The 1,153,433-nt window shown below is 34.3% G+C and overlaps 1 protein-coding gene, 2 non-coding genes and 3 pseudogenes across 12 annotated transcripts; 4 read left to right on the top strand and 2 right to left on the bottom strand.

Moving 5' to 3' along the window:
• Positions 1–223,901: 223,901 nt before the first annotated feature.
• Positions 223,902–224,109, bottom strand: LOC142871989 (small nucleolar RNA U3). Its single transcript, XR_012920243.1, has one exon. It is a non-coding gene; the product is annotated as a small nucleolar RNA U3 (small nucleolar RNA).
• Positions 224,110–432,003: 207,894 nt separating this feature from the next.
• RALYL (RALY RNA binding protein like) lies at positions 432,004–1,090,125 on the top strand. 9 transcript variants are annotated; one of them, XM_020288899.2, is made up of 10 exons: positions 432,004–432,311; positions 433,080–433,173; positions 733,521–733,799; positions 951,489–951,564; positions 977,388–977,420; positions 1,006,525–1,006,572; positions 1,026,239–1,026,399; positions 1,034,974–1,035,087; positions 1,049,515–1,049,687; positions 1,085,325–1,090,113. In XM_020288899.2, the coding sequence occupies exons 3-10, from the start codon at positions 733,544–733,546 to the stop codon at positions 1,085,340–1,085,342; spliced, it is 879 nt and encodes a 292-aa protein (XP_020144488.1). In that variant the 5' UTR covers positions 432,004–432,311; positions 433,080–433,173; positions 733,521–733,543; the 3' UTR covers positions 1,085,343–1,090,113. The 9 variants fall into 9 exon arrangements, with proteins under 9 accessions (XP_020144488.1, XP_020144489.1, XP_075861306.1 ...); XM_076005189.1 differs by having other exon boundaries at positions 432,229–432,311; positions 433,080–433,769; positions 1,085,325–1,090,114; XM_020288900.2 differs by lacking the exon at positions 433,080–433,173 and having other exon boundaries at positions 1,085,325–1,090,114.
• On the top strand, positions 809,295–810,223 carry LOC142871942 (small acidic protein pseudogene; annotated as a pseudogene). Its single transcript, XR_012920194.1, has one exon. The product of XR_012920194.1 is annotated as a small acidic protein pseudogene (transcript).
• On the top strand, positions 856,814–874,017 carry LOC142871884 (26S proteasome regulatory subunit 7 pseudogene; annotated as a pseudogene).
• On the top strand, positions 1,061,170–1,063,842 carry LOC105876564 (mitochondrial transcription rescue factor 1 pseudogene; annotated as a pseudogene).
• On the bottom strand, positions 1,083,141–1,083,244 carry LOC142872244 (small nucleolar RNA U13). Its single transcript, XR_012920458.1, has one exon. It is a non-coding gene; the product is annotated as a small nucleolar RNA U13 (small nucleolar RNA).
• Positions 1,090,126–1,153,433: the final 63,308 nt, after the last annotated feature.

Raw genomic sequence — 1,153,433 nt, 5'->3', positions numbered from 1 at the left:
AGACCCTGTCTCTAACATAAATAGAAAGAAATTAATTGGCCAACTGATATATATAGAAAAAATTAGCCGGGCATGGTGGCGCATGCCTGTAGTCCCAGCTACTTGGGAGGCTGAGGCAGCAGGATCGCTTGAGCCCAGGAGTTTGAGGTTGCTGTGAGCTAGGCTGACACCACGGCACTCACTCTAGCCTGGGCAACAAAGTGAGACTCTGTCTCAAAAAAAAAACAAAAACAAGAAAACAACAACAAAAAAAACAGGGTAGAGATTTTTAAATTATAAACAGCAAAAGAAATATATCTGAATAGATATCACAATAAAGAAAGAACTACCCAAGAATCTCTTTTGTTGTTAACTTAGGAAAACATTCAGTTATTCTTTCACTTGCCAAGAGATTAGGAGACTTCATTAAATACTGGGTTTGAGCTCCAGGAGGTGTCATCAACTCAGCAATATTTTTGCTGAGTCATCCAAATGCACACAGCTAAAAGCATTAATTTCCCCTTAAAAGTATTCTTGAAAGCAGTGCTGTTTCAGAAACAGAAGCAAAGTCAGCTGAAAAAAGTACAGTCAAATTCACCTTTAAGTGGAAGTATATAAAAAAATCAATTTTGAGTAAAGTGTTGTTATTTATTATAGGACAGAATTTAATCCAACTAGGTTTTTGTGGAGGAGATTTAATATATTGCTTGATCCTGTATACCTTTCATATTGAAATGTTAGCCTGATTTTTACTGTTTCAACTGTTGGACCTAATTCTTTGTCTCAGAAGGTTTAACTAATGAATTCCAAAGTCCTGACTTGCAATACATTGTAAGAAATAACTTCAAAAGGACAAGGCAGCCAAACTTGAGAAAGCTGTGTCTTGCTGCAAATTTGAAAGCTTCTATCTTTGCCTGATATACAAGATAATCAAAACCTGGTTTGCACTAGTAAGAATGAGTCCTTTTTGATGAATAAATCACAAGGCAACCCTCTCCATTTCTTGCAAATTCAAATGAGATAAGATAAATAATATTCCTTGTCATTTTTGAGTATTTTATATTTTTTAATTTCAATGTCATTTATAATCTAAACCTAATTTATTTTCATGGCATTTGTCAAAACTGACATGGTAAATTGTATAATGGCAATAAGAGGGGACAAGTTTAAGTAAGTACTTTAGCATCCAGAGGCAACATCAAATGGTTTATGTAGACTGAAAGCACAATCAAAATTATTCCCATAGGCATTAATGCTAAATGTCTTATTAATATTATTTCTGAAATATCAATCTCCACTTTTTACAAATGATACTCTTGCAAGACTGTCAGTGGAGTTGTCCAGACAAGGCTTTAGTCCTCACTTCAAACCTGGAAAATCTATGCACATACAAGCCCATAGATGAAATATTTTATGTAAATCTCTTGATAAATCTCTGGTATGACCATGATTACAAAGGTGATTCTGTGAGTTTTAACACAAACATGTATTACTTAATGCCTAATGGGACATTTTGACTAATAGAAGTTAAAGGATGTATATATTCAATCTGGTAAAACATGTATAATTTAGAGGGTTTTTTCTGCATGCAATCAAACAGTCTTTTCTTTTTTCTTTCTATTTTTCCTTTTTCTTTTTTTTTCAGCAAAGCTAAATATTCCAAGGCTTTCTTCCTTTTTGTTTAAAGAAGTAAAGCTAAGGTGCTAATTAAAATATGAAAGGATTTCTTGAAGATAGTATAAATAGCAAATGAGAGCAGTACATTTTGGCTAATGCATCTACTTGACTTATTTGTCTTTTGTTCCATCCTTTCTTATTTTGAAAAATTCTACATTGTAAATATTCGTTTTAAAATATGTAACTCTCATAAAAATAGATTCTACAATAGAAAACAGAACTTTTGAAATATATCTCACTTCATAATTTAGAAAGATATAGAAAAGAAATTACTTCTTTTATTTCCCCAAAATTCAAAGTTTAGTAGCAATGGGGTCTCAAAAATACATTTTATTTCACAATTCTTTATTGTAGGTAATTTTTTTATTTTAACGTATTATGGGGTACAAATATTATAAATTTGGTTACATGACTCACTTTTATAATGCTTGAAACATGGTTATAGTACTGGTCACCCAGATATTGTTCATTGTACCTATTAGGTAGGTTTTCGACATTTCCCTTCTCCTCCTGCACTCCTCCCACCATTGATATCCATTGCGTTTTACTTCCCTCTATGCACATGTGTGCTCATCGGTTAGTTCCAATTTAGTAATGAGTGCATGTGGTGTTTGTTTTTCCATTCTTTAGTTATTTCACTTAGGAGAATGATCTCCACTTCTATCCAACTTGCTGCAAAAGGCCTGAATTCACACCTTACAAGTCAGAATGGCCTTTATTGAAAAGTCCAAAACAACAGATGTTGCCGTGGATGCAGAGAGAAAGGAATACTTATACACTGTTGATAGGACTGCAAATTAGTGCAGCCTTTATGGAAAATAGTATGGAGATTTCTCAAAGAACTAAAAGTTGACCTACCATTTGATTTGGCAATCCCATTACTGGATCTTTACCCAAAGGAAAAGAAGTTATTTATTATAATTATGTTTATAGTAGTTTTTTAATGTCTTATAAATACTATCAGTTAGAAACCAAATGCCTAAAAATAAAAATATTTGAAATTATTTTTGAGCATATATATGGTGGTTGTTTTCCCATTCTTGAGATACTTCGCTTAGATGATAGTATCCAATTACTTCCAAATTGCTGCAAAAGGCATAAATTTATCCTTTTTATGGCTGAGTAGTATTCTATGGTATACATATATTACTATGTTTATTTAAACTGGACAGTTACATTTGGTTGAGAAAATCTTTAATAACATTCATTGAAACCTTGGAAATTTCCTCATAATGAAAAGTCAGTATTGTGGCTCTAACCAGAATATGTTATCCTATTATTCTTGGCTGTTTTATATACAGCCACTTTGCTTGATTTGTAGTGTAGTTTTAGGTATGCTATTATTTAATTACAATCATGAATAATATTGAATAATAATATATATAGGATATATATGCTTATATATGTTTTAAAATTTAGTTGTGTAAATGAAGGTACAATTATAGTATTACCTTAAAATATAAATATACTGAAATCTATAATTAACAAATCACTTGTACAAGCACAGATATTCCTCAACTTATACAGTGGAACTATGTGCAGATAAGCCCATTGTAAGTTCAAAATATTGTAAGTTCAAAATGCATTTAATACCTTGAAAAATCTACCATAAAGTTGAAAAATTGTAAGTCAAATCATCATAAGTCAGGGACCATCTGTGTTTGTAAAGCACACTATGTGTGCCCAGAACTGTATATTTGCAAGGGCAGATTTCCATGGATCAGAATGTGGCTTTTGGTCTTGGTTGTACGTGTTCTCTGGGTGGTGAAATTGCTATAGTTCCCCGCCAGGCTCCACGTCGGATTTCACTCTCCTGTCCCTTACCTCTAGGGCCTGTGAAGCTCTAAGTGTATCATCCCTACAGAAACACTAGACATGTATTCAGAGTATTTTTATTTCATTATTTTATTACTTCCTTGCAATTATATACCTTCCAAGTTTCACTGGTTTCTGGGAAAAATTGTGCACATTTAGATAGTACACAATTTTACTTAATGTCCTTTAACATTTTATGAACATGTAAACTAAATTAGATCTTAACTTTGTCTTCATTACAATTTTTCTTAACTTGCTTGGCTTGAAATTATTTTCAATCTTAAAATACATGTAATATATAAATTGATATTTATGACCTACTTGTATGCCATACTTTATTAAAAGTAATAATCACCACATAACAGAACAAGGCATTCTCAGGCAAAGGTAAGAATTTGTCCTGATAAATATACAAGACACAGTTGCATTTTAAATTCTTTCCTGTTCTGGTTCAATATTTCATAATGACTCCTGTTATTCTTTTGCTATGTTCCATCAGTGATTTTCTCTTTCACCTTACTTTTGCAATTACAGAATTTATTTCAATGCTGCCTGTGTCTAAGGATATCTGGCTAATGAAGAAACAAAAATGTACTGAAGGCTTAGTGGCCTTTTGACTGCCACAGTATACAATTCAAAAAAAGAAGAGAGATTGAGTTAAATCATAACAATGGGTAGCAATTAGAAACAATTAAAACTATTTATTTTCCAAGCAGTTATTGAACACAAATTATAGGCCCCTACTTTGAGAATGACTTTCCTTAATCCTTCTTTAATAAAATTCTGAGCACCCCCCCAACCAAATATGTTCAGACATACATACAAACCTGATAGACCCAATCTGAAAAAAAAAAAACAGTTTAATTATCTCAAAACCATTTTAAAATATCAGTTACCTTTAGAAACAATAGTAAAAATGCTTAACAGCCAGTATGGCATTGACTCAGGTCAATCAAAACAGAGGCCAGTGGTAACTACTGACACTGCCATACTATGCATGCACCCTGGTCATCTATACAGGGTAACATTTATTGCACCCTTAGACAGTAAAATAAAACAATGATAACTTGCGTCTATACATAAGCATTATATTTTGCTTTTCATAATAAAATTAATAATTTTTTTTTCTGTGATATTTTTCTTAAATCATTGTGTACTCATCTGCCTTTGAAACAAGTGTTTGGCCAGGATTTTCATGATCAAGGCAATGAGGAAAATGCTGATAGGAGCGGAAGGAAATGGTAGAAACAAACATCAGGCTTATAATTAATGATTGTTGATAATACATAGCAGAATGATAATTCTGTGTTACTATTTTCTTTCAATTTCTGATTTAAAAGGAGACATTGGATTTAAGAGACTAAATATGGTTCCTTCATGGGATTCTAGAATTTCTACCTTTATTATTATGCTATAGTATTTTCTAAAGACAAGAAGCATACACATAGATATTTTGCTAAGGCAATTATAATAGAGAGTACATTACAAGTAAGAATTTTATTCTATCTTACTATTGTAAATATTTTGTAAAGAAATTAAGTAGTGCATATTCAACCCACATTTGTAAGTTTTTGTATGTATATGCACAAATATATGTACCATATATATTTTTGAAATGCACACAATTTATTATATCTTTACAATTATATATCAAACTTACAATAAAATAAATTTAATAATTCCTATAAAATTAATAGAAATCCATTTCAAAATAAAATACTTCTAGAATGTTTTATTTTCACTTTGTGCAGAAATATTACACATGAAAAACTATTGCTTTGAATTTCAAGCGTATCTATTACATTTTACTTGAATTTCTTGTATTAAAATTATGTTTTTATGATGATTATGCAAATATACTAATAAAGAACGTATCTATTACATTTTACTTGAATTTCTTGTATTAAAATTATGTTTTTATGATGATTATGCAAATATACTAATAAAGATAATTAATTGTCACAACTGTGTTTTGGATGTTTTATCTCGAGATTGTGTATGATATTTCTTCCATGTATTCACTCCTTGCGCAAACATTTTTGAAAGTCTACCACATAAGAGGCACTATTCTATATACTTGGGACACTTTATTTAGTGAATAAAGAATCCAGTTGGTGTGGACCTTACTAGAAGTGTAAATCAAGAGAGAGGAGCAGAAGCTAAGCATACCTTCTCAGATCATGTGTGGTCAGAGTGCAGTTGGGATTAATGCTGTTCATTCATTTCATTGAAGATAATTCCATCCTCCTCCCTTTTTTCTTTCTCTTTTTTTAAATTATACTTTGTAAATTTTGAGGAAAAAAAAAGTTTTCACTACTCTGTCAGTGACCAAAAATTTATAAATTACTTTTGTTAGCAAAAAGAAAAAAAAAATCCACTTAACTATCAACCAACAGCAGCTTTACATTTCTAATCGCTGACATTCACAAATTGCAAATACTTAGGAAAAGCAAACACATTTTCTGGACTTTAATTTAAAAAAAAAAAAAAAAAAACTTACCTTCAATAGTAAACCAGATGGATTCTTTTGATATTTTATTAACTTTGCCCAATTTTCTGATTTTTACTAGACAACATGTTTTGCAAGCATAATTTTCAAAGCACCATAGTTTATATTCATACATTTATCACAGTTTCCTGAAGTGAAATGATTTATCATATGGTGGATAGGTTTACATTTTTCTCCAAAGCAAACGTTAGTTTCTCATATAGACACTTTACATGCAATTTGCCCCTGTCTGGGAAAATCTTGGGAATCCCTATCTTACCTGCACAAAGGGTGCTATCCAAAACAAATTTTCAATTTCTGTTTTGATTTGCTTACAGAACAAGTATAATAAATAAAGAAAAATAATGTATATTGTACTTGATGACGAAAAGTTGGCTAGGATTTCACATTTCTCTTCATGCTATCAGTGTTCAGAACCCTTGAAATGAGATAGAGAGATCAGAAGAAAGGATCAAAAATAAGAACATATCACTTTTATAATAATGACTTTGTTCAACAACATTTTATGTTTTAATTTCCATCATTATAGTTAAATTAACATTTTTGGCTACAGAAATAAATGCTTATTAAATACAGAAAAGATTAAGGGGCTATTTTTTCCACTTCTGATGTACAATAATTTCTCCAAGGTAAACCCCTAGAAACAGATTGCTAATGCTTTAAGAACATGTTCAAAGATTATTCAGAATTTTAAAACAGTTTTTCGAAATGGTTGTATAAATTTATACCAGAGTGGATATGAATTTTTTATGCCTTACAATTTATCAAAAGTTGGTATTAGCATTATTTATCATGTCAAATGTGACAAGTGAAATGGATGCTCATCTTTTTTTTTTTCAAATTTGCATTTCTAATTACCAAATGTACAGAACACATTTTTATGTTTTTGGGTCATGTGTTAGTCAACTTTTCTGAGATAGGCCTTGATAACAAACCATCCCCAAAACTTCAGTGGCTTACAAGAAGAAAAGATTATTTCTCACTACTGTGAGTTCTTACTTGTCCCTGGCTATGTTCTAGGCTGTATTTCTGCCCCAAGCTATGGCTCTGCTTTGTGCTGTATTCTCCACATATCCTCTTCATTCCAGCAGAAAGCATGAGGGAAAACCTTCTATCTGGAATATGATCTTCTTATGGGAGAAGAAAAATGTAAGAGCCCTGGCATAAACACTCAGTAGCTCTCATACCATCTGCTCATGTGTTCACTCACATATCGTTAGTCAGTGCAAGTTAAATGACCAAACCCCCAAATAGTAGCATGGGAATGTTCACCCCACTCCTCACCTGACAGTTAACAAGCATGAACAATACTAATCCAAGGGAGGAAAATGTACAAATAGTTGAAAACATTGACGCATTTCAATGACAGGCCATGTGTATTTCCTTTTTGGGAAAATGCCTGTTCTTAACTTTTTCTTGCACTTTATTGAACTTTTCTGTTTCTCTAATTTTTGTGTATTTAGACACTAATATTTTATAGTTTTTTCCAATTGAAATGTTTTCTCCTAATTTGCAGATTGTTTTTTTACCTTCTTTGCAATTTATTTTGATGAGCCAAAGTTCTTAATATGATACAATGGTATTTCATAATTATTTTAAAATTTTCATGTCTTGTGTGTTGTTTAATATGCCACTTCCCATCTTTAATTCATAAACATATGTTCATATATAATTTTCAAGAGAGTACAACATTTAATTAAAGTCTTTGTACACTTGGGACTAATTTTCACATGAACACGTAGGGAATATACCTTCTCCAACAAAATAGGCAAAAATGTCTTCAAGATGACATAAAAAATAATAACCATAAAAGAAAAAAAAATGTAATGGTCTTTCTCAAAATTTTTTAAGAATATCTTAAATCTAAAAAAAGCAGTAATGGAATTTTAAAAAGCCAAAACCTTAGAGAAAAATATTCCTAATGCATGTATTTGACAGATGACTTTTATTCAAATTATATAAGAACTCTTACAGCTCACTTTACAATATAAATAACCCAATGGAGGGAAAATTGGCAAATATCTTGACACTGACTTTTCATTCAATATCTGTGCTTTGAATTACCTAAATTTTTGTCTATTAAAAATGACAAGGAACAAAAAGGAGAGAAATCTAAAGCAAAACACTTATTGAATGATTTACTATTTGCCAGGTGTTGTGAATCATATGAAAAGTATCAACATGAGTAGAAATGAAAAATGTCATTTCCATTCATGGAGCTTACAATAAAATAAAAATTTGTTATCTCGTTATATTTATTGAGGAGGAAAGTCTCAGAGCAAATAATAAAAAATGTATAGCTGAAATAAAAATATAATTTTAATTATATTTAAATGGAGAATCTTTAAAGCAAATGTAAGGTCTTGGGTAGAAATATTTTTTTCCTAAAATCAGAATGCATGTATGATATGTGCTTCAAATAAATTTCAATTAATTTATATTAAAATCATGCTTACAAAAGATTATTTCTCCTGTTAGAAAATGAATAGTAACCCTCTATTACTTAGTGCGTTTTCTAAGAATTTCACCCAAAGCTCTTTAAATTCTAATACACAATAATTTTTCTTTAGTTTTTGTGTTAATTAATCTTTAAAACTTATCAAATGTAATGTATAACATACATATCAAGAGAAAATGTTTCTTGAATAGTTTTATTTTTCTACATAGTCAGAATTTGCTAAACAGAATGCTGGCAAACTGGGTTAAAGGGTGAATAAAAGGCAAATGACCTTTGGAAATTAACAATAGAAATCTCTGGAGAGATGTACAGAATATGTCCCCTGGAGCCATTTGCTTACATTCCAAAGGGTAATGGACTTAGAGACATTTCGCTCTTCTACCTAGAGAGGATTTATTTACATTAGGAAAATGAGGCCCCTCTCTCTTTCTTTCCTGTTACTGCTCCTTCTCTCTTTCTTATTAGATTCAGTCACTTTGGTTTACTAGAGTACATTTACTGTGCATCATCTCTATTTTGTGTGTCTCAGCTTAGAAAATTTGAAGTGAAATAAATATTGCCCTCCCTTTATGTCTTAGAAAGGAGGCATTTAGGATTAAATTTGTTGCAAGTGAGATCTCCATTTGGATTTTAAAGTAGAAAAGAGTTTTTTCCTTATTTCATATATCGATGATTATATAGGAAAACATTGGTTGTCATTATATCAAGAGTTCAAACTAAGCCAGAGTTTTGACAGCCTAAGTCACTGGAATTGCAAGAAAATGAAGGCAAAAAACTTAATAAGAGTTTTGAGTGATTGGCTTTTGAAAGTCTTTTTTATATATAAATTATTGACCCCTTGAATAGGCAGACCTTATCAAACAAATCTAAATGTTTGGAATTTTCATTTACATTCCTAATAGTTTATGTTGTGACATGTCGATATTATAAAATTCTAATGGTCCATGTTTGGGGTCAATATTAATTTCCATGTATTTATTCTGTACTCATTCATGTCCTTTACTATTACTTTCAGCAGTGATGATTTTACATTGCAAGTAGAAAATAAACCAATATTCATGTTCAAAAATTATTAATAATGAATTTTTAAAAATTAACTTTTTAAGAAGAAAAAGTCGATGCTTCCAAATTTCAGAACGTAACTTAGGACCCAGTTTGAAAATCCACTTTGAAGGTGAAATTAAAATTACTATTTAAAATTTTTTTAAAAATTTTATTTAGCTTAAGGCTATAGCATATTTTTAAAGCATTTTTATACTTCAGATGGCTTAAGCTATGCTTCACTTTATATTTTATTCATCAAACATTTAAACATATATTTTCTGATTCCTCAAAGGAAACAGGATGTCTGTTACAAATCAGTCAGGAAGACCACTGAAATTAAATAAATGAGGTATGAAGAACTGGTGTGAAGAATCTTGCTAAACAAACAGGTCCCTTGTTTAGAGTTAAGACAAATCTGGATTGAAATCTCAGCTCTTTCATGTGAATACTTGGGGATGTTATTTAACCTAAGCTCTGGGGCACTCATTTCTAAAATGAGGATACAGCATCTTTCCTTAAAATTGTTTTGAAGTCCATTTTGAAGAAAATAGATGTGATGACATGCCTGACACAAGTTCTGACATATAACAGGAGCTGGATAAATAGTAAACATTAGAAGTAGTACAGTTGTAATATTTAAATCATAACATTAACACACTGAATTACTTTGCCTATTTGTAAACATGAAACTACAGAAAGTAAGAGAGATAATCTTTGGCCATACTAGTCTGCTTGCTATTTCCAAAACTTACCTTACAATTTCTTGGTGTTTATATTATTGTTCATGCTTTATTTATTCGTCAGACCTCTTCTCCAATCCTTCCAATATTTCTGCAGGTCATAAATTACAGCTGCTTTTCAGCACAGACTTTAGTTTCACCATAGAACATTTTTCAGTTCACACTAGACATTTCTTTTTGAAATTCCAGGCCATATTGTTAACAGCTATTCGCATACATTCTTGCTTCCCATTTAAAATGATAAACATTCTTGTTGACAGTGAAGAGACTTTGACAATAGAATATGTCAGGGCCATGGATGAAGATGAAGAAACTGTAATAATCCAATGAGTCAGAAATTAGTGGGGTAAAGAAAGAGTTTACTCAATAAATATTTCTGAATAAAAAATAATACCTAACACTTTTTAGCATTTAGTATGTATAAGATACTATTCTAAATATCTGAATGCATTAACTAAGTTAATTTTAACAATAAGTATTTAATAAAACAATAGCTATTTTCCTTGTGAGAGTTTAAGTAAGCTTTACCAAAATTCTTAATGATAAAATTGGTGAAACTATAGATTGACAAACATGGAGTGTGGCTCCACAGCCTCTGATATCACTCATGGTGCTGTGCTCTTCTTCCTTACCTGCCTTACCACTCTTATAAGTGAATGGATACATGGATGGGTGTGTGAATAAATAAATGATCAAATAAACACAGGAATGTAACAGGAAGTTGCTAATGTACTTTCATTTATTATATATCTATCTGATTTCAAGACTTTATGTCTTTGAAAGACTAATGTACCTCTACTATAAGATACGATGTATGTTAACTGTTTTTATTGCTGTGATTGTAGTAGTTAAATGAGCAATGTCCTTGGAATTATAAAAATTTCTACAGGTAATCTTAAGCCTGAATTCAATAACATATTATACTCTGTACAATAGTGAACTCAACAGAGTAGAGCTCAACAGAAAAGTGTAGAAGCCACATTAATATATGGTTCCCAATACATCTCTTGAAAGAAATTAAGCTTGGAGGCAGCAAACTATTGAAACAAAATTCAGAAAGAGAGTCACTCTCTGTTCATGATTATCTTGAGCATTTTGATCAATTTTTAGATCCTCCAAAAGGTAATTATTAATACTATTGAAGAGATTAGTATTAATTGGCAATTTTGTAGGAGTTAATACCACTGACTCTGTGGTCACATTTTCTGATTTTAAGTGCACCTCTGCCACTCTCCAACTATGTTATCTAGAGAATTTTATACCTCTCCATGCTTTTATCTTTTTATTATAAATAAAAGTAAAAAATAATCACTTCTTCATAGCATATTTGTGTGCCTTAAATTATTTAATATATAAAAATCAATGAGAAAACTATCAGTCATATAGTAAGCACCTCATATGTGTTTTATATTAGATTTTGCTATTAACATCAAGACTCAGAAAAGCCACTAAATTCCCTCTGTATGAGAAATCATGTAGCATTTCAAAATTGCAATAATGAATATATCTACTTTAAATATATCTACACATGACTACCTTTCTCTAGACCTCTCTCTAAGCATTGGACTGGGATGATATTTCAACTAAATCTATAACTTAAAAGTCAATAAATTCTAGCCTTCAAAATAACTTCTAGGATGTTTATAGAGTTTTTTTGGTTTTTTTTTTTTCCTGGATAGAGTTTCTCCTCTACTCATTTTTCAGTGCTCACAAGATTTGGTAGTTAGCACAATATTTGATAGCATTGATTGGCTATTTAGCATCTAGTTTCCTATTCTTCTTTCCAGGAGGAACCTAATTTGGTTCAGACATCTGGATCCCCCTTGTAACTCAGAGAAAAGAGATCAGCAATTCCAGAAATAGATGCTGATGAGTTTGAGCCAATTCATGTGTGGCATTCCCAGGTGACTGTTAGTGCTCAAAATGGGAAAACGTGATGTAAATAGGCCCAGATTAAAGGAAAGATTTATATTATAAGTTTGGCCAAAGTGTCCTTCCCTCTTTTTTCCCTGACTCTTCTTGCTTGACAAGAAAGATGAATTCAGCTCCAACTGCCACTGGTAGCCCTGTTACTATTATGAGAACAGAACTAGGAGAGCCACTCACTCTGACTAGTACTGCAGGGCTGACAGGCAGAGTAAATGACTCCTAATTGCATCAATGAGCCATTGATCACACAGTGCCATTATCCCATTTTAATGTTGGACTTTACCTTTGGTAAAATAATACATTTCTTTATTGTATAAGAAAGTCTGAGTCATGATTTTATATTATGGCAGCCCAAAGCATTGTACCACAGACAGGCCATATTAATACTATCATTTGTCATTGACTCCTCATTGTCTTAAATAAAATAGGATTGTAATTTTTTTCCTTGTTACAGAAATCTGTGTTTAGGCAGTTTTGGGACAGCTTTGTGGTATCATTACTGATCTGCTTCTATCTATTGGATGCTTCAATAGTTCATTGTATTATTGTTAAAAAATATATAATGTATTAAATAATGTTGGATTAGCTAATGAATAATGATATAAACAGGGTAAAGAGAAGTACACTTTTTTAAGTGGTAGGAGATTCTTCAAAATAAGACTACATCATAACATAACTTTGTAGAAAGGCAGAAGTTGGTATATATCATGTAGTTCCAATGCTTTAAATTATATTTATTGGAAATAGACTGAAAAAATTAAAAAGCACACTTGTATATGGAAATTTTTTAATATGCCTGAGTTATAATCTTCCTAATTCAAGCTCTAAACATTATCAACATTTTCATGAGGCTTTAGCCCTGCTAATATAACTTTAGTAATAGTTGGCCCCAGGACTGGTATTGAAAATAAATCCTGATTATGTTACAGCTATAACATTTGTTCACATTGCATTTATTTACATATTTAAAGACTGAAAAGTGCTGTACTTCCATGCATTTTTATTGCCATTGGATTTTTAAAGGAAACTTATTTTACACTGCTATAAAATTTCAGTCTGCTATTTCATTAGCCAGAATTCAAATGTTATTACATAACCTGAAAATTCAACAATCATGTAAATATTTTTTTCCTCAAGGAAAGGAAAGCTAGTAGTCCTAATCATTACAATTTTTATCATGTTTAAGAAAAGATTTGTTTATTGACATTTCTCAACTAGTATCTTGTTAATCCTGACCGTATAGCAAAGGTGCCAAAAGTGATCATTGTCTTCTCCATTTTAGAGATGAAGTTTATGAACCCTGGGTGCTGCCCTTAATTGATTCAGCTTATTATTTTCTGCTATAATTTAAATGCCCACATGTGCCTGGAAGCTAATAATCAAGATGCCAAACACAGTACAAATATTTCTCTTAAAACAGTTACAATAATAGAACATTTGGAATTTTCAAGCAGAGGGTATAGTTATATATTTAAAGAAATTAAGGATTTTCCCTAGGCAATAAAATTATTCTAAATTTTCGATTTATTTTCACATAGATCAACAAAAATAAAAACCAAGTTGCATCTTCCAAGTTTCATGAATAGGTCTGATAATTAGAAAAAACCCTTTTAGTGTTTGAAAGGAGAACATGTGTTCTACCAATCACTTCACAATTTAGTAATTGACTATCAAAAGTAAATTAATCTGTCCATGTTAAGGTCTCTCAAACCCAGCTCTTTCTCTCTATCTCTCTGAAAAAAATGCATTAGTTAATGCTGCTGTCAACTTTTGGGAGATTTCTGTAGTAACGTATGAACTTGATTTACCTGTAGTTTGCTTCCTTCTTAAAAATCCATTCTCCTTCTCTATTAGAAATGAGCATTATAAAGCATGAATCTGAATATGCTTTTCTCCTGCATAAAACTTTGATGGTTTATATTCTTCAGAATGAAATCCAAATTCTCTAACATATTACCTGTCTTTACTCCAAAAATACCAACATATTTTTTTTATTCCTGTTCCACATTATACTCTCTCAAAATTCTTGGGCTTTGCTTTTGCCCCTTCCTTTGCCTTGGGTATGTTACAGTGCTTATACCTCAGAAGGAGTGGGCATCATAACACTATGTGATATGTGAATGGAAAAATTACTCCCCTTCCTTATAATTTTGATTTAAAAGGAGGATAATTCTCAAAATTTTCACCCACAGTATATTTGAGAATCTAGACCTTGAGATTTCATTTCTTTTCTTACTGTAAGTTGCAAAATTAAATGCAAAATTGAAACCCTGAAAACAAAAATAAGGATTTAAAATAGTTACTAACTTTTAATCACACAAAGTAGTCTGATAAATTTAGTTCAGGCCTTAAATATTCTGTGCTGTTGGAAAACATCCACTTATACTATTGGTGAGTTATGAAGATCTAAGTGGTTTAATCCTTCTGTCAATAGTATACCAGTTTTTCACGTGTAACTATGAGGTTCTGGTAGCCTAGCGGCAGGGAATCAGCAGGCCAGAGATCCAGGAGACCTAAGACATAGTAGTTTTATTCCCAACTTAAAAGAAATATTGTTCTGTCAGAAGTCATACTGAAGCTTGCAAGCCATCTTAGAATCAATCCCTGTCCTACAGCTTGAGTTCAATGATGACATGTGAAGCTATATAGTTTCTTAGACAGACACCTCAACTCCATGTCGCATACATGCCATAACCTAGCAAAGATAGTTGAGTTCTATAATAAAAGACTGTTTTTGCTAACATTACCAATAATGCAAGACTGTTTTTAGTGTCTACTCTTCCTTATGTTTAGTTATAACCTACATTAAAGGAGACATATGGTAATGGTGTACTTTTTAACAGAATCTCAGTCTCTGTTTTCTATTTACTTACACAACACACACACATACACACACACACACTTCTTTTCTATCTCTTGGATAATTTGAAAAACTTTAATTTCCCCTATCATTTTACTACAGAACAGTGAAGTCTTTCTTAGATACTAGTTTTTAAAAATCACTGCCTAGAATAATTTTGACAACAAAGCAAGAGAAAACAAAATCAAACACAAAAACAAAAATTTAAATAAGCAATTGGTTTTGAGTTGTACTCTTTTTTCTTAAGTAGCATTAAATTTAAACTACACGTTATACCATTATTTAATTTTAATTTGTAGCTAAAATTGTAATTAAGTATACACATATGTATGCACAGGGATATTAACTAAGACATTATAGAGTCAATTAAAAAACTTTAAACAATCTATGTGTTAATCAAGGTACCATTCTACACATATAAATATACAGTATTGTATTAATATTTATATTAAGCATGCATAAGGAAAAATAAGGCAAAGCTTGGAAGATCTTAGAGTTATACCATTAAGAAAAAAACAAGTCATTGACAATATGTATAAAATATTTGTTTATTATAATGAAGATAATAAATATTATGCATATGGACATACATGTGCATTTAAATGTGTATGAAAAAAGAACTAGAGAGAGACCCCACCAGGGAGATAAAAGCAATATTAAAAGGGAGAACAAATGATGTTGTATGTGTTTTATTCTTTATAGTTCTTTATTATTTTAATTTTGACCATGACAATGTCTTTATGGTTTACCTGGACAATTAGAAAAAGTAAATCTGTAAGTATAGATCACCACATATACCATTTCCCAAACTAAAGTTATACATAAAAGCAACTTTCAAGTTATGCTTAATCATGGACTTTGGAAAGTAACATTGTAAGAGTTCTGAGTAAGTTCAACAGCCTGGTTTCTCATTTTCCATTTTTTCTTTAATGGAAGAAATATACAGGTGTAGCCTAGGAATAGTACTACAAAAGAAACCCTGCATTACTAAGTCCTAGGTAACAGTATCAGAAACAATGACTACACACTGGTTTGAGGAGTTTCCTGATATATCCAGTTTATACATGTCATTTCTCATTAAAAGGATACTTTATGGTATTCTTTATATTATAGTAACTGCATTATCATAGATCTTTCCTGCGATAGATAAATTCGGAACAGTATCACTGTGATTTAATGTGAGAAGTGATGCACTCAAAATAATTTTTTATATTTAAGGTAAATCATGAAAAAATACATTTTAAAGAGTACATACCATAGTCCTTTCTGTGAACAGCAACTATAAATCTCATTTTTGGCTAATTTTTCATGTATTTTTGTCTGTTTATAATGTTCAATCAACATTAGAGATCAATGGATATTTGCCAAAGCAGACAAATCCTCCAAAAATTTTTTAACAAAAAGGTGTTCTAGAAGTGAATGTGAAGATGTCAGCAAAGGATGAATTTGAAGCATTTGGCACCTGAAATTAAAGTTAAATAGTTGAATAAAATGTATAGTCAAACACCTTCTCTTTCTAAAAATGATAAAAATTCTAGTGAAAAAAATGCTAATGTATATTCCTTTCTCTTATCCAATGGTAAATGAATATAAGAGAGATATTCCCAGATCTCTCTTTTCTACCATCACATTTTTATACTGAGGGTTGCTCATATGATCATACTAAATTCATCTTCAGAAAACCATCACAAAATGACTCAATACTATGCATACCCTAAAGCTAATGTGATTCATTACACTCATTTAAATCCACCAGAAAATTATGGTTTACAATGCATTTGTGAATTTTTCAGTCATTTCTTTTCTTAAGGAATGGGAAACTGTGGGTAAGAAATCATGGAAAATGTGAATCCTTATGAAGTCAGGCTAATTTTTTTTCCTTTCTTATATCACATATATGTACACAGTGCCTAAAACATATAAGTATTCAACAATCAATTACATTTTAATAAAAGATTACAATTATGAAACCAATTTACCCATCTTTTTCACAAAATAAGTTGGAAAGTAACTTTATTTATTCCAAGGGATAATGGTGATGTAGTGGTGAAAATACCAGGCACAGACATTGAGAGTTTATTCAAAGGTGGTACCAAAGACAGTTAACTACTCAAATATTCTAACACATGAAGACCTTAAAAACACTTTGAGAATGACTCTGAATGGGGTAAGGAATGGAGGAAGAGGCATAATCTAGTTTCTTTCTCTGGTGATCTACCTGTTATTAGTGACACCATCTTACTTCCTTAGTACTAGAATCAGGACACTTTTGGCGTGGTAGCTCATGCCTATAATCCTAGCACTCTGGGAGGCCAAGGTGGGAGGATTGCTTGAGCTCAGGAGTTCAAGACCAACCTGAGCAAGAGTGAGACCCCATCTCTACTAAAAATAGAAAAATAGGCTGGGCATGATGACACATGCCTGCAATCCCAGCTACTCAGAAGGCTAAGACAGGAGGATTGCTTGAGCCCAGGAGTTTTAGGTTTCTCTGAGCTAGGCTGATACCGTGGCACTCTATTCAGGGCAACAGGGTGGACTCTGTCTGTAAAAAAGATATTTATGACATCTGTTAAAGACAGTAAGGCAAAATTTTTCAAGGGGAGGGGCATGGTGATAGGTGTAGGAACCACTGCAATGGGATCTTGCAGTGTACAAGAGGGAATGGGCTTAACTGAACACAGCATGGGCAAGTAGGAATTTATAGCCAAGGGGCACAGTGGGAGGTGAGTGGATAGAAAATTACTAACAAAAAACATCAGTGGTGCTATAGATTGAATGTTTGTGCCCTCTCAAAATTCGTATGTTGAAATCCCAATGTGATGGTCTTAGAAGGTGATGGAGCCTTTGGTAGGTGATCAAGTCATGAGTGTGAAGCTTTCAAAAAATGGGATATTGCTCTTAAAAAAGAAATTCTGGACAGCTCCCTCTCTCTTCCTGCCATGTGAGGACACAGGGAGAAGATGGGCCATCTATGAGTCAACAAGCTGGCCTTCGCCATCCTTTGAATCTTCTAGTGCCTTGATATTTTGTCTTCTCAGTCTCCAGAACTGAGAGTAATAAATGTTGTCTAAGCCACTCAGTTTATGGTATTCTGTTACAGTAGCCTGAATGGATTAAGACAAGGAGCAATGGGGATTTTAGCTAAACTACCTAATAATATTCTTGCTTAATGCAGGTGAGGGTGAATAGACATCACCAATAGAATGGTGGAGGATGAGGAAGGAGCCTGATCAAATATTTAAGGTGGTCAGACATTGAAGGTGAGGAGTTCTTGCTAAATGGCCTAGCAGAGTTCTTTTTAAAACTGGAGTTTACAAGGACATGCAGAGATGGGTCTAGGAAAAAACTGAGGAGTCTAAATTTGGTCAAAATCTGGTCAAGAATCTCTGCCAAAGAAAAGGCACTTCATACATTCTGAATATGGTACCGATAATGCAAACAAAAACATTGAAATGATGAGTGTCTCATAAATTCTAAGGCATTATGCATGCATAACTTTAATCATAGGAAGATTATTGATATTGACTAATGTAAACATTTTAAGCAAATACATGACTAACCTGTATTGAGACGAAGTGGCCCATTTTATTCACAAGAAAGCTAAAATAAAATTATGCTTATGTGGGTGCTTTTTATCTTTTCAAAGTACTATACTCTATCCGAAGACTCAGCCTTGTTGATCCTAAGAATATTCTAGAATGGATATAACTTTGAAATGATAATTAATACATACTTAGAAAAGAGCCTGTCCTATAGTAAATGGCCCATAGAAATTTGTTGAAAGAATGACAGGTGGCAGCAAATCTCAAAAATAACAGATAAATGAAACAAATTCTCAAAATATATATTTAAGATTAAGATCACTTTCTAAGAAATTATTTACTCTTTCTGGGTTTCCAATTTCCTCTCTAGTATCAGAAAGATTTCTGATATTTGTTGAAGCAGAGTGACAATATATAAAAAAATAAATAATCCAAATAATCAATAACATTAAGCTATAATACCTGGCTTTCCATTTCCTGCTCCCCTGCCCTGTGTCCATCTGTCTCACTCTCTAGAGATAGAGAGAAAGAGATTCATTTTCTGTTTATGTACAATATTACAATTGCTATAAGATATATCACTTGATGCTGCCAATTTAAACTTCCAATAGTAGATGCAATCACCTCATGTCTTTATCAAGTTTCTCTTTTCTCAGACATTTGCCTTACATTTCCTACTAGATGAGTTGATATTTCATCTTTTCATAGTATCCTTGATGGACTACAGTTCTTAAATCTAATGTCTAATTTATCATATTTTCCATTTCAACTTTGTACTTTTGGCACCCTTATTAAGCCATCTTTGCTATTTCAAGGTTTGCGATCTATTTTTTAAAGATGACTTATTGCTTCATCTTTCACATTTCAATCTATAATACGTGTAGAATTAATTTTTGTATGAAAAAACATTTTTAAATTGATATAAAATTTATATATAGTGAAATGCATAGTTGAGTGTACAATCAGATGAATTTTAAAAATATTATATAACTAACAAGTACCTTATTGAACTATGGAACATTTCCATCACTCTAGAAATTTCAGATTCTTCCTTACAAACCCTGTTCCCAGAGATAAATATGGTTCTGATTTATAGCAGCATGAACTTCACATAAATGGAATACATATACAATATGTACTCTTCGGTGTGACTTTCCCCATCCAACATTAGGTTTTAAAATCTACTTATGTTATTTGTATCAACAGTTGATTCCTTTTATTGCTGAGTAATATTTTAATATATGGATGTGCCAAAACTTATTTTTTTCATTCTGTTGTTCGTGGAAAATTGCTCTATTTCTAGTATTCACTATTACTAAAGAAAAACTAACATAGCATGCATATCCAAATCTTTTTATGGAAATATATTTCCATTTCACTGGGATCAATACCCAGTTATAGAATTGATAGGCCAGAGAGTAATGTATCATTCACTTTAGCAGAAACTTTCAATTGATCTCCAAAGAGATTGTACAATTTTACACTCTTACCAGCAACATATGAGATTTCCAGTTACCAATATTTGCTCTTGCAACTTATTTAGGTCATTCTAGTGAGTGTAAAATGTATCACACTGTGATGGTGTATTATGCTGATGAGTGTGCATTTTTAGTACCTTCCTATGTGCTTTTTGATAATGTACAAATCTCCTTTTGGAGAGTGTCTTCAAATCTTCTGTATTTTTAATTGGGTAATCATTCTTTTTGTTATTTGTTTGTTAGAGTTCTTCATGATATTAATATTTCATGTATCTATGCATTTCAATTAAATTCTCCCAGTCTGTGGCTGAACTTTTCATTTTCTGTGACAGTGTATTAATATTGTGATAAAGAGACATTTTTAGCTCTGATAAAATAAGATATTTGATTTTTTCTTTTATGTGTAGACTCTAAGAAACCTTTACCTATCAAAGCTATAAAGATATTCATCTGATTTTTTCATAGAAGATGTATATGTTTAATTTTTACTTTTCGAGTTATAATCCAACTGTAATAAATTTTTGTGCATGGCATAAAGTAAGGTTGATCGAAATCAGATTAATTTTGTGTATGGTTTGTTATAGGAATAAAGATTCATTATTTTCCATAGGGATAAACAATTACTTTAGTATTATTTAATGAAAGATTTATTTCTTATTTAATTATCTTGTTCCAATATTTAAATAAATTAACAATATAAGTGTGGTATATTTCCTGACTCTTTTCTGTTCAAATGTTCTGCAAGTCTGTCTTTAGGACACTATGACACTGTCTTTCTTAATGTAGTTTGTTTTTTTGTGTTGAAATTATTTAGTTTAGGTCTTCTGATTTTTTTTTCTCAAGATTTTTTGGTTGCTCCAAATTCATATATATTTTTTTGAAAAGCTTGTTAATTTCTATGAAAAATTAGTTGCAATACTGTTTGGGATGCAGTCAATATGTGGATCAATTTGAAATGAATTGACATACTAATTAATATTGATTCCTCCAATCTGATAAACCTAATGTAGTCCTCCATTTATTGATTTGTTATTTAATGTTTTAATTATGTCAGTAATATTGTACAGTTTTTGAAGTAAAGTTTTTATGTATCTTATCTACATTTATTTATAATTATTTTTGTTTAGTTTCTATTGTAAATGAAATAGCTTATTTTTTTCTGTTTTATTTCAGCATATTATAGGAGTACAGATGTTTAGGTTATGTATATTGCTCTTGCCCCACTCTAATCAGAACTTCAAGCATGTTCATCCCCAGAACAGTGCATACAACTTCCATTAGGTGTGTATATGTCCATCCCCTCCTCCCCCGTCTCATCCTCCCAACACCCGATGGATGCTAATACTATATGTGCACTTAAGTGTTGATCAGTTAATACCAATTTTATGATGAGTACATGTGGTGCTTGTTTTTCCATTCTTGGGATGCTTTACTTAGTAGAATGGGTTCCAGCTCTATCCAGGATAATACAAGAGGTGCTAGATCACCATTTTTTTTATGTGGTTGAATGGAACTCCATGGTATACATATACCACATTTTATTAACCTACTCATGTATTGATGGGCACTTGGGTTGTTTCCACATCGTTGCAATGGTGAATTGTGCTGCTGTAAATGTTCTAGTGCAGATACCTTTTTACAGAATATCTTTTGTTTCTTTGGGTAGATGCCCAGTAATGGGATTGCTGGATCAAAGGTATTTCTAGTTGTATCTCTTTGAGGTATCTCCATATTGCTTTCCACAGAAGTTGCACTAGTTTGCAGTCCCACCAGCAGTGTAGGAGTGTTCCTATCTCTCCATATCCATGCCAATATTTGTTGTTTTGGGACTTTTTGATAAAAGTCATTCTCACTGGATTTAAGTAATATCTCATTGTGGTTTTGATTTACATTCCCCTGATGATTAGAGATGTTGAGTATTTTTTCTTATGTTTCTTGGCCATTAGTTTTATTCTGGATTAATCTCTTTCTTTCTTCAGTCATGTCAATTCTTCCTTTGTAAATATTTGAAGCCTTATCTTCGGTTATATATACATATAGTGCTATATATCCATGGAATATTGATCCTTCTAACATAAAATAGCCCTGTTTGTCTCAAAGATTATTTTTCTCATCAAGTCTACTTAAAAACTACAGTGTTTTCTTTTGTTTAACATTTGTATTTATTAATTTTTACATCATTATGTCATTCTATTTGTTTATGTCTAAGCTATTTTATAAGATTTAATAGAGCTAAAGCTACTATATTATGATATCTCACATATATTAATCATACTATGTGGCTTAGATAACTAAATTTATTGAAAATCAATAAAATGCTCATAGAAAATCATCAAAATTGTAAGCATTTAATTATGACAAAAGCAGTTGTTCTTAGAAGTGGATTTATAGGTAATACTTTTTTCTTTTTACTTTCCTGTACACATGAAATATATCACAATTTAAAATGCTAGTTAAATAGTAGATATATATCCCTAAAAAGCCATTTCTCAACTAAATAGAATGCTAAACACAGGTCTGGTTCTTATAACAGAAAGACAGGAGGTTTCTTATTTCCTAGGTAAAAAGCCCTTGTTGTCTAAACTTCTTGATTTTTTTTTGTTAATGTCTGATTTTGTTCTTTGTCAGTGCTCCATGTTTCACTTCCCTCGTGTTCTTAACACTGTTCGAACATCACCACCTCTTTCCTACATTTTACCTTTACAAATCACCAAAATTCTCCCATTCATCCCACTGCTAGATGTGCAGTACTTTATGGTTCTTTTTCTACCCTTCTTTTGTTTTATCTCTGTTAATTCTGCCAAATGTAATTTCTTTCCTTAGTGCTCCCACTTTCATCCAGCCCTTACACTTTCTCATCCTAATCATTATAGTATCCTTGAGCAATTTCATTCACTTTGGTAAGTTCAGTGACCCTGTGCTCACTAATTATTCCCAAACCTGAGCTTTGTTCTATATATCTACCTGTGATTGCAACAATTGAATTGCTACAAATGCTGTGCATAATGGATGTTCATACTAAGTTTATAATTTCCTCAGTTAACATACTTATTTCCAGTTATCTCTCTCTTGGAAAATTTGATCTTAATAACCTGGGCATATAATGCTATTGAAAAACCATGAATCTTCTTCCATAACTTTCTCTTTGTATAGATCTTTACAGTCTATCACTTTTATTTTTTAACCATTTAATAAGCTTTTATAGTCCTTCACAGTTCTACTAACATTACCTCAGTTCAAGCTCTCATCATACTTTATTTTAAAAAGTAGTTATAGTTTTCTAAATAATCTCTCTTAAACCTGTCTTTTCCAGAACTCATCATCAACATTGTTCAGTCATGCACCCATGGATGATCACTTCATTTATAGTTTGCCCAGAATCTCTTTATATAAATTGATACACCCTCTTCTGTGTCTAATCTCTGCCTTCTCCAAACCTCTATTATAAAATCTACCACATAGTATTTCTAATACTGTGGTCCTTGAGCAACTGTATATTGTACATTTGTCCCTCTAGATTGACCCTTCAAAATTTTGGATGTCAAGTATTTTTCCAAAGGCATGTATCTTACTCTATATTTAATTTGTATTCTTAATGATTATTTGAATCATTAATAACAATAAGAAAATGAAGATAATTTTAAGGGAAAACAATTTTGTAGCAAAACATTTTAAACTCAGAATTTAAGAAAGATGGATTAAGGTTATTCATGCATACAAAGACATCATTGAGTATGCCTACAACTGTAGTTGACTCTGAAATAAGTGAATATAAAAGAAAAATTATGTTACTTAGTTATATTTTTAGGAAAACTCTGAATTCATACTTTTGGCCAAAAGATATTAGAGCTTCACTATACTTCTTTAGAACATAATTTCACTAACTGAAAATTCATTGCCTATATATATGCTTTCCAACCACTACATATGACTTTAACCTCTCCTTTACACAGGTAAAAAAGCAAAGCACAGAAACAATATAATGAAAGAACTTTCAAGAAGCCTAAGTGATAATTTAATCTAACTTAGCTTCAGGTAGGACTTATCTATTCTGTGTTTTCTATTATAGACTTTTATTCTGTTCTTAGAACTAGTCAAAATGTAATTCTGAGAGCTAATAATTATATTGTCCTACAGGTCTACAGGTTCTATTGGAAGCTGATTTTCAATACGGCCTACAAAGAGGCTATGCATATATGTCTTCAATATATTAATAGATTTTCAGGTTACATTTTACAAGCCTCTGTCCCCAGTTAAATTTGAAGCCTGTCCTTTAAAATAAGTTCTATTAAGTTCCACATATTTAGAACTGATAGAACTTATTTTAACTATTGACTAATATGAAAATGAATTATTGATCCTAAAACATAATATATTAAGGCAATCTAGTGTAATTTATTTTTAATAGTCTAGAACTTAATTGTTTCCACTTATTTTTAGTATTATAAACATGATAATTTCTATAAGTAACATGTACCTTCAAACAATTTTTATAACATATTTTCCTTTTCAATATATTCTGGCATCTGTGTTTAACCCCACAAAGTAAATTTAGATGGTTTTAATAACATTTAAAATATTCTATATATATTGAGATTTTTAGCACTCACGTAGCACTCTTACATATATTATTCCAAGTAATGTTCATAACGAGTCTCTGAAGCAGACAGAGCATCTTCTTCTTACAGATTAAAAAACTAAGCCTCAGAGGAGTTATGCAAAGTTCATACCCCCAGGAAGTCAAAGACTTGATAATTAAACTCAAAATTTCAGACACTAAATCTTAGGAGCAAAATATAATTCCCAGCTATCCAAGACTTTCATGTCCTTGCATGATCTTTTGAATCCCAAGCCACATACCCTACGGCTTAATGGAATAAGGCAGAAATACTCTTTTTACAGTAATTTTGCTGCAAAGATGCTGTCAGGTATCTGCACAGAGTGGAAAGATCACAGAATGTTAGCATAGCCATTAATTACAGCCACTGCGCTGAGAAAGAAATAGAGAGAAAGACATTGAGGTGCGGTTGAAGCATGCAAGATTCAGAGCCTGGCAGAGCTGGTTCTGAATCTTGTCAGCACTTCTCACTGGGCATTGATACCTTAGGAAAGTCAATCAATCTGTCTGAGCCTATTTTTGGTTTTATCCAAAACAGGCAGATGATGACATTTACTTGGCAAGATCATTAGAAGGATTCTGTTTAAGAGACAAGCATTCAAAAATCAAATAATGGTAAAAACTTTATTTCCTGTAACTCTTGATTTCATGCTTCCATTTTCACTAAATGCAGAAAAGCCTGCTCTTTTCAATTATATGTATCTGTATTTTAAAACAAAGTCTTCTTTGAGCATTTCCTCTTTGAAAGATGTATGTGCTCCTGCTCTTTCTTTATCTGCAAGGTGAAAATTTTTCATTTCCAAATGAATATTGGCTGAATGATACTAGTTCTCTCTGGTAAAGATGTTTAATTCTACTTGGACCACATCTTTGGTCTTTTTCTAAAATCCCTATTCTGGTAGAACTTAGCCCACTGGGTCACTGGGTGGCCTGTGCTTTATGTGCTATTTTGTGCCAGGCCCCCTCAGGTCATTTGCATGTCAGATCAAACACTGTTGCTAATTATTATGGCTCTACCAATGACTCCAGCTGGGAGATCCCTGTATTCTTCAGCTACCTCCTTCTAAGTCTATGGCCCTTCAGAAACATTGATTCACACTCACATGAGATTCCTGGAGCATATTCTGCTGCTTTCTCTACACTGAGATTATATGACCTAGTAAGATTTTGCCCAGGCCCATCTACCTAGTACTTCCACAACCATTGCCACCCTATCATAAACATGCTATGTTAGATTTAAGACAAAGCCAACCGTGAGAACTTTTATCAAAGCCTTGTAAGCTTTCATGACATTGAAATCCCCTACATAGCCCCACAGATCTGTGTATTTCTACCATCTATTCTTACCTTTGATCTGAGGAGTGACAAAACCCAAGAGTCTAAAGTTTTGTCATTATATATTTTGCTCCCTTAGACCTTTTTTGTGGAACTATTGTGAGGCAGAAATAGCTTTTGTGTCACATTTTTAGCCCTCCTATTTTATGGTGTACATATCGGTCCCTCCTTCATGTGCTACTTCTTGATGTTTGAAATCTGAATTTAAGGAATTCCAAAAATCATCATATTCTCTTTCTCTCTCTCTGTGCAATTTTAATACTATTATTTCACTAAGGTAAAAATAAACATTGTATATGAGAGCCAAAACCAAAGAAATATTTTTTTACTAAATATAATTTTTCTTTTCTTTTGTCCCAATGGGAATAAACGTCAGCCTAATGGCCTTATCTCAACAGCAAATAGTACTGAAATGGAGGGGAAATGTTCCCTGAATGGAATACATTTTAGATGCTATAAAATACTCCCCTGCTATACCTCAAAGCACACGGTGTCTGGCATATTATAGATACCTAATAAGTTAAAATTTAAATTATTGTTAACCACAATTATGAGATATGTATATATTATAATTACTGATGTATATTTGTCATCATATACAATTTTAAAAGGTTCACTGAACTCAGATATAATAGTTTATATTGTACTCACAAAAATAGTCATTTCCATATTTGTTAATGCTATACATGTTATTCTCTTGATAAAGCAGAGTTAATTTTCAAAGTTTCCCTTGACTAAAATTGATGACATATAATCCATGTTGGATTGGCATTTATATGTATGAGACAGAAGAAAAATAATTACCCTTCATTCTGCAATGGGAACAAAGTAGGAGCAATTGCTGATCCTTGGGCTTAACAAGATTTCAGCTTGGGCCTAAGGACAGGCAAATTTAGATACATCAAGCCATTGATTTTGCTGCATAAACAGTTGCTTTTTTAAAGATCATATTATAAACACTTGAATAAAAATCTGTGTCTTGTTGTTATGGAAGTTATAGTATATTTCACAAGGGGTTTAAAGAGATTAATTAGTATATTTTCCATATATATGTACACACACATATATTTATACACATAAATATATAGACATATATATATACACACATATATACACATATATATTTATACACATACATATATACACACACATATATGTATAAAGAAAGACTCACACTTAGAGTATATGTTAGAATTGTATACATGTATCAAATTTTTGGAATAGACTTTTCACAGTTCTTTACTATAGAAACTTGACCACACATCTAACTATGTGACCCATTCTGTAAGTCATGTCTGTATTATGTTTTCTCTAATATTCCTCTGGAATGTCAATCAGGTATTTCCATAGCCATAACATTATAAAGCCATTAGAGACTTTCTTCTCTGAATTCTTTATTATCTGAAATGTTATGTGATTATTTACTGACAGGAAATGACATAGAAATGTAGATAAAATATTTTTCTTTCTCTAAAAGTACAACTTAGTAGAGGTCAATAAACATTAAAAAAGAAACAAAAACAGTAGAGCAAAGGTAAATACTATAACAGAGCCATGTGTGGTCAGCAGGAATGCAGAAAATGGGGAATAAGCTGGAAAGGAAAAATATATAAAAGAGGGGTTTTTTTAAAATAAAAACACCATTATTGAGGTAAATTCACATAAAATTAAATTCTCCAATTTTAAGGATACACGTTTATGGCTTTTGGCAAATACATAGTCATGTGAGTACTACTATAATCATTTTTTGGAATATTTATTACTCCAAAACATATCTCATGGCTCTTTGCTGTCAATCCCTTCTCCCAACTCTGGCAAACACTGACCTGCTCTTTAATCATGATAATTTTACTTTTTATACAATTTCATGTGAATGCAATTATATAGTGTGTTATCTTTTGTAGTTGGCTTCTTTAACTTAGCATAACACTTTTGAAATTTATCTATTACAGCTGTAAGTAGTTCAATTCTTTTGATCCCTGAATAATATTTCATCCTGTAGATATATCATAATATGTTTATCCTTTCAAAAGGTGTTAAACATTTGGGTTATTTCTAATTTGAGCTATGAGTCACTAATATTCCTGTGACTAATATTAATAGTATGATCATTCTACTTTTTCATATTTATCTGACAAATTTTATCTCAATTTTAATATTTATTACTTTTTTGCCCAAAACAAGAAATACTTTCTTGAATAGTTAATCATTGGAAAAACTCTCACAAAAACATGTTAAATTGAGAAGGATGTTAGAAAAGCCCTAAATATTCATATATAGGTATAAAATATTTATAGTTGTAAATGCATAGGTATGAGTTTAAGTGTGTAAAATGATAAAAATAAAAATAAAGTTAACTGGCTTTTTCTCAGTGGTGTGATTTGAAATTATTTTTCCAAATAATACTTTTCAATATTTTTACAATAATATGTGAACTTGGTTCATAAATATATACAATATTAGGGAGTATATAAATTTAGAAAATGTGGTCTCACATTAACTACACTGCAGTCAAAATTCTAGCATTTCTTTAAAATCCATTCACACAACAGAATTTAGTGAAATGTCTTTTACCAAATAAATTTTGTGATACAATGAATGCCTTTTTGAGTTTTTGAGATTCACAATATCAATAAGCAGATTATACATTTTGAGAACTTTTATAAAACTGAAAACCAACATTCTCAAAGCTACTATACAATTAGCCCTCTTCTAATTACATCTAATACACAATTGGCAGACAGTGCTTTGCACTGTGTAATGCTTGCATTGTCCAAGCGCCTAAAGTATTATAATAGAGATGGCTCTCATGCTTTTAACTGGAAAGGGTGAAAACTGTGTGAGCAATCAGCTCAAAAAAGGAATATATTAATATCATTTGCTATCATGATTATAATTTCTCTTGACAATTTAGTATCTGGTTTGTTAAAGTTATTTCTCAACGCTTATTAGAAAGAAAGGGTTTATCTTAATAACATATATTTGGTTTTTGTCTTCCTTTGTGATGTAACATTAAACTCCCTGGGGTTTGAAATATTTTTACCAATATAATGTGATGTATATGTTCCTAAGGTTCAATAAAAAGAAAAATATAAATACATTAATATATCAAATACTAAGTCTGGACTTTGCAGTGTAGATCTGAAAGCCCATTTATCCAAAGCAATAAGAGTGTAGAAATTAAGTTCTTCTAGAGTAGTAAAGAAAATTTAAGATCTAAACTTAAGAAGACAGTGTAACTGTAATATACTGTTTATCTTCTAATCAATTCCAATTTGCCTCAGAATTTATCAGATGGAATTAAACACTTCCCATACTTATTTTGATGCAAACTCCATCAATCTGTTATACAATTCTCTCAGAGAGAGGAGGATTTGCTTTGGTTTATCATGACTCCCAAAATGTTACTTATTGATTTACTTAGTTATTTATGCCTCAATTTTTAAGATAGATTACGCTATAATTTAGGAGTGTTATGTTCACTGAATAAAATGCAAAAGGGCCCTTATTGCACTTTGCGCTTTCATCCAGAGTCATCCATTTAATTATAAGTGTTGTTTCAGCAAGTTACTTTCTAGCTGCTGCTTTTCAAGAGTGAGTGAAAAATTCCAAGTTGTCATTGGTACCATCCATTCCCTTACCAACCACAATATCCCTGACAACGAAAACTCATCTACTGATTTAGAATCTGAGTGGAAACATGAGGAAACAACTATTGCTCCTAGCAAATGAATGTCACTTGGTTCAATGATTAAGAAAACAAAGTTTATTCACAAAGATCGCATAGGTACACATACTTCAATTGTAATCTATTTCCTAATATAGTTCATTACGTTCAAAGCACATGATTTAAATGTATGCATACCTATACATGAAAAAATAAAATGATGTCTTATTACTATATTAGAATTAATAAACATTTGAAAGCTTGCCATGGTGTCATCTTCGGTTGTTTTTTTTTGTTTGTTTGTTTTTGAGACAAGGTCTCGCTCTGTCACCTGGGCTGGAGTGCCATGGCTTCAGCCTAGTTCACAGAAACCTCAGACTCCTGGGCTCAAGGGATTCTCCTGCCTCAGGCTCCTGAGCAACTGGGATTACAGACTGGCACCACCATGCCAGGCTAAATTTTCTATTTATAGTAGAGATGGGATCTCACTCTTGCATAGGCTGGTCTCAAACTCCTGACCTCAAGCTCTGCTCTCACCTAGGCCTCCCAGGGCGCTGGGATTACAGTCATGAGCCACTATGCCCAGACAGTGTCATCTTTTAATAGGTGTGAGGAAGCCTGTGGAGAGAAGTTAAAAGAAAATTACACACACACACACACACACACACACACACACACACACACGCACACACAAAATACCAAAATAAGTTGCTGTTGTCTATTTTAATCTAGTTGCAGAAGCTTGATAATGAAGTGAAGAAAAAAAAAGTCTGCTATGTGTTTGTGTTTAATACTTTTAGATTTAACTACATGAAAAATAATCTTTTTCATGATCTTGAGATTCATGTTCAATGTAAACCCTCTACTTCCTAAATTTCCTCTGTTAGGCTGGATGGAAGTATGAGGGAGAGTGGAGCTAGGGACTGACTTACTGCCACCCATAGCAGGTGCTCTTGTGCTGATACTTATGCCTTTATTACATTGCATTAGTGACTAGGAATATGTATGAGCACTAGGAAAATGTCTCCACTTGTATCCTTTTTTTTTTTTTTTTTTTGAGACAGAGTCTCAATTTGTTGCCCAGGCTAGAGTGAGTGCCATGGCGTCAGCCTAGCTCACAGCAACCTCAAATTCCTGGGCTCAAGCAATCCTCTTGCCTCAGCCTCCCAAGTAGCTGGGACTACAGGCATGTGTCACCATGCCCGGCTAATTATATATATATATATATATATATATATATATATATATATTAGTTGTACAATTAAATTCTTTCTCTTTATAGTAGAGATGGGATCTCACTCTTGCTCAGGCTGGTTTTGAACTCCTGATCTTGAGCAATCCTCCCACCTCGGCCTCCCAAAGTGCTAGGATTACAGGCGTGAGCCACGGCGCCGGGCTGTGCATTTTGCAAATATGTACATTTTTCATTCCTGACCTGTAAAACAGAAACTTGGAAAGGGCTGTCAGTAAAAGTTTTGGTGAGTGATATGATAGATAACTGACATGAATGAAAAATGATTTTATTCCAGAATATTGACAATAATAAATAACTATTCTAAGGCTATGGTTCATTAATTTCTTCTGCTTTACCCCAGGTCTAGCCTAAAGTCTTATTTCACCAAATCTGTTCTCAAAACAGTGTTGCATAAGACTAAGGCTTAAATTGTGTTTCTCTTATAAAAAGCCGATAATATAATGTAGGGAAAGAGGATCGTTCTCAAATTGAGGGAATGTGTACCTCTTGGAGTACATGAATTTTATCTCTATCTGTAACCATTTTACTCAGAATCAGCCATATGGCTAAACTGATTCCCTTTCAGCTCAGTCTACTTCCCTTCTTTCTGCCAACTCAGCCCAAATGAAGAGTTGGAAATCACCACTGCCCTTTTGTAAAAGGATTCTGAAAAACTTGAGTTCTGCATTCATGTGACTCAGCAGCTAATCAAACTTCCCTCTCAAAGCTTGGATTTCTATATCTTCTACACAACCCCTACATTGTAATGTGTGACATATTTGCATCCTTTCCCTGAGGGGTCTTACGCTGTCTTTGCTATCCCTTTTCAAAACTGGAGTTATGTTTCTGAGCTGGAGTTCCACTTTGTTTAAGCTTCCTTGATGCCACTTTTTCTTATGTTAAATGAATATATGCTAAGAATATACTATGTGGCAGATCCTGTGTTAGGTGACAGGAATAACATTGCCCTAATAATCAGCTACAGTGTAGGTGAAATACAGGTGTGTTGACCAATGTTTTGTCTATAACAAAATATACTTAAATTATATTAGTTTGAAGGTAAAAAATAAGGAAATGAAAAAATCAATTTGAAGAAGAATAGGACAATTTCATTTAAGAACAATAAGTTTTAGAATGAATAATATTTCAGGAAAGTGGTGTAGCAGTGTGATCAAGAAGAAAGTTAGGATGCAAGAAGTGTTTTTTATAAACCTCTACCCTTCTTTCTGAAATTCTTCTGCTATTTTATTCATTTGGCCCCATTGTCTTCTGGATGCCCCCTACAATACAGCCCACTCTGAACAAAGCCTATATGTACCTTAAAGTTTGTCTCATCAAATGGCATATCTTTCTGAGTTTCATGTCCTAAAAGCATAGAATATAATCGTGATTTATGAATCCTTGGATTGGCTTAATAAATCCAAGCAGCTGCATGAAAAAAATGGCTTAGCATTTCTCATGAGGTTGCAGTCAAGCTGTCAGCCAGGACTGCTGGTCAACAGAAAGCTTGACTGGGGCTAGAGGATCCACTTCCAAGCTTATTTCCAAGGTTGTTGAGAGGAAGCTTCAGTTTCTCACCACATGGCTCCTCTCTTATGGATCCCTCAAAACATGGCAGTGTTAGTGGAGAAAGAGAGAAAGAAAGGAAAAGAGAGATAGAGTGTGATGAGAGAGGTAGGGGGAAGAGAAGAGAGAGAGGAGAGGAGAGGAGAGGAGAGGAGAGGAGAGGAGAGGAGAGGAGAGGAGAGGAGGGGAGGGGAGGGGAGGGGAGGGGAGGGGAGGGGAGGGGAGGGGAGGGGAGGGGAGAAAAAAGAAGGGAATACTATTTGTCTTATTCAAGCTTTTTGATTCTTTTTGGGTAAATTTGAATATTGTATATTTTGCTGAAAATCATCCATTTCATTCATATTTACAAATTAATTTTTATAAATTTATATAAAGTAATCTGCCTATAATATTGAGTATTTTTATATCTTTGGCTTTGTTTCCATTCATAATCCTAATCTTAAATTTTTGTCTTCATTTTTCATCCTAGATAGGTACTATAAGGCTGCAGTCCCAACCCTCAGGCAGCAGACCTGTGCTCCAGGAATCGAGCAGCACAGCAGGAGTCAAGAGTGGGCCCTACCTGCACTGTAAAAAAGGCTGGGAATAATAATTTTTAAACAGGATACTTTGTTGCTTTAAATTAGATGAAATTTCTATTACTAAGGAGAAAGAAAATACCAACCAGCACCTGCTAAACCTCATTATTGTAAGCATTTCTTTTTTATGCTTTGAAATATAAGTTTCATTGGATATTTCAAGTATTTAAGATCAGGCATTGACAGTGTGACCATCTTCTATAATTAATATTTTGATTTTTTAAAATTGAGTGTATTTAATACTTCAGTCACAGACAATATTTTTGTACTGCTCTTGAACCTCTATAAGCGTTCTAATTACATTTTCTTCTTAACTTGTATATGCTCTGGTCTTGAACAACATATCCCAAGTACTCTACTTAGTTTTTCCTGACCACTTATATGTTATTTTTCTTTGAGGCTTGTGTTGATTTGCTCTGGCACCTAAAGTTGCATAATTTCTACAAATAGTTTGAGCTACAATGATCTCTCCACCAATGGCTTAATCCTTAAAATAATAGTTAACCTTTAATCAATTCTTTAGATAATAAGAGAATGTTTCTCTTCCTTCAGGTTCCGATCCTGAATGCCAGGGGCACCTTAAGGCCATCTATTTTTCACCTTCTTTTGAGGAAAAGAAACTAGACTTAGGAGGGAAAATCTTGCTCTTCTCCAGTGAAGTCCAAGGGCTTCTGAGCCAAGTTCTTCCCAGATGCCCTGCATTCAGATACTTATCAGCAGTGCTCTTAGCCTGGTTCACAGGGTCTTATATAGTCCAGAAACGAGAAGAACCCATAAAAACTCTTATAGTCAGAACTTCTGTAAGCCAATGACCACATATTCACCCTGGAAGTCCCAATTGCCTGAGAGAACTAACAGCTGCCTTGCTCAGGAAAGGAATATAGTTGGAGTTGGGGATAGATTCAAGTTAGGAGATATTCCGATCACCATCTTCCAAGAATTTGGAAGATAATACCAAACTATTTAACTGTTTTCATTAGTAGGTTTATTTCTTCAATTGGATCTTAAATGGAATTTTACATTAAAGCTGACTGCAAAGCCAAACAAGAAACAAAACCTGAAACCCAGTCCACCACTTTGCCCTTCCTATCCACCCCCAATTTCACCTTGTTACCACTCTCTTGAACCTTACCCATGCAGGGAACATAGTTTTAAAAGCAGTGATCTATTGCCAATGACATACATTGAAAAAGATTCAAAACTCTTGTTTAAGCAGGTACTTCTACTTCTCTCTGTGCAGAGATGCAATGTCATCTATCCTGAAATCAATTTTGTTGTATGTGTGTGCATTTTTGAACATCAGGAAGCATAAGTTGATTTTTCTGTGGTAAGGGTCAAAGCAAAAGGGTCTATCTTTGTTGAATGAACAGAAAGTACACATTGACTAGTCCACTTTCTAGTAATGGTGATCAATCTTATGAAGAACAACACTCATACTAAAAATAATTTATAAATTTAGACAAAAATATTTAAACATTCATCAAGCTAAAATCATTAAAGTGCTGACAATATATTAACTAACTGACCAAAATCCAGATTTTGTGATGTGATAGTTACAAATGTTTTTTGTGTCTTCAATATTTCTAAAATTTTAGTAGTGAGAAAAAGTAATTTGTTTTCTAATTATGGTATGGTTTTCCCTTTAGCATTCTTTGGAACAGATGTCTGATTTTATATCCCACCTGACAATGGTCTATCTGGGTGACAACTGGCAAGTGCGTACACTCTCTGGGTCCCAGTTCTAGATTTATAAAGTGTTCACCATGAACACTTACAGATTTTTGTTTTAAGTCAGTGAATTAATTTATATAAAGAACTCAGAATGATGTCTACTATTTGATTACTACTCAATATTTTTTGTTAGTAATCAATTTTGGGATGGCTCACATATTATAGATTTTTAAAAGCTAAATCAAATTACTCTGGAATGGAATAGGGAATAAACACATGTCACTATCCATGCCTACGTGCATACCTAGGTACATGAAATATTTTCTTTGAGAAGCTGCACCATGTCTGAAACTCTTCAGGATCCTGACCCTTTCCTAAGTCCATATTGTCTAAAATTCATTAGACTAAGTCTATTCACCTAGAACTGAGTTTTCCCAAGTCCTAGTCTCACTGTGTATATAACTCTTTCTTGGGCTTTAGGCTCTGCCAGTGGAAATACACACTTCCACTAACCTAAGAAACAGAACTTGTTTATATTCCACTACTGCTAAACACTTTCATAACTCATTAAAATAAATAACTTTTATAACAAAAAGAGTAAATAAATGTTGATATACTTTATCAAATTAGAAATAACGAAAATGAAAAATTGAACTAATCCTAAAAAACTGATTAAATTATTTAAAACACATTTCTAGCCTAGAGAGCCATCTTAATGCTTCTATTGAGCTTTGTTTTCAGTGGACTTCTAAGCTTTAAAGCATGACATTTGGTGTATATGATAAAGTTGAAGAAAAATAGTACAGTAAATTTTTATCTGCTTTTTGATTTGTTACAAGTGTTGTACTGCCATTTGACAACATCTCTGGAATAAGAAACACATGAAAACAAGATAGCTCTGCTTTTAAACTGGTTGGCTTTGATTTAGTGTTATATTACTACCTGTTTTATGAGTTCTATAATATCAGCCTATTTGGTTCATAATGAATAAATGATGAATAATTCATAACATGTAAAAATTAATCAAGGAAGTCTGATTTCAGAGATCTTATTCTGAAAAAGAAAAAGAAAAAGCCTTCATATATATCACAGGGTACATTTTTAAAATAACATATAATTTTTTTGTTAAAATTAGTCTAAAACACAATATACTATAAGTTCAAAAGCAACCTCTTTAAGTAAAAGCATTTATCCAAATGGGCACATTGTAACTATGAGTAGATTTATGCACCCAATTCAGGAGAATCGTGAACAGGCAAAACACTCTCACCCTGCTTCTTTTTCCATCTAATTTTAAATCACACTGAATAATAAATCAGTTGAACTGATGACTTGTGTAAAGTACTGAGTTCATTGAAGAAATAACACTATTTCTTGTAAATTCTATAACTTTGGAAATGTGCAGTTGTGATTTGTAAGGTGGGTTAGTATTTTTGAGTCTACTGTGACAGTATTCTTAATTCTCCCAATCTGAACAATAGAGTAAAACACCCAACTCAAGGCCTATCTAAATAAAATATCCTTAGCAAGTTTTCATTTACACAAGAAGCCTAACAGGACATGTGGAAAACCAGCATTTTTGTTCCTGTCTCCCCTTTGTCTTATACTATTTCATCCTAACATCAGTTGAAAATGGCCTTGAAAGGCACTGGTCCTGAAAATGGGCATGGCAGTTAGCTGACCTGGAGGGAGATAAGAAAACCCAGCAAACTGCCCAGAAAATAATGTGCAAGTTTCATATGGACTGTCTCATGTCTTTTTCTTCACCTAACAGTGCTTTCTCCATTTTCATCCCCTGAGCCTTTGAATCATAATTGTTCCTGTTGTTTTCTAAATAATATTTGAAAAGACTAAATTTTAGCACATTGCAAATAAATGTAGGAGGGATCACTCAGTCCACAGATTCAGTGTATAATATACATTGCATTTCTTAATTTTGTTTAAATAATTGATATCCAACTCAGAGATCTCATTATGCTGGACTGCCAGGAAAATCCAGCTTAGATACTATTAGAGCCTATGTTTGCTCTCTAGGGACCTGTGAAGACCTAGGCTTACACCTCTACTTGGAAAATGGAGGCAGGGTCTCTATAAACTAACCCACACAGTCATTGGGAATCTTCTTGTCTAAGCTCCCCTGGACTCTGAAATTATGGCTGCTATATGCTTCTGCATGCCCAGTAGAAAACAGAAATGACTGCCAAGAATGTAATTCCAGTGCTTGGAGTCTAGCCTCCTTAGGACCTCAGTAAAATATATCCTCTGAGGTCTGCCTCATTCAGCCACTTTCAGGGCACTACACATCAGCACTCAGAAATCTAAGAGATCACAGTCCCATATTCACTTTGCATTTGGGAAGATAAATCTTCTCTTCCAATTTTCCGCCCTTAAGTAGCAAAGCTAGGCATTATCATTATTTAAACAGTCACAAATAATAATAGCCAAGCAATAGATGGTCAGAGATTGAACTGATTGCAACAAGTAGAGGGAGTCATTAGTGATCCAACCTTCTGATCAGCCATCAGACATCCAGGAAAAGGCATATCTATTCATACTAAGTGACACAGGCTCAAACTCAGCACTAATTTTAAGGCTAATCATTGACCCATTACCATACTTTATATCATATAACACACTGTGGTAGTGACAGCTAAACTGTAATAATCTCTTCTCATATCATACTTTCTAGATGTTAAACTACATTTCTTGGTATAACACCACAGAACTAAAGGTTTTATTTTCATATGATTCATCCAGTGAGAAAAAAAGTTTCATAGACTGTAATTCATTAGCCTGAGGCCACACGGAAGGCAGAGTGAAGGATAAAGCTCAGGTCGCTCAACAAAATGTCTCAAGAATTATTGCATAAAGGAGCCTTTTTTGGTTAATTGCTCTGTATCTATCTTAGTTGCTCTTTTTGGAGCATATATTAATTCCTTGTATATTACCAAAAGTCATATATGACATGTAATTAGGGCCATCACTGCAGCATCATTAAGTAATTTCTTTCCCTCATTCTACCCTATGCATTATATTCACCAATCCAAAGATTAACTATGACATGCGTCCTTTATATTAAGCACCTTGGAACCTGCTTTAACTATTTTAGATCACACAAATGTCATTTAGAGGAATAAAATGGTTTCTTGCCCTTCCGTAACTTTTCCCTCTGTACATTAGGACTCAGGTTTAGCATATGAGAACAACATCCAGATTCTGAAAACTTTAAGCAGTCTTATTTAGTGATTTTGCTTTCAGTGAATCATAGGCCACTTACTATTGACATGCACTTTGATTTGTGTGTTTGTTTTAATTATTCATAAGTAGTTAAGAGGCAGCCTGACTTTAAATATCAACAGCTCTTTTAACAACTGACAAAAGGAAGTACCACACTGCGAAAAAAGTACTGAGTCAAAACTGGCTTTCATTATTATTTGAGTTTATTAAATGCCATATGTAAATTGGGAAAGTTGTAATAAAGACTTTAATTTTACTATTTATTTGTAGTGTTAATATAAAATGAAATGGTGACCAGGCTCAAGAATCCCTAGAGTAGACAAAACCAGGGAGGCCATGTAAGAGAAACTTAACTTAGGTTATTTCTTATAAATGCCTCTGATAATCATAAATAAAATTTAAGTTGGTTTCCAAAAATGAAATAAGATGATCACTTTAAACCCATCCTTTGCTGCCTGAAAAGCCCATCTTAATAGCCAATTGTTATAAAAGTTAAATAACTTCTTCATTTTTGCTTTATAAATCGACCTGTTTTTATTCTCAAAAGCTATATGCTCAGAGAATCAAGAATTTTGTCACTATGAGGAAGAACTGATATAGTGGACAACTGACAGTCTTTTAAAATATATTTTACAAAAGTCAATAATTATTTCTGATGAAACCTCTTGGGTGTTGAGAATTGAAGGATCGTTATATAGAATTATATTGAATCCCATGTTTAAAAACTACTATGAATTTTAAGAAATAATAATAATAATAACTATGAACTTATGGAATAAGTTTGACCCCATTAAAAATATTATACATAGATAAGGTATAATTCTGAGAGAAAACAGTGCCCACTGTTTTCACCACTTCTGTTCAACATAGTACTGGAAGTTCTAGCCAGAGCAATCAGGCAAGAGAAAGAAATTGAGAGTATCCAAATTGGAAAAGAGTCAAACTATTGCTTTTTGCTGACAATACATTCTCATATAGAAAACCCCGAAGACTCTACAATGAGACTCCTGGAATTGATAAATAAATTCAGCAAAGTCTCAGGTTACAAAATCAATGTACATAAGTCAGAAGCATTCCTATACACTAATAAAAGTCAAATTGAGAGTCAAATCAAAGACTCAATATCATTCACAATGGCCACAAAGAAAATAAACTACCTAGGAATATACTTAACCAATGAGGTGAAAGATCTCTACAAAGAGAACTACAAAACACAGAGGAAAGAAGTCTCAGATAACACAAATAAATGGAAAAATATATGTTCATGGATAGGTAGAAAAACATTGTTAAAATGCCCATACTATGCAAAGTAACTTACAGGTTCAATTGAATCCCCATCAAAATACCAATATCATATTTCACAGGTCAAGAAAATATAATTCTATGCTATGTTTGGAAACAGAAAAGAGCCCAAATAGCAAAAGCAATTTTAAGCAAAAAGAAGAAATCCGGAGGCATTGTATTACCAGGTATAAATTTGAGAATACCTTTTGACTCAGCTAACACAATACTAGGAATTTAAACTAAGAAGATAAACGTAGATATTGAAAAAGATTAGTGTTCATCAACATTAAAAACATCATAATTAAAAAATAATGGATATTAGAATCACTTGACCAGCAGCAATAAAAAATGTTCCATAAATTAGGACACATTCATATAGTGGTATACTATTGAGTCATTAAAGATCAAGCTACAAATCAAGGACTTGTGTGAACTCTATGTTTGAATTATATATCAAAGAAGTATATAAATATTGTCAAAGTTTTAAGATGAAGTAGTGTATATTAATAGGTAAGCAACTGAAAAGATATTTTAAATTATGATGGCTAATCCCTAGATGTTGAGATTATAAGAAATTTAATTTTGCTCCTTTCATATTATTTAGCATAAAAGGTATTTATTAAGTACAGGATAATTATTTTAAAATAATTTAAATAGTGTTTTAGAAGCTTGCCTAGACGTGTACTATTTGTAAGGGATAAAGAAAAAAAATCACGTGATAAAAATCTTTGCTTTGCAATAAGAGGATTCATTAAACAAGCGTTAATTTTTTGTACCACTAGGTTGAAAAAACAGTATTTGAAATAGTAACGAAACTGAAGGAAATGTAAATCTCAAATTAAAATTTACAAAATACAAATGCAATGGAAGTTTGGAAAGAGATACAATGAATGTAGATTGGACTCTGAATGGAGACTTCCAACAGGAAAATTATAAACAATCCTCTGAGAGAGAACGTGTAAAGAAATACAGAGAGGGATTCCTTCAGTTATCCATTGTAGTGCTTACACCACAAACTTAGGTTAGCATAAAAATCATCCTCTTGTATCTTTAACTCATGTTTTAATTTTAAAAAGATTTGTAATACATACATGTGCAAATATAAAATCTACTGAAATATATAAATGAAGATTTGAGCAATTTAAGACACACACACTGCACCAAGAGATTTATTTGGATAAAGATGTTATTCTTCTCTTAAATAAGATATAGACGTAACACAACCCTGCCCACAATGCCAACAGGATTTAATACAGAGTTGAAAGTTTCTTTTTTCTAAAATTAATAATAAAAAGCAAAGATTCAAGTATATAAAAATCCTTCTGATGGGAGACTTGGCCTATCAAATATTAAGACTTAGCCTGAAACTAAAGTAATTATGACAATGATATCAGCACAGGAATAGACATACATAACAGTAAAACAAAGAAGGGAGAATAAAAGGTTCTGTATATATGGAACTTTAATAATGTGAAAACGTTGGTATGGAAGACTTATGAGGAAAGTAGGAACTAGATAAACAAATAGGAGAACTTATTATCCATAAAGGAATAAAAGCATGCAAATAGATTTTTGCCTCACATTATACATGGAACTCAAACCCAGATCATTTAATTTTCTAATGGAAAGTTTTAAATATTTAGAAGAAAATAAAGGGGAATGTCTTTTAGACCTTCATATAAGATTTCTTACACAAAATGTAAGAAACAGCAGCAGCAGCAACAATGACAAACCATGGGTCTTAATAAAAGATTTCTAAATTTAAATATGTTAAAATTAGAAGCTTGTGGGAAAAATAATAACCTATACTTGAAAGAAAATGCTTTTTATATGCATATCTGATAAAGGATTGATGTATAAAGTTTACAAAATATAAATAAACAATGAAAAAACATACAACCCTGCAGAAAATGGACAAAACATTTGAAAAGCTTAGTTAATATTTAGCATGTACGGAGCAATACAGACTGAATATCATTTACACTTCCCTTCTTTTCTGATTGGCCTGATATCTGTTTACATTGGATGCTGCCCTCCTTCTACTAGTTGCTAAATGTTTAGAATATCACTCCACAAAAAAAAGGCGTGCCACAGAACAGGAGATATGTATGGCCAATAGACATATGAGAAAAAAAAAAATAAGGGAAACACAAATCCTGGTCTTAGTGAGGCCATTCACAACCAATGGATTGAAAACTATGAGTTTGACAATGCCAATGTTAAAGAGAATACAAGTCAATAGGGTCTTTTATAAGCAGCTTATGTGAGTTTACAGTCATAGAACATTTGGAAAACAATTTGAGATTTTCTTTTCAAGTTGAATATTCCCACTATATCCCACAGCTCCACTGTTCCACTCTTAGGAGGAATATATCCAAGAGAAATGCTTGCATGTGTGCAGCAGAAATAGAATCTTCCCTTTCTTTAGTGTTTCCTGACCTCAGGAAGTCTTTGTTTCTATCCTGCCTTTGAAAATGCTTGTCTCTTCAAGTCCACTAATCCCTTCAAGCCCAAGCCAATAAGGCAGATTGTGTAAAAAATAACTCCTGCATTTATACCTGTAACACAAAAGGAATATAAACACTAGGCCATGTAAGTAAACGATAGTAAAAATAAAAAACAGTAAGAAACACAATAAAAATTAATATCTAAATAATTTATCCTGGTCTATAGTGGTAATAATATACCAGCCATCATTTACAGAGTGCTCATTATATGTCAGACATCTTACAAACCACTTGCCATGATTAATTTAGCTATTTTCCACAATATTTCCATAAAGTTTTGGCTATTATTATCTTTTTTATAAATTAGAAAATTAGGACATAGAAAGGTTAAGTGGTCCAAATTCCTAAGGCTTGGAAATAGCAGAGTCAGGATTTTAATATAGGTAATGGCTTTGCAGAAGCCCCAGATATCAACAACTACATTAACCCCCTCTCATGGTCTATTTCCATCTTTTCTTATCCTTTGCCACTGGGAATCATTGTGCAAAACATGAACCAGACCCTGAACATGGTTAATTAGAGCAAAGTTAGGTAGCTTATCGGTATAAGTCAATGACCTTTCCATAGGAATTTGGAATTTGGAATGAGCATTAGAATCTTAAGATGAAAATCTTGGAACAGCACAGGCAGCGAAACAAAGAGTCAGGGGCTTATGACAAGACATGCCAATAAAACCTTCCGCTCATAAATAAATTATAGTTACTAAAAATAGCATTATCTTTTGGTTGAAGCATGTAACATATTAGTTAATAATATGCTAAATTATCAAGATCAATCTAATCTAATATTTCCATGGTGCTCTTCAGCTTTCCAAGTGGTATCACTTCAATTCATTTTAAGCTGATTTTTAAAAAGAAAATAAGTAAAATATTAATAGATGAGGAAATAGAGGGTCAGAGAGTTGAGATAATTATGTAAAATCACTCTAATCATTACTTCTGAGGTCAATTCTAATCCCACATCTTCAAATTGCTATTTTAATAGTAAATATGTTCTTATTCTTGTATTTTCCTAAAGCTATTTTTTTTTTCATGTAAAGATTTATGGTATTTATCCACACTCTCTCCTGCTCCCACCAAAATATCTTTACCCTTGATTTGGTTAGTATAAGTTTTGGGTGATTGCATTTTCTTTCTTCACATTAACTGTAAAATAAATTTGTTTTCATGACATAATTCAGTGTCTTAACAAATTAAAACTACTTAATACAGAATATGACCCCAGGTAGCCTCTTACTGAGATAATGTACAAGATAGGAGATTCAAGCTTGATAGAGTTTATTCAGGAGGACCTCATTCAAGCAGGGCTCAAAGGCACAATTCAGACTTCACAGCATGTTACAAATTCATTGCATCTCCACGGCAAAAGGGGAGGATAAAAAACATTAAGAATTATTTTGTTATTGTTGCTGGAGTTGCATGAAAATGCAGTCAACAGTAAAATGTAAGATGTTAAAAGACACAGAAGATTATATTATAGTGTATATTGGTTTAACTCTGCCGTAGTTTAATTTGGAAAATGTCATATGTTAATATAGCTCTTGAAATTCCACAAAGATTAAAGTAAGAAAAAGAGCTTGTATAAAAAGAAATGGAACTCAAATAAAATAAAGTCAAAATAGGTTAGATATAATTTTGTTCAATGCCTTAATTAATATTAAAAAGAATAGGCACCTAATTGCATTAATTATTTTAGTGCATTGACAAAAAATGTCCAAGGTTTATATTGTTTTTAGGGAATGGGCTTTAATTCAGAGGTTTAAAATATTTTAGAATCAACATAAATGTTTTAAATATTTAATGCAACATTTTATTTGAAATTGAAATTATTCCATAAAAGTTATATGAAGATCTGAAAGCACTATACTAAATTTTCTTTGATTTGTTTTAAGTTTTTGTTTATAAGTCCTCTGATTTCCAGACACTATTACAGAAACACATTAATACTTTGTCTTTATAGCATATTTTTAATACCATCCAGTCCTCTTAATGAGTAATTTACTTTACATTGATGTGTTCTCCTTTTTCTACATATTTGTTATAGACAGAAAGAGAATATGATAAAAATTAATTCAGAGAAAACATTTTACATTTAATCTTCCTGGATGCAGAGAGATAGGAACACTTATATACTGCTGGTGGGACTGCAAACTAGTGCAATCTCTGTGGAAAATAATATGGAAATACCTCAGAAATACAAGTGGAACTACCATTTGATCCAGCAATTCCATTACTGAGCATCTACCCCAAAGGAAAAAAAGACTTTCTATAAAAAACACATCTGCACTCGAATGTTTATAGCAGCACAATTCACCATTGCCAAGATGTGGAAACAACCCAAGTGCCCATCAATACATGAGTGGATTAAGAAAATGTGGTAATATGTATACCAGGGAGTTCTACTCAGCCACAAAAAATGATGGTGATCTAGCACCTCTTGTATTATCCTGGATAGAGCTGAAACCCATTCTACTAAGTGAAGTATCCCAAGAATGGAAAAACAAGCACCATGTGTACTCACCATAAAATTGGTATTAACTGGTCAACACTTAAGTGCACATAGAGTAATAACATTCATTGGGTGTCGGGCAGGTGGGAGGAGGGAGGAGGGGAAGGGTATATTCACACCTAATGGGTGTCGTGCGCACCATCTGGTTAATGGACAGGCTTGAAGCTGTGACAGAGGTGGGGCAAGGGCAATATACTCAATGTAAACATTTGTATCCCAGTAATATGCTGAAATAAAAAAAAAAAAAAAAGAAAGAAAGAAAAGTCATTTGTTGGCAAAATCTGACCTGAACTGACATGAGGCTTGGAGTCTTTTTAAAATCTCACTAGTATAACTATTTCTGTATTCTACTGCAGAAATAGTCATGTATTTGATTACTATGGGAGTGTTAGGAAAAATACAGAATATGTGCTCTATTTTCTCTCTGAATTCTGAAATGCATCTGATTGTAAGGGTTTCATTTAAATAATTTTGACCCCATAAATTAAATACCTATTTTTGAGGGGGGGGAAAGGAACAAAATTACTGATGATTTGGAATATAAAATACTATATTTCTAGTCTTATGTGACAAGAACTCACAGCAACAATGTCATCACCCTTTATGACACTAGTAATAATCAAGTGAATGCATAGTAACCATGTTGGCTGCTAGAGGTTTGTTGAGTCAAATATGATACAGGTAGCACAGAATTTATGAGATATTTTGGAAAGTTAAATGCAGGAGATCAGAGAAGGAGATCTGAAAACAGAAGTAGAGGTCAGAGTAAAGAGACCATGAGCCAAAAAAATGTGGGCAGCTTGAGAAGCTAAAAAAAAAAAAAAAAAAAAAAAAATCGAGAGAACAAATTCTTCCCCTTGATCCTCTGGAAGGAACACAGCCCTGATGACCCATTTTAGACTTTTGAATATCAGATAATAAATTTGTGCTGTTTTAAGATGCTGAGTTTGTGGCAATTTGTTGGCTATGGCAGTAGGATAATAATACATATCAGCAATTCAGGCATAACTTGAAGTCATCATATACTTCCTCATATTTCTCTCTGTACTTAGCACATGGAGATTATGTGCAATAAGTTCTCAAAAACTTTTTCCAAATAGATGGAATTTAAGCCTTTGATGTTTAACTGAAAATTTTAATGTAGATCCAGAAAAGAATTGAATAGAACCTTTATAAAGCTGTTGCTAAAAATAACTGGTCAAACATAATTTTATTATTTCAGAAGAAAGTCTAATAAGAATAATTTACTGATACACCTTTAAAAGTAGAACTCTGATATTATTTCCACTATAAAATTTCATTGATAGAGTTGTATTCAAACACCTCAAATGTCTTCTGAATAGCCTCACTTTAAGAAATGTGTTGAACAGATTTAAATGTAATATAGAATGATTTGTGCAGATATTTGGACAGAAAATAATGAACTTAACCATAAACTTTAGTAATCTGAATTATGTGCCTTATAGGCTCAAAGCAAAGCATATGTGTAAGAGCACTTCCTCCATCTCACTGTGTAAAACTAGTAGATTCTGTATTCAATTTTACTAGATTATAGAGATTGTCTAAATCAGTTTCTTCAGAAAAATATATTTAAAAACTTCTAGGTAATTTCATTATCAAAGTTAAAGATATTATTCTCCTCCAAACTTTTGAACTTAAAATTATCTATCTATTTATGGATTTATTTAACATGAAAAAGTAGGATGAGATAATTGAGCTATTTATGAATGGCAAGCCATGACATGAAATATTTATTATTAGACATAAAATTCAAAACTTCAGAGGATTCTTTTAATTGGTGTGGAAGTAGAAGTTAAAAAGTGGGTGTAGAGACATGAAAATGCACCCATTGTAACTATAATAAAAAGACATATCATAGTCTTTGGTAGCAATATATCACCTTTCAAAATGAGTGTTATGGGTAAAATCATCATAATCTGAATCAATGCACAATTCATAGGCACAAAGAAAAACACAGTATGTCAATTTTTTTTAAAAAAGAAACTGACTGAAAAATATAACCTGATTGGCCATATTCTCAGAAATGTTATGTTGTCAAACTAACTGGTTACATGAGAAATCTTCCTCTTCCTCTTGCTAAAAGTTTCATACTGTCCAATTTTCTCAGCATTGTCCTACTCCTGGCCAAATTGAAGGTAATCATTTTCCCCTCTATATAAAATCTAAATTTGTTTTTGTTGACCTCATTGGTTAACTTAAATTCCTTACTTTCATCAATCTTCTGATTTCTCCTTTTCCTGATTTCCATTGAACACCTTGTCAACCAAGGAAGAAAGATGCTCAATCCTCTATTGTGTAATGTGTAGCATGTATAAATGCACATGAAGCATCAATGGCAATAACATAACCAGGAAATCAATGTACAGTTTTAACCTCTGTTTCCCTCAGTAAAAGGGCCTGCAATGACAATAATGTGACTCAGGAACTAAACTTAGAGAAAAATAACATAGTCTCACTGGAAGATAAAAAACAAAATCAGGTGTGATGGTAAATTTCATATGTTCTTAGCAAGAACATGGTACCCAGATATTTGGTCAAACGCTAGTCTAAATGCTAGTTACTGCAAAGGTATTTTTAGATGAGATTAACATATAAGTCAATACACTTAAAGTAGATTATTATGTGGATAGGCCTTGTCAAATCGGTTGAAGGCCTTAATAGAACAAAAATCTTGACACCCACACTGAGAAAGAGGGAATTTTGTTCTAGATTGCCTTGAGACTCCTGATGGAATATCAGCTAGTTTTCATAACAGCATGAGCCAATTCCTTAAAATAAATCTCTCTCTTATATATAGATGACAGATAATGGAAGAGTAATGGATAAATAAATAGATGGATAAATAATCTGTCCTATATACACACATTTCATTGTATTGGTTCTGTTTCTCTGAATAACTCTAATATACTAGGTATTCATAAAAGCATAAAAAATTAATAAAAATGGATACTGTTCTCCCACTTCTCCTTTTCTACCCCAATTATGAATTTTGAAATTCACAGAATTTCTAGAAATTAGTATTGCATTTACCTGCTGATAATATAATGGCTTATCAGAAACATTCTCTGAAATACAAAATCTACTATTTTCTGTTATTAAAATTGTGAGTTCAAAAACATGTATATAACCTTCACAAGAAGTGGGACTTTATGTGACTTCACATTTGATTTGAGGTGGGCAGAGTTTCCCTTCTAGAGCTATAGCATGTTCTAGCTGTGCTTAGAAAGAAATATGATTGACTTTTTTTTCTGTGCAGCAATAGTTGATATGAAATTTATATATATGCTGCCTCCATTTTATGTGGATTGAATGAGATTTTCAGTGAGATGTTTTACTGTTTTCCTAGAGTCAGTGACTAACATTCACAGCTGAGAAAAAATGACACCTAATACCTCACATTCTAGCTTTGGATAATTCCTAGCTCTTTGTGCTATCAACCTCTTGTGGCACCCCTTGTGCCTTTCTACACCCCTCCCACTATTATGTAAGTAAATGACCAAGAGTGATAATTTCAGGAGAACCTCTTTTGCATATAGCTTTGACACCCACTGAGGTGCTGCCTGGAGGCCCAAAGGGTTCTTGGCTTCCTGCAGCAAAGAATTCAAGCTTGAGACTTAAGCTGGAAAGAAAGCACCATTTATTAAGCAAACTGTAAGCAGGCTACGTAGACAGAGTAGCCCCTGTATATTGCTGGTGAATTCTATTTATGGCTATCTCTTAGTTATATGCTAAATAAAGGGTGGATTATTCATGAGTATTCTGGAAAAAGGGTGGAGATTTCCAGGAATTGGGGGAGTCCTCCCCTTTTTAAATCAATAAGGTAACTTCTGGGTGTTTTTATGGTTATTATAAATTGTCCTCATGCTGGTGGGAGTGTTTTTAGCATGCTAATACCTTATAATTAGCATATAATGAGCTGCAAGGTCTGGCAACAATGGTCTTTTCCTCTTCCATTTAGCTCTCAGTTGTTACCAGCTGCCTCTTCTATATTCTATTGTTTGAAACAGGGGTCCTCAAACTTTTAAAAACGGGAGTCAATTCACTGTCCCTCAGATCGTGGGAGGGCTGGACTACAGTTTAAAAAAAAACTATGAACAAATTCCTATGCACACTGCACATATCTTATTTTGAAGTAAAAAAACAAACGGGTATGGCCCGTGGGCCATAGTTTGAGGATGCTTGGTAGAGAACTACGTAGCTTTTGAACCATGTAACTTTTGTCTTGGGAAACTTAATTCTGCCAAATCCCTATCTCAGCTTTCTTCTAGAGAAATGAGATGGACAGGACAAGTATGCACAGGACAAGTATACCTGAACTTTAAAGGAAATAGTTTATCTGGGAAGACAGGATTTATACACACAAATTACAATATACAGGGGGGACATGAGTAAAAAGTGCAGGAAGTAGTACATAGACAAAAATGCAGACTTCTGAGGCCTTCAAGATACAAGAAAATATTTTTTGGTTGCTAAGTTTATTAAAAATTGTTTTTGATTTTTTTTTATTTTGGCATATTATGGGGGTACAGATTTTAAGGTTTCAAAGTTTATTAAAATTTTAAGAAGAGCAGTTACCATATGTAAAATCATTTAATTCTGTTTAGTTCAAGCAAAGCTACAATGTTTTTGAATGCCATGAAATAATTCCCAAAATTTAAGCAAATTTTATACCCATTGGAATGTCCACATCTCAATTACTCTGTTACAGTATTAGGATATCAGTTCCTCAAAGAATATAACTAGATATTACTGTCTTTCTATCTATAGAACAAAGTACAGGGCTTGGCATTTACTATGTTACAAAGTTATTCCCTTCCTTTACCAAAATTTAAATAAATGACTTCCCAGATAATAACACTTTATTTTTTATTCTTCTATATCAAAAATATTTGTTAAGATGTAAAGAGGATGTGAGTTAGTGTAGTTATCCCACTCTTTCTTGAAACAAAAATTCTGGTAGAGGTTTGTCTTTGCAATTAGACAGGACCAGGTGTCTTTTTCCTTTCAGACTACAAGAAGGTGGGAGAAATTCGAAATGGAACTTAAGATCATGGCACCAAGTATCCTTGACAAATATTCAAAAGAGATTTTTCTCCATGGGAAGTTGATCAGAATGAAGAAAAATCAAGATTTCAAGGAATCTTTATGAATTTAGAAATTATTTATTTTTAATTCTTTGATGATTCATTGTCCATTTCTTTCCTTAATTTTCTTTCTGGCAATTAAGCAGGAGAAATTAACCATTGTAAGAAACAACAACAACAACGTTCTTAGTCTCTTTCTGACTACTATTGAGGATCACTAATATAGAATTCTCCTTTGAAAATATATCCTTACTTTTAGGGTATTTTGCTTTTTATTGTTTAGGTGAAAGTTAGCCATTCACTGTAGTATGACATAAATGCTTAACATCAAGGATTCACCCAACAACAAATACTTTTTGAATACTAATTAAAAAGAAAAGAGAGATTACAGACAAAATAATGAGAAAATATAAACTTTAAAAAGATGTTGGCATTTCATAGCATCCACTGTGTGTGTCCTTATTAAATACAAAGATATGACTGTTGCAATTAGAATTATATATATATATATATTTCTGAAGATATTTCTTAAAATGCTAAGAGCAAGATAGATATTTTTTAAATATTATTTTTTGAACTAATGAAGCTTAGCTATTATACAAATGGATTTTCTGGAAAATTTCCCAGGCCCTATCATTCCATCTCTAAATTAATGTTATTGCTTAGTCAACAAATTCATATATATATGTGTATGTATATATAAGTGTATGCATACATATATATGTATATATAAAGACTGATGCATGAATTGCTAATGGAAAATGAGTTTCTAGCAAGAACTTTATTTGAAGATTTTTCCTGCATATTTATAATCCAACCATAAATTATATATATCTATATATACACATATATTTAACAAAAATGCTTAAGACCTCTTATAACGTTTTTCTATTGAATAATTTGAAAATTAAATATCTCAGCAAAATATCTAGTTCCAGTGACATTGATTTCATGATGAGAATTATGAAAGGCTGATTGGTTGTCTTTATAAATTTTAGACTGATTTAATGCTTTGGACTACAATAGTCATGGAATTCTTTTTAACTTGAGAGTCTTCACTGTTACAATGAAAACATTAAAACATGCTCTCAGTGTAGACATTAATATTGAGAAGTTATACACTATTGAAAGCTGTGTTAATAACTTTAAGATAGCAGGATCAAAACATTGTATGTTAATGCACTATTAAATTGATGACAGACTTAAGGGGAAATGGGCCTTATATCAGGGTAAATCTATCTTAAAAATAATTTATTGTCAGCATATCATTTGTAAATTTACCATATAAATTGATAAAGTCCAAAAGGACTCTAATTTGGTGCTTCATAGATAATTGTCCATTTTTAACTTTGGCAATTATTATTCTAATGTACAGTAGTGAGGTAGACAACAAACAAGAAATTAGAGTAGACAGAGGAAGAAAATATTAAGTGGAGTTAAGGAGAGCAATAAAATTGAAAAAATAAAGAACAACACAAGAAAGAAAAAATAGCTAATAAGCTGTTTTGATATGTTTAATTATACATTTAGATTTGGGACTACTGGAGAACTTTTTTATCTTTGAAGAGGAAAAGGATGAAAGTGTAGGAAAACTTCATGGAAGAAAAGGTACTGTGTTTCCTCTTGGCTAATTTAAACTCAAAATAATGGCAGGATTCAGTGAGAAAACTAACAAGCATATATTTAGATTACTTATCTTATCTTAAACAGTTATATTAGTCTCTTACCATAAAATTAATCCTTTATCAGAAGGATTGAGAACAATAATAAAATCTGGAAGTAAAGCATAGTTATCTCAAACGGCTCAACTTTCTTTCAAAAATCTAATTAGCAGTAACTCATTAGGACTTCTCAAAATAATATATTTAACAAGGAAGAATGATCATCGTGAAGTTGAAATTGCATTTTTCTTTATACTTACATCCTATATTTACTGATAACTTTCAAAACCATGCATTCATTGCTGCTTTCCACAGAGGACTCTGTGTAGCACACACAAAAGTAAAGTAGAAATATCAGTTACCTGCCTTGTGATTTAAGCAAACAACAACTTTTCTAGGAAGGCATGGGCAAGGCAGGACTCATTCCTCTTTCCACTTTCAGTGATATTTGTGCACTGATTCTGTACTTAGGGTACAATCTTCATGTAAGACCAAATAACTGAAGCACTGAAGCAAAGCTACAAGGAAAGTACAGCACAAACAGCTGCCCAAGGATAGATTTGGTAGTCAGGGGACTCTAGCTTGAAGCTGTGAGTAAAAAGGTTTCTGGATTATTTTAATGATCTAACCAACTATTAACTACTAATACCTAAATTCTTAGATTAGATGTTTGCCTTTAGGAGTTCTTGTTACCTCTGGAAACTTTAGCTTACTCTAGTTAAAATAGAACCATCAATATCTGCTTGATTTGACATTCTGGAAGATTAAATAACACGCCACATTTGAAGCAGCTAATATGATGTCTAACAAATATGGACCATGCCATAATAAATTGCCTTTTCCTAACCTTTCTTACACTAGCTGAAGAAGTTCATATTTTCTCTTTTCATTTCTAATCAAATCCCATCCAGAAATAGAGTTACAACTTTGCCCCTCTCCCACCCACCTCACAATACCAGACCTCCCTTTACCACTACCATTAATAATGACAACAAAGTTGTATAGTATCCTTGTGGAGGCAAATTGATCTCCATTACTGATTAACCTTGTGATTCCAAGCCTTGTGGAGGCACACTACTTGCATTTAAACCCTGGTTATAATATATATTTATAATATATATATATATATATATATATATATATACACACACACACAGAGATATACACACATATACATATATTTTGTCTTTGTGGTCTTCTGCAGTATTGTGTTGCTAATATAAAGTATAACAGTTTTACTGAGTTTAGTTCGTTATCTTGAAATGAGCTATGATACTATATATTTTATGGTTTGTTCGGTTTTTCTATAAGATAGAATCAATGAATTAAAGAGAACATGTAGCAGAGTACCTTGCCTAATTTAAATATGGCATAATTCTTTCTATATTTTTATAAATTAAACATGAAAAAATGAAGTCATGAAGCTACATATTACAATTCATAGAGACATGTCGACTTCCTAACTAGGGTGTTCTGAATTTAGGGTGACAGCGATGAAATATTTCAAATAGTATGTTTATATGGCTAGTCATGGATTTGTATAGCTCATGGGAGGGAGTTTCCATCACTTTGTCTCAACTTCTTAGAACTTTTTGTTTCATCATTTTTTGCATATATTTTGATACCAGAAAAGCATTTTGTGAAAATAATTTAAAGAAGTGAGTCTCAAATTCATCATGTCAGATGCTTGCAAACATTTCCTAAGTCCTGTTATGGGATGATGACATTGTCAAAGCTACAATCATAGCAGTAGTTTCTAAAAAAATTCAAGTTGACCACATGAAACCCTGTCAAATATGATTTCTATTACTTGTTACAAAATGTGGTTGTTGTTATTCTATTTGCCATACTTATCTATATCAAGACAGCACAGATTTTAATAAAATTTATTAAATTTAAACTGTATTTTATAAATCATGGAAATCAATATGTATTTGATTTCTTGAAAACATAGCTAACTTCTGTCATGCAGGATGATCAGAAGTTGAGAACAGTCAGATCCAAGAATAACATTTATAAATTAACTAATATTTATAAATATGAAATCATATACCTAATAATACTCAAGATTTTAGCATTATTTCACATGTATTTAGATAAAACTAACATCTTGTTCAAATATTTTTGCTTAGTGCTGAAAACTAAAGTTTTGCTCATATGACTTATGTCACCAAAATCAGCATGTTAGTCTCAGAATAAAATGGGATGTTACTAAATCTATATGTTTGGTTTGGTGGATATAATTTACATTAAGTGAAATGAGATGCTATTAGTAGATAACACAGTATCATTATTTGTCAGAAGGCTAAGTTTCTCTCTCCTGGACAAGGCACAGTCCATTTTTAGAATTTGCTTGAGAACACTTTATGTAATAAATACCTCCTGGCTCCTTGTATTCTAATTATGACCTTGAAATTCTCCTTTACAGATTCCTTTTTGCTAAATATATTGATAATATTTATTATCCATTCAAACGTTCCTGATTTTGAAACTCTCCTTTGCTCTGCCTCACCCTTAAATTGGTAAGCTCCTAGAAGGCAATTCCTTCTGTCCACAGATGGAGGTATTTATATTAAGGAAGCTGATTGGAGATGCCAGATGCCATAAAGGCCAGAGTGAGGATCTGGAGGCTAGAAAACAAGCAGATTGTGGAAAAAGTCTATACAGGGAACAATGTAAACCTTGGAATGTACTAAGGTGGCTCTCTCTCCTCCATCTTCTAGGAGGAGAGAATGCGGCTCGAAGGTAGCAGGCAAGTGGAGTTGGGGTGGAAAGAAGTGAATTCTAAGACAGGAAATCTGAATATTAAGTAAAAGGCTCTTTTCTCAACTGCAAAATTCTAGGTGCTTACTTCCAAAATTCAGAACATCAACATCCAGGCTAACAATCCACAGGCAAGAGATAGCATTATCTTCTATGAAGTAAATGAGCATCCCAGAGATAAATGCTAAACATTTGGATATGCAAGAGTCTCCAGTGAAAAACATGACAGCAACACTTTCATCCTACACTAGCTCACCAGTAGCAAACCCCATTCATGTACAGAGACTTTTCCACTGTAAACAAAGACTTCTGTATTCATAAATTTCCAACATAAGACATGGAAATCAAAATGAACATAAAAATGGGAATGTTGAGGCATAGAGACATAGATATGTAATTTAACAGAGGTTTCAAAAAGAGTGAACAAAAATTTTCGATGGGGAGGATATTACTTTTTAACAATATATTTTTTCTAAAGCAAAATCCATAAGTCTTGGGTAGAGCAAAGTATGGTGATAGTGAACAATTCTCCTTTTGTTAAATTTTAGAACATTGGAGATAAAATACCATTTTTAAATATTCCAAAGTAGAAAAAATGCACAAAAGTTTGATAATTAAAAGGTTGTCTGAGGCCGGGCGCGGTGGCTCACGCCTGTAATCCTAGCTCTCTGGGAGGCCGAGGCAGGCGGATCGCTCGAGGTCGGGAGTTCGAAACCAGCCTGAGCAAGAGCGAGACCCCGTCTCTACTATAAATAGAAAGAAACTAATTGGCCAACTAATATATATAGAAAAAATTAGCCGGGCATGGTGGTGCATGCCTGTAGTCCCAGCTACTTGGGAGGCTGAGACAGAAGGATTGCTTGAGCCCAGGAGTTTGAGGTTGCTGTGAGCTAGGCTGACGCCACGGCACTCACTCTAGCCTGGGCAACAAAGCAAGACTCTGTCTCAAAAAAAAAAAAAAAAAAAAAAAAAAAGGTTGTCTGAGTTCATGATAGCAATGTTAGAAGACAGAAGAAAATGGGAGGAAAATGCCTTCAAATTTGTAAATTAAAATTTCCCAACTAGAATTCTAATCCACTAAACTGGCACTCAAGTATAAGGGTAGAATAGATAAATTTTTGACATATAAAGTTTGAAAACTAAATATAGCTCTCATTACTCCTTTCTCAGGAAGCTCCTTGAGTATGTCTTTCAAAAAATAAGTAAATACATAAAGAAAAAGTTTATCAGTTATCTACAAAAGAAGGTATTCAACACCTGCAAGAGGCAAAAAGAATTCCAAGGATGACAACTGTGCAACGTATCAACAGAACAATCTGAGAGGGCTTTAGAATTCCAGGAAAGCCCAAGGGATGCAAAAGGCAACTAATAGGTTATTTGATCAATATAATCTTATGAAAAATTATATTACTCTGAAATTTTACAGAATTTGTAAATTGTGGGATGGCTATACCAAAGATTCCAAGAAAAGAGCAAGTTACAAAAAAAGGATCTAATTATTACCCCAGGAAAATGCAAAACATACATAAGAAACAAAATGTACCCATGGTATGTCACTTGGAACATAAGTTAGTAATATTTTAAAATCCAGGGAAAAATAGATACACTGAATTCAAATTTGCTATATAGCTATTTTGGGAGGATGGGCCAACTGGTGGTTAAAGAATTCTGAGATAATATCTAAAATGCTGAGTTAAGAGATAGCAAAATATTAATATTAGAAATATGAAAGAAAACACACTGGATATATATAAAAGCCTTTAAAGTAGTTTTCTCTGGACTGACAAGTGGGTAAAACTATGTGGTGGAGTGATGGCCAGGGATTATTTGGTTCATATTTTTATAAGCTTTTAATGCTTATTTTATACTATATGTATATAGTAATTAGGTAAAAACAATATTTTAAATTAATAAGAAAAATATGACTTATTATTAAAATATAATATTTATAAATTTAAGTTAACAATAAATATAGCCTGTAATTACAGTTCATAGAAATTTGTACTCCTCTTTTTTCCTATTAAAATCCAAATGAAATCAGAGAAAAAGAAACAGTATAGTGAAAACAATTTCAAGTGTTTTAGATGAGCAATAATCAAGATATACAAGAGAAGTGTATAGTATGTTAGATGGTGATAAATGCTAAGGAGATTATAGAAAGAGAATAGAATACTATGAAATGTCAGAGCTGGGTAGTTTGGGAATTTTAGGGAAGGTGACCCTAGAAATGAAAGGTCCATGATTCATGAATCTTTGAAATAAATTTCTGCTAATTTAAATATAATGAGAGCCAATTTTTAAAATCTCTATTGGCCCACTCATAGAGACACAGAAGGAAAGGAAATCACTTAACAAGTAGAGACATGTTCAACAATAATCCCAATGTTAGACTCAGTGTCTATGTGTTTGAGCCATGCTTTTCTTTACAGATATCAGTATTCCTCTGCCTGATAAACACCCACCGGATTGTGTATGGAATGTGAAGGGCAGTAGACACAGAAAGAAAATTGGAAAGAACATATACTGTAAGAATTATTGGAGATTATGTTTTTCAATAAATACTTCAGGGCAAAAGGAAAGCTCTGAATATTCCTAAAGTACTCAGAAATAGATTCACCTTCTCATAGACAGAAACATTTGCAGTAAATGTTCTATCTCTATTTATTAGAACCATAAAAGATCCCCTAAAATTTTGACAAACATGTGTGTACATCTTGTACCTTAGTTTAATATCTGAAAGTAAAATGCTGGGAATAGCTTTAGGTGGAGCATGAGTTGTTGGAGGAGGGCATTAAAAGGAAGAGGAGATAAAAATAATAACAACAGCACAAATTCATACTATGTTGGACTCTATTTATTTTAGCTAAGAATACTGATAGGAATCAGCAACAAGCAATGACAAACATATCAGAGCCTGAATATATCAAAGGATTCTGCAATGTCTAAGGATCACTCCTACATGAAATGAATTACATTGAAAAGTATACACTACGGTAGAACTTCACAGTTGATCTGTTTATATTCACATTTAACTATACAACAAATCTTTTGAACACCTGTTATGTTCTAGGCATGATTCCTGGAGACCCAGATATAGGAGTGACCAAAATGGATAAAAATCCATGTCCTCATGGAAAACTCTTTCAAGTGATTTTGATGGTCAATAATCAAGAAATAGGGACTGGAAGAGAAAAATATTCAAAAAGATAATAGATGAGAATTTTCTAGAATGGATGAAAATACAATCTTCAGATTCAGATAGCACAACAAATCTCAAGCATAATATATAAAAAGAAATCTTATTACTAGATATCATAGTCAAATTGCAGAACACCAAAAATAGAGAGGATCTTTAAAAGCATCTAGAAAGAGATACAAATTACCCACAGAATAGGGATGTCAAATTTATAGTAACAACAAACATCAGAAAAGAGATAAATAAGATCTTTAAAAGAGAAGAGAAAATGGTTATCTAATGAAAATTCTACACTAAATGAAAACTATCTTTCAAAAGTGAGTTTAAAGAAAAATATAACTGCACAATGAAGAGAACAGGCTGACAGCATTTTAATTCATAATCGGTCTTAGCACCAGTACTGGTAAAGCTATTAGACATTATATGTCTCCTTTAGTTTCATTCTTCAATGAAACTAAACAATATAACCTATAATGTATTCAGATTAAAATTTACCGAGCCTCTACTATGTGCCAATGTAAAGAATGAGCTAAATAATGCTAAATAATAATAAATAATCAGTAATAAATTGTTCATCCATATAAGGACATTTTAATTTTGTTTCAAACTTATTTTATTTCTGAATTGGAGAAGGGTGGTATTTTTCTTCTCCCGATTCAATCATAAATATTTTATTTAGAAGAAAAACTTGAGAAATAAGTATTAATAAAAAAGTAGAATTTCAAGAAAACAATTTAATTTACAGTGATACTTATAGCCTAATTGAGTTTCTATTTTTATATAGATAAGTTTCCACTTTTAGGGAGCTGGGGTGTCAAGGTTGCACTAAGTAAATGTGTGGTCCTAGGCAAAATTCAGTGCCTACGGTAGGTACAGAATGTCTCATGGTTAGAGACACAGAGACAAGGGCATTTTCTGTGTCCTGAAAGAAAGGCCTAAGAAATGTATGGAATTAGCCTTGTAAGGAAGCACACCCCAAGATAAGAAGTATTAGAGGGGAGTGAGGTAAGACAAAGATAAATTGAATCCAAGTCTGGGTTAGATGAGAGATACCTTCTTGGCATGACTGTCCAATTAAGTAGGTAAAAGTGAGCATCATATGATTGAGCCGTTGATGTTTTTGAAAGACCCAGAACTTCCTAATGCTGTGTCTCAAACTGTAGAAGATTTTTTCCAGACAAAATTTAGATGAGTATGTTAGAAAAACTAATATCTGCTCTAAAACACAAAGGAAAGGTAGAGAAGGCACTTAAATGTATTAGTAGCAAAAAGTACTAGCCTTCATGTGGACAAAAAAGGAGAAGTAACAATTTAAGAACTGTGCCAGTTCTTAGAAATGTAAATGGGCCCTCTTGAAATGATTTTCAGAACAGCAGAGGTAAATAAAATACCACAGTCACCACTCACTTCAGCAGAAAAAGATGCCTAGAGCGCCCTGTGGCTGAAGGCATAGCAAAAAAATGTTGAAAAAGGGATCAATGGTCAACCTTTGGAAGCATCATGGCAGCTTTACACAGTGCGACTACTTGGCTGAAGCAAAACATGAATGAGGGAGAAAACTTCCCCAGGAAAAACAAAGCTTTACAGGTACAGGAAATTCTATACAAAGGCAGTAGAAACAATCTCTGTAATAAGACTAAAAAATGCTTTCTCACCAGAGATAGTGAAAGCTATGTGTCACTAGTCAGCAGCCCCACCTCTACGCTACCAGAGGGTATCAGAAATATGGGACACAAACAAGAAAATGGCAAGAAGGAGGCTTTAAATACGCTAGAGAGAGATAAAGGAAGCCCAGTCTAAGGCCGACATGACTACAAGTTATTAAAGGGACAACAAAACCTCCTTAATATCCACTGCTGTTTTTATTTTTTATTCCAAAATAAGAAAAGGGTACAAATGTTTTTGTTACATGGATACATTGTATAATGCTTAAGTTGGGGCTCTTATTGTGCCCATCACCAGAATAGTGTTGATTGTACCCAACTGATAAGTTTTTACTCCTCATTCACCTTCTGCTCTCCCCTTTCTTGGCTTCCAAGGACCTTTACATTTCTATGTGCCCTTGTATACCCATCGTTTAGCTCCCAATTATTAGTGAGAACATGTGCTGTTTGTTTGGCTATTCGTGAGATACTTCACTTAGGATGATGGTCTCCAGTTCCATCCAAGTCACTGCAAAACACATTATTTCACTCCTTTTTATGACTGAGAAGTACTCCATTGTGTGTGTGTGTGTGTATTAGACTGATTCCACATCTTTGTTATTGTGAATCATGCTGTGATGATCATTAGAACACAGGTGTCCTTTGTGATGAAATGACTTCTTTTCCTTTGGGTAGATATCCAGTAATGGGATTGCTGGATCGAATGGTAAGTCTACATTTATTTCTTTGAGAAATCCCCACACTGTTTTCCATAAAGCTTGTACTAATTTGCAGTCCCACCAACAGTACCTAAACGTTCCTTACTCTCTGCATCCATGCCATCATATGTTGTTTTTGGACTTTTTCATAAAGGCCACTCTGACAGTAATAAGGTGGTTATCTTATTGTGGTTTTAATTTGCATTTCCCTGATAATTGGCGGTATTAAGCATTTTTCGTGTTTGGTGGCCATTTGTCTATATTTTTTTGAAAAACTTCTGTTCATGTCTTTTGCCTGCTTTTTAATGATGGTGTTTGTTTTGTCTTGCCGATTTGTTTGAGTTCTTTGCAGACTCTGGATATTAGCCCTTTGTCAGATGTATTTTTTGTGAATATTTTCTCCCATTCTGTTGTCTATGTATTCTGCTGATTATACCCTTTGATGTTCAGAAGGTTTTTAATGTATGTAAGTCCCATTTATTTATTTTTGGTAGTGTTATATTTCCCTTTAAGGTCTTAGTCATAAATTTTTCCCTGGGCCTATGTCTAGAAGAGTTTTTCCTATGTTTTCTTCTAGAATTTTTATGACTTCATGTCTTGCATGTAAGGTTTTTTATCCATCTTGAATTACGTTGTGTATATGGTGAGAGATATGCATCCTGCTTCATTCTTCTGCATGTGACCATCCAGTGTTCCCAGTTATCATTTCTTGAATAGGGATTCTTTTCCCCAGTGTATGTTGTTGCCTGCTTGGCTGAAGATCAGTTGATCATAGCTATATGGTTTTATTTCTGGGTTCTTTATTCAGTTCTGTTGGTCTATATCTCTACTTTTATTTCAGTACCATGCTGTTTTGGTTACTATAGCCTTGCAGTATAATTTGAAGCCATGTAATATGATGCCTCCAGATTTGTTCTTTTTGCTTAAGATTGCTTTGGCTATTTGGGCTCCTTTTTGGTTCCAAATTAATCTTAGAATTATTTTTTTGAGATCTGTAAAATATGACTTTGGTATTTTAAGGGGGATTGCATTGAATCTGTGAATCACTTTGGTCAGTTTGAACATTTAAAAAATGTTGATTATACTAATCCATGAGCATAGGATGCTTTTCCATTTGTTTGTATCATTTATGATTTCTTTTATCAGTGTTTTGTAGTTCTCCTTGTAGAGATTTTTCACCTTCTTGGTTAAGTATATTCCTAGGTATTTTATTTTCTTTGTAGCTATTGTGTATGCTATTGAGTCTTTGATTTGAATCTCAGCTTGACTGTTTTTAGTATGTAGAAATGCTACTGATTTGTGTACATGGATTTTGTACCCTGAGACTTTGCTGGATTTATTTAACAATTCTAGGAGTCTTTTGGTGGAGTCTTTAGGGTTTTCTAGCTACAAGATCATATCATCAGCAAACAGGGATAGTCTGAGCACCTCTTTTCCAGTTTGGATGCCATTTATTTCTTTCTCTTGCCTGATAGCCCCATTTCTTAAAGGCCATTCTCAGTGAAAGGAGAGAAAGTAAATGTATATCTTTGTTCCCCAAATTGGGTAAATGTATAGGTCAAAAATTATATTTTGCTGAGTGATTTCTCCAAGTTTATTTAGTTTTATAAACTATTGGCTCTATACAACCAAAATTAACTAACTGGCATATTAGCACCTGAGATCTTTCTAAAACCTTAATATCTCCTTAAATTTCTTTTCTCCTGTAATCTTGAACTCCGTTCTATTTTATCCTGTCATTCTCAAAGTCATTGTATGGGCCATGTAATCACTAATAACTTGAACTCTTCTATGTTTCCAATTTTATCAATTCCCTTTTCTTACCACCACTTTCTACATTACCCAGCCTAATTCCAATGTTAGATCTTCATAACTACTCATTGGCCTATGCTCTCAGCTCCCTTACCTTCTTTTACTTAATTATACCTCCTTGATAAAAATCACAAGTATGGGCATTTCTAAATCTTTCCTTAGTTTGCTTCTGCACCCATACAGCTAAACATGACAAAAGAAAACGTACAATCATTCTGACTAACTTCCATTAAAATTTGTAAATTTTGAAATGTAGAGTGGATGGTATTCATAATTATAGTGGAACAATTGATATAAATTAAAGCTGTCCCTGCAAAACTAAGGTATAGTTACTTTAATTATAAATAAACAAAAAATAATAATGCATATATACAATCTAAAATGTCAAGAGCCTTTTGAAGGAACGAAAGTAAACAAGATAAAAATGGATAAATTTAAGATACTTCATCCTCAAAATACACCAATAATTGCACATTGTAGAGTTGCCAATATGTTTGCAAAATTTTGAATGAATAAATATTTTCTTTCAAAAATATATTGGAGCTCCTATAGATTAAGAAGGAAAAGACAGGTTTTCTAATATAAAAATGGACAAGAAACTTGAAGACAATTCACAAAAGAAGAAAAATGCCAATACAAAGTAAACATATATAATATTGTTTCACTTCATTAGAAAAAATAGGGAGATTCTGATTAAACTCACAATGAGATGCCTCCCCCAACTACAAGATAAATTTAAACATTAAAAAATTGACAATATTAGGTCTTGGTGAAGAAGTGGAGCATGATAACTCTCATACATTTGTGGTAGAAGTGTAATTGGAACAACCATTTTAGAAAACAGTTCACCATTACCTTCAATTATGATATCTTCAAGGTAGCAAGTGCTATATATTCTGCATCCAATAATTCTCCTATAAATATATGTTCATCAGAAACATACAGGCACAGACAGACAGATATGTAGACTAAAATGTTAAGAATGCCTCATTTGTAATAACTTGAAACTAGCCTAAATGACCATGAACAGTATAGTGAATAGGTAAATTATATTATATTTTAAAATGCATGCAATATAACTATATGCAATAACATGGATTGATCTCATACACAGAAGAAGCCATAAAGAGAACACGTAGTATGATTCCATTTGGTTAATGGCACAAAAATACCATAACATTATGTAATAAGAGGATAAAGTAAAGTGAGGAGATGATTAGAAAAAAATCTCTGAGTTGTAGGAAGAGAAGAGTTGATTTTAGCAGATTAGGAATGCTGGCTACATTCTATTTCTTGATGTGGGAGGTAGTTATATTAGGATTCTCTTCATAATTTTTAGTGATTCTTAAGTTATACATTTATGGTCTGTGCAGTCTTGTGGACCTATGTTTATGTAAAAATAAAAAATATATATCTTTAACAGTTTGTACTATTTTCAAGATATATGTCTCTAATACTAATTAATGCCCATCATAATATCTAAATGCAATTCTTTAAGAAATTGCTAAGGAAAGTATAGTCATGAGGCTAATTATTTATAATCTAGAAAAAAGAAGGCAGGTTCTCTTAATGTGGACTCAATATCATTTAAGATTCTTTTGTTGGTAATACAATTTCTCTCATATCAAAGAAGCAGGTTTGCATTTTTAGAATTATAGAGAAAAATATGGAGATGGAAGGAATATATCTAGACGTGCTCCAAGATGTTTTATAATTTTTCTCTTTTATTTTCCTAATTCTGTAAATAGTTGGAGGAAAAAAACTAAGATCTTTATAAAAAATCTTTCCAAAATGTCATTGGCATTTATAAAGTAGGCCCTCTCACACAGTTTTTTACAAGCAATGATGGCATCTAATTGGAGATTTTGGGTTGGTGAAAAATATCTACCTGCAAAAAGATTAGAAAAAAATGAGCTCAAATATCCATTCCTAACTCTGTTTAAATGGTAACAGAAGGGATAAGAAAGAGGTAGCTAACACAAGCTATGAGCATTAATAGCTTCTCAAGAATTCTGTTTACTAAGTTGTAACAATCCATAAATAGTAATATAGTTGTTTGTTTAGTTTGCACTGTTAGGAATATTTGCATTTATTTTGGTCATGAATTATGATAATTAAATTCTGAAAATTACTCTGTCATGGCATTTTGGACTGGAATGACCCTTAGAAGAAGTAACAAATGTGACTCTAAATGTATTATCAAGTTTAAAATAAAGCAAAAAACTAGACCTGAGTATTCACATTTATTAAAATGTACTAGGCATAATGAATTAAATATCAATATTCAAGTACTCCCAATGAATATGATAGGTCGTGAACACTTCTGGAAAGTTTTTATTATTTATTATTTATTTACTGTTATTAATTATTTATTAAGAGTTTAAAGTCTCTTTTTAAGTTGGAAAACACTGATATTCAAAATACTGGATTGCATTCAAAGTTTTTTGGCAATTTCGCATGTTGTACATTGTTTGCCCAAATTTGCACGTGGCAAAAATGCACACACAAAGAGTTACAGGTAATAGAAATAAAATCAAAGATAGAAAGAGGAATTATATAATACTTAGCAAAAAGATTTATTAATTGACTTATTGAGTATGGTGGGTTTGTTCCACATGAGTGTTCTTTTAAGCCTACATCTTAAGAGAGAAGGAGTTATATTTCCTACTGTGACTTAGACATGTACCCTGTTTTTCTAGTTATTTGAAAAAAGTATGAAACTAACATTACGGAATAAGAAGTTCTCTCCATATAGAAGAGTCAGTGAACATTTTTCTACTCTGTAACTCCCAAGCATTTGTTATAACCTCTTCTTTCTGGAAAAGCACTCTAATTGGAAAGGGGAATTCTAGATGTCATGTCCACTCACTTCAACTGGACAGACTCCAAAGTCTGCCAATGCCAATGACAGTTAATGCCGGTCTTCACACTAGTCAGAGATGTGGTAAGCTGGTAGGAATCAGATAAGAGTTTCTGCAATATAAAATGCCAGATTCCAGTCCAACATCTTGCTTAATAAATTCCACATAATTCTTATTTACAATTTGATAATGCGTACAGGTTTTATAGCAAAGAAGGAAAATAATAAAAATAAACAATATATAAATCAAAACAGCTGAAGTGTTACCAAAAGTCAAATATAGAGAAACAACAAAGCAATGATTACACCAACACCTTCAGCAAAACCTTACTAATTATTCACCGTAGACACTCATGTTCATGCATGTGTACACAGACACCCATGTTCATGCATATGTACACAAAAAATAGTTTGACAAAAGAACACTTGTATACATGCAATGAGAATTTTACCTCACCTTTTCTGTTTTTCTCCCTTTTCCTACCCTGAATCTATAATACTTATTTTCTAGAATGGAGAGAATTAGACTGCCCCTAAGAATGGAAACAAATGAAGATCCCTTAAGGACCAAATCTGCAAAATCACATAATAAAAGTACAGCTTTTTTCCTTAATGAAAAGATAAATAAATTCAATTACAATTTGGTTGAGTTAAAATGGTTCCACTTCTGAAAGGAATCCCAAGGCTACTTAACTTCACAGCTACATGAAAATTTATAATTGAATATAGTTCAAACTAAAGTCATCAAAAAGATTGTTTCACTGAAGGCTGGTTCTATTGAACTCCTTTTAGAAAATAAAATAAAATTTAAACTGAGATAGTTGAACAAAAGAAATAATTAAGAGAGATGATTTTTGATAAAAGAGAATCCCAGTGTATTTACTACTCTAGCAACTTAGAGCTCTGAGATCCTAGGAAGATATTATTATATTTATCTCTCAGTTAATATTCTAATTTATAGAATGAAGATAATATTAATTCACAATTGCAAAGATGTGGAAACAACCCACGAATCAATCAATACATGAGTAGATTAACAAAATGTGGTATATATATACCATGAAGTACTACTCAGCAATAAAAAATGATGATCTATTACCTGGATGGAACTAGAGACCATTTTTCTAAGTGAAGTATTGCAAGAATGGAAAAACATGTACCCAATACCGAATTGGAACTAATTGATCAACACTTATGTGCACTCAACGGAAATCAAGTTGGTGGTAGGGGGGCGGAAGGGTGGGTAAATTCACACCTAATGGGTACAATGCACACTATCTGGGTGAAAGGCACACTTATAACTTTGACCCAAACTATATAAAAGCAAACTGTTACCAAAATGTGTATACACCTGTAATATTTGGAAATTTAAAAAATAATAATAATAATTATAGTAGAGATTAAGATATTGAATCTAAACCATGTAGTAGAGTGCTTTAACCAATAAAGGCTGGTTTTAACAATAGCACTGTCTTCATCATCATCATCATCATTATCATTGCCTCACTCTTGAATTAAGGCCTATGAATCTGCTGGTTGCCATTTAAAATGGCCAGTTAGAGTTCGAGCGCTCTAATTTGCTTGGTTTGTGAAAATTTAACTTTTGCAGAACTAGGATTGTCTCTTTTTTTGTAAGTGAAACCTCATTTAAATACATCAAATTTTCATTCCTTTTAATGCCATTTAGTACACCAGTTCATTTGGCATATGTTTATTGAGACCAACCAAATGCCAATCTTTGAATAAGGCCTTGGGAATACAAAGATGTCCATGAGATAATTCCTGATCTTGAGGAGTGTGTTGTTCCAGATAAATTTAACTGCAAATAACAAAATACCAACTAAAGGAGGCTTAAATTAAAATACAATTGATTAGCTTACAAAATTGTAATAATCAATCTATTTGCATTTACACCTGCGTGTCCTGCTTTCTTTCCCATTACCATGGATATACTATAATCTTTTATAATGCTTGTGTTTCCATCAAGAACTGGAATATCCTCTGTTGTCTACTCAACAATATTATTCCTTAAGTTGGTTTAACTCTTATATTTTTAATTATTCTTTATCTAATTGATCAACTCTCAGCAGTGCACAAATACACTGTGCCATTTACTGTCTCAAACATACATTTTGATTGTTTCCACACCACCCTCAGACTTTCTCACCCTTCATTATCACACTATTGTAAGAAAAGTCTTTCAGTATGTTATCCATAGTCCCTGTCTAATGTCTCTTTTCTTTGACCATCTGTCAGGACATAGTCCAGTTAGGTATTCTTCTCCACCATGCACATGAATCTCCTTTGGCGACACTTATGAATAACCTCCACATTGATAAAACCAGTAGTCCTCAGTCCTCAATTTGCTCAAAAAACTAGCAGGATTTAAGCCAGCTAATTACTCCTTCATTCTTCAAATATCTTTTTGTCTCAGCATCTGAGTTATCATTCATACTCTTTGATTGCTTTCTGTCTCACCTCCCACTCCTTCTCAGCCTCCTTTGCTGATTCTTCCTCATCTCCCTCTACACTGCAAACAATCATGGCCCCAGGATCAGGCCTCACATGTTCTTTTCCTCTGCCCTTTTGTCTATACTCACTCCTACAGTGATATCACTCAATCACAGAATAATAAATATTTAGACATTAGCTACTCCCAGGTTTATATAACCCACCCTAACATCCTCCCTGTACTTCATACTCAAATATGTAACATCCTACTAGAAATCTCTACTGTGATCTTTATTAAACTTCTTCAAATTTAACACTCCTAAACCATCAAAATTTACACTTCTCACAGTTTTTTCCCCGTCTGCTAACAACATTTCAATCCAGATGCTCAGAACAAAAATCTTTGTTGTCTGAAATCAACATCAGCAAAGCTCACTCACTTCTCAGAAAAATATATTCAGAAATATCATACTTCTTTGTTCTTCCACTGCACCATCAGCTGTCACCTGGACTACTGCAATGGCCTTCCAACTAGTTTCCCTGCTCCTGCACTTGTTCTCTACATTTTTTTCTCCTAAAATGAGTCACAATGATCCCTATAAACCTAAGTTAGTCCACGACACTCCTTTTGCTTGTCATGGATGCAATCATATAGTTTTAATTTTTCCAAGAAGAGCCATCATATTTCTTTGTCCACCTCATTTTTCTCACTGGATATCAGATTTCTTTGATGATATATCAGTCCTATTCCATAATAATTCTGTCATTCATTTTCAGTTATTAAATAGTGTTATTAAAGTCCTTAATACTTAATAACAATAACTTAAAAACCTCATTTCATATTTTATTCTTTTTTCTACTTTTAGTGGAAAATAGGTTTAAGGATGTTGCAACCTATGGCAGGTCCAGCCTGGTAGCTGCCATCCCTCCCTACATTTACAACACTGATTACAGTGGAAAAACAGGGAGGAAAATGTGTTTCTTGGTGAGATACTCCATGGCTAGGTGGCCACCCTTTGCTTGCTTGGCACTCCTTCATTAACTTTCTCATCTAAATGGTCCTACATTAGCAGTGGAGAAAATATCCTGCTCTCTGGGTGATTTTTCAATTTGTTAAATACTGTTTTTTTTTTTTTAATTTGCCTTGTGATAAGTGATACAAATGCTGATTTTGTCAAAGGAGATATTTATTGCTTCTTCATTAGGGCCCCCTGCAACATCCCCAAATAAGATCCTCCTCTTCTTTTCCCCATTCCTCTTCACCATGGATGAAGCCACCAAAAGCTTTGAGCAATGGAATTTCCATATCCAAGATACCTGTTTAAAGTATCTATGTAATGCTTTAAGCCTCTAAAACCTTCCTTTCTGTCATTGCAGTCCATGAGAAACATAGATCTATGCCTTATAAAAAGAATTGTAAGATATTCATGTCATGCACCAAAATCTGGCATTCTCTCTTTTCCTTACCCCTTCTTTATATCTCAACAGCAGCAATCACTCAACTGGCTCAATGGCTCAGTAAATTTTAAGCAATAGATGATCATCCACTCTGACTTTTGTACTGGTAAAAGGGTAAGGCTCAGTTTAACCTAGTGATATAGTAATTCACAAGGTGGGTTTGGGAGAAGACAAGTTGAATAACCTTTCTCCCTGATGAATAGGTTAGAAAAACAACAATCTTCTCCTAGTTCCAGTCCTGCTACATATTAACCTTCACTTTTTTATATATGTCATGATGAAAAAGGCAACAAAAACATTCAGCTGGGTTTTTATTTTTTTCTGTACTGACATACAGAAATTTCAGGTAGTCTAAATTTAAATCTTCTTTGAGTAATTTATTAAATTTCCTTTAAAAAGTTCCTACTTTTACTATAAAATATACACCTTTATAGGAAGAGGTTGTTTAATAGAACTTCACATTATCAATGACTTATAAAAGCAGAAAATAAAATATAAATAAGTACATTTTTTAAGTCTATTTAGATTAATAACTTGGTTAGCTTCCATGGCTAAACTACTTATTCTCTAAAACTGTTATTATAGAAATATCTAGAAGACATTTACCTCTATAACACTGAGTACTAGTGAAATTCTAAAAAATATTTTAGGATTTTACACACTCTGTAATGTGGAGATGAGAATAAGAAATTATATTATAGACTAAATATCTTCCCCATCATTTCTTGTATCTGTATTCTATTGACACAATCAGTATAATTAACAAATCAGACAATTTATGCCATAAGGCACCACCAGCCTTTAGATTTGTTCATGGAAAAGAGAACATATATATCATCATTTATCAGATAAATCTATTCATCAATTAAAATGTAACTTTAAGAAAGAAATATGAGAATTTGAGAAAGAAGCTACAGTGTGCAAAATGCAAGTGACTCAGAAAATTAAGTAGATATTTTCTTATAAAAACTGATATTAATTTCTTGAAAAGCTAAATGTTATATACACATAATTCCTTTTGTATACTGAATTTGCACTCCATTCACCATTTACAGTCTTTTCTCAGCATCATTTTGGTACCATCTTTACACCAAGGCTGATCCTCAGCATTTAGAGTCATATCGCACAATTTAAGTGGAAATAAAAATAGATAAAACATTTAATATTTTATACCTTCAGCTGTAAATACATATTTCATCAAAATGGGTACATTGAGATGTTTTAATTAAGAGCTGCATCAAAGAGGCCACTTCAAATCTATCTGGTTAAGTGTCTATAATTTTCATTAGTTGCAGGTTTGCCCTTGTGCTAGTCTCTACATTTTGCATTTTGACCCACAAGCCAGTTTCTAGCAAAAAGAATGACCAATAAAAGATTAAAATGCAATAAATTTTTAAAAATTAAAATATCCAAATATGTGCTTTTAAACAGGTAGACATTGTTGGATAGAAATACTTATTACTGTTTTGTATGTCCTTTCTTTTTCACATGCTATTACCAATTTACACAAGTAGAAAACAAACAAGAACAAATGCCCTGAACTAAAAATCTATATGGAAAGGTGTTTCCCTTTACAGCTTACAACTCTAGAACAAAACATTAACAAAAACTCTTAATGATGACTTCTAGCTGGATTTGCCCAGAAACAATTTAAATAGCATGTCTTTTTTTTTTTTAATTTCAGGATATTATTGGAGTACAAACACTTTGGTTACATGTTATGACTTGGCCCACCCAAGGCAGGGTTTGTGGTGTGCCCTTTCCCACATACAATGCTCACTGTCTTTTGAGCCAATAGTGTTGTAGTTACATTAAGATACCTTAGATGCCTTTGGAAACCCTATATATGACAATAAAGTGTGGGCTTTTAAAAGAATGTAATTTCAAAGAGCAACAAAAGACTATTGCAAATGCATTTTTTCATTAAAATCTGAAATTTTACTATATGATTTTCCATTATTTTTCTTTGTTATAAACATAGGCATATATACTGATATATGTATATATACACATATATTTGATGTGGTCAGAGGAATGAATAACTCATGACATCATATTATTTTAAATGTAATTTAAATAACTCTGAAGGAGTAAAAAATGTGCCCATATTCTGTACAATAAAGTCAAAGGGAAAAATGAATTTTGACAATATTTTGTTAGTGTTCATACTTTCATACAATAGAACCCACATTTTCAAGTTTAAGCAAAGGGAGGATTTTTAAAACATATGATGCAACTTAAAAATATCCAAGGGAACCAAAGAACTGGGAAATAGTACAAGAAAAACACCCAGCAGTGGAAGGTTAGGTTACTCAAGAAGCTGACGCTAAAGTGGGGAGTGTGTGCAGTAAATTAATTAGGGAGTGCTCTTGAGATTAACATTTACGAGAAGTTAAAGAAACCTGGTTTGAGCAGAAAATTTAGTTGGGTAGTCAGGCATCTCAACAATGCTCTCAGCCAATCCTATCAGGACCTCTGAAGCTGAGAAGGCCATTCAGACTTTTCTGGAGTTAGAGCAAGTAGGATGACACTTTACAAACCTGCATTGATCAGTTATTATATCCATGTTACCCTTGAAAAGGACCATGACCTTGAAGAAGTGGGTCTCTACAGCAGACACATGGCAATTCCTGGAGAGGGCTAGCTGTAGAGATGTCTACTGACAGCACTCTGAACCCCATGGAAGACCTCGATGGGTTTCTAGATGGCACTGCAAAAAGCATGATACACCATCCATGACAAAGTAATGTTCCAGCAAAATATCACTGTTCGTGCTGTCCAAATCTGGCCTAATGGCAGCAAGAGCCAAATGTTAAATTTTACTACTGTTGCCTCAGGAGTTCCTAACATCTCTGCTACAATGTGTACTACTCTTCCTTCACATTTCTCCTCTACCTCCAAGTTTCCCACAGAGAGATGTATCTCAGGAAAATTAACTCTTAAATTGTACTTGCTGGATTTACAGAAAATGGTGGAAAGACGTCAATCTAGACTGCCATTGGAAAAAGTCCAAAATTTGATTAAGTATGTATTTAGCCTTTAGACTATTCAAAGTCCATGTATATCTCCATTTAAATGTCCACACAATGGCTGTAACAAGTTGATCTTGCCTGACTCACTGCTACTATTCCTCATACAAATGAAATTCAATCACATTCAACCCACACCAGAAAAGGTGTTTCAATATTCATTAATTATAATAACTTTTAAGTTTCATTGAGGTATAGTTATACAAAAATGCACGTTTAATGTATACATTTTGATGAGTTTAGACATATGCATATATGTACATATGCATATATATGTACATAAGCATATGTATGCATTCAGTACTTTAGTAAAAGTACTAAACATATCCATTACCTCCCAAAATTTCCATGTGTGTGTGTATGTGTGTATGTGTGTGTATGTGCATGTGTTTTATTTATTTTCTCTGTGTGTGGTACGAACACTTAACATGAGATCAATCTTGTTGGCATATTTTAAAGTGCAAAATACCACATTGTTAATTATTTCTAACATTCATTTCTCTTCTAGTTTAGTCAAAATATCACTTACAGTTTCTAGAAATTTTTGATTAAGGTATAGAGTCCACTCCCATAGTAGAGTATAGTAAAAATGTCCTAGTTCAAATTTTCTAGACAGTACATACATTTATGTGTGTGTGTGTGTGTGTGTGTGTGTCTGTCTGCCTCAGAGGGGCAGCCAGTGGTGGCAATAACCAGGTCAGATTGATGAGTGGCAATCTCTGTTAGGTTTATGCAACTCCTGTTCCTTCTATCATAACCTCTTAGTTTGTAAGGCAAGAGTTTTTTATTTAATTATCATAATGATGCTATGTTCATTACAAAAAATAATCAAGCAAATATATTTTCTATAACAAACATTGTGTGTACGTAGCTTTAAGATTAAGGATACATAGATCTTTAAATAACAATATCTCAAGGGAACATCTTGTAACCAAAATTTGTCCAAACACAGTTCTGTCATAACAAAATACTGCTAAGTATAAATGTTACAAGAAAGGACTTTAACCCTCATTTGCTTAATGTTTACATTCTTTTTGTTGTTGTTGTTGTTGTTACATTTTATATCTTTGCCTCTTCCTAGCAAGGATTAGAGGCATGCCCCTCTACAATGCTCCCCTCTACAATGCTCACTCCGGCCCTCAGTTGTGAGTTTACCCCTCCAACCCCCTAATTCCTGGTGAACACTACCACCATGTGAGCATTACAGCGTTAATGAGTCAGTACCTATTTGATGGTGAGTACATGTGAAGCCCATTCTTCTAATCTTGTGTCACCTCACTTTGGATAATGGGCTCAAGCTCAATCCAGGGAAATATAAGAGTTGTTAGATCACTGTCATTTCTTATAATTGAGCAATATTCCATTGTATACATATACCAAATTTTAATAATCTACTCATGAATTAACGGGCAATTGGGTTGTTTCCACATCAAGGCAAGAGTTGTTTTTTTTTTGATAGCCACAGAGCATATCACCTTATCTACCTGACTTCGAATGCCTTCTTTGCAAAGGTACTTTTTGCTCAGTAAACATTCTCACATTCTGTGTCCATTTTGAGAGGTCCATCCAAGTACTTTTTGTATAAGTCTTCTCATTACCCATCCTCCAAGTTGTTTCTCCCCAAACCCCTGATAATCTGTCAAAGCCATTAGCATCTACACCAAATAAATGTATAGCCTTACCATTGAACACCTATCCTTTCAGTCAAGAAATTTGGCATGCTATTAGATATTTCCCCCACAGGAAAGATTTATTTTCTCCACTATTGTTAAGGACCTTCTCTATGTGTGCTTATGGAACTACAGTGTTTATCCTCCTATTGCTGTTCGCATATCGATTAGAGTTATCAGCCAACCAGGTTCACTTACACATCATTCAGGAGGTCATAAGGACTTTTCTATGAAACTATAAATATGAGTCATGTGAGAGAAGGCAGTGGAGCTGGCATGACAGCATTTAAGACCTCAGGAAGTTTTCAATTACAGTTTAGAAACATAAATCCATGTGATGATGAAGGACTACTTAACACAATTTCACCAGGTTCCTTGGTCCTATGGATGTTAGGTGACCCATGTTGGATTAGGGTTTCTACAGGGGCAAATCAGGAAACCAGGAATTATCTCTAAATAGAAAGATTTTTTGCTTAAGAAGATAAGGCTTTGGTAAAACAAAGGCAAATAATAGCAGCAAGAAAAGCCTACTTCTTCTGTAATTAATCTACCTAAGCTTGCCTCATAATATGTATGTCACAATTTGCATATCCACTAAGTTGTAACATTAGATCCTCAGGATAAAGTCCCATTCATGCTTGTACTTGAGCCTTGATCATCTTGAAATTATTAGAGCTTACAAGCTACAGTTCACATAGGCAATGCAACAGACCCAGTGGTATATGTTGACTTCAAAACTAAAAGAGAATCAGCACGCATTTTGCTTCTTTCACAGTTGAAGAAAATATAAGATGCAGAATCCATCTTTTACTTTGGAGGGACATTCAGAAAGTATTTAAGACAGCGGGAGCCTGGATTTTCATGTGGTTTATCTTCCTCTCTCAGGCACAAAAGTAACTTGCCAAAGAATCTAAAATACTTATGACTTCCTACCCACCTAGATATATCATCTTCAATAATCTATCCAGAGACCTACTGGCCTGTCCTATTGCAGTTTAAGGTGATTAAATGAAAAATTATTATTAACCTAAACAGCTGATATAAACCTCTGTCAATATTATAAAGGTATATTGCTGTCTGCCAATTAAAAAATAAACAAATAAATGCTGCCAGTATTCCTTTATTAAAGAATAGAGGAAAAAAATATTACCAGATAAGTGACTGTATACACAGGCAGAGCTGGGTAGATTCAACCCTATCAAAGAGTGTCTGCATTGCTATGGTCATGGTTGTGCAGATAAGTAGGACCTGGGAGTCCATTGTCCCCACTGAAAACAGGGCTATCATTTAGAAATAGCACCTCATGACAACCAGAGTCAACAGGAAACAGTCACAACACTGAGTTTTCAGTGCCAAGGCTAGTGTTACCCTCTTGCATCTATTATCAATGCCATGATCCAGGAAGTGTTTTCTAGGCCTTCCTGCGTAACATAGCTAGGAGGAGGGCCAACATGTTACGAATGATAAATCCACTATAATATTCCTATGTCCCTAAGACATTGGGTTGTTTTATTCTATAGCATATCAAGAAATATGTGGGTTCTCAATTTCATTTTTGGCGAAGACCACTGATGAGTTCCAGATTCAGTCAAACAGCCAAATAAACATTTGTAATCCCTCCCTAGAATTCCATTAGCAGATCATACTCAAATTCTAGTTATTGACCTGGTTTGTGCACATTCCAATCATTCGAAATTGGAAAGTAAAGGGAAACTATTAAGAAATTATTTAGGAAAAATGAATTACATTGTAAGAGGAAAAAGAGGCACGCGTTTTCCAGGATCCAAGTGAAGGAAAATGTATTTTTGTAGAATAAGGGAATTATTAACTGTGTCAAATGCAATTTATGAACTTTATTGTTTAGTCACAGAGAACTGACCACTGTATTAATAATATGGAGGCCATTGTTATATTTGGGAAGAGTTATATTAGTGGAATTCTGGAGACCAAGCCTGACTAAACTGATTCAGGGGGAAAAGGAAGGGGATAAACTAGAAACCACAAAAATATATAAATTTATAGAGAATTTTTGCCATAAAAAATAACAGTGGTGGGTTCTGGGCTCACTGGAGAGGGACATAGGGTAAACCAGTTTTATTTTTAACATGAGTGACATTATAACTTGTTTGTTCACTGATGGAAATGATCCAGGTGGTAAGGGGAAAGTTGCTCTAGGAAAGAGAGGAGACAATTAGAAAATGATGTTCTTGAGGAAATGAAAGGAGTCAAATCTTATACACAAATGAATGGTTTGGGCTTAGGAGACAAAAACAAGAGGGACCAAAGAGGGACCAAAAGAAAAGCAAGGAATGAGTGCAGTTGCTTGTTTGCATGTTGAGGTGGTAAATATAGTAGTTTGTACGTAGAAAATTTTTTTTCTGATTGGTTCTTTTTTTCTCAGTGGATTAGTAACCAGAAACAACAGCTGAGGATGGAAAGTTTCAGGAGTGGAGAGGGCATGACTTGGACCTCGCAGACTGTGGAGGATGAAAGCATAGCAGAAATATGATAGGAAAGGCATTATTGAGAGTCTAACTGAGGTCAAGATAAATGAATTTAAAGTATAACAGTCAACACGCTTGTTTATTTTTCCTTAGCTTTGTAGAAAAGATGCTTTTTGGGATACTGAGTTCATTTAATTTAGATAGGTAGACATTTTATTGTGTCAGTCTTTCCCATCCATATAGAATGCAAAGTTTATAAAAGCAAAGTCCTCGTTCTCTTGTTTACTGCAGTATCCTCAATATAATTCCTGAATTGTAAAATTGCTCAATAAAGATTTGTTGAATGGATAACAATTAATGAATACACAGGTAAACAAACATATTAATATCTTCTTTTCAGACTAAACTAGTTATTTACCAACAATTGATCCAAAGTGTTTACAACTTTTCCTCCCAAATTTTCTCTTTTCCCTAATCACTGTGTTTCTTCATTCTATCATTTCAAAAGTTATAAGTAAATATTCTCTATCATGGTATTCATTAAATAATTATAAGTAATGGCACAGCCCAAACTGAAACTTCCCCTACAATAAAGCACTTTTACTATGTTGGTGTTTGAAATATTTTTATGAAACTCTTAGAATTTGTCGCTAATATTCTAGAGCCAGACAAAAGGTAAGCTCCTCTGTGCATGTACATAAGAGCATTCTTGGTTTCTGTTGGTCAACATCTGCCTAGGCCAAAGAAACAACAGAATAGGCTTAAACCTGACTTATCAGCAAAGTTTTATTTATATGATTCTTCCCAGACAATGACATATTAGACTATGTGGTTGTAAATATTTGTGTCAAAAAACCTTCTGCAAAGTTAATGATATTTTTCTTCCTGCCCATGGAACATAGAGAATTTATGAATGGAAATTTAGACATGGCATGTAATTTTATTGCCTGATTTCACATCTTGGTCTACCTATCCCAGCTCTGGCCCAGTATAAACAACTTGAAACATAGTAGGGATTCAAAAAACATCTGTCGAAGAAATGAAAATTTTCTTATGATAATAATAATAGTTAACTTTTATAACACTTAATATTGCCAAGACCACCTTTAAGTGTTTTCCATATGTTAATTTCCTTAATCCTCACAAAAACAATGTCAACAATTGATTTCCTGAAAATATACATATTTTCATTCTTTTTTGTTACTCTGCATTTGTGGCCCTATCTTGGTCAGAGACATTTACTACCTTATGAGATTTAGAGGGAAGCAGATCCTACATCCTACTAGAAAGATGAAAATCCCAGGTACTGGGGTTCCCAGCTTCCCCTTGAAGCTAGGATGTGAACAGCTATACTAAGCAGACACACATACCTCAGATATTGAACTGGGAGATAGTGACAAAAAATAATTAGTGCCACAAAAAAAATCAGCCCAGTTGGAGTGGCAGCTGCAATTAGCTTAATTTCCCAAGAGCGCTACTGTCTTGTCAGAACTAACTGCAACGCTTGATCCTCTGCAGTGATGCTATTCCTATCTTAAATAAGAATTGAACAGATTGTTCTTTTGTTTCCCTTTGTTCCAGCCCAGTTGTTTGAACTTGGTTCTCTAGGTTCTTAGTGATTTCTCAGCTACATAATACTATTCAACTAATTATTTTAAAATTAATCAGCCACAATAGATTTCTGTTTCTTGCAACTAATATATTTGATTGATATACTCACATATTACCTTAGATTAGGAGACACATTTAAAATTAATTTCTAATTAATAAAATGTATTAAATAATCTGAAAATATATTGATTGCATATGGTACTGAGCCTTGAGGGAATACAATAATGAATGATAAGTTCTTTGTGACCTTATTGTGCAGTAGATGAGTTAAGCCATGTTAATAATTAATTAAGAAACAATTAATAAGTTATAAAAGACAAATAAAGTATCCAAAAATACACTGCAGCGAGATTATTTTCACCAGGAGTTTTCTGGGAAGATTCACTTGAAATAGGGAACTTTGATCTATGCTTTAAAGTTAGGGAACATGAACTAAGGGAGGGGGTACTATAAACCAAGCCAGAATGGTGAGATGGTGCAAAGCCCATCTTTAGTTTTATAGAAGCACACTGAGGAAGGGCTAGAGAAGGCCAAAAATTTAAGTGATTATTGGGGCCAAGGATACTCTATAAGGGTATAAATAAGCCAGTACATGATAGTCTCAGTAGTACAGTCTGTAGTGATAGTGCCTCAACCCTTTAAGGCATTTGGTTTTGCATTTTTTCAGACAAAGTGCTTATGAAATAAAATATAAAATAAAGCTGCAGCTGCTAGTTTCTGACCTCTGGTATATAGTATCTGATAGTTTTATGTAGTCCAAAGGGTGCTTTGAAATTTTCTAAGTAAAGGAAGAACAGAATAGATAAGTAGTTCAGGAAATTCAATCAAGGTTGGTCTTTAAATACATTTGGGAACAAAACGATTCAAATTCCTCCTTTTGAGCAACATTAAGAATTCCCTGTGGAAGAGGAATCTTTATGAGGTTTAAGCTCTACAGGGAGATCTACCCTTATACTTCTCTAAGCTTGTTTCTTCGGATGAGACATATTGTGGTATTTTTCTTCCTTTTCATTCATGTTTCTAAGTTATGGTTAATTCTGAACCATATAGCAAAAATACCCGAAAATGAATTTGGCTCAAACAGGATAGAAGTTTATTTCTCAGTCATGTAACAGACCCTAGTGGGTAGGTAGTATCTACTCCAGGATTTATTTTAGGAACCTTTACCAACTGGGCACCCTATCATCTAAAACACACTTCCAAGTTCACTCCAGGAAAAAAAAAGGGGGGGGGATATATCCCACACCAAGGGATTTCTGTTTGTTTGTGCATTTATTTTTAAGAAACTATAGTGGAAGTTGCGTATATAATTATGCTCATACTCCATGAGTGAGAACTTAGTCATATGACCACAAGGAATGCTGCATAAAGTAGCCTTCCCAGGAAATCAAGTATCCAGAAAGGAGAAAAAAGACTGAGCAGGTGAGAGGGGAAAACAAAGGTCTTCTTCCTCATCTCCACTTGTCTTCTATACTTCACACAAACAAAAATATTATCTGTTAGAACCTACTTTCCTTCCGTATTCCTCATGAAGACATGGAGTGATAGACATGAGAGGAACTCTAGGAGAATATGGAATGTGTTGGATTTTGTACTGCATTTTCAATTTCATTTTGTACTTTCAGGTAGAAGAACTTAAGCCTAATATTTGACTCAGCTTTTAATTTTGCTGTTATGAATATCAATATTTTCTAGCAACATGCAAATATTTTTGTTGACACCTGAGCATATCCTATTTTATGCTGCAAACTTAACAAAAATTTACAGGTCAAAATGGTTTTATATACTTTTTTATTGACATCTGAAATTTATTTGGAAGTTTTTGATTGGTTGGTTGGTTAAGAAGATAAGGAAAGTCACAATGCATTCTTTTCTTCAAATGGAATAGGGTACTTTAAACTGCGATAACCAGCCTCCAAGAACTCTCAGATGATTCCTGCCCATGGTTCTCACAAATCACTGGAGTCCCTCTCTCAGTGAATAGAACTAATTAGGGTAACATATTGTGGAAATGGTAGAGTGTGATTTTTGAGGCTAGGTCATAGAAGGCACCTGGGTCTTGTCTTTCTGTCTTGATTTACTCTCTCTGAGTGAAGACCAGAACATGTCATGAGATACATAAGTAAGCATAACTAGTGTCACACAAGTGAGCCATTTCGAAGGCAGATTCTCCAAACCAAGCCAACCCTTCAGAAAACTGCAATACTGGATGCATCTTAATCATGCATCCATACCTCAAACCAGAATCATCCAGCTAAGCTGCTCCTGGATTAAATAAGAAATATTTATGTTTTATTTACTCTTTATTTATTTATTTACTATTTATTTACTTTTAATTGCTAAATACTAATCATATATATTTATGGAGTACAATGTAATGTTTTGATATATGCTTACAGTGTGAAATAATTAAATCAGGCTAACTAAAAAATTTATCACCTCACATATTTATCAGTTTTTTGTGATGAAAATGTTTAAAATCTTCTCTGGATGGGGAAGAGGAGGTGTTGATCAAAGGGGACAAAGTTTCAGTTAAACAGGAAAAGTATTTATTATTTTAAGCCACCGACAACTAATACAATTTTCAACATATTAATAGAATACATCTCCATACATCTACATTTTATTCTATATACCTACATTTTATTCTATGTTCAATACAATATAACCTTGAAGTTGTTATAGTTTTCACAATGAACGATGGTACAATTTTTGTCTTCATTCTCCTGTGTAGGAATTATCCAGTGAGTTTTTCCCATGAACAAGATTTGGGCCACATAAGAAAGAAAATTGGCTAGAGTTTATTTTCTAGGAAAGCTTCATAGAAAAGCAAAGTGAATCCCCATATTTACAGAGTCTGAAAAAGAAACTGCAATCAATGAGTTGGAAGAAAGAGCCTCATCTGCAACAAGAGAACAGATGAGATATTGCCCAAAATGTGCATAGAGTATCCAATTACTCTATAAAAACACTTATGAGAGAATTAGTTTAACCACCTTCCCAGCTTTAAGAGTGTGATTCCAGCATATAACATTACCACTCATGATAATTTTTCTGACCATCTTTCCCCCCATCCCTCTACTCCAAGCTTGATAACAGGTGTGGAACAGGAACAAAGCCTAGCAAGGCGGCAGAGTAGAAGCAGCCAAATGTCCCTCTTCCTTCATTACAGACTTTTCCACTGCAATGAATCCAAACCGAGGGGTAGAGGGAAAAGGGGAGCACTTTGACTTTGAATCAAGTTCAAAGTTTGATTTTGACATGACACTGGGGCTTCTCATAACTTAGTAAATACAGTTTGTATTATAGAGGTATGAGAAGTCATAAGAAAAAAAGGTTCTTTATATTTTATCCAGTAGCAGAGGGAAAATTAGCTCCACTGTATCTATGTAAAGGAATAGTGAGAAACCAAAATAACATTGCCTTATTATTAAATCCCCAAAGTCATATATTTCAGTATAATAGTTTGATAGGAAATATGCAGATTTATATAGTCCAAAAACAGACAGTTTGATTGATGCAACTGTTCCTAAAATATACATGCAAAAATAATAATTTTCGCTTTATATGTTAACTAAATGGAGCTAATGTATTTTATAAGAGGAAAAAGCTGCTTCTGTTCTCATTTTATTTTGTGAAGCTATACACAATGTAAAGGACGGGTGTTTTTCCTTCTCTTATGAATGTAATTAGTTGGAGGAGTTTGATAACCAGACATAAAAAGCTCTGTAAAAATTTTCCAGGCACATTGCACTCTGATGTATTTCTTCACAGTTTTCAGTCACATTCTGAGGGGCACAAATAGATGTATTACCTTATTTACATAATGGAACTGTGGAGTCAGCACAGCTATTGCATAGGCCGTCATGTCAGTGAGAGCTTTAGAGTCTCAACTCAGGTTTAAGAAAAGATTCCAATATGCATCTAAATCAGTCATATATATATATGCACACACACATGCATGCACATATATATATTAAATTTCAAACAAAAACCTAGAAATGGTTGAGCCAAATTGATTTCCAGTCCAAGCAAACTTGTTTAAATTGATAGAATAATAAGAAATACATAGAATGCAATACACTTATTTCAATTTTTACCTTAAGAAGACAGTTTGATAGTAATATTTTAATGTTACTCTGACATAATGCAAAATCCTTCAGTAAATAAAAGTTTCTATTTTCAATCTCCCTATTACTAGAAACTGTTAACAATTGCATTACTAATTTAAAAAGGCTTTTATTAGGAAAAAGAATCCATAAAAGATCAGCTTTCTATATATACATTTTAACAACTTTTTCATATAGTGCAACATTAGGAAAAAGAGCATTTTATCTATAGTCTAAGCAGTTTAGTTTTATAGAATCATATTTTAATAATAAAACAGTGAATATGCCTAACTTCCTAAAATTAACACCAAAAATATGGAGACCTAGAATCAGTAAAAAGCTGTGTTTTCATTTTGTATTTAATTATGAGAAAAAAAAGAATAACTTTTAATACTGCAAATGCACTGTGGTTTATGATTATGTATCATTTACCTAAGAGCTGTTCTGTAAAAATGACAAACATAGAAGCATAAAAAGAAAGGGGTAGAAGACTCTTCAAGCCTCATTAAACCCAATCTTCATTTTCAAAGAAGGAAAGTAAGATCCAAAGCACAGACAGGTTCTTTAATGGTGGAAGATAACTGAATGACTGACAGCATTTACTTAACAATGACAAAATTCTCACAGTTGTGAATTTTCAGTCTTTTTCTGCTGATTGTTGCAAAGCCTGTATTCAGCATAACTCATAGGATCTTTGCTTGACTCTCCAGTTGGTGGCTATATTTCATGATCTAGTGAGAGGGAGGCATCATTTTGTGCTTTTCTCTCTTCTTGTTTCTCTCTAAAAGAAAATTAAGAGGAAATAACATGTTATCTACCTAGAATCCCTGTCTTAATAATATATTTACTCAAAAGAGAACAACGTTCATCTCTATCATTACGGTAACTAGCTGTATGGCGCTCTCAGTAAATTCACATTATCCTTTCTTAATACACAACAAACCTATTTAATTTACAATTGATTCTCCACCTCCAGCTTCTGCCAATTTAAGTATAATCCCATCTAAACATGACTGGGTTCTTTAGTTTTAAAGTTAAATTTATTTTAAACACTATAAATCTCTCTTAGAACATAAAATGTAAGCAAGAAAATGCAATAGTAATTTTCTTAATTATCCTCAAATTTAAATATCGCATTTTCAACCCCTACCTTTTTATCTAGTTAGGAAAGCATTGGAAAGTCTTTATATTCTATGCTTTAGTATGAAACATAGTTGAATGAGTCTAGAGTCTAACCATGATTCTGAGGAATAACGAAAGATCTAGAGCAGTGGTCCCCAACATTTTTGGCACCAGGGACCATTTCTATGAAAGAAAATTTTTCCACAGACTGGAGAGGTTGGGGAACAATGGTTTGGGGATGATTCAAGTGCATTACATTTATTGTGCACTTTATTTCTATTAGTATTACATTGTAATATATAATGAAATAATTATACAACTCATCATAGGTTTGGAACCACTGATCTAGAGGTTTGCCTGGACTAGACAGTAAAGCTCTCAGTATCACCCACCTCAGGCAACACAAACTCTTTGTGTCTCAGTTAAAATGCACAACACATAATTCTCACTTCATAAAGTTGTCTGAAGGAATAAGAGAACCTATATGAATATATCTAGCAGAGTTTCTGACAATTTGTGTTCAATCAGTAAGAATTTGTTTCCAACATTTCTTCTTCAGTAAACGTGTTTTTTACCTCTTAGAAGAGAAATTTTTTTCAACTTTCTACCTTGGTTTATATGTGTCTATTTTTATTTTTGAAAATGATTTTTTGAAGAAATCCATTGTCAGTTGTTTTTATAGTCATAATTTTCACTAAACAGAAGTTTTCAAAAGATTTCTCAATGTATTTATTGCCATATATAATGTAATAATTTTTAACAAAGTAAATATTTGCAAATTTTAGAATGCAAGTGTTTACATAATTACTTATATGTTTGACAAACTCCAATCCAGTGTAGTCTTAGCGTTGAAAAATAGAAGTTAAAGGGCCGGGCGCTGTGGCTCACGCCTGTAATCCTAGCTCTTGGGAGGCCGAGGCGGGCGGATTGCTCAAGGTCAGGAGTTCAAAACCAGCCTGAGCAAGAGCGAGACCCCGTCTCTACTATAAATAGAAAGAAATTAATTGGCCAACTGATATATATATAAAAAATTAGCCGGGCATGGTGGCGCATGCCTGTAGTCCCAGCTACTCGGGAGGCTGAGGCAGAAGGATCACTCGAGCCCAGGAGTTTGAGGTTGCTGTGAGCTAGGCTGACGCCACGGCACTCACTCTAGCCTGGGCAACAAAGTGAGACTCTGTCTCAAAAAAAAAAAAAAAAAAAAAATAGAAGTTAAATATATGTATTAACCTAGATATACCAGTATTCCTCAGCACATTTTATGTAAATAGTTTATGTTAATATTAATAACATCACTGAACATAAGAATACAAAAATAAGACTTTACAATTACTTAGTTTGTCTCAGATCCTGTAACTGTCCTTGTCCTACTTGCTTTAAACTATTACATATTTACAAAAGTGTATCCATTACATAACAATGCAATAGGGTTTATATCCTTGAAGACTTTAAAATTCATAGAAACAAAGATTTATGGGTTTTTTTCTTTTTTGATTCCTGGTTCTTTTTCAAAAACAGTAACTCCAAAAACACAGTAATTTTACTTGATAGCCTACAAGCTCTGGGTGAAATTTATTTATCTTCCTGAGCTCAGCATCCCTGTGAGAACCAGGAAGTGTATCCTGGGATAATTCCATCTTAATACATAAGGCTGCTAGTTTAGTTTATCCCACAACTTCTTTATAATCTCATGCCAAAGCATGGCAGAATCTAGAAAGGAAGTGACTGGTTCTTTGATCTAACCAAGGCCCTCTCCATTCCTCTTGCATAAGCCTCAATAACTACTTACTTACAAGATGTAGGAGTATAATTCCTAGCCCACCAGTTTAGTTGGTTTATATCTCTTAATTTCTTCCAAATCTTAATGGTGAAACATATATTCCTGTCCCTGCCATCCTGTCCTATTCATTTATTTTTTCTTTCAAAACCTTCTTCTACTTTTCAACTATTTTACAAACCATTAAACATATAATAATGGATTGATTTAATCAATGATTCATTTTTTTTTAATTTAGTAGTGTATACATATTTATGATATAAAGTCTATTGGCACCAAAATCTAATAGGAAGAGGTGAGAAATGGTGGGGGAGTGGATTTCATTCTGATTGCAAGGTGTTCATGGCACTTAAAAAGTCAGGAACACCAAATATCATGTAAGGAGAGACGAATGTTAAAAACTAAAAAAATCCCTCCACTGTCCCAAATGCCAAATGTTACCTCATTAAGAAATGTTGAATATTAGATCCTTAAGTAAATTTTCATTTGATTTTTTTCTGCTTGAATATTAATGAGATTCATATTTTCCAAAATTAATACTAACTGATAATATTAGTTATGATTTGGGGTATAATAGGGCATTGACTTTTTTTTCAATAATAGTGTTTATAATTAATACAAATAAATAAAATTAGATATACAGTAATACTAAAAATTTAATTAATGTAACTAATTTAAACTAGAATAATCAGGTATGTCATATTTTAAAAGAAAGCATAAAATATTAAATCAATTAAACTCAATGTGGTGTGTAGATATTACAGAAATATACTGAAGGCAGTAAGCAAATGATGGCTGTTTGGGAAACACCAAATTTGGTGTTTGGGTTTGTGTCTGTGCGTGCATGCGTGTGCATGTATGTTTAATAACACAATTTTAATAAATATAATGTTATAAGTATATGTAACAACCCAAATAAAATCTTTGTTTCCCATTTAAATTCATACCTTCTCACACTCATATATTAAGAAGACATGATAGATTTTTAAGGTTGTTAACGTTGTTAATGTAGCAAACATACTTCCCACACTGATAGTTCACAAAACTCATGTATGCAAACATTAATTTTATCAGTATAAACCAAATATAATTTAGTTCTTCATCTATCTATTTATGGTTAAAATTTTAATCTTGCCCATTCTTCTGTCTCTTCTTCTGGACAATATTCGATCAAAATGCAGTGTTCTTTCCTTCACTGCTCACCATTCCTTCTGTTTGGGGATTATCTAAATTGCAAAGGGATTTAGGCATGTCCTCAGCACTGAAGAGCATCTTTACATATACAAGTCTCTTCTGTTCTCTGCTGACATTCTATGGGAAGTAGCTGTCCTCCTTTGGTGATCTTTATAGCGAGTTTCCATGCTCTGCTGATGTGTGTAATTGATATATGCACTTTGGTTGCCAGTTCCAGGCATTCTATTCTTTCTCAGACTGACCACAAGCCTTTCAGATGTTCTAGACTGTCTATTTTCCTTCTGATTCCTCCTTGGGTATAATAACTTTTAGGTTCTTCTCTTACAATTCACTGTAGTACACAAAGTTCTGTAAGGATGCCCTAGGTCCCATTTTCCTGGATACATCACTCAGTCCTTCCCTATTCTTCTGCTTCAGTGTCAGTTGATCATGTTTAAAAGTCCAGGCTTAGAAGTCCTGAAAGCGAGGCATTAATCCACAGATTTCTTACTGTCTCCTAAACCATTCTGGAAATTCTGCTACTAAATCCACCCTACCCACTCTCAGACTTCCTCAGTGAAAGGGAAGTAGGAGGCAGAGTTTCTACAAACTAACAGCTAAATACTCATGCTCCAATCTTCTTCAAAGTTCTTAACCCCTAGTTTGAAAATTTTCCATACCTTTTGTTCTGCATAAAAAGAAACTTTTCCTGTATCATCTTGCATTTTTCTACCCACAGTGCTTTAGGCTACAGAAATTGCTAAACTTTAATTTGGTAGTCAAGGGCAAACTTATCAGAATTAAATGTTTTAAAAATTTTGCAAATGTATGGCTCTGCAATCTAAATCCAAATTGTGTTTCAAGACAGTTTTGGAACTCAAAGCCAGCAATTTTACATAGTTTGGGGTTCTTTTAAAATTCTCTGTTTCCTGGGGCAATAAAGCTTCACTTATGGTCAATTATTAATGGCAGTAGAATTGCATGAAGGAATGTATTTGACAAGAAGGAAAAAATATGTGTGCATTAATTTGAAATATCCCATTGCTAAAATCAAAATCGAACAAACAATAGTGTTAAACAAACAAAAATAGTGTCAAATGTGCCTCTTGTTTTTGAATCACAATGAAGAATTTTTTTCTCTTATCAATAAAATAAAACTGATAAGGGTAAAATGGATGAAAGAAACAACATTCTAAATATCTTTGTTCTCATCTGTAATAGAATGAAAGGTTTGAACACTCCAGGGCCAATGGTATATGTACTTATGGCATGCCCAACTAAGAATTAGTAAATTAAAGAATTTTTCTCTTTTTTCACTGTCCATCAAATGACTGGTTCTGTTATCAGTGGATTGTGAGTGTTGAACTAAAACTCAAAAGTGCTGTTTTAAAGAGCAACATGTTAGTGGGCCTGTAGGTCTAAATATCACTGAAAGGGTTATTTAATCTTTCTCTACTGTGTTCATGTGTTGAGCTCTCAAGGATTTTAAGCTCCATGTCTGCTCAGTATTTATAGTGGGGAATGAGTAAAAGTCAAGAATGTTGCAATCTCTACTTGATGTAGCAGAGATATTTAAATAAATGCATACATTTATACATAGATAGTAATGTACCTAAAGTATGATTCAGTTTTTGACCTTTGCTATGATAGCACAACTCAAAAAACTCTTTCTCTAGGTCCACTTGTCTAAAATTGTCTTGATTTCTGCATAATTCCATGAATGATTCTGTTATAAAGCAATTTCTATTCATGGAAATGTAATTCAAGCAAACAGAATTCCAGTTATGCTTGCTAATAACTACTGAAATCTAAGCCAATGTATTAACCTTTTGATCTTACTTTTCTGCATTGAAAATCTTTTCTACAAATATAATTAGTAAAGTTAATTTCATAATTTCACACTAGTTTCAACCTAATTTGGTCACTATGGATGAGCAAAACCAATTTAAAAACAAATGTTTGTAAATACATCATATTTTGCTCCAATAACCATCATCACTAGGAAGAACAGTTATTTCTGTAGATTGAAACCATTCTACTACTTGTGGGTTATCTGAACTGTAAGCTTCTGCTGACATACTTAAAACTGCTTTTCTGTACTGAATTGTAAATTAATGTTTCAGTCAAGATGATCTGTAGCTTTAAGGTATTCAAAAGAAAATATGGCTTGACCTATTTAAAATCATGAAAAGATACTGTGGAAGATATTTTTAAAATATGATCTCACAGCTATCTTAAAATATAGATTTGTGTCAGGTGAACTGTCTCACCTTAGAAAACTGATAACTTCCTTACAGTGAAATAGCAAAAGTATCTTTTACCTATCTGGCATTAGGAGTTCTATATGGATAAAATAAGATTATACCTATTAAAACACTTTCAAATTAAATATCCTTAAATACCTCTCAGGTATTATTAAATAAAGGAATATTAATATAATCTTCTTATAAAGTAACATAGGTCATGTTATCCTCTGGTCAATGAGCCTTCAGAGGCTCCTGTAACCTCCCATATTCAGTTCAGTTTCTTCTACCTAACAAACTATCCTCCACAATATAGCTATAATCTGTTTTCCAGACTTACATTCTATTACCTATGCAGATGCTGAACTCCATCCATCATCATTTCAACTATTCATCTCATGATTTACCATCTCAGAATCTTTTTTTTTTCATTATTCCTTTGTCTTAGATTGTGTCTTCCATCTCTACCCCAAAGTAGCTACCTTATTCTCATTTCTATCTCCAGGATCTAGTAAAAGAGTAGGAAAACAGTACGATTTCTGCAAATATTAACAGAATCAAACTTATATCACTAACAGTAGTCAGCCTAATATTACATCTACCTTTTGATTTCACTTGGTGTCCAGGTTGCAAAAAGTCAAAAATGTTTCAATCGAAATTATTTATTTTCTTTCTGAAGACAAGTCATATTCCTAAAGTTATAGCAATTATATACCAAAAAAAATCTCAAAGGAATTTTAATCTGGGATTAGATAGTTTTTATGGTGAGTTTAAAGGTAGTGAGATTCTATTATACTTAAGGATTTTACTTAACTATACTACCCACTTAATATACTAGAGGTCCTCATAACGTAATTGTGAAATAGTTACTTACATTATTACCTATAGCTGTCTGGAATGAAATGCCTATTGATAATGATATTTTGGTTAAATAATGGGCCACTGACAAGAGCATTGTAAAGGACATGAACAGCAATAATCGTAGTGGTGTTTTACTGTTTCTGAAAGAACTGGAGAGCTTACATAAATGCTTAAGTTTCGAAGTTTTAAATTCTCAGATGACAGTGTAGTCAAAGAATCGGCAAGTGTTCATGACTGCTTCAAAAAACTCTCTCATCTCTTTCGCTGTAAGGCTGACTCAGCTTTAAGAAAAATGAGTGACCCTGCTGTCATAACTTTGTTTCATAGCCTTATCAAGTCTCTTACAAGAAAGTTAGGGCAATGATTTGGAAAAAGTCATGCCACTAGAATTGAAAACTTAACAATTTGGGGGATTTCAAACCTCAGATCTCACTGAATCTTCCTTACCACTGAGTGATTTTCTTTTTTCAGTATACGCGGATGCGTTTATTCAAGTCAAAATTTATAAGTAGCATTAAGTAGTTTACAAAAATACTTTAAATATGATTTTTCTAAATTTTTTCGAAATAACTTTAGATTCACAAAAAGTTCCTGAGTAGCCTTCATTCAGTTTCTTCAGTATTATACATAACTGTAACAAAGAATCAAACTCAATGAAATAATGTTAGTATAATGTTAATAAAACTACACCCCTTATTTGGACTTCACTAGTTTCTGCATGCATTAATTGGTGTGTTCTGTTTATTTTTGTATAGAGTTCTAAGAAATTTTATAACCAGTTTTAGTGAGGTGGTCCTGACTTATTTGAACACCTTATAAAGAACACATCTGAGGTATTATAGTTATCTTTAAAGTCTTTGCTAATCCTCGTGTTCCATCAGACTTATAACTAAACTCTGAGGTTCAGCATGCAGTAGAGAAAAATAAAATTAAGACAAACCACAAAACACACACACACACACACACAAATAGATAAGAAGAATGCACAGATTTTAAACTAAGAAACTTTTATGTCAAGATCAATTAATATCATTTATATCTTTTCCAGAGAATTTGTATTTAACAACCTCTCAAGCACCTGGAATTGTTTTCTTGGTTGCTTGACTTAAATCTAGATTCAATAGGCACTAATTTTAAATAAAATTGATTCCAGAAGAATCTAATTATAGGAAGGAGGAATGGATTTATCACGCATAACCTACTCATTCAATGCTTGACTCTATCTTCCAACAAACACTAAAGATACTCCCTTTACCACGTGTATAAGTTTTCTAGGGCTGCTATAACAAAGTACTACAACCTGGGTGACTTAAAACAACAGAAATATATTCACTCACAGGCCTTAAGGCTAGAAGTCTGAAATCAAGTTGTTGTCAGGGCCAGGCTTCCTCTGAAGCTTCTAGGAGAAATATCCTTTCTTCCTTCTTCCAGTTTCTGGTGGGCCCAGACTTATTTTACATTGTGGTGGCATTAGTCCAATATCTTCCCCTGTCTTCATATGACTGTCATTCCACCATGTCTTTGTCCAAATATCCCTCTATTTATAAGGACAATACATTGGACTAGGCCCACCCTAATGACCTTATTTCAACTTGACTGCATCTGCAAAGGTATTTCCAAATAACGTTATATGCAGAGCTACTGGAGCTTAAGACTTCAACATATCTTTCGGGGGGAAAAATTCAACACATAATCTGCCCTCCAGTTCCCCAAATTCATATTCTCATGTACAAAATATATTACTCCCATTCCAACATCCCCCCAATTTTTAAACAATTTTAGTATCAATATTAAGTTCAGAATCCCAACTATTTAATACATATAATCAACTCAATAAAACACTTCTAAGTCATCTAAATCTGGTATCAATGAGATGCTGAGTATATTCTACCCAGGGACAAAATGTCTGTCCATGTGTGAACCTGTGAATTCCAAAATACAATGGTGGGACAGACATAAGATAACTATTCTCATTTCAAAAGGGAAAAATTCAACAAGTAAAAGGAATTATGGGCCCCAAGCAAATCTAGAACATAGCAGGCAATAGTCCCATGATCTATCCTCTGAGCTCGCTGGGGTGATGGCCTTACCTTCTCAGCCTGCTGTGGCAGCAACCCCTACATCTCAGCCCAAGGATGTCCTATCAACCCACTTTTCTGCAACCATGTCTCTGCTCTCAAAGTCATTTTTCTTTATTTCATCCTGTCTCTGCCCATTCCACCTTAATCTGACAGTGTTTCTTTTGGTATAAAATTCTAAAACTCTTGTCAGCCTCCTGTGCAATTCACAGGAGCCTAAGCCATCTGACAAGAAGTCTTTCCACAAATCTTTCCTGGTTAACCACATTTCTGTTTCTGGCTTCTACTGATATGGTTGCTTGGACCAAGGGTCACATACCTAATTTCTTTTGCAAATAGTATTTGATCTTTTTCCAGCCATGTATTTGATCTATTTCCAGAGCTCACTATCTACATAGTCTGAGAATTTTCCAAATCTTCAAGTTCTGGTTCCTTTTCACTTAACTGTTCATTCCTCAGTTTATCACTTTTCCTTCTCATTTTACTATAAGCAGAAAGAACACTTCAACACTTTCCTTCAAAATGTCCTCAGCTAAATAATCAAGTCCATTGCTTAACAATTTCTGATTTCCATCCAAAAGAACATAGTTCAGCCAAGTTGTCTGCCACTTTCTAACAATGCTCACTTTTCCTCCAATGTCTTCATTTCCATGTAAGAATTTGACAGAAAAACATTTAATAATCTTGTTTTTAGCAACATTATGATAATCCATGTATTCTCTAGTATGAAGGAAGCTTTCCTACAACTCTCCTCACTTCTTTCTGAATCACCTTTATGTCCACATTTCTACCAACAGTCTCGTCAAGGTAATCTAATCTTTTCCATCAATTCATTTGTAATTATCTTGGAATTTATTCTTTTTCTTCAATTTGTAAATTCATGTTTTTAATTGTCTTGTAATAATTTCATCACTTACTGTTTAATCTAGTTCGGTCTCTTCTTTCCAAACATTCTGATTAAAATTACAGTAAACACTTTCATTCAGTCCTAAAAATCTTCTAATTTTCAAATTATTACTTCATATTTTTCATCTTTTTGTCTCCTTTGTAGGTCCTGGGTGATTTCTTCAGTTTATAATTTCTTTTCCAGTTCACTAATTCACTTTAAGCTGCTTTTATTTTGAGTTTTATCCCATGAATTAAGTTTTAATGATAATTTTTATTGCTAGGAATTTATATATACATATATGTATATATAGTTATACATATACATATATTCATTTATTATCATCTTTTGTAGATTAGTCATATTTGAAACTCAATCTCAAATGATATATATATATATATTCTATATATGGAACTTCCAAGATCTGCACTCCCAGAAGTTCTACATCTATTGTTTGCTTTTCTATTAGATCTTACACATAATCAGTCACTTTGTCACATATTCAAGATCTTTGCTTGCAAGCTCTATGTTTGACCTTAATTAGGGAAATCTAGCAAACTTAAATTGGGGTTTGGATGTGTTTTTCTCCACAGAGGAATATTTTGTTCTAGTAGTAGGTGCCACCAGCCATGGGGCCACTTCAGAACCCTCATGAAAATATGACCTGAACATAAGAGTCCAAGCTGCTTCTCAGCACTCTGAGACTAGCCCAGTGATCTGTTTCATCAGTATTTGGATGCAACTATCAGTATTTGTTTTCAGGAAACACTCCTTAATAATAAAAATCCTCAACAAATTAGATGTAGAAGGAATGTATCTGAAGCAGGATTAGTATTGAAACATTCCATTATAATAAAAATTATCAAGAATCAGATATAGAAGGAATATACCTCAATACAATAAATGTCATATATGATAAGCCAATTGGCAACATCATACTACAAGGGGAAAATTTGAAAGCATTCTATTCATCATACCCTAAATTGACAGTAGAGATATTATTAAAGCTTAATAAAATTCAACAAATTTTCAGCTCTACTTTTTGTTCTTTAAATAAATGAGAAACATTTTAAAAGTTAAGATTGCATTAGAAGGCATTTCCTTGATGTTAATATATGAGGGAATTTAATCATATTATATCAATCATTATATTAATACTACCTATGGTTATACCAACACATTCTATAACATGCTTAATAGATTTTACACTAAAGCTAATTCTGACCCTCTTATCTTTTCTATATGTAGATCTATGAATCAAGAACAAACTATCTTGGAATGAAAAGTCCATATACTTTGAAGGCAGGACTCTAATTTGTTCATTTGGTCTCTTCTACTAGCAGTCTAACTCATTTGCCTGAAAGAAAAAACAGAATTGGCTAAAATCTAAGAACAATAGGCTTAACTTACAATAGAAAAAAACATGACTTAAAAAACTTATCATTCTTGTCCCATTTTTATTGGCTTGTGCAAAAACCCTATCCTGTCAAATACAGCCAATATATTTTGACATGTGACACTCTACCAATTATCATCTGAAAATAACTACTATTAAATAAATACTTCAATTAATGATAAAAATAAAATATTCACATTACATATATGCATTATATTCTTTACAAAAAAATTGTACAATGTTAGTGTTTATTGGAACCAGCAAGAATATACTATCTCTATGGAGATATCAACAAAGGTTTAATATCCAGAATCTGCAAGGAACTCAAACAAGTCAACAAGAAAAAAAGAAATAATCCAATTTAAAAGTGGGCAAACATTTTTCAAAAGAAGGCATAGAAATGGCCAAAAAACACATGAAAAAAAAATGCTCAACATCATTAATCACTAGAGGAAAAACCACAACAAGATACCATTTTACACCAGTCAGAATGGATATTATTAAAAAGTAAAAAAATAATAGATGTTGGCAAGGATGTGGAGAAAAGGAAATGCTTATACATGGTTGGTGGGAATGTAAATTAGTACAATTTCTATGGAAAACAGTGTGATGGTTTTCCCAAGGACTAAAAATGGAACTAGCATTTAATCCAGCAATCTCACTGTTGGGTATCTGTCAAACTAAAAACAAATTGTTATATCAAAAATATAGCTTCACTTGTATTTTATTGCAGTACTATTCACAATAACAAAGATATGGAATGAAGCTGAATGTCCATCAATGAAAGATTGGAAAAAGAAAATGTGATACACACACAGACACACACACAGCATGGAATACTATTCTGCCATAAAAATGAATAAAATCATATCTTTTGTCACAAAATGAATGAAACTGGATAGCATTATCTAAAGTGAAATAGCCAGAAACAGAAAGCCAAATACTGCATGTTCTCACTTATAAATGGGAGCTAAGTAATGTGTATACATGGACATAGAGAGTGGAAAAATAGACACTGGAGATTTGGGAAAGTGGGAGAGAGGGATGGGAATGAAGGATGAAAAATTATTTAATGGGTACAATGTACATTATTCTGGTGATGGTTATATAAAAAACTCCATACTTTTCACCATCATAATGTATATATATATATATATATATATATATATATATATATACATACACACACACACACACACACACACACACACACACATATGTAGAAGAACTGCACTTGTACCCCCTAAATCTATAAAAATAATTTTTAAGAAAGAGTAGTATGCTGTGGCTTTTAGAAAACTTCAGGTGTGGCGCTTAGAAAGGAAGAACTTTCTGCATTTATGGAGCACCTGCTGTGTGCTAAGTTACATCAAAAATATTTTCTTATAAATTCCTCACAAAAAAACTTAGCAATAATTGATATCATTCCATTCTACACATTAGATAAATGAGACACTGTTCAAATATATTTCATAATGTATTTGAGCCCTTAAACTTTCTTCAACACTACATTACTTTTTAATATATTAATTTTCATGTAGTGGTTTTTAAGAAGAATGAAGCTTTAGCGCAGTTGTCAGCAACTTACCATGGTTCCATTGTATTTTCAACAAAAAAAATGGAGGATTACTATGGCTTAATTTGGAATAAACACTATCATTCTGTACTTCATATCCAAGAAGAGCAGAAAATAGATCATTTTGTATGCTGAATAAGTCACTAGTAATTTCTCATTCTACATTGAGATATTTCTACAATTGGATTTTTGTTTTGTTTTAAGATATAAAATTTCCACTGTAGCATACCAAAGACTTTGGAATATATTTCTGTTTGATCTAATTTTTTTTTCATTACGTTTGTTACTATAAACTGAAATCTCACTTTGTGTACTGAGCCAATGAAATAAGAAAAATAAAGTGAAAAATGTATTCTGAATACTAAGTCATTTAATGTTTCATTACAGTTTAGAAACTCTTATTGTTTATTCGGTGGTAATTTGCTTTAAAGCTTATAGAACATTGAACTAGACTAATTCCCTTTGGGATGTTTGTTTTCTACTAATTAAATATTAGTATTTTAGCTGTGGTACAGCTGCATATTAATAATTCACCTTTAAAATGCAAGTACTTCTTATAAATTCTCAAAGAATAAAAACCACCGTATAAGGATTAAAATATTTTATAAAACTTACTGCATAAGGATTAACTACCTTGACATTGAATTCTGTTTTTCCCCAGGAATGCCTACCCTATCGTTTCACTGCCTTAGCTCTCCGTAAAGACTTTTATTTCAGTACTGGTTGCATTACATTAAAGCATCTATTTATATGTATGTATCTGTCTCTTGCTCTAGAAAAATTTTTCATTGAAGTGAAAACTGTCATATATCTTTGTGTCACTAACATTTAGCCAAACATCTTATAGTCACAATGTGGGCACTTGAAAAATATCTGTCACAAGAATAAATGAATAAATAAATAATTTTTAATACTATGAATTAGCATGTTATATCAAAACAATGACTTTTAGTCATTTATACTAAACATAAGGGCACATCAAAACAAAACTATTAAACTAGTGAAACGGATTAACTTTGACTTCAGTTTCACTGTTACTTTCCTTTCACAACCTCATCTTATTATGCCCCCAACCTGCTTTCATTCTACTTGTAAAGTAATAGTAGGCAAGACAACATTCAGTAATTTTTATCATTTATCACTATTTCCTATTAAAACTAATGTTCTGAAATCTACTCCCCGGCTACTTACTGTGAAAGAGAGTCCTTTCCTTTGTGTTCTACCCTAGAATGTACTATTCTCTCCCATACTAATCCTTTATTTAAGATTAGTGAAGAAAATCCTACCCACTCCACTCCTTAGCTACATAGTAGGATTTTAAAGATTTAAAAATATACTGATGTGTTATGATGGAGCTTCTTTACATAGGTGTTAAATATTTGATGTGTTATGACTCAGAATCCAGGCAGGAACGCAATTTGTTCATGCAATTTGTTAAAGGACCATTAGATAAGTTCTTCATACAAAGGTAGATGATGAGATACATTATGTAAATAACATACTAAAATAATGTATTCTTTTTACTCTTGGCCTGTATTAGGTTTTACTGGGCTTGAGTATGTCTTATCTATTTTACTTAGATATTTTTGCTTCATTAGCCAATCTTAAACTGATATTTATTACCTATTCATCTTCTTAAGGGTTTTATTAGTTGATAGTTTACTGTAATTTAAGTAATATTATATTATAAACCATGGAAAACAAATGTCTGCCTTATTTTCCTTTTCTTCTATATACAAAGAAAACAAGGTAGAACATTTGTTAAGAAAGTGGCATCCCAGGGTGAAGATGCAGCTCAAATCAATAAGCTCAGCAATACTTTTATGTCTAGAAATTGAGTTTCCTGTGGAGTAGTTTTCAATCAGTTTTGTGCATTAAAATCAAGTTCTTTTAAAATTTGTGCAGTTTTTTAAACTTTCATAAAATAAGTTTCTTCATTCTAGGAACTCAGTCATGATTGATTATGCTTTGTAAAAGAATCAAGCCGTGAACAGAAGTCCAAGAAATTATCTAATGTGGAGATTTACTGAAGGTTTAAAATGTACTGAAATTGTATGATATAAATTCATGCAATTTGTATTACTCTTAAAATAACACATAATTCAGATATTTTTATATCGTGCATATAATATTCATTTACTACTTTTCAATAAAACAACTTAACTTTTAAGGTTGTAGTATGTGCAAGGCACTGCACAAACCACTTTATATATTTGGCAGAGTGAGTTTTTCATGTATGCATGTATGTGCATGCACATATGTGGATGTTTATCATCAATAGTCCATATTAACATTCTGGTAAAGTACACAGAATATGATTTAGCAATTTATTGCTTAGAGAAATACAGAAATACTTTTAGTGAATAAATTACAGGAGATGTGATGATAAGAGATAACAGTAAAAGAATGTTAAGGGAACTCTTTTCTCCTTACTCAACAGAGCAAGGAAAACATGGACAAGTAGATAGGCGGTAGGAATCAAAAGACAAAGAGAACAAGTACCAAGGATTCAAAGGGAGTTTATAGAAGAAATATAGAATCCAAAGAGCCTTTCATAAAGGATCTATACTCACTGAAAACCCAGAGATGAGAGTGAGAGGTCAAAAGAATAGAGAATATCCTAATATTATTGACTCCACATTGACTCCTTGTACACTCAATAAAATTTGGAAGAAATAATTTATGCCTCATGTAAAGTAAAATTTTACAGATTCTTTATTATTCCTCATGTGTGCTTGATTAGGAAGATCGTTAAGTAAAGGACAATAACACCCCAAACTCCTAAACTAATGAGCATGGGTGTGATGCAAAAATCAACTCATCCCACCAGTCAGGACCACCCTTAGAACTGTGTTTTTCATAATACAGATGAGAAAATTGAAGCACAGGCAGATTTTAGAAGAATAGCAACTTGAACTCACATCCCTCTGGTTCAAAGACAGTCCTTTCAAAATTATATTCAAGTGATCAACGTGATATGTTTAATCATTTGTGTCTCTATCTATCTCTATATAAACTCCTTCACAATACAAAGCTTTATGGGATCAGAAATTATACATATATAGTTGGTAAAAAAAAATAATTTACAAAGTTCCATAAAGCAAAACTTGAATATGTCACACACTAAGTACTATGTTGAATCCACATGAACGAAGTGATGAGTGGGCATTTTATTGGGTATTATAAGTAATCCAGGGGTGATGTAAAGTGTACAGGGAGATGTGTGTAGGTTATATCAAATACTATATCATTTTATATAAGGGACTTAAGCATCTGTGGATGTTAGTATCCAATGGGGCTCCTGGAAGCAACTCCCCACAGATACCAGACAACAACTCTATTAGGTTCCTAGGGCTGCCATAACAAATTAGCACAAACCTGGTGGCTTAAAACAACAGACAATTATTCTCTGACAGTTATGGAGATCAGAGTACAAAATCAAGAAGTCTGAGGGGCCAAATTCTCTCTGAAGTCTCTAGGGAAGATTCCTTTCTTGTATTTTTCACCTTCTGGTGACTTCACATGCTCTTTGGCTTGAGGCTGCATAACTGTGATTTCTGCCTCCTTCTTCAAATTGTCTCCTCCTTTGTGTGCCTGTCATCCCACTTCTCTCTGTATCCAGTCTCCACCCCCCCATACTTTTCGTTGGGTTTAGGACCCACCTGGATAATACAGGATGATCTCATATCTGTAGATCCTTAGTTTATGATGTCTGTGAAGACTCATTTCCAAAATATGGCTACATGCATAGGTTCTGGAAGTTAGAACATTAAAATGCCATTTTGGGATGCCCCCATTCAATGTGCTATTTTTATGGTTAGGCCAGGAATTGTGCGTCACTCACCTTTATATTATGGACACAAATGGAAGGGCCTAGCACATAATAAACTCAATATATTTTTATTGTATTATAACAAAGGACAAATTGCTACTTAATCAAATTGGTATACTGTAATATTTTTGGCCTGGTATAATTGTAATTTCAATGCCACAGGATATTTTTACCCAGTATAAAGCAACCACATTAACCTGACCTATATTTTAACATAGTCGTTATTTCAAAATATATCAAAATAACTACCCCAAGATGAAAGAAAATTGTAGATCAGGATAATTATTTTTCCCTTAAGTGAATAATAAACACTCTGAAGTTGTTTTTATTTGTACAAAGAATGAAAAAAATCTTAAATAATAATAATAATAAAAATGATAATTATCAGTGGCATTATAGTTACCTTTTAATCTTTAGATAGGGAAAAATTTTGCAAGCATAGCACCAAAAATATCACCAGCTGTGGTGGTGACAATGTTTCTTCCACACATATTTCTTCAGCTTCCCTTAAAATTAAGTTGGGAATTTTGTGAGTCATCTGTGGCAAGTGAAATACGAGTTGAAATAATGTAAAATATGGCCACTTCCAATTGTAGCCCTGAAAAGCAGCCTCCCAATACTCCAGCACTCTCTTTCCTTTGCCCAGTATCCTCACAACTGTAAATTCCATTTAGTAACAATACATTAGAGAAGAATATGGAGTTCAGAGTTACCATTTTTAGATTTATAGAAGGGCCAAGAAGCACTGCCTTATGGTCATCCAACTGCGACTTGAATGAGAGACAATTTTTTCTTGTTCTAAGCTAATGAGATATTGGGATTTAATACCACGTATAATCTCACCTCTCTTGATTAAAGGAAATGCTTCAATAAAAAATGCATCAAAGAATATATAGGAAATTTATAATAGAATAACACGTTAAGAATCAAAGTCAATAAACTGATGTGTAACCTCCAATCTCCTTTATAAAAAAGATACAACTTTAAAAAACTATGATTCTCTTGTAATGTTGGCAAAACAAAGTTTTTAATATGGTGATATTCTCTTCTGGTTGAAAAGTAAATGGGAAAACTACATCCACATAGTCTACATTCATTTCTGATTTAATTGACTTTATATCAACATGGAGCTATTAGCACTTTATATAAAATAATTACATGAATCTAGATCTATACAGATGGATTTGTTCTAACTCTTGTTATTGGAATGAAATATACAAAGTAATAAAATAGTCATAGAAAAAAGTGTCTCATTGTACATTATAAAGATTAACACACTTTTAACAATACATTTATTAAAACCACCATATGTCTTCATAGCTTAAGAAAAAGTGATTTGAATACCAGTTTGTAGTGGTAATAAAAAATACCTCAGGGAAGAATTGTAGATTAACAACATTGAATTTTAAAATGAAGATGGGCTGCAAAGTGTTGAATCTTTAATCAAAATATGCTTCTTGCAAATACTAATGGGGAAATAAAATATTACCTCATGCCAGAAAAGTGAATTATTGTGATCACAATTCAAAGGAATGAAAATTGGGCAATACTAGTTGCATGAGCATAGGAAAAATTGCTCAGATGAATTTCAATAGTGCCTGGAAACATACATGCATTTGGGTCCTTAAATATGTAATACAGATATTAAATGTTAGGATCTGGTATGTATTCACTCATCTTTTAAATGAACCAGACCACAGTGGATAGTACTGTCATCTGTTTGTTAGTCCTGTTACATGTGTTTCATATAGATTACTACATAAGATAAAGTCTTCTCCTCTTTTCTCTTTCCCATAAATGAACTAATAAAAGCTGCTCAACAACCTATTTTTAACCCAGCCCTTGAATCAATGCTCATTATTGATTTTTTCAGAGTTTAAGTATTTTTTATCACAAAATATAGCATCACTTGTAAAATTACAAAAATGTTATCAATTATTTAGGTTGATAATTCTTAAATATTTTGCATTTATGAACTCTCAATATAAGGGGTTCTGGTATCCTTTTAAAAAATTATTCAAGACCTAAATTACATATATTTATATATTTAAATATAATATAATATAATATAATATAATATAATATAATATATATGAGCTACAAAAGTTTGGTTTGGGCTGCAATATTGCTATTAAAAAAATAACATGTTGCTTTCCACAGAGGTTGAACTAGTTTTCATGGAGATACCTAAAAGTGATACGAGTAGATCTACCATTTGATCCAGCAATTCCATTACTGGGCATCTACCCAAAAGATCAAAAGTCACTTTATGAAAAAGACACCTGCACTCGAATGTTTATAGCAGCACAATTCACAATTGCAAAGCTGTGGAAACAACCCAAGTGCCCATCAATTCATGAGTGGATTAATAAAATGGGGTTTATGTATACCATGGAATACTACTCAGCTTTAAGAAACAATGGTGATATAGCACCTCTTGTATATTCTTGGATAGCTGGAACCCATTCTACTAAGTGAAGTATCTCAAGAATGGAAAAACCAGCAACACATGTACTCACCAGCAAATTGGTATTAACAGATCAATACCTAAGTGGACATATAGGAATAACATTTATTGGGTGTAGGGAGGGTGGGAGGGGGAGGAGGGGATACAGCCACAACGAGTAAGATGTGCAACGTTTGGGGGATGGACATGCTTGAAGCTCTTATTCAAGAGGGAGGGGGGCATGGGCAATATAAGTAACCTTAACACTTGTACCCCCATAATTCGCTATAATTAAAAAAAATTAACATTAATAGTGTTTACTGAGATTTGCTCCTGGGTACCAAAATAAAAGTTTCAGTAGTTATCAAGATATTAATATTTATAGGAAATGTATAATAGCTATAATAAGGTACACAGCAAATTTATTTTTATTGAATTTAAGCTACATAATTTAAATGTTAGTCTTATTATTCTATAATGGTGTCTCTATACATGCAGTTGCTCAAAATAAAACCTACAGTCATTTGTGATTAGTTTCTTTTCTTCATCCATGCATGCCTTCTACTAATAATTCTGGTTGACATTATCAAAAATATATATCATGAATCTGACTGCTCTTCGCTAGTTACACTTTTTCCCTAGCATTCATGACCAACACTATTTTTCACTGGTACAACAAAAACATACCCAGACTGGTCTCTCCACTTCCATACTTAATCACATTACAATCCATTCTTCAGACAACACAGCATCATGTTAAAAAAAAAAAAAAAGCACAAGATCACTCCTGTCATTAAAACATTTCAGTAACTTGGTTTTGAAATTGTAATAAATTCTAATTTCTTATAATTATTCTACCAGACTCAACATAAGCTGATGACTACTTATCTCTCCAGGAGGCTTATTTTTAGTTTTTCTCCTTTTTAATAATATACTCCAGCCATGTGTATCTTCCTTCTACCTGGAAACCCCGTTGCATTTGTACCTTTTATACCCTTCAGCACAGATGTTGTTCTCTGATGTTTTGCACTGTTCCATTTGGATGATTTATATCTCATCTCAAAGATCACCTTCCTACAAAAGCTTTTCCTGACCACCCTTACTGAAGTGGTTCCAGTGGTACCCACCGTATATGCCCATTTTGCAAAGCCCTTATTGCAGTCTGAAAGGGTGATATTTTTGTTTTCATGCTTACTGTATCTTTCCCCTCACTGGAGGGCAGGAATCTTGCATGGTTTACCACCATGTTTCTTGCTCTTAAAAGAGTTGTGTTCATGGTAAGCATTCAATAGCTGCCTGTTTAATTAACTTGCTAACAGAAGTATCTTACATACTAATGAGAATTTGTCTGTAATTATTAAATGCAATTATTAAATGCACCTTGAAACTATTATTTTTGTGGAAATTTTATTCATAGGAAGAGGCAGTTTGGGGTTCATTTTAAAGATATAGTGTACACAACCACTCTCATTATTTGAGTCAGATTAAATTTATGATAGGTATGTATAAAATCACTCTTAAAATGACTTTAGTCTTAGCATACACACTGCCTTTATTTTATGATTTATTGTGTTTTATTATCTCACTTTATGTCTTCTCCACCAGTCAAAACAATGTCAAGTTTAATGATGGCATGTTACTAATCACCAGAGCCCCTACTGTCATGTGACTTTTTGTTTTAATAAACAGACTCTTTTGTCTTTAATAGCAACCAGGAGGAAAAATAGATCCTATCTTGAAAGCTGAAAGGAAAAGGTATTAATATTTCATTGAGGCACACTCATTTCCTGAATGGAAGATTAAGGGAGCAATAGTTTACAATTTATGCTGATGCACATTTCTGGGCAACAGTAAGGAAAGTTATTAAAGTGAATGCAAAGTGTAGGTTGATCCCCACAATGACTTATCTTCCTAATAACAAAACAATAAAAGCTCCACACTGATACTCTCAGAAAAACTCAATACCATCATTTGCATCTCTAGTGTCTACTCATATGGATGAGCATTAATATTTGACCTTGAGCTACTGAGTTTGCTATTTTAATTTCTTCTTTTGCAAAGTCCACTGATTGTGAGGCATTAGAAATGACAATGAGTTTAATCAACCAGACTCATAGAAGTCTACTATCCACTGCGAAATGGGAGAAAAGAAAAGGGAAGAAGTATAAGGAAAGAAGCCCACCCCCCAAAAAAATAGAGCACAAAAGAAAAGGAAGAAATAGAAATACTAAGGGAAAAGGATGGTAATGATGAATCAGAGATTGCCTTGTGACTAGAAAAATCAGATCATTACATATATAACCACATTCTCCTCTTCAATTTTGAAAGTATTATTTGAAGAAAATTGGATTCCTAAAAGCTTCACAAATACCATTAAATATTATTCATTAAATAAAAATTCACCTCTTATGGTTATTTTTCCAGATGCTAGGGGCACCATGGTAAACAAAGTCCCTGCTCGTGACTTAGAGCATAAACTAGAATTTATGCTCCAGTGAGAGGAGACATAAAAACAAACAAAAATGATACAAAAATAATAATAATTCATGACAATGATAAGTGCTCAAAAATTATATATAAAATAGAATAATGTGATCGAGTGTTAGATGAATAATTATTAAACTAGGCAGTCAGGAAAATGATCTAAGGAGGTAATATTTCAGCAAATACCTGAATTATAAGATATTGTCAGCCAAAAAAAATAATAATCAGAAAAGAATTAAGCAAACAATGATAAACCCTGTAACGTCTTAAAGTATCTGTAGTTGCTTTTAAAACTAATTACATCTGGTATTTCCTATGGCATGAGTGTTCATAATCTAATATGAATATTACTAATGTGACTAAATATAAACAATTTGGAAAGTGAAATAAATCATCACAAGGTGGATCATTCAATGATAACTTAGATGTCTGTATTAGTTTGGTTTAGTATTATTTTTGACAAATAATTTTGACAATTATAATAATTCAAATTATTAGGTACCTTGAATAAGCTATAGCAAAAATATTTTAAGCTTCTAGGCCAAACAGTTTCATATTTCAGCTTTTCAGATTTTTCAGATGTTTGTGACCTTGAACAAATTATGTCACCCTTTTGCACCTCAGTTTCTTTGTTCTCAATATGTGAATAATATAAATATTTCACAAGGTGTTCAGTTTAAATGAGATAATACACACAACATTCCAGTTGATTTTTGAACAACAAAGATTTAAACTGTGCAGGTCCACTTTGACACAAATTTTCATACACCTCTGTCACCCCTGAGACAGCAAGACCAACTCCCATCTCTTCCTCCTCCTCCTCAGCCTACTCAATATGAAGACTATACAGATGAAGACCTTTATGATGATCCACTTCCATTTAATTAATAGTAACTTCTCTTCTTTGTGATTTTCTTTGTTTTTAGATATAAAGTCTTGCTCTGTTGCCCAGGCCAGAGTGCAGTGGCTCCATCATAGCTCACTGGAGCCTCCAACTCCTGGGCTCAAGCAGGACCCCCTCCTCAGCCTCCCAAGTAGCTGAGACTATAAGTGTATTCCACTATGCCCAGTTAATTTTTAAATATTTTTATAGAGACATGGTCTTGCTATGTTTCCCAGATTGATCTTGATCTCCTGGTTTCAAGCGATCCTCTGGCCTCAACTTCCCAAAGTGCTGGGATTACTGGTGTGAGCCACCCTTGCCCATCCATGATATTCTTAATAACATTTTCTTTTCTCTAGATTAGTTTATTGTAAGAATACAGTATATAATACATGTAACATATAAAATATGTGTTAATTGACTGTTTATGTTATTGGTTAGACTTCTAGCTAATAGTAGGCTATTAGTTAAGATTTGGGGGAATCAAAAGTTATACATAAATTTTTGACCGTGTGTGGGGTCAGTGCCCTTAACCCTTTTGTTGGTTAAGGGACAACTGTGGAACACATAATATGTAGTAATCTCTTAATAAATATCAACATTCATGGCTCTCTCCTTATATACTACTCATATAACTAAACATATACATGAGGCTTTTAAGAATGCAATGTAATATATATATAAAGGAAAATTGACTTTAGAATTAGAAATTAATGGGTTTGAATCTAAGGTACCTCTTTAAGTTAATTTGCCATTAGCTGGGCAATCTTGCATAATTTAATTTTCTTTTCTGAAACTCAGTATAGTTATCTCCAGATGAACAACAATGTTTAGCACCTAGGGTTGTTATTAGATAAAATAATTTATTTAGAACACCAAGCAATAATAAATGTTTAAAATCTATATGATAGTTTTATACAATGAAGTTTAGTATAACTATGCTTACACGAGACCTAAAGACTACTTTCACAATTCAGACATCAACTTTATCTCAGAAGTAGATAAAAATCTGTGTTAAATTTTTCATAAAAAAAAATCACCATCTAAAAATAAAGTTCCAAATTTCACTAGATTGGTTGATCTGGCTTAGGCTACCTTTAATTTTTTGGTTAGAGATAATATTTGATTAAAATATGGTAATCTTAAGTTGAAAAATTTATGTCTGTGTAATGTATCACTAAATTGTTCCCTAGTCATTAAGATTCTCAGCTTAAAATAAAGTAAGGTTGGATAAATTGTATATGGGAAATAGAGGTTTGGAAATGTGTACCATGGTTTACATTTTAGCATTATGACTTCCTAGCTGTGTGATCTTGGATAAGCAGCATTACTTCTCTAAGCCTATTTTCTTAAATAGAAAGGAAAAAAAAAAACAGTGCCACTGTATGTGGCAATTGCTCAACCTAAAATATATCACAAATCTGACCACTCTTCACTAGTTACACTTTTAAGCTTATTTTCAGAAGCAAATGAGAGAGTGTTGTGAAACAGTTCAGTGTTTGGGACATTCTAAAAATGTAAGAAATGTTAACCGACTGCATATGTATCTGTATACTAGTAAAGAGGGATGGAGTGTTTCATTGGACATTTACTATGTGCCAGGATTTATGTTAAAGAGGTAGTGCTTCCACTGTGAAGGGCATTAGCAGATGATAAATAAAGCTCTTTAATATGGTGTTGCTCATTTGATTAACAGTTATAGAAGATATTATCAGTAGAAAATTAAAACAGTGTTTTAAGTGTTGGGGTGTATGTTCAGTATTTTCAGTGTTGGGGTGGTTTATATACTCTGATCATGCCGCTGTGAACAACTAAAAACAATAGATAAAACTTAAAGCAATGGGTAAATAGAGAAAAAGAAATGCATTCTTGTGATACTTCACTTTGAAGAATGGGCTCCAGCTCCATCCAGGAAAATATAAGAGGTATTAGTTCACCATTGTTTTTTATGGCTGAGTACTACTCCATGGTATACATATATCACATTTTATTAATCCACTCATGTATGGATGGAAACTAACTGATCAACACTTATGTGCACATAGCAAGTAACATTCATCGGGTGTCCAGCAAGTGGAGGGGGAGGGGTGGGTAAAGTCACATCTAGCCGATGTGGTGAGTGCTGTCTGGGGGATGGGCACACTTGAAGCTCTGACTCAGGCAGTGCAAAGGCAAAATATATAACCAAAGTGTTTGTACACCCATAATATTCTGAAATGAAATTTCAAAAAAGAGAAATGGACACACATATTTACATGTGCAAACAACTCTTGAAACGTTGATAAGTATTGAGGTGGCAAGGAATTAAAATATTCTCAGGAGCCCAAAAGAAGAAAAGTCAGAGAAATATGAGGCACTATAATTGGTATTCACCTGTATTCCATTTGATAAACATCAGCGGCACTGAGCACTATACATATATATATATATATGAAATAAAAAATTATATATTACATATATAAGCTTATATATATAAGCACTATATATATGTGTATATATATGCATATATATATATAATTCTGGTGAAATTTGAGGCAGGAGAAAAAATATATAAAACATAAGAAAACGAGTTGCCATAGTGTCTAAGTTCGCTTTATGCTGTTGTAACAGAATAACATAGACTAGATAATATATAAAGAAAAGAAATTTACTTTTCACAGTTCTGAAGGCTGAGAAGTACAATATCAAGGTGCCAGCATCTGGGAGGGATTTGTTGCTGTGACATCCTATGGCAGCAGGCAGAAGGACAAGAGAGGATAAGTGCAAGAAAGAGGACAGAAAGGACTGAACTCATTTTTTTATCAGGATGATGGCATTAATGCATCATGAGGGCAGAGCCCTAATCACCTTTTAGAAATTTCACTTCTCAACACTGTTGCATTGGGGACTAAGTTTTCAATATATGAATTGGGCCCACAAATGACCTAAGATATTAGAATTAAAAACACAAGCGTTGTATGTATATATGTTAAAAATATGTGTCTATGTATGTGTTTAAAGAAATTATATGAGAAGTCAAAAGACATGAACAGAAACTTTTCAAAAAAAGAAAGAATAATGGCCAAGAAGCATATAAAAAATGCTCAACATCTCTAATTATCAAGGAGATGCAAATCAAAACCACAATGATATATCACTTAACTCCACTGAGAATGGCATTTATCAAAAACTCCCCAAACAATAAATGTCGGCATGGATGTGAAGAGATAGGAACACTCATACACCATTGGTGGAACTGCAAACTAGTGCAACCTCTGTGGAAAGCAATATGGAGATACCTTAAAGAGGTACAAGTAGATCTACCATTTGATCCAGCAATCCCATTACTGGGCATCTACCAAAAAGAACAAATGACATTCTATAAAAAAGACATATGCACTAGAATGTTTTATGCACTAGAAAGCAGCAGAATTCAGAATTGTAAAGATGTAGAAACAACCCAAGTGCCCATCAATGAATGAGCGGATTAATAAATTGTGGTATATGTATACCATAGAGTACTATTCAGCTCTAAGAAACAATGGTGATATAGCACCTCTTGTATTTTCCTGGATAGAGCTGGAACCCATTCTACTATGTGAAGCACCCCAAGAATGGAAAAATAAGCACCATATGTACTCATCAGCAAATTGGTTTCACTGAACAAGACATAAGTGCATATATAGGAATAACATTTATTGGGCATCAGGCAGGTGGGGGGAAAGAGGGGATGGGTATATACATACATAATGAGTGTGATGCGCACCATCTGGGGGATGGACACACGAGCTCTGACTGAGGGCAGGGGAAGCAAGGGCAACGTAACTTAAACATTTGTACTCCCATAATATGCAGAAATAAAAGAAAAAGAATCAAGAGATATAAAATCTTCAGATTTAAAAAAATGAAAATAAAGATGATAGAAATGAAATATATAGTTAAAATTAAATACAATAGATGGGATTGAGAAAATTAACAATAGTTGAAAAAAGTAAATTGGAAAAAGTTTTGGAGATACTATCAATAATTCAGCAAATGTAGAGGCAATGAATAGTGATTAGAATTAATAAAAATAGTATTAAATGGTTCAATATATTTCCATTTGGAAGTCCAAATGAAGAGGAGGCAGTAAAGGAGAGAAAGACAATATTTGAAAAGATGTCAAGGAATTTTCCAAAAGAGTTAAAAGATATTAATTTTCTAATTTATTAAGAGCCCTCCAAATCAAAAATAGGATATATGAGAAGAAATCCACACCAAGGCAAATAACACCATGTCTAGGCAACTTCAGGCTACTACTACCAGGGACAGAAAAGATCCTATAAGGAGTCAGGAAAAAAAAAAAAAAAGGAGATTAAATTTCAAAAAATAGCAGTTACCAAAAGTGCAGCGTTTCAATAGGAGCACTATAAATAAGAAGGCACTGGAATAATATCTTCAAAATAATAAGAGAGTGTAATTGTTGGGTTAAAATTACAAACCTGTTAGAACTACTATTTCTAAAATGGGGGTTATATAAACATTTTTCAGACAAGATGAACAAAACCAGAGAGAAATTACTAACTCAGAACCTTGATAAAGGGCATTCTAAAGGCTAAATTTATTAATAGAAATCAGAAAGTGTTTCAGATGAAACATCCAAGATATAAGAAGGAGTAAAGAAGAAAGGAAGTGTAAAAATGTAGACAAACTTAAGCTAATCTGGGCTTTACAAAACAATAATAGTAGCAATGTGCGGTATTTGAATGAAAACAATACAAGACCAAAATGTTGAACAGCTATAGCATACAACTTAAGATAGACAATCTGACAAAGCATTTTGAAGTTTGTTATTTGTTGTTGGTGGGATGGGGAAGGCAGAGGGCTATTGATTTTCTCCAGTTTATACATGTTATATATATTAGGTAACCATTAAGAATAGAAATGAAGTATATAACTCACACTAGTAGGGGAAAAAATGAATGAGGAAGAAGATTAAAAGTCAATTGTTTTCCAGAATGAAAGAAAAAAGATGAAAGAAAGAAAGAAAGAAAGAAAGAAAGAAAGAAAGAAAGAAAGAAAGAAAGAAAGAAAGAAAGAAAGAAAGAAAGAAAGAATTGATAAAGACAAAAGTTGGTTCTTTGAAGGAGTGACATGTAAGATATTTATGATGAGAGGATGATTCAAGAATAAAAGACAGAAGACAAAATGAGAGTAGAAATTTTTAAAATATGTAAATACAGATATCACAGAGAAAAAGACGACATTACAAATTGAATAGTTTTCTGCCAACACAATTTTGTAAAGTTATAATAGTAGATAAATTACTAGAAATAATGGATTTCAAGCCTTAGAAAAACAGAAATAGAAAACACAATGTTTCCCTATAACAATTATAGAAATACCATCGTTAGTTAGAAATCATCCCACCACCAGGCACAAATTGTTTTAGAGAAAATGTCTATTAAAACCTCAATTTTCTAATTTCAAAAATAGGAAAAAGTTCTCCCTTTTATGATGGCATAATGTGTTACCAAAATCAGACAAGAATATTATAAAAAAGGAAAATGATAAGCTAAATTAGTATAGCAATATATAACAAAACTTTAAAATTGCTTTATTTATAGAAAATCAATTATGTAATTCATGAAATTAATACTATAAAAGGAAAAACTGTGTGATCATTTCAGTAGATAAAGAAACAAATTAGAAAATAGACAATGGGTATGTAACATAAACAAAGCACCTTTGAAGGTTTATAAAAAATTTTTTATTTCAAAATATTAAGGGGGTACAAATGTTTTTATTACCTGGATACCTTTATTAATGCTTAAGTTGAGGCTTTTAGTGGGCCCATCATCTAAATAGCATCCATTGTACCTTATAGGTAGGCTTTTACCCCTCCCCTCCACCCATCCTCCCCACTTTTGGATTTCTAATGACCTTTATGTATCCTTGTGCCTGTGTGTGCTCATTGATTAGCTCCAAATTATTACAGAGTACATGTGGTGTTTATTTTTCCATTACTGAGATTCTTCACTTTGGATAAGGTTCTTCAATTACATCAAAATTTATGTAAAAGAAATTATTTCAATGCTTATTATAGTTCAGTAGTACTCCGTGGTATATATACATACATACCACATTTTCTTAATCCACTCATGGATTAAGAATTGATGGGCACTTAGATGGATTCTACATCTTTGTGATTGTAAATTGTGCTGCAATAAACATTTGAGTGCAGGCATCTTTTTAATAAAATGACTTCTAGTATATAAGAACACCAGTGACTCTACTAAAAGACTCCTAGAATTGATAAATTCAGCCAAGCCTCAGGTTACTAAATCAATGTACACAAATCAGTAGCATTTCTATATACTAATAATAATCAAGCTTATATTCAAATCAAAGACTCATATCCTTCACAATAGCTATAAAGAAACAAAATATTTAGTAGTATTCTTAACCAAGGAGGTGAAAGATCTCTACAAGGAAAACTATGAAATAGTGATGAAAGAAATTAGAGATGATGCAAACAAATGCAAAACATATCATGCTCATGGATCAGTAGAATCAACATTGTTAAAATGTCCATACTGTTCAAAGTAATTTACAGATTTAATGCAATTCCTATCAAAATACAGATGTGATATTTCACAGATCTAGAAAAAAAATTCTACACTTTATTTTGAACCAATAAAGACCCCAAACAGCCAAAGCAATCTTATGCAAAAAGAACAAATCTGGAGGCATCACATTACTTGACTTCAAATTATATTACAAGGACATAGTAACCAAAACAGTATGGCACTGGTATAAAAGTAGATATATAGATCAATGGAACAGAATAGAGCAGCCAGAAATAAAACCATCTATGTGTAATGAACTGATCTTCAGCAAAGCCGACAATAGCATATACTGGAGAAGGGAAGCTCTATTCAATAAAAGGTGCTGGAAAAATTGGATAGCCACTTGCAGAAGAATGAAACAGAACCCTTATCTCTCCCATTTACAAAAACTAACTCAAGATGGATAAAACACTTAAACGTAAGGCCTGAAACCATAACAATTCTAGAAGAAAATATAGGAAAAACTCTTCTAGACATCAGTCTAGGTAAAGAATTTATGATTAAAGCATCAAAGGTAAACATAGCAACAACAAAAATAAATAAATGGGACTTGATTACATTAAAAAGCTTCCACACAGCAAAGGAAATAATCAACAGAGTAAATAGACAACCTACAGAATAGGAGAAAATATTCACAAGCTATACATCCGATAAAGGGCTAATACCCAGAATCTACAAAGAATCCAAGCATTCAGCAAAGAAAAAAAACCTCCATTAAACAGTGGAGAAAAGACATGAACAGAAGTTTTTCAAAAGAAGATGGACAAATTGCCAATAAACATTTAAAGAAATGCTCAACATTTCTAATCACCAGGAAAATGCAAATGAAAACCACAATGAGTTATCACCTGATCCCTGTCATAATTGCCATTATGAAAATGTCCCCCCAAAAATAGATGTTGGATTCATAGAGAATGGAACACTTATACACTGTTGGTAGAACTGCAAATTAGTACAACCTCTATGGAAAACAGTATGGAGATTCCTCTAAGAAATATATGTAGGCTTAACATTCAACCCAGCAACTCCACTACTGGTGTCTACCCAAAGGAAGCTTATAATTTTTGCATGTAAAGAAGCTCTGAGACCAAAAAAAAAAGACTATAATTAGTATGTCCTTATTTTATTAAAATAATTAAAATGAATGAATTGCAGCGACAATTAACACAGACAACTCTTGAATTTATAATAATGCAAAAGAAAGCAAGGTGCAGTATATACATAGATGCTTTGATTTATATGGATAAAATATAAATAGTAAAATATAAAGAAAACAAGGTGAAAAAACATTGAATTGAGAATAATTACTACTTCTTGAGGCAAAAGAAAAAGTGATAGAATTCAAAGGCCATATGGAGGAATTTCAAGATAATATTTATGTTCTCTGTGTTAAACTGAGTCTTAGACAAGTGTGTTTACTATATTATTGTTAATACTTTATGTGCTATATTTATTTATATTTATTTGATATTTAATGAAGTATAAACAAAACAAAAATAAATCATCCTTTTATTATTGTGTAAGTTCTTTTTTAACTAATGATTAATATATCTGAATTTACTTTATATTCATAATACGGATTTCTTTGGTCTACTGGAAAATTATTATAGTTGGGGATTCCTCTGTAATATGACTTCATTTTCCATGGATGCAGTGAAAAGGGAATATTTATACACTATTGGTAGGAATGTAAATTAATACAATATCTATGGAAAACAATGTGGAGATTTCTTGAAGAATGAAAAGTAGGTCTACCATTAGATAAAGCAATCCCACTACTGGAGATCTGCCTGAAGAAAAAGAAGTCATTTTATAAAAAATACACATGTACTTATGTTTATTTCATATTAAAAAAAGATTTTTCATTTCCATGGATGTCATTATTCATGTTTTGTTTTAAAATGCCAATTGATATTAATAGGATAAGAATGTTTTGCCTATATTATAAGTAACTTTTTAATTCTAGTTGTTATTTTTCAGCTGGTTGATAATGAAAAACTAATTTAGGGCCATAATGAGTAAATCTCTATTAAATTACACTTATGTTTATGAAAACTTTCAATTAAATGTATCTCTCTGAAACAAACAAGATTGTTGCTTGCTTAGCTATATTACATTTATCATTGCCATTAGTAGAGATTAACACACCATTCTGTATAGTATGATATCTATACTACAGAAATATTTATCCTTGGAAATTTATATTGCATTTTCCTTTGAAATATATTTAGAATCATTTTCCATTCCATGATGATTTTGTGAAAATTATTCTATTGAAAATTGTTTCATCATTTTTTTTTTTTTTATTATTTTTTTTTAGCAGATGTTTTTTTTTTTTTTTTTGAGACAGAGTCTCACTTTGTTGCCCAGGCTAGAGTGAGTGCCGTGGCGTCAGCCTAGCTCACAGCAACCTCAAACTCCTGGGCTCGAGCGATCCTTCTGCCTCAGCCTCCCGGGTAGCTGGGACTACAGGCATGCGCCACCATGCCCGGCTAATTTTTTATATATATATCAGTTGGCCAATTAATTTCTTTGTATTTATAGTAGAGACGGGGTCTCACTCTTGCTCAGGCTGGTTTTGAACTCCTGACCTTGAGCAATCCGCCCGCCTCGGCCTCCCAAGAGCTAGGATTACAGGCGTGAGCCACAGCGCCCGGCCTGTTTCATCATTTTATCAGTCATTGCAACATAATATTTTATCATTTTAGTACCCCAAGGGAACTCAGATAATTTATCCTAATGTAGAGGGAAAAAAAGAAAAAAATTGAAATTAAGCTTTTCTGGTTAAAATCATGTTGATGACCCCAGACTCCATGAACTAGGATTTGTCACAGCTCTCTCCCTAATCTCCAATGTGCTAAGATCCCAGAACCATATCCAATAACTCCCAAAGTGCAAGGAACACAACTGGAAGACCACATTGAATCATCATCTTGATTTTCAGATAGGCTACTGTGGAACAAAAGTTTAAATGCATTATACAGCTAGATTAATGACAGAGTCAAAATAGAACACAGGTTTCTTTTCCCATGTTTGTTCTTTCCGGCACACCTCCCTATCTCTCCAAGTATTACCATCAAGAGAACCCATATATACTCATCCAACTGTACTTGCCATTATTCTAAACCCTCCACCTCTTTCTATCATTCCTAATGTTTTATTATTAACTTTTATATTCCATTAACTATTCAAATTTTCAAAAGCTAGTATGGGGCTGGGGAATTCTAGACATGATGTGCTGAACACACGAATCTAATTTATCTTTCCCTACTGCTTCTGTGGCATACTATGACCATCATGATGACAAGTTGGAAACCCTTATATCTTGAATGTAGCAGCTGCTCTTTTTCTTAGAAATCTTGGAAGATGTACACAGTATAAATGTATCCCTTTACTCCACCAAGAAAGACATAGAGTTAGACAAAAGCAACAATCGCAAGTTTCTCTTTTTTTAGCTTTGCAATATTCCTAGTTCCTCTCTGACTTTTTATGTCCTTATAGTCATAATCTCTGCATTGAAAATCATACCTAGGGAAGAATAGAATTGCTCACACTTTTCAAGCTACACAGAAATTATACACTATGTGAGCTAAATCCATGGTGTTATATTGTTTAATAATACTGTTTATTTCAAGTCATTTATTTGAAAACCTCCTAGGAATTTCTTGGCAGCCTTTGATTATAATATTGTCTATTTACAAATATAATCAAATTTCCTAGAGAATTTTCTCTAGAGAATATGCATGTAGGTAATATTGAGTAAGGAAAAACTCATGGATGTCTCCAGACAGCCAAGCTAGTTTCCCTTGCCAGTTGTAAAGAGATACTGTCTTGTGGTAGGGAGATCAGTAAGAGCCATTAAGGCTAACAACTTTATTCACAGTTTGGAAAAAAATCCTTGCAGTGAAAATGCTTTCAAATTTTAAAAAATCTCCACTCACTGTAAATACATTAACAGCACATGTTGAAAACTACAAAGAAGTATCCAAAATATTTAGAAGTTAAAGATTCATCCAACTTGGAAAAATATGTTCTTAAAACTACCAGACTTAAAACTGTAGAAGATGGCACTTATTCTTACCAAATCTGTAAGCTAGCAACAGAGATCATTTATAGGAAAAGATGGAATATTAGTTAAAGGAAATACTAGACATATAAAAGGAAAAGGAAAATGTCTAAAGTCTTTTAAATTCAATATTTCATCATACATTAGACATTTTTAATGAATTATGTATCAACTTGAAAAAACTGAATTCCAATATCTGAAATGATTCCACTGAAAAAAAATCAAGAAAACCAATATATATTCCAGTTGGTGGCAAGGTAAAGGGATAGTAAAAATGTTCAAATCTGTCTCTCAACCACTTACATATGCCATTCAGTAGATATCAAAAGTATAAATCTTGAGACAAGAGAATAATTAAAAAGTCATTTACATAGAACTAAAGCTATATTTGTTTCTATAAAAGGATGTAATAAATTTAATAGTGTATTTGTTATTCACAGCATGATCACTGGAATGTGAAAGATTTTATAAATAATAGTTGATATTTATTACTTATATGTGCTTTATCTCATTTTGGCCTTAAGGGTATGAAGTAGAAATAACTAGCACGTATACCAAAAAATGTTCAACAATCACTAATCATCGGGGAAATGCAAATCAAAACCACAATGAAATGCCATCTCATTCCAGTTAGAATAGCTGTCATCAGAAAGATAAAAGAATAAAAGTGTTGGCAAGGATGTGAAAAATAGGAACACTTACACATTATTGGTGGGACTGTAAATTAGTACAATCATTATGGAAAATGGTATGGAGGTCCCTCAAAAAATTAAAAATAGAGCTACCATATAATCCAGTAATCCCACTAATAGGTATATATATCCAAAGGAAAAGAAATCAGTATATCGAAATACATGAACTCCCATGTTTATTGTCACAGTATTCACAATAGCCAAGATATGAATCAACCTAAGTGTACAATAATAGATGAATGGATTTAAAAAATGTGGTATATATATGACATGCAATACTATCAGTCATAAAAAAGAATGAAATTCTGTCATTTCCAACAACATGGATGAACCTGGGGGACATTATATTAAGTGAAAGAAGCCAGACACAGGAAGACAAATAATCAGTAACCTCACTCATGTCAAAAAAACCGATCTCATAGAAGTAAGTAGTAGAACAGTTCTTACCAGGGACTGGAGATGGATATAGAATGGGAGGATAGGGAGAGGTTGGTCAACAGGTACAAAGTTACAATTAAATAGGAGGAATAGATTCTGGTGTTCCATTGCACGGTTAGGTAACTATGGTTAACAGTGAGGTATTGTACATTGCAAAATAATTAGAAGAGAGGTTTTGAATGTTTTCACCACAAATAAATAATAAATGCGGCAGTGATAGATACACTAATTACCCTGATTTGAGTCATTATATAACATATACATGCATCAAAACATCAAATTGTACTGTATAAATATGTATAATTATGTGTCAAAAAAAGGAGTATGGAGTAAGTATTATTACCAACTACATTTTAGACAGGAGAAAAATGAAAAATTAAAATGTCTAGCCTAAGTGCCATAAATACTCTGAATGTTTTCTTCAAATGTTAATTAATATAAAAATTCAAAGGAAGAAGGTATAATAATTTTTTCCATTTGTGGATGAGAAAACTGATATTTAGAAACTTTAAATAATTTTTTCACCATTGCACAGTGGCAAATCCAAATTTATATCCCTAAAATTTAAAACGCACTGCCTCTCATAGCTTATTAAAGATTTTTAGGGAAATAAGTAACTTTTCCAAGATTATGCTTGGTTACAAAATAGATCCAGAATTCAAAAGCAACTTTGTGAAACCAGAGCAACATTGCCTCTGGATGTAATCTCTTCTTCATTTTCTATCAATAGTAATTCATAAGTAATCTGATCCTATTTTATGAAAGGCTCCTATGTTTACATTTGTAGCTCACACATTTTCCTTGAAATTGAGATACACATATTCATCTATCTACTGTGTGCCAGTACTTGGATGTATATGGTATCCAATAACTCATTTAATGTTTCTAAAGGGTACATTTGGAAATAACTTGTTGAAATACTAAAGCTTCACTTCTTGATAGCTTTAGAATTATATTATACAAGGTATCTAAGCTTGCTAATCATCAGTTTTTTTCATCTATAAAATGGGACTAAAATAGCATCCATCCCATAATACTATGTGGCTTAAATAGATTCATATATAAGAAAACTATAAGAATATATTTAAAGCCTGGAAGGCAGAAGAGCAAAAACCAAAGAGAGAGAAAGCCAAAAATAAGAGAACAAGAGAATAAACATAAAAGGAAACAGCAAGGAAATAAGTAACAGGTGTGTTGATGTGGATAAGAGTTGTTCTTGGTATCAAACCGAAGAGTTCAGGTGGTTTGGTAGACAATACAAAATTTTTGAACATGTATGTACCATAAAATGAGTGTTACGACCAGACATGTGTTTTGGGAACCTTAATGTGGATGCCATGTGGAAGCTATGTAAAGATGGACCAGAATGGGAATGACCTAAAGTTACTGAGCAGATGCTTAGCTCTACAGTAGGTATATAATGGAAATAAAGAAAGAGAAAATGATGGATTTTCGTGATGTGTACGAGCGGGTGGTCAGTGTTCTGGTGCAGGATTTATGTCACAGTGGCTGCCGTTTTGTGTCACCACAGGCTCCCTCCAATACTACATGTGTTCACTCTGACCTAAGTTCACCTGGCATCTCTTACTGCACTTCCCCCCTCCCTCAATAGCAAGCTTACTCATCTTTTCTCTCCCCTGCCAGAAATAAAATGGGGACAGTGAAGGAATTTTCCATTTTCCTAAAAGTATTTTTTTTTCCTCTTCCTAAATGACAACCTTGGATCTGATCTAAGAAAAAAGAAATCTTTGAAGTGAAAGGAAATTGCACAACAGGAGGCTGTCAACAAACATATTATAGAAAGCCTCTGAAGAAAACACTATCTCTAACATCAAGACTCTCAGTTATCTTGTCCCTCTACGTATGATAGATGCAGAGAGAGACTAACCAGATACAATAAATTTGGAAAGACAGGAATTTCTAAATATGCTGCTGAGGTGAGGTAAATACAGTCAGTAATTCATCGATTCTCTCCTGTGTTCTCTTGATACCCAGTTCAGTTTCCCTCTGAGCAACCTTAATCTTAGATCTTTTTAAGAGCTGCCTCATCCAAGCACAAATAATCAGAAGAGCAGCAGGTAAAAAGTCCATCCCGCAGGCGGTCACAGTTCTCTCTCCTGTCCCTCCAAACACGTACCTCGTCCACCACACAGCAGCCTGGTCACAAATGGGGCATTGGGACAAGGAAAAGAAAATTAAAAAAAAAAAAAGTGTGTAAAAGGAATAATGCCAAAGACTGCATGGAGTCTCTGTAAGAAGTACGATGTGTTTCAATGTGAGTGTGTTTAAAATGGCTTGAAGTGAGAAGTGAGGGAAAGGGAAGGTTTAAATGCCAAAAGTCCTAATGCCAAGTTTCCTAAAAACATATCCACAAGTGCACTGAAAATTAGTAGCTAAACATTTCTAATTGCTTCAGTGGCTACTAAATGTCAAATAGGTCCTAACGCTCTGGGCATTCTAGATGCAGAGTTTAAGGCATCTGGCACTCTGCTCATCCTGAGGAGGTGGAAACTGCAGTGGAGGGAAATAACAAAATGTCTTCAGATTTACTAAACCCACAGAAAAACAAAACCCAGAAAACTGAGTCTCATATAAAAACTACACTTACTCTTCACCAGAACAAAGCATTCCAGCATTTTATGATATGTCCTGCCTTCAACGCTATTCTTGATACTATATTATGTTAGTTAGAGATGCACAGAGTATGGTTTGTCCTAATTTTCATCTACCCTGAGTCTGAATATCCCGAAGGAGACTAGGATCTATAGTATTCACACCCTAGGGATGGAAACAGGCAGAAGATAGAGACATGAGATGAGTCGTAGGATCCCAGGCTATGTGGGGGAAAATGGTGCCTAAGGCAGGTAAGTGGAGAGACTCCAAACAGAGTGAGCATCTGTAATCATTCCATCCAAGTTCTTCTGTCATCTCTTCTCCCTTTCTTGCATATATTCCACATATTCCTTCTTATAATAGTCATTTTTTATTTTTTAAAAAAATGCACTTTATTTTTAGAGCAATTTAAATTCACAGCAAAATTAAGCAGAAGGTACAGAGATTTCCCATATACCTCCTGCTCCCACAAATGCATAGCTTCCCTGTTATCAACATAACCCACCAGAGAGGTGCATTTGCTACAAGTGATGAACCTACATTGACACAATTATCATCCAAAGTCCATAGTTTACATTAAGGTTCATCTGTGATGTTGTACATTCTAGGGGTTTGGACAAATGTATATAATGACATGTATCTACCATCACTATGTCACATAGAGTAGTTTCACTGCCCTAAAGATTTTCTGTGTTATAAACCATGATTTTAAAAGACATATAGGTATGTAACTGAGTTTTAGAAAACTCGTTGAGGTTTTGGCTGATGTATATATTGCATGATATTTTTTCCTACATGGTAGACTTCCTATTTAATAGAAGAGGTTCCCTATTGGCATTTTCACCAAGAACATTTTTTTTAGAGATGGGGCCTTGCTGTGTTTCCCAGGCTGCAGTGCAGTGGCTATTTACAGGTATGAATCCACTACTGATTATCACAGAACTTTTGACTTACTCCATTTCTTTTTTTTCTTAATTTCAAAATATTAATTCAGAGGGTACAACTGTTTTGTTACATGGATATGATACGTTGTATAATGCTTAAGTCAGGGCTTTGTGTGTGCCTATCACAAGAATAGTGTTCATTGTACCTAACAGGTAAGTTTTTATCCCACACGGCCCTCCTTTCTTGGTTTCTCATGCAGGCTGCTTCTACTCCATCATCTTGGCGGGAAAACCAATCCCCTTTTTAATTTCCATTTTTGCTTTTCTTTCTGATTTTTTTTAATCAAAATAAAATCCCATACTACCTTGTACTTTTTATTGTATTATGCCAAGATTAGAAGATATAGATATGGAAAATATTTAAACTATGGTCCTAGATTCTTGGAAATTATAATATCATTAATGATGATAAAGATAGGAATTAATATCTACTGAGAACTAACAATGCACCAGATACTAGTGTCAATCACGCCACATGCATTATAGTACTTAATGTTAAAAACATATATATCAAGTCAGAATTGATTATTATCTCCTTTATATAAACATGCTTTTAGATAGAGTCCTATGGGATAAATAAGTGGTGAAACCAACCTGAGCAGTTGTACTTTCCTGCTCTCAACTACTTTGCAATTCTGCTCAAGTGAATATAATCCCTTTACTTTTCTTAATAGTAGACCACCACAGGTTTTTAAAAGCTTGTGGATAATAAGAATAGATAACTTGAAAATTAATTTCAACTTTTTAAAATTAGTTTACCTATGTTTATCCCCACACCAGCTCCCTATCCTTATCTTAATAACACTGTCTCACCAAAAAGTGGTTGCTGATGGTGGTAAAATTAGTATATTCACTTAGTATTTTATATTGCTTCACTCTCTCTTTACAACAACCCTGTGAATTAGGCAATATTATCAAAATTATATTGGCAAAGTAACTAAGTGCTCAGTACCGGATATTATAGATATTTAGGAAAATATGTCATTACTTTGACATAAGAAAACTGTAAACCTGAAGCTACTCTCTTGCATTATTTTCTAATCATGATTTGATTTTCAGATCATGATAATTTTTATCAAGGTAATTCAATGGATTATAATTGATTTGCTGTTCCATCAATCCCAGAAATAAATGTCAGCCCTTTTTATCAGAGAAGTTCACTAACTTCACTGATTACAATTTGAAAAATATTGGATTGCAATCTCCCAATTACTCTACTGTAAAGAAGTTTGTCTGACAAATAATATTTTAACCATTTATATTCTAAAGTTTACCTTTTACCTGCACTGAAATTCGATGAATATGACAAGGAAGTAAAATATAATGTGTTGGGAACTAAAACAAATCATCTAATGCCATACACCTACCATTGGTCTATAGCAGCCAGTCTATTAGATTGCTCTCAGATGGCCCTGCCCCATAGTGTTCATGTCCTGCTTAATCTTCTAGCACTCCTAGGCAACGAAGTGATGAATTGCCACTTCTGTGATTGGGTTATATAATATAATGACTTCCATCTTGCTAGCAAACTCTCTTACTTACTATCATTGATGAATTAAATCTCCATATGGGTGAGGCTTACATGGCAAGGATCTGAGGATAGCATCCAGCCAAGAGCCCACTGAAACTGAGGCCCTCATTCCAAGAAAAATGAGGAACTTCCCTTGAATGGCACTTGAGCAACTTCAATTCTGTCAACAACCACTTGAGCTTGTCAGCGATTCTTCCTCCCTCTAGCTTTGGGAGAAGTCTCCAGCCTTACTCAACCTTTGATTTTACCATCTGGGAGAAACCATGTATGCAGGCCCACCTAAAACTATTAGTTTCTATAGTAATTATAGAAACTATTAGATAAATATAGGTTATTTTAATCAACTAAGTTTGTAGAAATGTGTTAGTCAAAACTAGACAATGAATACAGGGTCTACTCCAGGAAAAGCCCCATCTTGATTTTGCTATCTTCATTATGCCGTTGGATTGTTGTAAGGAATTGAGTTCCACAGGCCTGAGTTAACAAGCATTAGCCACTGCACAAGAACATTGCTGTAATAGAGAGACAAACCAGTAATTAAGATAGCTCATGATGTAACAGAAAGATCAAGCTATCCATGCAAAAAAGCACCTAGGATCCTAGGATACAATTGTAGGAAAACATTATTGTTTTTGTCAAGATACATCATTTATTTTCTATCTTGTGCTTGCTACTGAACAGTCCCAACTCTTTGAAGGATACTGACCACAAAATTATCTGAGGAATTTGGATACCCGCTGCCAAGATCTGTTTCAGTGAGGCCATTCATGTTTTCCTTCATAAAATGGTATTTTAGTAGCCGTGATTTCTGTCACCAGTAATCCCCTCTAACAACATCATGCATGAAGATATACAGGTCTGAAGTTCACTTAAACAAATTTGTAGAAACACAAGGCAATCTCTCAATGATCCTTCTCCCATGGAAGAGCCTCTACAATGGGCATGTCAAAGTAAAAACTGCACTGGACAAAGTTAAACAGGCAAAGACTTTATCTATTGCAATGGGGCAGAGAGGCCAGGAGTAAAATCTGAACTCAATTCTGCTGACACAACGAGTGAGAGAATTTTTAAAGGCTAACGTGAGAGGTCAATCATGGGACATGTGTGTTTGCTAGTTGCTCTTACCCAAAAGAAAAGTAAATGTTCTCCTCCTGTCTTTATAATAGGAAGTGATTTTACAACTCAAAGCAGAGGACCACCAAAATTAAGCTCCTACTCTCCCACAGAGACTGGGAGAGATGGGTGATAGCTACCCAGATGATTGCATTTCAAAAAGATGGCTTTCAGATCCTTGCAAAAGACCTTCCTGGATTATAAAACTAGCAAGAGGCTTTTAAATATATTTACATTTCAAAGATACAGGGAAAGAAATTACAATTACATACTCTTCTCAAGTAAATACTCCCAAGAGAGGTGGTCAGCCTCAGGAGTGAGGTCAATTAAAGTTGTAGAGAACAGTTTTTCCCACTCCTTACTATGCTATATGCACTGGGCATTATAAATGCCTGATTCTCAACACTAAGCAATTGGAAAAGGAAGAGCCTTGCTTCTTAGATACAGTGAATTAAGAATGTAGGAATTATATCCCCTGTTTACCTCCTTAGTCATTTTTCCAACTTTGGTTCCTGATTAAGACACACCAATAATGTTGGCATTCTTGTGCAGAAAGCATATGTTTGTAATACAAGCTAAATGATCACTTTTGAACTATTAACTTGACTGCATTGGATCGTAGATAGTAAGATGGTGCTTTATTGCGCAAACACAAAGGAATCAAAAAAGTTTTAGTTTATCGAAACAGAGAGAATGCATATTGAGAGCATCCCCTGTGAATGTGGAGTCAACTCTCTTCAGTGAGCCTTTCTGTCCTTTCTCATGTCATCTGACAAAGTCTTCCTCTTCAGTGGCTCATATACCCTAAAGTTGATATTCAAGAAGGGCTGAAGGGATTTAATGCCTTTCTACTAACTTATAACACTCGTTTGTAGTGGAAACATGATACAAATTGGCATAAACATTTTATCCTACCTAGGGAGACACAGTTTTCTAACTTAGAACAAAAAAAACTCCCAGTGATAAGGTCTTGTGGCACTGTAAAAGAACTTTCTTTTCCATTATTCCACTTTGGTTTTAGTTTTTGAACATCTTTTCCTCTCTGTGACTCTCAAAGGCGAAAATCACAAAGACTTCTCCACACAATATCACCTGAGGCTGTTTCTTATCTCTGAAAAATCATTCAGTTGTCATTTTAGATTCAATTTTCACTGATGTGAATGTTCCATTCTACAGTACCTTATTTCAATTAGTCTTTCTAAAACAAGACCAATTAAGACACAAACTACAACACCCTCATTTTTGTGGACAAAAGCCGAAGACCTTTTTATTTATCATATGATACTTTTATTGGTTGAATGTGATGTTTACCTAAATTCTCTGAAAATAGCATACCTCTATTATAGATAAGTGAACAATTAAAAATATACAGTGCTTTCACTGAAATCTACTTAGTTTTTTTTATAGACTACCTGTGTTACAGAGAAACAAATAGGTAGTTTGCAGAAATTTTGGATAGTATATTTGAGATGGTTTGATTTTTAAAAAGTAAGCATTTAAAATTAACTGTACAGTATAGCTATGAATAGCAGGCAATCATTCTGAACAGTAGCTGAAACTGAGGACAGATTTTTAACAAATTTGGACAAAGTGGTTGGAGAAAATATAAATAATGATGCATTTATAAAATTTACTTAAGAGGGCTCTGAGCAGTGTGTATTTAGAGGGAGTGGCATACAGAGATGAACATACATATGTATAATCACATTTCCATATTTTGAAAATGTAAATATAAACTAAATATTTAATTTAAATTTTATTTTTAAAAAGGGCCAAAACTTGTCTTCTTACAACCTTGATTATTTCCCATAATCCACTGGCTAGAATTTAGGCGCAATAACCCATCTATCAGGAAAGATCATCTAGCAAGAAGAAAAAAGAGATGTGGTTAAAAAAAAAAAAAATAGACAGTTTCTGCCATATCCAAAGGATTTGTTCCAGGAAACCTAGCCAAATATTCCTGACTCCTATTTAACATCAACCAGTCCACTACTTTCCACTCTTGAGAAACAAATGACAATAACAAATTGCTGATTATTTTCTATTGTCTTTAAGCATCAGTGAGATATACACCTACTTTTTTAAAAGAAATAATTTGCACAAAGGCTACAAGTTGTATAAAAAATTTTACCAAGTTTCTGTTTAAAGTCTCAGACCACAAAAATATGCCAAGGCCAATAAACCCCTTTAAAAAAATAAGGGATTGTGATTGGACCTCACCATTGGTAATCATTTCTGTTCAAAGAGGCTTTATAGAATGTTTACCTTTTTTAACAGTCACCATGTTGGAAACAAAACTCTTTAAGCAAACAAAAGGTAGGGAATTTAAAGGTTCACTTGAATTTTCCCCTCAAGGAAGAATCTTATGACAATGTCTACATATCATGGGCTGAACTTATGGCAATGTCTACGTACTGTATAATATTGCTTTGGATAAAAAAAGATTAAACTAACACTTTGACATATTTCTAGACCCATTGTTGTTCTGAAACTGCTGTCTTGTGTGTACTGAAAAAAATTGATATCAGTTCTCCTTCAGAAAAGGGAGACATTACATATTTTGAAAATTACTTAGAAGTGTAACACAGCCACATTAGTGATTTAGCTGTTGTTCTTACCATCACAGCCAGCTGGGCAGGAAATTCTATAGACAGGAGGATTTCTGTTCTTCTAAATGTCAAACACAGCACTGTTAATGAAGCCAAAATCCCAGTGATCTTATTAACTGAAACTCCTGGATTTAACCAAAAAGTGGCATCAAACTCACTATTACAGCTGACCTTGATCTTCCTCTTTTGGCTGCAGCCTTAATGGAAGACATAGTATTGGTGCTTTCATTTTGTGTAACTGGAGTGCACAGATTTAGCCATCCAATGATGGTCCAATGACCACTTGCTCTGATTGTCTCACTATATGCCCTCTGCTTATGGCCCTTGACACTCATGCAATCTTTTGCCATTTTGATGGGGCTATAGTGGATACTTGAGATGCAAAAGGAAATTTTCCTTCCCACAATGTTATTTTTAATGAAGGATGCCTTATATTGATACTAGCTAGGGCTCCAAAGGTTAAATTTTTTAGAAACTTTTATTTCACTATTGTGTAGTTGGGAAATCTGAATAAGGACCAAAATTATCCATTTATTTGATCATCTACCATCACACTCCCTCTGATACTCACCCTTGGGATGAGACCAGTCAACTGGTGCTGTTGGCTACCACCCTCAGGATAAACCTCTCAGATCTTAGTGTATGATTTCAGAAAAGGGCATTGGTGAGTGTCATTCTATTCTCTGTAATAGATTCTAATAATTTTGAACTTCAAAGAGAAGGAGTTAGGATCGTCTGCCATTTGTTTACAGAAGCTACTTCTTCTATATAAATGTGTTCTGTGAAAAGTTTCCTGGTACCCAGCTCATATAGCAATGCTTATATTGTTAAGAAGTATGACAGGACTCCAAATGCACAAAAAGTCTAAATCTAGAACAAGTTTAATAATAATAAAATAGCAAATATTTATGAAGTGTTTACTGTGTACCAGGTAATGTCTAAGAACTGTTAAATTTGTTTAGTCTAAATATCCTCCCAAATTTTTATTTTCACACAAAAATAATAACCCCAGAAAACTAAATATACCAAAATGTCTATCTCATTTTTTTATAATATTTTATACATGGAGCTTGGAGCTCTTGATTTATAATTCATTTTGTTGTTCAAGTCCTGATTGGAGCTAAAAGTATAAAATGAGCAGGAAAAATGTCAGCTTTATAAACTTATACAATAGCACAAAGTTAACATGGGCCAAGGCAAAATAAAAGCTACCACACACTTTACTTTTATTATTTTTTGGTGAAATATACATTTGTTTACAAGTTTGAACCAAAATATTTTCATTTGGGCTATAAAATGAAATCCAGCAAACAAAATCATACATTTCTTAATATTTGGCAGAATAAACAAATTTTTTTTATTAAATATTATACCTCAAATATAAAAAGTTATTATTCATAGAAGTATTATATTGAGATATCTATATAGAAGGTATACATCTTACTCTGAAAATGTTAATAAAGAGCACAAGTAATTTTAAAAATTACTATGCATAAATATTTCATACTTAGTTGAAACTGCTGGATAGTTTCAAGTTGAAGAAAAGTCTTACCATAGCAGGCCTAAGTTTTGAAATTACTGGAGAAGTATCTAAAACCAACTTTGTTTTATTTCTGGCCATTAGTAATCATCTGTATCACACAATAAACTGTGACCAATTTAAGGTATGTTTGCCAGCGTAAGCACTTATTGCTGCAGTTATGAGAATTCCTCTCAACACTGTAATGTGTTCTTATTTTTCAGTGTATAAGGCATTTTGTATATCTTCAGTAACATTTCAAAAGATATTTGAAGGAAAGAATACCAAAAACTTCTTCACATTATTGAGAAAATTACACACGGAGACATTTAAAATCAATTATCACTCTTTGACCATTACTTTCCATACTTTCAGTTTTCTCACTTTCTCACTCTTACAAGAATACCATTTTTTTTTTATTTTTCCATCACATTCTCCAAACACCTGAGCCCCTCAAGTGCTTCACTCCCTTCACTATTAGAGCTGGATCATGAAGCAGCAATTCTAACACACTCTTGTTAATTAATATCACAAGGCATTTACTTCTTTATATTTTTAATACTATCCCTGTAAAAACAACTAGTCCTGAGCCAACCTCCAACCTATCCAACCTTATTACATAGATTTATGCCACTAAAAATTTATGGTCTCTAATTTCAGCAGATGCCTAATAGTTCTGGAACCTTATTCTGCATATCCTGGTTCAGCTTCCTTTCTCATTTCTCTTTCCAAAAGCAGCTAGTTCCATAGGTATTATAAATACACACAATTTTTATTTCTCGATTTAAAATAAATAAATTTGGAGAAAAATAAGGTAATAACTCTCAGGCTCATGTCAAGAACATATATAATAAAATTAGAATACAGAGAACATTAACATGCCCCACATGCAAAGTCATTATGTAATTTTTATATATTTCAAATTAAGAACTATTTCATTGATCCCCTCAATACTATATCCTCTTTTGTACCTGCTTTTACTTGCAAAATACATTAACACATGGCTTAGTTTTCTTTTGCCGCTATAACAAATTATCACAACCGTAGTGGCTTCAAATGACACAAATTTATCGTGTCACATTTTTGTAAGTCAGAATACTGCTACCACACTGTACACAATTTGCATGTCCGGGGAGAAATGGTGACTTTTGACCTATCATAGGCTATTTTGGCTTATGATTATCTATTGTTAAAAGTTTTAGTATCTTGTCTGAAAATGGTTTGATATTATTATAGAAAACTTTTAGGAAAAAGCAAATGATAATACTCAGTCATGAAAAATAATGCTTTTGAGGAATATTTGGCAAAGGAAAGTAATATTAATAATGAAGTTATTAATATATGTGTGTACACATGGTGTGTGACCAAATTTTAAAAGTCAGTGCATACAAAAATAACTACTTGTTCAATAAATGGATGAATAATTAAATAATATCATGACCATGGGCAATGAATTATTAATAATACAATAATGAAATTGTATTGTACACTTAAATTTAGAAAGTTAATTAAAACAGCTTTAAATATTTTAAATTTTGTTTTGACCCTGAGAATATGCAAAACTCAAATATGGAAATGCAAGCACAAAGACTGTATCACGTATTGAAGGCTTACTGTGCACCAAGTACTAAGCCACCTGCTCAGACTTTAGGCCAGTCAGACCCGGGTTTAGATTCTGACTTTTACATTTTCTAGAAGTATGAATGAAACCATTTTGTTTTTTACTTAAATTCATAGATTTTTTTCAGGAATTGCATGCTATTGGAGTTAAGAAATGACTGTATTATGATAATTTAAAGGAAATAACTAGTGTCTTTAACACCCTATTTTCTACTAGGAGATTTATAAAAACTTATGAATTTATTTTTCAAAAAAGTCTAAAATTTCAAAATATTTGTTACTTTAAAAATGACATAAGTTGGCCGGGCGCTGTGGCTCACGCCTGTAATCCTAGCTCTTGGGAGGCCGAGGCGGGCGGATTGCTCAAGGTCAGGAGTTCAAAACCAGCCTGAGCAAGAGCTAGACCCCGTCTCTACTATAAATAGAAAGAAATCAATTGGCCAACTGATTTATATATATAAAAAATTAGCCGGGCATGGTGGCACATGCCTGTAGTCCCAGCTACTCGGGAGGCTGAGGCAGAAGGATCACTGGAGCCCAGGAGTTTGAGGTTGCTGTGAGCTAGGCTGACGCCACGGCACTCACTCTAGCCTGGGCAACAAAGCGAGACTCTGTCTCAAAAAAAAAAAAAAAAAAAAAAAATGACATAAGTTTTCATAACAGTTTTATAAAAATGCAAGGATAATCATTTAATTTTAAAGATGTTGAAAAGCAAAGAGATATCATACTTTTAATAAAAGTAAAAACTTAAAAAATTATTATATATCCGCCACCTAATTGTTTAAATCATTGGCTCACTTCTTTCTCTGCAAATCTTTTATAGAACAAGTAAATGAGGCCATCTAACCATTATTATAATCCATTGTGAATCACTACTCATGTAGACTTAGAACGTAACAACTTAATTCTCCAATCTAGTTAAACATGCTTGTCTACTGCAAATCTACATTTGGAAATGCTCTTTCATATATGTTGAAAAAGTTAATTTTTCCACAGCAGGAATGGATGGTTTTCTCTAAAGTGTAGATAGTCATGTGCTACTTCCTAGTCACATAAGGAGAGATGATACAAATTTAGTGACTTCTGTTATCCCAAGTAGATCATTGCACAATAAAATATCTAAACATTCTCTTCCTCATATTGAAAGGATTTACATAGAAAACTGTGACAAGTATACTAGTGTTCAGCTTTTAGTCTTTATGTTATTCTAATAATGTTAAAGGGATCAAAAATGACACTGTACCTTTCCACTATCATCATGAATAATAGTGTAATACAACTCTTATCCATTACTTTGTCACTATAACTAATGGGGTCATCCCAATATCAATGCATGTAGTCCAATAGCACAAGATGGAGGATTAGAATATTGTAATGAATTCTAGCAGAATCGTATTTTAAAGTTTAATTGTTTCAGCTGTATTTCTGAGTTCATGTGGATCTTTATCTAAATGATGGACAACAAGATGTCTGCTTACACTAAAATGCTTTGTAAGTTGAGTATTGAATAATTTCCACAAGCTTATTACTCAAAGCTGGAACATCTTAAAGCCTAAAGGTCTTATGCAATTATTTAGGGGCACACAAAAGGTACCGACTGATGAAGGATTAGTCATGGAAAATGCCCACATCCTAAGAAATGATAATCATTCACTTTAATGAAATAGCATGTTTTATTAAAGTCCAACATTCTTTTGTTTTTCCTTTTATTTTATCATATTATGGGGGTACAAATGTTGTTAGGGTTACATATATTGCCCTTGCCACCCATCCCCCCACGTGCCAGAGCTTCAAGCGTGTCCAACCCCTAGCACAATATTGCATGGTCATGGAAACAACCCAAGTGCCTGTCAATTCATGAGTGGATAATTAAAATTTGGTATATGCTCACAATGGAATATTACTCAATTCTAAGAAACGACAGTTATATCAATGGAATCCAACTTTAAAATAAAGGCTCCTAGTTATAACATAATTATTAATAATTTTTTAAAATAATTTTTTATAATTAACTTGATTGATATTTTCCCCTATAAGACTTGGACACATGATATGTGAGAGAGAGAAAAAAGCATGAAATCAACAATTTAATGTTTACTAATTCATACCATAGTATCCATTTCACTCTTAATTGAATTGAAAAACTTTTTTTCCTTTCACATTTGATCAATATATTTTCTTACTTGCTGTGTCAATGTGAGACCCTCCCATCCTAGATTTCCAACACGCCTTTCCAAACACATATTTGTCCCTAAAAGAACTCATTTCTCTTTTGTTGATTTAGATCATTGACTATTTAGAAAATGAAATAATTTCTTTCTAGCACCGTTTATGCTATCCTAGATTAAGCTTAAGCACGTTATCCAAAGTGAGGCGACACAAGATATGCAAAATGGGCTCCACATCTACTGGCCATCAAATTGGCACTGACTGATTAAAGTCCGACATTCTTTAAGAGTAAATGTGGAATTTTCTGATCTTTCATGACAAAGGAGAAAGTACTGTTTAATATAAAAATAATAATAAAATACCATTCTACCCTCAAATAAAAGAAGTCTTCAAGTTACTTATTATTTGATCATCTTGTAATAAAGAAAACAGTTTGTCTCTGTTTCTAGCTTTCCCTTTTGCCTCTCATTAAAAGTCAGAATTCTTTCCATAAAAGATAGCTTCATAAGTTTGGATAAAAGAAATGTCCTTTTCAGAAATGAAGTTTGAAAGAGCCCCAAAATGAATTAGAACTTATTCAAAACTCTTTTGATTAAAAACTGCTATGAAAAATTCAGCCTTTTAAGTTATATATTTAAATTTCAAGTTTCTCCTGTTTAATCTCAGTCAAAAAATGTTATAACAGAACCTATTGTAAGTTTTCTGTACTTCAACTTCTGATTTAGCATAGACCTAGACAGATAATAGAGGACAAAATATTCAATTAAATTTTTAGGATCCCAAATGCGAGCTAAATTTGGAAAGCCGGGTTTGAATTAAATATTAGAAGCAGTTTGAATTTTTCCCTAAAAAACTTTCAACATCAAGATCGTTATTCACATTATGCTCTCTTAAAAAAAATCTATGTTGCATTGTAACAGAGCAATAAAAGTAATAGGTAAAGTTCTTTTGATTTCTGTCACCATCAAAAAAATCTATAGTGTTATGCAAATAACATAAATAATATCAAATAAAGAGTCTTTATGTTGGAAGTTATTATATATTAGTTTTTACAAGAATATTTAAAATCTTTGAAATATCATTTAATCAACAAACAGTAATTGAACATAATTTTAGCTAAGAAAATGAAGGAAAATATAACTGAACTTTTGTTAAGCATGGGAGACAGTTATATCAATGGAATTCAACTTTAAAATAAAGGCTCCTAGTTATAACATAATTATTAATAATTTTTTTAAATAATTTTTTATAATTAACTTGATTGATATTTTCCCCTATAAGACTTGGACACATGATATGTGAGAGAGAGAAAAAAGCATGAAATCAACAATTTAATGTTTACTAATTCATACCATAGTATCCATTTCACTCTTAATTGAATTGAAAAACTTTTTTTCCTTTCACATTTGATCAATATATTTTCTTACTTGCTGTGTCAATGTGAGACCCTCCCATCCTAGATTTCCAACATGCCTTTCCAAACACATATTTGTCCCTAAAAGAACTCATTTCTCTTTTGTTGATTTAGATCATTGACAATTTAGAAAATGAAATAATTTCTTTCTTCCAGGTTTATTGAGGTATAATTGACAAATAAATGTGTATATATTTGAAGTATACAGCATGATGATTTGATGTACCTATACATTGTGAAATGAATACCACAATCAACCTAGTTAACACGTCCATCACCTCAAAAAGTTATCATTTGTGTGTGTGTGTGTGCGTGTATGGGTGGGTAGTGATAACACTTAAGAAATACTATCTTAATACATTTCAGGTATACAATACACTATTATTAACTAAGATTCCTATACTGTGCATTAGATCTCCAGAACTTGTTCACCTTAAAACTGAAACTTAGTACACTGTGATGATCATCTCCCCATTTCCCCCACCCTACAGCCAGTCCCTGGCAGCCACCATTATACACTCTCTATAAGTTTGGTATTTTTAGATTCCACATATAAGAGAAACCATGTAGCATTTTTTTCTGTTTAACTTATTTCACTTAACATAATTTCATGCTGCAAATGGCAGGATTTCCTTTCTTTTTAAAGGCTAAATGATATATATGCCACATCTTTTTCCATTCATCCCTTGAGGAGCACTTTGTTTTCATGTCTTGGCTTTGTGAGTAATGCTGCAGTGAACATGGGAGTGAAGATCTTTCTATAAGGTAATGATTTCATTTTTTTCAGCTATATAATCAGAAATGGTATCGCTGAATCATACGGTAGTTCTATTTTTAAATTTTTGAGGAACCTGCATACTGCTTTCCATAGTGGTTGTTCTAATTTACATCACCAATAGTATACAAGAGTTTCCTTTCCTCCACATCCTCACTAACACTTATTGTTAGTCTTTTTGATAATAGCATTCACAAGTGAAAGCTGATATCTTATTGTGATTTCGATTTACATTTCTCTGGTGATTAGTGATGTTGAGCATTTTTCTTTTTACATAGATACTGACCATTTGAATGTCTTCTTTGGAAAAATAGGTATTCAAGACTTTTGAATGGACATTTTTATATTGGATTATTGTTGTTATGTTTGCTATTAACTCAACTGAGTTCCTTATAGATTTTGGATATTAACCATGAGATATATGGTTTTCAAATATTTTCTTATTCCATAGGTTGTCTAATCGAGAGGTTGATTGTTGATTGTTTCCTTTACTATGCAGAAGATTTTTAATTTGATGGACTCAGCTTATTTATTTTTGTTGTTGTCCACTGTGCTTTTGCTGTCATATTCAAAAAATCATTGCCAAGACAAATGTCAAGTTTTTCCACCATTTTCTTTTAGGGATTTTTTACAATTTCACATCTTACATTTAAGTCCTTAATCCATTTTGATTTAATTTTTGTGAATGTTGAATGAGCATCAGTTTCATTTTTTTGCATGAAGAAATCCATTTTTCCCTGTACCATTTATTGAAGAAACTATTCTTTCCCCTTATCCTTGCCGTATCATTAAATGTTACTTAACTACATATACATGTGTTTATTTCTGTGTTGTCATTCTGCCCCATTGTGCTATGCATCTGTTTTTGCTACCAGCTTTGTTCTTTCTCAAGATTGCTTTAGCCATTCAATGTCTTTTTCGATTCCATATAAATTTTAGGATTTTTTTTATTTCTATGAAAAATACCATTGTATTTTGATAGGGATTGCATTGAGTCTTTAGATTAGTTTGGGTAGTGTGGACACTTTAACAATATTAATTTTCCAATCCAGGAACACATCATATTTGTGTTTTCTTCAATTTCTTTTATCAGTGTTTTATACTATAGTATTCCATGTACACATGTATAGATCTTTCACCTCTTTGGTTAAATTTATTCCTAAGTATCTTGTTTTTCATTCTATTTTAAATAGGATTTTTTTCTCTTTTTTTTCCAGATAGCTCATTGCTAGTATACAAAAACACAAATAATTTTTGTATCCTGCAAATCTACTGAATTTGTTTATTAGTTCCAGTAGTTTCTGATGGAGTCTTTAAGGTTTTCTCTATATAAGGTCATGTCATCTACAAATCGAGGCAATTTAACTTCTTCCTGTCTGATTTGTTATTTCTTTTTCATGCTTAATTGCTCTGGTCAGAACTTCCAGCACTATCTTTAATAGGAGTGGTGAGAAGGGTAACCTTTCTCTGGTTTCTGCTCTTAGAGAAAAAACTTTCAGCTTTTCACTAATGAGTATGATGTTAACTATTGGTTTGTCGCTTATGGTCTTTATTATGTTTAGATATATTCCTTCTATACACAATAGCTTCTTGCCAGAAAAAAACACATATATACCATATATGTGTTGTATCATGGAGTTTATAAATTTATAAATTTAATAACATATGTCCCAGAAAAATGATAAGAACTGTCATTGGTTGTGATTTGAATTTTTCTGACTACTTGAAAGCTACCAAAATAAAGTACTCAAAATCTAAGAGAGTAAAACTTCTGGAATCAATGTATAGATGTCAGGCACAAAATTTTTATTTGGTCCTGAAAATGTTCTAAATTCTCCTACCTTGTATTTTTAGACGGAATCAATAAAATCTTTGGCCAACAAATTAATCCTTTGATTCTACATGCGCAGTCATTCCACACTTCTAGTCAATTAGCTGACAAACTATTTATTTAAAAGATAAAAAATATGCATTTTATAAATATTCTTGGTTGATTTCAAATTGCATTTTTTACACATCAATTAAATATATCTCCACAAACAGGCTAGCAAACACAAGTATACACAATATATAAAAGATACCACAGATTCTGTTTTAATAATTCATTAAAACTATTCTTTCATTGTATTAAAATTTCTTTCTTTGTTCACCAAAACTTTTGACTTACTGTTTTATCTAAAGGTTTACAGCTACTGATGAAGCCCAGTGCATTTTTTTTGACATCAACAATTTATCTTTAAAGTAGATTTCTGCCATTTCAGAAGTCAGATTCTTAAGTATCAAAAATTTTCACCATGATAATCTTAAAAATATGTATGATCTTCCAACATGTCATTAGTGTCTGGAAGGCTACTTAATAGTTACAGGATAAAATAGAGGTTTTTTGTTGTTTTTTTTTAAGTTTGTAATTGAGTATTATGGAATGCTTTATGTTATGTTATAAGCTAAGGGCATTTGTTTTTTCAGCTGCTTATTAGGTATTTATAATGTGTGCAGGTAGTCATTTTTTTTTTTTTTTTTGAGATGGAGTGTCGCTCTGTTGCCATGGGTAGAGTGCAGTGGCATCATCATAGCTCACTGCAACCTCACACTCATGGGCTTAAGTGATCCTCCTGCCTCTGCCTCCCAAGAAGCTGGGACTACAGGCACGTGCCGTGCCATGATGCCCAGGTTATTTTTCTATTTTTAGTAGAGACGAGGGTCTCTTGCTCAGGCTGGTCTTGAACTCCTCAGTCCCACCCTTGCTCATGCTGGTCTCAAACTCCGGAGCAAAGCGATACTGCTGCGTTGGCCTCCCAGAGTGCTAGGGTTAGCTTCTTGCCAGAAAAAAAAATGCAAATACACGTATATGCGTTTATATATGTTGTAGCAGGATCTTAACCACCGTGTCCAGCCAAAATTTTTAACTCTTAAGAAATATTTCTCCTTTTTACACATGAAAGTGTATCATGTCTATGGTTCCAACAAATTATTCACAATAATTGCTTGTGTAATTAAATTTACTTTAGATTTAGAATTTTGATTCACCTCTTAGCATTCTGCTTTACCAATTCCTTAAAAAATAAAGAAATTATGTTTGCCAAAAACTTAATCCCCACTGTTAACATTAAGTAATAACTTAGTCAAATGTAAGCCAAAATAAGACAAATTGTGTTGGGGTATTCATTGTCTTAAATTAATAAATGCCATAGGTTAGAGGTCATTTAATTTCTTTATCTGTAAACTATATCCAACAGAGGTTTGTGGAATAATTATTATAAAACAAATAAAGGGGCACTTTACAATTTATATTTATGTTTAATTATCTGTAACAATCAAAAACCAGTTTTTCAGAACTTCTTTATTTAGGAAGAAAAAGTATAGGAAAATAATTCTTGTTTTCAATAAACTTTAGTTGAAACCCATACAACTAAATATCTCTAAGCAGTTGCTATTTCTTTTTCATATTATGATAAACAAAGCTTAATTCAGTCTCTAAAATGTTTTTTTCAAGTAATTTTACATTTAATCTAAGGTCACGGATTTGGTGAACTTTCTGAATACCTGTTTTGTGTATTTACCTTTTTTTTTTTTAGCTGTATGGAAGATCTTTATATAAAGACATTTATTCATATGGTTCTTTATCCATTTTCTGGTTAAAAGTAAATTCTTGTATTTCCCAGCTCCTGCTATCATAGTTATAAGGGCCAATGTTTTACAAGCCAGTGTCAAGAGAACCACTTCTCTTCCTAATGACAATGAACCACTAACATGTTTTTATTTTAGTATAAGTGTGGATGTACACCAACACCTGTTTCTTCAATATTTCATGTTTTAAGAATAAATTAGATAATATGCATCATCAAATACAAACATCCTACATGTCACTGAAGCTCAAGTAATATTGCATTTTTACAGCCTCAATTGACATTTCATATATGCAGCACAAATTAATTGCAAATCTCTGATGATATTAGGAAGACCTAAATCATTTGATTATGAGGAATATTTTTAATAAATATATATATTTCCCTAAGCACAGCATATATGATGATAAACCTGAGCCTATGATTATATTTATTATTTAAAAAGAAAAGATGCAATATAACTTGCTGATATTGAAAATAGATTCAACAAAATTCAGGATATAATTGAAACATTTAAATATTTAAAGCCCTTGAACTCACATCTGGCCACCACTTTACTATTAAACAATAATCAATAGAGTAACATTTTCTAGTGTCCTAAATGCTTTTAATCATGAACTGAATGTGTAAAATATTCTTAATGTATATGACTGCTCTAATCTTCCACTGTTTCTCTCATTTTCCTAACTATCCCAAGCTCTCTGAATGTACTATTTTTATAAGCTAAAAATTGATTTACACATACACACAAAAACACAGAAGAAGGTGAGAATAAAGAAAATCCTACCTTTTAATTAAAATCTCCTTTTCTCTTTCCTGAGCTGTAACTTCCAACCCTTTATTTTACCAAAGGATCACTGGATCAGCCAATAAAGGCAGCCTTGATTAGTGTGAAACATTGCACAGCCACTGAAAAGTGCTGAGTAAAAAATATTAATAAATCAAGAGGAAATGAAGTGGCTCTGACCACACTGAGAATAGGAGTCAATCAATAGTGAAAACAATTCAATGAGGTAAAAGCAAAATCCTGGGGGAAAAAAAGAGCGTTTAGCTGCTATGGTCTCTTTTTCTGTTTTATTCTACAGTGAAGTGAACCACAAAGTGTCTTCAGATCCTTAAACCAGATCATTCTCTTTTTTTTACATTGATAAACTTATGAAAGTTCACTCTAAACAACAGCAGAATAAACTTACCTAACAGGTACAATGAACCCTATTAGGGTGATGGGCACACTTATAGCCCTGACTAAAGCATTTTAAAAGCTATCCTTGCAACAAAAACATTTGCACCCTCTTAATATTTTCCAATAAAAATAGGGTCTGCCATCACCGCCCCGGCAATGTCGCTGTTTGCATTGAGCACACTGACCATGGAATCTGACAAGTTCATACGTGTCCGAGAGAAAGCTGGTGAGCAGGCGCAGGTAGTGATTATTGACATGAGCCACCCAATGGCACCATCTCTGCAGAGGGTGCCATCATGAATCCAGCCTCTAAGGTGATAGCTCTGAAAGCTGGGAAGACACTTCTGATCTTTAATATTGAGATGAAGAGTAAAATGAAAAAGGCTCACACTATCGCAGAAGAGGTGATTTTTCTGGAAATGGGTTTTTGTGAACACTGTTGCCTTGGTAACTGAGACCACCGTCTACCACTGGAACATGGAGGGTGACTCCCAGCCGGGGAAGATGTTTGACAGACACGCTAGCCTGACAGGGTACCAGATAATTCACTATCAGACTGAGGAGAACCAAAAGTGGCTGCTGCTCAGTGGCATCTCGGCTCAGGTAACAGAACAGAGACAAGACAGAATCAGACATCCTTCCACCTACCCAGGGACATCTACATAATTGATCCTTACTTCACTCCCTTTATGTCTTATAATATTCGCCCTAGCTTATGTAAAGTGTAGATTTTCCTGAGTCTCACAGGAATGGAACCACTGTCTCACTACCACTGCTCTTTCTGTATGCTTTTAAATGCTGAAAACTTCCAGATTCCCCTTCAGAGAAAATAAAAACAACCTCATCTCTGTCTGTGGTTCAGTTCATGTTTTTTCCTGGGTGTGTCCTTAACACTGGCTCAATAAACCTCCATTGATTGAAAATAAATAAATAAATAAAAAGATAAAAGATTGGGTGAAAGGAGGCCCCAAATTGTTTTATTGAGAATAAATAAGCAAAAATAAATAATATTCTATTGTCAAATACCATTAATAGGAATTACAGATACCATTATAATAAAGGTAGTGTAATAAAATTGAATATATAAACCATGTCAGGAAAAGTTCAGACTGATTATCGATAAAACAAGATGCTATCAATATAAACATGTAAACAATAATAATAAAACAGTATATATTTATATTTTATGTGCTAATATTTCAATTTGTTCAGAAAATTTCAATGGAGAAAATACATATGAAATACATATTAAAACAAAAATTATACAAAGATAATACCCATTAAAACAAAACATTTTAAAAAGAAAGATCCAGGGATAAACAAAATAAAGGGAGAAAGTAAATGTTAAAGGTAAAACCAAAAAAAAAAAGAAAACGACATTCATTTTAAGCTCATATGTACTTGTTTAAAGAGACGTAATAATTTATTCTAAAGTTCTGTGGCTAAAGAAACAATAAAAACATGAGCATTTCAAAAATCACTGTGTTTAAAAGACTAAAAGCATTTGATTCATGAGAAGGATGGCTTTTACTGTCAATAAAGCCTGAGAATAATCTCCCATCCCCATCTTTATAGTTTTTATAAAAGAAGATCCTATATGGTGTGAAAACTAGTATCCTTCAAAATGCCTTTATAATAAATTAAATCATAAATTCAAAGTTTCGTATGATTTCTGATGTATACATACCTCAAAGCAATCTCAGGATAAAATGACAAAATTTCAATTCAGTACAGGCAAATCTATGAAGGTCAAAAGCAGTATAATCTAAAGTTGGAAATATCATATGATCTGGCTTGATCCAGGCTAAAATATCTATAGATATAGAAATAGATATACACACACAAATACATACATGCATACATAGAGACAGACACATAGATGCATACATACAGAGATATAAAATTATGGTTTTGGATGACTTTGATCATTTTGACACTGAAGCAGAAGATAAACACTTTATCCAGGGACTCTTTGCAAGTGACTGATTAATCTTTGGATAAACAAGACTGAGTATGGCTTGATGCTTAAAATATGGTGGTGTGAAGGAAAGGGATGTATAGAATGGATTAAGTACCTCTTCTATGTGCTCTGACTGCTTTCTGTACTTTCTTCAATATATTGTGCCTTTATTGCCTATTTTACTTTCCTCATCTAATGATATCAAGAACCTTGTGAACTTTAATTTGAAGCCTGAAAATCAGAATGTTGGCTAACTCAAGGTAGATGCTCATAAACTATTTGTGAATCAATTAATCAATTAGTATTCCATGAGGGAAACACCAGGTAATACCTGTTGAAAAATGTAAAAATTGATGGACCAAAAGAAAATTAGAAAGAAAATAGACAAAACTCTTTGTATTGTCGTTTCCAAATTAATTATATGATGAGTTCATCAAAATATTTTAAAATATTTATAAAGTATGAGGAAATAGCATCTTTCCTAGAAATTTTTAAATAACAAAACCTTGTTTGCAATTATAAGAAGTTTTAAAATAATTGAAAATATTTGAAAAGATATAGATGCTGTGAATGAAGGGACATTGGACTGCGTTCAAGAACAACAGTAAAAACTGAATTTGGTAAATATAATTCTAAAATTGGTCAAAACTGGGTCTGTGTACAGTTGTCAAATAATGAAATTGAGAACTGAACTTCAACAACTTCTTCACTTGGGACTTGTTTTATAATATATCTTAACATTATTGTAAGACTGTATTACCTTAATGGCTTAATTGTGAATACCACCATTTATCATTTACAGTTTCCTGAGTTGCAACATAAGAGAAGTCAATGTGCATAAAGAAGAGATCATAAAAAATGCAGTGGTCACAGGCAATAAAAAATAAGGAGATAGATTACCTTGCCCCCGCCTAGGCTTATCCTAGAAATATAATAAGCATGTAGTGAGCAGTCTTTTCTTCTGCCTTTTATGCAACTAAAATGAAGTGAGAAGGTGACACCATATTTCAGATAGATTCAGGTTTAACTTGGGAGGCTTGAATGAACTGGATTATCTTTCGCATCATTGCACATTTCTCCTGTTTACCTTTCTTACTTTGAACTTGTTAGTTCATTGGCAATATCTGTCAATATGATTATATAGAGGCTTAGGACCTGGAAATAAAGAATAGGACATTTGAGAGCTTTAACTAAGCAGGGAGTATGTAAAAATTTTATGTGAATAGAAAAATTTTACTTTGGATTTTCCCTGACAAGGACCCACCCTGAGAACATAAATGGGAATCAGTTTTACTCACCACTATATTTCTAGTGTCAACCATTTAATGTGTCACTTACAAGAACTCAATAGATATGTATTGACTTGGTTTTGAGAATGACCACCGTGGGAGGAAAAGGTGAATCAGTCCCAGGTTACGGAAGCCGTTTGTCAGCTATCTATGGTATGTATCACAATGAATGCATTAGACTCTTTTACAACATATCTGCTTCATGAAAATTTTTGGAATGTGGAGAATAAATACTTTCTTTGTGCTACAGGGAAAGGATCAGCTTATTTTTAAGTCAAAAGAAAATCAAAAGAATAATTTGATGCATTTCCTCTTAGAAAGCAGCTGGTGGCTATCTTCAGGTTGCAACAAACCAAGTTACTGTACAGTTGGATGCGAAATAGCCTACCAATCTACCCTGGCTTGCCTGATGTGTAGCACGTCCTCGTAGAATGCTTAAGGACGGGTTCGTGATAATGTGGACGATAAGGCATTTTATTAACGTCAACTGATTCTTGCACCTAAAAGTGATTTATCTTCAGCCCTCCTTACAGCACATTTTCTGCCTATAGGCTAAAATGTTAACAGATTTTCTAACTTTGCTCAAATTATATGTGATATGATAGCAATCATTACTAAGGCACTGAACTATGTATTTTCCATCTCATAATACAATTAATAACACAGTTTTATATTATTCAGCTATGAAATTTTATTTTTTTGAGAATTATATATTAGATTTAATTTTTTATAAAGATACCAAAACATAAAATATCTATAACAGAGAAAACAAAGTATGATTTGAACTATGTCCATTTTCTCCTATTTTTATAGCCAAGTAGATTGCTTTAGGATTGTCCATTGTTACTGCATGTCACAAGAGCTGGACTAGACACAGCACCCAAACCACCACTCAGTTTGTAGGTTGCACCTAGGCATCATCTAACTAAATAATCATTTAAAATGTCATGCTAAGTATTGAGCAAGATGCCATTTGAAAGCAAAGGAGGGTGTTTTTTGTTATTCGATCTGTGCTATAAAAACTAATTTATAGTGCATCTTCATATTTCATATTTCATACCAGTTTCACATTTAACAGTTCTGTAACTTATTTTTTTGATAACTGATACATTAAAGTGTTCAAGAAATATTGTTGAATTTTTCTTCTCCTCATAGCACAGCCCTGGGGACTATCTTAGGTAAGCATTCACCCACTAGCTGCCAAGAGCCTGGGATACAACAATCTGGCCTTTTCCCATATCTTTCCGTTAAGACTCACACCGAGGAGGTATTTCCAAACTAAAGGTAATAAAAAGGTTCACTGCAAATGAGTGTCAGTGGGAAATTCCTGTCTTTGGGCTGCTAGAGGCACCAATTCAAATACCAACATTTATACAGTCCTAATGAAAAACTGGGCAATTTATTTTATTGTTAAACCTCACATTCAAAATACTTAAGAGTGATAATATTTATCTTGTGAATATCAAAATACTATAAAAATAATATGGTACAATGCGTGATATGCCATCAATAAATATCAACTATTACTCATTTTATTTAACTATTTGAGTGCCGAATATATGCTGGACACAGTTATGGCCACGGGTAATGCAACAGTGAAAATGAAAGACAAAGTTTCTACTCTACCATCATAGAACTGAGTTCAAATCCTAGTATACTTTAATTAACTGTATGATTTTGGATAAGTTACTCCCCTTACCATTAGTCTAAAATATTTATCCTTTTTTCTGGTATATCATTTTTTTAAATTTTTTGCACCACTTGGTATTATTGATATTGTTGTATAAAATTATTCAAGACTAGGATGGCTGACAGTTTTATTTATTACTGTAAACTAGCATTTAGAAGAGTATGATTGGTAATCACTCAATAAATAGTCCTCAAGTAATCAATAAACTTAATTAGCTTACCTATGATTAAGTCAATCTTTAAAATGGGAATCAAAATAGTTCATACCTTATAAGGTTGTTGAGAATATTAAAAATGATAACAGACTTATAGTGGGATTGTAGTGTATTTACTTTATTAAATAATGGTACTCTTTTTAACATATAACTATTTTTTTACTTTGAATGCTCAGTCATTGGTTTCAGTCAAGTATTGCTTCTGAGAGGAAAGAAACTGTCAACTCTTTAGTGGAGAAACATGAAATCCGCAAATAAAATAAGTCAATAACAGTACTAAGAGCTAGGATGACATATATTATATCAGTATCATTAAATATTAGCGATTGCACTGATTGCATCATCTTCCAGATCCCACATGCCAACTTGTCTCCTGCACTCTGGCCCTGCATCTACGTGTTGTTACCCACTGGATATCTCCATTCCTCTGCCATCACTCAATATGAGCTCGTTTGAAACAAGGCTAATGATTTCAGCCCACACCTATTTCAAATTATTCGCCCAGTCAAGTGTATTTGAAATCCCTGGGTCACTTTTACTCCTTTCCCTCCTTCGTGCCTTTTTCTAGCCATTCACGAGCCTTGTCCAATTTTACACCTTGAAAATTTCTTCCTTTCTATTTCTATCAGGAACCAGACTCCTAGTTGTACATTTCTAGAATATGACATTTATTTCTCAACTATCTCAAGCTTCTCTTGACCTTTATTTCTAATTCAGCCAGCAAGTCATTCCCAGGTTATTTTCATATATCATCATGTTTTCTCCCTAATGAAATCCCTTTTTAGCACCTCCCCATTGAAGATTAACCTGCCTTCATGGGCATGTGAACTCCGATCACAGGGCTTCCTGCTTAGCAGGGCTCCATGTTTGGTTTATTGATCTATTGTCACCATCTTGAAATTCTTTTTATTTTTAAATGAAGAACCTCATATTTTCACTCTTCCCTGGGCCCTGTGTATCATGTGCCAGAACTGAATGCTTAGCCTGGCATTCATTCATTTTGCCAGTCCTTTCCAATCTCATTATCAACTAATCAGATCCTTAAATTCCTAAATTAATTAAGGTTGCTGTACCTACTACTCCTTACACATTACTGTGATGGTTAATTTTATATGTCAAATTGGGTTCAGGGATGCAAAAGTTCCAGGTAAGACATTATCTCTGGGTGTGACTTTGAGGGTGTTGTAAAAGAGATTAGCAGTGGCATCAGTAGAAATAAGTAAAGATCCAATGTGGGGTGGGTATCATTCAAACACTTGAGGACCCAAATGGGACTAAAAGGCAGAGGAAGGGTGAATTCTCTCTGTTTCTTCTTGAGGAAGGCTGGCATCCATCTTATTCTGCCCTTAGACATCAAAGCTCATGGCACTCAAGCCTTCAGCCTCCATGATTTATATCAGTGCCCTCCCCTATCGTACAACCTCCCTGATTGTCAGGCCCTGGTCCCAAGGCCTGATAATCTAGAAGTTCTGGCCCTTCATCCAGAAGTTCTGCCATTGGTTCCCTTGGTTCCCAGACCTTTGAACCTGGACTGAATTATACCACGGACTTTCGTGGTTCTCCAGCTTGTAGACAGCATATTGTGAGGTTTCTCAGTTTCCAAAATCATGTGAGTCAATTCTTATAATAAATCTCTTCTAATATGTATCTACCTCTCTATCTATCTTTATCCTATTGGTTCTGTTTCTCTGAAGAACCCTGACTAATAAAATTACTGACCACTTATCTTTTACTATTTAATACATATTTTTTTCTATTTGGGTAAAATATTTATACCACTCTTCAGTGCCTATCTAAATCTAGAACAGCTCAAAACTGAACTTTTCCTCAAGATGATCTGCATTGAGACCCAGTAATTTGCTCTCTCTGAATATGTACAGCATTTTTCATTTGCAGTACCCATTAGATAGTTGTCTAATTTTGGTATTTCAATTTTCCATAGATGGTTGTTACTCTATCTAATTTAGTAATTCCTTAAAAACAAGAACCGCTATTTGTTAGATGTTTTATAGGCCCACTGTACTTATTAAAGTGCTTATCACAGAATTGCAATTCAATGATTATTTTGCCAAAAAAAGTAAAATGGTTAAATTATCCTAATAGATTTGTTATAACATTAAAAGATAAGCTCTATGGAAATTGCCTAAGATAGTCTACATTAAACTTTTATTTCTCGGAGTGAAGGAATAGAGAAACATTTCTCTGGGTCATAACAATTTGAGGAAAAATTATATATATTTTTTATATATATAGTTAAAAATTTTAGTTTAAAATTATTTGACTATAGTCCCTCCAGCATAATTTGTAGAATGTTATCTTTTCTGCCATTGAATGCCTAAATTATTTAATTTATACTCACAGTAAACCATGATAAGTCATTTCTTTCTCCTTCTGACCTCCAACGTAGGTTCCACAGTTGCTCTTAATGACCACATGTGTCCAACATCCCAGAGTTGAGATCATTTGTTTCAATCATGGATACGTCTCTGAAGCTGTACAGAGATCAATCCTCCTGGCTAATATTGTTGGCCTTTTTGTTGCATTATGATTTCACAGTGATATGGTGATATGACGTCCTGGGCTCTATATGGAGCCATGCTAAAGGAAATTTCATTTTCTCACCTGCTTTTCTCACCTTTCTCAAATGCCCTCTATTTTTAGCTTATATGTAAACATCTATGGCTTCTACTCTCTAGTCTTCAAAGAGCTGCCAGGTAGTTTTTCCAAATCTTTAATGAATCCCTCAAGGAAATTGTCAAAAATGCAATGTCCTAGATTCTACCAAGGTGATTTCTGTATGGGTACTTCATAGTCTCTGCAAAACAAATCTAAAGAATAAAAAGCAACAACAACTTCACATTACTGGTCTGGTTACTTGAACTTTATAAGACATCAGCAGTATCAAATATATTTTATTCTAGCCTAGCAGATTCCCTTTAGATTATGTTATAGTCTTTACCTCACTTTCTGTTAAGGAAAGTATATGGGATTTATTTAGATTTTAAGAAAGTGTAACAGTTTGAAGTAAATAACTTAAGAATAAATACAAAAAAACTATAATTTTTAAATATTAGTAACATTGAGATTAAAACTTTTAAAGCTATATTTTTATGAGTTGGATTGCTTTAGTATAAACTAAAATATAAAACTTTTTTGTTTTGTATTCATCATGTTTTCTTAAAAATTCCAAAATAAATATACAAATAAAAACTTTGAAGAATTCTTATGGCATATTATGAGGAAGGAAATATCTTCCTCCTAACATCACTTTATAGCATTACCCAATGACAATAAGTATATATGAAAATCATTTATATTGTGGTAGTATTTAAGCTATAGAGGTAAAGCATATAACATGTTATTTAATGTTGATACAATTATTAACCAAGGATCAATTTTTTGGGAAAAATAATGCACTGATTACTTTAACATCAAAGAACATGCACCTTCAATAAATATAATTAAAAATTGATAGTTATTGATAGCAGCTAAAATTGTTCTATTTATGAATGAGTCTTATATCTTATATTTCTCATATCACAATTTCAGTAGTTACATTTTGAGAAAAGCAAATATTTAATTTTTGATGCTTAAGTCATTGAATAACCAAAACCTAGTTTGTGTTAATTAATAACTATTTAAGCAACACTGTTCAAATATATGATAAGCACTCTTACTTTTAAACATTTTTTAAATATTGACTGAGTCTTATACACATATCAAAAAGCAAATATTCCCCCAAATAATATGCACTTTAGAATAACAATATTTCTTTAAATTTAGCTTGCTTCAGAATACTGTCCAACTTCAGGGATTTGTTTCTATTGACTACTTATTTTTCTGTTTATGTGTCATATAATGACATTTATGTTCATTTCTGTGTCAAAGGTTTTCGTTGAAAACTGGACATATTAAATAACATAATGTGGAGACTCTGGAAATAAATTTACTCCTTCCCAGAATTTGTTATTGTTGCTGTTTTTGTTGGTTTAGTAACTTTGTTGAATTAATTCTGTAAAGTATATGTTCTTTATGGTGTATGGCCACTGAAGGCTCTACTCAGCTTCCTGGTCGCCTGGTAATTATTAGTAGATAGAGATCCTTAAATGCCTTGAAACAATAAGTCAGTCTTCCCACCTCTTGCCAAGAGGTGTTGTGTGAGTGTGAGGCATGTGTTCATCACTCCAGCAGCTTACAATTGTGTGGCTTGTCTTCACTTTTTGTTTGCACAGAGCCTCAATGTTAGCCAGAGGTGAGATTCATGGGTCTTCTAAAATCTTTCTTGGCCATGCAGAAGCTCTGCTCATATGCCTAGCCTTCTAAATTCCTAGGAACATGCTGCAGTTTTTTCAAGCTTCTTAAGGACATTGCACTCTACAGATTTTCCTTTTTACTTTTTTGACAATCCTCTTGTTTGCTCCAACTGTTATCATTGCCATAGGCAGCCAATGTTAAATTAAATGCCTTGGGAGAAGTCTTTCCTCACTGAGCAAGATTTCAGTCAAGTAAAATAAAGACAACTTCTGTGAATGGAGTTTTTTCATGTAAGTTTCCCGACAGGTCAAATTGTGACAATTCTCTAGGAGAGGGACATTTTGGGTTGTTTCAAAGCCATTCAGTGCCTTCCAGTGGCTGCGTAGCTGCTGATTTTCAAGGTAACCACAGAGCTTTGGCAAACTAAATATTACAATGTTCTTTTTTTCTTACTGGGATGTAAGAAAGTTTACTTGAATAAACTCTGCTCAAATAGTTGCAAGTTACTGGTTAATTTCCAGAGTTCTGAAAAAGTTGATGTTTATAAACTTTCTAATGTTCTTTTTCTTTGTATAGAAGAGAGTATTTTAAGAGGTCATTACTGTTGCATTTGGAAATGTTTCTCCTTCTATTACTTTTTTGGTCTTAAGAGTTTTCTTTTTACTTAAGAGTAACTGTGGTAGATTTTAAAACTGACATTAAGAAACTCTGGATATGATAGAAGTTCATATGTTGAACATATTGTTCTTCCAACCCCCATCATTGTCTCTACAATTTTAATTCATGAGCAAAAAGTTTAAAATTTGGACACTAGGCATTTAACAGCAAGATGAAAAGCCTGAGATATTGAAGAAAAATAGAACTACATGAAACTACAGGGAACATCTCAACAAAAGACATATTTTTGCAGCCAGAAGTGATTAATTGATGGCAGTTCAAAGACACAAAAAATACTCTGAACATTTCCTCTAATCTAATTTTCTTTTTACAATCTGTTCCTTGGCCAAAATCTATAATCATCAGCTTCAACATTTTTGAGAAACCTAAATATCCAGTACTCTGGTTCTTTTTCTGTTTACTGACTTTCCTTCTTCCTCAGTTCTCCAGGAAGGGAAAGGAAACCTGCACCATCTACTTAACAAACTAACAGAATAACACAATCATTCTCTCTTTCCCTCTCCATTTTGTTGATAACTTCTTTCAAATACTCTCTGTCCTCTTAATGAAGGAGAAAATGAACCAGACCCATATGATCACACTGCAACTTTGACAGTTAAAGCCCCAAAGGACTACCTTAACACAATACACAACACTGGGGAAGAGCTAAAAATAATAATGAAAGCTGATTTCTCTACACTTGCATAACAGGTATCATAATAGAACTTTACAATCATCATCTTATTAACTATCATAATTGCTATATGCTTTGCCCTAGGTTTCTCCCATATTCAAAATGAGGCACTGAAATTCAAAATTGTCTAGCTAGTGAGTGATAGATGGGGGGAATAAAAACCAAACTTATTTTGCATAAATCTAATCTATGCTCTTCCCATGAGTTTCCCTTTTCCCTTTCATCTTAGCCCTTGTGCACCTTCCCCCCAGCCTATATATAGCTATATTAACCCACTGGGCTGAAAAAATTGAATAGCTTATTTTTAAGCAACTGATTTATTAAATAAGGTAACACAAGTACCAGAAAATTGTAGAACCTTCCACAATCATGGTTTTCTTTAACATCAAAATATAATACCTTGAGTTCCCAGTCTGGAAAACTGAGGAAAATCTCGTTTCTGGAAAAGACTTTATATTTTCTGGTTGTTTCTATATACCTTTGGTTCTGAAATTATCCTCTGGTTAGCACTGATACTCTTTCTTCTGTCATCTCAAATCATTTTAGGAAGTGAGTATTTCCTATTCACACAGCTTCAGTGTGTCTAAGCTCAACACAGGTACATGTTCCTTTAAGAAGACATCCTAACAAAAGGAAAGAGGAAAGTGCACAAAATGGACAAAATGTAAGCCCTTCATGAGTGATGTCTGCCATAGCCCATATGGAATATATTTCACCAAAATGGAATATATATATTTTGTATAAATATACTTTGTATATATTCTAATTTTAAAGATTAACTTGATTCTACTTAAATTTATCAGAAAATAAAATATACTAAGAATGACTTGCTACATTTGACTTTAAAGTTACCTTGTTCTGTAGGGATAAACTAAAAAGAGGGCATTGTAAGACCTTAATGGATGCTTCACCAAAGAAGATAAACAGATGGCAAATAAGTATGTGAAAAGTTGCTCCACATCATATGTCATCAGGGAATGCAAATTAAAACAAGAGTGAGGTACCACTGCACACTTACTCGAATGGCCAAAATCCAGGAACCACTGGATTACAACACCAAATGCTGGAGAACATGTGGAGCAGCAGGAATTCTCATTCATTGCTGATAGAAATACAAAATGGTACCAACACTTTGTAAAACAATGGTGGTTTCTTACAAAACTAAACATATTCTTACTATATGATCCAACAATTGCACTCCTTGACATCTATCCAAAGGAGTTGAAAATTCAGTTTTACACACTCACAAAAAGTGTCCATAAATATTTATAGCAGGTTTCTTCATAACTTAGAAGCAAACAAGATGTCCTTCAGTAGGTGAGACAATGGAATATTATCCACTACTTTTTTAAAAGCACTGTTAAGCCATAAAAAGACATGGAGGAACCTTCAATGCATATTTACTAAGTGATAGAAGCCAATCCAAAAAGGCTATATATTGTATGGTTCCAACTATATGGCATTTTGAAAAAGGCAAACCTGTGGAGATAGTCAAAACATCAGTGGTAATTAGGAGTTGAAGAGAGGGGTAGATGAATGAGAAGAGCACATTGGATTTTTAGGGTAGTGAAAATGCTCTGTACTGAACTATAATGGTGAGAAAATCTTCATATCTTTACATAAATTTTAGAATCACTTCATAAATTATTTTTAAAAATCATAGTTTGTGATTAAAATGGGGTTGGTGTGGATCTAGAAATATTTTTTTTATTTCATTATATTATGGGAGTACAAATATTATTAAGGTTACATATATTGCCCTTGCCACCACCAACCCCCCGCCGAGTCAGCGCTTCAAGCGTGTCCATCCTCCAGGCGGTGCGCATCACGCTCATTATGCAAGTATACACCCATCCCCTCCTCCCCCTCCCACCTGCTTGACAATCTAGAAATAATTTGAAAATTGACATCAAAATTGAGTATTCTCATCTATTAACATAGTATATCTGTCTATTTATTTGGGTCTTTAATATCTCTCAGCCATATTTTACAGTTTTCTGTGTAGAGATTGTACACATAGGTCATTAAATTACTCCTCAGTATGTTATAACTTTGATGCCATTTTTAAAGTATTACATTTCAATTCCAATATGACATGGAAGATAGCATCTTGTCTCCACAACCAGCTAGAGAATGATTTCAAACCCTAGTTCTTCTACTTACTAGTTTTATAACCATAAATGAGCCTTTTAATTAATCTATTTCCTTACCCATAAAATAATTAAAAAATACATAATTGTAATAATAATTTTTAATTTTGTTTATTACTTATGATTAACTCCCTTCTCTTTTGATTTGGATAACTCACCTTGTGAGTAATGCCAGGAAGCAGCATCCAAAAGACCAAATATTCCTTTTCCCTTCTTCCTTGATTATTAGGACATGGACATATGATCAATGGTAAGACAGGTGCTTCCAACCAACTAGGATTTTAATCTGAAACTATTTCCCAAGAAGTACAGCAGGGAAGGAAGGATAGAGAATTAATTTTGGCCACAGAGACACTGGCAAACAAATGAAGTTTGCAGATGCAAAATGGCAACAAAGCTAGCAATCAACCCAGCACCTTCTGCTGGCAATACAGTGGCTGGAGCTGTGGATCTCAGTGCTATCTCCAGACACGCTTTGTGTCGGAAATGTGGCCATGATCTGGCTGCCATCATTTGTTCAGGCTGTTTTGTGAGCCTTGTTCTTCAAATTTCCCACGAACTCTATAAGATATCTTAAATCCTTGCAATAAGTTCTTTTTCTGTTTAAATAACCTTAGTCAACTTATGTTGCTTTCTACTAAGAACCTTAACTAGTATTCTGCTTCACAGCATTCGTGTAAGAACTAAATGAGGTAAGAACTTGGAACAATGCCTATTGCCGAATATACAACAGAAGGTTATAATATCATTACTATGTTTTAATATTATATAATTCATTCTGAATTTTCCTTTTAACTCCTCCTTTTAATCAATGTCTAATTTAGATCATGGGTAACATGCAGCTTCAAGATAATTTATATCCTTAATGAATAATCAAATCTCTCCCAGTTCAGAATAATATTCTCTATAATCACCCATGGATAAATAGGGTTTCTAAACTTATTAAATTGTCTGGACTTTTATGAAATCAAAATATCGTAAACTCCAGAAAGCTATAAATACACATTAATATCTGACAAAAGAGGGATACTTAATTCCTAAATTTGAGTCCCTTTCTCCAAAGATATTTTAGCCTGAAAGTTATCAGGGAGGAAATGGAAGAGTTATACAAGCAATATGGTATTGAGATACTTTCTGTGCAGTATTTATAAGAATTCTAACCACTGAAATAATAGTTTCTTTCTAGCTTTGTGTCCTATTTTCTATCAATAAAATTTATCATCCCTTTTGCTTTTACTTCAGCAGGAGATTTGTTTGAAATCTTTATGGATTTTTCTATAATAGAACCCTAATTCTTATTCAGTGGCATTCTATTTTTCTACAAAGAGAGACTTTGTTCAATTAATTTTGGCTCTAAGACTTATTTTTGAATTCTTGTTTTATATGAACTAAATTTACTATTTCTCCACTCTGTTTTCTATATGCTTTAAAACCTTCTAAAACACACAGTTATATCTTACATACTTCATTTGATAAAGGTATTGAACTAAGATCTTTGTGTTATTAACTAGACCTCAGGAGAATATTCTTTATCCATTCTTTTTTATCCATTACTCCATGATTGGTTTTATTACACACTCTTTCTTTCCTTAAGATTACCTTTTTCTACCTAGATTTTATTCTTCCCAGCACAAAATACAATTTGCTTCCAGAGTTCTGAGTCATTTGTATAGAAATGTGAGGCCCTAGATTATTAAGAAGTATTAACAAATACAGACATATTCACTGGTTTGACCACAGGAATAACAGTCAGAAGACCGGGTTTAAATCCCAAATGCAAAAATTTTTTTGTTATGTGGTTCCAGGGAAATGAATTTAAACTCCAATCTCAGCTTCTTTCAGCTGTAAAATGGGGATACTATGTGTAATATATATATATGTACCCTACCTACTTCCAAGTAATACCTTGAGCATCAGATGGTCTTGTATGTGTAAGAGCAATTTGCTAAACTAAATAGCACTTCAAATTGCTTCTCTCTAAGAAAGCACTCATCACAATGTCTGGTAATTATCTGTTAACTTGTCTGTCACCCCCTTCTAAATGGCTTCCTCCTTGAAGGAAGATGAATGAATGAAAATGTAAATTACAAGTTACAGAGCCAATAAGAATGTCATAGCACTTGAAATCTAAAAGATTTTTACCACTTGCTGTGCTTTCACAATCGTGTTGCCTCTTGCTTAAATTTAGAAACAATTTATATAAATTCTGCTCCCACTGTCCTTTGCTTTTTTCCCCTTGTTGTTTTCTTAAATATAAAATGAGAAAGAGTTGAATGAGAGAGTATAGGATTATAAAAACTTTGCTGTCATAGACAAGAGAACAAATGTAAGTAATTAATAACTGAAAGAGAAAGCAAAGATTTAAACTTTCCTTATTTAATTAAAGCTGTGATTTTTTACAATAAACAGCTTTTATAAATATTAACTAATTTGCCTTTGTAGAGTTTTATAGGACATATATATCAATACGATATTCTTCAATATTAAAATTAAAGACATTTGGGCATAAAAGGGAATTAATTTATAATGTCAGAGGGGGAGTCATTTCTGTATTTGTGGTTTTAAATCTGATATCTGCTTTCATGCTTTGAAAGTGTGCTTAAATCACTATCCCTTAGCAAGTAAAGAACACATTGTTTGTTTGTTTGTTTTGAGGGATGTCAATGGACAAGTCATTGTCTAATTTATTTTCAGGTTAAATGGTGTTTTATTATAAGATCTGGTAGAAAAACTCTCATTATAATGAATAAAGCTGGTAAATGTATAATTATCCTAATTTTTCCATTTTTGCTTTGGGGGGAAAATGTCCTGGAAAGAGTTTCTGCCAAAGAAAATACCTGTGTTTTTGAATTGCATAAAGTAAGTTTCAAGTTTCATTGTAAAATTATAACTTAGGCAAAAGGGTAACTGGTATATGTCCACAGAGACCTTAAGCTCAGAAGCAGCGGGTGTGAGAAAACAAAGAAATATTGGTAATTATATGAAGATATAGCAAGCACATCATTTTTCTGACTTTTCATTTATCAAATAGTAATTGAATATATTTTGTACCAAGAATTGTGCTAGACAGTGTGGTTCAAAGATGAGTTTAGCTGTTCTGAGAGCTCCTGGCCTTTACAGATGAAAAATCTAATAAAGTTGAGAGTTAGGGTGGGACAGAGCCAAAATTGTGGATTGAAAGTTTTGATTTTGAATGTCAGATGCCTTGTATATAAGCACCAAATCTTTCACTGGCTAAGCTTTTGATAATGGTCAAGATAATTATTACAATAGAAAAGGAATTTGGCATAAAGTATATATAACAGAATTAGAGTCATCAATATATTTGAAATCTAGCCCCACAATGATACATTTTTTATTTATATTAAGTATATTTTAAAGTAGAGCCCTTCAATCTTCCTATATATTGAATTCTGCTTCTTTTTTTATAGATAGTAGAATGGTAATCCAATATATCAGTCTATGTAAAATTGTCTTCAACTTCGTATGCAAATTAGTCAGAATAGAGTCATAGTGAGTATAACATTCTTTTAAATAAATTTATTTATTTATTTATTTATTTATTTATTTATTTATTTTTTGAGACAGAATCTCACTCTGTTGCCCCAGCTAGAGTGCTGTGGCATCAGCCTAGCTCACAATAACCTCAAACTCCTGGGCTCAGCCTTCTGCCTCAGCCTTCTGAGTAGCTGGGACTACAGGCATGTGCCACCATGCCCGGCTAATTTTTTCTATATATTTTTGGTCGGCTAATTAATTTCTTTCTATTTTTAGTAGAGACGGGGTCTCGCTCTTGCTCAGGCTGGTTTCAAACTCCTGACCTTGAACTATCTGCCCACCTCGGCCTCCCAGAGTGCTAGCCTTACAGGCATGAGCCACAGAGCCTGGCCGAGTATAATATTCTTGAAGACTGAATAGCAGGGTCAAATGGAGTCAGTTCTAGCTCCACCACTATACATGTGTCTTTAGAAAAAGTAAATAACCTCTGGTCTCCATTTTCTTATCTATAAGTTTAACAGTGCTATGTAACACATGGGATGGTTTGTTTTTATTTTTTGTTTCTTTAAAATTGTTGCTGCAAGTAAATCTTCCTAGGAGAGTGTCTGGCCCAGAGTGGATATTCAAGGAATATGCACTGCAATCAAATTACTACTGCTCATTTTAATATTATTCTTCAATACATACAAGTGGACTGACAGACCCATCATCCAGCCTTGATCTTTTTCTCCTGCCACCTGACTGCAGGCATGTAAGTGAGGAGAGAAGTCAAAAGGTAACCCACAAAATACAGAATCCATGCACAGAAAATTGAGATGACTGCATCAGGAAATGCTACCCTCACGTATGTCATTTATTAGAAATATCAACCAGTGTCTTACAAAAGAGCAAGAATCATATTTGTGAAATGCATTTATATTCTCCTAAACACTGGCAGCTTTTATAATTTGACAATAATAATAATCAATATTTACACCATGTTACATGCCTGAGGCCATTAAAGAGTTCAAGAGCAAAACCTCAGGTTGCTTCAGCTGAGAACAGAATGTGGTGGAATGGCTCAGCAAGTAATATAATTTCATGTTCTTGTACACTGACGGGGAGTTAGTAGTTAGAATTCATCCTGTAACTTTTTTCTAACCTTAGACAGTCAATATATTTATGCAACTGCTCTTACTTTGACAACTCAAAGCAGAGATGGATATAACTTGCAAATCAAAAGTGAACCAGAAGTAGGTTCAATGGCCCCTTTCATTGGAGCATAATTGACTCCCTCAAGCAGCACCAAAGTCCCTTTATGTGTAGTAGCCATGGAGAAAGAGTAGTACCTACATAGAAATGAGCATGATGAAGGCTCTGTACTAAGAATCTGGCCAGTCAAAAAAGTCATTATTTTTTCCAAAGAAGCACTCAGCTCTCTACATGGTACTTGGGTGGGACATAGCCAAGATCTCCAAGGGAAAAGAATGTGTTGTCAAGAAGTAGGTGCCAACAATGGAATCAGGACAAAGATGTTATTGAGATATAATCTGCATATAGTGAATTCCACTATCTTAAAGGAATTATTCAATGAATATTTATATTTGTATATGCCAATTAGACCACCACTCAGTTCAAGATATAAAGTATTTCTTTCATCCCAGAAGCTTTATTGCTCCCTTTTTAAAAAGTAGCTATCATTCTCATTTTTTTCATCAGAGGCTAATTTTGCTGTCATTGAACTGCATAAAATAAGATATAAATATCTTATTAAGTAGGAATTTTAATTGATTATACATTTTCACATTAGATTTATTGTTTACTTTTTTCCATGTATTTGCTTATATTATTGGTATAAACTTAGTTATTTTCCATTAACCAAATCTTTCTACTGGAATTTTAAATAATATGAACTATATTTATTATTAAGCGATTGTGATCCAGGTGACAGCTGCAGACAAGAATGTGCCATGTTCTTGTAGGTGGACTAGGCAAGCAGTGGCCGTTAGATAATAATGACTTGTTCTTGAATAAAGTCTATGTGTGTCTCATGCTACTTTTCAGTTCCCAGAGTCCTTTTATATGATTGTTTCATTTGGCACTTAATATAACCCTGTAAAGTAAGAAGGCATGAGTCATTTTCTGCATTTTCAGGGGACTATAAGTGGTAGGTTTCAGAGAAGTGAAGTGAGAGATCTAGCACTCAAAAGATATCTTATCTCCCTCTGCTATACTACATGGCTTCTTCTTAGTTGTAATGATTATGATAATGCTATCTAAAGGTGGTATATCATAAGCATTGCACACAAAATGCCTGTGATTTAGCTATAGATTGCACCTGGGCATATTTATTGTTTTTCTCTCTCTCCCCCTAGCCCTGCCCTTAAAGCCATTTTATGAATGAGTAGAGCAAAGGAATAAGTTGTTTTTTCTAGAAGAAAATGAAATAATATTGTATTAAAAAGGGGGTAGGGAGGTAATAAGGAAGGAAAATGAGACACAAAATTTGAGCATCTGATCTCACTTAACAACTACAGAGTGTGTTAAGTCCATTATCCAAGAGTCACGCTGATTCCTGATGATTGCCTCAGGCTGAGGGATCAGGGTACCAAGTCACTGAGTCCTTTACCACTCTTGCAGGATTCTCTCACAGTGCTGAGACTTAGGTTTAAAACATGTGGCTTGCACCCATCTCCTAGAGGTGGTTTATGTTCAGTCAATCTTAGTACAAGTGGGGAATAGACTATATTACATTTTAACATTTCTTCTAGCTCAGAGTTTTATGATTCTTTGGAGATTCATAATTTTCAGTGTCCATGACATTCCTTGGTATTAAGCTGGGTTTTTCTAATTTACTGCACCACTCTAAATGGTGCCCTAGTGGTCTGAAAAATGAATATGTGCACCCAACCCTAAACACTGTATTTAGTACACTTGCCACTATCCCTCTCTTCTTTGCATAATTCCATCCAGAATTATCTCTTGTGAGCAGGGGAAAAAAATCCCTGTCACAAAGCAGTATCAACTGAATCCTGTGTTCACCATATATTGGCCGTAGAAGGCCAGTTTCTTCACTTAAAAAGAAAGAAGGGAAAATTATATATACTTCCCAAGGAGCTAAATGAATTCATGTTGTAAATAAAACTTCTAACAAAATATCTGGAATATATAATAAGAATTTTCAAATACTAATATTTTATGACTATATATCTAATATGTATTGTGTATTAAATAAATATACACTGTAATAGGTATTATTTACGTATTATCTCTAAGTCTGCTGAAGTTCAATTCTGAATTAACTTCCAAATTGGTATCCCTGTTCTCTATCTTGTTCTCATTTTTCCTTACCTGGGGTAATATAATAGCCTCCTAATTGGTTTTCTGCTTCAATTTATGATCCACACTGCCAATGCAGTGTAAAAGTGCAATTACCTTATTTCAGTATCTTTGATCTCCACCCAGAAAGCCTACAATGTTAAATCAAAATTGCTTAGTATGACCAAAAATGTTACCACAATATTTCCCAACTGAAATTTTAAACTCAATATCTTGTAGCATCATTTGTCATTGCTCACTTATGCCATCCCCTGCAATCATCTTTGACCATGTTGACTATTAGACACTTTTTTAATAGCTGTTTATTGTGCCTCTGGTACCATTATTTCCTGTCTATGAGATGTTTCATCTACTTTTCTACATCATAAACTCTAAGTCATTCTTCAAGTCTAGATAAAATATTATCTTCCTAAAACTCTTAGGCAGACATTTTCCTCCAGGTTTTCATGGAGTGCTATCAATTCTGCTGGTGTAATGTCTATCTAATTGTGTAACAATTAGTTGTTTATTGTTAACAACAGCTCTTGACAGTTGTGAGAACAGATGGCATCTCTGTCAAAAAATTGCATCAGGATCTACCCTATGTCAAAGATGTCAGTCCCTCCTCTGTGCATGCATAGCACTTTATAACATTTAACAGACTTCATTCTTGGTTTACTTTTCTGTCTCTTATTCCTCCTCCTATTTCCAGTCTGTGAACTCTAAGATACTGCATGTATTTATTTATTTATTCATCAATGAGCCCAGGGCTTGACATAGAGAAATTGCACCATTAATGTTTAATATTTTTAACTTTTATCTACAGGAAAACTAATATTTAGCACATCCTTCCTATCAACAAAGTGAGCTAGTGGGAACATCTTCTTCAGTTGGTTTCATGTAAAAAAGAGAAGGAGAAAATAAATTCTTCTAAACTCCACACTATAGGGAGCCAAACAAGCTACCCAGAAATTTTTAATTTACTTATTTATCACTCACTGTCTTATATTTTTAACACGTGGTTGTCGATCATGCATGTACATTTATCTATATATTTGCAAATATTGTCCTTACTATTTGAAATTTGATAAGACATATTCAGCTGGACTGACATGGTTACCATTTTGTACTCTTGTCATTCTAGGCTGACTGGCATCTCTGGCAGGCATTTTGAGTGGCATAGAAGATGAAGTCGTGCCTGCCTTATTATCTGTGTCATTCCATACATTACACATGTTCCAAGCATTTACTGCATTTTTTTCTATTGCTGTCTCAGACACTTGTTAATATTGCCACTTAAAGACAGTGAGCTGTCATACTAAAACACTCATTGTATTATTTCAATTTGTACCATGTATAGAACTGAAAATCTAATAGATTATCTATACTAGCCACTCTCCACTAGCTAATAGAGATCCAGAGTGTGGCCTATAAAATATAAATAGTGACACTAGAAAACTAGTCTGGAATTCATGCATCTCTTTATCATTCTCACTCGCTAGATACATCATGAGGGCAGCTCAAAATAGCACACATTTCATATCCAGCACAGTGAGGAAACAGTGATTGTTACTCAGAAATACTATACACCTTTTTTCCTTCTTTTCTTCCTCCATTCTTTATTTCCTCCTTCCTTCCATTCTTTTGTCTATTTTATTTCATTCTATTTTATTTTTGTCTTTTATATTTTTGTTGTATTATTTTATTTATATATCATAGTTGCACATATTTTGGGGTAAATTTATCTTTTCTTTGTGTTAGGACCATTACAATTCTTCTTTTCTAGCTATTTTGAAATAGGCCATGAATAATCATTATAATTTTCCTCTTACACTATCGAATACTAGAACTTATTCCCTCTGTTTCACTGTATTATTTTATTTTTGTACCCTTTAGCCAACTTTATTATCCTGCTTCTTTCATTTCTGTATCAAGCATTGAACAACTTATTTGTGAAAAATATTATACTATGACATGTAGGAAGTACTGATTTAGATAAGGTTAACCGACCAGATTAACAGACAAAAAAAGCTTCATTCTTTAAAAATATCTATCTACTAGACAGGCATATGAAGATATATGGGTAGTGGGTTGTATCCTTGGGAGGATGAGGAAGGCAGAACACAAAAATATATCTATGGTAATAATCATAAGTAATGGTTAGCATTCAGTAATGGTTAATTCAGTAATGGTTAATATTCAGCAAGAAATGTTCTAAACACTGTACATGTATTATAAATTTAATACTCACAGTGGAAATATTTTATTAGAACCGTAAAAGGAGAGACAAACTGAGGCTGGTAAGGTCTTAAAGGAAAATTATATTTATTTAAGGATAATATGAAAGATTTCGATAAAGATATAACATTTGAATCTGGTATTAATGGGTGGATAATTTTGCCCTAGTAGAGAAGGTGTAGGTAAGGAACTGGTTCCCAAACAAGGGGTTACATGCTTACTACTTGGAAACTCTTTTTATATAAATTCATAGACTTCTGAATCAGAATTGTAGGGTGATTCATTATGAAGAGCTTGGAGGGAAGCCAAGGAATTTTCATTTTGACAAATGACCTTAATAAAGTGGATCATCTACAAGGCAGTGATGCTTGCCATCCCCTGGATTATGACATAACCTGAGAAAAGGCTCAATGTAGCCTGGCATCCTACGTGGTGGAACTGAAGGCACATAGGTACATAGAAAGAAAAAATGGTTGATAAATCTTGAAAGGTAAGTCGTTGCCAGGGAATGAGGCTCTTTAACATAAGGCTAACACTTCTAGTATTTAACCCATTTTTTGAGAACCAAATTGCTATACTGGGCTTGAAGGATCCAGCAACAATCAAGGTACTGTTCTTTTGGAGCTTACATGCCAGTGAAGACAGACAGACAACGAGCAAATACAAAAATAAGCAAGATTACCTCAGTCATCATGTGCTACGAAGAAAGATTGAGTCAGGGAGGGGATAACAGGACAGTAAGTATTTAGAGAAAACTTAACAACAAACAAGAAAGAGCCACCCATAAGAAGTTGGAGAAAAGAGAATTCCAGGGAGAGGAACAGCAAATGCAAAGTTCTGAAACACAAACCTACTGGACATGTTTGCAGAACAGAAGGTATCAAATCAGTTGGTAATGGGCCACTATGAACTGCTTTCATGGGGAAGGGGTGCCAATATTACTATTATCTAGCAATATTACTTTCTGGGCAATATAAAAATTGTAGAGTGTAGACAGGACACTGAAAAAGCCCAGCTACATTTACTAGTAGTAGCCAAGATAAGAGCTAATAAAATCCTTCCCCAAGCAAATGATCCTCAGAATGACCAAAAGATGGACAAGCATTTTGAGAGATAGTTTGGAGATGAAACTAACAGATTTGGCAGCTGCTTAAATGTGAGCTACCAAGGTCAAGAGAAAGGTCAAAACTGAATTTAAACATTTAAGATTGTGTGATGTTACTTGACGGTATTGTTGTGTGCAAAAATAAGGATGTTTGAAACAGAAGTTCTTGCAAATTTTCTTCTGCTTACACTACCTTCAATCATCCGAGAGAGGCAAAAGGATGTCTTCTATGGTTTATATAGGATATTTAAAACTGGCTTTAGTTCAGAGAAGGTGTTTGATATATATATATATGCATAACCAGAAAAAGCATCATTCAATTTGTATCTGGATCTCAACAAACATTAGGCTTTAATTTTTTATTTGACTTGAATAGAGTACTGAATTGGAAGGATTAAAGCCCTATGTTCTTAATGTGGTTCAAGCCCTAATTGTGCAATCTTGAGGGAGTCATGTTTCAGATATTCAATTTTCTCATTTAAAAGGAGAGCATGAACAAGAAATTTTGTTTCATTTCAGCTCCAAACATTTATGATTTTATCATTGTTTTGCTAATTTAGTTAACCTATGGGAAAAAAATTTTGCACACACTCTTCATTTAAGTATAAATGCATTAATAATTGCATTTTGTAAAACATGTATTTATTCTCCATCCTTAGTGATTAAATACTCTCAGCAGTGTCCAAAGATGCAGCAGTAAAAATTATAATTAATGACCTGAAAAGATACTTTCATGTGGTTATTCATAGTCATTTTGTATATTTTTAAAATATTTTGATTAGCATATAATAAACTTTCATCATCGGCAATCAGTAGTAAAGTTAAGATGTATAATCAGGATCGTGTTTTAATGAAATGCTTCACACAGTCTGCTCACATCATTCTTCATATATTTAAGCCAATATAGTTTCTTGTGGCTATAGTGTTTTTGCAGGTATCATTATTGGGAGGTGGCACTATTTTAAATATTGTTACATTCTTATGAATTTTTTTGGAAGAAACTGTTATATAATGGTTAAATCAAGACAGGATATCAAAAATAATTTTATTTGCTTCTAAATTATAAGACTTCAGTTAAGAAAAAGTGGATTTTGCTGACACAAGCAAAGAACAACTTTTGTAAATTAAAGCTGAGGCTAATTCTAAACTCCCCCAAGCACCTTGGGCAAACCATTTATGGTAGAGCAGTTCATTCTCCTTAAAGGTAAAATAAGGATAATTGTACCTGTGCCCTACCAACTGCTCAGTAAAATTAAGAGGATTAGTGATTCAGTCTAGTGCTTTGAGGTCTTCAGAGAATGGCACTAGTAAACAAAAAGTGCCATCATTTAATTGGGGCCTGTGGCATATATCCTAACCTCTCTTACCTTTGCTTCCTCATCTGTAAAATGGGGAGACTAATAACCCCCTGCCTTACCTAATTAATCTCCATGTGGATTAATTAGCAAATGATGACTTTATACGGCCTGATGTGGAGAAAACCACATTTCTTACTGATTCATAATAGATTAGTTTCCCGCATAAATGCTCGGTCTCATGTTGTAAAGTAGATATACATTGACAGTTTATAACTATGTTACTTAGAATTCAGCAATCGAATCTATGTATTGCACAAAATTCTTGAAAACATGTCTCTTACTTTATTCTATGGGAAAGAAACATTCTTTCATTATCTTCAATCTATCTTCCAACAACCAAACTACAAATTAAACACTATTTCTCTGCACTTTATGTTGTTAGAACTATTTAAATTTGTTTTTGCTATTTCTCCAATTCAGAAAGTGCTTGACTATATTTTCTGAGATATACATTCATGTTTATAGTTATGAATGCAAACTAGAGTAATAATAATAATAATAATGATAAATGTGTGAAAGTTGTATGTATGTATCACAAATTATTATTACATAAACACTATGCTTTAATGTCAATTATGAAACTTACTTAACAAACAAGAGTACATAACAGGCCAAGCACAGTGGCTCATGCCTGTAATCCTAGCACTCTGGGAGGCCAAGGCTGGAGGATCGCTTGAGGTCAGGAGTTCAAGACCAGGCTGAGCAAGAGTGAGACCCCATCTCTATTAAAATACTAAAAATTAGCCGGGTGTGGTGGTGCACACCGTAGTCCCAGCTACTTGGGAGGCTGTGGCAGGGGAATCAATTGAGCCCAGAAGTTTGAGGTTGCTCTGAGCTAAGCTGACACCATGGAACTGTAGCCTGGGCAACAAAGGGAGACTCTGTCTCAAAAAATATAATAAAGTAAAAAAAATAAACAAATCTATTTTTTAAAGTATATAACAAAAAGTCACTCATGTATTAACTACCCAGATGTAGTAGATGTTTACATTTTGCTATGGTAATAGAATATTCTTTTCTGTTTCTGCTCTCAAATGTATTACTTTTAAATGAAAACTTCATTCACACATTAAAATGACAAAAGTAATATTTTCCTCATTTTTTTCCAAACTTTATTTAACTAGATGTATACATCTTTGAAAAGGTAATTTCTAAGTAATACTATTATTTAATATTTAAGATTATCTGTTTCTTTGTTTTCTTAAGACTATAAACCTACAGGAATGTGAATTTATATTAAAATTACTAGCACAATCTCCAGGGAAAGAAAGTTTTATAATTAATCTTACCACTTACATAATTTTTTTGGCTATCAATAAAACAGTCCATATTTATTTTCTTTCAAAACAGTATTGAATGTATACAAATTAGTTAAGTTTCAAGAGTGATAAGATGTGATGAAACTTGTTTTGATCTAAGCATGAAACTGCTGTTTTGTTTTGTTGTGTTAAACTTATAGGGATAGATTTACCTCAGATGAAATTTGGTTCTGCAGGTGTCCTGTTGTGTTTCTACAGTCACAATTAAACAATTCCACATCAGCCTAATTACATTACATTGGCTACACAGATAGAGCTTTTTTTTATTTTCCATTTTTTCAGACTCAAACTGGCTTGGTAATGAGACAAACTCACTAGGCAGGGAGGTCTTAATGCTGAATGTGTTCTTCAGCTACTCTTAAGATGGTTTTCAGCTGATGCTAAACAAATGTTTACCTAGAATAAAGAAAAATAGCTCCAGTTTTCTATTTGCTGTACATCCCACGGTGCTCATCAAGAGAACTTTTCTTGAATTCAGTATTAAACAGATTCAGAACCAGGTAAGGTTCCGAATAAGGTAAGGAATGATCAATCCTAAGATATCAAAAAGTACACAAGTACATATTCTTTTCAATTTTATATTTGTCAAATGAGTAACTTGAATAAGCTTATATCAAATAACAAAATAAGAAGAAATCTATTTGTTGCCTATGTCTACTTAATATTCAGCAGATAATTGTTAAATCAAATATTTTATTCAATTTTAAGGTTGTTTTTTGGTTCTAAGAATGAACCAATCTATTATTAAGTCATGGATACTTTCAGGTAGGTTAAGAATTTCTTATAATGTCAGAATTTCTTATAATGCCTTATAATGTTTACTCAATCTATTTGGATACAAGAAGCAGAACACAGTTTCAGTTAACTTAGTCAAGGTGTGTGTGTGTGTGCGCGCGCATGCCTGTGTTAGGCAGGGACCAAATCTGCAGGTGGCAGATACAGGCCAGGAGGGCAGTTCTTAGGGGGTGAGAAACCAGGGAAGGGACTACAGGAAAATCTGGCTAACAACTGCCAAGAGGTTTTGAGGCATACACGCCTGTGGAGCTGCAACTTTATTATAAGAAAACCTGGCAATCATGTACATCAATCACCAAAAACATCCCACAACTCCTGTAAACCCTCTCCAGACCAAGCCAATAAAAGAAAACCACCTGGAAGCCCTCAACATCTTTCTCCACTCTTGGAGACTAACCCATTCCTCTCTGGAACGTATTATTACTTTGTATAGCTCCCTTCTTTTTTTGCAATAAAATCTGTTTGTGTGCAATTGCTCCCTGTCTGTGGTCACTCCATTGCATATGCTCTGCTTGTGAATTTTCCAAGCAAAGAACCAGGACAACAACAGTCTGCCAAGAGGCCGGGTCTGACACCTGCGCATGCGCGTGGGGGTGGGGGATAATAATATCTAAGGAACTTTTGGACAATGAGGACTCACAAAGAAAGAAATAAGAATTGTCCAAGAAGCTTCCTCTCCAAAGTATTTTAATAACATGACTTATCTCCCAGTTTACCCATTCTCTGGGATTCTCAAGTCGAAATTTCAAATGTCTACTAAGCAATCTGATTACATTATTTTGGGGCAGCTAACCAGCCCTGATTTAATCAGATCTGGATGGAATACTGGAAAAAGCTTTGCAGACACCTAAAAAAAGTATTTCATATGTTACAGAACAAAAACATTTAAATTTGGGATGGGAGGGAGGCTATTACCAATGTGTAAAAAAAAAGATTTCAAATGTTTACTCAGTACATCCTTGCCCATATGAGGGGATTTATTTTTTGTTGTTGTTTCCTAAACAAGAGGTTAGCTTTGTGCCAGAGTCTGTTTGAAATGTTCAGTTAAGATCTGCAGAGATCCAGCTCACTGTTAAACAGCCAAAGTGAATTGGTCCTCAGAATATCAGATCCAGTTATTTTGATTTTGTCAATCAACTACAAAATTAGATCAACTGTGCACAACTGTATCAAAAGCTCAACTGAAAATAAACTACACTTACTTGGTTTATATTAGTATGAGGCTATATTTATAGATAGCAGCAGTGTTCTGTTTTCTTACTAAATGGAGCCATTAATACTATATTTTTTAATGATAAGTGCAGATCTTGTTTTCCAAAATAGCATTTATCTCCATTATTTCCAAAAGCATCTTTTCATTAAAAGTGTATACATCAGAATCAGAGTGACCCTCCTTCTGGTAACCCAATGTTCCAATTAATCCCTCTTCTGTTTGCATCTGGATTCCTGTTGTACCTAATGTTTATTACATCTGAAATAGGACTTGTCCTGTAATGATCTTTAAAACCTTGCAGCATTTCTCCTGAAGGTATGAAACTGTGGTTTCTGCTGGAATTTTTATTCTATGTCTCTAATGCCACCTTCCATCCAACTTCCAGAAGTCCTCATAATTTCTTATAGTGCACTTTTTGGTTTTCTAGTGTTATTAATCTGTCTCTCCCTCCATCTTTCTCTCTCTCTCTTTCTGAATTTTACTCATACACACACATACTTCACACTTAAGTATTTCTTCCTTGGACTTGGAATGGTTGGAAGCAACAGGGTACATTGGCTTTGCCCATACTTTAGTTTGGCCAGTTTACCAGTTATCTATTACCACAAAAATGTTGCATAACAAACAGCCACACATTTCACTGGCATATGGCAATAGATGTTCCTTTCTGTATATGAGTCTATGAGTTTTCTGGCTTATTTTACTGGTATGAGCCTGGCTTGACTGATCTCAGCTGTGCTTGCTCATGTGTCTTTGGTAATCTAGTGGCTCAGTGGAGTTCTGCCTAGACTGGAATGGCCTTAACTATGTCACTCCACTCTCTTCTATAAATTCATCACATTATTCTAAGAGACTAGCCCAGACATACTCTCACAGAGATCACATAGAGGGAAGAGATATGCAAATGTCCAAGCACTATTTCTTTTTTTCTTTAATTTTTAATTTTTTTATTTCAGCATAATATGGGGGTACAAATGTTTAGGTTACATATATTGCCTTTGCCCCACCTGAGTCAGAGCTTCAAGTGTGTCCATCCCCCGGACGGTGCACACCGCACCCTATTTCAAACCTCTGTTTGAGTCAGGCTTGTGACTTTCACATGGACCTTGCATTTACCAGCAATAACACAGGACGCTATTCAGGGATCTTTGAAAAACAGACATAATCAGATAATCAGTCTAAACAAACATAATAAGCAAGAAAGAAGCTGTTACCATATGTGCAAAAATATATAAACATGGGCACCTAATACATTAAAAAATGTACCTGTTTGATTCAGGTTCCATTCTTATGAGTATACATTTTTATAAATAAAGCCTAAGAAAATATGTGGAGGCTACAAAGAGTTAGAAAAACTCATCTAAACATTGGCTTTTTTCATTAAATGAAGAAAATAATATCTAAACTAGTGGCTTGATTATTTTTTGATTAAATAAATTATGGTATATACATTGTAAAAGACCCTGGAAAATGAAAAATTTTCCAAGGTGACCTTTGCAAGACCTTATTACCCAGCTACTTTTTCTATTCCTCTTAAACCCAAAATGACTAGCCAACAGCTGGTACACTGTGACCACAGTCTTACTGCCCTGACATCCTCTTCCATGATTAATGCAACTTTGCCTGACCTTAGCCGATCTGCCCTATAAAATTTTTAAGCTCCTCACTTCCTCAGAAAAATTGCCTTGCTGCTGTTATCAAATTGACACATTTTAATAAAGGTATAAACCAATGTCCTCAGTTGATTTTTCTCCTTCCAAACCATACAATGGAAGAACATATATTTATTTTAAATGCTATGATAGAAGATAATAGAATCAAGAATGTTTCACAAGACATTTAATGAGACACCATGATTACATATGGACAAAGTATATACAAAATAAAATATAAAAAGTATGATCTCATTTTAAAATTGGTTCAAATGAATGTTTAAATATATAAAAATATGTATTCACACACATACACAAATGTGATAGATTATCTACAAGATCACATATCAAAAAAGTAATAGCGATTATCTTTATTTGATAACAGGTGATTTTTTTTTCATTTTGCATTTGTGGAATTTCTAAGTTCCTCATGAATTTTGGTATGCACATTATGAAAGACCCTAAAGGACTTTTCCAATACTTTTACAATTCATCGCACACACATATGGAGATATATATTCTGAATGCTAAAATATTGGCTTAATTTTAGAAATTTACTTTAGTCTATCAAGTTTTTTGATCATATATTGACATTGATGCTTAAGTAGATATTTAAAACATAATTTTTAAATAAGTAAATGAAAATATTAAAAAATCAAACATGAAAGTAAATATCCTAAAATATTAAAAAGTATTATATCATAACAATTAATTATACAACTTTATGCCTGCAAGCTTAAGAAACAATAATGCCTTTTTTCATAATATGGGTAAGACCCAAATATTTGTTGCATTATATCAATTCACATTTGATATCTAACATATGTTTTATTTTATTTTTAGACTTAAGACAGAATATTAAAACATTTTATTCTCTTATTCAACTAGTGGAAAAATATTGTTTTTGTATCTCTTCAAAAAATCATTCTCAGCATTGTTTATAATTTTAAAAATAAAAAAATAATATTCAAAATTATGAACTAAGTCACATAATGAGGAGTGATATCCCCCAAATTAGTAAGTTTTCATATATAATCTATTATAAACTGATGCATATCTGATCAAATGTAGAATGATGTATTAATATGATTTCTAAAACCAAAAATCAATAATTAGCAATATGATGCAAAGCCACACTTCTTAAAAGCTTCTAGAGCCCAAATGAATATATTCATAAAAGAAAAATCTTTAATTTCACACATAAAAAATATAAGGCACATTGTTAAATTAATAGAATAAAAAATTTAACTGTAAGTAAATTTTGTGCCAAAATTTTGTGCACAAATTTCCTAGTTAGGGAATGGTATAAGAGTGATAATTTGGAATAGATAATAGAAGTCATAAATTTAATTCTGGCACCAGAACATGACTTTGAAATGCTCAGTAGGGCATGAGTGCAGAATGATCCAGTCACCCCGAATCAGTAGAATTTCTAGCAAAGCACAGCATTGCAGTGTACAGGAGGGGGAGCAAAGAACAAATCCCTGGGCAAAGTATACATGATTCTATGAAGCAACACTGTCAAATAGAATTTTCTTAATATATACAGATATTCTATCTCTGCACTGTCCAATACAGTGGACACATGTCATATATGAGTACAGAAATCTTGAATTGTCACTTAGATGACTGAGAAACAGAATTTGTAATTTTTTAAATTAATTTTAAAATTTTAATTGTCATATGTGGTTAGTAATTTTCAGATAAGGCAGCTCCATAATTACCCTTTAATCAATTGTATTAGAATCTACACTTCCAACTCAGTCTATTTTTTTGACTTGAGGGCAAATGTGGTTAACAAGTAAACAAATTAGTCAATGTAATGAGTTTTTGGTGTTGCTCTATTGTTTATTCATGCTATTCCTGTAAGAAAGTATCGGCTACCTTTTTAAAATGCCTCGGAAGTTAAAGTCACTCCAAACGCAGCACAACTGTGGAACTCAAGCAACTGGATAAGTAACTAACCTTGGCTTGGCTGAATCAAAATATCAGAGCCAGAGAATGATGACTTACTACCCAATACTCATGGTCTAGATACACTGTTGATGAAGTCTAAGAATCTTTTAAATATGTTTCTGATAATAATATTTGAATATTATATTTCAAACTGTTCAAGTTTGAATAAATTATGCTAGTCTTGTTCAATGTTAAATTATCATTCAATAGCACTTGGCTTTAGTCTAATTTGGCTTCAGAGCTTTGCCCCAAGTGAGAAATGTTTATTTATTTGATAGCACACAGTGCAGCTCAGGGCGGAAGTGATATGAAGCCAGAAACAAAGTGGACTGACTTGATTGTTGTGTTTGGATGTGCAAATTAAAATGTATTTCAAATATTTTCCAAACAAGCAGTCTCCATATGCTCAATGGCCTTTGCTGCATCTTGCAGGAGCAGATAAAGAGTAGGAAAGTTGAGACATGTCATTCTCACTCACTTAAGTTTGAAATGTCTTGACCCTTAATGGTTGGCCTAAAAGGAAGAAATAATTAAATCATGCTAATTGTTTGGTGGACTCTATTTCCCTCGATATTTAAGTTTCCTCAGCAAGCTATTTCATTCACTATGTGAAGACAATCTCGAATGACAATAAAGTCAAAACTTTTGGTAACATTGCTTAAAAACCTCTTTAGGTTTATTCCATAAAGTACATTGATGGTATTTATGAGTTTCTATTAAACTGTGAAATACTTTGATTGTAACTATACTTTGATAGTTATAATGTGACCCTTCCATATTTATTCTTTAATTGGAAAGTGAAAATAGCACTTCCAAAGAATCATGGCTTAAAGATTAAACAGTATTAGATGATTAATACTTTCCTTTCTAGTACTAATCATCTCCAAACCTCAGAAATGCTGGTCCCTCTCTTTTATTTCCTGTCCTTCTCATTATTTCTTTGATATTTGATTTTATTATTGTGATAGTTGTAGGTGTCAACTTGACTGGATTAAGGAATACCTAGGGAACTGATAAATCATGATTTCTGGCTGTGTTTGTGAGGGTGTTCTAGAGAATATTGGGTATGAGTCCATGGACTAAGTGGGAAGATCAGCACTCAATATTAGTGGGCACCAACCGGTTGGCTGGGGGACCAGATAGAACAAAGAGGTGGAGGAAAGAATTTTTTTTCTTTCTCTCTTGAAGCTGGGGCACTCTTCTCCTCCACTTGAACATCAGAACTTCAGGATCTCCAGCCCCTAGAGTCCAGGACTTACATCAGCAGTCCCCAGGTTCTCAGGCCTTTGGCCTCAAATTGGAAGTTGCACCACTGGATTCCTTGGTCCTGAGGTTTTCAGACTTGGGCTAAACCAAGCTACCGGCATCTCAGGGTCCCCAGCTTGCAGATGGCCTATGGTGGGACTTCTCAGCTTCCCTAATCGTGTGAGCCAATTCCCCTAATAAATCCCCTCTCATATATCTGTGTGTATGTGCATATATGTACATATATACACTCTTATATTTGATAATTATAGATATATTTGATAGCATATACATATAAACACACACAGACATACATACACACACACACACACACAGCCCATTGGTTTGTCTCTCTGGAGAACCCTGACAATACAGCTATTGTTCTAAGTTCATATTTCATTTACTATTGTCACCAAACTATTTTTATATTTACTCTCTAAAGGGCAGCTTTTGGCTAAATCTCATCAGCTCTGACTTGATATCTTTAGTCTTAAAAAAAATTGAAACGAAATTCAAGGCAAATATTACAATTTAAGGATAAAAGAGAATGTAATTTACATACATATGTGATATAACACATCATATGCCAAATGTAGAAATTAAAAAAAACCAACAGCCTAATGAACTTATTGATGCCTTAAGTGAACTTAGTTCATTTTTTAACAGAAATGAAAAATATATTACCCCTTGCTATAATTTGTGCCAGTCTTATAGTTTTTGTGGTATGTTTTTGAGGTTAAGTTTTAAAAATTTGGTTGAAGATGCTGAATTATGTTAGTGTTAGATGAATCAATATTTTTAACACTGTGTTTTACATCATAGGTTATGCATCAATGCAATGAGCCTTAGATGCAAATATGATGTATACCCAAAAAACCCACAAAAATCATGAAAATGCCTATGAGATAAAATAACTGTTTCATTATAATTAATGACAGTCTTTGTAAAACATAACACTTGTAAATAGCCAATGCACTCATTGCAGCCTGGGCGACATAGTGAGACCTCATCTTTTAAAAAAAGAAAAAGCACTGATACTTACAGAACATTGCAGCATTATTTGTAATGGCTAAAATAGTTAAATACGTATGTTATTATATGATCATATTCTGGGTATTAATGTAGTTATTAAAAAAGAATTAGAAATATGTCTTAATTTGGACAGATGACTATCATGCATTTTTAAATAAGAAAACGGAGAGTCCAAATAATCACATTTTTAAGGAAAGCAATAAACCCCCATGTATGTATTTGGATAAGAATCATAAGAGATGCCATTAAGCTATTATCAATAGAGAGGGCTGGGAAGAGATATTTTACTTTTAAAGAAAAAATATTTTCATTGTTTCATGATGTAAAACGAACATGAATTTACTTCTACATTTGGAATTTAAAAATGTAAAAAGTGATGAGTCATGAACATTATTTCCACAGACTACAAGTTTCTTCACTGCGTACGTCAGACAGAGAATATGGAATCTCTGTTACTGAGAGTAGCAGGCTTGAGAACAAAGAAGGGAACTCAGCGTGGACATCTCTAGTTTGTTCACTTCTGCCTTTTCTTATGATTTGACTCATGCTCAATGTAGGCCACTGTGTCTCCTCAAGCTAACATCAGATATTTTTCTTTTGTTTTAGCAAAACTTACACCCATATAATGCATTGTAAGAGCATTTGAGAAATATTTATTTTATTTTTCAATTTATTATAGAAATGCTAATATGTTGTGTAGGGCAATAGAGTCAGAACTTTAACAGAGTCAAATGGATCTCTGCTACTTGGCTCTAAACTGGGGAGGTTTTCTCATTCAAAGAGTGAAGATGATGGTAATTCCTTCACCCAGATGCTATGAGCTAATATCAAAATGCTTCACACGTTAGAAGTGCTCGACCTAATATTAGCTCCATTTCCTCAGCAATCTTTCCAAATCTTACTTCGTATCGAAATTTTTATCTTCATTCTAGGTTTAACCAGCCATAGCTATAATCAACAACCCAAAGAGAAAGTTGGTACTGCGTTTTATAATTAGGATATGTAAGCAAATTCTGCTCATCTTCTGTACCAGAAACCTTGTCAAAGCTATTTTAAAATATTTTTCTATGATACTTCAAGGCTTTGCTTTAGTAATTCAGCCTCTTTGTTCAGGGGCAAGGTCCAGTTATCAGATCATTTAGCATACAAATTAGCTTCTTCCTTTGCATTGGCATTTAGTTTCTTTAACTTTCCTTTCCTGGTATTCAAGATAACACAGTTGTCTATTGCTTTATGTTCCAATAAGGAAAAGGAAGGAAACCTCAGAAACATGCTTATATACAGTACCAAGTATGTTAGAATGTTCTCTGATGCCTGCTTTTGAGAGGACAAAGGGCTGTGAACACCAGGCCGTTTACAGTTCAGAATTTGATTGTTTGCTCAAGCTGGTTTGGTACTTCAGAACTGAAGCTTTCCAAGGATTACCTGAACAGAGAAAAAGAGTTTAAGCTATCTAAACTTACACAAGTTGACTCTGTACAAGAAATTTAATTTGATAATGTAAATGATCAATATAACTACAAAAATCTGAATAGTTTTATTAATGGATCCATCTATTTTTATTTGAATAAGCAAAATTTTAGAAACCTCCTGAGAAATATAAGATCATAATATAATCTATTGGTCTTCTATGATATTTTCGACAATCAAAGGTAGTCTAGGCAGGCATTTTTCCAAAGGGATAGTCACTCTATCAAGTTTAGAAAGACAGTGTGTGGTGTCTTGACCAAAACCCTTTACCTCTTGTTTCTCTGGACTGTACAGGCCACTAAACTTCTATGTATATTTTCAACATCACCTTAGTTATCTTCATTTCTATGACAGCCTGCCCCATTTATAGTGTTTAAAATTCCTTAACTTCCTTTCCTAACCATGACATTTCCTCTCTGTATCATCTTCTAGACCCTAATCTGGGCATCTGTCTCACTTGGTAGATTTACCACTTCACACTGATTTCAAAACAGCATAGGTAGGCATTTGCTATATTGCTGTTGTTTAAAACATCTTTCTTGAAAATAGAAAGTAGAATACAAGCCAGAAACGTAATCTTGATATTAAAGAAGGCAAAGTACAAAATGTTGAAGTAGAAACACATCATAACTTAGATGTTGCTGGGGGTAATATGATGCATTTTATTTGGTTCATGAGTTGTTGTTTTTTGTTGTTGTTAAAGAAAAAAAATGTTCCATTGCATATTGAGATCTACTTAAAATATAGATTTTCAAAGGAGGTTCTATGTGCATGGATCTCTATTAGAACTTTGAAATTACCCCCAGAAATAAGTACACCAGCTAAGCTGCTTCGGATTCATGTTAAGCTCTTCATTTCACATTCTGAAGACATCTAAATAACACATTAAATTGTTGTATATTGTTTAGAGTATGACCTAGATAGTAGATATAGTCTCTACTCAGTTATCTATGAAATTTACACATTAATAATAAACTTTATAGAACATTTTATTAAATACACGAAAACTTGCATTGGCAAATATATTAAGTGTGTTTTTATATCAGATAAAATGCTAAACCCTCAAATACAGTGATATGATAAACACATTATTAATAGGAAATGGAACTGGGTAACCACATAAATTAATCACAGATAGCTTACTTCAGTGGCTGACGTTCATATCTAGACTAATAAGATTTGTTTAAGAATTCCTTTGGCTAGATTGCTAAACAATGATGAAATGGATTTCATGATCTCAACACTGATCTGTGTGCTTTTATTATTCTCACCCCGTGCAATAAATAGCCCCTGCTTGGATGACAAGTTTAGTGAACATAAAAGCCAAAATAATGTATGTGTTCAGAATTTATTTAATACTGTCAAACAGCTTAAAGTAGTTTACTCTGAGAATAACCAACCCCCAAACAAAAGTTCTTAAATATCTACATAAGCTTGACTTCAAATATCTTATTTTTGGAATACTATGAATAAAAAATGTGGATGACCAAATATTTAACATTTAATTTGTACATGGTAATTCAAACTGGATCCCCCAAACCTTTTATAAGTCAGTAAAGATTAAACAAGCAGTTTAAATCAGAACTACTGCTGTGCCATTCTCAAATGCTTATATATGAATATTTCTATTGTAGACATATCTGCCTAGGCCAACAGAAGCTAATACTAGGTAAAGTATTTTCTATTAAGACAATAAAAAATAGAATGACAAATAACCTAAATGGTTCCAGACAAGTACTCTTACTCATAAATTTTACAATATATTTTAATCTGAGAAAAGTACCCTGAAAAGTACTGAATACATAATTTGTTTGTTCATCTATGGTACATAAGCCAGATACAAGTTCCCTTATATTTTGAATAAAATTTGTATTCTATTGCCACAATGAATGTTATTCTAGTAATTATCCAGTCATTGAGTCACTCAGCATTAATCTAATATCCAGTAATCCTGCAACTTTCTAGTCTCACAATCTCCTCCTTATACAAATCTGAGTAATTAATATTAATAACTCTGTCATAACCCTGTTTCTCTACTTATAAACTGGAAATAGCTCAGAAATTTCCCTTTCTCTTCATCAAAAGCACATTTGTGTTATAAGATTTCACAGATTACATAACATTTCACAGATTTCATAAGATTTCAACACTATGTCAAGCATTATTTCATTTGATCCTGCTTTTTAGGTAGGATAAGCATACATCTTAGTTTGCCCAGAACAGATGTGGTTATATCTACTATTCTAGTGTAATTATTAATATTGTCCCACTTGAACTTTAAAAAATATCCTGATTTAGATGAAAATTGAATAGTCACTCTACTGCTGGAATGAAAGCATATCTATGGAATAAAATGGGAGATATTATTCTCCCATTTTACAGTGATGAAATTTAAGACTCAAAGCTATTAAGTTAATTATCTTTAGTAACCCTTGAATCTAGTCAATGCTTTTTCTGCTACAGCTTTCTGCTCATGTTCAATAAACCTTTTATTGGGTTATATTAAGACAAATAACATATTCACTATAGAGTATAAAGAAATAAAAGGTTCTCAATCTTTGTTCCAGATTAGTAATTTGGATATACACTCTAAAGACTGTGACATTTCTGACAGTAGCATAAGCCTAATTAGTATCTGATACTGCAGAGCAAACTTTTGGCAAAGAGAAAGGTTGTGCTTGCCTTTCATGGTAGTCAAAATTTCATTATTTTTACTTGAATTTTAAAAAATTGCAACCTACATGATAGTCCTTTAATGGAATTTACCAGAGAAAAATGAACTACTCATCCTTAACATTGCTGCATGAATTTATCATGATGATGTTTAACATAAAATTATATAATCATAGAACATCTGTGATGCAAGGTAACATAGAAACTTTAGAAATCATCTCTTCAAGTCCCTAATTTTACAAATGGGGAAACTGTGTCAAAAAAGTCACGTATGGGCCAGGTGTGGTAGCTCACGCCTGTAATTCTAGCACTCTGGGAAGCTGAGACGGGAGGATTACTTGAGGTCAGGAGTTTGACACCAGCCTCAGCAAGAACGACACTCCATCTCTACTAAAAATAGAAAGAAATTAGCTGGACAACTTAAAAAATTAGAAAAAAATTAGCTTGGCATGGTGGTGCACGCATGTAGTCCCAGCTACTCAGTACTCAGGAGGCTCAGGCAGGAGGATCACTTGAGCCCAGGAGTTTGAAGTTACTGTGAGCTAGGCCACAGCACTCTATCCCAGGCAACAGAGCAATACTCTGTCTCAAAAAATAAAAAAAAAGAAAGAAAGAAAAGAAAAGAAAATTACATACTACTATCTGAGATCAGAGCAATAGTATGGCACTTACAATATGAGATGGTTAAGAGATGGGTTTCAACATTTGACAACTCCTTTCTTCCAAAACTAGTTCCATAAAAGGCTTTATGTAGAAAGGTCTTTGGGTTAAATAGGTTTATTGAATATTTCATACATAGAACACATAAGTAGACTAAGAACTTGGTAAAGTTCTGCAGTTAAGAATCCTATTTTGTTTCACTTTACTAAGCATATACAAAAGTTATTTGTCTACATATCACTATTTTGTTTATGCATACTTAGTAAGAAAATCTATTAGGAGCACATAATCTATAGAAATAGTTATGAATCTTTCAAATATGAAGACATTTCCTTTATTCAATAATCTCGTAATTTTAGTGTGGGTTGATTAAGAAGTAAATAATGACTAAAACATTATTAACAATTTGGTAATGATGGTATTTTTGTATATATAAAAATAATTACAAGTATTTACATAAGATTCTTTTATTAATTCTGAACATTGCTTGAGATGGTAGCTAGGATATGTAGATACAGATAGATGATAGATAAGGTAGACAGATATTCACATTATCTTAACTGACATGTTGTACAAGGAAATATATAGACAGTAATTTTACTCTGGAAATATATATACCTATTATGTACCCTTAATAATTAAAATTAATAATTAAAATTAATAAATAAAAAAATAAAAGGTGACTAGTACAATTAAATATATTAGGTCTGGCAGAAGATAAAGAGGTGGCAAGGAAATGCCTAAGGACAGAGAGCAGGAACCAAATAGTAGCGAGGAACCAAATTTCGGCTAGGAACTGTTCCCTGGTAGGAACATATAAAGTCAAAAGTTCCTAGTAACCTTTTAACTGACCTAGAGTTCATTACCATCTAATTAGCATAGCATGGGTGGAGCTTTGTGAGGATTCTGGGGAAGATGCATGAGCAGAAAGGGAAACTGTTATATAACCTACCCTTGTCATATAACCTGTTATGTGACATCAACCTGTCAATCACCCCCAAAGGCAGGAAACAGCAACCGATCCTGCCAGGGGAAAGGCGGGACAAATTAGTGGGCTTATTAAAGGCAGCGTGTGCTCAGAACTTTGTCGTCCTCCTCCACTCGCGGAGATTGGCCTGTTCCACTCTGTCTGTAGTATATTTTCCGTTTGTATAGCTACCTTCTTTACTTTCATTGTTTTGTGTGATTAACTGCTTGTAGAAAACTGCTCTGTGTTTGTGATCACTCCGTCATCAGCTGGACTCTTGGCACTTGGAACCGGGGGTCTAGGGTACATCCACACAGACAAACCTAACAAACATGCATACACAGGGCATTAGATGGGATAAAATAAATGATTAGGGAATGGGAAACTTAACTCTAAAGGGAGAAGCACAGGACAGTAAAATATGAACTATGTTTCTTGCTTAATTTAGCCTAGCTCACAATGCTGTTGAAGGAAAAAATCAAAATTAATTATTCTCTATGATTATTTATATTTGTTTAGAAAAATTCCAAGATACTATGTGCCTCACTTGAGTAATTTCATAATGTTCAAGTGCTGAACCTAGAATTACTTCTACACATGTTATCCAGGTGGATTTTTTCAAATATTTCTGTACTTTAAAGGTTTGTGTTTTTCTGCTTTCCCACAGGAAGAAGTGTGTGGTTAATTCTGAGACATTTAATTTTGTGGAAAATCCAAGAAATTGCTTCTTCGAATTTCTAGAAAAATAAAAACACTAGTACTTTGCTTATCAGGAATGTAAATGAGGATAGCATTCATTATCTATTTCTCCAAAGATCAAATATTAATTTTTGACCACATATCACCAGTTTTTTTCAAAATTATTTTCCTTTTACCCAAATGCCATCTCTTTCCCCTACAATTTTTTCTCAGGGACTTCGTATTAATGTAAGTATTGTCTTTTATTACAAATCAACACATACTTGCTAAATGTCACAATGTTTCTGAGCCTTTCATAAATTAATTCAATAACCAAGCATAATCTTTTATTTATTTCTAAATGTTCCCATACATGCTCAATTAATTTTCATTGTATCACAAAGTACTATGTATGCTCAAGTTTTTCACAGTGTAAAGAGGAATAGTATTAAGTTATTAAAATTATTCTAGATATGAATAATAAAATGGATAAGAAATTTAAGAATTAAATTGTCACTTTTTCTTTCTTGTCTTCATTCTTTTTTTTTTCTTTCTATTCATTAATCAGCAAAAGAGGATGTGGTTTTCATTTCACTTTCACTCTCCTTTAAGGTTTTCAAGATATATCTTCTAAATTCTAGGCTCCTTAATCTGGAATAAAAATTTGGACTGGGATATTAAGAGCATGTTGTGATTTTAAATTGAAGCTTTTGCTTTAACAGATTAGTTTCAATGAAAACTTAAGCTGAAATTTTAAAAGGAAAAAGGATAGGAACTAATGCAGGTTAGGCAACAGTAGAGGCTTCAGAATATCAAGAAAGTGGCTAGCTTATATGTAAGGAGTATTTACCATGTGCAGAGACTACTCTAAGGGTTTTAAATATATCATTTAAACATCAAAATAGACCACGTTATTATCTGCATTCTACCAATCAGGAAACAAACACTGATAGTTTAAGACACTTATCCAAGATTGTTAGCAGAGGTTGATGTGAACACCTCAGATCTTGTCTTCCCCAGATAGAAGAATGAAAGCAAGGCACATGGCATTTTGTGTAAGCAAGCAAAGGCTTAATCTGCAAGTGATAGTACACTCCAAAATGGGTAGGATTGGGCACACATCCCAGCGGATAGTGGCACTAGGGTTTCTGTGTCATCCCATTTTCTCCTGTCTGGCCTCTCTTCCTTTGTGAAGTTGTCTCTTCCCCTTTTTTTCTTGACCAATGGGGATGCTGCCTCCTTCCTGCCATTGGGTGGGGGAGTTTTTCACCTTATATAGTTAGGCCCAGATGTGTTGGGGTGCCCAAAGCCCACTGGAGCAGAAGACAAACTATAATGTCAAATAAGGTGCTCTGTGTTGTTTCTGTTATGTTTCTTGTGATACTTGTGGTTACCTTTATTCCATTACTGTTACAGTATGTTCTCTTACCCAGGATCCCATTTGTTTACAGGGACCATTCTACACTTCCTCTGCTCATGTCTTACTTTCCTACAAGGTCACATAGCTAATACATGATGAAACTATCGAATGCAAGCAGTGGGATTCTAAGACCCAGCTAAATCACTATACTCAAGGCAAGAATGCTTGATGTGTAGTGGATTTTATGAGTGTCACAGAATACATGACTGCTTGAGTTCTGAATGTTAAATATGGTGGTCTTGGAGGGCAGAGCAAAGGCCCTGGTGAGTGAGCTTTGATTTGAGACAGTACATGCATTGAGAAACAGGGCTAAATTTATCACTTTCCAATACTTGCTTGGACACACATTATCAGAGACAGAGAGAGATTCATTTAGTTGGCAATATAAAAAGCTCCCTAGGTGCCAATATAAGTACCCAAAATGTTTTTGTCAAAACTAATTCCTCCTTCAGCAAAATGAGGAAGGACTCAGCATCAGTAGAGTTTATGGTTGTCCAGGCAAGACACAAACCAACCACAAACCACAAATAATTTTAAGTTTATTTTTAGAGGAGAAGATTCTCACATTCTTACGTTAACCTTGAAATTTAAATTTTAATCTACCATCAGACTAAATTGAGAAAGGAATTAAGATTAGTTCATTTTAATTGTATGAGTGCATACAATGTGAAAAACACACCAGTAGGTGTTTTGCATTCCATTATGTCATTTACCCTTCAGTTTAAAGCCTTTAAAGTGATGTAATTAACAAAATTTTTTAGGTGACAAGACTGGGCTCAGAGAGATTTGGGTGATTCCCCAGAGGTCATGTAACTAGCTAAACCACAGTGTTGGCATTCAATACAGCTATGTGGATTCAAATGCCCCTGGTCTTTCTACTCAACCAATATGCTTCCATAAATCCAATATCTAAACTCAGGAAAATAAGCAAGGGAAAATAAAAACAAAATTGCTTCTAAAAATAAAATGTTCCCTATGTTTCCCCACTTTCCTTCCTTTTTTAAGGCTAAAGACTTAAAAAACAAGCCCACCATAATTAGAAAAAGTATTCTTTCTCTGATTCTGCCCTCACCTATGTTTTCAATGCCACATCTACAGATTTCTCAGGAACTTTACATTCTTCATTGTTTTCTTTTCTCTTTTGCATGTTTTATCTTTCTTAACTTTGTTTTCTGAATTAAATTTTGAGTGTGTTTAAGTCCCTCACATTAAAACAAAACAAATGAAAATTGTCCCTTCATTCTACATCCTTCATTCTTCTCCAGATATTACGGTTTTTTTGCTGTATCATTGCTTTTTCAAATCCATGCTCTTGTAAATGTTGTCTTTCTTCATTGTTTAATTTCTTCATATTTCATTCACTCTACAATCAACAGTATCATAGAATATTCCCCTGTCATGCCCTAAAAGCAAATCTTTTGCCACCCACTCCCCCACACGCAATCCCACCCCAGTCCTTGGAAAAATTGTTTTCCAAGGGGGGGGGGTGGCTCACAGCAGAAGGTGAGCAGCAAGTGGGTGAGGAAATCTTCATCTGTATTTACAGCAGCCCCCCATTTCCCATCACTGTCTGAGCTCTGCCTACCTTCCCAACCCCTCACCTCCTCCTGGTCCATGGAAAAATTGTCATCCATGAAACCAGTCCCTGGTGCCAAAAAGGTTGGGGACTGCTGCCTTAAAACATTACAAACTGATCTCTGTGTCAAACTGCCTACTGATGCTCTGTTTTTGCTAAATGTCTCTCAGAAATCTTCACATAAAAATAGCTTTAAGTTCTGCCTGCAGGACATACATTACTTCATGGGTAGAGAGAAGTCATTTTGGCCCTTTTGTTATGACAGAGGGGTCTGTCTGTTGTCTGTGGCAAACCTATTTTTGCTCTTGCTCTGTAAACCTATCTTGTCCTTCCTCAATAAACTTCTTTTCACACTTGCCTTGAAAAAAGAAAGGAAGGAAAGGAAGGAAAGGAAGGAAAGGAAGGAAAGGAAGGAAAGGAAGGAAAGGAAGGAAAGGAAGGAAGGAAGGAAGGAAGGAAGGAAGGAAGGAAGGAAGGAAGGAAGGAAGGGCATTTTGTTTTTATGTATCTCTGATTCTTCTTTCCAAGCATCCTTTCTTATATTTCAGGGTTGTAGAGATAATTCCTGGGATATGGGAACATTGTATGATTGACTTACTTTTTGTATGGCTACACTAATATAACATAAAAACCACGCAGGCCTAAACCAAAGTACCCACGCACTCTGCTGCTGAAGTGGATGCAAGTTTGTTCCTATCCAGCTACCTGCTCCCACACCCTGATCATCTTGGGGTCTCGGCAGGTAAGAGCCACAATAATTGACTCTATCAAAGTGCCATAAAGTATCACTGCAGCACTCAAGTCACTGGTCCTTGCATGTCAAGACTAAATATTCTGCAATGCCCAGTCCTGTATTTTTAGAGAAGTCAAACTCCATGCTGGGCGGAAAGGGAAGATGAAGTAGAATAGCTCACAGAAGCTTCTCCAGTCTCATTCCATTTCCCATTTTTCCCTCTCACCAGGCCAGAGAACTCTCTTGGCAAAGTTGAAGCACTTGGCAAGGCAGAGTTTGCCAATGCTTCTCTGCATGCTCTTTTTTATTTTAATAGACTTTATTTTTTAGAGCAGTTTTAAGGTCCATAGAAAAATTGAGTGAAAGTTAGAGAGAAATTTCACATACCCACTGCCCCAACATGGGCTCATCCTCCCCCATTGTCAACATCCCCCACTAGCCTGGTACATTTGCTACAATTCAATGGATGAACCTAGACTGATGGAGCATTATCACCCAAATTCCATGGCTTACATTAGGGTTCACTCTTAATGTTGTATATTCCATGGGTTTTGAAAAAACATATAATGGCATGCATCCACCATTATAGTATCATACACAGTATTTTCACTGCCTTAAAAATCCTCTGCACTCTGTAATTAATTTTTCCCTTCCTCTAATCCCTGGTAACCACTAGTCTTTTTAGTGCCTCCATAGTTTTTCCTTTTCTGGAATGTCTTATGGTTGTAATCATACAGTCTGTCACTTTTTCAAATTAGTTTCTTTCACTTACTAATATGCCTTTCAGGTTCTTCCATGTCTTTTCATGGAATTGATTTTTTTTTTCTCTTTTCCTTCCCTTTAATGTCTTTTGGAGAGCTCCTCAATCATGAACTAAGTGATAGTATGTGTCTTATCTTGTGTCCTTTTTATCTTACATGTGCTGCATCCTCTTTCTACTACTCCCTTTCTCCGTCATCCTTCACAATAGCTGGCTCTTATTGGAGAGTCTCCCTACCTCTGCATAGTACAGCTTTCACACACTTTACCAAGACTCAAGCAGCTAACTTGACAAATACCTGGAATTTTCTGTGCCAGGTTTTGCTATATGAAAAACAGAGATTTTTTAAAAACCAGTGACATAATTAAATCTGAGCATGTCATTTCTCTACTTAACCTTTGGTCAAAAAATGTTTATTGTTCCCTCTCACATAAAAGTAAATTCCAAACTCCTGAGTGTGATAGGTAAAAACATTCTTCGTCTGACCTCAGCTGAGGTGAAAGCCTGAGGTTTTCATGTGTTGGTTGCAGTGAAGGCCACTTCATGATTTAAAGGTGTAGAAGAGGGGGGCAGGAAGGAGAGATTGTCATTGGAAGTATGAACTGAAAGAACAGCGTCCAGGAAAAGCAAGATATGGTGAAGTGATGATTCATGTAAACGAAAAGGAGTAAAGACCTGATCCCAGGGAATTATATACTCTCTCCCTAATGGCATCGCATTCTTTGAGCATACAAATATTGTACATTATCAACAATTTTATCAAGATTTTTAATCAAATCTTTTAATTTTTGAACAGTCCAATATTAATGCTAAGCAAAAGTTGCTCTGTGCCCCAACTGAAACCCACTATAAATGAATTTGGATTTCTTCACAGAATGTCCGGGTATCACTATTCAGCAATACTGCAGTGTTTCTAACTTTTCAGAGAAACTAACCTAATGCCAGAAAAAAGCAAACCTGCATCCCTGAGATGTCTAAGAGATAAAGTCTCAGTAGTATGAAATGTATTTTCTTAGTCTTAAAAAGGAAGGCATTTAACTTAATAATGCACCAATGTAAATGTTTTTAATTCACACCTAATGGGTGCAGCATGCACTGTCTGGGGGACAGGCATGCTTGTGGCTCAGACTTAGGCAGTGCAAAAGCAATTTATGTAACCAAAGCGCTTATCCCCCAGTAAAATTCTGAAATAAAAAATAAATAAGTAAATAAAAAGGTTAAATTCCCCCCCCAAAAAATAAATAAATGAACATTTCTGTAACATTATGGACACACAGGTCATTTTATCCTGTGCTTTCTTTCTCCCCTAGCACAATGTAAAAAGTATTTATAAAAATCTATTTTTTTGTTGTTATTTTTCTCCTTGGTGGAATTTTGCTTGTATCACAGTTTAAGAAATTGAACATGGTACATTTAACATCTAGTCTCAGTTCTCTTTTCTCCTGATGGACAGGTCAATTCAGAGGTTCGTGATTGCCTGGGGCAAATGTACAAGAAATACATACAAATCATTGCATTCTTTTAATTAGAGATATATTTGTGGGACAAAGTACAAGAGAAATAATTCTATGTCTCTGATCTCATTCTCATGCTGAATAATTGGAGGTAATTTTCACTGATATTTGAACATCTATTTATATCTTTACAACTAAATCAAACTCATATCTCGAATCTTTTCTGGGGTTTACAAAATTAAGAGTTTAGCAATCATCCAGGAAAAGAAAATGTAGACAGCTGACCTAGATAATGTGGGTGTTTCTTTACACCGCCAAAATTAACTGAGTTTCACGCTCGGCCTGCAATTCATTTTGACTACATAGGTCAGACTCTTGGCTCCATTACCTGAGCCCAGTGCATAACAGGTACTTTGTTCTGGTTAAATGACTACACGTATAGCAGGTTCCAGTGCAGAGTTCACATTCACCTTCACTAAAGCAAAATATTTCACCATCACTGTTAACAGTGCCATTCAGTATATCTATCAACTACACTCCAATATGTCCTGGCAGCGATTCAGACCATTCGATTTGCAAAGACATGACGGCCCACTTGAGGCCCACCAAATCGCTCTTTCTGTAATAATCACATCTAGCCTTGGCACTCAGTCCCAGATCATTCTCCCCAAATGAACAAATAAAACGATTGGGGGAAAAAATGCTTCTTGGCAACAGACTGAACTTAAATGGTCCCAACAGCTGGTTCAGCAGATGTTCTTCATATGATATAACACCTGCATTCTTGAAGACAGAATTTTTTAGTAAATTCATACTTTTAGATGTCCTAAAAACTATTTTAATAGAATTGCCTGAGTCAGAATAGCAAATATTGTATTAAATCAAGAACATTAATGATATAAAAAGATAATATTCACCCCTACACTTTTAGTAGCCATATATCGCCAAATTTAAACACCTTTCCGTAAACTTACAACGACATCCAGGACAATCGGTTCTAGCCTCCAGTGTTGCTGATGTAGAAATGATTTGAATACAATGAATGCTATGCAACAAAGTGAATGCATAATTTTAAACACTGGTAATTTTCATGTTTGCCTCTGTGTTAAGTAATTTTTTAAAATGTAATACTCTCCTCTTCTAGAAGTAGTTTTCCCCATAGGAAATCAAATTACTAAAAAAGTACCAATTAAGCCTTCGAGTTGCTTATATAAATGTGTAAATACACTGGTAATATGTATGGCAGCCATTGTTTTAATATCTAATCATAGTAAAGATTTGTAAGAAAGTCATGGATATGTTACATGACATTTCCACAATATTGATGAGTCTTTATGTTGGTCTAAAACTGGTAAAGCATCAATATTAATAGCGAGAAGTGTACTTTGTGTGTAAAATCAAAGTATTTGTGAGAATCTTGTTATTTACATTTTTAAATTGTTTTGGTACATCCCAGTCTATTAATATGTTTTTAATATCTTAAGTCTTTCTTAAGACACTATCATTTCTTAATAGCATCAAATCTGAAAGTAACAATGCCTAGATGACTAAATGCCTTTTTTAAAATAAAATTTATGGATAAATAACAAACCTCCATTAATAAATTCTAAACGAAGAGACCTTCAGTGAACCTCAACAAAAAAATAGTTTGAAATGTAACCATGGGAGTGGAGAGGCCTCTATCTCAGTGGTTTAAAGCTACATATTTCACAGTCAATGCACAAAGCAAATTAACTTATAGTGCAAAGAAGAGGAAATGCCTATGGCTAGTAATATATACTGTCTCCAAAACTTGAATTGCCATGCTCTATATGAGATTAATCTTCTTAACTCCAATCTTAACCTCAAAAATCTAAAATAATCAATTCCATTTTCTGAACTCCTTCTATGTGCCTGAAATTGTGCTATGTACTCAATATTTATTATTTCAATTAATTTTCACCATTCTTTAAGTCAGAGTTTGTTATTATTCTCCACATTAGTTAAGACACTGCAAATTATACAAGTCAACTCCCAATGGCTTAACTAGCTTTTTAAAAAAATAGTACATCACATTTGAAAATGTCCGGAAAAAGGAGAGGTTTCAAATCTGTTTGATTCAATATTTCCTTAATGTACTTAATGGTACATGATTTTTCTATTTTTGTTCTTCTTTAAATAGTGTAAGATTCATACTAAGTCTGGTTCCCCTCATGGTTGCACACTGGTTTAAAGAGACAACTGGGTTAATATGTTCCTTGATCACATCCAGCTAGAAAAAGCTTGGCCTTTCATTCCCAGAAGCCCTGTGTATGCCTCTTTTCATGCTTTCTTGGACTAAATTATATTTACAACATCACTAAAGCAAGTGGGATGTAACTATCCTAATTGGTTGAGAATGAATATAAGAGGTGAATAAGATGTTGGGGAATACAAATAATATCATTCCATTTTCCTTTTGGAAATATAAAAATTGAGAATGAGAAGTTGAATAATTTTCCTAAATTTCTGCTAGAACTTAATGATGGCTCTTAAATTGAAGACTACATCTATGCCATAGTACATTCTACTTCATTCTGCATTATTCTTAAGTAGTGGATACAGGTAGATAGAGGTGGGGAGTAATGGGCATAAAAAACTAATAATCTCTTTTATTCCTATATAAATGATTCAGTAGTATTTCACAACTGACTTCTACTGACATGCAATTTTGTAAGATATTAATAGGTATTCTCAATTTTTTTAAAAGTCTATTTTCATGAAAAGTGGTATAAATTTATTTCTCTCTGTTTCTCCTAACTAAGGACATATTAATAATACAACAGATAATAGTAAGAGGATTACAAAAGACGGAATACAAAGTTGGACAGGATGTGGATTTCAGGATTTTAGGAAAAACACTGACGACCCCTCCACCCATCGTGGTATCAATGGGGAGGGCTGGCACGGAGTGACAGCATTTCCCTAAACCCTCTGGTGTGGTGTCAGTGGAGAGCACAGGGACTCTAGACTTCCAATTGCAGCACAGTGATGGAAAGTTACACCCAGTTTCACCCAAGTACGCATTAGAGGTAGGATCTCAGAAAAGGAGGGAACTAGAGAAAATGATTCTTTAAACCTGCCTAGGAAGTCCTGGACAAATCTTATTGCCATGTGTTCTTGACCAGAATCAATGCACACAATGGTTTGAGAACTGCACTACATTATAAAACAACCTCTGCCTTTACTGCATAGACTCCTGTCATCACACAAACAAAGCAGACCAGAATAGCACTGCAATAGCTCTAAAACTGAATTGTCTTTGAAACCACAGTCCTCCAAAGCAGCCAGGACTTATGCATTAAACCTAAACCAGGTGTCTATCTGGTCAAATAGAACAGTTAAGGAAGATGTGGAATCTTGTAATATAATTCCACAAGGAGGATGCGATTGAAATCATTCATCATGCAAAGAACCAGGAAAATTACATCTCGAATAAGGGAAGATAATCAACAGATGTTAACAATGAGATAACTCAGATATTGAAATTTGACAATTTAACATCTGACAAGGATTTTAAAACAACCGTCACAAAAGTGCTTTAATAAAACAAATGTAACATACAGAAATGAAAAATAAAATGGCGAAGTAATTCCTAATATGTAATAATTACATTAAATGAAAATGGTGTAAATATATCCATTTGAAAAACATATTTATATCATCACTCTTCCTGATTTCAATTTATACTATAAAGCTGTAATAATCAAAAAAACATGGCACTGGCATAAAAGCAAAAAATGGATAGAAGTGTAAGGAGAGAAACAGAAATTGATAATTGCAGTTGGTGGCTTGAACAACTCTCTATCCTCAACTGAAGAATTACTTAAAACAAATAAGCAATATAAAAAGGAACTCAACAACACCATCAGCCAACACAATCTAACAGACATTTACACAACACTGCACTCAACAACAGCAGAATGCATATTATTCTCAGGCTCACATGGACACTCACAAAGATTACATTCTGGGCCATAAAACATACCTTAAAATTATAAAAGAATAAAATCTTCCGAACTGTGTTTACAAAAAGTGCAGATAGTCAGATTAAAAAAAAAGCAAACAGTGAGACCTACTGCATGATGTCTCATAAGAATGATGAATCATCAGGCAAACATTAAGCAAGAAGGGAAAAAAAGGTGCTAATTACTAATATAAGAGGTGATATTATATATTCTGCCTATGTTAAAAAGATAATATAATATGTAAATATTATGAACATTTTAGGTCATGGTAAAATGGACATAGCCTTGAAAAAGACAAATTACCAAAATTCACTCAACGACAAAAGGTAAACTTAATAGCTCCTTATCTATGGAATTAATTAAGTTTGTAGTTCAAATTTTTTCCACAAAGAAAATTAAGCCCTAAATATCTTCACTGGGTAATTCTACCAAACATTTTCAGAAAATTGATGAGGATATAATACTACCCAACTCATTCTATGGGATCATCATTATTCTAATACCAAAAACAGGCAGAGACCTTACAAAAAAAGGAAACTACAGACTAATATACTCTCAACATAAATGCAAAAATTTTTAACAAAACTTTACCAATTCAAATGTAACTATGTAAATAAAGGAAAGTACCTCATAACCAAGTAGAGTTTACTTCAGAATTGCATACTTAGCTTAGCATTTAAAAATCAAAAATTAATTTACCACTTTAAGAGATTTTTAAAAATATGCTTCCCTCAATAGACAAAAAAAAACAACCAACGAAATTTCAGCATCCATTTTAAATAAAAAATCTTTGATATACAAGAAAATAAGAGAATATCCTCCACCTAAAAAAGTATATCTGAAAAAGAGCCTACAGTTAATGTCATGCCTAATTGTGAAAGACTGCATGTTCTTCTCCTAACGGAAATATAAATTTTAAGGACATCCATTCCTAGTATTTCTATCAACAGACCATTCTAGGCAACCCAACTGGGCAAGAAAGTGGAAAGGAAGAAATAAACTATTCTTATTTGCAGAACACATAATCATCTATAAAGAATAGTCAACAAAATCTCCCAAAAAGTATCTAGAGCTAATAACTGAATTAGGCAAGACTGAAGGATAGAAAACTTAACATAGACAAATAATTGCACTTTGTATACTAGCATTAGTCATAAAATAGAAGAAACAATACCATGTAAAGGGGCATTAAAAATATGAAATAGTTGGTGATAAAATTGACAAAATTGTGCAACTTGTACTCTTAAACCACGAAACATTGCTGAGAAATTAAAAATTCTAAGTGAATTGACAGACAAAACATCCTCATGGGTCAGAATATTGTTAAAATATTAATTCTTGCTCAAGTTTTCTATAAATCTGGAGATTCAAGGCAATCTCAATCCAACTTCAAACAGACGTTTTGGTGCAAGATGATTCAAAATTGATATGGAAATAAAAAGAACCTAGACTAGCCAAAACAACTTTGAAAAAGGACAACATTGAAAGATATACACTATCTGACCTCAAGATCTATTACAAAACTGCAGTAATCAGGACACTGTGGAATTGGCATAAAGATAAAGAGATCAGTGGAAAAAGATAAAGAGTTCAAAAATAGACCCACACCAACTTGGATAAATAGTTTTTGCAAAGGAACTTCTGAGGATAAATGACTATCTTTTCAACAAATATGCTAGAACAATTACATATCTGTGTGCAAAAAAAAATTGATAAAAATTTCACACTATATGCAAAAATTAACTAATAATTTACCTTAGACCTAAATATATAAACTAAAACTATAAAATTTCTGGAAGAAAATAGATTAAAAATATTTTAAATTAAATATTTCTTAGATATACTAAATGAATACAGTTAAGCAATATACAAATTGTTCCATAAAAAACAAATTGAAAAATTAAACTTTAACAAAAATAAGAATTTCTGATTTTTGAAAATCACTATTAAGTAAAAAAAGGAAATCCACAACTTGAAGAAAGTATTTGTAAATCACAAATCTGATATAGAAGTTGTATCCTGAATATATAAAGAACTCATAGAGTTAAATATTGAGAAAGCAAACAATTCACATGCAAAAATTAACAAAATATTTGAAAAACACTTCATCAGTGCTGATACATGGATGCCAAATGAGTACATGAAAAAGATATTCAATATCATTAGTTATTAGGAAATACAAATTAAAAGCCTAATAAGATAGCATTACACACCTATAGGAATGTCTAAGATGTTAATTAATTGATTTAATCATTCCACATTTTATATATATATCAAAACATCACATTGTATTCCATAAATGTCCATAATTAGGATTAGTTAATAAAATAATATTGATAATACAGTTTTTTTTTTTTTAAAGACTGATCATACCAATTCTTGGGAAAGATACAGAGCAACTAAAACTTTTGCACACTGCCAGTTGAACTGTAAAATTTCTTTCAACCATTTTGAAAGAAATTTCTAGTCTGGTAATGTCTTGAAATGTTAAACATAATCTTACCATGGAATCCAGAGATTCTAGTCCTAGGTAGTTACTCAGTAAAAATGGAAATATATGTCCCCACAAAGACTTAAACATGAATGATCATAGCAGCTTTGTATATAATAAATACCTGGAAGCAGTCCAAATGTGCTTCAACAGGTTAATAGAGAAACAAAATGTGATGAATTCATTTGATGGAAACTATTCAGCAATATAAAGGAATGCAGTATTGATAGACCTGTCAACATAAATTAATATCAAAAGGATACGAGCAAAATAATCTAGCCAAGAAAGAATAAATATCTTATGATCTATTATGTAAAATTTTAGAAAATGCAAACTAATATTAATATATAGCAACAGAAAATAGATTAATGGTTGCTAAGGAATAGAGTGTAATGTGACAGAGAGCAAAAGGAAGGAAGGATACAAAAAGGCATGAAGAATCTTTTGGAACTAATAAATTTCTCCATTATCATGAATGTGGAGTGTATTTCATTGGAGTACATATGGTAAAACATCAAATTTTACTCTTTGAATATATGCTATTTATTTCATGCCAATTATAAACCAAAAACATGTTAAGAAAAATAAGTTGGAGGGTGAAATTTTAAGTTTACATAGATCAAATTAAAGTAGGTCAAATTGATATGTAATAGATGTTGCAAGTCTTTCAATACGTAGCCAAAAGTTGCTGTCATTAGATCAGCATTGCTGTATTAAAATAAAAGTGTCGTGGAATGGCAGTGATATTCAGATATAGCAGATAACTATAGTGTAAGTCTCAGCAAGAACAGCTGAGCCCCTGAGGCTGTTAATGCTACCATGTCAAGCTCCGGTGAAAAGCTTGAGTTAGTTTCACATCCGTACTGTCATTATCCAGCTTGAAAGAGCTCATACTCAATTCCCACCAACCCATTTTTCACTCCTATCCAATTATTAAGCCTCTAGTATGAAAGATTTACTATTTTTTACTTCTGAGCTTAAAGATTTTTTGAAACATATGCTCTTCACTTAATGCACTATTTTTGAAAACTGATATTTTATTTTAATAGGTAACACTTAATTCCAAACCCTACAGAATTTGAATTTTTATATAACAAACTTATTTCAAAGAAAAATTAGGTGTTTGTTTGTTTGGTTTTTAGTCTGTTTGTTTGTAGATTTTACTCTAGGCACTTTTGCAGAGAAAGAACACAAATTAGAAATGACATGAAGGTATTTGTAAAAGTTATAGACTGGCCAAACAGTTTTAAAGTGATAAGGCCTTAACCCCATTAAAAATTGATTCTTTTAAAGACAGCTACTTTGAGAATATATAAGCACCTTTGGATGATAGAACTGCTGTCTTAAACACTTCCCTTCCATCTGTGTATAAAAGAGATGTATTGATTGCTCCTTGCCATCTATATTTCTGATGACCTCTCTGCAACCAACACAATGGCAGAGTGTCACTTTCAACACTATTCATACAAACATCATTAAATCAGCTGGCAAAACAGGAGCATGGCTCCTGGGAGAGGGATAACTTCATTGGAAAAGACAAGGGCAACTCGGAGACATGACTTCAATATGCTGAAATGTCTGTTACAAAGGCAGAACAACAAACATCCTAAAAAAATATACTCTTCTATACCTTCTATAATAACAGCAGTATGCTTGAAAATCATAATTGTATCTTCCCATTTCTCTTTTTCTTCATGGATTCTGAGAAGTTTCTCTTAAAATCCAAATGCAGACTATGTCATCAAGATAGTAGAGGAAAACAAATCTAAGGGAAAATCAAAACAAGAAATGAGGAATGGTAAAATGGCCAACCTAAGTGGGTGATAGCCAAATTAGAGAACAGAACTGACTGTATGAGCGCAATGTGTGAAATGAATAGCACTCTACACTGGGAGTTCTAAAACTCCAAATTTGACCACTATTCTGTCCCTCTAATTTCTCATCTATGAAATGGGAGACATGTGTATATATAGTGCACGCTGCTTTATGCATATCAAAATAAGATGAATATGAAATGTTAAGTACTAGTGAGTTTTATAAATATAAGTTATTGTTGAGTGGCAAACATTTAGAATGTATTTTACATTTTAATCTTGATAAAGTACAATGCAACTCTCTCTATAAATCTATAGTTATTAATAATGGAAAAGTTCAATTATTATCTTTCTATTCAAAGAGATATAATACGACAAACTCACCTTTTCTACCATATTAGAGAGCAATATTGAATTCTACAAAGTCACAAATCATAAAAACTATTTCCCTGATTTAATGATATCATAGCTAGTACAGATAAGAAAGTTGCTCACATTTTATAAGTAGACGTGAGGGCTGGCATCCAGCCATGCAAAATATTGATATTTAATAAATTTCATTGATTCATTACTTTACATAGAGACTAGAGTTTGGAGTGACAGTAAAGATATCACTGCAAAACTGTTCATTTTTCTCCTTTGTCCTCTCCACTGGAGGCTTTTCCTAGAAATATATAAAGAGCAGTGTAAGTTCCAGAATTTTTCTTTCGTTAATAACATGATCACAAGCATTTATTAAGCATTTATAATGACAGGAAGCTATGACTGGGATACCAAGAAATATGAGACATAATTTCTATACACAGAAAGCTCAGGATCATTAACAATAGTAACAATAAAAATGCAAGCAATAGCACAAAACTATATAAAGTCATTCCATACGAAGCATAAACTATTAATATATCATGTATAAACCATACACTTACTTCCTTTCCCCTTAAAATTATTGACGAGAATTAACTGTATTTTGATCAACTAACCTTAATAAATTCTTATGATGATTATTTCTAACTCTGACAGTGAGGAAAGTCTCAACACTTGGATGCTTTGGTATTTAAGGTTTTGCAAGTTTAGCCAATTAGCAGCTACCTACAAGTCTTAATATTCCAGGAAATACCAAGTTTAAATTTTGAATATATAGCACAAAGCCAATAATTTGGTTGGATTCAATTTTACTAAGATGGAGTCCAAGCATTTCCTAAAACTCTATCAGATAAGATGTGTTCTATGAATATTTATATGTATTTATATGTTCGGTGTGCATGTAATGTATGGCATCAAATGGGACAAGCTTATATATGTGTGTGTGTGTGTGTGTGTGTGTGTGTGTGTTCACACACAGAAAAGAGGCCACAATCCAAGCTCTTGCCCATCCACTCAACACAACTCTTCCAAAATGGAGTCATGAGGTTCTGCTTCTTGCTTGCTCCAGTCTAACCCATTGTAGCTGACTGTGTGGTTCACTTCTTTTCTTATCATCTTCTTTTCTTACATTATTGGTATGATGTGGTGTGCACACAAAGAAGACTCTTGGTGAACTGCACCACACAAGACTTAATCAGTAATATACAAGAGCCCACCAGCTGTATAATACAAAACACTCTTCTTCTGCCATTCTTCCCTCCTGCCCACTCACAGATCTGTCAAGCATGGATGCTACAGGAGAACCCTAATCAAGGATTTTTTTTACAGGAGATACACAGTGATGGAATCTGGTGGGAATATGGTTGGAAGTCAGGGCTCAATTATTTCTCTTGATCCTAAATCTGTAAAGCGCCTTCACGAATCTTAATTACAGTGCATGTTTTTGTTTATCTATTTGTTTGTTTTGCAGTAAATATGGATACCTAAAGGTAGCTTTAAGTGGTTGGGGAAGGAGACACTGATGGAGATTGTGATCATATTTCAGCTGCATTCTCAATTCTTCTTTTACCACACCCCCACACACACACCTCCTAAATACTCTTTGGTGAAACCAACTACTGGTCATGAGTCCAGTCCCACTGGATGAGGAAAACCAATACCATGATACCAGGACTTCAGAATATTATTTTTTGGTCTTTAACAGCAGTATACCTTTCAAAAATCCAAGCTTTTACCTCTCTATTCTACGCGCTTCCAACAACATAATTTTATTTTGACTTTAGCGAGGATGAAAAAATCAGATTAATGATAAGCATTGCTTTAGATCCTGCACCAAATCATCGTGAGGCGTTCCTTCTGCCTGTCAAATACAATTAGAATTATTATTCACAGTCAGTTTTTCTAAAGACTTCAATTATTCCATAGATTATCCCCTAAAAAATGCTCATCATTTTACCAGCAGAATTCCTTAAGTGGTTCAATCAATGGAACAAATCATTAGTGGTGATTATGATAACCCACAATTTAAAGCGCCAAGTTGAGGAACAACTTTCTAAAAGTTCTCAGAAAATAAAATGAGATACAATTCAACTGTAAGACATTCAAAGATGTCATTTTATTTGTCAGGTAACTATAAAAATTGGGGAAGAGCATGGTACACACCATTTATGATAACAGTTTAGTTTTGTCTGGTTTTAATTTAAAATAAATTATGTAATTTTTTGATGGCTGCGAGTTAAGTTTAGAATTTGATATGGTATTGGTAAATAGGTTTTCATCCATGAGTTTATGCTACTTAATGTTTGGAAATAATCATGTAAATTTCATTTCTATCAGAGCCAGAATGGCCCTTTTAAGCCTTTGTGCCCATGATGAGGATTTGAACACTGTTTTCTACAAGGCATATAGAGCTGTAGAATAATCCAATCATTAATATTATCTCCCTGTCTGGGCATTAGTCCAGAGAGTAGGTGATCTCTGGGGACTACTGAGGTTTAAAAATGTGTAACATGCCAATTGGTTTGTCAGGGATTCAAACCAGTACATAAAACCAGTATTTTCTTTAGCAAACACTAACACCTGAGGATGGAGAGTTGACCTCCATGAATGTGGGGAGGACATAGCCACTGTCCCTGCCTGGAGCTTACCTGGTGGTGGTCTCCAGGTTACAAGCTGGCATCCACCCACTGCCAGACAACCCACGCCCTAAGAACTTCACTGAGCATCAAGGAATTCCAGGAAAAGCAGACTGCAGACCTCATTGTGCTCCCCATATTTTGCAAGGACCTTCTCAGCTCACACACAACCTCTCCTCAAAGCTTGAAAACTGAAAAGCACAGAGGATTAAGCAGAGATGGAGTTGCTGAAGCAGCAAGTGTCAAGGCATAAGTGAGATCAAAATCCTAGAATGCTCTGAGTCCTTCCCCCAGGGAGAAAATCACCTAAGCAAGGAACTGCGAAGGAAGGCACAGATGCAGCTCAGTGGATAAGGAGTTCTGAAGCTGAAGGAAACTTTCCCAAACTATCGATAGTAACAACTAATGATAATAATTCAATAAATAATGCTGGAGACAAGAACATATTATCTTTATATTCTTTTAATAGCAATATTAGACAGTTGTCATATGACAAGCTGAGTAAAGAATGTGGAGCCAAAACAAATTAAGGATAGTCTTATAGACAAACGCCAGAAAGTTCTATAGTTATTAATCCATGGTAGTATTCTAAATGTCATGCCTGTCAGCTTTTTTAAATTCATAATTCTTTTCTAATGTATTTTCTCATTCTAAATAAATATACATTTGCATGCCTGATTTTATATTCTCATTTTGTTTATTTTTTCTTTGTTACTGAATACATTCCTGACCCACAAACCCTAAGTCAGCCTCAGTGATAGTGTACATTCTCTAGATACGAATGGCTGATGCACTATCTTGGGATTGTATCTTATTATTCTATTATTCTTGTGTCTAACTCACAGGAATTATAGATTTCTTTATGTTTCACAAGTGCCAATTGTTACAATAATGGAGGTTAGCTGCTCCAGTAGTCTCTTTTCTTTCTTAAGCTTCTTTGATTTTACTCTTCCAAAACAACTCACCCGCAGACTTTCCCCTGTCTTGTGTGATTCTCGTGTGGCTTTTACTGCTCTTTTGTGGTTCTGCATCTTTTCTTGCACTCTGTTCTCACTTAGTTCACCTGAAAACTCATACTCCTACTCTTCTCTCCTTCCCTAAGTTCTACTGTGCTTCAGTATTTGTCCCTTCTCCCCAACTGCTTGTAGCCTAAGTTGCTTATTTTTCAGGTTTTTTGGTCCCTACAATGAAAATTGGGATATTCAATTCTCTCAGTCAGTGATGGTCCAAGTGTGGTCCCTGGAGCATTCTTATCAGAATCTCTTGAGCCATCATGAACTGGCATCTCCTAAGGTAGAGCTCAGAATCTGCATTTTAACAAGCCACTCAAGTGAGGCTTATGCACACTTAAGATAGAGACCCATGGTCCTACAGAATTAAACTCTACCTTCTGGTCACCAAGTTCCATTTTTCAGTGGCCACAGGAGAACTGGTAGAGGAGTTTTCTTTTTTCTCTCCTCCTTTACTGAAGGACCTTTCAAGAAAAGAACTCAATTCAGAGGTCTCTTTTCTCTGGCCGGGCGCAGTGGCTCATGCCTGTAATTCTAGCTCTCTGGGAGGCCGAGGTGGGCGGATTGCTCAAGGTCAGGAGTTCGAAACCAGCCTGAGCAAGAGCAAGACCCTGTCTCTACTATAAATAAAAAAAGAAATTAATTGGCCAACTTATATATATAGAAAAAATTAGCCGAGCATGGTGGTGCATGCCTGTAGTCCCAGCTACTCGGGAGGCTGAGACAGCAGGATTGCTTGAGCCCAGGAGTTTGAGGTTGCTGTGAGCTAGGCGGATGCCATGGCACTCACTCTAGCCTGGGCAACAACTTGAGACTCTTGTCTCAAAAAAACAAACAAACAAACAAAAAACAAACAGAGGTCTCTCTTCTCAATATGAGTTATGTCATTCTTCAAATTCTGAAGTTTGGATGCCAGTGAAAATAAAATTAATTTTTGTTTAAAATTGATAAAAATGTTCACCATACCTAAATGTCTAAAATGTGGTCTGAATTACTACCAACAAAGCAAATACGAGTAACTTGAAATAACATGTAACTTTTTTGTTTGTTCAGGCCATACTGCCTATTGAAAAGAGATTGGCTCAATATGTGCCCAAACTACATTTTTAATCTAATCCGCTATATTTAATCTCTCTACCATATACCCAGCAGTATGACTGCAATCTCATCTACATATAGTACTTGCCATTTCCTGACCTTATCCTATACTCACCAGTCTTGCCCAAAGCTGTCTCTCATTTTTCTTTCTTTATACAACTACTGCTGCTGCTGCTGCTGCTAACATCTTACATTTTTATAGCACTTTATATTACTAGTTTACTAAGCTTTTCCAGATCCCGTGCAATCCCTACAACAATTTCATTAAAACAGGAGGCAATTAGGAATCAAGAACATTAAATAAACTGCTCAGAATTCCAGTGTTGGCAAGAAACGGAGTCAGGTTCAAAAACACAAACTTGTTTGTGGTTTTTCTATTCGAACATAATACTCCTATCAGTGAATCAATTTTTCCAAGAAATATCCCCATATAGGTGTCCAGAGAGAATTAATCTCCTGTGACTTCATCAGTACATAAGGGTGTGGGAAGGAAATTGACACTGTTTAAACTTAAGGACTATTGAGGAAGTTAAAATACATAACACAAAAACAGAAGACAAAACTATGATGTTGGAAGTCAAGGTAATAGTTATCCTTGGAGATGAAGGGTCAGTGATAAGGGGACTGGAGGGTGTCACGTAAGATTTTCTGGATCTTCTGGGTCTCTGATTATATTGAGTTTCTTGATCTGGGTGCATATTAAACTGATGTCATCACTTTGTAAACATCCATAGTCACCCAATTAGAATTTGTGCACTTTTTCATATGTATGCTATACTTCATTTTTAAAAAAGACATACTGCGTGAAACATTCTCAACAGAGCCTCACAATAATAAGCACTCTATTAATTTTAGTTGATAATATTATTAATATTGTCATGATTATTTTTAAAATCCTTATATAAAATTCATATTTTTTTCTCACAGATAAGGAAACTGATTGCTTCAAGAAGTTAAGCAAATTTCACCCAGTTAGTGAATAATAAAGCAGAGATTTGATGGGGTAGAATCCTTTGCCATTTCTATTCCACTGTTTAAACAACAACAACAAACCTGTAGCGAAGTGAGTATCGCCCAATCGTCCATGGACCATCTTAGACGAATATCCTCTGGATATATATTTAGCATCTTCACTAACCCTTGAGCACCTGTAGGAGAATATGTTTTTTATTTCCCATGTGAGCTTACCCATTTTGCATATAGCCCTCAGAAAATCACATATGTGCACAGATACACCTAAATACACACTTTTAAACCTGTTCTAAAGTGAAAGAATATAGACATCTTGAACTGGGGGCATACATATTGGCATGTTATCAATGTATTTTTGTATTAGCAAGCAAATAGTTACTGTTATGGTCTGTGTCCTTACAAAATTCCTATGTTGAAACTTAATCTCCAATGTGATAGTATGGAGAGGTGGTACCTTTAGGAGGTGACTAGGTCATGAGACCATTGCCCTCATAAATGGGACTAATTCCCTTGTGAAAGAGACTTCACACACAGCACTCTTCCCTTCTGCCCTTCCTCCTTCTGCCATGTGATCACACAGCAACAAAGCCCTATCTTGGAAGTCGATTGTAGACCTTCACCAGTCACTGAATCTGCTGGTATCTTGATCGTGGATTTCCCAGCCTTCAAAACTGACTGTGAGAAACAAATTTCTGTTGTTTATTAATTTCCCAGTCTAGGGTATTTTGCTATAGACAGACTAAGACAGTTCCTTTTAAAATTAAACTAAATTTTGAAAATAAACTTATCGGTTGACTGAAAATCCCTGCAAAGTATTTAACTCAATCATCCATTTTCCTGAATTCAAATATCTATTCATGTAGTATGTTAATAAAATCCCACTTTTTAATATGCATTATGCCTTGAACTTTTAGCTTTCAAGAGAAAATGAGTCAAAAAAGCATGAATAAGTAAATGTGCTATGCATTAGATTCTTTTAAGTAGCAAAGAAATTTAAGAGCTTGGAAATCTTTGTAAAACCTGTGTTTCTTTTTTTTTTTAATTTACTAAAGATAAATAGGTTAAAATATGTTTCACTGGTCTTGTATAGAATCATAAGGGTTCTTTACTGGTGTTTTCCATGTAGTGGTTTGATTGAGCCTACTTGTTAAGAAATGTTCTGCTTTATAAATTTGAAATATCTTATTCCAAAGGTATGAAAGAATAGGACAATAAGAAGATTTTCCATTCTCACTTATTACTTTGAGCAGAATGAAACCATAATCATTCAGTCTAACCAGAGACACTAAGCTGATTTATAACGAATTTGTTATCAAGTGCTGTGAAGTCTAAATATTATTGTCATAATATCCACAATGCTTAAGACATTCAGAAAAGCCTAGGTGTTACTATGTAGCGAACTGGAAAATTGTATAGCTGTTACAAGAATTACACTACCTGTTCTCCAAATCTTTATCTTTGCAGACATGAGAAGCAAGACTTAAGATGATTACATACACACACGTCCAATGTGCTCTTATATTTAATTCTAATTTCATATAAAATATCTAAAAAAGGTATTGGTTTCTGTAAAAATACTTTTGTATGACTATTAAGAAAAAGTGTGATAGAGTGTGTCATGGAAAGTATAAGAAAGATGGGAGATAGGTTTTAGGGAAAGGACATGAATTTTTAAAACAATAAATCAGGACCCTATAACAATGATTCACTAAAAATTGTCCAAGGAACCTACAGAATAATTATGTCTATTAATGGCTAAGTCATTTCCTATTATTTTCTTGGCCATGTGCATTCCACATAACAAGACCAACCTTTGGTATTTTTATTTTTTCAAAAACTTTAGAAAATTTCCAAAATTAATAAAAAGAAAATAAGTTTTAACAAAAGGGTGACACAGTATCCAATAGATTATGAAATGAGTGCAAATTGAAAATAAAAAAGTAAATAAGTAAATACAAGTAGAATTTGGAGTCAAAGAACACAAGACTCCCTCACTCTTCCCTTGTTACTCTCACACACATTGATAACACATCTGGATTTCTCAAAGATCTGGGATGAACTTCAAATGTTTCCATTTACATAGAAAAAAAGTGGCCCTCATAGGTAGAGAACTGGAGGACACTCAGTGTAACAGGAATGGAGATTAGATTTTCAAAGTCGATGGATCAAAGTTTAATTCCTAGATCTGATAGTTACTTGCTGTGTGATTTCTGGCAAGTCACTTGAACTCTATTACTTAAAATGGTCTCATAGCAGTAATTATTCCATATTTCAGAATTAATGTAAAACTTATACATAATACACTAAGAATAATAATATCTACAATATATTAAATACTCAAAATGTCCCAGTTACTGTTTTAAATATTTGCATGTATTATCTCATTTAATCTTCACAGCAACCTGAAGAGATGGTAGATTTCTTTTCCATTGTATAGATGAGAAAAGTAAAGCAGAGAGAGCTAAGAAACAAGATTACATAACTATTAATAGCAAGGGGAAAGCCTGTATTCAAACTAGTTAGTCTGGTTTATGAATCCACGTGCTTAACTATTTTACTCTATTGCCACTAATGTGTTCATAATGGATGAATAATTTCAAAATAGTAGATGCTAAATAAATCATGGCTAATTTTATTATATACCAATAACTATCTTGTTTTTCATCACTTAGAAAAATGCCTGGCACATAATATGCCCCCTAAATATTTAATGTATAGATAAATAAATGAGTTACAAAATAAAATATTTCAAGAAAACATTGACCCTATTAATATGTTAATTTGTATTTAAGATTTTAATGTTAAGTGTCTTGAAAGAGTTTTGGGTGATTAAATATTGGTGGCTTATAGTTAAATATGAATCATTTTAATGAAACAAACATTTTGCAATATTTTAGATCTTCAGAATATTTTATATGTTAAAGTAAATTTGAAAAATTTTTGCAATATTATTATAAACATTAATGAATGTGGAAAAGACCTATCTTCATACGTTGTGTGAAAGTAAATAACAGCCAATCTGTAAGCAAATGATAAATTAGACCTAGAGGTTCAAAATGAAGAAGTGCTACTTATTTGTACAAGCTATTTTTTATGGTATATATGCACAAAATGTGTGTGTATATATATGCACACATACATATACATATACAAAAATGATCATGTCCTCTGTAGCAAAACATTAGCTGCTAATGTAAATTATACTTCTTTGTCCAACACCCTGAGAGATTGCTTGATTGAAAGTTCAATTATTAATAGTTTGAAGAAAACATTTAGCTTTTTTAAGTTTCTTCTTGCTATTAGAACTACAAATGTTATTCTGGAATTACAGATAAATATTAGCTTTATCATAGCTAGACCATAACAAAAAAAATAAATAAATAAGAAGTTGAGTATCCCATTATCTGAGCTATCACTTGCTCTATGTTAGGCTATTTTAATTAACTAGAAACTGATGGTATTTTAATTAACTAAAGATTAAAACTTCATAATTTCTTTTTAAAATTTTGATGTATGCCAAATTTTACTGAATTGGAGCAAATATTTAAATATTCATATGTGTTTTACTTAAATAATCTCTCATCTTATTTTTATACCAATTGCATGTTTTATTATAAAGTGGCTCCAGCAGTAAAAGGTAATGCACAAATTCATCAATTATGAACTTTTTAGTAAAGATGTAGAAAGCATTTGTTTAATCACTCTTCCTCCTGATTTGAAAAAAAATTGATTAAATAAAAGAAATTCCATAGTGACAGTAAATCAATATATATGACCTATCATAATATTAGACAAATATGTTTGGTAATACTAGATAAATATGTTCTATCATAAGTGAGGGTGATACATCTTTCTGAAACATGCTGCTCTGAGCCACTCCAGTGGACTTCATTGCCCCCAAGGGGGGCCCCAGAGATTCCCTTGCAGACTATTAGCCTTTGCTGACTGATGCATCATAATCAACTGCCCATCTGTAAGATCTGTAAGCACCACCCCAAAAAGCAAAGGTCCATGTCCAAAGATTTAACTTTACCTCGTGAAAATCACTGAGAGTGTTTATGAACAAACCATTCATTACCATCCATGGGGCCCATATAATTAAAATTGTCTGTGTCCCTAATTTGCTGTTGAGTGAGATTTAGAAGAAGAGGGATATTGCTATAAAATGACACAGTCACAGATTTCATTACTGTTCTCACAGGGAACCATTTGTCTTTCTGTAGTACCCTTTTACGGTTTCTCATCTGTAACTGATCTGATGTTCGGTTTCGGAAAGTAGGCTTAATCCCTATAGATCCTAATTATACTAATCATAATTATCACCACTTGTTGCATGCCTTTAATGTGTCCGCCAGTGGTAAAGGGGAATTGTGAAGATTGCTTATAGTGCTTTCTACCAAGCTACGTGTTGGTATGTCGATTTTACAATGCAAGAAACTGAGTTTAAAGACATTAAGTGAATTGCTCAGGGTTAAATAGTAGGAAGTGACTGCAGAGATTTAAACTCAGGACTATCTACAGAACCACAGTCTCATACTTTTTCTTCTGCTCACTATGCCAAGATTAAGGGCTTAGGGTCTTCCCAGAGAGAATTAAGTAAATTGCTACGCTCCGATCTATATATGTAGTGAAATGTGTATTCACATATACTAACAAACAGTATAAAATATCCTCTGTAAGTACCTCTTTAATTCATTGCTCATATCTCTCTGATATCATCAAATAATTTTCTAAGTACCAAAATAAAGGTATTCCAAGCTAAATTACTGGTTTCATTATTCACACAAAAATCAAAATGACTGTCAGTAAAAGTGGCAGGTTATCTATAACTATATAAAAAACTATCATCAATTGAAAACTGTATACTCCTCAAAATATTACATATTTTCTTCATTATCCAATAGATGTTTTGACATTAAGATGAAAACAGTGAATGACAGAATAACAATTCTCAGGATCTCTAATTTGGCAACTAATCATATGAGGTTAGTATGAGAAAAAGATATAGTATATTCCTTTAAGAAGATATCTAGAGATCACTACTCCGTGAATTCACTTTACTCATACTAATATCCTTTTGTAAATACATGACTTAACCTCTGAGTTTCAATTTCATCCTCCATAGAATTTGTATTGATTTACAAATAAACTCATTGCACAGATTCCAAAAGAGGAAAATTATGCTGACCTGTACTATGGTTATGAAGTAAGGCTAATCATTAGGCGAACGTTACCTAGCTAGTACCAGATGCATATCAGTACGTACAGTAAGTATACACTGTAAAGCAAGTCTTCAGTTGTATATCACTATAGATAGGAGCTCTGGAAATGAAGCTGGTTCTTAACAGGGTTTCACTCATCACTGATGTTTGGCAATGTCTCGTTCTTCTGTGCCTCCATTTCTGGTTTATAAAATTAGAGGTGGAAATATGTTATCTACTCCATAAGAGTTTGTGAAGGTTTAAATAAATGTATTCATGTAAAGCTCTTACAAAAACACCTATCTCAATAAATGTTAAATATTAATATTAGAAATAGTTGAACATATCATAAATGTGTTTATTAAGAAAGATTTAAGATAAAAGACTTCCATATATAAGCAACACAAAATGGTTATGGCACTTAGGGGAAGCCCTAGATTAAAGCATAGGGCTAAGTTACTTAATTTCTCTGAACCAATTATACCCCATCTGGGTGATTCACTCACCCATTCATCTGCTTACCGTTTATTTGATAACTATAATGTGTTAGGAAATATAGTGAATAAGCTAGAAAATTAATAGCAAACAGTATATTACTTTGTTTATGCATTGTTTTAGAACTAAGTGGATTAATTTATGAAAAAGTAAATCTAAGAAGTGTCACTTCCTATTTCTTTTTCTCACGTTTTTATTACAGCAGAGCCTCATAGCTTAAGCCTTCTCATATTATTATAAAATCATATCCACACAAAAAATATAAAATAAGTAATCCAGTTCATCTCCCTGATTTTTGAAAAGCTAATAGAAGCAAATGAGAAATAATTTAGGTTATAGGATTTTTAAAAAGCTGCAGCTATACCCTAACACTGACAACAAGAGCAATAAAGGCTCAGCATGTAAGTTACCAAATATTTTTAAAAGCATAACCAGTATCATCATTATTTTAGAGACATGTTTGCAAAAATGGCATATTACCTATCTCTATCTTTATGGGACACATAAAGTCTTAGACATACAGTCTTCTTCTTCTTCTTCTTCTTCTTCTTCTTCTTCTTCTTCTTCTTCTTCTTCTTCTTCTTCTTCTTCTTCTTTTTAACTCTTTAAAAATATAAAAATTAGTCCTAGCTCACAGGCCATACAAAGTTTAGCCATGTGTCAGATTTGGCTTTTAACCACCTATCCCCAGTACCAAAATAATAATAATAATAATAAATCTGAACCCCGTTCAAGTTGCAGTTAAATCTCTTGTAACGAGATCTCCAAGTAGTAGCCAAGCCAATTCCTGTTATACATTCAGCCAATCATCCATTCAATGCATGTATGTTCAGCACCTCCTAAATGCCAGGTATTAAAAAAAACTGGAAATACAAGGCAGTATGTGCAGAAGTTTATAGGGTTTGTTTTTGTTGTCGATATGCTTTAGTGGAGTGTCCAAATATGAATACAAACAAGTTCATTCAGGGCGAAAACGCTAAGATATGAATAAAAGCAAGATATTAACAAGGAACAAGAGAAGAAGCTATTAATTAAGTCTCAGTGTTGCAGGAAATATGAAAGTTTCTGGAGGAAGTGATGTCCAAATGAAGATTAAAGGCTAAGTTAAGGAGTGAAGGGTTCAAGAAGAAAGAAGACAAATGTGGTACAATGTTTGACAGGTGAGAGAGAACTTGGCATGTCTGTGAAAAGGAAAGAAATCCCTTCTGGCTGAAGCACTCATAGTGGAAAAGGGAGGGAGGCATTTTGAGTAATAGATAAGGCCAGAGAGTTAAGCAGGAGACAGATCATGGAGGGTCTCATAAGTCATATTACAGTGGTCACTTTGCCCTGCAGAGAATGAGGGAAACACTGAAGGATGTTAAGCACATGAAAAGTGTGATCACATATACACTTTAGAAAAACACCTCAGAAGAGTATGGAGTTGAGAGCTATTTGGAAGTGGAATTGATAGACCTTTGTGATTATATGAAGGATTTTATGTGGCACCTAAGGGAGAGAAAAGCATCAAGATTGATGTCCAGTTATGTAATGTTTGCTTCACTTATATCAAGTTAATGTCTCAAACACAAACTGTGTTCTTTTCCTTTCGCCACCCAGAATGCCTCAGCCATTTGCACTAATCTCTTGAGATTCTATCTTTTTTTCAACGCCCAGTTCACTCCCTTGCTCTGTTAAGAGGCAACCTTTCTTGTCTACAATGATTATATTTTTGTTTGTTTTTCTCAGCTTTCATATTATAGAAGCAAACAGATATAGTAATGGATTCTGTTTTCTGAATTTTGTTGTTCTCCCATCAGCCAAAAACAGTGCTGGTTGCACAAGTGCCGGGTGTATATTCAATGACTGATGTACAACTCTGAAGAGATCAGTGCACTAGCTTGGCCAGCTGTTACCTACACACTGTGTTTCAGTAGGTGTGTAGTCATCCTGACTTCCTGTCTTTCCCCAGACAGGATTCTCACACATCACTATAGATGAATCTACTGTCTAACAAATCTGACACTCAGAAATGTTTTTCTTAGCCAGTTCACATATTTTAAATACGACTAATTCCCTGTATCCCTACAAAGCAGTTGGCCTGCAATTCCTTCTCTCTGGGAAGAATTTAATGCCACCTTAATTAATATTTCCCCACATAGACTTTTTTTGTCCCAGCCCAATTCATTCTTCACATGATGTAAGAGTATTTTTAATAGATGTTAGATTAAGAAGTCACTCCCCTACTGAAAACTCTTTAGTGTATTTGGTCTGAAATCTGAGTCACGATGTATATAATTCTTTCATACGTTGAATTCTTGGAAGCTTTTCAACCTTACCATGAGTTACTATTGCTGTGCATGGTCAGTGCCAGGGGTTGTCTGTCCTTTTGTGCCTTTTACCTCACAGCTCTTTTTCATCTCAGGAACATTACCTAAGTCGTTCCATCAGCCTGCCACATGTCCTGCTCAATTGCCACCATCCTCCAGCTTTTACTCATCCTTCTAGACTTCAGGTGAATATTAATGCCCATGAAATTCTTCCCTGATGTCCTCAGTCCTGAGACTCATTCAATTGCTTCTGAAATCTACACTCATCTTTCAGTTGATATGCACATTCAGTATAGTATATTTTTTCTATTTTCCAAATTGTTTAAAGTGGGATTAGATGAATGGTACATCTGACAATTTGGGTGCATCTTAAAACTGAAGGAATATGGTGTGCTCCGAGACAACCTTGCTACTGCCCTCCTGCTACAACTGTTGCCATTGTCTTCTATTTCTGCTCACCTGAAAAGCACCCTAAATGCTGCCCCTGTCTCAGGCACTACCTGAGCTCTCAGCACAGTGCTGGAACTTAACAGGTACATAGTCGGTCAGCATTCATTGCTTAAACAATGATCTCATTGCTTTTCTTTCTCTCTAGAAGCAAATATATGGTGTTGAAGGTGATACATACATTGAGGGTTTCTGGAAAGATTTAGGAAATCTTGTCTCAAACCCACAATTTCAACATCTGGGAGATTCTAACACTTTCCAACACGATCTTTCACAATTTCTGCCTCTACATTGGCCCGGGTTTCTTAGGTTATTTTACTCTTGTTAAAAACCGCCCACAACTTTCTACAAAATGTAATCAAACCCTTTTAATAGAAATTAATTCCCACCAAGTATGTCATGAGTTATTTTTTCTCTTTGTTGGATTACAAATTTATGGAGTCATGGTGGAAAGAGGTCACGTTATTCACCACACCAGATTCTGCTGATCATTACTGGGCCACCTGTTGTGCCGTCAACCTTGTCCTCATTAGGAAAACTATGATGGTCGTAGCCATCCCCAGAAACACTGGCCCTGTCTTCACTCTGGGTCTACAGTGAATAAAATTTTCCACGCTCTTTACTTGAATTCCATCCTGGCACCTTGTGTTATTTTAACATCCAAAATAAGTGCTTTTGATAGAACTATCATAAGTTCTAGCAACTTCACTACTGGGTATATATCCAGAAGAAAAAAAAATCAATATACCAAAGAGATATCTTCGCTTCTATGTTTATTGTAGAATTATTCACAATAACCAAAATGTGGAATCACATAAATAGATGAATGTATGAATAAAACTTGATATTTATACACTATATATATAGTATGTATATATATAGTGTATGTATATAGTGTGTATATATATGTATGTATATATGTATGTATATATATAGTGTGTGTATATATATATACACACACACATAATAGAATATTATTGTTATAAAATAGAACTAAATCCTATCATGTGCAGCAACAAAAATGGAACTCAAGGTCATTATGTTAAGTGAAATAAGCCAAGCACAGAATCACAATTACTACATGTTCTCACTTGTATGTAGGAGCTAATAAATGGATCTCATAAAGTAAATAGTAGATTGGTGGTTACCAGAGGTCAGGAAAGGGCAGTAGGGTGGGTTGGGGGGAATTAAACAAACAAACAAAAAAGAAAATACAGAAAAAAAGTGCTTTGAAACTGGTGGACTCTCGTAAGGGAAACTGTAAGTATTGGGCAAAATCAACCTTTACTGGGAGAATTAAAACTCTTGGGAGGATAGAGCAAAGAACATGGGTTTTGCAGTGAAACAGAGCTAAGTTCCACATCTAGATCTGCCCTTGATCACTGTGTAACTTTGTGAAAGTCATCTAATATCTTCAAACATCAGTTTCTTCAAGTCTCAAATAATATGGAAACACTTACTGATTAAGTTTGTTGTAAAGCTATAATGAGCTGACATATAGATTCTGCCAAGTGTGGTAGCAGCTACATGGTAGCCATTTAATATTATAGCTATGAATGTCCATAATGGCAAATGGTACATTGAGCTAACTAAAATGATAAAATAATAATTTTAGAATAATATGTAGGTAAGGAAATTTTTATTCAGTAGAGAAAACTTTCTCCCATACCTATACACAATGCCCACTCTCACCCTCCCCATTTATCTTTGAATAGTTGTGTTTACCTGCAACAATAGTAGACAATTACAGAAAATTTTCATGGTATATAGCTAGGTTTCAAATATAGAAGTTGAAAATTAATGCTGTACGTCATTAGCTATTATTTTTAAATAATAGCAATTGGTATTTGTGTTATGTTTCAATAATAGCATTAGCTATTAATCCTCTTACATTTTAAAGAAATTGTAGGTTTCTTTAACAAATTAGCAAATGCAAGAAAATGAAATCAATCTTACATTATAATTTTATTTCACAGCATGATAGTTATGTTGCAAATACTCTTGTTTCAGCATCCAGCCTCTCGTTTAAGAACTCTGCTAATAAGTTCACTTTGAACAGTCAAGCCTTCAAAGCCTGAAGAATAAGTTTATTCTGATATGGATTAAGATATAATTTTCAAGATGATGGATAATAAAACTTACCTTAATTATAGAGGTTCTGCCTAATCATTTCAAGTGTTCTTAATATTTCACAACTTTATGGAATTTTAAAGAGTGAGGTTTGGTATAGAATTTAAAGTGAATTCCATTAGTGAAACACATTTTAACAGAAATGTAGTCAATCAGTCCAGCAATGTCTCCTGGGTCCTTCTAAGTACCAGCACCAGTGCTAGATAATATAAATCACTATTATTTAAAAAACAGACACTATTCCTATTATTACAGCCCAGCAGGGTAAACTTCTGACAGTCAGAGTCACAGACACAAAAGAAGAAAAAGAAACAGGTACCATAAAGGTAAATATTAACTTAATTTACTATATAACTGTTTTAAATTCCATACTGCAAAAGATGCCATAAAAATGTAAAAGACAGAAATACTTGGAGAAATGGAGAAACATTTTCACTAAATATGAAAAAAGAAATGTCAAAAGTGAGTGCCTAAAGTATTAACCAATAATAATATTTTGTATATACCAGTGCATATAGAAAAAATGTGGAAGATACACAGCAAGCTGTTAATATGATTACCTGTTGGGAACAGAATGTGGTTAATCAGGAAAGAGGAGGTTAGTAACTTTGTCATTTTCATTTTAGTACTTATCAGTGATGTCTAAATAAATTATTCAATCCTCTATTATTTTGTAATTTAACAAGTATGTACCATCTACATTCATAGCAATGCAATATAAACTACTCTAAAGTATAGGCAAAGTCATCTAATTTATGATATATATATTTTTTCAGAGTAAAGCTTGAATATGTGGTTCATGAAGTGATAGAACAAAAGCAAATCTACTACAATTCCTTATAAAAAAGAATATGCCCCAAAATAATCACACGATTATATTAAATCATACTTCATTTAGGGAGAAGATAGATAATTAAATCATGTTCAGAAATGTGTCTTTAAAAAAATCCTGAAGTTACATCTAAAAGCAATTACTGACCACCGAGTAAGTATCAGACTTACTAAGTCCCAGAAAATCAATGACAATACCAAAATCTTCAAGGGAAGAAAAATTTCTTGTGGTAGAAGATGAAAAAGAAAGAACACAATCAAATGCAATCACATGGCTAGAGCTACCCATACTAAGTTTTATGGGAACATAAATAAGAGAACAATCAACTTTGATCCCAGTCTGGAATAGCTTACCAGAGTAGAGAATGGTGAACCCAGGCTTTAGGAGGAAAGTGAAATCCATTAATGAAAGAAGGGGCAAAGTGATAATACAGGCAGGAAGAATGTTGTGAACAATATGCCTAGGAGTGGTATATTAGGGTGAAGAGCTTAATTTAGATGGCATATGATCCCTAATAAAAATTAACATGCATTATCATTTAAAACAAACTATATTGTGTACCACACACATAAATGTGCCTGAAAATCACCTGAGAATATTGTTGAAATTCAGATTCTATTTGGTAGGGTAGTGATTTCTTCCATATCTGCATGCAACCAACCTCCCAAAAAATCTGGGGCTCTCATGGAATGTTCAGCTGTGTTTTCAGAATCTTTTTTAAGATGTGGTCAATTCCCTCCTGCAAATCCACAAATATGGGATTTTTACACAGTGTATGCTGCCTCTCGGCAGCTTCATGCCTCTCAAGCATACTGTCAAGATAGAAACAGGAAGGCCAGAATGGCTTTACCAATCTCTCCACCCAGTTGGCCACAAGGTTTCTGAAAAAGTCTTACTAGACTCGGCCAGTGCTTAGCACTGACTTTGGCACAAATTAAAGGTTCAATAAATACTTGCTGAACAAATGAACGAAAGCCCTGACTACAAACTATATCTGAAAGAAGGATGCACTTAAATGTGGTAGAAAATTCTATAATAATGTATATTCTCCTCATGAAATTAAGATGAAAAGTTTTCAACTCTGGCCTTACTAAAAGTCATCAATTTCTCTTTTTAAGTGAATTTAAATTTGAGACAACAGGGTCGAGTTTTTCAAATTCTTCATTATCCTTAAAACTTTCACATCTATATCTAATCTATAAGAATACAGAGATCCTGAAATTAAATAGTAGTGATCAATGCACAACTTTGTGAGTATACTAAAAACCAATGAATTGTGTACTCTTAAAAGAGTGAAATTTTTATGGTGTGTGAATTATATCTCAATAAAGCTGTTATTTTAAAAATTTCTATTTAGATGGACATGATTGAAGGCCTGACTTGGGCAGGGCAAAGGCAATATATGTCACCTAAACATTTGTACCACCATAATATCCTCAAATTAGAAAAAAATTTAAAATGAAAAAAAAAAAAACCAATAAAATTCCTATTTAATCTAAATTTCTTCTGGCTAATTGGTCAAGTAAGGAAGGATTGCTCCACTCACCCTTTTCAGTTCCCTAATTTCCTGGGGTGGGATAGATGTGTGGGTTATCACATGTTAGACATGTGATTTGCCCTGGCTTTGGTGAGAAATTGTCCTCTTTTAGTCACCATTTAGTTATCGATACCTTCACAATCATTAGAAAGTGGTTTCTGCCCACATCTGCCTATAACCTACCATGGGCTCCAGTCATCAGATCTACAGGGATCACTTTACATGTGTTCTTATGGCCTCAACCTCAGAATCCTGAAAGCCATCTGCCCCACTGCCAGCCACTTTGTTTTCTCTCTCCGAAGCTTGAGAATTTGAGGCATCTCCTCCCATACTCAGCTTAAATTCCAGGAATGATGAGTTCCCTCTCAGGCCTCTCTTTCTCAGCCCTTTCACTACAATTCAAGCTCCATGGTGGACTCAGGGCTTCTTCAAATAGCATGTCATCTTCCTGGACTATTCCCTTGAAGAAAGCACAGCATATCAGAGGTGTTTAATTTCTCACTCTCTACAATGCAATCCTAAACCTCACTTGGACATCTAAGTTCTCTTCTTCTCTATTTCTTTTAAAGTTTCTTCTTGGGGACAGAAAGAGCTTCAAGTTCCTCTTTGTGTAGGAGAAAAAACTACCCTTTGTTTTATTCTTAGTGCTTCCCAACTTTATTCTTTATGGATCAACTTTATACTGAGTTTTTAGGCCCTAAATCTTGTTCTAACTCAAAACTCTCAGCTTTTGTGAATATGCCTGCTTTGTATTGCAAAACTATTGTCTCAGCTATGAGTTTTAAAAATCCAATCAGAAATTCCTCTGGCTTCTTTGTTCTGAGCTATATTCATACTCTGTTTGAAAGAAGGGTGGATGGAAAGCTATTGCAACTGTCACAATCATGAGGGAAAAGTACAGCCTACAATGGCACTCACTAGGAAGGAAATTTCTGTTCATAGTTAAAGATAGAATTGCTATATTTTAAATCATTTAATCTTATGGAAATTTTGCCCTGATATAAGATCAATAGTTTTGGGATGCATAGAAAAATGATAAATACATGCATAGATACATATATACATAGATACATAAATAAATATTTGCTTTTTCTCCATTTCAACAATATATTTCACTTTATTAAGTCTTGAGGACAAAAAGATTGTGCAGAACAGAGTGCCTGTACTTCTTGAGTTTATACTGTCTTTTAGTCTTCACTCAAATAATATATGCGGATACTAGCCTCTTCCCCACTGTTCCCATTGGAAACCTGGTAAGCTCATATTCATTGTGGAATATTCAACTCAAGAAAATCACCTCTTCCACACAGAGCTCCTTCTACCTACCCCATGAACAATCATACTTTCCCTGTCCTCCAATAGTATTCTCTTTATATTTCTACCACCCAGATCTTCACATTGAAATTGAATTACCCTCTACAGAGTTAGATTACCAAGGTCAAAGATGGATGTATCTCTTTAAGTAATAATTTGACGGAATGTTCCCCATATTTACCTTTGCCTAATCAAAGTTGAAAAATAAGGCCAAATTCAGTTTCACAGATTCCTGCTAGTAAAACAGTTGAATTAGCCTGGATCCTACTACATAGTAAACTGGAGTGGTCATGAAGACTGTGGTTTCCACATTTGCCTAAATGATTTTGGCAATGAAACATGTTCACAGTAGTAACAAGAAAATAGACAACGACAAGAACACTTCCGCCTACATGAAAATTCTAAGAAAAACAGGAGGTTTACCATCTTTCAAACAATTCAGAGGTGGTGATAAATACCAAGGAGAGTTCCAAAACCAAAATGATTCTTATAATACTTTGGTGGAGAAATGGATCCCAAAGATTGTAGGAATTTAGAGGTGAGAAAATTGAGTTGCCATAGGAAACATTTCACCTTTGGGGATTTAGGGTGTGATTAACAGAAGTCACTAGGACACTAAAAGGTACTTTGAGATAGATTAGACTATAAATAATGTAGCAACATATCGACTCTATCATATTCAAAACTAAAACTCTTTTCTGAATATCTCCTCTGAACTCACCAATTATGTACCCACTCTATTTTCTAATTATGTATGCATTTATCTGCAACCTCCTCTGAACTGAATTCAAGGACTCTTGGTATTCCTTGATCTAGCACAGTGGGACAGAGTAAGTTCTCAACAAATACTGGTTGAAATTAACAAATAAGCACTTCATTGTTGGCTGATGAAACATTACATCCGTGAGTATGTAGAAGGAGGCACTGGGTATAGTGAAAATCAAAGTGGCACATAGCAAAATGGTCTGAAATCTTACTGCTTCTAAGACAAGCTAATATTTCCTTACAGGATGTGAGTGTCTTTTCATAATTTTCACTCTTTCCAGGATATTGATAACCTGGAAGACATTGCAGATCAAATAACAATCTATTTAAAAATAAATTTTTCTTTTCTCAATTTTCTAAGTGTTTGTAAGAAGAAAGCATTTGACCTTCTAATAAATTGACCCTGATTTCAAGATAAATACTTAATCAAAATAAGACGGAAATCCATTCCAAATCAAAAGCCTTTAGTTTCATAGAAATTTTAACATTATACATAGGTTGCTGCTGCTTTGGTTAATTGGTTGCACTCTTTTTGTTGTAGACTGTCCAAAAAAGCAATTTACACTCTCCCTGCATTTCAGTCATGTCCCTGATGATTTTCGTTTGTTTGTGTCTTATGAAACAAAACAAAGGGGAATTATATAGTACAGAAACAAGTGAAACTTATAGAAACATGGAGAAGGAATGGAAAAGAGAAAGAAAAATAGATGGCTGGAAAGTGGAAAAGTAAAAGACTGAAAGAGAGGAGATGTTATCAAAAACAAGTAAAGAAAATAAAATTTAAAAATTAAGTGGATAAAAGGGCACATTGGAAGCAAAACATGGAAGAAAGTAGAGGAAAGTCCCTCAGAGCTTAGATCAGGGGTCCTCAAACTTTTCAAACAGAGGGCCAGTTCACTGTCCCTCAGATCGTTGGAGGGGTGTTGGAGAGTGCGGGGCACACATTCCACACATGCGCACTGTGTGACTGGGACAAGTCGGCTGCTAAGCAGGACAGGTAGCGCCAGCAAAAACACCTGTTGGTCCGGATAAATGTCCTCAGCGGGCCACGTGTGGCCTGAGGGCTGTAGTTTGAGGACACCTGGCTTAGATCATATATAACGTTGTTATACTTACCCATGACTTGAGTGGACTCCCCTTTTTTATTATTAAAGACTGAGTATTACTAAGGACAATTTTAGTGTTCCTCATAAGCAACATATTTATGCCTGGGAAATCATTAATGTAATCTACAATATAGTAAATGGACATCAATTTACTCATTTAAAAACATAAAACTGTTTAGAAACATGTCAGTAAGTGACCATATTACTGAATAGTTAAGAATATATTCTTGAGGGGAGAAGAAATTAAAATTAAGTTATGCTAACTTACTGCATTAAATAGGGTAAGCTGAACAACTGTAAAAAAAAAAAGAAGACTCTGAAAATAGGAATTTATTCCTTGTTCACTTAACAGTTCAAAACAGGTATTCCAGGCTTGTTTACTCTTTTCTTCCGCATGGTGATTCAGTGACCACCTCCCCAGGTTTCTTCCATCTTGAGGGGTTCACAGTCTCCTAGAAACTTGTCATCTTTTACATCATCTTGAAGAAAAATAATAGTGTGGTTGAAACATTGTCGTTGCCTTAAAAGCCCTGACCTGGAAATAGCTTTCACCATTTTTATTCATGTGCCATTGGCAAGAATATAGCCACATGAACCCACTTAATGGATATGGTCTTCCTAGAATGGTCTTCTATTCTTACACTATTGTCCATCGGCAGTAGCATGTGACATCAATGACACACCCCTTCTACATAACAGACTTCCTTCAGCTGGTTTCTAGGATTCCATACTCTTGAATCTCACTAGCTGTTCTTCCTCAGTCTCCTTCACTGGTTTCTTTTCTTTCTCTTTGACTCCTAATGTTGAAATTCTCCAGGACTCAGCCATGTAATCTACTGTCTTCTCTGTCTGGAATCCTCAGCCAGTCAGTTATCTTTTCCAGTTGGTGACTCTCAGTATGATTTATGTACTGACAACTCCCAAAAGTATTTAACTCAGACTTTTCTCAAGAACTCCAGCCACTTTTTATCCAACGGCACACTCAACCTCTTCACTTAAATGTGTCATGGATATCTCAAACTGAACATGTCCAAATTTTAACTGGTGATTTCCCCTCTTAAACCTGCTCCTTCTAATGCCTTCCCCAATTCAGTTGATAAAAAATTCCATCCTTCTAGTTGCTAAAGTCAAAAAACAATGTCCCTGATTCCTTTCATTTTCACATGCTACATATACCCCAATCCAAAAGCAAATAAACAAAAAAGGACGGGTTAATTCTATCCACAAAATATGCAGAATTCCAGCATTTCTAACTTCTGCTCATACCAACCAGATTTAATCCACCACAATATATCTTCTACATTATTTTTCAATAGCTGTTTAAACTGTCCTGCTGTGTCTACAGTTGACTATTATAGTGTATTCTCAAAGCAGCAACCAAGGTTATCTTTCTTAAAAAGTTAAATTTTAATTAAGATCATGTCACTACTCAGCCCAAATCCTTGAAAAGTCTCCGTTTTTCACTCAGAGTTAAAGCCAAGTTATTTACAGTGGCATGTAAGGCCAAGTAGGACCTGACTCCTATTATCTCTCTGATCTCACGTACTAATCCTCTACTCTGTCTTTGACTTCCAGGTTTGCCCTCTCACAGGTCCTTCTTTGTGCATGATACCCTGTGACCATATCTGAAATGGACATGTGGGAAAATGTCCTCCAAGGGGGCTGTACTGCTTTCAAAATTTTCTTCTGCTGCTGGAAGTTTAATAGCATGAGGATAGATTTAGGGTTTGAACAATCATAGGCTTTTTAGGCAAAGCTCACTATTTCTTTAACAATAAAATCTCCATCAAAACTTAATATTTTTCTCATATGTTTTGTTTCCAGCATCTATTGTTTTAAACATGAATATTTTTTCCCACTATTTTTTGTTTTTGTTGTTTGGTTTTGTATTTGTTTTGAGCTGTGCTTTGTTATTGGTTCTTTCTCTAACTTTAATACATTGATAACCACACTAGAAAAAAATTTTTTTTCCTTGGGGCCAGGGTGTTTTATTATGAAAATAGAAGAAAAACTTTGAAAACAAAATGCTTTTTTTTAATTTAATGAAAAATTTGTTATTTTTTATTGTGCATGAGTTATATGGAATTAAATTGTCAAAATTAATTGTTACAGTAAGAACACCAACAAGTAAGATTTTCATGAACCAACTGCAAGGTTTTGCCCAGGGACCACCCATCACATAACATGTATGTTACAGCATGGCAGCATGAGTTGCCTATGCATAACATGGCTCCCAAGGTAAAGAAACATGTGAGTTACATATGCTTCACCAGGCCTTGGGCTCAAAACTAGCGTTGAGTTAGATACAATTCACATGGCAGTGAATATGTTAATAGTGGCTACACACTAAAGCCATATGAAGTAATGAACTTAGCCTTTCACAACTCTCTGGAGGCCCCATTTTCTGGACTCTTCTTCCTCTCTGTTTGCAAATCTATCAATCCCTATCTAACCTCGTCTCCTGTAATATTTTGTTATGAGCTGCAAGCAGCAGTCAAGACAGTGACTTTCTGTTGTTGTCAAACATTTCCCATAGATCTAAAAGCTTAAAACATGCTCTGCCTTCTAAGTTATCTCATGACAATTTTATCAAAGGCTTACCACAGTTTGACAGGAGTCTCTTCCTTTTAAAACTTCAACCCACACACTGCTTACCAACTAAACTAATGTCACATCTTTTAATTTTGTCATCATAACATTTTTCCCTTCCCATGCAAATATCTGTTTTTCTTAGGATCTACATAAGATATCAAAAACAATACAGGCATACTTCCTGCTCATGTAAATGGCAGGACAAGATTTTAAGCAGCTAATCTCCATATATTGATTAAAGAAACCAGAATATTTTATATTTCTATTCTACTTTCCATTAGGGCCACATTTTTATCTGTATCTAATAGGCAGAAGAAGAAGAAAATATAACAAAGACACACCCTCTCTCTTAAAAGCTCCAACCTAAAAATGATGCACATTAGCTTTTCTTACACTAGACTAGAGAAAACAAAGTCCATAACTACTGCAAGGATGCTGGGAAACATAGTCTATACATGTGCCCACAACTAACCTATTAGAATGGAAGAGGAGGAAGATGAATTTTGGGAGACAGCTAGCCATCACCGCCACCATTACTGATTGTGGCCTTGGTTCTTAGATATTAAGAGGAAATAGAAATCAAATGTCTCATTTTATATACCTATAATAATTGGATTTAAAGTAAGCATAGTACAATATAACATATAATATAAATTATAAATTTATGAGATAATGTACAAATAGCTAAACTACCAATCAATGAGAAATCATAGGAAAACTATATCCCCTGTTTAGACTTTACTGTTAAAGTTTCTAGGATGAAAAGAAGCTAAGGAAAATATTATTAAATTATCTCAAACTATCACCTTAAGAATTAAGGTAATCATTAGGAAACCATAGAATAAATGAGGACTAGGTTCTAATTTTAATAATAAATTGACTTTAAAAAGCAAAATAATTAAAAATATTTTAATATGTGGATTTTCCTTTTTTGGATTATATTAAGGTGTTTCTAATAATTAATAATATTCATAGAAAATTGAATGTTTCATAAAACTCCCATAAATTATTGGTTTTATGTCATCCATTTTCTACATATAAAAATGTAAGATAAATTAAAATAATATCTACTGTTTAAAGGATTTTCCTTAGATACAAAGTGGGTCAATTTGAGACAAAAATAGGATGCAAGATTAGATTATTTTAGCCCTGTGCACGGAGAAATCATTTCTTTAGGTGAAAGTGAAGAACAGATCAATGTGATGCATTTTGTGTCATTGCTAAACTGAGACTTTAGGTAAGATTCTCATCTATAAAGAATCCTTAGTAAAAATGAACATATCTTTGAAAACTGGATCTTCTAACAGAGGAAATGATGAAGCCATAATCACATCAGTGAACTCACTTTGTATTGAAGTTTACAGGTTCATCTAACTTCATTAAATTTTTCCCCTTATTATTGCTGAAACAGAAAGATGGCAGGTGAATGTAGAAATTAATCCATTAGAGTGAACATGTTTCCATTTCAAAGTATGTTAATTTCGTTTCTACTTTGTCAGCTTTAATTTGTCACTGAACCTAAAATGGGATAATTGTGCCAGCATTTAAGTTCTCATACGTAGTCAAGGTTTTTCCTAGTTTTATAAAATTGCATTTAGATTCCGTTGACACAGCTCAATGTATTACAAGGTAACATGTGTTGAGACTTGGCTCCCAACATGTCAAATTAAATCAAAATATAAATTAATTCAATGACAACTCCTTGTTGATATTTGCTCGTTATGCTGTAAATAGATTGTGTGTGGAATCCCTACAATTTCACCTAAAATTATGCAAAGTACTTTTTATTATTTTTTATCACCTTGGATGTTCACCATGCAAAACCACAGGTACAATGATGTTTAATTTGGCAGGGGAGGTAGGGAACAGGTACTTATGCAACAATGGAGAAGTAAAGACACCAGCTAATACCCGGGGCTAACTCCAAGGATTCTATCCTCTCTTAATTCATTTTGAATAGCCAAGACAGAATTGAAATAGCTTTGAATAATTAAGAGCATAGAAATTTTAATACTCAAAGTATCTACTTTTCTTATTTACCCAATGCTATGTTATTTCAAATCATATATCTTTTTATTTGTTGCATCTTAGTGTAAATGAAAATATCTCACAAATAAACTTTTAGTTTAATGATAAGCAGGAAAAGAAAGGATGAAGAAGAGATTCTATATAAATAGATAAATGTCTGTTTTGAGAATAAATGAATGAGTAATGAGTGAAAATAAGGGCAAATAAATTTTAACAGTTCTCAGTTCTATACTCACACCCCTTTCCTCCTATGTTGTCATCTGCCTGTATTAAACCATTCACGTTGGATAATTTAATACTTCCAATTAAAGGATATCTTTGACACCTTCCCCATGCCAATGCACTCCATAAAATTTAGGGAAAAAAATCACCTACTTAGTATGTAACTAATAATAAAAGGATCCTGGAAAATATTTTCAAAATATTTTACAGCATATAAATATTTTAGGGTATTTTGTTAAAATTAGATTTGTAATATATCTTTTTTATATTTATATTCTTGACTACAACTAAATACTATGTATCTATAATGTGTTACAGTGGATTTTGGTTTTCTTTCAAAATAGTGCAAACTAACTAGGTTTCTCTTTCTACAGCTGTTAAAATATATTAGCACATTTGTTCACACTAATGTTACTGTCAAAAAGAAACCAAAAACTATATATAATCTGTGCCCAAAGTCATGTAAAATTGAAAGACCAGAAAAATTTACATGAATAGTTACCTTATAAAAATTACTGGTCACCAGGATGAATTTTCCTAAGCTCATCTGTATAATGAAATACTGCTTAAGGTCCTCCATTTTTACTTGAAGATGTTATGTTTTCTTGCCAAAAGAATTTCGCCTTTATTCTTTGCTACTTATGCAATTTTCTGACTTCAGAGAAAGAATATGGAATTGGATATTGTCTATATTTGTTTCTATTTAGAACCGTAAAGAATCATCCTATTTTTTTTAAATAATGACAATTGGTTTTGCTTTTCATAATTTTCTAGTGGATTTCATACCAAAACTAAGAAAGTTAAAATTCAAATTTAAGAATATTAGTTACCAAAGAGAGATGATGACAAAAAGTCATATTTATATCACATATTTTCTAAAAAGCAGCTATTTTTCTAGTTGTGCCATATGTACAGTTTTTATTATAACAATATGAAATTACGAATCTCCATATGAGCATGGTGGTTCAAACCTTTAATCCCAAACACTGGGATGCTGAGTCAGGAGGATCACTTGAGACCAGAAGTTTGAGACCAGCCTAGCACCAAAGCAAGACCCCTTCCCTAAAAAAAAGGAAAAACAAAATTAGCCCCACATGGTGGTGCACACCTGTCGTTACAGGGACTGGGAGTTTGAGACTACAGTGATATATGATAGTGCCACTGCACTCCAGCCTGAGAGACACAGCAAGATTCTGTCTCAAAAAAATTTATTTTTAAACTCTCACTTACTCATCATCAACATGGAATTTTAACTATAGAATATAAAACATTACGATACATTATGGTGGTAGAAAATTTGAAAACAAAACAAAACAAAAAATAGAAATCAACCTTTTATTGACATATTTCTTTTTAGTCAAACTATAATTTTATACAATTTTAAAAATTGTATGAAAATATTCACTTTTCTTAAAAGGAAGATAATAATAGAAAATACAAAAAGCTCAAACAATGTAACTTGTAAACACTCAGAAGAGTTGTAATTTGACTTTGTTTAGGGTGATAACTGCATGTCTTAGTGATGTCCTATTTGCTATGAATCTTGCAGGTGTTTGATGATCATCTTATACCGCAATGTCTAAACCTCTAGCGGTATCAGGGAAGTTTTCCTCTATTATTCTTTCCAATAGGTTTTCCACACTTATTGTTTTTCTCTTCTTCCTCAGGGATACCTATAATTTTTTTATTTCTTCACATTGCATAATCACATATTTCGCTTTTTCATCCATGTTCTTTTCTCTGCATTTTTTAATGACTATGTGACATCAAGATCCTCGTCTTCAACCTCTGAAATTCATTCTTCTGGTTGGTCTAGTCTGTTGTTAAAGCTTTCTGATGTATTTTGAAATTCCCTAAATGATTCTTTCAGTTCTGTAAGTCCTGTTATCTCTTCTAAGGTCTATCCCTTTAGTGATTTTTTTGTTCATGATCTGAATTTTTTTTCCTTTGGTTTCTTTGAAATGGCTTTCTACCATCTCCTCAACTCTATTCATCTGACTTGCTATCCATAATCTGAATTCCTTATCTGCCATTTCAACAATTTCCTTTTTTTTAGAGTTCATCACTGGACAGGTATTTTGATCTTTTGAGGGTGTCTTTTTGAGGGTGTCAATCCAGCCTATTTTTTCATGTTGCTGGAGAGGTTTTTTGTTTTGTTTTGTTTTGTTTTCTGGTTTATTCTCATCTAGGGCCACTTCTGTCAGTTCAAAACAGACAGCAGATATGTTACACCTGTTCTCTGCTGAGACTTCTGTTGTTCCGTGAAGATAGAGATGGGTACCTTAATGGCATGTTTGAGTCCTATTCCAGAAGCTTGACCAGGCAGAATGCACTGTGAGCCTCCAACACTGCTCCTCTGCCACATCTCCCCTGTTTCCCTGTGATGGTCAGTGGGCCACTGTGGCAGGGCTGGCCCCTGGTGCCACGTGCACACACGGGGTGCAGCTGGCTGGCAGGATGGTGCCTGCATGTGGGATGGAGCAGGTCCATTGGGCTCAGCATGAATACTTGCAGGCTTGGGCAGCTGAGGTGCCAGATGCATGGGCTGTGTGAGGTCCATGCAGGGTGCAGCACGGGACACAGCAGGTGCTCAGGAAGTAGTGGTCCCACGGGCCCATGAAGCATGTGGTGGAGTAACCCCTCATGTGGACTGGGCCATCAGTTCTCATGTGGACTGACTGGGCCATCAGTTCACAGCTCACATGAAGGGTAGAGTGGGAACCCCAGACAGGGCAGATGCACAGGGCCGGGTACCTACTAACAATGGAGCAGGACAATGGAGCATGGTGCTCACGCACATGGGATGGGGAGGTCACGGTGCAGGTCATACAAGTAGGGCAAAGTGCTACATCCATGGCACCTGTACAGAATCGTGCAGGGCCCTGGAATGCAGACCACCCATATCCAAATGCTGTAGCTGTGCTGGCTTTCGTCTTGCTCCAGGCCTTTCAGACAGCAGCAACAATGGTACAACTACCCCAGCAGTGGGCAGTGAGCACCAAAGGCTATGGGCATGTGCTCTTCCTGGGTCCTGGGAAAGTGCAATTGAGCAGGATTGCCCAAGCCACAGCAGCAGGTGCTGGGCTCTTGGTCTCTTGCTCTACCCAGAGCCCCCAGCAGTGGTGGAGGTGGTGGGGGTGCATGTCACTTGCCCATGGGGTGCACACAAGTGCTGGCTTTCCCTGCTCCCTCTCCACCTTCCAGGAGCAAGGGGGAAGCTGCAGTCACAGATCTCATCCCTGGGCAAAAGTAGCCTTCCAGGGTTGGGATGTTACAACCATCTGCATATAGCTGTTAGCTGACAGTTTTGACAGCTAATAGTGATTGTTATTCTGTTAAGGTCATGATGCCATTTTTTCTTTTTAAATGAGGCTTTAGCTTTTATTATTTATCAAGATAAAGAACAGTTACATCACTCCAAAAATTCCCTCTAGTCAATTCCCTCCATACACCCCTGTCCCATGGCAACCTCTGACCTGCTTCCTGCCTTTTTAGTTTTTTCTTTTCTGAAATTTCATGGAAATAGAATCATTACAGGAAAAAAAAAAGTTGAATCAACTTCAAGTACTGGAATAATCATATAAATATTCTAATTTATCATACAAATATATTTTATTATTGATTTTGTAAACTGGATAAACTACCTAGTATAAGATAAAATGCTCATTTTTTTAGACAGAAATGTAGAAATATGTTTACTATAAAACTTTTAGAAACCAGGGTCATTTACTGATAATATGAGTACTTTTATTTTTATTAATATATATTATTTATGGTGTGTTTTTACCTTCATTAATTTTATTCTTACTTTCTTAGGGATTGATATTTATTACTTTTTTCCATTCTGTTGTAACTTATTTAGTTGTAGTATATTATTCTGTTAGGATATTGGTTTTCTTGCTATCTCTAGCAAAGTGAAATGTATTTACAATTGTTTGTTCCAGTGTGAGCAGCATTTACTCCTGGACCAATCAGTTCCAGCCAGGGACTGGGTAAAATATATGAAGCATGTTTATAAAATATAAATCAACTGAGGAAACTCTTCATTTTAAAGATATTATAAATTCTTATCTACAAAAATGATATATGTTCCTTCCCTGGAACTAACCAGTCTTTGATGCTGTGTGACTAAGTAAAGACTATAAATTATATCTGCAGGGGGTGTCACTTAACAGCATTCATTGTGAAGTTTGCCCTCACCCTTGGCCATCCTTTCTCCCCTCCATCCAGTCCCTAGCAACAGGAAAGCTTCCATCTTCTCCTTGGACCTTTTCTCAGACTGGCAAATGATTTTGTTTTTGTTTCGAAATAAAAGATTTAGTTTAAGATTCTAAAAAAAACAAAAACTTATTTAGTTTACTTATTTAGTAAAGATTTATTGCTTTATTTTAATTAAAGGCTCATGTATTTTATTTTCTGTTTATATATTTATTTAAGATATTATAATATATTTTCTAGCTACCTCAGCTGTTGTATAAATGATATTGACCTGTATTATTTTATTTTTTTATTAATTGATTGTATCAAATTATATTCCTAATTATAATAACTTGTATTTATATTTGGATAGGATGGACTTTCTATATCATATGAGTTGCAAATGATGACCATTTGTTTCATCTGTTGTATTTCTTGTAATTATTGTTTCTTGCTATTTGCCTAATTGCAGCAGTTAAAACTTCTGTACAATGTTGAATAATGTGGTATAGGTAGACATGGTATCTTTTTTACAATTTAAAGAAAACACATTCATGTATCATTATATGAAGTCTGACTTTTGTTTATGATGCCTTGACTCGTGCTTGGTAAATGACCTGATCTTTCTAAGTTTCTTTATTATAAATGGATACAATTTTTACTTTTTGTAAATGGATACTATTTACAAAAATGTAAATGTATAAATGGATACCATTTTTAGTTTTTTGTGTATCTATAAAAGCTTACAAAGCTTTTATGGTTTACTCTTTTAATGTGATGTGTTACATTAAAATATTTTCTAATTTTAAACAAGCCATGAATTCCCTGGTTAAGTAAATCTTGGTGATCATATGTTCTGGTTTTGTTTAGTTTCTCTTCTAATAAATTGCTGGACTTCCTTTATCCCCTAATATATCATTCAGGAATTTTGAATCTATTTTTGTCATTGAGATTCATTTATAATTTTGTTTTTTATCCTGATACCTGATTTTATTATGTAGTTAAATTTAGCCTCATAAAAAAACAGTTGCTCCCTATTTTCTATTTCCTGGAAGAGTTTGTAAAAGTAGAAAATACCTGTGATATAAATTCTTAGAATAATTCATCTACAAAACTATGTGGTTTGAGGAACATTTTGAATTCCTAATTTAATTGCTGTATAATTTTCATTATTTCTGTTTCTTCTTGAGATGGCTTTTAAAATTACTTTCCCTAGGAAAGAATCCATTACATCTAAACTTTCAAGTTTATTGGCATAAAATTATTCACACTCTTAGTGTATGTTTAGTTTCTCATATTTTTCCTCTTTTTATTCTTTATATACAGCTGACCTTTGAACAATATGGTGTTAGGGGCATTTACCTTCAATGTAGTAAAATAAATCCACCTATGATTTTTGACTCCCCCAAAACTTAACTATTAATACTAATAGCCTGCAGTTGACTGGAAGTGTTACCCATATCATAAACAGTTGGTTAACAAATATTTTTATGTTACATTTATTATATACTGTGTATATATAGTATATAATACATATAACAATACATCCTACAATAAACTAAGGTAAAGGAAAGAAAATGCTATTAAGAAAATCACAAGGAAGAGAAAATATATTTACTATTTATTAAGTGGAAGTGGATCTTCATAAAGTTCTTCAATCTCATCATCCTCATATCCAGCAAGTAGGCTGAGACGTAGAGAGAGAAGGGGTTGTTCTTGCTGTCCCAGGAGTGGTAACAGTGAAAGTGGTGGAGGTGTCGGAAGGGGAGGTAGGCCATCATGGAACTTTACAGAAATACATCATGATTTCTGTCTGACTTTTCTGCTTGTTCATTTCTCTAAAAGTATTTTTATACAGTACCAATCCTTCTTCCACTATTTGCTTTCTTTTCAGTGCCTGTGTCATAGAAAGGTCCATGTCATAAAAGCAGGCAAAAGCAGTCTTGCATATAACCTCAGAGGAAGAGAACAATCATCAACGGCAAGTGGCAGCTGCAACAAAGAGAAACCAACAGCCAGCTTCAGGATCAAGAGAGAACGTTAAGTCTCCTCCTTGTGGTTTCCAGTGCTCTACACATTCAGAGAAACTTCTCTAGGAATGAACTATAGAAATGGCCTCTGAAAATATAGTCTTGGAGACCTTCTGACAGATAGTGTAATGTCAATTTGTTTTCTGGCACTGCTTCTTCTACATCTTCTTCCATAACTCCTGGCATTGGTTCAGAAACAGTCATCCCCATCAAGTCATCTTCTGTTAATTGCTCTGCTGTGGTGTCAATATGCTCTTGAATTTCTCTAAGATTCATATTTTGAAACTTTTCACCCCCATCTATTTTACCATATTCACAACCTCTTCCAAAGATTTCTTTGATTGGCTCTGCTGTAAATCCTGTGAAGTCATGCACAAAATCGGTGCAAAGTTTTCTCCATCAGGAATTTATTGTTTTGGTTTAATAGCTTTGACAAGTTTTCGATAACAAGGATAACATCTTCAATGGTGTAATCCTTGCAGACTTTTCAAGATATTCTCTCCCTTGGGGTTCTATTCCACAGTGTTGACAATCCTTTCCATAGGGTACCATGTGGAATGAGCCTTAAATATCTTTATAACCCCTTGATCGAAAGGCTGAATTAAAGATATCATATTTGGGAGCAAGTAGACCACTTTGATACCTTCAGCATTGAACTCACAGAGTTCTGAGTGACCAGGAGCATTGTCCTATATAAAAAGAAATTTATCTTTTTTTTTCTTTTTTTCTTTTTTTTTATTTCAGCATATTATGGGTGTACAGATTTTAAGGTTTCAATAATGCCCTTTCCCCCCTCCTCCCACAAGTCTGAGTTTCCAGCATGACCATCCCCCAGATGGTGCACATCTCACTCATTAGGTATGTATATACCCGCCCCTCTCCCCCCTCCCAGCTGCCCAATACCCTATTACTGTAATACCTATGCGTCCACTTAGGTGCTGTTCAGTTAATACCAGTTTGCTGGTGAGTATATGTGGTGCTTGTTTTTCCATTCTTGGGATACTTCACTTAGTAGTATGGGTTCCAGCTCTAACCAGGAAAATATAAGATGTGCTATATCACCGTTGTTTCTTAGGGCTGAATAATAAGAGGTTTCTCTTGTTGGCAAGGTACTTCCTGACTTCAGGGACAATGTATCAGTGGAACCAATCCAGAAAAAAGTGTTTTTGTTGTCCCTGTCTTCTTATACAACTCAAAAACTGGCAGCTGGTGTTTATCTTTCCTTTGAGGCTCAGGGGTTATCAGCTTTATAGATAAGGGCAGTCCAGATCATAAACTTGACTGCATTTGCACAAAACAGAAGAACTAACTTATCCCTTTCTGCTTTAAATTCTGATACTTGCTTCTCTTCCTTACTAATAAATGTTCTTTGTAGCATTTTTTTTTCCAGAATAGAACACTTTCATCTGCATTAAGAACCTGTTTGGGCAGATGTGCTTTTTCTTTAATGATTTAATGGCAGCTAAGAACTTATCTGCTGCCTCTTGGTTAGCAGAAGTTGCTTCTCCTATTATCTTGACATTTTTAAAGCCAAACCTCTTTCTAAAATTATCAAACCATCCCTTGCTGGCGTTAAATTTTCCAGCTTTAGATGTCTCACATTTTTTGTGCTTTAAGCTCTCATATAAAAGATTTCACCTTTTCTCAAATTACAAGAGAGTCCATAGGTATACCTTTCTTATAGCAAGCCTGCACCCACACGAAAGTTGTATTTTCAAAATGAGGCAAAACGTATTTTGCAAAATGTACAAGGTTTTTTTCACCTGCTGGAACAGTTGCAGAGAAGGCTTCACAAATTTCCTTTTATTTTTTTTTACTGTGGTCCTTATTGGATTCATTTCTGTTGAAATGGTGGGCAACCACAGTTGCAGACCTCCATCTAGATATAATTCAATTGTGTTTTTAATGTCATGACTTTTTTCTGCTTCTTAGGAGCACTTTCAGCATCATTAGTGACTTTTATGGGTCCCATGGTGTGATTCAAGGTTTACAGTATTGTACTAAACGTGATGAAAAATACATGAGAACTGCAAGAAATTACTTTTCACTGTAATGTGCAATTTACTGGAGGGGATGAACTGCTCAAGCATTAGCATCACAGAGTGGCAAATACTGGCAACACTTGAGCTCACCACAATAGCAACAGGAGTTGGTTACAAAATTATTATACTAGTATCATATGTACTACAGTTAATTTTATGCAGTTATGACTTAGTACTGTATCTTTACATTTTTTACGTATCTCTCAATTGCAAATGATGCCATGTACAGTCTGTATATATGTGCATAAATTTTCATAAATTTTAATTTTATAATTGATTTGTCTGTATTTTATGGTAGTACATGATAAAAATAGACTAGTATATACATATGTTGTATGCATTCATGGCATATCTTTCTTAATTTTTTGACATTTCTAGGCTATACCATTCATCTAAAAGTTTTGTTCAAATTGTCACATAGCTCCAAAAAAATTTCCAATACATTTATTGAAAAAAATCCAAATATAAATGGATCCACGCAGTTCAAACCCATGCTGTTCAAGGGTCAATTGTAATGTCTTTGTTGCTTTCTTCTCTTGCTTATTATTTTTCTTGATTAATTTGAGTAAATTGTGTATCTTGTATTAGTTGTTTCAAAGAACAAACTTTGGTTTTGTGTATCCATTTTATAATATATATATCTCATTAAGGTGTACTGTTATGTTTATTATTTAATTCATTTCATGCTTTTTCTTTTTTTCCAAAAAAATCTTTTCATCCTCTTTCATCTGTTGTTCTTTTTTCTTCTTAAATTAAATGTTTCACTCTTTTTCAATCTTTCTTCTTTTTTAATGTGAATATTCAAGGTTATATTTTTCTCTCTAAGTCCCATTTGGGTAACATTGCATATATTTAACATGTGGTATTTTAATTATTGTTTACTTTTTAACTTTTCAAAATCTATTATATTTTTGAAACCATAATTTATTTAAAAATTATTCCTTTTTGTTATTTTCAAGCATATAAAGATATTTTGTAGTTCATTTAATGTTGATTTCTAAATAATTGCTTTTTGTTCATAGAGTATGAAATTTGTAAAAGCTAATTTCATTGCTTTGAATGTGTTCAATGTTCATGAAAAGTTCCTTGTGTAATTAAAACAAATGAGAATTCTTCTAATATTGGCTGCAGTGTCCTCTTTGTGACTATTATAAATAGAAAAAGGCTATTTATGAAGAAAGATAAATTAATTTCTTACTTGTTTAATTTATTATTTTGGATGTCTTTGCTAAATTCAGAGAAAAATAATTCTAACAGATAAAATAGAGATAATCATGAAGTGATGATCATGGGGAAAAAACATCTTCTGTGGCACCAAACTTAATGATGCAACAATTTTACACAACACATAACATGAACCTTTTAAGACATGTTCTATTAAAATTTTTCCATTGAGTTTCATTCTCTGAATTTTTAAAAATGTTTTTATGATTCACTTTGGTCCAAAATAGCAACCCTATGTTGATGTTAATGATAGCTGATCTATTCAAGATAAATTAGATGCTTTTTAAAATATTTTAGTATTGCCAAACAAATGTCTTTAGAAAATATTGGTGACTATTATTTTTTTAAATATCACAATATTCTATGTGAAACACAGAAACAGCATCCAAAGCCAAGTCTAGGCCGGGGATAGTGGCTCACGCCTGTAATCCTAGCACTCTGGGAGGCCGAGGCGGGAGGATTGCTCAAGGTTAGGAGTTCGAAACCAGCCTGAGCAAAAGCGAGACCCCATCTCTACTATAAATAGAAAGAAATTAATTGGCCAACTAACATATATAGAAAAAATTAGCCGGGTATGGTGGTACATGCCTGTAGTCCCAGCTACTCGGGAGGCTGAGGCAGCAGGATTGCTTGAGTCCAGGAGTTTGAGATTGCTGTGAGCTAGGCTGATGCCATGGCACTCACTCTAGCCTGGGCAACAAAGCAAGACTCTGTCTCAAAAACAAAACAAAACAAAACAAAAAAACACAACAAATCCAAGGCTAGTATTTTTAAAAATTATATCAAATATTTTTTATAAATCTATTTGCTCTCTAAGCATGTTTTATTACCTAAACTGGTTTATATATCTGAAATGTATTGTATATTAAAAGCAAATTATGTTAGTTTCATTTTAAGCAGACACTATGAAAGATCAAAGGAGAAACTACAAATAAGGTACTAGAACTATTATAAATATAATTCTTGACATTTCAGTTGCTGGTGAGTATAACAGTTCATTATGATATTTGAACTAGTGGATACTCAGTAAATATCAGTTATTCTGACCACACTGCTTTTCAGACAGATTATTGATCGAGTTGGCTTGTCAAAAGAATCCAGATTAATCCTCTATCCCTGCATGTGATTTGTCAAACTTCAAGAAAATTCATTTCAAGCTCCCATTTCTATATGGACTTGTTCTTGATGTTATCACCAAGTTTATAAGTAAAACAGCATAAATAACAATAAGAATACATATTTTGGCAAGGAATATACAATTATTTACATTTTATTATATATGCAAAGCCTCAGCGTGGGAAGGTTGGAAATGAGAGATGAAGTTGGACTTCAATAGGCTGGTTTTGGATTTGATAATATAGAGCAATTATAAATGAAGATTATAAATGAAGATTATAATGAAGGCATGTCATTCAGGACAAAAATATTATTCTTATAATCATAGTATGTACCAAAGAAGCAAAGAAACTTATAAAGAGATACACTAGAGAAGATATGTTATATTTTTAAAGAATTTTGCCCACATATGATGATATAGCACATCTTATATTTTCCTGGTTAGAGCTGGAACCCATACTACTAAGTGAAGTATCCCAAGAATGGAAAAACAAGCACCACATCTACTCACCAACAAATTGGTATTAACTGATCAGCATCTAAGTGGACACATAGGAATTATATTTATCAGGTATTGGGCAGGTGGGAGGGGTGGTGGAGGGGATGGGTATATACATACGTAATGAGTGAAATGTGCACTGTCTGGGGGATGGCCATGCTTGAAGCTCAGACTTGAGGGGGGTGGGGGGGCAAGGGCATTATAAGTAACCTTAAAATTTGTACCCCCATAATATGCTGAAGTAAAAAGAAAGAAAGAAAGCTAGCTTATATCATATACTGTATTGAGAAACTGAGATGGTCTTGTTCTTGACATAGTCTTTGTATTTAACAAAAATGCATATTCACAATTCTCCGTGTGCAGTTGCACTTATATGAGCCTTAATCTAACTTAATGTGGTAGATTATATTATTTTTCAAACTTTATTCCACCTACTACCTACTCCTGAGCTCTAGAAGTCAGTTTTGGCTATGTGACTTTCTTGGGCAATAAAATGTGAGTAGCAGTTATGAGCAGGTTGCCCAGAATAAGCTTTATGAGTCATTGTGTTTCCAACCTGCTGTTTATTCTTTCTTCTTAGAATCCCAGATGGAAAATAATCCATCTGCCTGAGTACGCGTATGAAAACACATGGAGCTGAGCCAGAGCTAAGCTGGACCTCCATGGGTATGTAACGAATCGGTGACTACTGGGCATTGCCCATCCCTCTCTTTTTTAATAGGAATATTTATTGCAGTTATCTTTTCCCTTTTCCAAAGTTGTAAATTACGGAGGAGTTATAACTTGTCTTTGCAGTTCAGAAATCTCTAGATCGAAAGAATCCACATCCTAAACTAACATAGAGCTCATCGTGAGACCTGAACTTTACACCTGGAGCTGTGATGCATGAGATGTTCAAGTTCTCTCTCTCAAGAAAGAGGTGAGAATATTTTGTATGTAAGAAGAAGGTAAGCGAATATATGTGATGGAAGAAATATATTGTAGAAGAATGCTCTATTGTTAAAATTATTTACTGCCCTTTCCTAGTGGAGGATAGATCATGAACTTGCTTTCACCCTTGAAATGCATCCAAGACACACATCATTTCTGAACAGCTTAAAGATCCATCATGGAGTACCATCATGCTTTCTTTGCCTTCTACGCTAATAAAAGCACTGTCCCAGTTAGGGACTGCCCCATCAGTTGAGGACCTAGAATGGAAATATGTGTAGCAACTATAGGTAGTATGTGATCAGTATGTAACATAAGTGAAAAATAATATCTGTTGCTATAGTTGTTAAGATTCTGAGGTCATTTATTAATTGCAGCATATTTTATGCTGAACTGAATTATAAATACAAGAAGTAATAAAAACACCAGTGTTCTGAGAGGAAATAACCCTTTCCGGCTAGAAGTTGGGAATTCAGCCTTAGTAAGAACACAGTTAAGAATATTAAGATGGCTTTTATTACTTCTCTTTCAAATTTACTCTAGTCTTTCCTATTTTTGCTGATCAGCTGATCATGGTTATAGGGACAATTTTGATGAGAAATATTCAGATGAGTGTTATTGTCTATCATCTACCAATCTTTTTAATTATTTTTATTTCATCTTTTTGAATCCCATTTGAACTTTACTCATATGCTCTTCAAGCTAACATTATTGTGACTGAGCAAATTTGGCTAAATAGCTGATTCGTGCATCTCATAAAACAGATAATTAGAAGAATGTTTACAGAAAGCTAAAAATGAATTTCTAGAAAATGCAGCTAGCTTTTTTAGTGGAAACTTAAAAACATATATCCTTGCATAACATGTGTTATATTGATAGTCTAAAAATATAATCTATTGATAAATGTTAAGAAGCACAGTTCTTAGATAGACATTTTTAGGACATCTTCATTAGCTAATGCATATTAAGCTTCTAATGATCAGTAATGTACACATGTTAGCATTATTTTTCCTAGTTTATGATAACATAGTATGTGATAAAATATTTTTTTCATAAAAAGCTAGTGCTTTACTATAGTACACTAAATGTATAGATTATTTCCCAATGAAAGAATTGGGAAAATACATTCTCTAAAGGTTTTTTATTTATCTCATCAAAAAGTATGTCCTGAGAACCTAGCAATGTATAGTACACATTGTTAAATATTGGGAATTTTAAGAGGCATAAGATAGGTTTTGTTCTTAAGTAACCTTTAATATCTAATGAGTAAAACAAATCACATATAGAGCAGATTTAGTGTCAAGTAACTGGTATAGGTAATGAGTTCCAAAGGCTTCAAAAAAGTGAGTGATCTCCAAATATTTGTAGGACAAGAAACGATTTTATGGAGGAGATGAGATCAAGCTTTATTTGAAGGTTGACTAGGATACAGGCAAGTGGAATAAAGGGAGATAACAGTGTTACTGAAAGAAACAAACTTGAAGATAAAATGACCATCAAAGTTTTAGAGAAACTCAAGACTCACTTTAGATGGGACAGATCATTTGTGAAGAGGAATAATGAAAGATACAAGAGCCATTGAAATCTTTGATAAAGGAATCATATCAAAGCAATAGGCAGATTCAACAGACAGGGCAGAGAGCCTTCATTTTGAAGTTATAATATTACAGAGGAAGGGTCAACATGGTTGTTGACTGTACAAATGGTAAGTGATGAAGGTATATTTGGTGATCATTCCAGAATGTGATGTTTTATGAATATTGGTAAAATACATAGATAATAGAACTATTTTAGGAGGAGCAGTTGTTTGCTGAAATAGAACAGGTGGAGAAAAGAATGGTTATGATTTCACAACAGGTTGAGTTTGAGGTGCTAGTGAGTTATTTAAATGGATATCAACAGTATGATTTTATTTGTGAAAGAATAACTTTGGAAAAGAAGTTAGACTTTAAATATAGATTTGGGAGTCATTATGTAAAGCCATGTTTCTAGACACTCGCACCCACAAATTGCATGAAAAGAGAGTCCTGGGTCCTCATACAAAGGCAAAGAAAAGATATCCACAAAGAAGATTGAAAAGAAACTGAAAATGTATAAGAGGAATGAGGATAAAATAGTCACAGAACATAGAAAATACACAATTTCCAAGAGTGAGTCATCAAAAGTGTCAACACATTCTAACATCTTACATAAGGCAGGGGTAAAGACAGAAAAATAAAGACCGTTGAGTTATAACATACTTAGAAAATAAGTAAAAGCTAAAAATATGATGAGAAAGGTGTAGGAGTAGTAGATCAAATGAACTGAGTATGAAGCTCCTTAGATTTTTATGAATTTCAAAATGGTTATTAGACTTACAGTATTCCCTATGGTGGCTGCCATGGGTTACCATCAGAAAATAATTGCTGGAGAGTGGAGCCTGGCTACTTTCATAAATTTTATAACTGCATGGTGCACATCTACATTTATATATTTAAATTTGTTTCTGCTTATTAAAGTAATATATAGATTTGGTTTTATTAAATCAAGTAAGATTGTTAAAAAACCAAACATGACATTATCTTGCCTCAACCCTCTATACATTCTCCTCTTTAACTTTTTCTTCCGGTGATTGCTGTCATATTTCTCATACTTTTAAAACTTTAATGTTGCTATTTCTTCATTTAGAAACTGCATAAATAAAGTTGGCTTTCTTATTAGGATGTATTCAACCAAACTCACTTCATCTTTTGCTCTCAGCATAATTATAATACCAAACTTAGATGCTATATTGCTTAATTTTGTTAAATTTAAATAATAGTTTTTGGGTTTTTCTTATTCTATATCATATATGCAGTATTCTTGACTCTAAACATTATATATGAAGATATGGATATTATTACCCTTCTGATTCCCTTTTCTTGTTTCTCTTTTTACTATTTGACTCTGTCATATATACTTTTACTATTACATTGTCAAGGTTGATTCCATTCAATTAATAAAATTAATTCCTCCAATCTTTGTCTTTAAGTTGATTTTAAAATCTAAAATGAATACATTGGTTATGCTATTGTATTAAAATAATGATAATTATATCATTGTAATTCAGTTATTAGAAAGTTTGTTTTACTTTTAGTTACTAATTACCTTCATGAAGCACTTAATCAATTTGTTTTTTCAGTTTTGAATTTTGTTTATTTCTTAATTTAGCTAAAATACTTCCAAGAGTAACATACTAAGACAAGATTTATGGTAAATAACCATTACAGATGCTTAAATGTCTAAAAAGGTTTTCATTTTTTTTCACATTTTACAATTTTGCTAGGCATAGAATTATAGCACAAGAGTTAAAAACTTTGAAGGCATTGTTATATTGTCCTCTTAAATCCACTGTTGCTGAAATTTTAAAGCCAGTCAGTTATTTTTTCTTGTTTTGCTTTTTCACTCTGGAAACATTAAGATCTTCTGTTTAGCCTTGGGGTTCTCAACTTTCCCCCTATGGTGAATAGGTATTTTAGTCTACCTGGGTCTTTTAATCCAATGTATTGTGTCTTTCAGCTTAGGAAATTTTCTACATTATTACATTTGATAATTTCTCCATGTTTTTTATATTCTCTCTTCCTTAAATTCCAGTCAGTTGGATGTTTGACCTATTGTGTTAGTTGCCTATAATTATGATTTTTAAATAAAATTTTCTGATATTCTTCATTTTATGTATTTATGGAATTTTTTTTCTTGTTTTACAACCATGCCATAGAACTTTTAAGTCCCCACTCACATTAAACATGTAAAATCACTTTCTTGTGTTCCAATCATTTCTTTTTTATATCATCTTATTCTTTGTTTTTTGTGTGTGTGTGTGTTTATAGAGGTACAATATCTTTCTGAAGCTTTCTAATGTTACAAATTTAAATTTTAGACTTTCTTTAATTTTTGTTTTGATCCCTAAATTATCAGTGGTACAACAAAGCCATCTTGCTTGCATGAAAATATTAAGCTCTTTTATACAGAAAAATTTTTGTTAAAAACCTTCAGTCCTAAGAAAGAGACAATAAAGAACTGAATGTAACTTCTAAGTAGTATGCATTTCTTATCAATTATTGCTCCCAAGAGGATGAGGATCTCACACTTTAGGACTTTAAAACCAAGATGCGCTGAATCTTCCATGTCCATATCAATTACCTTAGTTCTCATCAGATAGTGCGTTCTTTAGTAATTAGTGAGTGGTGGTAAATGTCTGGAATGGAGAGAGCTAGGTAGTCAATCATACTACCTACTGATTTGTAATTAATCTCTCTGTTTTAATCTTCATTCTTTAGTTAGCATATCAAATGCCAACCTTTCTGTCTAAAATCCACAATGCTTATCTGCTACCTTCTTGGCTACAGCCACCTACTCACTTATCCTGAGCTGCAGCTCTGACCTCATCAGTAAGCCTTTCTCAATTTTCTTTTCATGTGTCTAAAGAATTTTGATCTTTTTTTCCCTTGATCATCAGCCCATTTTCTTCAGCATTGTGAATGTAAACCTTTCTTAGTCCATTAATGTCATCTCACAGGCATCTCTGGAAGGAAGAAGTTAAAAATATGTGTTCAGTCTCTCACAATGATCCAGAAATGCACATTTTCTATTAATAATTTTTGAAAAGTTAACAATACAACCAATGACGATTTAATTAACCTTATTGGGTAATTAGAAGCAATACATTGGCTAAATTATATGATTCAGCCTTATAGACCAAAGTTGATAGAGAGTACTTGGAACATTAATTGACCTCAATAAATGTGTTTTATTTGCTAGGGGACCAACACTTCTTTTGGCCTTTTTCTGGAATAAGAAGATCAAATTGGCATAGAAGGAGTTTCTTCATGTCTTAGGCATTGTATCTTCTACTGTATACCAAAAGCGATGCTTCCATATGTGACTTTAATCAGCCTATAGCATCTTCCCTTTCCTTGATGACCGCCAACATGACAGCTTAGTATTATATAACGTATTTTTCTATGTGCAACTCTCAAAATTAAGTGCTTGGTCAGAGACTTTCTGTTTTCTTCCTTATACCAAGTTTCTCTCTTGGTCAAATGTGGATTTGAATATGCACATAAAATAGTATAAGGCTTAATGACTCTGCATGGTCTTCTCCACTTCACTTCCATGTCTGTCACCCCCAGACGTACATCTGAGAGTTTGAAAGCACTAAATAGTAAGGAGTTTCTTACACACACTCCCAGGCTGTTATATGACTTGTTTTGTTCATAGTTTCCTCTACCTGAATTTCCTTCCCTCTTTGTTCCACATTCTTACCCACCTTTCTCTCCATTACTTTAAAAATTTGTCTTTCAAAACTAAGCTCAAGAAACATGTCACCATGTACCCTGACCCTATCTGACCAAACAACTCCTGTGGCTTTCACCGACCCCCTCCATCTTTCACACTCCCCTGTGTAACTCTATTCAAGTTTCCTACCACATTATGATGACTATCTGTTCATGTGTAGTTCAGCCTCCACTTTTAGACTATAAGATGGTGGCTCTATTGGTAGATGCAAATTATAATCAGTTGAAGAGCTTTTAAAAAGTAAGCTAATCACCATCTTCTAGGGGGGGCTCATTGCTGTGTCAAAGCTCCCCAGGTGATTCTAATGTGTAGACAAGGTGGAGAACCATTGATACTAGACCCCAAGTGTAGGAACATGCTTTATTTGTCTTTAAAATGTTAGCCTCCGATACAACACCTAACACAGAGAAAGTAAGATGTTAAAACGATACTATATCAGCACATCACATTGTATTAATCAAAATCAAATGATTTAAAGGTATACTTTAAATTTCTAATATTTCAAAACAGTGAAATTTAATCATTATGCTTGATCAAGCAATTCAGTTTTGTGTTTGAAAAATGCTTCTAAAGATTATTAAATAATAATCACAAGTCAATCCATGGACAAAACATTATATAAAAATAAATATACCTACCTTTATATGTGTGTATTGTTCTATGGACAACTAGTTATACATAAAACTAGACACAAAGACATGCTCTGAAAGGACTGGATTGTATATTACATTCTGATGTATTCGATTCTCACTAATCAGGGGGCTAAAATAGTTCTCAGAAATTAAATAAGACTGCTGTGAAACATAATTCAAAAGAGGCTGAAAGAAACTAAGTAGATATTAAAGCATGCTGTCATAACGGGATTAGTTGCATTTTCCCATCACATTGTTAAAATAAAAATAGGAGAGAAGAGAGATGGAAGAAAACAAATACCAAATAAAGTAGATCTCATCCTGAATTTAAAGCTAGAGATTAGCACTACAGGTAGACAAAGGTTTTGCTAAAGAAACCATTAGCAGAAAGCTTTGGATTTCTATTGCCAGATACTGATGCTGAATAGAAAAATACATATGGATAAACTGATGGATTGATAGCTTTATTTCACACAGAAAGCAGGTCTCCAGAAATAGATTCTAATTCAGAAGAATCAGAAAGTATTTTGTTTTGTTTTTGTTGTTGCTGTCAGCAGCCATCTCAAAACTGTCTGGATAATAGAGATTGCTCTAAAATGTTTTAAGTTATAAAGAAAGCATTCAACACCCTTATCTGACAGAATCCAAAGAGTCTGATCATTCAGCACCCTTATCTAAGAAAATCCAAAGTATAGAATACCTTTTAAAAGTTAATTTGTCACAACAAATCAAAGATTTCATTTTGGAAAAAAATCTAAATATTATACTTGGTAAATGCAGCATGAATTACATGAGAACTCAATACAAATAACTGTGAAATAATCTAAGTATCATCATATCATCCATGTGAATCCTCCTTTTAAACAGACAGCAAGGTTTGGCCTCACTTATGGGTCAGGTGCCTACAGTCTTACTAATGACATCTAGTTATATGGTGAAAAGACACATTCTGCCATGAAAAAATGTCTTCACAAGGCAGTCTTTCCACTTTAGGAATGGGAGAGTAGCTTTGACCGGTTAATGAATAGGAGATTTTTACAACTGTAGTACAATTTTCTAGGAAGAAAGCATTTGAAAGTGTAACATCAGATATGCATCTCTTTTCAGTAGTGTGGGGATATTTGGGCAAAGGACATGTCAAAGAAAAAAATGCAACAGACAGTTAAATATGCAAGGAAGACTTAATTCAAGACTGTTGCAGTAGGGGAGGGAGACTGAACTCACTCCACAGAAACAAAGGATGGGATGATTTTTAAGCATTAAAATGAACAAGTGGAAAATTACTAGAGGACTTTCTAGGGGACGTTGATCAATGTGATTGGGCTGTCTTTGTTTACTAATTGTTACTTATCTAAGTTAGATTTCTATGCTCTCACAGAGACTAGGAGATAGGAGCCATTTTCTTTTTTAATGAATACATTTTAAACTAGTGCCTCCAGAATGAAGTTCCTGGGTTATAAAACTGACAAGGGACTGAGAGAAGATTTACATCTCAAAGGGACAGAGCAAAAATATACAATGAAAATTGTAAAATGTAAATATTCAGAGGTCAGGGGTCTATAGTCAGGAAGAAACCTGTCTGAAGTTTCCTCAAGCTGAGGGGCAGTGTTAGGCAGTCTTTGACATAAAACAAAATGATTAGCTCTCAGGGTACCAAATGACCTGTCACTATTACCAAGAATGAGTATTTCCATAGTGTAGCCACTAAGTGTGGGGAACTGCCTGGGTTCGAATCCTGAGTTGGCATTTACTGGCTACAGCAGTGTAATTGTTGTGAAATGGAAACAACAAGGAAATAAATTCAGGCAGATGTAAGCATTTCTTTCCAAGTAAGAAATTTGTTTTATTAAACAAAGAATCCTGATAGGTCATCCAGATTGTGGGTAGATAAACTCCATGCCCTGGAGTGGGCAGATCTTGAAAAAAGTGAAACAAAAGCAAAACTCTTGCATGATAAATTAAGTAGTATTTGATGTATAGTATTCTGCACAAGAAAATGGAAGATAGTCTTGAAAATGAAGAAAAGAAGTAAAATTAGAGGAACATAGCAAGAGGGACCTAATCTCTGATAGGAGCATGGAGCCTAAAGAGAATAGTGGTCAGTGAGATATTGCTGGCATCAGGGAGCACGAGAGGACTTTAAGAACAAGTATGTGCATCAGTCATTTGTAAATTGTTTGCAGTTCTGGGAAGAAGCCTCTCCCCAGCCTCTCCTTGGCATCTTCAGTGGAAACCGGCTACACACAACAGCATTGTAGGGATGGTGCTTTAGGGAACTCAGTGAGGTGGGGGTTAAAAAACAGTCATATTATGTGAGAGAAAATAGAGAAAATTCAGCAGAAACGGGGATTTGGCAGCACAGGTCGCCTCATACCATCAGCATCCCATCCTAACCTCTTTAAAAAAAATAATGAAGGGTAAGAATTATAAAAGGTTCCCAGACAGTAAAACTGAATATTACCCGAAAGACAACACTGAAAAGATACTCAGGCAGTTGACCCTGGATTATATGGAGAAAATAATAGTAATCTACTGGGCAGGATTCATGTGTGGGTTTAGAAGGGACTGGTGTAGGTGCCTGGTGTCCAGTAATGATAACTATTAGTGTTGTCATTAGTTATTTTAAGTGTGTAATTAGGAAAAATAGCAGGAACTATTAATGAGCTAGTTAGTAAAAATTGTGAATGTAAGTCCTTCAAGTAAAATCAGAAGAAGGGTTTTTTGGTATGCTTCTACTAATATTAATATAAATAACTTGACAAGGAGATTTGAATCCCAATAACACACAATTATTAAGTAATACGCTAAAACTTTTGTAGACACAAATGCAGAATGTGATGTCTACCATGGTGAGTATGTACCAAAAGAGGATTCTGTAGTCTGGGTTTTGAGCAGTTATGATATGCATAAATATCTGTTTCAATCAATTTCTAAAATTAGGGAATATATATATATTTAATATATATAAATATACTCTCTTTACATATAACATATAATATATTCTTTTATATATAATACCCATATATGTATTAAAAATATTATAATTCCTATAGATGTATATAAAGCTCAGATTCATATCCTAGTCTTTGCTTTTGAACATTTATGATTATAGATTTGTAGTCATTTTCAGCAGCCTCTATAATAAGTAAGGTATAGAGTTTATTGACTTCTACATAACAGGCATTATGGTTACACACACACACACACACACACACATATATATATACACACATATAAAAATACACGACTTTGCATTCATTCAACAATTATTGAGAATGAGCTATTTTAATGAGCAGATATAATACCACAAATTATTGAGGTACTCTCAATAATTTGCAATCTAGTTGGAAATATTGTCAAACAAATGAGTAAAAATGGCACATGTTGCCTTTTAGGAAACATATATTTGTTTAGCTCCTTCCTTTAGAGGTAATATAAACTACCCCTAGATTTTCTTCTAAGAAAACACAGACTCGTGTATTATTGCTTCTACTAGTCCTGTCTTCTTGAGAAACTCAGTTTGAGACTTCATGGATCTTAAGAAAAATCTCTCATTTAAAGAGAGAGAAGTCTTGTAAAGATTTTGGACACTTTGTGGGCCATACAAATGAGTACCAAAGCCATCGTTTCATCACACAAAGTTTACTGTTCAGATCATTTAAAAGGCAATCATTTCAGAAAAGATGAGGTGACATTTCCACAAATGTTTCTGTCATTCAAGAAATTATTATTCATTTGCTGATTTCATCTGTTCTATAACATCTCAACATATATACCAGTAAGTTCTGTATTGTCTAAATCTAGTAAATCCATTTTAATGATATTAATCTAACAAAGTGAACACAAGAGGTCTCATATTTCAATTAAATGTTCACTGAAGACAAGGCCTATACTTACTATAGCATGCGCTGTATATTTGTACTTATCTCAAGCTTCTGTATATAGAAGCCATAACTATTAATTTCTGTGATTGGAAATACATACAAATGACAAGTTAGAAAGTAAATATCTTGCATATAACAATGATAGGAATATTTTCTCTATCTTGTTATGTATATGTGTGTGTGTATATATATATGTATTTTCCTTGTGATAAATGTCTACATTTGTTAAAGATGTCATTAAATAATTTCCCCCCTTCTTCAAGGCCTCCAGCTATTCATCAGCCTTTGAGGAAAGAGTGCTTTAGGCTTAAGAGCAATAGAGGTAAAAACAGAATATGCTCAAGAAAGTGAGTAGAGGAACACACGAAAGCCAGAAGGTATAGCTCAGATAAAATAACTATCCTTTTCTGAAAGGAAAAAGGGAAAATAATTCAAGAGAAGACAAGTAGTAAGGAGGAATAGCAAGTTTAAGATTAAAAATGAAATGCATCATGCATATAAATGTGTGGATCAGAAAACAGGATGGCAAGACTCCTGAATGTTTAATCTTTAGAAACAGCAAAAAGAAAATTAAAAGTTAAAAGGAAAGAAATAAGACTGTTTGCTTTAGATCATACACATATCTAAATAATTTGCTAGCTCTGTTTTCCAAGTTCAGGTTTTCTGGGGACATAATCTGTTAAAGAGTTTTGTAAGGTCTCACTCTGAGCCCCATCCATGGCTCTGCTGCTACTAGACATGAAACCATGAGTGTGAGTTAGTGTCATTATGGGGCCAGGAATTGGCAAGCCTTGAATTCTTGCCCAGGGGATGCTAAATTGCACTGCTCTTTTGACTTCACCTCCTCTCACATCGTTAGTTGATATTGATCAAGGCCCTAGTCAAAGCTTCAAGGGAAACAGCAGCCAGGATATTCCATTATTTCCAAGTGTTTTTGAATTTTCTCTGTTGGTAGAATAATCATTCTGATTCGATTCTAAAAATAATTATTAAACATCTCCTGTGTGGTAAGTTCTCCCTAGGAAAAGAATACGCAAATGAAAAAAGATATGCACTCTGAATAGATATTGCAGTCATATAGCTTATTATTTTTCCTTCGTTTTTTTCTTTTTGAGTTTCACGTTTCTCCACAATAAGGTGAAACATTTGGGCTGCTTCTATTCATTCAATAAATAATTATTCAGTGTGTTCTGTTTGTCAGGTACTATACTAGAGCCTGGAAATACAATATTAGCTTGATCAATATGAAATTGCTGTATATACCACTTATATACTGTATATATATATGTGTATGTATAACTTATGTATATATATATATATATATATATATATACAATTCGAGGATGGAGCTTTAAGGAGCTAACGATGTAAAGATGCTACAGAGAAGTAAGTTAATGTTTACAAGATTATGGTAAGTGCTATATTTGGGTAAGTACAGAGTACTTTAGGAACATATAAAGGGGAACACATTACTCAGAAAGACTTCCAAAATTAAGTCCAGAAATATAAGTAAGAAAAGTGTCCTTAGCAAAAGGAATAGGAACTGCCAATATCTAGAGCAGGGGTGGGGAACCTGAGGCCTTAAGGCCACATGTGCCTTTTGAAAGAATCCAAATTTTACAGAACAAATCCTTTTGTTTTTATTAATACATTTTGTTCATCTTTTATTTCTTTTTTTAAAAGAACATATTTAAAATACCAAAGAATAAAATAAGTTTCAGTGAAATAATCCTCCCAGATGACCAGCAAATTAGAACATTAGTGAGCCATAAGGGCTAAATTGATGGCTGCCACCCTCGTGATTTAGTTCTAACTTCCCCTGCCTGACTAGCGCCACTACTACACAAGGCTGATTGATAAGAGATTATGGGGGTCAAGTACACCAGTCTGTTATCAGCTTTTGACACAGGTGCACTGTGTTTCTGTTGGAAGTGGAATTTTTGAATAGTTGCACAGCTCAACTATATTTTTTAATTGTGTCTGCTTAACAGTCCATCGTGTCAATGAAGACCAAGAGAACACTGAAGGAAGAAAACAGATTTCGTAATGAGGATTGGGAATTGCAATTTTATCTTGTTTCTGCTAAAGATAAAATGATTTGCTTGCTTTGTGATGCTGCAATATCAACATTAAAGAAATTCACTGCTCCTCAGCATTATAACAGTCATAAGGACCACTAGTATTTTAAATTAGAGAGAGGGGCACCAAAGGTTGTATTACAGAAGTTAAAAGATAGGTGGAAAGCGAAGGCAACTCTTTGCAGCAGCAATAAGACCTGGAAATAATGCCACAGAAGCAACTTATAAAGTAGATGAGACCCCATTCATGTTTCAAAATAACATGAACAACTTCATGCAATATTTCAAAAAGAAATATATATGCATATATATTCACTCACTTTGGCTGAATCAACAAATAGTACTGACTCAGCAAAGGCTTTATACTTAATTTGGGTCATAACAGAAGATTTTCTTTGCTATGAAGAGTTACCCACTTTGGTCACTCTTGTGAACAGAACACAGGTAATAGATATCTTCAACAACTTTCAAGATAAATATCCTGAAGTTGGACTATATTTGGTAAATTCAGTGAGTGTATATACAGACACACGTGTCCCTTCCATGACAGGGAAACATGAAGAGTTTATTGGACAGATTTAGAAAAAGTATTAACAGTTCCAGATGCTCTCATCTCTTTTCATTGTATTTTGTATCAGCAAAATCTCTGTGCTAAAGCTACTATTTTAAGTGACACTTTGCAACAAGTTATTATAAGGTTTTCGGTGATGGTGAAAAGAAAAGACAGAGAAAGAAAGAATGGGGGCCAAACTATGTGGCTTTATTATACACAAGTGAATGAGGTTCTGGGGCCCCAAGAGAGGGGGGGCCCCAGAAGTCGCCGCCATTTGAAGGGGCTGAGGCCTTTTATACCCTTTGGGCAGGGCTAGGGACTTTTGGCAGGAAGAGCCAGGGATTTTACGAGGGGCTGGAGGTATTTATGGAATCCAAGAGCTAAACGTTCTTATCTGGATGGACTTCTGGGTGTGGTTCCTCTCAACAGGGCCTGGCAGTTTTGTCCTTGGTGGGTCTGGTCTCATGAGCCTTTTCTTTTTTGATCTAGGGAAGGGAGGGCGCCTGCCACCAGCCTTATAGTTATAAATACTGTTAACTACATTTGTGCAAATGCAACAGGGCATCATCAGTTTCTGAACAGGCTAAAGTTGAAGGATGAGATATTCAGTGTGGATTTGCTGTATCATTCTAAAGTGCATTGGCTATCACAGGGACAGTTGTTAGCCCAAATTTTATCTCTGCAAGTATAGATAGTTAAATTTTATGAAAAACAGAATCAGCTACATGAGTTATTGAAGGAAGATTTCTATAGGAATGCAACATTTCTGTGCTATATCATGTCAAATCAAAATGACTTGACTATTTCTTTGCAAGTAAAACTAAGTCTATATATAATATGTGGCAAAAAATCCAAGCATTTTGAAAAAAAGCTATCCTTTTTCAAAACACTTTTTCTTCCAAAGGAAATTTCAGATGAACATTTTCTCTAGTTAGCAAACGTCACTGACTAGCAGGATGATATATGCAAATCATTTGAGGAATACACAGCTGTCATAGACTTATTAATTGGAGAATACAATGAAAGTTTCATTGACTTTGAGAATCATGACATCACACTCAAATTAGCATTTCAGCCCCACCTAGTTGATATCACCAAGGCACCTACAGAACTACAGATGAAATTGATTGAACTCTCAATAGATTACATTTTAAAGTTATTTTTTGATGCTAAGAAAGATCCAATTGAAATATGGAAAAATGCGGCAGAATACACACACCCTTAGCAACAAGCCTGAAAAATGCTTTCTTGCATTCAACCACTTATTACTGTGAATCTGTTAGGCAGATAGGATTTCTGGCTCTTCTCAGGAAAAATTCCCTGTTTGGGTGCTTTTTTAGCAATTGCTTCACCTGAGAAGAAGGGTAAGGGCTCCATTTTGGTGCTACCCCACCCTTAATCCTATCCCAAGCGACTGCTACACCTGGGGAAGGAGGGAATGCTGTATCAATCTAGGAATTCCCCAGCCCAGGCATAGTAAGATTTAGAAAGTGACTTAGAGTGTCCTAAGGGTAATTAATATGCCATTAGCTTGGATTTGTGTTGTGGTTCACCCCACAGGTGGGCTTTCTTAGAAATTCTATCTTATATGCAGATGGAATTTTAAGGACAACTGTTGATCATTTGATAACATCCTGCACCTCCCAAGAGCCCTCCTCCAGACTGGGCTAATAAAAGGAAACAATCCAAGAACTAAGAAACTGAGTGGATCAGTGAGTGAGTGAGTTGGTCTGTCTTTCTCCACTTATGGAGACAGACCCATTTTATTCTACAGTAAAGAGCTGCTCTTGTGAAACTGCTCCCTGCCTGAAGTTACTCTGTCATATTGACCTTGCTGGTGATTTTTCCAAGAAAGGAGTCAGAGGACTGGAATGATAGTCTAGATTTGACACTTTGGTGTGTCTGGTCATTCTTCTGCCAAGAGCACACCAGGAACCAATGACAGACTTCCCCCCTGACATCTTTAGTAACAAAACCCAGGATTCTGACAAATCTACATTCTCTACCTAATGCAAATAAAGATGCCCTTAAGGTCACAAATGATTGATACTCATCTAGAGGATCAACTGAAATTGCAGACCTCCATTCTGCAATCAAATATTCAAATGCTTTCCAACAAAAAGAAGACAAAACAAAGTCACTAAAAGGCTAGTTAGCTTTAAAATTAACAAATAGTTTTCATTGTTTGAAATTATTGAGTACATAGATTTCTTACAAAATAATGTACATTTTTACATATATCTAAGTGAATGTTTCTTGAATGCAACCTTATTTGATTATAGCTAAATTAATGTGGCCTTCCAACATGAAAAGTTTCCCCACCCCTGATCTTGAGTCAAATAAGAACATGAACAGTGTGACTCAGAAAGAGAAGTTGGATGTGGTGGGAATTCATACTGAAGAGATAAGCAGGGACTATATCAGGTAGAAAGAACATGGCTGTATCGTTCATGATAAGGCTTGTGAACTTTATGCAAAGAAAAATAGGAAAATATTCCAGGACTTTTAAGTAAAAATGTTATTAAAATTATAATTTAAAAATAAATTTTAAAATGTAATACTGCTAAATGAACTAATTCAACAAAAGTTTATTGAGCACCTACTGTGTGCCAAGCATTGAGATAAGGAAATGAAGAACAGCTCCTCCTATCAAAGAGCTCTTGGTCTAATAAGGAAGCTGGCGAGGGGGGGCAGGGAATTGTTGGTTACAAAAAATTAGGAGACACAGGCTGCTTTAGGAGGTCACTAACCCACTCTGGGATTCAGAGAGGAATTCCTGTAGAACATTGTACATAAACAATGATAAAAGTTAGTCTCAAAAATAGGGATGAGAAGCGTAGGAGTGGAAGTTGCAGACAGAAGATGCATCATTAGCTAGATCCTGAGCTGAGAGGGCAAATGGCTTTGGAATGAGCTTTGGCTGGGAGACTTTCGGGAAATTTTGTAGCAATGTTGGACTTGATAGATTGAGCATTGGGAAAAGTCATTCCAAATGAATGTAAATTCATTAATATGGAATAGACGTATAAAGGACATATTAAGAGAGGAATGAATCTGCTTAGGCTTTGGCTGGACTATGGTATTTATGAGACAGTAAAGAGAGAAATAAAGTTGGACACGTGGGTTGGCCTTAGATCATTTAGGAAATAATACATTGAGAATAATCGCAAATTCTATGCTCAAACTTAAAGGAAAATTGTTAGAGTCTTGTTTTGTAAAGGAGAAATAACCAGATTTTCACCAGTAAGTTGAACGAAAGATTCATTGAAGGCAGAAAGACCTATTAGCAGCTTGTGAAAGGAATATCCCAGTAGTCTAAGAAAATCCTATCTCAAGTGGTGGCAGTTGGGATGAAAGGTAGGTAATGTTTCTTCCCTTCATGTCTTTTCATTCCTTAATACCTCATTTCTTTTTAGCTACTTCATTTCTTTTTAGCACTGAATGATACTCCATTGTCTTGAATTTCCAGTGCTTTCAAGATCTTTTAATTGAGAAGAATTCAGAGATGCAGAGATGATTGGATCATTTTTTAATTATATTTGCATGTGTGGTATATCTATATTAAATTTTAGATTTCCTTAAAGATACTAATTTTAAAGCATTAATATTGCTTAATTCTTAATAGAACTTTTAAGACAGATGCTATTCTTTGTATTTCAAAAATTAAAAGTCTGATTTAAAGTCAGTTTTATCTGATATGAGAATAAGAATGGCTATACCTGCTTTCTTTTGATTTCTATTTCCATAGAATATTTTTTTCCATCTCTTCACCTTGAGTCTATATGTATCCTTGTGGGTTAGATTTATTTCCTGGAGACAGCAAATACTTGCCTTGTATTGTTTTAATCCATTCAGAAAGCCTATATTTTTTGAGTGTGGAATTCAAACCATTCATGTTGATTGATAGAATTGATATGTGGTATGCTATTCTGTTAATCCTATTGGGTAGTGTCATGTTACTTTGTTTTACCTCTTGTACTATTGTTTATATGAGCTCTGAGCTTTAGCTTTTGGTTGATTTTATGCTGATTGGTGGCTCTTGTGTTGATCCATGTATAAAACAGAATTTCTTTCAGAGCAGATCTGATCTTGACAAATTCCTTCAGTGTTTGCTTGTTTGCAAAAGTCTTTATTTCTTCTTCATGTATAAAACTTAGTTTTGCAGGATACAAAAGTATAGGCTGGTAGTTCTTCTGTTCCAGAAGACTGATATGGGGTCCCAATCCCTTCTGGCTTGTAAGGTCTCAGTTGAGAAATCTGCAGTTACCCTGATGGGTTTTCCTTTGTAAGTCACTTGATGTTTTCACCTTACAGCTCACAGGAGTTCCTCCTTTTTGTTGACTTTAGCCACTCTGAATACTATATTCTGGAGATTGCCTCTTTCCAATGAATCTCCCAGGTGTTCGCTGAGCTTCTTGTACCTGAATGTCTAAATCTCTAGCAAGACCAGACGTTTTCCTTGATTATGCCCTTAAAAAGTTTTTCCAGGCCGGGCGCGGTGGCTCACGCCTGTAATCCTAGCTCTCTGGGAGGCCGAGGCGGGCGGATTGCTCAAGGTCAGGAGTTCAAAACCAGCCTGAGCAAGAGCGAGACCCCGTCTCTACTATAAATAGAAAGAAATTAATTGGCCAACTGATATGTATATAAAAAAATTTAGCTGGGCATGGTGGCGCATGCCTGTAGTCCCAGCTACTTGGGAAGCTGAGGCAGAAGGATCGCTTGAGCCCAGGAGTTTGAGGTTGCTGTGAGCGAGGCTGACACCACGGCACTCACTCTAGCCTGGACAACAAAGCGAGACTCTGTCTCAAAAAAAAAAAAAAAAAAAGTTTTTCCAGCCCTTGTGCATTTTATTCTACTCAGACTTGAAGAAGGTTGACTTAATGACTTTTGCAACAATATGGATGAAACTGGAGACTCTTATCCTAAATGAAGTATCTAAAGAATGGAAAAATGAATACCCCATGTACTCATTATTAAATTGGAACTAACTGATGAACACACATGTACATAGACAGAAGTGTAACTCAGTGGAAATCAATTTGGGAGGGGCACAAGGAGGAGGGCAAAAACCTATCTAATGGGTACAGTGAAAACTATCTGGGTGGTGGGCACACTGACTCTGACTCAAGCATTACAAAAGCAATCCATGTTGCCAAAAACATTTGTACTCCCATAATATTTTGAAATAAAAAATAAATAAATAAATAAATAAAGTAAAATTAGTTAATACGTAAAAAGAATGAAAAGTCTGAGGGAGAGAGCCAGCAAGTGAATTGGCCAAAGTTAAACAGCCAATATGTGAGGGGGATATCATGTGAATGTAGATGATTTGATTTCAAAACCCACTCTCTTAGTCTAGACAGACTCAAAACAAACAAGAAAGACAAACAATTGCCTCTGAAATTCATTTTCAATATATGTATGGATTTACGATCATATTGAACATTAAGAAAATAACTTTGTAAGTAAAAATTTTCTCTTATACAAGATTCCTTTTTGTATTCTACTGCTTCACTTTTCCAAACCTAAAAGAGGTATTATCATTTCAATAGCAATTTAAACTATATTAAAATATAATTAATATTGCAAATAATATATTAGTGTCCCATGCATTGCATAAAACCATAGAAAAAGAATAAGAATTTTAAATATGCATGTGTAGAGTCAAAGCCACAGAAAAGTCAAAGTTAGCACCTGAATAAAATTACGATTTCTTAAGCTATAAAATCAAATCATCACATTGTAGACCATGATATGATACAATTTTCTGTGATAGTGAAACAGATACTTATATCTTAATGGAGCCTACCTATAGAGCCAAAATTGGGCATTGATCTCTAATAAGATTGAAATGTTAGGTATAGAAAAATAAATTAGATAGAAAAAATATTGTATATACACAATGTAATTTGATAGAAAGTGCTTATATACTATATAAAGCAAATATTCTCAGAGAGACAAATTTCTATGATATTCATCATTCAGTCAAAATGGTGCCTTTATTTATTCATAATAGATAATTCATAGCTGAAATGGCTTTATTTAGGAAGTGATTTCTTAAGAAAAAGTATCCACATTTTGCAGACTCTTTGAAATTGCAAACTCATGGCTGAAAGCTGAAAATATAAGCTTAAATTTTGGTATGGGAAATAGAGAGTATTCTGGGAAACAGCAAACAAACATGCAATTAGTCAAACATGCTACAGATACTTGATATCAAACACATTTGAAAATATTCTTAATAGAAATTCTTAATTAACTGAACAAGTATCATAAAAAAATGTTGCTATAAATTTTTCTAAAGGCCTTTGGTTTAAATTTGTGGCTTAAGGAAGAGTTTCCAAATATACAATATCTGCAAATCATAGAAACTACTATGGGTGCTGTCATCAATGTACATTGATTCATTTAGCTCACAAAGAAAGCTGGATTACTAATCTATAATCAAAGTTTTAAATTTATTTTTGGCCAAATACTTTTTAATTTTACTTAATTTTAAAATCTAGCCAGATGAGACCAGACAAGGAAGAGGAGACCAGATAAGACCAGAAGAGAAGAGACCGAATAAGGAAGAGGAGACCAGACCGGAAGAAGAGACCAGAAGAAGAACAGAAAAAGAGACTGGACAAGGAAGAGGAGACCATACCAGAAGAGGAGAACAGACTGGATGAGGAAACCAGACTGGAAGAGAAAAGACTAGATGAGGAAGAGGAGATGAGACCAGTTGAGGAAGAGGAGACCAGCCCAGATGATGAATAGGAGAGCCTACTGGAAGAGGAGATGAAACCAGACAAGTAACAGGAGACAAAATCAGATGAGGAAGAGGAGACTATAATGGATGAGGAGAGGAGACAGGTAAGGATGAGCAGACGAGGCCAGACCAGGCCGGACGAGGAAGAGGAAACCAGACTGGATGAGGAAGAGAGTGCTAAGTCCTTAATAGGCAATACCTCGTTCAGACCTCATGAACCATCCTATAAAATAGATATTGTTCTTTACCGTGTTTACAGATAAGGAAACTAAGGCTTAGAGAAGTTATATCTGCCCAACCTTAACTCATGAAACTGAGAATCAAAACCAGGCCTGACTCCAAAGTCTCTGCTCTTAGCCATTATGCAAGTCAGATACCTTCTTTCTGCCTATATGGTTGTTCCCACAGCTTCCTCCAAAGGTGTCCTCAGGCTGGCCCTGGGGTTGAGTCACAGCTGCTGTCTTGGTGATTTCCAAGCCCAGATTTTTTTTTTTTTTTTTGAGACAGAGTCTCGCTTTGTTGCCCAGGCTAGAGTGAGTGCCGTGGCGTCAGCCTAGCTCACAGCAACCTCAAACTCCTGGGCTCAAGCGATCCTTCTGCCTCACCCTCCCGAGTAGCTGGGACTACAGGCATGTGCCACCATGCCCGGCTAATTTTTTGTATATATTTTTAGTTGGCCAATTAATTTCTTTCTATTTATAGTAGAGACGGGGTCTCGCTCTTGCTCGGGCTGGTTTCGAACTCCTGACCTTGAGCAATCCACCCGCCTTGGCCTCCCAGAGAGCTAGGATTACAGGCGTGAGCCACCTCGCCCGGCCTCCAAGCCCAGATTTTATTTTTACTGTGGATGGGGAGGGGCACAGTCCTGGGCTGGAGGGCAGAACTTGGGCTTCTTGCGTTGTTCCGTCTCTGGACACAAGAGGGTGGACTCTCAGCAGGCATCTCTTGCACTAGGCCTCACTTGTCCCATCGGTAACATTGGAAGAATAATCCTACTCCTGGTGCCTGCCCAAATTGCTCTATTTTGAGATCATAGATGGAAGAAATCTGCATAAATAATTAGCACTTATTAGACTATGTATAGATCTAGCCCCCAACCAAAGTTCTAGACTCAATTTCCAAAAGTTCCCAGCAAACTTGGAAAACCTCCAAAGGATCCTTACCTCCTTGCCTTTCTTTGTTCATGCCTTTCCACATATCTGAAAGGCCTCCTCACCTTCATCTACCACATCCTACCTAGCCAAAAGGCCAGATTCATAGGCTTCCTCCTAGGAGTTTGTGGACAGCTGTCCTTGAAGTCGTCCATTTCTCATACCTAATATTTGGCTGTAAGCACTTAAGGCAAGCATTACTCCTAGCCTTACCATCTAATTACTGATGTATGGGACGTCTCCTCTATGGAGCACATGTGTTGGTTTTTGCTTGCCTAATATCTTCTCCCCCTTTTAGTAACAGCAGTTTGATTTTCCTGTGGTGAACAACCTTCCCTCACTTTTAATCCATATGCTTTGGATGGGGTCAACCCCACTTCCAAATCCAGAGGTAGGCATGTGACATAGGCCTATTCAGAGGTTCTACAAAGGGTTCAGCGAAAGGCAGGTGACTCAATTAAAAGTATTGAAAATTACTCCTAGGACTTTGCTAGGACCATTGGCATAAAAAGCTCTATTTTTAATTTTTCTGCAATTGGAAGTAAACATGGAGCTGTGAGGGACTTTCACATTGAAAAAAAATTCCTGAAGATGAAGCTACCCAAGAGCAAGTTATAGAAAGAGATATAATCTGGAGAATAACATTGTTGGTAACTCTTGGATCTTAGATTCACCTATTCCTGTCACTGTTAATAGAGGTAACCTGCTTAGGACAAATTAATTCTGTCCCATGCCCACATTATTATTTATTTTTTTTCCTTTTAAGCTAGTTTGTGTTGAGTTTCTGTAATATAGACTTGAAAGATAGGAACACATCCTCAATTTGTTTATGAACTTTAAGGGGCCAAAGGCCTGATCTTCTTAATTTTATATCTCTTAACATGGTACCTGGTAAGACTGAGGGTACTCAAGATTTGATGATTGATTCTTCAATCTCATTGTCCCTGAGCACCTACAATGAGCTGAGCTGAGCAATGGAACCACAGGAATAATTAGACATAGTCCTTGCCCTTGAGGAATTCTGAATTTAGTACAAGGAAGAGGTATGAAAATGAACACTTTATAACTTGGACTATAATAGAAATCTGAGAAAATTTTTGTGGGATTCTGGAGGGTTGGAGGTTTGGGGAGATGGGATGTGGGAAGGCTCCTCAGAGGAGGTGACATCTGAGTGGACTTCTTAAAGAATAAATAGAAGTTGCTAGGCAGAGAGGTGGCATGGGAAAAAGGTATCCCAGGGATGAGGTATTCCAGGTGGAGAAAACAAGATTATATATTAATAATTATAAAATTAATAATAATATCACCATCTCCTATTCTTCCTGTGGCCTCTTCACAAGCTCCTTCCTCTTTCTTTTCCTCTGCCTCATCTATCAGTGGAACCATCATAGTGGTTAAGAGCATAGGCTCTGAGCTCTGAAAGATTTTGATTCTTCCAGATGGGGGGCCTCATCCTATAATCCCAGTGACTCGAGAGGCTAAGAAGGAAGGATCACTTGAGCCCAGGAGTTTAAGACCAGCCTGAGCAACATGGTGAGACTACTCCATCTCTACAAAAATAGAAAAGTTAGTCAGGCGTGGTGGTGCACACCTGTAGTCCCAGCCACTCGGGAGGCTGAGACAGAAGAATCACTGAAACCTGGGAGTTGGAGGATGCAATTATCTATGATGATGCCACTGCAATCTAGCCTGGGCAACAGAGCAAGACTTTATCTCAAACAAACAAACAAAAAAGATTTGGTTCTGCCACTTACTATACACGTGACCTTGAGCAAAATCACTTATACTTTACAAATAAGGACAATACTGTATTTGCCTTATAAGATTGTCAAGAAATTAAACAAAATTACAAATATAAAGGATGCATCTGGCACAAGGTAATTCTCAAGAAACAAATAAATAAATAAATAAATAATAAATTCTAAAACATGCTTTTTGACTACTACATTTAAAGTGCCTAAGCATGATAAGAGAAGAAAAAGTTAAGCTCCATGGAAAAAATCTAGACAAAATAATTTGTTCCTAAATTACAGAGACTTGATTAACTGTCAATAATTTTTATAAATCCTTACTTTGCGCCTATATACCTGCATGGTTTCAAGAACTTACTACATCACATTTTATATACTTTTATTACATTGCTTTCTGTAAAACAATTTTCAAGGTTATTATTATAACATTATTTTGTAACTGCCCAAATATCCATAATATTTATTAAATTTCATTGGATAAGGAATCACTTGTAGAAGAATGAAAGAAGAATTCAAAGTTACTAGAAAGAAAATTAAAAAGTCATATATATTGTCCTTCTTTCTTATTCAAACGTATCTCCTGAGAACAAGAAACAATGGTTTAGCCCCTGTAAATATAGGTTCCAATCACTGCAGGCTAAAGCCAATTTTGTATTATTATTCTTCAAGGTGAAAATAAGTCATTGTGTAATCTTTATATTAGACGAAGAAGATGAGAAAGAACATAACTAATAGCAGGAGTGAAATAGGTTTTGTGTCAAAGAAAGAACAATGTCTTCTAAACTCATTAAAATAAATAGTTACTCTTTACAACTTAGTTTACGCCTATTATTTTATTTGATTCAGAATTTTAGAAACATATTTTGCTTATACAACCAATGACTATCTCCATAAAGTCAGGGTATAATTATAGTCAGCAGTCATTCATTGTTAAAGTGAATTACCCCAGAACCCACACACTTTAAGAACAGTAAGTCCAGTAGTTCAATCTTGAGGCAATGCGGAGCCAGTCCAAAGAACCAGGAAGGATTGTGCAGTTACCACACTGAAGCGGCAGGGTGCGCTCTCTAATTTGATCAGTTCCACCCCGCTTTTGCTTTCTCTGCCACTTGGTGTCGCTGTGGAGGCTCAGGGTGTGTAGGTAGTGCTCGTATACTGCCTTTCCCACTAAGATCCTTACACAGGCCTGGAAGTTAATTTTTTTTTTTTTTTTTTTTTTTTGGCATATTATGGGGGTACAGATTTTAAGGTTTCAATAAATGCCCTTAAGTTTCTTGTCGGAAAAATGTTCCCTTCTCTGATCACTAAACTTAGTCTAGAATCCCACGGTTGGCTTCCCAAGGTAACATGCTTTTTGTGAAGCACTTTTAGGACCTGAAGTGCAACTATGCATTCAGGCAGCACCATTCTCCTTGCTTCCTTCTTGCAAATCCACCAAATAAAGAACAGGTACCTTTTTCTTTTAAAGACTCAGAACGCAGAGGGACCAAATGTAAATAATTAATTTCAGAAATTGGGCAATTAGGCTTATACCAAGCTTCTAAGTAAACATATCTTCACCAATTTTCCAGGTTTTTCATACCTTCTAAATTTCTACATGGGAGCGTGAGGCAGTTTTAGGGATTCCCAGGTTGTTTATTACTGGAAAGTATAAAAATGAAGCACAAAGAATCTCCTGTGAAGCATCAGGCAATGTTCATATTTTCTGCTATACAATGTACTGTGGTTCCTGCATTTTTCTTGAGGAAAAATGTGACAGTGAAATTAGAATATGATATATTTTTATTATATTCAATGGTTTTATATAGTGAACAAAATTACAATATTTTCTGGAAACCTAACTACTGTATATCTTTTTTTAACAACTTCGTTGAGATATAATTTATGCCATGTTATCCATCTAAAGATTACAATTCAGTGTTTTTTTACATAGTCACAGAATTGTGCCACCATCAATATCTAATATCTAATAATTTAGATATTACACAATATCTAATAATCCTCACAATATCTAATAATTTTAGAAAATTTTCATCTCTTAGGAAAGAAACTCTTTACCTCTTACTAGTCATTCCTTACTCTCCACTCTTCAACGCCAGCCCTTGGCAAATACTAACCTACTTTCTGTCCCTGCAGATTTGCCTATTCTGCACATTTCATATCAGTGGCATTGTACAATATGCGGACATTTGTGATTGGTTTCTTTCAATCAGTATAATTTTTTCAAAATTCATCCATGTTGAAGCATTCATCAGCACTTCATTCATTGTTATTGCTGAATAATATTCCATGTATAGACTCACCACATTTTGTTTGTCAATAGATGAAAAGTTGTGTTGTTTCCACTTTTTCACTATAAAGAATGATGCTCCTTGAAAATCCATGTACGAGTTTTTGCGTAGACATATATTCTCATTTCTTTTGAATTTGCTGGAACTACAGAATCAAATGGTAATTCTATCCTTAACTTTTAAGGAATTGCCAGATAATTCCAAAGCAGATGCACCTATTTATATTCCCTCATGTAATTTATGAAGGTTCTGATTTCTCTACATTCTCACTTACCCTTATTATCTGATTTTTATTATTATAATAGCAGTTACTGATATCTCATGGTTTTTAATTGAAGTCCCAGAAAACTTATGATATTGAGCACTTTTCATATGCTTATTAGCCATTTTTATATTTTTTGTGGAAATGTCTATACAAATTCTATACATATTTATTATGTTATTTGTATTTTATCATCATTAGAGGAGTTCTTAATATATGTCCTTTATAAGACATGAGATTTACAAATATTTTCTTCCAAAATTCTCTAGGTTCTCTTTACTTATTTTTTTTTATGTATCATTTAGAAGCACAACATTTTTAAATTTTGATGAAGACTAATTTTTCTATTTTTTATTTAGTTGTTTGTGCTTCTGGTTCTGTATCTAAGGAATTTTTGTCTGATCCAAAACTATCAAAATTGATTCCTACATTTTCTTCTAAGAGCTTTATTGTTTTAGACTATTATATAAAGGTCATTGATTCATTTTGATACATTTTTGCACTCTGAGGAGACAGTCCAATTCAATTATTTGCATATATGTATTTAGTTGTTTCAGTATCATTTGTTGAATTATTTTCTCATTGAACTATATTGGCACCTCTGTTGAAAATCGATTGAGTATTGCCATCTCAAAAAATGGAGGTGGGGGAGAGAAAATCAATGGAAAATAAACAAAAAGATATATTTCTTAATTACATGTCAGTGGTCTATTATGTCTATTCTTTTTAATTTTAAAATATTTAATTGACAAAGATTATATATATTCAAAGTATAAAATATGATGCTTCGATATATGCACACATTGATTAATGGTTACTACGATCAAATTAATTAACACATTCATTCCCACCCATGCCATACCTTGTTAACATATCCTTTGAACTTGTTCATGTTATAGCTTATATTAGTTTGTACCCTTTGAACAACATCTCCCTATTTCCCTCACCCCATCCACGCCCTGATAACCACCAATCTGTTTTCTATTTTTATGAATTCAACTTTTTTATATTCCACATGTAAGTGAGATCATAGATAGAGTATTTGTCTTTTTCTGTTTGGCTTATTTCACTTAATGTCCTCTGTATTACTCCATGTTGTTGCAAATGGCAGGATTTTCTTCTTTTTATGGCTGAATAATATTCCATTGTATATGGTATACCACATAAAGGTGTCTATAAACACATATATACATGAATATGTAAATATTGACTATACATATACATACATAAATGTATATAACTTTTTGTAAAATCTATTTAGCTTATTCAGCTCAAAATAGAATAGAATATTAGCAAATCTTTTGTGTTTCTAGTATTTTATTTAAGTCTGGTATTGTTTTAAGACATTATTAATGACATACTATGAAAATATCAAGTATAGGCATATTAAACAAATGAAAATAATAGGAACTACAGTGTATATTTTGGACAAATAGAAAATATCACACACTCTGATGGTAATTTGCTATTTTCTCTCCTTATAAAAAAAAGTATCATAAAAAACTGTCTATTTCCAGCTTGGGTCCATATTTTAATTAATAATAAGAATAATTTTGATGGCTTCTATATGCTAGGAACTATGCATTTATTATCATATTCAGCCCTCACAGAAATTCTGTAAAGAATGCTTTCAATATTGCCATTTGATAGAAAACTTGAACTTGTAGAGATATTAGGAAAACAAAATTAAATTACCCAGGGTGGTAAAATGCCAAGCTGTGAGTGCCTGCTTTCTCTAGACGTCTTGTAGAAAAGCTCTCCGACTCAGCCAGAATCTATTGACATTGGAGAGTTAGTGATTTAAGAGATACATATGTGATGTGATCAATGGAAGATTATGCTAAAATTGTTAAGTGGCCAGAAATGTGTTCACATATCCTCTACACTTCTGCTAATTCCCCATTCCTTATGTTACCTTCCTCTCTCAGACAGGATTGTCATCAACTTACAATAGTGGACATTCCAAATAAAATGATTGACTATAATTTTAAATTCTTTAGAGAGAGATTCCTGGTTTTTCTGAAATAACAGCATGAGGAGGAAGGTTTACTCATTAAATTAATCATAAGTATCTTCCCCAGGTGGTGTGGAGATATATATGGTTCTCCTGCCTTTGCCTTCTTTTTTTTTTATTTTTTATTTATTTATTTATTTTTTTTTAGCTAACTACAGTGAAAATGAACTGCCTTTGCCTTCTTTGTGTCGTATTATTGGCTTTCATTTTGTGATGAGTATCAGGATGATGTCCACAGAAGAAAAATGACAAAAGAGCTTTTCTTCCTTTTACTTGTGCTTTTTTTCTTTTTCTTTTGAAATAAGAAAATCATGAGAGGAGCATAGTAAGAAGGTATCTCCATTTCCTATTAAGAATTACATATTGCAATAAACAAAGAACAGTAAAGTAACAAGCTCTGCATTTTTACATTGAAAATCATTTTACTTTTGGCCCATAAATATTTAGTGATTAATGAGGTTAAACGTATTCTAGGATGATTCACTATGTAAATATGTGATTGTAATTTTTCAACTTTGTGAAAAATTTTTTTAATTTACTAATTGTAAATAAATTTATAATTTATTTACTAATTGAATTTATTAATTGTAAAGGATTAGTAAAGGATTTATTTACTAATTGTAAAGGATTGACGTTTCCAAATTTTACAAATTCATTTTTTTGCAACTCAAATAAGCAGCTTCTTCGATAAATCATAAATGACAACAATGTCATGTGGTTAAGAAAATATCAAGAATGAGATAATTATGCATAAATGGTAAGTATAATGGGAATTCTGTTTGAATAAAAACAATATGAATCCTATTACTCATTGCATTTAAAAATATTAAAAGATGCATCATGACAAAAAATATAATTTAATTGTGTAATTAAGTAGCAATGCTTCTTCATAGGTAGTCAAGTAGCCAAATTAAGAGAAAGCTGATTAGATCCTAAAGAATTAAGTAGTAATTTATGAGAATGAGGAAAGAGAATCAGTGCATATTAGCACAACTGAATGATTATGTTACAAGATTCTTTATAACCCAAAGTGTAGCTATTTCCTTAAATAAGATTTACTAAGTGGGAGAGCAGGACAAAGAAGTGTATGAAAACAGGAAATAAATAATCCTCCAAAAAGATTATTAAACATGGATAAATTATGAAGGCAGTAAACATCCATTCAGGCTATGGATTTGCTTTCAGAATTTCATTTACTTAGAATACAGTATTACCAGTCAGTCATTACTGCAAAGACAAATAAGAAAATATCAGACATTAAAATGATTTTCAAAGTCAGTAGTGTCAGCCTGAATGCTAGAGAGGGGACCTATGTTCCAGTGACACAAATAGCATGCAGATCATTCTAGGAAATTTCATCTTAAAAATTAAATTTCTTCCAAAATTGTCAAAGTGCCAGAAAGATTTTATTAAGATTAGATTTTTGAGCAACATAATACAATTGTTGGTAGTATTACAATGCAACTGATTATTTCTTCCGCGCAGGTAGGCATTGATCTTAGAAGTTAAGGCTGACAACAGTGAATGCCTTTGAAAACTTCAGGAGGTTAGCCCTTAGCAAATACCTGTAATTCCCTAGGAGTTTCTCTCTTTCTCTCTCTCTCTCCTTGTTAATTTATATTTTTCACTGAAAATAACTGAAAGATTATTTTAATATTTATCCCAATAGAAAATGAATTCTTGATCATCATATTATTGGTTTCTGACACTACTTAAGGATTTTGGGGGGTTAAAAAAAAGTCTTACTAATGAAGTCATGTTGTGTTAATTTTACTTTTAAGTGGAATTTATTCCCAACCCTTTTTCTTATCTAAAGAAATGAAAGAGGCATTATGTTTTAATTGGAAAAGAAATTTAGCTTATACAGAATTGGCAGATGTACAGTTTTACTGATTATTTTCCCTTTAAGAAAATTGGCTAAATGGTTAAGCTTAAAGGTCAAGGAAGAACGATCATGAGATTGTTGCATAAAGTTATAGTAAAGAGGTCAAGTCAATAGAAAAGTAAGATTACCTCACTCAATAAGTTGAATTTTTTACCTTGGAAATAAACAATAAATATCTTACTCACACTATTAATGATTGTACATACTGTTACAACTAAATTGGCAAGAGCTTAAATATTATAATCAACAAAAGTAAAAAGACAGTTTGACAAATTTAAGCACCTGGGCTGAGGAAAAAAAATCATTTGAGCAAATCTTTTTCACAAAGTGGTTCAATTTTAATGACAGCATGTGAGCTTTGGTTGAATGTTCAGATGCTGTAATTTTTTGTTTTGCTAGTGCCTTGAGTGTTGAAATCCTAAAGTAGGCATAGAAGCAAGTGACGGAACACAAATTAGTCAAGAGTCTGGAATGACTGACTCTTTTTACCTTTTGCTATGTTTCACTTTATAGGTTTTGGATTCAGAATAATATACTTTTATTAAATAGTCTCCTTGTGGAAATGACTAAAAGTCATACTAAAAGTTATACGGAATTAATAAAAGGAAGATATGATTTTTGCCCTCCAAGACCTCTCAGGATACTGGAAACATAGCTATATCTAAATAGTCAAAGTGAAATTGAAAGTTAAAAAAATGTATCTATCTGACTTAAGGAGAAAATTTCTTCTCCTGGTAAAGAAAAATGAAAATGTTTCAAGATGAATGATTCAGGCTAAATGTCTATATTCAGACACCTGCTCTAACTCACCACATGTGTTAAGGACAGTGTTTTACTTTTATTATAATTAACATATATACATATATGTATATATATCATTAAAATTAAAATATCAATAGTGTCCAGTTATTTTAGTCACACTCTTGAAGGAGACTTACCAGTTATTTTTCAGTAGTAGGAAGAAGGTTTTTGGAGGTGCTGTTGAGGATTATTTTGGTGCTGGCTGGCTCTCAAGCCAAGCAGCAGTATGAATAATGGGCTTTAGAAAAGGAAGCTTCTGGTCTTACTTATACATGATGAAAAGATAGTAAGATGGTTTAGTGGAAGATTGTGCTGTAGAATGGAACGCAGCTCTGGTAAAATCACAATAGCTGCTATTTACTGCCATACCGCCATTTACTCAAAGCCAGCTATGAATGCAGGAACTGAGCTATTTTTAAATACTATTAAATGTTAAAACTTTACTTTCCTGCCACAGCTCCCCTGTTAAATTTTAAGTCTGCTATTCATAGCAAAGGCTTCTCTTTAAATATATAACTAGCACATGAATACCCAATATCTTACTTTATCTAGTAAATAGTCACCTGATAAATGGTAGAAATGAATATATTATAATTATTTAGCTCATTTTCTTCCTGATGACACTGTGGACAGGAAGTGCCATATAAGTGTGTTCATTGATGTATCTCTAGTGCCTAGCATTGAACATGGTAAATTCTTAATAAGTATTTTTAGTGAAGAATGGTTCTTTTGTTTTTATTTATATGACAAAGCAAAACAAAGGAAAGGAGAAGGGAGGAATATATGGGAAGGGAAAGAAAGAAAGAGAGATGAAGGAATGTCCACTCCCCAAAATACTAGTGCATATTTTATGCCAGTAAAGCTTACTTGAATGGACAAATTTAATAAGAGAATGGTTTTGATTGTACAGCTAAACCTCTTAGGGGAAAAAGGTAGCTTTTCTTTTACAGTGATGTTAGGAGTTGCATCAGTATGATTAGTAAGCAGTAAATAGAAATACGTACAACAGTTGCTCTAATAGAGTCACTGAAGTCATCAGTTGCTTTAAACCTTCCAAGCAAGAGCCTGGCAAAGATGCAGGTGCTAGCTGCAGGTGCTTTTGATCAGTCAGAGGATGACAGAGGTTCACTACTCAGAGGTTAACTAGGAGTGATTAAAGGGCGCTGCTTATGGAATCTAAAAGAAATGCCTCAAGTGCGCAAAGCCCCTGAGTCATTTCACCAACAAGAACAAACCATTGTATGCCAATCAATGAGAATAATTTTGGCTTTTTCCCTCTGCCATAGTCTCTCTACCAGAATGGAATGATTTGAAATTAATTTTGTAGTTTAAATGTCATTTAGAATGAATTTGTGCATGTTCCCTAAAAGGATTTCAAATAAGAGGCTTGTTTAATAAGTGGAAATAATGAGTAAATAAAACGAATAGTCAAATGTCCACCCTTTAGCTATGAATTTATAGATCTGCTCCTGACCAGACACTAGAAATGAAATTATTAGTTCCTTAATGGAGTACCCTGGTACCATGGATAAATTATAGATTAAGATTAGGTCTAATTTTAACCCTGTAGATGTTCAGCATTTAAAGCAATATGCATTACATTTATTACAAACTCTGTACTAGTCAGAAATTAACCAACATGTCATGAATTATCCAAAGTAGGATCTATATGCCCATGTCCTAAATGCATAGACATTATAACAACATATACTAAAATCTTGGTTAAAATATCTTAGGAAATATTATTAATTTGGGTAATGGTCCAAATTTTCAATGATCAAAGTTATTATAATTACCCTATAACTATTAGGTAAAACTACATCTAACGTATACTTTTTATTTTAGTGTTGTTAAATTAATACTTACGTTTCAACAATGCTCTGAGTGTTTTTGCTTTGAAACACTTCCATTGATAAAAGACTTGAGTTGGCTTGATTTTTATAAGACTTATTAATATACATGCTTTCTTTTTAAATGTAATTATAAATTTTAAAATGTACAGTAATCATAACCAGCCAAAAGCCTATATAGACAAATTTTGTTACTTAAACCTAAAGGGAACTCGACTAGAGTTTACTCTGAGCCAACTTCAATAAAAACAAAGATTAGTGTGATGAGGAGTGGTTCAAATACTCAAAACCATAAGATTGGGTCTACTGCCCGGTGTCTGGCTGCCTCATCCAGAAGGACATGTGCTCAGTAGAAGAGATAGTGCCTGAAGCTTAAAAAAGTTATAAAGTATCAGGTGATCGGGAGCAAGAAAAATACAGGTCTTAAAGAAAAAATGGGCTGGGAGCGGTGGCTCACGCCTGTAATCCTAGCACTCTGGGAAGCCGAGGTGGACGGATTGCTGGAGGTCAGGAGTTTGAAACCAGCCGGAGCAAGAGCAAGACCCCATCTCTTCTATAAATAGAAAGAAATTAATTGATAGGGAAAGAAATTAATTGGCCAAATAATATATACAGAAAAAATTAGCCGGGCATGGTGGCACATGCCTGTAGTCCCAGCTACTCGGGAGGCTGAGGCAGGAGGATTGCTTAAGCCCGGGAGTTTGAGGTTGCTGTGAGCTAGACTGACGCCATGGCACTCACTCTAGCTGGGCAACAAAGCGAGACTCTGTCTCAAAAAAAAAAAAGCTTTTTGTGTTTTTTTTTTCTATTTAAAATGTGGAGTAGTTGGGTTCAATTTTGAGAATTTGCATATCTCTTCTCCAAACATGTATTTTAGATCCTGCAAACACCTACAGTCATCACACCCCCAATATTTCCTCCAGATACAGTTGGTTAAAAACCACAGCCTATTAACAAATAAACAAAATCTGTTCTTACTATTCTCTGAGTGACTCATGTTTGGTGATTTATTTCTTCTCATCTACTACAAACAACAATCAATCAATAAAATTGTCAGAGTAATTCCTGACTCCCATTGCTTAACCCCAGTGAAATATTGTTCCATCTGGCTGGCCATAGGTAGTTCCCATTCCTATAATTTCTTTATTAATAATAAACTTCTTGACATACTGCATTGATTCAAAAATGCATAGATCTTTCTTCAGTGAATAACATGAAAATCCCAGCACAACTCCATTATTCTTAATTTAACTCCTTAATAATAAACATGCCTATTTTATTTTATTTTATTTATACCTATAAACTACATCAAAATTATTTTGAAAACCTTAGGCTAAACAAATTATAACATGCCTTTTCCTACTGCAATAATTTAAGGCTTCCATTTCTTTTGTCATTCCATTTCCTCTTATGACCCATTTAGTTCTAGTTTACACAGAGAGAGAAGTTTGAGACTAATGGTAAATACAGATGAAGGGAGGAGCCCCACCCCCCTCTTTGTGTACATGTTACACACTCAAGTGTAGGCCTAGGGCATTTAACACACCTAATATCACATCCTCCTATAGAGCCCATTGACAGGCTTTTTTTCCCTCTTGGATATTTTTTTAATAGCAGGTCTACCAAAAAAAAACATTTAAGAAAACATTTTTTTTTGTTGAAATGTTATTAAATCTGACTTCCAAATTTTGTGTACTAAGTATTGCTATAATAGCATATATAGATTATCTTTTTTGGAAAGTGTATAATTTGAAAAGAGAAATGAGATGGGAGCAGGTGCGAGTCTTTTATATTAGTCCTCATGGTTGGTTATATTTTGAAACTTCAAAAAGCTGTGAGTTGTCATGGGGAGGAGAGAAGGAGAGAAACTGTGAGACTGCATTGGCAGGTAAAAATCCAGTTGGTTTTAAACCACAGTCTCTAGCAGTCAAATATTCCAGAAGAAAGAGTTGAAGCAGTAAAATGTGACCGAAGAAGAGGCCAGGAAATCAGAATGCTTAACACCTGATCTAGGAGGGCAGTAAGACATTTTGCCAATAAATTAAATGCTAAATAGGAAATAGAAAAGTTATGATAAATACAGATGGAAGAAATAGGATTCAATATTTAAGTATCGTCCAAATGGAGCCTGCAAACTCCTTGTTATGAAGTCAAATAGGCAGCTGCTTCAGCTATGCATGCAAAGGGCTAGGTTTGTCCAGGCTTGGTTAGAAGCAGGCAGAGATAAGAATGGATTTCAGCAGGAGGTGGCGTGTTCAATACAATTTAAAAACAAAATTAGAAATAAGAAGTATACATCTTAACTGTCAAAATGTCTCCAGTTCCATCCCATTCTGTGGGCTGTCTATTAGCTCTATTGATTGTTTCCTTGACTGTGCAGAAGCTGTTTATTTGGGTAATGGGCACACTTATAACTTTGACTCAAACTGTACAAAAGCAATTTATGCAACCAAAATGTTTGTACCTCCATAATACTCTGAAATAAAAGGAATAAAAGCTGTCAAAATGTCCAGCAGCCAAACGACAGAGAAGTCAAACAGAGGCGTGAATAGGCCAGAATCAGAGACCACAATTAAGATAATTTATAATTGTGGTACTGCAAAAATTGTGTTGACCAGCTTCTACTGCCGTGGCAAGTGATGAACTTATGTTTCATTTATTATGATTTTCCTGGTCCTAAATATAACGCTGGGCACTTGGCAAGTGTTCAATACATGCTCCTTAGCCATTTTCGTAATCTGGACTTTGTAAATTAAATACAAATTCCAGATTACGAAAATGGAGTAAAGGCTGATGCAGAAGTGTATAGAGTATATACAAGAGTATATACAAAGACTGGGAATACATGCAATGACAAGATCAGTTTCCCTGAAACTGAGTGGGAGGGCCATGATTTAAACCTCACTGTAAATCCTGATGGGATGTGGCACTTGCCATCAGCTTTTCCCAATAACTGTTTTCTTTCTTCCATAGCATTAATGAGACCGTCCTCATTTTTAGTTGAGCACACAGTTTTCCAAGGACTTCCATGCACATGTTTCTGCACATCTTTGGTTTGAGGGTAGCATTTCCAAGACACTTACATGGCAAATAGCCTTGGATGATAGAGATAGGTTCTCCCTCCAGGTCTAAGGAGGGATATCTTGTTTTTCAACTAGATAATAAAAATAATGACTTTGAGGCAAAATTTGGGCAGGTTTCTTAGCAGTTCCCTTCTAAGGTTGGGAATATTCTATGCTCAGATGTCCTCAACTGTAACACAGACACAATGTATACATGGCATCCAGGTGGACCCACATATATGTATGCCCCAAGGAGCAAAGGAAACTGATACACACATAAGGCTCATGCACCATGCTCTGCTGTGAGTAATAAAGTCCTTTGCCCTTTATCCTAGAGTCTTGTGTTTTTGCAGCATCTATGAAACTATGTCAGACTAAGTGGTTAGCTTGCAAGTAGGGTCAAATCTCAGATATTTTTCCATTTTCGGTGTACACAAGACGATATTTATTAGCCTACTTTCAGTTAGGCAATGGCTTCATGACTAACTTCTGACTAATGGGGTTTTGTGACTCTTATGACCTACCTTTGTAATTAGCGACCATGACCTCCTAATAGTCTTCCTGCAGGATGAAACGTAGATGAAAATGTTGAGGCTTCAGCATCCATCTTGGAACATAATGTGACTTTAGAAATAAAATCCAGGCAGAACTGAGCAATAAGAGAGGATCCATAGTCTTTGAAACTGTATAAGATTTTGTAAGACATATTAACATAATTTTGTTTTTTCATTAAGTACATAACATACCAGTCACTAGCCAAAAACTGCCACTTATTAAATCAGTCAAGCCCCACAAACATTTTATAATGCAATATTCATTTTACAGATGATGTAAATTAATGATTATCAAACTTAAGAAACTTGGTCACCTGGCAAATTACTTAGAACTAGAAAGTGGCATATAACTAGCAGATGGCACTGAATTAGAGAAGAGCAAGGCTAGGGTGTAAACTCAGTCTTGTTGATGCTGCCAAGCACTATATTAACCTTTAAGTACAAGGGCAAGGGCTACACCTGTTCTTTCTACTACCATACACCCAAAATCTTGCACCATGCCTGATGCAAACTAGTTAATCAAAATTTATTGAATGAATTGGGGATCTGAAGTCATTTAATCACTCTGACTCTCAGTGCCCTCATACATAAAACAAGAATAATAGAAATCTTACAAAAGTGTTATTTGGATTAGGCATAATACATGAATAAATGCTGTCATGTATTAGATACACAATTCATTGTTTTTTGTAATTAGTTAACATATGTTAAGAAAAGTGGTCATTGATTTTACTCTGTTCTTCTGATCTTTATTGACACCCTTCCTGGGGTTAATTATGGGAAACATTAAACACAAAGAGACTTTACTTGACATCTAAATCTAAATGAATCTGTTAATGTCATATGTTGCAACATTAAAAAATATTTATAATTTGACACAGGAGTTAAATACAGTATGCACTGGTTTTTATTGTTGTTGTTTTATTTTTCATACTGGCTGAAGACCCTTTAAATACCACTCAGGTCAAAAATTGTCTTCTCTGAACAAAATGCCAAATTAGTTAGCCCTTATACAATGATGAAGCCTAGAGATGAATACATTCCCAAGCAGCTGCATCGCATAATTAAAATGCACATGTTGGTTGACAGCCTGCATCTTCCTAACCTCCAAGCATTTTTCACAAGTCTGTTTTTACAAAGCAAACAGAAAGGATGAGCTATTAATAAAAAAATAAATAAAAATAACTGATAAACGCTCTATACTTAATTTTTTAAAATATTGAGTAATTACAACCTGAGACACTGAGAACTCCATAGCTAATCTATCAAATCTAATATAAAGAAAGGGTCATTTCAAGATGACTAGCGGTCACCATGGTATATAAAAGAGGACAAGGATGAGACAGAACTGGCATGATCAAAGAACAGGATACAAATGGAAGAACAGAGACATCCCCTTAGTCCTTCCTGGATAAAAGCTCAACTAGGTCCTTAATGAAAAGAAATTGAGTTAATACCAAACAAAAATCCTCTAGAAATTATTAATATAGCTAAGATATTATGGCTACTGTAATGTAGCTCATTCAACTATGTAGGTTCATTAATTATCAAAAAAGAAAAATATAATACTTTCATCTTTATAAAAGTTTATGTAAAACTGTGACAATGAGTGCCTGATGCTGATTGGCCAAAATAATAATTGCCATTAAGATTTTACTAAATATATGGGAAAATTAGATTCAAAAAGGGCATGTCTTATAGAAGGCAACTGCATAGGCTCTTCTAAATCGAGGATGTCCTTTCCTGATAAATGTGAAAAACTAACATTTTCAAATAGAAAGAAATAAAAAAAGAGTATATCTAACTCATATATGCAAACAAATATTTAGGTTATTATTTGGTATAGATCATAAGTCTACAGAATAATATATTTCTATAAAATTAATACTTTAGAAATGAGAAAGATTTAGTAGTTCATTAGCAAGACATTGTAGATACAATTCTCTTTCACATAGCTGGTATAAAGTATTATTGCTGCCCCCATTTCTTGCTTCAGATTTTATAACTATTTTGGGATATGGTCCTATTTCAGTCAGATTTAAACTCATTACTACATTCACTTGGTGGAAGAGAAATTATCTGTCATCTTATATTTGACAGGATGTTCTCCTGGGCTGTATATTTTAGGTTCAAATATAGATTCTGCCTCCTTCTGTCATTTTGAGTCTTGTCTAGTTGGAATCGGTAACTAGCTGGAAAATATTGTTTTTATTTAATACTATATCTACAACTATTGGTGATCTAAAATAGTTATTGATGTATTCTTTTACTTCAACATTTTAAATGTTCGATTTTCCATCTATTTATTACAATCTCTTCAGTTGGTACCTAAATCTTGGATGCACACTAATCATTGTTTAGGAAGTAGAATTCACACATTTCATATCACTGTGAGAGCTAGAACAGCTGTGTTTTGGACTACATACTGCCTCTGATATATTTGTAAGATTTACTATTTTTGAATGCATCTTATGAAAGAATGATCATCACATGTCTAAATGATGAAGTCATTTCAAGCTACAAGGTAGGAAAAAAGTAATCTTTCCCCTAAAACCAATCTGCAAGTGTTCAACAGAATAATTGGCTATAACATCTAATATAGTTTCCATTGTTTGCTCTTAGTACTAGTTGTATTTTTTTTTTAATTTCCAGCATTGGTAAGGTCTTATATATCTTCCAGTGGCATTTCTTCCATCTTCTTTTATAACATATTCTCCACAAAAAATTCATCCTAATATGATGAATCTAATTCATCTTAAAATATGATTCAGATCACCATTAGAAAATAATTTTTCTAACATATTACATAGCAAGCAAACTATATTCAGATAGGAAAAAAATCTAATTCTTAAAATGCCTAGATATACATCTATAAATGTCAAAATTGTGAAGTGACAACATCAAATCCATGTCATTAATTTCCAAGAAAAAAAATATTTGCAAGATTATTTCAATAATATTGCAAGAATTGAACAATATTTAAGTCAGGGCCAAATATTGCCAACATTTGTGAATGTATTTAAAAATATGTACATATCTATAAAACTAGATTTGCAATGCCAATGTTGTTTCTTTTTTTTTTTTTTTTTTTTTTTTTTTTGAGACAGAGTCTCACTTTGTTGTCCAGGCTAGAGTGAGTGCCGTGGCGTCAGCCTAGCTCACAGCAACCTCAATCTCCTGGGCTCGAGCAATCCTACTGCCTCAGCCTCCCGAGTAGCTGGGACTACAGGCATGCGCCACCATGCCCGGCTAATTTTTTATATACATATCAGTTGGCCAATTAATTTCTTTCTATTTTATAGTAGAGACGGGGTCTCACTCAGGCTGGTTTTGAACTCCTGACCTTGAGCAATCCGCCCGCCTCGGCCTCCCAGAGAGCTAGGATTACAGGCGTGAGCCACCGCGCCCGGCCCCAATGTTGTTTCTTGATAGATAATAAGGAAGAACTCTCAGCAAAGTAGGCAGGCAGAATTGTGGTGAGATAGGAAAATGACATTGGCTCAAAAGTTCTGGGAGAAAAAAAATGTATATATATATAAAGAAAAATCGACTAGCAAGGAGAAATATAATAAAACCCCATTGCCCCTTCCCAATAGGTTTTGATTGAATTGGAAATTAATGATCTGAAGATTTTCCTTTGACTAGTGTGGGCAAATAAATATTGTCCAAATTCAGACAGTTTTGAAAGTGAAAAGGTCTCTGTTAATCATAGCATGTCAAGTGCAAGCGCAGAGTATCCCAATCAAACCAGGTGTATTGGGAGCAGGCCACCATAAATGAATGAGTTTTGGAAATACTAGTGAACAGGAACTATTAGGAGGGGTTAGACTGTTGCTCTGTGAGGCCAACTCAAATACATGATCAGGTCCTTGGACCCCAATCTGGAAAATATATATATTTCTAAGGAAGGTTTACCCTCATTCCATAGGTTATTTAAAGATTTTCCTTCATTATAACCTAGACTATATCTACTGATTTTAGTTAAATGACAAGTGATTTCTGGATATTTCCTTTCCCCTTCTGTTGAGCCCTTCTTTTTCTCCACAGTAAGTGCCAAATGAGAAGTTGAGGAGGAAAACATGGCTGAGAGTCATAATCATGGCTTTGATCTATTGATGCTGTAATGAGAATAAAAAGAAGCAACAGATTCATTGATGAGACCACAAAGGAGACTGTGGCCCATGGCGAATCCTAAGAGTACTATAGAGTAGTTTGTAAGTCATTTAGGATCAAAGAGTATAGTCTGAAAGACTAATATGTTTCATAATAACAATAACACCTATTAGTAATAGTAGTAATATCTAACACACAAATGGCATTTAGAATGTACCAGACCCTCTTCTAAACACATTACATGCGCCACTTAACAATGGGGATAGATTCCAAGAAATGCATCGTTAGGTGCTTTTGTCTCTGTGGGAACATGGTAAAGCATACCTACACAAACCTGCATGGTGTAGTCTATGACACATAAATGCTATACGGTGTTTTTACGCTGTTAACCTATACAAAATGCTGCTGTACTAAATACTATAGGCAACTGACAGCTATGACATCACTAGGTGATGGGAATTTTTCAGTTACAATTTTATGGGACCATTGTATATGTGCTTAGTTGTTGACAAAAATGTTATTTTACAACACATGACAATATAACTATTATAAACCTCATAACAATTTCATAAGGTAGATATGACTATTAACCCCATTTTACAGATGAAGAAACTGAAGCACGTGGAAGTTGTATAATCTCAATTTCAAACAATGAGGAAGTAGTTTGGGGATTTGAAACAGCGATTTGAATCTAGAAGCCTTGCATTTAAATGCCAAACAACAGAATTATGGTTGTAAAGATAGACTTGTCCAAAGATAGAATAAGTCTCCTCTGGACTAGACAGAGAAATTCCAGTAAATAAAGAAAACCTAGGAAGGATCTTTCAGTTGATGGTTAGATGAGACAACAGTCCTATGAAATCTGTCCATATCTTCCTGGATTTTAGAGTTAGACGAGACATTTCCCACCATTAATGTATGCGTGTATAAAATTTAGCGACAGAGGCAAATGGAGCCTAGAAAATATGAGGCACTCATATACTCACAGTGCAAGTTGGTGATTAGAAGTTAGTTCTGATTATAAGGCTTTTTTCTTTTCAATATAAAAATCATACTGCAACCTTCACTTTTAGATGGTATTGACTTAATTATCGAATATTAACAATTTCATATTGACCATTAAACAAATAACTTAATATTCTTTGGTTCTAATTTCTTCATTTGTAAAATAGGTAAACTATCTCAACCTATCTCATGGCAAAATTTCATATACCAAAATGTTACTTTTTTATACTATTACTTTTTGATTCTGGAGCATAATACATACACGGTAAGAGTATAAAATGTGAACGTGTAACTCAATAAATTATTGTAAAGCAAACATCTAACTACCACCCAGATGGTGCCCCTCCCTAATGATTATCCTCTTACTTCACAGATGGAACCATCACTCAAACTTGTAACAACAGAGTTTAGTAGCCTGCATTTGAGCTCAATAAGAATGGAAACATCTGAGGCCAGGTTGGAAGCTCACACCTGTAATCTCAATACTCTGGGAGGCAGAGGCAGGAGGATTGTTTGGGGCTGGGAGTTCTAAACCAGCACAGGTAACATAAGGAGACCCCCATCTTTATAAAAAACATTTAAAAGTAGCCAGCCCGGCAGTACACACCTGTAGTCCCAGCTACTTGGGAAGCTGAGTCGGGACAATTGCTTAAGCCCAGAAGTTTGAGATTACAGAGAGATCCTGTCTCTAAAGAAAAAAAAAAAAAAGAAGAAGAAGAAGGAAGAAAAAGAAGATTGGGAACATCTGAAATGCATTTCTGGATTGGCTTCCTTTGATTAACATCATTTCCCATTTGTTTCCTTTACTGTGTATTATTCCACTGAATAAATATATCACAATCTATATCTGTTAAAATTTAGTTGATACTACCAAATTCCAGAAAATATTTAAGTTCTTGTGGCCCTAGCAAATTCAGAAACTCTTAATTCAACAAGGATTGAGATAATATAAAGCTCAGTTTTAATTCTGAGAGACAATCAATTTTTGTTTACTTTCACTCTTTATGCTGCCAACAGAAAGTCTTCTTGATTCAGGATTCTTCCTTCTTGGCAACCCTAAATCCAAATTCTTCCCACTCCAGATCCATGGATCAATCAAAACCTCTGCTCAGTTTTTGAGCCTGTCAGACATTTCCTTTGGAATCAGTATGTTACTGGAAGAAAGAAGTTGACCCAGTTTCATCTATGTTATTGCAAATGACAAAAAATATTCTTTTTATGGCTGAATAATATTCCATTCTGTATATATACCACATTTTCTTTATTTATATGTCAAGTGAAATAGGCTAAGCACAGAAAGATAAATATTACATGTTCTCACTCATATGTTGGAGCTAAAAGCTTAAAAAGTGGGTCTCATAAAGATAGAGAGTGGATTGGTTGTTGCCAGAGTCCAGGAAAGGGAGGAGAGAAAGGGGTAGAAGGAAAAGAAAAAATATAAATGTATTTATTATGACTTAACTGTACACTTAAGAATGGTAAAGATGGTAACTTATACATGTGTATTTCATCTCAGTAAAAATAAATAAATAAAACAAGGAAGTTGACACCATTTCTTGGTCTTTTCTCTCTTGCTGATAATCACTCATTTCCCTAGTGACTAGAAAGCTCTTCTTTGTATTTAAGCAGATTTACTTTTTAATATAATATTTTTAGCTATCAGCAGGAGGTTTTGTCTTAACCAATTGGTCTACCACTATGAGAAATAGGATGCTTCAAGAAATCAATATTTAATGGCAGCAGTGAAACAGAATAGCAGAAGTAATATGAGAGGAAAAAACCAAATCATGCAAAAATATGCTTTGTTGCAAAAAGGACAGCTTGAAATTATTCTTTAAGAATTCAGAGGCAAAGTTATAAAAGTACGAAAACATGACTAAAGAAGATGTATTTGAAAGAAGAAAATGGAGAGTCATAGTACAAGTTATGAATATCCCATAGTATTAGGCAATTGTAAAAATAATATGTAGTTAAAATTAAAATAGAAACAAAAGAACTCTGAAAAAGCATTATTTTTATGGGCATATTTTATATAGAAATGGTTCACTTTGAGAGGCTGAGGAATGAGGATCACTTAAGACCAAGAGTTTGAGACCAGCCTGAGCAACAGGCTCTACAAAAAAATAGAAAAATGAGCCAGGTGTGGTTAGATGTGCCTGTAGTCCCAGCTACTTTTGAGGCTGAAGCAGGAAAATCACTGGAGCCCAGGAGTTTAAGGTTGCAGTGAGCTATGATGATGCCACTGCTCTCTAGCCAAGGAGACAGACCAAGATCCTATCTTAAAAAAAAAAAAATGCACATTCACTGAAAAATAATTTATAGTATAATTTATAGTTTTAATATGATCCCAATCAAAACTGCCAAAGATTTATGGGTGCCAAGCAAAATAATTCTCAAAGACATTTGGAAAAATACATATGGAATTATATCTCTTCCCAAAAGTGGTATGTATGAATATCTTTGTTAGTTTTCTATTGCTGCACAAAATTGCTGGAAATTTGGTAGCTTAATATGACACAAATTTATTGTCTCATAACTTCTTTGTTCAGGATTCTGGGCAGACTCTAACTGAATCCTCTTCAGATCCTTGCAGCCCTGTAATCAAAGTGTCAACCAGGCTACACAAGGAAGCTCGAATGGGGAAGAATCTACTTCTGAGCTCATTTAGGTTATTGATATAATTAATTTCTTTTGGATTGTATGATTGAAGTACCCAGCTTGCTATTGACTGTTAGTTAGATGGAGGCCACTTGTAGAAACAACCACAGCTCCCTGACATGTGGCCACTCAATGTTAGCAGGAGAATGTGTCTAACCAGTCTAAGGCTAAGACAAAGTCATATATAATATAATTAAGAAAGTGGCATTTCTTCTCATATATAGTAATGTAAATAGGAAATTGGCATCCCACTGCCTCCGCCATATTCTTATTCTATTGATTAAAATCAAGCCACAAGCTCTACCCACATTCAAGGGGAGGGAATTATACAAGGACATGACTTATTGGCAGTCACCTTAGGTTGTATCTGCCACAATACATACACGAATAGATATTACTAAGTCACAATAGTAAAACAATATGGGGAACAGCATAACAACAGTGAAACAAAATATAAAGTTTAGTAATAGACAGCATGTTTATATGTGTGTAAAACAATTTACTGCATGCTAAAAAGAGCATTTACTATGGATTGCCACTGAAAATATTTACAGTTATATAAATCATGGATCTTTGAGTTACATAACAGATGGTGGGGGAACATGGAATGACTTTTTAATTGTTTCTGTTTTATTATGAACAGTCTAAATATACCTGGGACCTGCCTCCATAAATGGAGAATGTTTTCAGAATTTGGCAATAGATTATCTTCCCATCATAGTTTCCACCATGATACTGGTGAGTGAATCAGTATGCATGTGTGTGAATATGTGTACATAGATATTTTAGTAGAAATTGCTAATGATTGCATTAGTGCACCAAGCCAATACACATTTCTGATTAACAGAATTTCATACTTGATCTCATTACAGTAATGGAATATATATAAATCAAAAGACTGGAAGAGGCAAAATTACTATGGACATTGTCAGTATTGGAATAGTAGTTAATTCACTATCGATTATAGACCTAAACATCTTTTTCTGTGCTTGGTTAAAAAAATACTTCTTCTAATATACGACGTACTTACTACCGAATTAAAATAGAAGAATTAAAGACATAGAAACAATAAACTAATTTTATTTTATGAACCTTTTTTCCTTTCTGCTTTTACCTGGTTAAAAAAAATGACTGAATTATTTTAGTAATCTTATTAAAATTCTAAAATTGACCTTTTCCTTAGCAGTTCATTTGCATAGCTTAGGCATGGATATTTCTTCTATCAATGAGTCATAATTTACTCTGTTATCTCTTGATTTCTCAAAATCAAGATACAATTAGCAAAATTATAAAAAAATAACATTTTTACAACCACTAATAACTCTTTCTAGAAGATCTCATTTCTAAAAACTAGGGACAGAAAGTAACAAAAATATTTTAAGATGATGAAAATGACCTGTCAAAAAGAAATTAATGAACATACGACACTGTAAAAAGTAAACTTTATAACTTAAAAAATATAAAATGAGTAGAGAAAGAAGTTTTAACTATAGCAGGGGGTGGAAAGAGGAAGAAAATGTTGTTTTCTTTTCTGGGTTTGAAAAATTATTTTCACAGTATTTTTATTCAATTATTGCATTTTTATTTAAAAACAATGGAAATTCATCATCTAATTTAAAAAAATACATTTGTGTTGTAGTTCTAGTTTACACCTCCTAAATTCTATAAACTTTCTAAGTTCTGAAAGTCAAAAATAAAAGAATCCTTGTGGATAACTAAAAGTTTCTAATTGTAGAAGTTAATATATTTATTTGGAAGTAATTGTGTTTTAGTTTTACAAAAAACCCAATATGATGCACCTTGTTCACAAAATATAAAATATCACCACCAATCTCAAAAATAAATAAGTAAATAAATAAAAATTATAAATGGTATTTGAAAGGAAATTAGCTTAAAGCATATCTTTCTTGGAAATATCAAATTGCTACTGCAATGGTGACCATAAAAATGTACATCTGGAAGGAAAATGAATCACTAGATATTTTCCCAGCAGCTTCATTTTAGTGATTTTTGTGAAGAGGTGATACAGGTTCTTTTCAGAGTTAATACTTTAAACTTAAAAAATAAAAAGCAAGGTCTCCAAAGCCCAACTTTCTGGTAAGTACAAGTCTTCAGACAGTGAGCTCAAGAGCAGAACAGAATTTCAAAGAGATAAGACTTTTTTTTTCCTTTCATAACTCCAGATTCGATTATAGGCAAGAACATAACAACTTAAAAGTCAATCTTAAAAGACACTTTAAAGAACACCTGGCAGGTGAAATGGAAAGTGCTCAGTTGTACCTAGCCAAAATGAACATCACATACCTATATAAAACATTCATGCATGGGGACACCGCTAGTCCTAATCCATCTGTTGTTGAAAAATATATAAATAAGTAAAAAAAGAGATGAAATAAACAGTCTAAATCTGCCTCTGAAGGAGCTTTTTCTGTTGAACCTTCTGTGCCAGCTGTTCTAAAATGATTCAACTGCTCTCCTTTTCATGTTTCTTATATTCTAATTTTGTTTTACTCTGTCCATTTTTTTCCCCTCTGAAATGTGCTGTATTTTTCTGATACCTTCTTTGTTGTTACAAATAGGATATCAGTGTTATTAAAATGTCAGTAGATTAAAAAGGCAAAGTAAATCATACTTTAGTTTAAAATTAAACTAGTTTTCACAAATATTTCCAAAGAAGAAAGAAAGATTTTGCCACATACATTCTCTCTTTTAATAATGTGTAACCTGCTAGCTAAACATCAAAGAATATAATTTGATAGAGTGATTTATAAACTAGCCAATAAAAATGTACAAGTGATTACAGGAAAATTATTAGGATAACTTACCAAACTTTGAAATTTTAATGAACCCTACATAATTCTTGTGTTACTTATTTATTGTTGAATAATTTATATTCTTGTAATTATTGTTGCCATCATAAAACAAAATAGCAAACAGAGATGATAATTAAATACATAGATCAAGATTCAGAACTGAGCATTCACTTGGGCCATATACTTGAATTTATCACTCACCCATAACAGATAAGCTTTGAGTAAGTAAGCTGGTCACATGTGTAGGAATTTTTACCTCTGAAATAGTGTTACTATTGAAATATGGACAGGTCTCTAATGAATATGCTCATTCATTTAATTAATTCAAAACATATTTATTATTTGAAGACTACATGTATTCTAATACTGGGGAATATTATTAAGAAATGTTCTTACCTCTTGTTGATTTTATAGCTTAATGGGGGGAGGATAAGAAGTAAGAAATTTCAGTTCAATGTTATGGTATACACACAGTTCAAATGACACCTCTTTGTTGTGCATATAAAAGGTAAGGATTTTAGTAATTAGTAAAATCAACGTGAGTAATAAGTATGATGAGCTATTCATTCAGAACTAAAATTCACTGAGGAGTTACTAATAACAGCAGTTTCCATATCAAAAGATAACATGACATTTCCAAAGCATTGATTAGAGCTGTGTTGGTGGTATAGTGGTGAGCTTAGTTGCCTTCCAAAGCATTGATCAGACTGTCCCTTAATTATTATATTCCAATGTATCTAAAACTTTGAAGACTAGTGGTGATAATAAAGGAGCAACATAAGAGGTATATTGTGTGGATGAAATTGTGACTTAGTGAACAAAATCTATTTAACTTTTTCTTTATTTTTAGGCATTTATATGGTCTCAAATTTTTCCAATTCAATAGACATTATTGTATATACATTTTTGTACTTATGCTATTTCTTACAATAAAAGTTAGATGTAGAATTTTTAGGTCAGAAAGAATATATTTGGAACTTTTTGATTTTTCTGCATATGGCCAGATTTCTTAAAGAATGGTATATTTAACTCTTACTGATGTTATGTGGAAAAGACAATATTTTAGTTAAAACTCTGTGACTGCACTGTCAAGTAAGGTAGCAACTAGCCATGGTGGGCTATTCAAATTTTAATTTTAATTTGAAAAAATTAAACAATGTTAAAATTCAGTTAGTTAGTCACATTAGGCACATGGGAAGTACTCAGTAATCACATATGGCTAATGGTTTGCATACAGGATATGAAAGATATGGGAGCATTTCCATCATCATAGAAATTTCTCTTGGACAGCACTGTTCTGTAATAGATTTCTGTCAATATTTTAGCCCTTTTCTATTTAATGTAACAAAGTAATATTTTGCTTTACATTTGAATGAGTTTGAACACATATGTGCATTTTATTTTTATTTTTTACATTTTAAGAAATCTTTACACATCTGAGATAACTTATGTCCGTTAAATGTTAAATCCTTTATTTATTTTCCATAGAGAGATTATTATTGTTGTTGCTTGGTAAAGAAGGTGATTGTAGAGGGAAGTGTTTAAGGATGAAAAGTTAATAAAGGTTTCTATTGTTTGAGTTTTCTTATCTCTCTTATATTACTTATCAAACACTCAAAAAGCAAAATTATAAAAATAATGTATTTATTAAAAATTCATGTCTTTGATAGATCTGGGAATATTTCATGTGACACAGAGGTAGGAATCTAACTTTTTTACTTACGTATGGCAAAAAAACTGTCTATATAATATTTATTGAATTTATTTCTTCTTATCCCACTATTTTGAAAAAACTCCTAATATAACTTCCTAAAATTTCAAATATATCCTGGTCTTTTTCTAGACATGTGAATTTAGTTTCATTGGCAAGTCTACTTTTGTACTTTGTGACTTGTGTTAAATAATATGTTTTAAAATATGCTTCAAAATTTAATGAAACTAGTCTCCCTCTATTATTATTTGTCTTAAATTTCTTAGGTATTTTCACATATTTCTTTTTGTAGATGAGTATAGAATAATTTTAAGTCCAAAAATGAAAGCAATTTGAATTATTTTTAAAATTATACTAATTTTTTAATTTTAATTTAGGAATGTATATCTTTTTAGAATATTACATTTTATCAACCAGTTATATTATGTATCTATATTTATTACCTTCTTCTTCCTCAGTAGAATTGTATATATTTTCTTTTCATGCAAATACTGTACTTTGAAAAAAATATTTCCAGTTATATAATCATCATAGCTGTTTAAAAATGAATATTTCAATCTTATTTTCTAAGCAATTATTGGTGATTTTTTTAAAACAATGTTTATTCATTTTGCAACTGTCCACAATCAAGAACTATGTTAAGGCCGAACACAGTGGCTCATGCTATAATCCCAGCACTTTGGGAGGCCAAGGCAGGAGGACAGTTTGAGGCCAGAAATTCAAGGCCAGCCTGGGCAACATAGTGAGACCCCATCTCTACCAAAAAAATAGAAAAATTAGCCAGGCATAGTGGCCCACACCTGTAGTCCCAGCTACTTGGGAGGCTGAGGCAGGAGGATTGCTTGAGCCCAGGAGTTTGAGGTTGCTGTGAGCTATGATGATGCCAGTGTACTCCAGCCTGGGCAACAGAGCAAGACCCTGTCTGAACAAAACAAACAAACAAACAAACAAACAAAAAGAACTATGTTATTAGTTTCACTAATTTTACATTGATGTTCCTAGATTTGCAATTCACATGGTCATAATATGTGCAAATAATGATACTAGTTAGAGAATTTTAAAAGTCCCATAAACTATAGTCATCTTTGGTGAGGTTGAGAAGGTAGAAGCTTTGCCTCCTTTATTACAGAAATAATTCAAATATACCATCTTCTCAGTGCTGTGCTCTTGTCTTCAGACTTAAACTCCTCTAAATTAGGTAGTATTGTCCCATGTGGGAGTAAACCTTTGTCATTTTTAAGAACCTGACTTAGAGGAAAACAGTAGAAAAAAGCAATCTTACATTTTACATTAGAGCCCCTTTGAACTATTAAATGCTGTTTATCCTTGGTGGGGGAAGGAATATCTCATTTATTTGCAGTCTACCCATGCATCCTTCATTAATCCTCCCAACTTAGGGAGTGTTGATGAAATGTATCTAAAGTCCTTTAATTTTCGTCTTCAAAAACCAAACTACTTTCTCAGGAAGGGAAAGTTTGCATCAGTTCCAAGTGTCTTTATCAAATTACCTAAAGCATTTTGTACCTGGAAATATTTTCTTTTCTTTTCTTTTCTTTTTTTTTTTTTTTTTTTTTTGAGACAGAACCTCACTGTGTTGCCCGGGCTAGAGTGCCCTGGCATCAACCTAGCTCACACCAGCCTCAAACTCCTGGGCTCAAGCAATCCTCCTGCCTCAGCCGCCAGAGTAGCTGGAACTACAGACACCATGTAGTTGTGTCTGTTGTGCCACCATGCCTGGCTAATTTTTTCTTTCTATTTTTTTTAGTTGGCCAATTAATTTCTTTCTGTTTTTAGTAGAGACGGGTCTCACTCTTGCTCAGGCTGGTTTCAAACTCCTGACCTTGAGCGATCTGCCCACCTCAGCCTCCCAGAGTGCTAGGATTACAGGGGTTAGCCACCATGCCTGGTCTGGAAATTTTTTCTGGAGGTTATGATCTGTTACCTTTTCTTTTTGCAGTTTCACCGCTGATTAATTCTTTGGTGTGTATTTTTAATTTGCTATCTGCCCCCTCTTTTCTTTCTAGACTTGTAAATGTTTTTGGTCAGGGAGATGTTAAAAAAAAAAAAACTGTAGACAAATTAAGTTTAACAGAGTTTAACTGAGCAAAGAACAATTCACAAATCAGGCAGTCACTCAAACCAGAGTAAGTTCAGAGAGACCCTGCACTACCGTGTCGTCCAAGAGCATTTATGGACAGAAAAAGGAAAGTGACAGAAAATGGACGAGAGGTACAGAAACAGCTAGATTGGTTGCAGCTCGGCATTTACCTTATTTTAATATGGTTTGAACAGTTGGCCACCTGCGATTGGCCGAAACTCAGTGATGGGTACAAGAGTAGGTTACAGTCTGTTCATCAGTAGGTTACAGTTCACTATATACAGAGAAACCTTTAGCCCAAACTTAAAATATGTAAGAAGGAAGCTTTAGGCTAAAATTAATTTAACAGAGGAAAGATCGTTTTATTATTTTCAGCTTCATCCCCTAAAACTGTAGAGTTTTGGTATTTATCTGTACGTAAAAGCTGCTCTTCTCCTAATTAAGGCTACGAAGTTGTATGTAGTTCCCAGCTAAACCCCAGCACTACTTTAGTGTTTTCAAAGGTTTTTCAGTTAAACACTATTGGGAAACAGAAGAGGGAAGTAAATGTAAATTAATAAATGTGAAGTTACTAAGGTTTTAGATGGTATAAAGATTTTACAGAAATGTTGAATTTTGTACTTCGATAAGATGTTTGTACTTTGTTATAAGATCTTTGTACTTTGATAAGATGGCATCTTGAAACATGGTGTCTTCAGCCTGAGATTCCTCCAGATTTATTGACATTTTTTTTTCTACTTCATCCTTCTGCAGTTAAGCTTGTTACCTTCACCACTTCCTGAAGACTTCTATCCTAGCTGAAAGGCCACCTGGCATAGAGAGGGCAGAAGAAAAATAATCCCCATTTTTAAAAGTCTCAACCCGAAACAAAATTTAACTTTTGGGATCCCCACCACCGTTGCAGAATGCCATATAGAAAAGCTTCACATCTTCCATGTAACTCCTGAAAGAATCACCAGTCCCCACCCATCCACATGCTGAAGAGTACACATATATACCAAGATGATCTTTTTGCATTAACATTTCCGAATAGAGTGTCTGAAATTTCAGCTCATGTTGGCATCTTCATGACAGACTAGACTGATAATTGCAATGACTGTGTGCTAGAAGTTGTGATTTAAAAAAAAAATGATGCACCTAAGTGGACATACAGGAATAACATTTATTGAGTGTCGAGCAGGTGGGAGAGGGAAGGAGGGGATGGGTGTATACATACATAATGAGTGCGATGGGCACCATCTGGGGGATGGACACGCTTGAAGCTCTGACTGGGGGGGGGGGAGAGGTAACCTAAACATTTGTACCCCTGTAATTTGCTGAAATAAAAAAAAATAACAATAAAAATAAAATGATGCAGAATCAGGTGGAAATTGATCACTAAAATGACGCTGGCATAGAATTTTTAAATATTTATTTTTATTCAAAAGTATAATGGTGTGGTTGAATTCCCATTATTTCAAAAACGCTGATGAGCTCATCTTTTTTCTGCCTAGACAGAGGCCAGATCGAACAGATTCGTGACCAGTACAACCGCTTCAGTTATTTTAGTAGTCAGTTCCCATCACTGTATCTAAATTGGTCTTTCCATGATCAATATCAATTGCTAAGCTACGAAGTTTATGTGAATGCTTAGGCTACAGGCAAATGATCATATAAGTTAGATAAATATCAGTAGAGTGATATTATCAATAACAAGCTAATGTTTTTCCATTATCAGTTTCTTTTTATTGAATTAGTAGCTTAACATGTAGCTTGATGCTTTTGAAAATTAGGAAATTTTTTGAATTTTAGCATTATTTAAAATAGTATATTTATAATGATCACTTCCCTTTCTCCCCCTTCCTTCATAAAACACAGAGTGCATTAGTATCATCTCTACCACAATTATAATGCTGCTTATAGCTATGCCTTAGGCTCAGAGGAGAACTTGGGGAAAAGAAAGCAGTTTATTTGTAACTGTAATAGAAGTGTTATGTTGTTCCCTTTATATTCTACATTTCCAGTACTAATGTTGTATTGATATTGCTTGCGATTTCTCCATATTTGAATGCAACCAATATTGTGATTTTCTAAGTAAATCATTATTTTTCCTCATAATTTATAGTATTTTGTGCGATATCAACAATATGCCATGCTGTTAACTGCCATGAGTGTATCTAAACACATTCACTGGTATTTGTTTTTAATTTATAACATTTTATTGAATATAAATAATATTTTTAAAACTTTTTCAAATATCTCCAGAGTTTCAGAAACTATTATTGAAGCATCATTAAGTATCTAGCAAAGCAGTCCATGTTTTTGTGGTCTTTTCTGGATGTTATATTCCTGATCAGCAGTCTCCAAAGTTTCTCTTGGGCATAGAAAACAATGGAGATCTGATAAATGGCAGAATTGAAGGGCAGATTTCAAGCAGGGAAACAGGTTTCTATCAGCATTGACTCTCAGCACAAAACACCATTGTTAGGAAGTCTGCTTATATTTGGGTATTGAAAGTATCTATTCTATAGTGATTTGGGGCCAATTTAAAAAATAACACACACACATGCATGGAACATGCTTATCTTGTACATTATAAACACAGTTTGAAAACAGATTCAGAGTATGTAATGAAAAGAGAATTTTAAATTGTGAAGTTTCAAGAGAGATCATATACTTCCTTTCTGTGTTTTATAAATTCACAAAATTTTATGGATGGGCTAGAATCAGAACTTGGGTCTCGAGACAGATAGATGTCCTGTATAACTCCTCCTGCACTTCACTCCTCAACATGCAGGCAGAACCCATTGGAGAAATGACCTCCCACCAACGAAAACACACTTTCTTCATCTGTACTCTAATTTTCAGAAGTACTAATAGATTGGTTGAAATCTTGGGGACTATGTCATATAAATTTCTGTGTTCATGAAGATATCAAAGTTGTTGATTTGGCTTTCCTTACAAAACTGTAAAAGACTAATAAGGCTACTCTACAAACAATTTGGATATATCTCCCATTAAAGCCTAAAGAATTGTTTGTTGTGTGCCTTACTATACTTTGTTTTAAAAAGTCGGATCTCAGATCCACTAAAATGTCCACATTGAAAACAAAGTGAGGATGAAGAGTAGGAGAAGAAGTATGGGAAAGTAGAGGAGAAGAAAAAGGAAGAGGGAGAGAAATGTTCTTACCAGTGGGATGGAAGAGTCTGTGAACTGAATAATGCCGCGGTATATGCGTGAATCAAAATCTAAGTGATAACAGAAATAGTTATGACTGATGTGTACTCCCCACTCTTAGCATTATAAAAATGTTGCACATTTAATGAAAGTATGAACAATTGAAACAGTGGCATACAGTAGATAATCAATGTATTCTTTTCCAAAGATAACCTTCTTTTTGTGGATCTTAAAATACTACAGTGATTCTTCATCTTGCTATTATGCTAGAGATCCATTAAGAATAAAGACTTTGATAGCAAACAGATGCATCCAAATTCAGTTGTGCTGTTTACTAGTACTCATATGAGTCCTGTAACTCTCACTTTCTCTACTTTATATTGGGAGTAATAATACCTTTGCAAAATGAAGTTAAAGAAAACTATATTTATAAATGACCTGATCTTATATATAAAATAGTTAAAGAACCAATCAAAAAAAATTTAGAACCCATAAACAAAGTCATCAAGAATGCAGGATACAATATCAATACAAAATCAACTGTATTTTTACATACTATCAATGAATAATCAAAAATAAAATCAAGAATCAATTCCATTTACACTGATATAAAAATACTTAGGAATAAATGTAACACAAATGCAAAGCTAATAACATGAAAACTACTATAACATGTTGCTGAAAAACTAAAGAAGACAAATAAATGGAAAAAAAAACTCATGTTCATGGATCAGGAAACCGAATGGTGTTGTTAAGACAGCAATATTCCCCAAATTGATCTATAAACTAAATGTAATCTCCATCAAAATCCCAGCAGGCTTTCTTGCAGAAATTGACAAGTTGATCCTAAAACTTGTATGGAAATGCAAAACAATCTTTAAAAAGCCAAAATAAGACTGAAAAAACAAAGGTGTAGGACTAATACTACTGAACTTGAAAAAAAAGCTACAGTAATCAAGAATGTGTAATACTGGCATATATATATATATATATATATATATATATATATATATATGGAATAGAACCAGGAATTCAGAAATAAACTCTTAGATTAATGGTCAGTTGAATTTTGACAAGAGTGACAAGACAAATCAATCAGAAAGAATAATCTTCAACAGTGTATGACAACTGTATATCTATATGCAAAATAATAAAATTGGACCCCTTCCTCATGCAATACCCAAAACATTAACTCAAAATGAATCATAGACCTAAATGTAAGAGCTAAAACTATAAATGTTTTATAAAAAAACTATAGTAATAAAATTTCTTGTCTTTGGGTAAGGCAAAATCTTCTTAGGAATGGCACCAAAAGCACAAGAAACAAAATTTGAAAAAAGGACAAATTGAAATTCATCAAAATTAAAAACATTTTCCTTCAAGTGATATCATTAAGAAAATAAAAATATAACCTAGCAAATGAAAAAATATATTTGCAAATCTTATCTCCAATAAGAAACTTGTGTCTATAATATAAACAATTCTTACAACTCAATAATAACCCAATAACAAATGGGCAAAGGATCTGAGCAAACATTTATCCAGCGAAGATACACAAATGGCCAATAAGCACATGAAGAAATGTTCAACAACTTTAATCATTAGGTTATTGCAAATGAAAACCACAATGAGATAGCCCATAACACACACCCACTAGGATTGCTATAATCAAACAGATAATAACAAATACTGGAAAGAATATGCAAGAATTAGAAAACTCATACAATTCCCATAGGAATATAAAATGATACCAGTTTAGAAAAATGTGTCTGACAGTTCCTTAAAATGCTAAACTTACAGCTAATATATGAACCAGCATTTAGATTCTTAAGTATACACTCAATTGAAAGAGAAATAAAAATATGTGTACACATCAATGTACATAGAACCATTATTTATAATAGTCAAGAAGTTGAAATAGCCAAATGTCCATCGACTGATGAATGAATTAATAAAATGGGACACACACACATACACACACACGCACAAACATGATGGAGTGTTGACTGTGTTTAGTGGCTGCTTTCAAAGAGTAGAGTGTGCAAAATAAATAAATATACTGTGGAGAAACCTGTTAAGTACTACCTTGGCCAAGTGATCAAAGTTCATATTAATCAACAAGAAACAGATAAGTAGTCCGGTTATGCAAAGCCATAGATGCTTGATTTCTATGATATTCTTCCTAAAAACCTATAACTCTAGCCTAAACATGAGAAAAATATCAAATCCAAATTGAGAGTCATTGTACAAAATGTCTGTCTAATACTCAAAAGTGTCAAGGTGATGAAAACAAGGAAAGTCTGAGAAACTGTCATAGCCAAAAGAAACCTGACTACTAAATGTAATGTGGTACTCTGGATAAAATTCTGAAACAGGAAAAGATGTTAGGTGAAAACTAAGAAAATTTGAATAGAATACAGACTTTTGTAAATAATAATGTATCAATATTAGATTTACTAATATTAACAAGTGGACCATATTAATATAAGATGTTAATAATATAAGAAATTGGAATGCTATACTCAATTGAGTATCTTCCCATTTTTTTCTGCAAATTTACAGAATTCTAAAAATAAAGTCTACTAAAATATCATTTATAACAAAATGTTACCTAATAATAAATCTGGTCAAAAGTAAGCATAAACTCATGGATATAGGTATTTAAATTCACTGGATTAAATAAATGATGAAGTTTCTATAATGATTGAAGAGGAAAATACTTAATATCTTCATTTCTCTCAAAATTATTGTATTAATTCAATGCAATCCAAAAAATTCAGTGTTTTCCACAAAAATTAAAAATATCTACCTAAAATGTATATGAAATGAAACAAATAATAGCCAAGACATTTTTAATAACAAAAATTATCTCTATTACATTTCGAGACAAAAGACAAACTATTTCACACAGTATGAAAAAGATCATTAGACCATTGGGATTGAATAAAGAAAACAGATGCAAACCCAAACTTTAATGCAAACTTGGTGTATATCAGCAGAAGAATAACACAGAAGTAGGAAAAAAGATTATTCAATAAATTGTTCGTGTTTAATTGGAGGTCTATACAGAAGGTGATTAAAATATGCCTTTACCTATACCTTATAAAATATAAACTCCAGATTTAATTTTAAAACCTCAATGATAAAAACAAAACTTTTAGAAGAAATTAAGTTATTATCTTTACGATATAATATTATTAGTGATAAATATAAAGCCTTTTATCTAAAGTGGATTAGCCTTTACCTGACAAATCCTGCCACCATACACAAAGAAAGCCAGAGTTAATTATTATGTAAACTAAAGCCATCAGAAAGCACCGGTTTAGCCAAGTTCAAAACTGTCAAGATCCTGAAGAGAAAGTCCAGATCTTTGAGTCCAGTATTTGGTGCTACCTTTTCTCTACCTTTTTATAGAGGCATTTCCCACTTCAAATGGTAGCACAGACATCCGAGCACCTGAGCAGTGCTTACAGGTAACTCATAGAAGTGGAGAAGCAAAAGTTGAAGTTCAGGACCCATCAAGGTAGAAGTATTCTGGTAATGAACTCTAGATCTAAAAATGGGTCCCCCAAAGGAATAAAAACAAACTGTAAATAAAACATCCCTTGCAGAAAATATTATAAAACTGGTCACTGAATCACCTCAATCCTTGACTTTAGTGTGGATATTTACTTTTGCCTTAACTATAGCTGAAAAGCCGAACAGAGTTGGCAATCCCACACTTCTGTAAGACAAAGAGTGAAGTGCGGGAACTCAAGGAGGAGGGCTCATTAAACACTCTCGTTTTTCAGATAAGTCTTATAAAAGACTCAACAGAGAACTAAGGAAAAAGTGGAAAAAGAGAGAAAACTGATAATATATGTATATAAGTAAGACCACAGGAGATCCAGGTATTAGAACATCAGATAAAATTTTATAACAACAGAAATTACTATTAATACATTGAATAAAATGGAGAAAATATAGAAATTCAGCAAAGAATGGGAATATATAAAAGGAATGCAAATAGAAATTTCAGGTACAACCACATAACAACTAAAGCAAATAACTCAATCAAATGTGTAATGGCAGATTAGACAGAAAGTCTTCCCTCCAAAAATGAAAAAAAAAAAAAAAAAGATAAATGAAGTAGAAGGTAGTTCATTAGATCCAGATTCAAGCATAGAGAGAGAGGCAGGGGAAAAGCTGGAAAATACACTAAGGTGCTTAAGAAACATATAGAATGTGTCAAAAATGCTTAATGTAACCTGTAAATAGAGTCTCAGAAGGAAATGGCATAGGCAATAGTTGAAGAAAAATCACAAACTTTCTAAACTGATTAAGTGCATTAAACACCGATTCAAAATATGTAATGAAGCTCATGCAAAATAGATAGAGAACAACTCCTGGGCCCATCATAGGAAAACCAAAGATAAAAAGAAAATCTTAAAAGCAGGCAGGTGGAAAAACATGTGCCCCCTCACCTACAAGTTATAGTAACAGAATTGACAACTGACTTTTCTACAGAAGTGATGAAAGCAACTAATAAGAAAACTGAATTTTTTAAAACTGAAAAAAAAAAAGGTACTAACAGACTCTTATTCCCAGATGAAATGTGCTTAACAAGTGAAGGTAACATAAAGTCCTTTTCAGATACTTAAAAATGAGGAAAGTTTATCAATAATGGGTACATACTAATAAAAATACTTAAGACAGAGAGAAAATGGTCTCATGTGGAAGCCTGGAAATTCATAAGGAAATAAAAATAAAGAAATATTAAATATGTGGATATATCTAAATGAATATTAGCTGCATTTCACAATAATTTTAATAGCTTGTGTGCATTTTAAAATTGTGAATAATTAAAGTAAATTACAACCATAGCAAAAAAGCAGAAGAAGAAAAATGAAATTAAAGTGCCTTAAAGTCCCTGCATTGTCAAGGTCAGTAATGAAAGCGTTAAGTTAAATTAGACTTTAATAAATGAGTAATATATACAGTAATTTCTCATGTAAACACTCAAACATTATTTTTAAAATGACAGATAAGAGGATGAATATTAATAGTCTTGCTTAATCCAAACTATGCAAAATAGAAGAAAAAGGGAAATACAACACAGGTGCAAAAATACAAAGCAGATAATAAGATGGCTGCTTTAAACACAAATTGATGAGCAATTATAGTAAATGTGCCAAGTAAAAGATAAAGGTAAAAATTGTCAGACTGGATATGTGAAATAAGAACAATTAAAAACTTGATCAACTGAAATGACAGCATAAAAGTATTTCAAGCCAAAAAACAAAGAGTAAAATGGTACATTTAAATAGAAATTTATTAAGAACTATGTTCAGTGTAAACAAAACAACTATCCTAGTTTAAAAATAAACATAAATGATTATGCTTGATTAAAAAAGAGTCAACTATATTAATATTAGATAAAATATACTAATATTTTAAATAATAACAATAATTATTATATATAATTAAATTATTTTTAGTATATTTCAAAACATGAATATACTAAATAACATATTCTTAAAATATAAAAGAAAATAAATAAAACTATGAGAACACTGGTAGAATGCAAGAAGCTTCTGGGTCAAAGACAAAAGGACAGTTCATAACTCACCACAATAGCAATAGACAATAATGTCACGTGTAGCTGTTCCCTGATCCTCAGTTCCTACAGAACAAAATGCCTCATCAGGTGAAGCCTATGCAAGCAGTAGGATGTATGACAGAGTGGAACCCAAGGTAAGGAAATCCTCAATCTTATAAGAAGACTTCCAGCAAATGTGGCCAACCTTTTTCCAAGACATTATATTTATTATTACCTGATCAGAAAACAAATCTTCTCTCTGTCTCAAGGAAGGCACTGTATTTCCCAAGTTGTTTTCTAGACATTCCTGAAAAGCTGATTCCAGACGTGCAGAAGCACCATGGGGGAATTGTCCCCCACACTACATTTACATATATCAAACTGTCACCATAAATGCACCATATATATACATATTTTTTGTTTGTGCATTTAAGAAATCTATTGAGTATTCAGAAAACAAGCAGAAAAAGGAAGGCAGAGCTCAGGCAGTGATATAAGCGATGGGGAGCAGCTGTACTTACAGATGAAGCTTTGCTTGCTCACGTGCAGCTCACCTCCTGCTGTGCATCCTGGTTCCTAATGGTATATAGACAGGTACCAGTTCGCAGCCCAGGGGGTTGGGGACTGCAGCTATAGAGTGATTGAATGAATGAATTGCTGCTACAAACAAGCAGAAAAATCTCGCACACACACAAAAAAAGGATCAGTGGCATAAAAATACTTATTAAATAATTTCCTCTATATAAGGTTCAAAAATAGATAGAATTAATCTATTTAACTAAAAAGAAGAATAGTAGTTAACATTGAAAAAGAATAGTGAGAGGGAAGGGTTCCAATGTAATTTGGGGGTGCTGACAATGTTCTATATCTTGATCTGGATGGTAGTCAAAGAGGTATGTTCGTTTTGTGAAAATCCATCAAACTCCACACTGTTTTAATTATTCTTCAACATAAAAGTCTACTTTGAAACTTAGTAAACATAGTATAATATCATCATGATATTATTTTATGGAGGAATGCCTTAAGCCAGACCAAAAATGTGATATAAAAAACATTAATACATTTTGTTCCATAAGCAAAGACAAAAGGTAACTCTTAGTTTGCAAAAGATAACTATAACACTTATAGATGATAAAGGACTAGCATCAAGATTTTATAAAGTCTAACTCTGACAACCAAGTTAAAAAGAGAAATTATTGAGAGACTTTTTTCTGAATAAAATTTAAAATTATTTATTTATTTACTTACTTATTTTTAATTTTTTTTATTTCAGGTTATTATGGGGGTACAAACATTTTGGGTACAAGTGATGACTTTGTCTCCACCAAGCCAGGGTTGGAGGCATGCCTTTCCCCCATACAAGGCTCACAGCATCCATTAGTTGTGAGTTTACTCCCAACCCCCTAACACCCAGCGAATATTACTACCATGTGAGCACCTTAGTGCTGATCAGTTAGTACCAACTTTATGGAGGTACATATGGTGCTTATTTTTCTATTCTTGTGATACCTCACTTCAGAGGATGGGCTCAAGTTCTATCAGGATAATATGAGAGGCACTAGATCACCACTGCTTTGGAATTGAGTAGTATTCCATAGTATACATATACCATGTTTTATTAATCCACTTATGTATTGATGATCACTTGGTTTGTTTCCACATCCTTGCTATAGTGAATTGTGCTCCCATAAACATTCAAGTGCAAATGTCTTTAGTATAGACTGTCTTTTGTTCCTTTGGGTAGATACCTAATAGTGCAATTGCTGGATCAAAATGGTATTTCTATGTTTAGCTCTTTGAGGTATCTCCAAATTATTTTCCACAGGGGTTGTAATAATTTGCAGTCCCACTAGCAGTGTAAGAGTGTTCTGATCTCTCCATATCCTCACCAGCATTTGTTGTCTTGGGATAAAGACAACAAGAATGGCCTTTTTGATAAAGGCCATTCTCACTGGAGTTAGGTGATATCTCATTGTGGTCAGAGACTTTGAACAAGAAATTCACAGAAGGGACAACCTAAATGGCCAATGAACATATGACAAAATGTTTAATCTCCCTAGAGAACTGGGAGATACAAAACCACAGCCACACTACCAGCACCACCCCAAGATATCATTTCAAATCCAGATTGACAAAATAGAAAATATATTAATATGATAAGATATTAATAAAAGTCATATTAGTTCCAAAGTTGAAATTTATAAATTTGAGGATTCTTATTGTGAAAAAAGAATGTAAGAATATGTTACTTTCAAAAGATTTCACAAAATCCTATAAAGTATGAGAACAGGAGTTTGGGTGGGGGCCATTTCAGGTGAAGATCCCTGTAGAGCTCTTACCTTTCTTGAGCTTCATGGTAAACCTTCATCTGTGCCCAAGCAAGAACGTTGGGAATTCAGCAGTATTATACAGTATGGGTGGGAATATAAATATGTACAACCATATTGGATTTTCAGGAGTAATAGACAATATCCCATTTCCCCATTCAAAGACTGAACTAAATAAGATACATGGAGTTATCAGGCAAAGAAGACCAAAATCACCCCCTTATTATTAATAAAGTCTAGGTTGGAGACCATTGTCCAAATATGTAACACCACTGAGCCACCTAATACTGAATCCCAGGATGAGGCAGACTGGCCAAGTCAGTCATAGATAGTGCAGGCAAACTCAAGCTTTCTCTTCAGTGGCCTTTCCTTAGCCTTCCCACATTGCCACGATCAGTCAGAAGGAAAGAACACATTCAGGGAAAGCCCTAAGACAATCAAAAGAGAAAGGTGGCAAAGCTATGCACACCCAGTCTCTCTTTCCAAAGTCACCAAATAATCCTTTCTATTTCCTCAGAGGAGGAGCAAGAGATAAGGTTGAAAGAAGTCAACTGTTGATAGTTGTCTCCTCACATGGAAGGAAACATCAAGCGTGGTAAGTGATTTCCAGCACTATCAATCTACTTAGAAGAAAATGTGCAATATTTAACAAAATTAAAGACTAAATGCCCCAAACATATCTATTCCATTTTATTATTAAATATTTATATCCTAAAACAGTGGTTCTATACAAGAGACACACTTGGAAAGCTCTGAGAAAAATAAGCATATAAACAAAACAATTAATGCACACTCAAACAATGCAAAAATACACAGCACTTGGAAAGAATGGACTTGATCTACATGCCTGTGTACGTGGATCAACTTTGGAAAATGTTAAGAAAAAAAGCAAAATTTAAAAGTAAACTATTGTGTGAATTTTCAAACAAAATGATGTTTGTTATGGATAGGTACATACATAATAAAGACATTAAAATACATAAACAGAATATATATCTTAGTCAGGATACCTATAAAAGGGAAGAATGGAGAATAGGGCGTGAAATATCTACAACTGTAATGCTTTAGCCTTTAATAACTAACAGAAATACCAAAAACATTATATCAAAATTGTAAACATTTTTTAAATCCAGGTGGTGGGCCCTTGTTTGCTTCAGTGCATTAAAAATATTTCAAGAGTAAATTATTTAAAATATTTATTACAGAAAAAGAAAAGCACCAGGAATACAGACGAAATCCAGGTAGGTCACTACTGTTCACCTTATGTAGGCCTGTGCTAATCGTTTCAGCCTCAGATGCCTCCACTACTCCCATATATTCCAGCCACATTAAAGTACTGGAGTTTCCTGGATTTTGAGGGAGAGGAGCACAGTTTCTGTCTAGAAATGTTCATACACTTATTGGTGGATATTTAGCTCACTTGCAATTTATTGCAATTATAAATGATGTTGTAATAGACATGTCCTATGTGTTTCCTTATGTACTCATTACAGTTTGTCCAGGGTAATGCTCTTCATTCTAACTGTATTATAAGAATCACTTGGGGAGATTTTAAAAATACCATTGTTCAGGCCCCCTGCTCCATACAAAATGATTCTTACTTGATGAATCTGAGTGGTATATTGGGTTTTCAAGTGTTTTCTTATCAGACTGTCTACTCAGTCTATACTTCTCACATATAGAAATACTGCTCTAGTGGAATTATATTGCCTCCTCTATAAAGCTGTTTCATCATTTCTCAGACCTCCTCTGGACTCTCATTGCATCTTATTTAATAATCTACTGTATTATATGTAGCATATTTTATAACAGATAGATGACAGATAGATTTCTTTGTATTTTTAATCTATGTGAAAACAGGGGACTAACAAAAAAAATTGAGCCATGAGTGCTGAGAGAGGGCAATAATGCAATGTTAATGAGATAGTATTCTAAATTATTAAACTTTTGCAGAATTTGCACCTGATTAAATGATATATTTCTAATCACAGGACTAAACCTACCATCTTATACAAAGTTGAAACTAATAAGTATTTGCTAATCAATTAAATATGACCAACATCAATGGATTATTGATTCTAGATTATGAGATTATACTGGATATTAAAAAGTGCAATTGCCTAAATGTTTCCTAATAATAAAACCACCATAAAGATATTTTGACTTGGTAACAGTTAAAACTCGAAAAGTATAATTTCCCAAGAATATAATTATGGTAGAGGTTTTGGTATGTTTTAATATAAAAATACACAAATGATTTTTAAGATTTGATATTTGGGGGGTTTATATAAACCCACAGGCCAGTATTACCTGAACTCTTTTGACCAAAAAATATATGTAAATCTCACTATTATTATAATTGCAAAGATAAGGAAATAAAATCTCAGAAATATATATAATCATCCAAGTTCACTTAGAAAGATCTAGGATGTAAACTCAGCTCCATTTCCTTATAATACCCATATAGTATCCATTAAAAGCTAAAGTTTTTTTTTAATATAACATAAAAATCTAATAAGAGTAGCTGTTGAACATTGATTTGAATAGTTCTTGAATTTTGAATATTAATTAAGAAATTTTTATATTATCTAGTAGCAGTTATAAGCCAAAAGTTATGTAGAATATTTAAATTTGTTTTGTTAATAAATCTGATAATGACACCTCTTTTTTTTTTTTGGCAAGTGACAAAATTTACATTTAATGGAGAGAATGTCTCAATTTGAGTTTCTTCTATTTGTCTTAAGCATTGGCAACTTCTGCCACTTTCCTGGTACAAGTTCTAGCAGATGGCAAAGGGAATGAGTAAGAAGCAAGCAAATATTCAGAGAAAAATTGGAACCATTCACCGTGCTTAAAAGAAAGCTAATTTTTTTTTCTTGAATATATTTTCTTGGTCGTGATTCTATTTGAATAGATTTGATATGGCATATTTTTTATAGTGAAATCATTCCATTTTTACATGCAAGGATAAAATTCATCTATTTTGATGGTAGTCTCCAAGGACTACTAGGACTAACATCCAAACAAATTTGAAATGTCTCCTTTCTGTGGCCCTTTCTGGCTTTGCATCAGAAATGAGAATTAATCTTATTCTGGCAATTTTCAAACTCAGTCATTTACTTTGCTTTGTTTTTAGGGAAATATTACTCTTCTCATTTCCAACCTCCTCCTTTGTCTTTTTGAAATCATTTCATCTTAAATGAAATTGCATTTTATCTTAGCACTCAGTTTAGTGATATTTAGCCATAGTTTAGTTATATTTAATTATATTTTATATTATAGTTACATTTAGCACTCTCATTGAGGTATACTTCACTATTTTTATTTATATTATTATTTGTTTCAAAAACGTCTGATTTTTCTTACCCTACAACATTTTCATTGCTTACTTTCTTTTGAAAGGTTAATGTCTTTCTTCTAAATTCATCTAATTATAATTATCAATAAAATAGCAACATAATTGAGATTTTTCTATTCTAATCTAAATCTTTTCTAGGCACACTTAGTCTATGTAGGAAGATTAAAAATATTTAAAATAAGTATACATATTAGTTAACATTTAAATTATAGAGATTCATTTAGTTTTCACCAAGTCATGTGTTCAGAGTAATATTTTTTTCTAACTAAAAATGGAGAAAACATTTGAAGTACAAGACTAGCAGAAAATTATGTGATGCCTTTACACATTGATTATCAAATACTTAATAAAAGACAAAGTTTAGAAAATGTAACTTCTCCGAGTATTTTTTCCAAACTAACAATCTATTCTCTTTTCACTTCTAAAAAATCTACAGAAATTTTAAACATCTAATATTTTCCTTTTAGTGTCATAATTTGACATATAATTGTTTTAATTGTTATAATTTAGAAGTTTTTAAGATGTTTAATAAAATCATATAAATCTTTAATGGAAATGTAGCAACCCAAATTAGTAATATTTTGACTCATGACATTAAATTGACATTAGTTAAAAGAAAGAGATCTTCTAAAATGAGATTTAATTTAATCTATAAAATTGTCAGTATGTATTCATGTCTCTTTTTGATCATGACCAATAAGTTAATAAGTGATCGAATTTGAAAAGGATATGGAAGTTAATTCTATCTTGGTTAAGTAAACTGATATTACAATGCAAATGAGGTATAGTTATGTTTGATTTCCTGCAATTTGCCTTTTGGACTTCATAGAATTTCTCTATTATCCTGATGTACAAGCTTGATGCACCTCCAACCAAATACCTAGGTTTGATACGGCTAGAAAATGCTACTCCATCTTACTGGGTTCCTGTTTCAATTGTAATCTTGGGATTTTTCAAATATTACTTTAAGAATAGGCAGCTACTGAGAATTTGCAATTTAGGACTATGGTAAGATGCAACATTCATTATTTTAAAACATATTTTCATAGTTGTTTAAAAGATAAAATTAAAAACAGAAAAAAAAATACTAACAATATTTAGGCCTGGCTCTGAAGTTGAATTGCTTAGTGCTTGGACTAGCAGATGGCAAATAAAGATAAAATGAAATAATTAGTTTGGGATCAAAGAACCAAACTAAGTAACATAAATGGGATAATCTTCCAGCACACTAGTTAGGAAAAGGATGTGGATGCTATACCAAGGAAATAACTATAATAATCAGTTTAGTAGTCAAAGTAGTATGATAATTTGTTTCTAAAGAAACAATAGAAAGGAAAATTAGTGATGCTATTGTCTGGGTGTTTTTAGATCCTTCCTATAATAATGCTCATAAAATTTCTGTTGTCATCTGGCATTAAAAATATTTCTATTTGGGAAATATGAGATATAAACAAAAGGAAACAAGTTCTTCCTACCCCCATCATCTATTCACAAGATTAAGACAGATCACTCTTTTTCAGTTATCTCTTGAAACAATATAAGTAAGCCTCTCCAAAACTTGGTTGTATTCAGCCAATTGAGTTCTGATTTCTGCTTCACATAGTGTTATCTGGAGTCACTCATGCTGCTGCATTCAGCTGGGATATTTGAGGTTCTCCTAAACACAATCTCTTTAACCACCTCCCTTCTCCCTGACATCATTAAATAGCTTAAGCGTCTTTATCTGGTAGCTGATTGAAAATGCAAGGGGGAAATGAAAACTGTCTGATTCTCTCTACATTCTATTGGTGTAAACATGCCACAGGACCTGCATACATTCAAGAGGAGGGGAAGTATATCCCACTCATTTACAAGAGATGTAGCAAATTCACATAGCAAGGAGATATACAGGACGTAATGGACCGATGCACAGATCTTTCGAAACAATTTACCATTGTCCACCCCTGGACACAACAAATTGCCTCCCAAATGCAAAATACACCCCACCTTCCCCAAGAAGTCTCATATCTTTAGAGCGTTGTCTCTAAACCCAGAATGTCACTGTCTAAATTATCTCTAAATGTGGATGAAGTTTTCTGAATATAGTTCAGGCTCAGTTGCTCTTGATCCAGGGACAAGAAATGAAAGGCAGATCATCTGCTTTCTAAACACTCAACATACCCTGAGGAAGCACAGATAGAATGATTGCAACAGGCACTTGCATTTAAAAAGGAGAAGAACAGGAACTAGTTATTTGTCACTGGTCTATGGCGATTCTGAGTGCAGCTCAACACATGTGGCCAGGTCCCCCTACTTTAAAAGCAAAAAACATTCCTTGAGTAGGGTAGAGTCCTGGTCACTGAGAGTGAGTTCACAATCCATTATTTTCTGAGAAGATCTTGTTTCACCTCAGAGTCATCTCTTCTATTCTAGAAATAGTTGACATTTGCAGCTGAGTAGCTCTCTCAACAGCTTTCTTCTTTTCTTAGAAGTTGGGAGCCTTTTGGACATTCTTTGTCCCTTTTAGTCTAACAAGATGGTGCTTTTGCTAATACCCAGCTCTTAAAACCTTCAAGATTTTTCTGTAAATCTTATTGGGATTCACTTCATGCTTCCAAAGCAATATCTCTCAATTTTTTTTTTTTTTTTCAAAACAAAGCTATCCCTATCTTGCATGTGTGAGAATACTGTAGGAAAATGCTACTACAATTCTTGGAAGTCCTATGTCTAGTTGCAATAGTCTACCAGGAAGCATCTTTTAATTTTCGTGAGGTCTTAACAAAGGGGCTTATAGCAACGAGATAGATAAAACCTTTACCCTGAGGCCATATTTTACTCAGAGGATCTTTGGTCAGCTGGAGAAAGTGTACTATGCCATAAAGAAGAGATTACCACTTGATGAAAGACCAAAATCATATTTTAAAGGACATGTGAGATGGGAGGTCATGTTGAATCTCTATGTAGAAATCACTGAACACAATTATCACTCTCAATCTGAATTACTTCTAAATCCTGAGCTTGGAGCCATCACTATTCTGTTTTTCTTTTATTGATAAATAGTAACCTAGAGGTGATATAACACACAGAAATATTAGGAATGTCTTCAAATTAGTCCTAAGTATTTTATACTGATTATAGAATTTTATTGCACAGAAACATTTTTTCACCTATTTTGATAGGGAAAAACCCCACCTCGGGGGCCCATGGCTGAACTCACTGCTGATTGGATGCTTTTTGAATCCTACTGCTGATTGGATATGTAAAGCTTGTTGCTGATTGGATATGTAAAGCTTGTTGCTGATTGGATGCTTTTTGAATGCCACTGCTAATTGGATATGTAAAGCTTGTTGCTGATTGGATATGTAAAGCTTGTTGCTGATTGGATGCTTTTTGAATCCCACTGATGATTGGATAAATCCTCATGCTCATAGTTGATTGGTTGTGTGTAACCCTGAGAAGTGCATAAAACTGGAGGAGAACGAGGAAGCGGTGCTCAGAATTTGGTGGCATGCCCCTCTGAGGTGCTCAGAATTTGGTGGCATGCCCCTCTGAGCCCGCCGGCAGAATAAAGGCTGATTCTCTGAACCTCTGTGTGCCGCTTGGTTGTTTCCCCCATCAGTAACTGTTGACACTGGCTGTAACACTTGCTGTACACTTGCTGGAACAATTTAACAGTGGGGCAGGTTAAGCCTTGTTGAGTCAAGATTTTGCTGTTATTTGCCTAAATAAGTATCTGCTTACTTTGAATTGCATATGTCTACTTATTTGAGTTCCATAATTTTGTGTTTGTTCACAATAGAATGAACAAAATCATATTTAAAATCATTCTATATCACTTCAGACCCATTAGGTAGCTATTATTAGAAAAACAGAAAATAGAGTGGAGAAATCGGAACTCTTGTGCAATCCAGTGAAAATGTAAAGTGGTACAGTCCCTGTGGAAAACTCTATAGCAGTCTCTAAAAAAATTACACATAGAACTACCATATGATTCAGGATTTCCACTTCTGATTGTATACCCAAAAGAATTGAAAGAAGGGACTCTAACCCATGCTTGTACACCCATGTTCATAACAGCATTATTCACAACCACCAAAGGTAGAAGCAAGCCAAGAGAACATCAATGGATGAATAAACAAAATACGGTATACACATAAAGTAGAATATTATTTGGCATTACATAAAAGGAAATTTTGAAATATGCTATAACAGGGATGAACCTTGAGGACATTATGCTAAGTGAAATGAGGTAGCCACAAAAGGACAGATATTGTATGATTCTACCTTAAAGGAGGTATTTAGAGTAGTCAAACTCATAGTAATAGAAAATAAAATGTGGTTGCCAGGAGTTAGCAGGAGAAAGGAATAGGGAGTTAGTGTTTAATGGGTACAGAATTTCAGTTTGGGAAAATGAAGGTGTTGCCGATGGATGGTTGATGGTTGTACAATAAAGTGAACATACTTAATGCTGCCGAACCGTACACTTAAAAAGGTTAAAATGGCAAATGTTATATTTTACCAAAAATAAAAAATTCTTCCAATATACCCAGTAATATATTAAAAAGGATGAGATAATGAAGATCAACGAAAACACCTTAATCTTACATTTAGTCAGCTGACACATGTACTCTAATTGCTTCTTTTTAAATAACGAATAAGTATAAGATAACCTCATGAGTCTCAAGTCTGTGAAAATTTAATGGTAGTTAGTCTTCACATTAATGAATATCCAAATACTTGGTGCAAGCAAGTTCACCCTCATGTTTCAAGCTAACATTTTAACCAAACAAAAGATACTTACTACATATTTTAGGGCCTTATCCTGACCTCAGTGGAAGACAGTGAGACCATCTTCCCCAGTACTGAGCACATGTTCCCACTCGGGGTGCATGTCTTCTAACCTAACTAGACATAAAATAGATCCCTGATGCGTGATTACTGTCTGAATGCTCATGTTTCCTTATGAGTCTGGAAGCATTGGAATAGAAATTTATCTTGTTTTCTTTTAGTTACTTCAGTCATATATTCACTGAAAATCATTTTTGAGGTCTTGCATGTGATAGGCATGTTGCTTTTTACTAAGCATCCCAAACCTTCACACCTCCTGGTATTGCTGAGAAGAAGAATAAAAAATAATTAAGTAAAAGACAATTCAGCCCTGAAGTCAAATCCAAAAACCTTCTAAATGCTTTGTGCAGCCATTGTACTCATGATTCTGAGAAGGAGTAAAAGTGATTATAATTCTTTTGGCAGTTCCTGAAATTATTTAGAGCTTAATGTGACATAAAGAATTCAATGCATATTAAGGATATTTTTCTTGCTTCCTTCACTGTGGTCAATCAGAAACTAATTTAGAAGAATAGAGGAATTTTAGGGACTAAAAAAAAATCTTGCTAAAAATGACTTCAAAAAAGTATTCCATTATTTCAGAAAAGTGACAAATATTTTTGACAGTTTAAATGATAGAAAAATTAATTTTAATGAAAAATTATAAAAATATCAAAATTAGTATAATTATAACGAGAAAATATTTTATTTTCTATATAAATTTTAAAATATTATTGTTTGCTGTGCTTCAAAATGTGATGATTGTCCAGTTAAAAATCAAGTGTTTTATAAATGTTCAACTAATGAAGCACTAATTTTGGAAAACACAGGCTAGACCCTCTGATTAGTGATATTAAATGTCATTTCCTGGTAAAACTAAGGAAGGCGTGTAGTCATGTGTCACTTAACTACCAGAATATGTTATGAAAAACATGTCTTTACCTCACTTTGTCCTTGTGCAGACAACGTGGAGTGAGTGTACTTATACAAACCTAGATAGACTCTAGCTTACTGCTCACCTAGGCAATACGGTATAGCGGCTATTGCTCTGAGGCCATAAGCCCGTACAATATGTTACTATTTTGAATACTGTGGGGAATTGGAACACAATGGTAAGTATTTGTGTGTCTAAACATATTTAAACATAGAAAGAGTACAGTAAAAATGCAGTTCAAAAGATAAAAAATGGTACGCTTATATAGGGCACTTATCATGAATGAAGCTTGCAGGACTGGAAGTCATGGGTGAGTCAGAGAGTGAATTGTGAGTGAATGTGAAGGACTAGGACATTTACTACACTAGTGTAAACTTTATAAACACCGTACACTTATTTTGGCTATACTAAATTTATATGAAAATATATTTTTCTTTCTTTAATCACAAATTAACCTGAGCTTACTGTAACATTTTTACTTTATAACTTCATTTTTTTAAATTTTTTCTTGTTTGTACTGATATTTAGATTAAAACACAAATACGTTGTACAGTTACACAAAAATACTTTTATTCTTTATATACTTATTCTACAAGCTTTTTCTATTTTTTAAAAGTTTTATTTTTTTTTTTACCTTTTAAACTTTTTTGTTAAAAACTAAGACACAAACACACACATTATTAGCCTTGGCCGGCATAGGGCCAGAATATCAGTGTCTTCCACTTCCATATCTTGTCTCACTGGAAGGTCTTCAGAGGCAGGAACATGCATGGAGCTGTCATCTCCTAGAACAATGCTTCTTCTGGAATACTTCTTGAAGGTCCTGCCTGAGTCTGTCTTACAGATAACTTTATGTTTACATAAGTAGAAGGAGTACAGTCTAAAATAATGATAAAAAGTACATATGGTAAATACATAAACCAGTAACATAGTCACTTATTATCACTATCAAGTGTAATGTACTATACATAACTATATGTGCTATACGTGTTATGACTGGCAGCAACACAATATCAGCGTCACCACAAATATGTAAGTAATACCTTGTGCTATGCCATTAAGAGAGCTACAAAGTTACTAGGTGGCAGGAATTTTTCAGCTTTGTTATAATCTTATGGGATCACCATAGTATACATAGTCCCTCTATGGCCAAAAGGTCATTATGTAGTGCATGACTGTACATCCCTATGCAATGACACAATGCCATATAATTAACTCTGAGAGTAATGTTCCTAAGCTTTCAAATTTTTGTGATTTCTTTCAAGCATTAAAAGTATTAAAATCTGCCATAATCTTATTTTTGTCTTTTTATTATCCAGTAATGACTACATGAAAAAAGAATTTACTTTTACAGAAAGTATTTGTATTTACAGACAAAAATATTAAGTTCTGTACCTTCCATACCTAAGGTTATTTTATCCTAGACGATACAGGTAATGGACTTCAAATCACGTCATTATATAATTGTTATGATTGGTATCTTGATCTTCTTTAATTTTTAAAAGAATTGCCTGTTTTTACAACCTGTAGCAATGTCATTTTATAATTCAAGCTTTGATAGGTAATTGCATGGATGGCTCAGAAAATTCTTCTGTCTCTTGAGAGCCCACATTAAATTAATTTACAAATTAAAGGGGAGGGAGCAATCAGAGAGCAATCCAGCCAACGTTTATAAATATATTATCTCTTAGGTGTCTTGAGAAAAAAGAAAATTGAGAATGAATTCTGCTTTCCAAGAAGGGGCTGTTCTCCTTTGCCACTTAAAATTCTGTTACTTGTAGCAATTTTGGTGCACTACTCTTGGTTACCCTGACTCCAGATTTAGATGCCTCATTGCAGCATATTTTAGATGTAGCACCCATTTGGCCTTACACTTTGAGACTACAACTTCTTGCTTTATTAGAAAATAATTAAAACATTTGAAATTAGGTTGGAAAGTTGCCAACCTTTCCATAGTTGCTTAAAAGGCAGTGGTTTGGTAACATTTATAACTAGGGAAACATTAAGGAGAAAGATGCACTCAAATTTTCTACAAAAATAAAGTCTAAGTGTAATTACACACAGAATGTTTTTATAACTTAAAAGAGCTACTAAATAAGAAACTAATTACAACACAAACTTAATGCAAGATGACTGGATTTATTTACTTAACACTAATCTTCCTGAACTTCAGATTTTTTGTTGACTTGCCAAAAGTGTCAAATATGATGTTGTGATTTAAGGAAAATTGATAATAACAATTCATTTTTTTGGTCAGAATGATATAAGAATCTAATTTTAAAGTGAAATCAGAATAGGAAATTCTAATATATACCTCATGGAAAAACATATACACAAGTTATTTAAACAATATAAAGTAAAATGTTAATCACATTATGTGTTATTTAATGTTTCACAAACTGCAGTTCTGTTTCCTTCTGTATATTATTTATAAAAGTATGCATGTGTGAATATTATTGTTAAGATTTTTTGTCAGGATCATACATTATGTTTCTTAGTTTCTCTAGTTGCTTTTGTTTATTTCTCAACATCCTATGTCAAATTCAAACCCCTTGATTTTTACCAAGATATTAAAATGTATATAATTATAAAATTTTAAATATAAGAAAATATCAACTATATTCAATGAAATGTTTGTCCTTTTGCCACCTTCAACATAGATGATAGAATATTCTTTAAGATTCTTAAACAATCAATTGTCATTTTAAATAGTTGTTAAAGTGGAAAATGATTATTCAGCACTATCATAACTCACTCCCTATAAACTTTGAGGACGCATGGATAATGAGACATGCTAAAAGATCAGAATTTACCAAGAATTTTCAGGAAAAAAACTATCTTTACCAAAAAATAGGTACAGATATGTTGACTTGATGTGAAAACCTAAATCTATTATACCACACTGCTAATTTCTTTTTGTTATTTTAAAAGTCTATAATCACATGATCATTTCAATTGATGCAGAAAAAGCGTTTGACAAAATTCAACACCCTTTCCTGAATAAAGTACTCAAGAGTCTAGGAATGGAGGGAAACTACTTTGACATAATAAAGGTCATTTATGAAAAGTTGACAGCTAACATATATTTAGTGGTGAAAAACTGTAAGCTTTTCTTCTAAGATCAGTAACAAGATAAGGATTCCTACTCTCATTTCTATTCAACATGGTATCAAAAGTTCTACACAGAGATATCAGGCAAGCGAAAGAAATAAAATTTGTCAAAATTGGAAATGAAGACGTAAAATCGTCTGTGTTCACATGTGACATAATCTTATATATAGAAAACCCTAAAGATTCCACACAAAAATACTACTAGTATAAATGAGTTTAGCAAAGTTGTAGGATACAAAAGAAACAAAAAAGCAGTTGTGTTATAACTGATGTTTGTTAAATATTAGCCCTAACATGTAACTTTTACCAAAAAAAAGAAGAAAAGAAAAGTCTATGATCAAATCTTTACAAGGAAAAGATGACGTTTACTTGTTAATTCTCATTAACCAGCAAGATAGGCCTAAGAGACATTCTGAACTCACCATTACACTTTCCTAACATCAACTCCACGGCTTATTCTTCAGCAATCACTCCTTACATTTGTGTGTGCTTATGTGTTTGTGTGTGTGTGTGTGTGTGTATGCATGCATAGGTGTGCTGTAATAGTATCTGAGCTTAGGTATTATCACTCATATTTTTACATTTCTCTTATTTAACTGAAATAATCTAATTTCCTGATTCTCCTTAATTTGCAATAAGGAAAAATATTTTTAAGGTTAGAATTTTTTTCCCCCTAGAAACAATTGCTCTGTATGTAATTGGGTACTATATAAACTATTTGAGGGCAAGGACCAGATTTTAATATTGTCATTATCTATCACAGTGGAAAACAAAATATCAGATATTCAAGAATGACTTAATGAAGGAAGGAAGGAATGGATTGTTCTGTTATACCAAAGTATTTTTCTTTATTTTTATGGGGATTACTGGATGGATATAAAGAATAAATAGCACTTAATCTATCACTGGAATTTAATATTGCATTTGATATGCTTTCTCATAATATATTTGTAAAAGGATTATATGCTAGATTTATAATGATATTTATGTTGATTAGTAAGTGATTAAGTAATCTAATATCAAAAAATTGATTAACACAATTTTTCAGAGTGAGACAGAGGTCTCTGATTCTGTCCTTGATCCCGTCCTATTCAATATTTTTCGGAAAAAATTAAGAAGGCATATTTGTGAAATTAGGGGATAAAGTGATTGCATTTGTTATTCTACATACTTTTCTTCACACACATTCTAGTTCATCTCTTTAACAGTGTGATTCTCAAATCTGTATGAATTCTCCAGGTGTTGTCCTTTAGTGCTAAGTATGATATATGGTAAAAATAGTGCTTCTAAGCTTGTTTGAAGCAAACTTTCCTTGATAAACCTGAACATCTCACCTATTTTTGAGTGTTTAACATTCAAAATACATGCTCCAAATAACTAAAAATAAATTAATAAAACAATGGCAAAAGCCTACCTTTTATCTCCCCAATATGCCTCCGCCTACATGGGTCATGTTCCTCACCATTTAGGAATCAAGATCAGGTGCATCCATGTTGTCATTAATGACAGAATTTGAACCTGGAGGACATTATGTTAAGTGAAATAAGCTAGGCCCAGAAAGACAAATATGGCATGACCTCAGTTATATGGAATCTGAAAAACAAACTCCTAGAAGTAGAGAGTAGAATGGTGGTTCCCAGAGGCTGGGGTCTGGGGGTGCACAGGGAAAGGGGAAACATTGTTCAAAGGATCCAAAATTTCAGTTCAGCAGGAGAAATAGGTTATGGTGATCTATTGCACAGCATGGTGACTATAGTCAATAATAATATATTGTATATTTCAAGATAGCGAAAAGAGTAGATTTTGAATGTTTTCAGCACAAAGAAATGGTAGCTAGTTGAGGCGAACCATCATAAGTTGGGGGCCATCTATAGTTAGGACATTGGAAGGGACTCTGAGATAATAGAAACTTTTCAAAAGAAGACAGATTAATGGCCAAGAAACATATGAAAAAATGCTCAACATCTCTAATCACCAGGGAAATCTAAATCAAAACCACATTGAGATATCACTTCACTCCAGTGAAAATGGCTTTTATCAAAACCCAAAACAATAAATGTTGGTGTAGATGCAAAGAGATAAGAACACTCATATACCACTAGTGGGACTGCAAACTAGTACTACCTCTATGGAAAATAGTATGGAGATACCTTAAAGAACCAAAAGTAGAACTACCATTTGATCCAGCAATCCCACTACTAGTTATTTGCCCAAAGGAAAAAAAGACATTCTATAAAAAAGACACCTGCACTCAAATGTTTATAGCAGCATAATTCACAATTGCAAAAATGTGGAAACAACTCAAGTTCCCATCAATAAATGAGTGGATTAATAAAATGTGGTATATGTATACTATGGAGTACTACTCGGCTCTTGTATTAACCTGGATGGAGCTGGAGACCCTTTTTCTAGGTGAAGTATCACAAGAATGGAAAAACAAACACCACATGTACTCACCATTAAATTGGAATTAATCAATCAACATCTATGTGCACAGATGACAATAACATTCATCGGGTATCAAGTAGGTGGCAGGGTTTACTAGGGGATGGGTAAAATCACACCTAATGGGTACAATGCACACCATCTGGAGGATGGACAAGATACAAGAGCAATTTATGTAACCAAATTATTTGTACCCCCATAATATTCTGAAACAAATTAAAATAAATACAAAAAATTAAATTAAACAAAAAGTATGTAAATAGAAATTAGCAATAGCAAGAATTCTGGAAAGATCACTTTTTTCTTACTGCTTATAAAATCATACCATAATTTAGCAGATCAAAACAAAAATAAGATACTTCTCAAAAGTATCTGTGGGTTAACTAAATAAGTCTTGTACAAGTTATTCCTGGGCTTAGTCATGTGGCTGCATTTAACTCACAGATCTCCTGGAGGCTGATCTCAGGTGAGCACCTGAGTTGTCTGGGCTTTGTTTCTATGCTGTCTTATATCACAGGCTGCTCCTCAACATAGGAATCTCATGTCAATATTCCAAAGGAATGAAGGCTGATCCTGCATTGCCCCTTGTGGCCTAGGACCCAGATCTCAACAATGTCACTTCTACTACATTCTCTCCATTCAAGCAAAACACAAGACCAGTCCAGATACTAAAGGTGGGGAAATGGACTTCACCTTCTTTGGGAATGAGCTGAAAAATATTGTGGCCATATTGTTGAATCTACCATATCTGGGAAAGACCATTATGTAAAAGCCAAATGTAGAAAGGGCTGAAAAAAATAAGATACAATTATAAGAAATGTAGAAGAATAACAAGCAAGCTATATCATGTAAGCCAAAAGAAGAGATTGGCTAAGAGCTTCAAATTTCCTAGAGAGTGAAAGTGCCATTAGATTTAACAAAAGGGTATGCCTATTAGATTTAGTGATTAAAGATCTTTGGTGATCATAATGAGAACAATTTAGTGGCAGAGTAAGGATAAAATCCAGATTTCTATTGATTGAAAAGTAAATGAAAGTAATGAAAATAATCACGTTAGGTTATTCTTTCTAAAATTTTAGATGATAAGGAAAGAGAATGAGATTTAAAATCATGTAATTTTTTTTAATTTCAAAGTATTACCGGGTACAAATATTTTTGGTTACATGGATTGCTTTTATAATGCTTAGAATCATGCAAATTTTTTTTGACGGGAATGAGTGAGAATATATACATGCTCAGGAAAAGGAGCCGGTAGAAATATAAAGAGTGAAGACAGGCACACATAGACAAGGAGACAGAAACAGAAATAGGGAAAGGGGGTAGGGTTGGAGTGGGAGAAAAAGGGAGAGATGTGAGGACAAGAGGGAGAGTCAGGGAGAGAGACAGAGACAGAGAATGAAAGAAACACAGAGCCAGAGAGGAAGAGACTGAAGGTCAGGCAAATACACACAAAGACAGAGACACAGAGAGAAACAATTCAGAAAGAAAAGAGGTACACACAGAACAACATAAAAAAGATAGAGAGGCACAAAGAAACAGAGGAAAAACAGAGAGAGTGTGTACCACATATACGGGGACAAGCCATAGAGAGAGACACAGGGACACATGGAGATAGAGAAAAGCACACACAGGAACACTCACCTAGAAAGTCAAAGATGGGTAACCAGAGGCAGAAACTGAGACCAAGTTTAAGAATAAACTGTTCAAGAACGAAGTTGGAGGGGCATGGACAGGACCAAGGATCTTATCTCTAAGACTGGAAAGGGATTAGAATGAGTTCTGATAACAGGTAAGTTTATAAAGAGTTCAGAGAAAGAAACAGGAAATTCAATTGTAATAGTCTCAGCACCTTTGAAAAGATTAGACTGAAATCTTTCTGCTGAAAAGGAACATTAGAGGATGCATTAGAGCAGTGATTTTCAACCGTAGCTTCATGTTAGAATCAACTAGGAAGACATTTTAAAAATATCATTGCCTGGCCAAACTTTCAGAGATTTTTGTTTAATAGCTGTAGTGTGATTATCAGAAAATCTCCCTAGGTGACTCAAAACTTCAGGTAGGCTTAACAACCATTAGTTAAGAGGCTTGAAGATAGCAATAAAATTTTGAAATCATTCCTGTGGGTAATACTCCAGGGAGCAGACCATGAAAAGAGGGAGAAATGATGGGTGCACTGACATCCCTGTCTACATTGGGCCCTCCCAATAGATAATGGCACCACATCACCTGGAAGTGTGGGTTTCTGCATTAGTACTCAGCTGCCCAACCAGAGAGGAAAAGAAGATTGTAGGATTTCCAAGAAATGATGTCTCCTGATGGGATAGAACAGAAGACATGGCTACGATATCATGCCAGTGAAAAACAAAGATCCAGGTTTTTCAGGGAAGGAAGCCACATAGACGGGAAGAAAATAAAGGAATTATGAAACCCTAAAATTGAAGGACAGTTATAACAATGGCATATTTAAGATAATTATCCAGAAGCTTAGGGCAAACAATGGATTGTGGTGTTTAGAAATATTGAAAAGGAGAAAGCTCTGGGTCCAGGGTGTGGAACGTGAAATGGTGGCAAGGGTTGACTGGAACGGAGGGGATTAAGAAACCATCTCTACAGCGGTGCAGAGGCCACGGCTTTGACTTGGGTTGTTTTGTGTATAAAATGATTTTTTGTTTGTCATGAAGGAGTTCAAATAATTAGAAATAGTAAAATACAAGAATGTAGATGAATTAAGTTACATGCTTAAGGTCATGCAAATAGATGTACCTAGATCAGACCTGGTTCATAATAAACACTGATTATTATTATTATTATTAAAAAACAGAGCCAACACTAAGTCTCTCCAACTCAAAGTAAGTGTCTTTTTTTCAAATATACCAAGAAGTTTCCTTTCTTACTTTATAACTGTTCCCCCACCCCCAGGATTTCCCTATGAAGAATCAAATTCCACTCTAAACTCAGCAAGTTGACTGGAGTTGCTAACATGAGAAACCCTGTCTGTATCCTTAAAACACTCTTACACACAAACCTCTTATACTAATGGAGGTTGACAAAGGTCCAACTCTCCCCCGGAAGCCCTTTTTGTCGGTCCTTTCATAAATTACCACTGTCATAACCAAAATGACCTCAGGGAGGCACTGCTCTTAGCATTTTCACTTGGGTGAGTGCAGGCTGAGTAGAATATTTAAACATCTTCTTTAAAGGCTGGGGAATATCTGTTAACTCACATCAAAGAGTAGCATGCATAATCAGTGATTCACAAGCGTGGTATGCATCAGGGTCTTGGGGAGATTTGGATTCTAGCTTTAGTGAACACATCTAAGCTTATTTTCAATAAGCTCCTCAGGAGAGCAGATCCTCATGCAGTCAGCTTGGCTGTGGTCTGAAGATCAACTTAGGAAAATGCTGCATTAACTCCATGTTTCGCAAACTTGCTGATCATAGGAACCACCTCAGAGAATTACTAATGATAAAAAAAAATTTTAAATTCTGGGCTTTTTCTCTAAAGAGTATGATTTGCTACATATGAAACTGACACAGGAGACCCGGCATGGTAGCAGCTCACTTCTGTAATCCCAGCACTTTGGGAAGCCGTGGTAGGAGAATTGCTTGAGACCAGGAGTTTGAGACCAGCCTGGGCAACATAGCAAGACCTTGTGTCTGAAAAAAAAAAAAAAATTAAAAATTAAAAAAATAGCCAGGCATAGTGGCGCACACTTATATTCCTAGCTACTCAGGAGGCTGGGGCAAGAGGATCACTGGAGCCCAGGAATTTGAGGTTAAAGTGAGCCACGATCACCACCGAACTTCAGCCTATCCCTGTCTTAAAAGAAAAAAAGAAAATTGTACGTGGGAATCCATATTTGTAATGAAAGCCTCTAGGTGATATTTTTTGATGAAGAAAGTTTGGGAAATTCTACATTAACTAATTCTAAGAAGTGAATATTTATCTTCTCTCTCCCAAATTCATATTGAAATCCTAACTCCAAAGGTGATTGCATTAGGAGGTGGCGCTTTGGGGAGACAATTAGGTCGTGAAGACAGATCCCTTATAAATAGGATTAGTGTCCCTTATTTTAAAAAAGCCCCCAAGAGACCCCTCACATCTACCTTATGGGGACACAGGGGACAAGCACCATCTATGAGTCTGGCGAAAGCAGGCCTTCACCAGACTCCAGATCTGTCAGCACATTGATAATGACTTCCCAGACTTCACAAGTCTGAAAAATAAATTTCTGCCGTTTATAAATTTCTTTTGTTTATGGTATTTGGGTCATAGCAGCCCAAATGGACTAACACAACTAACCTGCATCAATAGATTCTCACTCTCCTTAGCCAGTAAAATTGCAGGTCTCCTAGGGCTTTGCCACTCAGAGTGAGGCATGAAAACACTCTTACACACAAACCTCTTGAAATACTAGAGGTTGGTGAATGTCCAATTGGCACCACTTGGAAGAGTTTTAGAAATTCAGGATCTTGGACCCAAACCCAAACTAGTGAATGAGAAACTTCACTTTATAAAAATCATCAAATGATTAATAAGTAGGTTAAAGTTTGAGACTACAGAGCCTCTGCCTATCTGAAGAAACTCCTCTCTACTCACTCTTAACTAACCTTAATTTGGAAGAGGCCACCTTTCTTCGTTTACTGAAGAACATTCTCTGATTCCTGTTAGCCTCTTTTCTTCAGGGATGGACCAAACAAGCTTCTCATATCATTTACTAGTTGATCTTGGGTAGACCTTTTCCAACCAAATCCACTAATCCACAAAAGCTGAGAATCAAGATTAACCTATTATCTTGGATGATTTCTCTCCTGGATCACTTACTCATCTGAATAGAGAGTAGAATTAGGACAAATGGGAAGTTATGGAAAGATGTATCCCAACTCAATATTAGCAACAACCAAACTAAGAATCAGAGCTTGCCCTGTATGCCAAAAAGCAAATGTGAATGAATAACTGTGAGTTACACTTCACAGGAAACTTCAAAGAATATGCTAAAAGACTATCTGACAGAATGGCAAAAAAAAAAAGAAAAATTTCAGAACCTAATGCAAGATTATAACTTCTTTTAAAACCACTATCAGTCATGATTTTCCATTCTTAAAAATACTAGTATGTAATATTTCTCATATCCTAGAAAACATAATGGGATCATCTTTTATATCAGCATTTCACAGAATATATTCTACATTAATTTTTTTGTAATGTTATGTTTTTAAAGTATGCAAATAATCAAATCTGTTTGAGAATCAGTCAGTGAACTAACAAGTTTTCATTACCGTTGTAGTACTTATATCCCTTAACATATTAATGCTCCTTGTGAACCTCCAGGCTGAGTACAGAGAATGCAGTGTTTTTTAACAATGCTTGACCATGAATTGCTCTTTTTCACAAATGTCTCAAAGCAGTATGCTCTGGGGAACACAATTTGGGAAATGAAAACATATAAATAAGTCCCTGAATGCATCAAGTCCATATAAGAATTGCATTCAGTATTTTCCTACCTAACTTAACATCTATATGCTCTGCCACCTTGCATAGAAAAATGATGCTACGAATAGACATGCCATCACAGCCATGTAGTTTGTGTCATTTTAACTTCCCTGTCTTTCAAAATACAAATCACTCCACCTCTGTTAATAACCTTACTATGTCTTTACCCAAGCTTTGCTGCATTTGACATGCTTAAAATACTGAAAAAAAAATAAAATATTGAAATTCTCTCCCCTTTTATTTAAAAAATGAGACAATAATATATAAACATGTTTTTAGGTGTAGCCATAGAGCTGGATGATATTAAATGTTTTGTTTTAACTTGGTAAGCCTGAGCTTTTAATTAATAGATATTAAAACAATCATCTACACTGTAGATAAATATATTTTAAATTTAGAGTATCTTCCTGAAGATAGATAATTGGACTGATTTCATTAGAAAAATCTGACACTTTCCCAAATTCTGCCATGTGTGTAGTAACATGAGGTTGCTACTTGACAAAAACTCAGATTATCTCACTGACCTCCGTGTTTGATGATGGCAAAGAAGCTATAAAATGTGTGTATACAAACTGGAAAGTACACACAATATACACCCACACACGATAACCTGATATGTTCCTAATCCAATCATGTAGGCTGTTCTAATGATAGATGTTGATGATTGCACAATTGCATCAGCAGCAGCCATTGGAATCAATTATTGAGATGACTAAAATAGCCTTGTTGGCTTTACTGTGTTCTGGTCATTTCATGTTTATAGCTCAGACTTTGCAAAGTCACTTTAAATGGATGTGAAATAGGCGCATTTCTTCAATCAGCCTTCACAACAACGAGTTCCATGCTCCATACTGATGCAATAAAAATACTGTTATTTTTCCCTTTGCAGCTCAAGAATGGAATAACACATGCTACATAAAAATTTTGATATTGCAATGATTTATCATCTGGAAAAAAAATATAGATGCCAATATTACTTTGAAGGAGATGGGGAACTGCCAAGGTAAATAGAGAGAATTCTCATTATGCTGAATCAGTTACATCTGAGCCCTTATGGTGTTTTTCAATCCACATTTTATAATGTAAATATACACTTAAAAATAGTTATAAAACTCAAATGTATAATTTTTGAAAGACCAACACATTACATTTTGCAAACTCAATCTCAAAGTTGAAAAAGGCTACTGGAAAGAAATTTTAGAAATTCCTTTAAAATGAATTAGCTAAAATAATTTCAATAGTAAAATAATTCATATATGTATTTTGAGTACATTAGAATACTTGATAATACTAATGTCCAGTTTCTTGAGAAACAGAATTATAGTTCAAATAACAAAAAATGAATAAAAGTTACATCTGAGAATAAACTCTGTTTTTGAGACCAAGATTTGGCATGTAGTGTCATGGTTTCTGTACATAAATTATGCATATTAAAATAATTATACATTTTATTATTCATATTTGTGATGTAGATCCAATCATTTTAATTAGCCAGAGATAAAATTAAGTCCATATAACATCAGTTACCAGAAAATGTACTTAATTGCCTCCATTCTATATCTTTTTCTCTCTCTTATCTAGTGCCCCAAACTGCACTAATGTCCACATTAAATTAGGATTATTATTCTGAGTTTTTTCATGTTTCTCAGGTCCAATCTTGTGCTTCTAAGAAGAGACAATGTCAAGATAGCACAGTGAGAAGAAGAACGTGGACTTTGAGTTAAATAGGCCCTGGTTTTAATCTTAGCTCTGCCAGCTACTCTTATGCCATTAACAGAGTCCTTTCTTCTGCCAAATGCCAGCTTCTTTATTTGTAAAAAATAGTAATAGTAATAATAACCTAAGTAGCCAGACTGTTGTGAGGATTAAGTCAGCAATGGACATGTACCAGCTTGTACATACAAAGAGCTTAAATGTGGGGCTTTTTGTGCTTAGGGTGATTTTATTCTTTTTTTTCTTTACCAAATAATTTTTCACCTTTAATTTATAATTATATGTGTTTTAATTTTTGAGAAGTCTCTCTAAGCAATTTTAGTTGTATTTTAAAGAAATCAGTATGAATTTATCTGCCTTCTAGGAAGAAATTTGTAATTTAAACTTCCTGACATAATTGATCTAATTGCCCTAACTCCTGCCACTTAGTTTTATTATTTACAGATAATAAATTTTGCTTTTATTACATATGATTTTCAAGATAAACTATGCCTTCTCTTTTGTCCTTTGGATTCTAAAAATACCTTTTATTTTAAATCACTTTTCATTACTGTCAGGTTTTCAAAAATACTCTTTAAGTAATAGATTCATAGTCATAAATGAAAAATATCACCAAATAACTATTTCTATATTCATACTTCTAAATTTGGAAATGTTTTCAAGTTTGTCACTTCAAAGTGATCCCTTTTCTCCAGGATCAGTAATACTCAATAAATTCTCTAATGTTGATTTTTCATTATTCTATTAATTTTGTTGTTCTTTTAAAATCTTTTCTTGTCATCTCTTTCATCTCCCTTTTCATCACAGCCACAGATGAAAATTCATCTTGTTCACTATTCTTAACTTGTACTTTCCATATAGCTTTTGCTTTTGGTTTCTGTTTCACAAATAGTATGTGTGCCATGAAAGTTTTCAGGGTACACTTTTATTTTTTTATTTTATTTTATTTTTTTGAGACAGAGTCTCACTTTGTTGCCCAGGCTAGAGTGAGTGCCATGGCGTCAGCCTAGCTCACAGCAACCTCAATCTCCGGGGCTCATCGATCCTACTGCCTCAGCCTCCCGAGTAGCTGGGACTACAGGCATGCGCCATCATGCCCGGCTAATTTTTTGTATATATATTTTAGTTGGTCAATTAATTTATTTCTATTTTTGGTAGAGACAGGGTCTCGCTCAGGCTGGTTTCGAACTCCTGACCTTGAGCAATCCGCCCGCCTCGGCCTCCCAAAGTGCTAGGATTACAGGCGTGAGCCACCGCGCCCGGCTGGGTACACTTTTATTAATAATTTCATTCAGTATCTTCTGATATAGGCTACATTATTTTGTCTATTTTTCTCAATTTAGAAGAGATTTGTCCAGATAGGGTGTTCACTAATAAACATGAAATGACTTTCCACTTATCCCACTCTAGATCCACTCAGATGTGGATAAAAATATTTCTGTGAGGTATGCACACGGAGTGTAGGTTGTTTAAATGATTGCCAGCCATTTTTGTGGTCCCTGTGGGGGTATCTTTAGTAAAGCTCTGCTTAATTAAAGTAGCATGTCCACGTACTCCAAGGTCAAAGCTCTTTTGCAGTGAATGGACAGACAACACAGTGGACACTGGTATTAATTATGTACCATTACCAGGACTCTTACTTTGCCTTCCATATCCACCTAGGCATCAAAAAACCTCAAATTAGAATTTTACTACTTGAAGTAGTATGCAGTGATTCACTGTCAGTTTCCCCACTCAGGTTCTGTGATTATTCACAAGAACTATAAAATGGGGTGCTGATGGAATTTGGGTCAGAAAGACCATACTTTAGGTTCTTTTTCAAGTAATCTTACACAATCGATATTTGTCTATTTAGACTTGTCTTACTGGAGGAATCTTAAAAACAGAATAGAACAGACTTTACTTAATATTTTCAGGGCATTATATTTATGTTTTGCTTCATTTTAGATGTTAAAACATACATGCATCATCAATTTCAGGCATCTGTTTAGCACCAGAGGTCTTATAGATGGTAGAAAAATCATCTCAAATTTTGGCAACCTGTTGACTCTCAAAAAACGTAGTGGCCAGTACAATTAAAAGTTTCTACCACTATTTTCTCCTCATGGATATGTTGGTTGATAGTTGCTTCAGGCTATGAAATAAACTGCTACGAAGTCTCCCTTGAACAATTTCTAGCACAATAAAAATATATTTACACATAATAAATGAAGTAAATCATAAGTTATTATTTTTATCCTGAAAGGTATAAACATAATTAAGCCTTAAGGTAACAGGAAGAGTCAAGGAAGTCACCATTCCTTTACAGGCTATAATTGAATCAAATAGACTTAATGATAACAAAATTGTAAGGGGTTCTACGTTTGTAACCTCTTACACTCTTGTATTGCCAAAGAACACTCAAAGGAAGAGAAGAGGCAGGAGGAGTTTGAACTAATTAGAGGACATACTAATTACTATGTTGATGCTTCAGCACAACCAGCTCACTAATCAATAACAGAGTCCAAGAGAATGCCTACAGTTTTATGTTGCTTTAAAAATCTCAGTGAATTTTCAAAGACACATTTAGCATCCTTGTAGATTGCCTATGACCTTGTTAATTTGCAGCAAAGCATCTCTAATGCATTTATTTAAAAGTTTGCACCATTAAAAAGTGGCTATATAAAGATCTGGGATTTTGTAAGATACAGGAAGTTTTTATGGGCTGGCCTTGACACGTTAGCTTGTGGCTCCTGGATGACCCTTGGCATTGCCACAGCAGCATTTGGTTTTGTGTTTTTCTCCCCAGGGAAGCATCTGGTGTTGACCTCAATCTCCTGCTTTTAATGACTAATAACTGGTGTATAACCATATTTCTTTTTAGTTAGGCATACACCAATTAACCTCAAGTATTCTAAAGCAAAGCTGATACTTTTTATAAGCTAGGAATTCTGAGTACTTGGATTTGATCTGAGAACGACATTAGAGTTTGTACAGACCAATATATGTCTTCTCTAGTTTTGAGTTGTAACTCAGTGTTCTGGAAGAATTTTGGTAAAATTCCCATGTAGGGGACTAAAAAAGATAAGGTGCTGTGCTCCTCGCCAACAACCCTCACGACACAATTAATTTTCCCTCCATCTTCAGAGAAAAAGTAAAGTAAAATATGAAACTGTATAGTGTAGTGGACCTTGGAATACAAACTCTGAAGCCAAACAACTTCAGTCATAATCCTAGCTGACTTACTTATTATAGAAGTGATACTGTATGAGATATTTAATCTCATTGCAATAATAGAATAAACTTCATAAAATACTTGCACAGATTATGTGACTTTATTAGAAAAAATACACTTGTAAAAATTTAGTAAGAAATTGGTTTTTTTTTAAACTTTGCCTGCTTGATGTTTTCATATAAACAATATGGAATGGAGAGAAATATGTCCACTAGACTGTCTCAAATAAGGTAATTAATATCTTCCTGGATGTTATTTGTGCACATAATTTTTGTAACAGAAGGCCACCAAAACAAGTAAATATTTTTATAACTTTTAAAGCAGTTGTCCAGTGGTACTCATAAACCAATGAGTCTATTTGCCTTCTCTGGTTAAAAAAAAATCTATATATTTGTAGTCTTTTGAAAAAATAATGTTTCAAGCAGAGAGCTTAAATTAGAGTATACAATAATGAGTGGCCATTAACTAAACATTCCTAAGTATGTTACTGAATGTCTACTATGTGCCAAGCATTTTTTCAGGCACTGGGACTACAAGTGCTAAAGAAACAAATAGTTAGCTTTGCCTTATAGAACTTATAGTCTAGTGGCAAGAGACAGACAATATTATAACATTTAAATAATAACATATACATTTATAAGTAAACACATATATACATATGATATATATGGTTATATATGCATATATAGTTAAAAGTTACAAAGTGAAAAATGAAGTTAAAGGAAGGCTGGTAGCAAGGAAGGCTGGTAGTGAGGTTAAAAAAGTCCCAAAACAATAGATGCTGGTGTGGATGCAGAGAGAAAGGAATGCTGACAGGATTGCAAAGTAATACAACCTCTATGGAAAACAGTATGGAGATTCCTCAAGGCAGTAAAAGTAGACCTACCATTTGATCTAGCAATCCATTACTGGGTATTTACCCAAGGAAAATAAGTCATTTTATCAAAAAGACACTAACAGTTGAATGTTTATTACAGCATAATTCACAATTGCAAAGGTGTAGAATCAATCCAAGTGTCCATCAGGTCATAAGTGTATTAACAAAACATGATATATGTATACTATGGAATACTGCTCAGCTACAAAGAAGGATGAATTAAGATCTGTTGCAACTTATAGCCCTGACTCAAGTATAGCAAAAGTGATCCATGTAACCAAAAGCATTTGTACCTCCATAATATTTTGAAAAAATAAAAATAAATAAATAGGATAATCAAGGTAGTCCTCACTGAGAATAAAATTTGAGAAAATATTTGCAATAATATTTTTAATATTATTTTGTATAATGAACAAAGGGAGCAAGTCAGGAGGAGGGGATGAAAACTTTTCATGATATGAAATGTTGCCTAATTACTTGAGTAGGTCAAGCCTAAATAAGTAAATAAACTTTGATTTTGGCAAATACCTAAAATACCCAAATGTTGATAAGAAAGCATGAGGAAGGATTGTAGTGTTACTCATTCTAAGTATCACCTTTGCCAGAAATTGTCATATAGAGTCTTTTCAAGACTGGTTTTGATCATTTTTGTATCCACCATTCTATCTAGAAGGATTATTCGAGACCATATGGAGTTATCAAAAAGTTTAATTGAAATAGGAGCTACATACCTTTTTGCACATATTTATATTTAATCAATAATGCAGGGCCTATAACTGAAGCTAAGACATGAATACTCAATTTGACTAAGAAATAGATGCTCATTATGAGTCTACTCTTCCTGCTGGGGAATGCAAATCAAAACCACAATGAAATATCACTTATCTCCAGTGAGAATGGCCTTTCTTAAAAAGTCCCAAAACAATAAATGTTGACATGGATGCAGAGAGACAGGAGCACTCCTGCACTGCTGGTGGGACTGCAAACTAGTGCAACCTCTGTGGAAAGCAATATGGAGATACCTTAAAGTGATACAAGTAGATCTACCATTTGATCCAGCAATCCCATTACTGGGCATCTATCCAAAAGAACAAAAGACGCTCTATAAAAAAGACACCTGCACTCGAATGTTTATAGCAGCACAATTCACAATTGCAAAGATGTGGAAACAACCGAAGTGTCCATCAATACATGAGTGGATTAATAAAATGTGGTATATGTATACCATGGAGTACTATTCAGCTGTAAGAAACAACAGCGATATAATACTTTTTGTATTTTCCTGGATAGAGCTGGAACCCATTCTACTAAGTGAAGTATCCCAAGAATGGAAAAACAAGCACCATGTGTACTCACCAGCAAATTGGTATTAACTGATCAACCCCTAAGTGGACATACAGGAATAACATTTATTGGGCGTTGGGCAGATGGGAGGGGGAAGGAGGAGATGGGTATACACATACATAATAAGTGCGATGGGCACCATTTTCAATCACAAAAGCACTGAACACCCAGACAGAACCAAACCAAGAAATGTCATTTCAAGCTTGGTAGTGAACTGAAATGAGAGGAATTAGGTATGCCATACCGGAATAAGCTTTCAGTAACTAACATTTTGTGTGCATTTTGAATAGACAAGATGTCTGTACTTCTGAGGTTAAATAAAAGGGGTAAAGACAAAAGACTACATATATGTAAAAAGTTAGGTTTAAACTTTTACAGCATAAAGAAAAGAAGACATTGAGAAATGTCATTTCTAGACTCTGGCTTTGAACATGTGTGTCGACTTCTTAAAAAAATATTCTATGATTTCCTTTCTTAGCCTTGGTCATCCACATCGTGTCATCTTATTTTCACTCACTAATTAATTAACTAATTGATTCAAGAGGCATATTTACCAGCCTATTTGTGTTTAAGGGATATCAGAATGAACAGATGAATAAAAAGTCTCTCTTACCAAGGCACTTAAGATAGTTTGCATCAGAGATTGTTATCCAGAGATGGGTACAGTGGGGGCAGAGGGGTGTTGCTCTGGGAGGTAAGAAATAGGGAAAAAGTGTTGCACCTATGACTGACTTGGCAGACACCAAAGTATTTTAAAGTGAACTAGCTAACTCCAGCCACAATTACTGTGCATTAGCTGTATCTTTAGACATTATCTAAAGCTTTAAAATTTGTTATAGACTTATCTTTTAGGTAGGGTTGAAGAAAAGAAATCATTTTTCATTCTAAGAACAAATTCAATGATTTTAGTAATTTTAGACAAAAGACTTGGAAACATTTCTGAAATCCCAGAGAAGTTTCCTTTCAGGGGTATTTCTAGTAGATCATATCATTCCTCACATTTGCAATCCTTTGTGGGGGGAAACTGAGTTCTCAATGATTGTTATGAAATGAATTGCTTTCGGTTCCCCTCGCTCTTTGTTTTTTCATCTAGGATGAGTTTCTATTGAATTCTTGGTACATTATTATAGCTCCTAATAGGAAATGGTAGGAAGCCACCACTTCGAGAAAAAATTGGAAGGTCACCAAACCTTTTTGCACAGCTCCAGGGAGATAGCTTAAAATATTACACTGACTTCCTAACCCTGAAAGAAAATACAGTAAGAACTAGGACAGAAATAAGAAAAGAGGAGCACATGTGAAGTGGTTAGAGGGACTGATGTAAGAAAAAATGATAAAATAACTGAATATGCATAGTTTGCTGAAATAATAACTCAGAAGGCTATGGAGGTTGACTTCAAATATCTGCATTCTTAGAGGAGATAATCCTTAGTGGTAGTTTATAGTTATTATGAAATGGAGTGGAAGTGGACTTAATAAGAAAGCAAATTTAAACTCAATGTTAGTAAATTTAAAAGTGAAGTATATAAGGGTCAGGAAAAGAAAAATATTCCTTGGGGAAAGTGTTGAGTTATTCCAAAGGAAGCAAAACAGAACATGCTGTTGGCTGTTTTCAATAAAGGCAAAAGATGAGTATCAGCCATGAGAGAATTTATTTCTTTTTGGTTTGATTATTAGTAAATTTAAATAAGAATTATTTGGGGAAACTTTTAAAGGCCTAAAAGAAAAAGGTGATATGCGAATATTTGGGCAGTATCAGAATTTTTAAAAATTCATAATAACAATGATCTGTGATTAGCAAAATCCTCATATAAAGCAAAAACCTAATTATACAGTTCAATATAATCAAATTTTGATCATGTGTTGTAATTCATTTGAATATAGAAAGTGTTATGTCAATCATAGATGATTCTACACCCTAGATTTAAGAACTATATTAAAACTCCATCAAACTGTTCCTATGCTGTTAAAAAGGGGCCAATTAACTGATGGATATTTTATCTCTTTTTTTATTTCTCTCCTCACCCACTTGGGTAGTTTTGGATGAGTAGCAAAATTGTCAAAATGAAAGATATCTCAAGAAATGAGGAGAAACAATGGGTCAAATGCTCCACAATGCAGATAATAATACTTAATAACTTAGAATTGGCTGTGGTTTATTACTACTCACAAGGAATATTTCTAAGATAATAGAGGCTATTGATATTTATAAAATAGAAAAAGTACACTGCTCTTTATAAGAAGTCAAACTATACAATACTACACTGTATTATACTGTCTTGTAGCTGTTATTGTAATATATTAACATCTGAAAAAAATATTTCTTATTCCCAAAGTACAAGTTAGGCTAGCAAATTTACACCTTGGAGAATTTTTATTCACTAGAAACCATTAATGTGAACTTACAATTTTAGAGAGCAAAATGTGAATTGAACATATATTTTTTTCAAAAGTCTTCAGTAACCTCTTAGATATTTTTTTTCCTTGTGTTTGGAGAAAGCAGAAAATAATCTTTTTCCAGGAGAAATTTTAATGTTGCCCCATGTTGCTTTTAAAAGGTGGCTCTAAAAGTGCAATTGTGAAATCACAGGAGCATCAAGTGAGAAGTGGATAAATGGGGCATACAATCTGTTCTTCCATCTGCAACAGGGCTTTGCCTAACCTACCCCAGATAATAAGGCATACAGTGTATTAAGATTTTCAATGTGTGAGATTCCATTCTTTCAACTACCCCTTCTGAGGTTACCAACTAGACCTATTTCCTCTTATTCTGTTTTTTGTTAAAGACAAAAACATCTGCTAACTATTTTCTGAGTAATAATTACTGATACATTAATAGTAAGTGGTATTGCACTACATACCACCTACATGTCATCATATATTGCGAACAGTGTAATAAAACTTATGCATATGGGGAAAACCTGCAAACCCAACGTAGAGTAGAACATACTATCAGTATTTGCAGAAGCTTCAATAGGAAAAAAAATCATTAAATATTTGCTACATAGGAGGTAACTTAATGACTTATCCGATCAGTGATATCTCTAAAACAATATATAATGAATTTTACAGAATAAAATGAATTTCTTTTACCTACCTCTTAGTAGTGCAGAAGTTCAGAAGTTTTTAGTATTTTAATAAAGAAGAGAATTCATTACTTTGAATTCCCTGTGCTTATTCTCATCACAAAACACAAAAAAATGCTAAAATTAACTGCTATCAAAGCTCATGTGACTATGTATCTTGATCTCATTTATTAATATATTATTTTTTTAAATTTTGGACACCTATTTCCAAACTATACCAGATAATGAGTTTCTAATATCATTTTCTAACTATTCTCCATGAATCTTATTTTCTCTTGTAATTAGACAAATAAAGCTCTATTCTTTACCTTTAATGCCTGTTTATGTACACTTGAAGATCCTTCCATCTTTCATCTCCCATATTTACCAGGGATTTGTCCCGATCCTTAAAAGTTTCTTTGCACCTTTGAGTCTTTCCTCTTTTGTTTCAGATATAATTTGCAGCATGCATTTCACACTTACTAGAATTATCTATGTTTAAATATTCTTCCTTAAATTTTTATCCCCAGAAAAGCCCTTCTGCTCATGGCAAAGATCAGTTAATAATTTCCTTTTCAGTTCTAGTAACTTGGTGAATCAAAACCAAAGCAACAACGGAAAACTCTTGGTTTCTATTGCTCTTGATTTCTAAACTAACACATCTGGCCCTAAGCTGAAATGGCTTGATGTGACCACACTGGCCAGAGATGAAAATCTGAGCCTACATCTGCTGGAGAGTCTCTTGATGGCCTGTACAGAAATTTTATTATAGAAAAACTCAGCCTGGTGATGTGGCTTATGCCTATAGTCCCAACACTTTGGGAGGCCGAGGCAGGAGGATCACTTGAGGCCAGGAATTTGAGGCTTCAGTGAGCTATGACAGTGCCACTGCATTCCACCCTGAGCAACAGAGTGAGACCTATCTCTAAAAAAAAAATGAAAATAAAAATAAATTTAAATAAATAAATAACTTTTATTATAAAAAAGAAGAATGTTGGCTAACAAGACTAATGACATGAAACGGAAGGGTGTGGCGGGGAGGTGGAGCTCAGGTGGTGATGCCAGGGATGGGGAGAAATACAGATGAAGCTTCCCTGGCTCACCTCCTGCTGTGCTGTGCACCCCCCATCCCCCAAATCCTCCCCGGTTTCCTAGTTTCATGGAAGACAATTTTTCCATGAATGCCGGTTGGGAGGTCTGGTAGAAGGGATGGAAACGGAGTTCTGCAGCTGGGTCCCTACCGGGCCACAGACCGCACAGGGGTGAGGAGGGCTGGTTGGGGACCACAGGTTTAAACCATATTGCTTCAAGGCCAGAGTTTCACTTTATTCTTACTAGTTCTATTCCATGCATCAAGTTATTTTCTCTTATATCTTTAAAAACCAAAAAATCTAACTGAAACAAAGATTTCCCATAATGATACTGCTTTACTATTTCTTGAGATAGTGATTTTAATATAATCTGAGATATTTATCAAAATTTTATTAATTTGATGCTTCAAATATGTTAGCAGTAAATCATGACATATTTCCAGTATATCTATTTCATACTTTCCATTATTTAAAATGAAAATAAGCTTAAATCATGTATTTACATGTATATGTGTGTGTGTGTTTATAACATGGATATTAAAATATGCACGATAAATCCATTTTGTAAAATATTGCTAAACAAGTTTCATGTTTGTTTTTATATAGGGGTAAAATTTAATATGTATTATGATAAGTAAAATCTGATTCTACTTTTTAGAATAGAACCATTTAATAATTTATAATAAATATGCTAAGTGTGAGGGACGTTAAAAGTGCCTATGCTGACAAGTTGGATATAAAATTGATATCTGAGATTTTAATTATAAAATAATATGTAACAGACCACAGGAAAAATAAGGAAAGTCACCTTAAAATACAGAAAGGGTTTAGGGCCAATGTAAAAAATATTTTTTTCAGAGAGTTGTGCTAGCAGTGGAAGTACACATAAAATAAGGATTGGAGAGGACCATGTTTTGGCAGGGCTCACTGATGCCCTGTCCAAAGGAGATGGCTTCTCTGCCAATGACTCAATCACACCAGGTCCTCTGGCAAATCTAGTCCTCTCATATTCAGATGCCAATAAATATCTGGATCAGAAGACTTTCCAGCCCTGCTTCAGCAAACTTCGACACATAATTTGGCATCCGACGTAGACCTGCTTAAAGGGAAAGATTATGCTCGCCATGCTCCTATAAATATACATGTACACATGATAGCTCTATTTCTTTTTTGGAAATTAGCAAATTGGCATTCTGGTTTTACATTTTTTTTGCCATGTATAACTTGAGTCCATATTCCGATACATGATGAGGGCTAAAAGTCATTCACTGCATAAATAAATGAATAAAGAAGAGGTAGATCTGCATGCATTGTGCTAATAAGATAAATAATCTGAACCTGTCACTGTGGAGGCCTGTCAATGTGGAGGCCAGCCCAAGTGAGTTTTTTAAGGTATGAGATGGCAGGTGAGGCTTCTTGGCAATCTAACCACCCTCCTTCCTGGAGGCACATCTATCTCACCCAGTATTTTTCCCTTAAACTTTAACAGATCATATCATTGTCTCTAGCAGCAACAAGAACATTTTTGTATTTTCCATAAAAAAAAAAAGAGGGAATACCTACTCTAAAAATACTTGAACATGGAGGATCAAAACCACACATTTACATATGTTCTCTTCTAAAAACCAACATTAAAGATATTTTTGATAAACATAAATCTACAAGATCAAATAGTAAAGGAATATAAAATAGGACTGTAAAAGAGACGATAGAACTGTCACGAGTGTTACAGCGGTGGTCTGGAGGACAAACCCAGCACACAAGGAGAGTCAGAGAATCAAAGTTTATTCCCCCCGGCGCGGGCTCAGAGGGGCCTCGCCACCAAATTCTGAGCGCTGTTTACCTGATTTTTCCCACTTTTTTTAAGTTGGGGTGGTCCGAGGGGTGGGGTATCAGGTGTAGGTCAGTTGATGTGTCTGGTAATAGGTTAGTACCATGTTTCCCCCAAAATAAGACAGGATCTTATATTTTTTTCCTCAAGATGACACCCTAGGGCTTATTTTCAGGGAATGTGTTATTTTCCCCTCAAAGCCTCAGCTTGCAGCATGCACAGGATGGCTGGGATGTGACAGGGGGAGCCGACCTTGTTGGTGGGGCTGCCTGCACCTTTTCGGTCACCTCTGGGACAGTAGCTGTCACGATGGGGCAGATGAGAAGGGCTGCTCATCTTCTTTACCGCTCTGCAAGGAAATGCACAGGTTGTGCAGATACGCTGTGTAGCCACGCCCATCACTAGGTCTTATTTTCGGGGTAGGGCTTATATTGGGCAAATGCTTAGAAATCCTGCTAGGGCTTATTTTATGGGTAGGTCTTATTTTCGGGGAAACAGGCTATTATGTTGATGCACCAGGCAATAGACTTAGTGTTATGCTGATGCCAGGCAATAGACTAGTTGATGGGCCAGGTAACAGGTTATATTATGCTGACCTGGGTCTTCAGTGAGTGGTGGGGGTCTCTGGTGCCCGATGCCCCAAGTAATAGATGGGGGTTTCCCTTATCAGAATAACATTGTAGAATCCGAAAGCAAAAGAAAAAGTGGGAACTCATTAAAAAAAAATCCCTATGTCTAAAGCTGGTCATATAGGGAAAATATAAGGAAAGCTGAGGACAAATTTATTCTCAAGATCTCCTAATAAGCCAGGTGGCATCAGGGCTTCTGGAAATAGGAATGAAAACTACAATAAAGGCCAGAGGGCTGGCTAAGAGTCTGAGAGGCAGGTCAGCTACCCTACAGGTCTCCTCCTCCATCCCATACAAATCTCCCATGAACATTTGTGTGTGTCTTAGTGTGTACGTGTATTTCCATTTCTCTTAGGTAAGTACCTAGTTGTAGAATTGCTGTGTGATGTGGTTAAGTGCTTACTTAACTTTAAAGAAACTGCCAAATTATTTCCCAAAGTGGCTATAACATTTTGTAGTCTTACTAAAAATGTATGAGAGTTCCAGATGCTTCACACCCTTGCCAACCCCTGGTATTGACAGTCTTTTAATATTAGTCATTTCACTGACATATAACGTGCCACCTCATTGTGGTTTAAATTGCATTAATTTGATAATTTATGATATTAAGCATATTCTCATGGGATGAATGACTACTGGACTATGTCTTTGGTACTTTTTGGATCCTAAGAAATACTATTTATGCCTAACTCAAAATCCAAAGTTTTGTTTTGTTTTGTTTTAGAAGTTTTAGAATTTTAGCTCTTATCCTAAATCTATGACCTATTTCAAAATAATTTCTGTGATGATGTCAAGGTAATAATTGAGGTTCTTTTTCTAACTTTTTTCCCCACAGCTTTATTAAGATATAATTACCAAATTCTTTGGCTTTATATTCCATTTCGTATGTCAGTTCTTAAGTCAATACCATTCTGTCTTGCTTATTGTAGCTATATAATAAGTCTTTAAATCAAGTAGCATAGTGTGAGTTCTCCAAATTTTTTTCTTATTGTCAAAATTGCTTGGCTTTTCTAGGTCTTTTAAATTTTCATATAATCTTATCATCATCTTGTCAATATTTAGAGAAAAATGCTTGGAATTCAACTGGTATTTCATTGAATTTGTAGATCATCTTGGAGAGAATTGATATCTTAACACTATGCAGTATATCGCGATACATGAACACAGAACAGATTTCTCTTTGCTCATCTTTAGTGTTTCTCAGTAACATAGTGTGATTTGCAGTTTACTTATTTTGCACACATTTGTCAAATTTTCATAACCATTTCATACTTGTATGCTATTCTAAATAATATTGTTTCCATATTTCAAATTTTAGGTACTCCTTGCCACCATATAAAAGCATAATGTCCTGCGAAATTGATAAACTTGCTTATTAGCTCTAATATCTTTTTTGAATACTCCTTAGGATTTTCTGTATAGATGACTATTTCATCTATATAACAAGATAGTTTCAGTTATTTTGTTCTAAATTCATTTCTCATGACACAGTCAAGAAAAATAATGGTTATGTAAATGGTTCTCACCTCAGTGGTAAGGTTGAATAAAAGTGGTAAGTCTAGACAGCTTGTCTTATTCTCATATTCAGTAGTAGTATTCAATGTTTTATTATTAAGTATGATGTTAGCTGCAGGTTTTTCTTAGATGTCCTTTATCAATTTGAAGAAGTGCCAATCTATTATTAGTTGTTTAGCATTCTTAATATAAATTAATGTTAAATTTTATCAAGTTTTTTCTGCATCTATTGATATTATAGAGTATAAGGTTTTTCTGTATACTATTTTGATATAGTAAAGTACATGGAATAACTTTCAAAGTTGAATCAAGTTTGTATTATTGGAATAAATTTTACTTAGTCAAGATGATTTTCTCTTTTTATATGTTGTTAGATGTTAGGTTATTCCATTTAGAATTTTTGTATCAATATTCATGACAGTTTTCTTTTCTTACAAGGTCTATATTTTTGGTACCATGGTATTAACCAACATAATAAAATGATCTAGAAACTTGTCCTTACTCTTCCAGTCCTCAGATGAGTTTGTGTAGATTTGTTATATATATTTTTTTAATATTTGGAAGAATTTCCCAATGAAGCCATTTGGGCCTGCTGTTTTCTTTGTAGAATTTTTTTCTTACTATAAATTCAATTTATTTAATAAATATAGGGCTACTTGGATTACAGTTTCTTAAATAGTCTTTGGTAGTTTGTGTCTTCCAAGAAATCTTATATTACCTAAGTTTTTAATTGATTGACATTAAGTTGTTGATATTTCTCTATTTTTGAGGCTATAGAACCTATAGTAGCATTCCCTAATTTTGGTAACTTGCATATTTTCTTTTTATTTTTTCTTGATCCATCTGTCTATTCTTTCACTATGTAATTCTTTTTTCTTTGATCTATAAATTCTTTAGAAATGTATTGTTCAATTTCTATCATCGCTGATGCTTCCAAGTATTTTCTGTAAATTTGTGTTTGTTTTTTTTTATTTATAGCTTCCTGCCCTTTTCTTCAGAGAACATACTTTGAATGAATTTGACATTTTGAATATATTGAGAGTTATTTGTGGCCCAGAATATGTTCTATTTTGTGAATGTTACAGGTACATTTTAAAATATTTCTTCTTCTCTTTTTGACTTTAGCATTCAAAACATCAGTTAGGAAAACTGACTGTGTTGTTGAATATTCTATAATGTATTAATTGTCCCTCTGCTTATTTATATTGTCCATTGGCTCTTGAATGCTCTATTTTGTTGGCATTTTCTGTTTTATTTTTTTTTCCTCTTTTTGTTTCACTTTGGATAATTTTCACTGACCTTTTTTCTAGTTCATTGATTCTTTCCTCAATTCTGTCAAATGACATTATAATTTCTTCAAAGCGATTTTTGATTTTGTGTTTTTCATTTCTAGCATTTTCTTTGTACTCTTTAATAAATTTTCCACTTCTCTGTTCAAATTTAGTATCTGTCCATGACAGTATGTTACCTGGTAGCTTTTTACCCTATATTCTTTGAAATCTTAATAACAATTGTATTAATGCCCTTATCTAATATTTTCAACATTTTGGTTGTCTCTGAGTCCACTTTTTTTGGTTGTGTGTTGTGTTTTGTTTATTTGTTTTACTGTTTCTGACTCTTAGCAATGAGTTCTACTCCTGTGCTTTGTTTTCTTATGCAGACATTCCTCCACTTACAATGAAACTACTTACAATTTCTTGACTTTATAGTAATGCAAAGTAATATGCATTCAGTAGAAACCACACTTCAAATTTTTAATTTTTATTTAAAATTTTTATAATAACTTTATTACAAAATAGACTTTGTGTTAGATAATTCTGTCCAACTGTAGGCTAATGTAAGTATTCTACATTTTAGTTAGGCTAGGCTAAGCTAAGATGTTCAGTAGGTGAGGTATATTAAGTGCATTTTCTTTTTTCTTTTCTTTTTTTTTTTTTTCATTTCCAGAGATGAAGTCTTGCTTTGCCACTTAGGCTAGAGTATAGTGACATCATCATAGCTCGCTGACTGCAACCTCAAACTCCTGGGCTCAAGCTATCCTCCTGCCTCAACCTCCTGAGTAGCTGGGACTACGGTGCACATCATCATGCCGGGCTAATTTTCCTATTTTTTTGTAGAGACAAGATCTCACTCTTGCTCAGGCTGGTCTCAAATTCCTGGCCTCAAGCCAGCCTCCCACCTCAGCCTCCCAAAGTGATAGGATTACAGGAATGAACCACCTCGCCCAGCTAAATGCATTTTCTACTAATGATATTTTCAACTTACAATGGGTTTATCGGGGTATAACCCCATTGTAAATAAAGGAGCATCTGTATCTCTTATAATTTTTTACTGGAGGCCTGACATTGTGATTTAAAAAATAATAGATGCTGAGATAAATGATGTTTATACTCAGAAATATGCACAACTATTCTGTTTCTTGCTATTAGTAGGAGAGGATCACAGTTGAATCTATCAACAGTCTGAAGCTGAGCAGAGTTTGGGCTTGGTTGTTACTGTAGTCAACTTCAGTGGTTTCAAATTTCTTCAGTTATAGACTGCTATTTCTTTGTGCAGAATGTGAGGCCTGGGATACTGAAAGGTTTTTCTTCTCAGTATTCCTGTTACATTCCCAATAGTCCCTACATACCTCTTCCATGGCAGTACTCTCTCTCTCTCTCTCTCTCTCTCTCTCTCTCTCTCTCTTTCTTTTCTTACCTATTTTCAGACAACAGACTGTTTTTTTCTTCTTACTCATTGCAAGGATGGCAGCACTAAATGGGTTTCTCAGTTCTCTTGCTCTCTCAGGAAGATCCTCTGTGCCTGAGCCTCCAAGGTAGAGTTTTCTCAGCATTCTCACTCTTTTTATAGTGGTAGCCGAATTCTCTTTCCTATCAATGCAGCATCTTGGATCTAAGCAGATTGTCCTCTTACACCCCTCCCCTCTCATGCCGTAGCAGAACTCCTTTGCATATTGTAAACTTAAAATAAAATCATAAGCCCCCACCAACTGAAACCCCTGTAGGCCAAGGGGAGCCCAGAGAAACCTGAAGAACTGAGTTCCCAGACATGATGGAAAGGGAGGTCAGAAGTACCTTATTATACCCCCTTTCTTTTAGGGTTTTAGACACAACAGCTGACCAGCATTAAGGTCAAAATAGAAGTCCTAAGACTGACAGAGTAGACTGTTTATGGCAATAATATACAAAATTATAGACAGGATTTAAGGCCATGACAGACAAGGTTAAGTTACACATCCCTACACTTAATAAACAATATTCTAACTGCCACAAGGTTTTTCATTTTCTCTAGCAGCTTCTCAAGCCCAATGCTGACCCCTACCCCCTGTTCCACAAGCTGTAACTACAGCTTTGACTGGACAAGAAACTGATTTCAGTAACTTTCTTCTGATAAGAAGACCACCAACCATGAACTGGTTCTGGCTGGTTTTATAGATGCTGTGTACTTCAATATCTCTGTGCCCTGAAAAGACCTTTTGAACTATAAGTCCTAATTATAATATATTTAAATGTTAAGTCTCCACTCCAAATTGAGCATGGATGGTATGTTACATGCATGTTTGTTCAATATGCATGCATCAGGACCACCTTCCTGCATATTCATGGTTCTTCTTATAACCAGTTGAATATTTTACCTGGCTAACCTATTTAACATAAATCCCTGCCCCAAGCCCCCTTCCTTCAAAGTGCCTGCTAATGGCTTTGGCCAGAGTCTCTGTTTTCCAGGCTGTTAGAATGGCCATCTTGCAGGCTGTAACCCTTTATTTCTTAAGAAATAATTCTCTCCTTTTCTAACTGTATAGATTTTGCAATTTTTAAGTTAATGATATTGCATATTGATTGGGCTGGGGGTTGTGGTCGGGGGAAAGGATTATGTATAAGTAAGTATCCTGTCCCTCCCCTAGTAGGTCTTTCAAATTGTATTTGTGCATCATAAATTAAACCATAATCTTTCTAATTTTTACTTATAACTAATTTAGTAAAATAACGATGGCTAGATGATATGTTTAAAATAATTTGAGATAAATTCCTAGTGCCTGAGCTCCTACATCATTTAAATTATCCTCAATTTTTAAAATGGTGTGCTCATTAAAGTACTTGTTTCCTCAAAAAGCTTATGGAGTGTAATTTTTATAAACAATTAGTGCAATGAAGAGGAACAAAATCAGCCAACAATGCAATGTTTTCAAACACCAGCTCCAGTGAAAAATCTCAAATAATTTCATTGACAAAATTCTGGAGGTATTAGAGCCTGCCGCATAAACCAAAGTTAATTTTACAGTGCCAATGAATAAATGAAATTCCCAGTTGATAAGCAATTATCATAAGGGGAAAAGCCACTATACTAGGTGCCAGTTGGCAAAGTGGTATGTTAGTTGGCAGTCTCTGTCAACACCACAGACTGAATCAACATCCTCACTGAACTATCATCTCACCCATAGAGGTATTCTGTGTACAACATGGTTGACACATTTTTATAAGAGTACTGGAAAGCTCCTTTGTTATGCCTATTCTGTATCTGTTCTGTAAAAACACAATGACAAGTAAAATGGATTTCATTTCATTAAGATTTATTTTGTGTCTAGAAACACTGGTGTATCTACTTTTCCAAATTTCATTGGCATGTACAATATGTTTTTAAATGTGCGTATGTCACTACAAAAATAGGTTTGAATCGTTTTAGAAAATATACTTTTACTTACTCCGAAATCCTAGGTTAAATTCATGCCAAAATTTCGGGAGCAAATGCTTACTTTATTGAAGTTAAAAAACTGGAGTTACTAAAATACAGAGAGCAGTCTCCATGTAATACAGTAGTAGAAAAGCTTCCAGCGGGAGGAAGAGTTTTAGAAACAACTTGTGTGACCGAAACGGATAGACTCTAACCATAGAACAGCTAAGCCACATCTTTGTAATATTGCTGAGCAGTCTCTAGAAAAATAGGGGATACCCTAAAAGGAAGGGCAGAAGGACTTATCTATCACCTAGTAGGTAAACTGAAACTCAAACTGACATGCTGAGCTTAAAAGAGACACTTCTACTGTGGTGAGTTGGCATGTTTGATATAAAGCCCATAACGGAGGGAGAAACTTCTTACTTTACTAAGCATAAACATGCCATTCACTTATCCTTCCTCTTAAGACACATTTAACACTGTCCAAGCTGCCTCTGAGTCAGAATTTTACCTATGGCCTATCCTGAAATCTACTCTTTATACCTGAAGGTAAATGTAATTAAATAGAAGGAGCTCGGAACTCAGTGTGGTATTTGTGATTATTTTTTGCATCTATGTATCCAAAATAATTTTTAATATCAAATATAGTTTCCAAACATTTATTCTTTAATATCATTTTAACTTTTATATAAATGTATTATAGATAGATAATTCAAATACATATGTACACCAAGAAAATTAGATTGAAATGGCTTAAATGTATATAAAATATAATAATAAAAATGTTGCCTTAAAGTGGTAGTTTGCTTTTCCTAAATTTTTTTCTGCATATGCAATCATCTACGCTATACAATATCTATTCTTTGCAATAAACTATTCTATACAACAAAAAGTGAATAGTTTTGCCATGCTGTTTTATACATTTTTTCACTCAACTATTTATTAAAAACATCTTTCATTAAAATGCCATACTCTCACAAAATCATTTTATTGTTTCCACTAGATTACATTTTATGAGTGTATTATATTTTGCAAAATAAGTCTTCAAATACACACACAAACATATATACAATCATGCTTCATATAACAAATTTTCCATCAGTGACAGACAATATATACTATAATGGTCCCATAAGATTGTGACAGAGCTTAAAAAATTCCTATCACCTAGTGACTTTGTAGCTGTCATAATGTTTTAGCAAACATATTTTCACATGTTTGTAGTGATGCTAGTGTAAACAAACCTACCACACTGTTAGTCATATAAAAGTATAGCACATATAATTATATATAGTAGATAATACTTGTTAATGATAATAAATGGCTGTTACTGGTTTATGCATTTACTATACTATACTTTTTATTATTATTTTAGAGTATACTCATTCTACTTAAAAAGGGTAATTGTAAAACTATCCCAGGCAGATCCTTTAGGGGTTATTTCAGAAGAAGGCACTGTTATCACAGGAGAAGACAGTTCCATATGTATTATTGACCCTGAAGACTTTCCAGTGGGACAAGATGTGGAGGCGGAAGACAGTGATATCGATAATCATGACTCTGTGTAGGTCTAGGCTAATGTGTGTGTTTGTGTCTTAGTTTTTAACCCTTTGCACTCGCTTGCTTTTTCTCGATTCCTTTATTCTACTCAGGATTTAATTTTTTAAATACCCCAGATTTTACAAAGCACAGCAGTAGAATAAAAAACTGGAGTTTCTTTTCATACAAACTTATTTATTTGAATTTTTTATATTTCAAATTATTGATACATTCAAAGAGTAATTTTAATCTCTATAATTTTTGCTAACCATGTCGAGTCACACTCGACATCTGAGTGCAAAAGGTTAACAAAAATTTTTAAATGTAAAAAAAAAAATTTAAAGATAGAAAAAAGTCTTATAGAATAAGGATGTAAAGATTAAAAATATTTTTGTAAAGCTGTACAATGTGTTTGTGTTTTAAGATAAGTGTTATTACTGAAAGAGCCAAAAGAGTCAAAATTAAAAAATTTAAAAATATATAAAGTAAAAAAGTTACAGTAAGCTAAGTTTAATTTCTTATTGAAGAAAGAAAAAATTTTAAATTTAGTGTAGCCTAAGTATACAGTGTTTATAAAGTCTACAGTAGTAGTAGTGTACAGTAATGTCCTAGGCCTTACAGTCACTCCTCACTCACTGACTCACTCAGAGCAACTTCGAGTCCTGCAAGCTCCCTTCATAATATGTGACTTAAGCAAGTGTACCATTTTTCACTTTTTATACCATAATTTTATCGTACCTTTGATATTTAGATATACAAATGCTTTACATTGTGTTGCTGTTGCCAACAGTATTCAATACAGTAACTTGCTGTAGAGATTTTAGCTTAGAAGCAGTAAGTGTAGTAGACTATATCATGTAGGTTTGTGTTTGTGTGAGTACATCGTATGATGTTAGCACAATGACAAAATTGCCTGCTGATGCATTTCTCAGAATGCAGCCCCATTGTTAAGTGATGCTTGACTATGTGTGTGTGTGTGTGTGTGTGTGTGTGTATGAGAACCTGCCTTTAGCTAAATTTTTGCAAATATCATTTTTTCATATCCTTTAGCTAAATTAACAGATTCTAAAATGAGTATAAAATATAACTTGAAACTTTGGGTCTATATTCAAAATTTAAAGGTTACTAAAATGTTTTAAGTTATTCTATTCTACTCATTTATTTTACAGTTTACCATTTTAATTATTTATATCAAAGGAATTCATACATATTATATATATTTTTCCTTCAAATGTGAATGTTTTACAAGTGTGGACCATGTTATTTCTTCATTTATATTTAACTTAGTATGCGCCAGAGAGTCCCTAAATGTTAAATGGTGGCAATTATTCATTTCAGTATTTCAGTATCATTCACAATATCTAGGAAATTACTTTGATCATAAGATAAACATAATCAATTATTGTTAAAAAAAAAAAAAAGAAAGAAAACAGACTTAGCTCTCCCATCTAGATTATAATCAGTTATTTAAAGAATTTGAAAACTGTGCTCATTTTGGCAGCACATATACTAAAATTGGAATGATACAGAGAAGAATTGGAAAATTAAAGAAAAGTTAAGTCATACTCGATATCTAAAAAGCAAGTCAGGGTAAGATACGATCTTAGCTAGTTAGTGGCTGAAAGAATAAGTTGTATTAAACATGCAGATATCCCAAATATAAAACAATCTTTATAATTTGACATTTCAGGCTATTTGTCTTTTAAAAATATTTCACGTCTTTTTTCTTAAGAGCTACATTGTTATTAATATACACACAGGCTAAATTGAAAAGGTACATAAAATTCATCTTAAACAACTCAATTTAGTGAAATGTTTTAAATGTCTATCATATATAGGCTGCTAGGGATTTGCAGACATTATAAGGATGAATATACTCTGTCAAAGTCATTGCAGTCTAGTAGAAAGTTAGGAAAACTCATGAACTTTGATATAACACAGAAATTAATAGAGGTTAAAACAAATATCTTGATGAATCACAAAAAGAATTAATTTATTTTGGAAGATTAGAATAAATTTAAAGGAAGGAGTAAAATTTATGATCACCTTGAAGAATGCATAAGATTCTGAGAACAAGTACCCGTAGACATGATTACCATATAAAATATAGACCTCCCAGTTAAAAGTGCATTTCAAAGAAACAACAAATACTATATTAGCATAAATACACCATATGCAATAAATGGGGCATACATATGTTTTAAGTTGTTTATTTGAAATTCAGTTCAGAAATATATAAAGAAATAATAATATCTTTGTTGTTAAATATACTGGTATATAGGCTATCCTTCCCTTGGTGATAGGCCAACTAAATACATTAATACATCATTTATAGAGGATGACTCAAAGTATCTACAAAAAATTTTAAAGTGTAAATTCAAATGGTTGATAATGCAAGACTCCATTTCACAGGAAAAACATCTTTGTATAAACATAAAGATATTCTCCATGACACTTGTAATTAAGAAAAATTAGATATAGTTTAAATGTCAATAATAGAAAAAATCACAGAATTATTCATGGTACATCCATATAAGATCATGACATAAAGGTAATAAAAACTGATATATATCTACGTAGATATTTAATTTGACAGATAATTATGAGCTTTTTGCATAAAAATGTCTATTGGTACATATGCATCAAGATATATTTAGTTATTATATTATTTTAAATAGCATATTATATAATAAATAATATATCATTATATATTGCACATATATATTTCATTATTATTTAAAAATAAAAAAACACATATGTGTGTTTGTGTGAGATGTGCGTGTTTACATATTTGAAGTAATTGTCTTCTGGGGCTAGAAGATGAAAAACTAAAGCCCTCAATTGTGGTAAAGTCATGAGGATAAAGAGAAAGGAGAAGCTTCTGGAGACAATGAAAAAAGAATCTTAAAAAAAACTTGACATCTTTTTGGATGCATATATGGACAGGGACAGAATGACAAAGAGAATATAATCAAAGAAGACTGAAGTTTCTTGTTCAGATTTTTACAGAAATAAAGATACCTGATTTTGTAAAGAGAAGCTCTGAGTTACTTTTTAAATTTCTAATTGTATTTTTTAAATTGTCAAATACCAATTGTACATATTCTTGAGGTACATAGTGATGTTTTGATACATATAATGTATGGTGTGTTAACAGATTGGGTAATCAGTGTATCAATTATCTCAAACATTAATCATTTCTTCATGTTGGGAACATTTATCATCTCCCTTCCAGCTATTTGAAAGGATATTTGAAAAACCCACAGGTTTATATTAATGTGTGTGTGGCTGGAAAGAAGAGTGGACACCAGAACTTTGGATTGGAGAGCCATCTTCATAGAAATTTCAGGCCTGGGAATTAATAAGTTTGCAATAAAGGGGGGAAAAAAAGCATTGAATACAAAAGACTCATCAATTTATGGGTCATGGACTCAAGACAGTCAAAAATTTGCTAAAAACTAATCTGATTTCCCATCTCATCCTGCTGCTTTCTCCCTGCAGGTAAAATTACAATCTTGCTGATAGTGTTTTCCTCTATTAGAATACATCTCTCTTTGAAGATAAGTAGTCCATGTGATCCACCATGCTGAAGGTTGCCAACCAGCCAAGATGGATAACAAAATTTTGAAAGCACTGGTTTAGACCTGGATTTCTTTGTCCTCTCTATTTTACTTCAATTGGTATATTATCTTATAGTTTTTATATGATAGGCTACTTCATAATAATTATTTCAATAATGAAAATAAAATTCATATATAATGCTTATCTTATGTAGCTTAGTAAAGGTTTAAAATGTCTATAATTAATTAACTAAAGTTAAGAAAACACCATGTTGTGGCAACTTCTTCAGATTACCATTGGACTCTAAAGACATACACTAACCCCAATTCCAGGGCTACAGACCAATAACAGTCTGTGGCCTGTTAGGAACTGGGCCACACAGCAGGAGGTGAGCCGCAGGTGAGCGAGTGAAGTTTTATCCATATTTACAGGTGCTCCCCACCGCTTGCATCACTGCCTGAGCTCCGCCTCCTGTCAGATCAACAGTATCATTCGATTCTCATAGGAGCACGACGAAGCCTACTGTAAACTGTGCATGCAGGGAATCTAGGTTGCAGGCTGCTTATGAGAATCTAATGTCTGATGCTGTGAGACGGAGCTGAGGCGGTGATGCTAGCACTGGGGAGCGGCTGCAAATATAGATTATCATTAGCAGAGAGGTTTGACTGTGCAGAGACCATAATAAATCAATTGCTTGCAGGCTCATATAAAAATCCTATCTGTGAGTGGCGAGTGGCAATTAAGCTGCAACTGGTGTCAGGCTTTATAACAGCAAGTGAGTTGATGTACTTCAAATGTACAGCTGCATCTGGTGGCAGACTTTAAATCAGCATCTGGCATATTTTAGTGCATGCATGGCCCTCCCATTATTTTATTTACCACTTCTATCCGCGCCTCTTTCCTACACTGCGCACTTGTGTCAGTCACAGTCTTGGTAAGCCCGCAGGCTAACCCTAGCAAAAATAAGTAAAAAACAAACATCTCTTGAGAGCTTCTTTGAAAAGGTGGAAAGACCCAATGAGGAGACTGCAGAAGACTGCAAGACTGCCAACAAAATGAACCCTGCATTTGAAAGAAAATACCAAGAGTCTTACTTAAATTACGGGTTCACAGCAACAGGTGATTCACATTCTCCAAGCCTGCTTTGTGTAACATGTGGCGACTGGCTATCCAACGAAGCCATGAAACCTTCAAAACTGCTTCGCCACATAGCAACCAAGCACCCTGCATTAAAAGACAAGCCTTTGGAGTTTTTTCAAAGAAAAAAAACATGACCATAAAGAACAGAAGCAATTATTGAAGGCCACCACGTCATCAAATGTTTCTGCACTGACAGCATCATTCTTAGTGGCTAACTGCATTGCTAAAGCTAAGAAGCCTTTGGTGAAGAGTTGGTCCTACCTGCTGCTAAGGACATTTGCTCTGAACTTTTAGGAGTGATTGCAAGGCAAAAGGTGGTACATGTTCCTCTTTTGGCCAGCACCATAACTAGACAAATTGATGGAATAGCAGAGGCTACTGAAGCACAATTGTTAGAGAGGATTAATGATTCGCCATGGTATACAGTCCAGGTTGAAGAGTCTACTGATGTTGACAAGGCAGCAATGCTTGTTTGTGTGGGATATACTTTTCAGGAGGATATGTTATGTACACTTTTGTTGCCACCCAACATCACAGCTATAGAACTATTCATCACTGAATGATTGCATATCAGGAAAACTGAAAGGATCATTTTGTGCTGGTATATGCATGGGCAGAGAAGCTGCTATGACTGGATGGCTTTCTGGTTTCACTACTCAGGTCAAAAAGTCCCTTCTGAATGTCAGTCTACACACTGTGTCATCCACAGAGAAATGCTGGGTAGCTTAAAAATGTCACCTGAACCAAACAACATTTTTCAGGATGCGATTAAAATTATCAACCACATGAAAGTACATAGCCTTAACTCAAATCTGTTCACACAGCTCTGTGAGGAGATGGTTACAGAGCACACATGTCTTTTCTTAAACACAGAAGAGAAATGGTTTTCTAACAGTAGCCACTGACCAGAGTTTGAGTTACAAGAGCTGCTCCAGAGATTTCTTTTAGAAAAACAGTCACCACTGGCAACACATTTGGGTGACACAGAATGGGTCACAAAATTTGCTTAATTGTGTGACACATTCAACCTGCTCAACAAACTCAATCTGTCACTTCAGGGGAGAATGACAACTGTGTTCAAGTTGGCAAATAAAGTGGCTACATTCAAAGCCAAACTGGAATTATGGGGGCAACGAGTCAACTTTGGGATTTTTTGACGTGCTTCGAACATTAGCAGAGATTTTGAAAGATACTGAGCCAGTGCCTTCTTTCTCCCAGCTGGTGCATGATAATCTATCTCAGCTTTCAGAAGAGTTTGAGCATTACTTCCCAACCACAAAAGCCCCCCAAACTGAGAAGGAATGGATCTGTGGCTCATTTGTGAATACGCCAGTTGAATTGACTTTGTCTGTGCTGGAAGAGGGTCAACTGCTTGAGATTGCAAATGACGGTGGCCTTAAAAGTAGGTTTGAGATGACTTCAAATCTCCATACATTCTGGATTATAGGGCATCTGGAAGTCAGGGCAGAATATCCTGAAATTTCCACAAAAGCACTGAAAAGCCTGTTCCATTTTTAACAGCCTATCTTTGTGAAGCAGAGTTTTCTGCAGTGACAGCAACCAAAATGAGATTACAGAGTAGAATGGACATAAGCAAACACACTTCGGGTGTAACTGTTTCCCATCACCCATTCATGGGACTGTCTAGTTGCAGGAAAACAAGCTCAGGGCTCCCACTGAATCTGCCTTATGGTGAGGTGTATAATTATTTCATTATATATTATAATGTAGTAATAATAGAAATAAAGTGCATAATAAATGTAATGCTTTGAATCATCCCGAAACCAGCCCCCATCCACCTCCCTGGAAAAATTGTGTTCTGTGAAAACAGTCCCTGGTGCCAAAAAGGTTGGGGCCGGGCCCACTGCTCTAACCACTCAAATGGCACAGCTGAGCCATGACATTCCACCATTAATTTCAGTATTATATATTGTGTTAAGCCAAACAAGAATAATGATGATCTGAACTAAGGAACTATTTGACATCATATAGAGAAGAAACTACAGGCATTTAGGTAGTAGTAATTGAGTATATTGAAAGAATTTCAGGTTGAATTCCAAGTCTCCATCTTGGGTGTGTGACAGCGTCACTAATTACAATAGGGAACTTAAATGGGTAAATTTCTGAAACATAGTCAGCTAAAGGTGCTGGCTTAAAAGTCATCTAAAGATGCCTAGTAAACTATTTTTATGCTGAGCATGCAGAGTTGGGTTGGACCTGGGAGTTGGAAATGGAATTCCAGATTTCAGAGCCATCAACTTCAGCCACCAGGAGAGTTAATGGGGTCAGAGTGAGACTATGTAAAATCAAAATAGAATAAAATATAATTTATGAGGTGTTGGCTGTAGAAAAGCCATAACCTAATGATGGAGACTGAGATCAAATATTCAGCTCAAATTACCCATATTATTTGTAATATCTGACATTATTTATTTCATACTTTGCCTCACTTTGTGATTAAAAACCTTTTATCTGTTATTTCACTCTATGGTAGTCAATAGTGTTTAGAATCTAACCCCATTTGTGTCTAAACCTGTTGCTTTATAATTGTCTTTTTATACTTAGTAGCAGTGATTTTTTTAAGGCTTCCAACAGGAACTATAATCTCATGTATATATGTATTATACTTCTTATTTTAAAAGGAAACATTAGCACTAAATTTCTATAACGTCAAGTATTTTTATTGTGTTTACATTAAAAATAAAGAACAAAATTTGCAATCTTATAATTTAACATCAAAGATACCTGCTCACTGCATCTTTTTGTGATAATAACAAATTCACCCAGCAAGCAATCTGCTCCACCATGCTAATTCAAAATATTTTGCCATTCAACAAAGATATTATCTATAGAAACAGATTATTTTGGAAGCAAAAAGAGTAGCTTCACTAGCTCATCAAAGGAGATAATGTATGTAGAAGTGTCTATCATAGACCTCCTGAAAAGAGATTAAATTATATCTATATCTGGCATATTACTGTAATTTCACAAAATTCCAAATTCCATAAGATTTTATAAATACTCCACAGTCCACAGACATGCAAAAAAATTTATTTTTATTAACAGTGCTTCCAGCTCAGTAATGACAACTAGTGCTAGGATTGTTCTGTCATTATTCCATATAATTTAATAGAGTTTTCCTCATGAACAGTAAATTTATGACTAGAGAATATAATTTGTTTTCCATTTTCAACAGGATATGCCTTTTTCAGTCAACTTAATATATCTTGAAACATTATTTTGAAAATAACCAAAATTATCTTAGCCAAAAATCCATGTTCCACAGAATTTTTTAGGGAATTTTAGTTTGAAACACAATTCTTTCCTGTGGGGCAGATCCCAAAGCCATTCTGTACTCATTTTCATCATTTTGATCAAAGCTACCAATATTCAACTAGTATTTAATTAGGACTGGCTGCTTATTTGCCCTAAAATATACAGATTATTAATTCATCAAATGAATCAAAAGTAACCAGCACATTGCACACATACACAAGTAGCCTCTTAGTGACTAGCCATTAAACAGTTTATCTGGGGCTTCATAAACTAGCAAGCTGAATTTGTTTTAGTGTTGTATAGCTATTCCTCACTTCCAAAGAGTCTAATAATAATGATAATCGTGCTAATAATAGACCTGCAACTGAGCTGAGACCCATGTACATTTTGCCTATAATTCTTACAATATCCTAAGAGGTAGATCATGTCATGTTTACATCAAAGATAAAGAACTGAGACTTAGAGATGGTAAGTGACTTAATACCAAATCGTATAATTAGTAAATGATGGGGAACAGACAGGAAACCAGGATTTTGTTTTCTAAAATCCAATTCCAGGGTTAATATAGTACAGAGATGGTGATTTTTATTTTTTTTGCATATGTGCTTCTTAGTAGTTGTGGTTATTGAATCAGTGGTCCAAGAAGCTAATTTATTTAGCCAAAAATTCAAAAATATTTGAAAATTCAGAATAATGATCACATAAACCTACCCTCAATGACATGTAAATTATTGCTTTGCAAGTCCCTTTCTGAGAGACAAAGCAAAATCTGGATTATGGCATATTCTCACTGGTAGAGTCTCTAAACTTTTACCTTTCTAGTCATACATCAGGAGTTTTAGAGAAACTGCTTGTTTTATGCAAGTTTTCCTATTAGCATGACTGCTACAGTGCTTTGAGAAAATTCAAGTAAAAGAGTGGGAGATTAAGACTACATAATAATTTTTTTCCCACCAGCTGCTTGTGGCTGACTAGGAAGATTACAATTAGGCAGCACTACATTATAGATGGCCCTACAAGAATACAAGATGATAAAGAAAATCAAAGACTACAATGAATCAAACATCTGCATAATTTTAGCTACTAGGCCAACAATAGGGCTGCAGTGTTTTTATTTGTGAATACAGAAAAGGCACCGAATCCTGCCTAAAATGAGATGAGATGGTGGATTTATCAAAAGTGGGAGCCCTGCTCCAAGGATTTGTTACATTGTGCTTACTAATATCACTGCAAAAAGTTGAACTTCTATTTCCATGGAGTTTGGCTCCACCTTTTAATAAAACATGAATGCTATGTGCCCTTTTCATTAAATTTTCCAAAAATGTGAGATAATGCAAAAGGATAAAGTGAATGTAAAACTACCCAAAGTTTAATTAAAATGCTTCAAGAGGAGAACTTTATTAATATTTCACATTTCTCTCTAGTAAAGATTCCTAGCACACTGAAAAAAAATTCAACCGAGAATTAACTCATTATTCCAAATGCGTGATTATTATAAATTGTGAAATATAGCATTTTGCCTTATTTAATAGTAGATGATAACTTGGATTATAACATTTAGACTATAATCATATATGTAAATATATTTGCAAGATAATTGGCTAGTTTTCCTCCAAACGTTGGAAATAAGTAGGTCCCTGTAAACTTTCAAAAGAGATAAGCTGGGTGTGATGGCTCATACCTGTAATCCCAGCTACTGGAAAGGCTGAGGCAGGGGAAGGACACTTGAGGCCAGGAGTTCAAGGCTGCAGTCAGTGAGTTATGGTGGCACAACTGTCCTCCAGCCAGGGCGACAGAGTGAGATCTTGTTTCTTAAATTGTTCTTAGAAAAAGATGCAGAAGTAGGCATAACAGAGAGAATGCCTCTACTGTAATATAGTAGTGCCTCCCCTTATCTGAAGTCTTATTTTCTGAGATTTCAGTTACTTGCAGTCAACCATAGTCTGAAAATAGGGTTTGGTACTATCTATGGTTTCAATCCTTCACTGGGGGTCTTAGAATCTATCCCTCCTCAGATAAGGGGGGACTACTGGAGATGGAATATATAAATGGTCCCAGTTCTCTGCCCCTCTCTGTATTCATGCTCTTTCGTAGGTGATTTCCAGTGTGTCTGATACCATTACCACCACCATGATAAATCTGGATTAGACTTGTGACCTGCTTTGCTTAATGGGATGTTATGGATGTGATGCTAGCAGATGTGATGTAAAAAGAAGCTTGGAAATGTGCTTGTGCATTTCCCCTTGCCTTTTGCTACTCTTCCAGAAAAACTTTCTGAGCTAATCTTTAGGAGGATGAAAGACATGTGGAACACAGCCAGCTGAGGACACCCTTTATAGACCCTAGTTCTGTGAATAAGATCAGACAAGGTCGGCAGATCTGCCTAACTGCCGCACTACTGATCATAGAAGCAAGAATGAGAGCACTTAAATCAGTGGAGCCCATCCCAAATCACCTGAATTCTGTAAACTCCTGAGCCAAATAAACGTTTATTGTTTTATGACACTGATGTGTTATGGTTCTCTGTTACAGAACATTATTGTGGCTGTAGATAAATGATACGCCGACCTAATGAATTAAGAAGCAAAATATAACCCACATGCAGGTATTTCCAAATGGAATTGCATTCCATTGTCAGTGAGGAGGAGACAGTACTTGTAGCAAATGACAGTGAGCTGTCTTCTGATTGAATGGGCTGTCCTCTTTGTCTCCTCCTACCAAATTCACTTTGAAATCATGAATGTCCCCCAACTCTGTGGGGAAAAAATAAAGAAACAAGGAAGAGTTTCACCAGCACCTGTGATGGTTAATTTTGGGGTGTCAACTTGATCAAGTTAAGGGATACCCAGATGGCTGGTAAAGCCTTAGTTCTGGGTATGTCTGTGAAGGTGTTTCCAGAAGAGATTGGCATTTGAATTAATAACTAAGTAAAGAAGATCTGCCCTCACCCCATGGGCACCATCCTTTTGGCTGAGACATGGAGAGAACAAAAGAGAAAAGATAAATGTGCTCTCTCTTCTGGAGTTGGCATTCCCATCTTTTGTTGCTCTTGGACGTCAGAACCCCAGGTTCTCTGGCCTTCAGACTTCAGGACTTGCACCAGCGGCCCCCAGGTTCCTAGGCTGAAAATTATTCCATTGGCTCCCCTGGTTCTCAGGTCCTTGGACTCTGACTGAGCAATGCCACAAGATTCTCTGATTCTCCAGCTTACAGATAGCAAATTGTGGAACTTCTCAGTCTCCATAATTATGTGACCCAATTTTCGTAGTAAGTCCCCTCTTGTATATCAGTGTCTATCTATGTATTTATTCATCTAACCTATTGATTCTGTTTCTCTGGAGAACCCTGACTAATGTGGCACCTATATCCCTACCATGAAATGGTTTATTGCTGCCATTATGCCTTACAGTGTGAGTATGTGTGCTCATGTGTATGTGCATGTTTGTAGTCTGCCATCAGAAAACAGTCACACTTACTTCTAGTAAAATGGCTGCAGGGGAATGTCAAAGAAAAATTGCGCCAGGCAAGTTAAACAAGCAAGGAAGACTTTATTCGAGCCTATTGAAACAAGAGAGAGAGTTTAAACTGAAATCTGATGAAACGAAAGGCAGGAGAATTTAAGTAACGGAGTAAGCCGGCAGAAAAGTACTGAAGGCTATTAGTGGGGAGATTGGTCAATGTGATTAGGCATCTGTGTTTGTCAATTGGCATTGATGAAGTTAAGCTCTCACCCTCCCTCAGAGGCTGGGAGATAGGGTGCTATCTTTCTTGATTATTTCCCAGGTCCTTCCAAAAGACATCCCTGAGTTGTAAAACCGGCAAGAGGCTGAGAGGAGGTTCACATCTCACAGGAGCAGAGAAAGAGTATACAGTTGCAAGTTTCTAAAGTAAATTCTTTTTAAAAAACAAGGTGAGGGGCCTATAGTCAGAAAAAGACCTGTTCAAAGTTTAATCAAGCTGAGGGAATTGTTAAGGTCAGCTTGGTCAGAAGTCACATGGAAATGATGTTGGATATATAATTGGACAATTATATCCAGCCACATTCTTCTTTCTCCTTCAATTTGGTGTGTTTCATTTCTTTTGTTCTTTTTTGTCTCTGCTAATTAACTGCATTCTTATTTCCATAGAAAACTTTCTACGGTCATTCAACATTTCTAAAATATACCAGTAAAATCAGCACGTGATTTTCATATATCAAAGCATCAACGTTGGCCCTAAGATCACTGTTAACACGGAATTAGAGTATACAGAAAGAATACTCTGAGAAAGCATACAGGGACAGGTTCCTATGAGCCTCTGATTCAATATTTTTGTCACCCACTCAATACATAACCTTAGTGTATGTGCATTTCTGTTTAAAGATCCTTTTTTAATTTGTATTGTTGATTCAATAACATCTAAGTCACAGCCAACTGTACTGTTTTTGACTATTTTTGTCACAACAAATAATCTCACAAAACCAATTTGATGGTGAGTACATGTGGTGCTTATTTTTCCATTCTTGGGACACTTCACTTAGTAGAACGGGTTTCAGCAAAATAATAATAATAATAATCTCACAAAATATGAAGTATGAAAAGAAAATTCTGATGTAGCTTGAAATAAAACAAGATAATAGTGGAAATACTATTGACCAACCTACAAATTTAGATAAAGACAAGTTTAGTTGGTATTAACTTATATAGTAAAATGAATACTTAATTTTTTCCTATTGTAAATCAGTTATATTCTCTTAAGAATAGAAAGACCATCAGCTACAAGACTCAATTAAAAGTTACTTTACTATACATCTGGCAAGAAATGCCAATATAGCCTATGCCCTAGACTAAATATGTGTTAAGAAAAATTCTGTGTATTTATTGCAAATAGTTCTAAATTGGCTATACTCTGGATTGATATTATGATTAAATTGACCTATAAAAAGAATGGAATTTTTCAAAGTTTGAAAAAGCCCTTATTCCTCATTGTTTGATTATATATAGCTATTATCCTAACTTTGGTCATAGATGGTTACCATTGTCAAAACTATTGCTAATTTAAAAACATATGATAAATCAGGGCATATTTAAAGAAAACACATTTATTCCTATTCTAAAATATAAAGGTTATATCAGATAATGGAAAATGTTTCTGTACCCTAATGATGGATTAACTTGGACAGTATTTTTCAGATATATTGCATATTTGGTCTTGAGGAGGTGACAAATTGCTATAATTCTTATGTAGATTTATCCACCAAATCATATTTCTGATAACAGGGAAGTGAAAAAATTTCTTTAAAACCCTGAAGGTTGCTGCTTTTTTTCAGACCTAATACATGTATTATATTTTAAGTAAGTGAAAAAATTCAAAACCACAAACAATGAGGATTCAAAATGTATAACCTTAAACCCAAGAGATATTCAGTAAGTTAGTTTATTTGCAAGGGTAAAACAAACATTTTTTTAAGGAATATTCCTCTGAGTTATAAGTTTGCTTTTAAAAATATAATTGAGGAAGCATTTTCAACTGGTCAAGTATCTCACCGTGATCTTTCAGTTGGGTCCAAGCAAATAGAATTATAAAATGCTTAGTCTAGTCTTTCTAGGGTCCGTACGTGGAGCAAACAGACTGATTGAACATGTAACAACCCCAGCGTCTCTAAATGTACACACTAAAGGGATTTTGCACATTCAAGTGGAGAAGCCAAAAGCTAGAAATCAGGAAGTTATCAGGAATTGTTTCAACTTTGTCCCAAGAATATTTCCACGTCTTTTACAGAGCATATGAATTGATTATAGATATCTGCTGGGCAGAAGGACACATCCATTATGATGATAGTTTTAAAAAATATTAATATCCATTGTATTTAATTATAACATCTTATTGGAAAAAAATACACACCCACATGTCTTCATATATGTGGGTTTCTTTAAAAACAATATAAAATATGGAAATAAGATTTGACTTTGAAAATATCTATATATTTTATGGATTAATGAACAAAAATGAGATTTGGGCAAAGTTCTTTTTTGTGTGCCCGTTGTTCTTACAAACTTACTTATATTCATGATATAATAAATGCTGTTATATATGTTGTTATATACCAGGGATTATACACCAGCCAAATATAGCCTGACACCTATGACACCTATTACAGCCAGAGACCTAAAAATGTTTTTTTATATTTTTAGATATTTATGAAATTCAAATAATATCTTGATATGTGAAAATTATATAAAATTCAAATATCAATGTCCATAAATCAAGTTTTATTGCAATGCATCCACACTCATTTATTACATATAGTCTAAGAGTGCTTTTGCATTCATTTATTACATATAGTCTAAGAGTGCTTTTGCATTAAAATTAGGGAGAGGGCTTGTAGGCATAAAAATTGTATGGTTCACCAAGCAGAAACTATTTACTAGCTAAACCTTTACAGAAAAAGTTTTCCAAATCTTGTTATACACTATACTATATGCAAATAATATGATAAGCAAAAAAGAAGCCTTTATTTACATCAAGTGATTATAAACATTCATTCACTCCCACCTTGAGCCTTTCAAAATTTGAAAAACTGTCAGGGAAAGGGGAGCAAGCACATGGGAAAAAGTGGGAGAAAGTCAGCTTTGATCGAAATCCCTTTGCCTCTTTCAAAAAGCATGAGTGTTTTCTGGAATAATTTACCTGAAAGAAAGAAAGGGAGAAAAGGGAATGTCACTTGAGAATAATATATTTGACTTTTAATATCTTCAAGCAATACAATTTAAGATTCCTGCGATCATGTCACTTGATAATGGAGCATTTAAAAGAATTAATTCTGAATATAAATATTGCCAGACTCCCAAAAATATGTATTTCACAATATGCATAATGGGTCAGTTAACTCAGTAGGAGATGAAATTTCATAGATGCAGACTTAAAAATTTTATGTGTAGCTATGTAGTTACTTCAAAGATAGTTTTCTCCTTCTGTGAAACTCCTAGTGGCAGTATACCTATTTAGTAAGGACAAGCTACCAGGCCTGGAAAAGGAAAATAATGTGAATAATCAATTTGTCAAGAACATGTAAATAAATAAAAGTGTTATTTTACTTATCTCATAAACCCAGAGCCTATTTATTAATAAATTTTCTGAGCTCAGAAAGAAAAATGTTCAGCTAGAGCTGAACATTTTTCTACCTTCCTATAAAATCTCAACTTTCACAGGTGTTAATGAAAGAGATGTAAGTGTATAGAAAAGAGAATAGGCACTGAATTATTTATAAAGGTGAACATTAAAGAAATATAAAGAAATGGGTGCCTTGGAAGATGGTGGTGAAATATGAATCTTTTTCTTTATGAAATTTGATCAGTGGTTTGATTAATAGGCCTCCGTAATCATCAGATTAAACCAGTTCCCTAACTAGCATGTGTATATAAATTTGTAGTCAGAATGACTAATTTGTTTTACTTTATATGAATAGCTTTTGTTATGTTACGTTCAAAATTTACTTAGGAACAGCTTATATGGCAAATTAAAACAGATATATGGTATATATCATAAGGCAAGAAGAAAAATATGCATTGCTAAAATTGTCAACCTTTATATTATCTACAATCTTATGAATACTTAAACATTCTCAACTCATCCTTATTTAACAAGGTGATGTGACAGGAAAAAAAAAAAAAAACGCCACAGGTTAGGGATCCTCCGGCAACTGTAGATCAGTGCATATGGTACATCATTACCAGGCAGATTTTAATGGAGTTTTAGAGCTTTAAATTTCACATCACAGTTGGTGCTGATATGCATTTTACTGTTATTGCCTTTTCTTTGCCAAATAAAGATAATTGATGATTTTACTGGATTTTGAGATTTCAAAGGAATGTCTATATTTAACTTTGATTTTGAATTTTGTGTTATCTCCAGGTATTCCCAGCTGTTAAGCATTTAAATCGAACACCTAGAGACTCATTCTTAAAATTATTTTAATGTTTAATTCAATTACGATAGGGTCAAACTGTCCATTCAATACCTTTTTATGAAATTAGCATATAATATAGGATTCTTTATTTGTATCATATAACCAAACATATTGTGAAAATTCTTAATTTTTATTATAATTTTATTCCAGATTTTATGATTGTACATGCCAAACAATTAAAAAATAAAAATATTAAAGCTACATTTTGTTGATACCCAAGTCTTCCAATTTATGGAAATCAGAATAACTTCTATATTTTCTGAACTCTTAAGAGGTATACATTTAGTATGATTAAATTTAATACAAAAGTATGTGCTATTATAAATGTTTTCTAAATTATTTATATGCCTATCCATCAAGTTTCTATAGTAATACTGTAATCTACATAAAGACCATGAGTATAAATCCTACCACCTTTATATATTTCACAGCAAATGACACAATACCTGGCATATAAGATTTTCCCAAAGAATTTCTACTAGAAATACTGTAGATGGTAAAGGATCAAAGGAAGACATAAAGCTCCACCCTGACCTTTCCATTTTGAAATAATGAAATCACTGGCATATAAATGGAGCAGACTCTACCTACCCATTGAGTAATTATTTCTCACTAAGAGAAATGAAGGGAGGAGACAGGACTGATCATTGTTTGGGTAAGAATGTAAAAGACAGAAATATTTCTCCCCTTGGACAATTTTCTCTGCTCAACTTTGAAATGGGTGTAAAATCAAGGCAGTCAATTAATGTGTTGTAGTAGGCTGGAGATTGTGTGTTTTGTGTGTTAATGGGGAGGGAAGGGGTGACACAAAGGAACCATAGTGACTTGAGATGAAATGAGGACCACTATTGTAAACCACAAATTTCTGTCTTTATTATTATATATTTCATATGATCTCATTTTAAACAACATATTTAAGACATTAATAGTCAACTTAGAATAAGTAAGCTCTTTAAAGACTTGTGTTTATTAATGGCCAGGCATGGCAGTGGCTCATGCCTATAATCCTAGCACTCTGGGAAGCCAAGACTAGAGGATTGCCTGAGCTCAGGAGTTCATGACCAGCCTGAACAAAAGCAAAATATAATATTAGCTGGGTGTGGTGGTGCATGCCTGGAGTCTCAGCTACTGGAGGCTGAGGCAGGGGGATCACTTGAGTCCAGGAGTTTGAGGTGGCAGTGAATTTTGATGACTCCACTGCACTCTACCCAGAATGACAGAGAGAGACTCTTGTCTCAACAAAGGAAATAAAAAAAAAGAAGATTTGTGCTTATTTGTAAGGAATTTAACACAATTGAGTTATGAAACCTATCTATATTCAGAAGAATATTAAACATTCCAGAAAATGAATAATTCTGGAGCTAATCAAAATTTGTATATTATTTAAAACACTTTAACATTAGTAACACTTTCCTTATGCAGGACTTAATTATAGGCACCATGACTCAAAGTGATACAAAACTGTATTTGCTATAGAAGATAGAATATCGGTTGTCTGCAGTGCAGTCATTTTCCCTTCTTCATTCTTAGTAAAAGCCTATCCTGTAAAGGTATTATTCTCCACTCCTTCTTCCAATCCAACTACTCTTTTCCACCACCAATCCCACTCCGCCTCAGGGAAAGCTAATATCACCTATGAACTCAGGGGTTCAAGAATGGACATGTGAACTAATTCAGGACAATATGATGTGAGAAGTATGTTGTGTGCCTTTGGGAAAAATTTTCTACCTTCTAAGGAGGATAACATAGAAAACAATGGTGTCTCTTCTTCCTTTGCATTTTGCTGAGTTATGATGTGCAAGTGATACCCTTGCAACCACAGCAATCTTCTTACTATAGTTTCACAAATGGAGCCATATGGGAATGACTGGATTCTCATTGAGTCATTGCATCAACCAATTTTTAAACCTCCTTTCATCCACCGTATACACATCTCTGGATTTCCTACTATGTACAGAAATACATTTTCTTATTAATTAAGCCAGTCTGAGTAAGGCTTTTTAGGTATTTCCAGATGAAACACATCCTAACTGATGTTCAGGAACTTTAGTAGCTCTTGAGAATTTATTTAGAAATACACATAAAATAATAATAAAAATTGTCATTGAGGGCTTACCATTTGCCAGGCACAGTTCTAATCACTTTTAAGTGTGTTATCTCAATAATCCACCCACCAACACACAAAAGCTAAGAGATATGTATTACTTTAGCCACATTTTAAAAACAGAGAAACTAACATACTCTTAAGTCACAGAATCAGGATTTGAATTTAGGCAGTTTGACATAAAAGCTTAAATTACGCTGGTCTTCTAGAAGTTTATGTAATCTAATAAGATACTCAAAGGCTTAATAAGTTCTATATATTATTTCAGATACGGAATATGCAAGTCTGGAAACAAGAAAGAATTCATTGAATAGAGAGAATTTGAGTCGGAAGCACAAAGAGGTGTGTTAGTCTATTTGTGCTACTATAACAAAATACTTGATACTGACTGGGTCATTTATAAGCCACAGAAATTTATTTCTTATAGTTAGGAGGCTGTGATGTCCGAGATCAAGGTGCTAGCAGATTTGGTGTCTGGTGAGGACCTAGTCTCTACTTCTAAGAAAGCACCTTGCCCACTACAACTTCACATGGCAGAAAAAAGAAAGAGGGCAAAAAGAGGTCTACCTAGCTCTCTCCAGTCCTTTTATAAGGTACTAACCTCATAAATGTTAAGGGTGGATCCCTCACAGCCTAATTTCCTCCTAAAATCTTACTTCTTAATACTGTTGCACTGGAGATTAAGTTTCAACAAGAAATTTGGAGGAGACACAAACATTCAAATCATAGCAGAAGGGGAGATAAAAACAACCAGGATATAGTGAGAAAAATATTCAAACCAAGAGAAGGGTGTGAACACAAACTCAAAGATACAAAGATAGAAATGAGCTTGTCCTTGGTTTTTGTTTTTGTTTTTGTTTTTCTCTTTTTGAAGAGTGGAAGTGGTATCCAGATCCATAAAGAAGGCTTGGAGGACTGGTAGGTAATATGGTAGAGAAAATAATGCCCCCCCTGAACTCCATAATCCCTGAAATGCGTGAACACGTTATCTTACCTATCAAAAGAGATTGTGCAAATGTGATTGAAGTTGCAGACCCTGAAGTGGTGGAATGATCCTGGATTATCTGGGTGAGACCAATCTAATCACATGAGCCCTTGAAATCAGAGAACTTTCTCCTGCTGCAAGAGAAGGATGAAGCAGGAAAGGTGGTCAGAAATATCGGAAGTGCAAGAAAGTTTCAACACACCATTACTCCCTTTGAGGATGGAAAAAGTGGCCATGAGCCAAGGAACGCAGATGGCTTCAATAAACTAAGAATGATCCACTGGCTGGCAGCCAGCAAGAAAACAGGGACCTGAATCAGAGAACTGAATCTGCCAATGACCTGAATGAGTCTGAAAAGGATTCATCCTCAGAGCCTACAGAAAGGACCTTGGGCCTGCCTATACCTGGAATTTGGCCTCATGTATCCCAGCGTGGCTAAGCAACACTGCGCCAGGACTTCCAACCTACACGACTAGGAGATGGTAAATGAGCACTGTGTTGTTTGCAGCCACTAAATTTGTCTTAGTTTTTTATAGGCAGCAATAGAAAATTATTGGAGGTACCAAATAGGTACAGGCGATTGAAACAAAGCAATTATAACAACAGTATATAAGCTAATCTTTCCCATAAGGTGATCTACAGAAAACTAATTTTTGAAGTAAAACATCAGATTAAACAAAGTTAACAAAGTACTTAATCACTTCTTCTTGCATTTAATTCAACAATAAAATACTAATGTGAACATCTAACAAAAGGAATATATGGTGCTTTTTAAACTTTCCATTTATGTTATCTAGGATTTAATGTAAATGGCAGATCTAAACCATGCCGGTTACATTCAATTAAATATTAATTTTAAAATCATCTGAAACTATATCTCACCTATTAATGCATTTACATGATTTTAACATTTATTTTCCAGATTATTTGATTATTTTCCTAGATCTGAGGTTTTTTTCTCATCTTTCCTTTTCATCTTTTTTTTTTCTTTTATTCATTATTTCATGTACTGCTTTAGCTATTACCATTTTTTTTAAAGAAGGTAAAAAGTTACTTGGAATTTACAAATATGTAAAATGCTACATTTATTATAAGGCAATACTCTGCAATTTTTAGGCAATTATGCATTGAGTATTATAGCTATACAAGATTGTATAGCTAAACCATAGCAATAGAGTGGAAGATTTAATATGATTGCTCAAGTGTTCCTAGTGAAAATAATTAGAGTTGCGGTCAAACTGAAATAAGAGTGTTTCCTTCTGGCTGAAATTTCAGAGCATGTATACCAGAGGAAATTTTAAATGAATTATTGGATGAGACTAAAGAAAATTCTCACCACAGAAGCATCCAAGTAATAAATAAAATGATGTCATGCATGGATGGACATAGGAAGCAATAAAAATTTATTAGGGAAGCATACCAGAAATCAATACCAATATAATTTTTATCTGTCATGTGAGAAATAATATAAAATTTAAAAGACTTACTACTGCCATTTAATATTACCAATTGTATATACATTTTTGTGCATATAAACTGAACAATCCTGAATTAAATATTTTTGAAATGTCTAGTTAAACAACAGGAAGCAACAAGCTTTTTACACAATTCCCATGAAATACATCTGCTAAAACTTCTATTTATTCAAAATCAAGTATTTCTCTTATTTTATGTCCTATTTTTTCACATTGATATCAACAAATTCAAAAGTGAAATAAAGAGCCATGTTTCTTTGTTTCTGTTTTTCTTCTCTTTTTGGTTTCTTGGTTTATTTTTCCATAAGTTCATTCATTTATGCTTGATAAGAAAGTTTTGCCACTGGTACAAGTTAGAAATATTAAGCAAAGAAATAAAGTATCAATGGTAAATAATGTCCAAATCATATAACACATGTAGTGAGTCTTCATTTTGTTCTTATATTTTCAAAATGGTTACCTCTAAGTCTCTAAGTATTATCATCAATATTTCTATAATGTGTGGTCCAATAGATAAAATCTTGATAAATATGACACCTCTTAAACACAAAACACAAGTATAATTGACAAAAATATGTCAATTGTTTTGCTTTGTATTCCAATCTCATTCAAATTGATAATTTTATAATGTTAACTCACATTAAATGTAAATTTTGATATAATTTTTACATGATGTCCTGCTAAAAATAATTTTAAAATGGCAAACTCATTAGTCTACTAAAAATAAGAATTCATAGGTACTGATGTTCCTTGCAGCTATAGAGGGCTTTAAGGTATTAATATTCAGAAGGACTTTTCTCACTAGAGTCTTTATTTAACATTGTTTGATTGTCATAAGTATCAGACGTCATTTGGTAAAATTTAAATAATAGATATTTGCAGATAGACATGATTTTATAATTTTATTTTGTTAGTCCATATCTAAATTTTTCCAGGAAGTAAATGTGATTTGCTTCCTTATACTAGCCCTCATTTTCTTTCTTAATAAAATGTAGTGTCATTTATAATTGTATCTCTTCTCCTGTCTCTTCTCATTTCCTTCCTTTTCACCAACCGGATTCCCCCGTTCACATAGAGCCAGCCCCTCCCCAAAGGAGTGTGAAGATGCCCAAGTCTCAGAGAGGCTACCACATAGGCCAAGGCTGTGCAACTTGCTTGTATACAATCTATTGATATCATGAGATACTTACAATATCTTATAATTTGGTAAAAATAGAGGCTTGGTAAGGAAAGGCTCTTTTAGCCTCGAGTTAAAAGCAAAATAATTTTACTGACTATTTCTCTTCTAGTTATTCTGAGGTATAAAGAAGGAAAAGGTAGAAGTGTTCGTGTGATGAGTGGGACTGAATCACGGAAAATAAACTGTCCCAGAAACAGGTGTCAGCATTCAGAGAAAGTAACTGATTAGACTCCAACAAGGTAGCAACCACTCTAGGACCAAAACCAGCTTTAAAAATGGAAAATGACGCAAAGAGCAAGTGATTGTATTAATGAAAAGGAGAAGAATGAGTAGGAAATTGTCAGTGTTTCAGCTTACATTTCTAATTATTATCATATTTGTTATATCATTTCTATGGATCATATTTTTAATATTCATACATTTAAAAAACAGAGATTTTGGAGTCCAGGACTGCAGGCACAGAAAGACAAATACTGTATGATTCATTTATATGTGGAATTTTCAAAAGTCACACTCATAAAAATAGAGAGTAGATTGGTGGTTGCCAGGGACTTGAGGGGGTGGGAGCAGAACAGGGAGATAGTGTACAAAGAGTAAAAAGTTAGGAAGAATAAATCTGGAAATCTATTGTACAGCATGGTAACTATAATTAATAATAATGTATTGTATACTTAAACATTGCTGAGGGTAGATCTTCAATGTTGTCACCAAAAAAACTATGTGAGGTAGTATGTTAGCTTGATTTAATTATTTCTCTCTTTCTATATATGTATACATGTGTTGTACATATATATATGCGTGCACACACATATACACACATTATGTTGTATAACATAAGTATATGCAATTTTTATGTGTCAATTATACCTTAATAAAGCTGGGAAAAATTACATTAAAAAACAAGAAAGCAAACAACACCAACAAAAATCCCAGAGCTTTTCTATTGTAAATAAGCAAAATGGTCACTATTAAAATGAATGATTGGTTTTTTTCTACTCTCTCAAAAATGAGTACAATTAGAATGTTTTATAGTTTTGAGCTTAAAACTTGTGAACTGTGTAGACACACTGGACCTGCAGTCAGAATCCTGTAGAATGGGCTGCTGGGATGCTTTTCTCCATGAGCTCTGCAGCCCTATTGACTGTCCTTCTCTGCAGCGCCCTGGTTCCCTAGGTGCAAACCTCCTTAGACTACAATAGGTGAATTTCTTTTGCCCACTCTTTCTTGTAAGTTTCAGCCAATAAGAGGCATAGCTGAGATTACAGACCAGGAGAAAGGGGACTAAGTATTTCTTCTCCACTTCCTTCAAATTTCTGACAGTAGCTGAAACCTTCTATGATGAAAGCTGCAGCTGATAAGCCCCTGCTACCTTAATATTCCCTGGGCTCTGATAAACTCTCTTTTCTTTTCTTTTTCTTTCAGGCCAAGGAGTGGTAATGGTTCACCACCCAGTGTATTAGTAGCCTGGAGCCTAAACATTTGTTGTTGCTTCCTCTAACTTTGCCTTCACCTCCCTAATCTCCTTGGAATTCCATCAGAAGTGACCTTTTCTTTCTCTGTGGAACTGTGACTGATACAGAGGAGCACATAGCTGGCTGATAGAAATGTACCGAGTGTCATTTGATCTTTTGGGTAGATGTCCAGTAGTGGAATTGCTGGATCAAATGGTAGATCTACTTGTATCGCTTTAAGGTATCTCCATATTGCTTTCCACAGAGGCTGAACCAGTTCTCCAATGTTTATAGCAGCACAATTCACAATTGCAAAGTTGTGGAAACAACCCAAGTGCCCATCAATACACAAGTGGATTAATAAAATGTGGTATATGTATACCATGGAGTATTCTTCAGTTTTAAGAAACAATGGTGATATAGCGCCTCTTGTATTTTCCTGGGTAGAGCCAGTCTACTAAGTGAAGTATCTCAAGAATGGAAAAACAAGCACCACATGTACTCACCAGCAAATTGGTATTAATGGATCAACACCTAAGTAGACACATAGGAATAACATTTATCGGGTGTCGGACAGGTGGGAGGGGAGAGGAGGGGTTGGATATATACAAACATAATGAGTGCGATGCTCACCATCTGGGAGATGGTCATGCTTGAAGCTCTGATGTGAGAGGAGAGGGGGGTCATAATCTTGAGTTGAGGAAAGATTACTTAAAGACAACATTAAAAGCATAATTTGTAGGGAAAAATGTATAAAGTGGACTTCATAAAAATTAATAACTTTGGCTCTGCAAAAGACATTGTTAAGAAAAAGAAAAAAGCAAATCCTTTACACTGGGAAAATATATTTGTAAGATTAATCTGATAATAAATTTGAATTCAAAATGTATAAAGAATTCTCAAAATTAAACCATAAAAATATTCATAAGTGGGCAAAAGATTTCAACAGACGTCACAGACGAACATATACACATGGCAAGTAAGCAATGAAAATAGGCTCAATCAATATCATCAGTCATTATGGAAATACTACTAAGGTACAATCATATTTTATGCACCCAAGTAGAATGACTAAAATCAATGAAACTGACAAAAGCAATGCTAACAATGATGTGGACCAAATGGAACCTTCATACATTGGTAGCGAGAATCTAAAATGGTACATCAACTGTGCACAAGTTTGCCAATTATTTGTAAAGTTAAATGTGTATTTACCATATGACCTAATAATCCCACTCGTGGGTATTTATCTTAGACAAAATAAAATTTTTGTTTCCACAAAAACCTGTATGTGAATGTTTATTGTGAGTTTATTCATAATAGCCCCAAACTGGAAATCATCCAAGTGGCCTTCAATTTCAAATGATTAAACAAACCAGTACATCCATACAGTGGAATACTGCTTAGTAATGAAAGGAAATTAATACATACAAAAAATAAAAAATTGAGTGACAATTCATTATAATAAGTGAAAGAAGCCATATTCAAAAGGCTACATACTTTATGATCCCATTTATATAGCATTCTTGGAAATACAAACTATAGGGACACAAAACGGATCACTGAATTCCAGAGATTGGAGTTGGAGAAGGGGTATGGCTAAAAGAATTTTGAGGAAAAATTTTTGTACTAATAAAACAGCTCCATGTATTGACTGTTGTGGTGATTACATAATCAGATGCACTTACCAAAATTCATACAACTTTACATACACATAAAGAAAAACAGTTGTAATAAGTTCTACACTAAGAAATCCTACTTTCAAAAAGTGAACAAAAATCTTTTAGCAGATAGTGAGAAAAATCAGCCTGACCAGAGCCAACCATTTTTATTCAGGGATGTATTACTAATATGATCTGACAACAGTATAATGAAACAATATTAAATGTGTCATTTGAAGAAGACACATTTATTAATGGAGGATAATATTGCATTAGCTTTCTGGACAACATACCCAGATATGTCTGCTGATATTGGTCCTTTAACCAACTCCAGCTCAATAACATAACTGGTTTCAAGGTAATGTATTATCCATTCTTTAGAACATTATTGCATACCTTTAAATTTGTTTTCATTGAAATATTTTAAGTTTAAGACTTTTATCTCAACCTATGATAAATACATTTACAATTATAAATCATCTATTGAACATGTTATCTATCTTCTTCCACTCAGTAGTCTTCTGATTAGTCAACAATAGCTTAAGTATCATCATACTAAATTATATTCAAATATTCCCTATTGCCTAAAGATTTATTTTGGAAGTTAGTTTGTTTGAATGAAAACCCAAAGTCCATGCATTTCATTTATTTTTTTATTTATATAACTCTTTTTCATTTAACTTCTTAAATTTTTAGTTCATTCTGTTTTGGGAGAAGCCAGGTTATTTAGGCTATAGGATATTCTACATACTGGTTGATTTGTTGATATTTTACATACATTTGGTTGATTGTTCTTTGTAGTATCATTAACTTGTTGCTCTATCATACCCGGTAGCTCCTATAAACAAAGAATGAGATCCAGAGGATTGATAGATTCAGGTCCACTTTTTTAGACAAAAACACATCAAATATTGCTGTGCATTTCCTATTGCATCATCATGAGCCACTCCTCATTGCCCATTTTTAAGTGATGCTAGGATTGATCTCTAGCAGGTGGTATCAGCTTGATGGGTTCATTATGAAGTTCCTCATCACTCTTCCACCCATTGATTTTGGCTTCAGGTGATGGTCATTGCCAAGCTCCATTCTTTCAATAGGAATTACCAAATTGTGATGCTGTAATTTTATTTTTCTTCTGCATTTATTGTCTGGAATTAGAATTCTTCTATAAAGAAGAACTCTCCTGCATCAACTATTTTTCTACTCTGAAATTCAATTTATATAGGAAAGGCAAGATAAATGCTTGATTCTTTACTTTTACTAGTAGATGTGTTTTAGAATAATGAGTTGGAACCCAATCAATCTCCAATAGTGACTAATGAGCTGTGTATGTGTTCTAAGTATATGAGTTCAAATATCATTAAGAAACCTCATGAAATGTTAAACATGCAATGTGATCCAATCATTTGCAGTTATTTTCTCCTTCAAATCTTTCCATTTATTTCAGTGTGAATTCAAAAAAGATGGCTCCTGTTTCTTTTTATGTGACTCCATTACACCTTGATAGATTCCCTGGTTTGGAGTACAAAGTTATGTCATAATTTTATGTTTTGCATTTCTTGTAATACATGTAGAAGAAGACAAATTTGGAGTACCCCAAGATTATTTTACTGAAAGATGGTTTTATCACCACAGTTTCTGGTACTAGACATGCTCATTGGCTGTCTTTTGTTTTTCAGCATTTTCAATGTCGTATTAAGTAAGTGTATTTATAAAACAAGAGAAAAGCTATGAATTGATCCTGATATTTTCAAATTCAATTAAGGAATACATAAGATATTTTTATTAATAATAACTACTAAGTACAGTTTGAAATTTCTTTGTGGTTTACTTTTTATCCTTGGAATATATCCCACTAGGTATACAAAATCAAATATCATGTTATATTATTATTTTGCTTTACGTGGTGATATCACTAGCTTAATATGTAATAGTATATAGTGTTGGACACGTATGCAAACTTGATACTCTTGATTCTTATTCTGCCTTTAGTTATAAATCCCTTTGTCTTCATGTCTTCAGCCAGTATATATGAAACTGGGGTAGTCTAATGGGTAAAATCTCAGATCCTTCACAGTTCTTCACATTGGTCGGTAAAACATGAAAACAACCTTTTCCAACAAGAAACTCAGTGAAGTTTTTAAGTGCTATGTTAAAAAATATCAGGATTCAACCCTTTAAAGGCAATATAATAAAACTTTTGAACAATATATTATACTACTCAAATAAAACACCAGATAGATAATACACTGAAATGTTAGTAGCGGTTTTCTCATAGTTCCAGGATTTTTTCTTTTTTCATATATATTTTTGCATTTTCACTTTTCCCATAGTAAGAGTGTATTACTCTTATAAGGAGAAAAAAATTAAAATTATGTCCAAAAATTACATTTTTAAAAGAATATAACTAAGTCAATCTGGTTGTTTCTTTTAAATACAATTAAAGTAGTTAAAGAAGTCATTGGCACATCATCTTTAAAATGAAGAAAAAGGATTTTTTCTTTCATTCATTGAAAGGGTAGATTTAGCCACTCAAAACTATCTGAAGAAATATCAAAGAATAGCAAAGTTTTGACATAAAACACATTGAAGTTAAGGAGAACCATAAAAGTTATTTTATAATTAGCAAAATTTTGAAATGAAAAAGGAAAGGTGACTCAATGAAGTGTGCAGGCTGCTCTTCTAAAATAATGGTTTTCAAAATCTATTTAGTCATGGACCTTCAAAGGAATCGTATCTGGAAACCTAAAATATAAAACAGATAAAAGGCAATTTGCCATTATTGAAATAGAGATGGGGCAACCCTTGCTGGCAGCCCCTTCTGTGACACCCCTGGGTCACAGTCTAAAAATCACTTTTCTGAAGTACAGAGAAGAGCAAGAAAATTAGAACTGAGAATATTAACAACAAGCAGGCCCTGGTGTAGACACACATTATTTAATTCCATGGATATTAAAATATCCCAAATCCTTGAGATGAGTCAGTGAACAATGACAAAAAGGAAGGGAAAAAATCAAAAGAAAGTATCTAAAGCCCAGAAGCTTACTCTGGCTAAAGGGTAGAGATTTATGTTGGCAGCATTAATGAAAAGAATAACAAGGCTGTGTTGCAAGAAAGCAAAAGAGAACACATTTTCATAATCACTACCTTACAGTAAAAAATCCTCAGATTTTTGAATACACAATTGTATGATATGACTGTGGTGTGCATAAGGCCCAGGAAGAGCAAAATAAGGATTAAAAATCCTTACATATCAGTTTATTCATAGAAAATGGCATTATGTACATTATATACAATATAACCATATGTGTAGGCAATTGTACCATAGGATCAAAATTAAGCATGACATTTCTATAGAACGCTGGATTGAAGAGAAACAAAATTAAATCCAAATGATAGAAGCCAGATAGAATGTGCTGCACATAGATGTAATTAGTATGTCGAATGTGCAGGACTGGACTTGACTTAAAAAACTTAATTGCTCTCCCTTTGCCCATCTAAACCCATTTTGTGGGCTAGGCTCTTCCCCTTCCCCAAGATGGGATCTAACACAAAGTCAATAGCTTTCCCACTCATTCTCAGATAATAAAAAATGCCTCCAGGTTCAATATGGGTGTACTCAGCGCTGCATAACGAAAATAAACAAACTCCAACTTTCATTTAAAGGTAAATCTCCAGTTTAGGTTCAATATCCTGTATTTCCAGTTCTTTGTTTTAAGAAGCAGGGAAAGGAACCAAAAGCTGAGGAAATGAAAGTTGAAGGAAGGGAAGGCAAAAGAAGGGAAATCCCTAAAGTTTATTTAAAGTTAAAGTTTCCCATCTCCTGGGACCTGTTTACTTTGGTGTGTTTAGGGTGAGATTGCTTGGCTCAACTCTCTTCCCTGGCAGCCAGCTCAGTCAGCAGGCTGCAGAAGAAGAGGGAGAGAGAAGAGTAGAAGTAAGGGAAAGAGAACGTCATACTATACTTTGAAAGTGCGCATCCAATATGACTTCCATTTCCAGTAACCTGAGCAATGTTTAAACCACTTGCCCACGGCCGGCCTCATAGTCCGAACGATAGTGTGTGCTGTGCATTGATCATGAATCCGTTTTGCTCTTGTGTGATGAGGAAAGCTTTAAAGCACTGAAAGCTTGTTTTACTTTACAGGCAGCTTTACTTGTCATGTAAATATCAGAATAGGTAACATATACATATATGTTTTCATTACGTTATTTTTAAATGTTCACAATTTTATTTTGATGAATGAAAAATTGGAAAAGTCACATCATGGCTGTCAGCTAAAGTCGACACTCGGCTGTGCGCCTTCATCTGTCTGTGGCTATCGACTATAGTCCACGCTGGTACCAAAGTGGTTAAAGCAAACCCTTTTATTCTCTTAGGAGCTTTTCTCTCAGGGTTGTACTGATTGCAGCTGTCATAACAAGTGGCAGCCTTGTCTTTGGCTTTCTGCTTAAAAATCTCCCCTCAGGGTCTACAACTGTCACATTGCCTGACCAGGACACCATTCCACTTCTGGTTCCCAGGAATCACACACCTTGACCTACTGTCAGTGTGAGCAAGTTGAAAACCTGTTCTCTGCCGGCTGGACTCCCTCTTGCACTTCCACCTCAAGTTCGGTTCTTCTGTAGGTATACGCCAGGCATTTGTCTATGTGTCTCTCAAACTCCAAGAGACAAGTCAACTCTCACAGTAGTGTTTTCTTTGAGGGTCTGCTCACCAAGGGTTGGGGCGAGTAGTAACAGTAAGCAAACTGTACTGTTCCCCACAGGAGCAGCTGAGGGGTGGATCATGTCGCAACGCTCTAACACCTTATTTAGACAAATCCCCTCCTTAATCCTCAGGCCACTTCAAATTCAACCCTTTACTACCTCAAGTGGGTGAGTGTCTGCAAAATTAGTCTTCATATATCCCCTTTCCAAGTCCCATCCCCGTTTTATTGTAAATTGACAATTTATAACTATATAAATGTATGGGGTACAAAATGATATTCTAATTTATGAGTACAGTGTGGAATAATTAAATTCAAGCTGGTTGATTTGGAATGTGGGAGTTTTATATTTGTCCTTTGGGCTCCAACCAAAACTAAGATAAAAATAGTACCATTTTACTATCTTGTAATATTAATTAATGGAGCAAAGACAAGTTTGTTTTGTACACATGAAATATAACTCTCTCAATGGCGCCAGAAAACTATATCTGAAATGAAAACATGACTATGAGGGCAGAGAAAACTGTAAATTGCATTAGTCTCTTCATAATATTAAAGAATAGCTATATTCATATATATGATCCTAGTAAAATAATAAGCCATCTCTTATTAATACATTTAATTTTATTAAATAAGCGAATGCAATAAAGATTATTTAAAGTAGTCAAAACATTGCCTTCCTGAAGTTGAACTATGATATTCTTCAATATCCCTAACAAATGGCACACACACACACACACACACACACACACACACACACACAACCACTGCACTGTTTCAATTGATGGTTGCTTTTTGTGATTTGGAAATGGATCAGAACATATAAATATTCCAAGTACCTCTAAAGGTTTGCATAATGACTCTGGTACTTAGGATACCACAGTAAAACAAAACCAAACACAATATATGCATAGAAACAAAAAGCAAAGTGGATAATTGAGACAATTATCTTGAGCATTCATGCTTAATTTGCTGAAATAATCCACTAGATATCCAGATAATCACAATTACAGGCTGTGAATACAAAGCGGACTCTACCATTTGACAATGAAGTGTTTTTTGGGGGGAGAAACAAGGTTCTTCTTTAAATATTCTGTTTAACATATGGTTACCAAAGGCAAGCCTCTTTTTGCAGGAAGAAACACTAAGGAGCATATGCTAAAATGCTGGCATATAATGGTAGAATCAGAAGACTCAGGGCATTCTTACTACTGATTTACCACTTGATAATGACAAAAGACATATTTAGAATTTTCTGAAGTTTTCCCTCCAGGAATTAATTTCTCTGTTGTTTATTTATTCACCTCCTTTCTTCTTTCCTTCATGCTTTCCTTACTTCCTTTTTCCTTTCTTTCCTTTCTCTTTTTTTTCCCTTCCTCTTTCTCATCCATCCTTCCTTTCTTCTTTCTTTTGTTGTCTAATGAGTTGTTGTAAGTATACAGGGATGTTAGGGCATATTTTTAAATAACTTTTTAAAATTTAGATTAGTCTTTGATTTTCAGAAAAGTTGGAAAAATAGTTCTCATTGTTTCCCTCACCAAGTTTCCCCTATTGTAACATCTTACATTACCAAGTTACTGTTGGAACAACCAGGAAACTAACATTGACATATTACTATTAACTATCAACTTAGATCTTACTATATTTTCCACTATTTTTTTTTCTGTTTCAGGATTCCATCCAGGATGACACATTATAATTAGTCATTTTGTCCTTTTAATCTCCTCTGGTCTGTGACAGTTTCTCAGATTTCTTTGTTTTTCATAACCTTGACATTTTTTTTGAGTACCCAGTAAGGTATTTCATATAATATCCCTCAATTTGAGTTTGTCTGATGTTTTCTCGTGGGTCAGCCAGGGTGATAGGTTTTCAGGAAGCATATTATAGAAGTGAAGTACTCTTCTCATAGCGTAACAAGAGTACATGTTATCAATTTGACTTATCACTGATAACGTTGACCTTGGTCTCCTTCCTACCCAGCCAAATTGGTGGTTGCCACTTTTCTCCATAGTGAACGTATTTAATTTTTTTTCTGTTCATACTCTAGTCTTTGGAAGCCAGTCACTAACTACAGCCAACACTGAGGGGTAAGGGAAGAGAGCAAAACACTCTAAAGTGCATAATTATCCTTAATAATAACTTTTGGTGTGATTCTTCCACTGGGTAGAAAATGCAAATGTTTGACTGCACTATATTATGAGAAAAAAGCAGAGCAACTCTATGCGGATTTTCATATTGCTCAAATTCAGACATTTTCACCTTCTTGCTGGTTGATGTTGTGTGTATGACACAACATTAAGGTAAATATTTCAATGTAATTTTTAATATTTAAAGGAAACAGTACATTTATAATTGCACTATACCTACTATCTGATAGTAATTTGGCAGTATATCAATGGTCTTAAATGCTGAATATACTTATAAATAATTTACTCCAATATTTAAAGTGAGTCTTTGTTTTTATTGCATTGAATATCATTTGTTAATATCTGTTCTCTGTAGAAAAACAATAGAAAATAAAAGACACTGAAGGAAATTTAAATTGTCTATGATTTAAAGGCATAGAATTATAATTGCCTGGTCATCAGCTAAGTGTATTTATCTTTCTATTCAAAGTGCCTTTCAGAAAGGTTGTTCCAATTTACATTTTCTCCTAACATAATGCAAGTGCCCTTTTCTTTTGTAAAAATCAGTGTATTCTCCAAACCATAGGTCAACTTGTCATAAATAATTGGAAGGATATTCTGAGCCTACACTTGTAGAAACCATGCTGCATGTATTTAGCATAGAATTTTCTCTTGCCAAGATAAGGTTTCCCATTACTGGACTGTGTGATTAGTTGCACATAGAGAACAATAACAATACTGCCCAAAATATGTGGAGGTAACATTTCTTGCTGAAAAATAAACTAAAATGTAACATATTAGAACATCCTAAAGACACAGGTCAACTTTCAGTACAGAATAAGATTTTTCTGCAATTGAAGATAATAACATTCACTTACATAATCAACAAATGTTTATTGATTTATTGAGTACTTACTACATGACAATAATGCTTCTAGGTATTTGAGTTTTAAGAAAAAATACCTGCCTTTTCAAGGTTATGTCAGAGCATTGCTTTTCAGGCACACCCAGGATTATTGAACTATCTAGATGAATGTGCCTTTGTTTGACTTGGTCTTTCCTGTTAACTAGTGCTCACATGCAGTGAAATTAGTTGGTACTTGCAGGGTTTTATTCAGAAGAAATTTAAATTATTTTTTTCTGATCGAAGTTTAGCCCCAAATTTATTATTGTGTTGCCCTGTAGGACATTAGACAGCTTTATACCTAAGCTATCAATATTATTCCTTCTTTAGTGCCTAATATGCTAAGTTTCTCAAATGTGTTTTACTAGTTTTACTATCCTGCTGGTCCTCTCATTAAAAAGTTGAATAAATTTTAACACATTTATCCAATATTATATGGGAGTCATTTTACTTTACCACGGGAATAACTGAGTGAACAAAGCAGTCAAAAAATCTTGCATTCTTGTAAATTATACCATGGTGGTATAGAATCAGTACAAAAATAAATAAGGTATTTATTAATGCTAGAATGGGTAGTTATATCAAGAAAATAAGTAAGAAACTTAGGAAAGGAATGCAGGAGTGGAAATTGTAATTTTAAAGAGGGTAGTAAGACAAAGGCTCACTGTGAAAATAGTATTTGAACAAATATTTGAAGACAGCATAGGAGCAATTCATGGGAATTTCAGGGCAAAAGCATTCCAGGAAGGAAGCAGTATATTCAGAAGTCCTGCAGTGGGAGCATTCCCAGCACTATGAAGACAAGCTAGGAGACCCCAACACATGGGAGTGGAAGAAAAGGGTGGTATAGACTTTGGATTTTACTACAATTGGAGATGAGAACTATTGGAGGTTTCTGAGCATTGGCTGCCATAATCTGATGTCATTTTTAAGAAGATTATTCTGGTTTGCTCTGTTAAGAACAGTTTTGGGAGGAGAGTTAAAAGGCAGAAGGAGACAGACCAGTTTGGAGGCTGTTGCAATAATGTAAGTGAGAGGTGGCAGGAACCTGGACCAGTGTGGTAGTGATAGAGGAGGTGAAAATATTCTTGTCTTGAATATATTTTGTCATACATAAAGAAATAATATGCCATCTGAAAAGGAGGTTCCTCAGTCTGGCCACAGGGGGTAAAACTGGAGCTAGAGTACAAGGAAGTCAGTATTATGTCAATATAGTAGGAAGTAGAAGAAAAACTAAACAACCAAGAAGAGTAAACCTTTGCCAGATTTTCTTCATGTAGACAAATAATTTTATGCTACCTTAATTGAGGAAATTTTTTAAAAATTTTGTCTTGATTACAAATATAATATATGCTTATAATAGAGCAATGGAAAAATACAAAATAGTATATGCACCAAAAAAAATTATTCATCTCTGAAAGCATCCCTAATCCAAGAGTAATTCGTGCAATAAAATCCTCTACCTATTGTGACTGAGGTTATTAGTCCTAACATTAGTGCTGGAATAGTGTACTTGGGGGTTTTGCTTTTGTTTTAAATTTTAAGTCATTTGATCCACTGTGCAAATAATATCTTACTAAGAAGAAAAATTAAAAAAATATTTAAATACAAAACTTCTTTACTTGAAGGTGATATTGGGGAACAGGAACCAGGATTGTTTAGACAGCTTGCCTCTGCATCAATCTTTGATGCATCACCAGGCACATCCAGGGCAGCATGAGAGCTTCTCAAACCTACTATCTCTCCACTACACCCAGATAAACAGATATCATACCTTCATTCAAAAAATATATATGTAGTTATATATTTTTTCACAATAGATCATAGATAAGGAAATAAAGTATTAAGCAAAAATAAAATAAAGTTAGGGACACTCTTGAACTAATTCTTTTTCTACTAATATTTAGCATTTTGAATAAATTAAATTGTTCTGAGAGTTTTAAGAGAAGATCTCCAGGAACAGCAGACCTGGGGCAGGAGTTGCATGAGACTTTGGTCCAGGAAGTCATCCCAAAATGTCCTGCAAATTTAGATCTCTGTGTCTCAATAATCTTGCCTGTCAAATTAAGTGGCAGGATTGGGATAGATTGCTTACAAGATAGATTGCTTACAACTCCTTCTTAAAGAAGGAATTGAAGTTTTGGATCAGATTTGCAAAATAAAAACATCAGAAAGAAAATAAAAAACATGATTTAGTATGTAAATCTTAGGCCTCTATTCTGTTATTTACCACCAAGTGTGAAAGTACTATAAAAACAAAGAGCATATTTAACTCATAAATGGAAAGCTAAGAGAGAGAAGAATTAGATTCTTTAGAATGTCCATTAAGCTTCTAGTATTAATCTTATCACATTGTGATCAATCAACATCATTTTCTAAGTTATATTTTAAAGATAAAATAGTTAAAAGTTTTAAGAAGATCTTAAGTTAAATATTTATTTTAAGAACACAAACCACACAAATACATAATAAAATATCACACAAAAATCGACTGGCACTCACAATATTTGTCTATAGATAGTGGGTTTTTTAAATAAAACTAGGTCACCTCATGATCAAGTTTAGCACTTTGATACCACTACAGAAAAGATTAGTCCAGATCAAATAATCTTGGCAAGGACTATAGACCTTTCCTGCAGGTTTTTTCAGTTACCATTTCTTATCAATAAAGCTTCATTCTGCTTAATTTCCTTCTCCTTTTCTCTGCAAGCCATGAAACTGCCATCAACCCTATTGCTCTCTTCTTATCTTAAAGTATGGGATCCCCCAGCCTCTCCCCAATATACACACATGCACACACGTGCACTTTCTAAAGGAAACTGATCTCCCCATTCCCTTAGCATCTCTCAAGTGCATCCCTGTGCACCATCTGGGAAATGAAAAATATATAATTTTAAAAGGATCCTTCTAAGGACTTATCTTTAATAATAATGGTCTATTAATACTTAAGACAATGTTTTATCCTTCTCACCTAAACTCAACAGAACTAAAATCATGCAGCATATATAATAACATACTTTTATTGCTTCTTAGCCTTTTTAGCTGAGATCAAGTGTATTATAACATACCTTTTCAGTTATAATTAAGTTATTCTCCTCATATTGTTACATATTTTCCAACAGTACCATTTAAATGACTATCATTTGGCACTTAATGTTGTCTCTAATTTTCTTTGATATTTAAAGATCTAAATGGGTTCATCTTTTTAATCAAATACTTGACAATATCCATGATTTCTTAGGAAAAATTATGTGAAAATAAATTCAGGAGCCAAAGTACAGGAATATTTTTAAAGGCTGTTAATATATATTACCAATATTTCCTCTGGAAAGTTTATTGATTTTGATTGTATTGCCTACTAAAATCTTTTCACTTCTTTTACTCCTCAGATTATTTATCCAAATCATTATTTTGATTGTGGACTGACATAGTCCATTTTACAGTTTATAGCAGGCTTTATTTAGTTCTCAACCTAGACTATAGGTAACTATTGCTCACTTTTTATTTTGTTGATTCTTAATATAAAACTGTCTACAACAATTAAATTCAGCTGCTTAAGTAGTTTCAGCAGTGATGGAAAACATCCATACTCTTTAGTATTTCCCACTGCTTTCTTTACATATTTTTCCCTTTTTCCCTGGAATAGCTTTTAACTACTATTTCAGAATGCACAGTAGCCTCTGTGATTCAAAGATTTAGTATTTCTGCTTTCAACAACGGGACAGCAATGATGAAGGTCTAGGTCCTATAATTATGGATAATTTCACCAAAGCAGATATTTAGATAGTAACAATGTGAGTTTGGGCTGGGAGTGAATCATTTAGTTAATGCATCTGTAGCTCTGCACGTTTTATTCACTGGCAGACTCTTCTCTAGTATCTCTAGAAAGGCACTAATTCTTTTTTACTGTGAGAAATAGGGCCTAGAAAAAAACTTCACCTAATAGAGTTGGAGTAGGAACAATCCCCAGGAGAAAACATCACCTTTTGAAACAAAGAAGTTCATTTGTTCAGATGCTGAAAGTCTTTGTTAAATAAAGGGGCAGAAATTCTAAATAATTTGGTTGTGGATTTTTTTTCTTTTTCTATTTTCTTTTTTTTTTTTTTTTTTTTTTTTTTGAGACAGGGTCTTACTCTGTCGCCCAGGCTAGGGTGCTGTGACAATAGCCTAGCTCACAGCAACCTTAAACTCCTGGGCTCAAGCAATTCTCCTGCCTCAGCCTTCTGAGCAGCTGGGACCATAGGCACTCACTCACCACCACTCCCAGCTAATTTTTTCTATTTTTAGTGGAGATGGGAGTCTCACTTCTGTTCAGGCTAGCCTTGAACTCCTGACCTCGAGCAATCCTCCCACCTTGGCCTCCAAGAGTGCTAGGATTCCAGGTGTGAGGCCTGTTTGAAGATCTTATCTAAGGTATTTTTACATTTACTCCATGCTAAAACCAAGGCAATTCTCCCCACTTTTCAGCAAGGGCCTTGATAACACAGTGCATCAAATGAGAGGTAAAACCAGAGAAAGTTTGAAACTTACTAACCTGTTTTTTGAGGATATTAACAACAAACATCTATCTCTTGCAGAAAATAAATAAATCTCTGACTAGCCAGAGAAGATTTCACCAGTTCAGATGAAATCTTAAGAATCTGCATAACAAAGCTTCTGAACAATATATTACTACAAATAAAAGTTGATGTGAGAATTTTAAGAATTTAACGGGAGAGGCAGCTTTAGACAAATATGTGCCTGCCAAGGTTTGACCTCCCAAGCCAAGGAACTTCATAGAAAAGAAGGACCATAGGCCAGGGAAAAAAGTAGTCAGTGAAGACTGACTGTTTGTATTGGAAGAAAGTTCCTTCCTGACCAGGCAAGCATTTAATCCAGGCACTGCTCAGCAGCAATGATCATTCATCACCATTGATTCACTTTGCTGACTCAGAGAAGTTCATAGTTAGGTTACTACAGTAATAATGTAATGTACTTTGGAGTTTATTTTAATGGCAGAATTAATTTTAACAGCTTTATAAATTACTTTAGTTCTGTATTTATAGAACCATTAAGGTTATGAAGGGGTCAGTCATATTTTCAGTTATACTTTACTGCATTTATAAAGCAAATTATATGTTATGTTAGTATGAGTGAATTAACAGATTCCAATAGCTCTAAGGATATAGCACTCAAGAATATACTCTATTCTGAAACATAACTTATGAGTTCTCCCACCCCCAGCTGCAACTATTTTTACGCTCAACTGAGTAGTAATTCTCCCCAGCATCTGCTTTCTCGTGGGAATCAACAAATTCTGAAAAATCTAAACACCTTTAAAAAGTAAAATGCTGATTAACCAAAGGTACACCAGCCTTCTTTGTAAGTGCCTCCGTTATTTTTCTTTTTCATCCATCATGTCCTCTTGCTTTAAGCACAGGCTGTGACTAGCCAGAGAAGATATGAATTACAGAAACGAAGTTAGGGGAAAAAAATCTTAAAATAGATGTTCTCTCCAATGTGTACTTTGGAAGAGTTATACTTAAAAGTGTTCATATAAAACTTCCTAGTCGCCGGGCGCGGTGGCTCACGCCTGTAATCCTAGCTCTCTGGGAGGCCGAGGCGGGCGGATCGCTCGAGGTCGGGAGTTCGAAACCAGCCTGAGCAAGAGCGAGACCCCGTCTCTACTATAAATAGAAAGAAACTAATTGGCCAACTAATATATATAGAAAAAATTAGCCAGGCATGGTGGCTCATGCCTGTAGTCCCAGCTACTTGGGAGGCTGAGGCAGGAGGATTGCTTGAGCCCAGGAGTTTGAGGTTGCTGTGAGCTAGGCTGACGCCACGGCACTCACTCTAGCCTAGGCAACAAAGCAAGACTCTGTCTCAAAAAAAAAAAAAAAAAAAAAACTTCCTAGTCAAAGAGGGCATAGGAAAAGAGGCATCCTATATGATAGCTTAAATATTAAAATACTTGAAATTTTATTAATATATGTTGCCACTTTAAGCTCATGTTTGAAATTAGTTGAGATATTGTCTTATGAATAATTAACTCTATGACTGTGGATTCTAAGAAAAGCACAAAGATGCTGTCAAACATATTTCAGTAAGCAGCAAATGAACCTCACTTGCAACTATAAATCATTAATCTTTAATCACCAGCCAATTTCTCAATAAGCTCATTGGCATGGAAACTCTAAGATGCTCAAAGGATAGTTCTCACTGAACTGGCATGCATGGTTGGCTTGTGTGTTTAATTACTGTTTATGCATCGGCAGAATCCAGGCTTTTGTATGTAATAAATAGAATGCTGTCACAGTGTCCAGATGGCTTTAGATTCAAGGCCCAGGGAGCATGTTTGGAGATTATAGAACTGATTTACTCTCTGTTTGCACCAGTTCAATTGTAAAAATCATGCTCATAGCATGCATATCAAGAATTGCTCTGACTTGTAGAAATAAATGTGCTGCTATATTGGTTATTTTGAAAGACATGTAAATTAAACTGTAAGTAATTTGAAAGAGGTTTTGAAGTTCATGTCTTTCTTTAACATGATGTTCATTTATTTTTGAAGGAAATGGAGAATACCTACCAAACATCCAATCACTGCTTTATACAATTTGGCTTTTAAAACAAATGAATATATAAACACAGTTGTGTTCTAATAACACCTTAAAACAATATTTTCACAGACTAAGAGTTTCTCTTTAATCATAACAGAGTTTGTACTGAAAAGTTTAGGGGTAAAGAAATCATGTCCATTGAATCATATTTTCTCTCACATGATAATTTTTTTGGAGACAGGACTGTGAAATAAAAAGTGAATTAGATAAAACGTTTACTTATTGATAATTATTTTCTTCATATAAATTATTTTTGGTTTTATAAAATTCAGATACAAGTTGTTAAATTCTACTCTTGCTAAAATAGTAGAGATTTTCCAACATATGAATAATGTAAAATCTTTCAATGTCATTCTAATGGGTTTGAATCCTGAGTTTTGCAGCCATTCTTATAAATAGGAAACAAAAATTTTTTAATCATCTTTTATATGACTGGGTTAGGGCTAAAGTTAGAATAAACTGAGTAAAGAGAATGCCCTGTCTTCAACTTCAAGACCTATGAGAACATTTCTATCCAGGGATCTAGACTGACCATTTATAATGTTTGCTAAAAACATCTATAAGAAAGAATATTGTTCGAAAGCTGGCCTTTGACACAATTTTTGAGTTGATATAATGTATTATCTTTTCTGAGAGGTAATTAGCATTTCTTTAAATTGTTTGAGTAATAATCACGCCTCAGATAAACCTCATTGGTTATGATACTGCCACTGCAAAAACTTGTTTGAGTAATTTTATAACAGACCATCAAGGATTTTAGAATTTCTTTAGAAAACCCACACATTTGTACCTTATTCTTGGGAGGAACCTAACCAGTCTCACACAGAGATCATGATCTTTAACCAATGTACCAAAGGAGATAAAAATTTAATAATGATTATCTAGCTACAGGTTCCCCTATAAAATATCTCCTATAAAATGTCTTTACTAAGGGAAAAGTTTATGATTTAGCAAGTTTGAAATACAATTTTAACAAGTGTAACTAACTGTCTGAGAAGTTGCATTAACACCCACCAGTATCTCTAACATGGGGATCAATGAAAACCATGGATCAGCTAACAGAGAAGTAACACATTTGCATAAGAAGTAACAACATCAACAAAAAACAGTGAAACAGACCTGCACACATATGGCCATTTATGACAACGGCAACCCTGAAGTATATTGGATAAAACACGTTCTATTCAATAATAACGGCAAGTCAGTTGCATGCACATATGAAACCAATGAATCTTAGTCCTTGTCCCATAACATACATAAAAAGCAGTTCTCTATGACTGAACAATTCCACTCCTGGACATGTGTTTAATATTAATATATTCATATATTTGCCAGATATATTTTTTAAAAGTTCTTAGAGGCATTCTTTATAATGACCCCAAACTATAAACAACCCAAAGTCCATAAATAGTAAAAAAAAAAAAAAAGACAAATAAATTTACCATATTCATATGATGATTGGGGTACAGCAATGAAAATGAATCAATTGTAAATACAAAGTATGCAAATCAATTTCATAAATATAATCTTAAGCATAACTGTCCATAAAAAGTATATATTGTTGATTCAATTATATAGAGTTTGAAAACAAGCAAAACTAATCTATTGTGCTGTAAACCATGCCGATAATGACTGGAAAGAACACAAGGATGGTATTGTAGGTGTTTATATTGTTTATTGTAGGTGTTTATATTGTTCTCAAAATTGATAAAGATACTGGCTACATTTGTGTTTATTTTGTGGCGTTTCATTGACTTTGTGTGTTGCATGTGTGATACATATACTTACTTCGACAGAAAATTTAGTTTAAAATGAATGCACACACCTTATTTATTTTTTTCTTTTTCTTTTTTATTTCAGCATATTATGGGGGTACAAATGTTTAGGTTACATGTGTTGCCTTTCCCCCCACCCCAGAGTCAGAGTTTCAAGCGTGTCCATCCCCCAGATGGTGTGCATTGAACATACCTTATTTATACATATGTATCAGGATTTTGTGAAGATTAAATTAATCCCTAGCATCCATGCTGTCTGGCTTCTGTAACTTGATTTTGCCCACCTCTTAGACCCCTACTCTGCTTCTTTACTTATTCCCATAGGCTCCATATCCTTTGGCCCCTCTGTTTTGTGCAATTTAAAATTGTCCTGTGCAATTTAAAATTGTAACCTTGCTTTGGTTAAGGGAATTGTCTGCCATTTTATAACATTAAATAACTAAACCTCTTCTCTACTATATCAAATAGAATAGAAAATCTATGCTAAATTTATATCTAATATAAGACTTATTTTTTACTGTCAATGCCCAACCAAAGGAATATCCATCATTTTGTTGACAGCACAACCCTTTTTAAGAGGCGGAGAGAAGCCCTTCTAAACCTAACCACTCAACCACTCAAGGACCTGGAAAGGTGAGACAGAGATGAAGGAAAGTAGAAACAAAGAGACAGCGCCATATCTTTTATTACGGAATGAATTTCAGATTGAGGTAAATAAAGGAAGCTGAAAAGGTGGTTGATTCCTACTCAAACATAAGAATGTGACTTTATTGGCTGGTGTGAGGTGAAATGCCAAAATAGAAGATGTGCTCTTTATTTGCCAATAAAGGAGCAAAAGCTATTTAAACTCAAATATAAATAATTCTGATAAATCTGTTAGCATGTTGTATTATCTATGTTCCATTCTTTTCTGCTTGTATTTTTTTAAATAAAACAGATTGGAACATAACTCTCAGGAAACTTTATTTGAAAGCAAGCATTTCTATTGGCAGAGAATAACAGCTATTTGTTCCTAGAGAAATTTGGATCAGATTTTGTGCATCAATGTAAGTAATTTTCTTTAGTTTTGGCCATATTGCTGTTTTGAATTTTAAAACTTAATACATTATGTCAAACTGGTATGTTCTATGGAGACACACTGAATACTATGCATGGATATTTGCAGAATGAGGCAAGCATAAATACAGGCTGGAAAGATTCCAACATATTAGATATTTCCATCTACAGCTGGGCACTTGGATAGGTAGAACTTTTGTAAATGTTCCAATTAGAAGTTTTCACATGCTTCTTTATGTACTTGGATATATATAAAGTCACCTTTGAGCATACCATCTGTGTACTGTGAAGAATTGTTTGAGGGATCATCTTAGTCATGATAATGCAAGGCAAAGATGTAGCTATTGACCAAAGGAAAAATGTAGCAAGACTGTTTATGTCCCTTAAAGACTCCCTCTCTCAATAATCACTTGCAATGTTATTTTGGATCTTGGAAAAGAAGGAAAAAGTTTGGCATGAGATCCTAGGAGAATATGGATAAGAAACTTACTTTTTCCTTTTAGGTTCAATCATATTGGAATCCCTCTGAAGTGGTTTTAACTCTTCTTAGTCAAGAGGACACAAGGACCCAAAGGAGAACTCCTTATCATGGCATATTCACATTACAAAACATTGTTTAATAGCATCTACTAAGGCTGGATGTGTACTAACATAATTTAGCAATTCCATTCCAAGTTTATATTCTAACAGCTATTAGTTCATATGTTCACCAAAAGATTTATACTAAAACATTCATAGCAACATGATTTATAATATTTCTAAGTGGAAACTACCCAAATGTCTACAGTGTGTTTATAGAAATGAGAATGAAATATTATATGCAAAATATGGTTAAGTCTCACAAAAAATCATAGTATTGGAAGAATGAGGCTAAGCATGAACTAAAACATACTATAGTAAGTCCTTGTATTTAAAGTTCAGGAAGAGTTATAACTAATGCATGTGGTTAGAAATCAGTTTACAGTAACCCTTGATTAGGGTTAATGTCTACAAGGAGACACAATGAGGATTTCTGATGTGCTAGTGATATTCTATTTCTTGGTCTGGGTGCTATAATAGTTATGTAGGAGCATACAGTTTATAAAAATTTCATTAAGTCATAAACTGATATGTGCTTTTCTGTATGTACATTAACTTTAATAAAAAATATAAAAATATACTATGTTGTAAATTCACTTCAAGTTGATAAATGTGTTATGCCAGTTTTGCACATTATATATTTAGGCCTAAAGTTTTGGAAATAATATAATTGTATTATATTTTTAATTATAATAATATATAATTTTATAAATTATCTTAATTTAAAATATGTTTATATATGGTATAGGTGTTCATGTATACTATATATGTTAAATATATTTTTCATAAAATAAAGTCAAAAAATAAACATGTATATTCATTTATAAAATACAGTACTAATTCTTTATGAACACCAATAGAAATAATTTATTTTAAATTAAATTTCTGAGTTGACTATAATACTGAACGTGGTTTGCCTATTTTTTATAAGATTCCAAAGTTACACTAAAAGTTTGAAAGGGATGTTTAATCATAAAAACAGAAGTATGCTTTGATTATAGATTCCCCTTTTCCATCTTGTTTATCTACATTATTCAAAACCAAGTTCATATGATTGTTTAGTTCTGTGGAAAAATGATTCAAGGTGAGACTGATGTTGCCCAGAACTTCTGGAACTAAGTAGCTAGAACAGCATGTGTAAGATGAATAGAGACCCCAAAGAATTTGAGGAGAAAAAAAGCTAAGGCATTATTGCCAGTAGTGAAACTCTGTGGCTTTGATTATATTTGCTATAATTCAGCAAACCCTGAATTTAAAAACCATTTATGAATGAAACATTACACAGTGCCAACAGTAAAATAAGTTTCAGGTAATGGAATTGGGAAAATATATTTTGACCCTGGTATTTAATATTTACATGTAAGTATAATACAAATAATCCTGTGAGGTAGATATTATTATTTCCACTTTATAAATAAGGAAACTAAGACACAGAATGGTTAAGAGCTATGTGTAAGGTGAATAGAATATGGGGGACTCTGAATTCAAAACGAAGAATGTCCAATCTTAGAGCCTATGCTCAGAGTCATCATGCTATACTTCCTGCAATAAAATCAAAACACACCACAGAAAAGGTACATGTGTTATAGACGCTTTGGAGCCTAAAAATATTGTTTCTTATCAGTTCATTAAATGGTTGCCAAAACTCATCACAACAGAAGAAGTTTGTATATCTTAGTATGTGGAGGGGAAAATACACTTTCTTTTAAACGCTCAGAAAAAGAGCTAACGGCAACATCTGGCAACTGGTCTTGAGAGTCCATACTTAAGGAAGTCTGCCTGGAAAAGGGAACCCTGGTGCTAGAGTTGAATAACTTCAAGCCTTAACAAAAATGTCAAACTTAAAAAGAAATATAGCTATCCTGAAAGTTGATAAAATGAAAAACATGCAAAATTACAGTTGAGTATAAGCCTACAAAATAAATAAACTGATTCCCAGACATCATACACATTTTATTAATAATGTATAATAATTTATAATGGCTGGCTGTAATGGCTTTAACTTGTAGTGCCACCAACATCTCCTCTGCTTGCTCATTCGTCAACTGGGATTCATTAAACATTTGCAATGAAGCAAGATCTAAACTCTGAAATGTGGATTTAACAAATGCGTAATATGAATGTTTCCTCTCCTCAAGATACTTTCAATCTATAAAGTCAAATTCACCTGTAATTAATAATTTTAATATAGTATAATTATTTTTATTCTAATATAGCAAAGGAAAGATGACATCCCCCCCTTTCCTTCTCAGAAATCACTTCAAATGATTAGAAGTGCATAAATAAAAAACCCAAATATTATCTTCTCTTAAATTGATAGATATCTATACTCCCGGATCACGGTAGCAATCAAGGTCAAAAGAAGTGTCACAGACATTGGGAGACGACACTCATTGTTGTGCTGCTGACACTGGATAATTCTAGTGGAGAATCCTACTCTGAGGAATGTGACATACACCTAAAGGCAAACAACCTTTTGTTTAGAACAATGAAAATCATTGCAAGTGCTTTCTTTAAGAACATTCCTGAACTGAATAGACAAATCAAATTTTCAGAAAGAGGTTTGTAGGTGAAGCATGAAAAGACCACACTGTGAGCAGACTGACTTCCAACCTCTGTGGCATGAAGAGGAGTGAGGCTTAAAATCTCTCTCTCTCTCTCTCTCTCTCTCTCTCTCTCTCTCTCTCTCTCTCTCTCTCTCTCTCACACACACACACACACATCTGTGTCACAGAGAATTTTTGTAAGCCAGAAACCAGGCTTTATACTTTTCTCAGTATAAACATCTTTGTCCAAGAAGAACATATGTCATAGAAAGGTAAGAAATAATGACAAAGAAACCAAAGGGAGCATAAGACATTCCATGGCAAAAGGAGAAAGAGAACAGGAAAGGCAGGTGGCAGGTAAAAAAAATGTTAGCTAGAAAAATCTATTCACACAGTAAATGCAAATTATGCCTATACATATGGTCACAAATATATAAAATCATACAAATAATTATATTATAAAACAAAGGACTAAAGCTGAGATAAGAATTGAGGTATAATACAGCAAGACAGCAGAAATAAACCACGAACTGGTAGAGCTTGAGAGAAATGGAATAAAAAAATCAAACTAATAGGATATGACAAATATTGTAAATTTTTTTTATTTCATGATATTATGGGGGTACAAATGTTATTAAGGTTACATGTATTGCCCTTGCCTCCCCTCTCCCTTCGAATCAAAGCTTCAAGCGTGTCCATCCCCCAGGTGGTACACATCGCACTCAAAATACTGTAAATTTTTATGACATTGGAGAAAATGTTTCATAGAGACACTGAAAGGTGAATAGATGTGAGGACAATCAGAGGAGACAAAGTTCAGTCAAATGTAATATATACAAAGTCATATGTATATTTTCAGGAAACTAAAAAGACTTACCTATATTTGAAGTTCAGTGTATGAGGGAGAGAGAAATAATGCATGGGACTGAAATTGCAGGTAAGTACTGGGTTTTGGAGGGTGAATTATGCCATGCTAATGAATACAACTTCCCGTTACTAGTGAAGAGGATCCACTGGTGGTTTAAATCAGAGGATGAACATGGTTATTTATATTTTAGAAAGATTATTCTGCCAACAGCAAGGTAGGTAAATAGATGGGGTTGAAAACAGGGGGCAGAGAAAACAGTGAGAATAATAGAAATTTCTCTCAGTAATCCAGATAAAATATGATGTTCATAATTGTAGCCAATGCTGCAGGGATAGAAAAGTATGAGAAAAATTTAAAAATAGTTAATAAGAAAGAGCCATAGAACTTCTTGGTCAATTAAACATAGCATGTTAGGAAAAGAATGACCCAAGAATGACTGACTCTAAGTTTCCAGATTGCTTGACTGATCAGATGACACTGCAATAATCAATATCAAAACACTACTGGAAATACAGGGTTGGTGAAGGGAAGAGGGGGAAGAGATGATAAGTTATCCATAAGTGAGTATGTTATAATAAATCAAAATAATCCAAACATTTATGAACTCTCCCAAAAGCTAAACACCAAAAATATATTTGGCAATTTGGAGTAGTTAAAGCAAGAAAACAATCGATATGTTTTCATATCATATTTCATAAAGAATTCTTACCTAGCATGGTTTTAACTCTTGAAGAATTAAAATTATCAAGAATTCTATCTCTCAGTAGCAATAAGATCTCAGAAGAGATTTTGTGCAGAAATTACATAATTTTGAAAAGTCAATCTTTCGGGAAATCAACTAAAATACTGAATCATGTTATAGACTAGGTTAGAAAACATTAGTACTTTCAAGGAAAACATTACTTTTCTTCTTTTCTTTCTAAAGTAATATGTTCTCTGTTACTTTATAATACCCAAAGTCTCATGGCATAGCAAATGATTCTCTACTTATTTCAATCTTTTTATTTAACTTTTAATTTCACATTGATGAACATGATAGATACTAACAAGATGTTCCGTTGTGCTGTAGAAATTTAAGGGTATTTGAAACACCAGTCAACAAAATGCTCTGAAATGTTAGCACCAAGCAGAGTAGGCAGTGTGAAGGGAAATGGAAAGGAAGTGTCATGAGAAGTTCTGTTCACAAGGTACCATTTGATGCCCTGTATTAAATTGCACCACATTTATTTACTTATCTTTTATGTTTCTTACCACTACATAATGCATGAAGCACTTGGCGTTTGTCTTAGTTTGAGTCTTTCTTTAAATGACTTTTGTGGCTTTGCTTTGATGATTTGCACTTCACATTCATTTTTATTTCTATTTTTAATTGTGATGACATTTCTTTCTATAAAGTTACGAAAGATGTAACTTCTGAACAGATACATATTAATATATTTCTGACATGTACCAATCAAAGCATAAAAACAAAGACTTAGGGAAGAAGGGGCTATGTGATAGCTTTAATATATATAATATAGTTTGGGGTTGAAAATGGTAGGTATCCATATAAAAGCAATGTCCCTCATCATGTAGAGAGCTGTGCTGATGGTTGTGGGATAAATGAAGTTGCATAAGAAATCTCTTCCCTTGCAAGGTTTATGATGCTCTTGCCATGAAAAGTAGTTGCTATGGACTGAATTGTGCCCCCCTCATTCATCTGTTGATGCCCCAAACCTCAACGCAATTTTATGTGGAGATGGGGTTTTTATGGAAGTAATTGAGGTTAAACAAAGTCATGAGGGGTGGAGCCAATAGGATCAATGTTCTTATAAGAAGAGACACCAAAGAACCTGTTCTCTTTCATCTCCATCATGTAAGCACAGCAGTGAGAAGGTGGCCACCTTTCAGCGAGGAATAGAGCCCTCATCACAACCCAGCCATGCTGGCCCCCTGATTTTAGACTTCCAGCCTCCAGAACTGTAAGAAAATAAATTTCTGTTTCTTAAGCCACCCAATAAAGGTACTTTATTATGACATCCCAAGCTAAGACAGCAGCAGGTTTACAACTAACTACTATCCAGGCAGGCTACACTGCATGTTCTAAGGAGAACTGCATGCATGTGGGATATATGAATTCTGACTTGGAGACAGACTCAGGAAGAAAAAGAAGATGCCTTTGCAGTGAGTTTTATAAGGTCAGCCGTTTTTCTATGAGAAGAATGTTCTGATAGGATTAGCTTGAGCAAAAGCACAAAATATGAGGTGTGTATGGAGAATTACAGGTTACTTTTGGTAATTACAGCATAGGGTATGTGTACGTGGGGAACAGAGAGCAGGCACAGAAAGAGTGAAGGAGTGAATAACGTAAGATGAGCTGGAGGAGGAAAGTATTGGGATTTAGAGGGACAAAATACATAAACAGCCCTCTTTTACCTGCCAAATTGGAATCAATTTAGAAGTAAGATACACAGGTGAGGCTGATAAGGAAAAAGTGCATATTTATTACTGGCAAAGTTGATGACAGGTTATGCTACTCATATCTTTAGGTAAGTGAGTTTTCTCATACTGATCCAATGAGTTATAAGCAGCCCTGGATCAGGGAAGGTGTCCTCTTGAAAGAGCCTGTGACTGTTCTGAACATAAAACAAGGAAAAGTAGAACAGTCTGTATACTGTACAGGCAGCCAGCTCACAGAATAGAAGAGAAAAGACCTAAGTAGGCACATTTGGTTTCTAAACAAATATCTTATCTTTGCTAAGAAAGGAGAAAGTGAAGAAGCAAACAGAGGCCAGGATATAGAATACTGGAGCTGCCTTAAACTGAGTCTGGTTCAGAGGCATCTGAAATAGCCCTATCGTGTGGTACTTTTGAAATTTGCCGAAAATGAATCCCAAGAGTCAGGTCTTCTTGGAGGCACCTGTATTGTAATCTTATAATAAAAGCTTATTAATTTGCACTTACCCTTTGAACCTGTGTTCCTGGAATCCCCATACTTCATGAAAGATGGTTATCAGAGAGAGAGAGGATTAACTTTCTTTTTTGAACATTTTTATTCTTATACCACAGTAGTTTAAACAATTTCCTCAGCCAATGGAAATTCTTAGCCCTGTAAAGCCCTAAAGATAATTTCCCTCCTCTGTTCCTGAATCTTTACCCGGGAGAATTATCCTCAGCAAAGTACTGATCTAAAGTTGCCTTGTCACTTCAGAATCCAGTGTACCCAGTATTCTAAGGGATACTTAACCATGTTGCTTCTTAAAACCTCACTTTTCCTCATCTTTGTGCATCCTAGTCCAGGGGTCCTCAAACTTTTTAAATAGGGGGCCAGTTCACTGTCCCTCAGACCGTTGGAGAGTGTGCACGGTGGTTGAGGAAGGAGTCGGATGCTAAGCAGGACAGGCAGCGACGGCAAAAACACCCTGAGGGCCGAACAAATGTTCTGGCAGGCAGCGTGTGGCCCGAGGGCCATAGTTTGAGGACACCTGTCCCAGTCTATCAGTACCCTTTTCCACAATCCCTTTTTCTAAAGTGGTGGGCATGGAGTCATTGTTTTATTTTCTACCTGTTCCTCCACTGTTTTCATGAAGTCCCAGTGTACCACAATTTTGCTGAAGCCTATGTACTCTTATGGTCTATTTAGCTAAGATTGAAACAACCTCTTTCCTGTGGTTAAAGCTACCATAAATTGAAGTGACATATCAAAGTCAAAAATCACATGTGACCAAAGGCTAAAGCGTGTTTGTGCAGGCCATATTGATTATAAGTTAGTTATACTACTATAAAATCCAGCCACAATACACAATATGAACTAATACAAAGTGCTGGAGTCCTAACTCCACATGCCAACCCAACAAAAGGTGGACATTCAACTTTTATTGTGCTTCCCACATTTCGCTGTGGCTTATTCTTTATTCCTCAAGATTTCAGATGAAGCAGAAAATGTTATGGTTTCGAGGGAGTCAATATATAACATTTCTGTTTTCCTCACTTGGATTCTAAACCAGATAAGGAAGACAAGTAAGCTATATTGAGATTATCTCTGGGACTGTAACCTATATGAATGCTAGTGGACTTGCTAATAGTGATGCCCGAAATAAGAAAAATTTACTCACCCAGTTGTTAAGAGCTGGGACAAGCTGGAAGGGACTGGATTGTCAGGCACAACAGTCAATCAAGACAAGAGGCCAAAATGAAATGAACGGTCAAACCTTGATTCATTTACTGAGATACTATAAGCAAGAGGCTCCCACAATATTCCATTCTTCTCCATGGAACAGCATCAGGGAGGGCCCAGGGGATCAGCACAGATGGGGAAACATTTCACTGCTTAGAACGCCTGGGATATTTTATGAACCTAGGGATAAGAGCAGGCTTAAAGGGAAAGGTTAGGAGCAGAAAGGTACTGAAAACTGAGTCACAGCAGAAAACAATGTTTTCAAGGTTCCCAACCCCTCACTAGGTGACCTCAGGAGAGGCACCTGAGAGAGGCCTTAAGCAAAGGGCTCCACTAAAGAAGCCTCCAAATGGAGGTGCCCGGGCTAGAAATGCAGACAAGTCTGAGATCATGGCCAGGGTGGGGAAGAGAAGGAGGCATAGAGGGGACTGCTGGGTCCTTGACTGTTACTCTCTTTAGAAACTGTAATGTACTGATTGTGCACCAGGTCTGATATAGGGAGGGCAGCTTTCCCCCATGAGGTGTGCAGGTAGAGCTTTGCAACTGCCTACGGTGGGGCCTGAAAGATCACACATAGGATTTGGACCAGAAGCCAGACTCCTCACTAACAAAACCTGACCACCAAACAGTACTCCATCCCCTTCATTGAGTGGGCTTATAAAAATCAAAGTGTGAGCTCTGGGCAGAAAGTGTTTCTCATAAGTGGAAGGGAGGGCATAAAAGCACTGCAAGTGTACTTTATTTTTCTCTCAAATTCAGCAGCAAATATGTCACTCCTCTGCCCCAGGGAAGGTAAGAGTAAAGGGGCAGAAAGAGGCAGATAGATAGTTGTAATTAGTGAAGATCCCTAGATTTATTTTTTTTAATTTGTTGGGTTTTTTTTATGCAGGAGGGCAACTTTATTCAACTATTTTGACAAGCAGTGTACCATGATTAAACAATATCAATCAATAAACAAGATACTTATAGATCTCCATAGTTTAACAACTCTCAAACAAAGATTTCTAGATTTTCTTTTTAATCACCTCAGATTTTTGGTATCCTATAAAGTCAAATCGACTTTTAAAGTAAGAGGAGGATTCAGAACAGAGGGCAGACAAAATATACAGAGCAACTATGATAGTAAAACAAAAAGAGATAGACAATATCTACAGGGGGAAAAAAGTTGACAATATCCTCATGATTACTAAAATGCAAGCAGGTGGAAACAGACCTCTGCTTGCATCTTTGCATAGGAATAGAAGGAAGCAATGGGGCATCTGAGATCTCCAAAATAACCACCAGGTATTTACTTGAAAGCTTGGTAAGTCATTTTGAGGATAGCAGCTACAAGTGAGAGGGTGCACACTACAGTAGTGGGGAAGAAAGAGGTCTAGTATGAAGTCCAGAGGTGTGGAGCATTCTGCGTCTTATGAACTCTTGGAACTCGTCCCATGTCTTTTGCATGATAATATCTCATGCTAAGGAGAAATTTCTGTAACTAGAATTCAAATAAATTAGAAACAATATAATCAAAGAAAAAGAAGTTTGGATAAAATTGAGGGGGAGAAGCAACTGGGAGTTCTCAGAAAGCAAGTTGCTATATATTTTAATTCTTCACAAAACAATAGAACAGGCCGGGCGCGGTGGCTCACGCCTGTAATCCTAGCTCTCTGGGAGGCCGAGGCGGGCGGATTGCTCGAGGTCAGGAGTTCGAAACCAGCCTGAGCAAGAGCGAGACCCCGTCTCTACTATAAATAGAAAGAAATTAATTGGCCAACTAATATATATAGAAAAAATTAGCCGGGCATGGTGGCGCATGCCTGTAGTCCCAGCCACTTGGGAGGCTGAGGCAGAAGGATTGCTTGAGCCCAGGAGTTTGAGGTTGCTGTGAGCTAGGCTGATGCCACGGCACTCATTCTAGCCTAGGCAACAAAGCGAGACTCTGTCTCAAAAAAAAAAAAAAAAAAAAAAAAACCAATAGAACAGAGAAACTTACATCCAAGAAGTTAGAAATGCTATCCTTAAGTGTAATAAATTAAGTTCACAAAAATAAAAGCAATAAAATGGCTCCCATACAAAACTATTATGAGAGAGAGAGAATAAGAAACGATGAATGACATCCACATAGGAAATGAAAGTAGGCCAGAGGAAACATCTACAAAACATTAATACATTAAAATAACTTAAAACACAAAGGAAAAGGCATGCAAAATATGAAAGAACAATATAACTCAGAAATGTGGTAGAAGTCAAGAAAGAATTAGAAATTTTAAAATAGCAATTGTTTCTAAAATAAAGACACAAAAAAGGCAAATATGTAGGCAGTGTTTTAAGGGAAATAAAAGATTTAAAAAAGAAAGTTTTAAGGTAAAAAGAAATGTAGAAAGAAATTGATAAGAATTTTATATGTGGTCAAAATTACTTTCAAGCATAAAGTTTGCAGATAATTTGTCATCAGCTTGCAAACTCTCAAGATCTGTTGTTCCAAAGCGCATTTTCCTCAAATCTACTAATGAGCTTTAGACAATCAAAATGACTGGAGAGATTTTGACATAAAGATTTGCGGTGAACATTACAATATAGTTTTTTGTCTATATTAGTAGAATTAATATTGATGGAATATATAAAGAAAAGAGTATAATTTGTATTGGCTATTTGTTCTGACGATGGGTACAGCAGGGGAAAGAATGCATAGACCATTTGCAGGAAAAACTTTTAAAACTAAATTGGTGGTAATGTTAGTATTATTATTATAAAGATGCCTTGTATATAATCTAGTATACAGTATATACAATTCCAATGTTATTATGCCCAGTATCCTTGCAATTCAGGACCTTCATTGTGTGGGGAAAAAAAACATTTAAAAAAAGAGGTTAAATTTTACTGAATATGAATGTGAATGTAAATGTCATGAAATATCAAAGATATTTTATTTTAAAAATATCTACATACATGTTTTTTATTCTACATCCATGTATATATTTATGTCAATAGAGATATGGATAGATAGATACAGATAGATGGTAGATAGTACACACATGCACACACTTATACACGAGTTCTAGCCATGTCCACCATTAGGAATGACACTCCTCTGTTCAAACTGTAATCTCTAAATACCATCTCCCAGGAAAAGGAACCAGGAATACTTGGATAATTGGCTGAGTCCAGGTCTGAAGTATGAAATCTGCAGTATACTATTTTTCTACAAAATTTCCAGAAAAGGTTGTTCTGATAACAAGACATTTGAGCAGAAATATAATTAATAACAGGGAGTTTCTGAGAAAGAGCGTTCTAGACAGAGGGAATAGCAAGTGACAAATCCACTTGGGGAATTGTGTTTGTTGTACTGAGAAAAATTAAGGAGGTTTTTTTTTTTTTGGCTATAGCTCAGTCAGTGAGGTCAAGAGTGGTAGCAATGGGGCAGATGGTTTGGAGGTTCAGCAGATCGTGAAGGACTTTGTAGGTCATTTTAACTACTTTGGTTTTTCTCTGAAATAGTTCACAGAATATTTTGAGCAGATAAGTAACATATCTGACTTTTGTTTATAAAGGATCATTTTAGCTGCTGTGTTGCATTAGATTATTGTGGGAGGAGATCAGTTGAGAGCCTACTGCGGTAATCTAGAAAAGATTTAGTGGAGGCTTAGACTAGCATGAGAGGGTAGTGGTGAGAAGTGGTAGAATTTTTTTTTTTTTTTCTTTTTGAGACAGAGTCTCACTCTGTTGCTCAGGCTAGAGTGCCATGGTGTCAGCCTAGCTCACAGCAACCTCAAACTCCTGGGCTCAATCGATCCTCCTGCCTCAGCCTCCCAAGTAGCTGGTACTACAGGCATGCACCACCATGCTCGGCTAATTTTTATATATATTTTTAGTTGTCCAGCTAATTTCTTTCTATTTCTAGTAAAGATGGGTCTCACTCTTGCTCAGGCTGGTCTCAAACTCCTGAGCTCAAATGATCAGCCCACCTTGGCTTCCCTGAGTGCTAGGATTACAGGCATGAGCCACCATGCCCGGCCAAAAGTGGTAAAATTTTATTATCTCTTGAAAGAATAATTGATGGAGTTTGGTGATGGCTGAACATAAGGTGTGAATCAAAGTGGAAACGAAAGGCAATCCCAAGACTTGACCTGAGAAACTATAAAAGTAGAATTCATAATTCCTAAAATATTAGGACTCTGAGAGGGTCAAATATTGAGGGGAAAAATCAAGTGTTAGATTTTGCACTAGTTATTCCCCACGGTTATTTTATTAAAATTATATGAATTATATTTATTTTTAAATATTACTTTTTTCCACTGCAACATTTGATTACAAATTATAGTCAGTCTTTGCAAATGCATCTTTAATGTTAAAGGCTTTGTCAAAATAAGGACAATTTTTTAAGCCCTCTAACGTGTTTTTAAGAGTGCATCATCCTCACTTCTATCTCAGTTGTGAAAATAGCACCTTTTCAATTTAGGTGTGATATTGTCTCTAAAGATTTCATCCCATATAGAAAATATTAAGGCAATCTTTTGAAAAATTTGTCCTGTAAGTGTGAATATATGATATCAAAATACAAACCACTTATTATATTTTAATAAATTCTAATACAGTTCTATAAAGTGTTCTTTAAAGGACTGAATTAAAACATCATAAACCATTTGCAATGTAGATATTGACACTTAGGAAAAGAAATTCAAACTTGTAAAATCCTTTGACTTTTCTTCTAATTGAAACTGATGATCTCATTCAAAATGAACATTGGTTTTGATCAAGGTTATTTGAGAAGAGTATGTTTTACTCAAACAGTATTCTCTAGTTTAAAATAAGGTAATTGTGAAAGGACATTTCATAATAATATGAGAAGCATTGCAGGGACAAACAAAAGAAGCTACTCTATTGTCACGGTGATAATTTGGAAGGGGAAAGAAAATGAAAATAAACAATTGAAATATACTCAGAAATTAACAGTTATTCCTGATTTAAAAAATTTTTTCTCCATATTGTTTGATCTATGTAAATTCATTACTCCTTTACTGATATATCCATCTAATAGTTAAACGTTTAAACTATGGAATTTTAGGAAAATAACTATGATTACATATATTTTTATAACATGCAAAAGAAGAAACTTAAAATTACCAAACTCATTCTAGTTAACAACATTTTCTTGACAAGATAGCATCATCAAAAAACATTCAATACTATAATATTTAACACAAGTTTAAATATTATTTATATTCAACAAGTTAATAAAGATTAATAGTCTAGTAGCTTTTCATTCCTGCTCACTTTCCTTTTGGAGGAATTGCTTCATAAAATCTGTTCCCAAATTTCACATATTGTCAGTAGACAGAGGATAAAATGAGTGCCATAATTTTAAAAGAAACTAATATCATTGTTGGAGAGTAAAATTTGAGACTAACTCATAATGGCCCTGAGAAAGTTCCCTATGAAACAGTACTCCCAAAGTCAAGACATTCTGTGCCAAAATTGAATGTATTCATATATTTAAAAAAAAGAACATGTCAAACAGAAAGGGATTAAAGAACTAAAAGAGTGGAAGTGGAATGTTCCTAACACAAAGAAGTGATAAATGCTTGAGGTGAAGGACACCCCAATTACCCTGATTTCATTATTATACATTGTGTACCTATATTAAAACACTTCATATGTCCTATACATACATACAACTATTACATAACCACAACAATTAAAAATGAAAAATTAAACTTCCCCTCTCAAAAAAAAGACAGGGGTTGGAAACCTATGAAAAACTAAAGAAAAAATGTAATTAGGAACACTAGCATATTCATCTGTCCAGGAATGAAAGCAAGTAAACTAAGGGGCCCCAGATATGTCCATCCCACTAATAAAGCATTCCTATCATACAATAAATGCAAAGAGCTGTTTTTTTTAATTTAGTTAAACTGATTCATTCTTATTACATGTTTTTTAAGATAATTTTTAATTATCCTTTCTTGTGGGGAAGAAATCAAATGAGCCCATCAAAATGTATTAAAATAATTCAATTCACATATTAAAAAAAATAAAATTAGATCTCACATATCCCTCCGTATCATTCTTCAATTCTTTGCTTCCCTCTACATATTTTTTTTCAAAGACTTGTGTGTCAGGCCGGGCGTGGTGGCTCACGCCTGTAATCCTAGCTCTCTGGGAGGCCGAGGCGGGCGGATTGCTCGAGATCAGGAGTTCGAAACCAGCCTGAGCAAGAGCGAGACCCCGTCTCTACTATAAATAGAAAGAAATTAATTGGCCAACTAATATATATATGTATAAAAAAATTAGCCGCGCATGGTGGCGCATGCCTGTAGTCCCAGCTACTTGGGAGGCTGAGGCAGAAGGATTGCTTGAGCCAGGAGATTGAGGTTGCTGTGAGCTAGGCTGACGCCATGGCACTCACTCTAGCCTAGGCAACAAAGCGAGACTCTGTCTCAAAAAAAAAAAAAAAAGACTTGTGTGTCATCTGTCTTAGCCTAATTTCTTTTGAACATACTCAAGCCAGGATTTTACCCTGGATTGGCCACTCAAACAGCTCTTACTAAGGTGACCAACATAATGTCAATTTGTCCTCTTATTTCTTGATATCAGCAGCTTTTAAAATTATTATTAATTTTTTAAATATATATAATAGTAGAAGGAGTAATACAATGAGACATCACATAGCCCTCATAGATTTTTTATTTTGTATTATTGTGATAAAAACACTTAACATGAGATCTACTCTCTTAAATTTTTAGGTGCACTATACAATATTGTCAACTATAGGCACAACGTTCTATAGCAGATCTCTATAATTTATTCATCTTGTGTAACTGAAACTTTATATCCATTAAAGAAAAACTTCCCATTTCCTTCTTTCTCCAGCCCCTGGAAACCACCATTCTACTCTGTTTCTTTAAGTTCAACTATTTTAGATACCTCATATAAGTGGAATCATGTAGTATTCATCCTTCTGTGATTTGTCCACTGTTGGTGGGAGCGTAAAGTAGTACAACCATTATAGAAAACAGTATGGGGTTCCTCAAAACAGTAAAAATAAAGCTACCATATGATCCAGCAATCCCACTGCTGGTTATATCTTCAAAAGAATTGAAATCAGGATCCTGAAGAGATACCTGCTCTCCCATGTTCATTGCAGGATTGTTCACAATAGCCAAGATACAGAAACAATCTAAACGTTCATCTACAGGTGAATGGATAAAGAAGTTGTGGTATGTGTATATACTATAAATATTATTCATTCTGTAAAGAAAGGAAATCCTACCTTATGCAACACCATGGGTAAACCTAGAGGACATTATGATAAGTCCTTACATATTCAAACCATGCCCCTCACTTATCACTCAGATTCAACCATTATCAAGGTTTTGTCACATTTTCCTTTGGTGAAGTATGTAAAGCTCATGATGCTGAGATATTTTAAAGTAAATTCTTGGTATCATGGCATTTCATCATTATCCACTTCAATATGCATTTCTAAAAAATATAAACATTATCCTGTCATAATCCTCCCCAAAATCATATCTACTAGTATAAGCAGTAATAAAATTAATGATAAAATAAAACAATATCTAGTCAGTAAGCAAAATTTCCCTATTGTCTCAAAAATATGTTTCCTACACACAATATTTGGTTTTCAGATTTTTTTAATGTCTCTTAAATAGAACAGCTCCCTCTGGGTTGATGAAGGTGGGGAGTTGTTTTGCTTCATTTTGCCTTGTTTTGTTGACTATTGTTTTTATCGTATTGAAAATTAGTCAGTTGTCATGAATTTTGTGTATTTTTTCCTGGAATCTTTTTAGAATGGTTCCTAAATGTGACTTGGTCAAAGATAAATGCATATATCATTTTTTAAGTTATTGTTCCATTTCTCTTCGTTTTTTCATTCTTATCAGCAATATGAGTTTTATTTCCCTACAGTTTCCTTATCAGGGAATGCTGTCAAGATTTAGCATGCCTTGCAACTGGATAGGTAATAAAAAATATTTCAATATTGTTCAAATTTTCATTTCTTTTATTAAACACAATTAACTTATTTTCAGATGCCTAAAAGTCCATTTTTATTTCTCCTTCTGTTCACTATCTTTGATGTCAGCAGCTTTTGAAACATTTGATCACCACCTCTTTGATAAAATACTTTCTCTGTTTGACTTCCAAGACACCTTGGTCACCTTGTCTCTCCCCATCTCCACTGTCCTTTCTTCTCTTCTCCCTATGCCAGACGACTCTTCTCTTGTCAACCTCCAAATGTCAGACAGCCCCAGGGCCCCGTCTTCGAACATCCTTTGTCCATCTATACTCACTCACCAGGAAATTTCATACTGTCTTTTAGCTTAAAATATCATCTACCCACTGATAACAATTCCAAAATTTAAATCTTTAGACCCTAACTTTTTCATAAATTACAGAAAAAATATACATAAGTCTGCTTGACATGTCCATTTTAACATCGAATCAAACTCTTGATCACCCTTGTACCCCAAAGTGATTCACATGTTGTATTCCCCTTTCTCCCATCACCTTGACCATAATTGCTCAAGCCGAACCTCTTAAAGGTTACCAGGAACTCTTCTCTTTCTCTCAGACCTCAACTTCTAATCCAGAAACACATTTGGTTAGCTCTACCACAATTTGACCACGTTATTTTTGACCACGTTATTTATTACCCACTATTATGGTCCTACCATCCCTCCCTTGGATTTTTCCAGTAGCGCTGCCACCAGTCTCCCTGTTTTTATTTTCTCTCAGTTTTTACCTTGTCTTCTTGCCCTACAGCAACTAGAATGATCCTATGAAAATATGTCAGATCAGACCCAGCAAATCCACTTCTGGAATAATTGTATTCCAATTCCTTGTACAATTATCAACATATTTTTTGTAAATTAATGCTCTGGCATTATGATTCTGGAGGGCTTATTTGTTTTGTCCACCACAAGGAGACACATCTGCTTCAAGTGCTGATAAACCAAATTTATTTTTCATCAAAATGGAGATGGATTATACATGGTGATAAAAACCATCAAAATAATGAATTCTATCCCTTATTCCTTCAGAGGCCACGTTTAGGCCTCTACTCCATGGGTTGCTTTCTCTTCTGATTATGTCTGAGTATCCAAGTGATATTTTTACTCTTCTTCCCTCTCCAGTTAATTATAAAAATTTTATAAGACTTTTTGAGCCATTGAGTAACTATATCCAATAATGGTGTCAATTTACTAGGGTCCCATTAAAACAGGATCCTCAGATGTGCTAGGAATAAAGGAACATATTTAGTTAAACTTTCCTTGATTTTATACATTGTGCATATAAAGCATTTGTGTAGTTTAAAAAGTGATAATATTCACTCATATTTAAAAACCCAATATGATAAATAGAGCATTACTATACCTTTGAATCCCATATCCCATTCCCCCATCCTGGATAGGTAATCACTATCCTCAAATAAAATTTTATCACATGTGCATAACCTTAAAAACATTATATTTAATTTTAAATGTATAAAATTACTATTCATATTTATATTAATCATACTATATGTATTCTTCTGGATACATCCTTTTTTTTGCCTTAAATTGTGTTTGTTAGAGTTATCTGTATTTTATTTCTACAGTATAGTCATCCAATTATTAATAATGTTTTACTACCATTTATAATCTATTCTCCTATCAAAAAGTATTTGGAGTGCATCCAGGTTTTGCTGTTACAAAATGCACACCATCAAAACTTTTGTACATGTCTACAGCTGTAGATGTGCAAAAATTTCTATAGGGAATATAAAAAGGTCATGGGGTAAGGGACACCTTTAGTTCTTCTAGTTATGCTAAATTCACTTTCAAAGAGACTGCACCATTTTGAACTTGTACTAGACATATGTCTCATAATGGTGTTCCTTTGTAACTTTAGTTTGCATTCTCTTGATTATCAAGAGATGGGGCCATTTATGTTTCCCTGTCTGTGAATTATCTATTCATGTCTTTTGCCAATTGCTCAATTTTTCCTCTTATCAGTTCATTGTAATTGTGTATATATTCTAGAAATGGAATTTGTTGACTATGTCTATGGTAAATGGAATCATTGTTTAAGAAATACTTTCCTCTCTCTTTTGGAGCAGCACAGCTGGGCTTGGCCCTTTGTCTTTCTTTAGAACATCAATGTCTCTGTTCTAAGCTAAGGCTATAGAAGGCATACTAAGTAGCTGAGAGCTTTCTTTGGAATCTTACTTCTGCCATAAGCCTCTGTATGTGCTGGGTAGCTACTTGTCACAGAAAGAAGAGACAGATGGGGCTGACCCAAAGCACTCCTGACCAGGTACTGCCCAACTCAGCCACCCTACATCTCATAGCCAATGCACAGACATATGATTGAGGAATAAATTCTTGTCATTGGAAACTACTGAAATTATTTCAGTAATTCACTACTGGGATTATTTTTGCACCATATAATCACAGGAAATTGCAAGTAATATGCATTTGTTATGAATATTTTTGTTTATCTTGTGGCTTTCTTTTTCTTTTTTAATGGTATCTTCATGAACATAAGTTCATAAATATAATTTATCACATGTCACTTCAATGGTTTGAGACTTTTGTGTCATGAATAAGAAATCCTTCATTACCAAATCAAAAATTTGACTATATTTTTCCTAGAAATTTTAAGTTTCCCTTTCACACTTAAGTACTTAATTTATTTGGGCTTTATTTTCATATACAGCAAAAAGTTAAAAGTTAAATCTTCCTTTTTCATTTGTTTTCTTTCCCTTACTTTTCCCCCCTCTTTCTTTTCCCTTTTTCCCTTTCCTTTTCCTTTGTCTCTGTCTCTCTCATTCTTGCTTTTACTCTTTTATGTTCCTTTTTTTGATTGTTCTTTTGGCTAAGTAGTTTTTCTATCTTTAATTTTTGAAGACTATTTTTTTTCATATCCTATTTCCCTCCTATACTAACTTGTCATATATTTTGGTGGTTTCATCTTTATTATTTTGTTCCCTGAGAAAATATCATACTGCCTTCATTTCTAGACATTTCTAGCAAAACTTGGTATCTGTTAGGTGAACTGTTCACAACCTGCACTTCTGAATTGTCTTGTTTAATATTGCTTTTTTATTTTTTAATTTTATTTTCCTAGTAGTACTATATTTACAGTTATAAGAAATACATTTTCTTTGCTTATAGAACTAGATAGGCCACTAAAAAGAATGAAAGAAACATGTGGGATGTATTTTAAAGAGGTATTTTTCTGGTTTGTCTTCTAAATCTGGGTATGTTCTTTGTTTTCAACCCAACTGATAAAGAAATGATGTAATTCTATTCTCTTACAGAGACAGAAAGGGTATGAAGTTACGTTCTCTGTCACTATTTAATGATCTTAGAAAAAATTTATAAACTAAGCTGCCCTATTTTGTGATTGAAGTGTTGGGAAGTTTGCCAGAATATTGACTTCTTTTCTAAGAAAATATACCAGAGCCATAATATATCTCAGGATTAATCATAAACTAGAGTTTGGGGGATTTTGGCCTTTATTTGGGGCACGAGTTACTGAAATAACTTTTCTAAGATAGTTTCTTCTGTAGGGCAGTTTCACTCTATGGATTTAGAGGATACCCATGTGGTTAGCAGGATTCCAGTTGGCGGTCACAGTTTCTGCTCTTTAATTGTTCATAACTATCAAAGAATCAGCTTGTCAAGCTTCGTAAGAATAATTGAAATTTTAACTGAAATTGAATTGAATTTCTACATCATTTTCTTGGAAAATTTACACCTTTCCATTCCTGGATCTTCCTATATATAGTACAAGTTATTTGGATCTTCAATGTCTTTCAATAAAGGTTATTGTTTTCTGAGAAAAGTCTTTTACATGTCTTATGAAATTTATTTTTACTACCTTAAATTTTTGGTTGATAACATGCATTTTTAAATAAAATTTTCTCTTATTTTCTGATGTGGAGAAATGTTGTATAATTCATCTGATACCTATAGCAACCGTTCTAAACTCTCTTATTAATTCTGTCTTAAGATTCTTTTGGGGCTTCTGCATTGGAAATAACAAATCTGTGTATGCTGACAGCTTTGTTTCCTTTTTAAGACCTTATGTTTTTCTGCTTTCCTCTTGTTCTGGCCAATCCCTTTAGAACAACATTGAATAGGAATCAGAACAGTGGATATCATTGTCTTATTCTTTATTTAAAAGATAAATGATTTTAACATTTTACTATTAAATGGTGTTATTTTTCTCCACATTTCTATCACATTAGAGAAGTTGTCTTTTATTCCTATGTTGCTAAGCATTTTGTGTTTTAATCCACAAATGGCTATTTTGTGTGTCTGTTGGAATAATCACACTTTTATCTTTAATCTTTAAATGCAATAAATTATACTAATATATTTTCTAATGTTGAATTCTTAACTTGGTGGTATTGTTATTTTTTACTTTTTAAAAAGATGTTCCTCTCTTATTTTGTACATAGGGGACATTAACTTATAATGTTTTATTTTCATATAGTTATTTTCTGTTTTTGCCATAAGGGTTAATCTAATTCCATGATAAAAAAGAAGTTGAAGAAAGTTTTGGTCTATTTCTATTCTCTCATAGACATATGCAAGACAATAATTATCTGCTCCTTAAATATATGTTCAAAACTGGTCTTTAAATTGGCCCTAGTGTTTTCTTTGTGAGTAATTTTTAAAATGTTGATTCAACTTTTTTAAAGATTGTGTGATTCAAAGTTCTGTAATTAAAGTCCTGCACTCCACACCATGTGTTTATATGCTAGCAGTCCTAAACAATATAAAATATATGTAATCTGTTATGTTCTAAATCTGAAAAACTCTCTATTCCAAAATGACAAGCTTGTTCCCAAGAGTTTTAGGTAAGAAATTATAAGCTTCTCATGATATCCCTATTCTTTTTGAATCACTATTTTAAGCTATATTTTTTCAAAAATTTATCCACCTTATGTTTTAAAAATTATTTCCATCAAGTTGTTACTACTATTCAATAATAATTGGAAAATTTCTGCTGCATCTATACATCTGGGCTTCATTTCTAATACATTTTTATGTGTACTGTTTAATTTTATCAGTCCTATGAGATATTGTTAACTATACTAATATTTAAAACAAAGTTAGCTTTCTTCATCCTTTCTATTGCATCATAGTTTTTTATTACATTCTGCTCTTTTATTTATTATTCTTTTTATTCATTATACTTCCTTCATGTTTGTTTTAGTGTTCTTTTTATAGCTTCATAAATTAGATGTATAGGCCATAATTTGTTAGACTATCTTCTTTTCTAATGAGAATATTTATATTTTACGTTCACTGCATATGACAAGTTTTCCTATAAATAATTATTATTATCACCAGTACCAAGTATTTTCTAAACTCTAGTACTGACTATTTTCTAAACTCTAGTACTTGACTATTGATTATTATTGACTATTTTTTAGTGTTTTGAAAATATCTAACTTAATTTTATTTGTCAGAAAGTAAGATCTGGATGTTTTCAATTTTTGAAATTTTGTGCACTGAACAATATTACCTCTTGTTCAAAATGCTATTTACTATTATTATTGTATTATTCAATGAGAGAATTAATTTCCTAATACTGAGAGTTAACTTTATATCATCAAAACTCTGAATTTTAGTTTTCTCATATATCAAATAGGGGTAACAATATCTACCTTGATAGATTAGAAGTGACATAAATGAAGCATCTATCATAGTTCCCTGCTAATAGAGGTTGTTCAGAAAACAGCAGCTAAATAAAAGAACTCTTTCTTGTGTGCATATGTGTATGTGTTTTGTGTACTTGATTAGATTAACATTTCTTGAAGAAAGTGATGAATCTGATTCTTTTTTGTATACAAAATAGTTTTTTAATGTAATATATTGTATAAGGTAATACTATTTTTGATTGACTAATTGATAAATTGGGTAATTAATTGTAAGTCAATCTTTTGGAAATTTCTATAATTTTTAATTCAGAGTTCAAAAGTTAATATTAAACAATTAATAAAAGTGGACAATGATGAATAATTCTTTGTCACTAAAATAATTCTGAACTGACTACACACCACTTTGTTTATAAGGATTTCCTGAAGGAGTGGTTCAAGGAATGTTCTCCTGTGGAGAAATGTTAAGGATGAACTTTAATACTAGAGGCTCTGAATAACTGGAGACATACACACACACACACACACACACACACACACACACACACACACACACGTGCGCACACACATGCACACACAAAAGCATGCCTGAATTCTTCAATAAGGTCTATTGGATACATACAACCTTCTAGAATGGTGCTATGAGAACTAAAGGATGTGGACCTAATTTTGTTCTGCAACACAACTTGGAAGGCAGTAACAGAATCATAGCAAATGAACAATGATCCCAAAGTTCCACGTGGGTGATCGGAAATAGAGAAAAGGAAATCTCTGAAGCATTTGTGAGAGATAATGAGAAGCAAGTGATGTGGAGAAGTAAATGGAAACGGAAGACGTGGGACAAATGTGGCTCATCCCCCCTTTCCATTTATACTACAAAGAGTCACTCTTGAAGAAGATGAGACTGATCCTATGTCCTTCAACTGTATGCACTTAGTCTGTTTCCATAGCCAAGCTGATTGTATACCTCATGGGGAAAATTAAGATGTACGTGGACTGTCCCTCACCCATACAAACCAAATTGTGTGCTTCTTCTCAGGCTCATTTGCAAGCTTCTCTATCCATCCATTGCATTTTATTTCTCTCAAAAGCATATTTCTTTTACTTATTGAAAACATCTTATCCAGCTATCAATCTTCATCTCCAATGTCTGGGGTGACTCCAGCATTGTTTTGCAAAACCAATCCAACATTACAACCCGTAGTGTCTTGCCCTGAGTCAATTTCAGTTTTCCTCTCCTCTTCCTTCCCTCCCCACTCTCTCAACTCAATCTTTGCCATCACTACTCCCTGTAAGCCCCGACTTGAGTATTCTTTCTAATCCTAACTTAGTCTCCCTCCATACTACCTATTCAACTATTCTTATTCTTGTTGCTCACTTATATATTTTGAAAAAATGTTTTAAACTGGTCTTACATTTAAAACCCTTATACAAACTAATTAACTTCTTTCATGTTTAATTCTACTTTCTAAGTATGTCTCAAATTTGCCCATAATTCTAGTCCTCCAAACTATATAATCTTTTCCCTGGACTACTGCAATAGCACACGAACAGCCTCTTTGCACTTACTCTGATTCCCTTCTGGTATGCAGACAAGCTGATGTTTTTGTAAAGCTCTATTCACCCCTCTCTTACCACTAACCTCAAGCATAAACAAACAACACTAATTACATCATCTCCTCCCAAGATAAGTTCTTTGAGCTCTTCCTCATCGTAATCTCTGCAGATATTATTACTTATTTTATTTTCACAACTTTCTAACTGACCTCTTGCTTCCTTATTATGCTCCCCAAATTATACTACGTTAGTCTCTCAAATGATCTTTTGAAAATACAAATCAATAATATGATTGCCATTTTTAAAATACAGTCGTGCATTGTTTAACTATTATATGAAGGTACATTCTGAGATATGAGCTGTTAAGCAATTTTGTCACTGGGAGAATATCATAGAGTGTACTTAAACAAACCTAGATGGCATAGCTTATACTACACACCTGGGCTATTTGGTATAGCTTGTGGATCCTAGGCTATAACCTGTACAGCATGTTACTGTACTAAACACTATAGACTATTGTAACACAATGGTATTTGTGTATCTAAACATAGAAAAGGTACAGTAAAATATTATAATCTTATGGATCCACCCTATGTGAAGTCTATCGTTGACTAAAACATAGTTATGTAGCACATGACTGTACTGCAATGGTTCACCAATGCATTTTCAACATAAATCTTATATGTTCTAACAAGACACACAAGAATCTGGCATCTGTCTTTCTCTCCAGTCTCATCTCACCACCCCTGTCACCTGCCCCCCACAACATCCTCTTCAAATATACTGACCTACTTGCAATAACCTAGTTTATTTAATCACCTTTTGCACCCGTAGCTCCCTCTGCTACCTTTCAAACTCATAAACCCCAGTTTTCCAGCCTTGACCAACTCGTATTTATCCTTTAAAACTCCCAATTGACTTTTCCTCTAGAGAGCATTACCTAATCCCATTCTACTCTACCTCTTAAATAGATTAAGTGCTAATTGTGTTAATCAACTTATTCAACATATATATCTAAATATACATATATATATATATCTTCTTATATGCATGTTCTATACACTAGTAATAAAATGGTAAGGAAAGTATTGTGGTCCCTGCTCTTGTGGAGTTTTATAAATCTACTGGAGAATGGCATTAATCAAATGATTAAGAAAATAAATTTAAATGTGTAATTTGTTAAGTATCATTAAGGAAAGTCATATATTCCTATAGCCCTTTACATACCTGGATTATAGCACCTAGCTCCTTCCATTATTATTTGTGTTTTGAATCCCTTTTGAAAAATGACTTAGTTTAATCTCTGCAACCAAGGGTATAGTAAATTAGCTGTCATCATAAGTTTCAATATTTGCTAATTGAATAAATGAGAAGAAGAATGAATTAATATTCATTTTACCTCTTTCCTTCTTATTTCAGTAGAAAGAGCCCTTAATCTTGTGTAATATTTGTCACTTCACCTGTGTTCTAAAGCTTATCCTCTCTTGTCTCTTCTGACATTTCAATTCATAAATATTACCCCATTTCCTTCACTTTCAACCTATGTATCAACTAGTACCATTGTTTTTCAGCATGTGAACATTCTCAAACTGATCTTTCCAATGGAGGGAAGGAAGGAAGGAAGGAAGGAAGGAAGGAAGGAAGGAAGGAAGGAAGGAAGGAAGGAAGGAAGGAAGGAAGGAAAGGAGGGAGGGAGGGAGGGAGGGAGGGAGGGAGGAAGGAAGGAAGGAAGGAAGGAAGGAAGGAAGGAAGGAAGGAAGGAAGGAAGGAAGGAAGGAAGGGAGGGAGGGAGGGAGGAAAGGAGGGAGGGAAGAGAAGGGAAGAAGGAGAAGGAGAAAGAAGAAGAAGCCATCACTTTATTCTACATGGTAATCTAGAATTTCAACTTTTTTCTTCTCTCTAATACCTTGCTCTTTGCAATAAAAATCTGAATTCTTATTTGGGCTTTGTTATATACCATTTTCCCTTAACTCTTAGGAATCTGGTCTCTGAGTCATCCTGCAATACTTCTGATCTCACCAAGATTACTAGTCACTTTCTATTTCCTAAATCCAGAGATATTTGTCAGCCCTTGTCCTGCTTTGCCTCTTTACTTGGCCTCTCCCTGATTTGACTTCTCCTCCATGTCTAATGCTTGACACACTGGAATTAGAAGTAAACCCCAACTTTTCCTTCATTAGTTAAGCCAATCAATATATAGAGAAAACAAATATGAATATGTTTGATTATTGTACTTTCATTGGTTATAATTGCATATTTACTTAAATTAACATTGTCAATTAAACTCTTTGCAACTCAATCAAGGGTTTTTAGATGGTTTTCTATTGATAATGATTATTCAACGTTAATTACCTCCCTTGACAAATACACAAAATTAGCATTTTACACTATTTTCAGAAATATATGCATAAACTATTTGATGCTATCAGAAATTTATAAGCCAGTTTTAATATTATGCATTCTGTAATAATTGCTCTGCTTTCTATGTGATTTTTGTTTATTTAGCCAAATCTGTTTAACAAAAAAATAAGGAATTTCCTTAAATGTATTATCAAAGTGATTTATTAAGCATGTAATGGTCATTATGATAGATCTTTGTTTGAAAAAGGAGGAAACTATAGCAAAGAAAGTCAAAAGATTTTTTTTTTTTTTACCTTGGCTATGCATTAGAAAAAGGTAACATCATCATTAAGGATTAAAAAAAAATTCAGTAGCAGTAGCAAGACTAATTATTCACTGCCCAGGTTCTCTCGTATTCTTCTGACAATCAGATATAAGAGAGGTAATGGAAGGATATCCCTCAGACAAACTTTGGGATAACCTCTGTGTCCAGTTCCCTCTTTCCCACCTAACTTTTCTCCATGCCAGTTGGTTTAGTTTGTTTTAATATTTCCACCAGAATAGTTCTACAGGTAAAAGTGTTACATGGATTGGAATACAGTTTAGCTACATTCAATTAAAAATGAAAAACAAAGCTACATTAAGTTCCTCCAATAATCAAAATTCTCAGACATGGAAAAATTATAATATGAAAATTAAAAAGAGAAATCATGCAATCAGACAAAGCTTGAAAATGTCAGATTTATAATTATATTCTGGAATTTATTAAATGGAGGTAGAATATATTTATTAAGTACAATGTATGTGGCAATTTTTATAGATCAAAATAAAAGAGGAAAAAAGAGATGTGACAAAGACTAATACAGTTCTTTCCTTCAACATATTAGCAATTTTGTTGGGAAAAAAAGGAAAAGGTTAAGCCCTTATTATATGCTGGGTACTGTGCTGAACACATTAAATGCATTGTCTCACGTAATCTTGTAGCCTTCTAAAAGAGAGAATTGTCATTTTCATTTTACAAACAAGAATAATGAAGCTGAAAAGATCAAATAACTTATCCAACTCACAAAACTAGACCAGATCTATATGAATTTAAAGCATATCCTTTATCAATTAAGATCCAGTTTTTAAAAAAATATATCAAATTCTAAATGATCCTTATGTCCTCATGAAAACTGAATCTCTAGGAAATTGAAAACAGACAATCAGATTTCACAGTTTATAGTTTCCTTTCTGCCAAAATGAGATTGGTTAGTTCAACTAATTGCATTTGTTATTCTGATTCCTTGAACAAAATACAGTTTTGGGTATCAAAAGGCTGTAAACAAAGTTATTTATATTATGCATAAATCAAATTTGTAATAGACAAAAAGATAAACTATTTTAAGGATGTGTTTATAACATTTTAAACTTGTACACATGCCCAGATATTTATGTACCGAGAATATTTTACAAGTTATGGAAAAACAGGGTAGGCACAATATCCAGCTTCCACTAAAAGAAGCAGAGTTTTCAATGCCAGTTTAGATGTTTGGCAATTTCTCTAATTTTGTGAGAGAAAAAAATATAAGCCATTCTTTTGATATCTAATGTGTCATCGTGTCCTTCATTATGATGCTAACAGCATTGCTGCTGTTGGTGCTTGACAGGAAGCATCTGGTACATTTGAATTAAGCTTCTGAATTTTCCCTTGTAATATAGGAATTATATTCAGACACTGCTATGTGGGCATACTTACCAAATGAATTAAAGAATGGTTATTTGCATGACTTTTGATTGAATATTAGAATTTCCTGCCCAGGATCATCTTTCTAAATATCCTTATACATTCTTAGGTAGTCATGGGGTAGGAACTTTGAAAATCTAAGTGACAAACCAGTGATTGTGGCAATAGGGCATCACGGGTAGAGTGACTGTACAATTTATTGTCTCAACTGAGGCCCGTTTTTAAGCAAAAATGCTAAAAATCTATTTAGATACCAACACAACAGGTCTAAACTAGGACTTTCCAAGGCACAGCAATGTATAAATCCACACTAGCTCTAAGTCACATGAATCACTAAAAGGACCCATACACCCTGGGTCCAACTTTGTCCTCTCTGCTCCTAATCTACTGACATGTTGATTTGCCTGTGCTGAATTAAACTGATTATCAGAACACATGGAAGTGAAAAGAGAACATTTGAGAATATCTCCAGGAAAATCAAAAGTTAAAAAAATTTGAAACTATTATCAGACTGTAAGTTTCTTCAAGATAAGAATTAATCTGATTTTATGTCTTATAGTTCTATAATTCTTCTCAAAATAGCAAACAATTAGAGAAAATTTTGGTTATGTGATTATTAATTATTTCATTTAAAATATATGCTGAGCACCCACTATGGACTTAGTACTGTCTACTGCTCTATGATAGAAGAATAAATTAGTTATAATTTCTGCGTTCACAGACAAGGGCAGAGGAGTGAGATTAGTTCTATAATAAAAGAAGAATTTAATGCATTTTATATTAAGAATAAGTAATTTTATGGGCACTCTATAAAGCTGATTAATTCACAAAATGAGAAACAAATTTTTCAGGTTGCCTATTAATATGAAACTTTGAAAAGAATTAACATTGAAAATAATTTATTTAACTCCTTCAACTAGTTAATGATATTAAACTCTTCATAAACATTTCTTGGCTTATCACTAATTTATTTAGCTAAAATGTTGAGTTTATAGCAAATAAAAATAAATGCACATATGATTCAGAATGTGGTCTCAGTAATTGAAACAGATGCAATTACTTCTAATTCAATAAGAATATAATATTTAATACATTTTGTCAAATGTAAGGATCATTTGGCAATGCCACAGAAAACATAAGTCACTGGATAATATGCAGAGTGTAGCTAATAGCAATGAAACTGTCTAAGACCAATAACAGTATTTTATTTGATGCATCCAATACCTAACATACAAGCAAGGAAATAAAATTAAGTCGAGTAAAAAGCACAGTGTTATGTGTTTTCCTATCCTACACCTTATATCTGTTTAAGAGAGATCATTTTTATGAGCCATAATTTTCCTTTAGACATAAATACTTCTGAGAGTGAGATGGGGTATGGCACAAATTGGTAATGATATTTCATGCTAGAATATAGCACAGAAACACACTCAAGAAATTTTTATATAAATCGGAGCACCACAAAATAAAGACACCCTCCCCTTACTCAAAATAAACTCATGTTTTATTTTTAAAACGCAAAAATACCCCATTTCCTGTGGTTTTTAAAAAATTTAATGTTAATTTAATTTAATGTTAGTAGACCTGGTAGATAAAATCTGTAGGATTCTTGAGTCATATGACCTCTGCCTAAATTCAAAATTAGAACTCATCTGTTACATATAAATGTATTGGGACTTTCTTGAAGGGTTTCTCCAGCTGAGATATCCCTAGGGCTTTAGGAAATGCTATTAATTTATTCTATTTATATGTCATGAGATATTTCTGGTGGATAAAATATGTGCAGTACTAGATAATAAGTATGCTATAGCAAACTAGCTAGGACCAATGATAGTATCCGGTTTGCTCGTTTAATATCTAGTTATTGGTTACCTAAAATAAGAGGTAAACAACTAAAATTTATCAAGGATGATATGAAATAACTTTATGTTCTTCCCAAGTGGTTTCTCTCCCATTGGTTTGTCTTACACAAATCATCCTAAAGTACAACTCAAGTCTCCCTTATGACATGCCTTCCTACATCTTCTGACTCACCATACTTCTTTTATCCACACTCTAAGAATTTTATTCATGCTTTTTTTTTTTTTTCGCTTGGACCATTTATACTGTCATATGTTCATTGAATGTCTTTTGTGTACTAGACTCTTCTTGGAAGTGGGCTCACAAAATCGATTAAGATTGACACAAATTCCTCCTCTCATAGTGTTTCCATTATAGTAATGGAGGCAAATAATAAATAATATAAATAAGTAAATTATAGTATACATATTAAATGGTGACAAATCTTATGGAGAATAACAAAGCCTAAAAGAAGACTAGGAAGTATGGGGAGGTGAAACATCATCTTTAATAGGATGGTTACAGAAGACATTAGAGAGAAAATGACATATGAGTAAAAACCTCAAGAAAGTAAGGAGCAAACTTTGCAATGGATAGGTCAAAATATGTTCCACTTAGCCAGGTGTGGTGGTGTGGGCCTATAGTACCAGCTACTCAGGAGGCTGAGGCAGGAGGATCACTTGAGCCCAAGAGCTTGAAGTTGCAGTGAGCTATGATGACACCACTGTGCTCTAGCCTAGACAACAGAGGGAGAATCTGTCTCAATAAATAAATAAATAAATAAATAAATATATGTGTTCCAAAAGAGGCAACATCAAGTGCATAGGCTTTGAAACAGGAGTGTGTCTCCCATGCTCCAGGAATAGAAAAAAAGTCCTGAGCTCATGTGACTGTGACCTAACCAAAAAAGTGAAAGATTGGAAAGAAAGGAGGTCAGAAACAAACAAAATGCAGACCAAGTAAGGACTTGCACATCAAGGTCAGGAGGTGTTTGTTTTGACCTGACTTAATTTAAAAGATAATTGTGGTTGCTGTATTGAAATAAATGGAAAAAATAGAAAGATGTAGGCTTATAGAATTTCAGATATATTTTATTGAACTCATTATTTATTGAATACTTATAACTCACTTGAAAATAGTTAGCACTTAATAATTTCTTTATATTCATTACCTTGCTAATACAACTAAATTTTGAAATATATAAAAAGACCAACTAATTTTCCAGATTTTCAAACTAAGATTCAGAGAGGTTGAGTAAACTGTCCAAAATCAGATATTAACTAAGAGGCAGAACTAGAATTTGAGACTCATCTACCCCAATCCTTTTACACTTACTCAGCAGGCCTCCCTACACCTCCACTTACCACTGATAAATGTGGCAAAAATTGATCTTAAGGTTAGCAGCACTATGAGAAACTTTCAAGTATATTACTGCCAGGGTATAATTATCTTTATGATTAATTTTTCAAATTTTTAATATTTTTATCATGTCTGTCTCCTTGATTCCATCATTTATAAGTTCAACACCTTGCTTTTGTAGATTTTGAGTTTCCTAAGGGGAAGCTAAGTTTTTATCAGTCTTTAAATGTTCACTATAAGAAGATTGCAGATGGAGAGGTATTCTAAAGCAATTAGCTGAGACAAAAAAAAAAAAAAAAGGAAACTATTAATGGAAACCTTGGGTCATTCAAGACTATTTTGCCTCAAGAAAATAGTAACAGATTTCTGGATAAATCACTTAGAGAAAGATGACAGGGTCAGATTCAAAAGGTTTTGAGGCTTCTGTGTAGTTCATGCCAATTTTGTTTTCAAATTAAGCTCTAATAATAGGTTTTAGTTTCTGTGGGCCTTGAACCCGTAATACTTATTAATTCTCCTCAAATCTTTAAAGCATGGGCTTTTATGAAAGTACATAGCATAGTGCCTAGTATTTAGGAGGCACTGCTTAGATAGCTGTTGACTGAGGAATTAGTTAAGGACAGAATTCCCTAACTGTAAAATCCCACATTTTTGTATTAATGTTGCCTAAAGAGCAGATTAAATAAAAGCTTTTTTTTTAATTAGTGGAGAAAAGGGTGAAGATTACCCTTAAAGCCAGAAAATGAGAGCTTTAGAATGACACAACAAATCACAAAACAGCAATAGTGGGTAATATTTATTGAGTGTGTACTATATGCTGAACATTGCAGAACATGGAATATCTAATACACTTTATCACATCACCCTAGAAGGTGAACATAGCATAGTAGTTGCTAAAACTTGGAGCTCAAAGCCAAATTTCTAGTGTTGCTGCTAGCTAGCTAAGTGAGCTTGGAAAAATTGCTTAAACTTTCTGTGTCTCTGTTTTCTTTTAGTAAGAAAGAACAATAATAATAGTATCTACCTTGTGCATTAAACGTATTACTAGTTGTAAGTGCTTAAAACAGTGCCTAAGCAATCACTTTATTCATGTTAGCCTTTTCCATTTTCATTTTTAAGATTGATGTTGGTATAGGCAATCATTTTGTTGGATATGACCTCAAAGCACAGGAAACAAAAGCAAAAATAGACAAATGAGAGTACATCAAACTAAAAAGCTTCTGCATGGCAAAGGAAATAACAGAGGGAAGAGACAACCTACAGAATGGAAGAAAATATTTGTAAACTATACATCTGATAAGGGGTAATGTCCAAACAACACAAGGAACTCAAACAACTCAATTATCAAGAAAACAAATAACCCAATTAAAAAATAGGAAAAGGATCTGAATAGATATTTCTCAAAAGAAGACATAAAAATGCCAAACAGGTGTGTGAAAAAATGCTCAACATCACTAATTATCAGGGAAGTGAAAGTTAAAATCACAATAAAATATCACCTCATACTTCTTAGATGGCTATTAAAAAAACAAAAGATAATATGCCTTCAGGAGGATGTGGAGAAAAGGACACCCTTGCTAGTGTTGGTGGGAATGTCTATTAATAGTATAGCCATTATGGAAAATAGTACAAAAAGTTCCTCAAAAAATTAATAGTAGAATTATCATATGATCCAATAATCCTACTATTGGGTATATATCCAAACGATATGAAAATCAGTATGTCAAAGGAATATCTGTACTTCAATATTTATTGCAGCAGTATTCACAATAGCCAGGATATGCAACCAATGTAAGTGTTCATCAATGCATAAATGAATAAAGCAAATGTTGTAGATGTACAAATGGGATCCTATTTGGCCTTGTAAAGGAGGAAATTCTGTACTTCCTAAAGGGGTAGCTATATGAGATATACACAGTGGAATACTATTCAGCCACGGAAAAGAAGGCATTCTTATCATTTGCAACAACATGGATGAATAAAAAGGACATTGTGTTAAGTTAAATAAGCCTGGCACAGAAATACAAATACTGCATGATCTCACCTATATATGGAATCTAAGAAAGTTGATCTCCTAGAAATAGAGAGGAAAAAGGTGTTACCAGGGGCTTTGGCATTTGGGGTTGAAGATTTGAGGAGCTACTGGGAAAAGAATACAAAATTTTAGTTACTTTGGAGGAATCAGTTCGAGATATCTATTATACAACATGGTGACCATAGTTAACAACAATGTATTGAATTCTTGAAAAATGCTAATACAGTGGATGTTAACAGTTCTCACCAAAAAAACAACTATGTGAAATAATGCTAATTAGCTAGAAGTAGTCCATAAAACTGATTATTAAAAAAAAAATAAATAAGCAGCTTCATTTTCCCTTTGAAAATAAGGGAAGAGATTTCCCTGTCCTCCTTTTTCTTAGAGCATTTACTTTAGAAAACTTGTAGTACTTTTTCCTCTCTTTGAAATGTGTATAAATCCTTTTGAAACTAGATAGGCCTTTTGTCAGCTTTATGACCCAGGAAGCTTTCTCAAGGACTTAGGAGCCATCTCTTTGAAATTTATATATCAAGGGAGATAGCATCCTTTTCTGTCCAGTTTCTATGAGTAGGTTGAAGTCTAACTTCTGTGAGTACCTTGCTCCAAGTTGCAAACTACATATATCATAAAGATATGAAAAGTTTGTTTTTCCTCTGGATAAAGCTAATTAGGTAACATAGATTATCACCCAATCATGAGATAAATCACAGATGAACTCTGTGTAATGAAGGGCACTGTCAAGTCCTCTTACTTGAGGTCTTAGCTATATAGAAGAATGAAGTTTCTTTATTTGCAGCCTCTTAGCAGATTACCTCTAATGCACATTACATCTGGTTTAATGCTTATTGAATAATAAAACAGTATTCTTTTTCTACTACTTTTGTAGAGAACTTTTCTGAATTGGGAAAAAATGTTTTTAATTATATTTCCTCAACACCATTTAACTAAGAAAGCACATATCTGTCACCGGAATGGCATTAAATCAAACGATGTAAATAATCCATTCACAAAATATAGTTGGAATAGCAAGAGTACTGTCACTAGTTATTAGCTAGAGATTATTTTTAACTTTTTGATTATATATTTGGCCTTTATAGTACATGAAGAAATGTACAAACACTGGCAGAAAGAGATAGGCAGTATATTAAAATAATTTCAAGTAATTAAAAAGCAAAATGGTAGAATATTTTTATTCTTTTAATTAGGCATCTATCTCAGCATCCTAGATAAATTAATATTCTAAAGTTTGCATAGTAGAAAGAAATCAATAAAGTAACTATTGTGAAGCCAGTTGTAAAATGCTTTATTCATCATTTCATCAATTCACCCATTGAATATTTTTATTTGAATAAATAATGGATGATAATCATAATTCTGTGCCCTGTATAGACTGCATTGTAATAAGATAGAATGTTTCTCAAAGACCTGCGAATATTAACTGTTGAGTGTGGCAAGCTTCCTCTCAATTTTACCAGTGTGGCTAAGCATAATAGCCTTGACTCAAAGAGAACCAGACTGAGGAGAGGATGCGTTTGATTTAACCAACTTCTAAGTATAAACCTCCTGCACACAGTTGATTCATTCTATTCCACTTCCCTCTTCATTCTGGGAGGAATACAAACTTTAATAAGAGTGAAGATACTCTTTTTAAAATTACAAATTAGATCATCCATACTGGTAGAAACAATGTGAAAACTGCTGGAAGCTCATTGTGTTTTCTCATTGATCATCCTATACTCTGGACCAACTAGCGTTTTAGTCTTGCTCACAACCTTACCTGCCATCTTTGAAGAGTAAAATGATTCATTAACATAAGAAAGCCAGATCCCATGACCCCCCAGAAGCTGGTCTCCTGGAATAAATCTAATTCGAAATAATATATATATTCCTTTGTAGCAGAATTCATATTAGATTGCATGAACTTTTAATTTTGCTTTATTTTTATCAATGTTTAAGCATTTATTAAGAATAAAGAAATACTTAATACAAATATTTTTATAAATAAACCATAGAAGAGATCTACATGATTTTCTTGTGTTAGATTTTTATCCTCAGCATAGGTTTTTATTATCCTTGAGCAGTGATCCAGTTGTATCAGAGGATTTTGATTATTTCTGCTTCATAAGATTTTGTTCTATATATCAAAGCTACATATTTTTCTTAAGGATAACATTTTTATAATTGTACATGTCATACTAATATACTTTACTAGTTTATTTCCTACAGAATCTTCACAGCTCTATTGGGATATCAACATTAAAATGTGTATTTAATTTTTTGATATGATAATATCTGGCACATAAGTTTAGGATATGAAAATTACTCAATAAAGTCTCATCTCATCTTCAGTCAGAATATTAATCCAAAATAATTCAGATAGTTATGTAACTTAGCTCAGACATTCGTTAATTCATTCAATATATATTGAATCACATATGAGCAAGAGACTCTGACAGGTTCAGCTTATGTTAAAAATTAAGATGATAAAAAATAATAGATGCCTATATAGTCAGGGTTCCCAGAGGAATCAGAAATCTAACAGAAGAAAAATGTGTCTAGACTCTAGTCCTCAATATTAGCACAGAGAAATCAAGTTATGTCATTGTAAGACAAGGGTCTGACTCTACAGAACATGTGTATGCCATGTTGCAAGCATATGCTTATTGATTTATAAGACAGAATATGGAAAATATAACAACAACAAAAACACTAAAACCAGGGCTGGATATTGAAAAGTTCTGTTCAGGGTTTATAATGTACTTAATCCTTGAAAGCCCCCATACACTGTCCCAAAAAAAAGCATAAGCCACATCCCAGCTAGCTCATCACTTAGATAAGTAGATAAGAACATAGGATAATTATTACAGGACCAAGATGTATACGGTAAACTTCACATGAATGATACGGAAAATGCTATCTGGCCAAATAGATTTTCGAGGAATAAAAAGAGAGAAAACTCTTGACAGTGTGATAGGAAATAACTTTCTGTGGGGAATTTATTTTTAGGATTTGAGCCGGGCCTTGAATATGCCTTGTCTGCTGAATTATATTTAGGACACAATGTTAAAATGTTTAAGTATTGCAGATTCCTGTCCACATAGGTCTAGATTTTGAAAAATCGTTTTCTGATTCCCTAGCATAACCATTTAGCATGCAGGAGGGGAAAATATGCCCAGAAATAAGTGACTAAGATTGATTTAACAAATAATATTCTCAAAGATCAACACAGGTAGGTAAAATCACTGAGATAAAAACACTAGGTACTTTGTATAGATCCTCAATTAAAATTGATGTTTTCCAAAATGCAACATAGTTATTGTCTAAGACATCCATAATAAATCAATCTAACTATTCAACCTGGGTAGAGAAGTCTCTTCCGATGTGTTGTGTGCTTCCTGAATTTTGTGCAAATATTTACTAAGTGTTAGTATCATGCCTTCTAGACCATATCATCTAGCAAAAATCTGTCACTATCTATGATCTTTAAATGTCAAATTCAATTCCTCTTCAATTTAGAGACTAGAACCAGCTCCTGCCCAGGGTAAAATGGCTTTTTAAAACGTATAAACTTACCACACTGCTCAGTGAAACCCTTGCTTATCAGTCCTGACTTACTAATCAGCATTGTTCTATTTGGGCTCAAATAGACTTTGAGTCTTTCAATCTCCAACAGATATCACCAATCATCAATCTGCCAGAAAAATCCTAGATCACTAGGTCTGACTGAATTGCCTACAGAAAGGAAGAAGCCTGATATTTGGTAAACAATCACCACATGCCTTGCATAACGAGTGATGATTTTATGCAGTTTATTTCTCAAAAACTACAATGGGATAGGTACAAAACACTCACTGCATTGAATTCCCTAAGCCAAGGGCTACTAATCATCACTTCATCTTATAATGCAAAATTTGTAAGCTCAGCATTTACACTGTGGCCATGTGATCAGGTTGTCTCCATTGGGAAGTAAGCACAAAGGATGTGAGTGATTTTCACTCACATGCTTAAATGGAAATTACTTGCCCAGGATGTCTTTCTGTCTCTTTTTCTCTTCCTTTGGGATGGAAAACAAAAGTGTCAGGGATCAAGCATAGACCTGGGAGACTAGGACAATGCCTGTGAATGGGCAGGTCAAACAGAGAAAGAGAATCCCGGGCTCACAATGAACTTATGAAGCCAATGTGCCCACCAGCCTAGACGTGTCTGACTCTTACGTGAAAAGAAAGTAAAGTTTCATCTTATTTAAGCCACTGTATTTTTTTCCCATATTTTTGTTACAGTTACTTACCCTTCATCCTTTAATTAATACAAGTGCCTTTCCTCCTGGATGACCTAGTTATCTAGAATTGGCTCTGAACTTGTGGGCTCTAATGGACTATAGCATATACTTTATGTTTAGCACTTATGCTCCATTGACTAAATTATCTACAGTTTCAACATTGTGCCCATAGCAGGGTGCCACATCTATTTTTGTTGATTTATAATTATAATATATGAAATGTAAACAAACCTTGCAAATAGAATTATCAACACAAGTTATTTAAATAATTGTACATTGTTTACACCAAATCATACCAAAAATTTCAATATATGTTAGTGATACTAAAAATGTTAAGGTTCAAATCTCATTGCATTGGTTTTTAACAATTGTCTTAAAATCATTCAATAACCCTACGTAGAGATCAGGAAGTTTTACACATGCACACATACACACACACATATAGACATACATCTGTGAGTATAGTTTTTCATGATGGACATCTCATGTATATGGTCCACATATGAACACCAGTAAACTACCCAGTCATATTTTTGCTCTGACATAGAGTTGAAAAATTTGAACACATACATGAAATTATCACCCTTATGTAATGACTACTAACCTCAAATTCCTACCCTTAGAATTATCTCTTTTAGTTATGATGCTATTTGTAGAATTCTCTTGCTAAATCAAAAGATTTTGACTGGAGAACTAGCAACACAATAGCAAAATTAAAAAACATGAAGGAATGAAAGCAAAAGAAAGATAGTTTTGCTGTTGACAGAGAAAGGTCGTAGAATAAATGAGGCCAAATGAGGAAAAGCAGATCTGAGTGCTAAGATTCAAGGAAAGGCTTTGATTACTTACATGGACAGGCATAAAAAGTAACTGACCTACAACAGAAAGCATTAAGAGGGGAAATAAAGGAGGCAAAGGGATGTTCAAGTCATATTTTGCCTGCTTGTGGGGTTTCCACATCACAAGATACCAAGACTTTTGCTCTAGACAAGTACCTTAACAAGATATATAGTTGACCTCAGCTTCCTGTATTTATTCTCCTGAAATAATCACTTCTTAAAAGTTAAGGGTAATCTTAAGGGAGAAATTATAGGTAAAAAGATTTTGTCTGGGAAATCAGGAAGAATCACTCTAGATAAGTTTCGGAGTTAATCTCTGCTACATACCAAGTCTCATGGGTGGGACCATTCTAAGGCTGTAAGCATCCTCAATCACTTTGATTTATCTCTAGTCCCTTAGAAGTTATAAGAAACAGTTCTATTAGAGACTATCTCATATTTGTTATTAGAGATGAGATCATATTTTCCAGTTGTCCTGAATTATTCTATATTTGAGATAAGAAAAGAATAGATAAGTGTGTGCTGAGAGAAGACTATATAGATACAAAGTTAAGAGAAGTGTTTTGAAAGGGTTCAGACTGTGCACACACTCATTACATATGAGGAGTTTCTATTAGTTAAATTTTCATAAGAGGAAGGAGGAGAATGAGCAGGAGAGAGGAAGAATAGTTCGTATTTATTGATTGCTGTTGTGTCATTATGTACTCTTCTAATTGCATTAAATTGTGTTACCACAGTTAATTTTTTTCCTTCTTACTGACTTGTTTTCGATGACTTTAACAGTTTTGCAAAGTACTGGTCAGATATATACAGAATGTAACTCAATTGTAGTTTTTCTCGTGATTAGATTGTGGTTAAAGGTTTTGGGGAGGAAAACCACTCAGACTGCCATTTTCATCACAAAATAACAAGGATATGTGCTATTAACAAGACCATCACTGTTAATGTTAGCCTGGATCACCTGTCTGAGTTAGTGTTTGTGAGGTTTCTCCCCTGCACAATTACCCTTTCTTACCTTTTCCATAATGTACTCTTTAGAAGGAAGATACTATATGCAGCTGGTGCTTAAGTAATAAGATTTATGCTCCTTCTCCTTAAGGGCAGGATATCTACATAAATCATTTAAATTAATATGTATGGGAGATGTGTTCATTATACTTACTTAATTTATATATTTAATCATTTAGTTATATCAGTATAGACTCACAAATATTTATTTTATACTTTAGGTTATAATTCAACACTATTCTTTTTGCTCAAAATTTTCCACTTTTAGCCACTGGGAACTCTTTCAATTGACCTCTGTATCCCTCTGAGCTGCCCTCATCAATGCTTGTGTGTGTGTGGTGTGTAAGTATGTGCGATTAGGAAGGAAGATGAATTATTTACATCATTCAACTGATCTGCAATTCTTTTAATATAGTTACATAATCATCACTCTTATTAATTATCATTAAGGCATGCCAATGTTAGGTTTATAGCATGTCATCTTTTATAATTCTCACTGTCTTCAAGGCTTCCTAAAGATCCTGAGACATTAATGTGAAGATAGAAACCACTTGGTCTAATTGGGCCAGCAGTGTGGTCTAAATGAAAACCAGGGGAGGGACTCTAATAGCTCTTAAACTCGGCTGCATATGGAAATCTACTGGGGAGCTATAAAAAGTACTGATGCCTGGGTTCCAATCTACAGACTGTATTCAAATTTTAATTGTCCCCAAAATGCCTTTTATAGGTCATTTTTTTCCCAATTCAGTATCTAGTCCAATATCATATATTTCATTTACTAGTCATGGCTGTTTAGTCTCCTTTAAGTGGCTCTGTAGTCTTTGCTTCCAGCATCTTGACCTTTTTGAAGAGAGCAGTCCAGTTATTTTATAGAATGTCTTTTAATTTTGATTTTTTAAGACATTCTCTCATGCTTATTTCTCCTACCTAGCTGTACCTTTCTATCCACTAACTAATCTTAGGTTACCCTCCCAACTCCTCCCTTCCCCATCTCTAGTAACCAGTATTGTACTCTATATTTCTATGAGATCAAATTCTTTAGCTCCCACATATGAATGGCATTTATCTTTGCCTGACTTATTTCATTTAATATAATGTCCTCCAAGCTCATCTATGTTATTGCAAATGACAGAATTTCATTATTTTCTATGGATGAAGGGTATTCCATTGTGTATAGATACCACATTTTCTTTCATTAACTATTCATCTGTTGAGGAACATTTAGATTGACTCTTTATCTTGGCTATTGTATCTCTTGAACATACCTGTTTCCTTTCCTTTGGATATATATCCAGTAGTGAGATTGTTGGATCATATGGTAATTCTATTTTTAGTTTTTTTAAGGAACCTCCATAATGTTTTCCATAATGGCTGTACTAGTTGACATTTCCACCAATAGTATATAAGAGTTCCCCTTTCCTGACATTCTCATCAGCATTTGTTAATTTTTGTCTTTTTTTTTTTTTTTTTTTTTTGAGACAAGGTCTAGTTTTGTTGCTCAGGGCTCAGGGGGTATAGTGTCGTGATCACAGCTCACTGCAGCATCTAACTCCTGTGTTCAAGTGATCCTCCCCCCTCAGCCTCCCTAGTACACCAGGAATACAGGAATGCACTACAACACCTGGCTAATTTTTTTTTTTTTTTTTTGTAGACATGGATCGTGTCATGTTACTCAGGCTCGTCTCGAACTCCTAGACTCAGGCATTTCACCTGCCTTAACCTTCCAAAATTCTAGGATTACAAGTTTGAGCCACTGTGCCTGGCCTAATTTTTATCTTTTTGATAATAGTCATTCTAACAAGGGTTGGGTGATATCGCATTGTGGTTTTGATTTGCATTTCCCTGATGATTAGTGATGTTAAATATTTTTTCTTATACCTGTTGGCCATTTGTATATCTTCTTTTGATAAATGCTTATTCAGCTCATTTATCTATTTTTTATTAGATTATTTATTTATTTATTTTAAGATTAGAGAATAGTGTTTCTAAACACCCAATAGTGTTCAAAGCACCCAAGATCTGGATGTTTTGTGGACTACTTTTTTTTAAGAGACAGGGTTCTTACTATGTTACTTGACTTCCTAAGCTCAAGGGATTCTCTTGCCTCAGCCTTCTGGGTAGCTGAGACTGTGGGTGTGTACCACAATGTCCCGCCTAAATGCTCACTTTTGAAAATCTGGACTCCCTTCATTTCTCAGGCACAGAGAGCTTCTGGTCCTACCTATTGCTTAAGGTTATGTTGTGCCTATAGATCAAATGTTGCTATTTTTACATCCATAATCCCTGTGGTTTTCATTGTACATACTCTTGGATTTCATCATTTTCATGTCTTATGCATTCAGGTAGCAACCAGAATACTGCTGCTCCCAATCTTTACTCCAACCCTGATTCTCTTTGAACTAAAGACTCCAACTTTTTGATGAGCATGAATAATCGAATTCCATAGGTATCTCAACCCAAATATTCTAAAAGCGAATTTACCACCTTTTCCTCATGAAAGCAGCTACTCCTGTTCTAAATCTGCTAACACCACAGTTGTTCACCCAGGCAACTCACCAGTCACCATGGTCATTCTAGTCCCTTCCACATGCCCCTTCTGCCTCCTACTCAAAATCAAGTCCTGCCCATTTCACTGCCTGAGATTATCAGACCAACTCATTCCTTTTTATTCTTACATTTTCTTTGCCTACAGTAGCCCCAGTCTTTACCAACTCTCACTTGAATTATCCAAATTCTCACTGCCTCCAACTTTGCCTCCGCAAAACCATCCTCTAATCTCAGGTCACAAAGATTTGTTATAAATTCTCTTCAGACTCTGTCACTTCTCTACATATATATACTTTCTACTAACAGACAATAAAAATGAAAGTAAAAGAAAAAGAATCTGTGTTTTTTTATTATTATTTTTTTTTGAGCACTTGACTAAAGCCTAACAGAATAAAGTTTATACAAATAAAACATCATGACCTCACTAATATTGTAAATTTTTATTAGTACGGTGGCAGGTGCTGGAGCAACAGAAAGCTTCAGAAGAGGCCTTCCAAGGTCTGCTAAAACTACTGAAAAATAAATTGCAGAAATAATCATTAATGTGGAAAGCATCAGGGTCACCATGACAAAAGAGTGATCATAGAATCAATATAATAACACTTCAAGGAAAATCTAATGACCAAAATGCAATACTGTTTATTTATGCAGTTGTCCTTAATTGCTGCACAGTCAGGCTTTGATGTAATACACTCATTTTTTTGAGGCTACAGACAATTTGCTACTACTAATAAAGAATTGAAATATGTATATGATTTACATGTTTAATAAATTAATTTTTCTAACATGTCCATAAAAGTGTCTGTTTAATGCATTTGCATGGCAATGTGATTTCTTGATAAGAAGAGAAAAATCTGTGCTTACCGCTAACAACTTGGTAACCCTGAGGAGTGCTGCATGGATTTGAACAGCCCTCACCAATAATGGAAAATAAAAATGGCAAGGGCTGATACTTTACGTACCTATGTACCAACAAAACAGAGCTGCTGCTGATTTCTTTATGAATCCAAACTGTTTTTTACCAACATCAGGCCAATTCAACATAATGAATCCCTTACTTCTCTTTCTGAAGTATCATTCACTTATCCAAAATATTTATTCCACAAGCACTTGTTGTTCAATTCTGTGTAAGGCACAAGACTAACAGCATTCCAAAGCTGGTAGCCACCATGTGGTAATCCTGTTTAAAGATGGGCATTCACATGTGTAACTCAAGTGTGCTTTCCATTAGTAGGCATTTAAACACCTTAGCAAGTGTTTAAATAACTAAATTGTCTATGTGTATATATGTGTGTGCCAGAGGTTTAAAGAGTATAGAAATTATAATGCCACAGATTAATTCCAATATCCCATATTCTGTTCCAATTCTATCACTCAGTTTACTGTCAACTAGTATACTATGTTTGTTTAAAATTCTATCCACTGATAATTATTGTGTAGGATGTACTCATCTGCTCTCAATGACTTTAGAATATAGTTAGAAAGATAAATTTCTTTCTCTCTTTTTCTCTCTCTCCCTCTCTCTCTCTCTCACACACACAGACACAGAGACAAACACACAATTGTACACATAGATGCATATTGTTAAATAGGAGACACATTAAGCAAAACAATATAGTAGATATATCAAATGAGTGATACACACATAATAAAAGTTTGTGACTGGCTCTTTATGTATTGTGTGAAAATGCATGAATCAATTTTCGATTTCAAGAGTAAGGTTAGGACTTAAAGTATAAGCCATGTGACATTTGTGGAATTCACTTTAGAGTGCCCAGGTGAAAACTCAAAAGAGTTTCACAGTGATGCCAAGAGTAGATGAAACCTTAGCACAAAAGACCCATGTGCTCACTGCGACACACCTGCCATACTGATTAGACAATTTGACCAGAGATAATACTTTTTTTCAAACATGAGGCCCAAAGAAAATGTCATCAGGACATCAAGCTTCAATTTATAAGTATCGGTTTGCAATTAAGCTGGGACTTACATAGGGAACTCTATGCTACATACTTGAAAGTAAAGAGCAACAGGGATTTATTTATATAATTATTGTTTATAGATTTCTAAAGCAATATTAAGAAAATCAGCTAGATTGTAAGTATGATGGATTCAGTGTAAGAAGAAATGGCTGTTTGCTAATGATCAGAGGAAAGCCTTACAATGTGATTTCAATTGAATTTGGCTCTTTAAAAATATTTTTTAAATATTTTGAGTTAAGAACAATGAGCAAAGCTTCTCAGGACAAGGAAAGAGAAAAAAGCAAACAACCTGTTTTGAATGCAGACTCCCAGGCCAGATCATTCTATTAAGTTACTACACCACCACATTTGTGATGTCTTAGCCCAGACTTCATTCAGTTCATTTCACCTCCCAAATTCCCAAATGTCAATCAACCAGTTCCTTAGAGTTCACTTCTCCAAGAATTCAGCCATGTAAAAAGGGGACACATTCTTTTATAGAATATAAATTCTAAATATAAAATTCACTAAACTTTCCTTCAAAGAGCATATTACCTAATCCTTTTTTCAAAACCAAACTAGATCCATCCCTACAACACTTATTTTTTTTGTAATCACAAAAAGCAAAATAAAAAAAAATATTATGTTATTTCAGTAGCTTTTCTTCCCCTCATGTAGGAATTTTCTTTCTGTATTTTAGACTTTCTGCCAACTCCACAGAAATGAACCTCTCTCTGCTATACTGCCTTTCTGGGAAACTACTAGATCAGTTATAGTTTTCAGTTCATATCAGTTAGAGGGTTCTTCTTTATATATAAGGAGAATAATCTATATTTTTCTGCCCACGTGTTCCTCTTAAGTGTATAGGATTTTGATTTCCTCATCCTATTGTGTGTGTATATATAAAATTTTTTTTGGCTGCAGTTTATTTTAAATATCCAAAAGCCAAAATATAGTTACTGCATTATCATAACTCTAATTTTGGGAACGCAAAAAATGCTTCTTTGTAATTATTGTTTTGTGATGTCCTTATGGGATCAATTTGAGCATAAGATATTTTAAAAATTGTGTCAGTATAATTTATACCCTAGATTTTACCAACATTTCGATATGATGATTTTCAGCATCATAATGCAAACTCTGTAGTAAATATTCTAAATAATAAATATTAGCCTATTAAATATAGACATTTTATTTGCAATCACTACATTGACATTATAATGTGTAACATTTGAGTGACAACACTTGTTATTTTTCTATGATTGGCTTGAAAATTTGATTCAACTGAAAAGAGGGGTTTTTGAAAAGTCAGTATTATTTTTCATAATGTAGGAGAGTTTATAATTATGTTTTTATATCCATATATTTTGCCTTAAATATGTTGACAATTAGTTTCTGTTGACAGGGATGAAAATATTTTCTCTTTTGGTAAATAAGCATCATATTGAAGAAGACCAGATTTACTTGTTTCAAAAAAGTTATGTTAGCAGTTATATTCTAATTATGTTAGTCAGCATCAATAATTTTATGCTCTACTACATCTTCTTAATATGTCAATATTATTACTGTTATCAAATATTCTAAATTCAACGTTGCTATTACATGTGCATTCTTTTTAAAATCTCCATTTAAAGAAGCGATTCATGAAACCTACTGATCTTAACTTGATTTTATAATTGGTTCCTGAAGGTTGAATTTAAACTGAGTATAAACCTAAAGTATATTCTGCCTTTCTGAAGAGACATGGAGATATGCAGTAGAAAAGAAAGGAATATATGAATAGCAATGCAGTTCATCATAACTTACACCCTCCTTTAGAAATTAAATGAGAACAGAGAAATGAGCATTCAAAACGTCAAAAAACAAAACAAAAACCTTATTCATTTCTCATCATTATTTTAAATTTACAGAAAGAAACCACTTAAATTTTCCTAGTAATTAATCATAATAGAAAATTTCTATTATTTTTTATTGTGTAAACAATATAGCTTACCACATTGTCTCATTGATAATGAATTTCTAATTATCTCTTACAATGAGAAATTAACATAAAGCACAGAGAAAATAAATTGATAAAGTTTAAATATCTAAGTTTATTCAATTTTCTTATTTCCTCTTCAACTTTAAAAGCATTTAGCAATTTGGCTGAATGTTCTGTATTTCTCCCCTCAAATTTTCTGCAACATGCAGACTATTTCTTTATTGAATAAGTAAACATTAAGTGCTACTAATGCACTCACTGTGCTATACACCATGGATCTGTTTAAAAATTCTAAAGGACATAGAATCCCTCTTCTCTTATTTCTCTAGTGTCAGATAACTAATTTGTGTACCTGACAAACACTACCAGTGACCCTAATAATACCTATTCTCCCCTTCTTCCTTGCTAACAAAACTATGATTTTCTAAAAGTGCTAGTTAAAAATAGTCACTTTCCTGGCTTCCCTTACCTTTTGACCCTTTCTCCTTCTTCTTGACCAAAAGCACTAATTTTGGTATCAGAATGATGACAGCCACAGTCTAAGCATAAAAGAAAAGACCCATAGAAGAGATTTATGAGGACTTCTTTAGATACCTCCCTGGTCCTGGAAAATCAGGATGTTGGGGCAGGATAGTGTGAGAGAATTGGTAGCAAACAAACTTGTAAACCATTCTTTGTTGTTATTAACTGAATTCAGGAACAAAAATAACTTCCTTTTTGATAGAGACTCTGAAAGTTTGGTTAGAATATTTAAGTTCTGTTAGATAATATCTCTTTTAATTTGAAACATATTTCATTGAGATCCTTAAATCTTAACTTTGATTGCTGAATAGATAAGCAAAGTTACACTAAAAAAAGTCTTTAAAGTTTGTTTCATGTTAAAACTGCAAAATAGAAAGGTTAGACAAATATCAGATGATGCGATCTGAAAAGTTCAGCAAGTTAAGGTATTTCTCCTCATTAGAAAGCCTTAGTTTGGATGCATTTAATAATTCCCTTCTTATTCTAATTGAATAATGTCAATCAGTTGAAATAAAATTTATTTTTTCTAAGATGCAGTTGAGTTATTGTCACTGCCAGCCCCCACTACTTTCCAAGAAAGACAGTACATGCTTTGTTATTCATGCCAGCTTTGGTACTGTTTCAATTATCTCATGGTTCAGGGAGTTGTTGGGTTTTAAATGGATACTCTCGCTATGGGAAATGGCTGCTGTTTTTCACCATATTTTCTCTTATCATCCACAGATAATTAGTTCTGCCTGACAAAGCACATCACAAGGGACAACTCCATAGCTTTCATAAGCATCTCAGCAGTATCTTCCTTATGGCTAATTCTTCCTGAACCTGTTTAAAACTGCTTCATTATAATTATTATTCCTCGTCACTTGTCCACATTATAAATGTAGGCAGTATTAACAGTATATCTAGCAGATATCTGCATGTCATCTTCTTAATGCTCCTAGATATTTGCAAAGCAGGAAATTGGGACATTAAAAAAAATAAGCTTATTCCTCCAACCCTCAGCATCCGCATCACCATTGGAGCCCTGAATAGATTATTAATGAATCTTAAATTCCTAAATATATTACCTCCTCCCACTCTTTACATAAACTGTTTAATCATGAAGGATAACAAATAGCCTCTCTCTTTTACAGTAATAAAATGTGTATAAATCATAAATGAAAGTCTATAAGCACTAAGAAAATATATATTTTTAATTCTAAGGTACTGTCAAAAGAAGCAACATCTATTTAGTAAAAGCTTCTCTAGAATGGAAAAGAAACACTCTATAAGTTAAAAAGTGAAATTTTACTTCTTATAGTCAAAGAAATATACTAACATCCTTATACTGTGTCTGATAATTAATCACATTTTGAAAAAAAAAATAGTGACATATCCCTCCATGCTTTCTACTTAAACTCTCTAACAGCTCTTTTTTACATTTGCTCCCTTCTCTCACTTTTGTCTTTAAATCTATACTTTTGAAACTTTAGCTCTTGTGATCTCTCCAGGTATTTCCTTTGCAGAGCTCATCTATTCGAAGAGCTTCAACTCTCAAAATCTATGCCAATTACTCTCAAGACTCTGAAGAGACAACTGGGAAATTTAAGTTACAAGAAGCATTTTTTCTTATTCCCTACCAGGTAATTCTGTATGTGTATCTTGCTGTCACTTCTAGCACAATATGTCCCCAAACTAACTTAACAATTTTTTCCAGGACAATTCCTAACACCAACTTATCCTTCCCCAACTCCCTAAAAGAAAGAAAAAAAAAAAGATACCTCCATTCACCTAGGAAGTAGATAATATCAAATTATCTCCTCTCTTTTCTTTCAGTCTTCCAAAATCTGTTCCCCAAGTTTTTCAGCTTTCCCCTTAAACCTCTCTAGTGTCATTGTCACAACTCTGGTCAGGTTTTTCCCTTAAGCATAAATAGAGGTAACAAACTCCTCTGAATGTATGGGTGTTCTGGTTACAGAGTTCTCACGCATGAGATATTTTAGACTCTTCCTAATGCTTTTCTTCTGTATTGTTTACTTCAGCACAAAATCACTTCTCTCCCTTGAACTCTCAGCAACATTTGGTTCTCTTGACCACTCCTGCCTTCCCCAAACTCTCCTAGTTTCTATTGCATTCTGACAGCTCCTTTGCAGTCTTCTTAAATGTTGGTGTTTCTTGGGAGCTTGTTAAGATCTTGAAGTCACACTGCAGATGGTGTGTAACTGTGGACAAAATTACATCACCTCTTTGTGCATCACTTCCCTCATCTGTAAAATGAAGATAATAATAGTATCTTTGCCATATGGTTGTTATAACTTTAACCGATTTTGTCCGTATTTAACTGATTTTATCCATATTTATTAGCACTAATCTGGGTCACTCTCTTGAACTCCACATAAGAATTTCCAGTTACGCAATAGAGATTTTCATTTGAATCTTGCACTGACACTTTCTTCCCTTCAGTCTGTATTTCCTCTTCTCATGGCTTTTCTCACGTCCTTTGTCTATACTTCTTCCTCCCTTTGAAAGCTTCAAATTATTCTACAAGTTCTAGTTTGGAAATAGCCATAATGTAGGCAATAAGATCATGTGCTGAGAGAAGACAGAGGGATAGAGGTATAAAGAACTTGAGTTAAGAGAGGGAAGTAGCTTTCTGATGTGGAAAACGGTGGCGGTGCAGGGAAAACAGGCAGGACTTGCAAAAGGCCATGCAGCTGTGATTGGAGATGTGATATCTAGAGCCACGCACGAACTGGGCATAGCAACTTGCTTCCTCGATTTTTGTCTTCCCGGCATTAAGCAGGTAGTATAGGGAGCATTGCATGGATTTGGATACTTCTAAGAATGCTCTTAAACCTGACATCCTGGCAGATCCTTAAACATGCAGTTCTATTCAAACCAAAGCTGCTTTTCCCTGATTTGATCAGTCCACAATGTATACATGTATTGAAACATCACTTTGTATCAATACATATATATGTCAATTAAAAATAAAATAAAACTCTATTAAGCTACTTTTTGTTTGAGTTGCTTATTTAAAGTAATTGCCCTTAAAATTGTTCAGTCCCTGTTGCCCTTTCCTGCTTTTTTCTCTGGGCAGGACTCTGGGTCATAGAACACAGCCAAATTACCCATTGCTTCTCTCAAAGCAAAAAATGTGTACCCACCTACTGATATCAATCCTTTGTTACGCCATTTTGAGGAAGTGGCCTGGCTTTCCACCTGATTTATACATACAAATCAGACCCTGAATTTTCACAAGGAATATCATTTCTACTGCTTGAATGCTTGGTATCTTAAGCATATGAATGTCTATTCAGCAATGCTCTCTATCAGCTCTTCAGGCACTTGTAAAAGAATTCAGCCATGATTTGATGGTGATCCAATACATGGGAAAAGCTTGCTTGAAAATCTGATATTTATAAATGTATTGGGAACACATTCCAGATTCTCAAAAACCAAACCCTAGGTAGAAGACAGATAAAAAACAAAATCCTGCAGAAATGCTTTTACTAAATTGACATTTAATGTTAGCTCTTCAATTTTTGTAGAAAGATGATCTAAAAATATTTCTTTGAAGGTCATTCTTTATCACAAAAGAGTCATTGTAAGGATCTAAGAAATAAATTCCTTTGAGATCTTGGTATTAGAATAATTTTCCTAATGAACTTGTGTATTTCCTTCATTGGTCAATGGAAACAAACATTCAGAGATAAATTCAATATTTTGTTTGGGAGACTAACTCATGCCAGGTCTGGTATCTTGATTTCTCTGTGACCTTTAAAGAAATTTTGTTTTATTAAGAATGAAAAACTTCTTAATAACCTTAACATTTGTATCCCCACAATATGCTGGAAAAAATAAAATAAAATAAATAAAAATAAGAAATAGGAGCAATAAATAATGTTTATATTTTAGTTTGAATTTAAAACATTGAGAATCTTTACAAATGATATGTATTGATTATATTGTAGTTAAATTTGAGACTTAAATAAAAAAGAATCCAAGTCTGAATTTTTGAGAGTCTTTTATGAGCACAGAAGCACAAGGTTCTTTTGAGTACATTTTCAGTCACATTAACAAAGTTTTGACAATGAGATTATTTCATCAGTTTTTACTTTTATACATTCTGCCACCTTGCTTGAGTAAGTTAAAGATTAATTCTATATAATTACTGATAATTTGCAAATATTCAGATATTTTAAGGTACCCAGAATATTATAGTATTTCTCTAACACAGAATAATTTTTCTCAAGATAACAAATGAATGCCTTTATTACTATATAAATAATACATAGCTTATAGGAAATGAATAATAAAGTCATATGTTTTAATAGTCATCTAATAGATGTTTTTTATCTATCCAATCTGATCTATTTATCTACTTGAGTGTTAAACTTGTTAATTCATTATCATTTCCATTGGATTTTGCTGTTGATGAAAACATACACTTAGAGGTAGAGGAGTCTCCTTTTTTCTGTGATTTCACTTTCAGAAGTTTCAGTACCTGTGGTCAACCGTGGTCCAAAAATATTATATGAGAAATTCCAGAAATAAATAATTCATAAGTTTTAAACTGTGCACCATTCTAAGTAGTGTGATCAAATCATGCACCATCTTGCTCATTCCTGCACCGTAGAAGAATTGTTCCTTTGTCCAGTGGATCCATGAAATCTATATTCATGAACATTAGTTACTTTGTAGCCATCTCAGTCATCAGAGCCATTGTTGCAGTATCTCAGTGCTGGTGTTCAAGTAACCTTTATTTGGCTTAATAATGGCCCCAAAGCACAAGAGCAATGATGTCAGCATATTTAATAATTTTTTTATTTTATTATTATTTTTATTAATCTCTTGCTGTGTCTAATTTATAACAAATATTATCATAGGTCTGTATGCATAGAAAAAAACATTGTGTATATAGGAGTCAGTACTATTCATGGTTTCAGGGATCCACTGGGGGTCTTGGAACTTATCACCTGTGGATAAGGGGGGACAACTGTGGCATTTAAATCACCAATAAAAACATGATGTATTATGTTTTAGGATTCTAATAAAGGTCCTTATCCTCAGTAGAAGAAATTCTATTTTCATCAGTAACTATACCCAATTCCAGGAACATTTTAACCAAACAACAGAGCCTCTGTCTATATCAGTATGTTGTGGCAGAAAATCAGTTTTTGACAAAAATTCATCTATAAAATCCCTCCTTCTTAAAAAAAGTAGGATATTCTTGACTTAGACATTTAAATTTTAATTTTATGTTCTTGTTTTCTTTTTGTAAATGCTCACTGAGTGTACTATAATATTTTAATAACAGCTTTTTAAATCAATGTTGTCTGAAATAAGTTTGAAGAATATTTGTTGATTTCTTTCTATAGACCTGAAATATGTTATATCTTCTGTGGTATTACAAATAACAAAAATTACAGATGACATTTATTTGCAAGATAAAACAAGTGTCAAATTCAAAAATTAAATTTTATCTATAATTTACACATTTTTGTTAACTCCTTGGTCTTGAACACAGTTGATTTGGGGACTATTACTTAAATTTTTAAAAAAGCTACCAATTCTTGTTAACAATCCAAAAATAATGCTGTACATCAAGTTTTGAAAAAAATTTTTATAGTTACATGACAACAGAGAAAAGACCTACATTTGATTTTATATAATTTGTAAAGATAAATGCTTCTGAAACTAGCATTCATACAAGGACATGTATGGCTACTTGTAATGAATGGTGTGCTGCTCTTCTGTGATGCGAAACTTAACTGGAATGTTTGTGTATTTATAAGTTTGTAGTTTGAAATATTCATATACTGCCCAGTGGCCTACTAGTAGTTCATTATACTTTTATTTGGAAAACCTGTGTTTGATCTTTGCTCCTGTTTTCTTTGGAGCTTCAAATGAATAAAACAACAAATAATTTACTACCCTGAAGCCAAACAGCCAAGGGCTGTGATCTTTTCAGATCTTAACAAGTTCCAGCCCTCTCTAGACTGAGAAAGGAGACATCCATGGGAAAAGGAAAGGTCCTTATTCTACCTGGAGAATACAGACATATACCTATCACATACATAGTCACTATTTCCTATAATTATCTTTTACCAAATGTCTATTCATACATTTGCAAGTACAAAAGTTTTCTACTATTATATAAATAAAAGAAAAAGTCAAGGAATTAATACATTTATATGTCCTATCTCATCTCACACATATACCCTGAATATGTATAGGATATACAAAGATATAAGAAGCCTGAGTTCTAGGAGAAAGTAAAAAGACAGTGGAGAATATCAGAGGACATAAAGAATATAAAACAAGAGAGTTATATAAAAGCAACCTATGTGTGGTTTCAATCAGACCACAAAAGAACTAGAGAATACAGATCTGTACATACTACAACTTAGACTTAATCAACCGTTTCCTATAATTATTTTTTTTTACCAAATGTCTATTCACACATTTTTTAGTACAAAAGATGTAAATGAGCAAATATTGATTATTTATATGTTCAGATCTATCATAAAAGACTTGCAGAGTATATTGCCACATAATTTGCCATAATAAAATGATTCTACTATATCTGGCCTTTGAAAAACTCAATTTCATTCATAGCAAATTGTGTTTTCAAATTGTAATATTTATATTAATAAAAATAATTTACTAAATTTCATAGAAATGAGAAGTGCCTCATTTAATTTTTGACAGGAGCCCAAGACTTGATAATAACCAACTGATCTCATGTACTCATCTCTTGATCTATAATCTCTTGAGCCATAATCATTAAATAAACAATGAATGAATAACCCTTAACGCAAAAAATATTTCCAGAGTTTAATTGAATTAATATTCATACTTGAAATCTATATCATCTCTAAACACACAGTTTTTAAAATTAAAACAAGTAGACAAACTAAGAAAAAACAAAACAAGAGAGTAACTATCATATACTACATAACAAAAGTTGGCTCTCTGTGTCAGCAGGTTCCAAATCTTAGTGGATTCAACCAACTGCAGGTAAAAAATATTTATAGAAAAAAATAAAAAATAACAATACAACAATAAAAACACACAAAAAATATAGTACAACAACTATTTACACAGCATTTACATTGTCCTCGATATTATAAGTAATCTAGAGATAATTTAAAAGTATGAGGAAGGATGTGAGTAGGTTATATGCAAATATCATGCCATTTGACATAAGAGACTTGAGCCTCCATGGATGTTGATATGGGGGCAGAGGGTCCTGCAGCCAATTCCCCGAAATACCAAGTGATGAATGCATAATATGGTATATAAAGTAGCAGCCTCATACCTCTGAGTTTAAAATCTTGTGGATGCACAGTAAAAGATTAGTTTTCTCTTCTATGTCCTCAAGATTCTTTCTCCTTAAACAAAATTAATTTTACAATGAAATATCTGGTCATTCAGATAAACAAATCTCTTGATTTTTAGACAGAGACAAAGATAGCTATTTGTGGTTTTCCTTTCTCTTTTTAAAAATATTGCTTCCTCTGGTTTAGAATTTTGTTAACCTCAGCAAGATTGTTTTCTGGAGTTTTCAGGCAACATTTAGTCTCACTAAAGAAACACATTGTAAAGTCTGCAATATTTTTTTAATATGCTTTTGTCACATGTCTTTTAGGACTCATCTGTATGACCCAAATCTGTCCGGTGTTTGCACTTGTCATACATTTCTCAAGTATTGTTTTGGAGACTTTCCAGGCCACTCTTGGTCTTATACTTTCACTTTCTCCCTTCTTCTCTCTGTCCTGTCCTTAACTTCCTGTCTTCCTTTCTTCAGTTCATCCCCTCCTCCCTCACCCTCCTCTTCAATGTCCCAGACCCATTTAATAGTCTGATGGCCTTGGGCGGAGTCTTTCAGAAATTCATTTTCTGATTATGAGGATTGTATGACATTATATATGTCAAGCATCAAAACACAATAAATAGTTACTAACTGGTAGATATTTTTTTCCTTTATGGTGTTTCTCAATTGCATTTTGTTTTGTTTCGCCTAAATCTCCTTTCTTTTTGTTCCCTTCAGGCTTCTTATATGCTCATATTTATACATCCTAGAATATTTTTAAATTAGCATTTTTAACCTTTAGAACCTTTTCATATACCTGTTTCTGACTCCAGGATTGCCACATTTTCATTTTTAACTCTAAAACTCTAAAGAAGTATCTTGAATAAATTCAAATCTTGTAAATTTATAAACTGACATATTTTATATTCTCTTTAGAATGGATGATTTTCAGATCAGCAATCAAAGAATAATTCCAAATGGTTCAGAACCCTGAACATGTCATGCTCGTTTTCCTCTCTATGTCTCAAGTACTTTTATCAGGAAACCCATCTGCTCTTTCTTGTGTACACACTCAAGTCGCTTTCACAGGTTACTTTATCGTTGAACTACACTCAATCTAGTTAATTCAAAGTAAACATACTCAAGTAATGATATTAGTAGATGTATTAATTTGTTCTAAATTTACTTTCTTAACAATGGATTCATGTTATTATTATGATATAGAAATAAATATGAGTGTACACAAATCATACTAAATTTTGATATACTACATATTTTGTTCTATGTAACTGAATTTTTTGGATTCCATGAAATATGTTATGTGAAGAGTAAAGTAGGAAATATTAAAAATTAAATTACACAGAATTTTGTTAATGCTTTCTTCTGCCTTCTGTGACTCATGCCATATTTTACTCATAATATTTACTTTCATATTATTTGATCTTTTTTGATAATTTGTAGACATTATTTGATATGTTTTGGTATTTAAATTTTCTCCAAATAAAATTATTGGAAAAAATACAAGAAACCATCAAAATCTGAAAGCAAAGATTAAGAGAATGTATTCATAGGCAGGGATAGGACACATAATTAAGAAAAAAACTTAAATTAATCAAAAATAAAAATTACTAGGTTGCGAAAAAGATTATCAAGCAAAATGAAAGAAAATAATTAAAGGGTACTGGATGTAAAAGTGTGCATTTAAACCATGGAATTACAACACAATTTCTAAGTAGGTATGTATTAATATGTAAAATATGTGTAGTTATAATTCAAATACCTTCAATATTTTCTAAAGAAAAAAATTAAAATTTTGTAGCATGGATTTCAAAATAGACTTTTTTCCTCATTCATTATCATTTATTTGTCTTATCTTAAATTTAGTATACTTTTCAATTATAAATTTTCCATGGCTTACTTCAGAATGGATATAAAAAGAAGCAGTTTAAAATTGAAACTTTGTTTTCAAAAGTTTCTGTAGTTAACTCCAGAGGCTGACATGACCACATTTTTTGTATGAATTTTTTTGCTGAGAAAAACTTAACCCCTTCACCTCTGTATATTCTCCTTTTCATTTTTTTCTTTTCTTTCCTTTTTTTTTCTTTGCAAGAATCAATAGATAAAGCAAGGCACCTCTGCATTTTTAACATTTATTTTCTTCTCCACATGTTTTATGGAATCAAAAAAGTGAAAACAAATATGTGTATTAAATTGTTATTTGTGGTAATAATATAGCTAAATTAATTTCTACAAATTTATTTCAGATCTACTGAATTTGAGAAAAGCATGCCTTTGTTAAGTGGCAACATAATACTTCTATGTACTGTCTCTTCTATGTACTAAAACTAGAATCTTATGCAAATTACTTAAAATTTCTGACTTTATTTTCCTAATCTTTTTTTTTTTTTTTTTTTTTTTTTTGAGACAGAGTCTCGCTTTGTTGCCCAGGCTAGAGTGAGTGCCATGGCGTCAGCCTAGCTCACAGCAACCTCAAACTCCTGGGCTCGAGTGATCCTTCTGCCTCAGCCTCCCGGGTAGCTGGGACTACAGGCATGCGCCACCATGCCCGGCTAATTTTTTTATATATATATCAGTTGGCCAATTAATTTCTTTCTATTTATAGTAGAGACGGGGTCTCGCTCTTGCTCAGGCTGGTTTCGAACTCCTGACCTTGAGCAATCCGCCCGCCTCGGCCTCCCAAGAGCTAGGATTACAGGCGTGATATTTTCCTAATCTTTAAAATGAGTATAATATCAATGTCATAAAGCCGTTACAATAATTAAATGAGTGGCTATGCTTTCTAAGTACCAGTACCCTCAACTTGACTTTGTTTACTGTTGTTTATAATGTGGTGATGCAACCTAAAAAGATGAGAATGGCACACTGGAAATAAATGGTAGCAGAATATTTTGAGTACTGTAATGTAATTATGTAAGTAAATGGGAAAAGTGCAGGGAGGATATTGATGTCTTGCTTTTCTTCAGCAGAATTGCATTTAACATAAAGGGGAGTCATTTTATTGAATAATAAAAGCCTGACAATCACTGTGATTGGCTGACAGCCATTACTGCAGTGTAATTCTAAACAGCTTGTTTTTCAAAGTTCTTCTTGAATAACTCTCTAAAACCCAAACATTGTCCAGCCTGGTTGAGAGGTTCAAAACTCATTTTTAAAGTGAAGATTGTTACATTTGAATCCCACAGTGATATAAGTAATAGAAAAAGATATGCATAAAAATAGCATTTTCTTCCTAAATGTTTAGAATGAAATGTATTTTGACGTGGAAAGGAAAATTGGAGAATTTAGCAAACTTAGGCTTAAGTGCTAGATAAAATTAATTCAGGAGTCATGGAAGAAAAGGACCACTTTTTAAAAGATCTTATTGATGAAAAATGAGGTCCAACGTGTTTTATGATGAAAGCACAGTATTTGATTTGTATTAGTCAGCTTAAAATAAAACCCTGTGATTTCTGAATAGAAGTCAAGTCTTCCAAAATTACCAAATCCACTTTGATGTATTCATCTCTCTCAGTCAGTATCTCTAATCAAGAGTCCTCATTGGAAAGTATGTGTAATAAGTGGTGTACAGTTGGCAACTCACCAAAATAAATATTTAATAATATTTTAATGGCTATTTGAAATCTCTTTATTTATATTGTGGATTAAAACTTTATTTGGCCAATGAATTGTAACCAGAATGTTTGAGAAACATATTTGCTATTGAAGCTCTCTGTAATGGATGTGTACTTAATTTTCAGAAGTGTCCAGGTTAGATCATCTGTGATGGACGCATTTTATCTTAAACGTCAACATCGGAAACATTGAGATAAAGATAAGGGCAGGCATCTGTGAACTGCAGAACTGTGTTAATTGTTCATTCTCAAACAGAGAGATGTCGATTAATTACACACAACCCAGATTCAAGGCAGCACAGGGAAATGGTCCTGATGTGAGTATCGTACAAAAAGGAAGAAAAAATAGATGCGTTCCAGTGCCCAGTAAAGCTGATTCTTCAACAGGCAGCAATAGGAGAATCCCAACGCATCCAGCGATTGGCTGATGGCATCTTTGTTCAGGCGATAGGCATCCTGAAACAGATGCTGGGTGGAGAAATCCCTCTGTCACCCTCACCTTCCTCAGAAGCCACTGCTCAGCCACCTGGGCTCCCACGGGGTGCGCGGCCGCCTCTCTGCTGGCGCACGTCTCCCCCTCTCGACCGCCCAGAGCTCGCGCCCTCCCTCCCGGCGAGCACTCACACAATGGACTCACTTGTTTCCCTTGCGCCTGTCCTCTGACTCCCAGCCTCAGTCAACAACTTGAGCAAGAGTCAGGCAGGAGTCTCTGCCGCGTAGTATGGAGCCTTCCAGACGAGCCTGGAAGCACGCGCGCGCACGCAGACAAAACAAACAATGCCTGCTCCACGAACGAATGCATTAAAGGCACCCACGCCCCCCTCCCGCCGCTCTGCAGCTCGCAGAAAGGAACCCGGGACGGGGCCCCCCAAATAAGAGAGAGTGTTTTGTCTTTCACACTGCAAACCTCCCTTCCTTGGAGACGGCGAGAGAGGCGCTGTGCGTTCAAATGGCAGTAAAGATTGACGGTGGCTTTGCCGGCGACAACGCCCCCAGCATCGCGCCGAGCCAGGTTCCCAGAGAACCGGGAGGGAGAAACGCAGATCCGGGCGGAGGGAACAGTCGGGGCAAAAGCAGCTTATGAGGAATGGGAAGTGGGAGATGGGAGAATTAAAACAAACAAAAAAATGAGTTAAACAGGGCTCGGATAGTGAAACTTCGAGAGAGAGAGAGAGATAGAGACAGAGAGAGGGAGAGAGAGAGAGAGAAAAGAGGACGGGATCCCTCCCCAGGTAACTACCTTGAGGTGGAAAATAGATGCAGACACAAGGAAGTGGGAAGCGACAACTTTGAGGTGAGCAGCAAGTTGTGCACCTCCTGCCGGGCGTCCGGTCGCCACCCCCCGGGCTGCCCCCGAGAACACACGCCCCCAGTCGGAGGCGGCGGCGGCGCGGCTGCAGCAGCGGAGACAGCGGCAGTGAGCGCGGCGGCGGCGGCAGAGGCGGCGGCAGCTGCGCGCCTCGGGCCCAACCCCGCGCGGCTCCCCCTCTCGCCGGCGCCCTGCCTGACTTGCGTGTGCGTGTGCGTGTGCTCAGCCTCAGCGTGAGGGGCACCTGCTCGTCCGGGCTCGCAGCGGAGGCAGCCTCGCGGTGAGCTGCCGCTGCCGCCACTGGTGTCGCCGCTCGCAGGCGCCGGGCTCCCCGTCGCCACCGCCGCCGCCGCCGCCGCCGCCTCGTCAGCCGGAGTTGGGCTCCGCGGGCTTCCCCCCTCGCAGCCGCGGTCCTTCCCCGCCGCCTGCAAGTCAGCCTGGCGCCGAGTCACGTGTCAGTGCCTGAGGCAGAGACTGAGAGAAAAAAACGCGCTTCATTCCTTCTTCCACCGCCATACTGTATTTTATACTAAATCTCATTTTTATTCCAACATTTTACTCCCGCTCGGTGAGTACCTTCTCAGTGGCATTCTTGTCCTATTCTTTTTTTTTTGTCCTTTTTTTTTGTTTTTGTTTTTTTTTCTTCTTCTTCTTCTTTTTTTTCCACTTCTTTGATTATTGTTTATATTTGGGAAAGCTGGAGGAGCATGGTTTTGAGCCTTTTCCTGAATCCAAGTTTTTCTAGCATGCGATCGTTCTGTAGACAAGGCGCTGTGTCTGGGAGTCCGCGGCGACCGTGCCCGCTGGGAGCGTCTCCCAAGTCCAGCAAAATATGCAACTGGTTTTATGGAAAAAGCGATATGAAGTATGGTGCCTATTTTTTCCTTTGTAAAAATGATAAAAAAAAAAGCATGTTTGTAACTCTTTTTTTGCATACTCTTTTTTTTTTTCTGATAACATTTTTGTATAGGTGGGATTTTACGGCAGTGTTTACAAGTTTGTGGTCTTGCAATACTGGTGCAAACCACTGAGCAAAGACATTAATTTTATATTTTTTTGTGCCCTTTTTGGAAGCCGGTGAGAACAAATTCGTTTTTTTCCCTCCTGTTTTTGATGCCTATTGATAACATGAAACTTTTCTTGCAGCTGGTTACTGGGATCATTTTTAAGCAAAATACTTTTTTCCTCCTTTAAATTAACTATGACTTTTGCACATTTGACTTTTTAAAAAAAAAAACCGAGATAATTTTATGATAGATATCCTGATATCTATATCTATATTATCCCTTCTTCCTCTCCCTCCCCTCCCTGTAAATCAATTTTCAAATGATGGCAGTGGAAGGTTTTTCTGGAAAAAAAAAATGAAGTGCGGTTTGGTTTCCTTGTCAACGGAGGATGAAGTGAACAGCTGAGCAGCTCGAAGAGAGCAGGTACTTGGTCCCCTTGGAGGCGTTTCCCGGGTGTGCAATGGCAACACTGGCCCTGGCAAAGAAATGTGTGTGAGTGTGACTGTGTGAGTGTGTGTGTGTGTGTTTGCGCGCGCGCGTCTCTGGGCAGTGTCCGAGCCCGCGGTGGGGAAAGGCGCGCGGGGAGCCAGGGAGGACCAAAGTCCGTCCCCTGCCTTAGGGTCTTTTTTTGGACGTGCGCAAAATACTGTCCCCTCCTCTCCCCTCCCCCCTGGGTCAGCTGCGCCCAGGTCGTCTCGGCGGCGGGCGGCGTCTGCGCCGGGGGCGGCGCCGGCCGGGGACCCGGCTGCCCGCGGGGCCCTGTAAGTTCTCCGAGGGCCACTTGCAAAGCGAGAGAGGCGAGGGCCATGTCTGTGGCGCTGGCCGTCGGGCCGGCTGGGGACGGCCCCTCAGAGCACTGGGGAGATGGGGGGTAGAAGCGGCAGGGACAGCGTCTTCCAGCGGGGTCGGCCCCAGGCCACGCGGGCCAGAGCTGGAGACATTTCCAGAGCCTTGAAGATGGCACCGGCCCCCTCACGCTCAACTCCTGCTCCTCCTCTTCGCGATGAGTAAACAGCGCAGTAGGTCTTTCCCAGCCGGTTTTGCTTTTCCGAAGGGCTCTGCTTTCTTAGTGGTGCTGTCTTAGGATCTTTTCTTCCTCTGTTGTGTTGCCTCGGTTTTAAGTGCTTGTGCTGGTGTCGCCTTCCAGGGGATGGGGAAATAGTTAACTTACGTGATGGTCACTCGGGTTTAACGTTGAGGACGAAGCTGTTAACTTTGCCTTAATGAGACTACACACCGAAGGTTCAAAATAGCCTTTTGCTTAAGTTTTAAAGCGACAGTGTTTTCCCTCTTTTTAACCACCTGATACTGGTTCAAAGGTTTTCCCCTGAGACAGTGGCGATGCTTTCGTGTGTTGGTATCAGTGAGGTACTCAGTGTTGAATGTACTCTATGATATTTTATAATTTTATAATTTTATAAATTTATAAATTTATAATTTTATAATTGTCCTGTTACATGTTTTCAGCATAATGTGCACTACTTTCAGAGATGTACCAGTTGGCAATAAAAAGCCTGTTCTGTGTTTAACACTGGAACAGAATCTACTGGAAAATTTGCTGTCCAAATAAATTTCATAAAGTCATACTTTAAATCATCAGATCTGGAGGGTAACTGTTGTTGAAATTATTTGATTTTGAAGCTTTGATTTTCTTACTGTTTTCCTTGAATAAAAAGTTTAGTCTTAAATTTATCATGCACATATATTTTGAATTCTGTGAAATAAACATAAAGCAAATGAAATAACTTTTAATCTCACAGATTAAGGCTTTTTCTAGGTTACTGCAGCAGTAACCCAATCTCCAACATACATAGGGGCCCATAACGAAGGAATTAGTAATATACGCTGGCTTTTTTTCAAGCAAACATTTCACTGAGTCTGTAACTTCAGTTTGTGGAATGAAAAGTTTTATGCTTTATTTTTTACATTTTTTTAGTGAAACATTAAGGAGTGCAAAGGGCCATTTATTTGTAGAAGAGTAAAATTTATTGGAATATCTAGAAAGCTATCTATATGTTTTATTAACAATGCACACATGTATCTTAGTCTTTGGACATTGCATTGTATGTGAGATATTTTTGTATGCAAGGTAGCTTTTCTCTGTGAATGAAGTTCTGTTACATTTATGTAAGGAAGACAGTTTGTGTCACTATCTGTGGACACCAAACTTGAATATCTTGAAGTGCATAGTTCTAAGATTTGAAGCCAATATTATGTCACTAAGCCTTAAATTCCAATTTTCTTATTTTGTGTATGGAGCTCATTGCTAAAATGTAGTCTTTCATGTAGTTTAAGCAACGAACATAAATCATTTTTTAAAAGTTATTTACAACATTTTGTGATTTTTAAAATGATTTTAATCATAATGTATATAGGTAGAAATGTTTATTTATTTAAAAATACAAGACAATATATGTGTATAATATATTTTTGTAGATTATATGCATTGTAAGTCATTTAGTTCCTTTAAAAGAGAGAGAAAAAACACGGAAGAAATAACTGGAGTGATTAAACCTGAATTTTCATTAAGAGAACCAGTTGCTGTTCTAAGGTCAGGATAGTTTGTGTCTTAAGATGGACAAAGCACTAGCTGTACTAGATTGTACTATTTACAAACTAGACTGAAACTAGAATGGGGCCAAAAAAGATACTCATAAGATTTTACTGTGGAGACAGAGATAGTTGTGCTTTAAAGTCTGTAAATAAAGATTAGGCTAAGAACCTTTAGTCAGCTTATGTTTTCATTTATTTAATATTCATTTTTCATTATATTATATACATATATTCAAAGTTTTCACATTTCCTTGTCCATGAATCATACTGGGAATTCTACAACTCTTTAAACTGGCCACCTGTTCTGTGAGTTTCTTGGTTTCAAATTGTTTAAGATTGTATCTTAGAGTTAGCACCGCCTACTGGTTTCTCATGGAAAAACATACTGTTCTTCATTGACCACGCAACACATTGTGATTTCAATCAACTTCATCCTGAGTATTTTTTCAACTGCTTACTCAATAAGAAAGAGAGAAAGAAATAAGAGAGAGAGAAAATACGTTTCTATTTTGTAGGGAGATAGGGTTTCTGAAGTGAAGGTGAGGGAGTGAGGGAAAGAAAACACATAAATTAAATTGGCTATTGGACCATTAATTGAATTCAAATATTTTACTGTCTAAAAAAGATTATGACAAAGAAATCATCACAAACTTAAATCAACCTGTTACATTTCCTAGAGCTTTTCTAAGGGACGGTAAAATATAGGTATTGTTAAAAATCTTGGATTACTGAATGAATTTTGCAGTTTCTGTCTGAATCTTGATATAAAGAAAGAAAATCCTAGTTGAAATTTTATCTTGAGTTTGTGGTCTGTTTGAAAATATTTAAATGAATAAATGTTCATCATTAAGATAAACACAAGTTTTTAAAAATTTATTCTCTCACGGTCATAAGCAATCAAGTAGCAACCTGATCAAGTAGCCCCACTTTGGTGGTGTCATATAGAAGGGGGAAAAGTTCCAAACATACATTTATAAAAACACTCTTTCATATTCTTAACTATAACAAATATATTACCCTTTAAAAATGATAGCTAGTTTATTTTCTCTTATTCTTATAAAAGGCTAGTGGTCAAAAAAATCTATTATGTTTATACAAACAAATGATAATTTCAGAATATAAAAACAGTGAAATAGAAAAATTATTTTATATCCTGAAAGTTTATTTTCCTAGTTAAACATGTATTAATATTATTTGGATAACTATTTCTTAAGTAAATTTTTTTTAAGAAGCCAGTGATAAGTATATGGAAATGCCAGTAAGAAATATATAACTGTTGTATTTTTGAAAGCTTTCCACCCTAGTAAAAGTGTGGTCAGACTTTGTTTAACTATTTACTGATACTGTCAACAGCAAATTAAGTAGTGCATCAAATCAAATAAAACTTTACATTTCAAGTCCTTGAAAAACCTCTGTTATGGAGGTAGAAGAGAAGTGGATATCTAGAATTGTTTACATAATAAGAAGCAATTTGAGGAAAATATTTTAATTACAATTTATTTTCCTAACTGAAAAGTTATATTTTTAAGTGATGATTATTTGTGACTTTTTAGAAAAATATTTTTTTTACTTCTTTTATCACATTGCCAGTAAGAAAACTCTAAGTTGTGCTTTGAAAAACTGAGATAATGATGAATTTTATTCTCCAATCTGTGTATGGATCTCCAGAAAGTAAATAAAAACTTATTTTTAAAAAATATTCTCACTGATCAGAAGTTATTATTCTTATTCTCTTATTATTATCTGCTACTTCCAATGACTTGCACAGATGCTTTTAAAGATCTCAATTTTTATAACTCAGTATGATTCTTTGATTTATCAAGTTTTTCTTTAATAATTGACTGTGGCAACATAAACGTTCACATTATTGGCAATGAAAACAGTTTCACTACATCATAATTTTGAGAACAATATTACATAAAATTTAAGTAATAGGTGATTTCTGAATGTATCAATAGCTAGTAATACATTTAGCAAGTTTATATAAATATAATTTTGTTATCACCCTTTGTATTATTAAATTGTGATCTACAGAAGGCATACACTTAACACAGCCTCTGCTAACTCTTAGTAGTTTTGCTTGTTCTCACAGATTTTAAATTTTCAAGAACATATTGGAGATTTTTTGGTTGTTCCTTTATTTTGTTAGACTTATGTTAAATATAAGACTTGCATTGTGGAAAAATGACCTTGTGTTTTTCTCATTCTTCCCTACATTTAAAAAGCTTTTTGTTTGTTTTACATTATCCTGCTATCTTTCTGAGACTGAATCCTGGAAAATAAACGTGTTGATTTAGAATGGATGGAAAACATCCATTCCTAATAACAGAGATGGCAGTGGGAGAACTTCAGTTAGTGTTTAGGATAAATGTCTTCTGGACTGTCCTTGGAGATTCCTCAGCTGGGGTCAAAACTTCAAGAGTTATTTCTTTGGCCATCCATAAATTTAAATGGAGAGCAAATTATGGAGTAGAACCTGGGAACCCTGTCTTGATTTTCTGAAAGATGCAATAGAATTCATCAGTAGGTTCCCTCATACTGAAAAAAAAAAGGCTAGAAATTTTTATGTGTATAAATATATTTGGTAAAATTCCATTTAATTTACCCATTAATATTTTTGCTTAGAATAATGTAGCTGAATTTTTTCTAAATTTACAGTGAAAATTAATTGCATTTATATGTAATCCATGTGTTTAGAGAAAATGTTTATACACATTTTGATGGCAATATGCTGAATAATAACAAGAGGAACATATTTCTGATTTGTGTTGGAAATCATTAACAGGTGGAAGTATTTTCTCATTAAGTCAAGATGAGAGAGAAAGAAAACTGCTTACATTTATTTGATGTGACAAACACTTCCATTTGTTCTTTCTGTGAGTAGATAGTATCATCATCATTTTATATGTTGGAGGACACTGAGACTTGGAGAAATTCTTAACTTGCTTAAAGCTCCACAGGTGGTAAAAGGACAGATGACAAACAGAAGTCATGTCTCTTCTTTTGCATAGGGATACTTCATTTGTAGAGAGGAATTTCTTTGTTTTTTTATGTAAAATAATTGCTATATATTTATTCTGATACATTATTTAAAACAACTGTAGGTTGGCAAGTTTTTACTAGTGAGTGCTTGTCACTACCAGTGTTCTGGCCAGGAATAAAAGAAAGTTGTATGTCTTACTCAGAGACTCTTACTGGTTCTGAAATGACCTTTCAGTGACCATATTATCATATATCTCTTCAGGACTAGTGGATTTTCTGAAGAGAGCCCAATGCATGGAAATTTGTGAGTTACCACTGGTGCTCTATGGCTAGGACAAAATAGATAGTTCTGTTTCTACAGTGGTTTTGCAGAGGCCCTAGAAAAAGCATTCAACACTTAACTAAGTATAAAATATAATCAATCTCCACTCTTGAAGCTTTTGCCATGTGATGTGGAAAGTTAGACTTTTGCACAAGGAAAACCAAACAGCTAATTCTTTTGTAACATAGTACGTCTATAAATATAGGTGTTTCTTCTGTCTACCAACATCTCACCAACATCTCCACCTCAAAGTTTTACACATATTTGGATGTGACAATTTTCAAGCTCATATTTCAAGCTCATATTTGGATGTGACAATTTTACCTATTTGTTAATAACATAAAACACCTATAACTAACTGCAGCATGTTATTTTAGGATTCTGTGTTTAATTGCCTCTTCAGATATATGCAGAAAGTCTTCCATTATTAACTAGTTTCTTTGGAACTTGGAAAAGTGAGTATTTTCAATAAAGAATGGGAAGCATAAACCACAGTGGAGACAGTGTGAACAAACATGATGAAATGGATTTTGAAGACATTCGGTGATAAATTTATAAGTCTATAAAATCGGTAGATTTGCAGGCCAAAGTATAGGGAATATTAAAAACTACCTTCAAATTTTGGAATTCGGATATCTTGAGAACCAGCCATATACAACAAAACAAAAAAAGAAAATAATATCTAGAGGAGACTCTGATTTGGTTGGTGGGAGAATAGTTCAGTTTTTAACATAATCACTAATTTGAAGTTCTGACATTTATTTCTGGAAGAAATGACCAAATTACAATTGAAATTCAGATCTAGAGCTGGAAAACACACTTAAGGTTAGGAGGAGAAGCTACAAAATCATCTGTGCTAAAACTCTAGGTGGGAATAAGTCATTCCAGGGTAAAAATTTGGGACACGCCTGTATTTTTCTGAGTGAATGTAAATAGTGCTGGTATAAGGCAGAAAAATAGAGTTAGGACGATAGTCACTGCAGCTCAGAAAAGTGTCTGAGTGTGTGTAAACAATAAAGTGTTATACAGCTAATTCTGCATAGGCTCAAAAAAAGGTGAGGCCTGAGGAAAAGGCCTTTAAATCTGTGATTAAAAATCTGCTAATTTTAAGAAGATACTAAATGAATGAGACAGATTTGAGTAAATGAAAAAGTGATCTATGATTCTGGATATGATGTGGCAGCATTATAAAGAGGTTTGTTGCCCCCAAGATTATATATGTTGTGTGTGTGTGTGTGTGCACATGTAACATGATCTCAATAGGAAGACCAGTAAGAAGTTATTGGAACTAGGTAAGTTGATTTTAAATTACATACAGAAACATAAAAAAAACAAGAGTAGCAAGGAATATTCTGAGAAAGAAAAGCAAAGAGAGAGCTAATCTATTAGTTATTAACATACACTGTAAAGCTTTTAAAAATGAATATGTTCATTATCTCTGTCTACTGAAAAGGCTTCAAAGCAGTGTCTTTCCAGAAGCAATGAGCATACTTAGTACACAAATCCAGGCTTCTAAATATCATCCCTTACTAAAGAGGACCAGAGTTCTAGGCAATTGGTTGATTTTAGATATGGGTAGAAAAAATACGAGATGAGCCTAGGATAACCTCGTTGTGCTAGAAAGTAAAGGAATGCTCAAAGACAAAGTTGTATCAACAGAAGCAGAAAACAGCTTGAAGGGTCTTCCAGTTGCCCAATTAGAAGCAATTTGAACATCAAGAGTGACTGTAACAGATTGTAAAACATTGAATAAAGTAAAATCCATGAGTCCATAGTGATACTATAAATACAATTTTAAAAAAATCTGATGGTAATTAAATTGAAAGAATTAAATGGTTAGCCTGCCTTTGTTAGTTGAAGGATAGCTCTTCACAAAATAATGTGAGTTAAATGGAAGAAATTCTAGAATTAGAAAATTACTGTTTGTAACTCCCAATGAAACATGTGATTCAGGCAAGGATCAGCGATAAAAACCACTAATTAGAAGTATTTTGGAGAATAACATATTCTAATGGCACTCAAATATTACTTCCTCATTGTATGTGGCAGTCATCGTGTTAAGTAACTGAGTGATCAAACCCAGAATCACTTATAGACAACCTGACACCGTGAGCCTTCTGATGTGATGCCATATTAGGGATATACACCATTTGCAAAATACTATTGCTAGAATGTTTAACCTGAATCTACTAATACAACCTGGTTATACTTCCAATTTATTGAAAAATGCAGGGAAAGAACAAGTTATGCTAAACCATAAGAAAATAATCAGGTAAATTCATAAGGTGAGATATTCTGCATTGAAAATATCAGACCTATGGCCTAGTCTCTTCAAAAGTCAGTGCAACTGTGGAGGAAACTTTTATAGAATAAAAGGGACTAAAGACAACCAAATGCAGTGTTTAAATTTTGATTTTATTCTACTATTTACTTTTTATTTATTTTTTTGAGACAGAGTCTCACTCTGTTGCTTAGGCTAGAGTGCAGTGGTGTCATCATAGCTCACTGCAGCCTTAAACTCTGAGCTCAAGAGCCATCCTCCTGTTTTAGCTTCCTGAGTAGCTGGGACTATAGGTTCATGCCACCTTGCCCAGCTATTTTATTTATTTATTTTATTTTTTGTAGAAACAGGGTCTCACTATGTTTCCCAGGTCTTGAACTCTTGGCCTCAAGTAATCCTTCTGCCTCGGCCTCCCAAAATGCTGGGATTACAGATGTGAGCCACCACTCTTGGCCTTATTCTACTTTTTAAAAAAACAGGCTATAAAGATCAAATTTTGGTAGAATTGGGAACATTTGCATACGGGCTAGAAAATAAATGATATCAGGAGATAAATGCTGAATTATTTAGGGATAAATGCTATGCTGTCTGCAACTTAATTTCTTATGAGTCCTTGAGTGTGTGTGTGTGTCTATGTTTGTATGTATAAAGCAGATTTGCCAAAGAATTTTAAATCCAGGGAGTGCGTATGCTGGTTTCATTGTATTATATTCAAATATTCTGTGTATTTGAATTTTTTTAGTAAAGAAAGTTGAAAGTTAGTTGTCATGGAGAAAAAATATGTATATTAGGGTTACATAGAAGTAGAATTCTGATTGCCCATGTTTAACATCATGGAGGGTCTTTATGGAGAAAGGAAGTAAATAAAGTTTAGTGTTAAACTGGGGAAATAGAAGGAAGTAATATTATTAAAGGAAGGATGTATTTTTAAAGCTAGAATAAAGAAAATCTGAATGTGTGTTTTATGTTTTTCAGGATAGAATCCCCTAGCTAGGACAGTTGGAAGTATAATGGGAAGGAAGATAATTTTCAAGAGTAAGTTCCAGAATGTTCTGAGAAAGTTGGGGTGATCAGTGGTAGCATAAGAAGAGGCTGGTCACATCTTAGAAGATGAAGTAAATTGAATCAGTTCATTAGTTAACTATTCACTATTTATTTAACATATTTTTTGAGCATTTTCTCTATCAGTACTGTGCTGGAAGATGAGGAGTCAGTGATAAAACTGATAAAAATCTTTACTACAGAGAGTTTGCCATCTAAGGATGACTTTAGCCTTTACAAATAAGTGTTAGTGAAGTCATAAGTGGAGCTCTACTAGTATGAGGATAGGAGCTTCAGGAATATAACAGGGAATAAACATGAGGTATAATAATAAAAGATCCTAGAGCCATAATGAGGGACTTGGCAAAACTAACATTTGTTGTCACTTTAGTGAACACAATTGCCTCAGTTTCTCTAACAACATTTAGCCTGAAATCTGAATGAGTCAAGGAAAGAACTGAGGTTTACTTGGTTAGGAGATTAACAAGGCACACACGTTGTGGAAAAAAAGAGGTGGGCTTTCTAGAAGTAGTGAATATGTTGAATAAAAAGACATAAAGAAATCTGGGCTGGGATTGGGGACAAGAACAACTCTACAAGATAAATAGAATACGAACTGGTAAGATTTGAGAGCCTGAAGGTCAGGATGAAAACTAAATAGCAGGTTCACAATTTTTAATAGAATTGGAAAGGTGCAGGGATGGATAGTTTTGGTCAGAAAGAATATTGTATTTCCAGACCTTGAAAGTGGAGCATACTCAAATGATGAATCAATTTTAGAGTATGGGAAGGCATGAGGTTAAGTAAGGAAGATGCTGCTGATGTTGAGAAGTTGAAGTATTGTGAAGCGAGTCTCAGTGTTAAAGGTGTAATTTAGGAAAGGAGATTTTTAAAATCTGTACTTGGATGACAGAGGAAAACCTAGAAAGGAAAACAATATACAGTCTAAAAGTGTCAATGACATTTCTGGAGGTTTACATTAACTAATACCGAAAGATTTTTTTTATTTAAATTTGTGACTTTTGAGACTTTAATCTTTTGTTTGGACCATTATGAAATGAGCAATAGGTATATAATATGTGTATTTATCTTTCTTGAATTTGAGGAGAATTTTCAGGTAGTGCAGATATACATTTTGCAATGGATGCAGTAATGCAACCCTTTGTAAGGAATTTACAGATCAGAACCAAGGAGGCCGATACAGGATACTTCAATTAGATGCTTTCCAAATATGACAGTAAATGATTCTGACTAAGAAGGTGGCTATAGAGCAGCAGTCCCCAGCCTTTTTGGCACCAGGAACTGGTTTCATGGAAGACAGTTTTTCCACAGACAGGGGCAGGGGGGATGGTTTAGGGACGATTCGAGTGCATTACATTTATTGTGCAGCCAAATCTCTCTGCTAATGATAGTCAGTATTCACAGCTGCTCCCCAGCACTAGCATCACCCCCTCAGCTCCACCTGAGATCATCAGGAGATAGATTCTCATAAGAAGCATGCAGCCCAGGTCCCATTCATGCCGCAGTTTATGATAGGGTTTGTGCTCCTATGAGAATCTAATGCCATTGCTGATCTGACAGGAGGCCTAACTCAGGCGGTGACGTGAGCAACGGGAAACCACTGTATATACAGATGAAGCTTCACTCGCTAGCCTCCTGCTGTGCGGCCAGGTTTCTGATAGGCCATGTACCACTACCAGTCAGTGACACAGGGGCTGGGGACTACAGCTATAGAGTATTTGTTAATACATTTTGTACTTCAGTTAAAACTTTTTATTTTTTTTTAAATCAGAAGTCCATATAGCAGGCAGATTGACACTAGATCTGGCTGCTGTGAGTTCTATTGCTGCTGCTCCTGTGATCCCATTCCACTTTGGATCAGCCCTTCTGGAACAGGCTGACTGACAAGTGGTTGGTCAGATTGTGCCTCATCTTTATAACATACATTAAGAGTATATTATTTTGCTAGGTTATGATATCTAGGAGAAAAGTAAGGATCAGACAGGTGACTTGTTGAATGTATCATTGCTATTAAATGGCTGAGTAAAGATGTGAACCTAGGACTTTTTTGGCTCCACAACTTGAATGTGGACCATTGTGGCTTGTTTAAAAGATGGAGACGAAGAAATATTTTGAGTTTTCCATCAATAGATGAGTGACACTTGTCCAATATAATAAACACACTTACATAATTAAAGCCCTCACAATAGTTCTTTCTATATAGAAGATTGCTAATTAAGAACTGTGCTGCAATAAGTTCTGATTCTAGTCCCTCTTCTCATAGTCTTCCATAGTTTTTCCTCTTTGGGGATAATGAGTGTGATTTTGGATGCTTGTTAGTTTATTCAGCCAGTATTTGTTGGAAATCTATTATATCGAAGTCAATGTTAGGAGAAGAAAGCAAAAGTTTAAACATAAAATGAAAGACACTGAACCTACCTTCATGAACTGACAAACTACTTGGGGAAGAAAATGGTGCATATGAAAAGTGAAAATGCATAAAGTTATGAGAATTAAGAAAAGTATAGGTGATTATTTATAGTTCTTTACATTATTAAGGCATTTGAACAATTTAAATTAAGTGCCTATCTCTCCTCTTCAGTGACTTGGTAAGTTCTTCGGGTTGGGAAATTTGATAGCACTTTCTTTACATTGTATTCCAAAGTCAAGAATAAATGAGATCAGACAGGAGATGTTTAGAAGGAAAAGTAAAGGAGACCAAGCAAGAGTAATAACAGCAACAAAAAAAATTTAGTGCAAGTAATCTGGAAAGAAAATTAAGAGATGAAAAGAACTTGTAAAATTTTGAGGAAAATAAGAGAATGTCAGAGTAAAAAGATACAATTAGTATGAGTTTTCAGCTTTCTAAATTTAAATGCTTTTATAAATTTAAATGCTTTTATATGCTTTATAAATGCTTTTATAAATTGTCTGGGAAAATTAATTTTGTTCTGGTATACACTGAGATTACTTCAAAATTTCAAATAAATATAATTAGAAACTCTGAAGTGCTATAAAAATATAAAATGAGTTCAGAAATATCTGCATTTAGATTTTTAAATGGCTAACAGTAGAGTTTTATAAGTAATTTAAATTAGATTAGTGAACCAATAGTATAAAATATTTTCTCTTTTATTTCTGAATCCATTCATCAAGTTTGCAATCTTTTTATTTCAGAATTGCTAGATCTTCCCTATTCTAGTCCTCCCCCTTGACATTGGCACTACTCAAGGGGGAAAAAAACAGGGAAAGCTTGGAAGAGGGGAGAGGGAAACAGAGCAATAGAGGGATGGAGGTCAGCAATGGCCATGGCAAAATAGTCTCTAGATCAGCACTGTCAAATAGAAATATTATGTAAGTCATGAAAGTAGGCCACATAGTAATCTTAAATTTTCTGGAAGACACATTAAACAAAGGAAAAAAATGAAATTAATTATCATAATATATTTTATATAACCCAGTATATCAAAAATTATTTCAATATGTAATCAATATAAAATTATTTTTAAAATAATCTATGCTTATTTTGTACTACTTCTTTGAAATCTAGTTATTAATGTATACTTATAGCACAGAACTAACCTGTTTCAAGTGTTCATGTGTTAGTGGTTATCACATAGGACAGTGCAGATCTAGAGGGTTCAGAGAAGCCTCAGGGCTATATCATCTTTCTAAATTCTTTTTGGCATCTTGTTCTTTATCAGAGATTAGCCAAGATAGATTTTTAAAATATTCTTTGATTGTTTCAATTTTAGCTTTCACTTTTTATTAAGAACCTATATTGAAATCCATTGAAGTTCATTTTTTTGTCAAAAAGTGGTTTTAAAATATGGTCAGTTGACTAAGAAATATTAAGCTTATCTTGATACTTATTGTTCTGTAGGAGCAGGATAGCCACTTTTACTGAATTTGCTTTCCCAGTTTACTCATTTGTCATTTGGCCCCATAGATGAAGAAATAATGCAGTGGCCAGAAATGGATAACATTTTCATAGACTAGGCTTTTATATTAGGGATATTTGTCTGGCACCTAATTTTTTTGTGAGAACTATCTGTGGTCTTGCATAGGCAACCACTATTTTAATAACAGAATGATATACTTGATAGGCAAATTTGCTTATAGACTTAGTCTTTGACTACCAACTTAGTTTTAGAAGCTATTTAAAAATTAAATAGTAAAATTTTGTATGTAGTAATTTATTTTCTGCATGTTCAAAGTCCATAAATATAGAAAACAAAGGGCATTGCATAATATGAAACTCCCCAAGCTGCTCAGCCTCAGTTTACTCCCCACAGCCTTCTATTCCAATCAGACTAGTTTCTGAGTCTCTCTCACATACAGTTTCTACAGTGACATTAAAGACACCTTTACCCATTAATAGGTCCTACCTCTTTACACAGAAGTTAGTCCCACAGCACTTTTAACATTGCATTTTTCATATCCTATTACGTTGTAGCTTCATTAAAATAAATTTATTTTCATGATTTCTTCTAGTACCTACACTGTCTGACACAAAGGAAGCACTCAATACATCTTTTTGAATTAATTAATTAGTGAATTAATCCCTCACTGGTGGCTTATTACACTTGGACTTTTCTAGATATTTTCAATATCTCTCTAAACTCTGTTTCATAGCATGAAGGTGGGAACTGAATTCAAAAAGATTTTAAAAGATCTCTCACCACTATTTGTGACAGTTATCTCTAAAGATGTAAAAAGGAAAACATAATTTCTCCAGCAGGAAGGAAGACAGACGTAAGTGCTAAGAGAGTATGTGTACTTTACTTAGGTGATGATTTGTCTTAACAGAGTTACCTTACTTTTGTAGAAGTCTTTATAATTCAAAATGTACATTCACACACTTTTTAATTTTATTCCCAATATTTCGTTTTTGAATGTTGAAATTTAATCTCAGAGGTAAGGTGACTCACTCAGTCTGCTCACCTCGTAAATGTCATAAAAAGAACTCTAATTTCTGCCAATTGCATTGGAAGGTAACAGTCTCTGAGTTCTTTAGATTTTAATTTCAGTCATTTATTTGAATTAGTTTGTAAATCCTAATGTTTATTATAATTTCTGGGTGCTGCTTATATTTATGATAAAAATTTAAGATATTAGATATTTTTAAGATTCAACTTGAAACAAAGGTTTTCTATTTTGACTTACTCAAGCTTCTATAACACTGTTACTGTAAGATATTATGAGATTGTAATGGCTATCATGAACAGTTAAACTGTTACCATTTACAGGTGCTTAATTGTATTCATAAGAATTTTCACAATATAGTACACTAAACAAAATAAATACATTGGATGCTGAGAGTGGTACAGGATAGCAGTTATGACCTCTATAGACTCCAGATTCAAAACTTTGTATAGCACTCATTAAAAAAAACATATTTCAGGCATTAATTGACTTTGTAAGAAAGTTTTACAAGTGCAAATAAAAAAATAATTTTTTGTATAAGTTACTACTTTTATCCGATTTAGGAACTTTTACATAAACCTCCATTAATAGAAAGTGTTCTAAGACTAAATAAGTTTGAAAATCACTTCCTTCATGTGGTTTTAGCTAAGATTTTTAACTATTTGCAAATAAAAGAGTATCTTAAAATACTTTTAATGGTTAAATAAACCACAACCATTTTTACATTTGTCACTTGAAAAATGTAGAATTACTTTTCTATTTAAGTGAATTAAGGGTTGAACAAAATAAAATTAATATTTTATTTAAAAGATGATCTTGGTGATGTATTTTGACAGTTTCTTGGACTATTTTGTGAACAGTTTACATATAAAATTAAAAGGCTTGAAAATTCATTCTTAGTTTTAGTGACGGGAATGTGATAACAATTCAGTTTTTAAGGTTGAACAATTACTGGTTTATGGCATTTCCTCATTTGCCAGTTCCCAAACTGTAAGTATATTGTTCACTTTAATTTATGAAACATATGTCCTCACATTATTTCATAAATCAGTTCAATTATCTAATAAATATTCCCTGAAAACTCACTTTTTCGCCATTCACCATTCACTCACTTTTTCCGTATGTATGAGGCATCATGTAATGTATAAGATGGAGTTTACAGTGCACAAGGGGCTGGTGGTGATAAATTCCATAAGAAGTGAAAATAAAGTTCACATTTAAAATGGTATGTTCTTTTCTATTAAATCAGAGAATTAATTTTCCTGTGTAATTTCAACTGCAAAATGTAACCCATCATGAAATGAATAAAATCAAATCAGCTTCCAAAGACTATGTAGAATAACATTAATGGAAAGAAATGCCTCAAATTTATAAAATATTAAATAGTTTGTGTAGTCTTTGAGGTTAAAGTGATTTAGTGTCTTTGATTAAAATTTGTGAATCACCATTCATTTGATGGGGAAATACAAGCATTGAATTTTGATCTATTATCTATCATTATTTGGTGTTTCAGAGCTAAGTATATGTCAGTATTCTCTGTTCAGATCTTTCAAGGTATGTTTGTGTGTGTGAGGGGAATATGTTCTTGTGAGTGTGAGTGTGAATGTGCATGTTTGGGGAATCACTGGCTTATGAACAGCTTTAGGAAATTGTTTTTAGGTATTTAGTTGCCATATAGCATCAAATTAGAAAAATTCTCATTCTTTTTTGCATATTTACTTGATACTATGTCTCTTTGTCCCTAACAGATGCGTCCCAAATTTACATTTAAGTAAATTTTTTATGAGGTGGATTTTCTGGTTTTGACACACACAGAATGGGTTGGGATTTTAATAATTATTTAGTATTACATTGTAAGTATGTACTTTGCCATGCCCCATTTTGAATATTTTAGTTGGCTCTTTTTTTTCTTTATTCTATTTTAAATAATGTGTATTCTATCACCATCATTTTGCTTATCTTGTTCTGCTATTGTATCGTCATATATGCTTTGAATTTATATGAATTCATACACTTTGGTTATATTTTTTGGTAAAACCATAAGCCTGTTACTTCAACCAAGTTTAACCAAAGAATTTGTCTTCTTATACAACATTGGTAGAAAAACTGGCTGGGTTAGACTTACTGAGAGATGATATAAAACATATAAAATCATGCATAAGTATTGTGTGATCTATTGAAGGTATTTTCATAAGCATTTTTTACATACTTTACATAATGAGTTTAGAGCATAACCGTGAGGAATTATGCTATGCAATTGCATTTTGTAGAATATTTTGTTTGTGCTATAGGTGTGACATTTTGGACATTTAATTTAAAAACTTGCCAAATACATTTTTTATTTAAGTTTAAAATGTTATAATTATTTCTGAATATTTTTACAACATGTATGTGTATTAGCTTTTGAGTGCAAATAATAGCTTTTTTTAAAAAATAATATATCATTCAGAGGTGAAAATTGCTTGAAAAATGTAAAAAAAAAACACAGTATTACATGGGAACATAGAAGAGATATCAGTACCTTGTATAATCATCAATTAATTATTTCCAGCCACACAATGAAAGAATAGTAGTTAATTAGAAAGGAAACAAATGGAAATATGAAGTATACTTAGAATATTTACCATTTTGTCTGCTCAGGTGAGTTGCATTTCTTACCTACCATAAGGAGAGTGCCTGGTGCTATGAAGCTTCTCTATAGAAAAGCAGCTGTATGTGCAGATCCTCCTTTTGAGTCCTGCAGAGTTGCCAGGATGTCTAGAGTTTGCTAAGAAGAATCATTTGGTGTCCTATTTTTTTTGTTTTGTTTTGTTTTGTCTTGTCAGTTGGATGAATAACTACAGAATTCTGAAAAGTACAGGAAGAAAATAGTAAATTTTCCTAGCAGATTATTCTAAACGAATCTTAATGGAATTTTTCAAGTGCTTTTCTTTCAAATGTTAAGTGGAGTTTTCTCCCATCACATTGTTTCTGGTGACAGTAACAAATGGTGCTACTCAAAACATGGTCTGTGGCTTGTGGGTTGCTGTTTTGAAACAAGAAATTGAGACTTGCAGAATTTTACAGAATAATTTTGTATCTCATTGTATGCCTTTGTATTTTCTCCTTCATTTTTCTAGTAATTTATTATTATATCATATAAAATACGGGTTTGTGATTGGTTAGAGATGGAAAAAATGGCCACTTCAACACAGACTGCTTAAGAAGCACAGGTACAAAGCAAGTAAATTGCACTTGCACAGCTTTAGTCTTTTCTAGATTATATGCTTTCTTAAAACTAGGGATTTTGTAATTCAGTCATTTACTGATTCACTTATTCACTCATTCATTCACAAACTTTAGTGATACTTTGTTAGTTGCAGGATGAATAAAACATTGTCCCCTTCTCAGTAGGCTCCAAATCTCTGGGGAAACTCTGTGAAAGTAGTTGCTTTAGTGCTTATAGATTTTTCAATAAACATTCTTAGAATTTAATTGTATTTATTTAGGTAAATATATATGTGTGTATTTATGCATACAGTGTATATATGTGTGCATTTACCTATGTTTTTTTTGTTTTCTATACCTCTGGCATTGCATGTGAATTGCCTAAATTTCAAAAGTAATCGTCACAGACAAATAAGATTGAATTACTCTTATAATTTAATAACCTTGAATAAGAACATAGAAATATCATGTAGAGACTGATATTTTAAGTGGTTTACCCAAAAGATCTGAGCAAATATCAGAATCATCTTTTAACCAGAATCATCTTTTAACCAGCTGAAAGAAAAAATGAGAGGAAGAGCACAAAAAATTATACCTTTTTTCCTATTGGATTAAAATATCTGGAAGATTATTGATAAATTAGAATCTATAAATAATATTCTGTAATTCTCTTAAAATATAAAAATGGAGGAGTAAGATATTTTTTCTTCTTTAGAGAGATTATACATATTTTGACTCAATCTGTTTCATGCTGAATGCATACAAACTTGCATTATAACTGTGCATGTCATTACTGCTTACAGGTTCTGCCAGTATTTTGCATATTCCTGATCAACATCAGTTTTACCTAAATCAAATCACTCTTCTTTTTGTTTGTCTATTTGCTTTGTTTGTTTTTACAAAAATGTTGTCTCACTATAGTATATTCCTCAAAGTACTATTGTAATACTATGCTCCTTTCTAATATTTGTTGAATTCCTAAATGTATCTTTTTTGTGCATGCCATATGTTCAACTGCTGTCTCCAATTTCTTCATAAAGCTTATGTGGATATTTATATAATCATTTCCAAAAGTAATTCACTATGAAGAGACATAATTTCAGTAGGCAAAGAGAGTGTTCAGCATTTCTAAATTAATTAATATATGTTATTTGAATTCTAATAGAGGCTAGACATACAAAGAGTGCTTAAATTTTTTTCTCACAATAGTCCTTGGAGGTTGATTATTTTTATTCCTATTTTATAGATGCTGGGAAGCCCAGAGGCTTTAAGTCCTTGCCCAAAATGATAGGACTAGTAAGTAGCAGAGCTCAAATTTAAGCCCAGGTCAGTCTGATTCTGAAAGCCTGTTAACTCTGACCCACTGGGTTACTCTTATCTCATTTCTTATGCTAGGATAACTAGGATTTGATTATTTACTAACATGACCCTTTGATTTTTATCTGTGTTGTTATTTTTTTCTGCCTAATAAAACACATGTTGATACTTCCAAATGTCTTTAAAGCCATTGGTCACAGGTAATGTTCTCAATTATGCAGTTACTGAATACTTGTGACCTTGGCTCAAGCAAGGTAAGGTGGCAACATAACGATATCTAGGACCCACCCATCTGTTTGTCTTTAGCTTTGCAGGGTAAAAAAAAAATAAATTAGAATGAGGAAGACCATGTAGCTGAAAACTGACTATGTGAAGCCCTTTTCTGTTTAGGAGTTAAACAGTTTAAGTTCAACTTAGAGAGGATTCCAAAAATATTATAACCTGAAAATATTACATAGGCTTCCTCTGACACATACACTAGGTACTAAAAAAGGAAGGCCATTGCTTCTCTTTTACTTGGAAATTTTGTCTTTTCGATATTTTCTTGATTTCCAACTGAAGTATGGTTATCTGAAGAAATCATTACTTGAATAAATCAATTTAATATCACTTTGGGGCTGGATGTTAAAAACAGCAGTGATTTTATAAAGCACTAAGTTAGAAATAAGAAGAAGAAGGGGGGGAATCCATGATGGTGACTAAACAGATTCATCTTTGTGAATCTGTTTTATTATAAAAATCTGGTCTGAGAAGGAGAAAGAAATAGTAAATTGTAAATTCTAACCAATTCAGCAAATAAATGCTGAGTGTTGTGTTAGTTTTCTAAGGCTCCCATAACGAAATGCAACAGATTATGTGGCTTAAACAACAGAAACTTCACTTTCTCACAGTTCTGGAGGTCCAAGGTCAAGGTGTTGGCAGGTTTGGTTCTTCTGAGGCCTGTGTCCTTGGCCTGCAGACAGCCACATTTTTGCTGTGTCCTCACTTTGTCTTTCCTCTGTGTGCATGTATCTCTGGTGTCTCAATCTCTTCTTAACATATAAGGACACCAGTCTTATTGCCTTAGGGCCTACTCATAAGACTTAGTTTTACCTTTATTACCTCTTTTAGGGGCCTGTCTCCAAATACCATCATACTCTGAGGCACTGGGGGTTATGCATTCAACATATGACTTTTGGGGGTGGACACAATTCAGTCCAGAACAAGTATCAACTATTCTAAGCACAGTTGGAAATACTAGAAGAATAAATCACAGATCTAGCTTTCCAGGAGTTTGCAATTCCATATGGGGCTGGATAAAACATCTATGTCATGAGTGGGTGGGTGATTTGGAAGTAACTCCAACCTTGCATGTGGCACCTAAAGCCAGGTGACCTCATTTGAGTAGCTGGGAAAGTGTTCTTTACTCAGTCACTCAAAAGCTACTCATTTTAAGAGGACACTTTTCTTATTAGAAAATGTAATTATTTCATCAAGTCCATATACATGAGACACTGGAAAAATAGGTCAGTAATAGCATATGATTAAGGGCGGAATTAGTGGTAAAAGTAAATTCAATTAGAGGACAATATCAATTCAGTTTTTCAAGTGAGAATTTGAAGTGCTAGTAGCTATAGTAATTGCCATGCACTTTGAAGAAATAGTCAGGAATAAAGAGAAATTTTAGAAGTATCTGAGATGAGGTGATATTTGATAGAATGAAAGTGGATGCATCTGGGAATACGAAATTATAGACAGCAATGTGCTTGTGGCATGGCATTTAATCATGAAGGGTGTTGAATATCAGTGAGGCAAAGGAAGGCAAATTAATGAGGAAATTGGAAGGTTTAGTGGAAGCTAAGGAAAAGATTATCAGGAACAAAAACTTTATCCCTGGATATACATTTCTCAAAAGAAGACATACAAAAGGCCAACATGTATATGAAAAAAATGCTTAACATCACTAATTATCAGGGAAATGCAAATCAAAACCACAATGATATATCACCTCAAATCTCTTGGATGGTTATTAGCAAAACAGTAAAAGAAAGCAAGTGGTGGGGAGGATGTATACACAGTGGGAATATAAATTAGTATAGCCATTATGGAAAGCATTATGGAAGTTCCTCAAAAAATTAATAAAACAGCTTTCATATGATCCCAAAATTTCATTTCTGGGTATATATCCAAAGGGCAGGAAAGCAGTATTTCAAAGAGTAATCCTCATCCCCACATTGATTGCAGCATTATTCACAATATTGCAAATATGAAAATAAACTAAGTGTCCCTCAATGGATAAGTGGATAAAGAAAAGGTGGTATGTCTCAGCAGCACATGGGACATTCTCCAAGATTTATCATATTTTAGGCCACAAAACATGTCTCAACAATTCAAATAAGCTGAAATCATTCTTATATATCTTCTCAGACCACTGTGGAATAAAACTAGAAATAAATCACAAGTGAAACACTCAAACCTACACAAAGCCATGGAACGTAAACAACCTGCTGCTGAATGATTATTGGGTCAAGAATGAAATTAAGATAGAAATAAAAAAAATTCTTTGAACTGAATGACAAAGGGGGACACAATCTATCAAAATTGATGGGACACAGCAAAAGCATTCCTCAGGAAAATTCATAGCATCAACTGCCTGCATCAAAAAGACAGAAAGATCAAAAATTAACAACCTAACTAATGTAACACCTCAAGGAACTAGAAAAGGAAGAACAAACCAAACGCAAAGCCTGCAGAAGAAAAGAAATAATGAAGGTTAGAGCAGAGCTAAATGAATTGGAAAACAAACAAAATACAAATGATTAATAAAACAAAAAGTTAGTTCTTTGAAAAGATAAACAAAATCAACAGAGCTCTTGCTAGATTAACTGAGAATAGAAGAGAAAGGACCCAAATAACCTCAATCAGAAATGTAAAAGGCACTATTACAACTGATAACCACAGAAATACAAAACATCACCCACGAATATTATGTAAATCTCTATGTGCATACATTAGAGAATGTAAAGGAAATGGACAAATTCCTGGAAACTCAACCTCCCAAGACTTGACCAGGAAGAAATAGAACTCCTGAACAGATTAATCGCAAACAGTGAAATCAAAACAGTAATAAAAAAACCCTCCCAACAACAATAACAAAAGCCCTGGACCAGATGGATTCACAGCTGAATTCTATCAGACTGACAAAGACCTAGTACCCATACTACAGAAATTATTCCATAATATTGGGAGGGAGAGAATCTTCCACAACTTACTCTACAAAGCCAGTATCACCATGATAACAAAGCCAGAAGTGACACAACAACAAAAAAAATAGTACAGACTAACGATAGATGCAAAAATTCTCAATAAAATACTAGCAAACCAAATTTAACAGCACATCAAAAAAACGATCTACCAGGACCAAGTGGGTTTCATCCAAGGGATACAAAGATGGTACAACAAACATATCAATAGATGTGATTTGCTGCATAAACAAAAGCAAAAACAAAGGCCATATGATCATCTCAATAGATGCAGAAAAAGCATTTGACAAAATCCAGTACCCCTTCATGATAAAACCTACAAGAAAGTAGGCATAGAAGGAGCATATCTCAGAATTATAAAAGCCATGTAATGACAGACCTACAGCCAGCATCATACTGAATGGGGAAAAGTTGAAAGTATTCCCTCTAAGAAGTGGAACAAGACAAGGATGCCCACTGTCATCTGTTCTATTCAATATAGTGCTGGAATTCCTAGCCAGAGCAGTTAGGCAAGAGTAGAATAAAAAGGATATCCAAATAAAGAAAGAAGAGGTCAAATTGTTGCTCTTCACTGACAAAATGATATTATATCTAGAAAACCTCGAAGATTTCACCAAGAATCCCCTAGAATTGTTCAATAAGTCCAGCAAAGTCTCAGGATACAAAATCAATGTATATACATCAGTAGCATTTGTATATACTGATAACAGTCAAGCCAAAAGTCAAATCAAAGATTCAATACCATTCACAAGAGCTACAAAGAAAATGAAATACCTAGGAATATACTTAACCAAAGAGGTGTAAGATCTCTATAAGGAAAACCTATGAAATTCTGAGGAACACAACCAGAGAGGATACAAACAAATGGAAAATTGTATCATGTTTATGGATAGACAGAATCAGCATTGTTAAAATGTCCATATTATTCAAATGATTTACAAATTCAGTGAAATCCCCATCAAATTACTAAAGTCATACTTCACAGATCTAGAAAAAATAATTTTGTGCTTCGTTTGCAATCAGAAAAGAGGCTGAATGACCAAAGCAATCTTAAACCAAAAGAACAAATCTAGAGCATCACATAACTGGACTTCAAACTATACTACAAGGCTATAGTAACCAAAACAGTGTGGGATTGGTACAAAATTATTGACATATACCAATGGAACACAACAGAGAACTCACATATTTAATAGTCTACTGACAACCAGCTGATCTTTGACAAAGCAGATAGTAACATACACTGGGGAAAAGAAGCCCTATTGTTGGGAAAATTGTATAACCAGATGCAGAAGAATGAAACAGTACTCCTGCCTCTCACCACTCACAAAACTTAATTCAGGATGGATAAAGACTTATCTCTAAGGCCTGAAATCATAAGAATTCTAGATAAAATGTAGGAAAAACTCTTCTAGTTATTGTCCTAGGCAAAGAATTTATGACTAGGACCCTAAGGGCAATCATGGCAACAACAAAAATGAATACATGGGATTTGATTACACTAAAAAGTTTCTGCACAGCTAATGAAGTAATCAACAGAATAAACACACAGTCTATAGGATGGGAGAAAATATTCACAAGCTACACATCTGATAAAAGGCTAATAACCAGAATTTACAAAGAACTCAAGCAAATCAGTAAGAAAAAAGCAACACCATTTAAAAGTGGGCAAATGACATGAACAGAAACTTCTCAAAAGAAGAAATACAAATAGCCAATAAACATGAAAAATGCTCAATGACACTAATCATCAGGAAAATGCAAATTGAAACCACAAGATATTAAAAAGTCCAAAAAACAATATATTCTTTTATTAAATGGCTTTTATTAAAAAGTCCAAGAACAATAGATGCTGGCATGGATGCAGAGAGAAAGATACGCTTATACACTGTTGGTGGGACTGCAAATTAGTACAACCTTTATGGAAAACAGTATAGAGATTCCTCAGATAACTAAAAGTAGACCTGCCATTTGATCCAGCAATCCCACCATTGGGTAGTTACCCAAAGGAAAAGAAGAAAAAAAGAATTTTCATCAAAGACACCGCACTCAATTTTGTTTATTGCAGCACAAGTCACAGTTGCAAAGATGTGGAATCAAACCAAGTGCCCATCAGTTCATGAGTAAGTAGATTAATAAAAGGTGGTATATGTACACCATGGAGTACTACTCAGACATAAAAAAGATGGATGAATAGCTTTTGTAACAATCTGGATGGAACTGGAGTCCATTCTCCTAAGTAAAGAATGGAAAAACAAACACCACTTGTACTCACTATTAAATTGGAACTAACTGATGAGCACACATGGGCACAGAGGGAAGTAAAACTCAGTGGAAGTCAAGCAGGAAGAATGGGGGAGAAGGGGAGGGACAAAAACCTACCTAATGTATACTAGGAGTACTATTTGGGTGATGAGACTCAAGCATTACAAAAGTGATCCATGGAACCTAAAACATTTATGCCTCTTTAATATTTTGAAATTAAAAAAAGAATACGTGGTATGTATATACAATGAAATATTATTCAGCCTTAAAACAGAAGGAAATTTTTTCATTTGAAACAACAGGTGAAACTGGAAGACATTATGCTAAGTGAAATAAATCAGGCACAAAAAGACCAATACTGTGAGATATTATTTATACGTGTAATCTAAAAAAGTTAAACTCAGAAGCAGACAGTAGAATGGTGGTTGCTTGGGACTTGGGGATGGAGGAAATGGGGAGATGTTGGTCAAAGGTTACAAAGTTTCAGTTATGCAGAGTGAATAAGTTCTGGAGATCTAATATGCATCATGGTGACTATAGTCAATAATACAATACTATATTGTATACTTAAAATTTTATAAGTGAGTAGATCTCAGGTATTCTCACTCACCCTCCTAAAAGGAAAGTGTGAGGTGATGGAATGTTAATTAGCTTGATTGTAATAATCAGTTCATAGTGTTAGATATATCAAAATATCGCATTGTCCATCATAAATATATACAATGTTTATGTGTCAGTTATACCTCAGTAAAACTGGGAGAAAAAAAAACAAAAAGTTCATCAAAGTAGAATTTGTAATTTGCTGTTTGAAGAAAAACATTTAATTTGCTAGAGTTTTATTAGGAGGGAAGGATTTTTACCTGCATAATCCTATTAGCAACTGTCAAATACAGATCAAAGCTACTATTTTTGTGGTCAACAATTTGAGTTTTTTAAATGTGTTGTACACATATTCAGTGATACTCTCTAAGGAAAACAAGACTGACTGGCTACATTAAACTCTTTCTGTAGAGTATTAAATTGTGATATCAGTAATAAAAGTTTTATGTTAAAAATCATCATCATAGAAACAAAATCTTTTAGAGTTTGAAGTTATTTTTTATTGTATTAGTATGATATTAGAGGTTTCTTTTAAAATCAGAATTTTCTTTGTATCTTAAGTAAATCAGATGTACTGGCAAATTATAAACGTTATCATGAGTTATCCTTTTCCCCTGAAATCCTAAAATATGATTGGTACATTGCCTTTTTTAGGCTTACTTTCAGCTTAACGTTTTTAGACTCTCTCTTGGCTTAACTATGTCTGGTGAATTTTTTTAACTAATCAGTGAACAGCCCTATTTGAATTGTGACGGTTCTTAATCTCCTCAGGAGGAGCATAAACTTTCTATAAGGAGGGTTTTCAACTTCTTAAGAATAGACAACCTTGGAAAGAGCCTTGGGCTGGCAGGCAGAAGACCTGTCTGAAATTCCTGCCCTGACTTTGAGTTCATATTATACTTTTCCTGCCTGAGCCTCAGTTTCCTCATCTATAGAAATTGTGCTAAATTGATTGACAGAAACACTTTGGATGGTGTTATTCAAATTTCGTATTATTATTATTTCTGATTTAAAAATGTTTAAGCTAAAATTTAAGCAAGTTTTAAATCAAGGATCACAAACAATATTGAAATTGTCTCTTTATGATATGAGAGTTCTCTAAGTTGGCTACCTGAGAGTAGCAGTCATGTCTACCAACCCAGGGTATAATAGATAAATAAGAAACAAGGAGGCCATAGGTAGAAGATTGTATTGGCTGCATGAAACTCTCACCTTTTTTGGTTAGGTGAATGCTGTGCTTTAATTTTGAATTGAAGAGGCTTATGTGTGCACATGCATACACACAAATAATAAAAACACTTAAAAAGATTTAACTAATATATGTTGCAAATATACCCCACTCTCCAATCAAAAAAAAAATATGCATGCAAGATATTACAAGGAGATTGTTTTTTTCAGGAGGTATTGTCTTTCTAATGTTTCCTGACATCCAACAGATGCTTGTGCAGTTTTCAAAACAACAGCACTGCTGGCTAGACAAAATGTAAGTGCTGGTTCATTGTGGCCCCACTTATAAATTCTGTGAAAGCTGTTTGGTTTTAGTGTGGTGTGTTTCTAAAAAGTACACATTTTGAATTAGATCTAGACTCAAATATTAGCTTTGCATTCTAACCTATAAAAGCTTCCTTTTATCATCATATGGAAAATGGGGATGGTAACATTGAACTCTTAATAGTCGTGAGGATTACCTTTAGTAAACTGAAGGACCACCGGATAATGTTTTCAGTAAATAATAGCCTCTTTCTCATAATTTGGTAGTCCTTGCATCAAATCACCTGGGAGTTTAAAAAATTTCAGTGTTCTGATTGCAGCCCCAAGACTCAGAATCACTTGAGCTGAGGATGGAGCTTGGAAAATCGGCATATTAGAAGGTCCTCAGTTTGTTTTAAAGTGCTGTTAGGGTGGGAACCAGTTCTGTGATACCATCAGCCAAATGAAAAACAGGACAAAGTAGATTTGGCATTCTAGTGTAGTATTCCAATCCCTTTCCACCCCCAACTGTGTGTGCATGTTTACACATGTGTGTGTTCCAGTTTAATGACTATTTCTGAATAGGTAGCTATCATTATTTGCACAATATGCTGCTGCTTTGTATTCTGCATTTCATATTTACTCTTCTTTGGCTGACAACTTACGTAGTATGATTGCAAATTAATATAGCTACTTTTCTCATATGGAAACCTCACACAAAGGCAAAGATAGTTATTAAAGAGGACTGATGAAAATGTCATTGGAATAAGTGTACGTATCTGAAGCTGACTATTTTGGATTGATAGTTCACTGTTCAGTGTAGATCTTCTGATATGTTTTTAAAATGAATCATATATTTATATGCTGTCTAGTTTTATAGCTTTAGAACTGTATAAGCTTAATAATTATACATGTATTTGTGTATATATATTTTTTCTTAATTACTTTTCAAATTATTTAAATTACTTTTACTGAGTATATTGATAGCTGATGAATCTTTAAATCCTGCATTTAACATTTTAATAAATAATGTTCAATACACTATTGATTTCTCAAAATGGATCTTTTTTTAAGCAAACTTATATCGTTGTAGGATCCACTAGTGCTAGTACCAGTATAAACTGCTTCTCTTTCTCACTTGGTGGTGCATTCACAAAAACAATATTGCATTGACCTCTCCCCCAAAAAGCTATTGTGATGTAAAAATATATGTGCAAGCACTTATTCAAGAATCAAAATAGAAATAAAACATGGATCAGTTGCTGTTCTGGATCATTCCTTCTGCCAGTGCAGAAAATTGAGGAATGTTCATAATATGCAGTGTTTTGTTTTATTCATTGACAGAAACCGCTTTGTAAAGTGATGAGCTACTGAAAGTTTATTTTATAGTTTGCTGAACATGTTTTATTACATTTTATTTTCACAAACTTAATTTTTTCAACAAGGCTGTATGCCATTCATGCTTGTGTGAGAGGCAGATGTACATGGATTATTCATTTCACTCGGTTTCCATAAATTGCATCATCAGCATCAGCATCGTAGCAACTATTTCTGTGTACCTAACGTGTGCTAGACACTGATTTATGAACAACTAGCTTAATCTTCATGTTGTTTATATAAGTCTAGTGAATGATGATACAGTTTTGTATAATGTTTAAATGTTGGCTTCTTTCTTAATTTTTGAAAAAAACTATTTTATGATTACCAATAAAAACAGCATCAATTCCTGATTATCAATTTTGTGCAGGTGTTATATAGTCATTGTCTCTAGCATTTACACAATCCCTGAAAGATAGATATCTTCTGGTCTCCATTTTACAGATTATGGCTGTGAAAAATTAGATCACTTGCTCATGTCAGTCAGCAAGTGGCAGAGGAGAAATTTGAAAATATATCTTTTTGACGTTGTACGTTGTACCTGAGCTCTTTCTCAGGTGCCATACTACATCATCCTAATCCTCACTGCAGGATTGTTGTTACCTAAAGGAGCCTTTTAGTTAATTTTTTTAACAACTGGTCTTGATTTGAAATGCACAGCTACTAGCTTTCCAGTAACAGCTTGGACTGGGGCCTAGAATGGTCTTTTGAGTGTTTGGTTGTATAAATGACTGCAACAACTTGCCCATCTTCTCCATCAAGCTACTGAATAGTAATGTAATTAGATCCAGCACTTAGATTTTGCTTCCTCCCATGATTTTTTTTTTATCATGTGGTGATTAGATTACAATGTCAATGATTACCATGCATGGTTTCTCCACTCTACGCAATAGGAAACTCTCTGTTCAATGTTTGAAAATGGCTGCTGGGTTAATTCACTAACTGCCTGTACCTTGATCCAAAATTACATACTGATGAATGGTGATGAATTCCATGAAATTCAGGAAACTGCCTTGTTGGCTGACACCAAGATGTGTTATGATTTGATATGGCTGTGTATAAATGTTTTCACTCAATCAGAACCACAGGAAAATATATTTAGAATTATAGAAGAGAAATTGCATGCAGTTGGAAAACAAATCCTAGAGAAAAATCTATGGCGACATATCAAATCAGCTTATATTTTCTAAGAATTATATCATCATAGTGTTTTCTGACATGTAAATGGAAAATATGGTATTTATTTTTTAACAGGAAAAATTATATTCTAGCCTTCTGCCCTACCATAAATTATATTATCATCTTTTATTTCTCTATGTTTTCTATTTTCAAAATCATGTTCGGCAGTTGATGCAATCCTCATAACTCCTTCATGTTTTCTGGAAAGATGTGATTTTCTAAACTTTTAATAAAAAGAAAGAATCATAGTGATATTTAATGAGTAGCACGAAATCACCAGCAAGCGAATCCAGGGCTTAAAATGAGAACACACATTGATTGATCTTTGAAAATTCAAAGGCTATTGCAGGTTCTAAATTTTGATGAAATAGTTTCAGGCTTCAATAAGCAATATAGAGGGGGAATATATTCATAATAAGTGGTAGTTAAATCTGTTTTAATATTTTTATTTATCATAATTTATGTGTATGTGTATGTTTGTGTGTGCACATAAGACTTTAATTCAAATTAAAGCATAGCATTAGCAATATCTGGGGCTGTATATGGAGTACAGGTTACATAAATGAGGTAAAGCTAATGTGAGCACTATACAAAGAGAAATCTTTCCATTGAAAAATAAGACTAATAATTTCAATATTTCACTAAAAATATGTACTGTGAATTTATGGATATATGTTTGAAAAAGATTGATATTCTCTTAAACATGTTTTTCTTCAATTACCTTTGCATATTTTAAAAAAACATTTAATTGACAGTTTTTATCTTTAAGAATTTCATAAGAAGTTTTAGGTACATGACAGAAATGATGTTTCAATGATAAGTAATATGATAACTGTCTTACTGTGTGAAAATAAAAAAAATTTCTGCATATAATAAAAGGTAGTTTTATATTTAAATTAATTATTATTTTGAAAATATGCATCAGATTCTATTTAAAGAATCTTCATTTTAAAAAATGTATTTTATTTGGAATAACTAGATTATCTTTCTTTTCTCAAAAGGAAATTATGTGTGTGCATGTATGTGTCTATTTTTGGTTCAAGGTCAAAGTAATCATTTATAATACTGACACAAAGTACATGTTACAAAATACATGTTACATAAATCCCACATTTGTCATTTTCAAAACAAATCCCTGCAATGAATTTCATATATTTCCCACTAATTGTGTTTTGGGAAGTATCACAATTACATATACATGTTTAAGTTCTATCCTTAGAATATGTACTTGAATGTTCAAAATTGATGTACATACATGTGGGCAGTTATTTATACAATAATTATCAATTTGTGTAATATGAATGCCCTCAATATGTCTTGTTAGTATAAGAATGATTACCTGACATAAGTAGGGATTTTTATTGATATTATTGGAAGATAAATGAAGAAAATATTCAACAGTTTATTTAAACAATTCATTATTATTAAAGTTCCCCTCTTTTTATTTCTAAATTAATATTTGATTTGTTTTGTATTTAGCTAATTTTCTTTGCTGTGGCTGTGATCCATCATTGTTATCAATTTCCATCCTTTAGGTCAGTTATTTACTGAATATGCTAAATTAGGTCATATAACCATAGATTATTAGGTTGTTAAAAAATAAGGCAAGATAATTAGGCAGCATGTTTTAACAAATGAACTTTGAGTAATGAAAACTGATAATTTGAATATAAGGAATTTGTATCATTTCCTATACATAAAATAGGCTGTAGAACTGTGGGTATGTTTTTACGGTCAAACTCCATTTCTGATAACTAGATGGGTTTATATAGGCTGGGATGGAATATGTCTTTGTGCTTTGTCGAATTTATATAAACTTAGAAGAGAAAATACTATATCTGCATGAATATTTATATTTGACATAATAAAACGACATATTTACTAAAAATATCCTATTGACCTAAGTGTTTGTAAAATATACAATAACGATTTGTTTTACTTTTTTAGTTACTTGTTAAATTTTTCAAATATTGTGAGAGATAATTTAATACTATTTATCATAATAGCCATGATAACATTAATATACCTAAATGGCAAGAAGTATTTGACACATTTTTATTGAATTGTATATTAGCCCTTTTCAGAGCTGCTCAAAGTGTAGTCTATCCACTATACCACTATTACTCCACTAGTGTTTATTTCAGATCTGTTGGGAGACAGAAAATGCAAATTAGCATTTAAGAACATTTATAGCAAGTGATAGTAATTTTAACCCATTGACATATAAATATTTTGACTTCTCTTTTTGTGTGTCATATTTTCTTTCATTTTACTAGTAGTTAATTTTTATTTATTCAGTCCATCACAGATTGTTCAATGAAAGGAGAAGCCTGGCCCTTCATTAGAATTTAAAAAGCACTGATTTATCTAATTCATGATTCAGAAAGTTCAATATTATGTTTTCAACTAAAATATGACGTATACATATTTTACAGGAAAAACTAATATTTGAGTAAATGTCATGTCCATAATGATTTTTTGACATATCATATGCAAAAACTATCATTAGCATTTGAATAATAAAATATTTTGTCAAAATGGTCATTAGCACTAAAATGGATCTTTTCTGTTTATAAAGAAAAATTTTTATGCCTTATCATTCATTGATTCTGAATAATGTAAATGATGTTACATTTAAAATGTTATTCATTTAAAGGGGATGCATATATTAAGCATGGGTAAATTGAAATTTTAATTATTTATGGAAAAATATCCTAGGCTATGTTTTTAAATTTATCTCTTTTGCACTTTACATCTTCATTTTTCTATGTGTAGCTCAGTCGTTTTTTCCCGCTGATTTATTTCATTGATACATAAACAGTGGCATGTTAATCTTAAATTCATAATCCAGCCAATACTCTCTAATTCTGAAAATCTTTGGTTGGTTTTTGTGATTTCCAGGTTAGACTACCCATACTAATTTATCTATTCCCAAGGTGCACAAAGAAGAGCAGAGCCAGGATACTTAAAGAACATTTTTTAAAAAAAATTATCCTTTTGAATAAGTAATGCATATATATGCCAAACAAGAAAAGGTGCAAAAAGGCATGAACTAAAATTTAGATCTCCCTTCTCATCACTGTACACATTCCCTAGAAGAAACTGTGACCAGATACTTGTATGAGAAAATATAAATATTCTCTGAATTTATAGTCCTAGATTAACATTTGAAAATAAATGGTACTTCAATAAACAATGTCATGTGTTTGCATTTGCTATCTGTAAGGCACATGACCTCTCCTTCCCCTCACTACCTTATGATCCAGGGTTATGATTATCACTGTTGTACAGATAAGGAAACTGAGTCTTGCATGTTGAGGAGTTTTCAGGGATGCCAGATCCTGAAGTTGAGGCTTGGCTAGTTTGTTCCCCGTGCTTGTACAGAATTTCTGCTATGATTTAATATATGCATTTCTGAAAAATCTAACATTTGTCTAAATCATGCACTAAAACTTGCAAGGCTTATGGGGAAAACAGACATAGGGTTACACTACCATAAGTATGTGTAATCAGATCATGAATAAATATATTATTTTGATAAAACTCTTAGCAGAGTTAGAAAGAAATGTAAAACTGGCTGGGCTCGGTGGCTCACGCCTGTATTCCTAGCACTCTGGGAGGCCTAGGCGGGCAGATTGCTCAAGGTCAGGAGTTCAAAACCAGCCTGAGCAAGAGCGAGACCCTGTCTCTACCATAAATAGAAATAAATTAATTGACCAACTAATATATATAGAAAAAATTAGCTGGGCGTGGTGGCGCATGCCTGTAGTCCCAGCTACTTGGGAGGCTGAAGCAGAAGGATCGCTTGAGCCAGGAAGTTTGAGGTTGCTGTGAGCTAGGCTGACACCATGGCACTCACTGTAGCCTGGGCAACAAAGTGAGACTCTGTCTCAAAAAAAAAAAAAAAAAAAAAAAAGAAATGTAAAACTTTTAATAAAGGAGTAATAGGGCAGATATAAGAGTTAACCTTTAAAAATGGTGAAAGTGACAGATGGAAGGAATGTAAAGAAGGGATAACACTATGAAATTATTGAATGAGCACCATGCATAAGTTCAGGGATAAGTAAGTGTGCAAAAAGTACTTCCAAGACTTAGTAGCTGGCCAAAATGAGCCAGGAGGAAGGATTTACTTTCTTCTGAGGCTTGCTGTTTTCTGCTATACTAATGGACTTTGTGTTCACTTGCTAAGACCTGGGGGGCACAAACTCCTTTTTAAATGTTTTAGAATACATTTTATTGTGTATATGTAAGTTATATGATAAGATATTATGGGATACATATAATAGTACAATAGTTACTATAGTGGAGCAAATTAATATATCCATCTGCTCGCATAGTTTCTTTCTCTCCTTCTCTTTTATTTAGCTGAATTCCCTGATACAGACTTTTCACTTCTTGGGAAATATGAAGTATATACCAGTACTATTCAGTTGTACTTTCTTCAGTGAGGGAAGTGTTCTCTATCTGCTGTTCAGTATGTTAGCCATTTGTGGCTAATGAGCACTTGACATATGACTATTGTGACTGTGAAACTGATTTTTTTAAAATTTTAACTTATTTACATTTAAATAGCTACCAAATTGAACATTGCAGATATAAACCAATTGATTTCTACATTGTCCTAACGTCATTTCTCTATTCACCAATCTGTATGAGATAATTTACATCGCAGGTAGGTGTTGCAGCAGACTAGTCTGGCCTTATAACCAGTATACTCTGTTCCTGTCCTAAGATAAAACTGCAACTGGCTTACATCTATATGCTGCTAGCATATATCAAGTTTTGTAATAATAACACAAAGGGTTATAATGGGTTATAACCCTTTTAAATAGAAGCCTGCTCATCCCTGAACACAGCTTAGCCTCTTGAGCTTGTGCAAACTTTCTGTATCATTAATATGTAAATCTTACCCTCAGTAGGTAAGCTCTTTCAGAATTGTGATCCACTTAGTGTGTCCTTGTTTCCTGGTGAATAATCTTACTGGAGAAGCACATTTTGCATTTTAATTTGCTGTGTGAGTTTAGCTTTTAGAAATTACTAAGTCATTTAATACTTTTTATTAGAGAAAAGAACTATTATGATTTCCAAAACAAAAATTGCCCAGCAAATGCATATTAAAATCAATTTTGTAAGCATATCTTAAATTATTTAAAATACACTAAATATTAAATATATTTGAAATAAGTTATTCTTCAACTTGTGTGTGCACATAGACTATCTTAAATAGTTTACAGAAGAGGATGACAAGTTGTGTAATATTAAAGAACTAGAGTGTCTGTAACACTTCAAGGCTAGACCATATAGTGTTACATTGAAAGGAAAATAATTGTGAATTAAAGTGGAGAACATACGTTTTTTTAAAATCACTTTTATATCTCAAATATATTTTGTCAGGCTTGTGGGACTTGGGTTTCTTTATAGTGGGAATTCTCGAATCCACTTGTAAAGCAGAATGTTTGTTAAAATTTTTATCGTAGATAGTCCTTGGAAATAGATCGTCTCACTACTTGATTTTTTTCATCAAAGTGCCTGACTTTAATATGATCTGTCTAACCAGCATGTAAAATGATTGTTGAGGATAAAACTAGAGGAGCCTAATATAATAGTATGTAAACTAATTCTCATCACTGATCTAATAGTGTAAGCATTGTTTAACATATTTTCTTTATATGTATATATGTGTATACACACACACACACACACACACACACACACACATTGTAGAATGGCTAATCCAGAAAATATATTCTCTACCTTACATACTAAGTTTTTTGTGGTGAGAACACTTAAAATCGTTTTTTCTTAGTAGTTTTCAAGTATACAATGTCTTCTATCATGTTTTCTGAAAAAAGTTAGACTCTTTAAAAAAGAGATTCTAGAACATTTTATTTCACCATTTGTGAAAAGTATGGGTGAGCTGCAGTACGTGTTTCTTGCTGATAGATAGACTAGTCATAGACAATTTATTTAAGCCGCTTTCTAAGTTGATAGCTGAAATTATGATAGGGTTTAAGTCTTTGTGGAGAAAGTAAGTGAGAGATGTAACCCTTTAAAATTGGAGAGAACCTAAGCAGGACCAGTTACACTCTCCCAACAGAAATACTGCCCAAGTGATGTCTTGCAGAAAAATAGCTTCCTGTATGTCATCAAATCTAAGACGCCATTGAATATAAGATGCACCATTATTTTCTTAAAAGGAAAAATGGTGTGAATTCAACTATTACATTCCTTCAGTTGCAAAATATGGCCTGCTCTCAGAGATGTTAAAACGTGAAAAGTATGTCCTTAAAATTTTATGAAATAGGGTATTTTTTTTCACAAAGATTCCTCTGATTCAATAATTTTTTTTATAAATAATGCAGACTGACAACAGGGAAGACCTTCATGCTCTACAAGTTAGAACTCCAGTGACGTTTCACTCTCTCTGGAGAAATGTTTCTAACTCCAAGTCTTATTCAAATGCCCCTCCTCTGATCTCCCACAGGCCATATGCACAGTTCTACTGAAGCTTATCTCAATAGTCACTTTATTGATCTTCTATACCTAACACAGAATTTCCAGAGCCCTAGGGGGCACATGCTACCCTTTTTAAAATTTGTAGCATAGTGTCCAGTGTGTGCTTTGTGTTGAATAAATGTTTCATGAATGAATAAATGGGTGAATAATAAATGAAAGAGGTGCTGATGTATAGCCAGAATACCAAATGAAGTTTTTTCCTCTTAAACTTTTTCAAAGACAGAATGAGTTTCCCACATCTGAATCACATTTCAGAGACATTTTGAAGTTATCCTGAAACCTGGAAAACTCTTGGATAATGTGATGCCAAACTAAAGCCTGGAGTTAGTTTACAGTGAATTTAAATAAAAAGCTATAGGTAAGAAACATTGAGATTGTATACTTGATACATTTTCTGTTTTCTTTGTATGATGATCCACTTGCTAATTTTCACTCACACTTTATATTAAGTGTAACTTAAAAATGAATAAAATACTTTGTGTGAGAGAGAGATAATTTGTGTTTAACAAAGTGAAAAATAATGCATTTTCCTTTTAAAAGAAATGGATGAGAATGCATGGTGCAGCATAGCATGACTGAATAAAACAAAGTAAATGGAAATCCTGATATTGAAAATTATTACGTAATATTAACTGTAACTGGGTCTAATATGGATAGTCAGATATATAGGGGAAAGGAATAAGGATATGAGAAGCAGATTATTGTTTTCTTCTTTCTGAAAAAGTAGTAACAGAAGACAGGTAGATAGGTAGAAATGAATCAATGATAGAAGATTGGTCAAACATTCTTCTAATGCTTTGATGATGTAAAACTAAAGAAAATGGAGTCTTTTATGTTTTGGCTATAACAACGCTAACAGTTTGATTTTTTAGATGCCTTATATTCCTAACCTAATCATCTCAATAAATGTTTTGACTATGGCACTCTAGAAGGTTTGAACACCCTTACTTGCATAATTTGGATGTGGTCAACCAGTGCTTCATAACGAGGTAGCTAATTATTTTTAATAATATATTGATTACTCCTCTCTATGTAATGTTGTATTACTAAGTTATGATATTAATGCTGCTACTGTTATAAACAATTATGAAATCTTAAGTTTTCTAAGACTACAGAAACATGTTTGCACCATATTTATATATTCAATCACTTGTTTTGTCATTTGTGTAAGTATAACATATATTTTTTAATGATTTAGCTTGATTTAACATATATGTTTTTCTGTTAAAGGCTAATATTTAGATACATGGTGAAATATGGTATATTTCTGTCCCTGATGAGCCCACAACTGGAAAGCAGCTAATATTCTTGTTCTATAACACTAACTTTTGGGAAACGTCATTCATCCTGGAAATCATTGAAATAGAGATCGTTGTTTTATAAGACTATCATTGAAGATTATGATAAATGATAATAAAAAGAAGAAAAAACATAACCCATTTCCAAATGTCTTCCTGATTTTTACATCAGATCATAAGTTTTATGCACACATAATAGCCATTTGAAACAACTTCCATATTAGCCAATATTTTATTTCCTTTAGGTGATGAAACTAGCCACTCATTTGAGTTTCTTTTACAGTGACTTTCATGCAGTTAAATCAAACAAGAACAATTTCTGTAAACCACAGTCCAGAAAACTTAAATAGAATTTGTACATAAGTGATTAGGAGTACATTATTAATATAACTAAAATTTTTCATTTCCTTTATTTCATTAAAATTTTTCTTAAATGTACTACTCACTGTATTAATCTAAACTGTACTATCTTAGTAAATTTCACCAAACTATAACTCACTTTTTGAAATTTGACCAATGTATTTATATCATATATTAGAATGTGTCTTGCCAGAACACTTGACAGAAACACTATTTTCAACACTTTCAGGTGAAATAAAATATATTTTATATATATTTTATATATATAAAATATATTTTATAGATATGGTTGACTGTAAGTGAACAATAATCATTCTTTCCTCAAAGTAAATAGGCTTGGAGACTCATTAACCACCTTAGTTTTGCTTTAGCTATTAATCTGATAAGGCATTTATTACTTTGCATATTATAATGTAATGGAGAATATCAGTTAATTAATTCCATTGGGAGATTTTGGTATCATCATAAACAACATTTAAAAAATAAGTTAATTTTATAGAAAAATGGAGGGCAGAATGTATACATAATATGCACAAAGAGAAACAGAACTGCAAGTAATAATGTTTTCACATTCATAGAAGGGGCAGTTGTTATAACTCAGGAATTCTTCCCAGAATTTAAGATGCTATATATAAAATGTTCATATTAATGCTGAATAAATCTTGGATGTTATGATTATATACCAGGAGTCCAAGTGCTATAAATGCCTTTATCCCAATTGTATCATGACACAAAGGGAAATCTAAAATTAAGGTGAGAAGAACATAACACTTCTTATATTTCAGTTTCCATATACGTGGATGTAGGTTCACTGGCGTGCAACTGGAACAGAGATGTCTATAAAGTACTCTTGGGATTCTGATATGGCCCCTCTTCCTAGAGTCTGTTAGTTTTGTTTTTTAACACAAATCAGACAATTGCTATGATTTATACATGACCTTAAGTATTTATTTATACATGACCTTATAAATGATCTTAAGGTCATTTATACATGACCTTAAGTATTTATTTTTTGTATAATTATATTTTTTAAAACATCCATTTTTGTGTTTTAGCTTAGTAGGGCTATTTTAAATATTTTGAGCTAAATGGATAGTATGTGATATGTGAGTTACTGAATCATCTATGTAATGGATACATTAATATCACCCCACCCCATGAGATTTTTGATTTTCCAAAATAATACATTGTGGAATATAAATTGTATGCAGAGGTAAGTTATTGTTATGTTTACAATACTTAAATAAAATAAATTAAAAATTAATTACAAGTATAAGTTGAAATTTATCCATATAAACCAATAAAAATCCCAATTATTTATTGAACACCTGTTATGTTAAATCCTCTATGTTACATCTATGCTATATTTGCACACTAATTAACTTTACTCAGCAACACATATTTAGCAACTCTTTTTTGTTAACTGGAGATACAGACACAAGCCAGATACAGCTTTGACCCTGAATTAAAGTGCAGAATGATGGATACCATAATAAAAGTACAGTGGTGAGTCACAGATGCCTAGAAATGAATCTATTGATCAAAGGGTTCTTTTCCTTGAAACAGTGATGCTTAAATTAGCATGGAGGATATGCAGAAAAATTTACTTTGTCTCACCTTGGGAGGTAAGAAAAAGATAACACGTGACTGCCTATGCCACGGAAATTTATGAATCACATCATTTTATGATGTCAAAAAACATGGCAGAAAAGTTGTATTAAGTCACTTTCACCAGTAGAAATATGGTTCCTGCTGCATTACAGGACCTTAAGAATTCATGTGCCATTGATAACTAATCCCAGGTCCTTATATAACAAGCAAGGGTAAAGGGATGGGTGCAAGAACGCTATAAGACCAAGTCTTTGGTATGAAGTGAAGGTGGTGTGGTTGGCCTTTACACATGCACCCTGTTCAAGTAAATCCTGAAAAGAGAGGCTCATGGGAATCCAAGTGCCAGAGGAACCGTCACTATCCTGCCACTGTCTGCTACATCCACCTTGGAAAATTTCTCCATTAAAAGAATATCGTGTCTTTATACTTTAAGTGGGAATTTCAGGGAGAGGTAGAATGAAAGAGTTTTCTTACCCTCCCTCCATCCATCTCTTCCTCCATCCTCCCTTCCTATCCCTATTTAAATGTCCTGAATTTAAAACTAAATGCTCTTTGGTTAATGGACTATCTTGGTAGGGTTCTGATAGGCTCTTTTCTTTCCAGCTTTTCTGACTAGCTCAGAGTGGTCACCTAGAATTAGATGAAGGTCAGGTTAAAGCACTTGCCTTTCTGGTAACATACTAGGATGAGAGGGAAGGATGGGCAAGGACAATAGTAAAAGTTTGGAATACTCACTTTAAGAAAAGGGAGGTGAAGCTGAGCAATGATAAGCAGAAAGAATGCCAGATAGCAGAGTGTTGCACCATGAACCATGGTTGAACCATGAATTGGTTATTTTCTTAATTTACATAATGCAGCAATTTTCTCTAGTAGTTCTCAGAACTGAGTAGGTATTAGGTTGGAAGGAAGTTTAAGGTTCCCGGTGTAAGTACAGAACCCTATGGTTCTGAATTTGATTTATCTTAAACTGCACAGGGACCGGGAACATCATATCCTGTACTACTTTCTAAGTTTTGCAAGTGGCATATAGTAAGTGATTAATAAATATTTCTGAATGAATAAATGAATTTATAAAGATCATTAAAATCAAGGTGATCAAGAAAATATGAGACCAGGGTGTTATGCATTGAATTCTTCCAGTATGGCCATAGGAGATGAGATGAAGAAGGAATCAGGTATCTAACTTCTTATGTCCAGTAATCTACTGGATATCATCACTTGAGTGTGTCTAGGCATCTTATGTTTACTCTGTCACAGTTAGCACTTCTGATTTTTTATCCTTCCCTAGCCCACCCTTTCTTTAGAACTCCCCATCGAAAAGGTCCCTACCTTTAGCTTTGTGCTTCCTTTGACCTCTTCCAGCTGCAGCTCACTCTGTGGGGTAAAATGTTCATGCTCACTGCAAGGTAGTATTTTCCACCACTTCCATACCAAGCTCCAGGTATTCAATACTCAAGAATTCCTTTCTCAAATGGCCCATCTCCCACTTTCAGTTCTGTAAAGCCCTCTTCCCCAGGTTCATCTTCACAGAGGTGGATGGTGTCACTGATATGCATAACTCAAGGCTCAGCAAGTAGCTTTTTGTAGGAGTGGGTGGCTGGGCAGAATTGTCCAAATGACTGTGAGTGAGCATGCTGACCACGAAGGATACAGCAAGGTATGGAATATAAGGGTGTTAGTCTGAGGCCCAGGGAGCAGCTCTGTCTGGGCTACCACATTGCTACACAAAATTCCAAGGAATTTGAAAATTATATATTCAAGCTAAGCATGATAGTTTATTATGAATGTATATCTGTCAAGGTAGAATGATGTAAAATTATTTAATTGGTTATTAGCTTGGTTAATAATTTGAAAATATTTAAACACATGGTTGTAATTCATTTGGAACCTAGTTTTGGGACCCACAAATATTATGGATATTTATCTTCCTCTAAACCTTCCTGTCTCAGTAAATGATGACATCGCCATCCATCCAGTTGCTCAGGCTAGATAGTAAGAAGTTATCCTTAATTCTTCTCTTTGCCTTGTCCTTATTTTCTGATACTGAAGAAGTCTTAAATGTTCCTTTACAAAAAGTAATTTGAATTTTCCCACTTTTTTTCCCCATTTCCTTTGCCACTGCCCAAGGCCAAGTCATGTCATTTCTAGCCTAGATTTGCTAAAATAGTCTCTTAGCTGGACTTCCACATTGATATTCTCTACATAGCAGTTAGAGGTGATCTTTCCAAATTGCAAATCAGATCATGTCACAAGTGGCTTGGTCCTTCAGCAACTTTTCCCTACCCTAAGAACGGTATCCAAGTTCTTTGCAGTGGCTTACATGGCCCTGCCTAATTTGGTTCCTGCTGGCCTTGTCTTGTTCCCTCCTGCTGATTATATTTCAGCCACAGAGTCCTTCTCAGTTTTTCAAAGCAGCTTTATTTCTGTCCAGAATCTTGGCCGTTTCTCTCTCTGCATGAAAATTCTTCCTTTAGCTCTTTGTGCTCCTGATTTCTTCTCATTTTTGATGTCTCAGATTTTATTTTACCTACCAACTGAAGCCTTCTTTGATCTCAAACTTGTATGACCCCCTCTCCCAGTTTTCTTGCTCACAGTGCCTGTTTATTTCCTTTGTCATACTTGGTGCAATCTAGAATGTGTGTTCTTTTTACTTGACTGCTCTCAGTATGCTTCTCTAGAATTAATACTCCATGAAACCATGTCTGCCTTTTTTTTTTCTGTTGTATTTTTATCACTTAGCCCTGTGCCTGACACGTGCGCAAAGCCAATATGCTTTTGGAGGAATGAATGACTGAAAAGAAATGAGAAATAGGTTTTTTAGTGAGTTTAATAGAAGGAGTAAAGGAGCCAATTACTATGGGTAGCAGTGTACCAAAAATATAATTTTGGTACTAATGTATAATGTAAGCATGACTGCCTATTTATTTACATCAAATAGGTATTGCATTTCTTTCGGTAAGATCTTCATCATTTTGACTTCACAAATTTTATATGTTTATTCAGATTAAAATTTAATCATTTATTTAGATCATTTATTGAGTACTCAGGCTTATTCATTTATACCTTCATCTAATCTTAATTACTTTGATCTATTCTTATTATTCATTAAGAAAGCAACTATTTCCCAATCCATAAGTCAAAATGCAAAAGCTGTAAAAGGAAACATAAAATCACCCAACTTAAATTTTTAAATTTGAGAGAGGTTTTTGTTCAGAAATCTGTTGAGAAAGACTGTTAATTCATACCTGTTCACAGGGATTATTTTAGAAAGAAAATAATGTATGTCTTTGTCTTATAAAAAGCTTAGTTTAGGAAAGGTTATATGTTTAATAAATGGTAGCTAGGAAGGAGAATAGCTTAAGAGGGAGAGAATTTATATTTGTATCTATTACCCTTTTAATTTTATTTAGCTGAAGACTTCTTTAGAAAAGCTCAACATATTTTTGAAAAACAGTAGTTGCGTGTGTTTTGAAAAGTGGAGTTTATCATTAAAATTAAGCTCTAACTTCCGTTTACGTTTTTTAAGAACAATATTCAATTTTAAAAATCCGATAGGGCTGGGTAGGCTGGCTCATGCCTATAATCCTAATGCTTTGAGAAACCGAGGTGGGAGGATAGCTTGATGCCAGGAATTCAAAACTAGCCTGAGCAAGAGCAAGAAAAATAGAAAAATTAGCCAAGCATGGTGGTATGTGCACCTGTAGTCCCAGCTACTTGGGAGGCTGAGGCAGGAGTATCACTCAAACCCAGGACTTTGAGATTGCAGTGAGCTATGGTTATGCCATTGCACTCTAGCCAGGGTAACAGAGCAAGACCCTATCTAAAACAACAACAACAACAAAAACAAATAAAAACAGTTGGATTGTGACCAATATTCAGTGATCTTCTTCCAAGACAAGTTTCTTAGGGTATGGATCACAATGTAATACATTAGTATTGATATCTGTTAGTCGATCTGAGCTTACATGTATATTAGTGAAAGAATGGAATGAAATGGAGTAGAGTAGAATAGAAAAGAAAAGAACATAGAGCACTTTGCATGATAAGTTAGGTATAGTTTAATGAAACTTGGTTCAATTAGATGTTTGTTCATGTTTATATTTTTTTGGCTGTGGTAGGTCTAAAAAATATTTCTTAAAAGAAACATTTGAAAACCATTGTTCTAATGATAATCATTGTAAAATCATTGTGTATAATTCTTGCTAACTCAGTCTTATTAATAGTTTCATTGAGAGGGAATTCAACATACATTTGTTTGTAGATATTACCAAAAAGGTGGTACATTCAGTCAATATTTATCAAACAAAAGTTAAGTGATCTTATTCTTCCACAATGAAATTTTTAATTTTTATTTTTTGGCCTTTCATCTGCAAGCCCTTTTATCTTATTGGAGTCACATTATGTGATGATATTTTCCCCCAGTCAACTATTTCTCCTGGACTTGCCTATTCCTGTTCAGAAATAATGTAAAGTTGATAAGAATTAATTATGATTATAGTAGTTATGGGTTATTAGGTACTATGAATCAAATCTTAGAAATCAGTTTCATTATTCTAATAGTGACTTAAAAAGCAATTTTTCTCTTTGAATTTTAAATTGTTACTGCCATGATATATACCATTTATCAAATATTAATAAATATTTATCAAATATTAATCAATAATTGCTTTATGCCTGCCATAAGCAATTAAAAGACACCCTTCTAGCCCACATGGAACATGCTCTTCAGTGGAGTGTATGGAATGGTAAACAGATAACTACATTATACAGTGGGAAATTGCTTCAGTGGGTACAATATAGAGCTGTATGGGAATGAATTGAAGAGACTACCCTATTCTTGAGTGTTCACTGAAATGTCTTTGTTCCAAAATACCATTTAAACTAAGACACAAATCACTTAGGAAAAAAAAGTGATTGTGATAGTTAATGTTTCAGTCAGAGAAAATAGCATAGTATAGGGAGATGAGAGTGTAGGAAAGCTATGAAATGGATTAGTAGGAGTAAGCCAGGTTAAAGAATTTAAGCTCCATCCTGGTTGTATAGGCGATTTTTAAGTGTATGACAGAGTCAAACAAAATTCCTACCATAAAAGTATTTTGGTAGCATTTCTACTCCATGTACACTTGACTGTATATAGCTGAGGGTAGTACTAGATAGACTCTTGAGAATAAGACTAACCCCAGACACAAAAGGTATCAACTGACAAAATATTGCAACTTTTATGTGCCGTTGGAAATGGTGAGAACATCAGTATTTAAAAGAGAATGTCCCAAACTGCCAAATAGAGGAAAAACACTATATTTATCTCATGATAGTGGTGTAGAGTACATCATTTGCTGTATTAAATGTAAATGACTCATCAAAGCTGCATTTTGTACACACACACAAGATGATAGGAATTTCTACACCATTGCCATACTCAGGCTCCAGCTCTTTCTGTAGTTTCATCTCATCCTATTCATTCATTCGTTCATTCACTCATACATGCATGCATCCACAAATGCATTCAATTAACCATTCAATAAACCATTTTGGGGGAAAAATTTATAAACCAACTAATACTTTCAGTTTCTTTGACAGACACAGTAATCTGAAAACACAGTCTCTGTTCTTGAAGAGAAAATAGAAAGTGTTCTGAGTAATAACAGAAGTACATGTATAAATTGCTCTGGGTCTTCATGAAAAAACGTAAGGAAGTAGTGGAGTTTGAACCAAGTCTCTAGGAATAAGTGAGATTCAAATATGTAGAATGTAAAATAAAGGATGAGCAAGTGCTGAATGCACAGCAATAAATACATGTTAAATCGCAATAGCCAAGTTCTTGTATTTCTTCAACAAGGAGAGAATTTTGAACTATTTATTTCATAATATTAACTTCTTGTTTGGGGTGTTGAGATTCAACCACTCCAAGAACAGTCCCTATTGACTACCAGCTCCTTTTTTCATTCCTGCCTATCATAATTGTATAGCTTCTCATATCTCTCACTAAATGCTAAGATAACCCAGGTTTAAAGTATGAGTAACTAGAGAATAACTAGAGATCTTAGAATCGGGAAATATAATACGTCGTTTAGAAGAAAGAGAAATTATAGTTAGCATGAACCTTGCTGTATTTCTGGCTCAACTTTTTCATTTTGTAGATGAAGATAAAAGTTATGTGACATCCCATGGTTGAGTACTCCTGCAGTGGCAGAGCTGGAACTAGAACTCATAGTTCCTGACTTTTAGTGACTTTCTCTCTAAGATAAGGAAATCATATTATGTCATTAGAGGGTAAGAAGACTGTTTGCAGAATTCAAACCTAAGAATTTGAGTGTGATATAAATGAAATAGAAAATTACTATGATGATATTAACATATAGTTTTATTTGGATAACATCACTAATTAATTTGAAAAGTAGAGAGGACATTAATAATGTCTAAAATGAAATGATTTATACTTAACAGCATTTAACTTAATATAGTCCACATATATAAGATTTATCTTTTAAATTCCAATAGTGCCAACAAACTACATAAAGATATGGAAATAGCTTCAAATTCCTGATTTCTAAAAATAATTTGTAATAATTCACAAAATTTTTCTATGGTAGCTGATTTAATTAAGAAATTTGCATTCTGTTCAAATAAGTTAATTAAATATTTTATGAAATTCATGAGATAATTTATACATGGAGAGTTGTTACCAACCCTGTAACGTTAATACATGTTGCAGAAGAATTTGTAAAGATGATACAATTCCATTCCTTTAATTTGGATGAGGAAAATATCAAAATAACAAGAATAAACAGAATTTCCATTTCTGGAAATTTAATATACTAATTATATATATATATATATATCCTATGAATAATGTGAACAAAAGCAAGTTTTAGTATGTAAACATTTATTTATATTAGTTAAAATATAAATTTGTTGTGTAATAACAGACTCTCTAGTTATTCTCCTTAGATTTCTTACAAATCCTGAAGAAATGGAGCTGTTATTTTTTTCAGCTTTCATACTAGAATAGTTACTATTATGGACACAACTTAATAGTACTTATTACTACTATTAACTACTAATACCTACCTTTGTTGAACACATTTTTTAATGCCAAACACTGTTCAAAACCCTTTACCTATGTTATCTCACTTAATTCTAATAATATTTTTGCAAGTTTGTTATCATTATACACATTTTACAGATGGGGAATAAGAATCTCATCGAGAATAAAGAAATTACTCAGGGTCAAATGACCATGAAATAGCACAGGTGATACTTAAGCCTAACCCTCTCTGATTCCAAAGCCCATATTCTTGATTTCGATGTTACACTGCCTCTATTTAGTTGCCACATATTTACTGAGCCTCTATATAGTAGCATTCTTGCAGGTGTTAGCAATGCCAAGAACAAAAGATTAGCTTTAGCCCTACCGGACCTTCTCCAAAAGAGAGGACATTTAACCAAACACTTGCAATGGAATCTTATGGTTGTTGTGGTAGTAATCCATAAGAACATAGTGAGGATATCAAAGTCATAACCTAAGAACTTCAAAGAAAGGGCTTTATGTAAGAAGTGATGCTTGGTCTGAGATTAAAAAATAAGAAAGTGTTGGATGGATAAGAGAGGGAATGGTTGTCCAGATTTGAGAAAATACTAAGAACTATGACACAGCAGGGGGAAAAATATAGTTTTCTGATTGAAGCAAGAGGTACAGCTAGAGAAAAATACATATATATTATAAACTATCATGAATTTTATTCATATTATTGATGTATTAGAGGTTATAAAATATTTATTTCTTTTTGCATTTTTAATCTTTTTTTATTTGAAAATATTAGGTTGTACAAATATATTTGGTTACATGAATTACTTTTATAATGCTTGAGTCACAGTTATAAGTGTGCCTGTCACCCAGATAGTGCATATATATTTAAATGTCATGTTGTTTGAAGAGGAGACAGTATGTATGTATATGTTGTATGTGTGACAAATACATACAATTTTATGTCAATTAAAAATTCTATATAATATAAATATGTGTTTATATTATATTACTATGCTGTAATGTGATCATATTATATCTGTGTATAATTATAATTGTTTAATATTTTAATAATATGATAAAATAGCCATAAATGATAGAATAATATTTCTGAACATAGGAGAAAGCCTTGATATATCGTAGGCATTTCTCGGTAATTAGGTTTGGGATAATTTTTTTCTTTTCTATATTTGCATTTTATTTATTATACATTTTTATATTCAGAGAAAATAAAAACTTTCATTTTGTAGGAAGAAACCTGGTAGATTTGGTGGAGACAAAACTTTACTATGGCGGATTTGGGCTCTGGGTATACATATAACACTGTATCATAGGGGTATGAGAGCTGGACTAACTCCAAACACAAAGCACCTAACTCATTCTAGCTTTTGTCTGCTTTCGTTTAGACACTGAGTAGAGTTGGAACTAATATTTGCATTTTGAAATTTGAGATGGCAGAAGCAGAGGACCAGTACTGCTTCCTTGCTGTCAATGTGCCACCTCCATTCTTCTAGTCACTCACACTCGACACCCTGGAGTTTTCTGTGAACTTTCCTTGTCTTTGTTTTAGCCACCCTTACTGCCCACAATACCCCACTAATTCTTCCACCCATTCTTTTTTCTCCACTTGGATCAACATCATATTCTGGGGTCTCCCATGTGTTGATGATGGAATAACTTTCCAATTGGTCTTGTTTCTTTCTGTCTCTCTCTCTTTAGTTTATTCTAACACTTCTGCTAAAATGCTTGAAAAATGTCTTGTTTCAACTCAAATTCTGTAAGTCTTTCCTGTTGCCTGTTACACAGTGGTTTCCTTTCTTTGTGTGCTTCAGATGCTGACCATGAACCTTGTAGTTGGGCCAGCCTTTGTTCCACTGATGCAGACTTGGCTTTCCAGTCTCATTTGTCTGCAATTTCCTGATGCATCTTTGATTGCTTTGCCTCTCTTTCTTAGTTTTTGGCAGCACTTTTACCTATTTATCTTTTTGTACCTCTCTGTAGAATGAGTTATAAACATAAATATCATAAAGGAAAGCTTGATAACTCCCTTAATTTTCAGTGCATTAGGGTTTTTTGGAAAAAATCCACAGTTAAATTGCTTATACACTCTCAAGAGTCTAGTCATTGCTAATTACTCCTCTTAGCCCAGCCATTTCTTAGCTTTGTCAGGTTGTCCCATTTTGTCCATTTATCTTTTGCTTCATCTCAAAAAATAGTATCTTTTCTAAAGAGCTCTGTAATGTAGACCTTTTATATATTTTTTCCTATTCTATGTGATAAAATGACATGCTTCTTTCTCCTATCTTGAACAGAAATAACATCATCCAGCCAGTCTTCTTCAATCTGATCCTTAGTCTTGATTGAACATGTGATGACCAGGATACAATGTGATACAAGGATTAAGTACTCTATCTGTAATGATAAGGCAGGGATTTGCTTTAAATATATGTTTCATAACTGATTCAGCTGGGTGTGTGACTTTGGATAAGATATTTAACCTTTTTAAGCTTCAGTTTCCTTATCTGGAAGTGCTACAATTTTTGACAGTTTTTCCTTCATTTAAATGCCCTTTGCTTTCATTCCATCTGTTCACCTTTTTAAAATTTGAATCATCTTAAACTCAAATGTCTTTCTTTTCTTTTCTTTCTTTTTTTGACAGGGTCTCACTCTGTCTCCCAGGCTAGAGTGTAGTGGCATGATGATAGCTCACTGTACCCTCAAACTCCTCAGCTCAAGTAATCCTTTTGCCTCAGCCTCCAAAATAGCTAGGACTATGGTGTGCAGTACCATGCCTGGGTATTTTTGGTTTTTTTTTAAACATAATGTTTTGTAGAGATGACTGTTCTCACTATGTTGCTCAGGCTGGTCTCAAACTCCTGGCCTCAAGCGATCCTCTCTCAGCCTCCCCAAATGCTGGGATTATAGTCTTGAACCACTGTACCACTCAGCCTAAACTCAATTTTCTAAGAGAACATCCAGCATCATTTTGTTAAAGTATTTACTGAATTCCAAGATTTTAGAACTAATGTAGATATTTTGTTTTGTTTTAGGTGACTTTTTTCATTTTGTCTATTTTAAATATTTTACAAAAATTTTAATTCGGTGTTTGCATCCTTCAACGTTTATTTTTATTTAATTATAATGTGAAATTTACTTTTAGATGACTCTGAAGCAATTTCATTTCACTTCAAGAACTTGTAGAAAAATACCACAATATTCAGATGAAGTTGAAATACAGGCTAAAAAGTCAGGTAGGCAAACTAATTTAGGGCAACTGAACTGCTTTAGCCACAAGTGTCTGTTACTAGCCTCCCCTTTCCTATGGTATAAGACTTGAAATCTGCCCTTTTTTTCTTGTATACCTGATATACCTCAGATGACCAGTTATGGCTCCTTGAAAGGTAGTCAGACAGGCAAGTTCAGTTCTTATTTTTAGTCTGTTCTCCTAAGTTTGTATGAAATCAATTTTTGTTGCCATAATTTGACAAAATTTGAAGTTGGAATGGCCAGAAGATAACCTCAGAACATCTTGCAAGATATTGATATAAAAGTTATATAAATCACAGATGGAGAAATCCAGGAATGAAATTTCTAATATTAATAGCTTGCTTATTAATGATGCTGACACCTCAATACAGGATCTGATAGTTAACAGTACTTTTAATAAGTATTATGTTATCATTTCAAATAAGATGAAGCTAGATTGATATGAAATACTCAATATTATCTGATGAATTTCTTAGATATTAACAAAATGATTCCCGTTAATTAAAGCTACTCTTGTGTGTGGTTATGTTTCATTTTTTACTGTGACATTAGGTAGCCTAGTTGTACTACATCCAATATAATTAGCCTGAGTAATACAATTAGCAATGTATATATAATTTTTTTAAAAAAGGACTAAAGGCATAGTTGAAAAAATAAGACCACCAGTGCTTTTTTTATTCATATATTTATGGACAACTTTTTATTCTTGCATCTGTCCAATAATATAAAGTTACTCAAGTTCACAAATAAAAATACAAATGAATCATTTATTACAATCAAAGTTTATGCTAAGCACATGCAGGGAATTGTGTAAAAAAAATTTATTCATCATCTGCACAATTAACAGGAGTTTATACTCACAGCCTTGGCTAAATGACCCTGCCCCTAAGGAGGTTTCTATTGGGTTGGTTTCTTGCCGTTCAGTGGTATTTGTTAGAGTAGACTTTGAACCTGCCTTTAATAGTTACCTTTTTTATTATAGAGTGAGCCTGTCTTAATTCATGTGATTGAGTTGCCACTTTTATCTCTCCAGTAAAGCAAGATGCAAGGGTTTGTGTTGAAGCGAAAAAAGATGTCGGGAGGGCCCACTGCAGAACTTTTCTACAAAAGACTACTCTGTGTATGCCAGACACAGATGTTGCAAGGGCTCTGCCTTCCCATCACTCTATACTTTTGCAATCAATATCTTCATGTGTTAACTACAGTGATAGAATTTCACTGTATCAAAATACTAAGAGAGACATGGTAAAAATGCAAATGAAAAAGCTGGAAACAAAATGGTTTCACACTTCAAACAGATAGAATATAATTAAATGATGGGAAATGTCATGTACTTTAATAAAAACTTATTAAACTAAAAGAAATAATAGGGTGTAGTATAATTTACTTAATTAGTGCCTAGTTAGTTAAGTAAACTTATTTGGTTTTTAGATGGCAAATTGTCTGGGTTCCTGTAGGATAATGATTACTATCTAAATTTGATCTCTCTAATATCCTGTAGAAAAATCAACAAAGAGAGCAAACAAAACTGCTTATAACCAAGCCTACAGACAAACTAGCAGAAAAAGAATAGTACAAACTTTAAGATACATCTAAATAGGATAATAGTTACCAGAAACCTGCAGAGCCAGTTCCAAAGCCCATACTGTCATCAGGTGGGGACAGAGCTCTGAACAGGGGAGTGAGGCAGGATTTTAGTGATGGACAGTCACAGATAAGATCACTCCCAAGAAAGAGGGAGAAGTACTGAGAACTGGTGTAGCCCTGTGAATGAGAGCACTGGCTACTGGAGAATCATAAGGAAGGATCTTAAAGGTATGCAGAAGCAGAGGTGGCAGTCTTGGGAAGGCATTGCCTGGGGCAAGGTTCTCTTAGAGGCTGAGAGGTAAAGGGAAGAAAAGAAGCAGTTGGTAGAAATTTGGAGTGTTAAGGAGAGAGTATCCTGAGATCATACGACATCCCACCCCTTTTCTGTCAATAGTTGATTTTAAAACATATACTTTATTATAACAAATAACAAAGTACTTTTGACAGCAGCAACATCCACAAAATTCAAATCCTTTCCTGGATAGAACCAGTTTTTTGTTGGTACAGAAAATCCCAAGATAATTTAAAATGAAACATTAGGCAGTATCCAAACCACATTACTATAAGAAGAAAACAAAAAGTAAGAATCATTTTTTTATTTGATGATTATGCTTCTCAAATACCACCCACAAAGCAGAAGAAATATTATTAGATGAGTATTTGCATATGTAAGAGGATTTCAAATTGAAAATTCAAAAACTGAGAATATGAATGGTTGAAAAAGTAAACGATGTGAAATGAGTTGATAAAATCAGGGAAGTGAAGAAAAAGAAACATAGTCAACCGAGTCTCAGTAAAAAAAAGACCAAAGTTTCTTCGAAAAATAAAATTAATTGGAAAATAGCTATTGAAATATGAACCTGTAAGATGATATTAATTATAATCATAATGTTATCCTGAAATTGCTTATAAATCATTTATTGAACTTAAAATATTTTGAAGTATGATCCACCCTTTCTCCTTCATAAAACCAGATGATCTGTTGTCAGAGGTAATTTTTTTTCAGACCAGCATTACATTCATTAGTGAATGAAAATTTGGGGAATATTTATAAAATATCTCTGTGATGATGCACAGAGGTTGATCTTATGCATATAATCTGAGAAACTATTTTGTTGCACATATTCCTGTTACATGATATTTATCAATGCATATATATGCATACCTATTATATATAACATATTAAAAATTATATATATATTTTTCTCCAAGGACTAGAATTTTCTTGAGGGCAGACTTTGTCCTTTTATATTTCTATTTCCAGAACTTTTCACTGTATCACATGCATCCTAGTTATACAGTCAGTGTTTGCTCCATGAATTACAGCATGTATCAACCAGCTACTGCTTACCTTATGACAGAGAGACTCACATTTTTCACAGAGAAAAAATTTTCTTTTTATTGTGTTGTGAAATTCATGGTGAACCCAGTGAATAAGAGAGGGGTGTTGACTGGGCTTGGCAGAGAAGCAATGAAGAAGATTGTAAATGGTGAAAAGTCAAGAGCCCTTTGAAGGTTACAGTGTCGGGGTATGAGAGAGGGGAGGAGCATTGAAGAACTTCTTCCATGGGGTTTAGCAAGAGTTAACACATGTAAGGGGCACAGAGTGACAGCAACTGGAAAGCAGAAGGCATTGTGGCAGCTGTTGATTCTTAGTCTGTTAATTCCAGATCTGTAATCAATATAATGAATTGCACATAGTCTAGTTTTATGACAGTCTATAGTGTACATCTTGTTTCCCACTACAAGTTATAGCTGAGAATTAGAGGCTCTGCTGTGAGCCATGGGGCTTCTCCGAGGCTGACAAAGATGTAAAGGCATCTTTTATAATACTATATTGGACACCAGACTGCCCTGTAATGTGCAGCAACTTTCTCTGTCATATGTGCTGATGAACTAAGTATCAAAATAGCATGAGACTACACAACCATGTTGCTGGTTTTCCCCCCTTGATGTATGGTTGGACAATTCTGTTGTTAGTAGGTATATAGAAAATGTCTTTTAAGAAGTTAAGATGTTTTTATAGAGAACAGGAATTCTCACCAATTGAACATTTATATAGTTTATAATTCATTTCTGAACAACTCAAATAAAACATATTCTGATATCTTGATAAATAGAATTGAGCCCCCTCAAGCATTGAATACATTCAGGTCATTTTCTAATTGTGTCAGAACCAATCAATTTAATGTAGTCAAATTATAATATGTTTATCTAGAAACAATATACCTCTGGCAATACATTTAAAATAGCTACATTGTGTTTATAATGTGCCTGGCCTTTACATGTTTCAGCTTGTTAAATCCTCATGGCATTATGGCAGAGTAATTATCATTTCCATTTTACAGATAAGGAAAATGAGGCATGGTAATGTTAGTAACTAACTAAAGGTCTCTCAGGAGCTGCCAGGATTTGCACTGAGGCAGCCTGACTGGTGTATGTACCAAAGTACTGCATCATACTTGGTATTTTCTCTTCAAAATAGATTTATGTTAAAGTGACAAACAATAGAAAGGTAATACTTTATGTCGTTGTTGAAGAATCAGTAGCAGTGATGACTAAGTCTTCTAACATTATTTACTGGTGTTTATCAATATCATTGTAGACATATTAAATTTATATACTAACTAAACCAGAATCGAGACAAATGAACAACAAAAATTTTCCCCTGGCTTGTGAATTTAACTAAATTTGAAAAGTATACATTTAAATAACAATTATATTTTTGATAATTTATCACTATTTAACCATTAATGTGAAATTTAGATTATCCAGAAAATTGTTCTATCTAGAATTCTCTTTAGTTTTGATCCAGTGTCTTAAACTGCCTTACAAAATTCGAATTAGTGTAAATTGAGGTATTGCTTATTTTGCCTTCCTGACATCCTGAGACTAGAATATTGAAAGTGCTGGCCTCTTTCTTACCATCAATTCTAATCAACAGATATTTATTGAGTGTCTACTAAGTGCAACACTGTTACAAAGAAATGAATATTTTCAAAAAACATGCATTGTTGTAGGGACGTTTCATCCCTCAAGATGATAGAAGTAATGTCACAGATGATAATGTGAATTCATTGCCACATGAATAAAACAGACAGCAAATGCTATTGCACTTCTGAGAAAGGAGAGAGCTCTTTATACTTCAACATCCTGGATAAAGATGTTCTCATGGCAAAACTGTCTTGAATTGGGCATTTATAGGAACTTTTCAATTGCTAACTTTAAAACTTTTCAGCTAAGCTACAAACTTTTGATTTTAACAAGGAGCAGTAAAAAGGGTACAATAAAAAAAATCATATTTGAGAATTAGCTATATCCCAGGAATAGCATTGAGTGTTTAAAACAAATACGTGTTTTTTTAAATCAAAGCAATAAATGCACATAGCTTAAAAATAAAATAGTGGTAATACGTTTTTAAAGAAAAGCAGCAGAAACATACCTCATCCCTTACCACCCTGTATTAAAAGAGAAAAATTCTACTAAGTATTTACCTGCATATATTAAAATAATATACACTATCATTTCTGTACATAAATGTATTTATTTTGGACAGGAACTATTGATTTTCTCTTAGAGCAATCAAATACTTTCTTCTCTTAAACAAACATACACATAAATACCTGTATGCATAAGTGCATGTGCAAACACAGAAGTACTTCCCTTTCACACATTGCCACAATACATCCATGCCCCAGTTTATGGTTAGGTGTACTGTAATAATGACTGTTATGATTTCCATGTGATTTGTTTTTGTATTTCTCTTCATGGTCTCTGCTCCTTCTGGTTTGATTATTCTTCCTTTGGTCTCTCTTTTTCATGTTGGAGGTTTTCTGAGATGTCTGATAATCCCTGATTATGTTCACATTTAAGAGTAAGGCAGTACAGAGCTTTGTGAGCTTGGGGTGGGGTTGGAGAATGAAGAGAGAATGCAGTGGGCTTGACAGCTGCTGGATTTCTTAGAGTGTGATCAGTGATTTGGACTGAAGTCTCTGTGGAGGAAGTCTTCCAAATATAAATGTCCACAGCATTTTTCTTTGAGGCATATCAGATTTTCTAGAGTGGAACATTGTGGTTTTCTATCTGGGAGATGTGCTTCTCTTACCCATTTTTTGGAAGCTGGATGGGGAGAAACAGCAGATTAAATACATGGACTTCATTTAATTACTCACCCCGTACACTGTTTCCCCCCATTTCAATTAACAGTTTGTCTTATCTCTCTCCTATGCTGTTCCTAGTTTCTTCCAATCCATGGTCTTTCAGGTTTTATTTTTCAAGGGTTGGGTAGTCACAGCATGGTGGCATGAGAGGTCATACTTGGCTTTACAGGGATGTAATCCTGCATTACTAGTTAGGGGTTCTGGGAGGACATAAACCAGAAGGATGTGCACTTCTGTTTGCTATTTCCCTTTGAAGTCAGACTTTGCTCTGCTAATTCAGTTGCTATTCTTCTAAGAGCTCTCCATCAACTTAAATGGATGTACATCTCTTACTTTTTCTTGTCTTTTTTCTTTTCATTTTGTCTATGTGTTTTGGTAAAATTTTTTTTTCTTTACTACTACTTTAGTGACTTTGTGGGAGGAACATATATGAACATGCATGTTCAATGTGCCATAATGTAATAGAAGCAACTATGTATTTTATGGTCGTTATTTCCTATAAACTCTCCAGTAATTCTATGAAGCTATCCCTTTTGACAGATGATGATACTAAGATTCAACTGAAGTTAAATAAGTTACCAACTGGGTTTGACACAAAAGTTTGTAGTTTTTCCACTGGTTCCCAGGACGTAAAAAGGAACACGAAAACATAGAATTCCTTTATCTACCAAGCAAACTGTACATATGAAGTTAAACACCATTACATTATGTTCCCTTTTTAGGTTTATCCAAATACATTATCAAAGTTTCTGAACAGCATGAGTAGCCAGAGTTGTCCCACAAGACAAGGATCTCTTTTCTTCCAGTTTTCAATATCATTCTTGTCACCTTTCTTAAGCCATTCTGAAGGCCGTCAGGTTTCCCCTGACAATTTTTACAAATCCGTTTTCCCTCTGCCCATCATACTATGTCAAATCTGCTGAATTTTTTGTTTTCTTTTGTTAGAGCAGCGCCTCACTTCCAGATTTTTGTTGTCTTTGTTGTTAACTCGATTACCTCAAAACCTATCTCCTTTAAACAAAAATGGTCATTTATTGTCTTTCACATTTTGTGGTTTACAAATTCAGTCACACAGCAGTAGCTATGCCTTCTCTTTGCATCACAGTATCTTGGGATAAGCCTGGAGATTCAAAGGTCAGGAGCTTCCACCAGAAGTCTCTTTCACTTATATCTGAAGATACTGTTACTTGGGACCCAGGAAGAACTGTGAAGGGTCTGAGATTTTTTCTGATGTGTAAGTTCTTATGGATGCTGCCAGAAGACACAAGATTCCTGAGTCAGTGACAAAAGACTTGATTAATTAAGGCACTGCGGGTAACCTGATTTTCAAGTTCACATTATTATTCTTGTCCTTAAGTCCCATGAGGGGAACATAGAAAGATTCAGGTGGATGCTGCACAGGTAGTGGCTGTGCAAGCGAACCTGCTCAACTTTTGCACGGAAGGGTGATATGATCTTCATTATTATACTGGTCAGCAAACAAATCTACCCTCTCTGCAGAGGAAGATACTGTTTCTGTCTTCCAAGGTTCTTTGCTATACAAACATCCTTGGAAAGATAATCTGGAACAATTTCCTCTGGCAGCAAGATGTGCAGAAACATGAAAGACTCACTGAGAAGTTTCTCCCATGAAAGGAAGAAGAGGACAATGGACCTTTAAAAATAATTAGCAGCTTTTGATGCATTTTCTTTTAGCACAGGTTGATATGAACAAATAATGTTACCAGAGTGTAATATGTATAGAAAAATGTAGACTTCCTATATTGGTGGCCTTAAGGCAAGGCTGACAAATTCTGCTTGGGGGCCTTGATTCTGAGAAGACTTCAAATAGAAAATGCTTGAATGGAACAAATTAAATACTAAGAAAATCGTCACATATTCTACTGTGCTCATTATTATTGTCATTAGCTGTTTGAGCATATGCATATGACTTATGTATATCTAAGATGCTTGAATGGTTTCGGATGGCACATTTTCATAAGAACATTTATTAATCTTAAACTAAATGTTTAGCCTGGAGAAAAGGAGACACAGGTGTATGCATAATACCATATTTAAATAATCTGAAGGAATGCTGTGGGGGCAAGGGGGGTAGGTTTAGACTGATCCAGAATATAGAATCAAGATCAATGTATAAAGGTTATGAGGAGACTGATTTACTTTCACTACAAAGAAGAACTTTTTAATAATTAAAGCACAGCCTAGGAGGAATCTTAATTGACAAAGAGAAAGTACAGCTTTGAAAGCAAATGCAGAGAGCTTCTCAGAAAAGAGAGCATGGAGAAATCAAGCCCTGAATACTGTAATATCATATGTTGGTATTCAGAAGCCAAAGGAAGATAGTAAAATGGTAGAAGTGACAGTAGCCCTGGGAGAGAACTGTGCTTTTATAAGAGTGTCAAGCATTTGTTCAGTTTAAACTTGACAGTGGAAGAATGAAAAAGTCTGAGTGCCCTGAGGTAAACTGGCAAGGTCACTTGTGTGTCCCCAAGAGGTAGATAGCAATGGGGAAGACAGGTGGAGAACACTCAGAAATGAGCTTTATCCCTTTCTTCCTCTCCCCTCCCCTCCCCTCTCCTCCACTCATTCCTTCTTTCCCCTGCACTGTTTTTTACTAACCCCCCCCATTTTTCATCTTATAAACATATACTTTTTGTCAGGCACTATGTGCAGACCTAAGGTTATAACAGTCAACAGAAATTGTGATCTTTACTTTCAAGAAACTTGTAAGTTAGTAAAAGAAATACATATATGATCACAAATCATAAAAATTTGCAAGGGAGAAACTTGCAAGGGACAATTAAATTAGATGGAAAGAATAGAAAAGCTTCTCAGAGGAAGTGATATTTAAGCTGAGATCTAAATCCAAATAAGAGTATTCCCAGGTAAAGGAAGAAGGGACTGCCATGGAAGACAGATGAGGAAAGACCTTCATACAGTCAGAAACTACCAGAAGGCCCATGTGGCTGGAGGAAAGTCTCTTGCAGGTAAGTGATCTGAGATGAGGTTGGAGATGTAAGCAGGATCTGAAAGCTGATCTGGGTTTCTGCTTGCAGACACAACCGGTGGAGAGCAGGTGTATTCAGGGCTGTTGCTACAGTCCAGGTTGGATGTGTAATAAATAACTGAACTTGGAGCGGGAGAGATATGGATGGATGCTTTTCAACACCACTAAGTGGAACAACTGACCACAACTGACTAAGTGGTTATTCAAGCAAAAAGACTGATTATCTATCAGTATTATTTTCTAATTGCCATCAGTTGTCTATGACCCTCAGAAAGCACGGTGATTAACAACACAGACTTTGGAGTGAGACTGGCTGTGTCCAAATCTTAGGTCTTCTACTTACCACCTGCATGAACTTAATCAGTCTGTCCTTCAGATGTCTGTAAAATAAGATGCATAGAAGTACCTGTTTTACAGGGTTTGTGAAATTGTCAAATGGTGATGGTACTTTATGGAAAGACACCTCCAAGCTAAGTATACAGGTTTCTTTAATTTAAGGACGTTTGTATGAATTTAACTGGATTGAAATGTTTATACAAAGCAGGAGGCTTTCCACATTATTCCCATTAGAGGAGCAAGTGTCCCATGCCTTCAGGTACATCCAATGTGCACTAGCATAAAACCTTACCATTAGATTTTTCTTGACATTTCTTTGTCATTCTTCTGTGATGTCTTAAACCCTTTTGGGGTTTGTCTTAAACCCTTTTGTTCCAATATTTGTGTATTGCTTGTGAGGTTTATGTAACTGGTAGTAGCAGTCCCAGCACATTACTGAACTTGTCTCAAGATTAGCATACCAGGTATGGTGTCCTTGGCAGGTCAAAGATTAGGTCTGCTTGAAGTTTATTCCTACAAGTTTGTGCAATGATTTAATGAGATATTTTGGATAAAAAACTGTAAATGCAGTATAGAATGGAGTCTTTAAATACAAGTGAATTGTTAAATAAATCTGTGGTTTAGTTTTGGTTATTCTAAATTCTATTCTAAAAAGGATTTATTTTATTATTTTCCAAGGGTCTTTAATAAAGTACTCCTTCAAGTGTAATAATCCAGACATGCCTAATCGAAATGAACCAGCTCACCATCTGCTCACAGCTCTGCTATTTAGGCAGGGATAACACGAAAAACAGCCTGCCAGAATTTCAGTTATGCAAATAAAATAAACGGTGGGACCCACACTATCTTTGCTTGCATTAATTTGTACCTCTTAAACATGATACCCAAGTAGAGCCAGTTCCTCTGCGTATTATGCCAACTGAATATATTTTATGAAAGCTCTTTGTCAAGTGAAAAAATTTTCAAAATGTAAATGACTGTTTAAGCCTAAGGTTGCTAACCTAATAAATTATAATAATGGTAATAACAACAATAATAATCATAGATAAGGTACATGTAACTTTATTTCTCCTTTAATTTGCTTAGGGGATACCTTTATGTATTTAAGAGGAAAAAATAAGAGGATTACTAATTTGTATGCTAGGTATTAAAATATGTGACTAAGTTTTTGGTTGGTTACAGCAGGCTGTCATGAGACATCTCTTCAGAATGCTCATAAAGAAATTGGCCAGGTCTAGGCTTACAGCTTGAGGAATGTTTCAGGGGACTCATGGGAGTAATTAGAAGTAAAGATTACTCTGTAATGCTCCTACTCAGCAACTATATCAAGCCTGGACCAAATAATCTGCTGATAGATAAACAATGTCATGCCTCTCCAAGGGGATAATACCTGATGTATCCCTCTTAATATACCTAGGAGCTCTTTGTTGTCAGAATTCTTACCTCATTAATGATCTAATATTGTTTCCACAAAATGACAACAGCAGTTATTTGATGCTCTCTTCTCTTGTTGCTAGTAGTCTACTTTTGTATAATCTATAGCCATCTTTTGTTCCCCACCAACACTGTCTTTCCTGGTTTTAGATTTGCATTGTGATGTTGCAGATGGGGAAAGCATTCTTTATTTTATTCCTCTTTCTTGTTATCTATTCTGATGCCATTGAACACTGTGGGCTGAGGATCAATCATCCTGAAATTTGGCTTGAGATCTGTGCATAACTCAAGCTCATATTTATGTACTTCCAAAATGGGAGCATATAAGTAGCAGCAGTTTCATTTTATGGAAAGATTTATACTTTCCTTTTGAATTACAGAATGTAAAGAAGAAATAATCAACAAATTCTGCTTCAGGGACTTGGTCTTTTAGAGTTAGCTTGATATACCTCAAACATAAATTATCCAGCTTGATTGTATCAAGAAAGAAAGAAATATCACTTTGTAGTCATGATTCTCTTTTTATGTATGATATTTGTTTATTTCGTAGTCATGGAGGGACTATTTCTTGAACAAAAGTAGTTACTCATTGTGATAAGAACATTATATATAAAAATAAAAGAACTGTGCAGACAATACTGAAACATCTGAATATAAAAATATAAGAAAGGAGATATTCAAGAAAAAAACTGGTTACTCCAAATTGGTGTAAGGAATTATAAAAAGATTGCCTGGAATTTGACAAATTAAGTTAAAAATTTATTTATGTTCTCCTTTTCCCTACTAGAATTCACCATAGTTAGCCAGGTACAGACATCTGACACTTATTAGGATTTCTTCAAAATTTGCAATTAGACAGAACTTGTACAATAGTTGAGATGAATGTTTGTGCCTAATCTATCTGAGATCCACATCATTGAGAAGAAAACATAGTATAACCCTCATTGAAAATATCCACTTTAAGATCAATAAGCTATTGAATTTATAACTTTATTAAAACATATCTGAGGTGCTAAGTGATACTTTTAACTTCATTCTACTGTTTTTAATGGTGAAAAAACAATGACTTGAGGAAGTGATAAAAGTGAATGTGGAATCTTGTAGCCTTAAAACTGAAAAAGAGTTGAGTATATATTTGCTCTGCATTTTATAGAAAACTAAACCTGGTTAATAGAAAATCAAAGGATGCCACTAGTTTATTTCAAAACCAGGACCAAACAGGTTTCTTGATGTCTTAGAGAGAGTATTCTCTACTACACTACACTACATATTAAAGAAAAGTTTTACGGGGAGAGAAAATATAGAAAATAATAATACCTAGAGATAATTTATTATTATTTTTAAATTCAACTTTTTTTTCTGTATACACATAATAAAGCTATTAAAGTACAATAACAGGAAAATATGGAAAGCTAAACATTTTTGATAAGGATAGTGTTTTGAAAAATATTGCAAAATGTAATGAAAATATTAGTATGGAATTTCTAATTTTATTCTTGCTTTAGATTAGTTTATTACAACACCCTGCTACATTAAACAGCTGAGATAATATAAAAAGAGACCTGGAAATCAATTTATCTTTCTAATTCTTAGTTTTAGGAAAACAGAAGCTTTCTAGCACTCAAATATTTTAATATAAAGACAAATAGTTTACATGATCTTCTTAAAATTTTCAAAAAAGCTATTTTTGAACTCCCAAGTCCTAATAAGCAAAGGAGTAGATGCACAAAGCAACGTCAGGTGTGTCTTGTCTTCACGTTTCATACATATTTTGTTTAATTTATATTCAAATTCAGTCTGGTGCTATTATGTTCAGTTTTAAGTAATTTTTTTCTATTAGCCCAGAGAAATATGGCCATTTTTGATATTATTATGGAAGAAAGCTGTAATTAGCATCTTAATTATAGGAAATTACAAGATAGAAATATAGAAATGTTTGGCTTTTTATTTAGGAAAAAATGGAAACAAATAATACACATGTGATGCTGAATTGCTTTAAAAAGTTACATACAAAATTTAAGGCTGTAGTGGATGCTGGTTTATCCTTAGTGTAAGAAAGTGGTTTTTCTGTCTACCAAGAACCTCCTTAGAGACATTTACTATAGAATTATCAGTAAGTTAAAAGAAAGATAGGGTATAATAAATAGAAAATAGAGTACCAAGGAGCCTAATTTTCACTTCCACAACCTTTGTATACTAGAAAGTATTCTAAAATTTGTACTTTGCAACCATCTCTCCATCAGTTGATCTTTTACTCAGGTTTTAGTATGTCAGTTTATTTTTATTCTTTCTTTGCAAAGCTGTCTGCTCCCAATTCTTCAATATTAAATAGGTTCTTAAAGTTCTAGAAGAAGTAATATTGAGTGTTTTCTGTATATAACGTGGCAGATAAGGGACTCTAGGAAACATTTACAAGTTGTTTTTTTATGGAGGATGTCTTTTTCATTTCACTGTACTCTTATAAAAATGTAGATGGGGAAGTTATTATTATTTCTTTTACAGAATTAAGAAAACTGAAGCGTGTACCATTTAAATGATGGCTTTTGCATCATCAAAGTTGTGGAAGGTAGTCTGCAGGCTAGGACTCAGAAGCCCTGCTGCCCAGATCAAGTTACCCCACTGGTTATGGGAAGATACCGTATCGGGATGCAGAAACAAATTTGAGATGTTCATATATTTATTTTGAATTTTTGGTTGTAATTTACTTCTGTTGTCAAACAGTAAAACTTTCCTTGTTAAAAATATGCTGACTCTTAAAATAGTAAAATTGTCTCCTTGACACCACTTTTTGAATCATTTTGTGACAGTACAGCATGATTATTAAGAGCTTAGACCCTAGAGTAAGACATCTAGGCTCTGCCCCTTATTAATTGTATAAGCGTGGGTGAGTTATTTTACCCCTGTGTCTGAATTGCCTCTTCTGTAAAATGAGAATAATTAATAGTACCTTCAGTCTTGGATCTTGCAACAATCAAATAAGTTAATACAAATGACATACTTAACCCATTCAATCTGGTACATATATATAGGCCAGATATAATGAAGTCCATTCAATAAACATTTCCTGAGTGCCTAAAGTGGTTTCAGGTATTTGGATGAGGGCTGAAAATACTGGTATAAAATACATAGTCATTGCTTTCATGAAATTTAGAGACCAGGTGAAAACTCAAGCTAATAACCGAGTTGGTGAAAGTGTTATGAAAGTGTTGGTGAAAGAGGTATACAAAAGGTCCCATGGAAACACAGTGTGAGAAGTAGAGTAGAGAAGGGAAAGATTACTTAAGGGTAAGACTGGCAGGGAAACCACATAGAGCCTCCAGTGCCATTTTTCATTCATTTGCTCATACAGTCCTTTATTCATCCATTCCTCCATCTGTTCAATATTTAATGAGTTCTCACTGTTTCAGGTCAGGATATAAAGTTGTGATTTTTAAAAGAAAGCAAATTTTCTCTCATTTTGGAGTCTAGAATCTAGTTAGACTGACACTAAACAAATAATGACACCCATTTAAGAAATTCCACTTTGCCTAAAATTAATATATTTGTCTTTGTGTGTATTTAACCTTACCCTTATATGACATTTTCTTTGAAATCATTTTTTAAAAACAGCATATAGTTGATTTATATTCACAATCCGCAAATATTTGTATTTTAATAAGAGCTAATCCATTTTCTTTTGCTATCACAGCTGATAGGCTCATTTTTGCTGTTTTTTCCCCTGCTTTCTGTTTTTGTGCATTTGTTTATGCATTTGTTTTCTTCTTTTGATGTGTAGAATTTATTTTCATTTCTGCTTTCTCTAATGATTTGGAGAAAATATTTAGAGTGATTTCTTTTTCAGATTCTCCTAGTAGTTCCATTTTAGTTGTTTATTTTTTAGTATGTGAAACTATATTTCTCTATTAATGTTAATGAGGAAATTATATCAACTCTCAATGTATGAAAAATGGAGGAATTATGGAGGAAAAATGGAGGAGTGTTCGTTACTCCTCCTAAGCCCTCACTCGTTTCACAGGTTTTGTTGATATATCATTCTCTAAAATGATCTGTCGTATTTTTATCTTTGAGCTACCAATTTTCATAGTTACATTTTGTGGTGTACCATATTTATGACAACATTGAGAGAAACATTCACATTTCACTGTTTTCAAGATACTTTACCAACACTATTAATGAAACTACATTTTCTGTATTATTATTATTTATTTATTTCTAGACAGCCAATGCTCACTTTTGGATTATATTTTTAAGAGTGACTGGTTTGTATTGTAACCGAAAATAAATTCTGTTGCTTCAGACACAAATTAAATATTAGCTAGTCATAAAATTTTCCACAGACTAGAAGTTAAAGAAAACTCACAAATTCAAGCTGGAAATGTAAATGATAAAGTACACCAAATATAAGATAATAGGTAAAGTCTATGGCAAAATGCAGAGGTGCAGACCCATTCTGAAAGCATTCACTCTCAACTATGTAATTTTAATGTGGGAAGGAAAAAAGAAATGACCATAGACCAAATTTGAGTCATGCAAAGCTAGTGTTTCTGGAGACGTTGCTTGAATGATTTTTATAATTTAGTGGTGAAGTGACGTTTGAGGCAAGTATGATTCCTAACACACATATTCTGCCTTTCTCTATATGATTTTTTCTTTATCCTGAAATAACTAGAAACATTTTTTTAGAATATATGTAAGTTTTGATGTCTTTGAATTAAGATGAAGTATAACTGATAATCTCTTTCAATTTTCAAATTTATGTTTCAAACTAAATCATTTTATTTTTGCATGTTATTTCTTTGTGATGTGGTCTTTTTTTTAAGAATAAATATCAATATTTCATTTAATTTTCTGCCACATATCTTTATTTCCCTCCATTGTGGGAGAGTTTTTTCAAGTGTGTCATTTACATTATAGATTTTAGTTTTCCACATAAAGACTCTTGTGTTTTTGCTTCAAATTTTATTTTAATTTCTCTGTTGTACTTACATTGAGTAAAACTTCTTTCCTAATAGCCTGTGGCTTTTCTTTGATATACATTTACTACGCTTCTTAAAAATATGTGTGTGTATTGAGGGCGTAGTCTCATTTTACTTTATTACTGTTGAATGAAAATAAGTCTTTCTATGCATGGCATTTGAAAAGGAATTTATTGGGATAGACAAATTCTAACTGTCCTGTTCTTGACTCTCCTGGGTGCTGGTAGAACTCTAGTCTTGCATCCTAAAATAGAAAAGCAGTTGATGTACAAATATAAACATGCACGCCATCTTTTTTGGACCTTGCCTTTGCATGCATTTATGAGTCTCCTGAATTAGGAACTATCTTACTAGCCCACTGTCTATCTAGGTGGATAAAATAGAATTTACTCTTGGATGACTTAAAGCTTATTTTTTCCTGTGACATCATTGATACTGAAAAGTGCCCTCATGGTTTTTTTCTGGGTCCATTCCTTCCTATGGCCAATTCCTCATTCTAACATACAGCATACCATTTCCTGTCCACTTTGGCCCAATCCATACTGTCTTTCTGGGAATTGGTGCCCCTAAGTGGATGACAATATTGTTTCTCATCCTTTTGTCACTAGTGTGACCAGCTCGTCAGGATTTGCCCAGCATTTTACGGGGGTCAGCACTGGAAATGCCAAGTCCTGGGGACCTCCACAGTTCAGGCAAACAGAATAGTCACTCACATTGTTTGCAACTATAAAATTTAAACTTCGCCAAGATTCTGTTACTTCCCAGCAGACTGTGTTCCTTTTATATTTATTGTATATTATTCATTATTTAGTATCGATATTAGCCAAGTTAATTTATTTTCTGTTGTATATACTTTAAAAGCGGTAAACCTTGCTTAAAAGATACAAGATTAAATTGTAATATTGAATATACTTGTTTAAATTATGGGTACCACTCCAACCCAAGCGACTCTGATACTTGCCTACCTACCCTGCCCTCAACTGATGTAGACAGAGAAGTACAAATGGAAGGAATGTAAAGATGAAATTTGATCTTCTCAGTTAACTGTTCTCTAAAAGTCTGTGAAGTCTGAGGGTCTGTGGGCCTTGTCATTAATGAAACACTGGTGTCTTTGACATTGGGACATGTCATGACAGGAGAAGTGAATACATTCTCTTTTGTCTGTTTCTAGTCTTGAGCATCTTTCCTAGGGGCTCCAACTGCCTTTTGAGTTTTAGCAAATCAGTACTGTGGGAATTCTGAAGTTTGTGTATGTGGAGGGCATGGGGGTGTTAAACAGAATGAAAAAGTGGAGGGTAAGTCAGTTTTGTATCACAAAATGATGCTTGCTTAAACTGAAAATCTTAATTATTTTAAAAACTTGATTCAACAAATATTTGCTGAATATCTTCTATGTGTAAGGTACAGTACCAGAATGTGCAGGACATAAAAATTTAGACATAGACTCTGACTTCACAGAACTTTCTTATAGACCTACATTGTAAAGTCTGGGGTGTCGTGTACAATTGATTTGAAAGAGCTGGTAAAGTAGAGATGGTTTTTGATTGGTGGTGGTCATGGAAGAATTATTTGAGATAATATTAAAAGATGTATTGAATTTTAATTGACAGATTTGGGGGAACCATCTGTAAACCCTTAGAACAAATGTGTAGGGTTGGGCCAATTGGGTGCATTTGAAAATTTGAAAGAAGCTGGGTTTAACTGGTGCTTCAGATCCTTGATGAAGTTTTGTGTAAGCTATTCTGGAAAGTTCTGTCATGACCAGGTGGGTAGAGGGCTTTGAAATCCAGACTTAATAGTCTCACTTTTTAAAAATCACCTGAACATTTTAACAAAGAAACTTTGCCCTATTTATCTTTCTATTTGTAGAACACTGCCTAAGAGTAAACACTCAATAAAATACTATGCAAAAATAAATTAATAATACTGTAATTGTAGCTGCACATCTGAAATGACTATGAATGTGCTTATATGCACTTATGTGGCGTTTCCCTAGAAATTTCATTTAAGTTTTTTAAAACTAATTTTATGGAAGTGGATGAATGAATGAGATATTGCATATAATTTCACTGGAAACTAAATTAGAAGATTTTTTTCCTTTTATAACCAGGAGCATAAATAAGGATACCACTTAGCAAAATTATTATGATTATGAGTAAGGTTTCATTTAAAAAATTTTTGAAAGGCATAGATTGAATATCATGAAATACCCAGGGTTATGATAAAACAAGCAATCTGCTACAAATTACAGGTCCACAAAAGGCCAGAGCTACAAAGGGTATGTCTGATTACTGGTGAAGGGTGTAATTATCTCAGAATTGGGGAAGGGTTACATGTGTTGACTTGTTTGCCAACATCTGTCAGCTGTTTCTGTCTATAATGTTTTCTGTTCTAGTTTTTAGCTTAATACGAAGTCCTGAAATATTCCTGGTAAGAGTTGAGTTATGTGGGAAAATATATTCGGGTTAATCTTAGCATACGTTCTTACACAAAGAATAACATTTTTCCTTTCTGAACAAGATTTTTTATTTTCTAGCAGACACCTATATTTTGCTACCTAACAGTTTTCATTAAGTCAAGGTGTGTTCTCATACCAAACAGCAGGTAAAGGGCTTCCTATGTAATTACTGGGAGTGATTTACATTAAAAGACATTCTCTGATACAAAAGCATTTCTGAAGGTCTTATTTTCTGTCCTGAGGACTTTTAAAGTAATCTTTGCTCTCTACTTGATATCCTCATCTTGTCTACATTTTAAATATAATAGGATCTTCATGCAGCTGTTGTAGAGAAAGTGTACTGGACTTGGGTAACAGAAATTTGCTGAATCAGAGAAATACTATTTATTGACTACAAATTATACAACAAATAACTTAACCTCTTTGTGTCTCTATTCACTTTTCTTATTCTTCAGGCCTTAAATGAATTAACTTATTTACTTTTCAGACAACTCTAGGGAATGGTACCACAATAATCATGATCACTTTCTAAATTAGGAAACTGAAGTACAAAGAGGTTAAGAAATTTATCCAGACAGATAGCATGCAAGCTTAGGAAATGAATCAAGCTTCTGTCCCCTGAGCCAAAGCCTCACCCATGTTCTTCTGTGCCCCACTAATACTACTGACTTTAGCGTATTCTTTCGAGGATTAAATGAAATAATATCTAACCATAGCAGGTATTTATCAAATGGTTTTTGACTCTGAATGTGAATTTTGGAGATTAGAGATTTTTTAAAAACACTTATTTATTTGGCAAAAATTACTCTTGGTTTAAAAAAAAAGAAAACTTTCTGGGAAAGAGATTGTGTGAATACTCTGACCAGTAAAGGTAATTGGAAAATGTTCAGGTAATTGGTAGAGCCCCACTTTCAGCCTGAATTGTTTTATGGAGCATTAGGTCACAGATTATTGAATCTTGGAATTATAGAAAAAAAATTATGCAGGATTTCATTGTTTTTGCCTGCTTAAATTCCAATTACCACAGGCTGTGCCTGGAGTTGAAGGGTCATACTTAGAGCAATGACACTTTGAAGAAAAGAAGACCCACTTAATTATTTAATGGGAGTGCAAAATGCCAAGTACAGCCATAAAATGCTAAAAGTTCATAGCAGGCAAACCTTTTGGTGTTATAAATTTTCATCAACATCATCATGGTGATATTAACATATGCCTTCTAATACCAGGTCAGAAATTACATCATGCTTGGTTTGTGGTCAATTGTTGGCAGGCTAGGAGTAACTCCAGGGCATTAAACAATAGACACTTGGCATACTCAGAGCATCTTTTCTCTGTGTGATTGCATAAGCTATCCTAACTGGATAGGTATACCTCCTGAATTTGCATTGGCTTCATTTTCCCAGCAAAGATTTAAAATAGGCAAGAATGTTTGTTAAGGACATAGGTTTGTGGGTATTTTAAACTTATTTATTATTTGGGGACCAAATTATTTTGTGAAGAAAATGAAATGAATCTTAATTTCTGGATGAGAGCATTAGGATAAAATGGTCTATAAGTGAGTTAGAAAAAGCAGATGTAGAGGATAAATAGAAATAAAAATGAGTTTTGAACATTGAACTTAGAGTCCTTGTTGGGTATTTACTCGAAAATTGTTGAAGATAACTAGACCTACAGAACACACAGTCCTGGAACTTAGATGAGAAATAATCACTGGAGACAATTGTCAGCTCATTTGGTTCCTGAAGTGTGGGAGCTGAGGTAGCCACATTCCTATGGTCTTCCTCCACTATCTAGTTTTTTCATCAGTGATTTAGATGAACACATACAAAGTGGGTGGATTTTTTAAGGAATTCAAATATAAAAATGAGTGGTAATATACTAGATATAGTAATATACTAGATGGCAATATTGGAATTCAGTAAATTTCATTTAACTGGAATCAGTATCTGAAAACAACAAAGTGAAAATTTAAAGGAATAAATATTAAATTCTACATTTAGGTTGAAACATTAAATACAGCCTTACAGAGAGGCTACCAAAGCCATGCTTTAAAGTGCTTAGTTTAAAGATGGACTGAGTATTTTTTTGTTTAATTTATTTTTGCTTGCAAGTTGCTTCCCTAACCCTTCTCCTGCCTCCCCAAATATGTAAGTTGCAGTATTGGATGATATCAACAAAAATCAGCAAAAGACATTGCCTGTATAATTTCTGTCTGAGACTTAGTTTATTGTTTCTACTTCTCCTATTCTTCTTAAGATCTGTAACACATTTAGAGAAATGGTGGTAGTTTGAACACTTGGAGGGTGGATCTGTAAATTATTTACTATAAAGATAATGTAAAGAATGTTTAAGAAATTTTTACGAAGGTGATATTGGATGCATATAAATTAAAAGTTTGTTACTGTTTCCCTTTCCCCACAAATTTCACTCTTTACATTTCTCCACAAACTCATTCCCATAGTTATCTTTCAAAGCTCAATTCTAGAGATACCTCCTCTGTGAAGACTTCCTTGATATTCCCAGAAATGGACCACTCCCTCTTTTGTGTTCTCTTTGTATTTCTGCCCTGTCCATATTGTTTCAGCACTTACTACATTAAAGAGCATTAATTTATTGACATGTGTGCCTGTCTCCTCTACACTGCAAGGGATATGACAACACAGACCTCATCTTACTAATGTGTTATGTCTGTAGCCCAAGTGTATGTTCAATTTTTGACAATATGCTTTTGTACTGAATTGAACTGGGGGTATAATAGAAATGTTCTATCGTGCTCTGGAGGAAAGAAATAGGGCCAGAGGGCAGAAGTGACAAGGACACAGATTATTTAAGCTCATTACTAATAATTAGAGCTGTCTGAAAATGAAATGACCTGCCTTTACAATGTAGGTCAAGCACAAGGTGAATGATAATGTAGATGAAATGTTGCATAGCCTGACCTCTGAATTCTCCTCCAACTTCTGTATTCTATGCCTTACATTTTTCTCTTGTGTCATTAACTACCCTCTCAGGTAGTCTTCAAAAGCACTTTCATATATATTATCTCATTTATTTGAACAAATTTTCTATGATGTATGTAGGTACAGGTATTATCATTCTAATTGTTCAGTAAAATGAGGCATAAAGAAGTTAAGCGACTTGAACAGGGATACTCAGTCAGCATTAAATTTGAGACGAGAATATAATCTTCCTCATGGTACGTTAGTATTTTTTGATAGAATATCTGAAATTATCAGATTTAGGTACTTGGAGGGACATAGTTTTTTAGATATTCATTAAGCAATATGTTTTTGCTGATTATGCTTATATACATGCTTAGTTTTTTTTTTTTTTTTTAATGACCAAAGTTTGTCTTTTTATGCCACCTTTAATTTTCATACTTGGGTTCTGAACAACCAGGAAAATAACAGAAAAGTGTATAATATAAAACTTAATGCCTAAGAGGAAGCAGTGATAAAATGCCATGTGTTTCAACAGTCTGTGTGTGTGTGATGGAAACCCATTTGAGTATGCACACTGCATCACATGTCAGGATCCCTAAGAATGAAGTCCAAGCTGTTACGGGTCAGTCATCAGATTTGGCAGGGCTATATTAATATATCTGGGTTCAGTACATTCTGTTAGAGGTACAGAGGAGTTGTTTAGGATTGCATTAGACACTTATTATGCATTTTTTAAATTATGTTCTATCTGGGTCTGGTCTGGCAGCTACATAAGAAGGATTATGTTTAAAAATTAGATATTTCCTGAAGAAAGGTTAAGTTCACATGAGGAAAGTTAACCATTTCTGATACCTTTTTCTGTAAAACAAACCACCCCAGAACTTAGTGGTTTAACACAATGGCAATTATTTTTTTCTCATGATGCTATGCATTGACTAGTCCTCTACTGGTCTCAGGTGTGATCACTCATGCAGCTACAGTCAGCTGGTGGTTGGGCTGAGGTGTCACCTGGAACTCCTTAGTTCTCCTCTACGTGACCTGCTCAGATGGCTACCTTGGTTATTTCACCATGGTGGCCTGTGAGTTCTGAGAGACAGAAAGTGGAAGTTACCAGTCCCATTAGGCCTAGACTCTGAAGTGTAGGAATGTCACTTCAGCCACATTCTGTTGATCACAGCAAGTAAAATCACAAGCCTAGCTCAGATTAAAGAGGGGGAGAAATTGACAGCTTTTCTTGATGGGGCGAGAAATATACATGAAAGGGATAAAGGGAATCTTTGGTGTCCACTATTGGTGACCATAGTCACATGTCTGTTACAGTGGCCAACCAGGAAGATAGTAACATGCAGAGAGGAAAATGTGAGTTCTGGAATTGCATTGCTGATATTTCAAGATCATGAAAATAATTACCTAAAAATTATATGAATGGTGCTTCTCTATATGTTGATTAAAAGCCCTAACAATCCTCATTTTCCTAGAGTAAACCAATTTGCAAATAATTCTGTTGTCACAATTATGCTTTTACCATCTATGTAGTTAGTTTTGTAATTTTGGGGTGTGATAAACATTTTGTGAAATGTGAAAGATGACAATTTTGGGATCTTGAATTTCTACCATCCATATATTGACTAGGTAACTGTGCTGCCTTAAGATACTTAGTTATGTTTAAATATGATTAGTTCCATTAATTTTTGTGTAACTACAGTAAGTTATTTCCAAAGATTCATTTATTATTATTATTATAATACATGGTTTTTGATTGATCACCAAGTTTTATTCAGATATAATTGGATTAATTTTTAATTAATTTTCTAATAAACATCTGATTTAATTATTTTATCTCAGCAAAATCATGAATCACATTTTCTTTTTTTAACCACTTATTGATCCATACATGATAAAAGTTGTTTTTCTTTCCTATATAATACTATTTTGAAATCTGAATAGAGGCCTGTAAAATATTAGTCCAAAACATCTGGGCTTGTTTTTATTAATTCTACCTGTATTTATTCATTTTCTATTTAATTGATGTTTGCAAATTTCATTTATGGCATCTATTTTATTGCTTTACCTGTGATATGGCATTAAAATAACCATATTGGTGTTTTAAAGATATATATATATTTTTTTTTTTTTGCTGTTTTAAAGTTCCATTGTATCAATCCACGTTTTTGTAATTTTAAAAAATAAAATGCACTATATATTTATAAATCAATTGCCTGGCAATAAAATTCATTTAATAAAGATACTTGACAGAGGAAATTTTGTCTCATCATTTATTAAACTAAAGTTGTATACACACACACACACACACACAAAAGGAATCATCTACTACATTACTACAATACTTAGAATATTTTCATGGCAACAAAGCTGGCTTTTATTCTGTTGAGAGAAATTTACATGACATCAGTGAATGTAGGAGTTACAGTTTCAGAACAGAAGTTTTTGATAATGTTTTCTGTTTGTAGATGTTATTAATTTCAGTGTTTAAAGCCTAGTCCTCTGATTTAACATTTCATTCTGGCAGCTGTGTTCTTTCACTGGTGGAAAAATATGGTGTGCTTTTTTTTTATTGTGGCTTTTATATGCATAAGAATGTTTGTTCTGATTCACACTGGAGACTCAAAATAACATTTCAAATTTAATTATGAGCAAAGACTATTTACAAATCTAAACTGGAAAGAGTCCTTCATTCAATGTGTTTATCAAAATGTTTATAGTTTCTTTTTCTGGAGACATCAAATGTAAATAATTGAATAAAATTCTAATTCATTTCTTGAACATTTCTGTAAATAAAAGTGAATAAAACTATATAATCTATTGTTTTTATAATTATTTTTATAATGAATGATAATACATTTAAGTATAGTTTAATAAATTATCCTATCCTGCTCTGTAAAGTAACCACCATGAGTTATTTTTATAGATTTTTTAAATTTGTAAAGAGAAAGAAAAATGTTTCCAAGTTCTTAGGTGAATTATATAGATTTTTTTGTAATAATATTTGTTCAACCTATTGGTGATGTATTAGTGGGTCATGAAATCAATTTTGTAGGCTAAACATGGAATAGAATTGAGTAAAATAGATTAGAATTGAGAATAATAGAGAGTACGTCGATGTGTAGTAAAGGGTAGATGTTTCATGAAAGTTTTGTTTCAGTTTTATACATTTATGTGTAGTCAGTCACTGTAACATATGCCTCTCTAGCTACATATGCCTCTCTAGGTCATGGTCAAATCTGTTCAAAAGGTAATTGTTGAGAAGCAACTCTAGTTTTGTAATAGCAAGATTAAAACTCATTATTGAACTAAGTCTAGTGCCTCTAACTGTATTTTGATGAACCAAAAGATGAGCGATTAATAATGAGAAAAAGTGTGAAATGTGGGTCATAAAAATGTTAAGTAAATATTTATCTCCTGTATTAAATGCTTGTATTTACTATTAAAATGCCTGGGACTCATCTATTGATTTATCTCTAATTTCCCAGTTTATTATTCATAACCATAGGGCAATTGTCAGTCATACTTGATATATTTTGATGCGAAACTTTCCATTGGTAAGAGTATATGTATTGGTTTACAGGACAGAAAGTGTTGTAATATTAAGAAATAGTAAAGTTCTATTAATTTTATGTTATGACTTGATAAAGTACTTTCAAAATGAGATGAAGTAAAAGAAATCTATGTAGTAAAAAATAACAATTGTTCCATTCCAAATGCAATTTAAATCATTAGTTTCTGCTTAAATATCTGTAGGCGTTAAGAAGAAACTAGGAACTACCAGAGGACAGTTGTCAGGAGGGAGATGAGATTCAAGGCGGTCTGCAGAAAAAAAGCAGAGATTTCATAGCCCCTGACTCATAGATGCATTGCAAGTTCCAGTTGCCACTGTAGCTCATGTGTATTCTTCCAGTGTACCTTTTTTCCTTTAGATGATTGAACAAGTTTTCTTCCCTCAAAACAATAGACCTCACTAAAACGTGAATGTTACCTGTGAGGAGTCTTTAACAAAGCCAGTTTAAATGATTTAATCTAGAAAATTAGGAGAGAGGAAACCAGGCCAGAAGAAGAGAAAAAGAAAGGACAGAAAGATGGAAAAATAACCAACAAACTCAGAACTTCATTCATGAAAGCACATGTAAGAAATTATGTTTAGGACTGAGTAACTTGTCTTAGTTCAGCATTATTTTTTAGGAATAAGAAAAGGGAAAAGGAATGTAGGATGATGAGTAGATCTCTCTTTTTTCTCTTCCAGAGCAGCTTAGGTTCCAGGTCCTCAGTGTCTTTATCTGTCAGTTCATGGTTCAGGCAGCTGATAATACCTCCAATTTCTTTTGATTGGTACCATCCTTTCCCTACTTAGCCAGTTTTGAAATCTATCACTCACAACTTTCTGTACATTAACATATATATGTTTATTTATTTATTTATCAAGGCCAGATCTTCCAATCTTTGAATAGTTCTAGTTCTCATATTCATCCCTTTTTTTCCCTTTCCTGTCCCCCAAATCCCAATCCTGTTCACATCTTGACTTGCCACCTACATGAGCCTCCTTTCTCCCATCTTTTCCATCTAGGCTCACCTAGATGTAGCCCCATATAATTTTTTAAAACTCCTTTTGATCTTGTTGCTTCCTGAATCAAAAATTTAAATGGTTCCTTGACATTAAATAGGTTCCTCTGTAGTATAGCTTTCAAGGTACTCTGCAGCCTAGTTTCAATTTACATTTATTATGCCTCACATCCCATTACATTTCTACAGAAATCATCTTAGCTAGCCAACTTGGCTCATTCAGAATCCCCTAAATATACCTCTTGGTTTTTTGCCAGTGTGATTTTTGCCTGTCTCATTCCTCTCACCTTCAATGTACTTACTCCCTGGCACATGTTGCCTATTCAAACCCTGGTTCTCTTTTGTATAGTGTCTTTCAAATTAGCAAATGCTTTGCCCCTGGCATGGATTGTGCTCCTATTCTTTTAATAACAATGAAAAGGAAACTTCAGAGCTCCAAGAGAATAAGACCAATGGTAGAATTTTCCTTTCTTCCCTATCAAATGCAATGTCATGTAATATTCGGATTTTTCCAATATCGCTTTCTCTTTTTGTCCTTAGGTGGGAATATACAGACTATCCTGGACTTCAGAGCTGGGTCAAAACGGATCAGGCTACCCTATGGCAAGGGGTGTTTTGACCCTTTGTTTTTCATTACTTTCCCTAGACATAGATTGAGAGTTCCTGGCGAAATCAAATTACAACCTCAGTAGGTAAATGCCAATCCCTTAAATTGATGTGGAAAACAAAGGGATACCTATCTTCCTGATCAGTATTCTGGGACATACACTGAGAGAGAGTATAAACATGGGGCCTTAAGCAGCAGATGTGCTCATTATTCACTCTCGGAGCAGATCTGCAGGAATCTTAACAGGAAAGGGCAGAGTGATCTTGCTTGGCAGTCTTGCTAAAGGAAAATGACCACAATCTATTCTTTTAATCTTTCACAGAAGAAACAAAAATTATTTCATAGTGATCTATGAGTTTTAGGATCCATTTGGTTATTTCAGTAACAGTCGGTCTAGGCTACTCCATTGCTGATTTTATTTTACTAAATGTTTGTTGATGTGACCATCAATGTTTACCAGTGTTAAACTTGCTCCATTTTTTTCAGGTCATTAAAAAAATAGATAATAAGCATAACAGTTTCAAGTGAAGAGTAGAGGAAAACTACTATGAGGATCCCTGAGAATAGCTTAAATAATCCGTGGCACCTCTGAACTGTAGAACTAATCCTATAGGACATGAAGCTATCAAAAACAGGTTACATCTTTTTTAGCAAATGCTTCACAAGGTTAGCATTTTAAGAGACAGTCAGACACAGTGAGGGGTTCTTCAAACAGTTGTCATAAACCAATGACAATATTTTATGTATTTATAGGGGAAATTTAGAGGGTCATTAGCTGTCTTCTGCCCTTTTCAGCAGCACCTGCTTGCTTATAAATCATAATCACTTCTATAAGAGACTTCACTCTTAAAAGCAATCTGCAATCCAATGTGTAATGTATAGGTTCTGTATTAGTATTTTCCAGGGAAACTAGGTCTAATGTCAAATCAAATCAAAGCAAAGCAAAGCAAATAATAAATAGTAATATTATAAGAGAAAGTAATAAGATGTGTGTTATTCTGTAGCTTATTATATTACTTTGTGGATTTTTTTCTTTCCATGTTTGTTTCTCTAAAGCACAGGAATACCCCCTTTACGAATTAGTAAGAAAAATTGAACTACATCACAGTAGAGCCACCATTTTCAGTGTTAATTGGAAGTATAAATACGGAACAGAGAGAGGTCTTTTTAGGATTTTTTGTTCCCACTCGGAGTGGTTGTTTTGTTCAGTCCATTGAAGCAATTTCTGTAACAAAATATTGATTGATAGCTGCCATGTGCTGTAAACTTCTCAAGGAAAAGGGAAAATGGATGGGTCTTTGCTGTCTCAGGATGTTCATTCTTTGGCATGTAAGTTTCTCTAAGGGAAGGGAAGCATATTGTTTAACAGGGAGAGAAAAAGAGGGCTTGCATGTTATGCAATGATCTATTAGCATATATAGTCAAATAATTTTAAATTAATATAACTACGATCCCCAACTCCTAGGCTACGGACTCGTACCAGTCTGTGGCCTGTTAGGAACTGGGCCACACAGCAGGAAGTGAGCAGCAGGCAAGCCAGTGAAGCTTCATCTATATTTACAGCCACTCCCCATCGCTCCGCATCAGCCACTCCGCATCACAGCCTGAGCTCCACCTAACCCCCTCCTCCCCAATCCATGGAAAAATTGTCTTTTAGGGAACTGGTTCCTGCTGCCAAAAAAAGGTTGGGGACCACTGCATTATAACATGCCCACCACTAAATATATTATAATAAGTTTAGAAGATGAAAGAGTACTGGGTACTGAGCATAAATGGTGAAATCACATTGCATTTACAGATGTAATAGACTGCTGGTGGTGCTACTTTTCAGGTGATTACTATGAGTTTATAATTCATTCTTTCTCTAAATGTTCTGTTTCAAAAGCAAGATCTCATTTTACACTATAAATATTATATAATTAATATGGGAAAGAATGACAAATGCATAGTGAGACCAGAATTATATTGGTAAATACGGATACATTAAAAACTAATTAATTTGAAATTTATGGACTGGTGGCCACTTAGGCCATGACACATTGAATGCTTTAGGAAGCAATTGCATTATTCAACAGAAGTCTAAGTGGGAGTGATTGACAAATAGAGGGATGCGGGTCTCTTATGAATACAGATGAAGTCAGAGGTAACTATTTTACTTTATTCATCATTAATGATTGTATCTTGTGAAATATATTTTTGTTGTATGATTTAAATGTACGTTTTTTTTTTTTTTGCTTTCTATTTTTTCAGTTTCAATTCTGTTATCTAATTTAAGTTCTTTAGGGATTACAAGCCACATGGTGTCAATGATAGGAAAACACTACCCATTAAATTTAATTAGTAGTTCAGACTGATTAGCAATGGCTGAGTAATATCAAAGTGGCTTCGGTAATGTATGTAATGTGTAGCAATTCTAATTATTATTTTTAAGGAATATCATCAGCTCTGTGATTTAATGCAACATTTGTGGTCGATAATTTTTCTGTCCTTATAAATATTTTCTAGGAGTAATAGGTGTTAATACTCTTTGGATCATAGAAAAAAGATCCAGATATACTATTAAGCAAATTCATCTAAAGGAAATAATAACATAGACATTTAATTGAAGCTCATTGTCTTGATTATTGGTATTTTAAAATTATAGCAGAAATGTTTATCATCTCCAAAATTTTAAGGGTAAATAAGGACAAATAAGCTAGATTTTTGATTGCGCAATTTTACTGTTAGAATGCCTCAATTATAGCAAACACCCCTTCATTATTCATAATCGTACTGTTGTGGACAAAAGACCACAGACGTATAATGTTGGCATTTATATGAGCAGCATTGTGCTCACCAGTGAGGGATTAAATCATGACAGCTCAGTTCTTGACAGTCCAAAGAGCAGATTGTCTTTTACGCCTGCATATACCAAGACCTCCTGTGAGATTTGTGTTGTGATCAACGGCAGGAAAGTAAAAAGCTCCTCACTCTCTGGGAAGGAAGAAGTGGCACAAATAATGGTCAGTGGAGTTGGTAACAGTGGAACTCATCATAAAATAAAACTTCAAGTGTGTTGTTTGAAAGATTTTTGATATTTCATACAAAACAAAGGCAAATATAGATTTGAATAGAGACCAAGATGCACTGGAAAACAAAGGTCTTCAAAGTAACTGCCCAGCGGAGAAAGGGGAGGATACTGAGATGGAGGAGTGGTAAAGAGATTCTAATGTTTGTTCAAAGGAATGCAACATTAGGGACCTTTTGGCTGGAGTTTTCAACTGACTTCTTGACAGGAAGTTCGTGTGGGTGTTTTTGTATGTATAATTTTCACATCTTTCTATGAAATATTATTACATATTATAGTGGCTTTTATATATAATATTGATATAGTATGTTTTATTCCACACTTTTTATTCTTAATTTTTAGTATAGAAGAAATTCCTCTGCATTTCTTAAAATATTGTAGATAGGAAAGTAAACATATTAAAAATTTTAAATAATTTTTTACTGCCTGTGTCTAATGAATTACAGTGAATGAATTACCTTAGAGAGGAATCAAGGGATCTCATGAGGTATGCCAGTATGAGCACAAATCATTCCAATCTTATGGAGCAGCAAAATTCTCAAACTGTGGCATGAATTCACAATATGATTTGGGCTTTTATCTTTTCTTTCTTCATTACAGCTTTCCTTATTCAATATTTAAAAGATACATAGAGTTTTCTTCTTGTAATGTCATAAGAAAACCATTTTGCTGTAGATTTCACTTGATTAAAGTTAAATGCCTTTAATTTTGTCCTTTTGGTATATTTATATCTGTGTTAAAACAGGGTACCTTTCTACTAAAAAAATTATTTTATACAGGATCACAGAATATACACATGTGTGTACATATGTGTATAATCAAGAGATTAAAATTAAAAATTAAAAAGAATCTCATTTGCAGTAGCATCAAAAGGACATGAATGTAAGACCTAAAATGAAAATTTTAAGGAAACATAGGAGAGAATTTTTTAATCTAGGATTTAGACAAAGATCGTTTTAGTGCTAAGAAGTATAAAAAATAAAAAATGGTACATAGAACTTTATCGAGATTAAAAATATTTTTCTTTAAAAGACACCACCAAGAAAATAAAAAGACAACTAAAGAGTAGAAAAGGACATTTTCAAAATAGTATCTGATAAAGGACTTGTATTCCAAAATACATAAAGAGATATTACCACTAAAATATAAAAAGACAACACAGTTAAAAATGGGAAAAATATTTGAATACACCCAACAAAGATTTACAAGTGGCAGATAATAAGCACATAAATGATACTCAGCATCATTAGTCATCAGTAAATATGCAAATTATATCCACAATGAGATACAATGACAAATCCATGAGAATAGCTAAAATCAAATACCAAATATTGGTGATCGTGTGGAGAAACTAGGACTCTCATACAGTGTTGGGGGTAGTGTAAATCTTGTAGCCGCTTTAGAAAATTATTTTGTAGTTTCTTGCCATTTAGCCCAGAAGTTACATTTCTAACCATCTAAGCAAGAGAAATGAAAATATATGTCTACACAAAATCTTGTAAGAGGAATAAACCTAAATAGCCATCACCTTGTGAATGGATAAATAAATGTGGTAAATCTATATGATGAAATACTTTCTAGCAATAAATAGAATGAACTACTGATATATGCATAACATGAATGAATCTTAAAAATATTATGCTAGCCGGGCATGGTGGCTCATACTTATAATCCTAGCACTTTGGAAGGCTGTGGTGGGAGGATTGCTAAAAACCAGGAGTTTGAGACCAGCCTGGGCAACATAGTGAGATCATGTCTCTACAAAAAAATAATTTAAAAAAATTAGCTGGCATGTTGGCATATGCCTGAAGTCCCAGCTATTCAGGAGGCTGAGGAAGGAGGATTACGTGAGCTTAGGAATTTGAGGTTGCAGTGAGCTATGATGACACCACTGCACTCTACTCTGAGCAAGAGAGAGAGAACCTATCTCAAAAAAAAAAACAAACCATATATATATATACATATATATATATACATATATATATACACACACACTAAGTAAAAGATGCTGGACTCAAAGACTACATACTGTGTTATTCCACTTATTTTATTTTTATTTTTTTTCCCTGCAGTGGGGAGTATATTATTTCACTTATATTGGAGTTTTAGAATAGGCAAATCTGTAGAGACAGAAAGCAGATCATGGTTGCCTGGGGGTTTGGGTTTGAGTGGAAAAGACTGTAAATGGCACAAAGCAACTTTGGGGGTTATGAAAGAATTTAAAAATTGTGTTATGGTTTCACAACTGTATAACAGTACTAAAATCAAACTGTGTGCTTAAAATAAGTGAATTTTTTGGTAATAAATTACCTAAGTAGAGCTGTTAAAAATTATTAGGCTACCACAAAGTGAGATTTTAATATTATTTTCTATTTTTGGTGGGAAAGGTGTGTGCATGTTTAATTAAAAGAGAGACATTGAAGACAAAGCATCCATCTGGAGGGATTAGGAGGCTGCTACTACCTGTGAGATTCCAGAAAGTGTCATTCATTAACTTGGCAAATTTACTCTGATGGAGTGTCTGGCTAAAAACTTGATTTTATCAGCAGTATGAGAAATACTGTTGTTACATGGTCTAGGATACAGTTATTTGTACTATTGTACCTGTAACTAGTTTACTTCTGTAAACGAAACTACATAGAAAGTAAAGTGGCAGTTTCATTTATCAATCATAATGAAAATGCATACGCATATTAGATAGCAATTTCAAAGTCAAGAATGTCAGCCTATATGAATGGCTCATAAAATGCATCATAATCAGAAAATTGCTTGATAAGCCAGACTCAAAATTAGTGCAGTTAATTAGATAAAGTTGGTATTTACTGGAATCAAGATACAATAGTTTGATTCCTCTATTCCATAGCAGAGATGGCCTTTTTCCATGGCCAACCATCTTCCTCAGAGAGATGATATAGACATAAATGTAGATACACATGTGGATACATAAAGATAGTTATACACATTTGTTAGATTGATTCCTTTCCTTCTAGCAATTATTCAGCCTACTTAGGTAGATTTGCATTTTTCAGCACTGAAAATTAATATGTTGATCATAATGTTTTATAGGCAGAGGACGAATTTATTGCTTTTTATATTATTAATAGTTATCTATTACTATGTAATCAAAGCTCAGCACCTTAAAACACCAACCATTTATTATCTCACAGTTTCTGTAGATCATGAATCTAGAGTCTGGGTGCCTCTGACTCAGGACATTTTACAAGACTGCAGTTATTAATAAATCATCTCAGGGCTCTACTGGGAGAGCATCAACTTCCAAGCTCACCCATATGTGATGGTTGGCAGGCCTCAGGTCCTCTCTGGCTGTTGGCCAGATACTTGCCATGTGGGCTTCTCCCTGGGGCAGCTTACACCTGGCAGCTGGTTTCCCTCAGACCAAATAAACAAGAGAGTAGGGGAGGGCGCCCAAGTAGAAGCCACAGTCTTTTTGTAACTTAACCTCTGAAGTAAACTCTATCACCTCTGCCATTGTATCAACAGAGAGGAGTCATTGAATCCCTACTCAAGGGGATGGGATTACACAAGGGCCTGAATACTAAGAGTTGGGCACATCATATCATTCTCTTAGAGGATGCCTATCACATTTGTGTTTATGTTTTGGGAGAAGCTTCACTGTAGCTGTCACTATTACTTGACATGTCATCATTGGTGAAAATATATAGCTCCTAAAAAGAAAGTCTGTATTAAATGTACATATAAGACTCCTTTGTTAACAGTTTAAAGGTAAGAGCCTTTTTCAATAAAAATCAGACAATATAATAAAAAGAAAGGAGAGAAGAAATATATTTTGTTTTAGGGGAAGGAATGAGAGGTACAGGGTTACTTGAATAGCATAAGAATCATGCTCCCATGTAAATTATTACTGTTTTTTATTTAGCATTAATCTAGGTGGAGACATAAGAAAACTATGAACTATAGAAGAAATATCTTTGTGTCTCCCTTGTCTATTCCCTCCTTTCTCCTTTCTCGTAAAACTCACATCCACTTTTCAAACTGGCAAAAAACATTTTTTTTTTTTATCAAGCTGTTGTGTAGCCCCCAAACTCCAGGGCTGTGATTATATCCCAAGAATGACATTTTGCTCAAATATGAAAGTGAAATTGAATCATAATACTTAAATTTGATTGTGGTGTTAGTGGTTGTGGTGCATTTGTGCATACCTTAGTTTAGGAAATTATTGATAAATGTTATGAGTCTATTCAAATGCCTTTACTTTTCCCCCTTATTAATATGCTTTTGATGTATTTTGTCTCTTATTATCATTGTTTTGCTTTGCCATTTAATGAGTTTTATTAAATATAATGATCCAGAGGTAAAATACACTAATATTCTCTCTTGGTTAACTTTGGGAAACTTGGTTGTGTATTTTGAGTGTAGAGCACTCTGTATAATGAGTACACAGTGCCCTGAAACTGAGCTGCTCACTCTTAGGTAATATGGCTAAGAAGAAGAAATAGCAATTCCATCCATTATAGTTAGACTTAAAATACAAATTTTTGTATATAAGATTACCTTTTTCAGCAGTCAAGCAAATTAAAAATACTTTTTAAATATCACAGGTGAAATTAATAAGACTATTGCTGAAACCATGAGGGGCTGTTTCTTCAGTGTTGATGTTTTTGTATAATTCAGGAATTTTATGTCTGTAAACCATGGAAATCTAATTTAAATGAGCATAGGCAAAATTGCTGTTTTATTGAAAGACTCCTATATTACTGAAGAGAGGATTACAAACTAAAGCTTCGTAAACATCTAGAACTCTGCCAAGACTTTGTCATCTCTTCTCACTGTAGGTTTTTGCCATATGGCATATGAGAGAGACAGTCTTCAAAGATCCACAATTTATAGCTGTAACATCAGAATGAAAAAATTCCAGAGACATAATCTGATTGCTCAGGTTTGGGTCAGGTGTCTACCCTGGGCTCAATCACAGGTGTGTGGCCAGAGATTCAAGACCCTGTGACTGACTATACTTGGGTCTGTTGTTCCTCTTGTTGCAATCAGCTATAACCCAGCAGATAGTATAATACAAAATCAGTATGAAAGTTATAAATAAGCTTAATTTGGCCTTTAATCTTAATATTTTTGTTTATTTTTAGACTTTTTTTTATGGGGAATTCCATTAAAAGATTAACAGATGCTGTCTTAGTACCTTGTGTTTACACTGGAATACAGGGTAACATAGAAGGAGAAAAAGTTCCCCAAGGATGGGAAGAATGCTAGGAAAATAGAGTAAAAATGACATTGGTATCCTTAAACTTCTCATGTCTTTGAAAACTTAGCTTGACATTTATTATTTTGTGCAAGAATGTTAAATCTAGTCCAACTTGTTACTATATCTCATAATTGCATTGGGAAGTGGGAAATGTATATGAGTTGGATACCAATGTTAAATTTAGAATTCTTATTGCAAGCAACTTACATTTCTCAATTCAGTACTAACTTTTCTTTGTTTCTCATTATTTTATTTTCTTAAGATGACAGATAAAATTATATGTATTTATCATGTCCAGTATGATGTTTTCAAGTATATATGCAATGTGAAATGACTAAGTCTAGCTGATTAATGTATTAATTCACTTAGTTATTTTTGCTGTGAGAACAACATCCACTCTCATCATTTTTCAAGAATACAATATATTGTTATTAACTATCATCACCATATTGTTGAATAGGTTTCTCGAACTGTATTTAATTGAAATTTTATATCCTTTGACCAACATCTCGTCAACCTCTTTACATCCCCAGCTCCTGGCAATCACCATTCTACTCTCTACTTCTATGAGATCAAGTATTTTAGACTAAACTGAGCATTCATTTCGTTCTCAAGGATATCCTTTGGAAAAGTGAAATAGCCCATCTAGTTAGGTTTTCTAATGTCTTACCTAGTTCTTCACAGATGTCATGCTTGAAATGAGTTAACCAGGAGTCATTGGCTTTGGGACAGTCTTTGCAATTTTGGTTCTATAAAGCAAAAATTAGGCTTACTATGGCACACTAACTTTTTGAAAAATAATATCATTCATATCACCATACTAACTTTTAAAAAAATGATATCATTCATCTCACTAGTCTATACTTAATGGGATATAGAAATCATATTACTTTCATCATTATGCTTTTATTCTTAAAACATAACAAGTTAACTGTGCTTGTGCCATCTCTACTTTCTTACATGTATCATAATTTTTGAAGTCAAAAGAGCCCATTGGTAATAAGGTTGGTTCTGTTGTTGTTTATTTTTTAGTAATGTATGATGTTTTGAAAAGAAGTCATGAGCTTTGAAGTTTTTTAAAAGGCATTAGAACTGGGCTTGCCACAGTCACCTGTTGTCTCAGTCCTTGTGTCCTTATAAGCAGACATCAGTAGGATGAAAAGGAATTTAAGAAGAATCACTGTGGACAAGGAGGAAATGAGTGCTAAATGAGGTATGACATTTAAAGTTTAAGTTGGTCTAAATTTTGACTTGCTCTATACATACTTTAACGACAGGACAGAGTAGTATAGTGAATGGAGAATAAAACAAAATTATTTAGTATTTAGACCCTGCTGAAGTTTAGATTTTTTAATAAAGCAATTTTAATCATTGTAAAATTATTAGATTCAAATTTTATGTGAAAACACATGTTCATCATCATCACCATGTCTTCATATTAGGGGAAATAAAATAATAAAGGAGTAATCTTCTCTTTTCCCTAAGAAACAAAGGCAATGCTGGCATAATAATAAAGAAAGCACACGATTGCCAGAAACAAAAGATTTGATGTTCACTTCTGTATCTTTTTATAAGCTCTTTCCTCTCTTCTCACTCCTTCAATATTTATGTAGCACTGTCTTTGCGACATTCTTCAAGGTGCTGTGGCTTCTGCAGCCAACAAGATAATTAAGTTCTATGCCCATGTTAGGGACTTTATGTTCAAAATTGGACTGAAAAATATTTAGAAAATTAAGAAACAAGGTAATTTTAAGTAGAGGTGTAAGTGATACAATGGAAATGAAAATGAAGTGTATTAATATCGTATTGGTATTTGTGGCTTAACATAAAACAAATTGATTCTTTCACATTTCTGGAGATCAGAAGTTTAAAAGCCAGGTGTTGGCAGGGCTGTGTTATTTCTAGAGGCTTCTGGGGAGTTTCTGCTTTCTTCGAGTTCTAGAAGGCCCTTGCCTTCCTTGGCTCATGGCCCCTTCCTTGCATCACTTCAATCTGTTGCTTGTATCATCATATCTTCTACCACTGATGTTGAACCCTTTCCTTGCCCGCAGGCCCTTACAAGGGCCCTGTTATTTGGAGCCCACTCAGATATTCCAGGATAATTTCCCATTAAGAATTAAGGATTAAGAATCCTTAATCACATTTGCAAAGTCTCTTTTGCCATACAAGGTAACATATTCACAGGTTCTTGGCACATTTTGGTTGGGGGACATTTTTCAGCCTGCTGGGTAAAGCTAACTGAGAGAGTAATCTAGAATGGGTGGTGTGCTGTCAAATTGGATGTTCATGTATGGCTTATCTGAAGTGGTAACATTTGAGCTGAAGTACAACTGCTGAATCAACTCATGCTGTAGTGGCTTTCTCTGAAAAGAATTATCAGTATATATGAGATGATAGATTCTACTGATTCCTTGTTACTACAACATCAAAACCATCTGTTGCTTAGAAATATAGAGTATCGCTCTTTCATTTGCCTTTGAAAACTTATGGCAGTGAAATATGTACAATAAATCTCACCAACTGGTGATATCTCAGGTCTCTAAATGAGAACTACTATAGGTCAGAAAATAATATACCAAACTTTCCACATGGAAAAATACTAATTTAGTGATATGTTTTCAAATTGCAGTGATAGGCAAGATACAGTATATTATAGTTATTAATACTTTGCTAAAACACCAAAATGTACACTGCCTTACCAATTTTTATTTTATTCACAAAGTTTACCTTACCAAAAGTAGTTTATATTCCTAATTTAGAGATTTGGAAATTTTCAAACAGAGGTATTGTTAATAACTTTGTAATTTCATTTTATTTCTGGATTTAACATCATAAACATAATAAACACAATCCACATTAAAGGACCACGAAATTTCAAAGAGCCTCACTTCATCTTTGCACCAGTTATTTTGCTTTGAGTACATCATATCTCAGCTTTGAATGCATATGTACCTAGGTGATCCATGCAATTTCTTGGGGAAAATGTAGAGTGAGGTATATGTATGATTTTATATATACATATATATATATATATATTATATGAACAAACTAGATGATGGGTAGAGTCCTCCCTACCATAATTGGTTAGTCTATGTGAAATATATCTTTTGAAAGGAGATAAAGTTTTTGGTGTTACCCTATGAGATAAAAACATGGAGAGTAGTCAAAATGATTCTTTTACTTAGATTTATTTTCTAGCTTTAAAACTCTGTGATACTGTGAGCCTGTGTTTTCACACTTCAGTGTGCATGGGGAGGAAGTACATTATCACTAGAATAAATGTTTGTGTGAGTGAGAAGTCCAAGCTGATAGCTATGCAGCACTTTCATTAGCACTGAAAAAGGGTGTTAACATGCTTACATGGAAATTTTTCCTTGGCCTGAATCCTGGCTTGCTTTCTGCTATTCTGGATTGAAGACTCCAGTTGTGGTGGGAGATCTAAGTGGAGCAATTTCATAAAATTACTTGGGATGCTGGAATATACTAAATATTTCTGGATAACTTTAAATATGTGAACGAGCATAAGGTTATTTTTTCTAATGTTGATTTTATTATGTCAATTTTTCATTCTCTCTTAAGTATCATCTTCTCTTGAAGGGAAAAATGAGATGAGATATTTTATATATCCTCATTTATCAAACATTAAGATGCTTTTTTGTAATTTTTTTTCACAAAAATGTATTAAAATGTAGGATTTTACAACATATGAATGACAGAATTTAACACTGAAAGCTAAATTTGACTCTACCTAGAGTATCCTCTTTGGGCAGACACCATTGTTTAACTTCACTCCACTGACATTTGCTCTACCCTCCTTTCTGAAATTGTCTTCCTCAAACTCTAGAGCATAAATTTTCAAACAGTTTTGGGAAAACTCACCAGAAGCTGGTCTCCCAGAAAGATCCATCTCCAAACTTTCCTCTTTCTTTCTTTAATAGACCCACCTGGAAGTATAATAACAAATCAATTATATATCTATATATACATATATATATATATATATACACATACACATACATACACACATATGATATATATCTATCTCTCTCTCTCTCTCTCTCTCTCTCTCTATATATATATATATATATATATATATATATATATCTTCCCCACCCCATTTGAAACCCTCCAATGACTTCTCATTTCACTTTGAACATATCTCTGATTTCTGCTGTGATCTAGCCCCTGCCTACCTAATGCTGCTCTTCTCTCTGTGCTTTATGCTTCAGCCATAGAGGTAACCTTTTGGTTCTCTGAGCATACCAAGTTTTGTGCTGCCTAATGAATTTTAAACATGATATTTCTTCTCCATGAGAATCTGTTCCCCTTGCTCTGTGTTTGTCTATTTTCTCGTTCTTCAGTCCTTGTCTTAAGAAGTAAGTACATGCTCAGAGAGACTTTCTTCTCTTAGCATTTTATCTAAGTGGCCTTCCTCTGCTATCCTCTATCACTATATGTAATGAAATATGCACACATAGCACTGAAGAAAAGTATAGTTGTGTGTGTTTGTTTAGTTCACTGTGGCCTCTGTTTCTCAATAGATTGTAAGTTCCACAAGGTTGGGGGTCCTGTCAGTTTTATTCTCTAGTATGTATCCGGTGCTTAGTACTATGGCTGGCACATAGTAATTGCTAAAGTGTATTTGGACAAATGAATGAGTAAATGAAACAGTATTATTTTTTTCCTTTTTTCTTGCTCTATGTTGTCATTCATTTCAAACTGTGAACCTCTGATCTACTGGGAATAAAACGGCAGGAGGAGGTAGGACCGGGACATAGATAATTACTTAAGGCCTTTTTTTTTTCAGCTGTATAAAGACCCAACTAGAGTTTTGCAAGTTCCTAGTTATTTGTTTTGCCATTTTTTTAAGTCTTGATACTGATCAAAGGAGAATTCTGTTTGAATGATGAGGAGCATACATCTTAGCAAGAGGTAAAAAAAAATGTATGTGAGGTCACTAAAATCAGGTGAATATGTATAGGTCACTCATTCTCTATGGGCTAGATCAAATGCAAAATGGGAAATTACAAAATATTTATACTATTTTTTAGTTTTCAGAAATGAGGTGAATCAAGAAAACCTTTGGAACTTGACAAAATGGAACATGGCATTCAACTAAATGTGGATTGTATACCTCATTCTTGGTTAGCTATAGAAGCAGGACACTGCTCCTCCTTGTTTTTAATGGCACTATGATAAGATGATCCACATAGAAATGTAGTAAACAGTAATTAGAAGTGTTGATATTATATTCTAACTAGCTGCTTTTTTGGGGAAAATGTTTAGAGAAGGAACTTGGAAAGAATTTGTACCAAAAAAAAAATAACATAATGATGTGTGAAATTTTAACTCTTTCATACATAAGAGTTAAGCTGAGCTTGCTATTGGGTACTCTTCCGGGCTGTTGCTGACCTGCTGCTTTTTCTCTTGACTTTAGTCAAGTCATTGCAGGCAAAAGTCATGTATTTGAACACCCATGTTGTCTTGTTACCATCACTACTAGAGGCACCCTAAAAGGGAAAAGGCAAAAGCTTCTTTTCATATTAAAAGACAGTCTCAGAAGGAGAAAACCTGTTTCCTAAGCTCCCTCTTTGTTCTTGGGAGGCTGGTTTGAGGCTATGATCCTGGAGAGGTTGCATCTGTCTTGTGACCATCATGTAATTAACATGAAGAGGACATTCTAACATGATGCTGCAATTAATTAAAAGAGGCTAGGTTCTTATTTGATCCCTGAATGGACCCTAGAAGTAGGCATCATTTTAGTGACCAGAAATATTCTTATGTTTTAGGCCACAGTTAGTTGAATTTTCTATTGTGTGTAGCCAAAATAATCTTTTACAGATATTTTTTGCCTTTAGTATCACCCAGTAAGCTGGGCTTACCCATGAGAAAGAGGGTGGAGAGGGGAGGTAGCATATCTAAGAGGTTCAGAATTTCATTAGAGATGGAGACATATATATATATATATATATGTAATATCATATAATATATATAATATCACAGAATTCTCATAGTTAGTGAAATAGCTGATATCCAGAAGTGAATATGTATTTTAGTGGAATAATAAAAGGTGTTGGTTATATTTATTAAATGGAGCATTATACTAGACTAGTTAAAAAATTAAAAAGAGATTGTAGTGCAGCAAATTAAAGAAATCAATAAAATAGGATATCCACTCAAATGGCAATTTTGTTGTAAAGGCTAAATAAAAGATAGAACAACAGATCAAATAGGTGGAAATAATTCTCAAATGGCTTTAAAGAATTATTCCTGCATTATAATAAAATGTGGCTAAAGAAAATATTGCAATGAGAAGCAATCTCACTCAATGATAGACATAGAGTCTTTCCTTACCCCAGATTACCAGGTGTGAAAATGTCTTATTTAGTGATACCATTTTCTTTCAATTTTCCATTATGTAAAAGGTTAGTTATTCTCAAAAAGTCAAGCAGTAATGCAGAAAATTGCTCTGTTTGAATGATTGTTTTTTTAGCTTCAGAAGTCGTGTGCAGTTCAGCATTAGAGAAATGTATGTTGTTAGGTTATATAAAATTCATTTTTATTTTCTTATAATAGTGACATTGGTGTTTTGTTAAGCAAACTATAGCATTTCCAACTAAATAATGAAATGCTTAGATTCTGAAATAAGTCACTTAGAAATACGTAAGGACCTTGTATGTAGCTTTGAATTTTTTCTTGTTTACAAATGTTTTTACCGCTCCATAACAGGGTTGTTCAAGGAGAGCTCTGCAGAAATATAGAGCAGTTTTCAGTGCAAAGGATTCATAGACCGTTGGCAGTACTTTAACCTTATCACAGTCAGCCTGGGCATCCCCTAGAGATTTTTGGATTAAAGGAGCCCATGAAGTCATTAGTTGGAAAGAGGCACAGGTTAAAACTCATTTGGCAGACCCTTCGTAAACTCAGTAGTGGCAAAAGATGGTTAGGGCCGTGCTCTTTCTTCCTAACTAGTGTTTTTTCCATTATCTTAAAACATCTACTTTAAATTATATTAATTGCAGTGTGGGATGTAATAATTTGGAAACCTAAAATTAGTGTCATTGCTAATGCTAGTAGCATATTAAACACACAGTCTGCTTGGGTGTCTGTATTTAAGCTATAATATTCAAGTGAATTTCATCTCTCAGTGAATATGAAATACAAAGGAGGGAAGAGTTGAAGAAAGGACCAGAGAAGAGAAATGAGAGGAGAGAAATATGATTATAGATGATGGAAAGCCAAGGCTTAATATGTTTGTTTTTTCCTTTCAAACACATTAATTTAATAAAGATGAGATTCTGGATACTGTGCTAATTTCAAACATGGCTCGATCTTGTCACTCTTACAAGCCAGGAACTCTCACCATACTTGTAAGACCTGTAATAACTGTAGTGATGCATTTCAATGCTACAATCTCAAAATATTCTTACTAGAGTTCAAAGATTTAAAAAGTCATTTCAATATATATTCTAGAGCATAGAATATATGTCTTGTGACTTGGGAGTTATCTTTAAGTAATAATGCATACATGGTTAATTGTTAGATGATAATTGTTACTAAGATATACATGTCTCCTCATTTATTAAGGTACTAAGCCTAAGGACAAGCATATCATATTAGTGGGAGATAATGAAAAATCAAAAATAAATATATATAGTGTTATGGATGGTTATAAATGCTATGGAGTGTATAAATGGTATAAATGCTATGGAGGAGGATCAGGAGTGCAGGGATGGGGTGGATACAATTCTAAAGGACTTCTGATATTCTGATATAAATAAAGAGATTAATCTAGCTCCAGAGGGCAAATAAAGCCCACAGGCTGAGTCTCAGGTTGGAAGACAGGCCAGTTTGCTCAAAGAAATAAAGCTGATTATTGAGGGACATATGCAGAGGACCAAGAGTATTGGTTATAGCCATGATTCTCTAGTTTTTCCACACATTAGAAATATCTAGTTCCTTTAAAAAAATCTTGACACCCAGGCCACATCCCCAGGGATCAATATTTTAAAAAATTCCAGAAGTTGATTCCAATAGGCAGCCAAGTTTGAGGGCCATTGTCTTATAGTATCTCCTAATCCTGTGATAGTCAAATCATTGAAAGCATCTGTCATGTCATTATTGCCGATTTTCTCTTCTTCAGTTGTTATCTGTTCAAACTGTGACAGGATCTCATTTTTCAGGGGCTTATTTGTTATATAAATAGTTGCAGAATGTCACAGTCATCAATTACATGGAATTCTGAGTCTGTGGAAGATTTGAAATGTCATGTTGTGCTCCTTTTTCGCATTTTTAGCTGCATATTATTATTCTATTGCATTTTATTGCCCTATTTGAAATCATAATTAGCTAACAAAGACATTGACCTTAAGAATGGGAGTAGATGCAAGATACGTTTATTTTACAATTTCTTTGCTTCTCTACCTAAAATCCTGTACGTGGAGATTTGTAAAAAGAAGGAAATATTTTTCTCTGTTATATTTTATCTGCTTTATGATATTTGTGATTTAGTTAAGCAATTAATATATTGAATATATAAAATTTTATTTTTTGTTATTATGAATAATGCATTAATAAATACAATAATACATAACTTTTTATGCTGTCAAAGTAGAGATTGGACTGGCCAAAATTTAAAAAGCAAAGGAGACATTATTGACAGCTATCACAATAGGAGAGAGAATTCAGAATGCAGATTGACTTCAACTCTGCTGAAACAAAGATTGAGAGGACTCTTAAGCATTAGAGGGAGACTGTTTGCTAACTGGCTTCACCCAAAGGAAAAATAAACTTTCTCTTATCTTTGTGACAGAGGTACTTTTACAGTTGGAGCAAGGCTCCAGCAGGAGTTAGGCTCCTAGCCTCCCTCAGAACTAGCTAGCAGTTCTCTAAGTTCTGCAGGAAAGAAAGAGATGGCTCCTGGGTCCTTGAGAAAGACAATTCTTGGGTTGTAAAACTGACAAGAGGCTTTTAAGAAGATTTATTTCTCAGAGGGCTGAGAAACAGTTTACTTATTGCAATTTTTCAAAAAAAAAAAAAACAACAAAAGAAACAGATCAGGGCCTATAGTCAAAGAGCACATAGAAGTTTAGTCAGGCTGAGGACATTTTGGCCAATGTGTATTTCTCATTATTTCTTTAAACAGAGTTTTTAAAAAGAGTTGATTCATATTGAAAGACAGCCTTTATAATGCTGTTGTTTTTTTTTTAATTTATACTCTCATTAGTAGGCTATGAGGGCTTCCATTTTCCCATGTATGTGCCAATATAGGATTGTTAAAGAGAATATTTCCAGCTTTTATTTTTATCTGGACCAATTTGTAAGTTTAAAATTTCCATTTTATGACATTTTAAACATTTTTTTATCTTTTATATTATTTTTAAAGAAAACTGTACTGTTATGCTGCTTAATGGTTCAGAAGTGGTAGAAAATACATACAGTGTACAAAGAGCTAATAAAACCTAGCTGTTTCTTTTTCCCCTGAAATTTGTACATGACAGTTTCCACTGAATTTCATAGTTTTGAATAAAAATGATTGAAGTAAGACAGTTGATCTAGTTTGAGGATATTTTCCTCATTTAGGTCCCGGCAAAAGGAATTGGCACATCTTAGCTTTAGCAAAATATTAGTCCCTGATATTTCTGTTGCATAGAGGTAATCACTGCTTATCGGAAGAAGGAAAGGAAAGAATAAACATTTTTCAGGATTCATCAAAGCTATGACAAAGGAAAGATAAACTTTCCCCCATGTGGTGGCTCACCCTTTCTCCCAACCAGGACCACTCACCTACAGCATAGCACACTAAGATATGTATTGTACATATTTTAAGTTATATTAAATATTGTTGGTTGTAACAGTTTCATAGTCACCTCTTGTTTACATGCTTTGACCTTTTTAAGAGTTCCCATCTTTACATGCTCATTAAATTCTGAAAGCTTCCATGTTTCTCAGAAATTGCCATAAATCATTGGAGAAAAATAGTATATTAAAATGAAGTTCTACTTTAGATATTTTCCAGATCTCTTTCTTTTCTATATTTGTTACTTTTATCTTCTGTCACTTTTCAAATAATGGTGAATTGATTGCCGTTTCTGAAATAGACACTATTCTGTATAGGGTTGAAATAAATACCGAAATGAAGCTCTACAAACTAATTATAAAGAAAACAGTCATATAAACATATAATTTCAGTGCAGTGTGTTGAAACATAGGCTTCAACAAAGGTATAAACAGTGTGAGATAAGGGAGGGGAGAGAGGAGCACTAAAGTGTATTGAGTTCTAACTGCCAAGGGCTGAGAAAAGTCCAATCTCATCTAAATAAGGAACACTATTGACTGAAAGACTTGTGAGGAACACTGTTTTATATTCGGTTTTGTCCCCTCACAGTTTACCACAGTATCTGGTCCATAGTAGGCATTAAATAAATATTTGCTGAGTAGAAATATATAAAAGCTGGGGAGGGGCAAGGGACATTTGAGCTGATCTTAAAGGATGTGTGGAATAGATGGGTATTTTTTTAATCTTGAAAATTCCTTGATACAATATATAGATCTTCATAATTTTGCAGATATCAAAAATATCAGTTGGATTATACTTATGTTCTGTAATCAATATTAATTATCAAAACACTGATTTTAAATCATCGCTAAAGGACTAAAGCTGACATATTAATGGCTAGTTAATACCACAACTTTATTGCTGAGTAAGAATATTTAAAACTAGTAAAATATCATGTATATTGATCATGAACATTTGCTTACTGTAGATATAATAGGCATCTAGTTTCAAGAAAGCTTCCGTTTAATGGAGAGGTCTTGCCTTTGTAAAAATGATAATTTTGGTCTTGATTTATCACCAGTGAAATGGCATTATATCCATATAGAGCCTCAGTGGAGCTAATTAAGAATAAATAATGCTTTCTCTGATCATGAGATGTTAATTACAAGAAGATCTCACATTTCACATGGTTCAAATCCAAGAAAGTAAATAACATAAAATTATAAATATATATAAAATCTACATATATAGTGATTATATATTATATAATGCATATATTAGGAATACATATTAGCTATATATGTAGAATGTATATGGAATGTACATATGCATGAAGTGTGTGTGTGTATATATATAGAATGTATATATACACACATACATATTCTTTACAATTTGCAATCTGATTTACCCTCAAACCCTAAATTATAAATAGATGCTATTTTACTGTTCTACTCATATTCCTGCATTGAAATTTGTGTCTCACTGATTTTTTTTACCACCATGGAATTAACAGAGAACACACAGGTAAAACACTTAGTCTCAAACTCCAGAGAAATAACTCCTCATGCATTTCTCCCTTTCCACGTCATGGTTCCATATTTTGAATATCGGTAGTATAAATTAATTCCTTTTTAAAATTACTTCAATATTACGTTTTAACTTAATGTGGTAATTGAAAAAGTGTAAAAGAAGAAATGAAAAAAAACCTGTTTCTAAGTTTCACTTCTTTTAAGTTTAAAATTCAAGACAGAGAATTAACTGTATATGCCAATAAACTGAGTAATAAGGGAAAATTTTAAAAATCGAGAAAGAGAAAGAAGGAAAGAAACAGTGAGAGAGAGGTAGAAAGGAAGAAAAGAATGAAATAATAACCCTGATTGTTAGTCTCAATTAACATTTATATGACTACAATCACAGAATCATGTCACCTAAATGTCATTTTCCTAGGTGTTCCCAGATCCTTTGGTTTTATGACTTTATTTTTCCTTTAATATGTAAGTAAAATTTATGTTAGTTTCCATACCAATTATTATTGAAAAGCCAACATTTCCTTCATACTATCTATAGAAATACTTGGTGTCCGTATTTGTCTGAATCACTTTTTGGCCTAATTTCATATTTCCATTGAATTCTTGGTCTTCAGGTTTGTTTTCTGCATTTTGTGTTGATGTCAATACCTGTATATTTTTCTCTTTGATTCTCTAAATCATCATGATCACAATGATCTTGAATTTTGCACAGTTTTTCTAAATCATTTTGGTTAGCACAGCATAGGAAACAATAGCAAATTAAATGCTAGAATATTATTATTTGATTAGTAGAAGAATGTTATTTTTAACAGTCTTTCAGTCATTACTACTCTTGGAATTCCTCATAGGCTGCTGCTTGTCAGCAGACATCAATGTCCTCATCTTCTCACCTTTCATGATGGGTGCTGAGATTCACGAACCACATTCTCTAAGCATTGGTACCTTTCTCCTTACTTCTTTCTCTTCCTCTTGTTTCTCCATATTTTGTTATATATGAACTTCAATTCTCTATTTTTTTATTGCAGCAAGCCCTGACTTTTTATACCAAAACAACCCGGAATGTTATTTTTCTGAGTAGTCATCCACCCTAGAGAAAAATTATGTACCTCTCTCGGAAGGCACATTGTTTGTTTCCTCTCTGCCCTGCATAAGGAATTGCAGATTTCCCCCCTCTCTAGTCTATATAAGAAAAATGAGAATTTTTGTAGTCCTTTATATTCTACTTTTTAATTTATTTTGGTACCTGATTCAAAAATAGATACTTAGAAAATGTGATAGGCATATTAGAAGGGTTTAAAATATAAGAAAATCAATAATTTAGCATCATTGTAAATGGCACTGAAGTAGAAAAAGTATATTGTGGCTATCTGAATACATGATAACTAGGTATGTAACTAAATGAAAAGTGAGAGATGTAGAAAACAGTTTTGTTTTTTTAAGTGGCAAGATTTGAAGATGACTTTTATATGTGGATTAGATTATGTAGTCCAGGAATGCTTGTCTGTTGGTGTCCTCAGTTTCATTTGAGGATATCAATACTATCCATAACTCAACTGCCATTAAAACTCTTGGCTGGGCAGAGAGTTTACCAATTTATATTAAAAGCTTGACTGGAAAATGAGTATTTCTGAAGAATATTGTTGCTGAAATCACAGGGGATTTCTTCTGAAGAATATTGTTGCTGATATCACAGGGGATTTCGGTCTGGGTCTAGTTCTTTGTTACACAAAGGTCCAATTATTGAAGCAATGAGGATTGTCAAGGAAGACAGGAATTTTTTAATAGGACAGGCATCTTGATGGGAGAACAGGGAGGCTGCCTCAAGTCGCCTCTCACACTAATGGAGATGATAGATTTTTAAAGGGAGGGCCAAGTGCCTTGGGGCACTTTGAAGTGTAACTAACAAGGGGTTACATACATTGTGGGCAGGTTGTCTGGGAAGTTGAATTTTGGCCTCTGGAGGTCTGCCCAGGGACCTTCAGAATCTCAGCCCCTTTGTCCAGCAGAAAATATACCATTTCTGGGAAATAATTCAAAAGGTCAAAGTAGTTAGTTAAGGGAGAGGACTATAAAAAAATATAGGAGTCACTGAAATTTGTTCATAAGGCTTGTTACAATATGCTGCCAATTCAATCTTCTCCTGTATTTTTCAAATTCTGTTGTCAAAAGCTGGCTCCCATAGAAGGCAAGGAAGACCACCAAAATGAGAACACATACAGGCCACTTAATCAGAGCTTATAACAAAGATCATCCACCATCACTTGTGTTTGGCAGAGAATCAGAGGTAGATAGGGGAGTGGGCAAACTTAACAGTAAAAAAAATTCTAGGAAGACTTTGATTTTGCACTGATTGGAATTTGTTGTAAAGGGAACGCTGGAGGTAGGCTACTTAGAATGGGAGGTATCTTTTGTGACTGGTTGGGGAGCATAGTTGACTTTCTCTGTTTGGTCCTGCTTAGAAGCAAGGGCAAAAATCAGGGAAGCTGGTAGTCTTTGACCAAGTCCTGAACGGTCTGAACTGATTCCTGCAGAGGTTATGCATAAGAATTCTATTGTTATATATGGTCTTTGATTGAATTTACCAACGGAGCTGTTGATATGACAAACCTGAATTTATTTCTAATCTGGGCAAGGTAGAATGATGCCTCACAAAGAGTCTTGGGTGGGGAAATTTAAGTCAGACTTTGTTGACAACAGAAAATTTGATTTAAGGCAGGTCTTTCAAAGTGGGAAAGGGCTCCATTAGAATTGGGTGAGGATAAGGATTCAACAGTTCAGGCTTCCTTGAAACAGCAAGGTAAGGATTTTGAGGTGAGTGATTGAATTGCCTGTTCATATTTGCCATTGAGGAGATCTTTGGGGGAAGTTCCTGTAATGGGCAGTCAAACCATTTGCATGGGCAGGGCAGGAGCCTCCTGGAAAAAGAGTCACACCATTGAAGTCAAAAGAAGAGCAAATCCGTGTTAGTAGAGACAGTGAGGTGTGGTTTGGGTTCTCAGAATACAAGGATGAGTGTGGTAGTAGACAGATTTTGCTCTCTGTTTACTTGGACAAAATCCCCTTTCTTCCCCCTGTATGCCATTGTCTGCTATTGAAGTTTGCATAATAAAGTAGCTAGGTTAAATTCATAATCACTTTTACACAAATAGATTTGTTAGAATTGTAAACTAAATTTCATTTCCTAGTAGTATTCTCTGCAAATACTGTCTGTTCTACCTAAATATCTCCTAAATGGGTCTAAGAATCCTTGTTTCATTTCGAATTTTATCTTGTTTGGTCTTGCTGACTGTGGAAGATCACTTTTTTGGGCAAAATCAGTCCATGAAATTTTTGTATGTATTGTGGTAGCATGAACTGTACTTTCTTCTCCAGTTGTTGCTTGGAGACTTTGAGCTGTTGGGGAAAGGCTACTGAATTGGGGAAGCTGTGTTAGCTCTGATAAGTAGTTGCAATTTAAGTACAATGTATGTATTTTCCTCAGGGAGGATAAAGAGTGGATGGCTCTAGAATGTCTATGGAGTAGGAGATTTTTATGAAGTTGTGTATGCATGATATACTCTTTAGGATTGCATGTGTCTTTCAAGTAAGTTCAGGGTGTGTTATCACCAAAGCCATAACTTGGCATCTACTACTGGCTGAATGGAGGTATCCTACAAAGGTAGGAATTATTCAAAGTATGGAAATTTTCCTAATAATAAACTTAGATCAGATAATTCAAAGCTAAAACTTTCCCAAGCAACCAGAAAATTGTCTTCGTGAGCAATGTTTTCAGATCACTCACATATATCCCAGGACATATATCTTTATAGCACATATATCTTTCCTGAGGCTGTGACATTTTATTCTGTTCACCATGTTCATCTTTCCTTTCCCTTGAAAATGCCCCAGGCTCATTATGTTAATTATGCCACCCACTTTTCAGAGCTTTACATACAAAAATGTGGCATGCTGAGTCACAAAAAGGTCTCAGTTCACCTGTTCCCTCTAGCAGGAGACATCTTTCTCTTGCATTTATTCGACTGGCAGGTATACTACTCGGGGAACATGTAGGGAAAATTTTTATCAGCTCCAAGTTTACTCGGTTATGCAGAAATCTAGAATAATGGGTTTCACTTGCTTAGAAAAGATCAGTCAATCCAGTAATGAGGATCTGATAGGGGCATCATAGACTACTGCACAACTAAATGAATATGTAATGTTGATCAGCTGAATATTATACTTTGATTTGTTGCCTAAAGTTCTTAGAAATGTTGACATTTTTTTCTTTTATAGAGTAGATGTACATGTGAGGAAGGACTGAATAAGTATCTTAAATTCTATAGGTGAGAAGTGAGTTGGACATGGAAGAGATTGAGAGACTTTGAAAAATAATTTAAGATTAGAATTAAGAGAGTACAGGTATTTCTTACTTTGTACGATAGTGCAAGACCATAAAAATGACAGCAAGCTGAAACTATGCAAAGAGATCCTAATAATCAATGGGAAAAACTATGTTTGTTATGTGGCCTTTAGATTTTTGTTAAAGTTTAGAATGAACAATATTTGATAGCACAACAAAGTGACTATAATCAACAATAAGTTATGTTATATTTTAAAATAACTGAAAGAGTGGAATTGGAATGTTCCCAATACAAAGAAATAATGCATGCCTGAGGATGATGGATACCCCAATTACACTGGTTTGATTCATACACATTGTAAGCCTGTATAAAAACATCACATTTGTACCATATCAGTATATACAACTGTTATGTACCCATATTAATTAAAAAGTAAAAAGTAAAACTAATATGCATTTAGTACATTGCCATTTAAAACACATTGAGAATGTGTTTTATTTCTTTATAAATAAATTATCAATCATAGTTTAACCATATTTGTCTTCTCCTTGTATAACTTAGTCAGCATCCTTTCTATGCCACTGTGATATGGAATATGTCATATTCCTTTCTAACTCTGGGTCAGGTTCTAACATTTTTATCCATTAAAATTTCAATATCATGAAAGATATCTGAGAGTTTCTATAAGGTAAAGTTCTTTTATTTAGTTTTTTTGCCAGTGTTGCTTGGTCTGGGACATATCTGCCCTTTATTTTTCACACTTTCCTCATTTCTGTCAATGAGTTCATCAGTAAGTTTCTTTGGCTGCATATGTGAATCTCTTGAATGGTGGTAGTGCCAACTATCTCATGTTCCACTGTTTCTTCTATAAATCCACTTACATTACACAGAAATTTCATCTTCAGCACTATCAGTTTTCATTTTTTTGTGGCACTTTCATTGCCATAAACCAATTCCCTCTTTTGATTATCCATTTTTTGTAAGGCGCCATATGGTTTTGCCATTGAGACAAAAAAGCAGTGCAAGTATATGCTTTATTATCTGTATGTGAACTGGACAGTAGGTGCACAGTGACTAGTCACCAACAGACTTTGAAAGAAGTGATATGAGTTGTCACTAATCATGATGCACATCTGTTATTTATGGATCAAAACTAGCAGCAGAATTTGTACTTTATTACTCACAGTTAATATAGTGCGGTAATTGAAATTTAGTGTTGTTGGGGGCTGATATTATTTAAGTAACCATGGTAACTGGAATTTGTGCATCTAAGAACTGTCTATAATCCATATGTTATAAATAGGTTAATGTGTTACTTATATTTTGTGGTATGATCAAAATAAATAAATGCTGTTACCCAGCATCTTGTTCTCATGAAAGAAGCACTAGTGACTAAATGCAGATTTTAGTGTGAATTTGTTTTAGGTTGAAGAAGACTGGAGAACAAAGAGTTGAGAGGGGATGTGAGGGGATTGCTAATTTGGTGGGTTCTAGGAAAATCAAGGAAGCCTGTTATAATAATGAGGGAAAAACCTCCTGGTATATTTCTTCAAGAAAAGTATGTGCATATACCCACAGCAGCTCCTTATCTCTTGCATCACTGCTGAAGCCCCGTCCCCCATCAGTTGCGGCATCAGACCCTCCTAGGAGAGAGAACCCCACTACCAACTGCGCTTGTGACGGATCCAGGTTGCATGCTTTCCGAGAGAATCCAATGTCTGATGATCTGAGGTAGGGCCAAGGTGAAGATGTGTGCACCCCGACCTTGCTCCCGCCCACTTCCATGGAAAAACTGTCTTCCACGAAACCGGTCCCTGGTGCCCTGGTGTCAAAAAGGTTGGGGGCCACTGAAACTGCAAATAAAGTTTAACTACTATGTTATATAGCTTAAATACTAATGCTATGTAAAGTTTATATATATACATATAATGCTATATATATGTGTATATATATATATATAACGTGCTTTTTATATATATATGTTAAAATATATTCAGGAAGAAATACATCAATACTGATAGCCCTTGATAAAAGCTTGTCAGGTGACTTTGAAAAAGCAGTGAATTCATCTGCAGCTAAGGCAATGAAAGTAATGAAGATTTTGAATGCATCACTTAGATGATGAGAACAAAGTAAGGGTTGTGATGTTGTAGAGTTAAGACAGAGTGAAAGAAAAAATTCCTACAATTTATTATGTTGTGATTTTGCATAAAAATTTGTATACTTTGTCTTTTATATCTCGTGATATTTTTAGCAGACATTTTTCATAAACGTAATTATATAATTACTTTGCGAATAAACTACAGCCTCCAAATGAAAGTCTAGTTAAATAATTTGGAAAATATGTCCTTTGGTAATTTTATTCTTTATGAATTTTTTTTTAATTTAAAAATTGAGACTTTGGGTAATGGGAGTTAAATAAAATCTATACCTTAATTATATTCCAAAAACATGCAAGAAAATCCGTGATATTCACGGGGCTTTTCAAAATTATCATTTAGCCTTTTGGGGTGTTGTCTAATCCAATACTTGAAATTTGGAGCTATTGCTGGAGTATATCAAAGGTTACCCCATAACTGAGACACCAAAGGGATGTAGAATCAGTTGCTCTATATTTCCCTCCATGGAGGGATTCTTTTTTTAAGATGCTTGCTATGTGAACATTCTGATACTTCTGAAACATTTTTTCTTTGAGAGAACTTTATATTATATCTTAAGTAGTGATCATTGAAACATTATTTCTCTTTTTGAGCCAAAGGCCTCCTCTCACCTCTCCTTGATCTTTGTTCTTTTCTCAGGAGCATAAGAACTAAGCACACTTGTTGAACAGAACTTCTCGCCAAACATGGAGAGAGCTCCCGGCGCACTGCCCTCTTTTCTCTAGGCTGTAGATCATTTGCCTTCTGATTTCTGAAAACCTCATAGGCTTATTAGCTCCACCCTCTTTACTCTTTTTCTTGTATGTATACCCAAGAGAGTTTATTGATTTGGGCTTTTTATCCTATTCTATCCACAAAAGTAATCCTGATTGCTTTTGTGCCAAAGAATAAGAGGTAAATCTTGGAAGATGGAATCGAGACTTTATTCTCAGGTCAATGAAGAGCTATTTGCAGGTTATATGTAGGCAGAGGAGCATTTTCATGAAGATACTGTGCAGCATTTTAGAAAATGAAATAGTGTTGGAGAGGGACAGTGGGATATTGGAGGTGATTTAATTGAGTGAGGGAGTTCTTCAAGTACCTTTGTGTCGACGAGCATTTATAAGGATGCTGGAGGAAAGTAATATGGCATGTGTAGTCAAGAACTCATATTAGACACCTGAAGGACTCCCAGAAATAATTACAGAGACCTTGAAATGGAGAATCTTAAGTCCTGTAGTTAGTTATGCAGGTAGGCATCTATGAACTAGAGGATTTTAATATTAATGCAAATATAGGTTAATTTCTACCAACATGCTGTTGAGGTTATGGCACATTCATGATACATTATCACCTATCATAATAAATTATTCTCTATATGTGTCTGTTCCTCTAGACTATGGTCTGACTGATAGTTGAGAGACTGACATTAATGCTTATGCTTTTGTAAATAGTACAGCTTCTGGAACATATTAGAAACTATAAATAAATGTTAGCTGAATGAATGAATGAATGAATGAATGATAGACCCAATGTGTAGTTGTTATTGAAATCATATATTTGAGTTTGTTAGGTAAGTTTGTTAGGTAAATTTTATTATTATTATTATTGTTTGTGTTTTTGAGACAGGATCTAAACCTGTTACCTGGGCTAGAGTCCAGTGGCCTCATCATACCTCATTGTAACGTCAAACTCCAGGGCTTGAGTGGTCCTACTGCCTCAGTGTACTGAGTAGCTGGGACTGCAGGGATGGACTGTCATGCCCAGCTAAATTTTTTATTTTTTGTAGAGATGAGGTCTTACTCTTGCTCGGGTTGTCTTGAACTTGTGGCTTCAGCATTCCTCCTGCCTGGGCCTCCCAGATTCCTGGGATTACAGGCCTGAGCCACTGTTCCTGAACTGCTGTTTATTATTTACCTGGCTTAAAAGTAAACTTTTGTGAGTTAAAATTTGGTAACGAAGACCTACATTATCAATAGTACAAAAAACATTTTCAGATAACATTTATAGCTTTACAAGTGTGACTTTAATGAACTTTAAGGTATAGCTTCCCCTGTAATTGCTGACAACTGTGTTGTTGTAGGTTGACGATCAGGCATGCTTATCAGAGGTACTATTGACTTATACTCATTCTGTTTATTGATTACTTAATTAGTTTTCTCAGATAGCTAATCAGAGAGAGATGTAGGTATTTAGGAGTCTTTCATTAAACCATGGAGAGAAATTTAAAACAGAAATGTGTGACCTGAAACTAAAGCTCAGTAAAGGCAGAGCTCTTGAGGACCATGGATATAATATCTTAGTCTATCATGGGTAAAATTGTTACAATTTAATTTCTATTTTCCACTTCAGAATAACAATATTTTCTTTTTGGTTCATTGGTTAGGGAAAGCTATCACATGCACACAGCTATGATTATATGGGCATTTCCATTTCCATCTGAATCATAGATTAGCAGAAAAGTGAATATACCTTTTATGACCTATATATATTAAATACATTTTGGTTTTGATATTTTCTCTTTTAATTAGAAATCTATTGATAAAATATAAAACTTGCCACATTTTTACATATTTTAGTGATATATTTTTAATCAAAATCAATTATTTCTGCTCAAATATTTACTCATGTAAATTATAACATTAGTGAAGTCCGTTATCTAACAATTCTTTAGCTTCAGTTACCTTCTGTAGAAAATGAGTTGCTCTTGCTTTCTTTTAAATGATTTAAAACCACTAGTACTTTTACTTCACATCCTGTGATATTCTATGTAATACAAATTCTAATAAATGTTTCATACTATATTTTTTAAAACAGTAACATCTAATTTTATGTTACCTGTTCAATCACACAAGTTTTTAAAGAAAAGCCATAGGATTATTTTGTTCCTTCTGTATATCTGTGCATTTTATTAGATGGTTTGCTGTCTATTTTTTCTTAGTATTAAAGTGATTAGAATAAATTAGACTAGATAGGACTGTGTAATAATGAACACTGATTGTTAAAGATATGTGAGTAAATTGAAATTTAAGCAATGTACATTAAGATAACACATTTATACTAGAGAATTCTAGATGTTGCACTTGACTTACAGTAAACTCATTAAACAGTTCTGATCTTGGAATTTTTATGTACTAGTGAGGAAGAGTTTTACTGTCAAACCTACATCATCATTTTAATTAAAACTATTTTTTATAGGACTTTTGGGAAACAAAAGTTAAAGAGCTGCTTTGTCCAAAGTCCTTACACTAACAGAGTGAAAAATCAAGATGATAAAACTACAAGACAGCTGTAATTCTTTTGTTTTATTTTAAACCTAAAATCTAGAAGATATATGAACTGTTGTGTAGAAAAGATCTCTACTCATTTATTCATTCTTTCATTCAAGCATATAACCAATATTTATTAAGCATATAATATTTTTTTGTGAAAATTGAATCAGAGAGCTTTTTGTTTCAGGTCAAATAGTTTTCATTTAAACATTCTTAACATGGAGTAATAAAAGATTCATCTATACCTCTAGCACTCACTCATTCATTTGGGTGGAACTGGAAACCATTATCTAAGTGAAGCATCTGAAGAATGGAAAAACAAACACCACATATACTCATTATTAATTTGGAACTAACTGATGAGCACACATGTGCAGAGAGGGAAGTAAACCTCAACAAAATCAAGTGGGGGAAAGGGAGGCGCAGGGGATGGGCAAAAACCTGCCTAACAGGTTAAATGACCACTATCTTGGTGATGGCACAGTTTTAACCCTGATTCGAGCATTACAAAAGCGATCCATGTAATCAAAAACATTTGTACCTCCATAATATTTAGAAATTAAAAAAAGAAAGATTGTTTCCTGTAATCATCTAGTAATTCAGCTGATATTTACTCAACAACAGATGCTCATTTATATAAAATAAGAAACAATATGTTTAGGAATTGGGGGAGATGAACAACAGTTATTTAGAAAATATGAATAAGCTTAAATTTAATGGAAAACAATATATAGAAGAGCACTTAGAAAATATTTGTATAAATTTGGTTGTGTGAAATGCGAGAAAAGGGAACAAAAAATGTAAATGAAGCAAGTAAAATAAAAGTACATGCTTTCAAACTTCCTTGAATTGTATAAGTTTATTTTTTATCTAGATAATTTAGGGGCATAAATTGGATTAACAGATATCATTTGTCACATAGTTTATTTAAAACTTGTATTCCTCATCTGGCCCCATCTTCCATGTTCCCTCACTAATGATAAAGAAACCAAACTGGTAGATAATTGAATATAATAACGATCATTCATTCCAGGAAGTTACATATTCATTCTCCTTTACTGCAGTAGTTCAATATCAGTGGGATGATTTGGATTAGGAAACTGAAGATAAAGTGAAATATTAATGTGAAATGAAGGGAGACACACTACAACCTTTGCGGGAAGAAAACAAGTGTAGGTAGCTCCAGTGCCCTAGGGCAAAGAGATTTTCAGAAACTCATAAACTTTTTCAATGGCAAAAATTATTCTGTTATACCAGTGTTCAAAATAAACCTTAGATACCTATGTCTATGCTCAAATAGGGTTTCTTAAGCAAATATTTTGGCTGCAGTGAGTTTTTGCAGGCACTTTTAAATAAAAAGGAAAACTATCATTTCTGAAGCAATATTTTTTTTTTTTTTTTTTTTTTTTTTTTTGAGACAGAGTCTCGCTTTGTTGTCCAGGCTAGAGTGAGTGCCGTGGCGTCAGCCTAGCTCACAGCAACCTCAATCTCCTGGGCTCGAGTGATCCTTCTGCCTCAGCCTCCCGAGTAGCTGGGACTACAGGCATGCGCCACTATGCCCGGCTAATTTTTTTTTTTATATATATATCAGTTGGCCAATTAATTTGTTTCTATTTATAGTAGAGACGGGGTCTCGCTCTTGCTCAGGCTGGTTTTGAACTCCTGACCTTGAGCAATCCGCCCGCCTCGGCCTCCCAAGAGCTAGGATTACAGGCGTGAGCCACAGCGCCCGGCCAGGAAGCAATATTTTGAGTGGATCTGCTAACTAGATGGATTCTGGAACCATATCTACCTGGCTAATTGTTTTAAAACCATCTTGAAAAAGAATAGATCATGCTTTGGCATTGTAGTATATTCAGTGGTGCTCCTCCTAAACCTTTCTTTAGGGTGAATCCCCCCATATGTAGTTGCCTGGAGTATCAGCTGCACCTCACTTTAACTTCAAGAAACTGCCTGGGCCCAGGCTATATCTCTCAGGAGGCTTCTTATAGCCACTGGCAAGCTGATGCAGGGACAAAAAGTCCAGGGCTTTTTGCCTCAGTTCAGGACAACTCTGAAGGAAGTGCCACTGCTTGACAATGAAGAAGATTTGAGAAGGGGCTGCTCAGCCTATACATGTGAGGATAAAGGGCCTTGGACAAAGTTGAGGACAAAACCTTACCATAACCCTCGGTGACTCAGACTGAGTGATCAAGTTGAATTGCTAGAGTGCTGCATCTTGGTGTTTAGATCAGGATTAAGAAAACTGAGGGCAGACATCCTAAACTACCCCATGGGGACTTCTCTCAGTATGTGCGTCACGGAGCACAGAGGTTACACCATTGAAAAGCCTTCTGGCTCTGTTTCCCTTGAGTGCATGTGGGCCAAGTGACAAGTTCTATTACAGGGAGTAAGTGAGCAAGGCTGGCTTGTATAACTCTTTAGAAGCAGCAACTGAAGCTTGAGGGTGCCAGTGATTGAAGAATTTGCATTGGCAGCTACTGTGATATTTTACATCAAGTACAGAAGGAGGAATAATGATATTTTTATGAGTTAGGGAGAGCATAGGAACCCTATTCATTCCTCTGTGTATTTATATGGAGAGTAAACTTGCCTTCCTTCTTTCTCCTTTTATTCTGCTATTTATGGGTACACTTCACCTCGGTCCATAACATAGTAAACCATTCTCTAAACCCCTTGGCGGGCATATTTGCTTAAACACCTAGGGAAATCCAAACAATGGATCTTTTCCAAATATCATGAATCAAGGCTCAGATTAAGGGTTAACCTAAATGAAACAAAATTAAAGAGTAGTTAAATATTTTGTCTTTACTGCTCTGCTCAATTCTAGTTTATAGATTTTTCACTCTTCATAGCAAATTTTTTTAGAAAAGTGCAACCAAGTATATTTTAAATCAAATTATTTCATTGATTAAAAAAGTATCAATTCAAAATGGCATTCAGAATAAGTATTTCCTCTCTCTCATTCTGAAAATTACTCAAGGCCAGAAGGAGAATAGAAAGTAGACCTTTAATTATATTTTTGGTGACAGTAAGTTAGAAGGGCTTCTATATAAAAGAGTGAGTAGAGGTGAATGAACAGGAAAAGGAGGGAGTAATCCCACAGCTGCACAGCTTAGAAAGCCAATCAAGTTCACGTTTCAAAGAGGCAAGGCACATTCTGAGACATAGGACTACATTTTTTGTTTGCAGAGGTCAGAATGAGGTTACTGGCTTGAGTCAGCAACTTCCCAGACTATAGTTTGTTTCCCATAGAGGGCTCAGGATAAATAAGGAATATTGTATCCAGCCATATTTTCAGGAAAAACCCAGAAGTCTTTGAGTTGTGAAAAAGAAATTAGTTTCCTATCTTCATTAGCTGTTAAGAAATGAGGGATAATTGAGCCTCTATCCCAAACCCCAGGTCAGAAAAAAAATCCCACTTAGACCGTAATTGTGATTTTTCCTAGACACAAATCACATACACATTAATCATCAAGGAAAAACTTAGCAACTTAAGGAAGAATAATCAAAAAGGAACCAGCAAAGTATCTATATAAAGATTATACAAAGGGGAGAAAAGGGGAGAGAAACAGAAAAGACCAAAACAAAAGAAAAATACAAAAATAAAAAAAATGTGGTCACGTAGCTGATAAAAATGGAACATCTTTACAAAAATTTAAAAATACTATGCATCTGTGAAGCAAGTATCAAATAGAAGGAAACAAGAGATCACGTTAGATACAGAAAGATAAGAGGCTTATTATTATTTTAAGTTTTTAAAACATTTAGAACAGTTTCCACTCCCACGTTTTTTGTTTTTCTTTTTTCTTTTTTTTTTCTTTTCTTTTTTTGCCATTGATTTGTTAGATGCTGGCACTTTATAAGACTTTTCCTTAAGTAGTCCATAGAAGGTTTCCGATACTGACCAAATGATCCATAAATGGTTTGTTGACTGCAAATGTGCTATTAAGCCACTCTGCATAACAGAGAGGTCACTTTTTAGGTAGTTTATGCATGCCAGTGAACTGCCCTTAGCCAAAAAACAATTGTAAGAGACTGAAGATCTATTACCTCATAGATTTTAATAATACATCCCAATTTCAGATGTAAAATGTGAAAAAATGTACCTTTTAAAATTGAAAGAATATATTAAAATGTACTGTCATAATTAAAAAAATATATTATTCAAATAAATAGGATGGGCTATAAAATGTTATATTTGATCACATATTGAAGTCCAATTTTGTCATTTCAATAACAGATACTTCTGAAATAAAAGGATTCTTAAAGATTGGTAATACAAGCATTATAATAAAAATATAAGTAAAGACGTAAGTAGAAAATAATAAATATCAAGGTCTGTGATCATTATACAACAAAATGTTGAATTTGAGGCAATAATTGATAATTGACATAAAATTATAATGCTAAAGTATATTCTACACAATGACTGATTAGGAGCTATAATTATTTTGTGTGCAAACAATATAGCATCAATGTTTATAAAAACAAAAACCATAGGAAATAGAATTAAATGCAACAAAACCACATTTATATTATAAGTAGAAAACTTTAATTTGCCTGTCATACTTATAATAAATTGAACAAACAAAAGTAAAAATACTGAAATAATATAATTAATTAGGTGAATTAAATTAATGTTCCATACTACTATAACTTGAAAAAAGCAAATATGCATTCTTTTTAGAATCAAGGAAAAATTCAAAGGAATTGATAAGATCTTTTATTGTATAAACAGTTTCAATCAATTACCAAACTACAAGTAGTTAAAAAACATTCTCTAGTAGTAATGCACTGAAATAATACATAAATAACAAATTTAAAAAGCAAAAGATCCCTACCACTTTGATATTAAAAAAATAAACAAGTCTCTAAAAAAACTCATTAAAAAAGTAATCTGAAATAACGCATTATCGAAATTCCAGAAAAATTAATATAATGGAAATGCTAAATATCAGAAGTACTGAAGGGAGGTAGCAATGTTCAGAGATATGTTCACAGACCTAAACATTTCTATTAACAAAAAAAAAGAAATTAAATGAATTAAACATGCAGTTAAATCAAAAAGTTAAATCAAAACCTTTTTCTATTCATAGCAATGTTTAAACATAAAACGGAGACTCATTTTTGTTCTAGCACCAAAAAACCCTATAAATAAACTTAAAGAAATGTTCAATACATATGACACTTATTATATGTATTTGCAAGACTCAACTTAAAATTTGAGGATTGGTTATCTATAAATTAATCTCTGAAATTAACAGTATCCCAGTAAAATTCCACAGCTATTGTTCTGGTAATTATACCCTTATTTCTAGATAAAAAAGAATAAATAAAGGAAAAAAACTGAAATGAACAGTAATAAGGGGAAACTGGCTATACTATATATTGAAATTTATTATAAACCTTCAATCATTTAAGAAGAGTGGTACTATATATACACTTAGAGAAAGGGATGGAAAAATAATACCCAAACAACAATGACAGAAATATAACAAATACATAAAATAATTTAGTATAAAATAGAAATGATATTAAAATCAGATGGATTATACAGTAAATGGTAGTAGGATAATATTGTGTCTGTAAAGAAAAAATAAATATGAAACCATTTATAATTCCTTAAACCCTCATTCCAAATTGAACAAAAAAAGTAATTAACAGTTAAAATAAGAAAAAGGAAAAATATTAGAAGAAAACTATAGTTATATATATACATATGTACATATGTGTATACATATGCATATAAATGTTTGTATATATGTGTTTATATATCATAGTTGAAAAAGCTGTTTCTATATAAATATATACAAAAAATTTATAAAACCCAAACCTAGTTTTTTTAAAAAAGTAATATGTAAACACATTTAAAAAATATTACACTTGAATCTCTGACTCAAGGGGGGAGAGAGGGCAAGAGCAATATATGTAACCTTAACATTTGTACCCCTATAATATGCTAAAATAAAAAAATAAAAAAAAATATTGCAGACATAATCACCACAAGAAAAATACAACATAATTACAGATTGTGATGTGTATTTTTCTAAAATATATATAAAGAAATTCTTAATATATAAGTTGGTAAGATAAAAGATTTAAAAAAGTAATAGAAAAATAGGCTAAAGATGTGACCCAAACTCTTTACAGAAAGTACATAGTTCTTAAACATACCAAATAGCCTCAGAGTCACTCTATGGTGTGTAGCTTTGGAGAGATAGGTGTTCCTTGCCTAGCTGGAAAGTAGTATACCAACTATTATTGAAATTACCATGCACATCTAAGAATTTTTCTAATAGTACATTCTAATTGGTACAAGAGGTTATAGATAAAATTGGCATAATATATGTGATAACAAATTTTTAGAAATAAATTAAATATCCTTCAATAAACCAGTGGTTAAAGAAGTGACATTCTATCCACACAATCCATCTAAGAATTCTTCTATATGTATATTCCCATATGTATAAAAGAATAGTGGTTCAATAAATAATATTTATCCACACTATAGAATAAAAAACAACTTTAAAAAAGATTATGGAAGGTGCTGGTGGGGGATAATCTCCCAATTATATTAAATGTTACACGAAGAGTATGTTTATTTGAATTTTTAAAATTATTTATATAAAAGGGAGACAAAGAATGTTTATGCATATTTGTTAAATATATAAAAATATATACTAATTACAAGAGACTGATGATACAATTTGCAACCTTTGGGAAGAGGAATTCATGGTCTGGGGGAGAATTGTATGTTCAAACTTTCAATGAATAATTTCTTTTGTACTTCCTGAATTTTGAACCAGGCAAACCTTCTTAATTCCATAGGAATCTATTCATCAGTCAAAATTGGTTGAATAAACTGCCAAATTTCTTATTAATATAAGCCCAGTTATATGTTAATGTACAACAGGGATTTGTAGAGCATTTTATAGGAATGGAACCCAAGAGCAGAAAAAAATCTGTTAGCTGCCTAATTTATAGCCAATTTTAAATATTTAATTTGAGCAAGAAATTGACATTCTATTATCCTACTGCCTGACAAAATTTTTCTGACTCAAGGACAGAAATATTAAAATTGTATTGAACATTTCCTGGAATTTTTAACTTTAATAAAAAGTATAGGTTGTCTTAATAGCAATGGTTAATTAAAAGTTGGAGTAAGATGCAGTTTTCAGCAAAAACTGATACTATTTATATTACTTGACTGAAACAAAGAGTCTAATGCTTTGTAAAATAACTATCTTTACTTCAGGGAATTGTGTCTTCTACTTTTTATTAATTTAAAGTCAGATAATCATACATGTGGAAAGTCCTTAAAGCTGATATTTCTATCAGGATTTTACAAATCCATCTTTACTCTGATTTCCCAGAAATGACAACTATAACTTCTTTGGCTAACCTATTCACTCTTTAGCATCTCTATCCAAAATATGCCTAAATCCCTTCTTTGTAATTTACTTTCATTTCCAGGCATTAAATCTGAGAAAGATATGGAAAAGTATTGATGGTGTTCATTTCTATAACAATTTTTCATGTACTCTGAATCACTTATTAGACTTCTCTCAAACAATATTGGTATGCTTAAAAATGAGAAAGATAAATTATTATATTTCTATAAGCTAAGTCAAGTTATTATTCATACATTAAAATGTTTTATTAGCTGACATAAAAAACTATAGAAAGTTATAAAAAGTGTTTTTTTTTCTTGTTTTGTGTGCATTCTAGTGTAGGTATGATTAAATCTTATTGATTTATTTTGATTTATATCTTTTCTAATGTTTGTCTAAAATTGTTAAAATAATCTGTAGCTGTTTTCCTGATAGATCTATTTTTTAATTTTTTTTCTGCTGTATTTTTTTAATTTCAGCATATTATGGGGGTACAAATGTTAAGGTTACATATATTGCCCATGCCCCCCTATTTTTTTTTAATTTCAGCATATTCAAATGTTTATTCAATCTGTACCCACAAGTTCAATGTTTAAACTCAGCAGTTTTCAAGAATTTGAAATTTAGAAAACTAACTTTTTTTTTACATCTAGAATCTTTATTGGTCTCTATTCTGACCAAGTAAAAAACAGGCACAGATAAAAGTCTCCTATTTTAGTAGAAAAAATAATATACTAAACCTTTTAAAAATAGAACATAATTTGAAGTCACTAGAGAGCTACTGCTGCTTTTTTTTGTGATCATTTGCTAAGCATGCTTTTAGTTATGGATCTGATTAATTTTGAATAGCACACATTAATTAAAATTTAATAACACTTCATTTAATTAGGTTAGGTATTCTCAAAAGCACTCCAAAGATAGATTTCATGATTCATAGAAGCAAAAATATTCACTTCTTACTAAACATAATGATTCCATGTTATGAGGAATAGAGTGAGAACAGCAGGGATGAAGCACATGCAAACCTGTACCAAATACTATTTTGTGATACTTTATTTGCACATAATTCTTAGCTTCAAAATTAACTCATTCTTCATAACATAAGATACTGCTAAGAGGTTGAAAACCTGTGTTAGATGCTGTGGGCAAAACAAAGATGAATAAAAAGCAGCCTCTGACCTCGAGGGTATTAAATCTAATAGGATTAAACAAAAGGAATTTAATGATCACAAAATCAAACTTCCAAGGTAGATGGTTATAGGCCGGATAATTCAGCAACTGAACACAGAGTTTTCCATCTTGCTGGCCTGTTACTGTTATCCTGAGCTTATATATATATACTTTGAAAAAGATTCATCTTTCTTCTTTGTTCATAGGATAAATAGCTTGACTCCATTTATATTAAAAATGGCAGAATTATTGCATTTATTCATAATGCTAAGCCTGTTTTAAGTCAGCTGGGAAACATTTCTTAATATTTTTTGATGGCACTTTGTCTTCATAGTGAATACAGATGGTAGTTTTTCTAACAAATGTTTGATTTTTCTAAAGGGTCAGATTTTTCCTTCGTTTGAAAGTAGTTTCAATACATCTATTAAAAAGAATCTAAATTGCATTTATGTTGTGAATAGCTGACCAATTTCATAGCCTTCTCTATTAAAAAAAAGGAATGGTTGTTCTTTTGTGCCAGCAAGACAGAGGAGGGCTTCCTTAAGTTCTTCGTAAGGCTGTTGCAGATGCCAACTCAAAAGTGCTTTGCTGGTCGTCTTTTCCACTCCTTTAATCATAACTAGAAGATGTGTCGTTTAGGAAGTCTTGATATTTGCCAAATGGAGTTAACGCTTTTATTAACAGTTTTTGAGTCACTGGTGCACAGATGAGACTCAGAAAAGATGAAGTTATTTGAGGTGAAGAAACACATTTTTTTCATCATTTTGTCACTTAAATATATTAGAATATGTTCCTGTTAAACTTTCAAGGAAAATTTATCTTTTGAACTGTTAGTTATAAAAGATTTTTTTCAAAAGATATGAATTTTCTAAGGTAATTTATACAAATGGAATTCAAGTATGTAACTAGTTCCGCTCTTTTTCTTATTTTATAATTTATTTTTACATAAATGTATGTATAAAAATCTTGCATTATACTTAAAATACGTAAGTGATGTCAGTGTACATAACTCCTTAACAAAATATCTTTCATTTTAAAACATAAGCTGAGTAAATTCTTTTTCCAAATTTGAATTCCAGTGCATATAGTTGGAAAACTAAATTTCTGTAGTAGTAGTAATTTTATAGCAAAGCACACACTTCTATCAAAGTCAGAATAGTTGATAATCAGATTCAGATTTACTCTATTTTGCCTAGGTTTTCCATGAAATATATAATACCAACTTTTTTTTCTGTGCTGTCTACTCTATAGTAATATGAAATATAGATAGGGACTTGATGGGGGTTCTAAGCTTGATATTTCCTTTATGTATTCAGATTTCCATTCCCCTCTCTCTTTCTATATGAGTATGTATGTTTATATATGAATATATGTTCAGCTATTATGAATAAGTACAATAATTCTGCCATTTTTAATATAAATGGAGCCAAGCTATTTATCCTATGAACAAAGAGAAAGATGAATCTTTTTCAACGTACATATATGCATATATTTACATATGGTATATATGTGTGCATATATGTGTATGTGTATTTTATACAGACACATATGTAAATGCACACACACAATCTTATGTTCCATTATCAATATTTATTTTGCTATAGTAAAGTAATACTCCATATATAGTTGTAGGTTTACGTAGATATATGTATTATGTATCAGCTACATAACATATTATAAATAGATGCATATACCAAAGACACAGAACTTAGTTAATAGTTGTAGTTGCTTTTAAAATTAGAATGAGGCCGGGTGTGGTGGCTCAAGCCTGTAATCCTAGCACTCTGGGAGGCCAAGGCAGGAGGATTGCTCAAGATCAGGAGTTCAAAACCAGTTTGAGCAAGAGTGAGACCCTGTTTCTACTAAAAATAGAACAAAATTAATTGGCCAACTAAAAATATATAAAAAAAATTTAGCCAGGCATAGTGGCGCATGTCTGTAGTCACAGTTACTCGCGAGGCTGAGGCAGAAGGATCGCCCGAGCCCAGGAGTTTGAGGTTGCTGTTAGCTAGGCTGATGCCACGGCATTCTAGCCCAGGCAACAGAGTGAGACTCTGTCAAAAAAAAAAAAGTAGAATGAAATGGAGTCATTTATTCATTTGTTAAGCATATGGTTACTTAATATCTGCTATGTATCATATAACACAATAACTTTATTCTTATTTGTAGATATAAAGGCTTCTATTCTCTATAGTCTTTCTGTGTACTCCATTCATTTTTCTGGTTGATACAAATAAACTAAAGTTAGAAAACTAAAACATAATTTTAGGTTATTTATGATTCCAGGAAGTTTTTATCTGATTCTGCAATGCCTGTGATTATTGGCTAACTTAGGAACTTCTAGGAGTGAAGGGAAAACTATTGTCCTGTCATGAAAGTAATTCTTCAATCTATTTTTTGATGTCTCAAAATAGCTAAATTTTCTAAGGAAAAATCATTGGTTAGGAAAGACTATCTTTCATATGGTGGTAAAAGCTGTTTCTTAGTATAACGATAGAAAGAAGAAGAGAGGAAGAAAATAGTTGGTAAGAAAAGTGAAGAAGAGGAAAGCAGAAGTTAAAAGGCAGTAATGGGATTTGTAATTTAGCGTCAACATGTAAAGCAGTTGGAAGTCTTAATTCTTGACCTTACTATGAGAAAAATGGAATAAACTGAAAATCAGTGGCTTTTCTTAGACAAGTCAGATGAGTGAGGTCTCAGGGCAAACTGCTGTGTTGAAATACGGAGAGACAAGCTAATCCAGGAAGGCACATGGAAGATCTGCTTACTTGAAGCAGAAGCCACTGGAGCCATAAACTGGCAGAGATACTTCAAAAGTAATTGGCAAATTGCTGGAGCCTGTGAACTAGGGTGAGAGTGAGAAATTCCATGGAGCTATATATGGTCATGGTGGGGACGTCATCATAGTTGTATGAGTTTTACCTCCTAGGGAACTGAAAAAGATGCTATCATGGTTCTGGAAAGGGAGGGGAAGAGTAATTATTGTAAATATGTCCAGAGCATTTTCCATAACAGAGACCCGCTGTCCAAGGGGGAAAAGAATTTACCATAGCATTATCCTAGCTGGGAAGGAGATTTCTTTCACTAAAGCCCCCTCTAGTGTTTTTGTGTCACCTAAGTCGGGGTGTGTGTGTGGGGGGGAGGGAAAAGCTAAGAAACACTTGGGAAGATCACAGCCAGGGACTAAGGGACACTAAAAGACTGAGATGTAATCATAAGATAATATAAGCCTTCCCCTTCTCCACACCTTACCATTACATCAACACAGTTCCAGTATAATAACAGTGAATTATAGCTGAAAGGGCTTCAAAACACAGACTTGAAAGTAAAGGAATGAGGAAAAATATGCCATGCTCAAAAGAAAGCTGAAGTAGCTATTATAATTTCAGACAAAGCAGACATCAGACAAGGAAAATTATCGGAAGTAAAGAGCAGCACTGCTTAAGGATAAAGGGATTAATTTTCCAAGAAGACATCCTAAACATGCATGGACCTAACAACACAGTATCAAAATACCTGACATCAAAAAACTGATAGATCTAGGAGAAATAAACAAGTTCACTTTTATTGTTGGAGTCTTTAACACTTCTCTTTTAGTAACTGATAGATCAAGCAGACAAAATAATCTATAGGGGTGTACTTGACCTGAATAGCAGTATCAATCAACTTCATCTAATTGATTTTTATAGAATACCCTATAAAGGAACAGCAGAGTACACATTCTTCTCAAGCTCACTTGAAACATACACCAAGATAGATCATATTCTGTTCCCATAAAGGGCAGGAGCAAATGTAGAAAGGAGAAAAAAATCATAGAGGAAATTTATCTAGAAATAGTTTAGGCAGGAATAAAAATTATAGGCAAGAAAAGAGAAGAAGAAGGCTAGAAACAGAGAAAACAAATATAGCTGACCTTTATTAAATGTTTACTGTATGTATGTAGATGTTTTCCCAAACTCATTGCATGTATTATCCCACTTATTCCTCACACAGTCTGATCTGGCTTTTGATCATCATTTGCAGATGAGGAAACTGAGACTCAAAGAAATTCAGTAATTCGTAAGTGACAGAGCCAAGATTTAAAGCCAGAGATGTGTCTTTTACTAAGACTTGACTTTGTTGACTGTAAATACGGGGTCAAAGCTACCTTTTTGTGAAGCTGGGTTGGATGGCTTTAATCTAGAATAGATTCATTTATCAGTAAGAGTTTTAGAGGGTGAGCTGTGCCTGAAAGTGTATTTCCATTTTCTCCAGGTCCTTTTTCTCATCAGTCTCCAGCTTCCATCCCTCCAGCCAACCCTCTCATCTTCCTCCCATTCGCTATAAATCTTGTTTTCCTCTGCACAGTAATTTGGTGCTTCCAGGATGCTTCTATCAAGTACCCCACTTCCATTACTTCATACTATTTAAAATACATTAGAAGGCTATTATTGTAAGACTGGTGACTTTGTCTGCAAATATAAGTATGTATTATTCTTGGGTAGTGGGACCAGGATTGGGACAGAAGCAAGATAGAGGAGAAGATTGTTAAAATCAGAAAGCCTGTTCCCTGCTCAGTTGAATTGTAACATACTATTTCTCAAATCAAAGCTATACAGTGGTGCATTGTATGCTTCTTAAGGGCAAGGACTGTAACTTATTCATCTCTGTTTCCTCTAACTTGGGGCTTCATAAATAGAAGTTGTTTTAATAAATGTTAGATGAATTGTGACCCTCAATAATTATTTTAAATAGTAGAACATGCCTCAAGTTTTAGGAAAAGCTCATAAATATATTGCATACAAAATTGAATATATTTTATACAAAGGAATGCAGTATGCTGTTCATACAACACATAAATAATATAACTGCAATGTATCATAAATTTGGTCTAAAGCAGACAAGCTAGCTATAAAAAATATTTTCAATTTCTTATTTCTTTAAATTTAAAAGAGTTTGTTATAAGGATTTAGATGGCCTAAGATATAAAAATAAAAAAACTCGACCTTGCAACTTTGAATAATACTTTCCTTTGATCTCAGTATATATGCCTTAACAAATAAAAAGTCATTTTATTTCTTGACATAGAGCTGAACTCTTAGGGAAAAGAAAGTCTTTTTTCCTCTGTGCAATTTAATGCACAATGTTAAACTGGTAAACCAGCACATTAGTAGGTAAAGAAAGACATTTGAAATGTAGTTCTAAGTGAAATTTCCCAAGAAGCCAAATGTGGAAAATTATGGATTGCCTATATGATCGACATCCCAAATTCCAGGGTCTTACTATGAAAGGAGGTGTCTCTTGGATTCTGATTCCATCATTCATCATCAAGCAAGTGTTTTGTCAGTTAAAATTTTAAGCATGTCATCTTACAACAGATGAGTGCTACAATATGAGTCATTGCAGAAATTATTCTCGTGATCACAGGATTGGAATGCTAGAATGTGTTAAAGTATATTGGAATGTCACTACAGCAGTTATGTAATTATCCTTTTAAATATTTTCTTTTTGAATCTCTTGTGGTATATTGTTGGCTCATGTATTTAATGATATAGTTAATAGCATATGTGAAACAATAAAACTGCTGCAGTGAATTTGGAAATATGCATATGTGTGTTTACAATAGTATGTGGGTTGTTAATAATGATACTTTATCTAATATACAGGTATTTAATGAATTAAAAGGTCTCTTTATTTTCACCCATTGATTTAAGATGAGTAGTTTGATAGTTTGAACTATTCAACTAAGTAAACTGGTTATTTAACTATTTTACTGTTCAATCAACAGAATATTTTAATGCCATATACAGTTAATCTTCCTTCCTTCCTTCCTTCCTTCCTTCCTTCCTTCCTTCCTTCCTTCCTTCCTTCCTTCCTTCCTTCCTTCCTTCCTTCCTTCCTTCCTTCCTTCCTTCCTTCCTTCCTTCCTTCCTTCCTTCCTTCCTTCCTTCCCTCCCTCCCTCCTTTTTATGACTGACAGTTATACTTTAAACAAAATGAAATTTGAGTGATGGTATAGCTTAGAGCCATTTACTAGTGAACTTTCTTAGAACCAACCTCATCAAGTTCTTTTCAAGAATTCCTTAAACATATTAAAATTCTCAATATTTGATAACCAATTCACTGGAGTTTCATTACAAGGATTATATTTCTTTTGAAATCTTTCAAGTCTCTGTTTATATTTTTTCAGTAAGTAGTTGTATTTTTGTAAACATTTTCGGGTTTTATTTTTTTAAAACATTAATTTTTGATTGCTGGTGTGATGCTTTTGCTTTTACATTAATTAATTAAACTAAAATTAATTAATTAAATAATGTATTACTATTATAGAATTATTAATCCTTTCCTGATCTCACAGATCAGTAAAGATAAACTTCTGGATGATTTCTTACTTGGGAATCAGGTTTTCAGCCACAATACCTCTTAGTGAGGTTATAAAGGTGTTAAAGTCGTAAGTCTTTCACTAATGCACCCCTCCTGCATAACCCATAATTAAATGTCCTGAAATGTATCATGCAAAGACTCTCATCACACTTTGCGTCCCACACTGTCACTTCCTGGGGTACTCTTAATTCTGTGAAGCCTGAATCACACTGTGTGTACACACTTCATCCATGTCCAGGCTTTAAGTAATCTTTCTCATTGTGCTATAAGGATTGTTGTACTAGTAGGAAAGGAGTTCCATTTCCCTTAATGATTCCCATGTCAATAATTATGTGGAACTCTTTAGTGCAAGTCATCAAGTCTACTTTTGCAGATTCACTATTATGGGGGGCGAGGGCTCCTCACAACTTGCTCTTAGATACCACATTCAAAATTTCATTATCATCAGGCAATATATCTTCTTTCAGTCATCAAACCATTCTCCTATACTATATTCTTGATGGCCTAGTCCATTTCATTCTCTGAATTTTAGATTTTCTTTTTTCTTGATAAATTCAGTAATTACATTGCTCTCCTGACAGCCTCTGCAGTGAATACAGAGCCACTGCTTATAACTGATGAAGTATCCTAAAGTTCCCTGATATTCTCAACCCTTCTGGCTTTTGACGTTCTTTCATTTCAGCCACCCACTGGCAGTGCACAGTCTTGGAACTCGTCATTACTCAGAAAGTCTCCACTTTCGAGTTGACAGTCTCAAAGATATGCAAGGACCACCTCTGTACTTTCTTGACATCTGACAAACACTGAACTGACCATGGATGTATTTGACCCTGAATTTGACCCCTCTGTATATTCTCTTCATTTATCTACTTCTATTGCTAGGTTAGAGAAGAAGATAATTTATTGATAACTTGGATATAACTTCCTAGTTAGTAACCAAGATGACCTGCCTCTTTGCCTTCAAAAATGCCACTTTTAAAAAACAATTATGTATGAGTAGCAGGTAACTTTTGCTGTGTGTCTCTTTGGAGAAAATCCATGGAGTAAAGAACAAGAGTATTTATTCACAAAATAAGTAGAAGCACTTATTACAAACTACTAGATTTATTCAATATCAATTTAATATACATATATGATTGCATACATTATAGTGCCATGTAGTATATGTATGAATTACAATGCCAGGAATTTAATGAAAATTCTACTTATTTATAACTCTAATCCTCAGTATACTGTTTTAGATAATATGTCTCTTATGGTGCATTTTTAGGTGCATCAGATTCCAGCTTTTCTTGATTGCTTTTCTACTAAAGGCCACTTACTTTCCTAATTGGACTGTTCACTCCTTTTCTAGGAGATAAAATGAGAGTGTTATCTTTGCTCTTAGTTAACAGCTTAACTTTTCTTAACTGAAGTATTCTCTACAATAGGTAGATGGTTGATGCCTCAAATATGTTAGCTATTTTTATTTTAAAATAATATCAGATTGGCAAAAATATTTTATAGAACATTATACCAGCCCAATCAATAAAGATGTTCATATTTTTGGCAACATATTTTAAGATCAAACATTGGCATTGAATATATTACGTACAACTCTATTAGGTTGTATATTTTTACATAATTATGGTAAAAATATAATCATGTGTGACAGGCACCAAAATTAAAGTGGTTTAAAAAGATAATTTTTCCTCATATAAAAATCCATATTCTTTTTTTTTTATTTCAGCATATTATGGGGGTACAGATTTTAAGGTTTCAATAAATGCCCATTTCTCCCCCTCCCCCCGCAAGTCTGAGTCTCCAGCATGACCATCCCCCAGATGGTGCACATCTCACTCATTATATATGTATATACCCGCCCCCCTCCCCCTCCCACCTGCCTAATACCCTATTACTGTAGTACCTATGTGGCCACTTAGGTGCTGTTCAGTTAATACCAATTTGCTGGTGAGTATATGTGGTGCTTGTTTTTCCATTCTTGGGATACTTCACTTAATAGTATGGGTTCCAGCTCTAACCAGGAAAATATAAGAGGTGCTGTATCACCATTGTTTCTTAGAGCTGAATAGTACTCCATAGTATACATATACCACATTTTATTAATCCATTCTTGGATTGATGGGCACTCGGGCTGTTTCCACAGCCTTGCAATTACAAATCGTGGTGCTATAAACATTCGAGTGCAGGTGTCTTTTTCGTAGAGTGTCACTGGATCTTTTGGGTAAATGCCCAGCAATGGATTGCTGGATCAAATGGTAGATTCACTTGTATCGCTTTAAGGTATCTCCATATTGTTTTCCACAGAGGTTGAACTAGTTTGCAGTCCCACCAGCAGTGTAGGAGTGTTCCTCTCTCTCCGCATCCACGCCAGCATTTATTGTTTGGAGACTTTTTGATAAAGGCCATTCTCACTGGAGTTAAGTGATAGCTCATTGTGGTTTTGATTTGCATTTCCCTGATGATTAGAGATGTTGAGCATTTTTTCATATGTTTGTCGGCCATTCTTCTGTCTTCTTTAGAAAAGTTTCTGTTCAAGTCCTTTGCCCACTTTTTAATAGGGTTATTTGATTTTTTCTTCCTGATTTTCGTGAGTTCTAAGTATATTCTAGTTATCAGTCCCTTATCAGATGCATAGGATGCAAAAATCTTCTCCCATTCTGTAGGTTGTCTGTTTACTTTCATGACTATTTCTTTGGCTGTGCAGAAGCTTTGTAGTTTGATCATGTCCCATTTATTTATTTTTGTTGCTGCTGTGATTGCCTTTGGGGACTTCTTCATAAACTCTTTGCCTAGGCCGATGTCTAGGAGAGTGTTTCCAACTTTTTCCTCTAGAATTCTAATAGTTTCATACCTTAGGTTTAAGTCTGTTATCCAGCATTAGTTGATTTTTGTGAGAGGTGAAAGGTGTGGGTCCTGTTTTAGCCTTCTACAGGTGGCTATCCAGTTTTCCCAGCACCATTTATTGAAAAGGGATTCTTTTCCCCAGCGTATGTTTTTGTCTGCTTTGTCAAAGATTAGATGGCTATATGAGGATGGTTTTATATCAGGATTCTCACATCTGTTCCACTGGTCCATATTCCTATTTTTGTGCCAATATCATATTGATTTAATTACTACAACTTTGTAGTATAGTTTGATATCTGGCATATTAATGCCTCCCATTATTTTCATATATTACTTCTATCCTGATCCCTTTGGACTGAATTTATCTGAAAGGTAGGCTTTAAATATAGTCTTTACTCGTGGCATCCATGTGCTTAACTTCAGATGTCTACAGGGTGGAGAAGAGATTGAGGGTGTGGCAGCGTAGATGCCAGGAGAAAGCCATATAGATAGATAAATAGGGATAATCAATATGTAGATCAATAAATAGAGACAAACCAATCAATAGATCGATAATTGATAGTTCAATAGATGGATATAGATAGATCAATAATCGATAGATACATCAGTAGATCTGGATAATAGATGAATGGATAGATAATCAATAGATAGATAGAGACAGTCTTTCTTTTTAAATAAAAATAGGCTTAACGACACCCATTGGTCTGTTCTTGCTCTTTTTCTTTCCAGAGTTTCCAGGTCAGATCATGCAGCTCCTGGTCCAAAGGGGCAGCAGTTCACACTCTGGGTGTGGAGAAAAATCTAACCTGCCATTCTGCTTCTGTAAACTCCGCTCGCTCAACCCTACTCCCTCCCCTCGCTGGCGCCACTCTGTAACTCCCTAGCCGTTAGTCCTTGGAAATTACTGACCAAGATTAGAAGTTCCCGACATTAGCTAATGTGGTACATGTTTGTGCAAGGTCAAAGCCCAGGAAACTTTCCCCCCACCCTGTGACCCCTAGCCACCTGCGTGTGGTTTCTGTCTATAAAAATCCTAAGGAAAAAAGGGCTGGTGCGGCAGCTTCCTTAGCTCGCTTGCCCCTGCGCGCGCTGGTAAATGAATCCACCTCATGCTATTGCATCAAGTCTCTGGACTCTGAGATTTTTTTTGAGCGGTCGTCTCTCCCCCACACGGGCTGTACATTTCTGCGGCCCAACATGGGCAGCCACACAGCTGCCACAGCCCTGATTGCTAATCAATGTTTTCATTTTTCCAATCTTGAATGAGAAAAGATGCAGCACAAAAATTTGAGCAACAAAAATCAAATCGTATTGGATTATAACAAAAAGTATAAAATGAATATTCACGAGTCCACACTAATATGCACAAAGGATTGAATAAACGAATGTTGGAGAAGAGACAAATATCCTATGCAGGATTTCCAAATAAATTATGTAAATACTTCCTCCTGAAAGAGGGAGAATGTAACTCTCAACTCCGTAACTGTGGGCTGCACATGACATCTTTCTAAAGAGTGCTGTATGGAAAGGGACAGTAACTTTGCAGCAGAGACATCTGACAAGCTACTCAGCCAGGTGATCACAGTTAACATCAACAGTCAGTAATCGTGTTGATGGCATAGACCATTGATACGATGTGATGAAAATGGCACTTTACCTCCATGGTCTTCCTTTTAAAAACCCCCAGCCCCAGTCTATGAGAAAAACATCAGACGAATTCCAATAGCCCAGCACCCTGCAATACACCTGACCAGTACTCCTCAAATTGTCAAAGTCATCAAAAATAAGGCATGTCTGAGAAACAGTCACAGCCAAGAAAAGCCTCAGGAGAAACAACAAGTAAACAGAATGAGGCGTCCTAGAATGGATCCTGGGACAGCAAAAGGACACTAAGTAAAAAATGAGAAATTTAAATAAAATACTAATATTGGCTTATTAATTACAACAAATGCATAATATTAAGGTAAGTTGTTAATAATAGGGAAAACTGGTGGAAGGGGGGTGTATAAGGGAAATCTCTGTACTATTTGCTCAATTTTTTTCTTAAGTGTAAAAACCATTCTAAAAAATAAAGTCTGTTCACTTAGGAAAAAGAAAATAGGTTCTATGACTGAGGACCAAGGTGTTAATGGATATTGCAAGCCAACTAGCTGTCTCTGCTTCTTATGTTCATAAGATTTCTGTAGTCATATTTCAAGAAGACTTTGTTGGCATCCCACCACATGCTGGACCCAGAGGATGTAAAATTAAATGGAAAATGGTCTTTACTTGTGTTAGGCTGCAGAAATGTACAGCCCGTGTGGGGGAGAGACGGCCGCTCGAAAAAGACTCAGAGTCCAGAGACTTGATGCAAAAGCATGAGGTTTTATTTTCCAGCGCAGCGCAGGGGCAAACAGCACCACCTAGCTAGTGAAGCTGCTGCGCCGACCTTTTTTTCCCTTAGGACTTTTATAGGCACGCAGGTGGCTAGGGATCACAGGGTGGGGGGAGATTCCATGGGCTTTGACCTTGCACAAACATGTACCAGATGGGCTAATATCGGGAACTTCTAACCTTGGTCAATAAACTCCAAGGACTAATGGCAAGCGGTTTTCGGGGAGTTACAGAATGGCGCCGGCTCCAGCGGGGGAGGGAATAGGGTTGAGCAAGCGGAGTTTACAGAAGCAGAACGGCGGGTTAGATTTTTCTCCACACTTGGAAGACTATAAGCAATTAGTTGTGATAGGGAAGGGTAGAGCATAAGAGTACAATGCAGTGAAAGCTCAGGAATGGGAATGATTCACTTGAGTGGGGGTAGGGAGGGGATTGAGAAACATTTTGGAGAAGATTGGGCATTTGTAAGTGATTTTGAGTTTAATTAGGAATTTTCCAGTTGAAGAATACGGTAAGATATTCTAGGTAGTCAGATATACTATGAGAACAAGCTATTTCATGAAATGGCACAAGCCAGAGAGCAGAACAAGTCCACTGCAGCAGTATGTAGAGTTTGTAGAGGGAATTTAGTAGGAGATGGACCTGCAGAGGTAGCTAGTTGTGGGATATAAAGGGGCATGTATGTGTGAATTTCATCATAGAGACCAGGGGTCTGCAAACTAGAGCCCATGGGCCAAATCCAAACTGCCATGTGTTTAGCTTGTGTATCTATGGCTGCTTTCCTGCTGCAGTGGCAGAGTTGAGTGGTGGTGACAGAGAGCCCAACATATTTTCTCTCTGGCCTTTCATAGAAAAAGATTGTCATGCCCCTTCCACGTCAGTGATTGCTCTTTGGAAGTTTTAAAGCAGTAGTAATTTACTAATGCAAGGTCTTGTAAGGAAGTGTGGAGTAACAATTTATTTATTTTTGAAAATCTTGATAAAATGTTTCTTTTTTTTTGTTTTGCTTTTTTTTTTTTTTTTTAACATAGACCATGCTTAGAGATTAGAATACAAAAGAATCTGAAGTAAGTGCACTATAAATAGTTTGTTTACCACCACTGGAGAAAGCAAATCTAAAAGGATTAGAGAGTGTGCCAAAAAGGTATTAAAGAGCTTGCTTAAGAAGGGAAAAGAGGAATAAACTTTTACATTGAATGCATGGCTAGGCTTTGGTTGCTATTTTAATTAGTTCTTGAGGTTGTCTTTCACTTAGAACTTATCACAGTAACATTAATTATTGGGAATTATCTTGGCTATGTTCATTGTCACACCAACACAATAGGAACTGTTACAGTAAAGCAGTCTGGGTCATGACAACTACTGAACAACTGCAGAGAACATCTGGGTTAGCTCACCCTTTCTAGACCTAGAAATTTGTCAGTTTTCAGAATGACTTCTTTTCAAAACCAATTCACCCCAGGTTTCCTTAAACTTGAAGCTTTTTAAGTGCTCTTCATGAAGTTGTCATACGATATTAATATACAATGAGCATCATCCATTAAGTCTACATTAATCTGACAGACATTATACTTCAAATAATTACTGCCTACTGCATTACCTTTGTCCTTTGTAAGTTTTAATTTCACATGTCAACAGCAATCACTTTGGAGTGTGATATTTGCAGAAACAGAAAAAGTCTTGTCGTGGCAAATATGTACTTGAAAGGTAATGCCTTAAACCAAAAACTCTTACACTGTTTGCTTCACATATTGCCATTACTTATCATAGGGTCTTTTAAACTCAAGTTTCACTTGTATAATTTGTCTGATTCAATTGTTGTAAATGAGATTATTTACTCTTTTATTAATGAAATATAAAGCACTGTGACCTGTTATTAAATAAAAAGATCCTGTAGGAACTCAGATTTTCCCCACTATGATTTAATTCCTCATCAATCCCTTGGGTTTTAAATGACAACCACACTATAGAATTACTTTTCATTTTGCATGTTGAAAATGTAGGCTAATCTGATCCCTTTAGATGGAGGTCTTGAGTCTTTCTTTTTTCAGTGGAACTCTGTTTTATTAAGAAACATACTAACTAAACCCCTGTAAGACTTATTTTAAAAGAATGAATGCATAGTTAAAAGCAAACACAAATTGGTGAACCAGAAAAAGGGATATTATGACTATGTAAAGAACTCATAAAATCATAAATAAAAATATATATCTCATTTAAAATTTTAAAAAATGTGGGCATTCAGTTCACAATGTGGATACAAATAGCTATTAAATATGTGAAGAGATGCATAACCTCTCTGGAATAAAAGAAATGCATATTGAAATCAAAATGACATACTGGTATTTGTACTTATTTGATTGTAAAGGCAAATAATTAGCTCCAGTAGTAGCTAGGGCACATAAAAACATAAGCACTCTACTATTCACAAGAGTACAATTTTTGGTTTTTGTGGAAGAGAGTTGGGCTCTATGTACTATATACATCTTAAGTGTTATACTATTTACATACTTGTTTGGTATTTATGCCAAGGAAACAGTAGAAGAAAGGCATAAAGATGCATGCATAAATTTGTTCATCATCGCATTGTTGATACTGAAAATAAACTAGAAGGAACCAAAGTTATCACCTCCTGGAAGTTTGCAAAATACTATAAGGTAGACTCATAAAATGGATATTATTTAGCTACTGTAAATGATGAGTAAAAGTAAAATGTGGTTTCTTTTTCAAGTACTCTTCCATTTACTTCCTTCAGAGTATACTATGAATTTTCTTCTAATGTCTTTACATTTTGCCTGTCTTTGAAATTTCATTCTTCCCTAACTGGCAGTTAAGTTTTTGATTTCACAAAGTTCTATCCAAGACTCATTTTCTTTCTCATGCTTTCTCCTTCAATCAGACTTTTTCAGACTGTGGATGGTGATCCAGTCACAAGAATGTACAATACATTTAAAACATTTATTGCAAATGAAATAGCATGAACAAGGGTATAGAGATGGTGGTATTTTTGAGGAATTTCATTAAGTTCTAGGAAACAATATTATTATGTTCATTTGGACAATTTCTAGGACTTGATCTCATGAGAAGAATCATGGAGAGCATTGTATACTGTGAAAAATGGGTAGAATTTTGTCTTGAAAATGATGCAGAAACATGATATTTTAAACTGGATTTCATTGAGGAATTGAATGTACTTAATCTCTTTATAAGCATGAAGAACAGTGAATATCTATTTGATTTACTGGAAATGTACATCATGCATTCTAATATATCTTTATCCCTAGAATGATATTCAGGCTCACCAAATATCTCCACAAAGACTGAGTTTATATCAATAGTCCGTTAGGACTTATTTGAAAAACTAGTGACCATAATATTGATTATTGTGCTTTTAGGGTTTCTGCATTTTTGACATCTGTGTCTTTACTCTTAGGGCAATAGCCGAGAGTATGTGTGTCTGAGTCACAGAAAAGTATAATAACCATCTTATTCTGTACAATTGTACTATGTGTAATACTACAGCCACAGCTTCAAATTACCATAATAATCCTCATATCATTTGGATCCAATAAAGCCAGTGTTACCTTTTGAAGTAAGTACTATTTTAGAACAGATATAGACTCTGAATTTGGACTCCACATCTTTTTTGAAACTATCTTCAGAAATCCCATAAAAGTTTGTTCTTCATTATGCATCCAGAAGTTTTGATCAATATTATATGTTTAGCCAGCAGGGATGAAGGAAGGCATTCTGAATAAGAAAACTTTCTCTGAAAAGCCTATATAAATTAACTTTCCTAAGATGTTTTCATAGTAGGAAATTTAGCTATTACTAAGCAGTGCATAAATAATGTTGGTCAGTATATAATTGCCTTATTTTATCATAAAAATATAGTGTTTAAATAAATTCCAGAGTGCATTAAACACATCCTGACTTGTAAGACATAATATTCTGTAATCAAACACATACCTTCCACCTTTTCTTAATGGTTCATAATTAACCTTATAGTTACGCAAATCATAATAATTCCTCATCTATATAATGTATTATAGTAGATAGACATATGTTATATTATTTGTATCTCATGAAATTAATTGCATTGCAGAATGCTTAAAATAATTGAAGCTATTTGGCCCAACCTTTCACAGACCCATCCTGCCAACATTTTGTAGTTCTTGAATTTTTATAGTTTCCTTTAATATCTTATGGAATTTCAGCCTTCTCTTAGTGGTACAGGCAATGTGGCTTTCTCAAATAATGTTTTTTCCTTGTAAGAAAAAAGACCATGACTTTTGTGTCTAACACAGAAAGGCATTTTGCTAAAATGTCAATCTAAAGTGTCATCTGACTCTTCTTTGGTCTGGTTGCCTATCACATACTTTTTTTTTTGTGGTATCTTTAGGGTTTGATTTTCAAGGGGAAAAAGGGAAGGAAAACTACAGCTTTAGATAGGAAAATGAAAGATTTATACACAGTTTGATCCAATTGTTCATGGTTTTATTATGTATACATACACATAAATACATACATATTTATATGTATATACACATATATGTGTGCATATGTACATATACATGTGTATATATAAAAAATACATACATGAGTGCTGTCCGGAAAGTATCCAACCAGAATGTAATTGTTCTCATTATACAAACAATGGCTGGATATTTTCCGGACAACCCTCATATATTTATACATATACAGAATCTGACTAAAAGAAAAGACAGAAGACAAAGGAGAAGGCAAAGCCGGTGGCTTAGGACAGTGGTCTCTAATCCCCCGGGTGGCAGACCGGTACCATCTATGGTCTATTAGGGACCAGCTACAGAGCTCTGCCACCCGCCCTCCCTCTCTAGCACACACAGCAGGAGGTGAGCAGCAGACAGGGGAGGAAAGCTTCATCTGTATTTACAGCCACTCCCCATCACTGGGGATCACAGTCTGAGCTCTGTCCCCCAGCTGTGGAAAAACTGTCTTCCACGAAACCAGTGCCTGGTGCCAGAAAGGTTGGGGACCACTGGCTTAGGAGCAGCAGAAATGGAAATAGAAGAATTATAAGGGTTGGATACTATTATTAATAAAAGTCAATCAAACAGAAAACAAGTAACCAAATAGTCAATGAAGGAACAAGCTAATAAAGAGCAATTTTATCTTCATTTATATTTTTGAAAATTATTAATAACAATATTTTAGGTTTTTAATACTTTCCCCTTTTTAACATCTCCAAGTTTATTATTTTTAAGCTCCTATTTCCCTTTTATAGCTTGCTGCAGGTGTCTTTCTAGTGACTTTTAGAAGAGGATCCATGAGCAAAGACTAATGGACGTCTGCCCAGATAATGGCAGCAAAGATGAGTCCCTGCAGACCACTCTTTGGATTCAGAGAAAAAGAGCTGGAGGAGAGGTGGCCTGGAAACTAAACTAAGATCCAGAAGTGAAACTAGACAATTAAATCTTATAGAGGTCCCTGGGTGATTGCCCTAAAAATATATCAGCAGTCTTATTATTTCAAGCCACTTGAATAGGAAAGCAGACCTTATTCTCATAATGTTCCTAAGCTAAGGAACAGAATTTCCAGAAGCACACAAGAAGGCAGAAATAGTCTTAAATATTTTACTGAAGAGTATCATAGCTACTTTAGATTCCATTTACATTTGATTGATTATGTCCCACTAGTTATTTTGTTTTTGGTTTTTTTTTCTTGCCAGGAGAATGTTCTCAAGCCTACCTTTGAATTAACACCTGCAATAACCAGTGCATGTCCTTGCTTTTCTGTACTAATGCTGGACACCTGTCTACATGGATGTAATTGTTTATTCAATCTTGTCATGAATATCAGTGAACTAATGATGAAAATGCCCTGTAAAAAACCTGAGATGCAGTACATGCCCTTTAATATTACTGGTTGTCTTTTTGGGCACTATGAAAACTATTATGATGAATTAAAAACGAAGTCTATCCTTAAAAGGTTCTCAGTCTATTAGAGAAAGTAATACATATATGTTAATAATAGTTAAAATGAAAAAAAGAATTGGGTGAGACTCAGATATGTCTTTTGACTTTTTTTTTTTTTCGGCATATTATGGGAGTACAAATTTTAAGGTTTCAAAAAATGCCCTTTCTTCCCCTCCCCCTAGTCTTTTGACTTTTGACTTTGACTTTGAAATGACTACTTTTAGTTTACCATATTTAATGTTTTGGATCATTTATATATTTGATCATCGAGAAAAGAATATATTGGCAGGTACAAAGTTGTTACCATAATTTTATAATAAATTAAGAATAAATTACAAACATGTTATTTTACACATAAATGCTTCACTATGCATTTCCTAAGAGTAAGAGCATTCTTTAACATAGTGACTTATAAATATAGTCATATAATTTATATGTAATTAAATAATTACATATTAAGTTAGATTTTTAATTTTTACTTAAATTTTTAATTTAAAATTTAATACTAACTTACTGATAATGAAAACATATAATTATAAAAATCAAGAAGTTTAATCCACAGTCTATGTATAAATTTTATCAGTTTCCCTTCAATGTGCTTTATAGCTTTTTCTTTTTATCCAGATCCAGAACCCAGTCCAGAATCATGCATTGCATTTAGTCATTGTGTTTCTTTATTTTACCTTAATCCGGAACATGTCTCAGCTTTTATTTGTCTTTCTGGACCTTTACATTTTGGGCATTATGAAGAATAAATTCCAAAATAATTGATATTGGTTCCATTAGCACAATCACTTGTCTAGTCCTATCTAAAGTCAAAATTCCAAATCTCTGTTAAGTTCAACCCTGTCCTATTATCCAGCTCAGGCCTCCTTTGGACTGAATGCCTATCCCAGGAAAGGGGGAGGAGGGCAAGGTCAGATTGTGTTCTGCTCTCTCTCTTTCATGGTACTTCTTTTCCCTTCCCCTCACTGCTGCTTCTTTACTAACTCTTGTTCCTGACCTCCTTAGGGATGGCACTTGGAAGAGGGAAGGTCTAGGAGGATGGAAAAGCCACACTTCACTGCTGTTGCAGTGGTTGGCATTGCTCAACTTTGGGCTTTACAAAGCTCAAGGCATACTCCAGTGGAGCATATGCATAGCCTTTGGTTATTCCTCAGTACAGCTTCTGATTGCAGCATTCTCTGTCTTCTTGCTGGCCCCTTAGGACATATCTTCAGCTTCTAAATGTGATTAGGTACATCTCCGTCCTCTCTCTGCTGATGTCTCCTTGCTCCCAGATGAAGCTGTCTCAGTTCATCATCATACTGCATGGCCCACTTTCATTTGGTTCATGGGAAGCAAGCATCTCTGCTCTACTGTCTTTGAAAGCAGAGCTGGTTTCCAATATGGCTGTTTCTTTTTCCTCTACAGCTGAGCAGGCAGTTCCATTAAACTTGTCGTAAAATCTTTTGGAGCCTTGAGTCAGAAACCCATTGTGCAAACTCCAGGGGACACAAATTGAGTTTTCTGAGTTTCTTATTGAATCTTCTCTCTCACCTGACTGGAGCTGCCCTGAAGCAATCTTCTCCCTCTGTACCCTCTGGGGGATTGGAAAAAATACCATGGCATTTTGACTATTTCAAAGAAAAGAATGGTTTAATATTAATAACATCTGTCTTTTCTACCTTTTTTAACCTCTGCCTTCTTACACCCTAGGAGTGTCACAAGATCTGATTTTGCCAAATCCTTTGCTCATGCTACTCTTGGTGGTCAAATATTTCACTTTGGAATGTGGGAGAATATGCTCTGTTGTTTTGGTGTCTGATTTGGGGGCTTCAGTAAAAACTGAGACAGAAAGAGACTCATGTAACACATGTAACAGCCAGGATAGAGCCAGGATAGTGATTAAGTCTTCCATGGGCAATAAGTAAACTTGTGTAGCTCCTGTCCTTCTAGAGAGAAAAACAAAGTTTAATTTCTAGGGGGATATTCTTGTGTACAAGTAAGAGGGCTAAGACTAATAATCCTAATAGGCTGGCATATAACATATGTGGACAGTAAATGAGAATGTGAAAACATTATATTTCTGTATTTATTTTTAGGGATTGTTTGATTATACACTCTACATTACAGAGACTTCTCTATATGGAATACAGAAGAATTTTTCTTTAGTCCACAGTTCTAGGAATAGTGAAACTTGTCTTGAGTAGCTGATGTTTTTTAACCTTATGAACACTGCAATTGATTGTTTTTCACTTGTGATGATTACTAGATCTACTGGAGGTGAGATGGATTTCCACTTCTAGAAAATGTGCAAAACTGCCAAGATATATGTTTTGTTTACAGCTTCAACTCGGTCTTATTTTCCTTCTTTCCTTTTTTTCTTTCTTCTGATTTCCTCATTTTTTCCTTCACATGTAGCCTAGTGTTTTTTTTAAAAAATCTTTTTTATAGAAAAGTAAAGTATGATTTAGTAATTCATTAGAAAGATGGCTATTAACATTTTATGTAAAATCAGAGAAGGCCCTCATGCCTCGTTCCTACTTTCTACATGCTTTAGAGATAGGTTGGAATTTTTTTTTTTTTTTTCAGTGACAGAGTCTCACTGTGTTGCCCAGGCTGGTCTTGAACTCCTGGGCTTAAGTGATTCTCTTGCCTCAGTCTCCCAAAATATTGGGATTACAGGTATAAGCTGCCATGCTTAGTATATTTTTAAAGTATATAAAAGACTAAGTGTTCTTATGTATACCTTTAGAGTGGAGGTATTTAAAAATAATACAAGACAAATCTGTAACTATTAGGGCATTGTTATGTTTTTTTTTTAAATGAAAAGCTCCAAATAAACATGCCTTATTTCTTTTTCATGGTTTTAAACAACTTCTGATAACAGTTTAAATAGAGCCACAACCGTAACTATAGCTAACACTGAAAACAGAAATTGAGGGCCATCCATTAAGAAGTCTGTAACTGAACTGAGCCTATGATGTGCAATGTGGTGGAGCAGAGATGATGCTTGCTGTACACTTTGCTAGGCTAGGAGAGCAGGGCCCTCCACAAACACTAGTGTGAGCATTGTTCAGTTTACAGTGGATTAAACACAGGATTGAAAGTGGCACATTATTGTTTGCTTATTTGTTTTTATTTGGGAATAAGCTGCCTATCTATCTATGTATCTATCCATCTATCTAATTGCTTTAGTCTGCTTAGAGTTTGGGTTGGCCCCGTAGAGCTACTATGTTACAGCAATTGGCTATGTCTGATAATCTTTGAAAAGGGTTAATCCAATTATTACATATTTACTGGAAGCCTACATTACAGAATTACAATGGAAAGCTAGACTATTACTATTTTATTTTTGCAAGTGTTTGGGTACATATTTGATTCATTTCAGTGTTGTTAGAAAATCAAAATGGCATTCTTTTTCTGATGGTGTTTTCTATTGTAGTTACTTTAGAAATGGGGCTAATAATGCCAGCTCATTCGAGGAATACAGCTTCAAAATTTTTTTTTCTTTATATCAAAATGGTAGTTTTTTAAAATAGAGATACTGAATATTGTATTTCAGATATCTTTAAAGGAATACTTAATTCAGAATTCAGTGCAGAGAAGCTACAGAGGATTACCCATCCGTGTAAATACAATTATATTGTGGTAGATAATGGATTTGTGTTATTCTTAATGTCTATACATGGCTACGGCAAGACTGAAGTTGCTTTTATAACTTTTCAGTACATTGAACGTAAGAAAAGTATGACAGCAGAAAGCATCTGATAAATTAAATGTGACATGTTTTTTATCCATATAAAATGGTCTCTGAGCAGCTGGTAATTGTGAATATTTCAACAGTCATTTTTGATGTGGAATACTACTTCTGTGTTCAACACTAATGAGTTGTGAGTTGTACTTCATCAAATTGACAGTTTCCTTACTTTTGTAAATAGGCATTTGATACACCTTGTAAAAGCTAGTAAATGATACTCAACTCACCTTTTAAATGCATGCCATTGTCTCCTTACTCTCTTTCTTTCTATGTTTCAACATCAGCTTTTCCTATGAGGGAAGATAATATAACAAAAGACAAGCATTCACTGGGTGCTTACTAAATTGCCAGTATCGTGCTAGGTACCATAATATTCACTATCCATTGAATAATTATTACAGCTAAAATGAGCCCCAAGGAAAAAGTGGCTATAATAAAATATAAATGAGTGCACAAAGAAATTACCTTTATAGGTTTTGTAAAGTATCTTAATATGAAATAGTTGAATATGCTGTTGTTATTTAAAAATATGAGTTACTTTTAAAGAATAAGAGATACCTAACATTCCTTCGTCTTTTATAAAACTTTAAATTATAACATAAATCTTGCTAATCATAATTCTGTGAAACAGGAAGTTTATGCACTCTTCCCAGTCTATAAGTGAGGCAAGTTACATAGAGATGAATATTAGTCACAAAGTGTGACCATAGTGCACACTCCTGTGCTTTAATATGTGTTATTTCTTTTACTAAGTGATAGAAATAAATTAATGTAATTGTACTGGGGACATGGAAGAACACAGATTATGGATTATCCAAAGAGAGCTAAAGATGTCAAGATAAATTACTCAGGAAGTATATTTTAACAAATCTAAAAGGATGAAATTAGCTGTGGAACTGGAATAAAAAAAATCCTTAAAATTGATTATTGTTAGCAATATTAACCCAACCCATTCTTTGGAGGGAATATTATATATTAAAACAAGCACAATACTATAAATTTTGAGTGGAAATGTAACTTAGTGTTCAGCTCGCACAAGTGAACTAGTACAGTTGATGCCAGCCTTTCAAGTCAAATAGCCCTCTTTGATTTGTTTTATGTTTTGAGATTCTATACAGTATTTCCAAAAATAAAGAGTTCTGATGCTAATATGTTGTCTGACTGCTAGTTATCTATATCTTCATGCAAACTCCAGTGATAATAATTTAGAATCTCACTAATATACATAATAATGGCAGCATCTTATGCTTTTACTGACAACTGATATTTTTCTAAGAAATTTTATTTTGATCGTTCTGGCAGTATGTCAAAATTGGTAACCTGAAATCCCTTCCAAAACAAGTGTGTAGAAATTCTAAAAATATAACAAACTTCTTTTATAAAGGCATAGATAAACTCACAGAAAACAATGAAGGGATAGCCTCAGAAACCAAATACTAACATGGCACCAAAAATCAGGGTTGGTCAGACATGATGGGAAGGGTTGGTCAACTAGAGCTAAGAGGGATTGGGGTCAATCTTTTGAGTCCGGAGGCTTGTGATTTCCCATTTGTTCCTGTTAATAAAATTGTGACTTATTCTACTACAGAAATTGGACCCATAAACAGATTGTAGCCTTGATGGAGTAGAAAACATTTCCTCCATCAGTACAGGGATGTGACAAGGAAACTCACAGTAAGTTGAAATCTACCTTTGGCTCTTCCTGGTTCTGCTTGCTGGAAAACTTAGTGCAAATCTGGTGTTTCCTCCATAAGGAGGAAACTTCCTTCCATAAGATGAAGTCACTTCTTCATTTTATGAGGATGGTTATGTCTCTGCTAGGTCTTACCTTTTCTAGACTAAACTTTTCTTTTAATTGCAGTAAGAACACTTAACATGGGATCTACCCACTTGACAATTTTTAAGTGTAAAATACAGTATTATTAACCGCAGACACAGTGTTGCACAACAGATCTCTAGGACTTGTTTGTCTTGCATGACTGAAACTCTGTACCCGTTGAACTGTGAGTCCCAATTTCTCCTTCCCCTGGCAACAATTATTGTACTCTCTAAGAAATTGACTGTTTAGGTACTTCATAAGTGGAATCATGCAATATGTGTCCTTCTGTGACTGTATTCTTTTACTTACCATAATACCCTTCAGGTTCATCTATGTTATTGCATATGACAAGAAGGATTTCCTTCTTTTTTTCAGGCTGAATAATATTACATCACTATTCAAGAGTAATAAATATCAATTATACGTATATAGTACATTTTCTTCCTTCGTCAATGGGCAGTAAGGTGGTTTCTATATCTTGGCTATTGTGATTATTGCTACAATGAACATTAGAATGCAGATATCTTTTCTAGATCTAGATTTAAGTACTTTCGGATATATTCCCAGAAGTAGGATTGCTGGATCAAATGGTAATTCTATTTAAAAAATTTTTGAGGAATCTCCCTATTGTATTCCATAGAGGCTGCACCATTTTACCTTCTCACCAATAGTGTACAAGGGTTCCAATTTCTCCACATTATTGCCAATGCTTGTTATCTTTTTTTGATAATAGCTACTCCAACAGGTGTGAGGTAATGTCTTATTGTGGTTTTGATTTATGTTTCCCTCATGATTAATAATGTTGAACACTTTTTCATATGCTTATTGGCCATTTGTATATCTTCTTTGGAAAAATGTCTATTCCAGTTCTTTGCCCATTTTTTAACGGGGGTGATTTGTTTTTTTGCTGTTGAGTTATAGGAGTTCATTATATATTTTTGCTATTAATCCCTTATAAGATAAATAATTTGCCATTGATAGACTAAACATTACTATTTTATTCAGATATTCTTATGTACATAGTTCTTATTTTTATTACAGGATATGTTCACTATCCTTTTAATTTAACCTGGTTAAAGCTGCAAGGTAACATGTAAAATACTGTGCTCAAATTCTTGCTCTTTGAGCCTAGTTTCTTTGACTTTAAAAGTGAAACAACTCTTTCTTGAAACTTGTGGTTAGTAGGCATGAAACCCCTTAACACCAGGCACATAGTATAGTGCTTAATAATTTCCATTTTTAATTATTATTTGTCTATAATGTAATATCAATATTGCATTTACATATCTATAATCCTGTTATAACACTCCATTTATATATAGAGCTAATTTAAATTGCCCTCAAGAAGTCATTAACTGTATATGTAAATATATTCAGAATGATGACTGCCTGCTGTCTTCAAAATTAAAAAAAAGTTACCAGTAAGATATACAAATCACTCTTGAAAATATACATATAGAACTCATGGAAGTTTTTTATTTAAGAAATTTGCTAGAAGATATCAATGTGAACCAGCTTTAAAGAAAACCATTGTATAGATACATTTCACTTACGTTGAAGTCACTATTCAAGTCACTATCGAAAAACAATAAATATCCATCATTTGAAAGTTGCTGAAAATAGTCTTGGGAGTCAGACAGCCTTGGGTTATTAACTTCCAGCTCTTAACATTACTTCCATGGGACCCTGGAAAGTTCACTTCACTTACCACCCTTTTCCTCAGTTTTCCCATATGTAGAATATAGTAGACAATTGTAGCTCATACCTCATAGAATTGTGAGGAGGAGGATTTACAAGTAGGCTATACAAGTAAAGTGATTACCCATATTGCCATAGAGGCAATATTATCATTTTCATTGTGATCGTACAGGTAAGAAAAAAATATTGTTAACAGGACTAAACTGACAAGTTGAATCAAATATGAACATGCACACACAGGAGCACACACACCTAAAGTCGATGAACTTTACTTATGGGAGAACTGAACCTTTACTCAGGAACCATAACTGAGAAAATAAAAAAGGCAAAATGAGGAGCATCTATTAAAGTGAAACAAATTCACAGTAGAAAAAATTGTTAAAAATACCTTGTTGGTGAGTGAGGGTATGGAACATCATTAAAAATAAATACATATAACTCAAAAAGCATAGCCTCTCTAAGTCATTTAGTATGACAAGAGCCAGGCCTACACACATTAATCGTCAGTGACGGCATCAGCACATTCCAGCATAGGGCCAAATCGATGTCCATGGTTTTTATTTTCTGAGATAACAGAATAATATTTAATACATTGAACAGAAAATGGAAATTGAACAAACCAAAAGCTTTCGTGTTTAAAGGAGCGAGTTTCTTTTATCTAGAGAAATCACTGAAGTAGGTGTTTATTTCCAAATGATGATGGATAAGCCATGAGTTTCTGTAATTGCTTACTGAATAGATAAATGTTTGACCTAGGCTTCACATGCCAGTTACTTCTAGATGGGGTATGGGGGATCCAGCTAGCCAAGGTGATGCAGATTCATATCATGTCATTTCTGCATGCATGGATAATATTTTGTTTAGTCAGGTTGTGCTTTGCCTTGGCTCCCTTTGGTGTATCAATATTTTATAGCAAAAAGAAATGGTCTGGAGGGAAGAATCTGATGAAGCAGGTGTTTTGATCTATCAGTAACCAGGAAATATAGTGAGTTAGTAGATAAGCATACACCATCTCCCACCCCTTAGGCCTCTAGCTTTTCCAGCTGTTTGGAATTTGAATCAAAAGTCACAATGGAATTATGCAAATCTCTCTTGTTTCAAATGCACAGAAACTCTCAATGTTATATATAATGCTTAGCCATTGATCATTTGGTAGATAGACATCACAGAAGTAAAAAATTAAATCACTCTATATTCAAAGTGGATCACAATATTGACAGTTGTGATTCCTGATATTAAAGAATAATTTGTATCAAAGGAATATATATATTTAAAGATTTAGTTCTATAGGTTGCTTCTTTATGAAAATTCAAAGAAAATCCTCTTGCAGAGAGGTATGGAGGATATTTACTGTCAATAGGTTTATACTATTAATGAGTTATATTCATAGTGGTATGAAATATTAGTTCTGTCAGCTTCTTAAAATTTATGGGACTTTTGCAGACCTTCACGAATGCAGATAAGCATTGCTCTGCTCGCTCGGAATATCGGATACATCCTCCTTGCACTTTGAAAAGCAAATAGAATACATACATTTATCAATTCTGACATTGATACCTTTCTACCTAGCTCAGCAAAGAATCATCCAAATAATAAAAAATTGAAAACTGGAAGGCCAAACAAAATAAACAATCTTACATTTTACAATTGAAATATTTAAAGATATAAGTGAATAAAGTAATTCTACTCCTATTTAAAGGGATATTATTCCTTCTTTAAATTCTCCCTCTCTTGAAGAAGCACTCATAAACAGAAGGTTAACCATAATCTTATATTTTTTAACAATTAAAAACAAAACAGAAATAACTTATATATAAATATAAAGGTCATTTGATTTACTGATTGTGCTTAGAAAAATGCCCAACTTGTCCAATTTCACATAAAAATGGCTAGTACTTCACAAGGTTTACAATTATCATTAACTTGTATAACTGAACTTTCATTTTTATGGAGATGTTTGCCACAGTCGGTGGGGACTTTGAAATGGGATTTGCTTCCTCTTTGGTTTATATTTTACAGCCATTGCAAATAATTATTATAATTGTACAAGATATTTTTTGTTACACAAAAAGTATAAAACTATACTGTTCTTAGAAATATTCGGTTATCATACTTTCAAATTCTATAATTTACTTTTTTTTAAAATATTAATTTATTTAAAATAGGGTAACATATTTAAGCACTTTCAACGGCCAGGTAGTGACATAAGTGAAAGTATAACATGATGACAGTAGCCTGCTTGTAGTTTGACCAGAGTAACACTTTCCTCATTATATTTACTTTCTTTCTTATGAGGGCATTGTTTTCTTTTTTTTAATTTAATTTTATTTTTTGGCTAATTATAATTATATGTAATCATGGGATACACAGTGATGTTATGATTTAGGTATTCATTATGGAATAATTAAATCAAACTTATTAGCATATCCATCACCTTAAATACTCATTGCGAATTCACCTAACTGCAACTTTCCATCCTTTGACCAACATTTCCCCAGCCTCCACCCCCAGCTCCTGGTAGCCACCAACCTACCCTCTTCTTCCATCAGTTCAACTTTTTTAGATTTCATATTTGAGCGAGATAATGTGGTATTTGTCTTTCTGTGCCTGGTTCATTTTAATTAACATAATGTCCTCCAGGTCCATCCATTTTGTCATAAATAATAGGATTTCCTTCTTTTTAAAGGTTGAATAATATCCCATTGTGTATATACCATATTTTCTTTATCCATTCATCCACTGATGAACACTTATGTTGATTCCATATCTTGGCTATTGTGAATAACACTACAGTGAACATGAAACTATAGGTATCTCTTTGACATACTGGTTTTAAGTCCTTAGGATATATACCCCAAAGTGGAATTTCTGGATCATATGATAATTCTCATTTTAGTTTTTTGAGGAACCTTCACACAGTTTTCTGTAATAGCTCTACTCATTTATATTCCCACCAATAGTGTGCAAGGGTTTCTTTTTCTCCATATCCTCAAGTTATTAGAGAGATAAACAGAACATGTTTCTGGGGTATACTGGTCCTTGGAAAGCCACCAAGTAGAGCATCCTATATAACGTTACACAGGAAGATGCTCCTAGAGAGACTGTAGCTCAATGGTATCTGCTTGCTTTTCAGAAAAAATTATCCTCTTTTCACAAAGGAAGTTTAGAAATACTTCATCATGGAAGGGAAATAAAATGCCATCATAATTTCTCTACTGTGAAGTGTCTACCTCAGTCTCTTCCTGTTCAATTCATACACACTTACACTTACCCCACTGTTATTTTTGGACATGTGTCTTTTCGTATCTTCTCTGAGTAGTTACTGAATTTAATTGGTTGAAATGGTATCAGCTTCAAAGTAAAATCTAAGCTCTTACAGAACGTGACTAACCCACCTTTAAAAAAACCCACAAAGATCTTCCTCTCATCTTCACTTCTCTCTACTTGCCCTTCTTCATGTTCTAATATATGGAAGCACATTCATTCATTTATCTGCTAATGTAAACTGAGAACCCAGAAGGAGCCAGGCACTGTGCTAGATTTGGGTGTTAAATATTAGGGAACTAGAAAGACCTTATCTTACTCTTGGGTAGCTTTACAGAGGCTTGTGAAGATGATAGATAGTAACCAAATAATTATAATTATGATGCATGTTATGGAAAAGTTTAGGTACCATGGACTATATAGATGTTTTCCAAGTTGCCTGTTGCCATATTACCTGTGCCTGTTCTTCCTTTGTGAAGGCTTTACTCAATCCTCTGGTTCTCATTAATATGCCTATTTTGGGCTATTATTATAACTTCTGTGCATTTCTGTTATTTCTCCTATCCACAATTACTCTGAATGCAGTGGTTTGCTTGTTTGTGTGTTTCCACACTGGACTGTGAGTTTGTTAAGGGCAGTTGTTTTTATTTTATGTTCCTTTGTAGGCACAACCTTTGGTGAGAGTCCTGGCTACATAGGAAGTGTTCAGTGACTGAGGAATAAAATATTCCATTGCTGAATTTTTAAAAATATTTAAACTAATTAATGATCAACTTATTACCAGATTTGTCACATTCAGATGACTGTGCAGCCTCAGATACTTCTATTAATGGTGTCAGAGATTGGCTGACAGGCTTGCCTTTCTTGAAAGCACAACTTTATTACTATATTGGTTTTCGTGGTATAAATGGTTCCTGTCTTTTATGAGAGTATATTTGTATTTATAGTAAGGATTAAATACATATGTATTGCATGAATGAATGAATGGTTATTCTTGTAGGAGAAATTGATAAATGAAAGTTCCTAATGTTCCTTTTAGGCCTATGAATTTTTTATTCCAAAATATTGATTTTAATGGAGAACTGAAAATTAATACAATCCATAGCTTGAAAGTAAACATGTCAGAATGTATAAAACTTTGCACAAATAGAACTTCTATTAAGTTGACATTTATAAAATATTTGTAAGAAATAAGCACATTTACCACTGTAGTATTTTTAGCCCCCACCCCATCTTGTTATTATTAAGAACTCTAAGCTCTTGACTTTTTTGCTTTGCTGTGCTGTGCTTTCCATTTATTTTACAGTTCTTCATTTTCCTCTTTTATATTCTATGCTCTGCTGTTCCCAACCACTCCATCCATATCAGTTTTATGGTAGCTCAAACTTCAGTTATGTTAGGGTTTCTCCTTCTTTCCCTCACCACTGGTGCCTTCCTTTTCTATGTGTTCCTATTCCCTGTGATTCTGGGCCTCAGAGCATCCTTCCTAATCTATCCTCTCTAAGGTCAATATCCTGTTATTCTCAATTAGTTAGAATATCTTCCTATTTAGTTTTGATCTAATATACCTTATTTTCTTTTCTCCAAAACTAATTTTTGTGTATCAGTTCACCTTGGTTCTAATCTAGGCAAGGACATAGGTCCCTAATGCCTATTTTCTGAACAGACAAAATAAAGTATGCATAAATTGCATCTGAATATTTTAGTCCTCTAATTATTTGAGCAGTTGGGCTGTGACTGGAATTAACAACTATAGCTTCTGTTTCCAGGGGTTTTGTGTCTGCACCTTTGCCTCCTAGGCTTCGTGAAAAGAAAATTTTTAGGCAAATTAAATTTAGCAAAGCTGGCTATTTGAGCAAAAAATGATTCATGAATCAGGTAGCACACTGGACTAGCAGAGGTTGAGAAAGCTCCTCCCAGTAGGCAGTATTTATAGATAGAAAAAGAAAGTGGCATACAGAAACAGCCTGATAAGTGAAAACTGGGAATTTCCCTTTTTTGAATATGGGGAGATAAAGCATTTGTCTTATATGGACATAATCTGATCAGTTGAGAGCCTGTGATTGACCAAAGCTTAGCTGAGGCAACTGGCCAAGACTCAGCTATTTGTTGTAAGGATATACTTTCAAGTTAGATTACGGTTTGTTTACCTCCTAAATAAGGTTGCAGTTGGCTAGGTGTGGAGGCAGCTTGAGGCCAAGTTTAATGAAATTTAACAGATCTGTTGCCAGAATCACTTCTGAGCAAAAAACTTACCATTTGGTATCTTCATGCTATGCTTTACTATCAAAAGGTCTGGTTTTTCCAGAGATAAAGTTTGCTGTTTGAGTGAAGACTGAGCTTGAAGTTGTTTCACATGCATTTTTTCCTATATTCTTTGCTTACTGTTCTTCCATTTTAGTTCACCTTGCAAAGCTTCTTGAATGTCCCACTGACATTCGTTCCTCCTAGGCTATTTTGTAGCTCTATTGTCATAAGCATTGCTCTACAAAGAGGGTTAGTTTACCCAGCCAGTTGGCCATTCATTGTATAGAAGTATCTATGTAGAACTGATCAAATCATTGCACAATGATGAAGCAGTTACACCACCAGGAATTATTACTATTTTATTGACCTTCAACATTTTCTTGGAGTTCAAAATAACAAGATAACCATGTTCTAGCAGACTCTCAAAAGGTATTCAAGGCAAACATTTAATCCAATCCTACAAGTATTTATTTAGAACCAACTTTTTTACAGGTTCCAAGACTATGATAGAAAATTATGAGGGAGTAGGATTGTGCGATACATATGTGTGGTATGTGTGTAAATTAACATAAGATGCATGGAAAGTTTTGATACTTCTTGTCCACTCACCTGTGGATAGAATCGCCCTCACCCGGAGGCTAAGTTCTTCAGGCAGGCATGACGCAGGCTGGATAAGGAAAAGCTGCCTAAGACTACGGGTTTAGGTTTGCTGCCTAAGGCTTACTGTCTATGTGCTTGAGGTTAATTTCTGGGTACTCACAAGTCCAGGGAGCAACCATTCAGAGGCCTTTTTTCTTGGCTTTTTGTGGTTTTGCCTTACCTAAGTTTTATAGCATTTTGAGACTACACCTAGAATTAGAACCAAAATCTAAAACCTGTTTTATTTGACTAGGATTCCAGGTACTCTATTTAGTACTTACCACCTGTTTCTCTCCAGGGCTGGGTCCACAAATAAGATGATTCATCCAGAAGTATGCTGTTGCCCCTTTTTCATCTATACAAAAACCACTTGTAGTGAGAACTTTGTTAAGCACCTTCCATAGATTATATCCAGTTCTCATAATAACATTATGTATTACAGTTGAAGAAATTAAACAAATAGCCTTTATTAACAAGTCCCAAAACAATAAATGTTGGTGTGGATGCGGAGAGATAGGAACACTCCTACACTGCTGGTGGGACTGCAAACTAGTGAAACCTCTGTGGAAAGCAATATGGTGATACCTTAAAGCGATACAAGTGGATCTACCATTTGATCCAGCAACCCATTACTGGGCATATCTACCCAAAAGAACAAAAGACACTCTATTAAAAAGACACCTGTACTCGAATGTTTATAGCAGCACAATTCACAATTGCAAAGCTGTAGAAACAAGCCAAGTGCCCATCAATGCATGAGTGGATTAATAAAATGTGGTATATGTATACCATGGAGTACTATTCAGCTCTAAGAAACAACAGTGATACAGCACCTCTCATATTTTCCTGGCTAGAGCTATAACCCATTCTTCTAAGTGAAGTATCCCAAGAATGGAAAAATAAGTACCATATGTACTCACCAGTAAATTGGTTTCACTCATCAACACCTAAGTGAACATACAGGAATAACATTTATCAAGTATCTGGCAGGTGGGAGGGGGAAGGAGGGGATGTGTGTGTATATATATATATACACACACAATAAGTGCGATGTACACCACCTGGGGGAAGGACACCCTTGAAGCTCTAATCCAAGGGGGGAAGGGGGCAAGGGCAATATACATAACCTTAACATTTGTATCCCTATAATATGCTAAAATAAGAAAAATAAATATAATAAAATGGGGGAAAAAAAACAAGTGCAAAAGCTGAAATCCAAATCCACATCAGTCTTTCATGTAATTTGGGGTACAATAAATCCCCAAAATTGCTGTTGCTGCACCTTCCCCACCACTCTGCACGTCAACCTTGTATAAGTTACCTGAGCTTCAGATTCTGAAATTTGCCTTGATATTTTCTCTGCCCCCCCTACCCTTGTACCCAGTGTCTGTCATTGTTTTCAATTGCAGTCAACAGATGCAGACTCCAAATATCAAAGGTGTTATTACAAGATAGTTGCTAGATAGATAATTGGTGGGAGTTCTGAAAAACCAGGCTTATGGCTAAGTCTTCAGGAGATGTGCTTAGAGGCATGTCACATGGTTGGCCTTAGATGAGCATTAGCCCAGTGGCTACCATGCAATGAGATGCAGGAATCACTGACGATCTCAAGGTGATTAGGTCTGAGCCAAGAACCTTGCATCATTTGGGTCATTATTGTCTCCACTGTTGTCACCAATAATATCCAGACACCACTGTTGAATGCCCACACTGTCAACAGAAGTAGAAACTTCTTGTTTACATTACACTCACTTGAATACAAGTATCTCTTGATTTTTACATTTGATTTCTGGAGCCAGGATCACATGCCAACATCACAACTGCAAAGGAATCTGGTAATTTCAGTTTGGGCTTCTAAATTGGAAAGGTAGAAGTAATATTTTAAAAACTTATTCAAGTACCAAAGGGTAGCCACATGTATGACCTATGTCCACCACAATTGTCTAGCCTTATAATTTCATTCCCCCCATCCTGTCTCTTCCAATATCTTCTCCACTCAACCAATTCACGATGATCTTAAATGCAGATCAGGTTCCAATGTGAAATCTACTAACAATTTGCTATACTGCAAAGCTATGCATAAGTTGCTCTTGAATGCTATTTTTCAATTATTTTTTATAAAATGAAGAAACTGTTTCTTAATATTTGCCTATGAATTCAAGTTTTGCATTTATTTTTCTTGTTTTTTATAATGTTCTTTTGAAATCTATATTGTTCCTGGTTGACCCAGTACTATAGTGGTCTCTTTGTGGTCCCCAGAGATGAAACAAATACGTCATACACAAACAAGCAAGCAAGAAAGTAAATAAGTAAGAAAAACAAGCCATAGATATATTGCTTCAGAACCAGGGTACTGGTAAACTTCACAAAGGCACATTAATCAGAATGCTCTACCATTTACAATGACAAGTGGCCCCTTGTCATTATTATTGGGACAATGCTGTCAAATAAGCAAAACACAAATAAAACTCTCCAGTGGAAAATGGCTAAGAGTAATTAGGAGCAAGTAGCTCTGTGTAGACTAAAATGCTATAATTGAAGGGAAGATTTGCAGTAGTATTGAAGGAGAGAGATCTATATAAGAGTTGTTTTCTATGTTCAGAAGAGCTTTTTTAGCTGTCTTTGTTCAATGATAAAATGGAGTTACTTTAGAGTAGAAAATGAACCTGGGTTCTAAGGACTTCTGTTAGGGACAAATTTAGGACTGCCTTGTATATAAGGATGAAGTGAGGGGAGTTATAGTATGGCAGTGTTTTTTGGAAGCATGTAGTTATTAGCAAAACAAACTCCAAAAAATAATAATAATAAATGATTTCTTTCCTTTTGTTTGATCTATATTACTAGTCCTTTGAACTTTAAATATCACATGTTACATTAAAGTGAAATATTCATGATAAACAACTAAAACTAGTTCAATACTGAATCATACTTTAATGTCACCTTGAATCTGATTAAGTAGGTATCCTGTTAAGAAGTTATAAATTGATCAATGACTAAGAGGAAAATAAAGAATCAGAATTCATTGCCCCATATCCCTTTTCGAAAACTGATCATGATATGGTATACTTATACTCATGGTTTGTTTCCCAGGATATTTCTTAATGTGATTTACGTGTGAATTTTGTATTTGAGTATCCATTTTTAAAGGTGGTCAATTATTTTTTAATTTTAATTAGAATTTACAGAATCTCATGGTACCAAGGGTACCAGCTCTCAGGGGTATATGAATTTCCTTCTACTACATTGCTGGCCAGCTGGTAATTGTCTTGTCTCTATGATATTTCTACAATGTGGCCTACTAGATACTCTTGATTATAGCCCATTTTATCTTTGGGCAATTATCTCTGATAGTCTCCCAAACTGTTAATTTGAAGTTTTTTCTCTTAGCAGCTTCTTTTCATTTGACCTAATTAGTTCCGTTAAGATTAGCCACTTTTGGGGGTGCTATCGGTGGTATAATATGGGTGCTCTGCAACTTTATTAAAGAGAATACAGACTGCAAAGTTTCTAGAAATACACATTGTACTTATACATTTATAATAATAAAAACCTTCTGCATTTTTAATACATTGTTTACACTTGCAATTTATTTAAGAAGAAAAAGGAATTTAAGTTCAGGGAGACTGAATGGGATGGGAGTGAGAGTTTGCAAGGTGACCTGGAGAAGTTAATTTCACAGCATGCAATAATTGTTAATTTTTAGATAGAGATATATATGTATAAGCCTGACTCTTACCCTGCAGTGGAGGGTGAACTGCAGAGAAGGTTGCTCCTTTGACCTTAACGCAAGTTGAATTTGGAGAGTTGCCTAATTAAGAAAGTTTTATACATCAATATCTTTTTAATTTAATTCTTGCTTTTTTAGTAGAGATATTAAAAAAGTTTTTTCCCTTCAATTTCCTATTCTAGCGCTAGTAATATAAATCTAGGGCTGAGTCCAGAGGAGAAAATGCCCCATGTTCTATTACCTGGTTAGTTCTCTGGTTATACTCAGATAATTTAGAAGCTCTCAAAAACTGAGGCCCTTTCAACAAGTCACTTTTTATTTTCTTTTATTCACCTCATTTATATACACTGTACCAGGGTTAATAAGTAATAATAAATTAATAATGAAAACTAATAAATAAACAGCAGATACAGAAATTAACAATACTGAAAGGAAATAATTTTTTAAAAATCCTAATAGACAGGTTTCAAATAAAATTAAGATATTTGAAGGGCCATTTGATATGCTTTGGTAGTTTCCTGTGGGTGGATACCACTTGTATTCCCATTTTACAAATGAAGAAACTGAGGGTCAGACAACTTAAATAATTCCCCTGTAGCCATGAAACTGGCAGGCGATCAAGACTGGGTAATTGTACTAAATCTGGGATTAGGCTGCTTTTAAGAAAGGGCATTTATTGAAACCTTAAAATCTGTACCCCCATAATATGCCAAAATAAAAACAAATAATAATATACAACAATAAAAGTAATACAAAATAACTAAAAAAAAAAAACTGCTAGTGAAATGGAAAGGGAACTTATATCCATCAACAAACTATATAAGTAATTCACTGTCATTCAATGCTTATTTATTTCTCATTACAACCCTATGAGATAGATATTTTCATTTTCATTTTGCAGATAATAAAATGCAGGCTTGGAAAGGTGAAACCATTTCCCCATGTTGGCCACCTGGTAGGTGCAGAGCTAGCACTTGAACATTAGCTCTGACTTTAAAACTTTAAAACCTGTGACTTTTATACTCTACAAAAAAAATTGTAAATTCTTTTTAGCAGGAAAATATTTGAAGAAATTGTTTTATAGAAACCTAAGATAAGTAAGTTACTGGTCATCTAATCCCTCTGTTGGACCATCCCCAGACTTTGTCAGGGCAGCTGGGGGGTTGAAAATGCTCATGCTGCCTGCCATGCTGCTTAAAGTCATTCTAGCCTGTTAGAATACACAGACACAAATAATTTCACAAGAAGACTCATATTAACACATACATGTATAATCCTTATGTAACTGACATTGATTCAACAAATGTATAGTTGAGCACCTGCTATGTGTCAGACTGTCATCTAGGTGCTGGGGAATACAAAGACCAAATTCCAGGCCAAACTCACAGAGCTTCCATTGTTTTCACTGTCATCACTTTGCCTACTCCATTGAGTCATTTACAGTACTGTCTTGATTATATGTGTATGCATTCCATCTCCTACTACCTTTTATGCTCCCATGGGACACAAATTGTGTTTTATTTATTTTTGTGTCTCCCACAGGCCACCTACACAGCAGTATTCCCAAAGCATCTCTTCTTTTACACCTTTTTCCCATCACAGGCGTGTAACATGCAGTTTCATAAAATCCATCCCTTCACTTAAATAGATTCCAGCTGTGACGATGTTTATGATTTCCCAGTAGCTTGAAATTTTCATCAGTTTCTATTTTTAGAAATGCAAATTTGCAATTAATCAATGAGACACGCAGAAAGTATGAATCATTCCTTGGTTGTAGGGCATGCTGAGATGTGTTACAAGGTGTAGGACTGAACATTGATTGCCTTTCTAGCTTATAAAAAACATGTCAACAACCTAAAAAAGGTTGGATTTGTGACCATTTGTTAGAAGACTGAGAGTTGTTCCTCTAAGTGAGGTTAACAGTACTGAGTAATTTTTTTAAATGCAAAGTCCTCTAAAATGAAATACAAAAATTTCATCCACATTTGATAAAGTGCCATAATGACTTTGTTTCTCTTTGAAAGCTATTATATGACAAAATAATTATTTTGAGTAAATTTTGAGATTATTGATTTTAAAACACAGATACACTTGTCATTAAATATCCAAGGATATTTTCTGAAAGTCCAGAGTTATTGTCAATGACTAGCTATGACAAAGTATTTTTGTGTAGGTCTTTATTTGCGTACCTGAAGAAATTGCCATTTTTTAAAACTAAATTTTTCATGTGGTCCTTTAAAAGAGACTTTATTGTAGCTACCTGAAAAAATTCCCATTTACATAATAATAATTTCACCTTTGACTCAACCCAGTGAAAGCAACCCTGATTAAAAACAGCTTGCTAGAAGTTTCCAGTTACTAGAAGGCATTTGAACTACATTTATTCTGAAAATTTGGAACCCAACTCTGGGATGCAACACTTCTTCTAGAAGGCCCATCTCTTAAAATAAAATATAAAACCAACTCTGGACCGGCACGGTGGCTCAGGCCTGTAATCCTAGCACTCTGGGAGGCCGAGGTGGGCGGATTGCTCAAGGTCAGGCATTGGAAACCAGCCTGAGCAAGAGTGAGACCTGTCTCTGCTATAAATAGAAAGAAATTAATTGGCCAACTAATATATATACAAAACATTAGCCGGGCATGGTGGTGAATGCCTGTAGTCCCAGCTACTTGGGAGGCTGAGGCAGGAGGATTGCTTGAGTCCAGGAGATTGAGGTTGCTGTGAGCTAGGCTGATGCCATGGCACTCACTCTAGCCTGGGCAACAAAGTGAGAATCTTTCTCAAAAAGAAAAAACAAAACAAAACAAAACAAAACAAAACAGCTCTGGATAGCACTTACGAGTTTCTGCTGAATGCTTTTGATGAGTGGTGGGTTTGGGATTGTAGATTGCATACCGTACACTGATGCAAACAAGAAATCCTCTTCCAGCTTCTCTTTCTTTCCAGAATCAGTTTAATCAAGACAGCTCTCCACACCCAAGCTTGCCTAATTTCTTCTCAGTCTCTTTTTCGAAATACAAGCTCTGGTTCCAGGACTTTCTCATTCCAGTTTGGCCACTTTTCCCATATTCTGAACTTTTCTTTTTCTGTGGTCTGCTATGATTCATTCTTATGTAAATCAATTTAATCTCTCAAGGATGCTTCTAATTTTTTCCTACTTGAAGTTCCTAAATGAGTACAATAGAGTCCTTGGAGCCAAGCTGAGCAAAGGAAGAGTCTTCTTTAGAAGCTGGGGGAGCCTTAAAGGCTTGTGTCTATTTATACTTTGGCATTTTTGCCTGTATCACACTGACAATTTAAAGTTTCAATTTACTTTTGGTTAATGCTTCTTTTGAAAAGCCATACCAATAGGACCTCACAAGATAGCTTAACTTAAGTAAATTTACCACCTTCCAGGGAAAAGCCCTCAGCTTTTTAATGAATGTTGATTTTTGTTAGCATCTAAGAGTGCTTCCATCTCATGTTCATCACAAATACACTACCAGTGTGTAAAATCGCAGTAGTAATTTACATTGGCAAATACAGCTTTTGAGAGGACAAGCCTGTTTGTCTGATATGCCTAGTTTATCTCCTCTATGAGGAAGACCTATGGAGACAGCCACATTTTATCCTAGGAAAGTTACTTGTTATATCTAGAATCAGAACACAGAGGATTTAAATAATGTTCATTACTTCATTCTTTCTACCAGTACTGAGTAGAGTACTGGTAGAAGGTAGTCTGGTAGTCTGAGACAAGGGCTCTCTGTGCAGGAAACTAGGACTATAATGATAAACATGTATCATCTACTGCCCTCATATTGCTTAGTTTACTGCAGTGCTAACCTAAGAATTTTTTTAAAAAATTAATTTTGAAGAAAAAACAGTATTTAGTGAGAGCAGTTAACTGCTGGGTTAAGAAAGGCTTTTCCAGGGAAGTGAAAGTGAGTTTGTGTGTGGGGTGGTGGGTGGGCTTGACAGTGGGAAGAAACAGAGAAGAGTTTTTCATGAGCCAGAAATAGCATGGCTCATACGGTAGACCAAGGGATTGATGTTATGTATCAGGTTAAAGATTTGGAAATTTGTCTCGGAGCAAAAGGAACTCAATCTTTTCCTGTGACTACCAATATGACCAAATTTGTATTTGAAAATGGTGAGTAATTATGGGTGGAGAATATGGTGTAGAGGGTGAAAGAGATTCAGTGAGGCCAATTAGGAAGCAATAGCAGAAAGTATGATGGTCACTTGGCTTATGATGGTGGAAGTGGAAAAATAAATAATGTAGATGGATTTTCTCATATTTATGAGGTCCAATCAACAGTACATAGAGACTGATTAGAAGTTGGGGGTGGAGGGGTAGTGAGATAGTGACTCTAAAGTTATTGGCATTAATGACTTGGTAGTAAAATGGTAGTATGGAACATAGGATGGTAATCAGGTTTGAAGGTATTGATATTAAATTCAGTTTTCTATCAGTTTGCTGTTGATTTAGGTTGTATCAAATTCAAATAGTAATAGTAGTTTAAAACCATACAAATTCTCCTATGCCCCACATGTCAAGAAGACCAAGAGAGTAGTTTCAAGGTGGTCCAGTGACTCACTGATACTTTGTGCTTTTATTCCATGCTTGTTGCCTAATTGCTACAAAATGATTGTAGCAGAAGTCATGTTCTCATTGAAGGCAGGAGGAAGGAAGGGGAAAGTCTTTACAACCTCTCTTCCTATTCTTTCCCCTTTTATAACAAGCAAATATTTACTCCCAAGACTCCAGAAGACTTCTTTGTATGTCTACCCAGTCATGGCCTCCCCTCACTGCAGAGGATATTGAGCATTTGGAAAAGGAGAAAGGAATCATCCTAGTAGGGTTAAACAGTATTTCTCAACTCTATTAGACACCAACCCTTGTTTAGTAATCTGAAATGAAATTTATAGATGGTATAATTTACCTACACACATAGCCTAACAAGAAAAAAATGATGCTCTATTCGTCATAAAACAAAATAATGTGTAAATATTTGAGTCAGATTCAAATTGATGTAATTAGATGCTTGCAACTATATAAAATAATGGAGCATATAGTGTTTGCAGCAATATATGGAATCACAGCAAACCTAGCATCACTGATGCAAACTGATACCTGTTTGCTGTACTGGTGTCACAAACAGAATGAGTACAGTTGCCATCACCTTCTCTAAATTATTAAACCACTCTTGGTAACATTCTGAATAAAACAAACTATAATACTTCCTGATCAATATTTTAGTTGCAATACTGGTGCACATGGAAAAGTAGTGTGAAATGCAGAACAATTCTTTGATAGTCACTTATTCACTTTTGCTCTTCACATTATAGGAGATACTCTGTGGACCCCAGTGATCTCCCCAATCATTGTGACAAGCACATTTCCAGGAGGAAGAGTATAACTGACACACTATAGATCAGAGTAGAAATATAAGATCAACTAAAGGTGAAGAGAGATTGATTTCCCTGATTTTGAGTGGCATCTCATAGGTTCCACATACTGCCTACAGCGATTGCAGACATTCACTACAAAGTCAAATTAAAGGATACCCTGCGCTAATTTCTCATTATGTGTTAAGCTGTAAAGAGTTTAATGAATTCTATCTAGAATAACACTAATTGTGATGTTAAAGTTTCCTTGGGAAATCTTGCCCAGTACCTAAGGCACTAGGCAAATATAGTGATTTCAAAGTGAATCAAAATCTAGCTTTTTAATCTATCTTTTCAAGACTTTTAATAAAATACATAGTTCATATTTTTGATACTCTAAAAATGCCTAATTGTTTTAGTGTGTTTTCTTTTAAATCGTCGGTTTAGTTTACCATCCAATCTATACTGAAGTAGCCAGACTTTAACTTTTTTCTTAGTATTCTTTCTACTTTAAATTTCCTTTTTTTTTTTGCTGATGGAGATTTGCCCATTAAAATTCAAGTTAAAAGTAATTAATCTTGAAAATAGTTAACTAATTTTTCTGAGGAAAAAAATTTAATTGGTAAACATTGATTTCATTAAAGTTTATATGTTTTACTTTTTTTCTCTGCTACATGAAGGAAATACATATTTTTCTTTATGATTTCCATCTAATGGACTTCCTAATAAGAGAAGGCAAAATTTCCTTGAAGAAAACAGTAGTATTCATAGTAGCCATCCAAATTGCTTTCTACATTTAAGGTAAATTAGAATTATTTTACCAAGTCAAACAATGTCAAGTAGAAAATAGAAATAGTTGTTGATGAATAAATTAAAAATAATAAATTATATTTTACTAATTGTTTTTAATTTTGAATTTTTTAATGAAGATACTGGCATACCAAGTCATTGTCTTAAAATTTTTTAACCCCCATTAACAATTCAGTTCAGGTAAGAAATGGTAATTTTATGAATTTATAAAGCAAAGATGAAACATTTCGGGAACAGGACTTAATAGTGGAATTTGTGGAATTTGGAGAGTTCCCCAGAATCTTAGCTTTTAGGCAGGAAGATAAAATTGTCTGTGTGTGTGTGTGTATGTGTGTGTGTGTGCGCGCACACACACACACACACATGTGCCCTAAAATAATACAAAAGCCTACTATGAATACATGAAACGATGTTGCTTATTGCTGTGAGGTTTCAGATTAGGGAACTATAAGGTAGAATTGATTAGTAAAAGATGAGAAAAGAGATTAGTGAATGATGGATTAGTAAATGCTGAGAATGATTTTGAGCAGACAGAAACTTGAAAAAAATGATGGATATGTGAAGCCTAGAATACTGAGATAATATTGAGGACTGAGAAAAATATGGAAAAAAATAAGGCATTTCTGAAGTGGATATGCAAGAACAATGGGGTGGCTACACTGGTGAAACTGTGTTAATGAGGAATTGAAAATTGCTTAGATAGAAATAAGAGTATTGATTAATGATTTACTTAAGAGGTCTTTGATTTAATGTCCTAGATTTCAATGACACAAATGTAAGAACCTTGTAGAGATTCTTTAGATAAGGGGGTGGTAGAGGATGGTATTATTAATACAAAAGCTATATGTAAAGTAGTTTTATATAGTATTTTGTTGGAGAGGGAACAGTTAGAGGGATCCGGGAGACGTGTGCGCGCGCTGAATTAGTTTAAGCATCAGACAACAAAGTGCTACCATGTTTCCCCAAAAATAAGACAGGATCTTATATTTATTTTTCCTCAAGAAGACACCGTAGGGCTTATTTTCAGGGGATGTGTTATTTTTTTAAAGTATGGTATAACAATCTACAATTATTCAAATGTAGTTAAGTTGTCTTCTTCTGGAACTCTCCAAACCCCGAATTCCATCTTGAATTTCTTGCGACTCTATTTCCTTTAGAACCATTGGCCCCAATCTCTCATGTTGAGCAATAGAGCTGTCATGGGGCATATGAGAAGGGCTGCTCATCTTCTTTACCGCTCTGCAAGGAAATGCATGGGTTGTGCAGATACACTGTGTAGCCACACCCATCACTAGGTCTTATTTTCAGGGTAGGGCTTCTATTGCACAAATGCTTAGAAATCCTGCTAGGGCTTATTTTATGGGTAGGTCTTATTTTCAGGGAAACACAGTAGGTAATTAGATTGCTGGCAAATGTGTATATATCTATATCTATATTCATACCTATCTATCTATCTATCTATATACATGAATGATATAAATAGAACCTGGTAATCAAAAAATGAAAAGGTATATATACTTATATACACATTATTTAACCATATTAATAAATTTTATTGAATTTGAATTAAAGAAAATATTATTTCTTCCCATTATTTTACAGTATATAATTTTATTTCCTTTGGGAAGGGGTGGGAGCAGGGGTTGTAGGGTGCTCTGAACAATATGATACTTAAATTATTTTGAGATATGGTTTTAAAATGGCAAACAAACCCAGACAAAAATTTCCATAATTTAATGCTATTGTCCTGTGGGTTTCTACTGAATCAGCATAAACCACATTTGTTAAATTAACCATATACCCTTGTGAAGTGAATAGAATAAAGGATTAATGATTTACTTGTAGATTTAAATATAAATTCATTATAGGAAAGTAAGGAAACATTTATTCCGTTTATATAATAATATATTTATTTTATATATAGGTTTAATAAAGTTTTAATATCTTTAGCCCCAGGAATGCTTGCTTTTATTTTAGTTTATAATAGAAGCATTTTAGTCATCTAGTAATCATACTTGTATAATACATTTTCATGTTTTGTCTAATCAATTTGACAATATTTATTTCACTAAGAAAAACATACTCTCCTAGTTTTTATATAATAAACTGACACTTTTAGAATCTGAATTAAGTTCTGCAGTAACAAATTATGCTCTAAGAGGAAAATAAATAGTCCTCAATTTTCTAAAATTTAATAATTTCTAAATAACATCTCTACTAAATATTAATGGTTTTAGAGGTATACCTACCACACCTACACTGTGCCATCCTGTAGCCAACAGCCACATGTGACTATTAAGATTTAAATTATTGAAAATTAAGTACATTTAAAAATAGTGTATTCATCTCTTGCTATGGCACACAAGAGTGTTACTTGAATATTGTTTGAACTTTTTAGAGATTACTTGTTGCAGTTAATGCTAGAATTTTCAAACCCCAGACCTTTGTCAGCCATCAAGAAATATTGTCTGAAAACCTCTCAGGCAAGCACTTGTGCTGAGCAATAAATGTGAACATTTTGTATTAACCCCATAAATGTTCTTTTGAATCTTACAAGACATGTATCAACTTAAAAACTTCCTCCCTGTAAAAGACATTGAAATATTCAAGAACTTTCTTTCTAGTGAGAGACACTGAAAAGTTCAAGAAAGTTCTGAGTTATTCATTCCAATGAAAATTGAAGTTTAATAAGTAAGACAGTAGGTAAGCATTCTTTCTTAATCTTGACTACAAGTCGAGAGGACTTGACTACAAAAAAAGAGGAAGCAGAGGGCACAAAGATAAGAAAAGTAAGAAATTTTAGTTGGATAAAAAGAAATGTTTCCTGGTGTGGAAAGTAATTGCACATTGGAAGGATTTATTGAGTAAAGTTGTGGGATTTTTGGAAATTTTTAAAAATAGAATACATTTCAATCTCTCTAGGGAGGTATGTGATATGCCTGCAGGCCTTGAGTGTGGGGATGAATTAGATTCATTGCCATGGTTTTCTCAAACCAACGATTCTATGAATCTGTAGAGGACAATAAAATTGGATAATTCTCACTGTGTTCTTCAGGGAGTCAGGTTCCCAGACTGCTTTTTCTAGCAGTGAATCAGGACTAAAATATTACCGTATATTCGGCAACTTTTCATATACAGAAAATAAAAATAAAACAAAAACCAAAAACTATGAAATGTTAGTACTTTGCTATTTTAAGAATCGGTGTTTCTTGAGACGGATTAGCATTTTCTCTTCTCTAGTAACAATGAGTTGATTTTGGTCCGAATGTAAACACTACTATTAGAAAATCTTGAATTCCTATTATGCCACTGAGTCTGAGGAAAATTGTATTTATCATGGTTTGAAAATACATATGAAATAATGATTTGTGCTTTTAATTTGAGTAAAATTTATTTCACATGTGATAAACTCTGTTTGCCACTTTGTATGAGAATGTGCCATCAGAAATACCCGTTTGGTATTCCAGCCACCTGCAGTTAATTCCAGCACACTAATATACAAGCCTGTGACTGTGCTGGGAATGAGGCAGCGGGCACCTAGGTCAGGGCCACAGACAACCAGGAATTTGGGAAGTGGCCCAAATGCACTCACTAGAAAGGCACTGGAAGAAAATGGGCCGAGAGGAAACTGGGACAACTACGGGGGATGAGGTGGCTGTGTCAGAGTTGCAGAGACTCTAGTCACATGTCATTCACATCAAAGAAGAAATCCAAAGCCATAACTCATCTGCAAAGCCTATGGCAGGATTTTTTTTTTTTTAATTCAGTGATGTAATTCTTTTCCAGGTTTAAAATGGAAAACAGATGCAGGTCAGGCTGAGTCATGCACAAAAGGCAAAATTGGGGAGAAGCAGGAACCAAAAGTTGCAGGCAGAGGGCATTCTAATTCTGCAGAACACTTTGAAAAGAGTCAACCAAATAAACAAAGAAAAATGTGAAGACCTATACTGGGAGGAAAACACTCCAGAGGGGGACTGGTGACTGTGTGAGCATTCGCTAGAGATAATGTCCTTTGAACAGGCAGCCTCATGTAGCGGAACAAGCCCCCGATTGGGGGGGGGGTGACACAAACACAAGTTCATTCTCAAGTTTACTCTCATACACACAGGTTGTGTGACTTTGAGCAAGATGCTGAATCTCTGTTTCCTTATTCCAATAATAATTCTTACTTTCCAGGTTGTTGTTTTTCAAAACTGAACAATCCTTGTGCTTGATAATGCAGTAGAAATGTCAATAAATAGTAGCCAATATTATTATGTTGCCTTTTCAGTAGGCACACTGTGTCCACCTAGCAAAGATGAAAACTAAATTCCCCAGAATTCCCTTCTTTGTGTGATATGGTGTTGGGTTGGTCATAAAGAAATATACAGTTTTTGGAAAGCAGAGACAGAGCATAACTCATCCCCTTCATAGGGTTTGTCCCTGCACTTCACTCACATTGTCTTTGATCTGATGGTTTATTTACCTTACTGGCGTGAGCAAGTAGCCAAACTGGTAGTTCACCCAAACTCACCCTTCCCCCCAATCCCCTTCAGTGTCTGAGTCCTGGGCCAGGTGCCTGTGCAGGTGTCTTCAGCATTTATTCATTCTTCATTCCTTCATTCATTCCATAAACATTTATTAAATATATGCAGAGTGCCAGAGAGTGCTAGACACAGAGGGTACTAACAGGAGTAGCTTGTCAGTTGCCTTACCATGGTTAAATTGTCTTCAGAATATGGATCACTGGCAGCACAGAACCAGCATGATACTACTACCTGTCAAGAGGGAAGCACCAAGGCTGGAGTGCGGTATGAAGAGGAACTGGATCTGAGTTGGGCAGTTGTCCCTATTGGGATCATAATGGTTTCAGATGTCCCAGCGTCTAACATGTCCCTGATTTTTCCCTCTAAAGGGATATCTTTGGGAATCGCACTTTGGCTAGTTTCACAGGATTTTAGGAGATATTGAAAGCTTTCTTGTAAACATGTATATATGTAAATATATATATATATATATATATATATATATATATATATATATCATTATATCAGACTTTGAGTAGAAAAACAGAAGAACCATAATGAGTGATTTAGACTAAGGGATTTATTATTAGGATTAAACTTCATGAAATTGTAGGAAACACTGGGGAAATAAAGGTCTGGTCTTTGCCTGATTGAAGGATCAGGGAAAAATGCTAATTAAAGATCATGAAGGCCGGGTGCGGTGGCTCACGCCTGTAATCCTAGCACTCTGGGAGGCCTAGGTGGGTGGATTGCTCGAGGTCAGGCATTCAAAACCAGCCTGAGCAAGAGTGAGACCCCGTCTCTACTATAAATAGAAAGGAATTAATTGGCCAACTGATACATATAGAAAAAATTAGGCGGTCATGGTTGCACATGCCTGTAGTCCCAGCTACTCGGGAGGCTGAGACAATAGGATTGCTTGAGCCCAGGAGTTTGAGGTTGCTGTGAGCTAGGCTGATGCAGGGCACTCATTCTGCGGAAAGCTGTTACCTCTGCTTCTGGTGGAGGGCATGAAGGCATCGTAGGTGCTCTGGGCAGCTGGGTGGAAAGCAGAGAGAAAGCAAGGACAAGCTTGGACCCATGATGACAAACTGGGACTGATGAGAACAAACAAGAACCTATGAGGACCTACTCAAACCCCCTGCAATGAATAGAAGCCATGTCTGTGTCTTACCTCATCTAACCTCAGTGATATTGGTCATCTGCAGAAAAAGCTGGAACCCTTCACCAGGAATCTGCACAGGCACCTGGCCCAGGAATCCGAGGCTGAAGGGGATGAGGGGAAGGGCGAGTTTGGGTGAACTACCAGTTTGGCTACTTTCTCATGCCAGTAAGATAAACCATCAGATCAAAGACAGTGTGGTCTCTGAGGCCCTGCACAACCCCTGTGAAGGGGAGGGGTTATGTTCTGTCTCTGTTTTCCAAAAACTGTATATATTTCTCTATGACCAGCTCACCACGATATCATCTGTAGAAAGCAATTCTGGGGAATTTTAGTTTTCATCTTCGCTAGGTTGACACAGTGCAAAACCACCCTGAGAAGAGAGAAGAGCTCTGTTATCATTATCCTGTAGGCCGGCTCTGTGCATTGTGATTCCATTGGACTTCTTCTGTATTGGCAATTTTCAGGCAGAGGTATGAGGAGGGTTTGGGAAGGGCAGAAATGGGCAAGTGAAAGAGGCATCCCAGAATTATTTGTGGAGCTTTTTCTAATTGATCACACAGTTCATTTAGAGCAAGGTGAGAAGTCACCTTGCTGCTGCTAAAGAACTGTAGCATAGCAAGTCACCAGTACTGGTACAAATATGTTCCTTCCAAATATGTATCTATATGGAATAAAGCTGAGAACCACTGTTTTTTATACTATGCTAGTTTTTGTATGTTTGTTTTTACTAATGGATTGGTGACTCCTTAAAGACAGAAATAGTCGTATATAACTTTGTTCATCCTCTACATACTCCCCTACTGAAGTTAACTGTAGTCTTCTTATGCAATAACTCTCAGCTCTCAAACTCAGGTGCCCCTAAATGCCAGACATAAAAAACAAATGTCAGACCAAGGAATATGGTGGGGGGCTGAGGGCTATAACCAGAGCATACATTGCCTAACCTAAAGCCATTCAAATAAGAAAAAGAGCAGCGTTGAAGTGGAGGGAGAGGTTGGGGACCTCTATATACCATTGGCCATCACTTCTGATAAAATAATGGAGGTTTCTATTTTCATATATAAAGTTTGCTTTTATTGGTAGTAATGTAAAAGTCATTCATCGTGGAATCAATTACTGTGGATTATGCTATGACCAGCAAATGATGTTCATAAGCAGTGCAGGTATATAACAGCTTTGATAATAACCCTCTGATAGAAAGTAAAATAAAACATTTTAATATTTCAGTGAACTAGCATTTGACCTACTAAAATAGTCCTTCATTGAAATTTATTGACACAAGTTGGAGGAAAAGTTGTGTATTAATACATCTTAACTTATTCTTTCCACTGAAATAATAAAATATAAAAAAGAAGTTTTAAATAACATTAAAAGTGTGACTGATATGATATTGAATAAAAGGTCTACTGATATGATTAAATTAAGTTACTAACAGAGCAGATGATATTGAATTGGTTATTTATATGAATAAAATTATATATACAATGATAAAAACTTATGTTTCATAAATGCTAACTTATGAAATGTCACATTGCATTTTTATAATTTTCAAACAATACTTATTTAGGAAAGCCTATTCTACCCTAGTTCTTTAGTTCAAAATCTTTTCCTAATTGTTCAGATTAAACTTTCCAATGGTTAGTAATGTCTTACATCAGAAAATTAATTGAACATATTTTAAGAGAAAGGAATGTATGATTTAGAAAAGTCTACCTTACATGGGATATAGAAATTCAGAGATAAAATATTACTTTCAGCTTCAAATAAATAGTTTTGAAATATTTTTTTATTTGCTAAAAGTCCCTCCAATGCATTTTCATTGCATAAATCTATGTGAATGATAACTTTTATACGTAACAGAGCAGAAATAACAACCAACAATGGCATGTTGTTGGTCCTTTGGAACTGTTCATTGATGAATAAATAAATGATTATATAAGTAAATAAATGAACAAGTCTTACCCTTTGATTATTTACCTGGTCCTCCTCCATGGTAAATTGCCTACTATTCAGTTATGTAAAATAAATATCTATTTGGGAGTTTTGAGACATACGTGTATGATACATTTTATATTTTACATAAGGTTCCACTAGTCTTTTCTTACATTTTGAAGCCACAAATATTTTACTCATATATTCATCTCATATCTTTCAAATTTCCTTCTAAACACTGTTTTTACTTTTCAAATTGTATTAATAACCTATAACTCAGTCCTCGTCTGTAGGATGAAACAGATTTACAGTGTTTCAAAGCTAATGTTGCCCATAAATGTCCATATATTGCTTATAATCTATAAGCTATTTATAAAAGAAATCGATGTTAGTAATTATAACTGAATTTATATCATAAATAAAAGGATAAAAAACAATTAAAAAGAAATTATGGGCAGCAAACCCTCCCACTGACAGTGTCTAGAGAATTAAAGTAAATATATTTTATCAAATCAGTGGGTTACATATGATGAAGAACAATGAAGCTTTGAGGGTCAGTGAACCTATGTGCTAATTCAGTATTGACTTCATATTAATCAAGATTCTTGGTTGCAAACAAGATAAAGCAATTAGTGGGTCTTAAGCAGAAAAGAAATTTTTGGAAGCAAATGTTGAGCTCACAGAATTTTGAAGGAAAGGCTAGAAAATCGGCAGAAACCACAGATTAAGAAATGCTTAGCAACTTAAGGCTTCTGCTAGGCCAAACCATATTTTTAGAGTAGCAGCTAGGATGCTATGGCTGTTATACTGAACCCCACACTGACCCTACTCTCACTGTTGGCATTGGATGCCGCACGTGGGTACTTCACTGTGGCTGCTGTTGTAATCAGTTCTAAACTGTTCTTAATTTTTTGTATCATTTGCTCTAGATTCATAGTCCCAGAAGATGTCATCCAGTTGTTGAATTGAGGTCACATGTTTATGCTCTGATGTCTGGAGCCAGAGAGAGCAATTAACTGAAAATTTTAGCTTCTGCTGTAGAAGAGAGGGCCCCGCCTCTAACTAAAACTTGTAGGAAGGCAACCTCTCCACATTGGAAGGAGATAGATATATATTACAATGACTAGTGAGCACGAAAGCCATTAAAAAGCTGTGTGAGCTAAGGGGGCAGAAATCATTCAGCGTCTTTAGATATTATTTTTCAAACAAGCAAAATAAAGACTGAGAAATGGCTAATGTCTGGCTAAAATAACAAGTTTTCAGTTCAGTTAGAAAGATAATGCAAACACTGAAACACTGCAAATGATAGCAGCATCTAATGAGGATCTGAAGCAGTGGGGGTGAAAATGATAAAGTGTAAGGGACGTTTTATACTATTTGATAACTAGGGATATCAGAGATGGAAAAGGATGCTTAAAAGGCTGGGGTAACTTGGGGGTTACTAGGTCTGCACCTGTATGCTATGTGCTCACTACATCTATGAACACATAACTGGAGGCTATTATTCTTGTTAAAGCAAATTTTCACAAGAGTGGCAAAGGATGAGAGAATTGGAAAATAGTAGGAAATAGACCCTATACAACATGACATAGGAGTATTTTAGCTTATTTACAGCAGAAGATAGGGGAAGTTATACTGTGGAGTTTTGGGAAAAAACATTCTATAGAAATTTTCTTAAAAACAAAAACCACTCACATGGCAATTTGAGAGAAATGTATCTAATTTTCTTATGATACCATTATATGTTGTTTTATAATTTTTCATACCTTTCTATATGGTTTCTATCTGTCAGAAAAAAATTATCATTTTTCAGATTTCTCATGAAATCCAGTGGTGAGGATAAGCACAGAAGTATTCTGGAATTTTTGAGAATCTTTGATTTTAGCAAATTGTATTACAAGACGTAGCAGGCTCTCTCATACTTTTCTTCTGTTAAGAAACAACACTTTTATAAAATCTTTCATGCCAGACACTTGAATATTATTATAATTTCCCAGTCCTTTTGCTTTATCTCATCATTAAAATCAAGACAGCAAGATATCTAAGCAAGTAAGTAAAATTGAAAGGCCTCAAATCACAGTGGACCGGAATTGCAAAAAGCCATATCCCAATGTTTTAAAGTTTATAAAAATTATTCTAGATCCATGCTGTCACCAAATCTTTGAGCTTAGAACAATCATCTTTTCCTCCTGTTTTCAATTTAATTTTTTCATGTGGTAACGAGGGAGTATCGTGATTTCTAAGATCACTCTCATCTCTACACCTATGTCATTCTGTCATACCACTTTGTATAATACTTCAACAAGTCTCCAACTTGTGTTATAAGTAAAAGTTGCATTGAGTTGACGTTTCTTGATGTTTCACTCTTCTTTTGAGAATTTGTAGCTGAAAAAGGGAAGTAAGTCAAATGTTTAAGAAACATAAATGTCCAGTATGTATTTAGATAAGTGCTTGTTCTCATGCATGAACTCTCTCTCTCTCTTCCCCTTCTTATCTCTCTCTCTCTCTCTCCCTTTCTCTCAAAGAGAGAAATACAGATATAGATAGATGTGTGTATATTACACATGCATTTTTGAGCTCTGGTACATATAATTTATTTTTATGGATACTTACCATTATAGTTACATCATACAATCCTTTGTCTAAAACCTTTAGAGACATATGTTGGAATTTACAATTAGAAAAACAATATAATGCATCTATCATGTTTTATACAACACTCTCAGCAGTGTTTGGGCAACAAGTCCTAATCAAACAAACTTATATTTCTATTTTGAAATGTGGATAGTATTGAAAAAAATAAACAAAATGACACTAGCCTCACATCCAAGTCATGCTAAGTTTGTCTGCCAAATTAGTTCAGATCGGGACAAGTTTTGCTGCCAAGTGAATTAGAAACAAAAATTTTAGTTTTAAGGGCATTTTGGATTTTAGCTGTGTGGATAAGGACTTTTAAACTTGTATATGCATGTTTTGTCTTGGTAGAAACAATTCTTCTTGGCAACGATTTTTGAGCTTGTTTCTGTCCCAACCACGTATTTTTCATTGAAGCTCAGTGGTGTCCACAGGTCACGCCCTCTACTGGACACCGTGGAGAGCTGCACTGATTGTTTAATGAACAGCCTCCACACTGTCCTCTTGGAATTTGGTAAAAATCTTGACGATAAAACTGGCATCAAATTTAAAAATCATGATGGACAAAATTTGTTGTTTTTTTTTTTAAATTAATTTACAAAGGTCAAAAGAAAGAAATTGTCTGAGAGGAGCCTCTGTAGGAGACTATACCAGCTTTCTATCAATAAATACTTCATATTAAAGGTCTGGGTTTCTGCAGATTGTTTCTCCTCTTTGTGAATTCTCCTTTCAGTACAGTTCAGTTGTTTCCTACAGATCTTCTGATCTGGATGGATTTAAAGGTTAGATGAAGGGAATTTGAGGAGGGTGGAGGAGTAGGTTGTGAAGACATTACTATGAGGATTTCTCACCCCTTTAATCATTGCTTTTACTCTTCATTCAAACATATCACTTTAGACTTTTTTTTAAAAAATTAAGAGGATATTTATTTCAGCCTTTTAACATTGCAAATGAATAAGCTGAATTACATATTCCAGAAGAATAAGGAAAACAAATGATACTAGTGAATAGAAAATACCAATCTCTTACATAGTGCTTTAGTTTAAGTAGTTATAGGGATGTGCTCTCTAATTATAGTATATTAGCCTATAGCAAACCATTACAAAATTGTAATGAATCCTTTTCTTCCCAAAGAAAACTATTAAAGCATCCAATCAGTTAGTATAATGGATTAAAATAGAACATCATTTTGGTGGCACAGTTTCAAAACAGAATAGAGACATTCAGATACTGAACATTCAACATAAGCTATGCTTTCAGCAGGGAGTCTTGTTTGGCCTTTCTTCATTTTAATTCCATCAATTTCAAATTTTATGAACCAACAATGGTACACAAAAATTCTGACAGTGATGCTTTATACAACTGTGCAAGTTTTGAATAATTTTAGTCTTTGTACCATTTTGTTTCTAAGACCACGTATATAAATTTTATTTTTTACAGGACTCAATATTTCTTCCAAGTGGACATTGAATAGTTAAGTTGTAAAAGAGAATAAATGTTTAGCTTCACTGTTCATAAGGGAAATAATGCTTTTCTGATTTAACTTCGTTGTGAGTAAAAATGTGGGTATGAAGACTAAAATGAGTTAACTAACCTTCTGAACCCATTGCTAAAGTAACAGGAGTGTCAAGTATAAGCAGTTATTACTTTTACACAAATGAAAGATAGTTTCAGAGTAGTTAGAACTAATATGGGGCATTATACATATTACCACACACACAAATGAACTGTACATACATAAAGTAGTGTTCTGTGTTTGAGTGTAAAGCAATCATGAGTCTTGTAAATGGGGATTCATATGATTTGTTCAGTAAAAATTAGTGTTTTAGAATGGTTAGGGTCAGAAACAGGAAGAAAAGAGACCAAAGAAAGTTCCAGAGCAGCAGAAAATAAGTATGCAGGGAGCAACTATCAGTGTAAAATCTTCAAGATAGCACGGTGGGAGTGCTTTGAACCTGAGTAATTCCATAAACAATAGATGGATAGATGGTCAGGAATATTTTCAAATACTGTAAATGTGTAAGTTTATAAAATCCCGAAAGTAGGATGAAGATATTCCAATTTATTCACTTTGTGGAAAAAGGAATGGAGGGTTATACTGTATGGTCAATAAGTGTAGAAGCCTTGGGTTATCAGAGGTTGCAAAATTGCCTTGCTCCAGAAAAATGAGAATCTCACTAATAAACTTATCATTATCATCCAAGGGTAAAACTCTTTGAAGAGTGGTAGTGCTGAAAAATTAAACAATTAGGCAAACATAGCCTGGTCTATAGTGTTGAGAGCAGGGATTAATTGTGCTACTCCCTTATCCTTATAGCCTCTTCCTGCTGTTCCTTCCAAAAGAAGCTTATTAATAACCCCCTTTAAAATGAATTCTTTCCATCCACAATTATTCTGCGTCTGCTGTCTGTCAAGAGCTAGGTTAAATACATTAATTTATTTATATTATGTGAGGAAACTGATTTGTGATGGCAGGCATTGATATTATTTTATTTTCACCTTGAAAAAACATATATCTCAATATCCTAGGAGGAAGATGTTTAAAGATTTTTAGTGTAAGATATTTAATGATATTTCATGACATTTTGCACCTCTCACTCTTCCCTCCAGCACAATAAAAAAGAACCACAACAAAAATCTACTTGTATCTTATTATTTCATCATTGTGTTTCTGTGCTGAATTCTTTATGATTGTGAGAGCAATAGCATAGATTAAAATAAAGCCATGTAAAACCGATGGAGCTCAAAGTTAGTAAAAATTGGGAACAAATTTGTAATAATCATACATATATATATATATATATATATATATATATAAGAAATCTTGTTACATATTATTTACCTGAACAGACTGAACACAAAAATGCACAGTTCCTGAGGACCTTGTGAAATGCTGTGCTAAGACATACACATCATTAGAGATGAGAAAAACTTTAGATTCATCAGCAATTTGGAGAGCTGTTCCTACAGATAAACCCTTTGAAGATGTCTGCCCTTACAAACAGGTTTCTTAGGAAAAAAAAATAAAGTTGGCAAATGCTAGAGTAGTTTTTATTTTATATATGGGGAGAAACAGCCTTGATGAATTCAGGAAACACACACACAGTCAGTGAGAATTCAGTCTTGTGGAAGATGATAATGACACTGTATGCAGCCAGCTAATAAGACACTTAGCTGTAATTAGCAGTAGAAAAGCCTGACCAGAGTATAAAGTCTTTTACACTAATTAAAAAAAAAAATCTAAAAATAAAAGTTATTTAGAGTGCTTGATAACAACAGAAGTGATTTACATAATACGAAAACCATACTAGGGCTTTCAAAATTTAAAGGAAGTAGACACATGGTATCTCTTGGTTGTTAATGGAAAAAGTCCAGTATTCCTTTGTGGGTCAATAACATCCAATAAAAATTCCTCGGTCCATTTTAGTGACCATCCATGACTGAAACCCACTACTTTGTCAGAAGGAAGGCCAGGTATTTGCCTTCTGAGAACCCTGGCAGGTGAGGGGCATACATTCATCTATACTCAGCCAATCAAAATCATTATCCTGATATCCATTGGATTCCATATCCATTGATTCAGTCTGGATGCATCATGAAGAAACAAGAATAGTTTAAAATTTATTCTGCATGTGGCAGCAGCAGCAGCAGCCTGCATACAGTAGCAAAGGTGGAGCAGTGGAGTCAGTGGCAATTTAAAAACACAATCTGTGGTGTCATCTTGCCTGTAGTTCTAACCACCTAGCTTCCTTTGATTTCTGAACATTTTCAAGCCTGAATCATCTGCATTCCCACTGATTCTATGAACCACACACCACCTATCCTTTCAGGTTATTTTCTGCTCAAAATATCCAGTCATTTTCCATTCTTCACTATCCTGAATTTTGACTGCAACCCACAAACAATACCCAATATACAAATTGTCCTACTTTCCACTGTGAGCCAAGTCCGTATACAATTCTTTATTATTGTGAGCTTCTTAAAGTTTAGAGATATAACTCACCACATTTTGTATGGCTTAGGGTCTGGAAGAAACCACATTATGATGTTTAATAAATGCTTCTTAGTGAAAGAATGAAGTTGGCATTTTATTTATAATGCAATGGAACTTTGATCCTCACAGGGTTGAAGACCATATACTACTTTATAGAACACACTGAAGCACTACCAGGAACCTATGGAAAGAATTATTTGATCACATTTTTTGTGTGTGAAAATTAAGCACACGGATGTTAATGGTGTAACGGTGGTGTGCAAATGTACACCACATGCTTTACTAAGGATTATAGTTTCAAGTGATTTTGCATCATTTTGCTAATAAATATTGTAATAAGCCATAATGAACATTCAACTTAATCTGCCAAAGTAGATTATATATAAAGACTTCATAAAGATAGTGTCATCCAACAAGGATCTTGAAAATATGTAAGAGTAAAATGAGAAGTCCTTGGCTAAAATGTATCCACTATACATTTTAGCTCTCTATTAAATTGTCAATGTATCTGTGCCTTGGCTGAATAAGTAATGTGACTGCCATTGATCAGAGCTCCACAAAAGACCAGTGATTTCCATTTTCTTACCTTGTAAACTTATAGACTAAAACAAGAAGAATAGATTGAGGAAAGTTAACAATTTTAGCAAGGTAGAAGCTTCTAGAGAAATAAGTAAATAATTTCGTTTATATAATATGAAAACCATACTAGGGGCTTCAAAATTTAAAGGAAGTAGAGACATGATACCTCTTGGTTGGTAAGGGAAAAAGTCCAGTATTCCTTTAGGGATCAACAACATTAAATAAAAATTCCTGGGTCCATTTTGGAAGAAATAAGTAAATATGTTTACAAGGAAAATGTACCATCCAGAACGCATTTGCAGCTTTAAGGAGACCTTTATAAAGATGACACACCGAAGATCATTTAAAATTGAAGTCACCATAGGATGGCTTATGTTGTCACGGGTAGAAAATTGACTTATAGGCAAGAAACAAGGGATAAAAAAGGCACTGCTTTGCATGGGACAAGTTGAACTAAGGTTCAGTACTGGGGAAAGTTTTATTTTACATTTTTACGAAAGATCTGATAGTATGTGCCCAGCAAAAATTATAATTTGGCAGATAATACTAAGGATTTCCAGGTATGCCAGAAATTTTTCAAGTGGATCTGAGTGAAAAAAATAAAATTGTGTGGGAGTTTCATTATTAACAGATGTAAAATAATGCTTTGGAAGTAGGTAATATGTGTGAGTCCTGAAAGGTTGTTACCACTTACCTGCCTACATCAGAGGCAATTACTGACACCTAGAGGCACCCCAGTACAAGGAGCAAAAGAAAGATAGAAATCTATATATATCATGAGAGGCTGGAGCAAGTGAGGAATGACATCTCCAATTGAGGAAGTAGGGTACTTGGCAGGTTGTCAAGACTTAACCTCAAATTACTGAAATAAAAGAAATTCAATTACTGGAACTTGGTAATAGCAGAATAGTCAAATTGTAGGAGAAATGGGCCTAAGTTGGAGGAGGCCTTGCTGTAGATTCACTTAATCCTGATGCTCATGAGTTTCTTCATTTCTTCTGCCTTGAGAGAGAGTATCTTCCTGTCTTCCTGATTAAAGTTCATACTAGTTTCTGACCTTGGATTCTGCAATTCAACATCATTGACCTTGGTGAAGAATAGAATTATATAACGTGGGAAAAGCATCCAGTCAAGTAAATTTACCCTCCCTGGAATACTGTATACAACCTTAAGTCTTAGATTTGTTTGAAAAATATAGTGAAGGTGAAAAAGAGCTACTACAATGAAGAGTATTGTTTACAAGTTAGAAAGTTAGAAGTTAGACAAGTTACAAGTTAGAAGTTACAGGTCAGAAAAGGATACAGAATAATCTAAAATATAGGAATAAGAGGCAGATAAAGTTTAATGAAACTGTGGCTAGTACTGACAGACTGAACACAGATATATTTTCCAAATTCTGGAATCATTTATGAAAAAATTATACTTACCTCAGTGGACCCTGGATTACTTAAGTACCATGAATGGTGTGAGTGAAAAATACAGTTTATTAAGGGCCTGGGAGTCTGAATCAAGTGCCCTAAGTGAGTCCCATGAGCAGGCAAGTTTGGGAAACACTGACTTACAAAGCTTATGTTTAATATATGGATTTTGTGACCCTCAAAATGTCATGCAGGCTAAATAATAAATGGAATCTTGAAGAGTTTAAAGTAAATTATTGGATGGTATAGCCATGTCCATAATGAGTTATTAAGGGAAACTGCATATATTCCTTTGACAAAGAGTCTTAACATTTTGAGGTTAATCATTAAGGGTTGAATCATTTGAGGTTGAATCATTAAGGGTTACTGTTCTTCCACAAAACGCTTTTCTTTATAGATAGTACCACCTTTCATTGTCTGAGGCAATGAGAAATGTGTGCCTTTCTGTTCTCAAGTAGGTAGAAAATTATGTCCTTAGAAATAGGTTTTGTTTTAGTTTTCTGGAACATGTGAGACAGTCCTTTTCTATACTAATACTTCTCAAAGAAGTCCCAGTATTTTATCCACCCACACTCCTCAAATACATCCTACTCATCCAAGGAACTAGGGAAATATGATTATTTTCATGTGAGGAGTTGAAAATGCAGACCAAACCCTTCCAAACAAATGTCAAAACACCAGATCCATAAAACCTGTGGTCACTGCCCTTAGGCTTAGCCTAGAGCTCTGCAAAGTTTTCGAGATACAGATAAGTTATAATTACCAATATTACTAGGTGGTGTCAATGTTCACTATCTTGAAGAAGTAAATAATAAGATGCAAAAATTTTCCTGTAATTTATTTAAAGAATTTAAGAAAGCAATATAATTTTTGACTGAATGATCTTGCCGATTTGGTGCTTTTGAAGCAATGTTTAATACAACTGCTTCTTTCTAGAACATGTGATCTTAGGTGGTTGCTTGGATAGGTGAACTGTGTTTTGTTCTTTAATTATCCTTCAATAACTGTCATCAAAAAAGATTTCCATTTAGTAGTTTTACCTCCAAGATAATATCTATGTTTATTTCCCTTTACACTTTCTCAATTCTCTGTCAACTACAATAAATTTTATTATGTTTAAATAAAGTTATCATAGGATCAGTGACTGGGTAGTATCTCTGGTGCTTTAAACTAACAGTATTGACATAACATCAGGCATGGCTTGCTATATTTATTTCACTTTTTCAATATATATATATTTAGTTATTTTGTGAATTAGACAAACTTCTATCATTTCCAAAAATAAATGTTCATCTTATTTAATTTATTTCTTCAGTATTATATGTATTTTTAGATATTTACGAAGAAATAATATATGTACATTTAAAACTCCATTTCATGGACACCAGCATCCTCCTGAAAATTATAGGTGAGTTTGAAAGACTGGAGAATTGGCCTTGGAAAATTCCACTACAGTTGTAGCAAAGTTATTTATTTATAAAATGGTGAAAATACACTACTCATAAACTATAGCTTTTTGTAATATTGAGCAGAGTCTGGAATTATGATAATCATATGGTTGCCACAAGATTTAGCTGATGTGTCTTTTTTGAGATGGTAACTTCTATCCTTAAGACACTTCATTTGTTTTTTTTGTTTTTTTTTTCACTTATCTTCAGAGCTAAATAAAGCCTCTTACCTTGATTTGAGTTAGTTGTCGTATGTGTTGTATGATTACTTTGGCATTATAATTTACTGCTTCATGTGAATTCATACAACATTCCTATTTATTGAATTTTCACCATGTGCCAGACCAGGTGTTCTAGTTCTGTATTTCTATTTTTTTCTCCTTTACATTGAACTACTGTACTTGGCTCTCAAGTTCAATTTTGCTCTTGGAAGCTGCCTGTTCTCCCAATCTCTGCCTTGCTTTTGGTTGCTGCCTGTTTGCTCAGATGCAGCTCCATGCTCCACAGCCTGTGGATATGTCCCAAACCACTTTCTCATTTAGACAAGTTATCAAACAATAAGAAGAACATTTGCATTTGAGGAGAACATTTAAATTTAAAAAAATTCGAATTTTCTTTATGGGTTTTATTTAAAAAATCTTACTGTGCAAGGCATTGGGAAGACACGATTTTAGTAATCTCCCAATGGATTGATTAGTCATAATTTTTTAATTGTAATATTATCAATAATAACAATGTCAAGAGAGGTGATAAAACTAGGACTAAGGTGTTTTTCATAGGTGTAAATGCAGTGGTTTATGTTAACTTGAGTGAATGTGCAACTTTGATATACATACAGTGAGGTCGATAGTTATTAAAACTATGCATACAAGTGCTTGCAAATAAAGTACTACTTTCTACCATTTATACTACTGATAGTATACTTAGAGATATTCCTCCTATTAGCTTTAATAATAAATTTTAGTTGAAATCAATCTAGCAATAATTTTGTTTAAAAAATCCCTACAGATGCTAGCTTATAAAACAAAATGTTTTCATTTCAACTATGCTTTCATTTACCATAATAGGGTGGACTAGGTTTTAAGGCTGCCTCTTCCACTAAAAACAACTAAAAAGTGGAGATAAAATGTAAAAAAGCATCCAAAAGTATAGAAGTACAAACAAGGGAATAATCCTTTAGGCCAGAATATAAATGTGGCAGGAATTCAGAGGAAAAAGTTGCTTTTTATCCTGAGGGCATTTGCCAAATCTGGAAAAAAAAAATCTTAGCTTTGGTTTTTCTCAGGGTTGAAAAAGAAAAAAACAAAAACAAAAACAAAAACCTGTGCTCTCCTTCAAGTTTTGAGAAAATATGCCTTTTATTTGCTTTAATACTGTTAAAGTTAGAAAAGTTATATCAAGAATTTTCATGAAGAACCTGATTTCACAGATGTTTGGCGTATTGTGTTGTATCCTTTAAACAATCAGGTGACAAGAAATTTTAATGGTCACAATCTATATGCTTCTCAAAATATTAGATAATTCCTTGCTCTAGAAATAATTTGAATTTTGGTGTCAGGCCTGTGTTGGAATTCTGACTTTGCTCCATTTGCTGTTGTACAGGTTACTCAATTCCTCTAGAGTTTTGGTTTATTCATCTGCAAAATGGGAAGAATGATGCCTGCCTTGCATACCCCTTACTCCTCACATCTAATTTATTGAGGCCCGCCATTTATTCTTTTAAAATGTATGTCCTGGGCATAATATGTTTATTATGACAATGTGTTTTTCTCCTTGGTAATTTCTAGTTCCTAGTTGCCCCATATGCCTATCTAAAGAGCCATCCCTGATAGACCTACCTTGGAGAGTTACTTTCATATTGTGGAGAGGATACCCTTTCCACCTGAGGTTAACAGGCCATGAGGCTTCCTGCCCAAAAGAATGATGAGCAGAAGACATAAGATAAATTCAGATCAGATTGGAAGAGAAATGGGGACACTTGCTCTTTCTGATCCTTTAGAATATAGAAGAAAAACAGCAAGTAGCTAGCCACATGTCCCTTCCTATTTGAAATTTTGTACGTGGAGGACCAAATAGGAAATGTGTTTGTGTTTCCTGTTTTGGGGAGAAGACTGCAACTGTTTAGGATAGGCCAGCATCAATGGTGGGGGTCGAATAAGGATAGAAAGGTGTTTCGTGAAATGCTTAAGCACAGACAGGGTCTAAATTAGCCCATGTGGAGAAAGGGAACCCTTGTACACTGTTGGTGGGAATGTAAATTAGTGCAGCCACTATGGAGGACACTAGAGAGGTTCCTCAAAAAACTAAAAATATCCTCTGAGTTAGAAAGAAAAAATTAACTAAAAATAGACTACCATGTGACCCAGTAATCCCACTGCTAGGTATATATCCAAAAGAAGGGAATTCAGTATACTCAAAAGATATCTGCACTCCCATGTTTTTATTGCAGCACTATTCACAATAGCCAACCTTGGAATCATTCTAAGTGTCCATCCACAGATGAATGGATAAAGAAATTGTGATACATATATATATAATGGAATACTATATAGCCATAAAAAGAATGGAATCTTGCCGTTTGCAACAATATGGATGGAACAGGAGAACATTATGTTAAGTGAAATAAATCGAACACAGAATCACAAATCTCATGTCACATGTTCTTACTCATATGTAGGAGCTAAATATTAAAAACAATCAATCTCATGGAGACAGAGAGTAGAGTGATGGTTACTAGAGGCTGGGAAGGAGAGCAGGGAGGGAGAGGATAAAATGGGGATGGCTAATGGGTTGAAAAATACAGTTAAATAGAATATATAGAATGAACAATATTTGATAGCACAACAAAGTGACTACAATCAACAATAAATTAAAGTATAATTTAAAATAACTAAGAGTGGAATTGGAATGTTCCTAATGCAAAGAAGTGACAAATGCCTGAAGTGATGGATACCCCAATTACTCTGATTTTTTTAACTCACATTGTATGCCTGTATCAAAATATCACATGTACCCTATAAATACATACAACTATTATGTATCCATAATAATTTAAAAAATTAAAATAATAACAAAGTTAACAATAAAAGTACATAGGAATTAGCTATTCCCGGCTGTCCTTGAGGGGTACAGAAGTTTCTACCTGCCTCGTGGTGGGCGGCATGGTATCTGTATTGAGAAGTGATCTACCTGCATCCAGGCCTAGATGGCTGAGCATGAGGTGTCTCCCCACAGAATCTGAGGGCTAGACACCTTAGGCAGGAGGTGGGTGGAGGGTGTGACTAAGTTCAGGAGATCCGCCAACAGTCAAGATGAGACCAAATCAGCAAAAAGAAGACCCTTTTTCTTAACATTTATACTACAAAAGAACCAGATTTCATCAAGTACAGATCACAGTTAGAGAAGCCAGGAAAACTCCCAGTGACCTGGTAGTAAAAGGAAATTTCCAAAGGAAGGAGGACTCAGAGGATAGCCAAAGGCCTGTATCCAATCTAGATGAGGGCATGCAAGCACCCTTCTTTTCCACAGAAGTCACATGCTTTTAATTATCTTCTATGATTTTGATGTTTTACTATTTACACTTAGGTCTTCAATCTATGAATTGTGCATGTGTGTATATTTGTATGGAATATGATTGAGATCTAATTTTACCATTTTCTATGTGGATAACTTCTTGTTCCAGCATTCCTTCTTATCTTAAAGGAAAAGAAGTCCTTCTTAATACTAATCTTTTCTGGTCTCTCAGTTTCATCATTTTTCCACCTCTTTCAAAATCTCACTCCATTGCATATCTTATGTCATTTTTGATTTTCTTTTACGTTTTTTCTGCTGTTTTCATATTCTTTGATTACAAACATGCCTATGTTCCCTGTATTTCCTTTAACCTGTATTTATACTCAAGCTGGCCCACTATTTTTTTTCTTACTTCTAGCAATTCTATTGAAGCAATAAATAACATTGGTGTACATGTCCTCAACTCTCTACCCATAGTACTCAAACTGAATGAAGTAAGTTTACCAGTGACCTAGTTACTAAGTCAATTGACTTATTTTCATCTCTCATCCAATTTATTCTTGCTACATCTAACATGGCCTGCTGTCTTCTTGATGTAGTTTTCTTTATTAGTTCTGTGGCATTAATTTCCTTTGATTCTCTTTCCATCTACCTGATCACTATTTCTGTGGCTTTTTTCCCTTGCTATTTCTCCCTCTAAACATAATGACTCGTACATAGGGAAAAGCAGAAATCATCTTTGAAAATTGAGGTTGCAGGATTGATGATAATATATTTTTTATTGATGATTAGAAATATAATCTCTGTCTAATGTGGTTATTGAATCCCTTTAATTTATAAATACATTATATAATCAGATTAATATTATCAAAAGTTTATTTTTTACACTGGAGATATTTTCATTCTTTTTTTGTATTTATAATGATTGAGAAAATCATACGTAATAATGTCAAAAGAGGAACACGTCCTGGTTAAAATTCATTTGGGATGGGAATTAAATATATGTCCTTTACAAACATTAACCCAGCACTGTGATAAAAAAAATACTGTAGGGAGTTGGGGTTTTTAAAATTTAAATATGACTGAAATAACTTTTTTGAAATAGTTATCCTTAAGGTTGTCATTGGTAATTTTTTATGGTTTAACACTCCCAAATAAGTGTTCATCTTGCAAAAATCTTTACATAATACATACTGATACATAAAGAAAAGGCATCAACTAAGCAGATTGTTCTATGATGGCTTGGATTATCAAACATTTGCAAGTTAAATTTAATACTACTGTATAAATTTGAAGAATTAACTGAAATTAACATAATTTATTTATTCCTTTAGTGAATAATCAAAATTTTAAAGTTCCTCAAGCTATTTTATATGCTTATTAGAATAATTGTAATTATTCATTTCTACTTAAAAATTAAATGATATTAAGCATACAGTGTTTGATGAATAGAAAAATATATATCACTGAATTACAAATCATCTTGCCTCCAGCTGCCAACTTGAAATGCCAAGCATTTCACTTATCTTCATATTTCATAGAATGTTGAACTATTTATAGTCCCTGTGCTGCCACATATGTAAAACAGCCTTAACCCTTATACTTCATGAAGCAAAAGGGGTTAATTCATTTGTGAGTTTCTTTCTTAATAAAGATGATCATATCTCCTATCTTATTTATCTTTGTGACTTTAAATAATGATAGGCATTCAGAATTCCCCATTGAGGGTATTTATTAGTTTGTTTTCTCTGTAGTAATAGACCATAAGCTCAGTGAGGGTAGGCAGCAGGTTAATCTTTTTGCCATTGTATTCTCAGCATTTAACAGTGCCTGGTTGGCATGAATAAATGCATTCACTTTCAAGCATTTCATTTTCTTTTTGATATAGTTATTAGCTAAAATGTAGGTACTCATATCACTGCTCGATGCCTGAGGGCATGTATCCTATAGAGATATACAATGATTATGTACCCATAATAATTAAAAATAAGTAATAAATAACAAAATAAAATGTATTGCCTCCTGTCAGAGGCTTGTGATATAACTGAAGATACAGATTAATACATATGTATCAGTATCAATATGAGATGTTGTATAATTAATTCTACTTGAATATTACAGAGTATAAATCATATAGGAATTCAGAAAAGAGAGCCATCCATGAAGAATCAAAATCACAGAAGTGGTAATTGAGTAAAGCTTAAAGAAAAATGTATTTGCCAGATATAGGGGAGAAACTTTGCTGTCCACACAAATGGAGCAAGACATTGACAGCTTGAGGTAGTAAAGATCATAAAGTATGGAAGAGGTTAGGAGAGTCCAGGGCTTATTGAAAATGAAAAGAGTGCATTTGGAAATGTTTCGAAATTTGCTGGCATTTCATCTAGTTATAAAGGATCCTGAAAGGCAGTCAAAGTATTTGTACTTTAGGGATTAAACAAAATAGGAATGTAATGAATGGTTATAAAGAAAAGATTCACTGGTGGTGTATTGCAGTACCTAAGGGTGAATTGAAAAGTGGACAAACTGAAGTACAGTGTGGAACTGAGTCAGTGAAGACCTAGGTTAAAGTGGAGACAGCAGGAATGAATGGAAAGAAGACAGGGTGAATAATTTCAGATAGTTAAGTTAAAAAGACATGGCCAAACTGAAACCAAGTTGTCAAACCTGAGTAAGGAAATAAACAGAGGTGCTAATAGATACAGACTGAAAATTGAGATATGAGGGTAAATGTCCCATACATGAAATTCGAGATGATAGCTAGATAGTTATATGGATGTCTCAGAGAATAAGGCAGCTACTTACACTACGTTATGGAAAATAAATTCCCTGTCATATTTACCATATCAAATGTATATATATGTTCACACAATTTTAGTCTCTTTAATTGTGCCTATTTTTCTAGGAAATTTTCATCCTGTAAATTTTATTTAGTCTTCCCTCTCATTTTTATAAAATAATTTATAAATGCCATTTATATCAAGAAGAGCAAGATGTTATATAGTCACTTTAAATATAAAATTACTTATTTGAAAAAGATATAAAGTTTCCTTTCCTTTAAAATGGGAATGATAATTCTTGCCCTACCTAGCTCACAGGGTTGTTGTAAGGATCAGAAGACATGATGGGTATGGAAGCACTTTGAAAACTAAAATACTATACAAATGCAAGCTATCATCATTATGATTATACAGTGCCCTCTATATGAACCTGAAACAATTTTCAATTTCCATTTATCATGTTACTCTTCTAATTCCTGTAGAGCATGTCCCACAAGATTTTTATCATACGACTCCATTTTAATCAACGACAAATGCATTTTCATGAAAGCTTAATATTGTTTCTATTATGGATATTCTTTGAACTCTGGATGAAGACTAATACACATTTCAAGGACCATTATACTTCTGAGGGTTTTTTCTTATATTTTTCATTTCATAGCTGCTTTTCTCCCATATTATGTGGGTGCAATGAAATTATTTCAGTGAGAAAAGTACCATATAAAAACTTAACTGTAAGGCCCATCCTCCTTTCTCCTGACTTTATCTTTTCTCACTCTGTGAGTTCAAATTCTTTGATAAGCACTACCCATGGGCTCTATGCACTAGCATCAGTCTGTCCTATGACTCAAACTAAACATTGAAAGTATCGTTAAGATGATAGCAATATCAGCCTCATTATTTAGCAGAGCTTGAAATTAGGTCCTGGTACCAACCAGACTCAAAAGCTGTTCTGTCAAAGAAAGTTATAATTATTCTTAAGTCTTCCTATACTTATACTCCATCCCTTCACCAAATTAGTACTACCCCAATGCTTGCAAAATTTTTTTGGCCTTTGGAATAATAATGAAAACAAGAGAGACACAATCCCATTGGTAAATATAGATTTTATGATCACCTTCTCCTTCTACCCTGCAACATCCAGGAAAGTAAAGCAAAAAGCAAATAGCTTAATCAACCTCTTTAGTATATATCAGAGCATTTTACAAGTATATGAGTAATCACATGCTCCCCTTAAATATCTTAAAATTACCATTTTTGAAAAAAAAATAGCAAATTTAATTGGTACAACACTAAACTACCTTATTTTCCAGTCATTTTAAAGACTAAAAACATTACTGATTGGAATATTAAATGTACGAAGTTGAATTTAATCAACTTTTAAGAGTTATACAAATGGGTTTTTGGACAACCCTAATTTCTATTATATAGCATTATTTTTTTAAATTAAAAAAACAAGTCCTTAAAAGCCATCTAATCATATGATAGTAAAGATTGGAATAGAAATGAACCTTAAGCATAATAACCTAAATTATTATGCTTAGTTCATCTAATCTATGACGGATAGTTTTAGAACAAAAACAAAAGGCCTCTGATTCCCTCTTCATCCACTCTTAGTGAGTTTTGAAGAGCTCCTAGCTTCCTAAGTCCTATGAGGAACAGGCACGTCATTTTGAACCATCACACAAATTCTGTCTTGGTTCTTTGCTACTCCTTTCCTGGAATCTTCCACATGCCCTCTCCTCAAGATTGACTCTCTTTTTTTCATAACTTGGCTAAACAGTTCTTAAGTGTATGAATCATCTTGACCCCTGCATTGTGGCTTTCCTAGCTGCCCCCAGTAAACTGATCTATGGTTCACCCTGAGTTTCAGCACTCACTTTCCTCATTGTATTGGCTGGTTCCACCATGCTTCATACCTAGGATGATGTGGTGAGAAACTGATTCCAGGACCAAGAAGCCATGCTTGTCTTTCCATATCATTCTGCTGCTGCTTCAGGTGTTTTTTTTCTATTTCAGGATGATAACTCTCTCAGTCTCTCTTTTTCTTGGCATTTATACAAAGAAGTATAAACATCTGCTTAGGAAAGAGGGGCATCTGGTCAAGGCTGGGTCTTTTCTGACACTTGAATTAGGTCACCAGGTCACTGCAGATTTACAGAGAAAAGAGAAAGACTACACTTGAGAATTTGCTATAATTGCCAGAAACTCTAAACCTGTAATTACTATTGCCACTCTGGAACTTCAAGCGAAGCCTCCATACTTAGCCTTTGCCCTTATCCATCCTGACTTTCCTGCCATATTTTTCTACTCTCCCCTTTGTTAGAACTTATACCGGGAATAGAAATTTTAAAATCCAGCTCAAAGATTTTAGACTGGCACAAAGAATATTTTTTCAAAAAAATTATTTGATGTCTAACATATTATACATCAAAGTGCAGAGGGGAAATTTAATAGGTGGTAATAGAATTGTTAATATTAATAAAAATTGGGGAGGTTTGACTTTGACATTTTCAGTTTTTGAGCTCCTAATAGAAGATTTATGTACGACTCTGTGACTTAGCTTTCAATATAGTTCCATGGAGTAGGTATTTTCTTTATTCCATTTTAAGGATAAGGACACTAAAGGGCATTGCTGATGAGAATACTGGAGGTCAGAGAGTTCACAGATTTGCCTGATTCAGCAACTGGGAGCTGTTAGACCTCAATGAACAGTGGGAGAGATAGTGAGCCCCACACCACACTGGCCACCTCCTCACTTAAATTCTTCTCTTAGCCCCACATTGTGTTCAGGGTCCACTAGCAATGAAGGTTACAAGGACTTTCATAATTTCCCTCCATCCCACCTCCTCTCTGTTCTGTTCTTGCTAATTCTCTTCCTATACTCCAGCCATTCCAAAACATTGTCCTCCCTTCCTTCCTGAATAGCTGGCTCCTATTTGTTGGGCCAGATCCTTTGGGAAAAGCTTAGTGTCATCTGAGTTGACTTTAGATGGCATCTTGTATGATCTCTATTTTTTAGCCATTAGTATTGTTAATTTCCTTGTTCTCCTAGATTAAGCTTCTGAGGGTAGAAACTGCCTGTTTCATTTTTGTTTCTTCTTTTTCTTCATTTATAAAATAAATATAATAATAGCTACCTTGTAGATTTATTGGAAGGATTAGAGGTAATGTATGTAAGTAAAGTAACTAACAGTGCCAGAGACATGGTAATAAAACTAACAATAACTCATATTTATTAAAATCATTTTCTGTGTGCCAGGAGCTATGGTAGGCACTTAATGTGTATTATCTGTAATCCTTATGTAATGATTTTATTGAATGGCCTGAACTCAAAGCCAAAAGGCACTTTTACTTTTTTTCTTCCATCAGGTGATCAAATTTTTTGACCCTGTGGTTTGACACATCTTGGGCAGTGCCCATAGTTTTTCTGACCTTCGGTTATAAACACAATTTAATTTCAATAATTAAAACCTATTTTCAGTTCTTAAAATTTCCAGGCTGTACTTAATTCAAATAAAATTTAAAATCACTCCCCTTCCCCCTCAGTTCATGCCTGAGTCCTGTCTCTAGAGGTTCTGCATTGCAGTATAGCTTTTTTATTTGACTGTATTTTCTTATTCTCTCTCAGTAATCAGTGCCTCTATCATGGGCAGGGTTCTGCTTTGTGGGCTGTAGTTGTAAACTGTTCAGAGGACCACCACACCTGTAATCCTAGCATTCTGCGAGGCCAAGGCAGGCGGATCTTTTGAGCTCAGGAGTTTGAGACCAGCCTGAGCAAGAACGAGACCCAGTCTCTACTAAAAATAGAAAGAAATTAGCTGGACAACTAAATATATATATATATATATATATATATATATATATATATATATATATAAAACTACTAAAAAACCCCACCTGAAGCAGCACTACTATTTGGAACCTTATCCTTCTGATAAGGAGCATAGTTTGGCTACCAATCAGCTCCAGCCCTCAGCAGCAACCCCAGAACCTTCTTCTGCTGGAGTTCCCTTACTTTGGGAAGTAGTTCTTTTCAGTGGGATCTCGTAAAGGTAGCAGATTACTTTCCGTGGGATGCGCTGAACCAGTGGAAATGCAGGCAGTCTCCTCATGCCTAGTGACACAGGTCTGCCCAGTCTGCTGCCTTCTCTCCTTGCTCCCTGCTGGTATAGACTGCTCTAGCCTGTAAATGCCTTCCGAATTCTCCAGGAGGGATTGGAGCCATCATCTCAGTGTTCACATGATCCTCCAAACTCTAGGAGCCATGTGTCTGCTTGTTTTGGAATCTTCTCATAACACTGGTTTTGGAGAGATTTCCCTGCACATTTCCGCAGCTCAGCAAGCCTAGGGTCAGAATCGAGCCACTACTGTCTATGCCTTGTGAGTGTCCCACTCACTTAGACACACTGAAGCACTTGTGAAGGGGAGGAGATAAGTCAAAAGCCCTTTCCTTCCCTTGGATAACATCTCATTGCTTTGATGACTCTCTTTCTCTCAAAGTACTCCATAATTGTGCTTTGGAGAGGCCAGAGGTGCTAGGTTGATAGCTGGTTTCGCAGCTCATTAGGAAACCCTAGGAAAGGTGCCTAGCGGCTGCTCTTTGCAATCCTCTCTCTTATTGTTCTCAATCTTAGGGCTGTAGCTGAGATGTTTGAAGCAACAGGAAAAATCCTGCTTCACATCTTGTTACATTTAAAGCACTCGTTTACATCTGAAGAAACTGTTACTCTAGAAGGAGGTTATATTTCCTAAAGCCACGAAACTTACTTAGTGAAAGTCAAAACCTGATTAGCCTCTATGTTAGTCTGATATCAAACTTACTCTTCTGTTCACTGTACTGTTTGCCTCCAATATAATTGTTCAATTGTAAGAGGTCACCACAGGGCATCTACAAGTTAGAATAGAATAGACAGCAATAGAACTCCATGGTTTTTATTTAGATATTTACAACATAGACTGGAGTTTTGATGTCGTAGGTGTATTAAGGCTTATTCAGCTTAATGGACCCCTGCTGGTAACTATTAGTCTTTTTCCCCAGTGAGTGAAGAAAACCCTTGATATAGTTAAGCAGTGCCAAGCCCATTGTGAGAATTTAATAAATATTTGTTAATAAAAGACTACAGGAATTCAAAGTTAGCTGATGCTGCCACTTCTAACCAATAATGACAACTGCGGAGTTTTGTCTGGTACTTTCATTGTGTAGGCCTCACGGTTGTTCATGCATCCATCATCAGTGCTTACATTAAAGGAAATGTCTCTAGCATTTTTATCGGCATTTTCCTTACATGCAAGAAGGAGAAATAACCAGACTTTGAAAGCAGGCTGATTGTGTGAGGGTTGAACATTTAATCAGCAAGAACCAATTTAAAAGTGCCAAGTTGTAGCAAAATCTAGGGAATTCTAACTTTACATATAAAATCCTTTTCTGCTCCACAATAGCCTCAACTTTCTTTCAGTTTTTAAATGTAAAACATTCTGATAAGTGGAACTACAAAATAGTTTAAAATAGTGCAATAATAATTTAATTTATTTTTCTTAATGCTTAGAGAAAAAAAAAATATCTGGATAAATCCCAGGGATCTTTGAGGAATTTTAGAAGCACTCCTCTTTGTTAGGTTAAACCACTAAGGATCAGTTAGTAAAAGTCCCACTGGAAGTATTCAGTTCTTTTCATATAGATAAATTATTGGTACACTGAATCAACTGAAGATATTTCTCTATAAAACTAAGAGAGTAATACAAAAAGGATTATATTCAATTACAGATGCTTTGTGTGGACAGATATCTTTAAACCTTAGTGCATTTGCAGCACAAATCAGACATTTAAAGCATTAAAAAAAATACATCTCTGTATATGGAATTTCAGAAAGTGTAAAGCTATAGTGAGAGAAAGCTGATCAGCCTGAAGGAGTTGGGGAAGGCAAGAGGGTACTTTTTCAGAGATGCAGGTGTTCTATATCTTGACTGTGTTTGTGGATACATGCATATTTCCCAGTTGCTAAAATTTATCAAGTGGTACACTTACACAGTGGATGAATCTTTTGTACGTATATCATATCTCGGTAAAGCTGAGCAGTGAGAGGTGAGGAGAAAAAAGACCTTGTTACTGAATTCAGGCTATTTTCCTTATATTATCTTTTATGCTGGTAAAGTGGATAGGACCATGGTAGACAAACTAATTATGTTCTACATGGAATATATAATAAGATCTCACATTTCCTATGTGAGATTAAACACAAAATATATTTTTAATGGAAAGATAAACATTGTATATTTCTGCTTGTTACAGTATACATGTTAATGGTAAAACACTTAGAAACATCAAAGATATAAAGAAGAAAATAAAAATCAACATAACCCATAGACAATAACATTCCACATTTAAAGTATATTTCTTAGACAATTATCATAGGCAACTTTATTTTTTCTATTGGAATATTAGTAATTGATTTAATGATTTTTTAAAAAGTCCTTTGATGCATATTCACATACATGTACTAAAGATTTAGGCTTTATGTATTCTTTGTTTCTGTCATTGGTATCACTTTTAGGATGCTCTATTTCTACTGTAAGCACATTGTGTTCTCTTGTTACCCATAAAAATATAGGAAAAAATACTAAAAAGTAAAACTTTCTGTGTGTTTTATTAAAGGATTTTGGAGTGGAGTTATTTACAATAACTCAGAATTTTGAGTGAAAATATTTGAGGATTTCTGCAATCAAACATTTGTCTTTTTGTAAAAAGAAATGCCAATTTAATTAGTTCTAAAAATCTTCACTATAATCTGTAAATGACATAATTTGCCATCAGCACTTGTACTTTTCTTCAGGTTATAACGGAAATTCAAATCAATGACATTTTATTGTTTTTTATTAAATAACATTTAGCATATTACATATATTCACAGAGTCACCATTATTCCTTCAAAACAACAAAGTTTAACATGCACATGACATCCTTAGGTAGAATCTAGTAACAGAGAATATTTGTATGAGGATAAATGTTTTATTTAAATACAGTCTCTTTCCTTTTTGGAATAGATTGTGAAATAAAACCCCATCTTTGGTAAAAATTCCTAGAATGAGAAATATTTAAGGGTAAAATACTTAGAGATTAAATATACCTATCAGAAAGCTATTTCATACTTCCTTTCCCAGGAATATAAATTTAAGTATAATAATTTTAATTTGTAACATTATTAAAATGCTTCTTGGATAAGAATGCATTTCTTCATAGGATCATATTTTAATTTGGAGGATTGTTAAACAGTTGTTAAAGTTTTAAATACATTCGTCTTTAGCATATTGCTTTGTCTAATGGATTACTTATCCATTGAAATATTTATCGTGTCCTTTGATAGTCATCTTTGCAAAAATTACATAAACTGTTTGCAAATACAGCAAGTTGTTAGAAACATGTATGAGTTTATCACGTGCATCTAGATTAGGTCCTAGAACAAGGTGCTTTTAAATTGACTTGCGGTAAGAATATCTGTGGTCTATTTTTATTTGAAAATTTTTCCTTCACATGATTAGTTCATTTTATTAATGACTTTAAAAAAAAACTTAGGGGTATATATTTGACATGAAGCTTGCCTAAGAATCACTTATATAGTTCTGAAAAGTTTAGGAATATCAGGTCTGCATTTAATATTTTAACCAGTAATGCTATTGTACTTTAAAGAACCTGTGGAGATAAAAGTAGAGTTTTCTCTTTAAAAGATAACCAGCTGAAATGGTTTCATTCATTCACTCATTTACTCATTCAATAAATTTTAAAAAGCCCTTCTGTTCTAGGCACTGGGTGTACATGCACTAGCAAACCAAAAGGGATAATGAAAGGCACAAAAAAATGCTTTAAAGAAGATAATACATTATTAAGTTTTAACGACAACTAATTAAAGAGAATTAATGAAAATTACTTTGATGTAGATATTTCAGTCTTACCTGTATTTGAAATGTTCAGTTATTTTAATTAATAGATTAGCAATTCAGAAATTTATAAATTATAAAAGCTTATAAGATTTTTTAAAAGTTTTGTGAAATGCAGTTTTAGAAAATATTACTTTGAAAAGGTCACTTTAAATTGTCTTTCATTTTTGTTTTATAATCAAGTCGTATAGGGCCTACTACCTAATGTGTAAATATATTTATGTTAAACAATTAATTTGGTTATTACAACCTTACTATAGATAGGACAATGACCCTCATACTTATCTACTACCTAATCCCCATACTTGTGAACAGATCATTTTACACAGAAATAGGGGCTTTGCTGATGTGGTTAAGTTAAGGTTCTTGAGATGGGAAGACATCTTGGATTTCCCTGTTGGGCCTGGTGTAATCTTAGGGTCCTTATAAGAGGCAAGCAGGAATATCAAAGGCAGAAGAAGCAAATGAACAACAGAAGCAGATGTTGGAGCAGTGTGCTTTGAAAATGGTGGGAGGGCTGCAGCCAAGGACTATAGGCACCCTCTAGAATCTGTAAAATGCAAGGAAATAGAATCTCCTCAGGAGTCTCCAGAAGGAATGCAACACTACCTAAGCCTTCATTTTAGCCCTGTGAAACTCATTTTAGACTGAACCCCAGAACTGTAGAAAATAAAATTTGTGTTGCTTTAAGTCATTTAAGTTTGTCGTCATTAGTTATAGCAGCAATATGAAACTAATACAAACCTATACAGTGATAACACTGTAAAACGACCTCTGTTGTGATCATTTAATACAAATTACAGGTTTATTCTCTAGAAAATCTCTGCAGAGATGATCATCAATTAGAGAATGATGTGAAACCTTTAACGTAGGTATTATAGGCTAGCTGGTAACTAACTGCCCGTTAGCGAACTAAGTGTTCAAGCCATAGGAAAGCAGGTGCTGGTGTAATCTAGGCCGAAGCTTCTACATTTATTGATTGGGATAGTTTCGTTTAAACTAAATCTTCAGATACCACTACGTTTTATGAAACATCTTAAGACATTTGAATGTGAAGAGTTTCAGTGTCTCTTCAAGCTGTCACACTTTCAAAAAAAAGTCTCTCCTGGTAATCTGTGCAATGCTGTTCCTGTGTCAGTTGCAGACAAGCAGAAAGCTGAACCCTGTACTGCTCCTCCTGTTTTCTGGTAGCATTTAATGTTAAGAGAGACCAGCACTTGTTTTTATACAGTGAGGAGGTGGGGGGGGAAGCTGTCATAGCGTCTATGCTATTTAGTTTTGAAACTCTAGAGTTCATTAAAACTCTCTTTGGCTTTCTTCACTGCCATCTTTCTTGCTTCTTATGAATTATTCAAGGCAAATTTCAGTTGAGGTAAATAGTTTGATTTGAAGGTTTTTGTATCTGGATTTAGATGCAACAAGAAGTGTTAAATGCTCAGAATTTTAAGTGTACAGAATGGCACAGCTTCAGCTATTAGGATGGAAGACATTTGCTGTTAACGCTCTGGGGCTGCTGTTGCGACTTCAGCTTGGCACTATTTGTCATTCTGAAGTAGGTAGGCATTATGATGCCTGCAGTATAAATCAGGTTTTACAGAGAGCTTGGTTCACAAGCACTTTGAACATTCTATCCAATTCTCAATTGAACATTTTTTTTTTGTTTTTGTTTTTACAAGGTAAAGTTTCCCTATTTAATTTAACCTCGCCAATGTATTATTAATCTCTGTTATTTTTCAGGTATTATATACCAAACCACAAAACAGTTTTAGTCCATATATGTCTCTTGAATAAAGTGAAATTATAAGTTTTGAGAATTTCTTCTTTCAACAAATAATGTTAAAGTAAGAGGGCCTAGGAAATATTTCATTTTTATAAAAGTCAAGATAAGACCTGTTTCTTTCTCTTTTTTTTGTAATAGTCATCTCTTCCTTAGATTCTGTGTCTTAATTTTAATTTTTTAAATACTCAGCCCATGGAGTCATGCACCTGAAAAGTGATATATAAAACACATGGCTGAAAACGACCTTATTTTGGAGTTAATAGGCAAAATTGGTTCAGTGCAATGTAGCACATTTAAAAACCAATCCAGGGAAATCTTATTATAGCTTTGTCTTCTGCTAAAATTCACTTCCCTAATGTCAGTTTCTGTTAAAACAGTCTACATAAAATCATGTTGATAAAATTATACCCAGGTCATACTGCTTTTAGACAAAGCATTTTATTCACATTCCCTGCTCTAACACACTATCCTTAGGAGCAGGAATTTTATTTACCAAAGAATAAGAACTAACATTTATTAATTACTATATGGTAGAGTGTGGGTGCTAATTGCATGCCTCACCCAAGTTAATGCTCACAACAACTCTATGAAATAGCTTTTGTTAGTACCCTCATTTTATAGCTAGAAAGTTGCTTGGAGAGCACAGTCTTGAAATTAGTCTGTAGGACATCACAATCATGTTCTTAAATATTCTGCCAGGAAGAGCAAACCAGAAACATGTACGGGAACATAGGTTTATGCAGTTACCCAATATAATGCAACATGAAGTGGTGGATACTTCACAATTGCCCACAGTTTAAGTGAATTTACATTTAAACTACACATCCGCCATCCAATTCACATTTGTGGGCTGTATTCAACTTTCAGCCCTCTGGTTTTTAACTCAACACAAAGCTACACTGCTTTCAGAAGTACTCATCTATATGCATAATTATTCCTTTATCCATTTCAAACTTATTCCAGTTTTATCAGAAAATGTAAACATGCAGAGAACAGAACTACACTGTTATTACATTGTAATCACACTATCATGGCAAAGGCTTACCTATTCAGCCAGTAATATGGTTTACCTGTTCCCAGGAAGGAAGGAGGAGCTTCTCTTCTGAGCCTGAAGGAGATACAAGTTCTCCATTCCTTATCCAAAGTTGTTGGAACCCGAAATGTTTCGGATTTCAGATTATTCTCAAATTTTAGAATATTTTCATATGCATAGTGAAATATTTGGGGGGTGGGACCCAACTGTAAACATGACATTCATTTATGTTTCATATACGCCTTATACACCTAGCCTGAAGGTAATTGTATAAAATATTTTAAAGAATTTTGTGCAACCTGTCACATAAGGTTAGGTGTGGAATTGTGCACTTGTGGTATCATGTCTGCACTCAAAAATTTCTGGATTTTGGCATATTTTGGATTTCAGATTTTTGAATTAGGGATGCTCGTCCTGTATTGGAATCAGAAGAATGTTCAGAATCAAAAGCGAAGGGAAAAGTTGAGTTGTGAGGAGGGCACATAAACTGAAAGGGCTGAAAGAATGTATTAAAATCTAGCCTGCAGCACTAGGTATCTTATGATCATGAATATGAGAGTAATAGAGGTTAAGGAAGGAAACTGAAGCTATATTTCTGTATCAGGCCTTATATTTTGTAGATGATTTTGCTAGCCATGTTGTAAGCCAGACATGGGTCATTTTTAAGGGACTTGGGATGAAGTGCATATAAATTTTGCACACAAAAATGTAAAAGTGAAGGAGATGTTTATATCTTCTCAGGAAAGTCATGGAAAAGCTGTGATGGCACCATTAGTTTTTCTCAGGTTACAAAGTCCACATAAGGCATTTTCCTTGTCCAGGTGTCAACTGACAAAGAAAGGTAGAAAAACAGTCTTTATTTGTTTGATCATTATACTTAACCAGAGCATATATATTTTTTATGAATTGTTGATATATTTAAATATCAATAATTCTTTGAAATTTGTATGGCTCCTTATCTTCGTAACGACAGACATCTTTAATTTGTTGTTACTTAAGTTCTCTGATCTTTAGTTTCCATGAAGCTCTTTGTGTGATTTATAAGACTTTCCCCAGTAAATATGATCATAAAATATAAAATTTGAAAATCATAGGGACTGTTCTTGATCCAGTCCTTGTCAGCTCTGAAATTCAGCGGGTCAGCAGTCAGTTATGACAAGGCCTTTCATTATGTGGTAATCCTTTCTACTGTAATGTATTACACATTCTTTTCTTCTTTCTTTTTCCTTATTTCCTTCTATCCTATTACTTTCTATCAAAAAATGAATTTCACTGAATTCTTGACTCAGTGGGTGGGTGTAGGGAAGGCTGACTCACCACTGTGGAACATTTGGAAGGATATGAGGAAATTTTGGATTTTCTCCATAACTAAAGGAATTAAGAGTCTTTGCTATTAGCATTTAGTAGTCAGAGATCAGCGATGTTGTTAAACATTCTGCTGCACATCAAAAAATGCTCTCCTGTAAAAGATCAATAGCGCTATTTTTGAGAAATATTGTAATGGGTCATGACCCTGCAGTCTGAAAAACATTGCAGTAAAGCTAATTCTTTTCCTGATTAGGACTTTCATTTCTTGGTTTGCTCATACTCTCTCTGCCTGGAGCAATTCTCCAGTTACCCTGTCAAAATTCTGTTTGTTCTTTAAGGTTCAGCTCAGATCTCATCTCGTTTATGAAATCACTTATAAACCTCTCACTTTAAGCTCAGAAATCTTTCTACTTTTTAATGGCCCTTATGCAATCTCAGTCTTGAACACAAGCTTGAGTACTCTCCAAGGGCAATGGCAACTTGAGAAAATGTTGCTGGCTTCTCCATTTCTGCTTTCCATATCAGGTTTGTCAAAGGGCTTTATAAATGATCAAGATATTTTGTTTTATTTAAATTAAATTGATGTTTTTACAGAGAAATAGACAATAAATAGTGGAATTATAATGACATCCTCATGTACATGGTACACAAGCTGGCTAAGATGAATGTGCCTTATAACTCAACCCAATTTATTCATGTGTGGTTAATTCACAACAGCAGCTCATTGAAGGTAGGATATAAAACTTGTCCTTTAACATTGTTTCTTCTTGGGTATGTCTTGAATCCATGACTTAAATTTCAATATATAGACTACCTAACGGAATAAATATTTTCTAGAAATAAAGGTAGCTTTCAGAGCTCATCTTTAAAAAAAAGTTCAATACAGTGTATATAACGAACTGCCTACCAGTTGGCTGAAACAAGACTAGGTACCATTGACTCACTGTCTTAGTTCAAACTCAGTGAAGGAATCAACACTATCGGCAGCCTGATGATCTTGGCTTTAAGAACCAGAAAGTCCTTGATTCCTGCCAGATGACAACAGTGAAAATAGCCCCTGCCAACGCCATTGACAAGGCTTACCTCTGGAAACTACATGTTCTTTCAGATTTTCAACTCATCTCAAAAGGAACCATATTTCCCTTGAGTTATAGTTTTTAAGATGACTTTGATTTTAAAGTCTTAACAGAGAACAGAATTGTTTCTTTGAATGCACTAATATCTTTCTGTAGGCTATTATTTAAAACCACAGATAATGATGTTACCATTTAAATAAATCTATTCTAAATTTTAGATCAGTTTAATGATCCACATGTTTTCATTCTTGATGAATACTGGCCATAAGCTAGAAAAACAATGCAAGGGAACTGTAGACTTTTGCTATACATGAAAAAGCAAGGTCATTTCATGCCATTTAGAACCTAAAAAAAAAAAAAAAGAAAAAAGTTAAATTAACTATACCACCTATTTTATTCTGAATTTGGAGACAGTATTTTATTTAAGTCATAAACTATTGGATATAAGCTTGAATTATTAAAGGCATCTTTAAGGCATTATTTTTTCCATTTTCTTAAATAGCTATACAGATAGTGAATATATTCAATAGCTGAATTAACACTTCTGGGATCCTGTATACAGTGTAAGTGTTATGTATGTATGTATATCTAGGTGCTTATTATTTCATTTTCCAGAGAGATTATGAATTTCCAGGATTTAGGAAGTCCAGTTATATTTTCTCGTGTGACCTTGGGTTGTATGCCCACTTTGAAAATTAATTTGGCAATATGAAGCCATGTGGGAGTGGTGATGAAGATGGGAATGGTGATGAAAATAAATGAGGAAAAAATATCCCCAATCTTCTGCTTGGTTTACTATATAACATTTGGGAATATAATATTAGGTAAATATATTCAAATATATTCTGGATCAGAAAGTGCTGGGTAAGTGGAAAATAAGAGGTGGCACTTCTGGGCATTTTCTTTTGATATAATATCACCATTTTGAATAAACCATTTACACAAACATATGCATACAACCTCTTACCCAGGAACATCAAAACTGAATACTTAAATTAAGTTTATGTAATCAGGAAACATTTCAACTACCATGGGCCCTAAGAATCTAAGGCGTGTAGAAATGAATAAAATACCAACACTTTCTAGAAGCACTAAAGAACCTGATGCATTCAGTATTTGCTGGAATTTGTCCTTTTTGGCATTGAAAGGAGATGATGGGTGATTACACTGTCAAAGCTTCTAGTTCTCAAATATAATCTTCAAAAGAGTGGCTGTGCAGACATAGGCAGAATAATTTTAATAGACCTTGAAACATCTGGAAACAGAAAAAAAAAACTTGCATAGTAACATAGGATTTTGCTGGTATTTTTGTTTGCTCGCACTCTCTCTGCATACACACACACACAAACACACACTTTAATTTGTAAATTTATATATTTTTATAGTTAAATAGATTAAATAGAGAATGTCTTCTTATGATATTAAGGTACATTTTGAGTCTTGGAAGCACCCTTCAACACATTTTTCTTTTTTTTTTTTAACAATTTTATTGATTTATAATTCATATATACAATTGGACCCATTTAAATTGTATAATTTAATGTTTTTTAGTATTTCATAGAGTTATATGTTTATCACTGCAGTCAAATTTAAGATGTGTTCATTACACCAAAAAGAAATCCTCTACCTTTAGCCATCATCACCTGATACCACCATCCCTCTCTGTCCTAGGCAACCACTAATTTATCATCTGTCTTCATAGAGTTACCTATTCTGGATATTTCATATAAATGGAATCACAGAACATGGTTATTTTGTGACTGGCTTCTTTCACTTAGCAGAATGTTTTTAAGGTTCATCCTATATTGTCAAAAATATATCAATGTTTCATTTCACTTTATTGCCAAATAATACTTCATTGTATGGATATGCAACATTTTATTTATCTTTGAATCAGTTGATAGCTATTTGGATCCTTGCAACCTTTTGGCTATTATATATAATGCTGCTGTAAACGTCTGCATACAAGTTCTGTGTGAACATAGGTTTTCACTACTCGGGCACATATCTAGCTGTGGAATTGCTGGATCACATGGTACTCCTATGTTCAACTTTTTGAAGAACTGCTGGACTGTTTTTCAAAGTGTCTGTACCATTTTACATTTCCACCAGCAGTGTATGAGGATTACAATTTTTCCATATCTTCAGCAACACTTATTTCTCACTATCTGTCTTTTTGATTATAATCTTAGTGGGTATAGAGTAGTAGCTCATTGTGGCTTTGACTTGCATCTTCCTGTTGGCTAATGATGGTAAGCATCGTTTCATGTGCTTATTGCCCATTCATGTATCTTCTTATGAGAAATGTCTATTTAGATCCTTTGATCATTTTACAAAATCTTTATACAACGGACCATCTTAACCATTTTTAAGTGTATGGTTCAGTAGTGTTAAATATGTTCACATTATTGTGCAACAGCTACCCTGAACTTTTTCATCTCTACAATTAAAACTCTATACTTGTTAGACAACAATTCCCCATTTCTCTTTCTCACCAGTTCTTGGTAACCACCATTCTATTTTCTGTTTCTATAAATATGGCTATGTTCGATGCCTCAGATAAGTTGAATCATACAATGATTGTTTTTGTGAGACTGGCTTATTTCACTTAGCATAGTGTCCTCCAGGTTTGTCCATGTTGTAGCAAGTCACAGGATAGCCTTCCCTTTTAAGACTGAATAATATTCTTTGTATATACAAGCTGCATTTTTATCTGTTCATCCATTGTTGGACAGTGGGATTGCCTCCATTTCTTGGCAACTGTGAAAAATGCCGCTATGAACATAGGTGTGTAAATATCTATTTGAGATCTTGTTTTCACTTCCTTTGGATATATCGTAAGAATTTGGATTGCTGGATCATATGGTAGTTTTATTTTTTAGAAACTTCTTGAGGACTACCATACTGTTTTCCACAGCATTACACCATCTTGCAGTCCCACCAACAAAGTTCAAGGGTTCCCTTTGACCATTTTTTAATTGAGTTATGCTTCTGTTTTTTATTGTTATAATAGTTTTTCAAAATATATTTCTGACACATTCCTAAATGAAACCACTGCAAAGACTAATACATTACTTCACTCTTATACTGGTGAAGAATGTAAGCTCTTGTTCTAGAAAAATGCTGCACAATATTCTGCATATAGTTAACAATAATATACTGTACTCTTAAATGTTGTCAAGGAAAAAGTATAAGCTCTAATTCTAGAATGAGAATACAAACTGTGTGGCCTTGAATGAGCTCTTTAGTGTCTCCAACCTGCCATTTCCTTATTTATGGAATGAGAATGATAGTGATGACACAGCATAAGGTTAGTTTGAGTGTCAAATCAGGAACTGCATGAATGACAGCAAATGAATACCTGGCATATGATAAGTACTCAATACTTGTGGTGGGAAAACCACACTACTACACAGCTTCCTACTTTTTCTCATAGGTAACAGTTCCAAAGTTTCCAAAGAATACAAATGCAGTGAATGGAGTCTTATTAAAACAAACAAACAACAACAAAAAAAAAAACCTTTTTATTTCAAATATGCAAAAGCAGAGATAATGACTAAAAAAAGCCCCCTGTACCTATCAACTTGATTAAATAATTATCAACAATTATCACTATCAACAAAGTGTTAAGATAAATAATTTGCAATGAGAATGAAAATATATTGGCTCAATACTAAGCAGGTTCTGTGTGTATATACTTTTACATTCTCTTGATGTAATAAACTTCCCTATGTCTCGGTAACAAAATGTGTTTACTAATGTTGTTCTATTGTTAGACAGAAGGATTAGGGGAAAACAGATTCTCTTAATGTAGAGTCAACCTTTATTGGAAAATTAAATTACAAATAATAAGATTTTAAAATTGGTTCAGTTTGTAAAACTGGTGCTATTAAGTAAACATGTTGGCACATCTTTCATCAGAATAACAATAATAATATTAGCTATAATTATTGATTGCTTACTATAACCAGGCTCGAAATCATCTCATTGTAATTCTCACAGCAACTCTATTAATTAAGAAGTACCATAATTATCATTATATAGATGAAGAAATTGAGGTTTAGTAATCGTAAATAAATTGTCCAAGCCTAGTAGCAAGACTAGAATATAAATCAGCGCTGTGTTTAGAGGCTATTCCTAACCACTATGACATATCTCAAAGCATTTTCTAGGCATTAGTCTAATACTCCAGGAATATAAGAAAGCTATGAAACTTTACCTTTTTAAAAAGAAAGTTTTTCGTATATTTATCTGTTTAATTATACCTGTAATGATATCATTTTAAGAACTCTATTATTTAGGCTAGGCCAGCTGCTGTACTAATAGACCCCAAATATATATAATGGCACAAAACAATAGAAATTTCTTTCTTTTTCATATAGCAGCACGGAGTAGATGAGCAAGTGTCCATGGCAGTTCTCTTCCATGCGGTCGCTCAGGAATCCAGGTGGCTTGGGACTCTTCCATCTTCAACACCTGGCTTCTTGAAAGGAGAACGTTAGCAGCAGATCTGTAATACATCCTGAACCTTACTTGTGAAAGTCTCAAAAAGAAAGAAATAAGTCAAATCTCCTTGTAAACTGGACAGACCTTTCGGAAAATATGACACTTATAATATTTACCATTAGGAGAGTTTTTTATCTATGAAATGTTCTTGGTTAGACTGCCATATAAATCTATTAATTTATATAGTGTCTCACTGGAAAATATTATATAAACTACATAGTGATTGAAATATAACATGGAGGTGTTTCATGATCAAAAAGCTGTCTTTTGTCTAACTGGTTAATGTACCAGATTCTTAGAAACCTTATATTAAATCTGGACAAGGGTGAGTCATGTTGATATCCTAGACTTCGCCTTGCCTAGCGATTATTGGTATCTGGAAATTATTAGTAGAGCTTGATGTTGGATAAGATCTGTGATTTTTGTGAATTCAATTTGACAGCCGAAGGCTTCCAAAGTTGACTTGGTGGAGGTGAGAGGAATTCTTCATTCCAGCTAGTGTAAAGGATAAAAAGCGTATAGAAGGACTCTTCAAGGAATTTTATGTGACTGGCCTGGAAATGGCGCACAATACTTTCCTTTGGCATTTCATGTCTAGAATTCAGCCATGTTGCCACACCTAATTGCAAGAGAACCTGGGAAAAACATTCCAGTTATGAGCCCATAAAGAAGACAAAGACATGCATTAGTGAGTTGCTATCAGTTTGTCAAAACTCATACTAATAAAACAACTAAAATACTCTGTAGCATCTTTCTTCAGAATAGTCATTTAATTATAACTCAATATTGATCAAATGCTTACTTTGTACAAGGCACTTCATATCATTTAATTCTCCAACAGCTTTGTGAGCTACAGACCAATATCATCACTTTATAAATGTGGATTCTGTGGTTTAGTGAGGTTAAATACATTACCTAAGGGCGCGAAGTGGTATGTGGCAGGACCAAGATAAGGGAACTACTATGGGGCTTTTCAAAGTAGTCATCAGTCAAGAAATAAAGGAGTAAGAATACCATGTAGGGGTGCCAGATAAAATATAAGACATCAGTGCTATATTCAGGACATACTTTAACAAAATCATTATTCCGAATTTACATGAAATTTACATTTAACTCAATTTCCTATATTTTTATTTGCTAAATCTGGCAACCCTATATATAGGATAGGTATATAAGGAAAAAAAGTTATTGGTCATACATTAGCATTTTAAATTAATATTCAGAATACTTTCATCCTAAAATGCTTAGCACATGCTATAATTAGCTGTAGTCATCCTGATATGGAAAAAAATAGCAGTATAATCATCATTTAATTATATGATTGGAAAAACATGTAGGTGTGACTTCCCTGAGGGGTTGACTAGAATTAGAAGCCATGTCCACTCATTGCTAGAGCATATATAATCTTGCAGAAGCTAACATTAATATCAAGCATTTTAACATTTAAAATGATTTTAAATTTTTTATCAGAGCAGATGGTTGTATTTTCATTGAGTTTTCATTTATTCATGTATGGTATACATTATTTTATACATTGTATATTCAAAATTATTTGAATATTGGGTGCTATAGGATAAAAAGTGAAAATTAACTCTAATATATCTCTGATTCTTTACAATGTGCATAATTTATTACCCAAACTGGACACTGTTGAGAGGAAAGTGATGCTCTTAATAATTACTTCAGGAGAACAGGTAAAAAATAAGGCAGCGTTGGGGAAAATGGCACAATAGTTATGCCAGTGAACTTTGGGCTCACAGAATTTTAGAGGAGGAGAACCATTGTAGAACTCATTTAATATGATTGTACTTTATAGACTAACAAGTCTGAGGAACAGTGAAAATAAGTTATATTTTCTGTTTGATTCTCATTCAAGTTGATGATAATTTTAAATGAAGAATGATTGAGATGACACTTTTCCATCATTCACTATCCTTGTATTAGACCTAAAGTTGTTATCTTTTAAAACAATTATGAACTTTGGCTAAGACTCCGAAGGCCAGAATTAAAACTTAACACATTGACAAGCATCTGCATCCATTCTTTCAGAACACAAATTAACTTCTTCTAAACCTGTTAAGAATTAAGTATGTGTTCCATGAAGGATTTTTAAAAAGCATTTCATCTTCTAGTCTAGAATATCACTTTTATATTCCGATGACTCTACGATGTTGTAGAATAAATGGCATGTTATTATTTAGCTGAGAATGGAATTGAACCAAACAATGGCTGAGCCATTAATATAGTCTCTGGTAAATTTAGTGAATAGAAAGACATACTCTTTGGTATTTTTAGAGGTAAACCTTATTTTTGCTTGAAGTTACCATAGTACTTACAAAATAAGTTTTTAATTGTTAAACATAAAAGATACTCTGATAATTTTTCCCAAATATACTTGTATTTAAGCTTTCTTTTTTGTTCACAATAATGTAAATGGATAGGGAATATTAAGTAGTATTACGGATCTCTGCTCTAGAACCAGATTACTTAAGTTCAAATCCTGATGCTAACACTCTATAGCTTGTGAAATAAAGATAACTTTCCTAATCACTCTGTTCTTCAGGATTATTATCTGTAAAATGGGATTTATTATAGTAATGACTGCATAATCTGGCATGAATAAGTAAACGGTATAATATTGATATAAAACACTTAAAATAGTGTTTCTGTCATATGTTCGAGACACAATGAATGTAAGCTCACATCAGTATATTATTTATAATAATATAAATTTTCAAAAGTATAGAATGCTTTTCTCTGCCCTGTCATTTTGGATTTTTTTTCTTTTAAATATAAACTTATAAATAATAAACCAGTTAAAATTACAAGACATTATTTTTCATAATATGTAGTTTTCAAAAATTAATTGAGGTTATATTTCAGAATAGAACAACCCCATTTAACCTACTATAGTGATACTGTGTTATATTTTTTGAGCATTTTTTAGATTAAGTTAAAAAAGTAGACTTAATAAGAGCCATTTTCTATATTTGATAAAAGTATATCTATTTTATTGTTGTTATTTTCCTAACTCTCACAGAAAATATTACCCAAATATTTAGGTGGAATTTTAAAATGTGTAATGTTAAGAATGAAGTAGGAATTTATTTTCTGCTTGAATGCTCAGGTTATGATATACATACAAAATAAGAAAGGAAAGAAGCTCTGGAATGAATCTTGTTTTAGTAAGTTATGACATTTTTATTTAAAGTAGAAAATATTTCTTCTTTGAAAAGCACCCAAGATCAATAAATTATCTTATTCTAGATATAAAAAATAAGACAATGCATTTTTTTCAAAATATGCTTAAATTGAAATTAGTACCATTTGGATGGAAACTTGGCAATAATCAGAACATTTTCCTTCAAAAATATATCATATTTTCAGAATGAGCAAATCAGAGATTTTAGACTTTATTTTTCCCATGATATTATCATTTAGAATACCTACTGTAATGTCTACATTCTCCATTTTAATGCCTGAACTACAGGACATTAATAGAAAAAATAAGTACATCTTTCTGGCAGCATCCGTTATCCATGACACCTCAGATTAGCTGTCAGCCGATGTTTCTCAATTTTTATTTTCTTGTTTTCATTTTTTAGTGACTTCATTTTGTAGTCTTATCAGTGGCTTTTCCAAAATTTTACTGTTCTTAGTTTCAAGATACTGCTTCTATTCTCTCTCCCTCTAGCCAGGTGATCACAAACCCATTAATATGAGGGACATTACATTCTTTTCACTTTTTTTCCTGGTTTGTTCTTTAGAACAAGCAGTTCAGTTCAACATATTTTTTTTTGTTTTTTTTAACCAAGTCTCCAAGTTACTTTGACAAGCATGTCTTCACAATCTCACCATCCTGAAGATTAATTAAGATAATATATGTAAAGCATGTTCAGACACATAATAATAGCTATTATTTCTCTTTTATTCTCATAAATAGGCAACCATGGGTTATTTATTTATTTTTATATTTATTTATTTATTTCCCAAATTCTGTGGGTACAAATATTGTTAGGGTTACATATCTTGCCCCTGCCCCCCTCCACACCCCGTTCTGCCAGAGCTTCAAGCGTGTTCAGTCTTCAAGTGGCGCGCCCTGCACCCACCATGAAAGTGCGTAGCCTTCCCCTTCTCCCCCCTTCCACCTGTTCACCTCCCATTAACAAATTTTTTTTTTTTAGACATTTTGGTTACAGTGTGTTTCTTTAAATGCTTTTCTTTAAACTGCTTCTCAATGGTTGAAAATTGCCATATGTCTTCTAATATCTAAAAAATAACTGAAGAAAATAGTGATTAGAAGAGAAGGGGCAGAAGCCAGACTCCCTAGATGCACTTCCCACCTTTGGCCTTTATAAGCTATATGACAATTGTCCAGACACTTAAACTTGCCTCTGCTTCCTCATTGGTAAGCTATAATAGAATCTATCTCCAGTATGGTAAAGGAAAGAAAGTGTGTTAATGTATGTAAAGTGCTTAGAAGTACCTGGCACATACTAAGCACTAAAAATGTTAGCTATTATAAGTTTGCCAACATTCATTATTTCAGCAAATATTTATTGATAATCATTAAGTGCTAAGTGTTTGGTTTTAAAGTACAATGACAATTAAAATGTATTTCTTAATATTTAGAGAAGAAATAATACTAATTAAATAGCTACAAAGGTACAAATAAAAGTTGAAAGTATAACAAGAACTAGGAAGAAGTACCAAGTGGTCTGAGGGGATCTGATCAAATCCGGAAAATCAGTCAAGTTAGATTCCAAAGATGTACAGATGTTCAATAAGATTTTATTTTATTTTTTTCGGATAATAGTAATAGTTTATTTTCTAAATGTATTAAAAGCCAAAGTGTTATCTATGCTCTTTATCTGAAAGTTCACTTAGATTCTCCTTCTCCCATGGATCCTTCATTGTCCCTTATTAAGGAAAACGGGACATTTTTGGTCTAGGGAGATGTTACTGTGGCTTTCATTTATGTCACAAGTGAATTGTTAATCTCAGAGGTGTTCACATTGTAAAATGATATTAGTAGTTGAGATACTGAGATCCCATTTTTACCCCTTTAATAGCTTCCTAATTATAGATTCCTTTTCCTTTAATTTCAGCCTTTATATTAATGATAAAACTAATCTGCAATCTCTCTCAAATAACTTTTATGCTAAAAGCAATTAGGTAGCTATCTTCTTGGCCCCTTAGAGAGAAAATAGATTTAGATATGCAGGAAATGCTTTGTCATTAAGGGCCCAGGTAACTACAATCCTCTAACAGTGGTAGGAGTTGAGCTCAAGTAATGGCATATAATTTAAAGTAAAAACATTTTGACCTGAAATTCCAAGGAGCACTTCATAATTGGTGAACTTACCAAGTGGTTATGAAAGCAAAGCTCTACAGTTTGTGGAGGATAGAAAGCAAATTCATTCAAATGAAAAGAAGAGGAAGTAAAAAGAAAGAATTAATAAAGGTTTTGCTAAAGAAATGTTTACTATCATTCCTTTCTTACTGCTATTTTATAATACTAATTGTATATTACTAATTATAAAAATATTATATATATATAATTACATATACAATTGAAATGAATTTTTGTGGCTCTTCCAAATGTATGGTCAAAATTATTTAGAGATCTCAAAACTGGTCATTTTAAAAATCACTATGATCAAGTTCTAGAAATTTATCATAAAAATATTTAGGTAATTTTAAAGTTTTAAATTTTTCTTGTACAACATTTTTATAAGTTTTAAAGAAATATAAATGAAGAAGTAGATATTATTATATATATGCTGGACATTATGTATTCACCAATGGAGAAAAAAGAAAAAATTCCTTCATTGTATCAGATACAGCCGTAGTGATCCCCAAATTCCATATATTTAGATATGTTTTTAAATGGGCAGCTTAATTTAGGTGATGTGAACATTCCAATATCTTTCGCTATATGTTTTGTATATGAAAAGAATTATCTCTCTTTTCCTTATTTTTTAAATAATTCTTTAGAATATATTTTTTGTAGAAAACTTTATATTTAAAATTGTCAAAGACAGTTGATCTTCAATTAGAGCATGCATAAAAGTGCAAGTTGTTATAACTTCTACCTTATTCTTCACTCGAAGTGAAGGATAAATGCATAAGTTTTATATGAACTAAATAGATAATCTTCATTTTACAAATGATTTGCATATAGAATGAGTGTTATGGTAGGGAATTCTAAGTGTAATCAAGATCAGTTTCTTGTTTCCTATTTTAAGTCATGAACCAAATTCTTTTCTTCATCATTAAATCAGTAGCATGGATTTTACTGGCTGGCATATTTTATTATTTAGAATCTTATTTTTTCCTGTGTGGTATATGTGACAGAGAGCTTTTCTATTCATTGAAAATCTTCTGACAGCAGGCTAGTTTATCTTTTTTTAAAGTAACTTCAAACCCTTTCTGTTGAAATAGGGGAATGAGAATATAGAATAACAAAAGTGCTTATTTAAGCTAAACTTCTAATGTGCTTTAAAAATAGTCTCAAAATCTTCCCCTTTGGTCTAAAAGGAAGATTTTCTTTTAATCTCATAGTGATAACATTTGAAACATTTGTAAATTTTCTTAAAAACCATTTTTATGTCTGTTAATATAAATCATCATATCAATGGTCATTTTTTGTGGCAAAGAAAAGTTAACATTTTTGATATTTTTATTCACTTCCGCTCTCCTCCTGATGATCATTCTTCTATTTTATACACTTTTCACTAAGGTGAATTTCCCAGGAGAAAGTATGCTAAAAATAGCCTCTTTTACCATATGCCACTGTGACTCAGAAAGTTTACTTGCATCTGTATTTGAAATGACTAAGCATCTTTGGTTTCTGTAATGGCAGGTGAAGGGAATTAAAGAAAAGGTAGACAAAATGTTTTAACTGGTGCATAAGCTGCTTAGACCATCTATTATTCCTATGTTTTTTGCCTTCCACTGTGATTCGATTGCTTTTAAGATAAAGGATTTTGAACACAGTTGATATGCAAATATATTTAAGAGTCAACTATCAGCATTTACTTTATAATTAAAAGTTTAATAATAGTTTACAAAAATGCTAACTGCCATTTTATAGAGCGACAGGTGAAATTTCCTAGTAACTGCAAAGAAACTGTTTTTATTTGTTTGTGTTTTTTCATGGTTTGCTGGTGTCTATGTTTTATTGTCCCTCTAAATCATAAAAGTGTTGTACTGGAAGAGACTATAGGTCAGGACTACGTCCTATGGAACATGAACTAAGAGGGGCGAATGTTCTGCTGCTTCTGTGGTTGTCACCTCTGGATATATGTGGTGGTCATTGGAAGCTCTTGAGATACAAATTCAGACCTCTACCTTTGGCAACACTAAAATCCAGGGTTCAGGGTGGGTCCCGGGCATCTCTAATTTTTAAAGGCAGCTGTAGGTGATTGTGATGGTCTGTCAAGAATGAAAACATCTAATTTACACACTTAGTCTTTCGAAAAGGATGTGAGGATTCATGTGAGTTCTTACTAGCAGAATTGGAATTAGAATTAGGTGGCTTGATAGTCTCTTCCTATAATATACTGTCTCTGCTTTCAAAATAGTGGAAATATTCTATTTGTAGACACATTTTTAGTTAACCTGGAAACCTGGCCACCAGTTTCCTTGCCTGGATCTGCATTTCTGACTGAATTATTAAACTCTTCTGTGCCATAGAGGTGCTATGGCCTTATGTGTATACCGTATCTAGAAATGAGAAACTGTTTTATTTTGCGTAGTTAGCAATACTAAAATACTGAGTTGTCCTGTCAATATTACTTAATTACTTAATATATGTATATAAGGTGTATGTTTGTGTTTATATAATTTTTGTGTGGATATTATTTTTATAGTAAATGCACTGATTCTCTGTTTTATAACACATTTGCTTCTCATTCATTACTTCGAAGGGCAAGTGTTAAACCTCTAACACATCTGTCGATACTCTCAGATACCACCATCATTTGATGGTCAATTCATAAATTCATATCTGCATTTCAAAACTTTTGTAATTCCAGTGCAAGTGAGTGATTAAGTATTGTTTAAAGATGAGTTACAAATAGTTTTTTTAGATATTTTTGCATCATTTAAATTTACTGCTTATTTGGCACTTTGAGATTTCTTACATAATTACCCATAATTTCATTTGGCCATGAAAGAATCTCCTTTATTTATCCACTGGTTATATTTATGAACTAATTCTTTATTCACTCAATATTTATTGAGCATTTATTTTGTACCAAATACAATGCTAGAAGCAGAGAATATTAAGATAAACAAATTCATGCCTTATACTGGCCCTCATTACACCTAAGAGCTACTGGTCAAGACAGACCTTAAATGTTATGCAAATAAATGTAGAATCCAACCTGTGACAAGTGCAATAACCCAGGGAGCTAACTTATTCTGTGGCTGGAGTGGGTGGGGTGGTTAAAGGTCCAGGAGCAAGTAAAGCTTTCCTGAAAAGGTGGCGTTTAGGAGGGATTAAATAAGCAGAGGAAGAATAATGGCTCCCGCATGAAGGAAGAAGAGTAATTACAAAGGTTTGGTGCTTTCGAGGATTTGGAAAAAAAAAAAAGAGAGAGAACGTATAAAGTGAGATTTTTACAAGTAGTTGAAACATTTTTTATGTGTGAATATGGGATTGCTTTTACCTCTGTATAGGTCATATATTGAATTTGTAAGGGTTCAGTTTTGCTGAAGGTCGTCAAAAATTAGGATGACTGTTTTCCTAATTTGCCTTATTGTGGCAGTCCCAGTATTATGACAGTCCCCAGCACTTTTCCAGAATAAATTATTAATGGTGACCTTTTTGCTCTCAAATGTGTTATAGTTTGAGTGATAAATTTATGCTAAGCTTGTCTAGAATGAAAGACTGTATACAGTTTACTCAATACCCAGACCAAGTTACAAAGAACAGAGTTCTGGTGAGTACAGACACTAGGGGTGCAGCTATTTTACTTATTGTTTTGCACACTTTCTTGCTATAGCACAATAATCTACCAAATAACCAACCAAAATTTTGACTTCCTTCCTTCCTTCCTTCCTTCCTTCCTTCCTTCCTTCCTTCCTTCCTTCCTTCCTTCCTTCCTTCCTTCCTTCCTTCCTTCCTTCCTTCCTTCCTTCCTCCCTCTCTCCCTCCCTCCCTCCCTCCCTTCCTTTCTTCCTTGTTACTTTTCAAAATGCAGTCAACCGATATTTATGGAACATGTACATTATGCATTGCCCAGTGCTAGGCAATGGGTATATAATAGTGAAATAGCAGGAACTAGAACAAAAAAGAGAAGACAAGGTGAATTTGAGGGGATGTTTTGAGAAGACTTGAGAGTAGCTGTAAAATGTGCTCTGATTAGGAGAATAAAAAACATATTTTTAGAAGTATTATTAGAGACTAGAGTCTTTTTCTTTTAAAAAAAATCAAGAAAGTCTGTTGTCCCTGATTCTTCATAACTAAGACTTCATAACTAAGAAGAATCTCTTGGGCAAAAAAATCAAGAAAGTCTGTTGTCCCTGATTCTTCATAACTAAGACTGAAGAATCTCTTGGGCAAGGCATGACCCTCCATGGAGGGTAAGAAATTAGGAAGTCCAAATCAGGATCCTCAGTATTTGGTAGATGGAGGGAAAATGCTGGGAAGACCCTCTTGTAGAGTGTGGATTATTTTCTTTTGATGGTGACACTATTTTTCCCTTCGGTTGCAACTACATTTGGGGTTGATGCAGTATCATAAAAGCAAATGGAGATACCTAGTCCTATTGTCTTTTTTCTTTTATGGTGTGCCTTCCCAGGTAAAATGAGTTTGCCATATTCCTTATTGCTGGGACCATGTCATCTTTCTTTTTATTCTCACTATAATGTGAGATTTCTGTCTTCAGATATCAAGGATATGGATTAGTTTTTGGTTACATTTTTTCACTTATTTTTTTTTCAATATATATGTAAGGAATATAAGCGCAGTTTTGTTACATGGGTGTACTGTATAGAAGTGAGGTCTGGCCCTTTTGTGTACCCATCATCCAAATAGCGTATATTATACCCAACAGGTAATTTTTCATCCCTCACCTCTCTCTCAACCTTCTACCTTTGGGATCTTCAATATCTATTATGGATTCTTTTTATACTGGATTCCCCACACTTAAATATCCTAAGGTTATATCAGGGAAGAGGAGACAAGCAAGAGAAAGGATGTATATGTCACAGATACACTTCATATTCATATTTGTATTGTTCCATTGTACAATTCTTTTATTTCTGCCCAATTCCAGAGAACTAGCACTTATCAACTGGGAAAATATTAAGATCCTAGCAAGTATTTCTAAAATTGTATTGATAATCTCTGGACCTCAGCTTTTGGATATCAAAAGAATTTTGCTTTCCTATTCTGATTTTTTTTTTTCCAGTAAAATCACCTCTTGAAGACATAAAGGTCCTCCTTCCCGCTAAGTCACCCAAAAAGGAATGGTAAAATGGGTTATAGGAGATGTGGGGATATAAATTCACTCTGTAATGCATCACCTGGCTCTCCTGACACACAAGTAATTGCTGACCTCTTCGTATTCTGATTAAAATCTCCAAGCATTCATGCCTGGCAAGATCTATAGTGTCTTATATAGGCATAGTTACATAGTACAGTGGTTAAAAATACAGACTCTGGAGTCAAAATGCTTGGATTTGAATTCTAACTTTGACATTTACTGATTACAGGACCTTGGGTACATTATTTAACCTCTCTATATCTGCTTCCCTATCTGTAAAATGAAGGTCATTATCAAGCCTTCCTCAAAGGCCTTTTAAGGAAATAAAATCATATAATCCACATAAAACACATAGCAGAGTGCCTGGCACAGATTAGGTACTCAATAAGTGTTAGCTAGTATTACAAATGTCTAATGACAATTTAATTTGCATAATGTCTGGAACTTCTATTATTTGACTAGAATTAGTTTAGCAGAAGCATGGAAAACCTGAAGAAGGACACTAAATGAATAGGTATGCTTCTTTTTTCTCCTTCTTCCTTCAATTAAAACCTTAGTGATACCCTAAGTACAGAGTTTAATTTTTCTAAATGACTATATTATCTCTTTTTCACCCTTAACTGCAGTCACTCCCCCTTCCAAAAAAAAGGAATGAATCATTCAGTTGATAGAATGCAGTTGAAGTTCTATGAACTTCAAACTCATTTTTTAATTTTATAATTTATGTTCACTGTAATATTACACTTAGTTTTCAAATTTTGAATGTAATGCTGTTAATGTCTTTAAATTCAGTCGATTGTCTTTCTGTCAACCTTCAGGCACTAGCCTCTTCATTGATATGTTCTCCTTACCTTGCTCATTCTGAGTGCTGACTTTTTTCAGTTTTTTCCATTTTATCACCAGAACCTCATTTCAATCCTAAGTAGGCCTCCTTTGCCCTGTCTTAACTAATGTCTTCTTAATGATTTTCAACACTTTCTTTTGCCAAATGCAAACTAGTTCTTTCCTTAATACATGATTTCTTTCACAGTCTTCTCTTGTGACAGTTGTGCTTTCTCTCCAGCTCTATGTGTGGAAACACTGAGGTGCAAAGATACTGTGAACATGGCAGTTGCCTTTGCTGCTTCCCAGTTTGTTAGCCCAGCCCCCCTTCTCTGTGGTTATGCCCTCCAGCCATGCTGTGCTTTCTTGATTCTTATGGCCCTCTTGTATATTCATGGAGGACTTTGCTTTGTTACTCATAGTCTTCCTATTCACCATAATTTCCTGTTCACCACTAGAGCAACTTAAGTTTCATTAATGCTTTTGGTATCAGTGTCAATAGACTTTATTCTGCCTTGGAGAAATCTGTAGATATCTTTTTGATATGCTATTAATAATTGCCTTTCTTTTGGATATAGACCCAGCAATGGGATTGCTGGATCATATAGTAGTTCTATTTTTAGTTTTTTGAGGAACTTCCGTACTGTTCTCCAAGGTGATTGGACTAACGCACATTCCCACCAACACTGTATGACTGTTCCCTTTTCTTTGCACCCTCATCAGCATATGTTATTTTCTGACTTTTTGATAATAACCATTTTAACTGGAGTAAGATGATATCTCATTGTGGGTTTGATTTTTGTTTCCCTGATGATTGGTGACATTATGTTCACTAATAACTAGCTACTCATTAAGATGGCTATTATCCAAAAGTCAAAAGATAAAGGTTAGGAAGTATGTAGAGAAAAGGAAACCCCTGTACACTGTAGGTGGGAATTTAGATTGCTGTGGTTATTATGGAAAACAATATGGTGGTTTCTAAAGAAATTAAAAATAGAACTAAATATGACCCAGCAGTCTTTTTATGGGTATATACACAAAGGAAATGAAATCACCATCTCATAAATATATTCCCATTACATTCATGGTAGCATTAATCACAATAGTCAAGATATGGAAACAACTTAAGTGTCTGTCAACAGACTAATAGATAAAGAAACTATGGCACATATGTAATGATTTTATTAATTTTAAAGGCCCTTTTTCTAAAACGAAAACCAAAGTAACAGTTTCACTCCAGTTATTTGATATGGAAACTAGTGAATGTGTGCATGAGAGATGACCAAATGTTAAACAACACTTTACTGTGATAGTATGAACTGTCGTTTGCCTCAGCTATTGTGTTAGCCTCTCACTAGACTTCAGCTTCTCATCTCAGCCCTTCTAGTCCATTCTCCATACTGTTTCCAGCTCTTTCATTTATAAAGCAAACTGAAAATGGTATGTCTTTCTCATTCCTTATCTTGGAGTGGTTCTCAAATTTAAACTTACATAGAATCATCTAGGGAACTTGGTGAAATGAAGATTTCTAGGCTACATCCTACAATTGTGAACTTGCTCCACTAGTCTGCATTTTAATTAAGTTTTCTATGGTTTTCTATTGCTACCTATTGCCACCATTCCAAATATCATATTTTGAGAAACAAACTCACCTACAGAATGATATCCAAATGTATTTACATATTTTCAAACAAAAGACTTGTCAAGGTGTCAAGGTCCTTCTTCTTTTTTTTAGAAAGGGTCATACTCTGTCACCCAGGTGGAGTGCAGTGACACAATCTTAGCTCACTGTAGTCTCAAACTCCTGAGCTCCAGTTATCTTCCTGCCTCAGCCTCCAGACTAGCTAGGACTGCAGGTTTGCATGACCACACCTGGCTAACTTTTTTAATAAGGTGGATTCTTTAGTATAATTTTTTACTACTAGCTCTTAGGTATCCTGTGCTTCAGCCACGTGTATTACTTATCTTCCCATGTTCTCTCTACTCTTTTCCTTTGAGTACATTGTATTGTTCTTTTTGCTTAGAATATCTCCTGCCCTCCTGTTGTTGTCTGAGAAGCTTTCCCCAAGTCACCTAGCTCTGTTAGGCACTCATCCTCTGCCACACTAACTTCCTCTTCTAATTTTCGTGTTTTCTTGTAATTATCCATCTCTCCTCTCACTCCCCATCACTCCCTCCTTGCTGCTTTGACTGTGGTCTCCTTAAAGTAAGCAAATATGTGTTGGTCCCTGCTTTAATCCCCTGTGCCTGCGACTCTGCCTGGATACAGGCAGCATTAAATCCTGTTGCTAAATCCGTGGATCTATCTTCAGATATGTATGTCTAGGATTTATCATCTCTAAAATAAAGATTTTCAGAGGGATTTTTTTCTCCAAATGAGGTTTTATTGATCTGGATAAAACATACACACACAAGCACATACATACGCAAAGTGGTTCAATATATTTTAAGTTTATATTGAAACTATTTAAAATGAAGAGCTCTGTAGACTATATACACTTTTTATTAATTACAGATTGCTTTTCTTAAACATAGTTTCTTTCCCAAAGCTAATATTAGACTGAAAAGATAGTCAAGGTGGCCAGATGGTCACTGATTGTGAGGGCTTGTAATAAAAATCATAAAATTTCCATCACCTCCAAGGAATTCCATATGTATCTTGTCTTCATCCTAACATAGGCTATGAAAAATTGGTTTTAATTCAGATGTAGGGTTTAGATCATTTACGTTCTTTTGTCTTTTTAGAGTAGGCTGGTTAGAAATGACTTATTCTTAAAGTCTTAAACATAGAGTTCTTGTTGTAAATGGATTTAGTCAGCGTCAATCCAGTTAAAGATTTCTTTCTTTCCAAGACCTTCTATCAATGTCTTTGCCTATTGTTTCCAGAAGTTAAATTAGAAATTTTATTATGATATGTCTATCACTTTCTATCCTTTATTTTTATTTGCTTGCACACACACATGCATCGATGCACACAGATATAGAGACACACACATACAATATATTCCACAGATGAAGGAACTCAAGTAGGAAACATATAAACGGGGAAGTTACATTTTATAATATAATTACCATGGTACTCTTTAAATTTTCTAATTTATCTTACTAACTTGATATGAAATGTGAAATAAATTAAGTCAGTTATGCTGATTCATACATTATGATTTATAATTAATAAACCACCTTTAACACAGGACAAATACCATTTTAAGGGAAAATTGTGTATTGTTCAATTTTTCTTCCTTTGCATATACTGCTGGACTTATTTCACATGAAAGATTTATAGGTTTTCTCCCCATTTGTGTAAAGCTAATTTATGGCCACATTTCTTTATATCCAAAGAAAACCAAGCAAAGGGAAACAAAACCAAAGCTCCTTTTGATAGGGAAATGCATAGTGCCTGAGTGAGAGGTGTGAGGAAGGGGCAAGAAGAAGCATATTCTATGGTTTAATGCTCCAGGCTTACAAAAGCATGGTGTTGGAATGGTAATTGGATTTCAGAGCTTCGCTTTTGAGAATAGACTGCTTAAATCATTGAAAAAGAAATCATTGCAGAAAAGAAGCTGGGAAGAATTGCACAGGCTGTTTGAGTACTTACAAACTAAGAATAACATAGGAACAATGAACAACTGGTTTAGTGCTGTTGAGATTTGACATCTTTAAAAACCTGATATTGTAGCTGCCGTTTTGATCTTTATTCCTTGTTGAAAAAGGCCCCAGTGCATTTTAGACCAATACTTTAAATAAGGGCTGAAATAAATGAGATTTCAAAAATGCTTTTAGAGGAAAAAAATGTTTTTTCACAAAGTCTACATTATACTTTTGTATGAAAAATAGATACAGATATGGACAAGCATACATCTTTATTTGTAGTTTGTCTCACATGTTTACTGCTGAGGCAGTTTACCTGCCATTCTTAAAAAATGTTAAAAAATTCCTATGTCCCCAAATTTTCATGTAAATAGAATGGCTGGCACACTGTAAGCATTCAAAAATTATTTTGATGTGCTAGGGGAGGCTTGGATATAGAGCAGGGCAGAGAGGCATTCTCTGGGTGTTAGCCCCTTAAAATCTGCATCTGAATTTTCCATCAGCAATTATTAGCAAAACATTTAATTTACTAAGCAAAGATAGTTCAAAGCATGTCCCCAAGATGCTTATTCAACAATACCTATCCATTATCCTTGTGTGTCATGAATGGGCAGAACTTTTATCATCAGTAACTTATATGTATTGCTCTGCCTCCCTCAAGTTTTAGCATTTTGCTCTAAAAGATGCAGAAGGAAACACCAACAGATATAAAATGGATTTCTAGGAAAGTTTGCTAAACAAATTGTTCCATTTTTCATGGAGATATACAGCACAGATCTTTACCTGTGCTTGCTAAATTTGTCACAAAAGGAACATTTGTTGAATGCATACTTTGTGCTAGCCATTTGCTAGTTATCTCAATCAGATATATAATATATTCTTCACAATAAGCCTTCTTTTATTTTACAGTGAGAAAATGGAAAATCCAGATAGTGATAAAAATTCCACAGGGTCATTGTAGCTAGAACTTCAATCCAGTTCTATGGGACTCAAAAACATTTCTATTCCCTCTATCATGCAGTCCTTTGTTTTTAAACATTAGTTATATTTGAAGACAATTCAAAAACCGTAATTGTCTTTGGGGAAATATTCATTGCCTTCTGGAGTTTCTTTTTATTTCTATACTCTGTTGTTAAGTTCAAATACAAATGTACTGTTCACTTTGTTCAGAGAGAGGAAAGAAAGTCACTCACAAAGTGGCAATGTGCAAAGGACTAGAAAAGCATTCTATTCTCCACCTGAGACCTAGCTTTATAGAGACAATAAGAACTGCTGTGAGAAAACCAGTGAGTGTCAGTGGTTTACTCTAGTGTAAAATTTGAAATCATTTCATGAAAGGATTTTCAGGAAAGAAATTTTAGAAATTAGAAGCTTCATGTTTTATCTATGAACTGTCATTCCAGGTCAGGGTTTAAGTGCATAAGTTACCAGCATTAGAGAGTCACCCATTTGAAGCAAACATTCAAATACAATTTTCTCTTTTACTCAAAGAATATATTTGTGCTTCCTTCTTTGTCAAAAAATATTCTGAGATAGAAAATTAAAATTATTTGGCCGCGGAAAAGGCTACGTTATTTATAAAATTGTGCAGCAGAAGACACAAGTTTACTTTTTATAAAATTATGAATAATAGCTTTGACTTTTTAAATATTGTGAGTGCTGTTTATTTTTAAAATATTCCTTATTAGATTGCTTCAGAACACTTGAGTAAGTATATGTAAATTATTTATTAACTTTCAAAGCAGATCATGGTGGTGAGGAAAATGTTCCTCTAACATAACTTTTAATAATAGGGGTTAATTTCACTTTGTCTCACTGTCCCCTGAGATGGAACCGTGCCTGCTGCACCATTGAGGTCAGAGTGTGAGATCCACAGTCACTTGGCTGGGCTTCCTGATGTCCATTTACTTCCTGTGTGATGTGAGGTGCGTCATGTAACCTCCCTGCTTATGATTCCTCTTCTGTAAAGTAGGACACTAATACACCCCTCATACAATTTCTGGGAGAATTAGCCCACTGATGTGGTGATGTAATAACGGTAGCCAGCTTGTTCTGCGTACTAGCAATGTGTCCCGATCTCCGCAATTTTACAAGCATTAGCATCTTTAGCCCTTGCAACAACCTTATAAGGTAGGCATGTTATGCCTCCTCCCTGAAAGGAAAAAACTAAGGGGTGAATGAGGAGGTCACACAGTTAAGAAGCGTCAGAAGCCAGTCATGTTGACTCCACAAATTGTGCACTTGGCCAATATACTATATACTGTGCTGACTCCTGCCATTCACTGCAAGTTAGGATTTTGGTTTTCTTAATGGCCAGCAGGTCTAAGAAAATATGCTCAAAATCACTAATTATGAGGGAAATGCTAATTGAAACAACAATGTGATATCACCTACATGTGTTGGGATGGCTATTATCGAAAACCAAAAGATATTCTTCCTATCTAACTGAAATTTTATATCTTTTGACCAACATCTCCCCAATCTCCACTTCCCTATAAACATCCCAGCCCCTGGTAACCCCCATTCTGTGCTCTAGTTCTATGAGATCAACTTTTCTTAGATTTCATATATGGCTGAGATCATGCAGAATTTGTCTTCCTGTACCTGGCTGATTTCACCTACAATAATGTCCTCCAGATTCATTCATGTTGTTGCAGATGTCAGGATTTCATGCTTTTAATGGCTGAATAGTATTCCATTGCCTAACACATTTTCTTTATCCATTCATCCATTGTTGAACCCTTAGATTAATTCCATCATATCTTGGCTGTTGTGAATAGTGCTGTAATAAAGATGGGAGTGCATTTATCTCTTTGACATATTGATTTCATTTCCTTTGGATATATACCCAGTAGTGGGATAGCTTAGATCATAAGATGCCAAGTATTGGCAAGGATGTGGAGAAATTGCAAGCCTTGTACACTATTGGTGAGAATGTTACGTAGTATAGCTGCTATGGAAAGCAGTATAGAGGTTTGTCAAAAAATTAAAAATAAGACTTCCATATGATTCAGCAATTCCACTTCTGAATATTTGTACAAAAGATTTGAAATCAGGATATCAAAGATATATTTGCACTCCTCTCTTTATTGCAGCATTATTTATAATAGTTAAAACATGGAAACAACCTAAATGTCCATGTATGGATGAATGGAAAAAGAAATTGTGGCATATAAATACATTGGAATATTATTCAACCTTTAAAAAAGAAAACCCTGTCATATGTGACAACATGGATGAACCTGGAAGCCATTATGCTAAGTGAAAGAAATCAGGCATAGAAGGGCAACTCTTGCATGATTCAACTTATATGAGGAATTTAAAATAATCAAATTTATAGAGGTAGGGAGTAGAATGGTGGTTGCTAGGGAAGGAGGGAGGGAATAATAGTGAGTTGCCATTCAATGCATATACAAATTAAGTAGATGAATTAGTTCTAGAAATCTGCTGTACAAAATAAGGCCTATAGTTAAGAATACTGTATTTTACACTTAAAAATTGTTAAAGAAGGTAGATTTCATGTTAAATGTTCTTGCTACAATAAAATATGTAGGTTGAATTTTGTCTACCAAAATGATATGTTGAAGTACTAACCCCAGTACCCTATAATGTGACCTGTTTTAGAAATAGTGTCATTGCAGATATAGTTAGTTAAGATGAAGTCATACTGGAGTAGATTGAGCCCTTAATCCAATATGACTGTTGTCCTTATAAGAAGACAGTGTGAACATACAGAGGAAGATGCCACGTGAAGATGAAGGCATACATTATAGCCATGCAGTTGCAAGCCAAGGAATACCAAAGATTGCCAGTCGCCATTACAAGCTACAAAGACACAAGGAAGGATTCTAGCCAGAGTCTCAGAGAAGGCATGGCCATGCTAACATCATGATTTCAGACTTCCATCCAGCAGGACTGTGAGGCACTTCCATTGTTATGATCCCTTCTTATGGAAGCTCTAGAACATACATACACGCATACATATATTTAATATATATGATTTAAAATTGTGAGCAAAGTATGAAGTATAATAATTGCTCAAAAACATTTGTTCTTATATTTACTCAGGTTAATAGTGTAGGAATCTGTGTTTGTGGAAATCTTTTCTTAAAAATCAAAATCTTCCTGTATGTAATTTTCTAAAGCTAAAAATCTACAAAATTGTAGTGTTCCTGTATGCTTCCTCAGGAGACAAATATATGCCTCTGTTGACAGAGATGTTTCTTTTTGATTCAGCCAAGTAGCAAATTTATCCAGCACTTGCATTCATAATTCCTATAGTATTTATAATTTATAGCACTCAGATGAGTTCTTAGGTCTACACTGCCTTGTAGTATTTATTTTTTTTTATATATGGTAATTTTTATCTGTGTTTATATTATAAATTCTTAGATGGAAAGGTTTATCTGTTACATTTTGTAAAATAGCACCTAAAACAGGATGATGTTCATGCATGGTGAATTTTATATATACATATATAATTCTACCTTATGACAAGAGCTATTTTTCAGTCTCTGGTATTCATATCAGAAATTTCTATGTGGTTACCTACATTGGTCACTTTGATAGTGTCTTCCCTTCTTAAGGAGAACACTAAAAGAAGGCACACTAGTTTGCTAGATCAACAAAAGTGTCGCAGACTGGGTAGCTTAAAACAACAGAAATGTATGGCCTCATAGTCCTCGAGGTTACAAGTCCAAGATCAAGGTGTTGACAGGGTGAGGTCTCTCTCTCCTTAGCTTGTAGTGTCCATCTTCTCACTGTGCCTCTGTGTCCCAGTGTACACTTCTTAAAGGAACACTAGTCATATTAGATTAGGGTCTAGCCTAATGATCTCACTTTAACTTAATTTACACTTTTAAATACCCCATCTTCAAATATAGTCAGGTTTTGAGTTAGTAGGGGTTAGGACTTTAACATATGAATTTGGGGCAGACACAATTCAGCCCAAAGCAGAAGGAATGAATAGCTTGTTGTTCTGTAGAGATTCTTAGCTGAGGAACTTCCTGGCAAGAAAGCCCTGTGAAATATTTAAAAGCCTCTGAGGTGATAGATATGTTAATTAGATGGATTTAATCATTTTACAACATACACAGATACCAAAACATCATGTTGCACACTTTAAATATATGCAATTTTTATTTTTCAATTATGCCTTAGTAAAAAAGGATATAAATAACTAATGCTTTTCTTTTAAAAGTAAATTAAAAAATATTAATCAAAGTATATCAGTACCAAAGAAAATTACTAATAGTATTATTTTTCAACCTGGTAATTTTCTTGAGGTAAGGAAAAATATATGTATATTCACAAATTTGAGAGACTTGAGATTTGGGGTTTTTTACGTTTATTTTGTTGAAACATCTGACAAACTGGCAATATAGGTTTTTATTTGAATATAGTAATGTCTATTACACCATGTAATAATATCTAAAAAGTAATTAATGCAAAGGCGATGAACTGATATTTGAGCACACTAATGTGACCATTGAAAAAATATCACATTACCTCTTCAATTGTTCCACTTTGCTTTTAGACAGAATGAGAATGTAGTAGTCTCTTAAAGGATGTACTGTTTTATCTGCAGAACTTTGAAGGGTCAGAAAAACAGCTAGTGTGGAAAAAAGAGAGCTTTTACATTCTTTGATATGTAGGATTCCATGACTCTAAAACTGTGATTATTTCTCTCTGTACCAGAGCTTACTAGCCTACATGGATATTAGAATTCATAGCAACATGTAATTCAAATTTATTTCTGTATGTGAGAAGGAATGTGATTTCCTTCTTCTCTAAAACTCATCCAGTGTATAGACATAACATTATCACTCTATTATTGGTAGAGATGTTACAAATCTTGGATGAAAATTTTTCTCAAAGTGAAAATTTATGCTGCTAAGTATATTGATTCAGATCAGGCATTCTCTGTAAAGAACACTAAATAATAATTTATAGTTTTCAGAAATTTTGGAGAAAATAGGAAAAAACTTTATTCATATGAGGCTTTTTAATGGACTCTAGATGCATACATTAAGTTAATGATGTGCCACAATGACTTTTTACTATACACATATAACGAGATTGGATGATGTGAGGTGTTTTGCTAAAAATTTGTCATTTTTATCTCAACGTACCATAAAGCTACATTTTCCTTGTTTCTCAAGAATTGAATATTGAAGCTAATTACTACCACACTCACCAAACAGACTAAGGCCAGCCTGTCTTTCCTGAACCCTTTTAGCCCTTAGTTCTAGAAATGGCCTTTTCTTTCACTTTTGAAAATAAGGCATCAGATTGCATTTTCAGCCTAGGATCATCTTTCCTATTAACCCTCCGCACGATATCCCCTAGATTCACTCCTTTCAAGCAGCCCTCTGATGGACATGAAGGATTGAACAGATAGGATGCTTTCTTTTCTAGAAACATGGTTGTCGTGGATTAAAAATGTCCTTCAAGCAGTCATTGGAGTTGTTTTTATTCCAGCTTGCTCCCTTTCTTTTTTTCGTATGTGTTCTCTCCACTGACCTGGTAGGAATGTCCCATTTTTTACAACATGGGGGTTGTGTTTAGATGTGGACAACTAAATTAAATAATTTCAAGCCTAGGAATATATAATACAAATGGTGGCACTTTGATATAAGAATCTCTCAATATGTACTTTGTCTAATATAAGCATTCTTTCAGTTGTCTTTTGTATCATCCTTTTTGAGGGGTTCTTATTCCTATAAGCTATGTGTGCCACTTGTAATTCTGTTTTGGGGAATTTTTTTTTTCTGTATCATAGAGATTAGCTTAATTGTGATAGATACTCTGTTGTTTTCATATATGTGATTTTCTTTTGCTCACACTTTCCATTGATCTATGCTTCTAATTTTAATAATTAAAACACTATACAGATCACTATACTAGCATTTTCTTCAGCTAAATTTAGTATCTTGTCAGATCTTATGGTCATACTTAAGATAAATGTGTTTGCAAGTGTGTTAATCCTTGGATTTCTTTGCAATTAAAAAATTATTTGATTGGTTATGCTGGATTTATACTTTAATAATCCTTCACTCATGCATACCAATAATCTTCACTGTTCTGCCTAAATCTCAAACCTTTTAAACTGGTATAATGCACAATGATATGTGCAGTCATAATTACTTTCAGAAACAAAATTTAAATTGGTATATTAGTATAATAAAATCACTGTTAACTCATAATAAGTCCATGTTATTTTACATTTATAAATCATTATAATTAAGCCAAATGTAGGAGATTACTATGGGGTTTTATGAGAGAGAAAATGCTTTCATTAATTTCATACAATTGAGTTTAGATATTAGAATTGGAGGTCGGTAATAATTTGAATTCTTCAGTTGGCTGACAATATTGATGTTTATTTTCATAAATCTGTGCATATGCTTTCTTCAAGGACTAAAAATATGTATTTGTTAATGGTCACAGTGGTTTTTCTTATGACATCTAAAATGTGGGCATGCCCCTAATTCTGTAAGAGACAGAATAGTGCAATGATTAACAATAAGGTCCTAAATTCAAATTCTTAACTTTTTAAAACTTCAGTGTTTTCTGCAAAGTGGAGGTAAAAATAGTTGATATTTCATAGAGGATTGTTTTGGAGGGATTGAATAACATTGAATGCATAGTAGGCACTTAGGAAATGCAGCTACTCATAATTAGTGTGCTGTGCTTTCTGGCCCTGGCAATGACTATTAGTTTACTCTCCCTATAATTCCACCTTTGTAAGAATGCCGTAAACATAAACATATTGCTTTAAGTCTTGCTGCTTCTTTTACTTAGCATAATGCATTTGAGATTCATCTACTTTGTTCCATATATTAATACCATTTCCCTTTTTATGCTGAGTAGTAATCCATCGTACAGATATGCCACAGTTGTGTATCTATTCCTGGTTGAGGGGTATCTGATTTGTTTTGAGGTTTGGGTGATTCCAAACAAAGCTACTATACATAGTTACATACAGGTTTTTAGGCGAACATAAGTTTTCATTTAACTTGGTTGACTCTCTAGGAGTGGGATTTCTGAGTTGTATGGTAAGTGTATGTTTAATAGCATAAGAGAAAAAAATAAATCTGTTTGCCAAAGCAGTTTTATAATTTTGCATTTCCTTCAGAAATAAATGAGAGTTTCAGTTGTTCTGCATTCTCTTCATCACTTACTAGTGTGAGGATTTTGTTTGTTTATATGCTCATCTAATAGGTATGTGATAGTGATGTATTCTTTTTAAAATAAGAAAAGATATATTTTAAAGCATATTAAAGTATAAAACAGTCTTCAGACCAACTTCAAATTACAAATGTCTACATTTGCTTTTAAGAGGATTTCCCATTTTCTCCTTTACTTCATTCTTTTCAAGAGAAGTTTTGTGTGTTTGATTTCATATTCTGTGGAGTTTATAAGGCACTGTCAGATCTCTACAGAGTCAAGATTAAATAAGAAATGCTCCCTGTGTTCAAGTTGTTCATAATTTATCAGAGGCACTGAGATGGATCCCTGAATACAGGTCTAGGCATATAGTGGAGTGAGGTCAGAGTCCAGTGTAACAACTGAAGGGGTGAATTTTATTGATTGGTCAGTAACGATTAGAAAATAGTTGTGATATTCATGACAATAGGGAAGAAGACAGCTTTTAAAGGTTAGATTTGGAGATTCAAAATAATTTTCAGTTTTGAACCAGCTACAGGAATATTTATTATTTTTCAGTTTGTTTTAGAACCCTTAGGCATGATCAGTAATGTATTCAGGTTTATGGAACAGGTAGCATACTGAACTGTAAGAGATCGAAGAGAGGAAAAAAAGCAGTGCACTAATAAATCCTTAGATCTATGCCATTTTAAATTGGCAGATTTGTTTATTGGTTGATTTGAATATTAGTGATATTAAGAAACATTTTAGTAGTTGATCTGAATTAAAAAATTAAGATTTTTTTTTTGTTGTTGTTTTCTTTAAACATATAATTCAGCTCCCTACCTCACTGACCATAACAATTCATATCCCATGGTAAACATTGGGACCTTTTGCAGGATTGACTTTGGAAATTCCTCTCTGGGTCATTGTTTACCCATCCTTTCGCTAATAGCCAGATAGAGGTATTTATTTTCCTGTTCACCTCTTAAAAATGAACTGAAAATAAACATGAAGTAGAAAATATGAGAACAATGAAATCTTATTTAAACAAAAGAGAATGTCACTGAACATTTGGATATTAGAGAGCAGCAAAGAATGCAAAAAGAAAGAAATGGAGAAAAAGCTGTGGAAATGCATTTGGGATGTTTGTTACTCTCTTATATGATTTTTCTTTTCAAACTCTTCTAAAATTTAAATTTTTTGCTGTACTCATTTTCTGTATAAATATGAAAAAAGATTATAAATATACATCATTGTGATGGCATAGCTAAATTTAAATGGTAACAAGATATTTTATGGATGTTCTGTTTTTAAATTAGGATCAGTTCAGTTTAACACTTGCAATTGTGATTCTAATTAAATGCTTCAAATTTAAATGCTGCATATAGAATCTATTTTCTACAGTATTAAAACATTTATAGGGCATTTATTATTTGTTCATTTCCTTATTCTTCATCCAACAACCATTTTATTCTTGCCTTGTACATATCAGGCTATGAGGACACAAAACCAAATAAGACCTAGTTCCTAACCCCAAGGCGCTTATTGTCAAATATTGGATGAAGTTTCCATGGGCGCTCCTATGAAAGGAGAGACAGATGTTGAGTCAGTGATTTCTGAGCTGCATTGAAGGATGCGTAGGAATGGTTTCTCCTCACAGGAAACAGCATGAGAAAGTGTTGAACTGCATTTTGGGATGCAAGCTTGCAGGAGGGGGATATTCTATGTGTTATTTCTGTATTGCAAAAAAACAAAGCAGAAAATAACAGAAAACAAACAGTTTGGTTATGAAAGAACTTGTATGTCATGCTACAAGACATACCTATCTATCTACCACTTACTGCATGAGAGTTAGAATGGTGTATTGATCAAGCGTAAAATATATTGGTTTGTGGAGCCCAAATGCCTGGCTTTCAGAGCTGGTTCTCGCACTTCTGTGTGACCTCCCACTCCACCCCTCAGTTTCCTTATTTGTAAGGGGAAAGTGGTGTAAGAACTTCCTTTATAAGGTTATTGGGAAGGCTAACTATGTTAATGCCTGTAAAGTGGAGAAGATCCAGGCCATATTGTTAAGTACTAAGTATAAGTCAGCCACCTTTATTACATTAGTATGTTGATTGGTTAATTCCTCTTGCAGTTTTCGGAGGTGGGTATTAATGCCCTACTTTACAGAAGAGGGACCCATATTCAGAGTTTAAGTGACAAACCTAACATCACACAGGAAGTAAATGGTATCACCTAAGAAAGCCCCAGTGGAAGCTTTTTCTGCAACAAAGAAATATACTAACTTCAGGGAGTATTGTCTCTATGACTCTTGGATTAGGAAATCATTGGCCCTGGTTAGGTAAAAAGCCCCATATATAGACAAGGAGAATAGCCAGTATGTTGTAGGGATTTTTATTTTCAGTTAATGTTTGGGAATTCCATTCTTATAGCCTGGAACTTCTTCCTTAATTTATCAGGGAGCAATAGAGATAGTTGGTTGCCTTGTGGCGCAAATGTGGATTGAGAATCTCATCACAGTTGAAGAGCTTTGAAGTTCTTGCATGTCTACTCACTGTCCATGTGTAACACCGTTAGCATCCTGCTTGGTACAGAGTATGCACTGAGACCCAGCCCTGTGATCACAGTCTCAATGCCTATGGGAGCCAGGCAGGTAGGCACTGAGAGAAGCAACTGTCTTAATTTCATAAAGGCTTCTCAAATTGATGCTTTAGACCCAGAACCTTTCTCTTTGATTTTTTTCTTGAAATACACAGCATCTGTGTCTAGCTTTAAATTTTCCACTTTTGATGTAGGCATGGATATAATTCTATCCTAATAAAAATTAACAAACTTGATGATGAATAGTGACTTCCAATGCCAGCCAAATGGTAGAGGATGGTAAGGATGATGATGAAACACACACACACACACACACAACACACACAACACACACACAGACACACACACACACACACACTATATATATATATATATATATATATATACATATATATATATAATACTGCCAGTTTTTCTATGAATAATTTTTTAATGAAAACCAGAGGAGTGAAATTTCATGTTTTATCTCATTTTTATTTATGTGAATAAGTATGCAAACTAAAAACACAAAACAAAACAATACATGGTCTTAAGGATGTCTGAACCAACCAAAACAAATGTATTGTTAGATCTCCCAGTGAGCTACCTTTGTCTAGGTAAGGATAATACCAGGTGAGTTTTCAGCAAGAAAGAGAAATGGTTAGATTTGCATGCTATATAGATCATTCTAGCAGACCCATTTATCTCCTTGTGTTATCACTCTAGAGATAGTAGGGAAACCATGAAAGAAGATGAGATTTCCAGAGACCACAAATACAGTGGAACAAATAAAAAGGCTTAATGAGAAAGAGGAGCCCATGGAAGAAACAGGAAGGAATGATCAGAGAGAAGAAATAATTTTAAGAGGGAAGAAGCATCATATGCTTCAGAAAGACCAGTAAGATTAACTCTGAAAATAATGCCCTTTAGTTTTAGCAGCTTGAATTTACACAGAAATTAATATGAGGAGTTTTGATAGCGTGGGAGAATTATAGAGGCCAATGTGTGCTACTGTCTTGAGAAACGTAGATTAGAAAGGAGATGATAAGTGCTGAAAATCAGTGAGTAGAAGATGAATTTGATATCAAGAAAGGGTTTATTTTTATGAAAGAGACTTAAAAATATCTGTCAGGGATATGTCTCTAATGTTTACTCAAAAGGTGGAAAGAAACTGCCATTTATTAACAACTAACAAATGCCAGGCACTGACGTTGCAAGTGTTTTTAGGTTATTAATCCTCACAACCATGCTGAAAGTTAGTTAATATCCTTCTGTTACAGGAAACTTAGTTTTATAGAGGCTAAATATCTTTCAGGAAGTTATATTGATTTTTAATTTAGTTTTAATTTATTTTTAAATTGACAGATAAAATGTGTGTATTTATCTTGTATAACGTGATGTTCTGGTGTATGTATATATATACATATATATACGCACACACACATTGTAGGAAGTCACATGACTATAAACAATGTTTTTCCTTTTGTTTGCTATCTACCTGACAATTGTTCTAGAAAATATTTAAATTATTTATAAGGCTATTTAATACATAATTATGTATGAATAGGAGAAATCTAGTCTCTACTCCTTTTTATAGCATGCTACCAGAACAATATATTTGAGTTTTTAATTTTTGTGCTTAAACTGTATTACATGTGTTATTTGCTTCCTGCATATTATAGTTCTATTTTTGTTCTATTTTGGGAAATAAATCATTACAAAGTTTTTCTCATCTTCTATCTAGATAAATGGGAAAAAAGGAGAGATGACTACTAATATTTAATATTATATTAATTTATATTTTGTTAGCAATATAAATTATATCTATAAAATGTGTAGCTTCATATTTAGTTATGACCAAATGACCTTCATTTCATTTGCTTGCAATGCATTTGTATTTATTGAAAAACATGGGCTCCCTCTTGTGACAAAATCAATGATTCTGAATTTTTTTGGTGCCAGACTAAATCACCTGTCTATGGTCTTTAATTTTTTACAAATAGCATTATATAAAAAATTAATTAATCATTTAATGTTATTCTTTAGCATGATAATTAATTCTTCCAGTTTTTAAAAAGAAGCAATATTTGATTCTGATCTGTGTTTAAAGATTTATATAATATTTAAACATATTGACTTTCAAATTTATATTGAAAATATCAAAGCAAAAAGGAAAGAACAAATTTGATTTCCCTCCTTTTTTATTTTATGTATGCTATTAGCTTTTTTTCAAAATTGTTTGGAGAAATTAAATTAGTTCTTGTAATATTTTGATTAACACCTCAAGCTATGCACAGAATTTAATTTATGTTCTGTATGTTCCCTATGTTTGATATGCGTGCTCATATTTCTCAAAATGCATAGTGTTTGCCTTTGTTTTGCTCTGCAAACTATTCATGTGCATTGTTTCTGCATTCCTCAAGAAAACAGCATGCACATTGAACTGCTGGGAATGCCCATAATAAGAAGATGCAAGAAAGACTAAAAATTACATTTTTTTTAAATGAAAGCTTATATTATGTGTTATGTGTCTATTTGCCTGTGGGTGTTTTTGTGCTAGAAAGAGTATACTTTTTTGGGAGGAGGAGAAAGAAAAATTGCAGAATAGCTATATTCATGGACCTAGCATTGTTTAAGGTTGTCTCAATACCAGGTTGTGAATTAAAAGAACTGGATTTAATTTCGGCTCTCTCATGAGCCCCTTACATGGCCTTGGGCAAGTCACTTTCCTTTGTGGCATGCCAATTTTCTCACCTGTATAATAAGATAATTGCATTGTATCAACTTATTCTCTGCATGAACACATCTGTGGGAAACAGCATATTTTCATGGCTCACTTGAGTATTGATTATTAAGGCTATGTCTGTGGGGTAATAGAATAGGGACTTTGAATATGAAGGCATCAAGAGTGAGGTCTGTCAAAGCACAGCCTAAGGTGGATATAAAGTTCTGGAGCTGAGGGAGTTCCTCATGGGAGGCTTTTCACACTGATTCATTATAAATAAGCTAGTCTCTCAGCTCTATCATCCAAGATGCTGTAAGGGCTAACACATTGCGGCAATGCCTTATCGATAGGTAACATGAGAACTGAGGCTGGAATTTTATTCTAGTCATGTTAATATTTTCTGTTGCTGTAATTCACACATAACTCAGCATGTTGCTGGAGTCACAAACTGATTGCCCACGAATTTCAAAAACTGAAAATGCAGAGCAGGAGTTCTTCTTTCCACCCCCTGTCCCATCAGTCCACATTCTCTTTCACAGGCCTGCTTCTTTTAGTGCTTTATATTACTCATCTGACTCCAAAAAGGCTTCTGAGTTTATGGCCCTAAGTAATGTATCAGTGACTGTTTTTCATTACCTGTTGTCATGTAATCCTAAGAGTTATAAAACGCCACTGGAATTGCATTTGGTTCTGTGGACTTCTATGCCACCTACCTACTCAAACTGAGCCACAGGCTCCTCTAAGGAAGCAGCTGCCACTGTCTTGACCAACTGAGGAGCACACTCCAGTTCTCAATCTGCGTGTCTGAATCCCTACTTTCCTTTTTCTTTCAAACTCCTGGGTCTCTCCCTCTTTTGAGTCATACCTGTATGGACGGCCTGCTTGGTCTTTGAGTTCATTTTTCTTTCTACATGCCATATGGCGGGACACACACAGGTCCACAACCCATGGCCCATAGACTGGCCCTTTCCCCTATGTCTTATCCAAGGCCTGACTCACCTCAGAGCACAGATCAGTCTTGGGCCAGGAATGAAAAACAGCAGTGGGTGGCTGGAATCTCATGTTTCACATTTTCATCCATCCATTCATTCATTTAAATTAAAAATAGTTTTTAATGACTAAAATGTATTAAATCCTTGTTGCTTCAAACAATTTGGGATTGGATGAGGACACTTTGTGGAAAGCTCAGGACAGAGAACTGGTTCTAATTTCTTAGAGAGATATGAAAAAATAAGGTGATGTTTTAATGTGAACAGCCAGAGCTAAACTTGCATTTATATATTTGTTCATTCAGAAAGTCTATTGCTGGCTGTCTATATGTTGAAGATTGTTTTTTTAGATTCTAGTGAGAAAAACTGACATGGAGAAAGCAAACACATTATAATGTATATTAATTATATTGCAGGATTGGGGGAAGAATATATAAGGTGTATATAAGCAACGGGGGGAGGGGCTCTCATTCAGCTTGGTAGGTAATCCTTGAGAGAAGAATATTTTGTTCTAGATCATATGGCTTCACATATAGTTGAAATGATAAGGAAGTAGCCAGGGCAATGCCAATTTTAGTTATTGTTAAGATAAATGAATTACTGGGAAGGGATTCCATAAGTGGGAGGAATGGCCTATCATATGGTCTTTATTAGCAACCACCCTCCAGCCCACCCTTCTATGCATACCTAATGTCTTATCCTAAGTGTTATATGGCTTGGGTTTGTGTGCAGGTGTGTAACCATGTGTACACATGCATATGTATAATGGTGAGGGGGCAGAGAGTTTAGAGGTTTTCCAGTTTGGTTGTTGACATGTTGGAAATGATGGGCAATTCCATACAATTTCCATGTGATGACTTGTTAAAAATAATGTTAATTTTTAAAAAGATATTTTCTTTTACTTCAGTTCAGTTTCTGGCTTCCTACATAGTACACAATTTATGAAGAAAGATGAAAAATTCTCATACAAGACATTCACTATATAGCATTGTTGTTATGGAACAAAGCACTGCTAGAGTCTGACTCTTTCTTTAATAAGGGATTAATTTGGGGGATTATTGCTTCTATTAAGTCTCTGAATCAGGGGATCTTTGACCCTAGTTAGGTAAAAATGCCCAAAATGAAGACAACTAGAAAACAATTAACATTTTCTTTTCTAACTCATAGAGGTTCCTGCTTTATTTTTTTACTTTTAAAATTTTTTCAAATTATTATAGGTACATAATAGTTGTGGAGAAAGGGGAACTCTTGTACACTGTTGGTGAGAATGTAAATTTAGTATAACCACTCTGGAGAACAGTATGGAGTTTCCTCAGAAAACTAAAAATAGGCTGGGTGGGCACAGTGACTCCTATAATCCTAACACTCTGGGAGGCCAAAGTGAGAGGATTGCTCGAGCTCAGGAGTTTGAGACTAGCCCGAACAAGACTCAGACCCCCATCTCTACTAAGGATAGAAAAATTAGTCAGGTACACTGGCATCTGTCTGTAGTCCCAGCTACTTGGAAGGCTGAAGCAGGAGGATCCCTTGAGTCTAGGAGTTTGATGCCACTGCACTCTACCCAGGGTGACAGAGTGAGAGTTTCTCTCAAAAAGAAAAAAAAAAAAAAGAAAAGAAAAGAAAAGAAAAGGAAATTGAACTCCCTTACTCATTACTCTCTCTTAAAATAAATAAATAAATAAATAAATAGATAAATAAATAAAAAGACTAAAAATAAAATTACCACATGACCCAGCAATCGCACTACTGGGTATATATTCAAAGATTCTTGCTTTTAATATTTGTAAACTCACCTCTTACAGCCTGAAAATCTCGGTATATATGAGTTTAATGTCTATCCACCCACTCTCCACATTAAAACCCTGAGTACATGCTTGGTATAGAGTGAATGTTCACCCCATGCTAGATTTGTCTCCTTTCTCTTTGCTTTGCATTCTTCCAGAAGAAACTCAGAATCTGCAGCCACATTATAGATCACTTTTATCCTCAAATGAAATGAAAATATGTGAGTATCCACTAAACATGTTCCAACCCCATCTAGATAATGGAATGAGAGTGTTAAGCTCCTAGCACAGGGCTTGTGAACTGTTAGATTTTTCTTGCCAGTGTGCTCATTGCAAAGTGATCTCTTCTAAGGAGATTAAAAAATAAGTCCCCAGCATAACTGTGCCTCTTTTAAATTCTGTATTTACTAATATATTTACATTTCTCTCTCTCTCTTTTAATTAATTGTTATATTAGTACAGAGTAGCACAGGACTGTAGGAGGTAAGGTTCCCTCCACAAGTTGTAAAAGTGGGAAGCTTTGGAGCACTTAGCACTTTCTACAGAAAGGAGAGAAGGGATGTTATGTTCCTTGATGATTTTTGAAAAGACAAAAGCATATGATCCTCTTTTAGTGCTGTGTGCAAAGCTCTCCCCCATAACTCAAAAAATCTTTCCTTTATGGTTGTACTCTATCTTCCACCTTAAATGTTCCTATATGTTCTTTGATTACATCTAGGGCCTGAATAAGAGATGCGCTGCTTTTAACTGTTCAGTGCCTTCGCCCAGTGGTTCTCACCCTGGCTCCCTTGTTCGGTTTTTTGGAAGTTCTGCTGCCCCTGAGAGTTTCTAAATCAGGATCTCTAAACTTTAGCAATAGACTTTTGTATAATGAGTTTTTAATAAATCTCAACCGAATAAAAATAAAAATGGATTGAATTAAATTTTTAATTTTTTAATCTGAAATATACCCTTTCCTTTCATTGATTTGTATTATCACATTATTCCTCCTACCTAATCTTTTGAAATTGTTCATAATATGAGAAGACACTAAGAGGAAGTGGCATATGGTAGTATGTCATACACATATAGTTTCTCTTATTTGCCTTATTAATGCATTTACTACAGTGTATTGAAAACATTTAAGTCCCATCTCCCTTTAGTAGATAATGAGAGCCATAATGCAGGAACCATAATTACTTATTTTCATATTCTACATCCTAGAATATGAAAATATTCTCAGAGAGCATTCGGTAAAAAAATGAATGAATGGATGAATCATATCATTGTTCAGATTTCTGTCTAAAATATATGTGAAAAGTTCTATAAGTATTTTAATTTATGCATCTAATTCAAATGTAATACAATTTAAAATGATACAGCTTATGTTACTGGATCAGAACTCTGTAAAACTAATAAAGGAAATATATAATTTGGTTCTGAGGCAGTTTACATATATGTAAAGAAATTATCACTAAAATGATGCTTTAAAGGGCCTAGGAGAACTGGGAAACTTTTGACAGGGGAAATCAGAAATGTGCAGTCCAGTGAAGAATTAAACTACTGGGAGTAATAATATGGGCTGATGCACTCAATATAGCAGTAATGCCCTCTGAGAAGGATAGGAAATAATTCAGCTCCTCCAGGCTGCATGGAAGCTAAATACAGTATGACAAGAAATAGTAGCAGTACTCATTATGTCTGATTGCTAATTACCCCTTTGAATGATTCAGTTATGCCTGCTACTAGATAATTAGTTTAGTAATTTATGGCTGCGGCACAAACTAGTATTTTAATTTTTGAAGCACAATTTTCACAATACCTACAGTTCAGATAATATCTTTCTTTTTTATTCAATTTTAAATTGCTTTTCTGAAGACCTATAAAAGAGCAAATATCCTTGCATTTTTTTTCCTCATGTATTTCTTGCAAAAGTTAGGCACTTTGTGGAATTTTATTTAACTTTAAAGTGTAGAAAAATAACATCTTATTAAGTCCTGTTTCATCGCGCTTAATTTTGTCAATTTTGTGGGCAAAGAAGGTGAAATTTTTTTTATAGGATTTCATCAAATGACTCAATATAACAGCTGACAAATTTCATGTTCCAAAAAGACATTGAACATTGAGATAATGCACATCTCCTTTTTATACATTTCTGCTTCCATGCATGGTTTCTGTTTATGTCTGGGTATCTTTTCTCAATGCTTGAGAGTAACAAAGTGAGTACTGCTGTCCTGCACTACCACCCAAGTCTGGTGTGGTCCACAAGCAAGTCACAAGATATTGGATTAAGTAGGAAGATTCCAAGTCATCATTTTCATTCCAGTTCTAGCAGATGAGCTTAACTCTAGCCAAAGACAATAAAATTGAGTCACTTTGGATTAAATTGTGGCATTGGATCAAAACCTTCTTGAATCCACTTTTAGTCCTCCAATTTTCTAGCTATTTTGCTGGGTTTTTTAGTGAAATGAAGAAATATGATAATTGTTTAAAGGTATTTTGTCATCTCAGTGGTATAAAAGTACCAGAAAAAAAGAGAAAGAGAGAGATTGATTATATATGCAAAAAAATTCTGATGACTCTGATATAATTTCAGGTCTGCAGTCCATAACTACTTTGATCAATTAAATTCACATGGAAGTTTCATTAAATTGTATATTTATTTTCATTTACATATATAATATGGATATATTTGCCAAATTGTTGAGCAATATTATGAATTAGGAGTTGACTTAAAAATATGCCTTGCCTAGGTTTTGGATTATCAGGCTTGAATTCTTAGTAGCCACTAGGAAAGTTGTCACTTTAAGATTAATATAATTAAGACTAGGTAATTTTCAAAATCAGAGAGAACAAAGAAATGCTTAGAATAACAAAAATAAATTCCTGGATTAAATATTAGGTTTGCCATTCCTAATATATTAAAATGAGTGCTTTTAAATTAATTGACACTACTAAACACATTTGCCTCGTGGCTAAGTTATAGCTAGCATCTTAAAATTAAGAATACTTGGCATTACTTGTCACTCCCATTTGCTTTCTACGTGGTACTTTGTTTTTTACTGTAATCCAATTACAAAATGCGTATGGTTTGTACTTGCTGTGTTGTTCTCGTACCCGATATTTACCAGTGCTGGATCAGTGTTCTAAAGGGCAGCCCTGACAGTATTATTTCAGTGAACATCAGGCTGATGTTTATTACAGACTGCATCTGTGCCCTTTATTGCCAACAGTCTTACTTGAAATATGTGTTCCTTGACCCATTTAATAAATGGTTACCCACAGATAGGGCAGTATGACTCCTCTTTTTCTATAGATGCTTTTTAAAAAGTTTCTTACCCATAAGGCAGTCTGTCTAACCATCAAAGCATCATATTGACCTTTGCAACTTTGTTCAGGGTGCCAGTTGGTATGTTGTTGATGCTTCTTTTTTTCCTTAGTTGCTAACTAGAGCTCCAACAAAATTTTGTGCTGCCAGGATGTGAGGCAAGTCAACTGCCTTCAGATTTGTAATTCATTCTCTTTTACTTGTTCCAATACGTTTATATCCTAAAATAAATTGCAGCTGTTATAAAGTGTTTATAATATCAGTAATCATTTACAGCCAAAATTTCCATGGGTTACATTTGTACCAATATTATGAAGCCTAATAACATAGTATTACCTTTTTGCCTATATTATGAAATTATTTTGGTTCTCCTCTCAGTAGTAATAAATAGAGTAAGCATTGGTTATCAATATAAATATGGTATATTTATAAACAAATTAGTTCTTAATAGAACTCTTTAGAAGGAAGATGCTGTAAATCCTATATTTCCCTTACAATTTACAGCCAGCTAGACATTTTTTCAATAGTTAAGGATATGCTGTCCCATCTCTCAGAAGTGCGTTGTTCACAGAATACGACTATGTTGAACTTTTCATGTATTTTTCTACACTTCTTTCTTTACCTTTTTTTCTAAATATAAAATGAGATAGATAATTAGATAAAATATCTAAAAGAAAGGGAAAATCTTTCTTATTTGAATTTGTGTATATGTGTATGTTTATGATTAAGATTTTTATGGACATTTGTCCTTAAAGGAAAATTTAGTACATTTTCTGATGTTGTAATCTTGATCTACGGGGGCTGCCTTTATCTTGTTTGAGTGCACTGCTTAAAATAGATTCAGTACAGTTTCCTACTGTGTCTCATCAGAGCTTTTAAGGAATTAATTATACTTAGATAGAATTTGATACTCCTTAGTGTTAAGAATTTTCTTAGTAATTTTTCTATATGTGATATAATACATTATATTACTTCATGTGAGTAAGTAGTATTTTGTGGATAACATATATATGCTTGTGTATACATACATATATAATTAGAGTTCTTGGCTATTTACAAGCTTTACAAGCTGGTACATATAATTCTATGTCAATAGGTAAGTAACAATTCCCTAGAGAGTCTTTGGTGTGTCTACTTCAGACATGTTATTTATGAAGAAAATATGAGGCAGGAAAAGAAAATATGGATATAATGATAGGAGAAGCAATATTTCATCATACAATTGATTTATTTGTCTAGTTAAGATTATTGACCTACATATCAAGAATACATTTTAGTACAAAGAAGATTGAACTAGAATTCATTCCTACAGAGTTTAAAATCTAACAAGAAAGAGAAATGAACACATATAATTTACAGACAAGTCAAAACAAGAGATTGCAATCAGAGAAATATACTCAAAGTGCTAAGGCTACACAGAAAGAAAAGGACAATTAATTTAGTCTTGAACAATTGTCTTGGACTGATGCTGATATTGTCTGCTTTCAGGCACACAGTGTCAATGACATGAACATCTCTTATTCAGAATTGAATTAAATAAGCCTGTCAGACTCATTAATATTATCTCAAACAACATGTTTCATTGGCTTAAAAAAATGAGATCTTGTATTCTTTGAGAACATGTAGGTGCAAGCAGACAAAGAGAACGTTTCAGAGACTTAAGTGGAAGTGAAACTTTGTCTACCTGTCTGCAAAATCTTGTACTTCTGTATTTATGTATGTATTAAAATATTTATTTATTTTTGCCAAACCCAGGTGTAGGCTAACTCAACCTCAAACATAAAAGGCTGGCAGATATTGTAAATTCAGGTATAAAATCATGCTTTAGATTATACATAATAAATAAACTTCACATACTTCCAGAATTCCACCATTGTCAGAAGTAGCACATCTCTGGTATCAAAGCAGGTTGCACACTTCCACTAAAAACAAAATGAATATGCTCTGATGTGGGGTGTCTGCCAAGTGTGTACCAGCAAGGAGAAGATAGATTATCTTCCAGATAGGGCAGCAAGTGTGGAAAGAATGCTAACTAGATCAGAGTCATATTCTAGACATGCACGGTAGCAGTAGTGGTGGCCAGCATCAGATAGATACATGATTAGAATTCTAGAAGTTCTTTGTTCGAGGAGGTAGAGCAAAATTTTTTTAAGAAATCTTAGCTCAGGAACTTTTCACAGAAAATTGCACATACATACATAAAACTGCTGTATAACTTCATGGGCTTCAAAGACTACTTGCAACCTTTAAGGATCAATGGTATACATGGAGGCAGGAACAGTGGAAGTAGGGTATTTTCCTTCAGCTTAAAAAGAGCCTCATATCTGAAATCAGCTTGATTTGTGTTCTAGGTGAGGTTATTATTCCAAATGGAAACTAGAGTCAGAACCATAAGCTGGGAGCCTGGGACCTGAGGTCACTCAGCTGACCTAGCCCCATGCCCTGGCTGAGCATTTGTTGGCATCTCTTTGGTGCTATCCTTCCCTTGGCCTATTTCTTCTCATCTAGTTTAAGAAACAATTCATCCATCTAATTTGCAGAAAGTGTTTTAACATTCAGTGTTAATTAACCTTTTTTATCCCAGAATTTGCTTCCATAATAGAGTCACAGCTTCTATGGAAAACTATGTCTTATTCATTTCTGAATTCCTGTTCCCAACACAGTGCCAGGCATGTGGGAGGTACCCAGGAAATCTTTATTTTATGAATGAATAAAGCTAACAATTGTGTATTGCAAGTTTTGCTATGTACTAGAAACTAGAAGCAAAGAATATTCTTCATAGCTCCAGAAGAACTAAATCAATGCATAAAAGATTCATATAATCTGAAACAAGTTATTTTATGTGAAATGAATTGGGATAACTCTACGTAGTATAATATAAAATGCACTGCCATACAAAGGGGCACAAAAATGAGCCAAGCATTGCACAGAATTTGGGAACATTGATTCAGGAGCAGTTCTGAAGACGAGGTCTATTATGTGAGTAAATCTCTGGCTGAGTTCATCAGTCTCCTTTGATTGTTCAGCTAATGTCACTTCAAAGCAGACTGTGCTTTCTTCATGTTAACCCTTTTTCTCTTATTGAAATTGTTCAGGGCTTCAGGACTAGATATGGTATACCTGGAGTCTGGTATAAAAGATAAGGCATTCACTGTGGAATACAAAACCAGAAAAGTGGCATTACTTTCTTTGAACAGAAAAAAAAATGAGTTCTTTATGAGAGAAGAAGAAACCTTTAATCAGAGTGAGGAAAAACAAGTTCAAATAGAATAAATCTCCAATTTAGCCATGTTCCAAAAGTATTGAGCCTTTGCTGAAAGAAATAACTGAAATTGCTTAGATTTTGATATTTGTAGAGAAAATATAGTTTTTATAGGATTCCATTTTCTTTGTTTCAAAAATTATATCATTTAGGGTTTAAATATTGAAAAATGGATTTAAAATTGACCCGATAGAAGGCAAAGTCAATCACGAAAACCCATGATAATCAAACAGTAAAAGATTTTTTATATTTACTTATTTTCTTAAACATTAACAAATTAGTTCAGTTATTAATCTCTGGCTTTTAGGAACTCTAGATTAACTGGGCCAAAATGATCCTTAATTTATTTCCATATAAATTTCTGTCTATGTTTTATCAGAATACTTGCTGGCTTGGGGATTTATGTTTCCCTAAAATAACTTACATTCAAAGCTTACACGTGGTCAATTCATCTAGTCTGATTGCATAGAATCTTTCTAGTGTCATCTCAGTTCTAATCTGTCTTAACTGATACTATTTCCTCTGCCTACAACTCCAACTTCAGCCTCAAACTTAGCTGAAAACTAACCTATACTCCTCCAGAACTCAGCTCAAGCATGCCATGTCTCTTCTTTCAGTGTATTTTAGATGTCTCTTCTCTCTGTTCCCAGAGCAAAATGTACATAACTCTATAGTACAGTGAGGCCGAGAGACCAGTAGGGCAGAAAGACAAGTTATTTGCCTTCCTGAAACAGAAACTGGGTGAGGTGCTGCTCTCTAGTGCCTACCGCAGATGTTGGACCATTTTAGGCTTTCAAAAGTTTTTGAAGACATTAATGAATGATCTTTCAAGCTATAATCATATGCATCTTCTAAGCCTTGTACATTAATTAGTTCATTTAATACAACATTCATCTGAACTTGGTATCATTGTCATACTGAAGAGAAAGCCAAGAGGATACTAAGGTTCACTAAAGTCATGTGACTTTCCTGAAGTCATAAGTGGACAAATGCAATACTAACCCTGGGCATCTGGCCCAGGGCAAATGCCCTTCTTGTCATGCTCCATTCTGTGACCTGGTTATATTTTTGAAGATATCTTGCTTCCAAACAGAGAAATTCATGATTTATCCTTTGTCGTGCATTCCCTAAGTATTTATTAACCCCTTTCTAGTCATTACTTCAACAAATAATCACTGCATTCCTTCTATGCGTTAGGCACTGGGAATGTACAAATGCATAGGATATATCTTCCCAACAAGTGATTTAGATTCAAAAGGGCAAAGCATATTATTAGTATTCTGTGTTTTGTTAGTATTGAATCATATGAAGTTTTAGTCTATATTACATCATCTTAGAATAAGTATAATTACATTAGTCAGAAAAATGTTTAAATTGATATTCTTTATCATTTAGGCATTTGACTCTAACAAAGATATTACAGCACATTTTGTAATGAATTAATGTCATTGTCCTCCATGAATGCTCCATTTTAGGAGTAACTTTGAGCATCCATACATTTCTCTGCAAAACACAGAGTTTATAAAACTACCAGAAAATAAAAGGATTAATCTAAAATTAAGAATCTCTGCTTTATTTTTGTACTGACAATGCAAATACTTATCTAAAAAAATCTAATTTCATTCCCTTTTCACAACCAAGCACAACTGTAATACTTCTAGAATCTTGGTTTCCTTTGCCAATTGTCATTCTAAAGAATAAATGGAATGCAGGGTTTGGAAGTTGTATTTGCTCTGCATTAATAAAAGCAGTAAAGGCTGTTTTTCTTCCATCCCTAAATGATGTAGCAATAACTCATAGAATGGATAACTATCATTACAAGATGTCATTTTCACAGCCACTCTTCTAATCCTAGCTATGAATAATATGAATGGTAGAGTTCACTTTTAAATTTTTAAATGCTTTTTGATGGCAGGAGTGGCTTTTATTTTTGTTTTTATTGATAGCATTTTCCTTCCTTAAATTAACTGTAATCATGTAGGTCATTTTACTGTGTACCAAATGTCTTGAGCAGTTCTAACTACATATAATGTGTTGTTTTGAAGTTTTGAAAGACGGGATATATTAATTTTTCCACATTGAAAACATTTCTTCATGAGAACAGAATCACTTTTTAATTGTGTTGCATGATATCGTCAGAGATGGATAACACTCTGACTTACATAAGTGTATTTTAAGCATTCTCTTATATCTTACACCTTGTCTTACAGTATTTCATTGCCCACATTATGGGAATCACTCAGCTATTGCTTATTGCTACTATCTCTTTCCCTTAATATTAATCCAATCTTTCTTTTTCCTGATACCACATTTTTAAGCTAAAATGCAATTATAATTCTTTACCAATTTACTAATTATTTACTCTTTTAAGAAAACTATTAAAAGGAAAATTTACTAAAAAGAGAATTGACTGTACCAGTATACTCTTTTAAATTATTGATGGAAGGCCATTAATCAAGACCAGACTGTTCTATTTTAATATGATAGGTGGCAACTAGCAAGGCAAGAGGCAATATTTAATAATTTGTTCAAATTTTTACTGCTTAAAATATGATCAGTTGTACTGCTGCTCAGAGGTTACTTAACTCCTTTAAGTTTCAGATTATACGTATATATAAAATTTACCTAACTTCCTGATGGGATGGTTAAATTAAGTTAGGTAAGGTACATATCACATTACGTGGCACTTTAGAAATAATAAATGGTAACTAAAAGTAATTTGAGTTAAATTTGTTCTTTTAAAATAATAAATCATGGATCATTTTGCATTGCAATGTTTATAGTTACCTAAATTTGTGTTCTTTTAAGACTATCTCATTTGCACATGTCTTTGTCCTTTTCTCCCATATTGAACTAGTGAACTTAATTACTGATCCTTTTGAACGAAACCTTAAGTCAGACTAAGTTAAAATAACTTCCTTTGGTGTATCCATAATTATTTTTGCTTTCTTATATTATTATCACTTACCACATTATATTGAACATGCTCTGATGTCCACAAGATGTCAAACTATATCTTATTTCTAGAGGATACTTCATGCTCTTAGCCTTAGTGCCAATCACAGTTTCTGGCATGGAAGTGCATCTTTAACCACTTCGGTACGAGCGTCGACTACAGTTGATAGCCACAGATGAATGCGCACAGCCAAGCGTCAACTTTATAATTTTGAACTGACTTTTCTAATTTTTCATTTATCAAAATAAAATTGTGAACATTTAAAAATAACGTAATGAAAACATGTACGTATATGTTACCTATTCTGATTTACATTACAAGTAAAGCTGCCTGTAAAGTAAAACAAGCTTTCAGTGCTTTCAAGCTTTCCTCATCAGTCAGAGCAAAACGGATTCGTCGTCAGTGCACAGCACAAACTACCGTGTGGACTATAAGTGCCGGCTGTGGGCAAGGTTTTGCGGCCGGTGACCGCCTTACCGAAGTGGTTTTAATAAGTATTTTTTAAAACTGTTAATTGCAAATAGTTTCAAATACCTTTGGCATCTACTCAAAAATTGATTTTTACAGCCAAATAAATTAACATCCTGTTGAACTCAACTTAATTCTTTCATTTGTCAGGAAATAAAATTTAAATTGTTTAAAAGAATCAACTTCATCTGTACTATTCACTAATACTTTCTTGCACATGACAATTGATGGTTTGGTATTTAATTAATTGTGCAAATGTCAAAGATGATAAACATGTAGTCCTACATCTTTATACTCTGGTTGAGCATAGATATTTGTAGAAATTTCCAGATAGGCAAAATCATGAGGTCACAAAAGTACAATTCTATGTTTCCAACCATTAGTCAAAGTTAAATTTTTTCAACACATATGAAAAGAACATTGTTAGGGTTGTATGGTGTATCTAAAATTGTTCTTATGTTAATTGTTGATTATATCAAGTCTCGAGTTTTGCAACAGAAATTCATTTCTTTCAAAATTTGGATCCACATGACGCTGTTATATGCTTTTCCTTAAGTATAGATCTGCTCCATTATCTTTCCTTTCTTTCTTCTTGAGGAAAATATGCATTGAAGTATTTGTTTTGAGAAAAAAATACAAACTTGTAAAATATATTTTGCAATCATATAAAAAGAAAAGATAGGTCAATGTTGGAACCTACTAATCTCTAAAATACCACTTTAACTTTATAGCTGATAGGAAGAATATGTATCACATAAAGAGTAGTTTAGTTAACCTAACAAAATAAAAATTGGTTTTATTTTGTTTGCATGGCATTAAAATATAAAATCATAAACATTAGTATCAATAAAGGTTATTTTAAGCCACTTCATATTTTAAAGAGATGACTTTTAGCAGACCACCCTCTACTTTAATGATGTATATATTTAATTTTTATTTAAATAAAATGAGGTAGCATGAAAGTGAAGAATGCTTAAGGGAATAAAAATAATTATGATCAATTAATTTGATTATATTTTCAAGTTAAAGCATCTGTTAGAAACTCTTGAAAAATCATGACAATATAAGGTAAAAAATACTAAGTCAAACAATAAATGGAAACCAAATTATTTATAAATGTTTGATAATATTTATTGAACCTTTAGTGGAATAAATGTCAATATAACAGATCATTGCATATCATGTGATATAATAAATACAATGATTAATGTCTACAAAAAGGACTATGAAATCATTTAGAAGGGACACCTAACCAAGACTGAGGGGTTTATGAAAATTTTCTAGAAAATGTTGCATCTGAGTTTAATCTTGAAAAACTAGGAGGCATAACTAGGTGAATAGGAAGGAAAGGAAAATGTATTTCAAGCAGTTGATTAGGAGATTAGAGGAAACATGGTAAAGCAGGGAATTGCATGGGGGTATAAACTGCAAATAAAAGTGAACAGATACAAAAACTAGGGAGCAGCAGGCTTCACATCATTAAAAGTGTGGTAGGTCATGTTGAAGAGTTTATCCTGAAAGCAATGGGGAATCATTGAAAGAGGTTAAGTAGAAGTACCCGCATCACTCTATGTCCTTTACCATGGAGGAATGGAAGCATTGGTGGTAAAGATGTTTTCAACAGGGGAATGGGAGCCTGGAGAGAGAGTGGTGGATTGAAATAATTCCCATTTTGATGGCTTCTGTTTTCTCTATAAACATATTGCCAAAATCGTGTCCTGTGAGAGAAAAGAGAGTGGAGTAGAGTGTTTATCGAATATAGTAAAAATGTATAATATCATTTGTGGGGAAATGGAACAGAGAACTGACTGGAACAGCCATGAGGAATGGTTGCTGTGTGTGTTGAAATTTCTCATTTGTTTGTCAGGGTGCTGCTTCACATACTTTTTCTCCTTGCTTGGAAACCTATAAGAAAGTGCAGAAAACACTAGGTCCCTAAAGCATAGAAATCTAGGTTGTTAGGTTGATCCGATATTTAGGTTTTACCAGATATAGAAACAGGAACAAGGTTAAAGATGTGGGAGAGTAGTCAACATGATGATCTATGGGACTTTGGCTAGATAATGGAGGGAGTGAAGATAAGATGGAGTGGATAGGTGAGACATTTAAATCCTAGTAGTATAGAACATTTGTAGAAGGAACAAAGGAATGAACATCTTGAAAGGATTGAAGAGCATGTAGAACAGTAGAATATTGGATTTTAAAATGTCAAAGATAGAGAGTTTTAGTTTAAGGAAAGCCCAATAGATTCACTTAAAAAACTATTAGAAACAATAATAATATAATTTCCTAAGAAAGCTCAGTGAAAATGGAACGTCATCATTTTTATTTTTAAGATTTAATCACCAAGAAATAATGTAGGTCGGAACAAATATTATTATCAACCTAGGATGTTCACCAGAGCCTTGTAAATAATAGCAGATGAATGGAAACAGTGCAATAACAGAGGAGGGCTTATGTAAATTATGGTAAATCTATATTTTTGGAAGTATAAATGGATAGAACTTTTATGAAAGCAATTTGACCTTGTCCATCAATTTTAAATGCAAATATCATTCAACCAAAATTTCCACTTGTACTAATATATCCTACAGATATATTTGTACACATGCAAAAGGAGGAAATGCACAAGAGTATTTTGTTACTGCATTGTTTGTAGAGACTTGCTTAGGTTCACTATGGTGCCTCCATAAATGGGACATTATAAAGCTGTAAAAAGGAATACAAAATCTCTTTACTTATGTAAAATGTTCTTCAAGATACATTATTAATTTAAAATGAAAAGCATCCAGTTTCAGAACAGAATATGTGGTATAAAAAATACATAGACTTTTCCCCATCTAAAAAAAAGGGAAAAGTTTATGTATTTAGATATACATGTAAAATTTTTCAAATAAATGTATAAGAAAGTAATATCATTAGTTTTTGCTGAGAAGAAAATTTGAGGCTTGGGAGTACAGAAGTGGAGAAAGAACTATCATGGTAATTTCATTGTATATTTTTTCATACTATATGTGTTTTGAATCATAAGAATATTTTACTATTTAGAAATTTAAAAAGATCAAACTACAGATATAACAAAGCTAAACATAAAGTTTATTGTAAAATATTATTTTAGTAACTTGGAAATATGTTCAAATTAATGAGCTTGGGGACGAGGAGGAAAAATTACTAAAGAATATGTATGTAACACTTGTATAATACAGACATAGTAAAATGGCAAGAAAGTACATACCAAGATATCAATAGTGATTATAAAAGATGGTAAGATTGGGTTGCAAGCAATTTTTATTCTTTGTATTTTCAATATATCTTAGTGTATATGCATTATTTACATGTGGGCAAATTGGACCAAGATACTATGAATTTCGTCACTAATAATATTAACAAAAATAAATGTAGGATCTTCATTTATCTATAAAGATAAATGAACATATCCTGTAATTAAAATGTCTGCAAAATTTGGGTTTCAGGCAAAAGCTAGAAATTTTAGTAAAACTGTAAAATTAAATTTTCTGAAATACCACTTTGTTTTTTTCACTTACTAGTTCACAAGTTTATTGAATGAATTGTCATGGGAGATTTCAAAAGGAATGTTAGACTTCTTTATGGCACAAAGCAATTATTCTAAAAATTATATTTAATGTATTTGTTATAACGAGGATTGGATTATTTGAAATATCCTTCAAATGAATGGCTTTAGAAACTTTTGTAAACCCCTAAGCAGTGAGATGATATAAGCCTTCATCGCTCTTCCTCATTTCCCCTAGCATTATCATTATGCATTAGAGTGGTACATTTGTTACAATTGACAAACCAATATTGATATGTAGTTATTAACAAAAATCCATAGTTTTACATTAGGGTTCACTCTTTCCATTATACATTCTATGGGTTTCGAGTAATGCATAATGACATGTACCCACCATGACAGTATCATACACAATAGTTGCCCAAATTGCAGTACCATTTTGTTTCACTGCCAGTAATGAAAGAGAGCTCCTGTTGCTACACGTCCTCATTAGCATTTGGTGTTGTCAGTGTTTGGGAGTTTAGTTATTCTAACAGCTATATAGTGACATCACATTGTCATTTTAATTTGCAATTCTCTAATGATATGATGTTGAACATCTTTTCATATGCTTATTTATTATCTATATATCTTTGGAGAGGTGTTCCTTCTGATCTTTTGTCCAAGTTTTAATTGGGTTGTTTGTTTTCTTATTGTTGAGTTTTAAGAGTTCTCTGTACATTTTGAATACTAATCTGTTTGCACATATGACTTTTGCAAGTATTTTCTCCTAGTCTATGACTTGTAGCTTTCTCTGAGTAGTCTTTGGCAGAGCAGAAGTTTTTATTTTTTTTAATTTTTGTTTATTTAATTTAACTTTTAATTCTAATTATTATGAGTACAGTAATAGTTGTATATATTTATAGGGTAGATGTGATGTTTTGATACAAAAAGTTTTTATTTTAATGAAGTTCAGCTTATTTTTTTTTTCTTTCATGTATTATGTTGTTGGTTTTGTATCTAAAGAACCATTGCCAAACCTAAGGTCACTTAGATTTTCTACTATGATATCCTCTAAGAGTTTTATAGTTTTGCCTTTTATACGTTGGTCTACAATGACTTTGAGTCAATTTTTGTTAAAAGTCTAGCCATTTTGCGATAGTTATTTGTCTAAGAAGTTGTGCTGAACCTAAAAACACTAGATCCTGGTTTTATTCCTTTGAACAATATACAAACATTTGTACTCTTCTGTATCATTAATTTTCATATATGCTACAGTGTCTTTTACTCTTTCTCACAATTTAGCACTTTCCTGTTTTCCCAAACATTCCTAATGTGACATTGATATACTTTTATCTGGGTGCAATTTCATTTGTCTGTGCTCCTCTCAAAACATTGTTTACTCAGTTATAAACATACTATTCTAGAAGTTATATAGCAGGTGTAATGTAAAATGGGTCTGTTACTTCCGGTGACAGGTGCAACATCCTTTATTAATTAAGCTTTAAATCGTTGGTATTTTTGCTGCCCAAATGACATAATGCACTATCATATTCAATACATTATGAAATTAATATTTGTTTGATGGCCATATTTGATATTTTTTTAAGAATTGAAAATTTCAATATGAGATACCTTGAAGGAAGTAGTAGGAGTAGCGGACTAATATTAACTGACTAATTTTAATTGAATTGAATGTTATACCAAGGTATCCAAAGAGGCAGTGTGCTATAATAGGAAAATGCATTTGACATTGGGAGATTCAGATTTAAAGTATATCTGATACACATTAGCTGGCTGTCCTCAGTAAGTTAATTAACTTATTTGAACATTAGGTTATTCCTCTGTAAAATAATGGAGATAACAATACTTGCCCCATGTATCTGCTGGTGAGCTTTGTGAAATTAATTTGGAAATACATATAAAAATAATTTTAAGTAAGTTGTACTGAGGAATAATTTACATACAGAAAAATCACCCTTTTTAATGTATAGTTTTATTGGTTTAGACAAATACATATAGTCGTGTCCCTACTGTAACAATCATAGCATAGAAAAATCCATGGTCCCAAATAATTCCCACTTGCCTCTTTGTAGTCTACTCTTGGCAACCAGTGGTTGCTATCCCTATAGTTTTGCCTTTTCCAGAATGTTACATAAATGGAATCATATTGGGTGCAGCTTCCTTCACTTTTCAATAATTCTTTGAGATTCCTCTATGCTATTGTATTATATTTATCAGTAGTTTGTTCATTTTTACTGATATATAAAAAGTTTTAATTTTATTGAGAAAAATTAAATCAAACTCTTTTATAAAATAAGTTATTAGTAACTTATTTGAATAGTTAAGGACATACAAATACTTGCATAGAATATAGACAATAGCATTTAAATAGTCCTCTTAAATAGCCCTACACCATCCTTTTAAAAATACTTACATATTTCTTTTATATGAAAATGAATTCCCAAGAGCATATTTTTCAAAAAATATAACTGTAGTGTTTGTAGTCATGTAGTTTGAGATGAAATTAAAAACAGGAGGTGGTTTTCTGGAAACATGTGGATGGAAAGGCCAAGGTGTGACTGATTGTGTAGGGTTTTTTTTCTGTTGCCAAAAAAAGCCTTTTTGAACTGAACAAGAAAGGTATAAAATTAAAGTAATTGCACTCTTCAAATTTTAGTAGCAACATGAAATCTTGCTGGCAATTTGATGTTTTACTGACATTGTGGCCTGCCAGCCTATTGTGAGGTACATCAGATGTGAATGCTGCTTATTTTTCCCTGTGACTTCTAAATGGTTTTGTGGGGTAGCTCTTATGATATACCAGCAGTGTGCCAGCAGAATACCAGCTTGTGTTCCAGAATCTGCCTCTTTAAATCTGAAAGTTATCCCGTGTCCTTTTCTTGTTTGTTCCTAATTCACTAGTCATTGTATATAATAATATGTTAGAAGGATGATTACACACCAATGAATTATAATCAAAGTTGGCTTGTTAGTACATAAAGCTTTGGTTGTTAATCACAATCATTTAAGTAGGAGCTCACCCTCCCTGAAATGCAGATGCCATATTACTATGGGTTGGAGTTCCTCAAATCAGAAACTGTTATGTATCAGAAAGAACACGTTGGTGTCATGTGTTCATCACTGCATCTTTTGTGCAACACTGAGCACTGTCCCTTGGCTCTGAGATCCTTTTGTGAAACTGGGATCAATATAAGGGCATATATCAGAAGTATAGTTTTTCCTACAACGTCAGTGTTGATTTTCTAAATTTTTTGACATAGCAAATCAAATCATACCACACCTGGTAAAAAAATATATTGAATTAGTAACTTTCAAAGTTATTGCTATAAATAGAAATGCAGATCTTTAAAATTAGTTTTTGATTAGGCTTCTTCAAGTAAAATGGAAAACAACAAGGATTTGAGGTTTTTCAGTCTTCCAAATCACATTAACAAAAATTAGGATATAGAGAACTGAGAAGCTGTCAACATTTTATGAAAATTAACAAATAAAAATTATCTGAGGCAAACTTCATTAGAGAGATACAGCATAGACCTCACTTAGCCTAATTGTGACCTTGGGCTGATTTCTTGACCTTTGTGTACTTCCATTTCTGCATCTGTAAAATAGGGATACTGATCAAACCTTTCTTGATGCATTTAATGAGGATAAAACAAGTTAATATTGGTAAAGTTCTTAGGACTTGGCACATAAAAATGTTGTGGAGTGTTTTTTATATAAAAGAAATAAAGTTGGTAATCCTTGCAGTGGATTGAATTAAAATACTTTGGACAATGACTTACATGTAGAAATTAGAGGCTCAGTGTTTGTCTATTAAATGGAACTGCAGATTTCTCAAAAGAAGCACTTTTATGACTTTGTTCATAATTGATACTCCAATCTTTATTCTTTTATACAAATGCTCGAATAGTTTATTGAGCATTGGCTAATATTTCATCTACTGCTAATCCACAAGCCAGATATTCATGTACCACTTTTTAAAAAAGCTTTTTATTCCTTTATTTGACCATTCATTTATTTATTCACTTTTTATTCAGAACTTACTGTATCCTTGACTATGCATATTTGTGTGTACAAGGTATGCTCCCTCTCATTTCCTCTTTTAAGAGAGATAAATGTCTGAATTTTTACAATACAAGAAAAAAAGATGTTTGGTGGCAGAAGAAAGGTGGAGATCCAAGTCCCAAGGGAGTTCAAGAGAGTGGAGCTATTAATTCTCTCAGAGATTAGGAAAGACTTTAAATTGAGCCTGAGGAATAATAGGAGTCAAACATGAAAAGAGAAAATTCTAGGCAAAGAGAACTATAAAGGAAGTGATCCAGAAAATATCTTATTATTTGGGGAACTTAGTCCATTTGACTTAAATATATAAAGTTCATAAAGAAGGGCTTGGAAAAATAAGATTGGAAATATTATTTAGATCAGATCATAGCTTTGAATGCAAGTAAAGAGGGACCTTCTTAGAGTATACATTTAAACCTGAAAAAAATAAAAGTTAAGTTCAGATCTTTGAGTGAAATAAATCTGGCCACTATTTAGAGTTAGAATGAGTAATAAAAATATTTTTGACTTTTCCATTTTTACTTTTCAAAAATCTTCCCTTCATTCTCGCAGCTCCAAAAGTATTATTTTCTTTGGGAAACTGTTCTATGTGGATTGCCTGCTGGCTTACCCCCTCACAAGGATTTATTTTAATGGAATTGTCTCTGAGACTATTCTGCAAAACTCTTTTTGTAGAAGCCATGAGATCAAAATCCTTGACCTTGCTGAGTTTTGGCTTTAGTAACTTAAATGGGGAAAAATTAAGAAGCTATAAATAAATATCTATCTTGTAGTTCACATTCTTGTGCATATCTGTGGTGGGGAAAGGGAGAGGATACTCAAGTTCCTTTAGAATAATCCCTATATTAATAGTTTGATTCATTTTGCCAATCTTTTGCTTTTTGAAACTGAGTTACTCAGATACATTTTAAGAATTAAACCCTCAATACTATATTGTGTGTGCTAAAAATTTTTAAGAATACTCTAATTTAATTATATACTTAAAAAACAAAAGAATATTAGAAAAAGTTTTACATTCAGCTAATAATCCAGTTAGTCAATGATGATAGAGCCCATTTGAATCCACCAAGAAGGGATCGTTAGGTTTAAAAATGAAATCCTCCTCCTCATCTTTAAAATGCTTTTACCAAGAGCGAAATAAAAAATCAAAAGTGAATTTATTCAATTAGCAATATTCAATATGAAATAATCAAATACAAGTTATTTTTTTATTACTTGTATTTTTGTAGCCTTATTTGGAGGTAGTTTTTTTTTATTATTTTTAATAAGTTATACCCTTTAAATAGTTTTGCAAGCTAAATGTTATAAAAAATGAAATCTTCTACTTAAACTTTTTTTAGTATTTCTCATATAGCATAGTATTTTCAGTAAATAATCAGCATTATATATATTTAACATTTTTATATGTGTTCATTTTGTGTACATTTTTTCCTTTAACAATGTCCTTTGATTTTTCATTAAGTAACTAATAAAAATAATTTTAAGTTGAAAAAATATTAACACTTCACCTAATATAGGAAATGTTATTTTAAGAAATGAAATATTCCTAGGTTTTAAGCTATAATTATCTTAAATGTATCCTCCTTATCTAGCATGTTGAGCCAACATTATGAAAATAAATTCCTTTATACCATATGTTGGGGTTATTGGGGTTATTAGTATTAATATTGTTATAAATATCATTGTCACTGTTAAGTACCATAAGGTTAATAAAACGTCTCTGCCTCATAGAATAAAATGAAATTTGGTTAATCAATATGAAATTCTTGTTTTTATTACTTAAAGTGATTTCTAATTCAGGAAGTTATTGATTCTGATGAATTAAGTGGCAAACCTATAACATTTCCTTTATTATGTCTGATATAAAACATAATAAAAGATGAGTTTATTTGCTGTTTCAAAAATGAATTTATTGCAAGTTTCACCATTTGTACCATCTTTACTACAAATTTTAAAATGGATAAGAAACAGAGGTTTAGTAGTGAAATGCAGTGTTGACTAATTATTATTTCAAAGCAGAAAGGTTAAATCAGCTGGGAGTAAAATTTTAACAGTACATGCTTTCTACTTCAGTGATTTCATGCTTGTTCAGGTAAAAGGTCATATTGTCATTTACCCAAAATGTGGAAATCTTCAGAGTTGTTGGAATAAAAAGAATGAAAGAAAAGGAAAAGATCTTTTAAAATAAAAGTAGTAAGAACACTTTTAGGAAAAGCAAATTTCTAATCATTTTTCCCTGCTAAAAATTATGTTAATTAGTTACAAACTATTGCTACAAACCAGAAATGGGAAAAGTAAAAGTTTATAAGCAAATTTCATAGTGCTACAGTAAATTTTCTAACTCTTTAAAGCATTGTATATGTGGAATATTTTCCTCCAGTGGAATTCCAAGCTTTATGGATTTTTACCTAGGAAATCCCTTTGCAACTGTAGTATATAATAATCTCTCAATCTTTATTTTAATGGTTTCCTGATGGTGAAAAGTTCAGTCCCCTGGCATTATAAAGAGACTTCCCTGTAAATTTACCTCCCTGAAGTGTTTTTACTAAGTAACTTGAATTTTTCAAACTATCTGTATTCATTTAGACTAAGTTTTGTGTTGTGTGTGTGATAAACACTGTATTCTGATGTCTATTTCTTTAAAATAAAGAAATAGACAAATTACAGATGTAACAGCATCCCCTTTGTAAAGACATTTAAAATACATAAAACAAGCTTTTCAGATAGATTAGAAAAGTCTCTAATATTAAATTTCTGAGGGCAAATAACCTATCTTACTTAAGAGCTAGAAAGATAGAAAGATAGTAATATGTGTGTAGACATATACGCAAAAAAGGGAGAAAATAGTACTAAAAAAAGGGAGACAATAATTTATTTTCTTTCATGAGGATTATGAGGGCAGATTATTAGATGGTAGATTAGACAATGAGTGTTAAAAATTTCTGGCATAAAAAAAAGATGCTTTTGTACCTGGCTAAAGGAGTTATTGAAATTATGGCAGCAAGAATTTTTTTTTAATCCTATTGTTATTTTCTCATTAGTTGAAATGGGATCGAATCTGTTGTATTGATGAATGAACACTTTTCAGACAGCATATAAGGTTTGCATATTCTAGGTTGAATGCATGATATATAAAAGTATCAACTATTTAGTAAAGGAATTATAATACAGATTTTCAGTTTGGCATTAAAGTTACCAAATGATACAAGGTGAAATACAAATCAGTTTAAGAGATCAGAGACATTGTAGCAATAACAGGCATTCATTCAACAAATATTTGAGTTACTACTATGTGTCAGGGGAAGAACAATTCCTGCATCTCACAGTCTGATATAGAGGTGGTGCAGAGGAGAAACATACAAACATATGGAACATTCCATAAGGAAAATCCCCAATAAGGAAAGGCACATGGAAAGGAACTTTTAGTGGAGGTTTTTAACCTTAGATGGAAGCCAGAGGCTATGCTAATTAAAATGTGAGATTAGTGTAATTACAGTTCATATGTCCAATTAATTATGTATAACAAGGAACAGTTAGCATTGAATCAATTCTGGACAGTACTCTTATATGCCATAAGTAACCTATCTAAATAGCCAAAAATTCTTTTCAAGCTTCCACCCCCCTACACACTGTTTTGACTCTTTTGTGAAAAACCTCTTTTGCTTTCTAAAAAAGAGCAAAACCAAGAAAGGTGAAGTATTTTATTCTTTATCTTTTTTTTTTTATTTTATAAAATTGCTATTCATTTCACTTCTTTTACTGTTCTTCCTTTGAGGTTAACAGAAAGGTTTACTTGCTAATAATCTCTTAAGGTTTTGAGCCAATGTTTTATTCTTCCTGATACCTGAAGGTTTTGTCTCACATTTACAATCTCTTCCAACCATACATATCAATATTAGTATCTTTATTCTCTTGTTGCCAAATTTCTCAAGTATATCCATTCTATTTATAAAGAAATCCCTGAAACCAGAGCAAACTCTTTCGTTATGTTCTCTCAGGCTTCTGATACGTTAATGATTTGGGGGAAACATTGGTGCTATGCAGTGATGCAGCAAATGCAGAAAGGGGTGCAACTTTAGACAAGAGTTTTAATTTAATTGTGAACATTCTCAGTTTGAAGAAGTCCAGGAGCTAACTGCAAGAACTACACCTGGAGGTCAGGTGGTAAATACATCAGTAGCAAAACAGATTCTGTAGCATCAGGTTTTTTATGTGGTAGTTAAGACATGCTTTCGAAGATATGATGGCAAATCAGAGAAATAGTATGGAATAAAAGGAACACAAAGCAGACCTCTGTGCTCCTCACACAAGACAAAAAGCATTGTGATAAAAAATTTGGGATCATACTATGCCACTTTGTTTCTAATTCACTTATTCCTATGTAAAGTACCAATATGACTCATACTTTATTTTCTATATCAAATTTCAACTCTTTTTGTCCTTATTACCATGCGATGACTATATTTGTCATTTTAGTCTACCTCACAGATGGCCCTATTTCTTTACATCACCCATGCATACACATGTCTTATTTTTGCTTACCAATTTGTAAGTGTTGGGAGATAGAAATTCTCTTTTAGCATGTAACCCTGTGTCTTTCTCATCATAAGCACTCTGTACATATGTCTAAATTCAATCATAGTGAATTGAAATCATTTCACTCCCTGAAATCATAATCATTTTCTCCAATGGCAAAAATAATGATCATTTTTTGAAAGTTGAATTTCAGGGAAAAGAATTGGATTAAAGCTTCACCAAAAGTGATTTTTAGTATTTTATCCTTATTTTCAGAGCAAAGGCAGTAATAGTTCTAGGATTATTTCTCATGAAGTGGCTACCAGTGATATTCTTAACTCCCTTCAGGATTCAAAGGAAGATATGATATCAGTCAAATAGGCTTAATGATAATTATATCAGACCAAACAAGTATAAAAATATATTGGAAAAAGAAATTCCTTAGTTTCATAGGTAAGGAATAGTTTTCACTAATTTTTAATGTCCCCAAGCAAAAGATTTATTGAACAAATGAATAATTTTTAAAACTTTGGAAAAAGACAGCATTTTTGTTTATATTTTAAACATTTTAAAATTCCTTTCTCATTTCTTTCAGGCATGAAATCTTGGTAAAAAATTGTTGGTAAAAGCCTTTGTGATACAGAATATGTATAAATATTGTGGATTATTAAAATGATTAAGAGAACCAAGAATTTACTTTATGTTGATACATACATCATTTATTTGTAATGTTTGTGTCTTAATAAAATCCAACCTATACATCCATTCAAAATATATTGATTAAGCACTATGAAGACTACAAATGCAACCTGATTAAAGAGATAAAAAGATTGTCCCAGATGCTGGAGAATTTGTTGCCAAATGGAGGAAAGACAAAATTGAATAAATTGAAAGATACAAAGCAGTGTCACATGTGCTCTGACAGAAAGAAGCGAGTGGCATAAAAGATTAGAAAAGGAAATGTAATCAAATGTCCATCTGGGGTCCTCAAACTTTTTTTTTTTTATGCTTTTTTTTTTTTTATTTTGGCATATTATGGGGGTACAGATTTTAAGGTTTCAATAAATGCCCATTTCCCCCCCTCCCCCCAAAAGTCTGAGTCTCCATCATGACCATCCCCCAGATGGTGCACATCTCACTCATTATGTATGTATATACCCGCCCTCCTCCCCCTCCCACCTCCCCAATACCCTATTACTGTAGCACCTGTGTGTCCACTTAGGTGCTACTCAGTTAATACCAGTTTGCTGGAGAATATATCTGGTGCTTGTTTTTCCATTCTTGGGATACTTCACTTAGTAGTATGGGTTCCAGCTCTAACCAGGAAAGTATAAGATGTGCTATATCACCGTTGTTTCTTAGAGCTGAATAGTACTCCATGGTATACATATACCACATTTTATTAATCCATTCTTGGATTGATGGGCACTTGGGCTGTTTCCACAGCCTTGCAATTATGAATTGTGCTGCTATAAACATTCGAGTGCAGGTGTCTTTTTTGTAGAGTGTCACTGGATCATTTGGGTAGATGCCCAGCAATGGGATTGCTGGATCAAATGGTAGAAACTTTTTAAACACAGAGCCAGTTCACTGTCCCTCAGGCCGTTGGAGGGTCGTTGGAGAGTGCAGCCCACATTCCACACATGCGCACTGTGGGCCCAGGATGACTCTGGCTGCTAAACAAGACAGGCAGTGGCGGCAAAAACACCTGGTGGGCTGTAGTTTGAGGATGCCTGGTCTAAATAAAAACACTGTACTTCCAGTTTCCTATGCTAATCGCTTTCTGCACAAGCTTAAATACTAAGCAGTCCAAGAATATTGTCTGCATATCAGAATCATATATTTTAGCTTTGAGAAATACAGCTGCTTTGTCCTATGAATCAGGATTCCTAGGGATGGAAACTGTTCCTCTGTAATTTTTAAAAAGCTCTAGATATTTTAATGAGCTTTCTAAATAGACTGTACAACCCCTTTGCCTTCTATGGTCTTGATGCTCGCTTTCTCTCTCTCTCTCTGTCTCTCTCTGTCTCTGGCAGTTTCTACCCAGCAGCTCTGTTCAGATACTCTAGGTTGAGGTACCTTCAGAATCTACACACAGGGTGCGGCACATTTTGTATGGATTCCCCTTACTCTCATATACTTTTGTAAATAATCCCTTTGTTAAACTCTTTTAAATTATCCTAAATTTTATGTGCCTTGTTTTTCCTAAAAATCTTGACTGTGTATCATCATTGTATACAAATAAGAATTGGATGCTTAAAAGAAGTTTTCTGTTTTGAACACAAAATTCACCCTTTCCCTCTTCCTCTCATAGACATTGTAATCAAAGATGGGAAGCATAGCATAAACTTTCACATATTAAAAGTAAAGTTTGATCCAGCAATTTTATTAACCATAAAAATGGCACAAGTTTGTTTTCCCAAAATGATTAGTACCTGTGTTTTGAATTCAAATAGTGCCTGATATTCCAGAACTAAAGATCAACATCACCTTGGGAAATGAGTCTATTTATTTTCAAATTATTGTATTTCATATCTTTAAAATGGCCAATTTGTTGATGGTTTTGGGTGTCTTTGTTCTGAAAACTACTATATTGTTGGTATAGTTAATGATTATTCTTATAAAACAGGAAAAATGTATTGCACCAAAAGAACACATACTTTTTTGAGATTCCTGGGCTACTGCTTACACTATTGTTCTCTTAGTAAAATTGTAGCTGTTTTCCATGTAAGCTAGTCTTTCCAGCAATGGTTACTGAATCTGCTGAGAATTTGGACACATTAGCCACTCCAGTTAATCAGAGCATCATTTAATGTCCAGCAGTTGTTAGAAACAAATATGACTGAAACTGAAGATTGCATTTGGATTTAGATTTCAAAGCTGACTTGAGCAAATGTATATTGATATGGATACGTAGTAGTTTCATAGACTTATTTAATTTTACTGAAAAAAAATTAATGTCTGATATGTGTCAAAGACATATGAACTACTAGACCACAGGAGCCCAGCTCTTGACCCCTTGCTATTATTGTTGAATAAATAGGATTTGGTTATTAATTAATTATATTTGAAATTGAATATAAACAATAATATTATTCTGAACTGTTCAAGAGCTATCCATCGAATGTATGTTTTAAATTAGGAACACTATGACTAATATCTGGAAAAGATGAAATAGGAAAGGTGCACTTTCATTGTTTTTGAATAATTTGTGACTGGGGCTGATCATCAAAAGGAAACTAAAGTGGGTTAATGAATGATCTTGCCTTTGGACAACATACGCTTCTAATGATCTTGCCTAGGTGAGGGAAAAAAAATGCTTCCTTTAAGATCTATCTACAGGATTCCCTTAGGAAACAGCTGCCTTTGCTTAGGAATACACCTTAATGAGTGCTTTTGGTTTTGTAATCAAGGACTTCTGTGCACATCCTAATTTGAATAGAGCACAAAAATCAGATAACTGAAATGCTTGGTGGGAGGAAATAATCTGCAGAAAAATGAACAGGGATTTTTGGAGGATGTAGGCAAATGAACCAAGAGGAGATGGAGGGAAAAAAGCCGAGAAATGTAATGATATGACCAGAGTTCAAAATAGGAGAGCTTTGGAGATCTTATTGGGCTGAAAAAAGAAGCCATTTTCTGGAGATCTTAGTAGAAGGTAAAAGGACTAGCAATAGCAGAAGTGACTTTTATGTCCCTCTAGTTTTCTGTTTCTGAGTAATAAAGCTCAGCTATGAAAATGTGCACAAGGTAGACTTAATAATCTTTGTTATAATTAATTTCCTTAGCAACTGATGAATGACCTTATAAAGTAAGCAGCTAGTGAAATAAAGATGTTCAGAGAAAAATATCTAAAAAAGAAATATTCCATATTCCTTTTTTGTATTCCTTTCATGTTTTTTATTATTATAATGTTTAGTATCATCTGGGCTTACAGATCTCTGAACTCATTGGCTACAGAATACATGTTTTATTATCATAACCAATTACTATGAATAGCAGAAACAAAGTTCATTGTACTAGCAGGATGGGCAAAAGTTTTTGCAAAAGCAATATAAAAAGGACAAGTAGAATTTGAGAACAGGACAATTTCTAAGAGATCATTTGTGGCTATTGTAAATTATATTTTTCTAAATTTCATTTTTCATTGACCACTAGATTATAGGGAAATACAATTGCTTTTTGTATGTTGAAATACATACAAAACTTTGCACCTTGTAACATTACAAAATTGAAGTATTAGTTTTCTAGATTTGTTGTAGAATTTATAAGGATATTTTAAACAATGAATTGTCTGAATGATGCTCATTATATGTCTTCTTTTTCAATCTTCATGCTTCTTATTTCTCTTTCTCAGGGTATTGTTCTGGCTAGGAGTTCAGTATTGAAATAGAAGTGGTAATATCAGACATCTTTTTCTGGTTCCTTATCTTAGGGGAAAGAAGATTGATATTTCACCATTATCTATGAGGTTAGGTATAGGTTTTTTACAGGTGCTCTTTATCAGATTGAGAAAGTTCCCTCTTATTTCTATTTTGAATTTTCTCAAAAGATTTTATCATGAACGTTCATAGACATTCTATTTATATTAATAATAAGTAACATTTGGAAATAATCCAAATATCCATCCACAAGACAATAGATGAAAAAAATTGAATGGATAAAAATAGTGATATACTCATGCAACAACATATTCAGCAATAAAAATGGAAGGAACTACTAATACATGTACCAACATGAATAAATTTTATAGACATTATGCAAAGCATAAGAAGCTAGACACAAAAGAGTTCATATTCCATTTGTATAATGACTTACAAAAGTAAAATTAATCTATGGAGACAGAAGTTAAAAAATTATGATTGTCTGAAGGCAGAGGGTGAGATTTGATTGGGTTTTGAACAAGAGAATATTCTGGGGTGATAGAAATGTCCTACATCTTGCTTGTATGGTACAGTATAGACAGATAAAATGGTCACCTCTCTTAAAATTGACTGTTTACATGCTCTGCTATATATTTTAATGTCTGTAAATAATGCCTAATTTTTAAAAGGGAAAAAATTGAAAATTATGAAAGGAACTTTGCAAGATTATGTTTTTCTAATGTTTTGCATACTTATATCTAAAACTATATAAGGAAAACTAGTATGTTTATTCAATAGTGGATTTTCTTCAATTAATATGCTTATACTTTAATACATAACAAAACCAGAAAAATTTAAAAAGAATAAATTGGTAGAACCACATTATTGAGAACATAGGAATAACAGCATTTTTAATTTAATTTTTCAAATTAGGATAAAGATAGTATCCGGTAATAGATACCGTTATTGGAAAAGGATCTTGTGCAACAATGTTATTTTCATGTTTAATCCTGTGGTCCTTAGTAGAAGTGCTTTGCCGCTCTGGTTATAATGAATAGTTGACACAGAATTTTATTTTTTCTGTGATTTTTTGTGTGCTCAATTATGTTCAAAGAATAGCATTGTGGGTTTTTAAAAAACTATTAAATAATTGTCATGTTTATTTTTACTCTTCTGCAAGCAAGTAGCTACTCAAATTCCACTCAGCATTTAGCAACTTCAAAACTTTTCATCAATCTGTAATTAATTGGCTACACTCAAGTTGCTCAAAATGGTGATGGAAAGAGACCAACATAACATAAATGTACTACAAGAAGCTGTGTATGTCAAAGTAAATGTTTTTCAATAGTGCTTCACGATACATGCTTTTATTTTTTTTAATTGTTCTAGGAATCTGAGTGTCTTTCATCTCCAGTTATTGTGGATATTAGATGATATATACACTAATGCACTTATCATTAAAATAATTGCAAGATAAACAAATAATTTAGCTTGTCATAGCATGAGTTCAATGGTTTGTGCACTCTTATCAAAGATAATGACACTTGTATAGGTCACTTATTCACTACTGATAAATTAAAGTCCTAAATAAGCACACAGTGAAAATAGCACTTTTAATTTTGTGTCTAGATTGGTAGGACATTTAAATCAACCTCTTTATGTAAAAGATAATTTTGTGATTCTTCACTGTACATTATACTTTGAAAAGATTTTGAAGAAACATAAACTGGAGAATTAGAATATAATCAACATGAAATTCAATATTCATGAAAATTCAGTGTTGAAAATAAAGATAAAATTATTACTTCAAAATTCAATTGCAGATTGCAGTGTTACATCTACATGTGATTTTTTTCCAATTTACATGGTTCTATAACATGATATGAAGCTTTTCTAATATTCCAAATGGTAGACCTTAAGTTTTTTTCCTCTGATGATTAGACATAAATTTTCAAACACTGAATTTAGTACATAACTTTTTCTCTTTATCTTCTTCTAGAGATGTAGAGTATTAGTTGCTGGTGCAATGTAGACCTTGTGAAGTCATTGAAGGTCTCTGATTACTTGTGGTCAATTAGGCCATTATGCTGTTACTGATTAATAACTTTCATAGGATGGTAATACCTTGGAAATTTCAACTTCGCCTTAATAGTCCTCTGTTCTCTATTTAATAATAACACAAATGATTGCAAATTACTTAAATAATGTGCCTTTGTCCTTAAGTTTAATTCGGCCTATATGCAACCAAGCAAAGGCATCATCAATTCAAAGGTGGGAAATATATTAATTGATGAAAGGATAAGATGATTAATTGGGAGGTCAGTTATCATCAAAAAAGAACAGAGAGATAGAAGCTATTATGTTTTTGCAAAGCTCTTAAGAGACAAAGCATACTAGGCTGGAACTGAAAGCCATTTCTAAACAAAAGCCTGACATTTTTATATGCAATGCCATTTTCTAAAACAGAATCTATAGTTTTTCTTAGGAATATTTCATATCTTCTTCCATTCATTCATTCTATATATCCTGTGATACTGTTTTAATGTATTTAGGTCTCCTTTGGCATAGACATTACTGAATTATATCAACTCAGATACGTAAATGACTTTTTAACATTTTAACGTTTCTGAAATTAAGATGCATTTAAAAATTGACACATGTTGCAGCTTCTCTTTCCTGAAAAAATTTTATTGAGTTAATAGGTTTTCTTAAAATAGACAATATCTTAGAAATCAAGAAAAAAAGGGTCATTCAATAAATTAATTGATTTAACAAATATTTATTGAATGTATCTGCTCTTCCAGGAATAGGCTAGGTACTAAGAAAGCCACAGCAAGAAGGACAAATTCTTAATCTTCCTAGAGTTTTTAGAGGTAAAATAAGTGTGTAAAAAGTTAAATGGACTATAATAGACTATATAATTACCAATGTAGCATAATGTAGATATATGTAAAATGCTATTGGATAACCATATAGAGAATGAATAATTTTGGATATACTTTTCCAAGAAGAAAGAACCCATCAAATGTAAGGACACTAGGCAGGAGAAAGAACATAACCAAAGGCAGAGAGATGTGTAATGTCAGCGTTTGTACAGGGAATGATGAGTAGTCTAGTAGAATTGTCGTATAGGGCAGTTTCTCTTAATCGTAATTAATCAAGAGAACACTTTATAAAGAAAGTATATCATGTCAATCTTCAAATATTGACTCAAATTATTTTTGTTATTTTTTATATGTGTAATTTTTTTTTATTTTATAGGAATACAACTCCAAAACACATTGTTCATCAAATATGAATAAAATCACAAAACCAATGAAAATCTAATTATCAACATTGACAAAGTAATATATGAGTTTTTATTGGGGCCTGGTGAGCTCAGACTAAGCAAGGAACTGGTTTTTTACTTAGTTTATTCACAGATCTGTGAATCGAATAGGCCAGTCAATTTAAGGATATCTTAAATTATCACACCATAATAACAATCAACCAGAGATAGACTTATTGAGTGCTTATCATATGCCAAGCTCTGTTAACAACTGTTTTACAGTCAATGTCCTATTTATTCTTATAAAGACTTTTTCAGGTGACTGCCCATACATCACACTCTAATGGATGCCCTCTCACCTCTCTGGTTGCCCCTCTCAGACATTATCCTCTTCTCTTAACTTTCTAATGTCAGAAGGCTTAAGGGTTCCATCCTTGGTTCTCTCTGCCTCATTCTTTGGTGATCTCATTTAGTTTCATGGGTTTCATTTTCTTGTATATCCTAATAACTATCACATTTATATCCAACCTAAACTTCTTTCCCAAACTCCAAATTCATGTATTAACCAATCTGCTTGACATCGGCACTTGGGTGCCTAGTAGACATCTCCTAGGGAATTTTAAAAATTAAAAAAAAAAAAAAAAAAAAAAAGAGAATGTGACATGCTGCTTAGAGAAAGGGAGAGGTAGCAAGACTGTGTGGACCTGGTGAAGTCTTGCTTCCTCTCCCTTTCTCTAAGGAAGCAAATAGATGATGAATTGGCTTTTATGTTGCTAAGGGGGAAAGAGTAAAGCTAGATTGTCCTCAGTAAATAAATCTTGGGTTTTTTTAGAGACTGTTTGAGGGAAGAGAGGGTGAAAGAGCTTGGGGAAGGGATCGAGATGTCTAATAGTTTCTGCAGTGGTTTGTAATGTGCTTCTATCCTCTGATGTTCCCACAAGGTTATTCATCCATTTGTCTTTGGCATGCTGTGCCATTGGATCTTTTGTGCAATGTGACTAACCCAGGGAGGGGCAGCTACTGCCTTTGCCTTAGATGGCCCTGCCCTGTTCCTCCTTTGACCACACTCATCCTCATCAGGTAAGGGGTCTGCAGGGTCAAGGACAGACTCTGCAAAAAGGTCCATGTAGTTTGGGAATTCTGGGGTTCCGGGGCCATGATCCCGTGCCCCCTGCCTTCTAGACTATGTTCTGTTAATAAATAGCCAGGCCCCCAGGATTCTCTGCCTAAATGGCTCTAGTCTGCTTCCAGGACCTCTTTCCTAGGCCCATATTCTCCCAAGGGGAGACCATGCTGCTGGTGTCTGTACTTAGAGCCTGAGGAGTGACCAAGGACCACTGCATGTGTGGGTGTGAGCAAAGCATGGACATTGAGCTGGAGCATCCGCACCTGTTCTCACAAGGCCTGTCATGACCCAGGATGCAGCTGGGGCTGTACTGGAAGGGCACCCAGCTCTCCTTCTGCCGCCAACTAATAGCTCGGAGCTCTGAGGAGCCTGGGAAAATTCTACATTCAAACTTGGCTTTCTGAGTGGTTATGAAGGCATATCTGTCAAAGTAGAGGGAAACACAGCATGTCTTCCAGCTTTTACATACTTGGGCCATCTGCTATGTGAGCCTCGTTTATAATCTCACCCCAAATCTCTTGATTCTTGCGGAAAACCAGTTGTGAGCTGGTCCTCCAGGTGAGCATGAGGCCTGCAGTGGGAAGCAACGTGCAAACTTTTGTATTCATTGGTTTCCCGGATGGTAAATACGGCCCATATATTGTTTTCTCTTACAAAATGATCGATGATTGCAATCACCAAAGAAATAGAAAAATACTGGCATCTCTATCTGTATTAGCCTCCTAGGGCTGCCCTAACAAAGTACCACAAGCCAGTGGCTTAGAACAACAGCAGTGTATTCTGTCGCAGCTCTGGAGGCTGGAAGTGTGAAGTCAAGGAGTGGGCTCTTGTCGCCCAGGCTGATCTCAAACTCCTCGCTTTAAATGATCCTTTCGCCTTGGCCACCTTTCAAAGCACTGGGATTACAGGCATGAGCCACTGCCCTGGGCCTCAGACCTGTTTCTTTTGCAGCCTTCACCCATCTCAGTTAATGATGATTCTATTGCAACTATTCAGGACAAAAGCCTTGGAGTTTTTCTTGACTTATTTTTCTCTCATCTCAGATCCAAAATCTTCCAGGAATTAAATGAGTTTGTCTTCAAAATATATCCAGGATGAAGCCTGCTGTCACAGACTTCACTGTTATTGCTCTTGTCCAGGTTACCATTATGTCTTGTCTGTACTTTTGCAATGGCCTCCTAATCAGTCTCCAGATTTCTATTCTTATCTTATTACAATTCATTACAATGGGTTCTCAAAAAAGCTGCCAGTGTTATCCTTTTGTCATGTAAGTTATATCATGATGTCATTTCTCTAGTTAGAAAAAAAACAAAACAAAGAACATTTTTTTTTTTTTCTGAGTAAGAGCCAAAATTCTGGCAAAGGCTTACAGAACACCTCAACTCCCCATACTATGGAGTGGCAGCATTGTATCTAGTATGTTTGATACATGCATTGGATTATTGCTTACAACTCCATCCCTCTATACAACAAGAATATGTTTTGGAATAATCATGAAATAAAACAATTCTCATATTGGATTTTGTATATATTAAATATAAGCATGCCAATAATTATAAGTAATTTAAAAAAGCAAGTATTCAGTTAAAAAAGCAAATACCATGGAATACTACTTAGCCCCCAAAATCAATGGTGATCTAGCACCTCTTGTATTATCTTGGATGGAGCCAGAGCCCACTCTACTAAGTGAAGCATCACAGGAATGGAAAAACAAGCTCCACGTGTACTTACCACCAAATGGGTATTAACTGATCAACACTTACGTGCACATGTGATAGTAACATTCATCAGGTGTCAGGCAAATGGTGGGGGATGGGATGGGTAAATTCACACCTAATGGGTGCTGTGCGCACTGTGTAGGGGATGGACATACTTATAGCTCTGACTTGCGTGGGGCAAAGGCAATATATGTAACCTAAGCATTTATATTCCTGTAATAGTCTGAAATAAATAAATAAATAAATGAAGTTTTGTTGGAACACATACATAAAGCAAATATGATGGTTACTAATTTTAATACTTTTTTTGGATAAAAACCTTATATCTACATTTTAGTTGGTTATAATCACAAATAGTAACATTCTGTTTTCCAACTTTAACTTCTGCAAATTGTCAATGATTTTGCCCTAATTAATCTGTTTTGTATATTCATTTTAATGGAGAATATGAGCAGATATGTTTATCTGTCTATGATCATAGTTGGTCAAAGAACATTTTTTATTAGCTTTAATTTCAAAAAGTTTCTTACACATGAAATAAGAGGTATACTCAAAATTAGAAAAACAATTAAGACAATTTAAAGAGATGAATAAAAATCCTACTTCACAATAAATTCCAAAAATACATAAAAATATCATGTAGGTACATTGAACGACAGAAGAAAAATATCTCAAATTTTGTTTCTTCCTCTTTGTAATCACAGTGTTATTCATGTTTATATCTAATCAACTTTTTAAAAAAATATTTTATTGTAGTAAGACAGTTAACGTAAGATCTACCTACCCCAAAAACAATCACAGCAACAACAAAAATAAATAAATGGACCTGATCAAATTCAAATGCTTCTGCACAGTTAAGGAAATAATCAATAGAGCAAATAGTCTACCTTCTTAAAAAATTTTTGAGTGCACTATATAATTATAGGGACATTGGACAGCATATAGCTGGAATTTATTCATCTTGCATAACTAAGACTTTATGCCCAATGGAGATTTGCTTATCAAATCTACTCTTTAAATGCAGGTATAGATAGTACAACAGGGATTAGAGATATGGACAGTGCCTAAAGTTAGTTTAAAGGATCCCCAAACTTCATGAATTTACTCTTGACTGACTGTATAGTGATGTCATCTGAATTAACATCCACATGCAATACAATTTTTGTTTGTCTTTTCATTTTAAGGATAAGTAATGAAAACATGGCAACTAATAATTAAAGTTAGTTTTAAAATATAACCAAAGCAATTGTTTACAGCATAGACCAACAAAGAATTTTTTCAGGAAAAATACTTTTTTAATGACATTATTTAGAATTGCCTGTACCCCAGTGGACTTCTCCCATTCTTCCACCCTTGGAAGGCCACTGGACTATGAGATAATAAAAAATCCAAAATAAATATACTATATTCAATAGAAATTCTTTGGATACATTTGCAGAAGTTCTGCTTCACTGCACGTCTACTTTGGCTGAACCTTTGCTCTATAATAAATGCACTCTGGAACTGATGGTTAAGTAATAGAAAAAGCTCTTCAGAGTGTAAAGTTGTTTCCCAGTCTTTTAATACAGGTCAGTGGTCAAAACACCATAACTCACAGATCAAATCTGGCCTCTCAACAGTTTTTATAAATAAAGTTTTATCGAAACACAGCCATGTCCATTCATTTACATATTGTCTATGGCTGCTTTTAAGCCACAAAGGAAGAATTGTGTGGCTGAAAGAGATATCAAATGGCCTGCAAAATCTAAAATTTAAATAGCTTATCCTTTCATAGAAAATGTTTGCAAATACCTTTTCTATTACATTGTGTAGAAAGAACTGGGTGTTAAAGTTTACTTTATAATGAATTTATTTATTGTGCTGTGTTAATGAGGAACAGAAAAGCAAAAAATAAAAAAAATTGATCTAGTTTGGCCAGGATGTATGCAGTAAAGGATTTATTATCTGAGAAAATGTTACTGAGGCAACAGTGTTTTTAACATGACTGTGAAGTCAACAGAGGAAAGATGTTTTTATGCATGGAGTGAGATTATGAAACATTAACTTTGCATTTTCATTAATATTGGAACTAAAATAGCACTTACCGAGGAAGAATGATTGAAGTTCTAGCATTTGTACAAGGTAGAGTAACAGGAAATAATTTATCATGAGATGATTTATAACTTCACTTTATAGAGACAGATATTTTCATGGTACAAATATTTCATATCTGGAAATGACTGAAACAAATGTGATTTTTTTCCTCCTTCAGCATAAGTTGTATGACCTGCTTCACAAGTTCACCAGTACAAATATGGTTGAATGTTGTAGTTGTCCAATTAATTGCATGAGTTATTTCCTATCCATTTTAGCAAGAAGGTTGAGACCAATTTTTTGAGGTCTTTTCAATATCCAGAATTGCTGTGTGTATGTATGCTTTCTTAATCTAAAGAACACACATATGGATAGTCGGGGAGCTCAGAAAGTGCAAAAACGTTTCTGTTTTAAATGTCCTGGCTCCCATTGTTAGTCCATATTCCACTGCTGTAACTTGTTCCTGAATTTACAATCTTCTGTAGGATCTGGTGTGGAGCTCTGAGCCTTGCTTCCTTTCTTCCAAATAGGCAGCTTAGACTCTTTAAATTTGTAATTCCTTATCTACAATCATTTTTATATATGAAGGGACAACTGGGTCGGATAATTTTAGTCAAACCACTGAAGGTCAAATTATCCCCTGGCCCCGATTCATGGAAGAGCAATTACTTGCCATACATTTGAGTAACTGAGAGGGACACTTAGATGACTCCTAAAAATGATCATTTCCAAGGTAATTCTGGGCTCATCTTTACAAAGAAATGAGCAACAGCTTCTTGGTTCTAAAATAATATTTAACATCTAACTCACAAGTTATACTAATGCATTTAAAATTGGTATTAGTAAGAATTACAATGTTATAATTGCAAATAGTAATGTGATTTTTACTGTTAAAAAGCCACCACAATATTTTTAAATGATTACTTCATTAATTGAGATGAAATTAAATATTGAGCCAAGTTATCAAAATAAAGTAAGCCATGTAAAGACTGAATAAGATTTGTTAAATAATTCAGTCACAGATATTATATGTATTCACTGTTTTTACATACTGTGCCTTGTTATCATTTGTGTACTCAAGCTATCTTCAAGTGATGTAAACTCTATAGTTTTTCAATCAAGTATGAGCATAAAAAATGTATCATCTCCATTTTTACAACATAACTGTAAACACTGCTGGCAACGGTTGGTTTTTCTTCCTTTTCTCCTTGACTTTTGTGTTATTGTTGAAATGATATATCTATTCCTTTTGGCATAACTTATTTCAGGAGCTCTGAAACCCAATACAGAAAGCTGTGAGTTAATTATTGACTTTATAAAGAACAATATCCAATTAGTTAGATATGATGTTTCTAAAAAGAACACTTAGTTCTAACACCAGTGTTTATAGTTAAGTTTGAAATTTCACACATGACAATATCAATATTTTAGTGGCTGGAGTTAATGTCATATAGTCAACAAACATTTATTGAGTACTTACTGTGGTAAAGTTCTTGGTATTCAAACAAACCAGACATAAGACCCTCATGGAATTTACAGTCCAATTTCAGACACTAATAGGCAGAAAAGAAATTACTGCATATTATTAATATATATTTTGTTAATGGACAGAAGTAAACACTGAGTGCTATGGAATCATCTAGAAAGAGCAACTGGGGAAATTGTAGGTAGCAGTAAGAAGATTCAGTTATCAGAACATCCAGTTAATAGGCTGACCCTTGTAAGATAAGTAGGAATCAGTTAAGCAATGACGTAGCAAGATGTGGGAATCAAAAGTAGTTGGAAATTCCATCTTAAGGACCTATAATATAAAGACCTGAAGTGCATGGAAGTAAACAAGCATTGACCACCTAGAGAGCTGCAAGTGGCTTGCAATGATTGGAATTAGTGGTTTTTTGTTTTAAAGTGGCAAGGAATAGGCCAAATAAGTGAGAAGAAACTATATGAAACTATAAATCATGAAAGACCATACCCAGACACAAAATTTTCCTAAAGACAAAGACTGATGTAGAATGATTTTAATGACAGTAACACAATCAGATTTTCTTTCTGTGAAAATTACATTAAGAGTCATAAAAGTTAGACTTTCTTTTTTATTCTCCCTCTCTCTCTGTTCATGTGTGTGTGCATGCCTGCACACACAGGAGAGCAAATAATTATCATACTATTATAATAAATATTGAAGATCTGAGCTCAGGAAAGATAAATATGAATGGAAAGGAAGAACCATATTAGGAGCTGCAATTAGGCAAAATCTATTAATTTATGGGGAGACTGAGCCTTTCATCGCTTCCTGACCACTAAAAAAAAAAGAAATTGAAATTTACCTTTATACAGTCTACTCAGTTTACTGGGGTAAATTTAGAGCTGCCATCTCTGAGTAGAAGCTGACTCAAAAAGCTAGCAAACTCTGCAAGGTAACGCAGCGAAGCAGGATAATCTGCTCATGAGTCAATGAGAGATGAAAAAAAGAATAAGCAAAAGAAAAGATAAAAGGTGTTGGCTGGAATCATTCCTGGAGCCAAGCTGCTTTTAGTTGTTTTAATGTTTCCTTTGGACACTGAAGGCTGAAACTGCCATGAGTGGACAAATCTGTTAATATATTTGACTGTGAAAGGAGGAAAAGAAGAAAGCAAGGGCTGCAAGAGGATTTGAAAAGGGTGACTCAATATTTATTATGTGATGGAAAAAGGTATTTCCAAAAATATTTTTTAGAATAAAAATATTTGAGTATAATTTAGGTTGAGGACAAATCAGAGAGGGAAAATTTCAAGTTCCAGGATGGCAACGGACAGTGGACCACAGGTAGAAGAATCTTGAATAGGGATCATTCAACATGACTTAACATTACATTTAAATAAAAATTTTAATGTCCATTCATATTTTTAGGAACCCTTCACGTGGAGGAAAGATTCTATTTACTTTGTGGTATTCTGTAAGCAGAACTGAGTACCTCTATGAGGATGTATTGGGGAAACATATTTATGATCAAAACTGGGCAGAACATTTTTGCCCAAAATGACAATAGCTTTATAATTTCCCCTGATTATATAAGTAATACAGTCTAATTATAAAAAATGAAGAAAAGCATAGGACGGAAATAAAAATACTTTTGAAATCTCAATACGAAAAGTGTTTTTACTGACTATAGTTTATATTACTTTTTCTCTATATAAATCCCCCACCCATACAGAGAAATGGGATCATATCATATGTGGTGTTTTCACCAGGTATAAAATTTTAAAAACAGCCTTAAAAATATGGCTTACTTTTCTCTTCCCTTTTTCCTTACTCTCTCTAAACTTACCTGTCCCCAAGCCAGATAGCCAGAATTAATGATATTATATGTCTATCTATAACTTAAAGTCCCTTTCTCTTAGTGTTTTCTCTGCCATATTCTATTAATAGTTTCCAGGGATATAGATGAGAAATCTCACGCCATCTGATATATTTTTCCATAAGTTACTTGTTTATTTTTGTCTAGAAGCTCAAAAAGTTTTCTCTGGAAGTTTATTAGGATATGCCAGTGCAGTTTTTTGTTTGTTTATTTTTTTGTTTTAAATAATCCTACCTGGAACTAGTCTTTTAAATCTTACTTTGAACTAGGGAAATTTTCTACTATTATATTTTGAATTTCTGTTTCTCCGTTTGGTGTGATTGATTATATTTACCTTTTCTGTCTCCTGCCTCTGCCATCTCCTTTTCAATGTTATCATTCCCTTGATTATCTTTATCTTTTTATGTGTTTGTGGTATGTTTTAAAAATTAGTTGGTCTTGAGATTAACCAATTTCTTTTCTTTTAGTTCTTGAAGTTCTTAAATCTTTATTATGGATTTCTCATTTGGAACTTCATATTTTTTCTTCTCTCCTTGCTTCTTTCTTTGCTTCTTTCCTTCCTTTCTTTTTTTAAAAATTTTTTTGTTAAAGTTACTTTTTTTTCCCTTTAACAGTGTTACTTTACTGGGAATGACTATTCTATTACTCTTTTTTTTTTTTTCCTGCTTTCCCTAGTTCTGGGATTTCAGGTGCCTTGTTACTCTTTTATCCTCTCATGTTTCCAGTGATACTTGAAACAGATCAAAGTAGTAGGAAGCATCAAGAGGAAACAAACCAACAAATGCAGGAGGGAGGAGCAGCAGTATCTTCTGTTAGCTGGTAAGGTACCAGCTCGAATGCTCGCTGTCCTCCAATGATCAGTCTCTAGCCCAGCAGCACTATGGTCTCAAGACTTAGACAAATCTTAGGCTCAGGGATAAGACAGAACTCAACCTACCCTGCAGCTTCAGAGCAGTTCTTATGAAGCCAGAGAGACTCAGAAGATGCTATTTTCAAGGGATGGGCTGCTGTGTATGGCCATGCAGGATACCCACAGCTCCACTCCAGGGGGTTTGATGCCCATAGATTGTGACAGCAATGTTGTCAGAAAGGCAGTCGCCCTGTCCCTTGGGCCACAGAGGCTTGGATCTTGACCTTGGGCCACTCTGTCACAGTTCACAGCATTCCTGTGTGGTCCACAGGCCAACAGAGTCACTCTTTTTATACATGACAAGTTCCAAGTCCTCCACCCAAAAACAGAGCCTACCCACATGTCAGTCCTGTGTTAAGCCTCTCAGGAGAATTATTTAAATTAAATGTATAAGCTAGCATTTTCTCAGAATTCCACTTGTTTTTAACAAGAACCTAAGAAGAAAGCTCAGGAAAAAACTTTTTAATATCTAAGGATTTTTTAAAATGAATTCAAATGTCTTATAAAATAAATATTTCTCTAGTATCAAAATTAGTCTTAAATATTTTTGATGATGATCCCTTATTGATACCATAGAATTAATTTTTAAATTGAGAAGCAGTCCTTGATCACTTGTATATTTCTTTCCAGTTTTGTTTCTATTAAAGCACTAAATTCAATCCTATATTCTTACCCTCCAGATTCTCATTATTTATAGAATTATGAAATGTAGTAAATGAATGGCAATTTGTGTTATCCTAGTTTAAAGGAAAAAAATTCATACAAATAAAGTGATTTTTAAAAAGACATACAATTCTATTATGGAATCAATATTTAACTCAGAACTATAAATAACCAACTATTTTTTTTTAGCTTTCTAATTTTAGTTTTCTAATAATTGCCACTTGCCAAATATTTAAGAGAATGCAAAATTTGAATATATTTTATAATGTAGTGAGGCTTTTCCTCCTTTGCTACTTTACTTTTTTAACCCCAGACCATGGTTATAAAAACCACATATAATAAACAGTAACTTTCCATCCCTCAAATCAGAACAACAATCCCTGCCTTTAGAAGAAACCACTCTTAAGAAACCTAATTTATGCATGTAACTCAATTGTGTAATGATAGCAAAGTTTTTAAAAGAGATTTGATTACAACCTATTTTTGAAAAATTTACTGTATCATATCCATACTATAAAAGCAAACAAAGTCCTCAATAAATAAACCCTCCTTGCTCTCTGAATTACATTCAAGCTCCTTCGCTTAGCATTCAAAGTCTCTGCAGTCTGACCTTACTTTATCTTTTCAGTCAATCTCCTGCTGCCTCTTTCTATGTATGTAGTGCACTCATCAAACTGAATATTTTATGAAACTGCTCATGCTTTTTTAATCTGTTGAAATACATTCTCTTTTAGTAACCATTCAAATGCCACCATTTCCATAAAATGTACTAGATACCATAAAGAGATCGTGCTTTTTCCTTCTGTGAATACCCATAATAAAAGTGAGTACATATTATTTATGTAAATGAATGAATACATCTTTAACAAGGTAATACATAATAGAGGTTTTTGCATTATGGTTATATTTGTTATTATGGTTGTATTTCCCCTTTAATAAATTTTATACTCTTGGAAGGGTCCCATTATTTTACATTTTTCACCTAGAACACCTACTTAGAGTAGACAGAATATATATTCATCTTTGATGTACACAGTACACGTTAAGATCTTCACTTCAGCATCTTCCTGGAAGAACAACCTTATTTTTAAAAGAAAACCGTACCTGCCGATTAGCAGATGGTACATACTTTCATGTCTTTGTTAGATGATGCTAAAGTAAATAAAACACTGATTCTGCCTCTTTCCAAGAAATTACAACAGTGTCAGATTGTGTAAAATATTTTAAGACATCAATTGGAAAAGTGTCATTTTGACTTTGTAAAGATTTATTTAAAATGCTATCAAATTTAAAATTTTTATTTTACATTTTTCATACTCAGTATTTCTAAATCCATGTTTTGAAAACATCCAACAAAAAGGGATATTTTAAAGAACTATACCTTGAAATAAAAATGTAAAAGATGTCATAACTTTCCACATTTATCTGGAATATGGAAGCTTTAGAAACAGGTAACTAATTAATTCATACAAGGTATATGGCATTTGAAATTCATTTTAACTATCTCATTGACCTTTCATTTCCATTTATCTTCACTCTGAAAACTTTAGGCATTCACCTTTTCTTATCTTTTTACAGTCTTAAAGTTAAGCAGAATTCATATTTTCTCTTCTCTTTTGGGCTCTTTTTCACCAGTATGACTAGAAGCAAATGCATAAGGTATCTCTTCAGAAGTGGTAGGAATGGGGAAACCATTGGGTTACAAGTCACTAGCTGCTATTTAGTATTTTGTATAGAAAGATAATAGACTTTAAAGATAAATAAAAAAGACCACTCCACCACTCATTAGCTATATGCTTTTTAAAAGGTTGTGAGTTCTCTGATTTCTATGTGCTTATTTATAAAATATTTTATATAGTTTCTTGATAAAGTAAGTATAATAAATAAAAGCACTGTGCCTGATATGTAGGTACATATTTATTGAACACCATTTACCTGTTCTACTAGAAAAGTTGTTCTTTGTAGTATATCAAAGGATTTCAGTTAGTGAGACTGATAAAGGCAGCAGAAAACAAGCAAACAAACAAAACACACATGGCTATACTGAATTCAATATTCTTTTGATTTTTTTTTAAGTTTAGTCAAGTTTAGTGTATATTGTGCCATTTTGGACCCCAGTCTCTTTTTCACGTGAACAAGCAAGGTAGTCAAATGAGTAGTAAGATATGAAGTATCAAATATAGACACAGTATAGTCATGGTGCAAAGTGTGCAAACCAGTTAGTACCATCATTGGGTGTTTAGTTTCAGGTTGGATGACTGCATTTGGAATGCATAGATTTTTTCAAAAAGAAGATTGACATGACCTACATGATATTGCCCCTTGTAGTGCTAGTTAGATACACCTATGATATGATCAGATTATAACTATGACTTTATTGACATAATTCTCTAACCAACCAAAGCTACTATGTATTATATATACTTAAATTATTTCATGACAGAACTCTCATTTTCAGAATGAACCATCTTAGTGATGCAAACCTAAGGTTATCAATATCCATGAAAAAATACATGAATATATTCTTATATATAAATATCTAGAATATATGTTTTTTAAAACCTATTTATCTATATATTAATAACATACATGGTTTATAATCTTACCCTGACTTACATTTTCCAAGAATACTTAAAACCACAGTCAATCATACCCAGAGTTATATAATTGCAGTTTGATGTCTAACTTTATACCATATTTTAGCATTTATATAATTAATCAATATAGTGTTAGGAGAGTTTTGATATTTTTTCCATGGCATTATCACTCAATAAGCCAAGAAGACAGAAATCTTCCTGTTTTCCTGCCATAATTTCTAAATAAGTAATCACATGAAGAAAACTGATAAGAACCCAAGTATGTTTTATTAATATTTGCTTGAGCACTCAGTATTCTAATTGAAAGCCCTAGAAAAACTGAGTCACGGCACCACTTAGGCTCTTGGTCTGAAATGAGGCCTGTTATCATCCAATAAAAGCTTTATCCATATCTTAAAATCCTACTACCTGTGCTAGTAGGTACAGAACTGATAAGTACCGCGTCATGGTACAGAAAATTGTCTCTGATCACTACTCTCAAGCATGCATGTGGAGGCAGAACAAGAGAGGAAACCTACAGGATCTCTTGCAAGGCTTCACTCAATTTATTCACTCAAGTCCAGAAAACTAGGAGCAAAGTATGGGTTTTTACTGTTCACAACATTATGACTATACCTACTAGTAACTCTGTGTTATTTAATGAATCAAAATTAGTTAACTGGCTTACCAATTTAACTACTCTTTCCTGATATATGAGGGGTGTCCAGAAAGTATCCAGCAATTATGTCCATGTATCCATTGTATCCATGGCCGGATACTTTCTGGACAGCCCTGGTATATGTGCAAGTAGAGCAGAAAGAGTAGAGATTGGGTAGGGAAGGTAACTTTCTACCTTTCATAATATACTAAACTTTCAAGATTTATAAGTGGGGACAGCATTGTATTAACCATATGTTTTCTTTTCTTTCATCTATATAATACATAAATTTTCAGAAAAGGAAATAAATAATTTTCAAGGTTTTTGTCTAATTTTTAAGATTGCTTTCATTTTTGACTAGTACAGAAATCATACAATTCTTGTTTGCTGGAAGACAGCATAACTCCATTATAAGTACTAATCACCAAAGGGCCCATATGATTATCTTGTGTCCTGTAGAAGCAAGTGTAATATAATGCACAGATATATAAATTATAAATTCATAAAAGAGTTTCATGGTCCAAATGAATACATTTGCTTTAATTTGTGAGTTGTAGACTGTCATCATCCTAGGATATTATTTCCATTATATGATTAGCTCTTCAAAATTCTAACTACTTTATTGAGCAATATCAAGTACTTCTTTTTATATTCAATGTCACTATCTGTGATTGAATTGAATTATAACCATTTTCATAATTCCATTAATTACTTACTTTTACTAAAAAGCCTCATTGCAGCTACTAATGGATATCCTTTTAAGGCTTGTTAACTTTGCACCTCAAATAAAACACTAAATGCCTGATAGCAAGATATACTTCTAACCTTCCTAATATTGAATGCACTCATTATAATATTTCAACTTATAGTGAAGAAAGTAGGAGGTGCTTGAACTGCTATATATTTAGTTTAATCCACATTTTTATAGACCTCTGTAAACTTTGTTGTTATTTGTATCCAAATGAAACTGCCTTTTCCTAGTATAGTCTTTTAAGAGGAATAAGGTAATGATGACACACTTTTCAGTAGACTCTCACATATTAACAAAGAGGTGAAAGCAAATTATAAACAATGCTATGAAAGTTGAATTGTTAAATTTCCTGAGAAGTTAGGAAAAATTTTGTTTAATTCCAAAAGAACAAGTCCAAAAAATATCCAGCATGACAAAAATATTTATAGTGTTTTGTTTGTTTGTTTGTTTTACCTAATTAAAATTACAGTTGACCTTTGAACAACACAGGTTTGAACTGCACAGATCCACTCATATTTGGATATTTTTTAACCAAACATGCACTGAAAATAAAGTATTTGCAGATGAGAAACCCACGTATCCGGACGGCTGACTTTTCTTATACGTGGATTTCACAGGGCTAGACTCCAGTATGCCTGGATCCAGGATCCAGATTATGGTATATGGGGGGGGTGGGGGAGATAAGGGGCGACCGCAGTTAACCCTATTTATTCAGGGAATAGAAGGTCTTTTGCTGATGTTTTCTCTTTCTGTGCTACATTATCAATCCATGCTTCCTTAGTTAAATCTTCATTAAATATCTACTGAGGACCAGTGTTATGAATAAAAGGTGGATGTAACATGGAGAATATGTACCAGCTGTCTTAAGTAACATACTATTATTTTCTTTAATCACTTCTTTAAACTAAGATATTTATTCTTGTTGTCCATAGAATACTGGTTTGGGGAAAATGGGAGTAAAAATTAAGTTAGTGCAGTGTGAAGTTTATTAGCGTATCTTGAAACAAATTGGGGAAAGTTGCAAACAGCTAATAAGATCTGAAAATTATTTTTAATTTTAAATTGTATTTGCCAATATTACCGCGTTTTAACCAGCTAAACAGTTGGGGATTTTAAGCATTGAACAGAGACAACATATACCTACTATGTAATGTGTTTCCACAGTGTGATTTGTGAGCTTCCAGGCAAAGCAAAGTTGGCTCAGAAGACGTTAATGGTGTTTTCTCACATTTCCAGGGAAAAGGTCTAACCCTGCACTCCAGTGAATTGAAATATCGTAAAACACATTGGCATTTCTTGAAAACAAAAAGCAAACAAACAAACAAAAAAAACCATCCCCTTGATTTGAGAGTTAATAATGGTACTTTTAAGTAATTTATTTTCTACCACATCCAGGACTTTATGAAGCAGTATAAATTTATTTCTATGTATGTAATACTTAAAGCAACTTTCTATAAAAGAGAAATATGATAATTTAGAATATAATTTTTAAAATGTTGCAAATGGCTGCTTTTCAATGTCTTTTAGAGTCACAGTGTTTATTTCCCAACCTTTTTTCTGGCCTTTTACTTCATGACATCTGGTAAACTTTACTGATAATCAAGGCTGAATAACTTATAACATCTACAATCAGTATGTAATCAAATCTGATGAAAAAACATTTACACACGCTTATTACATTCCTGTATATATATTTTTAAATGAACTGTTTTTTAAGTGCTGCTATTTAAGACCTTATCTTGTAGCTCTTGAACTGGAAATGTTCTTTTTGTTATCAATGTTCTGGTGCAAATAGGAATATTCAAAATTAATCTGGTACTGGTGGTGGCATTTCAAATCCAGATCCTCATGTTTATTTTGTTTGTCCTTGTTTCCCGTCTGATAGTGATTTGGGGGTTAATATGAATATTTGTAGGAAAAACTGCATTCTAAGGAGTTATTTCTAAATACTTGGCATCCAAAATGTTACTAAATGAAAATTAATTGCTTTTCATAAAAAAAGGACATTTTACAAGACTGTGTAATCATATTAGAATAATGAGTGTCCTCACTAATGGAAATTAAATGTGATGCTGGGTGTTCTAGCAGTGTGGCCTGGGATATAGGTCTGCATGTAAAACTGTAATTTCTATCCCTGCTGAGTAGATTTTGAATCTCAAAATAATTAGTTCTGTCAAATAATTAATTTTGTTAACAGGATTAAGTAGAGAATATACAACCTTGCACACATATATTATAATTATTTGGAATGACAAGATGATATAAAACAATAATCTTCAATTCTGGCTGTCAAACTTGATCAAATCATTTCTATTAGTACTTTTGAGATTGATGTTAATAACCTTGAATGTAACATGTAAGTCATTGCCTGTAGTGCCATTTACATATGGAATATTTATCATAGTCATTGAATGTGCTTTGGGTACATGTATGTGTGTGTGTTCTCATGTGCCTGTTTGTAGGAAATATCGCCATTTTTTTACAATATGCTGGAGTTCACCAGGAGGTTATTCTACACTAATATTCAAATTTTAATACTATTTCCTAAAGCTCTTTTAAAGAGTACAACAATGTAATTGTGTGTTTCTTTTGCTCTCCAAAGTTGGGAGTTGTATTTTAAAAATACATATTTAAAAAGAATACATATTGTTTGTCCTCCAAATATCATTACACATCCAATTTAACTTTCTACATAGACTTTCTAGAGCACTGGAAGAGATAGAATCATTTCTTAAGATAGACTCACATATATACACAATTTACCGTAATCAAATAGCCGATGTAATTCTCTATAAAACTGAAAAGTTTGGCAATATTCCAATGAAAATTATCAAAATACTTCCTATGTGACATATTCTGGAAGTTTATGGTCATTGCAATAAGATATAAACATGATAATATATATTAGAATGATTGTTGCAGACAGTATGAATACCAATATGTACAAACTGGAAAAACCAGTAAGATAAATATGAGTGTCCAAAGGAGTAAGATAGTATTGACATGTGTCTATATTTAACTCTATATTTATGAATTTTGGGGTATCTCTCTCTCATAAAATGAACATATCTGGAAATGGCTACCACGTGGTTATTTTTAAAACTATTCAGGCAGTTCTTTCATACAGCCAGGGTTGGGACCTAATAAGTACTAAAATTTTACCGAAGAATTAAAAATGTAGCCCTTAAACCAATGAAAATATACCAGCCATACTTCCAGAGGCAGGGTGGACTATTGTAAAAATGTAGATCTCTTCTCTAAATTAGTTTATAGTTCCGATGGTAATCCAATCAAAATAGCACTTTTTTTTATAATTTTGCAAATTGCAAATAATTCTAAAATTTTTATCAAAGAGTAGTTATATTTCTATCTATTATTTTGAAAGATTCAGTAAGATTAGATGTTCGCACACATACATATATATAGACAGACACCCATAAAATAACATAATCCTGATGAATATAAGAATAGATCATATATTACAGGATACATTGTATAGTAGTAGCTAATCAAGTAACTGTCCAATAAGTAATGCTGGAATAGTTGTCTACTTTTAGGGAAAACATCACAGTAAGTCTCACTTGATAAGAAGAAAATCTATAAATCCCAAATATACCTTGACTAAGTCCTTTTTATTCTAGAAACCCATATGAAGGACAAAAATCAAAATACACAAAGATGTACACCTAATTACTGTGTGTAATAAGAAAAAAATAAGCAATTTTAAAAGTTCAATAGTAATTAAATTCATACAATTGAATGTAAAGTGTAAAAAATAGAATACAAAAGTTGTCTTTATTAAAAATGACTAAGAAATAAATTGGAAGGAAAACATAAAAGAACTAATTATATTCTTTTGAGGGTTTTTATCTGTGCTTTCAATTTTTTTTCAGTTTTCATGTTTTTTAAACAAACATGAATTTCTTATTAGACAAAAACAAAAAATCAAATTATATTAGCTACTATTTATGGAGTTAATTCATAAAAACTTTAAATTTCATTTAATATCATAAAATTACCTAAATAAATGGCTTTGTAAATTTTGAGATATGGGAAGACAATAACATTGAAATGCCCTATTTCTTTAATTTATATGTGTGTGTGTGTGTGTGTGTGTATTTTAATTCAGCACTCTTTAAAGAAACTGGTAAAGTAATTTGGAATATAATTTGAAGAGTAAACTCAAGAAAAAAATTTGAAAAGAAGGAAGAATAATGAAGAATCTTTTGACTCATTAATTTTAATATCAGAATAATAAGAAATGTTGGCACAGAAATAGAGAAAAATATTTACAAGAATAAAAATTCCAGAGAAATATCTAATTGCATTTGATTATTTAATATGCAAAAATGTTTCACTTGTTTTCAATGAATGAAATGATAGTATAGTTAATAGATAACATTGAAATGTTGGGCCATCCATCTATAAGAAATCACTTCTATTTCTAAGCTTATAAAAATAATGAAAACAAAACAAAAATATACAGAAGGTTGCAAATACCTAAAATTAAAGAGCATATAATAAGTGTTAGAAAAATGTAGGAATATTTATTAATGAAGACATGAAACCCAGATGATTTAAGGAAAAAATTAATATATCTGACTTCATAAAAATAAAAATTTTTTGCTGATGAAAGTCACCATATGTTACTGTGTTTACTGTGCAAAGAACACCAAAAATCTATAGGAAAAATACAATCAACCCAATTTAAAAGTGGATAATGTCATTTAACAAGCAATTCAAAAGGAAAAGCAGATGAATAATAAACATGAGATGATGTTGAAAATCATTAATAGGTAATGTAAAGGGAAATAATGAGATATCCACTTCACCAATCAGATTGGTAGAAATTAAACTTTTTTTTTTTTTTTTTTTTTTTTTGAGACAGAGTCTTGCTTTGTTGTCCAGGCTAGAGTGAGTGCCGTGGCGTCAGTCTAGCTCACAGCAACCTCAAACTCCTGGGCTCAAGCGATCCTACTGCCTCAGCCTCCCGAGTAGCTGGGACTACAGGCATGTGCCACCATGCCCGGCTAATTTTATATATATATCAGTTGGCCAATTAATTTCTTTCTATTTATAGTAGAGACGGGGTCTTGCTCTTGCTCAGGCTGGTTTTGAACTCCTGACCTTGAGCAATCCGCCCGCCTCGGCCTCCCAGAGAGCTAGGATTACAGGCGTGAGCCACCGCGACCGGCGAAATTAAACTTTTAATAATATTTAATACTTTTGTGGGAATAAGGAAATGAGTACCCTCACACAATTTTGGTTGAACTATAAGTTGCTATGAATAACAATTTGGGCGTTTAATAGAGCAACATCTACTGAAATTTAAAATATGCATATAATTTTACCCCATAATCACTTTTGATAATTTTTCTACATAAATAAATACACCAATATATTAAAGATACATATACCAAATATTTTTAAAATATTGATTGGGATGCCAAAAAAACCATTCTTGAATAATTTTCATGGTGGTTATATAAGGGAAGGGTTAAACAAATTGTATTTCATCTGTTATAGGAAATATTATAGAAGAATTAAAAAGAATGAGTAACTTCCTATGTAATGCCTAATGGATGTCCATATCACATTGTTAAGTAATGTGAGCAAGTTGCACATAACATATGCAATATGAGGCTCGAGGGTCTTAGACAAATTATGGAGTATGGAGATACAGAAACAGACACATACTCACTTAATAAGTAAAGCTATGCTAATTTTCAGATTTTATTAGTCAGGGATAACAAATCAATACGGCATAGTTCACACATACTCCTTTCACCCTAGAGTCATGAGCTGAGAGATTGGAGACACTCAATTTTTGCCACTCCCACACCCTACCTTTTCTCAACATATAAATTACCAATTGGGAAGAATTTATACCATCATTCTATGTGATGCTTTGTTTGGGAATGTTACATATATTGGGCTATCCCATCTCATGAGCCAAATTCAGAATCAGCAGCACCTCATTACCATGTTAGGGCAGAAAAGAAAGTCAAATGTCATGTGTCCATCAACAATGCATCTGCCTCTGTCTTTTCAGCATCCTGGGATTCCCATTTACCATCAATCAAGATTGAATCTTTATTCAATGTCTTCATTTCCTTTGTTCTGAAACAGTTTGATTTGGGCTTCACAATTCCAGAAACATTTCCCTCCTCCATGAAATGTTTTGTTTATAAATTGTATACATTCTATTTATGTTTATATGTGCTTCAGACAAGATGAACAAATACACATTAAAAACTTAACAATTCGATCTGGGGAGGGAAAACATGTTACTAGTGGAAGGAAGGGGTCATTTTTATTTATGCATTTTTCTGGGTCGTTTTACTTGTTGCTTACAAAACAATAACTTGTATTATTTTTGTCAGTTAAAAATATTTTCATGAAAGTAAATAACTAAAATAAAAAGAGACTTGTGCAGAGTCTAAAATTTTCCAAAATTTTAGAAGATTTCCATTTTGGAAAATTTTAGAAGATTTAATATTAAATGAAAACAACTAAAATTGCATATGATTAGAAATATTTTAAAAATTGTAATCTCAAAATAGAATAAAAAGTTAGAAATGCATTAAAATTTTAACAATAGCTATTATAAGGTGATGGTGTTAAAGAGGTAAGTTTCTTAAAAAATGTACATAGTACCTGGCATGGTACCTGGTTTAGGATGGATATTTTGATTTATATTGTTATTTTTACTCACATATAACTGTCATTATGTATGTTAAGTTTGTTTTTCTGGTTTTGTATTCTTTATATTTGCTAGTATATTATGACACTAAATTCCATAATTGCTATTATTAAATATAATTGTAGCAGTGACAAACAAAACACTAATAAAATTGACCGTGACAGAATACCATTACCTGGAATTTCTGGTTGGTTTCTAAGCATCATGATTACTTTTCACTTATCAGCTCTGTTCCAACTAGATCACTATGCTGTTGCTAATATTTTAAATGTTAAAAGTACCCAGATTTTGTAAAAATTGCCTTCATCTCCACTCCAGCTTAAGAGGAAAGTGATGCCATTATCTCAAACACATTGTACAAATAGGGCAAATGAAAGTCAAGGGAGTTAAATAACTTTCCAAAAAGACATACAGCTGATGAAAATGTCATTTGAACCAAGGCCACCTGATTCCAGGGCCTATGCTTGGAGTATAATTCTATTTAATGCCTCCAAATTTATAACTTAAGTCATAGAAATTGAGACTTTTTCCAAATTTGATTTCTTTTATTATTTATTACGTACAAAGTTTGCAATTCAAATTATTGTTTTCTAAAACACTAATAATCAAAATGTTTTGTGAAGTATTAGATTATTAGATTTTTCAGGTTCGGAAATGTATTTAGTGATGTGCTAAATGAAACAATGATTTTTCTTATCAAAAGGAATTTGTGTTTAGTTTTTCTGCATATCATAAGAATTTAAGAAATGGTTTTCAAATATAGTAAAGTAATATAGTGGGTCATGATAGACTAATTTCCAGTTACTTTGTATTTTATCTAAAATGTGATTTAAATTATGTAGCAAATTTAAAAAATCATCCTGTAGGAGGTTCTTGTAGTATGCTACTTTTAAATAGTGTAGTTGAGCTAGAATACAAATAAAATTTTACCTGGTTGAAATATCACTTTTTGATTGAATCCTTTCAGCCTAAACAAATCTGCTCTTTAAATTTTGACGATAACAGATATTTTGCACTCTTGTGAAGGTAACAAAGGTAATATAAGTTTCTACATCTGACATCTGTCACACGGTAGAGCTCAATTTAACCAAAAATTGTACATACTTATGTAATCAGAGTGAGGCTGTCATCTAGCTAGTATTTATCTAGAAAGTACTGTATATACTTTGACAAACTGTACAGTTTTTTTCATTGACGTGGTAAATTAACGGTGGAGTTAGCATAGGTCTACCACATCTTCTTTTCTTAAAATCAACAACAACAAATTCTCAATTACTGATATCCCCAAAGCCTATTCATCCATCAGATATAAAAATGTAATTATTTGAGTGTAAGGTTCTGTTTTGATTTTTCCTTATTGTCTGTAGATGCACAGAATTAAATTCATAATTTTGGGTTTGTGAAACATGAGCAAGATTAGTTCATGCATGACCCACTTTATTATAATTAATAAATTAATTATTAGATTCCAAAGTCTAGTTATGTATTCTGTCAGCGTGCAGTTTTGCAGCATGCAGGCAACACACAAAAATTGTGGCTGGGTGAGATAAACTAGTAGGCTTCCAGTCAGAAATTCAGGCTGTGGAGTCTGGTCAGTATCTTACAATTAGGAGGAAATAAAAAGATCTACTTAACTACAAAGTATATTAATTTGCCATCAAGGATGGATTGTCACATCTCATTAAGCACGTAGGGTTTTTTTGTCCCTTGTTGCTCTGCAACACAGGAGATAAGTTTGGATGACTTTACTGCTAACAGAGGTTTATTTTTCCCTACAATGGTAGGGCACATGTTGGACATAGAAAAGTTCTTACCCTGTGTCCAGAGAGATGAGCTATAGCTAACCACTCTGGACACTGTTATAGACAATTACAACAAGTAGTTTACTTGAGTTTACATCAGGGGTCCTCAAACTTTTTAAACAGGGGGCCAGTTCACTGTCCCTCAGATCGTTGGAGGGTGCACACTGTGGGCCCGGAACGAGTCAGCTGCTAAGCAGGACAGGCAAGGGCAGCAAAAACACCCGGAAGGCCAGATAAATGTGCTGGGCAGCCCACATGTGGCCCGCGGGCCATAGTTCAAGGATGCCTGGTTTACATTTTATACAGTACAGGTCCTGATGATAGTATATTTACAATTCGCTGAAGCAGAATTGTAGATTTTTGCTCTGGCAGGCCTTGGATACATTGCTAAGCCTTCCTAAAGGAGGAAAAGTAAGGGTATATTTTATGAGCTGATACCTGGCAGTAGATTAATGACTGACATGTCTAAGAGTCTATGTCCAAAGAATTTAAATAAACACTTGTTAGCTTGATGTATTACAGTCAATGTGCTGTTGTTGCTATCATTGTAAAGGGAAATAATTCAGAAAAAGAAATTAAAAGAAGGCACGTTAGACACATGAAAAGGTCATACAGTACTTCAGAAACACTATGTTTTAGAGATTCTTAACCTCGTAGCTGGGTGATCGATATGACTGAACTTTGACCCTTGGTTGCTTTCTAAATAAAACAGCACCAATAAAACAAGTCCCATCTGCTTCACGAGGCTATTATAAGAATCAAGGAGATGGTATTAGTGAAGCATTTTGTGAGATTCAAGTTATTATATGAATTTTAAATGTAAATACATTGAAAATCTTGAAATGTACTATAATGTATCTACTAACCATTAACATTTATTATGCTGGTACTGTATGCCAAGTACTATTCAAATTATCTGCATAATTTTTTTTTAAAAGCTGAATTTTTCAAAGTTTTCCCTGTGATGGAGTATTTGTCTCAGAAAATGTTACCCGTTCTACTTGGAGGCAGTCAAGAATACCGTATTGTTAAGCATTTGCCTGAGATTATGCTTCTCAGGCTACTGCCACACCCATTACAACAGACTGATGATATATTATAAAAATTTTAATAAAAGAGTTCAAACAATATTTTCAACTCAGGTAGACATATTTTATAGAATTTAAAGATTAATTGTAACTAGGGGTTTTTTTTTTAAATAGAATGGTTATACGTGAATATGTAAATGAACATAATAATGACTATTTTTCTGAATAAATAACTAAATTTGAGATTCCAAAAAGATTTTCCTGCTTATACATTTACTTGTTCACCTACTTTTAGGCAAAAAAATGTATAGCATGCAAAAAAGATATTTGGTTGGAGGAAGAAAAATTTTTAAAAATAATAACATGTATTGTATGCTAAATTTATTGAAGTAAGGGGATACCTCCCTGGATGAACACGTCCTTTGAGATGTTTGGGTTGATGCATTTGATTTAATTGTCTGGGTAAATTTTTTTCCTCTTACTTTCAATGTGTCATAGAAAAATGGAGTGCTTCAAAAGGAAGAATCTTCTGAGAATAAGAAGTTGAGTTAGATTAAATGCATCAGTGTTGCTCTGCTACCTTGTCAAATCTTCCAGTGTTGAAATTTTGAAATAAATTGTGCTCCTGTATAAGACATAATAGCATGATGGAATTGAATGAGGCAGATATGTTTTTTGCAGATATTTTCTCCAGTCTGTGGCTTGTCTTCTCATTCTTGACATCTTTGCAGAGCAGAAGTTTTTAAATTTAATGAAGTCCACTTTATCAATTATTTCTTTCATGGGTCATTGTCTTTGATGTATCTAAACAGTCATTACCGGCTGGGCGCGGTGGCTCATGCCTGTAATACTAGCACTTTGGGAAGCCAAGGCGGGAGGATTGCTTGAGCTCAGGAGTTCGAGACCAGCCTGAGCAAGAGCGAGATCCCGTCTCTACTATAAATAGAAAGAAATTAGCCAAACAACTAAAAATAGAAAAAATTAGCCGGGCATGGTGGCACATGCCTGTAGTCCCAGCTACTCGGGAGGCTGAGGCAAGAGGATCTCTTGAGCCCAGGAGTTTGAGGTTTCTGTGAGCTAGGCTGATGCCACGGCACTCTAGCCGGGGCAACAGAGTGAGATTCTGTCTCAAAAAATAAAAAAATAAAAAATAAACAGTCATTACCAAACTCAAAGTCATCTATATTTTATCTTATATTATCTTCTAGGGGTTATAGTTTTGTATTTACAGTGAGGTCTAAGATCTCATTTGAGTTAATTTTTATGGAGGGTCTAAGAACCATATCTAGATTAATTTTTTTAACATGATTGTTCAGTTGCTCCAGCATAATATTTCTTTTAATTATCACATGGTGGTATATTCATTATAAAAAATAATCAAGCAAATATACTTTCTATAATAAACATTGTGTGTACATAGACTTTTCTCTGTAATATTGCCTTTGCTGTTTTGTCAAAGACCCAATTAATTATATTTAGTGGATATATATATATATATATATATATCTGAGCTATCTATTTTGTTCCATTTATCTATTAATATTTGTCCATTCTTTTGTCAATACCATGGTCTTTAGTACCATTGCTTTACATTATGTCTTGAAGTCAGGTTGTGTCAGTCCTTCAACTCTGTTCCTCAATATTATGCTGGCTATTCTGGGTCTTTAGCTTCTCCATACAAACTTCAAAATCAGTCTGTAGATATTCACAAAATAACTTGCTGAAATTTTTAGTGGGATTGCATTGAATCTATAGATCAAGTTGGGAAAAACTGATTATCTCTGCAGTATTTATTCTTCCTATATATGGACATGGAATATTTCTCCATTTAGTTGTTCTTATTTGATTTCTTTAATCACAATTTTGTAGCTTTCCTCATATAAGTCTTGAATATATCTTGTTAGATTTATACCTGTGTAGTAAATGTAAATGATATTGTATTTCTAATTTCAAATTCCATTTGTTTATTGATGCTATATAGGAAAACAATTGAGTTTTTAATATTAACCTTATCTGCTGCATCTCTGCTATAATTGTTTATTAGTTCCGGGAATTTTGTTTTGCTTTTTGTTTTTGTCACTTCTTTCAGATTCTCTACATAGATAATCATGTCATCTGTGAACAAATAATTTTATTTTTCCTTCACAATCTGTATACCTCTTCTTTCTTTTTCTTGTCTTATTTGCTAGGATTTCCAGTATAATGTTGAAAAGAAATGGTGAGAGTACACATCCTTGCCTTACTTTTGAGGATTGTAGGAAAGTTTCTGGTTTCTTACTATTAAGTATAATGTTAGCTGTAGGGTTTTTGTAGATTTTCTCTTATCAAGTTGAGGAAGTTTCCCTCTATTCCTACTTTTCTTGGAAGCTTTAGTATGAATGGATGTTGGATTTCCTAAATTTTTTTTCCTGCATCTATTGATATGGTGATTTGATTTTTTCCTCTTTACCCTATTGATATGATGGATTACATCATTTGATTTTCATGTTGAACCATCATTTCACACCCAGGATGAATCCCACTTGCTTGTGGTATATAATTATTTTTAGACTTGTTTTGGATTGCATTTGCTAACTTGTTGAGGATTTTTGAATATATGTTAATGAGGGATCTTGGTTTGGAGTTTTGCTTACATGTAATTTCTTTGTCTGGTTTTGGTATTATTATAAAGCTTGCTGCATAGAGTGAATTAGGAAGAAGTACCTCTGCTTCTTTCTCCTAAAAGACATTCTAGACAATTGGTATAATTTCTTGCTTAAAAGCTTACTAGAAGTCTCTAGTGAATAGATTTGGAGATGGTGGTGCTTTCTATTTAGGAAAGATTATTAATTATTGATTGAAGTTATTTAATAGATATAAACCTATCCATATTGTCTATTTCTTCCCATGTGAGTTTTGATTGATTATGTCTTTCAAGGAATTGATCGATTTTATCTATCAAATTTGTGGGCATAGAGTTGTTCATAGTACTCATTTATTATCCTTTTTATATCCATGGGATCTATAGGATGCCCCTCTTTCATTTCTGATGTTAATAATTTGTACCATCTCTCTTTTGTTCTTAATTGGTCTTCTTAGAAGTCCAATTAATTTCATTAATTTTACTGATCTTTTTGAAGAATCAACTTTTAGTTTCACTGACATTTTTCTATTGATTTTTTTTATTAATTTTCTGATTTCTGCTCTTTTATTTTTTTTTTCTTTTTCTTGTGTTGGATTTAATTTACTCTTCTTTCCTAGTTTCCTGAAGTGAAAACTTAGACAATTTACTTTAGATCTTTCTTCTTTTCTAATGTATGCATTTAATACTACCAATTTCCCTGTGCTTTCACTGCATCCCACAATTGTTGATAAGTTATATTTTCATTTTCATTTAGTTCAAAATATTTTTTAAATTTCTCTTCACATTTCTTCTTTGATTTATGTGTTATTTAGAATTTTGTTATTTAATATTCAAGTTCTTGGGAATTTTTCAGCATATTTTTGCTATTGATCTAGTTTAATTCCCTTGTGATCTGAGAGCAGACGTTGATCATTGTATCATTTCTATTTCATTATATTCTTTTTTTTTTATTATTTTGAGACAAGAGTCTTGCTCTTCTTGCCCAGTCTAGAGTGCCATGGGGTTGGCCTAGCTCACAGCAACCTCAAACTCCTAGGCTCAAGAAATCTTTCTTCCTCAGCCTCCTGAGTAGCTTGTACTACACGTGCGTGCCACCACGCCCTGCGAATTTTTGTTCTATTTTTGGTAGAGATGGGGACTCACTCTTGCTCAGGCTGGTCTTGAACTCCTGAGTTCAAACAATCCCGCCTTGGCCTCCTAGAGTGCTAGGATTACAGGTGTGAGCCACTGTCCCAGCCTATTTCATTATATTCCTTAAGGTGTATTTTATGGCCCAGAACGTGGTCCATTGTGGTGAATATTCCATGTGAGCTTGATAGAATGTTATTGGATAAAGAAGTCAATAGATGTCAGTTATATTCAGTTAATTGATGGTGGTGTTTACAACTATGTGCTTATTAATTTTATGCCATCTGGATCTGTACATTTTTGATGGAGGGTATATATTGCTCTATTTTTGATAAGAATAATCTTTTAAGTATAACATTATATTACTCAATCTGCCAAATTTCCTATGTTAGGTACTCACATGTGTGCCAAAATATAGCACTAGTAGAATGTTAATATTGTTACACCTCCCTATCATTTATAGCATTGTTTCCATGGGAAAATATCCACAACATTATAAATCAGGACATTAAGGGTGTCTTCCTTCCTTATCTGCTTCCTCTAGCTAGTGAATTGACCTTGAGAATGAGAATGATATAGAAGTTTCTGTAAGTCAGTGGGTTTCAACTTTCTTTTTGTTCGTGTACCTTCTGAGATTCAGTCTTATCTCTATCAAAAAAAAAAACAAACAAAAAAAAAACAAAGAGAAATTGCTCAATTTGAAAGATGGTGGAGAAATGCAGAACTACTATACTTCCTACCTCTACATCCCTACCAAGGTACATACTTTCCTTCTTCCCCAAGTTTGAGAAAGCTCTGACCTCCACTGAGTACATTTTTAAAGTAACTATTCTATTTTGTTATTGTTGCTCTTATTAATATTACTTTTGGCAGACAGATTATAATTGTATACATATATGGAGAACATTGAGATGTTTTGATGTGTGTGTACAATGTAGAATGGTTAAATCATATCAATCACCACATTTACCTATTATTTTTATGGTGAGACATTTGAAATTTACTCTAGTTATCTTGAAATAAGCAATATATTAATATTATTATTGAGGATAATTACCCTACTGTGCAGTGAATCTCAAAACTTATTCTTCAAGTCTATCTGAAACTTTGTACCCTTTGATAAACAACTCCCCATTCCCTCACCCCCACCTCCAGCCTCCAGAAACCATCATTCTGTTCCCTATTTCCATGAGTTCAACCTATTCTGCTTTAAGTTATTAATTTCCTTCTTTTAACATGGGAAATAGCAAGCAATTATGCTTTTCAAAGACAGTGTTGAAGTTTAGGTTTCTAATGAGACAGAGCACCAGGCTCTCAAGCTAGTCTGCTGGAATTAAACCCTAGGCAAATTGCTTGAAATCTCTTCTTCAGTTTCCATTGATGCCTAGTATGGATGACATAGAATTAAGAGAATTAATAATATCACATCCTTAAGCAATGCCTGGAACATAGTAAATGTTTAATAAATGTTAGCAATTTATTTTTTTATTTTATTGATACATAATATTTGTACATATTTATGGGGTACATGTAATATTTTGTTACAGGTATAGAATGTGTAATGATCATATCAGGGTATTTCGGATACCCATCACCTTGATCATTTATCATCTTTGTGTTAGAAACATTTCAAATCCTCTCTTAGATATTTAAAAATATATAACATATTGATGTTCATTATAGTCACCCTACTCTGCTATCAAACATTAGAATTCATTCCTTCTATCTAACTGTATGTTTGTACCCATCAACCTGTCTCTGTTTATCCCCTTCCATGCTACACACACACACACACACACACACACACACACACACACACACACACCCTTCTCACTCCTTGTGCAATATCATTCCACTCTCCATCTCCAAGAGATTACCTTTTCCAGTTCCCATACATGAGTGAGAATATGCGATATTTGTCTTTCTGTGCCTGGATTATTTTCCTTAACATCATAACGCCCAGTTCCATCCATGTTGCTGCAAATGACAAGATTTTAGATTTTATTCTTGTTTTATGGCCAAATTGTATGCCATTGTGAAAATATATGTTTTCTTTATCCATTCTCCATTGGCGGACATTTAAGTTGATTCCACATTTTTCTTACTGTGAATAGTTCTACAATAAACATGGGGTGCGGGTATCTTTTTGATACAATGATTTCCTTTCCTTTGGGTAAATATACCCAGTAGTGGGATTGCTGGATCAAATAGTAGTTTTATTTTTACTTTTTGAGAAGTCTCCATACCGTTTTCCATAATGGCTGTACTAATTTACATTTACACCAAGAGTGTATAAGACTTTCCTTTTATTCGTATCCTATCAGCATCCATTATTTTTTTCTTTTTGTCATTCTTTAGTCATTCTGACTGGGTTAAGATGATAATTCATTGTAGTTTTGATTTGTATTCCCTGGTGATTAGTGATGTTGAGCATTTTTTCATATACCTATTGGCCAATTGTATGTCTTCTTTTAAGAAGTATCTATGCAGATCCTTTGCCCCACTTTTTAAGGGGATTAGTTATTTTTTTACTGTTGAGTTGTTTGAGTTCTTTGTATATTCTGGATATCAGTCCCTTCTCAAATGATTAGCTTGAAAATATTTTCTTCCATTCCACAGGTTGTCTCTTCACTCTCTTGATTGTTTCCTTGGCTGTGCAGAAGCTTTTTAGTTTAATGTAGTCCCATTTGTCTATTTTTGTTTTTATTGCCTATCCTTTTAAGATCTTAACCATAAAATTTTTGCCTAAACCAATCTCCTAGAGTATTTCCCTTATGTTTTCTTCTAGTAGTTCTGGGTCTTACATTTAAGTGTTTCATCCATTTTGAGTTCATTTCTATATATAACAAAAGATGGCAGTCTAGTTTCATTCTTTTGCATATGGATATCTGGTTTTTCAGTACTATTTGTTGAATAGCATGTCCTTTCCTCAAGGTAGGTTCTTCTCAAAAATCACTTGCTTCTGGGTCCTCTATTTTGTTCCATTATTGTATATGTGTGTTTTAATACAAATACCATGGTATTTTGATTACTATATGCTTGTTCTTTATTTTGAATTCAGGTAGTGTGACACCTCTCACTTTTTTCCTTTTGGTCACTATTACTTTGGCTATTCATATCTTTTTTGGTCTCATACAAATTTTAGGATTTTTTTCTATTTCTGTGAAAAAATGTCATTGGTATTTTGATAGGGGTTTTATTGAATCTGTAGATTGCTTTAGGTAGTACAGTAATTTTAACAATATTAATTATTCAGATCCATTAGCCTGGGATATCTTTACATTTGTTTATATCATGTTCAATTTCTTTTATCAGTAGAGATCTTTCTTTGTAGAAGTCTTTCACCTTCTTGGTTAAACTTATTCCTAGGTATTTAATATTTTTGTTAGTTATTTTAAATGGGATTGCCTTCTTGATTTTTTTCAGCTAGTTTGTTATTGGTGTATAGAAACACTACTGATTTTTTGTATATTGATTCTATATTCTGCAAAATGTTAGCAATTGTAGCTATTAGTATAATTTGATTAAGCCTTTTGTTTTTATTATTCTTTTATTTCTAAAGATATGACAGATTGAAAATCATATAAGAAAAAGCCATAAGCACAAGTGAAGTATTAAAAATTCTATAAGTACATCCAACTAAGAGGGACAAATGTGCAATCTCACATAAAAATTTATACCTTGGTTAAGGATCCCAAGGTTTAAATCCTCTGGATTGGCCTTTGTTGCTGGCATTTAATAATCATTTATAACTTTTTATTATCTTATTACATTTAAATAAACTTTTATTGGTTTGGTTTTTTGAAAATTATGCATATGTTCTATAATTAACTTTCCTATTGGTAATCACTGTAATAGATGTAAATTTGTTGAGTCATAAAATATAAAATATGGAAGAAAATATTAATGAAAAGTTTTCTGTAAATAAACTCCTTCTTTGAAGATAGGAAACACTGATGTTGTGACATCCAGGTCTTCTGACTCACTTTAGCTTTACAAAGTAAGGAAGTACAATGGTGCTTCTAAAAATAATACCACAGGAATCTGTTTTCATTGAAGAGTCTTTTGAATGTTACATTTTGGGTGGTCTCCAGCATGTTTAAAATTTAAGAATAGGCATTTTACTTAGTCCATTTGTGCTACTGTAACAAAATACCTGAGATAGGGTAATTTATGAATAATAGAATTTTATTTCTCACAGTTCTGGAATCTGTGAAGTCCAAGATCAAAGTGCTGGCAGGCTCAGTGTCTGGGGAGGGCCCAGGCTCTGCTTCCATGATGCCACCTTGAGCATTCTGTCTTCACATGGCAGAAGGGATGGAGAGGCACAAAGGTCTTGCTAGTTCCCTTCAGCCATAAGGTCACTAATCCCTTTCATGAGGGCACTGCCTCACTAATCATTCCCTAAAGTCCCTACCTCTTAATACTATCACATGCAGGTATAAGTTCCAATGTATGAATTTTGGAGGGACACATACCTTCAAACCATAGCAACATCAGTTTTGTCTCAATCCAAGAATAGGCATTATGTGGCCCCTTAATCCAAATTGTGATCAGCCTTTGTGTGAATTGTTGCCTCCAGGTGTGGGCTACCTTAGTAAGAGGCAGGGTTTTGCAGGTGCTAGTATTATTATAGATGAGAAAGTCCTCTAGAGAGCCCTTACAGATCCAGCAGATGGCTCTCTAGAAGTGGCTTTTATATGCAAAGTGTTTTATAGAACCTTAGGGATAATCAGATAACACTACAAATAATGCCTACTGAATATGCAGTAGGTAAAAAGAGTATCAGCACTCATTTAAAAATCATTTTGGTTTTTGGACTTTCAAGCCTATAAACCCTACTTATGTAGTTGCAATACCTATGTTTTTCTATATAAATCTTTGCAAAGCTGAGATCATAACTGATTGTGTTTATGATTCTAAGTGATATTTAATTTTACTGTACTGAATAAAATTTACAATTATTAACTAAACAATAGGTACATAGTGGTAGTGCTTATTTCTAAATATCTTTAGTACAAAACAAGCTTTTCTTTATGTGTGGAAGGAACCACTCCCCACCTAATTTTTTAAATAGCTCTACTTTCCTGTTTAAATTTATTATCTATAGTGGATGCTAGCATGTGTTTGTGTGAAAAAAGTTTTTATTTACTATTTTAAAATAATGAGACCCATTCCAAGTAGGAATTGCATATTTCTTAATTCAGTAATGAATTTAAATAATATTCCCAAAAACTGTGAAAAGGTTTAAAACCATACCATTAATAATAGTAATCAAAAATATTTGTTACATAGTTCTGATTGTGCTTTTGTAATTACAGAAATATGATAATATCTGCCAGATTGTGTATTTCGACCTGTTTAATTTACATGGGCACTTCTATTTGAGTTAGATTGTTGGTCATGTCAGATAAGACAATGATTACTGTCTTTGCCTGTATAGGACAAAAAGCCTTGTCTGTATGAATTGTATAAAATTAAATAAATCTTCAGTTGACACAACAGGGAAAAAACATATTTCTTGCCCCTGAGGTGTGACAGATCCTTTTATAAATGTTAACCTACTAGAAAGATGTTCTCCTCTGGCAGAATCTCTGACTGCTTCTGTCAGGAATCTTGACTCTCAACAAAGTTCATCATGTGATTATTGAAGGCAATGGGTTTACCAATGAGTACTGTTTTTATAAATTTATCTCAAAATTATAAACAGAAAATAATCCAAATGCTATTGGCCTGGTTTTCAGGGGGTGTGAGAGTGGGTGAGGGGTGGTAGTGTTAATGTAAATGAATATATTTACTTTGAATTGGTGATATCAGTAAGAACTAATAATAATTAATAGACATCTTTCTACCCAGTCATTCATTTTTTAGATGATTACATACACATTTAATGAACTCAGCAATGATTAAGTACCTAATACGTTTGAAATTGTGATCTAAATTATATAAGACAGTTAAAATGTATGTTACATACAATAATGTATAATATATGTCATTCCTGGATTTAACTTAGTAAGAAAAATAATGCAAATAAGAGTGAGTGGAAAAATAGAGATCAGAAGTAGTTCATTTTGTTCCTATATTTTTTTCTAAAATTATGTAAAAGTCAAATGTAGAGTCAGTTTATATCCCTATTTGCAAAATTTTGTATGACTTACTGCCCAGATATTTCAATTTAATAAATGAAACCCCAGTCTGGAGAGGCTGTTTTTTTGTTCCTGTTTTGGAGCTACATAATCTGTCTTGGCACTACAGTTTGCATCATTTTAAATAACAGTGTTCTCTGAGAATAATTTATGTGTGAAGTTCATTTTGAAACTCTTCAGTGACAACTCTATTGAACCAAAATTGATGTCAACAAACCAAGCAAAGGTTACAAGTCTTTTAAATATGAAGAAAGGATAGTCGACAACTGCAAGTAGGAGACTCAACACCGTTCTCCACTTTGCTAGCATAAATTTCCCTGGTTATAAAGTCCTCATTAGGATATCCCAGTGCAGATAGTATCTCTGTTCAGGGTGGGGCTCTCTTCAGCTGGGGATCCAGGTTTTCATATCGGTTCAAGAGTCATAGAGCTGTTCTGGACATCCTGTCTTGTTAATTTATTACAGATATTTGTAAACTATAAACCAGCTGTATCAGTGTATGAGGGAAATTTACCATGTGAATATTAATTTCTATCTATCTCCTCAGCTCAGAATCTAATAGGAGCCCATACAGCATATTTCTGAATAAATACAGCAGTCGTCATAGAATTGGCCAATCTCTGGAATCTGACTTTCCCTGAATGTTACCCCTTTAGACTGTATTATTATTTGTAATGTAGCAGTGTGTCAAATTTGTAGGAGAAATTTCTAACATAAATTGTCAAAAAGATCACTGGCAAACACTGCAACCCAAGTACATGAAATGTATAAACATTCTAGATGAAGCTTAAATTCATCCTGGCCCTTCCACACGCTCTATCACTGGGTTTGCTTGCAAAATCAAGTAGTCAAAGAGAAGATACATAAAACATAGAAGTCATTCCTCAGAGTTTATGTACAGACTCAAACACCAGAACTTCTATAACATCATGTCCTGATTATGTATATACCAATGATGCCCAAGGGCTGGGTCATAATACCAAAGGAAAGATACCTGTAGAATTGCAACTGCTCATAAATGTAAGGTAAATATCAATTAAGGCTGTGATATGTCATCTGTTTAATTAAAACACTCTCCGGTAACGCTGATTCACGCACACGCAAAAACTGTTGAGACTGTGCTAACTTGCTAACTTAAAGATTACAATGATATCAAATAAAATATTATTAGAAGCTGTGTCATATCCCCAGAGGCCCCTGCAATTGCATTTTGGGAAGGAACTGCCGTAAAGCACTAGGAATCAACGTCCAAATCCAGCTTCAGGAAAAGTTATCAGATTACTAGAAAATTGCCTCAGAATGTGCAAGTATTAAAAGGGGAGATGTAAATCATCCTTGGATAAGCCCAATGTACCTGTAAATATTCAAATATCATTTCCACTGAAGGAAAATAATTTAGGGCATGAATTTCCAACATTTCCATGTATTCTGAATAACTAAGCTAACATTTTAAAATCACTCCTTATGTGCCCAATACTGTCCTTAGTGTGTTACTACATCTCATATAAACCTCTCAAAGGTCATATCAGTAGTTCCTATTACCATTATTGAATTACAGATAGAAATCCGAAGATTGGAGGGCCAAATAACTGCTCAGAGTTACTCAGCTAGAAAGGCAATACTGAGCCTAGACCTTGTTTGCATAACCCTAATTGCTAAAAATTCCTAAAAACTAAGGTATATTTAGTTCCTAAGTTTAAAAATCTTATATATTAAACTATATTTGTGAACATTAAAACCAAATGAAAAGTCTATGTTGAGAAACAAAATTCTGCTGACTTAAGACACTTTGGCATAGTTATCTCACACCTACGGTCAGTCGTTTCTTTTACTATTCCTACAGTAAGATCTTAACAAACCTTAACCTTTACTAAGCTTATGAATGGATGAGAATTAACAATAACACTGTAGTGTTTGCTCCAAGAAGGACATCCATAATTTTTAATTTCTGCATTCCTTATAATTTTCCAATGTTTAACACAGTAACTGCTATGTGAGTTGTATTTAACTCATGCTAGTTTTGAACCTGGGGCCTCATGAAGCAAAACCTGGGCAAAACCCTGCAGTTGGTTTGTGAAAATCTTACATGTTGATGTTCTTATTGTTATGATTAATATTGCCAAATTAATTCTAAAAATGTGTATTAAATGAATAGTAGTTCCATTTCATTTTTCATTAAATTAGAAAATATTGTTTTGTTTTCGAAGTTTTTATTCTATTTTTGTAATAAAACACTGTGTGGCCAAAGGAAAAAAATTATTTTTCTATTGCACAGTCAGTGTGCTAAGGGAGATTCTGCTTTATATAACTAAAGAGAGAGGAGAACTGGAAAGTCTTGGATATCATCATAGACTATCGTATCGATAGAGATAGGATTTATTCCACCAAAGAGAAATTATGATCTGAGTCAGTTATTTGCAATAATGCATCGCTAGGTTTTATCATTTATGACACTACATCTGCATTCATAGCAGGAATGTGTAAACAAAAACTTTATCTGATCCAGACATACAATAGGCATTTTCACTATATCATTTTTATTTTCTACTTAATATAACCACGAACATGCAAGTTTGTAGGAGGAAATTTACCATTGCACCTATTGTTGGGCGCGTACTTCTACTTTAAAAGAGTACAAGAAACTTCATGGGACTGGGTGTGGTATTTAAGGCCTTTCACTCGAATGCCAGTCTTCCAAAACTGCATCAATTATGATTGAAAGTTGTTCGTCTCTGCAGGCAGTTTAGTAGCTTGCATGAAATCACTTAGTGGTCTAAATTTAACTCCTGAGGGAACTGTCATGATTGACAGTTTGAACAAAGAAGACAAGAGTGGAATGGACTTGTTAACTAGAAGTAAGTGAATTTCTCCTATGGGCATGACAATGTTTACCTTCTGCAATTTAGCTTTAAGTGACCTGAAAGTTTTAAAATGGAGAAAGATGTTTTATTCAGGGAAAAAACAAGGGGGATAGAGCAGAATTTTATTTCCATGAATCCACACGAACAATCCTCCTAATATTTCTGCATTGCTGGCATCATGCAGTGTAAGAAATGAACATAATGATGCTTTTGCCTTGATTCTCCATATTTGCTTTATTGAACTTCTTTAATGTGAACTATATCATACCATTTATTATTAAATGTCTCATAGACGAAGGTGAATAAAAAGATATGTGTTTTCTAGTCTATTTTATATTATTTCAGGGAAACTCTAGCTGGCATTTGTGGACTGGTGGATCTTATAATTTCTTTAAAAAAATAGGAGAACAGTTTCTGGACATTCTCAAAATACTTTATCTGCCACTCTTAATATAAATCACAAAGTAAATCTTAGCAGTTTCTGGCTGTTCCCTTCAACATGACATGAAGAGTTATGGTGGTAAAGAACCCTCTCAATGTAGAATCTTTAGGCATTGTAGTGCTTGGTGTCTTCCATAAGTAACTTGGAACACTATTTGGAAATACTCCAGATCCTAGAGAAAACAAGGGAGAAAATGAAACCCTTTCAGTAATCAGTTTGGTCAATGGGAGCTATTCCAGTGCTTTGTGCTTATTAAATATAAACTAACTGTTGCAGAACTGTTGTTAAGATAGTTTTAATGATCTGTAGACAGTCTTTTATGATTCAAAATCTCCTAAATAAAATATCCTTTTAGCAATATCTACAACAGACATTAAAAAAAGAAGGGTGACGTGAACAAAGAATGAAGGTGACTCTGATTACTTCTGCCCCACTTTATTCTGACTGCCCAGTCCCAGCCCAGTAAGGAGTATTTTCAATTAGGTTTTGATTTCCACAGGATGCTGTTGACCAGTCACAGAACAAGGTAATGGAGCCTCATGGTCCCTGGCCTTCTGCCAAATATTGGTTCAAATAGCAGTCAGTGACGTAGGGTTGTACCTGTCTTTGGTGCCCTCTCCTTCATAAAGTAGATATGACACCAGCATCTCCAATGACTCCAAAGAAGCTTGTTTCTTAATTGTTCCATTTTCTAAGACGCTTACATCACAAGTGGGTACTGACCCTGATTAACCTATTTCTTCCAGTTAGGTAAAAAGAGTCTAATTATGGTTGGTTTGACTTTTCTATATAACTCAAAGCAATCTTACTAGGTCATGTCGACCAGTGGAAAATTATTATGGAAGCATAATTGCAGTCATTATAGTTCGACAACATGTGTGACTAAAGGTCCATTTTGCAGAGGAAAAAGCTTTTCCAGGATATCACATACCCTAAATTTCCTGAAATTATATCAATTTGGTCACATTTCACAGAACATGAGTATATTTTAGGATAATATCTTGAATACTTCTGAGTTACACTGCCATATGGTTTTATCTGTTTGAGTCCTTTTGTTTTTAAAGTAGATATTTTTTTTTCTTTGTAGAAACTTCATTGGAATATTCTGATCAAATTTAGTGATTGGATACATAGACATTGTTTACATGATCCTTGATAGAATGACTATAACACCAATCACAATGTCACTAACGACTTACAGGAAGCTTGTTCTATTTCCCCAAAACTCTGAAACCACAAATGAGTCCTTACTGTTGCACAATGTGAACTTTTGTTGACTGAATTGTGTCCTTTCTGAATTTATATATATATCTATTTTTTTATTTCGGCATATGATAGGGGTACAGATTTTAAGGTTTCAATAAATGCCCTTTCCCTCCTCCCCCCACAAGTCTGAGTCTCCAGCATGACCATCCCCTAGATGGTGCACATCTCACTCATTATGTAGGTATATACCTCCCCTGCCCCCCTGCCCAATACCCTATTAGTGTAGTACCTATGTGTCCACTTAGGTGCTGCTCATTTAATACCTGTTTGCTGGTGAGTATATGTGGTTCTTGTTTTTCCATTCTTGGGATACTTCACTTAGTAGTATGGGTTCCAGCTCTAACCAGGAAAATATAAGATGTGCTATATCACCGTTGTTTCTTAGAGCTGAATAGTACTCCATGGTATACATATACCACATTTTATTAATCCATTCTTGGATTGATGGGCACTTGGGCTGCTTCCACAGCCTTGCAATTATGAATTGTGCTGCTATAAACATTTGAGTGCAGGTGTCTTTTTTGTAGAGTGTCACTGGATCATTTGGGTAGATGCCCAGCAATGGGATTGCTGGATCAAATGGTAGATTCACTTGTATCGCTTTAAGGTATCTCCAAATTGCTTTCCACAGAGGTTGAACTAGTTTGCAGTCCCACCAGCAGTGTAGGAGTCTTCCTCTCTCTCCTCATCCACGCCAGCATTTGTTGTTCGGGGTCTTTTTGATAAAGGCCATTCTCACTGGAGTTAAGTGATATCCCAATGTGGTTTTGATTTGCATTTCTCTGATGATTAGAGATGTTGAGCATTTTTTCATATGTTTGTTGGCCATTCTTCTGTCTTCTTTAGAAAAGTTTCTGCTCAAGTCCTTTGCCCATTTATATTTTGAAGCCCTAACCCTCAATGTGATGGTATTTGGGGCCTTTGGGAGTTAATTTGGTTTCCATAAGGTCATGCGTGTGAGGGCCTCATAATGAGATTTGTGCCTTTATAAGATGAGGAAGCGAGACCAGAGCTGGCTGTCTCTCTTTCTGGTAAGAACACAGTGATAACACGGCTATCTGCAAGCTAGAAAAAGAGCTTTTCCCAGGAGCCCATCCTGTTTCACTAGGAATTTCAGTCCTGTACTGGGAATTTATGCTTACTAAATGTGTCAGTGTCTGTCTCAGATATTTTTGTGACTTGGGAAAATTGGAAACAAGCTAAAATGTCCATCAAAACAACAAAGAAAATGATAGTTTTAACATTATTAGTGTGCACTTAATTAAGTTATAGCCATTATAACTATTTAACTGCATAATTAAATGGGTATTCAAATAATATATAATGATACTTGATATATAGATTATGATATTATAACTTGTTTCTATTATAATGTATACCTCTTTTTAGGTACTAGAAAAAATGATAAAGAAAAATACAACGAAAATTTAACTGTAAATGTCTTCAGGTCGGGATTGTATTTTTTTCCTTTATATGAATGTGTTACTCTTCATATTTATATATTCCATCAGATCTTTACTTTTAAAAAGCTACATGTTAGTTTATTTCAGAAAGTAGTTTAAGGCTTAAGAATTGAATCTTCAAGATAATGAGGATATTTATCTTTACGAATAGCAGAGAGATCACCAAATATACGATGGTGATTTCTCCATGGCAAAATGGACTTCAGAAGATGCTTTAGAGAATAGTTTTAGAAATAGTATTTTAGTTTTTAAGAAATAGTTTTTCTTAAATCTGTTGAAGGATTGTAACTGCTATGGTGGATATAATTTATATCTTTCTAAATTGTGGGTGGTTTTCTGATAAATAAATTCATAATTTTCTTGGCATTCTTTTGGTTTATTTTGTCCAAGAAGAGATGCTTATATATGTTTGTTCCAGCTCAGTTTTTCCCTTTTTCTACTTATGAACATATGTAATTTTATACTAAACTGTTTAATTTAAAAGTACATGTAGATAAAGTTTAAAAAGTTATAAAACAACTGTCCTTTTGACCATGCTGAGAAATTAACTGTATTCCCAACTCAATCCCTTTAATGATTATTTCAAATATCATCTACTCAAGATGTTTTCTCTGATCTTCTCAACTGGATATAGTCTCTCTATCTTTTCCAGAAATGACTTTACTTCATCTATCTTGCACCGTTTGTCATGTTGTATTTTATATGATAGTACTTATTTGAGTAATAGCTCTAGATTTTAGAAGATGAAAACTTTTAAGGTAAAATATATTCTTTATTCATTTTGCAACTCTTTCATCTTTTTGAAAATAATATGCATTAATATTGTTGGTGGACTCCTAAATGCCTGGGTATTTGTTGTTTTTTTGTTCATTCTTTATTAAGTATGAGTGTCTGAGTGACTACAACTTTTAGATTGAAAACTCAAGACCACTAGGTCAGAAGACAGTTAGAATTAACTGTATGTTAAATTTGTCTGCTCCAAAAATATTTTCTCAAAGTATATTTTAGAGCTGCCTTTAATTCAAAATCAATGCATCTTATTTGGATTCAAAGGTTGAAATCTTCCTCAAATACAAATTAAGAGACTTTACGTATTCCAATCACATTCTTTATGATTTTAAATAACATTCATCATCTCAGTCTGATATTTTTAGAATGAAAAACTATGTTTTTTTACTTTAGTTCTCATACGGCAGCTACTTGAACTTTTTATTTATTATTCTTCTGAAATATAGTTAACACTATCATATTTTTCTTAAGTTTTCAGAACCAAAAGCATACCCATTCTCTAGGTAGGAATGAAACACAAATAGCTAAATTATTTCTGATTTACTTTTACCTTCTATACTTAGAAGGCCAGAGCCCTGTAGCTTTTTTGGCCTAATTTTAATTAAGTATATTAAAAATTCAGGTTCTCACTCACACTAGCCACATTTCAAGTGCTCAGAAATCACATGTGCCTGTTGATCGCCTCTTCGGTTAATGCAAATATAGAATATTTTCATCACAGGAAATTCTATGGGGCAACAGTAGTTTACAGTTTATCTTTTATTTTGCAGCAGCTTTCATAGATAGACACTTTATACTAACTCCATCCAAACTTCTAAATTAAAAACAAAGAAACAGTTTGCACTGAAAAATTCATTTTTCCCTTGTCATTTTTTTTATTTGTAGTATTTCTTTGACTGTTCTAACCCTTTTTTTTGTCAAAATGGTAGCATTTTTTCCAATGCTTGCTAGCTCTCTGCTTTTTCTCTTTATCGCTGGTTTTTAGTAATTTGAATATGATTTGTCCTGTGTGATTTTCTATGTGTTTAATCTAATGGGGTTCATTGAGATTCTTGGATCCATAGGATTATCATTTTTACCAAATTCGGAAGATTTTAACCATTTTTTGGATATTTTTTCTGTTAGCTTCTTTGTGATACACACACACTCTCTCTGTACATATATACGCACACACATATATTTTATATATGTTAAATATCTTGATACTGTCAAATTGTTCACTGAGGCTCTGTATATTTTTTCAGTATTGTATCTCTATACATTTCAGATATTCTCTATTTCTGCAACTTCAAATTCACAAATCTATTCTTCTGTAGTCTTAATCACCTGTAGCATCCATCCAGTCTATAGTTTTCATCTTTAAAAGTTCCATCGGATTCATTTTTATATCTTTATTTCTCTCCTAGTCATGGATCATATTTTTCTAATTCCTAAGATCTCTAAGAGTTTTTGATTGGATGGTGAAGATAGTGTATTATATGTTGTTCCACGTCTGAGTTCTATTGCTTTTTTTTTTAAGTGTTATGCTTTTCTCTGATAGGCATTTGAGTCAATTTTGGTTTAGTTTGATCATCTTAAGACTTGTTTTCAGGTTTTGATAGGGTGGTCCCAGAATACCTTTAACTCAAGGGTTCATTAATCCCCATTACTAAGACTTGGCCCTTCTGATGTCTAAATTCAATTCTCCAGGGAATCAATTTGGATTCTCTAGTCTTGCTGGTAGGAACTTCAATAATCCTCAGTCCTTTGTAGGTCTTGGAACCATTCGGTCCACAGCTTTCCAATAACTTTTTACCCAACCTCATGAAATTTTACCCTTTGCGCCCATGTATTAAAAATCAGCATAGGTTCAAAAGACCCCTAAGCAGATTTCTAAGTTCTTTTTCTTCACAACTCTTGTCCCAAGAAATCTGTGTCTCAAATTCCAGCCTCCTCAGGTGCTCTGATCTCTGTCACTCTCTCCTCCACTCATTAAGGTCACTGTCTCTGCTCATAATACCTCCTTCCCACCCTCTCTCTACAGTTCTATGACCTGAAATATTTTTTTCAATCAGAAAGCTGAAGCTGTCCTAGGTTTTACTTCCTTTTTCTCTTAACTCTCAGATATAATGGCTGTCCACTGCCTGTGGTTGAATGTCAAAAAAACAGTTGCTTCATCTATATTTGCTTGGTTTCCTAGTTATTTGAATCAGGAGGGTTAAATTTAGACACAGTTATTTCATCATGGCTGAAAGTGGAAATCCTTCTTCAATTGATTGAAACTAAATATCACACCATGAGTTGAGGCTTGATTTTTACAGAATGTCGAAACGATAATGTACATTACAACAAATTATTATAAACACTGAATTTCTATGGAAATTGGAAAGTCAGTCTCTGTGAAAAAAATTAGATAGATTTAAGGTAACTAAGAGTCATTAATTAGAATTCCACAACTGGCAGTTTGGAGTTACAGTTATGAGAGTCATCCACATGGATTCAAAGATAGCATATTGACATTCACAGTGAGGATTCAGAGGACAGCTGTACCCTCATATTAAGTTTGATGGAGGGAGGGCCACTGTCAAAGGAAGACCACCAGGCTCTGTAAACCATGAGTCTGACCTAATCTAACAATTCTTATGTTTGCATTTTAACCAACATATCCCTGTCCAGGAAATAAAATGTCAACTGTAAGAATCATTCACCCTTGAAAATAACTCTATGATATTTCTAAAAATATGTATCACATGACAGTGAAAAGAAAATAATATGTTTTCTATGAATTGTATTACTTATGTTGGCCAGAACTGGTAAGAAAGGAAACTGACTCTAGATTATCTACCTTGATTTTTTTGTTGTTGTTTCAGTTAATTCTCAGAGCATGTGCCTTTAGATATGCAACAGCTCAAATTGCAAGATTTAAAAAAAATATTAGCTTTCTTTCCTTCAACCTTAGCCTATATAATTCATAAAGGAATCAATTAAATGTAGCTAATCTGAAACAATACAAGGCAGCATTATAATCCTTGTTTCTAATGATGTCTTACTCCTAATTTTCATGTAAATAACTGAATGTTTTGTTTATGAAATGGACCTTGATCATAAGGAGATATTTAAAATGTTGAGTGTCCAATATGAAGTAAAGCTTTCATAATCCCAGATGTAATAATGATCTGTTTAATTTGAAACATTTTTTATGTTACTTGGTTGCTCTTGATTTCAGGAGTACTTGGTTTAAATGCATAGTAAGTACATTTTCAAGCATATCCAATTTACATGCCTTAAAGACTTCTACCACCTTAATGCTTAATTTAGAAATGCCATTTAAAATGATTCTTAAAAATCAGATGCACTTATTATTTTTATAGCTGTAATATTTTAAAAGAGAGTCTTCATATAAAAATGTAGTTGTCACTGGCAAAGTGTATCAATTAGCTAATGTTCAACAATGATCATCAATGTCAGAGAGTGTAGCCTTGTTGAAATTTTAGTTTTGCTATAATGGTTTCCATAAATTAATAGTAATATAAAAGATGATGCCTGGCAAAAGGTAGGTGCTTAATAAATATTGTCGAATAAATTAATGAATGCATTTTTAAGGTCTTAAAAATAAATCTGTAAGTGCTGGAATACTTAGAAATAAAAGCTTCATTGAGGTTAATTAAGCAAAATTAAACATTCTTCCAAGCTCAGAAAATGGTTTTTAAAAATACTAGCAGTCCTTAGGCAACATAGGAGCCGTTAGTTAAATGGATTAAAAAAAGAGGTTGAGAATAAACTTTCAACACTTACCCAGTCTACTAATTTGCTGATCATTGATGAACACTGGTTACACATGCTTTTCTTGAAAGGGATATATGCTGTTGGTTCACATAAATAGCATGCACAGTACTAATTTTTGTTAAATCTCTTATTTTCAAAATTATGTTTTTCTTATGTTAAATTTTCTAATTGAATGTCTTATTTTAATACAGTTTTTCTCTTTCACAGGCTTTAATGGAATGAATTGTTAATTTCTGATATAAAAGGTCCTGATACTGAAATAGGCAATGTATCTATCTATTATAGAACATGTAGAAATGAACATGCATGCACTCAAACAGTAAACGGAGATTGCATTGCTGTCTCTATCTCTATTGCATTGCTATCTATCATCAGACCGTTGCCACATTGGATTTTCTTTCTTGTTGATAGAATAAAGTGAATTATTCCTCAAACTTTCTTCTGCAAAATAGACTTATAAATAAAAACAATTAGAAAATATTCAGTCATTATTCAGGGTTGAATTTTGAATAAACAAACCAAGAATTTATTTATAACTGTATATTACGTGATGATGAGCATTTTTATACTGTATTTAGCAATGCAATGTTTGCCTTTTATGTCACTAAATTTTCTTCCCAAGAAAGTCAGTAATACTTAGGGATTCGAGGTTTCCTGAGTATAATATTGAAAAACTGTTAAAAAAAAACCACTGATGTTCATTCAACCTATTTATTTACCTTTTGATTATTTGTTTTTTTTGTTTGTTTGTCTGTTTAAGGATTAAAACACAGTGAGCCAACCATGACTGGCAAAACGCAGACCAGCAATGTCACCAATAAGAATGACCCCAAGTCCATCAACTCTCGTGTCTTCATTGGCAATCTAAATACAGCCATTGTCAAGAAAGTCGACATTGAAGCCATTTTTTCAAAGTATGGAAAGATAGTTGGATGCTCCGTTCACAAAGGTTATGCGTTTGTACAGTACATGAGTGAGCGGCACGCAAGAGCTGCAGTGGCTGGAGAGAACGCCAGGATCATCGCGGGCCAACCCCTTGGTAAGTCGTGCTCAGATACGGGTTTCACATTATGGTTCTAGTCACCGCACACGTCTGGATATGGTTTTATTGCTTAAAAGCCAGCATCATCATAATTTCTGTCTTTTTAAATCAATTATAGTACTAGTGTATATATATATATATATAATTTATATTGTTTTCTTGTTCTCATATTGCTTTACATGTAGATATCTTATTTTCTCTACAAATTCGTAAATTTGATGTCAAGGCCGATTTGTAATACATATTACCTCAACCAGTCCTAGGAGCCGGGAGAATAATAAATTGCCATCACATGTAACTTTCTTTGACTTGAAATGGTGCCTATCTTCCAAAAAATCACTATACTAAGCAAAAAATAACTCCTGCTTGTTATATTATAGCATTTGATCTGAGGTGCTAATGCATTGTCTTCATTTCCTGTTTTTTGGGGAACAGGTGGTAAAAAATAGCAAAAGGAAGTAAGGGAAGTAAATTCTTTAGAAAGGAATATAACCCACCTTTTAAAAATCTAATTAAGAATCTTATGCATTATGCCTATTCAATCATGTGCAATAATCAGATTTATGTGTAAGGTCCCAGAAATAATGTAGTTTTTTCAAAGAAAGGAAAAGAATGTAATGTAATCTGAAGTAAAATTAAAAGACAGAAGAAAATATTTTTAATTAATGTATAGATAAAAAGTAAAAATTAGATAATTATTTAGATGTTTCTGTATAAGAGGAAAAAATACAATTAATACATCAGTGATGCCCTAATTTATATCTCTTGCCCTGTCCATTCTCATATATCAACATGATTATATAATTTCTTGTCTTGAATATCGAAAAGGCACCTCAGCCTCATTTACCCAGAACAAAACTCTTGATTTTCCACACCTTCAACCTGCTCCACCCTCAAACTTTTCCATCACAACCAATGGATAAATATCCATTTATCCAGTTTGTCAAATAAAAATCTAGGTGTCAACTTTGATTCTTCTCTTCCCCCTACACTCCAAATATAACCCATCCTGAAGTTTGCTTGCCAGTATGTTGCAAGTATATCCCAAACCCAGTTACTTTTCAAATCTGTACTGAAGGCCGTCTCATACAGGCTACCACTGTATGTCAGGTAGACTGGAATATCTCCCTAGCCAGTCTGCTCCTTTCCCTTCTTGCCAGAGTGTCTTTTAAAAACATAGATCAGATTAGGTCACTAACCTGCCTTTAAACCCTGGATGCCTTTCTCGTACAGAATAAGATTGATATTCTGTACCATGCCTGCAAAGCCCTACACCGCCGCATCTTCGGTTCTGTCTCCTTATTCTCTCTGTCTTCTTGTATGACTCTAGCAATGCTGGCTGCTTTGATCTGCCTCAAACATTCCAAGATTGTTCCTCCTCTGGGGGCTTTGGACTTGCTATTCCCTCTACTCAGAAGACAGACCTTTGCTGATTATCTGCCCCCTGCTTTATTGTGCAATGTGCTCCAGATTTACCTCCACAAAGGGGCTACTCCTGACAAGCCTATTTAAATAGAAAAATCTTCTGCCACTTTGCATTTGCCGTTGATTCCATTACTCTGCTTTAATTTTTTTCATAGCCTTTATCAGTATCTGGATTATGTATTTTAATTCATGATGCTATCTCTGTCCTGCCCACAATCCTAAAGCTGAAGAAGCATATAAAAGAAATGAGATAAAAATTCATGCCTGTAATCCTAGCACTCTGGAAAGCTGAGGCAGGAGAATCTCTTAAGGCCAGGAATTCGAGACCAGCCTGATCAAGAAGGAAACCCTGTCTCTACTAAAAATAGAAGAAATTAGCCAAGTGTGGTGGCAGCCTGTAGTACCAGCTGCTTGGGAGGCTGAGGCAGGAGGATCACCTGAGGCCAGGAGTTTGAGGTTGCAGTGAGCTATGATGATATGATGATGCTACTGCACTGTAGCCCGGGGCAACAGAACAAGACTCTGTCGAAAGAAAGAAAGAAAAAGAAAGGAAGGAAGGAAGGGAGGGAGGGAGGGAGGGAGAGAGAGGAAGGAAGGAAGGAAGGAAGGAAGGAAGGAAGGAAGGAAGGAAGGAAGGAAGGAAGGAAGGAAGGAAGGAAGGAAGGAAGGAAGGAAGGAAGGAAGGAAGGAAGGAAGGAAGGAAGGAAGGAAGGAAGGAAGGAAGGGAGAGAAAGAAAGAAATGAGTTAAAAGTATAGAGAAATCAAGCCAGAAGAGGGCTAAAAGTATGGTGAATATATATCAAGTTACATAACATAATTTGGAAAAACGTTTAAGAAGGAAAGGAATTCTTTAAAATTCATTAAAACTGAGGTATTAGACTTGAGTAAAAAACAAGAGAGTTTTTGTGTAAGTTCATGCCATAGAACCACAAATAATCATTATCATATAGGAATATAGTTTTTATTTACATTTCTCCCATCCATTTTTAATATTTTAAAGAAAGATAATGTTTTTCAATAGATATTGGTAAGTTTCCATTTGTCCTTATTTGTTTTGCTTAATGTCTTCATTCTACTTGTTTAAATTGATATAGGAATTTTCTGAATTTTTATTTTCGTTTCTAAGTTAAAGCTCGTATTTCAGGGCCATATCACAGCCAATTTCAGAGAAAATTCCATTTATTTTCTGTATCCTGATTGTTATGAAAGTAGCACATACTTAGAAAAAATGCATTTAATTAATTTTGTTTTTTAAAAATGTTATCAATATAAGGTCAATTAAAAGCTTGGTTCACTTTCTAATGAGCTATAGCTAATTTTCTGGAATCCTGTTTCGTATCACCATTCAGTTGATCTCTATCTTTTTGAAAAGAATACAATGGACAAAGCAATATTCACACTAAAAATTTAGTGTGTTCCTTGCATAAACCTAAGGAAAAAAATGGTGACACCTAATTGCTTTGCTTTGAGAGGCACAGAGTTAAGTCGTGCCTCTAATAAGATGCAATTTGTCATTCTTAGTCATTCTTCTTGGATCCTTTCTTAGATTTGTCCTCAGGTTAATCTCCAGAGCATATATCTTAATCAGCTATCATCACACTTTGTGCCTGAGACCAGCAAAGACTTCATTCCTGTGGTTAAAATCTAGTCTTTTACTACTTCTGTCGAAGCGGAATGGCTTTTCATACAGAAAGTGATTTACACTTTACCTAATAACTGCGCTTTTCAGGTCGAGCATCTAAATATATCTACCATTTTTAAACCACTTAGCTAGAAATTCAGGCAAAGGTGTGTCTTCTAGTTGTTCCATATAGAAAGTTAATTCCTCAATCAAATCCTGAAGAATACCATTAGTTTCCAGGAAGTATAACCACTTCTAACTTTGAGTACTGTATCTTTATTGTTGGTAATTTGGGAAAACTTAGTTTCAAGTAAATTAACCACCTGCATCTTGAGTGTTTCGGTTCCCAAATAAACCCTTTATAATTTGCAGCCTCCATGAAACTCTGAAAGTCTTTAATATGAAGTGAATCGGTTATGGATTAAATAGGCCATCATTATATGAAATTGATATTAGCTTCATTTACCACAACCTATGTAAGAATTCTCCTTTTTCTTTAGAGTGGGGATGAAATTAATATTGATTAAGCCATGCACTAGGTTAGTGCTTTACCTTCATTATCTTATTTGATCTCAAATAATATATATATTTATGTATCATTTTCTGAATGGGACCAACATTTTTATTATTACATGTTTGAAATATTTATACAAGATTTAGAAATTTTTAAAGTACCAGAAAAAATTAAACATCCTAATGTGAATTCTTAAAGTTTTATGAAGATTATAGATATATCCTTAGAATGAGAATAGGCTATGTATGTGATGCAACTTAACGTATATTAAATGGCAAATATTATTCACAGTTATTTTTATTCTGCAAATAAAGGGGTTTTAAGCTGGGAAGTAGTATGTTGAAATTTCTTTTATTGAAAGAATAATCCATTCGCAGTTTGGTGGATGGATTAGTGTGATATACAAGTGAAAACAGTGGCATGTGTTGGGAAGCTACAGAAAGAGTTCAGGTTTCACATTCGGGAAATGAAGAGGGAAAAATGAGGAAAAAGAGGTAGGATTGATAAGCATTAATAACTAGTTGACACAATGAATGAGACAGAGAGAGAGAGAGAAAGAAGACTCAAGAATGAGTCTCATATGTCTGGTTGGGGTCTCTGTTGAATAGTCTTGCAAGTCACTTGTATGATGGAGAACCATTTTTCTAGGGCAAAAAAGTATTGGTGTAAGTCAATGCTTTCAGGGTTGAATATATACAATTAATATTAATACCATTGCTTGAGGACATCCAGGTACATGTGTTAGTGAAATTTTGGGTACATAGGTCAAAAGTGGAGAGGTTTGGACTAATGGTAGAAATGTTTGAGACATCAGCACTGTTAGTGTTAAAGTTATAGAGATGGATAAGCTCACCCAGGTACAGTATACACAGTGAGAGGAGAATATTGTCTGGAGGTGGAGCTGTGGAAAAATCTTTGGGTCCCTAAAAAGAAGAACACTTCTGATAAGCTCTCTGTAAAGATCTCAATCAAAACTATTTTCTTCACAGCTATCTAATCCCCCAACTCTAAGGTGTAGTTACTATTGCCTTTCCAAACTTCCTTCTTTGGATGACTGCTTTCTTAACTGTAGAGTACTTAAGTTATTTCTTCTAAACCTGCTGTCCCCAACCTCCCCCCTTTCCCTGGTACTGGTCCATCGTCTGTTAGGGGCCAGGTGCAGAGCTCCACTCCATCCCCCACCTGGTCCTTGGAAAAATTGTATTCCATGAAACTTAGAAACCAGGGGCCTACCAGCAAGAGGTGAGCAGCAGACCAGCAAGCGAAGCTTCGTCTGTGTTTACAGCCACTCACCATCACTCACATCACCACCTGAGCACCTGAGTTTTGTTGGGAAAATATAATTGAGGAATTAATGAAACATGGCTCATAAGATCATTATTCTATTGTATAACCCAATACTACTATATTAAAGACAGAAACAGGAGTTTGCAGGGTTTTTCCCAGAAGGAATGTGTAGACTCAATGGTTCACTTATTAGAGACTGCTATCATGGGAGAGCTCTCAAATCTCCGGGGGAGATGTTTTCCAGAAGGCTTCCTGGTATCTCAAAATCTGTAGCTTCCCTATGTCTTGAAAGACAAGACAAGACAAGGGAAATATGGCCACAGGATGGGAGCTGGAGACAATGAATGCACTTTGCCCAGAGATGTGCCCCGGTCGTTATCAACAACCTGTTTATTAGAGATGAGTTTCCTGCTCTCTCCTGTCTGTCTACCTTTAAGTCCACAATAACTAATCAAAGAAATATAGAGTCACTATATCTCTTTTGTTATACCTTTATTAATTGACAACTACCTCTCATAACATAGAAGTTAGCCCCTGAAAGACTTTGCACCTGTTTGTTAACCTAGGTAGATTAGAAGCCCCTTGAGAGGACTTTTGACCCTAACCCACTACCTGTATCTCCTAGCAACTGTATTCCCCGATATGCAAATCTGTTACCCTGACAACTGGTAATTGATATCTGTGGTTATAAAAACCTGTATGAATCTAACCATATAGCTGGCGTTCATGGAGACACGCCAGTCTCCTAAGTACCCCGCTGTGCTATGTCTGATCTTTTTATATACATAAAACTATAAACTATACCTTAGTCTCTATGTATTCTTTTATTTCTATCTCCTATCAATTTTCTTATCCTCTGTGGCGACCCCTATATTGGGGACTTGGCTCCGTGGGGAGAAGCAGCTGGTCTCCTCACAGGCCTGCCTCAACTACTCACCCGCAGAGTGCTGCCCCTCTCCACTCACCCCGTGTCCTTATAAAAATTGTCTTCCATGAAACCAGTCCCTGGTGCCTGCTGCCTAAACAATTAATGACTTCCAAACTTCCAAGGCCATATACTCAATTTTTAAATTATAATACATAAAACATAATTTAAGAGATCTTAAACACTCATAAATTACTAAAATTTAGGCTTAAGTTTCTTTAGATCAATTTCTTCTTTAAGGCCGGGCGCGGTGGCTCACACCTGTCATCCTAGCACTCTGGGAGGCCGAGGCGGGCGGATTGCTCAAGGTCAGGAGTTCGAAACCACCCTGAGCAAGAGCGAGACCCCGTCTCTACTATAAATAGAAACAAATTAATTGGCCAACTAATATATATATAGAAAAGATTATCCGGGCATGGTGGCGCATGCCTGTAGTCCCAGCTACTCGGGAGGCTGAGGCAGGAGGATTGCTTGAGCCCAGGAGTTTGAGGTTGCTGTGAGCTAGGCTGACGCCATGGCACTCACTCTAGCCTGGGCAACAAAGTGAGACTCTGTCAAAAAAAAAAAAAAAAAAAAAAAAAATTCTTCTTTACCTAGTCATCTGTCTACTGACTAGCAGAGAAATTCTGTTTTTTCAGGTTTTATTCTCTACCTTTAATGAAACCATTGGCATAAATGGAAATGTTCTGCAGACCAACTACAAGTCAATTTTTGCACACCCCGCCAGGATGATTTTATTCACTTGACTGTAGTACACTAGAAAATTTAAGATCAAGATTTCCATATGTCTGTTTGTATTATAAAACATTCTATAAAGTTCAGGAGTATTTTATCATAAATTTAAATTTTACCATAAAACTGTTATCAAAGTCTACATTTGAGATTGTACAGAGAGTACCTTTTGCATTTTTTTCAAATTTACATATTAATAAAATGAGAAATTATTTAAGAAATTGCTAAATCCTACCTAAAAACTACAGTGCTCAGAGTAACCATGGGAGCTCTGAAATTGGAGCTCAACGTGCTGGAACTTTAATCTGGATTTTGAAAGTAGGTTACATTCTAAGGTCTTGATTAATTTCTCTCTCTTGGATTCTTTATTCTTACCATGTTGACATTTATTCCTTAAGTATAGGCCAGAATACTTAAAAAGACAGTCTGAATTAGTTCAATGGTCCATCCATTTTATTAATATGAGGAATGTCTTATTGAAAACAATGCTTTATTTTTTAGAAGGTTCTTTCTTTTAAAGGCAAAAACACATAAACTAATAATATAATTAAAGTAGTTTATTTTCCTTGATATTAGTAAACAAAAACAAACACAAATACAGAAAAATAGCAAAGAATATCTTCAATTCTATTTTCTTTTCCTTTTTTCCCCTTTTTAAAAATTTGCTCATAATCAAGGCATGTCCTAGGGTTGATTGAGAGGTAGACATATTTATTTTGGATGACTTTCTGCCCTCATTTATATGCTATTTTCTTTATAGTTTCTACCTTTATTTTTTAGTGCTCATTCCACTCAAGCAAGCTTTGGGTGGCATGTCACTCCAGGCCTGGGTGTGTTCCAAGGTGTGACACATGCTGCAAAATCGTCCTCTCTTCTTTTCCCCGTTGATGGCTTCTACTCAGTCCCACATTACAGTTGGCTGTCTGAGGAAATTTCCTTGATTAATACCCTTTATCATATATTTGGAGATATAATCATTTAACACATAAAATGATTTCAAATAAATAAACTGGTGGATGGGGTGGATTTTTGGTATTGCTGTGTTCCATGTACCCATCACAGCAGATGCGGTGGTTATCATACAGAAAAGGAAACTTGGCCATAATTTAATTCAGTTGCTTATACATTTCCAGTTCTTTAGTAAATCTTTTGCACCACAGTGGGAAAAGAATATTCATTTTTATCCCTGGCTTCCTGCCTTTGATCTGTAACGGAGGCTTGCTAAGCCTTCTATGGAAAAGACTAATCAATTGTATTTTGACTCATATTACTTAGGGATTCCTAAAAAAATCAAAATCCAGCTATGAAATTCCTAATTTTGAAATTTTCATAAGAAACACAAAATCTATAATGTAAAAATTCATACAAAAATGTATCTCTACATTTTGGTTATTTAATTGATTTTAATAAAATTTAAATTTAAGAAGGTGAAATCTAACATATCCTCTTCTCAGTATTTCATTGAATTTGGATTTTAACTTTTGTTAATATTGGAAATATTTATTACATTTTTAATCTAACTGTAGTCATTAGAATTTTTCTCAAACACATTATGTGAAAGGTGAAACAGACTTTTTAAATGTTTAATACCAACAATTTTTATATAAGAGATCACATACAAAGAAAGTGTCCTTTTGTACCAGAATATCATGCAGAGATTAGAGACTAAGACCAGGTCAGTGCCAACTTTATGTATCTACTGATTATATTGGCTTGATTATGCACATGCTATAAATAAACATTTGCAATGTCTTTACTTTCAGATTATTTTTTTGTTACAGTGCTTGTAAAAGATACGACTTATGACCTTGAGAAGTCAGCTAGCTTGTAAAAGATACAATTTATGGACTTGAGAAATCAGCTATTAATAGTATGAGGAAACAAATATTAGAAAAAATTTATCTATAGAAATTATTTTTGTTCTAAAATCTGTATTTTAGTTGCCCCTGTCTTTAAAAAGCAAAGTTTACTCTGGATTTGTCCAAATCCAAAGTATATGTAAAATAGAGAATTAAATAAATTTCATCACATTATAAATGTCTTGCTAATGTGGAAGGAATTCAAAGTAGGAGCATGATGAATAGGGATTGTTAATTTTAAAGCAAATGTGGTGAATATCCTTAATCCTGATCTTCAAGGAAGTGATAGAAATGCATTGATAGGGAGGAAGATGTTGGAGAAAGATACTGAGTCAAAGCAAAGAAAAGGAGATCCAATGCTTGTAACAATCTCTGTCAAGCATATCCTAAGACTAATGGATTTCATATGTGTTTTTACTTCCAATTATGTTTTGCTTCCAGTGTGATTTCTTCAAAAGACAAATCCAACGATGTCATTCTCTGATGGGAACTTTCAGGGATTTCTCATTGTTCTCACAAAAAAGACTGAGGCTTTTGCTGTGACCTACAGTTTCTACGTCATTTGTTTCTTTGTCATCTGCAGACTCACATCATAGTCCTCTCAGGCTTGCTCAGGGCTCCATCTAAATTGACTTCTTTCAGTTCTTTGAACAAGTCATGCTCCCTCATTCAACAGGGCCTTTGCACATACTGTTTTGGCTGCCTGGAATGTTTTTCCCTACCAAGCTCTGTACCACCTCACCCCACTTCCCCATAGCTTCATTCCCTTTACCTGGATATTTGTTCTTCAGATCTCCAATCAAATTTCGTTACTTTAGGGATACCTCCTTTGGTCCCTCAAACCTAGTTAGAGTGTGAATGTTTTACTTCACTTTCTAGCAGGTATTTTCCTTTCAATTGTATTTTTATATTTACCATTTTGTAATTGATATCTGTCCCTTCTCCTTCTTAGCTATAAGTTCCATGAGGGCATTGACTGTATATGTTTTTATGCATCTACTTAGCACCTAGCAAAATGCTAATACTTCCAGGACAAATGCTCAGTAAGTGAGCACTGGATGAATGGTTGGATAGATGATTAATTGGAAGAATGGATGGACATGGCTAAAGGGCTTTTCCCTACTTTTGAAAAGAGCACTGCAAGAAGAAGAAAAAGACAAAGAAGAAAGAGGAGGAAGAAGAAGAGGAGAAGGAGGAGAAGCAGGAAGGGGAAGGAGCAGTTGCAAGTTACCTGGGAAGTAAAGAGCTATAGATTAGGGTTGCTGTTAAGAGAAGGCACGATGGTTGATGTCTTATTGTTAGTGTGACAGGTATTTAGTTTCTTGAAAGTCAGACACCCTAGGGGGACCTATTCCATTGGCCTAATTTCATTTTTCTAAATATAATCCAGTCTTTAATGAGCATCAAATATTAACACATATATAATTTATTCAAAGGTTAGAGAGAATGATATATTGGTTTAAAGAAATATTTTTATTCATGAAAAACTTCCTACACAGTCCTTAAAATGTCATCCTTTCACAGTTTTCTCTAATTAATAGCTAGACATTTGCACAGTACTTCATCATTGTCAAAGCTCTATCATGCACATATTGTCTTCTTTGATTTTCACAACAATGCTGAGAGTTAAGTAATAATAGTATATATGCCCATCTGCTGACTAGGAGCTGAAGCACAGATAAATGAATTTTCTCTATATCACATAAATGGTGGTGTAAGATTTCAAGCTCACATTTTCTGATCCTAATTATTTTTACCATTTCTTCTTGCTAGTAATTCATTCCGCATCAATAGGGTGACCATACGCTTTATCATGCAAACAAGGATACTTTAGTGTGAAAAGGTTACTCTCACTGATTATGCTAGGACATCAGGTTCACACCAGGATTATCTTGGACAAACTGGAATGTATGATCACCCTTATTATCTATTAATTATACTTATAAGAGACTTATTAATTTATTTCATCTTTCTCATAGGAAAATATTATACAATATATTGGTTAGAGTATAGTGGCCTCAGCACCAGCTAACCCCTGACATTTTAATAGTTAACACATAGAAATGCATTTCTTCCTCACAGAAAATGCAGTAAGTACCCAGAGGAGGAGATAGAGTAGAGGAGGTCCAGGCCCTGTTCTCCTTAGTCTTTCAGAAACCAGGCCATAGAAATCTCTGACATCTTTTAGTAGGTGGCTCCCATAATCTCCCTGGGCAAGACATCAAGCTAGCAGATGGATGAAGAGAAAGGGAGGATGATGCTCTCGCGGTTTTGCAGTTCGAGCCAAGAAGTGGTGCCCATGCCATCTGCTCACATCCCATTGACCACACCTAGGTACAGGTGGGGCTGGACAGCTACTCCTTGTTAGTAACCAAATAAGCAAAACGAGTATAATCTTTGGTAAACAGATTAGCTTCTCTGCCACATGCAGTTGAATAAATTGAAGATAGTTTCACTAAGAATCTGTTACCTTACCTATAACGCAGAAATAATACTGTTTACTTCGTAGAGTACAATACTCTACGAAGTAGAGTTGTTACATTTGTAAAGTACTAGAAAAGTGACTGCATATGGTATATACCATGTGATAAAAATTTGCACATCAATATTGTAGCCACTGAAATCATTCTAGTGGTATGAGGAATTTTCTATATATTTTTGCCTGCACCATTGTATACAGACTTTGAACACACGCCACAGGCAGGCTATAATGGTACTGTTAGTAATTGCTGAAAATAAGAGATTATATATAATAATAGGTGATTATAGATATGATAGCAGATGACTCTTTAAGAAAGGAAATATTTTAAATTGGTTTTAAAAATATGGGTGGGCACAGAAGCAGTAATTCCAGTTAGATGACCTATTATACCTGGAGTTATAATTCAGGCAGAAGTGGGAAAAGCCTGCTGATTTAAAAGCAGACTTTTGGAAAAGAGTGGAAGGAAATAAATTTGATGTCAAGGTATGGAAGGTACTGAATGTCATACTGATGAGTCTTAAGTGTGAAGAAATACTTATGAAGATGACTCAGAATAATGATGATTGGCTTCAAAAGGACAGTCTATATTTGTTACCTCTCATTTGACTTACTGCTATGTTCTTAATTAAGAAAGGTATTATTTAATGTGCACATTGATTTCTTCTCACTGTTGAGATATTCATTCACTTATTCATTCATTTATCAATAAGTATTAAATTTTCTATTCAGCCAGTACATCAGCTTAGATGAGGTCTTCTATAAATAAAGATGATACTCAAATTAAGCCAATCCTTAAAAGGTATTTGCTGAAACTTTTAAATTTATTTTTATTTATTTACTTTTTATTATTTCAAAATACTATGGGGTACAAATATTTTCGATTACATAGATCATTTTTTTATGCTTGACTCAGGGTTATAAGTATACATATCACCCAGATAGTGTTTCCTGTACCCATTAGGTAGGTTTTCACCCATTCCCTACCTCACACCCCCCTGCTTGATTACCACTGAGTTTTACTTCCCATGTTGTGCTCACTGAAAAGTTCCAGTTTAGTAGTGAATACATGTGATACATGTGAATACATGTGATATTTTTTTTTCCATTCTTGTGATATTTCACTCAGGATAGCGGTCTCCATCTTTATCCAAATTGTTGCAACAAGCCTTAATTCATCCTGCTTCATGGCTGAGTAGTATTCCATAGTGTACACATACCATATTTTGTTAATCCACTTATGAATTGATGGACACTTGGGTGATTCCACATCCTTGCAATTTGAATTGTGCTGCAATAAACATTCGAGTGTCTTTTTGATAAAATGTCTTCTTTTCCTTTGGGTAAATATTCAGTAGTGGAATTGCTGGACAAATGGTAGGTCTGCTTTTAGTTCTTTGAAGAATCCGCATACTGTTTTCCATAAAGATTGTACTAATTTGCAGTCCTACCAATAGTGCATAAGCATTCCTTTCACTCTACAGCCACCCAACATGTATTGTTTTGAGACTTTTTAATAAAAGCCAAACTAACTGGGTAAAGTGATACCTCATTGTTGTTTTAATTTGCATTTCCCTGATGATTAGTGATGTTGAGCATTTCTTCATATGTTTTCTGGCCATTTGTCTATCTTCTTCTGAAAAGCTTCTATTCCTGTCTTTTGTCCATTTTTAATGGGGTTATTTGGTTTTTTTCTTGTTGATTTGCTTGAGTTCTTCATACATTCTGGTTATTAGCCCTTTATCAGATGTATAGTTTACAAATATTTTCTCCCATTCTGTAGATTGTCTATTTGCTATGTTGATTATTTTCTTAGCTGTACAGAAGCTCTTTAATTTAATCAAACCCCATTCATTAATTTTTATTATTGCCATGATTACCATTGGGGTTTTCTTCATAAATTCTTTGCCTAGGCCATTATCTAGAGTTTTTCCAACATTTTCTCCTAAAATTATTATGGTTTCATGCCTTACCTTTAAGTATGTTATTCATCTTGAATTAGTCTTTGTGAGTGGTGAGAGATATAGATCCTGTTTCATTCTTCTGCATGTGGCTAACCAATTTTCCCAGCACCATTTATTGAATAGGATTTCTTTTCCCCAGTGTATAGTGTTGTCTTCTTTGTCAAAGATCAGTTCGCTGTATGTAGATGGTTTTTTATCTGAGTTTCCTTTTCTATCCCTTGGTCTAAGTGTCTGTTTTTGTGCGAATACCATGCTGCTTTCGTTATCATAGCCTGGTAGTATAGTTTGAAGTTCAGTAATGTGATACCTCTAGATTTATTCTTTTTGTTTAAGATTACTTTGGCTATTCAGGCTCTTTTCTGGTTCCAGATGAAGGATATGATTATTTTTTCTAGATCTGTGAAATATGATGTTGATATTTTGATGGGGATTGTGTTTAATCTGTAAATCACTTTGGGTAGTATGGACATTTTAACAACATTAATTCTACGGATCCATGATCATGGTATGTTTTTCCATTTGTTTGTGTCATCTGTGATTTCTTTCCTCAGTGTTTCATAGTTCTCCTTGTAGAGATCTTTCACCTCCTTGTTTAAGTATAATCCTAGGTATTTTATTTTCTTTGTAGCTATTGTGAATAGTATTGAGTCTTTTATTTGACTGTTAGCTTTACTGTTATTGATGTATAGGAATGTTATTGATTTGTGTACATTGATTTTGTAACCTGAGACCTTGGTGAATTTATTTCTCAATTCCATGAGTCTCTTGGTGGAGACTTTGGGGTTTTGTAGATATAAAATCATACCATCAGCAAAAAGCAATAGTTTGAACTCCTCTTTCCCAATTTGGTTACTGTTTATTTCTTTCTCTTGCCTGAATGCTCTGGCTAGGACTTACAGCACTTTGTTGAATAGAAGTGGTGATAGTGAGCATCATTGTCTTGTTCCATTTCTGGGTGGAAATGCTTTCAACTTTTGCCCATTCAATATGATGTTGACTGTGGGTTTGTTATATATGGTTTTCTATAATTTTGAGATATGTTGTTCCAAACTATGCCTAGTTTTTTGAGGGCTTTTATCATGAAAGATTGGTGAATTTTTTTAATGCTTTTTCTGCATCTATTGAGAATAAACAAAATTGATAGACCTCTTGCTAATTAATCAGAAATAGAAGGGAAAGCACCCAAATAAGCTCGATCAGAAATGCAAAAGGAGATATTACAACTAATACTATAGAAATACAAAATATCATCTATGAATATTATGAAAATCTCTCTATACATAGACTCGAAATGGAGTTTAATAGAAAAAATGGACAAATTCCTGGAAACACACAACTCATAAGACTCAATCAAGAAGAACTAGAACTCCTGAACAGACCAATTATGAGCAATGTGATTGAGGTAGTAATAAAAAAGCTTCCAACAATAACAAAAAAGAAATTGCTGGACCAGGTGGATTCACAGCCAAATTCACAGACCTATAAAGAAGAGCTGGTACCCATACTGCAGAAATTATTCCATAATACAAGAAGGAGGGAATCTTCCCCAACTCATTCTATGAAGCCAGTGTAACCTTGGTACTAAAACCAGGAAAGGATACACACAAAAAAGAAAACTACAGACCAATATCCCTTTTGAATATAGATGCAGAAGTCCTTAGTAAAATACTAGCAAACTGAATTCAGCGGCACATCAAAAAAAATTAATAATAATCCAGCACGACCAAGTGGGCTACATCCCAGGGATACAAGGATGGTTAAACATAAGTGAATCAATAAATGTGATTCACCACATAAAAAGAGACAAAGACAAAGACCATAGATTTATTTTGTGTTGTTGTAATATAATCTCAATCATTAAGTAACTGGCGCCTGTACTTTGAAATATCTGGTGAACTATATATAGCAATGCAAGTCTTAGAGCAGTATTTCTTATCTGTCAACAGTGTTGACAGAAAAAACACTTTTCTTTCTTTTGGAGACCTGTCCTGGCATTATAGGATGTTTAGCAGCATCCCTGACTTCTACTTGCTGGATATCAATTGAAACTCTTCCAAGTAGTAACAAATGATAATTGTCTATATATTACCAAGTGTCTCCTGGGGGAAAAACACCACTGGTTAAGAATTATTATTTTAGGCTAATCATACCGAAGTATAAACTCCATTAATTTTTAGAAATGTTATAATAATTTTAGTTAAGATAAACTATTAATATATGAAAATAATGTTTTGAGATATTTTGATGGAGCTCTTAATCTATAATGATAGATCTTTTCCAGGTGTCCAGAAAATAAAACTCAGTATGTACACTTCAGAGAAATTGTGATATATTTAGTGATCAGAGCTTAGCTCTTGAATCACCAGTTTGTTAAAAAGCTCTCTTTATTTTCACATATTTAATATACTGCCTTTTAGGGGTGTGATTTTTTTTCCCATTAAATCCCTCCATTCAAATGTGTCCCATCACCACTAGAAATTATGAAGAAAAAGAAAGTCTCTTGAAAGTGTTAAGTTAAAAATACTGAGTTCTGAGATTACTCAGGGGACCAGGATGATCTTCAAATCTGTATTACTCAGCAATACTAGTAAAAGCTTATTAAAAACAAAGAAAGTAAAAATTGTGGCATTCGTAGTTGGTGTCCTCTCTAACAAATATATTAGCTCTACTATTGCAGCATCCATCCTATTCCATTTGGATAAGAATCATTCTCCTGGACATGCCTTCAGGTACAAATTAGATGCAATGTCTGAGCATCTAGTAGGGACAGATTGACATAAAGCCTAGGGTGAAATGATGAGTATAAATAATCATTTTGAAAACATAGTCTATTGGAGAACCCCTGAAGAAGTACACAAACCTTGTAGAGATTTCTAAGTCATAAAAATCTTCTAGAAAACATCTAAAGAATCCTAAAGGTAATGATGCTTTTAGCAAAGCACTACTATATAACTCTATTACCATTTGGACTGACAAAAAGTAAGAAAAAAAAAAGAGCTTTGCCTCAGTGTCTAAAGAACATATTGTTATTATACTTTCTTAATATGATAATTTGACAAAACTTCCTCTTCCCAAGATATAAATCATAAGTTAATCTGTTAGCTAATTTACACATTAGCTGCAATAAGCATTTGAAAATATTTTAATTAGTAAATCTTTGAATTATCCTTAGAACTATTTATCATTCCAGCTATTTTTTCTTCACTAAAGAAATATCCAATGCATTCCTATATTTTAAACATACAGTTTTCCAACAGATTTTATATTATATAGATATTCAAAGTGATTATCAATTGCAGAGTGCTATGTATAATATGCCATTATATTTGTTTTCAAAAATCTCTTCTCAAGGCTGTGTAGGGTCTTGAATAATATACAAATAAGTGGAAGTGTGAAGAATTACTTATTAGCTGATATTCAGTACAAGCTACTTTTTTTTCTTCTTTTCTGGGGATTATAGAAATATATTGCCATTCCTGATTATTACCTCATAGCAATAAAATTTTTTATTTATATGTCATTTTCCATCATCATCCTTCTCAAATAAGTTTAAGGTACCACCTCCACTGCATTTAAAAAATATCTTTCCAAAATCTTTCATAGAAGCTACGTAGTAGTTTTAATTGATCCTATGTTATAAATAAGGGAATTCTATAAAGTACTGAATGTTAAAGAGAGGATTTTTTTTAAGAAAGAAAAGTCTCAGAACTTTCTTCTAACATTTTGCAAAATTACTGTAAGTTACCCTTAATTATACAAAGTATATATATAATATCTGATAATTGTTTGAGAAGTGTTCATCCTTATCCTTCACTGTCATCAATTAATAAATATTAAAAAGAATACTAAGTAGGCCATAAACCACAACACACATTTCAAGTTTTCAGTAATTAAACAGAGCTACTTATATGCTATAAACAAATGCTAATTAGCAAGCTTCCATGATAGAAAGAATTATAGAACTGTCTTTTGTCAGCCAGGGAGATAGCATGGCCCCACATATGATAGAAGCCTTAAAGATTTGCTTGAAATTTCTAAAATTGGTTTTTTGATTCATCACTGTTTCTAAAGTAGTAAAAGCGCTGGTGGAGACTGTGAGTGACTTTTTTGCTAAGACTACCACTAGAAACTTCTGAGCAACATTTAGAAGGACCTTATTAGTTCTAACTTACTTATTAATTATCCCTATAACAGATAATAGATAAAATGCAATACCTCAAGTTGTCTTTAATCCTAGAAATATAACATCTGAAAGTTACTTGTGAACTGATTTCAGAATGCTATACTGCTATGAATATTTATTCTTTTAATACTACATGTAGAGTTGTCTTAGATGCTTGTCAACACTAACTGAAATCTAAAGGGACATGGAATCAGAGTGCCCCCACCAAAAAGAACTAAAATAAAATGCAAAGTAAAATAAAATAATAAAATAAAGCAAAATAGGTGGCTTCTCTTGGAGAATATTCTAATTGTGGAGTAAAATCTGTATACATAAAATAACATGCAACTGAAAATGGAAAATACAACATAAAGCATGACATAATGTATATTGAATACCATAAAAAGATAAAGAATTATAAGTTTTTTAAAGGGATTATTGGGCCAGTTGTTGAGTAAAATGTTTGCCTATAAAATAACATACAATAGGAGTAGGATATTCAAGATAAAGCATTATGTAATACATAACATCAAGTGCTACAGGAATTTTCAGAAGTATTGGTAAGGTTTAGAGAAGGTCTTTTAGGAATGATGATTTGAATTTAACTGTTTGTTAATCTAAAATGGATAGGAAACAAATTGAATATTAAACTTTAAGAAAATCCTTAGATACTGCAATTCTTTTTTTTTTTTTTTTTTTTGTCTTACTCGGTTCTTTGTTAAATCACACAATACAATACAGGGCATCAGGCCCCACTAACTGCATTAGAAACAACCTAGGATTGTTGGGGGCTGGAATGGGAGTGGGGAGAAGACCCACACTCCCCAGCTTTTCACTATAGGGACTAAAAACATCACAAATCACCAGAGGAGAAAGGAGGTCCAGAATGCCCACCAGAAAGGACAGGGAGAGTAAAAGCCACTCTGAGGCCAGGAGAGCATGGTGAAGGAGTGTTATTATTTGAGTATTAGTAATGCTTTATCTGTGATTACAATATTCTGATTTTGGTTGGCTTCCATGGCTCAAGAGCTGGTGTTTCCTTTTAGGGGTGACATTTCACTCTGATTCTTCATATTTTGGAGTCCTTTCACTGATTCTTTCTCACCTGGAGCAGCTGTTGCTTCTTATTTTTGGATTTTCTTTTATTTTGATAGAGCTTTTTCCCTTTGCCTCACTCTTATGGGTGTGTTTGTAGTTTATGTTGGGTATGAACTTTTGGCTTTGCTTGTGGGTGTTTGATAAAGATCTAGGTTCTGGATGGATGTTTTGGTTATAGATATCCTTGTTGTGCTGGTTTTCTCAGTTGCTAGTTGTTTGTAGGCTGTAGGAGTAGTGAGCTATGTTAGTGGGCAGAATCCCTGCCTCTCTGATGAGGGAGGATGGAGGTCTTTGAAATCCTTTCTCTTTCCCCAGCCCTGTGTTCTTAACAGTGTGAGTTGTAAAGGTACCATTGAGTCAGTAAATGTTGTAAAGTGCCTGCAAATTGACCTCCCTCTCAGTAGGTTGGGCTTACCAGAAGGAACAACCTACAGTGTTGTTTTTGGGTTCTGTGACTGGCTCTAGTCCCTCAGGAGAAGCATTTAAATGCCCCAGGTGGTGGGTGGGGCCTTGGAACTTCAGGCGAGCCCTTATTCTCTGCCATAGCAGAATTGGTGCTGGAGTGCAGCTGGGCAGGTCTAGGTTGGTGAGCCTGCCCTCAGGCTCCACAGAATCTGGCAAGGTGTCTTTATCTGTAGGATTCTAAGGTCTGCTCCCAGCTTCTGGGCACAGCTTCCTGAGAGGGGCTGGAATGGCCCCACCCAACCAGCAAATCTTCTTGTGGAGGTGGGGCCATCTGAGATTCATAATCTGGCAGTCTGGAGTGGGCCTCAAGCCTCTCCACCCTTGCTCTGCAGTTTCCCCCTGGCATCTGATGGCAGGTAGGAGCTAAAGCCAGCCAAGCTCCCCCAGGACTGTGATGAGGGCTGGGAGCTTCCCTGACCAGGATCCCAGCCTGAGCTGGGAGTGCAGCCCCTCTGTAGGGGGAGGGATGCCCTGCGGGCACGCTGCAGCTAGGACTCACACTGCATTCTTCCCCCTGATCTGCCCATGGGGGCTCCCTTACTGCTTGAGACTAATTCACAAATCTCCCCTCCTTGCCCCTGAGCAACACAATCATGATCTGGGGGTATGGGATCTGACATGTGTGCCCATCTCTGGGTCCCTGAAGCCCAATCTCTGACCATACCAGGTCCTGAGTTGCCCATGGGGTGCCCAAGCAGATCTAGTATCTCTCTGCCTCAGGGTATGCCCTGTTCTGAGGGAGTTGCTGGGCAAGCAGCACTAGGGAGGACCAGCAGGCAGGGAACTCAGAGTGTGATCACTTCTCATTCTGCTGCAGGACCCAAGGAGAAAGGTCTGAGCCCCACTCTCTGTGGAAGCCTTGGTGTGGTGGCTCAATTGTCTCTCTCAGCAGTTGCAGGTCGGGGAGAGGAAAGGGAGAAAAAGAATCTGCATGGAGGAAAACTAGCACTCTGGTTGTGTCCATCCCTCTGTCTGGCTGGGAGGCTTCACACCCAGAATTTCCAGGCACTGGAGTCATGCAGATCCCAGGGGACCCATTGGACTTCTGCGGCTCCTGCAGCCTGGGCCAGAGTTGAGAAATGTCTGTGTAGGACTGAGCAAGATGAAACATGGGGAGTTGAAGCCCCCTGGGGAAGAGAAAGGCACATGGTGGGCAGAGAACCAATATGATGCCTACTGTCCTGGCTCTGGTCTGTGCAGATGAGAGGTGCTCCACGGGGCTGGGAGCCTGGTGCCCTGTCCACAAGAAGCTCCCAGCTCACTGGTGGTAGCAGCCTGTGGGAGGAAAGTTTCTCCAGCAGCTCAGGAAGCCTGTGATTGTCAGAGATGTGAAGGAAGGAAAAAGAAACTGCTCCACTTACTTTTTTCACTGGGTTCTAAGCCTCTTGGGGATTGATCTCTGTCAATACCTTGCTCCTTCCTTCCTGTTCTGCTTCACTTCTTCCCAAGGAGTCTCCTGAAGGTTCTGGCACCCTTCCCTCAGACCCACCTCCAATCTATGTCTGTTCATTTTTTTCTCTTTCATCTAAAACTTCTCCTTCCTTCCTGAGACACTATGGTAGCTGGTGTCTCTGGTCAGCCATCTTGCCCCAAATAAATTTTCTGTATCTTGAAAATTACTCTGGGGTAGATTCCTGGAAATAAGAGTTTGGGGTCAAATAGTAAAAGCATATTACATTTTGCTAGGTATTTCCAAATATCTATAGTGTTATTCTATTTTACATTTTATCTTGAAATATTTGGTAACATCTGTTTTCCCACAGACTCTCTACAAATGTATATTTTAAGATTTGAATTTCTTTCCCATCTGATGGATGATACATGGTATCTCATATAGTTTTCATTTGTATTTCTCTTATTATAAGTTGTATAAATTGGCAAGTTTTTTCTTGTACATTATTTTTGTTTTTATTTTGCTTGTGACAATTTAAAAAATAATTGAGTAACTAAATTCATTAACCTTTGCACTATTGCTCCTTGAATCATATTTCTGAAATTTTTAAATATTTTTCCACTTCTAGCTTCTATAATGCTCATGAATTTTTACTTTCCATATAGGTTTCTGATACATTTGGAATTTATCCTGATATATAAAATTGATCAAATTTTACCATATCCATATGGCTATCCAGATATACCATCATCACTTACTTTAAAATTCATCTTTTCCTCAATGATTTTAAATTCTGCCTGCATGGTATTCTAAATTTCTGTAAGTAATTCATTCTATTTTTGGATTTTCTTTTCTGTCACATTGGTTTTTTTGAATCAGAACCTGTATCAATACTAAATGATTTTTATTAGAGGAATATGTTTTATCATCTGGTGGGGTAGTCTTCCTCAGCGCTCTCCTTTTTCAAAAATATCCTGCCAGTATCTGGTAGATTAGTCTCTCAAATAAATTTTTATTCAAATTTTCTGGATACAGAAAAATATATTTTAATTGGGTTTGCTTTAAATTTATAAATTAACATGGAATGTTGACATCTTTGTGATACTGGGACTCTATAACCAAGTACATAGTGGGTATTTCTATTTGTCCAGATCTACTTTTGTATCTTTCAGCAGTGTTTTATGGTTCGCTTTGTTCCTCATATATATGTATGTGTGTATATACATATATACACACATATATATCTTATGTTTCTATTTTAATACACTATTTTAAATTTGTTAGTGTAATTAGGCTCTTTTCATATATTTTATTTATTTTTTGCTTTATATCATCACTGATTTTGTTTATATATATAAATGCTATCAGGGATATTTTTGGTAATATTACAATGATCTAATGTACAATTATTTATTAAGTAGTCCTATTGCTATCTCTGGCTGTCAAAAACTATATCTACAAATAAATATATTTTATGTCGTGTTATCTAATTATTATGCTTTTTCTTTGTAAATCATATTAACTAATATCTCCAAAATTAACTTAAATATTACTGGAACTAGTAGACTTTTTTCGTTGCTCTTGATTTTGTAGTAAATTCTGGCTCGGGGACTAAGTTTATGTGTGTGAACTGTATGTGTGAGAAAGAGGGTGAGGGAGAAATTTTAATGTAAATATGGATTGAATTTCGCTACACACCTTTTTAGCATCTATAAATGTGATCATATGACTTTTCTCCACAATTTTATTAATATGATATATTAATGTGAATTAATTAATTTCTTAATATTGAACCAACCTGACATTACTATTAATAGAATATACCCCACTTTGTCATGATGTCTTTACTATTATGCTGCTGAATTCTATTACATGGGTTTTAGAATTTAGAATTTTTACATTGGCATTTGTATGTCAGTAGATTTGTTGTTTACATTTGAGGAGAAATCTTAGATTATACTCTGCATTATATAAATTTGTAAATATTCCTCCTTTTTCTATGCTTAGATTATCTGATCTTTTAAAGAGTTGATAGCATTCTCCTGAATAACTAGTGATTTTAGGGGTAGGAGGGTTTCTTCAACTACTTTATTTCTTTAATAATAATTGTGCTTTCTTACCTCCCTTCTATCCTTTTTATTTTGATTAGATACATACTGTTTTGTCTACATTCTTGAAGTTTTCAAAGAATAAGCTATTGGTTTCATTTATCAGTTATATTTTTATTTATAATTTTTAAATAATTTTTCTCTTTTTCCATTTTTTTCAGTTTGTTTTACTTTTTGTTCTTAATTTTTATGTTTAAATTAAGTATTTAGTGTTACTTGTAGCATTTGATATTTTATGCTTTTATTTTTGTTGTTTTCTAAAATTCTATAATTTTATCTATGCTTTGATCTAAGGGTGGTTCAATAGTTATTTTTTTCTTTTTAACTCCAAGAAGACCTTTTTATTGTTATTAATTTCTTATCTTACTGAGGGTTTTTTTGTGGCCTAGGATGTGGCCATATTTTGGTGAATATTCAAGTGAATGTTCAATATCAAAGTCTAGAGGTGAATTTTCTAGTATTATGCTATACTATAAGATCTAGCTTACTGATTCTGTTTTCAGTCTTGTATCCTCTTATTAATTTTTAAATATTCACCTTGGGTACTTACCTACATATCTAGTGCTTTTCCATGTCTGAAGCTTGACTTTTAGTATATTCCTCAAAAAGGATCATGGCAATAATATTCTCTGAGTTATTGCTTTTATTCTTGAGGTTGTGACCTTTTTCCCTGAAGATCAGTTCCACTTGTTGGCTACTTTGGGTAAGTTTTTCTGGGTTAAAAATGTGTTTTTTAGTACATACAAGAGCTGTCTGGAAAGTATCCACCCATTGTTAATATAATATGAATGGTTACATGGCTGAATACTTTCCAGACAGCCCTCGTATTTTCAAATTAGATTTTCTTTCAGGAATATGTTATTGACTTATATAGTAGTTAACTTATATTATTTAAGGTTTCTTTTCTATTTTCTTTGTTTATCATTTTTTTTCAAATCCTTTTTATCTTTGTTCTTCATTTACTTTTGATTTTTAAAATTTTATACCTTTGTATCTCCTATTTTTTTTCCTAGGCATTTTGTTGTGTGTTTATTAGTTCATACATTCCTTCTAGCTTAGACTGACTTATGAAATTATTTTTTATTATTTCCAAATATTTCCTGATATTTACAAATAGCCTTTGTCCACTCATCTCATTTCAGAGGTTTTCTTATTCTAATTGGTGTAGTTATTTAATAGCTACTATCATTTCCTTAAAAGTTGGAGCACATTTTGAAATTATATGCTGTATTTTGATATGTTTTATGGCCATGTGTTTCTGGCATGCTTTTATTTTCTATATGGATATTTTTATACTCCTTATTTTATTTTATTTTCTCTTAAGACTGGAGACTTGAATGTGATCTATTACCATTGCTCATTTTAAAATGAAATTCACTTTTCAATGTTTTTAGAAGGGAAAAATATAAGGCAGAATAGGTTTTCTAGCTTCACAGCTGTAGAATTCCCACCACCATTGTTTTCAAAACATGACCTTTTACAATTTAAGATTGCTTTACTGTTCTTTCTTTCTCCATTTTATTGGGGCCATTTCTTTATTTTTTTCTTTCTAGACCCAATTTGCTTTTCAGTTCAATTTGGAATTTATTCTATGCAATTACTTTTCATTGTGGTTTTATTTTACTTGGAAGGGAATACTCGTTTGTTGAGAGTCTAAATAGTCAAAACCTCTCAGCATGAAAAAGTTTCCTCAAAATGTAGGCCCCTTTTACATACCCACAAGTTGGATCATAAGAGCTCTCTGCAAGTTTTGGCTGCTCTTTGCAGATGTGCCTGCTCTACCTGAAGGGAGTAACTGCTTGGAATGCTGGTCCTATCCTGTTCTCAGAGCCATCAAAAGCACAATTATTTTCATTCTTCCTTCTCCTACATAGATATATAGGTCTTGAGCAGATAATGATTTCTTTCCATGTACTCACTCATCTTTGGGGATTCATGGCTTTTTTATTTTTTTCAGCAGCTCAGCTAAGGTGGAGAAAGTAGCTGAGTAAAACAATGCATCAAAATGAAAATAACCCTTTAGTCACTTATTCTGAAAGTATGAGCAAGAGACTAAACTGAGTAAACTGCCAACTCCCCCTTCCACGTCACTCTCCCCAGTAGATTGGTGTTCTGGTTGAGGGTCAGGTGGATTACAGCAGACTTGAGGGTCATCTCACTGCTGAGGGAGCCCTGAGCAAAATGGTCCTTCCATTTAATGGACCCAGGGACTAGGGAAAGGACGAGAGGGCAAGGCGAGAAGTGGAAAAATATTGAGTGCTGAGTCTGAGTAGTGAGAAGTGTCTTCAAAATCCCTCACCTTCCACCACTCTCTTCACCTCATCTGCATAAGGAGATCCTTGGCAAAGGCTCTGAGGAAGGAAGGCCTCAGGGAGAGGCTCCAAATACGCAGACCACTGAATGGAGGTACTGGGGCTAGAAATGCAGATTTCCTTACCAGCCACCAGCCCTGGTGGCTTGAATCCTTAACTGTAGCTCCCTTCAGAGATGGCAGTGCCCTGGCTGTGCGCCAGATCTGGTGTGGGAGGTCAGCTTCCCCCTGTGAGGCCTGCCAGATAAAGCCCTTGTAGTTGTCAGTGGATGAGCCTTTAAAAATCACACACAGATTTTTTTTGACCAGGAGCTGCCTCAACCTTGTTACCCATATTTGTTGTATATGTTGTATTTGTTGTTTTTTTATTATTATTATTTTACCATTTTAATTATTCTGTCTGCTTTTATAAAAGTTTTGTGGAAATCAAAAATCCATACTGCCACCATCATCTACCCAGAATACTCTCCACATATATTTAAAGCAACTGTATTTTTTTATTGTTTTGTGCTTATTAACATTTATCCAAATATCTACTCTTCCTGTTCTTCATTATTCTTCCTTCACTTCCATGTTTCTCTCTGAAGAATGTTTTAGTATTTTTTTAATATTGATCTGATGGCAAAAATTTACCTCAATTTTGTGTTTTCAGTATATCTCCCTCTCTTCCATTCTTTCTTTCCATCTCTCTCTCTCTTTCTTTCTCTATATCTCTGTCTCCTTTTCCTCTGGCTTCTCTTTTGAACATTATTTTCAAAATATATAAAAACTAGATAAGTGATTATTTCCTTTGAGTACCTTAAAGATACCAAGGAAGTTGCTACAGGAAATAATAAGGATATTTTCTAAAAATTGAATAGTCCTGATATCATACTAGTTCAAACATTATCAACATATGTGAGCAAAATTATTTTATGTTCCTCCCATGATACTGAAAATATTTAGGGGTTCTAGACTTCGAATAGTACTGTGATATTCTTTCTTTAACCACTAATAATTAAAATGAAACTAAAAAATTACTCATGTAGATTTAGTTGACATAATAGTTACTTTTTTTAAAAAAAAGCTATATATTTTATTATTCACCTTTTATCTTATCTATTAATATAAAAGCAAAAGTTGTATATATTATAACAGAAACATGTTTTCCCTTTAGAAACTTATAAGACAGTCTTATAAAAACTTGATAGAGTTGGTAAGTAAGCCCCTACTATTTGAGAGGAATAGCTTGCTCAAGAAAGAACTGTGAGGAAAGAAAAGTCAGAAGTGGATAAAAATACACAGAAGTACTCAATGGCAGTGAGTGATTACATTGGAGAGGCAAGGAAAGGTAATTTTAGAAAGACAGTGGGGATACATTTGGGGCAGAGAGCCACATCTGGTTTGCTCATGGTTGTATCCCTGTCTCCTAGGCTAGTGCATAGTGCTGAATAAATATTCATTGAGATAAAGCCATGTCATTTTTTCCCGTGGTTTCAACCAAAATGGTGACTGTAAATGGAAGAAAGTCATTTAATCATCCATTTATCCTCAACTCTGGTTCGAATGCCTACTACAAAGGGAATAAAATATTGTGCTACTTCTAGTAGGTTGTTAAGTATGAAACTTCCAATTTCCTTAAGTACTAAGTTTGACGGTTGATATCTCTGATATTTCACTTTAACACCTCATGTTTTATTTTTATTGTGAAGGTACATCCTCAGTCTTTCAAACATACATTTTGGCTTGTGATTATCTTTCAAAAAATTTTTAGAACAATTTTTGTAAAACCATGGGTAAATCAAAAATTTGTGTTATTTTTGAATATGAGTTCTGTCATGAAACCAATGCAATGGGGACAGTTCAAAATATCAGTGAAGTGTTTGAGAAGGATGTGGCTAATGAGCACATAGTACATTGATGGTTGGAGAAGTTCTGTTCTGGTGATTTTAATTTTGAAAATGAGCCACTTGGGCGACCTGAAACTAAGGTGGACAATGATGAGCTGAAAGTTGTATTGAAAGGGAATCCATCTCAACCTACATGTGAATTAGCAGCAAGATTTGACATTACTATTCCAACAATATTGGACCATTCGAAACAAATTGGCAAGGTAAAGAAGCTGGATAGATGGGTTCTGCATGAATTAAATGAGCATCAGAAGAGAAATCATCTGAAAGCTTGCCTTTCTTTGCTGTCACAACATAAAAAGATACATCATTTCTACACCATTGTTATGTGTGATGTCAAATGGATTCTTTTTTATGATCACAAGCATTTAGCACAATGGTTGGATAAAGATGAAGTGCCGAAACAGTCCAAAACCTAATATTCATCAAAAAAAGCTAATGGTGTCTGTTTGGTGGTCCAGTGCTGATATTATCCACTACAGCAGGGATTCTCAAACTTTTTAAACAGGGAGCCAGTTCACTGTCCCTCAGACCATTGGAGGGCCAGACTATAGTTTAAAAAAACTATGAACAAATTCCTATGCACACTGCACATAATCTTATTTTGAAATAAAAAAACAAATGGGCAAAAACACCTGCATGTGGCCCCCAGCCTGTAGTTTGAGGACTCCTGCACTACAGCTTCAGGAAACCTGGTCAATTGATTATAACAGATGTCTACTGCAACCAATTGAAGGAAATGATGGGGATGCCTATGATTAAGCAGCTTGGTCAATAGAGACAGGCCAGTGCAAGACAACACTCCACCACATGTCACACAAAAACTGTCGCTCAAACTACAGCGACTTGACTTGGAACCTCTGTCATCCACTGTATTCACCAGACTTTGCACAAACTAACTTCCATCTCTTCCAGGCTTTGGACCACTTCTTACAAGGAAAAATATTTAGTTCTCAACAAGCTGTAGAAAACACCTTTTGTGATTTCATTGCCACTCGCTTTCCAGGCTTCTTCACTGTTGGCATAAACAAGCTACCATTAAGATGGCAAAACGGTGTCGATAGTTTAGGTGCATAATTTGATCAATTGTACTGCTTCTTGTTTATGATATAATAAACCACGCTTTTGATGCAAAATCGGACATTTCATATTTAATGACCTAATGTATGTATAAAATAATGTGTATTATACCTAATATATAAATAATTATATATAAATAAAATAATTATATATTAGTAATATATAAATAATTGAGGACATTTTTATAAGCTTAAAAGAGTGATGAATAAAGTGGAAAGAGTAACTATGTCAGAAATTTTAGGAGATAGTTTTATGAATTTTATTAGATACAGAAAATTTTTAAAAAGAGAAAGTATGAAAATCTCTTCAAAGTTGAGCAGCACTGTGAGAAATGTGGTTTCAGAAAAGAACATATAAATAAGATAGTTATATTTCCAATTAAATTTAGATAACTTTTTTTATTGTTTTACCTATTATGTAAATTACAGTGAGATGTGTATTTGTTTGGAAAATGCAAGCCACAAAAGTAGTTGTGTCAAAGTGGTCAAAATGGGGTCATTGTTGGTGATTAAATAGGTGAATCTGTCTTGTGATATGGCCGCACCCATAAGCACACTTACTGCTCATAAGATAAAGCAACTAAACCAGCCCATTTTATAGATGAGAACAGTCTCACTTATAAACTAAAGCAAACAAATCTGACACTCCCCTGTCCATGGTGCTCTGAATTTTATCCCTCCTTTTGTAACTTGACCCCACTTGGTCTTATAATCTTTGCTATTAATCTAACCTGGTACTCTGATTTGGGATCTTTGTTTTGACTCTGGTTTCATAATTAGATCCCCTTGGTTCTTCACATTCCAACTCTTGACTTCTTGTTGCCATTTCATGTAATGGAGTGCATGTTCATGTCAGTTCAATCCACCAACCTCATGTTTAAAATATTTCCATCAGATCTTTATGGTGAGTAGCATGTGAAATAAGAAAGTTATTACATTTAAAGAGTGCTATATCTAAAGCAAAGTGTTAAATAGAGAAGTGGCTCATGAATAAAATGGTTAAAGATCCTGAGGTAAGGGTAGGGGCGAAAGAGCATGAGGGAGGAAAAAAATTATACACACATATATATGCACATAGATAAACTGGATGAAAGAAGAAAAGGAAATCTTATGCAATTATTTAGAAAAATATTTAAATGTTAAAATATACAAATTTGAATTTTGAATTCACCAAAAGTAAAAGCAATCAAATCTTAAATAATTTATTAAGAGAGATCCCACTCATGTCACCAAGACTGGAAGAAAAGCCAAGGGCACGTACTGGTGCTGAGGAAATTGTTTCTTGCAGATCTCATTTGTCAGCCTCACAACAATGTGATATGTTTTGTCCAATGAGACATGTTTTGGGGAATGAGATATGAACCTCAAATTGTTTCAAGGTAAAAATACCACAATTGAAAATTAGAAGTATTTCTAAAAGAATATGTAATAAATTACTTTTTTACTGTAAAAGGAAGTAACCTTTTCTTGTTGTGCCTGGAAAAAAAAAAAAAGAGAATTTATTAAAGATCCAAAGTACTCTTCTAACTGAAGTATTTTACTGGAATAACAAGTACCACATGAACTCACCATTAAATTGGTACTAATTGATCAACACTAATGTGCACATATGGGAAGTAACATTCATAGGGTGACAGGCAGGTGGGAGTGGGGAGGAGGAGATGGGTCAATGCACACCTAATGGGTGCGGTGCGCTTTGCCTAGGGGATGGGCATGCTTGTCAGACCGCAAAGGCAATTTATGTAAACAAAGCCTTTGTACCTCCGTAATACTCTGACATAAAAAATTTAAAAATAAATAAATAAATATCCAACGTAAAATCAAGTGGGTGACCATGAACATTTAAGAAAATTCATATACTTGGCCTGTGCTATTTCATATTTATATGTATATCTTTGTAGGTAGATATTTGTATTCTATTAGCCTCGCAACATGAAATGGTGAAAGCATAAGATGTAACTATTATACAAACATTTGTTCTAAGATGAATCATCTCTACATACACATAATTATTTTAAAGTACTTCGAAATACATTTTAAAAATGACTTTAAAACAAAGAATTCATGTGACATAATCACATCCTTAATAGAGTTTTATTTTCTCATATTCCTTTAATTCTTTTACTGAATTGAAATTTAATAGGTTTCTTCTAGAAACTTGATTATTATTATACAATAGTAGTTTTGTAATAAGAAAATTCCTTATGAAATTAAGTAATCACGCCAAAAGACATTTATTCATGTTTGTAGGCAATAGTGTTTTATCATTAGCTCAAATCATCTTGGTATTTTTCACTTTAAGTTAATTAGACTATCACACATTTAAGAAACTAGAAATATAACAATTTATGGCAATCCATTCTGTTTTGTTTTTCAGCCATAATGTGTTCTCTCAAATGTGAGGATGCATCTTTTTTCTTTTTTTTTTTTTTTGAGACAGAGTCTTACTCTGTCACCCAGGCTAGAGTACCCCTGCATCACACTAGCTCACAGCAACCTCAAACTCCTGGGCTCAAGCAATTCTACTGCCTCAGCCTCTCAAGTAGCTGGGATTACAGGCATGTATCACCATGCCTGGCTAATTTTTTCTATATATTTTTAGTTGTCCAGCAAATTTCTTTCAATTTTTTTAATAGAGATGGGGGTCTCGCTCTTGCTCAGGCTGATCTCAAACTCCTGAACTCAAACAATCCTCCCACTTAGGCCTCCCAGAGTGCTAGGATTACAGGCAGAGAGTATATCTTTTGAAGAGAAAAATATATCAAAGTAATTGTGGTAATTGTTGTCTAGTGTTTCTATTACATAAAAATATAAATATTACAAATCCAGGACCCAAGTGTCTTTGTTTATGTAAGGAACATTTTCAAATAAGCAACCCAAATAATGAAAAGTTATAAAATACAAGTAATTTCCAAGTTGTATTCCAGTCACTGTGGGTGTCAATCAATAGATGTCAAAGGGATTCTAGACACATAGTCCCAATAATACTCAACAGACCCTCAGACCCATTCATTTCTCCAACACCCACAAGTTCTTGGGACTCTTGCACTCCTGCCTCAGAAGAATCATTTTTGCCAGGACACATTCCATGTCCTTGTCATAAACCAAATTGAAATAATTCCCATTCCCATTTCAAGAGGTCCTCACATACAACAGTGCCTCATACCCTAGGATGAACACCCCTAGATAAATACAAGTAAATAAAATATAAATATCTAAAATATTCTTTGGGCCCAGTATAGAATTTTTGGTAAATTATTTTCTCTGCAAAGAAAAAAGAAAAAGAGTATGGCAATGTGTCAGCTTTCATAATGTGAATCCTATATTTTTGGTCTATTTGAACAATTTTCAAGGCTGATTTTCAATCTTACTATTTTTTTTAACCTTTTTAATGCTGTCTTTGGATTCTAACTGTAAAACTCCTCTAGAATTGTTTAACACTTCCCTTCTTTTCTAGACAGTAATGCCTTTGACAGTATGAGCAATGTCTGTCTTATACACCAGCATGGTTCTGATGGCCAGCAAGTAGCCCACGCTACATCCATGTCCCTTCTTGGTCTCTTCGTGGGTTCTGTAGAACCACATTAGGCTGCTCCATGCTATAGACTTACTGGAAGAAGTTTCTCCTCTTTCACTAACTGATATAACTCCATTCTAGGAACCATTTTCTTAACCAATGAACATTTGAATGAATAAAAAGTAATGTGAAGATTCTGTTTAAACATTTTCATTCAATAATCTGTTCTAAGACTTCTTTTATTCTTTTGGAAATATATTTAGTTTCTAAAATTTTGCCATTTAACATCTTCTGGAAACAGCCCCAGGCTCAATATGTAGATCGTTTCCCAAGTATGTATGATAATCATTGTAGCCTATATAACATTTACTTAATTTAGCTATCCTAACAGTATGTAACAATCAAGCTACTGGCTAACAGTTTAGAGTGAAATAAAAACGATTACATGGGGATTTGCACTATCAAGAACAGGTTAAGAGTGGTGTACATAATTTTCATTATTTTGGATAATTTGCATTATTAATAAAGTCATAAACATCAGAACTTAGAACTGCTCACCTGGGTTTGCCTCAATAGCATGTCTTTATGGGATTTCTGCACCTCTTTCCCAGACTAATTGCTTTCATATTCCGTACATTTGCAGGATCAATGGGACAAATGATAAAAACAAAATAAGGTCATTTAATTTGATTAAAGATAAGAGTGATTTATGCAAAATATTTTTTTAAATTACTATTTAAATTGTACATCATCGGTACTTTTCAGAATTTAAAAACAGTAGTATGATGTGTGTGGAGATGATAGCTGAGGATGAGATGGAAACCATATCAATGTATGAAGTAGCTTAAAACGTCTAAAAGGATAGTCAAAAGTTGTACATTAAGTATCTCATTTAATTTGTCGAATAAAGTAGTAGGACGAGTATTATTATTACTTTTTTCAGATTAGAAAACCAAGGCATGGATAGATTGCTCAAAATCAAGCTAGTAAGTATGAGAGTTGGAGTCTTACCCAGGCTATTTAACTCCAAAGACAGAGCTCCTAGCCTTCATGAGGGACTTGTAAAAGACAAGAAAATTATCTTCACTGTTTAATCACATTCTTAACGCATGACTTGCCGTGGTAATTTTTATAACATGGGTCTCAATTTTGGACCCTTGCCATGACTTCTCCTGGGCAGAGTACATCCCCTCCCTGTTGCTAGAAACTTGTTTTGACTAATAGAACACCAGGGGGCGTGATATACACCACCTCAGAGACAAGTTTTAAATGTGTTCACTATGGTTTTATTTTGCTGCTCTGTTCCTGCCCTTTGTTATGACAACAGCATGTTTTAGGGTAGACTGTTGCTTCAGCCTAAGTCTCTGAGAAGATACCTAGTACATATCTGAACACCGGCAACCCCGGCCAAAGCCTGAAGCAGAGGCACAGCAGCAGAACCGCCGCCAGTGGCATATAATTCAAATGGGAAATAAATATTAAAGCCACCGATATTTGGGGGTTTCCTGATACATAGCATAATTTAGAGAAAGCTAAGCAAAATACTTTCCAACCATTCCAGAGATAGCCCGAGATCTAAAACGATAATTGATAGCATTTTTCCAATAGAAAACCTACCTTGTCACAGTTCTCTTCCATTGTGTATGGAAAGCAGAAAGTTGTTCTAGAAATACATTTTCATCCTACATAGCCAGCATAGTTTTGCTGTCCTGGTGCCAGGAAAGGGCTTCTTTGAAAATATATATCCCCACTATGGTACTAAATCATAAAAATGAATTCATTTTGTTTAAGCATTATTTTCTCTATGGAGGCAGTTTTTATAAATAATCCTGGGAGCAGTTACTCATTATGTAAGCAATGCTTTACTGTGCATGTGTTCATCAAGTAATTTTCTCCATGATTGGACAGGCCTAGGATGGACCCAGAGCAATCAGTAGTTACTGGGTGGAAAGGAGAAGATAAGAGTCTGAAAGACAGAGGAAAAAGTGACACAGACCGAGGAACTAAACAACTATTTTGACTTCCTTTATATCACTGAGATCTGAAATCGGAGAAAATATTCTTAGAGCTTATATATTTTCTATGAACATTTAAAGATATTTATTATGATATGTGAATAAAAATGATACATGTGTAATCCAAATCATATGAATGACTACCATTTAATTGCTCAAAATTTGTATTTCTCATAGAGTCAGCACTATTTGCTATATTTAGTATTTACTATAGACTATTTAGAGTGTCTATTTACTATGAAGTATTACTGCTATAATTTCCTGGGCTAATGAGAAAAGAACAAACACTGATGAATTAGGCCAGTAAAATGTTTGAGTGAAGTTAAAAGTTATGAGGTTTCAAGTTACACTGTCCAAAGAAAGATTTTCCAATAATTTAACTAGAAAAGCCATATAATGCAGTCATTAGGAGCATAAATCTGGGGTGTAAGACAATTAAAAATAACCTGCACCATACAGGTAAATATATGTTCATCTTGTAAGCTGTGATTTAGTTTCATGATACATTATTATCTATTCCATTAAATTAATATTGATAATTTGAATTTATTGATATCATGGTTTTATTTCTATTTAATTTATAAATGAGTTATTTTATAGTTGTTTAAATTGTAAGTATAAAGAGTCTATGCCTAGCTTCACATTTATATATTTTAGCAGTATAATAAATATAATCTAACTCAGCGCAGGGGTTAGCAAGAATTGTGCTTTTACTTTATATAGTCCCTATTTATTAGATAAAACACTATTTTCAAAGCATAAACTTTCCAGGCATTAGATGTACAAATTTAGAAGTAAACTATGTCTCACAATAGTATCCAACTTAGATATTCACATACTACACTTTGCATGTTACTATTTTCTTTATATATTACATATTCTACGAAATTGACATTTAAAAGGTGAGAAGTCACTATTTGTGAATCAGCTTAGCTGTTTCATTGATTTACTTTGTTTTAGTTATAGAAGAGTATTTTTTTGTATTTACATTTTAGAATGATTTTTTAAAATTTGTTGTGGAATAATAGTTGCTATTTCTGCTAGCTGAACTCACTTCTGTACTATTTCTGTTAGCTTAAATCACTCCTGTAGGTTTAATTTACTTCCCAGTTTTGCAATTATCTGGGTTTTTTTTCTGGGTTTATGTTGACCTATATATACTAAAATTTGAATTTAAAATTCCTGGTCGCTGGAGATGAAAGTTCTTCTACAGAGATAATTAGGCAATATGGATGTAGTTTTTCAACATGTGCTGTAAATTTCAGTGAGAATTGTCCTCTATAATTGCTTTCAGCACTTTCTGATTTTTGTCCTTGGTACCATGCTTTGAGTTCAGGGCACCTGAAACACATCATTTTCTTTCTTCTGTAGAAGGTCACTAGACTTTGCCCTCTGCATTGCACTGAGTCTGTGAAGGAACACAATAGCAATCAACAATCCTATAAATAATATAATAAGATCTCATTAGGCATTAATCACGTTTTTACGTAGTTATTATCATCATTTTTTTCCTGAAAAATAATTAAATGTTATTTAACAAACACCCAAAATAGTACTATTCATTCATTTGTGTGTCCCTTCATCTAACATTTTTTTGCTGAATTTACTGGGTGATATTTTCTATTTATTTGGGGAAAGAAAGAGATGGTCAAATTTTTCTCTTCATATTAGAAGTTTAATTAGTGAAGTGTTTTTGTAGTGGGTTTTAAAATTATTTAATATAAGAGTTATTTCAAAATTATAAAAATGTACATTAAGTGTGAAGACATAAAAATAATTGTACTTGGGGAAGCAAGAGTAGAGTTTTCGTAGAAGCAAATAGGAATTTCATTTAAACTTCTATACAACCACAAAATGTATCTAAGGATAATCCCAAAAAAGCAGAAAGGAGAACTTTTTGTCATTAATTTATTTATTAATAAATATTTATTTTTAATTTTGAAGTCATTATCATAGCTTTTGGTGTAATTTGTCTAGCAGTTTGGAAAATATTTATTTCTAGTGGAATTAAATTTGCTTTTCATGCTGATTCATTTTCCATGCAAATGATTCTGACTTTAGCTTGTTAGATAAGATGATTTTGATTAATAATGATATTTAGAAAATCAGAAATGGCATAATAGAATGGAAAAATTAGTATTTGATTATTAAAGGGTAGCAAGGCAAAGATCTAGCTGGCAAAAATGAAAATACTGTTAATGACAGTGATAAAATATATTTCAGAATTTAGGGAGCTCAGGTAGGGAAGAGTTAGACATCTCAGGATGTGACCAAGCATTGGTGAAATATTTAAAATAGATCAATTCAGTTTAGAACAGGGAGCTAACACAGGTCAACAATGAAGGGGCAAGAAATGGGGTGGGGAAGGAAAGGAGGCTGCTAGGAGACATTGAGGGTTGGGTGATTAGCTCCAAGGGTGCTGTAGAACAGCATGATTAGAGGGGGCCCTGAGCACCTACAATCAGGTGTAGGCAATGTATTAGGGTTTTTAAGTTGACTGAAACAGATTCTGACTAACCTAAGCAAAAACAGAATTTATTGGAAGGCTTACAGACAGCATCCATGAGAAGATTGGAGAATCAGATATGGAAAATGATAAATCCAAAGTGACTCCAAGGTCTTAAAAGTCTGACTGCTTTCCTAGACTTGCAGGGGCTCATTTCAGATCTCATTTTTATGCCATAAATCAGATTATAGGGAGAATGTGTCCAAATAAATAGCTTGGGTTACCAGTCCTACCTCTTGACTAGGGAAGGGTGATACACCTTAAGCAAAACTTTCACTAGGCTATAAACAATAGGAAAAGAAGCAATTTCTCAAAAAAAAAAAAAAAAAAAAGGAAATTACCAGAATATGATGAAATTGAAGCCAAACAACTAAACATACTGATAATAATATAAGTAACAAAAGGTAGAAATGATCTAGTATCATGGAAAAGTCTACAGATACCTAACAGCTTCTGAAGGGACAACACGACAGCATTAGAGAAACCATAGCTTGGGATGTAATTATGTTTTTATTCAGGAATCCACCATGACCATTCATTGATATTTGGGTGTCTTAATTGTGACTACTATTTCTAGCAATGTTTTTCCTCCCCTAAAACCTAGCGGTTCTCTTTACTAGAAAGAATTCTCTTCTCCTGAGAGATTCGCTTCTTATTCTACATTCGAACAGATTTTTGGTTCAGGGTAATACAGATTAGGGTAAGTTATTGTATCTGTGGCAACCGAGGCTGGATGCCAAATTTCAAGTCAAAAAGAGAGGATGAGGTAGGCACATATGCTTGACCACCACAGAGAGGCAGCCCATCACCCTGCTCATCTGTTGGGAGAAGATATTCTAGCAAAGAGTTTCAAGTCAGTCTGAGAACTTTTATTTTTTTTAATTTTTTTATTTTTTTTGTGGAATGACATGTTCATAGGGACTTTATTTTTTTTTTATTTCGGCACATTATGGGGGTACAGATTTTAAGGTTTCAATAAATGCCCTTTTCCCCACTGCCCCCACAAGTCTGAGTTTCCAGCATGACCATCCCCCAGATGGTGCACATCTCACTCATTATGTGTGTATATACCTGCCCCCCCCCGTGCCCCTCCCACCTGCCCAATACCCTATTATTGTCTGAGAACTTTTAGATTCAAACTTCTTGGCTCGGTCAGTTAGCTATTCCCTCTTTCTGGTTCTCTGTAATTATTACATGGAAGTTTTCTCCTCTCTGCCATATTTTGTGTCTCTGTAGCAATAGAATCATCTTTTGGGTTGTGTGCAATAGGGGACCTCTGAAATCCTAGAAGTTTTATTGTATTTTTCAGAAGCTCCTTCTCTTTCTTCTTTTAGTAAGTCTTCATTCAATACAATGTGTCAGACATTGTGCCAATTAATGCTAATCTTTGGAAATATAATTTTTCTTAACCCAGGGATCTCACGATAGTGTTATTTAGGATTGCGTGTGATGCCTACTACTCTTTCTCTTATAAATGACAATTATATGAGTGAAATAAGCCAGACCCAGAAAGAAAAATACTGCATGATCTCACTTATCTGTGGAATCTGGAAAAAAAATCAAATATATAGAAACAGAGAGTAGGAATGGTGCTTACCAAGGGTAGGATAAAGTTATTATTCCCCACCAAGGGGTGGGGAAATAATGAGATTTAGGTCAAGGAATACAAAGTTGCAGTTATGTAGGATGAATAAGCTTAGATCTAATATATAACATGAGGACTATAAATAATATTGTAGAGTATTCCCTCCTTATCCACCAGGATAGGTTCCAAAACTCCCAGTGGATGCCTGAAATCATGGATAGTACTGAAACCTATATATACTACATTTTTTTCCTATATATACATGCCTATGATAAAGTTTAATTTATAAATTAGTCACAGTAAGAGATTAATGACAACAATAATAAAATAAAACACTTGTAACAATATGCCAGCATCTCTACTTTTGCACTTTGAGGCCATGATGAAGTAAAATAGGGGTGTTTTGAACACAGCTCTGCAATGCTGTTTCAGTCGATCTGATAACCAAGAAGGCTGCTAAGTGACGAGTAGGCAGGTAGTGTAGACAGTGTGGATAAGTTGGATAAAGGGATGATTCATGCCTTGGGTGAGATGGAGCAGGATGGCATGGGATCTCATCACGCTACTCAGAATGGCACACAATTTAAAATTTATGAATTGTTTATTTCTGGAATTTTTCATCTAATATTTTTGAACCACAGTGGATTGTGTATAACTGAAACTGCAAAAAGCAAAACCACTAATGAGGGAGACTACTGTAATCATTTCACTATATGTATGCATGTCAAAATATCATATTATAAACCTTAAATATATACAGTAAATTTTAAATGGCAATAATATGAAAAAAGACTATGAAAACCTCTCAATGAAAAATCAATTAATCTAATTTTTAATTACACTGGTGTAATTAGAATTGTTTACTATGCATATATTGTACCTAAAGAATAATATTTAGGTAATGACTCTGGTAGATAAAAAAAAACAGTAAACAAAAAATTGTTTTTCATGTTTCTCTTTGCAAAACTAATGGCCAAAGAAGCTACTTCAGTTAGGGTCATTAGGAAATCCTCCAGGTGCTTTGAAGTATTGCCGAAGCCCGTATCTATTAACTCTTTTCACCTGTATCTATCAAGTCTTTTCAACTAGCCCTTTCAGATTCCCCTCAATTTCAGTATGTAAAATTTCAGTATGTAAGATTTTTTTTCTACTATCATTTTACAACTGAACATGCCATGTGAACCTTCAGAAGCTACAGCACAATTTAACTTCCAAATGTTTGTTTGCTCGTCTACTCTGTTTATATCAGTGATTAAAAATACAAATTCGGTAGTCAGATGCTCTTAGATTCAAATCCTGATCACACCACTTGCTAGCTGTGTGCCAGCTATCACATAAGCACATTCCTCACTGGTATTTGTGTCATTTGCATATGATTTTACTAATTACAATGTCATTTGCATAAGGAGAATGAACTAGAGCTGGCCAGCAAGGTTAAAGCCTGCTCAGTCTTTTCTGCCTCCCTGTGGTAGACGTCAGCCACACCAGTGATTTGCTCCAGTTTTAATGGTGTCAAAAACTTAGGAGAAAATCTTAACTCATCATTGTCTTCATATCAATAAATGGCTCTGACCAACACATATCCTCCTAAATTCACCAATTTAATACTTCAACTGAGATATTTATAAGCTACAAATCATTTCAAAGCAAGCATAATTATGAGATTATTTCTTTACCCACCCTGTAACCAAATTCAATTTATATGTCCATTATATAATCTAATAAAATTACTTAATCTGGTTAAATGAATTTCTGAATTTCTCTAATTGATATTGACTATTATGAGGTGCTAGTAATGCCTGTCTTGCTCACTGTTAAATCACAAATCATTTTGCAGTGTGCTTGGTACATAATAGATGTTCAGTGTTTGTTGATTGGATGAGTCAAACAAACGTTGGTTCTGGAATGTACAGATACCTTCAGGCTTTAGTAAACAGCAACGTTTACAGGTAATCACTGATCGCTTTATCACCTATTATTTATTTGCTTTGATATCACCTCTTATTTAAATATTTGAGGTATCCATATCAGTGGTCTTACCTGACATGTGACACAGCAGCATAAGCATACTCAGTCTTCTTACCGTTTTATATTAGGATGTGGCCCAATAAGCCAGGGTAGATTGTGCAGATTGGTAAAGCTCAGAGCCTAGAATGAGAGTGAAGAATAGAGTCAAAGAAGCCAAAAACAATATCAAAAAGTTATGAAAAACATGAATTCAACCAGTTCCATCAAGTGGGTGAAATACGGTGATAGAACATTTATGTGAAAAGTTTCTCACAAACGGAAAAGATGGGCATCCAAGCTTTAGCAGTGACTGCAATTCATCAAAAAGCAGATCTTGTGACCCAGGGGACCCCTCTATCCTCCACGGAGTATTAACATAAGCAGGAAACCTAAAAGTTGGAAAAGGAAATTTAGGAAGAGAGAGAGCAGAATATACCTCCTTTCCACTTTTCCTTTTACAAACCGCTACTTAATACATTAAGTAGCGGTTTGTAAACTTTGCTATACAAAGTGTGGTGTGCAGGTGAGAAACATCTGTCTCATCTGGAAAACACTGGGGGCCAAATGGAGAACTACCGCATCAGAATCTGCGCTTTAACAAGATCTCAGGGCTATTCTTGTGCACATTATAGTTAGGTAGGCATTATGCTAATCTACCAAGGTGATCAGAGACTGCAGATACCATGTGGAGAGGCCTTGGGCATAGAACTTAATCACTGTATGTGCAATATAGGAGCCAGTGGCTTTATGGCGTAGAGTCCTTGGGCTGAGGGTCTGAATACCTGGACAGAGCTCGGCTTGCAGAGATTCGTGGATTCTGGAAAGGTATGACAGTCACTGTTAACCTGGGCAGTCCTCGGAGTACCTGATGACTCCTTTATAGGAGGAGAACTGCACAGGAGACCTGGATCTCTTCTGGCCCTAGGAATGTGCTAGTACTAGCCTTGGCAGCAAGGAAACCTGGGAGCAGAGCAACTCCCTGGCACCTTCAGTGGAGGACTGGTGGTGCCAGCTGGTGTGTCACAGGCCCACAGGAACAGATACCGCATGTCATTTCTACATAAGATTCTGTAGCATCCTGCCCTGATTCTCATTAAAAAACAAGGTTATAATGAAAAAGAAAAACAAACAAACAAGAAAACAGTGCCTTTAAGAGCACTGAGAAATTACAGAGGAAAAACAAGAAAACTAATCAGCACAAATACCTGCTAAGAAAATAGAAAAACTGGGGAAGCAGACTGTTACATTGGCATTCACAGTCTTTTCCTGAGAAACTTTACATAAGTTAAATACAGTTTCTCAACTAGTCAAGTTCAACTTAAGAAGATTTATATCTAGAAGACTGATGATAACATAGATTAACAGGTTACCACTGCGGGGGAGGAACTTAACCCCATAAAAAGTTTGGAATCATTCAGATTTGTTCAAAGTGCGTGTTCAGACGTGTATATGATTGCAGTTTTCTCCTCTGATTCTCAGTTTTCTCATCTAATTCTCAGTTTTCTCATCTATAAAATGGAACCATTGGTTTAGCTGTGAACAGACCTGGGCAATCTGAGTCAATTTGTGTCCTCACTTGTGAATTTCTTTGGTGCCTCAGCTGTCCATTCAGTGTCTCCAAGAACACAGGGGACAGTAAAATAGGAATAGTTTTTGATTTTTGGTTAGGATCAGGTCATGACTTAAAATCCTGGCTCCAGTTTATTCCAGGAAATTCTTTCAAAAGGAAGAAAACAGGCCAGGCGTGGTGGCTCATGCCTGTAATCCTAGCACTCTGGGTGGCCAAGGCAGGAGGATCGCTTGAGGTCAGGAGTTCAAGGCCAGCCTGAGCAAGAGCAAGACCCCCGTCTCTACTAAAAATAGACAGAAATTAATCGGCCAACTAAAAATATATAGAAAAAATTAGCCGGGTATGATGACGCGTGCCTGTAGTCCCAGATACTTGGGAGGCTGAGGCAGAAGGATTGCTTGAGCTAAGGAGTTTGAGGTTGCAGCGAGCTAGGCTAACACACAGCACTCTAGCCAGGGCAACAGAGCAAGAGACTCTGTCTAAAAAAAAAAGAAGAAGAAGAAAAAGCAGAGATTTCTTTATTGAAGAAAACCCAGAAATGGTGAATTTATCTATTTATGCACCAAATTTACCACAAATAACACAGCCACATGCAAGGACTCGAGGATAAAGATGGGACTTGGTTGATAAAAAACAGAAATCATTTCTTTGCTCTACTGTTACCACAATTATGGTAGCAATTTTACCCAGCAACCCAATGCCATTATTGACAGACTCTAGTCCCTTAAAATATAAAATGCAGGTATATCTCATGGAAATTGATATTAGAAATGGAAAATAGTTGTATGTGACTAGTATAATTATCTGTTCTTTGATTTTTATATGCTTTATCGTCTAGCATATGGAGAGATGTACTCTTTCTCTATTTAATCTGACTTTCTTGGAACAATTTTGTGCAGAAATGTAGCTTCATGTTCCAAGGGAACCTAAGAGAGAACACTGGGCTTTATCTTAGAAGAAGCCATAGTTTAGGGCAGATTTATAGCCTTTAGTGTAAGCAAAGCAAACTGATTAAATTGGGTAATTTTTTTTTTTTTAATTCCCAGCGGTCGATATGGCATGGTGAACCTAGATCTTTTCTTTGTTGTTTTTATGTGCAGGAAATTGCTTCTCTATAAATAAACCTTCTTTTCCTTAAACTGTGGTTAAAGATAATGTTTCAAAGAGATGTCTGCCTTTTCTTTCACTTTTAAGGCTTATGATATTATGATTCTGTTGCTTAATTTAGTTACATGATTTTCTACATATTTGAAATTTACACTTTATTATAGATTTTGAAAAATGTAATGTTTAATTGCTTTGTTTTTTATTTTTACATTTGATGGACATTATTCTAACAGTATAAAAAGATCTCAATACTATTTCAGAAGTATGTAGATTTTGACATTTATGCAAAACTTTTACATTTATTGAAAAATGTAATTGAGAATTTCCCTGGGGGAATTTAAGACATATATAGATCCAACACACACAAAAAAACAATGTCTTCACATAACCTACTTTCAAGTCACTGGGAATTATCTTATAATAGTTTTACCTCTCTTACATTTAATTCTTCTAACCATGCTTATTCTATTAATTCCAGCCTCAACATCATAATTAATGAAAAAAGTGGTACAAAAATAAAAATTAAATAGTTCTGCCCTTCTGTATCATCTTTTGATATAAATTTCCTCCTGTAGGTATGCTTATGTACTTTATAAAATAGTGAATCGTAGATGGCAACAAGCTAGCCCAATCTCTTACCCAGTGTAGAAACACTCCTATATATCTGTCACACATGATGAACTGGCTTCTCTAGAATACTTTCAAGAATGACTGCTATTACTCGAAATACCTATCCCTGTTAGAATCCCTGTTAGAATGGCTTTTATTTAAAAGTCCCAAAACAACAAATGTCAGCGTGGATAAAGAGAAAAAGGAACGCTTATACACTGTTGGTGGGCCTGCAAATTAGTACAACATCTACGGAAAACAGTATGGAGATTCCTCAAAGAACTAAAAGTAGACCTGCGATTCAATCCAGCAATCCCACTACTGGATATCTAACCAAAGGAAAAGAAATCATTTTATCGAAAAGACACCTATACTCAAATGTTTATTGCAGCATAATTCACAATTACAAAGATGTGAAATCAACCCAAGTGCCCATCAATTCATGAGCGGACTAATAAAATGTGATATATATATATATATATGTTTGTGTGTATATATACCATGGAGTACTACTCAGCCATTAAAAAGGGTGAGTTAATATTTTTTGCAACAATTTGGATGGAACTGGAGACCATTATCCTAGTTGAAGTATCACAAGAATGGAAAAATGAACACCACATGTACTTGCTATCAAATTGGCACTAACTGATGAATATATATTTGCACAGAGGAATGTAAAACTTAGTGGAGATCAGTGAGGATGGAAGGGGAGCAGGGGAGGGGCAAAAACCTACCTAATGGGTACAGTGAACACTATTTGGGTGATGGGCACACTTTTAGCCATGATATTTTTAGACTTTGATATTTACTTACACTGTGAATCCTGAACAATTTACATAAATTTTCTGAGCTTCCTCAACTTCGCCATCTATAAAATGTGGTTAATGCCACCTACCTCAGAGGATTGTTAAGATTAAGTAAAATCATGTATACAAAAAGAAAAGCACAAAATTGTTAATTTCCTTTTTTTCCTTATCCCATCTCTTCCTGCAGTAATCAAAGGTGAAAAGGATTAATTGCCTTGTTCTGTAGTACATTGAACACAAAATCCATTCATTTGAATCAGGTCAGACAAAAGTTCAGTCATTTGGCTACTAGAATCCATTGATAATGGAAGTATTATGATGTGTATTTTTTCATAGGGGCCATTAGACTGTAGGCCATTTGGATGTCGTGTGAAGAAAAAATGATGATCTTGAATTGCATAGAACATTTTAGTGCTTTCTCATGTTATACGCTTTACTCCTTGACTTTTTAAGAGAAAGTTCTTTTGCAACAAAAGAATTTTTTAAATGTATTCTAATAATATTCTGTTATACCGAAACAAAAAAGAAGCAAATATGCAAATAAATTCATAAATTCATTAAATTCATAAATTCATTAAAAAGTTGGTGGGGCTGGGTTGGAAACCATGAAAAAGACAAACAATCAAAACAGAGGGATATATGTTCCTGAATTGGAAATGGAATTAAATACAGAATGACTAATGATTTGAGTAAGCTATGGTAAACCCAAGGATTTCTTTTTTCTTCTATATACATGCTAGGGCCACTTATTTTCTGTTTAATTCACATTATACTTGTTATATAACAGCAGACACTTCTGCCTTCTTTAAGCATTTTACTCATTTACTACAAATGTAAGCAACTCTCTGAATGTCTGTTCAGAAATGATGTAACTAAATGAGACATCATACCTAAGATTTTTTTCAAGTGGTTGCAGACCTTTATAGTTCAATTATCCAAGTTAACAAAGGACTAGAATCAGACAGCTAATCTTGAGAGTACGTGATCCAAAATTCAATGGGTAATATAGGATTTTTTAAAAAACTGAAATAAGAGCCAAGCAATATAAATCCAGTCTTTCTAAAACCAGTGATTACCTATGGGTAAGTTGTTTAAATTATTGAAACTCACTTGGCCCCAATTTTCCCAACTCTCTAAAATTAAGGAGTTATACTTACTGTCTTATATAACCAACATGCTCTTGAATCTATGATTATATAATATTTTTCAAAGTGACTATGTTCATACATTTGAATATAAATTTTTCATTTATAGTTTCTTTTTTAATTTCTCTGCTGGCCTCATTCCATCTCCTAGAACAACTTCTTCCCATTCTTCATTTATATTGAATATGAACAGAATCACATCTTTGAGTAATTCAGATTATCAGCATAAGAATTGAACCATAACTTACTCTCATTTTTCCCCATAATTTCCACGGGACTGTGAGGTCTATATATTTACCAGTTAGTTTCAAAGGCCTTTAATGTCATTCTGGGCTACTGATTGTATTTGGAATAAGAAAAATTTAGGTCACAAGAATCCCTCAAAAGGCCTGTAGTAGTCAAGTATTTTCTCATTTGCATGAAAAGTTTAAATTGATGTGTGCTATAGGTATAAAAATTGAAAGTTTATTGCAATCTAGGATTAGTAGTTCTCAAAATTTGGCATATAGCAAATAATTTGTTCAATTTATAAGGACCCAAATTCTTCCTCAGATTTACTGGGAGTGGGATGTGAGATGACTGCATTTTTTTCAATATATTTATTGAGGTAGGCTACACCTAATATAAAGTTTGCCATCTTTACCATTTATAAGTGTTCAGTTTAATGGTATTAATAATGATATGTTTATAATACTTGCAACGTGACCACCATCTAACTTCAGAACTCTGTCATCTTGTAAAATTGAAACTCTATACCTACTAAACAATAACTCCCTATTCCACCTTTCCCAAACTACTAGAAACCACCATTCAACTTTATGTCTCTATGATTTTGACTATTTTATGTATCTTATAGCAATGGAATCACACAGTAATTGTCTTTTTGTGACTGACTTATTTTACTTGCCATGTTATCAAGATTTATCTGTGTTGCAGCATATGTCAGAATAACCTTCCTTTTAAGAAGGAATTTCCTTCCTTTTAAAGATGAATAATATTTCATTATATATGTGTATATATAATGATTATATATATGTGTGTGTATATATATATATATATATATACATATATATCTCACATTTTGCTTATCCATTCAGCCATTGATGGACACTTGGTTTGCTTCCATTCCTTGGCTTTTGTGAGTAGCTACAGTGAACATTGAAATGCAGCTATGTCTTTGACATACTGACTAATTTCCTTTGGGTATATAGCCAGAAATGGAATTCCTGGATCATATGGTAGTTCTATTTTTAATTTTTTGAGGAACCTCCATATTGTTTTCTATAATGGCTCCACCAATTTATATTTCCACCAACAGCGTGCAAGAGTTGCCTTTTCTCTACCTCACCAAAACTTGTTATCTTTTGGTTTGCTGATAGAGATTTCAGTAGGTGTGAAATGAGACCTCATTGTGGTTTTAATTTGCATTTACCTAATGATTAATGATGTTAATGTGTTTTCATGTGCTTAATGGCCACTTTTATATTTTCTTTGAAGTATACAGTCCTTTTTCCATTTTTTAATAGGGCCATTTATTTTGTTGTTGAGCTTTAGGAGCTCTCTATATATTCTGACCATCAATCTCTTCTCAGATATAATATATGCAAGTATTTTCTCCTGTTCTGTGGATTACCTTTTTTCTGTTAATATTATATTGTGTTGTACCATTTTTTTTTAATTTTCATGTTCAATTCGTCTATTTTTTTTGTTCACTACTCATTTATTGTTATATTCAAGAAATCATTGCCAACCCAATGTTGTTGAGATTTTGCCCTTTTCTTTTAAGAGTTTTATAGTTTGAGATCTTACATTTAGGTCTTTGATCCATTTTAAGTTAATTTATGAATATGGTGTTAGGTAAGATTCCAGCTTCATTCTTTTGCATTTGGGTATCCAGTTTTCCCAGAAACATTTATTGGAGAGAGTGTCATTTTCTTATTGAATAATCTTGGCAACCTGGTCAAAAACCATTTGGCGATATATGTGAGGTTTATTTCTGTTTTCACTATTCTATTCTTTTGGTTGAAATGTCTGTCTTTATGCCATGATAACAAAATTAAGTCTCCCAACCTTTGAACATTGGATGTGTTTTCATTTATTTATATCTTCTTTAATTTTTTTCACCAATGTTCTTCAGTTTTCACTGTATAAGTCTTTTACCTCCTTGGTTAAGATAAATCCTAAATATTTTATTTCTTTTGATGAAATTGTAAATGGAATTGGTCTTGTTATTTTCTTTTTAGATTATTGTCAGTGTATAGAAATGCAACTAATTTTTGCAGGTAGAATTTGTATCCTGCTAATTTGTTGAATTCATGTATTAGCCCTAATCGCTTTTGTGGAATTTTTAATGTTTTCTACATATAACATCATATTATCTGGGAAAAGAAATGATTTTACTTATTTCTTTTTAGTGTGGATGCCTTTCATTTCTTTTCCTTTTCCATTAAAAAAATTATTTTGCCTAATTGCTCTGGTAAGAATTTCTAATACTATGTTGAATAGACATTCTTGTTTTGTTCCTGATCTTATAGGAAAAGCTTCCAGTCTTTTACACTTGAGTTTGATTTTCACTGTGGGTTTTACATTTATAGCTTTTATATATTGAAGTGGTTTTCTTCTATTCCTAGTTTGTTCAGTGTTTTTGTCATGAAAGGGTGCTGATTTTTTGCCAAATGCCTTTTCTGCATTAGCTATCATGCATTTTTTTCCACTTCATTCTGTCAATGTGGTGCATTATACTGATCAATTTTTCTGTGATGAACCATCCTTGAATTGCTGAAATAAATCCTACTCGATCATAATGTATAATCCTTTTAAATATGCTTCTGAAATCAGTTTGCTAGTATTTTGTTGAGGACATTTACATCAATTTTCATAAAGTATATTGGTCTGTAGTTTTCTTCTCATGTCTTTCTCTGATTTTGGTATCAGACAGTGATATTTTTAATAGGATCACTAAAAGATTCTGATGCTTCACAAATTACCTATTGTCATAAGCCGGTATTTGTGGCCCAAATATCAGCACATTATTCTATTTAGAATGACCATATCATATATCCTCTAAACTGGAGCTCTTTTGAGAGTAAAAGAGGGCTCTCTTTAATACTTATAAGAAGTACAAAAGGCATAGGATAGGACTACTGGGGAAAACCAAGACCAACACATAACACATAACCCTTTTTGTAGGAACACTTCAAACTAAAAATATTATTAGTAAAACGCCTTTAAGATAAAATTTGGAAATGTTTTTTCTCTTGTATAAAATGTTGGTAACCGCTTTTTAATCAGTTTATTATACAAAATGTTTTCAAATTGTGTAATATTTTAGTTAAAAACTTCTCTCCTAGCTCATATTATTTGGTACAAAGTTGAATTTTATATTCTCATTTTAAGGATAATGAGGGTTTCTGAAAACAATATGAATACCAAGTCACAACCTGGCTGCTTTTCAGTCTATCCATTAAATTAACTATTTAACATTCTTTGGGAACAAGCCTCAAGAATTTATTTTTTAGTAAATTAGGATTCATAGTGAGGTTAAAAAAAGATTGATGATATGTTCTATCCCTTGATCAGTTCACCATCAAATGAATGAAATTGAAGTCATAGCAAAAATATGTTGATATTATAAGTAGAAGAAAATCAACATTAAATGCACACTGTATAAGGAAGACTTCTAAGGAAAAAATCAGTATTGAATGGACTTGACTGGGACAGGCGAGTTTTTGTAAACAGAGAGAGAGAGTTTGGGGTTTAAATAAGAGGGGAGGATATTTTCAAACAAAATGCAATAAAAGTGAAGGTGATCAGCCTCATAAACATGATCAAAGATTTCCTGTTTGTTATGTCAACTTGATTAGGCTGTGGTACCCCACTGCTTTGTCCAACACTAGTCTAGATGTTGCTGTGAAGATATTTATAGATATAATTAACATCTACAATCAGTTGAATGATAAGTAAAGAATATTACCTTTAATAATATTTGTGTACCTTGTCCATTCATTGAGATCATTAAAAGCAAAAACTGAGATTTCCCAGAGGGAAGGAATTCTACCTCAAGACAGTAACATAGAAATCCTGCTTGAGTTTCCAATCTGCCAACCTGCCCACAAATTGTGGGCTCAAGACTACAACTTCAACTTTTGCCTGAGTTTCCAGCCTGACAGTCTGCTCTATAAATTTCAGATATGCCAGTTCCCACTATTGTGTCAGTCAATTCCTCAAAACACACACACACACACACACACACACACACACACACCCTATTGGTTCTTTTTCACTGGAGAACCCTATCTAATTTACTGGTATTGGCAAAATTAGGACTAAATCAGCTGTCCCACCACTAAAACTCATTTCATGTCTCACTACTTTCCTCTTCTGTTAGTAATTATAGTAACAAATAGAATCTTCTCTTTCAATTGATTCACATATGGATTTAGAAGGGAATTCTGATTTTGATGCACTTCAAAGTAAGTGAAAGGCCAAAAAAATAATTGTAAAATTTTGCAATGACATGAGGAAATTATTGTCTTAAAATCTGCATTTTAATTAATAGTTTAACTTAATTATCAATATGGTTACATTGAAATTTACTATCTTTTTATTTGCTTCCATTGTCCATTTTCTTTGTTGATTTTCATTTTTGCCTATGTTTTTCTCAATTAATTGATTATTTCTTAGACTCTCACTTCATTCTACTGTAGAGTTTTAGCTATATTTCATTTGCTTCATTTTTCATATTTCATATTGCTTCATTTTTAGTGGTTGATTTACAGTTTAAAATTAGCAACTTTATATCATTATAGTATGACTTCAAATCCTGTTATTTCACTTTACGCATAATGGAAGAACCTTAAAATAGTATATTTGCCTAAGCTTCTATTTTCCTGTCTACTATTCTTCTCATTATACTTTACATATATTATTAATGCATAATATATTTTTATTATATTTGCTTTAAATTGTCACTTGATTTTACAGAAATTAAAAATATATGTATTCATCCACATAGTTACCATTTCTGGTGTTCTTCATTCTTTTATGGAGATTCAAGTTTCCTTCTGGCTTCCTTTTTTCCATCTGAAAAACACCATGCAGATCTCCTAGAAATAAATTCTCCCAACTTCTTATTGTATGAACACTTTGTCATTTGAAGGACAATTTGTTGGATATAAAATTTTAGCTTGATAGTTTTTCTGTCAGCTCTTTTGAATGGCATTTTGTTGATCTTTTTTACTTAATTTCACATGAGAAGTATGTGGTAATATTTGCACCTGTGCACATAAAGTGTCTTTTGTCCTCTCGCTCCTTTCAAGATTTATCTTTTACACTGGTTTTCAACAATTGGATTAGTATATTCTTTGATATGATTGTCTCTAGCTTTAGGATTTTGACAGGTCTTTAATCAGTAAGTTTATTGGTTTCCTGAAACTTGGAATATTTTCTAAATATATTCTCTGCTTTCCTGCCTTTTGAACTCCAATTCATGTATGTTTAACATCATTGATATTTTTAAGTGGTTACTGAAGTTCTTGTCATTTCTTCCCATTTATGTTTCTCTGTGCTTCACTGTGGATATTTGCTATTGCCGTATCTTCACTAATCTTTTGGAGATAGTTTCAAATCAGCTATTACTCATATCCATTGAATTCTTCACTTCTGAAATTGTGTTTTTTATCCAGAGAAGTTCAATTTGGTTCTTTTATATAGTTTTCATTTCTGTCTTTATTATTTTCATGTTTTTATTTAAATTTTCCCAAATACTTTTCTTTACCTCCTCAACTCAAGTAGCCTATTATTTCTGATTATCCCCTGCCCCCTCTTCACACCTTACTTGCACTATAATCTGGAAAAATCCTTGTGGCAGAAAGCTGGGATGGTAATCATGCTAATCACAGGACTCACTTCATATGGTTCCTTTCTCTCTGTGTTCTCAATCTCGTGCTGCTGCTGTCCACTGTCTAAACATGTTTGTTTCATATATATATATATGTATATATATATATATATATATATATACACACCTATACATACACACACACACTATACACACACACACACACATTACACACATGCACACACACCAGGTTTGTAGTTGTTTATGACAATAGGGTAAGGTGATTTTAGTAACTTTTTCATGACTGAAAGTGGAGGTAAGTAATGTTTCAATTTGCAGATTTTTAACCATCAACAAAGCTAAATATTTGAGTATGTCTCTGTTCTTATGGCATCATACTAAAACTTGACTAAGAATCACCATCATCTTTTTATCCATGATTAAACAACAATTGTTTATATGACAACTAAGGTAAGAGTCCCTGGAATTTAGAAAGTTCTGGCTGTTTTCACACAGCGTCACAATAATCTAAGGGTTTGCTTTTATTTCACTCCTTTGATGATACAGAGCTCTTTAACCTCAGATATGTGAATTAAAAACAAAAGAAATTACTATAGTTTATAATTATGGCATTGCATTTTTATTATGCAATAGAAATAAAAAATAAGTCTTACTTATTTCAGTGGTACTGAATGAGGTTTCCATTAAAACTTCATATATATCTATCATTTGTTTATAAGTCAGAACTAAACGTGTGTGTTTATTGCTTGTTTATGGTCAAACATAAATATTGTATTTGAAGCATATTTGTTTTTATATGAAATAGTGGAAGCTCATTTGAAAAACTAAACATTTAAAATATAACTAAAGATAATTTGAAAGACTCCTTTCTGTAGAATTCTAAAGTGGCATAATTGTTTTACTTTAGCTTAGTTTGAGAATAAATTTTTTAATGAAACAATTTAGTTTACATTTTTAGGCATTCTTGCTTGTCAATAATTGTCTAGTCCAGCATGGAAACTGTTCTTCCTCTCAAGATGGAGGCAGACAGTTCAGTCAATAAAGTATCATTCTTTGGGGGCTTATCTTGCTGACTTGGCAAAAGCTCATTCTTCCTGTACAGGATGTTCAATGAGAGCTGTGTGCCATGATAGATTCAGACATGGGCATCGCCTTCTTTTCATTAAACAGATCAAATAATGGGAGGGAATTCTCCTTACTTGGCATATCCAAGGGTCTCTATTTGAAAATTAAGATAAGTGATTTCAGTAATCTAAATCTGATGACTGCCTCTGAGACAGCAAGTGATTAAAGGCAGTTCCAGTTTTAATTACCCTACAGTTTTAGAAACAGGAGTATTGGACAGGAAACAAGTTATTATTCTATCACATCCTTCCTAATTATAAGGAATACTTTATAATGGCTTATTCAATAATTAATATTAATTAATAATTATTGTTATTATATAATTAATTAATATATAAAAGAAGATATCATACATTTGGCCAAAAATTAATTTACCATAAGGAACAATATGTTTGATCATAAAATAATCTATCATAAAGAACAGAGTATTTTTTCTGTAATGATTTACTTGCTAGTTTAAAAGAACACACATTAAAACTATATTTTAGACAGTGAAAGTGAAATTTTTATGGTAGTCTCTTCTTTACCCCAGAAATATAAACAAAATAAGGAGTGAACTTAAGCATTAAGGGATAAAGAAGTTGTAAGTATAGAAAAGACTTTTTAAAAGCATATCTTTTGATCACTATAAATAAAATTGAGTTTTCCTGTTAAAAGTTTATATTTAATTTCAGACCGCATGGGGACACTTGGCTGGAATTTAGAAAACTTGTTCCAAGTTTGATTCTGTAGACACATCAATGGCTGGATTGATATGGCAGTTGCGTTTGGTTTTTGTGGCCAAAATTGAATGCCTTCAGGCAATACATTTGTTCTTCAGGTTGAAGAAGAGGCACCACCACTCCCTGTAGTGGTGTGGCTTGAGGTTAAGACCACAATCTCTAGAATTATAGAGTTTGAATTTGAATTTCACATTCGCTTGCCATGTGTGCATGGCCACATTACTCTACCCCTCAGTATATTTACCTATAAAATAAAGAAAATCACAGTATCTACCTCATAGCATTTTTGTAAAAGTTAAATCAAGATCTAGATCAATCAATCTACCTATCTATCTATCTGTCTATGTATTGCTTGAGACAAAGCCTGTTATATAGTAAGTTCTCAATAATTTTAATAGTATTAGAAGTAACAGTAATATTTGATCTCTCAAACAATATATCTTACTTGCTTGGCTCCTGAAGACATTTGAATTTGTGACTGCAACACTGAACCTTAACCAGAGACCTTTACACTGTTCCTGAGCATGAAGTCTGGTGGTTATTGGCAAATCTCTTGGCCAATCTGTTTTCTGGTCTATAGTACCTATTTTTCTCATTGTAGTTCCACCACCTTGACTGTCTTCTTATTCACTGAACTTTTGCCTGTACATAGAGGCTGACAGGTGTTTTCCCAGAGGTGACACCAACTGCTTCAAACAGCTTTTATCTGACAGTTTTCAGGTCTTTCTGAGGAGAGCGCATGATGGAAACGCCATCAGACAAGTAGGCCTACAGTTGCATTTGGCATAATTACACACTTCCTGGAGGGAAGGAAACAGTCAATCTCACAGTTTTTAGTCAGGCTGACACTATCCACCTATTTTGCAAGGTACATTCACAAAGTTCAAATAGTTGATTGACTGAAGCTGAGCAGGAAAGGCTAAATGTCAGGCTTTTAAGATGAAACTGGTGGCAGCTCTGTAGCAGTCTGGCAGGTAGAGTGAAGTCTGGAATTAAGAATGACATATGAATGGCGGGCAGTACAGAGAACACTGTGTTAGCTGGCAGAAAAGGAAGTCAGGCTGTGCTAAGAGCATGCATGAGGTTTGATTAGGGCTAGAAAGGCTAAAATGCGTACAGTTTTAAGTTTGCAAAATTATCTCAACATTCAAAGGAAAGACTGCTAAAATTTTACTAAAATAATAACTTTTAATTCCATCCCTTTACTTTTGAAATGTTAATGTGAATTCTTTTTTTTAACAGTTCCTAAAATGTTGAGATCCTGTTTAAAGATCATTGTATTTTTGCATTTTTAAAACTCCTGTCTCTGCCTTAAAAGCTATGAAAATTTAGGAAAATATGAATAAATTATATTGATAAGGGGGCAGAGAGTAAAGCAAATAAATTTAAAGTTAATGAGAAAACAAAAAAAACATTTGAAAAGTTTTGATTTATGATTTTTTCCACATGAAAATAAATAAGGGAATTCAAAATAATCAGAATTTTTAATAATATAAGAAAATATGGTAAATAAAACATCCTTACTTTAAGAAAATTCAGAATATTACCATCAACTTTACTGTGTACGTATTCTTAACACAAAGTGTTTTTTCAGTCTTGTTTTGGAATTTAAAGCAATTGAGTCATATTTTAGTTACTTGGTAATAGAAATCATTGGATAAACTAAAATCAGTCTTCTCACTTCTCAGAATTTGAGAAAATTGTGGCAAAATGAGAATTGTCTGTTCTATTTTCTTTCATTAGCGTCTAGCATTTTCTAAGATAGAATAATGGTTTCATACAGTGCTGTACAGTAGATATACAATGTGAATCACAAATCTAAGCCATGGTTAAATTTAAAATTTTCTAGGAACCAAATTATTAATCATAAAAATAAGCAAAAACAAACAGATGAAATTAATCTATAATGTATTTTACCCAACCCACTGACCAAAATATTATTTCATCATGTAATCAATATAAAAATTATTGAAGTACTTAAGATATTATTTTCATGGTTAATTAATGTAAAATTATTAATGAAGTTTTATTTTAGAGTTTTTTCATGCTAAGTCTTCAGACTCTTGTGTGTATTTTTTGTTTACAGCACATCTCACTTGGATCAATAGCTACATTTGGCTAGTGGTGACAATATAGGACAGTAGAGATCTGGATAGTTTTATCTTCATTGCCTTCATTCATTTGTTTTATACATGAAGTAAACAAATAAAATTTTAGTTAATGGCAGATATATTTTTATGGCCTATATCTTAATCCATTTTGTGTTGCAATGAAGGAATACAAATATCTGAGGCTGGAGAGTTTATAAAGAAAAGAGATTTCTTTGGCTTGCGGTTCTATAAGCTATGCAAGAAACTCAGTGCTGGGAATCTGCTCAGTGTCTGGTGAGGGCCTCGGGCTGATTCCACTTACGGTGGAAGGCAGAGGGAGCCAGCATGTGCAGAGATCATATGGTGCAAAAGGACATGAGAGTGAGGGGGGAGGTGCCAGACTCTTTTTGAACAACCATCTCTTGTGGGAACCAATAGAAAATGAACACACTCACCCTCCCCACACCCCAGGACATTAATCTATTCACGACAGATCCATGCCCATGACCCAGACACCTTCCATTAAGCCCCACCTCCGACAATGAGGATCAAATTTCAACATGAAGTCTGGAGGAAGCAAGTGTCCAAACTATAGCAGTCTATATTACATTCTGAACTATATTTTCAAGTTATTTTCAGTAATATTCTCCTTTTGGCCTAAAGACTGTCCACTAGCATTGACCTGTCTTATCATTTATGAATATTGTTAAAATTACTGAAAAACATCATTCCAATTACTATTGGTGCATAATAAATCATCCCAAGTTTTACTAGGTTAAAACAACCATTTTATTATGCTCATAGATTCTGCAGGCAGAATGTGAAAAGGTAGAGCAGGGGTCACATGTTTCTATTCAACAGGTTCTAGAGCCTTGAATGTGAGTCTGGTTGGATGGGAAATAGCTCACTGTCTGGGAACTGAAATCTCCTGAGATCTTGTTCATTCCCACATCTGTTGCCTAGTCTGGGTGAACTCAAGACAAGGATAGCCAACTGTAGCTATATGTGGCCTCTCCATTTGACTTGGCCTCCTCCTTACATGGTGCCTCAGGTTAAATTTCCCACATGGGGGCTACGGGCTCCAAGCACTGCAGCAAATAAAACCAAAGCTGCACTGCTTTTTAAGTTTTAGCTTTGGAAATCACACATCATCATTTTCATTCTTCTCTGTCGGTTACAGACAAGTCATTAAGTTTAGTCCTTATTTAAAGGCCGGTGACATAGACATCACTTCTCCATTCTGTGTCAAAGAATTTCAGAACATGTTTTAAAACCATCACACTATTTTGCTTTCTGAAGACTTTCCCTCATAATTTCCCATATCCGTAGTTATGAATTCTCCTGGCTTTATCTATTGTAACTCCAGATGTTGACTATACTCAGAGATTCATCAGAGATTTCATTTCTACATGCCCAGAGTCTGAAATAATGCCACCTTATGGCATACATAATTAATAGAGTTTTGAGGATTACATTAACTCATGCATGTTAAGTATTCTGCAGAGGACTAGCAAACTGGGCATGCTCAATAATTGTTAACTTTAAGTTCCTTAAAGAACTATTATTGCAATGATAAATCTTCATTCAAGTTTCGTCTCCATGACTTACCACTTGTTTTATCCTGTACATACTTGAATTATCTAAGCCTCTGTTTCTCTTTTGTAATGGAATGCAATAATTGTCCCTTTTTTATAGGATATGAATAGAACTAAGTAGGTTTTTCCATATAAAATGCTTATTATGGAGCCTGGTACATAGTAAGCCAAGTATTTTATGAAATTTTTTCCAGAAGTCTTAACTCAGACAAATTTCTCCATGGCTTATTCCATAGAGAAAGGCCTTTTAATCGACAAGTAGAAAGAAGTAGTTATCTATTCCAATCAATAAAGAGAGGACAATTCTGGCTAGTTTAATTTTGATGTATTTTATTACATAAGATCATTTGTGTTCTTGAAATAGTCTGAGACTAATCAAATCAAGTAAATTTGTAGAATGATATTAATAATTATTGGGCATCCATTGAAAACATAAAATTAGAATTATTGGTTATCTTCTTACATGACTGATTCTTACTTTAGTATATAACATTAAGGAAAACCAGTTGACATAAAACTTTATTGGCATTCTCCTATTTTTATTGTCATTTGACATCATTATCCTATTTTTTATTGTCATACTCCTCTATTTCAGTATAATGGAGTCCTTCCCAAGTGATTAAGAAATTGCTGGTGGAGTTGATGTTCATGTGTATTTAACTATAACTTTATACTCTAGTAATGACTATCGGAGTTTAACATTGGTTAATTTTACCAATAAACATATGAAAAATGCTTGAATTATAATGATAACTACTGTTATATCAAATGTATCTCATTTTTATTCAAATTTTACCTTTAATTTTTCATAGTGCAAAGGCATGAACTTATAATGAATCATAGCATATCAGAAATGGTATATCATGCTGGTGTGTTAACTACATTCTTTTCCTCATTCTACGATGTAATTGAAAAAAAAAAAAATTGCCAGGCATCACACTTAACTGCATCTAATCCTTGCTAAAGGATCTCTTACTCCTCTTTTTTTTCACATGACCCATTTGATTTGTATTGCTGCGAATATGTAATATTTTCTGGAACATTGCTATTAACGTCCTATGTATGGTTCACAGACATACTAAAAACACTATTCAAAAGTCTAGATGAAGCAGAGCTGTTAGAAGAAAGACATTACTGAGCTAAGAGGTAGAAGAGCTGGGTTTTATTCCTCACTCAATTGCTAACAAAAAAAATGTGATTTAGGGCAGGTCATTAACCATTCCAGGATGATTTGATATATAATTGGTGGTATGGTCTAGAATCTATAAGGAAATTTACCTACAAATGTCTTTGATTTCATAAAATATAGTTGCCTCGTCGTAATGACCAATGTTAGATAAATGATATTTTTATAAACTAAAAGCTGTAGTTTGTATTGCTATAAGACACTAATGTAAATTCCTTTATTCATAAATAACTAATGACATTCTTCACCTATTCCTGACTCCATCTATCTGTACACTAAGAGAATTTGAGCTGCCTTAGTAACAGAGATTGATGATAATAATATGAGTCTTTGATCTCTTTGTTTCTGTTTTTATTTTCATGGCTAAAACTGACCCATGACAAATAACAGAGCTCTTTTAATAAAATAAAATCACTTTAGATTCCTTGTTCTTTAGTTCACATATGAACTTACTGCGATCAGCATTGTGGATGGCTAAGTTAAGAATGATTTGAGACTGGTGAGTTAGAAGGTTTCCAAAATTAATTGATGAAAGCTGTGCCTATTTATAATATTATTTTACTTTAATAAAAAATACATCAGATATTACAAAATCCAACATGTTCAAGCATAATCCAGTGCCATACTTTAGTCTTTCTATCTGTAAACTTTTCAGGTCTGGCAAATCTACTCAATAGCTTTTACAAATCATGTTCCCTAATACATTAAAATTAATTTAACAAATATTAATTCAAACATTAGAATAGATTTCCTGAATTTTAGGAATTACTGAGATTTATAGAAGTCCAGTAAAATTTAAGTTATTTTATCATAATGAAAAATATAAACTGCTACAATAATTGCTCAGGAAACTCTATCTACTTTCAGATATTACTATGATCTTTCATTTGTTTTAAATTTCTGGAAGAGTGAAGGAAACATCCTTATGTAATTATAAGATATATTCTAAAAATTAACATTTTATTATATAGTATATGCTATGCCCTTCTAGAAGGCTAAAATATCTTGCATTATTCAATCATTGCAACAACTTTGTGATGTAAGCCAGCGGTCCTCAAACGTTTTGGCACCAGGAGCTGGTTTCGTGGAAGACAATTTTTCCACGGATAGTGGTGGGGATGGTTTAAGGATAATTCACGTGCTTTACATTTATTGTGTAGTCAATTTCTCTGGTAATGATAATCTGTATTTGCAGTTGCTCCCCAGGGCTGGCATCACCACCTCAGCTCCACCTCAGATCATCAGGCATTAGATTCTCACGAGGAACAGGGAACCTAGATGATCCTTAGCAAGCCAGTTTGCAGTAGGGATCCACTCTTATGAAAATCTAAAGCTGCTGCTGATTTGACAAGAGGTGGAGCTTATGCTATGATGTGAGCGATGGGGAGGGGCTGTAAATACAGATGAAACTTTTCTTGCTTGCCTGCCACTCACCTCCAGATGTGTGATCGGTTCCTAAAAGGCCATGCATGGACTGGTACCAGTCTGTGGCCCAGGGGGTAGGGACCACATATGTAAGCCATTATTGACGCATCACAAAAACAGAGGCTTAGTAATGGTGAAGTTATTAGCCCCAGTTATTCAGTTGCAAAGGTTTAGAGGCTAAGTATAACCCATGATTGTAAAGTTTAGGATACCCACATATTTGATAATAGTCCATACATTTTTAATTGGGAAAAATCTGGATGATATTAGAACAGACGATATACAGAAGAACACATACAGAAGAATTTACGGAAACAAATGTAGCACATTCCCATAACTTCTTACCTTTTTAAATATTTGGGGGGGGTTAATAGCTGTACCATTTTTATTCTTAGTACTTTAAAAAATCATTAATATCTTTAGGTGTGTTTTAAGTTTCTTTTTCCATGAAATAATATTATTCATAATAACCTAAGATATGCAGACACAATAGAAACTTGGCCATAAAAGCTTGTTATAAAGAGCAGGATACACAAGTTGAGAAAAAAAGAAAATGAAAATAAGGATCACATACAGATAGTAGATCTGCTAAAACAGAACTTCTTTCCAAGTCCTCATATCTTCTTAGGATCATAAAGAAGCTGTTAGATAGATGATTTTCACTTCCACTAAAAGCTTTTTATGAGCAGCTTGCCCTAGAACAACACTGTTCTTTGCCATGTTACTCAGTATCTAGAGTAAGGCAAGCCTTGTTTCTGCCTCACCAATTGTTCAATGATTTATGTATTCAGGGTCCTTACTTGACTTCAGACTTTTGGGTCAACCTTCTCACAGAATGTGTTCTTGAGTCCTTGTGCTTGTCATGGGTATTTTTTTATAATGGTGATAAATTACATGAAGCAATTTAGAGTCTCCACTTTCCTCTTAAGTATCAGGCATTGATCTATATGCCATGATGTCACTCACTCTTTCCCTGAATGCATTAACCTTCTTTCTCTATTTTTTTTGGTCTGGTTTGCCTGTTTAGTCTGGAATAATAGCCCTCTGGGAAAAGTCTAATATGGTGCCATGTACATTCTAAAGTCATTTCATGAGCTCAGTAAATGTTTATTGATGAATATAATTGTCAACATTGTTAGTGGATATTTCTGATTCATAACGGTGACAATAAAGTGCATTGATTATTACTGGAAAGAGATAACTAGAGCTAAATTTTATTTTCCTAATCAATGAAATATAGTTAATTATGTATACAAGTATATAAACATTATATATATATATGTATACATATTGAATGATTATTATTTTGGACATTCACATTCTAATAGAACATGCTTCTTCAATGACCGTTTATATTTCATTTAAATACACTTACCTCTTAAATGATAATTAAAACAGGCAAAATACATCTAAATATTGTTTGCTTTGACATTTTACTTAAGTCAGAAAATGACTTTTATTTATACATTAACAAATATGCCAAATGTGCTGAGTGCTGTACTACATGTTAGAGACAAAAGTACGCACAGTAGTAGGCGTTTGCAGTCCAAAGTGCTGAATGCTGAGACAGGGATCGCGTGTGATAAATTCATCTAAGAACGCCTTAATACATTTGATTTTCAGGATACTTTTCTGATTTCAAAAGGGTACTAGCCTTGTTGAAGACTTACCATGTACTAGATTCATTTAAACTTCAAAAGAACCTTAGGGGATATTTGGTTTCCGTTTTCATGTAAGAAAATGAGAACTTAGGGACCACTTGTGATTAATTTGTCCAAAGTTACAGAGCAGAAATTTCAATCTAGGTCTGACATGCACAAAGTTTAAATTTTTCTGTTTACTAATGATTCCCTAAATAAATCCTTAAGAATCCAAGCAATCGGATAATATATTTGGATCTATATACTAGGAACTCTTCCCTCCCTAATTTAATCTATTAAGGATGTATAATAACCTATAATTTGAATTATTGATAGCAACCATAGAAGAATAACAAGTAATATTCCAATGCTTAGTTTCATAGCTAATATGGTACAGTTGAGTTGGAAAATCATACTGAGCAATGTTTTCTTTTCTTAAAAAACAAGAAGCTGTATGTTACAAGTTTCTGTATATTCCTAGCATTTAAAGTAAATTATATATTCTTCTTAAATTTTTAAAAATATGTCTCATAACCTAATAATACTTTAGACTCATTGGAGAAGCACATTCTTTCCTTCTCCTTTGACTCAGTATTGTTAGAGTAACATATAATATTTTTTGTGATCTCTACATCACTGTTAGAAAACGACATGACTCATTTGGTTCACTTTTTCTGGGTTAAAGAGTAATATTGGTCTCTCACCATCCAAGCCTAAAATATTGATTGCTACTGAATGTACCATTAAACACAACATTGAGTAACTTTAGCACAGTCTGCAAGTAGCAGTACCCACGCTTGAGCAGACAAAAAGTATGGTTATAGCCCAGTTAAATATAAATATGGTCTTCCCTGATGTTGCATTCTATCTGTTCATAGAACATAGAGTTGTAGAATAAACATACATTAAAAGTGGACCTTTGCTTCACTCATTCTGATGGTAAAACTGAGATATAAACTTTTCAGCTAAATGTTACCATATTACATTAGTTTCTTTAATTTCCAGATTTTCTTGAGGCTGAAAGATTCTTCTTCTTCTTCAATAAGAGAATAAGTCCTAGAGAATCATTCAATTCTTGTGGAATTGGTCATTGATTTTAACCTATAGTCCATTCTCTCCATAGTATGATCACATTGAGTTTCAGATTGATTTATATTATTTTTGTGTTATTTTAAAATGCATTTCCCAAATTGTCTTCCAGAAATACTTGTTCTATAAGATATAATGCTAGCTTATGTAGAAAAAAATATTGTGATATTAAAGAATTCTGGGAAAGTCTTAAACAAAATTAAGTATGTTTTTGTTGTTGTTTTTTATAAGTTTTTTTTTATTTTGGCATATTATGGGGGTACAGATTTTAAGGTTTCAATAAATAGTATTTCTTAGAAATTTTCATTCCCCAAGCAGGAGTTATAATATGAAGCATTTCTAAACTAATTTGATTAGGAAAACTTTTTTTATTGAAAGCCAAAACTAAGGATTTTCCAGACAAAACACTATATGCATAACATGGTGGAGTTATCACTAAAATTTTAAATTAAATACTTGTATGTATCTGAAACATACATAAAGAGCTGTTGAATAGAAATTTCCATGTGTCTCAGATTATTGCTGAAACTCCAAAACTGAGAACAACAGATTATGGGCGGTCCACAGTCTATCAAGAATCACCAGACAAGGTCACGGTAACCAAATACAAGACAACAGATTTGGTAGGCAATTTTTTAACTTTCCTTCAACCTCTAGAAGAGAAGGCCAGAAATTCAAAAGGATGGTGACAGAGAGCCTTGGGAATAGACTTGTCAGCCTCATAAGGAGTACCATGGTATTTCATATCCCCGCTTCACCCACCTGCCTCTACACACACACACACACACACACACACACACACAAGTGTGTGCCCACAGGAGGGGACTGCTGCTCCCTCCCCTAACCTAACAGAAACTCTTACAAAACTTTGGGGTCTACTTGAAGGTTCAGGTTGGCCTCACTCTCCTCATTTGATGAAGCGCTAAGCTGTAGAAATGTGTAGGAACAACGTGTGCATTTGAGGGGAGCTCAGCAAGGTCTTTCTTGGGAGAGCTTGATCCAGGTTATTAAAGTTAAGGAATGGACATGAACATAGAATCTAGTGCCTGATTCCCATGTCTCCATTTTGCCAACCTATGGACTGTTATTTTTTAAAATGACACCATTTTGCCAAGTTGTGGGTTGTTATTTTACAAAATAAAAATATCAGCATAAGGAAAGAGGTCTGTGTTCCTGTGTTTTCAGAATATGCTGAAGGTATGAGTTCGTGGTAGACCAAGTGGCTCATTTAGAAGGGCTAAGAAGGCATAAAAAAAGCCATAAGGTATGTGCCACTGGAAGTGGTTATTTAGAGTAGGGGGTGCGTTAGGGTGTTTATAACCCACTTAAGGGAACTGTGCAATTCTATGTATGTGAGGTATGTAATAGTGCAGTGTTTCCGAAGAAGTCACAAGTGTACCCACAAAAAAAAAAAAAAACCACATTATTTGCAGATGTGCCATAGTGCAGGGCATGCTGGTCAGCAAGTATTGGCCAAGTGAGAACTACAGCAGAGCTAGCATGTGCGACTTTTGCATGTCTACCTGAAATTCCTCTTCCACTACCTCGACCCTGGAAAAGACAGAAGGTAGAAGGAAATGGGTAGAAGGAGAGCTAATGACTAAGCTATACTCCTTGCCCCACTGGGGACTCCAAAACCACAGTTCAGACCTAAAATGAAGGGAAAGGAAGAATATTTAACTGGATATAAATGTAAATTTTAAACATATTCAAGAAGTTATTAATAACTAAAAGAGATACTTTTGTTTTTGTTTTATTTCTCTTCTCCCCCAATAAAGGATTTGTTCTAATCATTGACAGCAACTAGAAAAGTATAAGATCTCACGGAGATGTCTTCCAGTTCTCTGAAAGGGATTTTTCAAAGAACATCTTAAACATAGGGATTAGAGAAAAATAAAGCTTTTTTTCTAATTGGACCCTATTAGATTCTGCCTGTCCAATAAGCCAGTTACAAAAATCATGTTTAATTTCCAGGTAATTAACTTTATGTTGAATTACCAAATTATTATATTAATAGATTAAAATAATACAAATTTACCAACTTAAGATGAGGTTAATTACACCAAAACTGTAGAAATGGCATATATTTCATATCCGGTTGCATGATTTATATAGAAGAGCTTATGAAATATTAATGAACATAATTCATTGTGAAAATACGTATTTTAGAACATCAGATTATGCATCAGGAAAATACTTTTAAATGGCTAACATATTTTATTATACTAATTCATAGCCGACAGCCCAATTATTATATGAATTGTATTCAGCTGATCATTTCTAGTAATGTCAGAACCGGAGGGCTAATGGCAACCTAGTTTAACTCTTTGTGTCAAATTTTAAGAGAAAGACAATAAGAATGTCAAAAGAGGAAAAGAAACATAGAAATAGGAAATAAACTCAGACACTCTGTTTTTTAAAATTATAGAAAAGTCATATATAATATTTCTATATCATGTAGCTAATGGCAGAAACATCAATCATCACATTATCTGTACACGAAACATGATAAATTGATTGTGTTCTAATGAGAGGATCTAATTACTTAGAAAAATGAAGGGGACATATGAAAGCTCTTTAGCTCCAGTAGCCATACATTATCATTAATAACACTGAACTCTATGTGGCTTAATTCCCCTGATCTGTACATTTTGGGAGACATAGTCTTCCTAATTCATTTCTTTAAAGGGAGATCAGATAATTAATTTATCATCCTCCTAAAAATAGCAAAGGAAGTATAACAGGAATGTAAAATCTATGCAATGGTCATCAGAGGTTTTGTACTTGATTTTTGTCCCACCAGTTCTTGCTAAACTTTCATAACTAGGAAACATAAAGCTTCCATATAATTTTTGGTTCAAAATAGAATTGTAAAACTCATTCAGTAATTTCTACAGGATATCTTATGATCATAAAATTATGTTGGAACCTTGCTATATCATAAAAAAGAATCAAGATTCAAAATTATTTCAACATTCTGTAACCCAAGGTAAAAATCAGCAAGATGAAATGTAACAGAAGAACTACAACCTTATGTATCTGGGCTTAAATGATCATTTGTTCAAATGTAGCATAAGAAGCCATAAGCTTTGAAGTGAATGACTGGGTAAGAGTACAGTTGAGAATAAGAATATTGCAGTGTTTCAAGGATGCTCATGTGGAAGGAGGATTAGAACTGTAGGCAGGTGAACCTATAGAATTTACCTTTAGACAGTTTTTAACTCAAGAAATACCAAGTCAACACCAGAGCTATCAAAAAAATGGAACGGATTGCTTTGAAAGGTGGTGGACATTCTTCTCAGTGTCTTTAGATACTTCCAAAACTACCTGGAAGTTTTAATTATATGACTTCTAAGTAAACTCCACTCAGATTTTAAGATTTCTAGCTTGTATTTTTTTTTCCACTTACATAACCATCAACTCTCTCATTGGCATTTAGAGTCTGTTTTATTAATTATAGGTATTTATGTGCATGTCCTAGTTCTTTTTTAGATGTTTTCTATACAGTGAATTCCATAAGATAAGTACGTTGTTCTTATATTTTCCTCTTTTGTGGGAAGTCTAGAAGAAGCCTTGGACTTAGAAGCACACCAAAAGTATTTGAGTATATTGCAAAATTAATATATAATAGTAGTTTCTTGAACCATATATAAGAGGAATATTTATTGTATTATTAAAATAACATTTTTGTGAGATAATTTTTTGAGGGCTGTCTTCTGGGTTTTTACCTAACTTGAATGCTGAGAAGTTAGCCTACCTCCATTTTATAGATGCTGATTGAACAAACACCCAAGAATTCTGTATCAGAGTCTGCCAGTTTCATAGATTTTAATAGAAGATCCAAGACTCTTGGGTTAGAAACAAAGGACTTTTCACTCATAATACAGCAAAAAGCATGGGCTTCAGTATGTTTGATCCAGTTTCCCTTGCCACCAAATCCCAGGGAGATAATGCAGATAGGCCTAGGTGGTATACGCACAGCCAGTAGGTTGCATTAAAAGACAGAATCCTGAGCTTGCATAAGTAGCACATTTTTTTTTCCTTTCCCTTTGCTCCAAGGGAGAAAATGGTTGTCATTCAAGGCTGTTTGCTATACAAATATCCTAGAAAAGGTAGTCAAAAACAAAGTAAAGTCAGTGCCTTTTTCACAAGACTTGCAGAAATATGAGAGATGCATAGAGAATTGTCTTCCAATATCACCCATAAAATGCCTTTATATTTTGATCTAAAGGGTAGTACTTGAGCTAGTCTTGGTGTAGGATCATGTGACGATGGGAAAAAGGAAAGAACATGGAACAGCAAATGAAATTAATGGATCCAATGTATCAGAAGTGACCTCGAAACTATGAATTACCTTTAGATAAATAATCTGTATCTAGAATTGGCAGTGACTGTCTACTGACACTCATGATATTTGTGGCTTTTGTTTATTGCTAGGACGTCTCTTATTTAATCTTTACAGCAGTTCATGTCATCTTTGTTGTTCTGTGTTAATTTTGTACTATAGCTCTTTTATATTTTACAGGTTTCTATGTACAACACATATGAATAGTTACATTTTACATTTTCTTTATTTGCTTGTTTGTTTTGTGGCCTAGTGATCTGATGATTCTAACTAGGATAAGAGATTTAAAAGAAAAAAAAAAGAAAAAGAAAAAATACACATGACCTATAAAACACAATTCCCAAAGGCCAGGTCCTCTATTTAACATTCTCATAGTTTGTTTGGTTTCCACAGAGACCGGCAATTCAATTTAAAAGCAGTAAGGAGATGATAGTAGATATTATCAAAAATATATATAGGGATAAGACCCTTTTTTAGTCTAAGAGTTTAATAGATAACAAGTTTCTTTTCAAAAATAATAGTGTGCACTCTATTCAGCAATAACGGAGGTCTTCATTCTCTTTGCTTGCTTTTCTTCCCCTGCTGTAGAAAGGCAAGACTTGTAAATTAATACAGATGTCTATTTAATATATCTGAAATGTATGTTTTAAATTTCTTTAAACTTGTGGAATTTTTGCTATAAATAATTACTCATTTTAATCTCACTGCATCTGTTGTCATCATTAACATCAAACACTATTTATGAAGGGCTTAATTGAATGTGGGCCTGTGAATCCTATCGAACAAAGCTAATTAATGCATACCAAAATCAAGCAGGTCATTATAATGGGACATATCTTTCTATAGTACCTGGAACAGAGGAAATACCCAATAATTTATGGTTGAACTGAGCAGACTGAGTTTATGAGCACAAAGAATAAAAATGACAACTTTCAGAAAATGTTTCAATAATCATAAAAAATCTGAATATTTCTTAATATTTTCTTTATTAAATTTGTCAGTTTTGCCTTCATCAGATTTGCACACAAAGGATAAGGATATTGCCCACTAACACATAAAACTGTCTCATCTAACATATACATGTTTAGCCTGCAGGTTGTTTAAGAATCACTGAGACATGCTTCTTGAGTGAACATACTACACTGGTGAACTCCAAAACTACATTATAAGCACCAACATTAGATCCTGTATTACATTATAATATGTGACTGATTTTACATATCATCTACTTACAATAAATTTCTAAATGTATTTGTTTGGATCTTTATCTTTTTAATTTTTCTGTATAATGTGAGCTAGGGGTCCAAATTTATTCTTTCTACTTCTTCAGTTCTTGCTTTACCAAAATTGCTTGCTTTATCAAAATTCTGCCTTGAGAATTTTGCTCACTCATAATTTATAATTGCTTGTAGTCACTGCAGTTCAAGTTTTCAGCTCTTCCATATTGCCTGAATTGTGTCTTATGGTTTCTTGGCTTCTGTTCTATGAGCTGATAAACATTCTCCATGCTTCTTCTATCTCCAATCCAAAGTCCTTAAAGAGAAAATTGTGATTTCTAAAATGGACCCTCTCTAGAGACAGGTGGCAATAAACTATGAACCATAACTGCCAAGGGCCATAGAAAATCCCATCTTTTGGCAACATGGTTTTCCGTCTGTAAAAATCACAGGAACTTTTTGGTGCCCAAGAAATTAAGGCAAATGGGATTTGCAATAGGAGCCTAATGATTAAGGCATGCATCTCCAAAATAGAAAAAGCAAAAAAAAAAAAAAAAAAAAAAAAAACCCCGAAAGAAAGAAAACGAACAAAAAACAAAAGAAAAAGAAGAAAAACAAAAACCTCTCATGAAAATTGAAGGCAGGATCCTTCTAGGGAGTAGTGTTGGAAAAACTACTACACCATCTCAGTTCACCCATTCTTTCCTTCTGAGCATGTTTCGGGTGATTTATCATGTCCCTTAGACATGATATGAAAATTTGCTTGGCTAATAATTTTTTAGATATTGTATTAGTTTGCTATCAAATGGAGAAGAAATCAGCTACACAAATTGTGACACCTAAATCACAATTCTGTTCACTTAAGCTTAGTGTAAATGTTGTGGAAAAACTCCAGGTTTTTTTGTTCAACTCAAATAGACTGATACTTTCCATCAGGTCATCATTAGTGTGTCTATTGTCCAATTATCCACATTATTGCTGTTGATACTTTTGTGTTGCTTTGTATTCACATCACTTACTATACTTCAATCGATCCATATTGTAGCTCTTTCAATTGTGTGGTTGTTTTTTTTTTTCCCTCACTAACTGCCATATTTGAAAACCATATCTCTCTTCTCTCTGGCAAAGGCTTGTTACACATGCTACTCTGACACCTGGTTTTAAATTCTCAGGAGAGACTGGGCAGGAGTCATCAGTTTTTCAAGATAAGGAGGAAAAAATCTTGTCTAACAAAGAACACCTTCTTTCCTGTTTTGTTAAGCTATGCCTCTTGCCAAGAAATTTTTATTTAAGAAGCCTTAAATTCATTGGCCTTAACTGTTTGTTTCTGGTCTACTATGGCCAATCGGGGTGGGGGTGGGGACAAAGGTCATAGTGAAGCCAGCCTGACCCAAATTACAGAATCAGAAGTGAGTTACTTTTCCCAATGTTTCTGGTTTCTCCACAAGCTATTTTTTGATACTAGATCAGCTTTTCTTAGTCTTAACTCCCCTGAAAAATTCTTAATCATGTAGTTGAGTGAATAGAGAGGAAGGGAATCCCTAAGTTTACAAGCATTTTTTCTTTCATTGATTTGCTTTGATTTGCTTTTGCCCTGACTTCTTTCCTCTCTTTCTTCCCTGGGACTTGATTTGTGTACAGCAACTAGGGAAACTCTTAACTGACATAAATAGAGTAGAAAGGGTGATATTGGTAGATTCTCCTTGTTACTTAAAGAAGTAGGATGAAAATTTAAGTGATAAAAACAAATAAAAGATAAAAACAAATAAAAAGATTCAATAATCTTTTTAGTTTTTTTATTTTAAAATATTAAGGGGTACAAATATTTTTGTTACATGAATACCTTGTATAATGCTTAAGTCAGGGATTTTAATGTGCCCATCACCAAATAGTGTTCATTATATCTGATAGGTAAGTTTTTACCTCTCATCACCTCCCTCCCTACCCTCTTCTTGATTTCCAATGACCTTTACATCTGTTTGTGCCTGTGAGTGCCCATGTTTTAGCTCCCAATTATTAGAGAATATATATGATCTTTGTTTTTATGTTACTGAGATACTTCACTTAGGATAATGGTCTCTCGTTACATCCAAGTTGCTGCAAAAGACATTAACTCATCACTCTTTATGGCTGAGTAGTACTCTGTGGTGTATATATACCAAATTTTGTTAATCCATTCATGAAATGAGGGATATTTAGGTTGATTTCATATCTTTGCAATTGTGAATTGTGCAGCAATAAACATTTGAGTACAGGTATCTCCTGGATAAAATGGCTTCTTTTCCTTTGGGTAGATACCCAGTAGTGGGATTGCTGGGTCAAATGATATGTCAACATTTATTTATTTGAGAAATCTCCAGTGAAGTGGTTCCTACCAGGCCATCGGTAGGAGCCCTGGGGTCAGGGCTGCAGGAACTGGTGATAGTGCTAGAGTCTCGGGTGGAGCTGCAGACCAAGTGTCTGCACTGAAGTCTCAGGATAAGAGCCAAGGGCCCAACAGCAGTGTTGGAGCCTCAGGGATGGAGCCATGGATCCCACAACAGCAGGGGAACTTCAGGGACAGGGTTGCAGGGCCCGACCACAGGGCTGGAGCCTCAAGAGAGAAGCCACCGGCCTGGGGGCAGTGGGAGCCTAGGATCTGGGGTTGCCAGCCATAGGCTGCACAGGAGCTGCATGGGCAGGACCACAGGATCTGACAGCAGGACAGGAACCAGGGAGGTGGAGCTGCAGGCCTGGGTGACAGTGTGGAGGTCACAAGGGTGGGGTTGCGGGGCTGGCCACTAGGCAGCCAGGCCTCTCCCACTGCCCGGGTCCCATAGATCCAGTTGCTACAGGGCTTGTCAGGTGGTGTCTGTTCTGCTCGAATTCCCTTTGGTGGGGAGGGGTGCTGGGCTCCCAGTCACGGGACACACAAGAACATCCACTCTGCCTGCTCCCTCCCTAGCCCAGGGGTGGGGTGATGTATAGGTTGCTACAGCAAAGCTGAGCACCTGTCACCCTAGACCTGAGAGCTCAGAATAGCATCAGTTTCAGCAAACCAGGAACCAAAGCCACCAGGTCCCTGCTGTGCCCACTCTCCAGAGCAATATCGCTGCACTGACCCCAAGTCTGTGTCCCTTGTCAGTCCAGAGGTCGGTCTGCAGTGATGGTGGGGAGCCCCCTCACAGCTGGGACAGTGTCCTCAGAGGAGTGCAGAGCCCTAGGGTTATGTCCTCCTGTCCTTCCCCACACGTGGATGCCTCCCCCAGTTACCTTCAGATCTTGCTGAGTTCATCTCCTTGTCACCTTTTCCTTCACTCTGAATGTCCCCCATCACATCTCTGGTGATTCACAATGCTCTCTACAAGAAGGCTCATCCCTAGGTGAGCATCCACTTGCAACTTTTGATCCTCTGCTAGAGAGCAGCACATGTGGGCTGTTTCTATTCCACCATCTTGTCTCTGCTCCCATAGTAGAGTAATCCTTAGTGGGAAAATGGCCCCTTCTACAAGCCAGTTATTCTGAAATAAGGAAATCTAAAATAATACAAGTTGTCTTACTAAGATAGTGAAGAATGTTCATAAATGTAGAAAGAACAGACAAAAGGTTTTTGTGAGTAATGAAACGTGGCATTAGCTAGTCCAGGGGAATAAGTCCTTGATCTCTCCATGGCTCTTAGGTTTCTCAAAATTCTATGAATCTATCATCGCATACCCTAAATCGAACTTTCTTCCCATAACTCTCCATGATAAACCAGACCTTATTCCTCTCTCTATGATATTTTGTGGTACCACCAGCTACTCAGTTATTCTTTCCAGAAACCTCTTAATTACTAAATTCCACTGTCTTGTTTCCCAGATATTCTTGGTTTTTTTCCCTGTGTTCAATCTCTACTACCAACATCCTTGTTCAGGCTCAGATGAGTCTTATACTAAGTGACTGAAATAGACTCTCACTAGGCTGTATAAGTCCAGTCTTGTATTTGGTCATAATGATATATCTAAAATACAGGTCAGCAAACTACAGCGTGTGAGCTATATCTGGCCTGCTGTCTAGTTTTGTATGGCTCAAAAACAAAGAATGTTTTTTCACATTTTTAATGTTTTCAAAAATCAAAGAAGAGTAATATTTTGTGACACACAAAAATTACATGAAATTCAAATGGCAGCATCCATAAAGTTTGATTATATCACAGCCACACCCATTTGTTTCTATATTGTGTCTGGGTGCTTTTCCACGATCATAGTAGAGTTCAGTATTTGTAACAGAACCCTCTTTAACCCTTTTAAAGAAGTTTAAAATATTTACTATCTGCCTCTTTGCAGAGAACATCTGCTGGGACCCCTTCTCTAAAGCACGAAGATTAGCACATCATTTCTCCATGCAAAATATTTTAGTGATATTCCCTCACATGCAAGATAAGCCCAGCCTCCTGAGCATGACTTCCAAACTTTCGTTATCTGAGCCCTGTTCCCTCCAACCTCACCCTTCTCTATATTGTTATCTTCTGCTGTTATGTGCTGCCTGGATTCCTATGCACCTCCCCCTGGAATGCCACACTCCTCTCTCTTTGTCAGCTGTTTCTTGTTTCTTTAGAAGAAGTATTGAGGCCATCTCCAGGGAGTCTCCCTAGACCTCCACCCAAAATATGTCCTCCCTGGCTTCTGTTGTCCCATATTCCACATTTTTTTATGAATATCGATTTGTGCATGAATGTAAATTGCAAGCCCTGGATTTCAAGCCCATTGACACCTACCTGAAAAATGGTTTCACTTTTTTTTTAATCTCCAATGAATATCACAGTGTCTCATACACTGTTGGTAGCTCAGTCAGTGCTTGTTGAATAACTTAAAATACCTGACTCAGTTAAAAATAGTGAAAGGTTTAAAAGAGGACTTTCTATAAGATTATAAATAATATCATTTGATAACAAAAATATAGCATTAAAATTGTCAAACATTTCTTATCTTGGCTATTGTGAATAATGCTTCAATAAACATGGGAGTGCAGATGGCACTTTGACATTCTGAATTCCTTTTCTTTGGATAGCAAACCCAGTAGTGAGATTGCTGGATCATGTGGGATTTCTGTTTTTAGTTTTTTGAGAAACCTCCATGCTATTCTCCACTGTGGCTATACTAATTTACATTCCTACCAACCGTGTATTATAATTCCCTTTTCTCCATATTCTTGCTAGCATTTGTTACTTTGTGTCTTTTTGATGATAGCAATTCTAACTGGAATGAGATGATATCTTGTTGTGGTTTTGATTTGCACTTTTCTATGTGGAACCTTTAATTTTGATATATTATTACAAAAATATGTGATTTTCAGGTTGGGGACATTGAAGCAAAAAATATATGACTTTAAATTAATTTCTTTAGATGCAAAAATAAATTGCTATCATCAGGCTGTATAACACATTTAGTAAATATTTAAACACCTTAGTTTGTCACTTTTCCTTATTATCATGTATCATTAACCATTAAAAGCTTCATAAATGTGCTGTGATTATTAATAGAGAAAACTGAAATCTCATATACTGAAATACTTTACGTGCTCAGTCTTGGCTAGAAGAAAATATTTAGTACAGCTTAATTTGTATTACTCTATGATATATCACTTTGTACCCCCCAAAATGAATACAATCATAATTTGTCAATATTCAATAAATTAAAAATTCTAAATATTAAGTATACTTTGTATTTCTTTTGTAAGTCCAGAAGCAATATATAGCAAAATAAGCTACTTTTCCCATCAAATTTAGTAAAATAAATACAGTAAATATGTCACTGATTAAACATTAGTGAAATTCCATTTAAAAACTAAGATAATATATATCTATTGAACTTTTTACTATAACTAAAACTTACTGTTAATTATTGAGATATGTAAAAAAATTATTTCCTTTGATATCTCTAACTAGGGAAAGATATCTAATGTCTTAAATGTTTTAGCATTCATTCTTTTCACCCTCTCCCCTCTCTAGAAAAACAAAAAAATTTGGATTTATTCAGTTGTATGTGTTTTTTAAACAAAGAAAGTTTTGCTTCAGGTATGAAAATTTTTAAAAATCTCTTTTTCTGCAAACTAATTGTTCCAAGAAAGAACATTTGCTTTTGTTATTGTACAGTGATGTGAGAAATTTATCCAGGGTTTAGCAGAATGTATATATATTCTGTTAAATATATATAAATTATTTGTCATCATCTATATTATTATTAATTCTCATGAACTAACCTAATTTGATGAAGGGGTCACTTTCTGCTTTGAATGTATTTTTACACTGCCAGTCTTTGCCAAACTGATGGTTAATATCCTAAGCTCATACACTTGTGGGGGTTCATAGTACTTTCTATCAGTATTTGACTTATTTAGTCCTGAAACTTTCAGTTTAGAATGTTGCCATTATTATTTTTGCCTTAATATTGTTTTTATTGTTTTGCTTTTTCACCCCTAAAACAAAATAGTTAGTGTAATCTTCACTTACACTCTATGCCCTAAGTTGGACTCATCTTCAGTTCACCAAATGAAATCCTCTTTTTTTTTAACCATGTGAAAGTATAACATCTTTCCAGAGGCTGCATTTGGTTCTTTTTTTTTTTTTTACAGACAAATCACTGTTTGTGAGCTATTTTCTTACAGTTTTGTTTTATGCCAGACTCTTTCTCTCAGCTTGACTTATTAAGTATATCCTGTGACCATCCACTGTTATTTGCCTGCTGAGCACACACTCTTGCGTTTGCAGACTTTTGTAGAAAGGTCTGCTCTTTAAAAAGTTAATAGGTAAAGAGAGGTTGGTATTTGAGGCAAAATGTTTTCCTAGGAGGATCTTCGTAGCTGACATTTGCTTTCCTTCTAGATCTCGCAGTGTGAATTTGCAGGCCTCTAGGGCTCTGTACACAGCCCATCTGTTGGGGCAGACCTATGCCAAGCCGATCTGGATATGACTGAGAGGAATAAGGAGGGGATTTTAAAAAATCACTTTCATAATCATTTTTTTCCTTTTAATAACAAAGCCACATTGCAGGGATGAACATAATTCTTCCATCCCGAGTAAACTTGGCAACATGGTATTAGAAATAAATATCAAACAGAACCTGTTGAAATGTCAGTTTATATTGGAAAGGTGTTAGATTTAACGTTTTATGTGTTTCTGTTCAATGATTTACATCATGATGCTGTTGGTTATCGTCAGTAACTTAATTAAATTCCACGACAAGTTCAGGAAACAGTACCTGTAATGTACAAAGTATGTAAAAAGTCTTAGATGTGCAAATATATCTAAGATATGGTTCCTTCCCTCAAGAAGTTTCCAAAGGAGGGGTGGCAGAGTGAAGACATATCCAGAGAATAATGTAAATGCCATTCCATATATACAAATAGAATATTCTTAATATCGACACCACTTATATCTTAGTATTATGTATAAGCACTTCGCTAAAGCGTGTTATCTATTATCTCATTTAATCTTGTAACAAGTTATCCCCATTTTATAGGGAAGAAGACTGGAGATGCAGAGAAGTTATCGCCCCTATCTGATAGGTAGTCAGGCGGGATAATGTTTAGTCCAGCGTATACCAGTAAGCCACAATGCCTAGGGAAAACGAAGACAGAGAAGGGGAAAGCCAAAAAAATGTCTTTAATGCTGTGGGAGATGACTGCCTTCAGGAGAAATGATGTAAAAATTAAAAACCTACTTTCCCAGCCTTCCTGGAACAGTGTCTTTGGGAAGAGTTTCTACCTGAAATTCTACTCACAGGACTTAAATAAGCCCAGATGAAGCTGGCTTTGCTCTGCATCACCCAGTCCCATCTTCTTGGCTTAAACACAGATGCAGTGGCCAAAGCTGCTGCCACCATCTTGCAGCATGAGAGAATCCCATAGACCTCTGTGCAGAGGAGCTGATGGACACAGCCAGCGGCTGTCACCCTCCATGCTTACTGCTAAGTGAGAAAAATAAAGCCCTGTTGGTTTAAGCCATTGTAAAAGCAGAACTTCTGTTATGTGCAGCTGAACAGAAACTTAAATAACAAATTCTATCTTTAACCTAAACTACTGAGGCTATGATGTTATTGTCTTCCTCCTCCTTCTCAACATTTCTGCTACCTGGATTTATATAAACCACTTATTTTGGGTTTTGGAAGGACTGTCTGGTTAGTCACACTTCATGTTCTCTGTAGATTCTCCTTTCACTTTCTGCCTCTTAAATAACACTATTTCCCAAGTTTTTGTTCTTGCCTTTTAATTTTCTCACTGCGTTCAGTTTTTTCACTTCATACTCTCTCTGAGTGAGCTCATCCTCCTCCTCATTATTAAGTAGCCATGTAGTGTTGCCATGAATGTGCCTTAACATTGACTTCATAGGCATTTGACTCCCCAATCAATAGTTCTAGACCTTTCCCCGGAGCTCCAAACTGAAATATATCCAATAAGCAATCACTTCACATACAAAATATTCATTACCTATTTTTCATCTTTCCACACAAGTCTCGTTTTTTATCTACTTGTTAGCCCAAGTCAAAAATCTACAAGTCATTTTTTACTTCTTTATGTTCTCTTTTTATTTCTGGCCAAACACCACATTCTGTTCAATTGCTATTTATTAACACTTAAGTCTGTTTCTTCCAACCATATAACCACTAACCTAGCCAAAGATTTTTCAACATTTCTCACCTGAATTACCACAGCTAAACCTTTAATGGGTCTCCCTGCCTTAATTCTCTTATTCCAGTCAATCCCTTAACATTATGATGAGTGCTTTCTTTAATAGAAATGTATTATTAGTGTCTTTTATCCACTGAGTTCCTTCAAAGTTTTTCCAGAGTTATTAAGACCCAGTACAAACCTTTAGTATGGCATTTTTCAACCTCAGTTTGGTTATCTAATGTCTTCTGTAGCTATCCTATTGCTTGTACCCATTTCCATTTACCAGTAGAGAAACAACCACTGGACACATGATATGTATGAACACCAGGCTTGCGGCTGGGGTTACAAACTTTTTCCTGGCCCTCATTGTGCTTATAGTCAAGTAGACAGAACATTTTTAAAAATCAATAAAATAGGCGTTCTGGAGTAGCTCTGCTTGGGCCGGTGGTAGATTGCAGGCTGCTGGTGTCGCGGCTGAGGAGAACGGCGAGTGGGTTCGGCATTTCCTGTCGGGATCCCTACAAAGATGAGCGCTGCCAGAGAGTCTCACCCGCATGGGGTGAAGCGTTCAGCCTCCCCAGACGACGATCTTGGATCTAGCAATTGGGAGGCAGCAGACTTGGGTAATGAAGAGAGAAAACAAAAATTCTTGAGACTGATGGGTGCAGGAAAGAAAGAACATACTGGTCGTCTTGTTATAGGAGATCACAAATCAACATCACACTTCCGAACAGGGGAAGAAGACAAGAAAATTAATGAAGAACTGGAGTCTCAATATCAGCAAAGTATGGACAGTAAATTATCAGGAAGATATCGGCGACATTGTGGACTTGGCTTCAGTGAGGTAGAAGATCATGATGGAGAAGGTGATGTGGCTGGAGATGATGACGATGATGATGATGATTCACCTGATCCTGAAAGTCCAGATGACTCTGAAAGTGATTCAGAGTCAGAGAAAGAAGAATCTGCTGAAAAACTCCAAGCTACTGAGCACCCTGATGAGGTGGAGGATCCCAAAAACAAAAAAGATGCAAAAAGCAACTATAAAATGATGTTTGTTAAATCCAGTGGTTCATAACTTCCAAACACTCAGTCTTTGTATTAAAAGTAAGCCTTATTGTTATAATGCACAGTGGAGGACTGCTTATAGAGCACAGACCTTTGTATTATAATTTTTAAAAAGGCCCTTTTAAATAATTACAAAGAGTGTTTGCTTTCAAATGCCATTGGTTACACTTTTATGGGCATGACTATAACCTTTTTGTAAAGAGTAAGAGTTGTATAAAATAAGAAATAAATACAGTACTCAACTTCCTTTCATATTAGCATCATCAACCCTCTAATCTCACCTTTTTACCCCTTCAGATGCCATTATGGGGGAGACTCTTCTTTTTGTTTGTGGTAGCTATTTTATCATTTTTGTTCCTTCATATTTTTCTCTTATAAAAATTTGATACTGTGATATGTTCATGAGAAATATTCTTTAATTATCCTTTGTTATAGTAGAACTATTCATCATGGATATTTCTGCTGCCAATCACAATGTTAGCAAAATATTAGTTTCCTCTTACTCTGCTCTTTGGACCAAAGCAACAAGAGAGCAAGTACTTCACACCTATTAGGATGGAGTAACAACTGTCATACATTTTGAATGTTATGATCCCAAGCAGTCTTTATATAATTTGAATTACATTTTGTTAGATTTTTGATAAAATTTGGCCAGTTTTTACAGAACGAGTTAATTCTGTAGTCATTTAGTCCTATCTATTGAAAAATATGTAAAACTGGTTTTGTTTTGTTTTTTTTTTTAGATACTATGTGACCAAAGTTAATTTTGTCCCAAAAGTCTAAATAAAAAGAAAACAGTTTCCCATAAAAAAAAAAAAAATCAATAAAATAAGATCAACCTGTGATGAATAAAATTTTAAAAAAATATGTATTTCTGTTACTGAGATTAATGTTGGGGGAGAATGCTTTATATTGCATGGCCTGGGAAGGTATCTCCAAAAAAGATAACATTTAAGTTGATGCTTGAAAGATGATAAGGCCTAAGCCATGTGCTGTGTTGAAGGCAAGAATGTCTTAAGCATAAATAACTGCAATTATAACTGCCCTGAAGAGGTAAAAAGTCTAGACGTTTTTATATACTGTGTTTCCCCGAAAATAAGACCTACCCATAAAATAAGCCCTAGCAGGATTTCTAAGCATTTGCACAATAGAAGCCCTACCCTGAAAATAAGACCTAGTGATGGGTGTGGCTATACAGGGTATCTGCACAGCCCATGCATTTCGTTGTGGAGCGGTAAAGAAGACGAGCAGCCCTTCTCATCTGCCCCATGAGAGTTGTATTGCTTGACATGAGAGATTGGGGCCAATGGTTTTAAAGGAAATAGAGTCACAAGAAATTAAGGATGGAATTCGGGGTTTGGAGAGTTATGATGATATTCCAGAAGAAGACGACTTAACTATATTTGAATAAATGTAGATTGTTGTACCATACTTAAAAAAAAAAAAAATACATCCCCTGAAAATAAGCCTTCTTGAGGAAAAATAAATATAAGACTCTGTCTTATTTTTGGGGAAACATGGTAATAGAAATTGTAGAAGGCCAGTGGAGTAAGAGAATCAGTAGTGAGAAGGGTAGTGTTAAAGAGAACTATTTGTAATTCTTTAATTGCCCCCAAAACATGATACATTGTCCATTGCCTCTTCTTTATATGAACTTGCTATTATTGTTGCTATTATTTAATTATTATTAACTAAAAAGCTTCCTGCTTTTATCTTTGTCAGGTTAAATTGTACTTTTCTCTGAAATTCCTCTGGGAAACAGTGCTAGATATCTCTTTTCTATCTTTTTCACAGTGTGAATAACTCTGCTAACAATTATCACACTCTAATGTAATTACTTGTTTGTTTCTCCCATTAGACTAAATTCTTTATAGGCTTGTACTGGGTCTTATTCATCTTAAATTAACAGTGTGTAGCAGAGAACCTAGCATGTAATTAGAACGTAATAAATGCCTCTTGGATACGTAGATGAATGAGTGAAGAATTATGACAATTGTATTACTACTACTCTATACAGTTGAGAAAATATTAAATGTGTCAGAGAGAAAAGGAGAGGGAAGAAAGGACTCTGATGTAGGTATGGGATTGTATTGGCTGCACAATCATGCTGTGAGGTCTACCATTTTTCCCACTGCAGAGAAGAGGCAAGAGAAGTGAAGTAACTCATCCAAATTGGCACAGAAGTGAAACAATTAGGGATGATGCCTCGCCCAGCTGACTCGCCTCGCAAGTGCAGCCTTTGATTCGAAAAACTTAAATAATAAATCACACTTTCTCTGGCATACATGGACATTTTCACTATAGGCAACACATATGTTGTTTCTGTTGTTTTTATGGGTCGATTAATTGTGTCACTTCATTAAGATCGCTGCTAAAATGTCACCTCTTGGGAAATGCTTTTCCTGAGCTTGTCTTAAGGAAACTTCATCAACCCTGCCCTGGACCCTCTTTTCAGTTTTATTATTATTATTATTATTTCAGCATATTACGGGGGTACAAATTTCTAGGTTACAGGCTTTTGTTTGTTTTTGTTCGACTCTTCTGGTAGCCATCATTCACCCTGTCTTCATGAGATAGATTGTTTTTAATATTTAGCTCCCACATATTGGGGAACATGCATGATTTGTCTTTCTGTTCTTGGCTTATTTCACTTAACATAATACTCTCCAGTTCTATCCATGTTGGTGAAAATGGCAGGATTTTATTATTTTTGTGGCTATATAATAATCCATTGTGTACATGTACACGATTTCTTTATCTGTTCATCTGTCGATGGACACTTAGGTTGATTCCAAATCTTGGCTATTGCAAATAGTGCTGCAACAAACATGGGAGTGCAGGTATCTCTTTGATATACCAAATTCCCCTCCTTTGGATATATACCCAGCAGTTGGATTGCTGGTGCATGTCATAGTTCTATTTTTAGGTTTTTGAGGAACCTCCATACTGTTCTCCATAGTGGTTTCACTGACTTACATTCACATCAAAAGCGTATGATGGTTTCCCTTGCTCCACATCCTTGCCAGCATTCGTTATTGCTTCTCTTGGCAATAAAATTCATTTTAACTGCAGTGTGATGATATTGCATCGTAGTTTGGATTTGCATTTCTCTGATGACTAATGATGTTGAGCATTTTTTCATAAACGTTTTTGCCATTTGTATGTGTTCTTTTGAGAAATGTCTGTTCAGATCCTTTGCCCATGTTTTAATCAGATCATTTGATTTTTTCCTATTGAGATGTTGGAGCTCCTTGTATTTCTAATTATCAACCCTTTGTCAGATGGGTAGTTTGAAATATTTTCTCCCATTTTATGGGTTGTCTCTTTACTTTGTTGATTGTTTCCTTTGCTGTGCAGAAGCTATTTAGCTTGATGTGATTCCATTTGTCCAATTTTGCTTTCGTTGCCTGTACTTTGGGGGTATTACGCAAGACATCCTTGCCCAGACCTATGTTCTAAAGCATTTTGTCAATGTTTTCTTTTAGTAGTTTCATAATTTTAGGTCTTATATTTAAGTCTTTAATCTATTTTTATTTTATATAAGAGTGTAGTTTTATTCTTCTGCATATGAATATGCAATTTTCCCAGCACCATTTATTGAAGAGACTGGCCATTCCCTACTGTATTCTTTTTGGCACCTTTGTACAAGATAAGTTCGATATAGATGTCTAGATTTATTTCTGGGTTCTCTAGTCTGCTGTTTTGGTTACTGTAGTGTAATATAATTTGAAGTGAGGTAATGTGGTTACTCCAGTTTTGTTCTTTTTGTCAGGATGGCTTTGGCTGTTATGGGTCTTTGTGTTTCCATATAAATTTTAGGATTTCTTTTTCTATTTCTATGAAGAATGTTATTGGTGTTTAGATGGGGATTGCATTAAATCTGTATATTGTTTTGGGTACTATGGACATCTTAACAACATTGATTCTTCCAATCCATGAGCATGGAACATCTTTCCATTTTTTGATGTCCAATTTCTTTCATCAATATTTTATAGTTTTCATGATAGAAATCTTTCACTTCTTTGGTTAAGTTTATTCTTAAGCATTTTATTTTGTAGCTATTGTAAACATTTTGTTTTGAAATAACATTCATCTCTACCTTGAATTTTTTATTCATTTGCCTACTATGTATGAGAGCAAAACCTAGAGCTCAGTAACTTTGTGGAACCAATGACTTGAATAAGAAGAGTAATCATAACGCCTTCCTCCTTCACAGTTTTTTCTGACCAGTTACAAATGAGGTGGCTATTTCTCTCCTTTTATAAAACACAGTGCCCTTCTGACAGCACAGCTTTAGGCTAATATATTCAAATCTATAATGATAAATAATCAGTTTCCATGCCTCACTTACCCATATATTTTATTTTGAGATGTTTGTAAGCTGTGAAAGTTAGGAAAATATACTAAGTAACATGTGGCATATTGTCAGTCAATACAGGATCTGGATTTTGGCTGCCTTTTTGTTTATTTCAACCACTGTTATCTTAAACACTTGCTATCTACACTGAAGGCATATGTCAACACATGCAGGAAGGTTGAGCCAAGAGTTCCCTCCATGCAACTGTGAGGTTGATGTGAAATATCACATGTGAAAGCCATCTGTAATCCTAGTGCCAAAAACATAGTCCCACCTCACTGCGTCTGCTGGCAGGGAGTATTATACTTCTCTGCAAGTATTCATATATACTTCTAATTTGAATTTCTTCAAAACATTTAAACCATTTCTCGAGATATATCGTACATGCAAGAAGATGCACCACATCATCTCTAAGAGGTTATTGTCTCTGAAATTGTAGCACATTTTAATAGGGCTGTTTTCCATCTATTCTTATTCCCCACCTTAACCTCGTATCAATTTGAAATCCATTGATGTGTCACATTTGGGATTTGTTACCAAGAGAAAGTTAACTGTCAGGTTTCCTGTTCCCTTTTAGAGGATGAAGAATGCTCTGTAGCTTTTACTTATTATATGTGATAGATGAAGGAAAACAGTGAGTGCAACAAATGTATAAAAGCAGGAAGGTAAATCTTTGAAAAGCACTTTGGTGCCACCATGTGGTTAAGACTTGGTATTTTTGAAACTATCAGGACATTCTGTTCTTCAAACATTCTACTTGCGTGCACAATTTTTGTTCCATTACTTTCCTAAAATCTAGTTCTCCCATTACCCTTGAAAAGGTGAATTTTTATTATAAAGTACATCAAGGGAAGTCTCAGAAATTGATTTGAGGAATGTTTAGCTATTCAGCTAAAGCTCACTTGCTTTCTCTTTTTTTTTTTTCCTTTGAATATGAAATAGGAGGTAAGTCCTGACTTAGAAGTTTCATTTAAGGATTTTCAATTTGAAAAAGTTATTTTTTAGTTAAACAAACAACTCTTACTTGTATTTCCATCTTAGTACACAGCCTCAAGCCTGAATACCTCTGCAATCTAATCAAAAGGGCAACTCCTCTCCATTTCTGTTTAGAAACATAAACATGGCTTACCAGGAACTATTATCTTGTTTAAGATCATTTTATAAGAAGAACAAACTTAGTGTAGCATAGTGGAAAGATTTGGAGTCATAGAATTGAGTTCCAATTTTTGCCCCTAACTGTATTAACTACTTACCAATATTTTATTTCAGTGAAAAATTTTTGTGTTTGTGGGGAAAACAATGTTTTCCTTCTGAAAGTAGTGTATGGGTATTCGTGTATATGTGTGATTAAAGATGATAAATCTAAAGTGCTACACTTGTGACTGGTACATTTTAGCTGTCCTATAATGATTATTTTCATTATTTTTAACTCGATTTAATAAAAACTAAAATAGTATTTCTAGCTTTTCTTTTTTTTTTCTTCCTTCCTGAGTCTTTTCACTAATTTTTTTACTCCTTCTCTTTCTTTCCTCTTCTTTTTTTTCCTGCTCCTTTCTCCTAAAAAGCAGAATATGGACAAAAAAGCAATATGTATCATATTTTTAAAGACCAACTGCTTCATTTTCTTTTGACTCTCTCTGGCCAGAGTATAGTTACAATTTGCAGTAATTCGATACTAAATTTAGGAAGGTTCGTAAAAGCAATTTTGGTGAAAGAGTAATTAAGTATGAATTCAGAGTGATTAAATATGAATTCAAACTGATTTTTTGTTAAGTGCAGGCTAGAGAAAATTCAGCAAAATATTTAACAAAATGATAATTCAAAAAGAAGGAACCTTTGTGTATTTTCATTTAAAGTTTAAAATCCAGTTAGATGTGCAACAATCATCTCAAATGTGTGCTAACATTGCCTGAACCCGTAGGTAGGCTACAGATTCTCCGATCGGCATGCATGCTTCAGTCTCAATCATTGTAAAACTGTGGAAAAGAGTCATCTAGCCAACTTGGGCATCTGGGACTCCTGTACTGGACTCTGAGCTTTAGAGAGCTCCCCTCTGTCCTCTTCCCACCGTTATTCTTCTCCATCTGTATCTCCTCCACCAATGAGGAATCAATAGGTCCGGGGGTGGGGGAGGAGTGTACCCTTCTTGACATGTGTTTCTCAAACTCTCTAGGAGCAAGGACCCATTTCTTCCTCCTACTCTTTCAAGGATCAAGACTTTGATAAAAAAAAAAAATACAATCAAAATAAATTTCTAGAAAGATAAAACACATTTTAAAAGAAAAGCTTCAATTTTTTTTCTTATTAGTTTCAACAGACATAAAAGTACTCAATCAAGTTGCTGTGAAATGTCTAAGTCCCTACTGTCAATTTTTGAATGTATCTTGTTGAGGACCTGTAACAAACAGTTTACAGACAGTAGCTTTTTATGGACACACTTTGAGTAGCACTGTTCTCAGTCATGCTCCCAATACTCAGCCTGCCGGAATTCCCTGCGCAAATGTCCTGAGCCAGCCCCAAAGGCCTGGAGCCTCTCCTCAAGGTTTGTTCTCCCAAGTGTGGTGGAGGAATCCCTAGGGTGGGCTAGGGACACTGTTGCAGGCATTGTGGGGTCGTGGATGGAGCTTGGACATGTGGGGTCCTGCAGGGTCCTGCAGGGGAACGTGGACTGGGTCTGGAATGAGAGGAGAGGGTGCAAGGCCCCCTGTCAGTACCTTCTTTTACCCTCTTGTTCCATTTTCAACAAACGTTGAAGTTGGACTGGGACAGGATTGCTGTTTTGTCAATTTTTGCTGTCTGTCTGAGGGCCCTGCTCTTCCTTGAACTGATTCTCCCTGGAAACTGCTGGACAAATCCTGCAGATCTCTCCTACTTTCCTACATAGCCCTTCCCCGGGGCTGCTAACTTTCATATCCTGTGCATTGGCTTCATATTTCCATCCAGCGGTACTCCTGTGTCCTTTTCTGAGAATGAATCTTTTAAACTGCTAGTAGCCTCTTAAAAAGTAATAAAGTGTGCCCATCCTAAACCATAGATTCCCAAGATTTTTGCAGTAATAACATAGATTTTCTGAATTCTAGCTGCTGTGACAGCTCTTTGCCAAGTTACCCCTAAAAGGTCTATTGATGACCCAAGTTCTGGACCCATGAATCCTCAGTTCAGTTTATTTTATTGTTTTTTTTATTAATTTAAAATTTTTTAATTGAATTTTTCTTCCTTTTTTTTAATAGCTTTTTGAGTTTTAAATTTGAAATTAACACAGATGGAGCTCAGTTCACTTTAATTCTGCAGAGATGTGTTTGTTTTGTTGCATGACCTACAAAGGGGCAGGCAGCACGTTGGGTGCGGGGAGTATCACACTGTGTAAGACCAAGCCCATCCACTCAGGGAGTGTACAGTCTAATAGGCCATTTTTACCCATGTGGGATCTGGAGTCCAGAGAGTTGAGGCAAGTTACTCCCAATCTCACAGCTCGTGCATGGAAGAAGGTTCTTCAAACCAGGCCTCCAGCTCAGCGTCCAGTGATCTCTCCAGTTTATCTTTCTTCCTCCTGTGTATGAGAACCAAGCTAGCAGACATCTCTGGAGTATGTTCGCCTCTACTGCTGTGTACATCAGAGAGATTTATGTAATCAGGAGGCTTTATGAATTCTGTTAAATCCCTCCCCATTTGTAGGAGATATGGAAAATTGGAGTCAGGGGGATGGAAGTCATACACTTTGAGTTTAAATCTCAGCATCTTAATTCACAGTTTCTCCTTAATCAACTTAACCTCTTGAACTCAGTTTCTTTGTCTTTGAAATAGAAAATTGTGTCTATTTCATAGAGTTTGGAAATTAAAGATAATGATATACCTGAAAATATCCAGTAGCACCGGTGCTACCTCCTAGTAAGAGCTCAGTCCATGAGAATTCCTTTGCCTTTCTTGTACATTTCTTAAAACTCAAATCCTTTAGCCATCAGATATAAGTGCACATGTTAAAAGTATTAATTAGGAAGTGCAAATTCCCTATAATTGGTGCCCAGTTCAAAATCATATTTTTTTAATAGATTAGATTTTTTGGAACAATGTTAGATTTACAAAGAAAAAATGAGCACATATTGCAGAATATCTATATAATCCCTCACACCCTGCACTCAGTTCCCCTATAATTAACATCTTACATTAGCATGATGCATTTTCTCTGATTAATGAACCAATATTCATAAATTATTGTTAGCCAAAGTCTGCAGTTATTAAGGTTTTTTTATTGTTTGTTTGTTTGTTTTTGAGACAGTTTCACTCTGTTGCCCTGGGCGAGTGCCATGGTGTCAGCCCAGCTCACAGTAACCTCAAACTCCTGGGCTCAAGTGATCCTCCTGCCTCAGCCTCCCAAATAGCTGAGACTACAGGCGAGAACCACCACACCAGGATAATTTTTTGTTTCTATTTGTAGTTGTCCAGCAAATTTTTTTTTCAATATTTTCTATTTTTTAGTAGAGATGGGCTCTCGCTTTTGCTCAGGCTGGTCTCAAACTCCTGAGCTCAAGCAATCCACCCGTCTCAGCCTCCCAGAGTGCTAGGATTACAAGCATGAGCCACCACACACAGCTTGTAATAGCATTTCTTTTAAGCATTTGGATTTTAAAGCCCACATTCATGGTATTATTTCTATAAAAGTTTATCCTACTTTGCAGAATACTTTAAGTGGTATTCTATGAAGATACTACTGAATGTTCTATGAAAATTTTTTATTCACATAGAGTTTTCCAATGTCTTATGGTTGGATTAATGAAAGTGTCATTATTCCTGGAAGTTATTATTATGTACATCAAAGAGGCAAGGTAAGTATTTTCATAGATAATGAATGTTGATAGGCACATTTATTCCCAGTTTACCTACACTTTTTCTTCCTAGGGTTACCACCATCCCAGTTTCTCTGAGACTGAGATGGTTCTGAGTTTTAAAACCGAAAGTCCTAGGCAAGCACTATGTTGGCCACTCTATTCATAGATCTTATAACAATTATAATTATGAATTAAATAGAAGACTTAGATACAGACACATGGATATGTGTGTATATGTATGTATGACCACATATATACACACATGAAAGTTGAGATTATGTCTGAATATTTTTATCATAATATTCCTAGCCCAATGGCTGGTTCAGAGTAGGCACACAATAAATATTTATAAATTAAATCAGTGATTATGTTAATTAGTGACTTCATAATGTGTTTGATTAATGCAATAAATATATAGTCAAAAACACTATAAGTATTTACATATTACATTTCTGTTTCAGAGTAATTTTTACCTACTTTCTTTTTATCATAATAGTTAATTGTACCAACATTTTCACTGTACCACCCAGCTCATTATACTACTAAAATCCCCACCCTGGGAGGGACTTATCCACCATTTTTGGATCATGGGATCTATGTAGTAGCATGATTTATCACTGTACTTGGGTGCCCTCCACTCTGCCCCAAACATGTAATGATGCTCAATCCCCTCATGCATTATTCATTTTACCTCCAGAAAACCCTGACCATGTTGACTGGGAACACAGATTTGAGACAGTTCATACCTCCCCATCCCAGTGGACACATCCACTGTAATAAATCCTTTCTTCCTTGACAAAAAAAAAAAAATGTTCAGGATTGTTTAGAAGCTTTACTCTTATAGCCACATCTGTAGTGGATTCACTACCCCAATTACACAAAGCACTATCATCCTAATAAAGAAAATATAAAATTTGTATTTGTGAGTGCAAAAGTTTTTTCTCTATGTTTTTGGATATTTATCTCTATTTTTTAAATAAATTTACTATTCTTGTTTCTTGTTATTTGTATATTTGTCTTACTCATGAGAACTCTTTTCACGGTGATGATATTAGCTTATTTTCTAAAATATAGTAAACTTTTTCTCTTGGATTATGGTTTGAGTTGTTTGCCATGTAGATTTCTCTTTGAGAATTTTTGTTTGTGTGTTTCCAGTAGTCAAATCTATTTATTATTTCTTTATAACTTCTGGCTCTGGTCTGGTGTCATTTTTGAAACTTTAAAAAAATGTCATTTGTTACAAAAACATCATCAAAAAGTAGACCATGTTGTTGTCGGTGTATTACCCACAGACCTCATGAAATCATAGCAGGAAAACATAGTTAAGTTGTAACACTTTCTCTGAGACCAAATCTCCCATTTGTAGGCTTTGTTACTGGTATATATAGTGTTTGTCCAAGAGCCAGAAACAAGATCACTAATGCTTTTATAAAGCCAACAAGTAACCATTGCCTGATTTGGGAAGCGATTATGCCAAAGAATATAGATTCAGTCTATTATTATACGTTAGAAAGGAGATAAGCAAAGACTAAAAATTAACAGACTTCATTCAATATTCCTTTTTGTGAGAGAATATAATTATTATATTGTATTTAGTTTTTTTTCTTTTTGTTAGTACAACAAAAATTTTGGAAAATATATAACTATATAAAGCTATTTGGCAGTACTGCTTTGTGTGGGTTGGTGCAAAAGAGAAAACTACAAATATCATTTAAATATCCTCTGAATAACTAGGGATAAAAAAAGTAAGACAACTTGCATTCAATACACTTGGTACAGCACTGCTACTATCATTTTAAAATATATACTTATAAATCCATAGTGACATTGTACAAAGAAAAAAAAATCAGCATTGCATGTAAATTGCTTGTATTTTCCAATAAATACTACTTTAGTTTTGGTAGTAAAATTTACTGTGCAAAATGGATTATGCTCACTCTTTCCTTTGAAGGTGGTTGCAGTGTGTTTACTTGTGCTCCAAGTCCATGGAGTGTGGAGGCTCTTAAAAAGATCATGGGTTTATGAGTTACTTTAGGTAAAGATATTTAATCAAATGCTGGAAAAAAGAAAATACCTAGGTAAATGCAAAATTTCAATATAAAAGATTTAAAGTGGGCAGAGTTAGGCTTATCTTACAAGATTATTGTCTGAAAACTTCGGTTTTCATTAGAACTAAAAATGAATCCTTTTAAAAAAAAATCGAGCTTAACACGGTAACTCTTAGTTGGAAATAGAGGAGAAATATAAAAGATATATTTCTTTAAAATAAACATCCCTCGGCGTTTTAATGTGTTCTTTCAAGAAATAATAGATTCTAAACATACTGCCAAATATTCTTTCCTGGCTGGAGGATGCTTCCCTGGCTGGGGAATTTGGAAGGACACACAGAGATGGATCCTCCTGTATGTAAAGAGTGGTTCTTATGTTCTAGTTTTTACCTTCCCTGTCTCTGCAGGTAGGCTCTGCCTCCAGTTCTTCCATCTTTCTCAAGAATAGGTTGTTTAACTTACTTGTGGAATAGTTTGTAGGTCCAAATACGTTGAAAGCTAGAAAGGAACCTTAGAAGTAATTTAGTTTAACTCTTTGTCTCCACACAGGGCTGTGAAGTTAGAGTCTGCTGGCCAGTGAAAGAGTGGTGACTACAGTCAGATCGTTCCTCCTTTCTTTCCTTTTTTTTCATTTTCTGCTTTTGGAAACAATGTACATATTTTAGATGATAAGATTTGATAAAATATGCTGATAGATTTGAACCCACAGAACAGTTTCCCTAGAGGTAGCCAGGAGGATGTGGTATATATATATTGCATGTGACATTTCCTAACCTCAGTAAAACGTCTTCCTGGTACTTGCCCTTGAGGAAGGATGGCATAAATTACTGTAAAATGAGGCTTTAGAGGCGGAAACCACTTATCTCTGTGTTTGCTATTATATTTCCAGTCGTGTCACAGTACTTGGCAGCTAAAGAGGTATTTCACAAATATATATTAAATAAACATAAGTGCATTTGTCTTTTAAGAACCCTATCATAAAGTTGTCCTTTTAAGATACTTTGTAACTTTTCCTGGATATGTTTCTAAAATGGATTGTTTCTCTTTTGCTATAGTCCTTTATTAAATTGAGTTACTTTACCTACTTTAATGAGTCTCAGAAGATTATTAGGGATTCTTTCTCTCTTATTAGCACTTAATTCTCAATTGTATGAGCTTTAAACATCCCTCTTGCTTGCTATCATGTTAAAAAACATTTTTTTCTAAAAAGAGAAAAAAAATTTTTTTAGAAGAACCGAATAGAGTGTTTATGCTTTTCATGTGTGGGCTTTTCATATAATACATAGTCGATATTGGTATGCATTTATTAGGTCATTAAACATGAAATGTCTGATTTCGAATCAAAAGTGTAATTCACTATATCTCAAAGAAGCAGTACAGTTAATCAAAATATGCAACTAAACTATCGACACAGTTTTGCCATCTTGATGGTAGCTTGTTTATGCCAGCAGCAAAGAAGCCTGAAGAGCAAGTGGTGGTGAAAATCATGAAAGACGTTTTCTATAGCTTGTTGAGAATTGAATATTTTCCCTTGCAAGAAGTGCTCCAAAGCCTAGAGGAAGTGGTAGTCAGTTGGTGCAAGGTCTGGTGAATACAGTAGATGACAGAGAGTTTCCAAGTCCAGCCTCTGTAATTTGAATAGCGTTGTTTGTACCACACATGGTCTTGCAAGAGGAGTGGCCTGTCTCTATTGACCAATCTTGGCAGCTAAATTGCAAGCATCCTCATCATTTCGTCTAACTGGTTGCAGTAGACATCCACTATAAATGACTGACCAGGTTTCATGAACTTGTAGTGGCTAATACCAGCACTGGATCACCAACAGACACCTTCTTTTTTACTTTTTTGATGAATATTCAGTTTTGGACTGTGTTTCAGCACTCTTCGTCTTTATCTAACCATTGTGCCAAAAACTTGTGATTGTCAAAAAGAATCCATTTTTCATCACATGTAACAATACAGTGTAGAAAAAGATGGTCATTGTAGGTAACAATGGTAAAGGTAACAATGGTCAATGGTAAAGGTAACAATTCAACAAGAAGACATAACAATTCTAAATATTTATACACCTAACACAGGTGTCCCCAGTTTCATAAAGCAAATCCTACTTGACCCAAACAAAATGATAAACAGCAGCACCATAATAGCCGAGGACTTCAATACCCCTCTGACAGAACAGGACATGTCCTGTAAACAGAAAATAAAGAAACAATGGATTTAAACAGAACTCTAGAACAAATGGTCCTAAGAGATATTTACAGAACATTCTATGCAAAAACTGCTGAATATACATTCTTCTAATCGGTTCATGGAGCATTCTCTAAGATTGATCACATCCTAGGCCAAAAAACATGTCTCAACAAATTTAAAAAATAGAAACGATTTGCCTTTATGTCATGACAGCAAAGAAACGCAAGCTTTGAGATGATTTCTATTCTGATGCTTTTTTAATTCATGTGGAAGCATCTGTCCAGCTTCTTTACCTTATCAATTTGTTCCAAATGTTCCAATATTGTTGGAGTAGTAACGTCAAACCTTGCTGTTAATTCACGTGTAGGTTGAGATGGATTCCCTTCCATCTCACTACTGTTTTTAGCTCATCATTATCCACCCTGGTCTCAGATCACCCACGTGGCTCATTTTCAAGATTAACATCACCAGAACAGCTATTCTCAAACTATTAACATACTATGTGTTCAGTAGCCACAGCCTTCCCAAACATTTAATTGATATTTTGAGCTGTCTGAGCTGCACTGGTTCCACAACAGAATTCATACTCAAAAGCGACATGAATTTTTGACCTATCCATAGTTTCACAAAAACTGCTCGAAAAAAAATTGGAAAGATAATTACAAGCCAAACCATGCATTTGAAAGAACGAGGATGTAACTTCACAATAAAAATAAAACAAGAAGTGTTAAAGTGAAATGTCAGAGATATCACCTGTGAAACTTAGCACTTAAGGACATAGGACATTTTATACTTAATAACCTGAAATAAAATAATAAATATATATGTGTGTGTATATATATATGAATATATATATATACACAGTCTTATTCCAGAAAAGAATGAAAACTGCTTAAACTCTCATAATAGCATTGTAAAGTTAAATTTAGTTTGATTAATCAGCTTGAACAATCTACTATAAATCTAAGTCAATAGGTTCTATAAAAAGCCGACTATAAACTTTCATATAATAGGTGAACTTTGTAAAAAAAAAAAAAATGTCTCTGCTAAAAAACCTTTTTCCAATTTACTTGGAGTGCTGTCCTAATTTAGACTATGCCGAGTGGTAGCCTGTAGGATGCAGAGAGACTGGGAAAGATGACTTCTAAATTCAGACCCTCTCTCTAAGGCATGGTACTTACACATAAGTTTAATGTCAACACTAGCCTGTGTGTATTTCTAGTTTCTTGATGTGCCAACTTAGCCATTATTTTCAAGAATCTTTTTCTGCGAAACTAATTGACTATGACCCTTTGGTAAAGGCTTCTCTTGTCATAGTATTTGCTAATCAGGAGATTAGCATGATTAGTATAATTATGATTAATAATATCCATGATTTAATTTAAATGTTTGAGTTAAAACATTAAATGCATAGAATTATTCAGGAGAAGCCACAGCGAGTTGTCACTGCATCAGTAATAGAGTTACAAAGGGAACAATTCAAGACAAAAGTAGCAGTGAAAATTGGAGCTTTACCACTGCAAGAAAGAGAGGAAAGATATGTTTGATGCCACAAAGCAGAGAAGAGTAGTGGGTGGTAATAAGCTGGTAGAGAGTCAAAGGAAGAGTTCATCACAAAGAATATTTCAGCATGAAGGGCTCGTTCAAAATTTATTCTAGGAAGAAAATAGAAGTGTTTGCTTTATTGGTAATGTCAAAGAAATCCCCAGTGTGATTTTCTTTGAGCTCAGAATTCAGTCTCAGACATAAACATTCATTATTTATTAGGCCAACCTATGTCCCGGCCATTTAAAAATTTTATAACCTAATCTGAACCACTAAATTTTGAGCAGGTTTTACAGTGTGTGGCATCATTTCCTTAAAAAAAAAAATGATAGCAACCAATGTGGGACAATGAAGAATGTCCTTAGGGTTAGTGAGCCCGGGGGTCAGAATATGTACTCAACAAAGTTGGTGGGCGTTAGTACATGTAACTAATATAGAGAAGTCCCTCTCAGAGACCATAAGACTAATCCTTGTCTAATTTCCTTACTGTCATATAGGAGAGATTGAAGTCTGCTGGTGTCAATGACATAATGGACTCTGCCAACTTACAGCTTTGTAGATCAGGGAAAGCCCATGTAGGACATCAGGGGAAAGAAAGGAAGCAGAAATAGTTTCTAATTTGAAAAAAAGACATATATGTATCTCAAAGTGTAAGATCTGAGGTATAATATCAAGTTTTTACTTAAGCGAAAAAAATTTTAGTAGATTTATTAGTGTATGATCTGATGTTTTTCTGTGACAAATTAGATAAAGACTGTGCACCTTTCTGAGATAGTCATGTAAAATTTTAAGCGAATATTTCTGCTTGAGGCATTGTGCCCATCATATATGCTTAAAATTCAAGATAATTATTACTAAAAGACAGTTATGATTATAATATGCATAATTCTCACAAACAATGGTAATTATGATGATAGTTCTTGACAAAGATTACATGTGGCCCTGAATGTGACAATAAAGAACTTATACTAAGTTTTATTCCATTTTCAAATATTAGCTCAGTTCTACTCATCAGCTATGGCAGGCCATTAGATTTGTTTTATCATTGTATTGTTTAAATGTTCAGTGGGCACGTTTTTTTCACTAGGTAAAGAATTAATGATTCATGTTATTAGTCTAAAAGCATGAAAGATTGTTTTGATCCAGTTCACCACATGGAATAATGATTAGTATTCATTTTCATTTTAAAAGGCATTTCTTGATATGTATAGTGGTGAGAATAAATGTTTAAAAATTACTAAATGTTTAAAAATTACTAAATGTTTACACTAGTGTTCTGAAAAACATTTTACCCTGTGGGTCTCCCTACCGTCCAGTGGTAAATCACCAACAGTAAATAGAATTAAACTTATGTTCTCTTAATATTGAGATCATTTTTGACCTGGAAAAGAGTTCATTTGGAGAAAGTAAGGAGAGGAAATTCTCGACTGGAGTGTACTAAGGAGAGGGTGTGATATGAGAACATGGAATCAAAGATTATAAAGCCCTTTAAAGGACTTGTGCTCTAAACAGGGGTAGAAAAACCACGTGGAAGTTTTATAGTGGGGAGGGACGTTGGTACAAATAAAGTTTTCCTTTTATTCGATGGTAACTGTCACAAATATGCTGTTAGGAAAAAATAGTGAGAGAGAGAAAAAAAAATGCTCGAGTAAGTCAAAGAGCCTGAGCAGAAGGATTTGTTTCAACAGGAGGAGACAAACGGTTTCATCATACAAAGGAGGGGAGGCAGAGCACACTGCATATATGAGGTTGGTAGATCTCATAGTGGGAGATAGGATCCTTTTCTTTTCAATGGTTCTATTTTTGTGTGTGACATGATCATTGGAAAAACAAATCTCACAGAAAGGACTTAAAGTGTTCACTTTGGGTTGTCGTTGTTAGCCTTCAGAGATCATCACGCCCGGCCTCCCTCCCGGTGCAGGAATCAGTCCCACTGGGCGCAGGTGTGTTGAATGTGGCATCCAGCAGTGAGCAGCTCACTTTTTCAGGAACAGCCCTTCCCATGTTTAGGGACCACTAACTTTTAAGCTTTTTCTTACTATGCTAGTTTCTATTGCTGCTGTAATGAATCCCCACAAACTTAGTGACTGGAAACAACACAAATGCATCATCTTACGGTTCTGTAAATCAGAAGTCCAACATGGGTTTTACTGGACTAAAGTCAAGGTTTTGGTAAGGCTTCTTTCCTTTCTGGAAGCTCTAGAAAAGAATCCCTTTTCTCACCTTTTCCACCTTGTAAAAACCACCTGCATTCCTTGGCTCATGGCCTCCTTTTGCCAACTTCAATGCTGGCAACATTGCATCTCTCTGTGCATTCTCTCTTGGCTCACCTCTCCCTCTGACTGACTACACCTGGGAAATGTTCTCTGCTGTTAAGGATTCCTGTGATTAGATTGGGCACATCTGGGTACTCCAAGATAATCTCCTTATCTCAAGGTCCACAACCTTAATCACATCTGCACAGGTCCCTTTTGTCATATAAGGCCGCACATTCACAGGACTCAGGGATTAGGCCAGGGACACCTCTGAGAGTCATTATTCTGCCTACCACACTTGTATTAGGTTTAAACCTTTTATGCATTGGCCATTGATGTACTATGGAATTGTGACACAAAATACAGTCATTCCTTTCTTTTTCCTATAATAATGTTATCAGCTGTTTCAATACAGCTTTCAGAGCCTCTTGTTGCATTCTTTTTTTTTTTTGAAGGTCTTCATTTCTCCTCACCAGGTATAGTTTCAAGTTCACTCACCACTATCCTCAAGAAATGTGCCACCTTCTCCAACATTTTCCAATAAAATACTGTGCTCATAAGAAAACATGAGCCGTATTCATACATATACCTTTGACATCAATCTATACATACAGAGAAATGTATCCAGATATAACCTGGAAATAATGGAGTAAAGAAAAATTTGAGTTTAGTGACAGTTATATTCTGAGAATTTCCTGATACCATTGTCAACGTCAAAATATGAAAAACAAGTTCAGGAAGATAATTATGTTTGCTGAAAGATAAAGGAAGAAACTGTCTTTCATGCAAGGTGATTTGAGTTTAGTTATTGAGCATTAATGGTACCCTATGAACCAATATCCACCCCAAGGGCCTGGGGCTAATTGGGAAGAAGTTCAGAGACAAATAATTTCATTGTATTACAGTAAATGAAATGATAGATTAATTACCAGGCTGTCATGGCAATGCAGCTTTGGGTGGAAGAACTGGTCAAGTAATCTTCCTGGAATTGTCATCTGAGCTAAACTTTAATGAGTGAATTAGGACAGTGGACTGGGTGGGGAAAGCATTCCAGATAAGGGAAGTAGAAGCAGCAAAAACACTGTAGTACTAAACAGTATGGAGTGAGTGTATTTGCTACATATCAAGAAGCTCCTGTGAATGGTAGTAGTAGTATTATAGTAGTATAAATGTAAATTCTAATTAGTGTTTACTATTTAGCAGCTCTCTTTTCTACGTGCTTTCTTCTTTTAACCATCATAAAAATCCTGTAGGGTAGGTACTACAATGATCTCAGTTTGTTAGTTTAGGGAACCGAGACACAAAGAGATTCAGCAACTTGCCTACAGTGTGCAGCAAATCTAAGATTTTAAACCATGCAAGTCTGGGGTCAGAGATTCTGTTGACAAACATTACACTATACTGGCTCTCAGTATTACCAAAATACAATATTTAAAACAAAGATGGGTGAATACGTCCAGAAATTTCAGCAGGAATTTTTGTTAACAAGCTTGAAATTCAACCGCTAGGTAGAGGGGCTCCCTTGATATTGGAGTTAAATAGAAGGGTATCAAGGTCAAGTTACATGTCACTGCAGTTGTGTGTGTTTGTGGAGGGGGTGATGAGAACAGAAACAGGCTAAAAGATAATACAGAGGTAGAGGCTCTGATCCAGGTAAAATATGACGAAGGGTTACAGCAGGGTTAGTGAACATGTGCTGAAAATGAGAGAAATATTTAATAGGAAGGAAAATAACTGGATGTGGTGATAGTTTTATAAATGAGGATAGAATATAACGAAAAGGAGGGGAAAGTTAACTTTCAATGATTTAGTTTAAATGACTTTTGAAGTTTTGTAATTTACTAAGAACATGTAATGAGAGCAGAAAATGAGTTAATATTGAACATATTCAAATAGAGCTGCATGTGGGAATTCCAGAATGCACCACTAGGCGGCAGCATTTATGTGCCTGCATCGCGTTAATTCTGTTCAGCCTTATGCTCTGCATGAATGATTTTTTTTTTCCTTTTTTAAATTTTTTCCAGCATATTATTGGGGTGCAAACGTTAAGGTTACGTATATTTCCCTTGCCTCCCTCCCCCCTCGAGTCAGCGCTTCAAGCATGACCATGCCCCTGTTGGTGCGCATCACACTCATTATGTATGTATAAACCCATCCCCTCCTCTCCCACCTGCCTAACACCCAATAAATGATTTTCCTCTATGTCCACTTAGGAGTTGATCCGTTAATACCAATTTGCTGGTGAGTACATGTGGTGCTTGTTTTTCCATTCTTGGGATACTTCACTTAGTAGAATGGGTTCCAGCTCTGTCCAGGAAAATACAAGAGGTGCTAGATCACCATTGTTTCGTATAGCTGAGTAATACTCCATAGTAATTGACAACAGGGGACTATACGGAAGATTAATAAAACAAAAAGTTGGTTCTTTGAAAAATAAAATTGCATGAATGATTTTCGTCAGTATAATTTAGAAATGACTAAAGAGCATAGAGAATTGACTCCCATTCTCCATTTTTCTTGTAGTATTACACACTCACCACGAGATGGAGTCATTTCTTCACGTTTCCTCATAGCGACTTTTTTAAAAAAGAAAATCCATCCAGTTAAATACTACATGGAATAAAAGACATTTAAGCTATCAGAATATTCGTCTAACAGTTTAAGTTCTGTTTGACAAAGAACATGAAAATTAAATCAATTAATATTCACAACCAGCTTATAGTTATTTAAGATGAAATTTGAGATTGCTGAAAAATATAAATTAACCTAGGAATATTGATTTTAATTTTTCAGAGACACCGAAAAAGCATAAATATATACCTACTTGAGAACAGAATGCTGTTTCATAGTGATTGATTTTGTACAAAATTTGTCAGTCTGATTCAAGTTTTGAGTTTATTTAAAATAGGGGATAGCAATCATATACAAGCATATTATCAAAGCTACATTCTATTTTGTGTATGTTTCTGCCAAGTTTTAATAAATATTACCAGAACTTATCAGTCTTTAACTTTTGACAAATAATGTTTTAGAACAGAATAATAATGATGGCAACTACTATTGGTAGAGTATCTTACCGTTTGCCATGCTTTGACAAACTTTATTTCATATGATGTTAAAAGACCAACTAAATCTCTGCTCCCAGGAAAATGTAAAGAACTGACAAATTCAGGACAAAGAAAAAATTAGTACCATTACCTCCCTACACCTTACACTTTTATTTATCCCAGAGGTAGTACACCTCTGGTACATCCTTTTTCTTTCAGAATGTACCTTCAATTTAACATCTTAAATATGTTACAATGCTTTTAAATTATTACAGCAATAGAAGAATATGGTTCTTGACATTTCTGCACTGGATTGAATTACCCTAAAAAAAGAGTTTCTACAAATCTTAAAATTTAGCATTCTTCTTCCCAGGTCAAAGAATCCCTTCTATTTTTCTCATTAGCTGGTACAATCCTTTTGGGATGATCTCTTTCCTAGACCATGATACTTTTCTAATTCTCTGTTCAGAATCTGGGTACCTGAAATTCCCATCATACGTGACATTTTTATGTTAAGCCATTATTTGGAGGAAACCTCAGTGGAAATACATTCTTAATCTCCCTGTCATCTAGTATGTCTCCCACTGCTCTCCAGAGTTCCAAATTAATGGACAATTTTCAGTTATCTCATAGGCTGTCAGACACACAACATTCCTTTCTTCCTACAACACTGCGTTCTTCTAGGTTTCTTCCTACATTTCTGGCCATTTTTCTCAGTTTCCTTTTCCCTGTCTCCTTCACTTCTGTCTCTGTATTCTGATAAATACCACATTTATTTCTCTAACTCAGACCTCTTCTATAAGCTCAAATCGTATAGCTAAAATTTAATTCTTAATGTTTTCTACTTTCCCATCATAATGAATGATATATCATCCATTTTCTCACTTGTTTAAGTCAGAAGCCTGATATCCATCCTTATTCCCCTCTGTCTTTTAATACCCATATCCAAACCCAGTCTTTTAACATACCTTATCAAATCTATTTCAAATTATACCTCCACTAAATTCATGTCTACCTCCATTGCTGCAAGTTGATCCACTCTAAAATTTCCTATTTGGACTGTCCTATTAGCTTCCCAATTGCTGTTGTGTCTTTCTTGTTCCTCTTTCAATCTATTCTCTGGAACCTCAGTCAAAGTAATCTTGTAAAAATATAAATAAAAATAATGTCACTCATTGCATAATAACTGTCAATGACTTACTATTAGATGTAGAGTAAAATCCTAATTGCTATTCTTAGTATGGTTTGACAGGTACTTCCCTCTCCTCCTTCATCTCAGGTAGCTTTTCCTTTTTCTGTTATTCCACGAGCTCCATTTTTTATGCATCTTCTCAGCTTACCGATTATTTCCTTACTGTATTCACATATCTTAATTTTAACTAATTCTTAATTTTCATGTTCTTTCTCATCTTTAGAATTTCAAATTAAGTAACACCTTCTCAGAAAAGCGTCCCTCGCTACCCTATCTCATTATAATCCCCAACAGACATTATTGTCTGTGTTCTTCATAGAACTTCCTAATTTGCAAATATGTTTCTTTTCTGTGTCCCATGCTACAAGATAAGTGCCTATGAAGGTAGACCAACTTGATCTTTCTCACTATGGTATTTAAATGTCACGTAGTAGGTGGTTATCAATGTTCACTAAAGGAGTAAATTAATATATTTTACATCAGCCCACAGTGCAGTTAAAAAAATACTAACTTTTGCTTACCAAAACCAAAAATATTAGTGGTGAAAGATGTCATTTTAAATGGTCTGGCCAGTAAGAAAAATATGGAGGATAATTACTTGAAACAGATAACCAAACAAGCATAGATACAGAATATAATTGCGGATATAGATGTCTCAGCTATATTGATGTCTGCTTGACTCCACAAAAAGAAGATAGACAAATGGCCAACAAACATATGAAAATATGCTCAAAATCACTAATCATTAGGGAAATGAAAATTAAAACCACAATGAGATATCACCTTACCTGTGTCAGAATGGCCATTATTAAAAAGCTAAAAACCAATGAATATTGGACACAGACACAGTGAAAAGAAAACACTTATATACTCTTGATAGGGATGTAAACTATAAACCTCTATGGAAAACAATATGGAGACTCCTCAAAAAACTAAAAGTAAACATACTATTTGATCCAGCAATCCCACTACAGGGTATCTACCAAAGGAAAAGAAGTCATTTTACAAAAAAGACACCTGCACTTGAATGTTTATTCAGCACAATTCATAATTGCAAGGATATAGAATCAACCTAAGTGCCCATCAACTGATGAGTAGATAAAGAAAATGTGATGTATATATACCATATAGTACTACTCAGCTATAAAAAGGAATGAAATAATGTCTTTTGTAGCAACTTGTATGGAATTGGAAAACATTATCCTAAGTGAAATATCTCAGGAATGGAAAACCAAGTACCATAAGTTCTCACTTACATGTAGCAGCTAAATGAGGGGAATATATGGTCATAAAGTGGTATAATGAACACTGAAAACTAAGAAGAGAGGAGGGTGAGGGTGAGGAATAAAAATCCACCTATCGTTACAATGTACAATATTCTGGTGATGGGTATACTAAAATCCCTGACTTCAGCATTATATAATTCATCCATGTAGCAAAGAATACTTATATCCCCTAATTCTATGTTTTTAAAAGCAAAACATTTGATTATACCTAGAAATTTGACTCAGAATTATGTTACACTGGAAGTGACTACAGAAATAATATAGCCTGTTATGGAAATTGAATCCTATGAATGACTTACCTAGTTTTTCTCTATTGCACATATCATGTTCTAACAACTATGTGTTTTATTTGTCTGATGATTGTCTGTTATGCCTTATTGAATATATACTCCAAAAAAGCAAGAGAAAAAAAGTTAAATAACATGTTAAAGGTCATGCAGCACCTTAATTTTGCTTGGTAGGAGGATTATCTCTGAGAACCTCAGAGAAGAAATAAGTACTGATACGCCAAGCTTAATTCTGAATACCAAGAGAGAACATCATTTAAATGAAGGGAAGTTTAGGAGAATCAGACTATACAATTTGGAATGTTTGTCCAGCTCAGATTAGCACAGCAAATTATTTTAAAAAATAGAAAATTAAGCAATAAAAAAATAAAGGTAGGATCTTAACTGGAATTCGGAATGAATAGAATTCGAAATGAGTAGAAGAAGGCTCTGAAAACTGAAAATCTATCACAACAAATGTTCTAATTAGTAACAGGAAAGCCGTTCTACATACAGTGTAGCTGCCTACTCTGTTTTCTGAAAAAACTCTTACTGTGAATGGGACTGGACTAGGGTGGAAGGGCTCATAATCCTGTCAGGCTCATGAATATTGCTAGGGAGGCCAGGGAGCTTTCAAAAATTTTAGCAACAAAAAAGACCTGTGCTCAAGTAGGAAAAATAAAACACACACAAACACTATGATGAGTAAGTTTGATTGCTGAGAATATGCATTTGTTCAAAAAGAATGGTGAGGGCAGGAGGAAAGGAAAAGATAAATAATGCAATTTCTCTCCTGCTTCTGTGTTTTTCCTCAAAACACTCATCTTCAGATTAGGAGGTTGAGTAAACTAAAGACCAAAATATTAATATTTTGCTGTCCTTACCAAATAGGAAACTGTTAAATGGCAGTATGGTAATGGCTGTATTCCCAGTGCCTAGCTCAGTGGCTGTTGTAGAGAAGGTACTCCATAAATGTCTGTGAAGGAGAGAAGAACTATGAATACTATCAGGAAAAAAAACAACAAAATAATTTAATACATCCATATGTGTTTCCCAATGAATTCAATCCTAGTCTACAGAAAAAATAAAACTTGCAAATGAGGTTAGGTTTTCTAAAAATCAAGGAGTTTTGGAGAGCACCAGAAGATTGAAACATGCAAATGATTTTATTATGAAGAGCTAAAAATAAAAATGCATTGCATAAACAGGCTGGTGAACTTGACACAAACCCCAGATAAAAATCTAGAAGACATACACCAGTTTAAGAACATTCTAGAAGAAATGTGTGATCATTAGGAGAGAGTATAAGATCACTAACAATCCCCAAACCCAATTGCATTTTTTGATAGTGTCACTAGGTTGATAAATTAGATCAGTGTCTTTAAATGTCTGTGCATTTCAGCAAAATCTTTGCTTATTTCAGTAAAGTCTATCTTTCAGAAATCCTTCCTATTGTCCAAAAAGATAAATGTGGACTGTAAAAAAATATTATTAAGTCAGTTTAGGTTGTTCTTTTAATGTGATCCCCCCAAAATCATCCAACTGATTTTTTGTGTGTGTGATTACTGAAAATCTAGAAAGATTCATATTCAAATTCTGGTTTGATCTTTTAAAAGCTTCTCAGTGTTAGGAAAATTGTGGAATTGTAGTCTCTGAATGTTACCTTCTCATTTGACAAATGAAGACACTAACAAAACTGCTTAAGGTTACCATGAGATAAAAGTGAAATTATGTGAAAATCTTTTGAAAGCTGTTTAACATCACTGAAATATATTAGTATCTTCATTGCTAATTTCAAGATAGTTAGCACTGTTTTCAATATGGTAGCTTCAGAAGGTAAACAGGTTAAAAAAAAAGTTTTTGTTTTTAAGATGGGGAAATCTGCACATAAGTGCAGATTGAGACAGAATTAGGATAGAGGAAGATTGAAAATGCTAGAAAGAAAGGCAGTCAGGGACAGGAGCGTGGTAGAAGGTCAATAGTAAGAACTATTCATTAATTTCATGCCAACATCTTTTTTATTTTATATATTTGATGACATTGAGACTTATCCTCTGTAGATTCATAAGGTCCTGAAAAAGTTATGCACAGGATTATTTGTATGATTTGAAGAACTGTTGCTTAAAGGTGGAGATATTTTACTATCAAATCCAAATTGGCATCATGCACTTCTGTCATTAAACAAATTCCATATTGCTATGCTCTGAATGCTTGTGTCTCACTCAGATTCATATGTTAGCATTGTATCCCTCAAGGTGATGATATCAGGATGTGGGCCTTTGGAAGGAAATTGTGTCATGAGGATGGAAGTTTGATGAATGAATGGGATTAGTACCTTTGTAAAAGAGCTCATTCTTCCCTTCCATGTATGAGGACACAGCTAGAAGGTGCCCTCTGTGGACCAGAAAGCAGGCCCTTATGAGACACTGAATTTTCCAGTGGCTTGCTCTTGGACTTTACAGCCTCCAGAGCTATGAGAAACAAATTTCCGTTGTTTATAAGCTACCCAGTTTATAGTAATTTGTTATAGAAGTCCAAACAAATCTAGACAGATATATTAGAATTTTATTCCTGCAACTTAAAATGGGAAAAAAAAATTTTGTCAGCTACATTTTTGGTATGTTCAAGGCAGATCATATTACTGGAAATCCTGAGTATATAAGCGTACCAGCAAGAGCAGTACTGCTCCAAGCCCATTTTATTTGTCACCTTGATAGTGGTAGGGAAACAATAGCCTAGAAATTGCTTGGTCATATAACCCAAGAGAAGATAAAATAAAGTTGTCAATTGAGAAATTCAGTTGTGACTTTATATTCATATTCAGGTATGCTCACATAAGCATATATAAATACACATTCACACATATTTTCTACTCTTCTTTTATCATTCTGTCTGAACTTTACATTTAGTATATTTCAGTACAGCGGTGACTTTGACTTAATCTAGCTGAGAACAGTGCTAAATTCTATTATTTGGTAAAGCACCCCACAGAGACTATTTGAAAGATAGTTTTGTGGAAAGCCTCACGAATATCTCCAAATAGCATTATTTTGAATAGGAAATTAAGTAGAGCTTTTCCCACGGGAATATAAAATGTTTTTATTTTAGCAGCTTTGAATTCCCACTACACAGAATTCCTATGGCCTTGAAAAAGTTACTGATTCAATATGATACTATTTTGAGAGCACTACTCTATAATGTCTTCATGCCATGTGTATCATATTTCCATTCAGAGTGGAATAGATTTCAATTTAAATGTCTATCTCACAAATGCTTATGATAGCAACTGCAATGGACTGTGCTTTTTCTGGCCATAAAATTGGAGGCTTTATCTATATATTTAGATTTAAAATGAACTAATTTCTTTACCACAACTGAGAGAATTGGGTATTTTTCCTAATATTGCCTGTGGTATATTAAAATTTTCGAGACTTGGTCTTTAGTGAATCTCCATTTCATGTACTTTTCTAGAGGTATGCAATAAACTATGCTTGTATTACTTTAAAATGTCCTATTTCAGCAATAAAGTTTATAACCAGATGATATCACAGGATGATAACACCGCAAAAGAGTTGGGACATTAGGAGAAAAGTGCTTATCACATCAGGTAAATAAAGTGAAAACTAGCTCTTCCTTGCTTTCTTTTTTCCATTTTTTTTTTTTATTTTTAGCTGCACAATTCAACCATCCTCAAATAGCCATCTGATGTTTGACAAAGCAGACAAAAACATACACTGGGAAAAAGAATCCCTATTCAATAAATGGTGCTGTGAAAATTGGATAGCCACATGCAGAGGACTGAAACAGGATTCGCACCACTCACCTCTCACAAAAATCAACTCACTATGGAAAAAAGACTTAAAACTAAGACATGAAACCATAAGAATTCTAGAAGAAAATGATGCAAAAACTCTTATGGACATTGGCCTAGGCAAAGAATTTATGAAGAGGACACAAAAGGCGATGACAGCAACAACGAAAATAAATAAATGAGAACTGATCAAATTAAAAAGCTTCTGCACAGCCAAAGAAACTATCACTAGAGCAAATAGATAACATACAGAATGGGAGAAAATATTTGCATGCTATATACCCGATAAAGGGCTGATAATTAGAATCTATATAGAACTCAGGACAAGCAGCAAGAAAAAAACAATCAAATAACCCCATTAAAAAATGGGCAAAGGACATGAAGAGAAAATTTTCATTAGAAAACAGACTAATGGCCAACAGACATATGAAAAAAATGCTCAACATCTTTAATAACCAAGGAAATGCAAATCAAAACCACAATTAGATATCACTTAGCTCCTGTGAGAGTGACTTTTATCAAAAAGTCCCCAAACAGCAAATGCTGGTGTGGATGCAGAGAGCTAGGAACATTCATACACTGCTGGTGGGACTGCAGACTAGCACAACCTCTATGGAAAGTATTAATAGTATGGAGATACCTCAAAGAACTAAAAGTAGAACTACCATTTGATTCCGCAATCCCACTACTGGGTATATACCCAAAGGAAAAAAAGACATTCAATAATAAAGACATCTGTACTCAAATGTTTATAGTAGCACAATTCACAATTGTAAATATGTGGAAACAACCCAAATGCCCATGAATACATGAGTGGATTAATAAAATGTGGTATATGTATGCCATGGAGTACTACTCAGCCATAAAAATGATGAACTACCAATTGTATTATCCTGGATGGAGCTGGAGCCCATTTTTCTAAGTGAAGTATCACAAGAATGGGAAAATAAACACCACATGAACTCACCATTAAATTGGCACTAATTGATCAACACTAATGTGCACATATGGGAAGTAACATTCATAGGGTGTCAGGCAGGTGGGAGGGGAAAGGAGGGGTAAACCAACACCTAACAGATGCGGTGCGCACAGTCTGGGGCAGGAGACCCGAGGGCCACATGCGGATGTTTTTGCCCATTTGTTTTTTTACTTCAAAATAAGATATGTGCAGTGTGCATAGGAATTTGTTCATAGTTTTTTTAAAACTGTAGTCTAGCCCTCCAGCGGTCTGAGGGACAGTGAACTGGCCCCCTATTTAAAAAGTTTGAGGACCCCTGGTCTGGGGAATGGGCACAGTGCAAAGGCAATTTATATAAACAAAGCATTGGTACCCTGTAATACTCTGAAATAAATAAATAAAATAACAAAAAAATAGCTAGTCCAATAAAAAGTCACATTTTTAACTTATATGATACTCACTTGAATAAATACAACAACTTTTTACAAAATAAGATCTTTATTAATTCCATAAATAAAAGTCCCTTATGATAAAATGATTTTTTCCTTTTAATTTAAGAGAGAATAGTAACAAAGCATGTAAATCAAAACAAAAAACAGCAACAACAGCAAATCATTTAAAAGGAGGCTATGAATCAATACTAACTAAAGATTAAATTTCATATGGCACATGAGAAATGAAGACCAAACAGCTTATTTTTGCATATATGCAAAATTTACTGGTCAAATCACTTCCATATTAGGAAAGATGAGTGTGCCTGCATCTCACATGATTTCACTATTAAGACAAAGGCATTGTGCTATCATAGAAAAATCCATCACAGTCTATGTAATCAAATCCTGCTCCCACTTACAGTTGTTTTAATTTGAGGCAAGATACTTAATATTTTTAAGCCTTATCTTCAAAATGAGTTATAGATTTGTATCTTAAGAAAGACTTATTAATGATATTATTATAATGAACATAAACAACGTAGCACAACTCCTGCCAAACAAAATACCTCATTACTTATTGGGCATCATCATAGCTATAGTTGTAAGGATTGCCAGTTAAACTAAGCACTGGCCAAGAAGTGTTAACTTTTATATTAGATTAAATTAGATTAGATTAGTATTTTTATTATTAAATCTTTTTACACGTGATTTTCCACATCTAAATAAGAGTACGCATAATAACAGCTTGCTCTAATCATACAGATTTGTGTGCTGCCTCTGGACATGTCTTCTTTATTTATGTTCTCTTTTCTTCCTCCCTACTTTTGACTGGCATCCTCTGTCTACCAGCAGTACCTTTCCCCTGTCTGTGCATCTGCCTTTCAAAGGTCTATGTATTCCTGAAAACCCAACTGAACAATTATATCTTCCTTGACGCCTTTTCATATAACTCTATTGGAATAAATTGGTCCCTGTCTGCCATTCCTACAGTATTTGTCATTTTCTTAAAGTCTTAAAGCTCTTTATGAAGTGTTTGTCTGTCCCATTAGACTGTGAGCTGCTGGCACCCAAATACTACATGCACAGTACTCAATTTTACATTCTCCATAGCTTATAATGCAGTGCTCAATACACTTATTAATTAAGAACTTAGTTTTCTAGCCATTTCTATATGCAAGCTATTGAGGGTACAACAGTAAATAAGATATCTCTAATACTATGTAATAATAAATAAATATTTGCATAAGCTAAAGATTTTACTTGTCTAGTTGTCACACTTCTAGCAGCCTCTACCTTCAAGAACATAGTCATAAACTTGAAAAAAGGGGGGAAAAACTTTAAATACTAATAAAAACAATTCCGATAAAGACCATTCCCACACTGTAGAAAGCTTATTCTTCAGGTCAGAGTGTACTGACTTAGTAATATATGTAAAATTAAATTAAGAGATTGATAAATTAATCATCTGGTTTCCACTGGTAACCGTTAGTCCTTTTTAAGTCCAGAGAGTACAGACTATAATCAAGAGTGAGTGGGAATCACTGGAAGCTAGCTGGGTGACAGCATTATGAAGTGCTAGCAATTAAGGATGACATGGAATAAATAACAGTGAGAATGGCAAACTGGGCCTTTTAGTGGAAGAACAACCAACTCCATGTCAATAAACTCTGAAGGATTTCTGTTGAGTAGAAGTAAGCATGATGAAAGGATGAGCAAGCCATCAACAGAAAAATCCTTTGAAAGGTATAAAATTACTCAGCATCAGCTAAGCTGAGTGCAGTCACCACAGCAAACTGTAGAAATCCAAAAGGCCACAAACCACAACATTGAACTGCAGGGCTTGCACATGGACTGGTGATCATTGCAATGCCTCAAAGTTGAGAACACTCTGAAATGTGTTTCACAAGCTATCTTTACCGAAATAAGAATTCTGTAACTGTGGAGGTATGATTTCTTCGTAAGTAGATAAAACTTTACTCTTTTTATAGATAATTAAAAGTCATGAACCATATGTTGAGGAAATCCAGCCAGTCAAGACCCAGGCTGATTGAAGCATCATTTGGACTGATAATAGAACTCAATCATGCATTCAATAAGAAGAATGTGAAAAGCAATACCTAGGCATAGTAATTTCAACACGTCTTCTGCCTAATTTGAGATTGTATTCTTTATTGAGTGAAGAGTTGGTATTTGTGGCTAATTTTCCCAGCACCATTTATTGAATAGGGATTCTTTTCCCCAGTGTATGTTTTTGTCTGCTTTGTCAACGATCAGATGGCAACATAATGATGGTTTTATATCTGGGTTCTCTGTTCTAATCCATTGGCCCAGGACTCTGTTATTGAGCCAATACCCATGCTGTTTTGTTTACTATAGCCTTGTAGTGTAGCTTTAAGTCTGGTAAAACAGTACCTTCCAATTTGTTGGGGTTTTTGGTTTAAGGTTGCTTTGGCTGTTTGGGGTCTTTTCTAGTTTCATATGAAGCACAGAATTATTTTTGTAGATCTGCAAAAAATGACATTAGTACTTTAATGGAGATTGCAATGAACCTATAAATCACTTTGGGTAGTACAGACATTTTAACAATGTTGATTCTGCTGATCCATGAGCATGATATGTTTTTCCATTTGTTTACATCTCTGCGATTTCCTTCCTCAGTGTTTCATAGTTCTCCCTGTGGAGTCTTTCACTTCTTTGGTTAAATATATTTCTAGGTATTTTATTTTCTTTGTTGCTATTGTGAAAGATAACCACATGTAGAAAACTGAAATGGGACATGCACCTTTACCTCGCATAAAAATTCATTCACGGTGGATAACAGACTTAAACCTAAGGCATGAAGCCATAAGATTTCTAAAAGAAGAGATCAGCAAAACTCTTATAGATATCAAACTAGGCAAGGAATTTATGGAGAAAACCCCAAAGGCAATTACAAAACAAAGGCAACAACAAAAATAAATAAATGGGACCTGATTAAATTAAAAAGCTTCTGCACAACCAAGGAAACAATCAATAGTGCAAATAGACAACCTACAGAAGGAGAGAAAATATTCACATGCTATGCCTCTGATAAAGGGCTAATAACCAGAATCTCCAAAGAACTCAAGTGAATCAGCAAGGTAACATCAAACAACCCCATCATAATATGGCAGAAGATGTGAACAGATGCTTTTCAAAAGAAGATAGACTAATGGCCGATAAGTATGTGAAAAAATGCTCAACTTCTCTAATCATCAGGGAAATGCAAATCAAAACAATGAGATATCACCTAACTCCAGTGAGAATGGCTTTTATCAAAAAGTCCCAAAACAACAGATGCTGGTGTGGATGTGGAGAGAAAGGAACACTTTTACACTGTTGATGTGACTGCAAACTAGTACAATCTCCATAGAAAGTACTATGGAGACACTTCAAAGAACTAAAAGTAAAACAACCATTTGATCCAGCAATTCCACTATTGGGTATTTACCCCAAGGAAAAAGTGATATTTTATAAAAAAGACACTTCTGGAGTGTTTATAGCAGCATGATTCACAATCACAAAGATGTTGAAACAACCCAAGTGCCCATCAATACATGAGAGGATCAATAAAATGTGTTAAGTATATACCATGGAGTATTACTCAGCCATAAAAAAAAATGATGAACTAATTCTTTTTGTAACAACCATGGTGGAACTAGAGACCATCCTTTTAAGTGAAGTATCACAAGAATGAAAAAACAAAAACCATATGCACTCATGTACTCACATAGTACATATGTACTAAATTAAAAATTGTATATCAACACTCATGTGCACATATGGTAGTAAAATTCAACAGAAATCAAGTGGATGGGAGGGGCGAGGAGGAGATGGCTAAATTCACGCCTAACGAGCACAATGCACTCTATGTGGGTGATGGACACACTTTTAACTTTGACTCAAATTGCACAAAAGTAATTCATGTAACCAAAACGCTTGTACCCCTGTAATATTCTGAAATTAAAAAAAAGAAAAGGAAAAATAGTTGGCATTTGTTGTAACATGAGAAGGGGATTACCATATGTTGACTTCTTAGAAGTGCTTAGGGATATTAGCTTTAGATTAACAATGATCAAAACTAATAGTCCAGTAAATATATTTAGTAGATAGCTGACTAGACTGTTGAGCTCACCAACTAGGACTCAACTTGAGGTTTAGTTTTTGGAGTCATCAACATATAAATTGTAGTTGAAGCCATAGAATTATATATAGATAGAGTGTTTAGAGTAAGAAGACAGGGCATTTTCTGGAATTACAGTTTAAACAATGGGAAAATTCAATAAAAGGCTGAGAAGGTGTGAAAAAGGTAGGAAATAACCAATAGTGCATTGTGTCATAGAGAAAGAACTCCAAGGAGTTGGAAGAGGTCAACATGTTGAATTGACAACTACTTCAATATTCTTGAACTCATTCTATTCTGACCAAATGATGGGAAAGTAATAAACAACTATGTTCCTGTGGGTTTCACTGCATTTATTGTACACTACACTCAAGACTCTAGTTCTGACCTTGGAAAGGCCACCCCTTTGTGTTCATCATGTAGTTAGAGAGAGCCCGTTGTTTGCCAGATAATGATGGTACAAGCGTATGCAATGTAGCAATCATTCCTGACCCCTGCCATTATGAGGTGAATATTCTGCTTACTGAGGGTGATGTTTATTGAACATTTACAATGAGTTAAGCCGCATGCTAAGTACTTTATAAATGTTTTCTCATTTAATTCTCACAATTCTACAAAAAAAGTGTTCTGTTTTATCCCTGTTGTACTGAAGACAACATGGAGGCATCAAAAATTGAACAATATTTAATAGTATGATATATGTGAGAGAGGTAAAATAAGTCCAGTTATGTTGTGCTTTACACCCCTTCCAGTTGTCTACAACACCTGTCATTTCCTCTAAGCATTATCTTCTATAGAAGAGCCATTCCCAAATTCTCCAGCCATTCCTTTTATGACAAAAGTTTCCGGGCCTTTTGTTTTCTGGATAAATTTGCCAGGATATGCTCTATGTGGATAACGACCTCTTTTAAAATACTTTTGGATATAGTTTTTCAAGCACAATAGGATAATCAGCTCTCTTATCATGGGAACTTCAGTTCTCTTGACATTACATTCGGCTTTTTAGCAGTTACTGCTGAGAGATTTACATGAAAGTCATAAAAACCTCTAGCTCTTTTCATATGAAATAAAATTATGTCATCTTGTACTTAGACATGAGATAATTATTTCTCTAGGTCCAGAAGATATAATAAAATGACAATGAAAGTGTAGATCTGGGAGGGACCTTATTTAACATAAGGCTGTTAGCATGGTATCTGGAATATAAATATTCAATCAGTGTTAGCTCCTCTTACTAGCAGTCTTTTGTTCTAGGGATGAGGAAACTGAATTCAGCGTTCTCACTTTCATTGGTAGACTTTATGTTTTATGACCTAATATGTTGGACTTAGTGTATCTTTGATTTTATCCATCAAAACATAATTAAAATCACTTTGGATTTTTAAACTTCAGCTTATTCCTAATTTAAGACACTCTGACACTATTTTTTCAGTTCTTCTGCCTTTTTCCACTCTTCCTTGTTTATTTGAAAATTTTATATAATGTAGAGTGTCCTTTTCCAACAAGAGTCTATTTGAAGATCTGGTAGTACCACACACTTTCTTTAGAGCCTTTATTTCTTTCTATCTTTATCAGAATTATCTGATATTACCAGAATTTAATTTTGTACACTTCTACAAAAAGCCACCTTCCATTTTAACAGCACCATCTAAAGCCATTATTCTTACATTTGCTCGGAAATTTCTTCAACCTACTCTCCTAAAATTTGGAACAGTGATTCCATTCTGAATAATATAAGTTCAAAGTGGAAACATAATTTTTTTTCCCTGTAGTTTGGTAGATAACAACAATTTGCTTTCGTATCAGAGAAGAATCCTTTCTGTGAGAGTTGGAATGTAAGTAGGACAAGTTAAGAAACACACACATTTCTTTCATAACACTAAAGGTATCCAGAAGCAGCCCGGGTAGTAGCTCTTCCCTTGTTACATCTTGATTCTGTTAGTTGGATGATCTATATTAGGACAATATGGCCGAGTCCTCTCTCTACCTGGACAGCCTGTGATACACTACCACAAGAATAACACTTCACTCTCTCCTTTTACCATCACCTAAATGTTCCTCTGCCTTTTTCCACCTACAGATTTTTGGGTATTTTACAAGCATTTATTTCATTGACACCCAGAGCTATTCCACACTTACTTTCAGACTGGTTTCTTTGCACAAAGAAAATCCTATTGCCATAAAAATCTATCACTGGGAGTGATGTGTATTTTTTGAAAGTAAGAAGTAGAAAAAAATATATAGCAGCATCAAAGTGCACCTTTAAACCTATTTAAATATAAGATAATGATATCTTATGCTTCTTGAAGAAAATCTCCCTTACAACTTATTTCTCACCCCTTCACCCAAATGGAATGGCTGTTTTGTGCTAATGTTCTAACTATTCTGTTATTGCTGGTCTTCATCCATGGAAGCTTGAGGTCAGTGTCGTATTTGAAAATTACTAATAAGAATATAGTCAAAATACTTTACCTTTCAGAAAATATACATATGTAGATGCTTGGTGAAATTTAATTATGGCATTAAATGTTTATATCATGAAAGTTGCACAGTTCTTTGTGTCAATGATTCTAGTATGTAAGAAAGAAAAAATGTTTCATTTGATGTTGCAGACTTTGTATCAAAACAAAAACAATTGAATAAGACCCCATCAAGTCAATTTTTGTTTTTTCTAGGATACTTTTGCTCATTTAAACCAATATTCTCAGGTATTTAAGGATGTCAGGAGTTAGATTTCAAACTATTGCTGTTGCAAGTAGTAATAGTAATGAAAGCATCCGAGGGTCAGGTGACACTTGCCTAGATTTTTGTGCATTTTCTCCTATGCTTGCATGAAGCCTGTAAGGACATTATAATTCTCATTTCACAAGTAAGAAAACTGATTAAATTTATTATTTATTCATTTAACAAATATTGATTGAACATCCATGAGCTAGGATTTGTTCTAGAAATTTGGTATACACTAATTTAACAAATGGCTAAAAATACTTATTCTCATAAGCTGACTTTCTATTACTGAACTTATTAGACATAATAAATATGTACTTAAAATTATCTAGTAATAATTTATTAGACATAATAAATGAGTAATTAAAATTATATTTTAGAAGTTGATGTGTTCTTTAGAAAAAATAAAAAATAGGGCAGGGTAAGGCATATATGATGGCTGGAGTGGTAGCAGGGGCAGTTTATAAGGTGTCATCCTTTACTCATTACTACATACTTGACCCTTTCAAGATGCAGATTCAGATCTTATTTTATTTTCTGGAAAGTTTTCTTAGATTATAGTTTTAAATATTAGTTGTCTTCAACAGTTTTAATTTCCTTAGTCAAGGTATCCAGATATAGAAATGTTGGGCATCCTTTACTCACCTTTCATTTCAAACACTTTCTCTCTGACATTTTTTATTTTCCTTTCTTAAAATCTCATTTTCACTTCTCTGGTTGTTTTTCTCTATCGTCAAAGCCCTTAATAGAATTCTAACTTGAATCCATTCATTTTTGGACATCTTGTAGTTCACTCTTCATTTCTGATATTTAATCTTTTTTAATTTCCTTTCCTGTGTTCAATTAATTCTCATTTCATTTCTTCCTGTTTTTATCCTTTTCTGCTCCCAAGGTTTATATTTCTAACTCAGCAATATTTTAAAACTACTCCCAGATGCTTATTTGAGAATATTTAATTTAGTTTGTTGTATTGAGTTACAGTTCTCTTCATTTCTTTCATTTTACGGGGAGGATTTTCATCAGCTGAAATGTATTCATTCATTACTGATTTTTCATAATATTCGTATGTAGATATGGTCTGTTTTTGTCTATTCCTATACACTTCCTAGACAGAGAGTGTCCACTTCTTTTAGTTTGTCATAGTTCATGCACTTTCTTTTAAGAGTAATGTTTTGTGGGCAGTATGGTGGGTGAAGGGATTGGAGTAATTTTTTCACTTTCATTTCTTTTGTTTCTTTGTTTATTTCTCTCCCTTCATAGCCATTCATCTATGTTGTATGTTCCCAACTTTATACATTTGACTACCCACTTCTTGACCCTGGCACTTCCCTGGCTACTCACTTTCTCTGAACCCAGTGCTATGAACTACCAAGTCCTGGCCTGTGTTCAGTGTTTTGGCATCTGACCTTGAACTTTCTCTTTTCAGCAATGGTTTTGTTTGTCTAACATCTAAATCATCTCTACTTTTCTACTCTTTTTTAATCCTTAAGACTCCTCTCCTTTCCTCTTCACACCCATAAGCTTTTAGGGGAGACAGTGGAAATGCTATTAGAAGGTTTTTTCTGCTTACAGGTTATTTGAAAGTTACTGCATTTTCTGCTTTCAGTGCTTCTGAATGTGTGGATCATCTGGGATTTTATTTGCTTTCCTTGTCGGTTTTATCTTTTTTTTTTTTTTTTCAGGGAGGGTCTATGGGCAGATTTCAACTCAGGCAGCCACCATTGTTCTCCAACCCACAGGTCTTCAAGATCTGAAGTAGGGTCAGCAGAGAAGCTATTATTGAGAAAGGTATAGTAAACAAAGACTTGGAGAAGAATAGAAAGATATGCAGGGGGATCTTGGTAGGGTGCAATTCAGGCAAAGGAAAGAGCATAATGGTCCTGAGATGAGAGCATGTCTGGCATGCTTGAGGAACAGAAATGAGGGGACCTGGAGTGGACTATGAAAGTGGATGTGCATATGTGTGTCTGTGGGGGAGAAGAGTAAGTCAGAGAAGTGAGGGGGTGAGGTGTATTTGTAAGGACTGAATTGATGTGCCTGAGGATAGCAATTGGAGGAGGTAGTATTCAAATCCACATGCCTTCACACTTTGTGGCCCTAGCACAATATAATGTTGCTATTCATAAAGAGTGTTTATTAAGTTTATCAATAATAAAAATATAACCCCAAATCTGCAGTTTTGGTGTTAGCAAAATAATCTTTTAGTGTGGAAAAATGATAGATTTTTGTGGACTCAGTTTATCTCTGTTATTCACCTTTCCCTTGAGCCTGCCATGAATTTCCACTGTCATCTCAATACACACTTCTATGGGAGAATTGAATCTTTTTTAACATGGGTTTCAAAACAAATAAACACTCCTTTACTTTATATCTTTTATACCTTTCAAAAAGATAGTAAATACAGCATCTAGAACAATAAAGCAAAGCTTTATTACAAGCAAAAAGGAAACAGATTGAAATAAATGCTACTACTTCTAATAAAAACCATACGGCATTATTACATATTATTATGTAGTAATAATTATTATGTATTACTGTTATGATTATGTAGTATTATTACTAAATATTATTATACAGTAATATGTTAATATTAATACATAATATTAACACTGTATAGTGCTTATTGTGTGCTAGGAATTGTTATAATTGCTTTTCATATTTCAAATCAACATCCCTGAGGACTAGGCGTATCATCGTTAATCCCATTTTAATGAGACACAGTTAAGCAACTTTCCCAAGGCTACCCAAGAACATAGATGATCTTGTTTATAGGATGAAGATTCCCTGTCCTCAGGACTCCCTTCCTGGATGCAGACCTCCATCCAAGTGCAAGTGTAGATATCCTGTATCCACAAAATCAGACCAATAGTGAGGTTAAATCCTTTCTTCTAGCTGCCTTTTTCCTACGTATTTTCCTGTTGGCTTCATTCCCTCGCAATTGACACTAAGATGGAATCTTCCTTCACATAACTCTACCTTCTTAGCAAAGTGATCTGCTCTTCCCTTTGATTTACAAAGAAATAAATTCAACAGCAGTCTTGCTGGAAAATAGCTGGGGTAAGGTTGTGAGTTTCTTTAAAATAACTTAGTGGAGATTGTAAAACTTCTTTTCTGTGTTTTCACAGTTTCTTTTTTCTAATATCTTTGTTTCTAATTAGTTACCAAGTTTATTTCAAAAGATAGAAAACTGTGATCTCTTTTTTGTTTTGCCATGTAGTTCATTAGACATGTTCTCTCATCACGAGCACCTGGTAGCATCTGAAAAAGAAAGAAGAAAGAGTGAAGGAATTTTTTCTTAAATATACCCCATGAAAGTCTTCATTAAACACTATTTCTTCAAATACTGGTGTCACATCTAAAAGCCAGGCAACAAATTCAAATAAGTGAATGTGTGCTTTCAGTTACGAAGATGAATAACATTATAAACTGATGTGTAAAGGACAGGGCAATGTATACTGTAAATAGATGTGAGAAAAGCATAGAAGACCCATATCCTCTAAATCAGGCAAGACAAGTCAGTGTGTCCTTCCTTTTACCTCCATCAGTGGAATATTAAGCTGTTGATCTCCTTCCTTGCATCTGACAAGAAGGCTGTAGAGAACTGTCAGAAATATATGCTTGAGAGCACACAGTTGAGAGGGAGTATTCCCTAAAATATGCCCAGTACATAGAGGCATTCAGCTTAAGTATTCTGAATATTGAAGAAATGGGTGGACACAGAAGCCACTTTGAACGCTTCTTTTCTCTAGTTAACTCAGGAAGAGTTGAAAGAAAAGAGTTGAAAAATAAGACCAACTGTCTTGTTCTCTTGCATGGCTTGAGTTAACATGAGACATGGGGACACTGTTTTTTGTGCACTAGATTAAACTGCCATCACCTGTGGCAGTAGAAAGAGCATTTAAACAGTCCTGGAATCACGTCGTAGCTTCATTAATCACTAAATATTTATTCATTTCTTCATTCACTCATTAACAAATGCTTATTGAGCATCTATTATGTGCCGGCCACTCTTCTAGTGCCAAGATGGCTGTCATGAACAGCCATGATAAAACTCCCGGTGTCATGGAGCTTATATTCTACAGAGGGTGATAGATAGACAAGACACAAGATACGTAAGTTAAATGCATGGTATATTATAGTGATAATTAGTAAACAGAAAAAGAAGATGAGTGTTAGGGGGATTTTCAAAATTTTCATCAAGATGATTAGGGAAGAACTTGCTGAAAAAGTGACATTGAATTTAAAACGCTGAAGGACATGAGGGCTTAATGCAAGGTACTTAATCCTTATATACTTAATTTCCTGATCTGTAATTTGGGAAAGGTTAATACTGAATGGTCTATGTCAAAGTCTGTTGGGCTATGTCATAGCACCTAATGTGTGATCTTTACATAGATCTTTACATGTCTTTTTGATGCTCAGGTTCAAAGTCAGGACCACAGAAGAATGTCAGTGACTCTCCAGCATAGTTTACATAAATGCTTTAAAAACAGAGCCAGTTAATCCTAGCAAAGATCATTTTGGCCTCTGATTAGACATTTCAGCATGATTATCAGTTGTGGAGGTGGACTCCTGCAGACACATTAAAGCAAATTTTCTAGTAATTAGAAAACAACATCAGAGTCCAAGGGTGCAGCATAAATTTGCCAATATATCTGAATGCATCAACTGCTGTCAGCCTTGGTGGCTCAGGCTCCCCATCATTAATGAAAAACGAGTAAGAAAAGTTGATGTTTTATTCATTCAGTACTAATTTGCATGCAGTTTGATTAGAAAGTAAAAACAATGCAGTCAATAGATGGTGCCAGAGGGCTGCTTCTCACTGCAAGGCCAAAATTGGTTTATTGAAGATAATCTCTTGTGCGATGATTCTGATTTCTTTTCTCTGACCATGCTAAAGATTTCTCACACTCGGTAAATTATTAACAAGAGAAAATTCTAAAACTTTATATTAGACTCACACTACTATGCATGGAGTGGATACTTATAAATCTTTTCAAAAAGCATTTAAATGTATAAATTTCAAAAGAGAGAGGAAATATTTAATTCTAATATTTTATAATCCTAAAAAAGACATCTTCAGCAATTAATACACACTTGAATAGATATTCAATGCATTAAATTAATTGAATTATGAATATATGTATATTTGTGTATGTATATATACATAAATAAATATATTTTTAATAATATTGGAATATCCTAAGAAAAATTATATAGGGAATACATGATGGTTCATCTACCTGAGAAGGCTTCCTCACCAAATCTTTTCCATGTTCTTTTAGACATAAGGCACCATGTCTTATTCATCTGCCATCCCTTTAAGTATAATACCACATGGTGCTCATTCATTCAGTAAATATGTGTTGAATTAGTCCTTACATGATATCTTGTTTTAAGACCTCTCACCCTTTGTGCTATTTTTATAAAATCTTAGTAATTAATAATATTCAATCATTTCTTAGATCCACATGATGATTACATATGTTGTCACCAAAACTCTGTTACCAGTCCCCTCACATTATGGAGTACATTAATTTTTAAAACCATGAAATTTGCCTAGAACAAAGCCTGGCAACATGGACAGCACAATATCAATGTTGTCACTATTATTAATATAGTTAATATTTATGATATAATTAATACCATATATGTAACCACAGTACTAGATTGCTTATTTCTAGGCATAGCAGTGAAGGTAAAAATACTTACAGCATTAGATTCAATTCTAATTATGAGCCATATAGGAAAATTTGTTGAAACACGGAAATTTATGTCAACCTACAGGCTTTGGCAGTAGTTAAATTTAGAGATAGAAGCAAATGCTTTCCATAGAATATGGAATATTTATAATATTTGAATTTATTTCATCTGAAAAACTTTAAAGTGTCAAAAATAAGCAGCAGAATAAACTTGTCATTTGGTATACTTACAGACTATATAAATTGACAAAAGTTAAGATGACTATTGAAAATAATGACAACTTCATAAAACGTTATGTGTTATATTATAAAAAGTTAAAAACAGAGATAGACTCTTGAGAGAAAGGTGATGAAATAAAGATAATGATTAAAGTAGATTTTGGAAGCAAAGTAGGTAATGTATTGAGCTAGTTATAGTTGGGAAGAAGCAGTATGTCAAATTATGTAGATAAAGTCTGGGAAAGAAAAGCCAGTTGATTGGATTCAGGTAACTTGAACGAGTAGAAAAAGTATCTGAATATCTTGACTCTCAGAAAATGAGAATATTTCTACAAGTATCTGCACAGAAAAAATCTTAGATTCTTTTGTCAGTATCCTCAAATTTGTATTTGACATGAAAATTGAACGTATTATTAAATCCAAGAGCCTAGAGTGTCTCATAAGGATTGTAGTCTCCTGCAATTACCCATAGGAAAATGAAGTGTAAGGCAATTTGGTGTCAAATGTGTTTCTATGAGTAGATACATCATTGGACTATCATTGTAAGAGGAGGGGGAAAATGCTAATCTCTTCTTCCAAAAAAAACTTTTGTTATCAAGCATACCATTTTAAATCAATCAATCTAATACCTAAAAACTTAGAAATTATTTCTCTAAGGCTCACTGCTCTAATATTGAGTAAGAGATACTATATTTGATGATTCCACCACATCAATTTATATGATTTTAGTTAAAAGATTCACTGCTATTTATACTATTTATGCCAGAATATGCTCAGAATCTCTGCTAGTTACTTTGATACTCATTCAGTAATAATATTAATAGTTCTATATTGCTATGGCCTTAGAGTAACTTAGCTCAGGAAAGTTTTATAGCAACCCCCTTTCAATAACTTTTACAGTAATTAAACACAATTCTCCTTACCTCCCTACTGGTTGTTTATATCTCATTCCTAAAATGGCTATATGTTGGACATGTATATTTTTTATCTGAATAAATCCTTCTAAACAGCCATGAGTTACATTTTATAACTTCACATTATGGATCTAAAACAGGCTGTGTAATGTGTTTAAGTCCACAAAAGGAGTAAGAGGTAAGGCTGTGATTCAGTTCTAGGTCTGCTTAACTCCAAAATTCTTATTGATCTGTCTCTGGGGCCCCTATATTCTGGTAGTCTGGGAAAGTTCTGATTGATGCCTGTCCAGTTTAGCATTTGTCCTTTACTAGAGTGCTCCATTTTAGATGACAAATTATATGGTCATTCCAGGGCACACTAAGAAACTAGGATAATTTAAGCAGGATTCTGACTTTGTATCAATTCACTGGAAAACTAGAGATGTGGTTTCTACTTTAAATGCTTAAAGAAAACTAGAAAGAGAACCTGAACATCTATTCGAGTTAACATCTACAAGATATCTGCATAAATCTCATTGTGTACGCCAATTAGTTCAATGCTAAAAACAAATAAGATATGAAAATTGAAAGTGAATACCAGAGTATAACATTAGAAATTTTTGCATCCTACAAGCATGCTTCATTTAGAAAGAATTTTTCCCAAAGTAAAATTTATTAATAAAAACTACTCTTCTTCAGGTGCTTTTAATTCCCTGCCACTTTTTTTTAACCAATATCCAACAAAGCAGGTTAATTTTAGCCAAAAGAGTTCTAAGAAAATTATCATCATAATTACCTATACATAAAAACAGACAAGCTGAGGATGAGGGCAAAAAGTCCGTAAGTGACAGAGCTGTGTGCATGCCCCTCCCCCATACACACACACACACACACACACACACACACACACACATCCACACACACATTTGGACTTCACCTCCTACCTTCTGTTTTAATTGCTCTGTTCCAGTCACAGTCAGTAGTTTCCTTGCTTTCCTGAAATATATTAAGCTTCCTTCTCCTACTGAGCCTTTGCAAGTGTTGATTCCTCCACTTAGAATGCTTTTCTCTCTGATTTCCCCATAGCTTGCTTCCTCCCCTCCTTCAGGTCTTGGCTTGAATGCCATCTTCTAGCAGAGACCTCTTTGATTAATCAAATTGCAACAGCAAGAGCCCATTTACCACATACCTTATTTTTCTCTCCCTACTTTAATCTTCTCCATAGAACTTACACTTTGTAACATACTGTATAGTTCACCTATTTATTTTACTTATTCTATGTAGAGTAAATCATAAATGAAGTCCATTAAGGCCAGGGTTTGCATTTTGTTTTGTTTTGATTTGAGAGGGAGGTGTTTGGGTCTATCTTTTCACTGATATTGTTGATGTATAGAACACAGTATCTGCCATACTATAGTTCCTCAATACATATTTGTTGACCAACAGAATGAAGAAATAGATTAGGAATATGCTAATATTCCTAATTAGATTAGGAATATGCTAATACTTAGAGATGATACTTTGACTCACTTCTTGGAACTATGATTCAGAGATTAACAGTAGGATCCACGGGATCAGCAGTTACTCTTAAGATATTTGCTATTACTGAGAACCAGCAATAGTTAACACCTTATATGCATATATCTTACAAATGAACGCTTGCCTCTCAGAGTGTTATTTCTCTGATCTGTTTTACCACTCAACTTTCTTCTAACCAAGTTTTATCTTCTAGAAATTTGTTGAAGATATTCATCTGCAAATAGATACCTTCCTATTTTCTTTGAATTTGCTAATGTTCACCCTTTTAAGCCCCTTTACTAACGCAGTGTTACGAGGAGAAAGATATACACATAAGTGCTCTTTGTCAGCCTGAACAAGATGCATTTAAGGGAACTATAACCAATGTCATCCGGCATAGGACTGGGATTTCAACAAGAAAGGAAAATGTCCTTTCAACTACAATTTTTGTGAGTTGTTGGAAATTTTTACTGTAAGAGGATATTCTTTTGTCTTTAATAAAGTAAAAAAAAATGATAAATGGACAAATACTTAATCAGCAAAAACTCACAAGAATGCCATATGCTGAATATGAAGTTAAATAATTTGCTTCTTTCTTATAGTTGCAAAAAGCTAGAGGAGGTGAATTCATAACCAAAATCAGTTGGTTTTTGTCTGTGTTTTGTTTTGTTTTCCTATATGCAATGACATATTTACAGTGTAACTGAATATAAAGGTGTAAGACTGGTTTTCACCCCTGATTGTAGACACAGTTCAATTTCCTTTTAATTATGCATGTGTACTTGTAGAGCTAATTCTGAGCTTGCTTTCTGTTATTATTGAGGTTCTCATTCAATAGGCAGGTGTAAAGCAGCAACTCCATTGGCAGCCTTGAAAAATAGTTGTTCCCTTGAAATAGCTTTACCACTCATAGAAATATGACCAAACTCATTTAATTAATTCATAATGTTAGAACTATGAAGAAAATAAAATCCCTGACCAATCACTGACTGTGTGTTAGGCACACTCAGTCCTCATTGAAACCTTATGAGCTGAGATATTAGTATTCTAATTTTACAAAAAACAGAGTACTAGCAACTAGCTTCACAATATTCAGTAAATAGCAAGCACTCACAAAATTTTAGTGTCTTTATTTCCTTCACCATTCTTTCTAGCTCTAAAATTTTATTGTTATACTTTAAAATTAATACAAGCATATAAACATACCCCAAATTGAGTATGGATTTCTTTAATTAGGGCAATTGTGAAAATTAAACAAAGCATTATCAATATATATGTTAAATATGCTTTAAATGTATTTAAAATGAGCAAAACTCATTATATCTTAAAATGCATTAGGTTTAAGAAGCCATATGAGATAAATCAATTGTCTATTTCCCCATTAAATATCTAAAGTAGCCTAGAAGTTTTTCTCTTCCATTTTGCTTGTCTCTGATTATAATTTAATAGCTGAAATCATTTTCAAACACATAGGACATTGGAAAAATGTTTTATGGGGCAAAAAAATGAGCTCACTTTAGGCTGCTGATTCAGATTTTACATAATGATAAAAATTATTTCAAAGCCCGCATTACAAGAGTATAAGAAATTTCAACTGCTGACACTGTAAAGATTGTTTTTATTATACTATACTTTTAAAGCAGACCAAAAATCTATAGGCTTCCACAGGACTCGCATATTGTAACAAATCCAGAAATTGCTGTGCTGTCTCAACAGTGATTTCTTTTTCAGATTGCATAATGGGTGCTGGATTTTCCTTTATATCTTTTTTTTCCTCAACAACTGTGTAAAACAGTGTCTGGCAATGTAATAGTTGCTGATTAAGTATTTGTCCATTTATCAATTTTTTTTACTTTATTAAAGACAAAAGAATATCCTCTTACAGTAAAAATTTCCAACAACTCACAAAAATTGTAGTTGAAAAGACATTTTCCTTTCTTGTTGAAATCCCAGTCCTATGCCGGATGACACTGGTTATAGTTCCCTTAAATGCATCTTGTTCAGGCTGACAGAGAGCACTTATGTGTATATCTTTCTCCTCATAACACTGCATTAGCAAAGGGTCTTAAAAGGGTGAACATTAGCAAATTCAAAGAAAATAGGAAGGTATCTATTTGCAGATGAATATCTTCAACAAATTTCTAGAAGATAAAACTTGGTTAGAAGAAAGTTGAGTGGTAAAACAGATCAGAGAAATAACACTCTGAGAGGCAAGTGTCCATTTGAGGAAGTGTTTCCTAAAAATGGGGGAATAAATCAAGAAAGGAGATAGGAGATCCAGGAATCTGTGGATTCAACTCTAATAAGACTGTGCAGCAGGGCTAGAGAGCAATCAGTCCTGGTGGAGCTGGAGGTAGTAGATGGTAGATCCCACCAAGTGGGTCACCAGGCTGGAGGATGGAGGATCCCAAGAGAGGGTGCATCATTTGACATAGATTGCTGTTCTGTTTACTGTATTAAGTATGTATCTAATTTTAATTTAAGGATTGAATTTCTCTATAAAAGCGTATCTTTCTCTTTTAGTCTTTCTTCTTTTCACTCTTGAAATTTCGAGGACTAAGTCATCAGTACTAGCAATCAGACAGAAAGTGGCTCCAAGAATTCGTTGTAAGATGATAGACAGATACCCCGAGAGCAAAACTGACCACCCAGAGCTGGTGCCCTATCTGCTGGGAGATGAAGCTTCTCTCTGTGACCCTTATAATTATATAAAGATGCAAATACAGAAAAGTGAAGTAAAAAGAAAACTGGGATTGACAGACATTTTGCGGCTAGTATGTTCTTCAGACATGGTAGTGAAGAGGGAGGCATTGGGATAGGAAAAAAGGAGGAAACTACATTTCGGTTTCATTAAGCCAGATTTTCTTTTTGTCTCAGTTTGCAGCCAGATATGGGCTCCACCAAGAAGCAGGGACTCTCTAGTAGGAAAAAAGAGAAAGAGGTATTGCTAGGTTGACTATGACTTGTTCCCAGGGAAGACAGTTTCATTACAAGAGGGATGACTGCAAAAGGGCACCAGCACATTTTTCTTTAGTGCTAGTGTTTTCGGGATGTATGGGCATTCTGTTTATTGCCATATCTCCAAATTACTGACCAAGGTGCTAGTCCAACTAAAACAGCATTGTTGCAGGTTATGTTCTCCAGGAAACAAAGATGGAAATTAGTAGGCAGGGTTTTTATGAGAAACTGCTGTAGAGATCAACACCTTAAAAGCAGGGGTGACATGTGGGGAAGCAGGATTAGGCAGAGAGAGAAGTGGAACTGTGCGGCAGCATCAACAGCTTCAGCTGACCCCAAGGGAAGTTCTGGAGTTGACACGGTCTCTCTGAACTATCCTCCATAAACCCCCAAATGGGAAAGTCTTTATGCCTCTCCTTGGGTCAGTCAACAGAAGAAGACCCACCCTTGAAGAGTGCACCCTTGGTCAATGGGAGGCAATCTGGAAAGGACTGTCAGCTTGAAGAAAGGTGGTTTTTTAGCAGTACTTCCAGCTGCAGAGGCTCTTCCTGCTGGGGATCTAAGCAACGTAACAATAAGCTTGAGACATCAGAAGATCTTGATGAAGAGAGAAAGAGCAAATGCAAGAACAAAGGAAGACCATAAAATCTGTGACAGTGAGCTAGGAGTGGGTGGAGAGATCAAGGCAAACTGTCAGAAGGGACATGTAATGACCATTTGGCTTTACATAGTCACAATAATATAAACATCATGTATTGCTTTTGCCTCTTATATTCAACCTGATGAAACTCAGATTTGTGGATACAAGACCATAACTGAATGCATATGTTCCTCTACATTAGCAATCAAAATATAAAATTACAGGTAGCTCATGTTTGGAAGTTGAAGGTGGAAAGGGGTGAAAGAGAGGGTAGAGTTACTAATATCATCACAAGATAAAATCAGAAGTCAGCAAATGCCATCTATATCAATGGAACAAGAAATAGATTTTAAGTAGATTATTCAAATTTACATTGGTTACCAATTGAGGGGAAAATATAGAATATTAAATAATAGTAAAAGTATCTGTTCCATGGAAATTTGTTGGGTGGTTACATTTGAAATGATATGAATATGTAACTTTACAATTTTCTCAATTTCTTCTACTACATTTGGCCTGTTTGGGTTTAATATCCTTTCAGAAGGAAAGATTTTTGTTCTAAATTTTCAAATTTATGTACATAGAGTTTATAAATATGATTTATTTGAATTTTTCCTTTAATAATTTCTCTCAATAATATTACTAATTTTGTAATTTCTCCTTTTGATTCTTGGTTAATTTAATGAGTATTTTATCAATTCTTTGAAAGAACCATATGCTGATCTGTATAAGTTTTACTCTGTCTATACCTTCTAGATGTCACTAATTTCTGTCTTTATCCTTTATTATTTTTCCCATCTATTTCATTAGATTTATTTATTTTAGTTTCAGATTTTATTTTTTTAGTTTACTAATGAATTCATTTAATTTGTTTGTTCTTATTTTTATGTGTATTATTTAAGACTATAAATTTTCCTGTAGTGACAGCTTTGACTATATACCATAGTCTCGGTTTTTCAATCATTTTTTAGATGTTCTTCAATTTTTATTTCTGCTTTTCCTTAGACTCCAGGTTTCTACTTGAAGATATTTTTGACAGGGATTGTTTTTTTAAATTTAACTTCTACTTTGATATTATCATCAGAGAACAAGGCATATATATTATTTGTGAATTGTCAATACACTGAAGTTATAATTAAGGCTTAACATAGAGCAAATTTTGAATATATCCCCAGAAAAACTTGAGAAGAAAATGTATATTCTATATTTAGTATGTATAACTTAGTATATTCATATATACCTAAAATGCTTTGTACTATTATTAGTATAGAGAGAGAGACAGACTATATATTCTTACCATTTTTGTGCTACTTGATTTGCCATAAATTAAGACATAGGAGTTAAATTCACCCACGTCTCTGATAAATCTATTCCACGCCATTAATGTTTCTCTTCTATTTTTACTTTATAAATTTTGGATGGCAAATCTTTATTATGAATTATACAATATATGTAGTCTTGTCTTAATCATTGGGCCTTCAAATCAAACATCTTTCATCATTGTAATAATATTTACATTCTATTTTTTTAAAAGTATCCATGTTTAATCTCTAGACTTTTTGAGTTATTTTGATATAGACATGTCTTTCATTTATGACAATAGTCATTTTAACATATTTTTCTTTCATTACATGCATGAAGTTTTTGAGAAACAAAGGGAACTCACTTAAGTGTATGGTGGTTTATTCCTTGACTTTGTTTCTTTTCTTCCTAGATAAATTGCACCGGTAGGACAAAAGTAAAACCCTTTCTTTTTTTCTTGAGCCAGTTCTACTTAATCATATTCATATCTACATTATTGTTTTTTCCCTTGTGGATATACACTCCTTATAGTTGTCCAAATTTAGCTTTTCTCATGATCCTCCAATGAGCCTCCAATTTTAGTTCTCACAGAAAATTTAAAAAGTCAATACAGAAGAGAATTGTGCAAGCTATGAAACCTATAATTCAACATGTGACCCTGTTCCTAGTTCCCTTAATATTTATTCAATTTCTTCTCCTATTAAATATACTCATGTCCCTCAACCCTTAAAATATCTCAGTGGATTCTCACTGTTCTCAGGATAATGCTCAAGCTCTTTTACATGGCCTATCATGGCCTTCATGATAGGAATTTGTTGTCTTATCCTACCCTGCTTCTAAAAACTCACTTCTTGTACTCTCTGCCTCATTCAGACTAATATACATTTTAGCTCCTTGGTCAGTTTATGGATCTTATTTGGATCTGTATTTCAACAACTTATGAAGAAAAATATTTTCAAGACAAGAAAATTTGATTAATAGCTGGGTTTTTATAATATTAAGACATAATTGGTAATGTTTTTAGATGTTATGGGAGTATTGTGGTTTTGTTAAACAAAGAACTTTTATTCTTTAGATATGCATGATGGGATACTTATAGAAAACATCATATAATGTCTGAGGTTTGATTCAAAATTTTCTGGGGTTGGATGGTGGATGAACAAGTTTGTTCTGAACTGATAATTTTTTAAGACATATGATGGCCAGGTGGGGTGGCCCTCGCCTGTAATCCTAGCATTCTGGGAGGCCAAGGCAGGAGGACTGCTTGAGCTCAGAAGTTTGAGACCAGCCTGAGCAAGAGTGAGACCCCGTCTATACCAAAAATAGAAAAGTTAGATGGGCATCGTGGTGTGTGCCTGTAGTCCCAGCTATGCAGGAGGCTGAAACAGAAGGATTGCTTGAGCCCAGGAGTTTGAGGTTGCTGTGAGATAGGACAATACCATGCCACTCTACTCAGAGAAATGAAGTAAGACTGTTTCAAAAAAAAAAAAAATGGATGGTGGATGGACACATGGTAATAATTATACTAATCTCTTGACTTTTGATAAGTTTGAAACTTTATATTTCAAGAGGTTAGAGTTTAAGGGATGAGACAGAATAGAAAGGCATTGAAAATTACACAGAGCAATTCATTCTGGCCCCACATTTGTATCAATTGAGGAGTTACACAAAAAAAATTTTATCTCTGAGTTCCTTTCAAAATCAAATAAATCAGAATTTAAAGGGTAGGGCCAACTATATTTATTTTTAAATTTTTCTCAGGTGACAATAATGTGTTACAAATATTGAGAACATTGATAAAAACAAGCCTTGCAAGCCTTTATCTGAGATGAGATAAGAAACTTTTCTTTGCCATTTTACCTTCTACTGCTGTTCTCAAGCTCTATAATCCCAGATCTCATAAAATAATGAAAAGGAGTTACAGAGCTAAGGAAAATGGCAAGTTGATGGTGCTTGGAGTTTTTTCATTATTTTATTCTGCAAACATTTATTGAAAACCTACTATGGACTGTGTGCTGGGCACTCTGATGGTTACTAGTCATATTAAATTAACAAGATATTGTCCCTGCTGTGTCTAATAGGTCAGACAGATAAGTAATTTGTGATCACAATCCTGAATGGTAAGTGTGGAGTGTGATGGCAAATTTAAGTTAGTAAAGTGATTCACCACATAAACAGAATTAAAAACAAAACTACATGATCATCTTAATAGACGAAGAAAAGCATTCAATAAAATCCAGCACCCCTTCATGATAAAAACTTCAAAAAATTAGGCATAGAAGGAACATACCTTAAAATAATAAAAGCCATATATGAGAAACCCACAGCCATCAAAATACTGAATGGAATAAAGTTGAAAGCATTTCCCCTAAGAACTGGAATAAGACAAGAATGCCCACTTTCATCACTTCTATTCAACATAGTACTAGAAGTCCTAACTAGAGCAATCAAGCAAAGAAAAGAAATAAAGACATCCAAATTGGAAAACAAGAAGTCAAACTATCCAAGTTTTCCCATCATATAATATTATACTTAACAAATCCTAAGGACTTCTCCAAAAGAGTCCTAGAGTTGATAAATGAATTCAACAGTCTCAAGTTACAAAGTCAACATACACAAATCAGTAGCATTTCTGTACACTAATAACAACTAAGCTGAGAATCAAATAAAGAACTTAATCCCATTTACAATAGCTGCAAAAAAAAAAAAATCAAATACCTTGGAATATACTTAACCAAGGAGGTGAAAGATCTCTACAAGGAGAACTACAAAATACTGATGAAAGAAATCATAGATGACACAAACAAATGGAAAGCATCCCATGTTCATGAATTAGAAGAATCAGTGTTGTCAAAATGTCCATACTGTCCAAAGTAATCTAAAGATTCAATGCAATTTCTATCAAAATACCAATGTCATGTTTCACTGAGTTGGAAAAAAAAATCTAAAATTTATATGGAACCAAAAAAAATCAAAAATAGCCAATGCAATCCTAAGCAAAAAGAACAAATCTGGAGGCATTGCATTACCCAACTTCAAATTACACTATAGGGCAATTACAATCAAAACAGCATGATACTGGTATTAAAGCAGACACATAGACCAATGGAACAGAATAAAGAACCCATAAATAAAGCCAAATACCTCCAACTAACTGATCTTTTAAAAAACAGAGAAAAGGATGTACTGGAGAAAGGATCCTTGTATTCAATAAATGGTGCTGGAAAAATTGGATAGCCATGTGCAGAAGAAATGAAACTGGATCCCTGCCTTTCACCATATATAAAAATTAACTCAAATTTGACTGAAGACTTAAATAAATGTAAGACCTGAAATCATAAAAATTCTAGAAGAACACCTAGGAAAAACTATCCTAGGCAATTGACTTAAGTAAAGAATTTATGACTAAGACCTCAAAGTATTTTCAATAAAAACAAAAATAAATAAATGGGACTTAATTAAACTAAAAAGCTTCTGCACAGCAAACGATATAATCAGTAGAGTAAATAGACAACCTAAGAAATGGAGAAAATATTTGCAAGCTATACATTTGACAAAAGCCTAATATCCAGAATTTACAAGAAACTCAAACAAATCAGTAAGACAAAAACAAATAACCCCATGGAAAAGTGGGCAAAAGACATAAATGTCTGTGTATGCAGACATTTTTCAAAGGAGGAGAAACAAATGGCCATCAAATGTATGAAAAGGTGCTCAACATCACTAATCATTGGAGAAATAAGATACCCCTTACCTCTCAAAATGGCCCTTATTAAAAAGTCAAAAAACAATAGATGCCAGTGCAGATGCAGTGAAAAGGGACCTCTTACACACTATTGGTGGTAATGTAAATTTGTCAAACATCTAGGGAAAACAGTATGGAGATTTTTCAAAGAACTAAAAGTAGATCTACCATCAATCCAGCAATTCCACTACCGGATATTTACCCAAAGGACAAGAAGTCATACTATAAAATGCACCTAAGTATTTATTGCAGCACAATTCACAATTGCAAAGATATGGAACTAACCTAAGTGCCCACCAACTGAAGGCTGGGTAAAGAAAATGTGGTGTGTGTGTGAGTGAGTCTGTGTGTTTGTGTGTGTATGTGTGTGTCTTATATAACAATCATTGAGGTTAATGATTTGTTCAACATCACATGCATTCATTAATTTTTAGTAATTTACTCAATAACCATTGAGGTCTACTATGCTCATGATACCAAACTACTTGCAGGAAACACAAAGAATAATAAAACTTGGCTCCATCCTTGGAGATGATACAATATGGTGATAGAAAATGGGGGCTTCCAGACTAGCGTTGGTTGTCACACCAACCTCACTGGTCCCAACCTAACAGGTCCACTTTGACTCTGTATTTTAAACCAACAGTTACCTAGCACTTGCCCTCTTTCACTAAATGCTGGCACTCTAGTCACTCATAAATAGTCTTTGTGCTTGGGCAGGGCCATTTGTGCATTTGTGTTTCAGAATACCCATGTGCTTCTGAGCATGCTTCTGATCAAGTCTGCCCACAACAAATGTCAAGGATTCGTAGTACTCTATATAATATAATAGTTTACCTGTTACAGCCCAAACCTTAAGTAAAAGGTGTGCTTCCATCACAAATGGAGAAGGTGTGTCTAACTTTTGCTCTGGTTTCATACTATAGATTAGTAAAAAAATTCTCAAAAAATTATCTACTTATTAAAATAAGCATAACTTCATTTATTTTTTATCAAACTCTAACTTTAAATATTTTACTCTTTAATACACCTCTAAATAAAGCAGTTCACAAAATAGAAGTGTGCACTCAAACTGATTCTTAGTCCTTTCACTCACTCTTTATATTCATCTTCCTTAATTTAGTCTCAAAACACTCCCAGGTGAGTGGCACTGACTCTTGCTTATTTGACATCAAAATTCTTGAGAGCTTGTTCCTCCACAGCAGGGTTTAATTCTGTGTGTGTGTGTTACTTTAAGGCATCTTCTCTTGCTATTTTGTGCGGATTAAAAAAAAGATAATATCCCACCTTCTTCTGCCTCTTGAACTGGATTGCCCACTGATATTGGGATCCTTGGTCATGGACTTTCTAATCAGGAATCAGTTTTAATATTTTTCTCTTAAAAATACATGAAAACTTCAAAATTCTTTTACTGTTTTTTATACTTTTCCCATTTAAAAAGTTATTCACAACTCTTTCTGACTGACATTCAATTCATTTTGAATACAGTGCTTGTACACCAATTAACAATTTCTGTTTGACTAACCCTTGAAAAATAGCTTCAGGAGACAAAAGTCAGAGATCTCATCTGTCTCAAAGTGATGGTTATAAAAATATATGAAAAAAATTTATAATCTGTTTACACCTAAAGGTTCTGGTGTCTAAAAATGTGTTTATGTGATTCTGCTGGACAGATCAGCATAGGCGTTGCTTTACCAAGTCCATTAAGGTATCGAAAAGAGTTGTAGAATTTTTGATTGGAAAAGACTTTGAAAGTTTTACAGGGCAAATCTCTCATTTTTCAGGTGATTAAACTGAGACCTAAAGAAAGGTGGAGACTTACTGGCGAATTCAAGTTTCAGTGGAGAGTTGGATTTAGAAACTAGGTTTCCTCTTTTCTTGCCTACTGTGCTCTCTTTATTGCTATGCCATCCTTCAACATTGCTCCTAATGTTATATCTTCTTGTAGCTCTCTCTGGCTCTTCCTAGTCCACAAACCAAACAGTACAATCTGATGATCACACAGTACTGTAGAAGTACTTTCAAGGGTAGTTCTTATCATTATCTCACCAAAGCCGTATGATCTTGATGAACAGGACTACTTATCTTTTAATGCTAACATTTTTTTTTTTTGCATATACAGGGTACTCAATAAATTTGTGGTAAACAAAATGACCTCTCTTTGCCTGTTGGTGTGGTCAGTGTTTACTTGTCAGGTTATGCATGCAATTCAAGATTACAGAACATATTAGAAGAAAGTAAATTTCTTCTAAATTTTAAATTTCTTCTAAATTTTAAATTTCTTCTTAAATGTTTAAATTTTAAACAAAGTAAACACACTTTGAGTTAAATTTGTTTTTATATTTAGTCTTCTTATTTTTTACTGAAAATTATATTATGAAAAGATATATGCCAGATCAGGTAGTCTTTCTACTTTTTAGCTCTGTGAGGTATCTCCAAATTACATTTTATCCAGCAATCCCACTACTAGGCATCTATCCAAAGGAAAAAAAGACATTCTATAATAAAGACATCTGCCCTTGAATGTTTATAGTAGCACAATTCACAATTGCAAAGATGTGGAAACAACCCAAATGCCCATCAGTACATGAGTAGATTAATAAAATGTGGTATATGTATACTATGGAATGCTACTCAACTACAAAAAACAATGCTGATCTAGCACCTCTTATATTATCCTGGATAGAGGTTGAGCCCATCCTTCGAAGTGAGGTATCACAAGGATGGAAAAACATGCACTACATGTACTCACCATCAAATTGGTACTAACTGATCAACACTGAGGTCTTCATGTGGTAGTCGTACTCATTGGGTGCTGGTCAAGTACAGGGGGTGAGGGGTGGAGGTTGGAGGTGGTAAACCCACAGCTAGTGGAAATGAGACACACTATACGGGGAAGGGACATACTTGTAGCCCTGGCATGGGTGAGGCAAACGCATTTCATGTAACCAAAATCTTTGTACCACCATAATATCCTGAATTTAAAAAAAATATAAGCCAATATTTTAGATATAAAAAACAAGGAAGACATAAAGTTTAGTACTACCTACTTTTAAATAGCCAAGTTCTTAAAAATTTAAATATGCTTAGTTAAATTATTAAAATGAAGGTTTTATAAACCACAAAACCTATACCAAGTAAGATTTATTATACTGCCCAATTTCAAACTGCTTGAAAAATATATTTTATTCTGAAAGTTTAGCAAATAAATATTTAAGTTGAATATAAACTTGAATTTTTCCACAAAACTTCTTGGATAATACTTATTAATTTTTTGTAATTACAATGTAACTTCACATAGCTTGAGTGAATTCAGAGATTATTTGTGGAATTTCTTTTTTTTAAAATATGTATTAAAACCAGGTGTGGTGCTCACACCTATAGTCCTAGCACTTTATGAGGCCAAGGCAGGAGGATCACTTGAGGCCAAGAGTTAGGAGAGCAGCCTGGGCAAAAGCAAGACCTTGTCTCTAAAAAAAAAAAAAAAAAAAGTGTTAAAATGTAACCAATTAGCCAATTCTATTGTTTTTCCACTAGTATTTTTAAGTAATTTGTTTTAATTGAGGTTTACCAAAGGACCCTTAAATGAGATAAATGAGTACTGAAAGGAATATGACTGATTCCCAAAGTATTAATTTAAATTTTATTTCAAAATTGCAAAACTTACCATTATGCTTAGGAATTATTTTCAAAACTAAATTATGAGCTGAAATTTTGGAAGTTGTTATTTTGACTTAGGGAACCAATATTTGATGATATTCATACCTCAAACACAAATATTACCAAATTCAAATATCTCTCTTTCCCTGAAAGGCCAACTTTGTTTTTTCTGTGGAATTTCTATTTCATGTTTCTGGTCACTTATAAAAAGTCTATCTTTTTTAGCCCGCATTTTCTATAGATGCTATCCTGGCCTTTTCACCATAGCTTATGAACATTAGATGAGCTTTTTTAAAACAAATTAGGGTGATAAGAGATATTTTATATCCTTACTTCAAAGAATATTTTCCCTCTGAAACTTTTCTGATCCAAGTAATCCCAAAGTCTAGGAATCACTGATGTAAAGATGCAGATAATAAATTTAGATTGCTCATACTATGACTATATTACAAGCTTATTCCTTTCTCTAAGTAGTCTCTGAAATGTTGCACATGTCTATATAGCAGAAATAGGTCTTAGACTAAGGTTTAATGTAAATATACAAAGGTTGAATGTAGGCATAACACCTTTTACCCTATCAATTTTTTATGAGAATGTTGCAATCAAAATGATATCTGAACACTCCCAGTGTGCTCCCAGATCTCATGTCCCAATTAGCATTTATTTAGTTAAGTGAGCAAGCTGATTTTACAATGAGTCCATGAGATTTCTGAATCTGTCTCCAGGATTTTGGTGTGATCATGCTTAATAGCAGATATGACCATTTAAGTTCCCCACCCAATGCTAAGAAAGAGCCTTCTGGATTCCAAGAAGCTAAATAACAGCTAGTTATACCATCGTATGCCTCAAGCAAATGATTATTGAGGCCCTTCTGTGCTCAGAGTTATGCAGAAGGCAGAAATGAGTGCAAAGGTGATAATCCTCTCAAAATGTTTTCCATTGCTCAGGCTTGATTACATTTACATGGCAAAGTTTAATTCACTCTCACACTTTACAAGAAGAAATGAGGAATTAAAAGAATGAAGAAGCAGAAAGATTTCTTAATGGCAGAGCCACTTGTGTTAAGACTTCAAGGCTTAACTTATTTTTCTCCAGCTGTCAATGACCTGGATAAAATAAAATTTGATCTTGTTTTGTCCTTTATTAAATAGACTAATAGTTAAAATTGTTATATTTGCAAAATTCATTGTGAATAACATGGTTCAGTTATTTTCCGACAGCACTAAATATGGATTAGAGATGATATAAACAGTTAAACCTGGTCAATGTACTGCTTATCACCTTAAAAGGAAATAAAGGAAAGTATAAGTGGGAATGAAACCAGGTGTTAGGAAATGGTATGTTATAATATCAAGAATAAATAATTTGCCTATTTCTTAATGATCCCCACAAAATGTGTTTTTCAGAGGCTTTTTGAATCTGAAAAGTGTATCTACAACATGTTATGTCTAACAATTTAAACTGGTTATAAACCTGGAAATAGAAAAGAATAAAGATAGCTTCTGAATGGAAAAGGCTTAAAACCAGCCGTATTTATTGATATTTTGTGCAATAAAAGAAAATAAAAGATGCAATTACTTTAGCTACTTTCTCAGGTAAAGCTGTTTTCAAGGAAAACTTCTTAGAGCAATAGCTAACCTGGCACTCATAGGAGATGACTTTTTTATAACATTTTCAATGTACCTTCAATGCATGTACTTCTAGTCTAAATTATTAGCCTGGACTACTTTCCCTTTACCCAACCCAGATAGCATTTTTCAAGAAATAAACACATACAGCAAAACTGGAAAATAAAACCACTTTCTATTTCTTCATTTATAGGAGGTTGAACTTCTTCATATTGCTGGAGCTATAGATTTTTTAGGATGTGTGCTTCGGAGTGAAGTCAAGTGATAATACTTTTCTCTTAAATTACCAGCTGACTGAAAAATATCATTAGTTCTAAATTTCAAATTCTACCTCTATTTTGAGTTATACAAGAACACCTTGCTTTTCCACTTTTTTTGACATTGACTACATGAAAATGCGTAACTCCTGATTACTATAGCCAAATTGCCAGCTTTATGAATTACATCCTATACAAATGACCTCCTCTGCCCTGCACAGTGCAACATTTTTTAATACAAACAACAGGTATATGATGAAGACATTTAAAAGAGGCCACAAAGGTCAGAAAAATTGTCTAAATCTATTTCAACATCGAGTTCTTTCTTTTTTTATTATTTAATAGATTCAGGGAGTACACGTGTATTTTGTTACATGGATAAATTCTGTAATGCTGAAGTCAGGGTTTTTAGTGTGCCCATCACCAGAATAGCATACATTGAACCCAACAGGTAGATTTTTATCCCTACCTCCCCTCTCACCTTCCCTCCTTCTTAGTTTCAAATGTTCATTACACCACTTTATGACCATAGATACCCCTCATGTAGTTCCCACTTGTAAGTGAGAAGATGTGGTGTTTGTTTTCCATTCCTGAGATACTTCACTTAGGATAATGATCTCCAGTTCCATCCAAGTTGCTGCAAAAGACATTATTTCATTCTTTTTTATGGCTGAGTAGTACTCCCACACAACACTTTCTCATCAGTTGTTGGGCACTTAGGTTGATTCTCAGTGAAAAGGGAACACTTATACACTGTTGGTGGCACTGCAAACTAGTACAACCACTATGAAAAACAGGATGGAGATTCCTCAAAGAACTAAAAATGGAGTTCTTTCTTGATTCTCTTTCTTTCTTTCACACTTCCTGCAGAAAGCTAAAAGTTGACTAACAATAGTGCATTAAAAAATAATAATAATAAGGCTGTGTAATTACTAAGGAGCTGAGACACTTGGATCTTCCAAAGTTCCAGATTACCTCAGTGCTGATCAGCAAAAAGCCAAAGAGGATAAGAAGCATGGTAAGCCCATTTAAGCTCTGGTTAAGGGGGATATTTCCTTGCTGAAAACTTGTGGTCAGAACACTTATTCAAGGCAGATTAAGCAGGGTGAGGATGACATTGAACAACTTCTCAAGAAAATTAGTGAATTCACTGATATTAAAGAGTCTGACACTGACCTGGCCCCGCCAGCACTCTGGGATTTGGCTTCAGATAAGCAAATGCTGCAGAATGAACAGCATTTACAGGTTGCAAGTGTACAAAGGTAATAATTGCTGACTTGAAGGACTAGAAATACAATACATTATCAATGTGAAGCAGTTTGCCAAGATTTGGTGGACCTCAAGTGATCAGGTGGCACCTACTGACATTGAGGAATGAATGAGAGTTAGTGTGTACAGAAATAAGTATTAAATCCACGTTCTACTTCATCCTGTGTTGACCCAGGTGGAGTGAAAACCTGATGTCACAGTGATGTTGATGGTTGTAAGAAACAAACTGAGAAATTGCAGAAAGTAGGTGGAACCCCACTACTTCACCCAGAGGGATTGGTTAACTTGGACATTGAGACTCTCAAGGGTGTGCTGCTCTTTCATCTACCAGATACAGGCAAAAATCTCTGTATTAGGGCACTTGCTTGGATTATTGCTTAACTTTGACATTGAGACTCTCAAGGGTGTGCTGCTCTTTCATCTACCAGATACAGGCAAAAATCTCTGTGTTAGGGCAGTTACTTGGATTATTGGACGGATGATGGCTTGCATCACTGGAATTATTGGATCTGAACTTGTACATAAGAATATAGGTAAAGGGACTGGAATGGTTCATGAGCTCTTTGAAATGGCTAGGGGGGAAAAAACAATAAAAAGCCTGCCTATCATTTTAGATGAAACCGATGCAGTTGGAGGGGCTCGGTCTGGCAATGGTGCTGGGGAGGACAGTGAAGTACTGAGACGGTATTGGAACTAATCAACCAGCTGAATGGTTTTAATCCTCATGGCAATATAAAGTCTGATGGCCACTAACTGACCTGATACTTTGGATCCAGCACTGACAAAACCAGGGACATGGTTAGAAAGATTGGATTTAGCTTCCTTGATCTAAAGGGTCAGACCCACATCTTTAAGATGCATGCTTTTTCAGTGAGTGTTGAAAGATAAGAGATTTGAATTGTTAGCGCAACTGTGTCCAGACAGCACCAGAGCTGACATTAGAAGCATTTGCATAGAAGCTGGTATGTTTGTGGTCAGAGCATGGTGAAAATTGCTGTTGAGAAAGATTTCTTGGAAGCCATAAATAAGGTCATGAAGTATTCAGTACTACTCTTTTCTGACATACAATTGATCCCCCAAAGCTTTCAAATGAAAACACTTTTTAAAATTGGAATGCTAACCTTATATAGACTTGTTAATAGTCCTTTCACACAAAAATAGTGTTCAAAATTGTAAAAACAGAAACAAATAATAGTTTTAACTGTCATCTACTAAATACATGATACTTATCCTGGGCATATTTGTGTGTTTGTTTAATAAATATTTATCGAATACCCACTATATATCTGGCAGTAGAGAAGGAATTAAGGTAAGGGAAATGATCATTGCCTTCAAGGAGCTTATAATCAAATATTAAGAGATGTGTCCAGGGCAGTGATGAAAGATAGGCAATGGAAACTATGAAAGCACAGACTAGCCTGAGGCAAAGCTTTCTGAAGAAGTTGATGATTGATCTCCACGTTAAAGAAATTAGAAGATTTGGACTTGAAAATGAGAAGAAATGATATTCTAAACAGTTCACAACAGAAGTTGTGTGAACAAACGCACTTATGGAAAAACACTATCTGTGTTCAAGAAACTACAAAGAATTTGGCATTTGGAAGGTTGGAACTGAAAAATTAAAGCTGGAGAGATGTGCAAAGTTAAAATCACGAAAGAACTGGCATGACATTTTAAGACACTTAAACTAAATTCTACGGGTAGGGGAAGTGAATCAAGAGTTTCAAAGTTCATACATGGTTCAAATACATACCTTGTACCCATGTCAGAGTATAGTTTGCATTTATGAGGATGTATTAGCTCAGGCTGCTGCAACAAATTACCATAAACTGGGAGTTTTAAGCAAAAGAAATTTATTTTTGCACAGTCCTGGAGTCTGGAATGTCAAAGATTAAAGTGCTGGTACAGTCAAATTTTATCTGAGGACTCCTCTCTTGGCTTGTAGGCGGCCACCATCCTGCTGTGTGTTCACATGACCTCTTCCTCGTGGGAGCAGGGAGAGAGCAAACTCCCTGGTTTCTCTCCTTACAGGGGCACCGATCCTGTCAAAAGGGTTCTCCCCTCATGACCTCATTTAATCCTAATCACCTCCCAAAGGCTCCATCTCCAAACACAATCACACTGGAGGTTAGGGCTCTAACATATGAATTTTAGGGGAATGCAAATATTTAGTCCATAATGGGGAGATGGAAGCTGTTGGTAGTCATAAGCATAAGGGATAATGAGATCTTCAGCTAGAGTTGCTAAGACACATGGAGACAAGGAATAGAAGAGTAGCCAGGAGGTGAAATTGGTGGTTTTGGGTGATCAGTTGATTGACTGATTGGAGCTGAGGGAGAAGGAACAGTCCACTTTTTTCTCTCTCCATTGTCGCCCATCAACTCCATGCCACCAGGTGAGGCTACTGCACTAGTCTTTTTTATTTATTTTATTTTATTTATTTTTTTATTTCAGCATATTATGGGGGTACAAATATTATGGTTACGTATATTGCCCTTGCCCCCCTCCCCCCTCGAGTCAGAGCTTCAAGCATCTCCCTGCACTTTATTCAACATCCGCCATCTTCTACACATACATATATTATGTATGTGTAACATACATATATTATGTTAATGTATATGCATAACATCATAAATGATTAGGGTATTTTTCCTTTAAAATCTGAAGTTTGCTTTTGGAAGTGGACATTGCATGTTGCAGCTTGTGATTTATGGTGGGGTAGGAGGAAGGTAAGCTGAAAACAGAGGACAGTTTGTACCAGCTGCAGATGGGTGTGGCTTGTGACACAGCCAGTCAATGGAGGGAGCTGGCGCTTGTTTGTGGTGTGTATGTGGTGGGGGGGCGTTTTTCCTATAGAGCTTGGACACCCAGCTGAGTATCCATTTTTTGCATTCTCCTCACATTTCTCACAGAGGAAATCATGCACAAACAACCTTAACGTTTTTTCTTTATAGCAATTGCTTTGGAACAAATTCACGTTTTCAAAGCAAGTGTTAGAGCAGAACTGACTGTAATTGTGCCTTGAACAGTTGGGAAAAGCATCACAAAAGTGGTGACACGTGAACTGAGTCTTGTGACATGGAAAGAGATACACCAACAGAAAAGGGGCAGAGGGAGCAGCACGCATACAGGGGACTAGGTTTGAAAGAGAACATCATGTTTGGAAAACTGCCAATGTGCAATTTCCCTATGTTACGACATTATATTGTTTGTTTTACTTTTTTCAAACATTATTTTCTTCATCCTATATGTTATAATTTACTTCTTTTTCCAACATACAATTCTTTATTTCCCATTTTTCCCCAATTGATGGAAAACCTAAGTTTGCCTTTATTTGATGTCTAAAATCTTTATTTTATATATACACTTTTTAGCTGGGTGTGGTGGCTAGTGCCTGTAGTCTCAGCTACCCAGGAGGTTGAGGCAGGAGGACTGTTTGAGCCCAGGAGTTCAAGTCCAGCCTGGGCAACAAAGGAAGTCCCTGTTTCTAGAAAAAATAAAAATAGATATAATTTTATTTTTGTGTAATCCACCTAATAATATGGCAACGTTGTACAAATACCTTTATTTCTAACAACTGAATTAGCTTTCCCTTGATGTTGAATATTACAAATAGTCCTTTCAGATTAAAAAGTTAAGAAACATTATTCACATATTTGAAATAAATATTGCAGCTTTATGAATTCTAATACAGGGGTAATCATGTTTTCATTTTATTGTATTAGGAAATATTACAAAATTAAGGGCTAAAGTTAATGTTAGCTAGAATTTTCAGTTCATCCAAAGAAATATTGTGCCTTGAAGTTTAATTTAACCTAGTCTGTTTCAAGTTAATGAAATATAAGATGCGTTCTTATAACACAGATTCATTAAGTCAATTAACGATCACTTATTAAATGCTTGCCATATGCATAAAATTATCTTAGATCCTATGAGTGTAATTTCCTGTGTTCCCTCCTGTGTTGAGTGTTGTGTGTATGTACTAAAAACATATGGAAGCATACTAAATGGTAAAAAAATGCCTGAGTGAAAACAGCAATATTGTTTCACTCAGCTGATTGTTTCACTCACTTAATTGATTTCCTGATAGACAAGGTCCTTATTCCACATAGATGATCAAATTTATTTTAGAGTCTGATCCTTTGAGGACACTGCAATCTAAGTTTTTTTAGTAACTTACGGTTTCATATAGGCAAGTATCTTTGTTATCTGGAAAGTCACTTGAGATACAGAGCATTGTAATAATGAAAAACATGCTGCAAAATTAGTAAAATCATTGAACCTATTCAAGCTACATGTGGCACATTGTCTTTTTACAGTTCTATGAAATGTTCTACAGAAGTTTTCTAAACATTTATTTTCTGCAAAAAGTTTGTACTATATTATTGTTCTGAGTATTTGTTAACTTTCCCACTACATTTTTTTTTTTATGTTTTACTTTTATGAGATAAGGTCTCACTCTGCCACCCAGGCTGGAGTGTAATGGTGCTGTCATAGCTCATTGCAGGCTTAAACTCCTGGGTTCAAGCAATCCTCCTGCCTCAGCCTCCAGACTACCTGGGATTGCACTTGCCACCATACTTAGCTTCCCACTACATCTTGAAAATACTGTGTCGCTGAAATTGCTAAGATAGTTATTGTAGTGACTCTTATTATGCAAGCACTGTTAGGTATATCTTTTGATTCTTATTTTCATTTCCCATACTTCTATCTGCCTTTCTGCTCTGTTCATTTCTTTGGCACTTTGCAGATGGTAACAAAATGAGAAAGGTAATATATTCATTTCCATTAATTCCACTACTCTTTATTGAAATAAAAAAGAATTAAAATGGATAAATGAGCCCTCAAAGTATTTCATTTAACTCCTCCCTCAATTGCAATTAGTTGACTGAGCTATTTTTCTATTCCTCAGTTTCTTTTATCTTTAACCTTAATATCTATATTTGTAACATAAAGCAATTCTAGGTAAAGCTTGCCTTTTTATGTTTTATTTTTTCCTCTTTCTTCATGTCTTTATTGGCAAGTTATACTCATCAAAAATTTGTCCTTTTTTCTAAACAATCACTTTTCCCTGTAAAATCACTTATGATATCCTTTTTTTAATTTTTGACATTCATTATAACTTAGTGACATATGCTTTTTTTCTTTTGCATTTCTGACATTGTAATCTGTATTTTATTTTATTTTATTAAATTTATTTCAGAATATTATGTAACAATTTGGTTACATAACTTGCTTTTGTACCATGCCCATCCCCCAGATACTGTGCCTTATACACATTAGGTGTAATTTTACCCATTCCCTCTTCCCCCCCCTCACCTGCTTGATTTCCAATGAATGTTATTTCCATATGTACACATAGGTGTTGATCAATTAATTCTAATTTAATGGTAAGTATATGTGGTGTTTGTTTTTCCATTCTTGTGATACTTCACTTAAAAGAATGGCCTCCAGCTCCGTCCAGGTTAATATTAATACAAGAGGTATTAGTTCACCATTTTTATGGCTGAGTAGTACTCTATAGTATACGTATACCACATTCTATTAATCCACTCATGTAGTGATAGGCACTTGGGTTGTTTCCACATATTTTCAATTGTGAATTGTGCTGCTGTAAACATTCTAGTGCAGGTGTCATTTTAATAGAATGCCTTTTTTTTCTTTGGGTAAATACCCAGTAGTGGGTTTGCTAGATAAAATGGTAGTTCCATTTTTCGTTCTTTGAGGTATCTCTATACTTTTTTCCATAGAGGTTGTGCTAGTTTGCAGTCCCACCAGCAGTGTATGACTGTCCCTATCTCTCTGCATCCACGCCAACATTTGTTGTTTTGGAACTTTGTGACATGAGCCACGCTCACTGGAGTTAAGTGATATCTCCTTGTGGTTTTGATTTGCATTTCCCTGATGATTAGAGATGCTGAGCATTTTTTCATGTTTGTTGGGCATTGGTCTATCTTCTTTAGAAAATTTCTGTTTTAAATAATACATTAATATGATATTCATCAGTGTGTTTGGAGGAGACCTTGGAATCCTGTCACCTAAGAATGCTACCTGACAAAATAACAAAACACAAATAAAGGCCAATAAGGGTCTAATGATTAAGATGCTTTCAAAATATACTGTGATACTGTAGAAATCAAAATAGCATGGTCTTGGCATAGAAACAGACATATAGGCCAAAGTAACAGAATAGAGAACTCAGAAATAAATCCACACATTATAGTCAATGAAAATGTGCCAAGAACACACAAAAGGGAAAAAATCCTAACTTCTTCAATAAATGGTACTGGGAAAGTTGAATATGTACATGCAGATAAAAAGAATTAGATGCCGGTCTCACCATCATGTACAAAAATCAACTTAAATTGGTTTAAAGATTTAAATACAAGATCTGAAACTGTAAAACCACTAGGAGAAAACAGGGAAAAAGTATTTTTTACATTGATCTAGGCAATGAGTTTTTGAATATAACCCCAATAGCACAGGCAAAAAAAGCAAAAATTAAAAAAATGGAATTGCATCAAACTAAAAAGTTTCTGCACAGCAAAAGAAACAAACCCAGAGTAAAAAGATACCCTATGGAATGAGAGAAAATATTTGCAAACTATACATATGATAATGGGTTAATAACTGAAATATAGAAAGAACTCAAATAACTTGATAGCAAGGAAACAAGTAACCTGATTTAAAAATGGGCAAAGGCCCTGAAAACACATTTCTCAAAAGAAAACATACAAATATTCAGCAAGTATATGTAAAAAATGTTCAGCATCACTAATTATCAGGGAAATGCAAATCAAAACCACAGTGAGATATTATCTGACACCTGTTAGAATGGCCACTATCAGAAAGAAAAGATAGCAAGTGTTAGAGAGTGTGGAGAAAGGGAACTCTTTTACACTGTTGGTGCAAATATACAACCTTTATGGAAAACAATATTGAGGTTCCCAAAAATTAAAAATAGAACTACTATATAATCCAGCAATCCCACTACTGGGTGTATATGCAAAGAAAATGAATTCGGCATGTGAAAGAAATTTCTGCACTTCCAAGGTCATTGTAGCCTTACCCACACTAGCCAAGATATGAAATCAACCTAAGTTTTCATCAGTGGATGAAAGGATAAAGAAAACATGGCATATATATACAGTGGAATATTATTCAGCCTTACAAAAGAGGAATAAATCCTCTTATTTGCAACAACATGAATGAATTTAGAGGATATGATGGTAAGTGAAATAAGCAAGGCACAAAAAGACAAATACTGCCTGATCTCATTTATTTGTGGAATCTAAAAAATTCATAGAAGTAAGGAACAGAATGATAGTTGCTCAGGGGCTGAGGATGGGGGAAATGGAAAGATGTTGGTCAAAGTTTTTATTGGTAAGGTTTCAGTTATGCAGGATTAATAAATTCTGGAGATCTAATGTACAACATGTTAACTATAGTTAATAATACTGTATTGTATACTTGAAATGTGCTAAGAGAGTAAATCTTAAATATTCTCATCACGCAAAGAAAGGTAACCATATGAGATGATGGATATGTTAATTAGCTTGATTGCAGTAATCATTTCTCCATGTATATGTATGTCAAAACATCATATTATATACCTTAAATATATATAATTTGTATTTATCAATTATACTTCAATAAAGCTAGAAAAATTTTAAACCAAAAATAGATGAAGATAAAAATAAATTTCTAATGTAAAAAAAAATTTTAAAAATAAAATTATCTGACTTTTTCACATGCAAATAACATAGAAGTAGGAATTAGTCTTTAAGTCCTGTAGCCAAATATTAAATAATTACAATAAATTCAGAAAAGGAAAGAGGAGAAAGTATCTGGGAAATTCTAAATTTGGATTGTGAGGACCTAGATTTTGGAGATATCCTCTGTTATTTCATAATTTTTTGAGAAATGCATCACCACTGAAGGAAAGTCATAGAAATGTGAGTCTCTAGAGGGGGAAAAGGACATAACCGCTTTAGAATGGAGTGAGTGCTAAAATCCTTACTTTTGTAAGAGTGATTTTTAAGATTAAAAACAAAAAAGAATCTAGCATCTGTAAACATTTTACAGTTACGACATTTTACAGGCAAGTCAAAGCACGGTTTGGAGACTTTCCACATGGCTGGTATTTATTAAACCTAAAAGTTACAATTACTTTCTTCAGTTTTATTAGACTACAAACATTTTGTACTGTTTGTCACGATGGCTTTATAAGGGATCCAGAAATGATAAATGGACTTGTGATGAACTGCTACTAAAGGAAAACCAGAGGGACTTTGATTTCCGTCATATATAAAGTAGGCACCCTGGATTACAAGGAGGGTCATCTTTGTCCACACATCTCTTGGAACTGAATCTGGGGTATTCTAGCCATCTCTGGCTAGATGAAAGTATATTAATAGATTATGTCTTAGTTCTCTAAATCTGTTTGCTAGAAGAAAATTAATCTGTGCATTTTAATAAGGATAGTTTATTTTCATCAAGTAGTTGAAATGAGAGTGAATTGAGAAAGATTTAAAAATGAAGAGTAAGACCTCCAAATAATTATCTGATTACATCCATAAGGAACTAAGTATGGCCCCATTTAATTCAAGAAAGAGCAATTGAGTACCTCCTATACTACAAACGCTAGGCATATGGTTTTTTCCCCCAATATCTTTTGTGGAGGTGGAAAGGTTTACCACAGAGGGATGCTTGGGTTGCTATGAGAGCACAGAAAACAGTGAGTCCAATATTCCTGGAGGAAAGGAAGGAAAGTGATATTCTAAGGAGAGAGAAGGAACATGCAAAAGAAGTGATGCTAAAATCACTGCAGAAAATATAATCTAAACTTTCTCATGTGAATAGATGCAGAAGTCCTAAATAAGAGCAAAATATTAGCAAATCAAATATAATAATCCACAAAAAGTATAAAACATCATGATCATATTGACTTTATTCTAGAAATGCAGAGATGATGAAGTATTTAAAAAGAAGCCAAAATATTTCCCAATAAATGAGAAAAAATTATATATTTGACCAAATTTAATATCTAATCATAATTTTTAAAAAAACTTCTTGGAAAATTAGAATAGAAGGGATTGTCTTTAATGTAACAGATTTCTGAAAAGAAAAATATATGCACATGAGTAAAATCATACTTAGGAATGAATTATTAAAACGTTTTGCCTTGAAATCAGGAGTGAGAAAAAGTTGCCCACTCTCACCATTTACATTTACTATTTCAGTGGCGGTCATAGCCATTGAAGAAAGGAATAAAAACGGTCCTCTATCCTTATTTACAGATAACTAGATTGAATATATAGAAAATTTAAAACAATATAGACTGTTTTAATCAATTATTATTAGTTTAGAAATTCCAAAAGGTCAATATGCAAACTCATTTTTTTCTATTACTATATACCAGCAATAGTAATAAAACATATAGCATGTGAAATTTTAAGGTGATACCATTTACAATAGCTTTTAAAAATTGTGATATTTCAGGATAAATCTAATGGAAGATGTGTAAGACCTCTACTCTGCAGCCTGCAAAACCTCTACATGGATTTGAAGCCCTAAAATATTGTTTCTCACAAAATTAATCTTTAGAGTCAATGCCGCATCCATTCCAACATCTTTCGAGTATTCCTCTGCCGCAGAAACTGGAAAGCTAAAAATGCAAAACACGTGGCATCTATTTTGCTGGTGTAGACTGTAAGAGGCACAGCATGGTTCAGGAGCTGGCCATTGTTTCCTAATGCTGGAGGCTTATTGGTTGTAGCAGTGGTAATGGTGGCATGCTTCTAAAATAGGCAGTTGAAGGGTCTACTTTACACTGAAAACGTCACTTCCTGAGCATAGAAATGGCAGCAACTCATCTGGCTGCACAATTCTGCTTTTGTAGCTTTGAGGGCCATAGATAAAAGCTTCATTTGAAGTCTGTTTCTTCATTTCTCCCAGTGATCCTAAAGGCTATTTAATGCCGTATAGTAAATCCCTTTCTATGCAATGTACTTTGAGGTGAAACCTCTCTCTGCAACTGATTCCTAATTGATACAATAAAACATGATCAGCATCCTGTATAAGGATCAAGAGTTTCAACTAAATGGATAAGCAACTTTTATCTTGTTTTCTAATTAGAGTTTCATTTTTGGTCCTCTAATCTCTGATCACATGGAATATTAATTGAAAATAAATGTCAGTACCAATCCATCACCACTTTTAAAAACTATTCAAATAATAATCTCAACCTTTATTAAGTCAGTAGCATCCTCCATGAAACTGTAAATAGCAGGTTCTACATAAGAACATCCACCAAATGTTACTGTACCACTAAGTACTGAGTCTTTACTGTTGTAATTTACCTTCTCTCTTTTGCCGATGATGCCAGAACCTTGTGTTTGCCTGTTCAGGTGATCAGTAGGTGCAAGGACCTTAATAGATTTTTTTTTTTTTTTTTGAGACAGAGACTCACTCTGTTGCCCAGGCTAGAGTGCCGTGGCGTCAGCCTAGCTCACAGCAACCTCCAACTCCCAGGCTCAAGCGATCCTCCTGCTTCAGCCTCCCGAGTAGCTGGGACTACAGGCATGCGCCACCATGCCCGGCTAATTTTTTCTATATATTTTTAGTTGGCCAATTAATTTCTTTCTATTTTTTTAGTAGAGATGGGGTCTTGCTCTTGCTCAGGCTGGTTTCAAACTCCTGATCTTGAGCAATCCGCCCGCCTCAGCCTCCCAGAGTTCTAGGATTACAGGAGTGAGCCACCACGCCCAGCCTCAATAGATTTTTGTTAAGGATTGATTTACTCCCATAAAGTAGTAAAGGAGAGATATAAAAGTTGTAATAGCACACACATACACACAGAATTCAAAGCATAAAGTATTGGATATCATAGCTGATTCTTTAGTTAAAGGAGTAGAGAATTATTTCCCTAAAAATCACAAACAAGGATATCAGTAATTTACTTCATTTTCTTTCTTAGCACTATCCTTTTCAACATAATGGCTTTTAAGTAAGTTTGTGTGTGCAGACTTCTCAATGGAGTTTCTTAATTCACACTTCATGTAGTATTTTAGTGAGTATCTGCTAAGTACAAAGAGTGGTGGGAACTATGGAAAACATAAAGTTACTTAGGAAACTGACTTTATTTTTAGAGAGCCTATAATCTTGTGGAAGAGGCAGTAAGAAATATTTACATTTAATTATTTTTAAAAATCACACTAGAGTTTTATTAGATTGTAATCAATATAAATAAATTATTAGAAGGAGAAATAAATCCCAAATGAGGGTATTGGGGGAAACTTCAAGACAGATGTTTTACTTGAATCAAATAAGATAAAAAAAAAAAAGAGGGCCTTTCAAAAAATAAATATCATGAACACATTTCATTAATGGAAAGTTATATTTATTGGACAACTTGGACTTGTGTGGATTGGCCCTATTTTAAAGGATGGGATAGACACTGACCATGAAAGAAAAGTTGAGATCAGATTGCGGAAGGTCACAAATGGCATGCTAATAATTTTCAATGTTATTCTCTAGTCACTGGGAAGCCATGTAAGCAAGAAGTACCAAAATGTGAGGGAGTTAGAAAGAACATTGTGGCAGAAATGTGAAACTTAGATTGAGCAATTGAAGGAGCGGAGCTGAGAGACCTGTGCGTTACCAGTGGAAATGTTCTAGTGGAAAAAGGCAGCAGTAATAGGAACAGAGGGGGGCAAACTATGTAACAGGAAGGATTTGGTCAATTAGTAATAAAAGGACTGGTTTTGAGAGACAGGGATCCCTACAAGATTATCAGTCAGAGAAACCTGATGAATGGTATTTCATTTATTTCATGTGATAGACAGAATAAAGACCTTCTTAACATGCCCATGCCCTAATCTCTAGAATCTGTGTGTTAATTTATGTAGCAAAAGGAATTTTGCAGATCTTGAGATGGGAATTAAAGATTTTGAGATGGGAAAGGTTTGCTCTGGATTACCCGGGTGGGCCTAGTATAATCACAAGGGTCCTGATGAGGTGGAGGCAAGAGGAGCAAAGTGAGGAAAAGGAGCTATGACAATGAAACCGGCAATGGGAATAATGCACTTTGAAGGGGGAGGAAGGGACAGCGAGCCAAGGAATTCAAGCAGCCTGTAGAAACTGGAAAAGGCAAGGAAACAGACTCTCCAGACTCTACTCTGTAGCATCCAGATGGAATGCGACACTGCCTGCAATTGAGCTTTAAATTTCTGACCCCCAGATTTTAAGAGAATAAATTTCTGTAGTTTTAAGGCATTGAGATTATGATAATTTGTTACAGCAGCAATATGAAGCTAATACAGATTTTGGTACTTGCAAGTGGGGTGTTGTTGTAACAGATACCTAAAAGTCTGTAGGTGGCTTTAGTACTGGGCAATGTTTTCAGCAGTTTACTTTTTTTCCAGCAGTTTCCATGTATTTAGACAGCGATCACTAACCCATTTATGTCGTGGACACCAACTCACATACATGCTCCTTGGCTTACAGTTTTACAGTATCCTCTAGGACAGAAATAATTAACTCTGTTTCCCCTGAAATTTTCCAAAATGTCACGTGTGGTAATCTGCATGGGATTAACTTTTGTCATATATTTATTGACACATAACAAGGCCTTCTGTCACTACTCACAGCCACTTTTGCAAAACTAGAACCATTATTTAGAGTGCCAGGGTACTGGATACATTCATTCTCTTTGATAGAAATAGATATTTTAACTGGTAGCCTTATTAAAGCATTTTTTGAACACCTTAAGATTCACATCGTTCTATTATAAGTAAAATTTGAAGATTAAGACCATGGCTGTCTTACCTATATCTGTCCCCTTGTGCAAGTATATACTTAATAAGTATTTGTTCCATGGGGTAGGAAGCATGGAATTCTATTAACTAATTATTATCATCTTAATTTGAGTAATGAATGATTGAGTGGACTATGTTTACACATTGGTAAAAAATTAGCATATGAATAACTTCCGTCAACATTATTTGTTGAATACCAATTATGTATCATCATCTTGTTCTTAGATTAACATGTTCCTCTGAATTTAACACCAATCTCAGTAATTCTCTCACTAATGATTATCGTCACCCATGCCTCCGTTCTTTTAAGACTCCTTCCACAGAACTCATCCACTCAGTCTCAGAGATTAGTGGACCACTCACTGTCAAAGATGGTTTTTTTATAGGAACACAAATCTACATCAGGGCACCTAATTTTAAACTTAAAGGATATATTCATTCATGTGATCACTTGATTGTCCCTGTATTACCCACTAAAATAGAAGCTACATAAATAATCATGTCTGGTTTTGCTTACTATTATATCAACAAGGTGGCATATTTAAGAGCACAAAGTATTTGTCTTGAATATATGAAAAAAAGAGTTAAATTAATTTGATTTGGTTTAAATAAGGGATCATATGTGGAATCCTAAATTTTATAATAAAAAATCAAGTTAATCTGATCCAGGTGGGAACGTAGGTATTTATGCTACTGAAAACACATGCATCACCCACTCAAGAAAATAGCAACAGCAAAACATAATTTTTTTCTGCATTGAATCAAGATCAGGTAGCTACAAGCTGAAATCCTGGTACCTTCTATGTTATACTATTTTCTTACAAACATTTCTTTGAATGGTCTTAAAAGTTGAGAGCCAAAGGTTTTTAAAATTGAATAGTCACGTTTTCACATGCTGTACTTGTGTTCATATTCTGTGAGTCCCCTAATGACTCATTGAAGTATTTACTGCACACGCCAGGTGGGCTTTCTAAAGCTTTCCAAGGCATGATTTAAAGATGATACAAGATTTAGTGTTCACCAAAGTAGAGAAGACAGTTTTGAAAATAAAATTTGAGACTCCCTTTTTCTCTCCATAGTTCCTGTTTCTGTATCTAAGGCCGTTTAAGTAAACATCTAAAAACAGCTTTTATAATGGTAAGAGAAACGTGAATTTCATTTACATATTTACTGTTCACATACTGCTGTGCTGGTAATGGCAAATGCAGAGTTTATTCAAATAGTTGTCTTTGAAACACATGCATGAGGTCAAAGAATATCCAGGTGGTTCTGAGCCCCTTAGCAGACACAAATACACACGCAATGAGAATTGGAGATGGATTCCTGAAATACCCTTGGGCGATGTATTGCTAAATTATACCTGAAAATCCATTCTATTCAACTCAGCAGGCTGAAGTAGCTCATCAATGTGGTAATTATAACTAAATATGAACAGGAAAGGAATTAGGAAGACAGGACTGCTGTGTACACTACTTTTGTAGACAGGCTGAAATGAATTCTATTAATATATACTTAAGATACTTTATGCACATTTTACACTGAAAATTATTAGGAATTTTGGAGTAAATGTTTTGATATTACTATTAGAAACAAAAATATGCTGAATGTGATACATAAATAGAAATTGATAGTTAGCTAGAATTTTTAAAAAATCCATAAAGAATTATAAATCTTGATATCAGTCTTTCTCCATTTGAAGCATTAGATTTTTAAACCATGAACAAATCTTAATATCTAGACTGTTTTAAAGATTGTGTGTGTTTATGAATGTATATGTGTTTGTGTGTTAACTGTATGCCATATTTATCTGACATTTATCCATATTTTTAATTGGAAACTATCTCTGGGTCATTCTAATCCACTTGATTCTGTTCCCTGAAGAACATTATCCAAGTCCATACTGCACATTAGGTTAGGTCAAACACAGGATGTCTCAAAAGTCTTCATACAAAGGAAATATTTTTTAATGAATATTTTGTAAATAGAGGTACATTTAGCTACAATTTCTCATTTTGCCTATGTATGGTGACTTTTGGGATACCCTATATATAATTTCAATAGTCTTTATGCATTAATTAGGCTTTACTTGAACATCTTTATTATAATATGCGAACCTCTAGAATTCTTTATCCATACTAGGACAGATAAGTATCAAAAGGCATTGTATATTGAAATCCCATATATCACATATATTCTCCCGTTGTCTCCCACTTTAAAAATAAATATGTTTGCCAAAATAATGACGGTACTCTGGTAATTCAAACTGAAGCAAAATTCTAACGTTCTTTGTTTTCCACTGTTTTCTGGCTTTGGTTTTTTTGACATTTATTTGAGTTGAGATATCATGATTGGAGTATGGTTTTTGCAGTTCACAAACATGTACACTCCCCCTCTGCTTCTTGCCAGCTTTGTGAACTTGACACTTGAACCTCAGTTCCCTTATCTGTATTATGTGATAATACCTCACATAGCTACTTTAAGATTAAAGCAACACAAATAAAAACCCTGACACAAATTAAGCACTTGATAATTGTTCCTTTGTAAGATCCCATTCAGTTTCTCTAATTAATCAGTAAACAATTTTAATTAAAATACTTCATGTATGTTTAATTCATTGTTTACATTATGAAGCTAATGTTGATGGACTCCAGGACTGATGATGTAAAATTATAATATATCATCCCAACCATGAAAAGATAATATTCTTTAAAGCAGAAAATATAGGGCATCATACAGTAAAGTGATAAATCCCACAGTTCATTCATTTTTAGTATCATATATTGTTACCTGCTTCACACCAATAAGAATCTGAGGTGACTTACCCCACTCATGCCCCACTACCATATATATATATATTTATTTATAATAAAGTAAAAATATAATAAATTTTACAGATAAAACACAGCCACAGCAGAGGAAAACACAATAGAATAGAAGAGTGAAACCAGACACTTTAGTTGAGTCTAGAAAGAATAAAGTCCAGGCAGGTTTGAGGGAAGTGGACTGAAATAAAATCAATCAGAAAAAGAAAGACGGAACTCCGGGATGTCAGCGATTTTTGCAATAGGATATTTGGTACTTTATGTCTCCACACAAGTTTGCTATATTTTGCCTTCCTTTACCTCAGGTGCTACTAGCTGGTCATCACCATTGTCTTGGCTCTTCTATGCTTTGTTAAGAATCTTCAGCTATAGTCTGGACACTGGGGTATGATTCATCCTCTCATCACCCTAGACATTGTTCTGTTAGGATTCTCTACAACTCACAACTCTGAGGCTTTTAAGATAAATAGAGGTATTAGTTAGATGATAGATGATAGAAGGTAGAGCATATATATCTTGTTTTGAAAATGTTTTATAGTAAAATTCTGCACATAATTTTCATAATCACAGAAATTAATATGACTTCAAGGATGTTTTAATTTCTCACCGCCATTCCCTATAAATTCAGTACTATCCCTTCATCTCAAAACACAGTGGAGATCCCATAAATGAGACAAGAGCCATGAGCTATTAAGGAAGTATACTTCATAAGTATGTGTGCTGAGGGCCTCCCCTCTGGTTCATAGAAGGCAACTTCGTCCTGTGTCCTCACATGGTGGAAGGGGCAAGGGATCTCTCTGGGGTCTTTTAAATAAAGCCATTAATCCCATGTGTGAGGGTTCTACCCATGACCTAATCACCTCTCAAGGGCCCCACTTTCCATCACATTGAGTATCTGAATTTGGGGGGAACACAAACTTTCAGACCATAGCAATGCCCACCTCCAGTAAACTATATTATTGTGTTCATACATCTGTGAGATAATTTGTTACTGATGATAGTACCTTTTATGTGGCTATCACTCCCACAAGACTTTGTGCTTCTTTAGGTCTAGGATTATTTTTTACATGTTTTGTACATAACATAGCTGACATTTGTTGAAAATGTGTTGAAGGCAGGTAAACTATTTACATAGGTATAAATAATTTACTTCATATTTTTAACTATAATCTCTAGGAAATTCAAGATTAATTTAATTGTACATGCTTTAGTCTTCTTTTTTTCCAATTCTTTTAGAGCTATTAAATATTTGAATTCATCCAAAGGATATGTTAAAGAAGATAGGATCTCATTATCTTAATACACCGCAAAGTTTATCCAAATATAAATGCAAAAATAAGATAATTAAGAAGATAACAGTCTGTATAATCAAATTTAAAAATGTTTTCCTTTTTTTTAGAAAAAGGAAAAACTCAGATACCAGATACGCTTGGGAAGGGAAGCAACAAAAGTGAGAATGTTCCAAAAGAATCACCACTAAAGAGATTCAGTGAAAATAAAATCAATCATAGAAAGAATTATAAAGTAGAAACATTTTAGCTGTGTTTAATACTTGTATTAAATATTTCAGGAATTTAATCATTTCAAAGACTTCTTTGATATTAATGCATAAGAAACTGGAGAAAATCCAAACAAATGAGTAAAGACTTAATAATAAAATCTAATTATAGTTCTTTAAAAGAAAACTAATGAAAGTCGTTTCCCAATACATAAAAAAATTAATGAACAAAACTTAGGAGTACCAAATTGATTTGTTTGCTTATTTCACTTTTAATGACTGTCAAGTATAAAAAAGCATCTTTCTGGAAATTATTATTTCCTCCTCATTTGAACCTATATCACAAATGAAAACTTGGACCAAAACTAGGAAACTTTAAATTTCCTTTAATTCAAAAAAGAACAATGATAATATAGTAAATAAATCAAGTAAAATGTAGTGCTACATGAAATGAAATGAAAGGATGTTTTCACTATGATAGTCATTGAATATTTTTAGTTAATAACTATTTTTAGATTATCTACTTACAAGAGTTCACTTGACTTTGGGTGAATAGATGTGGGTCCAGTTCCATAGGCATTTGGCAAGACAGCAAGTCACTTAATATAGATGTGTGCAGAAGACCTAGATGTATATTTTTTTAATTGTTGAAAAGATGGGTCGGTGACCATGCTGGGGTTGAAAATTACTTGGTTATTATCCTTGACAGGACCTGAGGAAAGTGTTAATGTCAAGAATTTATAGGAATTTCACTAGCAAGGAAATGTTCCCCTCTGAGAGGAGAAAATGCAGCAGATTACCATGGGGGCAGCAGGCATGATAAGGAGGGATGGATAAGAGAAGGTCCCCACCTGTACATCATGGTGTTGGGTGATAAGAATGACATAAGAGAAAGGTTAACTGTGAGTAACTTTCTGTCCAAACCTGAGAAAAACTTTCTGTTCAAACCTGAGAAGAGAGAATTGAGATATCACTCAGATCACTTGAGGAAATAATTTTAGAGATAGTGTGTTCAGAGGGAAAGGGTCTGGGATAAATCTAGGGAACCCCAATTTAAGTATGTGGTCCAAGTGGCGTCAGATCACGCACTTCACTTCCCTTCAGTTATCCATTCAGCAAACTTGTAGGAGTTGTCTATTGCCTACCCAGACATCGGTAAATGAGGAATTTGGGCAACATAACTTTGCTGCACCTTGCAGCATTAATATTTAATTATTCTAATAATTCTCTGAAATATAGACATCACACAGTTCAAGTCATGTACTGTGTCTTCCTACAGTTCTTAGAAGTTTTATGAAATCCAACACATATTTTAATTTGAAAACCAAATAGAGATGTCAGAAATCTGGGTGGGCTAATAATTTGATACTCTTGGTATTTCGGAAATATTTGTTTAGTGTTTTATTTGAAGGGAGGGATAAGGCTTAGGGGGTGAGGAGGAGAGACAGGAAAAGTGACTGGTATAAGACAAAGGAGTCTTCTGCTGCAGAGCTGAGAAGACCTGTTGTCCCAAGTCAGTTCTGGTTCCAAACCTGAATGCCCCTGCCAGCAAGGCAGAAGTCCTGCTGTTCACTGCATTCACCCCTCTTAGAAGGTAGCTTAGCATCACTGGTTGCTATGGAAACATGTCCCTCATAGTGTCTCATCTCCTGTTTCCTACACAGCCAGTGAAAGGGCCCGTTGACCTCACATGGCATGGTATAGTTCACTGTAGAAAGATCTGCCAGATTTGAAGCAGGGCACTATGCATTGCTCTCTGTGATTCTTCATTCGAAACACTTAACCTCTCAGCCTCACTTTAGTGAAACATAAAATAAGGATGGTGACAGTAACAACAATAATAAAAATGGGAACAATAATGATACATACATACATACATAGGATTGTTTTCAGCATTCAATGAGATAATGCATATAAAACTTAGAAAAGAGCCTAGCACCTAATAAGCATTCTCTCAATATTATTAATAGCTCTTCTTAACCTATATGGCATTATTCCCTGTGTCAAGTTCCAACAAACATGATTTTCTTGATTTCAGTACATTACTGGTGACACTATAGAGCCCCTTTTAAATGAGTCTACCCCACAAGCTACCCAGTGCATTGCCACTTAATTCAGCCCTAAATCATATTGGCCTAGTTCCCAGTAAAATACTCTCAACACAGCTATGTAAGTCATGCAGTGTCCCTGACCATTCCCTGTACTCGTCCTCATTTGGCCATGCTTTCCCCATTTCCAAAATTGGGATAGAGATACCTAAGTAATAGAATTATTATGAATATTATGTGACATGATATAAATTTATCACAGGGATGGCCCATGGTCAGTCCTTCTCTCTCTCTCTCTCTCTCTCTCTCTCTCTCTCTTTCTTCCTCTTTCTCACACACACATGCTCACTCTCTCTTCTCCTCCCTTTTTTTCCTCCCTCCCATACTCTCTATTCTTTCTTTCTTTCTTTCTTTCTTTCTTTCTTTCTTTCTTTCTTTCTTTCTTTCTTTCTTTCTTTCTTTCTTTCTTTCTTTCTTTCTTTTTCTTTCTTTCATTCCGTTACCATTAAAAGGCCAGGTGCTTTTATTTCTATTGGTTCCTTCCCTCAAAAAAGGAAAAAGTTGTAGATATAATTATCTGATTTTAGGTGTGAACTCATTTGTCCCAAATTATTAACACTTATTGGATTTGTATTTTAAGTGTATTTTAAGTGTATTTTAAGTGTATAAAGATTATTTCTATTTAAAAAAAATTGTAGGCAGTAGTTAGGAAGATATTTTGTTAAGTGAGTGAGGCTTCTTTTGGCCTCTAACACTATAGGCATAAAGCTTATTTTGAGAACAAAACAAGGCTAACCCATTAGGATTCAATTCTTGAAGAGAGTAAAAACAAAGAAGAGTGTGGTGCTTGGACGTGTGCCTTCTCTTCAACTGCTGACTGTGTCCCTTATATCCAAATTCTTCCTCCCGACTTTTCTGACTGAAGGTTTCCCAGGTTCCACTTTTACCAAGTCTCTCACCTCCCTCAGCCACTGCCCCTTCCCTCCCCTCACCTGCCCACCACTCTGCAGCATGGTGCTCAGAAAGGCGGCCTTTATTCACCAGTAATTCACCGGTGAAGAGTTTCTATGTAATAAGATTTCCTGATTAAGTTTCACCTTCTAGTCAAGAAGCAATAGTGATTATAATCAACAATAAGTTAGGATATACTTCAAAATCACTAAATGAGTGGGATTGGAGTGTTCCAAACACAAAGAAATAATAAATGCCTGAGGTAACGGATACTCCAATTATCCTGATCTGATTAATACATATTTTATGCCTGTGTCAAAACATCACACGTACCCTATAAATATATAAAACTGTTATGTACTTTTTGTGAGTTCCCCAGTTTGGGTGGCCTCAAGCCCTCCAGGATTCAAGCGACTAGCCCAGATATGAGATTCAAGAGTAGATACTCTAAATGCTCTGAGATAAGAAAAGCAGCATAAGAAAGGATTGATGAGGTGTAAATCCCCTATATGGAGCCTAAGAAAGTCAGCCCTGATACAGGGAATGGAAAGCAAAGGTGTGCCAAGCACTGATGAGTGAGTGTGAGTCAGACTATTTGTTTTAACATGTATCTGTATATATACAGACGTGTAAGATAGTGTATATATGTATGATGGTGGGTGAGGCTATAGAGGTTATTGTGTATGTGAATTAAGGTAATTAAATTGTTATATCATCTTTGCAAAGACTATTCAGATTGATGTTAATTATAGATAATGGAGAACTAACAACATGAAAAGTAAAAAACTAGCAATTTGATTGTATAATATAATAATAATGCTAAAATTAGTGGCATTTGTGTCATTATGTCATTAGCACATCACTTCCTAGTAATCATCAACACCATGCTTATTTATATAATGAATATATACTATATATGTCAGACAAACTCTGTAGTTTTATTGGACTGCAGCAGTTTTTATGGCTTGTTGGTCTTATGGCATTTTGTCTAAGAAATTAGCAAATAACTTTTATAAAGGAGATACTGCTTATTAAATATGATTTTGTTTCAGTACATTTAAGATATGTCAATACACTTTCACACCTGTGAGTATATACAATTTTCATCCAAATCAGAGAACTTATTCTTAATATCTATGACTATGAAATATAATTATTTAAGTATAAAAATAGTCTTTACATTGAAAATAGTCTTTACACCTTCAATTAAGAAGATTTGTGAAGATGATACTTCTAGCTACCAATAGGAGCCTGCATTTGTTCACACTAAAAATGAATTTTGACATTGGGAAATGTCACTACTGCTTCTTTGTAAATTTTTTTTATTTTTAATTATTATGGTTACATAATAGTTGTATATATTTATAGGGTACGTGTGATGTTTTGACACAGGCATAAAATATGTATTAATCAGATCGGGATAATTGGAGTATCCGTTACCTCAGGTATTTATTATTTCTTTGTGTTTGGAACACTCCAATCCCACTCATTTAGTGATTTTAAAGTATATCCTAACTTATTGTTGATTATAGTCACTATTGCTCCTTGACTAGAAGGTGAAACTTAATCAGGAAATCTTATTACATAGAAACTCTTCACTGATATGTAGATCCTTCTGCATTAAAAAAAAAAATACTGAATCAGACACCCTAAATAGCACACAAAAATGGTTTTAAAACCATATACTTTTTTGGAGTGCATGGGAGAGGTAGTATTCCTGAGCTTTGCCAGGCATTGCTCTCAGAAAGGATAATACATGATATATAAAGGCAAAGCTTCTACCCTGTGCACTCGAGGTGATGGTGTGAAACGTTCAGATAAGGATATTCTCCATATAACGTGAAAGTAGAGAACTGAGGACTAAGCTGAGGTCCGAGGGGCTGGGAGTGGAAGGAAGCTTCTGGAAAGACTTCCTGTAAGAAGAGCAGAGTACCTAGCATATAGTAGGTGCTCACTGAGCCTGAGGCCCTATTGTGTGTCCCTTCTATCTTAGATCCTAGGGATATAAATGTGACAACATGCAATTCTTGTGTTGTCTAAGAAGTGCAATCTGGGTAAATAGACAAAACTAAAAGTGATAATTGCTTTAATAATTGAACTATATATAGAGTGCATTAAGGTCTCAGAATAGGAAAGAATTTAGCAGTTTCAGAATATAATACAAATCTCAATATTCTGGAATGGCTAAAAGATATATGAATCCAAAAGAGAGTTTTTTTAATTCCTGTAAATACCAAACAAGCGTTTTTATACTTCACATTTAGATTTTCAGTTTTACTATTCTTGCTAAATACATGAATCCATTCTTAATTCAACATTGCTTCATGCACACTTTAGTAGTGCACATTCTATTAGAGAACTTAACGGACATCATTTAGGGGGAGGTGAAGGAAATACAATTTTCTCTAGAAGATTTGCATTAGATAGAGTAGTTACAGGCTGTAGCATCTCCCCTGTAATTTTATGAGAATGGTATTACCCTGGCTTTCACTGTGTGATTGCTGGTTACCTTCTGTCAGTGAGCAACAGTCTTACTGCAAAGCAGGAGCACAACCCGTCTCTTTGTCTCCGTGGCCAAACCAATTACTTCTTAGAAAGTCGGATTTTTTCAGAATGACCATGTACAGGAGCAAACGCAGACATCAGAGATGTAAGTAAATTCTGAGTCAACTTTTTCATATCACTGTGGTGGGAAAAAACATACTTGATTTCTTAAAAGACTAATCATGACTTTTTCAGATACATCCTGGTAGTGGAAAATATATTGTAGCTTTTTTCACCCTAACCTTTATCTTTATTCCTGTAACATGCTTGAAAGATGTTGAGGGGAGACGGGATAATTCGCTTGTTACTATGGAAACCCTTGGAAAGGTTTACAAAATCAACAGAGAAACAGATCAAATGCAATTTCAGTCTAGCTCAGCATCCTTCATTCAGGCATGATCACTGGACAGTTCCTTTTTTTTGCTTTTCTAAGAGTGATAGATTTTCTTTCCTGGAAGTCTGTCGAAAGGTTTGGGAAGCTAGCCTAAAACTTCTATTTATTCATCCAATTTCAATTACAACTCTCAGAGGAAATAAAACAGTTCAGAATGGAGGGCAGAGAGTTAATTGTGAGTGACAAGCTGAATATTTAACAGGATATTCATTGCCAAACTTCTTGGTTCAGAGCATGTTTGTAACATAATTCACTATGGGCACCATTTCAAAGGGTTAAAAGAAGTCATCTGCAATCTACCCTAAAGGAACTGAATCAGACTGAAAAAGAGCAGCACAATTACCCTGGCCTAAAGTCCAGAACAAAGATGATTATGGAACTGAAAGCAATCAGGATTTAGCTAAAAATCAAAATCTTATAATAAAACTGTTTTATGGTAAAGCAATATGCCTCTCGTGAAAAGCTTCCCAATCACATCTCTTTCCAGTAAGTCCAACTCTTTATCACTTCGTCTTTGCTATTGTCTAAAGTAAATGTTACCATCTTTATCCCATAATGGCCTGTCATTGACTCTATTTACCATCATGGGCAGGTAACAGTAACTTACTCTTTAGTCAAAGTCTGTACTTTTTGATTATTCCTTATGATGTCTTTAAGTGTTATCAAATATTTTGAAAAACAGAAAGACTATCAGCACAAATTACTTTATCAAAAAAACAAGATATGATAGAAATGCAATTTTTAGCATGATAATTTATTCTTTGGTCTAATTTCAACTAAGACCTGAAAACTAATATTTCTCTTGTTCAGAGAAGTTTTATTCACCACAGAAAGCTCTGGGAGCTAGGACTGCCAGTTTGATTCTATATGCCTGATTGCCTCTTGATGCCAGCTATTTCTTGTGATCAAGAAATAATATATGATAACTGCTACTTTTTTCTTACAAAAATAACTGGTGTGAAGTATACAAATATATTGCTGATTAATGTCCTTGTGATTACCTCCTACAAGAATGATTCTAAATTATGCATGTACTTGAAAACCATCTTGCACCTTTACTCCTGTGTCTCTTATACATCCCTCATTTTTTTTTCCTTATGGGTTATCATTGCCTTTAAGCACATGGAAAATAAAAGATTCACAGAAGAAATTATACCGAGTCTCTCCCCCTAAAATGTGCTTGCTGAAGACTGCGATTAAGCAGCAGGAAGAAATTGTGAATTACATGAGACAAGTCACAAGATGTATAATTATACAGGCATGAACACAGTAGGGTGTACTGGAATGGTTTAGTTAAAAAAAAAATCTAATGTGTTACTTATATTTAATTGTATCAATTAGCTATATTATGTTGCATTAACTGTTTCTATATTCTAATAATATAAAATATCAAAGAGCAGGAATATAATATTATGAAAGTATATAGAAATCTAAGCAATAAAAGCAAATAGAATCCTTAAATGAAATTCTATCTTACACTAATAATATTTACAAAAGTGGAATGCAATACAATTGTTTTCCATCCAATGGGTATATAGAAATATCAGAATGATCCCATCTTCAAAATCCAGGGCAATTCCATTTTCAGCCATATCTTTTATGTGTATGTGTTTTTGATCATGTAAAAAGCATAAACTCACCAAGAGCCAATTTTAATCCAATTAAGGCAACAACTGCACACTAAACAAAACCTCGCTGTGGGAAAAGAAGGAGAATATTCTTAGGATTTTCTTTAAAATTGACATAGTACATAAATCAACTTACGAATTTTCTCATTAAGATTTAATAATATCCTTTAGCAAAAATAACACAACTTCCTTTCAGAGGCCCAGACAAGAGGAATAGTAAAGGTGCATGTGGTTATACCTAGAAGGTTGAATAAAGGGAGAACAAAAATAGTTGTAAGAGAGATTTTTAAAGAGATTTTAAAGCACCAAGCTTTTGAAAAGTCATGTGGGACTTTAAAATTCATTTTTCACTCATATCCAGATTGATTATTTATAATTCCTCCTGTACAAGAGGAGGAGAGGGAGGGAAGAATACCCCTTTCTTTGCTTCTGATGGAGAAATTGCTATGGAAAAGAAACGGCTTCAGTGTTCATTCAGATAATAGATCTTACTTTCAAATAACTACATGACGACTTTCAATTAGATACAGAATTTGTCGAGTGATTTTAAAAAACATTTGCAAATATCAGATATTAATATTTCTAGAGTCAAACCAGCAGGGACCACTTTAAGGAACTCTAATACATGTAAACCTATTTTTACAAATCACATTTATTTGAGAATTATCATTGGCATAAATAGCTTTTAACTTATAAGTTTATTTAAATGCTAAGGTTTTCATACATATGCCATAAAGATATTCATAAAAATGTGAAGTTTATGTTTAAATTTACAAAAATTCAGATTTGGTATGAAACAAGAGATACCTATAATCTCTGTTGCTGAAACTCCAGATGACCTTGAGAAAACATTTTTTAGCTTTTAAAAAAGACACGTAGAAGATCATTTTTAAAAAGTGAATATATTCTTAAAATACAGACTTAAAGGAAAAATAGGGTAGAATCCTTTTGATATTAAATATAGAATTTTGAAAATGCTACAATACCTGTACCACAGCAAAGAAAACAGTGTGAATCCAGTTTTGAGTGTGTATCATTTCTTCTTATTTTACTGAACTGGAACAGATATTCATTTTTAATTGTGAATGACATGTTTGAGCGAGCTTACCCACCTTATCCATATTAGCATGGAAATGCTTGATGAGATCGAATCGGGAATCTGAACACTAGGCATTATATTATCCTCTACTTAAATTCTTGGCCGATATCTATTATTTCTGTGGGTTTCTATCTCTTTTTCTGTAACTTTAGCAGATTGTACTGAGATGATGTTTCCTAAGGTGTCTTCCATCTCTGACCCTCAGTGCCTCTACAACATAGGCCTCATATGTCATTCTTCTACTCAAAGACATCTGATGGCTTCTCATTGACTAGACGGATGGCAGCTCTGGGCTTGTGTGCTTCAGATCCATGAGTGACTGTGGAGTTGCCTCGAATGCATATGAATATGAATCATTGCCTGTATAATGAAGGAAAATATACATGTATGTGTATATACACACATGTATATATACACATAAACACACATATATGCTTTTTTAAGTTCTAAAACATGTTTAATAAAAATAAATATATTTAAAAGGTAGTATTAAATTTGTAATTGCTTTTGATACCATACATTTTATTTTTAGAAAACAACTATACCACATGAAGATCTCATTATGTTTCAATGTTTTTGTTTTTGTTTCTTTTTCTTTTTAATCCTCATAGTCCCAAAGGTTGGTAATCACTGAACTAGAAAATGAATGCAAGCATGACCTTATAATATAGACATTTACATGATTGTCATACACTCATCATCTACTTACTTCCTGGTACCACCTATATTCTAGCCTTTATCAGGCTCCTAGGTTGTCCTTGAAATTCACTTTATACTCCTTTATCTCTTTGCCTTTGCCCATTTATCTTCCTGCTGATAGTTGGCCTTCACCTGCATCTTCACATGTAGAAATCCTCTCTGTTCAAGTTTTCACACCAATGCCACATCCTCCATAAAAGTCTCTTCAATTTCCAAGTCCAATCACTCTTTCTCTTCTCTCTTTTCAGATGATACATTATAATTTTATTTACAATTTCTACATTCTTTTATGTAAAAATTATCTATTTACTAATTATCTATTTACTAGATAGATTTACTAGATTATTTACTATTACTAGTAAATAGTAAATTATCTATTTACTACTAATCTCTACATTTATTTTATATGAGAGTTTTTTTTAATTCTTGGTTGATGCATTCTCAGTGAATAATATAATGCTTTGCCCATAACGATCCATCACTATCTAATGAAGTTTTATCTATTCAAAGATATATTTTTGATCTCCTATTACTTTCCAGACACTGCTCTAGTGCTAGGGGTATAGCAATGAGCAAAACAACATTTTATTAGGGATAGGAGGATGACACACAAATAAATATATAATAGGCCATGTCATGCTAAGTGCTAGGGAAAAAATGAAGCAAGTAAGGGGGAAAAAGAGGTTATAGAAGGTGAGGTGGAGGAATTTCTATTTTCTATGGGGAAGTCAGGACAGACTACTCTTATTAGGGTGACATTTGATCAGATACTTAAAGGGAATGAGAGAGTCGGTTCTGCTTTTCTCTGCATGGTTCCAGGTAGAAACACCATATGCCAAGTCCCTGAGGAACTTGGGATAATTGAAGGAATAATAAGGAGTCTGGTGAGTAGAGTGACTAAAAAGAGATGAGATCAAAAAAGCATCAAGGGCATTGGGTAGAATGATTAGGACAGATAACATGGAATTTAATTGAACAGTACATTTCATTTGTAACTGAATTCAAACATGTATCTATGAACTTTTAAAAATCACTATCTATATTTCTAAGTGCCTCATGCAATATTTTTTTCTTAAAATGACAATTATAAGATTTTTTTAACTTTTTCATTTTTATTTTATTTACTCATTTATTTATTATTTTAGAGATAAAGTCTCACTCTATCACTCAGGTTAGAGTGCAGTGGTGTGATAATAGCTTACTGCAGCCTCAGACTCTTGGGCTTAAACAATACTCCTGCTTCATCCTCTCAAGTAGCTAGGAGTACAGGCATGTACCACCATGTCCAGTTAATATTTTTTTTTTAAGGATGGGGTCTTGCTATGTTTCCCAATCTAGTCTCAGACTCCTGGGCCCAAGCAATCTTCCCAAAGTGCTGGGATTATAGGCGAGGGCCACTGCACCCTGACAAGAATTATTATTTTTTTTAATAATTATATTCCATAATGGAAAAAGCATGCAATCATTGATTGAAAGAAAATCAAATTGTGGTTATCCAGAGGACATAAAAATATTATTTGATCTACAATATTTTCTTATTTATCTTCTTATAAATATCCTTGTATTCCTGATACATTAATTCTCTCTCTCTTTTTAAAAATCTTTCCATGAGAAAAAAATTAATTCACATTTTGATAGAATTGTTGTAAGGCTTCTTAGGGTATTGGCAGGGAGAAACTATGCTGTTGCCAGTCTCAATTGATGCAGAATTGGCCCCATAGTGATCAACGGGAATAGTAGGTTTGATGTTCTGTAATTATTATAACATGAGTTGTTCTAGCTGTCACTTACATATCTATTACTATATTTTGTTTTATACAAGTCTATTATAAGTACTTATTAAAATTTTTATTATAAATTAGATACCAAAATAAAAATGGATTATTATTCAAAACAAATATTTATACTGACACTATGATTTGTTTGTAACTCTGAAGGTGAATCAATGACTATTAATTCCCAAATTATTTCATATCTCAAATGTTGATATTGTTCATTAAGTAACTGGTTAAATATAGGATCTAGGTTTTAAAATTTTTTATGTTTACTCTAAAGAAACGATTTGAGGCTTGATTGGTAAAGGCTCTCTCAAGGACACTATTAAATTCAGTCCTTGGTTTCTCTATTTTTGATGCTTGTAGGGAGTTCTGTTTATACATCTGAAATTTCTTCAGCCTTTTTCTCTCAAGTTGTAATAGACATTATATAACTGGCATGGACTAAGAATTTGTAACTTTATATTCCTCCATGGAATCAGGTCTACATGGATAGAATCAGTATGGTCTGATTGACATGCACAATGGGACCAGAGATGCCAGTTTGGGAGCAAAGATGTGAAAAAGCTGACTGATGACACCCCTGGCACAGATTGACCTTAAATGGAAGCACATATTGGTCTGCCTCATATCCTTAATCACAGGCTTTTACAGGCTCTAGCCTGTGACTGGTTCTGCCTACAGGAATACTCTCTCTCTCTCTCTCTCTCTCTCTCTGTCTCTCTCTGTCTCTCTCTCTCTCTCTCTCTCTTTCTCTCTCACTCATAAAGTCTGATGATCTATCCATGTATTTTTGTGTTTAATAATGCTCTACACAACCAAAGGTCCCTTTTGTATAGGGTGAGCATTTGTGCATTATCTCTTAACTTCTGTACTTGCAGAAAACAACTTGGCTATCATATATCACCGCTCTTTTAGTTTCCCTCCTCTAAGAATCTGTGATCCATTTATGCCTACACTTGCATAAAAGCCAAAACTTGACTCTGCCCCAGGTGTTCAGGTAAATGTTCTCTGCAGAATATCATTTATATCTTCAAAGAATCCTACAGCTAAAAAATAATGTTCATTTGTATTTATTGAAAAAAATTTTACATGTGAAACAACTAGGCACTTACAAAAGAAAATTGGTGTTAAATGCAGATTGTCAATCTATCATTTAAACATACTGTTGTGTATGGTTTGCAAATGTTTTCTCTCATTCCATGATGGTCTCTTCACTGTGTTAATTTTTTTTCTTTCTTTTTAGTTTGATGCAATCTCATTTGTCCAATTTTGCATTTGTTGCCTGTGCTTTTGGGGTCATATCCAAAATGCATTGGCCCAGACCAATCAATGTCAAGAAGCTTTCCCTCTATGTTTTCTTTAGAAGTTTTATACTTTCAGTTTTATAGTTTCAGGTTGAGATAAGGATCAAATTTCTTTCTTATAAATGTGGGCATATCGTTTTTCCAATGCTACTTAAAGAGACTATCCTTTCCCCATTGTGTGTTCTTGGTACCTTGGTAGAAGATCACTTGACTAAAAATCCCTGGATTTATTTCTGGGTTCTCCATTCATTTTCATTGGTCTATAGGTCTGTTTTGTGAATCATACATATGATAAGAGGTTAATATCCAAAATATACAAGGAACTCAAACAACTCAATGGCAAAAAAGAAATAACCCTACTGAAAAGGGGGCAAAAAACCTGAAAAGTCATTTCTCAAAATAAGACATATAGATCGTCAATGTATATATGAAAAAACATTCAACATCCCTAATCATCAGGGAAATGCAACTTAAAACTACATTGAAGTATCACATCATACCTGTTGGAATGTTTATAATCAAAAAGATAAGAGATAGCAAATGCTGGCAAGTTTGTGAAGAAAAGAGAATTCTTCTACACTGTTGATGGGAATGTAAATTAGTATAGCCATTGTAAGAGACAGTATGGCGGTTCCTCAAAAAATTAAAAAAGAGCTATCAAATGATCCAGCAATTTCACTTCTGGGTATATATTTTTTTTAAAATAAAAAGTTATCTCAAAGAGATATCTGCACTTCCATATTCATTGCAGAATTTTTCACAATCAATATATGGAATCAGCCTAAATGTCTATCAACAGACGAATGGATAAAGAAAATGTGTGTGGGGTGTATATATGTATGTGTGTGTGTGTCAGTGTGTGTGTGTGTCTATAAATGGTGTACTAGTCAACCTTAAAAAAGAAGAAAATCCTGTTATTTATGGCAACATGGATAAACTTAGAGAACATTATGCTAAATTATAATCTAGGCACTGAAAAGCAAATACTACATGATCTCCCTAGTATGTAGAACCCAAAAAAGTGGAACTCACAGAAGCAGAAGAGTAGAATGGTGGTGACCAGAGGCTAGGTGGGTAGGAAGGGCAATGAGGATATGGTGTCAAAGGATACAAAATTTCAGTTATAGAAGGAATAAGTTCAGGAAATCGGTTGTACGATGTGATGACTATAGTCATAACAATATATTGTACGTTTGAAAAGTGCTGAGAGAATAGATTTTAACTATTCTCACCACAAAGACATGATAAGTATGTGAGGGAATGAATATGTTCATTAGCTTGATTTAATCGTTCTATAATGTATACATATATTAAAATATGTTGTACATCATAAATATATATAATTTTTGTCAATCAGAAATTAGCAAACAAAAATAAACAAAAATTAATAAAATACTTTCATGAATACAGGCAATTTGACAGGATTATAAGAAAAGATAATCTTTTATAAGCGTCAATGGAGAATGGGATGGTAGAGGAAGCGTCTTTTTTGTGCTTTAACATATTCCATCTTTGAAAGGTAAGAAAGCAACGTTCTTAAAAGCCATGTTCACGTATAATTATACTTTTGGGGAAGTCTATCTATTCGGTTGAGCAATATGAAATTGCTGTTTTTGACTTTCAAAATATGGCATCAACCTAAATGTCGATCAACAGATGATTGGATAAAGAAAATGTGGTGTGTATGTGTGTGTGTCTATGTGTGTACATTAATATATTTGTGTATATTTGACTTTAAAAATGGTAATTTCATATGGTTAAAACTAAATACCAGCTAATACAAAAGTGGGCAAAAAAAGGAAAGAGGCAGGTTTATGAAAAGCCATCACACCAGCATAAGTTAGCATTAAAAGTAAAGGGCTGTCATAGTTAACCTGAGTGTGATTACTTGATGTACTAAAAATATATAATTAGGTAAGGGAATATATTCATTATTATTCTTTAGAATATGTGAGGTTAAACTTTCTACAAAGAAATAGAAACTAGGTGTAGTTTTGTCAACAGAGATTAATTAGATGACATTGTAAGTGGCATCTCTAACTATGCTCTGAAGATCATCACGACTTTTCTAGAAGCTGCCTACTTCCCACTACACTTAAAATGTTTACCATAAGCATTTGAATTCTAATTTTACATGATTTTATCATTAGAATTTTGTTTTATATAAATGGAAAATGGCATAGCTCTGAATTAGAAATAATAATAATAATAATAATAATGAAAAAATAACATTTGACAAATATTGAATTTTACCATATGTTTAGCACTTTTTAAAACATTTTCATATATATTATTAGTGTAATTTATGTTGTAGAGCAATAATCAAACAGGTAATAGAGCAATAAGCCAGTAACCAGTGACATTTCATTTTCATTGCAATTTCAAAATATTTCTAATTTTGACTTCTAATATCTAGGAAATTAGACACTCAAAATTAAATTGAAATATGAATGTTGACTAGCGTGAAAAAATAAGCTTATATGTCCCCTGAAGAAACTAATAAATTCACTTTAAAAGGCAAAATATAATGTTTGACCAATATCCATATTCTTCCAATAATATAAAAACAGAAAAAACATCTTGAGAAAAGTTTTGAATAAATATATGCAACCTAAGTATCCACGAATGAAAGTATTTGCCTTACATGCTGTCTTTACCACAAAACAATAAAAGGTTTCAAGAACTTAGAAAAGTGAAGTGCTCTGCGGTGATTTTAGTAATTCATTGTGAGTCGTTAACACTCTTCTTGGTGTAGAACAGCTAAATTGTTTGGCATAACCTTTTGATTTATATCCCTTTTTCTAGTTATTGATTTTCTTGGCATTACTTACTGAATTGCAGTCTCATTCTAACTATAGAATTTCTGATACCTTTAGTTATATAGGACTACATTATATGTTTGTTAATATTTACTCAAGGTCTTAATGGTCTCTTATCATTGACATTATATTATCTCTACACCTTTATTTTTATTTAAAATAAAGATAAAATTCACATCTATTTCTATAAACTTCTTCTAGAGTGTGTGGCATATATTTTTGTAATGTTTCATGCCTTAGGCTGCTTATCATTAGAAATGTTATATTTTATGTTATACAATTCTTTTGACCCTCCTGAACTTGAAACTACCTTAGAGGAACAGCTGGATGTATTTCCTTAAATAAACACACATTGTTCTTCAAATTGCTAGTATCTGTCTTCTTAATAGGCTCCACAGGCAATAGGAATCTTGACTTTGAAGTCACCTCTCCTGGGTTCATGTAGAGATAAGTCTGACTATTTCATACCTTTCTTCCTCTGATACTTGACAGTGTAGTTCAACTCAAGTTTATTTTTAAATGTGTAGCACAGAGCCATAACCTATTCTTTACTTGTACTTTCAAATTGCAATATTTTTGGTATTTTGTTTTATGTGATAATTAAATGCAACATAATATAAAATATCAAAAATATGACACTGTAAATGCATGCAGATTATATGGAATAGTCTACCTAATTTTTAGTGTTAATAATTCATGAGAGGCTGGCTCACAATTAAAAAGAAACTTACACAAAATCAGAAAGCATTTATTTTTAATTGTGGTCTGAGGAAAAATTCATTTGCGTGGCCACATCCTTGGCTTTGCTAAAGTATGGTCACTTGAATTTTCAAAGTGGTCATAAATTTTTTCTCAGCACTGAATTTGTCCTCCCAAAGCTATCTGTATGAAACTAGCCTTTTTCTTTTTTGAAATTTTTTAATTATTGTGGATACATAATACTTGCAACACAGCTTTTTCCAATGATCATTTCTGACATAGATGATATGCTCAAATTTGGTAAATCGGTGCAGAGTTTCCCAAAGGGGCTGTAGCAGTGATACTCCCTGAAGATTTCTAAAATTTGTTTATTCACTATCCAGACAGAAATATTTTTCATATTATTCACCATCCCAGTTTTCCGAAACCCAAGGTAGAATTTGAGAAGATTTCTATTTGAATGGACATGAAAATTTATTTTGATATTGAAAAAAACATATCATTAAAAATTCTACTTTAAAAAGATTTTTTGGAACTTGAGTATTTAGGAAAGAAGTTAATAACCAGGTATATAAGAAATTGTGGCATAAAGATCAGAGATATGTTTGTTGCTGAGATTCTCATTTGGGGTCTATGAAAATAGGTCTCTGGAAATTAAAATCATGTTATGTTAGCCAGTTTTTTTATATTAAAAATATTTGTTCATCAGGTTGAAGGTACTGTAAGTTTTTGTCCTATGGAAACAGCTATCTAACATATTTGGTTGTGTGGGGAGGCTACCAATCTTTAATAATACCATTTCTCCTAGATTATTACTGACAGCAATTAAATCAACAGTCTTAGTAATTTGCCATATACTTCAAGCTGAATTATCTAAGTCTTGCCTTGCTTATCTGGATGTTAAAGGCTTGGGGCTTAACATTATCAGTAAGTTGTCCACATTATTATTTATTAATATTAGTGTCAACTTAGGAATAGGTTGCAAGGTGTAAGGCATATCTGTTGTAATATTCATTTTTTAAATACATGTTCTAAATACTATAATTCAGTATAATCACATCAATTATGATAATCTAATTTCATTTTGGATCCAGGATGATTGAATCTGGAGACGCATAAGATGTGCTGTGATGATGACAATATTCCATTATTATTTGTAACATTCCAGTCACTGGTATAGATCGATACTTGAAAAAGGGCTAACAAACAATTCTTTATACTAGGAGACTTTCTAATAGGTATTTTTTATACCTTGCTATATTCTTTTATGTACTTAATAACAGTACAGCTTCATGTAGCTTCATAACAAATACTTACCATTGCCATATTTATGTGGTAATAAAACTAGTTTAAGGTACTTTTTATGAAGTCATTTATGGCTTTTGGTCATTATTAAGTTTTTTATGACTATTATAAAGTGGTATGACTTAAGAAAATTATAAACTTCTCCTCTATGTGTATTTGTCATGACTAAAAATAATAGAATTCTTTTCATTTTTATGTCTTGGAAAATTTTATCTACCATCTAGAAAAGTAAAATAGCAGAGATCTTCAATCGGGTTATTACCAAATTGTTGACAGTTTTGTTATATTTATCGGCTAGAAGTAAATATTCCATTACTTGTCCTAATTTGAATAAACATTAACTGCCAAGTTTCCTGGAAAACCAAGTGCATCTAGAGGCCAGTACAGTTCATAAAGAAGCATCATCACATTGTGTTATCAAATAAAGGTTTTATTGGTTGCTCCTTTTAGGTATTCTGGATCAGTTTCTGCATCAGTATTAACTAAAAGCCTTAATATTATTTACCTACCTAAGCTAAATTACTTGATTGTTACAGTAAATAGATTTTTCAATCATTGCATAAAAACATGCTAAGAAGCATTATCTAATTTGATGACTTTAGAAAAACAAGGCATTTCTCAATCTGGTATTATCTCACTTTGCAGTTTCATTTCTTGCCATTTTACCTTGTATATTTCAGATTAGTACATGATATTGAAAATTCTCTGTTTTCTGAGGTACTCTTTAGATCATTAGCTCCCTATGCAGCTTCCATTTTGAACACTCTGCTCTCCTCTTATCTTAGCTAATTCCTACTCATTCTTCAGGTGCCAGTTTAGACAATCACTTCCTACTGATAAATTTTCTAAGCTCCTAGTGGCTAGTAGAGTTGATCTTTTTATGTATTCTTTTGTAACCTGTATGTATTCTATACGTAAATTATAATCTACCCAACCATTTGGTTATAACCGTAAAAGACAGAGATTAGGTCCCTTTTTTTCATTGCTATATCCCCAGAATGGTCTGGCACTGGGAAGTCTGCAATCAATACTTGTTGAAGAATAAAAGATATAGATTTCCTTATTTAAGTACCTGTTCCAGCAACTAGAAATTGCAGTTATTTGCCCCAAATATATCACTATGATAGTCTGTTGATGAAATATCTTGTGCCTTTTTATATTCACAAATGTCTATAAATGATGCTCATCTGCTAAGGCCTTTTTGTTCTCAATTTTTGGAGTTATTTTTTTTCTACTGACAACCCTAATTTTCTTATTTTGCAAGAGGCATTAAAGGAATCTAAAAATACTTACATTATGTCCTAGGCAATTTAACAATGTTTAAGGAACATTTTGGAAGTGACATTAAATGCATATGTGTCTTTCTCATAAGCACTTTTGTTGCACTAATTATTAAACAGCTAGGCTAGTTTCTAGTTAATGTATGGTCAATTGATATATGTGTGTATTGTAATTTTTTTAATTGACACAAAATTTGTACGTATTTATGGGGTTCAGTGAGATGTTTTCATACATATATGTAGGATAATGATCACATCAGGATATTTAGCATTTTCAGTCTCATTCATCAGTCATTTTTTGTGCTAAGAACATTCAAAATGCTCTCTTCTACCTATTTTGAAATATACCATGCAATATTGTTAACTATAATAACTCTTTTCCACAACATTACACCAGAACTTATTCCTCTTATCTAATTGTGACCCTATACCAGTTAACCAATCTCTCCCTAAACCCCTCCCCCTTTCACTTCCCCATACTCTGGTAACTACTATTCTATCCTCTACTTCTCTGAGATCAGCTTTTTTAGATTCCACACATGAGTGATAACATGCAGTATTTCTCTTTCTGTGCCTGGCTCACTTCACTTAATATAATGTCCTCCAGGTTTATCCGTGTTGCCACAAATGACAGCATTCCATTCCTTTTTGTGACTGAAGAGTATTCCAATAACATACTTTACCAAAATAGAAAAAAAATCCTAAATTTGTATGGAACCATAATAGACCCCAAATAGCCAAAGCAATCTTGAGCAAAAAGAACAAAGATGAAGACATCACACTACCTGACTTCAAAATATACTACAAAGCTTTAATAACCAAAATAGCATGGCACTGCACAAATATAGACATATAGATCAATGTAACAGTATAGAGAACCCAGAAATAAATCTGCACAGTTAACAGCCAACTGATTTTTGACAAAAGCACCAAGAATACACATTGGGGAAAAGATAAGCTCTTCAGCAAATCATTCTGGAAAAACTGGATATTCACATGTAGAACAATGAGAGTAGACCTCTATCTCTTACTATGTAAAAACTTAACTCAAAATGGATTTAAAGATTTAAATGCAAAACCAGAAACTATAAAACTATTAGAAGAAAACGTAAGGTAAATGCTTCATGACATTGTCTAAGCAAAGATTTTTTTGAACAAGAACTCAAAAGCATAGGCAACAAAAGCAAAAATAGAAAAGTGGGATTTAATCAAACTAAAGACTTCTGCACAGCAAAGGAAACAATCAACAGAGTGAAGAGAAAAATCTATAGAATGAGAGAAAATATTTTCAAATCATACATCTGACAAGGGATCACTATCCAGAATATATAAGGAACTCAAACAACTTAAAAGCAAATAATAATCATCATCATCATCTGATTAAAAAATTGACAAAAGATCTGAATAGATATCTCTTAAAAGAAGACATACAAATGGCCAACAGGTATATGAAAATAATAGTCAACATCATTAATCATCAGGGGAATTCAAATCAAAACCACAATGAGATATGATCTCACCCCAATTAAAATAGTTATTATCAAAAAGACAAAAGTACTTGGAAGGATGTGGAGAAAGGAGAATGGGAATGTAAATAGTACAGCCACTATGGAAAATGTTATGGAGATGCCTCAAAAAATAAAAATAAAAAACATTAAAAAAACACTACCATATATTCCAGCAATCTCACTAGTGGGATATATACCCAATCAAAGGAAATGAAATTAGTATGTCAAAGAAATATCTACACTCCCATGTTTATTGCAGTACTGTTCACAATTGCCAAGATATGGAATCAACCCAAATGTCTATCGACAGATGCGTAGATAAAGAAAATGTGGTATATATAGACAAGGTAAGAGTTTCTAGTTAAAGATTTGATTCTTGTATCATTGTGTTTCAAGAACTTAAGACTCATAGCTGATAACACCTTCAGAATTAAAACTTGCTTCTCTGTGTTCTGTTTTTTCCCACATCAAGGATTGGCTCTGCTACTAAGCTTCATTATTCCCTAAATCAATTTTGCATCAGTTAGAGGAACAAATTGTTTCTCCACAGATTTGTAGCTATTAATCTTAGCAGTAACTCAGTGATTGATTTTTTTCAGACCTAAACATTAGAAAGACATGGACAAGAAGAAATAATTTGAACCAAGTCCAGGAAATACTGAATCTATGAAAGTTAAGGCTTCACGCCATATATAATAAATCTTTGTCACTAATTTATGCCACTTTTAAATTTGGGGATATGATTAGAATGGCCATATAAAGTAATTTCACTGACCACTTTCTTATTCTATTCTTTCGTTGTCCTTTCCTTTATTCTTACTACTAAGTAGTAGAAATTCTTGAATTGTAACTAAAAGTGACCTCATTTCCAAAGCATTTAAAGTTATTGCAGGTAAAAGCCCTCTCAAGGGCTTTAAATTTTTCAAATACATGGATGTATAATCTCTGTCAATAATGAATACTGCATATTAAATTAACATGAATGGTTAGAGCATAAACTTTTTACTCAGCATTGGCAAATTTCTGACATAAAAGCTTAGAATGTAATGGTTGAAAAAAGCTATTAGAATAATGCAGACTCTGAAAGGATCTCTACATTACTACTTTTTTTTCTTTTCTGAGTATAATTGAGATTTCCAAGAATTTTTACTGAGGAGTCATTTCACTTTCTGAACATTTTAATTTTAAAAAAGATAAAATTATTAGAGGAGTAATAAGTAATTCAATAAAGAATTGAAAGCGAAATATTATGTGTTTGATAAATTTATATGGAACTTCTTACCTAGTTGGTTAAAGCAGCAAGATTAAGTGACCAAGGTTTGAGCTCTCTATGGCCCAGGTAGTTTACCCTCTTTTTGGGTCACAGGTCATTGTAGTCACCCTGCCCAGGCATCCTTTAAAGAAGAACTTGGTCTGAACACAATAGTAGATAAAAGAAAGAAGACAAGCCAGGGCCAACAGACAGCCATCAGAACTACAATGTCTCAAAGTGAAAATATTGCTAGTGTGATATATATATATATATATTACATATCATACTGGAAATATTTATACACACATATATATCTTGTGACACCTTTATATACAAAAGAAAACACACCTATGTTTGAATAACAATTTTTTTTTTTTTAATTTATGAAGATAGCAAAATTTTCAAACTTTTTGATTGAATTTTCCCTTCAAACGTCAACTTCACACACTTGGAATTTCACAGGATACAAAATATCTACAATTTCAAAAAAGGCTTGCTTCACAGAGAGACATGAAGCTAGACTCAATATTTTCATTATAGCCTTGTAAACATAGGTAAAATTTTAGAAAAATTAAAGGACACAGCTAATGAAGCATACTGTTGTCTTTTTTTTTTTTAAGGCAGCAGAATGAGAGTCACTAAATTTCTCTAAGGAAATTTACTTTGCCTACCATGAAAGAACCTATGAATCTGAGATTTGTTTCATTGAGAATTTAGGCTGGATTCAATTACTGTTGTAAGTAGAATTAGTAGGAAAAGTTCCAATTTTATCTAGCTAGATTTCTAGGCAGTATGTCATAACATCTTTCTTATTAAGCATAAATCTTACACTTCCACTACCAGTGCAAGCCACGAGCTACTGATTTTTTTTTTTCATTTTGAACCTAAAGTCATCATGTGCATCACACTTAATCATAGTTTTCATAGACTTAGATCCGATTGTGCAGAATTCTCAGGAATTTCATTTTGATTCTATACTCCAGGTTTTATAAGCATAATCTAGCAATGCCATGGAATAAAGGAAAAAGACTTCAGAGTTATCTAGGCTTAAGTTTTCATTTTGTAAAGGAGGAATATATTTACTCTGTTGCCCCCAGAAATGGTGACCAATAAATGTGCCCGCCCATCTGCCTTCTTCAAGGAAGTAGGAGTTTCTTCAGCATTAGTTATTTCTTTAAAAAAAAAAAAAAAAGAATTTTGTTACTGAAGAATTAGGTTTAATAGATATTCACATGGTAATATTGTATCTAAATAATTAACATCAATTCTCAAGTAGTTTTATTATTGAAGTATTCTATCTTCCTATTTATGGCCACTTCTTCTATACTCACCATTCCCCCACCCAACCCTCTCTAGGCACTCACTCCCCTATCACCCATTATTATCCCTATTAAAGTGCATACTATGCTCAACATTATATTCATTTCATTGCATCCCTCCTTCCAGCAAACTATGATAATTGAGGCTAGCTCTGTTACCTTTGCCTTACCTTTCCTGGCTCTGTATCTGGTTCATGGTAGGATCTCAGTGAGTATTGGATGAATGAATAAATGAATGAATTCAGTCATACTCTTGAGTCTTTGTCTTTTATCTTCTAGTTTTATTATACTTTTAAACTCTTTCTGTTTACATTCAGTAATGAAACATGGAGATATTAACTCATATACTTACCTTTGCTAATAAAATTGTACCTGAGGGAGCCATAATATGATTGATGGATTCTAAAAATGTGCATGCCTATAAAGGGTTAAAACCTAGACACCTCTTAATGGTTGTCCATTTAATCACTCTTCTAAATTCACAATTTAAAAACTTCACAGTGTCTATCTTTCAGTAACAATATAAATGACAGCTTTCATATCTGAATGATAAATAATTCATCATCATTTATTCACCCCTTTAGAGTGTTAAGCCTACTGCACCACACAAAGCATGCATAACAGAATCTTTGTTAAAGATATTTTGTCAGCCATCTACTTAGTTATGTGAGAAGAAAAATGTACAAGGCACTTGACCTACTATTCCAATTTCTGGCAAACTTAAAAAGTACCATTTTTGACATTTATTTAGAATTCATTTCCTTGATCTCTTTTGGCCCAAAGTCACAGGCTTTGATTGAAGACTTCTAAAGCAACTTGTTTTGACCTCTGCTCTGTTACTTGCCAAATAATTTTAAGATAGAGACAAAAAAAAATCTTCCTTCATATTTTATCACTATAATAACCAAAATTCTCAATTATTTCATTGAACTTTATTTCATCATTTTCCCCCACACTGTGTGCATTAAATTGTTTAAGATTTTATAGGCGAATCCCTCATTTCCCTGGAATTTGTGCTTGGAAGTTCACCAGATAACCATCAAATCAATAGTCCTTAATTAAACTCTTAAGTATAGGTACTCTGTATTTTTCACAATGCTTAATTAATCCCCCCCCAATAGAACACTTGAACACCATTTTCATCATGGAAATAGTATTATGAGCTCTAAGAATATTTTATGTTGCAATCACTTTTTAATTATGAAGCATAGCTTCATTCGTTTATTTCCTTGATGTGCAATCAACCTGCTGTTTATCATGGTCCGAATTTTATGACATGTAAGGTGGTTATATATACTTCAATTATAAGGATTTAATGAATATTCTATAATTTTCCTACTGCCTAAAATCTGCCTAAGCCAATACTATTTTTTACTTATCTGAATACCAATACTATTCAAGTGTGTTGTTACAAAAATGTCGTTTTTTTCTTTCTAAATATAGTGTGATTGCTAAGGTTATTAAATAATATATTAAAATACATTGCCATGATGAAATACCAACCAAGAATGGATAAAAACCACACTTGTTTCTTTTTCCATTATTATAGAAATTTGATTTGTGATAATGGTAGTTATTTATTTTGAACAATGAATCCAATTGAACAATGAATCCAATACTATCCTAAAAAGGATAGTATTAAATAAAAACTTTGATAATATTGGAACTGACTATTAAAATAGATTAATTTGTTTGATTCATGCTTTAATAAAGCCAGTGTTGTATCCTTTAGTAGATAATACATCTGTTCACACATAGAAGAATGATGTTTTGTTAGCAAACTTAATTTTTAGATTCTTTAATAGCAATAATTTTTATATCCAACATGTTCTAGTTGAATGTGAACATTATGTAGTATATGTCTATGAGTCCTCCAACTTAGAAATATGAGTTACTGTGAGAGATTATAAAGCTGCCAGAACCCAGATACATGAAACTCATAATGAATAATACAGATTCCTATACACTCTTCTCATAAACATTAGAAATGATAAAAATCTTAATCTATTTGATAAACGACCTACATGAATATATTTTATGGGTTTTTTTTCCCTGGGTTTATACAGGAATAACAAACATATTTAATAACATTAAGCAATCTTAGTTTGAAATAATCAGTTTCCTTTAAATTTAAAATAAAAATTATGAAAACAATTATGTTCCTTTACAAGGAACTAGGTTTACATTTTAATTGGATATAAGACAATAAAATATTAAAACTCATAAATAACTCACCTTTAAAGTATTTCTTTACTATAAAAGTAAATCCAGATACATAAAATAACCTTAAAGAACTTTTAAATATATAAAATCAAGAAATCCCTAAACAATCCTCATTTTGAATCTGCATATATAGATAGACCTGCTCAGGGGTAATGTAACTGATCTAGATTACACTTATATAATTTTCCTTTTGTAGGTATAATGCCTTTCTTACAGATAATGGTTGAAAAATTAAAGAATTTTAACTGCTAGGTAGTAACTAAATGAGATATTTCAGTTACTAGCTAGCAGTTCACTTGATGTTGGCAGGCTATAACTAAAGGATAATCTGTAACCTAATATGATTTAAACTCTATTTGGACTTTCAAAAGAGATAAATAAAATAGCATTATACAATTTCCAACATGTGCTTATAGAGTAGAAATTGGCTCAAATTTGTGCTGGAAAGCAAACCATGTGATACCATTTTTAAAAAGTAAAATTGTGTGTGTGTGTGAGATGCAGAGAGAATCTACCTCCTTACTCCTGATATAAGAAAGGCAATTCCCAAGAATTTTCTATATTTGCCCTGCTCTTCTCAGTTTTATAAAATCTTTTTGTGGCTCCATCCCAAGTTATTCTTAGCTTTTAAGTGATGAAGCATTAAATTCACCCATTTATTTAGCAAACATTCATTTAATAGAAAATACACGAGGCTAAGCCTTGTGAGGGTTGTAAATATACATGAGGGAGGTCTCCATCCTCAAGAAATTCACACAAACACAACACAAGGTGGTCAACAAAATGGCTTTGCAATCCCCAGAAAAATAAGATTATTTTTGCTACAGTGTTTAAAATCTGAAGGGAAGACAGACTATCAATAAATAGAAGTGAGGAATAGGGTATGAAAGAGTGTTCCTATACGTCTGCATCCATGCCAACATTTGTGGGTTTGGAACTTCTTTACTTTATTTCAGCATATCACAGGGGTACAAATGTTTAGTTTACATATATTGCCTTTGTCCCACCTGAGTCAGAGCTTCAAGCGTGTCCATCCCCTAGACAGTGCGCACTGCACCCATTAGGTGCCAATATACCCATTCCCTCATCACCACTCCCGCCTGCTCGGCACCTAAAGAGTATTACTTCCATGTGTGCACTTAGGTGTTGATCAGTTAGTAGCAATTTTATGGCAAGTACATGTGGTGCTTGTTTTTCCATTCTTGTAGTACTTCACTTAGTAGAATGGGCTCCACCTCTATCCAGGATAGTACAAGAGGTGCTAGATCACCATTGTTTTTTGTGGCTGAGTAGAACTAGCCATTCTCACTGAAGTATTATCTCATTGTGGTATGGAAAGTAGTATGGAGGTACCTCAAAGAACTAAAACTAGAACTACCATTTGATCCAGCAATCCCGCTATTGGGTATTTACCAAAGGGAAAAAAAGACATTCTATTAAAAAGACACCTGCACTCGAATGTTTATAGCAGCACAATTCACTATTGCAAAGATGTGGAAACAACTAACTATCCATCAATACATAAGTGGATTAATAAAATGTAGTATTTGTATACCATGGAATACTACTCAGCCATAAAAAAAATGTGAACCAACATCTTTTGTATTAACCTGGATGGAGCTGGAAAGCATTCTTCTAAATGAAGTATCACAAGAATGGAAAATCAAACACCACCATGACTCACCATTAAATTGTAACCTAATTGATCAACACTTATGTGCACATAGGGAAATAACATTCATCAGAAATCAAGTAGGTTTGAGAGGGGAAGAGGGAATGGGTTAATTCACACCTAACGGATACAATGCACACCATCTGGGGAATGGGAACACTTATAACTTTGACTCAAACAGTACAAAAGCAATTTATGTAACCAAAATATTTGTACTCCTATAATATTCTGAAATAAAAAGTAAAAATAAAATAAAATGCATCTGAAATAGGAAGAAAAAGAAAGACAGAAATGGTAGATGGAGCATGGAAGATACGAGGTGTGTTTAGAGAATGAAGAGTAGTTAAGTTTAGTGCCAACTTAGAATTCCCCTTGAAAGGCTCTGCTGAAAAGGAGGTTATGAGATGTAACACAAATAGACATCAGATTTAGAAAATATTCAATGATATGCATGGAAGTGTGACATTCATTCTATGATAGTAATGATATCAACTGTTCAGTACTTCCTAAGATATGATTCTGGGCACCCGAATGCATTATTTCAGCTGATCTTCACAAGCCTATCAGGAGTTATCTCCATTTTATAGATGAGAACATTGAGCTTTGAAGATATGCAATATGTTTTTCCCCATTGGTGAGTACCTGAGTCAGAAAACAAAACAAGAAGAAAACACCTTTCTGATTCCAGAAGCCTAACTCTTCAGCATATTTCCATTCCATTTGCCTCCAATGAGGAGCTATAAAAGATTGTGGGAGGGACAGTGGGACATGATAAAACTAGTAGTTTAGGGACTTTAATCTGAAAGCATTGTGTCACATGACTTGGAAGCCACAAGGTTAGAAGCAATGACACAGTTCATCTTGGTAGACGAATAAAATAACAAAGGCTGATAGTTGGTGATGAGAATGGTAATGGAAAGAAAAGAGCTAAAATAAAAAAGGGAATAAAAAAAAGCATGTTGCAATGGAGATTTATGTTAATGAATGATAAAGAAGAAGAAGGAGGAGAAAGAGAAAAAAGATGCTAATGAGGACGAGTGGGTGGAAGGGAAGAAAACCGAGAGGGTGCAGAAGGAGGAGAAGGCATAGAAGAAATAAGGAGTGGAGGAGAAGAGAATGTCAAAAGGAGGAGCAGGAGCATTTATTTATTGAAAATCCCATTTGGCAAAAGTAAAGCAAACTACTAAGCCACGTGTATTATTTTGTTTATGTTTTATGACCATCCTATGTATTAGATAATATCACTATCTTTAATCTATAGAAGGGAAAATGAAGGCTTGGAGAGCACCCCTTGCCTGTGGGAGGAACCTGTAGGATGGAAAGCTGAGATCTGCACCAGCAGAATCGGATTCAGCAGAGCTCAAGCTCATTTGGCCCTACCCAGAATTCTGTGTAATGAGCAGGGATTGTTATCTTTCTTTTGAGGATGAGGCTCAGAGAAGTATTTCATTTGAGAGTGTAGAGTAAGGTTTTTGTTTTAGAAGTCATCCTCTATTTTGGAGAATGGAAAGACAGCATTCATAAAGACTATGAAAGCCATAAGTCTGGTAATCATCATTGAAACTTCTTTTCCCTTTATCCTCCATCTTTAATTCATCACCAAACATCGATGATTTTTATCTCTTAAATTGTTCTATAATCCATCCACTTCTCTCCACCTTCACCACTACCTAGCTTATTGAAAACATTAACATCTTGTTTCTGGACTACTGCAATTGTATTCTAAATGGTGCCACATCCGTTATTTCCTCCCTACAGTTTGTTTCTTACACTCTAGCCAGGATAATGTTTTTAAAACCTAAATCTATTCTTCACAGTCTGCTCCCAAAAATGAAAGTAATGTCAAAAACCTATGGCTTTCTATTGCCCTTAAAACCAATTCCAGAGTCCTTCAATGACCTAGGGGACTTCATAGCACCCATTCCAACCTCTGTACCTCTCGCACCATTTAGCTCCCACATGGGTGCCATTTCCAGTGCTTGAACAAGCTGGGACTTGGTTCATGCTGTCCTCTTTCCTGAAACATTCTCCAGTCCCCAACCCTACTCTCCACCCTTTACTTGTTTAACACACCTTACTTGTCTTTTAAACTCCAGGTGAAATGTGACTTCATCAGGAGTTCTCCTTGATCCCAGGAATACAGCAGTTCCCCTTCTACAGGCTCTTGTGGAGCTTTGCTTTTCCTGTGTAACCCTTATCTTTGTTGATAAATATTTATTCACAAATCTGGTGGCTTTTGTTCAGTATCTGTCCCTCCTGTTAATCTAGAAGTACCATGAGGAAGGAATCATATGTTTTTTTCACTGTTCTGTTTTATGCTGAGAACTTGTACCCAACATGGAACAGGTATTCAATAAATATTTGTTGAAATGAACCATGAATGATTAATAGCCTAATCTGTGCTTAAATTCTAGTCACAATCTAATGAGGTAAGATTATTCAACTGAAGTTTGTGACATATAGAAAGTGCTAAAATAATTAGCTATTATTATACTACGAAAACATCAGGGATCCCAAAGAATAAAACTAGCATTTACTGAGAGGAAAATGTCTTGTTAGCACAAATTAAATAAACATAAAATGCATTTTAGTGATCAGATAGTACCTGAAAAGTAAGTAACACATGTAATTTATTTGAAAGACTAATTTTGTAATAATAATAAAAATTAAATAATTATATGAGGACATGTAATGGAACAGTATATAAGATTGTAATAGTATTGATACTGGGAATAGAAAGCTGAAGTCTGAAATGTGGAGAATGTAGGAAAATAATAACATAGCACTTATAAGGAAAGAGTTAAAATTTAGACTGAGCTTCAAAATGCTTATCTTGGAATCAAGTGAACCAAAGTTTGAATCCCTTCCTGCTCCTGCCAACCTGTTTTCTCATCTGTATATCAGTAATAATAACAGGACTCACATCATATGGTTTTTGTTTTTAAAGACAAAAATATCTGTAAAACCTCCAGCACTATGCATAGGTCACAGTGAACACTTGATAAATGATAGTCAGCATTGTTACTGCATGAAACACCTGAACCATCACTATCAGCCAAGCCCAGAGATTTTAATGATTCGCTTGTGCATAAGACATCATCAACCTCTGAATGGAAAGTTCAAAGACCACTAACAAACATATTAAAAAGGCAGGAAGAATACTTGCTATTACAACAAAATGTTAGTTTGTTCTATCTACAAAGTATTATTTTGTTTGAAAATCTATACAAACTTTTATTTGGGAATATTGTTGCTAATAAGTCTTTTAGTCATTGTGTACAAACTGCATGATTTATGCAGACAGGTTATAACATAAAAATTCTGCACAGTCCATTTGAATCAGCAAGTGGGCAGCTACATTTATCTCTGTTTACTATTGAATAGCTTTTGTTGTTAATTTCATTTTCTGTTCCTGTTGTGCATATCACCCCTTAATTTAAATCTTTGACAAACTAATTTACTAAATGAAATAGTTTTTAGGTGGAAAAAGTAAATACCTTTACTCATCTTTTTAAAAAATTATAATTGTCTAAAACACTTTGGTCATAGTTTCTGTGTTTATTAGGCTTACCATAAAAGAATATTCATGCTAAAAGATGAATTTTTCCTTTATTTTTAAGGTACAGCCTTCTGAAATCATTCATTCACTATTTCTTTTTTTTTTTTCTTTGAGACAGAGTCTCACTTTGTTGCCCAGGCTAGAGTGAGTGCCGTGGCGTCAGCCTAGCTCACAGCAACCTTCAACTCCTGGGCTCAAGCAATCCTCCTGCCTCAGCCTCCCAAGTAGCTGGGACTACAGGCATGCGCCACCATGCCCGGCTAATTTTTTGTATATATATTTTTAGTTAGCCAATTAATTTCTTTATATTTTTAGTAAAGGTGGGGTCTCTCTCAGGCTGGTTTGGAACTCCTGACCTCAAGTGATCCGCCCACCTCGGCCTCCCAGAGTGCTAGGATTACAGGTGTCAGCCACCACGCCCGGCCTCATTCACTATTTCTTTATTGTTAAAATTTCATTAATATGAAGAGGTTATACTTTTGGTCTTATGGACAGAAATATCCAGCTTGTAGAGCAAAACGGTTTATATCAATCAATACTCAGATAAATAGAATTTTAGAAGCAATATATTTAGTCCTAGAATGCCAAAATGCATTCTATTATCTGGTGATATTCTATTCTTGACAGTCACTAAGGATATGGTGATTATTGTTATAAAAATGGTCTGGTCCGAGACTCTGTATCTTGACTGTTCTAAGCAAAAATGGCATTATTTGTGAAATAGGAATAAAATGATATATGAGGTATTCATTAATATGAATGCCCCAAAGGTACAGATAAATGTAAAAACATGGATAATGTGGGAATTATTACAGTAAAGTAATTATGATTTGGTGTGCCAAGGTACCTAGGAATAAAAATGGAAAGAACTAACAATAAACAAATTAGTTTTAAATTTAAAGCAAGGGTTTGGAAAATAGTGATGTAAATATAACATTATAAATTATGATTTATAACACGATACTTTACATATACATATACATTTTATATATAATATACATGTATACACACATGTGCATATGTATATATACATATATGTGTATATGTTATATATATATATATATAGTCACATTTACTTGAAAGTGCAGTGACATTTTATTGGCCATGAATGGTCAGGGGCAAAGTTTCACTTGTCAAATTGATGGACTATCCATTACCAACCTAGACACTTCTCAGTACTAAGCAGAATACCCCCAGGAGTAGCCTGGATTCCAGCAATCTGGATAATGAATTCTTGGCACTTATTCTTGCAATCCTGTTCCAAGTTCTTTATGCTTTATCCCCCAGGACCTAGAATAACGTCTGCCATGTAGAACTCATGAAATAAAACTTAATGAAGGACAGAAGGAGAAAAATCATATCTAACTCATAATATAGTTTCTTGGATTAACAAACAATGCAATATATAGACAAAGAATTTTAAAATTTTTCTCTCACTATATCCTACAAATTCTATTATACCATACACAGCTCCTGAAACTATAGAGAACTAAATTTAATTATGTATCTGTTACCCTTTTACCCCAGCAGTAGAGTTTCCATGTGCCAGCTGCCAACTGAGCCTCAACCCAAGCTCATATACTCAGTCTCAAATACTGAGCCTCCAACTTGGTTTTAGATGTGTGTTCTATTTCTACTCATAGGCTGGTCTACTAGGCTGAAACTCATCCCACTTGACTGAAACACTGACAATATATCTGCCATTTTTACTAGGACACTTACACAGTGAGGTTCTCTCCAACTACTTATTGGTTTACTGGTTGAACCTGAATCAACCTTCACCTGAAGAAGACCCTACTATCCAACTATGAGTAAAAGGCATGCTCCATTCTTTAAGATCCAAACAGAGAGGGAAAGAGAGAGAGAGAGAGAGCGAGACAGACAGAGAAAGAATGAGGGAGAAGTTCTGAGATGTCATTCAGACATCTCTGTATGTCTCCTCAGACACTGCAATTTTGATTTCTGACAATGCTCCTTGTAGAACAGCCTTGCAGTCATTTCCAAAATACTATAAAGTTAAACACATGCAGTTATGACAGTTATTTCCAAAACTATTCTTCCAGAAACTGCAATATTCCAACACAGACTCTAGTCATACTTTTCTGCCAATATGAGAGACCTAGGAGGCAGATGAGAAACCAGTTAATTTTAATTTCATAAGAAACAATTATAATCACAAGTAAAAAATATTCTAATTAAGTGAGTTTCTTTTCAGTACAGTAAACATATTCATACACTGGAAGAGTTGATGGTGTTTTCAGGGAAGCCTGAATTCCACATTAGCACAAAAAATATCTATTAAGCATCTCTATAACTAGCCCTGAGCTGGATATTTGATACAGTAGTCAAACAATTCCATCTATGATAATAAGAAAATAACACAAAATCTCTTCTTCTCTTCCTAGTAAGTATAATTTGGAGGTCCACTGGAAACAAATAAAGGACAATATAATACAGAATATAGCCCAGTGGAAGGTTTAGGGGTACCTATGTGTTATAAGAACTGAGAAGTTAAAAAAGTTTCATGTGAGAGATGCAAGATGAGCTAGACATGCAAGATATGTAGGAATGGTTTAAGGACCTAAGACATCAGATTTGTGAACTATCTCATCATTTCATGTTGTTTTCATGTATGAATATTATTAGGTAGACATTTTAATTTTCATTAAACTATAATTTGCCCAATTGAAATGCTTAGTTGTCTATTCTCAGATAATTCACAATTAAATTTGATTGTTTACTATGAATTTTATATATAATAAAATAAGCTTTTCTTATTGTATTTCAGTGTACAGAGCTACTTGCTGTGTCTAGCTAAAACTCTTTAACCTGAAGTTTAGAACAATCCTTTGTTCTTACTGGTATCTACTTCATGACAGATAACATATTATCTCTTCACCAACCCCCTATTCCAAATATATCTTTAAAAGAAATATTTCATTGTGTTTTATTTTCTTTTTTTTATTTTATTTTAGCGTATTATGGGGGTACAAGTGTTGAGGCTACATATGCTCTTCTACAAATTTTGGAAGATGAGACCCTCATATTACCACTAAAATAATGGTACATTTATGGAGTGCTCTTTTGCCAGATTCTATACCAGACGATGCATATTTTACAGATTAGGAAACCATAGCTTTAAAAGGTAAAGAATCTCAAAGAGGTAAAAGGGAGAAAGCTAATACATGAACTTTCTGTCTGCTTCCAAATCCCTGGTCTAACTCGCCATACTTCAGGCAGAAATATTTTTAAAACCCTGATTCTCTAAAAAGCTATTAGATATTATGTTTAGCAGTTACACTTAACATTTATTGCAGTAAACTTAAAGGTAAATAAATCCTTAATTTCATCATAACTCATAAAATATGTTAACATATAAATATAACACATGGACCTGTATGTAACATTACTCCATATTACCCTTTGTCCTATTAATAGTCAAGTTCCAAGATAGATATTTTAAATGATCTTTTTTCTTTTTTTTTCCAAACTGAACAATTTATATCTAGCAGGTTACTTCACACTTTTACATAATGTACATAGACTAGTGCCATTGGAGGAAACATATATCAAGTAAAGAATATGCCCATATGATTGTGCATATATAATCTTGGAATTATATATTCCAAGATAATTACACTATCAAGTCTAGTTTATCAAAATCGAAAAATGTGTTTTCATTAAAGAATATATCGATTACTTATTCTATGTCTGTCATAGACTGAATGTTTGTGTTCCCCAAAATTCATGTTTTGAAACCTAATCTGCAAAGTAATGGTATTTAGAGCTGGAGTCTTTGGGAAGTGATTAGCTTATGAGGGTGGATCCCTCATGCTGAGATTAACTCTCTTTAAAAAGAGGCTCCAAGGAGATCCCTGGCTGTCTCTTCCATATGAAGACACAGCAAATGGAGGGCCCTCTGTGAACCAGGAAGCCTATTCTTACCAGACACTGAATCTGCTGGCACCTTGATCTTGGCCTTACCAGCCTCCGTAAATGTAAGAAATAATTTGTGTTTATGAGCCACCCAGTCTATGGTGTTTTCTTGTAGCAATTCAAACAGGCCAAGATAATGTCAGACATTCTACTAGGTGTCAATGTGTGGTCAAATCAGATGTGATTTCTTCCCTTCATGAACTTGCAGCCAAATAAAAGATTCAAGTCAGTAAATCAATGATTGGCCTAAGTGCCAGGATAAAAGGAAGCACACATGCTGTGGGAGCCAGAGGAGCACCATCTAACTCAGATGGTGTGATTAGGGAAGGCTGGAGGAGTTACTGCTTGAACTGAGTTTTAAAGAGTAGAAATTCAGAAGAAAGAGGGGAAGAAAGCAGGACTAGTAAGAAGTACAAAGAGATTTAGTCAAGACGGCTAGAACCAGGCGATGATTCTTTCATGTGCCAAACTGAAAATTTTAAATGCTATCCTGGGACTTATCAGGGGGTGAGGGTAGATCCTACAAACACATTTTTGGACTTAGATTTGCACAATTGTCAGCAATACCCTTACAGATATTTTTCATATTCTATTTTATTTTTTTTTTTTTATTTTTTTTTTTTTGAGACAGAGTCTCGCTTTGTTGTCCAGGCTAGAGTGAGTGCCGTGGCGTCAGCCTAGCTCACAGCAACCTCAAACTCCTGGGCTCGAGCGATCCTTCTGCCTCAGCCTCCCGAGTAGCTGGGACTACAGGCATGCACCACCATGCCCGGCTAATTTTTTATATATATATATCAGTTGGCCAATTAATTTCTTTCTATTTATAGTAGAGACGGGGTCTCGCTCTTGCTCAGGCTGGTTTTGAACTCCTGACCTTGAGCAATCCGCCCGCCTCGGCCTCCCAAGAGCTAGGATTACAGGCGTGAGCCACCGCGCCCGGCTCTATTTTATTTTTTTATTTTTACCTTCTTCCTAAATGGGAAAATTAGTTGGGGAAGCATAAATGTGAAGCACAACACAGTTATATATTACTATTAACATGAACATTATAGATGACAATGAAATATGATTCTATAATAATTGAGCATACTTTAGCACAACTTTAGTTTGTGTAAACCATAACTCTGAATTTCTTAACATTTGTGTGTGTAAGGTCTTGGAAATAGTTGAAATACTATGATAAATGTAATTGATGTCAATGGAGTAGTTCTCACAGTAACTGCTCAAGCCTACTGAGTGTTTAATCAGTGTTCGCAATTTTTGAGAGATTTAAGATAGACTATTTTCTTAACTGATGGAACTTAATTCCAAAGTTAAACTTATATTCCTAAACAAATAATTCAGTGTGAAGCTGATTAAGACATGAAAGACTCATGAAAAAGTAACTATTTTGATAATTTATTAATATATATCATGAAGGTGACATTCTATTGCCAGCAAAAGCCTAAAATAAAATAATGAAATATCAAAATTAATGAGACTATTATTAAGATAAAATTTTAACTCTTAAAATGTACATTTATATGTTACATCTTCCTTAGTCACCATTAGGAATTAAGCTGATGAATGATTATATTTGGCTGAAAATATCAAGGTCTAATACTATGGTTTTCTATTGCAAGTGCATAAACAAGTGCCTAATACTTCATATTGCATTATCATTGGAATGAGGAAAAAAGCTGTCTCAGATCTTAATCAATTGAATGAAATAAAATGAAATAGTTTAGTACCAAAAGAAAAAAAGAACAAGAAAAATTAGGATCAGATAAAAACAGGTAAAATAAGATAATATAAATAAATGACTAGAATATAAATGAATGTCAAGGAAATGAAAAGTATAGAGCTGGAGAGACATGAATTATAATTTTTCAAGGAGAAATATTTTGACCTAGTTCTTGGAAAAAGAGGAAATTATTGAGTAGGAAAGAGTGAAAGGATATTTCAGGTAGAAAGTCATGAAGACAATTAGAGACATAGTTTAGAGATAGACTTAAGTGATTCACTTGAAAGAAGCAGATGAATCTTTTTTAAGAATAATGAAAGATGAATTTCGAGAATTTGTTAGTGGAGTATGGTTTAAAAGGAATCTTTAAAGTTAAACTGTGCTACAAATTTTGATAGTTAAAACTAACCAGGATGCCTTAATAAAAAGAGTGAAATAATATAAATAAGTATCAGAATAATCATATATAATATGAACAGAAAATCAGTAATAAACAAGTATTTGCCCAGTTGCATGTATTACTAAATTGATAGGCTTGTTTGAGGGTGGTGACTTTAGCAATAGGAAAGAGTCATAGAATCAGTATTAGTTCAAAGGTAAAGATGGAGAAAAAATAAAGCAGAAAAATAAAGCCTAAGAATCAAATCTAATCATGTGAAGAAATTTTAGGAAGGGGTACTAATACTCATGAAGGAACAGTTGGAAAAATGTGCCTTTAAGGAAGGAAGACAGCCAGCTCTCTTTTCTACATTATACTTCAGGTGAATGTTCAGAAAAGCTCAAAAACAATGAGAAAGACTGGAATATTCGTCCACAGGGAGATAATTTCAAAACTTGGAGCAAGTCAGTTACTCTCTGCAGGATCAAATGCTGAGAAATGAGCACAAAAGATTAAGTATTACAGGTTATCATTAAATGTCAGATGAAAGAAGGAAAAAAGAAGGCAGAATAAAAGCAACCAGTGAATGTGAAAATATAATTCAACAAAGTATAATTTGTTCTGAAAATGAAACTCAGTAATTTAAAGGAAATTTTTTATTGTGGTAAGAACACTTAACAGGGTTATACCTCCTTAAATTGTTAAGTGTACAATTCAGTAGTGTTAACTATAGGCACAAGGTTGTATAGCAGATCTCTAGAACTTAAATATCTTGCATAGCTGAAACTTTATACCCATTGAATATAAACTTTTATATACCTATAATATAATAATACATTAATGAACTTGCATTATAACTCCAGAGGTTAAAAATAAGCCACAGTTGGATTGTGTAGCATGGGTAGAATTGATGGCTCTGCACAAGTGGTTGAGAAGTTTCTGTTATTCTGGTACAAGCTTTCAGTAATTGAAAGCTGTCATAGCTAGTCTTAGCTAGATGGTTCAATGATGAAAAGTCCTTGGGAATAGGTAATGAGAGGGCTATATTCTCAATGAAACTGAAGTACAATATAACACCTATCCAGTTACTATTACAATTATACACAATTATATATTATGTACTCTGATACCTGGAAAATCTTGCAAGAAAAAATAAAGGAAGAAGAGAGAGAAAGAGGAAAGGCGGGGAGAAATGGAGGGTGTCGTTTTTTGTTTGTTTTTTTTTTTTTCCTTTGGGGGTCATCAAAAAAGGAGTTATGGTTTATCAGACCCTTGTCCCTAAAATGGACTTGGGAGAATGGTTATCTTAGAGGGATCTGACTCCTCTGTTATGTACAGATTACCCTGGATGTGACTCAGAAAAGGTCTGGAAAAGAAAGGACATCATGTCTCATGGAGTAGAGGAAAAAGAAGATGAGGACCCCAGTGTCAGTCCCTCTGAGACGCTGCTTGATGCAGCCTGCTCCAGGCTCCCTACCCATCACTCCCACTGTCTATTTCTCAAGAGTAAGATTACCCAGCTAGCTATCTTAGCCCACTTGTGCTGCTACAATACTATATACTATGATACTATATATATATATATATACATATATAATACATATGTGTATATGTATGTGTTCATATATAAAATACATATATTCTATAATGCTAAATTCCTGAGGCTTGGTAATTTATGAATAATAGAAATTTATTTCTCACAGTTCTGGAGGCTGGGAAGTCCATGATCAATGTGCCAGCAAAATCAGTGTCTGCTGAGAGCTGCTCTCTGCTGCCCAGATCATGCCTTGAATACTGTGGACTCAACATGGCAGGAGGGAGACAAAAGAGCAAAAGGGAAGAGTTAGTTCCCTCCAGCCCTTTTACAAGGTCACTAATCCCATTCATGATGACTGAGTCCCTGGACTTAATCACCTCCTAAAGGACTCATAGCTAGTATTATCATATTGAGTTTTATGTTCTAACATATGAATTTTGTGGGACACATACATCCACACTATTCCACCAGCAGAGTGTTATAATTTACAGAGGAAAATATCACTTCAAAAAGGAGAATTTGCTTCAGAACATACAGCTTTTTCCAGAGTCATTTATTGTTATAAAAGGAAATGTTTATTTTAACAAGATTTAATTTTTACAGTCTTCCATATTGCATATTCTTCTCATTATTAGCTAACTAAAATTTTAGGTCAATGTCATCCAAGGTTTGGACAGTAGACAGATCTATTATTTCCATCACGGTTCTCTCTCTCTCTCTCTCTCTGTCTCTCTCTCTCTTTCTCTCTCTCTCTCTCTATCTATATGTATGTATATATAAAATTGTGATTCTCTTTTCTCTGAGCCTATAGCAGTGGAGGGGACTGAAGGTGAGGGAGGATAAAGAAGAGGAGAAAAAAATAACAAAAGGGAAGATTATGGTCATGGAAAGATTAATTTTTTAAGGAACTCATATATTTTCGATAACCTTGTCTATTACAAGCTTAGGTAGAGAAACACTGGCAAGGCTCTAGACAAGCATTAGACTATAGTCTTATGAATCTGAGCAAATAAATGTCCAGTATAATATCAAATATCTTCATGGACAATTGGATACCATGTTTATAGATAATAGCAAAATTCTCTGCCAACAAAAGGACAATGTTCTGGAAAAAAAAAGTGCTTTTATTATAAAAATGCATGAGACATTTTAAATTATTGGTAAATTTTATTTTTTTCTGAAGAAAAATCCTTAGCAAATAGTAAACTTAGCAAATAGTTTATGTATCAATCACAAGTGTGTGATAAATAAATAACAAAAGACAATATTCTAAATGTCAGTATAGTCATGGAAGTTCACTGGACCAAAAATATTTATTTAAAAAGAAGTTAACCTGAAAAAGGTAACTATACGCAAAGCCAAGGAAGATAAATATAATTGATTCCCTCCTTTTTCAAGTTCTTTCAGTTATCTGCCTTCAGTCCCATGTTTCATAACTGTGCTGCAGGGAGTAAGAAAGAACTAGAAAAAATTAGGAGAGATGGACACCAATCCCTACAGGTCAATGATTTTGATATGCATCAAGCATTACATAAGCAAGGCAATGCAGGTATAATGGAACATTCCCCAAGGGAAAATGAGATCTTTTCTAGGATAATACATTACACGTTGTCTTGGTAAAGTGCTACAGAGAAACAGCCTGTCCTTCAGCAGTCCAATTAAGTTATCCATCAGGGTGACTTGTGCACATATAGTTTAAATCAGGAAAGACTAGGTAGTTGCCCTGAATTCTCTGTGCACCTAAAGGGAACAATAATTGAAGGTAGAAGTTAATGCTACTTATTGACCATGTGAGATCCTTGAATAACATTAAGTTTGGCATTATTGAATCTATCCATCCCTTTTCTGCTGCCTGATAGAGTTATTTCTCTTCTGTTATTTCCAGGCAATCTCGAGAAAATGCATTATAGTCACAGTATCCACTAGTTTTTAAAATGTATTCAATTATTTTTGTAGCACTTTTTGATAGCTGTAACACTTGCTAACCTCAGACAAATTGACTACAGGATTAATGTAATCATTTCTACAGAAAGTATTTCAAAGCTTTAAAATGACAGCATTCTAAAATAAGATAGTGATTCCCTGACACAGGATAAAGCTAAATGGAGACGTTTGTTACTCTGTGTCCTTTCCTCTGCTTCAAAGGTCATTTTGCATTTCGGTTCTTCTTAATCTTTCATCTGAAATGCATTTGACCACAATGAACATCAGAAAATAAAAGATGCAACTAATGATTAAATGTCATTTAGCATTCTTGCTGGTTTTCTTTTCCTGACCAACCAATAAATGTCTCTTCTGGAGGCACTATCGATTTATGCTCAATATCTGAAGATATATTGGACAAGGAAAAGGGTTCCTACATTCCAGCCACCAATTTTACTCTTAGCTAGTGAGTTATTGAATAGAACTACTTAGCGTGAAGAAGAAAAATCTGAAGAGTAATTGAATTGTTGTAAGCTTATTGAGACAACCAAGACATCTGGTCACAGTTTATTCTACATGGTACAACAAAAAAGAAGACAGAATGTCTACAAATTAATATGTGCTTTTTTAGTCAACATCAAAAGGAAATAAGAGAGAGAAATATTATTCAGTCTTAAAAGGAAAGAAATTCTGACACATTCTACTAATGATGGACCTTGAAGATAATGTGCTAAGTGAAATAAGTTAGTCACAAAAGGACAAATGATGTATTATTCCACTCATATGAGATACCGAGAATATTCAAATTTATAGATACAGAAAGTAGAATGGGGGCCAGGCGCTGTGGCTCACGCCTGTAATCCTAGCTCTTGGGAGGCCGAGGCAGGTGGATTGCTCAAGGTCAGGAGTTCAAAACCAGCCTGAGCAAGAGCGAGACCCCGTCTCTACTATAAATAGAAAGAAATTAATTGGCCAACTGATATATATATAAAAAAAAAATTAGCCGGGCATGGTGGCTCATGCCTGTAGTCCCAGCTACTCGGGAGGCTGAGGCAGGAGGATCGCTTGAGCCCAGGAGTTTGAGGTTGCTGTGAGCTAGGCTGACGCCACGGCACTCACTCTAGCCTGGAAAACAAAGCGAGACTCTGTCTCAAAAAAAAAAAAAAAAAAAAACAAAAACAAAAACAAAAAAAAAAAAAAAGAAAGTAGAATGGTAGCTGGCAGGAGTTGGAAGAGGGAGGAACGAGGAATTACTATTTTATGGGCATGGAGTTTCAGTTTGGGAAAATGAAAAATCAAGATAGATGGTGGTGATGGTTACACAACAATGTGAATGCACTGAAGTGCCACTGAACTGTACACTTAAAATGGTTAAAATGATAAATTTTACATCATTTATTTTACCACAATTAAAAATAAACAGAAATGGTGGGAGGAGACAGATACTGGAGAATTGTGAGAGGGAGGGATTCAGAGATAGGAAGCAGATAATTCCTTAGCTCATTTTGTAATATCCAAAATTTCCAAGCTCAAAGCTCTCCCTGTCCTCCCTAACCCCAGAAACTATGGTCCTCACTTTTGCTGAGATACAGAAAGGCAATGTTGGGCTCAGACACAAACCAAAGGTTGCTTTGTTCTCCCTAAAAATACTGCAGGGTTGAGCCAGATGTTCTCCTGTTATTGCCTTTCTCTCTTTAGGACCCACCCAAGCAAAGCAGAAGCCACACTTAAAGAGGAAAAGAAATTTGGACTTAGCCAAGCACATTCAGAATGCTAACTGTTTGACCTTTGTGGTGAAGAAATTAGATTCCATATAATTGTACAGTGGTCTCATTAAAAACACACTTCAGCATGTGTATCACTCAAGCATCATTAGAGGTCCATACTTTAAAAATCACCAATCTAAACTACTCACAAAAAGATCAAGGTCATTCCAAGGCATTTTACATTAACAGAGGCAGTACATTATCAGAATTGTCTTCTGATACTGAAATCAGAGCAAATCATTTCATTTGGAGAAGCAGAGATCTAGAACTCGTATCAGGCTGTCGGTCCTGATTCAGACTTTCTTATCACCAAAAAAGAGGATGAAGGATAAATGATGATGTGAAAACCTTGAAAGGCAGGTGCTTCTGCTATAATGCTTGTTTTGAAACTATGAATCTGTTTCCAAGTAATTGATATACCATGGAATAGTTTAAATGTAGCATAAATTTTCTGTTTACTTACACATTAAGTTCACCTAGGAGAAACATTAAATGGGTGCAGAAAACGAACCTCTCTGAACCTAGCTGAATAGGAATGTACAATACCCCCAATACACATACACACACACACACACACACACACACAAACACATACAAACACACACGTCCGTCATACATCTGATAACTACCTTGGTTCACCAGCACCTAAGTCCATCCATATCTGATGTTACAACCTTTAGTTAAGATTTCAAATCACCCTCTTTTTACCACTTCATATTAATTCATATGCTTCAACATTTCCAAAATCCACTTCCACAAACAAAAGTCAGGTTTTTTTCAAGATGAAGTGTCATGTTTATTGTAGTATTTATATGTGTCTTAATGGTTTAACATGTGTAAAACTATGCTACTGTTTTTTAAGACCCTATTTTTAATTATTTTAAAAATTATTTGTTTTTTCATTATTATGGGTATATAGTAGTTGTATATATCAATAGGGTACATATGACGTTTCAACACAGACATACAATGTGAATTAATCAAATAAAGACAATTGAGGTATCTACGACCTCAAGCATTTATCATTTCTTTGTGACAGGAGCATTCCGATTCCACTCCTTTAGTATTTTAAAGTATACCCTAACTTATTGTTGATTATAGTCACTTTATGACGCTATCAAATATTGTTCATTCTATCTAACTATATATTTGCACCCATTAACTATCGCCAGTTTTCCCTCCCTTCTGCTACCCTTCCCAGCTTATGGAAACCATCATTCTACTCACTGTGTCCATGAGTCCAATTATTAGTATATAGCTCCCACATATCAGTGAGAGCATATAAGATGTCTCTTTCTGTGCTTGGCTTATTTCACTTAACATAATGTTCTCCAGTTCCATCCATGTTGTTGCAAATGGCAGGATTTCATTCTTTTTACTGCTATATAAATTCCATTGTGTATACGGTACCACAATTTCATTATTCATTCAACTGTTGATGGACAGTTACATTGATTGCAAATCTTGGCTGTTGTGAATAGTGCTGCAATAAACATGGGAATGCAGATATCTTTTTGCTATACTGCATTCTCTTCTTGTGGATATATACCTAGCAGTGGGATTGCTGGGTCATATGGTAGTTCTATTTTTAGTTTTTTGGAGGAACCTCCATATTGTTCTTCATAGTAGTTACACTAAAGTTACATTCATGCCAACAGTGTATGAGGATCCACCTTGCTCCGTGCCCTCTCCAGCGTCCATTATTGCCTGTCTTTGTGATAAAGCCATTTTAACTGGAGTGAGATGATATCTTATTGTAGTTTTGATCTGCATTTCTCTGAAGACTAATGATGCTGAGTATTTTTTCATATACATGTTAGCCATTTGTATGTCTTTTTTTGAGAAATGTCTATTCAGATCCTTTGCCCATTTTCAATCAGATTATTTGATATTTGTTCCTATTGAGATTTTGGAGCTACTTATATATTCTAGTTATTAATCCCTTGTCATATGAGCACTTTGCAAATATTCTCTCCCATTTTGTGAATTGTCTCTTCACTTTGTTGATTGTTTCCTTTGCTGTGCAGAAGCTATTCACCTTGATGTGATCCCATTGTCCAATTTTGCTTCAGTTGCCTGTGCTTTAGGGGTATTACTCAAGATGTCCTTACCCATACCTATGTCCTGAAGAGTTTCCCCAATGTTTTCTTTTACTGGTTTCATAGTTTCAGATCTTAGATTGAGGTCTGCAATCAGTTTTGGTTTGATTTTTTTATATGGTGAGGGATAAGGATCTAGTTTCACTGCTCTGCATAGGGATATCCAGTTTTCCCAGCAACACTTATTGTAGAGACTGTCCTATCCTCATTGTATGTTCTTGGCAACTTTGTCAAAGATAAGTTCACTATAGATGTGTAGATTTAATTCTGGGTTCACTAGTCTGTTACATTGATCTATGTGTCTGTGTTTGTGCCAATAACATGCTGTTTTAGTTACTACAGCTCTGTGTATAATGTAAAGCCATGTTATGTGATTCCTCCAGTTTGGGTCTTTTTGCTGAGGATGGCTTTGGCTATTCTGGGTCTTATTGGTTCCATATAAATTTTAGGATTTTTTTTCTATTTTTTTTTTTTTTTTTGAAGAATGCTGTTGGCATTTTGGTGGGGATTGCATTGAATTTACAGATTGCTTTAGGTAGTATGGACATTTTAACAATATTGATTCTTCCAATTCATGAGCATAGAATCTTCCCATTTTTTGTGTCCTCTCCAACTTCTTTCATCAATGTTTTATAGTATTCATGAGAGAGATATTTCACTTCTTTGGTTAAGTTTATTCCCAGTTACTTTATTTTATGGTAGCTGTTGTAAATGGGATTACTTTCTTGGTTTCTTTTTTCAGATTGTTTCTTGTTGACTAGAAATGCTACTGATTTTTCTATGTTGATTTTGTATCCTGCAAATTTACTGAATGTTTTAAAAAGTTCTAATAGTTTTTGGGTGGAGGCTTTACTCTAGATAGAAGATCATATTGTCTGCAAATGAGGATAATTTGACTTCTTCCTTTCCAATTTGGATACCATTTACTTTTTTCTCTTGTTTGATTGCTCTAGTTAGAACTTCCAGTACTATGTTGCATAACAATGGTGAACATGGTCATCCTTGTCTTTTTCCGGATCTTAGAAAAAAGGCTTTCAATTTTCCCCATCCAGTATGATACTACTTGTGTGTCTGTCATATATGACTTTTGTCATGTTGAGGTAAGTTCCTTCTATACCCAGTTATTTGAGAGTTTTTTATCATAAAGGATGTTGAATTTTATCAAATGCTTTTTAAGCATCAATTTAAATGATTATATGGCTTTTGTCTTTTATTCTGTTGATAGAATGTATCACATTGAACATTTGTGTATGTCAAACCATCCTTAGCATCCCTGGGATGAATCCCATGTGATCATGTTGAATAGTCTTTTTATGTGCTGTTGTATTTGGTTTGATAGTATTCTGTTGAGGAATTTTCATCTATGTTTATCAGAGGTATTGGCCTACAATTTTCCTTTTCTGTTGTATCTTTGTCTGGTTTTGGTGCCAGAGTGATACAGACCTCGTAAAATGAGTTTGGGAGTATTCCCCCCTCCCCTCCTTGATTTTATGGAATAGTTTAAGTAAAATTGGTATTAGCTCTTCTTGGAGTGGTTGGTAGAATTCAGCTGTGAAGCTGTTGGGTCCTGGGCTTTACTTTGATGGGAGATATTTTATTGTTGCTTCTATTTTCTTACTTGTTTATTCAGGTTTTTTATTTCTTCCTGGTTCAATATTGGTAGTTTGTATGTGTCTAGGCTGTTTCTTCTGGGTTTTCCAATTTAATGGCATAAAGTTGCTTATAATAGTCTTTAATGATTCTTTTAATTTCTTCAGTATCAGTTGTAATGTCTTCTTTTTCATCTCTGATTTTATTTATTTAGATTTTCTCTTTTTTTCCTTAGCCTGGAGAAAGGTGTGTCAGTTTTGAAAAATTGACACAAAATTGTCTTTTCAAAAGACCAGCGTTTTGTTTCATTGATCTTTTGTATTGTTTCTTTTTCTTTTTCTTTTTTTTTTTTTGTTTTGATTTCAATATTTCTGCTCTGATCTTTATTATTTCTTTTATTCTACTAATTTGGGGTTTGGTTTGTTCTTGTTTTTCTAGTTCCTTGAGATGAATAATTAGGTTGTTTATTTGAAGCTTTTCTACTTTTTTGAATTAGACACTTATTGCTATAAACTTTCCTCCTGTTACTGTTTTTACTGTATCCTATAGGTTTTGATATGTTGTGTTTTCATTTTCTTTTGTTTCAAGAAATTTTTAAAAATCCTTCTTAATCTCTGCATTGACCCACTGGTCATCCAGGAGCATATTGTTAATTTCCATGTGTTTGTATAGTTTCCAGTGTTCCTTTTGTTATTGATTCCTAGTTTTATTCCATTGTCAGAGGAGAAAATACTTGATATGATTTCAATTTTTTAAATTTTTTAAGACTTTTTATGTAGTCTAACATATGGTATATATCTTTTAGAATGACCAGTGAGCTGAGAAGAAGAATGTGTATTCTGTAGCTGTTGGATGAAACATTCTGTAAATACTTATTTGTCCATTTGATCTATAGTTCAAATTAAGTCCAATGTTTCTTTGTTGATTTTCTGTCTGATCTGTCAGATGCTGATAGTGGATTGTTGAGGTCTCCAGTGATTCTTGTATTGAGGTCTATCTTTCTCTTTAACTCAGATAATATTTCCTTCATATAATTGGGTGCTCTAGTGTTGGTGTGTGTGTGTGTGTGCGTGTGTGTGTTTAGAATTGTTATAATTGTTATATCCTCTTGCTGAATTGATCCCTTTATTATTATATAATGACTTTCTTTGTCTCTTTTTACAGTTATTGTCTTAAAGTCTATTTTATCTCATAGAAATATAGCTACTCCTGCTTTTTTTGGTTTCCATTTGCAGGGAATTTTTTTTTTCATCACTATAGTTTCAGTCTATATATGTCTTTATGGGTGAAGTGCTTTTCTTGTAGACAACACATGGGCTGACTCCTATTATTTTCATCTGTTCAGCCACCCTATGTCTTTTGATTGGAGAGTTTGTTCCATTCACTTTTAATCTTATTATTGCTCAGGACTTACTACCGCCATGTTGTTATTTGATTTTTGGTTGTGTTGTGATCTTCTTTCTTTCTTCCTTCTTTCCTCTCTTCCTTTGTTAAAAGTCATTTTCTCTGGTAGCGTGTTTTAATGTCTTGCCTTTTATTTTTTTATGTATCTGTTGTAGGTTTTTTGATTTGAGGTTACCATGAGGCTTGCAAAAAAAATTTTATAACCAATTATTTTAAACACATGACAGCTCTGCTTACAAACAAACAAGGAAAGAGAAATCTAGCAGAAATTCTACACTTTGACTCCATCCTCCATTCTGCTTTTTAACTTTTCATTGTTTTCTTCTATATCTTTCAGTATTATGTATTTCTGAAAAGTTTGTTGTAATTATTTTGATAAGTTTGATTTTTAATCTTCCTACTCAAGATATTCATATTGAAGAACTCCTTTTAGCATTTCTTGTAGGACAGGTCTGGTCTTGATGAAATTCCTCACTTTTTGTTTGTTTAGGAAAGTATTTATTTCTTCTTCATGTTTCAAGGATATGTTCTGGTGTTGAGAGCCTCTGATGTATTTCTCAGGTTTGTCATTTGAATTTTTCAGCTCCAGAATTTTTGCTTTTTTAATTATTTCATTCTCTTCATTAAATTTCTCTGATAGGTTTCTGAATTCCTTCTCTGTGTTGTCTTGAAGTTCACTGAGTTTTTTCAGGACAGCTATTTTGAATTCTTTGTCTGAAAGGTCACATACCTCCATCATTCCAGGATTGGTCATTGGTATGTTATTTAGTTTGTTTGGTGAAGTCATGTTTTCCTGGATGTTCTTGATGTTGTAGATATTTATTGATGTAGGGGCATTGATGAGTTAGGTATGTATTTTAATCTTCACAGTCTGGGCTTGTTTGAACCCATCTTCTTTTTTTTATTTCATCATATTATGGGGGTACAAATGTTGTTAAGGTTACATATATTGCCCTTGCCACCCCTCTCCCAGTGAACCCATCCTTCTTAAGAAGGCTTTCCAGATATTCAAAGAGAATTGAGTGTTGTGATTTAAGTCTTTGGTCACTACAATCATATCAGCAATTGGGCTGCCCTACGCCCAGTAATGCTGTAACTCTTGCAGTCTCCTGCTGATATTGCCATGGTAGACTTGGGTAAGATATGGGAGAATTCCCTGGATTACTAGGAAATATGCACTCACATATTTTTTACTGGCCTTCTTTTACATATTATTCCTCTTGCAGAAGCAACTAACCTCATGATGCAACCAGTTTAGTGCAAGTGATAGCCACCTCAGGCTATGGAAGAAACTGTGACTGAGACTGCAGGGTAACTAGGAGTAAAGCCTGGTTTTCAAGATTATTTTCTAGTTTCAGTATCAAAAGAAAGAAGCTCCCAGTTTACTGGCAGCAGCAGCTTTTGGCCTCGTGAGGATAGAAAGGCTCTCCAGCAGCTCTGGAGCCTGCTGACTGCCAGAGATGTGGGGGAGGGAAAAACAAATCACTCCATGACCCTTTTTACTGGACTCCAAGCCCCTTGGGAGTTGATCTCTGCTAATATCTTGCTCCTTCTTGTTCTGCTCAACAGCTTCTTCCCATGGAATTTCTGATAGGTTCGGACACTTTTCTCTTGAAAATATACCCAATCTATATATTTGTTTGTTTGTTTTTTCTTTTTCATCTAAAACTTTTCCTTCTTCTTTATGAAATGATCTGGCAGCTGATGTCTCTGGTCAGTCACCTTGTCAACACTTAATCACACATTTGAACTCAAGGAAAAACGTTGGACCTAAGGTTCTTTTATATTTTAACCAAGTTACAGATAAACATCCTGAAACTTTTCTTACAGTTTATTTCTATCTGCTTGTTCAAAAATAGAAGTTAAGTCCATATAGTTCAACTGAGAATTATTTTGCAACTTAGGAAATCACTTGTCCTCTTTGTCAAATTTTATTTAATCTCTTTAAAGTGTTTTTAGCTGTTTTGGTAGGAAGGTAGAATTCTGCAACTCCACTTATTTTGCAGGTATATTCCAGTACCACTTGAATAAATTTATTTAATTTTACTGCCTGAAAGGATCTTGCATTCTTTTCATCTTATTTTCTCTTTTGACTCTTGGCCATGATTCAACAAAGAGTTTATTAACACAAAATTATATTTGCAGGTAATAATGGTAGCTCTGTAGTGCAATGATATGCATAATTTACTTAATTTTCAAATAAAATTTGCAGCTTTCAGTCATCACAGTATGAGCTTGAATAATATTTGGATAATAGAGATGAAAGATGAGTAAGATAGAAGACCAACTCAGATGAAAAATGAAAAGATCTAGTTCTAGGCTGACTCCTGTATTGAATCTTTGGAAAATCTCTCAAGGACAAAATGATCTATTATAATCCTGCCCCATTTTCCTATTTCTGAAATTCTCTGAGTTACTTAAAACAAAGGAAGCTGTATATTGTCTTGAACATTTTTGAAGCCAGTAGCTAGTATTACAAAAGATGTATCTAACAGTAAAACATCTTTCTCATGTTATCATTCTACATGAATGGATCATTTTAAATGGAAGGACTTTTCTTTTTCACTTCAAATTATTCTCTTATTTAGTCTTTGACCAGGAACTTAAAATCTTAGGTTGGTTGAATGCAAATGTTTAAAAATACAGAATTATGTAACCATAACCAACATTTTCCAAATATTGTTATTAATACAAGAAATTACTATGTAACCTACAGATTATATTTTGATGTAGGTTTTTATTCAATGAAAGATATTAATAAAAGGTATGTCTCCCAGTTTTTTTGTACATCTTTTGTGTCCTTTGTCTCCTTTTCTCCTTTCTACTTTCCTTGACAAACCTCAGTTGCCCTAACCTCTGCTTGTCTGCAATGAACTTTATCATATTTGGTTTGACTAGTTTCTTCCTTTTTTTAAAATTTCAGAATATTACAGGGGTACAAACGCTTTGGCTACATATGTTGCCTTTGCACCACCCAAGTCAGAGCTATAAGCATGCCCATCTCCCAGAATGTGCTCTTTTGTTTATTTGTTTGTCTATTTTTTTTGTTTTGAAGGATGGTTTCATGGATCATACAAGACAGACAAATGCTCTCTGGCTCTCCTTAGGGCAGAAAGCCCATGCTGGAGCCAATGTGCTTTTGCTACTTTCTAAAAAGAAGATTTTCTGTAATGGCAGCAGCACTGCTCTGAGAATTAAATTGCACAATAAATTAACATTCCTGTTGTCAAACAAGCAGTTAAATAAAGCAGTAAACATTCTTTTAAAAATTATATCCCAAATGTTCAAAGAAATACAGATTGAAATCTAGATACAGGAATTCTTTGATAACAGATGAGAGTTGTAAAAATTATGGTATTATTACCTTTTCCCAATGATTCTTAGCCCAAATGCTACCACTGTTTAAAGGCTTTTCACTTTTCACCCATATTATTCTAATAGTGTCTTAGCTGATCTCTCTGCCTGATATAGTTGGTTATACCACTTTTCCAACAGTCTTCTGGCCATATCACCTTGCCCTAAATATAATTCTGAACCTATTATCCTTATTTTGAATGTTGTATTAATTTTTTTCACAAGTCATTGCTGACTACCTACTATGTGCGGAGAACCTGTTCAAGCATTGTCTCTTAGGTGAAGTTACCAATAAATATAGTATACTGTATACTATGCAAGAAGGAATCTTAAACAGCATAGACAAAGGACCCTAATCAGGAAAAACTGCCGACAAAAAATAATACCTAAACTGAGTTGAGCTAATCAGGCAAAATCAGAGGACATAAATTAATGCGAGAAAGGATGTAGCATTTGGATGATCTATATGAAACAGGTTCACTGTGCACTGGTTATCAATTCGTCTGATTTGGGGAAGACAGAACACAATCATAAGAAACAAGTTACATGAAGCAATGCCTTTCTTATAGATAGGCAGCAAGAGACAATAAAAGCCCAGGATTCATTGTAAGCTAAATTTAATTCTGTGAACAGAAGCCCAGGATTCGGCATTAGTCGGAAAGCTTCCCAGGGAGAACAGAGTCTTGTCTGCACGTGCCCGAGTTGTGCCACAGATGGAACCCTAAAAGGCAGCCTATCCTGGGTTGTATACCCTAAGGTCACATGACTCACCGAGCTAAAGTCTGGAAGGATCTCCTGTTCTGGGGAGAAGACTAGAACAGAGCCCAGCTGCCGCAGCCAGTGGTCCTCATCTCATAATGTTGCATTCCCAGCACATTCTACAGTTATTTTCAAGAACTATATGTGAGAAAGACGGGAAGAACTAGGTCAGTCCAGAGCCATTCAGAGAACTGCACTGCCTTCTATAAGTATAATAAAAGCCCTGTTATCTCACATGATCAGGACCAGTGGCTGGTTAAAAAGTTAAAGAAAAGAAGCATTTTAAAAAGTGATACACCAATACTGTATTAGATACAGATTAGGCAACATAACAAAATGCAGTGGTTTTAACAAGATAGAAACTGCTTTCGCACACTAAGGGCTAAATACAAGCTATCTAGGACTGACACAGTGACTTGTGTGGGGACCCAGGTGCTTTCAACCTTGCTCTTTTACCTCTAGAGTGGTGCCCTCCTACTTATGGTTGAAGATAGCCAGCTAAACCGTTCCAGTCAGCGAGGAAGGGTGTTGTCCACCAGCTCTCATGCTCCCCGCTATGGTTTGAATATTTGTCCTCTTGAAAATTCATCTTGAAATCATGGCAATATTGAGAAGAGGGGCTTTTAAGAGGTGACGGGGTCATGAGTGCTCTGCCCTTATGAGTGGATTAATTCATTCATGGATTAACAGATTAATGAGTTAATGGATTGACGCATTACAATAGGAGTGGGACTGGTGACTTTATGAGAAGAGGTAGAGAGACGTGATCTAGCAAGCTCTGCCCCCTCGCTGTGTATTCCCTGTGCCATCTTGGGACTCTGCAGAGTCCCCACCAACAAGAAGGCTGTCACCAGATTTGGCCCCTCCACCTTGGATTTCTCAGCTTCCGTAACTATAAGAGATTCTTTTTCTTAATTAATTACCCAGTTTTAGGTATTCTGGTATAAGGCACGCCCTCTTTTCTTCCCTGCATTTATTGTGCTGGTATGGGGAGGAGAGGGAACAAAGTGACTATAAATACTGTCTTCTTACATATCTGCCCTTTAAAAAGTGTTTGTCCTATTGTGGCCATATCACTGTACTTTTTAGCCTATTTCATGTGACCGTAAGTATGAGTGACGTTCTCAGCAGGCTTTCTTGACAAGAGGGTCAGTCCCTGGTGACACCAGGTCTTTGGCCTGATACTCAGTTGGTGGCATCCCTCCAAAGTGCTCTGATGTATGCATCTTTTTGTCTACAGCTTGAGCCAATGTTAGGCAAGCCAATAGCTACCAATGAGAATTAACCTTAGTGGATAACACATAGTTGTAGGTGAGCCCAGGCAAAATCTGTCTTCTATATCTCTCTGGAATTATGAATCCAAACCAATGATTCTTGCCCCTCTCTACTTGAACATTCCTCCTTACCCTCTCCCCAGTTTCCTTTCCCCTCAATGGGTAGCATCAGATAAACTTCATGAATAAGTAGACAAGCAACAGTGGGGCTGAACATCAGTCTTCCTTTCATGTTGAAGTCCTCAAACTTGAGGTGTGGTTTTCTTGGGATATCTTGCCCATGACTTCACAGATGTTCACCAGTTGTGTACCACTGTCTCCTTTTTCAATGTGGTGATAAAAGGAAAGGATAGTTCACAACTATTGCACACTCTCAAAAGGCAACTCCTCACATCCCACTACCTTTTAATGAATGGGGACAGAAAGATGAAGAGGAAGGAGGAGTGACACGATCCAGTAGGTCCTGTGGGGAGGTGTCTGGCAATAATAATAATAACAATAATAATAATAGCAGCTAACTGTAGAGTACTTATTATATGCCAGGCTCTCTTCCAAGATTTTTATACATATTAATTCATTTAATTCATTCCCAAAGCACTATGAGGTAGTACAAATTTCTTTTTGATGGATGTGGTTATGTATTTGTCCAAGGTTACAGCCTAGGGAGTAGTGGGGCTAGAATTTGATCCCAGGCAGTCTGGCTCCTGAGTCCAGTTCTAAGACCAGCTATGGATATGCTGATACTTAGGTGCGATGAGACGTTGAGGTACAACTATCGAGATGACACGAGAAGAGTACAGACGTGCAATTTGAAGGAGTTGTTGAAACATGACAACACAACATAGTATGATGCAAAGCTACTGGAGAATGAAGAGATCGGAAAAAAAGTCTAGTTTAGCCCATCAGATAAAGAAGCAGTCAAATCTCCCATAAACAGATGCTCACAAATTAAGTAGCAGTCTTTTTGTATAGACATGGTATGAAAATCATTGCTTAACCCCACATCAGTTTTTTTTATGTCACAACTACACATGAATAACAAGCCTTCAATAGAAGCACCTTCTCAAGGCATCAGGGACAACAATGTAGAGCAGGCATTTTCTCAATAGTCCCTTTTATTTATAGGACTGTATCACTATGTTCACATGTCTAATGCTGTAACTATAAATAGACTGGACATCAGGCCCAGCGCGGTAGCTCACGCCTGTAATCCTAGCACTGTGGGAGGCTGAGGCGGGCGGCTTGCTCAAGGTCAGGAGTTCAAAACCAGCCTGAACAAGAGTGAGACCCCATCTCTACTATAAATAGAAAGAAATTAATTGTCCAATTAATATATATAGAAAAAAATTAGCTGGGCATGGTGGCGCATGCCTGTAGTCCCAGCTACTCAGGAGGCTGAGGCAGCAGGATCACTTGAGCCCGGGAGTTTGAGGTTGCTGTGAGCTAGGCCATGGCACTCACTCTAGCCTGGGCAACAAAGTGAGACTCTGTCACAAAAAAAAAAAGTAGACTGGACTTCAGTCTTGTGCTGTCAGAAAAAAATGTTTAAATATTTTCTAGACAGAATTGGCAAATTGTTGTTTTTACAAATTAGTAGAATTTGTAACATAATCAAATTAGTATGTATGAGAGTACTGTATTTGTATAAAAGTACCTCGTTAAGAGTAAAGAAATCATCTGCCAATCTTAGGTTGTTTCCTAATATTGAATTTTATATATATATATAATTTTAAGTATTGATATAAAGGCAATAATAGAATTATGTGGCTATAGTAGAAATCCAGGAAGATTCTAGTTCTATCTATAATGTTGTGACTAAATTTGTAATCCACTTAGTTTAATCATTGTTCATTGCCAATGTTTTGTGACTTGACAGCTATTATATAAAAAGGTAAAATACAGCATATTATAAAAAAAATAACTCTTACCAAGTGTTCTTGACATTTGATAGTGCCATTAAGCTAAAAGTATTGAAGACAGAGTTTTAAATCATGTGAAGCTGTGGTTAGGCTGAACTTTTCCAAAAAGGTTTACAAAAAATTTCTTTTAGTTTATTGCCATGAACAAATAGAGGCAACCTACATTCTTTTGAATTTTCTATATTAGTAGTATATCCATAAAGTCTAAGGGTCACACATTATCTGTATCAATATACCATGAATTTTATTACCCTTATGATATCCATTCCCTCCCTACCCTCAGCCCCCCAAAATAGAAATATTTGAAATTCGGAGTGATATATGATGTTTCACACAAGTTTTCAGGTGCCTAATTTCTAAGAAAAAAGGAAATAGAGTAAAACAAAATAATAGAGTTAAGTTTAAGGAAAGCAATACAAATTCTTCATAGATGGCCAAGAAAATGAACAGAAGGAGATTACAAGACCAGCCCAGACAATGTCAATGAATCACATAGAACACATAACAGTCCCTCAAGAGTGGTCCCATTTCCTTTCTCATAAATAGAAGTTGAAACATTCTCATGACAATTAAATCCTAGTCACAAATCATGTCTACAGTTGAAAAATGTTTGCTTTGCTAGCTTTTAATTGGCACTTTTCTAAGGAAAAATAATGATGATTTAGTTCCATTTTATGTACATATTTTAAGAACTCACTAGTAACACATGCCTGTCTTCCCAACAATCAGGCTGTTAACATAATCATTTATACAACGTCACCTGCTGATCCTGGACCCCTACTCTGAGAAGTTATGCATAATTAATTATATTCATATTTTAATATTCATATTGCTGGTGATGATTCCTTGTCATGATTTGTTATCTAAACTTCAAATGTGAGACAAAAGCATTATAAAAGATACAGTTTAAAAGGCTGTTCTGTTTTTCCATCAGCAGAACGAATTGATTTGTAGATGAGCACATTTTCCTTTACATAATGGAAGCATATTTTGATTGCTCTGTGAATGAAATTACATTTACTATTCTCCTTTTTAAAAGGTACAAAAATTATTTTCCTACTTTACCAATTTCTTACTTGACTTAGAGGCCAGAAATGTGAACACAGCCATTTTGATTTGAAATTTCCTGTCATGCTATAGCTTGTCCCTCTCTTAATTAAGCAATGGTAACGTACGTATTGATAACACTAACAAGAAGAATTTGAATTAAGGAGGAAAAGTGCTTCTGAAAAGTAGAATTCCATATCTGTCCATGTAGAAATAAGGACCTAATCTGTTATTTCTTAATATGAATAAAATTTAGAAATATTTTTGATAACTTAAAATATTGGACTGTCTGCTGTTAATCTAACTCAGGTCAGATGTGATGCCAAGCATCACTGTCGCAGTGGACACTATTACAGAATAAAAGTACATAACTTTTATCCACCAAAATTCCTTGGGAATTATTTTCAAAAGGTAAAAACTAGTTCAGGTTTCACATGAAGATTAATTTATATTAAGATACAATTTTTTTCCTACTGCAACATTTAGGAACAGAGATTCATTCAACTTCTCAGAAGAAAACTCCCAATATACAGTTTGTGTATCTCCCCTCCTTTGCATTCATACATGGAGGAGATGATTTATACACTAGTCAATATTTAAGCTGGATTTGGGGAATATATTTTAGCTATGCAGGAGCAGTGAATTTGATAAACGAACATTTCCATTTGAAAGAAGTTGTGAATACTGAGTTTGTAATCTGAATGTTAGTAGAATTAAAAATGGGAAAGTAGAAAGAGACCTGGGCTGTCTGCCATGCAGTCCAGTGTGGCTAGTACCTATATGTGGTTAGCCTAGACAAATCATATTCAGAAAGGGGAAAAGATGCTATATTTTAAGAATCATATTAAATTCTGAAATTCAATGTAAAAGTATCTTGGTTATTTTCTTTATTTAATGGAAATATATATGTTAGTATGGAAGTCATTAAACTTTAAAAATTGAAATCTGGAGAACATTTTTAGATGGCAAAGTGGAAAACCTATTAATTAATCTCAGTTTCTGCCATGCTTTGTTCCATTAAGCATAGACTTCAAGGGAAAGGCAAAATATAAGAGGAGCAAGAACAGAAGGAAAAATTAGAGGTTAATTGCCTTTGTTGCTCTCACAGTGGTTTTGACAGCTCTGATCCATTAAAGTGTGTGTAAAAATGGATGAATGCATTCTTAGTAAAATTGTATGTTTTGAGAAATTTTATTCTCAACATTGAAGTTTTAATTCCATTTACAATCTGAATAAAAGCTAACTAAAATATATTTATCGAAATGCCAGATTTATATGCGTGCATTTCTATGCCAAAAATATATAACTTTCCAATGTAATATCTACATAAGAGTTTATTTGGAGAAAGAGTAATACTCACTTAGCGATTTTTCTTGCTATATTCGCTATTTTGAGAAATAAAAAAATTTTAGAGTAATTGTGTTAGTTTTCTACAGTTACATAACAAGTTATCCCCAAAGTGTAACAAACATTTATTATTTGACCATTTCTGTGGGTCAGAAATCTGAGAATAGTTTACCTGAGTGATCCTGATTTAGAATTCTGATTTAGGGGTTGCCAAGGGCTAAAATCACATAAAGGTTTAGCTGGGGAAGGATAGTTCTTCTAAATTCATCTATGTGGATGCTGGCAGGCCTTGGTTCTTCACCTTTGACCTCCCCACAGGGTGCCTGATGACGTGACAGCCAGCTCCCTCAGGTAGAGGCAGAAATCCAAGAGTAGGCACAAGTACATGCAAGATGAAAGACACAACCTTTTTAACCTAGTCTAGGAAGTCACATCCCATTTTTTGCCATATATTGTTCATTACAAGCAAGTTCTTAAGTCCAGCCTACATTTAAGCTAAAGTGAATTAAGTTCTACTTCTTAAAGGAAGGGCCATTGTATTAATTTTCTATTGCTGCTGGAACAAATTACCACCAACTTAGGTAGCTTAAAAAACAAAAAGTTGGTATCTTAGTGTTGTGGGTCAGAAGTTCAACATAGGTCTCGCTGGGCAAAAATAAAAGTATTGAGAGGGCTGTACACTTTTCTGGAAGGTCTAGGGAAGAATCCATTTTCTTGCTTTTTCCAGCTTCCAGAGGCTTCCCCCTTTCCTTTGCTTGTGGTCCCTTCTTCCATATTTGAAGCCAACGATGTTTGGTCGAGACCTTCTCACGTGGCACCACTCTGACCTTCTTTGCTTTCCTGTCTCTTCCAAATTTAAGGGCACTTGTGAAAGCATTTGAGTGCACCCAGACAATTCAGGATAATCTCTCTATTTTAAAGTCAGTTTGGCCAGGCGCGGTGGCTCACGCCTGTAATCCTAGCTCTTGGGAGGCCGAGGCGGGCGGATTGCTCAAGGTCAGGAGTTCAAAACCAGCCTGAGCAACAGCGAGACCCCGTCTCTACTATAAATAGAAAGAAATTAATTGGCCAACTGATATATATATAAAAAATTAGCCGGGCATGGTGGCGCATGCGTGTAGTCCCAGCTACTGGGGAGGCTGAGGCAGAAGGATCGCTCGAGCCCAGGAGATTGAGGTTGCTGTGAGCTAGGCTGACGCCACGGCACTCACTCTAGCCTGGACAACAAAGCGAGACTCTGTCTCAAAAAAAAAAAAAAAAGTCAGTTTAATTTCCCTTTTGCTATGTAATGTAATATATTCACAAGTTCCAGCAATTAGGGTGCTTGATGTCTTTGAGGGATTATTATTTTGCCTGCCACAGGTATCAAGGAATCTGTGGACATATTTTTAAACTGCCACAGTAATCAGTCACCATCACATAATGCCTCTAGAAATCTGTCTCCTAGCCAAATACACACAATCAAGGTCCAATTCCTTTAAAATATTTGTCAAAGTCTAATGAGCACTATCCCCGGTAACAAACTGCCTGCACTAGTCAGTGAGTACCCAGTGGAAATAAACATCCCTACCTTTCTTTTTCTTGGGCATTTGTAGCTTCCAAGGGCAGTAAGATAAAATTTCTATTCTAAAGTAGGAGAAAGTAATTCTGTGTAAAGAAATATGCCCCAGAGTCATAAAGAACCTAGGTATAATATCTGGGTTCTGCTAGAATACTGTGTGGTCTTCTAATTACTCATGTCTCTTGCCTAAGGTTTTTCTGCCTAAAAACAATATTGATGTTGCACAGATGTAGTGCAGACTAGTTTACAATTCAGAAATTGATTATTTAGTCTTCTTTGTTGTCCAAAATCTAGTATATTTTTATATTAATAAAATAGCTACTATTAATCCTATTACATATTTGTGATCTTATCTTTTCCCTCTAATTCCTACTGGTCATTAATGAACAATATATCTTCAAAGGTGTATTCTAGCCCCTCCACCAATGATTTCTACCTCTGAGCTCACTGACACATGTACCCAACCATCAAGAATCCTTTTTGAGGAATCACGTATTGTCTTGCTTTCACATCTTATGGGAGATTCCATAAGCCTTTTAACAAAAAATGATGATGAATTATTTTATTCATAAATCGTTAACAAGGTATAAGATAATTCATCCATGGAACTTTTGATGTTTCTTTTTAAAATTAAAACCTTAGTGTTATAATATTATAAAATTAAAAACTATGAAATTGATGACATGACTTGTGAATGGTATTTTAAATTTAGTTTAAAAATTCAACATTGCAGATAAAATTATGTGATTTTTGCAATGTTAATATGAATATAAATTTGGATGGAACATGGCATGGTGGTAAAAATAATGTTCTTAGTAAATCAAGCTGGAGGAGAGGAAACAGCTAAAACAAAGGTCAGGGACTCACCTGGAACATTTGAGATGCAGCAAGGAGGCCAGGATGAGTTGGAGAGGAAGAATAGGGGGGTGGTAGCAGGAATGAGGCATATGAAAGGCTAGAGAAGGCTAGAGAAGGAACGTGGCTGGCTAGAGAGAGAGTGTGAATACAGGTGGGATGATTAAAAATCCTCTAAACATTGTTGATTACCCAACAGTTAGAAGAATTTTTTATCTGATTCTTTTGTATTCTGTTCTTTACCTAGCTTGGCTTTGTTATTAAATATCAGATATCTCATTTCTCTCCTGTCTTTGGTGAAGGATCCCATATCTTTTCTATTTTCCTTGACTCCTTACTCTGTCTTTCAGGTCAAAAGAATACTTTGAGGTGTTGATTTCTCATGGAATTATTAAGAATAAGATTTAATTTAATGGCTTTTTACTTTATTTATGCTTGTAGAGATTTTATGGAAAAAATAAACTCTATTAAAAATAAAATTACTGAATATTTGATAATTTGGCAATAAATTATATAGATCTTGCCATAAGCAGTGGATTTTTTTAAATTAAAAAGTCAAACTTCATCTACAGAATATGATATTTAGAGTGAGAATTCCTGAACTTGGGGTCTTGGCACCACTACTTATTAGCTATATTATCATGTGCAAATAACTGATACTTTTTGAATCTCAATTTCTATAAATAGGAATCAACAATAAGACACATAGCACAAGATTATTGTGAGATTTTTAATGTGTCTAAAAATTTGATAAATTATTAAATAATATACAAATGCTAGTGACTATTATCAATGATGACATTAAGGTAGCATTATTCTATCCTAAGCCTTTAGAAAAACATTTTTCAAATATCTTTCCTAAAAGCCTTATTTTTCTGCTCAGAATTCTTAATATTCTCTTTTCAAAACACTGTAAAAATAAAATTCTTAAAAGATATTTGAAGGAAGAAATCTAAGCTAAATGTGTTATATTTCAGTGTTTCCCAAACTTGAATGTGCATAGCAATCACTTGGGTGTCTTGTTAAAATGCAGATTATGATTCACTGGGACTAGGACAGATACTGAGTTTTGCATTTCTACATGTCGTCTAGACTCCTAGATGATACAGCCACTTGTCTTGAGTATCCAGGTTGTATACCACCTCTCTACATGAAATACATTTAGCTTCCTAACACTAGCTCTGGCATTTCATTACATTTATGAATTATAACTTACCTAGCACAGAGCTTTGGTGATTTAAACTTTGAATACAAAGTCATCACAAAAAGGACCTAAGAAAATAAAGTCCATATATACACTTATGAGAAAGGAGAAATTAGAAAAGGAAAGGAACAAAAAGAAACAAAAATCTTGGGGTCTCCTTTGCTTCACTGATATAAAACCTTAGAGTTTTCAAGGAAACTGATAACGCAGACTCTCAGATGGTTGAATTTTACTTTCTTTAAGGAATCTTTTGTACTCAAATATAAAAGTAAATAAACTTTTGCAATTCAGTGAAATGAATAGTGATGTCTGTGCATCAATGATAAATATATGGCTAAAATGATTTTTCACCATATAGTTTTAGTCTTAATTACCCCTAATAGTTGTTTCTACAATTGATGTCAATATATCACTAAGTATATTTATAAAATTGTTAAACTCCTAAACATGTTCAGAGTACTGCTGGTGAATATTTATCTGAATTTTATGTTTGATGCATTTGGTTTCTATAGGCTTTATTGCTTAATAAAACATGCCATCTCTCATTTTTAACCTTTGTCGAGATGAAGATGTTCACAGAATCTAGAAAACATTTCTTCAGAAAACTTATCCAAGATAACAACAGAAATAAAATAATAGAAAAAATAAGAAATAATCCAAGTTGAACACTTTAGGAATTAAATAAATTCAAGTTTCATGATTATCTGCATTACCATTTGCTATTCGCTTTGGAACCTGTGTGAAAATGTGCTTGTGTTCTCTGCCAAATAACTTTAAACTAGATATTGGTTAAACATGAACCAAAGCCACAAAGATTCATCAAGTTTTCTGGACACTTATGTTTCAAAGAAAATTAAAAGCATTTCGACAGTTAACTAATAGGAGTTTTCATTGGATCAACAAAATAAAACAAAACAAACAAAAGAACAGTAACAGATCTGTATGGCTCAACTGATAGAGTTGAGGCTTTTGCAGAGTTCGCTGGTAGAAATGGTTCTATAACACATTTAACATTAGAATCAGTGTCTTGGGAGGCAACTATCTCATATACCAAGAATGAACCCTTAGGACATATTCAACAATAGAGGATGAGGCACCATGTTCCTACAGCATGAAGTCTACATCTTTATTATGACACTTGTCACATTTTCTATCATTAGTGTAGTTAATGGCAGGTTTGTCTTTCTCTGTGATATCCTTGAGTACATAACAACGTTCGTATTCATTTACCCAATACTTAGCACACTATCAGGCATGTTTTGTATGTTCAGTAATTATTTGATCAATGAAAATAAATGGTCCATGACATTTTTAATTTCTTCTTAATATAACCTTTGAATGAAATAGGCAATAGATATGAAAGGTCATCCGAGTGTATGTGTCCGCTTTTTTTCACTTCATTTTTTTATTGGGGCAAAAACCAGTCTGAATCTAAATAAGTCACATACAATAATCAACTTATCAGGTAATTAGTAAGAAGTTTAAGTTTTCACTTTTATTTGCCCTTGCAGACAGAGTCTGGGAGCATGGAGTATTTTCTGGTAACAAATGGGAATCTGGCCAACCAGTGATCTTTACATTAGCATTCTAATAACCAGAGGCCAACATGCAGTAGTGCTGTGTCAGAACTAATTTATGAAACTGGGTCCAAAGGCTCATTAAAGTGGTCACAATTCAGTGACTGCCCAGTAAAATTAGACTACAGTTTCATTCTCATAACAGTGAATATTTTAACATACTATTAAGGACATATTTCAAATGTTAACACTAGCTCTGATTCTGTGAGAGGGAAAACAACAAGATTTGAAAGCCATTTACTTTTGTACAAAATTGGCTCCACTCTCAGCTTTTGGCTGAAAATGCTTCAAATGTTCATATTTTAGAGCCCAGGGTGGGCTGTACTTGCACTTGCAAGTCTAGTGCATTTTTTTTTCCTCAGAATAAAAGCACTGCTGAGTAACTTCAGCAAACCACAGGGTTGTGAACCTACCTGGCCAGGAAATCTCAGGCAGCTCAGTTGGGAGCAGAATTTTCTTCTGTTGCTGCCAGACACAGTTTCCTACAGCATTCCTTTAATCATACTTCCTCCCCCATGATGCCAAAGCTCCTGGGTTTTTAGAGTGCATTGCTTTCCAGGCTCCTGTGCACAGCCAATCTGGGTTGGAGTGGCACTGCAGGTGTGGCATGCAAAATCTGGTCAAGAGCAAAGAGATGTAGGGGGGAAAGTTCTAAACTGTTGAGTCTGGGGCAGCTCCGGTTCAGGTCCACTGCTGACTCTCAGGCAGTCATCTCCCCGTGCTGGGGCAGGACATCCCCTCTCCTGCTGGCTCAAAGCTTGGCATGTGGACCATACTTAATAGTAAAGATGGATGTAATGAACTGAACTAATGATAGTAATATAAAAAGCTGTTTAATTTCTCAGTTTCTCAAACATCTCTACACATGAAGCGGGAATAATGATTCCTGCTCTGCTTATTTCACAGGGCTATGTTGCTGGTCTAAACTAATAATAACTACAAAAACACTTTTTAATGGGATGGTGCTTATACTTGGGTAATGTATGGTTATACCCATTCACTTGTCAAACGTAACAGACTGTTTTCTTTATCTCCTGAATTTTTATTCAATGGAACAATAATGAATCCCTAAATCTTCTAAATGTGAACAATAAAAGACTCTGAATGACTTTTCCTGGCAGTCTATATGCCATGGCTGAATTATTTAGACTTCTATTTAAGCCTGGGGAGGAAAAAAAAGACTCTAAGGATAAAGATTTTCCTTTTAATTAATTCCTTCAGAAAACTGTCTCTTTTAATTTTTTTCTACATTTAGAAGATACCATTGATAATTTGGATGCCCTGTTATATTATTGAGTTCTATATTACTTCCATATCAAGGTTAAATCTCTCTAAAAAATGACAAGTCGATAGGCATTGCTTACTAGTGGCAGAAGTAGGTAGCATGTGTCAGTATATTGTAGCAGCATAAATAATATGTAAGTTTAAAATATGCATTAACTTTTAAAATGAGGATATTCCAAATTGAATCCATGGCAAAGGAATAAATGTAAAATATTTTTCTAAATATGCTAACAGTATCTTATAAACCAGTGTTCTGGGAGAACTCTGATTTTCTGGGTGCTAATAGGTATGCCTTCCAAAAATATTCTTTATTCCCAAATATACAAGAATATTTGATTTAAACATGACTAGATATGTTTCCTCTTTTTTGCAAGGTTTTGTCTATTAGTATGCAGTGTAAATAGCCAATGTATAATATAGCATTTTCACTAAACTATTTTACCATGATAAATTTGCTTCACAACATGCCATCTTCCAACATACCATATTCAGATAAACGCCACCTTAAGAAATGTGTTAACAAAGTGTGTTTGGTTAGACTAACATGAGGTTATACCTTTGGCCTGTGTGAATTTAACTGACAATAGACTCATTGAGCAGATGTAGGATAAACAACACTGTCCAGGTGCTGAAGGGCATAAGAAGTTAAGTGAAATTGCTACTGCCTTTAGAAGTCCAAAGTCAAAGGGCACACTTAGTCAATAGTGCCATGGAGATGATGTGACCAAATAAAATAGGTGCAAAGATGGACAGTCACATCTATTTGAGTGTAGAATTGGAAGTATCTTCCCAAGAGTCAAAAGTGAGAAATAATAATACACTTACAAGGATTGGTCGGATAAGTATATTTACACATGCCAGCTGTCATTTCCGAGGCTGACACTGTGGAATAGTACCAGTCTCCATTTGCCTCATTTCATTTGTCTCAAGTCAGAAGAGGTTTAGCTCATTGACTTTTTTCGGTTCTGTAATTTTACAGTTATTTCTGTCACAGTATTGCTTATTTAGTTTTAAAATAAAGAAGAAAAGAAAATTAGCTAAATTTTTGAGAGCAGTTAATATATTTTTTAGATTAACTTACCATGAAAAGATAGAGTTAGTACCCCAACATTTTATACTTTTGCCTTTCATAGTTAGGCAATAGTAATTGATTTTTTTGGTATGGTGTAAGGTAGAGGCTCAATTTTATATTTGTGTTTGTGGGTAACCAATTGTTAGGGCATCATTTATTCAAAAGCCTATCTTTCCCTCATTGATAGGCTACGTCAGCTCCATGTACTTACATGTCAAATGTATGCATGTACAGTTTTGTCATACATATGTGTGTGTAAGTTTGGTGGCTCTCTATTCTGTTCCACTGGTCCCTTTCTATCTTTGTACCAATACTATAGTCTTATTTAGTACAGCTTTGAAATAAATCTTGATAAGGCAACTTTACCTAAACAAAGGCAACTTTATTTTTTCCAGGAGTGTAATGGCTATGTTTGGCCCTTGTTCTGTGATATAAATTTTAGAATCAATGTGTCAGGCTTCGTGTATACACATAAAAAATACTTGAGGATTTTACTGGAATTGCATGGAATTCATAAATCAACTTGGGGAGAATTGACATATTTATTGTACAGACTTTTTCCAATTTCTCTGTATTTATATAAAGTTACTGTAAAATCTTTCAATATAGTTTTATAATTTTCTCCATTAATGTCTTTCAAATTTTCTGATTTACTCCTCAGTACTTTATATTTTATGCTATATACATGATATATTTTAAACTATTAATATATTTGAAACATATGCATTGCTGCATAGAGATACAACTGAATTTTTTATATTATCTTTGCATCCAATAAACTTCCTAAAATCTTACTGATTGTAATAATCTGTGGATACTTTGGAATTTTTTTATGTAAACCTATGTGTCACCACCAATTAATAACAGTGTTATTTTTTTTCTAAAATTATTTTCCTATCTTATGGTACTGACTAGGATATCTACTACAATGTTATATAGAGTTGGTTATAGCAGATGCCCTTTTAAAGTCCCTGATTTCAAAGCAAATGTGTCCAATGTCTCATATTAGGTTCGATGTTTGATATTAATTTTTTGGTAGATATTCTTTCTTAAGTAAGGAGGTTTTCTTCTCTTCCTAGTTGCTAAGGATTTTGTTACATATGGATGTTTATTAGATAATTATATGTTTCATATTTTTTAATCTGAGCAGAGATAGCATCCTGTCCCCTTTGACCCACAAAGCTATAAAAACTAAAACCCAAGTTCTGACTTCAACAAATGTCTTCAAGGAACAAACCATGTTCAGTGATCTATTAATACTTCTGTTTGATTTTCTGTTTTCACTCCAATGTAGGATATTCTTTGAGCTGCTTATTTTCTTGGTAGTTTTATGTTTTATTTTTTTTTAAAGAGGTACATTTATATTTTATCCAGAATTTCTGGCTGTTTTTGGTGGTGGATGGTTCAGTGTATTTAGTACACTGCAAGAAACAGAAGTCTTCCTTTTCTCTTCTGTCAAAGTGTAATAGTATCTCTCACTTTTTTCCAAAGCTTTTCTTAAAGTTTTACCTCTTTTAGATTTTCCTTTCTATCATCTTTTGGAAATTTTAACTTTATTCAAACTAGTTTTTTATTTCACTTTCCAAACTTTCTCCACCCAGCTTTCCAGTTTCTTTACAGTTTCACACATATCCTTAAGATTGAGATTGATCAATTGTATGCAAATATATTGTTTTGTCATGTACTTACACATCAACTTGTCTATCTCAGAGACTTGGTCTTATTTTTAGGCAAAGTATCTGCTCCCTTCCCCTTTTAACTAATATTTTACATAATATTTTCTTAATCAGTGCTATTTAATTTTATGCTTTCAGATATCAACATGGCAGGAGAACCCAAACCATACAGACCAAAACCTGGAAACAAGCGGCCCCTTTCTGCACTTTACAGGTAAGTAAATAAGCACTGTTTTACTATATGTGGTGGTGAAATTTCCTTACAGCTTTCTAAGATAATATAACCTGTAAGGAATCAGTTATTTTGAATAAAAATCTTTACTGCCATGAAGTACAACAAAATGTTGTTGCTCTAGATATAAATATATCATGCAGCATTGGCAGGGATCTTGGAGGCCTAATCTTATCATATCTGCTTATACAACCCTTCTACAAGGTATTTCTCTAATAAACTCTAATGAAAATCTCTAACGATTCTACCTGACAAATGGGTGGAAAGTCAATGGTAGTTGACTATTTACTGCATGCCATGCGCTGTAGGTGTTTTACATATGTTGTTTAATTTAATGTATGTCTCATAACAATTCTGCAATGTAGATATTCCTGTTCTCATCTCGCAGATCAAGAACTTGAGATGTAGTTTCTTAGTGATTTTTCTCAAGATCACACCACTAATAAATGATGTCACCAGTACTCAAACTCATGTCTTCTGTTGACACACCTGAAATTCTTTCCCCTCAATTACCTAGCCTCTTTTGTTACAAAGCACATGTTTCTCTCATGCCCACTTTTTTCCCAAACGGCAAATATATTCTTCCTTTCCTCAAGAGGGACAGATCTATTTCCTTTAACCTTTCCTAAAGTACTTGGGTCTGAGTCACTTAACATTCTGATCATTCCCACTACATGCCCCAATTTATCAGTGTTCATACCTGTTATATTATTCTGAACTGCAGGTGGACAGAGTAAACAAGATTTAGCACCTTTGTCATTCTGTATTTACGTCTATTAGGTTAAGTAAAATTTGGTTGATTTGGGGAAGAGCACAAGAATAAACTCATAGAACTTTCAGTTCTTTAAAAACAGCCACTTTTTAGAAAAAAATCGTGTTATGCTGTTAAACCATGTGTCCTATTTCAAGTACTTTTGCCATTGGTTTTTGTACCGTTACATGCTGACTTTGCATCTATCCCTGCTAAATTCCCTTCTGTTAAATACAGCCAATTGTTCCAGGCTATTGAGATCTCCTATTATCCAATTTATTTGGTCCTTCCTCAGATACAGATCATCGGCCCATCAGTATCCACATCCAAAGAGTTAACATAAGTGTTGAGCAAGCCTTCCTTCTTTACTGATACCATTTGGATAAAGGAGAATTAAGTTACGTATTTAAAATTGATTATGTTCCAATTAAGTATATTAAGAAGAGTGTTCAAAAGATAGCATGGAGCTTTTTCTGTGTCTTTGTTCTCTGAAAACGTAGCATATCACCTTTTTAACCCCCATACCCTCATTTCCCAAACTATAACATATTAATGAAAGGGTTGGATTAAATCAAAGGGTTGGTTAAATCACTTCTAGAGTCCCATTTATGCCTAAAACCCCAGGCCTCTCTATTGTATGGCCATCAGATATGTCTCTTATTTTTGGCTGTTTTAATTTTGGCTGTAATTTTGGCTGTTTTAATTTTACTAAAATATTTTATGTAAAAATAGCAAGCAACAGAACATAACGAATGTTGATAATTGGTCACAGGGCAATATTGACATTAAAGAGCAAAGATGAAGTCATCAAGAAAAGGGAACTGACACTTTCTGTACCTTGTTTGTGGTAAAGGACAGGGTTTATAAAACTGAAAAATGCAAATTATGTTTTTATCAGATTCATTTTTAAATGTATACATAGAGCTTCAGCTAATGCAGAACATTTGAAAAGTCATTTTTTCAATTATTAACAAAACAAGCTAGTAGTGGCTTTTTTTTTTTTTTTTTTTTTGAGACAGAGTCTCGCTTTGTTGTCCAGGCTAGAGTGAGTGCTGTGGCGTCAGCCTAGCTCACAGCAACCTCAAACTCCTGGGCTCGAGAGATCCTCCTGCCTCAGCCTCCCGAGTAGCTGGGACTACAGGCATGCGCCACCATGCCCGGCTAATTTTTTTATATACATATCAGTTGGCCAATTAATTTCTTTCTATTTATAGTAGAGACGGGGTCTCGCTCTTGCTCAGGCTGGTTTTGAACGCCTGACCTTGAGCAATCCGCCCGCCTCGGCCTCCCAGACAGCTAGGATTACAGGCGTGAGCCACCGCGCCCGGCCGTGGCTTTTTTTTCTTATCAAAGAGTTGCTGCTGTCTGTGCACTGATGTTAATTTTCATATTTTCCCTATTCTTGGATTGTTTTGATTTTCTTATGAGAATGGAAGCTCATGAAAGAAAAAAATTATTTTTAACTGTTATTTCTCTATTTTAGTTGTATTCAATTGTGTTCAAAAGAATTAGAAGCAGAATTTTATTTAAATATGCTATATTATATATAAAAATCGCATTGATGGGGAAATGCTTATTTATTCTGTTTTTGTCTGTTTACACAAATTAAGGCCTGGGATATACTTAAATTACAAAATAATAACAAAGAGAATACAGGGAGTGAATGTGCAACTGAGAAAACCCCTCTATATACATTTTCTCATTCTTACATAAGATTAATAATACCTTAATTTTATGTGGAGAAAGTATGTTTTCATAGATACTATTTATCTATTCATCACAGAAATCCACAAGGTAGTTATCATATGCTTTGCTTAATAAATAAAAAACCTAAGTTTCCAAATCAATGAAGGATTTGCTTCAAGTAAAATGACAAAATTAGGAACTGAACTCGGGTTTTCAGCCTTTAAGTCTAATGATATTTCCACTAGATCACAGCTCTCTATATTTACTCACCTGCTACTATCTAAACAATACAGATTATGAAAAGCAGAGATTTTCTGGTCACCAAACCAACAACCAACTATCCATGAATATCATGCCAGCAGGTGACAGAGGAAAGACTGTACACTAGACACTACATACCAACATATGTGATCATTGGGCAGAAGTTTTAAACTTCAGGTCCTTTATTTGAAATAATATTTGCATAATTTTCTTGAAATATGGATAATTGAGGTGAAAACACTTAGAACAAAGCAGACAATATGGTGGTAGCTTGGAAAGGGGGTGGTGTCTGCTTTCCTATTCTTTGCATCTTGTTTTCTCATCTATAAAATGAAAGATCTGGAATAGTTCCGTTTGTGCACTCATTCATTCATTTATATAAGATATATTTTTTATATGTCTATTATAGTCTAGGGACTGTAGCAGCTGCCTTTCTAGGCAACTGGCACAGAAAATGCCAAAAGCAGGGCAAGGACAGAACATAATGAAATAAAGTAAGTCACTTGCATAGAGGTAATCTCCCATTTACCTTCCTTCTCTAAACTGCCATGTCTCTACAGCTATTTACTCTGGGCCTTTAAATGCTCTGCTGCCCAACTTCCTTTTTCACTTGTGTTTACTTTAGGTCCATCATCAACCACAAAGTGGTAGTCACATGAAATATTCATTGAGGTATAACTTTGTTTTGTTTCTTCCTTTAATAGGATTTTCGATTCAGCCAAACAATCTTCACTAAGGGCTTATTGTATGCTCAATTAACATGATGTGTATAGAAGATGCAAAAATAAATAACACAAATAAAAATAACACAAAACAAAAATAAGAGAGCCTTCAAAAAACTTACTGTCTTGTACATGAGTTAGATGCACAGATAAGTAAGGACAACCCAGGAACAGTGTGCATATGTTTCTATGAAAGAATAAATGAGGGAGTTACTGATTCTGCCTAGGGAAGGAAGTAGAAGGTCTGGGAGAGTTACAGCAAGATGATAGCCCTTGAGCTGGCTCAGTGGCAGGCTCAGGTGAAAGGTCAGGGAGAGGAAGAAAAAAACAATTATTTCAGGCTTGGGCATGAATTCATAAAGACAGACATTTTATTACAAAAAGCGCTTGCAATAAAATGTCTCCCATTAGAGCCTATTTGTAAATGAAACATAATTAATCATTTGTGAACATTTCATAAATATTGGACCTGGTCCTAATGGTGAATAGCTAATCCATTCTCTAGGGAAAATATTGTAACTTTTAATAAATTGCTGATTCAAATGGGCTATGTGCATTATACTGTATCTATGGTGCTCTAAAATAATAATTCTCCCCCACGAAGTGAGTTTTTCAGCATGCCAAGTTTTAATTAATATTAAATAATTGCTAAGTGAAAGCAGTTGTATGATGGCTTTGCTTCTGCTTGTGAAGTGGACAGACCCTTCTTTTCTCATGTGAGTAAAGCCAACAAAGATACCAGAGAACAAAGGCACTATTTATCAGGGCTGAACAAATACAGGTTTTTATTCACCTAGGAGCAGCCCTCCCTGTTACGGAGAACACTGCTTAGCAAGACATGTTGTATGTAAAGTTTCATCCAAATGATTTTATGGAGATTATCAGCCACATTTCCAAATATTATTAATATTTTGTGGCTATCATCCAGGTAGGTGCCTTTTGTAGCAAACTTCCCACCCCACACAGATGACCATGGGAATCAAGATTTATCACTGCAAGTAACTTGAAAACTCCTCCAGATTCTTTCAGGGTAACCTACAAGTAATTACCAACATCACCATTTTAAGATCACCGTGACTGGTGGTGGTAACCATGAATGTGAGTTACATAATAATCAAAATCCTTTCCGAGCACAAACCAAGTAAGGTGACCCTGCCGCAAAATATCTCTGGTGATTTGTTCACCACTGGACCTACATGAATTCTGTTATCATCCTTCATGGTGGCTCTGGCACATCATGGGAAAGGGGGACCCACTCAAGTGGCCCAAAATGCCCCCTAGAATCTTGACAATAGAAATGAAAATAATGGAAGCTGATTTCAGTTAATGCCAAATAGCAAAATCAGTATGGAGGAAAAGCACACTGGATGTCTTCACTGCACTGACTTGCACTGTTTGTTGAGAAATGTTTACCAACTGAATATTGATCATTTTGTTTATTTTCTGTCTCCTCTTATAACTTCAAAGATAATACACATTCACTTTCAGAATACTTGTGGTGTCAATGCCTCCTTTTGCACTGGCCAAAGGCTTCCTTCCATTTCACCTGCCTAGCCAGGTGGGTCCAGAAACCATCTAGGAATGGACTGTCTGATTACTAAGTGGAGTGTGAGGGAGAGAGGGAAACATTTTTTCCTATTCCCCATACTGATACATCCTGTCCTTCTGAAACGGACACAAGCCCATGTCCTGACATGCCTACTTGGTTGATTTTGAAAGTATGCTGCTGCTGGGTCCGTGTAGCAACTGCAGTCTCTCTTTGCTCCCGACCCAGTCTTTCCTATGCGACCAAATAACTGACATGTCATTGCCAATATCTACAAGAAAAATGCACAGAAAAAGCAGATACTTCTAAAACTCAAAACTGAATGTCTAAATATCTGGGTAATTGAGGGTGAGTTCTCTCTAATTCAGAGTCCCCAAATGAATGTTGAAATGCTTTTGTACCAGAAAAGGTCCCCAAAATTCACTTTATTGAAGGTTTAAAATTGTGAAAATGTTTTACATGAGTTTGTTTGGTAGTAAAAGTGTTAGGCCTAGCACCTAAAACAACCACAGCTTTGCCAGTGGTTTGAACTCCATCTCTTGCTCCTCAGTTTCTTTGGCTGCGGAAAGGAAGATATAAATGTCTCCTGAAATATGATGAATTAAGGAGCCTGGAACTAGTAGAGATACTTCACAAATTTTAGTTATCCTCATTATTCAAGGATTATTCAAAGAAAAAGTCTATAATAAAGTATTTTAGGAGGTTATTTTAAATGAGTGTTTAGCTATGGTGGTGTTGCTAAACTTCTCACCATCAACTAAACAGGTTAATGTTTCCTATAACTTCTTTAAAAAGAAGAGTTTTTTTTTAAAGATTAATTTTACTTATAGTAGGTCCCTCATATTTTAATACTAAGCAAATATAACTTATAGACCTTTTCATTTAAAATGTTCAAAAAAGTGCTGACACAATACCCATTAAAATTGTTCTGCTGCAGGCAATTCTCTCTACTAGGTTAAAGAATGGCCTGTTTGCAGTTTTATGTTTTGCTTTTAGTGCATGAATATCCATGAATATCTTATTGCATATGGAAAGAATAGGGTAGGCATAGAGGGAGACATAAATATAGAGAATTCATCTCTAAGACCTTTGTAATTTATGTTGCTAGCCTTCAGGTTGTTTGAAAAACTATAGTTTTATCTGTCTGATTTGAGGTAGTTTATTATAAAAATCAAAAGAAGCAAAACCATGCAGCCAGTTTTTAAAAGAGGAAAGTAACATGAGCCAAGAATTAGGTGGGAATTGAGGGAGGGGGGGGTAGGTAGGATCAGGCAAAAGTTTAATTACGCTAGAAAACTTATGAATGACAAGGTATTACTTGGGAGCAAGTCAAGGCAAAAAGGGGAGCATGATGATAATCTATGTAAGCATGCGGTAAAACAAAGTACATGAATATGTTGGAAGAATCTACTTTTTTCTCGCTCTATCCTCTGACAGAAACTTATTGCATAGGCCTTTATATGAAATTATCTAAATAGCATAGCAAGTAGCACCCTAAGTAGCATTTACACAACACACACACACATACACACACATAAATATTTCAAAACTGATGGCATTTTTCTTATGAAGTCTCCCTGTAAAAGCAAAGGATAAACTGCAGTAGAATAAGCCACACAGGATTCCTTTTTGTTTCTCCCAAGGCAATTTATCATCTTGAGACACCCTGTGACAAATTTATCATCCTATGAAGTTCTAAGAGTAGTGCTCCATACAGCTGAATCTACAGAGTCAGTTGTATGGTCTGATTTCAAATTACCAACATGGCTACATACTTAGAGGAGACAGGAAGCAAGAGTGAGCTGACCTTTTGTTTGGCTTGTCCACTCAGACACAAGGACTAGAAGAAAAATATCATGTTTGGATGTCTGCAAACGTTTCCAACAGTGACCAGTTGATCTTAATAACACTCCTCCTTTGGGGTGGGGAGAAGTGGAAAAGGCATGGTAAACCTAGCATGAGAAAACTGAAATTTGCTGTCATCTTTACAGTTGGCAGGTGCAAATGAAGACATGCAACTGATTTCTTCTAGCTGTTGATTTACTACACATTAAGAGCTGTAGCCTGTCATGAAATAGTTGCTTTCTTTCACGTATACATAAACAGGGTTTTCTGCTGAACCAAAGGTCTCCTAATTAGAAGGACCCATGTTATGGCCTTTTATGCTATATGCTCCTTGCATCTCACTCTGTGTTCTTCTTGGTTTGTATGACATGATGTTGAGGTTAGATCATGGATAGTAACACCACCAGTCTCTCCCACCGCTTAGGAGGAAGGTGTGCATCTCATATTGCCTGGAATAAAGACGCTTTGTCGGTTCTATCTTCCAAAGGGTATTCTAAACACTTCCAAAGTTGTAGTGTTTTCATTGTCAGTGTTGATTTCATTTGTTGACATCATTCTGCTGGTGATCTCCATTGTCTTTGTATCCAGTGACCTGCTTCTCGTTCGAGGGTCATCTTTGGTAGAGGACTTAGGGCCTTGAGCTTCTAAAGTAAGTTAAATTCGCAAGTCAGTTTTTAAAACATTTTTAGAATTACCTCATTCTTTTATTGCTCACCAAGGGCTCATATCACCTCCACATTCTCAATCTACCATTTCTTCAATATCCCAGGATATTTTTCCCACTCCACAAGACTATGAAAGAAATTGAAATGTGTCTAAATATCTATCTCCAATTGAATCAAATTAAAGAATAAAATATCTTTAATGTTAGAGTGCTACCCTTTCATCATCCTGTTGGGAAAATATAATTAAAACGAAATCTTTTTCCCAACCCAGAAATCCTCTCCACAAAGGTAACTAGAGAAAGAAAACACTTATACTATTGAATAAGCACTAAACCAGAATGTTCTGCATGTCATAGGCAACCTTCTAAGAGATTGAAGACAGAAAGAAATCTCACCCTTTGATATAGACAGACACATGCAACCTATTACGTAAGTGTCTTCAGGACAAGCAATAACTAGTCCTCAAGAAAAAAAAAAAAAAAAACTTGAAAGCACCATTTGTCACAGATAGTTCATCTTAACTTTACCTGGTAATTGGGATGACCTATGTATGCCAGCTAATTGACTTTACCCAAAAGAAAAACAAACTTCTTTTGTCCTTATGACAGAAGGTAATTTTATAATTTGGAGTAGCTCTGACCTCTCCCACAAAAACTGGCTGTTAGGGATCTGTCTCCCTTGATGCTTACATTTCAAAGGGATGGTTCCCAGATCCATGAGAAAGACGTCCCTGTGTCTTAAAGCCCGCAGCTGACAAAATGCCAATCTAGGCTTTAAAAGGATTTGTATATATTATATACATTTCGAAAAGAGGAAAAATTAGCTTTACAGTGAACAGTTTTCTAAAGTAAATGCTCAAATCAAAAAGAATGGAGGGAGATCTCTCCCCTTATTTTCAACAGGGAAAATTAAACCTCTTATTTCTTTCATCATTTTATTGAGCTCTCATCAATTCTAGCGTTCTTATGCTGATTCCTTGTGTGGTTAAGTTTCTATAAACCTCTTATTTTTAATGTGTATTTGTCCCTAACAGCAGAATAAAGACAATCAAGGTTCAGAAAGGGTGAGAGCCAGCCAAGAAGTTCCAGAGTTAGGGCTGAGGCTCAGGTTTCCTGCCTCCAGTTCTAAAATCATACCATATTTTTCTTCTTTTAATTTTAAGATTTTAGGGTTTTGTCTCATTTTTATTTAAAATAGTACAGTTGAGAGCGCTAGCTAACTACTGGCTTGTGGAGATTGATGGGAAATTCCTCTTTTATGCCCCTTCTCTAGCAGTTAGAGCCCTGATTGCTCCTCTAAGCACCTGCAACCCAAACAGTCCAGGGCTTTTCCTATAGCAGTGAACATTCAGTGATGCTGTAGGAACAGACTGACCTTATCTGCTAACAACTGAAATAAATAATAACAAGAAAATTGTCAAAATGATGAAAAATGTTTAAACCCATACAAAATGAGGAGAGGAGAAAAGAAGAAATGATTATTGACAATATTCATGGATGCAATTGGATTAACAAAAAAACCAAACAGTCCTTTTTCCTCTGCTACATCTTGTCTCACTCTTACAAATTGGGTGATTTTTTTTTTAGCCACATAAAATCATTTTACAAAATTAACTAATTTTACTATCTTCATTAAACTGTAATTTCCCCTGGCCAATTAAAGTTTGAAAATACTTATGATAAATTATAAACTAAAAGATGTTAGGTTATAGGAAGATGTTTTTTATATGTTATGAGCAAGTTCTGCATAGTAGGAAAGTGGTTTATAGGGGTTTTTTTAGCTTTGATTGGCTTTAAATATGTTAATTACAAAATAATCCACAATTTCCTTGTAAAAATTACATAAACTGTTTGGTGTCTTTCTGAGAGTATTTCTGATTGTGTTATAAGCACTGGAAGTGAAGCTAGAAATGTCTCTATTTTCGATGTCTAGATAGAAGAGGGCAAAAAGTCAACATAGTCTCACTAGATTATCAGTTGACCACATATGATGAATGCTTCACACAACAATTCATTCTTCTGGAAATTAATTAACTATTAAACTTTCAAAATTTCCTTCCAGTGGAATGATAATGTGACTGATAATGTATTCTTATCAGTATTGTAAAATATCAGCATACTCAGGGATCTGCTTACAATTCTGAGAGTTGACATCTATTTTGCTTATGTTTACTGTATGGGAGAATCAAAGGACAACATAAGCCTATTACATGACAAATGAAACTGATATGCCACATAGTTTGTGTTTTCATATTTGTTTGAAATAGCTCCTATTCTCACTCAGTCCTGAAAATTTCAGTGGTCATTAAAACAAGCAGTGGATCGGAAGTCTGGAAATCTGTAAACCAAATCATACATCTGCTACTACCTATCCAACAAACTAAGTGATAAGAAATTCAACCTCTTTTAAGCCCGGTTTTCTCAAAGTGAAATGAAGGAGTACAATTAAACCATTTCTTAGTTTATTCCTATTTCTAACATTCTGGTATTCTGCTGTTTACTTTGTAATCCAGAGGCTAAAGTCAGGTATTTGTTCTTCATTATCCAGTTTATTTCTTTCTTCCTTCGAACTTTATGCAGTGTCTTAAAAAGGATATCCATATCTTTTGACTAATTCCATCTTTTAAGGTGTATCTAAGTAGATAATCCTAAATATTTTTAAAATGTAAAAAAATATGAAATTATTCTCAAGTTGCTCTTTGCAGTTTTATGTATAATAGTGAATAATCTAACATAGCCAAAATATTAAGCATCTACTAGATAAATGTTCACAAAGTGTTCATAATGACATGGAAAAGGATTTAGCATTTAATTAGAGAAAAAAATTGTATAAACATCATGACCAAAACTACTTAACAAATAAAGTACATGCAGAGAAAAAAAATAGAGCAAAGTAATAACTCTAATTGTCTTTACAAGGTGGGAGTAGAGATGATTTTTTTAATAAATTTAATACCTAATGCAAATCTTCTTTAAGGAGAATTTTATAACCGAAAAGGGAGATATATTTAAAAATCAGCTTTTTTCAGTGGTAAATTATAAACATTGTATAAAACGACTCCTGCAGGCAACAATGAAGGGGTGTGTGTGTGTGTGTGTGTGTGTGTGTGTGTGTGTGTGTGCGCTTGGGCAAAGTCAGTTAAATAAAATAGATAGTCAGTTTGCCCAATAGTCAGTTGGGCAAAGTCAGTTAAATAGATACAGCCCTTCATCTTTAGAACTAGACTCCTTTAGTCACCATGGGTATTAGAAAAGTTAATTTTCTAAAAGGGCAACTTCATTAACATTAGTCTCACAGTTCGGTGCGGTCCAGCAGCCCTGTGTGGAGACATTACTGCCAGAGCTAACTGCCGACCACAGCCTGTCAGTCAGTCAGTGCCCACAGGATGAGGAGCTCCGAGTGCAGAGGGAAGGGCAGGGAGCAGGGTGCAGGAGGAGAGCTACTGAAGTCATCTAGTCTTCCAAAACAAAAAGTCAAAAGATTTGAGCCCTTCCATGCTGCAATAAAATAAGTAATCAGGAATGCATGGTGATGGCAGTTCTTCTGACTATAGATAAGTGAGCCAGTAATAAGAAAATGGTACCTGGCTCACAATAACTGCCCCTTGTTGTATTTAAAGCTGTAATTCAGCTACTTTATTGCTGCTGCTGCTGCTGCTGCTGCTGTTGTTGCTGCTTTGAAAGAGCATAGTGTGGGTGAGCTACAAATAATGACAGAATAAAGCCCAGGTTGCAGCCTCGGTATGCAGAGCATGGGTCATGAAAGAAAAAGAGGAGAGAGGTGATGTGTTCCTAACTCTTACCAGAGAGAACATGTCAGTACAGGGCACCAGTGGTAACGAGCACAGTAAATGTATCGGAATGCACTTTTTCAGAATGTGATACGCCAACTGAAAGCTAAGTTTGAAAAGGAAATAGAGGATGACCCACAAAATACAGATAATCGTGTGTGAAATAGCAATTTGAGTTGAATCGCTTAGCAACTGTTATAGGTTTTCTAAAATCTTATTCTTACTAAAACCACCCACAATGTCAGTGGTGAAGACACTATTATGATACTGTGAAAATTCTAGAAGAAGTCAAATAGAATTGTAACTTCTAATTTTTTGATTTGCTGAAGACTATCTTTTTCTCATTTTTTTCTCTTTAATACTCTAACTCAGTATATCCAATCTCATGTTTAGAGAGTTGAGAAAAGAAATATTAAATGACCAGGATTTGAAAATATAATCTAAATTGAGTGTAGAAAAGTTGGGACTTTGGCACAGAAATCAAAAAGATATTATAAAAGAAGTAATATTAGACATTCATTTTTAACTGAAAAAGAAACATTTTATTTTTTAAAATGTAAAGCTGAAGAAATAAAAGCAAGAAAGACTAGCCTTGTAGGTAGGTGAAGCACAATGTGGGCAAGCAGTTATGGACAATCTATACCCAGTCTGGTTGGAGAGAGTTGCTATCATTGTCATTAATGGGTTACAAGTCCTTTGGCCAAGATCTAGGACAAAGCTCCAGCCCTGGGGCACTGACTTAAGCAGGGTAACTCAGCCAGGCAATCCAGTGTGCTGGTGTTCATGAGAGATCATGGGATGGCGCCATTAGGACTTAGCAACCAAAACAGAGCTGAATTTTAGGGACAGACCAAATGAGTGGTGAGAAATATGAAGGACAAAATAAATACTTCATATAGGGTAGGCTCTGAGGGTTTATTTAGGAACAGTGAAGGCTGGCAAGAGAATTTCTGATCCCAGCAATTTTCAGTGAGTCACACGATCTCAAGCTTACAAAGATGACTTCTCTCTCAGTTTCTACTCACTGGGCTCGCTCAGGGACAACTGACCAAATTCAGCCTATATTAGAGACTCTCGGTGGATCTAGTGGGGGACAAGGAAACACAAATTTGCTGTAAGTTAGACATTTATTTATTACTTAATTATTGAGCACCTACCAGGAATTTTTCTGGGCGCTCAGGATAATACATCAGTTAACACAATGTAGTGAGGTTGCTAAAACTAAAGAAAAACAAACCAATTAATCATTATGTTAGAAGGTAGTAGATTTAATAGAACAAAAAAATGAAGTTAGAAAGAAGGACTGGGAGTACAGTGGTGAGAATTGTTGCAGTTTTTCACAGGGTGGTCAGTGAAAGCCTACCTCAGAAGGTATAGTTTGAGCAGCTATGAAGGAGGTGAGGGACAGGTAAGGTGATCCCTGGGGAAAAGATTCTAGGTAGAAGGACCAGCTAGCTAAAAGCCCTATGGCAGAAGCACACTCATGTGTTTTTTAAAAAAAATAAGATAAATGTTTCTGGAGCAGAGTCAAACCCAGAGGCCAGGAGGAGGTGAGCGGATAATGGCAGAGATATAAATGGGGGCACCAAATGATGTAAAGTCTCATAGGCCTTTGAAGTAGTCTGGCCTTTGAAGTATTCTAAGTGAAATACAGAGCCTTTGGAAGGTTTTCAACAGAGGAGTACTGTGACAGAACTTCCATTTTGAAGGGTCACGTTAGCTTTATGTTGACAATAGGTTGTGAAGGAGAAAAGGTAGAACACGGAAAATCTGGCAAGAGATTACAGTGACACGGATGAAACTGTAGCAGCTGAGATGAAAAATAAAAGTGGTTATATTACAGATATATTTTGAGGGTAGAGCCAAGAATATTATTGGCAGATTGAGTATAGACATTGAGAGAAAAAACAGAGTCGAGGATGTTGTTTTCATTATCTACTGCTGGGTGACAAAATTTACTAACTTTTAAAAAAAATTTTTATCATATTCAGCAATCTGGCTGGGTTCAGCTGAACAGTTCTGCTCTACACGATGTCTGAGACAATTTCAGCACTTACATATCTGGTACCTAAGCTGACATTGGCATAGACAGCTGTGGTGCCTGAGCCTCTTTCTTCTCGTGGTATCTCCATGTGGTTAACTTAGGCAGGGGCACATTATGGTGCTCTCAAAGTACTCAGAGATTTTACATGGACACTAAACTGGGTTGAAAATTCCAGAATATCACAGCTGCCACATTCTTTTTATGAGAGAAAATCACAAGGACAGAATATAGACTCCACATCTGAATGGGTGGAGGGAAGAAACTGATTATGGCCAGACTATCTACCAGAGATGTGTCCAAGGTTTTTGGACTGGGCAACTGGATGTATGAAGTTGCGATGAAGTGAGATGGGGAAGATCCCCCACGGGAGAGGTTAGAGTAGGCCAAGGTGAGTGGTAAGTGAAGCTGTCAGGTAAGCAATTGACTATCCAGTCTGGAGTTCAGGGAAGAGGTCTGACTGGATGTGCACATAGTGAGTTATCAGCATATGCATGGTATTTAAAGACACAAGACTGGTGAGAACAGCAAGAGGTAAATAAAGATAGAAAAGAGAATTCCAGGGACTGAGCTCTAGAACACTATCACGATTTAAGTCACCAGCAAAGGTGACTAGGAAAACACGACTAGTAAGGTAGTTAGGCAGATTGGTTTGAAGTCCAGAAAAGAAAATGTTTTCAGTAAAAAGTAAACGGTTGGATCAAATGCTCCTTAAAGTTCATGTTAACTAACAATTCACCATTGGACTCAGCATCGTAGAGGCTCCTAGAGACTTTGACAAAAAAAAAAACAAACAAGACTTTGTGTCCATCAGGTTTGGGGTTGTGCCTTTATCCTGCACAGTTAACTCAGGGAACAGCCCAGGAGAGGATGGGACCTAGAATTATACACCAACATGCATGTAAGATAGCCACAGAGTGAGAAGGACTCTAACATGAAGCCAAAACACAGCCCTACCAGTCAGTTGGAGCTTCCAACACAATTCTTGAGCAGGTAGTATTGAATAATCCAGGCAAATGACTGGCATCACACAATTTTGTCAGCATGTGGCAGTTAAGACCATTAAATTCAAAAACTAAGTGCCAGGATTTAATTCCTTCAGAGAGCAAAGATTGGGGAGAGAATTTGGAGCAGAGAGGGATTGAGGTTACCCAGACAAGAACTCAGACAAGAGATTAATCCACCAGACCACTGTGTGGGAAGAGGGCAGAAACACAACTAAGCAAAACACACACAAAAATGAGTTGTTGTTCCCCCAAGCCAATATCATACATTAGCTACAACTTAGTCTGTGTGAATTTCAATTGGTTTACTAAGAGAAGGAAGGGGAGGGGGTGAGGTGAAGCTGGAACCTGAAGGTGTGTGAGCATGTGGGGCACAGGGGAAGAGTGCACAGTGGATGAGGGTTCAGAGGGGAGAGGCACAGAAATACACAAGTCAACTGCTCACCCCAACCTACTAGACCAGACCCTGAGCATCTACAGGTTATGTCATTTAGCACCATTTATACTCCACACAACTTATTTTGATTAGCAGTCAAAAGACTGCATAGTATTGACTCTGATATCTTCATCTTAAAGTAGAGAAAAAAAGATAAATGGCATCTGCTTCCTGCAAAGAGCAGGAGTGAGGATGGAGATCTGAAACTGGATAACTGTGACTGATTACCTGCTTCCCCAGTCTGCACTCTTGACAGGTGCAGAGTTTCTCTGTAGCATTTAACAGCCATTAGCAAGCAACTAAATAAGACAATTGAAAGAGACAGCTGAGCAGCCACTTGCTAGTTTTTCTTTAATTTACTTCCTTTTACTACATGGGTTTGGAACTGAGATGAGCAAATCTTGCTACCTGAAAATAATTTAGTTTGAGAGTGTTTCTTTTCAGAAAATCATTTTTCTTAGTTTAATAGAAACATCTACAGAGTTGTGTGCACTCTCTTCCAATGTGAGGTGCCAGGAGGTTAATCCTAGAATCCTATTGAAGAAAGGGTAAGACCCCACACTCTGTCTTGGCCAAATATCTACTGGCACCATCCCTGCTGCTGCCCCAGAAGCTGTTGGGGAAAACAATTCAAGTCTCCCAGGAGAATCTGCCAACGGTTAATGATCTTTCTTGCCGGGAGGTTCTTCTTTATCCTTCACCTCCATTTCTCTTGCTATAGCTCAATCCTCCCAGTAGAGTTATGAAAGAACATTACAGGCTTTTCAGGGGAGATGAGCCTTGCAGCCTCAATTTCCAATGTGGCAAAAGTCATGACTGTGTCAAAACTTCCACTGAGATTCCTCATTGACACCAAAGCCATCCATTAACCTGTCCCTGGAGTTAATGGTGGTGACGGAACTTACAAAGAGTCCCGATGATTGCCCTAAGCGGAGATTTCAATCAGGCATGAAAGCCCCTTAAAAAGGTATCACAGAAAATATAGAAGAAAGCTGCTTTTTACTCCAGAGAAATCAAATCCATTTTAGAAAAATCCCACCATAGGATTGAAGGAACTTGGCTCTCCTCCGCATTGTAGATGAATTTGATGCTCCTCTAATGGTCAACAAATAACATATAGGAAAGTAGTACAAATACACTATGATATTAAGATTCAGGGTCTTTCTCAGACTGCCTGAGATATCATCCTGTTCTATGACTTTCTAGCTTTAAGGTCCTGGGAAAGTTAATCAATCTCTTTCTGCCTCAGTTTTGTCATATATAAAATAGAGGTGAAAATAATAACCAACTACACAGAAAGGCTATGAGGATTAAATATGTTCAAATGCTTAAAATACTGTGACAGATTTCAAATATTGGCTATCACATGAGGCACTGAATAGACTTCATTTGTTTACACTATTTGTATACATTGACATATACATATATATGTCTACAAATGTAAGTTCTACTGTAGACTTTATACCTCTTTATTTCTTTTGTAGCTTAGAGCAAATTTCTGTAGTTTTCATTAGCGCAAAGTTGGTAAATATATATTTGGACATCATTCTTTTCCTCTTATTCCTGTGGCAGACATAGGTTAATTACAGCCCTCTTATACCCTGAGGCCTGAGTAGGTTTTAGAATTCTTGACAACACATTCTTCCCGGCAGCTACCATCAATTAGTCCAGAGTTGACATGAAAATTAAAACTTATTTGACCTCTCAGCTTGGGATCACATAAGCTTTTAAGGGAATGATTGTTCCCACCCTCAGCCACCTCAGACTGTCCCATCACAGTCTCACCCAGAGCCGTGCTTTGCCACAAAGTTTTCAATGCTGACAGGACTCTACAAAAGGCTACACTTAGGATATTCCTTGTGTTTCTATCACAAACAACAGCCTTATAGGGAGCCAGAGCTGAACAAGGGATGCGGTTGACATGAGAGTGCACTGTGCGCGTCTGCTTTGGGTCAGCACATGCTGACCACCAGTATCCTGGGCTCCTTCTTATTCAACCAAAGGTGCTGGCTGACAAGGTATACTCAGACTTCTGTGAGCAGATGGAGGTGAGGAAGTCAGTGCCAGTACAGGGCAAGCTCTTCTTCCCATGCTATGCACCAAGGAAGCTCCTTCCCAGCAAGCTTCTTGTTCCCCACACCAGACCCCAAAAATGTGTCTCCTAGGCATTCAGACCCTGGTTAACTAGCAGAGAGTCAGACTCTTGCAATAATGAACCCCCTCCCAAGATTATGGCATTATTAATAGTAACTCATTATTATAAGGATGAAGTCCTCATGACCTAATTACCTCTTATGGATTCCACTTCTTAATACCATCATAATGGCAATTAAATTCCAACATAAGTTTTGGAGGGGACTTTCTATCATAGCACTGTGTGACTTTGAGAAAATTATTTGGTTTTTCTGAATTTCAGCTTTCTCATTGGCTATTATCAAAATTACATGTGTTAGAGGGCTTGGCATAGTCACTGCTAAATCATAAATTCCGGCTTTTATAATAATTATTGGATTCTTTTGTTTTGTTTTCTGTTAAAGTGACAGGAAGAGAATAACTAAGAGAATAAGTGCCACAGGTAGATTTTGATTTTTAGTGAATCTCAAAGAATTCACCTGCAGTTACCCATGAATATCCTGTCCCTATTACACAAAGAAGACTCTTTTTTAAAATCCTTCAGTAATAAATGACTTTTTAAGCATATTGATAGAATTGTGTTATATTTTAATATGCAAAATATTCAGTAAGAAGACATCTGAGAATCGGTTGGCAAGTGCTTATCTTTGATCAGTCATCATCTGTTGCTCACATTTACTCACTTACCTTGAAAAAATGCCTGTTTAATTCAGAAGGACGCGTGGAATGTTGAAAATGTCAGGTGGCTGTGTTTAGATTAGAAATGGTTAATGATGAGATGTAGACTAAATTTTAAATATCAAAACAAGATCCCTATAATCCTTAAGAAATATAGTAAGTTATTTATAAAATAAATAGTGTGTCAAATATTCCATAAATAACAAGCAGGTAGGTAAGGAATAACTCACAATGACCTGGGCCACCATCATACCCAGTGTGGAACCAGATAAAAGGTCCAGCCAGGGTGGCATCTATTGTGTTCTTTAGCCTTTCATATACTATAGAGCAGTGAGTGGCTAAGAACACAGACTTTGGAGTCAGGCCTGTGATTAAATTCAGATTTCATCACTGTGCTGTATGTCTTAGTCCATTTTTGCTGCTATCACAGAATACCGCAGACTTGAGAGTTATAAAGAATTTAAGTTTATTTGGCTCATGGTTCTGGAACCTGGAAAGTCCAAGATCAAGGGCCATCATATGGTGAGGGACTTATTACTGCATCATAACATGGTGAAAGGCATCTCAAGGTGAGGAAATGTATGCAAAACAGAGAGAGAAAAAGAGGATCAAACTTCTACAATAATGAAGCAACTCCCAAGACAATGGAATTATTATTAATAATTCATTAACATAAGGGTGAAGTCCTCATGACTTGATTGTCTCTTACAGGTCCCACTTCTTAATAGCATCACAATAGCAACTAAATTCCAACATAAATTTTGGAGGGGACATTCAAATCATAGCCCTGTGTGACTTTAAGGAAATTATATGGTTTTTCTGAATTTTAGTTTTCTCAGCTGCTGTTGTCAAAATTACATGTGTTAGAGGGCTTGGCACAGTCACTGTTACATAGTAAGCTCTGGCTTTTGTGATAATTATTAGACTCTTTCAGAATTTGGAGAAGGGTGGTGGGGTCAGATAGGATCCAGACACACTGTTCTTTTCTTTGTAAAATATTTGCACTCATACTTGTCTTTAACACACTTTTTGAAATGCATATGAAAATTCTTTTTGAGAAAAAAGTATGCAATAAAAAAAGAGGCCCTCCACTCCCTTTTAAGAGATTATTTTATTTGTAAAGGGTTAACAAACTAAATTTCATACATCACTAGATTTGGACATTAGCTCTGGCTTGTAAATCGACTCTGATCTGTATCAGAGAATGTTAACCCTCCTCAATTCCTGCTCTTTTCTGGTTTGAATGAAGCACAAAAGAGCTACTTTGAGAGAGAAATCTTCTCTTCCTTATTGATTTCCATCCTACAGGAACAGATTGAAGGCTGGCAGCATAGATCTAGGCTCAGATTTGGTTAGTCAGTAAACATTTGAGGAGCATCTGCTATGTGCTGGGTGTCAAGCCAGGTGGAGGTTAATATATAACTGCTACACTAACCTCTTCTCCAACATGCACTCTCTATTTCTGTTAACTAGCCATCAATAGAGGAGCAGGGATCAAAGGACTCAGGGATTAAAAAAAATAGTAATAACTATGAGGGTTACTAATTTATTATGCATTATCTATTCACTTATTTAAGTTATCTAGTTATATAGTTATCTAATGTGTGCTTTTATTTCCTTATTCTTTTTCACAACAGCTCTATGAATTAGGTTATTATTACCTCCATTTTACAGACGAGATAATTGAGGCACAAAGAAAAGTGCCTTACTTCTCCAAGGCGGCGTAGCCAGAGATGCTAGAGTCAGGAAATCTGATGCTAGAACCTGTGTCCTTAAGCCCTTTGGCACATATATCTTAAACGTAGATCAGGGCTTGGGTTGTCATTGTTAGAAAGAGTAGATTAGATATTAGTAAACAATATTGCTGCTTAGTAATTTAAACTACCAAATTCTATAAATGTAAACATTCTCATAAGATATATTGGATTCATTACAAAGCAGTAGTCTCTCAAAAACTTTTGAAATCATTTCTGAGAAAGCAGTATGTGCCAAAGCACAGAGGAAAAGGCAAGACGTGAGAAAGCAAGATGCCACCCAGACAGTGAGCAGTTGGCTCAGGCGGGGTTGGGGAACCTGCAGCCTTCTGATTTCAAGATTGTTCTTTTTCAAGCACCAAAGGAGGCAAGAAAAGCTTCGTCCTTCTCTGCTGCACTCCTTTTTTTAATCCAGAACATAAAAGGATATGTTCTGTAAAATTTGGATTTAATCAAAAGGCCACACTTAAGGACCTAGAAGACTACCTACAGCCTTAGGCCACAGGTTCCCCACCCCAGGGCTGCAATGAAGAACAAAAGCTATGAAGGTACACTGGAACCAGATTGTTAATGAACTTTCAGTTATATAAAGGGGTTTGAACTCTACAGTGTAGACAAAGAATGGGAGGAGAGCTAGGGAAGCAAGGCAGGGGAAGTTCATCCAGCAAAATCATTACTGAGAACCTCCAAGGAAGTGGGCATGATTGTAGGTACTTGAAATACAATGAGTTCGTACCTTCCAGGAGTGTTCAGTCTTAGTGGAGAGCTTAACAATTACACTAGCAATTTTTAATACCCCATAGTTGTGTTACAGGGTACTCACTTTGAGAACAGTTTCAAAGCGCTCCTAACCAACACATTATGCCTTATGAGAAAATATTAGTACTTCCTAGAACAAACGGTCAGAGATTTGTAATGAGGGGAATTACATGGTTACATTTGTATCTTACAAAGATAGCTATGCTAGTAGCTATGGCTATTCCAAAGAAATACTAAAGAAGAAAGGCCATTGAGGCGATAACAATAATAGCCCACATAAAACATGATGACCACTTGAACTGTGAAAATAAGAACTGAGAGGTAAGTATGGAATGAAGGGGGCTTTTGGCAACAGAAAAAACAGAAGCAGAAGGACCTGCTGAAAGCAAATGTTGTTGGAAAGAAATTAATGAGATTGACTCTAATCTTTCTAGTTTGGTCACCTCAGTGGCTGAGTGTTTCAAGCTAGAGAAATACAAGGAAGAATAGGATGAAGAAGGAAGACAGTAAATTTAGTCTGAGCCATGTTAGGTTAGAGGCACCTACAATTAGAGATATTTGGTGGACAGCTATAGCCATGTGTCATAAATAGAACGATGCTAGAGACATGTTTCAGAATCCCCAGCATGCAAACTTTTAAAACCAGATGAGATTTTCAGCAGAGTGCAGAATTATAAAGAGAAACAATGTGACAATGCCTTAAGGCACATGTAAACAAAACAAAGCCAACAAAATAGAGAAATAAGATGCAGCATACCCTGGGAGACAGGAGCGTAGGAATTTTGGAGCCAAACTGCCTGAATTCAAATCCTGGCTCAACCATTCACTGGCTGTATGACCTTGGCCAAGGTACATAGTATCTTTCGGTCTCAGTTTCCTCACCTGTAAAATGGGAACTATCTCAGAAGGTATCAAGATGTTTAAGTAAATTCGTATTTATAAACATTTGGTATAATAATAATTTAGTAAATATAGTTTACTTTTTGTTAAATATGAAGCATTATAGTTCCTTTAGCCCCAAATATCAATCTTCATTTTATATTCTATTTTATCTCAATTCTGGTGGGTCTTGAATAAAGTATTACTAAATTTTGTACCTATTTCACGGGAAAAGTAAATCTTAGGAAGGATAAAAATCAAATTAAACCCTTTCTTCAAGAAACAATGGCCTTATAAAAAATTTTAGAAAAGTTCTCTCTAGGCATATCATAATGCGATCATCTGTTTCTAAGGACTAAATTGATAAAAACAATTTTCTTCAAAGGTATATTTCTCTTAGTCATTTTCTTCTTTTACATTTTTTCACTTTTCAGGCTAAAGTTACTAAAATAAGCTTTTCATACATTCAAGCATTTTCAGCCTTTAGAGTTATCAACCTGTCTTTGGCATAGTTGTGAGCATCAGGATCCACTCTGTGCCAGGAACTGTGCTAGATGCTCAAAAGACATAATCTCATGTTCTTCCTAACAGCCTCTTGAGTTAGGCATGAGACTTGCTATATAATTGAGAAAAATGAGGTTATTCAGAATGTCTGAATCATCTCAAGGCTAGGGAAGCTGACCGAACGTAATGAACTGTGACTGAGCAGTAGGTTACAAAACACAGCATCCTTCACTTTCCTCTGCAGTGCAGCCTCATTTTGCAGATGAGAGACAAGGTAGGATGGCCTGAGTGGCTCCCCACCAAGATTTCCTGCTCCACTTCACCACGGAACATACTCTGGAGAGTCCTGGGACCTCGGACTTGTCTTCTGTGGTTTAAGGTGATCTATGAGCAACAATGTTTCCGTTTTGCTCAGTTCATAGAGCAGCAGCAGCAGCAACCTCCCCTCTGGACACACCAAGAGGCTTGACACAGAACTGCTGGGACTCTCTCGTCTAAGCAGAGTACAGGTTTAATATCTTTACCATTCTTAACGAGACTCTCAGTTTGCTTTTTAATTGGAGACTATCGTTCTGATAGTAAGTCATAGTGATGAAGATAATAAGGATTAGCTCAGAGTCAGGCTTCTGCCTGTAAGATGAAGGTGTCAGGATTGGCTTTATGAAGGAGTTAGATTGAGATAAATTTAAAAGATAAATAGATCGTGCATAGGGGGAAAAAAGGAAAGGACAGTATTCTGGTATAGAATAACTCAAAATGCACCAAAGCAAAGCTAACCTAGATATGTCTTGACAAAAATGAATAATTCTCCTAGAGTAAAGGTTTAGTAGGAGAAGTGGTAAAGAGTAACGTGGAAAACTGATGCAGGCATGGTTGTGAAAAGCTTAAAAGTTTGAGTACCATCTTATAGTTTTTTAAATTGTCAAGAAATATGGTGACATAAAAACAGCATTTTAGGGGAATATATCAGTAGGGTCAGAGGCTGAAATGGTGATGTAGAGAAAACAAATAATATTATTCAGAATTTCTTAATATGGGAGAATTGCTTGATGATATGGATTAAAAGTAATTAAAATTGCTTGATGATGTGTATTAAAAGTAAAGAACGCTTATTTTGAGAGATTGTTTCCAGTTTCTTCCAACAAGATAACTATATTAATATCTCACATGTTGGCACACTTTTTCTGTAAAAGCTATAAAGTAAATATTTTAGGATTGTGGACATACACTCTCTGCCACAAATATTCAACTTGCTGCAGCACAGAAGCAGCCTTAAACAATATGTAAATGAGGCAACATGGCTGTGTTCCAGTAAGCTTTATTTAGGGACACTGAAATTTGAATTTCATGCAATTTTAATGCATCACACAATAGTAGTCTTCTTTTGATATTCTCTAACCATTTAAAAATATCAAAACCATTCTTAGCATGGGGCCATACACAATCAGATGGCCAGCAGGGTTTGGCCTGCAGGCCAGAGTTTGCAAATCCTTGATCTCTAGAACATCAGTCAGAACTCTCAACCTAGCATCATTTTGCAAACTTTGCTCCTCTGAAGTCTTCTATTTAGCATTCGGAAGGAAATCATTGCAGTGTTGAATGAAGTAGTAAGAAAAGAAGGAGTCAACTAACTAGCGAGTCAGACTACCCATATGAACTACTGGAGTCAGTGGGACAACATACGTCCTATACGCTCCAATCCAACAGCTGCTTGTCTGAAACCTTCAGAAAAAAAAAAAAAAAAAACTCAATCAATCAATACTACTTCAAACGCAGTCTGAAGTCAGCACTTTGGTAATTGCAGAGGGAAAGGCAAAAGTGGTGGGCTTTGCTTCTATTCTATTTGTTTATGTGATACTCTTAAGGAAAGCGGTACAATGCAGTTCTTAAACGGCAGGAGCAGCGGCATGGAAGGAAGCTTGGTGTGCGAGCAGTGTGTAAAGTTGGGTCTCTTTGGAGGCTGGAGTAAGTAGTGAGAACTGGCCTGGGAATGGAGCACAGGTGGGAATGGGAGAGTCACAAAGGAAAAATTGACAGGACTTGGTAATTAATGAGATGTGGAGGCTGAAAGAGAGGAAAAAGATATAAAATGTTTGTAAATGCTCTCCCTATCTTATTCAGTGTCACTAAGAAGCACACAGCAGTGAGAGACAAGGAGACAGTGTAGGGAGTGGAGAACGGGGGAACTTACCAGGCTGGAGGGCAACACTTCACACAAGCAAATCACACACACACACACACTGAAGTCTGATAGATGTTAGGCTGACGTTATTGGCAGATGCAGAGAGAAGGGACCTCATTAAAGCCCACGTGTTATATATGTTTAAAGTGTTATCAGATAAAGGTGAAAATGGTATCGTCATGATGTTTATTGTCCAAATAAGTAAGCAGTCCCTGCTATCATTTTATGTAGAATTCCTCTCATTTCTTCAAGCTGATTTCCTTTTGCTCACTTGGCGTTGGTCATGTCTTATAAAGCAAATATACCTAAATATTTTTCGTTATTTATCTTCAGCTCCCCCCCCAGTTCTGTTTGCTTATCTGTATCACAAACATATGAGAAAAATAAATAAACATAATAAGGCAATGTATCTAGAGGTAAAGATATAAATAATACTGGAATTCAGAAAAGGAAAGTTCACATAGATATACTCCTCCAAACACTTAGCACTGTGTATTAGTTTTATCTGCTTCATCTATACCTGTAGCTGTCCAGGGGAATTCCTAGGCCACTTGCTCCCTAAAAGAGTCACCTTCCTGTCATAGTCATCTCCCCAAGGCAGCATGGCAGGTAGCAGAGTCTCATGTCAGTTCTGCCTAGAAGTGCACCAAGACATATTTCTAACAAGTTATCATTTTACATACACAGAATGAAATGGAGATAAAAAAAGTAATCATTGTCTTCATTGTTTAGATTCAAATAAAAGTAAACCTTTTAGTCTAATTCTAAGGCAATCATTTCAATTGTCCACTTCAATATGCAGAAGTAGTCAGCTGGTACTCAGTAAATGTTTGTTGCCAAATTAAATGCCCTACCATTTCATACAACTATTTATATATAAATGAAATAAGCTAAAATATGAAAGCTTCTTAAAAATTGTAAACAACAGGATTTAGTTGCAAATATCTTTATTTGCCTATATTTCATACATATCTGTATCTTAAGAGACCTATGATGAAAGTAATGTGGCCAATACACAATTATCAAAGGGTTTCCTTAATTATTAATTAGGAAATATTTAGAAGTGGATCCTTTTCTGATTTATTGACATTTTGTAATGAATAAAAAGTTAATTTATAAAATGAGGGCCGGGCACGGTGACTTACGCCTGTAATCCTAGCACTCTGGGAGGCCTAGGCGGGCGGATTGCTCAAGGTCAGGAGTTCAAAACCAGCCTGAGCGAGACCCCGTCTCTACCATAAAAATAGAAAGAAATTAATTGGCCAACTAATATATATGTAATATAAAAATCAGCCGGGCATGGTGGCTCGTGCCTGTAGTCCCAGCTACTCGGGAGGCTGAGGCAGGAGGATCGCTTGAGCCCAGGAGTTTGAGGTTGCTGTGAGCTAGGCTGACGCCACGGCACTCACTCTAGCCTAGGCAAGAAAGCTAGACTCTGTCTCAAAAAAAAAAAAAAAAAAAAAAAAAGAGAAAATTCACTAGTAGTAATCCTGGCTCATTTTAGAATGAGGAAAATAAGCGACAGAAGTTTTTTTTTAATGGCTTTCTCAAGTTGTCGTAACTAACCAGAACCTCCAGGATTGGACTTTCATTTTGATATGTTAGAAGGTACAGAAAATACACAGTTCTTAGGAGACAGAGAGGAGGCAGATAGACCCTAATCTGTGAACTGACACTACCCCACACCCTAAGAGGTGCTACTGCCAGTTTATAACTATGTATGATATATTGCTTCATCACACAATATTTACCCTCGAAATGAATTATTCAGCTAATATGTAACCAAGTACATTAAACATTTCTTCATTATTACAACAACCACAAATAAATATGTAGAAACTTCTACAAATTACCATGAATAAAATAAATGAGTAGAAATGGACAGTGCAAATCAGAATTAGACTAACACTATTATCATCTTAATGTTTCATTTAAATGCTATGTTCCCATTGCAAGGCACTCTCATTTTACTAGCCTCTGCATTAATCCAGCCAGAATTTGAATTAGTCCAGATTAGGTCTTAATATATTATTTATAGCTTTTTACTGGTGCTAAATTATGCATTTTCATACAAACCAGTATAATAATTCTGTCAGGTTCATGTAAAAGCAATTTTTGAATGTGCAGTAAATTGTTATATTAAAATAAAATATTCATGTTTTTTCATAGACTTGAATCAAAGGAGCCTTTCCTGTCTGTTGGGTAAGTATGTCCAAATGTTTTACATATTAAGTTTTTAGTTCAAATTAAAAAGGGCTTCTGAAATGGCATTTCCAGTCATTTAAGCCCATATTCAAAATCATAAACATCATTGCATGCTACATTACTATCTATGTTTTAAAAGGACTTAACTAAATATTCCCGAGGCTATATTGTGACCTCAGAAACTCAGCTAATAAATGTACATGAAATCCTGTATCTTCCAGAAGAGCTAAACCGGGTACACAGTGATTATCCGTATTCTCATCATGTAAAGATAGGCTCAGATTGGTCTTGAAAGTTCCTCTAAGCCATAAGTTCACTATCTCTAGTCTGTCTACCAACTTTTGTACTCTATTTCTTTTCAATCTACTCAGTGCCTCTTCACCTGCCTTCTGTAAATCTGTCTTCACAATCTATATCTGTCTCTTCTCCTCTTTCATTTCACTTTTATTTCTACAATTCACTGGCATTGGCTGCTTCTCTACACACAAAGCTGAGGAACCCCGAGGCAGATTTAGGTAAGACTAATGCTTGCCTCCTCTGATGGGTACCTTTCTGAGTCCCAATACATGTCTTAAGTATAATATGTTGTTGACAAGTATACATGTGTACTATTTTCAGGCATTTGTACCTAATGAATAAGAAGCAGCATTGTTTGCATCTGATCTGTCAAGTAGTCCATTGACAAATGTATTAAAATGTCTTATGAAGGAGTTTTTGCATGCTTGGTATTATGGTGAATGTTGTAAAGTGTCAGAAGTATTAGAAGATGTGATCTCTAGCTTTCAGAAAATCATGCTATATTTGATGAGGAAAAAAAAAATCACATATAGGCAGCCACAATATTTGTGCTTACTGACCAGAAACATGGGATTGGGTTAGATTTTTAAATGGTCAGATGAGTTTTCTTTTATTATTTTGTTCCCTTGAATATTTCTAGCACTCACTGAGCAACATGGTTCCCCATTCTTTTCTATTCCTCATAATAGCATTTCAGAAAGCCATTTGAATCATGAAAATCAAAATAATTGTTAGGAAAGGTGGAATAGAAAAACGGAGTATATGCATTTATTGGAAGACTTCATGAAAAATGAAAGGTCAAGTTGGTCTGACCCAAAAAAAATCATTAAAGCATGCTTTCTTTTCCTCCATTGATCATCAGCTCCTATTGTTAAAAATCTCCAAACCCAAAGAAATCTTTTATTTTGAATGCATATGTATCTGCCCTCAAGTCAAGGGGGCTGAAATAGCTTCTCTTCATGCCTCACTTACTGCAGTTTCTCTGCAGCCTTTCCTGTTCTCCTGACTACTTTGAGATGAAATCCATTTTTTATTGCATGCCTCTGTTTAACAAGGGCAGACCCTAAGTAATCTTTGTTTGAAACTTATCAGGAGTTTAGCGCTCAGTTTTTCCCTGAGAAAAACTTTCCGAGAAAGAATGATGTATAACTCAGCAAATGCTCAAAGTGGGGAAATTGGCATGGCACTAATAACATATTGCTGTTCTTTATATATATCTTAAAGTGGGGTGAAACATGCAACCCAAATGGTTCTGCTGAATGGATATTTTAATTTATAGTTGAATTTTTCCATTTCCCTTCAAGAAAATGATTTCAAATAAAATTGTCCAAAAGTATGTATGAATCTCTCTCCTACCCTCAGTAAAAGGATGGGATGAAAGTGAATTAATGAACATATATAAGCCCACCAAGCACCAGGAAGTCTAGTATAAGAACCATTATTCAAATTTGTGACCTTTAACCCATAGTCAAATGCCAAAGGAAATAAATGCATAGTAGCAGTTGACACATGAGTATATAACATTGAGTTTGTCCCCTGCACACCTCACTTACATTAAGTTTCGTTCTATGTTCAATAAAAATGTGTGAATTATGTTCATGAATAAATCACTGCTAAATACTGCATACTTCAGTCCTTTGCCTGCCAGGGTCTTAAAGCATTTGTTAATATGTATACTACTTCTAAAACTTGCTTTCAGGCCGGGCGCGGTGGCTCACGCCTGTAATCCTAGCTCTCTGGGAGGCCAAGGCGGGTGGATTGCTCAAGGTCAGGAGTTCAAAACCAGCCTGAGCAAGAGCGAGACCCGTCTCTACTATAAATAGAAATAAATTAATTGGCCAACTGATATATATATAAAAAATTAGCTGGGCATGGTGGCACATGCCTGTAGTCCCAGCTACTCGGGAGGCTGAGGCAGAAGGATTGCTCGAGCCCAGGAGTTTGAGGTTGCTGTGAGCTAGGCTGACGCCACGGCACTCACTCTAGCCTGGACAACAAAGCGAGACTCTGTCTCAAAAAAAAAAAAAAAAAAAAAAACTTGCTTTCACCCTCAGAGGCCCTGACACTTACAAGTTAGCTGTATCAGTTGAGGCAATTACTTACACTCCAAAGCTTCAGGTTCTTATTTGTGAAGGGAGATTAACTGAGATAATTTTGATCAAGCATCTAGCACTGTTCTGCACATAGTAATTGTGCATACGTGTTAGCTATTCTTATAGTTCTGGAAGGTATATTCATGTATAATACTCTAAAAAGTAAATCAGAGGACTCTAAAATATTTCGAAGAATAATGCTCCATTTTTATAGGCAGCGCTTTGAGTTACATGTGGAAATCAAAAGAAGCTTTTACAATGGAGGAAACAATAAAAACTGTGATGAAAGGAACTCCAAGCAAGATGAGTACAGATACTGTTTCAGAATTTAATGAGGAATGCTACTAATTGTCATTTAAATTTTTAAAATATAAATATTGATATATTTTCAGTGTGCATGTCTTCTTAATACAAATTAGGGAGCCGAATTATTCCCTGGATAAATGTGCTACACTAATTTGGAAATAAAATTTTAAAGTGTCACAACATAAGTTCAATCTGAATATACCAATGGGGAAAAAACTGTCAAAGAAAGTTACACACAAGAAAATATTTGCAAAAAATAAAAAAATATATTTAAAAAAAAGAAAATATTGGCTTATTGAGAAAGATCAGGGAATTGTAAAAGGAGGTTGAGTGAAATTTCAGATGTCTGGTCTTCAGCTACACAATGACACAGGAAGTTTTCTTCATGTGCACCGGCAAATGATTAATAAAGGAATGTCATCGGGGTGAAAAAAAAAACACTATGACTTCTTGCCTTACTTCATGTACTTTCTCTCTAATGTACCTAGAGATAGGCATGAAGACTCATGCTAGAGTCTGGTTCTTGTCACCCAGAGAAGGTCAATAGATACAGTGTTTCCCAAAGCTACCCAGGCGATTCTCACACCAGCCAGGCCTAGGAGGCACCGTCTACATTAAGTCTCCATCCTCCTCCACCATTTTCAAACACACATAGACAAGTTGTTCTTATAGACACTTACCATCGTTGGAATCTCCTCAGAACATCTTTGAAATATAATTTCTCCACAGTCCATCCTGTTTTGCAACGCATAGGGTAGAGACTAGAACCATCTTGGAGTTCACCCATCAGAGACCACGCTAGATGCAATGACCCCAACATGTGTGCCACCACTGTCGCCACACTGCCTGTGCTAAGATGCATAAAAATTCATTCTGATGTCATTCTAGACCTAAGGCAGGGATTGTAGTATTGCATTTTAAATTTTAAAATAGTAAATAATATAATTTAAATACTTAATATTTAATAAATGTCTATTTATTAAATGTTAATAACTAATTTTCTACTTCAAATCATTATAAATATATTTAAAATTATAAATATTAATGTTAAATACATGTTTATATTATTATCAATAAAATAAACGTATAAAATAAATTTAAATTCTAAAATTCTTGCCCATATCACCCACCTAACAAAAAAAATGTTAAGCAATATCTTTTATTTTAATGCAGAGCTTAAGCTTAGGGGCTAAATAAGTACTAAATGGTTGATACTCTAATCAACCTTGAAACATTACCTTTTAGTGCAATTAATAAAACTGCCGGCAAATGCTTCCTTTCATGTGGCATCATAGATTCTGACTTTGGAAATAAGCTGCAAGAAAACAGGCATCAAGTTTGCATTTAGAAAAGGAAGAACAGAGTGATCAGCTCAATTAAGATTCTAAGATAGAAAACTTAGTTTAAATACGGTCTGGCCTTGAAAAGGACTTTTTACAACTTTTTAATGAAAAATATAGATGAGAGAGAGACAAAGATCCTCAGTGTGACGTTTGAGTTTCCTATGGTAAAGGACATGTCGATGCAATGCATGAGGTCTCTTCAAGTGCAGCGTTGTTTGTTGATGCCTTGTAGACACCGAGCCTCTTTTAGCATGCACTCAAGACACCAGAGGAAAATATCCATGTGAATTATGTCTTCTTACCTCTTCAGCATGAAGCTGGCCTTTTTAAAATAAGACTTTAATATGAATCGGTTGTATTTTGAAATTGAAACTTTGATTTATACCGATTTCTCAGTTGATGAGTTTTTTTTCCTGAGTAGCTTTATTATTAGGATATTATGGGTAAAAAAAATTCTCAAAATTTTTTCACTTTTTCACTTTTCACTTTTTTTCACTTTCAATGATCTCACTAACCATCATTACCCAGTCCTATGGCAGGCAACAAAGTGATGACTGACAACTTTCTCAGAAAAGCAGAAGATATCTGTTCTTCCCATGATATCCTGGGATGCATTAGCATAGCTGTTTCACAGATTCTATCCACTGGACATTCCATAATTTCAAATCATCCTTCAGTTCTATATTTTCCAGAACTCCCTGTCTAAACTATCAGAATAGTTTAAACAACTCAGAACAATTTAAAAATTATATTTGTATCTCTCAGAATATATTATTTCTCAGTTTGGGAGACTTTCAAGAATACATTGAGGATAAAAATACCAGAATTATTATATTTATCGCTATTGTGGCACTGGCTCTGTGACGAGCTGATCATGGCCCAGCCAAGCCTGGATCTGTTGGGTCCCTTGATATGTATAGGATCTGTTCTACTAAGTACAAATAAGAGAAAACAAACACTGTCAGGGCAGCAAAGCCTGCCCTGCATCTAAAAACTGGCCCTCATAAATGCTAACAGCTGTATTTTGTAAAATCGTTTTCCTTGGGGGATATTTTCCCCCTTTTCTTTCCATCTTGAAACTGAATTTGAATCTTCAGGATAATTCTGCTGTTCTGAAGATGTAATTAAGCCTTGACTTTCTTACTAAGTTAAAGATTTATACTATTTTACTTTTATTCAGGTTTTGTAGGAGACCTTGTGTTTAGTAGCAGATGCTGTACATTATTATGCTATTAGCCACCTGCTTTAAGAGCCTGAATTCTCTAATTTGATTTTCTTGGTTTGAATCCCATTCTGTCACTTCCTATATAAGTGGCTTGGGCAATTGTTTAACTTTTCTGAGCTTCAATTTTCTCACCTAAGGTAGTAACTAACTCGTATGACTGTTACGAATAAGCTCAACGTGCTTCAAATGGTATCTAACACATAGTAAATGAGAAATAAATACCAATTATTATTAATACTCTATTCCACAATTAAATTATAAATCTTTTCTAAAAAGATAAGCTCTATTGAATCACAGGAATTTTGACAAATTGAATCCAAAGCCTAAATATTTTAGAAAGATGGTAATGGAATTGAATTCTAAGTTCAGAAGACAGTGAAATCAGCACGGGAGTGAAGGACTGCCTTACTGGAGGAGATATTTGAGGAAGACAGACAAGAAAATAAAACAGCAGCATGAAGACAGGAAGACAATTCCAGAATGTACATAGATTCATATAAAATATGCAGTACCATATTAAAAACTTTAATAATAGGAACATGAAAAAGGGATAGCAATACTAATTTAGGGATGGTTGGTAGTAGAGCATTAAACAAAAGGAAAATTATATGAATGCTGTCAAGTGATTGTTGCCTACCAATCATTTCGGAATTAAGAGGTGGTCTTAATTTAGGAAATGAAAAGTTAAAGAAATTAGCCAGATTGTCAGGAAAATTTTCAGGATGAAAGTAGGACCTGAGTTTATCCTCAAGGTAAGGTAAGAATTCAGTAGAGAGGTATTAAAATGGCATTCCTGGGGAAAAGAACTGGGTGAGTGGCAGCAGAGAGAAGGCACTATAGCCAGAGTAGCAGACATCCCAGTCTAGCAAGGTTGGAAGTCCAGGAAAAACATGAGGAAGATAAGATAGGCAGGTTAAGGGAGAGTATGTATTGAGAAATTATACTAATGTAAGCAGGTTACTAATCATTCTGTTGGTGAAGTGGAGTCAGTGGATGATGTATGTTTATTTGTTCGTCTGTTTTGTTTTTAACTAGAAAGTGATATTATCCAAAGTGAGGTCATAGTAGAGCCATTTAGAAAGCTCTTGAAGTAGTTCAGGCATAACTTGAAAAGATGCATGACTTGAATAGAATAAAACAAGGATGTAAATGAAATTCCAGATAAAATATCATTTGCTTTAAGAGTATCAGAATCAGTGACTGATTGAGTGATGTGTCTGAGGTTTCTCAACTTGAGCAGGTGGGATCATGGTAACAGCATGACAAGCTAAAATCTAGGTGCAGTGTTGAAACTAAGGGAAGGTTAACAAGAAACTGCCCCTAGGCTTTAAATAGGCCCATCTGACATCATGGAATTACTAATGGCCAATTCAATGCCTGTCTTTGGATGGTGTGGTTTCAATTTTCTCTGCATCTCCAGGGAATAAGGGATAAGGGGATAAAGCCAATTTTCTTCTTCTAAAAATCTATTTTTTTGTTTTATTAGACTCCGACAGTGCTACCACAAAATTAATGATTTCTTTAGCAACTGCACTTGCTACATTTTTTCCCAAGGCCCTTCAGGCTACTTCTCTGGAGAGTACACAAAGTTTCCACAGCACTATTTTTGTAATCTAAAGCAGTTGTGCTTTCAGGCCTGATGCTACAACTGTAATTTTAATTTATCAACCTGCCACTCAGTGAAATGTTGTAAAAACATTTGAAAGCTTAAACCCATCATTTATTTCTGCACCTGCCAATGACACTCTTCTGTACTTGTCAGAATCATTTAAACTGCACTATGATGGCATATACAATATCACCAATAAATTGGGTAATCAATCATGTATGTGCATATTTTGACAGTTGTGTCTTGGATGCATGGGCTGCAGAATGCATTTTTAAGAAGCAGGAACTCATTACTCTTCAATAATAAAATACAGTAGAGTCATCAAATAGAGCCTTCCTCCATCCTTACAATTAAAAAAAAAAAAGTCTTAGGAAACAGAGGGGCTGATTGTGACTGAAATGGCTTTTATTTCTTCGGCGAAATGTTCTCCTCAGGGAAAAGGAAGTAATTGCAGATTATAGCAGGCAGGAATGTAGTGCTACATGGAGGGAAAAAAATGCATAGGATCATTAAATAGATTTATTTAAGTTCTGCTTATAAAGAAAGCAGTGGTGCAGTACTTTATAGCTGATGATATTTCAAAAAGAGTGTTATCAGCAGTTCTACCGCTATCTAATTTGTTCATATAATAAAGTGTCACATTAAGCCAAATGTCACAATTCATGTCAGTTTTACTTTGAAAATTGGTATCATATATTATAGACAACTTCCTCCCCAAAAAATTTTGGATGAGATCTTTTATCATAATAAATGAAGGCATTTAAAAGTCGATCTATTATTATAGGTAGGTAACGAGAGAGATAAAAAGGAGAAAGAGAAAACCCATTAAACATTAAATTTATTCAACCCAATAACAAATCTCGTGTCATATAGGCTATGTGTCTATTTTCTTTTTTTTTTTTTTTTTTTTTGAGATAGAGTCTCGCTTTGTTGTCCAGGCTAGAGTGAGTGCAGAGGCGTCAGCCTAGCTCACAGCAACCTCAAACTCCTGGGCTTGAGAGATCCTTCTGCCTCAGCCTCCCGAGTAGCTGGGACTACAGGCATGCGCCACCATGCCCGGCTAATTTTTTATATATATATCAGTTGGCCAATTAATTTCTTTCTATTTATAGTAGAGATGGGGTCTCACTCTTGCTCAGGCTGGTTTTGAACTCCTGACCTTGAGCAATCCGCCCGCCTCGGCCTCCCAGAGAGGCTATGTGTCTATCTACGATAAAATGTTAAAATTGTAACTTAAATAGTATTGACTAAATAATCTAACTGTACCCTCTAAATTCTTGGTTGTGGCAATCCTCACCATTTAATTATTTTAAAAAGGCAAGTCTTATGAGAAGTCCTTTAAAATCTATGGAGGATTTATGACCACTTTATATCACACAATTCTAAATTAGCCTAAAACTAATTTATAGACATCAAATACCCATATATAAGAAAATGAATAAGTAAACCTGGTAGGCACAAGGTCTCACTCATAAAAAGATGAACTAATCTTAAGAGACGATATAGAATCAAATTTAAAACAAACAAAGCTTTGAGAGGTGTATTAATTTACACAGCTATCAGTGTTTTCTTATTGCTACCAGCCACTGTTTTCAAGGAACATGAGGTGTTTAAAGTGTCAAGCCACATTGGAAAGGGTAATAATGTAGTCTGACTGATGAAACATATATTTATTGAATGTATATATGAATAAAACAGAAATGGTGGCTAAGATTATATAGATGTCATATATAGAAATATTATATGAAAAGAGTGTTATTGATTCAATGTACAATAAGATCTTAGTCCCAAATACTTTTAAAATCAGTCCTGAAAACACTCACTCAATAGAAATAAGAAAGCAAAATAAATAAGGTATTTTTGACTTCATTCATTTGACTACCTTCAATCCATCTCAAAGAAAACTAATTAAGCTTACTTAAAGATAATACATTTCTTTTTTTTAACTCCATGAAATATACCAAAAGCTGAATTTCCAATTGAATCATACTTGATTATCTAAATAATTTCCTGGCCCTATAAACAGCATTTATCTTAGAAGGTTCAAAGTACTGATGGTCCTTTATTTTTTGTTGTTCAATGAATCTTTAATGATTCTCATAAAAACAAAATAAATATCATTATTCCTTTAATACTGGAAAACTGAGATACAGAAACATGATGACATCTCCATAAAGACACACAGAATATTGGTAGTCATTTTGGAATGGAGCCCAGTCTGGGGCTTTAGCTTAAATAGCTGGAAATTGCATGCATCCTAACACCTCATGCTGTCTTCTGAGTTTCACATGCTCTCGAATCATCACAAATGTCTAAATAATAACTATAATTATTCAGGAAAATAATCATGTACATAAAAAGTTATTTATTGATGTTGGAGGCATTAGAAGCCCAGATTTGCATTATAAAAATGCTAGCAAAAGTTTTAAAGCCTTACTTCCCAATTACATTCTGTTCACTCAGCCAAGAATGACTGATCTTTATTTCATCAATCTCAAAATGTGACCTTTTCAACACTTTTAATGACATTTTCAAAGTACGAAATACTTTTTGATTCAAAGGGATTTTCTACTTAACTCTGTAGAATAAATCAGTTATCACAGTGTAATCAATAGCTGCCAACTATTAGGAAAAGCTAGGCATCGCTTACACTTTAAAAGCTTATCAGGAAAAAAAAACACATCAAGTGGCTATCTCTTAGCATTCCAACTAAGGTAGATATTAAAATGAAAAGTCAAGCCTCAAATGTTTCACGTTTTTAGAAATCTTATTATTTCCTTGGTAAAATTTTTACTAAATCATCCAAAATGTACCATTAGAAGCTGCAGGCCACATTCAACTTCAAAATAAAATAATGTGCCTGTGGTTTGATATGAAGGTAGGCAACCCTCAACTACATTTTCCCTCAGCTTCAATGAAAAGCATATAAAAGATGAAACACTTGATGAGACATTTCTTCCAGATACCAGTTAAATTATCACATCATGCAGGTGGTATTTCAGTGGAGTATATGTTATGGCCCAATTGGATACTAAAAATCTTGAAAGTCTTTTAAAATGTAAGGCTCTCTAGAGAAATTATTTCAAAGATAGGTTCTGTAAATCATACACCTTTGATTATCCACATTAATCTCAGTAGGCCTGTGGCAAGCTAAGTACTCCAAATTCCCGTGAAGGCCACCAAGTCAGAGATTAGGGGGTTGCCCAATAAATCAAAGCATTCATTTCTAATTTTCTTAAGTTGCCAGGTTTGAGCTTGAAGCTCTTGAGAAAGGATTTGATAGCATTGCTGCCCTTTGTGCGAAGAAAAGCTGTCCAATTTTATTAAGTGCATCAATTCATTATTTGAAGGGCAATGTATGTGTGTAAAATATTATGTGATAACAATGTCAGCTGCTATTCCAAACTGGCCTACTAGACAGAGATAGTTTCCAATTACCGTGATTAAATATTGAGCTTTCCTTCCACATTTCAAAATCCCAACACCAAATAAATTGTCGTTGCTGGAGAATTTAGTAAAGTATCTAGACATTTACCTTTGACAATGTCATATGAAGGGTGGTACCAAAATCATTTAGACTTAAATATCAAATATGTTTTAAAAATTCTGTAATTCACTTTATTTTTGAGAGCACTTGTTAATTGCACAACAGTTAAACCTCCAAAGTACAAACCAGAGGTTAAAAACAAGAACTGGATGTTATGATGGCATTTCATTCTAATTGAGACTTTTCCAGAATCTTTATTGTTATTTTTAGGTATCAGTTCAGTTATATTTAGATAAGATTTATTCGGTGCAAAATTCTGCTTAAGTCTCATTGGTAGGTGCAAAGCAAGATGCAAAGATGAATAGACTGGTGCTTCTAATAGTGGATTCAGTAAAACAGTGCCAATCAGTGAGTTGTGGTTTTTTACCATTTTATGACTAGATAAGAATAGAAAGTAAAAGTATTTAAAGGTTTCTATAGCATTTTGATACTGCTATGACATCTAAATATATAATTTTGTACAAAAGTATCAGAATGTGATGGACTGGAAAATTTTTTAAGTAAAAAATAAAAACCTAGTCTTTCACCACAGTAAGTTGGGAAACCTTGAATAAGACTACTTTGCCTTCAGAAAGGTTATAATCTAATGAAGGGGAAAAGACAAATCAGCAATACAAGGCATTGATTGGGAACTCCAATCTGTTGAAGAAGATAAAAATAAACAGATATCTGTAATATAAGGCAGCACTTTAACTCTTAAAAAAAGGTAAATAAAAAGTTGTAGGACTATTAATGTGTGATGGGACACTAAGTCAGGCAGGTTTAGTTTCTGTTTAGGAATGGCTAGTACCCCCATTTGGCAGGACCACAGAGTATCTTAGAAGCAACGCTGGATGACATAACTGAAATATTAAATAATGACCACATCAAGTGAGACTGGAAATATGTTTCAACCTTTCTTCAACTTCCCTCTCCCATTTTTATCCCTCCTGCTTCTCTTTCCTCTCTCCTCCTCCTACTCCCTGATTCTTCTTTCTTTTTTTATTTATTATTTTATCCTGATGTACTTTATTTTTTCACAATTTTTATTTCAAAGACCTAGGGAGTACAAATGTTCTTGTTACATGAATGAATTGTATAATGCTGAAGTCAGGGCTTTTACTGTGCCCATCCCCAGAATAGTGTCTGTTGTGCCCAATAGGTAAGTTTTTATGCCTAACCTCCCTTGCACCCTTCTCCCTTCTTAGCTTTCAATGTCCTTTACACCACTTGATGACCATATGTACCCATCACTTAGCTCCCACTTATTGGTGAGAGTATGTGGTGTGTGTTTTCCATTCCTGGGATATTTCACATAGGATGATGTTCTCCAGTTCTATCCACGTTGCTTCAAATGACATTCTTGCATTCCTTTTTATGGCTAAGTAGTACTCCCTGGTATGTGTGTACATGTGTGTATATGTATGTGTGTATATAAAGACATATATTAATATGTATATCAATTAATAATATATTATTTATATTAATTAAAATAACTAATGTATGTATAAACATACATATGGATATATATTTCACATTTTCTTTACCCACTCATCAATTGATGGGCACTTAAGTTGATTCCATATCTTTGCAATTGTGAATTGTGATGCAATAAACATTCTAGTGCAGGTGTCTTTTTGATATAATGACTTCTTTCCCATTGGGTAGATACCCAGTAGTGGGATTCAACAGTAGGTTGACTTTTAGTTCTTTGAGGAATCTCCATAATGTTTTATATAGAGGTTGTACCAGTGTGCAGTCCCACCAACAGCGTATAAGCATTCCTTTTCACCACATCCCTGCCAACATCTATTGTTTTTTGATTTTTTAATAATGACCATTCCGACAAGGGTAAGGTGGTATCTCATTGTGGTTTTAATTTGCATTTCTCTGATGATTAGTGATATTGAGCACTTTTTTTTGTATGTCTGTTGGCCATCTGTATATCTTCTTTTGAAAAAGTTCTGTTCATGTCTTTTGCCGACTTTTTGATAGGGTTATTTCTTTCTTACTTACTGAATTGTTTGAGTTCTGTGTGGACTCTAGACATTATCTCTTTTTTGGAGGTATAGTTTGTGAATATTTTCTCCCATTTGTAGATTCTCTATTTACTCTGTTGATTATTTCCTTTGCTGTGCAGATGTTTTTTTAATTTAATTAAATCCCATTTATTTATTTTTGCTGTTGCTGTATTTGCCTTTGGGGTCTTAGTCATAAATTCTTTGCCTCCCTAGGCCAATGTCTAGAAGAATTTTTCCTATCAGGTTTTCCATAATTCTTATGGTTTCAGGTCTTACATTTATGTCTTTAATCCATCTTCAGTTAATGTTTATACATGGTGAAAAATAAGGATCTTATTTCAATTGCCTACATGTGGACATCCAAGTTTCCTAGCACCATATATTGAATAGAGCATCCTTTCCCCAGTGTATGTTTTTGTGTGATTTGGAGAAAATCAGTTGGTCACAGCTATGTGGTTTTTTTCTGGGTTCTCTATTTTTTTCACATTGGTCTATGTCTCTACTTTTATACCAGTACCATGCTATTTTAATTACTATAGCCTTACATTATAATTGAAGTCAAGTAATGTGTGCCTCCAGATTTATTCTTTTTGCTTAAGATTGCTTTGGTTATTTTGACTTTTTTGGTTCTATATGAAGTTTAAGATTATTTTTGCTAGATCTGTGAAAAATGTTGGTATTTTTATGGGAATTACATTGAATATGTAAATCACTTTGGGCAATACAGACACTTTAACAATGTTGATTGTTCCAATCTGTGAGTATAGGATATTTTCCCATTCGTTTGTGTCCATCTATGATTTCTTTCACCAGAGTTTTGTAGTTCTCCTTGTAGAGATCTTTCACCTTCTTTATTAAGTATATTCTTAGATATTTTATTCTCTTTGCAGCTATTGTAAATGGTATTGTGCTCTTGAACTGACTCTCAGCTTTACTGTTATTAGTATATAGAAATGCTACTTACTGGTGTACATTAATTTTATAACCTGAGACTTTGCAAAATTTATTCATTAATTCTAGGAGTCTTTTGGTGGTGTCTTCTGGGTTTTATAGATACAAGATCACATCGCCAGCTAAGAGGGATGGTTTGCCTCCTCTTTCCCAATTTGGATACACTTTATTTCTTATCTTGCCTGATTTCTCTAGCTAGGACTTCCAGGTTATGTTGAATAGAAGTGGTGACAGTGATCACACTTGTTCCAGTTCTTAAGATAATGTTGTCAAATTTTTCCTATTCAGTATGATGTTGGCTGCGTGTTTGTCATATATGGCCTTTTATTATTTTGAGGTATGTTCTTTCTATGCCTAATTTTTTGGGGGGTTTTATCAAGAGAGAGTGCTGGATTTTATTGAATGTTTTACCTGTGTCTATTGAAATGATCTTTCTTTTTACTTCTGTTTATGTGTTGAATCACATAGATTTGTGTCTATTGAACCATCTTTGTATACCTGGGATGAAACCCAGTTGATCATGGTGGATAACCTTTTTGATGTACTGTTGAATTCAGCTTGCTAGTATTTTGTTGAGGACTTTTGCATCTATATTCATAAGGAATATTGGTCTGTAGTTTTCCTCTTATGTCATATCCTTTCCTTGTTTGGTGTCAAGGTGATACTGGCTTTGTAGAATGAGTTAGGGAGGGTTCCCCCCTTCTTGGTGTTATGGAACAGTTTTAGTAAAATGGTTGTCAGTTCTTTGTAGATCTAGTAGAATTCAGCTGTGAATCCATCTGGGAAAGGGTTTGTTTTCATTATTGTTGGGGGATTTTTTATTACTGTTTCAATCTCACTACTCATTATTGGTCTAGTCAGGATTTCTTCCTGATTCAGGCTTGGAAAGTTGTTTGTTCCCAAGAATTTATCAATTTCCTCTAGGTTTTCTAGTTTGTTTACATTGAGATTTTCATAGTATTCGTAGATGATATTTTGTAGTTGTGTGGTTTCAGTTGTAGTCCCTCTTTTCACATTTCTGATTAAGCTTATTTGGGTTCTTCTTTTTCTAGTTCCTTTATGTGTGATATTAGGTTGTTAATTATTATCTTTCTGTCTGTTTGGTGTAAATATTTAAGTCTATTTAAGTCCTTAGTACTGCTTTTACTGTATCCCAGAGATTTGGAAGCTTGTATTGCCTTTGTCATTCAATTCAATTTTTTTAAAATTTCTGTTTTGATTTCATCAATAACCTAAATATTTTTCAGGAACAGAAGATATGTGGTATGATTTCAATTTTTCTAAATGTGCCAAGACTTGTTTTGTGGTCTAACATATGATATAGCCTGGAAAATGTCTCATGTGCTGATGAGATGAATACATATTCTATAGTTTGGGGGTAGAATGTTCTGTAAATGTTTGTTAGGTTCTTTTGTTCTAGAGTCCCACTTAAGTCCAGTATTTCTTTCTTCATCTTCTGCCTCAATGATCTGTTCAGTTCTGTCAGTAGAGTGTTGAAGGCACTAGCTATTATGCTATTACTGTGTATTTCTTTCCTTAGATTTAGTAGCATTTATTTTATGAATCTGGGAGCTCCTGTGTTATGTGCATCTACATTTAGGATTATTACATCTTCCCGTTGAATTGACCCATTTATCATTATATAATGACCATCTTTGTCTTTTTTACCATTGTTGATTTAAAGTCTGTTTCATCTGATATGATAATAGCTCTCTCTGCTCACTTTTGGTTTCCATTTGCAAGGATTATTTTTTTCTACCCTTTTACCTTTAGACTATGACAATCTTTGTGAGTTAAATTGCTTTCCTGGAGACAGCATATATTTGAGTTGTGGTTTTTTTAATCCATTTTGGCAATCTACATCATTAAATGTAAGTACTGATATGTGAGATACTGTTCTGGTCATCATTTTGATGGTTCTCTAGTTGCTTTGTTCTCTCCCTTGTGTTACTGTTTTATAAGAGCTGTGAGTTTTAGCTTTTGGGGGTTTTTACACAGGTGCGTATCAATTGTTCTGTTCCACATACAGAATACTTTTAAACATTTCCTATAGGGCAGATCTAATGGTAACAAATTCCCTTAGTGCTTGCTTGCCTGGGATAGACTTTATTTCTCCTTCATTTATGAAACTGAGTTGTGCAGGATACAAAATCCTGGCTGGCAGTTATCTGCTTAAGGAGACTAAAGATAGGACTCGTTCCTTTCTAGCTTGTAAGGTTTCTCTTATGAAATCTTCTGTTAGTCTCATGGGTTTTTCTTTGTAAATTACTTGATGTTCTCATGGATTGTAGGGATTCCTCCTTCATGTTGATTTTGGCCAGTTGATGACTATATGCCTTGGTGATGAACTTTTTGCAATGAATCTCCCAGGTGTTTGTTGAGCTTCTTGTATCTGGATGACTAAATCTCTAGCAAACCCAGGGAAGTTTTCCTCAATTATTTCTCAAATAGGTTTTCCAGACCTTCTGCTTTTTCTTCTTCACCTTCAGAGATACTATGATTCTTATATTTGTCTGCTACATAATCACATATTTCTTACAGGCTTTGTTCTTCTTGATTCTTTGTTCTTTATTTTTTACTGACTGTTAATTCAAAACAGTTCTCTTCAAATTCATCTGGTAAAATAGAAATGAGAATATTTAAAAAGCTTCTGAATAATAATAATATAAAAGACACTATATCTTCTAAAAACACAAAATTTAGGGATAATAATTGGCATGTTAATCAGTGGGGAAAAAATAGAAACCATACCAATAAGCTATATTTATACAGGAAGATTATAATATTTTGGGAAAGTGGACAATTCAAAAAATCAAGTACATATGTATAGTGGAATGACAAAGTTTAGTTTATAAAGATTTGATGAAATCTTCAAGATATTTTTAATAACAACAGTGATAAAAGCTATCCTCCCAATCTTAAATGGTTTTAATATTTTTTGCTAACATAACATTCCCTGCTTGTTTTTGGTACATAGTCTTTTGCATTTAAGTAGTTTTCTTATTGCTATTTTACTTTGAAATATATTATAATGAAGGCCTCTTAAATTTATCAAATGCTTCCTTAGCATCTCCTCATAAAATCATATTTTTCTCCTTTAATTTGTTTTTGTGCCAGAGTATGTTGATGGATTTTCAGACTTGAACCTGATACTAACTTCCTCTTTCTGATTTACTTCAGTTTATTGGGTTATTCTTTTTCTAGTGAGATTAAAACTGAGTTCTTTTTCATCTTTCTTCTTTAAGAATGAAATCATTTAAAGCCATAAATTTTTGAGTCAAGCTTTCACTGTGTCCCATAAGTTTTAGAAAAAGTATTCTTTTTTATTTCTTTCTAGATATTATGAAAGTGTAATTTTCATTTCTTCTTTAATCCAGCATCAATTTGGTTGAACTGGAACTGGTGCTAAGGGAAAGGAAGCCAAATTCAGTTCATCAGCTTTCCAAAACCTCTATGTTCTGAATATCTATGTTACATTTTAACAATATAATTTGATTTTAATAAAATCATGAAATTTCAACTTGGAAGATATCCCAGAACTATGTGATACATTAATTCTCTTTTCTACAAAACCCCTGACAAATAGTTTTCAGGCTCTTCTCATGGCATATGTCTGTGTGTTACATTGGGTCATGCAATGCTTTGTTATGGTATTTTCCATTTTATGATTATATTCTTTCCCCAAACTACTAGTAGCTCAAGGTATTTGGAACTCATTATTCTATTTCTTTGTTATATTTAGCAATAACATTCTTTCTTATAATTACTACCCTTTAATAGTTGTTCTGCCTTCTGGAACTAAAATGAATAAATTCAATTCCTCTTCCATACGAGAGCCTTTCAAATATTTAAACAGTTGGCCATTTTCTTTCCCAAATCCTTTCTTCCATAGACCAAACATTCTCATTAATTCAACTATTTTTTATACAGGGTCATTTTTTGAGACTTTTGCCATACAAATTTCCTTCATCTGTGTGCATTCCAGTTGGTCAAAATCCATCAAAAACTGGACTGGCACATACTAAATTAAATATTTCCAATTATGTCTCAAACAGCCAATGACGTCTTTTTTACAGACACTATAATTCATTTAATGCCAAATAAGATTTCATTAGCTTTGTGGTGTTGTATCACATTCATGGCTTATATTGAGCTTGCAATTGACAAAACACTTGGTATTTCTTACATCAATATCTGGTAAGCCATAGACAATGTGATTTGTGCTCTGGACTTTCATTTGTCATATTGATGCCTTGGTTCTCTCACTTATAAAGTCAAAATGATATTAATACTAATTGATAGGATTTTTAAGAGTAATAATTTGACATTTGTAAAGCACTTAGAACAGCAGCTGATAAATGCTAACCATTCAGTAAATGTTAACTGTTAACATTATTATTAAAAATTATTATTTAATATTATCATCCCTTTTGACATCACTCTCAAACATTTTTATAAGCTAGTCCCCACCAGGAAGAACTTGTGCAGTTGAAGGAAAATTCTAAAAAAATCATTATAACTCAAGTTAAATCATACTAGAAATATCAACTGCATCAACTACAAAAAGATTTATTTGTAAATGGACAGTCTGTACCCTTTGAGTATATGTCACGTAAGACCATTCTCATATATGCAAAATACAAAAATGCCTAAATTGGATTGTATCAGTCAGGGTCCAGTCAGGAAGCTAGGGACAAAAATCACACCAGTAATTTTAACAGTGAAAATTTAATGTGAAGAATTATTGACTAATAAAAGATAATTAAATACTTTTAAAAGGTAAGAGACTGCAAAAGATTACTGGAATGCATGGAACAACTACTATCTCTATGGCTGAGGGAGAGTACTCAAGAAAGGAACAAAGTTGAAGAGCCCATCTCCCCAACGCTGAGATTCAGATCTCACTGGAGAAAGTGTGTCTTCAGCCTACCGGAGGGTTATTGGGATGTTGGTGGACTGGAGGTGATGAGTAGGAAACCTCCTGTTGGTGATTATCAATGAGTCTCTGATAAGCTGCTGGTACCCATGCCAGAGAGCAAGAAGAAAAGCACATGGAAACCTGGAAAAAGAAGCTCTTTCTTCCTCTTCTATGCCTTGCAGTTTTTCTCCAGTGCCCTCTACTGGCAGACTTTAACATTGTGCCCACTGGCAAAGGAGAAATGTTTACAGAATCCAGCTCTATTATCACAAAGCAAGGGCAAAAAAAACATTGGATTTAGAGCTGATAGGCAATAAATGGATAAATGGCAGAAAGATCTAACCTAACATGGCAATTGTAGTGGTCTAAAACTTCTAATATTAATATTCAGGTGTTGAAAATTCAAATAAAAACCTTTGTTTTCCTACAAAAAGTAAATATTATACCAGAAAGTTCCACAGAAGTGCAACATCCAGTTCACAAAATATCTACTGTATGACTAAAACACCCTACCTTTTCAGATCTCACAATTTAGTGAGATAGATTCATAAATGGTCAAATACAATATAACATAGCTTCTTATGCATACTTCTATTAAACATAAGAATGAGATCTTCACATTAAGGACTAAATTCAGTTAAAACAAAGAGGTGGATGATACTCTACAGGATTTTAACATGAGTCCTCCTGGAATATTTTACTCTGAGTATGTTAGTGTTAACAAATTCAGATAAATTAGATCAAGTTCAAAGAAGAAAGACGGGGATGATTAATGGAATGGAAAGAGTGGCTTGTGAAGGGAAAGACTAACAGAAATAAATCTATATAGATTGGCTAAGTAGCAAGAAAAGTTGACAAGCATGAGTCAGATGTAAATACAAAAAAAATCTATAGTTAAATCTATAGCACAGAAAATGGAATTTAGTCTAATTCAACAAAATTCATAATTGGAGAAGATATAGAGCTTGAATTAGGCCTTTAAGAATGGGATACATCTCCATTTCCAATTGAAAGAAGACACCATATGTGTTGATAAATGGAGAACATAACAGGAAACTTTCTGTTGAACAATCCATTGAGCCAATGCAAAAGATTGTATCGAGATAAAAGAATGTCTCTGCCTGAGAGCAAGGAAATTTTCTGGATCGGACTAGTGCCAGCCAGAGAATAGGTGCTGAGAAATGCTAAAGGATTAAAAGAGTAGTTGAATAAATAGTGTAAGAGTGTCAGAGGAAGGAGCCACGTTTCAGAGAGTCCTGAATGTGGAAGAGTCTATATGTTACCTTGTAGGCTGTTCTTGTTATTTTTTACTTTTGATAATTTATTTAAAGCATACTTTCAAGCCATTAGCACCTTATATGATGGGTAGAAGATGTGGAGATTGTTAGGACAAGGTATACCAGTTTGGAGACAGTTTCACTGATCCACATGAGAGTGTATGTCTATAGGCCAAGCTTTCAAATAACTAGATTTTTGATTCTCCTGTTTTCACATTTATACTTCTCTTACTAGGTGTGTCATGCTGTTTGTGAAAAAGAAATCTTCATTCTCATTGCAACTGTATAAAGTAATCATGAATTGAAAAGAAGGGCACATGTATTTCCCTATTCATTCTAGACCAGAAGACAGAAGTAAAAACTAAATGCGATTTTGAAGTTACATGTTTAAATGTCCTTCCGAACACAACACAGTATAGAGAAGGGTAACAGCATGCTCTATTCATGGTGATACTGCCTTCCAAAATCAGAATCCCTGTGTTAACTCATCCAGAAAAAAATAAAACTAATTCTGATTTTTTTTTCTCCTTGCTCTCTTGTTCCCAAAATTCACTCTTTATACATCCTATTGCTGCTATATAAATTAATCATTCTTTAAATGTGTGAGACAGTAAGCTTTACTCACAGCAAGTAAAAGATCAGAACTTTTAAGTGAGTCGAGTGGATTACTTTAATCCTTTGAACTTCTTAGCCACTTTCTCTTCCTCAGATGACAGGTCCTGATTTACAGTTAGCCAGGAACTCTATGTGTCATAAGCCTTCAGGTTCCTGTTCACCTTTTCTCCTTTTCCAAAGGTCTTTGGGAGTAAATCAAGTATTTAGTCAATGAAACTTTGACTAGCTTATTTTAATTCTTTTGAATTTTGAATATGTATGTGCATCTATATCCACTACAATTTATAAAAGTAAATTTATAATGTGAATTTCCTAAATTGAAATGGACAGATTTTTGACCACATGGTATCTTAGGAAAGTTAAAAAATTCATTCAACTTTAGATACTCTGACAGCTGGAAACCTACACTAAAATTTTATGCCAAGTTAGAAACAGCATCCTGTAGGTACATCTGATGATGCTTCCGGTTTCACCTTCACCGTGTGGAAGGGTGCTCTGGAAATTCAGCCACTTAGCCACTTCAGCCTGCATATTTCTCCTGTACTCATAACTTCTAGGACTAACCCTAGCTAGGTATTCTGAAGAATAGCTGTGCTAAAGAGAGAGAATAATCTTCAAAAGGCACTGCTCTCCATACTTGTTTGACTTTTTTCTACCACCAATTTTCTTGACCACCTGGAAGGACCTACCTTTTGAACATTCACTTCTCAAACCTCCACCATTTACAAGGTCCAAATGTCATCTCTTTCATAAAGCTGTGTTTGGTTCCCTAGTCCCACTCACCACATCCTATTTCTTCTACACATGAGCGTTCATAGTTTTTATTTCCATTTTGACAATTATCAGATTCTGCCTTGAATTATGATCATATGTGTATTTGTCTAATCCCTTATACTCAGATTGAAATTCTTTGAGGTTAGAAGCCATGTTCTACAGATATTGTTATCCATAACTCCTAGTATTGCACCTGACTTATAATACGTACTCAATAACTGATTATTCAATTTAATTTAGGAAGCCAGATGTAGTAATTGAGAAGGCTCTAGTTGTTATTGGCAAGGTGTCTGCTAAGAAACCATCCATTAATATGTTCCCTACATGTGCTAGGGAGATTATAAATATTCTTAAGATTATATTTTAATGAAGTTCGGTAAGGGAAAATAAAAATAAGTACTTTGTGTATTAGTCTACTCAAATGAAACTGGCTTTATGAATTCAAAGGGATTAGATAAAATTGATTGCATATATTTTAAACCCCAATGAGTTGTGATTTCTTCTTCTGTAAATGAAAAAGTTTAAATGAAATTCCAGGAAACTTATTTGGCCCTCATTTAATCTTCAGTAATAAAAGAAAGAGTATTAGTGTACAACTCTGAACAATTACTTTAGCAATTTTGATTTCACATTACATTTTGAGGGAATCTGAGCAATTAGAATAAATGTACATTGAGAATTAGAAAAAAATTCATAAACGTGTACCAGATTTTAAAATAAACAATATGAAATATTTATTTGTGCTAAATATTCAAAGCCATTTTTCACTTTTCTGGAAAGTCAAGTACCTGCCACAAGCCACTGACCATGCCCGCAAACCACCATAGACTTGGCATTTCCTGGTTTGAGTTTCTTCCTGGATAGTGTCCCAAACATATTAATTTATTATTGTTTTTATTTTCAGGAGCCAAAGAACCAGACTGTCATACAAAAAAAATGAAATGAAAGTTGAATCATTGTCTTAAAAGCCAAAATATATCAATCCATAAGGATGACAGCACCTTTCTCAGTTTACCAGGGGAAAAAAAATAGTTGGGGGCAGTGAGGGATCTTTCTTAACTGAAAGACAAACTTTTTCTGGCAATATAGTTTGAGAATACATAAAATACCTTATAAACCTGAATATGACTGCTAGCAATGCCATCTTTTGACAGCCAATTTCAAATAGAGTTTCACTCAGAAAAAATAAGAGGGGATTTTAATGAAAGAGATAGAATCTGGGGAGAGAAAAAAGAAAATAAAGAACCGAGGAGAGTGGCAGAACACTGGGGAAACCATAACTGACATGAATCAGATTTGCCCTGGGGTGATCTTTTCATCTCTTTCATCTTTTCCTCTTTCTTGGAAATCCAGCTTGATTTTACAGTTTATGACCTGAGCCAACTCCTGCCATGGCATTTCTACTAAAAGCCCAAACCATTAAGACAAAAGCAGTCTTGATTACCGAGATGGGTCTGTTTGTGCATTTCATCTCATTTTTAACTTCGACAGATAAAATTGAGTTCATGATGTCAGGCAGTGGAACTTGGAGATCAAACAATTCAGGATACTTAGCAATAGCTGGTTCTTGTAAGTACATCTTCACAGTCAGAATAGAACAAAAAATAAGCAGGTTGGACAATATAATTTAAGCAGCAAGTAAGAAAAAATAAAAATGAGTTCTCTTTTCTAGTGCCCTTTTAAATTTCCAGAAGACTGTTAAATTATTGATGTACTTCCTAAAGGTATAAAACATATGAGTGAAATAATTACTGTCATCTATATTAATAACACCTGTATAATTGGTCAGGGCGTCATATTTTCTTTTTGCATTTAAACTCTGCTGTCTGAGATTATAACATAAAATAAAAAGTCTCAGAAAAAAATATAAAAACAGGTTAACCACATATTCCCTTTCTGAGATTATTTAGTTATATCTGAAAATACTGAGAAATTTCATTGTATGAAAATGATTGTTCCATCAATCAATAGTTATTTAATGTATTTAATATGATTAACACCATGGCTAGTACATAGGAAATGCTCAAATATGCTTATTGGAATTAATAACTGCTCAGCATTATTTTATTACTGTTATAATTATGATTGTTATTATTAGATTTCTGATTGCTAGACACTACCAGAAAAGTGAAATGGGAAACAAAGATCTAAAGGGTGCTTGGGATTGAAAGAGTATAAAAAGGGAGAGAGGACATATATAAATATTAAAAGAATTTACACATCTTTAAATGTTCTCATAATTTTGATCATAAACTATAAGACTGCTCTCTTTAACACCTCAGGAAAAATAGAATTATATGTACTAAAATGTTAAGATTATTAAGATTATTTTAATTAACAAATGTCTGAAGAAGTATGACACAATAGGAAAAAAATGACAGACTTTGATTTCAAATAAACCTGTGTTTAAATCTCAGCACTATGAAAACAGATAAAAGACATTCACTATGAGAAAAACTGCTCAGTAAAGGGGTTCATTGTACAATCTCATTTTGCCAGAGGTCCAGGACAATTAGACGCATGGTTCAATGTCATGTCTAGTAAGTGGAAAGCTGGGGTCTACACTAAGAGCTGCCTTGTGTTGAGTTTTATTTCCTACCCACATCTGCCCTAACTATTTCACTGTTTCCACCTCCTCGTTTGACCTCTATGTTCTAATAAATCCACAGGAGCAGCCTTTGATCTCTCTCTACACTGACTCCTAAAGATCTCACCTTTTTGTTGCCTCAGTATCCTCAGTGTTCTCACACCTCTCACAGAGCTTTGTTTCCCAGCCAGCCTTGTCTTTTGGGCTTCACTCCATCAGTTAGTATCCAATTATTCCAAAAGTGTTTCTTGGCTATGTCATATGATAGCATATGCTATCATATTCAAAACTTATTTCTAGAATTTTCCTCTAGAATGCCCTCCTCCGAATCTTCCCAGCTCAACAAAAGATAATACAATGTCCCCAGTTTCTCAAGCCAAAACAGTGATAAGTTCTAGTGCATCTAACTCCAGAACGTGTCTTGAATCTCTCTACATCTCTCCATCTTTTCTGCTGCAGTGTAGCCTGAGACATTGTTATTTCTTGTCTGAGTGATGGCAGTATCCCTGGACCTTCTTACTTCGTTAAAGCTATCAAAGTCTTTCTTGACATGTGCCTTTGGGCTTACTGTTCCCTGTCTGTACCTTTTTTTTCCCCAGCTCTTGGTAGGACTTTTCTTGTCTTTCAAACCTTCAGTTACACATCATCTCCTCAGAAAGTCTAGTCCTCAGCCATCTCTTCAAATAGTCCCATCTGGTTTTTTTCTACCTCATTTGTTTCCAAAATTATTCATTTGCTTCTTAGCTTACTTTCTGTCAAAGAAAAATTATACCAGAAAAATTAAACAGCCAAAGACTTTAAGACTATTGCAATAAGGGACAGAAATTGAATTCAACTCCTAACTGAACAAAAGGCAAGAGAGTTTTTAAGAGCTAGAGTAAGCTGGTGGAAAGAAGGGAAAGATTCCACAGTGTAATTAGGCACGGGGGTCCTCAAACTTTTTAAACAGGGGGCCAGTTCACTGTCCCTCAGACCATTGGAGGGCCGTTGGAGAGTGCGGCGCACATTCCACACATGCACACTGTGGGCCCAGGACAAGTCGGCTGCTAAGCAGGACAGGCAGCGGTGGCAAAAACACCAGGCGGGCCGGATAAATATCCTCAGTGGGCCACATGTGGCCCAAGGGCCGTAGTTTGGGGGCGCTTGAGGGCGCCTGAATTAGGGCATCTGTGTTTGCTCATTGGTATTTACCTAAATTAGAATCCTGCATAGTCACTGGGAGATAGCTTCCTTGAAGATTACTTTTCAAAGGGATGGTTCCCAGGTCTTTAAGAAAGACATTGCTGGGTTGTAAAATTGGCAAGACGCTGGGAGAAGAGTTACATCTCAAAGGAGCAGAGAAAGAATATATAATGGAAAGTTTTCTAATGCAAATGCTCTACAAAAAGGAGTCGGGACTGTAGTCAGGAAGAAACTTGTCTAAAGTTTTGTCAAGCTGAAGAGAATCTTAAGGCCATCTTGGTCATCACTGGACTGTAAGATTCACACCAAAAAAAGAAGCTATTTTTCTTCATTCCTAAGTGCTTAGTATAGTCCCTGGCACACATGATCTTCATCAAATTTTGATGAATGACTATGCTATACTGTAATACTAATCTGTGCTATCTTGGATATATAGCATCTCCAGACCTCAGTGTCCTGTAAAATTGAGAGAATCCTATACATCTTCTAGGTTGTTGTCAGGGTTAAATAAGATTATGCATATAAAAGCACCAAGCTTAGGGCTTCAATAACTAGAATATTTCCCTCCTCAGATGCCATGTTTTATAAACAAAGTCTATACAAAGTTCTTAAGATGATATACTCTTTTCAATTATTTTTTTTGCTTTGATTATTGAGAACTTCATTCATGTGTTATTCAAACCTGAATGCTATTAAACATATGTTTATCTTCTACCAACATATTATTGAAAATAATCAAGCATAAGATAAAATGATGATTACCCATGACAAATATAAGAGTAGCTTCACTTTAAACTTGAGACTTCCCAGTAAAAGTGTTTGGCAGGTATCACCATACTCATTGTTGTGGGGCGCGGTGTTAACGCCATTGCAAGATGGCGCCGGCTTTCTGGTCACGCCGATACTACAGGACTGATAAACAGGGTGAACCGCGCAGGTGTAGGGGCTTTTCCTGTCTCATTAAGTATGCATATGAAGGATCTTAGCTTGGCCTATCAGTAACAACCCTCGCGCGCTTTTAACCTATCCCCATCACTTCCCTCCTTCCTTAGAGTATATAAGTGTGTGAGAGCTTGTGCTCAGGGTCTTCCGTATCATGTAAGCTTAAAGGGAACCCCATTAAAGCACGGTCAGAAGAACTCCGGTTGCCGCGTCTTCCTTGTTAGCAACCTGGACAAACGGTGATTTTTTCTGCAGAACTCTCTGGTGTAAGGACTGAGCTTCTCTTACTGGTCAAAGCAGCAACGCTTTGTGAGGCAGGTACAGAGTTTCCTTCTTCAGAAGTTTCTTCAACAAATAGCCCTTGGGAAGACTGTATCTTGCTCTTTCAGACCATTGCAGTACATAGCATGTCGCTCAATCTTTGTAGGTGGGAAGCCTTGGTCACAGAGTGGGCAGGATACCCGGGTACTGGATGAGAAAGTAGAAATAGATACTTCCTTCTTGGCATCTCCCTTTTCTCCTCCTTTCTTTCTCTCCCTTTTCTCCTCCTTTCTTTCTCTCCCTTTTCTCCTCCTTTCTTTCTCTCCCTTCTCGCTCTGGCGGCTCTCGCTCTGGCGGCTCTCGCTCTGGCGGCTCTCGCTCTGGCCTGGCGGCTCTGGCTCTGGCTCTGGCTCTTTTACCGCGGTCCTTCCCTTATGGAAGCAGGGGAGTTTTGGCCATCCCACACGTCAGTTCTGAACTCTACCTCTTCCGAGGTCGTCTTCCGCTGGTGCTTCAAAGTTGTTTCGAGTTTCCCGGGTTTCGGCACCACTTGTCGCGCCCGCCTCGGCAGCAAGGAAGACGCGGCAACCGGAGTTCTTCTGACCGTGCTTTAATGGGGTTCCCTTTAAGCTTACATGATACGGAAGACCCTGAGCACAAGCTCTCACACACTTATATACTCTAAGGAAGGAGGGAAGTGATGGGGATAGGTTAAAAGCGCGCGAGGGTTGTTACTGATAGGCCAAGCTAAGATCCTTCATATGCATACTTAATGAGACAGGAAAAGCCCCTACACCTGCGCGGTTCACCCTGTTTATCAGTCCTGTAGTATCGGCGTGACCAGAAAGCCGGCGCCATCTTGCAATGGCGTTAACACCGCGCCCCACACATTGTTATCTGCAGTAGTAAGTGAATCACAATAAAAGAAGCATATGTACTGCTATATTAGGAAAGTTTTGAGGTGACATTTGTATCTTAGGGTTTGATGGTAGCCAGTATATTATCTTTAAAATCCCTCAACTCAAAGTCATAATTGTATCTACATCAGCAATATAAATTAAAGCATAAACAATTACTATTTTAGCAATCCGTGACTGTCAAACAAACGTGGCTATTTTTATTCTTACTTTTAGGCAATGGATTCATTGTCCTCTTGGTTTGCATAGTTGGGTACAGCATTGCTTTGGTCAGACAATACTCAGTCTTCCATTCAGACACTCACAGGGAGTGGTTTCCCACTTTACATTTCAGTGTTTGACCCCAAACACCATGTGCTCCATTAGACAGTACTGGAGAATTTACCCACATGGATTATGTGTGCTACGTCAGGCTTTTGTCCCCCTGAAAGTAATGAAATGTGGGAGATATAAATACATTTATCCAGAATAACAAGCCCTTCTTTGTAAGGTTCTTTTAATTTTTCCAACATGAGAAAAGTTACAAAGTAAAGGTCTGTGAAATTTATTCAGAAGTATAAAATTACTCCTCCATCATATAGTGGTTTCTTAAAAAGTCAAACATATTAATAGAATTGTCACATTACCTAGTAATTCCACTTCTAAAAAGTATAGACCCAAAAGATGAAAGCAGGGACTTGGACCCTTTCAAACCAATGTTCATAGCAGCAATATTCACAATAGCCAAAATGTAGAAATAGCCTAGATGTCTATTAATAAGTTCATAGATAAAAAGTGGTATATGGGTGTGAGATACACACACATGCACACACATGTACATACACACACGCATGTACATCACACCCCATGTATTATTCAGCTTTAAAAAGGAATAAAATTCTAATTTGTGCTACAATATAGATGAACCTTGAAAATATTATACTAAGCGAAATAAGCTAGACAGAGCAAATATTGCATGATTATATGATTTGTGAAATACATAGAAGAGGCAAATTCATAGAGACAGAAAATAGAATAGAGATTACCAAAAGCTGGGGGGGGCGAGGCATGAAGAATGGGAAGCTATTGTTTATTGAGTACAAAGTTTCTGTTTGGGATGATAAAAAAGCTCTTGAATGGATAGTGGTGATGTTTGTGAAACTTTGTGAATGTACTTAATGCTACTGAGTTGTATAATAATAAGGAGAATGGAAAGTTTAATATTTTATAGTATATATGGTAGTATATTTTACTACCATAAAAATACCATACTATTTTATAGTATATATGGTAGTATATTTTACTACCATAAAAAATAAGTAAATAAACACAAAAATAACTCCCCTTTGGTACAAATACGCCATTCATCCATCATAACACTAAGATTTCTTCCAGATCAAGTAGGGTTGCATGGTAACACGAAAACAGCTCCAGATGTGGGTTCAGAAGTCTTCTCGAATCTCAGCTCTGTAACTTACTGGGGATATGAATTTGAACAAATTACTTAAGTCTTTCACACTTTAGTTTCTTCTAGTTACGTTATCTAACAGAGTTGGTTTAATGACTAAAATTGAAATGCATCTGAAGTACTTTCTAAACTCAACTGTGCAAGTGGATGGAGGCAACTTTTATTATATTAATATATTCCTTAAGAGAGCTTAGTCATAATAATGTTATCATTGAAATGCATTTATTAATTCCAATTTAAATGCCCTAAAATATGAAGTTGTCGTTGGTAAGATTCAGCTAAGATAGCTTTTATCTTTAAATTTTTGTTTTTAAACTATTGAATTCACAATTTTTAGAATTAAAAAAATGCTAAATTTCTGAGGAAACCACATTTTTATTTATCTTTTCTATAATGAATGGTTCATGAAACTTTTTCATTGATCTTATTTCAATACATTTTGTTCATTGTTTAGCCTCATTGTACATATCTGAGGAAGAAATGATAACTATATCACCTTAGAAAGAAGGGACAACTAGACTACAGCTTATCTGGCAGGGAAAAAGTCTTCATTCATATTTAATTACAAGTGTTAAAAAATATTTATTTTGGTACCTGATCTCATCTTTTATTCTTTCACCACATAAACTGTTATCAGTCCCTATACTGTCAAACATATAATAATAATTTTATATTATATCAAATTGGACATTATCTTGGAAAGCCCCTTGGATACATAATGACATTGATATATTTTAAACATCATAAATTAGTACCAAAATTAATGTTATTAAAACAAGTACCAACTAATTTCTTTGTTTCCCTCCTTAGTGGTTATGTCTTTGACTATGATTACTACAGAGATGATTTCTACAACCGGTATGTGAATTTTTCATCCATGTTTTTCTATGATTTAAATTATCTCTTGACTATTTTGTGCATTTATTCATGAGTATTCTTGATTAGAATGTTTGAAACAATACTTTTACAGTTAAAAATAAAAGAAAATACTAAGTCCCAATAAAATGTAATATAGACAGATTTTCCTATCTTCATTATACTTACTGAATTACAGTGTATCTTGAAGTTATATGACTTTGGAGGTGCTTAAGCCCAAAATTTGTTTCTAATGTTTTGATAATATTCTAAAGATTTAATGAACTAATACCGTGTTTCCCCGAAAATAAGACCTACCCATAAAATAAGCCCTAGCAGGATTTCTAAGCATTTGTGCAATATAAGCCCTGCCCCAAAAATGAGACCTAGCGATGGGCATGGCTACACAGCGTATCTGCGCAACCCATGCATTTCGTTGTGGAGTGGTAAAGAAGATGAGCAGCCCTTCTCATCTGCCCCATGAGAGCTCTATTGCTCGACATGAGAGATTGGGGCCAATGGTTCTAAAGGAAATAGAGTCGCAAGAAATTCAGGATGGAATTCGGGGTTTGGAGAATTATGATGATGTTCCAGAAGAGTACGACTTAAGTATATTTGAATAAATGTAGATTGTTGTTCTGTACTTAAAAAAAATAACACATCCCCTGAAAATAAGCCCTAGGGTGTCTTCTTGAGGAAAAATAAATATAAGACCCTGTCTTATTTGGGGGGAAACACAGTAGTAGGTACCAAGTCTGTCGTTGACTTAGAATCCTTCAAGATTGAGAGTTTTGTAAACTCAGAAAATGTCTTCAACATTCTAAAATACCTCACTTTCATGAAACATTGAGAATGCTATGTTGGTTAGAGTCAGTGAAATTTACAAACCGTTCCTGCTTTGCATGATAGTGTGAAGCCATAAAAGTGACCATGCAAGATGAAACCATGCACAGTTGTTCTAAAAATCAATGGAAGAAAATAGGATTGTCCCATGACCTTTAAAAATGTTTGTCAAAATATTAAAAACTCCTTTGTTCTCTTCTCTATAAATATATAGAAAACTATAGGAGAGCTAATAATTATATAGTACACTGTAATTTAAAACACTAAAATATTGAGAATGAATGTGTTTTATTCCTTTAAGAATGAATGTGTTTTACTTCTTTGTTAAAAATAAAAACTTATCAAAGGTAGTCGGACCAACACATGCTTTCTTCTCATTGCATAATAAAACATGGAGCACACATGTGTTGTATGCCTTGGTGAATTGTCATACTCCATTCAACAGTTGAATCGGCTTCAATATTTTATCAATGTTGTGAACTATCTCCAAGAGTCCTTTCAATGTATAGCTCTTTTGCCAGTATGACTTCCTCTCTATTTCTCCATCCCTTTCATCATATCACATCCCCTTTTCTCATTTACATCAATAAGTTTACCTTTGCTGAGTCCCTCTGGCTTCATATCTACAGTCTTTTAAATTGAAGAATGTCAACATCCCTGTGGTCAGCCATTTCTTCCATAATTCCATTTACATTTAATTTAATTTTATTTCCAGAGTTGCCACACTTCAATTCTTTGCTGTACTGTCATTTGTGTTGTCCAACTTCCTTTTTTGACTATCCACTTTTGTAAAATGCCACATGGGTTTATCACTGGGAGACAAGGAGGCATTATAACTACCCAGTTGCTGTCTTGTATAAACTGAATAACCAATGAAGAGATGAACAATGACTGATCACCAACAGACTTTCAAAGAACTGATGTGACTGGTGATCATGGTGATCATGATGCACATTTGTTATTTACATACCCATTTGTGGAAAAGCTAGCAGCAAAGTTTGGACTTTATGACATCACTTATAGTTTATATGTTGTGGCCACTGAAATTTGATTTGTATTGCTGGGAGAACTAGTGCTATTCAACTAAACATTGGTAACTGAAATGCATGCATCTCAAAGACATGCAAAGCAAGGACCAACTGTAGATAGATCACTGGAGCAAAACACAAGGAGGTAAATATCAATTAAGTCTTTAATTATAAGTACTGTTCCAACAAGCAAAAGAAGAAGAAGAAGAGGAGGAGGAGGAGGGGGGGGAGGAGGAGAAGAAGGAAGGGAGGGAGGGAGAGACAGATTGAGAGAGAGAGAGAGAGAGAGAGAGGAGAGAGAGAGAGAGAGAGAGAAAGAAAGAAAGAAAGAAAGAAAGAAAGAAAGAAAGAAAGAAAGAAAGAAAGAAAAAGAAAGAAAGAAAGAAAGAAAGAAAGAAAGAAAGAAAGAAAGAAAGAAAGAAAGAAAGAAAGAAAGAAAGAAAGAAAGAAAGAAAGAGAAAAGAACCCAAGGTACTTTATAAAAATGCAAACTTGTAAAAAAGTTCTCAACAGACATTCTAAAGAGTGAAGAAACACTGTGATCCTTGAAAGGGTATTGTTCTCTCTGCTCCAACCTTAAGGGTTCACAAAAACACAATGTTTCTTCCTTTCTCTGTGCTGTTCCACCTCCTCATACCTGCCTCCACCACATGGTTCACTTGACTTCCATCCTTCGGATCTCTGCACAATCATCATGCTCGGAGAAATTAAGTTCCTCTGTTCCCCTCTCTCAGCAGCAAGCACTGCTCCTTCACAGTACTTCTCCTAATTTGTATTGCTGTATTTCTTTCCCTAGTTACACTGCTTGGTTCATGTCTGCCTTCCTTTGTCTATGAAAGCAACAATGATATTCAGTTTTGCTTATCTTTGTATCTTTGGGGACTCTCAGCAAACCTCACACATAGTGGATATTTACTTTATGTTATTAATTTATCTCCTCAGATTTAGAGACATAGTCATTTTCCCAAAGTCATCCAACTAATTAGTGACAGAACTACAATCCTAAACTAGGCATCCAATTAGATTCAATAATCAACTGTGTGAATATGCAAAACAGGGAGGGAACAATATCACTTGATGGTGCTAAATAAAGGGAAGTAGACTTGCCTACATGGGAATCAGACCCACCACTGTACCTTCATTAGCAGTATGTTCAAACTACCAGTTAAGCAACTTATTTCACTAGTTATACTTTTATGATAAAAATTAATTTTTAAGAATGATGTTGTAAAATAATTTTATAATTTCTATAAAATGTATTTTATTTTAAATATTAAGTAACTTATAATAACTTGTTTTGAAAGTGACATGAACATCTGGCAGCATTAAAATAATCCTAAAAACCCAGAGAGGCTTGTAGACCAGAAACAAGGGTAGGTGGAGTGGTTAAATTTCCCCCCACCTTGCATCTCAAACTGCTGGTGGGCTCCTGAGCTGCTGGAGAGACCTGCCAACACCAGCCCAGAGACCGTTGCCACCAGTGAGCACTGAGCCTTTTGCGGACAAGGCACTGGGTTCCCAGCTCCCTTGGGATACCATATGTCCTGCCCCACAGACCCAAGCCAATCTGCAGGCACCATATTGCTTCATTCTTCCCTTCCGCTCACCTACCCACAGCTTCTGAGACAGACAATTTAGGCACCACCTGGAGGCATCCACAGGGAACAGGACCTTTCCTTTTGGGGCCCTATAGCAGACTGAAGGGTATTCAGATTGTGAGCTCCCTACCCACCTGCCCTCCTAAGTGCTGCTTACCTAGTGACTCCAGCAGAGCAGGGAAAATCCCAAGAAGGAGAGACATTAATCCAGCTTGGGCACTCGGTGGATGACTTGAGACCAACACTCTTCTCCCTGGCAGGGTCAGGGATTGATCTCCAGGGCACCAGGGACAGGCCTGAAGGCCAGATCCTGGACATCCAGGTCTCGATCGCATTGCCCAGGGGCACAGAAGGGATATTGGTGAACTAGTCTACTGAAGTGTATGTGCCTTCAGGGGCAGATTGGAGTGGGTCCTAGCTGCAACGTGCTCAAGGGGCAACCCTCCTCCTGTAGAAGGGCCACACTTCCAGCTTAGGCTGTGATCCGGGGCAGAGAACCTCCCAGCTCTCATCACAGTCAGTGGAAATCTACTGGCTTGAGGTCCTGCCTACTGGCAGAGGCTCGAGAGAAATTGAGGAATGGAAATGGTGGAAAGGAGTGAGACTGGCTCCAGACTACAAGTCTCAGATAGCCCCACTCCCACACGCAGACCTTTTGGCTGAGTGGGGTCATTTCAGCCTCTCACTAGCAGCTTTGCCCAGAAGCAGAGAACAGACCATTGACCCCTGCTAAGAGCATTTGTGGAGCTTGAGGGCAGGCTCACCCAACCCAGCTCTGCTCAGCCTTACTCCCCCACCTGCCCCACTGAAGTGGAAAGTAAGGACACACCTGGAAATTCCAGGGCCCCACCCACCACCTGAGGCACTAGAGTCTCTTTCCAGAGCAGGCATCCTCAAACCACGGCCATGGGCCACATGCAGCCCGCTGAGGACATTTATCTGGCCCACCAGGTGTTTTTGCTGCTGTTGCCTGTCCTGCTTAGCAGCTGACACATCCCAGGCCCACAGTGCACATGTGTGGAATGTGTGCCACACTTTCCAACAGTCTGAGGAACAGTGAACTGGCTCCCTGCTTAAAAAGTTTGAGGACCCTTGCTCCAGAGGAACAAGAGCTGGTTACAGGACCCAAAAACAACACTGCAGCTTGACTATCCCAGCAAGCACCACCTACTGACAGGGAGGTTAATTTGTACACACTTTACTACATTTACTGACTCATCACACAGGGTATAGTCAAATCTCACTCAGAGGCACCACCTACTGGTGCTTTCAGAGACTAAACTGGGCTGGCTCCAAGACTAAACTGCACATGTAATTACCTAAACAAAATTCCAAAGGTAAAAAGCAATAGTTATTTGAGATGGAAAGGAATTATTGAAAGAACTATGGAAGTATGAAGGATCAAGATGAAAACACATGCCCAGAGGAGAACACCAGATCTCTAGCAATGGATTTCAACCAAATTCAGAACACTAAAATGACAGAAGAAGAATTTTAAACATAGATTGTAAGGAAATTCAATGATATGCAAGATAAAATCGATACCTAACACAAAGAAACCACAAAAAAAATACAAGACTTGGAAGAAAAATTCACTAAGGAAATCGAAATATTAAAGAAAAATCCAGCCAGGCATGGCAGCTCACGCCTATAATCCTAGCACTCTGGGAAGTGGAAGGACCACTTGAGATTAGGAGTTCGAGACGAGCCTCATCAAGAATGAGACCCCATATCTACTATAAATAGAAAGAAATTAGCCAGACAACTAAAAATATAGAAAAAATTAGCTGGGCATGGTGGCATATGGCTGTAGTCCCAGCTATTTGGAAAGCTGAGGCAGGAGTATTGCTTGAGCCCAGGAGTTTGTGGTTGTTGTGACCTAAGCTAATGCCATGACACTCTAGCTTGGGTGACAGAGTGAGACTCTGTCTCAAAAAAAAAAAAAAGAAAAGAAAAAAAAGAAAAAGAAAACAGAATTTCTGGAAATGAAGACTTTATTCAAGGAATTACAAACACAGTGGAAAGTCTCATGAATAGGGTAGATCAAACAGAAGAAAGAATCTCAGGGATTGAAGATAACACCTTCCAACTAAATAAGTCAGTTGCAGAGAGAGAGCAGAAAAATAAGAGAGAAGAGCAAAGCCTACAAGAAATGTGGGATTATGTGAAGAAGCCTAATGTGAGAATCATAAGAATCCATGGGGATGAAGAAGAAAATACACAAGGTTTGGATAAGCTATTTGAAGATATAATAGCGGAAAATTTACCAGGCCTTGCTAAAAATCTAGCTATGCAGGTATAAGAAACTAAAGGGCTCCGGGGAAATTCAATGCAAACAGGAAGACACCATGACACACAAGCATCAGACGGACCAAAACAACCACCAAAGAGGCTCTCCTACAAGCTGTAATGCAAAATAAGCAGGTAACCTACAAAAGAAAACCCATCTAAATAACGGCAGACTTCTCAACTGAAAACTTACAAGCAAGAAGAGGCTGGGGCCCCATTCTCACTCTTCTCAAAAAGAATAATGCCCAGCCTAGAATCTTGTACCTTGCAAAACAAAGTTTGTATATGAAAGAGGAATAAAGACCTTCTCAGATAAGCAAAGACTTAAGGGAATTCACCAAGACAAGATCTGCCCTACAGGAAGTACTCAAAACAGTGTTACACATGTATCAGCACAATAAACACTCATGAATGTAAAATCACCCAAAAGCTAAAGATCAAAGGTCAGATACCAGAATGGCTCAAAAGAGAAAACAAAGCAACAAAGTTCAGCCCGACAGGATGAACAGAAATCTGTCCCACTTACCAATTTTCTCAATAAATGAGAGTGGTTTAAACTGCCCACTAAAGAGACATAGGCTGTTGTATGGATAAATATATACAAGCCAAATATCTGCTGTCTTCAGGAAACACATCTAACCCACAAAGATGCATTCAGACTCAAGGTGAAGTAATGGGAAACAATATTTCAAGCAAACAGAAGCTAAAAGAAAGCTGGTATGGCAGTTCTAATTTCAGATAATTTAGTTTTCAAATCAACAAAAGTAATGAAAAACAAAGAGGGTACAGTTCAACAAAAAGACACAACAATTCTAAATATTTATGCACCTCACTTAGGTGCACCCAGATTTATAAAGCAAATCCTACTTGGTCTAAACAAAATGATAAATAGCAACAACATAATAGCCAGAGACTTCAACACCCCTGTGACAGCACAGGACAGATCCTCCAAACAGAAAATCAACAAAGAAACAATGGACTTAACCAGAACTCTAGAACAAATGGGCCTGACTGACAGAACATTCTACCCCAAAACCACTGAATATACATTCTTCTCATCAGCTCATGGGAGATTCTCTAAGATTGACCATATCCTAGACCACAAAGCATGTCTCAAAAAATTTTTAAAAATAGGAGTTATACCATGCATCTTCTCAGGCCACAGTGGGATAAAAATTAGAAATGAACTCCAACAGAGACTCTTATCTCTACACAAAGTCATGGAAACTAAACAACCTCAGCTGAATGGTTATTCATTAAGGAGGAAATCAAGATGAAAATCAAAAGATTCTTTGAACTAAATGACAAAGGAGACGTAGTTATCAAAATATCAGTGGGACACAGCTAAAGCAGTCCTGAGAGGAAAATTTATATCCATAAATACCTACATCCAAAGGACAGAAAGATCACAAATCAACAATCTAATGAAATGTGTCAAGAAACTGGAAAAGGATGAGCAAACCAACCCTAAGGACAGCAAAAGAAATGAAATAACAAAGATCAGAGCAGAGCTAAATGAAATTGATAACTAAAAAACTATATGGAAAATTAATAAAACAAAAAGGTGCTTCTTTGAAAAAATAAAGAAAATGGACATGCCTTTTGTTAGATTAACAAGAAACAGAAAATAAAGAACTCTAATAAGCTCAATTAGGAATGAAAAAGGAGAAATTATAGCTGATACCATGGAAATATAAAATATCATCTATTAATACTATAAAAACCTCTATGCACATAAACTTGAAAACATGGAGGAAATGGACAAATTCTCAGAAACACACAGCCTCCTATGCTCAATCAGGAAGAAATAGAATTCCTGAAAAGATCAATATCAAGTACCAAAATTGAAGTAGCAGTAAAGAAAATTTCCTAAAAAGAAAAATCCCGTACCAGATGGTTTCACACCACAATTTGACCACACTTACAAAGAAGAACTGGTACCTATCCTGCAGAATGTATTTCACAACATCAAAAAGGAAGGAATCTTTCCCAGCACATTTTATAAAGCCAACATCAACCTGATACCAAAATTAGAAAAGGCTACAACAAAAAAGAAAACTACAGAACAATATCCCTTATGAATATAGTTGCAAAAATTCTCAACAAATTCCTAGCTAACCAAATTCAGGTGCTTATCAAAAAAATAATCCATCATGACCAAGTGGGCTTCATCCCAGAGATTCAGGCATAGTTCAACATAAGCAAATCTATAAATGTAATTCACCACATAAATAGAAGTAAAAACAAATACCATATGATCCTCCTAATAGACTTAGAAAAAGCATTTGACAAAATTCAGCACCCTTTTATGATAAGAATGCTTAACAAAATAGGCACAGATGGCACTTACCTAAAAATGATAAAAACCATATATGACAAACCCACAGCCAACATCATACTGAATGGGGAAAAATTGAAAGCATTCCCACTTAGAACTGGAGCCTGACAAGGCCCTCTATCACCACTTCTATTCAACATAGTGCTGGAAGTCCTAGCCACAGCAATCAGATAAGAGAAGGAAATCAAGGGGCATCTAAATGGGGGAAGAAGAGGTCAAACTACTGTTCATTGCTGACAATATGATCCTATATCTAGAAAACCCCAAAGATTCTGACATGAGACTACTGGAATTGATAAACAAATTCTGCAAGGTCTCAGGTTACAAACTCAATGTGCAGAAATCAGTAGCATTCCTATAAAACAACAACAGTCAACTGAGAACCAAATAAAAGACTCAATATCCTTCACAATTGCAACAAAGGAAATAAAATGAACCAGATGGTTTAAACATATGAATATGTTTAAACATATGAATATGTTTAAGTAGGTGAAAGACCTCTACAGAGAGAACAATTATTGAGGAAGGAAATAGCAGAGGACGTAAACAGGTGGAAGACCATACCATGCTCATGGGTGGGCAGAGTCAACATTGTTAAAATATCTATACTACCCAAATTGATCAACAGATTCAATGCAATCCCTATTAAAATACCAACATCATTTTTCTCAGATATAGAAAAAATAATTCTACATTTTGTATGGAACCAGAGAAGACCATGTATAGTAAAAGCAATCTTAAGCAAAAAGAACAAATTGGAAGGCATCAATTTACCAGACTTCAAGATATACCCCAGGGCTATGGTAACTAAAACACCATGGTACTGGCACAAGAACAGAGACATAGAACAATGAAACAGAACTGAGAACCCAGATATAAAACCATCCTCATATACCCATGTAATCTTTGACAAAGCACACAAAAATATACACTGAGGGAAAGAATCATTATTCAATAAATGGTGCTTGAAAAATCGGATAGCCACATGTAAAAGACTGAAACAGGATCTGCACCTTTCATCTCCCACAAAAATCAACTCACAGTGCATAACATACTTAAACCTGAGGCTTGAAACTATAAGAATTCTATAAGAAAATTTTGAGAAACCTCTTATGGACATTGGCCTAGGGCAAGAATTTATGAAGAAGACCCCAAAAGCAATCACAGCAACAACAAAAATAAATAAATGGGACCTGATCAAATTAAAAAGTTTCTGCACAGCCAAGGAAACTATCAGGAGAGCAAACAGACAACCTACAGAATGGGAGAAAATATTTGCATGCTACACATCAGATAAAGGGCTAATAACTAGAATTTATGTAGAACTCAAGAAAATCAGCAAGAAACAGTCAAGCAACCCTATCAAAAAGTGGACAAAGGACATAAACAGAAACTTTTCAAAAGAAGATAGACTAATGGCCAACAAACATGAAAAAATGCTCAACATCTCTAATTATCAGGGAAATACAAATCAAAACCACAATTAAATATTACATAACTCCAGTGAGAATGGCCATCAAAAAGTCCTAAAACAATAAATGTTGTAGTGTATGCGGAGAAAAAGGAACACTCACACACCGCTGGTGGCACTGCAAACTAGGACAACCTCTGTGAAAACTAATATGGAGATTCAGCAATCCCATTGCTGGGCATCTACTCAGAAGAACAAAAGACATTCTATAGAAAAGACATCTGCACTAGAATGTTTATAGCAGCACAATTCACAATTACAAAGATGTGAAAACAACCCAAGTGCCCATCAATACAGGTGTGGATTAATAAAATGTGGTATATTTATACCACGGAGTTCTACTCAGCTGCAGAAAACAATGGTGATCTAGCACCTCTTGTATTATCCTGGATAGACCTGGAACCCATTCTACTAGGTGAAATATCACAAAGATGAAAAAACAAGCACCACATATACTCACCATCAAATTGGTATTAACTGATCAACACTTATGTGCATATATGGTAGTAACATTCATTGTGTGTCGGGCAGGTGGGACAGGGAGGAGAGGATGGGTATATTCATACTTAATGGGTATAGTGTGCACCGTCTGGGGGATGGACACGTTTTAAGCTCTGACTCAGGTAGGGCAAAGACAATATATGTAATGAACATTTAAACCCCGTAATATGCTGAAATTAAAACAAAACATATAATACAATAAAAAATAAGAAAAGAATAATAATCCTATTTTACTATTAAGAAAAGATAACATTTACACAGGTTTTTATACTCTTTGAACATTTTAGTTTTGGGCAACTGTAAAGACATTTCTACTCTAGCTTTTTTTCACTTTCTATGAATGAAGTTTTCAATTAATATACATTGTTTTATAATCTGTGTCACTATAAAACCACTTTAACATCTCTTAACTGTTTTCTATCATGTGACTTCCTTACACATTTAAAAGATTTCTACCTAAAATGGAGTTTTGCTCTAGAAGGTAGGAGACCCAAGTTTTAGGAACTAGCCCTTTAACTTTGGACAAGTCAGGTTTTCAGTTTTCTCCTCTTTAAAAGGAAGCCATTCTATGCATTTTACTACTTAGAAATTATAGCTCAATAAAATCATTAGACAGAAAGATCAATCAATCTTACTTGCCAAAGAACAAGAGCCTTAAACAAATAATTATAGAAGCTGTAGCTTTCAGATGACTCTCCACTACACAACGGATCTATGAACAATTTTCAAAATCATTTATTTGTTTTATATACAATCTGTTTGGCTTATAAGTATGCAGTAGACCAGTATGGTTGTAATGCTAACAAACTGTCTGAGCAATCTGTGCTCTCATTAGTTTATTTTCCATTTTTTCCAGTTGGCTAAGAAAGACATAAGCATCTGCCACTAGTGGATCTACTCTAGAACTCCCTGTAAACATAAAATACTGTGAAAGAAAAACAGAATGGAGAGACTGGGCAAGATCCGTAGCTCATATAGTCACTGCTAACTATTTTATGCACAGTGATTTCTCATAAATTATACCTTGTATTTATGGTTACATTTTTGTCCTCTTTTGAGTAAAGGCACAAACTTGAGCAAGTTATTTAATGCCACAAAATCTATTATCTTATCTGGTAGATAAACAAGAAGTTAATGCCTAACTCATTAAATTGTTCTAAGAATTAAATAACATAACATATGTATAATGATCAGCATTATGCCTAATATGTTTTTCATGCTTAATCAATGTTAGGTACCAGTAACAGTTAACAGTAACCATTAACAATGATGCTGAATGTGTTTCTTATACTGAGATTCATATAGCAATGTCCATAGAACTGAGAAAAAAACTGGTTGGTCAGCTGTCTTTCCATAATGGTTCATTGGGACACCTCCGAATCATTCTGCTTTTATTGTTTTCCCTTTCTCTGCTCCCTAAAGTGTTGCAGCTGCAGCTGAACACTCTTACCTGCAGAGAGAAAGCACTCAGTTGTTTCTGTTAACCCCATACTTCTTTGTTTAGGTCAAGAATACAGAAATCACACTAGTTATATTTAACAGGAATAATTGCATATAAAAACATGCTAACTGGGTATTAAGGAACTGAAAAGGCACAAAGAAAACACTATTGTATAATGGAATCAGCAATTGTAGTAAGCAGCCACCACCTCAAGGGATGGGGAAACAAAAGAAGAGTTTAGGATTATCAGAACTTGCTTAGAAGAGTCTAATAGAGCTGAAATCGTGAGTAGAACATTCTGCTCAGCTAATGCTGCTGTATCTGAGTCCCCACAGGTGGAACATGTAGGGCCAGCCTCAGACCTCAGAGGAGGGGATATGGGTTGGGGGTACTAGGGAGTGTGTAGAGGCTGTTCTGCAAATGTGGCAAAATTACTCAAACTGGATTCTGCTGCTGCTCCTGGAATGAATTTTCATTGCCAGGGTGAAAAAACCAAAGGTTGGGTAATATTAACAAGAGCAGGAAGCCAAAACACAAATAAGCAAAACACAAAAGAGCAAGTCCCTTTGTCCTGTTCCAGTCTTGCAGTCTCCCTCTCGGGTTCTTTCCTGGCTGACCCCAGCAGAAGTCAGCTGCCCACTCCTTCCAGAAATGGGGTTTGCAGGGAACCCCAGCTGTGACTAAGGGTAAGTCTGAAGCCAAGAAATAATAGAGTAATAACACATCATGGCTGGGCAAGGTGGCTCACACCTGTAATCCTAGCACTCTGGGAAGCCCAGCCAGGCGGATTGCTCAAGGACAGGAGTTAGAGACCAGCCTGAGCAAGAGTGAGACCCTGTCTCTACTAAAATTAGAAAGAAATTAATTGCCCAACTATTAATATATAGAAAAAATTAGCCAGGCATGGTGGCACATGCCTGTAGTCCCAGCTATTGGGGAGGCTGAGGCAGGAGGATTGCTTGAGCCCAGGAGTTTGAGGTTGCTGTGAGCTGGGCTGACGCCACAGCACTCTAGGCCGGGCAACAGAGTGAGACTCTGTCTCAAAAATAAATAAATAAATAAAATAACACATCATGTTGTCATCCTATTTCTGCCAGGTTTGGAGATTCTAATGTTATTAAGAGTGTTCAACTTTTAGATAGCTTTAGCTTAGAAAACTTCTTTACACAAAGTTTCATCTTATTGTGACTTCTTTAAGTGTCTATGCATGGATTCAGGGATCATGAAGAGTATCACTAAGTAGTGGATTTTGAGTGGTTATTCTAAACTTTTTTCTATATGACACACAGCATTCCCAAACAATTTATAGCATTGAATGGCATTTTCTTTGAAATGGCCAAGTATTATTCTAAGTGCAGGACATTGAATATTATTCAAACTAGATATTATACTCTAACAAGCAAAATAAAAGGAGATGTATACCTAAAATTATATTGATTCCCCCAGAGAATGTTTTTAATTTCTGAGATATTAATAGTCTAAGTCCAACCTTTTTTTCAATAATATTGGGAAGAATCCTGAGCAGTTTATAACTTCCAGTGATAAGTAAACTGTTATTAATAGTGAAAAAGAAACACCAGAGGTGCTTTATCATATAAAAAACACATATACATTTTAAATGATTCAAAGTGGGTGTTGTTAAATTCTGGAACCATTGTTCCATACCTTGTGTTAATTAACCACAGAAAAGCTACTAGAGTGTCAGTTTATGAAAGAATCCAAATTCAATCTACAGTTGTTTCAGATCATAGATTCTAGAGCACAGTGTATATTCATGAATATTGGAAAGCATATTAACAAGAAGCAATGTCTGTTTTGTTGTGCAAATTTAAATTAGCATCTGGTAGAATGGTATTCCATGTAAAACAGTTGAAAATAAAAGCATGGTACAGTGGACAAGGGGTATGACTTAAAGTCAGAAGACATGAATTTCAGGCCTAGATGCACTTGTGTTGAATGGTTAAACTTGCGGATGTTACACTCTTCCTTTTTTTGCCAGTTTCCTTCATGGACAAAATGGCTTAATATTAATAGTACCAACCTCACAGAATTATAAGAGTTAAATGAGAAAATGATTTTATTGATCTATAACCTCAAAATGGCCATTTGAATGTATTAACTTTTTAATTACACAAAGCTGTATACAAAATATAGTAGATGGCAATGTTAGACAAACTATAAAGATTATATATATTAAGGTCAAAATATTGCAAAAGAGATCATTCATGATTGCAATCAACTTGCCTTTTTTTTTTTTTGTATGTCATCTGTATTTAATATTGGAAAAACAGTTTAGCATGTATGCCCTATGGGTTGTATATTAATTTTATAATCTTTATGTAGAGAAATAGTATATGAAAACAGATTCAAATTATCCAACCTGGGACTAGAATGGGAAAACCTAGGTATTTTTTTTTTATTTTGGCATATTATGGGGGTACAGATTTTAAGGTTTCAATAAATGCCCATTTCCCCTCCTCCCCCCAAAAGTCTGAGTCTCCATCATGACCATCCCCTAGATGGTGTGCATCTCACTCATTATGTATGTATATACCCGCCCCCCTCCCCCCTCCCACCTGCCCAATACCCTATTACTGTAGTACCTATGTGTCCACTTAGGTGCTACTTGGTTAATACCAGTTTGCTGGAGAATATATCTGGTGCTTGTTTTTCCATTCTTGGGATACTTCACTTAGTAGTATGGGTTCCAGCTCTAACCAGGAAAATATAAGAGCACATCAACTTGCCTTTAAAAGCATGTTCAGAAAGGTTTTGCACATGATCCTGGGGGAAAAGTTCACAGAATACCTTGGAAAAGTTTAATGACAAAAAATACCAATATAAATTTTTCATTTACTGGTCTCAAGTGGAGTGTGCCTTTTAAAATTATTTTTTGATTCAGTTGTAACCAAAAATTTATTTTAAGTCAGGGTGGAAATTATAGACAGAGTTTGTGAGTTTTGAGTAGATCAAACAATATAGGAAACAGATACACCAGCAGCCTATAAGAATGGTTTGTGTGGACTTCAAATGTATCTTCTTACAAATGAACAGGCACCTTAATTTGGTTTTATAGATAATATGCCTGTCAAAATTAAGCATGCTGAAAGGGAGGGTTTGAGGTTGAATCATGACATGGGGCAAGACCTCTGGTCCTCTGATACTAATCTACATACACCTACTGAAAGGTCCTGATGAGAATATGGCCCTGAACTTGTTCTTAGGTTTTGCCTCTAGGCAGCCCAGAGATTTAGGCCCTGAGTACAGACCACATATTTTTATTAGTATTAACTACATAGTGACTGTAAGTTTTGATTTGTGAGTAGGGAAAATGAAGAACTATTTTCATATGGGCAATTTAGAAGAAGATAGGTAATGACCAAAAAATTCTTGAAATAACCATTCATCTAAAGTGAAAATTGAATATTCAGTAACAAAAATACTATGGACATGTCACATTTTCAAAATGTTTTCTTGTTTTTAAAATCATATTAGTTGACAGCAAAAAATAAGCATGAAGCCGGGCGTGGTGGCTCACGCCTGTAATCCTAGCTCTCTGGGAGGCTGAGGCGGGCGGATTGCTCGAGGTCAGGAGTTCAAAACCAGCCTGAGCAAGAGCGAGACCCCATCTCTATTATAAATACAAAGAAATTAATTGGCCAACTAATATATATAGAAAAAGTTAGCCGGGCATGGTGGCGAATGCCTGTAGTCCCAGCTACTTGGGGAGCCTGAGGCAGGAGGATCGCTTGAGCCCAGGAGTTTGAGGTTGCTGTGAGCTAGGCTGACGCCACGGCACTCACTCTAGCCTAGGCAACAAAGCGAGACTCTGTCTCAAAAATAAAAAATAAATAAAAAAAAAAAATAAGCATGAAGTCAAAAGTCTAACAATCAGGTAATGATTTATTAGAATATGGTACATCTACTTGAGAAAGTGCATCACAGAAGTTAAAATAAACATTAAGAAGACCATTTAGCAGGCTTGAGAAATGTGTTTAATATAAACCAAAGAGAATTAACTAGAATACATGACTGTACATATATTATGCTTTCAATTAGGTAATAAATATGGATGCTTACAGAAATAAGATTAAAGGGTTATAGTAGTTGTTTTAGGGTCTAAGATTGAGAGTTATAGTTGTTTTCATGTATTTTTTCCAAAATGTTACCTTATTATTGCTAAAATTTAATAATAACAAGCTCTTTATCTTAAAAAGCACACAATTATATTTATTTTCTATGTTAATATGTCATTAAATTTCTTTTGTCCAAAAAATAGTTATTCTTTAAGAACATAGATGAAATCAAATATCCTTATTGTTCCTAGAGACAAGTTTTGTCTATTTTATCAAGTAAATTAATATTAAAATTAGTATGTTTTAGCATGTTAGGTTTTAGCATTTGCTAGATAATAAAATTACATATCTCAGATATTATTTAAAGCAAACAAAAGTACGAACAAGAAAAAGGTACCTGGAAAGTAGAAATGTTTACTAAATAAAACAAATTAAATATTCAAATTTCCTCCATGGATTGCTTTTATTAAAATCTGAGTGCATTTATTTTATTTACTACTTGATGGTAAATCTTTTAGAGTTTTCATTTTATAGGGGATCTTAGTGAAGGAAGAATTATGCATTTGGTGTCATTATAAACCATTATCTATTTGATGACTAAGTAAGAGGGAGAAAATTATTCTGACCAAGAAATATTAGGAAAAATCAAGGATTATTAAAGGAAAGGAGAAAGAATATAATTCTAATAGGACAAGGAACAAAAAGAACTAAGAGGGAGGAAGAAACTTAAAGCTTTTAACTGACCTTTGAGATTTAGATTCCATTTAGCTCTGTTGGACTGGCAACTTTGTTGTCCGTCTATAATCTTAAGTGGACTATCTCCTTAGTCTCAACACTATTTGCCAATATAATGGTTTGTGAGGGTGAGATTTCTTTGATTTATTGTAGACAGAATTCTGATGAGAAGGCTTGTCTCTTTCTAGGATGCCTCCCACCTACTTTTCTCTGCATTTGGAAGAACCTCATCTTGCAAAACCAGAACACCTGTCCCTCTCTTCCCATCCTTGTCTTGCTATGTCTTTATGCATTAGGACAACAACCAGTCTTACATCCTTTTATTTCTGATAAACTCAAGGGTGTCCAATGAAGTTTTTAAAAGTCTCCATTTCCAGCCAGGCGCAGTGTCTCACACCTATAATCCTAGCACTCTGGGAGGCCGAGGTGGGAGGATCGCTTGAGGTCAGGAGTTCAAGAGCCTGAGCAAGAGCAACACCTCATCTCTAAAAATAGAAAAAAAATAGCCAGTCATGGTGGTATGCACCCGTACTCCCAGCTACTTGGGAGGCTGAGGCAGGAGGATCACTTGAGCCCAGAATTTTGAGGTTGCTGCGAGCCAGGCTGACACCATAAGCTAACACCATAGCACTCTAGCCCTGGCGACAGAGCCAGACTATGTCTCCAAAAAAAAAAAGAAAGAAAGAAAGAAAAATAATCAAAAAGTCTCCTTCTCCATTAAATATTGTAAAATTAAAAATTATGGTCTCCTGTCAAGTACCCACACCTTTCTTTAATTTTGTCTTTGAAATCCATATCACATTAAAATATTTAAGTTCTTAAGCTGCTTATCTTCCCATCAGAGTGGGAGAAAGAATTGGTAAAATTTACCTGATTCCTGAGTAAGAAATGAGTCATCTTCCTTTGAAGCAACTCACCAAAATATTGAGAGAACCAGGTCCTCTCCCCACAGGAATTTATACCAAGGGAAACAACATACACTAATGTTCCTAAAATGTATGGCCCACATTAAAATATGTCACAAGTACAGTGAGCAAATGCAGCTCTCTTTTCTTAATATAAGATCAGGCCATGTCAACATTGAAAGCTTTGTATTATTAGTACTTAGCTGGGAGAAGCAATAGAAATATTGGTAAACATTCTGGTCTCCTATAAAATAGTACTGAATTACGTTATAATTAAAGTAGCAATGAATATGTTGACTCTACTTGGCCTGTATTTTCACTGTAACATTCTAACATCATTATACATTTTAATGGTGCTTTAGAGATTTTCTTACCCCAATTTACAGATGAGCTTATTTAATGAACACGTTCAATTGTACATTGGTGGTCTAAGGAAATGGTCCCTCAAAAAGAGCTTGCCTTTCATCTCAAGTGACAACTTCTATCCTGACAAAAGCAATCGATCGCCATGTTTTTTTTTTTCTCCCTCAATTGTTTTGGGTGGTTTTGCTCATGCAAAGTGCCTTTGTATTTTGGTTCGCTGACTTAAGGTGTTCTGTGAATTCAACTTATAAATAACTAATGCAGACCTTGTTTTGTAATTGAAATAAGGGGCAGATTTAGTTAGCCCTTTTGATTTCCAAGCCCCTAGTGGTTTGGACGATATTCATAACCCTTTTCAACCTTACCCTGCCTGTACTTTTTGAAGTAAACTATCATGTGTTGACATCCATGACCTCTTCTTTGCCAGAAGTTCTTCAGCTCTAATGGACTTTGCTTATTCTCAGAGGATGGCACCTCTCTTGAACTCTGTCTCATTTCATTTCTTTTTCCTTTCCAGACATCTCTTAGTTTTTCCCCAGCATGTTCTAAGTCATTTTTGAACATTTTAGCTCTCTAATGTAGGAAATATTCCTAGTCCTAAGGAGTTCTCCTCGAAATTTGGTTTAAATAGTGCTTTTCTCTCCTACGGTATGATAGTTTCAAATGCTTCTGGATGAATATTTGGAAACTAGCCTGTCTTAATTTTTATTATATTTCATATATTATTTCCCAAAAAGATATTATTACATTTTTATCTATGTGTAAACAAGATGTAATTTTGTGAAATAGCCCCTTATAGAAGTTGTTTTTTTATTGTTTTCTTCCTGTTATAGTTTTCTCTTTTCTTACCTTCATTGGATTATGTTATTGACTATTTTAAAGCAATTGCAAGGCCATAATGTATATAATGGTGTTGCAATAAAATATGTAACAATCATAATTCTAAGTCAATAATGCTGTTTTTTCTTCAGTGGACAATATAATTATACATCCAGGTCACTAGCAAGTAGTTTTATTTATTTATTTTTTGCAAGTAGTTTTAAAAATAAGCAAATATATTCCAGTATTTTTTCTTTGATTGCTTCTCCAATGTGCTGTCATAAATTTGTTGTATTTGTGTGTGCAGTAAAAATTATATGAAGCTTTCGAATCTATGAATTACATATTTATATAAAAGAGTTTAACTCTTTTATATAAAAGAGTCTTATACTTTGATTCCTTTTGTTGTTTAATGGAAATACATTGATTGTGGTGAATGTCATTGTTCATTTTTTAGCAAAAGTATAAATTTTATTGATTTTTTATTAAAGAAATTTTTCAATAGCTAACTTTAAATATATCTCTAGTCTCAATTTGCACATATAGCGAATGGTCAGAATAATAAAAAGATATCATTATAAATACCTCCTACCAGTACTTTAGCCAATGAAGTTTTGTCCTCATGCTAGCTTCAGGTCATTCAAACTTAGTCTTTTTTCTACAGTCAGAGGAGCCTTTTTATTATTTAAAAATTTCTCAGAGAAGGTGCAGCACCATATTGATTTGTCTTTCATAGTTGTTTTCTTTAATCTGGTTTTACTTCAATTTTTTTTTTCTTTCTGAGCTCTGTTTTCTGATGAGACAATAATTTTCTTTCTTTGTTCCTGATTCTGCATGATCTTTTTCTCTTTGCAAACTCATGTGCCAATAAATATCTGATGTTTTAGAGGAAGATTTCTGTTTATAAGAAGGAAAAATCTGTTTATCCAAACAAAGAAATGTACTTGGGGGAAAAAAAGGTCAGCATAATTTCACAAATTGCATGATACTATTAGAGCAAAGCTCCCGTCCTTTCATATATTACAAATGAATTCATATTGGGGATCAGATTCTAATGTCGAGAAAACAGAAACTATGTTACCATCCTATTTTCTTAGTGAAAAATTAATCTGCCAATAAACACATGCATCTTAATGGAGAACAAAAGCAACAAAAAAAAATTATTGAAATTTTCTATCAGGACATTCTCTTAATCATCTCGCACATTTGATAGAACGCGTAGGCATCAAACCAACTCTCAGCCCCTTTTGTGCTTTGTAAAGGTTATTTGACTACCATGGACGTGTGCCTCCACCTCCTCGCGCAGTCATCCCACTAAAGCGTCCCAGAGTGGCTGTGACAACAACTCGCAGGGGGAAAGGAGTCTTTTCCATGAAAGGCGGATCAAGATCTGGTGCTAGTGGGTCTTCATCGGGCTCTAAATGTAAGTAATGTTCTTCATTTTATTTCTCTTTAAAGAAGGGTGAGGTTAACTATAATTTCACGAATCCCTGTATTCAATAAATCAGGTAATTATAAAGTACCTGATATGTACAAAATTAATTAGGGAATGATAAAATGGATAAGAAATGGTCTGTGCTTTCCACCACACTGTGTTGCAAAAGGGGAGACAGACAAAAACATGACTAACAAAAACCCAGGACCAATTTGCAAAGTATTTCATCAGAGCAAATAATGTGTTCTCATCTCACTTAGCTTGTAACATGTTCAACTCCTGAGAAAAATATGTTGCTTTTAATGGAGAAATGATTTCACTTCAAAAGGGAGTGCATTTACTGTCTTCTCAGAGAAACATTATGCAAAATTAGTTCATGTTTTGAATATTTGAGCAATTCAGAAAGGTAAACCACAGAGATGTTAAAAGCATAACTTAGTATATTATTCTAAATTATGAAATATACCATAACTGAAAACATATATAATATAATAAAAATACAATTAATATTTACATAATTTTACATTAATTAGTAAAAAGTAGAGATACAAACTTTCTAACTAAACACACTGCTAAATTATTATATAGACTGATTCAGAAAAAAATATCTAATATGTTATTAGAATATATTTCCTGGCTGGGTGCAGTGGCTGGTGCCTGTAATGCTAGCACTCTGGGAGGCCAAGGCAGGAGGATTGCTTGAGCTTAGGAGTTCAAGACCAGCCTGAGCAAGGGTAAGACCTACACTCATGTGCACATGTGGAAATAACATTTGTCAGAAATCAAGCAGGTGGAGGGGGAGGAGAGGATGGGTAAATTCACACCTATCGGGGACAATGCGCACTATCTAGGGGATGGGCAAACATGACTTTTGCTCAAATGGTACAAAAGCAATTTATGTAACCAAAACATTTGTACCCTTGTGATATTATGAAATAAAAATAAATAGATAATTGTTTTAAAAAATTTTTGAAAGAACAAGAAAAAAAAAAAAAACACCGGAGGCTGAGAAGTACTTCTGGCCAAAGATTTAATTAAAATTTCAAACTCAAATCATGAATGAAAAAGTTGAAGAAGTATAAATATACTAAAAGAAAAACCATATAAAGAAAAATGTATTAATGTGATAATTTGCCAAAGATGAATACTGATAAGCATTTAAATTTAGATTGCCACTAGTTGTTTCTGTCTCTTTTTGAATCAACGTGAACTAAAACTATAAGCAACTTGCCCTGTACTACATTATGCAGTCAAAAGATAATGAAGATGTGATATTGCAGATGAACATTTTACAAAAGAGATGTGATTATCTGCGAGCTTTGAGCTGTAGTTTCTTGGTGGAAAAACCAGTACCTCTGGAAAAAAAATTCTATCAGATCAATTTCTTTAAACCATTAATTTAAATGTAAATGTTCAACAAGAAAGACCCTAGTAAGTTTGAATGCCTTTGAGACCTGTCTATGTACTTTCAGGGACAGAACAGGTGACAGACTAATACAAAATCCCTGAAGCATCTAACAAGAAATTAAAGACAGCTCAATTAAAGTTAAGACTGAAAACTTATCCCCACCACCAAGAATGTTTTGTTACATTGGGTCCTTCCCCTAGAAAACATGTGACTGAGATATGGAGATAAAGGATCAACCAGAGAAATAATGTTAATATTCAACAAAATATCATTAAACATTCCCATCCATCCATTATCTTGGACAAAGTATATTTCTGTTTTGAGGGTTTTGAGAAAGTACTATTGGCCAGAGAGGTTAGAGAAGGCTTAATAGAGGATTTATGAATTGAGTTTAGAAAAGTAGGTGGATTTGTAAAAAATTCTCAGTGAAGTGCTACCTGATCAAAATGATATTTGAGGAAATTTATATGACAGGTATATTAGTGTGTAGAGCTGTCTGGGTGGCTTAAACAACAGAAATTTATTTTCTCATGGTTCTGAAGGCTGGAAATTAGAAATCAAGGTGTTAGAAGGTTTAGTTCCCTCTGATGGCTGTGAATGAAGGCTCTGCCTCAGGCCTCTCTCCCTGACTTGCAGATGAACATCTTCTCTCTATGCCTCACACAGGCTTGCCTCTGTATGTATCTTGCCCAAATTTCCTCTTCCTGTAAGGACAAGTTTAGACCCCTCATGCTACAAAAGCATCATCTGCCCTCTAACTCTAAGACAATTGTTCATTTTCCTATTAAGACTTAAGCTCTTCTGCTTCATGTTACAGTTTTTTTATACTCATCTAATCTTTCCATTTTCAGTTACAAATCCACTCAAGTTAGTTATGCTTTGAACAGAATACATTCTAAAATATTTGTGGAATGTAGCACCACTATTTGTTTTGCTTTTTGTATTTTGCTTTTTTTTTCATACATTTTACAATTGACTATGAACCACCTCCTTAAAATCCTACAGCTCAGGGAAAATTTTTTTAATTTAACTCATTTAAAATACTTTTAAATGAGTTTAAAAATATGTTAAGTCAGCGAAACAAGGGGACAAATTCTGGCCTACACTCTAGGGTCTAAAATAAATCAGAGTTTGACATGTATTTTCAAGCTCTATGATTTGAGATCTGCTACTTCCTTTACTTAGAAGATTGATCCTTTTTGCTCACTCAAATCTAAAGTATCTTTCCAGTCATAGCTCAAGAACCCATTCGTTTAACTATTTTCACAATCATTTATCAAACCCCACCAAAACTAATTGATCTTTTCTCTTTGCCCACATAGATGACCCAAGTTCAATTAATCAGCACCTACCACATTGGCAGGTACTAATTTTCCAAAAATGAAATGGCCAATACCCCTGCAGAACTAATGTTCCATAGACAAAATCTTTCATTTTTGGGCTCTTACAATCTGATGGGGGGACCAGAAAATAGGATATAATTTCAGTATCAAGTGATTGGACCTTTTCACTAATTCCTCCATTATGTTATGTATTTTATTTTCATACATACTATAATAAATTACTTACATTTTTTTTCACTAATTATAAACTCTATGAAACCAAGGAGGTATTTCACTATGATGAGAAGCTCATGATTCCGGGGGGGTGGGGGTGGGAAGAAGTATCCAACAAACATAGACCATGGCTTTGGCATCAGGCAGCCCACCCTAGACTCAATTTGGTTGCCTGTTTACTAAGCAATCTGAAACACATTACTTAACTCCTCTAATTTTTATTGTTCTGATCCATAAAGTAAATTTAATAACAATGCTTTACATATTTATCATAAGGATTAAATGAAATAACATATGTGCAGTTCCTAGTGAAATGCCAGATGAATGGATGCATATAGTAGGCAATTAATGAATGGTTATTTAATAAAGTGCACTCATTCTCCATTTTATTTTCTCTTTCTATATAGAAAGAATGGGTATCGATGTATGCAGGCATAGATAATACAAATACATACATGTGCACATATATGTAATTTCTTTTACTAAGAAATTCCATCCATGGCAAGGGGATGACCAGTTGCTCCAATTTATTTTAGCAAAATCCTATAAATGATGGCTTTTGAAAACTATTTGCAAGACTGTCAAATTAGCTTCTGCATATTAAATTAGCTTTAAACATATGAATTAAAGAAAAGGAACAGACAGAATGAGAAGCAAATGAATCAAAGTGACAGTAATAAAGATTTCCAGAAAACCACATTATAGAAATCAGTGGTCTTTATTTTTTTCTGAATGTGACTGAATTAAATACTACGGTTCTTTAACTCATAGTGAAAGAAAGAACTAAAACTGAAAATCATATCTTTCATATCAAGTGAAGGCTCATGGTCCTATAAGGAGTATAGGGTTTATAGTCAGAAGATCTAGCTCTGAGACTGAACTTTACCCATGCAAAGTATGTGACTTTGGGAAAGTCATGTAAATCATCAGATTCTCCACTTCCTTATTGATGAAGTACTGTATATAAAAGTGGTTTATAGGCCAGCCGGGCGCAGTGGCTCACACCTGTAATCCTAGCACTCTGGGAGGCCGAGGCGGGTGGATTGCTCAAGGTCAGGAATTCGAAACCAGCCTGAGCAAGAGCGAGACCCTGTCTCTACTATAAATAGAAAGAAATTAATTGGCCAACTAATATATATTTAAAAAACTAGCCGGGCATGGCGGCGCATGCATGTAGTCCCAGCTACTCAGGAGGCTGAGGCAGCAGGATTGCTTGAGCCCAGGAGTTTGAGGTTGCTGTGAGCTAGGCTGACACCATGGCACTCACTGTAGCCTGGGCAACACAGTGAGATTCTGTCTCACATTGTGGTTTATAAATTTAAACAACAACAACAAAAAAAGTGGTTTATAAACTTATTTCTATGCAAATTATATTTGTTATTTTATTTTTGATGATTAAATAATGTATCAAGGACTGGGGAGAATAAATAAAAAGTGTAACATAAATTAATGTGAATTACTGTTAGAGTCCATATAATCACATTTTTAAATCTTGTAAATCAGGGGTTCCCAACCTATGGTGAGTTGTATAATTATTTCATTATATATTACAATGTAAAAATAATAGAAATGAAGTGCACAATAAATGTAATGTGCTTGAATCATACCCAAACCATCCCTCCCCTCCAGTTCATGGAAAAATTGCCTTCCACGAAAACGACCCCTGGTGCCAAAAAGGTTGGGGACTGCTGTCCTTAATAGTTGATAGGGAGCATAGTGTTGGTGAGGGAGGGTATATAATAATCTAGGACAAGTTTTCTAAGGCTTGGCACTATTGGCATTTGGGGTCAGATAATTCTTTGGTGTGGTGTGAGGGGGCTATCCTGTGCATTGTAGGATTTTTAGCAGACCAAATGCCCACTATATACCAGTAGCACCACCCCCTCTAAGATATAACAAACAAAAATGTCTCAAGATATTGAAAAATGTCCCCTGTAGGGCAAAAGCAACCTTTGTTAAGAACCACTGATCTAGACAGTTAGCTGAAGCTTCTTTATTTGTCCTGAATAGAATTGACCCAAAGGTGATTAAAATAAATTGAAATATTTTTCACCACATAAATCAGAGATGCACACACTTTTTGATATAGACAGTTGGTATCATCCCATGTGCCTAATATCCTTTTTGGATTATATCTCATGTCACAGCAGAGGCACAATCATTTTGTTGACTGTATCAGAATGTAATAACATTTATCACCAAATCAATGAACTGTATAGAGAGAGCAGGTCTGAAATGATTTAATATGATTTCTTTTTTTATATAAAAATACTACAGTAATAGTTTAGGAAAAATATTTAAGATTATCTGTGTGATGCAACCTGATTCTTAGTTTCTAAGTGTCATTATTGCCTAAAAACAAGCTAAAATAATTTATCCTAGGAACTTTGTAATTTTTTTATTTATCACTTCACTGATCTTGTTTAATAATTCTAAACATAAGCCCTATAATCACCCATAGGAAAATAAGTTATACTCAACAGGACAATGAAAGATTTTTATTATGACAATATGTCTGCTTTTGTCTACAGCTTTTTTTGCAAAGTTTTTTTGTGGTAGAATTAATCTAGAGAAAGAGCAAAAGACATTTTTCTTTTGAAGATAGCATTACTGATGTCTTCTAAAATACCGTAATATATTTACGTACGCTCAACTACTGGAGAAGAGTAAGTAAAAACAGGGGCTTAATGTAATCCACTGTACAGTAGAGAAATTGTTAACAGTAGGGGAGAAAAGTAGAAAATGAAAGCAGAAAAGACAGACAGAGAGGGAGCTCCTTTCCAGGAATTCCATCTAGAAACCAGGTGTAATAGCACAAAACCATACCCCATCTCCAGATAATGACTCTGCCCAAAGAAAGGTAGGAAAGATTACCAACCAGTAGACCACGTGAGGGGCAAGCCTTTTCCAAGGTCAGCACTGAGGTACCAAAGTGTGATAAGGAAACGACTTCCACAATTACTCAAGAAGCAGTCATGTTATTTCTAGGCCCCCTTTGAAGGGCCGTGATGAGCATTTGCTGCTCTCCATGCTAAGAGAAGAACTGGACAATCTGCAAAGGGCTAGAGACTCAGTTTAACATTTCCTGGTAGGGACCAGGAAACAACTGACAGAACCTCTCCAGATTTCCTTGTTGTATTTAAGCTTGAGTAACATTAACTAACTAGACCCAAATTCTATAATATTCTAGCTGTAATCTTAAAAGGCACTCCTACAGTGCTAGACATGAGTCTAGACTTACAGGAAACCTTGGCTCCCTCCACACTTATAAGTTCCTACCAGGTGATTCCAGGTTTCTAGTTGTTTTCTAAAGTAGTTTCTATAAAATAGGATACTGGTGGTTTATTGATTTATATTTTTTCAAGGAGATAAAGAAATTAAAATTATTCAACTGCACTTCTGGGCTGAGGAATGTCTATACTTGCTAAGAAATATATTCTATTAGTTTCCAGCCATTTCTATGTCTATTCCATTAGTTTCCAGCCAAGTCCTATTTCACCTGCATTGAAATCTAATGTTATAAGATAAAATATTTTCTATTAAATTTGATAGGTTTAAGTAAAACTACATGATATGCTTCCATCAAAGGAAATGAGTATCATTCTTCAAAGCAGAATCAATTTGCAATTGTGACAGATGATGTTTTTCAAATTTAGCTGCAATTCCACAATGATACTTTGATGTCTTTGAAGTAATTGACATAAGGAGTGATTCTCTATTTTAAACTGTGTTCTACTTTCAGTTTGGTAGTTCAAAACAGGAATACTCCAGAGGACCCCTACTTCTTGCAGTTTGTATTTTGCAAACTACTTTGCATCATAAATAAAAATGTGCTTTTTTAAAAAAAATTTGATTGTATAACTGGAAAAGTTTTCTAATTTTTATACTGGAAAAAAAAATCTGTTCTTCCCTTGAGATTTAGTGTATGTGATGAATAACATACCATATATATTATATCATACATTTTAATTGACAAATAGCTCTATTTCAAGCAAAAACAGATTAAATTTTGTTTTTATTATTTTTTTCAAACATTTCTGAAGACTAAAGAGTGAAGCTAAGCATTCTAATTTCTTCAGATATTTCTGGGGAATTCCAGTATGACATGATTATAAACTTGAAGGCAAAGTGACAGAAGAGAAATAAACTGGAATCAAAATAAGGGTCCAAGATCTTGGGGATGGGTATATACAACCACAATGAGTAAGATGTGCAATGCTTGGGGGATGGACACGCTTGAAGCTCTTACTTGAGGGGGGTGGGGGTGCATGGGCAATATATGTAACCTTAACACTTGTACCCCCATAATACGCTAAAATAAAAAAACAAATAAATAAATAAATAAAAATAATTTTAAAAAAAGATCTTGAGCCTCAGCTTTTGACTGAGGCATGAATACTAACAACCCACCAAATGAAATCTCAGAGGCAGGTGCAGCCGTTGTATAGTGATAGCTTTAAAATCCTCCATCTCTGATTATTGTGGATTCCTGCCAAAATTTCCAGTGGTTCTCAGGAAAATAAAATAAGGACAGTGCAATAAACTTTTCATAAATATAGACATCTTTCATTTTAAAGAATTGTTCTTTAAATATTAGATTGCCCTTTCCCCAGGCCCTTGTCCTTATAAAATGTTTATTCTAGTTGGTAGTGGCATGTTTTTTGTTGTTGTTTTTAGCATTCATATAATACTTGGCAAAAGGAAAAGCTGTCAATCTTATGTTAGTCCCTATTTTTTTCTTTGAAACCATAATAAACACTGAAAATGTAGAATGAAAACCACTATTATTGAAAATATCAATGAGAACTTCAGTGAATTTCCTTTCCATCAAGAGCCCCAGGACCTAAAGATAGGCATGTACAACTCATTGCTTCAATATTTTTAGAAAGTAAGAAAAGTATGTCCTACCACCAGGTGGAGGACACGCTTGATGTTTTCGTAAGGCGGGGGGGGGGGGGAGGAATGGCAGGAACAATATATGTAACCCTAACAATATTTGTACCCCCATAATATGATAAAATAAAATAAATTTTAAAAAAAAGTAAGTTACAGAAGTAGCAAGTTGGAGAGAGCTGGAAAGACTGCTCTAGCATCTAAGACATTTTTCTTTAAAGGATAAATACTATTTATGTCCTGATTTCAATCAACCCCCAAGGAGATGGATTAAATACAAATGACTGCTGGAATACATATTATAATATAGTGCCTCAAAGTAGCATTAACATACCTGTCATGATTTAATTATTTCTTAATCTGAATCCATCTTACATTGCAGATTTACTCTACTTACCCAAACTGAATTGAGCATTATTTATTATATTTTATAAAATGTTTCTCGACTCTGTTATGCCTTTGCATAACCTTCAGTCAAAAGATTTAGTATCAAGTGCTCATGTCACTGAGAATTCCCATTTGTATTTGGCAGCATCACCCACTATTCCAGGATCACTGGAAGTGATGAGAAGCTAATACAGTTGAAAAGTATCCTATATGATCTGACACAGCCTTGAGAAAACACAAGGTGTCTGTGAGTTGTGTCCAGCATGAGTCCTGGTGCATTTGATGTTCTGTTGTTTTCTTTCTCCTTTCCCCTTCCAGTGAAATCAGATGAGTTACAGACAATCAAGAAAGAATTAACCCAGATCAAAACTAAAATTGACTCCTTGCTAGGGCGCCTGGACAAGATTGAGAAGCAGCAGAAGGCGGAGGCAGGTAAGTGAAAAGGACCTGTAGCCACAGACAGGTCGAAATTAAACCCATGGAACATTGTCAATCACTGAGACAGTACAGGGCCAGAGAGACTGGATGAGTTTAATAGAGATTAACACAGATATGTGAATGCAGTCTTTAAGCCGAGAGTTGCAACGATGGAATGTGATTTCTTTACTTACAGAGAACATGAACCAATTTTTCTAAGATTCATACTAAAAAAAAAACAAAAGTAAGTATTTTGTGGAATAACCAGTAATAGTAATAGTTGAATCACAATTGAAAGTTAATGTCTCAATATCATGTTAACCTTTCAGAAAATAAAATCAATTTATGGAATAATGCTATCATGCTAAAATAATATTCATATTTGGTAAAATTAGCTGCAGCAAAATTTAACAGGTTTCAAAAATTATTATTAGAGTGCCCAACTTCTGCCGTTACAAAATTTTGGTACACAATTTGGGGAACTTCAAGACCAACAGCATGCCCCTGGCCACCCACAGGCCAGGATATTTGATTATATTCTCTACAACCTAATGGCCTCTCTCCTTTGAATTATCAGACCTGAGCCAGCCTCACTGTAATACAATTCTAATGCTCTTTCCATATGGCGACAGGTATTTTTTAAATCATAGAATATGAGAAGTGGCCAGGCGCGGTGGCTCACGCCTGTAATCCTAGCACTTTGGGAGGCTGAAGCGGGAGGATTGCTTGAGCTCAGGAGTTCAAGACCAGCCTGAGCAAGAGCAAGACCCAATCTCTACTAAAAATAGAAAAAATTAGTCGGGCATGGTGGCACGTGCCTATAGGCCCAGCTACCTGGGAGGCTGAAGCAGGAGGATTGCTTGAGCCCAGGAGTTTGAGGTTGCTGTGAGCTAGGCTGATGCCACAGCACTCTAGCCTGGGCAAGAGAGTGAGACTCTGTCTCAAAAAAAAAAAAAAAAAGAATATGAGAACTGATATAAATTTAGAGCTAGGCCGTATTTTGAAAACTCTGTTCTTTAAGGCCTTAGATGTCTCAGAGGCCTCCTTGGAGTTGAGGTGAGGGTTGGGGCAGACCCTATAGATAGATAAATTCATGCCTCCTCCAAACCCAGCCCTTGCTCTGACCAATGTAGCTCTACCGGTATCTGTTTTAAATACAGGAATCCAGCATAAGATTTAATTTGCTGGAAGATTTTCCCTTAAAAAATAAATAAACAATACAATTGGAAAGCCATTGATAAATCCAACCTCCTCATTTTACAGATGAGAGAACAAAGGCTCAGGAAGGAAAATTGATTTTTCGATAGCCACATATCTAGCTAGTGATAGTCCTGGGTCTTAAACCCAGATCTTGTAAGTGAATCCAGTGCCCTGTCCAATTTATAGCCTCAAACTCAGGTTCTCCCCAGAGCCTGGGGCTAGCGTTTCTCTGGTGTGAAGCTGCCCAGGTTAACCCCTAACTGAAGAGAGCCCATTGAGACTTTGAGCCCCTGAGCTTCAACAGACGGGAGACTTGTTGACTCTTACCACTGGGGTGAGGACTCATCTTCTGGTGGTGAGTTATCTAGGGCTCAAGAAGGAGCAGGACGCAGATGTGAGGTAGGGGTATAGCAGAACGGATGAGAGAAATGAAGTCTGGTTCATATCCTCGCATACCACATACACAGTTTTCTGACTTTTAAAATGAGGATAATAATGTCTACCTCACATTCTGAGAAATTAATAAAGTAGCACATGCAGATTACGTAGCAAAGAGTTAAAGACTTAATACTTGCAGCTAGCAGGGGTTGGTAGCAGCAAACACATATATAAGCACATGAACATGTCCTACTACTTTCCTACAGCCCATTTTTAAAAAACACAAGCCATGTACCAAGCACATAGTACATCCTAACACTTTGTAAGGTTAATGTAGATGAGAAATGACAGACTAAAATGGAATCATTTCTATTACAAATGTATTTTATATTCAGAAAAGGTACAAAGCCTATACTTCTTAATAAATAAATTCAGATTTTAGAAAGTTTTTATATGCTGTCTATGGCACTAATCTAAAGTGCTGCTGTAACTGAAATATCCTATGATGTTGCCTAAGTCAATATTTCCCTTTGAGGAACTTCTGTGAAATTCATTATTATGTAAAACAACCCTTACAGCAAAGGACTTTGATAACCAATTTGCACTTCAGTTTAAAGGATTATGGAGAACTCATTTAAATATAAATCACCTCAAAGAGAAAAATGTGATCCTTATTCCATCATATTATACTTTTCAGTTTCCTGCAATGAATAATACCTTCCATATATCATCTTGTTACATTATCTATAAACGTAACACTAAAATCCAAAGCTTGCATCTTCTCATGAAAAGATGTCACTCTTTTTTGCTCATGTTTAAACTTTTCTAGTCATGAGACAGTTGCTGTTAAAATGCGATAGACTTAGTCCTTTGATATTTATGTCTTTCTTACTTTAACATATTATCAAGAAAATGAATTTATTTAATATATAACTTCATTCTCCTAGTAATTGTTTCCTGAATAGTATCTATATTTATGGACATAAAAGATGATCATTTCTATATTTTTCTATACTTTCTTTATAAAATCAGGGTTGTATGGAAAGAATTAATACTACATTATGGAAAGTAGAGTGAAGTACATTAAAATTTATGAAAAAATACTCAATGCCTCCTTATTAAATTTCAGAGGGCACTCATTTTTATGCTTTATTAGTTGAAAGCTAATTTGGTAACTAGCATTTACTCTTCATTATTACTGTTTTATACATCTCTCATTTCCGTTCACTATTAGTTATTTGATAATGAAAAATTCCAGCATAGAAGTAGTGGCAGGAAGGAGATGGAAGATTAGGAACAAAACATGGGACATGCCACACAACATGAGAACATATCCTGAGTTCAAGTTTCATCCTATCATTTTTTTGCTTTTTTTCTTTGGCATGAATTCCTAAGCTCTCAGTAGTAATCGCAATGAAATATAATTACATTAATTTGGATTCTCTATGCCTTAAGTTGCTTCTAATAGGCGTGTGTGTGTGTTGGGTCCTGTCTCTTTATTTCCTATTGTAAATTTCCTATAAACGAGATCATGTCTTCCCTCCCCTAACTTTACCGAGTACCATATACTATGCACCAGGTATGACTTAGGTAGTCATTTAAATTCTTCAGGTCTCAAGACTCTTAAATGTAAACTAGAGGAATGAATTATGGCCTCATACAAAGGCTCCAGCTTTTAAAATTATGATTACTGTGATTCAACCATGCATATTTTATTTTTTCTACTGAAATAACACAACTGCTTTGGGGATACAGTGACTATGTAGGTTATAGAAAATAAAAAATAACACTTAAAATCCGTTGAACCTAAAACTGTGCTTCCTAGATGATTCTTTTAAAAGAGCCCCATATACATTCATTGCCACATACACATAGCAAATATAGTGTGCACAGTAATGTTAAATGACCCAAAAGAGTGATAGGCATCAGAAGGAAAAGTAAAGACTGGGTATCATACAACAGGCACAATTATTCCATGGGTAACTATATTTTTAAAAAATTAAATTTCAAGCATAGACTTTCTGAAGTGAAAAAGCAATTAAACATTATGCAGGTCATCTATATTGTCACTGGTATGCCTGACACGATCAGTCAGTCTTGCTGGGACAATCCCAGTGATAACATTGAAATGTTAGACCTAACTAAGCATGTGACAAGTCACAAACTGGAGTCTCATAACATAAATCCATTCTGCCCGTATGTTTGGAATAAGACATGAAATTTTTTTAATTAAGTTAATCTCTAAAAATTGAAAAATTATGCATAAATATAAAAATACATGACTTCTTTTGGAAAATTTGAACTTTCTGATACTGTTACTCAATCTATAAGTGGCATGCACTTTTCAGTTGCTAATCTTTATGCAGCCAGTTCACACATTTATGTTGTAACTTGGTCCCTGTTCATATTTGTGTCTGAGACTTCTATTGTGTGTTCTCCTTACACTGAACCAAATGTATTTTGCTTCCACTTGGTTCAGTTATCCTTTTTATGTCCTCTGAAACCAAGCTTACTGTCTATTCCCTTGTGATGTAGCAGTCAATTAAATATTTAAAGAGAGCTCTAACATTTTCATCCCTCCAGAACCTTTGAACCAAGAGTCGATGTTAAGTGGCTCACAGATATTCACCTTAGCTATACTCAAATTTTAGTAATAGCATCTTTGAAGCCCCACCTTTTTTTTCTTTTTCTAGAGAAACATCAAGTCCTTCAGCTGCTTTTCATGTAACTTGTTTTGCATCTCGAACCATTGTCATCTCTTTTCTTCTGTGGTCATTCTATAGTTTGTCAGCACAGATTATGGCACTCAGAGTAGAAAAATTTGCTCCAGATATGATCTGACTACTACAGTGTACAACATGACTACTATTTCTGTTCTGAATACCTTACTGTTATCATAAACACTTCAGATTGAATTGGCAATGCTTCTGGTTACAGACAATGGATTAAACACATAAATTAAGCTTTGCTCCCTCCTGAAACTGCATTAAAATAAGGATAAGATTCTACCAAATGAAAACATCTGGGCCTAGAGAAAATGGGCACAACATTTTAGAAGCTGGACAGCAGATGGATAACGTAGAAATCTTAGCACAACCTAGAAATCTAAGTCCAATTTTAACCACAAACTCCCAAAAGACTGAGAATTCAAGGCATTGTATTCCTCTGGAAAAAGTGAGTATAAGTGGTTGAAAGTCTGCTTAGAAAACAGATTCCTATGTCCCCATTCACAATTATCCCTGCATCACTTTGGCAGAGGCTGGAGAAGTTTCCTCTAGAAAAGCTGAAACGGTGAATCTAAGGGTTGGTAGGCAACAAGCAAATTTGAAAGCAGTTGAAAGCAGGGGGAGAGGTAAAAGTTGACACAATTACTGTAGAAATGCCAAGTTTCTTCTCCCCACTATGCTGCCAGAGCACTAGCAGGACGCTAGAAGAGTCTTCAGTTGGGAAGAGCAGCCCAAGAGGATAGACATAAAGATGCTGACATGAGGTCCCTAAGGAAATGGTTACCAGGTAACCAGATTACCCTACAGAAGCAGTATCCCTCTATACTTGTAAAGCTGCCAATCAGTATTTTAATGCCCTACTATTAATATGAACAAGTAAGAATCACCAGACAAAAGAAAACATATTTAACATTAAAAGCAAATAAAAAAGGGAAAGAAAAAAATAAGAGAAAACAGAGATTGTATAGGAAGAATAAAACTTCAAAAAGAAAAAACAACCTCCCCCAAGAAAACCAAATACTGTTTGGACCCTTAGAGAAATAAGAAGACACTATATTTATGAAATAAAACCACAAAACTATAAAATTGAGTATTTAGAGGGAAGATAGAAGATTTAGAAATTAACTTATGATAGCACAAATAAATAATACAAGGATTAGAAGACAAAATTGGAAAACTCCCCCAGAAAATATGGAAGAAAATAGAGATGGAAACTAGGTAGGGGAAGATGTGAAAATTACAAGATGAATAACAAGGTTCCAGACAGAAAGAGGGGAAAGATCATCTAAAAAAAATTTTTTTTGCAGGAAAAATATAGCAAAAATTTGAAGGATAGAGTTAAACAGATTGAAAAGTTCCACCAAGGGTCTGGAACAATGCGTGAAGATGCACATCTGGCCGGGCATGGTGGCTCACGCCTGTAATCCTAGTTCTCTGGGAGGCCGAGGGGGGCGGATTGCTCAAGGTCAGGAGTTCAAAACCAGCCTGAGCAAGAGCGAGACACCGTCTCTACTATAAATAGAAAGAAATTAATTGGCCAACTAAAAATACATAGAAAAAATTAGCTGGGCATGGTGGCACATGCCTGTAGTCCCAGCTACTCAGGAGTCTGAGGCAGTAGGATTGTTTGAGCCCAGGAGTTTGAGGTTGGTGTGAGCTAGGCTGACGCCACGGCACTCACTCTAGCCTGGGCAACAAAGTGAGACTCTGTCTCAAAAAAAAAAAAAAGAAGATGCACATCAAAGCATGTCATGGTGATATTTCAGACCATAGGCACAAAGAAAAAATTCTATAAGTACACAGCTAGAGAGAAGAGAGGGAGAGGAAACAATTTTCATATTAAAAAAATAGGAATCAGAAAGCCATAGGGCCTCTCAGCAGCTATACTAAATGCTACAAGGCAATGAAAACATGCCCTAAAAATTCTGAGGAAAGATTATCTACAATCTAAATTTCTATACCTAATACCCAAACTATTAAATGTGAAGGTAGATTAAAGATATTTTCAGATATACAAGCTATCAAAAAATTTACCTTAAAATCACATGTTAAAAGATAAACTTAGACACATTCAACATTTAATGAATTTATTTAAACATTAGACAATTCATGAACCAGGCATCACCAGACCCTAAGAGATTCAGGACTCCACTAAGGGGGCAAGAGGGAAAATTTTATAAGATGTTTTCAGAAGCAAGACAAAGAAAGTAAGTATGTGACTGGTTAAAGTGGGAAAGCCCCTTTAGAGGTTAATTGGTGGTTTCTGATTGGCCAAGTCTCAGGTTAGAAGTTATTTGGCAAGTTAAGCTTCAGTTTCAGTTTTCTTAGGCTATGTCCATTCATTCTGAGTTGGGTTTCAGTTTACTTACATGGGAACCTAAGGCACCGGAGCCATCTGAGCCTAATGGCCTCCTAATTGTTAATCTTAATGCACTCTTTCTCTGAAAAGTACTAGAAAATCTACTTCACCAAAACAAGGAGGTAAACCAAGAAAGAGAAACAACATTAGCTTTCCTAAAGCTTGAAATCCAAAGGTAACAGACAAAGGGAATTCTCAAGATGGAGGTAAAGGAGATCCTAGCAGATGAGCTGTGCCAGAGACCTGGAAAGAAAGAAATGAGTCCAGATCAGAGCTGTTCAAAATCTCTGGGGTAGACATTTTCAAGCCAAGAAAATTGATCAGATAACTAATGAGTGGGAAAGTGACTTGGGAGAAGGATGGGTAAATTTGCAGAAGTACATAGAGAAGTAAATTTGAAAAAAAAAAAAAAAACTTAAGGCAATTTTTAATTCTAGAGGAAATAAAAATTATTAATTTTATACTAATAGTTTAGCCACACAAAGTATTTTCATAGTTAAAATTATATAAAAACTGAAAATTGATCTAATCCAACTTACAATATAACTCTCCAGGGAGATGGGAAGTGAGTATGAACAAGAGCTGAGTCCTAAGGATAATGTCAATAAATGGTATGTAAAACTGATCAAGAAGTAGCAATACAAACATGGTATTGAGGGATATAGTGCATATATTTAAAGAATCAGCTAAGTGAGTGGAAAGCCATTAAGGAGCTTAAAATGGTGAGCAAGTAGGAACAGAAGACTGCTGTTTTTCACAACAAGCCTTGTAGAAATATTTGATCACAAAAATTAAATGTTATTAAAGAAGCTAAATATAAGGGAAAGAAAAGAGATTGAGCTGTCTTTAGCAATTAGATCAAAACTTTTCCAACTGCTTACTGGCTAGCTTCCTGTGGCTATCCCTCAGTTAGCTACTGTAAAGTGAGCTTGCACTGGATTAAAATCAGCAAGGAAGGCTTTATGAAAGACTGTTGCAATAGGGGATGGAAATTGAACTCAACTCTGCTAAAAGGAAAGGCAGGAGAATTTTTGAATGCTGGAGTCAGCTACTGGAAAAGGAGGATGTTAGGAGGAAGGTCGGTCAATATGAGTTGGCAATCTGTGTCTGCTCATTGGTTCTTATTAAAGTTAGGTCTCTACTCTCCCACAGAGATTAGAAGATAGGGGCTCTGTCTTCCTTGATAATAACATGTCACAGGGATGACTCCTAGGCCTGGGAAAAAACATGTCTAGATTGTAGAAGGTTTACATCTCAAATGGGCAGAGAAAGAATTTACAATTGCAGGTTTTCTAAAGTAAATGCTCTAAGAAAATGGTGGTCTGGGGTCTGTGGTCAGGAAAGAAGCCTGTCTAAAGTTTAGTCAAGCTGAGGGGAATATTGAAACCAATATCGTTCAAATAAGTTGCATTTTTCTAAGTGGCATTTATTGGAATTATTGAATTAAATTTATACTATATACAGGTGTTATGACATGGAATTTTTTTAAAATACAGTTTATACTGGTATGGGAAAACAATGATTCCAGGATACTAGCTTGGTTGTAATGAATACTGTGACTGTTTTTGTATCAACATTCTTTCCAACCATCTGCTAAATACAATTCAGCTAACAATTATCTTGCAATTAAGCCAGCATGTCAAAAAATATAATTGCCAACTCAACCAATTTTCATAGTTATATTAATGATAATAGCTATGCGGCAAACTCAATTTAATAAAAATGCTTTGAACATAAATCCCAACAATTTCAACTTGTTTTCTGAAGCATCTATAGCTTTTGAAGTACAAATAAGATGCACAGAAAAAAATATTTGAACATGAGGATTGAAATTTAATGTCTGATATTTTTCTTTGATGGCTTTTTTACGGCCTTAGGCATTTTCCCTTAAACAGAAATACTTACCTGTCATTTATACTTCTTTTCCTTTGGTTGTCATTGTTTAGCTAGAACATATGCCCCTAACTAAACAGACTTCTTCATTCCTGAAATTAATATTGTCTGATTGTTGAAGAGATTCAAAGCATTTGCCTGGTGTGTCAAATTTGGCCTTTTTTTCTAGAGATATATTAGAAAACAGCCCAGATTATGGAGTGAGAAATGTTAAATTGGAATTCCAACTATTGCACTTATTACTGTGTGTTCATGAGCACCTTACTTTAACCTATTAATGCCTCAGTTTCCCCATGTGTAAAATGATAGATAAGTCTACACTGCAGTATATTTCAAGAACTAAAATTAGGCCAGGTTCAGTGGCTCATGCCTATAATCCTAGCTCTGTAGGAGGCTGAGATGGAAGGATCATTTGAGGCTAGAAGTTCAAGATCAGCCTGAGCAACATAATGAGACCCTTGTCTCTACAAAAAATAAAAAAAAATTAGTTAGGCATGGTGACATGCACCTGTAGTCCCCGCTACTCAGGAGGCTGAGGCAAGAGAATTGCTTGAGCCCAGGAGTTTGAGGTTTCAGTGAGCTATGATGACACCACTGCACTCTAGCCAGGCAACAGAATGAGACCCTGTCTCAAAAAAAAAAAACAATAACAAAAACTAAGATTAATGAATGTTACACTGTTACACAGTCAGAACTTCATAAGCACTCATTAACATGCAGCCATTACAAATCATTTTTTTGTAATCCATGTTTAGGTAATATTAAATATTATAGGTAATATCAGGTAATAATTTAGGTAATATTAAATATTAGATATCCTTTAGGCATAAACTGCTGGCTTTTGGCTCCTAATTCACTCTTTTTAAACAATCTAGTACTAACTCGCTTCTCTACTCAAAAAAGAAATGTTATAGTCATCCATGACTCTGACTTAAAGAAGCCAACAGAGACTCCAAGAGATGCCAGAGTTAAAAGGCAGCCCTCCTCCCATAAGCACTTGAAGTCTTCACATTTTATTTTTCACTTGATGACTTGTCAATGTTACATGAACAATTTTCTTTTAAGAAAATCTTAGACCCTACATTTCACTTAGACTTCATGCTGAGGGGCTGTCAGTAGAATGTAGTAAGGTGTTTTTTGTTATTTAACTTCCATTTGGATTTATATTTTTGGTACCAAAGTGCCAAATTCAATTGTCACCTTGACTCTATGAAAAGAATTTGACACCGAGACATTTATTTTCATTATTTGATTCCACAACAATTCATGAATATATTCAGCAAACACTTGATTTTTGTATAGGGCTCTCAGTTAGCCACCAGGTAAATAAAGATGAATAAAAATGTTTCTGCCCCAAAGAAATTTTAGTGGCAGAAATATAAATGCACAAACACACACGTACACTCACACTCATTCACGATAAAAAGTAAGAATGATAACTAGAAAAATAGTTACACAAAGAGAATATTATAAAGTTGAGAATAAACTAAACAATGTTATTCATTTCTAAGAGAAGCAAAATTAGAAAATTATTCATAGAAAATAGAACAAGTTGCTTCATTTCTTTCTGTTTCAACAAGTTAATTACTGAATCCAAACTGATTGTTAAACTGTGAGCCAACAGTTTAATAAACAAGATGAGCTTTCGTGTGGGATTTTATGCATAGAATCTATCATTGTTTAGTGATTATAACATTTCCCATTGAGATAATGGCAAAAGTCTATGCTGAATACAGATTACTAAAGGACAGGCTTGTTGTAGTTCTGTTAACTCTTGTGAATCAATTACCATTATAATTAAAGCTTTTTGTTTCTCAACCCAAATAATGCCTTCCAAGCATTTAGCTTTCAAGCTAATGATTGGATGAAGGAAGATAATTTATAGGGTTTTTTTCATTGAACTGTGTTAATACACCACTGCCTTTGAAATACACCATCAGAGGAATTACATGCATGTTTTATGTTAGTATAAAAAACTGAGTGACTTAATATACTATGTCTATCTAAACATAGAAATAGAAAGTCCATATCAAAATCAAAATCCAAAATTATCTTTATAATGCATGATTCTTATGATCAGTAGTGATGAATGATTTTGACATAGAAAATATGTCTAGAGCAATCAAGTAATCAATATAGATTCAACTCAAGAACTATTTTGATCTTTTGTGATAACATATTCATGTGATCTTTGCAATTAAAAACAATTAATTCATATCTTTTTCCACATTGGAGTATACGATAACTCTCTGAAATATTTTTAGGCTCACCTTTTAGAGAAGAAGACTACAGTTAATAGGATTAGTAATAAACAGAAGTATGGATCCCAAATTCTATATCCTTTCTAACTACTATATATCTTTTCTATGTTCAAGGCATTCAGTGAGGGGTGCAGAGCACATCAAATTGTTGATAACTGACTTGTGCTTTTCAGTTTACTAAAGACAGGGATCTGTGTCACGGTTGATATCAAAGATGTCATTGAGTGTGACAATGACCTCGTGAGGCAATAACTCAAATTCCCAGGAAGCTTAAACACTAATGAGAAAAAGAATTTTAAAAAACAGTAGAACTAGCTTTAAGATAATATTTGATCAAGGCCGTGATTGATCAAAGGAAGAGGGACTGTATTCAGCTAGGAAGATTGGGAAAGTCAGCTTGAATTCCAAAGATAACTGAAACAAATTGGTAGATAAAGCCAGAGGCAGGCTATGCATCTTTAAAGTCTAGTCCTACACAAATTCTTTAAGGATCTTCTATGCTTCCATGGCCAGAGATTGTTTTTTCTAGAGAAAAAAATATATATTATTTTCAACGTGAAAAAGTGAAGGTTCTCAGAGAATAAATATACCCAGAATCGTTAGAGAAGAAATGGATATGCCAGACCAGTTGAATTCCCAGTATAGTGTCCTCATAAGCAAAAGTCCATTTATGTGTTATAACAAAAAGATAAACACAATAACCTAAAATTGAGAAATTTTGTCTTCAGGAAAAGTTATTAGTATAAGATTAAGAGCATTTTTCACTGTGTGAAATAAGAATCCCAAACTTCCATTCCTCTCTGTTTCTTGAGGTACCAACGCCAGGTATTACAAGCCAGGGCATTTTGAACAAGCAGCATGGTGACCTAGAGTGGCACGAAGTGAGGGGGTCAGGTCAGACAGTCTTAGGAGGGAGTGGAAAGCCAAACCAGAGTGGCCAAATCCACCATGCAGTCCAAAGGCTCAGTGATAATAGATGTGATTCACATCAGAGGATTCAAAACTTTTCAGTGCTCAAACTAGTCTGCCCATCACAGCATTTACTCAGTGGATCCTGGTCATGGGTATGTAGGTGGGTTAGCCTAGGTTCAAGGTCCAGAATTGCAGAAGGCAATGAATGATGCATGGAAGGAAAATTAGGTGAATAAAACCTAGAAATTCTTGGTAAGTGTTAAATTGAGGGTGATTTTGGTCTATATCTCTTACCTAGTATGCCTTCATTTTAATCCAGATACCTAGGTCATCTTCTCTAGATTAAACTAATTTTTTTTTCTTTAAATCACTTTTCTCTACTTAATTTGGGTGATAATTTTCTATATTTAGGGAAAAAAAACCCTTGCTTAAGTTTTTACAATAACCATTTCGTAGGACTTCTATGCTAAAAGTTTATATAGATATCAGAGAAAATGGAAGAATTTATGCTACCATACTTGCTTCGGTCAGTATCAGTACACTTGTTCGTGCATATGAAGATAAAAAGTATAGTTTTAAAAGCAGAATTCACATCCTCACTGCATGATTTTATGTTGTCATATGGAGAAATTTGAAGCTAATAAGTAGATAGAAAAACATCCAAGAATATATAGCTTGTGTCTAAATGTATGAAGTAAATGTCTTCTCTTAAAGAAAAATAGCCTAGGTTTAGGTCTTTTTTAGGTGCCCATAGTAATTATTTTTAGCCCTGGTTGGATCTACCAATACTTTTCCTCTTCTGAAACAGCCTCAGCCCTACAGATGTTTTCACCATTCTTCCCTGGTCTGACCTGGCCTCTTGATCCCCGCATACTGTTGTTGCTGTTACTTTAACATATTCACAATGAAGAGTATACTGTATCCTTTTGTTGTGTGTATAATAGTACACATTTATGTAGTTCTTCATAGTTTTCAAGACATTTCCCAAATATAAGCTCTGTTAATTCTCACAGCAAACCCCAGAGGTGGTATAGATGAGGAAAGAATGACTTAATGTGTTTAAATGACCAGATGAAGTGGCCAAAACTTAGACCCAAACCCAATGTCTGGTCTATCCATGTAATTCTATGGATAAATAAGGAAGCTGGAACTTAGACCCAAAACTTAGACCCAAACCCAATGTCTGGTCTATCCATGTAATTCTATGGATAAATAAGGAAGCTGGAACCAGAATCCTTTTGTCTGAGAGCAGGGCTAAGAAACACCCTTATACTACTACTGTCTTATTTTCAGTAAACTTCATCATTTGGGGAATTAAAATGTAATAATGTATAGATACACATTTATTTATAGATGTAATTATTAGAATTTTAAACAACTTATGAGAAAAATGTCTGCTTATTTATACAACATATTTTTATTAGTTTGTTGATTTACATATTAGTTATGTTTGAAAAGCTTTGTGCTGAGTCAAAATAAATATGTCAATGCCTATTTTCTTTTTAATTCATGTTATGTAAAAAACCAGGAGTGAATACTCCAAACATTTTTAGCTCTGTAAGCTACCTTTATTGCTATAAGATATCAGTAAGTCAGCTCAAAATGTAGCATATTTTAAAATTCAAATTGAATGATGGGATACTCACTTGATAAAGTAACAATAATTAAAATTACTGAAAATAACCCAGTTCTTGAACAGTCATGAACACAGGAAAATAACTTAGAGAAGGAAGAATATATGATGATCTTATTTATTCAATATCTAATGCTTCTTGGTATTTTCATAGGAGATGAAAACTACTAAGGGAAATAATTATTATGCTATCAGCATAATTTCCATTTGGGTAGATTTCTGTAAAAGGAATGCACAGATCCTGTTGACTAGAGGAAATTCTATTAATGTAGAGTGTATCTTCATTTCTTGAGCACTTATTATTTGCAAACCACTATACAAACACTTTGATTTACTACTCCAAACCCTGAAAGTTTAGGAAATAGTTACCCTAATTGCACAGATAAGAAACCTGAGGCACATGGAGGGTTAATCATTTCAACTTTGCACAGCATCACAAAGCTATTTAGGTGATGAAGTTTGACCTTGAACCCAAGTTGTCTGACACCAGACTTTGTGTTCTTAACCATAGTAGTGAACCACATCTGCCAACAGAATTTAGACTTTAAAATTTCAAAGGGTTGTTCACAGACATGATGTCTGAAAAACAACGTATCTGTTTTTGTATTTTTTTCCTCAGTGAGTTTTTCTTCGTCTTTTTCACTTAGGTTTGAATTTGTCAATGAGCTTTCTCCATTCCACATCCTTAAGTGAACAATTTCTATGTTGTACATGATTTTTTTCTCCTTTGTATTTGCTCCATTTTCCCCTCAGAGAGAATATCCTTATTAGAAAGCATTATATATAAAATAAAATATCCAAAAAGATCAATTGGTTTTGATAAAGCTTATTTGTATACTACTACCATTTGGATTCCCTAATTTTTGCTAATTCCGTTAAAATGAATATGCTTGTAAGTGCATGTAGATATATGTACATAATTTACATGATTAATTTCAAATGAAAACATAATATTCCCTTCTTTTCTACACACGTGTAACAGTACACAGAGTTTGCCCTTTCATGGACTGTTTTTTCATGGTTTATCCAAATGGCTCATGAACAACCCAAGGTAGTAGTCATTTGCTTTTTCCCCCCCAGAAGCTCAGAAGAAGCAATTGGAAGAGAGTATAGAGCTGATCCAAGAGGAATGTGTGTCAGAGAATGCAGATCACTCTACAGAGGAGCCTGCTGAAGGAGGGCCAGATGCCGATGGAGAAGAGATGACTGATGGGATAGAGGAGGACTTCGATGAAGATGGGGGTCATGAGCTGGTAGGAACTAAACGTTTGGTGTCCACACTCTTTGGATAACAGCACTAGCATGTCAGCAACTCATTCATTCTAAAACAAGGATTAAATCATTTGGGGATTGTTTCTTTCTTTTACGCATATATTTAAGGGAACACCAATATAGTGCTTTGCACATAATAAGTGCTCAATACTTTTTTGCTATTTTAAAATAGGAGGGTGTAAATGAACAAAAGAAATATTATGTATGAGATTAGGTATATCTAAAGTCCCAAATGAAAGATTCTCTGCCAAAATACTTCATCATAAAGGGGAATTTTGTGTTTGTGCAATTGTAAGTAAACCATACTTGAATATAATATCCTGGTAACAAAAGACCATTTACTCTATAGAAGATACATGGCTCCCATTCTTATGTAATAGCTTTACTCACTAATGATTATTATCTATACTAGTTGTATGGCTTTTCTGCAGTCTTCTCACTAAGATGACACTTTGCTATATGGCTAGTTCACCATTTTCTATGCCTGTGTTGCCTGATAATCAGTTTCTATGATTTGGAAATTTCGCTAAGACCTGATTCTTTATGTATTTTATTTTGCTAATATTGACATCAATATACTGTTCATTTCCAAATGTCCTTTTCTGCATAACCACATCAGGGACCCAGTAAAGATATGCTGATAAGGATGTTGTTTCTCATATTTTATCAACCATGAAATTAAATATACTACCTCAAAGGATTTGACAATAAAAATCGTACATGGGCAAGTGTGTATGTGTGTGTGTGTGTGTGTGTGTGTGTGTGTGTGTGTGTTGCCAACTCAAATATCTATGGGCCGATCGTATTAAACTTGGCTTATCTGAGGTAATATTAGATTCCAATTTGTTTTAATACTGTACCTATTGTTACTTCACTAGTTTTGTCATGGTGGTTGTAGTTATTGTTTGGGTGTGGTAACCATTGTATCAATAGTTCCAAAGACAGCTTAATTTTACAGAATTCTGTATTGACTTTTAACATTCCAGCTCTGTTCAAATTCGTGACACATTCATTTAAACTTTTTAAACATGAGATTTTAACAAACACTCATGTTTCTACAAAAGTTTGCATTAGTTTGAGGAACTTAAGCACATGTTTTTAGAACTATATTGATTTCAGGAATCTATTGATCAAGGATTAGAGTTAAGGACAAACAAGTGTCTCAGCTTCTTCTTAGGTGAGACTACATGATTAGGCAGGACTAATTCAACAATGTGATTTCCTCAAGTCATTCTAATCAGACCTCTGTTGTCAACATGCCATTGTTACTGCTCTTGTCCTGCTCTCTGGAAGCCTCCATGTTCCATTTCCAATGGCTGATTCTCTGTTCTTATTTTAACTTACTTCTCAGCAAAATTTTGCATAGCTGACCACTCCCTTCTTCCGAGAAATTCTCCTAACCTACCGATTGCTCTTTCTCCGTCTTCTGGGATAGAAATTTTCTCTCCAATCTGCCACTTTAACATTGGGATAGCTCAGGGCTTTGTCACAGGCTACCTTCTCTTTCTTCACACTTTCCCAAGGTGTCTTTGTCAAATACCAGAACTTTGAGTATTACCTGTAGGTCAGAGATTCCTAAATCTAAATTTCTATTCCTGATCTCTTCTTGGAAGTCCAGGCTTAAATATTTAGCTGACTATTTCCATTTAGATCTTCAATAAGCAATTGAAACTTAACATGGCCAGAAATTTTTCTTGATTTTTTTTCCAGCCATCTTATTCTTTCCCAGTCTTCCTCGCTCTGGTAAACAGCATCACCATCCAGACAGTTATTACAACCAAAAAACTAGGATTTTCTTTGACCCCCACTCCCACTCCTGTTAGCTCTACCTCCAAATCACAGCCCAAAGCTTGTTACATCTCCGCTACAAGTAACCTGGCCTACGCCATCATCCCCTCTCTTCAGACTTTTCTGTAACATCCAAACTGGTTTTATTGCTTCAGCTCTTGCCTCATGCAACCAATTGTCCACAGAAGAAGGATATAAACTATACATCAGATAATGCCACTCCCTTTCTTCAAACTCTGCTATGCTTTTCAGCACATGCAGAATGCAAATTATGATGAGGTTGGGTGCAGGATGCCAGTAGAAAGCGAGAACTTGGTAAAGAGAAAAAAGGAAAGTCCCCAACGCTGAAGAGAAGGAGTCTAGAACACAAATGTGAGGACTGCCTCAGACATGAACTTTTCCACTGCAACTGACTGTAGTAAGTCTGAGAATTTTGTGGAAGGAATTCTAGAGAGTTCAAGCACAAACTAAGATAAGTTAGAGAATGATAACCTCTGGAGAGTGAGGAGAGATGAGCATATCACAAATTTGAGGAGAATGGAAAAGATTTGAAAAAACTAACTTGGAAAATATAGAATATTACTAATATGAAGAACATATAAAGATTGGCAGTGTTAATAGCCAGATGAGGTCACAAACCCAAGATTAATAGAGTAGCATTTTGCAAACTTTATTAAAGTATATCATAATTATGTGGAGAAGTTGTAAAAACACAGACTGTTGTGTCCCATTCTGAGAGTTTCCAATTCAGTACACTGAGGGGGCTCTAGGAATCTGCATTTCTAACAAGTTCAAAGGTCATGCTGGTGCTGCTGACACTTTGAGAACTACTGATAGGAAGTCATCCATCTGCCCAGTTATCGGATTTTCTCCATTGGCTTTTATCAGTCCTGGTGGAAGCCTGAGGAAAACAAACAGGTGCGGAGTTGGATTTTTTTTTTTTTTTTTTTTTTTTTTTTTTGAGACAGAATCTCACTTTGTTGCCCAGGCTAGAGTGAGTGCCGTGGCGTCAGCCTAGCTCACAGCAACCTCAAACTCCTGGGCTCAAGCAATCCTCCTGCTTCAGCCTCCCAAGTAGCTGGGACTACAGGCATGTGCCACCCATGCCCGGCTAATTTTTTCTATATATATTAGTTGGCCAATTAATTTCTTTCTATTTATAGTAGAGACGGGGTCTTGCTCTTGCTCAGGCTGAGTTTCGAACTCCTGACCTCGAGCAATCCGCCCGCCTCGGCCTCCCAGAGTGCTAAGATTACAGGTGTGAGCCACCGCGCCCGGCCTCAGAGTTGGATTTTTGTCAGATGAGCCCAGAGAAAAACTATAATAAAGGGAGTTGAGGATATTGATTTTTAAAAAGTGGCTCACTAATGGGTCATGGAATCTGACAGGGAAAGAAGGGAACATCGGAGTGGGCTGAAAAAGAAAAAATAAAGGCAAGATGAGTAAAAGTCCCTATGCCATTAAGAACCAGAGAAAGAAAAACAAATGTTGTACTTAGAGACTGAGCTATTTCAGAGGTGGAGAGTAATAGGTGATGAGACAGTGCATGGGAGGGGGGTGATAGAAGTGAGATCAGTATGAAAGTCACAACAGATGAAGAATTTAAGGAACTCAGGGACTTGGATGCAAGATGAGTCATCTATTTGGTCATGAAATCACTCCAAATGTTGGACGGGAAGGGAACGAGTGGGGCAGTTACCAAAAGGCTGACATAAAGAGATCACATGGCCAATTTCAGTCCGTCCTAGATCTGTCACTATCAATCCAATTAAATCACCTTAAACAAATAACTTCTCTGAGTCTGAACATTCTCATTTGAAAAATAGTAAGGTTAGATCAGAAATTTCTAAAATCCATTCTGTTTGGTTTTCCCTCTGGTCTGAAGGAGCAAGGCTTGACCTTGCAGTTGTGGGAATAAATCCCAACCACAGTCTTTGGATTTTGCTCTAAACACACAGAAAACAACTGATTAGAACTGATTGGAACTGAGCACCTGCCTGGAGGTGCTCAGGTTTTCTCCCTCAACATGTGCATTATAATTAGAGGCTTAGGGAGCTAAAGAATTAAATCCCCCCTCTAGAATATCATTTTCTTTTTAAGACTTGAAATATAATTAATAAAGATAAGTTGAACACTCAGTCTTTACAATTTACGTGGAGACCAGGGAGTCCCTCCTAGTGACTGACCAAGAGATAATTGCCTGGTCTGGTGTCTACTGTTTTCTCCTTTCCTGACGACGTGATCAAATCATCCTTGGTTCCCCAAAAGGGAAGTAAAAGCACAGATCTCCTCTTTTCGTCATAATGAAGGGCATTATAAATGTTGAGGGCAAAGACACAATATAATTAGGATTTTAGCAAATGCAATAGTAGTCAGGAAGAAGAGCTGGCCATTTTGGGTCTGCTTAAGGCAAATCCAGAGGGTCATTCCAAAAGAATGAACAAGAAATAAAAATTGAATCTTAAGTGAAGTATTCAGCAAAATGAGATAGTAAGATAACTGGTGGTGCTCCTTGTGGAACAGTGAGAAGCTGAAGACACGAACACAGGCTGTCCACACAACATCTAGTTCTAAATACTTACTTAGTGAAATTCATTTTCATGAAGCAATCTGTTAAGCTAACATTTGGGGACCTATCATGTGTGTACTAGGAGCTCCCCAAAAATGCAAAGATAACTTAAATGATTGCTTTATGTGTGAAATGAAATGTTTAAGAAAATAGTTCCTTGTCTCAAATACCTTAGTGTCTTATAGAGAGATGACTGATCTCCCCACATGTAAAAAACAAAAACAAAAAAGAAAACAGGCTTGGACTTGATAATTTATAACACGCTAGTCAAGGCTAAAAATCTGTGATTCTACAATAATCTAGACCCATATATTCCATTAGTGCATAGAAATCAAAATATGAATTTATTTCAAATCAAACTCTATATTAATACATTATACATACACTATCAAACCACTACTGTACTCCTGTTTCTGAATAAATCTGTTAACAAATATTTATTGATTGGTCACTAAACGAATGGCACTGATATTTGTGCTATGGAAATAAAGAAGGAATATCATAGCAAGAAGGATGTGAACTGAGGATAAAGGCCACAGCCAAAAAAATACAAAGCAGTATATTATGGTAAAAACCATTTGAGAAATACAGTTTACAGGTGGGAACCACACATAGCTGACATGGTCAATAAATCTGCCGGCAGAAATAGGATTGGAACTTTACCTTGAATGATGCCAAATTTTAAAAAATCATGTACTAAAGTTGAAGAAAGAATACTCAAATCTTCTTTTATTGTCCCCAGATCATTTTATGGAAAATATATTTAAAATCCAAAATGCATTAGATATCACAAATGATAGGTAGGTAGATAGATAAAAACAGATTTTTTAAATGAAACTACTGAAAACTCCACAAATAAGACATTTACCTTGCAAGCTCTTTTATTCTCTTTATTCATATCCACCAAATTTGTGTCCTCCTTTACATTAATATAACATAACATAATCCAAAGTAAAAGTTGTCTGTGCCATAGTGGAAATACTATTAAAAAGTAAATGTTTAGCACCCTGCTAATTCAAAAAGGCAAAGGAACTCCCCTCAAGTGTATGAGAAAATGCTTCTGTTTGCACTCTGGGATACCACAAAACTGCCAGATGTGTTATAGAGCCTCAGAGAGGCTAATGCAGTGTTTTCCAAAGTTCTTGGTCAACTTACAACCAATATGCAGGGTGCTTGCTAAAACTGCTGGTATACATTATCTGAAGAAGCAGCCCGGAATCAGTTCTTTGATCAGGCTGAGGTTTGAAACTATAGAGCTAAACCATCAATTCCCAAAAGAAACATAGACAAGGAAAACATTTAAATGGATCAAGGAGAATTTGAGTTCTTTTGAATTCTACTTGTAATTACTTTTGCTTTTGCTGACTGCACACAATCAAATCAGGCAAATCTAGTAGGAATCCACAGTAGAATTACCTAGCTGAATTTGTAATACTTAGGCATGCAAGCTGAGTACTATGTTGTAAGACATCCTTCAGGATATAACAAAACATTCGGCTAAGCAGTAAGTCACCTGGGCTTACCAGCTATTGAATTCCTATGCACATTGGGGAAGCTTTGGACCACAAATCCAATCCTTCAGTGAAAGAGAACTCAAAGCAAGCATTCTGGTACACAATTGAAAAACTGGAATGCATAAAGCATTCTGATCAATATTCTCAGTCTTTCTTTATGGAAAAGACTGAAAATGTCTCCTGCTTTTTAGAACTCTCTGTTCTTTTCCTAATGAAATCCTTCACCTGGATTCTCCCCCTTATCAACTGTGCTTCTCTTTCTTTTTATTATCATTTGGACTGAATGCTAGCTAGAGGACAAACAAGAACTTGTAAGACACATGCCCCAAAGGTAGTGCCTACTGAATTAATCAAAAGTGTAAATTACGAAGTAGCAAGAAAGTGGTTGGTTACTTAATCTGTTTAATTTGGGCGTGTATTTTGGCACAGCTTTCAAAGACCTTCATCTAGAACTCTGTTCAATCAATCATATGTTATCTTCCTGAGAACACATACAGAGGGTGTAAGGAAAGTGTTCCATAATTTGGATGGAATTAGAGATAGGATGAATAGCTATAGCATATATGTCCTCCAAGTGACCTGGTCTGGGTGACCTGCTACTGAAACATGAATGGCCAGAGCCATGCAAGCTAATTGGCCAGCTCGTCTCAACAGAAATGTGAGGCACGGATGTGAGGCAACGGGTGTGACAGGCAGACATCTCTGCTTCTGCCTTTCTACCTGGAATCTTCCCTTTTCTGGAACTCTAATCCCTCTGTCATAAGTGTTCCTCATTTTGAATTTCAGACTTGCTACTCTTGGCATCTCTCCTGATTTCAATCATTTTTATTTTAGTTAAAGACCTCTGCCTAGCCTAGTAGGGCAATTTTTCCCCCTGAGGCTTAATTGTGACAACCAAGAGCTCTGTCTGCAGTCTGACAGAAGCTCGTTCAAATCCCCGTGACTTTGTGCAAGCTACTTACTTACCTGCATCCTCACTGGGTTCAATTGTTTCATCCAAAGAGGGTTGAAATAATATGGGTTTCACCAAGGATTGCCATGAGGAACAAATGAAGTGATGTCTACAAAGCACATGCCTGGCACAGAGTAAATCTTTGTGTTTTTGCTGTAGGGCGTTTGTATCCTTTTATATTTTTCTATTTTATTGTTCCCTTTAATTTCATTTATTTAAATTTAGTACCCCTAATGTTTCCATGCCTTCCAAGACATGGTATAAATTAAGTCATAGTTACATTAAGAATAAAAGTTTACAGTCTTCATATTGGCCTCTGCATAGCTGCAAAACCCTACTGCCCCCTCAGAGTCTCTCCTGGTTTTATCTGGGGGGTCCCAAGAAGTAGCTCAGCTACACTCGGGGACATATCTGATTATGTGCTGTTTCTGCCTGCTGCTTCCTTGAGCATGCAGTCTTGAGAGTCGCCTCAACTGTTGCCTTTTGCGAGAGCACATTGCTCTCAGCCAATAAGACTGCCTCTCCCACACCCAAAGGTGGAACACCACCCACAAGGTACTGTTGGTGCAAGGTCCTTTAAGGTCTCATTGTGCCAGAGAAGCCACACCAAGTTCCACATTGCAGTTGGGAAAGTGATCCCCCTCTCTCCACTTCCACATTAGAAGTTGTCACCGAGACCACCAAGTAACACTAGTTTAAAGCCTGAGCCATGAATTCCAATGAGAAAAGCAGCCACTTGAGCTACTGCCTGAATATTTTGCAATAACTCCCTGTGTCTGCCCTTATTCCCCTGCAGATTGTTCTTCAAAGAGCTGCCAACTTGCTTCTATTAAAGCTTAAGCCAGGCCATGTCATTCTGCCCGAAACTCTCCAATAACTGCCTACCTCATTCAGAGGACAGACATAAATCCTCACAGTGATCTATAATGCCTGCATCATCCGGCCCCTGTTACCTCTCTGACATGACTCCTAGTTCTCTCCAACTCACCCCACATAAGCTATTTGGCCTCCAGGCACACACCATTCAGCTCCTGCCTCATGGCCTTGGCACTTGCTATACTCCTGAATGTGGAAAACCAGGAGGGCAGAGGCCAGATCTTAAAGGACCTTGATGCTGTGATAAATGTTTGAAGTGTATCCCACAGATTTCAAGTAAGTAAACTGGGAATTGCCTGTGCATGGGAGACAATTAGAATACAATGCAACCTAGTGATCTGATGCAAATGTTTTAAGAGTGAGATAGAGACAGGGTTTCCAGATTATTAAAAATAAATGCAGGACCTTTGGTTAAAGTTACATTTCCAACAAACAGTAAATAATTTTCTAATATAATCTTGTCCCAAATATTACATGGGACAAACTTATACCCCCCAAAATTATTTTTTATTTATCTGACATTCAAACTCAACTGAGCTTCCTGAATTTTATCTGGCAACCCTACATAGATATGGGCTTCGATGCAGGTTTTGAACAAATTATTTAACTTTTTTCAACCTCAATACTGTCATATATGAAATGGAATAATAACACCCACCTCACAGGACTCTTGTAAGCATTAGATAATATAATGTGTGGCCTGCACTTAACAAAGTCCCTGGCACAAAGCAAGCAAGTAAATTGCAGCTATTCTTATTATTATTGCTATTAATATGATCAAGATCATTTCATTTTTAAAGTGAAGCTTTCAAGAAAACATTACATCATTTATAGCAACATAATCTTCATATGGAACTTTGTGTTTTTAAAGGCCCTAAAGTATTCAAATTTGTTAAAAAGCACTTCTTATTTGATAAGAAAGCCTCCAGGAAACAAATGTAATATTCTCAGAGGAATCATACTTTGATTTCAGCTTGTTAAATTTTCCTTTGATTTTATAGTTGCCAGCTTATTCTATTCAAAAGAATTTCTTTTTAAGTCTCCTTCTTATGTCTTTAAAAAGAAAAAAAGATAACCGTAACAGCAGCCTGTGATAATATATGGCTTTTATATTAGTATTTGCTCTACATTTGCTCTCTGGCTCGTGTGATCTGGCCACAGATAGTCACTTGTGGTTTTATGGAATGTGAGAAGCCTTATGTGTCACATTTTCCTTAGTCATTTAACCCCTTATCCATTATTACAGCAACCAAAAAAATTTTTAGCAAAATAGTGGAAACTCAGTAATATGCCAGATATTGTTAGTTGCTAAACATTCAAAGAATAAAGCATACTGGTTTCTGGGTTTACAGAACTCTCACTCTCACACTCACAGGAGGTACTGCCACCAGAACAAATAAACGAATATTAACAAAACAGTATGATAGGTGCAATTATCACATAAATCCTGCAATAGAGTGTGAGAAGTGAGATGATAGAGCAAATGAATCTGAACGGACTTGACAAAGGTTGTGATATTCCAGCTAGTTCTTGAAGAATTTAAAAACATGTGCAAGAAAAACAAAGGGTTAAATGACAATCTGTACAGAGAATAGAATAGATGAAGAAGCAAGTTTTGAAAGAATTTGGGAAGTCTATAGGGAAATTGCTAGTTTAGTTTGGCTAAAGTGGTGCAACTAAGAAGATGGCCCCAGAACCAGCAGCATCACCATGTGGAAACTTGTTTGAAGTGCAGATTCCCAAGCTCGAACCTAGACTCACTGAATCAGAAACTCTGGGGTGGACCCTAGCAATCTGTGTTGTAACAGGCATTCCAGGTGATTCTGAGGTGGTTCGAGAACACTGGAGTAGTGCAGTAGGGTTTTCAAGCCTGGGTGCATATAGCATTACAAAAGGGTGCTTTTTTGGGAAATACCAATGCCAGAAACCAAATAAACCATAACAATTAAATCTGAATTTGGGGGTGGGGGGTGGGGAGGAGCCCAGAGCAAAATTCCAAAGATGTTTTACTTTGTAGCCAAGGTTGAGAAACACTGAGATAGAGCACATTGTACATGAAAAAGGAAGGGCAAAAAGGCACTTCACCAAATAGTAAACATATGAAAACTCACTCAAAATCATTATTCTTCAAGAAATACAAATTAAAACCACAATAAGACAACACTGCACCCTTCCTTCTCAGAAGGGCCAAAATTGACTAATATAATCAAATGTCAGCAAGGACGTGGAACACTGTAACTGTATCATTGCATTTATATAAACAGAGGTTGCCTGAAGGGTATGAGTTAGGGGCAGGGATTGACTTTCCTGAAATGCCATTCTGTACCTTACCCTGGTGAACATCCACTTTTATTTCAATACTCAGTTCTAATATAACTGCCTCTGGAAACCTTCCCGATATTCCCAGTTAGTTAAGCGCATCCTCCACGACTCACACAAACCTCTATGAGAAACTTACTTCAATGCCTCTACCATTTATTTTTAAATGTCTCTCTCAAAAACAGTCAAGGAGGACTTTATTTTAGACTATTGAAGAGAGAGACAATCTTACAATAGGGAAGAGATTAAAGTCAATTCTGCCAAAACAAAAGCGTATTTATTAAAGCAACTACATTCACTGAGGTTGAAAATGTTTTAGGTAAGGCAATTCATCATCATGGGAAGATGGCTGCCTAAAGACATCAGTCTCTGAATTGTTTCAGAAAGAAGGAAAAGTTGTAAATGAAAAAAAAATAGCTCTGGTGTAATTCTGAGGGAAAAGTGCAAGAACCGACTGGAGATTCCATGGGAAGAAGTTTTGGAGCAGAACAAGAAGAAGCAAGATTTTGGCAGAGATCAACCCCTGAGGAACTTGGAGTCCCACAGAAAAGGTAGATGGGGGTTTTGTACCTGCTCCTTCACACCTCTGGCATACTGAAGCCTCCCAAGCTGCTCTAGAGCTTCTCTACCCTCATGAACTCAAAAGCTGCTGTCCCCAGTGAACTGGGAGCAAAGCACCTGAGAACAAAGCACCAAGCCACCATCCTCCTTGGGATTGGTCCACCTAACTATAGACCCACGCTGAGGCAGTGGTACCATATACTTCTTTACCCATTATGTGCCTTTGTCCTCCAGAGGGAGATTCAGCCCTTCAGTTTCCATGTCACTTGTCCCCACACAAACACTTCCCAACTCCTGTCCAGACTGCAATGGCCACAGGAAAGGAGACTGTGAAAAAAAAAGAAAAAGAAAACTACAGACCAATACTCCTTATGAACACAGACGCAAAAATTCTCAACAAAATACCAGCAAACCAAATTCAATAGTACATCAAAAAGATAATCCACCATGATCAAGTGGGTTTCAACCAAGGTATATAAGGATGGTTCAACATATGCAAAAACATATTAATAAACATGATTCTCCACATAAACAGAAAGAGAAACAAAAACAAAGACCATATGATCATCTATGTAGATGCAGAAAATATTCAGCACCTTTTCATGATAAAAACCCTCAACAAACTAGGCATAGAAGGAACATATCTCAAATTTATAAAAGCCATGTATGAAAAACCCACCCAATATCATACTGAATGGGGAAAGTTGAACACATTCCACCTAAGAAGTGGAACAAAATAAGTCTGCCACTACCACCATTTCTATTTAACATAGTACTAGATTTCCTAGCCAAAGCAATCAGGCAAGAGAGAGAAACAAAGTACATCCAGGTCAATATAGCCACCGTGAGGGATAAGCGGCCCTGAGGTAAGGGTTATATGTACCATGGCTATGACTAACGTCAGACCGCTTGCCAGTGTTTTAAGAAAGCCAGATGCCTGGATTGGGCTCTAGCATTTGCTTTGAGGGGCACCTTCTTCACACAGACTCTCTACTTCTTGGAATCAATACTTGTATTTTTCAAGTACTGAGTTAAATGCATCAAATCATAAAACACTTTTCCATAATTTTTCTCACTGAGACTCCCAGGGTTTTTAATATCTCCAAAATGTATTTTTCCATTTTCCATAAGACTTAAAAGTAATATAAGCTGTAAAAAAAATCCACTGAAAAGTCTCCACAAAAAAGCAGATGAAGATGAAGAGGACTCTGATCCAGAGGAGGATCATGATGAAATGGGTGAGTCGGAAGAGGAGCTTGAGGATGACCCTAGTGTGGTCAAGGACTGTAAAGACCTGGAAAAAGTAGTGCTATCTTTTTGGTATGATGTTATCCTGAAGACAGGCCTTGCTATTGGGAGAAACAAAGTGGAAGATATACTCTACAAAGGTGAACTCAGGCTGAAGGGGGAAAAAATTATGGAAGAAAAGCAGAACAGTGAAAGTGGGAAATAAATTGGATCTTCTCACTGGAGAGGATAAAGAAGCGCAACAGAAACAGTGATGTAGCTTCTCCTGAAAAAAAGTATTTGAAGGTAAGACTGAGAGTGAAAAGTACAGAGTGATGTTTCGACAGTGGAAGAAGTTAAAGTTGCCTAAGAAGAGTGTGTCTATAGAGATTGCTTTTTACTGATAAAGCTGCTTTCTAGTGGTGGGAGAAGGTGCCAACTTAAAAAGAGGACATTTTCATTAAAATAAAGGTCTCTTAGGATTTGTGAAATCTGCTGAGCCCATTTTGTGGAAATTGGGATCTATATCTTGGAGATACTTCACTTGGCCTGGGTTTCCCTCCAGGACTTGATTTGTGCTCCTTTTGACACAATGAGGACATCAGCATGAGGACCCTTTTGCCCAGTGAGAACTGTGCTGAATGAACTAAGTCCAGAGACAGTTTTTAATGATTTGCCTTCTGTTTCCCACATAAACTACCTCACAAGTCATTATAAAATAAACCAGCCTAGTTGTTTAAAAATAAATAAAAATAAAAAAAATAAAGTGCATCCAAATTGGGAAAGAGAAGGTCCACAAATTTACACATGCTGTTCTCTTTACCTGAAATAACCTGCCCCACCTTTTCTTTTGTCTGCCTGGCAAACACATCTCTGTAAGACCATCAGTACAAGTCCCCTCTTCCATGAATCTATTCCTAAACAAGGACACATCTGTTTGTGTGCACTTCGTTCTTTAAGCCATGTTTTGTATATAGCTCATCACACTTACTATATTATAATTAAAGATTTTCCTTCTTTCTGGATACCGATTTTTAAATTTCTCAGGGCTTATTTTATTTTGTATGTTTCATTAATGTAGTGCTTAGCGTATGTTAATGTTAATAAATATTTGTTAAAGAAAGAGAGAAGAAAATGTCCTCAGAGTACCTCAAACATATGAGCATTTTTAAGCATAGTTTTATTGCTTGTTGTGATCAGATTTTGTTCTAAGTATTACTTTTGCATGCATTCCCTCTGTGATTTAGAGGATTATTATACAAAGCATAGAAGCAAACAGTTTTCATTATAACTTATTCACTAGGTCATTCAGGCAGCAGCTGAGTATTAAAGGCACTGAGAAAGAACAGCAGAAGGAGGCTTAAAACCAACACATCAAAGTCAACACACCAGTATTGACTCTGTTGTGTTGGTTTTCAGTGGTTCTGTAATATTGCCTCCCAAGAGTGATAAAAATGCAAATTTGAAGTAACCTGAATTTAGTTAGCAAAGCTAGAATGCTGAGTTATAAAACAAACCAGAAAATGAGCCTTTCTCTCACTCCTGATATGCCATTTTTAAAGCCAAAAGCAAAAAACCCAGAAAGGCACAAGTTCATAAGAAAATAACTTTCAGAGGATTCAAATCTAAAGTATGCCTAGATAAATAAGACAGATGCTCTGATTTCAACTGCAGCTAAGAGGAGAATGAGGTCATTAAAAGGCTTTAGAGCTAAGAATTTTTGAGATGTCAAGAGTATTATAGTAGACATGAAATTTTCAAACTGCCTCTAATGATGTTAAAAGCAGAATAATAAATCTAAGGTACGGATGGAAACAAAATAAAATATGTTTACCATCCCTGAGTTTCTATATAAAGGGTTATATAAGAGGAAGAGAACAGAAAGGTTTTGAAGTCCTTTGGAAATAAGAAGTCCAAAAATCAGTCTTAAACATACAAAAACAGGAAAAAATACTTTTTTATTTCAGAATATTACAGGTGTACAAACACTTTGCTTACATATATTGCCTTTGCACCACCCACGTCAGAGCTACAAGCATGCCCAACCCCAGAAAATGCACATTGCACCCATTAGGTATAAATTTACGCATCCCTTCCTCCACCCTGCCACCTGCCCAACACACAATGAATGTTACTTCCATATGTGCACATAAGTGTTGGTCAATTAGTACCAATATAATGGTGAGTGAAATGTGGAATTTGTTTTTCCATTCTTACGATTCTTCATATTGAAGAATGGGCTCCAGCTCCATCCAGGATAATATAAGAGGTATTAGTCCACCAATGTTTTGTATGGCTTAGTAGTACTCCATGGAATATATATATATATATATATATATATCACATTTTATTAATACACCACATTTTATTAATCCACTCATGTATTGATGATGGGCCCTTGGGTTGATTCCACATTTTTGCAATTGTGAATTGTGCTGCTATAAATATTCTAGTGCAGATGTCTTTATTATAGAATGTCTTTTTTTTTCCTTTTTTTTTTCCTTTTTTTCCTTTTTCCCAATACCCAGTAGTGGGATTGCTAGATGAAATGGTAGTTCTAGTTTTAGTTCTTTGAGGCATCTCCGTTTTACTTTCCACAGAGGTTGTACTAATTTGCAGTTCCACCAGCAGTGTATGAGTGTTCCTATCTCTTTGCATGCACACCAACATTTGTTGTTTTGGGACTTTTTGATAAAAGCCATTCTCACTGGAGTTAAGTGATATCTCATTGTAGTTTTGATTTGCATTTCCCTAATGATTGACTCATGATGGATAACTGACTTAAACCTAAGGTATGAAACCATAAGAATTTTAGAAGAAAAATTGGAAAAACTCTTACAGACATTGGCCTAGGCAAAGAATTTACGAAGAAGATCCCACAGGCAATCACAGCAACAACAAAAATAAATAAATAGGGCCTGACCAAATTAAAAAGTACTTTTCTAGAAATGCTATAATATGCTAGAGGAAAATAGTGCAATCTAGAGTATTAATTCTGTCAGGTTTTAAATCTGTATTAAGTCTCTCAGAAGGCTAGTTATGAAAATGGTTAGAGAAATAAAACAATCCTGCCATCAAAAAAATACCTCTCCCTACCAATATAGAAGAGAAAAAGCACAATTTTTTTATTGAGTGTTTATAAGCATGCAAGGTGACACCAAAGTAACCAGAATGTTAGTATCAAAGAAAAAAATTTCACTGGATGAAGTTAATTAAACAGGCACAGAACATTTTATTCAAGAGTAGTGTAATGGGGTAAAGAGATCAAACTCAGCTCAGCTGAAACAAACGGAAAGGGACTTTTGAGTGCTGGGGTGATGTGGTAGAGAAGTACTAGGGGATGTTAGGAAGGTTGGTCCATGTGATTGGGCCATCATCATTGCTAATTGGGGTTTATCTGTTAGGTTCTTAACTTCCCACTGAGGCTGGGAGATAGGGACTTCTTTCCTTCTTGAGGATTACATTTCAAAGGAATGCCTCCCAGTTCCTTCAGAAAGACATTCCTGGATTTATAAAATTGTCCAAAAGCTGGGGGAAGATTTCTCTCTCAAAGGGGCAGAGAGAAAATTTACAAATACAATTTTTCTCAAGTAAATGCTCTAAGGAGCCCATAGTCAGGAAGAAACCTATCTAATGTTTTGTCAAGCACTCCTGTTCATCAGGACAAAATCTCACACATGTTATGCAGCAAAGCAGAAGAAAGGACAATTTTCTCCCCAAGAGTCAAAAAGCTGTACCTCGTAAGAGTCTCCTGCACGGCTCTTGAAAGACCTCAGAGCTAATTCCAGAGCTACACTTTTACATTTGTCAAATAAAAAGCAAATGTGAACTTAGTAATGAGACTTTATTCAAAAGGGTTATCGCAAGGAGGGGAAGGGGCTAATGCCATGGGGAGAATGCTTTGGCTATTAGATCTGCAAGTATCTCAAGAGTCAGGCAAAAACAATTTTTCATTTATGAGAGGAATAAGCAAGACTAGAAAGAACCCTATATGGGGAAGTGAAATGAAAGATCGACACATTGAATAGTAAATTAGAGAATGTTTTACCCTAAAGCCTACCTTTTCTTTGGGAGGACCTTTGAAGAGGGGCTGGATGCTGGCTCAGGCTGAGCATGGGCTAAAGTTCAGGGCCCTGGAGGAAGGAGTGAACTTTAACCAAAGTTGGGTTCACACGTATTTTATTCTCATTGGCCAATAGGGACAAAAACAGTCCAGCTAATCACATGTGAGAGCAAGAATAGGAATCTGGAGGATGTGTATCTGGCCTTGTCACTGGTAAACAAGCAGGAATGAGTCTTAACCTCAGTCAAATGGGGAAGGGTGGTTCTTTGCAGTAAGCCATTTCCCAGAACAAAAGGTTTCTTAACTTTTGCAGCAAGGTGCACATAAAACTTGACATCATCACATGTCTACAGGTCATTTGACTCACAATCTTGGAGATATGTCTGCATCGTAAACATTGAATAATGGGTTTAATCCCTAATAAAATGTATTTCTATGTCAAAGGTAAGAGACACAGATTCACTAGGCCTCCAAATAGACACTCTAAGAAAGGGACAAAGAGATATCATTCTCTTTGCCTTTCATAAATGGACAAAAGCATTTCTATTTGCCCTTACAAAGTGCAGATACATGTTTATCAATTTAGTTCAAAGGAGGGTTATTTGAGTTTTAGAATGAAATGGACAAGGCTGTTAATAGCTATTGGACCTCAGGCAAATCATTGAGTCTCTGAGGCTCACTTCCACGTTTTTGTGAATTATTGAAAGAATTAAATATGATCATGTTTATAAAAATCCCTGCCATGAGATTTTGTATGGCACATTTAATTTTTCCCCTCAAGTGACAAAATTTAGTGAAAGTGCCAATTGTAGGCAGCTTTAATAACTTTGAAAGGAAAAAGTTAAAATGACTTGGTTACAATGTTTATACATGTCCTTTAAACTTTTGTTGTCTTAAAATTCCTGCATATTTGACTAGCAATCTTGTCTGTCACATCAAGATGCTCTTTTGAGGTATTCTCTGTTGGGCTAAGGTGTAGGCAAACACAAAATCATTTGAAATCTCTGAGAAAAGTTAGTGATGTGGAGGAAGTTATTTTTATTTCTATGGGAATATTAAGAAGAAATGAACGAGTCAAGCTATAAAAGAGGATACATACTTATTTAGGGAGGGAGCTGTCTATCATTTACTTAGCCACACATAATCTAACTTGACAAATTCTAGATTTTTGTTTTATGGTCTTTTGGATCCCACTCCATCCCTAACCCTAACCCTCACCCTTAATTCGTTAGACTCTTAACATTGACCCCAATGCAAAGAGACAGACTAGATCACTTATGGGCAGGGATTTCCATCCAAGTGATCAAACACACACACATGTAAGAGGGAGTTCTATGGAGTAGAAATGTCATTTTCTGGATGACTGGGAGGTAACTCCCATTGTTTTATTAGGGTGAGTAAGATGCTACATACTGATGTCAGTAACATAGATTCTTGGGTAGCCCATACACATGTAGAATGCCTATTTTTGTTTCAGACAGAAAAAACCCATATCATACTTCTGTGTTGTCTAGCCAAACAACATTAAATCAATAAATTCTTCTGGGATTCTAAGAGGCAAACAACTCTTTTCTTGTAAATTATTCCCACACCCCAAAGGGCCAAAGCTATTAGAAATATGGTCTTATTGACATTGAATTTTATGGAACAGAGTAATAATTAGCCTAATTATGTGTTTTTTCTTTAATGCCATTTTTATTCAGTCAGCCAGCAAATACCTATTAAATGATTACTATGCTTAGGCACCATTCTAAAAACTGATTGGTGCCAAAGTAAAAGGAATTAAATAATAAGAAAAAAACCCTCTTTTGGGGAGGGAGGTTTGCAGGCAGACTGCTTCATTTTCAAATGGACACTTACATTCTAAAACATATTTGAGACTCACATTCTAAAATATATTCTTCAACCTGAATATATCCTATAAACCTAACTGGATTATTAAATTCATTTTTACTTGACTGTTCACTGTTAGCTTTATTGTTATTTAAATTCAAGCTTGTCAATTAAAAGGTCTAGTTTGTAATTCACTGAAGAAAATGGATGCTATGATAGATATCTTAAACAGAAGGCTTATGAAGGGTAGATAGAAATATGAGCACAAGGTAAATTTTATCAACCACTAGTAATTTACAGGTGCTTTCTAAATTTCTAGCTGTAAGGAAACTTGTATTAAAACTTATGTGATTTTTAAAAATGCTAATATTTTCACGATATTTGTAAGAAGTAAAATATAATTTGAGTGAATAACATAAAGCTTGAGAGAACCGAAAGAATTAATTTTATTTCTATAAGAAAAGAATTCCAAAATATATGAATACATGCTTATGAATATGCTTAGCAAAACTTATCACATATTTTTGAAAATGTTCCCATTTTTCTGTCAGCCACTCACTGATTGCCTAGTAGTTGTATATTTGTTTCATTTGACTTTTAAAGGATCATTTTAACTGGAATTACCTTCAGTTTATGGGAAAATATAAAGACTACAAATTGCATTGGTTAAAAAGGCATCTTAAAAAATGGCACTGTAACCATGGAAATATCATTTAGAGTCATAAAATTTTAACCACACCTTTTTTTACATTTGCTTTCTGGTTTCTAATGCTGCCTCTGTTCACTGTGGCATGTTATATGTGTATTCCATCCAATTTTCTGTGGATGTTTAAATATTTACTATTTTTAAATAGGAAATTATCTATTAGTGAAGACTCCAGAAACTCAAGGGAAGAACACAACATGATCTATGCACTCTTAAACAATATTTCAGTGTACAGTACAGTATTATTGACTACACACTGTTGTACAGCAAATCTCTAGTATTTATTCATCTTGCTTAACCAAAACTTTATGCCATTTGACTAGCAGCTCGCTCATTTCCCTCTCCCCCAGGCCCTGGTAACCACCAGTCTGATCTTTGATTCTATGAACTTTACCATTTTAGATACCTCATAGAAGTAGAATCATGCAGTATCTGTCTTTCTATTCGTAGCTTATTTCACTTAGCATAATGTCCTCGAAGTTCATCCATTGCATATTACAGAATTTCCTTCTTTGTCAGGGCTAAAAAAAAATATGTAATTGAATGTATATACTGCTTTTTTTTAATCCATTCATTTATCAGTAGGAATTTGGAATGTTTCCACATCTTGGCAATTGTAAATAGTGCTGCAGTGAACATTGGAGTGCTAAAATCTCTTTGAGATCTTAATTTCAATTCCTTTGGATCTAAATACCCAGTAGTAGCATTGCTGAATCATCTGGTAGTTCTATTTTTATTTCAGGGGAGAATCTCCAGATTGTTCTCCGTAGTCAGGTACCATTCTGCTTACAAGGGTTCCAATTTCTCCATCCATTTTTATATTCTAAGAATGCACATAGAAGTAATTCGCTTCATCCTATTAAACAATAAATTTTGTATCTCTTACACAATAATGATGTATTCCTTGAATTTTGGGGCACTAACACTATGTGAATACTAATTTTTTTAATTATTATTTTTTTCCAGATCTGCATGATAGTAATACTTCCTGCTTCCTACAATATTGAATCTATTATATAAAAACACTGGAACCTTTAATTACATGTTTTCTTTATTTTAAACCTAAATTATTATGAACTAGTAAAATATTCTATCTAGACATCTTAGAAGCTATTTCTTAGATATATCCAGCAATTCATCCATGTAAAGTACTAGGTAAAGTGTATTCAAATTACACAAACCAATTTTCCAGCATTGTATTTACTGGATAGATTAATAGACTTTTCTGGTAAGCGTGAGTTAATTGTAGATACTGACCTCACACTGCCTTTCCCAGAGGTCGTTGAACTTAGTGGCCTAAGCATTTTATCTGCCAAATGACTAGTAATTTTTTTCATTTCATTTTTTTAATGATCCAAATATAGTTAATCCATTTCCTGGTGTGTTATATATATGGAACTTAATTGATTTTTTTCTAGCTAGTTTAAAAAATATTGAGTATAATAAACTTTAAAAACTCTAAAAACAGAATAAAAATAAATGAATAGATAAAAGACAATGTTCATTTGACAAATATCAGGCCAAGAAATTTATACTTGAACAAGCTAAGAAAGTCATTAACAGCAGTATTTCTGATGGAGACTAATGTTACACCTGCTCAGGCTACACTGAATCTAATAATCTGTGACAGAAGAAATGGTTACAGGTATGAAAGCATTTTATTAAATCAGAAATTGAAAGAAAAGAAAGTGTGGCACTTCTTTTTTTTTCCCAATTTTATTCATAGCTCAAAAGACAAGATCACAGTGGAAAAGAGATCTATTGTCTAAGTGGCGCTGACCTTTTATAATTCTTGCCCCACATCCTGGAAATTAATTCCTAAAAAAATACATTTTCATGGAATGACACAAAGTTTTTATCCAGGCAGCATTCGCGTTGCAAAGGGGCATCCTCAACTCAAGTTCACCCACCTGCACTGTGCGCCTTTATTGCCAGCCCGGACTATGCCCAGCTGGTTCCCCACTCATTAAAGCTGCACTATCAGCCTTACCCTACCTGAGGATCTTCCCTTATAAACCTTCGCTGCCTTTAGAATGGCTCTGAATATGGAAAAATCACAAGTTCCGGAGTAGCCTAAGACGAAATCAAAGTTCAGGCCTTTGGAAGCCTGATAAGAATTCTTCTCAACTGGAGCCTTGATAAGTATCCTGGGCACCTTATGCATATTTGATATTTTCTGTCTTGCCACATTTTGAGGAATATACTATAATAACCTTAAGTAACATTTCCTAAAAATAAACCTTCCTAGCCTGTGGTCTGCTGGAAGTAATACCTACCTCTGCCATTTTAAGCTGTGTGAAGTGAACAAGTTGTAGATTTACTTAGTGCCTTAGTTCTCTCAAAAATATGGAAAAATAGCTTAGCTGTAAAAAGGCAGAAACCTAAGAAAATAAGACATGGCATTCATGTACGTGCGCGCACGCACACACACACACACACACACACACACACACAGAGGATTTTTAATTTTAGTCCAAGTCAAGAAGAAAAGAGGAAAAGGAAACAATACTTTTTCCATTTTCACCATATCTTCCTGGAACAATGCTGGGTTTTTAAATATATGTCATTTCCTTATTCCTTAGAATAACTTTGGGGAGTAGGCATTTTACAAACAACTGATTTTAGAAAGGTTAAGTAACTTCCCCAAGGTCATATTGTTAATAAAAGGCAGAATCAAGATTCAAATAGTGTCTGTAAGATTCTAACACCCTTAGCTAATAGACTATATTAGTGTTTCATAAACTTTATTAATTTTAATTTGTATAATGAGTACCCTCATGATTTTTGCCATATCCATGTACCATTCATACTATTTTTAACTTAACTTTTATTAAATTGGCTTACTTCATTTTTTACTTAAAATAAATGTATCTTTAACACTAAACTTTAGTTCATTCCAATAAATGAAAAACCAAGTATTACTCTATATTAGTAGGAGGTATATTTCAAATAAATATAATGAAAAGATAAAACTATTTTTAATTTAAAAATATTAATGAGGTACAAATGTTTTGGTTACATGGATAGCTTTTGTAACATTTGAGTAAGGGCTATTAGTGTGCCCATCACCAAAACTGTTTGTTGTACCTGTTAGGTAGGTTCTTGCCCTTCCCTTCCTCCCTCCTCCCATCTTCTTGATTTCCAATGACTTTTACTTCTCTCTGTGCCCATGTGTGCCCATCGGTTAGTTCCAGCTTATTACCATATTTTTATGGTTTCATGCCTTACATTTAAGTCTTTTATCCGTCTTGAATTAATTTTTGTGAGTGGTGATAGACAGGGATCCTGTTTCATTCTTCTGCATATGATTATCCAATTTTCCCAGCACCATTTATTGAATAGGGCTTCTTTTCCCCAGTGTATGTTGTTGAGACAAAACTTTTTTTTAAGTTAACTTGATATTTTTGTATGGCAAAAATTCTTGTGTTCCTGGTCTCCTCTCTCTAGTTCTCTCTCTCTCTCATTAAAAAAAAAAACAAACAGTATTAGAGAAATGTTAAGACTAGCACAAACATAAACTTTCTCATTAATGCAATCCAAAGAACTGGAAGAACACTGAACAAGACAATGCTCTCACTACATGAGTGAATGTTTATTTTATTTTTATTTTACATTGACAATTATAATATTATATATTTATGAGGTACAAATGATGTTATGATATATATAATGTGGAATGATTAAACCAAGCAAATTAAAATAGCCATCACCTCAAATTCTTATGTGTTTTTATAAGAGTGGTATATGTATACCATGGAGTACTGCTCAGCTTTAAGAAACAATGGTGATATAGCACCTCTTGTATATTCCTGGATAAAGCTGGAACCCATTCTACTAAGTGAAGTATCTCAAGAATGGAAAAACCAGCACCACATGTACTCACCAGCAAATTAGTATTCACAGATCAACACCTAAGTGAACATATAGGAATAACATTTATCGGGTGTCAGGAGGGTGGGGGGGGAGGAGGGGATGAGTATATACAACCACAGTGAGTAAGGTGTGCAACATTTGGGGGATGGACATGCTTGAAGCTCTTGAGGGGGGAGGGGGGCATGGGCAATATAAGTAACCTTAACACTTGTACCCGCATAATATGCTAAAATAAAAATAAATAAATAAATAAATAAATAAAGACGGAAGCAGAAAAAAAAAGAAAATCATAATGAACAGGGAAAAAAAAAGAACATTTGAAATTTACTCTCTTAGCAAACTTGAAATGTACAATACACTGTTAGGAGCTACAGTCACCATGCTGTGCAATTGATCTCAAAAAACATATTCCTCCTGTCTGTCTGACTCAAACTTTGTGTCCTTAGACAAACACCTCCATATGCTTCCCGCCACTGGTAACAACCATTCTACTCTGTTTCCGAGTTCAATCGTTTTAGATTCCACTTGGAATGTGTAGTATTTTTCTTTCCCAGCGTATCTTATTTCACTTAATTAGCATAATGTCCTCTAGGTTTATCCATTTTGTTGTGAATGAAGGATTGTCTTCTTTTTAAGGTTGAATAGTATTCTATTGTGTATAATGTATGTTGTGTTATGTGTATGTGTGTATGTGCATTTTCTTTACCCTTTTACCCATTGATGGACACTTAGGTTGACATAACTATTGTGAATAGTGCTGCAGTAAACATGGCAGTGCAGATATCTCTTCAAATGTGAGTGAAGATTTTTAATGCATCTTTCCACCTAACAATATTATGGGCACCACCAGCATTTTGTGCACTGCCCTGGGAAATAGGGAGCCCAATTGTGCTGATTTGCATTTCATGCCTGATGAAATAATGCCTCAGAATGACATTCTGATTGGACATCACCCTCCTGCAGTCATTGTTTTTTTTTTTTTTTTTGCACAATTTCTACTTGAAGTTGGCAGAAACTCTTCATGCAAATTTACTTTTTAGATCACATTAGAAAAGTATCCCAAATTTTACAGAATTTGATACGTCTAAATTGATAAAAAACTAAAATAAAATAGCATTTTTATGTTGTATATTCCCAAAACCCAGAGAATCTCAGGAGGCAGATGGCCCACTAGATCTCCGGCCACTGCTGGTCATGGGGAAGCCCTCACCGTGGCTCTCTGTATGACACGCCAAATGATTTCCATCAAAATAGGGCATTTCCTTCTCAGACTTCCTCATTTTAGATAGGGAAAGTTTATGACACGATGAAAAGAACACTCAAAAATCATAAATATTTTATACACATGTGTTTCTGTAGAGGAAGTTGATTGTCCATAGAGAAGCTGCCAGGCTAGCACCCAAATGCTCCTAAGGTAGTTTAATAAATATATTTTTAGAGGCCTGTTACTGCCTTTCAAATGATGTAAGCTCTTAACATTCCTAGTTGATATCATAGATTTTGTCCAAAGGGAATGGGGGAAAAAAATCACTCCAGAAATACTGACATATATAATATTAATTTGATATAAACATTCTGTGCAGAGCACAGAAGTAATTGAACATTAACTAATAAATATAATAATATTACTATTCAGGCAAAAATGATGTTGATAGCCTAAGGCATAATGTAAATTGCTTTAAATGAAATGGGAGAGAGTGGATGCCACATAATGTGAAAAAGTAAAGGCTGTAGACAAAGCGCTGAATTGGTATCAGGCACTAATGAAGACACACGTGACTTGAGCAAGTGACTTACCTCTCTGTGCCTCAGTTTCCTTATCTGTAAAATGAGGATAATAATGGCACTTTCTTCAAGTCCCTTCTGAATATTTCATGGAATAAAATACTTAAAGTACTTAAAAGGGGGCTTGACATATAGTGAACACTCAGTACATGTTAGTTTTTATCCAAATAAGTAAGCCTAAAAGTTCTACCATCAAGGAAAAAGCAGTGACAAAACTATTTAAAGAGTCCAGGTATATTGATGGGAACATTTCAGTTTGGTGTTTGGTGTTCTTTAACAATTAACTAACAGGTTCTAATCTCCCATTTTAAGCGAGAGAACCAGACACTCGTAGCTTACTTTCAGACAATGGCTAGCTAGATTTTAATAACAGAATGAGGTGCAGAAAAGGCTGTAAAGAGGAAAAGACAGTGTCAAGGTAAGAGACGCCTACAAGGTAGGAGACGCCCAGGGCACACAAGCTATAAAATGCCCCCTTTGCACACTAACATGATGCTTGGGATCAAGAGAAAACATTTTTGGTAACACTTAACATTGCAATCAAACATGAAGCAGGATGGTATATGAAGTTAGACATGTAAATTCTAAACATGGTATATGGTTCTATTCGTACCTGCAATAGTAAAAAAAATAAGAATTTTTTTTCAAGTGGAAACTGGAAATAAAGAAAAAACATGGCTATCAGAGAAAGATCTACTTCATCCACTTTTTTAGTGATGCTATAAAATTCTTGGGCTATAAGAACTTAACAGCTTAGAAGAAATGATCTAACATCAATAGAGGTACCTAAAACACAGTCACACAAACATTCCATAATTAACTGCAGTGACAGGTGCTATGTATTATTATATGTAAATAAGACAGCATTCATATTTAAAGATGAAAAGTGTTACCATTAGTGATTTCAAATGTTAAGGGTTTTAAAAGGTTATGAAGTAAAAAAAAAATTATAAGAAATAACTATGAATTCTACACAAACATTAATGACTTGTCTAAAAATAATTTGAAAATACTCTTTTTAAAATCATGTGCATAGTTTCTTACATCAGTACTTTACACCTTGTTCCTTTGAAATGTATCTCTGTGCCAAAGAATCTATTTTTGTTCGTATAAAATATTTTAATATCATCTACTTTTAAAAATTGTCCTTAACCTTTGCTATGAGAAAAAGAATGTGGATTTAAATAGCTTGAAATGTTATGACATTTATGTGTAAAGTAATAACTGAAAAACAAGGCCCATTTATTCTTAAATTTCACCCAGAATTTTAAATGGTTTCAACATTTAAGATGCATTTTATTTTCTGATCTTCATGGGCATGTTTGATCTCCATATGGACTGAATCTAAACAATAAATAGGATGTTTTTCTTTGAACCATCTCTGTAAACATAAAGAGAGTAACTATATCTGGAAATAAGTGAGGTTGAAAACTTTAGCCAGCAGGAATGACATCAGCAAAATGGCAGGATGGGAAGTCTCAGGCTTTGTCCCCCAATCTCCCAAAAAGTGGAACTAGCAACAATCCATAGACTAGAACATTCTTTTGAAAAGTTCGGCCATATAATTAAAATTTTTGCTCTGTGAGATATGGTATCTTCTTATGGTATATAAAATGATAAAATTGGTTATTTCTTTTTATAACCCAAACAGGTTCAATCAAGATGATTACGTTAAATAGTTAATGACTGTTAGCTATTACTATTACTTTATAGGTAAAGTATAAAAAATACATTGTTTACTTCTATCATACTCTCACAACACAGAACACTTCTGTGACCAAATGTGTGGGGGCTTTTCCCCACACACCAAGAAACATTCAAACTGCATGATCTTCTGCCTGGCAGGACTGGGTGTCATTAGCTGGTTTGAGGTCGAATCCATTTCAAGGCATGTCGTGGTGGTACAGTAATGGTGGGATGGTAAAACATGCAATCCGGTCTTGTACACTGAGTGTTAAACCTACAGTGTTTTGGATGATAGAAGGGACATTCCATTTTCTTACATGCCGGGAAGTAACAGCAGAGCTGACTACTAGAAGGTGGTATTGCTGTTGTAACTGCTGGTTTTGGAGGCAGTATTGGAATTCTTCCACTCATATGAATAAAAGGACAATCTGGTTTAGTACACTTTGCATCATATGGACCATATCCACCCAGTGGATACCAAGTGGGTGTCCTGTAGTTCAATTCAATTCACACTACCTACTTGTAGGTAGCATCAGAACCCACAGGTTAAGGATTCAATCCCACAAGACTTCCTCCACCCATTTCAGATTCTAATGCAAGTCCCAGGTTGTTACCTATGCTTCTTTTTTTTTCCATATTAGCAGCACTTTATTTTTTTTATTACAAAATTTTTATAGGGGTACAAACATTTGGGTTACATCTAAGCATTTGCACCACCCAAGTCAGAGCCACAAGTGTGCCCCTCCCAGACCATTACCTGTGCTTCCGGCCTACTGGATATAAATCAAAGTTCCCATGAACCTGCTCCTTCAGTTCAATAATTTGCTAGGATAGCTCACAGAATTCAGGGCTTATGTTTACCGGTTTATAATAAAGCACATTATGAAAGGTACATATGAACAGCCAGATAAAGAGGAGCATAGGGTGAGGTCTGCAAGGGTTTCAAGCACAGGAGCCTCAGTCCCAGTGGAGTTGGGCTGTGCCATCCTCCCAGCACACAGATGCTTTCCCCAAGTGGGAAGCTCAGCAAATCTCTTGTTCAGGAATTTCATAGAGTGTAGTTTCCAGCCCCATCACCTTCCTAGAGGTCAGTGGAGCTGAAAGTTCCAAGCCTCTAATCACCTGATCTTTCTGGTGACCAACTCCAACTTGAGGCTATCTAGGGACCCCACACTAAGGCACCGCATTAGCATAGACTCAGGTGAGCTCAATGGGCTTGTTATCAATAACAAAACACATTTCCATCCCTTAGGAAATTCCAAGGGGTTTATGAGCTCTGTACAAAAACCCAATATTATAGCAAAAGATGCTCCTATCACCTTTATCACTCAGGAAATTACAAGAGATTTAGATGCTCTGTGCTAAGAACCAGGGAATAAGAACAAAAATATATATTTCCTATTATGCAGGAGAAACAAAAATGACACAGAAATCCATTTCCAAAAAATATTGTCCATCATCCTCTAAAAATAGGTTGATAATGTTTATTTAAAGTTTATTAAAGCTGTGTGCACATATATAAGTAAATATTTGCAATTCTTCTTCGTGACCCAGAATCTAATTCCCTGTGCTCTTTCACTTGCCTACATTGTTAGAAGAATAAAAATGATCTGCAAAACAGTACAGCGCAGATACCCAAGGGTGGCTGGCTTGCCCAGCCAGCCCCCTAACACTCATCTGCCAAAACTCTATTAATCAAAATACAGTCCCAAGGCCCAAATGAACAAAGTCTGTTTAAAAATGGCTCCCACCAAGGACCCACATTTTCAGCCTAAGGTTTGTTGGGAGAGCATGTTATCGCTGACCTTCACACATGGGTCATTTGTTCTGTGATGTTTATTTCAGATCAAACATTTATTTGTGGCCCTCAAGTAAGGGCAGAATAATGTGATTCTGAGATGGATTTATTTTATCACTTTTAATAGGATTGTGGTCAAGTGACTTTCTTTCCTTGTGCCTCAGACTTTCCATTGAGTATTTGTAAAATGCAGTAGAAATAATTTATAGTTTGGGATGTACGGTACAGTTGTAGGATACAATGTAAGATATTCATATGTGTTTGTGCCAAGTAATACCATACATTATTTATTGATCAACTAATGCCAGGTGTAGATGATACAACAGAAAGCTAGGCAGACACAGTGCCCTTTCTTGTCAGCAAAACACAGTCTAGCATTCATGAGTCTCAGGGATTACCAAAGTCAATTTCCAATGAACAGATGATGTTATAGCATTCTGTTCAGGTCCACAAAGTGTGATTTACCAGAGAAAATAGAGTATAAAGGCAAAAACCTTCAAATAAAGTTTGTTTTCTGATTTGGGAACAGATTTGTTTATAGACATCTAGAAGAGAACTCAGTTTATATTGAATTATTTCAATAATTTATTAAATTAAAATGTTAAAATGCCCTCAGGTTTTATTTATCTCAATCCATACCAGTATAATCATATAACAAATACTGTTTCTAAATTCTCTATTCTCATATAATGAAAAAAGGAAAACAGAGGTAAGTGAGCTATTATACAAAACCTACTTTAAAAAGTAACTTGCAGAGGATATGACATGATCAGTCCATATATAAGATAGATAAAGCCCAATTTTCAATATCTTCTATATATGTTATAATTCTGGAAATTCTTTTATAATCATGGTAATTTAAGGTACTACAAGACTCTGAAATATCTTCTAAATCATCTGGGATTCTATTATATCCTGCATAATTTCAGTGTTAAGGTATTTTGGTAATATTCCAAAGCTTTAAGACTTAACATTTTTTTAAATTAACTAAGTTTCCTGAAAATACTGATAAAAAATTTATAATACAGTAATAGCATAAGTATTTTTTCACCTTACTATTTCACTCACCTCAGATTAATTTTACTCAGTTTTAAAATTGAAATTATTTTATTATTTTCTAATTTTTTGAATGGTATATACAATACAATTAATTTAATTTAATTTAATTAATTGTTAAAAAACCATGACAACATTTCCCCCAGCTATTCAGAATGATCATTTCAAAGGGCTTTTAAAATTATACCTCTAACGCAGTCAATTCTATATCATATTTTTCTGTTAGATATGAAATGATTTTTTAAATATTTCCACCTACAGTGCTAAAATTAATTCCCCAAGGACCTATAGAAAGCAGTCAAACATGTGAAATTTTGATGTTCATAATAATCTTAGCATTAATCAGCATTTGGCTTTTCTCATTGTGATTAACTTAAGCAAGTTAAAGTACAGTCCTAAAATTATTATTGTTATTTCCAGCATTGAGAGTAACTACTGGTTGTTAAGACAGTATATAATTAGTATGAAAAATTAGGAATCGATGCATGATCAAACATAAATCATGTACCAAATAAAACTATTATAATTTATCAATTCAATTAGTTAAATAAAATATAAAATTGTCAGTGATCCCAAAACACAATTATCATTCTCTTCAGAAAATGTCAGAGCATAGTTTGGAAAAAAATAAGAGAAATGTTACTGTGTATGTAACAGAACATCCATGTTCTGGTAAATCACATAATTTAGCAATGTGATTCTATTTTTTTTCAGTATTAAATTAATTGAATTTTACACAGACATTTTAAATAAAATTATGTAGCCCACGCTAGATAATTTTACTCTAAAGTTAATTTTTTTTCTTAATCAAATGTAGTCTTATAACATTAAAGATCTTTTTTAGACAATTGCTAAAAGCAAGTTTTTAATTAAAATGGTTTTGAATTAGCTCAAAACAAGACCAAAAAGAAGTGGGCAGATCTGGTACAAATAAGGGAAAAGCAGGTTTGGAAGGTTATGTGCACGTCCTGGTATGTTCCCAGTAATTCCATCCCTTTTCTCCCACTCATTGTAAGGGCACCAGTGTATTTTCACATTCCAGTTAAGATCATCTGTGCTAAAATTAGGGGTGTACCCAGTTGCCTCCCTATTGTGCTTCTTTCCACTGTTGGGCAGAACAGAATGTTAGGGAAAGCTCTAGTCTGGGTTTGATGTAGGCAAGACACTCGCTCCTGAGTCTAGAATTAATAACTAATATGAAGATGATTCTCGCCCAACAAACTACTTCACTGGTTTGTTACGAAAATCCAATGAGACTATACATATGGACTATTTATAAACTTCCACACACTATACAAATAAGCATTATTATGATGATTGTGATCCACACCCATAGGCTTAGCCCAGTTCCAGATTCTAATAACCCAGGTGCAACCTCTAATAATAGACATTGTGTTATCTCTCTTTGTAGCAAATTAAGGAAGCCTTAGCTAAGTAATTCATATGTCTCCGACTTTAAAACATTCTTGCTGTAAACTTATTACATGTCCTAGAATTATTCTAATACCTGGATCCTGCTTTATTCCCGGGAACAAACGTGTTTGTTCACAAAAAATAAAGTAATGAATGTCTTATACTTCAGATTCCTGTCTTAACGTTCTATCTAAAACCAATCCACCTCCCCCTGGAGTTGGTCTCTGTCTTCCTGTCTCTTGCCATCTATTGCCATTGAAGTATCAGATACTTCAATACCTCTCAAAGTCTGCCTGGCTGCCTGGCACCATACTCTGTAGGTTTTCTAACCATGATTATCTATAGACGGAGCAAGCTGCCTTGTGAGGAAAAGAGTTCTCTCTTGAGGTAATCAAGACAAAACTACATACTTATCAGCCATAATCACTGTGAAAGGCACTGCTGCTTTGGTTGGGAGGTGAGACTATATCACTCTACAATCCGACATCACCTGCTTAACCATTCTACTCCTGTGGTTTTCTGATGCTTCTGAAGTTACGATGGAGAATACAGATACATGATCCCTTGTATCTTACCACACTAAAAAATTATCGCTATAATCAGTCCAAAATAAAAGACACTATTTGCATCTTATTTGACAATTATTTGTGATTTCAATTAAGTGAAACATACTCCCCAAACACAAATGATCTGTGTGTCTACATGTTGAAACTATTACTGCACTAATGTCTTTGTTAAATATAGCAGTAATTAGAGGAACTGATGTCATTAACTCTGAAAAAGATGGGTTTTTTTAAATATAGCATATGGTAAGCCATGTCCCAATCCAAGTATCTATAAAAGATATCATAGTTCTAATTATAATTTTATGTTAGCATATTATGTTCAGTTCAATATCAAAATCTCTTTATATTGTATCTATAAATTAATCTCATACACTAAACTAAAACATGAATGATGCAAAAGTTTGACAGTGTCTTTGTAATATTTATAGGAAGATAGTTTATTTGGATTCAGTAAATTTAGTCAATTCTCAAAGACCTAGAAACCTTCTACCTCTCTTAAGTGACATTGCATAGTCTCTTTTCTGATTATTTGAGTCTTATATCCAAGGTTCTCATGGGTTACTACAATTTTTTTCTCTTGTGTTTCCTGACTCACCCTCCTGTGCCCTAAATGACCATCATCTGAGGCACAGAGACTATTCAGCCTCCAAGAACTACATAATTGAGCAGTTGCCTTCGTTTGTAGCCATTCCAATACGTTACTGCCTCTTTCAGTTTTCATTCCATTAACGTTTTTGTGATGTGATTCTTTTGGCCAAAAAGTATGATATAATTTTGTCCCAGAGAGTTTTTTTAATAGAAGGCAAGTTTTAACTTACAATGAACAGTAGATGCTTGGAATTTGTTTGTTACTAAAAAATTAGAATTGAATTGTATCTTATTTATAATGAGGGATCATAAAAGCTAAATATATTCACATTGTCCATAAATAGTGAGTGGCTGAACAATTACTCAAGATATGTGATCAATGACGGCAACAAATACAGATAATTCTTGTTCATAAGATTTCACTTTTCTATAAAATATTATGTGGACTGTTTTAGCCACATAGTTTCTTTCACCTTTTTTGCATTTGCTACCTAAATATACAGATTATCTAGATTTCTCTAATTTCTTATTAGTTATAAATCCCAATTAGGAAAAAAAAATAACAGAAGCTTTTCTACTACTAAAGAAGTCACAAGACATTTAAAAGTATGATTTTTTTAGTACAGCTGTAAATAAGGTGTATTTATTTTATATATTGCTGTACTTATTTTATTTCAAACAGACTAATGTGTGAGGTCTAAAATTAAATATGCTTGCCCTATAGATTAATACTATCCTTTTCATCTTTGTCAAAAAGAAGTAAATTGCTTGGTTCAATACGATCCAGTCCCATTTGAGTAGCTCTCTTTGTTGTGTTTCAGAAATGGGAGAGATTGAGAGTTGAAAAAGCATTCATCATCAGGAGAATTTGTTTTAAAAGCACCCAAGCTCCCATGTAGCCAGTAGATAAATTACCCACTATTCAAGAGAAGGAGAGCACAATTAGTTTTACTGTATACCGAACCAATCAGCTCCTTAAGTGACTTTCTTGACAAAAAGGTAGCAAGAACGATGTCATTTGTCCCCCTTCTCCCAGGCCATTGCAAGCCAACAGCAAGTCTTTGCTCAGACTGTGAGTTCTATGAAAAGCTTTGTAAATATGTTTTGCCATTGTTTTTAGATAAAGAGAATCATATTCGTGACTTGTATCCATATAGTTAGTCATACCTACTTCAGAATGCAAAGTTAATGAAGCTTTTGTTTCATACCAGTGACAGGCAAATGCTTTGAAGCCTTATGGCAAGAAGCAAGACTTCAATAAATTATTTTTAAACCTACCTTTCTTCTTCCTAGGATAATTATTTTTACGTAATCATTTACAATTAAGGAGGAAAGGAAGGGGTAAGAAAAAATTGTGCTGGGTGTAATGAAATATTAAACCTGCAGGTTGTTTTTTTCTTCTTAATAAAGTGAATAGTTGCCAATCAACCATTATCTTTTTTGAGACATGCAGGATGGTGTAAGAATATACAAAATTAATGTAATCTGCCAGGACTTAACCTGGGAAATATGACAATTAGTAAATTTTACATACCTAGCTGCTACAAATTATGGAAATGAATTCAGCATTTTCCATTTATAATAAGAAAGCAATCAATGGAGGCCTTGAAGAAAAGGGTGCAATTGCAATCACATAAATAGCCTTATTTCCTTCCTGCGCACAAGTGCTATCAATCAAAACTCAAAAATTGCAACACATTATTTTTATATATCAGTATCAGTATATAGGTCAATTTCATTTTATTTCTTAAATTATTCTCATATTGATAATTGATAACTTTTGGTATGGGTTATATACAAAACTTTCTTTATACTATGCAAAAAAGTGGCATGCTTATTTTGTACAATAAGTTCAAAACTTTGTGCTTTAAAGACTATTTGACTCTTCCCGCACACATAAACACAGCCTGGAACTACACGAGGAACACATTTCAACAATGTTTTCATTTTTAGAAAGGCATATATGTGTAATAGGTATAGAGTATAGATTGAGTAAGGAGAAAAAGAAGGAGAAAATGAAAGAGGGAGTAGGGGAGAGAAACGAAAAGAGAGAGAAAGAAATAACAGTATCAAAATGTACTTGTGCCTTACTCATACTCATGGAAGTTCTCTTCCTAGGAATATAAGGCTCTTTTAATGCTTTTGACTGTAGAAAAGACTATTAAGAGTGTATATTTTATTTATATTTAGTTAAGTTCTCTTTATTAAAAGTTTTTTTCCTTTTTTTTCTTTTCTTTTTGTTTCTTTCTTTTTTGTCTTCATGTCAGACATGTAATGTGCTCACATGATAACAAAGTTTGAGGGAGGCGTATCTCACACATGAACATGAAAACCCAATCATCACACTTAAGAACTATGAAAGGATCTGATTTATTAAAGTTTTAAAATAAGAAGGTTAGGCATTTATTATTAGGATTATATTTCTAAGTATAGCAAGTTTTACAAAGTACTGCTCAGAGTCCTTTGATTGTCTCAGATTAGTTAATTAAATGTGCTCAAATGTTGTAAATGGATTTGTAAATTTACTAATATACTTTCTTAGGGTGGGAGCTTGTACCGTGGATGAGAAAGAATTTTCAACTCAAAGATTAGTATAGGTTTTGAAGCAAGAAGTTTATTTAACTTTCCAAGAGAGGAAAGGGAACAGCATGAGAGAAAGAAGTACCATCCCCAAGGATAAGCAGCTTGGGCTTTTATTGGGGTTATAAAGGATAAAAAAAAAAAAAGTAGCTGCTGCAAAATGCTAACAGGAGGCTGCTGTGTTTGTTCTTTCTCTCTGCTAGTTTGGCTTTATCCCTCTCCTCAGAATGTGATCTGGCAGACGTGGGGGAGGGCTGTGTCCTTTCTTTCTGCTCAGTACTCTTCCCAAGTTCTATTGAAACAAACTCTTAAAGACAAGTTAAGCCACAGGTGGTTAAGTAAACAAAGGGGCATTATATGCAGAAATTTTTTTTCTCCCTTAGATGGTTCACTAACAATGTCATCCTTTCATATTTGATATCTTGTTCTTAAGTACTTCATTTGTCTGGTTTAACAGGAAAAGTCTTTCTGAGAATGAAAAATTTCTTAAAATCAAACAAATTAAATGTATCATTATGCAGGCCCAATGTTTTCTTAGACTTTTCAATATCATGCACAAACAAAGTAAGATTTCAAATCATAAAACTGAAATCCTATATCGCAATCAATTTTTTAATTATATATTCTAAACTAAAAGCACAAAACTGTCACTTTAGTAAGCTAAGTGCTTTTGAATAACAAAAGAACTTAAAGCACCAAATTTTCATAGATTTTTTTCTTAAAACAAAAATATTACTACTATGGTTTTTCTTCTTTTAAATATTTTATATTTATTTTAAGTCTTCTTAGAATTAAAAAGTATACTCACTAAAGAGAACAGTACCCCTGTTAACTGAAATTATTTAAATGTATTTATTCATGCACATGAAATATGCCAAGCATGAAGAAAGAGAAATTACCACCCAGGTTTACTGAGTTCCTTTTAGTCAGGAATCCTGGCCAGGCATGAGATCTGGGCTGTAGACATCCAGGGCCATCCTCACCACCTACCTGCCATATTCAGTCTCTCATACTCTTTATATCATGGATTTCAAAACTTTAATAAAAGGTCAAGTTACCTAATTCTTTGGCTATTCATAGGAAATTAAAATGTCTCAGCAACATAGCTTTTCTAAGTACAAAGACCTTTGAAATTGATGAGATGACAATAGGTGTAATTATATTTTCTATCTAAATATAAGGGTCTGGAACGTGATAGAAGCCTAATATAAACAAATGAGTTTTCCTGTTGGTAGACTCCTGCATTATTTTATCTTCATAGTCATATTCATATTTCTCTTCTCAATTCAATTCTTCAGCCAATTGAATTTTGTCTCATATATGATGTTTCAGACTCATGATAGCACCATGAAATCTTCCACGTTTCTGACTTACTTCTTTTACAACTACAATTGTGTAACTCTGGTCAGATATGTATTGGTTTTTTTCTCCTAACCCAGATGCACAAGGCTTAGGACTGAACTGTTCAAAGCCTCTTAGAGGGAGAAAAGTATCCTAGGCTTGCTCTTGTTAGGAGCAGCAAAGATTCATGAGCAATTTAAATCTCTTTACTAGGCTAGGACTTCAGGTGGTGCCCCTCTGACTTGGACAAGAGCTCAAGTTGAAAAATAATTGCTGATCTCTGGCACTGAATTAGCTAGATTAAAAAACATCATAGCATGCTATAAATGGAAATAATTTTAGAGTTGCCTAGAACAAAGGATTTAAGAACCTACCATCAAAAATATTTGTCCTAAATGTCTAACACTTCCTTTATCCTTTTCCTGATTTAACCTTAAAATCTAACTTACATGTAGCATACCTATGCTATGAACAATGGAAACACAAATCTCTGTTATTTTAAAATATTTTCTTTCTTTTCTCAGTTTCTACAGATAAAGTGATCTGAAGTAATGCGTGATGCCGCAAAGCTGAAATGAGAAACTGTGACAACCCCCAGAAATGTGAAAGGAGGTTTCTTGTTGGATAGCAGCATCTTTGGTTCAATTTATATAAAAACCCAAATAAATAAAATGGACAGTATTGCTAAATTTTAGAAATTCCATTTCTTCTATGTTCTAAGCTGTACAACTGTCAGGTTTTTATGATTTAAATTGTAAATGTGTTTTCCCCTTTGCTAATTATGTTTTTTTTTTAAGTCTTAAAATGTGAAAGACATTTATGAATGGTAAGGGAGACACTATATACAAATGTATATTTGTAAAAGCTATTTTTATGATTAGCATGTTTCACTGTTGATCATATATGAAGTCAGGTGATACTGCAGTTCTATGTTTAAAGCTTATTTCCAACAATGTCATGTAAGAGAAGACACATCTTATGCTAGTTTTTATAATTTATTTTTAATTTATAGTTTAAAGTATTTCAGATCGTAAGGGTAAAATATTTGAAAGAGTTATATTTCTGCCCTCTATAAGCACCATTTTTATTAATAAAGAATGCAAATATTGCAGATATGTTATAATAGTTAAAGGACTGCTGGTTTTACCTGTGATTAAGATGAGCATGCTCCACTCTACTGAACTAAAGTGATCCAATTATTACCTAATACTTCAGTCTGGGTCGGAGATTCCTTGGACAAGTTTTAATGGTCTTATAGGTGAGAACTAGATTGCCAAGGAAATGATTGTCTTGTCTTTGGATCCAAAAGTTTAACTTAGTGCATACATCACTTCATTTCCTCTCCTATTCCTGGGAATTCTCCACTCCCAAGTATTGCAAGTGTTTTCCAGATGCTCTTAGCTGTTGTCTTGTGCTGTGGAAATGGAGAAACCATCTTCACAGACTGTAGGAGAATTCAGCATATAATTTCTTAATAAATACTGTTTCTTTTAAAAACGAAGTTGGTGGTATCTTTCCTTTGGAGTACACTTAGTTTTAATATGCAATTTGAACTTTTTCACAGTAGTGTCACAAAATCCATACAATAATGAAAGTAGCATAACTTTACTACAGTGTATATTATATGTTCTACATGCCCACACTTTTCCCAAAGAAAACTATATTCTGCAACATATTTATTTGCCATATAAAAGAAAGCCAGATGGCCTTTCATTCTTGACAAAAGTAACACTCCAGTTTACATTTCCAGAAGGTTATAGTTTTCCTCCAAATACAGAATTTTAAGAAAATGTTTCAGTATAGAAAACAAAACTACTTCATCAGGAGGTATTAATATTTATGTTCTGCCAGATTAAAAGTCTGTAGCTAAATGACTGCAAGCTCCTCATTAAAGAGCAGAGAGACATGTAAATGTCACCAAGAACACTTAGTGGGATAAAGGCCTCCCTCCTTCAAAGAAATTGAGGAGAGTCTAAAATCACCTTGGTAAGTTTTCCCTGAATTTTCTATTTAATTTCTTTAAGGTAATTTATCCTATCTCTGTCTTTCAAATATAAGCTAATGAAAAATCATACAATTTCATCCAACAAAGTGTATCAAAAACTAAAATTCTGGGAAAAAAAGAATTACAACTCTGTCATTAAAGAAAATAAAATAAATTACATTTTACTGTTTAAAGTCTTTAGAAACTTGCACAATAGAACCTAGGATCTGGATCAAGAATGTACTTCGCTTCTAAGGGAATGCAAAAACTATAGTGTGGTACACTGTCAACTATGTTTCATGGCCATAATGAGTATGAAAGAATTTGTGATTGCCAGTGACTGGACTTTGAAACTGAAAAGAACCTGTATATGGTTCTATATGGGAATAAAACCAGCATAGTGATTTCTTGGATTGCTACCAAATAGATAAATTGGGGGGAATAATCCAATGTTCCAGAAAGAAGTGTTGGAGGAACTGTATATTAGGAAATTATATATGTTAATATTTTTCCCAATTTGTCATTTGTTTGTCCTCAGAGTATTCAATAAATAGTGTTGTATTTATAATCCAACATTATCATAAATTATTGAGAGTATCATACTTTCCCTGATGGTCATTAACTATTCTCAAAACAACATGAATAATTAAAATGTATAAAAAGAATTCTTTGTTATTGGACTTAATTTTCTCCACATAGGCCTTGAAGTATGAAACCATGGGTCTTTCCCTTTATTTATTACTCATTCCTGGTTTAAGAATTTCTTTTGACAACAAAAATGGAACAAAATATATACCAAGTCAACAAAAAGTACAGATAATTGGGGATTATAACCCCTGACAGCTTAGTGTCACAATTTAAAGCTTTGAAGGGCTGAGAAGGGGTGTGTGAACTTCTTCAAACTCCAAATAATGCCAGTCTCATAAAACAATGTCAAGGGGATAAAAGCGGAGGGGCATTACTCACTGCATTCAATTCAAGAAAAATATGGAACATTAGGCCCACTGCTTGAAGTTAGGTAAACTGGTCACTTGGGCAATCTGAAAAGGGAAAACACCAATTTTGCTTCCATCTTCTTCCACAAAAGAATAGTTGGCCAAGCAGAAATGCACAACCAAATGAATTAAGATAGAAATGAAGCAGAAGATAGGCCAAGAAGAAACACTTTTAATTAAGTTAAAAGTTCAGAAGACAGAAGGCACAAATGCAAATTGATAAGAAATATAAATGAGACAACCCTGAAGTTAGCAGACATTCAGTGCAACCCTGCTGATAAGGAGACAGCCATCTCTCAAGTCCTGCTGACCACCAGTCCTGGATTAGCCAGGTTTCCTGATTTTTCAAGAGAAGGTAGACATTCTGAGTTCAAAATCAGATATCCTATTTTGTTTCTTTTGTTTTATTCTAATATGAATCTGAAGGTAAATCAAGGCTTATCTGGTATTTACATCTAGAATTCACTAGTTATAAGATGAACAAACAGAAAATGATAATAATGAGAAACAACCAAGTCAGGATTATCTCTGGTGAGAAAGAGAACTCAGAATAGAATCTGGGAAAGAAAATAGGGGTATTCAACAGCATCTGGCAAAATGTTAAGATTTGATTAACACTCATGTTCATTATATTTCCTCCCCGTTGTTTTCTTGGCTTAAAAGACTTCATAATAATAAAAGCATGCTATTTATTTCTCTATATTTATACATAGAGTTAGATGCACCTATTCATGATATAGAGGTGTGGGTGATATTTGGCATAGTTAGCTACAGAGCATAACTATAGATAAAGGTGGTGATTTAGATCTTAGATCCATTAGCAGTCTGTGAGTTTGGGATCTACCTTTCCTAGAGACATTTAGATTCCTAGAAAACAATATGACCCACAAAAAGAGATGCACTACTCTAATATTCAAAACCATGCTTGCAGAGGAAGAATTTGCAAGTGAGTTTATTTTTTGTTGTTGAAAAACCTTCCTATCAATGCTTGAGATATCTGGAAACTCTCTAGAAATTTAAATATGGTTCAAGAATTTGGGGTGCCTAAACATGAGAAATAGTCTGCATGTTTACTACACCTACAAGGGTCAGATCTATGCCTTCTCTATCTTTACACTCTATACAAATGGCACCTTGGACATGACAGATCATTTCTCCATAGATATTAATTAATTAAATGCAACAGGCTATGTTTGGGCTTTTACCTTATTATAAAAATAACAAAAGCTATAATTTGTTGAACAACTACTATGTGCTAGGCTTTGTGCCAATGACTTCATATATATTATCACTAATGCACATAGGAAAACTACAGGGCAGGTATTGTTTTCCCCAGTGTACTGGTAAAGAAAGCCAATTATTTGTTCATTCATCAATTTTTTATTGAGTACCAACTCTTTGACAATCACTGTTCCTAGCAACAGGGATCTAGCTATAAATAATGAAGGCTGTAATTTCTGCCCTTCAAAAACTTGTACTTTTCTAGGGGATGACATAGAATGAGCCAACAAACATGTAAATGTATAGTATTGCAGGTGATAATGACAATAAACACAGAGGAGAAAACAAAGCAGGAAAGGAAACAAGGACTGATGAGGGTTTAAATGGGTGTTTTAAATAGGCTGGTCACGGAAGTTTCTGTGGCGTTTGGGCAAAGATGGAAGGAGGGGATGGAGTGAGCTGTGTGGCCATTTGTAAGAAAAGTGTCCTGAACACAGGGAACAGCAAGTAAATGCCCTGGAGTAGGAATACACTTGGTGTGTTCAGGAACAGCAAGGAAGGGATGCGGTTGGGTTGGAATAAATGAGGAAGAGAAAAGTAAGAGATGAGGCCAAAGAAAAGCCAGGATTCCAGATCGCAGAGTGTTAGAAGTGATTCAGAATTCATTGGCTTTGATTTTGCATCGAAGGGGAAAGTTTTTGCACAGAAGAATGATATGATCTCACTTAAGGGTTAAAAGAATTATTTGGGCTAAGTGGAGAATAGCCTATAGAAATTGAAAGAATTCAGAAAACCCTAGGTTCTAGGTTGGGAAACCACAACCTGAGCATGGCCTGGACTGGTGATCAGAGCAGAGAAGTGTGTTCGTTAATTCACCAAGTATTTGTAGAGCCCTTCCTCTACTCCACGTGTGTATTTGACAATGGGCATGCAGTCGGGAATACAAACACATTCCCTTATCTCAAAGAGCTTAGTCTGGCGGAAAATATTGGGAAATAGCTAAATAAGGATGGAAAGAATAAAAAAATTTTAAACGATATTACAAATGAAAAAGAACACTGGGCCGGGCATGGTGGCTTACCCTGTAATCCCAGCACTCTGGGAGGATGTGGGGGGAGGAAAGCTTGAGTTCAGGAGTTCAAGACCAGCCTGAGGAAGAGCCAGTCCCCCATCTCTACTAAAAATAGAAAAATTAGCAGGTGGGCACCTGTAGTCTCAGCTACTTGCGAGGCTGAGGCAGGAGAATCACTTGAGCCCAGGAATTTCAGGTTGCTGTGAGCTAGGCTGACGCCACTGCACTCTACTCAGGGCAATAGAGTAAGAACTCAGCCTCAAAAAAAAAAAAAAAACCCCACCATGTGCCAAAGTCCTGCTCCTCACAGCTCTGATGCAAATGGATCAAATGGATCGAGAAGTATTTTTTTAATTACCTTTGCTCAATTGACTGAAACGGAGCGACAGAAGTGCCCGAACAAAGGGCAAGGCTTGGATTCACCACAACTTTTTGCCCTCACTCCATAAACTAGCTGTATATCGAACAAAACAGAGCTCCCCCAAACCCAAGGGAATTCTCTTCCAAGTTAGCCACAGTGAAGGCACATATCTGCATACTCACTGGCTCCTTCGTTTATACAGGGATGGAGACGTTTCAACTCCCAGCACACAAAATGGCAGCCAGTTGCATAGAACAAAACTGACTGCTCATCAACCAGTGCTCCTCCTGATTACAAGATCCTGAATTTGCTCAGGTATCCAATGGCCATGCACTTCTGAGAAGGCTGGGTCCCTCCTTAGCCCCAGGGCTTGGATTTTGAATTTAGGTTAAACCAATGATTCTCCAAATCTGCTTACACAATAAATGGGAACTTGTAAAAACACAGATAACCATAGGCCACTTTCAGATATTCTGATTTAATTGGTTTGTGGTCAGGGTTTTGTTTTGTTTTTGTTTTTAAGTTGCCCAAGTAATTTATATTCTGACAGGGTTGAGAACCACTGACTTAAACCAGTTATGGAAATTCATTCCTCTTACAAATAATTTAGGAATGACCATGTAACACAATTTTTTTCCAACAAGATATGAGGAAGTATCTTCCAGAGAGCTCCTCAGGAAGGTGTTCTTTCTGGTGAAGGAGACTCAGTTAAACTTTTTGGTTCTTTTCTGCCTATATATAAAGCTATGTGAGGATTTGAGAACTGGAACTTCTATAGCCATCTTTTAATTATGAGGAGAGTATCCAGCATATCAAAGATGGTAGAGGAAAAAGATGGAAAACATCTGTCGTAATAATATATTACTATTCCATCCACCAAATGAATAAGCCCTGGAGCCACTCTGCCCCTAGACTTCTTAATATATGAGTTAATAAATATGCCTATTCTTCAAATAATTGTTGTATTTGAGTTGTATCTTTTGTTAATTGCAGATGAAAAAATCCTAAATAATTCGTATAGTTATCTAAGGAAAAAAATAAGTTTATTAGAAGTAGCACATGCTGAAGGAAACAGTTTTTTTCGGGGGATTGTTTGTTTGTTTGTTTAAATTAATATACCCCAATAAAGAGCTAAAGACTCTTTTTCAGATATTCTACCTTGGGCAAAGAACAAAATAGAGAAAAGAGAAATACCTCAGTTAAATCTAACAAAACGAAGCTAGAAATTTTTTTTCCTGTGTCTTACAAACTGTACCAGAAGCTGTGGTAATTAACCTGCCATCGAAGCCTGAATCTTACAAGGGGACATAACCAGTATACAAGCAATGAGAGCCAATCATGAAATTCCATCCACCCTTCTGTTTGCAAATAGAAGACATAATTGTTTGCACTTATAGATATGTGTATAAGCAAGGGAAAAAAACAAAACATAACATATCAAAAACAAACTGCATTATAAGAAAGAAGAAATATTTCACTCAAAATTAGGAGGATGATCAGATCTCTAACAACATATTTTTCATAAAACAGGATCATATTTTAGAAAAAGAAAGGTACAGATAATAAGACCTTAATAAAATTGGAGCAAAGACCCATTACAAAAAGTGCTAGCATACTGTTCAAGAAAGTGTTAAAAAAAATAATAAAATAAGGCTGGGCGTGGTGGCTCATGCCTGTAATCCTAGCTCTCTGGGAGGCCGAGGCAGGCGGATTGCTCGAGGTCAGGAGTTTGAAACCAGCCTGAGCAAGAGTGGGACCCTGTCTCTACTATAAATAGAAAGAAATTAATTGGCCAACTAATATATATAGAAAAAATTAGCCGGGCATGGTGCACATGCCTGTAGTCCCAGCCACTTGGGAGGCTGAGGCAGGAGGATTGCTCGAGCCCGGGAGTTTGAGGTTGCTGTGAGCTACGCTAACGCCATGGCACTCACTCTAGCCTAGGCAACAAAGCGAGACTCTGTCTCAAAAAAACAAAACAAACAAATAATAATAATAATAATAAAATAAAATAAATTTTTTAATTATAAAATAAAAAATAAAAAAAAGAACTGATATAAAGGCAGACATTTGTTGAAAAATAATAACAAATGGAATACACTTAAGGAAACCCAAAGACAAAATAATTAATCAAAAGCAAACTTAATAATTCAGAAAAACAAACAATTTATGTGGAAGATACCTTTAAGAGACTTCCATATGACATAAAGTAAAAGTAAAGAAGTAAACGCAGAAAAAAGATTATATTAAAGATTGAAAGCAGAGAAGTAAGACTCAATATAAGCATCATATTTAATCCTCAGTGTCATAGATTTGTTTAATATAGTTGCTGCCTAGGCATGCATTTTTAAACCTAAGTTATTTGAAACCCAGTTGTACCCCGTGACCTTTGGCCTAGTTAAAAAACTTCCTGTTAAACTTCCTAGTTAAACTTCCTGTCTTCATGTGGTTATTTGCAAAACTGCCCACTTGTTCCTCAAGGCGCTGACCTAAAGCCAACATATTCACACCTGCTGACTACCATAAAACCTAATGGTCAGCACCAAAGTCATATAAATAAATTCCTACCTTCACATGTGTGTGGGGGGGGGGTTTAACGTAGTCAATCCACAACCTCCACAGGAAAGCCTAAGTCATAATGCCTGTGGACCTTAATAAAAGAACAGTCCCACAGGTGCTCTCCCTCTCCTCCTCTCTCTCCTTCCCCTCTCTCTCTCTCCCCCCGCACCCTCTAGTTGAGCTCCTTTTCATATCTGCACTTTTCATTGGCCTCCCACCAATACCCCTTACCTCTCTAGGACCTATGAGCAATAAATTTTTTCTGTTTTATGCATTTTAGTTTCCCTTCCTCATTGTGTCTCACCTGACACATACATCTGTCCCGACCCGCGCGACCTTCTGTTACTTGCGGGGGCGAGGGGGACCGTGCCTGAAAGAGATGAGCGAGAGAAAGAAACGAGACCAAGCGAATGATTGTCAAGGTCTACTTTACTTGGATTTTTAGTAGGTTTTATATACAGAAAACAAGGAAGTAGAAACAGAAAAATAGAGTGGGGGGATGATGAGGCTTGGGTGTGGGCTAATCAGCCCCAATCAGCATCTCAATGGCACCGAAAGCTGTAATGCATTCTTCTCCGAACTATAGCTGGAGGGCTGGGTGCTATTTTCATCTTAGGCTATTTTTCGTGCCTAGGACAAGTCAGGACAAGTCGAGACAAGTCGTTGGAATGTGGAGGGTCTTAGTCTCCAACATACATCCAAACCTAACTTTCCCCTACTCAAGGCTCTCCTAGAGTGTGACTATCTTGGCTTATGGTCACTCTGGACAGAGAGCTTTCAAGACTAAATTACAAAGAAATCATAACAATAAAAATCACAACAGTCGGAAAGAAACTGAACAAATAGAAAAGTAAAACCAAAGACATAATTGAAGAAAATTCTTTATCTGAATAAAAGACTTTCATCTGCAAATAAAGAAAAGCTCACCATATTCTAGGAAAGATTAATTTTAAAAGGAAATCCAACATTACTTACATGGGGGAAAAAAGTAAAATCTAAAAATAAAAATACAAAAACAGCAAACCTCAGGAAGTTCTCAAAAAGCTGCTCCAAAATAGCTAAAGGTGAAGTTATGATAGAAAAACATTTGTGCTCAAAAGTTCTACACCCAGACCACCTACACCTAATGTGTGAAAGAACCAATCAAACAACTTATACATCCATAGACGCAGAACATATGCGATTTATACTGAATTCCTGAAAACAGCTCAGAACAATTAACCTAAAGATATATACGTGATTTCAAAATATAAAAATGCAAAAGATGTTTATAGAATATATATCTAATGATGACTACTGAATTCAAAAAATTGTACAGAGTTGCAAATAAGTAAACTTTGCAAAGATATTTATAAAACAACATAAAGATAACAAGCACATTATAAAAAATGTGACCTATATGTAAATATAATTGCTGCTAAATAACAAGCTGCTTTTATAATACCTATAATACCAGATTGAGTTAAAGTTGATTAGGAAAGGACAAGAGAAGAAAATACGTGTTAAATGCCTCATCCTGCATAGGCTCATTCATTTAACAAATATTCATTGAGCAACTATTATGTGTCATGGTCTCTTCTAGTTTCTTAGGATACATCAGTGAACAAAAAAGATGTTTCACCTGAGTGAAGCTTACAATCTAGTGTTTCAAGTCTATATTTTATATAAAGGTAATTACTAATAGAATTAGAAACAGAATATATAACTTAACCAATAGCCAACAATGACAAAATTAAGAAAGATGTTGTCTATACTACAGAAAAGGAAAGAAAGGAAGGAAGGGAGGGAGAGAGGATGGGTAGAAAGGGAAAGAGAAGGGTGAAGAAGAAAAAAGGAGACAGGCAATAAGATGTGAAGTGAAGCACCTTTTTAAATGCCTAAGCACAGAATGAGAAAATTCCATTTAAAACAATAACTGAAAATAGGTTAAATCACTCTATTGAGAAGCAAAAAAAAAAAAAAAAAAACAATATTAGGTTTTAACAATATTTTAACAATATTTAACAATATTGTTAAAAAACAATATTGTTATGTAGCACATCACAAAATCTGTGATGTGCTACATAAGAATAATTACAAGAAAAGTAATATTTAAAAAGTTAAAAATATCCAAAGGTTTTACATATGATACCTATTAAATATTTAAGAATTATTTATTTCTTTGCCATGTAATCCATTTTAGAGCACATAAAAGGCCTGGATCTCTGAATATACCCAATTTGTTTTATGAAACGACCATGACTGTCATATACTTTACAAAAAATGTAGCACCCAAAAGTTGAATATAGATAACCTACTAATATAGATGTAAAAATCTGAAATAAAGCAAAATACTAGTAAAACAATTCAAAAAATATAAAAGATCCCCCATGATACCTTAGGGCTTTATGACAAAAATTCACACATTCTCACACACACATACATACACACATACATATATTCATCTTAAAACAACAGTTCATTTCATACTGAAGAAACATGTTACAATTTAAGTTGCTTTTAAAACAACAATATTTTTACTGAAATTAATATTTTATCTTATTCTAGAAGAGGAAATTAGTTCAGTAAAGCAAGAAACAGATTATCATAAAGAATGAGATCATTTTTCATTTGAACATGATGTGGATTGGATTATCAACCCTCAAAGCCCAAAAGAGTAGGAAAAAACACTGTCAGGCTTAATTATTAGTTCTTTAAAAATTTGTAAATATGCAATAAAAGTAAAAATTTAGATAGCTTTGTGATATACAAATAATGATTGAAAAATATAATGAAAAAATATCCCTTTAATAAAAATAATATACCTAGTAAAAATACCTAGGAATATACCTAATAAGAAATGCATAAACCTACATAGCACACACTACAAAATTGTATTCATAGTTATAAAAGATATGAGTATATAAATAGATATAAGATGTACTTAGATGACAAGTTCGAAGTCTAAAATATGCCAACTTTTTGTGCATTAATTCAACATACATGTTTCTCTAAACCTCAAATATCTCTTTTACTTCCTTGGCTTTTAATGCTATTTTATATGCTGATGAGTCCAAAATGTATACTCATAGCCCTGCCCTGTCTTATTCTACAGCCAACTTCTCACTGAATATTTTAATTTGGATGTGTCACAGAATCTCAAACTTAACTCTTATTTTTCCACCCAAAATAGATCCTATCTCTAGAGTTTTCATCTCTAGAAATGGTACCTCTATCATTCACCAAACCAAGAAATCTAGGACTCATCATACATTTCTTCTCTCTTTCTACCTCTAGTTTACCACCACATTTTGTTGCTTTTGCCCTCCTATATACGTTGAATCTATCTACTTTTCTTAATTTTATATCAAATATTCTAGAAATCACCTCCTAATTTATCACCTTGCTCCCACTCTACCTGGAGCTCCAACCTAAGAGTCATCTTTTCAAAATGTTAATGTAAAATGTATTTTTTTATTTATTTAGAAACCTAATAGCAGCCCAATGCTAAATCCAAAGAGTAAATCCAAAGCCCTTATCATTGCCCATTAGGTTCTGAATGTCTAGCCCTGCTGACTTCTCCTACCTCTTCTGCCCATTTCTTGAATATACTAGGCTCTTTTGCACCTTAGGCCTTTGCCTTTGTTAATCCCATGTCTAGAGTGCTTTCCCTTCATCTTTTCATAAGGCCAGCATGCACTCATTTATCAGTTCCTGGTTTAAGAGTTAATACCATTGTGAAGTAGGTCTTCCCCACCCTCTGCCCTGACCCCATCATTCTTCATGAAAATACCTTGATTTCTTGTGTCATGGGACTTTCTGATTTATAATTTATGTACTTATAAATTATTCTGTACTGTACTGCCTGTCTTTCTGATTATATTATAAGTCTTGAGAAAACTGAGGTTTTGGTCTATTTCCTTCATCATCTAGCATCTAGCTCAGTGCCTTACATGTACTAGGAAAGCAATAATAATATCAATGAAATTTGTATTTTAATGAAACTCTTACTCTAAATTCTATTTGACAAATAGTAAATAAAATAAATAAAAGTAATAACATATGAAAGAATTAAAAACAATGAAAGACAGAGAGCATCCCATCCCATTACTAATGATTAAACCAGAAAGTTAAAAACTTAAAAAAGAAGAAAATGAACAAGAATGTCAGATCTTTGAATAGAATGGATTGCTTTGGAAATATCCCTTTATATATAAGAAAATATTTAATAAAAGCATTTATTAAATACTAAATAAATAATATTATATTTAATACTTTTATCAAATATTACCCCAATGAAAATGGTACAATATTTAATAAATAAATCTGGGACAATTATTCAGATACTTTTAAAAATATATAAAATGTAATACTACTCCTTATGTTACTTATCATAATAAATGAAAGATTTACTTTTAGAGTTAATATTTTAATCAAACTTTAAGAATACTTTGTCTAAGATCACAACTAACACTAGACAAAGAGCTTTCTGTGCATAAAAGCACAAGGGAAGATTTTATTAGAAAATATTTTAATATCTATACATCAATAATATCAAACAAATAAACTATAAGTTTAAAACTTTTTAGATTAATAACCTTAATTTATAAAAAGATCAAAATGATAAAAAAAACTTCTAACACATCAATTGATATCTGCGCAGATGGCATAAACAGACAATTTGTAAAACCTGATACTCTGTCTTTGTTGAACACCAGCTAGAGACAGTGATGTTGTTTAAGGTCACCAGGATACTGATCTCTCCTGGAAGAGATTATAGCCTTGCTAATGATGTATTATATTTGGCTCAGGAACCAGAAGAGCTGGATATTTGTGTACATAATCTTATAGCAAAGTTTTTAGTGTAGATTCTCTAGGAGTGGTGATGTCATCCTGCATGTAACAGAAATTGGTGAAATGATAAGTCTGCTTATTTCTTACCTCTGGAAAAACCCTACAATCTTTAGTGAGCCCCGCAGGAGATGAGGATTAATGAGAAAGTTGCATGGAGATACAGTGCATCTGCTTCTGCTCTGTGTTGCTGTCTCTTTCTGATAAATTCTGCATCCTTGGCCAGACTGGGACTTTATAGCAATATATTTGTGTGATCTCTTTTGACTAATCCATAATACAGTTGCAATACTGCAATGACTAAACAGTTAATAAACATATGATTGCAAATGAAAGTAACATTAAGCTTCTATGTTATGTTTATTAAAACAGCAAATGATAAAGTATAATAATGTTCTATTATGTTTAGGATGCAGTAGGTTAAGCTCTGAAATTCTTATATTTATGCATGCTCATAAAATATTAGTAGGAGTATTAATTAGCAAACTTTCTGGAAATGAATTTGACAATATATTTCAATATGTTTCAAGAGCATTAACAGATGGTTTAGCCATTGCTGCCCCAGTGCTATGCATCCCAGTGAATGGACTTCGGGCCAACACCTGGGGGTGCAGACTCCAGGCCCTCCCCAGATCAATCAACAAGTCCATCCAAGAGGATCTAGTCTCTGTGCCTTCCTTCTTGCTGACCCAGGCACCAGGTCAGCCAGCTCAAGAACTCCAGGAGCAAGCCTCCTTGTGGACCACACGAGATGGCCTGTCCAGAATCTTTGGATGGGATGATTGTTGAAGGGATTTTCCATACAAAACCAGCCTGTAAAGATTGGAAGAAATATCTTTTTCAAACATGGAGACACAACAAAGATCAAGAACAATCAAGAAAACATGAAATCACCAAAGAGACAAAATAAAGTACCAGGACCCAATTCTAAAAGAATAGAGATGTACAAACTGTCAGACAAAGAATTCACATTATTGTTGTTAGGCTGCTCAGCAAATGTCAACGAAATATAGAGAAACAGTTTGATGAAATTAGAAAAACAATGTAAGATCAGAATGAGAAATTTAACAGAGAGATTGAAATATTATTTTTAAAAAATTAAATAGAAATTTTGGAGCTAAAACTATAATGAACAAAATAATGTAAAAAATATAATCTATGAGATTACTTTTGCCTTATAAAGAAAAATAATGCATTAAGAAAAGATTGTGGGATTGTAAATAATTTTTCCTCCATCTTTATACTTTTCTGCACTTTGAACATATTGTTCAAGTCTTGGTAACTGAGAAATGGTGTCATTGTTTACAGAAATGCATGAATCAAGAAGAGATTGGGAGCAAGATAATGTATCTAATTTTTAATATGTTGGGTTTCAGAGAACATCAACAAAGCCAATGTGAAATTTTGCAGCATAACATGTACTAAATATCATGAAAATTACCAAGACTGAAAGTGTTGTTTTGATTTAGAAGTCATCCACAGAAACATCATGGAAGCTGGAGTAATGAATAAAAATGTCAATGAATTGGGAACAGAGAAGGCCAAGGGACTAATGTCTTGAAATTCTTACTGCCAAGAATGGAGAGGGCAGAGAAATTGGTGATCAAAATAAAGGATGAGATGACGATCCCACAGTATTTCTTACTACAAGGATTTGTGCTACATGTTGTTTCATTGAACCAAAATACTTTGTAATAAACCCACAGGTTGTCATTTTATATTAATAACATCAAATTAACTGGGGTAAGCAATCTATCTGAAAGAATATCAAAAGTATGACCAAACTTTAACAGCTTATTATAAGTTGTTATAAGTATTCTTAAGTTTTGAGGATGAAGGCCTCCCCATTAGGATATAGCAAAGAGTATTTCCCTATTAGTATAGACAGTCTCATAGTTTGAATTCGTGTATCCTTCTAAAATTCATATGTTGGAACCTAAACCTTAAGGTGGTGGTATTAAGAGGTGGGGCCTTTTGAGAAGTGATTAAGTCATGAGGGTTGTGCCTGCATGAATGGAATTAATGGCTGTACAAAAGAGCCTTCAGAAACTGCCTGGCCTTTTCATCTCTTCTGCCATGTGAGGACACAGTATTCATCCCTTTTTCCTTCCACTTTCTACTGTGTGAGGCTGCAGCAACAAGGCACCATTCTGGAAGCAGAGACAAATCTTTCCCCAACACCGCATCTGCCAGTTCCTTGATCTTATACTTCTCAGCCTCCAGAACTGTAAAAAACAATTTCTATTGTTTATAAATTACCCAGTGTTAGGTATCTTGTTATAGCAGCACAAATGGACTAAGACAGAAATCAATCAACCACTTATCCATCAGTTCACACCCTCTCTTGGATGATCCATCTTTAACTCTCCAATCTCAGGCCTCAGTTCCTATTTTTTATTCTGAATCTACAAAGGTTTTGTTTATTTATTTCAAAATATTAAGTGGGTACAAATATTATTGTATTATGGCTTGAGTCAGGGCTATAGATGTGTCCATCACCCAAATAGTGTTTATTGTACACATTAAGTGGGTTTTTGCCCCTCCCCTCCTTACCCCTCCTCCCTATTTGATTTCCAATGACTTTTACTTCTTTCTGTGTATTTGTGTGTCCATCCGTTAGTTCCAATTTATTGGAGAGAGTTCTTATTTATTAATTTCCCTTTGGAAACTATTCAATACTCAGGGTTGACCTTGAGGAAACAAAGAAGATTTCATTTCAATAGTGATCAGTGCTGATTTAAGGGGTGAAAGAAAAGGTCAAGAGGATAAGACAAAAATCCATAAAGTATGCTAAATTGATTTATTGGAAATGGAAGAAAATGGATAAAATTTTATTTACTATGGCTTCTCTTAGAGAGAAGACTCTACACAGTTACAAGAATTACTTTGGCCTCCCTCTTGGATCCAGTAATATATGGGGGAGGGAGTGTAATCCTGCTAATTCAAACCTGTTCTGTCTGTGGAGTACTTAAACAAGGGTTCAGCCTTCAAATATTTTTCCCCACTCTTAATAATTCACCTTCACATTAAAACATACACACACACACTCTCTCACACACATGCATAATTGTGTCAAACAAATCTTTAATGATCATCTATTAGAAAATATTTAACATTTTAGTCTCTCCCACCTATAACCCTATACAACCTAGAGGATCTAGTCTATAGTTAAAACCAACTTTCTAAAAGATATACCTTCCCTGTCTATTTTCGTTATTAGTGAAATACCAAATAACCTGAAATCTGCTCAAAATATGTCTTCTAAATATGATCATGCTCACAATTTTGTCCCATGCCCCAATAATCTAATGCATAGCTCCTTTTCAAGTTGAGGCTAAAAGCCTTTGTAAAAGCCATTCACAGTGTCCACAGTCTTCTGACTCCTTGCTTTATAAGATTACTACTATTTGAGCCTGATTAATTTTAAAAGTTTAGAAACAGTCCTGTTCAAAGCCACTCATTCTTCTCAACTTTACTTCTGTCTGATTGACACCAAACAAAAAAAGGAGTATTTTTCTAAGATTAGTGTGCTGTCAATTTTCTTTTCCAGTAAAAGAAATTTTGATGTAAAAATCTTCTCTGGAGTCATAATTTCCCTATATACATTGTATTCTGTTTATATATTTTTAGGTATCTTAAAAATTCTAGTTTTAGCCTTATATTTAGAAGAAAACATTATTAACTTTTCAATGATTTTTTTTGTTTGTTAGGCTTTAAGGCTAAAAGCACTTATTCTTTAAAGAAATAGAAAAAAAATATGTAGCCATTGTGATCATCTTTTGATGATTTCTCCTAAGTCAATGTAGAAGATTGGTTTTCTCTTTAGCTTTCCTCAATTATTTGTGCTAATGCATTAAATTCCTTCTTGACAACTGTAGGATTCAAAGCAATTCAAATAAGATTAGTTCATCATGGTTTATACAAAAAACTCTATCTCCTAAGCAGTGTCAAAACTATTATCAAAAACTCCCCAAAACCAAATGCATTTTTACTAACCTATATTCATTTTGATACTTTCTCTTTTGCCTTGCTCTACTCACTGGCAATGCAATGCAACTAAGTACCTCAGCCTGACATACAAAAATTCCTTTTATTATTGATATTTCAGTACAGGATCCTTCATTTATTTATCTGCAGCCTTCTATATTAAATACAATACAGATTCTTGCCATGTAAATTTCTCTAATCCACAGATATAATCACATCACTTTCCTTGTTTTTAAAAAAAATTCATTTTAAAACCTGGGTGGCTGGCCATTACCAAAATGCTCAGCCCAGCATTTAAGGTCCAAACTAATCTGGAATCAACATACACATTTGGGATTCTCTTTTCCTACTTCCCTTAATGTAGACAAAATGTTAGCAAAAACAAGCATATTTTAGCCTTTCGTTTCAGTACCATTAAATACATATCTAAAATATTTATAGAATAGTTATTATTGTTTATACACTATTCTGGCTAAGCATTCTCTCCCTGCTCTGAAGCTGCCAATCCCCTTATCCCACCTCTCTCATTTGTATTTAGTAATACCATGTATGTGTGTATTCATTTACATACAACTCATTTCATTTGGACTTAAGGTAATCACATTATAATTGTTTGTTCATTCATTAATTTACCAAACACATCCTGTGAACATAAACGAGAGTAAGACAAACTTTGAATTTTAAAGAATTCACAATCTAAGGAGGTTGACAGAAACATAAACTACTGAATAAAATACTGTTGTGCTTTTCTGCTTATCTGCAGAATGAGCGCAACCTCGCCCTGATGAGTAACCCACACAAGCCAGACGTGAATCACCCAGAGGGAAAACTGCACACAGTCTGGCTCCTAGGATCAGTAGTCATCTCTTGGTCGGGCTCTTCTGTGTAGTCACTGACTTGAAACAAGTCCAGAGATGCTGCATCAACTCTCTATTAAGACTCTATTCTCCTTCTCTTCCTTTATCACTAGTTTAAGACAATGTCTCTATGTGACTTCACTTTTAATGCTGATGAAAGTCGCCTTTCATGCCTGATTCAAACCACTCATAGAGACTCAGACCCAGTGAATAGTACTTGAATTACCAAAAATCCATGCATAACCTCAATACTGTGACTATACAAAATGTTACTAATACTACATTGTATCAAATTTTATCAGCTTGTTAATGTCATTAGTAAAGTTCATTTACCACATACAAGGAACTAGATTAGGCACTTATTCCGTTGCATTATATAATCAGCAAAATTTTACTTTTTAGAAAAATATGGATAACTGTGAAAAATTAAATTTCCTCTTTCACATATGCCAATTGAATTGTCATTTTTATTTTTCATATGTGATTTAAATAGAGAAACTAGGCTTGGGTCAATGAGCATTTATCCAATATCTGTTGCATGCCGATCCCTAGCCAATAGAAGAAAACTGAAAAACAATTCAAAGAAGAATTCATGCTATAGCCTCAAGCAAAAATAAAATAAATAAGAGGAACTTTTTTCTTATTTTGCTTCTAGAAAAAAAAGGCTCTCCTTTCTGTGCCTGAGAAGTAGAAGAGCTAGGGATATAAATGTTTGATAACCTGAAATAAATATGTCAGGAAAGAAATCTAACTTCTACCTTAAAGCAAAAGAGCAGCTAAAAGGGATATGAACTAGTGTGAATCCTCACTCTAGAAAAACCCAGATTTATTACAAAAGACCTCAAAATTTGGATGGCTTTGATCTTCAAATCATTTCAGTTACCTCCCAGGGTATAACCTATTTTAGCAAGTTTTAAGGAACATCCAGGCAAAATGCCTTGTGATTTCTTAGAAGATTCTGCATTGAACCATGTGGTCTTTGGGGCCCTGACTGAGAAATAGGTTTACTACGAAGCAACATGATATGATATGTGAGGTGCTTATTTTAGCTAGTAACAGAAGTCAAAATATTAATATTAATTTCTAAATGCCTCTATGCTAGCTTACTGGTTAAAATAATTCATATTCAAATATGTATTTATTCTATTCATTAGTGCATCTATTATATTATTAGGAAGCTCCAAGAGTGTCAGGCAGTGAGGCTATATAGATATAGTCTTTGTACAGGGATCCTATGGTCTGATAGAGGATAGATGCATACATCATTATAACACAGTTTGATAAATATAATGATACAAAAATGAACTAGGGGTGGTAGTAGCATAACCTCAGCTGGGCTTGGTGCAGTTAGAAAAGACTAGCCAGGGAGAAAAGGAAACAGCAAAAAGCAGCAGAAAAACCTATGGAAGTCTGTAACGATGGCACCTGCAGAGAACTGTGCAAAAATAGGGGTCATTTGCAGCTTGTCTCTCTGGTACCCCTATGCTTGCTTCCAGGAACCCTTGAGTCATGGTACTGACCCTTGGCCAAGAAAGAAAGAAATTGTACTACCTAGTGATTGAAATGAGCTGTTTGAAATCTGAAACTCCTCAAGGCACTCTGCATTAGGTTGTCTGAATTGTTTCTTAAAAATGTATAAATAAGCCAAGCTGGAATAACAGGGACTGGAACTGAAAATCTGATAAAATATACAAAACAATAGCTTTCAAGACATTGGACATAAAGAAATAAAGGGTAGTGTTCCTTGAGAAACAGGAAACAAATGAGGTGGCACAGTGAGGGGGAACCCAAGAAAAACTCTTGAGTTGGTCTCCCTGAGTTGAAGAGATGGAGCTAGGAGTTCAGGAAAGCCAAGATGGCTGCCATTCACAAAGCAGCGGACAGAGGAGGCAAGAGCTGCACAAAGAGTAAACTACGGACATCTTCAGAAGGTCCCCCATGTGTACTGATTTGAATGCTGATCAATACTTGCTTATAAGGAAAATACCTCAGTTTTAACAAGAACCGTCCAAAAGAGGGATCGGTGCCTAGAAATCTCATAGTGCCGGGAGTAGTGCAAGATCCCAACAGCCACAGAGGGAAACTTCATAATTGACTGGATGTTAGCCATAGTATTAAAAAGGGTCATGCCTCAGAAGGGAAATATATCACTAGACTAAATCCTGCTCTGGTGGCACCTAACAAATCTTAAAACAAGACTCAAAAGATAAACCTGTTGTCTGACATTGAATCAAAAATCATTAGGCAAGTAAAAGATGGAAGATGTGACCCTTAATAAAGAGAAAAAATGAATCAATTGAAACTGAACCAAAAATGATACAGACTATAGAATTAGTTAACAAGGATATTAAAAGTTATTATAATGGTATCCCTTATGTTCAAGAAGCTAGAAGAAATTTCCAAATAAAAACACAGGAGATATTTTTTAAAACCCAAATTAAACTTCTAGAGATGAAAGAATACAATGTCTGAGATTAAAAATACACTATATGGGATTAACAGCAGATTAGGCATGACAGAAGAAATGATTAGTGAACTTGAACACATATCAATAGAAATTATCCAAAATTTTCATATATTATAAAAAAATTTATAATATATTTTTATAATATATTTTTCATATGTTATAAAAATAATTTGTGCTTGATTTAACCAATTATGCAGTCTGTTTTCAGTTACATGATCAGTAGCTTGTAAAAGGCCTTTTGGTAAATTTGGCTCCTCCGAGACAAAGGTATATTGCCCCGTCTTAGTGGTTCACAATCTGAAGATGAAGCATATCTTGTGCAAAAAGAACCCTGTAATGGTTCCTCAAAAAATTAAAAATAGAATTACTAAATGATCCAGCAATTCCACTTCTGGGTATATACTCCAAAGAACTGAAAGCAGGGTCTCAGAAAGATATTTATGTACTTATGTTCATAGCAACATTATTCACAATGGCTAAAATGTAGAAGCAAGCCATGTCCACGGTTGGATGAATGGATAAGTAAAATGCAGTATAAAGATATGATGGATGGAGTATTATCCAGCCTTAAAAGGCAAGGAAGTACTGACATATGCTGCAACATGGGTGAACCTTGAGCACATTATGCTAAATGAAATAAGTCAGCTACAAAAATACAAATACTGTTATGATTCCTCTTATATGAGGTAGAGTAGTCAAAATCATAGAAACAGAAAGTAGACTGATGTTTGCCAGGGGCAAGAGGAAGTGGGGAATAGGGATTTATGATTTAATGGGTGTAGAGTTTCAGTTTTGTAAGATGAAAAGAGTTACAGAGATGGACAGCCACGATGGTTGCACAACATCATAAATGTATTTAATACCACCGATCTGGACACATAAAAATAGTTCCAGGTGATAACATCTTACGTTATGTGTATTTTACCATAATAAAAATAATTAGACAAAACAAAAATGTATACAGTTATCACCCCTTGCACATCTAATAGTTTAGTAGTGGCACAAAGAAGTAATAGGAAAATTATAAGACATGGTTATTGCCTTTAAATTTTTTTTAAAATAAATTTAAAAAAATTTTAAAAACAGACCTGTGCACTGTGTCTGGTCTCTCTGATGTTTATACTATATTTCTGTTGCCAGGTCACATCCTTTATCTTTATTAAAGCTTTGCATGGATATACTCTGTAAAGTTTTGTGTTCAATTATATGACACCATGTAATAGCAGGAAAATACAGAGATTTTTGAGGAAAAAGTAAATCATGGTCAATATAAGATAATAATTTAAGATGAGGTAAAGAAGATATCAAAAGATTGGATTTCTATGTTTGTTTTGTTTTGCTTTGCCTTTTGCATGGGTATAGAATGAAATATGAAGCAATGTAGTGAAGTGGATAAGAATATGGACCCTAGGGTCAGATTTTCTCTGTCCATTTCCTAGCTATATGATTGCTGTATGATTTTGAGCAAGTTGCTTGACCTTTCTGACCCTTAATTTTCTTTATCAGCATATGGCAAATCTGTCAGATGGCAAATACCATGTACATTTGTAATATGTAATTTGATTTTATTTGTATTTACAAGCTCATTGATTCTGAGAAAATATTCCTATTTTATTAATTTTACTAATAAATAATATTATCTTTCAGACTTGGATATTTACTCAAAAAAAAGAGAAAAGACTAGAACACAATAACAAAACTATATGTCACAGTGACTAAAGTATTTTTATCCACAAATCCTTGACTAACTTATAGTTATTGTTTCATATAGTCACAAATAAACCTCAATTTTTTAAAAAACATTTTTTGTCAACAGGCCTACATAGAATTGATTGATGTCTCAATAAATTGAATACTTTTTTTTTACCTCAAATATAAAAGCAAATGTGTTTAGAATAGAGTTTATAAAAGATATGCTGGAACAAATAAAAAAAGAAAATTGAACAATTCATCGGAAAGACCAATTCCATACAGGGGGAAATAAATCTCTCCTTTTAAATCACTAAATAGACTTAAAATCATCTAATACATCTTGGATGACTACAGGGGAGAGAAGAGACAGATTAATTCATATCACTATATTAGTCCAAGGTTTTTGAATATTAATAAGTCATTGCTACCTGCTTCACTTGTTCAAGTGCTTATTTATGCACATCAGATTGTTAATGAACTCACAGTAAATTTAACACTATCTTTTAATTTCAACTGTAAAGAGGTCAATAGACTCTGCATTTAAAATATTCTATCTTCAAAGCATGCTTTGAAAGTGGAAAATGCTAATCATAACTAATAAAAACATAATTTTTTTAAAAACTTATTTGGAGGAAATGATGAAATTAGTCATTTTTGTCAAGAACTGTGAAGGGCCTGAAATTTTTCTCTAATAAATTTTTCTGCTACTATTTGGTTGATATTGACAAAAGACATAGAAGCCCTGGTTCAGAGAGAAGCAATGTGAAGCAATGTGAATCTCCTCTATAACACTTGCAAAATGCTCATCTGGTTTCGTTTGAGCAGGTCTAATGCCAGAGAAAGCACTATTATAATTTCTTAAAGAACATCATTATACATCTTTATTTTAGACACCTGTGCTCATTTTTGTGTAGGACAAAAATGGAACTATTGTATAAAGAAACATGCATATTTTACACATAGTTACTAATAAATTGCACATGTACATGCACTCAAAAACATGTACTAAACTAACTTATACAAAAATTCATGCATGGCAGTCAAAGGCAGACAGATTAAAACTCAAACTCAGGAAGGATATTCCACTAGTTAAATAGATTCCACAACAGATCAGTTTGCTTTGGTTTAGGTAAGTGTTTAAGAAGGAGATTGGAGGGTTTCCGTTTTTAGCTCTGACAAGTAAAGAGCTTAGTAGTCAACACTTCCATCTTTACAATAAGAAAACAGCTAACACAAATGACAAAAACTTTTCTTAGACTCACGAGGTCACAGGGCAAATCACCACCCCAAATTCGAGAGAGAGAGAGAGACAGACAAGAGAATTACAACCAAGACCAGCTTACATGGAGCAGAAGCCTCCAGAGTAATGAACTAGTAGGAACACTTGTTTGGTAACTTCCACTAATTGCTGGAAGCTGAATGTAAAGTAGTATGATGGTGAGAAACTCCTAGGATCCAACAGTGTTTGACCAGATTCTCAAGGTGAAGATCCAAGAAAAGTCCCCTCATATTTTGAGCAAATAAGAGAAAATTAACCATTTTGAAATATGCCTTCACAAAAATTAACAAAAAATGGATCATAGATCTAAATGTAAAATGCAACTTTAAGCATGACATTAGAGCAGCTTGCATCTAAGATTTCTCTGAAAATCAACTTCGTGGTGCATGCTGCACCCTGGGAACTTCAATATGCAAGTCTCCCAGTGGTAACTCAGTTGGTCCTGAGCCCTTCCAAATACCATGTATTTTCCAGGAAAGGCTCTGAGAGCACCAGCTGCACTCTAGGAGCACTCTTGGCTGCTATTCTAAAGTATCCCCCCCCACTTACCTGAGTCTCTGTAGAAACTTACCAAGGGACTCTGTTGTCCTCCACCACAAGCACAGGCAGCCTCACTGCATCATTCTCTCAGGATGGGCGGTAACCCACTACAGCCCTCCACAAGGGATGTCCTCTAATAAATCATGGTTTTCCAATAAGTAAAAAGATCTTCCTTTGTGTCTTCGAAGGGGGACAGAATTACAAGTAAGATGACTGATTACTTAAGGCAAAAGTGACTTTTCTCTTGTTTGTGGCTTGAAAGCTTCACAAGCTTTAAAGGAAATGACATCGTTAATTCTCTCATTCATCTCCCTGGCAAACCAGGCACGGTGCGCATGATTTTCACAGTCTGTGGCTGACTGGGAAAGCAGGATGATGCTAGATAGTAGGAGGATTGGGCAGACCACGGTCATCATTCATGACAGTGGAGCACTTCTCATCATTTCTCCTCTTTTGCTGACCTAGATAAAGTCTCTCTGAAACAGTGGTGCATATTTGATGCATATTCTCTATGGTATAGACATTGCTGCATTGTCTCATGGAGGAATATAATCACTGAATAGCCTCTCTAGGCCATGTAATTCAGCCATGTAACATCACTACCCATAACTCTTCTATCAATATGGTTTAGCTTCTTTTTCGAGATTTTCCTTAACTTATCAGATAAAGGGGCCACCAAAAGCATTCAAGGTAAGAGAAAAAGACCACTTCATATCTCACTCTAGTGCCACTGATACTGCTCTGGGACTTACCCTGTATTGCTCTTTGTGACTTGTCACAATTAAAAGCCCATTATGTTCTTCCCCCAATAGCTTCCAGTCCCTCAGAATATGGTCACTGCAACCTCCAGGGAATGGGGCAGTCATGGCCTACTCTCAAGTGGAGACATGAATAACCCAACTTCCCATTCAGCTTCTCTTGTTCTTTGGCCCTCAGATGTAACAAGTTTCTAAATCCTGTTGTTGCCTTCTGAACATGGGTTTTCCACAACCAACTGTTAATTTCTTTAGGAATTCTCTTTACGATTCAGGCTTTATACCACTATAAGAAGAATCTCTTATAATGTTATTTTCATCATTGTTTTACCCTGCACATTTTCTACCCTGCACATTTTCTACCCTATGCAAAAAAACCTTCATTGACTCTAGAGGACTAGAATCAATGCTTAGCCTGGTATTCATGGCTTTCTGCTCTAACTTTATTGGCGTATTACCCACGGATCTTTATATGAATTCTCTAATCTGACCAACTGGTTAATCATCAAAAATACCACGAACTTCAGAAATCACCCAGACTTCCCCAAGTTCTCAAGTCCCAAGTTATCCTCTTTCCTCATTACTGTCACTGAATTATATTATCTGCATAAATCACAAAGCTGATAAATATATAAGCCTTTCGACTATCTAAGTTTTACAAAAGACAAGACTTCAAACAGCAAAAGAATTTGCACATAACATCTCCAAGAAGAAATGGACTATAAACAGAGATTAGGTCTCAGAATGACTTTTTAAAACTCCAAATTTCTTAGCAATTTTCTGGTATATCACCTTATATTAGTAAATTTTTCCAAGGCAATGATGAACGAAAAGATCTCAAGTCATATCTCTAGGGTCCTTATTATATAAATTCTATCATTAGGCTTAGATAAAATGTCACCTAGTCTCTGTGCCTTTCTCCACACAGCAAAAATTATGTGCTCTCTCATCCATATCTCCAAAGCACTTTCTTTATACATCTGTTTCGGTTTATATCCTTCAGTTTCCCTGTCATGTATTTGTGATAATCTGTGTACTCTGCATGTCAGTAACATCTATTTTTTAGCCTCTATTTCATTCTTTGGAAAGATGATTATCTTAGGGTATAAAGTACTGCTTTTTCCACCATTCTCCAACCCTCAGAAAAGGAAAAGAGTCTAGCTCTGCCATATGTTACTTATATGACTATAGTAATGTGCAGTGCTGGAAAGGAAATGACAGAATGCATGGGTAAAATATGCCTAGTTTTGAAGTAAAAGACGTGAATATGTTTTAAATGGAAGGAGAAGCTAATGATGAAACACATTTCATTATTAATGCAAAGGTTTGGGAAAGAAGGCATTCCACCAAAGTATGTGTAAAGCTTCCGATGGCATCTGTAGCACATACATGAGACTCCCTCTCTCCCAGACAATACTAGAGGAGAGCCGAGAAGCAAGGCAGAGATAGGATGGGCACAACTGCGTGAAGGCTCCTGGGGCTAACCAGAGAACTACCAGAGGTCATTTATTCACACGAAATTGTGTGCTTTTATTCTGTTTTGTTTTTTCTGAAAATGAAGAAAAATGACTCTTTAATTTAGGTAATCCTTCTTACCACTGGGAATTAAGTCTGAGGATTAACTTCACATGAACCTAAATGTATTTAGTATCTCATTTTAAATGCAATGAACCTTTATTGATGGTCATCTGAGCAATCTTCCTTGAGTCTCCAACCCCTTCCTCCACGTCCCTAGCACTGATTATTAGCTCACTAGGTTTATAACATTCCTTACACATATTTCTTTCTTAGCTCTTATCACATGTTTTAATTATTAATATTTGGACATACTTGTGTTTCCTACACTAGATCATGAACTCTTAGAGAACAGAGATCTTGTTGTATTTATTCCTTTATGTATCCTTTGCATCCAACCTAGTGCAGGTCTCATTAAAAGAAAAAAAATTTACTTGACCGGAAAAGAAAGTAAATTTGTGCCAAAGTGTCATGATTTTCAATATTTTATTCAAAAAATAAAATAACAGGTGCTGGCAAGGATATATAGAAAGGGGAGTGCTCAAACACTGTTGGTGGGAATGTCAATTAGTATAGCAACTATGGAAACCAATATGGAGGTTCCTCAAAAAACTAAACACAAAACTACTGTATGATCCAGCAATCCTATTGCTGGCTATATATCCAAAAGCAAAGAAATTGAAGAGATACCTGCACTCTTGTGTTTATTGCAGCACCACAGACAATAACCAAAATATCGAATCAACCTAAGAGTCCATCAGAATGGATAAAGAAAATGTGGCATATATACACAAAGCAATATTATTTAGTCATAAAAAAGAATGAAATCCTGTCATTTGCAGCTACATGGATGGAAGTGGAGGACATTATATTAAGTGAAATAAGCCAAGCACAGAAAGACAAATATTACTTGTTCGTGCTCATATGGGAGAGCTAAAAAAATTAATTCCATGAAGGTAGCGAGTACAATGGCAGTTACCAGAGCCTAGGAAGGGTAAGAGAGAGATAAAAAGTGAGAGAGAGATAAAGAAAGATTGGTTAATTGGCACAAAAATATGATTAGATAGAAGAAATAAGTTCTAGTGGTCAATAGCACAGTAGGGCAACTATAGTTAACAAGAATGTATTGCATATTTTCTTTCCCCAGTGTATGTTCTTGGCACCTTTGTCAAAGACAAGTTCACTATACTTGTATGAATTTATTTCTGGATTCTCTAATCTGTTCCATTGGTCTATGTATCTGGTACCACACTGTTGTGGTTACTACAGCTCTGTAGTACAATTTGATGTGAGGTAATATGATTCGTCCAGTTTTGGTTTTTTTGCTCAGGATGGCTTTTTCTATTCTGAGTCTTTTGTGTCAAAGTAACTAGAAGAGAAAATTTGAAATATTCTCAACACAAAGAAATGCTAAATATTTTAGGTGATGGATATCCCAATTATCCTGATTTGATCATTATACATTGTATGCATGTATCAAAATATCACATGTATCCCATAAATATGTACAACTATTATGTGTCAATCAATACCAAAAAATTAATATATTATTTAAAAATTCAGTATACATCTCATTTAACACATAGAAAATATTCAAGGCTGTTTGTTCTTTTATTTATTTATTCATTCATTCATTCATTTATTCACATATTTGCCAAATGTCATTAGTATCAAAGATTCCCAGATTAAGGGCCAAGTGCCCATCATTTTCAGTTATACAAGTCATTTTCTTACTTGTATTTGTGTCTAATAACGATAAAATGCATTTTATAATTTTAATTGAGTAGTGAGATTTACATTTTTTACAGGTAAAATACATGTTGCCTTTTTCTTTTTGTATTTCCTTCACTGAAATCTAGCAAATAATTTGTTGAAGAGGCAGACTTTTAAAACTTCCAGAGCTTTTGGCTAGGCAATTGTAGAAAATATTTAACAAATTATTGATCATTTTATCAAATAGCATATTATGAAAAGTCATAAACTAGAATCAACAGGATGTTATATTCTTCAGAAAATGCTATTTTTTATAATAGGTAAACACCCACTACACTATTAATTATACAACCTAAACACAATTCTCTGCCACATTCAGATCCTTGATTTAATGGTGGAAAATATATTCCCATAAATAGTATTAATCTCTAAGTTACAATGGTTAATTTTTCATATTCAGATCCCACAAGAGAATTACTGTTTACACTGCAAATATAAAATAGTAAAATGGATTTTAACAAGAATACCAGAATGTATGCCTCCAAATGTGTGTCACCACTCAAAATATTCATATTGAGACATTTTTAATTATTGCAAGAATATTGGTATTCCCCCAAACATTTATCATGGCAGTAATAGAGGTAAATTTAAGTTAGGGTAATAACAAAAGGAAGAAGTGGTCAATTTTGGGGGTGTTTTGAGAAAGACTTCAGAGAGAGGCTAGCATTCATGTATGGTCTTGAAACACAAATGGATGTTTTCTCATGAGGCACATTCAAAAGAGACTTACTGGGAGATGGAGGAGCTTCAGTAATTACCAGTGGTTGGGTGATCGGATGAGAGAAGGGGTGAGAAGCTGAAGGAAATGAAGAGGATAGGGCTCCATAGGCAAGTAAAAGCAAAGTCACCGAAGCCCCTGTGTATCATGCAAAGAGCACATAAGAGAGTAGTACAATGGAATTTGCATTTTAAAATAATTATTCTGGTCATAATATGGAGGATAGTTTATCGAAGCATGAGGCTGAAAGTAAGAACAGTTAAGAGATAAGTGAGAGCTGAATTATAACAGCTGGAACAAGGATTGATTAAAAAATGATTTAGAAGGTAGAACTGATGACACGTTACATAAAGATTCCCATGGAGAGGGAGGAGTAAAGGCTGACTCTTAGGTTTTGGGCTTGTGTGATGTATGGATAGTGGGACGATTAGCTAAATAAAGGATTATTTTTAAAAAATGGGTCAATCATATATGGGGAAAGAATACTCATATTTGAAGATGCTGAGCTATACATATCTGTGGATTTTTTCAGGCAAATTTGATTTCAAGAGACTGATCAAACCTAATGAGATAAATATAGGAGTAGTGAGGATGTAGGTGGTAAAGGAAACCGTGAAGTAGATGAATTCACCCAGAAAGCATATAAAGAAAAGAAGGAAAGAAAGCTAAGAAGGGATTGGAAGAGAAGGATAGTATTGCAAAGCAGAGATGTCAGGGGGTAGGAGGAGATTCAGCAGTGTTATGTCTTAAAAGCCAAGAGATAAAAGTTCAAGAAAAAGGAAGTGATAAGGAAAAGTGAAAATTACTAAGCAATATGTTATGTGCTTCCTTCTATGCTATTTTATCTAATTCTCAAATCAAGCCCTAAAGCAAGTGTTCCCTATGCTACAGGTGGGCAAAGTAGGCCCATTTGTCCAAGGTCAACAGTTAACAAGTTGTAGAATCAGGATTTGAACTAAAGTCCATCTGTCCCCAAGACATATTAATGCTACCAATAGCATCAAAAACTGAAAGAGAGGCAGATGTACATTGTGTGTGATAATGAGAGTGTCATCAGTAGGGTGACCAGATAGCAATGAAAATGAGGAATTAGATCTAAGGAACACTGACTTTATCTTCAAAAAATTTGGTTTATGGATTTTAGTGAAAGGAGATACTAGAGATATGGGGGGTTTTTTTCCAAAATGACAAGGACTTGATCATGCTGATGAGAAAGAACCAAAGAAAAGGGAGAAGTTGCAGAATAAAGATAATTAAATAAGGCAGATTTTTAAGAAGATGGGATGAGTTGGGGATTAGACACAAGGTCAAAAATTAGCTTCGAAACTTTACCTTCCTATGATTTCCTGTTTCAGGGGAAGGCACCAGAGCTATAATTCCAAGTTGTGTTTTTCTATAAGTGGATTAGAGATATGCCAGTAAAAAAGGAGAAAGTCTCATGAACAAATGTTTCAGGGAATTGATGGGTGAAATAAAGATCCTTTAGTAAAGAACTTTACAGAGCCATGAATATGTTAATGCACATCATGAATATCCACAATTTTAAAAAATTGCATTTCCCAGGTATATTTAATCAAAGGAGAACTCTTTATTTCCCTAAAACTTCCTTTGGTCTACAGGAGACAATTTAGAAAGATTACACTGAAATATATGTGTTCTAATTCTTTAGTGGAAATCTCATTACCACAACAAAGCTCAAAAAAACATTCATGTACTGATTTCCCAATAAAGTCTTTCTTCTGAGGTTTGAAACAATCTCAGCATAATATATTTAATTAACATTTGGATTAGTTAGGTTCCTCTGAGAGGCAGGCACCAAGACAGGGTTAAATATGCAAGTGATGCATAAAGGGAAATGCCTATGAGGGGAAAAAAGGGGAGGAAAGCAAAGGCTAAGGGCAGAACCATTATACTGTGATGCAGGTTTGACCCCAAAGATGCAGAGAGAGCAAGGAGAAATTGATATGAAGAGTCTTAAACTTCAGATTTAAGAAAGTTTAGACCAGGCTAATAAGGTGTCCTGGAACCAAAGCCATCTTTGGAATCCCACAGAAGGATCTGCCTTAGTATCCCTGCAGCTCCATCATAGGGAGAGAGTAGCCTGTGAGAAGTGTGGCCTCCATGCAAACGCAATGGTGGAGTCATAGATTTGAGTGTTGTGTTTTCATGACTGCTGCAGTCCACCCTGCATTGCACAGCTCTTCCATGATTATCATGGGTCTCTCTTCTGGAGGAAAAATTTTGAAAACGAATTCAGTGGGATAAACTACAGCTATCATCACTATAGCTAATCTCAGAGCCACAGCTGTATCATCCCTTCCCTCCTTCACTATTCATCCTAAATTCTCTTCATTCACGGCTATCACCTTGGCAGGTTATTGTGGCTCTCCTGGAGCTATGACCCAAACCTACACTCTTGAGGGGTCTGGATCCTTGGTAATCACACCCTTTTCAGTCCAGGATTGCTGCATGTGTTTGTTCATGGTTATGAAGGGACTAGGATGTACCACAAGGAATCCATGTGAACCACCTGGGTTCTGCATGTATTCTTCCCTATGTGAAAGAAGTCTACCTCCTCCTGCTGATCAGTACCAATTACCCCTTTCAGAGTGATAACTTTTCTTGTCTTCTGATTCCTGGACACCAAAATTCTAAAGCATCCTGGCAGCAGCCATAGCATAATGTTCAATTGACTCCTTCTTGTATCCCCTGGCAAGAGCATGCCCCCTTGGGGGAAACAGGATCTCCAACCTTGCAATGTGAAGATTTAGGGAAATAGGAAGCACAAATTCCCCAGTTATCACTGGGAGCAATCATAAGTGGGTCACTCCTGTTTCCACCCCTTTTCTTCTGCACTTGTGTATTCTTTCTATTGGAGACAGGATATCATATAGAGGTCTTCGATGGCATCCCATCCTTCCAGACTGTTGCCACTGAGCTGGCACTACAGCTGTGCCTTTGCAAGGGCATGCCAGCATTCTATGAGGCCAGCTGCATATGAATGATGTGCCCATGATACAAAGGATTCCATAATCACAGGCCCACTCCCTTGCCTTCTCCACTGTGACCTGGGTCCCCTGGTCAGGTATTATGCTATATGGGATGCCAACAAGCACTCCACAAGCCCTAGACAGTGATACTGGCTGAGAAAAATTAAATAAAAGGCAAATCACACTCAGAACAAGATAGAAGGGGCTCAGTGTAGTCAACTTGCCACCAAGTAACTATTGGTCTCCTTGAAGAATAGTACCATATGGGGGAAGAGGAGACTCTGCTTTGTTTCAGTTTCTGACATTTGGACATTTAGAGGTAGAAATTCACAGATCAGCCTTGGTAAGTGGGAATTCATACTATTTGGCCCAGGCAGAACCTCTATCAATGTCATGATGGCAGTGTAAGTTTTGGCATGGGACCAGAAGTAAAATGTCCCATCAGGAAAAAGTCACTAAATTCTGTTATTTTCATTAAAAAACAACCCATTCAATGTATAATTCAAATTGCATAACTATTTCCTCAATGTTGAAAAGGCTTTTATTCATATTAAAAGTTATTTGACAGAATGTAGCATTCTGGTCTCATAGGGTCTCCCACCATTCAAAAACCAACACTGGCCTTGTAGTTGGGGGCCACCAAATGAGGAAAGAACAGCACAATGAATTGTTACAGTCATTTTAGAAAGTAATCTGGAAGCATCTTTTAAAATTAGTGTGTACCTGTAGTCCCAGCTCCTTAGGAGACTGAGACAGGAGGATAGGTTGGCCCTGGAGTTCAAGGCCAGCCTAGCAACATAGCAAGAATCTGTTTCAAAAAATAAATAAATAAACAAATACACACACACACACACACACACACACACCTTTAACTCCATCAATCTACTCTACATAAAAATGAAACCATCAGTACATAAGTGAAAATGTTCTCAATAAAAACATTTACCATAGGACTGTATGTGACAGCAAATAATAATAACAATAACTAGAAACAAATTGAATGCAATCTTAGAGGAATGGCTGAGTAAATGATAGTACATCTATACCCTGGAATGGCAGCTATTAAAATAATTATGAAATAGATTTCCACAAGGTTTTGGTGAGAGAAAAAAGGCAACAATAACAACAAAAATCATATATATATATATACACACACATATTGGTGTGCACATACAGATATATTTGATTCTATGGTCATGAAGAAAAATACAAAAGGGAACACATTATGTTAGTAGCATCAGTTACTTTGGAAAGGAATGGATTGTGGACAGGGCAGGAAGGAAAGGGTCAGAAAGGAACTACCAAAAAGCAAGCTGGGGAGAATACTGCCCTAAAAAAAACAAATGGTACGGATAATATAATCAACTTAAAAAATGTCATTAAGTAAAATGGCTACAATAGAGCGGTGAATCATCCTGGTACACTAGAAATTGCCAAGGAAGTCATTTCTCATCATTTTGAATATTTGCTACTGACCAAAGGTAGCTATAGCAAAGAGAGGAAGGAGGAAGGAGGGGAGGGACGGACTGGAGGGATGCAGGGCAGCTAGAAGTCTCGCCTGGGAACAGCTGGCAAGGCTCCCAGAAGGAAAGGGTCTCCTTGGACAAAGTTAACCACGGCTCGGCTTCATCTTCAATGCTGATAGGGAGTCCATACAATTTGTAGTTCTAACCAGGACATTTTTTAAGTCAAAAGGGCCACTATTTACAGTTACTCAGAGACAGCAGATGTGTTCTAGGGACCGCTCCAATTAAGTCAAGATACGTGACCACCCTACTTGCTGGATGATGGGAGGATGGAGGCACTGGGAACTACCAAGCAGCAGCGACCACAAAATTGCCTTTCGGGAGTTGCAATATGGACAATGGAAGGAATAATTAATTCTAAAACACAGATCGATCTGGATGTGATATAATTCAAGTTTAAGAGAGAAGCACAAAGGTTGCAGTGATGATAGTCTGGTGGAGCTAATTAGGAAAGCCTAGGAGAAACTAATAAATTAAATCATTCACCAAATAAAGTGAATCACTTTGAAAAAAATTTTTTTTCTCAAAAAGGGTAGGACAAGATGTTCTTTTTTAGCTTTTGCTTTGCTGTAATCGGTGCTGCTCCTATTACAAATTTTACCTGTCAGTAAGAGAAGAAGAAAGTATAAATCAAACTCAGACCTCAAGTTTCCCAACTACAACGCTTAATAAGCAACACAGCAAAAATGAGTGGTAGTGGGTAAGCCAATTTCTAGCTTCAGACTAATCAATGAACTAGATTTTTATACTTGTAATTATTTACAATAAAAATTTTATACCGTATGTAAGAAAACCACTATATTCTCTGGAGTTTCTACATGAAAACAGCAGGATTTTCCCCCTTTGATTATACAGCTTCACTCTGTTTCGTATATGAAATGGTTATGTTCAATTTTTGGATAAGATCAAATTTTGTTCTATAAAATTTTGTTCTATGTTGGTGCTCTTCAACTTTGATATGCATACGAATCATTTAAGAATCATGTTAAAGTCCGTGTTTCGTACACCACGTCTGAGGAAAGGCATACGTTCAGCACAAACTCCCAGGGGGGACTGATACTGCCGACCCACGGAACCACACTCTGAAAAGCAAAGGTCTCTATTGCTCTTCTTTGTTCTAGGTTTATAACCTACTTTTTGGAATCATAACCCAGATCACAAGAAAGATAGACTAAGCTGAAACACCTCCAATAATGATTCTGCCAATCACCTGAGGGGCTTTTTAACAGCTAGATGATGTTTCATCAGGTGTTGGGGATATTTAGGGATATGTTTGTAAACAAGTCCACCAGGTGGTTCTAATGACCAGCCAGGTTTGGAAATTATAGTTGAAACAAATATGCTAACACCAGAAAACTCACATAAAACCTGGATAGCAATTTGTCTCTGCTACTGCAGGAAAAAAAAAAAAAAACATTCAGTTTCTCACCATCAGTGCTATTTATAAGCATTGAATCCCCATAAAAGAATTAAATGAGGTCCTTAGACACTAGCTATGGAGGAAATAATATTATTTTCCAAGTAGAACATGAACAATATACCTGGGTATATAGTCCCTATAAGTGCATTTGGGTACACAGCAGGAGCTGTGGTAATATTCCCTAAAGTGAATGATGCAGTTTCCAATTCAATTATTTTCATTTTATTCTAAGGCTTTGTAAGACTCAAGACTGCCAAGTATAAAATGTATCAGCATGTGCCATTCTAAAGTGAGTGAGAAAACAAAATGACAAGTTATCTTTTTTGAACCAATGCTTTTTAATCACCTTCTTAGTTTCTTTTGACAGGTGGATATTCTCCAGAGCTTCAGAAGGGCTTTGTGAATTCAATAAATTTTGTATATTAAAATGACTAATAAGCTAAATTAGCTTGTATTTAATTGGTTCACTGAGTCTATTAATATTAATATATTATTTTTGAACAAAAGCATCTACCAATTTTGAATGCCTGTGACATACTAGGCTTTATGCTAAAAATATTATGCTTACATTAATAATCAAATGTAGAATGAAGAACAATAGTACGAATGACTAATGTTAGAACCATTTTATAAATAAGAGAAAGGAGGCTTGGAGAAGTCGAGCATTTGGTCTCTATCAAATATGAACCCTTATTTTAATGCATAGGTACCTGCATGTTGTGCAGGTAATATGAGTTTCACTATGACATTCAAAAACTGTGAATTGATAAAACAAAAGCACTTTCTTTAATATACGATGCTTTTTTTGTGGTCAGGTTCCCTCTGATTTTCAGGATCTTGTCTCAGTAGGATTATCCTATAATCCGCTTCCTTCCTTCTCTTTACTGTGCTAGTGGTTGCTACCTTTAAACAGTACTACCTCAGCCTGCTAAGGTGCCTCCATTTCACTCCCCAGATTCACTTTCTGTGATCCTTTGTTATAAATTCTCCTTTCTTAGTGTTATGACCCATTAGGCATCAGATCCACTCTCAGAAGTTTCTTGTCAGTATGGAGCTCTCTTCTTTGTGGGATTCATCCTTATTAGTCCTGTTTCCTCTGGAAACACTTCATATATTCTTTTGTGCATCTGCTGGACTTTCCAAACTGCTCTGGATTGGTGTCAGGATATTGTCCCCTCCCCCCCTCCCTTTACATATAAACTATAGCCTGTTGGGCTTTTTTTCCTAGTAACACTGTGAGTAGTGGTTATGACCAGTTTTATCTGGAATACTTATATATGGAAGGCTGTAGTGTGGGATCTATATAATGCAGAACGTTCAAATGAAGCTAAAACACTAAGTCTCCTAACTTAAAGAATAGGTATACCCATTTATTTGGTGCATACAAAATGACTATCATGGTTTCTTGAAAATTTTCTGAGGTGAATATGGCCTTTGCTTCTATTTTTATCAAGGAAGTGCTTTTCACATAGCAACCAAAAAAATCATTGAGAAGATAAGTGAAATGGACAAAAAGATAAAAAATATCAGAGAGAAAATTATATAAATAAAAGTCAATCAAAGAAGATAATTGTATTAGTTTTGTAGAGCTACTGTAGCAGCATACTACAAACTGGGTTTCTTTAAACAACAGAAACTTACTATCTCACAGTTCTGGAGGCTAGAGTCCAAAATCAAGGTGTCAGCAGAGCCCCAGGGGGATCAATACTTCCCTGCTTCTTCCAAGCTTCTGATGGTTTGCTGGCAATGTTTGGTATTCTTTGGCTTTCAGCTGCAAAACTCCAATCTCTATCTACATGTCACATGGCATTCTCTCCGTGGGTTTCTGTCTTTAAATAGCCATCTTCTCATAAGGATACCAGTATAAATATATACATTCTTCCCCTGAAGAAAAAACCAAAACAATTAAATACAACAAATATTTAAAATTATAATTTAAAATTCAAGAAACTTTCAACAAATAAAAACTTGATAAATAAAAAAGATATATATACATTGCAAATAGCTACTGTAAACATGGGAAAATGACAAGAATGTCAATTCTGAAGCATACGCTGATAAAATTAGTAGGCTTTATGAATAAAGAATGCTTTGGATGTCTAGGGAAAAAAGTTATTTTACAAAGAAAAAAATTAAGTTGTCATAATTTTCTGGGCATAAACATTAAACTACAGAAGACAGTCAAGCAATATCTGCTAGGTATTCATGGCAATGAGTGTGAACATGAATTTTCATCAATTCCAGCTGACTTTCAGTATCAAAACAATTTGCAAAATGTAGGGCTTAGAATATATTACGCCCATGAGCCCTTCTTGAAGAATATACTAGAGAAAAATCTTTACTCAACCAGTAAATTATTGGGAAAGCTTCAGAAAAAGGATTAATGATAAGCACTGAATTGATTCAACTATAGATTTAAGACAAAAACAAATTTAAAGATTGTGTTTTAAAAATATGTCCACAAATTCTTTGATATACTTTCCTTCAAGAGGCCCCAAGCTGAGTGTGGGCTGGACTTAGTGACTCCTTCCAAATTAAAAAACAACATGCAGAAGTGATGGTGTGTAGCTTTGAAGACTAAGTCAACTAAGTCATTAAAAAAAAGCATGGCTTCCCTCCTCCTTCTCCCCAGATCACTTCCTATTTTAATCAGTTTGGGCTGCTTGCCTTGAGAAACATCGCCACCATAGATTGCATTGTTTATAACAACAGGAATTTATTTCTCCAAGGTCTGGAATTATCAGTGTACCAGCAAGGCTTGATTCCGGTGAAGGGCCTCTTCCAGGTTGCAGACTTCCAACTTCTCATTGTATCTTCACATAACAGAAAGAGAGTTAGTTGTGGTTCATTTTGTGTGGGCACTAATCCTATTCATGAGGGCTCCAGTCTCATGACTTAATTACTTCCCAAAGGTCCCACTTCCTAATATCATTACACTGGGGGTTAGAATTACAACATATGAATTTTAAAAGGACGCGAACATTCAGTCCACAACATTCCATCTAGGGAATACCAACTGCCATGTCATGAGGACACTCAGGCAGCCCTGTGAAGAGGCCCATGTAATAAGGAACTGAACCTTCTGTTAATTAGCCAGCAAGGAACTCAGTCATCCTGCCAACAGCCATGTGAGTGAGCCATCTTTGAAGCAGGACCTCCAGCTCTGGTCAAGCCTTCAGATGACTGCAGCCTTGGCCGACGTGTTGACTGTAACCTTATAATAAACCTTATGTGAGAATCATCAAGCTAAGCCACTCCTAGACTTCAAAAATGGTCTGAGATAATAAATGTTTGCTGATTTTAATTGCTGACTTTTGGGGTAATTTGTTTCACAGCAATAGATAATTAATACAGATTTTGGTAGCTATAAGTTGGGTGCCTCTCATAGTAAATGAACAAGAGCATGGGTGTGGCTTTGAAAACTGACAGTGGGCAAATCTGAAAGGACTTTGAGGAGAGGGTTAGTGAACTCCTAATAAAGTGGCTTAAACAGACTGTTAGTAGCAGTCTAGACTTTGGAGAGTTTTCTGATGAGGACTTAAAGGGAAATGAGAAACATGTTATTGAAAACTAGACAGAGGGGAGTCCTTGTTATGTAGTGGCAGAAAGTTTAGCACCACTGTGACCTACAGTTATGTATAAATGTACCTAATGAACTGGGTAAACTAGCAAAGAGGATTTCCAACCAGAATGTTATAGCTGCCATCTGGTTTCTTCTCAATGTTTCCAATAAAGTAGAAATAATGAAAGGGGAAAAAAAGGTCTTTCAAATAAAAAAAAGCTAGAACTTACTGTTTTGAAGTTCCCCAGCCTCACAAATGATGCTAAAATTAAGAAATTGCTTCCAAGCAAAGACGAAACACAGAACACTGCGAGGAAAACTTGGTCTAAAGGTGAATCAGAGGATGTGGCTCAATCTTTATTAGAATTATTTCTGAAGACCTCAGAAAGATCTAAGGTGGTGCTTAGAAATACCGTTCAGTCAAAAGCCCTATAAAAAGCTTAAGGACATGCTTGACTGAGACATATCTCCCAATGATAGTATTTCTGGGAAGGTTAAGGGATTTATTTCTCAGCCATCTCAGCAGAAGCTTAAGGCCTAACTTGAGAGATTTGTGGGCATGTCTTTTATCTAATGGAGAAAACCACCACTGAGATTCATAGAAAACCCAGAGTTTTTAATAAAATTATGTTTGCAGAAACACTTCCAGCTCGGACAAAAAGGGACAGAGATAATACATAATAAAAGAGGTCTTTAAGTCCCCCAAATCTTGGCATGAAGCTGGATGAGAAACCATGCAGCTGCAAGCATAGCTTACCAGACTTGAAATAGGAGGGTTTAATCATGAACCCAGAGGGTGTAGCCAAGAGCCATAGAGAGTTATTCCTGGGCAAGAGTAGAACTGAATTCTAATCAAGGAATTTCCAATATTCACCCAGCTGGATTTTCAGAATAGGCATAAATGAGTAAGTCCTTGCATCTCTAACCCTTTCTCTCCTTTTAACAGGAATTGCTTAGAGGTTATCTTTTATACCTGTCCTGCTATTGTATGCTTGGCATATTAGGTGGAAGATAACTTGTCTCTCTAGTTCGCCAGCTCTCAGACCTAGAAAACCATACTTGAGGAGCTGTACTATTGGAATGAAACCCAAGTTGTCTCCAATGGACCTGGATCTGATTTAGATGACAAGATTCTGAACTTCAAGTTGATGGTATAGTGGTACATTGTATTTAAGAGCCCTGGGAGGAGAGGGTGTGTTTTGCACATGAGAAAGATGCTTTGTGACTAAGGAATTAAGTGTTTCTGGTTTTTGATTCAAATAACTCTGAACATTTTCTGGCACTGTCCCCTTTGAGACATGCAGCCTAATTCCCATCCTCCCGGTGTGGTCTGGATATCATAACTTCCCTCTAACAAACACACGAAAAATCAGAAGGGATGGGATGTGATCCCAGGGTCTAGGTCATAGAAGGCACTTTGGCTTCTTTTTTCTCTGTCTTGGATCATTCACTCTGGGGTAACCCAATTGCCATGTCACGAGGACACTGTCCAGCAGCCCTGTAGAAAAGCCCATATGAGAAAGAATGAACACCTATTGCCATCACCAGCAAATGAGGCATCCATAGAAGGATCTTGGAAATGAATCTTCTAGCTCCAGGTGAGCTTTCAGATGACTACCACCCCAGCCAACAGCTTGATTGCAATCTCATAGGAGACCCGAAGCTTGAATTATACAGCTAAACTACTCGTGGACTCCTGATCCTTAGAAACTGTGTGAAATAATAAACATTTGATGTTGTTTTAAACTATTAAGTTTTGAGAGTACTCTATTACCCCCCTCGAAGTAACAAAAACTAAAAATTATCTTTTACATGGTAAAAGACAAATAACAAGTTGGGAATAAATAAATGCTATATGATCTGATAATGTAGAAATAACAAAAATAATCAAAAAGTGGGAAATGGAGTGGGAAGAGGGAAAGAAGAAACAGTTCATTAATTATATCAAAAGTGGGCATCAAAGTATATAATAAGCTGATACATCAAGTAATAAAATCTGAATCATACCTATAAGTAAAAGATAAACACTTAGAAAGCTAATACCATTAGTGTGAATGAGAGGAGGGCAAGGAGGGATAGGACAAGGTTCTAAACCACAGAAAAATTAATCACTAAAATTGAAAATTAATTCATTGGAATTAAATGAAAATTAATTCATTGGAATTAAATAAAAAAACAGAGATGAACCAAATTTCTCAGCAATATGGTCAGAAAAATGTATGAAGCTTAATTTTTTGTCTAGATGTAAACCACGGATTCATGACCAAAAAATAGGTTATTATACTTTTCCTCCTGTAAATATGACCAATTCACTACAGTTAATGATCTAATTATAATACAATGTCTCCATTTAAAGAGAAGATATTTAAGTATTTATGTGCTTTTCTGCTTGGCTAACATCATAATGTAAAGAGCACATTAAATTTATCAGGATATTATACAGTCACTTTCATAGATGAAAGAAAGGCTATAGTCCCCTAGACAGCAGAAATAAAATAGCCTAGAATGAAATAATCCATATGTATATTAAAATAGAATTTGTGAAAATGAAGCCTGCCAGATATTAGCAGAAATGATCTCATTATAAAATCCTCAGGTTCTCATTTCTTAGAAAGGCCTTAGTTATAACCTTATCTTTTTAGTGACCAATTACAGTATTCAGGGTATTTTTCTGAAATAAATGCTCTACTATTTTTATGACTTAGCCTATCTGTATTTCCAACTCCAAAAATAAAAATCTACAACACAGACTTTTCCATAAATAAAGAATCTGAAATAAATGACACCGTTCTATCAAAATACAAAACCTTTAAATTTGAAATGAAGTATAAAGTAGAAACCCTTTATCAGCATAAATAAGATACTTAAATGATAACCTCCTCATCTCTCCAAGTCATCAAATTAGATCACTAGGGCCTCCAAATTGCCAAGAAATAACTGTATCTGTGCTGTATGAAGTAAATTGGCCAGCTTTTCTAATGAGCTAGTTCCTTATATTAGAAGGAGAAAGTAGCTGATTTGCACTCCCAAAATATAAAAGTTTTAAAAATATTCTAAAAAGGACAACTTTTTTCTATAAGACCAATGTTCTTACTTTCAATTTTTGTTACTAAACTAGACATTCATAATGTAAGCACTACTCCCATGTTGTATGTGTGTGTATATGCATGTGTGTGTGTGTGTGTGTGTGTGTGTGTGGTGGAGAGGATGTCGTAATGAAGGCGTGTGGTTGGGGAATGTGGTGGCATCCCCACAACACACCCTCTGCTAGTGCTTGCCCTGAGAAATATTACCAGAAATGGCATTCAGTTCTCTGAGGGGACCTAATACCTCACTCCTGAAATCATCTGGAGAATACAAAGCAAAGTGTTACACAACCTCCCTAGAGCACACCTGATAGTTGAGTATCACTCTTGAAAAGTTACACACATGTGCTTCAGCTACCTGCTAATTGGTACGACCACATTCCCTCCCTTTAGAGAAGTGCCTTAAGACTGAGGTCCCCAACCCCAGGCCACAGCCCATTACCCGTCCACAGCCTGCTAGCAGCCAGGACGCAGGAGGTGAGTGGCGGGCAGGCAGCAAAGCTTCATCTGTATGTACAGCTGCTCTCCATTGCTCAGCATGTCCTCCCCCCCATCCCCCTTCCCCAGTCCCTGGAAAAATTATCTTCCATGAAACAGGTCCCTTGTGCCAAAAAGGTTGAGGACAGCTGGCTTAGGAGAAAAGCGCCTCTTATTCAAGGTTGACATAATCTGTCAAGCTTCATATTGAGCAAATGAATGCAGACCAGGTAAACCTGTTTGAAAAGGGAGTCAGCCACGCATTGAAGGAAAAAGATCTCTATAAACTGAGAGTGACTCTGGTCACCTTTATCACGATCTTTCCTTGCTGAAAATGCCCCACCCACTCTATTTTTAAAAAATTTTTAGCTCCTCTGATTATTTTCTTGATTTTTATGTTCAATAAGTGAACAAAGAGAGTATCTTTAAGCAGGCTGAAACTGAAATTGACAATGAAATCTCCCTTGGATTATTGCTTAGGGTTTCTCGACAATAGTAACGTTGATGTTTGGGGCCAATTATTTGTTGCTCCGTCCTTCTCTGTGCAGTGCTGAATGTTTAACAGCATCCCTGGCTTCTGCTCCCTAGATGCCAAAGTCAATCCCCATGCCCAATCTTGCAGCTGTGAAAACTAGAAACACCTTCAGACACTGCCAAATGTCCTTGGACAAAATCAACCCTTCCCACTGAAAACTCTTAGATGCATGTAGGTTTTTTCTTTTATGTTTGTAATGGAGATGCAGAAGAAATACTCTATAAACAGTTAAATTGAAAACAAAAATTAATTAAGTCCCTTAACTTAAGATAATAATAAAAGTACTCAGAGGCTATTTCGAGGTCATGTATAACCCTCAGCCTGTAAAGTTTTTGAGAAAAGTGATATGATAACTAATTTCATATGTCGACTTGGCCATGGGGCATGCAGCTAATTAATCAAACTTTATTTGGGGTGTTTCTGTGAGGACATTTTTGGATGGGATTAACATTTAAATTGGTAGATTGAGTAAAGTAGATTGCTCTCCCTAATATGAGTGAGCCTCATCCAATCAGTTGAAGACCTGAGCAGAGAGAATTCCTCCTTTGAGCTAAACACTTGCTTTATCCAGCCTTCAGACTAGAATGAAAACATTGGGTCTTCCTAGGTCTTGAGCCTGCCAGCCCTTAAACCTTCCGACTGGAACTACACCATCAGCTCTCCCAGGTCTCCAGCTTGCCAACACTCCCTGTAAATATGAGGACTTGTCAGCCTTCATAATTGCATGAGCCAATTTCTTATATACTAATATATATATTTTAATATAAGAGAGATATACACATAAATTATAGAAAGAGATGTTCCTCAACATATGATGGAGTTACATCCTGATAGACCCATTGTAAACTGAAAACATTGTAATTTAAAAATCCGTTTAATACAACTAACCTACTGAACATCATACCTGAGCCCAGCCTGCCTTAAACATGTTCAGAACACTTATGTTATCTTATGGTTGGGCAAAATCATCTGGCAACACAGTACCCTGTAGGGTATCAGTTGTTTACCCTTGTGATTTCGTGGTTGACTAGGAGCTATGGCTCACTGCCACTGCCCAGCATGACAAGAGAGTATTGTACCACATATCACTAGCCTGGGGAAAGACAAAAATTCAAAATTCAAAGTACAATTTCTACTGAATTCATATCTTTTTGCAGCCTAGTGATGTTAAAAAATTGTAAGTCAAATAATCATTAAGTCAGGGACCATCTATATATATTATTTATACTACTAAAGTCATACTAAATAGTTATATATATAATAGTTATATATATATATATATACAGTGTGTGTGTGTGTGTATATATATATACTATTACATATATAAACACACACAGGGAGATATAAATATAAATATGTTTCTTACTGGTTCTGTTTCTCTGGAGAACCCTGACTAATACAACTGACCTGGTGTCCTGGAGGAAGAACCTGGTTAAGCATCTTTGTCTAAACAAGAAGTCTGATACACCAATAGATATTGAAATATACTGAGCTAGTCAGTGTTTCAATATATGGAAACCATAATTTGGTTCTTCTGAGTTGTATGTTCAATTTCCAAAAGGGAAAGTTAATATTTATACCCAGGCCACAGCAAGGCTTACTTTCTGTCTCATAAGCCTAATAATATGAATATAGTTCACTTTTTAAATTTTCCCTGTCTATGGAATAAAAGAGTCTAACTCTTTAGCACAACTATAGCTCCCTTTAGTATAACTATATCTTCTTCTTATAATTCCATTAACTTTGTAATAAAATTTCACTTTGGTTTCATGTCCAATTTGTGAATCCCTACAGAACTCTGTCCTTCTCTTGTGGCACACGGTTAAAGATGAGAATTATCTTCCAGGATCCCCTTCCTGTATGTTTCAAGGTTAGAACTTAGGCAGATTTTGGAAGGTTGGAGTAACATTCTTCACAGTCAGATAGGGTGACACAATTTGCAGACATCCCCAGCAGGTTCTAGTTTATCCTTTGTTCCACAGCCAGTTCTTCCTAATCATGCACCTTGTTGCCTGACAGTAGCCCCCAGCCCAACACAGCTGTTTGGCTGCAGACACACACAGGGTAGCTAACGTGAAGGGACAGCTTCCCATTCATCCATCTCCTCCTGAGTGGCACCCTTCCAGTCCCACTTTGGTGACTCGCCATGGCTGCTTTCTCAGATGGACTGTTAATATCTTTTTCTGAGCATCCACCGCCTCTTCTGGGCTTTTGTTTCACCAAATCCTTCTACAATCGCGGAGGTCAAAATCCCTCATCCCAAAACTCTCACGGGAACTCTGTGTTCCTCTGACTGAAACCTGACAGGTGCATGACCCTCTCTGCCTATGTTGTATTTTAGAATATGTTATAACCTACAAAAATGATGGCCCAAAGCCCAATCACCAATATGAGCTTCCTTGGACACTGCTTCACATGTGTTCAGGGTCAGTTTCCAAAGATACTTGTTCCTTGGATTCCTCACTATTATAGATTGATTTGTTTTCCTCCAAAAAGACACATTGGAATCCTAGCCCCTAGTACCTCAAAATATGGTTCTGAAAATTTCCAAATAAGGTCTTTGCAGATTTAACCAAGTTAAGATGAGGTCATTAGAGCAAGCCCTAATACAATATGATTGGTGTCCTTATAAAAAGGGGAAATTTGTACATAGACACAAACAGATGAAGAACATATGAAGACACAGGGAAAAGAAAGCCATGTGACTGGAGTGACACACTTATAAGCCAAGCAACACCAAGGATTGCCAGAAAGCACTAGAAAACTAGAAGGGGCAAGGAAGGATTCTCACCTCAGAACCATCAGAGAAAGTGTGGCCCCAGTGAGAGCTTGACTTAGGACTTCTAATATCCAGAACTGTGAAACAATAATTTTCTGTTGTTTTAAGCTACCTAGTCATTAGTACATTGTTAGGGCAATTCTAAGAAACTAATACGCCTTCACGTAATATTGCCTTCATGTGAGGTCACAGCTATGCTGAGCACAGCTATCTTTTGCCAGTGCACACTACACTCTGATCTCAGAAGGAGGGAACTACCCTCCATTCTACTAGGAATGAAATGGTTGCATCCATAATCCCCATGGCACGATTGATTCTGTTATTGAATTTAATGGTAGGTTGCTGAGGATATAATAAAAGGCGAGTCAATACAGGGAGTAATTTACAACTACTGCCAAGGCCCAGATTTGTCCTGGATTCCTTACCATGACCCACAGAGAGTACTGCTTTTTCCAACAACAGAAACCAAGTCACCAGAAACACTCCGTCTCTCAGAGCAAAGTGACCCTTACTTCACTTCAGTCAAAAACCCATCTCCTGAGCCTCCTCCTAAACTCTTTCCAGAATGACTGAAAATTGAAATGTCTATACTCCCTTGAAGAAACCACACCCCCATCAATCCCAAACATGTGATCTATCCCTGTGTCCCTAGCAAAACAAACTCATAAAAATGTAATAGTGCATCTTTCAGTTCAGGTTAAAAAATCTTGCAGTCCAGTCTTCCATATTGTCATCTGGTGATGATGTGAAAATGATCAGGATATACTAAGTTTGAAAAGTCAAGATCTGGGACAGGACAGAAATTAAGAAGAAAATCTGAAATTTTTTATTTTTAAGCCAGTGGCCAATTCTAGAAAAAGTAACTCAACAATACTTTATGACATTCTGGAAAAGGCAAATCTATGGAGACAGTAAAAAGATCAGAAGCTGTCAGTGATTGGGAGAAGGGAGGGATGAACAGAGGATTTTTAAGGCAGTGAAACTATTTTCTATGATACTGTAATGGTAAATACATGTCATTACACATTTTTCCAGTTCCATAGAATGTACAACACCAAGGGTGAACCCTAATGTAAACCATGGACTTTTGGTGATAATGATGTGTCATCGTAGATTCATCAGTTGGGGAGGTAGAAGGTATATGGGAAAATTCAGTACCTTCTGTTCAATTTTAATGTGAACTTAAATCTGCTCAAAAATATTCCATTCAAAAATCATGTTGTATACTTAAATAGATACAATAAAACATTTTGAAATAAGACATGTATAAAAGGAAAATAAAGTTTATTTCCAAGAACTAAGAAGCAAATGAAGACATTTTCAGATAAATCGAAACTAAGATGATTTGTCACTAGCAGATTCACACTAACTGAAATATAAAGCGTATTCTTTAGGCAAAAAAGATAACCATCTAAAAATAAAGAGCTACAAGAAAGAATACCTGGAATGAAAATAGTAAATATATGAGTATACTCAATTGAATAAGTTTTTGTAAGTGTCATGAGAGATGTAAATTATAAAGAGAATTCAAATAACACGGCAAGAATAAGGTAAAGGAGACAAAAAGGATAATGGAATTAAAGTGTTCTAAATTTCTCAATTGACTGAGAGATGGTAAGACATCAATTAGAAGAGAAGTGTAGCTACATTATTTTCAAAATAGTCAAAAAATGAAAACAATCCACATTTGCATCAATAGTAAAATATTAATAGATTAAATTGTGGTATATTCTATACAATGTAATATTATATAGCAATGAAATAAGTTAACTATAGCCTCTGCAACAAACTTCATATTAAGAGAAATAAGCCAGACACAAAGAATGCATCCCTAATGAGAAGATTATTCTGGATTATCTGTGTGGGTTCCAAATACAATCAAATGTGTCTTTTTAAAAGAAAGCTTTGATTAAAAAAATAGGCAATGTGATGATGGAAGGAGGAGATTGGAGTAATTAATTCGAGGAAGGAGTCATGAGCCAAGGAAAGTAGGTGGCCCCCAGAAGTCAAAAAAGGCTAAAAATTAATTTTTCCTATAGTCTCTAGAGACTCCAAAAGGAACCAGTCCTACTAATGAATCCCTTGGCTTTAGTTCCATGAAATTGATTTCAGACTTCTGAACTCCAGAACTGTAAGAGAATAAATTCGTGTTGCTTTAAGGCTTCTAGAGTGTGGCGATTTGTTACAAGCAGCCATCAGAAGCATATACAGATCCTATCATGTTTTAAATTTTTGCCAGTTTGACAGTTTAAAAAATTATATCTTTACTTTAATTATTTTTACTAGTATCAGAAAGTTTGAACATCTTTTCTTATTATTTTTTTTTTTGCCAGTAGTGTTTTTACTGTGAATTGTCTATTAATGTCCCTTGCCCATTTTTGCTAATGGTTATTATCACTTAAATGTTTCTTGATCCTTTTCTTCTCATTTTTTTCTCAAAAAACGTGTTTGACTCTGAATCCTTTCAGTGGTTGGGACCCCATTACTCATGATAGACGTCCCTAAAACTAACTGTTTGTCTGGATTTTTGAGAAACTGGTTATAAATCTCCATCGCTGGCCACTGCATATTTGCAAACAGACTAATAGTTTACTTTCCTAATTATCAACCGAATCCTCATACCTTAACCAGCCTTATGCCTATGGATTGGTAGAGCCATTGCTGTGATAGATGGCCAGCACCAAAAAACCCCAAGGAACTCATCACTGCTTCCTTTTTCAAAAATGTATGCCCATAATTACTCTGAAACATTGACCTCAAGATATTTTACACTACATTGCAACCTATTCCTCACCTCCTGGACTTCAGATCTCTGCCTTTTTTTCCCCAAGTCTACCATTGGTTACCAGACACATCATGAAAACTGCTACCTCAGATTGAACTCTGATTTAACTGGTGGTTTTCACCATGGACCAAGTGTATCATTTCTGTGGCTTTTAAAACAAACATGCCAGAACTGTATATCTCAGTCTTACACAATCACAGTGTTATGTTTACCTAGCCCTGCAGTGATTCTTATGTGTACTCCTAGTAGTGATGCAGCCATACTCCTTCTTCTGGCCATTCTAGTCCAGTTCTTCCTGTCCTCACCACTTTTTTATAACACAGGTCCTTGTAGATTATATTTCTGCCAGGTAAATTCCTGCCCACATATGGCAATTGAACATATTGGACAGTCATCACACACACACACACTTTGTATGCCATATCCTATATATCTTAGTTGAAGTTTTTCTGGAATCGGAAACTGTGTTCTATGCTCCCACCTCTACTTTTCCATGCACCCAAACCCTCCTGTCTCTACTGTTCAGGGAGACCCCACTAGGGAAGTCCTGGTCCCTCTTAGCTGCTCCAGACCACTGCAGATAACCTTGTCATGTTTTATGCTAATATGATTTTACCTGCTTCTTGGGGTTATTAGTAAGAAAAAAATATGGTAATGGATTTAAAACTGTGTATGTTTAGGATATAATTATTTACCAAGTTAGTTGAAACTGCAGTGAATTGACACTCACATGTGGTTTAGAATAATATCTATAGTTCTGATTGTAATTCATTTCAGAATCTGGTATATATTCTATATATTCCTATTTTTGTTATTAATAAAATGAAATACTATATCAAGAAAATTATATCAAACCTCCAATAAATCTGACTGATGTCAGCTGAAGCTTTCTATTGAATTTTACTTCAGTAAAAAATCTGTGTTTTACTGACTTGGCTTAAAATCAATCAAGTTATCAAGGACATAAAATATTCCAAGCACAAATTAATATCTCATAAGAGAGGCAGTTTAAAAAGGTAATATGCATATGTAATCAATAGAGAACACCCCAGGCAATATTTTTATAGTTTCAGGAGTATTCAAAGGAAATTTTATCTTCATCCAGAATTTCTGAAGGTCTGAAGTAAAGCTTTTATTTCAAGGCATATTAAAGAAAACAAGCTAAAAGTGAGTCATTTTCTCAAATAATATGAAATATTATTCTCTTAATTCTCAGTTTACTTTTTTTTTTTTTTTTTTTTTTTTTTTTGAGACAGAGTCTCGCTTTCTTGCCTAGGCTAGAGTGAGTGCCGTGGCGTCAGCCTAGCTCACAGCAACCTCAAACTCCTGGGCTCAAGCGATCCTCCTGCCTCAGCCTCCCGAGTAGCTGGGACTACAGGCACAAGCCACCATGCCCGGCTGATTTTTATATTATATATATTAGTTGGCCAATTAATTTCTTTTCTATTTTTATGGTAGAGACGGGGTCTCGCTCAGGCTGGTTTTGAACTCCTGACCTTGAGCAATCCGCCCACCTCGGCCTCCCAGAGTGCTAGGATTACAGGCGTGAGCCACCGCACCTGGCCTCAGTTTACTTTTGAGTTAATATAGGAAACTACTGGAATATTCAACACATAAGATTAATGATACTCTATTCTGTCTTGATGCCTATAAAATAAAATTATTCCAAATTTGGGCTTCATATCATTGTGCCTCGTAAACTAAAATAAGATACACTTTATAGGAGACCTGGTACACTACATGTGTATGTACACATGTGTGTGCGCATGATGGAGAGAGAAGGAGGAAGGGAGAGAGAGATTTACTCAGCACTCCATTTGGTTGAGATGAGGTTGACTTCTATCAGATATGGCCAATCAGAGTTCTTTCTGGTATCTTCCCAGAGCTTTAGGAAAACATACTCTTTTCCTTTTATCTTAAGCATTGAAAGTCTTGTGAGACCAAAGCTTCTGCTGGCCAATTCCCAACCTCATGGAGAGTCTTTCTGAAAAGCCAACACAGAGATAAAGATGGGGGGACTTGGACCTTTTTAGTATCACATCTTAAAGAATTCTTTTTCAAAAATATAGATTGGGGGGAGGGGGGCGGGTATATACATACATAATGAGTGAGATGTGCACCATCTGGGGGATGGTCATGATGGAGACTCAGACTTGTGGGGGGAGGGGGGAAATGGGCATTTATTGAAACCTTAAAATCTGTACCCCCATAATATGCCAAAATAAATATATATATATATATAGATTGCAGCTAAAAAGTTAGTGTATTCATGTTATTGGTATCATTTCATTTAATACCAAAACAGCATTTCAAACTATAGTCCCTACTAGAAAATCATTATTACTTGTCTATGGGTTTTCAATAATTGCTTTTCCTTTTATTTCAAAATTTTAAGTAAATTTGACTTTGTGACTGTCACCCTTTTTGTTGTAAAAGATCATCCTGAAATTTTAACTGGGCCCACTCTGGTAGAAATATTCATATTAAAATTCTCCATGTAATTTACATCAGCAACTAGGGCTAGAACTTATCCTGATATTAGGCTTAACATTTCAAAGCAAAGGAAGTAATCGATCTTGCCTTTTGTGTGATACACAATCTTTATGAGTGACATCAGCAAGATGACTGAATAGGAGTTTCTTGGCTTCGTCACACACCCACCCCATACGAGGAAATCCAACTTGTAACTGTCCACCCTGGAAATCCCAGAACTCAGGAGTGAGGCTAAGATACCCACTTGGACCACAGAACAGAGAAAGATCATGATCAAAGGGTGAAGGAATGATTCTCTGTGGCTGCACTTCCTCTCCCCAAGCTGGCACAGAGCCACACACAGAGAAATACCCTAGACTCATGGTTTCTATAGTAGGAAAAGTGAATTGGAGGCACATCTGGTTTTGCCCTCATTCTGAGACCCCGTGCAGGAAGCTCACTCGTGTTCCACGCCATTGGAATCACCAGAGTAGCAGCAGCTGTAAACCACCTGAGGTCACTGAAAAACAAATAACAAGAGTAGGGCTCGCAGCAACCAGTGTGGATCTTGGTGCACTTACATCCGTCAGATTTTCTCTTAAATAATCAAACTGTATTTCATAGAACTTTAAATATAATTTGCCACCATAAGGCAACAGATTTTTTGTCTTGCAAGGCATAAGGAGAGGATAGTACAGAGTTCCTTTCAAACAGTAAAGCTCAACTGTTTACTAGAATGTAGCTCTTGGATTTTAAACCTGTTCAATCATTCAGCTCTAAATTCAGATTCTGGTGTTTTGGAGTTATGCTTTTAAATAAAAATGTGAAAATATTTTGTCGCAACACTTAAAATATAACCAAGTTGAATATTTAGGATGAAAAGTACAATATTGTAAAAAAAAAAAAAAAAAAAAAAAAAAAGCAAAAACTATTCCTGTGGCAGACATACAATCACCTCAATTTTATTCCAAGTATCCATATGTGCAGCTAAAAAAAATAAGAAAACAAAATTGTCCATCTTCCCTTGTAGCTACATGACTACACCCTGTGACTAAATGCGGGTTAATGAGGTATTAACAAAAATATCAGGCCGGGCGCGGTGGCTCATGCCTGTAATCCTAGCACTCTGGGAGGCCGAGGCGGGCGGATTGCTCAAGGTCAGGAGTTCAAAACCAGCCTGAGCAAGAGCGAGACCTCGTCTCTACTATAAATAAAAAAGAAATTAATTGGCCAACTAATATACATAGAAAAAATTAGCCGGGCATGGTGGCGCATGCCTGTAGTCCCAGCTCCTTGGGAGGCTGAGGCAGGAGGATCACTTGAGCCCAGGAGTTTGAGGTTGCTGTGAGCTAGGCTGACGCCATGGCACTCACTCTAGCCTGGGCAACAAAGTGAGACTCTGTCTCAAAAAAAAAATATATCATGTGAGTTTCCCTAAAAGGAGGTGATAATTTCCCATTTATTCTTATTGCTTAATTGGAATGTGGATATGACATATGGAGCAGCAGTAGCCTTATTGGATTTTGAGGTGAACTTGAAGACAAAAACTACATACTGAGGTATAGAGAAGAAATGTAGAAACCAGGATACCTGATGACATAATGGACACTGTGCCATTTCTGAATTGCCAACTTCCAGGATTGTTCTATGTGAGAAAGAAATGAACTTCTATTTTGTTTAAGCCACTATTATTTGTGGGATTTTTTTTTTCTGTTTCTTGCAGCTAACCCTCATCCTATATACTACCTTTTCAATTTCTAACAGGAAATTTCTCTTGTTAATGATGCACGTGCCAACATTTCTATCTGGCATTAAGCAACATTATGTGCTTGAAATCCTTATTCCTCATATCTTTCCCAATGCTCTTTTAGCCAATGTGAAGAATAGATAAATTAATCAGTGCATCCAGGCTACAGAGAGAATTGCACTAAACAACAAGGATCATGTATACATAAGACAAATACATGAATAACTTTTGATAAACATAAGCCATGTGCTGTTTTAAGCTTTTAGCTTATTGATAAGGATGCTCACAAACCTGTATGACAAACTATGGGAACTGAGAGAATCCTAGTGTTAGACATCAACTGAAATCATTCAGGATGGGGTAGATGCTATTGGATGTTCCGTCTAACTTTTAATCATGGGTCTGTTAACTGAGAGTAGAGGTTACCAAAAAGTTTTTTTTAATGTGTTTTTCTTTTTCCTAGATGCAAGAATTCCTGGGCCACTTTCCCCTACTTTTTCCAGCTTTATCATTATATTTCATACAAAATCTGTTGTCATTATGACCAATAGTCTCGAAGTGGGGGGCAGGCTATGGTATTTATTTGGAAAAATGGCATTTAGGACCCTCTTGCTCAGATCATAAACCAACCTTCATTCTGAAACATCAACTTTTAACAGATATAACTCATCAGTGTAATGAAATATTTTCTATAGGCCATTAAAAAGTAATGTTCTGATCAAATTTTTAAATATGCTCATGTAACATCTTTCCTGCACAACTTTTTTAAAAATCCTAGAACTACTTTTTTTTTAAATAAGAAGAAAAAATATTCTATCATCCTCCTTTCCACTTTCCAAGTCAGTTTATTGGAAAGAAATGTACAGGTGTGTTAATAGAACCCAATCTAAAAACTTTTTCTGTAAGTAAGGATTTTTAAGAAATGCTATAATTTCTAAGCTTGTTCCAATCGCCTATACAACTAAAGGTAAAGGATGGATGCAGTAGATCCTTTGGTTTAGAACAACAGCTCTCAAACTATGGTGTGCAAACCCTGAGACACTTTCATGGGATATATAAGGTCAAAAATATTTTCATACAAATACTAAGACATTATTGATCTTTTTCACTGTGTTTACATTTATACTTTAATGGTGCAAAAGCAATGGTGGATTCAAATGCTGCTGCCTTAGCCCAAATCAAGGCAGTATCACCAAACTGTACTAGTAGTCCTTGCTCTCCTCACAATCACAAACTCACATTTAAAAAAGCAAAAGCCAGCTTCACTTAAAATATCTTTGGTGAAATAGTAAAATAACCATAACAATAGTTATAATAATATAACTATTATAATAAAAATTTAGGGAAACTAAATATACTATCATGTGCCTGCCAACTTCCCAAAAATGACTTTTCTGAAGAGCTCAGTGGTGATATGAACAAATATGATACTTTTTTATATTAAACCATGAAATGTGTCACCACTTGGAAGATCTGCATAACTCAGTGAACCACTATTTCCCAAACGACCAAAAAAGGTTACAAAATCATGTGTGAGTAAAAGAAAAATCCAAAGTACAACATAGACTACAGGTTTTAATGTAATCAAGTATATAAAGTTCATTGATATAATTTTATATTCCACATTCCAACTAACCTTTGGGAATTTACTACTATTTGAGTTTTCGTGTACTAAATAATATCCAAAAATGTCTGAAAAGGCTATTTAAATACAATGAGCTCTATATTAACATTTGTTTTAAAAATCCAAATTTATTCCAATAAGGACAACTAGAAGAATGCAGAAAATTGCACCCAGCTGAGCTGAGCTGTGTAGGAATATTTGGAGCTCAGAACTAATACTCAAAAATATGGGATTTTGGCAAATGAGAGAACCACAAAACCAAGATGATCACTCTGACCTTCCCCTACCCTTCTATGTGGAGCAAGACCATAAACAAATTCTCTGATCTACCTTGCCTGTAAGTAGATCATAAGACTATCATTCTAGAGGGCTCTTGCCCCATGCTTGGAGATGGGGAAAGAAATGCTACACAGAGAGGCCAAGAAGAATCTGAACAGACAAGCCCTAGATGAGCTCCCCTCAGTTTGTTACCTTTAGGTCATACCTCCATTTTTGCCCAATCACATTTCTATACAACTGTCCATTCTTCATTGAACATAAGCATAAAAATACACACTTTTCCCTCGGCCTTTGAGTCTTCATTTCTGAAGTTTCCCATGTCACATAAAATTTTGTTCAATACATTTGTTATGTTTTTCTTTTGTTAATCTGCCTTTCATTGTAGGGGTGTCTGCTGCAAACCTTGTGATGGGTAAGGAAGGGGTATAACTTTATCCTCCCTACAAATACAAACATCCCACTCCAGCACACATTTCACAAGAACATTGAACCACATCTGTCCACATCTGGTGTTACACATTCCATTCAATTCCACCTCACCATCCCACCACCACTTTACAAAAATTCACAAGGTACAACACTTCTAACTACCAGGGACATGTGGCCTCTGACCTCCCTCTCTTTAATTTTCCTGTTTCCTCTGAGTCTATGTTATATTTTCCCACCACATTCTTCCTTTTTCGCTCTTCATCTATCTATTGTTCTCTTCTTCTCCCCCATACGGTAGTGGGACTGGGAGCCAGGTAGGCCAGCCTGGTGGAGTGCAAACACCTAGTTCCACAAACAAACTTCAGATGTTTTTCAAGGCAAATTGCTACATTTATTTTTGTGTTTATTCATTTCTTAACTATTTGACATATAGAACTGTGCTGCCATTTTTATTAGAGTCCTGTTTTTTAATTAGATTACTGTCTGGGTTTTGTGTGTGTATCAAAGAAGTTTTTGAGCATGATATCTCTAATTTCATTTTCTTATAAACCCTGTGGTTTTTAAAGCACTATTTTGTATAGCTTCATGCTTTCTAGGAACATGTATGTGCCATCATAGCAGAAGTGACTGTATTCCTCCCAAATTATCTTCTCACATACTTTTTCAAATACTTCCTATACTTCAGAAACTTTAACAGATTTTCTTCATATATTCAGCCAAAACAACATATTGCAACAGCATGAATGTAGAAGCAGAAATGAGAATCCGCCATGTTCTATTAAGCCAGACATTAATAAGATTTGTGAAAATGTACAACAATGCCACTATTCTCACTAAAATTATTGTTTTGGAAAATATAGTTATTTTTCATCAAAATATGTTATCCATGTTAAACTGTAATGGGTTCATTGTTGTTACTTTTTTTTTACTGTGGTAAGAACACTTAACATGAGATCTAGCCTCTTAATAGATTTTTAAATTCACAATACAGTATTGCTAACTGTGGGAAATGTTGTGCAGCAGTTCTCTGGAACTTATTCCTCTTGCATAACTGAAACTTTGTTGTTATTTTTGAGTCAATTAATGTATAATTATATATTAACCTATATTAATATATAAATACTTTTCTTCATTCAGGCTGCTATAACAAAAATACTATAAACTGGGTGGCTTATAAACAGTAGAAATTTATTAGTCACAGTTGCAGAGTCTGAGAAGCCCATGATTATGGCACCAGCAGATTTGACATCTGGTGAGGGCTTACTCTCTGTTGCATAGATGGCATCTTCTCACTGTGTCCTCACAAAGTGGAAGGGGTGAATCAGCTTGTTGGGGCCTCTTTTATAAAGGAACTAATCTTATTCATAAGGGCTCTGCCCTCACAATCTAAAGATATCCTAAAGGCCCCACCTCTTTTTTTTTTTTTTTTTTTTTGAGACAGAGTCTCGCTTTCTTGCCTAGGCTAGAGTGAGTGCCGTGGCGTCAGCCTAGCTCACAGCAACCTCAAACTCCTGGGCTCAAGCGATCCTCCTGCCTCAGCCTCCCGAGTAGCTGGGACTACAGGCACGAGCCACCATGCCTGGCTGATTTTTATATTATATATATTAGTTGGCCAATTAATTTCTTTCTATTTTTATGGTAGAGACGGGGTCTCGCTCAGGCTAGTTTTGAACTCCTGACCTTGAGCAATCCGCCCGCTTCGGCCTCCCAGAGTGCTAGGATTACAGGCGTGAGCCACCTCGCCCGGCCCCCACCTCTTAATAGTATAGCATTGGGAATTAGGATTCAACATATGAATTTTGGGGGACACAAACATCCAGACCATAGCAATATTTTTAATATTTCTCTTTTAGCTACTGATAGGATAAACATCAGTATACATAACCATATAAAGAAAAGCTCTTTAGTGTGTTTTAGGAGTAAAAGGGGGTCCTGAGATCTAAAAGTTTAAGAACAGTAGATTTAGAAAAATACATATTTATGAAACTTTTAATCATGAAAGACAATGTCTAGGCTGCAAGAAAGTATCTAAATTGCTCTATATGCAAAACCAATATGAAGTTTTAGTTTCCAACTAGTAAGGGAAGAAAAAGGTTAGTCCCTAAACTTGGGGCATTATAGAAAAGGATTCCTGGCATCTGGGGTAGAAGTAAACAAGAAAGAGCAGGAGCAGCATGGAGAGATGATGAAATGTTCAGAAGAGGCTGGGAGAGGCTTGCAGGAAGAGATGGGTTCAAGTTCACAGGCGATGATCAGCACCTGCAGTGCACCCCCAGTTCCATCCCCAAATCCTGCCAACACAGGAGGATTCTATAGTTTCCACAAGAAAATGCAAAACAGGGTCACAAATTATTTTATTGGATATTACACACCAGGGTAAAAAACAGAGAAATGCCAAAAGACATTGTGTTCATTTATGTATCTAAATGTTAATTCTGCTTTACCTATAGGCCTTTATCTTTTCTAGGTCTAAAATAATGAAACAAGGCAGCAGGCTCTCATTCTGCAAATGGAATTTTTCTTGATTCACTTCTTTGTTTCGTATCCTTTATGAAATGCATTTTGTTATAATTCCATCAAGAATGACACTCTTATGTAGATGCTGATAATAAAGAGAAATCAAGGAAATTATTTACACAGAGAACCTTGGTCAAGTTGTATAATTTCCATTTCCTTTTTTATTTTGGAAAACTAAGCATTGTTATGCAAAATTAAATTATTAATTTCAAACTTATTAATTGATACGAAAACATTATTTGTAAAGATGTTTTTAATTTGTTAGATTTTTTTAAAATAAATATTAGGTATTTTTAAAGTACATTTAATTATGTTTACATTAATGGCAAGCATTTTCCTACAAAATGAATCCTGATGCTAGTTGACTACCCATGGAGGCACCATAAGAGTAAAGTAGCCGCCTTCTACCCGTGCTGTTTGTGGAAGGCCATGGAGGTAAAACAGTAAACATGCTCTACATCTGGGTACCCCTCCTGTCTTTCAGAAAAATCTATCAATTCAAAGATGACATTGACAAAGCTATGCAACACCAGAGGGTCACATGGGAACCACAGTCTCCACAATACAGAATTTAGCTTCCGTGTGGAATTACTGTTATTCTGAGGGGACCTTGCATCTTCCTTCCATGTTCTTATAATTCTGTAAACTCTATTCTCAGGCAAAACCCAGGTAGCTCACCTATCACCAATTTTTAATTTCTTCGATCTAAAAGACTATGATAGGCCGGGCATCGGTGGCTCACACCTATAATCCTAGCATTCTGGGAGGCCGAGGCGGGTGGATTGTTTTAGCTCAGGAGTTTGAGACCAGCCTGAGCAAGAGCGAGACCCCGTCTCTACCAAAAAAATAGAAAGAAATTAGCTGGACAACTAAAAATATATATGTATATAAGAAATTAGCCGGGCATGGTGGCACATGCTTGTAGTCCCAGCTACTCTGGAGGCTGAGGCAGTAGGATTGCTTGAGCCCAGGAGTTTGAGGTTGCTGTGAGCTAAGCTGATGCCACCGTACTCTAGCCTGGGCAACAGAGTGAGACTCTGTCTCAAAAAAAAAAAAAAGTTCAAAAGACTACGATCATCCTCTTAGTAGACTACTGTCAACTCTATTTCTTATTTCTTTAGATTTTATTCCACATTTTGTTTTTTAAAAATGAGGTAGTAGTTGTCATTCCTTATTCCATTTTGCAATAAATAATTTATAATAATAATTATTAATGTCTTTGCTCAATGTTTCCTATTTTTATACCTGTAGATAACATTAACCTCCCTCTTTTTTGTGCTATTTCAAACTTTGAGTTGGTAATCTATCTTGTATGTAGAGATGGCAGCTTTGGAATAGTACACTTTTATTTTTTTTGTATATCAGTTTTTAGACATCATGGTGTTTCACAGATTGAATCACTAGTTTCATGACATTTACCCAAAAAAAAAAAATTATAGACATACACACAAAATGATACACTACAATGCTAGGTGAACATAGACATATTCAATGAGGCAGGATGTTTCTAAACCTTTCATCAACAGTTATTAATCATTTTAGAGTTGTTGGCTGCCCCCTACTCTCATTTATTTCCCATTTCTACTTTTCAGTGGAGAATTCTCTTATCCTTTACCCTGAAAATGATAATATAATCAATCATTCTACCAGTACATCACTTTCCTCTTGAACAAGTAGATAAGTTATTGAGATATCTATAAAATTATTACTATTTCTGAGGGGAAAACATAAAAATAAATCCTTACCTCTTAAGTTCAGAGACCAACAAATTACAAAAATAAGCAATGCTAAGCATGATAAGGAAAAAGAAATACCCAGATTCATAGTCGTAATGGCTTCTCTGTAAATTGTTAAAACTAAATAATTCTCAGAACATAAAAGCAACCGTAATCCTTGTCACTCCTGATTTTCTTTTGTAAGAAGATAATTCTGGAGTGAATGGAGCTCCTCTGGTAAAGAGCATAGCTCTATTTTTGCTGTCATTATGATGGAAATGAAGATTAGAACATTTAAATAGTAAACAAGACATATCCATTAGGTGAACCAAGAAGTTCTGAACTATACTGTCATTTTGGTATTTAAACTAGAGACAGATCCCAAACAGCAGCTATTCATCATTTTGAAAATTTCAAATGACAAGTGGCATATAAATAGGTGTTGCTATGACTGTACTCAAGAGATGACGAACATTGATGTGCAAGACTCCAGGATAATGAGTTTTTTAAAAAGTTGCTCCCACTCTGGATAGCAGTACTATTATTAACTAGGAAATTTTTCAAATATGTTTTATAAAAATTTATCATTCTTTCCAGCATCTTTCTGAAGTTACTCAGTAAACCTTCCTTGAATCTTAACCAGAGTTTTTCTCTTATTTTCTCCTTTCTTCAAGGGCCTAATAAGAGAAGGGCCATTGTGTTAAACCTCAAAAATGTAAGCCCTCTGACTCAGGTGTTTGAACCTAAGCCCCAAACAGTTTCAACAGCTCTACAGGTACTAATAATACTAAAATTGAAGGTGGGAGGTCTTGTCAATATTCCCCAAAGTCTAGAAATTGAGAACAGTCAGTAATTGCAATTTCTCTAACTAGCACAGTAGATAACCTGTGTCACAAAGCATTTTGCCTTCTAGGGTCATGTGATAAACCCTCTTGCCTCAAGCAAAGCAATCATAGCAGACAGTAAATAAAATTTATAAAACCAGCTTTGGGCTTTTATATGTCTTTTCAAATAAGAAACAGGAGTAGTGTATGAAAAGGCCAAAAAAGTTGAAGAATCGTGTCCTTATTTGGACTTTAAGGATAAATTTCTATATAGGATCAACTGACTCTGCCCCCCAATTTGGGGGAGCTTTTAGCAAAAATAAAATATTAACTATAGACTCACATGGCATACATCTCAATATTTAAAGTCATAAGTCAAGCTAATAAACTCTTAAATAAAATATATCATATACTTCTACCCTTACAGTTCTTGGACTCCTCAGAAATGCCACCCAAGAATGTGGCAGTGTAGGAAAAGCCAGCTCCACATCAAGGTCCACTTCAGTTCCTGTCCCTGGCCTTTCTCTCCTTTTTTCACTGGGCTTTGTCCCACATCATGAGGATTGTATGCCACAGGTATGTCTATCCCAGCCTACACACCCAAATTCTATCTACATCCCCCATTCTGCAACCAGCTACTCATTAGCCATGCCTTGGATCAAGGGATGTACTCATTGGTGCAGTTCCCCATGTGGACCAACCTCTCATTAACTTTGCCTAAGGCCAGACTTGAGGAAGACACTCGTGCAGACTGTGCATGTAACTTTAACATTGTTTGGGAAAGGAATTCTGGGGTCCCAAATACCCAAAGCATGGTCTAGGTGAACAGATAGTGCAAAGACTGCCTAGGCATGTCCCATTGGACCCACAGATTCTTTGTCTCATGGAGAATGTGACAGACAATGGAGAACTAGAGCACTAGAGGGCAAAAGCCCTCATGGGGGCATAAGGAGAGTATCATAGATTAGGAGAGTTTACTGATTTTCCAGAGGAACACTCAGACATCCTTAGATGTTTCATGTGTCCTTTTTATGTGATTATATCTTCTACCTGGTCCAAGGCAAGTTCAAGGCAAGAAAATTTGAATTTTAAAAGTCAGGAATGTTGGACCCAGAGAAAGAGGTAGAAAATCGTTGGCAACATCCATATAGTAAGGCATGGACACCACTCTTTTCTAATGGTGCAATTTGTCACATAAGAATATGGAGCTCCCATCACCATGCCTCTGCCCTGAACAAGGTCTGCAAGTCTGATCAGGAGGCTGCACTATGCTTGTTCAAATGAGCTTCACTCCAGATGCAATCTGTCATATTGGGGAAAGTCACCATTCTCATCAGTGCCTAATCAGTACTCAGCACTAGGAACACAGACTAATTCAGAGAAATGAGCATCTGTAGATCTGGACAGTGGTCCTATATAGGAAGTTTCAAAAGTTGGAAAGCAGAACCTATATAGAAAGACTGGGGTGAACTAGGCAGATGGAACTCTAACCCTTCACACTGCAGGAAGAGGCACAAGGGGAGTTTCTCAGGATTTCCCTGATTTCACAGACTTCCCTGTGCCTGCTATGTCCATGATTTGTGGGTGCTTTGCACAGAATTGGCACCAGACCTCACTGAAAAATACAGGAGATGTGTCTATGTTGGCCTCTCTGTCCTGACCCTCTGGCTTCCTTCATTGTTGGCCCTCAGATGCCTGGGACCCCCGTTAGAGTTGCATCTGTCTACTTTCTAAGCAGATCCATTCATCACCAGGATTTCAAAGACAGCTGGGGCAGTCTTGCTACAGCAGAAGACTGCTCATTTCTGAAATCGCCAAATGTAAGAAATACGAAGGACATTAGCAGTCACCTCATCCAAATATATAGATGGACAAGATGAGACCCAAAAGTCTAAGTGACATATGCTTGACCACATAGCCTGGGACTAGAATCCAGGGAAGAGGAAAAGAAAATAAACAGAATTAACTAACTGTTAGCTATTAATATTTGATGGATATTTTAATAGTTAATTTTAGGTAACAACTAGACTGTATTAAGGGATACACAGATAGCTAGTAAAACATTATTTCTGAGTATATCTGCGAGGGTGTTTCTGGAAGACATTGACATTTGAGTCAGTGGACTGAGTAGGCACCAACCAATTGGCTAAGGGCCTGGATACAACAACAAGGCAGAAGAAATGTGCATTCACTCTCTCTTCAGGAGGTGGGACACACTTCCTCTCCTGCCCTTGGACATCAGAACTCCAGATTCTCTGGGCTTTGGACTCCAGGACTGATCCTGTGCCCCCCCCCCCATATTCCTAGACCTACAGCCTTAGACTGAAAGTTACACCATTTCCTAGTTCTGAAACCTTCAAACTTGGACTGAGCCACACTTCTAGACTCCTTGGTTCTCCAGCTTACAGAAAGCCTGTCCTGGGACTTCTCAGCTCCTATAATTACATGAGCTAGTCTTCTAATATATCTCCCTCTCACAATGGTGATATAGCACCTCTTGTATTTTCCTGGATAGAGCTGGAGCCCATTCTACTAAGTGAAGTATCTCAATAATGTAAAAACAAGCACCACATGTACTCACCAGCAAATTGCTATTAATGAATCAACACCTAAATTGACATATAGGAATAACATTTATCAGGTGTCAGGCAGGTGGGGAGGGGGAGGAGAGGATGGGTATATACAAACATAATGAGTGAGATGTGCAACATTTGGGGGATGGTCACACTTAAAGCTCTGACTCAAGGGGGCAGGGGGAGCATGGGCAATATATGTAACCTTAACACTTGTACCCCCATAATATGCTGAAATTAAAAAAAGAACAAAGAAAAATATATATATATATATCTCATATGTCTATCTAGGTTATAGGTTATTAAGTATGAAATGTCCAATTTCCTTAAGTATTAAGTTTGCCAGTTGATATCTCTGACATTTCACTTTGACATTTCTTGTTTTATTTTTATTGTGAAGATACATCCTCGGTCAAGCAAATGCATGTTTTGGCTTATGGTCATCTTTCAAATTTTTTTTTTGAGCAATTTTTGTGAAACTATGGACAAGTCAAAAATTCATGTTATTTTCAAATGAGTTTCGTCATGGAACCAATGCAATGAAGACAACTCGAAATACCAATGAAGTCTTTGGGAAGGATGTGATTGATCAATCTATAGTACTTTAATGGTTTGAGAAGTTCCATTCTGGTGATTTTATTCTTGAAAATGAGCCATGTGGGTGACCTGAGACCAAGGTGGATAATGATAAACTGAAAGCTGTAGTGAATCCATATCAACCTACACGTGAATTAGCAGCAAAGTTTGACATTACTATTCCAACAATATTGGACCATTTGAACAAATCAGCAAGGTAAAGAAGCTGGATAGATGGGTTTCACATGAATTAAATGAGCATCAGAAGAGAAATCGTCTGGAAGCTTGCCTTTCTTTGCTATCACAACATAAAGGCAAACCATTTCTATACTGTATTGTTACGTGTGGTGAAAAATGGATTTTTTGACAATCACAAGCATTTGGCACAATGGTTGGATAAAGATGAAGTGCAAAACACAGTCCAAAACAGAATATTCATCAAAAAAAGCTAATGGTGTCTGTTTGGTGGTCAAGCACTGGTATTACTTACTATAGCTTCATGAAACCTGGTCAATCAATTACAGCAGATGTCTACTGCTACCAATTGGATGAAATGATGAGGATATTTGCAATTAAGCAGCTGAAATTAGTCAATAGAGACAGGCCAATCTTCTTGCAAGACAGCACTCGACCTCATGTCCACAAACAACGCTGCTCAAACTACACCTGGACTTGGAAACTCCCTGTCAGCCACCGTATTCACCAGACCTTACACCAACTGACTACCACTTCTTCCAGGCTTTGGACCACTTCTTATAAGGAAAAATATTCAATTCTCAACAAGCTGTGGAAAATGCCTTTTGTGACTTCATCGCCACTCACTCTCCAGGCTTCTTTGCTGCTGGCATAAAAAAGCTACTGTTAAGATAGCAAAACTGTGTCCATAGTTTAGGCACACACTTTGATTAATTCTACTGCTTCTTGTTTGAGATATAATAAACTACACTTTTGATTCGAAATTGGACATTTCATATTTAATGACCTAATATCTGCATACCTATACTATATCTATCTACATCTTGTTGGTTCTGTCTCTCTGGAGAACCCTGACTAATAAAGGTATGTACAATGTGCCAGGCACTTGATTCAATTTCAGCTTTTAATCTTCATATCAGTAATATAAGGTGAGTTATTTTCTAACTCCTTTTACAGATGAGCAAATAGAGGCTCAGATCAGAGAAGCAACTTTCCTGAGGTCACAGAACAAATGAGTGACAGAGCCAGGATTCAAAGTCTAAGATCCTAGCACTCTGGGAGGCCGAGGCGGGCGGTTTGCTAGAGGCTAGGAGTTCAAAACCAGCCTGAGCAAGAGCGAGATCCTGTCTCTACTATAAATAGAAAGAAATTAATTGGACAACTAATATATATAGAAAAAATTAGCTGGGCATGGTGGCGCATGCCTGTAGTCCCAGTTACTCGGGAGGCTGAGGCAGCAGGATTGCTTGAGCCCAGGAGTTTGAGGTTGCTGTGAGCTAGGCTGATGCCATGGCACTGGGCAAGAAAGCGAGACTCTGTCTCAAAAAAAAAAAAAAAAAAAAAAAAACAAAGTCTAAGATCTTTCCATCACACAAAACTGCTTCTTTTTTTTTTTTTTTTGAGACAGAGTCTCGCTTTGTTGTCCAGGCTAGAGTGAGTGCCGTGGCGTCAGCCTAGCTCACAACAACCTCAAACTCCTGGGCTCAAGCGATCCTCCTGCCTCAGCCTCCCGAGTAGCTGGGACTACAGGCATGCGCCACCGTGCCCGGCTAATTTTTTATATATATATATATCAGTTGGCCAATTAATTTCTTTCTATTTATAGTAGAGACGGGGTCTCGCTCTTGCTCAGGCTGGTTTTGAACTCCTGACCTTGAGCAATCCGCCCGCCTCGGCCTCCCAAGAGCTAGGATTACAGGCGTGAGCCACAGCGCCCAGCCAAAACTGCTTCTTATATGTTATATACCTTTATGTACCCCACAATATATATGGTGCATTAGGCAAGGATCCACTAACTACCTGTTCATTAAAAAATAGCTTGAGGTGAGGCAGAGTGACAATGGAATGGAGAACTTGGTGCTCCCTTTCCCTCTATTGTTGGCACCATGATAAAGACGGTGGTTATCAGAATGTTCAGTTCACAATAATGTGAATAAGAACTCGCTGTCCCTTCTAGACACAAAGCTATTTCATAATCCCAAGCTCAAATACCTGTAAAGTTATTGCCATTATTATCATTTCCATTATTAAAATAATGAATCTGAGATACAACAAAAGATTTTGAAAAACATCCCCCAAAGTCATTAAGTTAGGTAGAAAGCATAGCAGGAACTTAAAAACAAATTTTCTGACTCTAATCCCAAACTCTTGATGAATCTAAATTCCTTAAAAATTAGAAGAGTTTGTAAATAGTTTCTTACTATTGCAGTCAGTAAATATACTTTTATTACTTAGAAAATGACAGAGAATCACAACTCCTACCTAGCTCGATCACTTTGAAGTATTCACAGAAATTTAATCTGTTAATAATTGAGTTTGGGAAGGCTGGAACACTTAGAAAAATGTCCAATTTCAGTGTCACAGGTGAGACGAAGAGCAGGCTGAGAGGCTCATGAATAACTACCTTCCTCTGACTGATTACAGAAAAACAAAAAAATCAGTGCTGCTAAAATTGGGCTTCAGAATCTCTTTCACAACCACACATAATTGCTCAATTTCCCGAAAGAATGTCTTTGGGTTATGATTGAAGTCAAATATGATTCTTTCAAAGAGTTTTCTTTTAAGTAAGTTTATTAGTAAAACTATAGTAAAAAAAATATATTGTAACAAAAAGATTGTACTCTGATTTTTACCAATGTTTCTGTAGATGTATATTATTTTGGCTTAGATGAAAGCAAGCAAGTAAAAAGATGAATCGCTTTAACTAATTATCCTCCCCTTTAAAAAATCATTAAAATACCACCATTTAAAGTACCAATAGATGCTTCTTACTTAAATTCATATATAAAACAAAAAACAGATGGCCGGGCGCTGTGGCTTACGCCTGTAATCCTAGCTCTTGGGAGGCCGAGGCGGGCGGATTGCTCAAGGTCAGGAGTTCAAAACCAGCCTGAGCAAGAGCGAGACCCCGTCTCTACTATAAATAGAAAGAAATTAATTGGCCAACTGATATATATATATAAAAATTAGCCGGGCATGGTGGCGCATGCCTGTAGTCCCAGCTACTCGGGAGGCTGAGGCAGAAGGATCACTCAAGCCCAGGAGATTGAGGTTGCTGTGAGCTAGGCTGACGCCACGGCACTCACTCTAGCCTGGACAACAAAGTGAGACTCTGTCTCAAAAAAAAAAAAAAAAAAAAACAAAAAACAGAAAAATAATATATTGGCAGAATTATAGTGTATGTGTGATAATAGTGTAATAAAGTTATATTACTCTTTTAATACTTGTATTTCCAAATGAGTATAATACTTTCTCAAACCTTTTGGAAATAGGATGGAATATAAATGCACAAAGGAAAAGTGAATGATGTTGTCAGCCCTGCATACTCATTTCTATAGCTCTTCCATTGTTCAAGATTTTTTGATTCTCCTTTTACAATTACTTTCAGTCTGTGGCACATTATTTTAAATGAATGTAACAATGGCAAGTGCTCAGTCTTTTGGCAGTCTTTTCTTTTTGGAACAATAAAAAAATTCGTTTTGTTTCTAAGTCTAGTAGGTATTGGGAATCTATGGAATTATATGTAGAAGTTTATTTTTTATAATCAAAGAAATCTTAAATTGAGAATTAAGAAAACTGGAAGTCTTAAAAAGAGTGCTATTCCAGACCTGACAAGTATGGGTTTTCACCATTCAAGATGTTTTTTGGGTTTGTTTGTTCGTTTGGGATGAGAGTAAAGTATGGAGGCATGGGTGTAGCAGCACATTCTTTCCAGAGTCTTCCATCCCAACAGCAAAATCTATTCAAACTACACAGATACCTCATATCTTGATTTCTTTTCTTTTTTTTTTTTTTTTTTTTGAGACAGAGTGTCATTCTGTTGCCCCCGAGCTAGAGTGCCATGGCTTCAGCCTAGCTCACAGCAACCTCAGACTCCTGGGCTCAAGCAATCCTTTTGCCCCAGCCTTCCGAGTGGCTGGGACCACAGTCATGCGCTACCATGCCGGGCTAATTTTTTCTATATATTTTTAGTTGGCCAATTAATCTCTTTCTATTTTCAGTAGAGATGGGGGTCTCGCTCTTGCTCACACAAGCTGGTCTCAAACTCCTGAACTTAAGCCATCCTCCTGCCTCAGCCTCCCAGAGTGCTAGAATTACAGGCGTGAGCCACCGTCTCACATCTTGATTTCTGTCCTTAGGATTGTAGGTTAAAGCACACATATTATTTCCATTCACAATAATAAACTCTAAAAGTTAGACACCAAATGGATTTTCTGGGACCAGTCTAACAGTTTCTCAATTTACATTTTTTTTAGTTTCTGTACCTAAAAATAACACAATTCTCTGGGGAATTTCCCCTAAGACAAGAACTCTAATATTTTTAAGTAATTATGAAGGATGAAATAGCATAAGCTGAGGAAAAGATATTATCTCAGTTTATAATTTAATCTTGCTTAGAATTAAGTCATTGATTCATCATAATTAGTAGTAGTTAGATTATACTGCATATTAGATCATTTATGCATAAACAGAAGCTGTCAGAATGAAACAGTCCTAATGAATATAGACTTTTATTTTTATATAAAAAAAATAGTGATATTATCTTGGCTTTTGGTTCTGTGAGTAAAGTTTCTGGGCTACAACATAAGATTCTTTGTTAATGTAGGGGATCATCCTTCCCTTAAAAATAAGTTACTATATTACAGAATCTCTCAGTCTGGGGAAGAATTGCTCAGTTTCTCTGTAAACAATAGCTTTAGAGTATATATCTTTCATTCAACAGCATCAACCAATGGGCTAACCAGGATGTTGAACAATTTAATGTATAATTCCACAGGGATTAAAATTTTAATGATAAATTATAAAAGTAATATAAATGAAAAAGCAAGGATTAAAATAGCAATTTCTCTGCTTTTAATATACTTCCACCAGCTGAACAAATTCTTCCTGCTTGATTTTCTTTAATTCAAATACTTTTGGTTTTTAATTTGTTGTTTTTGGGGGGGTTGTTTGTATTTTTTTAAATTTCAGAATATCACAGGGGTACAAACGTTTTGGTTACGTGAATTGATTTTGTACAATTCAAGTCAAAGGTATACGTCTGTTCATCACCCATACAGTGTGCATTGTACCCATTAGGTGTGAATTTACCCATTCCCTCCTTTCCCCTCCCATCTTCTTGATTTCCATTGAATTTTTACTACTATATTTGCACATGAGTGTTGATCCACAAGTTTCAATTTAGTAGTGAGTACATATGGTTTTTGTTCTTCCATTCTTGTGATACTTCACTTAAAAGGTTGTTGTCCAGTTCAATCCAGGTTATTACAAAAGGTATTAGTTCACCATCTTTTATGGTTGAGTAGTACTCCATGGTATACACATACCACTCATTGATCCACTCATGAATTGATGGGAACTTGGGTTGTTTCCACATTCTTGCGATTGTGAATTGTGCTACTATAAACATTCAAGTAGAGGGGTTTTTTTTAATAAGATGTCTTTTTTCCCTTTGGGTAAATAAATACCCAGTAGTGGGATTTCTGGATCAAATGGTAGGTATACTTTTAGTTCTTTGAGATATCTCCATACTATCTTCCATAGAGGTTGTACTAGTTTGCAGTCCCACCAACAGTATTCCTTTCTCTCTGCATCTGTTCCAGTATCTCATTCAAATACTTTTGTATACCTAAGTTGGATTTATTGTTCACCCAGGAGTCCTAATGGAGCAGAGAGGCTAAAAAAATAAAAATAAAAATCACCAACTGTCATTATTCTATGTCAGCAAAATGACCACTATTATAATAGATTTTATAGCCAAAAAAATCAAGTATATTGATTATTTAGCATTACTTCCACTAGGGAACTAGGATTGTGTTGTGGTAGTACTTTTACCAGCTACCACTACTAGCAGTAATAATAGCTACATTTATTCACTATGTGCCAGGCTCTGTTCAAAGTACTTTATATGTATTTA

The sequence above is a fragment of the Microcebus murinus genome, chromosome 7 (genome assembly GCF_040939455.1).
Source record: "Microcebus murinus isolate Inina chromosome 7, M.murinus_Inina_mat1.0, whole genome shotgun sequence".
Taxonomy (NCBI): Eukaryota; Metazoa; Chordata; class Mammalia; order Primates; family Cheirogaleidae; genus Microcebus; species Microcebus murinus.
Note: the sequence above shows the minus strand (reverse complement) of the source record. Positions and strands in the feature narration are given on the sequence as shown.

What these genes read in the sequence shown, in the direction of transcription:
- RALYL (XM_076005189.1), top strand. An exon ending in CCCCTTTCTGCACTTTACAG is followed by an intron (nt 951,565 to 977,387) that starts GTAAGTAAATAA and finishes GTTTTTTCATAG; the next exon opens with ACTTGAATCAAAGGAGCCTT. An exon ending in GCAGCAGAAGGCGGAGGCAG is followed by an intron (nt 1,035,088 to 1,049,514) that starts GTAAGTGAAAAG and finishes TTTCCCCCCCAG; the next exon opens with AAGCTCAGAAGAAGCAATTG.